Consider the following 1,118,113-nt stretch of genomic DNA (forward strand, 5'->3'; position numbering starts at 1 on the left):
CCTGGCCCAAAAAGGCACCTCTTAAGGTTGCTTTCTCTTGTATAACACGGGAGCAATATTCTCTAGTTGTGGTAAATTGAGTCACTGGGTAAAACAACAATTTCATATTGATTTTTTCCTGTCTCCACATTTTTCTTATTATAATTTTATTATTTAGAATTTTTTTTTTTTGGACCGGGGCTCAAACTTGGGACCTTGCACTTTCCAGGCAGGCGGCAGCACCACTGAGCCAAATCCCCAGCCAATTTTATTATTTATTTGTCTACCATATATTCCATGTAAATCACACCGCTCAATAGATCTTAATATATTCATGAAGTTATGCAATCATCATTACAATTAATTTTACATTTTCATCATTCCCAAAACATTTTCAGCATCTCATAGTTTCAACTGTTACCCACCAATTCCACCAAGCCTAGGCAATGTATCTACCTGCTATCTCTATGGATTTGTTCTATGGTACTATTTTTTAAACCTCAAAAAATATATGCCATTTTTATCATACAGTTGTTTGCACTACTTCAATCTAATAAATAACTAGGCAGGATGCTCTAATAACTTTATTATTTGTTATGTTTTAAGCGCTATGCTAAGTGTTACATGTATTATTTCATGACAACACTACTTTTCATAGTTGTTAAAAAGAGTTTCTTAGCAGTGCATTGTGTATAGTAGCTCTATTATCATATTCTAGGCTGAGTAGTTGTGCTCTGCATTCAGAATATTCTCTTCTCCAGAAATCTAAGAAGAGATTGTTTACCACAATGTTTAGGAACATGGATACTGATGTCAGGCTTCCTAGGTTTGAATCCTTGATTTGCCAGTTGGTAGCTATGTGAGATTTCTGAAGTTATTCACTGTGTTTACAAAGATGAGGAAACCTATCAGATTTTCTCATTGTGCTGATCTTTGAGGATAGGTAGGATTTTTGGGCCACAAAATAAAGACAAAAGGAAAACAAAGAAGAGGAGAGGAGAGCAGGGGAGGGGAGGGGAGGGGAGGGAAGGAAAGGGAAAGAGAAAAGGAAAAGAAGAAAAGAACATTCCAGACATCAGGAAGAGCTGACTGAACAAGATTGTCTAGTATGGCTAGATTCTAGTGTTCTAGGAAGAAAATGATAGAAATATATATTCTGATTCCTGATGCATGATTGGAGCTATAGTTCCTACATTCATATGCAAATTATATTTTCAAACAAAATATCTTGGCTTTTCTCTTAAAACAGTGAATTTTTCATGTTTCAGTTTCCTACCCTTATAATATCTTAAGAACTAAGTTCATGTCTTAGTCATTTGTATCTCCACAAGAGTGCCTAGCAAACTGCCAAGAATATAGTAATTGTTTAATAAATATTTGGGAATTGAGAAGCTCAATGAAATAATGAATATAGATGATAGCTAGATAGATGGCAATTTTCTTTGAGGCAGGAGGGTTAGAAGACCATTGGCATCTTAGTAACACATCCAGACCACATTTCAGAGAACACTTAGAAAGAAAAGAAGCAAGGTTAGATCCAGTCATCCCGTATATTTAGGGGGCTGAGTCAGGAGGATCACAAGTTCAAGACCAGCCTGAGTAGAGACCAAGACCCCCATCTCAAAAAACCGAAACAAAACAAAAAAATAAGGCAGTGTGTTAGAGATTCCTTAGTTACTAGTTGGATGCTTTCATGTTTGAAGAGCCAGTAGCAGTTAAAACTCCACCACAAATGAGAGCCTCTTAACTAAGAGGTGATCGGAGGAAGCATTTGCAGAGGAATAAGGAAGTGAGAAAGGCAAACAAAGGAAAGCAAAAATATTGTAAAAATGAATTTACCACTGTTTAAAGTTTGCTTTAGTCCCACTGGGGACATCTGAGGGAGTGTATGGAAAAACCCTCAGATTGTTCCCACCTCAGGGGGTGAGGAAGCTGGACTATTTGTTTGGTAATTTATGTCAGTCTTTTATGAAGAGGTTGCTCTAGGAAATGTTAACTGTAAGTCTGACCTGTTGAATGTGCAATACAATAATGCTCAGTGACTTCAGAGAAAGTTTTTCAGGAGAGTTGGTGTGTACTATGACAGGGGGCTTCTGCCATAGTCCACACCTTGCATACTAGATTCACTCATGCTGGATCTTAAATCCTCTCTTTCCTTTCACTGATTGTTCAAGAAAGTCACTAGTATTACGCCAAAAAGAGAGAAGAGAGACAGAAAGAGTGAGGGAAAGAAGGAGAATATTTAGAGCAGAAGTTAGTGGGATGAGCTCCATTCTCCCCCATTATGGTTAGTCTTGAAATCATAACTGATATCTTAATTGATATTCATCATTTCCCTCCTTGCTTATAATTTCTATTTCCTTGACCTACTGCATCCAAAGTAGTTTCATTGTGTGATACAGTAACAGACGTTTATCCCTGAGAATATGAATCTCAGGTTACTTACCCTTAAGAAGGTGTTGATACAATTTCCCTGTCAGTTATCACCAGGCATGAGAGCATGGAGAGGCACCCTGGTGAAGGCAAACCTCTAAACATACTCCATTTTCCCCGTCTATTATTTAGCAGCATCCCTATCTCCACCTTCATTATCAGGATAAATGACCCTGCCTGTGAAGTAACTACCTTTTCTAACAGCTGGTCTATGAACATGAGCTGCCGAAAGTAACCAGGCAGCATCAGAAGTGGTATAGTTAATGGAAACCTTACAATGTTCCCTGGCAGATGTAACAGGACCTCTCATTTTGTAGAACCTAAAGTTGTACCAAGAAGCACCTTTTTAGGTGGATTATTAAAGGTTACAGTGAGCGGAGCCAATTCAATTCCACCTTTTGGTTCCATCTATCCAGAATATGGCACTGAATATACTTAGCCTTATCATGTGAAGGTCATTCCCATCAAAAAATAGCAACATCTTAAAAATGTCAAATCTTGTCTACAGAAAACAACTACCACAAATGTCTGCATATCCAGTTCATAAGTGACAACCTTGCTTAGGCATTGGTCATCTTCATGTTCCAATTCATGTTGGCTGTAAATGACTTTCAGAGTGAATAATGCCTCAGTTAAAACTCTCCATAGGTGGAATCATTTTGAAAGAACTATCCTGAGAAGAATAACAGTGTATATATTTTTCTGATCATTTTGTATTCATGGAAAAAAACACTCTAGAAAACAGAAAACAACTGTGGATAGATAGATTAATAGCTCTCCAATTTACACTACTACTTAATTTGACCTAGATTTCATAATTACTCTACTTTTCTAAAGTTAGATGTACTTTGAAATGACCTGAATCTAGTTTAATTAGAACAATGAGGAGCCGTAAGCATTCTCAGTCTTCTTAGAACCCAAGTGTGAAGTATTCTTGCTTCATTCTGAAATACTGTGGTACTCAATCATGAATTGCTTTACACTTATTCATGTTGTTGTTCATATAGAAAATGGTCATTTAAGTACACTATATATATATATATATATATACACACACACACACACACACACACAGAGGATATTTTTATTCATTGTTTATTGGTATATTTTAGGTATACAATATGATGACATTCATCATTGGGAATTTGTACATTTACATGATATATCTTGGTTCTTATTGTTTTCCCCATTCCCTTGCCCTTCCTTCAACCCCTCCACCCCTCCCTATTTACAGAGACTTTGTTTCTATTTTTTTCCTTTTCTCATATTTATTCCTTTCCCTTCTTTCCTTTCCTCTTATCAGTTGTTATGTTTGAAACCTTCAAGCTCATCTCTTCTAGCCCTTCATTAAATATATAATATTTTATTGCAAACTACAATGACCCTACTGTGCTATAGAACACAGAACATATACCTCCTATCTAACTGTAGTTTACTGCCCATTATCCAAATTGCCTGAATTCTTTTTCTCCTTACCCTTCCTAGCACCTAATAATTACTACGCTACTCTTTTCTACTTTAAGATAGTCTTTTCTCTACATTTCAGATACTATGCAGTATTTGTCTGTGTCTAACTTATTTCATTTAACATATTTTCCAGTTCATCTCTTTTGCCACAAATCACAAGATTTCTTTGTATGTGCATGCACATGTGTGTGTGTAGTCTATTGTGTATACGTATATTTTATCAATTCATCCATTGATAGACACCTCAGTTACCTATTGTGAATAGTATTGCAATAAATATGGTGGTATTATCTCTTTTGTATGGTAGTTTCATTTCCTTTGAATACATACCTAGAACTGTGATAGCTACATCTTTTCTTAGAGTTTTGATTGTTAATTTACCTTCCCTCCAACATGACAGAATTCATTTTTCTCTATATCTTGCCCAGCATTTGTTATTGTCTTTATGGCATTCTGACTTGGGTCCAATGGTGTCTCTTGGTGATTTTATTTGCATTTCTCTGTGGTTAAATACGTTGAACATTTTTTCATACTATTGTTGACCATTTGTATTCCTTTCTTTTGCTGTTTTTGAGAAATGCTGATTCATATCATTTGCCCATTTTCATTGTTTTATGTGGCTTGTTGAGGTTTTTTGACTTTATTAATTATTTTGGACTTTAATCTTTTGTCAAATGAATAGTTTACAAATATTTTCTCCCATTCTGTAGTTTTTCTTTTCACTCTCTTGATAATTTTTCTTGCTGTTGTGCAGATATGATCCCATCTGTCTATTTTTGCTTTTTATTCCCTGTGCTTTGGGGTCTTGTCCAAAATACTACCCATACTTATGTATTGAAATGGTCCCCCTATTTTTTTTAGGAACTCTACAGCAGGTAACTAACTCCGCCCTAACATGTCTTTCAAACTCAAGAGTAGTGGCATTTCCTTGTGTCTTTATCTTGCCCACTTGATGAGAGTCTTAGTAATTATGGTGCTATAGCTCTACCACATTATTCATCCGTAAGGAGTCCTTGATATCACAGGGCTGGTGGATGTTTCAATTCAGGAAGCTTATAATGACGATTTCTTTCCTAGGACCAGATTTGTCCTAACTCAGATTAGGTTCTCTCATAACAAGACCGAGTCAGGATTTAAATAAATGCAGCTTATTTGGAAGAGGGACTGAGAAGCAACAGTAAATGAGTAGAGTGTTAAGGGAAGAAAGGAAAGGAAACCAATTTAGATCAATTCAAATAGGATAATAACTTTTGTGAGAACCAAGGACTTATCTCACCAGGACCTCAAAAAGTCCACAGGATGTCTCTCAAATTGTCCTAAGGCAAAAAGAATGCAAGGTGTTCATCCTTCTACCCCTCCTATTAACTCCTGGCAAACCTGACCTCTCTACCTCATGGGCAAACTACTCCAGGGACCAGAGAGTGCTCTCATGGTATTAGAATAGAAAGCTATGTGGTCAGTGCTTACAGAAACAGTGGAGGCCAAGAATATGTCAGTAGAACACTGGGAATATTCTGTAACAGAAGATAAAGCTCCCTTTAGGGTAGGTACTATGAATATCAGTGGAAAACAATGCCATTAAAAATAGTAGCTTTCTGCAGCACATTAGTGTCACAGCCATTTGGTAAAACAAGGCATCACTATTCATGCTTTGGTTGTCTCTTTTAACACTGATTGTTGTGGCACCTTCCTGATTATGAGGACATGTTCCTCTGATTAAGAAAAAAATGTATGGACACTATTTATCTTCTTGGCCTACATACTGATACAAAGAATACATGTAAATGGAATAGATTCATCTCAATTTCTCATGTCCTTTCTGAAATAAAGTTGAGAAATGGGTCTTGAGAAGCACAGTTACACTGTGATAAAAAAAAAAAAAAATCACAGTACTAAGAAACTTAAAGCACTTCCAGAAATAGGGAAACAGCATCTTTTAATGTTTTATTTTTCACTTGTGAAAATATATATAATATATATTGCATGTAGAGAAGAGTCCCACCGCTTGGTTCAGAGAAAGCTAACAAAAAAGGCACATATGGGGGGCAGCTCTTTTCATACTGTGTTCAGTTAAACCAACATTCAGGCCATGGCAAGTGACAATGAAGGCAACAAAGGCACAGGAAGCCTGTGTACACGACTCTAAAGAGTTAATCATAGACAACTCTTAGGTCTTCCAAGAATGGAGGTCATCACTGGAGAAAAAAACATTTCTATTTAATAGGCCTGTCAGATCAGCAGAGAATGTATTGAAATTTGGACAAAGACTCAACAGGACAAGGCAAATACCAGTGCTTAACTTGACAGCTAGTTTACTCTGTCCCCTCTTCTCTTTAAGTCCTAAGGCCTTTGCTGATTTAAAGGAGCAAACATCAGGGCTAACTCTAGCCCTACAAAAATTTGCTCAGCAACTCAACAGAATTTTGTAACAAACTAGATATTTTAGAAGCTTGTAAAAACTGTGCTGATGGTATGGAAAACATAAAAAGAACATTTGCTATTTCTCTCTTACAGGAAAAATTTAGGCAGGGATCTTTGGTTTGCCACGTGCTTCCCTATTTTGACATTTACTCAAAATGGTAAAACATGAGGCACAATTCATGGGGTCATGGGCTTGTTTCTGTCACATGCCAGCACAGGAGCCTACTAGGATTTGGCACAGCTGGAGCAGCTGACAACCTTAGGCGACACGAGATGTGGCTTCACGATATCTGGTTCTATAGACTCCATTAGGTCACATTCGTTTGCAAGTATGTGCTTCACCAGGCATCTGGAGGCTTCATCAATGTTGATATTTTCCTAAGGGGAGAAAACACAGCTTTTCTTATTCAATATTCTAAAACAACTTTCAAGCGGAGTCTCATAAGTGACATAAGTGCACCATTTCTGACAATCCACTTAAATACCATTTTCTATAAACTATCCAGGCATCTCATTTCCCCTCTCTCATTTATTCCTTCAAAGAACTCTAACTCTTAACCCCTTACGAAAGTAAAACCATTTACTGAATTTTGTCAAATAAGAGAAATAGCACTTTGTTGATTCAGTGAGTAAAAATTTTTTGAAGGTAACTTTCTTATTTTCATGTAGTGTTATAACATTATATTGTAGAAGAAATATAAGTTTTCGGTCAATTTTAGATTTATAAATGTCATGTCCTACATACTACTTTTGAGGTCTTGATATGAAATGTAAATAATAGGACACTTTGTGGAGAGATTGTTAGTGGTTTAAAAAGTACTTCTGGCTCTCTGGCTTCCAGCCAAATAGTAGGAGTGCCCTGTATCTGATCACTTTGAAATTAGGCATGGTCATGAGAACCTCCTTGGCCAATGAAATGTGAGAAATGTTGTATCTCATTTTCTTATAGAAGCAATAATAGCTAGTGCTCAATTCCCCATGTGCTTTTTGTCTCTGTTCCTGTGATTACAGAAGCACAGAGATAGGAATTCTCTTGGCCTAGTTTTATGAGAAAGGACCAAGCTGAGGCAAATAACCCCCCAGCGCATGATAGTATGTGTAGCATGAGTGAAAATTACAACCTTGTTTAAGCCATTGGTATTTGAAGTTTTTATTACTGTGGCATTACCTATGCAATATGGATAGATCTAATTCTTTAAAGGAAACGTGAAATAAGAAATCTTGTTTCATGAATGAAATAACCTTAAATTTGAAGAAAATATCAAGCAAGCAATTTTGATCTAAAATATATGTTATTTATTTAACTAGTCTACAGTAAATTTCCCTCTTCTTGCTAGTCAGAAAACAGAAACATGGAATACTGAATACTACTAGTATACTAAAGTAATTGTATAATTATTTTTATCATAATTTGTATAACTTCTTTGATAAGTACTTTCTTCTTATCAAACTGTTTTACTACAATATCTCATGGTCCAAACCGAAATGGAACTAGTTTATTCCTATTTTTGTCTGTATGTCAACATTGTTGATACACGTTAAGATCATTGCATGAGAAACATAGGACAAGGAGATTATTTCCATGACTTCAAATGGTTTCAAATGCCTCATGGCTAATGGCATTTGCACTACTTTGATTCCTGTTTGACTGTTGCTTTTATGTTTGGGAAGGAAGCAATAAAATCCTACTCGGAATACCAACCATAAGATATTATCATATATGTTATATATATATATATGTTTACATATATGTTATCATATCATATATATGTTTACAGGTAAGAAAAGTTTAGAGAGGCTAGAGATTTCCCCATGATCATTCAGCAAGTGGCTGAAAGGTCACTCATACCCAAATTCTGACACTAAAGTCTGTCTCTTTTCACAATTGTTTTTAAGATCATACACAATAACAAATAAAAATTATTTCTCTAGTATTAGACCTAATAGATGTTAAATAAATCTTTCTTCTTCATATAATAAAAACATATTTGTATAACAGAAAAACCAAGTTTTAAACATTAAAAAGGACCCTCCTTCACATACAATGTAAGTTAGACTTGCCAGTAGTTTTTTTGTAAAAAACAGAAAACAAACAACCAAAAACTCTCAATTCATATATTAATGTGCCAGCTAAATAGGGTTTTCTTTTGTTAATGTGAAAATTGGCCAAGTGTACTAATGAGTACTTAAAATGTTAATATGGGAAAATCAATGAAGTTCCATTCTCATTATGAGGAAAACAACTAAAATCTAAGCCTGATTAGTGCCAGCCTAGCAGGATCATTTTTGTAAAAGACTGTTTGTGAAGTTTAACACATCAAATAGAGGCGAGTTGGAATTAGAAATAGGACATGAGGCCCCAGAGGATGCCATGGAGGATGGGGCTGGGACTCCTGACAAAGGAAATAGGCAGAGCCAAACAGTGGGAGAGTCTGCATTGAGACTGCAAGTATGAACAAAGCAGCGCTTTATGATGACTGAACCACTTTCATTCTTTTCATTAATATCATTTAGATTTCTGCTAAGTACCAGCCATTCAGAGATAAAGATGATGAGCAAAGTCCCATTTCTGGCTGAGCTTACACACATGCGAAGTTTGTATAAACAAGAAAGGTTGGAAAGTACACCTGACAGCATTCGCTGTACAGCCTTGAATACTTAAAAAGGGAAAGTGAAGTCACTGAGGCGACTGCAGGTGAAGCATCAGCAAACAGTACTATGCAAATCCAGTACTAGGGTAGTTCTATACAGACACCTACCGCTCTGTTTTAACAATTAGTCTGACATTAAGCATTTAGTGAATATTTATTATATATACCAGGATGCTAGTTGCTACAATATGCTATTTTAGATTTTAAATTTTAAGGGGAAGTCAGGAAGAAGAGCAAATGCTATTATTTACCACTATATTTGCACACTATAAAAACTCAAAGAGCATAGGGTTCCAAGAACAGGCCTAGAGTCAAACCCAAATCTCAGTTTCCTCACTTTTCAAATGTGTGAACTGGGAAAGTTATTTTAACTACTCCATGCCTCAATTTCATCATCCTTTAAGGGAGAAAAAATTTACAGCTAAATGTGATTAGTACATATTAACACTTAGAGCATGTAAAATGTAAAATACTCAGTGAAGGGAACACAGTACTGTATACGTTCAATAAATGTTATCTACATATTCTTCAACACCTCATGTAATCATTACAGTATATATTAATATGTATATTCTATTCTATCATTTTTCAGCTGAGAAAACTGAGCTGAGAAAAAATAAGTGACCAGTCATACACTAATTAGGTGTGAGCTTGGGAAGAAAACTACATACTATATTGACCATACTTACTACCAAAAGGCATGGAAATTGTTGTTTTTAAAGTATAAGCTTGAAGTTGAATGCTCATTTCAGCTCCCCTAAAACAATTCCCAAAATAAATAAAAGAACAGAATGGACAGGGCACTTAATTCCAACATGAAACGGACAGGACCCTGCAATCAAGACCTCAGGAAAGGCTGATCTATATAGCTATATACTTTCAAATACATGTTTTTATGACTTTCTGTACATACACCATTGAAATCATAGCCAATAGGCCTAAACTGGGAGAAGGGAAAACAACATAAAGCAACTTCTCTCTCTCCTTCTGCCCCAAGGCCAGCATGGATAATCAAGCCCTACCTGATTTAGACCTAAATACTGATTTAGACCTTTTGGGCAAATAGATTGCACTGCAATTGATCTAGACACTTGACACTCAGGTGGACACTGCCAGGCTCACATTTTCTGAGTGATGGTGTTGAAACAGAGCTGCTGGCTCAGGTGGAAAATATTACCTGGGAACATTTATTTGCATTTATTATAGAGTATAGTAACAACATACCTAGAAGCATCATATGCTGGAAATGAAATTTACACATTGTAAAACTTCCAAGTCATGTACATTCAGACTGGATCTGACTGTGATTTATTTACATATCTTCAAAATGACAAGATGGTCTATTGTGCTGACTGCTTTATGTTGATGTGTACTCCTATTTGTGCTGTTGCTAAGAATCTTTTCCTTTATATCAATAAGTAAACCTGAGGAACAGACTTAAAATTCCTAACAATGTATTTTGCTAAAACAAATGGTAGTAACTACTAGAGTTAACCAAGTGCTTTATTTATGAAATAATGTTCACATCCAGTTCTCACAAATATCTATTAGGAAGGCAACAACCACATCTTAAAGGTAATGAAGCAACAAAATGTAACTTACCAGAGCAGAGCATGATCTTGGACAATCTTTCATTTCAACCTCTGAACTCAAGCTCTTAACATGCTCCCTGAATATTACATTACAGTGTCTCCCAGGATTGAAACAGATATTAAAATATATTTATCTTAAATTAGAAGTTCTCAATACTGCTGCATATTCATATCATTGAAGAGTTTTTAAAAGTACATTACCAGAAGACCAGGAGACTGAAACGGTGAGGCATGCCCACCAGCCTCCAGCTTAGCCGCACGGTGCCTACAATGAGAGCCACCCCAACCTCGCCCTCCTAGCTGTACAGCAACTTGGATAGACACTACAGAGGCACAGGGGGACATAAAGGCCATTGTCCTGAGCTGCAGAAGTGAACAACAGAGAGAAGGCCTCTCTCAGGCTCGCTGATGAAAACTGAAGTCCACTGGAAAAGTGAAGTCCACTGGAAACGTGAAGAGAATCTCTGCAATAAAGGCACACCAGAACACCGTGCTTGTTAAGTTGAAGGGATCATCACCTCCCATCGGAATCTGGACTATCTTCAGGGGAAAGCTGGAACCTGCAGTAGAACCTGGCAGAGTTCAACCCTGCAGGAGGTCAGGGAGCTCACGTTGGGACTTGCAGCCAGAAATCTGCCTGAATCTCACAAGTCTGTGACTGGCTTACTGAGAATCACTGACTTATAACTGCACACTGCTGCCCACGTTGTCTATTGTTACAGCAGAGACATACCCTGAAGGAGGCCCTTCATTTTTATCTTTTATTAGTTATTTTCAAAATTACTACTATTTTTTTGTTCTTATTTTTAATTTTTTTTCTTATTTTTTCCTCTTTTAAATTTTTTATTTTTCTCTTTTTTCTTTCTTTTCTCTTTTCTTTCTCTCTCTCTCTCTGTCTCACTCCCTTGCTGTCCTACATTGTTCTTCATCTCCCTTTGTGTTCCTGTTCTGCCCCTAATTCATATTTCTTCTTTATCTTTCTTTTCTTCTCTTTCCTTCACTTGCCTGTGCCCACTGGCCTCACTGATAACTTTCTGCTATCCTTCTACTTACTTACCTATTCCTCCCTCCACAATGCCTTCTAACTCCCCATCCCAAAGGGTAAAGTTGCTATATTGAAGAATTTATTCACTATAAACATAGGCTGGGTTGGCCCTGGATTTTGATTTAATTCACACAGTTAAAGATGAAAGATTAATAACTACCACAAATTGTCATTTTCTAAGAGGTACTTGATGCTGTTATGATGCTGATTGTATCACTTGAGCTAAGGTGCTGTGATTGAGCTAATCAGCTGTCCTTCCTGGTATAATGAAAATGAGACAGCCTCAGAGCCATTAGAGACTCAAAGCCTAAAGACCAGCTATACATGGAAGACACCTCTGAGAAGCAACCATTCCATAAGTGTTCTAAATATATCAACAAAGATACTTACAATAAACAACTTCAAAGTATCAACCCAGGAACTAAACCAAGGACAGTACAAAAAACAAAAATGAGAAGACCTTTAAGTAAGGCACAAACTCAGACTTCCACCCCCACAAAATGCAAATTTGGGGGGAAATATGGTGGAAAAGTCTGATAATCAGCCACCTGGACACCCTGAACTGATAGCATAGGAAGTAACAAAACAGATGAATGAGGCTCTAGAAAAATTCAAACAAATAATTTCCAAGATAAACATACAGATGGTGAGCAGAGTGAAAGACATGATTAGAGTTTCTAGAACAGAAACAGATAAAAAACTAGATGAGCTCAGAACCATGCTGGAAGCCATGAATGCCCAGCATAAGAAAGAAATGGAATCCATGAAACAGATTCAGATGTGCAGGAGATTAAAAATTCCATTGAAAGCATGCAGAGTAGATTAAGGGAATCTGAGGATAGAATACCAGATATAGAAGATAGGATTGTGGTTAAGGACCATGAAAACAGAGATCTCTTCAAAATAGTAAGGGACCATGAGAAATCTATCGAGCAGCTGCTAGATGATGCAAAGAAGAATAACATAAGACTGATAGGACTCCATGAAAAAACAGGAGAAAGTACAATTGACATTAAAAATCTGTTCACAGAAGTAATAATAGAAAACTTCCCAGACAGAGGGGGAGAATTGGACATACAGATAAGTGAGGCATATAAAACTCCAATTAGACATGATAAAAAAAAATCTATACCTACACATATAAGAGTCAAGATCCAAGAAACCCAAAGGAAGAACAAAATCCTACAGGCAGTTAGAAAAAAGAAACAAATCACCTACAAAGGAAAGCCGATCAGAATCACAGCAGACTTCTCAATTCAAACCCTCAAATCAAGGAGAGTCTGGAGTGATGTATTTCAAGCCCTAAAAGAAAATAACTTCCCACCTAGACTGTTGCATCCTGAAACATTATCTTTCAAAATCGATGGGGAAATTAGATACTTCCAGGACAAAGAACACCTGAGAAATTTCATGAACACCAAACCAACACTCCAAACAATTCTAAGCAATCCTAGAAAAAGACAACGAAGGCCACAACTCCATGAGGCACAAAAGAGGGAAGCTACTGGGCAAGGTAAGAAAGTAAAAGGGAAGGGGGGAAAAATAAGAAGTAAAAGAGCCAACAACAACAAAGCATCATGACAAGGATGAGTCAATATCTATCAATTATAACTATCAATATTAATGGCCTCAATTCACCAATCAAAAGAAATAGACTGACAGAATGGATTAAGAAGGAAAATCCAGCAATATGCTGTATACAAGAAACACACCTAACTCAAAAAGAAATTCATAGACTGAAAGTAAAAGGATGGAAAACAGTTCTCCACGTGACAAGAATCCAGAAAAAAAGCAGGGGTAACAATCTTATTTGGAGACAAAGTAGATTTCAAACCAAAACTAATTAAGGAGACAAAGATGGTCACTACATCTTTGTGAAGGGAACAATCCAAGAGGAAGAGATGACAATCTTAAATATTTATGCACCAAATACGAATGCCCCCAACTATACAAAACAAATATTAATGGACATGAAAAATCAAATAAGCACTAATACAATTGTAGTGGAAGACCTCAATACCCCACTATCACAAATAGACAGATCATTTGGACAAAAAATTAACAATGAAATTCTAGAACTGAACCAAGCTATTGAACAAATGGACTTAATAGATGTTTATAGAGTGTTCCACCCCACAAAATCAGAATACATATTCTTTTCAGCTGCATACAGGTCATTCTCAAAAATAGACCACATGGTAGCTCATAGGACATGTTTAAGTAAATGTAAAAGATTTGAAGTTACCCCCTGTATATTTTCAGACCATAGTGCAATAAAATTGGAGGTCAATAACATAAGAAACCTCAAAACTCCCACTAAAAAATGGAAATTGAATAACAACCTCCTGAACAACCAATTGATCACAGAAGAAATTAAAGAAGAAATTAGACAGTTTCTACAAGTAAATGACAATGCCACTACAACATGCAGTAATCTATGGGACTCAATGAAAGCAATTCTATGTGGGAAATTCTTAGCATTGAATGGCCATATTACAAAAACTGAGAGAACTCAGATAAATAACCTAATGCAGAACCTCAAGCTCCTAGCAAAAGAAGAGCATAACAAACCTAAAGCTCATACAAGAGAGGAAATTATAAAGATCAGAGCAGAAAACAATGCAATGGAAACTAGGAAAACAATACAAAAAATTAATGAATCAAATAGTTGGTTTTTCAAAAGAATAAATAAAATCAATAAACCTTTAGCCACCCTTATCAAAAAAAGGAAAGAAAAGGTTCAAATCCATGCAATTAAGAACGAAAAAGGTGAAGTCACAAGAGACCCAGCAGAAGTCCATATGATCAACAGTATAGACTTTAAGAACCTGAACTCTAGTAAAATGGAAAACACAGAAGAAATGGACAGATTCCTAGATACATACAAATTGCCAAAATTAAATGAAGCAGATATAGAAATCCTAAACATCCCAATTATAATGAGTGAAATTGAAAATGTAATTAAAAATTTACCAACAAAGAAAACCCCAGGTCCTGAAGGCTCCACTGCTGAATCCTACAAGACATATCAAGAAGTACTGTCACCAATACTCTTTAAACTCATCAAAGAAATTGAAAAGGAAGCAAGGCTTCCAAATTCACTCCTGGAAGCAAGTGTCACTTTGATTCCAAAACCAAGAAAAGACCCAACCCAAAAAGAGAACTACAGGCCAATCTCCGTAATGAACATAGATGCAAAAATCCTCAACAAGATATTGCCAAACAGAATACAGAGTATCATCAAGAAGATCATACACCCTGACCAAGTTGGATTTATCCCAGAGATGCAAGGATGTTTCAACATTAATAAATCAATAAATGTAATTCACTATATTAACAGAGTCAAGGACAAAAACCATATGACCATCTCAATAGATGCAGAAAAGGCATTTGACAAAATCCAACACCCGTTCATGATAAAAAAAAAAAATCCTACAGAAAATTGGAATAGAAGGTCTTTATCTCAACCTGATTAAGGCTATCTATGAAAAAAAACAGCCAACATCATACTAAATGGTCAAAAACTGAAAATTTTCATGCTAAAATCAGGAACAAGACAAAGATGCCCACTATCACCACTCCTGTTCAATATAGTTCTGGAAACATTAGCTGCAGAAATAATAAAAAGAATAAAGATATGAAAGGAAGAAGTTAAACTGTCATTATCTGCTGATGGTATGATACTTTACATAGATGACCCAGAAAACTCAGCCAAAAGACTTCTAGAACTAATTGACAGATTCAGTAGAGCAGCTGCATATAAGGTCAACACTCAAAAAACAATAGCCTTCTTATATACAAATAGCAGACTCACTGAGAGAGAAATTAGAGAAACAATTCCTTTTACAATAGCATCCAAAAAATGACATGTCTAGGAATCAACTTCACAAAGGAAGCAAAAGACTTCTACATTGAAAACTACAGCACTCTAAAAAAGTCGATTGAGAAGGATATAAGAAAATGGAAAGACATCCCTTGTTCTTGGGTAGGAAGAACCAATATAGGGAAAATGGCCATACTTCCAAAACTACTATATAGATTTAATGCAATGATGATTGAAATTCCAACAATATACTTCACAGAACTAGAGAAAACAATCCAAAAATTCATTTCGAACCAGAAGAGACCTAGAATAGCAAAAGAAATTGTAGGGAACAGAGACATGGCTGGGGGTATCACAATCTCCAACTAGAAACTATACTACAAAGCTACTGTGATAAAAACAGCATGGTACTGGCAAAGAAACAGACCCAAGGATCAGTGGACTAGATTACAAGATGCAGAATCAACTCCAGACATACTCAGCTACCTCATTTTGACAAAGGAGCCAACCACCATCATTGGAGGAAAGACAGCCTATTTAATAAATGGTGTTGGAAAAACTGGATTTCAACCTACCAAAGATTAAAACTAGACCCATACCTATCACCATGCACTTAGCTAAGATCAAAGTTGATTAAAGATCTAAATATTAAGACAGAAACACTAAACTTGCTGGAAGATAAGTTAGATAGAACTCTTGAAGACATTGTCATAGGAAAAGACTTTATGAACAAAACCTCAGTAGCACGGGAACTAGCACAAAGAATCAACAACTGGGATCTCATCTTATTAAAAAGCTTCTGCACTGCAAGAGAAACCACAGAGCTAAGAGACAACCTACTAAGTGGGAAAAAATTTTCAGCAACTGTACCTTAGACAAAGGTCTACTATCTAGAATATATAAAGAATTGAAAAAAATCAGAACCCCCCAAATTCAAAGACCCAATTCAAAAATGGGCATCTGAAATGAACAGACATTTCTCAGACTAAGAAGGAAAATGAGCAAATAAACATATGGGAAAATGTTCAACATCACTGGTCATTCTAGAGATGCAGATGAAAACAACATTTAGATTCCACCTCATCCCAGAAAGAACGACTGCTATGAAGAAATCAACCAATAACAAATGCTGGCAGGGTTGTGGGGAGAAAGGAACCCTTCTTCATTGTTGGTGGGAGTGGAGACTGGTGCAACCACTGTGGAAATCAGTATGGAGATACCTCAAAGAACTAGACTGGAAGTTCCATTTGACCCAGCTATTCCCCTGCTGGGTATCTTTCCCAACGAATTAAAAGAATCATACCACAGCAATATATGTGCACCCATGTTTATAGTGGCACAGCTTGTAATAGCTAAAGCTTGGAAACAGCCCAAGTGCCCATCAACTGGAAACTGGATAAAAGAGATGTGTTTTTTTTTTAATGAAATGGAGTACTACTCAGCCATAAAGAACGAGAAACTAGAGACATTTATAGATAAATGGATGCACATTGAGGTCATGCTCTTCAGTGAAATAAATAGGACACACATGTGTAAATACCGAATAGTTTCTCTAGTGTGAGAAACTGAAAGTGTAAATAAGGATGAAAATGATTAAAATGAATAATTGATAATTTCAAATATTAAAAGGTCCAAAGGTATAGGGGTAGTGGGAGGAGAAGGGGAAAGGAAAAAGTATGAGAAAAGAAAAATAATGACAACGAAGTCTATGTAAATAGAGATGGGAGCATAGGTAATGGGGAAAAAATAAGAACCAAGATACATCATGTATACATACAAGTACCCAAAGATAAATGTAAATGTATTGTATATCTAAAATGTACCAATAAAAGAATTTTTTTAAAAAAGTACGTTACCAGGACCCTCCTCCCAGACACTGATCTAATTGGTTTGGCTTGGTGCCTCAGCATAGGCAATTTTTAAAAAATTCTCCATTTATTAGAAATATGTTCTGAGACACATTCACATAATTAAGAATTTCATTAAAGACTATCCCTTTTATTTCTAATGAAGATTTTGTGGAAATACAATTTGATACAGTGATTTTAAGTGATTCTTAACTTTCAGTGGAGAAAGTCATATAAATCTAACCATCTGAGGTCCTGAATACATGTCAGTTTTTTAACTAACAGTTTAGAACATTGATATGGTGGAAAATTATTTAATCTTTGACCATTAGTACCAGAATGAAAAAAAAAATCCTAGTAGAAAACCTTCACATCTGCCTAGTTAGAAGCTGGCAAAGAATTCATTCTCCCATAATCTTTCCAAAAACATCAACGCAAACAAAACACCAAATGTACCAGAAGCTCCAAGATTAGGGCACTAAATTCCTCAGCTCTGTTAAATTTTAATTAAAGCAGATGGCCTGCTGGATAGTAACATCAATATAAGAAGTCTTCCATAGAACACGGGTTTAAACATTCCCTCTCTGAGAAGATTCAGCACTTATTTGTTGAGCACATCCGTGCCAAGCATTTGATAGCTTTCTGATTACTTTAGTTAATATCTGTCAGAGTGCTAGTGTAGTGGACACCCATACCTTTGTCTGCCAAGCCTTCTGTCCTCTCCCTTCCCTAGTACCACCACCTTCTCAATTTCCCTAGGGAAACTTTGGCTGCCCACTGCAATCCTAAGCTTCTACTGCAACTCCTCATAATTGAGCCTGTGTCTCAAACATTGTTCTCAGAATGTGGAATTTCACATAATCTCTACAATAATGCTGAAGTGAGAATTAATGCCCTCTTTTTATAGATGAGAAAATTGAAGTTTGCAGAATCATGCACACAAGGTCTCAGGGATAGTAAGCATCAGAACTTGGTTTCAAATTCTTATCCTCAAAGCTTCTATATTTTCCATTTTTATTCTCCTTACTATCTTCTTACAGTTCATGATCAACATTTTGTATATACCTAAGCCAATGTCATCTGCCATATAAGGCCCAAAGTTTTGCATTCTGCTACGTTTTCTCAGTGAAAGGATGATTTAAGCAGAGTGTGTGAGGCACAGAAACCAGGTCTTAATGATGCCCCATTGTTTGAAAGTCGCTACTTTAATCTAACAAGTACTGGGAAGAACAGATCAAGCTATGTTATTACTGATTTTAACAAGGATAGAGTAACATTGTCAGTGTGAAGAAATGGGTTATGGGGAAGAAAAGTCCACAAAGTCATCTACACCATCCATGGGTCAAGCCTTCCTCAACTCCACTGTATCCTTACCTCAATCCCTATCATTTTAACCTCCTTTTGACCCTTTTGCTTGCAGCTCCTGGGACTCATGACTTCTAGCTTTCTTCCCTAATCTGCCAAGGGATCTTCCTTCCATCCAGGCAGCCTCCAGTTTCCTATTTCAGCCATGAAAAGACCCCACTCAAGCTTACTGAGAATCACCAAATTTTAAGGAGGCAGGAAATTCAACATCACTAGTTCAACCTGCTCTTTTCAACACACCAAGAATTTCAAGCAGATAGGAAAAGTGACTTTCCTGGCATCACAGCAGCTACTGAACCTCACAGGAACATATGCTAGAATGCACCTCCTTTCTTAGCTCTCACTGCCTGCAGCACACATCCTTACTTCTGGGAATATTATCTCTTCTGCATAGCCTCCTCTCAGCACTGTGAAGTGTATTTTCAGTTTTTCCTGGCTCTTTGTACCCACTGCAATTAACACCAACCACTGTAACTATACTGCCTATCATCTGTCTTATTGTAGTACCTAATTATATTTATGTTCCTGGCTTCCAGCATGGTAAGGGATCTCTAAAACATATTAACAAAAACAGGTAGTATCAATGAAGAACTTAGTAGCCTTTAAGAACCAGCTAGCCTTTAAGTACTTTGGCTGTGTTATGTAGATTAATCCTCATGAAAACCTGAGGTGAGGAAAGGGAGGTTAAATAACTTCCCAGGATTACATAGTCAGCCACTATTCCTAGGATGTTGGCAAATTCCTACGCTGCTGGATGGCAGAGTCAGCTTCAAGCCAGGATTCCTTGCTCTTAACCTTCCCACCTCCATAAATGATCATTGATGGCATGAGTAGTCAGGTCTCCTACCCTGTTGCCTATGGCTTTTCTTTCCAAACCTCAACAATTATAAATGAGCAATCTACAAAGTGTTATGTTTGATGTATAGTTATTAATTAATTAATACAGTGGCTTTTAATTTAAATGTCCTTAAATGCCACATGCACATTCTCTAGTTTGCCACTTCAACTTATTCATTTCTGTTAAATGCCTGGCCTTGGGAAAAAAAACTCAATTTCATCATCCCTCCTTCTTCTCTTACACCACCTTACAATGCTCATTCTAGGCAGACAGAGTACCAAGTCTTTTTTAAAGTTTACATTCCTAAGATACATTTGCCAAATCTAGTATGTAATGTTTGACTTACCACGAATGACCATTAGGAATCAGAACATCTGTAGATGTTGCCTCCATTAACACTTTGTATTCAATTCAGTTGTGTTTTAATTACCCTCACTGTGAGCCTTTACTGAAACAGCTCCTAAGCACCCAATAATCAAGTTTGAAAAGAGAAGAATAAACATAAGCTTAAAAACTATCATTTAACCACACTTAATAGACCCCATTGATGAAGCATAGCAGCTTTCAGTTAAAATGCTTTCTCATTTATCAGCTTGAAAAGATAAATGCAAACCAGACACAAATATTAATAGCAATAATTACTAACATTTATTGAATGCTTACTCTGAATTATACAATGCATGTTGGCATACACATAGTCTAATTTAAGATACTCTGAGAGGTGGATACACTATTAAACCTATGTTGCAGAAGAGGGGACCAAGACACATAAAATAAACTATGAAGCCACAGTATTTGGGGGCTAAATTCATTTAAAATAGTTCAAACATGATTAAATGCTTTTATTCTGGCACCTTTCTGTGCCAAGACTGCAAACTGAAACTACATGACCATTGTCCCAGGAAGCAACAGGGTGCAATGGAAAGAAAGAAGAACTTTGGAGTCAATTATTATAACTCAATTTTTCTGTGGGACCAACAGCAAGTTGAATGCCTCTGTCTCTACTCCTTAATCAGTAAAATAAGGTCATCATATCTGTATTTCATAGGGTTCTTGTTTGAATTAAGTGATATCACACGTGAAACACCAAGACTTTAAATAATTGGTCTTCTAACAAATACAAGCTGCTTGTCCTGTCTCTTCCTTGCTATCTTCCTTCAAGTAGTTCTTCAGGATCACTTCCTGTGAGAAGTCATCCTTCTGTTCTATCATCTAGGTCTGGTCAACAGATAATGGCTTATTTCAGTGTATCCTCCATTGGGAACTCTCCAGGGGGCTCCTGGAGGATCCATGGCTGTATCCTGAAGATAGTAAATTGAATGAATGAATGAATGAATGAATGAATGAACAAAATTGTCAGAAGAGTGACAAGTTCAGGTTTCAAGCTGAAGATTATTTTAGATGTGGTGATTTCTGTAGACAGTGAAAAAGAAAACATGTTCTCAATAAAATTTACTATACATGTTAAATTCCCTGGTGTTATCCTGTTTTCCAGTTACTATCTGACATTCCTTTCAGGTGCAATAGAAGGAGGGTGTTCAAGCCAGTTTATAAATACTGAGTTGAACACAACGTGGCAATTAGGCTTTATGCTCAAGCACACCTAAACTGGAATCCTGACTTTTCTTTTGTAAAAATAATTATTTTTATCTTGGTGTTTCAAGGTGTCACCTGTTTCTGGTATCTTCCGTTATTTAATAACTAGATGTACTTAATTATCATTGTTCTTGCCTAAAATAGATAATAATATCCACTTGACAGAATTAGGAGGATTATAAATATTATATTAGGGCAAAAGTAGAAGATGGGAAATATATTTTATGGCCATGTATTAATATAATATATATTACTCTATATATCATTATTTTAATATCTTTTTCCCTTAAGAATCTCTATGAATTTGACTGAATTGCCAATTCATGCTAACCAATTTCCTTTCAGGCCTTTATTTTATTTTATTTTATTTTTCTTTATATACTATTCTTTTGTCCAGTACTTAACTTACTGTTCAATAGAGAGTTGCTTTTCCAGAGAGTGTAAATGAAATTATTTCTGCCACCATACTTAGATAATGTTAGCTTGGATGAATACATACAAGAACAAGAACTTGGATACAAATGGAAGAATAAATCAAGGTAAAGTAATTCATCTTTTAATCTCCTTTCTGTATTTAGAATATGGATGATAGTAGGTAACTACCAGACCTCTGGTCTCAACTCTAGGGCCTAAGACTACCCTACTCTACAAATCCCTGATATCCCTGATGTCTACCTCCTAAATTACATAGTCTATTGACAAGTTGTTCTTAGCCTTGGAAATCTGCTAGGACAGCAATTAGCAAGTGTTATACATTTGTTAAAAATGATTCAAAAATATTTCATAATTACAGGGTCTTAGAATATCACAGAATATGGAATGGGATTAACCTTTTTACATTAAATGGAAGAATGGTTTAGCATCATTGGTGGAGTGATGTGAGAGGAATCAAAGCAACATCACATAACTATAATATGTGATTTAGGAAAAGTCAGATTCAGGTTGGGATGGGATGTGTAGAGGAAAGCAAGCAGCCCACCCTTTCAAAGCAGGGAAAGAGTGCCAAGTAGTCATAAATGTATTTGCTTACAGAACTCTTATCTAATGCTGCACCTCCATGGGACTAGTGTTCATCTTTACACAACTTGGCAACTACTGACCTGTATGTAGTATTGGTGGTATGTGCAGGAGTGGTTATGGATGGAGGAAGGGGCCGAAAGAGACATTTATTAGCTGATTTCATATTACTACTGTGGGTTTTTATTTTTTTACTTTTATTTAACCAATGCTGCCTCATTTTCTGTAACTTTCTCCATTTTTATGAACTTAGTCCAAGATGATTTTTTTAATGACTTTAACACTTTGGAGACACATACGTAAAACTAGAAACAATAGGCCTAATTGGTAATGGTAAGGCATTGTCCACTTTGGTAGACCAGTGCTCCCTACTCCCCATCCAAAGCAAGGTAGGATTGAGTACCTCTCCTAGGTACTTCTTAGTAATTCTCAGTAGTGGTTATTACTACATATATTTGCAATTATTTTTTAGAAATTTATCTTTTCTAAAAGTGGCACTTCTACACAGTGTAGAAGTGGCATTTCTACACATAGAATGCTACCAGAAGCTAACATGGGGTATGTTAACATGTAGGTGCCCAAAATGTAATTTATGGATGAACTGTTCTGTGAGATGGAAAGAAAAATGACCTAATTCCAAATAAAAACTATGAATCAATATATTGTGAGCTACTCTATATTGATATTCATTATACAGAAGTTCTTTTAAACTCAGGACAGCTTAGGGAAGGGAATTAGTAGGCCTTGGTGTTAGTTTTGATGTTGCTGCAAACTATCTTGGTCATTATCAAGTCCTCTCTCTGGACTCAATTTCATCAGCTGTGAAGGGAGAGAATTTATACTCTGTCTTTTTCCAAACAGGATTGAAGATGACACTCAAAACTATCTCCATCTTATGACTAATGTAGTTAAACTTGCTGGAGATCTAAGAATAATGCTCGCTTAATGGGAAAGATTTCTCAAATTGAAAGTTTAAGTATAAGGCATTTGTTCAAAAGATCACTTACTGGAGCAAGTGCACTTTATTAACTTGATTAACCACAAGTTCTTGGTAGTAAAAATCAGAAACTCTGAATTTCCTAGGCCATCTGGAGGTAGCTCCCAGGAGTGACAGAACTGCTAAAAGTCTCAGGTTTCTCCATGAACCTTAGAAACTAAAATTAGATTCTCAAGTACCATCAGATCAGCTTCATTTTCTCCATCTGCTAGAAGCCTCTGAGCTCATGCAATTTTGCCAACACGGAGAAAAGGTTTCCTACCCTCAACCCCAACTGTAAAATCCCCAGGAAAAAATTCTGAGGAACTTAACTTCAGTCACGGGTTTAACTGAAGACTAGAACAACTTCAAGTCTGGAGACAGCTACACCAGTAGTGGCCCCACTTAGGTCATGTGGACACTATGAAGCCATTACAGTGACTGGATAGACACACTATGTAAGAGTGACAACTCTCATTTGGACAACCTGGGTTTGGGTGGAGAAAGAGGGACAGCTGGGAATTATAGTACAAATTCATCATGGCTTAATCATTTGGAATCTGGAAATCATCAGATGTATTTGCTCTATTACTTTACAAACATTGATATTACCCACTCCCATGTAGATATATGTATTTATATTTTAAATAGAAATAGTGTGTAATCTTAAAAAGAGAACTAGAAAAATATCTTCCATAAAGTTACACATTATCAAACAGGTACAAATCAGATAACCCTAATATATTCAAGGTAAGAGGATAACTGGGACTATTGTATCGGACATGTAAAAAACAGACAGTGAAGAAAGTAGAATGGAAACACAAATAACTTGAAAAAAATACCTTGATCAGAAAGGCATAAAGTAGTTCCTCCATACATTTTTGAGGGAAAAAAAAAGGAATAAAAAAATTTCTTGGAACTTAAGAACTAACTTCAGTTCCAACTTTTTGGTTGTTTGACAGAATTCTACTAACTCAAATAGATTTTGAAGAAAAATACCTTTGCCAGATAAAAGATACCTGTGCTTTAAAAGATTCCCCCTCTCTCTGGAAATAATGGCCATCATCAAGAAATTAGCCAATAACAACTGCTTGTGAGGCTATGGGGAAAAAGGAACCCTTCTCCATTGTTGGTGGGAGTTTAAATTGGTACAACCAACATGGAAATCAGTACAGAAATTCCTCAAGAAACTAAAACTAGAGGTTCCATTTGACCAAGCTATTCTCCTTCTGGGTATCTTCCTGAAACAGTTAAAAAGCATCATACCATAGTGACATATGCATACCCTTGTTTATACCAGAACAATTTATAATAGCTAAATCTTGAAAATAGCCCATATGCCCATTAACAAATGAATGGATAAAGAAAATATTGTATTTATATACAATGGAATACTACTCTATCACAAAGAAAGAAAAACTTAAGACATTTTTAGATAAATGAATGCATTTTGAGACAATAATTTTAAGTGAAATAAATTAGACACTCAAGTTTACATATCAAATTGTTTCTCTTGTGTGAGAAACTCAAACAGTACATAAAAAACAAAATGGAGGATAGGTATTGGGAAATAGGAAGAATTTGTTCAAAATAGGAAGGGGAATAAGGAAGGGAGAAGGGGAAGGGAAGGAAGGGAAAGGGATTAAAAAAGAGAATGGAAGGAAAAAATGGAAACAAAGTGTTACGGCTTATGTCTAGATGTCCCCTCAAAGTCTCATATGTTCAAAGTGGGGCTTTTCATAAATGGCTGGATATAGAGTATGCAATGCTGGGATTAAGTGCATGATGTTGGGATCAATGATATATAATTACTAAAATAGACTACTGATTGGTAAAGCATAGTTCTGGGTATGGACAACAGGAAGGCCCACCCTAGGAGTGGGTGGCATTGTCCAAAATGTTTCTACCTCAATTCATGCTGCTGCTTTGCTGCCTTCTGCCTGCCAAGAACTGTTTCTCCTCTGTGATGCCCCTCTGTCATGCCACTTTGCCTTGGAGTCAAACAGCTATGACTGAGACCTTTACAAACTGTGAGCTGAAATAAACCTTTCCTCCTTTAACTTTGGGTGTTGGGTGTTTAGTCTCAGCAGTGAGAAAAGTACACAAAGCTTTTGTAAGTTGGGAGGGAAAAAGGAATTGAAAGGAGGGGAGGGGAATGGGAAAAAAAGAAGAATTAAGACATATGTACAGGTACAAATTCCTCACAATGAATGTGTTAAGTATGGAAAACATGTACTAATAAAAAAGTACATAAAAAGAAGAATATTCAGAGGAGGCAGACCCACACAAAATAACTGCATTTTCTTCCCTGCTAAAGATTTTGGATTGATGAATTAGGAGACTGCTTTTGCATCAGAAAATTGAGTAGATGTGTACGGACTCAAACTGAGGATTAAGTATTTAATTACACTTAAAAGTTCCTGAACTAACTTCATTTTTATCAGAAGACTGGTCAGTCTTGAAATGAATACTTATCAAATTTTTGTTAGCTCTAAAGGTAAGAATCAAAAATGATGAAATTAGAGATTTAGAATATTTTCACAGAGAGAGACAGACTCTTCTGTTCATCATTGGCAAATAGAAATTAGTACCTATTCTCTGCATGTTAAAAAAGGAAGATTATATGCAGTTATTCTATGCCTTTTACCCTAATACTTCCAAAATGCTTGATCTTGTCCATAACTCTGGGGTGCATACCCACTGAGTCCAGTTGGGACCTATGAATATGATGGGACAGTCACCCCCCCTCACATGTGAGTCAACTGCAGCTGACTGAAGAGAATCTCCATCTGACCTTGAAGAGTGAGCTGCCATATGGTGGAAAGTTCAAATGCCCAGGAACTCAGGTCAGCCACTAGAAGCTGAGAACAACACCCAGGAAACAGCCAGCAAGAAAACAGGAACCTCAGTCCTACACCACAGGGATCTGAGTTCTGCCAATAACTGAATGAGCATGGAAGAGGATACCAAGGTTCAGATGAGAACACAGCCATGGCCAGCATCTTGATTTCAGCATGATGAATCCTAGAGTACCAGATTCAGCCATCTATGCTGGGATGTCTAACCCAAGGAGCTGAAATAATAGAGGTTGTTTTAAGTTGCCAAATTTATCGTGATTTATCACACAGCAGTAAAAAACAAATACAAGATGCCATCTTATAATCATGAGGAAGAAAGTCATGTGCTAAGGCTGGTGAGGTAGGAAGAAGAAACCTTTGTAATGTCCTGAAGTTACTGCTCTGCATCTGGAAACAGGCTTCTTGACTTGTTATATATTAAAAATAAACACTTTGGTTAGGGTCTCTTTCAAGTAGAGATGAGTATAACTCTGATTGAAATGGATATTTTATTTTATAAGCAAAAATCACAGATTAAATAATGAAACTAGAAGAGTAGGTTAAAATCATACAATAAAAATGAGTAAATACTAATATAAAAGCCTACACTTGAATTCAAATTATCAGTATCTTCTAGGGATAAAATCACATTTGAAAGCATTTTATTTGCAAAAGAAAGGAGACTTTTAGTTGACCATGAGTGTAGCATTTCAATAGTTTGATAAACTCATTCCAAAGAAATCAATAAAAACAACACTATATAAAATAGAAATATTGTCATTCAGTCAAAGTAGGTTGGAGCCTCATTATGGCATGCTGTGCTAAATCTGTACCCCATCAACATATCTGGTCACTCCACTAAAAAGAGCATATGGACAGATGAAGTTTCCAAGCAAAGCAGAAGAATGGAAAGGGTTCTTAATTCCTTTTCATGTGAAAAACAGCAAGAATTCTCAAGGAAGAGAAGTCTTTTAAAAGAACAAAAATCCAGCACAGAGGAGGTGAGCCACTCCCAGTGCAGAAGAGGAGGATTCTGGGCCACCACACCACCCCAGCCAGCACAGAGGACTTGAGCTGTGTGGGTACCAGCTGCACCCCCCCACACACACACACACTGACATGAGAAGACACACAAACAAGTCTCAAAAGCAGACTTCCAGATAACCTACAGCAACCCCAAAGGGAAAGGAGATAGAACACTGATACTCAACCACCTGGACTCCCTGAACTGGCAAGAAAAGAGGATCTGGAAAGAATGAAATCAGAAATAATTTCTCAGATAACAGCAGAGATTGTGCCTATAGTGCAAGGTATGATTAATAAATCTAGAGAGGAGATGAGGAAAGGATGGAATCCCAACATAGAAAACAAATAGAATCCATAAAACAGATGCAAACAGATTTCCAGGAGATTAAAAACTCCACTGAAAGTCTATGCAGCAGAATGAGCCAATGTGAGGACAGAATTTCAGATATAGAAGATAAGATTGCAATTAGTGACCAGGAAAAGAAAAATTGCTTTAAAATTGTAAGAGACCATGAGAAATCAATCCAGCAGCTGCTAGATGATCCAAAGAAGAATAACATAAGACTGATCAGAGTCAATGCAGAAACAGGAGAGAGTGGAGATGACATAAAAAAAAAAAAAAAAAAAAAAACTGTTCACAAAAGAGACAGCAGAAAAATTCCCAAGCAGGGGAAAAGAACTTGCCATACACATAAATGAGGCATATAGGAGTCCAACTAGCATTGATCAAAAAAATCTACACATAGGCATTTGTTAGGATTCCAGAAACCCAACAGAAGAACAAAGTTCTACAAGCAGTTAGAGAAAAGAAACAAATCACATACAAAGGAAAGCCCATCAGAATCACAGCAGACTTCTCAATGCAAACGCTCAAGGCAAGAAGAGCTAGGAGTGATGTATTCCAAGCCATAAAGGAAAACAGCCTTCAACCCAGATTGATGTACCCTGCAAAACTATCTTTCAAAATTGATGGAGAAATAAGATACTTTCATGACAAAGAGCACCTTAGGAACTTCATGAATACCAAACAAGCACTCCAAAAAATTTTAGAAAATATCCTAGGAAAAGATAATGAGCATCACAACTCCAGGATGCCCAGAAGAATGAATCCATCTGGCACAACAAGAAATTAAACACGAAGGGGGAGAATCCAACAAACAGAAAAAGTCATGACAATAATAAGTCAATATGTATGAGTTATAACCATCAATGTTAATGGTCTCAATTCACCAATCAAAAGAAATAGACTGGCAGAATGGGTCAAGAAGCAAAATCCAACAATATGCTGCATTCAAGAAACACACTTAATTCAAAAAGAAACTCATAGACTGAAAGTTAAAGGGTGGAAAACAATACCCCATGTGACAGGAACCCCCAAAAAAGTGTATTTCAAATGAAAATCTGAAACACTTTGGTCCCAAGAATTTCAGATAAGGGATACTCAACTTGTATGTACAAAACTACTGTGAATATGTGTTTTCATTCTTCTCAAGTAGAAACTTAAGAACAGGACTGTTGGTTCTTAACAGTAATACAAGAAATTTCTATATTGTTTTCCAAAATGGTTTTATCATTTTACATTCACATTAGCAGTATTAGAAAGTTCTATCTGGTTCACACCTAAGCTGACATTTGTTCTTTTAAAACTTTTAACTTCATCTCCCTAATGAGTGTATAATTCAATCTTGTTATTATACTGATTAGTATTCTTCTGATTCTAGTGTTGCACACCTTTCCTTCTGCTATACTGGCTATTTATCATCTTCTTGTGTCTACTTTTTAATTGGGTTGTCTATTAATGAGCTGTAAGATTTATTTATATATTCTGGTCATAGGTTTTATGCATTATAAATATGGTCTGTTTAAGGACTACTTTTCATTTTCTTAATGTTGTCATTTAAAGTTCTAAATATTGATAGAATCTCATTTATCAATTTTTTTCTTTTATACATCATGTTTTTTATATCCTAGGAAATTCTAGGATACCCTAAATTCATAAGCACTTTACCTTATAATTTCTTCTTAAAGTTTTATAGGTTTAGTCTTTCATATTTAGGTTCATAGATCCTTTCAAGTTATTTTTATGTATGGAAATAAAGAGTTGAGGTTAATTTTTTATATACAGATACCAGGCGTTCTAGTGCCATTTGGTGAAAACACTATCTTTTCCTCTGCTCTTGAGTTGAGTTTATGTTCTATAAAATCTTAATGTTAAATAATCTTTCAAAACTCAGTGGACCACATATGTGTGGTTCTATTTCTAGATTCTGTTTTATTCCAATGATCTATATGTCTTTCCTTACACCAAAATGGCCTTCATTACTGTAGCTTTAGAGGAGTTCTTAAAATTAGGTACTAAATGTCTTCCAACACTGTTTTTGTTTTTTTCTTTTTACTTTTCTAGGTCCTTTGTACTTGTACATATCTTTTAAATTTCAATATCCAATTCTTCATTTATAGCAAGTATACATAGACCTGAATTTTTATATATACCTTGTGTTTTCTAATCCTGCTAAATTCAAATACAAGTTCTAGGGGCTCCTAGAGATTTCTTAGTATTTTCTCTGTAGATGATCATTTCATCTACATATAAAGATTTTACTTGCACCTTGCCAATCTTATCCTGATTGTGTCATTTTATTGCCAGACTATTTTGGCTTGGGCCTATGTTTCGAAGTTTAATGGACAGATGAAGAGTAGGCACATCTGCCCTTGTCCCCCATTAGGGAGAAAGTATTGTATCTTCTCCATTCATATAAGACGTTTCTGCTGGAAGTGTGGAGTACATGTCTTTGATCTATTGAGAAGGTTCTAGTCTCCTGATAGCTTTTACCATGAACACTTGTAGAATTTAGTCCAATACTTTTTCTCCAACTGCTGACAGGATCATATGGCTTTTTCCTTTCCTCTGTTAAAATGATGACTTTTGGGGGTGGATCTTCCAATGCTGAACCAACACTGATATCCCTATAATAAAACCGCTTTCTACATCCTGCCAGATCTGACTTCTAATAGTTTGTTTTGTTAAACAAATTTCTCTCTATGTTCATAATTTTTTCTTCTATTATCTTTATCCAGTTTTAGGATTAGCACAATATTGATTTCCTAAAATGAGGGGAGAAGTGTTCCTTTTTTTTCTGCTTTAAATGTTTGATATAATTTATCAGTTAATATGTATACAAGCCTGTTGTTGTCATATAGGTAGGTTTTCAAGCTAGGAATATACTTTCTTTAATAGGTGCTATTCAAATTTTATATTTCCTCTAGAGTTAGTTTCATTAATTTGTCTTCCAAGGTACTTCTTAGAAGTGGTCAAATTTTTTTCAAGAAAGATTTTTGTAATATGCTTTCTATATCCTTTTAAATTCTGTAAAATCTGTGGTAATGTCTTCTAGATCTTGATATTGTAATTTTAAAAATGTATAAATAATATTGTGTAATAGAAATAAAAGGTCTAAAGGAGTAGGGGAAGTGGGAGGGGTAAGGGAAAGGAAGAAGGGATAAGAAAAAATATGAGAAAAGGAAAAAAATGGAAAGAAAGTCTTTGCAAATAGGGAAGGGTGTAGGTAGGTGAAGGAAGGGCAGGGGATGGGGAAAAAAATAAGAACCAAGATACTCATGTAAAGGTACAAGATCCTAATGATGAATGTAATTGTATTTTATACCTAAAGTATACCAAAATAAACTTAATGGGAAAAAAAGAAATTAATGATAAACTTAGAGTACATTAAAAATGAACATCAAAGATGTTAGAAAGGTGATAAGAAGAAACAAACTTCACATATAAACTGTGTACTTGTGAATGTGCTGTGTCTTTGGAAATTGTGCTTATTTTTTGTTGTAGGATACAGAGATATCAATTCAATAAAAATTGTTTATTATTAAAGCCATCAAAAAAAAAGAACAAAAGCTGTTCTCTTCTGGGGATTCATGAAAACTAGATAAAAAACAGATGATGGCAACTTTTAAAATATGAAAGTTCTATGTAAATGTCATACATTATTCTCATTTTGAACAGTGTGTGGCAAGTAGCAAAAGCTGACTTTTCAATCCAGATTAAGAATTTATTTAGAGAACATTTCAATCTTTGTGTAGACCTGAAATTTACATTGCATACTAAGCTTTTTATATTATATTTAAATATCTCTAGTTTACATTCTAGTCAAAACTTTGCTTCAAACATACCTTAGACATCTATGATTTATGTTAGAAATCCCAGTAATTTTTTTTTAAAAAATGCAGTGTTGATAGTATGGAGAAAGACAATCATTTTATCTTCTTAGTTAGGTTTTTAAAACCACTAACTATAGTAAATAAATCTAACTTTTGTTGAGTTAGAGTAAGAATCAGTGTTGTATTTGAATTGAGAAGAGTCCACAGAATTCCAGTCTTGGTTCTTTTGCAAAACTATGCTACCTCTACTATTTCCCTTCTCTGTGACCTCATCTCTCCATCTAAAGATGAGAGTACCAAGAGATTAGTCTTTGGTACTTTTCTGTACTCCCTAGTTAATTACAATGAGAGATCTAACTACCATCTATATGTTCATAACACCCAAAGCTTTACCTACACCCTGAATTTACCATCAATGATGTGGCCTACACTAGAAAATTCAAAATGACAAAGAATTATAAAAGTTTCAATTCAGAACTTCCTTCCTCGGGAGCAATCTTTAACAGGCACAATTATTCTCATAAAATGACTCCATATACTTCAAGGAAATCGATTTACAACCCTTGATTGTTCTGTCATTGTCTCCTCTATATTTCATCTAGGAGAAATAGTCATTTGAGAATATCTCTAGGCTCAGCAAGCTAACCCAATCTTTGAGCACTGTCTCAGCATGTTAGGTCAGTGGACAAGGAGCAGAGAAATGGCTGCTTCTCTTCACTTATGTCTAATGGGGTATTGATTTCCTCCAATCGCAGCAGAGTCTCCCAAGAAATCAATACCTCACTATCAGCAAAGCAGACAGAGATGAAATGGAAGGCCTTGGGAGGGTAGGACTATCACCCACAAATCTAAGAATACTTCCAAGATTGCAAACAAGACACATCAAGAAGCCAAAGCACTACAAAACAAGGACAAACAAAATCAATACAGAAAACAATAAAGTAATAGGAGGGAGAAAACAAATTGTCTTAATAAGGAAATTCCTCCCGAGACTAGGAAACAACCTTTCCCAGGGATGAATGAAAGGTGAGTTGACTGGTTTTGGCAGAGAACATATGCCTTTTTCTTTTCTTTTTTTAAGTAAAAAGTTCGGAAAGACTCAATCAGATGTGATTTCAAATCCTACGTGTGATACACACTGTCTAAGTTACTGTGGGTAAGATACTTAAATCTTGCTATATGTTAGTTCCTACATTATAAATTAAGGGTAAAACAATGCTAATATTAAAATAAAATAAAATAATGATTAACTTACATACTGATTAGAATTGGATCAAAAGTAAGGTAGTCAATTAACAAAGCAGCAGACCATGGCCACCTTCCACTTAGTAATAGCACTACAAAGAAATGTGTTCACTTCCTTTCCCTACAAGAACTCTGCAAACATGATTTTAAAGAAATGAAATATTTCAAATATAATTTCAAGGATTAAAAGAATGAGAAAATGTGTATCAGCAGTCAAGAGATTTTACCACATATTTAGAAATTTGGAAGTAATGGAGAAGTGAAGATTTACTACTCTATAAATAGCAAGGTCTAAAGTTGTCTAAGAGATTGATATACTCAATAAAAAAGTTATTTCATGCCCACCAGACCCAAGAGCCCCAAGAATCACATACAAAAAAATAGCTAAAATCAGAGGGAATGGATGGAATCAATAATAGGGATATCAACTCCATTCTTACTCAATTTTCCACATGTACTACCAGCTAGACATCTATATCCTGAGTCAAATGTTTTTCCTCTGAACAAACTGAAGAAAAGTGACATGAGACTCCAAGAAACACCAAATAATGTACCTATCAAGGTGGTACTTGAAAAAAAGGCACTAAACTCTTCCAATATGGCAGCTGAGCATTCCTCCCTCCCCTAGAACTCTGGCATCTCCAGCCCTAACCAGGAAAGAAGTGTTATTTAGAGAAAGGTTCTTCAACAACTGAAATTCGTAAGTTCCCACTGTCTACCAACCTAATGTAAAACCTATTTATCAACAATCAACATAGCCACTAAACAGCAAACTACCTTATATGTAGATTTTAGTATCTGTTTTTGAAGTTCTTGCTCCTGCGTATGAGTACTCTGCAAAGGATCATCACATGTTTAAAAGGAATTTCAAAATAAAACAAAAATGAACTACAAATAACTCTAATGAAATACATTATTTGAGAAACAAAAAATAAACTACAGAAAAATGAACTAGTATCCCCAGAAAAGCTGTTACATTCTTAACTAAGAATAGGATGCTCTGAAAAAGAACAATTAAATTATACAAAAGAGCTCTTTTAAACTAAAACTATGATTCCCGATTTCCAAAATTATAATAAAAGAATGGTAAATTAAGGCAAGAAAATACACAGAATAAAATAAAAATTACAAAAGTGCAGAGTATATATGAAAAATCAGTTTGCAGACTTAGTTCAGAAGTTTACACTAATCAGGGAATCTTACAGAAATAATACAGAAAATAAAAGGTAGAAAACTACCAAAGAAATAATATTTTTCAGAATGTAAGTTTCTATGTTGAAAGGAATGACATAATTCAGAACAATGAATAAACAATGGTTCATATAGACTATGATGCAGAATTACAGATTACCAGGGGTAAAGAGATGATCCCTATTCCTGACAATGGAAAACATCTTCACACAAAGCTTTATGAATCAAAATGGTATGTGGGCTCTAAATAACAATGCTAAATGTTATGCTGTAATAGATGTATCAGTTACTTTCCCATTGCTGAAACATAATACCCCATGTCTCCAACTTAAAGAAAGGAGAAGTTTATTTTGGCTCACATTTTCCGTGGTTTCAGTGCATGATCAGCAGGCTCCAAGGCAGAAATGGCATAGTGAAAGGGCATGGTGGAAGAAAGCTGCTCACATCATAGTGGCCAGAAAACAACCAGAGAAGGGGGAAGATAGACCCTCTAAAAGCATGCCCCCAGTGACCTGCTTCCCATGACCAGTCCCCCTCTCCCAACAGCATATTCAAGTATGACCTCATCAGTGGATTTAGAAAGTTAAATACTTTCTATAAACAATAACACAGGATAATTTAGATCTAAACCATAATAGCAGAGCAATGCCTTCAAGATACGACACCACTTTAAATCTAGAATTTCTACTCATCAAAAAAACTGAAATTGTGAGAGGCTTAGAAAACACACTTGAAGATATCAAGGACTCTGAAATGTCCATATAGTGAATTATGTCAGCACTGAGCCCAAGTGTATGAGTTGTTTTTCCTAAAACCTCAGTATTTGGGTTTAATTGTAGTGTTGGGACTTTGCGATAAATAAGTGGCTTTTGGGTTGCAATTTATAACTGATCTTAAGCAATTGAAGCTGTGTTTATTCCAGCAAAATTAGAACATAATACTGGAATCCAGGGAGAAGGCAATCTCACACAGCAGAATGGCAAATGAAAGTTCCAAAAAAAAGAAGACAGCTCCAGGATTATACCTGTGTGCTGGGTCTACAGGGCTTTCAAAACAAATTAGATGTGGAAAATAAAAGACACTAAGATGGAGTTCACTGGGTCAAGACTATCCTCAACAGAATGAATACTGTAACAGAGAATTTAGGTGAACATTAAGTTTGGGGAAACAAAGTTTCATTGAAGATAAGCATGAATGACAAATTATGTGAATGAATAACATTTTCATGTCAAATAATATAAATCATAATTTTTATTATGGTTCAAGTAGAAACAGGGATAGACCTCCACTGACAAAATTTGGGTTAAGTGGAGAATAATTACGTAGGAAAGATAAATCTCATCTAGCATAACAGATTTTCTAAATCTAGTAAATCAAGCAAAAGTAATATAAGACTATTATTTAGACACATAGAAATAAGAAAAATAAAAAAGAAAGGATGTTGAGAGAACTAGGTTCTAACTCCATTTCAGCCACTTGCTAATCATAAGACTTTGAGTAAATCATTTAACTTCTCTAAATCTCAGCTTCTTACCATGTAAAATGGGTATGACAACACCATCTATTTTTTACTGTTGGGAGCCACCATGATCAGGAGGCATCTTGTCCACCTCCTGCACTTCGTGACTTCCCTCCCTTTTTGCCCCAATTTACCCTGCCAAAATAGATAGTCCAGAGTGCAAGGAAATGTTCCTTGTACTCTGTTTATTGTACTCCTGTTTGACATGGTCCAAGGAACCGCAAGCTTGCATGTCCCTGTTCCCACCAGCCCTATCAGTCAGCTAGTCTCAGAATGTATTAGAACGACGAATTACCAAGGACACCCTGCCCCATCTCCTTGTGTGTACTTCCCCTCCTCATGCCTTAAATAAAGTGACATGCAGGCTGCAGCAGCCAAGGAGGCCCCACCCATCCCGCTTTAATTCCCTTTTGTTTTCTGCATCTTCTGTCACCCTACTCAGACCTTGGACCCTTGCCACACAGGCCATGGCATCTTAAGGCTTTCTGAGAAATATGTAAAACAAATAGACTAAGCACTTAGAACAAGCCTTTACTAAGAGTAAGCATGTATCTTACAAATATAATTTTTATTATTGTTAAAATGTATACTAGATATTAGATATTAGGAAATGGGATGAAAATGTTCAAATGAGCAGGGGACCCAGGGAGGAGAGAGAGAGAAGGAAAGAAGGGACAAGAAAAAAAGAGAAAAGAAGGAAAAATGGAAAAAAAGCTTTTGTAAATAAGGAGGGGAAGATGGGTCAAGGGGGAGAATGGGAAAAAAAGAGGCAAGATATATCATGTACAGGTACAAATTCCCTACGATGAATGTTATTATTAGGTATATCTAAAATATACCAAGAAATGTTTTGCTTCAGTAAAAAGATTCTTTGTTGCCTTGTAATGACAATTTTCTGATGTTTCATGAAGCCAGATAACTGCAGTAGCAGCATGTTCTTGCTTACACATCTTAGCATGAAAAGCTTGTCTGCTTTTTAAAAGCCCATGGTATCTACTAGTAAATCATAATGCCCAATGTATAGCAGCCATCAAAAAGGAGGTTTTTCTCAGTGGTTCTCTCGAATCTTCCTTTTGGGATTCTCTTGTTCTTAGTGGCCTTAATCAAATAGCAAGGAAACTGCTTCACTCTAAAGTGACAGGGATAGCTTTTCCTGCAAGAAGGCACTGATTTTTATGGAACTTCACATTGCATTGTATTTATTTGTTATATGTGTTTTCTTCCAGGACACTGGGAACTTTTTAATGAAAAGAAATTGTGCCCTTCAAATTGCCCCTATGAATACACATTAGGTATTCAAGGAATATGTCAGGAATGATTTAATGAGTGAATAAATGGAATCTAATACAACGCATCTTAACCAGTGTGGAAATTGAAATCATAGTGTTTTTTCTTTAAAAAAAAAAAAAACAACATATATTCTAATCCCCTTTGGACAGCTCATGGAGTTGAACCAAGCACCTGAAATTTTATCAAGTCCCTCGGGTAATCCTGATGCACAAATCTGTTTAAGAACTACTGTCACTGGAGAGAGCATTTGACTAGATCTGAAGTTTAGGCCTGCTGACTCCAAAATGAATCACCACATGCTTCTTTGGAACACTGCTTATTAGTAAAGAAGAAAAATATGATAGCCATTGTGTGTGGTCTAAGTGAGAGGAGCTGAAACAAATGAAAGATATATGTAAAACAACATTATGAAAATTTCAATAAGAGGAAATCTGCTATATCCTAAGTTGGATAATCAGATCCACAGGCTATGTTAGATTTTTATGGGATGCTGTCTGGTGTTACCAAGCAAAGAATTTGCAGTTCTCAGTCTAGAAATAAAGGCATTAATGGGAAAGCTGCTCCCCTCACCTTCATTTTTCTTCTCTATTTCCCCATCCACACAGCAGGACATTACAATCTCTTTGTTGTGCAAATTGTCTAGAGAGCTTTTTGGATGAAAGGAGTTACATAATGTGTAGTCCTTCTGGGAAACACAGCAGTAATTTAATTTTTCTGCTTCTGCAGGGTTCTCTAAGGAGAGAAGTATCCTACAAAGTGTAGGGGGAAAACAGTACAGTAAAAGAATCTTCTGAAAGAGTCCTAGAAAGGTAGTACAGCAAGAAATTCTGCTCCATCTGATAAATACTGACCAAAGGATTGTTGTGCTGGGTGATGATTGGGAGCACTTGCAGTGCAGGGTAGGGACAGGGCCATAAAGAAGTAATTTTAGCATAAAGTGCTAAGGGAGAGGAGGGATCACATGACCATCGGTGACTGACCATACTAAAGCTAAATTGTGAGACAACAAAGGATGTTATCAAGCTGCAGATGAGAGGCAGATGCATAAAGGTAGGAACCGTGTTCTATTCAGGGTGTATAGCAAGGTGAGCAGAGGACTTCATGGAGTTTAGTATAACCATGAGATGAACACAGAGATGAAGTGGAAATAGGGCTGGAAAGGGAGAGATACGCCTCACTCTGTATTTTCTATGGTTAGAAAATAAGATTTCTGAAGGATGAGTAACCAGCTTATATGGTGTCTATATGTGTAAAGTCTTCAACCAGATGATTAGGCTTGTAGAGTGGCTGTTGAATCAAGTTTCAGACATGTTAGGTTTGAGGAGCTCTCTGGGTGATATTGTTCCAATTTTAGTATATGTGCTGCCAAGTTAGCACTTCTCCAGGTGATATCAAGACAGTGATCCAGAAAATTGCAGAAGTTTGAATTGGGGAAAGAAGTTATGGCTGAAGGGAGTGGTGCAGAGAGAAAACTCAATGCAGAAACAGAATCTGGTTGTATTAAATCATTCCTTGGATCTAGGATGAGAGATGTGGTCTACTAATGAAGCCTAGGGATCACAGTTTCATCCTACTATACACTCCATTGTGCCTAAGCAATATTTTTATTCTCAAAAGCCCCAGAACTCTACCTTCTCTTCTCATCTTTTATCAACTACAACTTTGTGTAGGGCTCTTCTACATTTCAAATGAAGCTTGAGGCAAGGTACAACATCAGGAGAATCTTCCATTCTTCAAATTCCAAAAGGAAGTCCATAGGTCTTTTTTCATTCTTGTTAAAATTTTTTCATGAAAATCATTATTATGGGAAGGAGGGAAATAAATACCAAAAGGGCAAACATAGACTATATATTGACTCTCCCTGACCTGTAATTCCTGTTTCCCTTAGATGTTACTAGGGAGTTGATTACATTCTTCTGACCGATTCATCAATTTTTTTAGGATAGAGCTTATGTTTGGGGTTTCTTTCTTTCTTTCTTTTTTTTTTTTTTTTTTTTTGTACCGCGGATTGAACTCGGGTCCTTGCACTTGCGCAGGATAGAGCTTATGTATTCCTCTCTTCAGTCTCTAATCTTCATTTAAAGGAGCCTGTCATTTTAAGGCTTTTTGTTCTTTTCCCAAACTATGCACAGCTCCACATACACATAAGTACCATCTCTGAACACACAATGATTCTCACAGGGCAAAGGTAGAGAGCAGTGGTACCACCCACCAAGACATTTTGCAAAATGACAGGAGGAGAGAAATTTGTTTGAAGAGGTTTCCCATTTCATTCTCATGGATTCTGATACTTTGCCCCAACAAAATATTCCACACTGGCTAAATAAATTATTTTCTTCACAAATCTTCAGCTCTAACATATTGTTCTAAAAATTCTTTTTTACCTGACTTAAACAATTCAGTGTAACAAAGGCTGGAGAGAGAATAGAGTCCACTCTTCAGTGGATGGGCTTGCCCAGAATTTCTCCAAAATTTGTGTGCAATGTATATTTTTTAAAGAGATCTGTCATTTACTACATACCATCTTCTAGGTTCTCCAAGCTTATTAGTGCTGACTTTTACAACACTGTCCCTATTTTCATGGAGATAAAGAGGTTTACCATGATTAAGGAACAGGCTTAAAGCTAGACAACCTTGTGTAAAGTTCAAACACATATCTGCCTGGGCAAAGCTGACACTTTCTACCATTGTCAAAGCTGCCCCACTCCATTCTTCTCCATGCTCCTTAGCTGGTTCTGGTTTCATCATTATCATAGAACCTGAGTCTAACTGTGGAAAAGCCTCCTTTTTGTCATTCCCATTTTTTCTTTTGTTGCTGTTGTTGTTTTAGATAAGAAAGATGCTGTCACTCAGGTGTATCCACATTCTGGCTTCATCTCTAGGCAATGACTATCCATCAGAAGAGAGTGCTGAGCTGGAACATAGGGGTGTGCCTGATATCTACATCTACTGGTGCCAGGCATGTGGGTGGGAGGATTAATCACCTTAAGGAAATCTATAGAGGCCATATGATGTGGGTAGGAGGGGAACAGAGTCTTGTAAAGTCTGTCGAATTTCCAAAGTCAAGGGTGAAAAGGGAAGAGTACTATGAGCAGAAAGAACAGCATGTGAAAAAGGTATGGAGGTAAGAAATAATAGAGTGCTAAAAATGCTAAAGTTCAATGAGGTTGATGTGGAAGATGGATGGGAAATAGAGAAGGTAAAGTTGTGCTGTGTGTCAATTCGGGCCCCTCAGTAAGAAACTTCAGTCTAAGAAAACAGACTGTAGAAGCCTGAGTCAAACACTCAAAATCATACAAAAAACAAAGGACTATCTTACTCTATTTTTCTTTAAGATGTTAACTAAGTAATAGCAGCTCATACATAACTGTTGCCTTTTCTTTAGAGATCTTAGAAAATTCTAATAAAAAGCATAGTATCTGTAGTTTCTCAGACAATGCACTATTGCATTTTGGGCCAAATAATTCTTTATTGAGAGGGGGCATGGGACTGTGCCATGCAATGCAGGATGTTTAGGAGGATTTAAATGTGTGATCCTTGGCCCCTACCAACTTAATGCTAATAGGATCTCACAGCCCAATCACTTGTGATAACCAATCACGGCTCCAGACAATGCCAAATACTCTTCCTTATTGATACCACAATTAAGTAATACTGAAAATAATCAAAAATTTAAGTGACACTGAAAACAATTTTCAAAAAGTATTCTCATGAATCTCTAGAAGACAAGAGACATCTGGGAAGTTAGGTGGCTTATCTTTCAGTCCACTGACATTTCATTTCTGAGGACTCTTTACTTCTAAACCCACAGGGGTTTCTACCCTTTTCTCACACCCAGAGCTGGACTTCATTGGGCAAAATACAATATAGGCCAGAAAAATTCAACTGCCCTATAGGATTAAACTACAAGGTACCACAGTGTAGTGTTCAAGTGACACATCTGTCTTGAAATTTAAACTAAATTTACAACAATGGTGAGACTTTGAGCTGGCTACTTACATTTTCTTTTCTATTTAAAAAATCCTTTTAAGTGTACAGAGGAAAACTAACAGAACCTATTGTACAAACTTGTTTCAAGAATGAGCTAATAAATTTAAAGCCACTAGCACAATGCCTAACTAACCAGAAGCTGTTTGTATTCCAAGACATCGGTGGCAAACTTTAAGAATAAAAGATCAGGTGGTAAATAGTTCAGCCTTTGCAGGCTGAAAGGCTTCAGTTACAACTAATCAGTTCTGTAGTTTTAGCAGAAAAGCAGCCATGTAAAGTAATTCCTATATTTCGATAACATTTTATTTGTACTATAGGCAGAAGAACATGTTTGTCCTATAGGCCATGGTATGCTGTTACCTGTTCTAAGTTGTTTACATTTTAATTTCTCAGAAGTAAAACCTATAGAAGATTCTAAAAGGAGGCAGTGAAAATATCAAAATTATCCCTTGGCAGGTTGAATTCATAGTAGCATGGACCACAGACTCCTGAGATTCAGATCTGGAAATGGGTTACTCTTATTGTCTAAGCATGAGACAGAAAGGAGATGAGCTCTAAGTCATAAAAATGTGAAACATTTGCCATAGGTAACACATATGACCTAAGTAACACCATATCTTTTATACATCAACCTATGCTTACATCCTAGTTAGATCTCAATTTATCTAGTAAACTACAAGCATAGACCTAAAGAACTGCCAGGAAACTAACTAAAGACAAAAATAAAAATGTTATTCTTAATTTATACTAATTCTTAAGCAGAAGAGTAGCCTGAGTTTGAGATTCTTGTGCTTAAGCTATTCTCAATTTCAGGAAACAATTTCCAATTTTCATGTAGGTCATTAAGAACCTGTTAGAAGCAATGATTCAAATAGTTGTACTACAAACCTGCGGTCATTATGTGAACAGATCATGACTGTTAAACACAGCATAATTTCCTTCAAGCTATGCCTTCTAAGTTTTCTCTGATTTTAGATTTCCAATTGTTTTCTTCTCTTTATGTCCCTAAGTACTACCAGTTCTAACTAGATCAACTAAAAATACAAGATTGAATGTCTCGTGGCCAATTAAATCAGTGAAGCCGCATGAATCAACACCAACTAAAAGCTTTGGAGATGATACCTAAAACCTAGAATGTCTATTTTTCCTAATGACAGGTTTAAAAAAAAAAAAAAAAAAAGTACTTTCTTTGAACATAGTATGGGCTTAATTCACATCATTCATAACACAGAGCCAGAAACATAAGTCACCCAGTGCAAATCATGTTAGTTAATGAATGCACAAGTGACTGTGAGGATTTTTTTCATAAAGAAATGGAAATAATCAGAAATGGCCTAGTACTCAATGTAAATATAAGAAATTTAAAAAGTAAATACTATACTCAATTTAAAGAATTTAAAAAGTAAATGCTATACTCAATCCCTTAAAAAATGAATTAGAATAACTGTCTACCCACAGCACAATTATCTATGCATTTCCAGTTTGCATAAATGCATTACGTTTTATAACTAAGTATATGTCCTAGAAGCCTATAGAATAAGTGATGTGTGATACTAACCTTCATGCAGTTTCTAGAAAACTAGAAAATCTTAACTGCTGCATATTTTAGTATGCAGAGGAATTAAAAAATAAAAGTGCTCAGCAAACATAATGAAACACAGAAAACATTTCCTGTGCAAAAGAATTCTAGGCCAACATTCCCACCATATTGTTAAGTGTTCAACATGGCTAGAAACATTAGGAAATATTGCATGATATAGTAAGTTGCACTTTTGGTTCAAACAGTAAAAAACGAAGCAAAACAAAAAACATTATTGTAAAAAACATTAATGTAAGAAAGAATAAAGAGGCATGTTACAATAAATCAGGTAGTAACCACAGAGAAGTCACCTATTTTTCTTTAAAATAATAATAATACCTAATCTATAATGCTAATGACTGAATGAGTTCATATACATAAAATTTTTGCAAAAAGCTATCATACAACAGCCAAAATAGAGCATATATTAGCCAATAAAGCAATAAAGTCAATATACAAAATCAAAATTATCCCATGCACGTTATCAAATGACAGTGCAGTGAAACTAGGAATCAATGGCAAAAAGCTATAGAAATCATGCAGACTCATGGAAATTAAACAATATACTTTCAAATAACCAATGGGTTACAGAAGAAATCAAAGAAAAAATTAGCAGTTCCTAGATTGAAATGATAATGGCAGGACAACATACCAAAATTTATGGGACACAATGAATGCAGTCCTAAAAGGGAAGTTTAAAGCTGTGAATCCCCAAAGCACAAAAACAGAGAGAATCCATATGATAAACCTAATGATGTGCTTCAAGGTCCTAGAAAAACAAGAACAATATAAATCCAAAGCTAGTACAAAGAAGGAAATTTTAAATACCTTAGAAGAAATTAATGAAATTGAGACTAAAAAAATCAAAGATTCAAAGAGCTGGTTCTTTGAAAGAATAAACAAAATACAGAAACCCTTAGCCAATCTTATTCAAAAACAAAACAAAACAAAAATATCAGGAAAGAAAAGACCCAGATCAATGCAGCTAGAAATGAAAAAGGTGAAAATACAACAAACAGCACTGAAATCTAGAAGAATATTAGTAAATACTTCAAAAACTTGTACTCCAATAAACTGGAGACATTGGAAGAAATAGATAGATTCCTAGATATATATGAATTACTGAAACAGCCAAAATTTTTCAAAGCCTGAATAATCCATTTCCAGGCAAGGAAATTGAAGCAGTAATAATAATAATAATAAACACCCTACCAACTAAGAGAAGCTTAGGTCCTAATGGATTCACTATTGAATTCTACAAACTTGAGGGAAAAATTTAACACTAACATTCCTCAAAAATCTTTAATGAAATTGAAAGGGAAAGATTACTCACAAAGTCATTCCTAGAAGCAACCATTACACTGATTTTAAAACCAGACAAGAATCCAACCACAAAAGAGAACTACAGCCCAATCTCTTTAATGAACATATGTCTTAGTTACTTTCTTGTTGCTGAAACAGATTACCACCACTCACAACTTAAAGAAGGAGAGGTTTATTTTGGCTCAGTTTGTACAACCACTGTGGAAATCAGTATGGAGATTGCTCAAAACACTAAAAATAGAAATTTGATTCCATTCAGCTCTTCCCCTTGTAGGTATCTTCCCAAAAGACTTAAAGACATCATAGTGCAGTGATACATGTATACTCATGCTTATTGCAGCACAATTCATAATAGTTAAATCATGGAAGCAGCCTATATGTCCATCAACAGATGAATGGGTAAAGAAAATGTGATCTTTATACACAGTGGAGTACTACTCTGCCATAAAGTAGGATAAACTTGAGTCATTTGTAGAAAAATGGAAGCACATTGAAACCATAATTTTAAGTGAAATAAATCAGACACACATGCTTAAATATCACATGGTTTCTCTCACATGAGAAATCCAAACATACAAATAAAGAGCAAAATAAAAGACATAGAATAGGAAATAGTGAGGTAGATCTTTTGCAAATGGGAGAGGGACCAAGAGATGAAGGGAGTGAGGAGAGAGTGGGGAAGGGAGTGGGGAGTGGGAAAGGAGATGAATAAAAAATTAACATGTGTTCTCTACATGTAACAGTTCCCCAGGATGAGTGCAATCACGTACTACAAACACATAATAATAAAAATTTTAAAAAGGAAGTTCTGTAGTAAAGAAAATGGTTGTTTAACTTGGTTGCTCAAATTTATTGGACCAGGTACAAGTATAGTAACAGTAATGAACACGTATAGTAATCTAGATTCTACTTTGCAGTATAGAAGCTGATGTTGTCTGCTTAAATATGTAATTCAAAGAAAGCTGAGTAGCTAGAGTAATTATTCCAAAAGTCTACATAACCACCTTTAGCTTAAACTTTCACAAAGATTCTCAGCTCCCAAAGAGGATGGTCCTAAGGAGGAAACTGCTCCCAGTCACTTTCTGAGTACTGGATCGCTTTATTGTTGAAGCTCCAAAGATCTTAATCTGAACTCAACTCTTTCTGGGTCTAGCAGTGATTCTGCTTCTGTGCCAACCACAAGACCCTTTAAATTTTGCTGTCTCACAAAACTGGAGGCCTTTTCTCTTAGCCCTCTCCCCAGAATAATGAATTCTGCATTTTTTCATCTAGTTTCTTACTTCTGAATCCATATAATTGGTGGTATCTAGGTTATATGCCTGTGTCCTAACTGCAAAGGGAAGCAAAAGAGGAAAGTTTTATGGGTTTTTCCTAAGCAGGTGAGCTAGAAATTTTCTAAAGAAAACAAATGTGTTTAACAGTTGCTAGGAAGTCAGAAAAGGCACTGCAGTGTGAAACATTCACCCCAACCACTCATACACACAAAACTAATGCCATCTCAGAGAAAACAATTAGGCATACAGTATTCATTTTCTCAGTAGAAGGACAACATCAACATTTTTCCTTTTAGCTTCAGAGGAAAGACCAAAATTAAGCAGAATTTAATGCAAAAAAGCTTCTTTCTAGGGCACCCAGTGCTCTTAGAATATTTGAGAGAGATGTGAACCTAAAAAATTACTATATTTTAGACAGAAATAGCCAAAGAAATCTATCAGGTGCAGGGCATAAGATAAAGAAAAGAAAGAATAGGCAGCAAAGCAGATTTCTTTTGAAATTTGATTCTTATCCTCACTATTACATAGAAAGAACTTGCTCCATTATTGCCCAGCTACACTGGCATTTCCCTGGTGTCTTATTTCTGAACACAGCCGCACATGAAGCACGGCACTCTCAGAGCACCATGGAGTAGACTGGAAAAGGCTGAGATACAGAAACAGACATTTCCCCTGGCATGCAGCTGCCATATGCATGATAGCCAGGTGCAGACAATGAAACCCAGAGCAGCAGATGGGCTGTGGGTACAGAAAGTAGATAGTGTTTGTGCAGTTGGATCCGACATACTGAATCTGTGGCCTGCGTATTCTCCGAATGATTTACAACTACTCTAAAATATGCATAAATGTGGATGAAGCACAAATTCATAAGATGCACCTGGTGAAGATTCAGTCAATGAGCACCAAGAATGCACCAGCAAATTGGTTAGCAAGTAACAGGCCCCAGTTAGCCACTGTGCTGGGTCTACAGAACAGGCTCCCAAGATGCATTAACAAGAACAGGGCTAGGTTCTAATGAGACAAATTTGTCAAAGTATAATATGAAGACTAGACTTGGGCACAGGAATACATAAAATATCCACTATTAGGATAAAACTATGATAAAGAGAGTAAAAATGATTGAGTTTCTCATCTATAAGGTGCCCATATAAATGTATATTATAAACCAGGAATAAGAGCATTATTAACAACTATCCTAGGACAACAGGCAAAAACCCTGAACATTTGGGGCATACTGGGACAAATGATGACCCTAGTTATACCTAGACAGTCCAAAGGCAGAATGCAAAGAAACACAGTTGAAAAGGAGGAAAACAACTCAACAGTTGATAACCAAAGAAAACTTGATTTAGGAATGACTTTTTTCTTTTCTTTTTTTTCCTTCTTTCCTTTTCTGGTTTTTAGTTTTAATGTTGGATGAGATGAAATTAAAAATCAGCAAACTTTTTAAAAAAATTTTCTCCCCTTAACTCACTAGTCAGCCAGAGGTTATAATGGTTATTCCAGCAATAGCAGTAGGCATGAAAACTCCCAAGAGAACTTACTCCAAAGATGGCAGAAAAAGAGGTGGATTTTGTTTAGCTGTGGGTTCAGTAACAAGTAGGGAGATGGTTTAATGGCGAGCTCCTCTAACACTCTAGCTTCAGTTTCACAGAGGGACAGGTGATGGATGATACCCAGAGGATTTCTACAGTATGTATCCATGCAGACAAAGCCAGAGTTTGTGGCTTTGGCTCATTAGAAATTTTGGAAATGTTGAAAAAAGGAAATCAGATGCTTATTACCCACCTGATTATGATGTCACTCAAGAATTCAACTATTCACAGATTCACTAAGAAAAAGCTCTCTGTGGGAAATGTCCCCTGATCCTAAATGTAATCAAAGAAGGAATCTGGAGCTGTCCCTAAAATCTGGCATTTTAGCTTAAGGCAGATAGCTTGATCCAGGCCTAGGTTTTGTAAATGTTGTAATGCTGTACTAAGAAAGTCAGCAAAACTTTGCCACAGATTCTTAAACATTTACCATTCCATTTTGCCAGTGCTGCAATGTTATTCCCAAGCTTCCAGTGGTTGACTCAATAGTAACCTGGCTGTGGCAAGCAACTTTCATTAAGGCATTCAGAAGGACAACCTCAATTTCCAGCATGTTTTGAGGGGAAAATAGATTCTCAATATGGATTTTACCTTTAACAATGAGGTCATGAACACTCTGGGTCATGTTAGCTTGTTAAATTCCATGCTCCCCTCTCACACTGTACAAAGCTTCTTTTCAAAGATCACACTTGTGAGGATTTGAAGGATTAGAAATCCAGTATTTAAGTTTGAGGGTCAGCCAGGTCTGAAGTTAATGAGCATCATGTCCTTAAACATACAGAATTTGACAATGTAATGACGGAACAAAGAATCTCAATGCAAAGTGGAAAAAAATGTTCAGAAGTTTCCTTGACCCACAAGCCATTTCAACCCCTCCCATAAGTCATAGACCTTTCTTTCTCTTCTTTCTTCTCATCACTTTTAGCATTGAATACACTATACATTTTACTTGTGTTGTCACTCTATGTTACAGCAAGATTCTGTCTGTTTTGTGTCTTTATTCTTAATGCCTAGAATATTTGCCTGGCAAATAACAGATATTCAGTGATATTTATTAAATAAATGAACTATGGAAGACTATCCTCCTCATAAAAATCATTGAGTCTAGTTTACTCTTAAAATATAAAGTAATCAATTGAGAAAAGGAGTTCTCCAAATCTCTTTCTCTTCTATGCTTGGAGGTTCTGAGCTGGACAGTGGCTCTTTTTGAAAGAAAGATATTTAAGGAAAATGCAGAAGCTGTGAAGTTGAGTGTAGGGCTAAGAGAAGGGGAGATATAATAGATGACTTCACCTACCTTTTGGAATTCAAAAGAAAAATCCAGGCTAACACCGAAAAAACAGAATCAGAGTATTATAACGTGTAACATTTGTTAAATTTCTGTAACTTAATCATGTCTTAGTTTTGCTCTACCTGTCTCCCTTGACAGCAATAAATCTTTCAAACTAAATAGGTTCAATGACATCCAAGAAACAGGGGATGATAGAGGAATCCTGAGAAATAGGGCAAGTATAGAACTTTAAAAAGAAAGAAGAGGTTCTTACTATTCCCCCATTCCCCTGTCCTCCCTTCAACTCTCCCTATTTATATATTATATAAAGGTACAAATTTCCAATGATGAATGTCATTGTATTGTATACCTAAAATGTACCAATAAAATTAATAAAAATTTTAAAAAGAGGTCCAAAAACATGCTAGAATACTGGAAAATCAGAAAGAAAACAAGAATATGAGAACCAAGGAACTACTAAGTCCTGCTGTTTTCAAAAGTTAATGATATTCTCAAGTAGTGTTTTTTTGTCCCAACCCTTATAGCTACTACACTAGGACAAATCCTCACCATTTTTTCATAAGAAAACATGTAAAGTTTAAATCTGGGTAAACATATGTATTTCCTCAAACATTTATCATTTAAAATTTTCAAAATGCATTTCTTCTGTTGTTTTTGAAATACAAAGCACATTATTAATACCTATAGTCACACTATCACGCAAATGTAACACCCACAGACTAATTCAAATATTTTCAAACCATTTTCTAATAATGTCCACAAATGATTACAATAAGGCCTAAGTGTGAACTCCATAAATAATGAGATATCTGTCTGAGCATAGTTGAATCTCAAACAAGTAGGAAGAGACTGTGCTCCACAAATATCCAAATAATGGTGCTGCATAAATTAATAAAACAATCATGATATAAAACTATGCAGATGACAATCTTAATAATGTAAAACATTTACTTATATACAGACAAAAAATTCAGAAAAAAACACTATAATAAAGTGGTAGAGATGGTAATTACCTTGAGTCATTATCCAATGTATACAAGAATTAAAGCATCAAAATCAGCTTCATCTATATGGGTATTACATATTAATCAAAAATTAAATTAATTAAAATTTTACCATAAAGATTTTGTCCTCTGATACTGAGATTTCTTTTAAAAATATAAGCAAAGTCAAAAGAGAATAGCACAAAAACTATGCATCTAACAAATAGGACAGCAATGTGAGGCATAATAAGAAGTATATTATACTCATTGGACCAACAGGATCTTGCATCCTCCAGCCCTGCATTTTCCCTACCTCCCACTTCTCTGCCTCCAAGGAGGGGGACCAGTAGCAGCATGAGCTGAATTCCCCACATGTGTACTCTCTGCCATGCCACTATTCCAATTTCCTAATGTCACAACTATTATTCCTCTTTTTTTCACTTTTAGAACAAAGTGCAATTACTGATATACATGTGAACATAGTGATTGTTAATAGTATGTATTTATGAATTAAGGAAATGACAAAATGTATGGCCTATTTCTTTCACTTACTGTAAAATCAAACCTAAAAGGTGTGTGGTGAGGACTAAATGCAAAAATGGAAGTAAAAATATCTGGCACATAGGAAGCACTCAAAAACACTGAACACAGTTATTATCAGTCTAACCATGTACAAGTGGGTTTGCTCCCTTAGACACAACCATCTTAAATTGTGGCTAATATTCCCTGCCCTGCCAATTCATAATCTTGAGATGGAAAAGTGCTTAAACTACTTTGGGAACCATAAATTGATGGATAAACACATATTATTATCATGATAATGATTATATGCCATTGTCTTTGTGAATCTTGCCTATAAGCTTATCCTTTAGAGACACATTACCTTTGCTGATGTTTCAAACCATCCTACGAAACCATGCTCCTTGCAGAACTGGTCCATCTTGAGGCCATTGTTCATGAGCACATCCTTCCCTTGGTCACATTTGTTAGCCAATAAAACCACTGAAACTGGTTTGCCATTTGGGAGAGTTAACTTTGAGTCTAAATCATTTTTCCATTTTGCCACTGCTTCAAATGTGGCTGGCCTGGTGACATCAAAGACAATAAATGCACCCATAGCTTCTCGGTAATACACTCTTGTCATGTTTCCAAATCTTTCTTGACCTGTAATCAAAAAGAAACAGAATTCAGAACTTATTACAATCAGAAACTGAATCATATATTTGAACTTCATGTAGCCTCCAGTATGAGCAGGTCACTCAGTAAAGAATTTTATTGCTAATTTTTAAAGAATGAGTTAAATATACAGTCATACCTCTTTGTTCTTAATCACTGAATCCAAAAGGATTCATTTAACAAATATTTGGTTAGAGAATACTGTGTACCAATATTCTAGAACTGTTAATACAACATTCCACTACCTACTATTTACATTTAATTTTTTTTTTTTTTTTTGGTACTGGGGATTGAACTCTGGACCTTGCCTTTGCATGGCAGGCACCAGAACCACTGAGCTAAATCCCTAATTTTTTTTTTTTTTGGTACTGGGGATTGAACTCTGGACCTTGCCTTTGCATGGCAGGCACCAGAACCACTGAGCTAAATCCCTAAATTTAATTTTAATGTTACTATTTACATTTAAAGAAACAAAAACTAAATAAAATCTAAAGTTTAGTTCCTTAATCACACTAGCTAGTTAGCTACATTTCAAGTATCCTTTAGCTAAATGTGGTTTCTGGATTAAATGATGTCAATACAAACATCTGCACCAATAGAGGACATTATGTAGGGCAACACAGCACTCAACCCTTGGGATACAATGATTAAAACATAAAAGTTCCTGTGATCAAGAAGCTTAAATTTTAGAGGGAAGGTAGATTAATAAGTAACTACACTGTGTATAAGGGGTGATCAAAACTTATGGTGAATGTTTAAATTTTTAAATTTTTATTATAATAAAAGACACATTGTCATCAATTCCCCTCAAAATACTGTCCATCACTTCAAACACAGTTGTCCCATCATTCTTAGCACTTCCTAAGCAGTTCTGGAAGTCCTCTTTCATGAATGTCTTTAGCTGTGCTGTAGTGGCTGCCTCAATGTCCTTAATCGATTGAAAATGTTTACCTTTCATTTTGACTTTGGGGATGAGCTAGAAATCTCAGGATTGGTAGATTCAATGAATAAGTTGGATCAGGATACATCAGGGTTTTATTTGGCAGAAATTTCTGTAAATGTTTTGAGTAAAATGAGGACAGTGAAGCAGATGTGAAAAGACACTCAAGAAAGAGGACTTCCAGAACTGCTTGAGCAAGTGGCAAGAACAATGGGATAAGCAGGTTTGAAGTGGTGGGGAGGGGAGTCTTTCAAAGGAGATTAACAGCGGTGTATGTCTTGTACTGTAAGTTTTAAATTTTTAACTTAAATATTCACTATATTTTTTATCACACCTCATATGTTTAAAAGGCATCTAAAACCTACTTCAATGAAAGGTAATAATATAATTAGCATTCATTATATATTTACTAAGCATCACAAATGAGATTTACATTAACAATCATGAAAGTAGAATTACTATTATTTATATGTTTATTTGTTTATTTATTTATTTGTTGTGGTGCTGTGAATGAACCTATGGCCTTGAGTGTGCTTGACAAGTATTCTACCTCTGAGCTACAACCCCAGCCATTATCTTTATTTAAAAGTGAGAAAATTGAAACTCGGAAAGTCTAAGTAACTTACTCAAATTAAACAGATGGCAAGTTGCTAAATCAGAATTCAAACCTAAGCAATTTGACTACAAAGCCTACCATAATTTACTAACATTGAATATTTCCAACAACTAAACCCTAATCTTGTACTATCTCTCCTCTACATTTATATACCAGGAACATCCACTGAATCCAATTTAACAGATGTTTATTGGAGATCTGCAGTATTGACAGACTCTGAACTACATTCTTACACTGCAACAGTGAACTAGCTATCACTCTACCATCTATCAGACAAGGAAAGTTCTCTGATGCTGCAAAATTTGTATTTAAAAAATAAAGAATGAACAATTATTTTGGAATTAGTTGCAATCAGCTAGAATCAGTTTTGCTGCTCAATTTTCTAAGTAAATATTGGCAAATTCACTATACTTTCCAAACTAAGCCCTTCTTATCTGCAAAGTGGCTATAAGAATATGAACAAAAGCATCATCCTATAGGTGAAATGAATTAACACATATAAAGCATCCAGCACAGTACCTTAGAAATAATAAATATTTGAATTTTTCCTTCTCTTAATTAGGATGTTATAAATATTACAAAAAATATAATGTAGATGCTGAAATCAGATTTTCAGTCCTGAGTTAATGCCAAAAAATATCTTAAGTATTTCAGCTGAGTGTTAAAAAAAAGTCAATGAAATCATATTGTTTCTAACTCTACTAGCAGTTATGAAGACTGGGTTATATTTTTTAACAAAGAAGCCCAGAAATGTGTGACCAGACAAAAGTTTTTAATTGTGATCTGAAAATGTATGTATGTGAAGAGTCTTATGAAATTAAAATAGAGTTTTGTGGGTATTACTTTTCTTAGAAAGAAAAAAATGCTGAAACTAAGTGCCATTTAAGGAAATGTAGGTCAATATACCTCTAAGGATACACAAATTTTGAGCACAATGTTTTGTAACAATGAGTATTAATTTAGATTAATAAACTGTTTTGTAAACTACATTGACAATGGCATTTGCCTTGGAACTGAAGAGGTGAAGAATACCTAAACACTAAGTGGATGAAAGTCAATGGTTCCAGGGTACCACCGCTCCCAGCCCAGAGGAAGGGGCTTCTGGGCCTCCATTCCACTGCTCCCAGCACAGACATAGGGGCTTCAGGGCTGCTGTACCACTGCTCCCAGTGAAGAGGAGGTGAGCCAAGTGGGTACTAACAGCACAGATACACCCTGCCCCCCATCAAAATGAGAAGACACATAAACAAATTGCAAAAACAGACTTCCAGATCACCTACAGCAACCCCAAAGGGAAAGGAGATGGAACACTCTGATACTAAACCACCTGGACTCCCTGAACTGGCCACAAAAGAGGACCTGGAAAAAATGAAATCAGAAATAATGTCTCAGATAACAGCAGAGACTGTGCTCATTGTGCAAGACATAATTAATAAATCTAGAGAGGAGCTCAGGAAAATGACAGAATCCCAACATAGGAAACAAACAGAATCCATAAAACAGATTTCCAGGAGATTAAAAACTGCACTGAAAGTCTACACAGCAGAATGAACCAAAATGAGGACAGAATTTCAGATATAAAAGATAAGGTTGCAATTAGTGAACAGGAAAACAAAAATTGTTTCAAAATTGTAAGGGACCATGAGAAATCAATATAGCTGCTACTAGACGATGCAAAGGAGAATAACATAAGACTGACTGGAGTCAACAAAGAAACAGGAGAGAGTGAAGAAGACATAAAAAAGTATTCACAGAAGTAATGGCAGAAAACATCCCAAGCAGGGGAAAATAACTTGATGTACAGATAAGTGAGGAATATGGAACTCCAACTACCCTTGATGGAAAAAAAATCTACATATAGGCATAAAATTGTTAAGATTTCAGAAACCCACCAGAAGAACAAAGTTCTATAAGCAGTTAGAGCAAAGAAACAAATCACATACAAAGCCCATCAGAATCACAGCAGACTTCTCAATGCAAACGCTCAAGGCAAGAAGAGCTTGGAGTGACATATTCAAAGCCCTAAAGGAAAACAGCCTCCAACCCAGATTGATGTACCCTACAAAACTATCTGTCAAAATTGATGGAGAAATAAGATAACTTCATGACAAAGAGCACCTTAGGAACTTCATGAATACCAAACCAGCACTACCAAACATTTTAGACAATATCCTAGGAAGGATCACAACTGCAGGAAGCACAGCAGAATGAATCCATCAGGCAAAACAAGAAATTAAATGTAAAGGGATAGAATCCAACAAAAAGAAATTGTCATGACAAGGATAAGTCAATATGTATCAGTTATAACCATCAATGTTAATGGTCTCAATTCACCAATCAAAAGAAAGAGAACAGAAGAATGGGTCAAGAAGCAAGATCCAACAATATGTTGCATACAAGAAACACAATTCAAAAAGAAACTCATAGAACGAAAGTTAAAGGGTAGAAAACAATACTCCATGTGAAAAAAGCAGGAGTAGCTATCCTCTTTGCAGATCAAGTAGATTTCAAACCAACACTGATAAAGAGAGTCAAAGAAGGACACTACATCCTTGTAAAGGGAACAATCCAACAGGAAGAGATGACAATCATAAATATCTATGCACCAAATGCTATTGTACCCAACTATATAAAACAAATAATAACGGACATGAAAAGTCATATATGCACTAATACAGTAGTGGTGGGGGACCTCAATAACACATTGTCACAAATAGATATATCAACTAGACAAAAAATAAGTAATGAAATACTAGAACTCAATCGAACTCTTGAACAAATGAACTTAACAGATGTTTACAGAGTGTTCAACACTGCATAATCAGAATACACATTCTTCTCGGCTGCACATGGGTCATTCTCCAAAATAGGCCACATACTCACTCATAGAAAATGTGTAAGTAAGTGCAAAGGAACTGAAGTTATCCCCTGTATATTAGCAGACCACAGTGCAATGAAATTGGAGATCCATAGCAAAAGAAACCACAAAAATTTCATAAACACAGAGAAATTGAACAGCACACTTCTGAATAACCAATAGGTCACAGAGAAAATTAAAGGAGAAATCAGAGATTTCCTTCAATTAAATGACAATGACAGTGCAACATATTGGAATCTATGGGACACAATAAAAGCAGTCTTATGAGGGAAATTCATAGGAGTGAATACTCATATTAGGTAAATAGAGTAAGTACAATTAAAGCACATGATGCCAAACCTCAAGCTTCTAGAAAAAGAAGAGCAGGACAAACACAAAGCTCATTCAAGGAAGGAGATTATAAAGATCAGAACAGAAATCAATTCAATGGAAAAGAGAATGAAACAAAAAAATTAATGAAGCCAAGAGTTGGTTCTTTGCAAGAATAAACAAAATTGATAAGTCCTTAGGAAACCTTATCAGAAAAAGGAAAGAAAAGGCCCAAATCCATGCAATTAGGAATTAAAAGGATGAAATTACAACGGACTCAGCAGAAATCCAGAGAATCATCAACACTTACTTCGAGAACCTATACACCAATAAGATGGAAAACACAGAAGAAATGGACAGATTCCTAGATACATATGAATTACCAAAGTTGAACGAAGAAGACTTAAGAATTCTAAACAACCAAATATCAATTGATGAAATTGAAAATGTAATTAAAAACTTAACAACTAGGAAAAGCCCAGGTCTTGATGGCTTCACTACTGAATTCTACAAGGCATTTAGAGAGGAAGTACTACCACTACTGTTTAAACTCTGCAATGAAATTGAAAGGGAAGCAATACTCCCAAATTCATTCCTTGAAGCAGGCATCACCTTGATCCCCAAAGCAGAGAAAGATCCAACCAAAAAAGAGAACTATAGGCCAATCTCAATAATGAACATGAATGTAAAAAGTCTTAATAAAATACTGGCAAATAGAATGCAGAAGATCATCAAGAAGATCACACACAATGACCAAGTGGGATTCATCCCAAGGATGCATGGATGGTTCAACATATGCAAATCAATCAATGTAATATGCTATATCAGTAGAGCCAAGGAAAAAACCATATGATCATCTCAATAAATGCAGAAAAAGCATTTGACAAAATCCAACACGCATTTATGATAAAAACCCTACAAAAAATTGGAATAGAAGGTCTCTACCTTCATCTAATTAAAGCCATCTATGAAAAACCAACAGCCAATATCATACTAAATCGTCAAACACTGAAATCACTCTCACTAAAATCAGGAACAAGACAAGGATGTCCACTATCACCACTCCTGTTCAATATTGTTTTGGAAACATTAGCCACAGCAATTAGACAAGAGAAAGAAATTAAAGGAATAAAGATAGGAAATGAAAAAATCAAATTGTCATTATTTGCAGATGACATGATACTGTATATAGAAGACCCCAAGAAGTCCACCAAAAGCCTTATAGACTAAATAACCAAACACAGTAAGGTATCTGGATACCAGGTCAACACACAAAAATCAATAGCTTTCCTCTACACGAACAACAGACTGACTGAGACAGAAATAGGGCAAACAATTCCTTTCATGATAGCATCCAAAAAACTGAAATACCTAGGAATCAACCTAACAAATGAAATCAAAGACCTCTTCTCTGAAAACTATAGCACTCTGAAAAGAGATTGAATATGATACCAGAAAATGGAAAGACATCCCCTGCTCCAGGGTAGGAAGGATCAACATGGTGAAAGTGGCCATGCTTCTAAAACTGCTATATATATTCAATGCAATCACAATTGAAATCCCAGCAGCATAGTTCACAAACCTTAAGAAAACAATCCAAAAATTCATTTGGAACAAGAAGAGACCCAGAATAGCAAAAGCAATTCTAGGTAACAGAGACATGGCAGGGGTATCACAACCCCTAAATTGAAACTACACTACAAAGCTACTGTGATAAAAACAGCATGATACTGGCAAAGAATCAGACCTGAGAATCAATGGAACAGATTAGAAGATGCAGAAACAACTCCAGACACACTTAGCCATCTCATGTTTGATAAAGGAGTCAAACACCCTCACTGGAGGAAAGATAGCCTCTTTAATAAATAGTGCTGGACAAATTGGGTTTCAACTTGCCAAAGATTAAAACTAGACCTATATCTCTCACCATGCACTAAACTAAAATCAAAATGGATTAAACATCTAAATATTAAAACAGAAATGCTGAATTGGCTGGAACAGAGGTTAGGTAGAACTCCTGAAGACCTTGGTGTAGGAAAAGATTTTATGAACAAAATCTCAGTTAACCATGAACTAGCACAAACATTCAACAAGTGGGTTCTCTTCTTATTAAAAAGCTTCTGCCCAGCAAGAGAAACCACCAGCAGTGTGAAGAGACAACCCACAATGTGGCAAAAAATCTTCACCTGCTTTTCCTCAGACAAAGGTCTACTATCTCGAACCTATAAAGAACTTTTAAAAAATCAGACCTCTCAAATTTAGACATCAAATCCAAAATTGGGCATCTGAAACGAACAGACATTTCTCAGACAAAGAAGTAGAAATAGCAAATAAACATATGAATAATGTTCAACATCATTCGAGAGATGCAGATGAAAACAACACTGAGATTCCACCTCACTCCAGAAAGAATGGCTGCTATCATAACATCAACCAATAACAAATGCTGGTGGGGCTGTGGGGAAAGAGGAACGCTGCTCCACTGCTGGTGGGACTGTAGACTGGTGCAACCACTGTGGAAATCAGTATGGATATACCTCAAAGTAGGACTGGAAGTCCCATTTGACCCAGCTATTCCCCTGCTGGGTATCTTCCCCAAATAATTAAAAGAATCCTACCACAGTGATATATGTGCACCCATGTTCATAACAGCACAATTTGTAATAGCTAAAACCTGGAAGCAGCCCAATTGCCCATCAACTAGAGACTGGATAAAGAAAATGTGGGGTTTTTTTTTTATAAAATGGAGTACTACTCAGCCATAAAAAATGAGAAATCAGAGACATTTATAGCTAAGTGGATGCACATTGAGGTGATACTCTTAAGTGAAATAAATAGGACACACATATGTAAATACCTAATAGTTTCTCTAGTGTGAGAAACTGAAAGTGTACATAAGGACTAAAAGGTATAATAGATAATGTGAAATAGGAAGAAAAGGGGTAAAGGTAAAGGGGAAGTGGGAGGGGTCGGGAAAGGAAAGAAGGGAATGGAATTAATATGAGAAAATGAAAAAATGGAAACAAAGACTTTGTAAAATAAGGAGGGATGGAGAGGTTGAAGGGAGGGTAGGGGAAGGTGGAAAAATTAGAACCAAGAGAGACTATGTAAAGGTGCAAATTTCCAATGATGAATGTCATTATATTGTATACCTGAAATGTACCAATAAAATAATATTTAAAAAAAAGAAAGTAAGTAGTTCCAGTCTAGTGTATAGAACCTAATGCTCAAGCGGTTGTAACCGGAAGGAAGAAAATTTTTATCCCTACCAGCACATGACAATCCAAAATCATTTCTTACATAGATTGTACATTTTTTAAATTTCCCAGTCATTTAGTCAATGAAAGAAAAGGGTAAAATACTCTTCAGATGATACAACCCAGAGATGAAATTTCACTTTTCCCAAATGAGTTTTAAGGTTTTTCTTTTTTAAAAAATTCCTGATGTAAACAGTGATCTCCTTTGATACCATTCAGTGTGAGCCTTGACATTTCAGAAAGACAGGGTGAGGGAGCCCTCTGTGATCATTCAGAACTCTAAAGCCCTCTAGGCTTTTTGTTAAAAGATGTCCCATGATCTCTTTGAAAGATCTAATCAGATGAAGGACAAAGTCATGAGTTATTCAATAATCTGCTTGTCCAGAGGTTTTCAGAGTAGAATACGCAGCTCTCAAGAATAAACTAAAAGAAACCTATTTTTATTTCTTTTCTTTCCTTACTGCAGAATTTTTTAGGTGCTTTAAATTTGTATTTTGAAGCCAGCATATTGGCATTTCAATATATGGCCATTTTATGAGAATGCTAAAAGCAACATATAGTCTTGTACCTTTATAGAAATTTAAAAAGGAAAATTTGAGTGCGTTTGTGAGCCTATGTATGTCAGATTAGAAACAAGGAGAAAATAGCTTATTTCTAGAAAGAAAAGACCTTTGTATATGGAGGTCACTAGGCCAGCCCACTTGGAAAGTTTATATTTTTGGCATTCCAGCAAGGGGTTACATTCAGATCAGAATGTTTGTAGCACTCACATTTTATCCTTCTGTTGTCAGCTGACAGCCCTCTCTGCTGTTTCTTATTAAAAGAGTGAGAGCCGTGTGACCCTTAGTGACTACCTAACTATTGGCAGAGTAAGAACCTGACAAAATTATCCTGGGTAAATTTACTTTAAAGCAAAATACTATAATTCAAAAACCATGTTTTGCATTAGATGGCTCATTCAATACACATACTGAATAGCTGAGAAAGTCCAGGCTCTATGCTTTGTGCTGATAATTTGTATTTTTTGCCCACAAGGAACTTCTAAACTAAGAAGAGTCATACTGGATGTCTGCACTGAAAATGATCCAATTTACCCCCGAGATCCCTTCTCTTAGCTGTGTAGATGTGATTCATGACTTAGCTTGCAGATCTTTGGGGTGTGACGTGAAAAAGCAATCAACTGAATCACCACAGTTTATACAATGGCTACAGTAGCAATTTTGGTAATTTTGTGGCAAAATTCACTAACTTGAAGGGGCAGAAGTCATGGCTCTTAATTTGAATTATGGACAGCCTTGAACAAATCAGAGCAGCCTTAAACAAGTGTATTTCTCTTGCCAAGTCTCCGTTTTCTCATGGGTTAAGTGAGACTGGTGTGGCTGATCTCTAAAGCCCCTCCCTGCTCTCATTCCTTAGATTAACTCAAGTTGTTGCTCTCCTTCCCAACAGTCTGCAATGGTCCATTTTGTGTAAGATTGAGGAAAAATACATCCAAACATCACAGCTATGTTGTGCATTTAACGATATTTTCAACTCATCATTAGTACTCTCTATATATTCTTAATAAGTACAACCAAGCAGTGAACCTTCCAAATAGGCATAAAACCTGTGGCAGGCAACATACAAGGTTTTCTTACCATTGTGACCCTAACCAACTAGTTAGATTAGTCACTTCACCATTATGAGCCTGTTTCCTTACTGGTAAAATAAGGAAGCTAGATGGGATGTTCCAAAACAAATTCATTGTTGCTCTAGAGAACTCCCTTTAGCATCAAAAGGTACACAGTTCTTCACCTCCTACTGCTGTGTTCCTCAGTCTGATCACAGCATCACCAGCTACAACCTGAATGTTACAATGGTAACACCCAGAATGTTACCTTCAGATCACTATCTTCCAATTCATTCCTCATCCTCTCACCTGAAGGCTCTCCAACATCCTATCAACATTTCCACTTCAGAAGCAGCTTTGAACTCTGCCTTCTCTTCTCTGTCAGCATTGCTACCACTCCAGTTTGCCCTCTCATTGTTCTTCACTTGGACACCTGAAAGCTCCCTAACTCTCCCTCATCACATCACATGCTTTCTTCCCAGAAATGAATATAAATATAGTTCTTTAGACAGTTGCCATCTAATAGTATAAAAAATCATGTGAAGTGTTTATATGATACCCATTCCTGGCCTATACTACCCACAGATTCTTATGATGTTGGTTTTGTGCTGTACCCAAGAATCTGCATTTTAAGAACATTCTATTTCTGTTCTAATTCATTTTCAAAAGATAAGTCTTACAGTTAGACTTATCTGTTTTAGCTATAAAATCTGTATAGCTTCATAAGCTATACAAACTTATGAAGAAGACATTTTCATTAATACTAAACATAAGGTTGTATATCTTTTGGCTCTAACTACTTTTCCAAACTCTTCTCTTGTCACTTCCTTCAAAATGTTCCATGGAAGTCACCCTGGACTACTCTTTCTTTTCCTAAAACACCTCCTACATTATTATCTGGATTTCCTTGCCATTTACATCTCAGTTCTCAAATCCGTAATATCCTCCCATCTCTCCTCCCATTTGGTTCACTGAAATTCTATGTAGCTTTCAATGGTAACCTGAAATCTTACCATATTTGTACAGCCTTCCTTGTACTGACAGTTGGAATCTTTTATTCTCTTCTTCGTGACCCTTTTATTTTCTTTCTCCTACACCATGAGTGTTTATATGGTTTATATTCATATTTCAGTTTCCAGCATCATGAAAATCCTGGAGAGCAGGTTAGTCATGCTTTGATGTTGTAAAACTTAAGAGCCATTTCTTCACCTTTTGTATAGAATAAGACTTTAAGATACTATGATGGAAATAAACTGAAGTTAAGGCTGCTTCTTCTTCTAAAACAGATCATCGTATTTTTTAATTACTATTTTATACTGATGTAGTTACTCTATATTCAACTCTCACTTCTAGTAAATAATCAATAAATCTTCAATGAAGGAGAAAATTGACATTATTCTAATATGGCTATGTGCATACTTGTTCCAACAAGTTTCAGACTACAATGTCATGCTTTTATAACTATGTTCATTACCAAATAATCTCTTGTAATCAATTTACTATACTCCAAATAATACATGTTTTGGGGCTCATGGCACAATCAGAAGACCTGAAGTGTTACAATGATATTCTCTATATTTCTAAGAATGATAGTATGAAAAGCAGAAAGTCAATGGATCTTGTAGTGATCTGGAAGAAAAATCTCAAATAATATAATTTCCGCAATGGTCAAACAGACACTGAACTTTCAATGGTGGCTGGTTTTGAAGGCTCAGGGAAAATCCACATTGCTAGAATTAGTCAGGCTGACATCCTAGTGAATGGGTTTTCTCCAATTTTTAGGAACATATCTGACTCTCTGGTAGTGGTCTGAAGCTCTTTCGTCTTCTGTCTCTACCACTTTGCCCTGACAAACCAGTGACAGAAACGTATCAATCACTATTTTTCCAAGTCATTACACATAGATCCTAGAACTAGCCTTGTATGATCTTCCCCTTCAAAATTACAGTCTGATCCACAATGATAACCTAGTTTCTGTAGCCCCCATGACAGGCACTGGACTCTATACACAGTAAGAATTCAGTAAGGTCCCATTGCTGAGTGAAGGAATAACCCCTAACCCTCATCACCATTTGAGGTGACCCTTGCATACTTACCAAGAACCATCTGTCGAATACATTGCATTCATCACTTTTTTCCATTCACATTGTAATTACTCATCTATTCTCATCTCATTCATGAATAGCTATAATTTTCCAAGAACTATTCTAAGAACTTAATTCTAAGAACTTCATGTTGATTATGCTCTATTGAAGAGATAAATCAAAAACAAAAAGTAAAGAAAATGTAAATAATATTCTGTTAGCTGATGCAAAGTATTACAAAGAAAAACAAAGTTGAAAAGGAGAAAAGGGATGCTGGGGTGGGGGCAGATTTGAGCAGATTGGATAGTGAAGACCCCACTAAGAGGGTATCATCTGAGCAAAGATCAAATCAAGTAAAGTAGTAGGCTCTATTAATATATTGGAAAAGAAGGTTATAAACAGAAAGAATAGCAAGTGAAAAAGATCCCTAGGCACAATGAGTCTGCCAAGGGTTTGGAGAATTGCAAGGAATCTTAGCTGGAAAGGACTACACCGTCAGAAGATAGTGAGAAAAGGCAGTGAGATCAGATGGTCCAGACAGCTTCATGCCTTTAATTCTAGGTGAGAGAGGCAAGTAGTGAAGGATTATGAGCAGATAAGAAACATGACTTGGCAGCAGTGAATGGGTAACTGCTGCTACAATGAGAAATGTCTTGAGGGAGTGAAGGTGGGAAGTGGAGAGAACAGTTAGGAGGTTATTGCAATAATTCAGGCAAGAGATGATAATGATTTGGGCGAACATGGTAGTGATTCAGACTTTAGGAGCCTTAGATTTGGTGTGTGTGTGCAGGAAGGGAAGGCCAGGATTCAGATACACTAAGTTTGAGATGTGTATTAGGATACATGTTAAGTAGTAGTTGTACATAGACTGAAATTTCAGGAGGAAATCAAGGCTGAAAATTCAACTTTTTCCCCCCTTGATTTGTGTACCCTTTTGCCAAATTAACCTTGTTTCACCTCTGATTAATTACTTTGCTAATTAAACATTCTTAGACATCCACCATTTCCCACAGCACATGCCAATAAATGGAGGTTGGGCTGTTAAGTGATCCACATAGGATTCAAAGCAATTTGAACCATTCTCCTACAGTTATAAATTGGAAGATGCATCATAAATACACAGATATTGGAATAGCTTGAGAATTCAGAATATTTTGATGCACATATACATTATACATATTATTTAATAATGTTCAGAATTTAATTTATTTGAACTTAGTGTCAAATCTCTAAGAAAAACAATGTGCTGAGATGCTACTCCTTTCACATTATCATACAGCACAAAAACACTGCTTTAAATTAACTATGCATTTATATCAATTTTATAAAAAATTCTAACAAGATATTTAGAAATCAATAAAATTACATAATTTTATTTTAAAAGAAATCATGTTATCGATCCATCTTTCTTATGGTAAACTCCTATTATGATTACCTAGGTTCCTGTGTTTCTTTGGCTCAGATTAGTACAATCATCTACCCGTAGATGGAGTTGTGTGGAGAAAAATAAGGGAAATCGGAGCTGTGGGGGAAGCTTTGTCTTGATTTCCTAGGGGATTTGGAGCAGTGGCTTAGGTGGTGCAGAATTGGGAACAAGTTTTTCAGAAAGGCTTTGTGTGGTGTGTGTGTGTGTGTGTGTGTGTGTGTGTGTGTGGTGCTGTGGAGATCAAACCCAGGGCCTCAGGCATGCTAGACAAATGCTCCGCCACTGAGCTATATCTCCAGCCCAGAAAGGCTTTAAGAAGATGATCAAGTGTTTATGTTTGCTAGGTCAAACAAAAGAGTTCATTTATCTTATCCTCTGTCCTACTATGGGATTCTTACATTGCACACCTTGACCTACAAGTTAAAGGACAATCAAACTATGCCTTGCTCTGCTAAATTCTGCTTCTTGTTTTGATTCACCTTCACTCCATCATGTCTCTTTCCCTTTTCCTTATCCCCCACCTAACCAACTCTTATTCATCCTTCAATGTTAAACCAAAGCCAACTTTCTTGGGACTTTGTGTGACTACTGTCTCCATGCCCATCTCTTCACTCCTCTGTATTACTGTAGCATTGACTGACTGTATCACACACTTTGCTATTTAATCAAGTCCTGCTGTACACTAATTTTAACTTGCTTCAAATCTATGCAGCCTGTGTCCCCAATTACCCTGTACATTCCTTGACCCTACCATTCAGTTTTTCAACTACTGTGTCCATGTCTGCAGAGTATAGCTCTTAGTTTATATTCACAAGGGACTTACATAGTAGAATGGAACTGGCAATATAAGTACTTTTTACATAATAAAGTAACAATTAATACTGATCTTTATTCTTGCAAGAGAATCCCAGCAGGCATTGGAGTACACTGAATGAAGTGTGATTGCTGATCCAATTCATTTACTTTCTATGCCTACAAACTCTTCCTCATTAAGTTTCACTCTGAATCTGTTCACAGTTCAGAATCTTCCAGGTTATTTCTGTAATTTGTTTAGTTCCTCCATAAGCATTTTATTTTATATGCTTGTTGTCATCTCTTATGGGGAAATTTTGGCTCTATTCAACACAGAAATAAAGCCAGCCATGATGTATTGAAATAAGATTAAGTGTATAAGAGAATAAGATGACAAAAAATGTCAATACTGTTTTTTTTGCGTGTGGATATCGGTAACCAATAGGCTTACAGAAGCTAAGATTAATGGATTATAGTGATTTACTGTTAAATTTTAAAAGTAGTCTCATTAACTCTGAATTTATATTTAAATTTAAGGCCACATATGTATATGTGTATTTGAAAATGAGTCCCAGTAAAATGTCATAGTACATTTTTGTTAGAACTTTTTAGACTGAGATTCAGTGCAAACAGCTTAAGTGAAATAACTCATCTACCCATACAGTAATTAAAGGTCCAACAATGAGCAGAGGCAAGGAATGAAGCCAAGTCACAAATGAGGTATTGACATTAATCAAGATAGGAAGATCAGTATCTCGTAGTTTTAATTAAACCACCTAAAATACTCCCACTAAATTATAAGTTTAAATGTGTTAAATTAAAAGCTATCTTTAAGTTATTCATCATTGGAGACAACACCTGTAAGTAACCTTTAGAGATACTTTCATAAATAAAAGAGACCATGAACTCCAAAGCTTTAGTTCTTAAAGAATTTCCAGGTTCTTCTAGAGCTATAATTCTCAAAACATGCACCAGCATGCTCTAAGATGCCACATAAACTCAGGGGTACAAGAGGATATTTTCTAAATTTCAAAGAAAACACAGTGATACTCAAGAACAATTAGACATCTCAGAAACTTCTAGCTTAAAGTAGTTCACAGCTTTAACAGTGTGTTCCTTTTGATGTCATCATCTTTTCAACATGAGATTCTGGAAGTTACTGTGATTAAAAAAATATCATGTGAAAATCAGTGTGAACAGGAAATGAGCGTGGTGGAATCTATACTGTTTCAGAGGTTTGACATATTGCACCACAGCAAAAGGCACACACAATCTACTAAAAAATGAAATAACAATGTTTCTTTTAGTTTATGTGTTTCATTTATCCACATGGTTAGAAAGTTGCTAGAAAAAATACTTATTGTTTGGTGCTAATGAACAGAATCATTAGGTATTTCTTTTGGCTTAGAAGCACTATGAAAAATTCATTTTGATACTAAATATTTGGTGAATTGAAAGTTTGAGAACTTCTGCTATAGCCTCTAGTGTCTAACCTATTTTTTTCTTTAAATTTAAAACACACACACACACACACACATCACAAAATACACATAGTCCCTTCTACCACCATATAAGATTTAATTTTTATTCTGGTATCATAAAATATCACAGGTGTCCTTAGTTTTATTTTTCTAGTACGAGACTTTTGTCCTTCAAGCACTGTGTTTTCCCTGCCTCAAAGCAGTAGAAGACGATGGTTGTTATTAAACCAAGCCAACCACATGATCTTAGCAATGATGTATATAAGAATTTAGCTCATCTTCTAAATTTCAACAATCTTTTGAGATGTGAAAACTATTGCACTGCATTATTGTACATTAGGAAATAGAATATGCTGGTTACAAAATAGGATTTGTATCTAGACAAATCTCAGTTCACATCACAGCACTACTCCCGGTATGTGTGACTTCTGAAAAGTTTTAGTTTGTTTACTTGTTTATCTATTTTATAGCCTATCTCAGCATAGTTCTCTTAGTTCAACCAGCTAAATTCACTGTAAGCAGTAAATGAAATGAATGCATACAGATATTTAGCCATGCCTAACCCTTAATAAATACTGCTCATTAACAACACATTGTATTGCAGATGAAAATAGTGCTCCCAACAAAATTTAGATCAATTAGACACCTCAGTTGTTTTAAACTTTACCCTATAAATTGGATTAAAATTTGTTTGAATCTCTCACACTGTAAGTATTGTCTTTCCATTACACTGAGGAGACACACAAAAAACTAAATTCTTTATCACTCTTCCAGAGAGAGCAATTTCATACAAGGCTGAAAAACTAATTAAAAGTTAAATCCAAATATAAATGATAAGGAATAAAAGTTAAATAATTCATTGGGATAACACAAACTATAAAAAGTAGAGATTCACAGTGGCACTGCACCTGCCTGGCAAGCACAAGGTCCTGAGGTCAATTCCCAGTACCAAAAAAAAAAAAAAGAAAGAAAGTACAGATTCAAAGGAAAAGGTAATAAGACATTTTAAACCATCAACTCTTCTCAAATTTTTTCCTTGCTTCCAAAAGTATGCCTTTGCTTGGTTCTCCCACTTAGCACTTTCTCCTTCTCCACTTCTTTTATGATTCTACAATAATTTCATTAACTATGCACTAAATAACTTATGGTAGAGCCTGCTAAAAATTGTGAAGGATATCTAGACAGGTACAAAGTAACTCTAACACAAAGCTTAATGGGAGAAGTGCTGCAAGAAAGATAAAGAAAAATTACATAATATTTGAGGAAGGAAGAAGTTACCCCTGATGAAGGAAAATTAGGAAAGCTTTCAAAAGAGCTGCTTTTCAGATGAGTCTGAAACACTGAGTAGGATTTGGACAAGTGGAACTACAGGGAAGGGCATATTAGCCAAAGGGAAAAATAGAGGTAATAAACAGGGCTGAACAAAGAATACCAAGAAGTTTGAATGGCTGAAATGTAAGGGTTATAATGGACAGTAGGCAGAAATGATATGAGAAATGTTATTGGGAGTCAAACGATTGGTAATTTGTCCACAATTGTAAGCTACCATTCCCTCTTCTTCACTGATGAACTCCCACAGACCTGGTTGCTCCTTATTCAATTATCTTTGTACCTTGGTACTTAGGACAACACCACAACACCTATTGTTAAAAATAAATTTTCAATTCTTCAAACCTTATGAGTAATAAGCCAGGGAACCCTGCACCCTAGTTCTGGTTCTACTAGTGACAAGTTCTGTGGGCCTGAGAAATCGGTGTCACCTCCCCTCTGGATGAGTTTCCTTGTCTCTAAATGTGTGTTTTTGATAAGTCCTCAAGGTTTTAACTTCATAAAATTACCCTTAAGAAGTCATTATTTCATGTCATGTACCAAAAATTCCCCACAAGATATAATTTTGCCATTTAATCTCCAAACAAATGAGGCTTCATCCCAAATTATAAAGACTTTTATTAAGAGGTAAAGCTTTTAACAATGGTGTTTATGGGGAAAAAAAATGGAAAGCCTCCCTAAGAAAACTAGTTACCATATTTCTCAATTCTAAAATATATATATAAATGCTTACAAAATTATAAAGCCTTTCAATCATGAACACATTGAAATAAGTTTGTTTTTTAATTTTTAAGAAAATTTGAAAATCAATATGTCTTAAAATTAAGGCATTGATGCAATAGTTGAGTGAAAACCTTTTCACTGAACAAATACCCATGAGCATATATTATGTGCCAAGCACTATGTTAAAACTCACAGATGCAGTTTGAAAGAAAAAGAAATTCCAATGTGCTAATACCATGGGGTAAGCATACAATGTGTTGGAGACAATGAAATAATGTCTCCCTCAGTCAGATGGAGTTGATAGAGCCATTTTAGAGGAAGTGCCATGGGTAGCATGATGATGCATCCATAGCAGTTATCTAAGGGAAAAGAGGAAAATAATTTTGTCCAAGGTAATTGTGTGAGTTATAGCATTAAGGGAAAGGTAGGTAAATAAAGACAATAAGATCAGACATGGCTGATGATCATAGGTGTGAGATGAGACTGGCAGAAAGAACAGAGATTTCATCATAAAAAGTCTTAAATTTCACGTTAAAAAATGTCCATCTCAGAGTCAGAGATTAAAAGAAATAAAAAGGGCTCTATATGGTTGAAGAGCTTTGAAGGATCCCCTAAACTGAATAATCAGAAGAGAGAGGGAAAAGCCTTTAAGCTTATATCAAGACGACTATTCTCAAAAATGTGTCAGAGGCACAATTCTACCAACCCCAGTGACAGCTGAATATCAAATCATTTTTATTGAGCAATCATTATGTAAAGATATTGTAAAGAATTTATCCAGAAAGAAAGGGGATTTGTGAGTCTGAAGTTTATGAGAAGTCAAGTTTATCAGCATAATTTTTTAGTCATCTAAATAGAGTGAGTATAAGTCACTTTCAGGGAATAATTCTGGTAAGACCACAGAGCTAGATACAAGCACAGAAAATATAATACTAGTTAAGAAGTTTTTACCATCTTCCTCAGAGTTGGTCTCAAGCTGATAGTTGAAGGATGCAGCACAGGTGAACCCCCTTTGGACTACTGCAGTATTGTAAACTTATCCAAATCAGTACAACTTACTTGTTTTTATAGGTTATTTGCTTTTATATAATGCCTGCTAAACTGTAAACTTCTTGAGACCAATATTTAAATCATATTCAATTCTTTATCCTTGTTTTCCCCTCATCTAGCAGAGAACCAAACAAATACCAGGTATTTAATATATACCAAATGTGTGTGTTGAAGAAGTCATATAACAAGCACACTTTCATATTCCCTCTTTTTCTCAAATGGCTTAGCATGCTTTGGTGAAACTGCTGCCTATTTTCCTATCAAAACTAGTCCTAAGTGATGGGACATGTCCTAGGTACAAATTCTAACAATTGTCCTGCAAGAAGTGTTGAGGCCTTTCACTATTTCCCTTGTCCAACTTTGAAATTTCATCATTTTTGCTTACTCTGCCTATAAGCACATAACATGCTATTCTACACAGCAATTAGAAAATCTATAATTAGCCAGGCTAGATACAAGGCAATAAACTGTAAAGCAGAGTGCCCCAGACTTGACATGAGTGTCTTTTAAAAAATTCTTTTGTTTGACCAACTAGTTCCCAATTTAGCTTTTCCCACATTTCTAGATGTATTACCTTGATGTTTAAGACCCATTTTATAAAACTCTTTGGAGAATTACTTTTAGAAATAGGTACTAAAGTGATTGTAAAGTCTAAACCTTTCAGTTGTGTTTCACAACTTGAAAGCATTTTGCAAACTGTAAAACAACCTACCACAGTGATCCAAATGAATGTCACAGCCCCAGGTGTGAAGAGTCAGGTAGCTGCCTAAGGACTCCTGACTCTGAGTTTCCACTATCTTCAACCTGTTGCTCTGCCAATGAGATAATGTTCTCCTGTGCTTTCTGGTGACAAAGTTGGTAGAGAAAATTACTATAGATGTACTCTACTGTATATAGAAACAATGTTCTTCTAAATTGGATCTTGTCATTAGAGAAATTTGTTATTTAGTAGAGACCCGCAGTAAAGTTTTTACATAGTGAAGATGTGCCTATCTAAATTATTTGCAACCATAAGTTTATTTGTGCTATATTAAATCTGGTATTGGGCTTTCTGATTTTCTGATGATCAACACACTTGGGTAATCTCTCATATATGTTCCTGTTTTCCAGCATTTGAGACTATTCTTCTATGACAAGCTTGTCCAACCCCTTAACTTGGGCAAATTCCTTACCTTTCTTATTCTTGATCTTCTCTGATATAAAACAGATTTAACTCCATCTTCTCTATCTACACTCTCAGTGACCCTGGTAAGCTCAAGCAGGAAAATGTATGTGACAGCAATTTGTACTTATGACAATTAGAACAAGAGTAATGACTAACATTTGTTCAGCATTTATTATATGTCAGGAACAGCTTTATATGAATTAACTCATTTAATTTTTTAACAAATCTAAAGTACACAGGTTCTGTTATTATACCCATCTTACAAACGGGAAACCAAAGCAAAGAAGATAAGTAACTTGTGCAACTCACAAGATATGCAAGTAAAGAAGTTGGAATAACCTGAACTACTTACACTACAGGCACAGTGAGACTAGGATAATAAAGCTGATGGGGACTGCAAGAGTTAACATCTTATAAATATGTAACATCACAGGAAAATAAAATAATTGCTATTTTGTAGATGAGGCACCTAAGATTCAGCAAGGCTTTAAGGATTGTCTGCTGTCAAGTGCTACACTTTTAAAGTATGTATAATTTCCAGCATATCTAGATTATATCTGAAGTATTCTATTTTAATTTGAGGGAAGTAGAGTAAAGCTATTAGGAACCTGGGGGCTGGATTCAATAGTCATGTTTTAATTTTAGCACTAGCATATAACCATCTATTTCACTGGTTTAGAAATGTGAGGTGCTATCACCAAGTGCCCAAATTCCTGCAGCTGACTCCCAAAGCACATCAAGAGTTCTAAATAAATTTGTATAGCTGTCTATGAATATGATAATGGAGCAATTACTGTATCTAGATTTGGAGACTCACGTATGAACTTTCCACTGTTTTTTTCCTGATGAATCTATATTATAAAAGAAAAAAAAAACCTGATGATTTCACATAAACAAGAATGAACTTTTCATAGATTTTCATTCATTTTTTTTCCATTTTCTACACAGTAGTACTGATATCCAAAAATCAGTTAGAAATAGCAAGGAGAGGGCAAAGATAACCTATCAACTAAAGAAGGGAAAGAGTTCTCTATTCCCATAGGCTGACTGTGTGCCAGCCATTCAGCAGCCTGTGGGCACAAAGACCACAGCTTGACTCCAAGTCACAGAATGGGTCAAATCTGGCCCTTCCACTATGAGCTGGGTGGCCTTAGGCAAAGTTACTTCATTTCTCTGACTCTCTCCAAAGCTTCTGATAACAGAGCTGACCCAGCTGCTCTTCTATTGTAGAGTTCTATGATCTAGGGCAACTGAGAGCCCCTAAGGAGTTTGTGGAATTCATCACCTTGCCTTACAAGCCCCTAAAGATATTTTTGTGGGGGAGACTTTCAGGATTAGGCTGCTCAATCAAAGTGGCTATAAGATATATGTCATGGGAATTTTCTGGACAAATAGGACTTTACTTAGCATTGAGCCAAATGATTATCAAGAATCTACCCAAGCCAAGATTTAGCTAGTATGTCTGGTATTCTATCAGGCCAGAGCAAGTTCTGTCTATGTCACTGACAATGCCAGCCCTCTCAAAACTTGGCCCACCAAACTGCATCATCTACTTTTTCTGAATACGCACCAAAGTTGAGCACAAAGAAAGAAGACAGGCTGTGACTTGAAAATATTAGCAGGTACACTTGGCTAACTAGAGTTTGAGTGGGAAGTTGTGGCTGGATTTCAAATGAACTCATAATCTACCGGGCCCTCATACAGCTGAAGCACATATGCTTCATGATCCTATCCCAACATGCCCTCACTTCCACTCAACAAGCTTTGCTTTCTGTCTACCTCAAACTCAACCCACAAAGTTTTTGAGCTTGAGGCTACCTAAGAAAGATTACCTACACTGAGCTTTAGAATTCTGAGCAAAAAAGACCACTACTAGAACACTGAACACCACTTACCTGTAGAATTGACTTTCCAAGACTCTATAGATACCTTATTTATATATACTTCTAAGCATATGGAATAAAAAAAGATTCAGATGAGGTGCTCAACTCTAGAATTTGGGCTTGTAATCACTATACTCTTTTATCTCCCCCATTTAGGTGAGGGAACTGAGACCAGTGAAAGTATAACATGCCTAAGGTCACAGTATTACTCAAATTTTAAACAGAAGTGCATCCCTTTTGAAAGAGGAAGCTATTTCTAAATGCAATTCCTAGAGACTTATGCATCCAAAAGAGCTCTCAGACACTAAAACTCGTAGCAAAAGAGTATTGTATAGACGTAGAATGAATATTTTAGATCAAAAGCCCAAACAGACACTGGTTGATGACACCTTCTGGTCTCTGATAATCCCTGTGCTATTAGAACTGCTGAAGATTCCAAAAGCATGAATCTGTTCACATTCCAATAGTTTTATCATAAGACTTGGTGGCTCATGATTAGTCTAGGGTCCCCGGACTAGAAACGGCCTTTCAAAAATTTTCCACATTTGTTCTCACTTCAAGCCATGATAAAATGTTTCCAGGCAAATGTATCAGCTGAATTGTACCTGTTTTCTGAAGAAAGAAAGAAAAAAAAGAATTGGCTAGTTTGCATCCAGCTCTGATAAAGAAAGGTTCCTCAAGCCACAGACCATGAGATAGAGATGAAGTGGGACTGTCTGAAGCGCTTCATAGAAAATCTTGGAGGACTTTAAAATATCTAAGCAGGGAGGCTCTGGGCCATCATTGTCTAACCCCTTTCCACTTAACAGGGATTCAGCTTAGCTAAAGGGACTTGTCCAAAGCCACTGAGCAGGTTAGAGTGGCAGAACCAGGATCTGTAATAAGAAGTTGGACATGCCCAGGTTGCAAACAGCCTTAGGCCCAGGACTCTCTCTCGGAGCAGATACTTTGCACTATCACTTTTGACTGTGTCTAACTCCAGGTACAAACTTCAGGGTCAAATTCTGATTTCAAAGGTTGTCAAGGAAAATAAAACAAAACAAAGCAAAACAAAAAAATTATTTTCCAGATCTTTCAAAGACAGCTTCAGAGCTAAATCAAGAAATCTTATGGCTAGTGTCATAGACCCTTACACAGAAGCTGCCTTAAAATATGTACACAACTTCCTTTTGATAGACCACAGCGAGCAAGAGAGATAGAAAGATAGAAAGATACAGAATGAGATACAGATGGGGCGGGGGTATTTTGCCACTGATATATAGAAAGCAAACACTCTCAAACTCTCTTGACTGAAAGACTGAAAAAAAGGGCAGTGAAATTTGGAATAAATTGATAAAATCAGGAATGGGCAAACTTCAACTAGCCTGGAAGTATCCCGGTTTCCCTTGTTAACAAGGCTAGGGGCCTCCCCTCTCTGGGCTCAGGCATGGAGAGCATGTGTGACACTCTAGGCCCTGTCATTAGCACAAAAGCCTAGTCCTGGCCCACAAAATCAAATAGACTGAGAACTGAACGCAATTACAATCTCTCTCTCTGAGTTCCTGAGGAGGCCTGCTGTGGCCAGAAAGATCCCAGAGGAAAGTGACAGAACTAGAACCATAGCCCCAAAGCTCCAGAGAAGGCACTGCAAGTTTCAGTTGGAGTGAAAAACCTCTGCTCCTCTCTGCCCTTCTTCTGAAAAACAAGTTTCCAAAACAGAGAAACGGCTCTTCTGGAGGAATGCCCTGGCGATCATCTAGATCTCACGCAGGGCTGGGGACCAGCTGCGCGCCCCGCCCCGCCCCGCCCCATCCCGTCCCGCCCTCTTCCCGCAGCGCTCACCTGCGATGTCCCAGAGCTGCAGGCGCACCACCGTCTCCGGGTCCCAGTGGAGCACCTTAAGCGCGAAGTCCACGCCGATGGTGGCCCGGTAGTGTGAGGAGAAGTTCTGATGCACGTAGCGCTTAATGATGCTGGTCTTACCCACGCCCAGGTCACCGATCACCAGCAGTTTGTACAGGTGCTCTTTGTGCGGAACCTGCATCCTGGCTGCCTGGCCTGGAAGGACAGCCTGGGTTCGGCGCGGCAAAGATACCAGGAGAAAAAGTGTGGGCGCGAGGGAGAGGCGTTGCAGGCGGGGCGGGGGCTTGGGGCGGAACTCCTCCCCCGGGGTTAATCCTCCTTCCTACTTCGCGGTTTTGGAGGTGGGTGGAGACAGGAGCTACACTCCTGGCTGGAAACTAAGGGGCTCAGGGGTTCGCCTATGTGTACACTACAGTTGCCAGAGATTTTCTCTCCTTTGATCCTGGCCACGAAACTAGCCAGTACTTTGCGGGAGGGGAGTTAGTGAAAGGCCCAGCTGAACTCAGACACCCTGAGACTGCCAGCCACCACCACCACCATCCCCACCCCCCACCCCCGCCCCACGCTACAGCGCAGAAAGCTGAGAAAAGCAGCGGAGAATGCAGTATTAGGAAGCACAACATCAGTGCTTCCATCCTGTCTGCCCCTGTATTTGAGTTGAGTGACTTTGGGCAAGTCATTTGAGTTCCTGGCCTCTGTCACTGAAATGATCCTGCAGACCTCAGTGAGCAGCTTTGAGTTACGAACATTGAGCACTTTCACCCCTATTCAGCTGTTAAGTGCCCTAGAAGAAAGAGAACTGGGCTACAAATGGTAAGAACATCCATAACTTTGAGCTTCCTCTCCTATCCTAAAAGCTCGGAGCAACACCCAGAGACACATCATAAGTAATATTAATAACAAACATTTATGCAGCATTTGTTATATTTTCATGCTTTTATATGTATGTCACTTAATCATTAACAGTCTTAAAAATAAATATTATTGCTCTTCCCATTTTACAACAGAGGAAACCAAAGACTAGATGTGTTATATTGTGTCCCCAGGGTCAAATAACTATTGAAGAAAAGCCACATCAAACCTAGGTCTTTCAGCTGCTAAAGAATTTTTCTAAAATCCATCCATTTAATCAACATTTTGGGTGCCTATTATGCACCATGCACAACTCTGTGTGCTTGGGATAACACGTAATACTAACAGAGACAAAGATTTCTGGCCTAAACACATCTATAGATAAGGCAGGAGAGGAGATATGAGGACTTGGTATGGGGTTGACATTTTAGAAAGAGTAGTCAGGGAAAGTCTCACTGAGAGGGTGACAATTGAGTGACAACCTAAAGGAAGTGAGAAGGTGAACATTCAGGTCCTGAGGATGAGCATTCCAAACCAAAATAAGCTCTTTTGGGTGGTGGGAATGGAACTCTGAATACATGATCTTGTCCATCTTTTCAAATGCCTTATGGAGTGCAGTTTTTTATTCAATTTAGAAATGAGAAAAACAGGTTGAGAGCATCCTTCCCAAAACCACACATAGGCAGGAAGTGCTAGAAGCAAGATTTAAACTCAGACCAGTGTGAAATGGGGAGTGGAAGGCTTGGCATGTCCATGGTTTTCTGCTTTTTTCCTCTGATGTTGCACACTATCACCTTCAGCCTCCATAACCCTCACAAGCACAGGATGTGTGACCTGGACACATTACATAATCACTAAAACCCTTGTTTTCACATCCACAAAATGAGAAGAATAATATCTACATTATACAATCATTTAAAGGACTAGAGATAATATAATACATATGTATAATAAAATGCCAAGCCCATCGTAGGTGCTGGCAGCTCCTAATGTGAAGGGAGGAACATGTTTTAAATCTATGGATGGGTATTGTCTTCTCCAGTTTTATCTCACCTTAGAAGAAACTATGGGAAGGTGTGTACAATTGCATTGATTTGTGTTTTACTAAGGTGCTTGGATAGGTAGCCCTTATTCATTGGTTTCCACCCACACAGGGAGACACCAAGCAGATTACATCTAACAAGTGAGACAGATATTCTACTTGTTTAAAGAATTAGCTAACACTGTATCTTTATAGGGAGGAGTATACAGGAACTAGAGATGCTTAAACCATTTTTAGCCTTTAAAAATTAGGGATTATGACAAAATAATGCCCTTGTCAGATGTAAAGCCTCAGTTCTATAAGGCTGAAAAAGTTTGGTCTAGGCAAGGAGCTGATTGACAGTGGTAGAAACAAGGAGAGAGATAGAAGTTTGAGACAGTGTGGCCTGGCCCTCAATGTTAAACCTGAGCCAGCTTCTTCGCCGGCCTCAGCCTGTTTCCCCAATCCAGATACAGGCTGAGTCATCCTCACCATTATCTGGTTTCCCCTTGTGATCAGGAGCACGTTGGAAAAAATCAGATGTTTAGATTTATGATATAGGACAAATAGCATGATTCAGGTTTTCTGGGACACAAAAATTATTAAATGGATGGCTATTTAAGCAAAAAAAATACAAAATCAAAAATGAAAAATCAGGCCTAAGGCCATGAAAGGAGTCCTGAAGCTTCAGCTTCATTACCTCTCAGAAGGCAGGAGATTATACTTAGGGACAGTGGCCAACCCTGGTGAGCAAGCTCCCTAGCTGGACAGGAAGTATGTGCCATTTCTTTTTTTTTTTTTTTTTTGGTGCCAGAGATCGAACTCGGGTCCTTGTGCTTGCAAGGCAAGCAAAGGAACCACTGAGCTAAATCCCTGCCCTATGTGCCATTTCTTTCCAGAGGAATTCATTTAGGTCTCATGATAGTTGTTCATAGTGGGAAGAAATTACCCTCCATTTATATTTTTAAATCCTGTAGACTAAAGTGACTTGTTGAGTTACCTAGACAAGCAGGTCAGTGAAATCTTTGCAGGTGTTCCAGGTCTCTGATCCCGACAGTGGCTCATCCTCCCAGCAGCCATTCTGTATCCTGGACAGACTCCCAAGAGCTCTGGCAATGTGGCAATCTCAATACCCTCACACTACTAAACCACAGCACACCTTCTCCTGAAATGTAGAAAGGCAGATGACTCAAATTTGTAGGAGGTGTGTGAGATCACAGAGTGCTCAGAATTCAAGCCTGGAGTGACATCTCAGAAAGCATAGCATCAGTTATCTCTAAGTCTCTCATCTCTTGCTGTCCATTATGAGTATGTGTGTTTGCACTTACTAAGTGGAAAAACTAATTAAAGTGATTGGAGATTGCTTTGCAAATATAAACTAGAAAGGACATTCCCTCATGCTTCCTTCCCAAGGCTGCTGAATTAGGTGAGCTCCCTAAAGTTACTTTATTTGCTTTTGCCATTAACAGAGCCACAGGGAGTTATTCATTAGTTTATGTGAGCTCTTAGTTATTGCATCAAAGAAGTACTTAAAGGACTGCAAGAAAGGATCCCGAAGGCTTTATTGTAGGAAAGATAAACTAATGTTTCTTAAATTGATGAGAAGAATACATAAAGAGATGAGCTTTATCCTGCAAAAAGGTTGAGAAAAGATGACCATATAATTTATCATCCACGCTGAGCCTCTTGAGAGTGAAAGTGGGGATTATTAATAATTAACCAAACAACAGGAACAAGTCAGTTCATTTAAGGAACACTCATTCCTGAGGCAGAAAGTTAGAGATCTCAAATGAGATCTACATCTGAAGTGACATTTGAAAAAAAAATCTCCTAAATCAGTATTTTAATAAATATGTCTGCCAAGTTAAGGCTTAGCTCATTTCTCTGTTGTCTTCAAAGAGTTCCCCTTTCATCCACTAGGCTTGTCCAAAACTTGTGCTAACTCGTAATGGGAGTTGCAACCAGTGTCGATGCAGGAATGCAGAAGTTGTCAGGAAGTGAGTGGCAACTTTTAGATTATGCAGAAAGAAGCCAAGAAACCTCAGTATGGGAAGTGCTTGGAATGAATAATTTTAGTCTGTGAGAATTTTGATGTTGTGAGAAAGATTTTACTGATTGCCATCAAAAATTCATTATATCTGAGTATTTTTAATTCTCCATTAGTATAGACCCAGAGAATTAGATTATGCACTACTCCATTTTTATTAATAGATTCATTGCCAGCTAGAGTGATGCACTCATTAGACTTGCATTGGATAGATGTGGCTGAGTTACAGTTCACCTTCCTCCTAACCTACCTAACATGGATGAGAGGAAACAAGCTACAGAATGAATAAAAACGAAGCATCTGAAAAGAACACAAAACAAAAGGACTCTGAATGTACTAGCATTTCAACTTCCTTGTATTGGGTATCCTTTATCTTGATAAATTTATTTAATTTTAAAAGCAACCATGTAGTGAGTGCTCCCTTTTTAAAATGAAGGAAATAGTGTTCAAAGAACTTAAATAATTTCTCCAAAGTTACAGGTATGAAATAGTAAGAATCATAATCTCTGGTTGCTAAATCCATGCTTTTTCTAACACATGACACTTTCAGCATGTGATCAAATTTAGGTCCAGATTTCTACTCCAGACTTGTTTCTGCTGCACTGCTAGATATTCAGGCTGTAAAGAGAAAGTGTTGGTCCTGTTTTACAAAGTGCTATGATTGAATGTTAAAAAGATATTATCCCACATTCACTCTGACAAAAAGCACAAGTCAAAATGGTGTGCTCTTCCTCTGTAGCAGTGATCTGATTTAGCATATGTAGTACACATATACCAAGGAGGTTGTTCCTAGAGAAGGAAATGGGTAAACCACGGATCTTCAGTAAATAAGTCCTTTGGGCATACAGGGGTTAAGACAGGGACTGGTATGGTCTAATGTGTATAAAATATTTATATGTAAAGCACTGTAATGAAGTTTTTGAGGGTCAGGGTCAAAAGAGATGTCACATTTGTCTAAAAGTATATATAAAATATAAGCCTTTACTATTAAAATGCAACCTCTCTGGTTAGCATGTTAACATGTATGCATATAGCTTCTACCCTCTGACCTCCTTCTCAGAAACTTTCACTGGCAACTTTCTTTCTTTTCTTTTCATTCATTATTTCACTATTTTTTCCCTTTGATCTTGACTTTCTCTTCTTGCACTCATTCACTCTCATGGTAGTATAGCAAATTAAGCTAGACATTAAACACTAGAAATTAAGCTATCGGTGAATGTATCTGATTTCACATTCAATTTCCACTGCTTTCCAGTTATAAGATCTTAGTGAAATAATTTAACTTCTGTAAGGTTTTCCTTTCCTGTGCAGAGTATAGTAATAGTCTTTATTCATAAATTTGTTGGGAAGACTAAATGAAATAATCCAATGAAGGGCTTGGCCCATATTTGTACAGAAAAAGTAATACTAACTGCTGATGATTTCTATAGCTATACTTAAAACCTGAACATTATTCCTACATTCCACAAGCTCATTACAAACTGCCTGTTGAGCATTTCTACCAGGTCTTTTGGCACACTTTTCAACATGGGCAAAACCCAACTCATTATCTATCCCAACAGACTTGTTCCTTTTCCTGTATTCCTGGTTTTTGATCAGTGGCTCCACCCTTACCACAGTCTACCCGGCCTGAAGACTCGGTCACACTTGACTCCTCTCTCTCTATTGCCCACACATCCCATCAGTTGAGCTCTCTGAATCTATCTTAAACAAATTCCTTAGTACATTTCCTCCATCCCCAAAAAGTATTATTAGAACAAAAAGGTGAATGTTCACTTGATATGATTATAAGGATTAAATGAAAAGGAAAAATATGTTAATTGTGTGTGTGTGTGTGTGTGTCTGTGTTTGAGAGAGTCCAGAAGCAAGACAAATGGTAACTGCAAAATGGAGAAACTTTTGCAGCAGGCAAAAAGGAAATAGACTTTAGATATAAATTCTTATTAAATTATTGTGAAACACTCACAATGGATACAATCAACATACATTATATGCATGTTTGAAAATTTCATAAACAAACTCATTATTTTGTTCAGTTAGTATGTGTTAATTATAATAAAAATAAAAATAAAAGTAAATAAAATAACCATCACAGATAAAAGAGCAAAGAAATGAATAGTTTACCACTAAACTAAAACAAAAAAGGCAATAATAATGTGAAAAATATTTTACTAGTAATACAAATGTGAAAATTAAATAATAATGAGATATCATTTTCACTTTCATACGGAAAAATACGTTTTAATATTAAAATATCCAAAATTTATTAGGATGCAAAAAATGAATACTATCATGTGATCCTGATGGGACATTAAAAAAAACTGTTGGGGGGAGATTTGGTGATATGAATCAAAAATTTTAAAAATGTATGTACCTTTTGATCTGATAGTTTTATTCATAGAAATTTATGATACAAAAATCATAAGTGATGTGTGTATGTGTTAGTACTTAGCTTCATAAATGCCTGAAACAGTATTGCTTATAACAACAAAAAAACTGAAAATTGCAAAATAAAGTCAAGTTAAATATTATAATGGTATAACTATATGATACCATATTATATAGACCTTAGAAGTAATGTTACAGTAAAAGACTGAATCTGGAAGTATGTTCACAGTATTCTTAACATTTTAAGATTTGGAAAAACAAATCACACAATGTTATTATCCCCAATTAGGCATAAAATATAAACACACTGTTGATAGAAAAACGTATAGAGAATTGTACACCATATTTTACACCATGTTATTAGAGTTTATTACTGGATGGTAATATAACTCCTTTGTCTTATAATTTTTTATTTTCTGTATTTTCTATTTCATTTATAGAACAGTATTAATTTGAAAAAAGAAATTTTTTAAATGCACTGAAAGATCTTTGGACAAGGATTTTCGGCAACTCTAATTCCATCTTCAATATTCAGTGTGTGTTGACAATAATGTCCTAAGTGTCACCACCAGGTGTTTAGGTTCAAAGTTTTAGGTTTCAGTATTTTCTGGCCAACCTTCGTCATCTTGATGGTACTGATCTTACCAGGGCAGAGAAGTCTGCTCTCCCAAGATAGCATAATCAGACACACTCCAGAACCAGTCAGACAGGGTCCCTACATTGTCCTGCAGTGACTATCACAGCAGCCCAGGCCTAGCTCAGGAGGCACTGAGGAAGACATCTCCACAAGCTCTGCTTGGATTTAATTTTCATCAGGGCCACTGGCATTCAAAACTTGATATGATCTTTGCCTCCTTCCTGCTTGTGCCCTACTTTTCCACTTTGATGCCAATTTGCTGATTCTTTTCTCCAACATCTCTCCCATTCATCTTGTCCTTTTCATTTCATTGTCTCTTAATATCTCACAAAGTAGCTGCTTCCTAGGGAAGTCCCCCTTTTCTGAACTATCCATTATCACCCCAGATCAATCTTCTTCAAACATAAATTGCTTAGTAGGGCACTCCTTTACTCACATTCTCAAAATTTATTTCATGTGTGAGATGAATATTTTTCATTGTCTTTAATCCTTGTTGAGTTGGGTTTTCTATTATATATATCCAAATAAAATCCTAAATGATAAACCTCCTAAAGTCTAAAAGGGATGGTTATGGCCCATCTCAGCATGCCTGTATAATAGCAGCTTTTATTTGTATCATTTTTCTGTTGCCCCTGATACCAGCCTTCTTTTTGTAGATTTCTTCTGTCTTCACTGACTCAGTCTATGAGGTCAGAAGTGTATACCCTCCCAACACTCAGGGTAATACCTGCCAACTCATACCAGTGTGCTCAAGATATTTCCCATACTTGTTTAGACAAAGGTCCATTTAATGTCCTGACTTGCACAGACATTCAGTAAATCTTTTAATGATCGTGAAAAATATGAAACATAGAAGACCAGGCCTTCTGTTCCTGTCAACCACTGTGAACCTGGATGTAGTGAACTGTTTTATTTTGTTTTCTTCTACAAAAAGCTTGAACACTGCCACCAGCAACTATAGAAAGCAAGGGGAAGGTGGGAGTCTAGAGATGGCTGTGCTGCCTTCCTGATGGTGTCACCCACTACAGAGACAGTGTTGTTCCCTCACTTTGCACTCTGTCAGTCTCTTTTAAATAGCTTCTCTAAATGGATTTGACCTTCTTCAGGACAATTCGGCAATATGCATTAAGGGTCACAAATATAGACATAATTGCCCAACAATTGGTAATTGCCCTTTAACAATTCCTCCTCTTTTAAGAATCTAAAGAAATATTCAAGAAATCTTCCAGCTGGGGATTTAGCTCAGTGGTGCCACCACCTGCCTCACAAGTGCAAGGTCCTGAGTTCAATCTCTGGTACCAGAAAAAAAAGTCTTCCAAGGATTTGTGTATAAAATATTTAATAAAACATTATTTTATTAGTATTCTGGGTACATATCAATAGGAAATTGGTTAAACATACAATTTTATATTTATGAAAGTTAGTCATTTAACATTTGGTTTATGAAGATTATTCAATGGGAGTGATAGGATATTATATTATTTGATAAAAGAAAAATATAAAAGCTTACGTGTATAATTTGTTATGGTTTCTATCTAGATGTCCTCCCAAAACCTCACAGTCTCGTAGGTGGGACATTTTTAAAGTGATTGAATCATGGGGGAGCTATACCTGAATGTGATATTTAGATGTAAAATCTGGTCAGAAGAGACTAGTCATTAGGGGCATGACCTGAAAGAATATAACTCCATCTCTGGCTCCTCCCTTCTTTGTCTGTTTCTTGGCCACCACAACATGAACAGCTTTTCCTTTGCCATTTTCCTCTTCCATGTTCTTTCTGCTTTGGGAGCTGGCTGACCATAGATTAAAAACATTAGCCAAAATAAATCTGTCCTTCTTTAAATTGTGGGTGTAGTGTATTTTGTCCCAGTGATAAGGAAAGTAACTAAGACAAAATTTGGTACCAGAGAAATGGAGTCATTGCTCTGATAACCTGACCATAAAGTTTAGAGCTTTTGGAACTGGGTCACGGTAAGAGTTTGGGAAAGCTTGAAGGTACTGACAAGAGAAACCCTAGAATGCTGTAGCTTAGCTTGATGGGAGTTGTAATCAGAGTTCAGAAGACCAGAATGCTGATAAAAAAGCAAATCATAAAGACAGGGCTCAGGAAGTTTGAGTTGGGAAGAAGGACTCCATTGAGAGTTGGGCTAGAGACTCTGTGTGCTGTGTGCTGTGTTCTGTGGCAAAAATTTTGTCTATACGTTGCTTATGTCCTGAGACTTTGTGGGAAATTAAGGGTGGCAGACTAATTAATATCACAAAGGAAAGTTGAAGGTGGCCTAATATTAGACTGTGGCAGGGTGTTGTTTGTTGGCTTCAGCCATATCTACTGTGAGCAGCAGGAGCAAAAAGCCAAGTTGAATAATTTGAAACATTTTGCTGTAGCCAGAAAGGAAGCACCTGTAAAAATGGGCCTATTTGAGAATACTACTCATAGATGAAGGAATAGGGCCTAAGAGAGGATAAATAATGGGGTCATGATGACATCAGTGTTGAGGTACCAGTTGGAAGCAGGATTTGAGCCCCAGTCTCCTTGAATCCAAAAGTAAACTCCTAGGCTGGGACAGTAGCTTAGTGGAAGAGCACTTGCTTAGTGTGTTCAAGGCCCTGAGTTCCATCCCCAGCACTGCCAAAAAGGAAAAAACAAAAAGAAAACCTCCCTCTGTTACCCAGGACTCCTGGTGGCAAGAGACAGAAAGCCCAACCTAAACTGACCTAAGAAAATAGGGAATTTAGCAGTTTAGGAAACTAAAAAGGCTTGGTTTTAGCTTGGTCGAGGTAGAGCTTGATTGGAGCACAATACTCTACCCAGACCCAGTTGTGCTCCCCTGTTTTGTTCCCTTCATTGGCTTTATTCTTGGGCTACCTGGTCACCAGATAGCAGTGGCCCAACTGTACTATTTCCAGACCAGCAGGAAAGAAAGCTCGCCTCTTTTTGACATTTCCAGGCAAAGCTTCCTATGTCCCCTGAGCTCTGGGTGGCCACATGCCCACCCCAGAACCAAGGCTGGGTCCCAGCTAGGGGCCGGGTGACTGAGCCTTGGGTCCTGGCTCTATCTCTGAAAACACTGGCTGAGAAGTGGACAGGGGAGAGGAAAGGAGGAGTTTGCATTCCAGGTGTCAATTGGTATCATTTCAAAAGGCATGTGCATTCTGGGGGCCAACTTTTCTTTTTTGATATGGGTCTCATTATATTGCCCAGGGGTTGGCCTCAAACTCCCAGGCTCGAGTGATTCTCTGTCAGCCTCCCTCCCAAGTAGCTGGCACACAAGACACACATCACCATGCCTGGCTCTAGGGACTACATTTTAGATGCTTAATATTAGGCTGGGGATTTAGCTAAGTGGTGCTGCACCTGCCTTGAAGCACAAGGCCCTGAGTTCGATCCCTGGTACCACAAAGAAAAATAAAAAAGCTACCCTTAGATGGCTTAATATTTGTCTTCCTTAATTTCTCTTTTCCTTCACAATCTCCCAGAAAACCCACCAGGTTTCCTTGGCAACATTCTTCACAGGGATGTGTGGCTTTCCGTGTCACACTTTGGGTTCTGTTCATTTTAAAAAAAAAATGGGCCTATTAAATTTTGGCCCAAGACAGCTTGGGCCCACAAAAGTAAAAGACTTCCCTTTGAATAAAAGAGTCCCATGGTGCTCTACTCTTTGTAGGACAAAGAAAGAAATATTTTTCCAGAGTCAGCCATCCAGGCACTCAGAAGCCTCTGCAGTACTGATCGAAGTGGATCTGGCTACTGCCTAAGCTGGCCACGTACTGTACTTTGGCATCGCCCACATGGTCCTGGTTTTACAGGCATGCAAAATACAAGAGTTGTGGGGTCAAGAAGGCTTTCACTCAGATTTCAAAAAAAGCCTTAGGAGCCTACATAGTGTGCCCTTTGAGAGGGCAGAGCATGAAGCTGTTAGAGTGAAGCCAAAAGTGCAGGGACCACAGGAAGTCAAAGAAGTCAGGAATGTGAACATCTGCTGAGAATAGGCAGGGGTAGTGAGTAAAGAGAGAGGCCACATGGTCTGCAACTGGCAAAGCCACAGGCATGGGGCTGCCCAAGACCTTTGGAATTTACAATTGATTGCTGCAACTCTGCCTGGGTCCTGGATACAGAGCTACAAGATATAATGCTTGCCCTGCTGGATTTCAGCCTTGCTTTGGTTCCATTGTTTTCTATCACCCCTCCCTTTTGGACTGGAAATGTTTACCCTGTGCCATTGTATTTCAGTGTTTAACTCTTTAACAGGGAACCACAGCAAAAAGTTTCCCTTGAGTCTTAAGAGCAGATTTTGGACTTGGACTTTTCAGTACTTCTGGAACTGTTAAGACTTCGGTGACTCTAAGAGATGGACTAAATGCAGTTTGCATAAAGAGATGTGCATGACTCTTTTGAGGGCCAAGGGTGAGATGTTATGGTTTAGATCAAGAATATCTCCCCAAAGGCCTTGTGTGTTCATGGCAGGAATTTGGGAACATGACTGGACCATGGGGGCACTGCAAGCTAACCTGCTATCAGAAAGTGGGACCCGGTCAGGAGAGGCAGGTCACTGGGGGCATGACCTGGAAGAGTGTTTTTCCCTCCTAGGCTCCCTTCTACCCTCTCTGTTTCCTGGCCATCATGGTATGAGCAGCTTTCTTCCAGCCACACACTTTCATCATGCTGCTTCTGAGGTACAGCCTGCCTTATATAAACTGAAACTTCCATAAGTATGAGTCAAAATAAATCTCCTCTCCTTTAAGTTTCAGGTATCAGGTATTTTGTTCCACTGACAAGAAAAGTGACTGACATTAAAAAAATATGTGTGTGTGTGTGTGTGTGTGTGTGTGATATATACATATATATGTATATATATGGTATTCTTTGGAAAAGGCAAAATATAAAATTTTATATGTATTTTATATATATATATATCTGTTATAGGTGTGTGTGTGTGTCAGTTAGCCTTTTGATTTTATAAGTGGGTCAAATATGTGGTTCTAGTACTTGCCTTGCAAGCCCAAGGACCCAAGTTCGATCCCTGGTACCAAAAAAAAAAAAAGAAGAAGATATATATATATAGATATAGATATAGATATATATAGATATATATGCATATAAATTTTAAAAATATATAAAACTTTTTACCAAAAGTGGATGATATACTTAATATGTGATTTTTTTCTTCTTTATACTTTATAAAATTCCTATATATATATATATATATATTAGAATACACAAAAATTAATGTGACTATTTTCGAAATATGATGGACTTCATTATTTATTTTTATTTATAACTAGTATTTTTAAATTTTACAGTGATACACCTTGCTTTAAGTTACAAAGTAATTCTCTTTCATCTACATTCTCATACTTTTCATTTTTTAGAAATATTCTTGCGGCGCACCCTACCGAGGTCCAGAGTCACACGGAAGATGCCGAATTAGGCCACTGCAGACAGGCAGGTCTGCGCATGCCCTACCGAGGTCCCGAGTCCTGCAGAACATGCCAAATTACCCCACGCCCAGGCAGCAATCCACTGGACCCCCATCCCCACTCCTCTGTACAGCCACCTGGTTCCACACTACAAAGACACAGAGGATACCGGACCACCAGACCATAGTACTGAGTCTGGCTGCTCCCGGCCTGGAGGAAAGGGCTTTTGGGCCAACTTCTGTTCTGCTGTTCCTGGCCCAGATAAAGGGGCTTCCGGGCCAACATACCTCCCACCACACCTGGCCCAGAGGGAGGGGCTTCTGAGCTGCCAACCCACTGCTCCTGGGCCAGAGGAAGGGGCTTCCCGGCCACCATCCCTCTGGGTGCTCCCAGCCCTCAGGAAAGGGCTTTTGGGCCACCATCCCTACCACTGCTCCTGGCCCCTGTCCCACCTCTACCAGCTCAGAGGAGGTAATCCGTGCAGGTGCTAACAGCACCCCCCCCCAAGGTGAAATGAGAAAACATGTAAATAAGTCTCAAAACCAGACTTCCAGATCACCTACAGCAACCCCAAAGGGAAATGAGATGGAACACTCTGATACTCAACTACCTGGACCCACTGAACTGGCAACAAAAGGGGATCTGGAAAAATGAAATCAGAAATAATTTCCCAGAAAGCAGGAGAAATTGTGCCCCTAATGCAAGACATGATTAATAAATCTAGAGAGGAGCTCAGGAACATGATGGAATCCCAACATAGGAAACAAATAGAATCCATAAAACAGATGCAAATAGATTTCCAGGACATGAAACACTCCATTGAAAGTCTACACAGCAGAATGAGCCAATGTGAGGACAGAATTTCAGATATAGAAGATAAGATTACAATTAGTGACCAGGAAAAGAAAAATTGCTTCAAACTTATAAGGGAACATGAGAAACCAATCCAGCAGCTGCTAGATGATGCAAAGAAGAATAACATAAGACTGATTGGGCTGAATGAAGAAACAGGAGAGAGTGGAGACGACATAAAAAATCTCTTCACAGAAATAAGGGCAGAAAACTTCCCAAGCGGGGGGAAAAGAGCTTGACATACAGATAAGTGAGGCATATAGGACGCCAAAGAGCCTTGATCAAAAAAAAATCTACACATAGGCATATAATTGTTAAGATTCCAGAAACTCAACAGAAGAACAAAGTTCTCCAAGCAGTCAGAGAAAAGAAACAAATCACATACAAAGGAAAGCCCATCAGAATCACAGCAGACTTCTCAACACAAACCATCAAGGCAAGAAGAGCTTGGAGTGACATATTCCAAGCCCTAGAAGAAAACAGCCTCCAACACAGATTGATGTACCCTGCCAAACTATCTTTCAAAATGGATGGAGAAATAAGATACTTCCATGACAAAGAGCACCTTAGGGACTTCGGGAATACTAAACCTGCACTCAAAAGAATTTTAAACAATATCCTAGGAACAGACATTTAGGATCACAACCCCAGGAAGAAAAGTAGAATGAACCCATCTGGCATGACAAGAAATTAAATGTCAAGGAGGAGAACCCAACCAAAAGAAAAAGTCATGGCAATGACAAGTCAATACATTTCAGTTATAACCATCAATGTTAATAGTCTCAATTCACCAGTCAAAAGAAATAGACTGGCAGAATGGGTCTAGAAGCAAGATCCAACAATATGCTGCATACAAGAAGCACACTTAATTCAAAAGGAAGCTCATAGACTGAAAGTGAAAGGGTGGAAAACAATACTCCATGTGACAGGAACCCAAAAAAAAAGCAGGAGTAGCTATCCTCTTGGCAGATCAAGTAGATTTCAAACCAACACTGATTAAGAGAGACGAAGAAGGACACTACATCCTTGTAAAGGGAAGAATCCAAGAGGAAAAGATGACAATCATAAATATCTATGAACCAAACACCAGTGTGCCCAACTATATAAAACAAATACTAGTGGACATGAAAAGTCATATATGCACTAATACAATTGTAGTGGGGAACCTCAACACCCCACTGTCACAAATAGATAGATGAACTAGACTAAAAATAAGTAATGAAATACAAGAACTCAATCGAACTCTTGAACAAATGAACTTAACAGATGTTTACAGAGTCTTCCACCCCACAAAATCAGAATACACACTCTTCTCAGCTGCACGTGGGTCATTCTCAAAAATAGACCACATAATCATACATAGAACATGTTTCAGTAAGTGCAAAGAAATTGAAGTTATCCCCTGTATATTATCAGACCATAGTGCAATGAAATTGGTGATCCACAGCAAAAGAAACTCAAAAATGTCATTAACACATGGAAATTGAACAACATACTTCTGAATAACCAATGGGTCACAGAGGAAATTAAAGAAGAAGTCAGACAGTTCCTTCAATTAAATGACAATGACAACACAACATATCGAAATCTATGGGACACAATGAAAGCAGTCTTACAAAGGAAATTCATAGAAGTGAATACACATATTAGGAAAACAGAACAAGCCCAATTAAACAACCTGATGCTGCACCTCAAGATGCTAGAAAAAGAAGAACAGGACAACCCCAGAGCTCATACAAGGGAGAAAATTATAAAGATCAGAGGAGAAATCAATGCAATGGAGACTAAGAGAACAATACAAAAAAATCAATGAAGCTAAGAGTTGGTTCTTCAAAAGAATCAACAAAATTGATAAACCCTTAACCATCCTTGTCAGAAAAAGGAAAGAAAAGGCCCAAATCCATGCAATTAGAAATGAAAAGGGTGAAATTACAACAGACCCAGCAGAAATCCAGAGGATCATCAATACCTATTTCCAGAACCTATACGCCAATAAGATGGACAACACAGAAGAAATGGACAGATTCCCAGATACATATGAATTACCAAAGTTGAATGAAGAAGACCTAAAAATTCTGAACAACCCAATATCAACCAAGGAAATTGAAAATGTAATTAAACTTATCCACTAAGAAAAGCCTGGGCCCTGATGACTTCACTGCTTAATTCTACAAGACATTTAGAGAGGAACTGCTGCCACTACTCTATAAACTCTTCAATGAAATGGAAAGGGAAGCAATACTCCCAAATTCAATCCTGAACCAAGCATCACCTTGATCCTCAAAGCAGAGAAAGACCCAACCAAAAAGGAGAACTATAGGCCAATCTCACTAATGAACACAGATGCAAAAATCCTTAATAAGATAATGGCAAACAGAATGTGGAAGATCATCAAGAAGATCATACACCTTGATCAGGTGGGATTCATCCCAGGGATGTAAGGATGCTTCAATATACACAAATCAATCAGTGTAGTACACTATATCAATAGAGCCAAGGACAAAAACCATATGATTATCTTCATAGACCCAGAAAAAGCATTTGACAAAATCCAACATGCATTTCTGATAAAAACCCTACAAAGAATTGGAATAGATGGTCTCTACCTCAAACTGGTAAAAGCCATCTATGAAAAACCAACAGCCAATATCATACTAAATGGTCAAAAACTGAAATCTTCACACTAAAATCAGGAACAAGACAAGGATGTCCACTATCACCACTCTTGTTCAATATAGTTTTGGAAACATTAGCCACAGCAATTAGACAAGAGAAAGAAATAAAAGGAATAAAGATAGGTAATGAAGAAGTCAAATTGTCATTATTTGCAGATGACATGATACTCTATATAGAAGACCCCAAGAACTCCACCAAAAGTCTTCTAGACTTAATAACCAAATTCAGTCAAGTAGCTGGTTAGAAGGTCAACACACAAAAATCAATAGCTTTCCTATACACAAATGACAGATTCACTGAGAGAGAAATAGCGCAAATAATTCCTTTCACAATAGCATCCAAAAAACTGAAATACCTAGGAATCGACCTAACAAAAGAAATCAAAGACCTCTTCTCTGAAAACTATGGCACTCTGAAAAGAGAGATTGAAGATAATATCAGAAAATGGGCAGACATCCCCTGCTCCTGGGTAGGAAGGATTAATATAGTAAAAATAGCCATGCTTCCAAACCTGCTATATAGATTTAATGCAATTCCAATTGAGATCCTAGCAGCATACTTCATGGACCTTGAGAAAACAATCCAAAAACTCATTTGGAACAAGAAGAGACCCAGAATAGCAAAAGCACTTCTAGGTAACAGAGACATAGCAGGGAGTATCACATTCCCCAACCTGCAACTCTACTACAAAGCTACTGTGATAAAAACAGCATGGTACTGGCAAAGAAACAGACCTGAGGACCAGTGGAACAGATTAGAAGATGCAGAAACAATGCCAGACACACTCAGCTATCTCATCTTTGATAAAGGAGCCAAGCACCCTCACTGGAGGAAAGATAGCCTCTTTAATAAATGGTGCTGGAAAAATTGGGCTTCAACTTGCCAAAGATTAAAACTAAACCTATATCTCTCACCATGCACTAAACTAAAATCAAAATGAATTAAAGATCTAGATATTAAAATAGAAACTCTGAACCAGTTGGAACAGAGGTTAGGTAGAACCCTTGAAGACATAGGTGTAGGAAAAGATTTTATGAACAAAACCTCAGTTGCCCATGAACTAGCACAAACAATCAACAAGTGGGATCTCTTCTTATTAAAAGGCTTCTGTACAGCAAGAGAAAACACCAGCAGTGTGAAGAGACAACCCACAATGTAGGAAAAAATCTTCACCTGCTCTTCCTCAGACAAATGTCTACTATCTCGAATCTATAAAGAACTTAAAAAGATCAGACCTCCCAAATTTAAAGACCCAATCCAAAAATGGGCATCTGAAATGAACAGACATTTCTCAGATAGAGAAATAGAAATAGCAAATAAATACATGAAAAAATGTTCAACATCACTGGTCATTCGAGAGATGCAAATGAAAACAATGCTGAGATTCTACTTCACTCCAGAAAGAATGGCTGCTATCATGAAATCAACCAATAACAAATGCTAGTGGGGCTGTGGGGAAAGAGGAACCCTGCTCCACTGCTGGTGGGAGTGTAGACTGGTGCAAGCACTGTGAAAATCAATATGGAGATACGCCAAAGAACTAGGCCTGGAAGTCCCATTTGACCCTGCTATTCCACTGCTGGGGATCTTCCCCAAAGAATTAAAAGAATCATACCACAGTGATATATGTGTGCCCATGTTCATAGCAGCACAGTTTGTAATAGCTAAAACTTGGAAACAGCCCAAATGCCCATCAACTGGAGACTGGATAAAGGAAATGTGGGATTTTTTTTATAAAATGGAGTACTACTCAGCCATAAAAAATGAGAAATTGGAGACATTTATAGCTAAGTGGATGCACATTGAGGCGACACTCTTAAATGAAATAAATAGGACACACATGTATAAATACAGAATAGTTTCTCTGGTGTGAGAAACTGAAAGTGTAAATAAGGACTAAATGTATAATAGATAATGTGAAATAGGAAAAAAAGGGGCAAAGAGGAAGGAAGTGGGAGGGCTAGGGGAAAGGATAGAAGGGGATGGGATTAATATGAGAAAATTGAAAAATAGGAACAAAATCTTTGTAAATAGGGAGGAATGGAGATGTTGAAGGGATTGCTGGGCAAGGGTGAAAAATAAGAACCAAGAGAGATTATGTAAAGGTGCAAATTTCCAATGATGAATGTCTATTAGATAGTGTATACCTAATATGTACCAATGATTAGAATGAATAATTAATAATGCAAAATAGGAAGAAAAGGTCCAAAGGGGCAGGGGTAGTGGGAGGGGCAGGGGAAAGGAAAGAAGGGAAAGGAAAAATGATGAGAAATGGAAAAAATGGAAATAAAGTCTTTGTAAATAGGGAAGGGTGGAGGGGGTAAAGGGAGGGCTAGGAATGGGGAAAAAATAAGAACCAAGATGCATTATGTAAAGGTACAATTCCCAATGAGAAATGTAATTGTGTTGTATACCTACAATGTACCAATAAAAGAATTCAATAAAAAAAAGAAATATTCTTGCATTGCCTTTTGATCTGTTCTCAGCATCTTAAGCAGTTTGTTTGTTTGTTTTTGATACCAGGGTTCAAACTTGGGACCTTGCACTTGAGAGGCAGGAGGCAGAACCACTGAGCTAAATCCCCAGCCGATCTTAACCATTTTTAAATTTCTAACTTTAAAGTACTATTAAGACTTCTAAAAATTGTTTCATTCTTTTTGCCTTTTATTTCTACTTTCTGGAAGATTTGCCCAACTTCTTTATCTGAGTTTTTCATAGAAAGCTCTTTACTGGTTTCCAAGAAATGTCTAGATATATTTATCTAAATCTGTTAAATAGTAATAGTTTCTAAAATATGAATATACAGCTTAATCAATTAAGATTTCCTTATCATTGCTTGATAATAATGTTTTAATAGCTTCCTACAAATATTGGGAAATTTAATCCCCAGAACCTGCTACCCATATTCTGACACACTGGTTGTGGTTTAAAAGCATTAAAATTACATATTTTTTTAGATTTGCAAGCCCTAACATATATAGCCTCAACAACAACTTGGGCACTTTTTGAAGGAGGTAACAGATGGACTGAGAAAATCAGGAATTTTTAATTGTGTTGATATTGGAAGATCTTTGTTTCCCAGATGTTTGCTACCAGCTTAGTACATGAATTAGAAACCATAGTGATGATTGTGCCATGACTCTTAGCCAGTTCACCTTCCAGGACAGACACTTATGAGATTGCTGGAATCCTCATTCCCAAGTAAGGCATATTGTCGTACAAGTCCTCCTGTGTGATGGGAGGATCAGAAGTGCCCCACACCACATGTCTATTGGGCTTCTTGAGGCTGATAAATCCTCAAAAGAGGCATCAGTACTTCCAGCTTGCTCCATATCAGAAGACTGAAGAGGATCAGGGCTGTGAGGATCCAAACCTCCAGGAACTGTGGGACAAACTTTGCAGCAGCAGTTGTAGGTAGGAGGCCTCCACTTCCAGTGGCAATCTTGTTTGGTACACTTGGTTACAGCCATTACTAAATACTTTTCCTGATACTCCCTCCTTTTGATGAAATTGTTCACAAAGCCATCTCTAGTACTGATTCACCAAAATCAGTGTTATCCAAGATAATGCCATCTGGGTACATAGTCTTTATTAAAAGTTTTTATTTTTTATTTCTATATGTTTGCACTATGTAATGATTAAATTCATTGTGGGGAGTTGGTATACAAATCCTAATTCTTCTTTCCTTTCCTTCTCCTTCTCTCTCCTTCCTTTCATCCCTTTTCTATATGAGAAAGATCTATCTCCCTAATTCTTATTGTCTATCCTCTATTTTGCCCTTTATTTATATTTTGTGTTTTTTGTATTAGAGAAACCACGTGATATTTAAACTTATGTTTCTGATTTACTTCACTTACTGTTACGGTGCCAATGTGTATCCATTTTCTTACATATGACTCGAGTTTAAGTGTTTGGTCTTGATGAGCACATTTTCTAATACTCTAGATTGTTCCAGAAAAAAAGCTTATGGCTCCCCAGGGAGCACACATTGACTTTGCTGACTTTGGAGCCTTTGGGAGGGCAATCAATTAATTAGCTGGATCACTCTTTAGTTGCTCTATAGTTTTTCAATTTACTCTATCATATGGGGCTTTTTTTTTAAATAAAAGGTTTTACATTCATTCTCCTTCACTTAAGAAAACTTAACAATGCTAGTAACTTTTCTTAAGCCATTGAAAAGCAGCTCTCTTGGCGAATAATCATCAGACAAGCAAGCTCCTGAAGCATCCCCTGTCTCCCACCAGGGTCATGGCCCAGTCTCCCAGCTCCTGATACTTAAGGCTTGCATTCTTTTTTGCTGGGACAGACTCCTGGGGCTCAGCCCAAAGGATTAGCCAGTTCCCTGCCCTCCAGAAAAATGAGCCAAATAAATAATAATTGAAGATGAAAGAGATTTTCACAGTTTTGAGTAAGGCTAAGGAGATTACATCTATTCTAACCCTAATCACAGTGGTAGCTTTATTGCCACTGGGTTTACAGTGAGGTCACAAGTCACTGGTAGTAAGAAGGGGCTTGGAAGAGTACAAATTACATGTCAGCATGCATAGTCTGCTGTTTGTTAATTAGCTAGTGTTACCTGACATTTACTATACAGAGATGCTAGCAAAACTAGAGAAAACAAGATTTGGAACACAGGGCTCGCAAGGTTTCCTGAAGGCTGTAATTATGGGTGTCAGCAAAGGAAATGATAGCCATCTTGCTTAAGAGAAGAAAATACTTATAGCAGATCCCTGAGAAACACTGCTGGCAAGGCCAACTCTTCACTTTGCATTATAGCACTTCAAATTCCACTGAAAAAGACAAGGCATTGGGTTTGGTACAAGCTCCACAATTCAACTGCAGTGTGATCTTGGGCAGTTATTGGACCCCTCCTAGCCTCAGATTCTATGCTAGACCTTAGATAAAAAGATCTAAACACAAAAAGCCTTATCCTTAGGAAGTGAAATATGGTGAATATAGGACATTGTCTTTGTAAAAATCAAGTCAGACAAATGACTGAATAATTGTTTATGAAATTAAAAGGATTTCTATATAGAAGTAGGTTATGCTCTCTATACAAAAGTAAGTTATGATTTCTCACTATTCCTATACACCATGCTTTAAGATTGAAAGAATGCTGCAGTAAGACAGTAATGGCTCTTTTAAATTATAAAACACTAAACACTCTACCATTAGACTAAATACTATGACTTATACTCTAAGACTAAAAGAGCCCTATTGCTCTTACTAAAAACTAAAAGAATTCCATCTGTTTAAAGAACACATCACTGACCATTGTTAACTACAAGGAATCATCTAGACCCTGTGGAAGTTTTGCAACATATGTAATGCATGTTTCTTTGCATCACACAGTCCTCAGTTTGAATTGTGGCTTGAACCACTTCCTGTGTTATCTTGGAGAAATCTCTTACTGTGTCAAGGCACATTTTTTTCATGTTTGTGTCCAATATGTAATTCAATATCACAGTGCAGTACTATTATTGCCATTGATTTATATAGAAATTCAAGCTGAGCTGCTGGGTTTCTTTTCCAAAGATACATCACATCTAAATACTTGAATTGGAATTTATTATTCTAATTGACAAATAAAAATCAAATATATGTACCACATGTTGTTTCAAAATATGTGTACCTTGTAAAATGGCTCAATTGAGTTAATTGACATATGTATCACATCATCTCACATACCCATCATTTTTTGATAATGATTATTTAAAAAGTTTTATAAATTTCTGAGAATAGAGAACATTGTTTTTAACCATATTCACCATGTTTTACAATAGACAGTTGAACTTAGGTCTTAGGTCATCATCCTTTCCATTATGTCACTACACAAATCACTACACAAAACATTATGCACAATCCAAAATCTAAAGCATATAGTAGACATCTAGTAAGTGCAGGAAAATGTTTTACATAAGCGCGCAGGCCCTGAAAATAAAGTTCATGGGGTTATTGTGGTTGTGCCTTCTTTCTTTTTTTTTCTTTCTTTTCTGGTACTGGGGAGAACTCAGGACCTTGCACTTGCCAGGCAGGCACAGCACCACTGAGCTACATCCCCGGCTCAGGTGCTGCCTTCTATTAGGTATGTAACCATGGACAAGATAGTCAGTTTTCTGTGCCTCATTTTCTTTCCTAATAAAATAGCAATATAAGTAGTACTGACTTTTAGGGTTATTCTGAGTACTGAATATATATATATATATATATATATATATATATATTCAATTAAAATGACACAATATTGCTTAATAGCATAGATTTTTTTGACCTCTTTACCAATCTGTAATGCAAATATACTGTGTTACTATCCATTCTAGGAAGAAGTGAAATATAATCACTAAAAAAAATAACTTATTTTGGGAGTTACCTTAAGACATGTGCTTTTGCCAGTACATATATTAAATGCCGGATTTTCACTCATCTCTATTAGATAAATTAGAAGGCTCTGTTAATTTTATGTTTTATTGTAATACAAATGCAGTTTCAAGAAGTTTGACAAACAGAAAAATATATCAGTCAAAATTTTATCATCTAACAAAATCATTGTCAAAGTTTATTGTCTCTTATTTTATTATTTATGTACTTAATTATAATGTGTATGCATATAGGTCGATGTGTAAATAGAGTTAAAACAAGGCTATATATGTCGCTAGATTTTTTTAGTTCCACTTGTTCACACATTAGGGGTTTCCTTGGCTTTGAACATTATGAAATTATCTTTCCATACACTGTCCCTTGTCTGTTAAAAGTGTACTTAATATAAAGCTCAATAAGTTATGATTTTTCAATCTAATAGAGCTTTTCTAAATATAATATAACTAGAGTCTTAATGAGTTCTTTTCTAACACATTATGTGTGAAGTGATATATTCACAGGAAAAAGCATTTTAAGGAAATATCATTTCCTTCCTCAAAAGATAATAAAACATCTGCTTTTTTCAAAATAAAAGTTATGAAAATAAACTTCTTGAGCTATACAAGCTATCTCTCATATATTTTGGGAGTTCCTGCAAAGCATGAATTTCACAAAAATATCAATGTGGTCTTCAAACATAATTTTTGGGGTATGCAAATTGTCTACATCTAATTATACTTACCACTTCTTATCTGAGTGCACCAAAGTATTTCACGCATCTTAATATAAAGAGTCAACTATTGTTTAATTAAAAATTTGATTTGGACCGAGCGTGGTGGTGCACGCCTGTAATCCCAGCCCTTGGGAGGCTGAGACTAGAGGATTGCCATGAGTCTGAGGCTGAATTACAGAGCTGAATTATTGTTTTTGTCTCACAAAACCAATCAATCAATATTTAAAAATTTTTAAATTTTGATTTGGGGTAATATTAGTAAATAAATTCTATCAAGAAGTGCTTTATATAAGATTCAGTATGTACTAATACTGTATTTAATTAAAGACTGTTTCTAAAGTACCAAAATGAATACTGTATTTCAAGTTAAATATGCAGCAAATGCATTAAGCAAACTCAATTTTTGCCTATTAGGTTTACTTATTGAAATGAAATAAATGCAAATAATAACTTTAAAAATCAAGAATGGTCAATTAGATAAACAATTTTAAAAACTTTACCAAATCCCAATGCTCTTCTGCCAACCATTTAAAATATTTCCCTTGCCATTTTGTAGTTTTCAGCCCTTTGTAATTATTATTTTGGATGGATAACTGCTCTTTGTCAATTGTACCTACAAAAGAAGAAGCTATCCATTCAGCAGTCTAGGAAGGGAACAAAGTATGAATCTCATAAAGAATATTTTAACTTATAGACTTGAAAGATTATTCAAAGGACATATAATCTGGAGCATTTCTGCTAAATAATACTGTATTTATTAGGACTTCAGGGTAATCTTGAGGGATAAAAAGACCCATTAACATAATTACCTGGAAAAGGGAGTTAGGAGTTTGGAAAAGAAGGAATAAAATAGAAAAAAAGGAAGGAATGTTAAAGGAGAAGAAAGGGGAGAGAGAGGAGAGACAGATACAGAAAGGAAGGAAGGAAGGAGAAAAAAGGAAGACACATTCATTGTACTCCTATTTTATACTAAGAACTTTTTACCAGCATTCTCTCACTTCACTATTAGCCTAACACTGAAATGTATTATCTCTATTTTGAAGAAGAAATTAAAACTGATAAAAGTACTGTATGGCTTAATTTTTTAATTAATATAATTTGTAAGTAATTGAGTTTGGATTTATATCCCTGTTACTTGATTTCAAAGCCTATATTTTTTCCATATCATAAAACTGATACTAGAATTTGAACTTGCAATGAGCTTTCTACTGCCTGATTTATGGAAGTAGCTCAATCTGGCTTTTTTCCTAGCTCACTGTAGTGTCTGACACACAGTAGACATTCAACATTTGTTATCTGACTGGATGAATGAATGATTCTCAAAAGCAGAAGAAAAATGACCTTTTGTTCTTATAAAGGAAACAAAAGGAAGCAGATATGAAAAGGTGGGAACTAAATTCAGTTCTATTTCGGTCTAGCAGAGTAAGATTGTTTGACTTTAATTGAAGATGTGAATTCAAAGTGAGTATCACCAAGAAATGTCGTTTGGGTTCAGATAACCTTTAAATTGGAAAACAAAGAAGCTAACAAAACACTAGAGTCAACTAATCTGTGGATTTTCTTCTGCTTGAGGAAAGTTCAAAAGTGTGGGCATAGATTCTGAGGCTTTAGAAGATTATCACAGACCACATTCCTGCTACAAGATTTACTCTCAGATAATATGAATACCAAGGGTTCCTTCAGACTTGGAGTTAGCCTGCCTCAAACTCCTATCTCATGTATTTTGAAGCCTCAGCCCATAGATGTAACTGAATTTCCCAGATCTGATATACCACTTTATTGGCAACTCAAGCATGAAACATTCATAGTGCACTTCCTACAACTAGATAACAGGAAGGAAACCAGTTGTGTTTGGTTTGTTAGTTGATGTCAATGGAAAATTAATTGGGCAACTGTATTAATTAATTTCTAATTAATTAATTATTAATTTTAAGTATAGCAAGTAGCAGAAAACCAACTAAAATGACTTTCATCAATAAAAGAAATGTTAAGTGGCATTCAATATAGCAATATGGTAAAACTTGATCAAATAGCTCAAAGAAGTATCACTTTTTCAGTCTACTACTCTACCTTCTACAGTATTGCCTTGTGTGTAGAAACTGATTATTTATCAAAATTTTCAGATTGATAGAACTGGACTATATCTATTTCTTAACTATTTTTATACTTAACTTTGGCCACATGTCTGAGTTCTAGCCAAGAGGCAGTGGGAAAAATTCTGTCCAGGCCCATGTCCATCCAAGTGTGATCCTCCAGGCTTTCTCCTTGCACAAGCTAATAGAGAAAAAAGCATCACAATCTAGAAGTCATATGTAGGAGATACATATGTAGAAGAACCTGCATTTAAGTCAGCTGAAGGTGAGATATCTTCAGATGATGAACATCTATTTTAGACTTTATGTGAGAGTGAAATAAATTGTTATACTGTTTGAGCCATTACATTAAAATGTTGATACCAAAAGTGGAATGATCTCTTAAGAGGATCCTAAGTTTTAAAAGATTTAAAAGGGTTTTTTTGTTGTACTTGCTTTAGTTATAGAGAAAATATACTGAAATGCTAGTGACCCATGTTATGCAGTAGAAAAAGATTGATAAATACTGCATCAATTGGGAAGGTAAACTATGAACCTGTAGCAGCACTAGTGGAAGTGACTGAGAAAATTCAGAATGTAAGTATGTGTTGCTACTATGTGTTGTTTTGTCAACAAGTTATTTTAAGAAAGAGTACAGTTAGTTTCCAATCAGAAATAAAAGATAATAGACTTCAGACTTTGGGGCCTCAAACCATTGGAAAACATGATTAATTGTACAACTCAAATAGGAAAAGGTTTTTAAAGACTTTGGACAACAGTGGTCTAATAGTGTGTACCCTTCCAACACATAGTTTTGAAATGCTTCCATGTAATCATCTTTTGAAGTGAGAATGATAGGGAGATAATAAAGCAAAAATAAATCAGACTTCATATTTATGTCTGAGAAAAATACTTTATCCTGGAGAATATTTTATATGCCTTTGGAAAAAATGCATATTCTGCTGTTCTTGGGTGTAATATTCTGTATATATCTGTCAAATTCGTTTGACATATTATATTGTTCAAGCTTGCTGCTTCCTTAATGGTTTTTTGTCTGGATATTCCACCTATTATTAAAAGTAAGGTATTGAAATCTTTCAATATTATATTGCTATATATTTAACCTTCAAGATATGTTTAAGTTTGCCTTACATATTTAAGTACTCTAATGTTGGATTCATATATATTTATAATTATTATATCTTCCTGTTGAATTGACCCTCTTATTATATAATGCCCTTGTTTGTATTTTATGCTTTTTAATTTTAAGTCTATTTTGGATGATATAAACATAGACACTTCATTCTCTTTTGGTTATTTTTTGCATGAAATATATTTTTCAGTCCTTTCACTCTCGGGCTACAAGTGTTCTTAAGTGAGTCTCTTATACACAGTGTATTGTTAATTTTGCTTTATCCATTCTACCACTCTGTAGTTTTTAATTGGATACTTCAATCCATTTACATTTAAAATAATGAATGATTGATAGGTAAAGATTTACTAGGGCTATTACATTTGTTGTTTTCTGTTTTCTTTGTAGATCTTTTGCTCCTTTCTTCCTCTCTTAGTCTTCTTTTTGTTGATTTTTTTATTGATATGTTTAATTTCTTTCTCTTTTTCTTTTGTATGTCTTCTTTAGGTATTTTTATTACAATGAATCTTCCTTTTTTTTTTTTCCATTACTGGGGATTGAACTCAGGACCTTGTACTTGCCAGGCAGGTGGAGCACCACTGAGCTAAATCCCTGGCCCTACAGTGAATTTTATTTATAACATCCTATACTTCCACAGCCTATTTTAAGCTAACAGCTACTTAATATATTTATGTATTTATAATATACATAGATTTCATGTATCATTTATAACTCAAATTTTTAAAGAATTTAAATGTATTTACAAGCAGATGAGGCTACCTGAAAGGAAATAGAGCTACTGAGTGTTAAAGAAATTGAATTGCTAAAGAAGCCATAAACAAATACCAAAAATCCCTTAACTATTCAGCACTGAAAAATCTACATGTTCCAAAATGCAATGGACAGAAGAAACCTATGAAATTTGTGCAACCCCTGAAAAAGAAACTACTCCCCAAAGCTAATTCTAGCTGTCATCATGAGAGGTAAGGGAGAATAATTGTTAAGAAAATAGCTCCCAGAGAAAGGAGTTAGCCTATAGAAATTAAAAGATGAAAAAGTTCTTATTAGAAAATAAAATAAATTTTAATCATGTAATATTCCTCATTTTCAGACAGAGTGACATCTCACAAATCTTGGCTACCGAGATTTTCATCATTGCTATGGATCACTGACTGAAATAGAATCCTACTCTTTTCTTTATTTGAATAGTACTTTTAATTTATGTCATCCTTGCTCCAATACTACATATTAGGTGGACATGGAGGATGAAATAATTTATTTTTTGCTTCAAATTCTACAAAATTATTGAAAGCGATACTCCAACTTTGTAGAGAGGAAAAAGAAGTTCTTGAAGATCATAAATAATGGAATGGAACTGTAAGTTATCTCCTTTGACATGGAATGTCTGTATTTTATTATGTGGGAGGAAGTGTAAAATAGTTATTTGTTATCCATTAAGGTGCAATGTGGCAGAGACTGGCTATGATTCACCAAAAACTATATATTACTTTTACCTGAGATAGCAAAGTTATTTCCCACTAGCCTTTCAATCAAGTGCAGACATGTGACTAATGCTTGGCTAGAGAAATGTGGCAGAAGCAACCATTTTCAGACTTAACTCATAAAACCACATGTGGCCTTTCATGCTTTTGCTCTTTCCATAGCTTGGTGGGGAACAGAGGACAGAGATTGTGCAAGCTATGTAGTGAGAATGAAGAAGCCACAAGATTTAAGGAGGTTGAGACTTTCTGCTTCTAACTAGGATGTAGTAATGGGCTTAGACTTACTTTCCTTTTCAGAAAAACTAAAATACTTGAACAAACTAAAATATTTGAAACAATAGTTTTCAATGCACTGGGTATGGGCTTCATAAATTGAAAGAGAGTGATCTCTGAGGAACCATGAACAAAGTAACCTCTACCACTGTCCCATCTGACTGCCTTGAGAGAATTTCTAAGATATGACTGAAGGAGAGAGAGCTTAGGCAGATCCCAGCACATTTTCTAAACTAAGTATTCAGAGATGGAGGTGTGGGAGAAACAAACAGCTATAGTTCAAAGGACAGTGTGCGAAAAGAAAGAGCTGCACAGGGAGAGACTTTGGGATATGCAGAGGTTACCCCTTTCAGTGTCCAAAAGTTGAGTATCAACTGAAATCCCAGGGGCCAGGGATTTAGCTCAATGGTTTCGCAGCCTGCTGCTTAAGCACAAGGACCTGAGTTTGATCCTCAGTACCAAAAAAAAAAAAAGTTACTTACGAGTAAATGTGTGTGGAAACTGTCTGGGGCTGGACAAGGAATGATACAAAAGGAAAAATATCTGAACCCCACTCGGGGCTAGAATCAGTGTCTCGTTGCACCACCTAGTCTGGACAATGTCATAATTCATGATGTTTTGGATACATTTTAGAAAGGTCTTTTCTCAGTAGTGGAAGAAAATTTGGCCTAAATTCTTCTCAGTCCCTTAGTAAAAGCAAGTCTTGAAAGGATAAAATTGTTTCCAACTAGCATAACTACATCACAAACAAATCCAAGAATATAGGAATCTAGCACCCCAACAATGTAGAACCTACAATATTTGGTTTCCAATAAAAAATACCCAGGAATACGAATAAGCTGGAAAATACTATCCAAAATAAAGAGGAAAATCAATCAATTGAATACTGATTCAGAACTGACATATATAATAGAATTAACAAAGGTATTAAAGGAGTAATTATATCAACAGTATTCCATATGTTCAGAGAGTTATTAAAATATATAAGAAAGAATAATGCTTGAATATGTGAAATGAAAGAAATACTGGATGGTATTAGCATCCAATTTGGGGAATAAAGATTAATTAATTTGTGATTAAGGTGATAAAAAACTAAAAGAAACACACAGAATAAAAGAATTCTAAAAAAAGTAATAGGAACATTAATTTTTTTTAATTAATAAGAATGTAAGCTAGAGAAACTTGGGAAATGATTTATTTCTAACTCACATAAAAATAGGTATTTTTTGCCTTACTTTCAGGGATTATAGGACCTTTACATTTTTAAATCAGCTTTATGGAGATATAATTGACATGAAATAAACTACATATTTGAACCATGTAATTAGGTAAAATTTGACACATGAATTCTGGAAAAAAGTCCAAAAAACCAAGAATATACTGCATGAATATATACAGTGCATATATACTGCAAACTGAAATATATAGCAACATAAAGCAGAACACTAGTTTCCTGGGAACAGAAAGAGACAATAAGTTTTTAGGGGGAAGATACCCAAGGAACACAAGAAATCTTTTACAGTAGATATATATATTCTTTTCTTTGATTGTGGTGATAGTTTCACAAGTAAATACATATGTCAAATTTTATCTAGTTATATAATTCAAGTTATGTAGTTCATGTCATGTCAATTATACCACCATCAAGCTGATTTTAAAATGTAAAGGTCCTATATTCCTGAAAGTAAGGAAAAAATTACCTGATTTTTATGTGAGTTAGAAATAAATACATGTTGTGTTTGAGTCATGTTTGTTTCTTATATCCTAATGTCTTCCTGCCAGTAGTCACAAAACCTTCTCATTCTATGATATTAACCTGCTGTAACTGAGACTGCTTTCATGCTCAAGTCCAGTAGCATAATGTGGTTTTTAGTAGCTTTTATAGAAAAAAAAACGTATTTTTTTTTATTTGTGAAGCCTTCATAAATGACTCCTTCTATTTTATTACTCTAAATTGGTCCATGTAACAGTGTCTGAATAAATCACAGTCCAGGCCATCATAGACACATCATAGGCACCTAACGATGGGGGAACAAAGTCTAGAACAATCTAGTGTGGGTCTGCATTCACCTGGTGGGAGGGGCAACTTCCTCTAATTTGCCATGAGTTACCACAGGGTCCTAATTAGGCTCTCATCCTGCTGGCCAAGAAGATAGCAGGAAAGGGGAAGGGAACTGAGTGCTAGCTAGGGTTGAAGGGAACTAGAAAATGACCACAATAATAATACTGGTGTCATGATCGTTGGTATGGCTCTCATTAATTCACTATATTTTAATGTCTTTTCAGGTATCTTCGATGAAAAAGAATCAGTTATCTAAAGTCCTACACTATTTTATAAAAAAAAATTATATTGTTTATAAGTAAATAACTAATCAGGAGTACAATATAGAAAGAGACAAAAATTGGAAGACTATATGCATCAAGAATATTTCTTAGGAACAAATGAACACAGGGAATTCTTCTGGCCAACACAGAAAAATCAAGTATAACGAGAAAGTTTCCAAAATTCTCTTTATTGTGAATGGATATACGTTTGTGGCAAATGCAACTACATTATTTTTTTTCTCACAAAAAGTAACAAAGTAACTTCTTCAGCCTACAGTGTGTTTCATAGAACAATGACTAATAATTACAGATGTCTTGATCGAAGTGCTTATCCAAGGAGGTTTCCTAGATACTCCCAATAAGTAGCAGTAAAGCTCTATTACATCCAAACACAGGAATAAACAGGTCATTTGAAGAACCAAATTAAAAATCAATTCTGCCACAGTTTTCCGTGCCCTGGTTTGCTTTTGGGTTATAGTCATTTTACTGCTTCTGTACATCTAAAAGCTATCATAGCACCACATTAGCAGTGAGGTGCTAAACTCAAACTGACTTGGGGCAGAATGGTTAGTTCAATCTGCAAGCAACTATATGGAGCAGGTCATCTGTTTGTACCTACCAACTCACACAAGTTAATGAACTGACATGCAGGGTACTAAATATAAAATGAAGAAAATTTTATGAAATAAACCTTTCAATTTCTCAGTATTGGGTTTTATTATGTACCATTAATTTAATGGGCTCAAATCAGGTTTTGGTAGTTTAAAAATATATCTATAAAATGAAATTTAAATAATAATGATAATGAAAAATAGCCAAGGAATAGTCTGAGCAGTTTGAAAGAACAAAATGCAGTACACAAACATAAACAAAACAATGAAATGCATATTTGGATTTCAGGTGTAATATATGTTATTAGACCTAATATTACCATTTCAATTTCAAATAATAACATCACATTTAATGTTTTAATTAAATCAGTCTTAGATGTATGTATTTTATATGTGTGTGTATAAATTAATAAAAGCCAGACATAGTGGCGAACACCTGTAAACCCAGCACTCAGGAGGTGGAGGAAGGAGGATTGAAAGTTGGAGCCCAGCCTAGAAAACTTAGTAACTCACTGACACCTTATCTCAAAATAACATTTTAAAAAAGAGTTGTGGATGTATCTTAGAGTGAAGGCCCTGGGTTCAATTCCCAGTAGAATCAAACAAACAAAGTTCAAAAAGAAAACAAAACAAAAAAACTAACAAGTTTATGCCTCATCATATACACACTGCAGTAGTATTATGATAAAAATAAGTTATGCCAACAATAACAATCCATGAAAATCTTCATTTTAAGGGAAATCTCTACTTTATTCGATTTTGATTTCTAATAGTCTTACATCAAAATTTTTCTTAATTAAATGTACTGTAGGAGAGCTTGCTCAACATTTTTGGAATTCTCACGCTATGATGAGAAAATTACCTGAATAAACATGATCCAGGAGACAGAAATAGAAGAGAGTTAGGGAGATGGAGATAAATTACCCAAAAAGTCTAAATTAATTTTAAAAATTATGTGAGTGGAGACACTTTAGATGCATGTGGCATATACTTCTTCCCTACACTATAAATTTCTTAAAGAAGTTTTCTTAACTGATTATCACTATCTTGCACTCTACTTTATTTAACAATATGTGTTAATTTATCCAAACACATTTTGAAATTGGTCACAATTAAGGAACTGGCAAATCAGCCCACACATTACAAATTTTTCAATTCAACAAAATTTATTGAGAGTGGCTATCAAGAAATCAACAAACAACAAACAGTGGTGGGACTCTAGGGAAAGAGGAACCTGCTCCACTGCTGGTGGGAGTGCAGGCTGGTGCAAGCACTGTGGAAATCAGTATGGAGATACCTCAAAGAACTAGGACTGGAAGTCCCATTTGACCCTGCTATTCCCCTGCTGGGGATCTTCCCCAAAGAATTAAAAGAATCACACCACAGTGATATATGTGCACCCATGTTCAGAGCAGCACAATTTATAATAGCTAAAACTTGGAAACAGCCCAAATGCCCATCAACTGGAGACTGGATAAAGAAAATGTGTTTCTTTTTATAAAATGGAGTACTACTTAGCCTTAAAAAATGAGAAATTAGAGACATTTACTGCTAAATGGAAGCAAATTGAGGCAATACTCTTAAGTGAAATAAATAGGACACACATGTGTAAATACCAAATAGTTTCTCTAGAGTGAGAAACTGAAAGTATAAATAAGGACTAAAAGGTATAATAGATAATGTGAAATAGGAAGAAAAGGGGCAATGGGGAAGGGGAAGTGGGAGGGGTCGGGGAAAGGAAAGAAGGGAATGGAATTAATATGAGAAAATGTAAAAAAGGAAACAAAGTCTTTGTAAATAGGTAGGGATGGAGGTGTTGAAGGGAGGCCAGGGGAAGGAGAAAAAATAAGAACCAAGAGAGATTATGTAAAGGTGCAAATTTCCAATGATGAATGTCATTATATTGTATACCGAAAATCTACCAATGAAAGGATATACAGTTTAAAAAAAAGGGTATTCATATCACACTAAAATCCTTTCTTTTTTTTTTATAAATTCTTTAATTGGTAAATTTTAGGTATAGAACACATTTACATTTCTCATTGGGAATTGTACCTTTACATAATGCATCTTGGTTCTTATTTTTTCCCCATTCCTAGACGTCCCTTCACGCGCTCCACCCTTCCCTATTTACAAAGACTTTATTTCTGTTTTTTCCATTTCTCATTATTTTTTGTTTCCCTTCTTTACTTTCCCCTGCCATTCCCACTACCCCTATCCCTTTGGACCTTTTCTTCCTATTTTACATAATCGGTTACTCATTTTAATCATTGGTACATTTTAGGTATACAACATAATGACATTCATCATTGGAAATTTGCACCTTTACATAGTCTCTCTTGGTTCTTATTTTTCACTCTTGCCCAGCCCTCCCTGCAGCCCCTCCACCCTTCCCTATTTACAAAGACTTTATTTCCATTTTTTCCATTTCTCATCATTTTTCCTTTCCCTTCTTTACATTCCCCTTCCCCTCCCACTACCCCTACCCCTTTGGAACTTTTCTTCCTATTTTACATTATCCATTATTCATTCTAATCATTGGTACATTTTAGGTATACAAATATAATGACATTCATCATTGGAGATTTGTACCTTTACATAGTCTCTCTTGGTTCTTATTTTTCACCCTTGCCCAGCCCTCCCTTCAACCCCTCCATCCCTCCCTATTTACAGAGATTTTGTTCATATTTTTCTATTTTCGCACATTAATTCCATTATCTTCTTCCCTTTCCCTACCCCTCCCACTTCCTTCCCCTTTGCCCCTTTTCTTCCTATTTCACATAACCTATTATACATTTTAGGCCTCATTTACACTTTCACTTTCTCACACCAGAGAAACTATTGGATATTTACACATGTGTGTCCTACTTATTTCACTTAAGAGTATCGCCTCAATGTGCATCCAATTAGCTATAAATGTCTCTAATTTCTCGTTTTTTATGGCAGAGTAGTAATCCATTTTTTTAAATGAAACACATTTTCTTTATCCAGTCTCCAGTTGATGGGCATTTGGGCTGTTTCCAAGTTTTAGCTATCACAAACTGTGCTGCTATGAACATGGGTGCACATATATCACTTTGGTATGATTCTTTTAATTCTTTGGGGAAGATCCCCAGCAGCGGAATAGCAGGGTCAAATGGGACTTCCAGTCCTAGTTCTTTGAGGTATCTCCATACTGATTTCCACAGTGCTTGCACCAGTCTACATTCCCACTAGCAGTGGAGCAGGGTTCTTCTTTCCCCACAGCCCCACCAGCATTTGTTTTTGGTTGATTTCATGATAGCAGCCATTCTTTCTGGAGTGAGGTGGAATCTCAGTGTTGTTTTCATTTGCATCTCTCGATTAACCAGTGATGTTGAACATTTTTTCATGTATTTATTTGCTATTTCTACTTCTTTGTCTGAGAAATGTCTGTTCATTTCAGATGCCCATTTTCAGATTGGGTCTTTAAATTCGGGAGGTCTGATCTTTTTAAGTTCTTTATAGATTCGAGATAGTAGACCTTTGTCTGAGGAAAAGCAGGTGAAGATTTTTTCCCACATTGTGGGTTGTCTCTTCACACTGCTGGTGAATTCTCTTGCTGTGCAGAAGCTTTTTAATAAGAAGAGATCCCATTTGTTGATTGTTTGTGCTAGCTCACGGGCAACTGAGGTTTTATTCATAAAATTTTTCCTACACTGATGTCTTCAAGAGTTCTACCTAATCTCTGTTCCAACCGGTTCAGAGTTTCTCTTTTAATATTTAGATCTTTAATCCATTTTGATTTTACTTTAGTGCATGGTGAGAGATATAGGTCTAGTTTTAATTTTTACCAAGTTGAAACCCAATTTTTCCAGCAACATTTATTAAAGAGGCTACCTTTCCTCCAGTGAGGGTGTTTGGCTCCTTTATCAAAGATGAGATGGCTGAGTGTGTCTGGTTTTGATTCTGCATGTTCTAATCTGTTCCACTGGTCCTCAAGTCTTTTCTTTGCCAGTACCATGCTGTTTTTATCACAGTAGCTTTGTAGTATAGTTGCAAGTTGGGGATTGTGATACCCCCTGCCATGTCTCTGTTGCCTAGAATTGCCTTTGCAATTCTTTGTCTATTCTTGTTCCAAATGAATTTTTGAATTGTTTTCTCAAGGTCCATGAAGTAGGCTGCTGGATCTCAATTGGAATTGCACTAAATTTATATAGCAGTTTTGAAAGTATGGTCATTTTTCACTATATTAATACTTCCTACCAGGAGCAGAGGATGCCTGTCCATTTTCTGATATCATCTTCAATCTCTCTTTTCAGAGTGCCATAGTTTTCAGAGAAGAGATCTTTGATTTCTTTTGTTAGGTTGATTCCTATGTATTTCAGGATTTTGGATGCTATTGTGAAAGGCATTATTTGTCCTATTTCTCTCTCAGTGAGTCTGTCATTCATGTAGAGGAAAGCTATTGATTTTTGTGTGTTGACCTTGTAAGCACCTACTTGACTGAATTTAGTTGTTAAGTCTAGAAAACTTTTAGTGGAGTTCTTGGGGTCTTCTATATACAGTATCATGTCATCTGCAAATAATGACAATTTGACTTCTTCATTTCCTATCTTTATTCCTTTTATTTCTTTCTCTTGTCTAATTGCTGTGGCTAATGTTTCCAAAACTCTATTGAACAAGAGCGGTGATAGTGGACATCCTTGTCTTGTTCTTGATTTTAGTGTGAAGGATTTCAGTTTTTGACCATTTAGTATGATATTGGCTGTTGGTTTTTCATAGACGGTTTTTATCAGTTTGAGGTAGAGATCATCTATTCCAATTTTTTGTAGGGTTTTTATCATAAATGCATGTTGGATTTTGTCAAATGCTTTTTCTGTGTCTATGGAGATAATGATATGTTTTTGTCCTTGGCTATATTGATATAGTGTATTACATTGATTGATTTGCATATGTTGAACCATCCCTGCATCCCTGGGATGAATCCCACTTGATCAGGGTGTATGATCTTCTTGATGATCTTCTGCATTCTGTTTGCCAGGGACTTATTGAGGATTTTTGCATCTATATTCATTAGTGAGATTGGCCTATGGTTCTCCTTTTTGGTTGGGTCTTTCTCTGCTTTCGGGATCAAGGTGATGCTTGCTTCCAGGAATGAATTTGGGAGTATTGCTTCCCTTTCAATTTCACTGAAGAGTTTAAACAGTAGTGGCAGCAGTTCATCTCTAAATGTCTTGTAGAATTCAGCAGTGAAACCATCAGGGCCCAGGCTGTTCTTAGTTGATAAGTTTTTAATAACGTTTTCAATTTCATTGGTTGACGTTGGGTTGTTTAGAATTTTTAGGTCTTCTTCGTTCAACTTTGGTAATTCGTATGTATCTAGAAATCTGTCCATTTCTTCTGTGTTTTCCCTCTTATTGGTGTATAGGTTCTGGAAGTAGGTATTGATGATCCTCTGGATTTCTGCTGAGTCTGTTGTAATTTTACCCTTTTCATTCCTAATTACATGGATTTGGGCCTTTTCTTTCCTTTTTCTGATAAGGTTGGCTAAAGGTTTGCCAATTTTGTTGATTCTTTTGAAGAACCAACTCTTGGCTTCATTGATTTTTTGTATCATTCTCTTAGTCTCCATTGCATTGATTTCTCCTCTGATCTATATAATTTCCTCCCTTGTATGAGCTCTGGGGTTGTCCTGCTCTTCTTTTTCTAGAAGCTTGAGGTTCAGCATCAGGTTGTTTAATTGGGCTCATTGTGTTTTCCTAATATGCATATTCACTAGGATGAATTTCCCCGTAAGACTGCTTTCATTGCATCCCATAGATTCCAATATGTTGTATTGTCATTGTCATTGAATTGAAGGAACTGTCTGATTTCTTCTTTCATTTCCTCTGTGACCCATTGGTAATTCAGTAGTATGTTGTTCAATTTCCACATGTTTATGAAATTTTTCCAGTGTCTTTTGCTATGGATATCCAATTTCATCGCACTATGGTCTGATAAAATACAGGGGATAACTTCAATTCCTTTGCACTTACTTAAACAAGTTCTATGTGTGAGTATGTGGTCTACTTTGGAGAAGGACCCATGTGCAGCTGACAAGTATGTGTATTCTGATTTTCTGGGTTGGAAGACTCTGTAAACATCTGTTAATTTCCTTTGTTCAAGAGTTCGATTGAGCTCTAGTATTTCATTGCATATTTTTGGTCTAGTTGATCTATCTACTTGTGATAGTGGGTTCCCCCACTACAATTGTATGAGTGCATATATGACTTTTCAGGTCCGTTTGTATTTGTTTCATATAGTTGGGCGCACTAGTGTTTGGTGCATAGATATTTATGATTGTCATCTATTCCTGTTGGATTGTTCCCTTTACAAGGATGTAGTGTCCTTCTTTGTCTTTCTTAATCAGTGTTGGTTTGAAATCTAATTGATCTGTAAAGGAGATAGCTACTCCTGCTTTCTTTCAGGTTCCTGTTGTATGGAGTATTGTTTTCCACCCTTTAACTTTCAGTCTATGAGTTTCCTTTTGAATTGTGTTTCTTATATGCAGCATATTGTTGGATTTTGCTTCTTGACCCATTCTGCCAGTCTGTTTCTTTTGATTGATGAATTGAGACCATTAACATTGATGGTTATAACTGAAATGAATTGACTTGTCATTGCCATGACTTTTTCTTTTAGTTGGGTTCTCCCCCTTTACATTTAATTTCTTGTCATGCCAGATGGGTCCATTCTGCTTTGCTTCCTGGGGTTATGATCCTCAATGTCTGTTCCTAGGATATTGTGTAAAATTCTTTGGAGTGCTGGTTTAGTATTTATGTAGTTCCTAAGGTGCTCTTTGTCATGAAAGTATCTTATTTCTCCATCAGTTTTGAAAGATAGTTTTGCAGGGTACATCAATCTGGGTTGGAGGCTGTTTTCTTTTAGGGCTTGGAATATGTCACTCTAAGCTCTTCTTGCCTTGATGGTTTGTGTTGAGAAGTCTGCTGTGATTCTGATGGGCTTTCCTTTGTATGTGATTTGTTTCTTTTCTCTAACTGCTTGTAGAACTTTGTTCTTCTGTTGAGTTTCTGGAATCTTAACAATTATATGCCTATGTGTAGATTTTTTTTGATCAAGGCTATTTGGAGTCCTATATGCCTCACTTATCTATATGTCACGTTCTTTTCCCCTGCTTGGGAAGTTTTCTGCCATTACTTCTGTGAAGAGTTTTTTTTATGTCATCTGCACTCTCTCCTGTTTCTTCATTAACTCCAATCAGTCTTATGTTATTCTTCTTTGCATCATCTAACAGCTGCTGGATGGATTTCTTATGTTCCCTTACAAGTTTGAAGCAATTTTTCTTTTCCTGGTCATTAATTGCAATCTTATCTTCTATATCTGAAATTCTGTCCTCACATTGGCTCTTTCTACTGTGTAGACTTTCAATGGAGTTTTTCATGTCCTGGAAATCTATTTGCATCTGTTTTATGGATTCCATTTGTTTCCTATGTTGGGATTCCATCATGTTCCTGAGCTCCTCTCTAGATTTATTAATCATGTCTTGCACTAGGGGCACAATTTCTCCTGTTATCTGAGAAATTATTTCTGATTTCACTTTTTCCAGATCCCCTTTTGTTGCCAGTTCAGTGGGTCCAGGTGGTTGAGTATCAGAATGTTCCATCTCATTTCCTTTTGGGGTTGCTGTAGGTGATCTGGAAGTCTGGTTTTGAGACTTATTTATGTGTTTTCTCATTTTACTGGGGGGGGAGGGGCCTCTTGGCACCTGCATGGATTACCTCCTCTGAGCTGGTAGAGGTGGGACAGGGGCCAGGAGCAGTGGTAGGGATGGTGACCCAAAAGTCTTTTCCTGTGTGCTGGGAGCAGGTGGAGGTATGGTGGACGGGAAGCCCCTTCCTCTGGGCTGTGGATGGTGGGAGGGATGGTGGCCAGGAAGCCCCTTCCTCTGGACTAGGAGCAGTAGGACGGCAGCTCAGAAGCCCCTACCTCTGGACCAGGAGCAATAGGAGGGATGGTGGCCTGCAAGCCCCTTCCTCTGAGGTGGGAGCAGCGGGAGGGATGGTGGCCAGGAAGCACCTTCCTCTGGACCAGGAGCAGTGGTACAGTGGCTCAGAAGCCCCTACCTCTGGTCTGGGAGTGGCGGGACCCAGTACCTTTGTCTGGTGTTCTCTGTGTCTTTGTAATGTGGAACCAGGTGGCTGTACAGAGGAGTGGTGGGGTGGGGTTTCCAGTGGATTGCTGCCTGGGCACGGGCTGATTCTCCCTGTTCTGAGCCACTCTCAACCTTGGTAGGGCATCCGTAGACCTGCCTACATTTTCAATTTCATTGGTTGATATTGGGTTGTTTAGAATTTTTAAGTCTTCTTCATTCAACTTTGGTAATTCATATGTATCTAGGAACCTGTCCATTTCTTCTGTGTTTTCCCTCTTATTGGCGTATGGGTTCTGGAAGTAGGTATTGATGATCCTCTGGATTTCTGCTGGGTCTGTTGTAATTTCACCCTTTTCATTCCTAATTGCATCGATTTGGGTCTTTTCTTTCCTTTTTCTGATAAGGTTGGTGAAGGATTTTTCAATTTTGTTGATTCTTTTGAAGAACCAACTCTTGGCTTCATTGATTTTTTTTATTGTTCTCTTAGTCCCATTGCATTGATTTCTCCTCTGCTCTTTATAATTTCCTCCCTTGTATGTCCTGTTCTTTTTCTAGAATCTTGAGGTTCAGCATCAGGTTGTTCAATTGGGCTCGTTCTGTTTTCCTAATATGCATATTCACTAGGATGAATTTCCCTCGTAAGACTGCTTTCATTGCATCCCATAGATTCCGATATGTTGTATTATCATTGTCATTGAATTGAAGGAAATGTCTGATTTCTTCTTTCATTTCCTCTGTGACCCATTGGTTATTCAGAAGTGTGTTGTTCAATTTCCATGTGTTTATGAAATTTTTCCTATTTCTTTTGCTAGGGATCTCCAATTTCATTGCACTATGGTCTGATAATATACATGGGATAACTTCAATTCCTTTGCACTTACTTAAACATGTTCTATGTGTGAGTATGTGGTCTATTTTGGAGAATGACTCACATTCAGCTGAGAAGAATGTGTATTCTGATTTTGTGAGGTGGAACACTCTGTAAACATCTGTCACGTTCATTTGTTCAAGAGTTCGACTGAGTTCTAGTATTTCATTACATATTTTTGGTCTAGTTGATCTATCTATTTGTGATAGTCAGCTATTGAGTTCCCCCACTACAACTGTATGAGTGCATATATGACTTTTCATGTCCGTTAGTATTTGTTTTATATAGTAGGGCACACTAGTGTTTGGTGCATAGATATTTGGGATTGTCATCTATTCCCCTTGGATTATTCCCTTTACCAGGATATAATGTCCTTCTTTGTCTCTCTTAATCAGTGTTGGTTTGAAATCTACTTGATCTGTCAAGTGGATAGCTACTCCTGCTTTTTTTCAGGTTCCTGTCACATGGAGTATTGTTTTCCACCCTTTAAATTTCAGTCTATGAGTTTCATTTTGAATTAAGTGTGTTTCTTGAATGCAGCATATTGTTGGATTTTGCTTCTTGACCCATTCTGCCAGTCTATTTCTTTTGATTGGTAAATTGAGACCATTAACATTGATGGTTATAACTGAAATGAATTGACTTGTCATTGCCATGACTTTTTCTTTTAGTTGGGTTCTCCCCCTTTACATTTAATTTCTTGTCATGCCAGATGGGTCCATTCTGCTTTGCTTCCTGGGGTTATGATCCTCAATGTCTGTTCCTAGGATATTGTGTAAAATTCTTTGGAGTGCTGGTTTAGTATTTATGTAGTTCCTAAGGTGCTCTTTGTCATGAAAGTATCTTATTTCTCCATCAATTTTGAAAGATAGTTTTGCAGGGTACATCAATCTGGGTTGGAGGCTGTTTTCTTTTAGGGCTTGGAATATGGCACTCCAAGCTCTTCTTGCCTTGATGGTTTGTGTTGAGAAGTCTGCTGTGATTCTGATGGGCTTTCCTTTGTATGTGATTTGTTTCTTTTCTCTGACTGCTTGGAGAACTTTGTTCTTCTGTTGAGTTTCTGGAATCTTAACAATTATATGCCTATGTGTAGATTTTTTTTGATCAAGGCTATTTGGAGTCCTATATGCCTCACTTATGTGTATGTCAAGTTCTTTTCCCCTGCTTGGGAAGTTTTCTGCCATTACTTCTGTGAAGAGTTTTTTTATGTCATCTGCACACTGTCCTGTTTCTTCTTTGACTCCAATCAGTCTTATGTTATTCTTCTTTGCATCATCTAACAGCTGCTGGATTGATTTCTCATGTTCCCTTACAAGTTTGAAACAATTTTTCTTTTCCTGGTCAATAATTGCAATCTTATCTTCTATATCTGAAATTCTGTCCTCACATTGGCTCTTTCTGCTGTGTAGACTTTCGATGGAGTTTTTCATGTCCTGGAAATCTATTTGCATCTGTTTTATGGATTCCATTTGTTTCCTATGTTGGGACTCCATCATGTTCCTGAGCTCCTCTCTAGATTTATTAATCATGTCTTGCACTATGGGCACAATCTCTGCTGTTATCTGAGAAAATATTTCTGATTTCATTTTTTCCAGATCCCCTTTTGTTGCCAGTTCAGTGGGTCCAGGTGGTTGAGTATCAGAATGTTCCATCTCATTTCCCTTTGGGGTTGCTGTAGGTGATCTGGAAGTCTGGTTTTGAGACTTATTTACATGTCTTCTCATTTCGACCCCAGTGTGGGGGGGGTGCTGTTGGCACACCCACGGCTCACCTCCTCTGAGATGGTAGAGGTCAGACAGGGGCCGGAAGCAGCAGGCTGGATGGTGGCCCAGAAGCCACTTCCTCTGGGCTGGGAGCAGTGGGATGGTGGTGACCCAGAAGCCCCTTCCTCTGGACTAGGAGCATTGATAAATCCTTTTTAAAAAGATGTTCTGAATGCTTCTACATTCTCAAGGGAATAAAAAAATATTATTGAGCATGTTCTAAGAATAGTTAGAACACAATGGATGAGCAGATAAAAAAATATAATATATTGTTATGAATAATCACTAAGAGAGTCAGATATGTAAATAAATTGTAAAACAATGTAGTAAAATAAAGCACACATATTTATTATATATATGTTTATAGACAACTACAACTACATAGTAATCATATATGTATATAATTTATATTTTATGTATGTATATAGAAATAGTTTAAAGATTGGAATGATAAACTTCAAAGGCATGGTAATAAAGGTAAGAGAGCTAGGGAAACCTTTACAGTGGATATGGTTATATTCAGATGTAAATACTGAAAGAGCTTTCCTAAGTGGATTGGGTGGGGAGGTCTTTCTAGGCAAAAGGGACAAAATATGCTTTAGGAAAACAAGGGCTAGATTATTTAAAATCTAAGTGTATATTCTATATTTTGTGACAGAATAAACTACCTATAAAAGTAATATTATGTTTGACTACAACAAAATATTATATTTGAATTTTCCCATTAAATTATATTTGAATATATTAAGCTTGTTTAATCAGACTGACTTTCTTTCTAAAACCAAAGAAGGGAACTGTAATTATAATATAAAATGTCCTTATATGGAGTATGAGGTTAAAATTAACAATACATTTTTACAATTCATCTGGTTACCTTCCTGATTAGTACTTTGATCATATTTTTTCTCATATCTTGCCATAAAATTGAGGTGATAAAATAAGTTTATTGCAACTAATGCAAAAGTATCGATCATCAAAGACATTATTAGAGAGAATATAGTTAAAATCACTAATAATTGAGTACTTGACCTAGTGTGCTTGAAAATACTCAGCAAAACTTCATATTAGCTGCATTGAAAGTGAGATAAATATATTTTAATAGACATCTATTAAAGGAAAAAGCAGACCTTACTAAACAGTAATAACTAGGAAGTACTACATTAATCATATGGCAGTCAGTGATATTTCTTTAGTGTTAGTAATTGGAACTATGAAGTTGGAAAATTGCAACATTTTTGCTAAATTTAAGGACTTTAAGAGTTTTTGGCTGAAGAATTTGGGCATTGCTCAGGTAGGCTTCGTGGATGAGCCAGCAGGTGTTCCTTACTCTCTGGCTGGGGCCATCTCCCCACTCCTGTGATTATCCTATCACCAAACACTGAATGAGGGCAAACTCTGCTTGTTTTCATTTATTTCCAATTCTCAACTGCTCTTCTCTTCTCCCTCCACCCAACAGTCACAGCCCCATTAGTGCCATCTTCCAGAAAATCTTTGAGAACTAATGCTATCATGCCTTTATTGCAGTTTGTAAGACTCCCCTCCAGAAGCTTGGGCCTCTAAAGTCATTTTGCTGTCTTCTGGACTCTTGGCTGCTTAGAGAGCTCTGTCCCTTAATCTTCTCTCATTTCTCACCATGATCTCCACTTTATTTTTTCTCTGCAGGCCTCAACTTTTGAAACCCTTGCACTAAGTTCTCAAGAACTCATGTATACTCTGTTATCAGCAAAGTCCTCTACCTCTTTAACATTGTCTCTAAACAGTCTCTATATGTCCGGGAAACTAACATAGACATGTCACTCTGCTTCCCTCTTGGCTTCCTAAAATGCCAGTATCATTGTCAATAGCCCCAAGAGAATAATTCTTAAATTCTATACTGGCAGAGAAGCAAGGAGTTATTCTATTAGAGAAAATTTAAATTTCCTTCATCTCAAGTGGTTAGAATATACAGTGGACCCATAAGTTACAACTGGCCTGACATAAGAACAACTTGAGTTAATTAGGTTAATTGAAGATTCATCTGCCTCTTGTTATCTATAGTGTGGTGTGTACCCAGTTAAACATCCAGATCGCAGCTGTATTGACTTACAGCCAACTTAGGTTACAACCGGCCCTCGTGAACTGATCTAGTTTGTAAGTCAAGGGTCCACTGTAAAGTGAGGTCAGGGGTAGGTGATTAGTATCAAGCTCACAATTAACCTCTCCTTAAGACATTCACCAGATTTTGGGGTTGTATGGGGTATGAGGTGGAGGAACTATGTGGGAAGCTCTGAAGGGCACAGTTGAATCTCATAGATTTTTTCATACTCAGAAACAATGACCTACTAATTACTAGATCTAAATGCCAAGATTTAGGGTTTCTATGTGTTTTTTGTGAATTATCCTCTTTATTATTATGTAATGACTCTATCCTTGGTAATATTCCACATTCTAGAGTTTGCTTTGTCTGATGTTACTATGTCATGTAATCTATAGATCTCACCCATCAAAATTTTTCTCATACTGACAGTGTGATAGGATTCTTGCATATTGTTAAATGGCCAAAACATTTTCATATCACATGTAGAATATCCAGCATCTATATGAGTGAAGGCCATGCTGTGAAAGGTGTGAAGTAGGGTGTGACTTTCATGTCCTTCAACATATGCTGTCAATGTTCATATTGCAGAGGTGAATGAGACCAGTAACTTTCCACACTCAAAATCATCTCACAAGCACACTAGAGTGGTGGCCAGGAACTCTCGCTGCACTAAGCTGTAGCTCTCCCTCTTTTGTTTCCAGTCAAAATGCAAATGAATGAGACATGAAAGTGAAGATTTATTCTCATTCTAATTTTTAAAGCATATCATGTCTTGGAAATTTTAACTAAGCTTAGTTAAAAATCTACTAAATTGGCAATATTCTCATTATTGATGAAGGCAGACCCATAGCCGAAACAAAACAATATGTGCTCCTTCAAAATTCCAAATGGTATACTACCTATGCAGATTTTTATAGAAACCTAACTAAAGACCCATCTAGGTGAGACAATTTTTGAAGGGAAGCATTTGCAAATGTTACAGTATTTTGCTCAACCATTTGCTCTCAAACAAAGGAAAAGATGCTTTCCTTGCTTAAGCCTATGGAGAAGGTTTTAAAAGACCACTAAAATGAATTGATATATGTCCTTTGGAGTTTGGAAAATAACACTTCAGAAATCTAAATTTAAAACACTATAACAAAATATCCTAGTGCCAGAGTGAAGAAGGTTGTCTACATTGAGATCTAACTTAGTTTTTACTGATGACAGAGGAAGATGGCATTTGTCAAAGATCCATTATATATCCAAAGCCAGCCTGGAGCTTCTTTTTAAGAGAGTGCCCAAGAGTCACCCTATGAATGGATTTGTTAGATTCACAAAGAAGGTAGAAGAGGCCCAAAGAAAGTCACTGCCAACTTCAAGGGTAAGGATAGCAGATGTTCACAAATGGGAAATATACAAATATGCCTATGGGGGGAATAAAAATCATTGAACTTCTCCCGTCCCCAAAAAGCACTAGTTCCAGATTACAACCATAAAATTCAAGCATGGCATTTACAGAATCCGACCTCACTGTGATCTCCCTGCATGTTTCCTGGGAGCCCAGGAGTAGCAGTCAATGAAAAGAAGCTCGTCATGCTTTCCTACCACATAATTGGCTTTCCAAAATAATGTGGCCACAAATTTAGTTTCAAATTCATTTCATAATTTTATTTTTGAGAATGAATATTTCATGTACTATACTGAGACTTTTTGGAAGTAAAGTGATATTATATTGTCTAGGAGTGATTTGTAGTCCTAGTTGATCTAATTTTCAGGTGGAGCAGAAAAAAGAAACAGCATAATAGTAGTTATTTGAATGAATGCCAATGGAGGCAGAAACAGTTCTCTCTTTTGGTACTCTATAAGAGAAAAGCTAGATGCAATCAATCTCCTTTATTTATCCAGAAAATACAAAAATAGTAATTTCTGAAATCCTTTTCAGTTGAATTAGAGTCATGTGGCTAGGGTCTGACCAAAGAAATGTGGATGGAGATGTACTTAGTAGGCTTAACTATAAACCACCTCAGAGATTCCCTATCTAATTTTCTTTGACCTTATTGCTAGAAGTAAAAGAATGATAAGATTATAGAGCTGTACAATGGGAAATTAATATCCTCAAGTCACTGCTTGAAAGTCAGCACCACCTCAAAACTCCCCGAAAATCATCCAATCCTATGAAGACTGCAATATGAGCAAAAGGTAAACCTTAATTGTTTCAATATAATGTGATTTTGGTTTGCTTTCCACAGGAGCTGGAGTTAATTACCCTGATGAATACAAAACCTAACTCTATTTCCACAAAATTCTGGGATTATTAGCACTTATATGTAGCATAACCACAACTGATTGCTATAAAGCAATGACCAGTAATGCTAAGTAGATAACCATTTCCTTGGAGGACAAAGTATCCAAAGTATCTCTGGATAGACAGAGGAGAATTACAGAAACCTGTTGTTTAGGAGGCAAAGGGAAAGGACTATGTCCTAAAGTTATATTTTAGAGAAAAGACTAGTTTATATCTGAGGTCTAAAGGCATAATTAAGGCTACCCAAAAATTTAAACACTGTCCAAACCTAAAATATGAATCAACTCCTATTTTCAAAGAATGAAGAAGAAATTATGACTTTGGGTTTGACTAATCACAGAAAATTTTGGTTAAGACAAACTTGAACTTGACCTAGAGAGGTGAGCAGGATCAGATTAAGCAGTGAAAAACAAAGAAGATCTTTGTGGAGAAAAGAATAGCACAAAATATGGAGAAAAGAATAGCAGATGTGAGCACATACATAGCTGCTAGGAGAGAAAATTACCCACTCAGTATGATGGATTCCTTTATTATACCATGTGCATTAAGCCTGAAAAGATGGTAAGGGATACAGGAGAATTTTAAATAAATGGTTGATAAGGTATACTATTAGATGATTCCCAAGGATAATAAGTTATATTGAAAATTTACCATGTGTCAGTGTTGGAGACCCGAAAATTGAGGCCTAATTGGCCTCCCCTGTGAGCACAATGGAAAAGAGGGGTGATTGCATATCGCAGGTCCTAGAGAAAAGTTAAGACATCTAAGGTTAAGTTGTTTACCAGAGTATGTACTAATGGACATTGGAAAGCAGATGGATCTTGTGTTATGTTTATTGCTTGCACCTATGTTTGGATGAATAAAAGCAAGATGAGCCAAACACTAGGGGCTTCTCTGCCTACTAAGAGGCAACAGCGCCCTGGCTGCCCACATATTAAACTGACTCCAGGGCCAGGGATTTAGCTCAGTGGTTCCGACGCCTGTCTCACAAGCTCAAGGTCCCAAGTTCAATCCCTGGTACCAACAACAAAACAAAGCAAAAAAACTGACTCCATGTCTCTTTGTCATTCATCCTTGTTCACCCCAGGTTGGGGACAACAAAGTACAGGGCCTAGGTCCTGGAACAAGGCCTGCTACAGGTGGTGCTCCAATGGCGCTCAGGACCCAGGCTCAGCTACATGTCACGTACTATAATGGCTGCTTTTTTATTTCATTTAATTCTTACAATCCAGCGATATATGTATTTTAATTAGTCTCATTTTATAGATAAGAAAGCTGAGGCAGTATAGATAAAGTAAATTGACTTCAGGTTACACACATAGTAAGTATAATAATTAGAATTCAAACTCAATTAGATTGACTCCAATAAAAGCTCTTAACTATATTTAAAAAATATGTGAGTAGAAATTGGAAGCAATGATTACCAGAGGAAAGAATTTGAATCTTGAAATCAAAATGATCTTGATTTGAATTTTTTTCTCATATAAAGTCTTAGGGACATGAAACTTTTTTTCTTTATTAGTACATGTTGCAGCACAGAATGTTTACATTCTTTGTGGGAGTTGGTACATGTGCATAACACATCTTACTTTCTTTTTTATCCCCTTCCTTTCCTTTCTCTCCTCTTTCCTTCTATCTCTTGATTCCATTTCCATTTGAGATTTATTTTTATTACCTATTATGTATCTTTTTATTTTGCTCTTTATTTATATTTTAGGTTTTTCATATGTGGGGAACCACTGCTAATGGACTCAAAAGCCTGAGGCAACGTAAGTATACTTAAGGACATGACCCTGCTGTCAGGGCATGCACATAACAGGATACAGTTATGTAAGAACAACTTAGCATAGACAACTACACATGTGCTGTATGGTCATGCAAGGTCACACAGCTATTGTTACTCAGTATGTCTTATTATGTCTGATAACAACAATAGAAGGGCTGGAGGAATAAAGACAAGCAGCTCTGAGCTCTGGCTCTGGTTCGCTTGCTCTGCTGCTGCTTTTTTGCTGATGATTGGTTACATGTCCTTTCTTTACCCTGCTGGGAAACTCACTAACGACAACTAAACAGATCCCTTCCTAGTCCCCCCACCCCTGGAGACTTGGCCCTGACATCATACAAAATAAACTATTCAATATTTAAACTTGGGTTATGTGTCTGATTTATTTCACTTACTGTTATGGTCTCAAGGTGCATCCCTTTTCCTACATGTGAAACTTTTTTTTATTCATTAAGTTTATTGGTACATTTTAGGTATACAATATGATGACATTCATCATTGGGAATTTGTGCCTTTACATGATATATCTTGGTTCTTTTTTTTCCCCCATTACCCCGCCCTACCTTCAACCCCTTCACCCCCCTCTATTTACAGAAAATGTTTCTGTTTTTTTCCTTTTCTCATATTTTATTCTTTTCTTTCTTTCCTTTCTCCTACCCATCCCACTTCCCCTTCTCCTTCCCCTTTGGACCTTTTCTTCCTATTTCACATTATCTATTATATATTTTGATTCTTATCTGCACTTTCAGTTTCTCATGCCAGAGAAACTATTCGGTATTTACACGTGTGTCCTATATATTTCACTTAAGAGTATGGCCTCAATGTGCATCCATTTAGCTATAAATGTCTGTAGTTTCTCATTCTTTATGGATGGGTAGGGCAACCACTGTGGAAATCAGTATGGAGATACCTCAAAAAGCAAGGATTAGAGGTCCTATTTGACCCAGCTATTCCCCTGCTGGGTATCTTCCCAAAAGAATTAAAAGCATCATACCACAGAAATATATGCACATCCATGTTTATAACGACACAGTTTATAATAGCTAAATCTTGGAAACAACCCAAATGCCCATCAACTGGTGACTGGATAAAGAAGGTGTGGGGTTTTTTTACAACATGTGAAACTTTTTGAGTTGAAAAATCCTTTTTGTTTTTAAATGAATAATTTTTTCCTCTCTCCTTCCCTCCCTCTCTCCCTTCCTCACTCCCTTCCACTCTGTCTTTCTGTTCTCCTTCTTTCAGAACCTAACTGTAAGAAGTAACTTATACAGTACATAAATCACAGTAGATGGTTCAATACATAGTAACTTGTACAGGATGAAACATGGTATGTGGGGTGGAGGGAAGAATATAAAATTAAATTGTAGATTTTTTTTTAAGATCAGATTACAGAGCTGGACATGGATAAAAATGTCTAGCAAAAACTTCCTACTTAAATTTTATTTAAACCAGTTCTGGTTCCAGTGGGTATAAAAGTGGCACTATTGATGAGCCTTTCTAATACAGGACTGCAGCTTAGAATAACAGCAAATGTTAGAACACCAATTGCCTACCTGTGTAATGAATGAATCAAGTTCTTAAACATGGATGAACATTTCCAAAAAATGTTTTAAAGTAGGCTTTGGCCCACATTCATTTTATGCTGTGGGAGATGAAATAGATCAAGAAAAAAATGATTAAAATATAATTATGTTTTCTAAGCTTAAGTTTATAAAGGAGTTTGCATTTCCTAAAAACTAATATATTTATTTTTTATCTAGAATATCTAGTGTCGTGGCACAAAAATTAAATGTAAATTAAAGATTTGTCACAGACAATTCACAATGTACAGTCACAGGTTAATGCTGTTTTAAATTGTATCATTAAATAAAAATTTACCTTCCTTTTTTCCTAAAAAATAATTAGCAAATTAGAAATATCATTTTCCTTTTGCCTCATCCCATTCATGTTATCTTGTATACATTTCAAATGACTTTTCATTTCCAATTGTCTCTCTTTTTCAGAACAGCAAAAAAGAACAATAATGATTTTCCACAAATAATTTATTACTACTTTGTTTCTTAAATTTTTACTTTTTACTCCATTTTGCTGAAAGTAATCTTACTGATATTCTTATTTATCAGTAAACAAACATTTGTTGATACTTGATTGATTAGAAGGTACTGTGTCTCCCTTTGGCATGTAAAACTAAATTTTAAAGAATCACTGTGTTTAATACCTATGTATTTCAGAGATGAAAAAATGTATTACTATAAAAAACATGTACAAATTACCATAATACTCATGTCATATGAAAAATGTCATTAAAGAGGCTGATAATGCTGAACAAAGAAGTAAAGATAAACAAGGAGAAATGAAAAGTGGGAAGAAGAAATGTTTGCCTGAAAAACTGAGTAATTATAAAGAAGTAAATTTCAAAATTTGTTTTTTCTTATTTGCACGATGCTAATGCATAATTTTGATCCATTGCTTTAACAATTATAACAAGACACATCATTCCTCTTCCTTTTGATTTTGAAACACTTTTGCTCAGCCATATTTAGCATGCACTAGCTTATGTGAAAATTTTAAAACCACTAGTTATGATTTTTCATAATTATCCTACTGTTTGAGATATAATTCTAAAGTTCATACAAAAACGAAGGGGAAATCTTGTCTAATTACCCTAATCTGTTACCTACTCAAAGGCAAAAAAGATTCCTTCCTTAAAAGTCCATTGACTGGCCCTGGGATTTAGCTCAGTGGTTTCACTGCCTGCTGTGCAAGTGCAAGGACCCGAGTTCGATCTCCAGTACCAAAAAAAAAAGTCATTGACTACTGAATCCAATCAAGAAGAAAGAATTAAATTACTTACTAGCAGTTTATTTATAGTACTTTTAGGACTTGTAACAAGGATTGCTGTTAAATTAATTAAGGCTTATCAGATGACTAACACATTGCAAGGATAAACCTATCTCAGAATTTTGGAGTAAAATTTCTCAGTCACAGTTTTTCTGTTTTGTTTTGTTTTGCTTTGCTTTGCTTTGTTTTGTTTTTATTATTAAGGGAATAGTAGGTGCTCAATAAATTTGCAAGCCTAGCATTGGGCACAGAAAATTTACCTGTGCTTTTGAATAACACTGTCTTGGTGTTTCTTACCTCATTGCCTTAGTTTCATCTTTTAATTCAGGTAAGCAGAGAACTTATGATAATAACTTCTGATAAACAAAACGGGATATGGAAGTATACATTGGTGTTGAATCCAAAGACAGAAATTAGTATTACTGATGATTACAGATGAAAAATCAATTCAGATGACCTGCTGTCTGTCTTTGAATTCCCATGGTAGTTTTATATAAATGCATGTATTTCACCAACCCTCTCTTTTTCCCGATCTTCCTCATCTACAGTTTGAAAAAGTTCACTACTAATATCATCTTCTTTAGTGCATCTGATGTCCAGACATTCATAAGACATACCACAACCTTTTCTGCCCAACATGATCAAAGCTATGAAGTGAATAAAAGTTTTCTGGCCGCTATCCCATGATATGTAGTTAATAAGTTGTTTCATTCTTATTGGGGTTTGCATGCAATTAGTGTTAACATTTTATGAATATCTTTGAAACTTTTGCTTTTGATATGGGTTCTACCTGAACATTTTCAAATCTCTCAATAATGTTTTATTGTGTTCTGTGTAGGAGGAGACCTTGTATGTCACTCATTAGATGCAGTTTTAATTTTTTATGAATTACTTTTTGCTTGCATGTATAATATTAATTCTTTTCATGCCGAATTTAATAAATTCACTTGATTTTTTCAGCCTATCTGGAGATTGCTTTAGATTTTCCACATGCATAACTATGTTATCCATGACTTATTTCTTCCTTTCTAATGCTTGGTCCATTATTTTCTATCAAGTATCTGCAGTAAAATGTTAACTCAAAGAGGCAATAGTGGGCATCCTCTTTCATCTTTGATCTCGTGGTTTAAATGTCATAGATTTTATCACCAATCATGAATTGTACAATGAAGGTTTTACAGACATTCCTTATCAGATTAAAGAAATTTACTTCTACAGTATATCCAATATGCTAAAGATTTATAATGTGAATGAGTACTGAGTGATGTGAAATATTTTTGTCCTGCATCTTTTTTCTGGTTTTTGTTGTTGTGGTTGTTTTGTAGTACTGGGGATTGAACTGAGGGCCCTACAAATGCTAAGCAAGTGCTGTACCACTTGGTACAATCACACCTTCAATCACACCTGTTCTGCAATTATAAGATAGTCATATGATTTTTTAATATAGTGAATTATATAGATTTCTGAATGATAACATATGGAAATAAGATTATCTCAATCTCACTTGATTCAACAGTCAATCAAATTTAGTATATTTGAATCTACATTTATGATAAATGTTGACCTGTAATATTTCTTTCCTATAATGTGCATATCAAGTTTTATTATCAAAACTATTCTGGCCTAGTAAAATTGGAAGTATACTGTTTACAAAATATTTTTTGAAAGAGTTTAGTTGAGGTTGGTATTATTCTTTTCTTTAATTTTTAGAATAATCACCACCAAAGTTATCTGTGCCTAGAATTTTCTTTGTTGGAAGAATTTTATTTTCAGGCACATTTGTTTACTAGATATAGGACAATATCATTATTTTAATGCTTTTGCACATGTTTTAAGAAAATTGAAATTTAAAGTAATTTGTGCACTTTATCAAAATTTTATTATTTAAGACAACCATTTTTCATTACTTCTAATCATTATTTTAATTTCCTTAGAATCTAATTAGAATGTTCTTGCTTTTATTCCTGATATTACTTGTGGCTAATATTTAATCTTCATAAAATCCTGGTATGGGTATTATTATTATTATTATTATTATCATTATTATTATTATTTTCCTACCTTTACAGAGAAGTAAATGAATTACAAAGAGCTAAGAAGCTGCTGCTCTTTCAGAGACAGGACTATAAGCAGTAAGCAGAGGCAGGACTACAAGCAAAGTGTGCAGCCTAAAATGCCCACATCTTTACAAACATGTCATTCTAACTTCAAACTTCCATTATAGACATGGCTATGTTGATTTTAGTCCTTTCACAAAATAAATGCATATAGTAGCTGAGGCTTTCCCAACAGAATAGAAAAAAAAATCTAAAATACAAAAAAGGTAAATATTCTTTCCTAAGTCTCTGGAAATTTATTCATTGATGTGAGGGACTATTTGAATCACTTTCCACTTGTGCCTTTTATGCTTTTCAATTTCTCATCCCATTAAAACAAAACTAAATTATCCTTTAAATACCTATTCTGTGTAGGATTCCTTCTATTTTATTCTTCTGTGTGTTCTATTAGATAAAAGATTCCTGCCAACAAATATATCTCTATTGTATTATCACTGTGGTTACATAAAAACCTTTCTTATACCTCATATATTTACATATAGCATTGCAAATGTTCATAAACATCTCCTGATCCATTTCTTATGGGTCATAAGAATCATGGCTCAGGAATCCTTTATCCTGAATGCTCAATACAATCTCAAAAAACATACTTATTGGAAACATGATCCCTGTTTCACATAGTTATTTTTTGCATAATTTTCTTATCTTTCCTAAGAATTTTTCTCTTGAGGAATCTATCTCAGCAACCAACACCTTGCTAGACAGACATTAAAGTATTCTCTATGGAATCTCTTAGAAGAAAGAGTGGCCTTAGCTAACACCATAGTTTAAGGCTCAAACTTTGATTATTTTAAATGAAGAAATACTGAAACATGACTGCACAAATTCTAGTATTTTTTAAATGTTTAGATTTAACTAGTTATGGTTAAAACAGTCTCAGACTCAATAGCTGTCTATATCCCCTCAATTCAAAATATCAAAGTCTAACTTTGAGGCTTTTAGTAAATGTCAAACTGAAGCAAATATTTGTCTTGTCCCTTTTTCCTTAATGTTCTCTCTATCCTTCCCTGTTCTATTGATTATAGATGTAGTGTCTGATGGAAAAACCAAAACTATTCAGGGCACCTCACTGAAGGCTTTAGAAAGCCGAATAGAGCTGCAATATGGGATGAAGCCACTAGGTGGAACCGCATAAAATCTATGGTTACCTCAAGTCCAATATTAATCACTTGAGCCATGTAAGAGGCTAATGCTTGAAAGGATGGAAGAAATCTAGTAACATTTTTATTTTCATAAAGGAGAAGCCTGAGGGCCAGCCAAGCCACACATTGGATCTGAAGTACACCATCAGCTGTCAGCACTCTTTACCCTAGGTCTCTCCTTTTGCTACAGTAATTGTTTTGCCCAGTATGAATGGAAATAGTGTACAGTTTAAATAAAAACAGGAGCAATCCCTGACCTATCTTCTTTATGGTAAGACAAAGAGGTGTTGGCAGAACACTGATTAGCTTGCGTCATAGAGTCACACACTCTGAGTCAGATGAATGGGGCCGCAGAGTGCCTATAACAATGCACATTAGAACATAATACCCAGGTTTCCTCTTAGTAGACCATCAAAGGGGCCTTCTGTCACTCCTGTGACCAGAAGTGGCAGGGATTTGAGAAGACAGAGTGGAAAGGTCTGTCTATGACTTTTCTACTAACATTATGTGGTCAGAGGCAAGTTTCCTGACCACTGCTTCCACAGAGTAAAATGGCACTCTCTGCTATACCTGGCTGGCACAATCACAGCAGACTTAAGGGAGTGTGATGTGTAGTGATGGCAGAACAAATGATCATGACAAGTTTCACCATTAGTTTCTCTGCCCCTTTAATTCTGTCAGGCCCCTTTTCCTACAGTGTTTTCATTCTACCATCCCTACCTCTGTCTTAGAAGGGAAAATGGAAAATAAAGCACAATTACAGACAGTGATCAGAAAAATAGAAATAATACAACAGGTGGGGATGAATGTAAGAGCAAAAATAAAATGTAAAATGTCTGGCATAATATCTGGCATCTTACATAGCAATTTTCTTACATAGCAAGGTTCATAAAATTGGCCAGGCATGATGGTGAACACCTGTTATCCCAGCACTCTGAAGGCTAAGGCAGAAGTTCAAGGACACCCTGGGCTCCATAGTGAGTTCAAGGCCAGCCTGAACTACACAGTGAGACCTTGTCTCAAAAATTTAAAAAAAAAGGTTGCCTCAGGAGATTGAAGTAAGAGGATCTCAGTTTCAAAGCCACCTTGGGCAACTTAGTGAAACCCTGTGCCAAAGTAAAGAACAGAAAGATCTGTGGATGTAGTTCTGTGGTAGAGTACTTGCCAGGCACAATCTCCTGGATTCACCTTGGTACTGCAAAAACAAAACGGTTGCTATTATATGCTATCTCACTCCTCCCAATTATATTTACATTATTAAAAATACAAAACCAAAACTATTTTGTTATCCCTACAATTGAAGAGATCTGACTTCTGATAGAAAATATTTGTGTCTGTTAATATATTTATATGTAATTTTAGTACCCACTATGAATAGAGCTGTACCACTAAGAATTAATTTGACTTCTAATATCTTTTTATTAATTTATAAATTAAAAGTAAAATATAAAGAAAACAAATTTCATACTCAATTGATAGGATAACATCCAAAGCAGATCAGTTCTCTCAAACTTTGTTAATATCATTGCATATTATTAAAAGTATTTGAGAAAGCAGTTTCATAATTTAAAAAATAAAATATGGATAATAATAAAGTATTACAGCCATATATATGGTAAAAACATGAAAATGCTTATGATGTAATAAGTTTTTAAAGTATGATATAAATCAATACTGATTCTTTGTAGAAATTTTATCTATTTGTGATTGCCTTCCCTTTGGGAGGTATGGAAAAGAGAACACATATCAAGGTTTTCTTTTTATGCATGGTATAAACTAGAATAAGAAAGCAAACCTAAAAAAAGCTCATTTTGACCAGCAAGCTCTGCATATCAGAATATTTTCAACCTAAATGTTAATAGACTATTTCACCAAGAAAGAGCAAGTTTTGAAGCCAGGCACAGTGGTGCATGCTTATAATTTCAATTCTTCACAAGTTGAGCCAGCTTGGGCAACTTAGCAAATATGTGAGAGGCTGTTGAAAGAAAGGAAGAAAGGAAGGCAAGAAGAAAGGAAGGAAGGAAGGAAGGAAGGAAGGAAGGAAGGAAGAAAGAAAGAAAGAAAGAAAGAAAGAAAGAAAGAAAGAAAGAAAGAAAGAAAGAAAGAAAGAAAGAGGACCAGGGATATAGCTCAGTCCCTGGGTTCAATCCCTGGTACTTCAAAAAAAAAACGTTTTTAAAGCAAGTGAAACAATAATAATGTTGGTTTTTGTTTTGTTTTGTTTGTTTTGGGTGACAGTGTCTCCCTATATAGTCCAGGCTGGGCTCAAAAGAGTCCTTTTGCCTCGGCCTCCAGAGTACTGGGGATTACAGGTGTGTGCCACTGTGCTCAGCTTTATCTTATGGTTGAAATTATAGATGTGGGGCCAATAAGGAAAGGATTTGTCAGAGTTCTGCCATCTAGGCAATGAGAGACTGCTGAAGTCATGATGCATGGGAGCCTGGCTACAGTTTAAACTGGCACCAGATCTGATGTCATCCATATGGTGCTGGTTTTGTGGTTATGCAGATTACAAGAGTTTGGGATCAGAGAAGCTTCCACTCAGATTTCAAAAGAAAGTCTAAGAGGTCAGGCAATGTGCCATTAAGAGGGCAGTATGTGAAGCTGTGAGAGTGAAATCCAAAATATAGTGGAGACTCCAAGAAGTAGATGAAACTAGGAATGTGGAACATCTGAGAAAAGCTACAGGCAGTGGGCAGAGCCAGTACAAGATAGGCCATAAGGGCTGCAACTGACATGCTATAGGGGTGTGGACACTGAAGTTCTTTGGACCTCACATCTCACTAGTATTTTTCCTGGTTGCTGGATGTGGACCTACCAGATTTAAAGATTTCCCTGTTTGGTTTTGGTCTTGGTTTGGTCTCATTTCTTTCTATCTATTTTTCCCTTTTGGAGTGGTAATGTTTACCGTATGTTATTGTATTTTGGCAATGTTTAACTTTCTTCTTGATTTTTACAGTGGCTCACAGTTGAGTTAGCCTTGTGTCTCAGAGCAGACTTTGGACTAGCACTTTTCAACAACGCTGGAACTAGTAAAACTGGCAACTCTCAGAGATGGACTAAATCCTTGATGGACATGAGTCTTTTGGGGGCCAGAGGCAGAATTTTATGTTTTGGATCTGGAATGCCCTCAAATTCTCACATGTATGGAATGTGACTGGATTATGGGGGTGCTATAGCTGGCTTGCTGTTAGGAGATGGGGCCTGCTAGAAAAATGCGGATCACCAGGGAATGTGACTTAGAAAAATATATATCCCACTCCAGCTCATCTCTTGGCTCTCTGCTTCCTAACTGCCACAAGACAAGCAACTGTCCTCTGCTCAGACCTTTTCATCAGGTTGTTTCTGTCTTAGAGCTAGTTAAACATGAACTTACAATGTGAGCCAAAATAAACCTCTCCTCTTTTAAGTTGCATGTGTTAAGAATTGTTTCTCAGTGACAAGAACAGTGACTAAGATAATTGTAGATATATCAAACAGGACACATTAATAACAATGGTCCCTCTGTTCAGAATGGTGCATCTTGTCTACACTCTTTTGCTCTTCACTGGTAAGTACATTCAGGCAATAAAAAGCAAGATGAAGTGCTGCCAGTATCTTACCAATGCTGATTTGTGTTTTGCTAGAGAAATACTCCCATCAAATATTAAGATTCATACTGGCCTTTGGATGATCCTGTTCAAAATCATTGTTATGGATTAAATATGAAGGAAAGGAGACAACTCATTTAGGAAGATTCATAAATAATTTCCATTAATAGCCCACACTTTTTTATGTGGGCAACTCTGTAAAACAAAAAGAAATTATAAATACTCTCTCTGTGTTAATCTGATGACTAATTCTTTTAATAGTCAGTTAAACTAAACATTCCAATTCCATAATACAGGTTATGTAGAGTAGTGTAGGGGAATCAAGTCAAAATATCCTATCCATCTGACAAGGGAAAAATTTGGTGATACAGGAACTTTAATTTTCCTATAATCTATTCTACCATCGTTATCTATGTTTTTAGACAGGTGCTAACAGGAAATCAATTTCCTCACTGGGTTTCTTTGCCTCTGGCTATTTCTATTGCCTTCCATCTTCCACACAGCTGCCATTTATTCTTACTAATTTATTCAATGAATATTTACTGAGCCTCTGCACTGAATCAGGCACTGTGCTAGAGCTCAGATCAAGTCTATCTGATTTAAACTCTATGGCCTCCAGGTTGCAGTCTACATCCATTAGCATGGCATTCAGGGCCCATGTTTATTTGATCTGCTCAGCTCCTGACCATTCCTTTTCCAGCATCACATGCTTCCCTACCATACCACTTACTTTTCCCTGGTTCCTGTGTTCACATCCTCACAGTCTTCCTTCCCCTCATTCTCTTCTCCTGACCTGTTCTAAACACACTTCTTCTAGGAAAAGGAGACAGCAAAATAGATAGTATTCCCAAAGGACATCTGTTTTTTATATTAAAAGATACACAATTAACAATAGCCATTTTTAAATAGTAGAAAATGAATTTTTCTAACCTGTTTCCTTTTTGTTTTCTATTTCTAATATTTTATTATATGGTCATCTATTTAATTCCATTTATTTCACTATCTATTAAATTTTATAATGAGAAAAGTAAACATTTTAACAAGGTATATGGAAGGGAAAAGAGAAAAGGCAAGGAAGGGTGAAGAATGAAAAGAAAGCGATAGAAGCATTTTTCACATTTCACAATGCTAAATAAGTTGCCCATAAGGTTAATGTATTTGCCTTTATGTATTTTGTATAATAAAAATTACCCACATGTTTCCAATTTACATCCAAACTCAGTTAATTACAGTATTGTTTGTGCTTGCTTCTGGACAGGGTCAATACAAGTAATTAGATCTTTTGCAATCTTTTGGAAGGTTATTCTCACTCCTTGTGAAGCATCAATATCAGATGCAATGTGCATTAGTAAAGAGGTGTGGTGAGTTGTAACATGATCCTAAAGTCAGGGAAGTAAAAAACTGAGGCAATTTGGAAGGTAACTCAGACACAGTTTGTTTCTGAATCTCCAAGAATAATATTTTTGTTAGAGTTCTTTATAAAAAGGTCTCAATTCTGAAGTTCAGCAAAACCAAGAGCATTAGAAAATCATACACTAAGAGCTAGGTGAGTCCTTAGAAGTTGTCAAATTTGTTCTAGCAGTAAAAGCCTTTCTTTAAATCAACTCTAAAATAGACATTTGATGCTGTAGCCTTCTGGTAGCATGACAAAATAGAAAGAATGAAACTTATAAACTCACACAACTCAGTTTTAAATTCTGGTTCCATCCTTAGGAAAGTAATTTGACCTATCAGAAGCTCAACTTTCTTAGTAATAGATTAAGGATAACAACATCTAACCAAAAGATTGGTTATGATAACAAATAAAATACAGACTGGGTGGGATTATTCAGTGGGGTTAGCACATGGGGATTGTAGTTTGTTAGCTTTCCCCAAACTAAACACTATGGAAGTGAGTTTGTCCCTTGGAAATTAAAATTAGAGCTGACATATGCAAAGTCATTGAATGTACCTGAATAATTTGCAGACCAGTAGAGCTGGTTGTATCTGATTGAATTTGTTAACATTTAAAGAAAAAAAAAATGTGAGACTCAGATGATTTGAAAAATTCAGAGGCATTTGACATCTAAGAATTTTCCAAACTATACTAACATTTACCCAATAAGCTACAAAGTCCTCTTTGGAGCAAAGGGATTTTCTACCCTTTAGAAAAAGCTCCTCTACCAAGGAGCTTTAGTAGACAAGATCATCTTTACCCACAAATCTGTTGATCAGAGTGTTTATAACTAGTGTCTTTAGACCTTGGATGCCTCCAGCCTCCCTTTCCTGATTCCATAGTATTGACACAAATTCTGATGCTAATTTGGAATTCTGTGTAGGCCAGCCTGTAGCAGTAGTATGTAGATTTCACTCAGAAGTTGTGAGTATTTCGGTGCTTGTAGCTATTATTGTCTATGATAAATTCATAAACTGGTCTTTTAGTTTTATACCTCAGTCTATGAACTTGCTCTGCAAGACTCTGCCCAAGAGGTAGGTCTGTTCTCTTTCTGTTGACAAGATCACCAAGGCTCCTGATTAGGGAAAATTCACCAAGGCAATCAATGTCCCCTAGTGAGGAGGTATTTGGGGAATCGCTGGTAGCTTCCTCTGGTAGAATAACTCAGTATCACCTTAAGGTTACATGAGATCATTTTGAAATTTCCATCCTTAGCCCACTAATTATTCACTACATTTCTTCTCTTCCCTGAGAACATGTGTTTGGTTAGATTCCTCCTGAAGAGTCCCTAAGATAAATATTTGTACGACCATAAGAATTTGGGGAAGCAGTCCCAGGAATCAGCAATAGGAAGGTGGGCACAGAAGAAACAGAAGACAGCACCTTGGTGCATCAGCTCCTGGCACTTCTGGATTTGGAGGTTTAAGGTCCTAGAAAAAGTCCTTAGTGAGAATTGGGTCTTTCTGTAGAACTGTGTAGGTATGCATACAAAAGTGTGCACCAGTGTAGTGAACAGGCATCCACCAAGGTCTGCTACAGGAGGTAGCTCATAAAAAATAAAGCAGTCTATAATTTCAAAAATGCTTATAATAACTGGTCATAATCCAAATTGTTAAACAAGTTCAGTCAGAGTGCTAAACACAATAGAAGACTTTTGTTGTGTTTTCAAATTTGGCTCAAGAAGGAAAATCTAAAACTCATTGCCACTTCTCTGCATTCCTATGTGATTAGAGAAAGAATAACTGAAGCAACTTATTTCCCCCAGGTCAATGATAAGAATACTACCTTCACCTTATGCATGTTTTGTTTAAATATCTGACAGATATTAAACATGGGAGTTGATCCCAGTTTAACTCAGAACAGGGTGTTTGATTAGACTGCAAGTTGAACTTGTAAATACTCAAAGTGCCAGTAATGCCACATTTTTAAAAGTTTTTCAACTTTACTCAAGATTTACTGAAGACTTCTTCATCCACCAAAATTTGTGAGAAATTCAACATCAAGACATTTGAAACACTGCTGGTGTGGGCAAGGCAAGAGAGCAGTGGGTTCTATATAGTCCTAAAATGGTGTTTAACAGGCATCAAAATCTTGAGCAAGGAAAAAGCAAGATCATTGTATGCCTGTCTCTACTGCCTTGCTCTTTGCAGTTGTATGATGCTCTTAAGGAGTAGTGGTCTCTAACTCTGTGACTCCAAGCTGGAGTCACATTTCCCTGAACAGCTCTCAGTCAAAAAAGGGAGAGTCATCAGGGACTCTAGACCTTCAAAGGAAAATTCAGCCCTGTCCTTCACACCATTTTCTTGAGATACAATGGGCAGCCCTGATCTGCATTCCTCCTGCCATTTTCTCCAGAATACCATTGGTATGGCTTCTCCTACCCTTATAAACCAAAAATACTAAAAGCCTAAAGTGTTCTTTACTCTCCTGATCTTGAAGAAGAAAGCTTAATTACTTCATTGGAACTAGAATCAGCATCATCTGCCTTGGCTATTTTCAACTTCCTTTTTCTAGCTTGTAATTCACAATGTACATAAACTTAAACTCAGGAAGAAAGTCGAGGAAAATAACTTGATGTGAAAGGGTTTGGAAGATGACAAACAGCTCCAAAGTTACCACTGGTAAAATCACTAGCAGGAAACTAGGAACAGTGGCACCAACTTGTACCCCAGCTACAGGACCCCGAGATGGGAGGAAGGATTGCTTGAGCCCAGAGTTCAGAACTGGTCTGGGCAACATAGCAAGACCTTACCAAAAAAAAAAAAAAAAGAAAAGAAAAGAGAAAGCATCCACCGACTCAGGCTAGAAGAAACAGCACTCAGGACACTTAAGGACACTCACCAAAGTCAGCCAGCATGTGCTGCAGAGGGTGAAAGGGAGGCTAGCCACTAGAAGGCAACTTGAAGGAGAAGGTAAGCAGAAGATATCCAGAAACAGGGGTGATTAGAATAAACATCAGGGATGCCCCTGGATCCCACTGTTGCTTACAGCCTGGGTCTAGAGAATACACCATTTGGGAAACATAAAAATCACTCTAGGGGAAGAGTGTAGTGGCCAATAGGGGCCCAGCATAGCTGCCACTCCTTTCAGTGCCCAATAAGCCTAGATCTTCTCCTGCCAGGATTCAGAGGTTCAGTAAGTGAGATATTTCCCAAGGAGGGCCTCCCTCAACCAGAGTACCATAGAAAGTGCAAGCTAGAGATGCATTCAGAGGGCAGCATCTTGGAGAAGACCCGTGAGCCCCAGGGGCAGAAAAATATAGAGGCCAAGGTTCTGACATGGGACCTGGCATTAAGGAAAGCAGGATCTGTGAAATAGTGAGAAACATGGGTACTTTCGGTGACTGAGACTTGTAAGAACTGTGAGTGGAGGAAATATTGCTGAATGGTGGTGGGTGCTCTCTTTTGGTGGTCCCCAAACATCACTGAAATTGTGGGTCTGAGAGACACCCAGAGAGAAGCTGAACATTTGGGATACCTGATTCCCAGGAGTGGAGAAAGCACTCTGGATCAGTGCCTGCTGAAGCTTTTTCCTGCTGGTTTACTAGATAACATTCTTCACAGAACTAGAAAAAGCAATCCTACAATTATATGGAACCCTGAAAGACCTGCAATAGCAATTATTAAGCAAAAAGATGCATCACAATACCAAATTTCAAATTATACTACAAAGCTAGAATAAGAAAATCAACACAATACTGGCACAAAGATAGACGTAAAGATCAACAGACTAGAACAGAGAACACAGAAACAATCTCATGCATTTACAGCCACCTGATTTCTGACAAAAAGGACAAAAAATATACGTTGGAGAAAAAAACATCTTCTTTAACAAGTAATTCTGGGTATCTTTATGCCAAAGATTGAAATTAGATCCTTATCTCTCACCCTGTACTGCAATTTTTAAAATGGATCTAAGATCCATATATAAAGACAAAAACTTTGAAACTGCTGGAAGATAACATAGGGGAAATACTTGTGTCAATAGCACAGGTAATAAAATCAAGATTCAACAAATAGGATTCCATAAAATTAAAGTTTATGCACAGCAAAGGAAATAATCAACAGAGTGAAAAAAACAACCTACAGAATGGGCAAAAATTTTGATAACTACTCTTATAGAATATTAATATCTAGAATATTTAGAGAAGTTAAAAATTAATGTCCCCAATCAAATAATCTGATCAAAATAGGCAAATAAAATGAATAGACACTTCTCAAAAGAAATACAAATGGTAAATAAGTATATGAATAAATCTTTAGCATCTTTAGCCATTACAGAAATGCAAATCAAAACATAGCTGAGAGTCTATCATATCTCAGTCAGATTGGCTATTACCAAGACTACAAAAAGCAACAAATACTGGCAAGCATATGGGGGAAAAGACACTTTCCTACATTGTTTGTGGAAATATAAAGTAGAACAAGCACTGTGGAAATTGGTATGGAGATTCTTCAAAAAAGTAAAAATAGAAATTCCATTTAACCCATGTTGTGGCTTGTATATAGATGTCCTCCCAAAACCTCATGTGGTCCCAGGTGAAGAGTTTCAAAGGTGGGTGAATTAGGGTGCATGAGGCTGAGATAAAGAGAATGATGCCGGGATTAAGGACGTTCCACCCTGGGTGTGGGTGACACTACCCAAAGGGTGGGTAACCTGGATGAAGTAAAAAGGCAGTCTGGGGAGCTGCTTCTGCTGCTGCCCTTGCTTGCTGTTTCTTGCCTTCTGCCTGATGTGTCACATCATGAGCTGTTTCTCCCCTAAAATCCCCCTCTGTCATGACATCCTGTAATGGATTCAGCTGACTAGGGACCGAAACCTCTACAAACTGTGAACTAAAATAAATCTTTCTTTCTTTAACTTGTGAGTGTGAGATATTTTGTCTCAGCAATGAGAAAGCAAATGCAGAAAACCCAGCTATACCTCTTCTTGGTATATTCTTGAAAGAATTAAAAACATAATTCTATAGTAATACATGTATATCCATGCTTAGAGGAGCACAATTCACAATATGTCTGCTCTGGAAATAGGCTAAATGCCCATAAACATATGAATGGTTAAAAAAATGTGAGTATATATGTTGAAATATTATTCATCCAAATAGAAGAATTAAATCATGTTATTCACAGAAAAGTAAAACTTGAGACCATCATGCTAAGTGAAACAAGTTAAACACAAAATGTTACGCATCACATTATTTCTTTTACATGATAAGCCTAAAACATAATTAATTAATCAAATAAAGGCGAGGTGATAAGAAAAAAAGATCTGACTCTTGGAGATAGAGAAGTGCATCAGGGGAAAAAGAGGGATAAGGAAGGAGGCAGTGAAGGGATTGAAAATGATTAAGATACGTTATATATGCACGTACCAATTCCCCCAAATGAAGTACAATAATGTTCCATCTCAGTGAAGAATTGCCAGTTGAGTTTCTTTTGTTATATCCTGAGATTCTATTGCAATAAATCTGCTATGGGACTCAGGAATCTCTATTTTCAACAATTATTTTCAAATGCAAGCTTCAGATGATCATATTCTGTAAAATATGTGTTTGCTACTATCTGTGTTAGACAATTTGCTAAAAGCATATAGGTCTTATTTTATAAAAAATTCTGTCCTTTACATAAAATTTATATATCAATCAAGTTAGGTCTATTATACTCTAAGAACAACTTCAAGATAGTAATAATATAAAACAACTAAAATTAGTTTTTTTACTTATTCTGTGGGCCAATATTCATTTATGATGGGACTCTGTTCCATAGCTTCAATCAAGGTCCAACTTGGCCCAAGTGCTACCATTGGGAACATTGCTACTCCCTGCAACAAGGAAGGAAAATAAAACAAAAGGGCACCACTTTTTCTCTCACATATCATTAGCCAAGGCAACTTGATTGGTCATGTTTCATATTAGTAGATAGAAAAGTGCAGTTATGCAATATGCTTAGCTGGCAGAGAGCTGAAAATACTTCTTTTTGTTAAATTCTTTTATTGGTACATTGTAGGTATACAACACAATTACATTTCTCATTGGGAATTGTACCTCTACATAATGCATCTTGGTTCTTATTTTGTCCCCATTCCTAGCCCTCCCTTCACACCCTCCACTCTTCCCTATTTACAAAGAATTTATTTCCATATCTTCCATTTCTCAGCATTTTTCCTTTCCCTTCTATCCTTCCTCCTGCCCCTCCCACTACCCCTACCACTTTGGACCTTTTCTTCCTATTTTGGATTATAGATAATTCATTCTAATCATTGGTACATTTTAGGTATACAATATAATGACATTCATCATTGGAGATTTGCACCTTTACATAATCTCTCTTGGTTCTTATTTTTCACCCTTGCCCAGCCCTCCCTTCAACCCCTCCAGTCCTCCCTATTTACAAAGATTTTGTTCCTAATTTTCCATTTTCTCATATTAATCCCATTCCCTTCTATCCTTTCCCCTAGCCCTCCCACTTCTTTCCCCTTTGCCCCTTTTCTTCCTATTTCACATTATCTATTATACATATTAGTCCTTATTTACACTTTCAGTTTCTCACACCAGAGAAACTATTCAGTATTTATACATGTGTGTCCTATTTATTTCATTTAAGAGTATTGCCTCAATGTGCATCCAATTAGCTATAAATGTCTCTAATGTCTCATTTTTTATGGCTCAGTAGTACTCCATTTTATTAAAAAACCACATTTCCTTTATCCAGTCTCCAGTTGATGGACACTTGGGCTGTTTCCAAGTTTTAGCTATCAAACTGTGCTGCTATGAACATGGGTGCACATATATCACTGTGGTATGATTCTTTTAATTCTTGGGGGAAGATCCCCAGCACTGGAATAGTGGGGTCAAATGGGACTTCCAGTCCTAGTTCTTTGAGGTATCTCCATACTGATTTCCACAATGTTTGCACCAGTCTACACTCCCACCAGCAGTGGAGCAGGGCTCCTCTTTCCCCACAGCCCTGCCAGCATTTGTTTTTGGTTGATTTCATGATAGCAGCCATTCTTTCTGGAGTGAGGTGGAATCTCAGCATTGTTTTCATTTGCATCTCTCGAATGACCAGTGATGTTGAACATTTTTTCATGTATTTATTTGCTATTTCTACTTCCTTGTCTGAGAAATGTCTGTTCATTTAAGATGCCCATTTTTGGATTGGATCTTTAAATTTGGGAGGTCTGATCTTTTTAAGTTCTTTATAGATTCGAGATAGTAGACCTTTGTCTGAGGAAGAGCAGGTGAAGATTTTTGCCACATTGTGGGTTATCTTTTCACACTGCTGGTGGTTTCTCTTGCTGTGCAGAAGCTTTGTAATAAGAAGACATCCCACTTGTTGATTGTTTGTGCTAGTTCTCGGGCAACTGAGGTTTTGTTCATAAAATCTTTTCCTACACTGATGTCTTCAAGAGTTCTACCTAACCTTTGTTCCAAGCGGTTCAGAGTTTCTATTTTAATATTTAGATCTTTAATCCATTTTGATTTTACTTTAGTGCATGGTGAGAGATATAGGTCTAGTTTTAATTTTTGGCAAGTCGAAACCCAATTTTTCCAGCACCATTTATTAAAGAGGCTATCTTTCCTCCTGTGAGGGTGTTTGGCTCCTTTATCGAAGATAAGATGGCTGAGTGTGTCTGGCATTGTTTCTGCATCTTCGAATCTATTCCACTGGTTCTCAGGTTTGTTTCTTTGCCAGTACCATGCTGTTGTTATCACAGTAGCTTTGTAGTAGAGTTGCAGCTTGGGGATTGTGATATCCCCTTCATGTCTCTGATGCCTAGAATTGCTTTTGCTATTCTGGGTCTCTTCTTTTTCCAAATGAATTTTTGGATTGTTTTCTCAAGGTCCATGAAGTATGCTGCTAGGATCTCAATTGGAATTGCATTAAATCTATATAGCAGTTTTGGAAGTATGGTCATTTTCACTATATTAATCCTTCCTACCCAGGAGCAGGGGATGTCTGTTCATTTTCTGATATCACCTTCAATTGATCTTTTCAGAGTGCTATAGTTTTCAGAGAAGAGGTCTTTCATTTCTTTAATTAGGTTGATTCCTAGGTATTTCAGTTTTTTGGATGCTATTGTGAAAGGAATTATTTGCCCTATTTCTCTCTCAGTGAGTCTGCCATTTGTGTACAGGAAAGCTATTGATTTTTGTGTGTTGACCTTGTAAGCACCTACTTGACTGAATTTGGTTATTAAGTCTAGAAGACTTTTGGTGGAGTTCTTGGGGTCTTCTATATAGAGTATCATGTCATCTGCAAATAATGACAATTTGGCTTCTTCATTTCCTATCTTTATTCCTTTTATTTCTTTCTCTTGTCTAATTGCCGTGGCTAATATTTCCAGAACTATATTGAACAAGAGTGGTGATAGTGGACATCCTTGTCTTGTTCCTGATTTTAGTGTGAAGGATTTCAGTTTTTGACCATTTAGTATGATATTGGCTGTTGGTTTTTCATAGATGGCTTCTATCAGTTTGAGGTAGAGACCATCTATTCCAATTTTTTGTAGGGTTTTTATCATAAATGCATGTTGGATTTTGTCAAATGCTTTTTCTGCGTCTATGGAGATAATCATATGGTTTTGTCCTTGGCTCTATTGATATACTGTACTACATTGATTGATTTGCATATATTGAACCATCCCTGCATCCCTGGGATGAATCCCACTTGATCAGGGTATATGATCTTCTTGATGATCTTCTGAATTCTGTTTGCCATTATCTTATTAAGGATTTTTGCACCTATGTTCATTAGTGAGATTGGCCTATAGTTCTCTTTTTCAGTTGGGTCTTTCTCTGCTTTGGGGATCAAGGTGATGCTTGCTTCCAGGAATGAATTTGGGACTATTGCTTCCCTTTCAATTTCATTGAACAGTGTAAACATTAGTGGCAGCAGTTCCTCTCTAAATGTCTTATAGAATTCAGCAGTGAAGACATCAGGGCCCAGGCTTTTCTTAGTTGATAAGTTTTTAATTACATTTTCAATTTCATTGGTTGATATTGGGTTGTTCAGAATTTTTAGGTCTTCTTCATTCAACTTTGATAATTCATATGTATCTAGGAATCTGTCCATTTCTTCTGCGTTGTCCATCTTATTGGCGTATGGGTTCTGGAAGTAGGTATTGATGATCCTCTTCATTTCTGCTATGTCTGTTGTAATTTCACCCTTTTCATTCCTAATTGCATGGATTTGGGCCTTTTCTTTCATTTTTCTGATAAGGTTGGCTAAGAGTTTGTCAATTTTGTTGATTCTTTCGAAGAACCAACTCTTGGCTTCATTGATTTTTTTGTATCGTTCTCTTAGTCTCCATTGCATTGATTTCTCCTCTAATCTTTATAATTTCCTCCCTTGTATGAGCTCTGGGATTGTCCCTCTCTTCTTCTTCTAGAAACTCGAAGTGCAGCATCAGGTTGTTTAATTGGGCTCCTTCTGTTTTCCTAATATGCATATTCATTTCTATGAATTTCCCTTGTAAGACTGCTTTCATTGTGTCCCATAGAGTCCAATATGTTGTATTGTCATTGTCATTCAATTGAAGGAACTGCCTGATTTCTTCTTTAATTTCCTCTGTGACCCATTGGTTATTTAGAAGTGTGTTGTTCAATTTCCACATGTTTATGAAATTTTTTGAGTTTCTTTTGCTATGGATCTCCAATTTCATCACACTATGGTCTGATAATATACAGGGGATAACTTCAATTCCTTTGCACTTACTGAAACATGTTCTATGTGTGAGTATGTGGTCTATTTTGGAGAATGACCCATGTGAAGCTGAGAAGAATGTGTATTCTGATTTTGTGGGGTGGAAGACTCTGTAAACATCTGTTAAGTTCATTTTTTCAAGAGTTCGACTGAGTTCTAGTATTTCATTACTTATTTTTAGTCTAGTTGATCTATCTATTTGTGACAGTGCGGTGTTGAGGTCCCCCACTACAATTGTATTAGTGCATATATGACTTTTCATATCCATTAGTATTTGTTTTATATAGTTGGGTGCACTAATGTTTGGTGCATAGATATTTATGACTGTCATCTCTTCCTGTTGGATTGTTCCCTTTACAAGGATGTAGTGTCCTTCTTCATCTCTCTTAATCAGTGTTGGTTTGAAATCTACTTGACCTGCAAAGAGAATAGCTACTCCTGCTTTTTTGTGTGTTCCCGTCACATGGAGTATTGTTTTCCACCCTTTAACTTTCAGTCTATGAGTTTCATGTTGAATTAAGTGTGCTTCTTGTATGCAGCATATTGTTGGATTTTGCTTCTTGACCCATTCTGCCAGTCTATTTCTTTTGATTGGTGAATTGAGACCATTAACGTTGATGGTTATAACTGAAACGTATTGACTTGTCATTGCCATACTTTTTCTTTTTGTTGGGTTTTCCTCCTGTACATTTAATTTCTTGTCATGCCAGATGGGTTCATTCTGCTTTGCTTCCTGGGGTTGTGATCCTCAATGTCTGTTCTTAGGATATTGTGTACAATTTTTTGGCATGCTGGTTTGGTATTCATGAAGTTCCCAAGGTGCTCTTTGTCATGAAAGTATCTTATTTCTCCATCAATTCTAAAAGATAGTTTTGCAGGGTTGATCAATCTGGGTTGGAGGCTGTTTTCTTTTAGGGCTTGGAATATGTCACTCCAAGCTCTTCTTGCCTTGATGGTTTGTGTTGAGAGGTCTGATGGGCTTTCCTTCGTATGTAATTTGTTTCTTTTCTCTGACTGCTTGTAGAACTTTGTTCTTCTGTTGAGTTTCTGGAATCTTAACAATTATATGCCTATGTGTAGATTTTTTTGATCAAGGCTATTTGGAGTCCTATATGCCTCACTTATCTGTATGTCAAGTTTTTTCCCCTGCTTGGGAAGTTTTCTGCCATTCCTTCTGTGAAGAGGTTTTTTTTTTTTTTTTAACGTGAAGAGTTTTTTATGTCATCTGCACTCTCTTCTGTTTCTTCATTGACTCCAATCAGTCTTATGTTATTCTTCTTTCCATTGTCTAGCAGCTGCTGGATTGATTTCTCATGTTCCCTTATAATTTTGAAGCAATTTTTGTTTTCCTGGTCATTAATTGCAGTCTTTCCTTCTGTATCTTAAATTCTGTCCTCACTTTGGCTCATTCTGCTGTGTAGACTTTCAGTGGAGTGTTTTTTCTCCTGGAAATTTATTTGCATCTGTTTTATGGATCTATTTGTTTCCTATGTTGGGATTCCATCATGTTCCTCAGTTCCTCTCTAGATTTATTAATCATGTCTTGCACTAGGAGCACAGTCTCTCCTGTTATCTGAGAAATTATTTCTGATTTCACTTTTTCCACATCCCCTTTTGTTACCAGTTCAGTGGGTCCAGGTGGTTGAGTATCAGAGTGTTCCATCTCATTTCCCTTTGAGGTTGCTGTAGGTGATCTGGAAGTCTGGTTTTGAGACTTATTTACATGTTTTCTCATTTCAATTGGGGGGGTGGTGGTTGCTGTTGGTGCCTGTGAGGATCACCTTCTCTGTGATGAGAGATGTGGGTCAGGGGCCAGGATTGGTGGTAGGGATGGTGGCCCAGAAGCTCCTTCTTCTAGGCTGGGAGCAGGGGGATGGATGGTGGCCGGGAACCCCCTTCCTCTGGATCAGGAGCAGTAGGGTGGCGGCTCAGAAGCCCCTACCTCTGGGTCGGGAGCAGCAGGAGGGATGGTGGCCAGGAAGCCCCTTCCTCTGGACCAGGAGCAGTAGGAAGGCAGCTTGGATGCCCCTTCCTCTGGACTGAGAGCAGTGGGACAGAAAGTGACCCAAAAGCCCTTTCCTCTGGGCTGGGAGCAGCAGGAGGATGCTGGCCAGGAAGCCCCTTCCTTTGGACCAGGAGCAGTGGGACAGCAGCTCAGAAGCCCCTACCTCTGGGCCGGGAGCAGTAGGACCCAGTACCATGGTCTGCTGGTCTGGTGTCCTCTGCATCTTTGTAGTGTGGAACCACGTGGCTGTACAGAGGAGTGGGTGGGGGGGCCCAGTGGATTGTTGCTGGGGCATGGGCTGATTCGGTGTGTTCTGTGTGACTTGTGACCTCGAGCTGAAAATATTTTGAACAGAAATCTTCTCAGACTAGAAACGACCAGATTTGGTCAAAGAGAACCTGGGCTCAAATTCTGATTTCATAACCAAATACTTTAGTGCCTGAAGCATAATAAATGTTCATACTAAATTAGTTGAATTGAAAATGATCATCTTTCTGATTGGAGTTACCTATCACATACCAATGATATTTTAGTGTCACACATACATTTTATTTTCACATTTTAGTTCACAGATAGTATCTAATGAAAGTACAAAGGAAGAATATGAGACAATTAACTAGCTAATACCAGAAAGTACCATAGGCTGGGTTTCCCATTAAACAAACCTTAGGGTAATATTTTGGAGAAACAGCACTTGCAATAGAGTGAGGGTAGGAGTCCATAAGAAGAAAAGTTGATTTCTGATGCAGTAATGAGACAATCTGCCTGTGAGCTAGAGCTAGGATGGCTTTTCAGGGGTGTGCTGGATTGTGGCGTGGGAGCCAACCCTAAACTTGGGCCATGTGGTGCCCTGGGGGTCAGTTCCTGGAGAGGGACTAGGTTGAGAGCCTCAACCAGTCAATAAGTGCTTGCTTCAGCTGGGGAAACTAGGGGACTGAGAGCCTCAGGCCTCAGTGAGGGATGTGAGCAATGTACCATGGCACACACTTTAAAAGTAGATCCAGAAATGGAATGGACTATAAAACTGGAAGACCCTGGACTATGACTTCTCATTATTTTTCATTAAATCTTGCCTTACTTTGAACAATAAGTTGACTAAGGTATTTAATGTTTAATGCTCTAATATATAAACAGTGACATCAATGTAAAAATGAATAATAGGTAATAGAACCTAAATTATTTTCTCTTGCCTCTCTGTCACCATAATCTAGAAATAATTAGCCTCATAGGAATTACTATCAGAATGTTAGGCCTAGTGCCAAAAGGAAATTATTTTCATGACAGTCAGCTCAGAAATAATTCCTAATAGCAGACTAATTCAGTATTTGACTTACTTCTACCTAAGTTGAAATGCTTTCTAAGCTTGTACATCTTAGGTTAGCACATTACACCTCCTCAGTACTTCTTAGGAACAAGGCACAAGGACCCAAAGGATGAAGCAATGGTCTGGAGCATGGATACGATGGGATGACTTGAATAGCTGTATTAGGAGGAAACAATTTAGAGATCTTAATTTTTGAGAGTATAAATTATGGAGTATAGAACTGCATTATTTCCAAGATAAACTTATATCTTTAAATAAATGCATTTTCAAGGGAATTTCAATAGAAAAATTTGAGATGCCCACTTTAAACTATTACAGAATCCCTTTAGAGAGTATGACTTTTTTCAAATACCAAAGTTTTTATATTGCAGAGACATCACTACCATGTATTTCCTTGAGAAATAAAAAAAAAAATTGAAGGAGGCTTATATTTCTTTAGAGAACAAAGGATTACTTACACTTTCTCTTTCCTTCAACTGGGCTTTATAAAGTTAGTGAGCCCAATGGCAGTCCAAAGATACCAAGAATTCTACATCTACATCATTGTTGGTGAGAATGTAAACTAGTACAACCACTGTGAAAATCACTGTGGAGATTCCTCAAAAACCAAAATTAGAAATTCCATTTGACACCGCTAACTTCCTCCTAGGTATCTTCCCCAAAAGAGTTATAATCATCATATTACAGAGATACAGGCATACCCATGTTTATAGCAGCACAATTTATAATAGCTAAATCTTGGAAAGAGTGTATATGTCCATCAACAGATAAATATGAAAAATGTGGTATTTATACACAATGAAGTAATATACTGCCACAAAGAAAGATAAACTTTAGGCATTCATAGGTAAATGGATGCAACTTGAGAAAATAATGTTGAGTGAAATAAGTCAGACACATAAGCTGAAATATCAGATTGCATAGTTTCTCTTATTCTGCAAAAAAAGTATAAATCAAGAAAAGACAAATGTATAAATATTTAATACCAAATTTATTGAGACATCATAAGTTTAATAGAAATTACCTTTGGCCTCTACAATTATAAAAGGTGCTCAAAGTGGTGGTCATTAGCTCCAGAATATATATATATATTCAGAATATTTATTTATTTGTATGCATAAATTTATTTTTCTTTTCCTGAATGTATATATATATAGAGAGAGAGAGAGAACTAAATACTTCCCAAATTTGCATGTTCTATTTTTTAAAAAATATTTCAAAATATTTGCTAATTTGTTTCATTTATATTAATAGTTTATCTTAGTTCATTGAAAAGAATGTGTTATTTTTGTTTGTTTCTTTTTTGTAAGAAATTTTTTGGTTTATATCTTGTACTGAGTAACTACTTTAAAGATAATGATACACAGTGGGATAACTATTGTTATTCTCTTATTCGGCTGTAAAATTTTGTGGTTTTTTTTCATAAAAAGGGGAAAAAAGAATTCTACATCTCAAAATATCTTCCAGAATAAGTCATGGTAGAATGTGAGAATAGGATTTGAAATAGTATTTATCAGGCATTTTCCACAAGCCAAAATCTTTCACATGGTTTATCTAACATAACCCGATTTTTAAGAAGTATTCATTATGCTGATTTTATAGCTTGGAGAAATGAGGAAAATGGAAAAGGGCATAAACTCAAGTTATTAGTCTTCAGTTTTCTATGTCTGCAAGCTATTGATATATATAATAGAGAATTCCTGTACTATAGAAAGTTATATGGGATTCAGAATCAGACAGAGGTTCAGAACCTGATTCTATTGTATATCCATTCCATGACATTTGAAAAAATTCTACTATATTTGAGCCCCAGATTTTTTTTTTTTTGGTACCGGGAATCGAACTCAGGATCTTGAACTTGGGAGGCAGGCAGCGGAGAGCCCCAGATTTTTTATCTGAGAAATGCAAAATACCAATGCTGAGTTGTGAGAATAAGAAACATATATATTTTTAGATCTAATGTTATGTAATTTTTGAATGATGAATTCAATGAATATGCCTAAATGAATGGGCCGCTTCAAGTCTACTTAATATGAAGCCGAGTGGACCCTTGGCAGTCACTCAAGAACTCCGCCCAGAGGAGCGGAATGTTCCAATTTAGTTGGCTACTTGTCTTTGTGATCCAGCCTGACCTTCAAATGAATGTGCTTCTTTTATAGTCCACTCAGGCAGTTGCTAACAATAAGAACATCAAATATCCTTCTTTAGTTTTCCCAAAGAAGCTTTGGTAATATTCCCAATATGCTATATTCTTAATCTCCTTTTTTACCTGGTTCATTTTGCATAGGATATTTTCTCTACTATTTGATCTAGTTTTAATTAAAGCTGATAATTCTCGGGTGCTTAGCACATGCTTTCTAATGACTGTGATATTAATGGACATAATAAACAGACCATCTAATATTGATAGAGTCTACAGCTGCATCTGCTAATTAAGGACAATAAAGGCTGTAGGGGCAAGAGTTCCCATGCAACATTTGTTTAATTAAAGCCTTTGTCTGCCCTCTCAGAAGGGTGAAAAATATTCCATTTAAAATGTACTGAAAACAAACATACTTTTTAGAATGCAGAACATTCAATGAGAGCCCCTCCTAACCTGCCAGAAGGAAAACTTTAGGCCAAAATAACATCTTTTATTGATAATATATACAATGTTGTTATTCCCATTGTTTTAATTAGACCAAATAATTTATTCTATTTCTAAATCCAATATATAGACAAAAGTCTATATTGTCAATAGGTCTTAAGGGGGGATAGGTTTACAAATAAGCCAGGGCTGATTGGAGCAGGGAATATGGGACAGAATGGCAATAGGAATCAGGAAGGTCAGAGAACAGCAAGGTTACATTATAAATAGTCATAATGGAAGTGAACTTCTGCAGGCAAAGTACGGGTTCACTGTGTGTCGACTACTGATGTGCTGGCTTGATTGGGGTGATAGCTTCAAATTTTAGGATTCATCTATATGCAATTAGCTGAACATCAATTATGCCTTCATTTTTTTAAAGCAAGAAAAATCAAAACATCGCCATGACAATGATCCTAAAACCATAAACATACTAAATTAATTTAATAATACTTTTCAATTTTGAATATGAGAATCTGAGACTTCAACCTTGTGATACTGAAAAAGATGGGGGTATTAATTATAGACGCAATTAGACAAAATGCTGTCAGTTAAGAAAATATTTTGTCTAAGTTTTTTATTTTTCATTGCAATCATATAATACTACACACACATGTAAAGTAGATCAGAATTTTTTAGAGAGGTATAAAATGAAAGAAAAGAGACAGAAAAAGAAAAAGAGAAAAAGGTTGAGTTTTGAGCCATGGACAATTACTTGAGAAACCAGTACCCAGTACAGAATATGGCTTCCACAATGAAGCCTAGCCTTAAGTCTTTTCTGACATAAAATTTGAGAAGACTTACATGAGACCAAGGATAACCGAAAGGTTTGATAGAAATTCATGGGTGAGAAATGTAAATTAGATAACAATAACGAAACTTAAAATTATGATTTTCATTATCACTGCTGCCCTTAAGAGCAGTCCCCTGTTTATCCTCCCCATGTTCTAGCATTATTATGATCCTATCTGAAACTTTATCTGTAACTCTGTGTAGTCATCACAGCCTGCATCTCATCAGCAACATGGTACCCATCTACCATGAATTGGTCATGCAGTAAAATGTTCAGGTAGATAGAAATAAAATTTCATGTTTAGGAGTCAAGGCAACAGGTCTACTTCACATAAATTTTCAATATTATGAGTGATTCCTTTTAGCAGTAATTTCTAGAATGTGAATATAAAGTGACCAGATATCTATGGAATTTCGAGTAGGAAGAACAGGATCTTGCCAAGTTCAGAACTGCTGTCCTTATACTCTAGTATGCAGGGTAGAATATCTATAGCATCTCTGTCTCTTCTTTATGCAATGTACCTAATTGCTTTGCTCAAAGGTCATCCATTCCTAAGACCACCTCTGAAGGACAATCAAATATTTAAATCTTCTGTATTCTCCTGTACAACTACCAGCAGTATGGCAGTACTTAGGACTTTTTAAATTTTATTTTATTTTATTTTATTTTTGGTATCAGGGATCAAACTTTGGTCCCCGAGCTTGCGCAGCAGGCAACAAAACCACTGAGCTAAATCCCCAGCCCTGGACTTTTTAACCCTAATGGTAGAAGTACCTTTAAATAAAAAGAGGGATTTCATCATAGGGATACAGGACAAATTCAGAGAAATTTCAGTGCTACTGCTGTCTTAGGAAAATATAGCCAGGTGCTACAAAACTGAATGGCCTCTCATCTCTGCTTCTGTTAACAAACATTTCCCATTTCCCTCCTCTTTCCTCTCTTCTTTCTCTCTCTGCAAATTGATGTGTTATATTTAAATTACTGTGTCCATATGAAGGAACTACTTTCTCTATAGAATTGGAATGATAATGCATGATAATGAAGAATACCATATGATGATGATGGTGGTGATTAAGATGATCAAGTATCTATTTTCTATGTCTGAGAGTAGGATAATAACACCTATCCAAATAGGATTATTGTATAAATTGGAAAAATCATATTTGGGGAAACCAAGGAGATATAATATATATCAATATAAAAGTCAAGTATAGTTCAACATAAAGGTCCCCATATTCTGCATCAATATTAGTTACCATTCATTAAATATTTATTGTGTGCCAGCCACTTTTTGAATGACTTTGGGTTATCTTCTTTAATACTCTTAACTTTATGAAATAAATAAGTACTATCATGATCTTTATTTTCCAAATGAGGAAACTGAAATGGCTTAGTGTGTAATAGAAGCAGAAACTGAAGTTTTCCAGTCTGATTTGAAGGTTGACTTGTGCCATTACCTTATATCTACATTGGCTTCTTTGATCAAATTTCAACCAAAAACAGTAATAATCTCTTAGAAGTATAAACTAATCCAGCTGTAGAAATAATTTTAGACAGATTAGGTTTTTATAAAGATCTTCCAGGTGATAAAATAGAGAATATATGATACAAATATTCCCAGTGAATTTAAAAACAATCATGTACCAACCAATTGGGAATATATGTGATTCAATGTAACCCAGATAGGCATATAATAGCCCTGAGAGGGTCTGATGACTTAAAGAGTGAGAATTAAATTAATTACATGTTGTATTTTTTTTCTAAAAGTATAGTTCTCTCGCTTTTGAGAGGTACAATCTAGTTTAACGGCAGGACCAAGGACTTTTGAATTACCAACAGCATGCCAAGCCTTGGGATAAAACAGCCTCAGGCTCATGAATCAGTCAGGTATTCAGCATTTCTAGGATCAAACTGTGAGGCATACATGAGGCCTGAGTTTAAATAACTCCAAAGCACAGGTGCTCAAAAGGAATAACCCAGGGGCCCCAAATTCTATACCCTAACAACCAACAGCTGGAAGAAAGCCTAATGAACTCAGCAAGTTTCATCTTTATACCAGACACAATACAATTTCCAATTGTAAATTGGTTACAAAACTTCATATTTTTATAACAGTTGCTTTTCATTTCTCCCCTCCTCCTTCACTAATATCTACACAAGTATACACAGATACCTGCACACAAATACATGCACACAAATATATACATATGTACATACATGTATACCTTAGTGATTAAAAAGTTTACCTTTGATATACTGCACTTAAATTCAGTTCCTGAAAACATATTCTTTTATAACCTTTAATATAACTCAGAGTTCACTTTAGTTCCTTGTAGTTTTGAATAATTTAATTCTATCTTCTAGGTTTCTTTTAGTTATATTTGGGGCTTGCCATTATAAGTAAGAGATGCGGGGGCTTTTTTATTTTTAATAACCCTAGTCTGTTTTATGGTATTCTAATTTGTCTTTGTTTACACAAGGTGTGAAGGGATTGCTATTCTGACCACAAGACAAAGAGTTCATCTTTTCCTCCTTGGCAACCAGCCTATTTTTCAGAGGTGAGGAGACCACTGGCCTAAATAGACTAATGTGGTCTGGTTACTTCCCTGACTTCAGGTGTTATTATATGAAATAGCACTTCATTATATTACCTCTAAGTGACCTTTAAACATATTCTATCTTTAATACTTTAGAATTTCAGAGATCAATATGAGCTTTAAGTAGCAATTATTCTCCATTCACTACCAAGAGCCAGAAACAAATAATGTAGAAGCAAGGCATTTCATGTAGGTGCATAAAGCAAGAATCTGTATGGAAAAGGCAGAGAGGCTCATCACCCATCACAAAGGAACTAGAGATGCTAACATTGTTGTTCTTTATTAGATTTTTGTAGTCCTATTTAGAAAAGGTCATCTCAGAGTATCTGAAATTATCACAAGGCCTGCCTTTTACAAGCCCTACTTCTTTGCCCTTAACAATTATCCAGGACAGTAGGAGAATTCTTTTTCGACTTTATCTGTTTATCCAAGTACATGACATGATGAAGGAACTTTTTTTAAAGAGCATATTTCACTGCTTCTCTCTGAGATAGTATCTGAGTCTAAGCACAGATAAAATAAAACTGTAAAAGTATAAATTAGTAGATTGAACCATTAATAATATTCTAATAGATATTCTGACTGCATTTATTTATTTTTTTATTTATATTTTGTGATGCATAATAACTAATTCATCTTGGAGAACTGCTACACAAGATATTGCATTTTGATCATTTTTGTTTCCCCTCCCTTACTGACCTCTCCTCCTCTTCCCAGATCATCTTTCCATCTCCAGAGTCTACATCCTTGTTTCCTACCATCTCTTTTATTTTGCTCTTTATGTACATTTTGTATCTAATTTTTAAAAGGTGGAGCACAATTATTTCCACATCTACCCACTAACTCTTTTCCCTGGGCTTTCAATGAGAGCTCATCAAAAAGAATGAGGGCCTAGAGAAAACAAATGAGTCTTTGGTGCAAGTGTGCATAGCTACATCTGATGGTGAATAAAAATAATTGAGTAAACCCTCTGCCTCCCAGGTACTGAGTTCTGGGAAAAGGGTCTATCACTGGAGGAAGAGCAGAGATCACTCCTCTGGAGACACAGGTGCCTACCTCCATCTATAGAAGAACTGCAAGGATTCTCATCCCTAGCCCAGGATTCAAGGCCTCAATTCAGAAACTGTCAGGCTAAATTTAAAAGTGACCTGACAAGGACTAGGAATGTCACCTAATAGTAGAGTACTTGCCTAGTGTGCTTGAGGGCCTGGGCTTTATCCTCAAAAAACAACAACAACAACAAAAATATCCCTTCTGGTAAAGCATAAGTGGGTGTGATTTGTGACTCAAAAAGGTGACCCCTTGATGACATCTTGCTATAGGTGTCAGTCAACCCTCCCCTTTTGACACATCTAAATAACTGAATGTGACATTTTGTACCTTCATTTGCACATGCTGTCCTTTACTTGCCACACTCTCCACCGAAAAGTGAAGACTTTTTTACTCTGACTTTATTCTGATTGTTTATTATGAACTAAATGGTATGAAACAAATTTTTTTTTGATTTTTTGAAACAGGGTCTCACTAGGTAGTTCAGGCTGGCCTTGAACTCCAGGTGATCCTCCTCCCTCAGCCTTCCCATTGCTGAGATTACAGGCAAGTGACACCACACCCAGCTCTTGAGACAAATTATTAAATTCACCAAGTTCATTAAAGTTTATCAATAGGAAAGCAAGATACAAAATCAAATAACAAGTGTTAAATGATCAGGACTTTGTAAAAAGAAGTCCGGCAAGAATGCACGTGAGATTCAGTAGTGCTCTGAAGATGCAAAAGCCTCCAAATTGGTCTTATTGTTTCAACTCTTGCTCTACCTTTCAGACTTTCCTTAGTGTTTAAATCTAAAATGTTCCCTAAAATTCTCATGTATTTGGAAGGTGATTAAATCACAAGGGTGCCATAGCTGACTTGCTGTTAGGAGTTAGGGCATGGCTGGGCTGGGGATTTAGCTTAGTGGTGACACTGCCCGCCTGCAAAGTGCAAGGTCTTGAGTTTGATCCCCTGCACCAAAAAAAAAAAAAAAGAGAGAGAGAGAGCAGTTAGGGCATGGCTGAAGGTGGGTCAATGGGAGCATAACCTGGGAAAACATATTCATGTCCCCAACTCTGCCCTTTCTTTTGCTCTGCTTTCTGTCTGTGATGACATAAAAAACTTTCCTCCATGAGGCCTTTGCTCTGTGCCCTTCCTGCCTTGGAGCAAGCTAACTATGGACTGAATTCTTTAAAACCCATGAGGCAAAATAAACCTCTCTTCATTTAAATTGTGGTGTCAGGTATTTTGTTCCAGTAATGAGAAAGTGACTAAGACACTTAGCAACAGTTAATATTTCCAAAGAAGAGATCTGATCATTTCATTTCCCTGAATAAAATCGCCTTCTCTTCTGGCCCTATCCTCACCAGCAGGTAAGTCTATTTATTATTACTAAAATTCAGTACGTGTGGAGTAAAAACAAATCCAAACCCAAAGCTGCAGCCTTCTGTCTTCCCGTGAACATTGAAAATCTTCCTTGTTTGTACTCCAGTTTCCTCACAGAGTGCTGGCTCATTTTCCTGGGTGTAGACACAAAGTTTGCCTTCTATTTTGCTCGGTATTAACTTAATGGCTGCCTACTTCCCTCAAAAAATAATTGAAAATCTTTTGCCAAAATTAAAACCATGTTATGAACCCTATTTGCACCTAGAGACTCCAGCAGTCATGTTCTACACAGTTGAAGATGCTGCCTTTGAAATATTTATGCTTCCTGGATCACCTCACCATGTTTTGCCAGACTCTGTATGTTGCAGAGCTAACATATGATTCCACATCAACTAACATCTGTGGTGCTAGATTGCTTTACATGCTTAGGTTTATAACATTGTGTTCCATTTGATATTTTCCTCACCAAATTGTAATCTCTGCCCCACTCAATAAAAGAATAAAGGATGATAGGTAGTATTATGCACAAGACTGGACTAAGCCAGAATTATTACCAAATATATTAACAGTGAGTTAATACTATTGACTAATAAAGACTCTATTTGGAGGTCCCATGTATGAGATTGTGCGTTAATTTACAGAGGCAGGGCATTCTAGTTATTGTACATTTTCCAGGAAAAAGTAACATAAGTGTGCCATCATGCCTGTAATCCCAGCACTCAGGAGGCTGAGGCCAGAGGATCACTGTGAGTTTGAGGCCAGCCTGGGCTACATAGTGAGCTCAGGGCCAGCCTAAACTACAAAGCAATATCCTGTCTCAAAACAAACAAACAAATAAAAAGTAACATAAGTAATCCTAACTTATGGCATCAAGAAACACTTAATTATGCACATAACTATATCTGTTTTATTATAAGAGATCAGTCATGGGTAAGATAATCAAATTCCAGAAGAGTTTAAAAGTACTGGAGAGGGCTGGGGATTTAGCTCAGTGGTGCCTTGCCTGCTTGGAAAGCACAAAGTCCTGAGTTTGATCCCCAGTACCAAAAAAAAAAAAAAAAAAAAAAAAAAAAGAAAAAGTACTGGAGAGATATACTTTGGGGAGATGAAAAGTGGATTTGGGGATTGGGGGAGATGGTAGGGAGGGAGGGGTGAGGAAGGGGAAGTAAAAAGGATCAAGATGAGATATGTATATAGACCAATTCCCCATCATGAATGTATTTACTAGATATCAAAAATATGTATAGTAATAAAAAATGTAAAAACAAAAATATTAATGCTATAGAGGGCAAAAATAATCCTGTAAGTCATTTACTCTCAAGTACAGTTAAGAAAGAATTACTAACTCAAGGCCTAATATACTGCATTTCAGAAAATATTCACTGAAAATAATATGGTATAATCAAGAGATTTGGCTTAAATCTAGAGTTGAGAGCTCAAGTATTGGCTCTTCCAAATACCTACAGCTAGGCTCTTGTTCTTACCCATCCTTCATTTTTCTATCTGCAAAATGGGTTTTTTAAATGTATATTGTCTCCAAGGTTGTCTTGTTAAACAATACAAATAATACAGTATATTTCAAAGGTATTGTTTTATCTATTATTGTGGCCATTTGGATAAGCATAGTGTTTTGAAATCAAACTAATATAATGTCCTATATTTTTGACATGTAAACGGTCATTAAGTGTTTTAAATCTTTCTTTAACTAACCAGGAGATTTGAAGATCAGCTTTTGAGGGCAGAATTTTGAGCAGAAGCCAAGGTAATTCTACTGCCAACTACAAAGTACTACAGGCATGTGCCAAAAATACTACTCATTTTTGAATGGGAAGTGCCAAATCAATTCTTAAGGGTTTTTATAGTTGTTTCCCATATATCTCTATGAAAAGGGCATTTTTCATATCTCATTTTTAATGGAGCTGTCAGAATAACAAGTATCAATTGTTTTTCAAGTCTGGGAAATTTATCCACTAAAAACCAATCTGACGAAGGGGAGTAGTTTCGGGAAATCCAAAGATTTATGCCTTGAAACCATGGACAGCATACATTGAAATAAGCACAGGTGACTGAGGACCACCCCTCTATAATTAGCCTACTAGGGTCTGTTTATGTATTGATGGCTCCCAGGCAATCGGGAACTGTCAAGGGCACCTTCAGGACAACCATCAGGGCAGTGTTTGAGATATTTGACAACTTGTCCTTGTACAATTGATTGGGAAACGATGTTTTAACTCTTAGTCATCCTTACCCTGTAATCAGATTAGCAGATGGGGTTTATTAAAAGCAGACCATAACATCTCCAAATTCCAAACAGCTAGAATCTCATATGACCTGAGGAGGAATTAGAACTCCAAAACAGAATGTGAAGGCCCCTGCCTCTGCCAGGAGCAAGGAGTATCATTTTTCTTCTCTAGAACTAGCATCCTGGGGGCAAAATTGTAATTGAAATGTTACAGCAAACAGTATGAGTTTCTCAGAAGTGGTAGGAGACTTAATAAATAAAAATGCCTAGAAAGTTATATAATAGGACAGAAATATCTTCAAGGTACTCAGCCTTCCAAGAAGATAATGTTTGAAAAATAACTGATAGCCATTACTGCAAACAAACATAAGTGCTTCAAATTTATATTCTCTGTATTTGAGATTCCACACTAAACTACTTCTTATATCGTAGTAAGGAGTTTGGATATTATTCAAATAGAAAAGTATACCCATCATATTTGTCATTCAACATGCACATATCCCTACCAGCCAAAAAGGTGTTGCTGAGTTTAATTTCTGTGCCTCATATTATGAAAACCACAAGTGTATTGGATTTGTATTTCTGGAATTACTAGCCCTATACAACTTGAAATAGTCCTGAGCCATAGAAAGTCAATTAAAAATTCTAAGCAGGCAGGTGACATTGTTGCTCTGGTGAGAACTGGAAGAAGGCAAGGCTGGGGACAGGAAGCTTTGTTAGAATGCTATAACAGTGACATGGGCTACAGATCATGATGGCTTAAGATCAACATATATGGAGAGACAGATCTAATAGGGACTTAAGATTTGACAGGAGGTCAGAATAATTGAATGTTGAGGAAGAATAAATATATCTAGGTTTCTGATTTTGAAAACTGGGAAGTGGTGGTGCCATTAAAAAGTCAGAAATAAACTTCTTTGAGGATAGGAAAGATGTTCATTCAGATTTGTGCATGTTGCTTTAGATAATGACTTTCATTTCAATGAGCAAGTAGACTGATCTGGTTCATAGTTATGGTTGGGAGCTGTTGTGGGTAGAACTAAAAATTCCCCCAAAAGTCTCATTTATTCAAAGGCGGAAATTTGGGGAGATGATTGAATTATGGGGTCAGGAAATCATTAATGTATAATCCATTGATGAGTTCATAGTTGAATGCACTGTTAGAAGGTGGGGCCATGTTGGAGGATGTTGGTCACTGGGCATGTGACTTGAGAGTATTCTATTTTCTCTGTCTACTTCTTGGCTGCCATAAGCTGAACAATTTTCCTTCACGAGGCCCTTCTGCCATGTCATTTCTGCCTAGGAACCAGTTAATTTTGAATTGAATCCTTTGAAACTGTGAGCCAAAATAAACTTCCCTCTCTTAAATTGTGGGTGTTGGGTATTTTGTCACAGCAACAGGAAAATGTAGAAGCCTTTATGTGACTGATACAGAAGCCCTTATGTGGGCCCTCAATGAGCCTCATTTTCTGATACTTAGAGTTTATGCAATACCTTATTTCTTGAGTAATGTGCTTCTGACTAGTAGAATATGTAAACATTGAGATGTCTCTTCTGTGATTAGGTCACAAAAGGTTGTGAATCTTGTTTTTCCAGTACAGTCTCTCTGCTTTCACAGCTCTTAGCCTTTGATGTAGCAAACTGTCATGTTGGGGATGGCCCACATGTCAAGGCACTGAGGGTGGGCCTTCTGCCAACAACCAGCAAAGAACAGGCTTGATCCAAGTGCCTGCAGGAACTGAATTATTTCTACCATCTCTGAAGGAGATTTTCCTACCAAGCTTTTACATGAGACTATAGACCAGGGATGGCGAACCTTTAAAGCTTTCAATGATAACAAACACTCAGATGCAGTGCTCATGCCATAGCTTTGCCACCACTGCATAGACCATATGCTCACACTTTGATTATAGCCTTGTGAGAGAAGAGAAGCAAAAAATCCATTGAAAACTGTGCCTGACCCAAAGAAATGAAAATATTGATGTGTATTGGTTTAAGCCACTAAATTTTGGAGAAATTTGTTATGCCATGACAGATAATTAATCCAAGAGCTCTGGAGATGGAGGTATTTGTGACTCAACAGCACACAGATAATGTACACCAAGCATAAGTAAGCTCCCTGAGATAATGTGTAGTAACAGGGGAAATAAAACTGGTACAGAAGCTGGAAGAATAACACAATTTAATGAATAGATAAAAGACTGGGAACCTGCAAAAAAAAACCTTCGAAGAAATAATTCAGAGATCAGAAAAGTAAGAATTTCAAGGTTAAGGCATGATGAAATATTAAATGCTGAGATAAAGCTGGGAAATTGTTTTCTGTAAGAAAGTGAATTTCACTCACCTTCATGTAAACAATTTCAAAGATATGACCTGGAAGATTTTAATAGACTGAGGAGAAAACACAAGGTGAGAAGGTGAAATAATCTTCTTTGAAGGGGGTCAGCTGTTGAAAGAAGGAACAAGTGATATTTGCATAGGTGCAAAGTTGGTGGCTTTTATGTGGAAAAAGTGTGAGCTTATTTCTTTGATGAGGTCTTTGGTCATGGAAATTTCCATTACATTTTCTGTTATTCATACTACAGTCATTTTATAACAAAAACAATGGAGACCATAACTTGTTTAGTGATTCATAATCCTCCTGCTGCTTTGAAGGCCCCTACATGTCCATTTGCACTTTACATAACAAAACACAGCATTTTCCCCACATATTATGTCATAAATATTTCCTAATGTTATTGTCAAACTTGTGTACTATAAAATGATCTATTTCCTATTTGTTGGACTTCTAGGTTGTTTCCAGCTTTTTATAACTGTAAATAATCCTGTGATTAATTACACAAACTTGCTCCAAAACAAAAACAGAGAGGCTCCCCATAAAAGATGTTCTCTGGATGCTTTCTAATGCCAGTACTCTTCAGGCTAAAGAATTCTGAAGTTAGTTCAATAAAAATCCATGCAAAACTTGATGGGTCTCCTTCCTCTTTATTCTTATATTATCCCAAATTACAAAAGCCCAATGGGTGGGTAGTTCAAATAAACAGTGAATGATCAAGTGCCTAGACTGAGCTTAAGCTTTCTGTGAACCCATATGTGTTCTATGAACCCATTCTGGGTTGACATCTTTCTACCAAAATCCTGAGGAACATGAAATACGGCAGAGAGGGGTTCAATCATCTTTCTTCTTTTATTTATTTATATTTAATCAGAAGAAGTGCTGTGCTCCTTAATGCCTCCTTTGTTATTGCATCCAAGTAAAATAATCTACTCTCTCTTTGTGGGATGAGTGAACTGGTAAAAGTACCTTCCACTCAAGTTTATAGAAACTGTTACAAATCTGCCTAAACATTATGTTTGCCATATCCTTCCTATGAACTGCTATTACATTATGGTTAGTCTCTTGTTGAAAGGAAAAGTTAGTACTGCTTTTACTGTGGTCAGCTGAAATTCAACATGCTTAAAAGAAAACTTATCATTCCTTTCTCACAGCCTCCTTTCTGACTTAACTTCTACAAAGAGACCACCTGCTATGGTTTGGATATGTTCTGTCCTCACTTAAGGTGTGGTCCTCAGTGCCAGCAGTGTTGGTCAGTATGGAATAGAGAAAGGTGTTTGGGTCCTAGGGGTGGAGTATCATGAACAGATTAATGCCTTCCTCCAAGGACTGAGTTCTTGCTCTCACGTGACTAGACTAGTTAACACAAGAGCAGGTGGTTACAAAATAAGTCCACTCCTCTTTTGTCTCTTCCATATACATCTGCTTCCCTTGTCCTTTCCACCATGAATTAAAGCAGGATAGAGTCCTCAGCAGAAGCTGGAAGAAATCAGTGACATTTTTAGACTCCCCAGACTCCACAACTGTGAGCCAAAATAAACCTCTTTTCTTTATAAGTTACCCAGTTTTGGACACTGTTGGAGCAACAGAAAATTGACCAATCTTTTTCTTTACCATATTTTAAGATGCTAAAGATGTATTCTTATATCTTGGAATTTGGGCAAATATGAGTTTCCTACAAGAAGACAAGGAAGATCAAAAAAGGACTAGGGCCTCAAAAATTAACACACCCTAGGGGAAGTCACAGGAAGGACATTTGGAGGGAAGTATAGATAGTTAAGAGGTATAGTTTTAGAAAAAAGAGGTCTGGGTTCAAATCCCAACTAAATGTGTGAGCTTGATGATTTAAACAGGATCTTTATAAGGATTTAAATGAGATATTATATGTAAAGGGCTTATCACATCTCCTGGCAAAATAAGATCTTAGTAAATGGAAGCTATTACTATCATAACCTATCAAGACAGAGATAGTTGGCTGCAAACATAAAGCATAATCTATCCATTGGAAATGTTCCCGGGTGAAGCTCCTTCTGTGGTAGTCAAGGTAAAGCAGCAGCAGGAATTTCAAGGGAAGAGACTGTAGGGAGTTCACCGTTGGTTCCTGTGTCTGGTAGCAGCAGTGATGGGAATCCAAATCTGTACCAGATGCAGAAGGCTCTCTCCATTCATAGGACTATGGGGTTTTCCTAGTCAGTCTTGTCTCCAGATTCGATGATAGCAAGTCTACATCCCAATTTCAGAGAAACTAAGAAGAAGCAGGAACCAAGGGAACTATGAAGGTTTCAGGAACAAATGGGGAGCTCAATCTCCAAATGGAGTCTGACTTCAAGTGGATTATGACTCAAACCTACTATCTAACCGGTACAGCTCCCTGAATTCCACCTACCAAGCCTTTTTAATGGTTCCTCCCTGCCTGTAAGTGAAAGGAAACAGTAAAACTATCTGCACTTTGGGATCGCTACTGACTGGGAGAAAAATGACCTGTACACACAGTTTACTGCACCAGGGTTTATAAGCTTTGATGATCCTGCTGGAATTTTATACAAAATGTAGGAGGATGGGCATTTTTCTTGGGAAAAGATCTATGGTTTTCATCAGTTTCAAAAGGGCCCATTGACCACCAGGAATATATTTCAAATGAATGTTTTTCTTTAAAAATAAATATATTATAATTTTCCTTATTATCTTGATAAAATGTTTGATAAACCAAATGGTGTGGTCATATTTTATGGCAAGATTTTCTTACATGCATGACCCTCCCAATGATTCCTATACCTGCCCATTTATTGCACTATTTTTTATTGAAGATTTATTGCAATTTCTTGCCCACAAATGAGTCCCTGTGTTACAAATTATAGTTGTGTATTTAATAAATTTCATATCTTTTTAAAATGAGCACATGGGTAGGAGCTACTGCAGAATAGGCTCCGTCCGCCATTTTGAAAATGAATGGATCTCTTCCTCTTGCTTCTACTTTCTCCTATGCTCTTGGCCTCACGTGCATTTTACTATTATTTTTGACTCATCAAAGCACAGCTCAAAGTTTCATGTTCATTTTGGAATTTTCTAGGATAAAGTCAGCCCACAGAATTTTCTCCCTCCTCCATAATCCATAACAATTATTTCGGAGCTGGGAAAGGGTCAAAGGGAGTTAGTATATTGTTAACCTAGCCTTTTCAACTTCAGCACTATTGATATTTTGGCTAAACAATTCTTTGCACGGTGGACTGTCCTGCACTTACACAATGTTTAGCTATACACACCTGGTCTTTACCAATTAGATATAGTATCATCCTCCCCCTACACCCAAGTGTAACAATTTCAAATATCTTCAAATACTACCAAATGGCCTCCCAGGAGCGAAATTGCCTCCAGATGAGAACTACTCATGAAGAGTGATCTCCATGAATCATGTAATGTGTGAAACTGTAAAGACTTTATTTCATAGTTATATCCTACTTTTTTTCCCTTGGCTTCCCTTCAATTTAGTTTACTCATTTATTTTAACTTGTTTTATATTGCATCTTTACATCTTTATAAAACACTTTAAACCTTTTTTAAAAAACAAGATATGTAATATATAAAAAACACTCACTGTTTTTTTAGAACTTGCCAAGACCCTTTAAAAGTAGATACTAACATCACCTATTAATATGCAAAGAGACAGACAATTAGAGATCTTTCTTCAATTATTGAACAAAGCCAAAAATATCAAACATTGGAGGATACAGATTCAAAACCAGGACTGATTCCAAAGTCTGTGATATTTTTGTGGTATAATGCTATATTGTTTACTTTCTTTCCATAGATGCATCATTTTTACTTAACAAAATTTAGCCTGAAAAAGTAGGATCATGCCTATCTTTTGGGAATAGTGTCCATTTCTTACAATGGCATGTGAATAATCTTAAGGAAAAATGGGGCTTTTATTTTAGCTCACCAGAAACTCCGTAAGAATGAATGGGGTGGGTATAAAACTCTGACACTAAATGCATTCATTTTCTGTCACTTATCTTAAACTACACTGAAACTATTCAATACTTTTGAAGGGTGAGAAAATATATTATAGAAAAAAATCACCTGAATGATTACTTTAATGTACAACCTTACCTTCATGGCATTTCCCTCATTTCCTCAGGGGAAGAAGATTATTTCTCCAACTTATTTCTTTTCAATTGATTGCTAGGATTTCAATCTCTTTAGATCTTTTGCATTTGAAGAACAGGTCTGCTATTTTTTCCTCAATGTGAGGAATTTGAATTTATCACAATTCCTCCATTTATCAACCTATAAAACTGAATTTCAAAAAAGCAAATTGTTTTTAGGACAGAAAGTTGAAAATCTAAGTATTGCCATCAGTATCATAGCCTTAAAGTTGGAAAAAGAGAGGTTAAATTTGTTACTTATGTTTACCTTCAAAAGATATTGGTAGAAAATGGATCTTTATAAATAAACTTCTGAATGGAATAATAAAGTACTGACAAAAGCATGGGTTGCATTTTATTTCTAAGAACTACTTTGTCTTCTGTGAATTTTGTTGCCTGTTACCATTAGGGCATCAAATGGCACAACCAGGTTTGCTGAAGTTTCAATTATTTTACAGCCCAAGCAATTTCAGGCAAATATGCATTTCCAATCAGAACTGCAATTCAATAAGGTCAATATATTACAGCTAATATTTCATTAGGCCCTTTGGCTACTTGACCTGTCACCCATACACTCCATCAAGTTGTCACACTTCCTGTCAGAGCAGATTCCGATATATCTGCAGCTCTACAATTTTGGTCAGGAAATTTCTACTTTACAAAAATAAGCATGTACTAGAGTTAAAATATATTAGTGTCATTTTATTTAAAAGAAAACTATTGAAGCTTCTAAGCCACCACACATAGATTGAATGAGCCCAGAGCACTTGCCTACAAAAAGAATACAATTTCTGAGAGCTGAAAAACATTTTAGAAATGATTTTTCAGAATAAAGGGAATATATGTGTCACAACACTTACATTTCTTCCTCCATTTTTTTTCTTAATTGGAAACAGCAAGTACAATAAAAAGTTCTGGGCACATGGAGGTCTAGATTTACCTTTATTAGCTAGAACTCAGGTGTGCCATTTTACCTTTGGTTTTATTCTAAAGGCAGAGGTTGACTATAACACCTTCAGGCCCTAATGTTATGTGATTATTTTATACTTACCTTATTTTAATGCTATTTAGAGTTAGAATAGGAAAGTCAATTGTTATAATCTTATTCCAACCTTAACTTTTTTTACTTCAATGTTGCAGTGTCTTTTCTCTACCAGCGGCTTGTTACTAAAGTTTTTTCAACTCTCAAACTTGATCTTCTCTCCCTAAAATAGATTAGGGTGTGGCAAAACTGGCTGGGAAAGTAGGTGTGACCTGTTAATTACAAGATCCCACAACACATGTGCAGAACAGTTCCCCAAAGCCCTAAACAGGGACTTGTCTTGAGAACTGGAGCAGGTTTTCAGTGGGATGGTCTAGGCCTGATGTCAGTCTGAGGTGTGGGAGCCCAGCACTCTTTCAGGACCTATATGTAGACCTATATGGCAGATTTCTTCAAGATTTGGACAATATAGAAGGACACAGACACCAAGAAGAGCTTGCTATCATGGCTCTCCTCATAACAGAGCACTCTCCATCTTCCAGAGTGTCCTCTTATCTTGCTTTTTCCTCTTTTACTTGGCCCAAGCTGCATAGCCAGTTTCCTTCTCACTCCTTTTTTACTCTGCTTTTATGCAGCCCAAGCTTGCCCTGCAGAGCCAGTTTCTCCCTCGCTCACTTTTATTTTCTCAAATAAACCTTGCCACTCCTTTTTGCTTGTTTTGTTCACTTCTTTATTGGAGACAAGCAGAACCTGGAATCTAACTCCAGAAGGAGAGGTGAGCAACTCAAACCCTGTAAAGCAAGCCACTTTTAGGAGCTACCTGATAACATCATCATAGTTAGCAACAGAATCCACCAAATCAAAATAGTCTAATTTAGAGTATGTAAATGTTTCTTTCTGTGCTTTTTTCTTGTGTTAAGTCTCCTCTGTGGAGTCTTAAAAAAAATCTTGTGAGTCCTCTTGTAGTAGGGTAGAATTAATCTTAAGTGCTCTCCCATAACAAAATATTATCTCACCATTTAAATCCAGGGAAAGTAACTTGAGTAGTAATTAATATTTATATGCTCCCACCCCAAGCCAACCACTGTTGTACATACTCTGTATATGTGAAAGCATTTGATCTTCTGAGAACTCTGTGAAATAGGTATTTATATCCTTTACTAATTCCATTCAGTTCCTAAGATTAGTGGTTGGAAGTCAGATAGAGTTGAACAAGTCTGGATGGCCAGGGAAACTGAAGAACCTAAATCTACTGTAGGTTCCCTACTTTGAATGAGAAAGGCCTGACATTAACTAGCAAGTAATGTCATTTAAAAAATAAAAATTCCTTCCTTGCAACAACAAGAGCATAGAGATAGAGAATTCATAGTAATAGTTATCTATGAGATAATGCCACTATCTAATAAACAGATACCATCATACAGAGGCAGAAACCGAAGCACAGGCAGATTAAGGAAAGTGTCTAGGATTTCAGGGCAAGCTTCAGAGCCAGAAGCTTATCCAGGCACTATGGGTCCAGAGTGAAACTTTACTTTTCTCCTTTGTGCCCTGTCATGCTGTCTATGCATGCTTTCCTGTAGATTTTCTGAGAATGTCTTTAAGGAGATGAGTCACAGGTCTCATCCTATCTTTTCCAGAGCTCAATTTATCAACATTCTGATTATATTTCAATCAGCACCATTTTATACAAATTCTATAAACAAATTTTAGATAATGAAACTTGCTTTTGTATAGATTAACAGTCTAATTATATGATTTATGGAACCATCCACTGAAGAACTCTCTTGAATGCACACTGGAAAGAAATAAGTGATGTGCTTTATAGGAAAAGCTGTCTCCTGCACATTAACCCTGGCCCTGTAACTTGAATTCTTGCTCTGGGCAGTTCCTTTTCATAATTTCTGAAAATTTAGAGCATCTTCCAATCATTGCTTGTTCTCAACTAATCATGCTTGTAAGAACTGGTCCCCATAGCCAGTTAGATTTACACCTATATTTAGCTTTCCAAAATTTTGTAAAGCATTTAATGACTAATGTCAATGATAATTTTCTTTTAGAGCATAGCCAGCACACTCATAAAATCATGCAAAATACAAGTGCTCTGCATTTAAATGAGTTGCTCTGATTGCTGACTGCTGTTCAACTAGTTAACTAGAAGATAACCTCATGCTTACATCTAAATCTTATTTGTGAAGATGATAGGTAGTATTATAAATTTTAATAAAAAATACCATGCTTGATTTCTGAAGTCTATTTACACTTTCATATAGCAACAAGGTTAGACGCCCACCCACCCACACCCTCTACACACACACATGAACTAAAATTACATTCAAACAGCAACAAAGAAAATATACCTTGCTGAAGCACTTTCAAAGAGAGCCATTGCTGCAACTCTCATCGCAGTGTCTGCCCTTTTGTCAGCATGTGGTGAAAGTTCAAAGGCACGTGGTGGATGCCAGGAAGCCCAAGAAGCCATATTTTGAACACAGTGCATAGTCTTGGAGTGTCACTTCAAGGATAGCGAAAGTGTACCACAAAAATATATATGAGGTTTGAGACTGAACGAAGAGCTATAAAATGTCAAGGTGAAATTCCCAAGCATGCAGCCAGTATCCCTTGTGATTACAGATGCTCAGGTGAGAAGTGCTCTAAGGCACCTTAGGACACCTGCATTTGGAAGATTTAGGTTGAATCATGATTCTACCACGTATACCATCACTTACCAGCCACGTGACCTACGACGTGGCACTTGTCCTTTTTCTAAGCTGTAGTTTCTTTATTTGCACAAAGAGGAAGTTAGATTATATGATCCTTTTGGTCCTTTTGAGATCCAATAGACTTCTGCTTACATTTTAGAGCAGTGACTACTTAATTTGTCTGTAACACTATTTCTAACAGATGTTTACTCAGCATAGAGGTTTCATATCATTGTGAAATATCCTTGGAGATCCCAAAGAGCTATCCAAATCTAAGCCATTAATATTCCACTCATTAAGCAATACTGCTCACCAATGAATGCTCATTAACCAATACTTCCATACATAAGACATATACCATAAGAAGCAGTTTAACCAATACACAGTTTTCATCAAAATTCCTTTTTTCCTCCTCTATGGCCTCTGGCCTACAAATATCCAGGGATGATTGTAGAGTTCACTAGGCATTCTCATAAAGATTAATGGCTTTTTTATTCTTAATTCAAATATTTTATTCTTAATTCAAATTTTTTTATTCTTAATTCAAATATTATTTGACACATATTTTCAAATATTTAAGAAATATTTTCTTAGGTGACATAAGTGGATCTGACTGAAAGAGTCAATGTTAAGAAGTCTCTTAAGCATGAACAGAAATGTTGTAATAGATATCACTTGCACACTTATAAAAACTTTAAAAATAAGCTTGTCATATAAATTTTAAAAATATAACATCTGTGTGTATTACAAATGATTAGCAAAATCTATTATCTGACAGTTTAAATATCACTCTCAAAAATCTTATTTCACTGAGCACTTAGAGAAAATCAGGCCAGCGGTGGATAGAAGGTATTTAAAAAGCAAGGGTATTTTTAATTTTAAAGGCAAAAAACTTCATAGAAATCTATTTGTAAGCTTATGAAATTGCTCTTGTAAACATCTGAAGTCTGTGAATCAATCAATCCCTTCCATGACTGATGATGACCCCCATAAATTACTGGGAAGCATATCCTACAATTTAGGAATTGGTGTGGCTGCCATTGCTATGCTTTCGATTGCACACTCATCAGTGCCTCTGAGGATCCGAAAGTATCCTTTCTCACCCCAGCTTGTACCCCAGCTGTTTTTCACAATCCAGTAATCCATCCCATTGGCTGAATCAGTGCCATAGCCCACGAGCAGAACAGCGTGATTTGTCAGCTCAAAGGGGTTGAAAGGGTCTCTCAGCCCAGTGTGATGGTAGATCCCTTTGTGGTAGTGCATAAAATCATCACAGACTTCAAAAGCAACTGCCATAGGTCCATGCTGGACCAGCTCCAGCTTCATCAGGGCTTCATTGCAGCCCCCATAGAAACCTCCCACGTAGTGGTACTCAGAGGTATAGTAACGCATACAGTCCTCTTTCATTTTGCAAGGAGCATCAGTGCCTGTGTAAGGGAAGCAGGATTCTTCCACAAACCCAAAATCTTGGGCATACTTTCCTGCGATGAGGTAGGGGAAACCACCTTCACAACCTGAATATGAATAAACATGCAATGGATTATTAGAAAAGGGCACATCAGAAATTGTACCACTTTCTATTTTTTTCTTCTCTGATCCATTATTTTTTATTTGTTAACTCTGGAAGGTGTTCTTATATTATATGCTGCTTCATGTCCATCTATTTGCCATCCATCTTATCCTCTCACCCTGTCTTTAACAGATATTTATTTAGCACCTTAAGTTGGAAGTTTGCTATGACATAGTGGTTAAATGGAGAGGCTCTGAAGCCTGTGTAGGTTCAAATCCAAAGCTGTGTGAAGAATTTAACTTCTCTATACTTCTGTTTGCTTATCCATAAAATATGAATAGTAATAGTGCCTTCCTCAGGGTATAAACTCATTACTTCATGCAAAAAACAAAAGTTAGTGGTTACTATCACTGCTAAATAGCCATATGCACACCTCAGCTCCTCCTCAAGTAAATCTTCCCTAGAAACGTCCTGCCAAAAGTCACATTTCCTTCTGAGCCTAGGTCTATGATATAATCCATAACCTTGCACTTTTTTTTTAAATCATTTTTCTCAGCATTATAGTTATCTAAGACCTATACCTCTCCCTTCACTGTAAGCTTCATGAGGATAAGAACCAATTTGACATAGTACAATGTGCTTAGCAGGCATACATGGCTGGTCTTTGATACGTATTTCAGAAATAATGAAAAACTCACTGACAAATAATCATTCAACAGTGGTTTCACTGGAGAGCTAGGAAACTTTCTGGTGGCCAAATCTAGGGTTGACAATGGAAAATTTTGAAATAGCAACGTTTCTCTCTGAATTGGCTACATAAATATGGGTAGGTTTCCCACATACATATGGTTGTTCTATAAGCCTAAGTACAGAATTTTAAAAAGAAACCAGTATTAGTATGCTGTTGGGTTTGTTTGTTTTTAGTATGGTTTTAGTAAGAACTAGGTTTTGAAGTGAAGGCATGGTTGAAATAAAAACTCCAATCCTTACAAGCTGAATCACCTTCAAAATATTATAAATCTTCTTGTGCCCATTCTTTGCTTATGGATAGGGACAATATTCTTCTTATGCTTTTGAGCACTGTTAGGTAACATATATAAGAGGCAGTACTCACTTAATGTATAACTATAGACATTTTGCTGGACAACGCAAATGATCCAAGAGAAACAGTCCATCAGCAAGTGAAAAGGCCAGATTTGCAATGCACCCAGGATTTCTACTACAAAAACTGCTCTCTTGGGGCTGGGAATTTGGCTCAGTGGCACCGAGCCTGCCTCGCAAGACCAAGGTCCTGAGTTTGATTCCCAGTACAAAAAAAAAAAAAAAAAAAAACCTGCTCTCTTTACTGCAGTATGCTTTTGCCTTTGCTATTGATGGTCAACTATATACAGGTATATAGTTTATAAAATAATGCCTGAAATAAAATAACACTTACCTTGAGCATACTGGCTACAAGACACAACCTCCTGAGGACTCAAGATTGGAGTCTGAGTGTTGTTAGTTAATATTCGGATTCTTGCTTCTAACATACCCATAGAAGCAAATGAATAGCAGCTTCCACAATATCCTGGAGATGGAATAGAAATATAGATATATTCTAAGAGATATCTGATAAATCATACAAAAATCTGAGTGGATATAATGCCCCACATATTGAATACTGTTGTTCATAAGGTTCATCACCATATACAGTAGCAGATTCAATAACAAATACTATGACTGAGATGCATTAGACAGTTTTCTTGGTGATGATGAAAAGATTTATGTCTATAACATTCTAAGCCATCAGACTGAAAAGAAGCTGAGCATGGATACATGTGAGCTGAGCTTTTAAATATTTCTACTGCAGTAGAATATTTATGTGCCCCAGAACTCATGTTGAAATCCCAACCCCAAGATTATGGTATTAGGGGGTGGATGAATGGAATTAGTGGCCTTAAAAGAACCTGTAGAGCAATATCTCATCTTTTCCACTATGTGAGGTCACAGCAAAAGGCAGTCTATGAGAGCCAGAAGGTAGATCATCACCAGATACTGAGAACTTGCTGGCATCCCGATCTTGAACTTCCTACCTTCTTGAAATATGAGAAATAAATTTCCATTGTTGATAAGCTACTGTTTGATATTTTCCTAAGTGTAGCAATTGAACAGACCAAGTCAAGCAGCATTTTTCAAAGTATGTTGGGTAGAACTAACCCTAAGAATGGTACAGGTGTGGGTATGTTTTGGAATGGTAGATTTAACCTGAGTGGTGGAGACAGGCACAAGACAAGTACCTGAAAAAGGTAAAAGAGAAATCATACAGATGAATATGGCATATAAGGTAGGCAATGATAAGGTAGTGACAGGAAGAACATAAAAAGTGGTTGGAGAGAAAAAAAGACTACCTATATTTAACAGCGGGGTGTTATTTGAAGGACAAAATAAATTTACTTAAGTATCTGCTAGGAATATAGCTGTTATTCAAGAAAAGGGAAAAAATATTGTGTCATGAGATAATTTATAGGAATGTTATTTTACTTTTTTTCAAAATACGTGATTAAAAGAAATAGATATAAGAAAATATAACATGTAGGCAACAACACTGGGACTTCCACTTTTTAGTAGTTTCTGAAAGAAAAGCGCACAGAATTCTAATATTATTTAATATCTATTTATTTCACCTCTTCTCTATTTCACTTCTTTCATTTCTGTAAATGGATACAACATCTACATGGAGAGATGCTTGTACTAAATCCAAGGTAAATCCAGCTCTACACCAATAGTATGCTATTAAATTTATTAATATTAGTTTTGCCAAATTATATGAATGATTTGAATGATGAATATCCCCTTATGAATTCCCTTATGAACAGTCAATTATATAATTCAAATTACTCATTCTACATAAAAGTATCTTTAGTAAATCTCAATTTAGTGATTTGACAACTACTTTCTTCAGAGAGAAAAGTACTCAAAGGTATTATGCATTCAAAATATTACTAGGAATTCTTTTTTTCCCTTCTCCAGATAATGATTTGTGTCCCTCAGAGAAAAAGGAAAGCCAGGACTTTCTACGCTCAGCCACTAACATCCTAAGGTCTATTTGAAGTACTTAAATTGTTTACCTCAAAGTAAACTATGTGTTTTCTTGAGGAAATATATTTTATTTATTTTGGTGCCTGACACAGTGAAGAAATAATACTTGTTTGTGGAAAGGAGTCAAGCGATGAATAAATAGATACATATTTATACCCAGGAAATAAAGTAAACTGAAAAAAAACAGTCAACGTTATTCTCAGAGTCCTATTTTCATATTAAATGCTATTATTCCTGATGTTCTTCAAAATTCTCCCTCTAAAAAAACCTCAAACTTATCCATATCATGTACTCTTTGTTGCTGAGGGATTATCTCAATCATGATGATTAGAAAAGAAACTTTTGTAAGGGGGTCCTGAATTCATTTACTATGCAACCTAATCACTTGATAATGTATAACTGAGGCACAGAAAGAATCAATGACCTATCCAAGGTCACACAGCTAATAACAGATGGCAGATGTTGGGAACCTTATGTCTCCAAATGTAGGATTAGTGTCCTTTTCAGTTTATAAGTCTGTATGGACTTTAAAGCACTTTCAGATTTTCTTTCCTTGTCATGTAGTCAATGAATAGAAAAAACTTAAGACTTCTTTCAAACCATCCAGATAATACTACATTTAGGACCTCTCTTACAAATGAAAGACTGTCAGAGCACTAGATGGGTGAACAAAGCCAAAGCTATTGTTCCTTTCATGAGAAACCAAAGTCTTATACAAACACACAGGCTTACAGTCCAAGGGAATTTGGAAAGGGTTCCCCTTTGGCCATCCTGCTTTCTTACCCCATAGCAGCCATGGAAATAATCTTTCTCAGTGTGAATCATTAAGCCCTCATTATCTGACCATCAAGCACCTGTGGAAGGGATAGGGCATAAGTGTATTCGAGGGTTCAGAGTGTTCTTTGTTAACAGAGAAATCACAGGAGTAGGAAAGAAGATAACCCTCTTCAAGCAGAAGGCCAGCTGTCAAGGTCATTAGTGCCTCATTTTAAAAGGCAATGCCCTTGCTGGAGATTTAGCTCAGTGGTGCCGTATCTGCCTTACAAATACAAGGTCCTGTGTTTGATCCCCGATACCCCCATATGAGGAAAAAAAAGGCAATGCTTGGCTAGATTCCAAAAGGAACATTATCAGCTGGGTGTGGTGGCATAGACACCTATGATCCCAGCACTCCAAGAAGCCAAAGAAAGGGGGATCACCAGTTCAAGGCCACCCTGGAACATAATGAGACCTAGTTTCAAAAATGCATAACAAAAACAAAAACACTTCACCAAAAACAGAAAGGAATATTACCCATTAAGAAGATTACAATGTGATAAAGAATAAATAGATTTATGCTCTCTTTTTCTCCTCTTGTATTTCACTGTGTGACTCAGGACAAGTCACATGACCATGGAAATTTTTTATTTTGTGTTTAAGATGGATCAGGTGGAGCAGATAATTTAAAACCTCTTCCTTTCTACTCAAACCACATTTAACACCAAATTTTAAATGGACTGGATTTTAAACATTAGGAAAACATGTTGCATTTCCTAGTTAATGTGACCCATGAGAGCCACTCCTCTTCTCTTTTACAGACACAACAATCACTAAGGACAAAGAAGCCCATCTCATAAGTTTCCTAGTTGTTATTCCCTCTCACACCTCTAAGTATATCTAACAATAAGGTTTATTTTTAAACCTGTTTTCAGGCATAAAAGTAAAAGCTCATTTGTCCTTCCAATATTGTTTTTTCTTTCATCTTGATTTACTCTTTAGAGAGAAGTTATGCATTCCCACAACTGTGGCTAATTCAGAATTCTGGGTTGTACAGAATGCTGGTATTTTTAAAATTAGTGGAAATTTCCAATAGTGCAATTAGCAGGAAGAGAAAATAAGTATCATTTCCCAGTCTACAGTATAAAAATCTAGAAAGGAAGTCAAAAGAGGAACCTTTTAAATACAGTTTCCTCAAGTACCTGACAAGGCAGTCAGTACAAATGAAGGACTGATTCAAAGCAATTAATCCATCAAAACTTTCGGTTTTAAAATTGCATTTGTTTGTACAAATCATATTTATAACACTCTAAGAATAGGGAGTATTGGAGACAATAATAGCTTTTTTCTTTTTTTTGGTACCAGGGATTGAACTTGGGACCTTTTGCTTGCAAGGCAGGTGATGAAACCACTGAGTTAAATCTCTGGCCCATAATAATAGCTTTTACTAAGGTACAAGAAAACCAAGGTCAAAGAATTCTGCTTTAGAAAATCTAATTCCCTTCGCCTAAATTATTGGTTCATATCATTTATTAAGCATCTCTTTTGAGGAGGGAATGGATTTAAACTTTTCCTTCTAACCTGTCCTATTCTCTCACCAAATTTTAAAAATTCTTCATTAAAAGAGTTGTTACATTATACTTTAATGTTTTATTTGCAAATCTTGCTAAATTATAAATCTCTAGGACAATGATTGCATTATATTAGTCTTTATACTCTCTGCCATTATAAAAAATATCCTAATTTATATTGTATGTTCTAAAAACAACAGAAGCAACAATGTATCACCAATAAGTCACATTATGGAGCACTAACCTGCCAGACCTTTCATAAATAAGTTAAGACATGATATGCGTCATTTACTTACTCTTCCCAAATAAGCACAGAGGATTTGTTCATTGATGGTGTGAAGTTTAGTCTTCTTTTAATATTAACCCTTTATTTTCACTTTCTATTCATTTCTCAATCGCATTCAAATTTTTGTCATTTCTTATCTCAACTGTCCAAAGTTGTCTCCAAGAAATAGAGAAAGAGGGAATGATTTCAGGACCTATACTTTCTCTAGAGCTGATGAGTCCTAAAATAACTGGCAGAAAGGCAAAGTGATGACACAGTTGGTGTGAGAGGAAGGACAAGAACTGGCTGGCTCTGAACTCAGAATCTACAAGAACTGGAACATAAAAGAACAGGCGATGAAAGCTCATTAGTTGGAGAAGTTGATAAAAGCACCTTCTTAGGAAAGAGGAAAAATAATTGATGTTTTGGTATTACAAATTTATAATCCTTCCAAAACACACTAGTTTCCATACAGCAAATGCTATACAACTATATTGTTATAGAAACACATCAGGCATGTGAACTATTCTCTTCAAATTGAATAAAGAAATAAATCTGAGTACAGGTTGAGTATTCCTTACCCCAAATGCTTAGGACCAGGCATTATTCAGATTTTAGAGTTTTCGGGTTTTGAAATATGTGCACAGACTTTTACTAACTGAGTATCACTAATTAAAACGTCAGAAATCCAAAATCTAAAATTTGTTTGAGATGACACTTCAGAATCACACAAATGATTATAATTGTTGACTGAAACTAAGATAATTTTCTAACAAGTGAAAGTAAAGGAAGTTGAAGTCATACTATAACAAATTTCTGAAAATAACTGATAAAATTCAATTATTTGTCAATCCTGAGCTCTGCTTTCAGTCCATGACGCAGGAACTGGGTTAATACCACTAGGTACATAGTCTGATATACAGTGAATTAAAAATGTTTCTATAAAGCTCAAAAAAATCAAGGATAAAAATTTAAACATGTATTTTCTGGGCTCATATAACAAAGACCAAATGATGGGGGGAATGGGAGAATAGATGGCAAAAAGGATTCTAGCAAACTAATTGCAGAAAAAAGGCTACTTTTAATTGTATATAATTCTTTGTTTCCAAAGCAGGCTCTTCTACTAGTAGGGCAAATGAGTATGACTTCCTTATCAGTCTGGTTGCTGCTAGATGCCTGAATCATATATTGAGAAGGATATTGAATAAATGCTGATACTACTCAAGTCTGTCATGGATAGAAGAGGAAGGAATGAAAATTCATAAGGCACATATTTTCCATGTCTTTACTAAAATGGATCATGTCTATTCAATTTCTGTATCCCCAAAAACCAACCTACAGACTGTTACATAACAGATATTGAATAAATTGTTAAGAATAAATTAGTGAAAACTCAGACTTTATATTATTTACCTTGGTTTCGAACAGGGCTAACAAAATTCATACCATGAACATCTCTCCAGTCCCAAGATTTTGGCAACTGTAAAATCTTTTGCTGTATTTCAGCACTCAGGGGTGCAGGTTTGGGCCTAGGATGGAAACATACATTTGACATCAACATGCAGTCTTTCCTCTGAGGATGATTTTCTATCATCTAATTCCATGATTTCAACATCAGTCTACTTAGCATTTATATTCAGGCCTACAAAGCACTAAACACCCTTGTTCCACAAACACTATAATGTGTCTATTACACAATGTATCAATTGCACCACTCGGTGGGGAAGTTTTCATTAACCATTTTTTTCATTATCCTGTCATTTTCCCTTGTAAAGTGACACTGATTTTGTGTATCATTCATGCAATCTTCCATATGCCTGAATAACTGCACTTTCATATTTACTCTTGACAGATTTTGAGCAAGAAAGAAGATATGAAGAGTTGAAAATGGCATTTAAAGGAGTAGAGAGATAACGCAGCACTTAAAGGTTTGACTCAGGAGACAGTGAGTTGGTTACAAAAGTGAAACTGGCAAAGAAAAACAAAGGTCAAAGTATAAGGTAGGCAGGCTAGCTCCACAAACAACAGCTAAAATTGTTCCATCATTATAGAACTGCATATTGTAAGATACAGGTGAAAGCAAGACACACAAAGGAGAGTTCCCTAGGCTAATGAATAAAAAACATTATTTCTGGAAATGCAAAAATTATTCTACAACTATCTCTGTGTTTAGACTTTGTGCACATACTCATAAACATGAACGAACACGAGCAAACATGCAGCAGTCTAGCTCTGGACTTCTTGGGGTTTCCAAGTCAGCCAAATGCCAGCAGCGTTGCATCTCTGTGCTGCTGCTTCTCTGATCTAAAATTCCTGTTGTCCCCACTTTGCACTCTCAAAGAGCTTTTCTGCAACTTCTAATTTTAAAAACTGCTCACAAAGCAGCCTCAATCAACTTGCTCCCGAAGAAAACTCTTTCTCCCTCCCTCCTTCTCTCTTTTTCCTCTTTCAATTCATGTTAGGGTACTATTTTTATACTGTGGTAAAATTTATTCATTTTTGTTACTCTAAACTATTTGAATGTCTTACTTTACTTGGTATTGTCATACTACACAATTTTAACTTTTCAGGAGTTACTCAACTGGTTTTTACTCGGTTCCAGTTTACTCAATGGCAAAGATTTCTTGTGAACTACTTCAGGTCCTCTGCACCTATTCCCCAGTGACACCCTCTCTCTAACAGAGATGACATATGTTGAAACTATGACACAATGTAAGTGAGATGAAACAAAGACAAAAAAATAAACCCGAAATTAACTGAAGAGTAGCATAACCTTTACAATTGTATGGAATAGACTTTATATTATTTTGTAAAGAAATATCAATTATTCACTAAAATATTTCCTAAGCTAAGGACATTTGTTTGAGGACATATGATACAGAGATGAACATGAGGCAGTCTTTGTCCATATGGAAGACAATCTTAGCATACACAAAGCATACTAAAAGTACTGTAACAAATGTTGCTACCAAAAATAAACATATCAAAAAACCCAAACAAAACAAGACAAAATCCTACCATGAGAAGGAAGGCTTATTGGGGTGAAAATAAAGAGAAGAAAGAGGAGTTTGGGGGATCCTGAAGTGAGAATTAAAATATTTTAAGGATACTAGACATTACTGGCTCTTTATAATTTGTTTCTAAATTCTTCAGGAATTTGGTGAAAATTCTGGACTCAGCAAGGTGCTCATAAACAATAAACTTCTTGTTTATAATTTGAGCAGATTCAGAGACCCCCTAAACCTCAGATCAAAAAAGTAAAAATTTAAACAAAAAGAATCTTTGCGAGTTTCCCTTGCACCCCTGGATTTTACAATAGAACTAGTGTATATACACAAATGCTACTGAAAATCTGGCATCCAGACTGAAATATAAATATCTCCATCATCACTTGATTCCATCTTCTTATTTTAAACTTTCTGTGGAACTTTTGTAAAAAAAGCAGCCCTTCACGAAGCTAATCTTTCAACCAAAACAAAGGTGGCTGAGCCTAACTAGGAACAGAATTACTCAGAAACGTGACACATGGCAAAGTTGTTGTGTCTAAGGTTCAACTCTTTCAGGTAGAGGCCAGTCTCCTAGACTCAAATGCTAATAACATACACCATACACCGTACTCACCTTTTTAGAGGCTCCTTTAGATTCTTGTTGTTAAATAGGTCTCAAATGCCTGCTTCAAACAGACACATTAGGACTCCACTCAGTGAATCCAAGAAGGGGCTATGATAATCTCCCTTTCTCAAATTTCAATAACTAGAGAATCTCATGGAGTAGATATTCCTTAGAGTGTGCTTTGAGAAATACCATAGAAGATTCTTTTGTGAAAAGGGAAGAAATTTGTGAAGATGCTCTTAATTGGATAAGATATCATTCCATACAGTTTCTGCAGATGTAAAGGTTACTGATGCATCTTAGTTATGTGAGTAATCAATCAGTAGTCTGTTTCAATAATAACCATTTGAACCATGAACTCTTGCACTTATTAGTGAATTATCTGAGAACTGAAGAATATTTCAATATACAAAGGTAAAATAAACTACTTACATAATTTATTGACTCCTATTTGCTCCCTATGATTCAGTTCCTTTTCCTTTACTCATATTTTCAAATTTCCTGAAACAAGTTATGGTATTACAAGACTATCCTTGGCCACTTAAATGTTAAGGGACTTGCACAAACCCTTTGCTAGACCTAGTCGTTTTGAAAAACAATTTTTAAATTTATAAAAATTTCTGGTTAGACAAATTCAAACTATTATGACATAATTTCCCAAAAGAAGAAAAGAAACACATAACAGGGCATGTGAGCTAAAGATGGGAGATACCACCTATGCCTGAGAGGATTGGAGGTATAATTAGAAACAAGGAGTTTTGCATTTGTTTTGTTTTGTTGCCGGGCCTTACAGCACTCAGATTTTCAGATATCTACAGGTATCAAATTTGACAGTTAATGTGGGCAAGGTGAGGCATATTTAATGGAAAGGGGTAGATGAATGAGGTAAAATGCAAAGGAAGTTTTCATAACTTATGTGTTATTGTTTGAAAGCAGGTCAAGGCAGTGAATATAGTTATAGTCATATTTTGGTGACTTTAAATGCCTAGATAAATTTATTTATCAGTCAATGTGCATTAACAGTCTTACTGTTACAGTAAGACTTAGTAAGACTCAGTCTTACTGAGTACAGTAAGATCAAACTGTCACTATTTTATAGAATGGCTAAAAATGAAGACAGGGAGCAGAAGAGACCAAAGACAGAAACAGAGAAATAGGAGTCAGGATGTCAATCCACAGTAGAGAAGAGCGATGGCAAGGCTTAAGCCAGATTGTAGAAAGTGGAAAGGGAGTAATGAACACAATAGACACTATGAAAAAAAAATATCCAAGAACAGGACTTGGAAATAGGACTAGGAATAGTACGAATGGGAGAGAAGGTCAAAAATATAAAATGTTTATGGTCCAATAAAGTGGTGGGCAATCCAGGTCAGTCGAACTGAGTTTACCTGGGAGGACGGGATTCAACACCAACATTTTTACTAGTGAGAAACAGATGTATTTTCTTACCTTGGGATTATCTGATTGTGTCCACCACGTCTCCTAGCCATTTCTCTCAAGGTAAGAGTCTCATATTCCTTGTATGTAGTTGCAGTCCAAGACTTCTGGACAGCATTGATAGCCTTCACAAATTTGTGATCATATTTGTAGAGCCTATTAGAATATCTGCCAAGACAGTGATACATCTTTAGCTACACTCTTGTGTCTAAGTGAAAATTGGAATAGACTTCCTGGAAGGCAAATTGGCAACATGTATCAATAGCCTAAAATCATGTCTCCTTTGAAAGTTCAAATTAACTAAGATGTATGTATAATGATATTTAATGAAATACTTTTATACTAGTGATAGATTGTAAATAACCTAAACAAATCTTTTAGAATAAGGAACTTATCAAATAAAAAGGGATACTTCTTTTACTGTATAGTTTATTCAATAAAATTATCTACAAAATTATTCAGTGATATGAAGAGTTCATGCAACATTTTTAATAAGTTAACTAATAAAATTTATATAAAATGAATTTTATATACTTTATATATATTTATATCCATATTATAAATACATTCTTAAAATGCCAACCATGGTTCTTTCTGGGTAGTGGCATAAGAACACCCTTTTCCCCCCATTCTCTATAGTTTCTACAATATATCTTCATAATTAACATAATAAGAAAAAAGGGGAAGACAAGAGAAACTGTAAGCAGTTTATACATACAGTTAAGTCCCTGAATTACAAATGAGTTTGTTAAGTCAGATTCATTTGTAATCTGACAAAGTGAGTCTTATACAGTATACTTGTAAGAGTTCACAACTTGAATATTCGTAACCTAGGGACTTAATGTAGCATGCAAGTATTATAATTACATGATTCAAGAAACACTGTATGTGTGTTTTATTTTGTTATTCAAAATGAACTAATATCAGCAGTATCTGGAAGCTCTTAAGAAATGCAGATTCTACCCAACCCAGACTACCTAAATCAGAATCTGTATTTTATTAAGTTCTTAAGGTGATTCACAGTAATATTAAAATTTAAGAAGCATTGTTTTATCTCACACCAAATGCTTAGATACAGGTGTAAAATACAAATCTGATTCAGAAAACATATTTACAAAGGAAAAAAGAACTGACTGTTCACTTACCTCAAACATTTATGAAAACTATGTGTCAGGCACTAGAAATTATAGAATCCACTGTATTATTCCTATTTAAAAACATTCTATGGTTTGAGTGTGACTCACTATCCAAGACTTCCATGAGCATTCAATTCTACAAAGCAAGACATCTCTAAACTGAGTAACATTTTAGGTATACTGTGAACTTCTCTTTAAGTCACATGTTTGTAGAGAAAATATTTTAATATAGTCAAGGAAAAAGAGAGCACTGAAAATAAGAAAAATGTGCAACCACATTGATAATTTTTTAATGTTGTAATCAAAGTTCTTTCCCAATTGTTGCAAATATGAAACCAGAGTGGTACCTTTATTAAACAGATTGTAAGATTGCCTGTGCTGTATTTCTTTTGACAATACTAACACAATAACAAAAACAAGCTACAGTTGTTTCTTTAGGTATAAGAGTAAATTTTAAATTTAAAGTGAAATATTTCTGGAACATTTTCCAGTGCAGAGTCATTTTTTTACTAACTATAAACATTTAAGAAGCACAATTAGCTCCACCTGCATTGCTTAATAACATTTTGTTGAGAGCCATTCTACATAATTTTGGAGGAAAAAATCATTTCATAATTAAAGTATGACTATAGCTGTCTAAGGCCCCATGTCACCTTGCCCGCAAACCGGCTAAGGCATGGGCAAACATAACTCTGTTTTGCCTCGGGTCACAAATTGAGGCCTCAATGGTCCCGTGATACTGTGACACTGAAGGGCAAGAGTAAATCAGCTGAAGACATCCTGCTTCTTGGAGAACTGAGTACTAATAAAAAAGAGAAAGGTTTCATATGGGGAAAGGACAAACTCATTATTAGCCTGCTATCTCTATCCCAGCTTCTATTGTAAGAATGCTCTCCTTACAGCCCTCATCAACTAAGATCCTCATCAACAAAGGACTACTCTCGCCCCCAAGCCACCTGATGCTCCCTCCAATTATTGCTGTACCCAATAAATAATGACTAGCTTGGGAGTGTCTTGGTCTTTGCCCACTCTGAGGCCCTGAACTCCTGGCTGCCCATGTACTATGATATTACCCCAGTCTCTATTGTCTTTCCTTCTTTAGCCCTGCCATCCCTCTTTCTAGGGGGTTGGTGGATACATCACCCTCCAATAACATCTAGTACAGCCTCATATGCTGATGTGTGCATTACAATAGTGATAGGATGCCATCAGAGGTCTTAAACACTATTATTTTTTGTGTTTAATATCCAAGGAGATTTTTTTTTTAAATGTATCCTGCTATAGGGTGATAGATCATTAAGAACTGAAAGAGACCTTAAATTTAACTTTCAGGGCCTCAGCATGTGACTGTGTTTTGAGATAGGGCCTTTAAAGAGGTAATTAAAGTAAAATGGGCTTATTAGGGTAAGGCCTCATTCAGTAGGTATGTTGGTGTCCTTAAATGACCCCAGGGAAAACCAGGGGAGGGCACAGTGAGGGGGAAGCTGCCATCTTGGCCACCTGCCAGCTAAGGAGGGAGGCCTCAGAAGAAGCCAAACCTGGTGACTCCTTAGTCTTGGACTTCTAGTCTTCAAACTGTGAGAAAATAACTTTCTCATGCTTAGACCACCCAGTCTATAGTACTTTAGGGGCATAAATCCAAAAGACTTTGATTTCAGTTACTTATGGGCTTGTTTAAAATGTATTCAGTTTGTATCATTTACATGTATTGCAACATAAGCATATGTATCTACATGTATAATGCAACATATTATTGTATGATAACCAATGAAATGATCTTCTTCACTCCTAATTTACAATCCTGTGGTTCTTTCTATGAACTTTCTTTTAAAGCCATCAATGGTTCATTACTTTTGGATTGTTGTAAAAAAAATTACTTTTTCTGTCGATTAACATCAGTCAACATATTTTTGGAGTAAAGTTTTATATTACATGGTTTATGTTTCTAAGCAAAATGAATTCAATGTAACCAAGATAAAAATTTTATAAAATGAGCATGCACATGTGCTCATACATACTATAAAACAAAATTAAATGTATGTTTTACTTGAGACAACTCACTTTTCCAGGTGACTTTCAAGGTATGCTGTGTTCACATTCACATTTTCAGGACTTTCCACCTTCTTTCCAACGAAACAAGCCCAGTTCCGGCCCAGTACATCATGTACCCACCCAGTCATTGTCTCCTGGCAGTAACTGATTACCTTGCTGCCCTTGGTTTCATACTGTAAAAAGGAGAAAAGGAAAGGTCAAATGAAATCTATGTGTAGCCCTCAGGCCCATTTCTCTGGCTCTTGTGTAAGTGTGGAAGAGCCTTTTTATCACTTGCCACCCAAAGGAGGAATTTCACTCCAGAGGTCACATTCTAAGAATTATTCTAGGAAACAAACAGAAACAAACTTTTCCTTACTTAGCACTGCTGCTTACCAAACAAAAACTAGGCAGCAAAATAATTCCAGGAATGAAAAGAAAGGAAAGGAACTCAGTTTTAGAGCTTTCACTATATGTAAGCCATTTTACAAAAGTTACTTCATTTAATCTTCACAATAAACCTATGAGGGGGAAAAAAAAACAACAAGCTCTTTTTTTTTTTTTTTTGATACGGGGGCTAGAACTCAGGACCTTCTGCTTGAGAGGTAGGAGGCAGAACCACTGAGCTAAATCCGGGCCTCCAACAAGCTCTTTTTACGAAGGAACCAAATGAATGGAGGTTCAGCTCAGACAGAAAGAGTAACTGCTGCCAAAGGCAGGACCTATCCTCAGTCCATTTATCCATGTTTTTCCAGGCAGAAAAGATTCACATCAAGAAACTGCAGAATGAATAGCAATTTTTTTTTCTATAGAAGTAGATAAAATCCTTTATTTTTCTGTCAATGTATTGATTTATTAAGAATGCTGATTATGAGTAGAGGGCTCAGGTAAGTTGATTATTAACTACAGTACTCTCTCTACTAAGATGGTCCTTTGTCATATTCAGTGTTAACATTGAGAAATAACTATAAAATGATAGATCCAGGATTTGAACTCAGATGCTTTATCTCCAGAGCCTAATTAATCTTGTGTAATAACATTGCTTCCTTCCAAATGAGACCATAGAGCAAGGAAGGCAGAAAAAAAAATGTAATGCTACACTTCTTGGAGAGACTTTGACATAGGCAATTTCAGTTTCTGAATTAATTTAATGGAACAAACTATTTGTAGAACTTTGGGCAAGATATTTATTTAGCTTGAGTTCATTCACCTACAAAACAAGCAAACTAGAAAAACTACCCTCAAAGGTATAAACACTGAGATTCCATGGCAAAACGGAGATTCATAAACATTCCCTAAACAGTCAGTCAATAAACACTAGGCTCTGCCAGTCATTAAGGGGTATTACATCTGCTCATCTCTACCACTACAGTACAAGAGTAGTCAAACATAACACATCAACAAATTCACAGAGATCAGTGATGTTTCAAAGAAACTTCTTTTTATAAAAATAAGCAGATTGGTTTTGGCTCCAGGGGCTACAGTTTGCAGCTTCCTAATGTAATCTAATGGATATTGTATTACTTGTTTGCAGAGGTTGGTAAACTTCTTTTTGTAATAGTCAAACATAAACATTTTAGGCTTGTAGAATAGGCTTCTGTCACAGCTATTCAATGCTGATACCACTGTGGTGTAAAAAGTGTGCAGGGAACACATAAATGAATGAGGTGGGCCATGTGCTAATTAACACTTCATACACAAAACCTGGCCCGTAGTTTGCCAACCCCTGGTGTAGAGGAATTAGGGCAGTGAGTGGCAGCTTTCAGTCAGCCATAGATCACTAGATCCAATACTCTGTGCTCCTAAGCTATGATGGTAGATTAGGTGTATTAAATGCATTTTTTTTTTTGGTACCGGAGATCGAACTCGGGTCCTTAGCTTGCGAGGCAGGCGGTGGAACCACTGAGCTAAATTCCCAGCCCTTAAATGCATTTTTGACATGATTAGTTTCAATTTTCAATGAGTTTATCAGGATTTAACCCAAGTTGAAGAACATCCATATTATGCTACATAAAAATTTATTTTTGTAGATCAGAAACAGTCCAATATTGATGATTTCATATGAAGCAAACTAAACCCTTTAAAATTCAATTATGTGCTTCTCTTTGGCATCAATTCTTAATCAAATTCCCTTCTCTGTAGTAGCCAGTACCCCAGGTAGGGGTAGACCAGTGATCCTTGGCACCTCTGTTGTTTTAGAAAGTAGTCTCATAGTGTTTTATGATTTCTTGAGATTTACCTTAGAAATCACCCCCCCACACACACACACAGACACAAACACAATGCTGTGGAAGACACTCATTTCAGTATAACAGAAATGTTAAAAACAAAAAATAAACAAAAGAGTCAAAATATTCAAATATAAGTAAGTTTTACTAACACAAAGGAATATTATGTAGCACTCTGAATGCTTAATGAGTTCTACAGGAAAGGTGTGAGCAAACTGAGGCTAGAGAGAGCTACCTGTTTCTGTAGATACAGGTTTATTGGAAAACAGCATGCCCATTTCTTTGTATAATATATATGGCTGCTTTTGTGTTATGGTAGGAAAAACTTCACACTTTGTAAACATTTTACAGGTTATTAATAAATCTCAGAGGTTCAAGAGAAGATAAAATATCAATGTATTTTCAAGAGACAAAAAAGAGACCTAAGAAAGTGACTAAACTAGATTTATAATCAACCATCATTCCCAATATCATGCACTGCTTCTTCATATAAAGTAGTCTTCTCAAGGGAAAAAAAAAAAAAAAGCTAGAGAGGTAATTATTAAGACATCAGGAGAAACCCAGGAATTATGCAGCAAAGGGTTAAAACCTTAGGAGGTTCTACCTGTATTATTTAAGCTTCACAAAACTATTTTGGGATAACAAGCATTACTTTTCTAATGAAAAAAAGGTGGCTCTGGGAAGTTAGAGAGAAGATTCATATAAGGTTCCCAGATTATGAAGGTCATTGCTTCATCTATGGCATCCTCTAAAAAATGTTCCAGAATATTAACTGACTCATGAGTCACATCCTGTAAGGGCTGCCCATACTTTTCATCTAGGAGCCTTCATGGTCCTTTTCCCATTGTGCAATGTCCATATTGCACTGTCTGGTTTTCAGTCTTCTGATCCTTCTTGCCATGTTTATCAATATAGGAGAGGAGTAAAAGCACACTGTCTCAAGCTTGGACTTCCAAGACAGAATCCAACTCTGCTACTTACTGGCTTCATGATCCTGAGCAAGACACTGTGCCCTCTGTACTTTCAATTTCCTCATGTATTAAATAGAGTTGATAATAATAGTCTCTATCTTACAGTTTATATTTTATGCATTTGAACTCATTTAATTTTCACAACAGCCTACTCTTCTTTCCAAAAAGTCATAAGCATGATGAGAACAGAACTTTTTGTTTATTCTTAGTTAAGAAAAAGTCTAGCATTAGGAAGCAATTGTGCAATTAATTTACTTTTTCTGTACTGGGGATTGAACCCAGGGCATCTGAACACTAAGATGAATCTTCCACCTTTTTTATTTTGAGACAGTATCACACCAATTTGCCCTAATTGGCTTTGAACTGACAATACTCCTGCTTTAAGCTCCTGTATAGCTAAGAACTCAGGCATTTGCCACCACACTGAGCAGAAAAAATTACTGAATAAGTGAATAAGCAAAACTGAATTATAGAAGACAAAGAACAAACACAAATTCCCATTTCAATACTAACACAAGAAACTAAAAAAATAGTAAATTTATAATTAACAAGTGTGATGATATCATGATATCAGAGTTCTAAATTTTAACTCAGAATTAATTCAGAAATGTCAATTTTCCTCCGCACACCTGTTTTTCTAACTGTAAATTTAGTTTGATTTAGAAGTTCCAAAAGTTTCCTAGAGCTTCTCAATTGCACATCCTTATGTATCTGTGGTTCTATGTAAAACCAATAAAGTCAGGTAAATAATTCTCAATAGAGACACATTCCTTCTTTATATACTTAATCTTTTTAAAAATCACTTCTATGATTTTATTGTTATAATTAAAATAGTGTAAATGTGCTTAAATGTTTCACTTCTGAATTTTGATGGCAATTTCTTTTTAAAGTTTTATTTTAAACTGTAGTTTTCACAATCAAAAATAATTTGGTCTTTTTAAGAACCTGAAATTACCTTATAAAAAGCAAAGCAAGGTTACAAAAACAGAACAGGGCTGTGCAGCGCAACAAACTTAGCAGAAAAAAAGGCATTTCCTAGTTCAGAAGCCATGTACCTAATACTGACCCACTGTACCTCTATTATTTTCTTGAATATTCTTGAGATAGCTGTCATTTTCTTACTATTGTAAAATCTTAAGTGATTTTTGACATTAGTATCAATTAAGAAGATGAAGCTTTTGGTTACATTATCCAACTGTAAATGCAGCCATTCTTTTCCCAAAAGAATTTTCATTTATATAAATACTGATTTCTGAAGACTGCTTTGAAAAGATGAGGTGATTTAAGTTTCCATTCATTTATGCCAATTTCTACAGAAAGAAAATTGCCTAAATTTTGAAGAACTTCAAATCCTAGCACTTAAAAGTCAGAAAACTACCATGATTCAGCAACTATTCATGTACTTCTTCAAAATTACCATGAAGTTGCCAAACACTCCCAAAAGCCCCTTTCTTAAATTTCCCACCCACTCTTTCAACAATCCAATTAGAACTACCTAGAAATATTAACCAATTGAAAAACAATATCTTGGGAAACTTTAGAAGTTAAGTTATTCATTCTAGAACTCTTACTTAGCCTATTTTTTTGTTTGTTTTTGTTTTTGGTACCGGGCATCGAACTCTGGACCTTGTGCTTGTGAGGCAGGCACCGGAACCACTGAGCTAAATCCCCGGCCAAGCCTATGGTTTTTTGACACTAAGGAGCCTGATCGAAAAAGAAAAGAAAATCACTTAGGTTTTGTTCTGCTGTTTCTCTGCCTAATAATATAATTAGAAAATATTGAAATGCTTATTTTACATGCACACTGGCTAAGAGACAAGCACAGTTTAGGGAAAAGGATCCAGTTCTGCCACTTATTTCTGTAGTCTGTTGTAAGCCTCAATTTCTACTTCTGATATAAGAATGATGTCCATGTCTGATACTACTGGACTACTATAAACAAGAAAGATGATTTTGAAGTTTGAAAAGTTTGAAATGTTATAAAACACTGAACAAGTAACAATATAAACACTGTTGCCATGGTGAATATAAAGCTAAGACTTTATACATGCCTTCAAATAATGTATATTCTACTCTAAAATAACTCAGCCGCTGACACTGGGTTCTACCTGTCGCACTGTGGTTTCCAAAATGAGATGAAAAGATGACGTTTGAGGGCCAGGGATTTAGCTCAGTGGTTTTGCTGCCTGCTGCGCAAGCACAAGGACCCTAGTTTGATCTCCAGTACCAAAAAAAAAAAAAAAAGATGACGTTTGAATATTGAAAAGTAATATAATTTTTGTTTATGTTTGTAATATACAAATAATGTTGATACCAGTTTCCACTATTATGTAATATTAAAAGCAATGCTGATATCCTCAGCAGTTCCATGGTCAGGTGTTCACTTGAAACGTAGTGTGCTAGGTAAGTACCTGTGAAATGGTTAGGACACAGCACATTCCCTTCTACATGTGCCCACTTTAAAAGACCAAAGCATCTTAGCTGATTTAGTCAATCTACTTCTGATAAAATAAAGATGTAACCTAAGACATAAAGAAAGCAAGATCAGGGCTGGGGATTTAGCTCAGTGGCACCACGCCTGTCTTGCGAGCACAAGGTCCTGAGTCGGGAAAAAGTTTTTTAAAAAGAAAGAAAAGAAGCCAAGATCTATAAATATTGATGCATACATATGAAAATGGAAAAGTGTACAGTTACTGTATTCTGAGTTCTTTAACCATATTAAATGATGAGTCTTTGAAAACAGATGGTTGGTTTTTAAATTTCTTTTCTGAAAGCATATAGTTTGAACAGCTATATCACTGTGCTGGTCACTTTTTAATCATATTCATCCATAAAGCAAATGTTGTAGTTAAAATCTACTAAATTATCATTCCTAGTACCAATCAGTAATTCTTTTAAAGTTTTCTAAAGCTGTGAAACTTCCATACTTTTAACAAAGTTATGTCAAAACCTACTGAAATTCTTTTATTTAGAAGATTTTAAAACACATTAGAAAATACTTCAGTCGTGGAAACTACTGGTAATAGAGATTCCAACATTGCTTTTTTTCCAGTAAAATCATGATATATTTTGCATTACTTTTCAAATGATATCTCTATGAAATGTATAACAATTGTTTGACACTGATATATATTATTTAATCACTTAGTTTTTCATATGTATTATAACCAAAACATTAGTATACTGACATATATTCTACACATACTGTGGAATACATGAAAGTTTTTCATTTAAGTCCAATCATGAAGATGATTTACCACTTCAGAAAACAGTACTTAACATAAAATTAATGATTTAATCATAAAACATGGAGATAGTCAATCTGATTAATACTGAAAATAATCTTTTACTTAATTTTTTGCCCTTTGTTTACTTTAGACATCTACATATCCACTTCTACTTTTTGGCAAGACTACAGTTTGAGTAAAAGCCCTTAGAGGATATAACTAGAGAGAACAAGGCAAATCTTACCAAACTGGTACTTTGCTAAACCCCTCCCAAGAGTACCTTGTCTTTCCTCAGAAAGAAGCCAAATCCCTTAAAACCATTCCAAGAATTAGCTTTAGTTTTCTGCTTACTAAAAAGGCTGAACTGTTTATTTAAAAAGATGAATTTTAATGAGTTGCAAAACTGCCAGGAAATTACTACAGTGGTTACAACCAAAGAATATATAGCATTTTACAGAAAAAGTTGGCAGTTAGATTTACATGTGAGAATGGCAGATCTTGAGTCTGATTATTCCCAGTGCTGGACACTTAATTTTAACCAAAATATACATTCTAGAATTAGCTAAGAAAATAGCTATTTGACACTCAGCAAAATAGTCAAAGTCCTCGGGCTTACTCATTTATTTGCCCTAAACTTGTAACTGCAATGTTGGAAGAAATTTAAGAATTTAATCCATCCATTAGCTCCTGCTCCTCACTACATTTAACAGAGGTGGGATATAATCTGGAGCATTCCAGAACAGATAAAATCAGTTGTTATTCAGGCTTCAGGGAATCAGTACAAAACTATTTGTTTCCCTTGACAGCTACATAAGATTTACTAGTTCTCAAAATTAGAACTTTAGTTTTTTTTAAACTTAGAACCCTATCTTAGCCTCTATAGTAAAAAGAATAAATTTTAAAAGTTTAATCTCTTTTCCACTGAGTCATTCAACAAATACCCCCTGAGGATCCATCATAACCTCTAAGGACACAGAGATAACACTACTGGAAATACATCAATAAAAAACATCACCACAATTATGTACTGTTCAGTTATCTTTTACAAATATTTATTAAAAGGCTATTGTTTTCCAGTTATTTGTCACATATTGCATTACATGTAGGGAATAAAAATGGTTATTGATACAGGGTTAGCTCTTGCCCTAATGGAGTTTAAAGACCAGAGGGGAAGAGAACAAGCCGTTATAACAGAAAATGCAAAGCCCTATCATATTGTGGGGCCTTCTAACATAGATTTGCAATTCCAATGGTTTCCAGAATTGAAATAGATACAACATTACTTGAGAAACAAAAATCTTTGGTAATTTTTTAAAACTCCATATTAGATGCATTCCCATATAAATGAATATAAGTGATATATAATCTATGTAAACATATGTATATCAGTTGCCTTGACAGTATTTACATCTTGAAAATCAGCTTGAAATGTACCAACTCTTTATGATGAATGTAATAATTATGTAATGCAAACATATACTAATAAAAATGTTTAAAAAAGAAAAAAATATACAATACTTTTAGAGCTCTGAAGGCAGGTAACCTGGTAATGTTTTAGAGCAGATAGCTAAAATAAACATAGCACCATTCTGATTTGTGTTTCTAGGACACAGTAAAATTCTTTGTAAATTTTCTGGCATTATTTGTGAAATGTATAAAATGTCATTTTTCTTCCAAGAACCTAGGAAGTTCTGTGTGCATTAAATGCTGAAGACATAGAGGGAGAAATACAAACTTTAAACCTGTAAGAAGATGAAGACATGCTATCAAATCATTCCAGTATAATAAGCATGAAACCAAAGGTACCTGAAAAGTGCTGTGAGAACCAAAGTAATGGAGTTTCCTCCACTAATGGACCTTCATACTCAAGGTCCTGAGTGAAGAATTTATCAAGTCCAGAGGTAAGATGGAAAAAAGTATTTTGTAGGTATTTAGGAGATACCTAAAATAGCAGACCAGGTCCTCCCACATGGTAGACAATTGTCATCCTTGCTGACAAACTACTATCTAGAGAAAAATTTCTCTATTCAAGTGAAGACAGAGGAGAAAAGTCCTCCCAGATATGTGAGGTGTACCCCACATTTTAGGTCTACCAAATAAGCTCTAAATCAAGTTAAGAGGAAATGAGTCTATTGTTGAGGAGGAAAGAGCTAAAAATGATAGCAATCAGTATGAACAATGGTATAATTAAGAGAAGCCTATTTGGCAAGAGATTTAATGTGTATGTAGTTTGATGTTTAAAAGTGTTCTTTCCAATTTTGACTCTATAAAGGCAAAAAGAAAGTAAGTTTTCATCCTGAATGAATTTTAGTCAAGAATCTGAGTAGCCTAATTGGCAAAGAAGTCTAAACTTCGAAAGCAATTCCTCTAACACCTTAATAGGAACCAATGCAGTAACTCCATTAATAAAACATTCATGATGCTTATATATTGGAATTCACCAGAAAATCTACCTAAATATGTCTAAGTATCATTTACATAATTTTTTTCCGGTACAGGGGATCAAACTTAGGACCTTGCGCTTGCGAGGCAGGCAGGGTGCCACTGAGCTAAATCCCCAGCCCCACAATTATATGATTCTTTTGCAAAATGGCTTTTTTTTTTTTTTTTTTTTTTACTTTTTATTCCAGGGAAGTTCTTGTGCTTGAAAGACTAGCTCTAACAAGTTAGAAGTTATATGAGATTAGGCATTGTAAGACTAATTTTCTTTATCTGTACAATGGAATTACTAGTATCCACTTTACAGGCTTTTAAATTATAGTTTTTAAAATTTATAGTTTTTTAAATTTATAGTTATGTTTTTAGCACAAGGTTGCCACCTATTGCAAAAAGCAGGGCCAGAGCAGGGTGGGGACAGGGGTGTAAGGTATTAACCATACCATTTTTCTAGCCAGAGGCTACGGGCTATAGGTGTATAGGTCTGAAGGAAGATCTTTAGATGCCTCCCTTATCTGAGACAGCCTCTGTTTAGTTTCTGTGAACATGTACCACATGATCATCTTCCCTCCAGTAACTTACAGGTGTCCATCTCAAGAAATTCCCAAAACCTTATTTTCTTCTTACATTAGGTTCTTGAATTGGTTCCTCAAAGTAAGTAGAAAAAGCACTCAGAGAGAAGCAACTTAACTATAAAATCTGTACTGTGAATAATCAAAGGGAACACAAATTTCAAATCTTGAGCAGTCTGGAAAAAGTCATTTCAATAGAAGAATATTCAAACAATTCAACAACAAAACAACACTTAACATCTTGTATGTTATTCTTTTTATTAAAAAGCTGAACGGTAAAGCCACCTAAGACTTCATTTCTTCCAGATAGATTTTCTCCTTTTTCCTGTGCAGTTTCTGGTTGTTCACACTCCATAATGGTGGTTAGTGCTTTCCAAGGAAATGTTCAGGAGGCAGCTGCCTTGGAGGTAGGTCACCAGGACTCCTCTGTATTTTAAATAAAGACTCCAAATAAAGGCTCCAAAGTGGGTGCAGCTGCACAGTCCTTGCTAGCTGCTAGAGGTAGGTCCACTGCTGTATGCTGCTCTGCTTTTTAGGCCCAAAGTCTGTTCTTGGCTGTGGTTTTAAAAAAGCCCCTCAACAGATGCTCTACTTAATAACTACAAGACAACAAAAACTAGAATTACAAGCCAACAAGATCACACTCTTTCTTAATAATACTTTATCATGTTAATTTCTGTTAAGTAAAAAAAAAAATACCAGCACTGATATTTGAGACTCTGGTATTTTTTTAATGCTATTTAAGACAGTCACAAAAAGCTGCCATTCTCCAGCTCAATGCCTAAGCAACAGGTATTATCCATGCAGCCAACATGCTTAAGAAGCACATGCATCTAAAAAGAACTGCTACTCTGAAAACCTAATAAGATTTGGAACTGCAGTTAAGAAGCAGTCTAAGTTTGAGCAACTTAAATAGGTACCACCATGTATCACTTAACAAATTCTAAAGGTAGGCTTACTGCTGTTGGTTGGATATAGCCAATTACATGTTAACCATTTACAGAATAATACCAGAGCTTATCTTTTCAGCTGTTGGGGGTAAGTCTCCTTAAGTAAGCAAAAGGGACAGAATTTCATAATTCTGAGGGCAACTTGTATTTTGTAAAAAAAAAAAAAAAAAAAAAAAATCAATCTGTTTTGGCAAAGTTTCCTATTTTATCTTTCTCTTAAATTACCACCATGCAATATATTAAAAATCCTGAAATAAAGAAAATAAACACATTCCAAACTAATAGAATTAAGAAAAAACATCTTGTTAGTTTCAGCCTTGTGCTCACTTTGATCTGTTATTAGTGGCAGCCTGGAATAATCTTTAAAGCTTAACAAGAGAACGTACCACAATTGATGAAAAATTTCTACTTGACAAAAGTGTAGGACATTACTAGTTTCTTATAAAGTTTATAAAATCCTGACGTTAGGTAAGGATATAGTGCTTTCAACACTGGTTCCCAGCTCCCTTTTCATTCTCAGTTTTCGTACTTAGATACAAGAAAAAGAAGAAAGGAAAGGGGGAAAGAAAATGATTTTAACACATGAGGAAGGGTAAATCCCTATCAGCTTTTTCTGTACCATCCATTTTTTTCAATCAAAATCTTAGACATCTATATTTATGTGACCAGCATGAGCTGTGATTTAAATACCTATCTTGAAAATGCGAAGAACATGTAAAGAGTGAAAAAGTTCCAAAAAAAAATTAAAAAAAAAAAAAGATCCTTGTCTTTCCTTTTCAGTGAATATTCTAAGTTCTTAAAAGAAGCCACTTTTAAAAAGATGAGTGATGTTTCTAAGGGGAAGAGTGACTTCTCAGAAACAGCCTCATTTCTACTGAAAGAGACTCCCAAAGCTCCATGGTCTCACATGGTTCTTCCTTTAGTGTTTCTGAAAAGAACAGACAACCTGAGGCAGCCTAGTTACTTGAAGAATGTGTGCTGAACTTGAGCCAGCCTTTTCTTAATAGGGACTTTACCTTTTTGAGTTCATGTCTACTGAGATTACAAGTATTACTCTTTGGACCAGATGTGTGCAAACACAGCACAAAAATGGAAAACACGATAATGCAGGCATATCAGAAATAGCAGAAAAGCAGGCTTAAGCAAGAAGTCTGTAAGAATAACCTCTGTGGTCACCTTTTTTTCAGATGAATAAATAGACATTGATCTGCATAAGCCAAAAGGGAAAGGGAGAAGCTGGCTTTTAATAATAAGTTAAAAATATTTCATTGGAGCTCACCCAGTTTGTTCCTCAGATGTGGTAAATCATACATCCCCACAGATCCCAGCTGCATGAACAACTGACTGACAAAATCAGTGACATCCTATGAAGAATTTATATTGGTAAACTGAGTTATGGTGAAATTATACATTATCAAGAAAACAAAATTGGCATGCATTAAATGGTAATCTTCTGATACTTTCCCTCAACTGAAACACTAATAAAAAGGCTAAAATTCTGAGCTTGATATATTGAATCTTGTATACCTACCTCAAAAATAATTCTGTAGTTGTCATATCTTAAAAGGGATTATAGAAGGCACAGTGAAAAATAGGGGTATGATTGCTAAATCTTTCATTTTGGAAACAGGATTGACATTACTGGTTGTTGTTACAAGCTTAAAATTGACCAACTACTGGCACATAAAATGGGCAATTAAGTACTCTGATAAGTGATTCTCAAAATGTTGATTTTAAGTAGCAACCTGCTTTAGAAACACCCATAACAGTATTGTTCTTTAGTTTATAATTCTATTAATATTGAAGGGCATGAAAGGAGAGCCCAATTAGAAATTGTTTAGATGAATCTCACTATCATCTAATAAATTTTTAGCCATAACAAGTCTCATTTCCTTTCTGTGTATTTTTTCCAGCCTTTCAGTATCTTAATCTTCAAAATAAAAGTCAGTTCCTTCTCTACAGCTTTGTAGTCCACTCAATTTCTTTCACCACCTCAGAAAAAGTGAAATGAGAAAACAGTAAAGGTTAAAAGTCCTATTCAACCAGAGGGCATTCTTTAGAGCTTAGTTTGTGTCACATGACTTCCTGCCTCTGGGCAATTTGGTAGGGAATTTAGGATGCTGTACAGACCAGCTTTACCCACGTTTATCATTAAAAACAATAATGAATCAACTACATAAAACCATAAAAGAAAGGAAAAAGAATCAGCCACTTACCACACAAAGTCAGACATCATTATTTTTAATCTCGGTTTTGTTGCATTGTGCTTTTATATGGGAGACTGGTTGCTTTTAATATGCAAGACACTTTAAAGAGGTGTAGATTTGCCAGGGTGCTAAGTATAACTAAATGGTAAATACTATTAAAATCTGGTTGTCTTAGAAACTGGCCTGCAGATAATATCATCATTTATTTTGGCCACACAATCTTTCAAAAGAAAGCCTCTGAGAACTTTCCATTTGGCCATGGAACTAATTACCCTCTTTGTTTTACATAAAGTTGTTCCAAAGGCTTAGGAGCCTAGATGGGCCCTAACTGCATCTGAGTGTATAATCTCTCTAAAGTGATCAGATAACAAATGCCTGGAAAAGATGAATAAAAAAAGAATCTTTTGCTTCCTGCCCAACTCTATGCAAAAACATTCAATGTCAAGATTTATTTCCTTCTAAGTTTTATCTTGCTTGAAATCACATGTAAAAAATGATAGATTATCTCCATTCCACCCCTTATTTTTCAAGCAGTTAAAAACAAATAGAAAAAGTTTAGGAATCTCAAATCAGGAAAAATGCTCATCTTTTAGCTGAGGCCTAAATAGGGAGAATTGAGTAAATCAAGTCCCTAGGAATTGGAAAGGTATCACAATGGATACAAAGCTGAAGTGAAGAGAATGGTGAAGGAGCAATACTTGCTTGCTGGACTGCAGGATACTTAAGGGGAAGAGAAAGTACAGCAGAAGTTCTAATAGAAGACCCTGCTAAGAAGCACCTATCCCACAGACTCTGGCAGGCACAACAAAAGCAACACATAACTGAAGAAGGCAGAGGGAAGCCAGTGGTATGATCTGGTATGAGTCAGTAGAGAGATCTGGAAACACCATTCATTTGTGGAGTAACAATATACAGAGTAATGATACCAGATATACACCCCAAAGCATTCAGATATTTTTGTAATGGCTTGGGTTGAACAGATCCAGTTTGCATAAGACACTGAAATTGACATAGCAAATATAACTTAACTTTTCATAATTCCTTATTTAAAAAAATAAAGACATTCTCTAAGTCTGGAGGAAAAATTCACCTGTGCTTTACTAACTAAAAAAGACTTAGTTTTTTTGAGGTACACATCCCTCCCACTATGGTTTCCCAGCACACTATAGGAAATACAAGTTTTCTGTTAACAAATGTCACAAAAAATGCTTGACTTTCCTAAGTCAACGTGACCTTATAATTTTCTTAAATTTCTAAATCTTCATTCTCATCATTCTTGCAGTAATTGTATTTGATAAAATCATATATTTATTACTTTGAAAAATGTTTATCTACAATTATGTTGAGATACGTAAAAAAACCCAATTATTTATGTCTATTCTACTCTGATTATCAAAATTATAATTCTTATTACAAGGCCTAACTACTGACCACAATGATTGATTTTTTTTCTACAAGAAAAACAAACAAACAAAAAACAAAAACAAAAACACATGGCCCTGATAATGGTGGTTCTGTCAAATGGTAACTTTGTAAAATACATAACAAATCAGTTGGGGAGGAATGCTCTTCCTATGTTATTCCAGGTGAAGGAAACAGTCCAATGCCATCCAGAAGCACATGTTTAGACAAGGTTCCAATGTACCTGCCAAATTGCTGACTGCATTTGCATACACATTCTCTCCTTCCCCCTTATGGGTGAGGACACTTACCTTCATTTGGCTTTAAAAACTGGCTTCCTTTTGACCTAATGTGACTTCCGTTCCAAGGATATTACAGAATACTGTACCAAATCTTCCTACACTGATCTAAAAAGAAAGGCAAAGACCGAGCTCCAACTCTTCATTCAGCCATCAGATGTTCCTTGTGTACCCGATGAAAAAATATTGAGGGAAACTGCCCTTGTCTACTTCTAATTATTATCTCTGGTAATTAAATGATTTTAGTAGTTTCTGCACCAGTTTCTCCAATTCTCCAGTACTTTAGAATGAGAAGTCTTCTAATGCATGTGGATAAATCACTCATCTATTTACGTGCTACTACCCTCCTCCCACTTCGTAATTTATTCAATTTATTTCTGAATTGCTTTCTACATCACCTATTTTATTTTTAACAAATATTAACCAAATACCTATTGGGTGGCCAAAAGAAGGGACAGAGGAAGACAAAGAGGACACAATGGTGACAAAGACCATAAATTATGCACAGAATCACGGTGCATCACAAAAATCCAATCTTTTTTTTCCATGGTACTAGAGAGTAAACCCAGGGAGCAATACACTTCATGTCCAGCCCTTTTTATCCTGAAACAGGGTCTCACTGCCTCGCCCTGGCTGGTCTTGAACTTGTGATCCTCCTGCCTCAGTGTGCACCACCAGACCAAGACATTAGCTGTCTATTGCTGCTTTGTCTTTTGTCATCCTTAACAGATTCATTCTCCACTTTCCCACAAGTACTTATTATAAATAGCCAACTCTTACCAGATGCTCCAAAGTCTGTAAACTCTGCCCCATAAAAATATGTTTTTATTTATACTCTGTGTATATAATGAGAAACAGCTAGTTTCAGACTTGCAAATTCAATGTACTTGAACCATTTAATACTTAGCTTACAGGAAAAGTTCCAATTCTTTCAGAACATATGGGAAAGACTGCACTCTTGTGCTGAACTCTTTTAGGCCAGAGTGTGTCTGCAACTTGAAGCGGTATGCTTGAATATAAGAATGGACAACAGTCTCTCCTAGTGAAAGAAGACAAAACACAAGCTGGACCACCTGGGCTAGCTTTCACTTCAATCAGCCCAACAAACAGAGTAACTCCTGCTTTGTACTTCTATGCTATTTAGTCCTATAAACTACTCATATTAACCTATCTAGTACTCTGTACTACTTTCAGTGAGTCATTTGGGTCAATTTCTCAGTGCCAACAAGCAATAAGAAAAGTAGCATATAGCCTAAGAATACAAAATTTACAACCTCCTTATGTTTCCTACAGATTCAGTAGAAGGCCAAGTGAGTAAGGTAACATTTAGAAATAAATGTGTAGAAATAAAGTTAAGAATTCTGTCATACTTACAAAATGTAAATGTAAATATAATGGATTGGACATATTCAAACAAAGAACAGGCTTCTTTTTTAAACCTTCTGAGATTGTAATTTTAAATAAAGAGAAAAAATTACACTAACTTTTCTTGGAAAAAGTGGTATCAAGTCTGGTAACATTCTTGATCTAAGATTAAAATTCTAAAGGCTTCTGATCAGAAGAGATTTCAGACATCAGATAAAATCAATAGAAACTTAAACCAACCTTAAAGAAGGCAAACCACTTGTAGTCATTCAGCACAATCTCGAAGCCTTGGTTATAAATAATGGTGAAATATCCAGTATTGCCAAAGTCATCATAGGCTGTATCCATCTTCTTAAGGTGCACCGCTACTTTTTTTTCTGGTGGTTCTAAAGAAGAGAAAATGTATATATAACAAAGGAAAGTTATTTGAACTTCAGTGGTGATAGTGATCTCTTCCATAATTTCTAGCATTTGATTTAGCAGCTTTTCCTTCATGCTAATCCAGTTTGGGCCCTCAGTCTGGCTTATGAAGAAATCAGTCTCCATCTTATTACCTCTGTACAGTCCTGAGAAATGGCAAGCAGTCTGGGGGAAAAAATTCCACTCAAGAAATAAGGAATGTATGATGCTCAAAATTACAGGGAGAAATGGGAGAAAAAAAGTTATGGTCAAAAAGTAAAAAATAAAAGCTATGGAAGTAGGTAAAAAGATCAGCCATCTATGAACTCATGCAGACAAAGTGTGAAGCCCAGAAGACAGGAAATGATCAATTCTGATAAGAAATGAAGTATCCTTTTTTTTTTTTCAACAGCTCTAACATGAGAACCTCAGAATATGAACCTTCACACTCATCAAACTTAGTTTCTATCCCATAAAGCTAATGTGTGCTGACAAGAATTGTATGTCTAACTTTCAGAAGATGAGGGCTCAGATCTGTGGGTGTCTTTGATTACTGTATTAAGGTCAAAAGTGGTTCACAGGCCGAGGCTGCCAGCAAGGGTTTCAGATGTGTCCCTCTAGAGATGTCTGCCCTTTAGATAGTCCTTCCTTGTTTTAGATTAATATTCTGAAAGGAGACTGCATGTGACTGGGCACTGCAAATCCTGATTTCCCTTCCACTCATCTCTGCTCAATTTATAAGCAACAATAAGTATACAATATAAGTATACAAAGTCCAAGAGTAAGAAAAGCCGCAGTTATCTGGAGTTAAAAGTTTTTTGATAAGCCAGATTACTTGACAACTGCCCTGTTGATGAGAACAATTACAGCTCAGAGCTTCATTCACTCTGTGCAGCTTGTAGAGGGCAAGGCTTTGGGCAGACCCAGTCTTCTGACTCCAGCTTTGCTCAACCTCTTCACTGGCCTCGTGGTCCCAGGGTCAGCCAAGCTCCTGAGGGCTGCCTGTGTTTGCTCACTAGATACTTGACAGCCTTCCCAGAGCCAGGCTTGCGCTTGTCTCAGGGCACTTGAAAGTGTAATTACTGGATAAAACTTTAAAAAGAAAAAAAAGTTTGTATACCCCCTACAATACACGAAACGAAGCAGAGGGGTAGCAGAAATTTTGTAGAACTAGTAGCAAACATCATTGCACGTCCAAAGAACTTAGAAAAACCTTCCAGATTGGACCAGGGAATCAAGATTGCAGTTCTCAACTTTCTCCTAAACTAAAGCAACCCAAAAAACGAGGGGGATAAAAAGTTCTTGAGAAAGAGTTGAGGCCCGGAGATACCAAGTTGTGAAGTTCGAAGTTGTCAGCAGAGCAAGTTTACGCTGCCTGGACTGCGGCCAAGCTCTCCCGGCCAACCGCACGTGTCTGCCGGGGAGAGGACTGGGGTCTGGGGCAGGACCGGGGGCAGGGCGGGAGGCTTACCCATGGCCGAGCAGTTGACGTCGCGCCCGGAGCCGCCGGGGCCCACCTGGAAGACCCAGGTGCCCAGCAGGTCCGGGTAGGTGCAGTTGGCCGGCGTATCGCAGCGCACGCCGCGGAGTCCTAGCAGGAGCAGCAGGAGGGCGGCGAGCAGCGAGTGCGGCCGAAGACCCATGTTGCAGGGTCGGGAGAGACGCCGGACGGCGCGCAGGAAGAAGCCCGAACGAGGCGGGCGGGGAGTCAGGAGACCCGGTGGCTGCAGCCCTGAAATAGCCCGAAGCCCGGAAACGGGGCCGGGGGGCGGGGCCGCGGCGGGGGGAGGGGGACTCCGGGCAGTCCCGCCCTCAGGTGTGGTCCGGAGCAGGCGGCTACTTAGCTGCTGCACGGGGACCCCTACCCTGAGAGGTGGGAGGGACTCTGTTGCTAAGGGACTTTCAAATCCTTGCACTGCCAGGTTAACTAAAACAGGATCTGGTCAGGTGGTGGAGACCAAAGGTGAGAAAAGGGCTGAAAAGGGGAGAGCTACGGAGTAGAGTTCTCTTTTACTTGCTTTTCTTTTCCCCTAAATTCCAGTTGCCTCATTAATGTTTTCCTCCCCTGTGAAAACTTTATTTGCTAATCTCAAGCCCTCGCTTCTCTTCCGTTTTTCAACTGTCACTACTTTGTGTGTGTGTGTGTGTGTGTGTGTGTGTGTGTGTGTGTGTGTGTGTGTATCGGTTTGGTTTTGGTTTCCTTTAAGGTTTGCCTTTTTGCCAACAGGAGAACTCAGCTGAAGTGCAAATGTGCGGGTCTTCACCACTCCCCATTAACTTTAAGGGACTTAGTTACGCAAGAAGGGGGAAAAAAGTCTCAGAGATTGTACTGCTCAAACCCTTGTACTTTACAGATTAAGAGCAAGCAGGAGGCCCAGGAAGAGGAAGCAGCTTGCCCAGTATGAGAGAGGTTGCTGAAGAGGAAGGCTGGGCTTGTGAATGGCTCCACCTTGCCTTTCTGAAGGCCAACAATTATTTGGTAGCTTTATTTTCAGGCGCCTTCTTGCTCAATTTAAGTATCACCTTTTGTGTGGGCTTTTCTCTGGCTTTCCTGGCTGTTGCAAGCAATTAGGTTCCAGCCCCCCACTGAGCCAATTAGATGTCAGGCCCTGGGGACAATGGGGAATGGGACCACTTGATGTGAGTCACTTTCATCCTTATCCAATTAGTCACAGATAGATACAAGTCCACCTTTCCTATCACATTATAAGTATTCAAAAGGGGCAAATCCAAACCATTGCCTTTTATCTCCCTAGATTCAGGTTTAAAAGCATTCAGAAAATGTCTTCGAATGTTAAATCTTAAATGTTAAAAGCTGATTTGGAAAAAATGCAAAAGCAGTTGCCTGTGAAAGCTTAAAGGTGAAAATGATGTTTAATGTGGGAGCAAACTACAAAGGTCAGGGTAGGGGCCGCACTTTAGTACTAGGTTTTATAAACCTTTTTAGGTTTACAGATAACTGAAGAGTAACATTGCCTTCCTAGGTCTCCTGTTAAAACATTAAAAATTTTACTGAATCATCAATATTGTAAAACCAGTCAAGGAAATTCTTTCAGTTGTAAGCAAAGTAGCACAAAATTGTGAAGGAAGTTTAAGGCAACCTTTATGCAATAAATAAGTACAAAGGGATCTTGAAAACTTCTTGTGCTAATGAAGAAATTTTAATATTGGAAAGTAAAGATCTAGACAGCTGAATCATCACTTGCTGAATGTCATATTGTCACTTAGTGAAATAAACCTGAGTCTTGTATCTGCCAGTTTAATTCTCAAAAATTCAGAAAATATTAAATGATATGAAATAAAAGTAAATTTATATGCAAAACAGTTTGTCACTAAACTCACATAATTATATGTACATTTACAGGGTCAGCGTTGCTTCACCGAAAATGTCAGCATAGATCCCAGCAATCTGTGTTTTAATAATCTTTCAGAGGATACAAAATAGTTTGATAATCATGGTTTAAGGATTATTAAAACTCAGACTTGGGCCTGGGATTTAGCTCAGTGGTTTTGCCACCTGCTCCCCAAGCGCAAGGACCTGAGTTTGATCCCCAATACCAAAAAAAAAAAGTAATATGACTCTTTTGGGCGGGGGATTTAGCTCAGTGGTTTCTCAGCCTGCTGCGCAAACTCAAGGACCAGAGTTCTATCCCAGGTACCAAAAAAAAAAAAAAACTCAGACTAAAGTTTGAAGTCTGGCTTTGACACTCACCAACTATTTAACCTTGAGGAAGTTACTTTATTTCTTTCAATGCTTTGGTTATGTTTGTTTTGTTTTTGTCTACAAATTCTGCACAATTATATCTTTTGTAACTACCTCATTTGTTTTGTTTTTTTTTTGCTTGAATTTTTTATTGATATATTTTAGGTATACAATATGTTTACATTTATCATTGAGTGCTTGTAGCTGTACATGATGTGTCTTGGTTCTTATTTTTTCTCCATTACCTGTGTGCCCATCACACCCTGCACCCTTCCCTATTTACATAGACTTTGTTTCCGTTTTTTTCTTTTCTCATAATTTTTCCTTTCCCTTCTTTTCTTTCCCCTTCCTTTCCCACTTCTCCTAACCCTTTGGACCTTTTCTTCCTATTTCAAATTATCAATTATTTGTTTTAATCCTTATTTACACTTTCAGTTTCTCACACTAGAGAAACTATTTGGTATTTACACGTGTGTTCTATTTATTTCACTTAAGAGGGTAGCCTCAATATGCATCCATTTAGCTATAAATATCTCTAGTTTCTCATTCTTTATGGCTGAGTAGTACTCCATTTTATAAAAAAAACTCATCTTCTTTATCCAGTTTCCAGTTGATGGGCACTTGGGCTGTTTTCAAGCTTTAGCTATTATGAACTGTGCCGCTATAAACATGGGTGCACATATATGGTATGATTCTTTTAATTCTTTTGGGAAGATACCCAACAGGGGAATAGCTGGGTCAAATGGGACCTCTAGACCTAGTTCTTTGAGGTATCTCCATACTGATTTCCACAGTGGTTGCACCAGTCTGAACTTCTACCAACAATGGAGAAGGGTTCCTTTCTCCCCACACCTTCACCAGCAATTGTTATTGGTTGATTTCTTGATAGCAGCCATTCTTTCTGGGGTGAGGTGGAATCTCAGTGTTGTTTTCATCTGCATCTCTCCAGTGACCAGTGATGTTGAACATTTTTTCATATGTTTATTTGCTGCTTTTACTTCTTTGTCTGAAGAATGTCTCTTCATTTCAGATGCCCATTTTTGAATGGGGTCTTTGAGTTTAGGGGGTCTGATTTTTTTTCAGTTCTTTATTCTAGATAGTAGTCCTTTGTCTGGGGTACAGCTGCTAAAAATTTTTTCCCACATTGTAGGTTGTCTCTTAGCTCTGTTGGTGGTTTCTCTTGCAGTGCAGAAGCTTTTTAATAAGATGAGATCCCAGTTGTTGATTCTTTGCGCTAGTTCCCATGCTACTGAGGTTTTCTTCATAAAGTCTTTTCCTATGCCAGTGTCTTCAGGAGTTCTACCTAACTTATCTCCCAGCAAGTTTAAATGTTTCTGTTTTAATATTTAGATCTTTAATCCTTCGATTAAAGTTTTATTATTATTATATCGAAGTTTAAACTTCGATATTAGTTTAGTGCATGGTGATAGATATGGGTCTAGTTTTAATCTTTGACAGGTTGAAATCCAGTTTTTCCAGCACCATTTATTAAATAGGCTGTCTTTCCTCCAATGAGGGGAGTTGGCTCCTTTGTCAAAGATGAGGTGACTCAGTATGTCTGGAGTTGTTTCTGCATCTTCTAATCTATTCCACTGATCCTCGGGTCTGTTTCTTTGCCAGTACCATGCTGTTTTTATCACAGTAGCTTAGTAGTATAGTTTCAAGTTGGGGATTGTGATACCCATTGCCATGTCTCTGTTGCTTAGAACTGCTTTGGCTATTCTAGGTCACTTCTGGTTCCAAATGAATTTTTAGATTGTTTCTGTAGTTCTGTGAAGTATATTGTTAGGGTTTCAGTCGGCATTGCATTAAATCTATATAGCAGTTTTGGAAGCATGGCCATTTTCGCTATATTGGCTCTTCCTACCCAGGAGCAAGGGATGCCTTTCCATTTTCTTATATCCTCTTAGATCTCTTTTTTCAGAGTGCTGTAGTTTTCAGTATAGAGGTCTTTTGCTTCCTTTGTTAGACCGATTCCTAGATATTTCATTTTTTTGGATGCTGTTGTAAAAGGAATTGTTTCCCTAATTTCTCTCTCAGTGAGTCTTTATTTGTGTAAAGAAGGCTATTGTTTTTTGGGTTTTGACCTTGTATCCAGTTACTCTACTGAATCTGTCAATTAAGTCTAGAAGTCTTTTGGCAGAGTTTTTTGGGTCTTCTATGTAAAGAATCATACCATCAGCAAATAATGATGGTTTAACTCCTTCCTTTCCTATCTTTATTCCTTTTAATTCTTTCTCTTTTCTAATTGCTGTGGCTTATGTTTCCAGAACTGTGTTGAACAGGAGTGGTGATAGTGGGCATCCTTTTCTTGTTCCTGATTTAAGCATGAATGTTCTCAATTTTTAACCATTTAGTATGATGTTAGCTATTGGTTTTTCATAGATAGCCTTAATCAGGTTGAGATAAAACCTTCTATTCCAATTTTCTGTAGGGTTTTTAATGAATGGGTGTTGGGTTTTGTGAAATGCTTTTTCTGCATCTATTGAGATGATCATATGGTTTTTGTCCTTGATTCTGTTAATATAGTGTATTACATTTATTGATTTATGTATGTTGAACCATCCTTGCAACCCTGGGATAAATCCCACTTGGTTCAGGGTGTATGATCTTCTTGATGATCCTCTGTATTCTGTTTGTCAGTATCTTGTGGAGGATTTTTGTGTCTAAGTTCATCAGGGAGATTGGCCTGTAGTTCTCTTTTTAGGTTGGGTCTTTCCCTGGTTTTAGAATCAAAGTAACACTTGCTTCCAGGAATGAATTTGGAAGTATTGGTTCCCTTACGATTTTGTTGATGAATTTTTAAAGAGTAATGGTGACAGCTCTTCTTTAAATGTCATATAGAATTCAGCAGTGAAGCCATCAGGACCTGGGCTTTACTTTCTTGGTAAATTTTTAATTACATTTTCAATTTCACTCATTGTATTTGGGGTGTTTAGAATTTCTATATCTTCTTCATTTAACTTTGGTAATTCGTATGTATCTAGGAATCTGTCTATTTCTTCTGTGTTTTCCATTTTATTAGAGTACAGGTTCTCTAAGTAGGTATTGATGATGCTCTGGATTTCTGCTGTGTCTGTTGTGACTTCACCTTTTTCATTCTTAATTGCATGGATTTGAGCCTTTTCTTTCTTTTTTTTGATAAGGTTGGCTAAAGTTTTATCGATTTTATTTATTCTTTCGAAAAACCAACACTTTGTTTCACTGATTTTTTTTGTATCGTTCTCTTAGTCTCCATTGCATTGATTTCAGCTCTGATCTTTATAATTTCCTCTCTTGTAGGAGCTTTGGGTTTGTCATGCTCTTCTTTTTCTAGGAGCTTGAGGTTCTGCATTAGGTTATTTATTTGAGTTCTCTCTTTTCCTAATGTGGGCATTGACTGCTATGCATTTCCTGCGTAGAACTGCTTTCATTGTGTCCCATAGATTCCTGTATGCTGTACTGGCATTATCATTTACTTGTAGCAACTGTCTAATTTCTTCTTTAATTTCCTCTGTGACCCATTGGTTTTTCAGGAGAGTGTTATTCATTTCCATGTGTTTGTGGGGGTTTTGCGGTTTCTTGTTATTCATCTCCAATTTTATTGCATTATGGTCTGATAATAATATACTTCAATTCTTTTATGTTTACTTAAACATGTCCTATGAGCTAGCATGTGGTCTATTTTGGAGAATGACCTGTGTGAAGCCGAAAAGAATGTGTATTCTGATTTTGTCGGGTGGAACACTCTGTAAACATCTGTTAAGTCCATTTGTTCAATAGCTTGGTTCAGTTCTAGAATTTTGTTGTAGATTTTTTTGTCTAGATGATCTGTCTGTGATCGTGGGGTATTGAGGTCCCCCCACTACAATTGTATTAGTGCTTATTTGGTTTTTCATGTCCATTAATATTTGTTTTGTATAGTTGGGTGCATTCATATTTGGTGGATATATATTTATGATTGTCACCTCTTCCTTGTGGATTGTTCCCTTCACAAGGACGTAGTGACCATCTTTGTCTCTCTTAATTAGTTTTGAACATCTTTGAACATGAATGAGAGTGTATTAAGTTAGCAATTAATCATTGTTCTTTCTCTTTGAATAGCTTGTTGTCTTATCCACAGTGCTTTCATGTTTCATGTCAGTCTGAGAGTAATCTTCCAGGTTTTATAATTTTCTTTTACAGGTAAGGAAACTGGAGCTCAGAGAGGATAAGTAACTTTTCTGTGGGTATACTGCTGGTATTGTAAATCTGAAAACCAACAGAAGACTTTTGTTTTTGAGTTAAATTGTTAGAATGGGATTAAGAAAGTGAGTTAGTGTAATTATTGATATAGTCAGATATAAAATGAAGAAAAATAAAGGTTTTACAAGTAAACTGTTCAGAAAGAATGCATGTTAAAGCAGCTGTGGAACTGTGAATTGCTGAGTTTTCACAGACTCATTCTTACTTCACTTTTTTACTTCTGTTAAATGAACCAAGTTTTTGAAATGAAAATTCAGGGAAGTATTATTTTTTTACTAATAAGGTAAGATTCTCTCATAGACAACAGAGTAAAAGGATCCTACTGAGAAAACTTGACAAATTTAATGTCTATACTTTTTGCTTTGTTTCCAGCATTACCACTCTGACCAATAAACCATCATTTCTTGCAGCAATTACTTATAAAAATTACCTTCTAATTTGCTCTGTATTTTAATTCAATGCAGTCTAGGCACCTAAGTGTCATCCTTTACTCTTCATTCTCCTGTCTGTCTTGTCCATTTGCATTAGCTGGAAGCCTTGGGTCCTACTGAGTCTACCCTGACCACAGTGTTATTTTTACGTAAATGTAAATCCTGCCAAGTTACTCTTTGGGTTAATATGCTTCACTCAGTTATCTTTTTATCATATGTGAATAAAACCCTACAAGGTTCTGCATGATCAGCCCCACTTTTACCTTTATTTCCCCAATTTCTTACTGTCTCCAAGATCTTTCTGTTTAATCCTGAAACCCTCAAAATTACTTTTCTCTTCTTTATCTTTGCATTTTGTCCTCTCTACTTGTAATAATTCACCTAGTTTCCAGTGATTGCTTACTCTCACTCTTTATGAAATTTTCACTGGTATTTTACCTTCTCAAAAAGTCTCATCCTCCTGATATTCAACTTTATTACCCGTGTATTCCCACATCTTTCTTGAAACTGCCTATAATTATTCCATTTTCTTGTGTATTATTTATCTGCCCTGCTGGAATATAAGCTCCACACTGCTTAAGCCTTATCTGTTTTGAACAAGATTGGATCCCTTGTACATATTAGATATTCAATAAATACATATTAAATCTTGATTAAAACTACCTGTACTTACTTTCCAGCTTGAAGAATCAAGTTTATAGAGAGTAAGCTCTCATTGGATAATTTTTTTTTATCAATAGATGACAAAGTTTATATTCATCACTTCATACTGTTCGGTTTCTGATATTCATCTTGTATGAGGAACCAAGTAGTGAGCCCCAGCAATATTGGGGATTTTAAGTTAACACACTAGTATGGATTAGCTTGGAAGTTATGGAAGTGAACTCTGGACTACTTAATAAATATTTGGTCTGTTTAAACATTTTGGTGTGTTTTAACACTGGGCGATATGAAGGCTAGATTATGTGTCTGCATTTTAATTTCAAAGCTTTGTAGTTTGACCTGACTTCCCTTATCCTTGTAAGTTATTGCCAGGAAAAAAATGTGAAATCAAGCAAATTGAATTCTTTTTTTTTTGTATAAAATTCTTTTATTGGTACATTGTAGGTATACAACACAATTACATTTCTCACTGGGAATTGTACCTTTACATAATGCATCTTGGTTCTTATTTTTTCCCCATTCCTAGCCCTCCCTTCACGCCCTCCACCCTTCCCTATTTACAAAGACTTTATTTCCATTTTTTTCATTTCTCATCATTTTTCCTTTCCCTTCTTTCTTTTCCCCTGCCCCTCCCACTACCCCTACCCCTTTCGACCTTTTCTTCCTATTTTGCATTATTGATTATTCATTCTAATCATTGGTACATTTTAGGTATACAATATAATGACATTCATCATTGGAAATTTGCACCTTTACATAGTCTCTCTTGGTTCTTACTTTTCACCCTTGCCCAGCCCTCCCTTCAACACCACCAGTCCTCCCTATTTACAAAGATTTTGTTCCTATTTTTCCATTTTCTCATATCAATCCCATTCCCTTGTATCCTTTCCCCTAGCCCTCCCACTTCCTTCCCCTTTGCCCCTTTTCTTCCTATTTCACATTACCTATTATACACTTAGTCCTTATTTACACTTTCAGTTTCTCACACCAGAGAAACTATTCAGTATTTACACATGTGTGTCTTATTTATTTCACATAAGAGTGCCGCCTCAATGTGCATCCACTTAGCTATAAATGTCTCTAATTTCTCTTTTTTTATGGCTGAGTAGTACTCCGTTTTATTTAAAAAACCACATTTGCTTTATCCAGTCTCCAGTTGATGGGTATTTGGGCTGTTTCCAAGTTTTAGTATTACAAACGGCACTGCTATGAACATGGTTGCACATATATCACTGTGGTATGATTCTTTTAATTCTTTGGGGAAGATCCCCAGCAGTGGAATAGCAGGGTCAAATGGGACTTCCAGGCCTAGTTCTTTGGCGTATCTCCATACTGATTTTCACAGTGCTTGCACCAGTCTACACTCCCACCAGCAGTGGAGCAGGGTTCCTCTTTCCCCACAGCCCCACTAGCATTTGTTATTGGTTGATTTCATGATAGCAGCCATTCTTTCTGGAGTGAAGTAGAATCTCAGCATTGTTTTCATTTGCATCTCTCGAATGACCAGTGATGTTGAACATTTTTTCATGTATTTATTTGCTATTTCTATTTCTCTATCTGAGAAATGTCTGTTCATTTCAGATGCCCATTTTTGGATTGGGTCTTTAAATTTGGGAGGTCTGATCTTTTTAAGTTCTTTATAGATTTGAGATAGTAGACCTTTGTCTGAGGAACAGCGGGTGAAGATTTTTTGCCACATTGTGGGTTGTCTCTTCACACTGCTGGTGGTTTCTCTTGCTGGGCAGAAGCCTTTTAGTAAGAAGAGATCCCATTTGTTGATTGTTTGTGCTAGTTCATGGGCAACCGAGGTTTTGTTCATAAAATCTTTTCCGACACCGAAGTCTTCAAGGGTTCTACCTAACCTCTGTTCCAACTGGTTCAGAGTTTCTATTTTAATATTTAGATCTTTAATCCATTTTGATTTTAGCTTAGTGCATGGTGAGAGATATAGGTCTAGTTTTAATCTTTGGCAAGTTGAAGCCCAATTTTTCCAGCACCATTTATTAAAGACGCAATCTTTCCTTCTGTGAGGGTCTTTGGCTCCTTTATCGAAGATGAGATGGCTGAGTGTGTCTGGCATTGTTTCTGCATCTTCTAATCTGTTCCACTTGTCCTCAGGTGTGTTTCTTTGCCAGTACCATGCTGTTTTATCACAGTAGCTTTGTAGTATAGTTGCAGGTTGGGGAATGTGATACCCCCTTCCATGTCTCTGATGCCTAGAATTGCTTTTGCTATTCTGGGTCTCTTCTTGCTCCAAATGAATTTTTGGATTGTTTTCTCAAGGTTTATGAAGTATGCTGCTGGGATCTCATTTGGAATTGCATTAAATCTATATAGCAGTTTTGGAAGTATGGCCACTTTCACTATATTAATCCTTCCTACCCAAGAGCAGGGGATGTCTGTCCATTTTCTGATATCATCCTCAATCTCTCTTTTCAGAGTGCCATAGTTTTCAGAGAAGAGGTCTTTGATTTCTTTCATTAGGTTGATTCCTAGGTATTTCATGATTTTGGATGCTACTGTGAAAGGAATTATTTGCACTATTTCTCTCTCAGTGAGTCTGTTATTTGTGTAGAGGAAAGCTATTGATTTTTGTGTGTTGACCTTGGAACCAGTTACTTGACTGAATTTGGTTATTAAGCCTAGAAGACTTTTGGTGGAGTTCTTGAGGTCTTCTATATAGAGTATCATGTCATCTGCAAATAATGACAATTTGACTTCTTCATTTCCTATCTTTATTCCTTTTATTTCTTTCTCTTGTCTAATTTCTGTGGCTAATGTTTCCAGAACTATATTGAACAAGAGTGGTGATAGTGGACATCCTTGTCTTGTTCCTGATTTTAATGTGAAGGATTTCAGTTTTTGACCATTTAGTATGATATTGGCTGTTGGTTTTTCATAGATGGCTTCTATCAGTTTGAGGTAGAGACCATCTATTCCAATTTTTTGTAGGATTTTTATCATAAATGCATGTTGGATTTTGTCAAATGCTTTTTCTGCATCTATGGAGATAATCATATGGTTTTTGTCCTTGGCTCTATTGACATAGTGTATTACATTGATTGATTTGCGTATATTGAACCATCCCTGCATCCCTGGGATGAATCCCACTTGATCAGGGTATATGATCTTCTTGATGATCTTCTGCATTCTGTTTGCCATTATCTTATTAAGGATTTTTGCACCTATGTTCATTAGTGAGATTGGCCTATAGTTCTCTTTTTCATTTGGGTCTTTCTCTGCTTTGGGGATCAAGGTGATGCTTGCTTCTAGGAATGAATTTGGGACTGTCGCTTCCCTTTCAATTTCATTGAAGAGTTTAAACATTAGTGGCAGCAGTTCCTCTCTAAATGTCTTGTACAATTCAGCAGTGAAGACATCAGGGCCCAGGCTTTTCTTAGTTGATAAGTTTTTAATTACGTTTTCAGTTTCATTGGTTGATATTGTGTTGTCCAGAATTTTTAGGTCTTCTTCGTTCTACTTTGGTAATTCATATGTATCTAGGAATCTGTCCATTTCTTCTGTGTTGTCCATCTTATTGGCATATAGCTTGTGGAAGTCGGTATTGATGATCCTTTGGATTTCTGCTGGGTCTGTTGTAATTTCACACTTTTCATTCCTAATTGCATGGATTTGGGCCTTTTCTTTCCTTTTTCTGACAAGGTTGGCTAAAGGTTTGTCAATTTTGTTGATTCTTTCGAATAACCAACTCTTGGCCTCATTGATTTTTTGTATCATTCTCTTAGTCTCCATTGCATTAATTTCTCCTCTGATCTTTATAATTTCCTCCCTTGTATGAGCTCTGGGGTTGTCCTTCTCTTCTTCTTCTTCTAGAAGCTTGAGGTTCAGCATCAGGTTGTTTAATTGGGCTCGATCTGTTTTCCTAATATGCATATTCACTGCTATGTATTTCCCTTGTATGACTGCTTTCATTGTGTCCCATAGATTCCGATGTTGTATTGTCATTGTCATTGAATTGAAGGAACTGTCTAATTTCTTCTTTAATTTCCTCTGTGACCCACTGGTTATTCAGAAGTGTGTTGTTCAATTTCCACGTGTTTATGAAATTTTTTGAGTTTCTTTTGCTATGGATCTCCAATTTCATTCTCCATTTCACTATGGTCTGATAATATACAGGGGATAAGTTCAGTTCCTTTGCACTTACTGAAACATGTTCTATGTGTGAGTATGTGGTCTATTTTGGAGAATGACCCATGTGCAGCTGAGAAGATTGTGTATTATGATTTTGTGGGGTGGAACACTCTGTAAACATCTGTTAAGTTCACTTGTTCAAGAGTTCGATTGAGTTCTTGCATTTCGTTACTTATTTTTAGTCTAGTTGATCTATCTATTTGTGACAGTGCGGTGTTGAGGTCCCCCACTACAATTGTATTAGTGCATATATGACTTTTCATATCCATTAGTATTTGTTTTATATAGTTGGGTGCACTAGTGTTTGGTGCATAGATATTTATGATTGTCATCTCTTCCTGTTGGATTGTTCCCTTTACAAGGATGTAGTGTCCTTCTTCATCTCTCTTAATCAGTGTTGATTTGAAATCTACTTGATCTGCAAAGAGGATAGCTACTCCTGCTTTTTTTCAGGTTCCTGTCACATGGAGTATTGTTTTCCACCCTTTAACTTTCACTCTATGAGTTTCCTTTTGAATGAAATGTGTTTCTTGAATGCAGCATATTCTTGGATTTTGCTTCTTGACCCATTCTGCCTGTCTATTTCTTTTCATTGATGAATTGAGACCATTAACATTGATGGTTATAACTGAAACGTATTGACTTGTCATTGCCATGACTTTTTCTTTTTGTTGGGTTCTCCCCCTTTACATTTAATTTCTTGTCATGCCAGATGGGCTCATTCTGCTTTGCTTCCTGGGGTTGTGATCCTCAATATCTGTTCCTAGGATATTGTGTAAAATTCTTTGGAGTGCTGGTTTGGTATTCACGAAATTCCTAAGGTGCTCTTTGTCATGAAAGTATCTTATTTCTCCATCCATTTTGAAAGATAGTTTTGCAGGTAAATCAATCTGGGTTGGAGGCTGTTTCCTTTTAGGGCTTGGAATATGTCACTCCAAGCTCTTCTTGCTTTGATGGTTTGTGTTGAGAAGTCTGCTGTGATTCTGATGGGCTTTCCTTTGTATGTGATTTTTTTCTTTTCTCTAATTGCTTGTAGAACTTTGTTCTTCTGTTGAGTTTCTGGAGTCTTAACAATTGTATGCCTATGTGTAGATATTTTTTGATCAAGGCTATTTGGAGTCCTATATACCTCACTTATGTGTATGTCAAGTTCTTTTCCCCTGCTTGGGAAGTTTTCTGCCATTACTTCTGCGAAGAGTTTTTTTATGTCATCTGCCCTCTCTCTTGTTTCTTCATTGACTCCAATCAGTCTTATGTTATTCTTCTTTGCATCATCTAAAAGCTGCTGGATTGATTTCTCATGTCCCCTTTCAAGTTTGAAGCAACTTTTCTTTTTCTGGTCATTAATTTCAATCTTATCTTCTATTTCTGAAATGCTCTCCTCACATTGGCTCATTCTGCTTTGTAGACTTTCAATGGAGATTTTCTTCTCCTGGAAATCTATTTGCATCTGTTTTACGGATTCCATTTGTTTCCTATGTTGGGATTCCATCATGTTCCTGAACTCCTCTCTAGATTTATTAATCATGTCTTGCATTAGGGGCACAATTTCTCCTGCTTTCTGAGAAATTTTTTCTGATTTCATTTTTTCCAGATCCCCTTTTGTTGCCAGTTCAGTGGGTCCAGGTAGTTGAGTATCAGAGTGTTCCATCTCATTTCCCTTTGGGGTTGCTGTAGGTGATCTGGAAGTCTGGTTTTGAGACTTATTTACATGTTTTCTCATTTCACCTCGGGGGGGGGGGGTGCTGTTAGCGCCTGCATGGATTACCTCCTCTGAGCTGGTAGAGGTGGGACAGGGGCCAGGAGCAGTGGTAGGGATGGTGGCCCAAAAGCCCTTTCCTGAGGGCTGGGAGCAGCCGGAGGGATGGTGGCCAGAAAGCCCCTTCCTCTGGCCCAGGAGCAGTGGGTTGGCAGCTCAGAAACCCCTACCTCTGGGCCCGTTGTGGTGGGAGGTATGTTGGCCCGGAAGCCCCTTTATCTGGGCCAGGAGTGGCGGAACAGAAGTTGGCCCAAAAGCCCTTTCCTCTGGGCCAGGAGCAGTGGGATGGTGGCTCATAAGCCCCTACCTCCAGGCCAGGAGCAGCCAGACTCAGTACCGTGGTCTGGTGGTCCGGTATCCTCTGTGTCTTTGTAGTGTGGAACCAGGTGGCTGTACAGAGGAGTGGGGATGGGGGTCCAGTGGATTGCTGCCCGGGCGTGGGGTAATTTGGCGTGTTCTGCAGGACTCGGGACCTCGGTAGGGCATGTGCAGACCTGCCTGTCTGCAGTGGCCTGATTCGGCATCTTCCGTGTGACTCTGGACCTCGGTAGGGTGCGCCGCAAGAATATTTCTAAAAAATGAAAAGTATGAGAATGTAGATGAAAGAGAATTACTTTGTAACTTAAAGCAAGGTGTATCACTGTAAAATTTAAAAATACTAGTTATAAATAAAAATAAATAATGAAGTCCATGATATTTCCAAAATAGTCACATTAATTTTTGTGTATTCTAATATATATATATATATATATATATATATAGGAATTTTATAAAGTATAAAGAAGAAAAAAATCACATATTAAGTGTATCATCCACTTTTGGTAAAAAGTTTTATATATTTTTAAAATTTATATGCATATATATCTATATATATCTATATCTATATCTATATATATATATCTTCTTCTTTTTTTTTTTTGGTACCAGGGATTGAACTTGGGTCCTTGCGCTTGCAAGACAAGTACTAGAACCATATATTTGACCCACTTATAAAATCAAAAGGCTTACTGACACACACACACACATCTATAACAGATATATATATATAAAATACATATAAAATTTTATATTTTGCCTTTTCCAAAGAATACCATATATATACATATATATGTATATATATCACACACACACACACACACACACATATTTTTTTAATGTCAGTCACTTTTCTTGTCAGTGGAACAAAATACCTGATACCTGAAACTTAAAGGAGAGGAGATTTATTTTGACTCATACTTATGGAAGTTTCAGTTTATATAAGGCAGGCTTTACCTCAGAAGCAGCATGATGAAAGTGTGTGGCTGGAAGAAAGCTGCTCATACCATGATGGCCAGGAAACAGAGAAGGTAGAAGGGAGCCTAGGAGGGAAAAACACTCTTCCAGGTCATGCCCCCAGTGACCTGCCTCTCCTGACCGGTCCCACTTTCTGATAGCAGGTTAGCTTGCAGTGCCCCCATGGTCCAGTCATGTTCCCAAATTCCTGCCATGAACACACAAGGCCTTTGGGGAGATATTCTTGATCTAAACCATAACATCTCACCCTTGGCCCTCAAAAGAGTCATGCACATCTCTTTATGCAAACTGCATTTAGTCCACCTCTTAGAGTCACTGAAGTGTTAACAGTTCCAGAAGTACTGAAAAGTCCAAGTCCAAAATCTGCTCTTAAGACTCAAGGGAAACTTTTTGCTGTGGTTCCCTGTTAAAGAGTTAAACACTGAAATACAATGGCACAGGGTAAACATTTCCAGTCCAAAAGGGAGGGGTGATAGAAAACAATGGAACCAAAGCAAGGCTGAAATCCAGCAGGGCAAGCATTGTATCTTGTAGCTCTGTATCCAGGACCCAGGCAGAGTTGCAGCAATCAATTGTAAATTCCAAAGGTCTTGGGCAGCCCCATGCCTGTGACTTTGCCAGTTGCAGACCACGTGGCCTCTCTCTCTCTTTACTCACTACCCCTGCCTATTCTCAGCAGATGTTCCACATTCCTGACTTCTTTGACTTCCTGTGGTTCCTGCACTTTTGGCTTCTAACAGCTTCATGCTCTGCCCTCTCAAAGGGCACACTATGTAGGCTCCCAAGGCTTTTTTTGAAATCTGAGTGAAAGCCTTCTTGACCCCACAACTCTTGTATTTTGCATGCCTGTAAAACCAGGACCATGTGGGAGATGCCAAAGTACGTGGCCAGCTTAGGCAGTAGCCAGATCCACTTTGATCCGTACTGCAGAGGCTTCTGAGTGCCTGGATGGCTGACTCTGGAAAAATATTTCTTTCTTTGTCCTACAAAGAGTAGAGCACCATGGGACTCTTTTTTTCAAAGGGAAGTCTTTTACTTTTGTGGGCCCAAGCTGTCTTGGGCCAAAATTTAATAGGCCCATTTTTTTTTTTAAATGAACAGAACCCAAAGCGTGACAGGGAAAGCCACACAACCCTGTGAAGAATGTTGCCAAGGAAACCTGGTGGGTTTTCTGGGAGATTGTGAAGGAAAAGAGAAATTAAGGAAGACAAATATTAAGCCATCTAAGGGTAGCTTTTTTATTTTTCTTTGTGGTACCAGGGATTGAACTCAGGGCCTTGTGCTTCAAGGCAGGTGCAGCACCACTTAGCTAAATCCCCAGCCTAATATTAAGCATCTAAAATGTCCCCAGAGCCAGGCATGGTGATGTGTGTCTTGTGTGCCAGCTACTTGGGAGGGAGGCTGACAGAGAATCACTCGAGCCTGGGAGTTTGAGGCCAACCCTCAACATGATTTCTCATGTTCCCTTATAATTTTGAAGCAGTTTTTATTTTCCTGGTCACTAATTGCAATCTTATCTTCTATTTCTGAAATGCTGTCCTCACATTGGCTCATTCTGCTGTGTAGACTTTCAATGGAGTTTTTCATGTCCTGGAAATCTATTTGCATCTGTTTTACGGATTCCATTTGTTTCCTATGTTGGGATTCTATCATGTTCCTGAGCTCCTCTCTCGATTTATTAATCATGTCTTGCACTAGGGGCACAATTTCTCCTGCTTTCTGGGAAATTATTTCTGATTTCATTTTTCCAGATCCCCTTTTGTTGCCAGTTCAGTGGGTCCAGGTGGTTGAGTATCAGAGTGTTCCATCTCATTTCCCTTTGGGGTTGCTGTAGGTGATCTGGAAGTCTGGTTTTGAGACTTATTTACATGTTTTCTCATTTCGACTGGGGCGGGTGGCTGTTAGCACCTGCACGGATTACCTCCTCTGAGCTGGTAGAGGTGGGACAGGGGCCGGGAGCAGCAGTAGGGATGGTGACCCAAAAGCCCTTTCCTGAGGGCTGGGAGCAGCGGGAGGGTTTGTGGCCAAGAAGCCCCTTCCTCTGGACCAGGAGCAGTGGGATGGTGGCTCAGAAGCCCCTCCCTCTGGGCTGGGAGTGGGGGGAGGGATGGTGGCCTGGAAGCCCCTACCTCTGGGCCAGGAGCAGCAGGAATCATTACCTTGGTCTGGTGGTCTGGTGTCCTCTGTGTCTTTGTAGTGTGGAACCAGGTGGCTGCCTGTCTGCAGCGGGGTAATTCGGTATCTTCCGAGTGACTCAGGACCTCTGGTAGGGCGTGCACAGACCTTCCTGTGTGCAGTGGACTGATTCGGCGTATTCCTTGAGACTTAAGCAAATTGAATTCTAAAACAAAACAATATGGTCATGCCATGAAGAGAGCAAAGCCAACCAAACAACTAGCCTAACAGTGCAGGAGTAAAAGTGAAGTCTCTCAATTTCTCCATGTTGGGAAAATCCATTGTTTGTCCAGGGTTAATTAATTTCCCAAAATAATGATAGAAAAACATTTAAAATATTTCATTTGCGTCATTGGTTGAAAAGATTAAGCTGACTTATGTGCTTTTCCTCCACTTTAAACAACACCTAAAAACCTGAATTTGAGTTTCAGCCATTTGAAATTATGTTATTGAATTTTTGAACAGAGGAAAAAATTGCTTTTTATCAAGCATCTACTGTTTCAGATATTTTGTATTACATTAAACAATGAAAGCCTCATAAAAATGAGATAGGGATAATAATCCACAAGTTTCCCATTTTGTAGGCAGTCCACAATTTGTCAGTAGTGGTATCCACATTCAGCATCCAATTCCCAATCCATGCCCTAAAGAGGCCTGCTCTTTAAGTATACTGTATGCCTTATCCACCCAATTTTTAATTGTATAAAAGTGAAAGGATGCCTTTAATCCTAGCATTCTAGGGGACAGAGTTAGGAGAACTGCAAGTTTGAGTCCAGCCTGGAAATTTAGCAACATAGTAAGACCCTGTCTCAAAAAATAAGTAAATAATAAATAAAATAAATAGATATAGTCAGTCAAAAGGCCCTAGGTTCTGGCCCTAGTACAAAACAAAAAAAAAGACCCTATCCTCCAAGAAACCTAACATTATTAGGAGCCCCCCTTTACCCTCATCAGTTATCTCTTATGAAATTTTAACAGTTCAAGAAGCATTTATATTAAATAAGTATCTTTCAGAGAAAATTTCAAAGTGAAGAAGCTAAGCAATGTGAGAGAGCTTACAAAGCCATAAGACAAGATCCCTTGCCTTTTGATTAATACAGTTATTTTCAACTTTCATTTTGAAATAAGAACAACTCCTGCCCAAATGGGGACTATAACTCACAGGGGAGTACTGGAGGAGGTGAGAGGAGCTGAATGTTTCAAAAAGGTAGAAGGTACAGCAAACTGGCACATGGGAGGCCCTTGGAAAAGAGGAACTCATTTCTATACCTGTTAATTCAATACTCCCATTCCCTGTCAGAATACACATGCTACCAAACCCAGTAGTTATTTCCTTTTTACTCCTTCCTTCATCATTTCGTGCCATTAAATGTATGAAAGAAAAGACCACGATGTTCTTCTATGGAAAAGAAGTGATTTAGAACTTTTAAAGTCATACTTTCTTCACTCTAAAGATGGAAAATTGGACTATATTTATTCTTCTAGTTTTTATATCTTGAAATCATTGTTTTAAATTTAGAACTTTATTTTCGATAGGACTCAATTAAATAATTAAAATACTTTGCAGTTTTAGAGATAGAAACAGGTCTATTTCTTCAAATATGCAGTGCAAAACATCTTTCAGTTTTCTAATAAGTTAATGTTGCTATCAGAAGTATCTATTCATTGAAAGAAAAATTTAAAATCTCTCAAATAGGATAAGAAGAGAGTGGTTAAACTAAAAGAAAACTGAAAAAAAAAAAAAAGAAAAATAATATACAACTGTTTTCAGTTAGCTTTGCTAAATAATTTGTTAGAAAAACCAACCAGATGCCAGGTGTGGTGGCACTTGGGAAGCTGAGGCAGGAGGATGGCTGCAAATTCAAGGTCAGCCTGAGCTACATACTGAGTTCAAGGCCAGCCTGAACTACATCATGAAACACTGTCTCAAGAAAAAAGCAAACAAAAAAATACAACAACAACAACAACAACCAGGTAAAGGAATAACTTAGTAACTGTGTACCATTGTTATGTTTGCTTAATAATAACCCAAATGAAAGTTCATTAACCCTTATCTTCCGTCTCCCCTCATTCTGACAAATTTTTCTTCATCAGCCTATATATATATCACCACCCAACTGTGCCCTTTCTTTCATCCACCTGTCCTTATCCTTCAACTTCCACTGAAGAAAGAGAAGGAGAATTGTTTGTGTCACCAGCAATGTGTGGCAGTTACCTGTTAGTTTGTTCCTGCTGTATTTCCATTAATTAACAATTGTTGAAAGGGTGAACTGGTACTTGTTTCTTTAAATGGTCTATCTGACACACCTGCACGAACTTTCTTCCCTAGTGGAAAAATTGAAAACTATGTATGATCTTCAACTCTATTTTGACTAAGATGCCTATTTTTATGAACAGAGGCTTTCTCTGCTTGTAGGAAATGAGTAAGGGCAAAGCCAATTCTAGCTATAATCACCAAATTTGAATTCTCACTTTTTGCTCCCCTCGGGACTTCTCTTCTCTGCCTTGTTGTAAATGATTTATTTCTCCCAGGGAAAAGAATTAAATTTAACTAGTCTCTTTAGTAATTGCATTTACATATTCCTTTTGAACAAATATATATTCTTCACTTATAATGGAAGAAAACGCAATAGAAAAATGAATCGTGTATCTGAATCAGAATTTTAAGTGAATTAAAAGTATTTTAATTCCAGTCAGTAATTAAAAACATATTAATTATATGTTAATTTGTAAGATTAACAGAAATGTAATATATTGATTATATCCAATTTAGTTGACGATATGGGGAATTACACATTTTCTTGACTATTGATGGATGCAACCATGGAAATAACCTGTCTTAAAAAAGAACTTGGCAATATCAATAAAATTTTTAAGTTAATGTAGTCTTTGACTCTGCAATTCCATGAATAAGATATTCATTTTACAGTTGTTCATATTAATAAATGTCAAGTACTATGAATGTGTTTAAGAAAATTAAAGGAAATTCATGCAAAGGAATGTATTTATGGAATTATTCATGTTTTTACATTTTTGTTTATATAACTCTTACCTACTCTTGTTTAACATACTACTTAATTATCTAAATTTAATAATTGAATTGAGTATGCCATCAGAAAGAAGCCCTAAAATATACATAATAATTTTCTTATACTTGGGCATTTGAGCTATATAAATCCTTTCTCAGTTAGTGGATCTACAACCTAATGAGCTATTAGTTGTCTATGTACAAATTATTGAGGATACCAAGAAAACTGGGGAAAGGGTGAAAGAGTTATTTCCCACAAAGCCTCTACATAAGCTGACCTGAGGCAGAAATAGCTACCTTGGTACATTTCACTTCTTGTGTACCTCATTAGTCAAACCCTTGCATATACATCTCCTTTAATTCCTGAGATAACAGTAGAGTGCTAGTGTCCTTATTTCACCAATGAGTAAAAAAGAGTTCAGAAAGATTTTGTACTATGGGTATGATTCATCACCACTTCAAAAAGTTTCCCTTTCTTGTTGCCTCTTTCAGTTCGGGAACTTGATTAAAAATTACATAGCCGTCACATTTAATCAACCAGCCACATGCATGTCCTCATCTTAAATTTACATCTGAGGCAACTCAAAGAAAATACATTATTAGATTCATATCAAAGACTGAATTAACTATACTCTTGGCAAGGATGTCTAGCATTACTAGTTATGATGCCATCTCACTCCAAGAGTAGACTCATCCCAATTACCAAGGGGCCCTCTCTTGGAATTTTTCTAATTGTCTCCAAGGCACTGGATTTCCTCAGTTCTGCTCAGGTAAAATCATGCCATTTTTCCTCCATTGTATGTACTCTTTCCATTCTGGTTGACCCCAAAGGGATAAAAAGAATACACAGAAGGAAAAGCCAAGGTACTTGATGTGAGGAGAGCAAATTTAGAGAGACAGAGAGGTGAATTTAATGATGACTTTGAGAATAAACTTACCCTCGAAACTATGTGGCTCTGAGGCTACCCCTAAATAGAAGGTAGAGGGTTTGTCCTCATACAAACCTAGTCCACCAAAGAGATCAAAATTGCTTCCTCACAATGTCTGGCACCGTGAAGTTCAAACTGCATACATTCATTTCCTGAAGAACAGTTTGTTAACCATTCACTTGTGTCTGAGCATATACAGATCCTCAGAGTATTTTTTCCCAACCTGTAAGAAGACAGTAGTTATGTGCATAGAATTTCAAATAAAAATATTTAGATTAGAATTTGAGGCATGCTAATGACTAGATTTTTGACAAACCCTTCTCTAAGCCAATTTTGTGAAATGACAAAGTGAATACTGTATTTTTCAAAAAATGTTGTCAAGATCAGTGTGGCTGCTTAGCATGTGTAGCCAACAGCAACACCACCACCATCCCATTATTTTAAAGGCCTGTACAACTTCTATTTTGAGTTTCGCTGTCCATTCATTGTGATCCCCAGATCTGGACCTCAGTCTCATACCTTGACTTATTTCTCATGTGCTCTGATTTTCCCCATTCTTTGCCCCCATTCTTTGTGTCTTTTTTCTAGCTAACATGACACATCATTTTTCTAAACTGGGTACCAGTGCCTCTACTGAGCACTTTATCAACTCGCCTGAACAAGCCTCGCTTTCACGGCACATTGCCCAAGCATCTGTTCCAAAAAAAGTTCTCTGCCTCATGTAACCCAAACCTTTAACCTTACAACTCTGCATTATTTTTAGATTTCTCCTGACTTAATCTTTAGCTTATTCTTGCCCTAAGAGTAATATATGTGAAATTCTTTGAAAATTATGACATGCTATATAAATGTTGAAATCACTATTGCTTCTTTTTTTTAGTACATGTTTACAGTACATGATTAATTTTCTTGTGGAGAGCTGGTACATCTTAATTCTTTTTTAAAGTCTCCTTTCTCTTTCTTTCTTCCCATCCATCCTTCCTCCATCTCTTGATCCCTTTGCCAGTTGTAAAAGCTCTGTTTCCTATTATCTAACTTTTATTTTGCTCTTGAATTTATTTATACTTTGGGTTTTTCATATACAAGAAATCATACGATATTTTTACTGTCTGATTTATTTCACTTAACAGTATTATCTCACAGTGCATCCATTTTCCTACAGATGACTCAAATTTATCCTTCTTTATGATAGAGTAGTGCTACTTTGTTTAAAAGAACACATTTTCTTTACTAATTTCTCCGTTGATAGACATACATGCCACTTTCAAAATTTAGTTATGAGTTGTGCTGTTATCAACATAGGTATGCATATATTACTGCAATATATCTTTAAGGATATCTAGAAATGGAACAGCTAGATTGAATGGAACTTCTAGTTTATTTGAGGAATTGCCATACTGATTTCCATAGTGGCTTTTTTTTTTTTTTTGCAGCAAACACACCTTTATAGGAAAACTGATGATAGGTACATAAGTAGACAGATGGCAGATACAAAATTGATTAAAGGTATAAAAGTACATGCAGAGATAGACACACATGTAAATAGGCATACATATGTGCACATATGTATATTCATAGAAAAAGTATTCTCTATATAACACAAATAGAAATTTATAATTGATAATCTGTGGACAAAAATGCAAATAAGATTACCAAACTTTAGAAAAAAATGTATAAAATTTAAAATCAGAAAAGATAAACATTTACCAATTTGAATACAAAAAGAATATGAAAAAACAATAAGTTTAAAAATTTTACTGTAAATGTTTTTCCATAGTGTTTATACTAGTTTACATTCCCACAAACATTATAGAACTGTTCCTTTTCCCCAACAACTTCTCAGAACTTGTTAGTATTTGATTTCTTGATAATAGCCATTCTTTCTGAAGTAAGATGGAATCTTAGTGTTGTTGCAGTTTGCATTTCTGTGACATCCAGATATGGTGAACAGGTTTTCAGGTATTTATTGCCCATTTGTTCTTTTCTCATGAGAAACATCTATTCATTTCAGTGGACCATTTTTTGATTGGGTCTTTTATTTGGGAGAGGTCTAATATTCTTGAGTTCTTTACATATTTTAGATATTGCTTTTCTGTCTGAGCTATAGGTGGCAATTTTTTCTCATTCTGTAGATTTTCTCTTCACTGTGTTGTTTTTTCATTTGTTGATTTTTCATGTTATTTATTAGGCAACTGAAGTTCTGTTTAGAAAGTCCTTGCCTCTGCCTATGTCAAAGAATTTTTCCTATTTTATATTCCAGTAGACTGAGTGTTTCTGTTTTAATTTTAAGTCTTTGATCCATTTTGATTGTAGTTCAGTACACGTGAGAGATATGGGTCTATATTCAGTCTTCTGCATGAGTATATCTAGTTTTCCCAACTCCATTTGTTACAGAGGCTATCTTTCCTCCAGCATGTTTTTGGCCCCATTGATCAGATAGCTGAATGAGCCTGGGGTTGTTTTTGTATACTTTATTTTGTTCCATTGTTGCACATGTCTTTGCTAATACCATGGTAGGTTTCTAGTATAACTTGAAGTCCAGAATTGTGAGGCCCCTTTCTTTGCTCCTGTTGCCCAAGATTGCCCTTATTATTCTGGATCTCTTCTTGTTGCAAATGATTTTTAGGATGGTTTTCTGTAGTTCTATGAAGAATGCAATGGGCATTTTGAGTGGAATTGAATTAAATCAATATATCAGTTTTGGGAGTATGGCTATTTCGACAATTCTGGTTTTACCTATCGAAGAACAAGGGATAACTTTCCATCTTCTGATGTCATCATTTATCACTTTTTTTTCAGAGTACTATAGTTTTCATTATATAGGTCTTTTGCTTCCTTTGTTAGCTTAATACCAAAGTGGTTACATATTTCTTGAAGCTATTATAAATGATATTGTTTTTCTAATTTCTTTCTCAGTTCATTTTTGGTGTACATGAGGGCTATTGATTTTTCTGTATTGATATTGTATCCTGATACATCACTAAATTTATTTTATTAATTCTAAGATTCTTTTGGTGGAATTTTCTGGGTCTTTTTTGTGAAGGATTATGTTGCCTGCAAATAATGACAATTTAACTTCTTCCTTTCCCCTATGTGCCCATTACACTTTTTACTCTTGCCTGGTAACTCTGGCTAATGTTTCTAGCACTATATTGAACAGAAGCGGTGATAGTGAACACTTTGTCTTGTTTCTGATTTTACAAGGAAAGCTTTCAGCTTTTCCCCATTTAATAGGATGTTGACCATAGGTTTGCCTTAAATAGCTTTTATCAGATTGAAATAAGTTCCTTCTATACCTATTTTCTTCACAGTTTTTATGATAAATACATGTTGGGTTTTGTCAAAAGTTTTTTCTGTATCTATTGAGATGATTATGTGTTTTATCCTTGCTTTTGTGTATTACATTTATTGATTTGTGTATGTTGAACCATCCTTGCATCCTGGGATGAAACTTTCTTGTTCATGATGTATGATCATTTTGATGATATTTTGCATTTTGTTTGACAGAATTTTTGCATGTATGTTCAGTAAAGAGACTGGCTTGTATTTCTCTTTTTCAGTGGGATCCTTACCTGGTTTTTTGAGTCAGGATAATGCTTGCTTCTAAGAATAATTTTGGGAATATCCCTTCCCTTACAGTTTCATTAAAGAGTTTGAGGAGTATTGACATTAGATATTCCTTGAAATTTTGTAGACATTGTAGTGAATCCATCAGATCTTGGGATCTTAGATGGTAGGTTTTTTATGTTGTTGCTACTTGTTGTCTGTTACTGGATTACTCAGAGTTTTTATATCTTCTTGGTTCAGTTTTGCTGGTCCACATTTATCTAGGAATCTATTTTTTTATTCTCTAATTGGTTTTGAAGCAGTTACTAATAATCTTCTAGATTTCAGTGGTATTTGTTGTGATTTCATCTTTTTTCTTTATAATTGTATCAATTTGTTTTCTTTCTTTTTGGGTAGGATTTGCTAAGGGTTTCTTTATTTTGTTTATTCTTTTGAAAAGCCAGCTCTTCAATTGATTGATTCTTTGTATGGTTGTTTTTAGTCTCAATTTCATTAGTTTCTGCTGTGCTCCTCACAATTTCCTTCTTTGTACTAGTTTCAGACTTGAATTATTCTTGTTTTTCTAGTATCTTGAGCATAAAAGTTATTTATTTAGGTTCACTCTTTCTCTGATGTGAACATTCACAGCTATAAAGTTCCCTCTTAGGACTGCTTTTACTGTATCTTATAGGTTCTGGTATGTGATACTGGTATTATCATTTGATTCCAGGACCTACTTTCTTCCTAATTTTTTGTCTGTGTCCCATTGATTATTCAAGATTGTATTGTTTGATTTTCATGTGTTTGCATAATTTCTGTGGTTTCTTTTGCTGCTGATTTCTAGTTTCATTGTACTATAATCTGGTAATATATATGGGATAATTTTAATTATTTTGTATTTACTTAAGCCTGCTTTATAGGGTAGTATGTGGCCTATTTTAGAGAAAGTTCTATATGCTTTTATTTCTGTCTTCTGGCCAGCTGTTAATAAATTTTTAGGATTCTTAATTATTAAACTTAAAAGCTTTAAAAATCTCATTCGTATTTTGATTTGACAGTTTTTATACCTATAGGAGAGAAGAATACACATATATTTTTAGTGACAGGGCTTTATAACCTTATTTTTATTATAAATTAATTTTTCTACATTTGAAAGTAGATGTAATCTGTTAATGAAATAAAGCCTCTCATGGGAAAACTGGAAATGAAATTGGGCTTATTGAAGAAGAACCAGTTACATTTAATTATTTATCAAGGAAAGTAGTTTTGTTATTTTCAGTTTATAACCACAAGACTTAACAATCAAGTGTTGACCATCTTGAACTTTGAAAATTATTTTTGATGAATAAAACACAATTTATATCTTATTATGAAGCATTTATTTGCAAAAAAAATGATTATTACCAATAAAACCCTTTTCTAGGTCAAATAATGTCACCATAATATTATTTAAATTATATTTGGCTCGTCTACCATATAGGTAGTTTGAGTCAGTCAATAAATATTTCTTTTGCATTTTAATAATACTCAAACAATCCCATAGAAAAATGCAGAAAGAATATGAACAGCCATTTTGTAAGAAGAAAATAAATGGAAATGGACAATAAACACTTGAAAATGTTTACAGTTTAAATAAAAATGTAAAAAATTAAAACTAGGTCTTACTAAATTTATCATATTGCCAAATATATAAAGGACTCACATTATCCAATTTTTCTGTAATTTGAGCTAGCACTGTGCTACTGAACTTTGTGCGATGATAGAAATGTTCTGTATCTGTGGTGGCCACTCTAGTACCCACTGGCTACATGTAGCTATCACCACATAAATATTGCCAATGTGAATGAAAATGTAATTTTTTAATTCTTTGTAATTTAAATTTAAGTAGCTACATATGGCTAGTGGCTCTTGCATTGAATAGCACAGCTTTGGAAAAACAGGCAGTACATCAACCCTGTCATGGTAGTGAGAATTCATATATTCTACTTAGAAAAACAAAAATTTAAAAGCCACACATTTTTTTTTTTTTTGTACCGGGGATTGAACTCAGGTCCTTGCACTTGCGCAGCAGGCGGCAAAACCCCTGAGCTAAATCCCTGGCCCCCAGCCACACATATTTTGACTTACCACTGTTGATACTGGTAATTTGTAGCACAATAATACTTAAAAATAACATTTATTATAGTATAATTTATACATAATTAGAAACCACTAAAATATCTTAAATATCCATTAATAAAGAGAATTTATTTTGCCACATCTTCTATGTGGCAATTTTATAATTATTTAAGAAGTATATATTAAATCTTCAAATATTAACTTGAAAAGCTATCCAATATCTTCTAAGCAAATACATAGCATGACAGATCTGTTTCCCAAAATAAGGAAGAAAAAGTATGGATAGCCGGGGATTTAGCTCAGTGGTTTCACCGCCTGCTGCGCAAGCGCAAGGACCCTAGTTCGATCCCCAGTACCAAAAACAAAAACAAAATAAAACAAAACAAAAGTATAGATATTTGTCTGTGCATAAAATATATAACATAGAAAACTGTTATTTGTAGGTTGTCACTATAGGATATCATTGCAGGATACTAATGTGCTATGTAAATATGAAATTCAAAACAAATATTTTTGAAATAAAAATTCTATATGACCTGGGTGCAGTGGTACACACCTGTAATCCTAGCTACTGAAGAGGCTGAAGCAGGAGGATTGCAAACTTGAGACCAGTTTGGGTGACTTAGTGTGACCCTGTCACCTAATAAAAAGTAGAAATGACTGAGTATATAGCTTAGTCATAGGGTGCCCCGGGTTCTTTCCCCAGTACTGGGGAGAGGGGGATACTACACAGGAAAAAATTTATACTCAATGGCATTAGGTAGGATCTACAGTAAGCAAAATTTGTTTGTCTTACAAGATTTTAGATTGTAGAGGCGATAATGACAAAAATTCACATTTATAATTAGTTGCAAACATGGAGATGCTGATTACAATAATATAAGGAAGGGAGAGGATACATGACTGTGTATTTACAGATGAATTTTGCATGTAATACTGCCAATATTAATTTCAATATTTGTGCATAAATGTGGTGTAAGGACCAGTGTGGAATCAGCTGTTTTTCAATGCCAAGGTCACATGGAATTCATCCTGCTCATGAGCCCTTGGGAGTTGCTGACCAAGCACAAGGTTTTGCTGATTGGAATCTCATCTTTTAAACTTTTGGTTATCACAAGTTCTTGTATTTCCCTCGGCCTTTCACTGAGGAAAAAACAAAACAAAACAATCCTTTAGACATCTCCATATGACTTATAGAACATTATCATGTGCAAAATCCTCAGCATGGGGTGCCAAGACTGCCTGTACCTGGCCCTAACATACTTTCTTACCTTTATCTTGCACTATTTCCCCATTCTCTTTCCTCTTACAACACAATATTCGCTCTTTCCTGAAATAGGCCAAGTACTCTCAACCTTCATGCCTTTTCACAGTGTTTTCAATATACCTTTAATTATACCCCTCTGACCTTCTTTACTTGCTGAACTCAAGGCCTTGGCTTAACATCACCTCTTTGAATCCCTCCTAGTCCTGCTAATCAGAGTGTATTTCTCCCATGCTCTCTGTTGTCTGAATCTCTCTGTAATTACTTCTATCCTAAATCAGAGATAGTGTTTAAACATTAAATCAGAGTTAATTATTTTCATTACTCATTACCATTTTCCTTTCATGATAAGTTCCTGAGGCTAGTACCATGTCTTACTCATCTCTGCATGAGGTGATGTATGTGTAAACTGCCCTGTACTAAGTCCTCAATGCATGAAGCTCTTATTTTGTTGTGTATATTCTTGGTGTCTTCTCTAATATATATTATAGATTTTGTATTTAATTAATTTTGTGAATTTCTTATACCACATCAACTAAATCTTGGTTGAAAAACAGTATTGGATTATTAATTGTACCTATGGCTTTTTGAATCATGAAAGTTTTTAATCATATCACTAATCATATTGCTATATTTCAATATCTTTCATATATTTTGATCATATTGCTAATTGCCTTTATATCTTCAGTTTTTTTCATTTGTTCCAGAAATACTTACTGAATATGAATTAGAGAGTTTTCTATCTAGTAGGAATATGGAAGTAAATTAGATGAAAAATTATTCCTGCCTTCATAGTATTTAGCATCTGGAAGAGAACATAGCCACTAAACAAAGGATTGCATAATTAGAATTTTATTTTTGTTATACTGGAAAATAGATGGCATTATGAATGATTGTAAAAAAGGGGTTCCAGGTTTATCCAGTGGGTTAAAGAATACCTCCATGAAGAAGTGTGCATGGGTAAGAATCAGGTAGAAAGACATAGGAAGGGATAATGAAGGAGGTAGAGGACAGGAATTTAAAGGAGAATTTTAGACAAAGGGAAATAGATTCAGAAAAGTAAATTCTGGTAGGAATAAGAAATCAGCATGTTTTATCAAGCCAAATTATTCAGTCATGAGCATGACTCCAGTTTTCACGGGTAAATTCCAGGCGTTTTCTCAGTACTCTTGGATCCAATCTTATTTTCTAACCCTGTCTTTTAATATTTGCATGTGAGTACATGCCTTTACACATACCATTCTTTTTTTGGGGGGTACCGGGGATTGAACTCAGGTCCTTGCGCTTGCGTAGCAGGCAACGAAACCACTGAGCTAAATCCCCGGCCCTACACATACTATTCTTATTGGTTGGAATATCCCATTTTTCCACTGCAAATCCCAGTCATCCTTCAGGACCCAGTTCAAATCCTGAGGTTCTCTGTTGTCCTTCCCAATTGACAGCAATGCCTTCTTCCTCCTCATCACTTCTAGGGCATTTATCTATGGATAATGTGTCTTATTGCCTATAAGTGTGGTTTACATTTGGTTTGTCTCTATTTCTCTTTCCTCAAAATATGTTTAGCATAATGTTTTTTATAAAGGTCATATTTCACAATCTTTCTATAAATAAAATGAGTTCTGATGAGTCATGTGTGAAGATGAAACGACCAGGATATGGTATCAAAGGTATGCAGAGTTTAAAACCAGAATTATTTCATCAAATTTGTTTAGCTCAAGGTGAGGTGTGCATTTAAAGTGCACATCATCAGTGTCTGTCTCTAAGGCTGAGCAAGGCATGTATGCCTCTGGGTTAGAGGACCCACATCTTCGGCCTGAGTCTGCTTGAAAAGCAGTGTTGGAACAGCTGGTTTAATTGTTATCTTTGCTTTAAACATCAGTACCTTCTTCTGAAACAAAATGTTCTTTTTCTTAGACAGGGACTCACATCTTTCCTAATTTCACCTGTAAGAATAAGAAAATTATGTCCTGTAGGGCTGAAGACTAGTTAATAATGATCTGACTGGGTGGTCCAGGGCTCAGGGCTGGTTAATAATGATCTTGCTGAGTAAGGACATAGGTGTTTCCCAGGTTTGTTATCTGCAGAGATTCCTTTACTATGCATGGAGAGAAATACAAGTCCGTAGCATGGAGTGACCTGCTAGCCATCTCTGGCCATCTTATAAGTGTGGATCTGTTGTCACAAGAGTGCGAAACAAAAAACCCATTGCTAGTGCATAAGATATCTTATCTTTATGTGAAAAGGATGTAGAATGTTTAAAGTGGGGAAGCGTTATACCCTCCCCTCTCCACAGAAGGAAATTACAACTGTTTCAAAGTATAGTGCAGTCAAAATTTTAGGATGAGAACAGTGTGTGTGCACAAAATGACAAATATTTCCATTGAACTCACTTAAGTTATACTGACAGCCTCTAGTTTAGGAACTCAACTGATTAATGCTGACTTGCTAGGGATTTTGCCAGGAGAATCATAAGAGTACCTAATAAAGAGGACAACTTGCTTGACCATGAGAACAGGAAATGTGTGGACCTTGGTTTCAGACTGCATCAAATGACTTATATTCTCATCTGTACTGAAGCTGAATTAACCAGCTTTGCTTTCTCCTGTCTCTGAGTTCTCTTGCCTTTCTCAGTGGATTAAGTACATTGGCTTTTTTGATTCTGAAGCTTTTTTGTAAAAGAGTATTTAGAGTAACTAGGACTAGGAATAATTTTAGTTCCAGATCAAGAAGATATAATTTTGATGTAATACTGTTCTTTTCTTTTTTATTTTCTAAGAATTCTGTGCACATTATCAAATGTGACTGAAATGTGAGCCTTGAACACATTTTACTGGTGTTCATCTAGAGGTGGAAACTTGGAGGAAGGGTCTGAAATCCATGGCTCCTGAGGGACATGTCCTTTCACTTGTGTCTCTTCTCTCTAGCCTTCACATTCCTCCAAAACAGAGAATTACTAACACTTGCTATTCTATCTCCAATGCTCTTTTGAGAGGCTGCACAACAGTGAATAACTCCACAAGTAATTAACTTCGAAGAATAGGAAAATTAGTCAAAATATCTAAAGATGTTTTATAAGACAAGAAAAAACCCAAAGGGGATGTGAATGTCATCTATTAGTTTCTTAAAAGTAGACAATTAGAGGAGAAATAAGACTCTTCTGTGTTAGTATAAACTGCCGAGAGAAGAGTCCAGAGTGAGAACCAATAAGAATTTGTTCATGGGAAAAAAATTCTGTTTCAAAGGTCTAATGCTTTTTAAAACTGTCATCAAGACTCATTTATCAGCTGCATCTGCTCAGTGAAGTATTTTGAGAAGACTGGAGGAAGTCATCATTAAAATGTGATTACCATCATTCATTTTCAAGTAGACAGAGAGGCCACACATTTTATAGTGCTGCAGGCTTCTTTGCCCTTTGAAACTTTCTGTAACCTCTTCTCCAGTGGGGAAGAACTAATTTCTGTGTATTAGATTAACACTTTGTACATTTCCTGTCACAGTACTGTCAAACTTAGACACATTTTCCTTGTATCAGAATGAGATCCTTGATGAAAGGGGAAAGAGAAGGTAGCTAAAGCTTAATTGAGATACTGTGTCAAGACACGAAACCAGATTTTGTTTTGTTTTTGTTTCTTTCCTTTTTTAATATTCTATACTTTTATTTCATTGGTAGGCCATCTCAATGACTTTGGCAATATTTGACTAGTAGAGGTGGGACAAAGTGTGGAAAGAGAGAGCCCCTTTTGCTAGTAGAAGTATACAGGAATGCCTGAAAGCAGAGGTTATGCTCTAGTTCTGAGAAAAACTCTTGTCGCACAAGGAGCCACTTTAGGCACAACATAAAATATTATGTCACTCAAGGGATTGCAAGTGTGTGGTCCATTTAAGGTCACCCTAGCGATTATAATTACCAAATCCTGCTTACCCACTGAGTAGATGACTCAATTCAGAAAAGGTACATTCATTTCCAGGTGCAGAGATGACTGATAGATAGTTGGAACCATGTGACAGGAACATTACGGTAACTGTTATTACTGTAATAAAAGAACTAATGAAAAAATGAGAACAGCAGACATGAACAGATGAGGGATTTCACCCTGGTGATGGAAACAACAATAACGAAATAGAAACCCTAGAAATAAAAAGGCAAATATAGTATTTCAGGAGAATACTGTTGAAAATTTATAAGCAGACTAAACACAGATGAGGAAAGAAGAATAAAGTAAAAAGGTCAATAGGAATTGTTCAAACTGAAATATAAAAATAAAAGGATTAGTAAAGTCAATATACCAAAACAAATAGTAATTTTCCACACCAACAATGAGAATTTGGAAATACTATTGTCATCATCATTATTATTTTGTTACAGGAAATAAGCTGCTGCCCTATCCCACTGCTCTTCCTGAGCATGTGATCCCATTCTTTCTCTTTACAAGTCCTCTAATCAAGCGACTTATTTCTCTCTTCCTCATTAATTATTTCACCCTTTACTCAATTATTCCCTTGCTATCTAAACACTCTAGTAGTTAACACAACAATCTAAAAAGAAACTCAAAAAAACTTCTTTGGAGTAAGGTAACTTTTGTTACCTCCTCGGTCCCTTCACAACATACCCGTTATTCCTCTACCTCAGCCCTCCCAGCACAGTGCTCCCCTCTCTGCCTCAGACTTAGTGCCTTAGGATCTCCTAAGAGCAAATACTCCTCCTCCCCTGAAACATTTCAGTTGTTTTTCTTTTGATGCCACACATTTCTTTTTCTGCCTCACTACTCCTTTATCAGCCTCCTTTCCTGGCTCCAATTCTCCTACTCCATCTCTAATTGTTGAAAGGCTCCAAGGTAGGGTTCCAGGCTTCCTTCTGTTCTCTTCTACATTTTCTTCATAGAGAATATCAGCCAGCCTATGAGTTTTTAATTAGTACATATGTGCAGTACATAATGTTTACATTCCTAGTGGGAAGTTGGTACATGTACAAAACACCTTAATTCCTTTTTACATCCCCTTTCCCTTCCCACCCTCTGCCTTCCACCCATCTCTTGATACCCTTCCCCTTTTTTTGTACTTGTGTAGTACATAATGTTTACAATCCTTGTAACATGTGTGGAATTGTGGAGTAGTACATGTACATTACACATTTTAACAACTACCTCCACTCTGATATCTCCCAAATTTCTATCTAGGTCATTGATAACTCTTGTGAAATTCAGATGTGCACTACAGCTAAATTTATGGCATTTTCACATTGGTGACCAACAGAAATTTCAAATTTACCATGTTCAAATAGAACTGTTGATGCTCATCTACCATCAAGTCAAATATATAGGGGGTTTGTAAGTGTTCTCTTATGCTTACTTTCAACACAAAAAAAGTAACAAGTGAATTATTCGCATCTCCAAAGTATATCCAAAAATCTATCAGATGCATCCAAGCTATTTCAGTTCTTAAATTAACATCTAACTGGTCTTTATGCTTCAGCTCCTGCTTTCTGGGCTCCATCCTCACAGAATATGCAATGTATACTTTTTAGTTGGTATACAGGGTATACCATCAGGGTATATCATTTCTTTTTTAAAATTTTTACTTTTTACTAATGCATTTTTGTGGTACATAAGGCTTACATTCCTTGTCATTTCTTGTTTAAAATTATCTGATAGTTTCCCATTGTGCCTGGAATAAAATTCATATTTCATACGAGGACCCATAGGACTCTGTGATAATGGCTCATGACCATTTCTCTGATCACTTCTCTCTCTCTGCAATTTGCTCACAATATGATGGTACTACCAGATTTTTTATTTTCCTTGAACACAATACAATTTTCCCCATCCTGTTGCCTTCTTCTTTTACATATTGCTTCCTTTTCTTTCATATCTAGGCCCAAACATTCCCTCCATTCCCAGAAGGTGTTTTCTGATATTCTCAATTAGCATTCCATTGCTCCACTAGTACAGCATTCCTTATTTTCCATATCCTCATGAAGCTTATTCTTGTATAAGTAAGTGAACTCAAGAAGCAAAATAGGCAAGGTGAAAAAGCCAACAAAATATCGTCTGAGCTAGAAACTAGCTTCATTTTGGTCCCAGAAGGTCTCTGGAGAAAAAAGAAAAACATGCTATGATTTGAGTCTTTCCTTGAGGAAGTGAGGCTGGCCTTTGTACTCCTGAATCTGTCATTTACTATCCCTGGTCGAGAGTGGGAAGGGATGGGGGTTTGGCAGGCCTTCACTCAAGGGCCATGCACTAGAGAAGGGACAAAACCAATACCCAGATCAGCTGGAGATGTGACAGCCCTGGGTAGTGAGGAGAGTAGAGACAGGAAATCAATAGCTTTCAGTATACAATGTTCACAAACTGTAGGTGAATACATTGGTATAGGAATTTTAGTGAGATAATTTCTAAAGAACCTTTCATATGAACATTTTATAATTTTGTGATTCTAAACATGTTAAGTTTATTCATGATAATTAATCATTATGAAACACTGATATGATCTCCCTGTTCTAAGTACTTAGTTCACTTAATGAGACATGATATGTAGCCAGGTACATATTTTCAGCATTCATCACAGCTCTAGAAATTATATCCATGTCTATAATCACACTGACCCAGCCTTAATCATTTTACTTAAATTCCACTTTTCCCTAGCCTATGGCAGCTCTAACAGCCTTGTAGATCTTAAATATCACATCTTCTGCAATGCCGTTTCTGTTGACTTTAGGCAGAATTAATTTCTCCATTTATTCTGAAAATTAAAGTGCTTACCACATTGTACTGCAATGTCATTAATTTTGTACAGTTAAGGTTCATTCCACTTCCTAGGATTTTGTAATATTCAGACATTCTCACTTTAAATGCATTCAAAATTCCTTCAGATTCTTATAAAAGTTTTACCCTGATTGAACTCGTATAAATACAGAAAAGGGGAAATAAAGAGATGAATCTTTTTATCTTCTCATTGTTTTCACTATGAATTTTTGGACCCATAAAGTAAACTGGGTTCACTTTAACATCTGATTTTTATTACTTCCCAAACTAAACAGGAATTAGTTTGTCCAAATAAATAGTACATTATCACTTTTAATGTAGGAATGTATACTTTTTCTACTGGTTCAATATTAAAGTTCCTGTTTAAATATCACTCTATAGCATGAGAAGTTATAGGGAAACTAAAGTCTAGGTAGATTTCTTGGGACAAACAGACTTGGAACAAAAACAAAAAACATTGGCTGAAATTGCTAGACATTTTATTTAGGCCAATATTCCACAAACTCAGTCTGTGTTTCTTCAGTGTATAATTGATTTCCCCTGAAACTAATAGTTAATTTTCTAGCCAAATGCATGGAAAAATTTTACATTGCGTGACTTACAACATAAATCAATGACTTAAAATACTTGAAAAGAAACCTATTGTACTTAGATACCAAGGCAAACATCTCTCAGACCACTATTATTTTTCAGGTCAGTCTGGGAAATCTTGTCTAAGAGTATTTTAATCTGTTACAGATATATCTTCTCTTTAGTTATTCAGTTCTGTCAGTGTATGGTTGGAGGATACAGATATACCAAGGCTACTTCCAGCAGAATGCCACCTATAAATGTGTGTTAAGTGGCTAACAGGATTTAGAGAAGAAATTAAACAACAGATTCTTAGGTAGAACTTCCAACAATGACTTCCAAAGCCGCATGACAGAATTGTCCTTGCGGGGGGGATTGGAGGGCTGCTTTCTTCATGAAGCACCCTACTGCAGAGAAGCCACCAATCCAGCTAGTCCATAACCTCTCTGCTCTGCTGTGATCCACACCAGCAAAACTGATCCCTCACACCTGGCCTTTCTCCCAATTTAATCCAATTTAAATTCAGGTTTCATGCCTGTGCATCTGATTGGTGAAACATAAACATGTCCAGAATATTTGCTTCAAGGGGATCTGAAAAATGTGATTTTCAGCTTTCTAGCCTCTGTTCTACAGTACCTTACACCCCACTGCCATTTTCTCCAAACATATACTGCATTTCAAAATAATGAGGTTCCTGATGATGCATGGGATAAAATAGTCTTTAAAAATACTAAGTAGAACTAGTCTTATAGTTTCATGAAGCTGAGATTTATTGTTATTGTTTAGTTCAGTATTGGTAATAGAGTAGATGATCAAAAATGGTGTCTTTTTAATGATTGTATAGATGACAGTACAGGGTCACATGCCAATCTGCCTGTTTTAGTGTGGATGAAACAGAGCAGAAATGTCTTGCTCATAATCCACAAAATGAAATCCAACAGAGGGAGGTCTCCTATTTTAGCTTTGTGTTTAATTGTCCTGTGGTTCTGACATTGTTACTTATCAGGTGAAATATAGCATTCTGCCTTTTTGAAGGGGTTACAAGGAGAAAGCAATGTGTTAATCATGTTTCAATGAGAATTTTCCAACACTGAAAAAATGTTACCCTAACTATATTTCTCTCTTATACTATTCCATTGGTTGAGAAATTATCTGCTCTAAAGAACAAATGGAACTCATCTATGAAGATTTCTCAGATTTTCCATAGATTGAAATAAATCATACTTTTTCAAACTCAGAAGAATGAGTTTTTATCTATATTGTTTTATTTCTCATGCTAATATCAGATTACTAGTAGATTTGTACTACCTTTCTCAATAACATTTGCATCAATTGACCAACTTTCCAGGAAGTATATATTATACTATTACTTAGAACTAGCTTGTCATCTTTGGGGACAAAACTTCATTATTTGAAAACACTGAAAGTATGCATTTTGTCATCAAAAAATTTAAAATTTATGAAACATGTTAAACATATTAAAGACATGATCTTATATTGCTCAATTGCATGGCACATAAGTAACTGAAAAGACATATTTACTTCACTTTTACAAATGAAGTAACTGTAAATACTTAACATAAATTGATCAAGGTCATATGTCTAACAAGTGGTGAATTCAGTTCTAAAATCTAGGCTGTCCACCTTCAAATGTTTTCTATCTTGTCCCATAGCAGGCTACCTCCCAAATATTTAAAATAGGTCAACATTAAAAATAAAGCACAACAAAAAGCAAAGCTATTGATGCTCATTAAATGAGATGTGGAAGAATGAGTAAAAAAAAAGGCAAGCTTTAGAATCTGACAACTCATGCCTATCTAAAGATAATTGATGCAGTGCAACTTGATGCAAATAGGTTTCACATAGGTGTTTGTATTCTACAGTTCATCTGAAACACATCTAAAGGCACGTTGGAAATAATCAGTGGAAATAAGCTTTGCAGTTCAAATCTCACCTCCAGTAGGAAGCCTTTTTCTAACTCCTTATGCCTTCATACTCTCTCCCAGCTTAGTGGAAACCTTCATTTTTATATTTGTGCTGATACTATTGAATGATTTTTCCTTTTCTTTCTTCTTTTGTTCTTCTCTCTCTCTCTCTCTCTCTCTCTTTCTCTCTCTCTGTATTCCAGATAGAATATGAACTTCTTGTGCAGTGGCTAAACAATTTCTTATTTTGCAAGATGCTGAACACAATTGAAGAATTGAAGATGCATTATAAATGTTTAACAAATGATTGTCTTTGTAATGTGCAAAACTTTGAGGGATTGTATAAATAACAATACATATAGATTATGTGTAACATATACAGTAAATCTGCCCAGTAATTAAAAAATAAGTCTAATCACAATGCTTGTCATAATTATCTACAAAATCTTTTTCTGATTATCAGTGTTGAGCCAGGCATGATGGGACATGCCTGTAATCCCAGCACTCAGGAGGCTGAGGCAGGAGAATCACATGAATTTGAGGCCAGCTTGGACTACCTAGTGAGTTGAAGCCCAGCCTGAAAGGGACTCTGTCAAAAAATAAAATAAAATAAAAATAAATATCAGTGTCTCAAAAATATCAAATGTTTGTTTTAGAAATCATGAGTTTTTGAATTTCCTTTATATATGAAAGAATAAAATTTATTTCTACATGTAAAATATTTTATAATAATATACATTATTAGATACAATATTAAATAAAATAGGCAAGTTGGAGTAATTTCTGTTGCACTGAAGAGTGCTTGTATTTCAAAGAGAATCCTTGAGAATTTTCAGAGTTTTCTTTGAGACTCTAGAGTTTCCATTTTATCTTCTATTTGTCAGTAAGGGTACACAATGCTGTAGTGCAATCCTTTCATACAAGATAAAGTAGAAAAGCCTTTTAATGAAATACTGCCTGGAGACCTAATATAGAAAATATATTTACATTTGAATAAGTCCTGGTTGAAGTTATATGCTCTCCAAACATATTCCCACTTACACACTTGTGTACATACCAGCACATACATAATTACACACAGAGTCTCTTGCAATTGCAGGGTCCTGCATAGGATGCGTTGAAAATGCTTACATCAGAACACATCATTAATATGTTATCAGGGGGTAAATACTTTCTCTACCAAGCTATTCATGATTCTTGTTTTCAAAAGTTTTTCAAGTAATTCCAATAGCTAGCCAGATTTAGGGATCACTAGACTGAGTACGAATTCACCAAGGTCTCTTTATGTTTATGACTTCATTTACTTTCCAAATCTAAGTTTTACTCATGCCTTTTGCATTACTTTATTGTCCCCATTTTATATTCTTTCTCTTTTCTTGGTTTACTTTTTTCTTTCATACATTTTTCCCTTTTCCTCCCTGAATAATTCAGACCAAAAACATTAGATGTGTGGGCTGGCAGGCACAGAGTAAGAGGCTGAGTCCAAGAAGAGATAAAAGTATCTTTAAAAATGTTTTTTAATTTTTTATTTTAGTGTAATACAAGTAGATATTAATAAAGAAATATAAAAAACATTCTATGAAAAAATAATTTTTATAACAAAAATTATTAGAGAATAATAATGGTAAATACACTTTATATCATGAGCTTAAAAGAATGTATTTTTAATTGCAAACCTATCTCTCAGTCTATTTCCTAAGAATACTATACCTTTTTCTTTCTTTGCATAAAAGAGGTATAGGTATCTTGATGGGAGTTGTGGCCAAGTTGGTATCAGACCCTGAGATTATGGAAAGAGGTCCAGCATAGAATGCTGGAGGTGGGGTGGATGAAAAGGGCACACACGTGGTAAAGACAGGCAACACAGGACATTGTACCCTGAGTGGTATGAGGAATGTGTTCACACAAGGGGTAGATGGCAGCTCAGTGAGGTGTGTCTAGAACTAGTAAAGGACATTTTGGTTCCACCAAAACATCTAGAGCTACTAAAAGTTACTTTGATTGCTCCATGATCTGCCTCTACTTCCTCTTGCCTTTCCCTCATTAACTGGTCCCTCTGTTCTTCTAATGCTCAGATCCAACTCAAGTGCATTCTTGCTTACTAGCTTAGAGTCTGCCTGAAATTCTTTCTATTTCCCATTTGACTAACTCCTAGTCATTTTATCAATAGAATTAAGTGCTATTTTCTTAGTTTTTTTCTCAAACTTCCAAGCTAAATCAGACCTTATTGGATTACCTCTCATAGCTTATGATTTCGTTTTACGATAGTTCGTGTTTTCATATATAATATTATTATGCAGGCTTTCAGGTTGCCAGTTGATTTGTGTCTGTCTCCTCTGCTAAATTCCAACTTGTCTGGAATTAGGAACCATATTTGTTTTGCATAGCATAGGGAAGTACAATATCTATTTATCATAAATACTCTATGTATACTTTTTTTTTTGGTACCAGGGATCGTACTTGGGCCCTTGCGCTTGCGCAGCAGGTGGTAAAACCAGTGAGCTAAATCCCCGGCCCTCAATGTATACTTTTAAATAGTTTTGTTGATTGATACACAGAGAAGTGAGTGAAAAGGCCATATGAGAAGAAAGCCTTATATCTTAGGATGTTATCAAGGAAAACAGGGTAGTAGATTTAATTGGCCACATCCTTTATAAGAGAATTTGTTCCAGAATTTGTTTTATGGAAAAGTATGTGTATGTCCAGTGAGAAGGGGACAAGGACTACATTCAGAACAAATATTGTACCTGTTGAGGTATAGTCTGCATAGTATTGTGCCTCACATACACTGCGTGTTAATATGTACTTGTTGTGAATGGACACATGATAGTTTAAACATGTAAAGAGTGAAACACTTCTCAGACACATTTTGCCCTAGACGTATATTGCTGATTGTCAGGATATATTTTAATTTAATTAAAGAAATAAATGAGTTTAAATACTGTTATGTTTTATTTTACAGTAGCCCCTAGAGTAGGTAGGAGTGCTCTAAACCTCAAACAGCTCTGTCCCAATCTTTATGAAATTAGAAGTGACCTAGATTCCATATTAGGTTAACACTCTACTACAGAAAATGGCAATGATTGAAGTATTTTCAACTAAGGTTATACAGTGAACTCCTTTTTAAAAAGCTAACCTTTAGCTTCAAGGCTTCAAAAATGAAAATACAGAATACTTTTAGTTGCCTTCATTTTAAATTTTAGCCTCAGTTCTTAATTTTTCTTAGTAACTTCTTTGTAACTTTTAGAGTCTTAGAAACGCAAAAAGGACAGCAAGCTCAAAGCTAGAGGTCAACTTCCTAAGAAGTGGGATTAGAAATAAGATCTAAATGCTAATATAAGATAAAAGATTTGGTGTATTTATTGTGTTAGATTCCTGTGGAATGGGAAAAAAGTCTGTGTATTTGAAAAACACGAAAAGTGTTCAGAGAAGATCACTCTCCCTTGGCTGTGGACCCACATTTTGCGAATCTGGTGAAGACTCTGTTTGCTTGTGCCAGAGATGCGTAAAACTTTCATACAGCACTTATCAAATAGGAATTGTTACAAAATTATATGTATTTCTTTTTGATCAAAAATAAACAATGAGCTTAATTTCCTTCGTCAGGAAGTAATTCTGCTTCACTTCTTCAGGAAGGAAAGTAATGAAAAAGATATCATGGTTCAAATGAACTCAATGGTAACTGTAGAACATGCAAACATTTTCAGCCAATTTTATTTTAATTTTTAAAATTCTTAATATTTGTCGAACATACTGCAGTTTGCATAGGACTTCAATGTTTACTGAGATATATTGTGTGCTTGTCTATATAAAATGCTTTCTTCTTGAAAGTTTATGTACTTGTAGTGCAGTAAGTTTATGCCTTAGCTTCAATATTTCTGCTACCTACTTTCCCAATGAGAATGTCAACACATATCTACTGAATGTATGCCATGAACAAAATAGCAACATATACACACATTTAAGAAAGAAAATCCATTCAATTCAAAAGTCAAGGATAAGGAGCGGACAAATGCGCATATATCAATATCACAAGGCAAAATATGGTAACTTGTGAAAGGATTAATAAAATAAAGACAGTATCAAAAATATTCTGAACAGAAGAGAAATAATTATTAGATTCTTAAGTAACTATGATATACTAGATACTTTGCTTTTTGTATGTTTATTGAACTTACTGTTATTCTTTAAGGCAAATACTATCTCCACTTTATAGAGGAATATTTTTTAAAAGATCCTCAAAGTTTACAAGTGACCAATCTAAAATTAAAATTAATAAATGGAAGATCTGGAATTTAAAAGCAATTCTAAAGCCTAGGGTTATTGTAGAAAAGCTTCATAGATAATGTCAATGGAACTCAACCTTATCTTTTGAGTTGAGCTGCACCTTGAAGAGAGAACAAAAATTAAAATAGGCAAGTAAGCAAAGTGACCACATTCACAGTTTTCATGCATAGAGGAGATGCAGAATAAAATATATTTCCTGGAATGCTTACAGTGAAAGTCAAAGTAGAGTTCAAAGAATCATAGCAGAAAGATATTGATGATGTGAGAGGAGGAAGCCTTTCCAGGGGAAGAGGCACTGGAGTTGAAATGTAAATGATATGTAGGTATAGAAAGAATCCAGGAGAAGGAGCAATAAACACTCTGGTCAAGGGAGCAGATGGTACAAAGGCACTGACATGAGGAATCTCAATATTGTCAAAGTATAACAGGCAGTTCAGACAGATTCAGTCTACAGCAGACACCTCAAGGCACTGGGGATGAGGTTGACTGTGGAGAGTGGTAATGTAATGGTGGATCCAATCTCTGAGAAACAACTCACATGCTTACCAACCAACTGGATCTCAAATTGAACTCCCACTGGACTCCACTCAGAGTTAACTTGCTAACCACTGTTGACTTTCTGCTTTTAGGCATAAAACATGGAACTCGGTTATTGTAGGCAAGTACTCTGATCTCCCTTCCTTTCCTTCCTTTCCTTCCTTCCTTCCTTCCTTCCTTCCTTCCTTCCTTTCTTCCTCCCTTTCTTCCTTCCTTCCTTTCTTCCTTCCTTTCCTTCCTTCCTTCTTTTCTTCCTTTTTTGTCTTTCTTTTATTTGTTTCCTTTTTCAGACTGCATAATCCTCCTGCCTCAGCCCCCCACAGTTGGGATTATACACATGTGCCACAATGCCTGAGCTTTATTTCTTTTTAACATAATTTTACTCAGTTTAAACTAGAAAAGGGGGCTAAGATTCTTAAGTGGAGAAATTTTAAAGAGACAATGACTCCTTTGAAATTTTGCAGGTTCTATAATATGATTTCATCATCATTTCTAAAATAAGCAGGACCTGGGAGACTACTTCACACTAACAAAACTGACAGAATCATAAATTTGATGCCAAATTTTAAAATTCATAATACAGGAATACCCCTTCATTGGCCAGAATACAGATAAGTTACTAAGTAAATGGAGTGTCATGTTGTGAGAATGTGTCCTATGTTGCAATGGGCTCTTTACTCATTTATATTGTCACATTTATATTTATTGATTGTCCCCACACATTGTGATGTAATTCTTATTTCATCAGAATTTTAAAAATGAGAAATTCAAATAAGAAACATCAAATAACATTCCTAGATCTCATAGCTTCAAAGTTTTGAGCTAAACATCAAACCTAAGATGCTTTGATTTCTATTCATGCAATGGGGAGAGCAAACTCACAGTGGCTGGAAGAGATGATGATGATGATGATGATGATGATGATGATGATGATGATGATGATGATGATGATGATATAAAAGCTACTGGAGAGGCAGACAGGTGCTAATCACAAGTTCCAGGCCAACTTAGGGAGAACCAGCCTAAAAACAAAAATGATTGAGGATATCACTCACTGGTGAAGCAGAGCCCTTGCCCAGTATGCGTGAAAGCCTGGGTTTAATTCTCACTATCAAAACAGGGAAAAGTAATTATAATTTATTTGATGTTTACTTTGTACAAATAATACATTACATACATTGTCTCTCATAATTTTCATAACTCCATTAGGTAGAAAATTATTTCCATTATAGAAGTGAAGAAAATGATGTTCAAAAACTTTAAATAACTCTTCCAACATTCAAATGGAGTAAAGTGACGGGGCAGATATGGAAATTGGATCTCTGATCACAAAGTACTTTTCACACCAAGTTGAGCAATAATAATACTTGATAATGAAACTCAGAGCAAAGAGAACTTGTGAAATTAAGAGAATATCCCATCTAGATTATGGTAAAGAACAGAAAACTAGTTTTCCTCATGAGAACACTGATAGAGTTGACAAACATTGAATGTTTCATAGCTATTTTTACTTCTTAATAATTCTTATCAATCACAAAATGCTTCTGCAATTGTTTTTATTCATGACAGATTTTGATTCATTATATTTGCAATGTAGATGTCACATCTTAGTATGAAAATTTTTTAGGTGTTGATACAGGAAAAAAGATCTCAAATATAAGCAAAACATGCATACTTTTTGATACATAAGCAATCTTTTTTAACCAGTTGGTAATAAAATTCATTAAATTCCCAGTCAGTGAAGTTAGTTTAAACTACACTAATACAGACTCAAATTCAATGGTTAGATTCAATGTTGACCTTATAGGAAAATTTGATTCAGTTCTTGCCCAATTCAGTTTGTGGCCAGAATTGTGGAAAGAACTAAGTTCATGAACTGAGGTACCACTGTATATATATGAGTGTATTTATGAGTGTATTATAAATTTAAACCTTTAAATAATTGTTACCCTATTAGTAATCTTATCATACAGTACATTTTTTTCCTTCTATAAAGCCCTTTTTACCAGAAGCAAGGTTTGAACTAGCTTCCTTTGAATCTAGTACCCTTAAGATGTGTTTGAAATAAACCTAGGCTCCTTCCCCTCTCCCTGTGCTATGTTGGAAATCCAAACCAGGGCCCCGGGCACACTAAATAAACATTCTACAATGGAGCTACACCCCAAGCTCTACACATATGCCCTTGATCAATGACAAAACCTCTGAGAGATTTTCTCTAACACTCTTTTGTCCAGGCAACCTGAACTCTTTGTGAAGGCTGTTTCTTTCCTCAGTAGACCAGTTATATGGGATGAAGTTTGGTAAAAATATTCTCAGGAGAATTGGGATTGAAGTCAGTTGCCTTTTTATTTTTATTAGCACATGTTTGCATTACATAATATTTACAACCCTTTTGTGTGGAGTTGGTACATGTACATAACACAAATTAATTTCTTTTTACATCCCCTTCCCCTCTACTTCCATCTTTTGATTCCCTCCCCATTGAGAAAGATCTATCTCCCTACTACCTATCTATCTTTTAATTTGCTCTTTACTACTATTTTAGGTTTGTCATATACAGAAACCATGAGCTATTTAAGCTTCTGTGTCTGATTTATTTCGCTTAATATTATGGTCTCAAAGTGCATCCATTTTCCTACAAATGCTCAGGTTTATCTGTCTTCATGCAGAGTAGTACTCCATTGTGGGTAAATACCACATCTTCTTTATCCATTCATCTGTTGATGGACATACAGGCTGCTTCCAAAATTTATCTATTATGAATTGTGCTGCTATTAATAGTGTATGCATATATCACTATGATATGATGTTTTCACAGTTTGGGAAAAATTCCTAGAAGGGGAAGAACTGGGTCAAATGACATTTCTAGTTTTAGTTTTTAAGAAATCTCCATACTGATTTCCATAGTTGTTTTGCTAGTTTACTTTCCCACCTACAATATAGATGAGTTTCTTTTACTCCCTCAGCCTCCCAGCATTTATTATTTGATTTCTTTAAAAAATTTTTTTCATTGGTGCATGTTTGTCATGCATAATGGTCACATTTAGCATGGACAATTTGTACCTGTACATAATATATCTTAAATCTTCTTTTTTCCCCATTCACTTTCCCTCTTTTCAATCCTTCTCCTCCTCCCCATTTACAAAAGATTCATCTCCACTGTTTTCCATTCTCTTTTTTTCCCCAAATCCTTTTTCCGTTCTTTTCCTTCCCTCTACCCACTCCCTTGTTCCCTTTACCATTTGAACAAGTTCTTCCTGTTTCCCAATATCTATCCTCCTTTTTGCTCCTTATTAACCCTTTGGGTTTCTGACACAATTGAAACAATGCAGTGTTCAAACTTGTGTGTCTGACTTATTTCACTTGTAATTATTGTCTCAAGATGCATCCATTTACCTAAAAATGTTTCAAGTTTATCCTTTTTGTGCCAGAGTAGTGCTCCATTACATAGAAATTGCACATTTTCTTTACTCGTTCATCTTTTGATGAGCATATGAGCTGTTTCAAAGATTTAGCTATTATAAATTTTGCTGCTATATACATGTGTACTGGTCACTCGAAAAATGCAAATTAGAGTAACACTGTGATTCCATCTTACTCCAGAAAGAATGACTATCATCAAGAAATCAACCAGATGGGCCTGGGATTTAGCTCAGTGGTTTCACTGCCTGCTGTGTAAGCACAAGGACTCGAATTCTATCCCCTGTACCAAAAAAAAAAAAAAAAAAAAAAAAAAAAAAGAAACCAGCCAATAACAAATGCTGGTCAGGTTTTAGGGGAAAAGAAACCCTTCTCTGTTTTTGGTGGGAGTGTACATTGGTACAAACACTATGGAAATCTGTATGGAGATTCCTTAAAAAACTAAAACTAGAGGTTCCATTTGACTTAGCTATTCCCCTTCTAGGTATCTTCCCAAAAGATTTAAAATCATCACATCACAGTGATATATGCATACCCATGTTTATTCTTTGATTTCTCAATGATGGCCAGGGTCTCGGTAAGATGCCCTAGCTAGCTTTTAACTCACAATCCTCTTGCCTCAGCCACCTATTTAGCTAGGGTTATAGACATGCTCTACCACATCCAGATACTAAATGTAGGTTCTAAACACAAGAATTAATTTAATCTTAGATTACTAAGTGTTAGTTGAGTAAGTGAATGTTTGAATGAATTTACCAACTGTGGACTTTATTTCATTTTACATTTCTTTTTAAAAAGATAGTACATATGAACCTTCTCATCTATTTACTTTTACTCCTTTGCAAAAAAAAAAAAAAAATGTCTTTTGAGGCCTCCTCTTTAGATTTCTCAGGTGTGTTCTGTCTGTCTTCAAAGTATTTTAGGCTCTAGTGAATTTTCTTGCCAGCCTAGGAAAACTTTCTTTTTCCCCAGTAATTCACATTGCATTTGGAACAGAGTTTTGAACTTTTTTTTTATATGCCCAGTGTATTATTCTTTCTTAAAAATAAAAAGATGAATCTAGGGAACTTAGAAATTTTTGATATAAAGGAGAAATAAAAGGTTAAGAAAAAGCCACTAATGTTAGCCTGACCCATGGAAAAGGAAAAAAAAAAAAGAAAGAAATTGTGAAACTGCCAGAAAGACAGCCCTGGGAACATTTTGGATTGCTGGCTGAAGCAACACCAAAGTTGTAAATGATGAGAGTGGGAAGGAAATCAGAAAAGCCTATTGGGTGAGGGAGTGGTAGAATGTGGGTGACTCCTGAAGGAAAGTCTGGACTTGACTTTCCTTACCCATCCACGGGACTTTCCTGGGTGTCTGAATTTCTGTTAAATGAATGGATGAGACTGAAAGGTATTAAACAAGATCCTTTCCAATTCTAATATTGTTATAAAAGTCTCTGATTTTCTAGCAGATTAAATTAGTTCTTGTGTTTAGAACCTACTTTTAGTCTCATATATTTATTTTATATTTTCCTTATTTTTTAACCACATTTTTTGAGTGGCTGATGTTTAAACAGTATGAGAGACAGTGGGCATACAAGATGAGTAAGATGACATCACTGCCATCTATTGTTTCATAGTCTGGGTACCACAGCTTTATAAACACCAACATAAAAATTAAGAGCAGAAGCGATAGCTTGCCTGGACAGGCATGAATGGAAATTGACTAAATGGGTTAAGAACAAAGAAAAACATTTCATAATCTCCCAAGATACAGGTGAACCCACCACTTTAAAAAATAGGAATAAGTGGACTGGGGGTGTAGCTCAGTAGTAGAGCTCATGCATGCTTAGTTTGTGTGAGGCACACACACACACAAAAGGTAAAAGTGATTGTGACTTTTATATATTTTTTCTCACTTAAAGGTTTATTCATGGGTTTTACATTTTATCTCCTAAATGACTTCTTTGATGTTTAATGAGAGCTCTTTCCCTTGAAGGCCTTGCCACAATCTCTGCATTCACAGGACTTCTCTCCTGCTGGAGTTCTGAGTTGTACAATGAGAGTTGATTTTACACTGAAAGATTTTCCACATTTAATACTTTTAAAGTCTCTCCCCTGTATGAATCTTTTAATGTTTAATGAGTGGTGCCTTCTGGATAAAGATTTTCCCACATTCACTGCATTCATAGGGCTTTTCAATTCTGTGTGTTCAAAGGTTGACTTTTGGCTGAAGGCTTTTGCAAATTCACAGCTTTCATAAGGGTTCTCTCCAATGTGACTTTTTTGATGCACAACAAGGCATGCTTTCTGGATAAATATCTTTCCACATTCATAGAGTTTCTCTCCAGCTTGAATTCTCTACCTTTTATTAAAAGCTTCCTTATGGTGGAGAGTTTTTCCTTGTTGATGGGTTTCAAAGAATTTCTCTGCAGGTTTAGCTTTATCAAGATTAGAGTGGAGGCATAATTTTCAATGACTTGCACCCATTATCTTTCTTACATAGCTTTTGTTTTAACTAAGAAAGTTTAAATTATGTTGAGTACCTTCTCCATGAATGATATTTAGGGAGTCTTTGTCTTATATAGACAAAGTCTGTGCTCAGATACATGATTTTTCTGCATGTTCTGCATTCGTAACCCCTTTCATCCTTCAGTATTTCTTTGTCTCTGAATGCAGCTTGTCACAGGGGGTTGTCTTGGCTTTCCTTGTAGTTATCTATCCACCCATCAACTTGCCAGACTTCTGGTGTGTGCTCACCTGGACAGCTCCTCATCTGGGTTCCTCTGTCTGCCCCCCAGGCCTCTTCTCTTCATCCCAAGCTGATCGCATCTGGTTGGCCAACTAGATACCCCACGGACACCAGGTGGCTGTAGTTCTCAAGCATGACATCCCTGTAGAGGTTCTTCTGAACAGAGTCCAGCTGCTGCCACTCCTCCAGGGTGAAGTCCACAAACACATCCCTGAAGCTCAGTGATTCCTGGGACATGGCCATCCTGCCTTGCTGGATGGAGTTGTAATTTGGGACACCTGTCCACCTCTCTGTTGCTTGTTGAAGGTCTCCAATGAAGGTAATCACAGCACCACTGTACCAGACTACCTTCTGCATCAAGGCTCCAAAGATCAGCTGCAGTGGAAAAATAGCCTGTGTCATGACTTTTATATTTATTCCTTTATTTTATGAGGAATATGTGCTGACTTGGGCTACTTAAAAGGTTGATGAAGGATCACTGTCTTTCCACACCTCCTATAACAGAGAACTGATGCTTAGTTTTAGGGATGTGGTTACCACCTAACCTGGCCTATAGACTCTATTGATCACACAATAACTCCTGGAGATCTGGAGGGTTTACCTGTGATTCCTCAGAGACCTGAAATTTTGTGGTGCAGAGAGAAATGAGAATAGAAGAACCTAAAGCTGGTTGAGAAAATTGCTTGCCCTGTTGGGCTTTTTTCTATAGCATAAATGCATGCAGCAGGTAGGCACAAGACAATAGCGAGTGGTATGGGTTAGTGATTAACCAGAAAGGCTATATTTCTTCTAAATAACTTCAGAGTCTTTCTGTATTCTCCAGGCCCAACTCTCTTGGAATCTTATGTCTCAAAGTGTAATACAGTCAGCTCAGAGTCCCAATTTCAATATAGTTCTTTCCTATATTGAGATTTTTGATTAATACCTGATCCAGTGCCTGGTGCACAATAGCATTTATAAATAAAACTTTTTCATTGTTGTTCACCTGTTCTAATCTCTCCTTAGAACATTTGCCTTCAAGGATTATTTTTAATACTAAATGGCAAAGTGTCTGCCTCCTGGAGTTACCAATACAGATCCAAATTGTTTTGTTTCTCTCTTCCACCAGACTGAAAATGAAAGATTAGTGACAGTGTCTTTTTTCCCTTTAGTACTCATATGTCCACATCACTATTACAATGGCTCCTTGAGCTGTGGAAAATCTTGAAATGCAGAGAGCACAGACATTGACTGAGGTACCATAGAAAAAGTCTCATTTCTTTTTTATTTTTATTAGTATGTGTTTGCAGTACATAATTGTTACCAGTCAGCTGGTGGACTCTTCTCTCAATCCAGAAAGTATTAGAAGGGAGAGAGTCAAAAGATGACTGAGAAAAAGTATTTATTGTAGAACAAAAGCAGAAAACAGCATTTTTGTAAGTTGAAAGCAAACAGCTCCTAGGCAAATGAACCCCAGATAGGGATCAATAGGTTGCCAAAGGGAATCTTTGTCTAGGGACTTTCTAAAAAAAGAATATGTCTCAGCCAAGTTGAGGTCAGCCTATGGCATTACAAACAGGAAAGTTTGCCTTAGAAGTGGGCCTACAGCAGTGGTTACGAACCTATGTTATGCATGTTATTGTGTTTTTCTTTTAAGACAAAAGATGTTAATGTATGAACTGTTTTTTCTAAACTAAAACCTCAGTATTCAGGTTTAATTGTGGTCTTGGCACTTTGTGATAAGTAAGTAGATTTTGAGTTGCAGTTTGGCATTTGTTCTCTAAAAGGTTCACCATCACTAGCCTATAGGAACTCGGGGTATATAGCAGGCATACTTTTGCAAACACCATTAATTATAACTTTAAGCAGAACAAAAGTATTCTTCCCCCCCCGCCCCAGTACCAGGGATTGAACTGAGGAGCTTGCACTTGCCAGGCAGATATGGCACCACTGAGCTAAATCCCCAGCCCAACAAAGATTTTTTTTAGAGAGGTGTGAATATCTTATTTCTGGGCATGAAGATCCTAGCAATCTAATGAGGCCTTTGTTTGTTGAGCCTCCAGTGTCCTGGCCTTGGCCATTATGTCCTTCACCGAATCTGTCTGGCTGTCTGTCCTGTCTGCTTCACTCTTTGTCAGAACATTCTCCGCTGTCCCTTCCTCTTATGGGCCAGTGTCACTCTGAGAAATCCCCTTATCTTCGCACAGGGTCCTGCTCTTCCTCAGCATCATGTTTTACAGAAACCCATTGTTTAGATTACTCTTGGGTGCCTTCTGTTAGGTTAGGGAAATAATACCCAAACCTTAGGAAACAGAAGCTAAGCCCAACTATACCTGCTAGGACTTGTGGTTCATCCTTCTCAAGTGTCTTGTATCTCCCTGCTTCAATACAGTTTACATCCCTTGTGTGGAGTTGGTGCACATACATAACACATCTTCATTCTTTTTTAATCCCCTTTCTCTCTACTTCTTCCCTCCTCCCTCCATCTCATGATCCCCTTTCCACTGAGAAAGATCTATTTCCCTACTTCCTATTATCTATCTTTTATTTTGCTTTTTGTTTCTATGTTGAGTTTGTAATATAAGAGAAACCATGTGATATTTATGCTTGTGTATCTGGTTTATTTCACATAAATTATTGTCCCACGGTATGGAGTTCCTTGCAACACCCAATGGTTTGATGTCTACTTGGGTTAACTCAGAAGGAAGAAAGAAGATTGGTAATTCCAAGGAGCCTGAAGGTCTTGAAGGCAAGATGCTTTGCCACCTTACCCAGAGATTGACTTCACAGAGAAAACAAGGAAGGCCCCCAGAGGACAATTAGATAAAAGTTAATTATTCAGCCAAACTGTCCGCATGCCTTGCCTGCCTGCCTTGGTACCTAAAACAAACATCTGCACTCAGAAAAAAACTCTCTGCTTTTGTTTTTTCTCAATAAATGCAAGGATTTGAGTCAGTTCAGGGTTTCCCTCCATTCCGGTGAAGACCCTTGCCCCCCCACCCCCCCACAAAGATATTCTCTGTCTCTTGCATCTTTATTTGTCTCTCTAACAGGATTTGCTGGCCCAAATCTTGTACCAAGGTACATCTATTTTCCCGCAAATGACTCAAATATTTTTGATGGCAGAGTAGTACTCCATTGTGTGTAAGTACCACATTTTCTTTATCCATTCATCTGTTGATGGACATACAGGCTGCTTCCAAGATTTAGCTATTATCCATTGTGTGGCTATAAATATGAGTATACATGTATCACTGTAATATTATGTTTTTAACTGTTTTGAGAAGATACCTAAAAGGAGAACAGCTGGGTCAAATGGAAGTCACATTTTTATACCATATTCATTTTCTAATCTCATTGATTGGATTTAGCTCTTTAGGCAGATAATCAGCCATTGGTGTCTACTGGGGATACCAAAATCTGTTGATGCTCAGTTGTCTTATATAAAATGGAGTAGTATTGGCACTTTATCTATGCACATCCCCCATATGCTTTAAATTATGTCTAAATTACTTATAATACCTTAAATAATATAAATTGTATGTAAAATAATTGGTATACTATAATCTTTAGGGAAAGATGACAAGAAAATGTCTGTACATGTTCAGTACAATCACAATATGTATTAAAATATTTTTGATCAGTGGTTTGTCGAATCGATGAATAAAAATTCGTGGATGTAGAAACCACACATACAGAAAGCTGATTGTACTTAAAGCTCTCAGAATAAAACAGTGATATTCTAAATATGATCTCTTTGGTTAAACATTAAAACATTGGAGGAGAAAGGTGATGATAGTGAAACAGCTAAAAAAGTGTTTTGTATGCATTCAACAATTCACATATGTTTCTGATTCAGTGACAAACATCAGATATTCTTGAGAAATGTGTTTACTGGAAATTCCCATTTATGCTTGTTTAAGAGGGTAATGAGGCTTTGTAAAGCAAATTGCAACACAGAGAGGATTAAGGAGACAAGACAAGTACCAGCATCGAAACTCTGCTCCAGGGCTTGCTGGGGTGCCAGGCAGCCATAAGGAAATAGGGTCAGGATCAGAACTTGCTCAAAAGTAACTCAGCTGTTTGTTTTCTTGTCTCTTTAATTCGCTCTATATAGAACAAATTCTGAAAGGTATTTGCTTGCTTTATAGGCTATGATTTTAGCTAATATTTACCTATAATCAGTTCTAAGTGTTCAAATGCCACTGAACAGTGACTAAAATATAGGGATCTAACAAGTCACTAGAGAAGAATAAAATAATTTGGAAATACCTGAAAGAGTTTTAATTTATAGGATAACCATAGGCTGGAAGAAAAACAGAAAGAAAAGAAAGTAGCTAGCTCATCATCTCTGAGCTGATGAGAACAGAAATAGTGGATTGTTCCTCTCTTGTTTTAAACACTGTAGTTAGATTAAATGTCAGAAGCCATTTCCCTTATGTCCTATCTATTCTACACCTTTCCTCTTGGTTTAAATTTCCTGATTCATGGCTCTGTCTCAAGGATGACCACCTTTGAGCAGCAGAGTTCTGGTATCTGAGTTAAAAGAATCAGAGCAAGGCTATCCCTCTAGGAAGGCTGATAGTGTGGAGGTTGTTGATTCCAAGGACATTAGGAAAGTCTTCATTCACATTTTTCTCTTGTTGAAATCCCTTACCCCCACCATGAAGGATACTTTGTATCATCAAAATCAAAAATTAGTTCAAATTTTGTTTCAAAATATAATTCCTGATATAAAAAAATCAACAAGCAAAATTCAGCCCGAACCTTAGGAGACAAATGAAGCACCTGAGAGACGCTGGAGTACTGTGTCAGTGCTTTTGAGAACACAAACCTCTGGACACTTCCCTCATCCTGGAATTTGAAATGCTGCCAGCAAGCAGAAAAATGCAGACATCTGAGGTACACAAAAAAGAATAAAAAGAAATATGAGGAGTCAGAAAGTGGCAGTGGGTAGCAAAGATCAATTTTGGATTTTGTACTCATGACTTTTTAAAGCCTCAGTTTCTTCATCTATAAAATGAAATCAGTGACATTTATTTCAGGAATTACTGGCCAATGATAAGAGGAGACCCTCTTCTTTTTGTCAGACTAATTAACCAACAAATTAAGTTGTTCTTTTTTATAAAACAAAGAGTTCAAGTTTGAAATTTTATGATATATTCAATGTATTCAAATGGCCTTTTAAGATATTTGTTTTATATATTTCTAGGCCCTCCTCTGGTTTAGGTTTCCTTTTCTTTGCTTTGTTTTACTCAGAGGCTCATTAAAAGGGTATCTTTCCTCTATAAGGATGGGGACTGGAAAGTAAAAGTATTCTGCCCAAGTTAATAGCTCATGGACATGACTTAATTAATAACCCCAAAGAGCAAGATAACTTCATGCTTTTATAATTTTTATTGTTACTTTTCTTAGCATCTCGCTTTTAAGACAGGATCTCACTGTGTAGTTCCTGGCTGGCCTGGAACTCACTATGTAGTCCAGGCTGGCTTAGAACTGGACATTCCTCTTGTCTCAGCTTCCTGAGTACTGGAATCACAGGATTGTGCCACCACGACCAGCTTTCTGAGAATTTTTTGGAAGGCTGTTTGATATAATATTGTATAAATGACAGGTGATCAAAGCCAATTTTTTCCAGGAGAAGAGAACAGGTTTTTATCAAATGTCTATCAGTTTTGGTCTTGAAAGCCTCTAGAACATTTCAGGATTATTGCCTACTATATCTCTAGGTGGAAGAGACCCACAAACACCATGCAACGTGGATAGGCCCCAGCAGAGGGATGGCACTCAGTAGGCATTCACAGAGATTCGCGTAATACACAATTTTATGTGGCTTGCCTAAAGTTTGTTTGTTGTTGATTTTTCTTGGCACCAATATATTTTATGCTGCAAAATTGAAGATCTTCTTTTACAGATTGAATAGGTAAAGCATAGATTGACAAAAATAAAAATTTCAAGACACTTTTTATTCGTTTCTATGGGTACTCAGTACTGTTGCCACCACTGAATTAGTCCACTGGCCATTAATGTATTAATGCCAAGCTTACCTGACTAAAATAATCTACCAGCCAAACAAAATCAACTAACCAAAATTAGAACAACCAAGTGAATCAATGAGTAGGGATATTGAGGTATCTTAAACTTCTTATTTACAGATGACTTGGTGTTGACTGCATGTACTAATGTAGACCTTTTCTGAAGAAATTTTCAGTGTGTATATCCAGTTGAAGAATGAATTTCAGAAGTTTATTTTCTAATATAAGAAGTAAATTACTCTTAGAATTTCCTCCTCCTTTCTTTTTTCCTCCTCTTCCTTTTTTTTCCTAGTAAAATTACTAAAAAAAATTAACTCGAACTTCAAGCAGAGTTTCTCAGGCCTGATAGACTGTAATTTCTAAATTATATTTACTCATGAACACAGTAAGATGTGAGAATACTTAAACATTTTGACTATGATCACCACCAAGTTACTCACAAGTATTTTATATCAGTTGGTTCTGTCACAAAAACACTGCACTCCCACTCCTTTGGTGTTAGGCACACTCACAGGATTTACTTTCCTCATGAAATGAAAAAAAGTGGCAAACGGCCACTTCTGAGCAGAAATTTTAACAACCACACTTAATTTGCCCCAGTTTTTCACTGTCAAACTAATTTTTGAAGATTAAATCCCTGCCCCTGAATGGTTAGGATAAATTGTGTTGACCTGAAATATAAAATGAGAAAGAAAATGGTTGTGTTTGGATGTTGAGATTTTGGTATTGTTTTTAAATGTAGGATAATGTAGCCCATGGCAATAAAAACAATGGCATTATAGATTCAAAATCTTTATCACCTCAGACTGAAAATGTTGGCTTCTAATCATATCTTGTAGTCAGTGCAAACATATGTCATCTGCTGATTATAAGATCTTATACTTTTTACATACCTGGTAAAATCCTAGCAAGATTTCTTCACCTTTCTAATCTTCCTTCTCTTCTTTTTTCTTCTTCTTCCTCTTCATCATCATAAATAATATCCATGATATATTTTGCAGTAAATTACATGTTCTTAACTTTTAATGGATAAAATAAATTATCTTTCCAACAGCCTTATTTTGGAAATGAGAAAACTTTGATCATTCCAAGATAGATTTATCCATGACTGTGCAAGTAAAATTCTTTTTAATTTTAACTTATAATACATTTTTACATATTTTCACTTTATAACTCATTTCATTCACCTGTCCATTCATTTTTTAAATTAAAGATTTAAAAGTAAATATTTGGTGACTATTGGAAGAGGTAGCATTAGTCTCAATGTATTTTATTTGAAGGACTGTTTTTAAGTGAATTAATTTGTTAGAGCTGCCATAATCAAATACCACAGACTGGTGGCAGAAGGAACAGCAATTTAGTTTCTCATGGTTCTTAAGGATAAAAATCCAAGATCAAGATGTCAGAGGCTTGGCTCCTGAGATCTCTTCCTTTGAAATGCACATTGTTGCCTTCCACTGTGTCCTCACAGGATACATGCCTCTGTGTGTATGTATCCTGCTCTTTCTCTCTCCATTTGAACTTCCTCTTTTTATAAGGACAATAGTTATGGCCCAATAAGACCACTCCAAAAGCCTCATTTTAGAGGCTTGCACTCAATCTATCTTGGTAGAGCTAATGGCTGACATTTTTGTATTGGGCCTTTTACAAACTCTGTAAGGTTGACTACACTTCCAAAATGGGATAGCAAACTGAATGAACTGTGTAAAATGAACTGTGTAAAACTGTGTAAAATGATCTCAGTCACACTAACAATAGTCATAATAATTTCTCTTCTCTCTTACTTTTCTTTCATAATCCCTGTGGCTACATTGGCATTTTCAGACACTATACTAGGAACTGAATTTGGATAAATTATAATCTCACTTTCAGGATTTCACATCTAGGAGAAGAAACAAATAAGTAATTGCACAATTATAACATAATATAACACATGCAATGCTCTAGACTCTATGGAAGCACGGAGAAAAATTTTCTGTCACAATAAAGGAGGGGGATCTTATACCTTACAATTCTACAACTGTTTTATTCTTTTCAAAGAATTTTCCTATATGATTGTCATTATTTCCTAGGAGATGGAGCATGTAGTTTAAGGCACAATTGCAAAGAATGAGACTAATGCTCTAACTAATGAACTGGGAAATAGGATCCAAAAGAAGATTGTCCTATTAAGCCATCCCCTTGAGAAGCTACTCACCAATTCCAAAGATGGTTCCTTTTCTTATAACACTTTGGAATTTATATTTGGTTAGGCTTTGAACTCTTTCAGAACAGAATTCAGGTATGGTATGTGATTAATGTTTATAGAACAGGTAAATTAACCCAGAGATAGTGGCACATTTTTAATTTCATAATTGGTGGATAATACTTCTTCCTGGAGTATTTTGGGTTTCTAGAGAAATAAAGCATACAAATGTAATAAAATTATGATCCAACTAAACAGTGTTTAGAGTTGAAAATGAGGCATTGCTATACAATAATGGAACTGGATTTCTTGCAATTCAGCTCTGAAGAAAATCAAAACAAAAATAGGAAGAAAAAAAAGTGGGGTTTGATGAATAGTAACACCATCCTCAACTGTGAAGGGTGCTGGGTGTAATGTAGGAGGAGATTGCTATATAAAACCACAAGTACTTTCTAAGAAGAGAAGATTGTATTAGAGGCATAATTTCTTCTGAGGACAAAGTACCAACCCAGGGTTACTCAGTTCCTGGAGGGTTTTAAATAAACATAAGTGTCCTAGAGCTGAATTTTAGAATTGGGCCTGGAGAATACTGCATTACTCTGCATGTTGTAAAAAGAATTTGGAGTTCTTAAGAGCAATCCAGGAAGCCCATCAAGGAAAAGGGAGAGGGGAAGGAAACAAAAGAAGACACCAAGATGAAGAAAGAGATAGAGAGAAACCACTGTGTTTGGGTAGTCAAAGGAGAAAAGTGGACTGACAAAAATGGAAGGCTAGTTTATGTGGAGATCTGGTTTTTGCTTTGTCACACTGTTATGAGAACAAGAATCATACCTGCATGAGGTTGCTGTTCATGCTTTCTTAACATCAAGGAAAAAAATCTGAAAGTCCATACCTGAGTCAAAGAGGTATAAATCAAAGGCGTCATTCAAGAAGGATAAAGTAATTCCCCTGTAGAACTGATGATAAGAGCAGGAGTTCAGAACTAGAAGTGAAGTTCTTCAGGGAGTCAGAATTTTTAGAAATGGCTTTGACAAAAGGATAGTGGTTATGAGATGTCTTAACTTAAGTAAAACAAAGAAATTACCCTAATTGACATATAGGTTCCATGTAAAAATGGCATTAGAAATAAAGTATGAACACTCCAGTTTTAAATATTCAAAGGTGTTTTTTTAAAGCTCCCCTGCTCCAAATTTCCCTCTCTACTTTCCTCCTTTTTGCTTAAGGAAAAACTTCCCATTTGTATAGGTCATTGCCCCAGTGGATTGATTATGATGTTTTCTGGGTTCCCATTGTATTCTCCAGAGATTTCCATTTTAGCATCAACAAAAAATTGAGGAAATATTTATGTTTAAATATATACTTTTCTGCTCCTTTACATTCTGAATTACTTGAGATCAGGGAACACATTTGTTTCTGTTGACCTTGAACTTGTTCATAGCAGACATTCAGCAAATGTTTATTTAATACACAAGCAAATTACTGAGTGCCCAAAACAAACTGAAACTTTTCATATGTCAAAAGCCATTTTGCTTGCCTTTCTTCTTAATGATTATTTGGTTTGCTTGTTTTAAACATATTTCATCTCTATCTCCTTTTTTTTAAAATTTCTGTAAGATGCCATCATCATCGCCTCTCTCCATGTAATCCCCCATAAAGATGTTTTCTGAAAAACAAAAGAGAAAATAACTAAAATTGGTTTGCATGCCTTAATGAATCCTTGCAATGAAAGAACAACCTGGAGACATTTGCCATTATACTTAGCAGAACCATTTTGCACTCTACATAGCCCACTACCTAATTACAAGTTTGAATATTGTTAAGAATAGAGCATAATCCAAAGAGCCAATTACATCCCCAATCAGAGTTACCAGCAACATGTGCAGCAGCTGGTGAGCATAAAGAGGAAGTCACTAAACCAGAATATCTCATCAGTCTGTTGATCATGTGAGGGGAAAGACAAACCTTCTTATTGCTGTTCTCATAGAGCTACCATGTCACCCAAATGGATAAAAAGGACCTTTGTAAAGAGACCAAACAAGCTTGGTAACAGAAGCCCACATATGTAAACCGGGATCCTGGGGAGGAATTATTGAGAAAACTTGCAGCGTCAGTTTGCCCTGCTCTCTGTCTCCTTCTGAGACCTGTTTTGAAAGCTGGCCAGCATGAGGTGACTATTGTTGCTCAGCAGTCAAGCAGAATACAATCTATTACTGGAGAAAAACTAGCACATGTGGGAGGGAACTCAGCACTCTTTTGTGGGCCTTGGATTCCAACTGCACAGCAGAGCTTCCAGATAAAGGAAGCTAGTTTCACCGGCTCTTTTTAAAAAGAATACTTGACTTGAACAAGCACAACTATGTACCCTTCTCTGAATCGCTCTGTTTATTTTGTACGATTTGTTTCCAAGGATCTGTGGTATAATTTGATCCTGGTGAGGTATGAAATGTCATGGGAACAGAAAGCAAGACTTACATTAAAAATCATTTGAAAAGCTAGAAATAAATGTGGGCTGGAGGGAGGAAAGGATGTGGCTTGGTGGCAAGGAAAAAAGCGGATGTGTTAAGAGAGAGGCATATGACATGTGGCACCCTGAGATTCTGAGGGTCTGTAATTAGCCATGAGAAGTCAGAGTTTTGTGGGTAAAGATCAAGGCTAGAAAACTACCATGGCAGGGAGGAACCATTATTTCCCTGGTAATAATGGGACTGGAGCCTCTGAAATCCAAGGTGAGACATACAGACATTTGCTTCACGGGTTCCTTTCATAACTGAGGGCTACTGTGCACATCTGAGAAGAAAGACATACTTATATGATACTCCTGATCAGGTCTTGACCTTCGCCATATATTGGAATAATTCTTAAATTGCCAAAGTTCTAATATTTTTAAAAGTTCTCAAGATAATTTCAATATGCCATATCCTAAAGGAAGAGCCCTCATTTTATATTGGGCAACTTCAATCTTAAAGTGCCCTCAACAGTATTTCTTCACTTCTTTAGCTTTAATGACCATCTATAGTACAGTCACTTGCTGGTACATGGGCCCCTGAGCCAGTGGTTTTCAGACTTTAGGGTGCATAGAAATTTGCAGAGTATTTTATAAAAGAAGTAAAAAGGAGGGATTCTGACCAGTAGATCTGTGGTGAAATCTGAGAGTGAATGTTCTAGCACATTCTCAGACACCATGTCTTTTGGTCCTCTGGACTCAAGCTGTAAGTGGCAAATCATTACATGATGACTATGTACAGCCTGTTGTCACTTTGAGTTTGGTGAGGTCTTTAAGAGATCAGGCTTGGGATTCAGAACTGACCTCTACCTTGTAATAGCAAGTTTATTACCTTCACTAACCAAGATTTCTTACCTATAAAATAAGGATAAATCAGGATTGTAAGATAGCAAAACATTAATTTAAAATTAACTAATAGTGCAAGGCCTTGTACCCTGTGCCTAATTATCTTTAACTCCTGGCATAGTTTCTGTTATCAGAGCTCACTCAATCTCCCCCAGTGCATATAACTTTATTTCTGTTAAATCATATAGAAGTTCTCAACTGACATCCAGTCCTTTAAATCTTCAAATTCCTCCAAATCAGTGCTTCTCCTTTAGTGTCTGTTTGCTTTCTACCAAGCCCATATTCTCTGGCCCATCATGTATACCATGGCTTCTATCCATTCATTCAGTATTTACCGAGTATGTGGTGTGTAGTAGATATTGTGGGCTGATAAATACATAATGCCTGGTATCAAAATGTATGTGTACAGATATATACATCTTTTTAATTAAAAAGTACTGATGTAAAGAATGTGTAGTATACATTTTACTCTGTATAGTACGTTCAATATAGCAAATTTTTTCCCACAGAATTTTTTGTCTTGTTAAACTCGTATTTTTAGCCAAGCTATAATTGTAACTGATAAATCAGTGCAATTCACACATGAATGCTGCTCAAAGTATTTTAAAGCAATGAGTAAGATAAAAGAAAAATGGGGCCATAAGTTATAACTTCATTTGTCAATAACATGAGCTGCTTCTTTGCTGAATCATGGGTTTTACATACTGGGAAAATATTTCTACAAGTTTTTGTTCAATAGCCATACACACAGCCCACTTTAAAGTTAATCTGTATTGTTAATGTCTTCGCCATCACTTTTTGAGTCTAGACTACAGGTTAAATAATAAAGTTGACAACTAGTGTTTTCTGACTTCTGTGAGATAAGCATACCTACTGTTACTGATCTGAAGTTAGCAATGTAACACAGCCACCACACATTAGGAGTTGAGAAGACATGTGGTAGCACATCCATAAATAGTAGTTCCACCATACGTAGAAAATAATCAAGAATAACTTCAAGAGGCATGTGTGACTGGGCACGATAGCACATGCCTGTGGTTTAAGCATCTCAGTAGACTGAGATGGAAATATTACTTGAACTCAGGAGTTTAAGACTAGCTTGAGCAACATAGCAAAACTTCCATCCCCAAAGGAAAAAAAAGAACAAAAGAAAGAGAGATGATAGTAAACAGTAGTACCAAAACAAGAAGTGATGAGTTCTATCTACTAACTTTAGAACATATAATTTATTTGAGTATAAGTTTTGAATAGTCATATTTAACAACAGGATTGCAAAATCCTGAAAATTAAATACCACACATTCATTAGCTAGTACAAACTGGCCCCAGCTCATCACTGACTTGTAAAGTAGACACAGGCACTGTCTTCATGAAACTTAGAGTCTAGAAATGGAAGCAGAGAAATAAATAGATCTTATAAGACATCTGAGCTAAAACTCAAACGTTCCCCATGACCATATAGTTTCTCTCATTTGAGTAATCCAAAGTACAATTGAAGAGCAAAGTACAAGTTTGATAAAAGGAAACAGGGAGACAGATCTTCAAATGGGAAGGGGAGCAAGAGACCAAGGGTGGGGAGAGGGAAAGGAGACATTAAAAGAGTTAAGATTTGTTATGTACACAGACAATTACTCAAAATTAACAGTAGTCAATATATGTCACAAACATGAACTAAATAATAAGAATAAGAATGGGGGAAGGAGACCTAGAGACAGAGGAGTAGGGTGAGGAGAAGAAGAGGAATAAAAAGATTCAATATGTAAATAAATAAATACCAGTGCATCAAAAATTACTTAGCACTTATTTTCTGTTCTGCCTATACTACACTGTTTTGCTACATTAATAACACCAAAACTTACATAAGAGTGGACACAAATGTGTCTATGTAATGTGCCTGCATGATTTTTCAACTAGAAGAGAACCTCAAAGGATGGAAAAGTCAATATCCAATGACCTTGAAGATTTTATAACTTGGCTTAGATCTAAGAAATGATATTTTGAGGTCAGAAATCAATGCCCTCTGGCCTGGATCCAGGCTATTCAGAGATGGGACAGTGAAATGAGTCTGGGAAAGATTCCCAAGAAAGACCCTATGGGCACTGATGACAGACAAAAGTAGATGAGCAAATGCGGAGTCATCTGGATGGCCAGAAAACAGGCTGTACAGAGACATGATTTGCGAAGAGAGGGAGGGATTTTTCTTTTGAGTCATTTTTAGTTTTTGTGGCCACAGTGTTGCCAATTGGCATAAAGAGAACCAGGAATTAACAAAGAGAACAAAGAGCCTGAGAGTATCAGGAGAACATGATATCAAGATAAATTTGTTGGCAGTTGAAAATAACTTGCTACTTGGTTATGCACACTAAGGTGGGGCATAAAAGTCATAGAAGGGATAACTTCTAATTCTTTTTGTTTGTTTATTTTGGGGGTTTTTTGGCACCAGGGATCAAACTCGGGTTCTTGCGCTTGCGCAGCAGGCGGCAAAACCACTGAGCTAAATCCCCAGCCCAGACAACTTCTTACTCTTTGTTGTCATGTTTTACTTCGTTCAACATCTGCTTTCATTTGTCCTAATGCCTTTTTTTCATGTCATTTTGTGTTTTCCTCTCCTCCTGTTCATATAAATAGAAATTTCCAAATTCTTCCGATAAAGAAGCAAATCTTTATCTTCCTTACTAGAAAATGAATATAGAGATTTAAATCCAAACCATATTTTCAGTGAGTAATCTAAGACTTCCTGCTCAAAGGCTCTGATGGACATGAAGGAGGAGAAACGTAGGCAGAGACCAGAGAAATTCTGAAGCTAGGAGCGGGGAGGGCAGAGAGGAAGGAGCTATGAGACAGTGAGGCTTTGCAAGACAGTGCAGAGAGCCTGGGTTCAGAAGTCTGAAGCGCCTGTGTCATTTTTTCTAAGGAACTCTCTGAGCTTTGTTGCTTAAGGAGGTCAAGTCTCTCCTCAGATCTGAGGGGTTCAGGCTATCTTGGGTAATCCCTGACACTCTTTTAAGTTTTACATTTAAATTCCACAGAACGAAGGGACCGAGCACAACTATTTGAGGCCTTTGTGGAAAACTAGAAAAATGACAAAAGCAAGCTTTTTATAATGATATAACAGAGGGCTTACATTGAACATAGAAGGTCACAGGGTGAAATCTCAGAAATTCATGGCTCTTTGGGGAGATATCTTCCAAGCTTCAGAGGGATGTTTCTTGCTCTAGTTCCTCTCTAAAATATATTTGACTTTTGGGAGAGCGGTGACTTTGTGTGTTTACTAAAGGGAAAATTCTTTGGCAAAAGCCCCAAGTCTTCATAAATATGGGAAGGCAGTAGTGAAGGAATGAAAGAGAGAAAGGGACAGAAAACTGGTCTTGACTTCAAATCCTTCACAGTGGCCCTTACAAAATAATTTATCACATGACCTAAAGGAATCTGAGGACTTGAGGAACCATTTTTCTCAGAAAAGTTACCGGGCAAACACACCACCCACAGCTTCCTCTTGGCAGCTGATTTGCCTGGAGTTCACTGTTAGCAAGGAAAGAAAGCCATCTTGATTCCTCCACTTCCAGCCATTATTGAGACACAGAAAAACTACCCAGTTCCCTCTGCTCTTCAGAGGGCAGCTGTTTCCACTTAGTAAATACTCTAATAGTCTCCAAGGACATCCTACTCTTTTTTACTTTTTTTTTAATTCTGTTTCTTGTCACTTTTCTATTTTTTTTATCTTCAACAGATTTTCTTTTAAAAATAGAATTGTTGTCAATGAAAGATTTGTTTTATAAATTCAATACTGGTTAGGCCCATTGAGATATATAATAAAATAAACATTTCTCTTGTTTTGTTTTGTTGAGAATTTATTTAGCCTATACTTCTGTCAGCTAGTTCTTTTTACTAGGAGTGACTGAAATTTTTCTGAAAAGAGGATGTGGGGAGTAAAAATGTCAGAGAAAGAAGGTAATATTTCTTCACTGTTCACCAAATAAACGTGTGTGTGTGCACATCTATGTGTGACCTTGACTTGGAAAAAAGTTATTATCATGTTTTCAATTATTAAAGCAGAGCAGATCATTTAATGAACACTTTTTAAGCTGAATTTTGATTCTGCTTTTAAATTTTCTCTTGAACAAAGGATTCTGGTCTATTTCTTACATTGCTCTTGGGTCTCAGTCTGAATTCTAGATGGACTAGAAGTCCTCCCATTACCTCCTATTGCTCCTCTCCCTCCATTACTCCCTCGTGCCTCTTGCCTATCATGTTTGAATGAGCTTAGGGGAAAACTGTACCTCTTTGCAGGGTGAGAAGGGAATTCTTAGATCTTTTTTTCTTTTCTATCCCAAATAATACCTATTGTTGAAAGCACAGATGCCATATCTCTTTCATTGTAAAGCGTCCACTAATTCTTATAAACAGATATCCTTCCCTTAAACTCCAGAGGGAATTTAAGAACACAATTCATTGTTTAATTTCTCTATAGCGAGAATTTAGTGTGTGCTAGGCTCAGAGTAGTATTCTCTATGTATTAATATATGTAGGTAGATACTAACTACATTTATCTCCATTTTCTATCCAAGTAATGACATGCAAAGTTCATAAATTGACTTGCTCAAGCCAGTTGCTAAGTGGTAGAGCCTCTTATTTGCTGTATTGGTGGAGATAATAATGTACTCTTCATCTTTTATTGATGCTTTTACCAAAAATAGTAAACATTCATATGTTTTGCATCCTACTCCATAAGCTCATGAAGATCAAGAACATTCTGTGATGTGGTTATTACTATTTTTGTCATTTCATCAGCGTGTTAACTCATTAGGGATACTACAACAAAATACCACAAATTGAGCATCTTATAAAAAAACCCAAAAATATGCTCTTATAGAGGCTAGGAAGTTCATGATCAAGGTGCCAGCAAATTCATTGTCTGGTGAGGGCTGGTTTTCTGACGCATAGACGGTGCCTTCTAGCTCTGGAAGAGAAGAGGAAAAGAAGTTCACTTGAATCTCTTTATAAAATCACTATACTGTTATTCATGAGGCCTCCACCTTTATGATCTAATCAGTCCCCAAAGGCCCTCATTTCTTAACACTATCACATCAGTGGTTAAGTTTCAACATGTAAACTTTGAGGGTACACAAGGATTTAGATAATTTCTATCAAGACTGTGACCCTCCATACTGCATGGGAAGTATATTGCAGAACAAAAATTGGCCCAGGTGATTTGACTACAGATTTCACTCTTTTCATGATGTTGAGCTGCCTTACCAGGCCTCACTTAGGGTGAACACATGTTTGCAAAGCTTTTATAGGGGCAGAACTTCCCCCTTCACCTTGGCTGCCTGAAAGTCTAACCTGTGGAGTTGGGCTTTACTCTCCTAGGCTTAACCTACAAGCTGCCTTAAGGAGGGTGTGTGTTCAGATCTTTCTAGAGTTTTACGTTCAGCAGCACACTGTCAACTATCACTTCACACTGGTGCATTATAGCAGGTCACAGAATATAAGGAATGAGATTAATAAGGACATTATCTAACAACTTTCACTGGCCCAAGTTTTGATATTGGTTCATAGAAGGGCTTCTCCTGTTCTCTAAGAATAGAATAAAGATCCAGTTTCTCTTGGCCAATACACATCATCTTAGTGAGCTTCAACTGGTATAACAAAATACTATAAATTAAATGACTTAAATGATAGAAATTTATTTTTCACACTTCTGGAAGCTAGAAGTCTAAGATAAGCATTCCAATATGGCCAGATTCTGGGCAGTGCCTTCCTCTTGGTAGCAGAATGCTAAGTTCTCACTGTATCACTGTATCTTTCCATGGGGGGTGGGGCAAGAGTGGGAGAATGTTCTTGGCATCTTTTTTAAGAGTGCTAATTTCATCTAAAAAGACTACTAAGGGGTCATTTAACTGGATCCAAGAAAACATTATAGTTCATTCATCCTTTTTTTTTTTAATTAAATTTTTTTATTGGTACATTGTAGGTATACAACACAATTAAATTTCTCATTGGGAATTGTACCTTTAAATAATGCATCTTGGTTCTTATTTTTTTTCCCCATTCCTAGCCCTCCCTTCACCCCCTCCACCCTTCCCTATTTACAAAGACTTTATTTCCATTTTTTCCATTTCTCGGCATTTTTCCATTCCCTTCTTTCCTTTCCCCTGCCCCATCCACTACCCCTACCCCTTTGGACCTTTTCTTCCTATTTTACATTATCTATTATTCATTCTAATCATTGGTACATTTTAGGTATACAATATAATGACATTCATCATTGGAAATTTGCACCTTTACATAATCTCTCTTGGTTCTTATTTTTCACCCTTGCTCAGCCCTCCCTTCAACCCCTCCATTCCTCCCTATTTACAAAGATTTTGTTCTTATTTTTCCATTTTCTCATATTAATCCCATTCCCTTCTATCCTTTCCCCTAGCCCTCCCACTTCCTTCCCTTTGCCCCTTTTCTTCCTATTTACATTACCTATTATACATTTAGTCCTTATTTACACTTTCTTTTTCTTGTTTTTTTTGGGGGGGGTGGTACCGGGGATTGAACTCGGGTCCTTGCGCTTGCGGGGCAGGTGGCAGAACCACTGAGCTAAATCCCCGGCCTCCTTATTTACATTTTCAGTTTCTCACACCAGAGAAACTATTCGGTATTTACACGTGTGTCCTATTTATTTCACTTGAGAGTATTGCCTCAATGTGCATCCACTTAGTTATAAATGTCTCTAATTTCTCATTTTTTATGCCTCAGTAGTACTTCATTTTATACAAAAACCACATTTTCTTGATCCAGTCTCCAGTTGATGGGCATTTGGGCTGTTTCCAAGTTTTAGCTATTACAAACTGTGCTGCTATGAACATGGGCACACATATATCACTGTGGTATGATTCTTTTAATTCTTTGGGGAAGATCCCCAGCAGTGGAATAGGGGGGTCAAATGGGACTTCCAGTCCTAGTTCTTTGAGGTATCTCCATACTGATTTCCACAGTGGTTGCACCAGTCTACACCCCCACCAGCAGTGGAGCAGGGTTCCTCTTTCCTCACAGCCCCACCAGCATTTGTTATTGGTTGATTTCATGATAGCAGCCATTCTTTCTGGAGTGAGGTGGAATCTCAGCATTGTTTTCATTTGCATCTCTCAAATGACCAGTGATGATGGACATTTTTTCATGTATTTATTTGCTATTTGCACTTCTTTGAAAAATGTCTGTTCATTCCAGATGCCCATTTTCGGATTGGGTCTTTAAATTTGGGATGTCTGATCTTTTTAAGTTCTTTATAGATTCGAGATAGTAGACCTTTGTCTGAGGAAAAGCAGGTGAAGATTTTTTCCCACATTGTGGGTTGTCTCTTCACGCTGTTGGTGGTTTCTCTTGCTGGGCAGAAACCTTTTAATAAGAAGAGATCCCATTTGTTGATTGATTGTGCTAGTTCACGGGCAACTGAGGGTTTGTTCATAAAATCTTTTCCTACACCGATGTCTTCAAGGGTTCTACCTAACCTCTGTTCCAACTGGTTCAGAGTTTCTATTTTAATATTTAGATCTTTAATCCATTTTGATTTGAGTTTAGTGCATAGTAAGAGATGCAGGTCTAGTTTTAATGTTTGGCAAGTAGAAGCCCAATTTTTCCAGCACCATTTATTAAAGAGGCTATCTTTCTCCTCCAGTGAGGGTGTTTGGCTCCTTTATCAAAGATGAGATGGCTGAGTGTGTCTGACATTGTTTCTGCATCTTCTAATCTATTCCACTGGTCCTCAAGTCTGTTTCTTTGCCAGTGCCATGCTGTTGATATCACAGTAGCTTTGTAGTAGAGTTGCAGGTTGGGGATTGTGATACCTCCTGCCATGTCTCTGTTACCTAGAATTGCTTTTGCTATTCTGGGTCTCTTCTTGCTCCAAATGAATTTTTGGATTGTTTTCTCAAGGTCCATGAAGTATGCTGCTGGGATCTCAATTGGAATTGCATTAAATCTATATAGCAGTTTTGGAAGTATGGCCACTTTCACTATATTAATCCTTCCTACCCAGGAGCAGGGGATGCCTGTCCATTTTCTGATATCATCTTCAATCTCTCTTTTCAGAGTGCCATAGTTTTCAGAGAAGAGGTCTTTGATTTCTTTCCTTAGGTTGATTCCTAGGTATTTCATGATTTTGGATGCTATTGTGAAAGGAATTATTTGCCCTATTTCTCTCTCAGTGAGTCTGTCATTGGTGTAGAGGAAAGCTATTGATTTTTGTGTGTTGACCTTGTAACCAGCTACTTGACTGAATTTGGTTATTAAGTCTAGAAGACTTTTGGTGGAGTTCTTGGGGTCTTCTATATACAGTATCATGTGATCTGCAAATAATGACAATTTGCCTTCTTCATTTCCTATCTTTATTCCTTTTATTTCTTTCTCTTGTCTAATTGCCGTGGCTAATGTTTCCAGAACTATATTGAACAAGAGTGGTGATAGTGGACATCCTTGTCTTGTTCCTGATTTTAGTGTGAAGGATTTCAGTTTTTGACCATTTAGTATGATATTGGCTGATGGTTTTCCATAGATGGCTTCTATCAATTTGAGACAGAGACCATCTATTCCAATTTTTTGTAGGGTTTTTATCATAAATGCATGTTGGATTTTGTCAAATGCTTTTTCTGCATCTATGGAGATAATCATATGGTTTTTTTCCTTGGCTCTATTGACATAGTGTATTACATTGATTGATTTTCATATATTGAAGCATCCCTGCATCCCTGGGATGAATCTTACTTCATCAGGTTGTATGATCTTCTTGATTATCTTCTGCATTCTATTTGCCATTATCTTATTAAGGATTTTTGCACCTATGTTCATTAGCAAGATTGGCCTATAGTTCTCTTTTTCAGTTGGGTCTTTTTCTGCTTTGGGGATCAAGGTGATGCTTGCTTCCAGGAATGAATTTGGGAGTATTGCTTCCCTTTCGATTTCATTGAAGAGTTTCAGCAGTAGTGGCAGCAGTTCCTCTCTAAATGTCTTGTAGATTTCAGCAGTGAAGCCAGCAGGTCTCAGGATTTTCTTAGTTGATAAGTTTTTAATTACATTTTCAATTTCATTGGTTGATATTGGGTTGTTCAGAATTTTTAGGTCTTCTTCGTTCAACTTTGGTAATTCATATGTATCTAGGAATCTGTCGAATTCTTTTGTGTTGTCCATCTTATTGGCATATGGGTTGTGGAAGTAGGTATTGACGATCCTCTGGATTTCTGCTGGGTCTGTTGTAATTTCACCCTTTTCATTCTTAATTGCATGGATTTGGGCCTTTTCTTTCCTTTTTCTGACAAGGTTGGCTAAAGGTTTGTCAATTTTATTTATTCTTTCAAAGAACCAACTCTTGGCTTCATTGATTTTTTTGTATCGTTCTCTTAGTCTCCATGCCATTGATTTCTCCTCTGATCTTTATAATTTCCTCCCTTGTATGAGCTCTGGGGTTTTCCTGCTCTTCTTCTTCTAGAAGCTTGAGGTTCAGCATCAGGTTGTTTAATTGGGCTCCTTCTGTTTTCCTAATATGCATATTCACTTCTATGAATTTCCCTTGTAAGACTGCTTTCATTGTGTCCCATAGATTCCAATATGTTGTATTGTCATTGTCATTCAATTGAAGGAACTGTCTGATTTCTTCTTTAATTTCCCCTCTGACCCATTGATTATTCAGATGTGTGTTGTTCAATTTCCAAGTGTTTATGAAATTTTTTGAGTTTCTTTTGCTGTGGATCACCAATTTCATCACACTATGGTCTGAAAATATACAGGGGATAACTTCAATTTCTTTGCACTTACTGAAACATGTTCTATGTATGATTATGTGGTCTATTTTTGAGAATGACCCACGTGCAGCTGAGAAGAGTGTGTATTCTGATTTTGTGGGGTGGAAGACTCTGTAAACATCTGTTAAGTTCATTTGTTCAAGAGTTCGATTGAGTTCTTGTATTTCATTACTTATTTTTAGTCTAGTTCATCTATCTATTTGTGACAGTGGGGTGTTGAGGTTCCCCACTACAATTGTATTAGTGCATATATGACTTTTCATGTCCACTAGTATTTGTTTTATATAGTTGGGTGCACTAGTGTTTGGTGCATAGATATTTATGACTGTCATCTTTTCCTCTTGGATTGTTCCCTTTACAAGGATGTAGTGTCCTTCTTCATCTCTCTTAATCAGTGTTGGTTTGAAATCTATTTGATCTGCCAAGAGGATAGCTACTCCTGCTTTTTTTCAGGTTCCTGTCACATGGAGTATTGTTTTCCACCCTTTCACTTTCAGTCTATGAGCTTCCTTTTGAATTAAATGTGTCTTGTATGCAGCATATTGTTGGATTTTGCTTCTTGACCCATTCTGCCAGTCTATTTCTTTTGATTGGTGAATTGAGACCATTAACAGTGGTGGTTATAACTGAAATGTATTGACTTGTCATTGCCATGACTTTTTCTTTTGGTTGGGTTCTCCTCCTTGACATTTAATTTCTTGTCATGCCAGATGGGTTCATTCTACTTTTCTTCCTGGGGTTGTGATCCTAAATGTCTGTTCCTAGGATATTGTTTAAAATTCTTTTGAGTGCAGGTTTAGTATTCCCGAAGTCCCTAAGGTGCTCTTTGTCATGGAAGTATCTTATTTCTCCATCCATTTTGAAAGATAGTTTGACAGGGTACATCAATCTGTGTTGGAGGCTGTTTTCTTCTAGGGCTTGGAATATGTCACTCCAAGCTCTTCTTGCCTTGATGGTTTGTGTTGAGAAGTCTTCTGTGATTCTGATGGGCTTTCCTTTGTATGTGATTTGTTTCTTTTCTCTGACTGCTTGGAGAACTTTGTTCTTCTGTTGAGTTTCTGGAATCTTAACAATTATATGCCTATGTGTAGATTTTTTTTTGATCAAGGCTATTTGGAGTCCTATATGCCTCACTTATCTGTATGTCAAGCTCTTTTCCCCTGCTTGGGAAGTTTTCTGCCATTATTTCTGTGAAGAGATTTTTTATGTCATCTCCACTCTCTCCTGTTTCTTCATTCAGCCCAATCAGTCTTATATTATTCTTCTTTGCATCATCGATCAGCTGCTGGATTGGTTTCTCATGTTCCCTTATAAGTTTGAAGCAATTTTTCTTTTCCTGGTCAGTAATTGCAATCTTATCTTCTATATCTGAAATTCTGTCCTCACATTGGCTCATTCTGCTGTGTAGACTTTCAATGGAGTTTTTCATGTCCTGGAAATCTATTTGCATCTGTTTTATGGATTCTATTTGTTTCCTATGTTGGGATTCCATCATGTTCCTGAGCTCCTCTCTAGATTTATTAATCATGTCTTGTACTAGGGGCACAATTTCTCCTGTTATCTGAGAAATTATTTCTGATTTCGTTTTTTTCCAGATCCTCTTTTGTTGCCAGTTCAGTGGGTCCAGGTGGTTGAGTATCAGAGTGTTCCATCTCATTTCCCTTTGGGGTTGCTGTAGGTGATCTGGAAGTCTGGTTTTGAGACTTATTTACATGTTTTCTCATTTCAACTGGGGCGGGGGCTGTTAGCACCTGCAGGGATTACCTCCTCTGAGCTGGGAGAGTTGAGACAGGGTCTGGGAGCACCAGTAGGGATGGTGGCCCAAAAACCCTTTCCTGTGGGCCGGGAGCAGTTGGTGGGATGGTGGTCCGGAAGCCCCTTCCTCTGGGCCAGGAGCAGGGGGACAGAAGATGGCCCAAAAGCCCTTTCCTCTGGGCTGGGAGCAGCGAGAGGATTGGTGAGTGGGAAACCCCTTCCTCTGGACCAGGAGCAGTGGGATGGTGACTCAGAAGCCCCTACCTCTGGGCCGGGAGCAGCAGGACTCAGTACCTTGGTCTGGTGGTCTGGTGGGTCCTCTGCGTCTTTGTAGTGTGGAACCAGGTGGCTGCCTGTCTGCAGTGGGGTGATTTGGCATCTTACGCATGACTCGGGACCTCAGTAGGGCATGCACAGACCTGCCTGTCTACAGCGGGCTGATTCGGCATGTTCCATGCAACTCAGGACCTCGGTAGGGTGTGGGCAGACCTGCCTGTCTGCAGCAGAGTGGTCCAGTGTGTTCTGTTGGACTCAGGACCTTGGTAGGGTGTGGGCCATTCATCCTTTTATTCACTGAATATTGAGCCCACATGATAAGTCAAATCCCATGCATATTATTCAATATTGCAGCATATACACTGCATAAGAATTATCCATACCTGGAGGGATTGTATAATCTCCTGAATGTGATATACAAATAGAAAGTAATACTGTGTGATGGTTGCTCACAAAGAGAAAAGGAGGGATTGTGCAGTCAGAGAAGGTATGATGACCCACCCTATATGGAGATTTGGACAAAGAAGGTGGTGACAGAGGGGAGGATGTAATTGAGAATATGAGATGTAGGAGGAAGTATTCCTAGAGAAAGGAATAGAAGACATATAGGCTAGCAATCAAAGAGCTCAGTGAGGCTGGAGAGGGTAAGGACTCAGCATAGATGAATACAGTTTTGTAGGAGACTGTGGTGCAATCTGCCCCTTGGAGGTTGGAGCAACTGCTGATTTCAGAGCATTGATTGCTTCTCAATCCAGTTACCTAACTGTGAGTCATAACACAATAAGAGAATTCCTCTACACTTTTGAATAAAAGAGTTTCAACTTAGTTACAAATAATTTATGCTTAAAGTACTTAGCACCTCAATTAGAAATTAAAATAAATTGATGTAGAATAGTGTTCTTGTTGTGATGTTGTTTTTACTGTGTGTTATGGCTTGTGTTTAGTTTTTCCCCCCAAAGCCTCGTGAAGTCATAGGTGGAGATTTTGCTTTCTCAGGTGGGCGGATCTAGAGTGTGTGATGCTGAGATTCAGGGTGTGATGCTGAGATTCAGGATGTGGTGCTGAGATTGATTCGTGGTGCAATGCTAGGATTAAGGGTGCCCCACCTTGGCTGTGAGTGCTACATGTCCTAATGGCAGGTAGCCTGGATAGAAGAGACAAACAGAGATCTGTTGTTATCTCTGCTTGTCACTTGTCACTTGCTGCTAGTCTCCTGATTCCTCCATACTTCACTGCTTTGCTGCCTTCCTGCCTTCTACCTACCCTGAACTGTTTCTCCTCTGTGATGCCCCTCTGCCATGCCACCCTGCCTTGGAGCCAGTCAACTATGAACTGAAGCCTCTACTAACTGTAAGCTACAATAAACCTTTCTTCTTTTAACTTTGGGTGTTGGGTATTTTGTCTCAGCAATGATAAAAAGTAACTAAAACACTGTGTAACTAGTAACTCACAGTGGCTTAAAATAACAGCCATGTTTTTATAGCCGTAGAGTGAGTAAATCAGAGACTCATTGAGGGTAGAAAGAAGAAGCTTGTTGCACATCTCTGATCTGAGACTCCCTCCTTTAGAATGTAAATCTGTCTTGTGGTATCCCACTTTTACTGTGTAGTGAGCATGAGATAAGCTTAGGGTATGCTAGTGTCAGCTTGGAAGCAGAGTTTCTCCTCTGACCAGTTAGGTTAGGGATTCAGCTGGAATGTGCCTGACTTTTCTATAACTTGATCCTTGCTTAGCACCAGAAATGGTGTGGCTGGAGCCTTTGCCCTCATGCTGCTCAAGAGTTTATAAATGGACTTCTGTGAAGAGATTGACCTTTTGAGGACACTATGGCCTCTCCTGTCTATCCTTCTATCCTGTTTGCCCTCATCCTTCTTCCCTTCAGCTTAGAATTTAGCCTGGAGTGCAATGCTCAGATATTCTGCAAGAGATCTCCTCTCATGAACGTTCTTAAAACTCTTAGTTGTTTTTTCTTCTTCTAACCCAGCTTGATTTGTGGGAGTTTATCAAACCTAAGAGTAGGAACTATGTCTAATAAGTTTCTTTTGAAATCTTTATTTAAAAATAACTTATTTTTAGAATAGGAAATATATTCACACAGATGAACATTCCATTATGAAATTATACAAATATATAGGATCTTGTCTATTCTATAATGTACTTCATAAATCCTCCCAATTTTCCTAGTCCAGGTTCTCAAAAATATTCACTGAATTTTAGCAGTGAAATTCCTAGAGAAGTATACATAGCACAAGGAATGAATTTATAAGGAAGCAAACTAACTTAAGCCTCAGGCATCCTCACTGGCTTGGGCTCCTTCTAGTTCTTCTAAGTTGTTCGTGTGCCTTTGTAAGTTGTATGGTCATTGTACATTTTAACCATATCGATTGAGTCTGTTGACTCTTTTTACTACAACTGTCCTTGCTATGTTTTATCCCTATGGGCAACCTAGTGTACCTTGGGAAATTTTAGGGTAGGACTAAGGAGAAATTAAAATAGGATACATTTGGGGGGTGGCAAGAGAGTTTATAGCTTTGCAGCCTTTTCTGTACATAGCTTAGGTATCATGAAATGCAGCAATGATCTTTAGTTATATACCTCTTTGGTATGACAATTTGTCTAAGTATCATGATGTCAACTGGCAAGGCCCAAATAATTTTCCTATAGAAACATGTCCAGTGATACCTGGAATTGGAAATATGAATGATAAAAAAAATGCTAGAGAGGTGAGAGAGATAGGTTATTATAATGATACTATGTTTCTGGTTTTTGTGATCTGTCAGCACTTTCACATTTGTAAATTGTCTCTATTTTATCATTTTTACACAATTTTTAATTTGTTATGTTATTTTTTCTTAGAGAAGTATAAAAACTTTTGATTCCACAAAATATTAATCCTCTCCTGTATATATAGATCAGCCAAGTGTTTCACTATTATCTTTGTGTGTTTATCCATGTCACCTGGAAGTGACCCTAACAATATAAAAACAGGCTGTGTGTGTATAGCCATGGCCCTTTCTTGGCCTTTGGCAAAATTACTAAATCACAATCACTATCATTATTGTTAATAGCAATAGGTTAACCATAAAAAGTTAATTCAAACATGAAAAGCCTTCTTGGCTATGCTAATGCCTGAGTGAATGAATTGAAAGAAGAAAAGGACAAAAAGGAGAAACCAAAAGATTAGGTGAGATTGGGACAGAAGATACTTGTCCTTTGCTGCCCTTTCTTCAGACTTCTCAGCTGGGGTGCAGCTTCATGTTAGAGTGCTTGCCTAGCATGTGTGAGGCTTTTGGTTTGATTCTCAGCATTATGAAACAAAAATCCAAAGTAAATCAAAGTAAACCAAACCATTCAATGAACCAAACAAAAAACATTTCCTGGTTTATTTCAGATTTTCTCAGCAGTGTGTGTCCTTCTCTAATGATGGGAGGACATTGTTAGATATACACAAGAGAGGAACATGAAGGACTCCAGATAAACCACACACTGATGCAACACACAGAGTCTGAGTCATTTGTTTTCCTTGACAGTACTTACCCATGCTGGATTGAAGAAAAAAAGACCATCAGTAAAGCAAATAGCTCAAATGGAGCCATAAATCAACTCTATACTCATTAGAGGATTTATTCAACTGAAGACATTTTCAATATAGGCCCTCATGGTTTTATTTTTTTGCTCATGTGAAAAAACAACAGTTAATATAGTTAAATATCCCAAGGCAGAAGAATATTATTAAAAAAGTGCTATTGATTTCTCAAGACACCATCAGATGTTTTAAGATTTGAATTCAATAAAATATAATGCAATTCCTTTTATGGGATTTTTATGTTTTCCCAATCTTTATTACCCCATGTGTTTCACATTCAAAATGAGACTATCCTAATAAGATCCCAATCCAAGTTACAAAACCCCTTTGTATCTGCACTGACACATTTTTCCAATCATCTCTTTTGGCTTGATTGAATCTATTTTATGCTTATTTATATTTTTCTATCGATTATATATACACAGTATAATATATGTGTTAGAGGGAGGACAAGAGTAGCAAGATTTTGTAAGTTAGTTTGGGGCGTGGAGTATAAGTAGGTACAAAACCTTCTTAGAAAACCATCTAAGCTGGACTTTATAGCTTTTTAAAGCAGGGGCCATCTCCGTTTTAGTCTCCATTCTTACCCAGCGCTTAGGAGTTCCTGGCATTTGATACTGGGAGGGGATGTGAGAGTAGGAAAAAAAAGCATTTTTTTTTTTTCTGGTAGAGACAGAGATCACCAAAGAAGGAGGAAGGACATAGATTAACATTAATTACTTATTGAGGAACTAAAATGTGCTAGAATGCTCTAAGTATGGTTAAATATAAGTTTGAGGAATGGTGATCAGCTAGTAAACACATCCACACCAGACCTGACAGCTTCATAGTTTTCAGAAATGAAAAGGAGTCATTTAGGGATGAGGCTGTAGCTCAGTGTTCGAGCTACAGCCCAAGTTTTCATGCCTCTAAACTGCAATTTGTATGAAGAAATGAATTCCTTTTGTTATTTCAGCCAGGTTGAGGTAGAGTTTCTTTTAATTGCAACTAAAGCAGCTGAGCTTTATGTCAGATAAGATAAAATTAAAAAAGGGGCACAGGTAATGGGGGAAAAAATAAGAACAAAGATACATCATGTACAGGTACAAACACCCAATGATAAATGTAAATGTATTGTATACCTAAAATATACCAATAAAAGAATTTTTTTAAAAATTGAAAAGGCAGAAAAAATGACATATTCACACCTGTTGCTCTATAAACATGGCCTGAAGAATAGCTGCAATAGTGGCACCACTTTGGAATTTGATGGAAAAGCAAATTTCTGAACATTATTCCACACTGACTGAATCTCAGGGATGCAACACAGGATCTTTTTTTAAACAAAGCGAATTTTAAGAATGTTGAAATTTGCAAATCACTGCTGTCATGTGACTCCCATCATTTGTGTTTCTAATGTGGCCTTTATGCTGCTGGAAGGCAGGGCACCTTTTTAGTAGCACTGCTGAAAAATATTCTGTTTATTGAGTGAATTTTGAAGCAAAAGTTTCTGAGTTTTGAGGGATGCACACTGTATTTTCTTCTCATCAGAGGTAAGCTGTAGTTAATCACAAACTAGGCAAAACTGATTTCTTCCCTAAAGAATAGGTAAAACAGCTGAGAGTATGTCTTCTTTCTGTCAGCAGGTCAAGGAGAAAGTTTATCCGATTGTGTTATTTGGCTGGTAGCAATAATATTTTCATATTTTCATATAAAGAAAAGGAATTTAGTGGAAGGATTCTTAGCAGTTTACAGACAGAAGCATCAGTGTCACTTGCAGCAGACATATGTGGCTTTCCCTTTAAAGTACTAATCCTGAATAAGAAGTTATAACCATCTTCTGCTCTGCCACGTCTTCATTCAATTGAGTCATCCCCAGTAAAAAAGATGGACGGGCTTGGCATGAGACCCTGTGTTCACCCATGTGTTCAGAATTGCAGGAATCTCATGACTAGAATCCTGATAGACTCCATGGAGTAGGAGAGGTAGTATTTTCCCAAAGTCAGGGTTGTTGTACATAAAAAAACATGAACATCCATGATAACACTTCCAATACAGAACAATTTAAAGAAAAAAAGGAATAAGTAGAACAAAAGATTATGTAAGGAAGCCAAAGATGAGTCATAAGAATGAAGTTTGAAAATTTATGACACTAATCTAGAGTGATATTTATGTATGCATATTTAATAAACAAGAAAAACAGTGAACATATAGTAGTTACTGTGTATTAATGGTAGATATAAAACTAGTTTTATATAAAACAGGATTTGTAAATCTTCAAATTTATTTATTTACTCATTTGTTATTTTTGTTAGTTGTCCTATGCACTGTGAGATGCTTAACAACATCCTTGTGTAGTAGAGAATAATAGATAGTTTAGTTAGTTGACCTATAAGTATGGAAAGCTGAAAATAGATTTGGCTGGATAGAAAAAAAATAACGCATACACTGATCTAATTCAAATAATAAAAAGAAGTTAAAATAAGAAGAGTGATTAAAAACCTCTCCTCCTCCAAAAGATTCTTAGGCAGAGTATGTTAGTTTAGTTAACACCTTCTTTCTAACCTCCAAGCCAGAGAATTTCCAGCTAAATAACTCATTAAAAAATAAAAAATAAAAAACTCTACAAACTCTCTTGTGCTTTGCTTATCTATATAAACCCAAAACAAAGAAAATATATTGGTAATTCCACTTCCAGAAGCCCCTTGTGGTGGGCATCTACCAAGAGCTTTTTAAAAATTATTATTTCCATTAAACACCCTCCTAACTTCCTTCTTTTGTACATGATTTTTCATTCTTTGACTTCCTGAGACAAAGAGCTCAAATTTATACAAAATTAACTGCTTCACATTTGGAGGTTCCACAGAGATCACTCTGGACTTTGAATCTAGCAAACTGAGATTGATAGGAAGTGTCTTAGTTGATAAGAAGTGTCTTAGTTACTTTTCTCATTGCTGAGACAAAATACCCAACTCTCAAAGTTAAAGGAGGAAAGGTTTATTTATCTCATAGTTTTTTCAGTCCATAATCAGTTGACTCCATGGTAGGGTGGCACATGGCAGAGGAGCAACAGTTCATGATGGACCAAAGATAGAAAAACAAAAGAGAATTTAACAGTATCTTTCTGCCCTTTTCATCTTTTCCACACTACTTAGAGTAGGTAGCACTCACACTTTTAATCCCAGTACCCTTGAGCCTAACATTGCACCATGAATCAATCCCAGCATCACACATTCTAGATCCAGCCACCTCTGAAAAAACTTCACCTTAATGACCACAAAAGACTTTGGGGAAACATCTAAACACAAGCCACACATTCTGCCCTGGGGTCCCTAAAGATTCATGCAAATCCCTTTACGCAAAAGGCATTTAGTCCATCTCTATGATTTTCTAAAGTCCTAACAGTTTCAGCATTGCTGAAAAGTTCAAGTCCAAAGTCTCCTCTGAGATTTAAGGCAAACTCAGCTGCAAGCCCCTGTACAAATGAAAAGAAAGTTAAACACTTCCAACATTCACTGACACAAGATAGGTATTTCCATTCCAAAAGTTACAAACAGGAGGATACAGAGGAATGGGAAGAAAACATTTATCCAAACTCCAGCAGGGCAAGCATTAAATCCCACAATTCCACTCATCCCAGGAAATCTGTGGCAAGTTGTGAATTCCAAAAGGCTTGGGTGGTTCCACTCCTATGGCACTGAAGGTGGTTGTAGCTCCCATGGCTTCTCACTTGAGCTGGCTCTACTCCTTCCATTCAGTTTTTCTCAGACTATCCATGTTCCTGGATTCTCCAAACTTCCACTCGACTGCACATTCAGCTTCACATTCACACTTCACACATTGCCTTCTCAGGGGCACACTGCCTTGCTCCCCAGGCTTTCTTCTGAAATCTGAGTGGAAGCCTTCTTGACTCTACAACTCTTGTATTCTGTATATACCTAAAACCAGTGCCACATGGATGATGCCAAGGTCTGCCACCACCTGGAGCAGTAGCCAGGCTTCTTTCTCTCTTGGCTGTAGGGGTCAAGTGCCTGGACCACTGAGCATTCTGAACTCAATTCTGAGGGATAAATTCTCTAGGCTACCACCATACTGGAACATTGTGCTCTGGGGCTTTCTTCTCAAAGCAAAGTCTCACTTTTGCAACTTTGAGGCTACAAAGACTGGAGTCCTCCTGCTTCTTGTGATGCTCTCAGGCCATATTTTCTATTCTTCTGTTCCTTCTCAGCAATATAGATCTCTGCTGCTTTATCTTTGCAATTTGCTTCTTTATTGAAGCTTCCTTTCTAGCCAAACTCAAAAAATTTCAAATTATTCTCTCCTAATGACTGTATGGGGCTTTGGGGGGACATCTAAACCCAAGCTCTAATAGGAGGTAAGAAATTGGAGAATGTTTATCCCTTTTTCTCTATTTAAACATAGTTACTTTTAGGAGTTAGACAAGATGTGCACTCTCTGTTTCTTATTTGTTTGTTTGTTGTCATTTATTTATTTATTTATATACTGTATAAAAAATACTGTCTGCTCCTCGTACATAAAGTTCTTATGCCAAACTACTGTTGGATTAGGCTTTCTAGTATTTTTTCTCCCCTGCACTTCCCCACAAAATAATGCAACTGGAAGTGATAGCTCATCCAGGGCATATCTGTCTCCCTCTCCTAATCCCTTCCCTGTGGCTCCTAGTTTCCAGTCTCTCTCTCTCTGTCTCTCTCTCGGCTAAATCTTGTAAGTTGGAAGGCCCTTTAATGAACAGGTTTTCCAGCTCTCTAGGATGGTGGGTTTCCCCCTTCACTCTTTGGCTCATGACTGTATCTTGCTAGTTGTCTTAGCAGCTCATCTGGTCTGACCTGATCAGTTGAACAGTGGCCCCAGTGTGGTGGTGATCCAGAGTGAAGCTGGCCTTCTCCTTCATGGGTTAGAGAAACCCACTGTATGAGGGACACCCTGAGAAAGTCACATCTCTTCTGTGTACCCCTGGTCTGGGAGGTCTGTCAGCCTATGGAACACCTTTGTGCAAATTTAGCACCCCAGTAGGAACCATGATGGGCAATGGGTTTCCTTTTCCCTCTGACTGATCTCTGGGTGAACTGGTCTAGATTTGATTGCCTGGCTTCACTGTAGGCTCTTAGGTCAGAAACTTTGGTCTCTTAACAAAAGGCTGCTACATATGACTTTCTAAGTTCCTTCATCCCAGTCTTCTCAACTCCAAGTTCTGACATTATCCTCTCCTACTGACTCTTATTGGTGTAACTTATTATAAGAGATCACTGTTATGATTCATCTCCAAATGTTATAATACCCTTTAAAAAGTTCTGACTAGTCTATTTATAGTTATAGACCTAAAACTTTATAAAAATTTATTATGGTTTTAAAGTTAGATAAAGGAAATAAAAAATAGGCAGAAAGGAGACAAGGAAAATAATAATTTTAAAATTAAAAATTACAGCTTCAGAACACAAGCCCAGTTTAATGTTGTCTCTTCTCCCAGAGCACAATAAGCCTGATATTTCCCTTTCACCTACAAATGGATTTGGCCATTCCCTTTTTTCTTCTAAATGGTTGTCTCTAACCTGTGAATGAATCACCTTTTCACCTATAAATTAGGCTTTCCCCTGTAAATAGACTATTATCTTACTGTATGGGGATCATCTCCTTCTCCACCCACTAAACCAAAGCTGAGACTTCACATTGTCAAATTTCACAGATTTCCACTACCAAAACTACATTAACATTCCCAGTTCTTAAACTGTAGTGCATCTGAGTACCCATACTCCACTTTGAGTAACAGTAAAATCTAATAAAAACCCTTCCCATGCCTCTTGCTGACACATTCTAAAAATTCTTTTTCCTAAATGGTAGTTAGCAGACCTTCAGATATTCTGTGTTTACAGTAGGCTTAGTTCCTCCTCGCCTCGGCCTTGAGAATCTCCTCAGACCTAATCCAGTGACAATTTAACATGACCAATACATCTAAGAGTGCACTCTGATTAAGAATAACTGTTTTATGTATTCTGTATGTTTCCTTGTTTGTTCAGCTGCTTGTTTAATCTGTTTTAAGCACTAGAGTACCTGTAGCTGTTTCATTATAGATTCTTTGAACTTGTATCAATTTCATTTTTCCCTTTTATTTTTGTCCTTGTAGACTTAGCAATGTTTTTGAGGCTTTCCATAGAAAACTTGTTACACAGGGTTTTGGGGGTAGCCAAACTAAAATGTAGCCAAGCCTAAAATGTTAGAGCATTGAAAAAAGTGTGGTAGGCTCAAGACTTAAAAACCTGCAAATAAAAACCTTAAAGTTTGATAACATGAAATTATATATGACTTAATTAATATGTATGTTCTGTGTGTCAACGTTCAGATATGTATTATCCTCCAAAACTTCGCCTAAAGTTGTCATGTAGATAAATAGACACTCATGTACTTATTGTTCACAGAGCTTAACAGTGAGTTAATTTAATTTTGTTACCGAGAGTAAAGACATCTTTAAAGTGGATGATATGTTTTCATCCAGATTGCTAACCAATCAAGAAAATATGAAAATGTTTTTATTTATAAATGCAATATATATTGTTTTCTGTTTACAATAACTTAAGAGTTTTTCTTTGATTAAAGGATATATAAATATATATAATGAATATATATAGAGAGAGAAAGCTTAGAAGTATTCACTGCTATGCTTTGATTCCCAAGAGTCATCTAAAGAAATTGTTAAGATAAATAAATAAGGAGGAGCCCTTGGGCCTGAGAAGCTACTGGACAAAACTCTCCTCTTTGGCTAAAAAAAAAAAACAAGCTGACTAAGACAATTTGGGTAGCTTTTCCAGTTTTTCCCAACTCTTATTGAACCCAATGCCAACAATTGTTCTTTAAGAAATATCAATGTGTAATTAAGTTGGATATAATTAAAATTTTAAGTTTACTATGTTTTTTCTCTTAAATTCTTTTATGGGTACATTTTAGGTATACAATACATTTAAATTCTCATTGGGAACTTGTAACTTTACATGACATATCTTGGTTCATATTTTTTCCCCATTCCCTGCCCTCCCTTCAAATCCTCCACAATTGCCTATTTACAAAGACTTTGTTTCTATTTTTTCCACTTCTCATAATTTTTTCTTTCCCTTCTTTCCTTTCTCCTACCTCTTCCACTTCCCCTACAGCTTTGGACCTTTTCTTCCTATTTCACATTATCAATTATTCATTTTACTCATTGGAACATTTTAGGTATACAATATCATGACATTCATAGTTGGAAATTTGCACCTTTACATAATCTCTCTTGGTTCTTATTTTTCCCCCTTCCCCTGCCCTCCCTTCAACCCCTCCATCCCTCCCTATTTACAATGACTTCATTTCCATTTTTTCATTTTCTCATATTAATTCCATTCCTCTCTTTCCTTTCCCCTACCCCTCCCACTTCCCCTTCCCTTTTGCCCCTTTTCTTCCTATTACAAATTATCTATTATAGCTTTTAGTCCTTATTTACACTTTCAGTTTCTCACACTACAGAAATTATTTGGTATTTACACATGTGTGTCCTATTTATTTCACTTAAGAGTATTGCCTCAATGTGCATCCATTTAGCTATAAATGTCTCTAACTTCTCATTTTTTATGGCTGAGTAGTACTTTATTTTATAAAAACCCCACATTTTCTTTATCCATTCTCCAGTTGAGGGGCAATTGGGCTGCTTCCAAGTTTTAGCTATTATAAATTGTGCTGCTATGAACATGGGTGCACATATAACACTGTGGTATGCTTCTTTTAATTCTTTGGGGAAGATAATCAGAAGGGGAATAACTGGGTCAAATGGGACTTCCAGTCCTAGAACTTTGAGGTATCTCCATGCTGATTTCCACAGTGATTGCACCACTCTACAATCCCACCAGCAGTGGACAGAGTTCTTCTTGCCCCACATCCCCATCAGCATCTGTTATTAGTTGATTTCTTTTTTGTTTTTAATTCTTTTATTGATATATTTTAGGTATACAACACAATTACATTTCTCATTGGGAATTGTACCTTTACATGATGCATCTTGGTTCTTATTTTTTCCCCATTCCTAGACCTCCCTTCATCCCCTCCACCCTTCCCTATTTACAAAGACTTTATTTCCAATTTTTTCATTTCTCATCATTTTTCCTTTCCCTTCTTTCGTTTCCCCTGCCCCTCCCACTACTCCTACCCCTTTGGATCTTTTCTTCCTGTTTTACATTATCAATTATTCATTCTAATCATTGGTACATTTTAGGTGTACAATATAATGACATTCATAGTTGGAAATTTGCACCTTTACATAATCTCTCTTGGTTCTTATTTTTTACCCTTGCCCAGCCCTCCCTTCAACCCCTCCATTCCTCCCTATTTACAAAGATTTTGTTCCTATTTTTCCATTTTCTCATATTAATTCCATACCCTTCTTTCCTTTCCCCTACCCCTCCCACTTCCTTCCACTTTGCCCTTTTTCTTCCTACTTCACATTGCCTATTATACATTTTAGTCCTTATTTACACTTTCAGTTTCTCACACTAGAGAAACTATTTGGTATTTATACATGTGTGTCCTATTTATTTCACTTAAGAGTATTGCCTCAATGTGCATCCACTTAGCTATAAATGTCTCTAATTTCTCATTTTTTATGGCTGAATAGTAATCCATTCTATAAAAAACCCACATTTTCTTTATCCAGTCTCCAGTTGATGGGCATTTGGAGTGTTTCCAAGTTTTAGCTATCACAAACTGTGCTGCTATGAACATGGGCACACATATATCACTGTGGTATGACTCTTTTAATACTTTGGGGGAAGATCCCCAGCAGTGGAATAGCGGGATCAAATGGGACTTCCAGTCCTAGTTCTTTGAGGTATCTCCATACTGATTTCCACCGAGGATGCACCAGTCTACACTCCCACCACCAGTGGTGCAGGGTTCCTCTTTCCCCACAGCAGTGCCAGCATTTGTTTTTGGTTGATTTCATGATAGCAGCCATTCTTTCTGTAGTGAAGTGGAATCTCAGCATTGTTTTCATTCGCATCTCTTGAATGACCAGTGATGTTGAACATTTTTACATGTATTTATTTGCTATGTCTACTTCCTTGTCTGAGAAATGTCTGTTCATTTCAGATGCCCATTTTCAGATTGGGCATTTAAATTTGGGAGGTCTGATCTTTTTAAGTTCTTTATAGATTCGGGATTGTAGACCTTTTTCTGAGGAAGAGCAGGTGAAGATTTTTTCCCACATTGTGGGTTGTCTCTTCACACTGCTGGTGGTTTCTCTTGCTCTGCAGAAGCTTTTTAATGAGAAGAGATCCCACTTGTTGATTGTTTGTGCTAGTTCACTGGCAACTGAGGTTTTGTTCATAAAATCTTTTCCTACACTGATGTCTTCAAGAGTTCTACCTAACCTCTGTTCCAACTGGTTCAGAGTTTCCGTTTTAATATTTAGATCTTTAATCCATTTTGATTTTAGTTTAGTTCATGGTGAGAGATATAGGGCTAGTTTTAATCTTTGGCAAGTTGAAACCCAGTTTTTCCAGCACCATTTCTTAAAGAGGCTATCTTTTCTCCAGTGAGGGTATTTGGTTCCTTTATCAAAGATAAGATGGCTAAATGTGTCTGGCGTTGTTTCTGCATCTTCTATTCTGTTCCACTGGTCCTCGGGTCTGTTTCTATGCCAGTACCATGCTGTTGTTATCACAGTAGCTTTGTAGTAGAGTTGCAGGTTGGGGATTGTGATACCCCCTGCCATGTCTCTGTTACCTAGAATTGCTTTTGCTATTCTAGGTCTCTTCTTGCTCCAAATGAATTTTTGAATTGTTTTCTCAAGGTCCTTGAAGTATGCTGCTAGGATCTCACTTGGAATTGCATTGAAACTATATAGCAGTTTTGGAAGTATGGATATTTGCACTATATTAATCCTTCCTACCCAGGAGCAGGGGATGTCTGTCCATTTTCTGATATCATCTTCAATCTCTCTTTTCAGAGTGCCATAGTTTTCAGAGAAGAGGTCTTTGATTTCTTTCGTTAGGTTGATTCCTAGGTATTTCAGTTTTTTGGATGCTATTGTGAAAGGAATTATTTGCCCTATTTCTGTCTCAGTGAGTCTGTCGTTCATGTAGAGGAAAGCTATTGATTTTTTTGTGTTTACCTTGTAACCAGCTACATGAATGAATTTGGTTATTAAGTCTAGAAGACTTTTGATGGAGTTCTTGGGGTCTTCTATATACAGTATCATGTCATCTGCAAATAATGACAATTTGACTTCTTCATTTCCTATCTTTATTCCTTTTATTTCTTTCTCTTGTCTACTTGCCATGGCTAATGTTTCCAGAACTATATTGAACAAGAGTGGTGATAGTAGACATCCTTGTCTTGTTCCTGATTTTAGTGTGTAGGATTTCAGTTTTTGACCATTTAGCATGATTCTGGCTGTTGGTTTTTCATAGATGGCTTTTATCAGTTTGAGATAGAGACCATCTATTCCAATTCTTTGTAGGGTTTTTATCAAAAATGCCCTTTGGATTTTGTCAAATGCTTTTTCTGTGTCTATGGAGATAATCATATGATTTTTGTCCTTGCCTCTATTGATAAAGTGTATTACATTGATTGATTTGCATGTGTTGAACCATCCCTGCATGCCTGAAATGAATCCCACTTGATCAGCGTGTATGATCTTCTTGATGATCTTCTGCATTCTATTTGCCAGTATCTTATTAAGGATTTTTACATCTATGTTCATTAGCGAGATTGGCCTATGGTTCTCCTTTTCAGTTGAGTCTTTCTCTGCTTTGGGGATCAAGGTGATGCTTGCTTCCAGGAATGAATTTGGGACTATTGCTTCCCTTTCAATTGCATTGAAGAGTTTAACTAGTAGTGAGAGTAGTTCTGCTCTAAATGTCTTGCAGAATTCAGCAGTGAAGCCATCAGGGCCTGGGCTTTTCTTAGTTGTTAAGTTTTTAATTACATTTTCAATTTCATTGGTTGATGTTGGGTTGTTTAGAATTTTTAGTTCATCTTCATTCAACGTTGGTAATTCATATGTATCTAGGAATCTGTCCATTTCTTCCGTGTTGTCCATCTTAATGGCGTATAGGTTCTCAAAGTAGGTCTTGATGATCTTCTGGATTTCTGCTGGGTCTGCTGTCATTTCACCCTTTTCCTTCCTAGTTGCATGGATTTGGGCCTTTTCTTTCCTTTTTCTGATAAGGTTGGCTAAAGGTTTGTCAATTTTGTTGATTCTTTCGAAGAACCAACTCTTGGCTTCATTGATTTTTTGTATCGTTCTCTTAGTCTCCATGCCATTGATTTCTCCTCTGATCTTTATAATTTCCTCCTTTCTATGAGCTTTGGCTTTGTCCTGCTCTTCTTTTTCTAGTAGCTTGAGGTTCAACATCAGGTTGTTTAATTGGGCTCCTTCTGTTTTCCCAATATTTGTATTCACTGCTATGAATTTCCCTTGTAAGACAGCTTTCATTGTGTCCCATAGATTCCTGTATGTTGTATTATCATTGTCATTTAATTGAAGGAATTGTCTGATTTCTTCTTTAATTTCTTTAACCCACTGGTTATTCAGAAGTGTATTGTTCAATTTCCATGTGTTTATGACATTTTTTGAGTTTCTTTTGCTATGGATCTCCAATTTCATCACACTATGGTCTGATAATATACAGGGGATAACTTGAATTCCTTTGCACTTACTTAAACATGTTCTATGTGTGAGTATGTGGTCTGTTTTGGAGAATGACCCATGTGCAGCTTAGAAGAATGTGTATTCTGATTTTGTGGGGTGGAAGACTCTGTAGACATCTGTTAAGTTCCTTTGTTCAAGAGTTCAATTGAGTTCTAGTATTTCATTACTTATTTTTAGTCTACTTGATCTATCTATTTGTGACAGTGGGGTGTTGAGGTCCCCCACTACAATTGTATTAGTGCATGTCCATTAGTATTTGTTTTATATAGTTGGGTGCACTAGTATTTGGTGGATAGATATCTATGATTGTCATCGCTTCCTCTTGGATTGGTCCCATTAGAAGGATGTAGTGTCCTTCCTCATCTGTCTTAATCAGTGTTGGTTTGAATTCTATTTGATCTGCAAAGAGAATAGCTACTCCTGTTTTTTGGGGGGGGTTCCTGTCACATGGAATATTGTTTTCCACCCTTTCACTTTCAGTCTATGAGTGTCCTTTTGAATTAAGTGTGTTTCTTGTATGCAGCATATTGCTGGATTTTGTTTCTTAACCCATTCTACCAGTCTGTTTCTTTTGATTGGTGAATTAAGACCATTAACGTTAATGGTTATAACTGAAACATATTGACTTGTCATTGCCATGACTTTTTCTTTTTGTTGGGTTCTCCCCCTTGACATTTAATTTCATGTCATGCTGGATGGATTCATTCTGCTTTGCTTCCTGGGGTTGTGATCCTCAGTGTCTTTTCCTAGGATATTGTGTAAAATTCTTTGGAGTGCTGGTTTGGTATTCATGAAGTTCCTAAGGTGCTCTTTGTCATGAAAGTATCTTATTTCTCCATCAGTTTTGAAAGATAGTTTTTCAGGTAAATCAATCTGGGTTGGAGGCTGTTTTCTTTTAGGGCTTGGAATATGTCACTCCAAGCTCTTCTTGCCTTGATGGTTTGTGTTGAGAAGTCTGCTGTGATTCTGATGGGCTTTCCTTTGTATGTGATTTGTTTCCTTTCTCTCACTGCTTGTAGAACTTTGCTCTTCTGTTGAGTTTCTGGAATCTTAACAATTATATGCCTATGTGTAGATTTTTTTGATCTAGGCTATTTGGAGTCCTATATGCCTCACTTATCTGTATGTCAAGTTCTTTTCCCTTGCTTGGGAAGCTTTCTGCCATTACTTCTGGGAAGAGTTTTTATGTCATCTGCACTCTCTTCTGTTTCTTCATTGACTCCAATCAGTCTTATGTTGTTCTTCTTTGCATCGTCTAGTAGCTGCTGGATTGATTTCTCATGTTCCCTTATAATTTTGAAACAACTTTTCTTTTTCGGGTCATTAATTGCAATCTTATCTTCTATATCTGAAATTCCTCACATTGGCTCATTCTGCTTTGTAGACTTTCAATGGAGTTTTTCATGTCCTGGAAATCTATTTGCATCTGTTTTATGGATTCCATTTGTTTCCTATGTTGGGATTCCATCATGTTCCTGAGCTCCTCTCTAGATTTATTAATCATGTCTTGCACTAGGGGCACAATTTCTCCTGTTATCTGAGAAATTATTTCTGATTTCATTTTTTCCAGATCCCCTTTTGTTGACAGTTCAGTGGGTCCAGGTGGTTGAGTATCAGAGTGTTCCATCTCATTTCCCTTTGGGGTTGCTGTAGGTGATCTGCAAGTCTGGTTTTGAGTCTTATTTATGTGTTTTCTCATTTTGACTGGGCGGGCAGGGGGTTTGCTGTTGACATCTGCACTGCTCACCTCCTCTGAGCTGGGAGAGGTGGGCCAAGGGCCAGGAGCGACAGTAGGGATGGTGGCCGGGCAGCCCCTTCCTCTGGACCAGGAGCAGTGGGATGGCGGCTCAGAATCCCCTCCCTCTGGGCCGGGAGTGGCGGGACTGACAGCAGCCCAAAAGCCCTTTCCTCTGGGCTGGGAGTGGTGGGAGGGTTGGTGGCCCAGTAGCCCCTTCCTCTGGACCAGGAACAATGGCCCAGTGGCTCAGAAGCCCCTACCTCTGTGCAGAAATTCTTTAAATGCTGAGAACTTGATTAGCTCCAGTACGGTGGTCTGGTGGTCCAGTTCCCTCTGCGTCTTTGTATTGTGGAACCAGGTGGCTGTCCAGAGAAGAGGCCAAAGGAACGGGGGGTGGGAAGCAGTGGATTGCTGCTGGGGCACTGGCTGATTTGGTGTTTTCTGTGTGACTGGCAACCTTGGGACCCTGCCCACAAATCTGCCTGTCTGCAGTGGCTGATTCGTTGTTCTCTGCATGACTCTGATTGATTTCTTGATAGTAGCCATTCTTTCTGGGGTGAGGTGGAATCTCCGTGTTGTTTTCATTTGCTTGTCTTGAATGACCAGTGATGAACATTTTTTCATATGTTTATTTGCTATTTCTACTTCTTTGTCTGAGAAATGTCTGTTCACTTCAAATGTCCATTTTTGGATTGGGTCTTCAAATTTGGGAGGTCTGAGCTTTTTAAGTTCTTTATAGATTCTAGATAGTAGACCTTTGAACAGCAGGTGAAGATTTTGTCCCACATTGTGGGTTGTTTCTTCACACTGGTGATGGTTTCTCTTGCTTTGCAGAAGCTTTTTAATAAGAAGAGATCCCACTTGTTGATTGTTTGTGCTAGTTCACAGGCAACTGAGGTTTTGTTCATAAAATTGTTGCCTACACCAATGTCTTCAAGAGTTCTACTTAACCTCTGTTCTAGCTGGTTAAGCGTTTCAATTTAATATTTAGATCTTTAATCCATTTCAATTCTAATTTAGGTCATGGTGACAGTTATAGGTCTAGTTTTAATCTTTGACAAGTTGAAACCCAATTTCTCCAACACCATTTATTAAAGAGTTATCTTTCCTCCAGTGAGGGTGTTTGGCACCTTTATCAAAGATGAGATGGCTGAGTGTGGCTGGAGTTGGTTCTGTGTCTTCTAAATTGTTCCACTGGTACTCCAGTCTGTTTTTTTTTTTTTTTTTTTTTTTGCTAGTACCATGTTGTTTTTATCACAGTAGCTTTGTACTACAGTTTCAAGTTGGGGATAGTGATACTCCCTGCCATGTCTCTGTTACCTAGAATTGCTTTTGCTATTCTGGGTCTCTTCTTGATCCAAATGAATTTTTGGATTGTTTTCTCAAGGATGGTGAAGTATGCTGCTGGGATGTCGATTGGAATTGCATTGAATCTATATAGCAGTTGTGGAAGTATGGCCATTTTCACTATGTTGATTTTTCCTACCGAGGAGCAGGCGATGTCTTTCCATTTTCTGATATCATATTCAATCTCTCTTTTCAGAGTGCTATAGTTTTCAGGGAAAAGGTCTTTGATTTCTTTCATTAGGTTGATTCTTAGGTATTTCAGTTTTTTGGATGCTATTGTGAAAGGAATTGTTTGCCCTATTTCTGTCTCAGTCAGTCTGTTGTTCATGTAGAGAAAACCTATTGATTTTTGTGTGTTGCCCTTGTATCCAGCTACTTTATTGAATTTGGTTATTAAGTCTAGAAGACTTTTGGTGCTTTTCTTGGGGTATTCTACATAGAGTATTATGTCATCTGCTAATAATGACAATTTGACTTCTTCATTTCCTACCTTTATTTCTTTTATTTCTTTCTCTTGTTTATTGCTGTGGCTAATGTTTCCAAGACTATATCAAATTAGAGTGGTGATAGTGGACATCCTTGTCTTGTTCCTAATTGTAGTGTAAAGAATTTCAGTGTTTGAGGATTTAGTATGATATTGGCTGTTGGTTTCTCATAGATGACTTTTATCAGATTGAGGTAGAGACCATCTCTTCCAATTTTTTGAAGGGTTTTTATCATAAATGCATGTTGGATTTTGTCAAATGATTTTTTGCACCTATTGAGATTACCATATGGTTTTTGTCCTTGGATCTATTGATATAGTGTATTACATTGATTGATTTGCATATGTTAAATCATCCCTGAATCCCTGAGATGAATCCCACTCGATCAGTGTGTATAATCTTCTTGATGATCTTCTGCATTCTATTTGCCAGTATCTTATTAAGGATTTTTGCATCTATGTTCATTAGTGAGGTTGGCCTATAGTTCTCTTTTTCAGTTGGGTCTTTCTCTGCTTTGGGGATCAAGGTGATGCTTGCTTCCAGGAATGAATTTGGGAGTATTGTTTCCTTTTCAATTGCATTGAAGAGTTTAAACATTAATGGTAGTAGTTCCTCTCTAAATGTCTTGTAGAATTCAGAAGTGAAGCCATCAGGACCTGGTCTTTTCTTAGTTGGTAAGTGTTTAACTAAGTTTTCAATTTCATCATTTGATATTGGGTTGTTTAGAATTTTTAGGTCTTCTTTGTTCAACGTTGGTAATTCATATGTATCTAGGAATCTGTCCATTTCTTCTGTGTTGTCCATCTTATTGGTGTATAGGTTCTTGAAATAGGTATTGATGGTCCTCTGTATTTCTGCTGGGTCCATTGTAATTTCACCATTTTCATTCCTAATTGCATGGATTTGGGACTTTATTTCCTTTTTCTGTTAAGGTTGACTAAGGGTTTGTCAATTTTGTTCATTCTTTCAAAGAACCAACTCTTGGCTTCCTTAATTTTTTTGTATTGTTTTCTTAGTCTCCATTGAATTTATTTCTCCTCTGATCTTTATAATTTCCTCCCTTGTATTAGTTTTGGGTTTGTCCTGCTTTTATTTTTCTAGAAGCTTGAGGTTCAGCATCAGGTTGTTTAATTGGGCTCACTCTGCTTTCCTAATATTTGTATTCACTGCTATGAATTTCCCTCATAAGACTGCTTTCATTGTGTCCCATAGATTCCGATATGTTGTACTGTCATAGTCATTTAATTGAAGGAACTGTCTGATTTCTTCTTTAATTTCTTCTGTGACCCATTGTTTATTCAGAAGTGTGTTGTTCAATTTCCATGTGTTTATGAAATTTTGGGACTTTCTTTTGCTATGGATCTCCAATTTCATCACACTTTGGTCTGATATACAGGGGATAACTTTAATTCCTTTGCACTTATTTAAACATGTTCTATGAGTGAGCATGTGGTCTACTTTTTTGAAGAACAACCCATGAGCTCCTGAAAAGAATGTGTATTATGATTTTGTGGGATGGAACACTCTGTAAACATTTGCTAAGTTCATTTGGTCAGGAGTTCGATTGAGTTCTAGTATTTCATTACTTATTTTTTGTCTTGTTGATCTATTTATTTGTGACAGTAGGGTATTGAGGTCCCCCACTACAATTGTATTAGTGCATATATGACTTTTCATGTCCATTAATATTTGTTTTATATAGTTGTGCACACTAGTGTTTGGTGCATAGATATTTATGATTGTCACCTCTTCCTCTTGGATTGTTCCCTTTACAAGGATGTAGTGTCCTTTGCCTCTCTTAGTCACTGCTTATTTGAAATCTTCTTGATCTACAAAGAGCATTGCTACTCCTGCTTTTTTTTGTGTTCCCGTCACATGGAGTATTGTTTCCCACGCTTTAATTTTCACTCTATGAGTTTCATTTTGAATTAGGTGTGATTCTTGAATGCAGCAGATTGTTGGATCTTGCTTCTTGACCCATTCTGCCATTCTATATTTTTGATTGGTGAATTGAGACCATTAACATTGATGGTTGTAACTGATATGTATTGACTTGTCATTGTCATGACTTTTTCTTTTTGTTGGATTCTCCCCCTTACATTTAATTTCTTGTCACTCCTGATGGGTTCATTCTGCTGTGCTTCTTGGGTTTGTGTTCCTCATTGTCAGTTCCTAGGATATTGTGTAAAATTTTTTGGAGTGCTGCTTTGAAATTCATGAAGTTCCTAAGGTGGTCTTTGTCATGAAAGTATCTTATTTCTCCATCCATTTTGAAGGATAGTTTTGTAGGGTACATCAATCTGGGTTGGAGACTGTTTTTCTTTAGAGCTTGGAATATGCCAGTCCAAGCTCTTCTTGCCTTGATGGTTTGTGTTGAGAAGTCTGCTGTGATTCTGATGGGCTTTCCTTTGTATGTGATTTGTTTCTTTTCTCTGACTGCTTTTAGAACTTTATTCTTCTGTTGAGTTTCTGGAATCTTAACAATTATATGCCTATGTGTAGATTTTTTTTGATCAAGGCTATTTGGAGTCCTATATGCCTCACTTATCTGTATGTCAAGTTCTTTTCCCTTGCTTGCGAAGTTTTCTGCCATTACTTCTGTGAACATTGTTTTTAATGTCATCTCTACTCTCTCCTGTTTATATTCATTGAATCCAATCAGTCTTTTGTTATTCTTCTTTGCATTGTCTAGCAGCTGCTGGATTGATTTCTCATGTTCTCTTTCAATTTTGAAGCAATTTTTCTTGTCCTGGTCACTAATTGCAGTCTTATCTTCTATATCTGAAATTCCATCCTCACACTGGCTCATTCTGCTGTGTAAGCTTTCAATGGAGTTTTTGATCTCTTGGAAATCTGTTTGCATCTGTTTTATGGAGTCCATTTTTTTTCCTATTTTGATATTCCATCATGTTCCTGAGCTCCTCTCTAGATTTATTGATCATGTCCTGTGCTATGAGCACAATCTCTGTTGTTATCTGAGAAATTATTTCTGCTTTCATTTTTTCCACATCATCTTTTGTTGCCAGTTCAGGGAGTTCAGGTAGTCGAGTATCATAGAGTTCCATCTCCTTTCCCTTTGGGGTTGCTGTAGTTTACCTGGAAGTCTGGTTTTGAGACTTGTTTTTGTGTCTTCTCATTTCAGTGTGGGGGAGGGGGTATTGTTGGTGCTGGCTCACCTCCTCTGTGCTGAGAGAAGTGGAAAAGTGGCCCAGAAGGCCCTTCCTCTGGGTTGTGAGTGGTGGAACAGCAGCCTGGAAGTCCCTTCCTCTGGGCAGTTCACTATGTTTAAAACAATAAGGTTTTCTGAAGACATTAAAAGGCTTTTGGTTAAACTTACAGAAGCTGGCTTAATAAAAAACAAAGATTTTATATTTTAGTAAGATAATTTTGTATGTTTTCCATTGTTATGCTTTTGGTAACTGGCTTCTAGCTAAGTATATGCATTTTTAAAAAGTACAAATCTTTTTTCTCTTTGCTTATTGATATTAGGCCAAGACAAAGAAAGCACATTGGCAATTCCCCTTCTGAAAACCCCTCATGGTAGACATCCACCAGGTGGGTTTTTTTTAAAGTTAATTCCAATAAACACTCTCCTGAGTTCCTCCTTTTGTCTACAACTTATCATTCTTTGATTTTATGAAACAAAGAGTTCAGATTTATACAAAATTGACTGCTTCACTTGGTCTCTACTAATTAGATACCAGTAGCTCCCCTACTGTCCACTGATGACACTCATAGTTATCTCCAGCTATTATCAAATGTCCCTTTGGGTCAAAGCTGTACCTGGCTTAGAACCAGTTACTTAGAGAATTCAGACTTTCTAGAAAAAGAAATAATGCCATAAAGATGATTTTAAAGTACTTTTGGAGAAAAGAATTCTTGTTATTCATCCTAGAAGTCAGGATGTTGGTTATTTTCTATTGATTCACTTAGATGCAAATGAATAGAAGTATCTTCATCATTCAGGAGATATCTTATTTTTCCAAAACATGTAGAGTAAGAAGTTTTAGCAGGATGGCTCACTACTTCTCACTCTTGGTGACCTATCTGGACTCATTACATTTGGAAATAGAATTCTTTGTGAAGCTTTCATTAAGAAGTTGAAGGAAATAAATGGACTAAAATGCCCAAGTGGTGTTTTCAGTGTATCATTCTATATATAAGACTTTAGAAAAGAAAAATGATCTCATAGTTGAACATTTGGCTATCCAGATGCACTGGGAATCATTTGGATTTCTAGACAATGGCCTAAGATATTAAAATGATGTATTTGGCATGGTGTAACCTGTCTTACTAAGGACAGTTCATTTGCTTGTCTGGAATAGTACTTCAAAAAGGTGGTCTGAATTAGAATTACTGCCAATAATACCAAGTCCTTGACCTATCATCAACTTACTGACATCAATAGGAGAGAGTATTTGGAAGTCATTGATAGTGCATCTCTAAATTGGTTTTACAGATGCTTTTTATATATTACGAACTTTGAGAATTTACATACTACCAGGTGGTCTATCTTTCATCAAATAACACAGAACTAATGAGGTGAGAGAAAGAACTCATGGATAAAGTAGATAAATACAATATTATGAACTAGTTGGTAATTGTAAAAGAAATAGTTTTAGGAGGAAAGAAAACTATATACCTATACATTAACTTGTGATATTAAAATGATCACATCAAATAATTATACTAAATATACTAATCTTGTAAGGACTGCTGAGACTTCTTGGGTTGAAATGCAAGATTGTAAAATGATGATGTACATGTGATTCTTATGCAAAAATAAATACATCATTTTGGCTGGGAGTCAGAGTTCCACTGCATTTAAAGAGTGTATATATACTGTGGAAAACCCCAAATTATATTTCAGAGTTCATTTTCTTGAAACTAGCATGAGAAAAACAGAAGTGATATCACAGTGGGCACATATTACTAGCAGAAGTGATCAATTACAAAAACAAACATAGGAAAACAATAAAGCAACCCATCATATCTGCAAAAATATGTCTTCTGCCAGAAGCAGAGTATCTGACAAGTTCTTCACTGCTTTTTTGGCTATTTTTTTTTCCTGAGAAGAGAATGTCTAGGGGAACTGATATTTGGGGCTTAAACAAAAAGTGAAGTGAAAAAGACCGGGTTTTGGGTAGAAAGCTTACACATTTGTTAACTTATAATAGCTAAAGAAGGACAGACCAAGCATAGCCTGGAGTTTGGTTTAGGAAGTAGATTTTAAGAAGTTCAGAGAGAAAATAGTCATGACACAGCATCGTGAGACATCTGGAAAGGAAGTCTACTAGAAAGATTGCAATGCTCTCAAGAAAAAAAAAGAGAAATTTCCATTGTATAAACTCCAAGTAAAAAAAAAACACACAATTTTTAAAATATCAGTGGTGTTGCTCTACTTCCTGCCTGCCCTGTCATGAGCTCTTTCTCCTCTGTGATGCCCCTCTGCCATGCCATGCTGCCTTGGAGCCAGCCCACTATAGGCTGAAATCTCTACAAAACAGAATCCCAGGATTTCCTGGAAACCAAGGCTTAGTGGGACAAAAGGGAGAAATTGGTTTCCAGGACCACTAGGAAAAAAAGGAGCTCCAGGAATGCTAGGTTTGTTGGGAAGCCTGACACAGCAGGATCTAAGGGGAGCAAAGGCAACCTGGACTTCAAGGGCTTCTTTGAGCTTCTGGTCTCAAGGGAGAACCAGGATCGAGGGGTCTTCCAGGAGAAAGTGAATACAAGGGCTTACCTGGGATTCAAGGGGAAAAAGCAGACAAAGGAAATCAAGAGGAAAAAGGCATTCAGGTTCAAAAGGGAGAAACCAGAAGACAAGGAATTCCAGGGCAACAGGGAATTCAAGGCCATCAAAGTACAAAAGGAGAGAGAGGTGAAAAAGGAGAGCCTGGTATTAGAGGTGCCACTGGGCCAAAAGGAAAATCTGGGATGGATGGTGTAATGGGGCCTGCTGGTCCCCAGGGACAACCTGGGGAAGGAGGTCCTCAGGGACCTCCAGGATTGAATGGAAAGGCCAGCAGAGAATTTTCAGAACAATTTATTCGGCAAGTTTGTTCTTGTGTACTAAGAACCCAGCTATCAGTCTTCCTTCACAGTGAGAGAATTCAGAATTGTGCTCATTTACAGCTGCAACATGGTCCCCTTGGTATTCTCAGGCCACTTGGCCCCATAGCCCCAGAAGGTCCCCGAGGATTTCTGGGTTTGCCAGGAAGAGACGGTGTTCCTAGGTGAATGAGTCCTCCTTTATGTCCGGGTGTCAGAGATTAAAAGGCCTACAGGAAATAATGGAGCAAAGGGGAACAGTACCGTGCTATCTCCAAACATGGAGGTGAATCTTCCCTTGCCTGTTCCTAGATTCTAATGATTTTTCAGCAATCTTTGTACTACAGGTTCTCTTTCAGCTGGAGTCATCCTAATCAATACATAGTTTAGTAATGATTTTTATTTTTCGTGGTACAGGATATTGTACCCAGGGCCTTCACACTGGGTAGCTCCCAGTCCTAAGTCACTAAGTTGTTCAGGCTGTGCTTGAACTTATGATCTTCCTTCCTGAACCTCCCGAAATGCTGGAATTATAGTCCTGCACCACCATTCCTGTCTTAGTCTTTGAATATTAAAATAATTTACAATGTATATTACATAGACTAATGGGTGATTCAGGCTATGAACCCAGATATATCTGACTCCAAAGCTAAAGTATTTAATCATTCTGTATATTACCTCCCCACTCATTCTGTCCCTCTATAATTTCAACTTAGCAGAGTAACTTTTAACCCTATAGGAATCTAATAAATATTTCTAAATTGAATTTACTTTAATTGAGTTTTTCTTCACAGTAAAATATTCTCCTTATCCCAGAATGATAATGGAACAATTAAAAACCTATCAACTTTAAGATTTTTGATATTTTTCCTCTTGTCTCTTTCCACAAATCTAGCCTTCTAAATATGTAGCCCATTATCCAAAAGAAAATATTGTGATATAGGCAGTGTCAAATCCAATTCTCTCATTATTTTGTATTCATCCCTGTCCCTTGGGACACAAACTAGGCAGATTAAGTCATCTTGCTCCAGGATACAGTCAGAAACCACTTTTCTTAACTTTATTTGATGCCAGAAGCAAATTACTGTCTGCCTCATATCTCTTATTTTGATCTCTGATTCCTTAATTTCCTTATCCTTTCCTTGTGTACAAATACTCTCCTATAGGTAGGTAAAAAGAACATCTTAATATGACTATTTAATCAGAAAAATGTGTTCCCTGAAGTCACCTGAAGTAACAAAAATAATACTACTTAGTGTCATGTTCTGTTAGACCCCTGGGTTCAACTTATGAGACAGAAAACTGTTTACTGAGTTGTGGTCTTTGTCTCAATCTTGCTCCCACATTTGGGAGATTGACTAAATCATATTTCTATCCTCCAGAAACTGACTTTCTGTTATAGAGACACTCATATTAACTAATAATAATGCTATGTAATATGTACTATCCCTCAGGTATGTGTGCAAGGTCCCTCAGGTAGAGAAGTTAAAATTAACTCCTTCAAGGCCTACAGGAGTCTATTCAGTTTTAGAAAAATATATCACATTTGAAACAGTGAGTCAGTGTTTCTCAGGCAAAGAAGGGTGTCCAATTCAGAGTTGGAACAGCCTGAGCAGAGTCAGGTGAATGAGCATGGAGTATTGTTCAGTGACCACAGGGTATGTCAACATGGTGGAGGACAGTGTAGACAAGGGCAGGTATCGAAGGCATGCAGATTCAGATCTTCCTAGCTCCTTTGCATTACCACTCTTATTCCATCACACACACTTGAGGTAACTTGTTTATGAAGAACTCTGCCTGGGCCTTCCTTCTGAAGCTTCTCCACTACCTCTTCCCTGGCTGACTTCTAATGTGGTCTACTTCAATCTTTTACTAATTTTTTCTGGGCCTCACACTTTTGTCCACAAAAGTTCAAATTTCACACTAGCCATTTCTGCTAGCTTTTCCTCACCTCCCTTTTATTATGGCTAGCTGCTATGTCTCAAGGAGTTCCTCAGATATGTATAGCTCCCAGTTCTTGGCTCTTCTTCCACAGACCTGCCACTCTTAGTTGGACTCTTTTGAGGCTGTATAATCAAAAGTAGTCTGCAACATGCTAAGGAGTCTAGATTTTATTTTCAGGCCAACAGTAAACAATTTATGATCTGAAAACAAAGGAGTGATATGAACAGATTTATTTTTTGGAAAATATTTCTCTGCTGTGGTGTGGAAAAAAATAAAAATAAGAATAGAACTGGGAAAGTCCATGAGGAGATTTTGTAATGACTGAGATAATGAATAGTGATAGAACACTGATAGAATAAAAACATAAAAGTGAATTCAAATTGATCAGAGTACCATATTATCAACAGTTACCATAATCAGTTTTTTAAATTATTAAAAGAAATTTCCAGATTCTATGTATTTACTCCTATTCTTCCTAAATTAATCTCTCTGTCTTATGTAAGAAAATATTGTCAAAGAATTAGACTTTAACAGCTAATTTTGACAAAAGCTAACTCAATTCTCTCATTAATGACAAGTTAGAAGGAAGACTGTAAGAGACCACAAATAGGGTTGTTCTGATTTTTAATCCAATTTTCATGCTATTTACACAAACACTTTTATTTCTCTCTCCCTACCTTATTTTTAGTTGAATAAATTCTCAATCAAATGGAGGTGCACAGTGTTTCCACATTCTGCAGTTTTTCTCCAGGGAGCAGGCAGGGCTCAGAGAGCTGTTGGGAAGGGATACAAAATTCATCTGCACGCATCAAGGACACCACTTACCCACACAGGCCCATCCCTGAGTTGCTAGGTTGTAAAATTCTCTCCTGTGTTGTTAGGTTCTGCAGTATAATTTCATCTGCTTCTAGGCTGATGGTTATGCCTCCCCTTGGAAACTTCACAGTGTCTATTCGAGGTGACTTCAAATGGAATGTCACCCCAGTGACACCTTTGTGGCTTTCTATTAGCATCTTCCATTAAGTACAGCCAAGTGACTGTCTGATGGACTGTATGAGAGAGGCAATTTCCCAATTATAGGGAGCTTCAGTAGTTTTAACAGCCCCACATCCTGTCATACACTTCCACTGACAGAAGACACTGCTTTTCAGCTTGTCAGAGTGTGATTCTGTTGTATAATAGTTTTCTGTACTTCAGTGTTTACCTTTAAAAGTCCACCTGTTTCTTCCATGTCTCTAACAGCTGTTGTTAAATTAAATTAAATTTCTAAGTAAAATAAACAATTCATTTTTGGGGAGATTTAGGACAGAAGAGTTCTGTGAATGTCAAATAACACTATCTGGGTTCACTCCAGGAGACTTCCTTTCTATTAATCTGACCTTTATAACTAGTTCCAGAGTGTAAAGCTATCCCAAAGTTTTGGAATGACTCTATATCATCTACATTCTATTGTCCTTAACACACTTTAGTGTTTCTTTACTCTCATCCACAGAGAGAAAATTCTATTTAATTTTTTATTTCTTTTAGTGAAATTTCTCTTTGTACAAATTTAAAAGTACCTTCAAAAGTGTCTCAGTAAGTAGAGTTTCTCTTTCATAGTTGAATACACTTATAGTTTGAAAAAAATTGAACCTTGTCAGTTGTAGCACATTAACTGATTTTATAACCTTGAAGGAATTTCAGAGGTCCTATAGTCTGATATTTTACAAACCCAATCATACTTCGGCCTTGGTGGTCACCATCTACCAGATGAGATATGAAATGTGGGCCAGAAAGAAGGGAAATTTGAGCTCTATATACTTACAGAGGAGAATAGGAAAAACCATAAAAGGGTAAGCAATTTGTCATACTGTCAGTATGATCAGTATGACTGGTCAGTGGATGAGAACATATATCTAATTTATATACTAAGACAATCAGATACACAGAGAATAAAGGGTGGCTTACTATTACATGGTTAATGCAACTCTGAGTCTTTCTGCTGTATGCTTTGTGCACCGTAGCTGCTACATGGCCCATTGCTTACACCTAATATCTTGTAAGTAAGAGAAGGTGGAACTTGCCTTTCTTTCAGTAAAAATACAGTAATTGGAATCTAAAGGTATCATTTTTAATCCTTCATTATCTACTGTACTGTGTGACTTTGCATAAGTCACACTATTCTCCTTTCATGTGGCAATAATACCATGTTGGGTATATATCAAGATTAAATAATAAACACATAAAACTGGACACCACACTAAATAAGTTTAGTAACTATTAAGATTTTGAGGGCTGGGGATTTAGCTCAGTGGTGCCTCGCAAGCGCAAGGTCCTGAGTTTGATTCCCGGTACCAAAAAAAAAAAAAAAAAAGAAAGGTACATTTTTTTGGCCAGAGATTTATCTCAGTGGTTCTGGCTCCTGTCTCGAAAGTGCAAGGTCCAGAGTTCGATCCTCAGTGCAAAAAACAAAAAAAGATTTTGAAAATTATATGTAGTTTTGGCATGAGCCAGTGCAGAGTAAATAGCAGATACTAAATTACTGAGTTTTCCCTCATTTAATCTTTTTTATTACTTCACTTTACTCTTAGGGGCCTGATTAAAACTTTTCTACTCTCATCTTGGGACTACCAAAACAGCAGTCTTAACGACTATTTGAAACTCCCTTGAGATTCTTCTTAATGAAAACCCCTCTAATTTCTTACCAATCAACCATGGCATTTTTCTCCAATAAAATCAGCTATCATCACTCAAACAAAACATTGCCAGATGCAACTGTCTTCTAATCATGTACTTAGTTGTCCTTGTAATCACATTATTTTGTCTTAGACATGTAAATACAGTGGACCTTTGAGTTACAACTGGCCTCACATACGAACAACTTGGGTTATGACTGGAATTTTAGTTTTACCCTATGACCAAAGTATTGAGTTACAATCCAAATGCTGGCCACCTGTGTGGTTGTAAACAGACTCACAGTGTCAGAAAAGCATGTATAACTGTGTGTGTGTGAGTCTGAGCCCAGATGTGTGTGATTGTGGGTGTGATTTTGGTCAGTGCTTTACATAATTGCTATGATTACTCCTATCAAAATGGCCCCAAATGGAAATGAAATCTATGTAAATAGGGAAGGGTGGAGGGGATGAAGTGTGCACAGGTAATGGGGGAAAAATAATAAGAACCAAGATATATCACGTACAGGTACAAACACCGAATGATAAATGTAAATGAATTGTATATCTACAATGTAACAATAAAAGAACTAAAAAAAAAATAATGACCCCCAAAAAAGCTTGAAAAGAAGTTACGGAAGCAAAGGAAGGTAAAGAAAGCAATTACAACTGAAAAGAAGAAAGAAATTGTGGAGAAATATGAGAGTGTTCTTCATGTGACTGATCTTGCTAATATGTACAGGATGTGGAAATCTACCATCTCAACAATCTTACAGAGAAAAGGTTTGTATAAGGAAGCTGGTGTTGCTACAGGTGTTACTAAAATTAGTAAGTCATGATCAATAGTGTTAGATGAGGTAGAAAGGCTATCATTAGTGTGGAAAAGTGAAAGGTAGATGGCAAGTTATGGACTCTCTGAGTATAATTTGTGAGAAAAAGGTAAGACTATAAATGAAGATCTTGTAAAGGACAATCCATCACTGAGTGATACCAGTGAGACATTTCGTGCTGGCAAAGAGCAGTTTCACAATTTTAAAGCAAGACCTGGAGTTCATAGTGTAACTAGGCATGGTGAAGCAGCCAGTGCTGATAAAAGAGCTGCTGAAAATTACATACAGTACTTCAAAATGATAACATGGGAAAATGGAATTTTGTTCTTAAGTTTTCAACTGTGATGAAACTGGCCTTTTCTGGAGAACTGACCCAGAAAGAGAAGAATATGCCAGGCCACAAGCCTATGATGAATAGGCTAACTTTATTGTATGTGCCAATGTAAATGTTGACCTCAAGATAAAGCCTCTCTTGGTTTATCACTCTGAGACCCCTAGAGTGTTCAGAAAATATAAAGTCATGAAGAATAGAGCAGGGGTCATTTGGAGATCTAACACAAAGCCTGGGTAACTAAGGTACATTTTCTTGAGTGGATCAGGGAGGCTTTTTATCCTACTGTTAAGAAATATCTAGAGGATAAGGGTTTACCACTCAAGGCTCTCCTCATCATGGACAATGCTCCTGCTGACCCATGAGATTTGGAAGAAGAACTGGCTGAAGAATTTCCATGGCTCTCAATTGAGTTCCTCCCACCTAATACAACTTTTCTTCTGCAGCCTATGGACCAGCAGGTTATAACTAACTTTAAGAAGCTATACACTGAGGAACTGTCCCTGAAGTGCTTCCAGATGGTCCAGATTTAACCCTTAAAGATTTCTGGAAGGAACATTACAACATCCTTTCTTGTGTGGGGTTAACTGAGAAATCCTAGGTCAGTGTCTCTCTAAGGACATTGAGATCTTGCTGGAAGAAAGTGTGGCCTAAAATAATAGAGGAGAGAGACTTTGAAGGCTGGGTAGAGGAGCTTGAGCCTTCAGTTGATCTTGTGGTTGATGACATTGTTCATATAGCTGAGTCTATAGGCTTACAGGTAGTCAGTGGTGATGGTGAGGAACTGGAGGAATTGTCTAAGAGGAACTTCAACAACTTCTGGCTGAGCAACAGAGATTGGCAGCTGAGGAGCTTTCTGAAGGAGAGAGGAAGTATCAACAATCAGTGCAGCAAAGTTCTGCTGAAATAAAGGAAATCCTGAAAAAATGGACAGAGCTACAAACATTTGTAGAGGAGACTCACCCTGACAGAGAAAAAGTCAATCATTGCATTCACTTGCTTAGTGACAATGTCATGTCATACTACAGAACAGTATTAAAGATAAGACAGAAACAAACAACCTTAGACCAGTATTTAGTTCTGAAAAGGTTGAGACCTAGTGGGCTACAGACTCTGCCAAGGAGAGAAAGGACACCAGAGAGCCAGATTCCTGGATTCTTAGGGAAGGAGACTCTCAAGATGTCAACTTGAATGGTGAATACAGTATGAAATTGTTTCTGGTAAACTAGGCACATTTGATAACGTTTTGGTGAATACACTAGAACAATTATTGGTGTTTCTGGTAAATTATGCACATTATACAAACCTTTTATTATTAAAAGTTTAGTGAAGGGGTGCTTTGGGAATTTTGGAATGCATTATGGGTTTTTCCATCATTTCTTATGGGAAAAATAGTCTTGACTTACAACAAATGAGTTACAACCGATCCTCGTGAACAAATTGCGTTCATAAGTCTAGGGTCCATTGTTGTCATTAAAATGATTAATAGGAATATTTTATCTTATTTACCATTTTAAGTAATTAATCACCAAGTTTTAAGTATGCATTGAACTTCTTCTCTTCAATCCTATTGTTGGTTTAGCCTCTATTCATTTTTCCCTTATCCATAATGGTTTTCTACTGGAGCAAGGCCTAAACACAGGAATGAGAATACTCTTCTCAAGCATGATTATCATCTCATTATTCCCTACTGTCTAGTCCACTTTCTGTTATAACAGAATATACGAGATTGTGGCAGGCCTCATGTAGCCATAAAGGTCCTTAAAAGAGGAAGATAAGATAGGTCAGAGAGAAGTTTGAAGATGTGACCTTCCTGGCTTGGAAGACAGAGGAAGGAGACACAACCCAAAGAATCCAGGTGGTCTCTAGAAGCTATAAATGCAAAACAGATTCTCCCTTAGGGCATCCAAGAGGACTTGCTGACATTATAATTTAAAGAAATGAAAACCTTTTCAGGTATCTTAACTCCAGAATTGTAAGATAGTAAGATATATATTGTTGCTAGGTTTAAAACTTGTTACAGCACTGATTTAAAAATGAATAGATTTTGGAACCTGGAAACAAGGTCATATGCTATATAAATACATCAGATAAGGAAGAGGTTTTGGAATTGGGAAATGAGCAGAAGGTTGAAGAATTTTGAGGGGCACAATAGAAAAAACATAGATGGACTGTTTGTATTAATTTGGACATTCCGTACACCCAGCAATCTATAGACCTGATACTATTATTATCAAAATTCCAATTTTTTATTAGTACATGTTTGCAGTACATTTTGTTTAAATTCCTTGTGTGGAGTTGGTACATGTACATAATACATCTTAATTCTTTCATCCCTTCCCCCTCCTCTCCCTTCTGCCTCCCTCAATATCTTGATCCTCTGCGCATTTGAAAAAGATCTATCCCCCTACTTCCTATTACTATTTTTTTATTTTACTCTTTACTTATAATTTGGGTTTCTCATTATCAAGTTCAAATGGAACCATAAAAGATCAAAAATAGCCAATATAATCATGGGCAAAAAAAAAAAAAAAAGGAAGCTGGAAGCATTACACTATCTGACTTCAAATTACATGTATATGAAAGCAATTTAATAAAAAAACACATAATACTGGTGTGAAAATAAGCATCAACCAAAGGAGTAGGATAGTCTACAAATCTACCTAAACATTTATAGCTTATTTATTTTTGGCACTTTATTAGTGTTAGGAATACACAATTTAAAAAGGAAAGACCATTCAATAAATTGTACTTGGAAAATTGATTGTCCATATGCAAAACAATGAAATCAGACCATTATTTTGCATGATCCACACATCAACTCAAAGTCATTTAAAGATTAAATATAAGATAAGAAACTGTGAAACTATTAAACATATAGAGGAGAAGCTTCTTAATACTTATATGCACTGTGATTTTTTTAATATGATGCCAAAAACTCAGGCAACAAAAACAAAAATAGACAAATGGGGTTATGTCAAATCGAAAATGTTGTCACAAGAAAACAAACAAATATACCAACTGTTACAGCAAATGTGAAGTGGAACCCATTCAAATAGGGAGTGGTGGAGAAAAAAACATATTTTTCAATAAAGACATTTGGACAATCAAATATCCCTAAACAAATACTGTATATAAAAATGAATACTTGGCACCCATAGAACAAACATATTAGTGCCCATTTGTTTGTTTGTAGACATACAGTAAATATAAACTGGAAGAGTATACTACTTTCAGAAGATCACATTGGTAATTTTGATCTCTTATTTTTAAATCGTATTTTTTCTTAAATGAAGAAACAACCACAGCGTAAAAGATTGACATCTTAAGGAAATGAGAAAAGTTATAGGTAACAAAAATAATTGACAAAAGGCTTGTACCTAGTATATATAAGGACATTTGAATTCCTAATCTAGACAATCTGTGAACACAATAAAATGATATTTGTTTTATGTCACTAGGTTTGAGATCACTTGCTATGTAGCAAAATACTAACTGGAAGAGGTTGGGTGTGACATAACAAAACCCTAAAATTTCTGTCATTTTCTTTAGGACTGGGTAGTGAGTAAAATCCCAAAGGTCTTCAAAAAGTGTTAGTGAAGAAAAAACAAGTTTGTTTGTTTTTTTTTTACTTTATATGTGTACCTATTTTATTTCTCCATTTCTGTTTGTCTATTACCCCCAAGAAATCTAAAAACTAAAACTGCCACCTAAATAGAACAGACATTTGACCTCCTACATCCATTAGCAGATATATGTGTTTTCCTGGCAAATTAGATATTTTAAAAAATTTATTAGTATATGTTTGGACATATAATTTTATTATATAATTACATTTATCTTGAAGGATTGATACACATTCATCCTATCTTGATTATTTGTACTTCGTTTTCCTCCCCTTGCTTTCTCTCTCCCTCCTTCACAGTAGAGTTCTGAGGAAGTATTACTATAGGCATGAAGAAAAGCAATACTTTATTAGTAGTTTTCAGATGAGCTCTGACTCTCACGTATTATGAATCAGAATCAAGCTGTCCTTGCTTTGCTCTTTCCTAATTCCTGACCCACAGAATTCATAAGCTTAATAAAGTGACTAATTGATCTATGCAGTAAATCCAGAGCTGTTTGATATGTGAAATAATAACAATACCTGGAGCAAGTGAAAATAGCTGGAATATCTAGAGTTTTCACTAAGAGAAGGATTCGAGAGTTAACAAAATTAATATGATAAGAAAATTAATATGATCACTCTCGAGTTTTCTGATAATTTTATATTGCATGATCTGGATAAAAGTTATCTGATGATTGTTTACCATTATTTATTATACTCAAGATTTATGTTTTATGTACTTTTCTATATGTATTTCTATTTTACCACTTAATAATTAAATGAAAAAAGGCCAATTTAGATTTAGATAAAAATGTAGAATAGCACAAAGAAAACCTTAATTTGGATTGCAATGATAACCTCTTATCCACATTTTTTCTTGAAATTTTAATTATTTTAGGCTGAAAATGTCATATATGTACATATGTATACTTTTTAATAAATACATACATGAATAGATTTTGTTCTTTTTATTGACACTATAATTATTTCTCAAGTTTTGGTTTTTTATTATGTAAAGTCAATTCAAGGTGTTTTGAAAAGATTTGCCTTATTGATAGCCACATGTGTTCTGTACTTGACCCAAGAGCATTAAACAAAATACAGCTGCCATTCTGATGGAAATATGTAAATTCATATCACTTTCAATTATTAATAAAATTTTCAAGTATAATTTGTAGCAAACTTTGTTACCAGAAAGAATAATTTACTTGTATTTTGATTGAAATTATCAAGTATTTTTTCTGAATTTTCCACACAATGGACATACTAGGTTTGGTTTTTTTTCTGAAATATCCCTTTATAAAGCACATACTTTCTAAAATTAGCATATATTTTCAGTACACATTGATTACACTAATCCTGGGGTGTTGATACACAGACATGACATGTTTTTGTTTCTATTTTTATTAGTATTTACAGTCCATAATAATCACGTTCCTTGTGTGGCGTTAGCAAATGTATAAAACACATCTTAACGTTTTATCCCCTCCCCTCTCCTCCCTGCCCCTCTTTCCATCTCCTGATCCCCTTTCCATGTGAGAAAGATCTATCTCCCTTCATCCTACTATCTATTATTTTGCTCTTTACTTCTATTTTTGGTTTCTTAAATTTAAAAAACCATGTGCCATTTAAGATTATGTGTTTGATTTTATTTCGCTTAACATCATGGTCTCAGGTACATCTATTTTCCTACAAATGACCTGTTTATCTCTCTGTATTGCAGAATTGTACTGCATTGTGTGTAAATACCACATTTTCTTTATCCATTTGTAACACATCTTAGTTCTTTTTTTCATCTCCTCCCTTATTCCTTTACTTCCTCCCTCTTTCCATCTCTCAGTCCCCTTTCTTTTGCAAAAGATCTATCTCCCTGTTGCTTTTAATCTTTTATTTCATTCTTTAATATATTTATATTTGGGGTATCTTATACAAGAGAAATCATACATTATTTATGCTTGCCTGTCTAATTTATTTCATAAATGGCCAACAAATACATGAAAAAAATGTTCAACATCTCTGACCATTAGAGAAATGCAATTAAAACAACACTGAGATTCTATCTTACTGCAGAAAGAATGGCTATCATAACAAAATCAAATACAGAAAATGCTGATAAGGCTGAAGGGAAAAAGGAACCCCTCTGCATTGTTGCTGTGAATGAATACTAGTACAACCAGTATGAAAATCAGTATGGAGATACCTCAAATATCTAAAATTAGAAATTCCATTTGACTCAGCTATTCATTCTTCTTCTAGGTAACATCCTGAAAGAGATGAAGACACCATATTACATGTACTACATGCATACCCATGTTTATAGCAGCACAACTCATAATGGCTGGATCATAGAAGTTGCCTATAGGCCCAACAACAGATGAATGGGTAAAGAAAATGTGATATTTATACACATTGGAGTACTACTCTGCCATAAAGCACATTCTGACTATTGTACAGCATTACAAAAATGTCTAGGTTACACTTCATTGTTAATGTCATTTTTTCTCCTATAGATTAAGAAGTTTCATCTAAACTCAGTATTATTCATAACTTAATAAGAGGATAGTGATGAACTGTCTTTCCCTAAATTATAAACTTTCCATAAACAATTTTCAGATTAGTCTTACAACTCTCAATAACTTAGGCCAAGTGTAAGAGAGTGCTCTGTAAGTATTTTGCAGATCTGCCACGAAGAGACTCTAATGCCCCTGTTATCTCTATGCCACTAAATTAATGAACATTTATCAGTATAAACCAAAATGTCATGTACTTTGTTATTAATATTTCTGCTGACTACAGTTACATTAGAGTCCAGATCATATGAAAATCTCTCAGTTTATAAAAACAACACTACCACCAAGAACAAAATCGTATGGCATATCAGTACTTAAATGGAAAAATTAATTTTTGAGAAATTAAGAACCAAAACAGTACCTGAGGGGAGGCATAAAGGCTTAGGTTTCTATTTTAAGCTCCCTGGCCAATAAAAGAGAAAATATATGCTGTGCCAAATAGCAGTAAGTGTTACAAAGAAAAAATGAAGCAGGACTGGTGGGAAAAACTGAGGTAAGAGTTCTGTTTCTCATTGGCTAGGAAGGGAAGGCTTCTCAATAATGTTAACAGTTGTCATTCTATTGTGAAAATTTACAGATTTATGAACTGAGGCTTTGTACACTTTTGCACTTTTTACTTCAAGAGCATTTTTAAAAGTTCAGTCATCACCAACAATGTTTCAACTGTCCAACTATTTCACTCATTTTGGGTATTCACTAAATATGTAAAATTTGTGAATTTGAACTTCTTTATAATTTATGTTGGTCATTTGTACTAATAGGGACATTATACAGTATAACACATCTAGGTTTATTATTTATTACAGAGGAAAGAATTTTAGAGAATTTTAAAAGCTGTATTGTCTTTGTACAGATGGAGCATTATAATACTGAAGAGAGAAATTGAAGTTTCAGCCAAAATTTTGAAAAGTTTCAGATTTTTTTTTTGCATAATCTTCAGATAAAAGTTTTTTTGGATGATCCAATAATTAGGTAAATAATTTCAATTATGTTTTATCATAAACTTCATATCAAGTAGTCAACATACAAATATCAAAAGGAATTAAATAATATTCAGAGCATCTACAAATTGGAAATTAGAAGAATATATATGTAAGCCAAATTGGTAACTCCTCGAGCTTCAGCTGTAGATGTTATTTGGAAATTATATCAGTCCTTGAATATTCACTTAAAGTGAAGTCATACAATAGAAGTCATTAAAAATTTGAAAAACAGGGCTAGGGATTTAGCTCAGGGGTTCCACCACCTGCCTCACAAGCGCAAGCACCCGAGTTCCATCTCCGGTACCAAAAAAAAATTTGAAAAACAAACTTTTAATAAAATGTGTTTTTCCTAAGTGATATTTTGTCAGAGATATCCGAATTTTCATTCACTTCACAAGAAAGAGATATATCAGTAGGAAAGCTGTTAACAATATATTTAAAGCGATTGAATGTATAAAGCAAAACAAAATATTTATGCAATGAGAAACTGTGAATGAAGAAACACAATATACTGTTTAAAACAAAGAGATAATAATTCTAAATTGCTTAAATTGCTTTATATATTATTAAAAATGTGATTATTATAAGTTGACTAACATGAAAGAGCTTTGCATTTCTTTTAATTTATTGAGTCCTGAAAGTTGCTCCCAGTGATATGGGCACTACAAATAAGTGATAAAAAATAATTAAAAAGTTGAAGTAAAAATGTAAATGAGGTCATAATAAATAATTTTCATCATTTAACATTATCAAATGTTAAATGTTCACATTATCATTTAACATTAGTCAAATGTGGAGTGATTATATGAAAATCTCAGGAACTACTAACAGAATAGAAACACATTTTGAATACAGTTGTTCAGAAGAAACTCAGAGAAGATTTGGCACCATCAAAAACACTATCTCTGTTAAGACAGTTTTTTTAACTTCTTGAGGCTACATCTTGAATGAGGGTTCTCATTAAAAATTTTAATGTGGTTTTCTGTTAAAATCTGTCAAAAGGTGGCACAGAAAAAGGCATGTATCTGGGATTTGAATCAATCAAAAGACATCACCAATTTCTAAAATAAACAAATTATTTTGAAATTATAAAAATTATCCAGTGAAAATTAATGTCACAATTTGTATCATCTAATATGTGATTTAGAGAATAAATTTGAACATAGTTAGATTTAGAATTTCTGTATCTGTACTAGTTTTTAAACATTTTAGTATCACCCAGGCTATGACTTTCTAAGATGATGTATGTTGTACTTACTGCAATCATTGCTTTCCTTGAAGGACTTAGTCTTTTTTTCATTGCTTTATACATACTACTTAGAAATAATTGGCACAGACAAATTACTTATTTAACCTTTCCAATAGAGTATATATTTTTACCTTTTAAATAGTCATTTTCTTGGGTACAAAATTCATTCAGTTTTTTTCAAAAGTAGAGATTTTTAAGATATTTTAAAATTTGATAAATACATTATTTTAATATTTTAAATATTCTCTGAAAGAAAGCAAAAATACTGGAAACAAATCATAAATATTTGGAATTAATAAGCACTCACTTAGGTAACATATCACAATAGAAATAAAACCTAGTATTACCTAGTTCCTGTAAAAAGAGAAAAATATAAACATTTTAAACCCAACCCATGGAAAACAGCTAAAGCAATTTGCAGAAAAGAATGCATACTCTTAACATCTTCATTATTACAGAATAAAAAAATTAAAATTAATGAATTTATCATTTATTACACTAATTTGAGGATAAAAAAATCACACTAAGAATAAGTAGCATGAAAAAAATCAACAAATTTTGAGTTAACAAAGTTTAAAATAAACACATTGGGAAAATTAATTCCAAAATTATTATTTGAAAAGGCCCATAAAATATGTAAAGCTTAAGTAAACAGTCAGAGACCAAAAGCATTTGAAATTAGGAAATCAGAAATGCATGTATATCCCAGGGTGTATCACCTCATAAAATTCAATCAAAGATGCATGCAAATATTATGTACAAACTCTTTGACAAAATTTTTTAAAAATCTAGAACAAACAAATAATTTAGCAAAAAATATTGTGATAGTTCATTATGCATGTCAATTTGACCGGCTAAAGGAATGATGGAATATCTGGTAAAACTGTTCCTGGGTGTGTCTGTGAGGGTATTTCTGGAAGAGGTTAGTATTTGAATCTAGTCATACACTGAGTAAAGGTCACTTTCAGTAATACAGCGTGGCCTAAACAGAGCAAAGATGTGGAGGGAAGGTATACTTGCTCCCTACTTCATCTGGAACATCCATCTCCTGCTCTGGGACATTGGCTAGATCTAGGTTCTCTGGCCTCTGGACTTGTTCTGGGACTTGACACCATTGACTTCTGTAGTTCCCAGATCTGCAAGTTAGGGTCAGAACCGCTATGCTTTTCCTTGGCCTCCAGCTTGTAGATAGGAGATTTAGGGGTTTCTCAGCTTCCTCCATAATCACATGAGCCAATTCTTCATAATACTACGTCTTTCCCTCCCTTCCCTACTCTGTCTCATGTCCCTACTTTTCTGATTCTCTCGGGGAACTGTAACTACTATACATATTAAAAATTGGCCTTTTAGGTTCACTGAACACTACAACAGCAGAATCACAGAAGTAAGCTTAGGGCACTGGTCATCTAAACACTATTAGAAGAAGCGAGATAAGACTTGTGTTTCTGTGAGATATTTGTCTCAAGTTAGCATAGTGCATCATGCAGTCACACTTCTGATTCAATGTAACTCCTCATATTTTAAATTCCATATTTTAAAATAACATTATTATTATGTGTCTACCAGGAAAGTTTTCCAGAAGGCAAAGAATATAATGGAATCTCAACTATTAAATTTTTCTCTGATCATTATATCAAGCTATATATGAGAACATTGAACTTTTGTGGGGTTTTATTCCTGTTTTACTTGCTTGCGTGCATGAGTTTGCCACTGGGAAATGGGCCTGTTCTCTCTGCACTGAGCCTACAAAGCTAATGTCTCAATTTTGTCATAAAGATCACCCTCCCCCATGCAGGTGGCCACCGCCCCATCTTCTCAGGGCTTACACAAGACAAAGATGTGGAGGGGATGAATTCGCTCTCTGGATAAACTAGGAAGTCCGTCCTGAAAGCAGCAGAGGTCCCAGCGTGATCACGTGATGTGAGGAGGCTTTCTTGGCACTCAGGCTCACTGGCTTTGCCACAGACACTGATGACCAACCTCGCTCCTCCCTGTATGCGTTAGCAAAGCTAATCAGTAGGTGATGAAATAATTTTTACCTGAACCATCTCACTTGCTTTCATTATGGTATAACAGGTATTTTTAGTGAAATTCACAAATAAAGAAATTGAGGCTTAGGGAAATGTAATGACATGCCTGAAATCCTAAAATTAGTTGGGGAACAAAAACAAAAATCCAAATTTTCTAAATCTTAGCTAAGTATATTTTCCATTATATTCCTCTTAGTCTGTAAGACTTCAAGATCTAAAAAAAAAAAAAGACCTTAACATCTAACCAATAATCATGTCCTTTCAGTTTTGTAGCTTTCAAAATGTGTTCTGGAAATTAAATTATAATTGATTTATCAAATTCATTTAATCATCAGAGTACAATTTTGTTTACAATATCTCTGATGATTAAATGCAGTGGAATTCTTTGATGTGTTTATGTCTTAATTGCTTTGAGGCTCATTAAATGAGCATTTGTCATTGTTTTATGCAGATCTATTGGAAACAATCATCGTTTAGAGATTACACTACAGGCTGCTTGAGTGTCAGAAGCACAGTACATCATTAGTGTTTTCTTGGAGGTAATAAAAGATCATTTTCAACTGTATGTCAATTGTTTAAGTCATTATGTAGAACCAATGTTAAAATTATGTGACTATCACACATATTTTGGATACTTCTAATATATGCTTATTAGATCCATGCACCATATATCTTGTAAGGTTGTAATTTTCACCCTATCGCATCCCAAGTGCCACATCACTCTTAATGATGTATATATCATTACCCCTAAATTTATGCTTCTGCTTGGGTTCCTGGATCCTGTGTTCTGTTTCAAATCTCCAGTTATTTTTCATGGGTTTACTTAGTGTGCCTCACAATCTACCTAGCATGAATCTGAAATAACTCATTTTCTCCCTGTGCAATTCTGTATACCCTTGTTCCCCACCTTTATTTCTGGCATCTACTTAGTAGCCTGAGCTAGAAAAGTTAGAGGCATTGTTTTCTTTATCTCATGATGTTAAATATTTTTTCTCCAAATATCTAAAATGTGAAATGTCTCTTGAGCCCATTACACCTCTATAATACTTGTGTTAAATAATTTATTACTATATATATTTGTATTAAACAATGCTTACTATATGCAATTATTCACAAATTTAATCAAGTAACTTTCTGAGACCATGTGACTACTGAAACCTAGAGAAGGGATTCAAACTAGATAGTGTGGTACTCAAGGGTCTTAATGACTATCCTGTGTGCCTCCCACTGTCTGCCTGTCCCAGTACTGCTAACACCTCTGAGTCCAGTAATTTCCTAAATGGTCTTTGTGCATCTAGTAGTTCTCCTCTGAACCACTCAAAAAGGGAGAAGAAACTGGAAGCAAGAAAAATTGCCTTTATCCTCCTCCCATTTAAAATCTTCAAAATTTCTTATCACCCAACCTTCTCCTTCCCATCATCACAATTCTTCCAGTCTAAGTATTTCCTCTACAAAAGATTCCCAACCTGATATTGTCCTTTTCCTTCAGGCAGCTTTCATATTAGTCTCACCAAATTAAATGCTCTATCCTGCTTCATTCTGTATTTTTGTGCTGTTCCTTCCTTTTGAAATACCATTTTACATGTCACACCAAATGTTAAGTTCTAGTGGTTCTTTAAAGGCAAGTTTGTCCTTAAACTGCCATAAAAAATCTCTCCGTTCCTTTATGCAGTACAGTAATTTCACTCTTCTCTTCTCTTCTCTTCTCTTCTCTTCTCTTCTCTTCTCTTCTCTTCTCTTCTCTTCTCTTCTCTCTCCTCTCCTCTCCTCTTCTTCCCTCCCCTTCCTCCCCTCCTCTCCTCTCCTCTTCTCTCCTCTCTTTTCCCTTTTGTCCTCCCTTTCCCTCCCTCCCTCCTTTTCCCTCTCACTCTCCCTTTCCCTCTCCATCTCTCTTTTCTTCTTTTACAGAACCTATTTTATAGTATCTAATTATTCTAGAATGTGAAGGAAAAATGGGCTCACAAAATGGAAAGGAAAAATTTAAGGTATGATGTGGTGGAAGAAACATGGAATATTAGTGTTAGGAAAATCATTTCTCACCTACTTCAAAAGCTCATTTTACAAATAAGGACCTGAAGGGCCAGGGATTTAGCTCAGTGGTTTCACCACCTGCTGCACAAGCATAAGGACCCAAGTTGGATCCCCGGTACCAAAAAAAAAGGACCTGAAGAACTTAGGAGAAAAATTTCTGTTATACAAACAGAAATTCCTGACACTTATTTCAGGGTATTTAACCAGTAGTATTAATATGCTTTATCTGCCCATATTTCAAAATGCTAAGTAGCTATTAAATATGAAAAAAACTTGGAAAGCTGTCCATAGAAACTTCCAAAGAAGATCAATAAAATGTTACGTGTGTTTCATTCCATTTAAATAAGATTGGGTATGTATATGTGTGTGTGTATATATGTGTTAGGGTGTGCATGAGAGAGAAAAAGAAGTGTGTGTGGAAGAATGTTTACCAAAAATGTAACATGGTTTATATTGAGAATTACTTTTTAAAACATAATTTTTGGTATCATTTATTTATATCAACAATGCATAAATGTTTAAACTAGCAAAACCCCCAAAGGACAGAATTGATACATAGAAAAGGACTTCCTACAAATATTTGCTTGAAAGATACAACACGGGTTTTATTAGAGTATCCTTATCATTTTATATCTTTTAATAAAATCTCCATTTTAAGGGTATTATCAGGAAGAAATTTCTAACTAAGTATTAAGGATATAACAGAATAGTTTTTCTCCTTCTTTCAAATTCAGCCTTAGCTAACTTAGTGAAGTTGCCATGTTCTCCACAGTATTAAATAAGAAGAAATGACATTTCTGAAGAAAATATCTCTTTTCTCCCCTGAGGTATTCTATGCCCACGCTAGTGGTCAGGGTTGAAAACCTCTCTGTCTCTGTTGCCATTTTGAATGAGGTTCTTCAAAGGCTGCACTATACATGAGAGGTCTTCCTGGGACCAGACACACTGCAGCTGTTAGCAGCATCCCAACTGCCTCACTAAGCTTATTTCACTAAGTCTCTGACCGCTCCTCATTAGGGGGGACTGAAGATTCAATTTAATCTGAATGTTTCAACATTCTGAGATTGATAGTTTTTTTTTTTCATAGTCACATTCTTTGATTGTTTGTCCCAGTCCCCTCAGACTGTATGCATACTTCTCTAGTTTCAGCAGCTGCCCCACCCACTTCACAGCCATGCCAATCTGCTCATCACAATTCCACATAATTTAACTCAGGGCTGCATCTGCTATTTCACATTGCTAAGAAAGTGCCAAGAGCATGGGCCTGCTGCTAGACAGACCTGGGCTTGTGCTTTTTCCTACCCATTGCTAAGCAGCCTCAGAGAGTATGCTTCACTCCTTCAACCCTCTATTTCCTCCTGCGACCTTCAATGTCCTCAGTTCTAAATCTTGATCCTTTTGAGAAATTCAGAAGTCAGTGCATGTGTTTGCCAAGTGCTTAGCAGTGACTGGCATACTGTAGGTTCTCAACAATGTGTAGCTACTAAGGATCTAATTAAAACTTCTCCACTTTCTGTCCCAAGTGATGCTGCAGTGCTTTTCCTCTATGAAATTGTGATGTGAAAACTGATAGTTGGCCCATAGTCTTTTGTATGGTATACTTAATCACAGATTTTAAGTGACCTTCATTTAAAGCACTATATTTTAGAAAGTATTCTGTGTATAGAATGTTGCCACAATGATCCCATGAAGTATAGATGCAAAACAAATGAGGATAATGAGGCTCACAATTTTAAACCTCAAAATTCCTTGGGTAGGAAGAGAGGAAGCTAGAAATCAAACCCAGATATTCAGAAATGAAGACACATTCTCTGTATAACACATCCTTGTGGCTCCCAGTTTTTAACTGATAGTTTACACTGATTTTCACCAGTCTTTCTTGAAGTTGGTCATATAAGAACAACTACCTAATCAGAGGTAAAATATAGATAAATTTGAATCCCTACTGTATATCAGGCATGCTGCTAGGGATTTGCCAAAAAGTACATCATGTAATATGGGTTGCATCACTTTTGTGTCTTGTCCATTTTACATATTTTGCCTTGCCTATGATCACATAACCAGATGCAAACATGAAAAATACAGCATCAAGTGCTCCATAAATGCTAAACAGTTTTAATACTTGTGGCTTCTTCCCCCTTAACACACTGTTTATGTAAGGATTCTTATAACTTTTGGAAAGGTTTTCAAAATTTCTGAGAATAGAAATCTAAGTAAATCAAGAGAAGGCAGAACTAAACAACAACAACTTCGTCTACAAGTTATCCAACAATAGGGACAGACTTCCCAAACATAATACTGAGTAGCAGAAAAAGGCACAACCAATGTAGGATTTTGGAAGCAGAGACTAATTAATCTCTGGAAGAGGTTCTGATATCTCCTCTTTTTAAAATTACTTATATTTAATAAAATGTTTCTAGAAACTCATGTGATGATACTTCATAAAACTAGTACTCATTGTCTATTAACTTTTTTAAATATATTTAGATGTGTTCTAGTTTGTTGTATCTCTTGTATTGGACTTTGCAACCACACAAATCCAGGAAGTGTAAGGACTGACTGACTCATTTGGGTGCCAGGGGACACCAGTAAGAAAGACAGGGCTCTGAAATAACTACAGGGACCATAAACTACCAGGATCTTTCTGTAAGCAAAGAGTTGGTGTGAGAGGGAGTAAAGTCAGGTGGAGAAAAATGAAAGTTAAATCAGCAGCTACTATGGAGCCATGTAAAGCAGCTGATTTTGCTGATGCTGGATACAGGCTAAAAAAAATCAAATAAATAGCATTACAAAGAATAAGAATTAAAGCTTTAGATAAACTAGTTTTTAATCATTGCTATGATATCAAGGAAAATTTATTTTAACTCATAGGCCTCATTTACCTCTTTTCTCAAGTGGCTATGGTAATACGGTATAAATACCGTATTGTTGGGGAGATTAAATGAGTATGTATACATATATATAATATATAGTATGTATACATATTACTTCGCAGGTTATAAGTGCTAATTCTATTCATTCCTTCATTCATATGGATTTTAAAATAAGGGTTGAATATAAATATTTGCAATCAAGGAGCAAAGGTCTTCCACGCAGCAAAAAGAACATAGTGAAATGGCAAGAAGTGGAGAGACAGTCTGTATGCAGATGGACAGAGCTAAGACTGAGGTTTGGGACTGGTGCTGGGGCACTTTAACTGGCAAAGTTTGGGTTTCGTGCTCACCAGGTGAGCTGCTAAGCAGAGTAACAATCAATGGAGGCACTAAGGATAGACTATTATTGGTGAGCTCCTGCAGGTGGAAACACTGCTAAGAAGGCTCTTACTTCACTCTAACAGTGAGAATGAATCTGAGTATTTAAGTAAAATGAAAAGTGCAATAATTCATCATTCTACTTTAATGTTGTGCACTCCAAATCCCACCTGAAAGGAATCGGCCAGAAATTTGAAATCAGCATGATTCAATTTTTCACTATTCAACCAGATTAATAAGCACTAGCTTTACCTCAGAGGTCATGGTTTCCCCGTTCTGTTTGAACTAAAATTATTCTCTTCAAAAGATAAAGCACAGGAAGGGGGAGGGAAAGAGGGGAAGGGGATGGAAAAAGAATCAAATACATTATGTATGTGTACCAATTCCCCACAATAAATGAAATCATTAAGTACTGCAAACACACACTATTAAAAATTCAAAAAATCAAAAAAATTCAACAAACAAAAAACCTGACAGTGAGCTACAGGGGGAAATCCAGCATAATCCCTATGTTTACACAGACACTACTTCTCGGGCACTTTTTCTGGTGAAGTTCTCAGTGTAGACTTTCAATCTACCTTCTTCAGGGGGAAACTAGCTTTGAAACAGGGAACAACAGGATATTGCAGTCTTCTACTCTGGACAAAGAAAGAAGTGGAAGAGGCAGAAATGTTAGAAGGGAAGGGTGGTATTTTTGCAATGGGTAATATACTTTTTTTTGGTATTAAATTCTTTTATTGCTACATTGTAGGTATACAACACAATTACATTTCTCATTGGGAATTGTACCTTTACATAATGCATCTTGGTTCTTATTTTGTCCCCATTCCTAGCCCTCCCTTCATGCCCTCCACCATTCCCTATTTACAAACACTTTATTTCCATTTTTTCCATTTCTCATCATTTTTTCCTTTCCCTTCTTTCCTTTCCCCTGCCCCTCCCACTACCCCTACCCCTTTGGACCTTTTTTTCCGATTTTACATTTTCGATTATTCACTCTAATAATTGGTACATTTTAGGTATACAATATAATGACATTCATCATTGGAATTTGCACCTTTACATAGTCTCTCTTGGTTCTTATTTTTCACCCTTGCCCAGCCCTCCCTAGAACCTCTCCAGTCCTCTCTATTTACAAAGATTTTGTTCCTATTTTTCCATTTTCTCATATCAATCCCATTCCCTTCTATCCTTTCCCCTAGCCCTCCCACTTCCTTCCCCTTTGCCCCTTTTCTTCCTATTTCACCTTACCTATTATACATTTAGTCCTTATTTACACTTTCAGTTTCTCACACCAGAGAAACTGTTCAGTATTTACATATGTATATCCTATTTATTTCCCTTAAGAGTATTGCCTCAATGTGCATCCACTTAGCTATAAATGTCTCTAATTTCTCATTTTTTATGGCTGAGTAGTACTCCATTTTATTAAAAAACCACATTTTCTTGATCCAGTCTCCAGTTGATGAGCATTTGGGCTGTTTCCAAGTTTTACCTATTACAAACTGTGCTGCTATGAACATGGGTGTACATATATCACTGTGGTATGATTCTTTTAACTCTTTGGGGAAGATACCCAGCAGGGGAATAGCTGGGTCAAATGGGACTTCCAGTCCTAGTTCTTTGAGGTATCTCCATACTGATTTCCACAGTGCTTGCACCAGTCTACACTCCCACCAGCAGGGGAGCAGCGTTCCTCTTTCCCCACAGCCCCGCCAGCATTTGTTATTGGTTGATTTCATGATAGCAGCCATTCTTTCTGGAGTGAAGTGGAATCTCAGCATTGTTTTCACTTGCATCTCTCGAATGACCAGTGATGTTGAACATTTTTTCATGTGTTTATTTACTATTTCTACTTCTTTGTCTGAAAAATGTCTATTCATTTCAGATGCCCATTTTCGGATTGGGTCTTTAAATTTGGGATGTCTGATCTTTTTAAGTTCTTTATAGATTCAAGATAGGAGACCTTTGTCTGAGGAAAAGCAGGTGAAGATTTTTTCCCACATTGTGGGTTGTCTCTTCACACTGCTGGTGGTTTCTCTTGCTGGGCAGAAGCTTTTTAATAAGAAGAGATCCCACTTGTTGATTCTTTGTGCTAGTTCACGGGCAACTGAGGTTTTGTTCATAAAATCTTTTCCTACACCTATGTCTTCAAGGGTTCTACCTAACCTCTGTTCCAACTGGTTCAGAGTTTCTATTTTAATATTTAGATCTTTAATCCATTTTGATTTTAGTTTAGTGCATGGTGAGAGATATAGGTCTAGTTTTAATCTTTGGCCCAGGCCCTGATGGCTTCACTGCTGAATTCTACAAGACATTTAGAGAGGAACTGCTGCCACTATTGTTGAAACTCTTCAATGAAATTGAAAGAGACGCAATACTCCCAAATTCATTCCTGGAAACAAGCATCACCTTGATCCCCAAAGCAGAGAAAGACCCAAATGAAAAAGAGAACTATAGGCCAATCTCACTAATGAACATAGGTGCATAAATCCTTAATAAGATACTGGCAAACAGAATGCAGAAGATCATCAAGAAGATCACACACCCTGATCAAGTGGGATTCATCCCAGGGATGCAGGGATGGTTCAACATATGCAAATCAATTAAGGTAATACATTATAGCAATAGAGCCAAGGACAAAAACCATATGATTATCTCCATAGATGCAGAAAAAGCATTTGACAAAATCCAACATGCATTTATGATAAAAATCCTACAAAAAATTGGAATAGATGGTCTCTACCTCAAACTGATAGAAGCCATCTATGAAAAACCAACAGCCAATATCATACTAAATGGTCAAAAACTGAAATCCTTCACACTAAAATCAGGAACAAGACAAGGATGTCCACTATCACCACTCTTGTTCAATATAGTTCTGGAAACATTAGCCACAGCAATTAGACAAGAGAAAGAAATAAAAGGAATAAAGATAGGTAATGAAGAAGTCAAATTGTCATTATTTGCAGATGACATGATACTCTGTATAGAAGACCCCAAGAACTCCACCAAAAGTCTTCTAGACTTAATAACCAAATTCAGTCAAGTAGCTGGTTACAAGGTCAACACACAAAAATCAATAGCTTTCCTTTACACGAATGACAGACTCATTGAGAGAGAAATAGGGCAAACAATTCCTTTCACAATAGCATCCAAAAAACTGAAATACCTAGGAATCAACATAACAAAAGAAATCAAAGACCTCTTCTCTGAAAACTATGGCACTCTGAAAACAGAGATTGAAGATGATATCACAAAATGGACAGACATCTCCTGCTCCTGGGTAGGAAGGATTAATATAGTGAAAATGGCCATACTTCCAAAACTGCTATATAGATTTAATGCAATTCCAATTGAGATCACAGCAGCATACTTCATAGACCTCGAGAAAATAATCCAAAAATTCATTTGGAGCAAGAAGAGACCCAGAATAGCAAAAGCAATTCTAGGCATCAGAGACATGGCAGGGGGTATCACAATCCCCAACCTGCAACTCTACTACAAAGCTACTGTGATAACAACAGCATGGTACTGGCAAAGAAACAGACTTGAGGACCAGTGGAACAGATTAGAAGATGCAGAAACAATGCCAGACACACTCAGCCATCTCATCTTCGACAAAGGAGCCAAACACTCTCACTGGAGGAGAAAGATAGCCTCTTTAATAAATGGTGCTGGAAAAATTGGGCTTCAACTTGCCAAAGGTAATATACTTTTTAAAAAATGAAATCTGGCTCAAATGAGCTTTTCGGTTTTATTCTGGATATACATTGGCACTCTAATCTCAAAGTACACCTTACTCTTGGATGAGTAACAGACAGTTGTTTCCCTCAGAGTGGAGGGAAATGAGGTTGGCATTCCTAGGAAGTAGCCAGGTACTGTTCCCTATTTCTCTCACCTGCTCAGCCAAGGCCATTAACTTAGTGAAGCAACCTGTGTTGAAAGAAGCCCATTAGGAAAACATTGTGTCAGTAAAACAATCATGTATTCCAGGGGAAGCAGTAAGCTGTTACGTGCCAGGAAGGAGTGTTTTTCAATTTCCAGATAACCACTTTTTTCTTAACCACAGTGTCCAAGCTCAGACCTGTCATTCACTAAAGATATGTAGTAACATGATAGTATTTCTCTGCATCATCTCAAAATAAGGTGCCGGGAATGTTAGTGAGGGAAAAAATTTTAAAAGATGAGAAAGACATGACTTGAACCTGTCTTTAAAAGAATTATAGTAGGGACTTTATGAGTTTGCTACTTGATTCATTGTCACATCACTTTTAACAAGATGCCCAAGCACACTTTTTCTCCCAATTCTCGTCTCTAGCCTGTACATTACTTGTCACTATGGAATGAAGAGCAGAAGTATCACTGATTTATCCACTTCTCTCTTATACCTTTAGAACATCATTGCTATGTTTTGAATATATCTTTTCTCTTGAAATTCATTTGTTGGAACCTGATTCACAATGCAACTGTTATAAAAAGTGAGGCTTTAAGGAGATAATTAGGTCATGAAGGTGGAGCTCTTGTGCATGATATTAGTTCCATTATTAGGCTTGAGGGAATTTGTTACCTCTTCTACCATGTAAAGGATGCAACAAGAAGACACTATAAGCCAAGCATGGCTGTGCTGCATGTCTAAAATCCTGTCTATTTGGGAGGCTGAAGAAGGAGGATCACTACTTCAAGGACAGCCTGGCAAACTTAGGGAAACACTCTCTCAAAAATAAAAAAAGAGACCCCAGCTTCAATCTCCAGTACTGAAAAATAAATAAGGAAGCAAGTAAGTAAATAAATAAACAAACTCTACCTATGAAACAAATGAGATGTTACCAGAAACTGAATTTTCTGAATCTTATTGCACTTTAATTTGGGACTTCCCAGCCTCTGGCAATATATGAGATAAATCTCTGCTGTTTATGACTCACTGAGAGTGAAATTAGGGAAACAATTCCCTTCACAATAGCATCCAAACCAATGAAATATTTAGGAATCAATCTAATGAAGGAAACAAAAGAGAGATCTAAGAGGATATAAAAAAAATGGAAAGACAACCCTTGTTCCTGGGTAGGAAGAACCAATATAGTGAAAATGGCCATTCTTCCAAAACTGCTATACAGATTCAATGCAGTCCCAATTGAAATCCCAACAGTATATTTCACAGAACTAGAAAAACCAATCCAAAAATTCATTTGGAACCAGAAGAGAGCTAGAATAGCAAAAGCAATTCTAGCCAACAGAGACATGGCAGGGGGTATCACAATCCCCAACTTGAAACTATACTACAAAGCCACTTGATAAAAACAGCATGGTATCAGCAAAGAAACAGACCATAGGATCAGTGGAATAGATTAGAAAATGCAGGAACAACTCCAGACATACTCAGCTATCTCATCTTTGACAAAGGTGCCAACTATCCTCACTGGAGGAAAGATAACCTCTTTAATAAATGGTGCTAGAAAAATTGGGTTTCAACCTGCCAAAGATTAAAACTAGATCCCTATCTTTCACCGTGCACTAAACTAAAATCAAAGTAGATTAAAGACCTAAATATTAAAACAGAAATGCTAAACTTTCTGGAAGATAAGTTAGGTAGAACTCTCAAAGACATTGCCATAGGAAAAGACTTTATGAACAAATTCTCAGTAGCATGGGAACTAGCACAAAGAATCAACAACTGGCATTTCATCTTATTAAAAAGCTTCTGCACTGCAAGAGAAACCACCAAGAGAGGTAAGAGACAACTTACAATGTAGGAAAAAATTTTTACCAGCTGTTCCTCAGACAAAAGTCTACTATCTAGAATATATAAAGAACTCAAAAAAAATCAGGCCCCCCCAATATAAAGACCCAATTAAAAAATGGGCATCTGAAATGAACAGACATTCTTCAGACAAAGAAGTAAAAGCAGCAAATAAAGATACTAAAAAATGTTCAACATCACTGGTCTTTCAAGAGATGCAGATGAAAACAACACTCAGATTCCACCTCACCCCAGAAAGAATGGCTGCTATCAAGAAATCCACCAATAATAAATCCTGGCTGGGTTGTGAGGAGAAAGGACCTCTTCTCTGTTGTTGGTGGGAGTGTAGACTGGTGCAACCACTGTGGAAATCAGTATGGAGATACCTCAAAAAACTAGAATAAGAGTTCCCATTTGACCCAGCTATTCTTCTGCTGGTTGTCTTCCCAAAAGAATTAAAAGAATCACACCGCAGTGATATATGTGCACCTATGTTCATAGTAGCACAGTTTGTAATAGCTAAAACTTGGAAACAGCCCAATTGCCCATCAACTGGAAACTGGATAAAGAAGATGTGGGGTTTTTTTTTTTTATAAAATGGTGTACTACTCAGCCATAAAGAATGAGAAACTATAGACATTTATAACTCAATGGGTGCACATTGAGGTAATACTCTTAAGTGAAATAAATAGGACACACATGTGTAAATACCAAATAGTTTCTCTAGTGTGAAAAACTAAAAGTGTAAATAAGGATCAAAATGTGTAATTGATAATGTGAAATAGGAAGAAAAGGTCTAAAGAATAGGGGAAATGGGAGAGGTAGGGGAAAGGAAAGAAGTGAAAAGAAAAAATATGAGAAAAGGAAAAAATGGAAACAAAGTCTTTTTTTTTTGCTTAAATTCTTTTATTGGTACATTTTAGGTATACAATACGTTCACATTTATCATTGGGTGCTTGTACCTATACATGATGTATCTTGGTTCATATTTTTTCCCCATTACTTGTGCACTCTTCACCCCCTCCACCCTTCCCTATTTACATACTTTGTTTTCATTTTTTTCTTTTCTTATAATTTTTCCTTTCCCTTCTTTCCTTTCCCCTTCCCCTCCCACTTACCCTATCCCTTTGAATCTTTTCTTCCTATTTCAAGTTATCAATTATTCGTTTTAATCATTTTAATCCTTATTTGCACTTTCAGTTTCTCACAGGAGAGAAACTATTTGGTATTTACACAGATGTCCTATTTATTTCACTTAAGACTATGGCCTCAATATGCATCCATTTAGCTATAAATGCCTCAATCACTTCACGGCCTTTTGGCTAAGATCAAGTGTAGCCATAAATGTCTCTAGTTTCTCATTCTTTATGGCTGAGTTTTACTCCATTTTATTAAAAAAACACATCCTCTTTATCCAGTCTCCAGTTGATGGGCACTTGGGCTGTTTCCAAGCTTAGCTATTACGAACTATGCTGCTATGAACATGGGTGCACATATATCACTGTGGTATGATTCTTTTAATTCTTTTGGGAAGATACCCAGCAGGGGAATGGAAACAAAGTCTTTAAAACAGGGAAGGTTGGAGAGGGCAAAGGGAGGGCAGGGGAATGGGAAAAAAATAAGAACCAAGATACATCACGTAAAGGTACAAGATCCCAATGATAAATGTAACTGTGTTGTGTACCTAAAATGTACCAATAAACTAATGAAAAAAATCTCTGCTGTTTATAAACTACATAGTCTAAGTTATTTTGCTGCAGCCACTCAAAGAGACTAGTAATCATTCTTGTCAGTCTATTGCTGTGCCAACGTCTGGAACCAGGTTCTCAATAATTCACCTCTTGTCTGTGACCATATTCTTCTGACTGCCTGCCTCCTGGCTGCACATAGCAGCCCAATTCATCTTTTTTTAATGTCAATTTAATCATAATATTTCTTAGTTTAAAAGTCTGTAATAGTTCTCTCATTACCTGGCTTTCAAGCTCCTTCAAAATATCCTCATTTCAGTTTTCTATTCTTCATTGTTCTCTAGTACATCTCCCCTATTTAAACAGACTCTCCACGCATCCGTTCATCAAGACCTATGGCTCACTCATGCACATCCCACCGCAGGGTCTGCCACATAAGAGAATTTCAGTTACTACTGATTGCATTAATGAATCTAGAGAACCTCCTTTTTTAATGTTTCCTTTATGGAAGTGGTCTTTATCCATCTATCCAGATGCAGCATTTCTTCCAGGCCCAAGTTAGGCCCAAGCTCATTAGGGGGCCCGCTCTTACTACTCTTGCATTTGTTTATCTTTTTTTTTCTGAGTTCTAATAGCACTGCTATGTTTACTACACCACAAAATGTGTAATTAGACCCCAATTCCTTTTTTAGTTTTAATATGCTATGTTTAGATAGTCTTATTTCAAAGTGGTGTTCAAGTCTTTTGAAGAAAAATCACCAGCCTTTTATTATTTTGCATCCCTCCCATAAGCTTGCAATTGGTTAGGGCCAATGGAAGGTACTGTACAGTTTGTTGTGTCTACTTAAATCATTCTCTCTCCTAGAATATAATTTTCTCCACAGTTTTGGCTGAGTAACCACTGTGGCCACCTTGCCTCTCCCTTTGAGGAACAGCTTTTCAGGTCAGCGTGACCCTCTGAATCAAAGTCTGGTCATCCATATTGCTGTTGAAAAGTAACCTGTAATTTCATTTTGGGTCAAACACATAAATAAATAGAATTAGTTGAAAGCAAAAGAGAAGGAGGGGAATTTGTTACATACACCATTATGGTGTTACTTTAATGGTGGGATCTCCTGGAAAAGACTTGTATCATTTTTAAGATTTAGAAATCTAGAGCAGGCTAGAGCCCACACTTCTGGAACACCCAGCTATACCACATGTCCTATACATATATTCTTTGAATCCCAACGTATCCTGACAACATTTCCTTCCATTTTCCTAAGCTAGTTTGGTGCCTCATTTGTAAATAAAAAGCCTTAGTTAACATCTCTTCCTAGAGAACATGTTCCTTTGAGAAGCTACCAAGATTCTCCTCCCTTCCCTGGCTCTCTGACTGAAACTTTTGGCTCTGTGTTTCTTGACTCAGCCACTCTCACCGTTTCCTCACACTTTCTTTTTCCATAGACCTTACTCTGTGGAGTAAGAACTGACTGAAAATGAGGTCCTGAAACAGTAGTAAAGTATACAAATTTCATGAGCTGTGAATGTGAATGAACCCAAACAAAGTATTAATTTCTGATGTAGACTTCAAAATATTTCTGACAAAAGTCAAACCAAATCTTTTCCAGACAACTCTCATGGAAAAAACTTGAACCAAAACTGAACACATATCTTCCCAGCAACTACTGGAACAGAGTAAAACCTGAGAACCAAAATCTTGTATAAACAAATATCCAAGCCTTCAATCATATTTCCTTTGATTTAGTCTTCTGACTGTAACATTTTCTGGTGTTAAATGCAATAGTTGGCAGTAATCACCATGTCTTACGTTTGGATAGTGCCTTGGATAGATTGCTTCGTATTTTCACATCCATGCCAGGAGTGGTTAAGAATATGTACTCAAATCTATGTTTCATGGTCTGTTGCATAGAGCTGCATGAATGTAGGCAAGTTTGCTTAACTTCTCTGTTTCTCATTTGAGGATAAATTAGTATCTAAGTCATAGAATCAATGAGAGAATTAATGTCAATAATCTACAAAACACTTAAAATAGTGCTTATACGTGATAAACACTGCATTAATCTTAGCTGTACTAGTAGTCATAATTCCACTTGGCTCCTGCAATTTCTCTGAGAGTTAAGCTTGGGCAAAGAACAATATTTTATTTTTGAAGAAATCAAGACTCAGGAAGAACAAATAACTTGTTAATTGTAGTTGTGCAACACAAATCTAAACTTGGGCCTTTGAAGGGGCAGTGGCACCATGCCTGCCTGGCAAGCACAAGGTCCTCAGTTCAATTCCCAGGATCAGAAAATAAAATAAATAAAAATAAAAGTAAACAAACCTGGGCCCTTCAAATTTCAAGTTTACAGATGTTTGATGTTAGAAAATTGGTACTATCTATGCAATGTACAGTGATTGCTAAGGAATAACTGCCTGCTATAGCAGAAATGCCTTGTCCTGCAGCTGTGTAGTGGGCACTTCAATCCCAGTGACCGAATGGCATACTATGTCATCATGGCTCAGTCAGAAATCTTTTGCTAGGAATTTGACATTGAATGTAAAATAAGAATAAATGAGAATAAAACTGAAGAGGACAAATGAGAGGTACACTTCGATAGAGCTCAACCATGTAAGCTCAAGAGCTCTAGTTGCCTTGTTCCTCCAGCATCAACGTGTTCCACCAGGCAAAGATGAAAGGTAAAAGCTGAATATTGCTTTATTTCCCAATAGTTTTCCCACTATTTCTACATTTTCCAGAGGACTTACTTTATTCCTCTTGGAAGGCTGATATTTTGTGAAGTAAACCTTAACCTTGGTGAGGCAATATTAACTATTGATTAATCAGTCATGCTCTGGATTGGACTATTTGGATTAAAATTCTACCTCTACCGCTTACTATTTGATGTTTTTTTCAAAACTCTGGTGTCAATTTTATCATCTGAACATAGTGCCTACCTTATCAGTGATGTTATGAGCAGGTAAGGGAAATAATAGCTCTAATACAATTAGAATAGTATCTGGCAATATAAGTGCTCAATAAGCAATGACTGTTTATACTCAATTCTTCTTGGAGGTATACCTCAGATCAAAATGGCCCACAAGTTACATAGTTTCTCATATTATTATTTGCTAACCAGTCTAGTTGGAAAATTATAGTCATTAGACTTCTTTAATTTCCCAAATTAGATCAGTCACTGAGTTATATTAAATTTTGGTATTGTTTGTATTTTTTCATGATATAATTTCTCGCTATGTAGTCCAGGCTGGCCTTGAATTTGTTATGTACACAAGGTTGGTCTCAAAATTGGAATCCTCTGCCTCAGTCTCCCAAGTGCTGGGATTACAGGCTTATACCATTATACCTGGTAAAGTCTATTGACATTTGCACTGTGATCCCCCCTTCCACAACTGCTTTGTTCTTCATATCCTCATTTCATCACAAATGGCCAGCTGGATGGCCAATTTATCTATCTGTCTTGTACACTGCTTCCAGAGTAGGTGACTATAAGCTCAGAATCACATTACAGAATGTGATTGATTAACCCTATCAATAAAAATGGCTTATTTTAGGTAGGAAATATGTTCTCCTCTTTCCTAAAACCCTCATTATTAGAGAATGATGTCCATTTTTATCAATCCAGGTTTCAAAGTCTTGCATTATCTGGCTTCAAAGCAGCATCCAGTCCTTGTTTCCCAATATTTTTTTTTTATCAGTACATTTTGACAGTACATAATAATTGCATTTATCATGGGGAGTTTGTATACTTGAATAACACATTTTAATTCTTTTTTTGTCCCATTCCTTTCCAGTCCACACCCGTTCCTTTCAACTCATAGTCCCTTTCCCATGTACAAAAGCTTTATTTCTATTTTTTTATTCAATTTTCTTTTTTTTATCCTCTTCCTTTCCCTCCCTCTTTCCATGTCTTGATTTCCTTCCCACTTGAAAACCACCTCCCTACTCCTGGTATTTCACTCATTATGTATATTTTGAGTTTCTCATGTAAGAGAAACCATGTGATATTTAAACTTGTGTGTCTGATTTATTTCACTTAATATTATAGTCTCAAGATTTGTGCTTGACATCACTTGTCATCTACCTTCACTGGATTGCTTGTTATATTCCTCACATATACCTATTCCTTCTCTATTTTGAGAACTTTATTCCCCTTGGGGTCTCTCTTACCTGTCACAGTCCTATTCATTCCACAGGTCTGAATCAAGGACTTTGTCTTGCAAAATGCTTTGCAGAATGTCCAGGCAAACAGAAGGATAGGATATAAGAAGAAAGGCTTCTCTGGCACGTACTATTTTTCTGCAGGCTTATGTTTGCTCAATGGTAGACTGAAAAGGTTGCAGACATTGGACAGGAAATAGAATTAATCTATCAGATAATGTAAACTGACTTGTTACTGAAAGATTATTGCTGAAAGATTTATTTTTTAAATCCCCCAAAAATCACAAAAGAAAGTTGAAAAGTGGTAAAAATAGAACATCTTAAAGTATTTTATTTTCTTTCGAATAAAAGGATCTAACTTTGTTCACTTGTCTTCTTCAAGTCAACACTTACTTCTTTGGGAAGAAGCCACAACCCAGACATGTTGAACAAAAATGTTTGAAAATGATGGGACTCAAAGTGGAACTAAATTTCCCATGTGGCATTTAGTCTTTGAACTACTATGTCTGACCTATCCAAGGATATAGTTTTTGTTTTGTTTTGTTTTGGTGGTGGTGCTACTGTGGGTTGAACCCAGGACCTGGCACTCAGTTACATCCCCAGACTTCTTTTTTTTTTTTTTGAGACAAAATCTCATCAAATCGCTGAAGTGCCCAGAATAGGGCTGAATTTGCAATCCTCCTCTCTTGGTCACTCCCTTGGTCGCAGACCAGTGACGTTTTGTTCAGCTTGTGTCTCCATCATTTAAGGGAAGCAGACAGTTGGGAAACTGCCCCTGTTTATTCATTGGTGAGGAATTATTTATTTGTCTAGTCTGATTTTCTCCCAAGCCAGAATTCTTTTTACATTATTAATCATCACCACAGCCATATAAGGAAAAGACCCATAAATTTCCATTTTGGAGCTGATTAAAATGAGTCTTTTGTAGAACGAAAGATGCCAATTAAGTACCTTTTTTCACCTGTGGTTCTAGTGAGCAGGAATTTAAATATGGGTTTGTCCAACTCAGAGGTCTATGCCTGCTAAAGGAACACCAAATCTCACCATTTTAAAACTTTTGTCTTTTTATATTAAATATTTAGGCATGTGTAGAGGCAACACATAATTTTCCAACAAAATTGGGATAGTTTTGAGTACAGGAATGAAAGTGAGTGCTATTAAAAAAGTATGCTTGGTTGTTTATTATTTATAAATGACCTGAGTGCCCTTTGTTGATGAATGGATAAGCAAATTGTCACACATATGCAAATACATACATACATACACACACACACACACACACACACACCCACACACACAGCCAGAGAGAAACAGAGAGACAGAGAGAAATATTATTCAGCCTTTAAAAAGAAGAGCTACTGCTATTGGCAACAATGTGGATGAAACTGAAGGACATGTTGAGTGAAATATGCCAGACACCGAAAGAAATGTAAAGTGGTGTATGATCTCAGTTATATACTAAACCTAAAAACAAAACAATAAAGAAGTCGTACAAATAGAATAAGAATACACTGGTGGTTCTCAAGGGTAAAAAGGAGGAGTATTAGAGATAATTTGGTCAAAGGATACAATTTGCAGTTACATAGGATGAATAAGTCTATAAGTGTAACGTACTTCATGAGGACTATGGTTAATATATTAAATAAAAATTTACTAAGAGAGTAAATTTTAGGAACACTTACCGTACATACAAAAGGTAACTATGAAATGTGATGGCTCTGTTAATTTGGTTGACTATAGTAAATAATTTTACTATGTATTATTATATCAGAACATTATGTTAGACATCTTAAATAAATTCAGTAAAAATACGTTTTGAAATTATGCTATGACAACAAACATGGATTGAAAGTTTTCCAGAAAAATAAGGATGTGCTTCCCATAACTACATGTTTACTTGAGAAAAGAATACAGACTTAGAATAAAACAGTTTTGGCACACAATCCACTTTTAAAAGCTCAGTTTCCTCATCTCTAACCCTAGAATTATAATCAAATGATTAAATGAGATCTTGACCTCATTATAATTGATAATGAAAAAATTTAGATGATTTTTATTTTTCTCTTTCCCCTCATATATTGTTTTCTCAATATGATGTTTGCATAAGTATCTACATCACCATTTAAATACCTCCAGGATAAGGTATATATGTTGAAATATCAGATTTCCAGTTATTATAGGTAGGACCCAACACTGGCACACTCAATGTGTATTTGATGTTATGAATATTGAGGTAATAAATTGCATGCAGTTTTTTTTGTATATCCTTTTATTGGTAAATTTTAGGTGTACAATATAATGACATTCATCATTGGAGATATGCACCTTTACGTACTCTTTTGGTTCCTATTTTTTCCCGCTTCCCCTGTCCTCCCTTCAACACCTCCTTTCCTACCTATTTACAAACACTTTGTTTCCATTTTTCTTTTTCTCATATTAATTCCATTCTCTTCTTTCCTTTTCCCTACCCCTCCCACTTCCCCCTTCCCTTTGCCCATTTTCTTCCTATTTCATATTATCTATTACACCTTTTAGTCCTTTTAGTTTCTCACACTAGAGAAACTTTTTGGTATTTACACATGTGTATCCTGTTTATTTCACTTAAAAATATCGCCTCAATGTGCATCCATTCAGCTACAAATGTCTCTAATTTCTCATTTTTTATGGCTGAATAGTACACCACTTTACAAAAAAAATCACATTTTCTGATCCAATCTCCAGTTGATGGGCATTTGGGCTGTTTCCAAGTTTTAGCTATTACAAACTGTGCTGCTAAGAACATGAGTGCACATATATCACTGTGGTATGATTCTTTTAATTCTTTGGAGAAGATATCCAGCAGGGGAATAGCTGGGTCAAATGGAACTTCCTGTCCTAGTTCTTTGAGGTATCTCCATACTGATTTCCACAGTGCTTGCACCAGTCTACACTCCCACCAGCAGTGGAGCAGGGTTCCTCTTTCCCCACAGCCCTGCCAGCATTTGTTATTGGTTGATTTCATGATAGCAGCCATTCTTTCTGGAGTGAGGTGGAATCTCAGCATTGTTTTCATTTGCATCTCTCAAATGACCAATGATGTTGAACATTTTTTCATGTATTTTTTGGCCATGTCTACTTCTTTGTCTGAGAAATGTCTATTCATTTCAGATACCCATTTTTGGATTGGGTCTTTAAATTTGGGAGGTCTGATTTTTTTTAAGTTCTTTATAGAATCAAGATAGTAGACCTTTGTCTGAGGGACCGCTGGTGAGAATTTTTTTCCACATTGTGGGTTGTCTCTTCACACTACTGGTGGTTTCTCTTGCTGTGCAGAAGCTTTTTAATGAGAAGAGATCCCACTTGTTGATTGATTGTGCTAGTTCACAGGCAACTGAAGTTTTGTTCATAAAGTCTTTTCCTACCCCAATGTCTTCAAAAGTTCTACCCAACCTCTGTTCCAGCCAGTTCAGTATTTCTGTTTTTATATTGAGATCTTTAATCTATTTCGATTTTAGTTTAGTGCATGGTGAGAGATACAGGTCTAGTTTTAGTCTTTGGCAAGTTGAAACCCAATTTCTCCAGCACCATTTATTGAAGAGACTATCTTTCCTCTAGTGAGGGTGTTTGGCTCCTTAGTCAAAGATGAGGTGGCTGAGTGTCTCTGGAGTTCTTTCTCCTTCTTCTAATCTGTTCCACTGGTCTTCAGATCTGTTTCTTTGCCAGTACCATGCTGTTTTATCACAGTATCTTTGTAGTATAGTTTCAACTTGGGGTTGTAATACCCCCTGCCATGTCTCTGTTACCTAGAATTGCTTTTGCTATTCTGGGTCTCTTCTTATTCCAAATAAATTTTTGGATTGTTTTCTCAAGGTCTATGAAGTATGCTGCTGGGATTTCAACTGGGATTGCATTGACTCTATATGGCAATTTTGGAAGTATGGCCATTTCCACTATGTTTGCTTCTTCCTACCCAGGAGCAGGGGATGTCTGTCCATTTTGTGATATCCCCTTCAATAGCTTTTTTCAAAGTGCTATAGTTTTCAGAGAAGAGGTTTTTGATTTCTTTTGTTATGTTGATTCCTAGGTATTTCAGTTTTTTTGGATGCTATTGTGAAAGGAATTGTTTGCCCTATTTCTCTCTCAGTGAGTCTGTTGTTCGTGTAGATGAAAGCTATTGATTTTTGTATGTTGACCTTGTATCCAGCTACTTTACTGAACTGGGTTATTAATTCTAGAAGACGTTTGTTGGAGTTCTTGGGGTCTTCTATGTAGAGTATCATGTCATCTGCAAAAAATGACAATTTGAGTTCTTCATTTCCTATCTTTATTCCTTTTATTTCTTTCTCTTATCTAATTGCCGAGGCTAATGTTTCCAGAACTATATTGAACAAGAGTGGTGATAGTGGACATCCTTGTCTTGTTTCTGATTTTAGTATGAAGGATTTCAGTTTTTGAGCATTTAGTATGATATTGGCTGTTGGTTTTTCATAGATGGCTTTTATCAGTTTGAGGTAGAGACCATCAATTCCAATTTTTTGTAGAGTTTTTATCATAAATGCGTATTGGATTTTGTCAAATGCTTTTTCTGCATCTATTGAGATAATCATATGTTTTTTGTCACTGGCTCTATTGATATAATGTATTACATTGATTTGCATATGCTGAACCATCCCTGTATCCCTGGGATGAATCCCACTTTGTCAGGGTATATGATCTTGATGATCTTCTGCATTCTGTTTGGCAGTATCTTATTAAGGATTTTTGCATCTATGTTTATTAGTGAGATTGGCCTATAGTTCCCTTATTCAGTTTGGTCTTTCTCTGCTTTGGGGATCAAGGTGATGTTTGCTTCCAGGAATGATTTGGGGAGTATTGCTTCTCTTTCAATTTCATTGAAAAGTTTAAACAGTAGTGGCAGTAGTTCCTCTCTAAATGTCTTGTAGAATTCAGTGGTGAAGCCATCAGGACCCGGGCTTTTCTTGGTTGGTAAGTTTTTAATTACATTTTCAATTTCATTGATTGATATTGGGTTGTTTAGAATTTATAGGTCTTCTTTATTCAACTTTGGTAATTCATATGTATCTAGGAATCTGTCCAATTCTTTTGTGTTGTCCATCTTATTGGCATATGGGTTGTGGAAGTAGGTACTGACGATCCTCTGGATTTCTGCTGGGTCTGTTGTAATTTCACCCTTTTCATTTCTAATTGCATGGATTTGGGCCTTTTCTTTCCATTTTCTGATAAGGTTGGCTAAGGGTTTGTCAATTTTGTTGATTGTTTCGAAGAACATCTCTTGACTTCATTGATTTTTTGTCTTGTTTTCTTAGTCTCCATTGCATTGATTTCTGCCCTGATGTTTATAATTCCCTCCTGTGTATGAGCTTTAGGTTTGTCCTGCTCTTCTCATTCTAGAAGGTTGAAGTTCAGCATCAGATTGTTTAATGGGGCTCACTCTGTTTTCCTAATATGATTATTCACTGCTATGAATTCCCCTTGTAAGACTGCTTTCATTGTGTCCCATAGATCCCTATATGTTGTATTGTCATTGTCATTGAATTGAAGGAACTGTCTGATTTCTTCTTTAATTTCCCCTGTGACCCATTGCTTACTCAGAAGTTTGTTGTTCAATTTCTATGTGTTTATGAAGTTTTTCAGTTTCTTTTGCTGTTGATCTCCAGTTTCATCGTACTATGGTCTGATAATATACAGGGGATAGCTTCAATTCCTTTGCACTGACCTAAATATGTTCTACGAGTGAGAAAGTGGTCTATTTTGGAGAATGACCCGTGTGCAGCTGAAAAGAATGTGTATTCTGATTTTGTGGGGTGAAAAACTCTGTAAACATCTGTTAAGTTCATTATGTTCAAGAGTTCGATTGAGTTCTAGTATTTCATTGCTTGTTTTTTGTCTAGTTGATCTCTCTATTTGTGACAATGGGGTATTGAAGTCCCCCACTACTATTGTATTAGTGCTTATATTATTTTTCTTGCCCATTAATATTTGTTTTATATAGTTGGGCGCACTAGTGTTTGGTGCATAGATATTTATGATTGTCATCTCTTCCTGTTGGATTGTTCCCTTTTCAAGGATATAATATCCTTCTTTGTCTCTCTTACTCAGTGTAGCTTTGAAATCCACTTGGTCTGCAAGGAGGATAGCTACTTCTGCTTTTTTGGGGGGTTCCAGTTGCATGGAGTATTGTTTCCCACCCTTTCACTTTCAGTCTCTGAGTTTGTTTTTGAATTAAGTGTGTTTCTTTTATGCAACATATTGTTGGATCTTGCTTCTTGACCCATTATGCCAGTCTATTTCTTTTGATTGGTGGGTTGAGACCATTAACATTGATGGTTATAACTGATACATATTGACTTATCATTGTCATGACTTTTTCTTTTTGTTTGATCCTCCCCCTTTGCTTTTAATTTCTTGTCATGCCTGGTGGATTCATTCTGCTTTGCTTCCTGGAGTTGTGATCCTCATCTTTTCCTACGATTTTGTCTAAAATTTTTTGGAGTGCCAGTTTGGTATTCATGAAGTTCCTAAGGTACTCTTTGTCTTGAAAGAAACTTATTTCTCCATCAACTTTTAAAATTACTTTTGCAGGGTACATCAAACTGAGTTGGAGGTTGTTTTCCTTTAGGGCTTGAAATACATCACTCCAAGTTCTTCTTGCCTTGATGGTTTGTGAAGGAAAGTCTGCTGTGATTCTGATGGAATTTCCTTTGTATGTGATTTGTTTCTTTTCTCTAACTGCTTGCAGAATTTTGTTCTTCTGTTGGGTTTCTGGAATCTTAATTATATGTCTATGTGTAGATTTTTTTTGATCAATGCTAGTTGGAGTCCTATATGCCTCGCTTATCTGTATTTCAAATTCTTTTCACCTGCTTGGGAAGTTTTCTGCCATCACTTTTGTAAACAGTTTTTTATGTCATCTGCACTCTCTCCTGTTTCTTCGTTGACTCCAATCAATCTTACGTTATTCTTCTTTGCATCGTCTAGAAGCTGCTGGATTGATTTCTCATGGTCCCTTAAAATTTTAAAGAATTTTTTCTTTCCCTGGTCACTAATTGCAATCTTATCTTCTATAGCTGAAATTCTGTCTTCACATTGGCTTATTCTGCTGCATAGGCTTTCAATGGAGGTTTTTATCTCATGGAAATCTGTTTGCATCTGTTTTATGGATTCTTTTTGTTTCCTATATTGTCAGTCCATCATGTTCCTTGGCTCCTCTATTTTTTTTATCTGTATCCTCTCTAGATTTATTAATCATGTCTTGGACTATGGGTGCAATCTTTGCTGTTAAGTGAGAAATTATTTCTGATTTCATTTTTTCCAGATCTTCTTTCGTTGCTAGTTCAGGGAGTCCAGATAGTTGAGTATCAGAGTGTTCCATCTCATCTCCCTTTGGTGTTGCTGTAGGTGATCTGGAAGTCTGGTTCTGTGGCTTGTTTACCTGTCTTCTCATTTTTATGCAGGGTGTGTGTGTGTGTGTGTGTGTGTGTGTGTATGTTCCTGGCGCCCGCAGGGCTCACCTCCTCTGTGCTGGGAGCTGTGGCATGCCTACCCAGAAGCCTCCTCCTGCTTGGGAGCCATGGCACGCCAATCTGGTAGTCTCCTCTGGGCTGGGAGCCATGGCATGCTGATCTGAATTGCATGCAGTGTAATGATCTTATTTTTGATAAAGGAACTATAGGTAGTGTTTCTAATAGATTCTGTATGTTATACATTTCTAGGTATTCATACAACTGCTGTTTTCTATTTTGTTATATTATTAGTATCATATGTCATATTGTCTCATTAATTTCCTTATTATGTCAATATCATTTTTTTAATGGAGAGAAATACGTCATAATTTCCACATGTCCTCAGGTGCTATTTTATAGGGATTTCTAATGATATTTGTTCAAATCACTGGGGTCTTTAACACATAGAATTCCTCAGGCTCTATCCATAAAGATTGGTTCAATAGATATAGAAGGTTAGGGAACAATGACTCATTTTTTTAAAAGCCCATGAGGTGATTCTGACAAGTAAACAGGGCTGCATGTCACTTATTAAGAGCCTCATTTTAACTTTTCTTATCTAGTAATCTCAGTTGTTCAATCAATAAAGAAACGAGTATTAGACATCCATTGTATCTAGGTACAGAGAAAAGAGCTATAAATAAGGCAATTCTTGATTTTGTAGTAATTAAAGCAATAGGCTTTTTCATGCCTTAATTTCCAGATAACTCGATCCTGGGAGAAATAACTGACCAGAGGATAAACTCTTGTGATTCATGAGGGTCATTTCAGAAATTTTCACACATTTCCAAAGATTTGAAGGCAGCACAACAGAAACATGATAAGGAGGGTTCATTCATTAGCCTAGTATCAAAGACCTTCACATTTGTGAATATAAGGTTTCTTCTAGGCTCAAAATAAAACAAAAGATTATCATTGCCTTGTTTCCATTTTATGTCCTCAGCCATCTAAACTTATTTAAGACATGCATTTCTCTAGTTGTAGTTTTCTTACTAGTGCAAGTTTGATTTCTTTGCTTACTTTTTTCAAGACTAGGTGGTCTGGATGGGTGATTATTGCATTTGTTGTCTGCTCATTGTGTCTTTAGCACCTAGCACTGTACCTCATATATGGTAGAAAATCAAAAAAGATTTGTTGAATGGATCAGTGAATGGATGAGTGAGATTCTTGTCCTAGTCATCATTTAAGGACATTAACATTCTAAATCATTTTGCAGCTGCAAATGCTCTGAAGCTCTCAGCAAGTGCTACAGCCAAATGAGACCAAGAACAGAGCCACACCCGGGGTTTAGAGGCAAGTGTACAGCCTTATTGATCCCAGAGGTCTTGACTGGGATCATTCCCAAAGAGTTGGGCCCTGAGAGCCCCATGTGCGGGGGGTTTTATGGGGTTAGTAAGCAAGCAGGGAATACAGAAGCAGGAGATTGGTTGCTCAGAAAGTTACCCTAAGGGATATAGTTCAGTGGTGTCCTTGCTCTTAAAAAAAAAAGAAAGAAAGAAAGTTACAGGGAATTTCATCTTCTTTACATAGGGTGGGGGGAGAAAGGAAAGTTATGTCATTCTGGAAAAACAGGTTTATACTGAGGGGTTGGGGGCCAACTGGGAGCAAGGGTTTTTTTTCAGCTTTAATTTTAGAATACTTACAGGTATTTCTCTTGAGAAATTTTACTCTTATTCTGATAAATCTACTTATTGAATTATTTCTTGAATACCTGCTATATATTTTAAACAGATATTCACTGCATATAAGTCTTCCTAATCTGAGTAGATTGTTTTTCAAGAAAATCAAAGGTTATGCTTTATAAATAGTAATATGAAAAATATATATTTTGTTGTGAATTCGTAGATAGTCACTGCCCAAGTTCTTTCCAGAGCAATTATATTTTCTCTAATATTGAATGTTATTATTTAAATATGTTTCAAATTTCTTAGAAATAATTATTTTTTAAAATTTTCATATAGCCAAAACTATTGATTTACTTTCTTTAACTCTTACTTGCTTCCATATTTAGAAAATTGTTACTTATTATGAGATTAAATAATTGTGTTTTTCTTCTTTTTAGGTCATTACATTTTACATTTATATCGAGTGATATATGATGTTTTCAGAACTCTCTTAAGTTTAATTATTATTTGTTCTGTGTGTGTGTATGTGTTTCTCTTTATGTAATGTAACATTGTAGATGAAGTTACTGCTTTGTGAAGGAACCTTTCTTTTCTAATCTCTTTCCTTGTGTGGAAAGCTACTTACTCTTATTTTCTGTCTTCTAGTTTCTAATGAATCTTAAGATGCTAATACTACTGTCATAGGATGTGAGCAACTTTGAAAGGGAAGAAGAAGACAAGCTCTAGTTTGGTGTTCACTTGTCTCAATCTCCTGGGTGAATGTTTTGATAAAGGCTGAAGAGATCATTTTCTTTGGTGGAGCTGTCCTGATTTGAAGAAGAGACCACAATCAATCCTGGATTACAGATTAGCACGAATTTCCTGCTAGATTATAGGGGGGAAATGGTTTAAAGAGATGAAAACAGAAGAAATGATTTATTTAGTTCACTAAATTTTTAGGCACAAGGACAGCTTAGAGAGTTAACATGGTAGTAATGCATGTGATAATACTGAGCTCAGTGCCTTGCGTGTAAATGGTCAGTAGGTATTGGTTTTCCTGTTCTGCACCAAACATAAAGGCAAGAGATCTTTTTGTTTTTTCTTTTCTTTTTTTGTATGTTTTGAGACAGTCTCACTATGTAGTTCAGGCTAACTTTGAACTTTGCTATTCAGCTCAGGCTGGTCTGAAACTCACAGAGATCTTCCTGCCCATCCTCCAGATTTCTGGGATTGCAGGTATTTCCCATTGTGCCCAGCAAGAAAAAATATCTTTTGTGAAGCTCATGACACATGGCAGATAAAAGAAATATTCACCTTGGAGTCATATAGGAGTCCAAAAATTTCAGCTCAGTACTTACTACCTATGTGATCCCAAGTAAGTTACATAATCTTCTTGTATCTTGTTTCCTCAATCCAAAATGAAAATGCAATTCTTTGGCAGTTCAGTTTATGTTTGGTACCATATAAAGACAGCCTCAAATCATGTTGTCATATTTCTTTCTTGAATGAAATAATTATAGAGACAGAAACCAGGAAAGATGTGATTGAATCTGGTATCAACAAGCATCTAGGCTACTTCTATTCTATATTCTTACCAAGCATCTTTCATCCTTAAAAAATCACTCTAGAAACCAGATGTGAGGGTACAAAGCCTGTTATCCCAGCATTCTGGGAAACTGAGGAAGGAGGATGTTATCAATTGATGAGACCCTGTATCAAAATAAAACATAATTTTTAAAAAAGCTGTGCATGTAGCTCAGTGGGAAGATTCTTGATTCACTTCCTGTAATAAAAAGAGAAAAAAATCACCCTGGAGTTCAAAGTGGGCACTAGAGCTGAATTATCTTGTATTCATTCTGTGTATAAAGAACTTTTAATAAAATTGGGGCTATCTTTCTAAGGATGAAGGAAAGCATTGCTCTTGTATAGAGATTTAGGAATATCTGCCACATATTGGATCCCTTTTGCAAGGTTGCTAAGATAATTAAATGGGATGATGTGTGTATGTTGTCAAGTACAGTCCTGTGACATATAATCACAGAAATGCTACCCACTATTAGCCAATAATACAATGCAAGTCAGACTCAAGGCCTATATTAAGGTCTCCAGACCTCCCCTATTTTTCATTTTTCGTGTATTAATGAGTAAAATGTAGTCAGATGTTTACCATCTACTAATATATGAGTCTTTGTGAGGACATTCTCTGCTTGTTGTTCTCAGGGCTTGGAGACTTGCAGGTGCAAAAATCTGATTTTGTTGATATAACGATAATAGATGTGTCTTCTAGAACAAACAGTAAACAAGCACAGAGATTAAGCTGCAGTTACTGTAATGTCAGTTTACAAAGTTATGCTGCGAAATAGGATTTCTAAAGGAAAAAGCACTCTAATGTTTAGCCCACATATTTATTCCTTGGGGGTGACTTAAGCTTAAATGAAATTTTGAAAGTTCTTAGTGAATATAATGGAAAAGCAAAGAAAACAAAATTATGTTATATTGGAAAATTGCGTTCTTTAGCTAGGTCATCTCCTATCATATCCTATGTTAGCTTTAGTGTTGTAGTTTCTACATCTTCCTTTCCTTTTTATTTCTTTCTTTCATTATTTAAGCTCCTGTCTTCTCTTAAAAATCATTAAAATTAACCTATTATAAAATTATAAAATTTGATACTCATTTCATGCTACATCTTATACCTACACACTGGTCCAGATGTACTTAATGTGAATTTCTGGGGACTTCCAGACACAGTGTAACAAACCATATATTTGAAAGTTCTCCCAGATGATTCTGTTCTACTTACTGTCCTTGATCTACTTTTGGAAATCACTGGTTTAGACTATGACTTTCAATATTCTAGCACAGTTCTCCATGAAAGTGAGAAGTAGGGGGAAAGATCTCTTGGAAAGGACATTTTGCCCTGCAGGAAAGTGCAGCTCTCACCCTTCCCACTTCAATCTCTAAAAATCTGAAACACTTACTTCTTCTTGCTAAGAGAATTAATGTTATATTGAGCTACAGTTGCTAATTGTAACTTCAACGAAGTAATAATCTATCAGTACTTAGCAGACACATAGCACAGGTTAAGATGATGAAAAGGAATAATCACTATTGATTGGAGGATCTAGGAAGGCAAATTGTATGTAAATCACCCTTAAATACTGTAAATTTTGACAAATGACAAATAGGAAATAGCAGTCCAGGTGAGAGGACCACTATGTACATAGAAATAGAATTCTAAGATTGTACAATGATCACTTTTGAGCATAGATCAGAAGTCAACTCTCTCCTCTCCCTTGACTTGACTGTGAGGTTATTTCCCCTAGGCATTGGAGGATGCCACTTGGTTGCAAGTACTCCCTATATTGAAAGGTTGCTTTTTTAAAAGTTGGAGAGCCTGGTCCAAAGCCACATCTTGTAAAGAAACAGGAAACAGTAGTAAATGGAAACTGCTTTGGGATTGGTCCAACCTTTGTGAAAGGATGACTATGGAGTTGAATTGGCTCATTATTTTTCAGATAGTCTTAAGTGTGTTTACATTCACATTCTTATTCACCAGCAAGACAGCCTTAAAGAAATTAAAAGGATCTTGAAGGCAATCAGAAAAATTTTGGCTTTACTGTCAGAAAAGGTCCTAGAAAAGTTTTGAGCAAATGTATCACATGATTGGATTTATATTTTGAGAGAATCATTCTGGTGATTGTTTTCAAAATACCCAGTGGTTAAGGGGAGGGGAACCAAAGTGAGAAACAAAAAGTCTCTGAGAAGCTGTGGCTAAAATCCAGACAAGAGTGTTCCATATCTTGAACCGGGCAGTAGTGCAGTTGTATGAAATGTTCTGATTCTGAATACATATGATGTTTATTTCAAACTATATGAAATGAGCATTATAAAGGCATTGAAAAGGAAAGAAGGAAAGAGAGCAGTTAAGTGTTCAGTTTAAATAAGCAACTGAAAGGATGGATCTGGGAGCAGCTTGAGCAGACACATTATTAGTGTTTTAGTGTAACAGTTAATAGCTAAGTTTTAGAGTTCTTTTAATTATGACAGCATTTATACCCATTTTACATTATTTTATCCTTTAAGCAACATTGAGATAGGTCGTATGCAATTATCTTCTCTATTTTTTAACAGAAAATACAACTATGATTAGGGAAAATGAAATTATTTGGCCTAAGATCTCACAGCTGGTTGGCCATAGAATATGAATTTAACTGGATCCTATTGGACTTCAATCTGGGTCACCGTTTATCAGTGTATCTTTTGCTTTTGGTTTTCTGTTGACACAGTATTTACTGAGACTAAATGTACATTTGTTATCACACTATTTTCTCATGTTTCAACCTGTGTAATCAAAGGAACTATCATTTTATACTGTTTTGTGAAAATGCAGAGATGCAAGGAGTAGGCTAAGAGGATTGCTTATCTGCATGACTGTGCTTCTCTAAGAAACTGACACACTTAGGCACACTTTGATCTGAAAGTGGCAAATTCTTTTAGAAATCCATTGTTACAGCAGAACTTAATTGAAAGAAAGAAGAAATTTGATGTCATGGATATAGCCTTTGCATTGAGACAGGAAATTAAGATTTACTTTAATTTTTAACATTCTATCATATGAACTGCTACATGATCACGTTCCTGTTAAAAATCTAATGTAGTGATTATTTAGAATGAGATTTCTTTTTGTTAAGATAATTAATCATTATTAGATTACTCATGGCATTGGTCACAACTGATACTCTGCTTCAGCAACCATTCATCCTGGAGATGAGGACAACTAACTGAAGTAGATTCTGAGACTACTAGTACTGAGGACATGTTAAGTCCATCACTCTTTGCAGGAGCCTTCTTCCAATATTTATGAGGTTTGCCAAAAAGTTGCTGTAAATGTTTAAATGTTTTAAAAAAATTATTACAGTAAAAAACATATTGCCATTAATTGCCCTTAAAATACTTGCCCTCACTTTGAACACATTTTCTGCATTGTGCTGGCCACCTTCTCCCATCCAACTACTAACCAGGCCTGACCCTGCTTAGCTTCTGAGATCAGAAGAGATCAGGTGCATTCAGGGTAGTGTACCCATAGACAATGCTTGCCACTTTCTAAGGCAGCTGTGGAATTCCTCTTTTGTGACTTTTTGTGGCTTCCTGAATGTCTTGAATCAATTCAAACATTGACAATTTTTTGTCAAATAAAAGTATTACAGTGTGTCCTCATCCACCTTATTCTTAGGGTCTGGCACTGTCTGACTTCTAGCTTTTCCCTAAAGTCAAAATGATTGTGAAAGTTAAAAGTTTTGAATCGATTTGAGACATCAAAGCAGCTACAGCAGTGCAACTACAGACAGTCATAAAAAAGACTTTCAGAACTGCTTCAGAAAGTGAAAAGAACAATGGGATATGTTTGTTAAAAGCAAGTGGAAGTATTCTGAAGGGGAATCATGGAAATATGTCTTTGATGGAAATAAACTTAAATTAAATATTCACTGTATGTTTGGATTATCTTTCATAGACCTCTGGAAAACTCAGGTTAACTTTCTACTTTATTTATTTGCCAAATGTTTTGGCAAGCAATCTTGAGCATTTGTAATAATCCTAAAAAAAAAAAAAGTTAGCTAGGGGCTTTCTAAGCCTTCTCTTTTTCTTTTTCTACTCATTGTGCATTCTCTATCCGACTGTCACATCAGTCAAGGCTGGGTGTGAGGCAGGAGAATATATATTGAGTCCTTGGCCTAGTTCTATAGATAGATGTTTATCAGCCCTCTGAATGTCCCTCTGGATGTTTCTACATGTCCTCCATGAGCAGCAGAGGGACAAGATGGGAAGACTGATCTAAAGTGGCCCTTGGTAAGATAAAAAGGATGTAATCTTGAAAACAGACCATTTTACCTTATGTGCTAAAGGCTTGCCCATCTGTTGGTGAAATGGATTTTTAATATATTGTCTACACAGTTGGATGATGTTAGTAGTGGCTACATTCCCTTGGCCAGGGCTCCTGAGCCAGAAATGCGTCAGACTCATCTCTGCAGAATGTTGAGAGAAATGGTGATATATACCATGTCTCATTCCTATACTGAAAGAAAGTTGATAATTTCAAGTTGGCAATTGCATAAGCATATGATAGTTTTTATTTTTAAAAAAGTGAGAAGTTATTTGGGACCATCCTGATTATTCTTTTTGGGAAAAAAGTTGGAAGGGAGAGAGATTTCCAATTCTGATTCCAACCTTTTGGACCTGGATGTCATCCTGACCTTGGCCTGCCATTTGCTCTATTCTGCCTTTCTAGAATTCCATGCATTTATATTTTTTGATTCACCTTTTAGTGTGGTAAGCAGGAGAGATGCTGTAGGAAATGAGTAAATTAGATGTAAATCTCTCTGTGGGTTTCTAGTCCATTGGAAGGTAATGTGATTATCTACTGAGCAAGCAGAAGATCAAAAACAAAGCGAAACAGCATGCTGGAAAGAAAATTCCTGAGCTTTTTCCAGTGTAATTCACATGGACTTCTGTGTGAGATTAATGGCTTTACATGTGTTCTCTGCCCAGTTGCAGGATATATAGCAGATGCGCCATCCTTCCTTTTTCTGGTACTGAATTTCATAAGCTGATTGTAGAATTGAACAAATCAAATACAACTTTCTAAAACTTCAACTTTAATGAAAAAAGAGATAAGAATGAAACTAAAACATATTTAGACACTATATTGCCAAGAACAATACTAGCTGTTTTACATAAATTTAATATATAAGGCATGTCCAAACTTATAATTGTGTTTATTCTCTGGTTTCATGTATTCTCTTCAGTGTTAGTTCCCAGATACATGCATTTCCAGAGATGTGACAATATTAAACTTTGATAAGTGATCTGTATGATCCCTTCTAAATTTATTCATTGACAAATTTAACTGATTGCTCTAGTTTCAGAAAATTAAGATTATATAGCTTAACAGTTAGTGTTACTTAGAAATGTGATGCTAAATTGAACCCAGAAATTTGGTTAAAATATTGTTTAAGGGGCAGTTTTCCTAGGTTGAAGCTACCCTCACCTGATTATCTCATTTACTCAACTGCCATAGTTCTAGAAAGTGGTTTGGGGAAGTTGTGAAGAAAGAGTATGTGACATTTCTCAGGTCTCAAGTCTAGAATGCCTTTCAAATAGTCTCTTTATAGCTGCAGATCTTACTTATTCAAGTGAAGTATTTTTCATTTTGTGCCACCAGGGCTAGAGGCTATGGGTACTTCCTGTAATTTCAAGTCCCTGCTAATCCCTAGTTAGTTCCCTAACATAGCACATAGGTTGGCAAATACTTCCTTCATTAATACCCTTTCAGTGAGCACTTTGGTTGTGGTGTTTCTTGTGAAACTCTTAACATTTTCTCTCTCTTGATCCCCTACACCTATAATCCACTGCTTACTTGATATATTAACTATACAGCATTTTCAATCATCTCAACTTTATATGTCCAAAACAGAGCTCATCACGAGCTTGCCTCTCCAATGCTCTTCCCCAACTCAGGGATGGATGCTTCTCTTTCTTCAGCACCAGACAACTATGTGGCATCTTAGACTTCTCCATCTCACTCACTTCATCCAATCACTTATTTGTATTAATTTTCCCTCAGAACATTCCCTGAAGTCACTTCTTTACCCTCTGTGCAGTTCTTGATCTCATTGTTTCTCAAGCATAAAGTGTGATCAACAAATATAGTGAATGTTGCAATTGACTGCCATTCAAAGAAAGGTAGAGATCTTTAATATGAGAAATGGCCTGTGGAACCTTAGTAACAGTGTGTGACACTTCAAGCATAATTCCACTCAAAGCATTTTAATAAATTTGAACATGAGAAGAATAAGTGTGAAATTTGTTCTCTTTCTCCCCCTCCTTTTCATTCTCCTCCTCTTCATACTGCTCCACTTCCTCTTTTTTCTTCTGTCTTTCTCAAGGAACATCATGCTTCTATATAATTAGCTCCAATGTATATTCTTTCCTCACATATTTTCATGTCTTTATTTTGCACTTCTTTCAACTATTTGTTCAGATATCACCTAGAAATAGTCTTTCATATCCACCTATCTAAAATCATTCTCCTTCTTTGAATTTATGTCTCCTTTACTTGCTTTCCCCCCCCACAGCAGTTATTTTCTAAAATATATGCTAATTTACTTTTTTACTTTCTGTTTCTTGTACCTTCCAGAAACACACACATATTTATGCACAAATAACAGTAAGGTCAAAGAAAATAATTATTTTTATTCCTTTTGTTGGTTGCAGAACCCCTGGAACCTAGAAATGTGCACTGACAAATAACATTCATTAAATATGTGTTGTTTAAATGAATTATATATAATGGAAAATTATAATTCTCTTCTAGTCACCAAAAAGCTTTTTAAAATTTGCTTAAAATTTATTTGAAAGCAAACTGTGTTTGAATGAAAAAATCATGCTTAAACTTATTTCATGTTTAGGCATTGAGTGTAATTTAAAGGTAAGTTGAAGTGACAATATATATTACCGGAAAAAACAACCTGCTTTCATAATATGATGTGAGGAAATATATTTGGAGTTTAAAATCAAATTGTTTATTTTTATAGCCTTTGTTTTTATTTCTAACTTAAAATAAGTATGTTTAAGTTAATAAGCTGAAAACTATTCAAAAATAATTCAATGCCTAATAGTGTTCAGCAGACTGAATAAAGTTTCATGAACATACAAATCTCATTTCTTGAAAAATTCTTGAGCAGCATGGATTTAAATATGTACTTTTTTATTACTTACAATAGTCAAGATGTGGAAGCAATCTAAATGTGCATTGATGAATTATTGAATAAACAATGGGATATACATCAGAATATTGAAATTATTATTACAATGGAGTAATGCTATAAAAGAAAGGAATATTGTCAAATGAATGAACTGAGGCTATTATACTAAATGAAATAAACTAGTCACAGGAGGATAAATACTGCATGAGTCTACTTATATGAAGTATCTAAAACAGTCAAACTCAGAAACATAGAGTAGAATGATAGTTGCTAGGGGGCAAAGGTAAAGGAGAAGTGAGGAGTTGCTATTCAATGGGTATAAAGTTCCAGTCTTCCAGATGAACAAGTTCTTGAGATCTAGTGTACAATATGGTGCTATATTTAGCAACACTGTATTATATATTTATATGTTGAAGTCTCTAATGACATTAGAAAGGAAAAAAATTAAAGTGGATGCTTATACTTTCTTAATGGCATAAAAGACTTAGAATAACTTTGAAGTAATAGGAAACACTGACCTAAGAAAAACAACTTTCAATTTATACAAGAAAAAAGAAGAACTAGAGAAGGACATTTCTCTGACTGAAAGGCTCTAAACATTAAATCTCAACATCTGACACTACTCTATCACTGCTACTAGAAAGTTAGCATTAATGATGAGAAACGGAAATAAAGTCTTTGTAAATAGGAAAAGGTGGAGGGCGTGAAGGGAGGGCTAGGAATGGGGAAAAAATAAGAACCAAGATGTATTATGTAAAGGTACAATTCCCAATGAGAAATGTAATTGTGTTGTATACCTACAATGTACCAGTAAAAGAATTTAATAAAAAAAAGAAGAAAAGAAAGTTAGCATTGAAGGAATTCCCTTATGCGCCAGGTTCTGTGCTGAGCAGTACATGAATCTAATTCCACTAATCTTCCCAAGCAGCTCTAGTCAAATTAAGCTAGTGGTAATTTCTCAACATTTTGTATTTTTTTGTGTCTGTGGATGTGCTGCTTCTTGTCCCTGGATATTTTAATCTTTGTAAATCAGCTTCTAATAACCTATTAATATTTTGCTTTTTGGAAACTCTTTGGGAAGTACTCTAAAATATTGTCTTCACCAACACCTTCTGTCTTTGTATTTCTAAGCAGGGGCATGACTTACTTATGTTTCACAATTTAAATATTATTGGATTTATATTTTTAAACTTTCCTATTAGTTTAGCAGATTTGAAAATGTTACCAGTAACAAGAAATTTCTTGTTACATGGCAAATGGTTAGTTATTGTTTGCTTTTTGTCTTTTCATATTATTAAATTCAACTTTATTTCTAGAGTACTTTAGATTTGATAGGTAGGTGAACCTGCAGGTAGATTTGTTTTTCTGAAGCATTTTATTTACTTTATTGTTCTTGAGTTAAAGTTTTGTCTAGGAAGTCAGTTATCATACTGAATTTCTGTACATTAAAGCCGGCTTGTTATGGTTTGTGTATAGATGTCCCTCCCAAAGCCTCATGCAGTCATAGGCTTTTTCAGAGGTGGGTTAATTTAGAGTTTGTGATGGTGGGATTAAGAGTATATGAGTACTCATCAAGGAAATTGAAAGGGAAGCAAGGCTTCCAAATTCACTCCTGGAAGCAAGTGTTACTTTGATTCCAAAATCAGGGAAAGACCCAACCCAAAAAGAGAACTACAGGCCAATCTCCCTAATAAACATAGATGCAAAAATCCTCAACAAGACACTGACAAACAGAATACAGAGGGTCATCAAGAAGATCATACAACCTGACCAAGTCAAATTTATCCCAGGGATGCAAGGATGATTCAACATCTGTAAATCAATAATTGTAAAACACTTAACAGAGTCAAGGACAAAAACCATATGATCATCTCAATAGATGCAGAAAAGGCATTTGACAAAATCCAACACCCATTCATGATAAGAACCCTATGGAAAATTGGCATGGAAGGTCTTTATCTCAGCTTGATTAATGCTATCTATGAAAAACCAACAGCCAACATCATACTAAATGGTCAAAACCTGAAAACTTTCATGCTAAAATCAGGAACAAGACAAGGATGCCCACTCTCACCACTCCTGTTCAATATAGTTCTGGATATATTAGCCACAGCAATTAGAAAAGAGAAAGACATAAAAGGAATAAAGATAGGAAAGGAAGAAGTTAAACTGTCATTATTTGAGGATGATATGATACTTTACATAGAAGACCCAAAAAACTCAGCCAAAAGACTTCTAGACTCAATTGACAGATTCAGTAGAGTAACTGGATATAAGGTCAATGCTCAAAAAACAATAGCCTTCTTATACACAAATAGCAGACTCACTGAGAGAGAAATTAGGGAAACAATTCCTTCTACAATAGCATCCAAAAAAATGAAATATCTAGGAATCAGTCTAACAAAGGAAGCAAAAGACGTCTACATTGAAAACTACAGCACCCTGAAAAAGGAGATCGAGGAGGATCTAGTTCTTCACAGAACTAGAGAAAACAATCCAAAAATTCATTTGGAACCAGAAGAGACCTAGAATAGCAAAAGTAATTCTAGGCAACTGAGACATGGCTGGGGGTATCACAATACCCAACTTAAAGCTACTGTGATAAAAACAGCATGGTACTGGCAAAGAAACAGACCTGAGGATCAGTGGAATAGATTAGAAGATGCAGAAACAACTCCAGACATACTCAGCTACCTCATATTTGACAAAGGAGCCAACCACCCTCATTGGAGGAAAGATAATCTATTTAATAAATGGGGCCATAAAAACTGGATTTCAACCTGCCAGAGATTAAAACTAGACCCATACCTATTACCATGCACTAAACTAAGATTGAAGTGGATTAAAGATCTAAATATTAAGACAGAAACACTAAACTTGCTGGATGATAAGTTAGGTAGAACTCTTGAAGACATTGGCATAGGAAAAGACTTTATGAACAAAACCTCAGTAGCATGGAAACTAGCAGAAAGAATCAATAACTGGGATTTCATCTTATTAAAAACCTTGTCCACTGCAAGAGAAACCATCAACAGAGCTAACAGGCAACCTACAATGTAGGAAAAAAATTTTAGCAGCTGTACCTCAGACAAAGGACTACTATCTAGAATAAAGAACTGGAAAAAAATCAGACCCCCAAATTCATTGACCCCATTCAAAATGGGCATCTGAAATGAACAAACATTTCTCAGACAGAGAAGTAAAAGCAGCAAATAAACATATGAAAAAATGTTCAACATCACTGATCATTGGAGAGATGCAGATGAAAACAACACTGAGATTCCACCTTACCCCAGAAAGAGTAGCTGCTATGAAGAAATCAACCAATAACAAATGCTGGCGGGGCTGTGAGAGAAAAGAACGCTTCTCCATTGTTGGTGGGAGTGCAGACTGGTGTGACCACTATGGAAATCAGTGTGGAGATACCTCCAAAAACTAAGGCTGGAGGTCCCATTTGACCCAGCTATTCCCCTGCTGGGTATCTTCCTCAAAGAATTACAAGAATCATACCACAGTGATATATGGGCACCCATGTTTATAGCGGCACAGTTTGTAATAGCTAAAGGTTGGAAACAGCCCAAGTGCCCATCAACTGGAAACTAGATAAAGAAGATGTGGGGTTTTTTTATAAAATGGAGTACTACTCAGCCGTAAAGAATGAGAAACTAGAGTCATTTATACCTAAATGTTGCACATTGAGGCCATCCTCTTAAGTGAAATAAATAGGACACACGTGTAAATACTGAATAGTTTCTCTAGTGTGAGAAACTGAAAGTGTAAATGAGGATTAAAAGGATTAATAACAAATAATTGATACTTTGAAATTGGAAAAAGTCCAAAGGTTTAGGAGTGGTGGTAGGAGATGGGGAAAGGAAAGAAGGGAAAGGAAAAATTATGAGAAGAGAAAAGAAAAAAAAATGGAAACAAAGTCTATGTAAATAGGGAAGGGTGGAGGGGGTGAGGGGTGCACAGGTAATGGGGGAAAAAATGAAAATCAAGATACATCATGTACAGATACAAGCACCCAATGACAAATATAAATGTATTGTATACCTAAAATGTACCAGTAAAAGAATTTAAGGAAAAAAAAAAAAAGACTACGTGAGTGCTATATCAGTCCACTGATTGATTTGGCGCCATTTGAATCCTAGTAGTTTGGAAAAAACGGGCAGAAAGATGTTAAGTCCCCATGTTGCTTTTGGTACCATGTATGTGGCTGCCATGAACTTTTCTCTGTGAAGCCCCTATGCCAAGCCAGCCTGCCTTGGAGCCAGCCAATTATGGACGGAAACCTCTACAAACTATTAGCTAAATAAACCTTTTGCTCCTTAACTTTGGGTGTCCACTATTTTTTCTCAGTAAAAATAAAAGTAACTAAGACAGAGTTTAGTGCCAGAGAAGTGGGGTCATTGCTGACTATGACTGACCTTGTGGTTCAGGAGCCTTTGAGACTGGCTTGTGGGAAGAGCTTGGGAAGGTTCAGAGATGCTGGCTGAAAAAGGAGAGCTGGAATTCCTTCAGCTGTATTGTTTGGGAGATGTTGGCCAGAGCTCAGAAGACCAGAAGGCTGATAGAAATCCTGCTGGGAAAGGCCAAGCTTGGGAGGTTTCTGCTGGAAAGAACTGCATTGGCTGTTGGACTCCAGATGACGCATATTAAGCCTTGGCAGAAAGTTTGCCTGCATTTTGCTCATGTCCAGAGACTTTGCCTGAGACTGAGATTAAGGGCAATGGAAAAATTAATTTTGGAAAAAAAATTTCAGGGCAGTCTAATGTTGAGGTGGTGGTATGGCTACTGTTGGGGGCTTTTAGACAGATTTATGTTGAGAATCAAGACCAAAGAGCACAGCAGAATGATTTGAAATGTTTTGAGTTTGGCAGGAAAGAAAACTCTAGTAGATCTGTGGACTGCAAAGACAGAGCAGAGGAAATCTTGACTGTTGAGAAGGAAAAGGAAAATAGAAAATAGAACCTGAGGGCATCACAAGAAGCAACAAGACTCAAGCCCTTGCAAAAGCCTCAAAATTGTGAAAGTGAAAGACTTTGCTTTGAGAAGAGCTCCCCAAAGCACCATGTTCTAGAATGGTGGCAGCCTAGGGAAGTTATTCCTTGGGATTTGGTTCATAGGCATTGGACCCCTACAGCCCAAAGTGAAGGAAGCCTGGCTACTGCTCCAGTTGGCAATAGACCTTGGCATTTTCCATGTGGTGGTGCTGGTTTTAAGTGCATGCAGAATGCAAGAGTTGTGGGGTCAGGAAGGCTTCCATCCAGATTTCAGAAGAAGCCCTGGAAGGCCAGGCCATGTGCCCCTGAGAAGGCAGATGTGAAGCTGTGAGTGTGAAGCTGAGAGTGCAGTGGAGACTTCAGAAGTTTGGAGAAGCCAGGAACATAGATCATCCAAGGGAAACTGCAGGGTTGAGAAAAGCCAACCCAAGAGAGAAGCCAGGGAAGCTACAACCATCACCAGTGCCCTAGGGGAGGGGTAACCCAAGCCCTTTGGAATTCACATCTTGCCGCAGATTGCCAGAAATGCTGGAAGTGGAACTGTGCGCTTTAATGTTTGCCTTGCTGGATTTTGGACTTGCTTTGGTCCCATTCCTTTGTATCCTCTTGTTTGTAACTTTTGGAATGGAAATGAAATGAATATTGGAAGTGTTTAACTTTCTCCTTATTTGTACAGGGGCTTGCAGCTAAGAGTTTGTCTTAAATCTCAGAGGAGATTTTGGACCTGGACTTTTCAGCAATGCTGAAACTGTGAAGACTTTAGGAACTTTTAGAGATGGACTAAATAGCTTTTGCATAAAGAGATGTGCATCAGTCTTTGGAGGGCCAGGGGCAGAATGTTATAATTTGTGTCTGGATGTCTCCCCAAAGCCTCATAGGCTTTTTCAGAAGTGGTTGAATCTAGTGTGTGATGCTGGGATTAAGAGTGTGTGAGTACTAAATCAGTCCACTGATTGATTTGGCACCACCTGAATGGATCCCTGTAGTCTGGATAAGATAAAAGGGACAGAAAGATGCTGTTAAGTCCCCTTGTTGCTTTTACTACCTTGTGGCTGCCATGAACTGTTCTCTGTGAATTACAAACTATGAGCTAAATAAACCTTTCCCTCTTTAACTTTAGGTGTCAGGTATTTTGTCTTAGCAATGAGAAAAGTAACTAAGACAGGGCTTATACTGCAGTTGTCTTAAAAAAAGTCCAAGTATAAGCACTTGTCCCAAGTAAAGACATTGTTGTAACATCACTAATGTAACACTTTATTTAAATTTCAAAATGTTTTGTTCTCTTTAGAAATCATGTATATATGGCATATGTCCTCCATTCCTGATTTAATTGGACTTCTCATGTTTTGTCACTAGTATAATGTTGCCTTAAGTTTTTGATAGCTTTTCTTTTTCCATCTAAAAAATTTTTTCTTCTATTTTTAGTTGCTGATTTAAAAAATTATTAGGAATTGATGTTAATTTTTTTAAGTGTTCTTATGGTGTATTTTACAGAGAACATATTTTTGTCTTTAATATGCTAATAGTATAAACTATTTAGTTTTATTATATTTATTTATAATATTGATAATTAATAATCCTATAGTATACTATACTACTTGTTATATTTTGGATCTAGAATTTCCTCAAAAATCTCATCTGTTCAGAGGTAGGGCTTTTGGAAAGTGAGTAGATCATGGGGGTGCTGTACTCATCAGTAATCTGTCCATGAGTTCATAGCTAACTATGCTATTAGGAGACAGAGCCTGGTGGGAAAAGGTGGGTCAGGGGAGCATGACCTGAAAGAATATATTCCTTTCCCTGGATTTTCTGGTAGTTAATCATGATACGTCAACTTTAATGTCTTAATAAATTCCTAGCAGAGTAGTAGAGCATGGTTTTGAATTTGTCTGTGGATGACTGATGTGTAGGCCACAAACTCGGGAGACAAGACCATCCCAGATGTGGATGGTACTAACCAATAGGCTTGTAGCATTGTTGGAATAGAAGGAAAAGAAGGATTTTTTTGCTTCTTTGGAGGAATTCTAGTCTTGTCATTGCTTTTGGACATTTATGTCCAGTTCCTTCAGGCTTTTAGTACAGACTCTTAGGTCTTTCAACGCAATGTCTTTGGCTTTCTGATCTGTACTTACACCAGACTCTACAGTGAGCTCCAGGACTTTGACCTCACTAGATCTTCTGGGTCTCCAGTACATAGATAATCATTTTGAAGGGTATTCTTCCATCCATGAGTCAATAGGCAGCCTTTGTAGACCTATTTAGTAAATCCGTTATATAATCATATAAATATATATTTTTATATTAAATCTGTTCCTCTCATGAACTGATAAAATTAATCACATATAATCCTATGGTAAATTATAATTCTAACTATGGTTTAGATCTAGGATGTCCCCTGAAAGACTCATGTATCCAGAGCTGAGGCTTTGTAAAGGTGGTTAAATCATGGAGGAGGTATACTAATTAATGAATTAACCTAATCATGAGTTTGGAACTGAATTTGCTGTTAGGAGATGGAGCCAGGTGGGATGTGGTGGATCACTGGGGGTGTGACTTGGAAAGATATATTCTTGTTTCCAGCTTTTCCCTTTTTCTCTCTGTGTCTTAGCCTTGATTAGTTGAGCAGCTTTCCTCTACTATGTCTTTCCACAATGTGGTTTCTGTCTTGGAGCACTAAAACCATGGACTGAACACTCTGGAACTATGAGCCAAAATAAATGTTACTTCCTTTTTTTTTTGGTGGTATTGGGGACTGACCTCAGTGTCTTTGCACTTAGGTATAAATCTTTCCTATAGCAATTTAAAATAATTTTATTTTAATTTTTAAATTTTAAAAATTTTTTCTCAGGACATGTTTGCAGTACATAATGGTTGAATTCTTTGTGTAGAGTAGGTACATGTACATAATTTATTGTGGCTTAAATATCCCCCCAAAGAGTCATATAGTCATTTTCTTTATCCATTCCTCTGTTGGTAGACTTATAGGCTGCTTTCAAGAGTTAGCTATTATGAATTGTGCTACTCTAAATATGGGTATCCATGTTTTTCTGTAACATGATGTCTTTAACTGTTTCAGAATGACACCTAGAAAGGAATTATACTTTTTAAAGTACAATAATGTCAAATTCCCTTCTATCAATATTGGCTATCTGACTTTTCTACTTATTTTTGTTTTATTTTGATAATTTGTGTATTTTTAGAGTAATATTAAATTCACTTGTATTTTTGACATTAGTAGTGTAAGATTTTACCTACTAATTTTTTTCTATCTATCTCTTTTCTCATTACTATTTTTGCCATTTCTCTCCTTTTCTTGGTTAGATATTTATTTATTTTTTATTTTTTGGCAGTACTTAGTACTCAGAAATTGAACCCAGGACCCTCTACTACTAAACTACAACCCCAGTCTTTTAATTTTTTTAAATTTTGAGACATTGTCTCACTAGGTCGTCCAGTCAGGACTGGAACTTGTGATCCTTCTGCCTGAGATTGCTGAGACTACAGGTATTTGTTATTCTGCCTGCCTTAGATTTGATGAATGTTTGTCAATATATTGATCTCTTAAATGAAACTGCTTTGGTTTTATGATTATATAGGTAAATTAGTAAGAATTTAAAAGCAGTTTCTAAAAATAGCTTCTCCCTAAATAGTTAACACTCCCATTGCTTTCTGTCACCCTTGGAATACATTGACCAGTCAACATCTAATGCTATATCTTGCATACTGATTCATCTGAAGCTATTAGTGTTAAGGAACCCTTTCAATAAGGTTAGTTGGTGATAAGGTATAGATACTGGATTTTAGTTCAATGTTATTTTTATAGCATCAGCTAGATATGAATGGTCTTGAAAGATTCTTTGGAGACTGTTATGGCTTGTGTTTAGATGCCCCCTCAAAGTCTCATGCAGTCATAGGTGGGCCTTTTTCAGAGGTGGCTGAATCCAGAATGTGTCATGCTGGAATTGATTCCTGGTGCAATGATAGGATCAAGAGCACTAGGATTATGGATGTGAGTGCTACCTGCCCTAAGTAGCCTGGATAGGACATAAGAGATAGAAAGAACTGTGGTCATTCCTTGCTTGCTTTGCTACCTTCTGCTCACCATGAACTATTTCTCCTCTGTGATACCTGTCTGTCATGCCACTTTGCCTTGGAGCTAGGTGACTATGGACTGAAACCCCTACAAACTGTGAGTTAAATAACCTTTTCTCCTTTAACTTTGAGTGTCAAATATTTTGTCTCAGCAATAAGAAAAGTAACTAAGACAGGGACTTACAAGACTCTTGATTTTGGGGAGATAATTATCTGTGTTCAGATATCTCATTTTAAACACAATTTTACATGAACACATTCTCATTTATACTATTTTAGAAGACACATGAACAAGCAGAAAAACGGTTTGCCTTTTTAAGATAAAATGTAATTTAAATTATATGTATACATATATTATATGTCTATATATGCACTTATGAATTATGTATGCATATAAAATACAATGTCAGTAGGCATAGAGAAGATATATTTTAAAATTTGTATTATTTTTCTTTTCCATGTATAAAACATCCATCCTATATTCTTCTTTTAGGTTATTGCTAATCTGTGTTCAGGGAATGTAAATTTGCTTTAGGATCAAAGTAAAAAGTGATTGGGCAATAATAATTTCTCAGAGAATTATACCGAAATTCTTATACACATACATATAAACAGACATAAACACACAAACACACATGTAGATGACACAAAAGTAAAGTATCTCTATAAATACACATGCATGTCTCTATACACACAGAGACACAGACACACACAGACATAATTTATCTGTATGAAGTTATTTCTATCCACACAGAAAATTATTTCTACAATTTTTTGCCTAGACACAAAAAGTATATTCCCTGCATTCATTTTTTTAAAAAAGTATTTTTTGCATTTTAAAAGTTGTTTATAGATGTCTTTGGGAACAGCATCTTTATTGATTTGAGGTTGATTTATATTTTCATTATAATCTACTATCCATTATCTACTTTGTAACTCTCCTAATTTGATTGTGTATGTCATTCAGAATTTAATTACTTTATTTATTTAAATTAATTTAATTATCATAACTTCATTTTAGAAAACACAATTAGGACAATATTCTAAATATTTAAGGGGAATAATCTTAAGTCATACCATAGTTTTTTTTTAATATTTTTCAAAAAGTAACTGACTTCACAAACACCACCTAAAACATAATTTAGACAACTGAGAAACAGGCAAGTGTATATTAAAATGCTAAAATAAACACATTTATACAAGTACAAAGCAAAACAATGCTGATAAAAATGGTATACTTTATGAAAAATCATTTGCAATTCACATCAAAATAATTTAACATTCTCCATTATTTTAATAGTACAAGCTGTAACAACAGAAAAGGAACAAATACGCGCACACAATTTTAAAACCAAATCAGTTATAAGTGCAGAAAAAAGTAAGTACAAGCACTTGTAGTCCACACAAATGTTTTGGAATTGGCACCATCTTTCTAAAACATCTATATTCTATATAGATTTCTAATTACAACACCACCAGCAGCTGCCATTGAATTCTAGAAATACACACAATATACATAGTATATTTGTTCACATTGGGAAGATCAGTGAAATTTAGCCAACTATTTTACACATGCCTCATTTTTCAATAAACAGTAGAGATTCTCCCAGGCCTCAGACCCTCTTCAAAGGAAATTCTGATTTATCTTTATGCTTTCACTGATCTGTATTTTTTTCACAGTATAAAATTGTAAATGGTAACTATAGAGATTCTGACAGCTTGAGGGTTATTAATAAGCTGTTACTAAATGTGAACTCATATAATAACTTTGAAGTCTCCAAAACATGTACATTTTGCTGAGAGACTAACATAGGAAATGTTTTTTTTTTTCTTAAAAACAATGTTTAATTCCTGGTTTGGAAGTCACACAACTGCAACAGAGCCATTATATGATTCATTTGTAGTCAATAATAGCTCCTAGTCTTCCTGATCACTTCCTGGTAACTTCCATAGTTTGGGAAAGACTATAACTTTCAAAGATTAGCACATTTGGGAATTTGCTTTTTTTCTTTGCTTCAGTCAAATTTCTTATGATTTTCCTCTTCATTTTGCCTTTCTGCTTCCTACCCTTAGCCCAAAAATATGGTTCTCCTAGTCCATCCATGGTCTTCTTCAGATGCCCTCACATCTCTCCCAAAATAGAAAGATGAGTGGACTGCTTAGTCAGTATAACTTAATCAAACCAGGTCTCTTTTTCTTTCCAGGATCAAACTCTCCTTTTGTTCATTTTGCTGATCCTTAGCATTTCACTACACTTTTCTTTCCTTTTACTCATGAAGGTCCCAAATGAATTATCACTGGGCACCAGGGACAAATTATTTTCAAGGAAATTCAATGAGCATAGGTACTCAAATGAGTTGTGAAGTTCACAGCCTAGCCCTAAAATAGATAATCAATTCTCTTTGTATTGTAGAGTTATTACTTGGAACCTGGTATTAGAATTGGCAAGAGACAGAGTTAGCATCATTCCAAAATAAAAGTTCTCAAGAATATGTTACTAATATTATGTCCAATGTACAATGTGTTCAATGAAATGGCAAAGGTTATAGAAATATAGAAAAAATACATCTCATTCCTTTCTAACTGGATAAATTATTTTTATTACATTTGATCACATATCATGTGAAGTTATCAGATGGAAATTTACTTGGATTAAATTTTAATTTCTAATGAAGTTTCTCATACATAAGGTGGTTTTAAAAAAATATGTCACTGAAAAATTAGAAAATAAACTTGATTATGGAGTTTTAAAAATGTTCTATTGGTCAATAGAAGGAAACTTACTATACTTGAGAAAAAAATGGAAACAAAGCTAAGTATTTTATGGAACAAATTTTAAACCATAAGACAGTAGAGCATATTCAGAAAGGTATCAATACCTAAGAAATCAAGATAGAAATCCCTAGGTGAATTCCACCTTTTTTGATGAGGATCCAGCAGTATTACTTCAAAATATTTACATTTGTTTTTCATGTAGAGGCAGACACTTGTTTCAGTGAAGATATGAAAGTTAGCTAGATTTTATTTGTTTCAAGAATCTCATTAATATTTGGGATTAGGGTGCTCTGATGATGTTATTGTCAAATCTGGCATAGGAATTTTGATTACTTTTAAATGAATATTTTAATACATTAAATAAATATTTTAATTAGCTTTTAATACTTCACATTAGGAGAGGTGATTTAAAATTTCAAATGAGAATAGATATGAAACATAAAGTCAGCAAGCAATGTATTTATTATACCTTTTAAAAGTGAAGAATGATACATTGTTTTACCAAATTTCCATTTCTCATTTTTTTTAAAAAAAGATGTGAAATAAAAAGTATTAAAATAAGAATCATGAACTAAAAGAAGCAAGTTCTATTTTATCTCTCTGCCAAAAATATACTTTTGCTTTACAGTAAATCTTTTTCATAAGGCTATCTTTAGTATAAGGCTGGGTCAACTGAATTTTAAGTTTATAGGACACCTCCTTTTATTACTAACTTTTAAAAATCAAATATATTTGGTACCTGAGGATAGCTGCAAGGGGGCGAATAAAGAGATGACAGTGGATTCAGGTCTTGAGTTATGATTTCTACCAGTTGGAATCTATCATAGCACACGTTTTTAAGTTAACTCTAAATCTTTTTTCTGCAGTATCTAAAAAGTGACAGTATGAAGTGCATAAAATAATATTAGTAATTGCTTTAAAAAGTAAAATATTAATAATTGCTTTGCCTTTTTTTGGAATGGCTAAGAAAGACTGTACTTGATATTAAGGTTCCTCTGTTTTAGTATTCTGTATTGCTTTGAAAAATCTACATTTGTCATAGTTCATAGCTGCCCTATTTAAGCAGCCAGGAAAGTTAAAAATCACTGCTCACTGGCACAGCAAGAATCTCTGCTAAGCCAACTTCACAGTTTTAAATTCCAGTGTATGAAGACTGTGTTAATTTTTTCAACAACAGTCTCTCCAATCATGACAATGTCTTCCTTGGGTCTATGAACCACTCTTCCAGTGGTGGGACTCAAAGGAACAGAGGAGCTCTTAGTGCATCAGGTTCTCGAAAGAAAGGAATGAAGAAGACCAAATGCATATTTTAATATTTTATCTGCAATACTAACGGAACAGCATTCATAAGGAGGAGTGCATGTGTATCATGAAAGAGCCAGGCTGGAGCGCAAAAATTATTATTAGAAAGTGAATTTCCAGCTACACAATGCACCCCAGTGAGGGAATTACAAAACAGTATTCCAGAAAATATTTTTTTGCTACTCCAGTATTGATTTGGCAACATGGTGAAATAGTCAAGAAATCTTCCACTGGTTTTCTCGGTTAATGAAGGTGAATCTGAAATAACTTGGTGGAATCCCAGATGCAGGCTTTTGGAAGAGTATTTCACAAACAAATTGGAAGGTCTCTGGTAGAAGCCCTAGGTACATGAGCTCAGCATTCACTGTCAAGTTGTGTGTTAGCATGGGCCACACTCAAGACGACGCCTCAGTCAATACTGGGCCCAAGTTACTGCTTTTAAAGGTCTTTAAAGGCAAAAAAGAAAAAGAAAAGAAAAAGGAGAGAGACGAAGGTTGAGATTTTGGTCCCAGATTGTGAGTTTGTTAGAAAAATGTACATTCATGTTTCGTGAATCAAAGACTCTTCTGGGAAAAGAATGCAAGTAAACAAACAAAACTTTTTACAGTTGCTTATGAACTCTGCTTTTCACCCTCCATTGCTATTTCACACTTGCTGCTTCCCTAGAGCAAAGCACTTGGTATATAACTGTTTGAACAAACTCTGTCAGCTCTCAAAAATACAAGCAGTGTTTCTTAAAAGCCCATGTTTTCTAAGGCCACTAGAAGAAAATCTGCCAAAAAATTTGTAGTTGATGTCTTCGTCGATTGTTGTGAGATAGCACTATTCATCTTTTGTTTCCATGACCGGTGTACTTGGCGTCTTTTACCTCAGGCCCCACCGGCTGGGTGACTGAGTGTTACTGCGTGCGCCTGTGGAAGAGCCGAGGGCTCTGCTCCGCACACGGGCCCCAGCGTGGATCCAGTGACATTCACAACGACGAGGAGCTCTGAGTGTAATCTCGTATGATCAGAGTGTCATATTTGGGAGACGACGGGATACAGAGGGCCGACTCAGACACTGGCGAGGTGGGGGTTGTACTGCCCGAGTCCACCGAGTCTCTGAAGGGGGACGGCGGGGTGAGGGCAACCAACTCCTCCAGGTCCGGCTTCCCGGGTGCAGCCTCAGGGCCGGCCGCGGGGGGCTCTTGGGCAGCAACCCCTGTCGGCGGGGCCCCGGCCGCGGCCTGCGCACCGCCCGTGACCTCGATGGCCGGCAGAGGCTGGATTTCGGCGAACGTCGTCATGGTCGTGGGCAGCTGGATCTCTTTGGGGATCAGGTAGGACGAGCAGAGCGGGGCACCGCCGGGGCCCGGAGCCGCAGTGGACAGCATCATGGAGTTGAGCTCGCTGATGTTGGCCGTGAAGCGAGTCACCACGCTGCTGATCTGCTCCAAGAGCGAGCCCTGCGAGGAGCTGCTGTGCGCCGCGGGCTCCGATTGTAGCGACGGCACGTCGTCGTCCGTGCGGCCGCCAGAGCCCGCGCGGTGGCTCAGCGTGCTGATGGGCGAGGGCGAGCGCGGCCGCCCGGGAGCCGCGAAGGGCTCCTCAGCCTCCGCCACATCGTACAGCCCCTTGGCGCTGGCGTCGGGGGGCTCAGGGCCGCCGGGACCCGCGCCTGCGCAGCTCGCGCTCCCCGCGCCCCCAGCGGCCCCCGCGGCCCCCGGGCCCACGCTGCCCGCGCCGGCGCCCAGCCCGCGGCTCTCCGTGCTCTTGGGGAAGGGCTTGATGACCGCCGTCTGGTTGGGGTTCTCCTTCTTGTTGATGTGGACCGACAGCCGCTGCCACAGGTGCTGTCCCCTGCTGCTCTTCTCGTTTTGAGCCCAGGTAACGGATTTGCCATTAGAGCTGTGGAGACAGAGAGGAGAGGTGACTCAGCGAGGTTGGTGAGTGAGGGGGCCTTCCATGCTGCTTCCCCAGTGGTGGGTGGATACAGGCCCAGAGCTTGAGGAGCTTTATTTGTCCTTTCAGGAAATAAAGGATCAGAAGGGCATCATGGGAAGGGACTTGGGACTTTGGAAGTGGCATCTGCTTGTTTTGAGTTAAAGGCTGCTTCTTTTAATCTGGCCTTGGGGCTAGAATTACTGTGAACCTGTCAGAGGGGTATTAGGACACAAGAGCATTTATCAGGTTTCTTTCCGAGTTCTGATTCCGCCCGTGCAGTCAGGAGCTGTTTATACTGCAGGTGCAGATGCCAGGGTTTGGAGTTTTATGTCCATCTGCAGAAGTTACTGATATCTGGTGCCAGGGATGGGCTTCCATTCGATGGAAACATTACAGCTGGGACCTAAACTCACACATAGCCCTAAGAGAGGAGGGAAGATGTGAAAGAATCTAGGGTTACCAGAAAGTAACAGTGGTTCCAGTTCAGCTTTTATCCTGCAGGCTCGTATAGATCCAGCTCTATATAACTAGGGATTTCTGCGTGAACTTCCAATTTTGAACACAGTTTTATTTAGTCTGGCCAACCTCCTGGAAAGTGCATTTTCAGAGAAGACACATTCAAAATTTTCATTAGTTAGAATTGTTCTGGTTCACAGAAATTCTCCTCACAAAAGTGTTTTTAGCCCTAGAATTTGAGTAATAATTCTTCAAGAGAGAGAGCAATATATTGCCTTTGGCACCAAGCGTAATGACCTCAGATTAGGGATTTCATGCCTTTTTTTTTTTTGAAGGCCTTTCTCTTTCCCAAGAAGTTCTTGTTTGGTCTCTGTTCTGGCTCTGGAAGCTGCTGTAATGAAGATGAATATGGTGGCTCAATCTCAGTGTCTGTACCTTCCTTACCACCAAAACCTGACCTGTCAGCCTCCAAAGTACATTCCCTCTGTCAGAAACCTCATTTAGCCAGAGAATATGACCTGACCTGCAGGGATATTACATAGAGTGAGCCTGGTGTGATTCCGCATCACAAATACATACAAGATCTCTGTAATTCGGGGTCTTTTAATGCAGACAGCTCTCTGTTCTGGGACTGTGACCAAGATCTAGCCTTGGGTAGTCTAAGAACAAGACTTTGAAGAACCCAATTCTATCATGTGAGCCAGGGGTTGTTAAATTTAACTGTTTATAAAATGCACCTAGGGCATTTGTCAAAATCACTAGCTTTGTCCCAGGAGATTGAATGTCTAGAATGGGTTCCATTTATGGATGCTTTTTACAAGAACTCTGTTATGTGACTTGGAAGTGACTTGGAAGCAGACATTTTGCAAACTGAGAAGCAGTGACAGAAAGCTGTCCCCTTTTTTTCTTCCCAGTTCTCATTGTTTCCTTGGCCTTCTTGAAGAAGAGGTTGGTTGCCTTTGCTAGGCAGGGATCTTATCCCTACTTGGAACACAACTGCCTTCAGTTAGCCTGATTGCACCTTCCAGAGCCACTCCGTGTGAGACACTTGCTCCCTTGATTACAGTCTACCGTTTCTACAGCCCGTTTGACAACAGTCTTCTTGCTTTTTTCCAATGCTGCTTACTACTTCATCTGTCCCTTTCCGGTCTTCCTTTCTTTGCTCCTTCCTGTATAATCTACCATACATATGGCAACGCCGTATTCTTCAGAATTCTAGATTGTGAAATGTCCCTTTCCTCCAGCCTTCTTCTCAAAGGATGAGCAAATCATTTCCAGGTATGGAGGTTGCTATGCATTCATAGTAGAAGTGGCTCTGGCAAATGTTTGAGTTTTCTAATACACTATCAAGATTTGTTTTTCCATTTTGCATTAGCCTGCTGTCATAGAAGAAGTGGGCCAGATTATTTAAGGGATTTGATTGAACGGACTGGTTGCCAACTACTCCCTTTCTCCCCTACCAGCAAGATAGGAAGCAAGCATTTTAGGAGGGGCAATTACTTTTTCAGGTCACCAGGCCCCTTTTAATACAAACCATGGGGTAGAAACCAGAAGCATAACGGGATTTATTCTACCATACTTTACCCTAGGGATGCTTTTGCTTCCAGCAGAGAGCTTTGGGGAACACCTGCTTTTAAAAATCTCTCTCCCTCTCTCAAAATGCTTTTAGTGTAAACTAGTGAGCATAACTTTGGATAAGAGCAGTGAAAGTCTTTCCAATCACACATAGTCATGCCCCAAAACATGATAGCATATTGAAAAACTTGTGGGTGAATGTATGAGAAGAAACTCTCCCCTCCCCCCTCTTTTCTTTCCTTTTTTCCTTCCTTTCTCCCTCCCTCCCTTCCTTCTTCTTTCTCTATTTTTGTATTTCTCCTTGCTTGAAGAAAGCTTTCTTAATGTCACCCTCAACTAAACTAGATTCCCACAGCACATGAATTTAGTTGTTTAGTAAGTTTGCATATATTGATTTCATCTGCTGGATGGAAGGTACAGGCAGAGGGTTTATTGTTTCCTGTTATGTTCGTAATGCCCACTACATTGTCTAGAACATTGCAAATGTTCAGTAATATTTTGGAGTCAGTAATTAAGTGGATAAATGCATTCAGTCTTATAATTTATAATTTCTTATGATTAGAATCAGGTTTATGTCATGGATATATCTACATGTTTGGTAGCTTTCATTAATCAGTGGTACTCAGTGTATACAGATAAATAATATTCCATTAACTGTGAAAACCATCTTGATATCTATATTAAAAATCATGAAGGAATATTTTGTCATACATATGTATCTGTTTTATTGAAATTTGTCAGTGATGAAAGCTTATTGAAGCAGTGTGGGTAAATGAGGTAAGATAGGATGGATACACACTGTGAATCTCAGATCTGACCCTGATGTTGGGGATGTCATAACACCTTTGAGCTTATTTCTTTATTGGAAAAAAAATGGAAGAAATAAACATCAGTTCACTTCACATGATTTCTGGATGGAACCAAAAGAATCCTACATATGAAAATAATAAGCATAAACATACAGGGATTTATTCATTATCATCAAACTTCTAGTTGTGATAAGATGTGTTTATTATTTAGGCTGATAATTTCTTTTTCAAAATTGACATTGTTTCTTCAAGTGCCCTGAGGTAACTGGTAAGTAAAAAGAAAGAGAACTTTTACTTTTCCCCACTGCATATATATTGGGTGTTACAAAAGAGGAAGAATTAAGAAGTTTAGAGAAGAGAAGCAGGACATAATGGTTTGCTACCTCTGGGCAGGCATCAAAAAATACTTCTTGCTTTTTTCTAAATACTGATGAACTCTTTTTAAAACTGTACTATATAATCTAATGTCTTCCCTTATTTATTCTTTATTTCTGGAATTAAAAAACCTCAGTGTGATTTAAAGATTAGGTTTTTTTTTTTTTTTGGTTGATTGGGTTTTGTTTATATTTCAGGTCTGCCCAAATTCTCAAAAGTTTATTCTTTCTCTTCTTCCCTTCCATGTAGGACACTTAAATAATTTATTAATTTCAAGCAGGCTCTAAATGTCAGCTCAGTGACCTCTCACAGTTTCTCTAATCATCGGCCCAAACATGAAGAAATTAGAGCATTCTGCCACAGCGTGCCATCTTTAGGGAGCAAACATTAATAGAGAGAAAGAGTTTAACGATCAAGAAGTCTGTGGGATTTATAATTTTCAGGTTCATATTAAGTGAAAGTTGTTTTTCCCAGAATTTTAGTGTTGTATTAACAGCATATAGAGGAATTACATTTTTTAAATTTTGCTGAATTAAAAAACAGTCAAATCTTAAGCTTTTTTTGGTGGCATGGTTTCTTAGTACCATCATAACTTAGGTTTTAGGGCATCAGAGTACTACAATCAAATACACCCTCTAAAACTTAAATTATTTTTATTAAAAATAGTCTTCATTACTGATTCTTGTTTGTGTATTTTGGATTAATGGGTAGCCAGGATGAAGATGTAGTATGATTATGAGCTTTCTAACATAGAAAATGAAAAACATAAGAAAAACTTGAAATGTCATTAGCAAATGACATTAGCAAATTATGCCTGTAGAGGAACATCAGAAAAAATTAGTTCAATGAAAGAACCTCATAAATTAAAAACATTATAGGCAGAGAGTTTGCAGTGGCAGTTCCATTTCTGGTAAATTTTCTTAAGCTTTTTATGAATATATTTTGATTTCCATGATTTGCCTTCAGTGAAAAAGTAAAGTAATAAAGTTTTGAAAAAATGTTGAAGAATTTGATGTTGTTTATAGTAAGACATCCATGATAGGTAAAGGAATTTCTTCCTGAGCTTTGCTGAAAACTTGACATCTTGCTTTTGAAAACTAAACTGAGAAATACACTGTACTATGTAAGAAAATGGTAGAATCATTTATGTAAATTTTCTCAGTTATAGCATAAATATTTGTAAATAGCTATCTTGTTGACAATTTAAATAGCCATGACAATATATGTATTAGAGATATATGCAGAGAGAAAAACACTTGAGTAAAAGTAAAGTCAAGAAATTACACAATACAGACATAATAATCAAAACAATATATTTGCATAGTGGTTTATAAAGTACTTTTAGGAACATTCTAATTGTCAAAAGTAGATAAAACTAGTATCTTTATTCACCTTTTCAAAGATGAGGAAACCGAGGGTTAATACCATCTCCTGATTTTCAATTCCAGTTTTCATGATGTTATATTGTGTACTGTATATTGTTATATTGTATATTGTGCATATTTTCTTTTTGAAGTAATGTCCTTATTCTATAGAAAAGGCTCAGGTACTGTATCTGGAGTATATCTCTGTACTTCTTATTCATACACTAACATAGCCTAATAGCACTGTATGTCTCTTTTTGGTCATTAAATCAAATAGCACAGGTTAACTAGACACCAACACTTGTCAGAGATAATGACTGGATGCCTTGATGATCAAGGCACTAGAAGCCTACATCCATATAGATAATATGTGACAATAGTCAGCTTCATTTTTTTCACGTGTGATGCAATAAAACACTTTTCCTGTGGATAGTTCTAATTCTTTTATTTTCTCTCTGATTTATTTTGGGATTCCATTAAATAAGATTATGTAATTGTGGGGATAACATTAAATCTGGAGTATTTACAAAATTGTGATATTTCTAATGTTGACAACAAATGATATGTGATTGTTTTGGAAATGATTTTTATTTCTCAGTGCTTTTTGTTGCTATGGATGAGAATTGCTAACTGAGACATCTCTCAAAAAGGGTAAAATTGAATTCAAGAGAGAATATAGATATAGAAGATAACTAATACTATGAATTATTAAGTTATATTGATTGATAGAAATATGTTTTTTTCCTTTCCCTCTGACCTTACAATGAGAGAGCAGGTGGGTAAATGGAAAGATGATAGGGGGAAGGAAAGTGAGGGATATCAATGGAGTATTGAAATAAGAAGTCAGTTCATTGGGCTTCAGGAGGACAAATCATAAGAGACTCAAAACTTTACAAAGGGGAAGAGGTATTTCCAGCAAGATTTCTCAGAGAGAGCTGTCTTCCTAAGGAAGATCCATGTATCCTTTTTGAGTAATGGATAGTTTATGATGAAACATGATGAGAGTGATAGTTATTGCCCTCCATGAAGAATATCAGTGACAATTCAGAAATACACAGGGAATATGCAAGCAAGGTAGTCCAGTTTGACCATGTAGGAGTGGAATAGAAGTTAAAGCATCAGAAGCTAAAATATTTGAACTGTTTTGTCTGCTATAAAAATTCTTGCTGGATACCCCCAACTACAAGGATCTACTTTATTAAATTTTTTTTGGTATCTGAATAAGTCTAAAGAAACTGAAAGTGTTAATAAGGATTAAAATGATTAAAATGAATAATTGATAATTTGAAATAGGAAGAAAAGGCCCAAAGGGGTAGGGGAAGTGGGAGGGGAAGGGGGAAGGAAAGAAGGGAGAGGAAAAACTATGAGAAAAAGAAAAAAATGGAAACAAAGTCTTTGTAAATAGGGAAGGGTGGAGGGGGTGAAAGGAGGACAGGGCATGGGGAAAAAATAAGAACCAAGATACATCATGTACAGGTACAAGTACCCAATGATAAATGTAAATGTATTGTATACCTAAAATGTACCAATAAAAGAATTTAAGGGAAAAAAAGTAATTAATGTGGACTTCTTACTAGCATCTGGAACAGATATGTATTCTAACATAATTAGACCAAATAAATGGGCTGATTATTAGATTCAAATGTAATCTACATGCTTGATCAATATTTGAATAAATGGCTTCTTTTGTTATTCTTCATCCATAAAAAATATGTTATTATTTAATGTTTTATTTAATCTTCTTTTCCTAGCTCAGTAAGAATAGTTTGAATGCAGGCCCTGTGTTATTGCATATCTTAAACCTTTACTTCAGCTTTATCAATTTACTTTGATCCTAATTTAGCCCCAGTACTGGTTCTACTTGAGAAAATGTTGAGACTTAACTAATATTTGTTCAATTGATTAGTTTTTCACAGATTAAGGGAAAAAACTAAAAAGAGAAAAACTGACGAGCAAAATACTTGTGTTAGGGTAGATTCAAGATGTTGTTTTAGTAGTACAGGGATACAATATTGAGATAATAATCCGTGTAACAAAGAAGAAAATGGAAAGAAATGTTTTCATAGGAAAACTGTGAAAGAAAAGACATTTGTTTTGCCTATTAGGCTTTTCTTGTTGGTATAAGAGGAATTAAAAACATAATGTTGCTACTGAGGAAAGAAGTTTCAAGGAAAGAGTTGCAAATTAGGTGGGGCTTAATGAAGCCTAAAGATTGAGGATATTAACATAGATAAACAACATGGATAGCCAACTAATAGGTGTATTGTCTACATGGTTTAGAAGCTAATTCTACATGGCTAATCCCAGAAAGCCCTTCCCACAGAGCTGGGAAGTTCTGTGATAATTCACCCAGACAATATTTCTTACAAAGCCTTTAGTACCTAACAAAAAATCCTTGTGGAGGGAGAACCACTCAGTCCTATTTGATCTTATCTTTGCTTTACCAGCAACAGAAGCCTTTTCCGAAAGTTGCATGTCCACCTGGATGGGTTTTTAAATGCCTAATGGTTCAAGCACTGTCGAATCTCCCCCAGGGTCCTCATGAAGAGAAAGAATTTTAACTATGATGTGACACAGGGGCTTGTACATTTTGTTGAGATGTGGCAGTTTTCTTTCCCAAGTTAAGCTTTGTTTGATTCAGAATTCAGTTACCTGAACTCAGACTTTAAATTACTCCTTATCCTGACATTAAACTTACAAGTTTTAGGTAAAATCATTCAACTAAGATTAGAAGTTTTAGTTTTGTGAGTTCTTTTTTCCAAAGCAGGAAATGAATATTTTTTAACAATCACAGTAAAACAAAAATTATAATTTAGGAAAGAGATAATGAAATCAGACACAGCTATTTTGTATTTGTAGGCTGGCGCAGCCAAGAAAACTTTGTGGAAGAATTTAACTTGATTCAAACCCTTCAGAAAAACATGGGCTTAGAGACCTGAGTGTGGTGGAACATGCCTATAATCCCACCACTTAGGAGGCTGAGGTAGAAGAATCACTGAGTTTGAGGCCAGCCTAGGCTACATAATGAGTTCAAGGCCAGCTTGGACCACACAGTGAGATGGTAAGAGACCCTGTCTCAAAAAACCAAAACAAACAAAACCCCCCTAAAACATAGGTTTGGGATTGGTGGCAAACAAGAAACTCCTGGAAGAGTAATTGTTCCTATTTCAATAGAACATTGTTGCTCACAAGGTATTTTCACCTACATTATATTTGACTTTCACAAGAGCTGTCTGACATAGAACTTTTCAAATGTTACCTTTGTGCAAGTTAGCGTTAAATGCATGTCCTGTGCTCATTATGATGCCTGGTACAGAGGAGGTGGGCTGGGAGTCAAATGAAGTGAATTATATAATCTTAAATGCTTGCTATGGACAGGTATTAATAACCTGAGCTACAGATGTGAAAATGGAAGTCTATAGAATTTAGCTAAGTTGCCCAAGTCAAAGTAAATGACAGAACACTACCCCAAGGGATATAAAGTATAATGGTGATAAATCATTAGATGTAGGAAGCCTATTTTGTATATCTTTGAATTTATAGTATGAGACATAATGACTTAGGTATAAATGATGACTAAATATTTCTAAATGTAAATAAATTTGTGTTGAATCATTTCATAATAATTCAGTAAATATGGAATTAGAAGTAATTGATTTAAATTTTCAGAGTACTTAGCTTTGCTGAGTAACTTTTGCCTACGTTTCAGTATTACTTACCTAATAGGGATGCAACAAGAGTAAGTAGACATAATTGCAAGATTTTATCCATATCTGGAGGTGAATCTACCAGTAGGAAGCATTTTCAAAAATTTACTTTCCCCTGTAAAGTATACAAATTTGTATTTGACTATGTACGTGGTAGCCTGCTCCCTTTTTGGCTTGGCATTTGTTATGTCAGAAACCTCTTTGATTTCCTTCTACCTTATTACAGCAAATCATAAGCTATCAAATATATTTTCTCAAGTAAAATACATGCAAATTTATGTATATATTCATATATAACTAATATGTTACAAAATTATGTGTGTATGTATGTGATTTTGTGTGTGTGTGTGTGTGTGTATGTGTGAATTTGTGTGTATGGTATATTCCCAAAATATATATTTCATAGTCAAGGACAGCAGCCTTGCAAACAACTTTGACTAGCTCCTCCCTTTCAAAATTAAACAGGTGTTAGATGAAAAGACAATCGAACAGAAACTGAAACAAGAATGTCATGACCTGTAAGCACTCCTATTACTATTTTCACAGGCTCAAGAGAAGATTGTCCAATAGTAACATAAATATACTCTCAGTAATTAAATTAAAAGTAATTGAATTAAATTAAAGACTAAATAAAAGACCATACAAATAAAGCACTTAAAACTGTGTCCAGTGTATCTAAATATCCAGTAAATGTTGGATGCTTTTATAAGTAACCATGCGAAAGTATGAATTTTAAAAGCGGGAACATATTAACTTTTACTTTTACTTATCTAAATTGATTTTTATAAAAATAACCATGGTGGCCAGATATAACACCAAAACTTCAGTACTAGTAATACTATCTAAAATTAATGAATGTATGCTAAATGTTGTAGTTGCATAGTCTCATTTAGTTTTCACAGCACTATAGTAAGAGAAGTGTTACATTGTCTTCATTTTACAGAAAATGGAGATTAAACTGATCACACCCTGGCTAGTGCCTGAATCAGATTTTAAGATCCCTTTAATTTCAGAATTTTCATGAAACTGCTGTAATACTTAAGTTGTTTGATATTCTTGAACCTCATTTTTCTCACCTATACCATGAAAAGGAATAATAGTTTCCTTATATGTTGTTGGGAGAACTTAATGCATAACATGTATAAAGGAACTTAATATGTATAGTGTCTAATACATAGCAGTTATAGTACTACTGGTAATCATTACTACCATATTAGCCTTATGTTTTTAGATCTCTGAATATAAATTAGAATATTAATTTGAAGTTGACTTTGGAGAGGAGGTAAATGAATACTACTGCAGAATTACTAATCTATTGCTAAGCAACTAGCTGGCCTCTACTGTAATACAAAGGCAGAATCTCTCTCTTTAGACCCTGATGCGCCTATCCTTTCTGAAGACTCAAATTAGATTTGTTGTTATTTGCTTTCAGTTACTCTCTAGTTTATTTTTTTCTCAGTTTTTATTTTTGTAGTAGTACATGTTTATAGTGCATAATTATTACTGGTCTAAAATACAGTTTATGATATGAGATAAAAAGTTAATCTGAGGCATATATTGTCCTGTGGGAGAGGAGTTTCATATTAATTGCAGTTATTAGTTTTTCTGACTTTGTTTCCTAATACGCTACAGATTTTCAAGGGCCTTAATCATATCTTACTCATTTATCTACAGAGTCTTTTTTGGGGGGGCTCATAGTAGGTGCTTAGTGAATAAGCTTTATGTGAAGTAAGAAATAATGCAAGCAAAACAGTTTTAACATACGTTATCTTTTGGGGCTACCTTTCAAGTCTGAGATCCTATTTAATTTAACAATTACTATTATAACATCACTGTCACTAGATTCTCTAAAGTTTCAATAAACATTTTTACCCACTAAAATTAGATATAGCATATAGTTGGAGAAAATCACTTACTCTAATGATTGAAATTAACATGACACATTACTGATACCATAAAATAGTAACGATAAAAATTTTCTTTTTGTTCATCATAAAAATAACTCCTTACCACTCTCCTTTCTTCTAGCACTAGTGGAGGACTACTGATCTGTCAGTTTTTCTTGAATAAAGAAGCCCCTTTTCCAAGAGAGACTAGGAAGTGCAGAATTTGTAAGATTCTTCTTCATGGAGCACAGCATGAGCACATCAGAATGCAGACTCCCCCCTCAGGTAGGCCCATGGCATGTCCCTGCTGAGGCTGGAGGTGGTAATATTCATTATTGAGGTTATCCTCATTCCAGAGGGTGGAACTTCTTGGTATGAATTCACATAATAACAGAGTTTAAGGAATTTCCAGTTCTTTCAGCACTTGCCTGTCTAGGGCTGTCTTTCAGTTTTCCTGCAATCAGTAAGATTCAGCTCTTAAAAAATCCCTTAGATTGTCCACTTTGAACATACAAAAAGGCAACATATTATATTATATTCAGACAGAAGAAAATCTTTTTCCTATAATGGGAAAACTTTAACATACTATTTTACAAAGCTAGAGTGTTGTTAAGTACATACAAAATTCTCATTTCTTTCTCAATGAAGGGGTGGAGTGAGGATGGCAGAAGTGAGGGAGCATCTGTTAAAGCCCTGACAATGTTATAGATGAACTAATAGCCCAGAACTTTTCTTCTCTCCTATGACTCCTGGCTTTAGGAGAATCATCCCATACAATTATGTAGTCCTGTTCATTCTATTGTTTCACCATAGGAAATTTAGGTACATGAGACAGTGAACAATTCTTGGTTTTTTGGGGTTAGTTGAGCATCCCTAGGACTGGATGTTCAGTAAAGGCCACAGAACCAGCCCAGATCTCTGCAGAGTAAATGTGAGGCTTGACTAAGGGAGCAGCTGGGGGAGATGTGAGGGTGTGTTACAAAGAAAGCTTTACTAGTTGATACTAAAAGTACCAGCAGTCACCTCACATACACAGTTATCTTTTCCCCAGCACTTCAATTCTAGAGTAAGAAAATTGTGATTAATTACCATAGTCCTTTACTTAGAAACTATTTTTATGTAAGTTATTTCCTTGATATATTTTCTCTCAATACTCATTTTAACCTTATTACTCCCAGATAAATGTTATTGTGTGTATATTCATGTGATCAAATAAGAAACTGGAGAGCATAACAGACACAAAGGGCTTGTGAATGTTGCTCCCCCCGCTTTGTATGTCTGCAGAACATTTCTGTTACCTGAAGGAAAGCTTTTTTAGAGCACTGAAGGACTCAACCCAACTAACCCCATCAGATTTTTAGTGCTAAAGAAATGAGAAGGAAAATAAACTAGAAAGGATCATTTGTTCCCAATTAACTCTGCCTATCTATGGGTCTGAGATCATTACTTCCACAAAATAATCTTTTCCCCTCTTCCCCAGCAGGACATATCATTGTCATAAGTGTTGGCAACTACCTTTCCTATACCCAAACAAGGAAACAAAAGTTATGTGGAATTTTGCTGCTGTAGAAAAACTTGGACCATTCCTGGAGCAGCTGTATTGAGTTACCTTCCTCTCTAGATCTGGATTTGACCCAAGGAAACATAGTCTGTATGATTTGGTGTCTGTTTACATCCTGTGATCCATCCTGTCTGTACTCCCCACTCCCATTCTCAGTCAAGGCAGCCTTGAGCAAATTTAATGTCTGAACTAATCGGATCTGAGAGTTCTAAGCATTAATTGAACATTCCTGTGAACATTACATGACAGAGTTGAAATGTAATGGTTTTACCACAAACAGATCCATGTCATCTTCTAGATAGGTGGATTATTTCAAAACACCAGTTTGCAGACTCACTAAATTGAAAACTTATTATCGAACAGATTTCTAGGTTCTATCATTCATGATTTTTCCAGTATGTTTAATAGGCAGTCACTTGTTCTGAGCTTTTAGATTTCAAATCAGAAGTTACTTGGGATAGATCCCTTGAGCCCTCATATAGTGCAGTCAATTTTGCTTTATCCACCTTGTTGCAGTGATGTCTGTTCAATTTGCAAGTACAAGAATTAGGTCAGTTTGTAACCTAAGTGAAAGAAACCAGGAGTTCCAATAGCAGTCTGTTGAGTTACTCCAACAGAATAATCCAGTCAGTCCTACCTTCCAGAAACACTGAGATCCAAAGATAGCTGTACAAAGAGATTATGAGCAGAAGGCCAGTAGTACTCCCCATATATGCATATATTGTGATATGTGTGTGTGCCTAAACATGTGTACACACTCTCATTGGCTTGTCTCTGAGAGCCATGGATAGAATTGGCCAACCTTTTGGCCAGAACTACTATTTATCGTTGCTCAGACTGTGCACTGCATAGTTTTGGGAACCATTTCACAGACTACTATGTGAATTGCCTCTAACAGTTGTGCCATGCAGTGGTCTTTGAAAGGAGTGACTCATTATTTTGACAAAAAGAAGGAGCCCACCACTGAGAAAGCAAACACAGTGTTCTGGGATGAAATTTTAACAGAATTCAGTGAGATCGTCTTCATGTTATGCAGCTGGGTCTCAAGCTCTACTCTCAGCAGATGCAAACACATATGGACACACTCTACTTTCTGGTCTTCTCTCTTTCTCTAATCCAGGGTGATGTGCAATAGTTTTCCTCTACACTTCTGTATCACAGATGAATTGGGAAATACCACAAAAAATTAGAAGTGGAGAGGTAGTTTGTGTTAAGTGATTTCTCAACTTAAGGCTTCTCGAGCATTCTGGAACTGCTTAACTGTCTCGATTGCCTTTATCTGCAGAGCCCTTTTGTTGAAACCCAGTCCCATGCAAATAAGCACGTTCATTTCATGCAACACAGCTCAGTTAATGCTTATAGTTCTAAATTCCCCAATTTAGCGAGAACAACTCAGTTGGAAGTGCCTAGTACAAAGGAACATGCATAGCGCAGCAACAGGGAATATTCATCAACAACACAAGAAAGTAAAGGAGCTGCAAAGGTACAGTAGCTAGAGGAGGATGAGCTTTACTGATTTCAGTTCAAGAAAAGTCTGTTGCCTATACAGTCCACTGGTTTGCTCTTGGCTGTGAGATGTCGTTACATTCAAAGTAAATCATATTAATTTCCAAGCTTGTCTGGCATCAGGAGCTGGAGTGTTCCCTCAATTGCGATCTTTCCCTCAAAACCAATCCTAAGCTTTTGGATTTGTTTTATTAAGTGATTGAATAGCCCTGAAATGTGAATTTCCTCTAATCTCTTTCACTTTGCAAACTCCAAAAGCATTAGATCAGTAAGTTAAAACTCAAAGAGGACTGACTTAGCTAAGGCTTCAGACATGCAAAGCGCACAACCCTGAGGGATAGCAGCATCTGGGACAGGAGGCTCCCTTTACTTCACACGAGGATGGCATGAGTTTTACAAATCAAACACACACAAAAAAACAGTTGTGGCCCAGATTGGATACACAGTATGGGACGCATAGTTGAGAGAGGACCCAGACCAGGGAGCCACCTGTTCCTCTAGCTTGCATACATTTATGTCACACCACCTCAAGCCACTCACAGTTTGCTTACCTGCTCATTGTTGCTCTCCCACCATTCCCCATACTCCCTTTGGGGGTGAAACACTCTATTTCCGACTTGTGCTGGGCCAGTCTCCTGTCTTTGTACCTGGTGAGCATGAACAAGGACAGGAGCAAATAGAAAGGCGTGATTGTGTGCTTTAACTGCCAGGCTGAGAAGGAGTCATGACCACAGAGAGGGTCACCTCATGCCAAAATAGGCATTCTTGCTTCTCAGTGCATTGCCTGACCTTTGATACTGATTCCACATTTGTGATGGTGTTTGGAAAAATATTGAGCATGATTTTAATACTTCTGGATGAAACCACATGTAATCCATCCCTTTTTTCATTCCTGATTAATTTGTGAATTCATCATGTCTTAATAGTCAATTGTAAAAGGATGCAAGTTCTACCATGTAAAAAAAGATGCATATTAATCATTAATTACAACCAATTTAGCGCTTACCAGGTATCAGACACTATTCTAGAACATTACTTAAGTTTAATACTGTCAGCAGACCTATATAGTAGAGGCTTTGGTATTATTATTTCCATGTAACTGATGAAGTAAAGGTTAAGTAAATTGATCAAAGGCAAACAAAAGTGGTTGGGCTGGGCTTTGAAAATAAAGTCAAAATTTATAATCCACACTTTAGTCCCTATAATGTGTTGGCTTTCATTATTTCATTATCAATTTTGTTGATTTTTTTATGGTACCAGAAATTGAACTCAGAACCTTGCGCTTGCAAAACAGGTGCAGTGTCACTGAGCTAATTTCCTGACCGTCATTATCTGGGCTTTTAAAAACTAAAACTTATCCTAATCAAACTTCACTTAGTGTTACTATGTCTGAATATTGTGTTAGACATTTGTAATACCAAAAGAGAGAAGATATGTTACTTGAATATGAAAGTTTCTTGTAACTATTAAATTAAAGCCGATAGTCAGTATTGGATTGCTTGCATTTTGGAATGTGATCCACTAGCTTTTGTATTAGAATTAGCAGTTTGGCTCTCCCACAGGGTACTAAGTATTTCATCTAAAATAAATAAGCCAGGCACAGTGGCACATGCCTGTAATCCTGAGAGGTGGAGGGAGAAATATCACAAGTTTGGGCTTAGCCTAGGCAACTTAGTGACACCTGTCTCTAAATAAATAAATAAATAAATAAATAAAAAGGACTCGATATGTAGCTCAATGTGAAGGTACTGGGTTCAAGTCCCAGTACTTCAAAAGAAAGAAAGGGGAAGGAAGGATGGAAGTAAAGAGAAAGAAAAGGAAGAAAGAGGGAGGGAGGAAGGGAGGGAAGGAAAGATAGATTGGGTGATTCCCAATATTATTTTCCTACAAGATACATCAAGATGAGTCCTTATGCATCAATGACAGTTTTTTTTGTTTATATTCTTTTACAGACATAATCTCTTTTACTTGTCAATTTAAATCTGTTGGGTAGATAGAAAACCACCATTCTTCCCATTTGCTAATTTAAGAGACCAAGACTTACTTCATCAAAGTCACAAGCCTATTAGTAGAAAAGAACTTTTCATTGAACTTTCAGGGATCCATGACTGAGGTTTTAGTATCTTTTCACCTATAAAACTGGAGCCTGATATGATTCCAATTCATCTGTGTTTCTGGTATTCAACAGGCAATGAGTAAAATAACCAATTTGGACAGTTCTATGGTCTGGTGTTTTGCAGACCCCCAAAATTCCTAAGTTGAAGTCCTAATCATTAAGGTAATCATATTAGGAGGTGGGACCTTTGAGAGGTGATTAGGCTATGATGGCATTGCCCTCATCAACTGGCTCTATCCCTTTAAAAAAGAAACTTCAGGGAGTTTCCTTGCTCCTTTCACCAGGTAAAGACATAGCAAAAAAACACCATCTATAAACTTTAAGTGGACCTTAACCAGAAACTGAAGTGCCAATTCTTTGATTGTGAATTTCTTATCCCCCAGAACTGTGAAAAATAACTGTTGTTCATAAGTCACACAGTTTTGGGTAGTATTGTAGCAGCCTGCACAAACTAAGACAGGGAAGGAGCTTATGGTCAGCAGGAAATTAGGAAAAATGGTTGGGGAGCAGTGAAATTCTGAAGTCAAGAAGCTCAGACAGAAGAGAGTATTTATTCCTTTAGGGAAATCTTACTTTCTGATCCTGGCAATTATAAAGTGATGAGAGGAGCTGTGGTATCATATATATTTAAATAACATTTACAATATAATGGAAAAACTCTTCCCTTACCATTTAATTCCTTCAAGAAACTCAATAGGGTAATTGATATCCTCACCCTTTAGATAAGGAACTGTGGCTCAAAAGGTTTCATACTCCATCGCAGCCCCTTAGCTAGTAAGTCACATATGTGGGATGATTAGAAACCAAATGTTTTACCTCCAAATCTCATGCTCTTTATTGACACCTTACTTTTTTCTTCATTGTGTGCTAATAAAAAACCCTTATTGAAATAGTTTGTTAACACATTTGAAAGAAAGGTCATAAATAAAGATAATAGTGTGTACTTAGTAGAGGTAGGTTTGGAGCATAAAATAAACTTATTTTTTAAAGGTCAAATTTGACTACATAACAGCTAAGTAGAATAAATCACCCTTCAGGGCCTCTGATAACATGAAAACTGAATGCCCTTCCACTGTCTGCAGTTAACTCAGACAAGAATAGATCAAAAATGTGGAGGCTGTAAGAGGCAAGGCTGAGAAGAACTGACAGCTAGTGTTGTTGTGTGAGATGCTGTGGGATCAGAAGACAGACAAAGATGAGAAGATTTCAACAGCTCCAGAGTGTTGGCAGGAGAACTGATTTCAGCTTTCTAAGTAAAAATGATTAGAGGAAAGTGCTTGATGAGGGCAGAAGGAAAGTCATAATGCACATTTAGTTTGGAGAGAGAGTAATACCAAATTTAAAGTGTTCATTCTTACAGAGTAACATTGCAAAGTAATTTCCTAGATTGATTTCATCCTTCAAACTTGAATGAATGAATAAATAAGTAAATATTATGGGATAGTTTTCTAAATATTCCAGCAAAACTTGTGTTCTCCATTCACTCAAACCCATAAAATATTTTGCCCAGACTTGAAATACCAAGTTGATTCATCCAAAAATTCAGATTAAAAAAATTGAGCATGATTAATAGCCCCATAAGATAATGGCAGAAGTGAACATAAATTTTCAAAGTATTTCCTGCCAAGGAACTTATTACACTATGCTCTGTAAAAATAAAGGTAAAAGTTGACAGGAGGGGAAGCAATGCAAATAAGCAATTAAAATGTAGAGAATCAGCCATAATAACAGAGTAATTCTGTTCATAGGAATTTATTCTAGGGAAATAATTCAACAGATGTTCAAAGGTTTCTGCACAAAGATTTTTCCCTTCCATGTTACAGAAAATGTCAAAAACTAACACAAGAACAAACCACTGGAGAGTACATTAATAAATTATAGCATAGCAATATCATGGAAATGTGTTACGTTTTGTATTGAGTAAAGATTGTCATTTACCTTCCAGAGAGTTCCCAAAGGATGTATTTTAATCGTACTTATGCTAGAACTTGTTTTAATGATACAAATCATTTTGTTATTGTCTCTTCCTTGTGTACTTTCCCTTATTCTTGCTATTTGTTTCATAATCAGTATAATTCCAGGAAGATACAAATTCTGAAACCAATCTTCAGATGCTTTAAAAACTTACACATCATCTTCAATAGGGAAATGGTTCAGGGAGAAATACAAGGTTGACTAAAGGGAGAAACTTCGTAAGAAAACAAGATCAGGCTGGAGAAAATTCAATAAGGTATTAGTTAAAGTTTCTGGCATTTTAGAGTTTATCTTATTCCTAAGACAGATGAATTATTTTCCAGTGGGAACTTCTTCTTTGATTTTTGTACATGAACAACTTCAAAGGCCTTGAAGTCAGATGAAATTGGCTAACAATGACGATAAAAGTCATTATTTTCCAAACACTTGGCATATGCTAGACACTGTTTTGACTACATATCTGAATTTTCTAATTTAACCATTAGGTATTATTACTATCCCTGTTTTATAAAGGAAGATACAGGGAAATTATGTCTTCTTCCCAAGGACATCAGATTTGTTAATAATGATGTGGATTTCTTCTTTCTGGAATGCCATCTACAAACATTAATTGTACCATTTGTTGGGTCTAGTTCTGCCTTTAAGGGACACTGCTCTATTTTTTTGAAGCATTCTTTTTTATAATCTCTTTGGCTTGAGCCACAGGCTTTGCTCTTTCCTGAGTCTTTTTACCCTATTGGACAGTAATAGCACTCCTGTATGGTCACCTTCATTACAATTTGCAATAGCAGCTTGATTTTCTGTCTGGAGACAGATGTAGCTCTAGCTTCACACTTCTTAATGGAAGCAGATTTGCTCTGAAGCTGAGAGAGAATCAGGCCCCTCACCATAGCCTCTTACAGGGTCTCACCCCTATTTTCATATTATTATGCTGCGGCCTTTCTTAAAATGTCCCAAATTGTATGAACTTCAATTTTCATAAAGCCTGGCACACAAGGGAATATTAGTCATATAAAAAACAGAATTTTTCTCATTTTCTGCAAGATAGAAGAGTATAGAGTACATTATGTTAAGTTAGGTATAGAAAGATAATTACTGCCTGTTCTTATGTATATGTAGAAGCTAAAAAGTTTGCCTCATAGAAGTAGAGAGTAACAGTGTAGTAACCAGAGTCTGGGAAAAGTATGGGGGAGAGGGGCATGGAGAGAAAATAGTTAACATGAATAGTGGCACAGTTGTATAGGAGGAATAATTTCAAATGTTTTGTACCCCAGTAGGGTAAGTGTGGTTTACAGCACTTAGCTGTGCATTTCAAATCATGTAGTGGAGAAGATTCTGAATGTTTCCAACACAAAGAAATGACAAATGTGTGAGATAATGGATATGCCAGTTATCCTAATCTCATCATTACATATTATATAAATATATTAAAATACCATAGTATATTCCCTAAATATATACAATTAAAAATTAAATGAAGAAAGAAACAAAAATCCTGGACCTACCTCTGCTTCCCAAAATTTACCTGTGACCCCATTAGAGAATCAGAAGCTAGATGTACAGTATTATGTTCACAGAGTAGCTTATTCAGTCTGAGTTACAACTTCCCAATTTGTAAGTGAAATCTTTTTTTAAAATTAATTTTATTGGTACACTTAAGGTATACAATATAATGACATTCATCATTGGAAATTTTCGCCTTTACATAATCCATCTTGGTTCTTATTTTTTCCCCCTTCCCCTCCCCTTGCTTCAACCCCTCCACACCTCCTCATCCACAAAGACCTTGTTTCCATTTTTTTCTTTTTTCTCATATTAATTCCATTCCCTACTTTCTTTTCCCCTACCCCTCCCACTTTCACTTTACACCTTTTCTTCCTATTTCACATTATCTATTATACCTTTTAATCCTGATTTAAGCTTTCAGTTTCTCACACTAGAGAAACTATTCGGTATTTACACATGTGTGTCCTATTTATTTCACTTGAGTATTGCCTCAATGTGCATCCATTTAGCTATAAATGTTGCTATTTTCTTGTTCTTTATGGCTGAGTAATACTCCATTTTATAAAAAAACCCCCACATTTTCTTTATCCAATCTCCAGTTGATGGGCAGTTGGGTTGCTTCCAAGTGTTAGCTATCAGGAATTGTGCTGCTATGAAGATGTGTGCACATATATCACTGCGGTACGATTCTTTTACTTTTGGGGGGAAGATACCCAGCAGGGGAATAGCTAGCTGGGTTAAATGGGACTTCCAATACTAGTTATTTGAGGTATCTCCATACTGATTTCCACAGTGGTTGCACCAGTCTACACTCCCACCAACAATGGAGTAGGGTTCCTCTTTCCCCACAGCCCCACCAGCATTTGTTACTGTTTAATTTCATGATAGCAGCCATTCATTCTGGGATGAGGTGGAATCTCAGTGTTGCTTTCATTTGCATCTCTTGAATAATGAGTGATGTTGAACATTTTTTCATTTTTATTTGCTATTTCTACTTCTTTGAGAAATATCTGTTCATTTCAGATGCCCATTTTTGGATTGGATCTTTAAATTTGGGAGGTCTGATTTTTTAAAGTTCTTTATAGATTCTAGATAGTAGACCGTTGTCTGAGGGACAGCTGGTGAAAATTTTTTCCCACATTGTGGGTTGTCTGTTCATACTATTGGTGGTTTGTCTTGCTGTGCAGAAGCTTTTTAGTAAGAAGAAATCCCATTTGTTGATTGATTGTGCTGGTTCATGGACAACTGAGGTTTTGTTCATAAAATCTTTCTACACCAATGTTTTCAAGAGTTCTACCTAACCTCTGTTCCAGCCAGGTTAGTGTTTTTATTTTAATATTTAGATCTTCAATCCATTTTGATTTTAGTTTACTGCATGGTGAGAGATATAGGTCTAGTTTTAATCTTTGGCAAGTTGAAACCCAATTTTTCCAGCACCATTTATTAAAGAGGCTACCTTTCCTCCAGTGAGGGTGTTTGGCTCCTTTATTGAAGATGAGGTGGCTGAGTGTGTTTGGAGTTGTTTCCCCATCTTCTAATCAGTTCCATTGGTCCTCAAGTCTGTTTCTTTGACAACACCATGCTGTTTTTATCACAGTAGCTTTGTAGTATAGTTTCAAGTTGGGGATTGTGATACCCCCTACCTTGTTTCATTGCCTAGTATTGCTTTTGCTATTCTGGGTCTCTTCTTGTTCCAAATGAATTTTTGGATTGTTTTCTCAAGGTCCATGAAGTATGCTGCTGGGATTTCAATTGGGATTCCATTGAATCTATATAGCAGTTTTGGAAGTATGGCCATTTTCACTATGTTGATTCTTCCTACCCAGGAGCAAGGGATGTCTTTCCATTTTCTGATATCCTCTTCAATCTCTTTTTTCAGAGTGTTGTAGTTTTCAGAGAAGAGCTCTTTGATTTCTTTCGTTAGGTTGATTCCTAAGTATTTCAGTTTTTTGGATGCTATTGTGAAAGGAATTGATTGCCCCATTTCTCTCTCAGTGAGTCTGTTTTTCGTGTACAGAAAAGCTTTTGATTTTTGTATGTTGACCTTGTATCCAGCTACTTGACTGAATTTGGTTATTAAGTCTAGAAGACTTTTGGTGGAGTTCTTGGGGTCTTCTATATAGAGTATCATGTCATCTTCAAATAATGACAATTTGACTTCTTCATTTCCTATCTTTATTCCTTTTATTTCTTTCTCCTGTCTAATTGCCGTGGTGAATATTTCCAGTATTGGACAGAAATGGTGATAGTGGACATCCTTGTCTTATTGCTCTTTTTAGTGTGAAGGATTTCAGTGTTTGAGCATTTAGTATGATATTGGCTTTTGTTTTTTCATAGATGGCTTTTATCAGATTGAGGTAGAGACCATCTATTCCAATTTTTTGTAGGGTTTTTATCATAAATACATGTTGGATTTTGTCAAATGCTTTTTCTGCGTCTATGGAGATAATCTTATGGCTTTTGTCCTTGGCTCTATTGATATAGTGTATTACATTGATTGATTTGCATATGTTAAACCATCCCTGCATCCCTGTGATGAATCCCACTTGGTCAGGGTGTATGATCTTCTTGATGATTTTCTCCATTTTATCTCCAGTATATCATTAAGGATTTTTGGATCTAGTTCATTAGTGAGATTGGCCTATAGTTCTCTTTTTTGGTTGGGTCTTTCTCTGCTTTGGGGATCAAGGTGAGGCTTGCTTCTAGGAATGAGTTTGGGAGTATTGCTTCCCTTTCAATTTCATTGAAGAATTTAAACAGTAGTAGCAGTAGTTCCTCTCTAAATGTCTTGTAGAATTCAGCAGTGAAGCCATCAGGACCCGGGCTTTTCATAGTTGGTAAGTTTTTAATTATATTTTCAATTTCATTGATTGATATTGGGTTGTTTAGAATTTTTAGGCCTCTTCGTTCAGCTTTGGTAATTCACATGTATGTAGGAATCTGTCCATTTATTCTGTGTTTTCCATCTTATTGGCGTATAGGTTGTGGAAATAGGTATTGATGATCCTCTGGATTTCTGTTGGGTCTGTTATAATTTCACCCTTTTCATTCCTAACTGCATGGATTTGGGCCTTTTCTTTCCTTTTTCTGATAAGGTTGGCTAAGGGTTTGTCAATTTTGTTGATTCTTTTGAAGAACTAACTCTTGGCTTCATTGATTTTTTTGTATTGTTCTCTTAGTCTCCATTGAATTGATTTCTGCCCTGATCTTTATAAATTCCTCCCTTGTATGCGCTTTTGGTTTGTCCTGCTCTTCTTTTTCTAGAAGCTTGGGGTTCAGCATCAGATTGTGTAATTTGGCTCACTCTGTATTCCTAATGTGACAATTCACTGCTATGAATTTCCCTTGTAAGACTGCTTTCATTGTGTCCCATAGATTCTGATATGTTGTATTGTCATTATCATTTAATTATAGGAGCTGTCTGATTTCTTCTTTAATTTCCTCTGTGACCCATTGGATATTCAGAAGTGTGTTTTTTAGTTTCCATGTGTTTTTAAAATTCCTGTGGTTTCTTTTGCTACGGATCTCCAATTTCATCACACTATGGTCTGATAATACACAGGGGATAACTTCAGGTCCTTTGGACTTATTTAAACATGTTCTATGAGTGATTATGTGGTCTATTTTGGAGAATGTCCTATGTGCAGCTGAAAAGAATGTATATTCTCATTTTTGTGGGGTGGAACACTCTGCAAACATCTGTTAAGTTCATTTTATCAAGAGTTTGATTGCGTTCTAGTATTTCAGTATTTGTTTTTTGTCTTGTTGATCTATCTATTTGTGACAGTGGGATATTGAGGTCCCCCTCTACTATTGTATTAGTGGTTATATGATTTTTCATGTCCGTTAGTATTTGTTTTATATAGTTGGGCCTAGTAGTGTTTAGTGCATATATATTAAGGATTGGCATCCTCTTGGATTGTTCCCTTTATAAGGATGTTATGTCCTCCTTTGTCTCTCTTTATCAGTGTTGGTTTGAAATCCACTTGATCTGCGAAGAGGATAGCTACTCCTGCTCTTTTTCTTGTTTCAGTCACGTGGAGTATTGTTTTCCACCCTTTCACTTTCAGTCTATGTGTTTGTTTTTGAATTAAGTGTGTTTCTTGTATGTAGCATATTGTTGGATCTTGCTTCTTGACCCACTCTGCCAGTCTGTTTCTTTTGATTGATTAATTGAGACCATTAACATTGATGGTTATAGCTGATATGTATCGACTTATCTTTGTGAATAACATTTTCTTTTTGTTGGATTCTCCCCCTTTGCCTTTAATTTCTTTTTGTGCCCAATGGATTCATTCTTAAGGGCTACCTGGGGTTGTGATCCTCATTGTCTTTTCCTCGGATATTGTTTAGAATTTTTTGGAGTGCTGGTTTGGTATTTATAAAGTTCCTAAGGTGCTCTTTCTCATGAAAGTATCTTATTTCTCCATCAATTTTGAAAGATAGTTTTGCAGGGTACATAAATCTGGGTTGGAGGTTGTTTTCCTTTAGGGCTTGAAATACATCAATCCATGCTCTTCTTGCTTTGTGGGTTTGTGTTGAGAAGTCTGCTGTGATTCTGATGGGTTTTCCTTTGTATGTGATTTGATTCTTTTCTCTAATTGCTTGTAGAACTTTATTCTTCTGTTGGGTTTCTGGAATCTTAACAATTATATGCCTGTGTGTCAATATTTTTGATCAAGGCTAATTGTAATCCTTTATGCCTCACTTGTCTGTACATCTGGTTCTTTTCCTCTGCTTGCGAAGTTTTCTGCCACTACTCCTGTGAACAGTTTTTTTATGTCATCTGCACTCTTTCCTGTTCATTGACTCCAGTTAGTCTGATGTTATTCTTCTTTGCATCAATTAGCAGCTGTTGGAATGATTTCTCATGGTCCCTTACTATTTTTAAGAAATTTTTCTTGTCCTGGTCACTAGTTGCAATCCTATCTTCTATATCTGAAATTCTATCCTCACATTGGCTCATTCTGCTGCGTAAGCTTTCAGTGGAGTTCTTAATCTCCTGGAAATCTGTTTGCATCTGTTTTATGGATTCCATTTCTTTCCTACATTGGGATTCCATCATGTTCCTTTGCTCTATTTTTTTATCTGTGTCTGCTCTAGATTTATTAATTATGTCTTGTACTATGGGCAAAATCTCTGTTATCTGAGAAATTATTTCTGATTTCATATTTTCCAGGCCCTCTTTCATTGCTAGTTCACGGAGTCTAGGTGTTTGATTATCAGATTGTTCCATCTCGTTGCCATTTGGGATTGCCTGCCTTAGGTGATCTGGAATTCTGCTTTTGAGTCTTATTTACGTGTCTTCTCATTTTAATAGATTCAGCCTCCTGTGCCTTTATTGAGGTGACTTTTTGCTCATCCAGTGGTCTTGAATTCTCAGCAAGCCACCGAGCAGTACTCTGCTGCTCACCCGTACACCAGTTTCTGGGTTCAGTGTGGTGGCCTTCTGGATCCCTGAGCTGACCTGTTGTCTGGGCAGCCTTCTGGCTGGGGCCTGTGCACAGTTGGGATGGCATCTAGGTGTGTCTCTCACTGGGGGCCCTTTGTAGCTCTTGTCTGGGAGGGCCTTTGGCTGGGGCCTGTGCACCCTAGTTCCTATTGTCTGCGGCCTGTGCACCCTAGTTCCTGTTGTCTGCAGAGACTTTGCCTAGGGTCTCACCTGCTTATCAATGGTATCATGGCAGGCCTCTGGGTATTGCTTGTGTGCCTGTGTAGCTGTTTTCCAGGAGGGTCCTTAGCTGTGGGCAATGGAATGGTGAGCCTCTGGCTGAAGCTTGTGTGCCTGTGCAGTTCTTTTGTGGGCAGGGCTTTGGCTTGGGCAGGTATGCCCGAGCTTCTGGGGTTGGGGCAAAGCCCTGGTTGGGATTCATCTGCCACTGTTCTTATCTAGGCCACACAGCTGCTCCCGGGGATTTGCACACACTTGCTGATGGAATGGAATGCTCCCTTCTGTTCCTAAGAGCACTCTGAATTCTTCTTTGAATTATTGGCTACTCAGTGCAGTAATCCTGAGGAGAACTGTCAATTAAAGAATCCTGCCTTCTTCTTGCCAAAGTAGTTGTTGGCTGAAGCTGGCCAATCACATTTTATTCTGGAACAGTGCATTTTGTGCAGTGTAACTTAAGGATTTCTCTTTCAGTATTTTTCTGAAATCTTACACTGATGCAACATTTTTCATTTGCTATGAATTTCTTACAGCTCATAGAGGTTTCAGTCCAAAATTGGCTGGCTCCAAAGCAGGGTGGTTGGCAGACAGGCGTCTCAGAGGAGAAACAACATGGTGTGCACAAGGTAGCAAAAGTAACAAGAGGCTGTAAAGTGAAATCTTAAGAGATCTGGTAGGATCCACATAGAATGCTTGACCTTAATAAGCAGTAATGCTATTTTCATACCTTCTCTAGTAATAACTTTTATAACCAGGAAGGTATTTTCATAGATAGTTCTGAGACAGTATTTTGTCCTGTTTCTCCATGTCTCCTTATAACACCATGAGCCCTCGTGAGGGATGGGGCTGGTATCATGTTTATTAAATCTTGTAAATTAATTAATCTTTGACTTCTGCCTGTTCTAGATCAAGTTCATATGATCTTCTTGGCCCCACACACCTAATTTACACTGCTGTGATTTGAAAATGATACCAAAATCATTTGGATTTTGGATTCTTTTCTCTTTATTTCATCTCAGCCTGTTGTACCTGTCAGTCTCTAGTAGGGTCTCATTCTCTTCTTTCATAACACCTACTACAAATTGGAACTAGACCTATGTTTGATTCTTGGTTCATTATCTGTCTTAGTAGAACAACCTTCACAGGGACAAGGAAATGTCTGTTTTAATAAGCACCTGACATAAGGTCTGGTATACAGCAGGAATTCAACAAACGTTTTTTGCATGAATGTAGCTGTGAACATGGTTAAAACAAGTAATGAGGCAATATTCATCAGAATCTAAGTCTGTCTAATCTGGCCTTTCCTCCTTTAGGTGCACAGGATTCCATTCACAAGTTCTTATCTCACCCCAGTTGCTCTGTTGGCCACCATCCTTCTTCCTGTAGACCTCTTTCTCTGCCTTTGGTGCCCTTTTAATTCCTCTTATCTAAGCTCCAGATAAAACTTGCCCTTCTCTTTTGCATTGCCCTCTTTCTGTACTATTTAGGAAAAATAAAGTGTTTTAGAATTTTGCAAAGAAGGTTATTTCTCTCAGGTTTTAAAATCACATTTGATTTTAACAAAAACAAGGGGAAGTAGCAGTAAGAAAGGGATGTTGGGGTGTTCCTAGACCCTGTATGTTTGTGCGGAAAAAGCAAAGAGAGAAGAAGCGTGCTTCACTGCATTAGTTGTAGAGGAAAGCAGCCTTGGCAAGTTGTGGATCCACTATGTTGTGTTTTTACACAAGTTTCTAAAGAATCTTCTCTACTCCATGGTACTAGGAGAAGGGGATTAAAATCAAGGCTATGATGAGGGACTGACTTTCTACTGCATTCTATTGTTTATAAGGAAATTACACTTTTCCTGGTTTTAGGATAATGTTTTACAGTCTATTATAATCATACACAATTACAATAGATGGATTTCTAATGTTGGTGTTTCTAAGCAAATATCTATCACCGTAAGTGAAGCATTTGTCAAAATAAGAGGAAGTGAACAGTTTCATAATGGGAGACAGCCAAAGAAACATTTACTAGTGTTTCTTAGGTACTTGTTATGTGCCATGTACTGAACTTGGAGTTTAACATAGATGAAAGTGATAAAAAAGAAAGTGATAAGTTAATCTATGAATATATTTCTTCATCTCTCAGTATCTGTAGGAGATTGTTTCTGGGATCCTTTGTAGATAACAAAATCCTGGAATTCTTCAGTCCCTTGTATAAAATGGTGTAATATTTTCAAACAACCTATGCACTTCCTGCCATATTTGTTAAATCATCTTTAGATGACATATAATATTTAATATAACACAAAGATTGTATCAATAGTTTTTATACTGTATCATTTGGGAAATGGTGAGAAAAGAAGTCTATCTCTTTGGTTTGGATGCAAGTTTTTTTTTTCAGAATATTTTCAAACCATGGTTGGTTGATCTGCAAATATAGGACCTGTAGAAAGAGAGCTCTTTCTCTATATGGAAAGGTCATGTGTGTATGTATATATGTATATATATATATATAATGCACATATACATATATAGGTATACACGTGTATACTCTATACACAGAGAATCACACAAATATCTCCATATGATAATACACAAAACACACTCAGATAAATATGTAATAGTTCTTTAAATTTTTCTAAACTGGGTGGGCTTTGTTTGATATAGGCGTTATGTCATCATAACTAAATGTACTGGCTTTGGAGCTAATTTATATGAATGATTCCAAGCACTGCCACTTACCTGATAAATGATTTTGTGCAACTTATAAAGCAGCAGCAAGTTCAGAACACACATTTGGCCTGTTGTACTCTAAAACTTATACTCTAGAACACTAGATTAAAGAAAATAATAAAAATTACCAAAGGGACAACTAATATGAAAACTCAAGCAAGCATACATGACAGGCACTGTGCTAAGAATTTTTCATATATTGTATTAAAGATCCTTAAAACTCTGTGACTATTATGGGTGATCTCACTGACAAGATAACTATACTTTATGTAGTTAAATGTTTCTGACTGTAGTTAATATACCTAGACACATACTGTGTACCTTCTAGATCCCTGGTATGACATCAAGAAAGTATTATTCACAATCTCTTGATTCAAGGAGTTTAGAATCTAATAGAATGACAAATACAGTTACCATAGACAATTAGACAAAACTAAATTCATGGTGAAGATAACAACACCTATGTGTTATTAGGATGAAAAGATCAAACTTGTGGAACTAAAATGGAAAAGGGTATGATGGAACTAAAACTTACCCTCTCTCGAGAGGCATGTTATGTACAACTAGTAAATATATGTGTTATAAAAAGTCAGTGAAGTGAAGTGAAAATAAATGATTTTCCTTTCCTGTTACCTTTTTTTCCTGTCTCAACTACTAGTAGAACTAAAGGTTTTAGCTTTCTCTTTCATTTCTAGAAAGAAGGCAGGGTGTGGAAAGAGATAGTAAAGGAAAACATAGTGGAGTAAGCCCACTGTCTTGCTCATGATGCACAAATAAAGTAGTGGAACCTTCTTGAAGCCAGAGACCTCATATGTACCCTAGTGGCCATAATAATAACTAGATCCTGCTAGGTTTCAATAAAAACATGCTGAGTGAAAGAATAAATGAATGTGAAGGGTAAAGAATTACTTCAGGGAAGAACCAGAGTAGTCAAAGGAGAGAAAAATACCACAATTGAGATTCCTTCCATCTGGTTGTCTTCCTTTGAGGCCTTTCCTGTCTCCTCTCATATTATTGATTATTCTTTTTTTGTGCCACTTCAGTGTCCTCTGTGAAGACTTGAAGAATCTACAATTCTTTACTGACATTTGTGTACATCTCTGTCTCTACTATGAGAAGAGGAATTATCTGGGAAAGAACAGTAACTTATTTTCATATCTCTAGTTCTTAAAATATCATCTAGAAATGGCAGAAAATAAGATGAATTATACAGTTCTTCAGCAAATGGTACCTATTATTATTGCTGGGTAATTACAATCACTGAGCAGAGAACCCTGCTCTCCTTTAACTGACATCTGGGCAACTATTCTCTTTTTTAGCCCATTTGTTCTTGACACCTGGTATACGCCTTAAAGATTTCTTATCGTTTGTATTACTGACCTTCTTTAATCTTTTAAATTTAATTTGTTTCATTCTCCATAAATGTGTGTGTTGCCCCCTCGTGTCTCCTTTTGTGAAACTGCCCACTAACCCTGGCTCTGATGCTTCTGCCCCTGCAGTGAGGCTCTGCTGCCCTCTAGGGGGCCAAGCTTATCAACACTTCTCAGGACCCGGCCCATTTGCACTTGGCAGCTCAATCCTAGTGTAGGTGTGTCATGCTCTTTCTTGGAAGTGCTACCACACCCTGGAGAACCTTTCCCTGTTCCTCCGGTCAGTCTGCAGTTTAGAAACCTGTGGCTATATAGGGTAGTCTGTTCAGAAACTTGAAATGGGCATAAATAAGTAAGGTGCCAAGAAGTGAAACCTGCTACAAATAGAGACTTGAGGAGACTTCCATAGAGTTTCAGTGCTCTTGGTACCAATAGGATTCCTAGCTGAGTGTTCCACCTGCATCTGGATCATTTATACTTTATATAAAAATTTATGATATAGATTATAGCAGTCAACAATGAGAGTATTTTCTCTGAATAATGAGCAGTGATTTCTATCTTTGTCTGATTTGGGAGAGAAAGAACTTCCTCAAAGAGATGAAGCCTGAAATTGATTTTTGCTAAACCTCAACAAACAGCTGGTTGCATATCAAATGATGAGATCTTAACTCTTTAATGTAACTTCTCCTTCACTGGGAACTGTTGACCACTTCTGGAGTTTTGAAACACTCTCTTCTCTTATGTATTATTGATCATCTAGGTGTCAGGCGACTCAGGTGATATTAACATTCAGAAATGCTTTGTTTAGTCCTCAGACTTTTCTTTATTTACTTAGTATCTGGACTCTGTCCTTGGTTCTCCCAAATAGTTCTTCAAAATCCAAATTCTTCTGGTCCTCATACCAGTTTTTCTAGCAGTTTCTTGGACTTGTCCACACAGATGTGCTTAGGAATCTTAAATTTAATATTCCCAAACCAAGCCCATCTTTCTTCAAACTTGTTCTCCTTTACCAAGCCTAAGCTGTAGGTTTTATCCCCTTAACTCCTGTCATCATTAAATGCAAGTGGCTCTCCCTAACTGTACCATTTTATTTTAGTCTCTCTTGTCTTCTCCTCTGAGATCATAGGCTATATTATTAACATGTCCAAACTTAGTTTTTTTATTTTCTCTTTCAAATATCTCCTTCCCAAGGCTGATTTCCATTGCTCCAAATTCTCCCATTAACACTTAACTTTCATGTTTGGGTTTTTTCCTCTCCTTTATACACAATTTCAATCAGTCATTAAGTTCCATCATGGAAATTTCTAGCTGAAACCATCACAATTACTCTGCTTGATGTTTGATTTTCCCCATTTTTGCCACTATACATTCTCTTCTATCTGTAGAAGCCAAAAGATTCTCTTTGACATATTAATTTTATCTTTAAATTCTCTTCTTAAACACTGTCAACTTTCTTGTTCCATTGTACATTTAGAACAAAACACAAAATTTGTACTTTACCTAGTCTGATACTAGTCTATATTTTTCTCTTACCACTATTTACTTTTTTATTGTATTCCAACCATAAGTAATTGTTTATTCATCCTCTAAAATGACACTATTGTTCCAACTTCTTTTCACTTATTGTTCCTTCTACCTAGAGTACTTATCCTTTATCTTCCAGATCTTTGGCATATTTCTCACTTTATTCTCTCTTCTCTTTAGTCAGAGAAGCTGTTCATTATATCATATCCAAAATATCTAAAATCACTCCCGTATATCTTACTTTAGCATCTGATTCTGCTTCATTTTTTATGTATTTATGTTTTTGTTTTATTCACTACATTATCTATAAAACTTGTTTTCTGGTACATGGCACATTCTTAGTGAAAAGTGCCAGATGTACTAGTGGACATAAATATTAAAAGAGTCCAGAATAATTCTATTTTTATTAAAATAATATTTACTTTATAGTAATTGAGAATATACATATATATATAGTATATGAATAGGTGTATGTATACCTATATGTGTTCACACTTCTGCTATATTTTGGTTAGAATTTGGCTAAATGGAACTTCTTTTTAGGAAGATATCCCTATAATGACCTACACTACAGCTGAAAAAGAATTATTTCCCTATGTACCACAGAGAATTTATAAAAATTGGAGGCACGTAAGAAATTTTAAAATAGTACTACAAGGCTAAGACAATATACACATCATAGTAGCTTGAAGGCTCTGTGTGTGTGTGTGTGTGTGTGTGTGTGTGTGTGTGTGTGTGTATGGCCATAGCCATCTAAGTAAATGGTAAGGTCGTGAATATAGAATATGTATGTTTTTAACTATAGACTACATAGTGAAAAAAATGGCACAAGTGAAATGAGTAAGACAAATGGAGATGAGTTTCATATTCAGTAAGTACTTTGTAGAAACAGCAATGTACCAGAACTGTTTAAGGCTCATTGGTATAGCAGTTTGATTTATGAATAAGATTTGTGCTTAAGAGGAGCATGAGATAAAATAAAAAAGGTAAAAAAAGGTGAAGTGAAGATACTATGAGGGGTTTTAAATCCTAAGAACTTTATTTTTCAGCAAAAGTGAGGATGCACTGGATATTTTTGATGTTATTAGATGTATTGATTTTTTTTTTAACTTGTGTAATACAGAGTTCAGAAATACAGAGAGAAGGTATTCAGTTTGTATAGCAGTTGTGGAAAAAAATGCAGATTAAAAAGTCAGAATTTAAAAAGCCTTCAGTAGCATCAACTATTTGATTAAATATTGCTTAAATTGAGGAAAAGGAGTGTTCCGCCACTCCCAGCCCAGAGGTAGGGGCTTTTGGGCTGACAATCCACAACTCCCAGCCCAGAGTAAGGGGATTCTGAGCTACCATTCCACTTCTTCCAGCACAGAGGAAGTAAGCCTGGTGGGCACCAACAGCACACCCCTTCATTGAAATGAGAAGACACTTAAGTCTCAAAACCAGACTTCCAGATCACCTACAGCAACCCCAAAGGGAAAGGAGATGGAACACTGTGATACTCAATTACCTGGACTCCCTGAACTGGCAACAAAAGAAGATCTGGAAAAAATGAAATCGGGAATAATTTCTCAGATAACAGCAGAGATTGTGCTCATAGTGCAAGACTTAATTATTAAATCTAGAGAGGAGCTGAGGAATATGATGGAATCCAGAGATAGGAAACAAATGGAATCCATAAAACAGATGCAAACAGATTTCCAGGAGATTAAAAACTGCACTGAAAGTCTACACAGCAGAATGAGCCAATGTGAGGACCGAATTTCAGATATAGAAGATAACATTGCAGTTAGTGACCAGGACAAGAAAAATTGCTTCGAAATTGTAAGGGAACACGAGAAATCAATCCAGCAGCTGCTAGACGATGCAAAGAAGAATAACATAAGGTTGATTGGAGTCAACGAAGAAACAGGAGAGAGTGCTGATGACAAAAAAAATCCTGTTCATAGAAGTAATGGCAGAAAGCTTCCCAAACAGGGGAGATGAACTTGACATACAGATAAGTGAGGCATAATAGGACTCCAACTAGCCTTGATTAAAAAAATAATCTACACATATTCATATAATTAAGATTCCAGAAACCCAACAGAAGAACAAAGTTCTATAAGCAGTTAGGGGAGAGAAACAAATCACATACAAAGGAAAGCCCATCAGAATCACAGCAGACTTCTCAATGCAAACCCTCAAGGCAAGAAGAGCTTGGAGTGATGTATTCCAAAACCTAAAGGAAAACAGGCTCCAACCCAGATTGATGTACCCTCCAAAACTATCTTTCAAGATTGATGGAGAAATAAGATACTTTCATGACAAAGAGTACCTTAGGAACTTTGTGAATACCAAACCAGCACTCCAAAAAATTTTAGATAGTATCCTGGGAACAGACAATGAGGATCAGAAACCTAAGAAGCAGAGCAGAATGAACCCATCAGCCATGACAAGAAATTAAATGTAAAGGGGGAGAATCCAACAAAAAGAAAAAGTCATGAAAATGATAAGTCAATACACATCAGTTATAACCATCAATGTTAATGGTCTTAATTCACCAATCAAAAGAAAGAGACTGGAAGGATGGGTCAGGAAGCAAAATCCAGCAATATGCTGCCTACAAGAAAGACACTTCATTCAAAAAGAAACTCATAGATTGAAAATTAAAGGGTGAAAAACAATACACCAGGTGACAGGAACCCCAAAAAAAGAAGGAGTAGCTATCCTCTTTGCAGATCAAGTGGATTTCAAGCCAACACTGATGAAGAGAGACAAAGAAGGACACTACATCCTTGTAAAGGGAACAATCCAACAGGAAGAGATGACAATCATAAATATCTATGCACCAAACACTAGTGCACCCAACTATATAAAACAAATACTAACGGACATAAAAAGTCATATATGCACTAATACAATTGTAGTAGGGGAACTCAATACCCCACTGTTACAAGTAGATAGATCAACAAGACAAAAAATAAGTAATGAAATACTAGAACTCAGTCGAACTCTTGACCAAATGAACTTAGCAAATGTTTACAGAGTGTTCCATCCCACAAAATCATAATACACATTCTTTTCAGGTGCACATGGGTCGTTCCCCCAGACAGGCAACATATACACTCATAGAACATGTTTAAGTAAGTGCAAAGGAATTGAAGTTATCCCCTGTATATTATCAGACCATAGTGCAATGAAATTGGAGATCCATAGCAAAAGAGACCTAAAAAATTACATAAACACATGGAAATTGAACAACACAATTTTGAATAACCAATGGGTTACAGAGGAAATTAAAGAAGAAATCAGACAGCTCCTATAATTAAATGATAATGACAATACAACATATCAGAATCTATGGGACACAATGAAAACAGTCTTAGGAGGGAAATTCATAGCAGTGAATACACATATTAGGAAAACAGAGCCCAATTAAACAACCTGATGCTGCACCTCAAGCTTCTAGAAAAAGAAGGGCAGGACAACCCCAAAGCTCATACACGGGAGGAAATTATAAAGATCAGAGCAGAAATCAATGCAATGGAGACTAACAGAACAATGCAAAAAAATCAATGAAGCTAAGAGCTGGTTCTTCAAAAGAATCAACAAAATTGACAAACCCTTAGCCAACTTTATCAGAAAAAGGAAAGAAAAGGCCCAAATCCATGCAATTAGGAATGAAAAGGGTGAAATTGCACCAAACTGAGCAGAGATCCAGGGGATCATCAATACCAACTTCGAGAACCTATATGCCAATAAGATGGAAAACACAGAAGAAGTGGACAGATTCCTAGATATGTGTGAATTACCAAAATTGAACGAAGAAGACCTAAAAATTCTAAACAACCCAATATCAATCAATGAAATTTGTAAAAGTAATTAAAAACTTATCAACTAAGAAAAGCCTGGGTCCTGATGGCTTCACTGCTGAATTCTACAAGACATTTAGAGAGGAACTACTGCCACTACTGGTTAAACTCTTCAATGAAATTTAAAGGGAAGCAGTACTCCCAAATTCATTACTAGAAGCAAGGATCACCTTGATCCCCAAAGCAGAGAAAGACCCAACTGAAAAAGAGAACTATAGGTCAATCTTACTAATGAACTAGATCCAAAAATCCTTAATGACATACTGGAGATAAAATGAAGAACATCATCAAGAAGATCATACACCCTGACCAAGTGGGATTCATCCCAGGGATGCAGGGATGGTTTAACATAAGCAAATCAAACAATGTAATACACTATATCAATAGAGCCAAGGACAAAAACCATATGATTATCTCCATAGATGCAGAAAAAGCATTTGATAAAATCCAACCGCATTTATTATACAAGCCCTAAAAAAAATTGAAATAGAAAGTCTCTACCTCAATCTGATAAAAGCCATCTATGAAAAACCAACAGCCAATATCATACTCAATGGTCAAACCTGAAATCCTTCACACTAAAATCAGGAACAAGGCAAGGATGTCCACTATCACCACTCCTGTTCAATACAGTTTTGGAAACATTAGCCACTGCAATTAGATAAGAGAAAGAAATAAAAGGAATAAAGATAGGAAATGAAGAAGTCAAATTGTCATTATTTGCAGATGACATGGTACTCTGTATAGAAGACCCCAAGAACGTCAGTGAAAGTCTTCTAGACTTAATAACCAAATTCAGTAGAGTAGCTGGATACAAGCTAAATACTCAAAAATCAATAGCTTTCCTCTACATGAACAACAGACTGACTGAGACAGAAATAGGGCAAACAGTTCCTTTCACAATAGCATCCAAAACCTGAAATACCTAGGAATCAACCTAACAGAAAAATCAAGGACCTCTTCTCTGAAAACTATAGCACTCTGAAAAGAGAGATTGCAGCTGTTATCGGAAAATGGAAAGACATCTCGTGCTCTTGGGTCGGAAGGATTAATATAGTGAAAATGGTCATACTTCCAAAATTGCCATATAGATTCAGTGCAATCCCAACTGAAATCCTAGCAGCATACTTCATGAACCTTGAGAAAACAATCCAAAAATTTATTTGGAACAAGAAGAGACCCAGAATAGCAAAAGGAATTCTAGGTAACAGAGACATGGTAGGGGGTATCACAATCCCCAAGTTGAAACTATACTACAAAGCTACTGTGATAAAAATAGCATGGTACTGGCAAAGAAACAGACCTGAGGACCAGTGGAACAGATTAGAAGATGCAGAAACAACTCCAGACGCACTCAGTCATCTCATCTTCAATAAAGGAGCCAAACACCCTCTCTGGAGGAAAGATAGCCTCTTTAATAAATGATGCTGGAAAAATTGGGTTTCAACTTGCCAAAGATTAAAACTAGACCTATATCTCTCACCATTCACTAAACTAAAATCAAGTTGGATTAAGGATCTAAATATTAAAATAGAAATGCTGAATCACCTGGAACAAAGTTAGGTAGAACTCTTTTTTTTTTTTTTATTTTGGTACCAGGAATCGAACTTGGGTCCTTGCACTTGCACAGCAGGCTGCAAAACCATTGAACTAAATCCCCGGCCCTAGGTAGAACTCTTGAAGACAGTGGTGTAGGAAAAGATCTTATGAACAAAACCTTGGTTGCCCGTGAACTAGCACAATCAATCAACAAGTGGGATCTCTTCTTATTAAAAAGCTTCTGCACAGCAAGAGAAACCACCAACAGTGTGAAGAGATAACCCACAATGTGGGAAAAAATCTTCACCTGCTGTTCCTCAGACAAAGGTCTCCTATCTCGAATCTATAAAGAACTTAAAAAGATCAGACCTCCCAAATTTAAATACCCAATCCAAAAATGGGCCTCTGAATTGAACAGATATTTCTCAGACAAAGAAGTAGAAATAACAAATAAACATATGAAAAATTGTTCAACATCACTGGTCATTTGAGAGATGCAAATTAAAACAATGCTAAGATTCTCCCTCACTCCAGAAAGAATGGCTGCTATCATGAAATCAACCAATAACAAATGCTGGCGGGGCTGTGGGGAAAGAGGAACCCTGCTCCACTGCTGGTGGGAGTGTAGACTGGTGCAAGCACTGTGGAAATCAGTATGGAGATACCTCAAAGAACTAGGACTGGAAGTCCCATTTGACCCCACTATTCCCCTGCTGGGTATCTTCCCCAAAGAATTAAAAGTATCATACCACAGTGATATATGTGTACCCATGTTCATAGCAGCACAGTTTGTAATAGCTAAAACTTGGATGCAGTTCAATTGCCCATCAACTGGAGACTGGATAAAGAAAATGTGTTTTTTTTTTGTTTTGTTTTGTTTTTTTTATAAAATGGAATATACCTAGCCATAAAAAATGAGAAATTAGAGACATTTATAGCTAAATGGATGCACATTGAGGAGATAACTCTTAAGTGAAATAAATAGGACACACGTGTAAATACTGAATAGTTTCTCTAGTGTGAGAAACTGAAAGTGTAAATGAGGATTAAAAGGTATAATAGATAATGTGAAATAGGAAGAAAAGGGGCAAAGGGGAAGGGGAAGTGGGAGGGGTAGGGGAAAGAAAAGAAAACAGAATTAATATGAAAAAATGAAAAAATGGAAACAAAGTCTTTGTTAATAGGGATGGAGGGGTTGAAGGAAGGGGAGGGCAAGGGGGAAAAATAAGAACCCAGATAGGTTATGTAAAGGTGCAAATTTCCAATGATGAATGTCATTATATCATATACCTAAATTGTACCAATAAAATAAAATTAAAAAGAATAAATTGAGGATAAAGAGAAATTAAGCATTTCTTGTTTCTGAAAGTGAACTTGGTATATTTAACAGAAACATGAAAAAACAAAAGCATTTCTGAAGTATTTATTTGACATAGTGGAGAACAATTCAGGTATGTTGAAATTGAGGTGATGCCAGGTAAGAAAATAGAACTATCCAGTGTTCATTTGTAGACCTACAAATAGAGATCAAGAAAGTACAAAAGTTGATAACTGAGAGTGTAATGATGATTGAGTTCTCCAGTGGCAATAAGAAGAGTACAAACTCACCAAAGACCATGGATTGATCTTAGGGAGCACCTGCAGTTAGGCAGCCCCAGACTGCTGTTTTGTACCTCTTGCTGAAATGCCTAACTCAGACACTCCTAACTTACCCTTCTTTTCTGTAGTCCTTTGTGAGTTTCTGTATGGATCACTGAGAGTTGGAGTTCTGTTATAAACTCTATGATTTCAACTTGAATTTCTTTTCAGAACAACAACAACACATTTTTTCAGCTAAGGAAGATTAGAAAATATAATGAGGCATAGTGCAAAGACCCCGAGGAACAGGCTGATAAACATGAGTTCAGATCGCCTCAGTTACAATCTAAGTGTACAATCGTGGAGAACTTATTTCATCTCACTGAGCCTGACTTTACACTGCTATAAACATGAGTGTTATGTTGATGTGTGGTGTCATTGCACAAATTAAATAAAACATGTAATAGCACCCAGTACTTTGAAGGAGCTTGATAAATATTTGTTCTCCTGTGTTTTCCAGTTACCAGTTATAGCTCTATGCCTAACGAGCTGATGAATGTACTACAACTGTGAAATGCCTTGTGCATATGTGGAGATGGGTGGGAGGGAGGCCACAGGATGGAAGGAGAAAGAGGGTGGCCAAATGACTGAGGAAAGATTGTTATTATTTTAGCCAAAAAGCTAGAGAAAAAGATAGTCTTATTTTCTCCTTCTTTATTTTTTCCATCTATACCTAAGGAGTAGAGCCTATTGGAAGAAAAAGAGTTGTTAACTCACAGAATTATCCTTAAGACATACTTTTCTCTAATATGAAATCTTACGTTCTAAAAGAGATATATCTTGTATGTGCTAGGTATGTTGCAGCAAGGCCACTTCAAAGCAGGAGTAATTCAGATACGTTTAAAACAGTATTTTGAAAAAACTGCTTAGTTTGCCATACTACCAGACAATTTCATCAATCAAAAATATTGTAATAAAATTCAAATAATAAGTGATATTAATATCACATAGAAATTAAAATTCCCTGTAATCACAGAATTCAAAAATAGCAACTCATTATATAAAGGGATTGTTTTATATCCAATTCATCAAATTCATCCAGACATTGTCCTTTGTAGAGCCACAAACATATTTCAACTATTGCAGAGCAAAACTATTTAATTGATCATTTCCAAGTATTTCTCCTACTAAAGCAAAACATCTTAAATATATCATCCATGACACTATAACCCACCAGATCTAAATCTTGTTTGCATTTACTTTCTGCATGTCCACTGAGAGAAAGAAATATAGTTAAATGATATATTTTCAAGTAGTGGTAAGCAAGACTTGGATTTTGACTTACTCCCTTGGAAAATAAACTACTGTTGAGTGTAGATTCATCATTTGGGAAGGAGCTAAGTAGGGCTGCATGAGAGACACTAAAGTAGGCATTATGTTAGTTGCTGATGAATGAAGGTTAGAAGGCAATGCCTATAAGAAATTTACAATTTAGCATGGAGGAAAAACCCATATAAACCAATGTTAGTAACTCTAATTTTTTCATTACACATCATATACATGTATCAAATTATCCCATTGTATTCAGTGACTATGTTCAGTATTGTGCATCAATTAAAATATATTTGAGACTGGATCTCATTTTATTGCAAAGTGCTTTTTGAACTCCGAGGTTCAAGTGATCATCCTGCCTCACCTTGTGTAGCTGGGGACATGCGGCTTGCATATGGCAATTAAAAAGAAAAAATCTCTGATCAGTTCATATGAGATGGTACAGAAAGTCAATGCAAATACAGTTTATAAAAAATATAATATTTGGGTTAAAAATTGGAGGACAAAAAGAAAGTATTTTCTAGGTAAAAGAGAAATAAGTGCAAATATTAGTAGAGACAGGTAAAGCAGTATGTACATAGGCAGAAACATACCAAATAAAGAAAAGGTCATGGCTTGAAGTGTTTGGAGAACCTTGCAGTTTATCACTGTAGTATAGCATGTGTTTGAGATTAGTTAGAGGAAGACTAGTGGTTGGGACATTAGGGGATTGGTGAGGCAGATTGGTAGCTGGCCTCAAGGCTGAAAAAGTCAAGTCATCAAGGGGCTAGTCATTAAGGCTTTGTGAGTCTGTGGAGAAGTTTTATAATTTTATATTTTAAGACATTTAACATCACTAAAGTTAATTTAAAGGTTGAATAATGTAATCAAATCTGTACTTTAGGAAGATTACTCTGGAGGCTGTTGGGACAGGATAGTACACCAAGAACAGAGATTTAGAATATTATTTCCATAATTCTGATGCTAGGTTATGAGTACTTGATATAGCAATATCAATAACAATGCAAACTATAAGAAAAAAGTTTGGGAAATGGCTGGATGTGAAGGGAAGTAAAATTTCAATGATGACACAGGTTTGGTTAATTAGTTTGAAGTTGCAGCTTTTATTCAGAGAGGAGATAAAAGAATCCTTCAATGCCAAGTTCTAGACGGTGATAATGAAATCATTACTTGATTTCTTGCTCAAAATTATATTTTCCTCTGTTGACCTGTCTTACACACGAACTGACTTAAATACTTACATGACCAGGGTGCTTATGATATAACTATTGAATTACAACTATACTCAGTTGGAAAATATATCTTTCACAGTCTAGCATTTTTTTTTCTTTTTTGTACTGGGGATCGAACTCGGGTCCTTGCGCTTGTGCAGCAGGTGACAAAACCACTGAGCTAAATCCCCGGCCTATCTAGCATATTTTTAAATGAACTGTGTTAGAAATAGTCTTCATTTATAAAAAGAAAATAAATCATAAGTGATAAAAGAAAACCACATTCTCAATATGTGTCTATCCTTAGCAAACATGTTCTACTCTTTTTACCAGTTTTGTTCAAGTCAGTGCTGTCTGCATCTGGCCGCCATTTCAGCAAAGAACCAAATATTTACTCACTGTCACGACTAAACCAGGTCATTTTTGGACTTTAGCTGGATCATAATTAAGATGAGTATTCTAGACAGTGGCTTTAAGTCTTAAAGAAAGAGAAAATAGTAAGGGAATAAACTTGAACAAAAGAAAATTCAATAATAGGTAATCTTTTAATTTGTCAAAGGACTCAACCTTTTCTCCAGTAGATTATATTGTTTAAACTTTTGGCTGGAATGCCCAAGAGGTTGATTTCAAATCTGGTAATAGTTTCAGGGCTATCTGTTCCTGTTGGTGGTCTCCTTTATCATTCATTTAACTCCTACCAATGGATACCAACCTCTTCCTACTTGCACTGAGCAGTTAGGTACAAAATGTTGCATGCTAGCTCATTAATTTTTAGGGGTTTTTCACCTGGCCTTATTTCCCTCTAGAAATGATGTGACTAAGTATGTGACAGAGTAGTCTGGATTCTCAGCCATGAATTTCAGAATTAGGGTTCTTAAATTCACCCACTCAGTTTAAGTTCTACTTGAGTCATTCACTACCTTGAGTAAGTTCCTTTATTTCTCTAAACTTTAGTGTAGTCATCTGTATAAGGACCATATACCCTCCTTTTATGGCTAATGTAAGGAATAAATTGTATTGAACAGATAGTATACATATGTACATGATGCATCACCAGAAAAAGAAGATGTAGGTAGTAGCTGATTTTATTTTGAAAAATAAACTTTAGTAGTATGATCTGTTGGTTTTGAAAATATTTCTGGCATGGAAAGTGAAAGGTAGGAAGCAATGTTGATTTTTTTTTCCAACTGGTACATTCACATCATCTTCACAGATATGGAATTGTGATGTTAGTGATGAAGAGAATATTACCAGATAAAATTTGGAAATTTATATTAGGAACCTTCAGTTTATAATCAGTTCTTCTATTATTTGTGCTGTTCTTGTAATGATATGCCTCTGACTACTTACATAAAGCTCTCTGTTTGCAAAGCCCACAGTGGCAGTCCTCCACCACTTCTACATGGGCTGAGTGTATCTTGAGCAGAGATGCTCTGTCATGCTGGAGCTGCCCAGATAATCCTCTTGTTACCTAGTGTCCAGGAAAGAGACTTCATTTGCTGACTTCTGGAATCTGGGGTGGAGGTTGTGGTGTGGGAAGATGAAAGGAGGATAGAAGGAGAGAGTCTGTAAAGAGTTGACACATAAGGTCTAGTTCTTTATTAACATTACTAAAGATGGTCAGAAATGCCCTGGAGTTTAAAGGCTGTCTTCTCCTTTCAGCCCACAACTTGCTGTCTGTCTGGCATGTTTCTCTCTGGAGATGTAGTCACAAAGCAGTGTCTGCACAGTGAATACAATTAAATGAAAGCCCCTAGAAATGTCCAAGGGAAATTAGATAACATGTTCTTTGATGCAGGGATTTGGAGTTTGAAGGTGAGAAGGACAAGTAAAACATCAGAAGTCTGCATTTGCTTAGCTCCAGTTGAGCACATTAGCATTCTGCTAACGTGTCTTTGTAAGTTCTTCACTGAAGTCTATTTGTTCAGTTTTTCTCAAGTACCATCAGAGATTTAAAAAAACGTTTAGATTAAAACAAGTCCTAAAGTTAGGCTTCTGTTGTGATGGATTGTTGAAGTTAATTTTTTCTTGTATTTTCATTAGTTAATCAATGAAAGTGAAAAGTGCTTACTACTCTACTTGGGCTGGAACATTTAGTTCTCATATTGCTGTCCTTGGCAGGCACTAGCTCTATGCATTGAGGAGTAAAGCCTACTCCTGTCCTGATCCATTTCTAGCAATGGGCTGCACACTCAGTTATACCCACTGGCTGGGAAGTCCTTGGCAGAAGTCCCCACAGTTCACTCTGAACCCTGGTTGCTCTTATTTCTGTGCCTTTTTTTTGTGCAGTCTCATAATGTATGTGCCTGAGTCAGAGCACACTATCTGGTGTACCTGACTCTTATCAGCTGGGAAAGTGTGACCTTACTTTCTTCAGCTTCTGACCAAGACCCTGGTAGGCTCCAGAGTAAAGAGGGCAGGATACAGCATGAGGGGATATTAAGATAGGTAGTATGAATTTGTTTATCCTTTGAGAAGTATGAAGAGAAGTATTAACTGTGACAGCAATTTTCTAAATACCTACTCTGAGCTAACTAAAAGATCAATGAAGAGTACATCTTTGTTTTCAGCAATATCTGGTAGAATATATGTGTTGACACTGAATCATGAACACAATGACTTCCTGTGATACACAAGAGTTTTGGGTGAGGAAAACCTCACCCTTTACTTGACCCAAGATAGAGGGTTGTGTTCAGGATAGGATCATTCATTTGAGCTCCAGATCTTATACAGAGTGTATTAGTTTTGTACTGATGCTGTAACAAATGATCACAAACTTAATGATTTAAAAAGAGACAAAAAATTCATTATTCTACAGTTATGGAGCTGTGAAGCCTGAGATGACTTTCACTGGGCTAAAATCATGGTCTCAGCAGGGCTGCTTTCCTTCTGGAGGCTATACAGGAAAATCCATTCCCTTACTTTTCCAGCTTCTACAGCCTGTTTGCATTTCTTGGTTTCTAGACCCTTCCTCAATTTTTAAAGCCAGCGGAATAGCATTTGCAAATCTCTCTCTGCTCTAACCCTTTTTCTCCCTCCAATAAGGATACTTGTGGTTAAATTGGGCCCACCTAGATAACTTAAGACCATCTTCCTAATTGAATACCCTTAACATATATGCAAAGTCCCTTTTGCCATATTAGATAATATATTCAAAAGTTTAGGGAATAGAGTGGTACCATATTTGGGACCGTTATTCTGGCTCCTATAGAATGTATCCTTATGGATATTAGTCTATTCTATTACCTCTCGTTTTACCTGTACCATCTAAGACCTACCCTATTCATAGGGTTTGTTTGCTTGATTTTGCTTTTGTTTTTACAGTGCTATTATATGAGGTCCACATGCTGAAATTCTAACCAAACTACATCACAAGACCTTTTCATATTCCCTGGTAGCCATGTCCCTCCATTTGGCACTGATGCAGCTGTTTATTTGGATCTACATGTCTAGCGATGATGGCTGATTTCCTGGATTGGACATTGACTCCAACAAGGCAAGAAGGATTCATTTTTAAAACACTTATGAAATTTATGAGATGAGTGGAATGGAAAGAATTTTTAATAATCCAAGCACCAGTAAACCTCTTATAAGAGCAGTGTTATATTCTTAGGTGGGAAGGTGATGCCCTAGAGTCTATGAATCACAAGTCTCAATATGAAACAAGAAGGAGGCAACAACCACTTTTGCTATTTCCTCTTTAAATATTATCAGTCATGCTATTGTGGAAAGAACTTGGTGTTTGGATTCAGATGACCTTGGGTTTAATCTCTTGGCCCTTCCCAGCTGTGTACTCTTTAACAGATCTCTTAACCTTTTCAGCTTTAATTTTCTCACTTTTAACACAGATAATAATAATATCTGATTCACATGGTTGTTGTCAGCTTAGTGTATGAAAGTCTGTGATTCTGAAAAGAAAGCTACGGTGTGATTTTCATACCCACACCATCAGCTTTCCTCAGGAGTTTGTTAGGAATGCACATTTTATAGCCCTATACAGATCCACTGAATGAGAAACCTTAGGCTGAAAAGCTTGATTCCATACAATAACAATATGTAAAACATGTGGAATAGTGTCTCATACTTGGTCTCATACACAGTTACCAAATGCTGGTTGTAATTATTCTTTTTCTGGGAACTTTACTGTACTCACCATGCTTTGCTTTTCAATTATTGTTTATTTTGGATGAGCAAGGTCAGGAACAGATTAGTGTTTGCTCACCAAGTCATAATCTTTCTTCTTTTCTCAAATGAAAAAATTCATTTGAATAAGGAAGAGAAACAGCATTATTAGCTTACACTTTAGGCTGTGCCTCTTTAAATCAGCAGAGAGGGCATCATGCTCATTTCTGCCTTCTGCCATCTGGAGTGTGCTCTGGTGATGGCAGAGAACAAGACCCAGCAGCAGTCCTGTGCACATGAGAGATGCTGTGACTATTCAGTTGCTTTTTTTTTTTTTCCTAAATATAAGTGAACAATGTGAATATATATTTGCCTCAATAGAGAGAATTTCATCTTATATGACATAAAATTCACGACAGTGACTTATTAATTTCTACATAATTAAGTAAAAATGAACTTACATGTTCCAAGCCAACTTAAAAATCATTTTTTTATGAAGACACATAAATACATTGACAAAACCACAATGGGAATGAGAGAAATGACTAAAACCCCAAAAACATCTTTAAATTGAAAAAAGCTTGACTGAAAGAAAAGAACTCAAATAGAATTTTTTAACCTACCACCTAAGAATAAAATGGAAATTTGAAGGACCATGTGCAACCAGGAAATAGCAACAATAGTAACCCTAGTAGGATTTCCAAAGTCAGATATTCTCATTTCATTAATTTTCTTGAGGAAAGAAATCAGGCAAGCTCTTTTTGCATTATGTCACCAGAATTACATAGTGGGTAATTAACCTGAGATAACTCCATAGCTTGGAAAAAGGAAATGACTTCTCATAGTTATGGACTTTGGGATATACTCGGTATCATGCTTACATGGACTCTGTGAGATAGATATTATTGTCCTCATGTTGCAGAGGCTCAGAGAGTTTGAGTGCTTTGTCTAGGGTCCTGGTTTGTCAGCAACAGAGCCAAGATTAGAATGTATGTCTTTGAGGGAGGAAGGACCCAATTCCCTACACCACACTTCTGCCAAGTTTTATTATGAGGGACACTGACAGTACACCTTGTTCTATGATGGTAATTGGACCAGTCTGGCTGTATTCTAAAAACATGTTGCCTTTAGGGTGCTTTCTCTGGGACTAAAAATCAGTATCAAAATATGGCAAAAATACTTTCACCTTGACCTTACTTAACAACAGCAAAATGGGATACATATTTGAGAAAATTAGCTAATTAGAAAGATAGTACTTGAAGACAAGTACCATACCTACGAGCTTTGAAGACATACTGGCATGGTTTGCATTCAAAATTTTTGTTCCACCATTTACTAGTTCACTAACTAGTAGTTGCTTCACCTCTTTGTTCTTGCTCTTAGTTTTTTCTTACTCATGGACAGAGGCCAGTGCTTTCAGTTATGATATAGCATGTGAATTTTACGTGTCAGTTAAGAATAATTTTAAAATATGTGAAAATCTAATGAGATAACATATTAAAGTTCTTATCATAGTTACTAAATGTTTATTGCATAAAAGACAAAGCAAGCCATTAATAATCATTATAGTAATAACATAAACTATTTTTTTTCTTCTTTAGCAGAGAGACTGCATAGAGGACAGATCAGTTGTAGTTGGGGATGGCATTGGGAGGCATCTGTTTGGTGTTGGGGAGGTGGCCATGAGTATGAGGGATTTGGATATCCAAAGTGTGTGAGTGTTAAATGAAAGAGGCTGTGGAAAGTAAATGGGCAAAGCTGAAGGTGGATGGCTGGTGGTTCCCTAAGGCTAAACTTTGATGGATAAAGTCGAGGCTCCTCTTTTGCCTTTTTTAGTCAGCTTCATCTTCTGTATTCTGTGGGCACATACTTAACACAGGTATCATGCCCACACATACCATGTTATTTCACACCTGTGGGATGTTGCTCATGCTGTTCCCTAGCGTGTTTGTAGTGGGACTGTATTGCATTCTATAATTTGTACTGGGGTCACTTAACCATCATTTGAGATTAAATTCAGGTGTCTCCCTTTTATGAACCTCCAAACTGGACTTGGTTACCTTAGCAGTACTTTCAGGTTCTCTGTGTATCTTTCTCAATCAGTCATTACTTCATGCATTACAAAAACAAATGATTTGTGTATGGACTTATTTTGTCCTTTACCCCATGAGGTTCTCGTAAGTGCAAGATTTTCATCTTATATATTTTTACTCTCTTTATAATTCAGCAATATGCCCAGTATATAGTGATTCTTTGCAAAAAATGATGTTTAAATTAAACTGGACTGAACTAATGTGGGAATTATTAGGATTCCTTACCCACTTTTTGAAATTTTATTTGAGATTAAGTATTCTACCCAAAAAGGAATTCGATAAATGTAGCATATAGCTCCATAATTGCTATAAAAAGAGTAGAATGAATCGGATTTTTTTCTTGCAAATAAAATCCATATAGACATTTGAAAAATCACCATTAAATTTCTATATTTCCGGCAGTGCTTAAAGTTCAAATTTTATCTCAGAGACTTCTATGTATTTTATAGACAAAAAAAAAGGCAAATCAAGTGAGCTGGAAGATATGAACAAATCAAGGAATTATAGTGCAATAAACATCCAGGGAGAAAGTTTTAAGTAAGTTCTTAAGGGAGAAAGGTACACTCTTTAATCATTCAGTCCCAGTTTTTTCTGAGTGTTGGTTACCATGTATTAAGGGCTGGAATAGGGAACAGCTTAATGGTTACCTTTATGGGCTTTGAAGCCAACCTGCTCTTATTCTAATACTGCTACATCTATGTACTCTTTGAATGGGCCTGAGCAATAAATTAGTCTCTGTTTGTCTCAGTTTCCTCATATTTAAAATAGATAAAATAGTAACACCTACCGTATATATTGTTTTGAGAATAAAAGTGATTTAATACATTCAGAGCAGTGCCTGCTCCATAGCAAGTGCTCAGTATACAGAATTATTCCCTATATTCGGCCATTTGATCATTGGCAAATGTCAAGTATACATCACTATTCATCTTCCATCTCTTCATTCATTTAACACAAACTTTTGAGTATTGACTATGTGTCTGGTTGTTGTGCTACATGCCAGTAACATAAAAATGAATAAGACATTCACTACATTTCAGTTGTAACCATCAATGTTAATGGTCTCAATCCACCAATCAAAAGAAATAGACTGGCAGAATGGGTCAAGAAGCAAAATCCAACAATATGCTGCATACAAGAAGCACACTTATTCAACATGAAACTCATAGAGTGAAAGTTAAAGGGTGGAAAACAATACTCCATGTGACAGGAACCCGAAAAAAAGCAGGAGTAGCTATCCTCTTGGCAGATCAAGTAGATTTCAAACCAATACTGATTAAGAGAGACAAAGAAGGACACTACATCCTTGTGAAGGGAAGAATCCAAGAGGAAGAGATGGCAATCATAAATACCTATGCACCAAACAGTAGTGTGCCCAACTATATAAAACAAATACTAACAGACATGAAAAGTCATATATGCACTAATACAATTGTAGTGGGGGACCTCAACACCTCACTGTCACAGATAGATGAACTAGACTAAAAATAAGTAATGAAATAATAGAACTCAATCGAACTCTTGAACAAATGAACTTAACAGATGTTTACAGAGTCTTCCACCCCACAAAATCAGAATACACATTCTTCTCAGCTGCACGTGGGTCATTCTCCAAAATAGACCACATACTCACACATAGAACATGTTTTTTTAAGTAAGTGCAAAGGAATTGAAGTTATCCCCTGTATATTATCAGACCATAGTGCGATGAAATTGGAGATCCATAGCAAAAGAAACTCAAAAAATTTCATAAACATGTGGAAATTGAACAACACATTTCTGAATAACCTATGAGTCACAGAGAAAATTAAAGAAATCAGACAGTTCCTTCAATTAAATGACAATGACAGTACAACATATCGGAATCTGTGGGACACAATGAAAGCAGTCTTACAAGGGAAATTCATAGCAGTGAATACACATATTAGGAAAACAGAACAAGCCCAATTAAACAACCTGATGCTGCACCTCAAGCTTCTAGAAAAAGAAGAGCAGGACAACCCCAAAGCTCATACAAGGGAGGAAATTATAAAGATCAGAGGAGAAATCAATGCAATGGAGACTAAGAGAACGATACAAAAAATGAATGAAGCCAAGAGTTGGTTCTTCCAAAGAATCAACAAAATTGCCAAACCCTTAGCCAACCTTGTCAGAAAAAGGAAAGAAAAGGCCCAAATCCATGCAATTAAGAATGAAAAGGGTGAAATTACAACCTACCCAGCAGAAATCCAGAGGATCATCAATAGCTACTTCCAGAATCTATATGCCAATAAGATGGACAAAACAGAAATGGACAGATTCCTAGATACATATTTATTACAAAGTTGAATGAAGAAGACCTAAAAATTCTGAACAATCCAATATCAACCAATGAAATTGAAAATGTAATTAAAAACTTATCAACTAAGAAAAGCCGGAGCCCTGATGGCTTCACTGCTGAATTCTACAAGACATTTAGAGAGGAACTGCTGCCACTACTGTTGAAACTCTTCAATGAAATTGAAAGGGAAGCAGTACTCCCTAATTCATTCCTGGAAGCAAGCATCACCTTGATCCCCAAAGCAGAGAAAGACCCAACTGAAAAAGAGAACTATAGGCCAATCTCACTAAGGTGCATAGATGCAAAAATCCTTAATAAGATACTGGCAAACAATGCAGAAGATCATCAAGAAGATCATACATCCTGATCAAGTGGGATTCATCCCAGGGATGCAGGGATACTTCAATATATGCAAATCAATCAATGCAATACGCTATATCAATAGAGCCAAGGACAAAAACCATATGATTATCTCCATAGACACAGAAAAAGCATTTGACAAAATCCAACATGCATTTATGATAAAAACCCTACAAAAAATTGGAATAGATGGTCTCTACCTCAAACTGATAAAAACCATCTATGAAAAACCAACAGCCAGTATCATACTACATGCTCAAAAACTGAAATCCTTCACATTAAAATCAGGAACAAGACAAGGATGTCCACTATCACCACTCTTGTTCAATATAGTTCTGGAAACATTAGCCACAGCAATTAGACAAGAGAAAGAAATAAAAGGAATAAAGATAGGAAATGAAGAAGTCAAATTGTCATTATTTGCAGATGACATGATACTCTATATAGAAGACCTCAAGAACTCCACCAAAAGTCTTCTAGACTTAATAACCAAATTCAGTCAAGTAACTGGTTCCAAGGTCAACACACAAAAATCAATAGCTTTCCTCTGCACGAATAACAGACTCACTGAGAGAGAAATAGTGCAAATAATTCCTTTCACAGTAGCATCCAAAATCATGAAATACCTAGGAATCAACCTAACGAAAGAAATCAAAGACCTCTTCTCTGAAAACTATGGCACTCTGAAAAGAGAGATTGAAGATGATATCAGAAAATGGACAGGCATCCCCTGCTCCTGGGTAGGAAGGATTAATATAGTGAAAGTGGCCATACTTCCAAAACTGCTATATAGATTTAATGCAATTCCAAATGAGATCCCAGCAGCATACTTCATAAACCTTGAGAAAACAATCCAAAAATTCATTTGGAGCAAGAAGAGACCCAGAATAGCAAAAGAAATTCTAGGTAACAGAGACATGGCAGGGGGTATCACGATCCTCAACCTGCAACTCTACTACAAAGCTACTGTGATAACAACAGCATGGTACTGGCAAAGAAACAGACCTGAGGACCAGTGGAACAGATTAGAAGATGCAGAAACAATGCCAGACACACTCAGCCATCTCTTCTTTGATAAAGGAGCCAAACACTCTCACTGGAGGAAAGATAGCCTCTTTAATAAATGATGCTGGAAAAATTGGGCTTCAACTTGCCAAAGATTAAAACTAGCCCTATATCTTTCACCATACACTAAACTAAAATCAAAATGGATTAAGGATCTAAATAGTAAAATAGAAACTCTGAACCAGTTGGAACAGAGGTTAGGTAGAACCCTTGAAGACATCGGTGTAGGAAAAGATTTTATGAACAAAACCTCAGTTGCCCGTGAACTAGCACAAAGAATCAACAAGTGGGATCTCTTCTTATTAAAAGGCTTCTGCCCAGCAAGAGAAACCACCAGCAGTGTGAAGAGATAACCCACAATGTGGAAAAAAATCTTCACCTGCTCTTCCTCAGACAAAAGTCTACTATCTCGAATCTATAAAGAACTTAAAAAGATCAGACCTCCCAAGTTTAAAGACCCAATCCAAAAATGGGCATTTGAAATGAACAGACATTTCTCAGACAAAGAAGTAGAAATAGCAAATAAATACATGAAAAAATGTTCAACATCACTGGTCATTGGAGAGATGCAAATGAAAACAACGCTGAGATTCCACTTCACTCCAGAGAGAATGGCTACTCTCATGAAATCAACCAATAACAAATGTTGGTGGGGCTATGGGGAAAGAGGAACCCTGCTCCCCTGCTGGTGGGAGTGTAGACTGGTGCAACCACTGTGGAAATCAGTATAGAGATACCTCAAAGAACTAGGACCAGAAGTCCCATTTGACCCAGGTATTCCACTGCTGGGGATCTTCCCCAAAGAATTAAAAGAATCATACCACAGTGATATATGTGAGCCCATGTTCATAGCAGCACAGTTTGTAATAGCTAAAACTTGGAAACAGCCCAAATGCCCATCAACTGGAGACTGGATCAAGAAAATGTGGTTTTTTAATAAAATGGAGTCCTACTCAGCCATAAAAAATGAGAAATTAGAGACATTTATAGCTAAGTGGGTGCACATTGAGGCAGTACTCTTAAGTGAAATAAATAGGACACATATGTATAAGTACCGAATAGTTTCTCTGGTGTGAGAAACTGAAAGTGTAAATAAGGACTAAGTGTATAATAGGTCATGTGTAATAGGAAGAAAAGGGGCAAAGGGGAAGGAAGTGGGAGGACTAGGGGAAAGGATACAAGGGAATGGGATTGATATGAGAAAATGGAAAAATAGGAACAAAATCTTTGTAAATAGGGAGGACTGGTGGTGTTGAAGGGAGGGCTGGGCAAGGGTGAAAAGTAAGAACCAAGAGAGACTATGTAAAGGTGCAAATTTCCAATGATGAATGTCATTATATTGTATACCTAAAATGTACCAATGATTAGAATGAATAATCAATAATGCAAAATAGGAAGAAAAGGTCGAAAGGGGTAGGGGTAGTGGGAGGGGCAGGGGAAAAGAAAGAAGGGAAAGGAAAAATGATGAGAAATGAAAAAAATGGAAATAAAGTCTTTGTAACTAGGGAAGGGTGGAGGGCGTGAAGGGAGGGCTAGGAATGGGGAAAAAATAAGAACCAAGATGCATTATGTAAAGGTACAATTCCCAATCAGAAATACAATTGCGTTGTGTACCTACAATATACCAATAAAAGAATTTAATAAAAAAAAAAAGACAGTATAGAAACAGTATTAAGGTGGGCTGGGAATTTAGCTCAGTTGTTCCAGTGCCTACCTCGCAAGGGTAAGGACCCGAGTTTGATCTCTGGTACCAAAAAAAAAAAAAAAAGAAAGAAACAGTATTAAGTTTAAATATAACTGGAAATCACCGGTTAGGTCAGTCAGTTGGTGAAGCTGCCTGGACTTCCTGGACAGAATTGTGGACTTAAATCAGAATGGGAATTTGAGGCTACATACTCCAATGTGTGTGCCCCTTTATCTGGCATAAGGACGTTAAAAGGGGCTTCTTATACTTTTCCTCCAACTGTGAGAAAGGTTATCCTAGATGTCTACAGTTATAAATATTCTTACCTCAAGCAGAATTTTAAGACCTACATGCAACCATGGCCATCCTAGAGGGCAATGCCAGTTATTTCATATAAAATAATTTTCTCTCTAGTGAATCTGAGGAGAGATTTAGAACACTTCAAAGATGGCAAAGTGTAGAGATGGTCAAGTAAACCAAACCCCAAATCATTATTTTGAATTAAGTTTGGGAATAACCTATGGCTGTGTAGTATGGGGTATATATATTTAAAACACATGAGGGTGGGCCGGGGATTTAGCTCAGTGGTTTTGCCGCCTGCTGTGCAAGCGCAAGGACCTGAGTTCGATCCCCAGTACCAAAAATAAATAAATAAATAAATAAATAATAAAAATAAAACACCTGAGGGAATTTGGCATGTTAACCATTTTGCATCATGGACTAACAGAGACACTAATTCCAATTTGTAAATTATGAATATTTGATTGGATTTGTTATTTTAAGATAAAAGAAAATTATAAAATATAAATGTAAATATAGAATATTTATAAAGTATTACTTATATATAAAATTTATATACATATTAGAAATTTATAAACCATACCAGAAAGTTTAAAAACAAAAAAGAATAAGAAATAATCTTTGTTTTTTGTAAGTTCATGGTATAGTGTGTGGATGTTTGTGTGTGTGTGTGTGTCTGTGTAAATAAATCTTACAAAAAAACCCAGGTAATTCTAACATAGGATGGTAAAAGCTGTAGAGTGCAAAGCACATGCCTCATTTCAACCATAAGGAGAAGACCTTGATGCAGTCTCAGAGGTCAGGACTAGCTTTTGTGAGGTGATATACAAGTGTGAGTTGGCCATTCTGAGAGTTGGGTTTGGCAGGGCTGGCGGTGGGAGTATATTTCATACCAAAGTGGCTTTCTTGCTGGATGTCTGAAGAGACGGAAATAATGAGGAAGTCAGTGTGGAAAGTCAGGCAGGGATTGGCCAGAAACTAAGCTGATGGGTGAAAAGGAATCATACTCTAATGGTGTTTTGCAACAGGTAAAAAATATTAGGCACTGTGTTATTCTACCAAGTGGAGAAGCCCTGAATGATTTTAAATAAGGATTCAAATGTTTAGATAATTTCTCTTTCTCTTGTTTTAACAGTTTCTTCCTCTCTTTCCTTCCTTCCTTCTTTCTCTATCTTCCTTCCTTCCTTCCTTTCTTTCTTTCCTTTTTTTTTTTATTTGTACCAGGCATCGAACTTGGGTCCTTGTGCATTGCAGGGCAGGTGGCGTAACCACTGTAACAGTTTCTTTTTAAAGTTTATTTCTCATTTCTGATGGAATTTAGTACTCCTACCTTTAAGCTCCTCTGTTTTCACATAGACACCTATCATGGCACCATATCACTTTATTGAATTTATTTCTAACTCTGTCTCCTTTGAGAGACCGAGGGCACCTCAAAGATGACTTTTTATTTATTTCTGTATCCCCAGGATGTGAATTAGTGATTGACACAGATCAGGCAGGCATTCAATGGAAACTTCATTGAAAAAGTGTAGATTTAGGAAAAAAACATTTCTTATATTTTTAGGACAAAGTGTCATCAGTTAAAATCTGGGTAATCAAATCCACAAAGTGAATAATTCTTTTTCTCTGTGATGGCAGAGTGAGCCTAGTAAGCTGCTATCCCAAAGATTCATAATGCATCTGTCTCTCTATATGTGCTGTTATTGAGCACTGTTAGGGATCAGACATAGTGCTCAGCACTGAGGGAGATATAAAAGCATTCACGACTGCATTCAGTAATTGTGAAAATACTGCATACATACCCAAAATTCTCTCTAGCCCTAGGGCCTAGGTCAGTGCTTTGCAATCCTCAATCCTCAATAAATGTCTAGGAATAAATAACAAAGAAGGTGTGAGGAATATTTGCTAAATGTATACTATAAATGCACAATAAATTTTCTAGGAGTCCAAATGAAGTAAACTCTGCAAAGTAATTTAATCTGATTGGGTTCATTAAGGAATCTTGGTATTGGAAGTTAAATAGGATCTAGAGTGAGGAAGAATTCTAAAGACAGAAATAGCATGGACATCAATTTACACAGACTAATAAACCTCTCAATGAAATCTAAGCAATAGAAATCATTAAAGCTCTGATAATGGTTGGGGTATATTGGAATTCACACATGAGAACCAATTTTCCAGCCATATTGCAATTTAATCAGTGGATATGGAAGGCTAGCAATTGCTTTAGTAGATAGACTAAGTGAGCCCACATGACAGTGCTAATTGAAGCAAAGTTAATTAGCTAATTAAAATAAAAGCGGCAAATAATAGTTTCTAAAATTTAGTGAAAGTGGAGGCAACAGGCCTAATGATTCTAACAACTGTTGAGAATCCCAAAAGAGGGTTTTACCTTTTAGGGAAATTCATGATTTAGAAAAACGGGTCTCTGTCATTAATTTAGCCAAGAAAGGCTGAGCACATTTAAAAACCTGGCCCCATGTCCTTGGAAATTCTGAATCTTGTAGAATCAGAACTTGGGACTTATCAGATTCACTGTTTTATTTAGGTCAGAATTAGTTTTGTGTTCATTTGTCAATTTGCAGCTGAAGTGAAGGCCTTAAATGGAAGCCTGGCATTATCTGGTTGACAATGATTTGATGCTGCACCATGTCGTGCTGGAAATTAGTGTCTAGAACCAAAATGTTAATCACAGGGACCTCTATACATTGATGGCATAAATAACATGTTTCTATATAAAAAATCTATAGTGACTCACTCCCATTTAAATAAAAATCTCCCGTTGCTATTTCAGTGAATTGAATGACTCTGGGCACTTTTCTTTGTGCTCTAGGGTGAGCCAATTTAACTTCCCAGAAAACTGCTAGATCTATTTGACTTAGCACTCTTCTTCCTTAGGTCCTCAGAGAGCTCAAAGTGATTCTCTTTACATGACCGGAGACAGAAATGGACTTTTTTGGCCCTCCTCTCAGTAAATATGAACTACTGTTCAAACACCATAAACATATCTCTTTGAGCTATAATATTTTCCAGTGTGATCCCCTTTGAGCATCATTCTTCATAATGGTAAGAAGGTTACTTGAGAAACATATGGTCATGTCTACATTGAGAGTAGGAAATGATTGGAAAGATTAATGATTGGTTTCTACACTGCAAGACTTCTCAGTGTTTATTGCCAAAACAATAATAGTTTTTCAAAAACTTTTGCTTGACAAAATAACTTTTTCCCCCATGGAGCAATTCTTGAGACATATTCTGAAGAATACAATACAAGAAATGTTCAACTCTAGTGACTATATGTTAAGACCTAAGTTAAAAATTGCTCCATTACTTACTAGTCATGAGGATTACTTACTAGTCGTGAGATGATGGGCAAGTCTTCTAGCTATTTTGGAGCTCAAATTTCTCACCTGAAAAAATGGGAAGGAAGGTTGCTTCCATTTGCAATATTTTATGTCAATTAGCAATGTTAAATGAATAATATGTATGAAAAGTTCTGAAGATGACAGAACATATAGGTGGTAATAAATGAACCATTTTGGGAGACTTCTGATTTATAATTTTTTAAATCTCTTTCATGTTCTTCTCCTCTTCTTCCTTAACCCCCACATTTATTACTATAATCACTATTACTACTAGGTACTACTTTCTGTGGTAGGTATACTTTCTGTGGCTTATCCAATGAATAGTGTCACCCCCTTTCACATTCAGTTTCTTTTATAGAGGCTGACGAGGTTAAATTCACACTTTCCAGTATTCCTATTGTAGATATTTGAGATAGTTTACATAATGAGACATAAGGCCAATTCTTACAGGACTCTGCAAAGACTTCTATTTTTCCTAATAAAAGGATACAGTACATAGAGTCATGACAGTTTCTTGTGACCATCAAAAACAGGTGCAGAGTGGCAGAGGTGTTGGCACTGGCTTTACTCAGCCCACACTGTGAGCAGCCTTCCTCCATATTTCCTGTGACATGAGGCACATGAAATTAAACAAATGGTAAGGACTCTGAAATAGGCTTTTTGTTACTCATAGCTCAACTCACTTCTGGAAAGTTTTTCTACTATTCATTGAATGTTCCATATGGTGGTACTTAACACATGTTGAAGAAATGACGAAGCAATAATGCACAATAGGACAGGCTCTTGCCTTGCCCCCATGTTGTTTTGTTTTGTTTCTTTTCCCATAAGATGCTCTGTCCTTACGGTGTTCTCACCCAGTGTATCAAAATGTTCTGTGTTCTAGTGCTGCATTATGTACCTGCTCAATGTATCAAACGTGTGTTCTGTTCCAACAAAGTAACTTTTATTACTTGATGTTTCTAGTAAGTTTCTCCTATGTCTCTGCCCTAAGAGATTCCTCTCAACTTCCTTTCCCCAAATATATATAAGGGAAATTACTGAAATAATGCAACTCAGGTCAGAATTCAGAGTGGGCAAATTCCTCTGAGCCAACCAGTTAATAAAAGGTTTTCTTCAAATTGCTGTAACTGTAACACAGAGCTGTAAGACAGAGCTGTAACACTGAGCTGTTCTGCTTTGCCACAGCAATATAACCACATTTATCCCTCTAAACAGGAATTATTATATACTATTTTATACTTGAGGAAACAAACTAAACTACCTTGTTCAAATTCATGGAACTCTGGGTTTAAATCCAGTTGTGGCTCCAAATAGCATGCTGTATTTCCATCTGCTGTCTCTTGGTGTACACTTTTCCAAGAGTATATATTAAGTTTTAGAAACATACTCACTGTAGCCTTAGAGATATTACTGCATTCTTTACTCTGAAATATGCAATCAATGTCTTCTTTAAAATGGGAGGCCCTTGCTGTCTGACATTTGAGGAGGAAGGGACATGTACAGACCTCATGCAGAAACAGAACCTAGGCCCAGTTTGGGTATATAGCAGCATGTTTATTCATTAGACGGAAGGCAGCAGAGGAGAGTCAAACCCAGCATGAGAGCTGCTTCCCCCACAAAGGCCTATATCCAGAGCATTAAACTACCCATTTAACCTCTTTCTAGATCCTACAATATGGACTCACTGGCACAGTACAAAGTTCAAGCCTGAGAAGCACAGTAATGGCAGTAATTTAGAATAAAATGTGAAGATGTTAGGAACACTCCAGTTCATTTGTTCCCCATTACTGGAGCTCCAGTGTGACAGACAATGTGATACTAACCTATATAAAATTACACATTTGTATCAGAGATAAAAGTCTGTGCATAGCTAGTTACATCCCACAATGTAATATATGGTGGATTAATGCTCAGAACATCTTGATTTGGTATCAGAGAGAAAAAATATTTCATTTAAGATCTTTTAAAATCATGAAAAAGGGAATTTTAGTTTTCATCTCTCTCTGAGGATTCTGGCTTAATAAATAAGTAGGCCTTGGGTACAAGTAATGGAAGGGGATAATGGCTTTCTCTGATTTTTTCTTTTCCACGTCAACATCAGTTTCTGGCCTACATACCCATGTTGATGGCAAAAGAATACCCAAAACAATAACAAAACAACACCAACAAGACAACTTTACACAAGGTTACATAAAGAACACTCACCAGTTGCTAAAGGTCCCACCTTCCCTTCTTGGAAATTCTAATACCCAAATATACTCACTGCAAAATCCGAACATAAAAAACTACATATTTTTGAAGGGAAAACAAGTTCAATCATTGCCACAAATTCCTTAGAATTTTTTTTTCTATCAGCATAACCAGTCAAATTTGTTTTGTTTGTTTCTTTGTTTACCAGAGTAGAAATGAAATAGTTGAAAACATTAGTCAAATATTATTAAAAGAACATTATAATTATAACAAAACAGGAGACCAGTGACCAAATACTTGAGCAGGGACTGAAGACCACAGTTGTGTGAGAGACATTTGTAATTAAGAGCATTGTAGACTTAATCTTAGAAAAGTCATTTGGATCATTGGAAAGAAGTATGCATACTTGAAGATAAGCCAAAAAATACCTACCACATTAATTTTTTCCTACACTAAACTGTTCACTCAACACACCCCTCAAATCAATATTGAGAATCTTCTATGTGTGACACACCCTTCTAGGTGTACCTGGCACCAAAGACACAGTGATGAACAAGGGAGACAAGACCCCTACACCCAAGGAGCTTGTTCTGCTTATGCTGTAACACAGGATGTGCTACACATTCTGTCAAGGAGTTGGATAACGTAAAGATAGTGATGCCCTGGAAGACCCAGACTGTATAAGCAATACCTCTGAAGATTTTTACTTCATTTTCTGATGATCTTTTCACTGTTAACCTCATCCTGCCTTCATACCTCACACAATGACTTGCAATTGTGGGAGGAAACTGGCAATTGTTAACTTAATCAAAATAACAAATAAGAATTGGATATTGGGCCTGGGATTTAGCTCAGTGGTTTTCCCACCTGCTGTGCAAGTGCAAGGACCCGAGTTTGATCCCTGGTACCAAAAAAAAAAAAAGAAGAAGTGGTTATTGTGTGAGGGATATTACATGTATTACTTTATTCATTCCTCACAACCACTCTATCAAGTATGTATCTCATGTTCTCTTGGTTAGAAGTGAGAACTGAGCCACAGAAATAATACAAAGGTGCCTGGGGTCACACAGCTAGTAATTGATGCTACCGGTATTCAACCTCAGTGCATTCTAGTACAATATACTGCTACTCTGAGTAAACTATCTTTGATATGTTAAACCTTTCCAGGTAGTATGTCTTCATTCCCCCATAGTCCTATGGAGTAGGTGATATGAACCCAGTTTGTTAGATAAAAAAAATAAGGTGCAGAGACAGGAAATGGCAGTATCAGTGTTCACACAAAGGACAACCTGGTTACACAGTCTCTGTTCCTTGCCCTTACTCCATGTTTCTCTAAGAACCCATCTCAGAAGTTTTTGGGGTACTGAGGTACAGATCTATAATTCCTTCCTTATACCAACTTGTCTATTTTAAATATCAGGCTTTCCTGGAAGATTTTACTTGAAGAAAGGGTTTGGAAAAAGGCTGATAAAAGTTTGCAAAATAAATTTTCTTAGCCAAAACTAAAAGCTGATCTTGCAGAAGTTTTAGAAAAAAGAAAGTTTTGTAGAGGAGTCAGTATAGTAGATGCAAAATATGCCAATGTGTTAGATATATAGAAGGCATTTTGTTTACAACCATGATATTAAAGAAGAGAATTTATTGCAGGAGGGAAAGATTTAGAAATTGTTGACTATGTGCACAGTGTACATGCAAAGAGATGAGAAGTATAAAAGATTTGTCAAGAATTAAATGAGGTAAGCTTACAAGTTAATGCAAATGATTTGAGACTTATGGATAAACTTCTTCAAATATACTGTGAATCTTTTTCAAACCTCAACAGATAGAAAAGTAGGATGCTGATAGAAAAGTGAGATTTTCATGCAGACTAGATGATGATAGAGCTAAATAGTTCAAGCAGTATTATTTAGATATTTATCACCCACCTGAAAGGTATTTATCTTCTATTTATTTTACATTTAGAAATTCTGTCAAATCTTGGTAAATATTACAAGGTGGGTGTCTTGACTAGCTCTTTTGATCTGCACTTCTTAAATTAGAGAAATATTTATTGTCAATCCATTGATGTATGGAATAGGATCTCCTTATTCCCAATAACCAGCCATCTGCATAGCCTTTTTAATACCTCAGAATTGTTGTCATGATTTCAGTGAATTTTAAAATGTTGGGTCAGTTGCAACATAAGAAAGACTTCACATGAGGAAGAAATCATTCCATTCCTGTTGGCTGCAGATTATTTTCAGTTAGAAGTTATGTAATAGATGGCGTTCATGATAGCGAAGTTGAGGTGAGATCACTACAAGTTATTAAAAGTTAGCTACAGGCAACAGGGAATTTGGAAACTGATAAGATGTTTAGGACAATTATACGCAAAGCCACTTCATTATTTTGACCTTTTCAGCCAATCAACATCTCCCTAAAAGTTCTAATTGTCCATTAAGAATGAGAACAATGAGAGGTTCTCTGGGCTTCAACAGGGTTTAGGCATACGCAAGTGTAGTCAGATGCATAAAGGTATTGGCACTTTGCCCTCAGAATAATATTTGTCCATAATAATCTTCTTTACGTTGTTTCTTTACACTGTTCCTGTGAACTAAAATTTAGCCCACCATATATCTCCATCTCCTCAGGTGCTGGAGATCTTTGAAATGGCTCATTGATTTTAATCTGTGTGTTCTGACCTCACTCTCCTTTTGCTATAACTCTTTGCTTTATCAGCAATCTCAACTTCTGTGCTTGTAGTCTTGGCCAGAGTAATTGGATCCACCTCCAATAAACTCCACAAAAACCATTAAAGACAAGGTCCCAAGCACTAAGTTACCCTGCCTCCTATAGGTTCATTCACTGAAATCTCTTCCATCTAAAAGACCTAGGAAGCCATTCCCCATGAAACCCCCACAACTTTTACCTTAGAGTTTCTCCAGAGGAGCCCCTCCTCTTCCACAGGTTGACCAGGCTGCTCGATCTGCTGGCTGCGGAGGAAGACTTGCCATCCCCTACATGCATGCGTACCACAGTAGAAGTGGTGAAGGCGCTGCGCACATTTCTCTCGGGTTTGGCCAGAATGATGTACACCTTTGGCACAAACATACAGCCTAGGGCCACTGTGGCACTGAGACTGACTGAGAAACACATAGTGATGATTTTGTAGTTACTTCCAAAGTAGATTGGCACAAAGGCCAGCCATATAATACAGGTGGTATACATCGTGAAGGCAATATACTTGGCTTCGTTGAAGTTAGCTGGAACATTTCTGGTCTTGAACGCATAGAAGGTACAGCTCAAAATCAACAATCCATTGTATCCCAGAGGAGTGACGACTCCTAGATTGGTGGTGTTACAAATCAGGTAGACTTCTCGAATGCTTGGGTAGTCATGCATTATATCAGGAGGCTCCATTATAAAAAGAGCGACAATAATGCCCAACTGGATACATATGAGAATGAAAGCAATCACTAACTGAGCACAGGCACTCATAAATCTGGGCTTTTTGGTACAGATCTTCTTCTTGCTGCCAGCCAGGATTCTTGCAATGCGGTTAGTCTTGGTTACCAGGGCTGAGTAGCTCATGGCTGGAGAGAGACCAATACCAATTCTCTGAAGATAGCAGTAAATCTGTTTGGGCTTTGCGATGAGGCAGAAGGTGCATAAGTAACCCAGGCAGATGCCAGCAAGGATAATATAGCAGAGTTCCCTGCTGGAGGACTTGACTACTGGAGTGTCACGATAAATGATGAAGATTACAGTGACAAACAGGGTGGCCAACAGGCCAAGGCAGGCAAACACCACAGCTGCAATGGGCTCAGGGTCACCCCAGCGAAGATACTGTACAGGGATCAAATCACAACCTGCAGAGACACAGACACATAATGAAAAAGAAGGAGAGAAGTTTACTTGGTTCAGAAATCCCTAAGAAATAGGCAGGTGTTTGTGCCCATTTCAGCTTGCCATCCATCTATCTTTTTAATTTATATATCTCAAACTACTCATTTCTTTCCATATAGATTCAGAAAATCCATGCAGTATTTACTACATACTCTGTGATAGGATCTGCTCTAAGTTCTGAAATTAGATTCAGAAAATCCATACAGTATTTACTAAATAAATATTCTGTGATAGGATCTGCATTAAGTTCTGAAACAAAATAATAATAGTGTTACCTGCCTTCATAAAATGTGTAGTTTTTTAAACAATTACCTGTAACTGCAGTAAGGGTCAAGAAGACATATAGTATAGGTTCTGGCCCAGGCTATGGAAGCAGGCAAAGCTTCCTATAATACGAGTTAGCAAATATATGTGTTGGTTTGAATGAATATGGGATTCAGGGGAACTGGTCAACACAGGTTCAGGCTAAGAAAAAGGGGAAGGATAGGAGGCTGTTGACCAGTAGTGCATTGAGAGGCCCAGGATGAGGCTGGATAGTAGGCAGGTGGGCAATCTTGCAAGTCACATATTTCTAGACTAACAAGAAGTTCTAGAGGTTGATGTGGAGGAATGACATTTGTGTGGGTGTATTTTAAACATCACTTTGGTTTCTTCTATGTGCATGTTGGATGAGATAAAAATATAGACAGAGTTGAGAGTTAAGAGCCATATAGAATGTTTGAATGGCTGTGGAAGTATGGTAAAAGTAATCAAAAATGACCAACATTAGTAAATAAAAGTTCAGATTTTCAGAGAATTTTATGGCTTAGATTTTATAGAAGGGAAGATGTTATTTTTAAAAAGGATCATTTTTTAAAAAAGAAAACAGACCAAAAAGACAGATAATCCAAAAGCTTGGGAAATGCCTTTGTCATACTAATGTCTTCCTGCTAGCATTTCTGTCTTAATTGCCCTGGGCATTTGTTGGGCATGAGAGATTTTAAAAGACACTGTAAGGGGTTCTGGTGTGGAAAGAAAAGTTGAGAACCATTTCTCTAGGAGTATCATTCCCATCAATTAGAATTTTTAAAAAATTGAATTAAGATTTCTCCATTGAGTGGATAAGAAATGAGGCCAATAATTCACTACATTGAACACTTGAGAAATATGGCAAAGATTGCCAGTGGTCCAAAAGCACTCATTTTCACCTTAATCCTCAGCAACTAATGTTTCATTTAGAAGGATAAAGAATGCAATTTAAATTCTGTATTTTCCAGCAATGATTGCAGTCAAATGTAGCATATGCCTAGGTTTTAGCCAATAATATGTAAACAGGAGATTCCTTAAAGGAAAATGATTCATCTAGGAGAATACCTTTCTCATTTTTCCTTCTTTTCGCTTTCTGCTATCTGGAATATAATTTGATAGCTAGAGCTCCAGCAATTTTATTTGACTTTAACTTGAAAGAGGAAAAAATCTGAGTTTGAAAGAGAAACATAGAGGGATCAAGTCCCTGACAAGCATCAAACCACCATTTGGAAACCAGCTCTGAACAATGTGTGCCCACATGTCCTTGTCTAATCTACTTTATTTTCTTGTATATGATACCAAACAAAATCCTAATTGATATGGAAGTCAGATTTTCCTGTTACTTTGACATGCTCCATGACCGAGGGTGTTATAGTAAATGACTGCATAGCAGTGGTTACTGAGATGTAAGGCAGGCAACAATAAGTAATAATGGAAAGGAAGCATGTGATTCGTCAAAAATATGTGTAAGGAGAACTCTGTTATAAAATTATGAAATTAAATAAATGAAAAGCTTTTTCTTCTTCCTCTTATTTCTGCCTTATTGGTCTCTGGCCACAAGGTCTCAGGTTTCAGATGGTACTATTAGAATTATGGTTAAGTTTATTACATGAGTTAGCCTGAAATCTCAGCAAACTGTGGCTAATTGTTTATATAAAAGCTATATTCTTATTCTAAACCACTGCATTTAATATTGAAACAAAGTTATTTTAACTTAAAAATTGTGTATAGTCCAGGCTAAATATGAAATTTTATGTATAATATCAATAATTACAAATGCAGCTCTCTCTTTAATGAACATACCTGTATCCATATTTTCAGTCATCCTGTTCATTCAATTATGTTGCTTATATTTTAAAATGCAATCTCTGATACTACAGTATAACTTAGAATTTAAATTTGCTCCTTGTACAAAGTATTTTACAAATTGAAAATTTAATCATTCCTATCTTTATTTCTGCATAACAGTTTATTTATAGCACTGATTTGATAATGAAATTTATTATCCATGGTAGATAATTATATACAAGTCTGTTTCCACTGCTACATCATAAGCCATTAACATACATAAGAATCATATTGTGTGGTATATGAGACAGGAATCCTTTTGGTAGCTAAAAGAATCAACTAAAAACTTAAATGTTTTTTAAAAAGCCTTTCATTTGCTCCACTTTCTGCTATTGTTTTAAATCTTAATTGCTTTTTCTTAAATATAATTAGCACCCTAATTTCTAAAAGCTTTGAATCAGATAACGTACACCATTTTTTTAATGTTATATCTATCCTTGAATATTACTATCATATTTCAGTTTAAATAATTTTGTTCATAGTACAGAAATTTCCTCCTAACAAGCTTCTTCTGATTCTGAGAAGATAGAAAACTATAATTTTAATCTCATATTTGTGTTTGTGCATGTGCACATATATGCACGCATGTCTGCATGTAATTTTGGTTGATCATGCCATTGAGGTCTCTGTTTCTTACTAGACTGTAAGCGCTCCAGTGTTACAAGTCTATTGCTTTTGCTTACAACCAGCTCCTCAGTCCTGAGCATCACTCATTTCCTTGGCCTAACAATATACCACTTTACATACTATATAATCAAATAATATAATTCTTATTCTGGTGTCTGGATCAAGTCATGTCATTCTCAACATTCTTTTTTGCTGCCTTTAAGAAGTCTCAAGCTACAAAAATATTATGTATGATTAGAGACAAAAGTTTAAATTCAAGTTAAATTTTAGAGTCAAGAGTCTGGTACTCACAGAAACATTAAAACTAGGTAAGCAGGACCAGGGATTTAGCTCAATGGTTTCCCCACCTGCTGCGCAAGTGGAAAGACCCGAGTTTGATCCCTGGTACCAAAAAAAAAAAAAAAAAAACTAGGTAAGCAGCTCATAGGCTTAATTTTGGGTAGAAGTGTGATGTCTTTCACATTAGTAATATTTTTAGTACTTATTAGTCATTTAATTCATGTTTTATTTAATTATTGATTAATCTCTTTTTGAGTAATTGACTGGATCTGGACAAGTCATTTCTTCTATGAGTAGAAGAAAGAAGGTGGCAGTAAACAAATTATTCCTTTAACAGGTAACATCTGATCAAAGTTCAGATTCATTCTTCCCTAGAAGGTTATTATTGCAACATTTAAAAAAAAAATTTAGGATAGATAAAACCACAACAACAAAAAGTCCCTCTGTTGGAAATGCACATTCTAGAGTTAATTGATTTTTTATTACCTTATAATGAAGCAAAACATTCCAATAATTGCTTCCTCAAGTAAAAATTTAGCCTCTACCCAAATTGTAGGCAGGTTTTATCAGTAACTACTTTAGGCAGAGGCTGTCTTACTACTATCCGTGTCAGTGCCAAAAAAGGAGGAAATGAATATTTATTGAGTGTCTCTGTATGCATTATCCTCAAAATTTTATTTAATAATAAAAAGTGAGGTAAGTATTATTATCTCTAGTTTACAGAGAAGCAATATGATTCTTACTAATACTTGTTAACTTGCTGTTCCTGAGATTAAAACTTTGGGTTTATTTATTTACTTTCTTACTTTCCTTATATATTTTTGCAACACTTGGGCAGACATTTGATCAATTGATCCACGGAAAGAAGTTCTGAGGCTACTTAGTAGGAAAAAGAATCATGATTAAATAACATTGTCTTGCCATGGCCAAGGTAAGACTAGTGGTAGCTTAAGGGTTTAATAGTTGTTGTGCTGACAAAAACCTGTGCTCCTCTTGAGAAATGTCTTTGTTTCAAACACTTTGACAAGATTCTCATCTTAGCCTATGTCTGTTGAAGGTTGTTGGCCAGAGATAGGAGTTGGTTAGATGTTGCTCTTAGGACCCTGAAGCACTGAACATTTTCTGAATTGGCATAGATTATCCACAGCACAAGAGAATAATGATTGACCATAGGGTATTACCTCCTTTTACTACAGAGTAGATGCATACACTTCTATTCATCATTGGACCCAACCGATTTCATACCCTTCATGGTTTATTACACATTTTCATTTTAAATTCCCTTAATATAATTCTCTCAAAGAGCTGAAAGTTGAGCTATATTTTTTATTTAGTTTTTATGTTTATTCTTCTTTATATTTTATAGGAAAATTTAAAACTGTATGCCAAGATTTATTTTGTAATTAAGACATAAAAATGATTTAATAGTACTGCAGAGTGCTAAAGTGAAGGATTATCACAGATGCACATTTGTAGGGAACAGCTTTGAAAAATACAACTTCTGGTCATCCTGCAGATAAATAGGAGTGGAAAAACACAGCATATAGATTTCAATAATACATTGTGCTGGCTGAAATACTTTACTCCCTTTCTACTTTTTCTGTCTCTCTTCATTGGCTAACTCCTCATTATTCTTCCCTTTTCCAGCTCTTTGAGGATGATTTTTCTGATTCCCTGAGCCTCAAAGGCTCCTCTCATGTAGTGAAAGGGCTTTCTGGACTGTGTTTTTGTTTGCTTGTCTGTTTCCTGTAGAAAGACAGAGCAAATTGAGAGCAGGAAACTGTTTCTTTCTATATTGCTGTATTTCTAGACCCAAAGACAGTGCCTGGCACACACTAGACAGTTAGATACACAGAATGATTGAATTGTTACATTAAAAAGGACAAATGAGCAATAAGAAAACATGTATTTCCTTTTTCAGCTTGTATACAGACATTTCCTATGAATATGAATCTTTCAGTCATTTATTTGTGTCTTGATGTTACCATATATAAAATGAAAGTAAAATAGAATTCTCTCTCTAATGAAGGTTTTAATCTGGGGAAGTCTTTATAGAAGAATTCACTGATAAGAAATTAAAGACCAATGGCCTGAAAAATGCTTAAAATTATTTTTGTAATTTACTTAAATCAGACATTAAAGTCATTGCTTTGTAACAAATAGACTATCTTTGCAATTTTACACATATATGCTATCATTAGTGTTTTACTATAAATTTCTATAGTAAATTGCTTTTTCTGCATTTTATTTGCAAATAAGCGTCATACTGAAAAACATTTTTCCTCTGTGGCTGTCATTCCATCCAAATGTTCAAAGGCTATCTGATTTTATGACTCAGAGTTCTTGCAGTAATTTCTAAGTGCTGCTGTATTCCTTCTATATTCCCATATACTGTTGATTTTCTTTTCCTTTGAGACATGTCAGGACTGTTCTGAGGCCTAGGCTTGCATCACTCTTCCTAAGGCTGGTTGCACAATTGTATGCATACTGTGATACAAACTTTGCCTCCTATTTCTTTTCCCAAGCCTCTTAGTTTTTATGTTTTAAGTGGCACGATAGTATAAGTATTACCCAAGTGGGCTACTGTTCGGTATTTAACTGAAATGTTTATTTTTACTATAGAAAGAAAATATGAGAACAAAACCCATACGTATAAGAAAGACATACACGGGGAAAGAGTAATCTTTTCACTTAACCATGAAAGAAATTTAAAATTACTCACATAATACAACTAGAATATTCCACTCACCTTTTAGTTCAAAAGTTATTGAGCATCTTATCTATTTTTGGTTTTGGGTTTGCATCATAGTGATAGAAAGGCAGTAATTTGTTCTTTTAAAATAAAGAATTGGTTACATTCTCAGACTTTGTGACTATACTGTTAGGCCTTGTGGTAAGCAGTTTATTTTAATTAACTTCTTTAATAGCCACTGGATTCTTATGAGGTAGGGACCACAATTTTATCTGTTTTTGGTTAAGGAAACTTAAGATAGAATTGAAACTAAAGAGTATTTAAAGGAACCATAGAAGTAAAAATGCAAGGTGGAAAAATAGAAGAAATATAAAGAAATAGCCAAAATGCAAATCAAATATGCAGAGAGATAACTATACAGCATAGTAAAATACTGTCATAAGAGAATTATAATGCCTCAGGGAATTACTGCTGAGAAGTCAGGTGGAAAATCAGTAAAAGCTTTGGGAAGAAAGATGATAATACCTGCAAGGATTACTGTGAGGACTATATAAATAAGATGTAACCTGAAAAGTGACATAATAGTTATAAAGTGAGAAGAGAGAGGAAAAGAGAAATATACACATAAACCAGAAATGACTCAACATGTACAAAATTGCTTTTGTGTTTTATTAGATTGTTTTATAATCTGTGGGGAAAAGCCAACTGTTTTATTTTTCTTAGTCTCTTTATATATAAACAGCCCCAAGTAAATGATATTATATTGTCTTTAATTCTTTTTAAGTACAACACAGAGTGTAATGCTCTATGAATTTCTCATTTCACTTAATGCAATTTTAAAGTGTCAAGATCAAAGACATTTATCTGTTTCATATTACCCATACAATATACCAATACTTTATGAAGCATTCTCCAAGTAGGTTAGATAACGTAGTGGTGAGCCCTAAATTATAATGTTATATGTTCTCAGGAGGAAATGTGGTAATTTTGGGGGGTAAGCTATATTTATCAAAAACTGAAATCAATGAAACCACATTGTTTTCTGCATTCTGGCCATGTCAGAGTGGTTTTGACCACAGTGACATTGTTTTGGCCAGACCGCAAATTTATCATAATGAAGAAGAACACGGTGTACATTTTTCATGGCATGGCTTTTGACAACAGGAAAACTGGTTTATATTTTCTTTTGGGACCTGGTTTGAGACGATCCATTGAGAGAAGGGCTTTCAGCCCTACCTCCTCCCCAATCCGAGTAGAGAATGTTTACATGCAGGCATAAATACAATGTTTCTTTGATTCATCTGGTGGGAAAAGAAATTTTTAAGTTGATGAAGGTTGAAAAATTGGAAAAGTAAGAAATCATTTCATAATTTAACAATGTATGAGCCTTGGCATCTCATTTAAAAAGTCAGTTAGTGTTTTTCTCAATGTTAAGGGGAACAACTTTATCAAGCATATTGTTTGTAAAGAACCGGTGCATAAAATTCTTCTTTGCAGTTTAGATATCCTTTAAAAAGAATCCAGAGATTCACAGTCCTTCTCTTATTGTGTGCACCATCCTGTCAAGGAAAAAGCATGAGTTTTAAAGAAAGACAGAACAGGGCTTGAACCTTGCTTCACAACTTATTGTGTGATCACAAGCATGGATGTTTCTATTTTTGATTTTTTTTTTTAAATGGAGATTATGATTCTAACCTTTCATGGATATCAGGAGGATTATGTGGCAGAAAAGGAAGTTCTTTTTAAGGTGAGTGACAGGTACTTAATACATTGGGATGTGGTTCCTTTATTCTATTCCATAAATATTTTTTGAGTGTCTTGTAAGTTCTAGGAGCTTGTATTCCCAAATTTACAAAGTACATAAAACTGACTATATTATGAGTGAAAATAAATGATATCAAATATTAAAAGGAGGTATATGAAGTGGAGAAAAAAGATAGACTTAGGTAAGAAGGGGATAGTTTTTAGTATTCAACTAATCGTTTAAGGTGGATTTTTTTTTTTTTTTTTGGTACCAGGGATCGAACTCGGGTCCTTGTGCTTGTGGGGCAGATGGAGGAACCACTGAGCTAAATCCCCAGCCCTAAGGTGGATATTTGAGCAAGGACTTGAAGGATAAAGGGATATTAGCCATGTGGTTATCTGGAGCAGAGCCTTCCAAGCAAAGAGAACAGCAAAGGAAATGACCCTAGGAAAATAAATTTCTGATGTTATAATGGAAGAACAAAAAGAAAAGGTAATGTTTTGGGATGGGGCCCAGATGAAATGAAGGAGAAAGTAGGACAGATACCTAACAAAGGGTCAGAGCATATGGAAGATGAGTTTGTAAGGACTGACTTCCACTTTGAATGAGATGGGAAACCTTTGTAGGTTCTTATACAATGTAGTAACATGACCTGGTTTACTTTTCAAAAAGAGCTCTTTGCTTGGGGCAGTGTAAAGAAGCTATAAAGTTAAGGAATGAATAAGGGATGAATACACTTATGAAGTTATTTCATTATTTCATCAGTAAAAGTGATTAACTATGATTGCTAGTACCAGGGAACTCACAGTGGAGGTGGTGACAAGTGATAGAATTAGGATTAGAAGAATAAGTCAGTGGGATTTCCTGGTTGATTAAGAATATGTGAAAAGTCAAAAAAACAATTCCAAAGTCAATGGCTGAGCAACTGAAAGTATGGATATGACATCAGGTGAAATAAAAGATGGCAAAGACTTGGACTTCAACTTAGAGATGTAGAATTTGAAGTATTTATTAGTTCAGTAAGAGGTCTGAGCTAGAAAATTAAATTTAGAAATATTTAATATGTAGATATTATTTCAGCATAAGAGACTGGTTATGATCACCAATAAAACAAGTGTAGAGTGAAGAGAGGACCAAGACTGAGCCCTGGGACATTTCAAAACTGTATTGTTGGTTTTTATTTCAAACATATTGTTAGATATAGATGTAAAATCAAATTGAAGGGAATAGATGTTAGAGCCTTTTGAGAAGATTAAAAAGTATATTATTTTTCTTGCCAGTGAAGAATATATCAGAATTCTGCGATGAGGTCATCAGTGAAACAAGAAAGTATTCATTTATTTATTTGTTTGTTACTGGTTGTCTTATTTTTTTCCAGTTTTTATTTGTTAGTAAATATTCACATTACATAATCGTTACATTCCTTAAGGAGAGTTGGTACATGTACGTAACACATCCTGAATCTTTATTCATCTCCTTTCTCTCACTTCCCATTCCCCTCTCTCATCTCCTGATCCTCTTCTCATTTGCAAAAGATCTCTCTCCATGGTTTCTATTATGTATCTTTTATTGTGCTCTTTATTTTTATTTTGAATTTCTCATATAAAAGAAACCATGCAGTATTTAGACTTATGTGTCTGATTTATTTCATTTGAACTTCTAGTCAGAAGGTGCATCTATTTTCTAACACATGAATCAAATTTACCTTCTTTATGGCAAATTAGTACTCTGTTGTATATAAATACCATATTTTCTTTGTCCAGTCCTCTGTTGATGGACACATGGCCATTTCCAAGATTTAGCTGTTATGAATTGTGCTGCTATAATCATGACTGTGTATGTATCACTGTAGTAAGATGTCTTTTACAGTGAAAAGATAATAAAAGATGGCAGATGCCTCTTTTACTTAGAACTTTCATGGCTCATGGTTACTTTACTGAGTTTGGGGGTCACTATTGACTTTGTGTAATTCATTTCAAGTCAGATAAGAAAGTAATCTCAAGTTTAAAAAGATGTTTATGAAAGTAAATTTAGTTCTAAATATACAAAATCATTGCCTACTCTGTGCATTGTTTTGGCTAGACAGTCATTTACTTCAAAGATCTTACTTTCAAATATAAAAGATATTCATTAAAAACAGGTTAGATTTTTATTTGCCAATTTCTCATTCATTCATTCATTCCTAAATCAGTCCATCTAGTTTAAAACTTTATTAACAGTAGGGTGGTAATAGTTAATATATTTGAACATTTAATAAGTTTTAAACTATTTGCGTGCTATTTAATAACTCCACTCATCCTGTGAATTAACTAGTTTCATTTTATCTAAGAGGAAGCTGAAGCTCAGTGAAGGAAATGTATTTGCTTAATGTCACACAGGGAGTCATTAGTGGAATATGGGTTTGAAGATGAGACTATGACTGAACTCCAAAGCCTTTTTATTTAAACCTTATGCTATTGGAAGATAATAAAGATGAATTGTTGCAGTCATATCTCACACACAGTCAAAACCCTCAGCTATATTTTTTTACACTGCTTGTCATAAATTCAACTTCCTTAAATTATGTTATAGAGTGTGTATGTAGCAAACTTAAAAGGGGAAATTTAGAAAGTGCTCAGAGACCTGGAAATTGTATTGTTATTATTGTAGCTAGGTAAGTTAATTAGATATCTTGTAGGCAGTTAGACAAGGCCTCCCTTAAGGCACCATCCCTCAAGGCCCCACTCATCAAGCTTCCAGCCCTCCAGGAGCCAATACAGCAAGGAGCCAACATGGAGAACAATTGAGGCACATTCACTGGTTAGCATTATAAAAGAAGAGGCACTACTTCCCCTAGAGATAGAGAGCAGTGATTGTTATTCTAAATGGGAAATTCCCTGTATATATCTTGTTTTTCCCATTTGATCCCCATTTATTCAATACTACCTGGGTAACTGTACCTGTAATCGTATTGGTTGATTATGGTTTTGTCCCACCTCATGCCCACCTTGTAATTTTCCATTAGGTCGTATAGTTTTGTCCCACCTTGTACCCACCTCACCTTGGGGTCTTGCCTTATAAAACACCTTTGAAAAGTGGGATGGGTGGGCAACCCACTTTCTGCTCCCTCTTCAGTCTCTCTTAGACAGAAGCTGTCTTTCTCAATAAATTTTTCCTACTCTCAACCTCTGTTGTTCCTAGAACTCATTCTTCATTTTTAGAGAGGACAAACTTGCATTTCAGATATCTAGCAGATTGGGAGTTATATTTCCTTGTTTGGATTATTTCGCTTATTTAGATACCATTTTTGGATTATTTGGTGCCCTGTATCACAATCACTGTACATAATATATCTACACTCTGAATGCAAACAATTGAATCACCCTTCTACTACAAAAACATGATTCCATTAAGTGGAAAGTCAGGAAACTTCACTTCATATCTTTATTAATAGATCTTAACATGGTATTGAAAACAGAAACTTAATAGAATGATTTTTGCTGAATGAATTAGTGAACAAATAATAGGATAACCAACAGTACAGCATATGTCCCTTTTCAGATTATTAACCTAGAAGCCAAGAAAGTAGATAGCACCACTCTGTAAACCTGCTCCATTTAAAATATGTACAGAGTATTATAACTATAGTAATAAAAATAAGCAAATTTTTCATCTAAACTCATAATAAATCTCTGCAAAAGAATCAGAAACATTTATTTTAAGGATTGGGTCTTCAAATTTGGGGGTGGTATAATTTTTTGAGTGCTTTTTATATTCTAGATATTAGTCCTCTGTTTGAGGAGTAGCTGGTAAAATTTTTTTTCCCATTCTGTGGATTGTGTCTTCACTCTGTTGGTGGTTTCCTTTGCTGTGCAAAATCTTTTTAATTTGAAGTGATTCCATTTGTTGATTCTTTGTAATATTTCCTGTGGGATTGTTTTTTTTTCTCTTAAAGTCTTTGCCCAAACTTCTGTCTTCAAGAGTTTTACATGTTCTATCTTCCCACAGATTAACTTTTTCTGTTTTAATATTTAGATCTTAGATTCATTTAAATTTTAGTTTAGTACATGGAGAGAGATATGAATCTAGATTTAATCTTTGGCATGTGGAAAGGCAGTTTTCCCAGTACCATTTATTAAAGAGGCTATCTTTATTCTATTTCTCTTCTAAGTTTAATTGTAGTAATCAAATAGCCAGAACATTTTAATCACATTTAGTATGAAAAATATGAAAGCATCATGGAGATAATTAATATTGACCAATTTGAAGCTGAATTTTTTTCTTTTTATAATTTCCTGAAAATATGAGACTTTCTATGAGAAAGTCTATGAGTATGAGAAAATGGGATTGTGGATAAGGGAAAGAAATGTAGTAAAAACTCTTGACCCAATTTTCCACTAGTTCTGTGATCTTGAGCAATTTATAGATCTTTCTGGGATTCAAAATCATAAGATTCAAAAAGATAATGCTTAAAATGACTATAATTATGATTATTGGTAATGAAAAGCAATCCCTCATGTTTTCATTTAATGTGTTTTGTATTAGGCAAAAATCTTCCAATAAACTAGGACAAGCTGGCTAATACAAATGAAAGAAACATTTATAAGAAGAGAGTAACTCAAATGCTGGAGTTATAAAACCTGTCAATAGTTACACCCTCTTGGAGCTCATCCTCAGCTCCCTCCCAGATTCCCACCAAGTCTTTTTTGTTTGATTCTGTTCATTTTTCCCCCCTTAAGTGATGACACAAAGGTTCCACCCTCCAAAGCAATTAGGTAACTGAGGGAACCAAAAGAACTTCCTAGAGAATGTTCCTATTGACATTAAAATGTTGATGTGCACTGCCTTCCTTCCATTTTACAGCTTTGCACTTAAATAAGATACATTTATTTATGAATGAAAAGCAGGAAATTATTCTAACTTCCTGTCATAAAGCCTCCAACTGAGTTACTTGTTGAAAGCAACATTGTTGTTTTTTCTTTTTTACTTGGGTTTATTGGTTGGGTGCCAGAGCCTGGCACACCTACCTGGAAGTGTTTCTGTGGCTTTGGACTGGAAAGCTAAAGATCTCAGAGCTGTTTCCACTTACATCCAATCCTAAATTACTTGACAGAATACAAATTAAAGATTTCTTTGTAGTGTACTTTTTGCAAATATGTGGCAGGGAATGGTATGCAATGAAAGAGTTTGGCAGAGGTTTTTAGAGAATTCTCTGATTAGGAATACCACATCCAAATTGTTGCCTTTCACCATATTTTTCTACCAAAGCAAACTATTGCAGTTACCTTCTTACAGAATTCATTGCCTAGTTCTGTCTATTTAAATTTATAATAAAATGTCTTCACTGGCTTTTAATTTCATTATACTACCGTAATCCAAGGCACCAATAGATTAATATTATTTTTGTAAAATTTTTTTACTGTGGGCTTTTTTAATCTTTTATAAGCCCTAATTTAGGCTTTTATTTTTACATCTTGTCTCTCAGTATTACTTAAGTAACTCAAATAGTAGGAATAGTTTAAATTATAAGAATTTTAAATATGCAAAGGAGTATAATATAAAAAATAAAAATGCAAATTTAACCATTGCTAACATTTTTCATATGTTTCAAATAACATATAGTTACACACACATATTCCACATATAAATGAAACCTCTCCTGTAATTCCCATCTGAGTCCCTCTTCTGTTTCTCCAGATGAGATCATCATTGTGAAATCAGTTTCCTTCCTTTACAATAATATTCACTCTCCAAATTGTGACTGTGTAAATTATATTTATAACATTTATAACACCAGGATTGTATTTCCTTAGTCAATTTTTTGGTATTCCTGGAGATAATTTTTGCATTGAAAACTATTCTCTCTGCCAGAATGTAAACATTATAAGCCCAAAGAATTGTATCTGTTTTAGTCATAAAAATGGTGTCAGCACTTAGTGACATGCTATCTCCAAATACACCACTTTGGCATACTAAATAGTTTAATCTGATGGAATTTGAGAAACAACACTTGCAGGGAGAACTCCTGATCTTCCCTCACCCTTCTCCCTGAAGCAGGTTATAAGACTCAATGTGAAACATGCCCTTAGTGTTCTCTGAGGAAAGAACTATCCTTAATAAAATAAAGGAACCCAGGGAAGAAATTGAAAGAACAGAACCTAATAAGTTTATCCAACTTACTCATTTTCCTATCACAGTTCTCTACAACTCTCCATTTTTCCTCAAATCTAATGTAAAAAGTCTCAGATTTAACTACTTCTGGTCCTCATTTCCTTAAGAGGGTTCCCATGTCACATAAATTTATTGTTAGCAGTGCATGGTAGCATACAACTGTAGTTCCAGCTATTTGAGAGACTAAGTCAGAAAATCAGCTCAGGAATTTGAGACTAGCCTGCTCCGCATAGTGAGATCTCCTTTACAAAAAGAAAGGAAAGAAAAACTCATATTCAATAAATGTGTATACTTTTCTGTTGGTAATCTGTCTTTTGCTACAGGAGCCTCAGCAAACAAATATAGGAAAGGTTGAAAGGAAGAGATATTTTTCCTTCACTCGGACAGAAAGCACTAGATATATGTTTATTGAATGAATGCCTAGTTGATCTAATGCAAGAATGAATAAATAAACAGTTTCAAAGTAATAAGTTAACCAGCACCTAGCTTACCTTGTGGTTAAGAACAAAGAACAGGACATACCTTGTCTTGTGGTTAAGAACAAAGGACAGGACATGTTACACTGTGGCCCTAACCATAAAGATAGGAATTTTCTGCCAGATCTGCAGAATTGGATTTTAATCTAACTTGCAATCTGCTTCTGTACCTCTCTGCTTGCTCAAAGATGAAATCATGACATCTATTGTGTGATTTTTCTCTTTAAAAACTAGGCTTCGCTGCTTGATTGGTACCAAGGAAGATGGGAGTGGAAGCTCATCCTTGGTCTCCGGCTACTAAAAAGACTCCTTTAATTTGGACGTTTTCTTGGTGTGATTTTTTTTTTTTTTTGCTGAGACAGCTGTAACAGTCCCACAGTGTTTAGGATAATATCAGTGTCTTTAGTTAAAGACACTCTTCATAGGCAGGCCCATACATACTTTATTCTTCATTTATAACATTCCTTTCATTTGACTGAAAGTTGGCACACATTTAGTGAGAGTGTCTACTTTATGTCAGGCATTGTGTTACATGTTGGATTAAAAAATTGGTAAAAATACAGTTTAGAAAAAAATGATTTAAAGAAAAAGATAGCATTTAGACATATAAAAGAGGGCACTTTGTAGTTTAAGTACATTAAAGAAGGTTTCATGGGACAAGTGAATAGGGAATAGGAAATAGCAGAATGGGGAAGGGTGAGAATTACTCAATGAAGAAACCACAGTAAACACATTCCAGATAGAAAAGACAGCATATGTGCAGACAGGAAAGAATAAAATAATGTTGCACATAGATAAGAATTATAAGGAACAAAATTGATATTGTATAATTGGAAGCAAAGGTCTAAAGGAGTAGGGAAAGTGGGAGGGGAAGGGGAAAGAAAAGAAGGGAAAAGAAAAAATATGAGAAAAGGAAAAAAATGGAAACAAAGTCTTTGTAAATAGGGAAGGGTGGAGTGGGTGAAGGGAGAGCAGGGAAATGGGGAAAAAATAAGAACCAAGTACATCATGTAAAGGTACAAGATCCCGAGATTTCAGCTGTATTGACTTAAAACCAACTTGAGTTACAACCAGCCCTCGGGAACCGATTGACTTTTTTCAAGAAATTCCACATAATCGCTCCCAGTGCAGAGGAAGGGGCTTCCGGGCTGCTGTGCCACCACTCCCAGTGCAGAGGAAGGGGCCTCTGGACCACCATGCCACTGCCCCCAGCACAGAGGAGGTGAGCCATGCAGGCACCAACAGCACACAACCTTCTGCCCCCTCACCCGGTTGAAATGAGAAGACACAAAAACAAGTCTCAAAACCAGACTTCCAGATTACCTACAGCAACCCCAAAGGGAAATGAGATGGGACACTCTGATACTCAATCACCTGGACTCCCTGAACTGGCAACAAAAGAGGATCTGAAAAAAATGAAATCAGAAATAATTTCTCAGATAACAGCAGAGATTGTGCATGTAGTGCAAGACATGATTAATGAATCTAGAGAGGAGCTGAGGAACAGGTTGGAATCCCAACATAGGAAACAAATGGAATCCATAAAACAAATGCAAACAGATTTCCAGGAGATTAAATACTCCATTGAAAGTCTACACAGCAGAATGAGCCAATGTGAGGTCAGAATTTCAGATAGAGAAGCTAAGATTGCAATTAGTGACCAGGAAAAGAAAAATTGCTTCAAAATTGTAAGGGACCATGAGAACTCAATCTAGCAGCTGCTAGACGATGCAAAGAAGAATAACATAAGACTGATTGGAGTCAACAAAGAAACAGGAGAGTGCGGATGACATAAAAAAACTGTTCACAGAAGTGATGGCAGAAAACTTCGCAAGCAGGGGAAAAGTACTCGACATACGGATAAGTGAAGCATATAGGACTCCAACTAGCCATGATCAAAAAAAATCTATACATAGACATATAATTGTTAAGATTCCAGAAACCCACAAGAAGAACAAAGTTTTACAAGCAGTTAGAGAAAAAAATAAATCACATACAAAGGAAAGCCCATCAGAATCACAGTAGATTTCTCAACACAAACCCTCAAGGAAGAAGACCTTGGAGTGATGTAGTCCAAGCCCTAAAGGAAAACAGCCTCCAACCCAGATGGATGTACTCTGCAAAACTATCTTTCAAAATTGATGGAGAAATAAGATACTTTCATGACAAAGAGTACCTTAGGAACTTCATGAATACCAAACCAGCACTCCAAAAAATTTTAGACAATATCCTAGGAAAAGACAATGAGGATCACAACCTAGGAAGCACAGCAGAATGAACCCATTGGCCATGACAAGGAATTAAATGTAAAGGGGGAGAATCCAACAAAAAGAAAATGTCATGACAATGATAAGTCAATATGTATTAGTTATAACCATCAATGTTAATGGTCTCAATTCACCAATCAAAAGAAATAGACTGGCAGAATGGGTCAAGAAGCAATATCCAAAAATATGCTGCATATAAGAAACACACTTAATTCAAAAAGAAACTCATGGATTGAAAGTTAAAGGGTGGAAAACAATACTCCATGTGACAGGAACCCAAAAAAAAGAAGGAGTAGCTATCCTGTTTGCAGATCAAGTGGATTTCAAACTAATACTGATTAAGAAAGACAAAAAAAGGCACTGCATCCTTGTAAAGGGAACAATCCAACAGGAAGAGATGACAATCATAAATATCTATGCACCGAACACTAGTGTGCCCAACTATATAAAACAAATGCTAATGGACATGAAAAGTCATGTATGCACTAATGCAGTAGTAGTGGGGGACCTCAATACCCCACTGTCAAAAATAGATAGATCAACAAGACAAAAAATAAGTAATGAAGTACTAGAACTCAATCAAACTCTTGAACAAATGAACTTAACATGTTTACAGAGTTTTCCACCCTGCAAAATCATAATACACATTCTTTTCAGCTGCACACGGGTCGTTCTCCAAAATAGACCACACACTTGCTCATAGAATATGTTTAAGTAACTGCAAAGGAAATGCCCTGTATATTATCAGACCATAGGGCAATGAAATTGGAGATCAATAGCAAAAGAAACCAGAAGAGTTTCATAATCACATGGAAATTGAACAACACACTTCTGAATAACCAATGGGTCACAGAGGAAATTAAAGAAAAAAATCAGACAGTTCCTTCAATTAAATGACAATGACAATACAACATATCAGAATCTATGGGACACAATGAAAGCAGTTTTATGAAGGAAATTTATAGTCACCAAATTAAAAGATGAAGAAGAAAATGTTAATGATTCAAATACCCACTGGTAATGAATTGTAGAAGAAGAAAATGCTACAGTGATAGGATGAGTGTAGGGACACTCTGAAATATCAATTCAAAGAAATTAGTATGTTTAATTGTATTTTACAAAAAGTATGACTCATAGTTTTTATGGAGGAAATATGCTGTGTAAAGTTAATGTTTTTTTTGTTACCGAGGATCAAACTTGGGACCTTGCACTTGTGAGGCAGGTAGCAGAACCACTGAGCTAAATCCTTGACCCTTTATAAAGTTAATTTGTGGTAAATAGAGCATTATGTATTTATTTTCAAACAATAAATAATAATATTATTGATTAAAATATTAGTGCACATAGAAAGTTTTTAAATTATTTGCAAATGGAAATGGAAGCAAAATTAAGAATTAGTATGGCTCTTTCAAAAATAGGTTTGTTATTAGAGAGCATAAGTTAAAAATATTGCTTTGTCATTTATCAGTTATATGAACTTGGGAAATTCACTTAACATTTGTGTTCATGCATAAGTGGGCATAATTATACCAGTATCCCTGAGAATATAAATGAGAATTAAATGCTTCTTATAGTTTCTGTTATTTATCATACATAATTAACTTCAGAAATAAATTCACAGTTATTAACTTTATGTATTATAATTGTTTCAAAATATTTCTTATATTTTACATATGTCTTATGAATTTGTATGCCAATTATCTAAAATACTTTTCTTTTTTTGTCTTTATTCTGATTATGAATTATCAATTTACTTGTTGGAAATATAATTTAATATATATAATAATATATATAATTTAATAATCTTTTTAAATGTTTAAATTTGTTCTCATATTGTACAATGTAATATTCTCCAGGAATTTTTCAAGCTATTATCTTTGTCTTAATTCTTACATTGTTGATTATTTGAAAATCTTTCCTAAGCACAACATGACACATATATGTGATTAGTCAATGAACACTTCATTGTTGGTTGAGGTTAGAAGTGAAGCAGTATATCATGTAGCAAACAAATAAAAGAGGATTTCTTTCTTTTCTACTAAACAGAAAAAGGTACAAGGTCCCAATGATGAAGGTAACTGTATTGTTACCTAAAATGTACCAATAAACCTAATGGAAAAAGTATTATGAGTAGTTTTTGCTAGTATAATGTAAAATGAGAGGTAGAAAGTGATGTTTACTAAAATTAGAATGATTATAGGAAAGCAAAGGAGAGGGGAAATTTTTTTTGTATTATTTTGAAAACCTTAGAATGTATATTACAGAGATACGAAGCCAAGCATTGAGTTCAGGATACACTACGCCAAAATATGGCACTATAGAATTGCATTTGAGAAATAGCAGAAGCATGATGGTTACAGTTACTCTCATATTCCTCTGGTTTTTCTCCCAGAAGCAGGTCTTTTAACTCTCAATGAACAGAGGAATCTTCACAAACAGGCCTTGCTGATTTACTTCCACATTTTATTATATCATATCTTTTTATCTACTTATTTATTTCTTTAGGTCTATCTACTTCTTCATCAAATCTGGCATAAAAATACATAGACATATCTATCTCTGTGGGGCTTAATTTCCTTATAAAAGTTCCTATGTTATATAAAGCATATCTACTTTAGACTTTTATTAATTTGTCTTTTGTGATAGGGACTTTAGCCATGAACCTTAGGAAGAAATGAAAGATGTATGTCTATTTTAGTTATACTATCCAATAGCAGATAAATAGTAGACTTAGAGCCATGTAGCATACATCTGGGGAAAGAGAAATAATTTATCACAATAGTCAGATATGAAATTGTACAAATGGAAATGAGGGGAGGAAGTTTAGAGTAGTTAGCAACTTAAATAATCAAGCTTATTAAATGACTGGACACAGGTGGCCAAAAATAGAAAAGGGTCTAAGATAACTGATTTCTTTTTGGTTCAGCAATGAGCAAAGTGGTGGTGTCATTAATTGAAAGAGGAAATATAATAGGAAAGGCAAGTACAGTTCACGAACTTAATTTGTTTCACAATTCTGGAAAAGATGGCCATATTTGTATTTGTGTGGGAAATATGGCTGTAGTCTTTTTCATCACCTGATGCAGAGTTTGCAAACAAAAATGAAATTTTGCCAAATGTACTGTTTGTGAACCAGATTATTCAAAACCAAAAGTGTTTGTGAACAATGGTACCACTGTAAATGGTTTTTAAAAAGCCGTGATGGGGAAGTGATAAGGTTTGGACATGCTCTATTGAAATAGCTTTGGATTAAACAAGTAGAGATATTCAGGAAGTCGATAGATTAATGAGTTGGAAATTCAGGAAAAGAGTACAGGTTGAGCTGGACTATTCGGTGTCAATAGCATGTAGCCAAGTGTCAAAATCATTAAAGTAGATGAGATCACTTGAAGAGCTGGCATAAGAGAAAGACAATAAGCTAATGATGGAACCAACCATAAACTTTCAATGATCTGGATGAAATGGAACAGGCAACATCAAAAAACATAAAAAACCCTTGGTGATTAGATAAGTCAGAGAAACATCTGTTGTGACATGCCTGGCAAAGAAGGAAACTTAAAAAAATTGTGTAGCACAAAGGTCCTTAAATTGAGCAGAAATGTTTGTAAAATAAGGATGAGCAACTGATCATTAGGCTTGACAGTAGGGTGGACCTTGTTATCTTATGCCAAATATTTCCAATAGCATGGTAAGGGCAAAAGACAAACTAATTTGATTAATCAGGTGTGAGAAAGTTTAAAAGAGAAAATATTTATTATTTAAGAAAGTTGAGTACAGTTGATTAGGATGAAATGAAATAAAAAATGAGATGATTTATTTTTATAGGAAAGACAACTCAGATAAGACAGTAAATAAAAATGAGCACAACTGCAAAATAAACCACCAACAGAGCTAACAGACAACCTACAATAAGGGTAAAAATTTTTAGCAGCTGTACCTCAGACAATGGACTACTATCTAGAGTGTATAAAGAATTGAAAAAAATCAGACCCCCCCACATTCAAAGACCCAATTCAAATATAGGCATCTGAAATGAACAGACATTTCTCAGACAAAGAAGTAAAAAGCAGCAAACAAATATAAGAAAAAACGTTCAACATCACTCGTCATGCGAGAGATGCAGATGAAAACAGCACTGAGATTCCACCTCACCCCAGAAAGAATGGCTGCTATCAAGAAATCAACCAATAACAAATGCTGGCTGGGCAGTGGGGAGAAAGGAACCCTTCTCCATTGTTGGTGGGAGTGCAGACTGGTGCAACCACTGTGGAAGTCAGTATGGAGATACCTCAAAGAACTAGGACTAGAGGTCCCATTTGACCCAGCTCTTCCCCTGCTGGGTATCTTCCCCAAAGAATTAAAAGAATCATACCACAGTGATATATGTGCACCCATGTTCATAGCACAGTTTGTAATAGTTAAAGCTTGGAAGTAGCCCAAGTGCCCATCAACTGGAAACTAGATAAAGAAAATGGGTTTTTTTAATAAAATGGAGTACTACTCAGCCATAAAGAACAAAAAACTAGAGTCATTTATAGCTAAATGGATGCATATCAAGGCCATACTCTAAGTGAAATAAATAGGACACAGTTGTGTAAATACTGAATAGTTTCTCTAGTGTGAGAAACTGATAGTGTAAACAAGGGTTACAATGATTAAAATGAATAATTGATAATTTGAAATAGGAAAAAAGGTCCAAAGACGAAGGAGTGAAAGGAGGGGAAGGGGAAAGGAAAAGAGGGAAAGGAAAAACTATGAGGAAAGAAAAAAAAATGGAAATGAAATCTATATAAATAGGGAGGGCAGAGGGGGTGAAGGGTGCACAGGTAAAGGGGGAAAAGAATAAGAACCAAGATATATCATGTACAGGTACAAACACCCAATGATAAATGTAAATGAATTGTATACCTAAAATGTAACAATAAAAACTAAAAAAAAAAAAGCACATCTATTATACTTGGCAAAAAATAACCCATTAACCATTTTTCAATCATCTCTGGGTTATGATATTAGTAACTGAAATAATAGTTCTTCCTAATACAATCATCTGCACTTTTTAAAAGTGAGTTTCAACTCATGTTGCACAATTAAAACTTTGCTGAATCTCCAAGGTTAATTATGGTTTTCTCCTTTTTTCTATAGTATTCCGTTTATTTCTCACTTTTAGTACTAACTACAGTGTGTCATCTGTTTTGTTATCTATTTGCTTTTCTCCCACTAGATTATAAGTTTCTTAGAAATTTAGATGAAAGCTTTTTATTCCCAGTACTCAATTCATTTTATGGCACAAATTAAGACTTTAATTGTCAAATTAATTAATTCTCACTTGGTGATCTCAAAGGCATCTCAAACTGATCTAATCTAAGCTAACTCTTGGTATTTATGAAACAGCATATTCATTTCTCTCATATTTAAGAAAGAAAATGGCAGCCTTCCTTAAAAGCTCCTGCATTCAATTTACGTATATGTCTTGTTGATTCTATACCAAAGTATATACCAATAGTATAAACCATTTTTTTGTTCAAGACACCAAGAATCCTTGTCTTCAGTAGTAAGATAACTATCAAATTTGTCTGTTTACTTCCACCTTCTATCTTTCTCCAAATTATTCACCCTCAAAGCGACCAGAATGTTATTTTATAAATATACTTCCACTGAGAGTTTTTTGTATGTATACTGAAATTCCTGTAATGTTTCCACATTGTAATTAACAATTAAACACTCAAATCCTCAATATGTTCTCCTAGGTTATATATGATCTCACCTCTGTTACCTTTCTAATCTCTTCTGAGATCATTTTCTCTACTTTCCCATATACAGTCCTACATGTTTACTGTTTTCTTGGCCAAAAATACCCTCATTGTTATTATTTGCTAAGTATTTCTATTTATCGTGTAGGTCTCAGCTAATTTTCACTTTTCCAGAGAGATCTTTTATGAACAGAATTTGCTAATTTGCTAATATTTTTATTTTTAAACTCCTGTTCTTTTTCTTTATATTTCTTAGCACAACTTGACAGTGTTATGTATTTGTTTATTTGTGTTTAATTCTTCTCTTCCCACAATATTGTAAAATATGTAAGGACTACTACATAGTAACCAAATGATATCAGAATTTATCTGTTTTTAGTTCACAAGTTATTATAATGAAAATAATAATAAACATATTAAAGTAATGAAAGAACACTACATTTATTTTCAGTACAGATTCTTCTTTAGTACAGATGCAATTTTTTTACACGTTACCATTCTGCATACAGTTCGGAAAATTTATGTTCTAAAGTAGAGATTTTTATTTTTGTAATTATTTTGTAAATATTACATATTAACTATTTACACAGCTTTTTTTAACATTATTATCAGATCTTATATATCAGATATACAGTAGGCAGATTATATATTGATACAATATTTGATTCTATATTTTGTAAGAGTATGTTGCTAAAAAGGTACATTGTTCTTTAATTCAATATGTATGTCTTGTTATTCCTATTTATATTATTATAATAATATAATTCATGCATTATAACAACTATTTACCATAGTTTTGTTTTGCATTATATCAGGTTCTGTAAGTTATTTATTGATGATTTAAATCAATTATGCAGGAGAATGTCCATAAATTATATTCAAATATGACATTTTATAAAATGAACTTGAGTATAGGCATATTTTCCTTTTCTATGTAGGATCCTGGAACCAATTCCCCACAGATATTAAGAGATACTGCATTCACTAAGAAGGTGCTTAACCATGTAAGATAGTTAACATGCAAGGTAGTTTTAGAAATTAGCAGTATCCAGGTTAAAATGAGAATAAAAAGAATATAAAGGTGATGTCACTAATACGGTTCCTTACTTCCTCCTCAAGAAAACCAATCAATATATATTTTCTTTCTGGTATTTTAATTTTGTGTTCATTTACACACACATATAAAGTAGTTAATCTGTTCCACAAAATGTATTAAAGGCTTTATGTTCAGCACTGAGTCTGTTCTGGGGAGACCTGGATGAATGAACAAGAGCTTGAGAAATCTTGTTGTTTAATGGCAAAATTAGGACTAAAATGTTATCATAAAGCCCTTAGATATTTTATTAAATCAAGTTTTTTAAGAGAAAATTCTGTATAACTACCAATTATTAAAAAATCTTAGTGTGAACAAGTTTCAGAATGCCCAGGATCACAGGATTTTTATAACCAGGTGATGGAAGTGAGCTAATAGAAGTGTTATGGGTAATCCATTGTCTTGTGAGGGATGGATTCTGACACTGATGACCTTACGATCTTGTATCATCCAGGAACTGTGTGCTAAAATCCATCTTAATTGTGAAACCATTATTTAGCCTGACATCCCACATAGCGAGTCCTCTGCCCAGAGTGTTCTTGTGAGCCTCATGGGACATTCTTCCTCCTTTCTTGCCTATAAGTCTGTATTCTGTTCTTACATTGTATTCGTATTTTTACTTTTGTTCTTTTTCATATGCTGTAGATATCTTTAAGATAAAGGGAGCAGCTTAATTTGTATGTCTTTAATTCATTACTAGGCAAATAGGCACATGAAATGAGAGTATTGAGGAAAAGATGGGGGGAGTCATATTCTGTTTTTTATTGTAAATATTAGAAATAGCTATTAAATATAGAACAGAGAACACAGTGACATGCAGGAACATTCTTTGGAATAAAAAACATAAGGCAAGACAAAAAAGTGAGAAATAATCAAGGTTAGTCCTGTCCAGTGCCAATATTATTACTTAAAAATTCTTATCGTTGGAGGCTCCTGTTTCGATTAAGGAAAATCATTAAGACAAGCAAAGCATCTGTCAAACTTTTACCCACTTCGGTGCTAACGTTTTGCCCTTGTATATGTTGTGACTTCTTATTCTTTTCCTAGCTAATTCTTTCTTCTCAAATGACGTAATAAACTGGGGATCTGGTTAGAAATTCTGGGTATGTCTTAAGAGTGGGCCAAGTGCCTAGTAGACAACCTAGAAATTCTGATCTAATTTGAGAGATGACATGGAGTAAAAGTAGATCTTCACCTAAGATCTAAGGATTTTCATAATTAGGTCAGGCTTTCGGGAGATTTGTGTTCCCACTAGAATTCTCTGTCACATAAATAAGATCATCCAACATGAGAATGCTTGAAGAAGTGATCTTCTTTTTCTATATATTTATCTTTTTAAGTTAATTTTAGAAGAATGTGCTGACATTATGATACATGTACCTGTCAGATCATCTGTCGGCCAGGACCCAAGGTGGCACGCCTTGCAGGTGTACTCATCAAAGACATACTCATTCTCTTTACAAGGTGTGCAAGTCCAACAACAGCTGACTTCTCCCTTCCGGATCACCTAAGGAAAATATTTAAAATACTGATAAATTTTTTAAAATTTACCAATTCTGTATCGAAATATATTGTGCTATTTTACAAGGCAGAAAGAACCTTTACTTAAATTATTTAAAATGATGTTAGATAGGGAGAAAAAAGTATTAATCCTCTGATAAACTAGGATGAGTTTAAATAATGAGTTCAATGTCATGATGCTGGTTGGTGGTAGGGCTCAGAATTAGGATAAGTAGCTTTCGATACTTATAAGTATCTATGTTGGTGCTCATGTGTACATACATATAATTGAACAAAACTGAATTTTCACCAAGATTATATACTTCTCTTTCTGAACCTACCTTGGCTTTCTATCAGTAAAATAATTGAATATATATAAATAATTATATATTCCATCTTTAAAAATTTGTCCAAATTCATGAAAATAATTTAGGGATTTGTTTTGGATAAAAAGAATCAAAATATAAAAGTTTTTTTTGTAGCAGACATCCCTTCCCAGTACTAACGGGGTATGAGTGGCAACTGCTTCTTGCTTTCCGTAATTTGTTGGGGTTTTTTTGGTAGTGGGGATCAAACTCAGGCATTTGCACTTGCAAGGCAGGCGGCAGAATCCTGAGCTAAATCCCTGGCCCTCCATAATTTGACTATTTTGTTTTATATCAGGAATCAGACCAAAGCACTGTGACTCAAATGGGCATGTCAGATGGCAGACTGGGCAAGTATAGCCCCTCCCCCAATGGCTACCATGGAAACCTAGGCCCTAGTCTGTGAAGTGGCAGGGCTCTGCTGAGTTATGTGCAGCTGAGGTCAGCATGACCCCAATTAAAATCCTTTTCCCTGAATTATGGCTTCTCACTAACCCAATTGCTTGCTAATTGCTTCTGATCCCAGTACCTATTTGTTCCATCCAAGCAAGATAAGCAGTGCTTACTTCCTTATTTCCCTGCCTGGTGCCATATGCCAGGTGTTCGACAGTGTTTCACTAGATGTTTTCAAAGCATATACAGCTCTCTGTTCTTTCCATGGTTGTATTCAATAAATACTGGATGCATTTGGGGGCCTTTGTCTTTGTTCCCTAGAGCAGCACTGATCAGTCCCAAGACCCGGCTTCTCTCTGTCTCTTTTCCTGTTTTTATTCTTTAATTAGCCTTGTGCTGTTGTGGCTCACAGAAGACCAGGACCCACTGCAGGGGTTCTGGTAATGTCCCCTTTCCACTTCCCTATATTTTCTAGATAAAATTACTCTATATCCATTCCCCTCCCTCCTGCAGGGCCTTTGCCCTGAGAAGAGATAATTTCTTGGTCTTGTTCAATAATTCAGCCCATTTTTTCATATTTGGTAGCTTTGCTTTGCTTAGGATGAAGGTAAAGTCATTGAAAGTACTATGTACCACTTCATTTATTTGATTTTTTAAGACAACAGAAGATAATTGAAATAATTTAACACATGAAGGAGTCCCAGATGTTTTATTTTAGAAATATATATCCCCCTCCACCACTACCACTGGTGCATGAATAGCCTCTGTAGAATACACACATTCTTATAAATCATTAAAACAGCAATGATTGTACTTTATATTCCTCATTTTAGATGCTGGCTTTATTAATGTTCTGTAATAACAATACTGTCTAAATACACATAAATATAATTTTGAGTGGCTTATCTTTATTACATTTTGTACCACACCTTATGGTGAATCTTAAAACTGCACCACTGTGAGTAGGGAATGGTGACAAAAGAACCTGAAACATCTGTTCCCTAAAATTATGTAATAAGTGAGGTAAAATTGATAATTAGGTCTGCTTAATTTAGCTAAAACATACTTCATTATTACAGTATATTTAGTACATGCCATTTGCTGTGGTGCCATTAAAATATTTTATTTTATTTATTTCATTCATTTTTTAGAACAATTCAGTTATAGCTAGCTCATGTAGTGCTTTGATGTAAATGACATATCAAATAGTATATGCTGAAGTTGAAGATTCATGCTCACAAATATTGAGCCTTATTTGAAGATAGACTTCATATTATTATGAAAGATTTACAGGAAAGAGCACTGGCCAGGGAATCAAGAGGCACCAGGTTCTGGCCTTCCTTACAGTCACTAAATAGTTAATGAAGCTTTGAACAGTCCTCAGTTGATTCCCAGTTTCTTCAAATAGTCTATTGATTGTTATTGTATTATACTTACTTTATAGGATTCTCAGGATTAAATTAAATATCACATTAATTTATAAAGTACAGAAAGAACACCCTAAAATGTTACTTAGTTGTGTTAATAACAAGAATACTAGTACATATACAGAGAATGGAAGAATGTAATTTTCAGTGTAAATTAAAGCAAACTTGGTAAAACTATCAATGACAATAAAATTCTGAAACGCAAGTATATATATTTAGAATATGGAAAGATTTTCTTTTCAGACATTAGCAAGAACTAGTAAATAAAAGCAGCTCTATTTATCTCCTTAGAAATATGCTGACATCTTATTCATTTTTCTTTGTAAATATCAGTATTTTACTAAAATAAATTCATGTGCTTTTCCAAGAATAATTTCAATATTACAATCTCTTTTTGAATCATTTGTGAAAATTTAATGACTTCTTCTGATCATTCAAAACAAATTTGTTTTACTTTTATCATATGTTATGTTCTGTGTCACATTCTTTTTTTATTCATTAAATTTATTGGTCCATTTTAGGTATACATTTTTATCACATTTATCATTGGGAATTTGTACCTGTACATGATATATATTGGTTCTTGCTTTTTTCCCATTCCCCTTCCCTCCTTTCTTAGCCCTCCAACCCTCTCTATTTACAAAAGCTTTGTTTCCATTTTTCCCTTCTTTTCTCATTTTTTCCTTCCCTTCTTCCCTCCTTCCATACATGTTTGCTGTACATAATGTTTGCATTTCTTGTGCTGTGTTGGTACATGTATGTAACACATCTTAACTCCTTTTTTCATCCCCTTTCCTTCCCCTCCCTCCATTTCTTGATCCCTTTCACCTTTGTGAAAGATCTATCTCCCTACTTCCTATTGTCTACATTTTATTTTGCTCTTTATTTATAATTTGGGTTTCTCACATAAGGAAACAATGTGATATTTAAGCTTGTAAATAGGCAAGCAGATTCTTTGATTTTGTAAGTTATTTCTAGCAGAATGAGGTAGAAAAGCATATGTAGAGAAATTCTTTATATCAACCAGTCAGTAATTTGAAGTTACCAGTTTAAAATGAATAGCTGTAAAGAGTCAAAACCAAGGGACATTTATATCAAGATTTACATTACATAATGTTTCTATAGGAAGCACTAGAGATTATGAACAATTGATATTCTTTGTAGGTCTATAGAAGATTTCACAGGAAGAGTTCAGCTGCAAGACTATTAGTTAAGATGCAGAACTCTTTTGTCATTTTATATTAGGAGTTCACAAACTTTTACTTCAGAGGGCCAAATAGTAAATATTTAGGCTTTAGAATATACAATCAGTATTACTACTCATCTTTCTATTGTTGCTACAATATCATCAAATCAACCATATATGATAAGTTTAAAAAATGAGCTTGGCTGTATTTCAATGAAACTTTATTTATAAAAAGAGACAGCTGACCATATTTATCCTTTGGCATAGTTTTCAGCTCTTCTTGTATAAGGTAACAAAACAAATGAATTTTCTGGTATTTAGTAAACTTTTGAGCCATTTAGCATGTAATTAATTTTTTTTTCTTAGGCCTTATCTTTCTTCCTTTTAGTCTTATGTTTTCCAAAACTGCAGAACCACCATTTGGGTACTTTACTACCAATATTAAAATATTTTTGTTTCAATCAAACATCTCAAATATTTTATAAACAAGAGTTAAGGTAAGATTGATTGAAAAAAAAGGCAGATTTTTTTCCTTGCCTGAAATGGTACTATGTAACTATTTAATGAAAAAATAAATTATTTTGATGTGCTATTCTTCCACTAGGACAATAGGGAAGGAATAGTTACACACCAGTAGCTAAATGCCTTGACCCTTTTAACTTCATTTTCATCTTCTTCATTGGCTGTTTATTTTCTGGAACCATAGATAGGTCATACTTTGTCTAAAAATTGTTTTCCTGTGTCCTCAAATTACCAAGCTACTTTTACCTGCTTTTTACCACACACTTCTTGATGTTTAGCTATTATTATATCCTGTTCCACCTGACAAGTTCTTGTCTCCTGAAGACCCAGACAAAGGGATAACTCTCAATCCTTATGTCTTCCTCTCTCCTCTTCACTGGGTTGCCTCTTCCACTGACCAATATCTTGCCTAAGAATATGCTCTGTTTGCCTCTCTCACCCTATTGCTGCTCAGTATCTATCTCTTTTCTTTTATTCTTTAAAAGGAAATATTCTTCAGTCTTCATTCTTGGTCCACATCTTTTATCAAAACTTTAAGGCTGAGCAGTTTTATCTACTCTAACAGATTCAATTTGAGCTGTACCTAGTTTCTAAATGTGGATCTTTCACTTTATTTCTCACTGTTCTAGGCCAATCCTTCCTGTCAAGGTATCTCAAAATCACCATGCTATCAAATAGCCCATTTCTTTTTCTCTAAAACCCTCCTCATATTTTATTCCTGACAGTGGCACCTTGTAGTTACTAGCACTTGGAATTACAATTTATTGTCTTGGACTTGTTTCTCTTCTTCAACCTGATATCGAATCAGAGCTGACTGATTGAGCCTACCTATTTAATGTTTCTCCCAAATGTATTCCCTGATCCCTTTTCCATTCTCATGTTTTTCTTCCTAATTCAGGGCTTTTTTCTCCACCATAACAGTGTCCTTCAACTTTTCTTTTTCTCATTTTCCATTTTTATCATTCTATTCATTAATCTTCATTTGTGTACAAATATTGGTCAAAAAAATCCTTTGATTCCTGTTTAATAAAAATTAAGTTCCATATATGTAATATAACCCTGAAAACTCCCACAAGTCTGTCTTCAATCCATCGTTTTAACTTTTTCTTTTATAATACCCAATTAGAATAACCATTTATGCCCCCTGGATGATTTATTGTTGATATCTAATTGACCACTACTATACCTTTTCTATTACTATTCTTTCTATATAAATGATCTATCTCTGGAATAATTATCATTTCTATGATCCACTGTTTGGCGTTTTATCCAGAATAGATCTTTCTCTTACATGAATTCATATAATCTAATTTATTTCTTTCTTAGTCATCACATTTTCATACTAATTATTTATGCTCATGACATTTTTCCTTATCTAGACAGTAATGTATATTTGTACATTTGATATTAACCATTATGTTAAGGGACATTCAATAGATATTTGTTAAATTAGTTAGAATTAATGTATTTTCCAATTCTAAATTACTCATCCCCCCCAAAAGCACTCTTGTTTTTACTTGTCAATATGAATTTTTATTAACATATGTTTGTCAAAGTCTGTACAAACCAAAACATTCCTGTTTTAAAATCTTTATTATTATGAAGATTCAAAGAGACAAAAGGTATTACCAAAAGTTAGCTATGGTAAAAGTTATGGTAAACAGTGTCATGATTTTTTAAAACCAAATTTTAAGACTGAGTTTTCTTCTTTCCCTTTTAGTAACTTATGGAAAGTTAGAAAATGTGTGGGTTTGCTTTATATTAAATGCCAAGCCATTAAAAAAAGATTTAGTATAAAACTAAATATGCGCTTTTTATATTGTCATACTTCACATAACAGAATTTCTCAGTCTTTAAAATTTAAAACAAATCATGACTGTCATTTTTTCACAATCTTTTCCCAGTGAAAATGCATCTGAAAAATATTATCTGATAGTTTTATCTTTACCTGAAAGTTTCTCATTAAAATAGTTACAGAACTATTTAGCACTGTAGTTTCCCTTGCTTAGAAGGAAAAGAATTACATCCCTTACTAGGTGATATATAAACAACATGGTCCATTGTATCTCTTATCAGAAGGATGCCATCCATTTTGTATCTTTGTCCAATTATGTTTATGGCTCCATTTAATGTGAATGCTATTTTAAGTTATAGAACATTTGCAAAAAGCACTGTCTTTAAAGGCTTACATATGGAGAAAGGATAGGGAAAATCAAATATGTCTCCTTAATTGGTTCAATCTACTCACACCAACTATCAAGACTATTTGCGTTGCATACCAGGCCTTATAAAGAACTAATGAGAATAAAGTAAAAAAAGAATTTCTAACATTAGAAGCTTATAAAAAGTAAAACAAGTGTCAATTTTTATTAATTTTATAGGTATATATTTACAATACATAATAATTGCATGCATTTTGGGGAATTGGTACACACATATGCCCATATCATATCTTGATTATTTATGATCCCTTTTCCCCTGCTTTAATTTAAAAAAATGATAGTTAACACTGTTGAATTTACAACAAAAATTAGAAGCAGACTTCATTTTACCTTTATCTGGCCTTTCTCACATGGTTCACTGCACACGGATCTGATGACATTATTTTTCTTGGACCAAACTTCATCATCGTCCATTTTTAATTCTCCATTGTCCCAACTTCCAACATTGATATAATCAAAATAATCTTTTCCCATTTCCTTGAAATTCATTATTTCATACCTTAGGAACAAGAATATAATAATAATTCAGCTAAGAATATAGTCATCTATGAAAATGCGGTGGATTTTATCCCCCCCCCATATATCTACATTCATATAAGCAATACTGGAATTTTCCATGACAGTGCATTTAGGATAACAAAAAAACCTGTCTGTTTCACTTTCTCTTCAGAGACCTTTTTCTTTTTACATTCAAGCTTACTACTGAAAGAGAAAATAATCCCATGTGAGAATGTGACTTGACCTCAGCAGGATGAAAGACAATTTTGAAATAATTTTAAGAAGTTTAAATAAGAACTTCTGAGAAATGATAGGAAAGGTTTTATCTCCATTTGAGTAACATCATAAAATTTCTTTTTATTAATCAAATGAGAAATTTGGCAAATCTTTGATCTTTTTCTCAGCATTGGGGAATATAGGGGGAATCTGGGTAGGACCAGATTTTATTTTCCTTAAGTTACCCTTTATCAATGGTTAATTTATATTATAAGAGAAATTTCAGGAGTGATGTTTTTAAAAATCTGAAAATAGTTTCTAACCCACCTAGTACAGTATAAAAATAATGGAAGAGAGAAGTATTTTGTGAGTTCTCAGTCTTTTTTACCTATTACTCTTATTTTTGGGAATGTACAGAAAATAACCAATGTGCTTATTTAAAAGCCTTTTCTTAGATGTAAGAACATTTCCAGAGAAGCATTTTTGAAATAACTGAGGACATTGTGTGATCATTACCACCACTTGCAGTCCATACAGGTAGGTCAGAGTTGTACATGTCTTCACATAGAGCTCTATTTTCTTTACACTCCTCCACTCAGTACTTTCACTACTGACATACAGGCTCATAAATATTTCCTTCAACTTTCCATGCCCATCATGTTTAGCTATCTGGAAATGTGTATGGAAGGAAAATTTTCTGGCTTTTGGGTTCCAGTGGTCAGGTTATCATACACAGCACAGTACATACTCTATACAGAAATTGAAAAAAAACAAACCTGGCACCAGTCTATTAAAACTACATTGCAGCATTCTGTTTTTAATCACAAGTACATATTTTTAACTTTTGTGTCTTTGTTCGTAGCAGCACAGTTTGTGATAGCCAAAACTTGGAAACAGCCCAAATACCCATCAACTGGAGACTGGATCAAGAAAATGTGGTTTTTTTAAATAAAATGGAGTACTATTCAGCCATAAAAAAATGAGACATTAGAGACATTTATAGCTAAGTGGATGGACATTGAGGCGATACTCTTAAGGGAAATAAATAGGACACACATGTATAAATACCGAATAGTTTCTCTGGTGTGAGAAACTGAAAGTGTAAATAAGGACTAAATGTATAATAGGTAATGTGAAATAGGAAGAAAAGGGGCAAAGGGGAAGGAAGTGGGAGGGCTGGGGAAAGGATAGAAGGGAATGGGATTAATATGAGAAAATGGAAAAATAGGAACAAAATCTTTGTAAATAGGGAGGAATGAAGGGATTGAAGGGAGGGCTGGGCAAGGGTGAAAAATAAGAACCAAGAGAGACTATGTAAAGGTGCAAATTTCCAATGATGAATGTCATTATATTGTATACCTAAAATGTACCAATGGTTACAATGAATAATTGATAATGTAAAATAGGAAGGAAAGGTCCAAAGGGGTAAGGGTAGTGGGAGGGGCAGGGGAAAGGAAAGAAGGGAAAGGAAAAATGCTGAGAAATGGAAAAATGGAAATAAAGTCTTTGTAAATAGGGAAGGGTGGAGGGCATGAAGGGAGGGCTAAGAATGGGGAAAAAATAAGAACCAAGATGCATTATGTAAAGGTACAATTCCCATTGAGAAATGTAATTGTGTTGTATACCTACAATGTACCAATAAAAGAATTTAATAAAGTGCAAAAAATAAAGTAAAATAAAATAAAAATAAAAATAAGGGCCGGGGATTTAGCTCAATGGTTCTGCCGCCTGCCTCGCAAGCAAAAGGTCCAGAGTTCCGTCCCCGGTACCAAAAAAAAAAAAAAAAGGTGTTAACATGCAGAAACTGAGCACAAAGAAACATTCTAGCTGGAACTAAATTAGAATTATGAGTAAGAATCTGTAATACATAAAATTACTTTTAATATGTTGTTGTTTATGTGAAATCACAAACAAAATTTGGTAATATACCAAGAAAAAAAAAAGAATTGAAATGTCATATTTAACAGGGAAATAATTTCAAGAAAAGTTAAATCTTAGTTTTGGCTTAATTCATCATATTGTTAAACAGAGAAATTGAATTCTCCCTCTGGAATTAGCCCTTTTTTCCCTTTGGTAATTATTTCTTAACTAGAAGGCAAACCCAAAGAAATAGTATCAAAGAGATTTTATCAAAGGTAAGTATTAATAATATCAATAAGAACTCTAGTTATGAAATTATATGATTGCATTTGAGAAACTTCAATAGCAGTGTTTTAAAAAAGGAATGTGTAAGAAAAATTTACTACTGAAAGTTCTCCCATTTTCTTGTGAATTATAATATTTTTAAAAACTTTTAATAGATTCTATATAGATTTTATTCTCTAAGTAAATGAATGTTTCAAAAATATCTTCTTTTAAATTTTAGTTAAGAATTAAAACAGTGGCTTTTTGCAGTATCTACTTATTATTTAATCTAGAAGGTTGTATTTTATTATTGTTCAGTAAAGAGCAGTATGTAATTTGGTGTCTTTTTTTGTTTGTTTTTGGTACCAGGGATCAAACTTGGGACTTTGCGCTTGCAGGGCAGATGGCAGAACCACTGAGCTAAATCCCCATCCCTGATGTCCTCTTTTTTATTGACAGATTTGGTAAAGATCCCAGTCAGACAGAATCAGTATTAGAAGCAAAGATTAGAGTATTTTTTTACTCCAGTCACAGGACATGAGAGTATAAATTCTCTAGCCCAGTTTCTCCTTTTCCCTCTTCTCTAGCCCCTCTCCATTCTCTCACCATTGGTGTCTACATTTCTGTTTCTGCATCTTCCTCCTCATCACAGTGTGTCCTTACATAGGATCTCTCTTTTTAGAATCTTCCTCTTCACTCTCTGTGCCCCCATGTCTATGTCTTCCTTAACTGGTCCACCTTTTAGAGCCAAAATAACCTAAATATTTTAAAATGAATTTTATATATCACTAAAACCCAAAATATATTGCAGCAACAAGTAGTTCTATTAAGGCACTTAATGGAAACTACAAGAAATCAACTTCTGTGAACAGAAATTGTAAATTTCCTAATGGTAAGAATTCTGAAAAATTTAGTGGGTATCCCAAGATAGAGAGGAAGCAGCTCTTTTCTCAGGGGCTGATGATCAGATGTCAGGGGAATTGAATAAAAATTGAATTGTGGGAGAGGACTGTGGAAATGATTTTCTCAGTTTATAATTTTAATCTAAGGTCCTTTTTAAAAATTTTAATGTGTAATTAAATATCTGCTAAATTGGCAGTGGGCTAACCCTTGTTCATGAAACAAATTGTAGTGATCTGTGACTTTGGAATTAGGTAACTATCAATTGAAGAGAGACCACAGAGTTTGACCAAAAACACAAATAATAAGTAACATGAAATATTTTTTATGTACTATTGCATGAACCATTTCAAATGTAATATAAGTAAAATTATTTTATAAAAATCTAAGGTAAATTCTGATTTGATGCTTTTTTAACCTAAGTGTCGCTCTAATTTAATATTTTCTATTTGTGCTGTCTGTTTTTCTGTTTCTCATTTCCTGTCTTCTTTCAAATTAATGTGTTAAAATTCCTTTATTAGCATTTAATGATACCTCCTCGTATTAAAATTTTGGTGGCTGCTTAAGAGATGTGTATTCTTATTCTACTTAGTATTGAATTATGTAATGCAAAATTTGAGAAAATTGCCGCTATATAATTCATGTCACTTTCCTTTATGCTATTATTTTGCTTTAAATACTTGTCATTCAGTTTAACATTTTCCCCTCATGTTTCCTCTCCCCAGTTATGATAGGTCCTAAGGGGTAACCAGGCTTCTTAAACCTTTGTTTGTCATGAAATCACTAAAAAAGGGGTCAGTGACCTTAATTTTATTGTTAGCATTTTATTGTTAAAATTTTAGGATTTTAGATCCTCTGTACCATATAAACTCTGCTACTGTAGTGCAAAAACAGCCATAATACGTGTGTGTGATGGTATTCCAAAAACCTTGCTTATAGCAGACTCAATTTTGCCTGCATATGCTAGTTTAGTGACACATGATCAAGATGATTGGCAGTAAATACTAGAGATCCCCACTTCTTGTCTGTAGTTCCCAAATCCTAGAACTCCGAAAACTTTGAGACTCTTCATAACTTCTTTGGCAGGAAATCATGAATCTATCTGAAATTATCTGGTGAGAAGACATGATTTCAACTATTATAAGGTAACTTACAGTCTATAACACTGTGAATATTCAATATATTTTTTCTGCAGAAATATTAATGTTAAGGAATACTGCTCCAGCATATGTTGAAAACATTATATTACTCTATGAACTAAATCCTACACATTTTTACTTAAAAAAATTGTGAGTTGATAGTACTTTAATCAGAAGTGAGTTTTTAAAAAATGATTAAAATGGGGGCTGGAGATTTAGCTCAGTGGCTCCATGCCTGTCTCACAAGCACAAGGTCCTGACTTCCATCCCTGGTACCAAAAAATAAATAAAATGTATTCTCTAGTGATCTACAGTTATCTGTGTCAGAATGGATTGCCATCTCTGGAAATGTTCGGATCTTGCTGGTATGACTGGCAATTTTGTGGAATTCCTCAATTACCTCAGCCTCCTCTGGTTCTTTGCTCATCTGGGAATCTTTTTGATCCAGCAAAGCAGTAACTTACTCCACAGCAATATTTCTCAGAAAGTTTTTTTTTTTTACTTTTTGATACTGGTTGATTAATTGACAGTCTATTGTATAAAATAAGAAGTTGAAACACAGGAAACTTAGAATCTTAACTATGATTTATTAGACTGTCTCTTTGATTTTACCATTTAATCTTTGTAAATCTTAGTTTCCTCGGATCAAGAAAAGAGTAATAATATTATGAACCTCCTAGGATTAAAAAATATACCATTTAATTTGCTTGACAGAGGATACACAATAAATGTTATATATATACATATACATACATACACATTTATAATATATATTCTAATTATATATATTGTATATAATATATATAATTTATATTTACATTGCCCAGGCTGCTTGTAAACACTTATAACTTTATAAAGAAAGATAACTGGATTAGTGGAAGAAACAAAAAGCTGCAAACTACCCTTTCCTGAGTCTGGTCCATGCCCTTAGAGGTCAACTTTGATAATTTATGATTACATTAATATAATATCTATACTTAGCAGTACATGCATAGACTGAAAAACTATACATTCCCAGAAATTGTATGCAAAATGTTACGTATATTATCCTGAAAGAACATCTAGAATTTTATCAGGGTCTTTAAGAGATTCATGTTCCAAAAAACGTTAAGAACCAGTGGCCTAAATGTATCCCCTCATAGCATATTTGGATTATGTATGAGGTAGGTGCATTCTGCCAAATCCATTAAGGTTCCTACAGGAATAGAGCTGAGCCATCTGAGACATTTCCTCAGTATCTGTTTTGTGGAACTGGCTTGGGCCTTGCAATAAAAACTGAAATTGGTGGAGCTGCAATCACCAGTCTTATTAGCAAGTCCCAGCCTGACATCTCTGCTCCAGAGATATACACAGATATAAAATCTATGTATAGATATCAGAGTTTAGGCCTGAGTTCTGAGCCTGAACACTGAGCTCATGGGTCAGCCATCCCTAAGAAGATTTATAACACATTTGAAGTTTTTTTGATCTTGAGAAAATGCTTGCAGTGGATACACTGAACATCCAAATAGTAGAAGGCAATATGTGAAAAGTCAACTTATCTTGGCACACAACCTGACTGGTGCAATACTCTTCAAGTCTCTAGAACAGAAAAAATATCCAGATTTTAGCTCGGCTGTATTACTGGAACCAGTTGTCACATAGCAGTCTAGCATGTGAGATGGCAACAGCTGCATCCAGGATAGATCCAGCTTACTTCAGAATACAAAAATGTGCTAAACCAAGATTTCTGGCAGAAAGTGTGGGCACATGGGGTTTGAGTGGTGGAAGGACTCATGAGACCTCTTGGCAGAGCCAACCAATACTTCTGCAAGCACAACTGTTAAGCATATGTTGTGCTGAAAGAGCACTTGGAGTTTTGCAGCAGATGACCAAAGGACCCCAGTTATTCAAATGGAAAGCAGAGAATTTCAATGACATTATCCTTAATGGACTGAAAGAATCCTGTGCAGATTAATGCAAGATTTTTAGAGTTTGAGATAGATGTGAATTCTAGTGATTTGGATACCTAGTGATTTCTTTGAAGGCTGACATGTATTTATAAGGAAGTTTCAATTTCTTAGGCACTTCTCTATAAATAATGAAAGGTGAAATTTCAGAGAAAAGGGCAATTTAGTTCCTAATGGACAGATTGCTCCAGCTGGAGCATAATAAAGTAAAATATGACTTAAAACACACTGTAAGTATAGCAAACAATATGAAAGTACCTTGGCCTTTTTAGAGATTACCAGAAATTGAATTGTTTCTGTTTCAGAATAGTTCTTTGATCCAAGAAGAGAACAGAGATTAGGCAGTAATATGAAAAAATTGAGAAGCGACAGAGATGGCTTTTATTTATTTATAATAAAGTGAGTTTTCTGACTCGAAATATAGATTTCTGAAATGTGGTGAAGATTTCAAAAGCACATTTTGGACCTCAGCATCAGTACTTGGTAACAGGGAAAAAGGTAGTAAATCCTTTACTCAACATGAGATATCTGGGCTAAGAAAACGTGGCCAGGAATCCTCAGTAACTACAAAGAATAAAAGCAGGCACCTCAGGATTAAAAGTTGTTTGTTGTTTAAAACCTATTGTCTACAGGAGAACTGTAACAATACCTTCCTGGAGAGTCTCCATTCTCATCAAATAGGATCATATCTCCAGAAACCCCAGTAAAATTGGTTTTCATCAGGGAGTCCAAGAGTTTCCGTCCATCAATTGGCTTCATTGCATCGCAGAGTCCTGCATAGCCTGGGCAGAGGGACATCTGCATGTTGTGGAGCCCATAGGCCATGGAATAGATTGCATTGATCACAAATCCCATTTTGGAATCTTGAACATGATGTGTTCTCAAAGTCAGAGAGCCTGTGAGGAAACAAATTAGGGAACAACTTTGAAACTTAATTTTACAGTAATTACTTTCATGGTTATGAATAATTAGGGAATATACTGGAGCAACTTATATGAATTAGAACCAGAGACAATATTAAGAAACAGCTGCCAAAATATTATATGTAATAATTATTTCCTGTTTTAGACTTTTCTTCCAAAATGTTGGAGAAAGGTTGGAATTTGGTGATTGAATTCTGAGGATAGATTCAGAATGACAGTGAATTTCTGTACTACATATTTTGTGTTAAAGACATTAATTTCCTTAGTGTCATCTGTGATAATATACCTTTGTGGTATAGAAATCCTTAACAAATCTCCAGTTTCCAAACTATTGAGTCCTCTTGGCTGAAAAAACTAGATCTTCTACCATATGGCTTTAGAGTACTTATTTGGTGATTTATTACCCATCACTTCTAGGCTCAAAGCAAATGCTCTCCAGAAATTGGCCTATTTGGAAATTATGAAATTTAACATTCAAACTCCATTAATTCATTAATTAATTCAATAAACATTTATTGAATTCAGAGTATATATAAAGCTATATGGTCATCTAGGTAAAAACAAAAATGAAAGAGAAATGGATTATGAACTAAAATAACTTCTCAAATATCAGTCCTGTTAGTAATGATATGACTTATTTTTTATATTCAAAATATAAAGATATGGGAGAAGCATGCTGTCCAGTGAGGCAATAAGCACTCACAAGCCACTGGAAAATATTCATCCAAATCAACAGATATGGTAGGAAAATAAAGTCTGATGTCTTTTAGATCTTCAAGATGCAACAGCCACTTGTCTCCAGGGAGGCAACAAGCAGGCTCCCTAGAGGTCAACTTGGGCTCAGAAGAATGGTGACTGTGACACAGAAAGTTAAAATCAAGCAGAAATGGGATATACTGCAGCATAGATACAGAAGACTAGACTTTAGACTTGTAAAGTCTCAGCACTGCTGTTGGATAGCATGAATCCCATCTGGTGGGAATCACATTCGACTCAGTGGAGGGAAATGATAAAAACAAAAAACAAAAAAATGGTGGGTTGAACATCGTGACAGGATAAAGAGTTCAGCCTTAGGAAGTTTTATGTGGGAGAGGAAGCCTGAGTAGGGAAGCACCATTTGTGGAACCTACAGAAGGGTGATATTCCTGGCTTCTAATACCAGCACAAGTGCACCCAAATGCCTGTGCTCACTCCGAGGCAGAGTAAACAAGGCAGTGCAGACACTGGCCAGCAGTGCTTCTGAGAGCTTGGTGTACAGCACTTTGGAAATTAAGAACATAATGCTGACCTGTCAACAAACTATGTGAGAGAGATGCTTAACAGTTGACTCAAATTTTTCCTGTACCTTCATTAAAAGGTATTCAAAATATTGAGAGATCAAGTGTAATCCAGTCCTCCCACTGAGAACCTTGCTCTAGCACCCATCTGCAATGATGAATGGGTGAAACTTTGCCTACCACCTGCCCTAAATTGTTTCTCCTACTTGGGCAAAGACTGAGAAGGGAAACTATGGATTAAAAAAGATTTTCACAACCCTCCTTATATGTTGTCTAACAATAGAAATCTAAGGGAAATGATTGTCCTATTATAAGTGTCCCCACAAGGAGGAATATTAGATCTGATTTTTTTGTTTGATTTTGCTTTGTATGTGAGGCAATGAGTGTGTATTTTGCTTCTATAGTGACCAATCTTTTTTTGTTATATTTTCCCTCAAGTGTTATTTCATAGAATTTTCTAACTTTGCTTCTCTGTAAGTTTATTAATTGGACTTAATCTCCCTTTCACTTCTCATTTTTAAGTTTTTTCCATTCTCTTCATGTTTCCTTCTCTATTTCTCCTCTCAACACTATTCTTGTATTATTAATAATAAATATTATTATTAGTACCTGATTTTTTTTCTAACCTATCCTACCTCATTCTCCCCTTCTTTTTCTGGGTTAGTAAAATAGAGACAGTTTTTAAACAAGTTTTCAGTCATATATTGATATATGTTTGCTTTGTTAGATGTTGATATTACTCGTAGTTATTTTTTTCTTATAAAGAGGTGCAAGGGATTTGAATAGGTTGGCTGGTTGCTTTCACACTGATACATACACAGCTTAGGGTACATCACAAAGTGAGAGCCACTTACAAAAATATACCTCCACAAAATACTATTAATGATATCCATCTCAAGTGATTTGAAAAACCTTAACACAAACACCAAGGATCATGAGAAAAAGTGACATCTGTCTAAAGTTAAAAACTCACTAGGAAACAATCTCACAGACACTGAACTGGATTAAATTCTAGACAAGAAAATTTTATTTATTATGTTTAGTATTATGATGATAGTTTTTTTTTTTTGAGACAGCGTTTCGCTATGATGTTGTAGCAATTCTCCTGCCTAAGTACTAGGATTGTAGATGTGTTTTGCCACACCTTGCTCAGACACATAATTTTTAAAAGTTTATAGTTAAAATTATCAATAAATTTAAAGGATATACAAATGAGCACCTGAATGAATCGATTATTAAAATGATCCTTGAACTCAAGATACATATAAGCAACTGAGTGAATTAGGGAAGATAATGCAGAATATGAAATAGCACTTCAATTAATATATACAGGTTATGAAAGATAACCAAACAAAATTCCTAGAAATGAGAATCTCAATTAGTCAAATAAAAAACTTAATTGAAAATCTGAGCAGTCAGCTGGATGAAAACCAATAAAGAATATCAGGGCCTGAAAAGCAAGTGTATGTCCTAGAACATTCAGGTAGTAATAAAGCAAAATCATAAATATCTCAAAATATCCTACTTCTGTGTATCTTTGTGAAAGGGTTAAAGACAACATATTACAGTGGCATATGGATAGCCATATTTATAGCAGCAGAACTCACAATAGGTAAAACTTGGAAGCAGCCTATATGTCCATCAACAGATGAATAGATAAAAAATGTGCTATTTATACATAATAGAGTACTGCTCTGTTGTAAATGAAGATAAACTTGAGTTGTTTGTAAGGAAATAGATGCACTTTGACACCATAATGTTAAGTGAAATAAATCAGACCTACAAGCTGAAATATCACATTGTTTCTCTTATATGAAAAACTCAAAATATAAATAAATTATAGAGCAAAAGAAAGATAGTTTTTGTTTGAAAAAGGGAAAGGAAGTAAGATGGAGAGAGAGTGGATAAAAAAGAATGACAATGTGTCAGGTACATACATCAACTCTCCATGATGAATATTATTATTATGTACTGCAAGTATGTACTAATAGAATAAAAAAGAAAAAAGGAGGAAAACTCAAAAACAACAAACAAAAAGAATCAGCAAATGGAATATTCACAGCTCTTTGACAACACTGAAAGACCAGATTTAAAACTCGTAGGCCTCAAGGAGGTACAAGAAATATAAGATAATGACATAGAAAACTCACAGAACTAAATAGAAATAATAGCAGAAAATTTACCTCAAGTCTGAATAATGAAGTGGATATCTAGGTACTGGAGGCATTTAGAACCCCAAACAGACATGATGAGAAAAGCAGCTTTTTATGACATATCATAGAGAAATTGCCAACAATTTAAAACGAAGTAAGAATACTAACAACTGTTAGAAAGATATATCAAATCAGTTATAATAGTGAGTGAATTGGAATAATAGTAGATTGCTCAATAGAAACTCTTAACAGATAGGAGATCTTGAAATGTTGTATTTAAAGTCCTGAAAATAATTGTCAGTCAATTTTTATATATCCTACAAGGTTATCCTTCAGAGTTGAAGTAGAAAAAGACCTTTCATGGTAAGTATAAATAAAAGAAACTCATAACACTTAAGCCAGCACTGCAGAAAATACTTCATGTCTAAACACAGAGAAAGAAGACAATTACAACCATAAGAACAAGGAGAAATACAAATCTCATTAAAAGAAAGATGAAAACATGAGAATCAGGAATGAATCAAACACTAAAAAAAATCAACAAAATGACAGAACTTAGTGAATATCTTTCAATAATAACACTTAATATAAATGGCTCTAATATGGCAATTAAAAGGAAGAGTGTCAGATTGAATCAGAAAACAAGATCCAACTATATATTGCCTGAAAGAAATGTAGCATATAGCATATCTACAGAGATACATAACCTGAAAGTGAAAGGATGGAAATGGATAATTCATCTATCTGGAAACCAAAAGTAAGCAGGATTAACTATATTTTTATGCAGAAACCAAATGATTAAAATATTTTAAGAGAAAAAAATAGTATGCATATCAGTAAAATGTATAGTGAGCTTAAAGAAGATGAAATAAAGTTAAATAATAAAATTTTTAATGAGCTTAAAGAAGGAATGAACAGTTAATAAAAGAAGTTAATAATTTGACCATATAAAATGCTGATATTTACAGGAAACCTAGCACCCTTCATAATTAGGGTAGAAGTACTAGGTGTAAAGCCAGAAGAGAATATGTAGGCAGTAGCAGATATCTCTGACAAAGTATTTCTCAAAAGTGATAATGTACTTATTTTTAGCTTTGAAGAAATATTACTGTATTGGAGTTTTATGTTTTGGCCAATCAGGATTCTAGGTGATCAATATATATGGACCACTTCTGAATTTAAAAGACAGACCTGTGTCTTATAAATTGACTATCTAACCTTTTTCTGAATTTTAAAATGAAACATGCTGCTTATGACAAAATGAGGTATTTGAGGTACCAATTGAGTGTTAAAATCTTTGCATCATAGAACAGAAATAGGTAAGAATGATAGATGTTGAATGTTACCATATTTTCACAGGTCTGACTTGTTCCTTCACAAAGTTATGACATTAGGGAAAGGTACACAATACAAATGAATGGGATAAGCAACTGAGACCTAAAATTTGGCCTTTGATTTTAAATATTTAATTTGTTCCTATAAACTTTGTCAATAAAAAAATCATTGATGTTTAAAAAGAAAGAAATGAACAAAAATTTATTTGAATTGAAAGAGACAAAAGAGATATGAATAACTTTTGTAAAAATTATGAAAAAGAAGCAGAAAAATCTCAATATGAAAATTGCAATTGAAAATAATCTCAAAAAAGACAGAATTTGAATATAAGGGTAATGTATTCAGTCATGAACTTAGTAATACACTAAAAACAAGACACCATGGCAGCTGGATTCAACAGGTGCTAGATGATTGAGAAAAGCAACCTAAGAATTACAAGTGATAGGGAAAGGTTAGAAGATCACACCAAAGGTATAAAAAAGTTATTCACTAAAACATGTTAGAAACATATTGAAATCCAGGAAAAACAATTCAATGCAAAAGTGAAAGAGACATAGAAAAGCCTGAGTCACCATGACCAGAAGAAATCCTTTACAAGATATATTATACTCAAAATCCCAGAAATTCAGTGCAAAGAGAATAATATAAACTGCTAGGGGAAAACATCAAGTAACCTATAAAATAACTCAAGTAAGAATAACAAATTTTTCAACACAAAACTTAAAGCCCAGTGAGGCTTTAGGGAAATTTCTCTAAACTTAAAGGAAAATGATTGCTAATTCAGATTACTGTATCTTTCAAAAATATCTTTTAAAACTGATGGGCAAATAATGAATTTCCATAACAAAGAGAATTTAAAGGAAGTAATGACCAGCAAATCGCCATTACACACAGTACTTAATGAAATTCTCCAGAGAAACAGTGATGTTAATATCACCCAAGAGCCCAAAGAATAGAATTCATCTAACTGGAAAAGTAGATAAACAAATGAAAACATAGAAGAGAATTACCAGTGGAAAGATAATGCAATGATAGGATTGCATTATTATTTAAAGTTTCTTACTTTATAATTAATGGCCTAAACTCCCCAATCAAAAGTCACAGACTAGAAGATGGGATCAAAAATGCAACCAAATACTGCTTGCAAGACACAAACTTCATCCACAGAGAAACACAGAAGCTAAAAGTAAAAGGATAGAAAATAATAATAATACATCAAACAGATTAATAGCAAATAAAAGTAGCTATCCTATCTTCAGACAAAGTTGACTAATGCCTAAACTGATCAAAAGAGACAAAGAATGTTATTACATACTGGCAAAGGAAACAATTCAATAAAAGAGATAATTTAAAATATAGATGTACCAAATATTTTTGTACCAAATTTCTCAAAAGCCACTGGACAAAAAAGGACAGATAATACACTTATACAATCATAATGGGGGATTTTAGGTCAATCAGAAAAAAAATCAAAAAAGAAATGTCAGAGTCTAACCAAACTATCAAACAAATGGACTGTTTAGATACCTATAGAGTGTTTCATTCAATAACAATAGAATATATCTTTTTCTCAGCAACACAAAGATTCTGAAAAAGAGATTGTATCTTAGATTTTAAAGCATGCTTAAGTAAATACAAAGAAAATGAAACAATTATTTGCATCCTATTGGATCATAGCAGAATGAAACTAGAAATCAATAGAAAAAGAAACCACATAAAATTAAACACATGGAAATTAAATGTCACATCATGCAGTAATCAGTGGTCACAGAAGAAATTAAAGACTACCTAGAAGCAAATAATAATGATAGGACAACATGTCGAAACCTGTCAGGCAGAATGAAAGTTCAGAGAGGGTCATTTTTAGCTATAAATACCCACATTAAAAATTCAGCAATTCCGAATAACCTAATATGCATCTAAAGGTTTTATAAAAACAGTAACAATTAAAATCCAAAACTTTTAGAAGCAAAGAAATTAAAAAGGTCAGAGCAGAATTTAATGAAATTGAGACAAAATACAAAGGAGCAATAAATCAAAGACTTTTGAATTGAATGGTAAGACTTACAAATGTTTAGCCAAACTTACCAAAATAAGGAAAGGAAAGACTCATGTCAGTGCAATTGGAAATGAAAAACCAAAATCAAAGGACCACAGTGGACTTTACTGAAATCCAGAGGATATAGGAAAGTATCTCAAAATTTATTTTCCTGCAAATTGGGGAATCCAGAAAAAAATAAATTCCCCAAATGCATAAGAATTATCGAAACTGAACCAAGAAGGTGTAAAACCTCTGACTATACCAACAAAAGGCAATAAAACAGAGAACTTAATAAAAATCCTGTCAACTAAAAATAAAAATAATATTCCTTAAACTTTTTCATGAAATTAAAAGGGAAAGACTGCAGCCAAAGTAATTCCTGGAAGCCAGCATTAATGTAAGGGAAAGAGGAAGAGGGAGGGAGGGGGGATGGGAAGAGGAGGGGGATGGGGAGGGAGAAAAACAACAAAAAAACTACCGGCCAGTTTCCTTAATGAACATAGACGCAAAAGTGCTCGAAAAGATACTTGCAAACTGAATGTAAGAATCATTAAAAAGACCATACATCATGACTGAGTTGACTACTTCCTAGGGATGCAATGATAGTTCAACATATGTAAACCAATAAATGTAATATACATATAGTTAAAATTAAAAACCACATGATCATCTCAATAGATGTAACAAACTCTTCAACAAAACTAAACATCTCTTCATGGTAATAACCCAGAAATATTGGTGTAGAAGTATCTTTTCTAAATAATAAAAGTCATATGACAAATCCACAGTCAACGTCATACTGGATGGGGAAAACCTGAAAGGATTTCCTCCAAAATCAGGAATGAGACAAGGGTTCTTTCTACTCCTGTTCAATGTAGTTCTTTTAACAAATTTAAATCAATTTGATTTAATTAATTTAATTTTAACAAAATTAAGCAAGAGAAAGAAAAAAAGGGATATGAAGTGCACAAGAATAGGAAATGAGCAAGTAAAATTCTTCATATTTGCAGACTATACCAGTCAGCTTTTGATCACTGGTACAAAATTACCAACATCTGCAATTTAAAGAAGGGCAAAATTATTTTGGTTTATTGTTTCAGAAGTTTCAATCACTGGTTAGTGGGTGCAAGGCAGAAACATCAAGGTGCAAGGTTATTGTAGGCAAAGTTCTTTGGCTTATGGAAGCTGACAAGCAAAATAGAAGAGCTCCAGAAAGATAGGAGCTAGGGACTAAATACAGTGTCTAAGATCAGGCCTCATAGACCCACATGCATACACCCAGAAGTGTGGTTTACTAATAATGCTCTTTGTAGTTCTCAAGCCAATCAAATTGGTTTATGTACTGATAGATGATTATCTAGAGTATTTGAAGAACTCAAAAATAACTCCCCTGAAACCAGTAACCTAGTCAATAAGTGGGGAAATGAATTGAGTAGATACTTTTCAAAGGAAGAAGTAAAATGGCCAATAAATATATGAAAATATGTTCAACATCCTTAGCCATTAGGAAAAATAGCAATTAAAACTACACTGTGATTCCATCTTACTCCAGTCAAAATGATTATCATAAAATAAATATATGCTGGCAAAAATACAAGGGATAAAAGAACTCTTCTACACTATTGATCTTAGTGTAAAGTAGTAAACATTATGGAAATCAGTATGAAAATTACTAAAAATAGGTATACTGTTTGATCCAGCTATTCAACTGGTATTTTCCTGAAAGAATTAAATTCTGCATACTATAGGGATTGATGCATATCCATGTTTACAGCAACACAATTTACAATAGCTGAGCTGTGGAACAACCCAAATGCCTGTCAAAAGATGAATAAAAGATGTGGTCAACATACACAATGGAATATTATTCAGCCATACAAAAGAGTGAAATCTTGTCATATGCAAGAAAATGAATGGAACTGGAGACCATTATGTTTAGTGAAATAAGCCAGTCACAGAAAGTTACATCTCATGTTTCCATTTATATGAACAATCTAAAAAATAAAAAACGGAATGACATTATAAAAGTAGAAGTTTAGAGATTATGAAGGGGAAAGGGGAGTAGGGAAGGCAACAAGAATAATAAGCATGAAAATAATAAAAATGTTACATACACATACCAATATACCAAAATGAATCTCATTATCCTGTAGTATTTCTATACAGCAATACTAAAAATGCAATGGATAAGTGAATTTCATAGTATCTTCCTCTGTGGGCTTCTTCATGGTCTAAAAACAATAGCATTATTCTCATTTTGGAGACCAGAAGTTGAGTTGCAAATACTACATTGTCCTGCAAAGCAATTGCCATGTAAAGGCAGGAAATGATTTGCCCTTGAGTGGAAAGGTTTGTTGTCAGTAATTTTAGCTGTAAGTCCCACAGCAGTAGGACTCATTGGAATATGTAGGATTGTAATACTGTACATAGATAATATCTGACTAATTAATAATTTCTTTTCCTAATAAACCCAGATTTTGTTAGTTATGGCAGTACATAGAACACCACCTTATATTATTATGTACTTAATAATTTTTAAATTAAATTTATTGGTACATTTTAGGTGTACAATATGACAACATTCATCATTGGGAATTTGTACCTTTACATAATATACCTTAGTTCTTATTTATGGATAAGTCAAAACCTGAAGGTGATTTTATTAAACTTAAAATTTTTTTGATGAGTGATTATAAAGCTATGTTTTACACTGTGATTCAGAGAAAAAAATCTAACTGCCTTGAGTTTTAAAAAGCTTTGCATTTTATTTCTTAATTTTTAATCATTGATTTAATGTATAATATTATATTATAAAATTTCCTTGGATTTATGAAATTTGATCAGTAATCTGTATTTAAGAACAAAGTACCAAAAGAGTAAAAATAGGCATATGTGGTATAGAATGAAATATTATTAACATTTAAAAAATCTTTGTCCTCCAAGGTTCTACATTCAGTTATCTTGTAATTCTATATTTTTTCTAATGCTTCAAGTGCCATATAAATGATGACTCTCTAACACTAATAGAGTGCCAGGTATTATTTTCAGTGTTACACATTTATTGACTCATTTGATCCATATAAAAACCAAATGACACATGTACTATTTCTATAAAGGAATCAGGCATAGAATGATGAACTAATTTACCCAGTGTCACACAGGTTCTAAGCAAGAATTAAAATTGGGCAAGTCTAGTTTGAGATTCCATAAATACTGTATAAGCAAAATGTTCTACAATTTCTGAAATCTAAACCAACAAATTCTGGACATTTTTTGAGGCTCAACGACATTAGCATTTGATAAATATTTTCTGTTTCTTGCATTCTATTTCTTTCAGCCCCATTCCTACACCTGACTTGGGTTTTCAGAATTTTTACATTATTTAGTTATTAGCATATTTATATTTCTGGATTCAGCACCAAAGTCAAAAGTTTAAAAAATTATCACATAAGAAATCTCTTTCTCCTGCCCTGAATTTTTTTACTAAGATCAGCCATTCCTAAGAGGAATATTCAATGTCATAACTTTATCATTCCTTTAAGACCTTAGTTTTATTGCTAAACATATATATAAGCATATAGATGTCAGCTCAAAAATGATAGCATTCTGCTTCTGGCTTGCCCTTCCCACTTGCATCCAGGAGACTTTGAGGACCCCCCCGGGCATGCCCACCAGCCTCCAGCTTGGCCTTGCGGTCAGACTAGGGTGGCTGCACCCTGGTCCTTCTGGCTTGCCCCGCCCCTTGCATCCAGGAGACTGTGAGGACCCCCCTGGGCACACCCACCAGCTGCCAGCTTAGTCGTGAGAGCACCTGCAACAACAGCCCCCCCCCCACCCGCCTCTGACTTCTTGGGTGTGTAGCTACCTGGTTCCACACTACAGAGGCACAGGGGGACGTAAAGGCTATTGTCCTTAGTTGCAGGGGTGAACAACAGAGAGAGGACCTCTCTCAGGCTCCCTGATGAAGACTGAAGCCCACTGGAAAGGTGAAGAGAATCTCTGCAATAAAGGCACACCAGACCACCATACTTGGTAAGTTGGAGGGATCATCACCTCCCATCAGAACCTGGACTATCTTCAGGGGAAGGGCAATTGGAACCTGCAATAGAACCTTGCAGAGTTCAACCCTGCAGGAGGACCGTGAGCTCAACTTGGGACTTGCAGCCAGAAATCTACCTGAATCTCATGGGTCTGTGACTGGCTTACTGAGACTCATTGACTAATATCTGCACACTGCTGCCTGCCTTGTTTAGTGTGACAGCAGAGACATACCCTGAAGGAGGCCCTTCATTTTTATTTTTAATTTGTTATTTTCAAAATTACCACTATTTTTTTGTTATTTTTTATTTTTTTCCTTCTTTTTCTACTCGTTTAAAATTTTTATTTTTCTCTTTTCTTTCTCTTGTTCTGTCTCTCTCTCTCCGTTGCTGTCGCACATTGTTCCTCATCTCCCTTTGTGTTCCTGTTCTGGCTCGAATTCATATTTCTTCTTTGTTTTTGTTTTGTTCTCTCTCCTTCTCTCACCTGTGCCCTCTGGCCTCACTGCTAACCTTCACCTATCCCTTTACCTACCTATTCCTTCCTCCCCAACTCCTTTTTAACTCCCCATCCCAAAGGGTAAAGTTGCTACATTGAAGAGTTTATTCACTATAAACATATGTTGGATTGTTCCTTGATTTTGATTTAATTCACACAGTGAAAGGTGGTAGGTTAATAACCACCACAAATTATCATTTTCTAAAAGGTACTTGATGCTGTTGTGTTACTGATTGTATCACTTGGGCTAAGGTGTTGTGATTGATCTAATCAGTTGTCCTTTCTGGTATAATGAAAATGAGATAGCCTCAGAGCCATTAGAGACTCAAAACCTAAAGACCACCTATACCTAGAAGACACCTCTGAGATGAAATCATTCCATAAATGTTCTTAATACATCAACAAAGTTACTTACAATAAGAACTTCAAAGTATCAACCCAGGAACTAAACCAAGGACAGTACCAAAAACAAAAATGAGAAGACATTTAAGCAAGTCTCAGAATCAGACTAACATCCCACAAAAGGCAAATTCTGGGGAAAGGAGGTAAAAAGTCTGATAAACATCCACCTGGACACACTGAACTGATAGCACAGGAAGTAATGAACCAGATGAATGAGGGTCTAGAAAAATTCAAAGCAGAAATAATTCCCCAGGTAATTGTAGAGATAGCAGAGGGAAAACATGATTAGACACTCTAGAAAAGAAACAGATAAAAAAAATAGATGAGCTGAGAAACATGTTGGAAGCCATGAATGCCTAGCATAAGAAAGAAATGGAATCCAGGAAACAGATTCAAACAGATATTCAGGAGATTAAAAACTCCATTGAAAGCATGCATAGCAGATTAAAGAAATCTGAAGATAGAATATCAGATATAGAAGACAGGATTGTGGTTAAGGACCATGAAAACAGAGATCTCTTCAAAGTAGTAAGGGACCATGAGAAATTAATCCAGCAGCTGCTCGATGATGCAAAGAAGAATAACATAAGACTGGTAGGAGTCCATGAAAAAACAGGAGAAAGTACAATTGACATAAAAAAAATTGTTCACAGAAGTAATAGTAGAAAACTTCCCACACAGAGGTGGAGAATTGAACATACAGATAAGTGAGGCATATAGAACTCCAACTAGACATGATAAAAATCTATACCTACACATATAAGAGTCAAGATCCCAGAAACCCAACAGAACAAATCCTACAGGCAGTTAGAGAAAAGGATCAAATCACCTACAAAGGAAAGCCCATCAGAATCATGGCAGACCTTTCAACACAAACCCTCAAATCAGGGGGAGCCTGGAGTGAAGTATTTCAAGCCCTAAAAGAAAATAACTTCCAACCTAGACTGTTGTATCCTGCAAAATTATCTTTCAAAATTGATGGGGAAATTAGATAGTTCCATGACAAAGAACACCTGAGAAATTTCATGAACACCAAACCAGCACTCCAAACAATCCTAAGCAATATCCTACAAAAAGACAATGACAGTCACAACTCCATGAGGCCCAACAGAGGGAAGCTACCAGGCAAGGTAAGAAACTAAAGGGAAAGGGAGGAAAAAAATAAGAAATAAAAGAGCCAACAATAGTAAAACATCATGACAAGGATCTATCTATCAATTATAACCTATCAATTATAATAACCTGTAATATATCAATAATGAACGTCAATGTTAATGGCCTCAATACACCAATCAAAAGAAATAGACTGGCAGATTGGATTAAGAAGCAACATCCAACAATATACTGTATAGAAGAAACACACCTAACTCAAAAAGAAATACATAGACTGAAAGTAAAAGGTTGGAAAACAGTTCACATGACAGTAAAAAGCAGGTGTGGCAATTTTATTTGCAGACAAAGTAGATTTCAAACCAAATCTAAGAGAGATAAAGATGGTCACTACATCCTTCTGAAAAGAACAATCCAAGAGGAAGAGATGACAATCATAAATACAAATGCACCAAATATGAATTCCCCCAATTATACAAAACAAATATTAATGGACATGAAAAACCAACTAAGCACTAATACAGTTGTTGTGAGGGATCTCAATACCCCATTATCACAAATAGGTCATCTAGACAAAAAAACAATGAAATTCTAGAAATGAACCAAGCTATTGAACAAATGGACTTAATAGATGTTTACAGAGTGTTCCACCCCGCAGAATCAGAATACACATTCTTTTTTGGATTCACACAGGTAATTCTAAAAAATAGACCACATGATAGCTCATAGGACATGTCTAAGTAAATGTAAAAAAATTGAAATTACCCCCTGTAAATTATCAGACCATAGTGCAATAAAATTGGAGATCAATGTCATAAGAAACCACAAAACTCCCACAAATACATAGAAATTAAATAACACTCTCCTAAACAACCAATGGGTCACAGAGGAAATTAAAGAAGAAATTAGACAGTTTCTACAAGTAAATGAAAAGCAACATACAGGAATCTGTGGGACAAAATGAAAGCAGTTCTATGAGGGAAATTCATAGCAGTGAATGCCCACATTAGAAAAACAGAGAGAACTCAAATAAATAACCTAATGCAGAACCTCAAGCTCCTAGAAAAAGAAGAGCATAACAAACCCAAAGCTCATACAAGAGAGTAAATTATAAAGATGAGAACTGAAATCAGTGCAATGGAGACTAAGAGAATGATCCACAAAAATCAATGAATCAAAGTGTTGGTTTTTCAAAAGAATAAATAAATTTGATAAACCTTTAGCCAACCTTATCAACAAAAGGAAAGAAAAGGCTCAAATCCATGCAATTAAAAATGAAAAAGATGAAGTCAAAACAGACCCAGCAGAAATCCAGAGCATCATCAATACCTACTTCAAGAACCTGTACTCTAATAAAATAGAAAACAGAAGAAATGGTCAGATTCTTAGATACGTATGAATTGCCAAAGTTAAATGAAGAAGATATAGAAATTCTAAACACCCCAATTACAATGAGTGAAATTGAAAATGTAATAAAAAATTTACCAACAAAGAAAAGCCCAGGTCCTGATGGCTTCACTGCTGAATTCTACAAGACATTTAAAGAGAGCTATCACTATTACTCTTTAAACTCATGAAGGAAATTGAAAAGGAAGCAAGGCTTCTGAATTCGTTCCTGGAAGCAAATATTACTTTGATTCCAAAACCAAGGAAAGACACAACCCAAAAAGAGAACTACAGGCCAATCTCCTTAATATTGATGCAAAAATCCTCAACAAGATACTGGCAAACAGAATACAGAGGATCATCAAAAAGATCATACATCCTGACCAAGTCGGATTTATCCCAGGGATGCAAGGATGGTTCAACATTCGTAAATCAGTAAATGTAATACACTATATTAATAGAGTCAAGGACAAAAACCATATGATCATCTCAATAGACTCAGAAAAGGCATTCGACAGTCACTCATGACAAAAACCTGCAGAAAATTGGAATTGAAGATCTTTATCTCAACTTGATTAAGGCTATCTATGAAAAACCAACAGCCAACATCATACTAAATGGTCAAAAACTGAAAACTTTCATGCAAAAATAAGGAACAAGAGAAGGATGCCTACTCTCACCACTTCTGTTTAATATAGTTCTGGAAACATTAGCCACAGCAATTAGAAAAGAGAAAGAAATAAAAGGAATAAAGATAGGAAAGGAAGAAGTTAAACTGTCATTATTTGCTGATGATGTGATACTTTACGTAGAAGACCCAAAATACTCTGCCAACTGACTTCTAGAATTAATTGACAGATTCAGTAGAGTAGCTGGATATAAGGTCAACACTCAAAAAACAATAGCCTTTTTTATACAAATAATAGACTCACCTAGAGAGAAATTAAGGAAACAATTCCTTTTACAATAGCATCCAAAAAAATGATATATCTAGGAATCAATCTAACATAGGAAGCAAAAGACCTCTACACTGAAAACTATAGCCTTCTGAAAAAGGAGATTGAGGAGGATATAAGAAAATGGAAAGACATCCCTTGTTCCTGGGTGGGAAGAACCAATACAGTGAAAATGGTCATACTTCCAAAACTACCATATAGGTTTAATGCAATGCCGATTGAAAATCCAACAATATATTTCATAGAACTAGAGAAAACAATCCAAAAATTCATTTGGAACCAGAAGAGACCTAGAATAGCAAATGAAATTCTAGGCCAGAGAGATATGGCTGGTGGTATTACAATCCCTAACTTGAAACTATAGTACAAAGCTACTGTGATAAAAACAGCATGGTACTGGCAAAGGAACAGACCTGAGGATCAGTGGAATAGATTAGAATATACAGAAACAACTGCAGACATACTCAGCCACTTCATCTTTGACAAAGGAGCCAACCATCCTCATTTGAGGAAAGATAGCCTATTTAATAAATGGTGTTGGAAAAACTGGATTTTAACCTGCCAGATATTAAAACTAGACCCATACCTATCACCATGCACTAAACTCAGATTGAAGTGGATTAAAGATCTAAATATTAAGATAGAAACATTAAATTTGCTGGAAGATAAGTTCAGTAGAACTCTTGAAGACGTTGGCATAGTAAAAGTTTATGAATAAAACCTCAGTAGCACGGGAACTAGCACTAAGAATCAACTGGAATCTCATCTTATTAAAAAGCTTTTGCACTGCAAGAGAAACTACCAGCAAAGGTACGAGACAACCTACAATGTGGGAAAAAATGTTCAGCAGCTGTACCTTAAAGGACTACTCTCTAGAATATATAAAGAACGGAAAAAAATCAGACCCCCAAAATCAAAGACCCAATTCAAAAGGGGGCATCTGAAATGAACAGACATTTCTCAGACAAAGAAGTAAAAGCAGCAAATAAATACATGAAAAAATGTTCAACATCACTGGTCATTTGAGAGATGCAGATGAAAACAACCCTGCGATTCTACCTCACCCCAGAAAGAATGGTTGCTATGAAGAAATCAACCAGTAACAAATGCTGTCCTGGGTGTGGGGAGAAAGGAACCCTTCTCCATTGTTGGTGGGAGTGCAGACTGGTGCAACCACTGTGGAAATCAGTATGGAGATACCTGAAAGAATTAGGCTTAAAGGTCCCATTCGACCCAGCTATTCCCCTGCTGGATATCTTCTCCAAAGAATTAAAAGAATCATACCACAGCGATATATGTGCACCCATGTTTATGGCGGCACAATTTTTAAGAGCTAAAGCTTAGAAACAGCCCAAGTGCCCATCAATTGGAGACTGGATAAAGAAGATGTGGTTTTTCTTAATAAAATGGAGTACTACTCAGCCATAAAGAATGAGAAACTAGAGACATTTATAACTAAATGGATACACATTGAGGCCATCCTCTTAAATGAAATAAATAGGACACACATGTGTAAATACCGAATAGTTTCTCTATTGTGAGAAACTGAAAGTGTAATTAATTAAAATGATTAAAATGAATAATTGATAGTTTTAAATACAACGAAAAGGCTCAAATGGGTAGGGGAGGCAGGAGGGGAAGGGGAGAGATCAGAGTTACAGGCTGGAATCTGGAAATAATCCATATATAAATTGTGTTTAAAACTATAGGAAGAGATGTAGATAGAGACTAGGCTGGGGTTCATCAGTGGGTTGGGAAGGAAGAGTCACTGAGATCAAAGGAGAGAAGAGTATGTTTCCAGATGAAGCACCTACAATTATGTATAGTACACAGTAGTAGATAGTGTGATAAATGACTTACTGTTTTAGGTACTTATCATAACTTGGTGTGCCTTTCACGCTTTAGAGCATAATCCTACTTATATAAAAGTGTTTATTGTAAAACAGTGTGCTGCTATCCCAGTGGTACCCTCATGTATCTCATGTTTAACTGTGTATTTGGATAATATCAAGAGTCCATCAGAGATGATTGACGTATGCCTTTTCAGTTTGCATTTAGAAGTTGGCACTCTTGTGGTACTTTGCGATACACATGGATGAAATTGCCTAATAACATATTTCTCAGATTATATTCCCATCACGTGTCATATGACTGAATTGAAATTTAAATTTAAAAAAATTTGGCCTATGTGCAGTCTACTAGCTAATTAGCATTTCTTTCCAGACCACTATATGTTCCATATTAGTTTTGAAAATCTTTCTAAAACAAATCACATCCTCTGATGTTTTGTCAATGCTTGAGATGTTTTTTTAATTATATGGAAAAATGTTTAAGTACTTCTTAGTTTTGCTTTGTTTGAGTTCTACTATATTTGAATATTATTATAGTTTTTTTCATGCATTGTTTTTCTTTGAATAATTTTAATTTTTGCATATGTGTGTGTTTGATAATAAAGTTATACATTTAAAATTTTAAAAATGATAGCACTATGTATCTTGCTTGTAACATTATATTTCCAATCTTGATATTGTTTAATATTAACACCTATAAGGATGTTATTTATTTTACTGACTGTATAGTATTCCCTCATTTTAATGTTTCACATATTTTAATTGTTGTATATTAGTAGTACAGTATAATGAGATTAATGATTGCATACTGATATATGTGAATAACATTTTGATTATTTTTATCCCCACTCTCTCTCGCGCGCGCTTCCCCCTCCCCCTAGTCTCTTCCTCTCACTGGAAGAGTGCCTATAGTTTCCTGTCCTCTCCCTATTGCTTGTGTATTTATTTTTATTTATTCATTTTTTAGTTTTATTATAAAAGAAGGAGCATGTTATTTTCTCACTTTCTGAGACTGCCTTATTTTGCTGAAAAATAAGCTACAGTTCCATTTTACTACAAATGATATGATTTTATTCTTTAAAACCGATATATATATACACATATATAATGTATACATAATTTATTATGTATATATAATATATACATAATTTATTACACATATATAATGTGTACATAATTTATGTATATATAATGTTCACATAACTTAGGTATATATAATGTTCGCATGATTTATTATTTATATATAATGTTCACATAATTTATTATGTATATATAATGTACACATAATTTATTATGTATATATAATGTACACATAATTTATTATGTATATATAATGTACACATAATTTATTATGTGTATATAATGTACACATAATTTATTATATGTATATATATACACACACACACATTTTCTTTACTATTCATCTGTTGATTGGCATCAAGGTTGTTACTACAGCATAGTTGTTGTAAATTGTACTGGTATAAACATGATTGCACGTGAATCACCATAGAAAGCCATTTTTAATTCTTTTAGAAATATAGCAGAGTGGCATAGGTGATTCAAATGGTATGTCTATTTTTAATTTTTTAAAGGAATCTCCATATCAATTTCTATAGTGGTTCTATCCATTTATACTATCACCAACACAATAGAATGATTCCTTTTTCCTCCATATTCTCACCAGCATTTGTCGGTTTTTGTACTTTTTATCATAACAATTCTGACTGGAGAAGGAATCTCAATGTAGTTTTGATCTGTATTTTCCTAATGGCAAAATTTTAAAATATGTTTTTCATATGCTATTGTGTTTTTTCTTTTCAAAATTTTCAGTTCTATTCACTTGATAATTTATTGATTTTTTTTTTAGGTGGGTAGTTTTTTGAGCTTTTTATACTTTCTAGAAATTAGTCCTGTATCAGAAGAGTAGATGGAAAAATTTTCTTCCATTCTGTAGGTTGTTTATTCACTCTGTTTACTGTTTTCTTTGCTCCACAGAGCTATTAAATTTCATGTAATCTCACTTGTTGATTCTTGATATTATTTCTTGTGCTATTGAGCTCCGTTTTAGAGTCTTTGCATAGGCCTGTGGCTTCCCCTATTTCCCATATGTTCCACTATTTTTTTTCTAACATTTGCAGTGTTTATGGCTTTACATTGATGTCTGATTCATTTTTATCAGATTTTGGTATAGATGAGGCAAGAATCTAGTTTTGATTTTTTGTATGTGATTATCCTGATTTGCCAGCATACTTTTGAAGAGACTTTTTTTCCAGCATTTTTTTTTTGGCCTTTTGTCACAAATCAGATGGCCTTGATTTGTTTCTGTGTTCTGTTCTGTTCCACTGGTGTCCTTGTCTCTTTTTGTGCCGGTCCCATGCTGTGTTTTCTATTGTGGCTTTGTAGTATAATTCAGAATTGGATAATGTGATGCTTCTAGCATTATCTTTTTTGCTCAGGGTCGCATTGCCTATTTTGTGTCTTTTATGCTTTCCTGTGAAATTTACGAATTTTTCCCTAGTTTGGGGATGAATATTTTGGTGTTTTAGGAGGGATCACACTGAATCCGTAGATCACTTTTGGTAATATGGCCATTTTAACAATATTACTTCTGCTGATTCATGTTCAAAGAATGTTTGTCCATTTTATAAAGTCTTAAAATTCTTTCTCTCATGTTCTTTTATTTTCATGATAGTGTTCTCTCACCTTCTTGGTTGTTAACTCCTAAGGTTGTTTCTGAAGCTATTGTGAATGGAATTGTTTATCTTATTTCCTTCTTGGAGGGTCTATTATTAGTAGACAGGAAAGCTATTGATTTTTGTGTGTAGATTTTGTACTCACCACTTTGGTGATGTTTTAAATAAAATCTGAGATTCTTCCAACAGGGCTTTTAGGGTCATCTATGTAAAGGATTATACCATCTGCAAAGAGTGATAATTTGATGTCTTACTTTCCTATTTATATTGCCTTTAATTTCTTTCTCTGGCATAATTGCTCTGGCGAGCATTACATATCCCAAAATGTCTTATAATGTTTTTTCCTTGAGTTGCTATAGTGGCCATGAACCAAATTTTATCTTGTCTCTTATCTTGGTTTACTTTAATTCTGAGTGTATTTAGAGTGGTCTTTCTAAAGTAAAAGGTGAAATTTTTAATAATTTAAATCCATTCAATTGTTTACATTCATTGGATAACAAATGTATACCTAAATACCTTGTCTGATCATTAGTGCCTTTCTTATTCTACTCTCAAATTATTTCTTCATTATTATTCATTTTATTCGATGCACCAGACCTTCAGAAGTTTTTGCATCTTTATAAAACACTTCTTTTTTCTTCTGCTTTTTAATTTTATGAAATAATAAAATAAAATTTCATAACAACACAATAAGAACAATAGTTAATACACTGTATAGTATAGTGTTATCTTCAAAATAGTTACTCAGAGTACAAGACATTGACAAAATGATTCTCACAAAGAAAAAACAAAAAGATAATAGCACAATACTTTCTTTTCAATGATTTAAGAGAAACTAGTGGTATACATTAAACAAATTAGCATATATGTTTAAAATAGTTTTGAAACAACAGAATCTTTCTTATCTGTGCATTTAATTCTTTCTATCTAGAGAAGAATTTCCCTTGGATGTTCTGTTTATCAATTCATGTGGCTTCCAAGATTCATCTGCACTCAGAGATTGTTCATGACTGTTTTCTACTCCAGAATTCAGTTTCTGGTCTATTTTCCTGTAATACAAGTGTTGAATTTTTGTTATAATCGTAAACACTATATGCAGATCTACCTGTAGCCTGGATTTCACATTCTGCTCCCTTTTCTCATAACACTGATGGTGATCTGCCAGTGGTTTCTAGTACATTGGATCTTCTGAGAAAAACAGTGCAATATTGTTCATAGATGTAGCTCTTGCTCCTAGCATAACACCTGGTGCATAATTGGCACTGCTGATATATCTTAATCACATGAATAAGGGGATATGGATGACAAGACGCCTCCAAGAATGTTACCAAATAGTAGGTTTGGTCCTCAGTTTGTCAAATCACTTTTTATAGAATAGAGAAATCATTCCTGTGCAGAAGAACATTTGTATAAATAAAACTAAATTACAACTCCAATTTAAGTTGTATCTGTAAAATGGAACTGTTGATCCCTTTAGGCAATCTTCTGTGTTTTCACTACCTAATAAAACTACAGGAGAAAATTTCTGGCCTAGTCAAAGTGGCATATGCACCCTCTACTCTGCTTTTTCCACTGAATGCAGCTACAGTTGTGAACAGAATGACTGCACCGACTAGTTGAGGATTCTGAATAGTAATTGGTAACAAGCTGAGTCAGAGAGGCATCTACAACTCAAAACGGCACATGGGTTTCTTAGATCTTCTTCCTCTGGTATCTTCAAAGTTGTATTCAAAAAAAGTTCCAACATGGAGCTATGCAGGAAGTGCAAGCATAAAGAACTCCAAGAGAACCACCTGCCATTTCTAAACTGAAAAGTAGAAAGTTAGGGGTGGGTTTCCTACAAGTCACAGAGAATGGAGGAGACTCTACTTTTGTGTATTTGTTTTCTTTCATTATATCCCCCACCCCAAATCCCTGCCAATGTTACAGTCACAAGTTTTAGTGGCAAGGAATGTACTTAGGAAAACTTGAGGGAATGCTTCCCTGTTATCAAAGAAACTGTTCCTAAGAAGGTGGTTCTCTGTTGCTTTTTACCTTTGTCTAGCCTCTCCCCACTTGACTCCCATGGCAATTTGGTAACAGGAACAGACAGTGGGGCAGAAGAAGGTACTGAAGTCTCTGATTCTTAGCCAGAGACCAGGAAGTATGTGGGTGAAGGTGGAAGCTGGAAAATGTCAGGAAGATAGTTGAGATGGGGGAGCTGAAGAAATTGACTCCCCATTATTGGTTATGAAATTCTGGTGTCCTCCTGAGTTATGAAGTGTGGATTTCACCCTAGAAAACCAAAGTCCTGAGAGCTGACTGTCAGAGCACTGTGTAGGTCCAAGACTAGCCACTTGCTGAGACACATGTAATAATAAGCTCTGATAGCCCTGCAAAGGCAATGAAAACTGGATAGTGGGACCATAGCCCAATAGAAGCAGGTATCAGACTACAGACTGAGACCAGCAAGGTTAGTTGCTGTTTTCTTTTTTAAATCAATGTTCTCTATAAGATCCAAACAACATCAGACATTTACATAATAGTATATTTGAGATTTCTAAAACCATGAGATGATACTGAGAGCAAGAGAACTGTGTATGAACTCTTAGGAGTGACATCAGGGTACCACCAACTTTTACTGGGCTTCTTATATTACCAAACTTCCTGCTCTCTTTTGATTGAAACTCTTTGGGTATCTTAATAGAACTCATAGAGTTATATTCAATTCCTTTGTTCTTGCTTCATTTGCCCTAGAGAGAAATTTTAGCTCATTTGTTAATTTATTCATTGACTCACTCTGAGATTAGTTAAATTATTGATTAAAAAGGCATTTATTGAGTCCCTTTTGTATGTCAGACTCTGCTGGATGCTAGAATCTCTGTCCTCACAAACAAAACCTAACTCAGCATGTAAGGTACAATTTCAGTGTTAGAAGCCTGTGAGGTCCCAAGGAGTTTCATCTTATTAGCAAATTTTAAAGGCCTAACTGCTCATAATAAAATGGTTCATTTTATCCAGACTTCTTTTCTTATCCACTAAGCTGTAGAAAACAGTAAGCATGTTAATTAGTTGGCACGCTAGTGCTCCAAAGAGTTGGACTTCCTTCAGCAATGTTTACTTTGTTCAAGGATTATTTTTTAGGGTCTTCATGGGCCAGTTCTAATGGAAATCCTGTGCCAGCCCAAACTTGCCAGCTGTTCACAGCAGTCGGCCAAGAGGAAATGAAAACAGAAAGTGGGTGCTTTCCTTCTTTCTTCCTTTATTTAAAATGGGATCCTTGATTTACAGCACTTAATATTCAAGCCTAATTTTAATATTATTTAATCAAATCACAGGCCTCCAAAAAGATTAGCCGAGACTGATATGTTCCAATATGTGATTACAATTTAGCTTTATAGCCTACAAAACATGTTCTTTAATTCATCTGGAGAGCATAGCTTTGAAGCTGTGTAGATATTCAACAAAGGGAAATAAGACTGTTCTAATTAGGTAGTCAAAGGATGTCTGAGATATAAGGGACTTTTGAAGGTATCCAGTTTGAAGATTGAAAAAGGAAAGTCCTTGGACTGAATTTGGCCTTTAGGTATGCTTTGTTTGGCCTAAATTTCATATTATGGAAATTTTATATAATAAAATTATATAATTTTTATATAATTATTTGCAGACTGTCTTGAAATATCAGAAGATGTAACAGCACCAACTTCACTCTCTCATGTGGCAAATATAGACCTTTTTATCTTTTACATCTTCTGGCCCCATACTAACCTGAGATTATGATTTCCTAGTTTGTTCCAATAAATTCATTTTACTGATAATGGAAAATAAGGCCAAGTGGGGTGAAAGGACTTCTCTAAATTTATTCTGTTAGCAGCAGCTGCCCTAGACGCCTTGTCTCCTAGTTCCTCAAGTGCTTCTATTTGCAGTAGAAGAAGCAAACTATGCATGATTGAAAAATGTTTTCAGCAAGTTAATTTATGATTGTGAGATAATAAAATAGTCAACAGTTTAAGAAAAAAATATAAAATTGATTGTTTTAATGCCCTTCCAGGCACTGACATATTTTAGGGTCCCCTCATTCCTTCCTGTCTACCACTGGTAAGGGAAGGATAATAAAAGGAAAAAGAATATAAAGGAAAGTAAGGAATTCAAACATTGTCTAAGAAGGAGATTATGACTATGAAAGATGTATTCGATCACATACTTTAACATTGCAATGAAAAAAATTTCAGGATAACAAGTTCTCCCTACTCTCATTTATTTTATGAATGGACTCATGTCTTATACATTGGGCAAATGCTTTCTAGTTATGCATAATAGATGACAAAATGATTTATTTCCTGCCTTGACAGAAGGACAGAGCATCTCCCAAGCCAGTATTAATTTTTTGCCAATATGTGCATCCACAGAAATATGCTTATACCTTTCTTGTAACACATCATATTTTCTGCCATGCATTAAAATTACCTATGTGCTTGTCTGTGTACACCACAGAGTATGAGTTCCCTAAAGGCTAAAGCTATGTTGTCCTTAAATCCTCCACTATAGCTTAAAGTGGGCAATTCATTTCTTCATTTAACATTTATTGAACTCCTGCTTTGTGCAAAAACTTCTAAATATATCATGGGATTCCTAAATATTTCAGAATAGACAACCAGGTCTCTGTGGATAAAGCACATATCGATCTTGCTTATTGCATTTCCAGCACCTAGAAGAGTACTCAGCCTTGTCAGTAATAATTGCTGTAACTTATAAATGATAGGTGAATGTATGAATGTAAAATAAACTTATTGTATAGAAGTCAATGTACAGTGGACTGGAGATAGAAATCAATGGTATAATAAAGATGCAGGTAGCTTCTTGGATAGGGTAAGATTAAGAAAATAAAGGGCAGTTATGTGATCTATGGCTTGGACAGATACAGTGATGTAAAGTAAGAAGGAATTATTTATGGAAAGGTTGGAGTAACTGATGACATCACATAGATCATCTATCCCCTTGTCTAACACTGTATTTAACCACTCTGTTTTAGCCAGTGTGGTGACATTGGGAACCCAGATCTGTTCTCAAATGGCTATGGAGACACCAGTTTCTAATATTTGTGGTGTCTTTAATTTATAATTGTGACTGAAATACAGGCAGTTAACCTCTAAATGTTCATATTGAAATGCAAATGAACATAGCAGCTGCAGAAAAAGAGGCTCCTTCAGGGAGCTTCTGAAATTCAACAGAGATTGTACACATCAACATGTAGAACACCAAATTTTAAATTCAAATGATGAACACTATGAACAGTCAGTTGGCAGCCCTCTGATGGATATGTTTTTTCAGATAACATATCTCTTTCGTTCACATTACAGTATTTTGAGGAACCTCCATATGGTCTGTAAATGATGGCAGAGTTCTGTAGGGATATGAAATCTAGTGGTTAAGATATTATTTAAGGGCTCGGAGATGTAGCTCAGTGGTTTTGCCACCTGCTGCGCAAGAGCAAGGACCTGAGTTAGATCCCTGGTACCAAAAAAAACCCCAAAAGATATTATTTAAACAATATGTGACACAACTATGGCACCCCAGGCATCTTACTATACAGAGAACAAACTCCTGGACCAGACCTTTCTCACATGGACCTCTCTGCCCTTCTTCATTGCTACTGTTCTTTTGAATGAGTTCTATTTTGACTGTGTTTCATAATGTTTTCTGAAGTCATGGCTTTTCTATCCCTAGCTGATCAGACTCCTACAATACTTTAAAACTCAGTCTAATGGACCCCTTTCTCCTATTTCACAAGGGGGAGGGGAAGTGGGAAGGGTAGCAAAAATGAAAGAAGGTTAAGAAATAAATATGAGAAAAGGAAAAAAATGGAAACAAAGTCTTTATAAATAGGGAGGGGTGGAGGGGTTGAAGGGAGGATGGCGGAATGGGGAAAAAAACAAGAACCAAGATATATCATGTAGAGGTGGAAATTCCTAATGGTGAATGTCATCATATTGTATACCTAAAATGTACCAATAAACTTAATGAATAAATAAAAAAACAGTCTAATGGTCACTTTACTGTGAAACCCTGAAAGAGTTTCCCAGATGGAACTGAGTGATTCTTTTTCAGGACTATTGCATTTTGAAAGCAAGGAAAATAGTATTTTAGTGTTGTTATTGGAAGACACCATATATGAAGTCAATCCCTGTTATCTTGTACATATAGCAGAATTTATGTAAAGGAGATCAGTAAATTGATCTTATTTTTTACTAATTTTTTTACTTATTTTTTACTTATTTTTACTCCTCACTTTTGAAAATTTGAGAATTACTATATATTTTTTTCACACAATGTTCTAGACTTTAGTCTTCAGACAAGTGATACAAAAAATGCAGGTTCTATTAAGATTTACTTCTGATTAAAATTAGCAAATATGGTAAATGAGAAATGCCAATTATGAATGCCAAGCCATAAGCACAGTAATTGAAATGAAAGAGAAAATTGCACAAATGAATGACATAACTATTATAAACCTTCTGCAAATAATTCAACTGTAAAATGCAGAATTCACAAACTATACACATAGAAAGTTAGTTTAGTTATCACCACTACTACAAGAAATCTGATTAGATTAGAAAGTAGATTCCCAGACAATGATAGACTTTGGGTCATTTTTATCAAAAATTATGTTTGATTGATTGATTGATTGTTGTTTTTTAAGAAAGGGTCTCCCTATGTAGCTCAGGCTGTCCTCAAACTCATGGGGATCCCCCTGACTCAGCCCCCTGAGTACTGGGATTAAATGCACGTGCTACCATACCTGATTTATCAGAAAGTATTTATGAAGCTCCCTCTACTGATGGTGATAGTTACAGTGCCAACAGCATTAACTTTTTATTATACATATTACTTTAAAATCAGCACAATGTCCTTTCAGCTATGGGAATGGTTATATTTTACAAACCATGTTATCCTGAAATATTTTAAAGGCAGAAGTTAAAGGAGAAGAATTAGTAGAAGAAATTATCCCACCAATGCTACATGCTAGGTGTTTTATATTCATTACCTTATTTAACCTTTGAACATTCATGCTAACAATTATTTTCATGTTTAGCTGAGAAAATTTGGATTCAGGGAGCTGGAATGAAAAGTGGGAAAAATAAAATATAATAAAGTAGAATTTCAGAGCCTTGTTCAATCTGACTGTAAACTGACTTCTGAAATATGCTAGAATATATCTTAACTTCTTGTAAATATAACACAGTTACACTTGTGAATGTCATTCTCCTCTGCATAAATGTAGGAATAATCACTTCTGCTAACTTCTGGGAGCAGCACTTGAAGTATATTTGTAAGATTAAATCTAAGGTATTTTGACAAATAATAGAGGTTAATATTGAGGAGTTACTGTTATACTAACTTAAACATAAAAGAACATGTGAAAAGATCTCACCATTAGCCTAATATTTTATATAAGAAACTGAGGTTTATATATATATTTTGAAAAAAATTTAGGGACACACCTATTATAGATACTCAAATTATAAAGCATTGCAAGCATCCAGAATGAAAACCTTTTCAAGCTCACTAGTACTGTGTCAGAGTGGAGAATCATGGAGGGATGTAATAGAAGAAACATTAACATGAAGTCTTAGGCTTAGTCCTGGCTGACCCCAGCATGCAGGTCATTAGTTCACACTGAATCCTTTCCAGTGGATTCAAATTTTTTGACTGGTTTCAAGACAAGATTCCATAATATGGAAACCACTAAACTAAACCTGCTTCAGACTACTCAGTGAAAGAATGCTTTTTCTTACTTTACATAATTCTGCAAAGCTCCAAACTGAGTTTAGTGACAGGTGTTATGTCAAAGTAGTATCTTTCATTTATAGCAGATAGCACAGCATAATAAAAACATGATTTTAGAGATGGGTTCAAATCACAGCTCTTATTGGGCCTTTATATAGCCTTGCCTGGGCAAACCAATAGAATTGTTTGAGCCTCAGTTTGTTCATCTGCAAGATAAAAGAAAAGTAACATTTTAGGACAAAGAGCAAGTGAATGAAAAAAGAAGAAACCATGAAATATTTTATAACTAATAAATATTAATTACAAATCTATAAGGTTGATTTGAAGCTTGATTATACCAGTTCTCAAAAAAAATCTGAGCTGCTGCTTTTTCTTTTTTTTGGTACCAGGGATTGAACTTGGGTCATTGCACTTGTGGGGCAGGCAGTGGAACCCTGAACTAAATCCCCAGTCCCTAAGCTGCTTCTTTTTGACCCAACTTCTAACTGTGTTGAAGCAATTTAGAATTTATTTGTTACTGGCCTTTGAAAATTTTTCTGTATTTTATACCTAGTTATTATTGAATGTCGGGGTGGGAACCTTCTCTTAGGTATATTAACTCTGGCTAGTCCCTAGATGTTTCTACTCTGTGTCTGAAATATGAGGAGTGATCAGAAAGTAACATGAATTCTTAAATTTATTATAGTAAAAGACACATTGCCATTAATTCCTCTCAGAATACTCCCTTTCACTTTAAACATACTTATCCCATTGTTCTTGCCACTATCTGAAGCAATTTTAGAAATTCTCTTTTGGATCTGTATTAAGTTGTCATGACTGTCTTTATTGATTCAAAATGTTTACCTTCTATGGTCATTTTGACTTTGGGGAAGAGCTAGAAGTCACACAATGCCAGATTCAGTGAACAAAGTAGATAAGGGCACACTGTAATGCTTTTATGAGCCTACATTTCTGGTGGATGAGACTCTGTAGAGGCATTCCCCACAGTTTTGGTCATACTTCATAAAGACACTTAAGCAGAGTATATCCACTGCTTCAGAAAGTGGAAGAATGGAATAAGTGTGTTAAAAGTGCAGGAGAGTATTCTGAGGGGGCATTAATGGAAATGTCTTTTAGTGTAATATTTTTTAAAAATATAAACATTCCCCCTGTATTTCAGTCACTCCTAATCTTCTCTGAGTAGTCTCTAATCAGGGTGGAATGCCATGGAGTTAAAGAAAATAAATGATTCACAGAAATTTAATTGTACATATAATGTCCAAAAGGAACAATTTTCTAAATATTACCATATTTACAAAGAAATAACAAATATAAGTAACCATTTAAAAAAGACTATCCATCTTTCCATTATGAATGTGGATTGATTTCAGTTTAACCAGGACTTCAAGCCCTTTGACTCATGGGATCACCAGCTCAGCATGAGGCTCAGCCAGGGGGAGGATCACTGCCCTTACACCTTGTCTTTTAATCAAAATGTGAGATAAATTCATTTTTGCATGCTGTAGTGACTTATTAAGTGCCAACTCTATGCCAAAGCAGTTTTAGTCAATACATTGTCAGTAAAATATGTGGAGCATTTACTATATTCTAAAATCAATAAAATTGTCTAATAGTGGCAGAAGGATTAATCCCATATGTTTGCACAAGATCTGGTTTGTTTAGAATCATACAACCTCCAAAAATGTGTTACTTATAGTAACAAATAGTAAAAAATTGTTATTAGGGTAAACGAGCAAGTCATTTAAGCCTTCCAAGTTTTACTTTGGCTATTTTTAATAAAAGGACACTAATAGTAACTTCTCTTAAGATTAGTTGGAGCATAAAGAGAAAGTATAAATATAGAGCCTAGTGAATAAGTGACTGCTTATGAAGTGGTAATTATAGTAATGTTGATGGTGATGAGACTACTTATATGGTACCAAATTATTAAATTAAGCTGCAGTGATCTTCAAAATTTGGCTGCATAGAATACAAAGCCGTTCATAATTTTGGTGAACTTTTCGTTTTCCCTAGATTATGGAAAACTGCATAATCTTTTCAAGGCAAGCTAAAGTATTTTTATTCTCCTGTTCTCCATTACCTGATTGCCATGGAATGGAAATATAACCAGGTTCAGGAAATTGGAAGCTCCTTCTCAGGAGTGTTGAGAAAGTGAACTAAAAAAGTAATGGCCAGTTTTTATTTGCAGTGAGGTTTGAGCTAGGGCCCACACGCACTTATATTCTGGCAAAATTGTTAATTAAAAGCTGAGTTTCCTGTTTACTAGAGGCCAAAGGAGCCAAATCATGTTTCTAAACATGGTGTGCTAGTGACCAGTACATCATAGGGGGTCCTGATAGTCTTCCAAACAGTAGTATTTATTTATATTAATTTAGTTTATTTAATGGAGTCAAGCTAAAACTGGTTCCCAGTGATTGCAACCGAAACCCATGACACAAGGGAAATTGTTATTTCAAAAACCAACCTATCATCAGTTGGATATTTACTAATTATTTAGGTTGCAATTTAACTATTAATTCTTATGATTATTAGTGTCACACTTTGTTCATTATCCCATGGGTGTTTATGCATTGTTATATTTCAACAAAATTATTTAATTTTGTATCAAAATTGAACCATAGACCAGAAGATTTCCTGAGGCAAACTATTTGAGAAAGAAAACACAGACATCAAATTTAATTCACAACTCCAGCCTTCCCTCACCTGAGATAGCAGATGCCTTGTACCCTGAAGGCTGATTTCACAGGAGAGAACACCTTCCAATTACTTGTGACCATTTGAATGTGGTAATTCAGTCTAGAGAAGGAATCTCCAGATGAATCTTCTGTTCTCTGTTGGACGGGACTTAATTAAATATTGCCTGAGAGCATAAAAAGAAACCTTGGTCTGTGTCTACTTCCATGCCTCCTCCGAAAAAACAGAAATGAGGGAGGAAGGAAGAATGGCATCAGGGAAAGTGAAATAAGAAACTGAAAACTTCAGGCATTAGAGGAGCTCTTCCTGTGGAAAACTTGTTATATGCTTCTGAGATGATTAATTAGATCCTCAATGTTGCTTTCCAAATATTTCCGTATTATATGCAGTACCACCTAATTTTTCAGGATTTTAAAATATTTCCCCTTTGAAGTGATTTACCATATATCAGACTTTTCCATGTTTCTCTGTACTAAAAAGACAGGTGGGGTTTTGATGGTACTGAGATAGTATTATTGCTAGGGGACCTAGGAATGTAGAATCCTGTAAAACTATACTCAGTCTTCTGCATGGGGTTAGAACCATGATTGTATCTCAAATATGAAATGAAAATAATCTTTTTATTATTCAGAGCATTACAATGATTTTGGAATGATGCAAACTTAAATTCAAGTCAGAGACTTTCGCACATCTCTAGATTTGAGTCCTATGCCATATCAGTAAGATTTGGTAGCTCTACCAAGGACTAATAAAGAGTTCTATTACAAAATATCCAAAAAAGTAGACTTTGTAATATCCAAGTCAATTCATTTATTATTTTGGCCTCACTAATAGAAAAGGGAACACAATGGCTAAATGTGCTCTCAGATGAGAATATGGCCCACTTTAATTTATAGAAGCATGCATGGGGAATAGAAAAAAGACCTTTTCCTTGATATTTGAAACCACTGTAATTCTGTGCTTTATCAAAGGTGGCCTGACCACTGTCTTGGAATCTAGCCAAATTGCTGTTCTTTTTTCCTTAGACAAGGAGTGTTGGGTGAATCACTTTCTCTAGTAGCCACAGTTTGAGATGAATATCAAAATTTTTAAAGTATGAGCATTGTTGGAGAATAAACCAGTAGAACTGTGGGCATGAACTGGCCATGCACTTCACTTCAAAGGTGCCATAATCTAAAGGGAATATTTAATTGGTATTATTAAAAACAAAAATAAAAGATGCCTAGAAAACAAGAAGTAAAATTTCATCTTAGGGCAAAGAAGACTGTAATGGCTATACCAGTGTCACATCCCAGGCAAAACACAGAAAGGCTAAGTAGAATTCAAAGGCAATAGGAAGTGAGTACTAAGAAATATCAAAAAAACAAATTGAATGTTAAGTAGTGGCTCATTTTTAACCAGGTGGCCTCATAATAAACTTCCACCTAAATATTTCTTGTATGTAAAATAATTCCAACAACTCTGGCAGCTGAGAACAGTTTTCACAGGTAACACTATATGTATGTGGACATATTTAATGATTTGCTTGAGATGGCAGAGCCAGAAAATGACAAAGAAGTAAAACTGCTAAGCACATCTTTTAATATGACATGGGTTACCTGGCATAAGATGTTCTAGATCATGTTAAATTCTTGATTAATGTGTATAGATTTTGCTAAAATTTCTCTGATATAAAGCAGGATATGTGAAGCATTCTAAATTGAAGCTTGTGGCAGCAAGAGTTTGTAGATAATCTATAAATGCATAAAATCTATGTTTCTTTCCACTGTGACTAAAAGAGATTTATGACTTCCATTTCTGCAAATTTAATTTTTTCATACAATGTAATTTTTAATTTAATGCTTCTATAGAATTATTTTTTTATTTGTTCTGAAGTTTGAGATTCTTAGCTCTGTGAAATTTCTAGAGAAAGAAAATTCTAAGGAAATATTTCTAACAATGGTTTAATTTATTAAATTGTACTAAGTGCCAAAGATTACATGTCAGTGGACTGAATTGGGATTTGGAAAAGAGGCTTTTGGAAAATAGTTATGTTTGGGTGGAGCACTCAGGATGGAATTAGCACTCTTAAAAGAAGGAACAGAAAACCAGGTGTGGTGGTGGACACCTATGGTTCTATCACTCTGGGAGGCTCAGGCAGCAAGAACTCAGCTGTGAGACCAGGCTGAGCAACTCAGGAACTTAGTGATAACAAAACAACTAACTAAATGACCAACTAGGTACATAATTAAAGGCAGGAGATATAGCTCAGTGAGAATGTCCTGGGTTCAATGCGAAGCACTGAAAGAACGGGGGGGGGGGGCTGGTGACATTGTCTCTTTCTCTCCACCCCTTTCTAACTCTTTCTATTCTCTTTTTCTTTTTGTCTCTGACCAATGAAGATACAGTGAGAAGGAGGCAGCCTGTATGCCAGGATACCAAGATGAGTTCTAACTAGAACACAGCTATGCTGGCATCCTGATCTTGGGCTTCCAGCTTCTAAAACTGTGGGGACATACATTTCTGTTGTTGAAGTCACTCATTCATGTTATTTTGTTATGGAAGTGTTCCACCAGTATTATTTTATGTTCTTATAAGATCACTATCAGGTTTAATATTATGGAAAATAAACAACTGAAGACAGTGGGAAAGAGAATCTATTTGTCTCATGTCACAGAGCAATCAACTGACAGAAAATAAATCGAGTTGTCAGAATCACTTTATTGCCAGCACAGAGACCATTGGTGAGTGTATGCAAACCCCAGCCAGAAGCCTCCCCAGACAACAGCCCTGCAAAGGGATCCAAAAGGCCATCATTCTGAATCCAGGTATTGGTGCAGTGGTGAATAGCAGAGAGAAGCCCTCTCGGAACCTTGTTGAGAATTGAAGCCCACTGGCAGAACAAGGAGTCACCTCAGTAAAGGTGAAACAGACTGCATTGGTTGAAATGAGAAGACATGTAAACAAGTCTTAAAACCAGACTTCCAGATCACCAAAGGCAACTCCAAGGGGCAACAAGATGGAATAATCTGAAACCACCTTGACTCCCTGAACTGGCAATGAGGATCTGGAAAAAATAAAATCAAATAATTTCTCAGATAACACCAGAAATTGTGTCCATAGTGAAAGACATGATTAATAACTCTACAGCAGACACATAAAAATGTAGAGGAGCTGCAGAACATGATGAAATCTCCACATGGGAAACAAATGGAATCCATAAAACAGATGCAAGCCGATATCCAGGAGATCATAAACTCCATTGAAAGTTTATGCAGCAGAAAGACCCAATGTGAGGACAGAATATCAGATACAGAAGCTAGGATTGCAGTTAGTGACCGAGAAAAAAAAGATTTCTTAAAAATAATAAGGGACTATGAGAAATCAATCCAGCAGCTGCTAGACGAAGCAAAGAAGAATAACATAAGACTGACCGGAGTCAATGAAGAAACAGAGAGTACAGATGACATGAAAAAACTGTTCAAAGAAACAATGGCAAAAAACTTCCCAAGTAGGGGAAAACAACTGGACATATTGATAAAGGAGGCATATAGGACTCCAGTTAGCTGTGATAAAAAATATTACATATAGGTATATAATAGTTAAGATTCCAGAAACCCAACAGAAGAACAAAATTCTATGAGCAGTTAGAGAAAAGAAACAAATCACATACAAAGGAAAGCCCATCAAAATCACAGCAGACTTCTCAACGCAAACCCTCAAGGCAAGAAGAGCTTGGAGTGATGTGTTTCAAGCCCTAAAAGAAAACAACCTCCAACCCAGATTGATGTACCCTGCAAAACTATCTTTCAAAAATGATGGAGAAATAAGATACTTTCATCAGAAAGAGCACCTTAGGAACTTCATGAATACCAAACCACCACTCCAAACAATTTTATACAATATCCTAGGAAAAGACAGTGACAACCCACAAATGATAACTCCACAAAGCCCATCAGACATGACAAGAAATTAAATGCAAAGGGGGAGAATCCAACAACATGAAAACGTCATGACAAGGATGCATCAGTACATATCAGTTATAACAAACAATGTTAATGGTCTCAATTCACCAATCAAAAGAAATAGACTGGCAGAATGGGTCAAGAAGCAAGATCCAACAATATGCTACATACAAGAAACCCATTTAATTAAAAAAGAAACTCATAGACTGAAAGTGAAAGGGTGGAAAACAATACTCCATGCAACAGGAAGATATTAGACAGTTTCTTCAATCTAATGAGAATGCCAGTACAACATTTTGAAATTTATGGGACATGATGAAAGGCATCTTACAAGGGAAATTCATAGCAGTGAATGATCATAGTAGGAAAACAGAGCAAGTTCAAATCAACAACCTAATTCAGAACCTCAAGCTTCTAGAAAAAGAAGAGCAAGACAAACCTAAAGCTTGTACAAAGGAGGAAATTATAAAGAGTAGAGCAGAAATCAATGCAACAAAGACTAAGAGAATGATACAAAGAATCAAAGAAGCAAGGAGTTGGTTCTTCAAAAGAACCAACAAAATTGACAAAACCTTAGCCAACCTTATCAAAAAAAAGAAAGAAAAGGCCCAAATCCATTCAATTAGGATTACATTCAATTAGGATTCATTGTAATGAAATTACAATGGACCCAGCAGAAATCCAGAGGATCCATCAGTACCTACTTTGAGAACCTATATGCCAATAAGATGGAAAACACAGAAGAAATGGACAGATTCCGAGATATGTGTTAATTACCAAAGTTGAACGAAGAAGACCTAAAAACTCTAAACAACCCAATATCAACCAATGAAATTTGTAAAAGTAATTAAAAACTTACCAACTAAGAAAAGCACAGGTACTGATGGCTTCACTGCTGAATTCTACAAGACATTTAGAGAAGAACTATTGCCACTACTGTTTAAACTCCTTAATGAAATTGAAAGGGAAACAATACTCCCAAATTCATTCCTGGAAGCAAGCATCACCTTGATGCCAAAAGCAGAAAAAGACCCAACCACAAAAGAGAACTATAGACCAATCTCACTAGTGAACGTAGATGCAAAAATCCTCAATAAGATACTGGCAGATAGAATGCAGAAGATCATCAAGAAGATCATACACTCTGACCAAGTAGGATTCATCTCTGGGAGGCAGCGGATGGTTCAACATGTGCAAATCAATAAATGTAATATACTATATTAATAGAGCCAAGGATAAGAACTATATGATCATCTCAATAGACACAGAAAAATTAATCAATAAAATCCAACACCCATTCATAGTAAGAACCCTACAGAAAATTGAGATAGATGGTCTTTATCTCAAACTGATAAAAGCTGTCAATGAAAAACCAACAGCCATTATCATATTAAGTAGTGAAAAACTGAAATCCTTTACACTAAAATCAGTAACAAGACAAGGATGTCCACTATCACCACTCCTGTTCAGTATAGTTCAGGAAACATTAGCCCCAGCAATTAGACTAGAGAAAGAAATAAAAGGAATAAAGATTAAATTAAGAAGTTAAATTGTCATTATTTGCAGGTGACATGATACTCTATATATAAGACCTCATGAATTCAATCAAAAGTCTTCTAGACTTAATAACCAAATTCAGTAGATTAGCTAGATACAGTGTCAACACACAAAAATCAACAGCCTTCCTTTACACAAACAATAGACTAACTGAGAGAGGAACTGGAAAAACAACTCCTTTCACAATAGCATCCAAAGAAAATGAAATACCTAGGAATCAACCTAAGGAAAGAAATCAAAGAACTGTACTCTGAAAACTATAGTACTCTGAAAAAAGAGATCGAAGAGGACATCAGAAAATGGAAAGACACCCTTTGGTCCTGGGTAGGCAGAACTAATATAGTGAAAATGTCCATACTTCCAAAATTGCTACATAGATTCATTGCTATCTCAGTTGAAATTCTAACAGCATACTTCACAGAACTTGAAAACAATCCAAAAATTCACTGGAAACAAGAAGAGACCTTGTAGAATAGCAAAAGCAATTCTAAGCAACAAAGACAAGTTAGGGGGATCACAACCCCCAATGTAAAACTATACTACAAAGCTACTATGATGAAAACATCATGGTACTGGCAAAGAAACAGACCAAGGATCAGTGGAACAGATTAGAAGATGCAGAAACAAATCCAGACATACTCAGCTACCTCATCTTTGACAAAAAAGCCAAACACCTTCACTGGAAGAAAGATTGCCTCTTTTAATAAATGATGCTGGAAAAATTGGGTTTCAAGTTGCCAGAGATTAAAACTAGACCTGTATTTCTCAATATGCACTAAATTGAAATCAAAATGGATGAAAGATCTAAATATTAAATAGGAACACTAAACCTTCTGGAAGAGAGTTTAGGTAGAACTCTTGAAGATACTGATATAGGAAAAGTTTTCATGAACAAAACCTCAGTCACCTGTGAACTAGCACAAAGAATGAACAACCGGGAAATCATCTTATTAAACAGTTTCTGCACAACAAGAGAAACTAATATCACTGTGAAGCGACAACCCACAATGTGGGAAAAAATTTTTACCAGCTGTTCCTCAGACAAAGGTCTACTATCTATAGTATATAAAGAACTTTAAAAATCAGACCTCCCAAATTTAAAGACCCAATCCAAAAATGGGCACCTTAAATGAACAGACATTTCTCAGACAAAGAAGTAGAAACAGCAAATAAACAGAAGATGTTCAACATCACTGGTCTTTAGAGAGATAGAAATGAAAACAATGCTGAGATTCTACTTCACTCTGGAAAGAAGGGCTGCTATCAAGAAGTTAACCAAAAACAAATGCTGGCAGGTTTGTGGGTAAAAAGGAACCCTTTTCCACCGTTGGTAGGAGTGTAGACTGGTGAAACCACTGTGGAAATCAGTACGGAGATAACTCAAAAAACTAGGATTGGAGGTCCCATTTGAAACCCAGCTATTCCCCTCCTGTCTATCTTTGCAAAAGAATTAAAAGATTCGTACCACAACGATATATCTGCACTCATGTTTATAATGGCAGGTTTTTTTGGTGGTGTTTTTTTGGATACCTGGGATTGAACTCAGGACCTTACACTTGCAAGGCAGGTACAGGAACCACTGAGCTATATCCCCGGCCCCTGGCACTGTTTTTTAATAGCTAAAACTTGGAAACAGCCCAATTGCCCATCAACTGGAGACTTGATAAAGAAGATGTGGTTTTTTAAATAAAATGAAATACTACTGAGCCATAAAGAATGAGAAACAAAAGACATTCATAGCTAAATGGATGCACATTGAGGCAATACTCTTAAGTAAAATAAATAGGACACGTGTAAATACTAAATAGTTTCTCTGGTGTGAGAAAGTGAAAGTGTAAATAAGTATCAAAATGTATACTAGATAATGTGAAATACGAAGAAAAGTTCCAAAGGGAAAGGGGAAGTGAGAGCTGTAGTGGAAAGAAAGAAGGAAAGAAAATAACATGAGAGAAAAAGAAAAAAATGGAAAGAAAGTTTTTGTAAATAGGAAGGGGTGGAGAGGTTGACGGGAGAACAGGGGAATGGAGAAAAAATAAGAACCAAGATATATCATGTAAATGTATAAATTCCCAATGATGAATGTCATCATGTTGCATACCTAAAATGTACCAATAAACTAAATTTTAAAAAGCACTTTACTATGATTTCTTCAATGTATATATCATCATTTCTATAAACTCATCTCACATGAATCCATTTAATCACATTTTCCATATTTATTAATATATGAATGTTATTGTCTAGATTAAGATTGTCCCTCCAAAGCTTCATGAGTTCAAGGATAGGGCTAAGGAAGGTGACTGGATCATAAGCTGTTATACTGAATGATAGATTCGTCCACTGATGTGTGGGATCATGGCTGATGTGCTGTTAGGAGTTGGGGCCTCGTTAAAGGAGTTGGGTTGGGAGGGGAGTAATCTCGAAGGGTGGATTTCCCTCTCTGGCTTCTCCCTTGTCTCTCTGCTACCTGGATGCCTCAATATGTGCAGCTTTCTTCCTTTAAACCATTCCACAGGTCCTTCCTGCCTAGAAACCAGAGTACTACGAACTGAAAGCATAAGCCAAAATAAATCTCTCTTTTAAATTGCAGGTGTCTGGTATTTTGTCTCTGGCGATGAAAAGTGACTAAGACAATCAGCTTAGCTCATGTATCTTTGTGGGAACTTTGAGGTCTAATGAATGCTGCTCTTCCTGCAGTAACTATCTAAAGATTCATAATAGTAACAGTTTCCATTAACCTCTGGCTTTGAGTTCTTTATACCTTCATCCAGGCTTCTGTCAGTAATTTTGCACCAGGGATTTTTAATTAGCACTGCATGTCACTGAAATACCTGTCATACTTCTAATTGTATATACCCATCTGTGTAGCTTTGAACTTGAAATATTAAGCAGAATTTTATCTTTTCTGTGACAAATTACCCCATTTAGCCCATTTCTTCATTTTTCCTCTTTCTCTGTTAATGAAATTTTCTGTCACTTGAAGTTGAAAACTAGAAGTCATCTTTGTCTACTCCCTTTTCTTTAACCCAACAGTCTGAGTTTACTTCATTTTTCAGTCTTATGGCAGGAACTGCTGTAACATCCCCAAACTTCTAGTATTTTAAATACAATAAGTTTATTTCTTTTTCATATCCAATGCTAATCTCTCCCTCATCCAATAAGCTCTGAATACTACTCTCTGACGACTTTTTAAATGTAGCTTTGATTATATAATTTTCTTCCTCAAAAATCATAATAATTACTCTCGGTATAGAAGAAATTCCAGAAATCATTGCTTATCATGTTCAATTCTTTAAAAAATAATTTTTAAAAACCTTTCCTTAGTGTCATTACCAGCCTCTTCTTTTACTACATATAACACTCCCAACTTCCTTGAACCTATTCAGCCTTTATGGCTGGAACAGGTCTTGTGTTTTCCCAACTCTGTTCTTCAGTTTGCATAGTCTTTTAAGTTTTAAATACTCATTTCAATCTTCCCTCTCCAGTCCAACCAAAATCAGCCCTCAAATCAAATGGTAACAATAGCATCAAGCACTGATCTCCCTAGACAACAAAAATTCTCTACCTACTGTAACGCTTGGAGCCTTCTACTTGTGCAAAACCTTACATTAAAAGTATTCCCAAATAAATTATAAAATATTTGAAGAAAGAGATTAACCACTAACTAATCTTTAAATCTTTTATTACAACTTTTAAAACTAGTTCAGAATCTTGCTTGTTGGATGTTTTAAAAAGCAAGTTTGATAAAGAAGATATAGTAGAAATTTGACCAGTGTCTTAAATTTGTACCAATTTTTTAATTCATTGAAAATAAATCATGTGTCATTTAGGTAATATTTATATGCATTGATAATCTTGAAGTCTGGAGCTAATGAATAAACTATTTTGGAAACAATATCTTAAATATCCTGGCTATATTTAAAAACAAACTGAATTAATAGGGTCACTAGGAATCACCATAGCAATAGACGGAGGCTCTAATTTTTATAGTCCTTTGATATAGACTAGCATTTACACATAATGACAAGACTGCTGCCCATTGGGAACAGTAGGAAAGTATGTATAGAAAGTTAGGGTAATTAGCCATAGCTGCTATGACAACTTTCAAATATCCAGTAGCTTAACAAAATAGATTTTTTTCTTGCTCACAAAGGAGTCTGAGGGCGATTATGAGGTACCTTTGGGTCTTACAAATGACTAAGGGAACCAAGCTCTTCCTATCCCATGACTTTACCATTCCTGAATCCTTGTTCGAGTGACAGGGATCTAGGAAGGAGAGCAAGACTAGATCTTGTGTTTTTAAATTTTAAGCAATAATTCTATAATGGCATGCATCACATTATCCTATATTTTGGTGACTGATACTAGCCAGTTACTGCAAGTAAGGTTTGTAAATGATGTATTGATACAAATTTAGGGTACTTATTAAATTCTACTGTATATTCTTTATCAAATTATTACTGTTGTAAACATCTATTAAGCAAGACATTGAGGTAGTTTTTAAAAGTTATACCAACAAGTTCCAGTCCCTGCCCTTCTTTTGCTCGGATTCTATAATGGCTTCTTATTTCACTAGACTCAAAGCCAAACTGAATGCCACAGCCAACAGGACACTACAGGATCTCTCTTCTGTTATCTATCTGCCATCATCTGCTACTAGTTTTCCCCAACTTACTTTGCTCCTCAAACTGACTTCCCAACTCTTGCCTAAAACAGGATGGTTGCACACATTGTTACAGTCTATTCCCATGATTTCTGACTTCTGAAATCCTCTTCCCCATGTCCACCTGCATCCCTTCCTCTTTCTGTTCTGTGTACAAAGCCACATTCTTAGTAAGGCCAGGCCTCCCTACCCTGCTTAAACTATGTCTTTTCAACATTTTAAAGCACATGTTCCTGCTTTAGTTTTCTCTTAGTAATGATTACCATCTAATATGATACATAGTTTATTTATTTTCTTTTCATCTCTCTCCCACTAACAAGAATGAATGTCTATTTTGTCTAATGCGCCAGACTCTAGGAAAAAAAGGTAAATAGTAGGCATTTCAAATATATTTGCTGAAGGGCCTTCTGAAAGTTTCAAAATCATATATTTTGTTCCTGATCAGTCTGAAGGTAATATGAAGTTAAGAACCAGATCATACATTTTCTCTGGATCTTACCTCTGCATTGCCCAATTTTGTAAGAGCTAAATAATGATTTGTTATTGCAAATTATCTTTTAATAATCAAGTTCTTTCACGTCATTGTCTAAGCAACCCTATCTTTGATAGAAGGCTTTCTTGTTATTTATATTCCCCATCACAGCTGTGAGGGACAGCACCTTTTTTATTTAGTAGTCATCTGGCCTGTAGGCTATTTCTCTACAATTTTTAAAGGTCATGACACTAATAATTACCAAAATACCTAAACAGTAGTCCAACCATGAGGACTATGACAACAATCATCCCACATAGCTGCCATGGAAATATGAGTCAGTTAATATATAGAATCTGGCATCAGAAAATTTAAATTAAGAATAGGACTCTATAATTGTTAGGGAAAGCAACTGTTATAAGACAGGTATATGGAACTGAAACACCTATGTTAATATGAAGATTAAAGACAGAGGAAATCTCTGAGGTTTTTAGAGTCATATGATACTCATATGTTATTAATCATCATTTCCATCCTGGAGATTATGAGTATACACATTTATTAATGTTATATGTTGACTTTCTCTTTTACCTTTTATTAACTTCATTTTAATTGACACATAAAATTATCTCTATATAATTTAATCTATCATCTATCTATCTATCTATCTATCTATCTATCTATGAGGTTCCATATGTTGTGGCTGTGCATGTACACACTGTATAGTAAAGTTTAAGTCATGTTAAGCATATCTATCTCTTCAAACACCATTTCTACATTTTGCATTTCTTTTCCACAATAATTTAAATGCAAATAGTTTCTAAAGCACAATCTCTTACAGTAACATTGTAAGTGCCAAATTTTAATGCATTTCTAGAGAAGCTTTGATAGAATTTTTACATCTGTCATGTTATTTTACCTTATTGATGCTAAAATATAAGTATTACCTGAATTGCATAAATGAAGAAGGCAAAGCTAAAGAGCTGACCCAAGGCAGCAGAGGGAGGCAGTGGGAATGTTGAGACTGAATTTAACAGCTCTCACTGCTGTCCATTACACAGAACAACTTTGTTAAGCCATCTGAGCAACTAGGAGAGAATCTTGCTCTGGGCAGTTTAACAGGATGAATGTAGGAATTAAAGCAGGGGGAGAAAATCCTTCTATAAAATAAATTTCTATTTGATTATAAAGTAAGCTATATGTTGGAGCTTAAGAAATGAGCCTCATGCCAACAGAATTATTTTGTATGTTCATAACATATACATGGTGATTATATTTTTTCCATAAACAGTTCTGAACATCATTAACATATAAAAACCACACCTATTGAAAGTGAATAATTCAAGAAGTTTATTATGTGTAGACTTCCATGAAACTACCGTCACCTCCAAATTTCCTTCTGCACCTTGCAATCCTTCACTGCTTCATTCCCATTCATGATCTGACTTCTGTCACTGTAGATTACTTTGTATTTTCTAAAGTTTCAGTGATACTGGATCGTATAGTATGTACTCTTTCTTTTCCTAATTTGAGCTCCATAATTATCTTCTTTATTGCCATATTGTTGGGTTTAGAATATGCATTTCTGCTGATGAGTGTTACCTGAGTTTGTGTATTCTTTCATCTGTTGAAGAACATTTAGGTGTCTTGAATTTTAGGCTACTGCAAATAACAAAGTTATGAAGATCTTTGCCTAAATACCTTGGAGTATAATGGCTACATCATGTCATTGGAGTATGATTAATTTTATTTTTATATATTAAATTCTTTTATTGGTACATTGTAGGTATACAACACAATTACATTTCTCATTGGGAATTGTACCTTTACATAATGCATCTTGGTTCTTATTTTTTCCTCATTCCTAGCCCTCCCTTCATGCCCTCCACCCTTCCCTATTTACAAAGACTTTATTTCCATTTTTTTCCATTTCTCATCATTTTTCCTTTCCCTTCTTTCCTTTCCCCTGCCCCTCTCACTACCTCTACCCATTTGGGCCTTTTCTTCCTATTTCACATTATCGATTATTCATTCTAATCATTGGTACATTTTAGGTATAAAATATAATGACATTCATCATTGGAAATTTGCACCTTTACATAGTCTCTCTTGGTTCTTATTTTTCACCCTTGCCCAGCCCTCCCTTCAACCCCTCCATTCCTCCCTATTTATAAAGATTTTGTTCCTATTTTTCCATTTTCTCATATTAATCCCATCCCTTCTATCCTTTCCCTAGCCCTCCCACTTCCTTCCCCTTTGCCCCTTTTCTTCCTATTTCACGTTACCTATTATATATTTAGTCCTTATTTACACTTTCAATTTCTCACACCAGAGAAACTATTTGGTATAGTTGGACACATGTGTGTCCTATTTATTTCACTAAAGAGTATTGCCTCAATGTGCATCCACTTAGGTATAAATGTCTCTAATTTCTCATTTTTTATAGTTGAGTAGTACTCCATTTTATCAAAAAACCAAATTTTCTTTATCCAGTCTCCAGTTGATGGGCATTTGGGCTGTTTCCAAGTTTTAGCTATTACAAACTGTGCTGCTGTGAACATGGGCACACATATATCACTGTAGTATGATTCTTTTAATTCTTTGGGGAAGATCCCCAGCAGTGGAATAGGGGGGTCAAAGGGGACTTCCAGTCCTAGTTCTTTGAGGTATCTCCATACTGATTTCCACAGTGCTTGCACCAGTCTACACTCCCACCAGCAGCGGAGCAGGGTTCCTCTTTCCTCACAGCCCCACCAGCATTTGTTATTGGTTGATTTCATGATAGCAGCCATTCTTTCTGGAGTGAAGTGGAATCTCAGTGTTGTTTTCATTTGCATCTCTCGAATGACCAGTGATGTTGAACATTTTTTCATGTATTTATTTACTATTTCTACTTTGTCTGAGAAATGTCTGTTCATTTCAGATGCCCATTTTTGGATTGGGTCTTTAAATTTGGGAGGTCTGATCTTTTTAAGTTCTTTATAGATTCAAGATAGTAGACCTTTGTCTGAGGAAGAGCGGGTGAAGATTATTTCCCACATTGTAGGTTGTCTCTTCACACTGCAGGTGGTTTCCCTTGCTGTGCAGAAGCTTTTTAATAAGAAGAGATCCCACTTGTTGATTCTTTGTGCTAGTTCATGGGCAACTGAGGTTTTGTTCATAAAATCTTTTCCTACACCGATGTCTTCAAGGGTTCTACCTAACCTCTGTTCCAACTGGTTCAGAGTTTCTATTTTAATATTTAGATCTTTAATCAATTTTGATTTTAGTATAGTTCATGGCAAGAGCTATAGGTCTAGTTTTAATCTTTGGCAAGCTGAGGCCCAATTTGTCCAGCACATTTTATTAAAGAGGCTATCTTTCCTCCAGTGAGGGTGTTTGGCTCCTTTATTGAAGATGAGATGGCTGAGTGTGTCTGGCGTTGTTTCTGCATCTTCTAATCTGTTTCACTGGTCCTCAGGTCTGTTTCTTTGCCAGTACCATGCTATTTTTATCACAGTAGCTTTGTATTAGAGTTGCAGGTTGGGGATTGTGATACCCCCTGCCATGTCTCTGTTACCTAGAATTGCTTTTGGTATTCTGGGTCTCTCCTTGTTTCAAATGAATTTTTGGATTGTTTTCTCAAGGTCCCTGAAGTATGCTGCTGGGATCTCAATTGGAATTGCATTAAATCTATATAGCAGTTTTGGAAGTATGGCCATTTTCACTATATTAATTCTTCCTACCCAAGAGCAGGGGATGTCTGTCCATTTTCTGATATCATCTTTAATCTCTCTTTTCAGAGTGCCATAGTTTTCAGGGAAGAGGTCTTTGATTTCTTTCCTTAGGTTGATTCCTAGGTATTTCATGATTTTGGATGCTATTGTGAAAGGAATTATTTGCCCTATTTCCCTCTCAGTGAGTCTGTCATTCATGTAGAGGAAAGCTATTGATTTTTGTGTGTTGACCTTATAACCAGCTACTTCACTGAATTTGTTTATTAAGTCTAGAAGACTTGTAGTGGCATTCTTGAGTTCTTCTATATAGAGTATCATGCCATCTGCAAATAATGACAATTTGACTTCTTCATTACCTATCTTTATTCCTTTTATTTCTTTCTCTTGTCTAATTGCCATGGCTAATGTTTCCAGAACGATATTGAACAAGAGTGGTGATAGTGGACATCCTTGTCTTGTTTCTGATTTTAGTGTGAAGGATTTCAGGTTTTGACCATTTAGTATGATATATTCTTTTAAATCTAGAATCTAGAATTCAAGTAATGATAGCCAATTTCTTTGCTCAATCACAGAGAAAAATGATTTTTGATAGTCTGAAAATGTTTCTGCCTATTCCCACTTTGCTATGAATTTTATCATTGAAAATTTTTTGTTATTACAGTAAATTACTTTGATCAATTTTTATATATGAAGCCAACTTTACACTTGGAGATACATTCTATGTAATCATAATTTATCATACTTTTTAATGTATCATTGACAAACTTGATTAAAATATTGCTTAAAATATTTATACCTATTATGTGTAATGTTCTATTTTGTAACTAAATTTATAAAATTGTTCATAATATTCCTTTATTTTTCTTTGCATATCTGTAAAATTTATAGTAATTTTACCTTTTACAGTCCTGATATTAGTAATTTTTATTTTTCTGTTATTTTTATAATCTGTTTTTAAATTTCATTGATTTTTTTTCAAGGGACCATGTTTATTGAGTTTTAAATTATATTTCTGTTTCACTGCTTTTCACTCTGATCTGTAAACTCTTTCTTTCACTTACTTTGTGTTTAATTTGCTTTTGTTTTCCAACTTTCCTAAGGTGAAAGATTTGATCATTGTTTTGAGATATTTTTCTAGTACTGATATTTAGTCTTACAAAATTAACCCAAAGTATTTTTTTAGGTCTCTAAACCTTAGAGTTCATCATTCTGAATGCTTGGGAAAGACACTGTTATGATGTTATGAGTTAGGTATTGTTTGTAATAATCATCCCTTTCAAAAAAAAAAAACCACATGATGAAAGTGAAGCTTAGAAAGACCCAGTAATGATTAATCATATAGGTTTTGTGTGTGTGTGTGTAGATTTTCTGGGTCTAAATCCAGTTCTTTTCATGATGTAGCTGCCTCGCAATGGATTCAAAATGCTTGTCAAGTATTACTTTTTGTTTATTTTAAACATATTTAATATATCTTAGGTTTAAATTCTAGTCTTTAGAAGTTTGGGAAAATGTTATTTTTAAATCGGTGCCTCTCTTGTCAGATTTCTTTGAGTATTTTTGAGATGAATATTCATCATGGAAAGCTGCATGCATCAAAAATTTGTATGCATAATTATTCTTATCTCTTAAACTCTGTTATTCAAATGAGAGATGTACCAGATTATTTTTCTCAGAATTTTCTATCTGGGGTCATGATTGGGCTTTTTTTTCACTTCCTTAAAGCTGAAGAATCATTTGTGTGTATGACTGATATGAAGACTTTAAGTCTTTCAGGAAGATTTCCAGAAGAGTAATAGTTGGATCAAAATGAGATTTCTATTTTTAGTTTTTTGAAGAATGTCCATACTGATTTCCATAGTGGTTTTGCTAGTTTACATCCCCTCAACAATGTAGAACAGTGCCTTTCCCCCACAACCTTGCCAACATTTATTGTTCTTTTGAGTCCTTGATGTTAGCCATTCTTACTGGGGTTATGTTTCCCAAAATCTAAGAAAACCAAGAAATTTGTCCTTCTGAGATTAGGTAAAAATGTGAAAAATATAAAATTAGGTACAAAAATTGAAATTGTGAATCATACATGACAATGGTATTTGTTCTCACATATTTTTCTTGAAAAATAAAAAACCCCAGAAATACTTGAACATTGAAAGATCTTGAGATGAGATATAGCAGGAAATTAAGAGAAAGAAGCAGACATACTGGCACATTATGCTTTTGTGGATTTCACTGACCATTGATTTCTCATTCTTCATCCCTTTCCTCTCCACCTACTCAAATAACTGATATATAGTTGACAACTCTTTAATTTTACCAAGCAATGACATTTAAAAGCAATCATGAGTTGTCATTTATTATCTTCATCATTACATAAAGCAGTGAAAAACATGGGATAGACATGACCTTGAGGAGAATGCTTTATGAACTCACTATTTTCCTCATTTTGATGCTTATATGGCATAACTTGTCTGTAGACTGGAAGTGGTACTTGGACCAGGATTGTAATCGCACTACCCTAGTGCACTCTGGTGTTCAAACACCCTAGATAAAGGCAATTATCCCTTCATATAAAACATTTCACTACTTTGTAAATGTATGTACATTCTTATTACACAGTGTAGTATAAATCAATCTCAAGACTCTTACCAATTTTAACAAACCTTAACCTCCATAGAAATTGACATATACATCAATACTTGCTCTAACTGGTTACTAGTATTAAGACTATTTGGAAGTTTTTCAAACAATAGTAACCAGATCCTTTTTTTAACCCTTATTATATCACTTACTACATTGAATTGCAATTTTTATTGGCATAACTATCACCCTTCCTAAACACTAAGCTTTTGAATGCAGGAACTAGTTTTGCCCTATTTTTTTTTTTAACCTTTACTACTGAAGCAATATTTGGTACATTGTGAACCCTGATAAATAATTGTGGATGGTTGAATGAATAGCTATGCTTTGGTTATGTTTCTTGAACATCCTAATTATCATAAAAAAGTACCTGATACTATTTCATGATTTATTAATGGAAGTAGGAATTGGATTTTCCCTTCATCATTCTTTTATTAATTCTTCAGACATTTCTGAAACCTAAACTATGTACTTCCACTGTGTGAAGTGCTTGAGATAACAGAGATGCATAGAAGGAAGTCTCCCTTCCTTCAAAGATGCCAAGAATTATTGCATTTTGGAGCTCATGTGATCTTTTTAGCAAAGGAGCTTACAGAAATATATCTAAGTTTTTGAATAATAGAAATAATCTAATCATTTTAAATCTTAATAGAGTAGACATTTGCTCAGATATGTTTTTTTTTAGTGAGACTAAAACCTGTTTATCACCATTAAGCATTAAGAGGTAATATTCACTCTAATTATGTAAGAGTCCTCTTACCTAACAAATTACAGCCACTATCCCCCGATACAGTTTTCATAAACTGGAGCCTTAGCCTTATCCACTTTGAATGAAACAATAAATCTTACTATTGCAAGTTTTGTTGTATTTGCTGTTCTCCTGTGCAAACCCTTCCAGCCGACACTGAAAACGATGCTGCCAAAATTCTTGAAACCAAGGGTTCCGGAGATTTGTTTCTGGCCGGAGCTTCAGATAATAATCATCAAACCACTTGACATCAGGAGATTGGAGCTTGATTGTAATTCCACCAACAGCTTCTTGCTGATATCCGTCTGTCACATCATACCTATCAGCCCAGCCATCACTGTGGGAAACAAAGAAGCCTCAACTTAAAACAGAAATCTGAGTGAATGACTTCTTCTATTTCCTAGATTTGGTTTAAAAATATTAATAATGCAATGACTACTTCAGGTCACATGATGGTCCTGCATTATACCTTAATGATTTTAAGATATCAGCCTGCTAAAATAAGAAAGCAGTAACACAATAGAAACTGTGAGTCTTAGACTGCTAAAAGAAATCAACCTCACTTACTTTGAACTGCAGAGCATAACTTGGTGCTTTTGGTAGAATTTTACCAGTTGCAAAATACCATAAATCAGTAATGGTGAACTGAGTCCCCAAACTGCAACCCAAAAGCCACTTATTTATCGCAAAGTGCCAACACTGTAATTAAATCTAAATACTAAAGTTTTAGTCTGGAAAAAAACCCAACTCATACACTCAGCTTGTGTGCTGATAGAGAGCAATGCATACCTGCTGTGCCAAGTGTGCCATAGGTTCACCACCATATATGCATATGAAGTGCATAATATTACCAGTGACACAGTGTACTGAATGCTTCATAGCTAGATTAAACTAAATTTGAATATGTTCTTTTCTTTTACCTTATAATAATAATCACTAAAATAGTCATGTATAAGAATGAAAAGCTACTTCCAAAATATGACTGACATTAATTTAATTATCCTATGGTATGATTTTTGCTCATATTATACAGAATTATACATAAGTTATGAAACCTTGCAGATAATAGTCATTCTATTAAATCTTGATTTTTCAGAGCCTCAAAGTGAAGTCTTTGTAGTCCATGGTCTGTGTTCTTTTATATATCATGGAAGTTCTCAAATACATATTTAAACTGGGTGTGGTGGTGCATACCTGTGATCCAGCACTCAGGAGACTCAACCAGAAGGGTCACAAGTTTGAGGTCTGCCTGGGCAACTTAATGAAACGCTCTTAAAATAAGAAGTACCAGGAATGTAGCTCAATGGAAGAGCACTTGGCTAGCATATAGGAGGCTCTATTTTCAATTCCCAGTATACATATGAGAAAACCAAAGTACAAATAATTTAGGAGCAATATAAAAGACAGATGACAGTAAACAGGAAACTTTGTGATGATGGGAAGGTGAACTGGGGTGAGGGAGACAGATGGGAGAGGAAGGGAAAAGAAAGTAAAAAGGAACAAGATGTGATATGGATGTATATCAATTTCCCACAATGAATGTATTTATTATGTATAGCAAACTTACAGTAATAAAAAGTGAGGAAGAAAAATGAGAGCATTCACATTATAATGATGTAAGAATATAACAGAATAGGGAAAATATTTTAGTGTTCTAAGCTTTTTGGAAAATAACCCAAGACACTACTTTGAAAATAAAACACAAGAAATGCTGTTTAAATCAGGTGTGATGGCACATGCCTGTAATCCTAGTACTCTCCAAGGCTAAGATAGGAGAATTTCAAGTTTGAATACAGCCTAGGCAACTTGGTGATATAGTGAGACCTGTGTCAATATAAAAACTAGGCTATGGATGTAGTTCATTATGAAGGCTTTGGGTTCAACTCACCCGATACTTGAAAAGAAAGAGAGCAAGAGCCAGGGTGAAGGCCAGAGATGGAAGGGAAGGGAAGGGGAGGGGAGGGGAGGGGAGGAAGAAATAAAAGATGTTTAAATCACATTTGAGCAAACCCTAGGGCATCCAGAGGGAAGGAGTTTCCGACTTGTTCCTCTTCTCTTCCACTTGGATGCACAGTTTGTGCTGTGTGTTTGCTGGGACCAAGAGGTACTGTGCTTCTTAAGGAAATAGAGACTTTTGACAATTAAAGAAAATAATATCAAACAAACAAAAGGATATTGAAGGAGCTCAGGGGAACATAGTGTAGGCCCCCAATTCAAACAGGAAGGTGTTTGGATTTAAGCAAGGAATAGAGGGCAGTGAATACTAAGAAAAGGCTGAGGGAAGTGGTTTTACATTATAAAGCACTGTTTACTTCATTAATGTGATCTTTTAATATGTTTTTATGCTTAACTTTCTTTTCTCTGAATGAGGGAGCATGAGTCAGTATTAGTTTTAGGCATATAAAACCAGTATTGGGAAAGTATTATGTAAGTAATTAATGAAAATAATAGGCTTAAATATCACATGGTTTCTTTTATATGAGAACCTCAAAGCATAAATTATAGAGCAAAATAAAGACAGATAATAGGAAATAGGAAGATAGATCTTTTGCAGAGAAGAAGAGGATCAAGAGATGGGGCGGGAGAAATGAAGAGGGGAAGTGGATGTGAAAAGAATTAAAATGTATTTTGTACATGTAATGAATGTACATGTAGTGAATGTAATCATGTAGTAATAAGAATATATAAAAATAACACAAAAATGCCTTTTTAGTAATGCTCTGCTATACCAACTTTGAATAGAAAATTAATAACTAAAAGTTGTTTCAATGGTTATAGATTACTTATTAAGGTACTACAAAAGTTTGTCAAAATGAGATATTTTCTAAGGCATCTGTGGGCTGACAAAGAGAAAAACAGACCAAATGAACCATTTCTTCCCTTAAGTCTCCTTGACAAGATAACTCATTAAAAGTTACCAATGGTGACATCTTGAAAACTCTGTGGCAGACTAAGTCAGAAATAAAAGAAAAAGACAAAGTAATGCAATTTGTTTTGTCCCAGTGTTTTATTTGGTTACTTCACACATCATCTTCCCTCAAGTTTTTCATTTTCAGCTCCAGAAGATTTTATTTAAATCTGACAATCTGAAATGAAGTGGGCTTGTTTGCCTCATTTTCTCCCTCTCTTGTGGAAGGTTTATTATGTCACCAGTTGTGAGGAGAGTGTGGGTCTCACTGGCACTCTGGGAGATGCATGGGCGTGTTGCAAATGGGACAGGAAGCTCTATTTGCCAAACAGAGTACCATACTCCTAGAAAGAGGGAATTTAAATTGTTCCTTTTGTTAACATTAGCTCACTCTTATGTAATACTATGATTATGAATATTACATAAGAAATGTAAGATTATAAAAGTTCATTTCATCCTTCACAGTTCGTTCATTGAATTTCCTGGGGGTTGTAAAAAAGCTTGTCTTCATAAACTTTCTTTCAGGGAGTATATCCATAAAAGAAGATTGTCATGATCAAGATTAATTTGCATATCTATCGACATACTTTTCCTCTAATTGTGCTTTTTTCCAGTTATCAATCTTTTCAATTTAAGAAATTATAAAAGATGATGTTGTATCATTAATATTATAATTTCAGGTTGTGAGTTTAAAAATGACTTGTGTTCCAGATAGTTCCAGTCAAAAGTAAAATAAAAATTATAAAGGAAGTACAGTAAAAATGGAAAATTTCAACCTACATGTGACAAAACAATGTCATTCTATTTAAATGTAATGAGAATATCTTCTAGGTAAGTCCAGAGAAGAGTACTTTGTTGCTGGCTAAGTTAAAGAACGTTGTATTGCATTAGATTATTAGTTATGGATGTTTTTATAAACGTGCTTTTAAAATTTGTTCAAAATAGTCAAGCATCTCTAAATAATGAGTAATAAATCTAAAGGCAAAATGAAATGCCAAGAAAAAACTTGAATTTACCTTTTCCCACCTAGTCCTCTCCATTAGTTTGATAGAGTGGCACTTCAGTATCTTCACATGACTTTAATACTTTGAGTAACATGTATTTTACCAAAGCAATGGAAAGAAGGAAGGTAAGTGAAGAAAATAATATTTACTCAAACATTACTTTAAACATTTGTTCTAGATTCATTATCTGTCTCTCCATCCATCCAATTTGTCTCTCTTCTAACTAGTAAACATTTTATCCATGTTCTTATAGTATACTTTACTGTTTTCTTTCCATTTTTTTTCTGGTACCAGGGATTGAACTCAGGACCTTGCACTTGTGAGCAGGTGCAGTGCCACTGAGCTAAATCCCCGGGCGCCTTTCTAATTTTTTCTTATCTAGTTGATTATATTTATAGATTCTGTGTTTTAAAATTCGAGACTGGGAATATCACAGCAGCAGAGCACTTGTCTAGGAAAAGTGTTCCCAACTTACTTAGTATGTTTTAACTAAGAAAAAAATTTTATACATATGTACCCATTCTCAGAACACCTCTCCAATAGATTCCTTTAAACCTTCTCTGAAGATATCTTGCTCATTTAGCAAGAATCAACTTTTATTTTCATCCCAATATTGTATTACCAAAAATACATATTTCTGCTCTACAGTCTACCTTTCTCCTTTCAATCCTATTTCCCATTATTTTTTCAAAATTATCAACTTGTGAAAATTTTGTTTTGTGTTCAACAGAATTTTTTCATTTAAAACAAAATGTACTCAAATTATCCAGCTAAAATTTGTTTTCTGCATCTCTATAACCTGCTTTCTTTTTTAACCATTATTAAACATTATCCATCTTAGTCTATATCATAACAACAAATTCTTCCAACAGCTCCATGTTGTAAAACAAAGGTTTATTTCTTGCTCAGCCTTTATGTTTACTGCAAGTGGCCTATGAATGTTCCATGCCATGTTCATTTTGAGGTACAGTGTGAAGAAGCAATCTCTCTCTGGGATATGCTGATTTTTTAGTAAAGAAAATTGTGTAGGGAAACCATGTGATGATTCTTAAACATTATGATTAGAAGTAGCACTTGCTACTTCTGGTTTTTTTTTTCCATTAAGTTTATTGGTACATTTTAGGTATAGAATACAGTTACATTCATCATTGGGATATTGTACTTTACATGCTATACCTTGGTTCCTATTTTTTCCCCATTCCCCTGCCCTTCTTTCACCTGCTCCACCCCTCCTTATTTACAAAGAATTTGTTTCCATTTTTTTTCCTTTTCTCATATTTTTTCTTTTCCCTGCTTTCCTTTCCCCTACCTCACCCAGTTCCCCTACTCCTTTAGATCTTTTCTTCCTATTACACAATATCAATTATACATTTTTAAAAATTATGCTGTCAAGATTTAGAGGACATTTTCACAGATTTTACAGAATTTAAAAGGATATAGATAGGTATGCGCCTAGTTTTAACCTTCGGCAGGTTAACAATCCAGTTTTTCCTACACCATTTATTAAATAGGCTATCTTTCCTCCAATGAGGGTGGTTGGCTCCGTTGTCAAAGATGAAGTGGCTGAACATGTCTGGAATTGTTTCTGCATCTTCTAATCTATTCCATTGATCCTCTGGTCTGTTCTTTTGCCAGTACCATGTTGATTTTATCACAGTAGCTTTGTAATATAGTTTCAAGTTGGGGATTGTGATACCCCCAGCTATATCTCTGTTGCTTAGAATTGCTTTACCTATTCTAGGTCTCTTATGGTTCCAAATGAATTTTTGGATTGTTTTCTCTAGTTCTGTGAAGTATATTGTTGGAATTTCAATTGGGATTGCATTGAATCTATATAGTAGTTTTGTAAGTATGGCCATTTTCACTATATTGGTTCTTCCTACCCAGGAGTAAGGGATGTCTTTCCATTTTGTTGTATCCTCTTCTATCTCTTTTTTCAGAGTGCTGTAGTTTTCACTGTAGAGGTCTTTTGCTTCCTTTGTTGGACTGATTCCTAGATATTTCATTTTTTTGGATGTTATTGTAAAAGGAATTGTTTCCCTAATTTCTCTCTCAGTGAGTCTGTTATCTGTGTACAAGAAGGCAATTATTTTTTGAGTGTTGACCTTGTATCCAGCTACTGTACTGAATCTGTCAATTAAGTCTAGAAGTCTTTTGGTGGAGTTTTTTGGGTCTTCTATGTAAAGTATCATATCATCAGCAAATAATGACAGTTTAACTTCTTCTTTTCCTATCTTTATTCCTTTTATTTCTTTCTCTTTTCTAATTGCTGTGGCTAATGTTTCCAGAATTGTATTGAACAGGAGTGGTGATAGTGGGCATCCTTGTCTTGTTCCTGATTTTAGCATGAAAGTTTTCAGTTTTTGACCATTTAGTATGATGTTGGCTGTTGGTTTTTCATAGATAGCCTTAATTAGGTTAAGATAAAGACCTTCTATTCCAATTTTCTGTAGGGTTTTTATCATGAATGGGTGCTGGATTTTGTCGAATGCTTTTTCTGCGTCTATTGAGATGATCATATGGTTTTTGTTCTTGACTCTATTAATATGGTGTATTACATTTATTGATATACGGATGTTGAACCATCCTTGCTTCCCTGGGATAAATCTGATTTGGTCAGGGTGCATGATTTTCTTGATGACCCTCTGTATTCATGTTCATCACCATGCACTAAACTAAGATCAAAGTGGATTAAAGATATAAATATTAAGAGAGAAACACTAAACTTGCGGGAAGATAAGTTAGGTAGAACTCTTGAAGACATTGGCATAGGAAAAGACTTCATGAACAAAACCTCAGCAGCATGGGAACTAGCAGAAAGAATCAACAACTGGGATCTCATCTTACTAAAAAGCTTCTGCACTGCAAAAGAAACCACCAACAGAGCTAACAGACAACCTACAATATGGGAAAAAAATTTTAGCAGCTGTACCTCAAAGGACTACTATCTAGAATATATAAAGAACTGAAAAAAATCAGAACCCCCGAATTCAAAGACCCAATTCACAAATGGGCATCTAAAATGAACAGACATTTCTCAGACAAGGAAGTAAAAGCAGCAAACAAATATATGAAAAAAATGTTCAACATCAGTGGTCATTGGAGAGATGCAGATGAAAACAACACTGAGATTCCACCTCACCCCAGAAAGAATGGCTGCTATCAAGAAATCAACCAATAACAAATGCTGGTGGGGTTGTGGGGAGAAAGGAACCCTTCTCCCTTGCTGGTGGGAGTGTAGACTGGTGCAACCACTGTGGAAGTCAGTATGGAGATACCTCAAAGAACTAGGACTAGAGGTCCTATTTGACCCAGCTCTTCCCCTGCTGGGTATCTTCCCCAAAGAATTAAAAGAATCATAGTACAGTGGTATATGTGCACCCATGTTCATAGCAGCACAATTTGTAATAGCTAAAGCTTGTAAGCAGCCCAAGTGCCCATTAACTGGAAACCGGATAAAGAAAATGTGGTTTTATTAATAAAATGGAGTACTACTCAGCCATAAAGAAGGAAAACCTAGAGTCATTTATAGCTAAACGGATGCATATCGAGGCCATACTCTTAAGTGAAATAAATAGGACACACATGTGTAAATACGGAATAGTTTCTCTATTGTGAGAAACTGATAGTGTAAACAAGGGTTAAAATGATTAAAATGAAGAACTGATAATTTGAAATAGGAAAAAAGGTCCAAAGATGAAGGAATGAAGGGAGGGGAAGGGGAAAGGAAAAGAGGGAAAGGAAAAACTATGAGAAAAGAAAAAAATGGGAATGAAATCTATGTAAATAGGGAAGGGCAGAGGGGGTGAAGGGTGCACAGGTAATGGGGGAAAAATAAGAACCAAGATATATCATGTACAGGTACAAACACCCAATGATAAATGTAAACAAATCGTATACCTAAAATGTACCAATAAAAGAACTTAAAAAAAATAAATAAATAAATGGACATAGAAAGCATATTACAAAAATCTTTTTTTTTCTTTTTTGAAATAAATTTGACAACTTCTGTGAAGTACCTTGGAAGACAAATTAATGAAACTGACTCTGGAAGAAATATAAAATTTGAATAGCACCCATTAAAGAAAGTATATTCAGAGCTTGAAAAACCTACCTATATGACAATAACAGTCTCATATACATTTTAACTGATGAATTATATCAAACATTTAAAGTAGAAAAAAGAAGGAACTTTTCTCACCTCATTTTAGGAAATCAACATTATGCTAATACTAGAACTGGATAAAGATAATAGAAGAAAAAAGTATGAACATAGAAATTTGTTTAACAAAACAATTAGAAGTCAGATGTGGCAGTATGTAGAAAGTGGTTTTATTATAGGGATGGCAGTGTTGGTTCAGGATTGGAAGATCTGCCCCCAATAATCATCATTTTAACAAAGGAAAGGAAAACGTCATATGATCCTATCAGTAGTTGCAGAAAAAGTACTGGACTAAATTCTACAGCTGTTCATGGTAAAGCTATCAGGAGACTAGAAGTAGAACAGAACCTTCTCAACAGATAAAAGACTTGTACTCCACACTTCCAGCAAAAACACCTTCTATGAATGAAAAAGATACAATACTTTCTCCCTAAAGTGGGGAACAGGGGCAGATATGCCTACTCTTCATCTGTCCATTAAACTTTGAAACATAGGCCCAAACCAAAATAGTCTGGCAATAAGAAACAAATGTACTAAAAAAGAAATCAAAATGAATCAAAGAACTAAAAGTTAAAACAGAAACAATGCTTAACCTGCTGGAAGACAAAATAGGTAAAACTCTTGAAATCATAGGCATAGGAAAGGACTTTCTGAACAGAGCCTTGGCCGCCCAGGAAATTGTACAAGAATCAACAAATGGGATCATACCAAATTAAAAACCTTCTGCAATGCAAAAGAAACAGAATGAAAAGACAGTCTATGGAATGGAAAAAATATTTTTGACAGCTATACCTTAGAGGACTAATCTAGAAAACATAAATATTAAAAAATAGACCCCTCCCAAATAAAAGATCCAATCAAAAAATGGGCAAGTAAAATAAGTAGACAGTTCACAGAAGAAGAAATAGAAATGGCCCAAAAATGCATGAAGAAGTGCTCAACATTGCTGGCTATTAGACAAATGCAAATTAGAACAACGCTGAGATTCCCATCTCGCCCCACAAATAATGGCTATCATCAAGATATAAGATAATAAACATAGTGGAGAAGCTGCAGGGGGAAATGAATCCTTCCACAATATTGTTGGGAATGTAAACTAGTACAAGCACTTTGGAAATCAGTATGGATATTCCTCAAAAAAAAAAAAAAACTGCACCTAGAAATTCCATTTGACTCTTTTTCTTTTAAGTATCTTCCCAAAAGAGTTCAAGAAATCATATTACAGTGTTACATGCATATACATATAGCAGCACAAATCATTATAGCTAAATCTTAGAAGCAGCTTATATGTCCATCAGAAGATGAATGGATGAAGAAAATGTGGTATTTACACACAGTCAAGTCCTACTCTGCCATAAAGAAAGATGAACTTGATTCATTTGTAGGGAAATAGATGCACCTTGAGATCATAATGTTAAGTGAGATAAATCAGATGAGCAAGTTTAAATATTGCATAAAATATGCATAAAAGATACCCAAAGTATAAAGAGAAAAAAAGATAGATCATAGGGAGATAGATCTTTCTCAGTGGAGAAGAAGATCAAGAGATCGAGGGAGGAGGAAAGGAGAGGGAAAGGAGATTAAAAAAAGGAGTTAAAATGTATTATGTACAGACACTATCTTCACAGAAGTAATGGAAGTATTGTGTATTGCAAATATCTACAAAAATGAGAAAGGAAGGGTATCAGGAGATGGGTCGGGGGGAGGGAGGGAAGAGAAAGGGAATTACAAAAGAGAATTGAGGGCTGGGCAGTGCCTGCCTGGCAAATGTGAGGCCCTGAGTTTTATTCCCAATACCAAAATAAGTAAATTAATCAATCAATAAATAAAGGGAATTAAGTTGTATTATGTACACACACCACTTCCCCACTAGAAATGTAGACGTTATCTGTTACTGACATGTACTAATAAAATAAATATTTAAAAAGTCAAAGAAACCAATGGAGAATTTAGTTAAAGGAGTAACTGTAAGATTGAAAAGCCATCTGTACAAAAATTGTAAGGTAGGATCCCTGGGACTGAATATTTGGGCAGTAGAGGATAACAGAGAAATTTTATGGTTTGTGGTTAATGAAAATCAATAGATTAGCTCTATGTCCTATATTGGAAAATACAGGAAGAGAACAGATTTGTGAAAAGGAAGAAAATGATTATGATTTGGGGCCTGTGATGGTCAGATTTCTCAATATGTTCTGTAAAATTTTTCCAGATTTCTGGTTGTTTTCTATATACAAATTAATTTTAAGGTTTAAAAGACTACTTCCTAACAATGTTTTTTGGTCTGTGGTACAGTACCATCCTAATACTAATAGAATAGTATCTACACTAATAAAATCTACTCTGTTCTATGATGTGTATGTTTTTATATTTGGAGCATTGGTTGTTGACACTCAAACACATGTGAATAGTAACAACTATAGAACTATAAACATTTGGTACTGATAGTATTATATGCTTATAAATATTTTAACTTTATAATTATTTTTTCCATTCATTGTTTTAAATTAAATATATATATATATATATATATATATATATATATATATATATAACAAGGATTATCAAGTAAGCAGTGTAGGGTTAAAAACCAATAGACCTAATATGAAAAATATTTTTATAGAGTGTAGAGGCATTCCTGAGGATTACATAACAAATGGAATAAGTAAAAGCAAATCTTGAAAATTATGAAGAAAAAAATTTATGAATTATATAAAGTTGAGAATAAATGCTAAATAATTGTAAAAATTGTCTCCCTTATCAAAATCTAACTCTGCAAAATACAGATAATATACTTTATTTCAATTCCTCATTTTCAGAAACAATATATTTATAAGTGATTGATATATAAAATGCAAAAAGTACATGTAGCAATGGAAAATGCATCGAGTCATTCTTTATTGATAGTGTCATTGTTGTAGCCATATTAATTCAATAAGGATTCTGAATGCCTCTTTTGTGTCCAGCATTATGGTAGGTCCCAACTTACGCTCTCCAGGAGCCAATAGTCCTTTAGGGAGGTCCTGCCTGAATGAGCACTGACGACTTCTAGACCATTGGCTTTACCTCATTTATGCTTCAGAATGATTATACTCTTTCCTTTCCACTTAGTCTTTTCGTAAACGGTAAAATTCATTAGGTTTCCAGTCATTGAATTATCACATTCTGAAAATCATCTTCTTGTCTTGCCTTCTGAAGATTATTTCTCAATTACATTAATTAGCATTCTGGGTGTTTCCAAATGCCTAATTCTTATACTTACACTTGCTTAATTTATTTACATGGAAGGCTAATCACATACAATGGGTCAGCATTTGAACTCTCTATTGGAAACATGGTTATTTATTATTGTTACTCAGGAGACCTGCTTTACCTGCCATGGGAAATAAGCTCAAATAAGTCACCTCAAAATCTGTTCCAAAAGACACAATACCAGACTAAATTTTAGACATATACGTGACAATCACTGAAAGTTAACAGTCATTAGATTTTGGTTAGAAGATACGAATTTGGGAAAGGAAAGGGAAGACATGCTATGCATAAATATTGCTCATTGAAATCTTTAGCTCTGCTTATTGTGATGACACTGGTACTGCTGAGTCTAGCCACATACATCTACTGGAGACAGCACATTATTTCTCAAACATGTTACACGTTCACACTTCCAAGCCTCTGAATATCCTATCTCCTCAGTACAAAGTGCCATTTTCTCAACTCCTCACATGTTGCCTAATTTGATAAATCTAATCCATCCATCTAGGAGACAGAATGTAACTTAATAAAATCTTTCTTGAGTGCCCTGTTTTGAACGATCATGTAATTAATATTATTAAATGTGGGGATATGCAGGCATGACAAAATTTCTGCTCTTGTAGAGGCAACATTATGATGCTTTTAGCTTTGAAATTGTCAATGCATTGAAGTTAGCTACAATTATTTGTTTCCTTTAAGTCAGCTATACATTTTGTGTTTTGGTTATCTTAGTACCCTAATGCTTATTATAATGACTTTCACAAGAAAGAAAATGGTACTTTAAGTAGTACAATTTAAAATTACACAGAATTTTTTTTCATGTACTATATCCAGTCATTATCAATTGAGAATATAACACTCTCAAAGGCACCTTATAAAATGACTTAAGCCGAGTGGCTTCCCTCTCCAGCATGGTCTGCTTCATTCTCTACCTGGTGCGATTAAGGTTAATGAGTACATTCATTAGGCCACAACCCAGCATTTTTCCCCCCAAGATCTGTTCACCACCCACATAATTATTATGGAAATTGCTGTTCTACCCACATGTGATCATCATTCTGCCAAATCTCTTAAAAACAACATATTAAAAGATATTTTTGGATTTTTAGAAATTCTAATAGTAGGAGTCTATTGGCTGCCTGGCTATCTTCATATAATATGCTTTTGTGCTCCCTGGGAGGTTAGGAGATTTTAGAATCTCTAAATAATATTGAAAAGCAAGAAGCCTATTGAGATTTTTAATAGAAGTTTTTGTGACTATGCAATAAACACCCATGAATAGTTAAATTACAAAATGAATCAAAATACAGAATTTTTTGAGAATAAGGTGAAGTTTTTGACTGAAAATCAATTTATCACTGGGGTTTATAAATCCTACTTATTATCATTTCCTAGGATTTATAAAAGATAAGTAGGGGTGGATTGGAGGAACTACATAGAGTACCCAAGAGAAAAAGAGAATTTAAGAAACTGAAGTTTGCTGTATGTCTAGCATAAGTTGATTTTTGTTGCATGGCTTTGCCTATTTTCTACCTGACTTTAGAAATATTTCTTATTAAACCTAGTTTTCACAGCTGAAGAAACATTAATCTAGATAAGTGCTGCTCTTAAGGGATTTTCAAGATGTAAATAAGATCATAAAACAGGGAAATTTTTCTAGGTGTGTCTGATCTAATCAGGTGAACCTTGAAAAGAGATTGGCTCTTCCTGCCAAAAGACATTCAGATGGGAGGGGATTTTACATGAGAGATAGAGGACCATCTCTGTTGTCTTGAAGATGGAAGTACCTATGTATGGAAAAGAATGCAGTGGCCTCTATGAGTTGAGAATGATCCCCAGGTATTAACCAGAAAGAAAATGGAGACTCAGTCCTACTTCCAAAAGGATTTGAATTCAGCAAAAACACGACTGTGCCTGGAAGCAGATTCTTCCATAAAACACAAGGAACACAACTTGCCAAATCTCTTGACTTCAGTCCATTTGACCCTGAGTAGAAGAACCCAATTTGCCATATCTGGACTCCTGAACTCTAGATTTTTGGTAATTTGTTATATAGTAGTAGAAAGCTATTATTCACTCCCCACCTCTATTCTACATTTTCGTTTTGAAGTCTGATCTTGTTAATACTGGAAAGAATACAATCTAAAGAGGTCTGACCTCATTCTGGGTTTGGTCAGGGTAGCCTGACTTTCAGTGTCCTAAAAATATTAGTTATTAAAAAATAACTTATTAAAATATAGCATTCATCCTGCCTTTTTTTTTTTTTTTGAGACAGGTTTATATAGCTTTGTAGTTCAGGCTGGCCCTGAACTCACATGTACTCATGATATAGTCCAGGCTGGCCTCGAACTCCTGGCAATCTTCCTGTCTCAGCCTCCCAAGTGCTGGAATTATAAGTGTGCACCACTACACCCAGCTCCTGCCTTTATTTTGGCTCTAGGATGGTAGGCATTCTTTTCTATGATTTGTTGTTTTGTTCCTCAGGGGATATCTTCTCATATACACATTTTACAGAAATATCTTCGTATATAGAGTGATAATTTTGTGTATTATCATTTTCTCTTTTCATATTTTAGCCATTTGGTGCAATGCAAAAATCGGCTGTTGTATGAAATGTGCAAAAGTTTAGTAAGCAGAATGATTCAGTAAAATACAGAAAACACTTTGAGTAAGCTTTTGTATCTGCAGCTTTATATAGCTATTACCATGTCTTTTTTTCAAGAAGTCTCCTTACTTAGGGTAGCCTTTCAGTTTTCAGTCTACAAATCCCTGTTCTACTTAATTGGACTAATTTGTTCTATGAACCTGGTAAATTTTCATGGCTGGAACTAGTGTTTAGTGATCTTTGTTAATATGTCTACATTAGGACAACAATCACTTTCTCACAGATATTTGTTGTCTTCTTTATTTGCTTCATTTATGAAGGCCAAAAAGCCTCTGAGAGAATAATCAGTGTGTTTTTCACAAAGCTAACCACACTGTTCAACCAGTCAACAACTGTTGATTGAACAGGGATGAAATTCAATCAGTAAGGTAGATATCATGATGATATTGATGAACATAGCCCTTACCCTCTAATTTGTTTTCTTCCTTTATCTCTCATTTCATAATTTCATATCTAATATATCATCTTCAAACTTTCCAGCATTATTTAACATTACTCTTGTATGCAGCAAAATCTAATGTGTAACACTGCACAGAGTTCTCTGCAGTGTGCTATATATAAGGCTATATAATGAGAAGAAAACTATCAGCCCCTACCATCAGAGGGAGACAAATGAAAACTTGTTAGAATGATACCATCCATCATATATAAAGGAAGAAAGTGAACCTAGAAAAATGGTGCATTTCACAGAATTATACAAGATTTAAACTCAGCCTATCTAAATCTAAAATTTGAAACTGAACTGGTGCTACTTTATAAATACAATATTTGGTTAAATAGATCTCCAAAGTTATACAAATTAAAATATAGAGAGAAGCAGTAATTCTTGTTACACACATGCACACATACAAACTTTGGAATCATTTCTTTCTTCTCTGAGACAGAGAATTGTATTAAACCATCACATTACCCTCTTAGATAATGCCATTTCTATACTGTTAGAATACTCTGACAAAGTTATTAACAATGAATCTCATCACAAGGAAAACAGCAATTCAAAGATCCTCAAGAGTCTTATGATTTTTTTCTTCATAAACATAGAATGCACTCACTTCAATTTACATTTCACTTTGAGTCAATATATTGTTCTTTGACAAAATATATCCATGACAGCCACTGACACCAAGTCTAATGTTAACATGTCAAATTTATTTGACATAGCTTAGAAATAAATACATCTGTAGACAACTAATAAATAGTAAAAATTTGTACTGGGCTTCAAATTAAGTTTTTTTTTTGTTTGTTTGGGTTTTTTTTGGTACTGGGGATCGAACTTGGGACCTTGTTCTTGTGAGGCAGTGGCACCACTGAGCTAAATCCCTGGCCCTCAAATTAAGTTTTTGAGATAGTCATTACACAATCACAAAGATGAAGACCTAATCGCCTGAAAAATTTAGATGTCATTTGCCCAATAGTTAACCCAAGTAGAGTGAAATCATTGGCACAACTCATTCTACTTTTAACAATGATAAATTAGATAACTCTTCCTCAGAAGACAACAAGAAAGACTGGGTAATTTTTAAAAAATCTAATTAATTTATGAGAAAACCAGGACTATAGGGACCAAAATTTTGCAAAGAAAGAAAATGTGCTGAAGTAAGTCTTTCCCTTTGAGACATATGACAATAAATTGAAGGGAATTCATGAAGAAAGGCTAAGAAGTTGGGGCAAAGCATAAGGTAAGGTTTGAGAGGTTTCTTTTTTTAAAATTCTGGAATAATATTACATCCAAAATAGCAGCAAATATATCCAATGGAAGCGAAGCCCAGAGATTTAAAGCAGACATTTGATAATATTATATTCCTTGAATGGCCTACTACTTCCAGGCAGTTAACAAGTTCAGAAGCTGTCTTCTGAGCATAAAACAGTGGATTCTAAGTGGTGAAAAAAGGATCAGAACTTTAGACAGTCACACTAAAATGAAAGGATTAGAATTGTGGACCCCTAAGAAAGAGCCCCAGTAATACTCTAGGAATTTATTTGGGATGATTAAAAACAACACCCTAGTTGTAACACCAGCCTGAAAGGAAATAAACCCCAACAAAAATTGGTCCCAGCTACAAATCCTCTCACTATCCAAATAGATTAAAATGGTCTCCCCCTGCATTCTAAATTCTGGAAAGAAGAAACACCAAATCTCCTCTGGAGGACCATCCTTTCCAACATAGCTGAGATTACTTCTACAGTGTTTCATACATATTGTCCATCATTCAATAGTAAATGAACAAGCAGAGAAGTAACAGAACTAAATGAATGAAAACTGGGCAGAATGCACAATAAAATCAACCCCATCCCAGGCATTTTGATTATTAAAGAGTGACTTTGAAAATAACTATAATATGTTCAAGATCAGATGATGAGTCAGGAACTTTAGCTGACATAGCAACTTAGGAACGAGGAAAGCAAAATTTAATAAATTAAAAATTCAAGAATTAAAATGAAGAACTTGAGAGATGTGCTATAATCAGCAGAATAAACCCAAACAAGTGTAGTTTGGAAAACTTGAGGATAGAAAAGTGGGAAATAATCACAATGAAACAAGGAAAAACAATTTTAGTGATACAAAAGCATTAAATATATGAAATGTAATGAAAATGTGTAATGTGTATACTTGAATTGCAGGGAAAAAAGAAGAGAATGGTATAAGAAAAATATTTGAGGAGATAATTGAAAATAATTTAAAAAAGTGAATGAAAAAGTAAACTTAATAAATGAGTGTCATAAACTCAAGTAAAATTAGTAACTCACAAGGCATATTATAGTACAGTTGCTAAAAACAAAAGTCAAAGTGAAAAAATTCACAAGCAATTAGAAAAAGGAGCAAATTAAACTCAGAAAAGGTGGAAATGAAAAATGAGAATGTACAAATAATTGCTGAAAAACTTTAGTCAAAACATTTAGTCAAAATTCGTTCTTTGAAAAGACTAAAAAATTTGGCAACAATAATCAAGTGAAAAATGAAAAATATACAACTTACAAATACATATCTAAAATAATTTTAAAAGTATGGCATAAAAAGATATTTGAAATTCTTTATATATTCTAGATAGTAGTCCTTTGTCTGAGGTACAGCTGCTAAAATTTTTTTCCCATATTGTAGGTTATCTCTTAGCTCTGTTAGTGGTTTTTTTTTTGCAGTGCAGAAGCTTTTTAATAAGATAAGATCCCAGTTGTTGATTCTTTCTGCTAGTTCCCATGCTACGGAGGTTTTGTTCATGAAGTCTTCTCCTATGCCAATGTCTTCAAGGGTTCTACCTAACTTACCTTCCAGCAAATTTAGTGTTTCTGCCTTAATAATTATATCTTTAATCCACTTCGATCTTAGTTTAGTGCATGGTGATAGGTATGGGTCTAGTTTTAATCTTTGGCAGGTTGAAATCCAGTTTTACCTACACCTTTTATTAAATAGGCTGTCTTTCCTCCAGTGAGGGTGGTTGGCTCCTTTGTCAAAGATGAGATGGCTGAGTATGTCTGGAGTTGTTTCTGCATCTTCTAATCTATTCCACTGATCCTCTGGTCTGTTCTTTTGCCAGTACCATGCTGATTTTATCACAGTAGGTTTGTTGGGGATTGTGATACCCCCAGCCATGTCTCTGTTTCTTAGAATTGCTTTACCTATTCTAGGTCTCTTATGGTTCCAAATGAGTTTTTGGATTGTTTTCTCTAGTTCTGTGAAGTATATTGTTGGAATTTCAATCAGCATTTCATTGAATCTATATAGTAGTTTTGAAAGTATGGCCATTTTCACTATATTGGTTCTTCCTACCCAAGAGCAAGGGATGTCTTTCCATTTTCTTGTATCCTCTTCTATCTCTTTTTTCAGAGTGCTGTAGTTTTCAGTGTAGAGGTCTTTTGCTTCCTTTGTTAGATTGATTCCTAGATATTTCATTTTTTGGATGCTATTGTAAAAAGAGTTGCTTCCCTAATTTCTCTCTCAGTGAGTCTGCAGATCCCCCAAATTCAAAGACCCAATTCAAAAATGGACATCTGAAGTGAACAGACATTTCTCAGACAAAGAAGTAAAAACAGCAAACAAATATATGAAAAAGTGTTCAACATCACTGGTCATTGGAGAGATGCAGATGAAAACAACACTGAGATTCCACCTGACCCCAGAAAGAATGGTTGCTATCAAGAAATCAACCAATAACAAATGCTGGCTGGGGTGTTGGGAGAAAGGAACCCTTCTCCATTGCTGGTGAGAGTGTAGACTGGGGCAACCACTGTGGAAATCAGTATGGAGACACCTCAAAGAACTATGACTAGAGGTCCCATTTGACCCAGCTATTCCCCTGCTGGGTATCTTCCCAATAGAATTAAAAGAATCATACCACAGCGATATATGTGCAATAATGTTCATAGCAGCACAGTTTGTAATAACTAAAGCTTGTAAGCAGCCCAAGTGCCCATTAACTGGAAACTGGATAAAGAAGATGTGGTTTTTTTAATAAAATGGAGTACTACTCAGCCATAAAGAATGAAATACTAGAGTCATTTATAGCTAAATGGATGCATATCGAGGCCATACTCTTAAGTGAAATAAATAGGACACACGTGTAAATACCGAATAGTTTCTCTAGTGTGAGAAACTGATAGTGTAAACAAGGGTTAAAATGATTAAAATGAATAATTGATAATTTGAAATAGGAAAAAGTTGTAAAGATGAAGGGATGAAAGGAGGGGAAGGGGAAAGGAAAGGAAGGAAAGGAAAAACTATGAGAAAAGAAAAAAAAAGGAAATGAAGTCTATGTAAATAGGGAAGGGTGGAGGGGGTGAAGGGTCCACAGGTAATGGGGAAAAAATAAGAACCAAGATACATCATGTACAGGTACAAACACCCAATGATAAATGTAAATGAATTGCATACCTAAAATGTACCAATAAAAGAACTTAAAAGGATATTTGAAAGATGTGATTGGTAATAAATTTGAAAATTTTGATAAAATCAGCAAGTTCTTAGAGAAATACAATAAAATGAAACTTGAAAGAAATACCAAGCCAGAAAAATAATTTTTATTTATTATTTCATTGGAATTTTATTCAAAATTTTCCCATAAATGCACATACGTGCACACACGACACAGACACACCATTGGTAAACTAAGTTTACTGCGAGAACTTTAGAAAAAACATATACCTGTGTTCCACAAATTTTCTTTATCCAGAAAAAAAATGTAATGCTAACATTTGGGAAGGATTTCATAAAAAAGAAAAACATGTAATTCAATTTATAAATAGCATTGCAAAATTTTAAGTAACTATTGGTATAATTTATACTGAAATATATAAAGTATAATGCATCATGATAAAAATAAATTTAGCAGCAATGCAAAATTAGTTATTACTGTAGTAAGAAGAAAATGTGAAATCTACCTTGAACATAAAATTTAATACTATTAACTATAAATACAACACCCTAGTGGTGATTGCTAGAATTTACTCATCTTGTATTACTAAAAGGTTTTCATCTATTGAACAGTAACTCCCCATTTCCCTTACCACTCTCCTAGCCCTTTCTATTTTCTGCTTATACGAATTTGACAATTTTAGATAGCTCGTCTGAGTGGAACCATCCAGTCTTTTTTCTTACCTTATTTCACTTGGCATAATATTCTCAAGATTCATCCTTTTGGACAGTATGATATAGCCATTAAAGAAACAGTATAGAGTTTTCTCAAAATATTAAAAATATAATTACTATATTGATATGTAATTCACTCAGAATCTTTTATTTAATAAAACCTGTTTTTCCACCTCTTTGTAGTAGTGCCTTTCTCAGAAACCAAGTTTTTATATACATGTAAAATTTAGTTCCATTGCTTCATTTATCTAGCTCTATAAATTACACAAAATTATAACTTTATATTAAGTTTTGCTATCCAATAGTATATTTCTTCAACTTTGTTATTCTTTATCAAAATCATCTTGGCTCTTCTTGTCCTTCCATATCTCCGTGTACATTTTAGAATCCATTTACAAATACCTTCCACTCCTCACTCTGCACAAGAAAAACTCAGCGGAATGAATTCCAGGATGCGACATGGAAAAGTAGATCCATATCATGACGGTAAGTTTTTTTTATTACTGTTTTATAGTTTGACATCTAGTCTTAAATCTAAAGTACAGAGGTGATTATTGGTAGAAAAATGAAGAACTTTGAGAAAACTGATTAATACAGCAGCAAAACTCTTTCCAGGATAAGTAGATTTAAAAAATGTATGCAAATTATAAATTATTTGTATAGCATAATAGTAACGCAGTAGTATTAGAAAACTGAGAGGCACTATAATGTAAAATGGACATAATCTAGAATAAATTGATTAACAAATATGTAATAAGTACCTATTATATATGAAGCACTGAAACAGATACAAAAGATACAGCGGTAAACTAAACAGAGAAGGTACTGTGTTTAGTTTTGAAGTTTTTGCAGTCAGGCAGGTAACAAATCATTACTTGGTAGAACTTTAGAGGTAATATATCATCCAATAAGAGTGTTTTGCATGTTATAAGTAATAGAGGCAGGAAGTCAAGTAATGTAGATATTTAAGGAATGTGTGGAGCACAAAGTATCCTTTTAGGAATTTGATGTAAGGAAGAGGCAAAGAGGGAAGAGAATGATAATGTGGGTGATGATGGAGTGGTAAGGTGGTGACAAAAATCAGAGAAAGGCAAAAGCTTCACGAGGAACATACAGTACAGTATAGGCAAAAGTACCACATCCAACAGAACACAGGCCTGAAAACTGTGGTTAAGATCTGGCAACCTCATTGGAGATTTGATGGAGTGGTGAGGCAGAAATTTAAAAGTTTTTCAAAACAGTTAAGCTTCTTAAGTGGCAAAGAAAATTAGGCTGACTTAGAAGAAGCTGAAATACTGAAAGAGGTGGAGAAATCATAAAATAAGACCATGCAAAGGAGTAAGGGAATAGCATGTGGAGGAACAATGAAAATAAGATGTGTAAAGAGTGCTTATTTAGAGAGAGGAATACTAGATTTAAGATTTCTAGGCAAAGGGGAAGGGGAAGTGGGAGGGTAGGGGAAAGGAAAGAAGGAAAAGGAAAAATTGTGAGAAATGGAAAAAAAGGAAACAAAGTTTTATAAATAGGGAAGGGTGGAGGGGGTGAAGGGAGGGCAGGAAATGGGGAAGAAATAATAACCAAGATACATCATGTAAAGGTACAAATTCCCAATAATAAATGCAAATATATTGTATACCTAAAATGTACCAATAAAAGAATTTAAGGGAAAAAAATGATTTCTGGGGGATAGAAGAACTGAGGATGTGGCATTAGGTATGTGCTAGCATAGATCTTGCATTTATTTTCCTTATCCATCACACAGCATATTCTTTTCAATCAGTTTTCACTTTAGAAAATTGATTTCAAGTACTGATATATTGTCATAGTAAATTACAAGAGAGAAATTTTATTGCTAGAAGTTCTGGAAAGAAAGTAGATAACATTTTAATAATATGTTGTTTGTTATTCTTGTTACTTGTGGTTTATTTCAACCTAATATGATACTCATCTGAAGGACAAAATGTTCTTGCATAACCAAGACCTTAATCCACTTGTCTCTTCTCTTAACTAGAAAAGCACTCATACCATCTATCCTCCAGAGCATGTAGGCTTTACACACAGTCACACTTATACACACATCAATATACATGTTAAGACATGGTACACACATATATCTTCACACTCACATACACAGACACATATACAGTGATCCCTCGGTTCATGGATTTAATTTGTTCTGTGATTTCAGAAAAGATGGCCACGTTTGTGTTTGTGTGGAAAAGATGGCTGTAGTCATGTTTGTCACTCAATGTAGAGTTTATAAACAAAAACAAAGTTTTTCTAAACACTTCTGTTTGTTAATCAAATTGTTTGCAAACAAGCATTCATGAACAAAGGTACACTGTATTTTTAAACATGTAAAACAGAACCTGCTATTTTCAGTGTAAGTTTCAGTTCATGTGAAACATTATTCTTTGGAAAGGAGATTTTGGACTTTCTGTTTTAATCATGGGGAATGCAACACAATTATTTTATTTGTATTATATCACTTCTCTTTCTGAACCTAGTTTCCTTTATATTTTATTTATTTTCAACATTTAATTGATAAAAAATTATTTATGTTTATGGTATACATGATGTTTTGATATAATACATTGTGTAGCAGTTATTACAATCAAATTATTTAACACATGTATTGCCTGCTATACTAGATTTACCAAACTTGTTCATCTTACAGCCTAGAGTTTTGTACCAAAATCTCATTTCCGTAACTCCCAGCCCCTAGTAACCACCATAATACTCTCTGTTTTCATAAATTTGACTTTTAAAAATTCCATCTACCATGTTACATAATGCAGTATTTGCCTTTCTGTGTCTAACTTATTTCACTTAGAATCATGAAAGGAGAGAATAGAATTTCTTTGTTCCAAAGTTTTGGGACAGTATAGAGATCCACAGCTGTAATATTATCGACAATGAGAAGTGCAAGATTTAAGTCACAGTTCAAAGCAGAGAAGTCAACAAATAAAATATTCAACCTTCTGGGCTCGGGATTTAGCTCAGTGGTGCTGCCGCCTGCCTCTTAAACATAAGGTCCTCAGTTTGATCCCCAGTAAAAAAAAAAGAAAAGAAAATTCAACCTTCTGAATGTGAATTGAAGAGTTCACTCATTCTGCTTTGGACCCATATCTAGTTATTAAATTCAGCCCAGGGAAGTCTAGTGAGTTAGGAATAATTTATTTTTAAGGAGTGGACTCATTTTTTTCCTAGTTTTACCAAATTCATTTCATTATGAATATGTTTGATATGAAAAATCACTTTTGCACTTTTTGTTATTACCACTAACTATATGAAAGCACTGGCTGTTCTTGCCCAAATGACCTGTTAGAGCTAAAGTCATGTTTTAGAGGCAAAAAGGCAGAAAAATCTTGTAAGGATAGTGTATTTTATCTTCAATAGAAAACATGAACCCAGATTATAAGAGAAGGAGGGTAGTGCCAAATGGTTCATAATTTAATGTTAATCTTGATTTCTAACCATGGGAGGCCACTCTAGTTTGAAAAAAAATATACAGTATAATTACCAAGTACTTATGTGCTCCAAATTATGGAACTGTGTTTGGAAGAAGCAGATGTGAGAGAAAGAGAAAGCCCTGTAGAGAAGCACTAAGAACAGTTAAAGAAACAAGGGAGGAAGGAACACATTGTTTATAGGCAGGATCAGAAATATGTCACAATACAGTGGGGTGTCAGTCTGTTATATTTGGGTATAGGAGGAGATATGGAGAGTCACTGACTTCTGCTGAATTTAGATAATTGAACATTTTCTCCTTGAAAATCTCTCATCTGATAGCTCTGTGCCATCAGACTTGGCATATCTCTTGAAACCTTCCTTGTTGTTTATTCTTTGGGTGAAACTTCCTCCATTCACACAGACCTTAGATATGAATGTATTCCAGTGTCTTGTCTTTAGAACTTTCCTCTGAACTTTTAAACAATCTCTCATTTGGATCTTATTGTATGACTCTACCATTATTTTTCTAATTGCTCAAATTTAAATTGTGAGGGCAAGTCAGTGCCTTCCTTTCTAGAGATAAACCCAGAGTGATTCCATTGGCTCCCATGACCGTCACAGTGATGGCTTTATTTAGAACTTCTTTATCTCCTACACGGACTAGATATTGATAGTTTCCTTTGCTGTTATCAGTGAAATTTCTAAAACCCAAATCTAATAATATATCTGGCTGAAACAGGCTTTAAAGACAAGAAAAGACTTCAACTGAGTTTTGATGTATCTCTAAGCTTTATTTATCATATCAGTCACATTAAGGAGATTTCATGGCATGTACATGTGATGCCAGCAATTTCATATTACCTATTTCCTCCATAATAATTCACTATCTCTCCAAAGGCTGTCATTCATTTGTTATTATTTTCCAGATGGATCTATCTAAATGACTTAAACTTATCACATAATTCTTTATCCCCTTCTGTCTGAACTTTTTCATCAGACTTATTCTTCTACATCTTTCATATACACAGTAAAATAAAGATCTTGATATATAATAGATATTCTATGAACATTTGTTGAATTAGCAAAAACAAAAAATTCAAAGTCCAATATGACTTCGTAGAAGGTTAAACAAGGGTGGATGGATTGAATATGGAAATGCAGAAAAGAGGCTGAAGATTTAGCCCAGTGGTGCCTCCGCCTGCCTCCCAAGCCCAAGGACCCAAGTTCGATCCCTGGTATTAAAAAAAAAAAGGAGGAAATGCAGAAGAAATGATTGTCTATAATTGAAGATCTGGGCATCTTAACATGTAAGAGAATCACGCACAGTGTTTGGAAAGTTAGATTATTTTGATGCTAGAAATAAAAGGTCTAGTTTCACAAACTCTTGAATAAAGTCTCTCTGGTTAATTATAACTAAGAATTCAGCAACAGAAATCATTAAGAAGTTACCAGCACTGAAATAACACTTAATTTAATGTCTTGGGTTTTATTATAGCACTCGTATAAAATTTCGACTAAGTCAGCATTTTATTTCCCTAATTGATTGATTTTATAACTGTGATCCACAGGAGCCCTACTCCCAGCTCTTCCAGAGGGTTGAATGAACTATAAAATTCTCTAAAGAATCTTATTCATTTACCCTATAATGCATTATTTATACTCTAAATGTTTGTTATATAATTGTTACCTATTATATGCCTATGCCATCATCAAAATCAATGAAAAATAAGATATTCTTTATCTATCCCTGGGTGGATTAACTAATGGTCAACTTGGAACATCCAGCTCCACTAAATCAGCATAGTTTGGACATGGAAGATCCACTTGAGGATCTTTTATGTTGCCAACAGCATAAAAAGAACACTGGAGGGTAAGATCATGGGCTGTTGATTTTTTAGGAGAAGCTTGCTGTGGTTGGTTTTCCTGATGTGAACTTGGCTGTTCTTGTCAGAGGAGGAGCTCAAGTCCTCTTAGTCGCAGAGAATGAATGCTGTCTCTTCAAGGAAGCTCTGATCTTTACCATGAGTATCACTTCCTGGCTCTAGTGTAGATCCCTCAGCCTGGTGGGGCAAATCCTTCACCCCACTGGTGCAGGTGTTCTGGCTTCTACCACTGGTCTTTGGGACTTCCAGGTGCAGATCCTTGATACAGACAAGCATGAGACATTGCCTTGGGCTCTAGGCCTCTAGCTGGACTCATGGAGAAGATTGCCCCAGACTTTAGGCCTTCAACTAGACTTGCATGGAACATTGCTGTAGGATCTAGACCCTTGGCTGGATTATTTGGGTCTTTAGTGTGTGGTTAGATCTCTTACACTCCTCTGTATTTGACTTTTTGGGTGACTATTATAAAATAATCCTGTAAATTATGTGTCCTATATTAAATCTATCTCCCTTGCAAATCCGGACTACAACAATCTCTACCCCCAACTCCCCACTTGAATGTTTTTAGGAGAAAAGGATTGTGTCTCCATTGTGTTTATATCCTAGTTCTTTAAAAACAGTAAACACTGAATAAATATTTGTTAAATTAATGATAACTTCAATAGTTAAATGCTATGATTTATATATGGACAGATTGTTATAGGAAGTATATAAAGAATAACATTTATTGTGTAGCACAGTGTATTTCAGAAAGTGGATATTCAATTTTGTTGGTAAATTTTGAAATGAATAAGTGAATCCCTCATCAAATACTGCATTATTTTCAAGATGCTGAATAATAATTTTCAGATGAAAATTATAGTCTTGATAAGTTAGTGTATCATCAAAACATGAAGTTAATTCATTCATTTAATTCATACCTATTTATTTAGCACATACTGTATGCCAAGCACTGCACTTAATGCTTGTGGTAAAATGATGACCAAGACATGATCATTTTGTTGAAATAACTTAGTAATTACCTATCCAAACATAAAATTTTGTGTTTGAGAAATAAAAATAATCTTTTCTGATTACCTAACTACTTAAAAAATACTTGAAAATTTGAAGTATAGTTAAAGAAAAGGAATGGTAAGTTATTTTATACATTAATTAGTAAGTCTTTTAATTCTTTTTTTGTCATGTAACCCACATTTTAACATTTTTTATTTATTTTAAAGTTGCCTGAAGTTAATTAATTGTGTGCATTTTTGTGACTCTAAGGTATATATACAATGTGTGGTACAATTGTATCTTCGCAGCATTATGTATAAGTCTTGACTTTAAATATAGTGGATAGCATTTTTTACTCACCACTCACTGTTGTCCTCACCTATAGTAAATACATGTTGTACCCCTAGAGAGCCCTGAGAGGTCTTAGCTAATCAGGGTAATTTCTCTCTTGGCCACAATTTTTGGTTTGGCTAGTGAAGTAATATATGTAACACATACAATTTCTCTTAACCTAGTCAGAACCTTTGCTGAGAATTATAGGACACAGATATTCTCTTTGTCTTTCTTGGATAATACTGTGTGAGGATGTAAGACTGGAGATGGAAACAGCAATTCTTCCATAAGGGAGAACTCAGCCTGAAAATAAAGCTGAGATATGGACAGTCACAAAGAAATGAGAGTCTGAATACTGGCCACATCACTCCTAAAACCTGGACACTTCAGTCTTTTTAATATTTAGCCAGTCTACATTGGGTTATCTATTTTTTGTGTCAATGGTAAATATACTAAATGTTACAATAGGTGTTAAGCTTAGATGTAGCCATTAATTAATAAAGCTGTACCTCTGGATTTGGTATATTAACTTTTAATTACACAGAGACTTTTGTTTTATCGAATACTAGAAGTTGGAAAAATTTTAGTTTAATGTTTCATCATCATTATACACAAAATATGTTAACTACTTTCAGATAAATCAGTTATGAACAACTGTCTTATACTAGGCTATTTTAAGAATGTTAGAACTGACAGTATTAATAATGAACTTGTGATCCTTTTTTTTTTTTGCTACGGGGGATTGAACTCAGGACCTTGCGCTTGCAAGGCAGGCACCAGAACCACTGAGCTAAATCCCCAGCCCCTTGTGATCCTTAACAAGTTAAAAATTATAATTCACAAAAGAATGTGAATTTAAAGTTATAAAAATGATGAGTTTTAATTGATTTAGTTCACTCTGAATTTCTTCTGACTTTCGTATTATATGAACCACACAATCCAAATTGTTCCTTCAGTCTGCTATCAGTATAAGTATTCAACCACTTTAACATAGTTTAACTCATTCTTTTGCCTCTATAATTTTTCCATTCATTCATTCATTCATTGATTCACTGAACAGACATTTACTTAACATTTCCTTTATGCCAGGCATTAAACTTAGGTATGAAACACCCAAGAGAACAACAGCAAAAATATATTTGATGCCATATGCATGAAAAAGCAATACTATCAAGATCACATAATAAACTTTAACTACAAGTTAAGTGAAACATGGGGAAACAGTATAATAAAGAAATATCAGAAACTGATTTGATTTAGTCATGGGCCATTAAAAATTCTGTGAAAAAATGAACATTTAATCTGACCCCCAATGATGAACGGCAGCTAATGAGGTAAGGAATTATGCTAATAATATTTAGAAAATAAATCAGTATTCCAAAAAGAAGAAATAGCCTATTCAATTTCTAAAATGGTAAGAATCAGAATTCATTTAAAGAAGAGGAAAAAGGCCAGGATGGAAAATGGATGAGATAGTGGCACAACAAGCCAAAGCCCAGATCATGAAACTCAAATGCCACTTTAGGAATTCTAGTCTTTATGAACAATGAGTCGCTGAAGACTTTGAAGGAGGGAGTGACAGGGTCAGATTTGTAGAATGAAGAAAATTGAGAGATACTAAGGAATGGAACTATGGAATTTTCAAACTTAGTGAGAAGTTCTTCTGTTTTTATTATTTGTAGTGTCCTTTTTTGAAAAATCTACTCTTATGGCAATTGCTAACTACTTCTTAAATGATACAAATTGAAGTCACCAAATCTACTATCACATATTTCTCTGCAAAAAAATATCTAGCATTCACATAGCAAGGCAAAATTACCAGTGTCCGTAGGCTGGTAACAATTAATTTAAAATTTGTGAATACTGTTTCATTTCAATCCATTAATCTAACTTAAGTAAACTGAGAGTCAGAACATGAAATTAATAACTTACTTCCCCATAAATCTAAACTTGTCAATGGAGTTACCCAGAGGTTGGCTGAGTTAAGGAGAATGAGACTACAAGATGCCAAGCAGGATCATGCGATTTTCTTGGGAATATAACACAAAAAGTCAAACAACAGCCTAGTCTTGGAGAAGAATGATTTTAGTAAAAATAACAAACTTACAATTCAAATTTTAAAAAGTAAATATTAACTATAATCACATGTTGCATTGGATATAATCATGCGTATCAGATATATGTGGAAGAGTGAGCTACCTAACTACATGGCTATATGGGAGCCATCGCCAATGTATCAGTCATCCAATAACTGAAACATGTTTGTGGCTCAGTTTTTAAAAATCCCAGGTATCTTTCAAGAATATCTTTTGGTATCAGTTACTGCCTGGCACCCATCTTCCCCTCCCTCTCAATAATAGATTATTTTTTCATAATTCTGCTTGTGATGCTTTTGGTATATGACTGTCAGTGCAGTTCTCTCTGATTACAATTGGACAGGGAATATTCAGGTGTTTATCTGTGTATACTACCACTAGTTTGTGATCTCCATGAATTAAAGAACTGTATTTTTCCTTTTTTCCTCGATTCTTTGGTTTCTTCTTCCTTTCTTTATCTTTTACTTTAGTCAATTTTTATTCTTTGAATTTTCTACAATGTCTGATTAATTATAGCTGCTCAGTAGTTTACTGGTATTTAAATTGAATAGTGTTAAATTTCCTGACACTTCAGGCAATTATTTATTTTGAGTGTTTTCAGTGATGTAAAATTCATCTCTTCCTTACATGGTTAATTTCCTAACTCATAAAGAAAAACAAGATACTTCCTTTCCAACACATATCAGCATTGTTATTAATAAATTCTATCATACTTTCAAGGCACTCTTCTAACAATTACTGACAATGAGTCATAGTTAATAATGCCACAACAGGTAGGTCTCAGGGGATCATTGTCCCCACAAGGCAGTACATTAATTTCACACTGTGGTTCATTAATGGCATTGTCCATGTCCCTAGTGAGCTATAGGTGTTTTTGAATCCCTGTTGTTTCCTGATTACTTTGCTTGTACTCAGTGCCTTCACCAAGAAGTAATTCCCACTATGTTGTCACCAGGGAAAACTGTGCTTAATGGCACATAATGTAAACTATGCACACAGTCACCTTCTATCATATTTACATTTTATTTTGTACTTTAAAAATTTTAATTTAATTTACTTAGTTTCCTCTATGCTAAAGCATACTAATGATTTCCTGGTTATGATCCTAAAAACTATGCATGGAATTATCAAATGAGTCTGCCAGTTGGCACTGTCGTCAAACTCACTAGTATTTAGACTATATTGAAAAGCTTATTTGAAAATCAGCTTACTGTATGAATTAATTTATAGTTAATATATAAAAACAACTTTCTGCTTCTTTGTAAGATTCAGCATTAAGTTTGAATATATGAAAAAAATCATTCAGCAGCTAAAAACTAACAAGGGTTTTTATATGTCAAACACTTGTCTAGGTACTGGGGATAATCCATTTCTTTTATAACAAGCAGCATCATGCAGTTTTCTTGAGAATATAACACATAAAGTCAACAACAATCTAGTCCTATAAAAGAATGATTTTAGTATATTAGATAATAGAAGTAGATAAAAGAAGCATTGGCATGGGACATTATTAAGAGAATGTGGTAGGAAAAAATAGAATAGATTAGATACACCTATATATTAAATTTAGGTAGCAATATAATATGCCGAAATAAAATAAAATGCTCAGGATTAGAGGAAAATGGTGGAGGGGGTTGTGGTACCACAGCTAGAATGGTAAGGAAAGGCATTCTGAGTTGGAAACATTTGAATTGAAACATGAAAAATGAGAAAGAATTGCTCCTATAGCATTCTGGGAAAAAATAATAAAGCTAAACCTTAGGGGGCCGGGGATTTAGCTCAGTGGTTCTGTCGCCTGCCTCACAAGTGCAAGGACCTGAGTTCCATCCCTGGTACCAAAAAAATAAAATAAAATAAAGCTAAACCTTGATAAACAAAAGAGAGAGTGGTAAGCGAAACATAGAACAGGAAGGAAAACCTAGTACAGATGACCAAAAGTGGAATTAGAGAGATTCATTCAAAACCTAATATATCAATACAAGGAAAGAACAATGATAACTTGGTATTAAGTGATAAAAATTTTGATGATACTAGTTAATTGCACTGGATATATATATTTTGAAAGTAAACACAATATAAACTTTTTGAATTGGATGTGAGGAGTTGCAAGTCAAGATGACTAAATGGCAAGCCCAAATATTTTATATGGTAGAAACATAATTGAAATGGTGGTGCCTGCTTTAGAGGTTATCTACAGTAATATGTTAAATTTAAGTTATCTACAGTAATATGTTAAATATAAGATGTTTATTAAACTTCCACTTTGCGATGTTGAAAAGACAGCAGAAGAGATGAGTTTGTATCTCAAGTGGAGAAGTTTGCCCGGGAGAAAAATTTCAGAATAAACATCAATAGGATGATCTTCAAATCCACAGGAAAAATGAGAACATGAAGCAAAGAGCCTAAGAGTACTATGCTTTTCCCAAAACTTGCCTCCTGTTTCAACTCCCCTATCTATCCTATTGCCCACCCTACATATCTCCACAAACCCTTCCTTGTCTGCTCAGCTGGAAGAGATCCTTCTGCAACTCCCTTCAAATCATTCCTTTCATATCTTGTGACATTCTCATGGCACTGACTCGATTTGCCTTTCCCTATATGTATTTTAAAGTTTTATTTTCTGTATAAGACTGCTCAGACAAGTGTCCTACCTTAGTGTTTCTGGAGTTTGTATTTATTTTGACTGAAATGGTGGAGGGGGTTGTGGTACCACAGCAAGAGTGGTATTCTGGAAAGAAATTCTATTTTTTTTCTCAGCCCCGGTACTACCCTCAATACTTCATCTTACCTACATTTATGTGGTGGAGCAACTCCTTCCCAAACCCCTCTTTATTCTCTTCCCAGAGCCCCAGTCTAAATTAGGGTCTGGCACAACTCTAAATTAATGTTCTCCCATGGTGGAAAAACCATTCAGAGAAGACCATTATTTAAAGATATGTGTTGATATTTATCTAGATATGACAGAAGAGAATGAATTATATGTATAGTGCATCTAAATATATCTCTATGCAGTTACCCTAGGAAAAACAGGAATGTTCAATTCAACATATGTGTATACATCTGTATGCTGCTTTATATTTACAAGAGCCCCTTCACCATTATTTTATTAGCCAGTAAGAATTCTGCTAGTTGACTGTTTGTTTGGGGGTTTTTTTGGTACTGGGGATTGAACTTGGGACCTTGCTCTTGCAAGGCAGGCAGTGAAACCACTGAGCTAAATCCTGGGCATGCTAGTTAACTATTAATATTACTATACTTTACATGAGAAAAATAAGAATTGAGATCCTTTAAATTTTTTTACTAAGGTTTTAAGATCAGGATCATAGGGACAGTCAAATCCAGAACTGTGTGTACAATTGCAGTCTTTCATTGTAATGCAGCTTTTTCAAAAGTCCCAGATATTTCATTTTAGTTTTTACTTCATTTTAACCTTTCCTTCTCCTTATTGCACATATTTGCATATACACTTATTTGCATACATACTAATTCACATCAAGGAATCAAATACTGGATGGCTTTGAAAACTCTTGTCTGAAGTGAAAAGGGTGGCATGACAAGTATAATTATAGCCCTATAAAAAGCAACTATAATGATCTCCTTTCAGTATTGGGCTTAAATAGTAAAGACACATTTTAAAAAGTTTTTTATTAGTACATATTGCCTTACATAATGATCATATTCATCATGGAGAATTAGTACCTATACATAATATATCTTAATTCATTTTTCCCTATTTCCCTCCACTCCTTCAACCCTTCATCCTCTCCCCATTTATAAAAGCATTGTTTCCATTTTTTCCTTCCATTCTCATTCTCTTTTAAATCCTTTTTCCTTCCTTTCCCTTTCCCTTTCCCCTTCCTTTGTTCCTCTTCCCATTTATATAAGTTCTACTTCCCAATGTCTATACTCCATTTTGCTCTTAATTTACCCTTAGAATTAGATTCTTGCACTTAGATAAATGTTCTGAGAGATCTAAATGGTGTATAAAGCTTAAATTTTAATTCCCAATGTTAAATGCCCTCATATTGTATACTTAAAATGTACCAATAAACTTAATGAAAAAAAATTTTTAATGTCTAGTTGTTAGATTTTTCGCTCTCAATTTTCTTTAATTTTAAATCATCTTATTTGCAGTACTGGGGTATATGAACACATGAGTGTTTAAAATTATGGTGCCAAATGGACAATGAAATCTTTTCTAATGTTCTAATGCCAGGGGGCCCTGACAAGAGCACAGAAAAATATGCTACTGATATCAGTACAAAAGTCTATAGCATTCATAAAATATTGACCAAAAGCATGACATATTTTATAAGATCTATTTGATTTTATAATTAAATATACCTTAGTGAGATACATAGAGAGATCTAGCTGGAAAGACTTTCATTTATCCTGAGGATATTTTTTCAGTCATGTAGAAAAGTTCCCAGGGAAACAAAATTATCTAAATATTTTATTCACTAATGTCAAAGGCATAAAAGAAGAGCATGATCCTTTGATCCTTATACTTCATTTGTTCACCAAGTGTGAAGATTATACTAATTTTAACTAAATATTTATTGAAGAATACTAAAAAAAAGAATTGTTTTATATTCAGTTAGTTTGGGGTTTGATTCCAGCTCCTTTTCTTATTAGAAGATTATACCTTGAACAATTAACTAAACTCCATGAGACATAGTTCATTATTGGCACAGTGTTTGTCAAAAACACCATCTACAAGCAGTTACTGTTGTAATTAATGTTAAAATACAAAAATTACCCATTCAAAGATACACTGAATGACAGCGTCACTATAAAGAAAAGAACAAAATAACATAGTGCTTCCAACATTTAGTACAGTGCCTGACATGTCATAGGCACTGGATAAACATTTATCGAATGAATTAATAGTAGAAGCTGCTAACTCTGATAATAAAGAGTATAAAATATTTCCCTCATGTGTAAAATCAAACCTCCTTCCTTATTTTATTTAAGATATTTCTATTCTGCACTAAGCATTGTCTTAGACTTTGGACATTGGGAATAAATGTTAAATTTTAATATGGTAAAACAGATCCTTGAATAGGAAATTTCCATATACTGTGATGAACTTGATATAAAAAAGAACAATATGACCAAACAGAAAGAGAACCCAGCCTAGTTTTGAGGAATTTAAGACTAGCAGAGAATTACTGTGGTATATGAGATGTGAAAAAGATCTAAGAACTGAGGTGATACAAGCATGTAAAAGGTGGAAAAGACAGTGTAAATACTAACTACAGCATGGTTAATTATGGGGCTATGTGGCTATAGTGTGAAGAGCTTGAGTACTGTAAATACAACTGATGACTCTTCATTTTGTCATGCACTAACTTCTCCTGCTGATCCTGCAAGTCCCCAGGCACTATTGCTTTTGTGCTCATATGGATTCAGCATTAGCAGATCACTTTCTGATCTTCAGCTCTGTTTTACTTCACCTGCTCAGCATTTAGGTCATGTCTGTGACTGTTGGTATCTGCCTTCAGTTCATACCCTTTTCTGTCTTCCTTCCTGTGTACCGTTCCTGGCATGGAGACAGAGGCTATGGAGCACAGTGATACAAACAACTCACAGACATCACCTAAGACTAAGCTGGGGAAGTATAGATTTCTGATGCCCTTATTCTGGAGAAATATATTTTTGTTTTGTTGTTTACTAAGGGGGCACACTAGAAGTTGCCTCTTTATGCAGACATACTGGGGAATCAAAATAAACTGTCCTTCAGGAGTTTGTTATTCAGCTGGGTAAATACCATGAGAACAAATGCATAACACAGCAAGGCAGGTGCTGATAAGAAATCTGCAAAGGCCCAGTAACAGAGATCGATCTTATCTGGTAGTCAGTTTATTAATGCAGATTCTAAGAATACAATTTACCATGTAGAGCACAAATATATACACACACACACATACACACATCAGGCACTGCAGTGTTATTTTTCTGCTGTATTTATGATCAAGTCAAATATATTATAGAAATGGTTTTGCAATATGAGAAGTTTTCTTGACCATATATTTTAGATCTGTTTCTCAGAATATTTGATTCTAATGTATTTGCTCATCATTATGGGAAATCATTTTATAAACTTTGAACAAAGAAAGACATGATGCAATTAAATAGATTTATTCATTAAATAGAATATCTGAAATTCTTTGATGACACTTTTATTCATGATGCTTTATCTTTTTAAAATTTGAATTCTGGAAGGAACTATCGTGTATTTAAAAACATAGGTTTGAATTTATGAAAATTGGCATTAACAGGAAAATAAATTCAGAAAGAGTTTGATATTGTCTGTTTTAGATTTGATATCATCCTAGATGATGAAGCAACTGAAATGAATGACATAGTTCCTGCCCTCAAGGAACCATCACTGTGTCACAGACAGAATCAAGGGATGCTCTGCTGTGCTATGGTATACCAGGCTGGGGTTGGAAATGAGAAGGACCATAGATGGTTTCTGAGCCAGATGTACAAGCTGAACAGAGCCTTGAAAATGTATTTTGTAATCACTGAATACACATTTAGTTTTCTTTTCTTTCTTTCTTTTTTTTTTTTTTTTTTTGGTACCAGGGATGAAACTTGGGACCAACACATTTAGTTTTGATATTACACCTTTATTTATCTTCTTGTTCAGTGGTTTGGTTTAGCCTTACAGATAGAACCTCCAAATGTGGAGTTGGAAGAGAATCTATTTAAAGCCAGCCTATATACTACCAGATTCCTTAACCAGATATGTGAAGGTCATAGAGGACAGAGGACTCTCACTCACCATTTTAATGTTTCTTTCAATAAATTGTCACTGATGCTTGAAGAGAAGGTAAATGCTACTCTGTAGTGCTTCATCTGCAGGGCGTGGGAGGACAAAGGCAGGATGACAAGAGCAGTGTAAAAGGTGGTGAAGGAGAAGACAGAATTCTCATAAAGTTTAATGAGGGAATGAGTGAAGTAACTCAAGTATTAACTTGATTTAAATTGTTTAATAATGGAGAAAGGATGGCATTTCCTTATGTTTTAATTATTATCCCTGTCCACATATCCTTTTTACATATTCTTTAGAATAATGTGTAGATTGTCCTAATTCCTGTGTTTGGCATTTCAAAAAAAAATAATTACTTTTCTCAGAAGCAAGGCCTGAGAGTGACCTCTTATTATAAGTAAAAACAAACAAACAGCACAGAGGAGCAGAGGAGCCAAGCTGAGTGGGCCACTGGTAATACTACCCTTTGGAAACAGAGGAGCAAGGAGTGGAGCCTCGCAGGTGCCAGTGCCCCCACCCCCCAGCCTCTGGGTGCTGGGCTATGCTGGTACTTGGATCCACATGCAGAGGTGCAGCGGGTCATAAAGGCCATTGTTCTGAGCTCCAGAAGATAGAGCAGAAGTGAACAACAGAAAGAGGGCCTCTCTCAGGCTCCTTGATGAAAATTGAAGCCCACTGGAAAAGTGAAGAAAATCTCTGCAATAAAGGCACACTGGACCACCATAGTTCATAAGTTGGAGGGATCACCACCTCCCATCGAAACCTGGACTATCTTCAAGGGAAGGGCAGCTGCAACCTGCAGTAGAACCTTGCACGGTTCAACCCAGCAGGAGGTCAGGGAGCTCAACTTAGGCTTTGCAGCCAGAAATAAGCCTGAATCTCAGGGGACAGCTTTTGGCTTGCTGAGACTAATTGACTTGGATCTGCACACTGCTGCTCATGCTGTCCATTGTGACAACAGAGACATAACAATGAAGGAAGCTCTTATTTTTATATTTTGTTTTCGAAGTTATTTTTTCTTATTTTTAATAATTTTTTAATTATTTTTTTCTCTTCAAATTTTTTCTTTTTCTTTTTCTTTTTCTTTTCTTTCTGTCATTCTCTTGCTCCCTTGCTCTATCTCTCCCACTTTGTTCTTCATCTCTCTCTCTTTTTGTTCCTGTTCCTGTCCTTATTTGGATTTCTTTTTTCTTTCTTTTCTTTTTCTTCTCTTTTTCCTTCTCTCAATTGTCATTAGTTTTAAAGGAACGTGAATACAGTTTCTAGCCTTCCTACTGCTTTTAGATTGTTTTGTTCTTGTGTTTGTTTTTTCATTCTGACTTCTTTTGTCTTCCACAGCTTGCTAGAATTTGTGTGATCTTCCTGTGTCCTCTGGCTTCCCTTCTAACCTTTCTCTATTCTTCTACCTATCTATCCCTTTCTCCCCAACTCCTAAATCCCCATCCTGAAGGGTAAAGTTGCTATATTGAAGAGTTTATTCACTATAAACATATTTTGGGCTGGTCCTCAATTTTGATTTAATTCACGTGGTTAAAGGTGATAGATTAATATCTACCACAAATTGTCATTTTCTAAACTGTGCTTGATGCTATTGTTGTTGCTGATTGTATCACCTGGGCTAATGTTTTGTGATTGATCTAATCAGTTGTCCTTCCTGGTATACTGAAAATGAGACAGCCTCAGAGCCATTAGAGACTCAAAACCTAAAGACCAGTTATATCTGGAAGACACCTCTGAGAAGCAATCATTCCATAAGGGTTCTAATTACAAGCAGCAAAGATACTTACAATAAGCAATATTGAAGTATCAACCCAGGAATTAAACCAAAAACAGTAAAAACAACAAAAATAGAAATGAGAAGATACCTAAGCAAGGAGCAAACCCAGACTTCCAGCTCACCAAAGGCAAATTCTGGGGGGAAATGAGGTGGAAAAATGTGATAATTAACCACCTGGACACCCTGAGCTGATAGCACAGGAAGTAACAAAACAGATGAATGAGGCTGTAGAAAAATTCAAAACAGAAAAAATTTCCCCGATAATTACAGAGATGGTAAGCAGAATGAAAGACATGATTAGAGACTCTAGAACAGAAACATAAAAAAATAGATGAGCTCAGAACCATGTTGGAAGACTTGAATGCCCAGCATAGAAAGGAAATAGAAACCATAATTTCCCAACATAGGGAAGAAATAGAATCCATGAAACAGATTCAAACAGATATCCAGGAGATTAAAAACTCAACTGAAAGCATTTGCAGCAGAATGAGCCAATGTGAAGACAGAATATCAGATATAGAAGACAGGATGGTGGTCAGTGGTCATGAAAAGAGAGATCTCTGAAAAATATTAAGGAAACATGAGAAATCAATCCAGCATCTCCTAACTGAATGGAAGAATAATATAAGAATAGTATAATAGAAGAATAATATAAGACTGATAGGAGTCCAAAGAAAAGCAGGAAAAAGTACAAATGACATAAAAAAACTGTTCACAGAATTAATGACAGAAAACTTCCCAAATGAAGTGAAAGAATTTGACATATAGATAAGTACGGCATATAAGACTCCAACTAGCCATGATCAAAAAAAAAAAAAGTCTTCATCTAGACATATAATACTCAAGATCCTGGAAACCCAACTGAAGAACAAAACACTACAAGCAGTTAGAGAAAAGAAACAAATCACATACAAAGAAAAGTCCATCAGAATCACATAAAACTTCAACACAAATCCTCAAGTCAAGGAGAGCCTGGAGTGAGGCATTTCAAGCCCTAAAAGCAAACAACCTCCAACCTAGACTGGTGTATCCTGCAAAACTCTCTGAAAATTGATGGGGAAATAAGAAACTTCCATGACAAAAAACACCCGAGAAACTTCATGAATACCAAACCAGCACTCAAACAATTCTAAACAATATCCTAGAAAAGGACAATGAAGGTCACAACTCCATGAGGCCCAACAGAGCAAATCCTCCAGGCAAGGCAAGAAATTAAAGGAAGAGAGGAAAAAATAAAAGAGCCGACAACAGAAAAATAACATGACAAGGATAAGTCAATACATATGAGTTATAACCATCAATATTAATGGCCTCAAATCACCAATCAAAAGAAATACACTGGCAGAATGAGTGAAGAACCAAAATCCAAAAATATGCTGTATACAAGAAACCCACCTAGTCAAAAAAGAAATTCATAGATAGAGGATAAAAGAATGGAAAACAGTCCTTTATGTGACAGGATCCTAGAAAAAAGCAGAGATAGCTATCTTATTTGCAAAAATGGTTGATTTCAAATTAAAACTAATTAAGAGAGACAAAGAAAATCACTACATCCCTGTAAAGTGAAAAAATCTAAGAGAAAGTGATGACAATCATAACTATATATGCCCCAAATGCTAATGACTTCAACTATACAAAACAAATATTAATGGACATGAAAAACCAAAAAAGCACTAATACAATCGTAGTGGGTGACCTCAATACCGCTCTGTCACAAATAGATCATCTAGACAAAAAATCAACAATGAAAAAGTAGAACTGAACCAAGCTTTTGAACAAATGGGCTTAATGGATGTCTGTAGAGTGTTCCATCCCACAAAATCTGAATATATATTCTTTTTGGCTGCACACAGGTCATTCTCCAAAATAGACCACCTGCTAGGTCATAGAACTGTTTAAGTAAATACAAAGGAATTGAAGTTATCCCCTGTATATTATCACACCATACTACAGTTAAACTGGATATCAAGAGCATAAGAAACCACAAGAACTCCACAAACACATGGAAATTGAATAACACTCCCCTTGAACAACCAGTGGGTCACAGAAGAAATCAAAGAAGAAATTAGAAAGTTTGTACAAATAAATGATAATGCCAGTACAATATACAGAAATCTATGAGACATAATGAAAGCAGTTATATGAGGGAAATTCATAGCAGGGAATGCCCATACTAGGAAAACAGAGTGAGCTCAAATAAAGAACCTAATACTGAACCTTAAGCTCCTAGAAAAAGTAGAGCAAGACAAACCCAAAGCTGGTACAAGGAAGGAAATGATAAAGATCAGAGCAGAAATCAATGCAATGGAGACTAAAAAACAATACAAAAAATCAAGGAATTGAAGAGTTGGTTTTTTGAAAGAATAAATAAAATCAACAAATCCTTAGACAACTTTATCAAAAAATGAAAAATGAAAGGCTTAAATTTATGCAATTAGGAACAATAAAGGTTAAGCCACAGCAGATTCAGCAGAAATCCAGAGGATCATCAATGCCTACCTCTAGAACCTGTACTCTAATAAAATAGAAAACACAGAAGATACCTAGATACATATGAATTACCAAAGTTGAACAAAGAAGATATGAAAATTCTTAACACCCCAGATACAATCAGTGAAATTGAAAACAAAATTAAAACTTTACCAACAAAGAAAAGCCCAGGTCCTGATGGCTTCACTGCTGAATTCTACAAGACATTTGGAGAAGAACTGTTGCCACTACTCTTTAAATTCTTCAATGAAATTGAAAGGGAAGCACTACTTCCAAATTCATTCTGGGAAGCAAGTTTTACTTTGATTCCAAAAGCAGAGAAAGACGCAATCAAAAGAGAGAACTACAGACCAATCTCCCTAATGAACATAGGTGCAAAAATCCTCAATAAGATACTGGCAAACAGAATACAGTGGGTCATCAAGAAGATTATACACCCTGACCAAGTTCAATTTATCTCAGGGATGCAAGGTTGGCTCAACATATGTAAATCAATAAATGTAATACACTGTATTAGCAGAGCCAAGGACAAAAACCATATGGTCATCTCAATAGATGAGAAAAAGCATTAGACAAAATACAACACCCATTCATGATAAAAACTCTACAGAAAATTGGAATAGATGGTCTTTATCTCAACTTGATAAAGGCTATCTATGAAAAGCCAACAGCCAACATCATACTAAATGGTGAAAAACTGAAAACCTTCACACTAAAATCAGGAACAAGACAAGGATGTCCACTATCACTACTCCTGTTCAATATAGTTTTGGAAACATTAGCCACAGCAATTAGACAAGAACAAGAAATAAAGGGAATAAAGATAGGAAAAGAGGAAGTTAAACTTTATTATTTGCTGACAATATGATACTCTACATAGAAGACCCCAAAAACTCTGCAAAAAGACTTCTAGACTTAATTGACAGATACAGTAGAGTAGCTGGATACAAGGTCAACACTCAAAAAACAATAGCCTTCTTGTACACAAATAACAGACTCACTGAGAGTGAAATTAGGGAAACAATTCCTTTTACAATAGCATCCAAAAAATGAAACACTGAGGAATCAATGTAATGAAGGAAGCAAAAGACCTCTACAGTGAAAACTACAGTGCACTGAAAAAAGAGATCAAACAGGGTATAAGAAAATGGAAAGACGTCCCTTGATCCCGGGTAGGAAGAAGCAACATAGTGAAAATGGCCATACTTCCAAAACTCCTGTATGGATTTAATGCAATCCCAACTGAAATCCCAACAGTATGTTTCACAGAACTAGAGAAAACAATCCAAAAATTCATTTAGAACCAAAAGAGACCTAGAATAGGAAAAGCTTACAGAGACAAGGTAGGAGTTATCACAATTCCTAACTTGAAACTGTACTACAAAGACACTGTGATAAAAATGGCATGACACCAGAAAAGAAACAGACCCAAGGATCAGTGGAATAGATTAGAAGGTGCAGAAACAACTCCAGACATACTCAGCTACCTCATCTTTGACAAAGGAGCCAACCATCCTCACTGGAGGAAAGATAGCCTATTTAATAAATGATGTTGGAAAAACTGGATTTCAATTTGCCAAAGATTAAAACTAAGACCCCTGTCTTTGACTGTGCACTAAACTGATATCCAAGTAGATTAAAGATCTAAATATTAAAACAAAAACTCTAAACTTGCTGGAAGATAAGTTAGGTAGAACTCTTGAGGACATTGGCATAGGAAAAGACTTTATGAACAAATTCTCAGTACCATGGGAGTAGTACAAAGAATCAAGAGCTGGGATCTCATGTTTTTGAAAAGCTTCTGGACTGCAAGAGAAACCACCAACAGAGCTAAAAGACAACCTACAATGTGGGAAAAAATTTTTACCAGCTGTTCCTCAGACAAAGGTCTACTATCTAGAATATATCAAGAAGTCAAAAAAATCAGACCCCCCAAATTCAAAGACCCAATTCAAAAAAGGGCGTCTGAAATGAACAGACATTTTTCAGACAAGGAAGTAAAAGCAGCAAATAAATATATCAAAAAATGTTCAACATCACTGGTCCTTTGAGAGATGCAGTTGAAAACAACACTGAGATTCCACCTCACCCCAGAAAAAATGGCTGCTATCAAGAAATCAACCAATAACAAATGCTGGCAGTGTTGAGAGTACAGACCGGTACAACCATTGTGTAAATCAATATGGAGATATCTCAGTAAACTAGAATTAGACGTCCCATTTGACCCAGCTATTCTTCTGTTGGGTATCTTCCCAAAAGAATTAAAAGAATCATACCACAGTGATATATGTCCACCCATGTTTATAGTGGCACAGTTTGTAATAGCTAAAACTTGAAAACAGCCCAATTGCCCATCAAGTGAAGACTGGATAAAGAAGATGTGGGTTTTTTTGTTTTGTTTTGTTTTATTTTTTATGACATGGAGTACTACTCAGCCATAAAGAATGAGAAACTAGAGACATTTATACCCAATTGAATGCTCATTGAGACCATACTCTTAAGTGAAATAAATAGGACATACATGTGTAAATACTGAACAGTTTCTCTGGTGTGAAAAATTTAAAGTGTAAATAAGGTTCAAAATATATAATTGATAATGTGTAATAGGAAGAAATGTTCTAAAGGAGAAGGGGAATTGGGAATGGTAGGGGAAAGGAAAGAAGGGAAAAGAAAAAATATGAGAAAAGGAAAAAATTGAAACTAAGTCATTATAGATAGGGATGGGTGGATGGGGTGAAGGGAGGGCAGGAGAATGGGGAAAAAATAAGAACCAAGATGCATCATGTAAAGGTACAAGATCCCAATGATGAATGTAACTGTATTGTATAGCTAAAATGTACCAATAAACTTAATGGAAAACAACAACAAACAAAGAAACAAACAAATGACACACACACTATCTTAATCCAAAACAATTGCAAATATGGTTCCATGGATCAAAGAGTCCATAGTTTCGATCAATATTTCTATATTTGATGGGTATATGTGAACATAGCTACCCACTATGTGCACCAACTGCATGCTGCATACTCTATAATCACTTAAATATCAACCTTCTGACTTTACAATTTATTCCCCCAAACTTAATAGTCATATTGTATATCCTAACACTATTAAGATATACTACCATCCACCATTTAAAGTAGAATTTTAACAAGTATTCCATGACCCCACTTTTTCTTTACTATTCTCTTTCCTATGACCTTGTTATGTACCCACCCCAACACAGACATTTAATCTCGACCATGTCCTGTCATTCTGTCATAAATATCTCCTCACACACACCTCTTCTCCACCATTGACCTTTATTATACTATAAATGCTGCAACATACCATTTATTCCTTAGTTTTTATAGTGAATTTTTTTATTATGAAAATTTTCTGACATCATTATCCTGCGTGAGGCAGCTACCTTTATACAGCAGGAGAACTTCTACAGTATTTAATGGGCTGTGGGGCTCTTCACAATCCCAGAACAGAAAGTACTCAGTTCTTATCTCCTATGGCACTCCCCAAAGAAAAAAGCTGGAGGCTTTACACTGTTTTATTTTGTCTATGAATAACTCCTGCTAAAGTCTCAATGCTTAACTCAGACTTAATCTCATTTAGAAAATTTTCCCAGATGCCAGACTGATTAAAGCCTCTCTTCTATCTTACCTTAGTATCCTGGCCCCATAACCTCTATCATGTGTTACTCCAATAATTTATTTTCTCATCTGTCATTGTGTAAGTACTTCTTAAATGAAGGAGTGATTGTTTGTGTGTGTGTAGTGCCCTCTGTTGGCTTTTGCCTAACAATAGTGCTCAGTATAATCCTTTTGAATGTATTAAGGCAGGGATGCATGAATGGATCAATTAGTACATGAATAAACTGCATTAGTATTAGCTGTAGAACAAGTTTCAAATAAAGGACAATTCTTAATTAACAGAACCCAACCTTCACAAAGGCACTTATGACATCCAAAAACCACGTCACTGATGTTCTCTGTCACCTCTAATGAGTCACTTTGTCATCTGTACGGCTTACTGAGTGCTTTGGCAATAAGTGCAAGTACTTAAAATGCTAGGTGCTATAATCTCAGCTTTAGAAACACTGTCACACTCATATTCATTTGGAATGAAATTATAAGATACAAAACACTACTTCATTTTCAATTAAAAATGCTGGGCTCCCTCTTGGGTAGAATACATTTAAAGATAGCTAAGCACCCAGCTGTTCCGCAGCTTCAAATATAGGAGTTTTTACCACTTTTGAAACGCAAAGTTCTTTCTCTTAATTCCAAGGCAATGCTCCCTAATGCTCTCATCTTGAGAGCCAGCTTGAGGTGAATAATCAGAATTAACGGAAGGAGAATAAATAGACAATTCTTCTGATGGGATCAGCTAACTTTGTCACTGTCAGTCAGAAAGGTGAGCAATTTTATAGCTTCTTCACTGGTCCTTAATAATTGCACCAACTAGTCTACTATAGAGAAGAGAAATTGGAGTTTGTATCTCCTACATCTTTTAACTAACCGCAGAATTAAGAAAAGTGCAAATAGGGAGGAGTAAAGTTACAAACAATTCAATTCAATTTAACAAACATGTTTTTGAAGTCCTGTTGTCTGCAAAGTGGTACACTAGATTTCAGTTGGAAGTACTGATAAATGAATGAAAAACATCTCTGAGCATCTGCAGTTTCACATAGGAAGTAAAATTTGTGGCTAATACAATGAACTTGTTATAAAGACTAGTATGGAAATACAAAGTACTGAAGGAATAGAAAAGGAAAAGGTGATTTGAAACGTGGTGTTTGGAAAAGCTTTCAGAAGACATAGATTTGGGAGTCTGGGAGAGCTTCCAAACTGGATCTTTCTGCTTATTTCTTAAAAAGTTGAGAAAGAAAAAATAAAGGTAGACAGCAATGTAGCACCATAAATACTTAAGGCAGTAGGTTTTCATACAGTCTAATGACAATGATCCCTGGAATCAGACAGCCTTACTTACTGCCTTAGTTCTTTTCCTGTCACTGGGACAAAATACCTAACAACAACCACTTAAAAAAGGATAGCTTATTTTGGCACAGTTTCTAAGTCAGCTAGTTCTAAGTCAGAGAATGGATGGCACACGGGCATGGCAGAGGAAAAGGTGCTCAGTCCATGACACCAAGGAAGCAGACAGAGAGGGAAGGTATTAGTCACAAGAATATACCTTTCCATGTTGCACCCTCAGTGACTTACCTTCAACAAAACCTCACCTCCTAACAGCACATTCAGCCACCAAATTCATCAACAGATGGATTCAATAAAGAGTATAGTACCCACATGGTCCAATCACCTTCCAAACACATGAGGCTTTGGGGGTTCATTTTATATCTAAACCATGACACTGACACAAGTAAACTTAAACTTTCTGGTGGTTTAGAACTTGGCACATCTCTTCATGTGGACAAGCTGCCAAGGTAAAACTTAGGAGGTGAGATTAGGTCTTGCTGAAAAGGAAGGATAATTTCCTAATGAAAAAAAATAAAGATAAGGTGACACTAGTTATTCTTCAAAAGTTTACCAGAGAAGTCACTCCACTTCCTCAAAGAGAAGCCAGTTTTCACATTATTTGGGTTCCCTCTGAGGAAAGAATCACAAATAGTAGGGGGAGAACACTCCTACTATATGAGACCATGTGACTGGTGATAGGAAGGAAAGGACATCCCAGGTATGGGTGCAGCTGAATGTGAACTTCACCGGAAAGCCTCAAGGAGATGGAATACTGTAATAAAATAATCAAGAACACACACACTGTGGAGTAAATTAGACATGAGTTTAGTCTTAACTCTTTCTTGATCATAACAAGTCACTTAAATTCTCTGACCCTTGGTTTCCTCTGCAAGTTGGGGATGATAATATTCATTTCACAGAACTCAAGAAATAGCTATGGCAATGTTTACTGTGAGAGTGATGGGACAAGGGCTTATTTTGTATGATCAGGCTGCTTCCTTTACAAGGTAATTGTGGAATTATGAGTCTTATTAAATTATCTATTTCTTCCTAATTTATCATCTTGATGAGGTTAAATTCCAGTGTACTAGGTTTTCTTAAAGTGAGCTGTGCTTGTCACAGACAGGTTCATTGTCTTCCTGCAGTGTACCAATATAGGAAAAGAGTGGTAAGGATTAGTGAAACAGGAGACAGCAGCAAAAGCAGGTGCAGTGGATAGCACAGAAAGGTGTAAAAGTGGGTGCAATGATGTGGCAAACTATGAGTTAAGTGGTATGAATCTCAATGAATACTGTCCAATAGAATAGGTTGGAAAGCACAATGTGCATGATTTTATTTTCAGTTTTACCCTTTTCGGAGCATCTAAATTTTGTTGATGAAACTAGGATAATGAACCTGAACAATCTGTAAACTGAACCAGCAAAGGGGATCTGCGAGGCTTCTGTCCACAAATGCCTTTAAACGCACAACTGAACGGTCAGAAGACCATTATGACCACATACCTGAAGATTATTCAGGAATATATTTTCGTGATCATCCAAAAAGCAATGACATGGGCATTTTTGTTTTATCATGTAGACATGAATATTTATGGCTGCAGTATAATCTTAGGGTTTTGGTCACATATGACTATAAGATGAACAATTTATTTTACATGTGCTTACACTAGAAAGCTAAAGGGCGTTTACCATACATATTTATTTTAAAGGATATGACTAAATGGCAAACTGGAATTTTCAAATGGAAATGTTTTTAAGCTCTTCCCTGGAAGCACCTACTCTTATATGGGTTCTGAACATGACCATGTAAAACTTGATTTTGTACCAATTTAATGGTTTAGCTGAGAAAGATACATTATGTTTCTGAGTCAGAGGCTACAGGGCTTAATTGGAGCCTTCTAAGTGTGACATCTGATAAGGAGAAAGAAAGAAATGAGATTGCATGCCTCTTCATTTCTATGAAATGAATTTTCAGGAGATCAAAAGGACCTTATCTGATTATAGTTTAACAACTGCTAGAAATGATTATGTAATATGTAGGAATATTTATTATAAATATATATTTAAATATATTATATTTAAAATGTACAGTTTTTAGATATTAATAAAAGATTGCTGCCCATTTCTTAACAGCCATCTCCCAAGTATATACTTTCATTATTTCTTTACTGCAAGGTTCCTACTTCCTGTGTAAGGCAAAATGCTGAGATTCACTAAGAACATGGGGATGTATTTAAAATTTGTGTGACATTACTGTTTTGAAAGGCTTCAGGTCAGTATTTTTAGTAAACAGTTGTACCGTTTTTGGAGAAAAATTTCCATTCCCTATGTAATTTTATTTTCCTCATTACTAAAGAAGTATGCATATGATTCTAGCATGATGACTGACATTAACTTGATTTTGTACTTCCATATTTCCTGCTTTTTTTCTATACTCTCCAAATACAATAGTTCTGACTGGATATTTGCAATTTTCAAGGGATCAATATATATGTTATTTTAATGGTTAGGAGGTACAGATGATTTGAATATTAAGTACATATAGTTATTTTCATTTTCCTCTGTGTAGTTTAAGTCAGAGCGCTTTAGGTTTCACTATGTCATTTGATCTGATAATGGAATCTGCTGGGAAAATTATGTAATATTTCTGTATTTCAGTTTATTTTTTACTAAAATGGGCCTTTTAATGGCAACTGTTTCATGGAATGATTCTGAAAATTAAAAAGGATAATGTATGTCAAGTTCTGGTACTATATTTAACATAAAGTAATTCCTCAGTATACATTTGGTGTAATCATTACCTTTGAGAGAAATGGATGAAATGTTTGGAATGAATCAAATTTATCTCTAAGAACACCTAAAAGATAATTAGAGTTCATATTCGACCATTGTAAAATTTTGTTTTATTTTCTTTTGTTTTTGTTTGTGTCACCTTAAGTGAATTTTTGAAGAAGGTGACATTGTAATCTCTTCTGTAGATTTTCCTTTAAAATACTTTCTTTCTAAGCATGCCAGCTGGGATTTGAGCACATATCCTCTTTTCATTATTTCTAGATTGGCACAGGAGCTGATTTGGCGCATAATTTGTCTCATGTGTATAGAGTATGTAGTATATAATTACTATATATAGTTTTTTTGTAAAATTTTCATCATAGAATCAGATCCTAAGTCAGCAGTTATATTTTGAATGCAGCTGCATCCAAATGACTCTTTCCCTAGGGGATGAAATATTTTATTTTCCCTCAGGATACATGAACTTTCAAGTGTGAAGAGCAGCTGGCAGAAGGCAGTTTTGCTCAGAGGCAGAGCTGCTTTTATCAACAGTAGTACCATAATGACCCTTGTGTTGGGTTCTGTCATTAAGGATTGATGTGCTTGAGTATGGGCTCCCAGAGGACCATTGATGTTTTGTGATTCCCTGTGAGGATTAGGAAAGTTTTACAAGTGTCCACTCAATACTCATTTGTTAACCAAAGTAACATGCAATACTTGGACAGTTGTAGTAACTATACAAAGTCATCTTCCTTGCATTCAGCAGTTTGCAGTGCAGTATGCGAGTGAGATGAGTATACATTATAGAATAAAGATTTGGTAAAGATTCTTAGCCTCAGATTTATAGTCTGCATAAATGCCATGTGATAATAAATTTACTTGCATGAAGCTGACCTATAAAAATACATGCAAAATTTTGAGTGAGAAAGTGCTATAATAAGGACAGAAGTTTTATACATTCCATCAGTTTCTTAAAAAATGCAAAATACAAAAATTAAGGATCATAGTGCTGAACAAAGCTCCAAATTCATAGAATTCAATATTCAATCACATTTTTACCTGGTAATGCTCACATGAATATATCTCATCACTACTTTCATTCAATTGTGTTAACCAAAAACCTAGAAAGTTGTCTTGGATATCTTCTCTCTCATATGTAACCCAGCATCAAGACTTGTCAGTTTCATTGACTAAATACTAATCAAATCCATTTACTTTCCTCCTGCTCCACCAGCTTAGGCTAATTCATGCTATCATCATCTTTCATCGGGACAACTACATTACTTATAACTGTTGTCATTCAGTCTTGTCTTCCAGCAATCCATTCTCCAAAGGGCAGTTAGGGACCTTTTAAAAATGCAAATCTTATTATATCCTTCCCTGAATAAAACAATTCAGCAATTTTCTATCTTGAATATGACCCTGTGTAGTCGGGCCCTTGTATGTCCCTGAAGCTCTGTTGTGCTCTATGGTCTCTCCACCCAGCCAGAATAACATTTCAATCCTTCATATGTGGCATGCTACTTCTGCCAAAGGGTCTCTACATGTATTGCTACCTCTCCCTTGAATATTCTTTTCCATTTATTTACTGAGTATATTAATGCTTCCTATGTCCAGGAGGTGTACATCACATTACCAAGATCTTCCGTGAACTCCATGATTAAATTAATTCCTCCATAATGTACATTCTTGGAACAATATTCTTCTATTTCAGAGCACTTGTTGTTATTCTGTTTTTATTTACTTTGTGATTATTTGATGAATATGGGTCTTTGCATTAGTCTGTAGGTTCTGTGAAAGCTAATATGCTTGCTTGTTTAATGTTTTCAGCCTGGCTGTTATGGCTTGTGTTTGGATGTCCCTCCAAAGTCTCATGGGATCATAGGTGGGACTTTTTCAGTGGTGCCTGCATCTACAGTATGTGACTGTGGAATTGATTCATGGTGCAATGCTAGGCTCAAGGGCACTAGGATTAAAGATATGAGTGCTACCCATCCTAAGTAGTCTGGATAAAATAAAAGGGGCAGAAAGACACTGTTGAGGTCCCTTGTTGCTTTGCTACCTTTCATCTGCCATCACCTGTTTCTCTTCTGCAACCCCTGTGTGCCATGCCACCCTGCCTTGGAACCAGGTGATTATGGACCAAAACTTCTACAAACTGTGAACTAATAAACCTTTTAACTTTGAGTGTCTAATATTTTGTCTCAGCAATAAGAGAAAGTTAACTAAGAAGCTGGCATTGTACCTATTACAGAGAAGGCATCCATCAATATTTACTAAGTTAATGAACAAGTGATCTTTTTTACCAAATTGTAAAGCTTTTAGAAAATTATGGATATATGATAGATTGAACAAAGGTCTCATAGCCTACTTGTATGAGTCCTCAAGTAAAGGACTCATAGCCTTTTGCCCTAGAAACAAATGCCCTTTCTACCTACTTTCTAGTTATATAATCTTAGGTTGTATAAGTGGTTACAATTTATGAGTAGGAATAATTGTTACTCCAAATTTATAGGTAAAGAAAATGGACACATATCAACAGCAAATAAACCATTTCTCCTTTGCATTACTTTCCCATTTTGACAATGGAAGAGTTGAATGTATTTTTCTCTAAGGGTCATTCTTGCTTATGACATCTAAAAGTTTTTGGGATGAGAGTTCATGCAGTTTGAGACTCTCTGTATTTACATCTATTAGGTCAGTTGCAAGACACTTGTAGTTAGAGACAGAGGTTCAGAACCTGCCTTTTAATGGCAATATTTTTCAGTATATTAATGAAAAACTCATCATGAAATCAGACACCTAGTAGGATTTAGAGTTACTAAACTTTTCCCATATTTAAGCCTAATCTTTTCCTGTTATCATTTAATACATATACAGTGGAAGCCATGAAGTACCATAAATATTGCTCTTCATGATTAGGGAACACCCTATTCCAGTTGCCAGGAGTGTTGATTTCTGACAACTCAAAATTGAATCTCTCTCCAGGAATCTATTTCACCCAGAAGTTGGGAATTTGCCTCACCATGGGTACTTCTCTTCCCCAAGGGCAGACTGCTTCCAGTGACTATTAGATGCACCTGCAAAGGTTGACCCTCTTACTTCAGATGGGGACAACTCTGAAAAATGTAATAAAATTCCATTGAAAGATGAAAAATCACAGCATTTTAGATCAGGCATGAGTAAGTCCAGTGAGCACTAGTAGGCTGCATGAGGAGATAGCCAAGATCCAATTTCATCTTTGAACATCTTCATCAATGTTACATCAGTAATCCTCACAGAGGTATCATCTATGGCTGCATGAGCAGCCTCTTATGACCCAACAGCAGAGAAAAAAGTTAAATTTGATTCAAGTATGATCTAGTTCATTGTATGTGTACACACCATAAATGGGAGGTGATTGTGCTGTGGAATTTCAGGGTGGCCCTGAAAGATAGTGGTTAGAGAAAAACCTCCCAATGGGCAGAAATTTGGTGAATATCCACTTTCTGTGAGAAAAGTAGACTAAAGAAGAATATATATGGATTATTGGACAGTGTGGTATAGTTTGACTAGTTGATCAGAAAGGGCCTTGCAAAGCAATAAGGAAAAAGGAAATCAGCAGCAAGATTTAGAACAAAGGTATGCATGTGTCCTTCAGGAGTAGCTAAAGCACAGAGATCTTCAAGATCTTTGGATTGCGTGTCAAAAATTCCTCAGACAAAATCCACCACATAGGAGGCATTCAAACTGATATCGGCCATTCATGGTCATCAGCTACTCCTCTGATAGCATGTTGGGATCAAGCAGAGAGTGGGTATTGGATATGTCTGTATCTAACAGCATGGAATCTTATTCTCCAGGATTCATCTGGCTCCTTCTGCTGTCAAAGGTTCAACCTAGAGTCCATGGCTGAGTAACCAGTAGGGCACTATCAAATAGACTATACATTGATTGGCATGTTGTATGCTTTATATTTCATCCACTTTGAAAGAGCCACAAATTAGTTTGACTGAAGTTGACACATATCTCATCTAAGGATTTACTTTTCCTGTCACATGTTACAGTTGCCAGAAGCTGCCAGATACAGAGCGAGGGAACAGTATTTTGAAAGCACAACTAAAAATATTCCCTTGGGTGCAATGTTCTGCAAGGATGGGTGCCATTCTCTAAGATATGGTAAAAGCTATAGTCAATGAAGTGATGTTGTGTCCCTTGCAGGTAAAAGTTGTCCAGCAACAAAACAATTGCCGTATAAGTGTCCCACATGTGGTATTTATGCTTTCCACTCCCAAGGGATTTTAATGGTAGCCAGGACGGTGGGACACCATACTGGATATTTTCTTTCCTTGTTTCTACTCATCATCTACTACAATAGCTTTACTCTATGCCTTCTGCTAATCTTATCTCCAATTCATCCCCTTTAGTAACTGCTATTCCCTCAGAAACAAAAGCAAACTCATTGGGTACAATCACACAAAAGACTGCTTTCCTCTCTCATCTTACAATATTTAGATGCACACATTCTGAATGTCTTAATCCTACTAGATCAATAATTTTTAGCATTTACTATGCATCATGTACTTTTTAAGGGGATATATATGATGTATTCATGCATATATGTATATATAGGATATATTGATACATATTTGTATATATGTAAATTAACTGAAGTTTACAACCCTGATGAATTAGATATCATTGTACTGAAAATTACTCAAAAAGTAAACAAGATCCTGGGCTTCTTGACCATCAGGCATTATTACATATTCACTTGTCTTCTCATCAGATTTCACTTGTTTTTTCTTGTGTTTTGATTATTGATCTTTTATCACATCTTTAAATGCTGATAAATACCTGTAATCATTTAAAAGTCAGAAGCATTACCTGTCCTGGAATCAGTTCCTAAGCCCTCACTCACCTTCCTCACTCCACATTCTGTTTTCTCTACTATTCATGTGGCATATTTCAACATCTCTGTTTGGCATTTATTGCATAATATTGTCAATTTTAAAAATTTATCTCCCTCAAAATGGAGTGAAATCCAATCTGTGAAATCCTTTGGGGAAGACAGTGTACTCTTTTGCTCCATATTACCATTCCCCATCACAGTGGAGATTGAAGTCTGTGTCATGGGATGCTCTTTTAACAAGATTGCTATATATCACCCATTCCAGGCAAATTTGGGTGAAGGGGCCAATATTAATAGTTATGTTGGAATGATAGGTACAAATCTAGTTGTATGATCACTTTATTTTATAGCTGCTTCATAAGGTGATGTCCCCTATGTCATAAAAACAAATTTTCTCAGAAAGAAAATGGAAATTGTTGGGCCTGTGACTTCTTTTATTTTCCAAGTCAAGTCATACAAATTGTCCAAGAGACAATTATTTATCATACATCTATACTTTTTCTTGTAACTTAGTTTAAGTCAAGAATCAGTACTTGTGTATAGCAATGGGTATCATTAAACAAGATGATATTTAAGTAAATGATGACAAACCATTGATGTTTAGATGGAGCTCATGACATTAGTGACATTATAGTGAGGTTTATTGCTGAATTCCATGGTATACAGAATGTACTCTTGTGGATTAATGAGGTGGAGCCTTCTCCCTCTTCCTCTTATTCCTGCTGTTTGTGGTTGAAGGAACAATTGTGCACCTTTCTGCACACTCTTTGAGGAGGAACAGTGGTGGATAATCAGATGGACCCTGGCTTAGAGATTTAGTGTGGTCTCTGGTGCTTGAGTGCCTGAATTTTACTCCCATTAGCTGTGTGATCATAGGTGAGTTACTTAACTATGCATTAGTTTCCTTATCTGTAAAATATTAATAACACCAACTTTGTGATTTTTATGTTTATTAAGTAAATATCTAAAACTACTTAGGTTCTATATAAATATATGCTACTAAATTAAATTATTCTAGCATAACTTAAATAAATGTCTCTGTGAATAAAATGCCATTCTCCCTTTCTCTGTCACATGCAGAGAGAGACTGTCCTAACCCATGACTATTATACTCTCATGTATGACACATGCCCATATATTTTTCTCGAAAGTTGACTGAGTAAGTTGCTCATGACATTGGATTTCTGTATCATGGGGCCTCTGATGCGGGTTATGATCCTGAAGTTTTAATTAGGGGTGAGGTAGAAGACAGATTTTTAGGTCTTAGGCTTCATCCATGTATCCATGATGTTATTGAAAGCTTACCCGGCTAAAAAAAAAATGTTATTTCCATCTGTATGTAGTTCTTCAGGGTTACTTGGGTAGAAACAATACTTAGCCACATGAGGCTTGAAAATTCTTTGTGCCTTTAAGCAACCTCAGACTACATCATTAAAACAGTACTCTTTTACTGAGCAAGTAAAGGTAAGCTAAAGAGCAGTGATAAATTAAGGCCAGAATAAGTAGTCTACAAAATTAATCACTGGGTTGTGGTAAAGCATTCATAATTTTCACAATTTGAGATTTTCTTTCATGACCTTCAGGGTTTTTCATCTTACTTGAGAAGAGCTTACACTAAGATTTACCTCAGAGTTTTCTTCATATTCATTCTATATTTCAAAAGTCAAATATGTTTATATAGAAAACTGCATGGACTCATTATAATGGTAAGAAAAAATTGTCCTCTAGATACCATATAGTCTAAAAATAAATATGTAACAAGAAGAGTACTCAAGACAAAGTAGATTGTCTTGCCTATCAGCAAGTGGAGCCCCAGGCTTGCTCTCCCTTTGGTGCAAAGGTAACTTAGTCAGTGTAAGGAAAAGACACAATGGCATCAAAAAGTGGAAGGTCTCCTTGATATAATGCAAAGAAACAGAATGAGAAAGAAAATAATTTTTCAGCATGAGACTTTGCAGTATTTAGAGCTTTTTATTTTTGCAAATCTTTTCTAGACATCTCAATTTTGGGGAACACTGGGAGGAGGCAAAAAAACATAAAACTGAAAACTCTGAGATATGAATATTAGATTTGAATCACTCTGCCACTTACCAGGAAGTATGACCTTACAAACCGTTTTCTTTTCTGAGCTGGTAAATATTTAAGACCACCTCCACACTAGCAACTTCATAAGGACACATTAAGCAATGTAACTTTTAAAAGGCCCTATTACACATAGCCTCACACATTGAAGATGTTCAGAGTTTAACAAATAATTTATTTGAAGTTTTAAAAAATGTTAATGAGAAAAGTGGTATTTCCTATGTCCAGCCCTAAAATTTTAGGAGCTATTTACAAAGACTGACTTTCTTAGCTTTATTGTGACTCACAGCTGACACCATAGAGGCATTTCCAAACTCATCACCCATAAAGTCTATTTGTGTTTGTGTGTGTATGTGGGGACAGTACTGGAGATTGAACTCAGAACCTTCGCAACAAGGTACATTTCCAACTTTTTCATTTATTTTAATTTTGATGAAGAGTCTCACTAAATTGCCCAGGTTTGCAAATTTGCTAACTGATTTGCTCACTAATTTGCTCAGACTTGCAATCCTCCTGCCTCAACTTCCTGAGATGCTAGGATTACAGGTATGCATCAAGTCCTGCTTATTTTTCTTAATTTAAAGAAAAGTTTTACTAAGATCTTAATATGAACTAGACACATGACAGGGAGTTGAGTTGTATAAAGAATGATACAACACCTATCCACATGAGGTCTAATAAGAGAGGCACAAAGAGAATACATGATATTGTATTAATCGTTTCAAGTTTGTACATTTTTTCACATTTTTGTAAAATGGGTCTTACATTACATGTCATTTTATATATTATGAAGATCCAAGGTACTGTTTTGGAAAGAAGCCTAAGTGCTGTGAGGTGGGGAAGAGGGAGAGGCCCACAGGGAAATTGTCCAAAGGAGAAGATGTTTAGTGATCTGAAGGACCAGGGAGTGGACCAAGGGGAAAGGAATGCGGGAAAGAATACAGTAGCATGTCCAGAGACATATTCACGTAAGTGATGCATTCAAGGCCCATGAATCATTCTGTGAAGAAGTACTTTGAGGGGAAGATTAGGTGGCGGTAGAGGATGAAGCGAAAAATTAGTCAGAGGTCTGGTCATGGAAAACTACATAAAGGGGTCTGAACTTTATCTGAAGAACAATAAGAAATCTTTTAAGCATGGATCTGACATGACTGGATTTGCAACACTGATAGATTTCACTGCATTTCTGTCATGGAAGACTTTAGATAATGGCAATGAGGAGCAGAATGAGGAACATTCTTGAACATTGAACGGAAAACTACCTGTCTAGACTGACATAACTATGCTCCAGTGAAGAGACTACCTTTATGTCATTCTGAGTGGTCTGAACAGAAGTGCGGAAGCTCTGGGAATGAATCTGTCTTTCTCGGTACCTGCGCTCTTTGCCTGAACTCACCCTGACTCAATAAAATCTGTATTTTCATTACCATTTCTGGCAAGTTCGTGATCCTGGCATCTTCTCCAAGTGCCCTGGGGGCAAATTTAGCTGGGTTTTGAATGTGTGAAAGCACCATTATATATGAGTGTCTGAAAATCTCTTTCTTCACAAACATGCACTGAACAAGCAGAATCTGTTCTCAATAGGAAACAACTGTGCCACTGGAGTTGGCAGACAATGTTGGAAAGAAAGCAAGTGACAGCTCTGCTGCCTACCAAGCTGCCTATTCGAGCTTCCTGTTAAAAGTCCCTTTGGTTCTCTCTCCTTCACAAAACAGCAGAAAATTCTGGGTATTAGCATTCACGATTCCAATTGTTTCAAATTGAACTTCTTCAGAAGTTGAATTACCTTACCAAATGTTTCTTAGTATTGTGCTGCTCTGCAATCTAAGAGGTTTCAAATAAGATTCCCTAAAGATTGGTATTGTTCCTTCATCTGTTAAAAAATAAGGCATTTGCAAAGTTACAACTGTGTTCTCCACAGAAAGTGCTGCTTTGTTGGGTTTCATAAAAGTGGTGGGTGGGAACAACATATTACTAACAAAACAAAAGAAAAAGATATAGAAAAGAATAATTTCTAACATGCCTCTAAAAGTTTCACTGTTGGCCCTTGTATTTTTAGGGCCTGAAAGGAAGCCATTGCTGAACAGCATGTAGAAAAAATGACCATGTTGACCGGGGATGGATTGCTAGGGAAGGTCCAACAGAAGTACTAGTAATAGGACATGAATTCCAATAGACTTGTGGAATTAAAGCATGTTTCTGTCACTTACCACTTGTGGCATTTTAGACAAATCTCTTAAGTTTCTTAAACCTCAGTTTTGCCACCCTCATAGTATAAGCATAGAGGAAAATATAATGTGTTGTTCAAGAGTATTTGAGACAAAAATTGAAAAATTCAGTCTTTCTCTGGCTCTGATTTACATTAAAATTTTTTTTAAAAAATCATTAGATCTCATTATTGTAGCAGGTAGGTCTATTGAGATATAGAGAAAAAGAGGGAGAGGGAGACGGTGGGAGAAGGATAGGGGAGAGGGAGAGAGGAAAGGGAGAGGGAGAGAGGAGAGAAGAGAAAGGAGATAGAAAAGAAGAGAGAATGAGAATATGAGAGGGTATGAGAGGGAGGGGTCATTGTAGCTGGTTAATTCCCAGAAGAAGGAACATGACATGTCAAGTATCTGAAAAAAGAAATCTCATACACATTTGAGGATTTGAAAAATGCTATGTTGTAGGAATATTGAAGAATTAGATTAAAGCTGAGTTCTAACCAGAAACACTTAGCATTTAGTGCCTTATGAAACCAATATATTTGTCCAAGTCTCTGGAGGGAATAGATAGGACTCTTCAATTAGTATAATTAGGGATGTTTAAGGAATACAAATAAAGGAACTATTTATAAAGATATAGGTAGGGTGTATTGAAATTGTGAGGGATATAGTGCAGTACCCATATTCTAGGAAAGTTGGGATCTAGTTACTAACCCTAAGCCAAAGGAGCAAGGGAGGAAGCATGGCCTTTTACATGTCCAGGGGCAGGGAGGGTTGATGAAAATGTTACCCAACAAGAGACCTTAGAAAAGGAAAGAAGGTTCAGAGTAACTCCACAAGAACAGAGCCTATCAAAAAGTCAACAATTCCATCTCATTCTTCTTTCTCCTTTCAAGCTTTTGCTGATTCTTTCCTCTGGCTGAATCCAACTGCAGGCATAAGCAAAAAGGTACTTTTATAGAGTTATCTATGTGTGTCAGCTACCAGGGCACTAAGCAGAACAGAAAAGAGAGGAGAATGGTTCTGATGTGGCAATGAAGGGCATTCTTATGAAGGAATGTGCCTTTATTCTAATGCCGTTGGAGGCTTTCAGTCTTAGAATCCTTCACCTTCCAGTGCCAGTGGTTGTCATGCTGACAGCCACTTCTCCAGTTCAGATTTTGGATTCTGAACTGGAGAACAGTGAACTTTAGGTTCTACTATTTGCTAGTTAAGTGGCCACTGTCAAGTTGTTTTAATCTCTCTGATTGCTTGGGTTTTTCTCCTACAAAATAGGAATAATAATGATAATTTTCTATGGAAGTATTAAAGTCAATAATACACTCAAAATATTTAGAACAATGACTGACAAATAGGAGAAACTAAGAAAATGCTTACTCTCAGTTTCTTATTATTAATATTTTCAAAGAATAAGGAATTGAAGTTTAGAGACTTCTCAGAAATCCTATAGCTAGTCAGTGTTAGAACTGAGAGAGTGAGACATTCCACTAGACTACAGCAATTCTAATAATGGTAATCTTTGCCTCCTCTCACAGCCCTCCAAGGTAAGGGTTATGCCTTATTCATTATGCATCTCAAGAACCCATCATGGTACACAATTTTTGCTCAATAAATTTTGATGAATTAGTGTACAAAACTCAGTGACAGAAAGCACAGATGCAAGTACTGCAGGACAGCCGAGAGATTCCCTTGCAAGCCTGAAATCCTACTCTCTGGTCTTATACAGATAATTCTATAAATAATAAAATGAAACTTCTTCAATAAGGTACTGAGATTCAAAAACGAGCTATAAACAATTGACATATTTTATGACTTCTTTGAGGTCCATTATTTTGGTTTCTATATTTGAATCATTTGTAAAGCTTTCTCCCTCTTAGTCCTTTGTATATATTTGAGGTAGAGATGTTTTCTTGCTTCTAGTAGCTTGTTGCAGCCAACAGTCTCTGAAGTCAAGGGTTTTGTTAATGTTTGTTACTAATGCATTATTCACTGTAACATTCTAATGATCTCATTGAAATTTTGTGTTTTTTATCTAGCAGTCAAAGTATAACAAAAACCTGGGATTTCTTTGGACAAATTGAGTGTGTAAGTTTGTGAAACAGAATCATATTTACAGTTTTACTTGCATGGAAGTAAAGTAGGGTTCTTAAAAGATAACAGAGGTAACTTATGCATCTTAGGACTGTAACAGCCCTAGAATGAATTATGTTTATAGTTTAAAGAAATTAGAACAAGAAACCTGATCAGAAGTTCTTGGACATATCATTGATGTCGCACAAGGCAATTTTGTTACTTTGAAATTAGAATAATAACTTTCCTTGCCACCAGTGCCTTTAGAATTAGATGCATATGTAAACATGCTGTGAATAATACAAAGACTAATGCAAAACCCAAAGTTATTATTTTTCTGTTCATATATATTTCACAATTTTACATTGTTTTCCTGTTTGGTGCCTTTGGTGTGAACCGAGGTTCGTTTCTCCTTTTGGTCAGTTTGAGGTTATGCCAGAGTATAGACACACCATAGTATAAAAAAAAGAAAAAGAATAAATTCCTTCCATTCCTATCTCGATGTTGAGAAGTTTTAGTAGATAATAGCAAATTGGGGAACATTTTTAATAGCTGCATTCCAGAAAGAATAATGCTCTACCGTAACTATTACTCTCTTTGAAAATTCAGTCAAAACAACAAACATTTTCTAAGCATTTATTAAGAGCCAAGTGCTATATTTAAGGGCTCTCTAAATAAATATTAATAAAAATACTCTTTTCTTCAGGAGTTTATGGCTTATTACAGTATAGTGCAGCAAATAAGAGTTTTAGGAAAGTAACTTAATCATCTTCCTTTAATGTTTCATTTGTATCATGTGTAATATAGGGATAGTAATTATCTATGTCATTTATGATTGCTAAACAGACAAAATAGGTTGATAATTACAAAGCTTTTAGCACAATGTAAACCACATAATGAGTGCTAAACTAATGATGGTTATTTTTATTGTTATTATGAAGGACACACACTGAAACATACCTTACTGTGACATACACTGTTTAGTGACAGACTGAGGGTAGTTTTTGGAAAATCTTTACTATCTTCCTTGACCCTCCTAGGCAACAAACACTTTCAGTTACATACCCAAAGAACAGAATGTTAGACATGATATTACAGGCATTTCATGGACATAAGAAAATAAGTCTTTCTCCAGTAGAAAATATGCATATTTCTGTTAGTTCCTGCAGGCATCTGCAACTTGGCTCAGGCACTCTCTAATAGGAGAACATTTTAGGAGCCTTAGATTCACTTTGGGACCTAATTAATTAATATACCATAGGAGAAAAAAATCCCCCAAAATATTGGACAGTTCTCATCGAAACTTAATAGAAGAGTACTTTATTATCCTCACCATTGAATAGAGAATGTTTTTCAAAGATAATGCAGGGATAAGATTGACATTCTGTGAAATTTTAAGATTTATGAATCTTTTGGGCTATAATTAACTTATCAAAATTCTTTTAGATTTCAAATAGGTAGATTCTATTGTGCAAAAAACATGGATTTTAATTTTCATCTCCTTCAATCATGATTTGCAATTTGTTATATATTTAAGTGTTTTGTTTTGGCGTTTCAGTCAACTAGTGACAGAGTGGTATACAGAGTAAGTTTTGAGAAATTTAGAAAGTAGAGAAGGGAAGATAAATCACAGGAAGATGTGAAAGTCCTTCTTAAAGAGTTTGGATGGTAATCTAGATTTTAAAGACACATTAAACCAGTGAAGAATGAGAAGGAAAGAATAGAAAGGTATTTCAGGGTATAGTAAAGACATTCCAAAATTAGAAATACATGAAGGTAGGGATTGGAATCTTTGTGGCAAGCAGACCAGTTGCAAAATACAGCTTCAAAATTCCTGTTTTTGAGAGCTCTGTGCTCATTCTGGGTAAAAATTATTATGATAGCAGCCTTCTGAGAAATATTGGTAAAATTCTAGTACACACAGCAAGTATCATACAGGTATCACCATACAACTTTAAAGATCTGACCAGTTTCATAAATCACTATGCTTCCTTTTTGAAATCCACATTCAGTTTGATTACTATCTAGATGGTAATGAATTTGTCTCTGCTCCTAGCAAGTATATCCACCCAGTCAATTCATAAAATGCTTACATAAGCTTGTGGAATGGAGCTTCATACTCATCAGAAGGAATTTGCACTTCTGTTTCCTATAACACACACTACATTTATCTGTTCTAGATCTGGATCCAGAGCTATGCACATATAGACTGCTTGTTCCTCCCTTGAACCAGTCAAGGTGAAAAATTGTAAACAGAACTTCAAATTCCACTAGTGTCTGTAGAGGGTTAAAAGGGCTTGAATGAAGGCCAAGGATTTATTTTGGATCTCAGTTTGCACTTGCTATTTCTTCAGAATTAGAAATTTCTTTTTTAAAGATGCAGTTAAAAGATTTTTCCAATGGTATATTTAGGTATCACTTGAGAGAATAAAAGGTGGAGAAGGGAACTGATATTTATTGAATGCTTCCAAATACACAAGGCCTTCATGTATATTTCACCTTCACAACAATCCTCTGAAACATGCATAATTATGCCCTACAGAATAAAAGTATCAAGAGGAGTGTTATTATCTGTTTTGTTCCCTAAGTGCTTAAAACAGTGCCTGTCACATACTACATGGTCGATATGTGTTTTTGAAATACAAATTAAGTGAATTGAATCTTTAGTTGACATTAAGAGTAGTAAAGAATATTTTCTGGGGACTGAAGATCTACTATGAAATAGGCATAGTGTATATAAGAAGTGACAGAAGTTGAATTTGAGTGCAGGTTTAGGTTTATCTGCCTGCAAGATATAATTTTTCAAGTACATCATGATACCTGTCCATGTAGTGATTTTCACAAAAGAATAAAAATCGATAAAATTCTCAGTAAGGCAGATGCTACTGATTTAAATTAGAATTTATTCAGGAAGCAGACAGAGCTCTTGATCCCTGTTGGATTATTCTATAATCAAATCCTCTCCTGATCAGTAGAATGAAAAAAGATTTTCATGTATCTTTGTCAGTTGCCTTAAATCCTGTTTTTGGAACTACTGTAAGTAACAAAAACACAATTACGTGATGCTGAGAGTGTACTGTGACTTTATGCTCATTTCAACAGGTATTTACTGAGTGCCAACTCTTTTTCTGCTTTGCGGTTGAAGTATCTAAGTTTGGGTATATAATGGAGAAAATAAATTATTCCTGCCTGAATTAGTTTGCAATTATACTTTTAATTGGAAATAAGAATCAAATCAGTGGTTTCTAAACCTGGGCTTATGTGACAATAACCAATGATGTTTGCTAAAATTACAGAATGAGATTATCTGGGGTTCATTCTGAGAATTTCCATTTTTATCAAGAGCCTGAGGTCACTCTGATGTGTAGCCATATTTAGGAGCACTGACTTAGCTACATTTTAGAATTCTTTCCTGCTTTTGAATTCTATGACTTTGAATCACCCTAAAACTTTCTCACAAATATAAGGAAAAAAAAAAGAAGTATATGTTTCTTCTTTCTTCTAGAACACTACTCTGGAAGAGTACAGTAGGGCAAAAAAAGGTGAGATTGGATAGGGAGGAAAGTTTGGACTGGAAGGTCATGGGCTATCTAGGCTACCACCAGCCTGAATCCGGAATGGCTCAGGCCAGATAATAGATTTAATATGCTGTTTAATAGGAAATAACAAGAATCTTGTTTAAATGCTGGTGAACAACATGAGTGCATGAGGACAGTTTAAACACTGGTATTTAGCAGTGTCCTCCACCTACTGACCTCCACTGAGTGTTTGTTTAAAACATAACTGGCCAGGGATTTAGCTCAGTGGTTCCGCTGCCTGCCTTGCAAGTGCAAGGTCCAGAGTTCAATCCCTGGTACCCTAAATAAATAAATAAATAAATAAATAAATAAAAATAAAACACAATTATTAGGATACTTGGTGGGAGAAGTAGGTGATTAGGCTGAGGGCTAAGAGGAGAGAACTATATTTCACCAGGAGTAAGAAAAGCAATTTGATTTGGCTCTGATAATGCTCCAAAGGTTTCCAATGGAAAAATGAAGCCACAATACCTAGACATTCTATGTAATGGAAAGGTGAATTTTATTGATTGCTTACCACCTTGGGAGTACTATCCAGTTACTTTAAATACAAAAACAATAAAGGAAATCATGATGAAGCTGATACTTCTTTAGCATCCATACTATACCAAGTACTATAAAGTGGTTTGCAAGTTAAACTAATTTTTAGATATTGCCACTGTGATGATTAATTTTGTTTGTCTACTTGTCTGGTTTGAGTGCTGCCTAGTAAATTAATAAAACACACTTCTGGGTGTGCCTGGGTGAGTCATGGGGGCATAAGCTTTGATAGTCTACTGGTCCCTGGCCCCTTCCTCTCAGGTTCTTCCCACATGCTTTTCTTCCTGACCACAAGGAGGTAAGCAGCTTTCGTCTGCTGTGCTCTTCCACCGTGACTCTCTGTCTTTGATCCAGCTGACTGTGGACTAAAACCAAAAGCCAAAATAAAACTCTTCTCTTTCAAGTTTAAATATCAATTATTTTGTACACTGAAATAGGTGCCATTAAGCCCAATTTTACTGCTAGAGGAACTGAGGTTCAGTATAGTTTCATGAGAGTTGTGGCATAATCTTTGGGTTGAGTTAAAAGCACCTTAATGTACTCTTTTAATTCCTACTCTGGGAAAAATCACCATGATGGGTTTTTATTCTGGTTATGCTTCAGTAACCATATATTCATCCTTTTATTAAGATCCAGGAAGGCAAACATTGTGGGGCACACCTGTGATCCAAGCACTTAGAGGCTGAAGCAGGAGGATTCCCATGAGTTTGAGGCCACCCCAGGCCTCAAAATATAAAAAAAATAAAAATAAAAAAGTTTCAGGATAGTACAATTTAAAACTTAACTTCTTTGTATTGTGGTTCCAGTTTAACTACCTTATAGTGATTTAGACAAATCATGAAAAGTAAGGTTGAATTTCCAGTGTCTTCCTTTTCTTTCCAGTGGCCTTCCTTTTCTTTCCGGTGGCCTTCTTATTTAAAAAAATAGTAAACTATCATGTATGTTTGTGCTTTGCTAGTAAAGCTACCGTATAAATGGCCCTTTGTTTACCAAGCTAGTTTAAAAGGAGTTGGTTTTCTTCATTGCACAAAACAAATATAGCAGCTTTTGAGGATTATGTGCAACAAAAACTGTCTCTTGTCTTTGGGTAGTTTACAATTGTTTTATAAAATCCAATATATCAGGAAAACAGTTGTTGATGTTTTGTATAATAATTATATTTGTTCATATTCTTGATACTTATGGTGGGTAGTATCTTCTTACTGCTTGCTCATTTTCCTTAGGTACAATGCTTTGAAATGCCTTTCACACTGTATTCAGTCTTCACAACAGCCCAATAAACTAGATTCCTTTTGGATCTCCAATGAAGAAAAATTTTATGTAGACTGAGTTAAGACATGCAGCTCATGTCTGGTGCAGTGGTGAGCCTAATCTGTCTGACTCTTCTATCTTTTAAACACTACACTAGAGTATCTCTAAGTAAATAAAATAGATCTATCCATGTGATATGATATTGTTATGTTTTTGTAGGATATTTAAGGGTATGGGGAAAATTTCCTTGATATAATAAGTCTATATGATACATACAAAGTAAATGTATATACTTAGGAAAATGCTTGAAGAAATTTTATCAAAATGTTAGCATTTTTCTCTGGGTTGTTGAATTAGATATGCATTCTTGTGTTCTGCTCTAGATTTTTGTTTCCTATAATTCCCATGATAAGGATTTATTGCTAAATGAATAATTATAAGCTCTTAATTACAATAGAATCTTTTAATATATTTGATTATAAGGATATACACCAAAATATTGAGAGAGCTTTTATTTAATTAATGGATCTATGAACATGAAATAATAGTTTTTTACTTAGAATTTTTAAGGGCTCTTCACAGAAAATATAAAAAATTCTAAAGGCTTAGATTAGTATGAAAAATTCTTTAGAATCTAGCTCCTCTGTACTTTTTTAATTCTTATAACTCTTTGTGAGATGTATTCTACTGTGTGATTTTACCAAGCTACCTAAAGGTATTTTATTCATTTAGGAGTCAACATCTGTACATATGGTTCCTGAAATCATTGTTCTTTAAATTTTTGAGGGTAAAGATCATATGCTGGTGGTGCTGCTATTCAGTTTACCTAATATAGTGCTTACAGCACTATAAACTTTTAATACATCTTGCTTGTAGAGCACACGAACAGTCTTCTATCTATCCTTTATATTTTGAGTAGAACACAGTGTTTAGATTCAGGATTTAGAGCCAGTGGAACTCAAGATTGGTGCTAAACTTTCATATTTTCTCTACACTTTCTGTTTGAAAGGTTTAAAGTAGAAATGTATTCATATACTACTTATGTGATTTGAATGGAGAAAGAAGACATGGAGTGTTAAATTTTTCTCTGACAGAAAGGAAAAGCCTAGCTATAATTTTTAGTTACTACTGTTTTTTAATCCTTTGCTCAAATAACACCTCTTTTCCAAAGCTCTCTTGTATTCCTCCTAGACTCAGTTCACTTCTCTATTGAGTTTGTTTCCATTTTGCTTTTTATGACGCTATAGCTACATTCACATGCACAGCAATTATTTTTTTCTGGGTGTTTTCTCTACTATGATGTGAGCAGGGACACAAGGTCTCTTTCCTTTCTACTCTACAGGCACAGCCTATCGTACATACTGAGTAACAAGTGAACATGCTGACTTGTTTCTCAGATAATTCACAGACTGGTGAAAGACCTCCTTGAGAAGATAACATTGATTTAAATGCATCATTGTCCTTCCCTTATTATTCTAATCTTCCCTTCTCAGTAAGGCATAATTGGGCAACCTCTAAAATTGTCTCATTCCCCCCTTGTCCAATAATATTTGTCTTCTTCCTTAGTCTCTGTTTATCATTGAACTTATCATCATTTAACATCGTCCGTATTTTATATATGTATCTCTTTATTACTTATATTTACTCACTACAATATAAGTTCCATGAAGACTGAGATATGTGTCTATTTTACTCACTGTTATCTATCACTTAAAATAGTTAACATTTTTATGGTAACATTTTAAATTTACTGAGTGATTTTGAAATGTACAGTACTCATTTATGAGGTATGTTCACCGTGCTGTGCAGTAGATCTCCCAAAATATTCTTATTCCTTGTATCTATCTGAGGCTTAGTACTCCTTTACTATAATCTCTCTACATTTCCTGCATCCCCAGATTCTGGTAACCACCATTCTACTCACTGTTGCCATTAGTTTAGTTGTTTTAGATTCCATATGTAAAGGAAAATACATAGCATTTTTCTGTTTGTTTTATCTCAGCATACTCTTCTTCAATTCCATCAATGTCATCACAAATGACAGAATTGGTTTTAGAATTATATAATTACATGATATTTTTGTTATTCATACATTTATGGACATTTAGGTTGATCTCATAATTTAGCTATTGTTAATGGTGCTGCAGTGAATACAGGAAGATACCTAGAAGGGGAATAGTTGAGTCACATGGGATTACTAGTTTTAGTTTTTTGAGGAATCTCCATAATGATTTCCATAGTGGTTGTATCAGTTTGTACTCCCACCAACAATGAAGAAGGTTCTTTTTCCTCCACAGCCTCCCAGCATTTATTATTGTTTGATTTCTTGACGATAGCCATTCTTTCTGGAGTGAGATGGAATCTGTGTTGTTTTAATTTGCATTTCTTAAATAGCCAGATACATTGAACATTTTTTTCATGTATTTATTGGTCATTGGTATTTTTTCATTGGAGGAGTGTTTAATCATGTCAGATGCCCATTTTTAATTGGGTATTTAAATTTAGGGGTCTATTTTTATTTCTTTGTATAGTCTAGATACTAGTCCTTTTCCTGAGGAGTAGCTGGCAAAATTGTTTTTCCATTCTGTAGGTTGTCTCTTCACTCTGTTGGTGGTTTTCTTTGCTGTATGGAAGCTTTTTAATTTGATGTGATCCCATTTGTTGATTCTTGGTATTATTTTCTTTTTGCAATTTGAAACTAATGACTTATTGTTTGCTTAAACCTTCTCTGTTTTTATTCAGTTAAACAGGACTGTACTATAAAAGACCATTGGCCCTTTTTATTTATATACAAGACATTCTCAGAGTATTTGAAATAAAATCAACACATTATTGATAAAGCAAAAATAACATTGAAAAAATGCTTTTCTACCTAGTCTCTGTGAAAATTGCTTTGTGCCTCATTGAAAGAACATTTCTATGAATTCAGCCTCACATGAGTTCTGTAGGACAATCATTACCCATTGTGTTATATGTTTAGTGTGGGTCTATGTAAAGTTATGCTTGTCTCAAAAGCAGTCTTCGTGGAAAGGAAAAGTGCCCAACAATATTCACAGAACCTTAGGTACGTTTTGCCATAGGGTAGAAACAAATACACAGTGGCTAATACGGGATTGCTACAGTGAAACAGTTTAACATGTGAGTTCAAATCTTGAATCTGCCACCTTCCTATCAGGTTATTTTAAGCATATTTGCTTTCTAAAATTTATGCTTTTCATGTAGAACTTTAGTAGTGCCTTAGTAAACAGTTGTTGGGGAGATTAAATGAGAGCATAAAAACACATGTAAAACATTTAGCACAATACCTGTGACAAATATTTTTGATAACAGCTGTAACTAAATATTTTCATCATAGAAAGAACAAAATTACCTTTCCTTTCTAGGAACTCAGTTTCTTTTTTGGGGAAAAAACAAGGCTAAGAAAACCACCTCACAGTTCTGGGGGGATCTTAATATAAGAATGCATTGTTTTATGTTGTCTTGATTTTATTAACTGCAGAATGTAGAAATACTACCTGTTCACAAATGTGCATTCTAGTTCTTATCCAGACAAATATGTTTAGTACACATTTAGCATCTATAAAACATAGTCTAAAAGTCATTTGTTTATGATATTTCATCATACACATTCTTTCATCATTTAGTTATGCATACGCATATTGTTAATATAAAATATATGCAATTATTCCTAACAAGAACAAACCTCCGATTCATACTGTTACAAATGCACATCCACAGGTCAATCTTGCAAGTAACTCTCCAATCAGTCACTGACAGTTGATAATGAGCGAAAAGCATCCTATCTATGAACTCTCTTTGCACAATAAAATTCTTTTAAATGAATATAATGAAAATGTCCTATTATATCAGTTTCATAAAACATGTGAAATGAATTTGACAAAGACAGCTTCTGTTCTTCACTATACCAAATGAAAATTTAAAACTGTTTTCACTTTTATGAAGTTATACTTCATTACTTCTTAATTTCTTCCCAGAAGAACAGTCTGGGTATGTAAGGGGTGACTGAATGACTAGTGACATCTAATTATCGCAAACTGAACACATGGCTGTAAGTAGGTAGTTGGTCAATTCTCATTTCTAAATTAATTACCAAAGCAGTGTGAAGGAAGTATCTAATGACTGAATATTCTCTTGCTTCACATTTAGTCAAGAGTACATTGCTTGGCACAGAATCACTAACAATTAATACCTGCACATTTAACTGCAACCATATTTGGCATTATGAATCTACTTTTCTCTGGTTTGGGTCTGTTTTTGAGGGGAGGAGTTATGGAATAGCAGAATAAAACCGATGAACTGTTCCTTTACTATTGTGAGAATATGAGTTGATATCACTGTGGAGGTGCCCTTAAGACTTGAAAGGACATCTGCATGTAAACACTTGTGGCTTCTGAGGGCATCTGCTGAGCTTTTCAGTATTACTGTATTTTGCTCCAGGAGCCTGTCCTTGACCATCTTTTGGACACATCCCTAAGTGTTGAGCAGAGGGAAAACCTAGAATTGAGAGGGATTATTTATGGTCACTTTCATATTTTTCAGAGATTGTGATATGTAGAACTCTGAGTGCTGCTTCTTCCACTTCCTAAATCTCTCAGATTTTTCCCTGAGATTGTAGCATAGTAAATCTCTCAGTACTAAGACAATGAAATATCCTATTGTTTACTTTATTAAAAAAATTCCTGGCTCATTGTCCAAGGACACCATTGCAGTGACATCAACTCATATTTTTATAATAATACAAGAACAAAGGTCAAGCTCAGGAGTTTTCAGTTGAGAACAAATACTCCATTGACAGTTGAGCAAGAGGGCATATGTGTTACACTTTGGCAGAAAAATTTTCTACATTTTGCCCATCTCTTTTTTTTCCCCCTTAAATCCTTTTATTGGTACATTTTAGGTATACAATATGTTTACATTTATCATTGGGTGCTTGTACATGATGTATCTTGGTTATTATTTTTTCCCCATTACTTGTGTGCCCTTCACCCCCTCTACCCTTCCCTGTTTACAAAGACTTCATTTCCATTTTTTTCTTTTCTCATCATTTTTCCTTTCCCTTCTTTCCTTTCCCCTTCCCCCCACCCTCCACCCCTTTAGACCTTTTATTCCTATTTCACATTATCAATTATTCATTTTAATCATTTTGACCCTTATTTACACTTTCAGTTTCTCACACTAGAGAAACTATTTGGTATTTATACATGTGTGTCCTATTTATTTCACTTAAGAGTATGCATCCATTTAGCTATAAATGTCTCTAGTTTCTCATTCTTTATGGCTGAGTAGTGAGATGGTGAACAGAGTGAAAGACATGATTAGAGGCTCTAGAACAGAAACAGATAAAAAAATAGATGAGCTCAGAAACTTGCTGGAAGCCATGAATGCCCAGCATAAGAAAGAAATGGAAACCATCATCACCCAACATAAGAAAGAAATGGAATCCATGAAACAGATTCAAACAGATATTCAGGAGATTAAAAACTCCATTGAAAGCATGCATAGCAGATTAAAGGAATCTGAAAATAGAATATCAGACATAGAAGACAGGATTGTGGTGAAGGACCATGAAAACAAAGATTTTTTAAAAATAGTAAGGGACCACAAGAAATTAATCCAGCAGCTGCTAGATGATGCAAAGAAGAATAACATAAGATTGACAGGAGTCCACGAATAAAACAGGAGAAAGTACAATTGACATAAAAAAAACTATTCACAGAAGTAATAATAGAAAACTTCTCAGACAGAGGTAGAGAATTGGACATACAGATAAGTGAGGCATATAGAACTCCAACTAGCCAACATCAAAAAAAATCTACACCTAGACATATAATAGTCAAGATCCCAGAAACACAACAGAAGAACAAAATCCTACAGGCAGTTAGAGAAAAGAAACAAATCACCTACAAAGGAAAGCCCATCAGAATCATGGCAGACTTTTCAACACAAACCCTCGAATCAAGGAGAGCCTGGAGTGAAGTATTTCAAGCCCTAAAAGAAAATAACTTCCAACCTAGACTGTTGTATCCTGCCCTTCTCTTAAGACTTTGCAGAGACTACTGATGGGCTACTTAATTGACAGGAAATTTCAAGGCACCCTAACATTGACCCTATGGCATGGGTAGTATTGGCTGTTTTCAATTAGATTTATATTGAGAATCTGGAGGAAAAGAGAGTAGAAAATTTTGAAAAACTTAAAATTTTGTTCCAGAAAGAACCACAGTCTGATATAAAGTTGAACCACGTTAAACTAAATTATGTTCAATTAAATTTTGTCCCAGAAAGAACCATGGACTGGTATAATGTATAAAGTTGGGACCAAAGAAGATATGGTTTCTAAAGAGGGACAAGAAGAATGATGCCTTCAGGACATGTCAGGAATCAGCAAAACCCCACCCACTGCAGGCTAAAGAGTGTAAAAGTGTTAACCTTTCATTTAAGAAGTGAACCCCTGAGACTCCTGTTTGAGAGGGGTCTACTATTACTTCTGTGGGAATCATTTCACCATGTTCAGCCACCCAAGTGCTCAGAGTGTGCTACATCCATGGTCCAAGGAGGACTGGCCACTTTTCTGCTAACAGCAAATTTTGGCATTATACATGGGATGACAGTTTTATTGGCATGCAGAATTCAAGAATTATAGGGTCAAGGAGACTTTCACCAAGATTTCGAAGAAAGACCGACAAGACCCGGCAAGGAGCCCTTTAGAGTGCAGTGCTTGAATTGTGATAACAAAGCAAAAGGTACACTGGAGACTCCAAGAAGTCAGAAATGCCAGGAACATGGAATATATGCTGAGAGAAGCTGCAAACTGTGAATGGAGCCAGCCCAGGAGATCAGATATGTGGCAGCACAGGATCAGTTCTGCAACTGGCAACACTATAAGGATGGGGTTTCCCAAACCCTTTGGAACTCATACCTCACTACCTTGTGTCCCAGGGGCCAGATACACAGCTACAGAACTACATGTAAGCCCTGCTGGGTTTTTCTCTTTTCTTCAATTCTTTTCTATACCCCATTTCTCCCTTTTTGAATGGGAATGTTTACCCTATGCCATTGTACCTTGAGATTATGTAATACTTTTTTGATTTTACAGAGGTTTTTTATTTTTACAGAAGCTATGAGTTTGCCTTCAGTTTCAGAAGAGCCTTGGACATACACTATTAAAATATGCTAAAATTGATGAAAGTTTGGAGAAAGGATTATTGTGTTTCTGGTTGTATATGAGATAAATGTATTACATTATGTAGAGTTATAAATTTACTCTTGTCTTTATTTGGAGAGGAAATATGGTTTAAGGAAATGTTTAGAGTTAGCAAGTTGAAAAAGGGTGGGATATAGTGGTTAGGGTAGAGTTCCAATTTGATTGACTTTGGGATGCACTGCAAGGATTTGTGGAACACACTTCTAGGTTTGTCTAGGTAGGTCACAGAGGCATGGTCTTGGGCCCTATTCCTGGTACCTTGCTTCTGCTCTGGCACTCTTCTGCTCTGCCTCCTGGCTGCCGTCAACTTAGCATTTTTTTTCCACCATGCTTTTCCTGCATGACATTTCTGCCTTGGAGACGGCTGATCATGAACTGAAATTAAACCTTGCTTTCTTTAAATTGTGAGTATTGTGTCCCCAACAAGAAATCTAATACAACATCTCTTCCAATGAGAAGGTGTCTTTTCACCTACCCATTTTCACCAACTGAAGTTGTATATATTCTTCAGTCTCTGCTGAATTGCACTTTTCTTGGTAGGCTTTCTCTGTCATTCTCATGTTAGACACACTGCCCCATGTTTACCCTCCACAATATTCTCCACAATTGGAACTGCATGGCAACCTATTTGATAGTTATCTTCTTCTCGAACAATATGTCCTATGAGTATAGGGCTTCATTGATTTTACTCACTACTTTATTCTCAGAACCCATAATACTGTAGTGATTGCAGCACATCAATAATTACTGAGTGGGTGAATAATATCAAACATGTAAATATTAAATTCTAGATAGTAATCGCAATGAATTCTTCATCGATGTATTACTGAAAATAGATACTTCTATTATGCAAAGAAATTGCCATATTTTTAATGACTAATGAAAATTGATAAATTTTTTCATAGTGAACACTTAGCCATATGCAGAAAATTTTTCATGATCTCACTCTTGCCTGTTTCTCTAGACTCACCATATGCTGCTTCTTCCTTATGTGTGACAGTGATATTGGACTGCTTGCTACTCCCAACAAGCATTATTTTCTACCTCTGTGGCTTTGCTCAATCTTTTTCTATTGCATGAAATATCCTCTCTTATTGTCTGGCAAATAAACTCCAAATCTTCTTGTTATAGCTTAGATGTTAACTCTTTCAGAAAGATTGCCTTGAACTCTACCCCACGACAAGTGTACCTCTGTGCTGCCACATCACTCTGTTTCATCTGAAATTATAATGAACATATTTAACAGATACTTGTGAATAAAGTTTAGTATCACTTACCAGATTAGACTATGTTATTGGAATATTTCCATTTGTGGAGTATTTCCATTTATCTTTCTCTTGAGATGAGAAGTGACATCAGTAATGGGACTTTTTGTCTTTTTAACTATGATAATTGGGTGCCTTACAATGTGCCTGATTTGGAGTAGCCACTTAATTGGTGTTTGCTGAAATTAGCTGGATGATCAACACCAAATAGTATTAACCTGGGTCAGATTTGCTCCAGAACAGTTTACTGAAACTATTGAAATATCATTTTGTTGTTAGTCATCCTAGGCAACTTTATAGTTTAAATAAAAATAAATTTGATGGCTGTTTGAATAGCTGTCAGAATATATTCTTCCATACTACAAAAAGAGTAATTGTGTGCCAGCTGCAGTATAAGCTGGTGATGATCACTGAATCAAGGCTGTCATCATTTTACATGCCTTGCACAAATGAATCCAAAAGTAAGATTTGTCTAGGGTCTCTTGGATCACATTCTAGTTTCTCTTTTATTGATTGAGATAATAATTATCTATCCATTTCCTCTTTGAAGTATTCCTATCTACCAAAAAATTTGATTACTTCCTCCTCCAAGATGTAGAACTCACTGTTCATGTCTTTGACATAAATATTACTACTTTGTTTAAGATATTGTTGAAATGTCTCTTCTGTTTGCAGTCTCCCTGAAGGCACAACCCTTCTATTAAGCCCTATATTCCAAGACTCTAATCCAGGGGCTAGTCCATATATCAACTTATATTTTTTGCATGAATTAATCTAGGTACAACGGGGAAAATAGAGTGTAACATTAATATTATACAGAATACACAAAATCTGAAATATTTGAGAAATACATTATATTAACCCAGCACTGACTGAAAAAGAAACTAACACATAGTGAACATACACAATGTGCCAAACATTTTGCCGAGTGATGAGCAGGTTGTTAGTGTTATCTTGCTGCATCTTTACAACAACTTGTCAAAATCAATATAATAGCCTTATTTTTCTGATGAAAAAACTTGAGTTCAGAAAACAGGGTTATAAATTTCAGAAATGCTTGACATCAAAATTTACTTTCCTTTTATTAGGATATTATGATTTAAAGAAGACAATATTCAGAATAGTAGAGAATTTTTAGAGAAAAAGATGAAGGGATCTCTGATTAAGTGCCATTGGAATGAAAAGTAATCTTCGTAACAAAATGTTGTTGGCTCAGAACACTATCTCTTTTCACATCCTTGCTTGTTCTCTGCCTGCCTCTGTGTCTAAGCAGTTCTATTGGGCCTATCATTTTCCAGGCCTGGGTGGTATGAGCAGATGCCTTAACTAACATCCTTGCCAAAGGATCCTTTTAGACAAGGATTTGCTTCAGTACACTTTGATTTTTTTCCTTCAATTTCCTTAGCACTTTTATTAAGTACAGTTTATTGATCCTGTCAAGTGGATTACATAGAGATGGTGCAATAAATCTATCAGTAATAAAATAAAATGCAAGATGAAAAATTTTGACTTTCTGTAGAATTGAGCAATATCTTGATATCTTGCATTATGTATTGTACTTTTTCTAAATGTTTATGTATAGTATTCCTCACTACATTAGGGACTGTTTCAAAGGACGAACCACATTCAGCTTAAATGCATATTCTAAATACCTAGGATAGTATCTTGGATATAATAGTTGTCAATGAAGTAGTCAGTTATTGAATAATATAAAAATATATACCTTTCTCCCTCTCTTTGGAAAAGTCTGGAAAGCTTGACAAAAATATATACTTTGAGAAGATATATATATATATATATATATTTATATATATATATATATAGAGAGAGAGAGAGAGAGAGAGAGAGAGAGAGAGAGAGACAGAGAGAGAGATACAGAGACTTAGTGAAACCAAATACTTTTGGCACACCATGCATTGTGAGGGATTGGACACAGGTTCTCTGATTCTGAATCATTTCATTTTGCAATCTAAGCATCTTAGAGGCTTGGGATCATTTTACTATAGCATACTTTGAGAAACTAGCAAATTTCTGACTATGATTATTTTGTTTTTGGAAACTGTAAGCAACTATTTATACTATGATGGTTTTAGACACATTAACAAGTGAAAATTGAAAAGCTAGAAATAGTAAGTTTCTGTGGTTATATATTAAGTTTTCTGGAAGTTGACCCAGAAGACTACAGATGTTTTGTCATTTGTGTTACATAGTAGCAGAGAAATTTCTCAGGAATTTGAGCATATTTTATTCTTCCAACCATATTTGGTCCTAGGATGTTTCAAAGGAGTTAATAAAATTCAAAGAAGGCAATTGGCTTCTATACAAAATAACATACTAGTGAAAAAAAGTGGAGAAAGAAGTGCCTTTGATCAATCTACTCTCACCTTAGAGGCTTCCTTTTCATCCTAAATCTGTAGTCTTCTGCTTATTCTGAATTTCTAAGACCATAAACTGTATGTATACACCCAAGGATTGTATGAGGACCCTGAACATAAATAAGATTTATTTTAAATACTCACTGGTGAATGTATTTATTTTAATACCCACATATATTTATTGTTAATTTATATTTATTAAGTTACTCTGTTTTTCTACTTAGAGAGAAATCCTACAAACAATAGTTAAAAAGTAAAGTGACCCAAGTAACAAACAGGCAAATAGATTTTTTTTCCTAAGAAGGGAACAAATGTGCAATAGGAAAACGAAAAGGTTTTCAACATCTTATCAGCGAAATGTAAACCAAAACTACAATGGGATTTCTCACACCTATTAAGATGGATGTTATCAAAATAACAAAGGATATATAAGTGCTGGTGAGAAGGTTAACAAAGTAGAAGCTTAAACGTTGTTGTAGGAATGTATAACGATGCATTAACTATATAACACAGTATGGAGTTCCTTAAAAAATGTAACATGAAAGTTCCAAGTGACCCAGCAATAGCACTTCTAGGTATATATTTCAAAGTATTCAAAATTAGAATCTCAATGCTCTTATTTTCATTGTAGCATTTGCCAAAATAGCTAGTATATGGAATCAACTGTTCACCAACAGATGAATGGGTAAAGAAAATGTGATACACAAGCACAATGGAATACTATTCTCTCTTAAGAATGAAGGAAACCCTGTCATTTACAACAGGATGAACCTGAAGGGCCTTATAATAAGTGAAATAAATCAATCACAAGACAAATACTACACAGTTTCACTTACATGAGGTATTTAACATAGGGAAGTTAAAAAAAAATGGAGCCTAAAGTAATGTTTGCCAGACTAAAATAGTTGAACTCAGAAGAGACTATGACAGTGTTTGCTGTGGGTGGGAGAGAGACTGGTTAAATAGGTATAAAGTTTGTATAGAAATAACAAAGAGGGCCGGGGATTTAGCTCAGTGGTTTCTCCGCCTGCTGCACAAGTGCAAAAACCCGAGTTTGATCCCTGGTACCAAAAAAAAGAGAAATAACTTAAAGAGATCTGCTACATGTTATAATAACTATAGCCAACAATAGTAATACTGTATATTTCAAAATTTGTTACAAGGTAATCTCATGTTAAATGTTCTTCCAATAAAGAGGACACAAAGAAAAATTTTTTTTTTTTTTTTTGGTACGAGGGATCAAACTTGGGACCTTGATTTTGAGCTTGCAAGGCAGGCACTGGAACCACTGAGTAAATCTCCGGCCCCGACAAAGAAATTTTGAGAGGCACTGGATATATTTATCTCTTTGGCTGTGGTCCTAGTACCATGGATATTTCCATGTGTTCAAACTCACCACAATGTATATTTGAAATATTATTGTTCTTTGTTATCAGTTATACTTCAATAATGTTATTTTTAAAGTAAAGTAAATTTGCCTTTTAAAATAAACTTTTTTCAGTATAGAAATGACTATTTAGAAATAAAACTAGTAAGTAGGAAATCAAATACACAATTATTTATAATATATAATATATTTTAATATATAATATATAAATGATTGACGTTCAAGAAACACTATGTTACAGCATAAATTGATCCAAATATACCTCCATTTAAAATTTTTCTATGAAAAATAAAAGGCTTACTCAGTTACACTTCCTTAACATGTTTAACCTATGTATAATACAGACTATTTCAATATTGTAACTTTGTCTGATACAGATGCTGCTAATTTTTAAAAAAAATCCTTGTATTATTTTTCTACAAACATAGTACCTATGTGGTAAGTGCCAAGGCAACTAATTAAATACTTACTAAGAATCTGTTACTGACAATGAGTATTGGAAAAGGTTAATGGATTCCAGAGATGGAATCGATAATGTTTGGTAGCCAAATGGCTGGGCTGAGTGGTTATGGAGAAACATCATAGATGGAGTCACAGTTTGCTAAACTAATAATCAAATACATAATAATATATATTAAAATATATGATGGATGGAGAGTGGAGGGAGGAAAGAGAAAAGGTGATTTTTAAAAAAAGGAACTAAGATATATTATGAACATATACCAGTTCCCCACAAGGAATGTAAGCATTATGCACTATAAATGTACTAACAAAAAATGAAAATAAAATAAAGTATTGTTTCTCTAATGTCTTTGTAAACTGTCTTCATCTTGTTAAAACTGCACATTTTATTTGTATATTTAAAATAGTATAAACCTAAAAGCTATCAATACTTTCATAATACTTGAATTATTCATTTTAATGGAATTATCATTATATAACACTAAGAAATGCATTAAATTTAATTTTGTTTTTGAAAATGTTGATATTCACCACATTCTCACTCATGTCTCATGGGATTTTCATTTATTTGTCTGAAGATAGCTGTTACTTTAACAGTGAAACAAAATCTCTCAGCTTCCCTGGCATTTTATGGTCAGGAAACTGTCTAAAAATATAGCTTTGTTAGCATTCATTTTGCTACAAAATGAAATAAAATGAGTTTGCAGGATATGTATTTTCTTTACTCATTACACTGTTGTTTAGTTTTTCACTGGTAAAACTTTTGGTTTGTTTCTGTTGCTATCATCTTTGCCAGTTTTCTATCCACACAGTGGTCTGCAATAACAACCTACTCAGAGGTAAGATTAGTTCCCCAGACCCTGAACCAGAGAGAACCTGGGATTAGGTTAGTTCTGACTGGTAAGTGGGGTTTGAAATTGGTCTGTTGCCTGTGTCCAGATGTCTTGGTCGTTTAGACAGTCCCTAGTGTGCCTGAGGACATTGACTTATCTCTGAAGAAGTGCATGAGCACATGTCTGTGTTCTGTTTCCTACTAGTTTATAATTGCAAAACAATCAACTTTAGATCATATTCTCCAATCTGGAAAGTCATAATGTCAAAATGTCTGACTGTTTAGGAGTTATTCAGTGGAATAATCCCATTCTCCACACTACTGATATACAACATGCACTTCCAGACACAGGCTCTTTTCCAAGGCCAGAGGGGGTGTACTCATGAAATTGTTTGACAACCAAATTCCAAAGGCACAATTATGAATTATTTTTTCTAGTGACCAGATGGGCCAGCTTTCCTGTGTTCTTTCCCTTCATGCTTGTTCTCCCAGATTAATAACACTCCTGAGCACACTCAAAGCTACACTCATTTATTTTGTTGTTTTTTTATTAAATTCTTTTATTGGTACATTGTAGGTATACAACACAATTACATTTCTCAATGGGAATTGTACCTTTATATAATGCATCTTGGTTCTTATTTTTTCCCCATTCCTAGCCCTCCCTTCACCCCCTCCACCCTTCCCTATTTACAAAGACTTTATTTCCATTTTTTCCATTTCTCATCATTTGTCCTTTCCCTTCTTTCCTTTCCCCTGCCCCTCCCACTAACCCTACCCCTTTGGAACTTTTCTTCCTATTTTACATTTTCGATTATTCATTCTAATAATTGGTACATTTTAGGTATACAATATAATGACATTCATCATTGGAAATTTGCACCTTTACATAGTCTCTCTTGGTTCTTATTTTTCACCCTTGCCCAGCCCTCCCTTCAACCCCTCCAGTCCTCCCTATTTACAAAGATTTTGTTCCTATTTTTCCATTTTCTCATATTAATCCCATTCCCTTCTCTCCTTTCCCCACCCCTCCCACCTCCTTGCCCTTTGCCCCTTTTCTTCCTATTTCACATGACCTATTATACATTTAGTCCTTATTTACACTTTCAATTTCTCACACCAGAGAAACTATTCAGCATTTATATGTGTGTCCTATTTATTTCACTTAAGAGTATCGCCTCAATATGTATCCACTTAGCTATAAATGTCTCTAATTTCTCATTTTTTATGGCTGAGTAGTACTCCATTTTATAAAAAAACCCCACATTTTCTCGATCCAGTCTCCAGTTGATGGGCATTTGGGCTATTTCCAAGTTTTAGCTATTACAAACTGTGCTGCTATGAACATGGGCACACATATATCACTGTGGTATGATTCTTTTAATTCTTTGGGGAAGATCCCCAGCAGTGGAATAGCGGGGTCAAATGGGACTTCCAGTCCTAAAGCTACACTCATTTAGACAATTAAATGTTGATCCTACCTAATGTTCTTAGAAAAACCTTCTACATCCTTTGGTTTCAGTTAAGAAGACTGAATACTATAATTTTTAGAGGTCTTTGAGTTCTAACGTTCTAGGAAAAATAAGTCCTAGTACAAGTACACAGAGTACCAGTTAATGAAAAAAACATGTGTCTGAGATAAACTCTCCCGAATGTTAATTTGAAATTTACTTTACTTTTGGATTCATAGGTTGACTTTTGGTTGTTTTTTTAATGTTTGTTTTTAAAGACAATTTTATGTGCATCTAAACTTTTCATAGGTGAAGAAGTACATGTTCTGATAGCCATCAAAGCTTGCTTCCTTTTCCTTTTAATTTCAGTATCTTTGCAGGTAGCTAGATGTGCAAGTTTGAGTCAGCTGAAAACGGAACAGGTTGATATCAGCAGGGGAACTCTGGAGGCTCCCTTTTTAAAAAGACTTTTTGCCCAACCAAGAAATTTCTACTGTTACACAGTGCAGTTGATGTTCCCTGTCTTCCTTTCCAACTTTAGTACAAATATGTGAATGTGGGGAGGCCAGGGTCTTACTCTCTTAGCATTTTCCATGACACATTCTGCCAACCCTCTCAGACACATTTCTTTGCAGGCTGGGGATGATGAGGAGACTGTGCAATTCACTGATTCTCTTCCATTAAATTCTTTTATATGGCAACAGTGTAATACACCATGACAAGAATAAAATGCATCCTTCATTGTATTAATACCCATTTCACCAGAAATGCTAAGTTCTTTAATATCAATAAGTGCAGCTTAGTTTGGCAAGGAGAGTCCTAGAACTTGTCCAGATCCTGTCCTAATGCTCCTGTGGTGTGCCTCTCCCACCTGACCACATAGCCTCCAACACTGTCCCCCCATCTAGGAAATAAATGCATTGGGTAGATCAAGTTAAATTCTGAACTAACATACTATTAGTAAAATAAATTGGTTATGGAATGTAGAGTTAAGAAAAAGGCCACCAGAGAAAAAGAATTTGATTCAGAGATACTTTACCTGTGGGTGAACTTGCAGCTTAAAGTTTGCACTCTGAAATATTTCATAAAGATGACAATCAATTCTTATAAAGTGCTACTTCTTATATCCAGACAAATTTCATTGTGATGACACCTTCAAACAGTGCAATGTCATTAGAGCACATATCTAGATCTCAGGCCTTCCACGGAGAGATTGAAGAGTAGAATAGACCCTGCCTGTCTCACCTCTACAGAAAAACTGAAGGCAGGAATGGTATCTTTCTCTGGCAAGCCCAGTGCCTTTCATCCAGTAGGTATTCAACAAACATTTAAATGTTGATGAAAATTAAAGAAACTTGGTGTTATGTAACACATTTAACATGTTGCATGCTAAATTCTTCCACATTTCTCTGGCTTCACTAATGGGAAAAACTGAACTTCAGATAGTTCATAAGGCCTATAAGTGGTTGAACAGGAATTACTGTTTCTGAACTCAGTATAATACTGTGTTCCAGTTGATATGCTAGGACTGAAGGGGCCAACAATAAGACAGTTACATGAAAGTCTCATCCAGAACATCTTGGAGTATTTCCTTCCCAAGTCTTTGGAAAATAAAGGGTGGGGGGAGTATTATTATATTTTAGTTAGGCTTATCCTGATTAAGATTCATATCTTATCTCTAACCTTTTTTCATATCTAGCTATACTATAAAATGTGTGATATTTTAAAACAGATTGTAAAAGACCAAATGAAACTTAGCTTGAAAATAACTTTTAAATGTCATCCAGTTATATTGGGAACTTTATAAAAGGGAATTGCTGTTATGTAATCCCATAGTTAATTATCATGTTCATGAACCTTTCAAGCAAATATAACTATATTTACCAAAGAACTATTCCCAAGCTATCTGAAGGTTTTGATTCATGGATAATGTCTAGTATTTTCTTCTTATCAAGAAGTATTTTTGTTGGCAACCTTTTGTTTCTCTCATATAGTGGTAATATCAGCCCAAATTTTCAACTAGTGTTACATGATTAGGATGCCTAAAGTCTTTTTTTTTTTGGTACCGGGGATCGAACTCGGGACCTTGGGCTTGCGAGGCAGGTGCTGGAACCACTGAGCTAAATCCCCCGACCCCTAAAGTTTTGATTTTCCTAGAATGAATAATGCTTTCCAAGGTGAAAATGGATACCCTAAGTTATGTCGTTCGTTGCCTTGTCATGAGGTACTGATCCCCTCAGCTTTTGTCAAAGGATAGGCCAGCTAGCTATTTATTTATGTATAAATTCAATGTGTATATGTATGTACCAATTTGCAAAGATGAATACAATTATTATGTGTCAAAATATGTATTAATAATAAAATTTTAAAAGACCTAAATGCAAGGCCTTTTTTATGGTTTGTATTTAGTTGTCCCTCCAAAGCTTCATGTGGGTGAGGTGGGGCTTTCTACTTCAGAGGTAGTTGAATCTGGAATGTGTGATGCTGGGTTCAAGTGCATGTGATTACTAAATCACTACATGTGAGCAATTAGTTTGGCACCACCCTGATCCCGGTAGTCTGAATAAGATACAAGGGGCAGAAAGATGATGTTAAACTCTCCTGTTGCCTTTGCTACCTTGTCTGCACCATGTTGTTTCTCCTTTGGGAAACCTGTTTGTCATCCCTGTCTTGGAGCCAGCCAACTATGGACTGAGTCCTCTATGAACTATAATCCAAATAAGCCCCTTTCCCCTTTAACTTTTGGTGCCAGGTATTTTGCCTCAGCGATGAGAGAAAAATAATTAACACAGCCTTAAATTATGAAACTACAATGAGAAAATATAAGAGAAATGCTTCACAATTGGCAAGAGTGCTTTTAGACAAGACCCTAATAATCCAGAAAACAGAAGCACAAATAAACAACTATGATAGCATTAAAGTAAAAAGATTCTGCACAACAAAAATACAAAAAAGAGAATTCAGAGAAAACCTACAGAATGGGAGAAAAAAATGTAAATTTCACATTGGATAATATTGATATTATTGATATTATAATATTGATATTATTGATATTGAAAATATAAAAGAATTCCAAAACCTTAATACCAAAATGGGCAATATATATATATATACTATATATATATATACTATATATATGTATATTTACATATTTACACATTTAAAAAAATAACACATACAAATGGCCATCATATACATTAAAATGATCAATATTTGTAGTCATATGGGAAATCTAAGTCAAAACTACAAAGATTTATCACCTCAAACCAGTAGAATGGCTACTGTCTCAGAGACTCAATATTATAAGCACTGGTGAGGATGTGGGGAAAAAGGAACATTGTATATTGTTGGTGGAAATGTAAATAAATACAGACATTATGGAAAACAGTAAGCAAGATCCTCAAAAACTTAAAAATCAATCTAACATATGATTCAGCAACCTAAAGAAATGAAATCAGCCTATCAGAGACATTGCACTCCCATGTTCATTTCACCACTATTTATAATAGCCAATAAATAAAAACAAACTAACTGCCCATTACTTCATGAATGGATAAAGAAAAGTTGGTGCATATACACAATGGAATGTTATTTAGCCATAAAACTGTGAAATCCCATTTGTATCAACGTGGATGGAACTGAAGATCATTATGTCAGTGAAATAAACCAGATGCAGAAAGACACATATTGCATTAACTCACTTATATAAGGAATTCAAAAAAATGTTGATCTCACAATAAGTTGACAATAGAATAATGGCTACAAGAGGCTGGAGAGTAAGGGGGGAAGGAGAAAGGTTGTTCAAAGAGTACTAAATTACTGTTAGTTGGGAGGAAGGAAGTTGTGGAGTACTATTGCACAGCAGACTGACTACTCTTAGGAATTATAAATGTCTGAAGAGATAGGTATGTTTAACCTGCCTTAAACTTTACACAGTGTATACATGTATTGAAATATTACACAGTACTCCATTAATATTTACAATTCTTTTCACTTATGAGTTAAAATGAATTTAAAAAATATTAAAAATGGCATCAAATGTTACCTAGGCATATTTTCCTTGTGGAATTTACCACCATAAGCATAAGTATTCCTATCTGTTTTCTCCAGCAGACTGTGAGCATTTCAATGGGAAGGACTAGGACTTACTCATGTTAGTGTTGAACAAACCGCAGGGGTAAGTTTGTTTCATGGTAGCCACTCAATACAAAAGGTTTTTGAAAACAGTAAATATAAAATAATTAGCCCACATAACTGTTAAATTTATAAAAATTAGGAAAAATGTATGATTAAAATATTTTTGTACAATGTATATGGAATGAGTAAATAAGGAGGAAAGTTGAGAAAATTTATGTAATGGAAATAAATTTTAAAAATTCAGTTATTCAGTGAGTATTTTTGAAGCAACATATTCTGAGTCTTGCTTATTTATTTGAAATCACTGAGAGCTTTAAAAATATTTAAATTCATGTTTTTGTATTTTATGCTGTGAACATTTCTTGCTATTTGTACTTTAGCATAATAATAAAATATCTTCTGAATACAAAACATACCAAAAGAGAGTGTAAAGAAGATTTATTATATAATGCCAAGCTGGTAACCTATGAATTATGTTCCAACATCTGTGCAATAAATGAGTATTTAAGAAATGTTATGGAGAAATTAAAGGTCAGAACCTCAGTAAAATGGTATCCTCATGTTTCTGAATTGTACTTGATCTGCAACATTTTAAAAATTTACACTATAAAATATTAATCCATGTTTAAGCCTTCATTTAAAACTGTTTCATCTATTGTTTAAAACATCTGAATAGCAAATGTATTAAAGATTTCTTTTCAATTCCACCATCTGCCTTTGAAAATGTGAGGACGTATGAGTTCACAATTCTTATTTGGTCTACTTACACACAACTATTTTACAGTTAAGAAAGCAAGGTATGTACCTGCAGATGACTTTTCTTCCTCTTAATGTTGAATGTTTAAATAATTAGCAGTTCCTGCCTTGATTCTTAACTCCATATCATTAAACACAGTTTTCCTTATACCTCTCTACTTAATAATCTTAATATTACCTTATCCAAAATCTTTTTATGGCTCCTAATAGACTACTGGATAAAATCGTGACGTTCTGTCTCTGCTTTCAAGACCTTCTTTAATAAAATCTCATACCCATTTGTAACTAGCCCCTACAATTACCTTACTGATTATCTTAATTGAAATTAATTTCTTTTGACTCTTACTTGCTAAACTAAACATCCCTCCCTACCCTCTAGCTTTGCAAGTTCTAATTCCAGATGCTATTCAATGTGCAGCCTTGTTCATAAAATATATTTTATATTTCCTATCAAAAGAGATTTCTCTACTTTCATCATTTCCATGGAGTTAAAGTTAAATATTTCACAACACTTGGACCTTTTTGTTTTGTCACTTTATGTCTTTTACTTGACTACAAGCTCCTGGAATATAAACTGTATGCTTGTTTTCTATAGCATTCATACAACTAGAACTAATCCCTTCTTTGACATATGATAAATAGATTCAGACTCACAAAAATCTAACTAAAATACAAAGAATTCTCATATATAATTTACCCAGATAGCCTAAAAGTTAATATACCATATTAAAAAGTGTAACTTTTAAAATGAGGAAAGAGCTGACAATTTTAAATTATTAACTAATCTTCTGACCTTTTTTAGTTTGTCCACACACCCCCATTACATCCTTACTCTAGATAAGGTTCTAAGCCAGGAAAAAATACTGTATTTAGTTGTCATGTCACCTTAAGTTTCCTTTCATGTAGGATCAATCTTAAGCCTTCCACTGTTATGGATGCATTTGTCATTTTTGCAGAGTCATTTTTAGAATATTGTACAATTGAGTTTGTCCATGGTTACTCCTGATTAGATTTAGATTATCCATTTTTGGTAGAAATAGCACAGAGTTATTTCGAGGCCTCTCAATACATCATGTTAGAAGGCACATTATTTTAATATGCCTCCTTATTAATGATGTCCACTTTGATTACTTGGCTAAGATGAATTTTTGTCAGGCTTCTTCACCTTAATGTAACTATTTTTCCTTTGTAAAAGCTAAGTGCCTTGTATAGAGATACCTTTTGTATATGAAAATATCCTATATCTCACTACTTTCACACACTAATTTTAGCATGTCTTCATGACTTTTGCTGAAAATATTATTGTGGTAGTTATCAAAGAATGATATTTCTCTATTTTCACCATTATCTCTATACTCATTTTAAGTTCTACCATGGTATCGCTCCCTCTCTCTCTCTGTCTCTGCCTCTCTCTCTCTTCCTCCCTCTTATACTTTCATTCTATGACTTTTATCATTATTGATATATGGATATATGTTTGATTTATATTTTATTTTATATTTTTTGGTACCGAGGATCAAACTCTGGACCTTGAATTTGCGAGGCAGGTGGCAGAACCACTGAACTAAATCCTCAGCCCAAATTCATATTTTAAATTACCATTAATTGCATCTTGGAGCAGTACATGTATTTTTAGAGGACATATAGTTAAGATTCATCGGGATATTGTTTTAAATATTCCACATATTTCAATTCACTATTCTTCACAGAGACACTATGAGATCAGTAGAATTACCATACTCATTTTAAAGATGAGGAAATTGAGACAGTGGAATTATATAACCTGCCTACGTCACTCTATAGAAATGGACAGATATGGAATTAGAACCTCAGCAATTTTTCTCCAGTATGCATGATTTTATAAAATTAATATATTTCTTCTAATAAGGTTTTATGTGAATCAGGGGGAGTTATACTCTAATTATTCATGTCTGCAATCAAGATTAGCAAGTGCTCAATGCATGCTCAGATCTCAACATCATAAGACCAGGAGATAATAAAGGAACCTGGAATTAGACAAAATTTGTGCACAGAGATAATTTAACTAGATCATTTTCTACATGAAAACTTCTCTTAACCCTCCAGAAATGGAATTACAGGTAGTGGAACTGTCTGATGATAGAACATGGTTTCATCATAACCTAAATAAAGTGCATTGGTAATATCTTCTACTACAGTACTGTTTTAAGAATGCTGATTAGTGCAACTTACTGGGATTTCATGACATGGGTATAATAAAAGAGAATGGCTATACCTGTGGCAGACAATTAGCCAGATCTAGAGGGCAGTATAGGACTTTTAAGTAGTCAGCAACCACTGCTAAAAAAGAGAAATCAATATCCATATGGACTAGGTCAGGTCCCTGGCCTGGAGTACCTGGCAGATAATCTGACAGACTGCAGAGTAGAGAATCAAAGCAAAAATTCAGATTTTCAAATAGGAATTTTGCAATGTGGAAACCACACAGCGTTCAAGACTCTTGGTTCTGTTAGATGCCTTTGAACAATTACTCCATGCCAAGGTCAGCTCTAGAATGATGAGTCTTGCCACTCAACTTCTTCTAGGGCAGATTACACTGCTGCCAGGAAGTTTTTCAAGAACTCAACTTTCTTTTCAAAAAAATTTTTATTGCAATGTAATACAAGTAGATATCAACAAAGAAAATAGTTTTTAAAAAAGTCTTCTATGAAAAAATAAAGCAAAATTTCAAAACAAATTAATTAAAGAATAACAGTTAATACACTGTGTACTATAAGAATAGCCAAAATGTTATAGTGCAGGTCATAGAAGAAAAAGACTGTTACACAAAAGAAACAGATAATAGCTCAAAACTTTCTTTTCAATGAACTAAGAGGACCTAGCAGTATAAAGGAAACAAATTAGCATAGATATTGAAATATTTTTGAACCCAAGGAATATATAATTTGAGGGATTATTAGAACTTCTTCCTACTTCCTATTTCTCTATCTTCTTTTTTATGTTTCCTTTAATATTTAATAGAAACTATGCACAATATATTTTTATTGTATTTTACATAAGATAGGCACCACAGAAATTTACATAGATTAGAAGGAATATAGGTGGTTAAGGAGGGCCCAGTCAGATGGGATATTTTCTCAGAGCATGAAAATCTGAGTTCAGTTGAGGAGAAGGGTTCAGCCTACCAGATTAAGTGGATGTTTAAAAAAAAAGCCAAAATGCAGGACTTTGAGTAGATAACCAGATGCTGGGCCACAAATATTTCAACGGCACCATTCTTCAACACAGCCCCCATCTTTTCATCTAACTTTCTTGCGCCTATAGATGGTGCTGTTTCATATTCATTTATTTATACCTTTATGCATCAAACTTTACTAAGTACTTGCACTATGTCATGCATATATATACAGTGGGTAGACCATGAATGACTTATCTTCTATAGTTTCAAATCATATGTATTCTAGTGACGTAGTTCTCCAGTAAAGGGGACATGTAGAAAGGAATAGCATATTATATTTGTGATGGCATGTGTGGGTGTGAGAATAAAGGGGAAGGTTTCATGGAGGAAATGGTCCAAATGTGAGGAAAACCAGGCAAAGAAGTTTGAGACAAGGGCCAAAAGGAACACACACCTCTTGTAAATCTAAACACATTTAAACACTATGCACTGGCTTGGCCAGTAAGATAACTACCCTAATAAAAGAGCATTACCAAAACCACACCCACTGCCTTCTCTGATTAGCGTGTTCAGCTATGGTGAAGCAGAGGAAGGTTAAACATAGATATTTATAGATTCTTAAAAACAGCTATAGTGGGCTGGCACTGAATGACATTTGGGTAACCCCTTTCCTAATTATAGGGATGAGAGCTATGGAAGATCCAGGCACTTCTAATTCTAGAAAGGTATAATAATAATTTACTTTTGCATAATATTTAAAAATCACTTTCATAACAATTATTTTGTGTGAGCCTCACAACTATTTTCTCAGACAAAAAAACAATAATATTAATATTTTTTTTCCTTATATTCTAGACAAGGACACAGACAGAGCTAGAGAATTTAAATTTATAATTGGAGAAAACAAAGCTAGGAAACAGGAAAATCTGCACTCCAGATTTCTAACCAGCATGTGCTCACTAACTTCTCCAGTTGCCAGTGGTGGCACATGTCTATAATCTCAGCACTCAGGAGGCTCAGGCAGGAGGATCACCATGAGTTCTAGGCCAGCCTGGACTACATACATAGTAAATTCAGGGCCAGCCTGAACTACAAAGTGAGACTTTGTAGTTGTCTCCGAAAACAAACCCTTCTAATTCTCCAATTGCCAGTTAAGAGGAAGGTCCTACTTTGAAATTGGAGTTTTAATATCCTCTTTGTGATTTCCAGGTGTGGTTTCCCATGTTATTTCTTTATATAAACAGGCCATGCAGAGAAAGACAAACAATATTATGTAGAAAAATTCATTTCAAGTATGAATGCTCCAGAACACCTGTTTTATCTCCTTGGGACCCTGTGTAAAATGTATGTTTGTGTCCTTACCTCAAGCTTTCTAATCAACACTGTAGGTGACAGAAATGCAATGGGGGGGGGGCATTACCAGGGATTGAAGCAGTCTTCACACTGCACAACATCTCCAGTCCTTTTATTATTATTATTATTGTATATCCTTTTATTGGTACATTTTAGATGTACAATATAATGACATTCATCATTGGAGATATGCACCTTTACATAATCTCTCTTGGTTCTTATTTTTTCCCTCTTCCCCTGCCCTCCCTTCAACCCTTCCATCCCTCCCTATTTACAAAGACTTTGTTTCCATTTTTTCATTGTCACATATTAATTCCATTCCCTTCATACCTTTCCCTTACCCCTCTCATTTCCCCCTCCCCTTTGCCCCTTTTCTTCCGATTTCACATTATCCACTATAATTTTAGTCCTTATTTACACTTTCAGTTTCTCACACTAGAGAAACTATTTGGTATTTACACATGTGTGTCCTGTTTATTTCACTTTAGAGTATCATCTCAATGTAGCAATAAATGTCTCTAATTTCTCATTTTTGATGACTGAGTAGTACTCCATTTTATAAAAAAACACATTTTCTTTTTTTTATTAGTTAAATTCTTTTATTGGTACATTTTAGATATATAACACATTTCCATTTCTCATTGGGAACTTGTACCTTTACATGATGCATCTTGTTTCTTATTTTTTCCCCATTCCTAGCCCTCCCTTCACACCCTCCACCCTTCTCTATTTACAAAGACTTTATTTCCATTTTTTCCATTTCTCATCATTTTTCCTTTCCCCTCTTTCCTTTCCCCTGCCCCTTCCACTACCCCTACCACTTTGGACTTTTTCTTCCTATTTTACGTTATCGATTATTCATTCTAATCATTGGTACATTTTAGGTATACAATATAATGACATTCATCATTGGAGATTTGCACCTTTACATAATCTCTCTTGGTTCTTATTTTTCACCATTGCCTAGTCCTCTGTTCAACTCCTCCATCGCTCCCTATTTACAAAGACTTTGTTTGCATTTTTCCATTTTCTAATATTAATTCCATTCCCTTCTTTCCTTTTCACAACCCCTCCCACTTCCCCTTCCCCTTTGCCCTTTTTCTTCCTGTTTCACATTGTCTATTATACATTGTAGTCCTTACACTTTCAGCTTCTCACACCAGAGAGACTATTCAATATTTATACATGTGTGTCCTATTTATTTCACTTAAGAGTATGGCCTCAATGTGCATCCATTTAGCTATAAATGTCTCTAATTTCTCATTTTTTATGGCTAAGTAGTACTCCATTTTATTAAAAAAAAAACATTTTCTTTATCCAGTCTCCAGTTGATGGGCATTTCGGCAGTTTCCAAGTTTTAGCTATCACAAACTGTGCTGCTATGAACCTGGGTGCACATATATCACTGTGGTATGATTCTTTTAATTCTTTGAGGAAGATCCCCAGGAGGGGAATAGGTGGGTCAAATGGGACTTCCAGTCCTAGTTCTTTGAGGTATCTCCATACTGATTTCCACAGTGGTTGCACCAGTCTACACTCCCACCAGCAGTGGAGCAGTGTTCCTCTTTCCCCTCAGTCCCGCCAGCATGTGTTATTGGTTGATTTCATGATAGCAGCCATTCTTTCTGGAGTGAAGTGGAATCTCAGCGTTGTTTTCATTTGGATCTCTCGAATGAGCAGTGATGTTGAACATTCTTTCATGTATTTATTTGCTATTTCTACTTCCTTGTCTGAGAAATGTCTGTTCATTTCAGATGCCTATTTTTGGACTGGATCTTTGAATTTGGGAGGTCTGATCTTTTTAAATTCTTTATAGATTTGAGATAGTAGACCTTTGTCAGAGGAAAAGCAGGTGAAGATTTTTTTTCCCACATTGTGGGTTGTCTCTTCACACTGCTGATCATTTCTCTTGCTGTGCAGAAGCTTTTTAATAAGAAGAGATCCCACTTGTTGCATGTTTGTGCTAGTTCACGGGCAACAGAGGTTTTGTTCATAAAATCTTTTCCTACACCGATGTCTTCAAGGGTTCTACCTAACCTCTGTTCCAACTGGTTCAGCGTTTCTATTTTAATATTTAGATCTTTAAACCATTTTGATTTTAGTTCAGTGCATGGTGAGAGATATAGTTCTAGTTTTAGTCTTTGGCAAGTTGAAGCTCAATTTTTCCAGCACCATTAATTAAAGAGGCTATCTTTCCTCCAGTGAGGGTGTTTGGCTCCTTTATCAAAGATGAGATGGCTGAGTGTGTCTGGAGTTGTTTCTGCATCTTCTAATCAGTTCCACTGGTCCTCAGGTCTGTTTCTTTGCCAGTACCATGCTGTTTTTATCACAGTAGCTTTGTAGTATAGTTGGAGGTCTGGGATTGTGATACCCCCTGCCATGTCTCTGTTACCTAGAATTGCTTTTGCTATTCTGGGTCTCTTCTTGTTCCAAATGAATTTTTGTATTGTTTTCTCAAGGTCCATGAAGTATGTTGCTGGGATCTCAATTGGAATTGCATTAAATCTATAGAGCAGTTTTGGAAGTATGGCCATTTTCACTATATTAATCCTTCCTACCCAGGAGCAGGGGATGTCTGTCCATTTTCTGATATCATCTTCAATCTCTCTTTTCAGAGTGCCATAGTTTTCAGGGAAGAGGTCTTTGATTTCTTTTGTTAGGTTGATTCCTAGGTATTTCAGTTTTTTGGATGCTATTCTGAAAGGAATTATTTGCCCTATTTCTCTCTCAGTCAGTCTGTTATTCATGTAGAGGAAAGCTATTGATTTTTTTGTGTTGACCTTCTAACCAGCTACTTGACTGAATTTGTTTATTAAGTCTAGAAGACTTTTGGTGGAGTTCTTGGGGTCTTCTATATAGAGTATCATGTCATCTGCAAATAATGACAATTTGACTTCTTCCTTTCCTATCTTTATTCCTTTTATTTCTTTCTGCTGTCTAATTGCTGTGGCTAATGTTTCCAAAACTATATTGAACAAGAGTGGTGATAGTGGACATCCTTGTCTTCTTCCTGATTTTAGTGTGAAGGATTTCATGTTTTGACCATTTAGTATGATATTGGCTGTTGGTTTTTCATAGATGGCTTTTATCAGTTTGAGGTAGAGACCATCTATTCCAATTTTTTGTAGGGTTTTTATCATAAATGCATGTTTTATTTCGTCAAATGCTTTTTCTGTGTCTATGGAGATAATCATATGGTTTTGTCCTTGGCTCTATTGATATAGTGTGTTACATTGATTGATTTGCATATGTTGAACCATCCCTGCATCCCTGGGATGAATCCCACTTGACCAGGGTGTGTGATCTTCTTGATGATCTTCTGCATTCTATTTGCCAGTATGTTATTAAGGATATTTGCATTTAGGTTCATTAGTGAGATTGGCCTATAGTTCTCCTTTCAGTTGCGTCTTTCTCTGCTTTGGGGATCAAGATGATGCTTGCTTCCAGGAATGAATTTGGGAGTATTGCTTCTCTTTCAATTTCATTGAAGAGTTTAAACAGTAGTGGCAGTAGTTCCTCTCTATGTGTCTTGTAGAATTCAGCAGTGAAGCCATGAAGGCCTGGGCTTTTCTTAATTGATAAGGTTTTAAATACGTTTTCAATTTCATTGGTTGATATTGGGTTGTTTACAATTTTTAGGTCTTCTTCGTTCAACGTTGGTAATTCATATGTATCTAGGAATCTGTCCATTTCTTCTGTATTTTCCATCTTATTGGCATATAGGTTCTGGAAGTAGGTATTGATGATCCTCTGGATTTCTGCTGGGCCTCTTGTAATTTCACCCTTTTCCTTCCTAATTGCATGGATTTGGGCCTTTTCTTTCCTTTTTCTGATAAGGTTGGCTAAGGGTTTATCAATTTTGTTGATTCTTTCGAAGAACCAGCTCTTGGCTTCATTGATTTTTTGTATCATTCTCTTAGTCTCCATTGCATTGATTTCTCCTCTGATCTTTATAATTTCCTCCCTTGTATGAGCTTTGAGTTTGTCCTGCTCTTCTTTTTCTACAAGTTTAAGGTTCAGCATCAGGTGTTTTAATTGGGCTCATTCTGTTTTCCTAATATGCATATTCACTGCTATGAATTTCCCTCCTAAGACTGCTTTCATTGTGTCCCATAGATTCCGATATGTTGTATTATGATTGTCATTTAATTGAAGGAACTGTCTGATTTCTTCTTTAATTTCCTCTGTGACCCATTGGTTATTTAGGAGTGTGTTGTTCAATTTCCACGTGTTTCTGAAATTTTTCCAGTTTCTTTTGCTATGGATCTCCAATTTCATCGCACTATGGTTTGATAATATACAGGGGATAACTTCAATTCCTTTGCACTTACTTAAACATGTTCTGTGTGTGAGTATGTGGTCTATTTTTGAGAATGACCCATGTGCAGCTGAGAAGAATGTGTATTCTAATTTTGTGGGGTGGAATACTCTGTAAACATCTATTAAGTTCCTTTTTTCAAGAGTTTGATTGAGTTCTAGTATTTCATTACTTATTATTTGTCTACTTGATCTATCTATTTGTGACAGTGGGGTGTTGAGGTCTCCCACTACAATTGTATTAGTCCATGTATGACTTTTCATGTCCGTTAGTATTTGTTTTGCATAGTTGGGTGCACTAGTGTTTGGTGCATAGATATTTATGATTGCCATCTCTTCCCGTTTTACTGTTCCCTTTACGAGGATGTAGTGTCCTCCTTTGTCTCTCTTAATCAGTGTTGGTTTGAAATCTACTTGATCTGCAAAGAGGATAGCTACTCCTGCTTTTTTTCAGGTTCATGTCGCATGGAGTATTGTTTTCCACCCTTTAACTTTCAGTCTATGATTTTCATTTTGAGTTAAATGTGTTTCTTGTATGCAGCACATTGTTGGATTTTGCTTTTTGACCCATTCTGCCTGTCTATTTTGTTTGATTGGTGAATTGAGACCATTAACATTGATGGTTGATGGCCAGGGATTTAGCTCAGTTGTTCTGTTGCCTGCCTCACATGCACAAAATTCCTGAGTTCAATCCCTGGTAACCAAAAAAAAAAAACAAAAAACAAAAACATGGGAACATTGATAGTTATAACTGAAACATATTGATTTATCATTGTCATGACTTTTTCTTTTTGTTGGTTTCTCCCCCTTTACATTTAATTTCTTGTCATGCCAGATGGGTTCATTCTACTTTGTTTCCTGGGTTTGTGATCCTCAATGTCTGTTCCTAGGATATTTTATAAAATTTTTGGGGGTGCTGGTTTGGTATTCATGAAGTTCCTAAGGTGCTCTTTGTCATGAAAGTATCTTATTTCTCCATCAATTTTGAAAGATAATTTTGCAGTGTACATCAATCTGGGTTGGAGGCTGTTTTCTTTTAGGGCTTCATATATGTCACTTGAAGCTCTTCTTGCCTTGATGGTTTGTGTTGAGAAGTCTGCTGTGATTTTGATGGGCTTTCCTTTGTATATGATTTGTTTCTTTTCTCTAACTGCTTGTCGAACTTTGTTCTTCTGTTGAGTTTCTGGAACCTTAACAATTATATGCCTATGGGCAGATTTTTTTTTTTTTTTGATCAAGGCTATTTGGAGTCCTATATGCCTCACTTATCTGTATGACAAGTTCTTTCCCCCTGCTTGGGAAGTTTTATGCCATCACTTCTTTGAACAGTTTTTTTTTATGTCAGCTGCACTCTCTGCTGTTTCTTCTTTGACTCCAGTCAGTCTTATGTTATTCTTCTTTGCATCGTCTAACAGCTGCTGGATTGATTTCTCATGTTCCCTTTCAATTTTGAAGCAATTTTTCTTTTCCTGGTCGCTAATTGCAATCTTATCTTCTATTTCTGAAATTCTGTCCTCACATTGGCTCATTCTGCTGTGTAGACTTTCAATGGAGTTTTTCATCTCCTGGAAATCTATTTGCCTCTCTTTTATGGATTCCATTTGTTTCCTATGTTGGGATTCCATCCTGTTTCTCAACACCTCTCTAGATTTATTAATCATGTCTTGCACTAGGAGCACAATCTCTGCTGTTATGTGAGAAATTATTTCTGATTTCATTTTTTCCAGATCCTCTTTTGTTGCCAGTTCAGTGAGTCCAGGTGATTGAGTATCAGAGTGTTCCATCTCCTTTCCCTTTGGGGTTTCTGTAGGTGATCTGGAAGTCTGGTTTTGATACTTATTTATGTATCTTCTCATTTAGACCTCGGGGGTGGTGGGGTGGTACTGTTGGCGCCTGCGCAGTTCAACTCCTCTGAGCTGGGAGAGGTGGGGCAGCTGCTTAGAAGCCCCTACCTCTGAGCCGGTCATGACAAGATGGATGGTGGCCAAAAGCCCTTTCCTTTGTTCTGAGTGTTGCAGGTTCAATGGTGCCCGGGAATCCCTTTCCTCTGGGCTGGGAGCAGTGGGCTGGATGATGGCCCAGAGCCCCTTTCCCTGGCCGGGTGTGGCAGGATGGCAAAACAAAAAATTTCTGCCTCCTCTCACAATTCCCGACCTGGCTTGCAATGGCCATCTTAATCTGGGCACCAGCCCATTGAAAAAAACACATTTTCTTGATCCAGTCTCCAGTTGATTGGCATTTGGGCTGTTTCCAAGTTTTAGCTATTACAAACTGTCTGCTATGAACATGGGTGCACATATATCACTGTGGTATGATTCTTTTAATTCTTTGGGGAAGATACCCAGCAGGGGGATAGCTGAGTCAAATGGGACTTCCAGTCCTAGTTCTTTGAGGTATCTCCATACTGATTTCCACAGTGGTTCTACCAGTCTACACTCCCACCAACAGTGCAACAGTGTTCCTCTTTCCCCACAGCCCTGCCAGCATTTATTATTGGTTGATTTCATGATAGCAGCCAGTATTATTTATTTTGAAGCAGGTAAACTAAATTACTTACTTGTCCAGTCTGGCCTTGAAAATATGATCCTCTTGCCTCAGTCTCCCAGAGTGCTTGGATTAGAGATGTGCCACCAGGCCCAGGTAGAAATGCATTTTTAATAGCCTAACTTCAAATTTGAACTGCTTCTATGTTTCTACAGCCTCTGCCATCTAAACCTCCTCCCTTCAAATTAGGTAGAGCTGAATAAAAGGTGAAGAGGAAGCTCCAGTCAGCCTTCCTTCCTGAAAGAACAACTTCAATGGCTAGTATTGAAAATACTTTGTCCACCCAAAAGTTCTAGCAACTCTTGAACGAACACATATTAACAAGGAGCTTTTATACAAATACAGCTTCAGGTGGAGTGTCTTAGGCTCTCTTCCCAATGAAATTGTCACTCACTCTCCCTACTTTATCTGAGCTGTGCAGCAAGGACCAAGGATTAGGGGCAGTGTTGAGGTGGCATCCCATCTGGCACATCCACACATCACCCCTGCCAAAGAGTTTGTCTTTCCACTGTTGGATATTTTCAAGAAGATTGAAAATGACAACCTTGGGCCTTTCCGTAAATGACCCTCAGTGATGACCTCCTCTCAGAGGACACCGTCTCTTTGATTTTTTGGAATCCCCAATCCTGAGCAAGCTGAGTGGGCTTGCAGAACTCAGAGCCCTTGAAAAAGATATAATTACAAAGTCTTGGGATAGGCCTTTGGCCGTTTTACTGGGATACAAATTATTAGTGAACTCAGCCTGTCTGGATGACAATTAAGACAAATAAAATCACATTGTATCATATCAGAAGCCTAACAACAATTAATCACTACTCAAAATGGCAAATTGTAGCCACAGAAGCAGCAGATACTTCTTATTAATTCTAGATGATTGACCACACACATACACAGATTTGGCTATACATGTTAGAAAGAATTGCAGTTAATTGCCAATGGTAATGAACCTTATATTGACTATTTAGGCAAACATCAAAAGCAAGGATCAAAGCTGTTTCAAGACAATATTTAAATAATACTGAAGATTAGTGAACAAGATAGGTATTCATGTTTACCAAATGAATATTAAAAGAATAAAAATGCTATTAAAATTATTTTCTATATGATAATTTCAAAAAACAGATTAAGTATGCAATTCCCATACCCTGCAGTCTGTATTTATAAATCTAGGGCCATAACTAGATAAATAAATTCACACCTTATTTCAGTAGGAAGCCAAATGAGAGCATTTTGGTTTACATTAAATATTTTCAAGTGAATAATGTTAATGAAAATCCTGAGGGGAAAAAATCATGATGAGAAAAAATGATACTGAGGCTTAACAGCAATGCATTACAAACAGACAGGGAGACATTAAGAGCCAGACATTCTGTGCTGCACACCATTATTTATGACAAGGTCACCTTTGCTATCAGCAGATATTCAGCAACCATTGAGGTATAGGCGGGTGGAAGTTTAGAACTCACAAAATTCATCTCATTTATTTTAAAGCTTTTACACCGGAAGGCAGGGAATGGAATGGGGAATGGAAGAGAAAGAAAGGGGCTAATTATGATTAAACACCTATGGTGAAAGGGTGATGCATTTCTATGTCTTTCATATACTCCAATAATTCAGTCTTCATAGGAATCATGAAAGGAAGTTGTCCATGTCCCAGGTCATATAGCGATGCTGCCTTTCTGGAAAGGAAACCAGTTAGTGGACTTGGTGAGCCAACCCTGCTCTGGGAATGCACTCTTATCATAGTAGTTTGTCCTTGACCAGGATATAACAACTCTCTTAATGACAATTTCTGGAAACTCAAAAACATTTTGGAAAATATTTTAAAAGTGGAAACATTTGTCAAGCATAGAGTTGAAGGTTAAAGGAAGGCTTTCCTTCTCCAGAATATGCACCTCTATACTTATTTGGGAAAAAAGTCTATGAAAATACCTTGATTAAATAATGACTAACACTGACTGATGATCAGGTGTACACCCAGCACTATGCTAGATCATTTTTTATTAAGACTTATAGTACCATTATTACACCGTGAAAGTAAAAATTAACAAAATACAGATTTTTAAGTGACTTCCACAAGGTTACCTAGGCAAGTCTTTGGCCAAAGCCAAATTTGGAGGGCAGCCTTATGGGTTTCAAAGCCCCTGTTTATGCTTCACCATTCTCAGTCTGAACAGTCTTTTGCAACACTGGCCTCATGGTGAATCTTGTATTTTTAACATCCATGGTTATTTTATGTGCTGGTTCTGTGTCCTCACAAAGAAGAAAAGCTTAAGTACTTCTTTATAACCCCCAATACCTAGTGTGGTACCTAGTGACACATGACATGCCAATAGCAATGTCTGTGCTAAGGAGCTACTATTCTCACGTTCTGAGTAGATGGCCTCAAGCAGCAACTCCCCACGTGAGGTTTTTCATTTAGTCATTTTCATCACTTAGAAAGAAATCCCTTAGGAATCCAAGAGTTAGCCATATCTGAAAGAGTACCTTTTTATCGTCTGAGTGGCCTGAACTATGTATTTGTCTGTTTATTTATTTATTCATTTTTGGTACACTTTTGACATAGATAACAAACACATTCATCATAGGGAATTTGTACCTATGCATGATATATCTTAATTATTTTTCCCCATTCCCCTCCCTTCCCTTCAATCCATTCACTCTCCCTTTACAAAACTGTTTTTATTGTTTTCTTTCCATTCTTTTTAATTTTTAAAAATTCCTATTCCCTTCCTTCCCTTTCTCCCCTCTTTTGTTCCCTTTCCCATTTGAACAATTTCTTTGAACTTCCCAAAATCTGTCATCCATTTTGGAACTTATTTACCCTTTGAGTTTCTCACACAAGAGAAACAATGTGATATTTAAACATTCACATCCAGTTTATTTCACTTAAACTTATGTTCTTCAGGTATAACCATTTACCTAGAAATGTCTCACTTTTATCCTTCTTTGTGGCAGTGCAGCTTTAATCAGTTTGTATCTCAGGTCCTTATGTGTAAAATGAATGTGAGTTGTGTGAAAATTAAAAGAATATAGTTACTTGTTGCTTTCCTGGCATATAGTAATCAGTCATTAGATATTGATGTTTATTATGGCTTGTATCTAGACGTCCCCCCAAAGCTTTGTGTGGTCATAGGTGGGGCTTTTTGGTGGTGGCTAAATCTAGAGTGTGTGATGCTGGAAGGGTGTGGTGCAGGGATTGATTCATGGTGCAATGCTAGGATAAAGGGTGCCCCAACCTGGGTAGTGTTGTTGATATCAAAATTTAAAAATTCTGCAGCCATGTGGTACAGACCTATAATCCTAGCACATTGGGAGGCTGAACAGTAGTATCACACATTGTAGTCCATCTTGAGCTACTAAGCATCTTAGCATGACCCTGGCTCGAACTTTACAAATTAAATAAAATTAGGCAAGGGTGTAGCTCAGGATAAAGGGCCTGGATTTAATCCCCAGGCTGGCACACAATGAATTTAATTTTAGAAGAAGCCTAGACATTCCAAAAATCTGTAAAATCTATGCATCACACAATATAAGTTTTATATTTCTCCTATATTTTTGGAATAGATAATACTCAGTTTGAGCAGAATTTTTAGAAAAATGTAACATTATTTTTACTTTGATATTAGTATGTTTACAAAGTAAATATACTTTGTATATTTGTATACTTTGTATATATAATGCTCATTCCATAAAACTTGTTCTAGCAAGGTAATACAAAGAACTATATGCCAACAAATTAGATAAACTAGACAAATTGGACAAGTTCTTAGAAATATAAAACCTATTAAGACTGAATAATAAAGATCTAGATAGTCCTATAACTAGTAAAAGAATCAATCTGTGACCAAAATTTCCCCAAGAAAAATAAAGCCCTGGATCTGATGGCTTCACAGGTGAATTCTACCATACACAGTAAGGCTAACTACTGACCACCTCCCTCAAACTTATTGGGAAAATAAAATTAAAGAGGAATTAAAGAGGAAGGAGCACTTCCTAACACTTCAGTCTACAAGGGTAGCATCATACTGATACCAAAGTCAGACAAAAACACCACAAGGATATGAAACTACACACCAGTTTCCCTTATGAACAGTGCTACAAAAATCTACAACAAAATACCAGGAAACAAAATTCAGAAAAATACTAAAAGATTTATATGCTATGGTCAGGTGGAATTTATTGCTAGAATACAATGATATTTCAACATATTAAAAATGACTGATGTAGCATATTACATTAACAAAATGAAGTGTAAAATACCCCACATAGTCATCTTATTGAGGCACAGAAAATATTTGATAAGGCTCCTATTGTCTCATGAAAAAAACACTCTGCAAACTAGAAGTAAAATGAAACTACTTTAACATTATAAAAGCCATATATAAGACATCCATAGCAAACATCATATTCAGTGGTAAAAGACTGAAAGCATTTTGGCTAAGCCTAGAAATAACTCAAGGTGCTCATTTTCACCACTTTTATCTAACAGTACTAGAAGTTCTAGATAGAGTAATTAGACAAATACAGGAATAAATAAAAGACATCTAAAGTGGAATGAAATGTGTAAACTTATTTCTATTCACAGAGTTTATGATCTTATATCTACAAAATTCTAAATACTGAAAAACCAGTTAGAGCTATTAAATTAATTCAGAAAAGTAACAGAATAAAGTCAACTGGCCAAAAACTAGCCATTTATATTTTATAACAATGATTACTCTGAAAAGGTAATTAAGACAATTCTATTTAAAATAGCATAAAAAACAACAAAATACTTGCAAATATCTTTGTGAAAAGAAATCACAGACAAAATAAATGAAAACATATCTCATAGTCATGTATTTTAAGATTTAGTTTTATTGAAATGTCAATGCTACCCACATAAGCTATAGATTCAAAGCAATCCCTATCAAAATCCCAATGATTTATTTTGAAGATACAAAATCTAATCCTAAAATTCATATGGAATCTGGAGGGAGCCTGAACAGCCAAAACATCTTAAAACAGAAGAAAAAATTGGCAGGATTCACACATCTTCACATAAAAATTTACTACAAAGCTTTGTAAATCAAAGTTGTGTTATGCCGGCATATAGACAAACACATATGCTAGTGAAATGCAACAAAAATCCCAGAAATAACCCCTTTAATATATACTTAAATGATTTTTGACAAACATATCAAGATCATTCAATGAGGAAATGAATTTTTCTAATAGATTGTGCTGGAAACAGTTTGTTTACATACAAAAGGATGAAACTTAACCCTTACCGAACATTATAGAAAAGTTAACACAACTTGAATTAAGGCCTCAATATCATATTTAAACAAAATTCCTGGGCAAAAGCTTAGGGCAAAGTTTCATGAAATGGCAATGTTTTCTTGAATATGATAGCCAAAGAAAAGGCAATAAAAGAAAAAAAAACACAAACTGAAATTCAGGAAAAATTTTAAATTTATATCCAAAAAAAGTACTATCAACAGAATAGAAAAAGAACACAGAGAATTGGAGAAATATTTTCAAATCATATATCTCTATACATAATATATAGAGAACACTTAAAAAGAACAACACAACACCTTCATATGAAACTGGACTTGAATAGACATTTCTCCAAATATTTATGAGTGGTTAGTAAGGACATTGAAAGACAGTTAGTGTCACTAATAATTGGTGAAATGGAATTACAAGCTACAGAATATTATTAATTCACATCCAAAGGAGGAGGCTTATTATTTAAAAAGCAAAGAAACAAGAAATTTTTTTGGAGTAAAGATTTGGAGAAATTGAAAGTTTTTTCCAATATTGATACCAATGGAACATGTTATGGTCTCTGTGGAAAACATATGAATGTTCCTCAAAAATTTAAAAATAAAATTTTCATGTATTCCAACAATTCCTCTTCTAGATATATACTAATTACATATAAAGCAGGGTTTTCAAAGAGATATTTGTACAAATATCATATATTCATAGGAATATAAGATCCAGAACACAGAATCAATTGAGGTGCTCATTGAAAAGAGACTAGATAGGCAAAATGTGATATACTGTAATGGCTTGTGTTTAGATGTTTCCCCAAAGCCTCATGCAGTCATAGTTGGGGCTTTTTCAGAAATGGCTGGATCTAGAGTGTGTGACACTATAATTGATTCATGGTGCAATGTTGCTGTCAAGGGCACCAGGGTTAAGGGTGTGAGTGCTACCCACCCTAAGGAGCCTGGATAAAGTATAAGGGATAGAAAGAGCTGTGGTCATCTCTTGTTGCTTTGGTACCTTCTGCCAACCATGAACTGTTTCTCCTCTGCAATGCCAACCTGCTTTGGAGCCAGCCAATTGTGGATTGAAACCTCAACAAACTGTAAGCTAAATACACCTTTCCTCCTTTAACTTTGGATGGGGGGTATTTTGTCTCAGCAACAAGAAAAGTAACTAAGATATATACATACAATGAGATATTATTTAACTGTATAAATGAAGAAAATTCTCTCTCATATGCTATGGATTATTTTTAGTATATTTTGCTAAGTGAAGTAAGCCAGTCACAAAAAGACAAAAACTATATGATATTTATATACAATACCTAAAATAGTCAACATTCTACAAGGTAGAGAATGGTAGTTGTCAGTCTCAGAGCAGGGGAAGAGAGAATGGGGAGTTAGTGTTTAATGGATAAAGTGCTTCAATTATATAAGTTGAAAAGAACTGTAGAGATGGTGGTGATGTTTGCACAACACGTGATTTTTAATTCCAGTGAACAACTCATTTAAGAATAGTTAAGATGATAAACATTTTGTTAATTGTGTTTATTGTAGTGAAATAATGAAGGTCATTTAAAATTTTTTAAAAATAATAATACCCTAAATGTGTCACACAGGTTCTTATAAAAGAACAGAAGAAAGCAAAGGAAAAATAGGAGATGTGATAACAGAATAAAAGTTGGAATAATATAAGAAGGAGTTATGGGGTGCAAAATGTAGAAGCTGAACATAACATGAAGACAGCTATATCTCAAAGTCTTCAGAAGGAACAGAGACCAGCTGACACCTTGGTTTTACACTTTGGACCTCCACAAATGTAACGAAATAAATTTGTGTTGTTTTATGCTTTCCTTCCCTCCTAATATATGAAGCAATATTTCTGAAGAAGGTCATGGCCTAAGTAACTATAAATGAATAGAGTCTGTAAGATTAGGGAAAATGAACTGCACATAGTACTCTGCTGTGGTTGATAAAATTATTTTTTTCTTGAGTATATAGCTTAACAGTTCTAAACTGTTATATACGTATTACTTAATCAAAATAGTAATTTAGTAGAAGATGATGTGAGCCAGGTTTCTAATGTTTGCATTTGTAACTTACAGAGCAGAAGGGTGAAGAGGCTAAAATGATGCATATAGTAATTAATTAAAGTTGGAAACATTAGTAAGAACTTGAATTCAATTTAGTTAGATGTAGATGGTTACATATAGAGATATTTGTGGATACATATATATAAATGGGTTAGTGTAGAAACATACAATTCTTTGTTTGTTAGCTAAAGGAGTCTAAAAGAAAGGCACCTAAGTAGTACCAAGCATGTTTGGCAGTCAGAAAAGGTATTGATTTCTATTATGATCATCCAATCAAAGGAACTACTGCTTGGAGATATGGGTGATTCTAGGTGCACAAAATATACAAGATAAGCCTGGATCAATTTATATTGTGATTACATAAGAAATCCCTCAAGAAACACACTGATGGGGATATGTGAAAAGGACCCAAAGCCCTACTGAGAGACTTCCAGAAGACAAAGATAGATAATTGGGCAACAATTTAAAGTATCACTGGACTATAACCCAAAGTATAAAAATAATACCCACAGGTTCAGAGATGTGACAGTTAAAATGGATTTTTACTGATTGGTTTGAGACTACGGGGATTAGTGAAGCACACTTCTAGTCCTGACTGGGTGGGTCATGGAGGCATGAGCCTGAATCATATATATGGTTCGTGCTCCCTTGCTTTCTGTCATTGTTCCCCTGCTCTACTTCCATTTTGCCACGAACTAAACATCTGGACTCTGCCATATTTCTGCCTTGGAGCCACCAGAACTTGGATTGAAAATTCTGAAAACATGAACCAACTAAACGTCTCACTTTAAGTTACAAGTGTCAGATATTTTTTCCAGCAGTGGAAAAGCTGAAAAGTGTAATCAAGATTTGAATAAAAAAATTGAATACATTAATAAATGGGAAAGAATGGGTAATGCATTCCTAATAAAGTATGCATTCTATCCTAAAAGGAGACCAAAATTCTCTCTTCTTAAAGTATGGGTTGTGCAAAGTGAATTTCTTCCAAAGATTAAAGTTTAGAAAAAGGGAGGAGAGGATAATTTTATAGTGGCAAAATCTGACAAACACTATTTTAGCCCAGTGAGTAAGGTCATAAATCATGTTGATAACATACATGCTTGATATGATATCATTAAAATGGCCTTTTACCTGTGTGATCTACCTCTCCAAAACACATAACACTTATTTACCTATGAGAAAAACATCAGGAAAATCTTAATTGGGGAAATTTTACAAAATATATGACTTGTAAACAGGAAAACTCTCAAGGTAATAAAAAATAAATAGAGTACAAGAAATTATCCTTAGCTGATAGGAGTCAAAGGGCACATGAAAACTAAATGTACTGTGATATGTGATATCCTGGATCAGATCCTAAACAGAAAAAAATTAGGCAAAACCCAAGAAAACCTTAATAAACTATGAATTTCTCTTAATGATTATATATCAATATTATTCTATTAATTTTAATAAATATATTAACATAACATTTTAAAATAAACTCTGTGTTGGGGACACAAGTATAATATGAGAATTCTATACTGCATGTTTAAGTTTTCAGTAAATCTCAAACTTCCCTAAAAATAAATTTCTACTCATAAAACATCAGTTGAAAAAATGTTGCTTTTAATGAATTGATATAGCCAAATACTTTCTGTTTTAACCTTATGGGAAGCATGTACTCTGTTGGGTTGGTTATATATTTGTTTTATTATTTTGTGATTGATGGTATGTGTGATGGAAACTAAACAAAATTTTATCATGTGAAAGGGGTAACAAAATATGCTTCCATCAAAAAATGTATTCTTGTCAGAAAATGAAAGAGTTATAATTTGGGGGAATATAATGATTTAAGTTTTTCATGACATATATTAGCAGAACTTTTCAGATTAATTTAAATATAATTATGTATGTACTTCAAACAGGTACTAAGAAAAACAGGAATTAAAAAAATTTAACCAAAAATGTCAATCGAAAATATAACCATGTGCTGATGTATTCAGTTCTGAAAAAGGTAACAGAGAAACATTTGTCACTTAGCCTCAGAATGGATTCCTGGACAGATATGGCCATATTGTCACTCAGCAGTAGCCAAACAATTTAAATCCCCTTTTCTAATTTTTAACTCAGTTAAGTCTGAAATCCATTCCACACAAAATGGTAATGCTTATGAAAAATACCATCCAATAAAACCAGAAAGATAAATGCTTTTTTATTTAATGCCATAGATAAACAGAAACATTTTTGAGACAATATCATCTCAGACTCTCCAATGTGGTAGCCACTCTATAACCATATAAGTAGCATAAACTGATATGTGCTATACGTCTCAAATATACTCATAGTTTTGTAGATGTAATACACAAAAAAGAGAAAGAAAAATAGCTCAATTTTATTGGATTCAAATTGTAATCCTACTATTTTGAATATAATAGATAAAATATTAGAAAATTTGCCTGTTTTTTCCATTTTATAAGTTTTTAGAATACTTAAAACTGTGCATGTGATTCACATCCTACTTCTCTTGCCTTATATTGCTACTGGACAACATTGCTGTAGTCCAAATCACCACATGAAAGAAGAAGGTATGGCCCAGAGTACTTATACAAGCAATGCAAAGTCCTGTTGTTAGTTGATCTGGATATTTTTAAACAGAAATGTTTCTCCATTTAACTAAGAAGAGGCATTGTTTCAAGTTATATACCATTGAAATAATTTTCATTAGGGTTCATGAAGTTCAAATATAGCTCACTAACAGTTTCAGTGCTTTCTACTGAAGTGAAGTCATGGCCTTCTGCTCTTCTGGGTTTAGCACAATGAGCTACCTTTTATTTTTTAATTTAGTTTAATTTTTATTTATTTATTTTTTTGGGTACCTAGGATTGAACTCGGATCCTTGTGCTTGAGGGGCAGGTGGCTGAACCATTGAGCTAAATCCCCGGCCCAAGCTACCTTTTATTGAGGGCTTAGTCTATCTGAACCAAGACTTCACTTTGTATAATAAACAGTTTGTAAAACTTATTGAGTTTAATTCTCACAGAAAACTTTTATAGATGAAGACTCTAACATTCAGAGAGCAATTTGCTTAAAATAACTGTGCTAGTCAGAAAGTGGTAGACACAGGATTTATTAGGGTACCAGATCTAAAGCCGGAGCTCTATCCATTGTTCTCAATTGCTTCATGAATACATGCAGAAGGGTTAATCTAAGATATTAGAGCTATCAATAGGATTCCTGTATAGATTATTTAACCTTTAAAATTTATTGGAGTTAACAGATAGTTAAATCCCTTCAATTCTGCATCCAGTAGAACCTGGCCATGGTAGTATGTTGTAAAGAAAACAAACATCCACCATATTTTGTTTTCTGGTGCCTTGAATTGGACTATGATCTGCTGCATGTAAGAATCATACTGCAAAAGAGGCTAAGAAGTCTGGTTAAGTATTCAGTTTTCCCAGCCAGGGATTTAGCTCAGTGGTTCTGCCGCTTGCCTTGCAAGCTCAAGGACCTGAGTTTGATCCCTGGTACTGCAAAAAAAAAAAAAAGAAAACATTCAGTTTTCCTACTATTTAGCAGATCCCCGATTATCTGAAGGTTTCAATAATAGGATTTTGTTCTGATGTTTCAGGAGGAAAAGGAAATGGTGTCAAAGTTTTCTAATTTCTGAACTAAATGAATTAATAACATCACATACCCATCCTTGTGCCCACCCACTTACAGAGCTCTGGAAGATATTCATCACCCTGGAAACTACTTCTTCTTCTAACTTCTAAACTGCAAGTAAGTTTTTCTTCATTTAGCTTCTTAGTCACCAAAAAGCAGACATCACAAGTCATCTGATTCAAATGAACAATTTTCACCTTGACCATCAACACTATTTGTTTTAAAGGCTCATTTATTTCAACTCCATGATGTCTCTCATCCTTGCTCTGTTTTTCATCATTACAGTTGTCCTAATCTTGGACCTTTTCACTTCTCCCTTCACTAGAGCTACATATCCTTTCTTTACTCCATGTTTCAGCCACTCTGGTTTGCTTTCCTCTCCTTGGAAATAAGATGCTGTGCTTTATCCCTGGAATGTTCTTTCCACATCTCCTTTCCCTAACTAAGCCTAACTCATCCTTCTGATCTCACTCTTGTGCAGAATCTTTTCTTGACCTCCTCAGAGAGGGAGGGGTACTTTAATAGGCTCTCATATAGTTCTGTTTTCCTTGGGACACATCTAATGACAATAATTAGTTGTACAATTATATTCTTAATACCTATTTTCCTTACTGGGATGCCCTTAAGTATTATGCTACAGTGCCTTTCTCTGTAATGAACTGCTTTTTTTCTAATGCAAGATTTTCTCTGTTACTTCCAAAATAGATAATCTTTGAATTTTTTTTTAAAAAAATCTAAAAGCAACATTTTTATTTATTTTTAACTTTTTTCACTGATAGTTGCAAGCATATGTTTTATAGTCATCATTTTAAAATCCTTTTATTTGCCTGTCTATATGAGATTGACCAAGGTGTTTTCCAGTTTTATGGAAAACTTGCCTGAAAAATGAGGATAATAACACCTCTAAACCTCACAGAGTTTTAAGAGATGAGAGTTAATTCATGCAACATATTTTAATTCATAATTTTATTTTAGGATATATAATATGAAATATATAGCTATATCAGGCATGAGAATACATACAATAATATCATAGCAGATGTTGGCAAGTAACAGCTAGGAATATTGTCATATTTTGTAGACAGAGTAAATGGTTACTACAACTTCTCAGAAATAAATTTCCATTACCAAAGGGAACAGCTCTCAAGAGTGAGACAAATTTGCATCCTCCTATGATATGTTCACACACGATCACGTTTTGTTTTTTTTAACTTGGCAATCTTGTAAATTATTGAAAATGACTTCAAGCTAATCCTAGTCTTTCTGAGTAGCTGTGGCTATAACAGTCTGCACTGGGGAAACAACTAAATACATAAGTTGCAGCTATGCATTTTCTCTTGGTGGATCTTTTGTGTAGAGGCTTATTTTAAAGGGCATGTGGTTGTGGAAGTGGTTAGGAATGGAAAGATGAAAGAAAAAATTTCAAAAACTTTCAAATACAAGTTTTTGACTATCAGTACTGAGCATGTCCTGACTCTAAAGAGTACCATAATATGCTTTGAGTATGAACAACAGAGAACTGGAATCTTTTCATTAACAAAGATAGACTTCACAAGATGTATGCAAGGACCCTTATTATATAAGCACAAATTTCTTACTTTTTCACAATATACATTGTATATGCAAAACGTAAACTATTCTTGTCAGACTTCTGTGCACACCTTATGTCTGGAGTCATAGTTAAGCGATGCAAAGGTAGTGTAGCCCTTTGTGGTGAATTTCCAAGCAGGCTGGAACTTCCTGGCTGTGATTCCAGTCATCATAACTACATGTTCTCACAGATGGTTCCCTAGTTGCTTCCAACCAGGTCCATTTGTCACTTAAGTAGTGAAAAAGCCCTGCTGCTCCGTGACTTTCAGAAGGGCTCCTGGGTTTTCTGCTAAGCATTAACACAGAAGATCCATACAGATTCTGACCACACAACTTCTCAAGCTTGTTGTTCTGCCATCACAAGGCAACCAGCATCCTGAATTCAATGGCCTCTTAGCTAAATGACACCTGTTGAAACAGATAAGCCAACAAAACTGAGAACCCATGCTGAGCAGAGGTATTAGGGACACTCCAGGCTGCTGGAAGCATTGCCACATGACAGCAGGAGACTGAGAATCAGAGAACAGCATCAACATTGTATTATATTTAAACACATAATTTCCAAACCTTCCTCATGGACAATTCATCTTAGATAAAATTTTTGAATTGAAAATCATTGTCATTCTCAAAATTACAATTTTGATTGATTCAGGTTTTTTAGTTGCTCTTGCATCAAATGTTACTGTTGAAAAACAATATCACTGGGTTCTATTTAAAAACTATGTAGGAAAGATGCAATGTGTGTATGTATCAATTCCCCACAATTAATGCATTTGTTATGTACAAAAACCTACACTAATAAAAAAGAAAAAAAGAAATTTGTGAAGCTCTATACAAAAGAAATAAATTTTAATAACAAAGTGACAATTCTCCTATCAATAGCAGCAGTAATAATAATAATGATAATAGTATTAGCTAATTGTTACTAATTACATGTTTACGTATAGACACTTCCACATGACTTCACATATATTAGCTCATTTGAGTTGTACATATTATAAGTGATATTGTCCCTCTCTACACTCTGGAAAGCTTTAGCTTTCAGGTTTAGATTATAGAAGGAAAATTACCTTCATTAATATAATGCTCAAATGTCATTTCATGTGATTCAGGAGTGACTAGTCATGGTTCCGGCAGTTTTCGTATGAAACATCAGTAGTGATAATGGATGAATTCATTCTTGAACCATGCATTGTATATCCCAAGCAAAGTGTTAAGCCCTTTATAGACCTTATTGATTTTTATCTTTGCAACAGATTTATTACTAGTTAAGATTATTATTTAATGTTTATCCATCTCTTCTTACACAAATTTAGATATGCTTCCAAATGAAACTGAAATAATGAATTTATATTGAAATGATTTGTTCATTAGCATCAGCCTTGAGCTTCTAGAATCTTGTAAAAAAATAAAAACCCAGCATTAAATTTTTGATGTCTTCCCTTGCTCATTTACATTATGATTGAGTTGCCATAAAATAGTATTTCATCACCCCAGATGCTGTCATATAAAAGTTAATTCTTCAAAATTTTCTAGCCATCAGAATAGTGCTTCAAATGGAAAAAAAATGTGAGTGATTAAGTAGGTATGTCAGAGCAGTAATGAGGATAGATGCAAAGATGGGGAAACATGATGCAGAGATACTAGTTAGAGCAGCATGTGTGTCATTTTTACAATTTCAACATGTTTATGTTTTTGGTACATGTTTTTAGTATGTAATTATTACTTCCTTCTTTGGTAGTTGACACATGTACATAATACATCTTAATTATTTTTTCATTCCCTCCCCCCTCCTCTCTCTCCATTTCTTGGTCCCTTCTTTTTTGCAAAAGACTTCTCTCCCTCTTTCCTTCATCTGTCTTTTATTTTGCTCTTTATTTATATTTTGTGTTTCTCACATAAGGGAAACCATGTTAGGTTCATTAAGCAATAGCCACAAATTTACAGAAATTGTACTACTAATTCTAACTCCTCTGTCTCTGTCTCTGTCTCCGTCTCCCTCTTTGTCTCTCCTTCTCCTTCTTTATCTCTCTTTTTCATTAATGAGGGGAGCTCTATTCATACTCACATTGCATGTGATTCAGTCATCTAATGACATATGACAATTGAAGGAACATTACTATTTCATTTTTTTCACCTAGAAAATTTCTTAGTATTAGTTCATTTTTTTTTTTTTTGGTACCAGGGATCGAACTCGGGTTCTTGTGCTTTCGGGGCAGGCAGTGGAACCACTGAGCGAAATCCCAGGCCTAGTATTAGTTCTTTTATCATTAAAGTGGATAAAAACATCCACCTTTCAGGGTTTTAGGAGGATAATGTAGTTTAGTACTTGGAAAGCAACTTGCTGGCACATAGGAAATACTAATGATTGTTTTTACATTCCATCTTTTAATCCCATAAATCTGCTAGAAATGAGTACTTTTAGGCCACCAAAGAAAAATAATTCCCAATATCAGTATGGTGCTAGTGACAGTCTCATACCAGCTTATAGCAACCAATTATGTGTATTTCTTCCCAACTTCTAAATGCCACAAATCTTCCCTGCCCTAATTTTCTCCTAGAGATCTGATTGTTATAACCTACCAGTACACCACTGTGGCCATAATGTACCTCCCAAATTCATCCTTCTGGGAAATCTTTATAGTAGCAGGCAAGCTAGAAAACAACTACTAAAAAGAAAATTAGCATATTTCTTGTTTGGAAGCAGCAACTTCATGTTCTACTCAGTTGTCAAAGATAATGCAACATCACCTAATTATATCCTGATCCATTAGATGTGATGCATAACTTCTTAATGTGAAATTCTGTTATTTCAGAACTATCAGTAGGAAGTACACTTTTTCTATCTCTACTCTCAAGTTCACTGTAAGACTCACCAATTTATTAATTCACTCAGCCCACTGAGCATACATGTATTTAGGTCCCAGATATTGTATTAAGTCCTTTGAATAAAATCACATTTTAGGATGTAATCTACTGTGTGGTAGATATTATTTTCCAAATAATAGAGGAAAAACAAATAGATTCAGAGAGACTAAGTGAAGAACCCAGTATCACAGAGCTGTAAGCATTGGAGCTTGATTGGCTATAACAGTTAGAATCCCAAGTCTTTGCACTGTTATATCACCTCCCTTTCTGTTGAACAAAAGTTGTTTTGTGATGGGTAGAAGGTATACATTTTATAAGTGAGGATAATCGAGGCATTTGGAAATGAAAGTTTTAAAAGAAAGATTCCATCAATACAGAATTTGATTTCTGTTACAGAATTATTCCAAATACGAGGCAAGTCCATAAACCCAATTAACAGATAAAAGGCTAGCCATCTCTGGGAATATTAATCTCTGCTCAGATGCTGCAAATATTCAACTTTTATCTCTATCACATAATTTCCTCTGGTAAATTCATCTTGAAATCAGTTTTGCAGTTCTTATGATACGTAACTCACAGGGAAGACCTTACCCAAGCCAACACTTTTGAACCATTCTCAAGATCTTAAAATATAAAATTTTATATTCAGCTTAGCACACAGTGGTAGCTAAAACACAAAAAAACAGAATGTTTAGATTATTAGAATTAAACAGAGTTCTTAAAAGATTTCCCAACGTATTCATACTGGAGAGGATTGTCAGTGGAGGTGGAGTGTAAGGGATTATCTTCTATCTCAACTGAAATTATTCCGTGGTAAACATTTGGTTACTTAGTAATATTAAAATTGCAATTACATTCCCTTATAATTAATGACCTTCAAATAAATTACATACTTCACTACAATTTTATTCTTTCTATCTTAGTAGTCATTTCATTTAATTTCTAAATGTAGGGCATGATGTTCCTCTATACTCTTCAGTATTCTAAAGATGAAAATAAGTTTAGACTGAAGCTTGATTCAAAGAACAGAGCAAAAAGAAAAAGGATTGTGGTTTTCAAAAATGAATTGAGAAGGATGAAAGAAAGATGTTTTTGTATTCCTGGTAACCCCAAAACATCTACATGAAAATAAAATAACCAAGCAATTGAACAACCATGTCTAAGATATTTGCATTGTTATATTTTTTAGATATCGTGGTAAATTATATAGTATCATTAACACACAGTGTTATGCAATCAAGGCATTTAGTTGCTTGAATCAATTAATCAGTTTTATTATAGAAATTTGTAAATAATGTTTTTAAGAAAGGCTTACTATGATAAAGTGGAATCTCAAATTTTCTTGGAAATTCTAGAATTAAAGAAATTAACAAGAAAAGAGTCTTCATATTTTGTCATTTTTAGCATGGTTAGCAACAATGATAATGGTTAGGAAACATTTAGCTAATGGCAGAGTGAAAAGTAAGTATGGGAAAAAAAGAAGCTTGTATCTTGCTTGTGTTAGTAGCACTCTCATGTTTTTCTCTAGTGCTAAAGAGTATACAATGTCATTTATCTCACATTAAGACACTCAATGGGATGCTCAAAGACTCAGTATAAGGATCTGCTAGTCAAGGCTACCAATAGTAAGCACACAGATTATATTCTCTGCTTTTAGACCCATTTATCTAAGAAACACCGAACACTTTACACTGTATTATGTATATGAATTTTATACATCGTATACAATTGTATCAGATATACATTTTATCAGGCACATACATATGTTTCCTGGCAACAGAAAGGCTGTAGACTAAGAAACAGGTGGTAAACAAAGTAAAATAGAGGTATGAATAAGCTGCAGTATGATTGGTGTGATACTGAAGATGGGTTCTGAATGATGGAGAGGAGTATGATAGGTAAATAAGAGTCTTCTCATCTCAGCTCTAGGTTCCTCCAAGACATTTTTCTGACATTGCCTTCCTTGCACCACCCAGAATGCCTTTAGGTGGCATCTTTGAGCTTACACAATGCTTCATGCATTGCACTGCCATGATGTGACATAAATAGATAACACCACAAAATCCCCTAATGGCCTCTAATCTTACTTACACTAAAAGCCAAAGTACTCATAGTTCATACATTACTCAGCTCACTCCCTTTGGCTTTTGGGATTCATCTGTTCAGCTCTACTTCTCATTCATGCCATGTCAACCACACTAGACTTTGCTCCTCCTAAAATGCATGCAGAGTCGCAGAGTCTTCTAAACCTTTATTCCTTTTCTTTTTCTTTAAGTTTATTGGTACATTTTGGGTATACAATATGATGACATCCATCATTGGGAATTTGTACCTTTACATGATACATCTTAGTGCTTATTTTCATCCCCATTCCCCTAGCCTCCCTTCAAAGTCTTTGTAAATAGAGAGGGGTGGAGGGGTTGAAGGGAAAGCTTTATTCTTGTTATGCTTTTAGCATACCAAGTTCTTCCCACAAACACTAGTGCAGCTCTTTCCCTCCAATCCTTTAAGTCTTCTCATTTATCACCGTCCCAGTAAGGTCATTCCTAATCACCCTACTTAAAAACACCACTCTTGCATTATTCTAATATTTTTTCCTGCCTTTTTTTATACTACATATCTTCCTTTTCATGTCTATTTTCTGTCTCCTGCCCTCCCCACTCTATGAAGTAAGCTCCACGAAGGCAAGGGCTTTTGTTTGTTTTGCTCAGTGTGGTATCTCTGGCCCAAGAAGAATTTCTGGCACATAGAAGACACTCTACACACATTTGTAGGATTAATTAAAACCAAAATAAAGTAGTTATTGATTCAAAATGTGCTATAGTGCCTCAGATGCTGGTTGGACATGAATTTTAGGTAGAATCCACTGACAGTAGACAAGTAAATAAGTCAAGAACAATACTAAATATAGATGTCTTTTACCTCAAGGCACTCAGGAAAGCCTTCTCTTATGAGATTATACTTTAGTGAAAATCTGATGTGCAGGATGCACAGATTTGTAGGTAGGATCTGGACACGTTTTTGAAAATCAAGGACAACTGACAATGAAGCTTTGAGAATGATAGTAGAAGAAATGGCTGTCTTGGCAGGGGCCGCATCATGCAGGGCTTTAGGCGACAAGGTTCAGCATGTTAGGTTAGAAATATAAGAAATTATGGAAAGAAGATAATATATTTAAGAACTGCTTTAAGTATAGATCAATAGGTTTTGGTAATGGGTTAAATTGAAGGGGATGAAAAATAAGGAGATAGACCTTTTGCAAATGGGAAGGGGACCAAGAGATCGAGGGAGAGAGAAAGAGAGGAAAAGGGGATGAAAAAATAATTAAGAAGTGTTATGTACATATACCAATTCCCCCATGAGGAATGTAAGAATTGTCTACTGCAAAATGTATCAATAAAAATTAAAATTTAACAAAAAATAACTAAAACACTCAGGATTAAATGATATATAATTAATCTGAAAAAGTTTTTAAAAGTCAGTTCCTCTAAAAGAAAAGATGAATCTTCATATGCTAGCTTTGGTTATGAAATAATATTTACTGAGATGAAGAATCTTGAGAATGACCTGATCGGGGGGATGGAATGGAAAACTAGTATTTTGTGGATATTTTACTTTTGAGAGTCCTGTAACATCTAAGACAAGTTATCAAGTTAGTAGGTGGATATGTTGGTTTGATATATACCTGTCTTCAACATTACACGAGGAAGTTTTCAAAGAAAGTTATTTTGCTTTATTTATCTTGATGCCAATACTTGGAAATATTGGTCTTTCATGAATATGTCTCTAAAAGACTACTCTCTTTATATCCTGCTGTTTACTATATATGCCTGATAAACATTATAAGTGTGGAAGAAAAATTTGTTTACTCTACCTTATTTCTTAGATTAAAATAGGACATTACATATAACTGTGTATCATCAAGATAAATTTTTAAAATATTTTTCTTTGTTTTGTAAAATAAACCCCAGGGACCCCGGTGCATATGACATAATACACTTGATGGTATGTTTTGAGAAGAAACAAAGCAAATCACACAAATATAGCATTGTTGGAGTAAGAAAACATGCAGAATTATAGAATGGATGATCTCAGGAAGGACTGTGAGAGAGTAAGAATGGCGGACAGGGGAGTCTGGGGCAATAGTGGGTGATAAAACACATGGAAAACTTTGAGGTGATGTGGAGGGCTTTTATGAACAAGTCATATTTCTACAAAAAAATGTTTAACAACAACATCTGAAATTATGGTTTTATATTATATTCCAAGGCCTCTGTGTCACATTACATTTCTTCTACTTAAGAATTAAGAGAAACAATGGTCAAAGTTGGATTTAAAAATATCATGAGTGACCCTGGAATTTAGCTCAGTGGTTCCACCACCTGCCTCACAAGCAGAAGGTCCCACGTTCAATCCTCGGTACCAAAAAAAAAATCACTAGAGTAAATTACTAAAGGCACGTTAAAATTATTTGTGAGCTCCAGAAATGTGACTGTGTTCCCATGTGTTCTATGGAAACCAATTAAAAATCATACTTTCCAGTTCTTTTTTAAAACAAGTATTGTTTTCAGACTTCTGTCAGTTGCTAAGGTAACTGAAAAACAGGACATGAAATTAGGTAGGGAGCACTATATGGCAAGATGCATCAAGTGGAAGATTAAAGCAGTTAGATGTAACTTTTCCAGGGCAATGACATTTGTGAAAGACTAAGAGAAGGATGACATCCATTACAAGTAGTATTTTGATAGAGATTCTGTGCTGCCCTTCCTATGAATATTTGTTATTTTTGTGGACAGCTATCTTCTTATTGAGTTCTTAAGAAATACACTGCTAAAAAATATAAGAAAACTGAGAAGAAAGATGCACTTGAATCAATAACATAATTAGAGTTAAGAACATTAGGCTAAGAATTAAGGAAACCAGATTCCAAACCAGGTCCATATATTAACTTAAGGAAATTCATCCTCCTCTCTGGTCTTCAGTCCCAATACCTGAATAATAGGATGATAGGACAAGCAAGTGTTAAAGTTCCTTTAGGCTATAAAAATCTAACAGATGAGTGACAGACAATTGGCAATGCTAGAATGGAGAAGGATAATACACTTAAGCAGAAGGAAATTTTAGGTAGGAAGGTAAACTGTCAAGGTTTGAAAGCTGAATTCAATTTAAAAAGCATAGAACATCTTTAAAGAAAATTTAAAAATGAATTGTTTAAGTAAAGCTTTTCTGTCAGCAAAGGTATTTGTCCATATATAATGTTTAATTTTTGTCATAATTTGAAACATTTTTGTTCAATTTCACTGCATTTTATTTATTTTTTAATGTATAAAGAGAATTTGTAAACATTTCTTAAATCTTGTCACAAACCTCATTTTTTGAGATGACAGAAACATCTTCACTTCTTCCTTGCAGTTTCCTATGAAAATGTCAAGGAAACATTCTAATTCTTCAAACCACATACCAGTGACATTCCAAGGTCTATAGTATAGCATCTGAATTATGAAGTTCATCAGTCCCACTGATTCTTCCACTTACTCTTATAGCAAATTCGAAGTTGGAGCAATATAAAATACCTAGTGTTGTTTTGTACTTAACTGTATAGCATCTATTTGATCTATGATGTCCTTCATTTCATTGTATTTCCACTTAAATCTCACATATTCTTCAGTATTAAGCTAGTGCCTTGTACTAAGTGAAGTCTTCTTTGAGTCTTTTAAAAACAGTTACTTACATCTAAAATGAGCTTTTCCACAAATATTTAGTGGCTAGCTACCTTGTGCCACACAACTTTTAAGTGTTTGCCAGATCCTCTGTGCTGCTTTGTACTATTTTAATTACTTATTATTATTTTTATTATTTATTTTATTTTATTATTTATTGTTTTAATTATTTATTTTAATCTATTTTATATTTAATCGATTTATATTTTAATTAATTTATAATATATGATTAATATTAATTACATCTACAAAATGCCACATTGTGCTGTGTTTATCAATCTTGTGACTTTTTCCCATCAAATTCTGAATTCCTAGTGTATATAGATTCAATTCTACTCATCATTCTAAGCAAATAAACAAAAATTTAAAAAATTATTCATGAATTCATTTCATAGTTATTACTCAATAACAGATATGTTGGCTAGAAATATTCATTATGAGAAAATTCTTAGCAAATGGGATTAATAACTAGATGAATCATGAATCTTTCTTAAATATAAAATATCACTAAAAGTTAAGCTATGAATATATATAGCCCCTTAGGGTGGGTAACACTCACACCAAGAGTAGGGCACCCTTAATCCTACCCAGAATTATGCCAAACCAAACAGTGAACTGATTTAGTAATCACACACCCTTGATCCCAACATCACACACTTAATCCCAGAATCACACACTAGATCCAGCCAAATCTGAAAAGCCCCACCTATGATCACATGAGGCTTTGTGGGGACACCAGTCATAACATTCTACCCCTGGCCCCTGAAAGACTCATGTCTGCCCCTTTATGCAAAAGACATTTAGTCTATCTCCAAGAGTTGTCAAAGTCCTACCAGTTTCACCATTGCTGAAAAGTCCAAGTCTAAAGTGTCTCTGAGATTTCAGGAAAACTCTTAGATGCAAGGCTCTTGTACAAATGAAGAGAACATTAAACACTTTCAATATACAATGACACAAGATAAATACTCCCATTCCAAATAAGGGAATAGAAAGGAATGGAACCAAAGCAAATTGAAAATCCAGAAAGGAAAAATTAAGTCCTGGAGTTCCATGTCCAGCATCCAAGGCAATCTGTGGCAAGATGTGAATTCCAAAGAGTGTGGGTGGCTTCATCTCTGTGACACTGCAGATAGTTGTAGCTCCCATGGCTTCTCTCTTGGGCCAGCTTTGCTCTTATCTTGCAGCTTTCCTCAGATGATCCATGTTCCTGGCTTCTTCAACCTTCTGAAGCCTCCACTGCATCTTCAGGTTTACATTCACAGTTCACAACATGCCCTCTCAGGAATACACTGCCTGGCCTCCCAAGACTTCTTTTGAAATCTAGGTGGAAGCCTTCTTGACTCCACAACTCTTGCATTCTACATGCGCCTAAAACCAGCACCACAAGGATGATGCCAAGGTCTGCCACCAGCTGGAGTAGTAGCCAGGCTTTCTTCTCTCTTGGCTGTATGGGTCCAGCACCTGGATTGCTGAGCACTCTAAATCCAGTCCTGGGAAATAAATTCTCTAGAGCATCACTATCTGGAATATGGTACACTGGGGCTCTCTTCTCAAAGCAAATTATTTCACCTTTGGAACCTTAAGGTTTTTGCAAAGGCTGGAGTCCTGCTTTTTCTTGAGATGTCATAGGCTATCCTTTCTATTGTTCTGTTCCTTCTCAGCAATCAAATACTCTTCTGCTCTATCTTTGTAGTCCACAGCTTTATTGGAGCTTCCTTTCTAGACAAACTCACAATGTTTTAAATTATTCTGCTGAGCTCTTTGCTCTTGATTCTCAACATAGATCTAGCTAAAAGCCCCCAATAATAGCCATATTACCGCCTCAACATTAGACTGTCTTAAAATTTCTTCTGAAAGATTAGCCCACAGCCTTTAATCTCATTCTAAGATAAAGTCACTGGATATGAGCAAAATGCAGACAAACTTCCTGCCAAAGCATAACACACATCATCTGGAGTCCAATAACCAATGCAGTACTTCCCAGTAGAAACCTCCTGACCCTGGTCTTTACTGAAAGCATTTCTATAAGCATTCTGGTCTTCTGAGCTCTGACCAGAATCTCCCATAAAGGACAGTTTGAGGCATTCCAGGGCTGCTTCTTCAGCCGGCATCTCCAAACCTTTCCAAACTCTTCCCATAAGCCAGTTCCAAAGGCTCCTGAGCCACATGGTCAGGTACACTCACAGCAATGACCTCATTTCTCTGGTACTAAATTCTGTCTTAGTTACTTTTCTTGTTGCTGAGACAAAATATCTTACCACTCAAGTTTACAGAGGAAAGGTTTATCTTGGCTCACAGTTTTTAGATGTTTCAGTCCTTAGTCAGCTGGTTCCAAGGCAAGGTGGCACAGCAAAGGGGCATTGCAGAACAGGCAGGAGGCACCAGCAGACAAGCACCAAGAGGCAAACAATAAACAGCAGCTCTCCTTCTGTCCCTTATATTCTATGCAGGCTACCTGCCCTTAGAGTGGGTAGCATTTACACCCAGAGTGAGGCACCCTTAATCCTACCCAGAAATATGCCACAGCAGTCAGTGGACTAATTTATTAATCACACACTCTTGATTCCCAAAACCACACACTTAATCTCAGCATCATACCCTCTAGATCCAGCCACCTTTGAAAAGCCCCATCTATGACTGCATGAGGCTTGGGGGTACAACTAGATACAAGCCATATGAGTATGAGAGGTCAGGATACATAGATTTAAAAAGACAAAACAGCATGAAGTAAAATGAATAATAAAGACAAAGATCAGGGAACCTTAGGCAACAGAGGTAATTATTTATAGTTAGAAATAAAATGCTGTACTTTGGAAAAATAAACACATTGTCATTTAAGTAAAAGAATGAACCAAGTGAAAGACAATTTGGAAATAATGTGAAAGACTAGCAGATGAAGAGCTTTAAATGCATCCAATGATAAATAATTTGAACTTTATCTTCCAGGCAATAGAAAGTCTATGGAAATTAGAGCCATAGAATTAAATTCTAGAAAGATCACTAGCAGAAATGTAGATGATGAATTGCAAGTGTGAGCAAGGGAATGGAGGAAGAAATGACAAGCAATTAGAATGGCAGGAGATGGCAAAAGTCAAAAGCAGTAGCTGTGTGAGTGCAGAGGAAAGAGCATATAGGAAAGACGTCAAACCATTCAAATCAACAGGGTTTAATCATCAAGCAGACTTAAAAGTTCAAGTTTGAAGGGACCATTCTATAATGACTCATTTTTCAAGAATAAAACCAAGGAAAGGACAGCAGAAGGTTTTAGATGGTAAGATAATGACTTCACTTCATGTTGGCTGTTGGAGGTACCTATGAAAAATTAATATAATCATCTGAATTTTGAGGTTTAGTCTGTAAGAACTGTAGATTGAAAATATAAATTTGGGACCATATAAAATTTTACTTGAATAGAGCAAATTTGTCTTACTAACTCTATATTCCCAATTCCATACACATATCCTGGAACTTTCAAAAACTACTGAGCCACTGCCATTCATGCTGAGCTAATATCATCACTCTCCAAAATTCCATGATTAGAAAATGAATAGATATAAGTCCCCTGGCACATAGTAAGAGCTCAATAAATGGAAATTATATTTGTATCTTGGTTCAGTACAGTATTTTATTGCTAGTATATGTCTTATAAATATATAATATCAATACATAATAAATGATCAATATTACAGTATATACTAAGGGATACAGACACAAAATGTTAAATAAAGGAGATTTAAATTATTTTTTAAAATTGTTTCAATATTTTAAATGCTTACAATATTATGACACAGAATTGAAACAGAATCTTTGCTAATTCATATTTAATCTCTGCCAGAAGTTTGTATTCTGTTGTTAGTTTTTGAACCACAAATTTATTGATTTTTCTGAGGCTTTCATTTCACTTATTTTCTACTCAACTGTTTAAAAATATGCCATTATAGCTTAGCTGAAAGAAGACTAAAATGGACTTTACAGCATTGGTCAGTGGACAACTTAGCCAGCGTGAAACTAGACAGTAGTACATCTTTGGAAACAAAAGCAAGTTGTGAGTGCATGTTGATCTGAATGCACAATGCCCAGAATAAGACTTTCAGTGTTTAAGTTGCTTCATCTCAGTACTTAATTTTATAACCAATAGCTTGAATATTTTTGAATGTCTGTAGCATCTTTTAAGCATGAAATTGTATACAAAAACTAACAATATTTGTTCAGTGTAGACTGAAAATTTACATAGGTATTTTTGTTCTATAAATACTTCATCCCATTGATAGATGAGGTTACATGAATGAATCTTACTGGGCAGTCATGAGGAACTAGTCATTTGTTCCATTATTTTTATTTAGGACATTTATTGGGAAAAATTTTCACAGTTCATGTCAAATCTTCAAACGAAAAAGAACTACACAAATGTGCTAATGTAGTTACCAAAGAGGGCATTCTTTCTGTGAGTTGTCATTAACATACTATTTCCAAAAAGCAAAACATTTATGAAAAGGACTTCTATGATTCTCAGTACTTAGCACATGATAGCAATGATGCAAAAAGTGTGGGGATTTCTAGAGATTACATTGATAAAGAGCCATTTATTCTCCAATATGAGGAGAATATTTAAAGAAGGAAATTTTTATAAATAATCAATTTTTATTTAGCATACCATATATATCAAAGCCAATAACTGGTGCTTCTCAAAAAGAAGAAATTATAGAAACATAGCTTTGATCGTAAAATACTGACATCTAAATGATATTTCCTAAAAGAAAATAATGGAATTACTTGGAATCATATAGCAAACATTTGTATTCCCACAGACTTAAGAATGTGTGTATATATTTAAACTTTTTTTACAAATTAAAAATTGTCAATAATGGAAGACAGGCTATGTTATTTGTATCACATTGTCCTATTTTCTTTACTGTACGACATTAGGATTAAATTTTTCCCAATCAACTATTTTCATAGTCACATATCTTTTTGTTAAATCTCTTATATACAAAGTAGGTCATATAGTCAATCATAGAAATCTTAACTGGAAACACAAAACAACACTTGAAAGTTAATATCACTCAGGTATACAATCTAGCCCAAAGTAAATGTAAGTTAAAATTTCCAGAGACACAATGGTTTTTTTTGTTTTATTTAGAAACACATTCTAATCTTCATTTCCATATATAAACATATTTACATCAAATTTAAAGATATATCTCCTTTCTTTACTGTTTTTTATTTTCTCAGTTTTATTTTTGATGAAATAAATTTGAGAATAATTTAAGTTGGATGTAAGAACAGTGTTTATAATATGAATATCAAAATTACATAGTCATTGCCTAATTTTTCAGAATTATGATGAAGGCAAATCTTCTAAGAAGGTGAACAATTTTTTTTTGGTACCGGGGATCAAACTCAGGACCTTATACTTGAGAGGCAGGTGGCAGCACCACTCGGCTAAATTCCCGGCCCATGAACAATTTTGCTTACACTAGAATAAGGATACTCAGGAAGTAGGGTAAAAAGGAAGGACATAAAGGTCACAGGAACAGGTTGGGAAAGGACATGACCAGGAAATGTATGTTTTTACCTATTTCTGTCTCTCCAGCGTTCTTTTAGGGCAACAACAGCTATGATTTGAACTAATGCAATAACTTACCAAATGTCTACCTGCTTCAGGCTTATCTCGTATTTAAGTTACTTTGTGCACTGAAATTAAAACATTTATAATTACAAGAATTATTTTATTCTCTATATAAAAACCTTGTGTGGATACTTTCCCCTCTTATAAATGTTAAATTATTTACCACAGTTTAGAATTCGCTGGCACACCTGGAAAGATGTAGTCTGAATTGGGTTGGGATCAGATGAAACAGATCAGAGTGAATATTTTAAGAGGAAATAGTCTGTTAAATCTTTAGAGGATGAGCCAATATAGAGCTATTAGAAGCAAAGTGATTCATGAAGAATCTACTGCAATTGAGATGTTAGGAACATGTTATTAGATGAATCAATGACAATGGATGTAAGAAGTATCATAGAGATTAAAGAGAACCTGAAAATAAAACATATGTGTTAGATATTCACTACACTCAAGTCCTAGGAATGAAAAGGATTTAAAAGAACATTAAGGCTATCCTGTCACTGTGGAGTTATTGTACCAATCTTGTCATTTTAGATGACGAATTAGGCCAAATATAATATTTACTTCCTAATAGATCTGTCTGTTTGCATGGGCTACAAGTAAGATCTACATTCTCTATGAGACTAGAGCCCAGGTAGTGTGAGAAGTAGCTAACATAGTTTTGAATGAAAATCACAGAGTAATTGGACAGAGCATTATTATCATCCTTCAAGACATAATACATGAGAAACATTACAGGTATGTGGCTTTAATGAAAGTTCAAACTGAAATAAGTGCAATTAACAAAAAATTAGTATTAGACTGGGTAAGGATTTCAACAATCAAAACTAAGACTTGTGGAAAGATGGCAGAGTCTCTAGCAGAGAAACATGTTTATATGTTGAGAGGGATTAGGATTGCCTCAAGGAAGAGCTGCACAACTGGATATAGATTCTGATCCAATTCCAGATTCAAAGCCCATGTCCTCCATATTATATAACAGTGACTACCTATGTCCAAGCAGTGGTGTTGTGGCTACCTCAGGAACGTCACAGAGAAAAGGCCTGAATTTGGCTATAAGGTGGAAGTGAAAGAAACGTAAATTGACTGTTCTCTTAGTTTCTGTTGGGAATCATTCTACATATATTTTTTGGAAAATAAATAAATAAATTATGATTAGGCCTAGTCTTCTTGCCTACAGGCCGGCTATGGCATGCCAAAATAGAACTCCATTTTTGCCACCAGTCACACCTGAAGCCTCAATGGTCCCATGATGCTGTGACTGAAGACATCCTGGTTCCTTGAGAAACAAGTAATAGGAGAAAGGTTTCATCTAGGGAGGGACAAATTCTTTATCAGCTTAACTCATCCTACCTACTGTTGCAAGAACATCTTTGCTCATTTTATAATCCTAATCAGCATAAGCTTCTCCTCAACCAAAGATCCTCATCAGCATAAGATCCTCATGATCATAGAATTACAGCCAGCCACCCTCTGAGACATCAGATACTTTCTCTGATTATAAGATCCTTGTCAATTTAGGATATTGCCACTCTCTGCATTATTTGTTACTCCCTTTGAACCCAATAAATAGTGGCAAGCTTGGGGTGCCTTTATCTTTGCTGCCCAGAGCAGCATTGATCAGGCCCAGAACCCAGCCTCTTCTCTAACTCTTGCTTCCTGTTTTTATTCTTTAATTTGTCTTGTGCTGTGATGGCTCACAGGAGACCAGGACTCACTGGAGGGGTTCTGGTAATGTCCCTTTTCCCTGTTCCTTACAAGTTCCTGTTCATTGGGATATTCAACACCCACAATTTAAAGAGGTATATTTTGAATCATAGTGTCAGTCCATGGTCAGCTGCCTCTGGGGCAGAAACAAAATGGCAGAAGAAAGGTGCTCAATCATGCAAGAGAAAAAGCACACAGAGAGAAGGGAGGTACTCAGGGCAAGAATATAGCCTGCCAGGTTCTACTGTACCTCCAAATAGGCCCCAACTCCTAGCAGCAAATTTAGATGTTGAACACATCAGTGGATAAATCTAGTGATAAGTATAATGTCCTTATGATCCAAGCACCTTCCACATACATGAGAATTTTCGAGGGATTTTAGATCTAAACTGTAACACCCATGAGATAGTCTAATAGTATAGCTTATATAATAGGAAAAAAATAAGAGAGTTTTTTACTTGAAGAAACAGTGAAGCCATTATGAATAGTCAAATAATGTTAATAATAGCAATAATAATAACTACAATGTTGAATAGCTACTTTGTGAAAGTTTCCATGGTAGATGCTCAACATAAGACATATTTTTACAGAAACACTATTACTTAGACATTCTCATTGTCCCCCATTTTGCAAATGAGAAAATGAAGACTGAGAGAGATTACCTAACTTGCCTAGAGTTATTTCTCTAATAAATGGGATGACTAGGTCCTAGAATTCATCCATGTTCTTTTCTATGGTGCTGTATTACAAATGTGGTTAGTATATTAGTTCCCTTTGCCTAAGCAAACAAAGAGTCTGTGGCCCTATGGTATAGAATGGCCCTAGAGAAAGATTTTAGAAGTTTTCTTCAAAAAATAAAATCTAATGTTGTGGATTGTTATTTATTTAATGAAATGTATTAGTAATTTGAAATAAGCTACAGTGAATTACTCAGAGAAAATGGGTTCAACTAATTAGTCCAAAAAATTATCTAAAGGATATAATTAAGTTGCCTAGCGTACTACTACTGCAACCATAAGCACTATCACTGATCTTTGCAACTGCTTTCTTTTGCAGCATAATTAAAATTAAGTGGTAGGAAAGACAAGATCCATGAACACAGTGTGGCTCAATGAGTCAGTCATGTGGTTAGCTAATGAAAGCAAAACAAGGTCAGTATTTGAATTATTCCAAGTTTTGGGTTTTCTGTTCTACATTTATTTTTAGGAATCATCCATTTAAAATAATCCTTAAATAGTATGTTATGAAAGTCACTATCTTACTTATATAGTTCTGAATAATATTATGTTGTTTGAAACAAAAATGGTTATACATATATATTGTATAAATGAATTCAAGTGTTGTAAAAAGTAGCATTTACCTTCAGATTTTATGAAAGAAGCAATTTAAAACAAATACATGAAAGTCACCTTCTTCATGAATTTAAACTGTTTTATGTAACGACAGAATACTGGATCAGAAAATCACATATAGCTTCAAATCAGTATTGTTATTTTAGTAGAAATTTTTGATGACTTTAAAAAATAGGAACAAATTACAATGAATCTAATTAATTTTAGGCGCCAGTATATTTCCATGGTTAATTTCTGTTATGCATGAGAAATTACAAAAGAGGATACCATCATATCTGTCATGGGGTCCTACATTATTTATAGCTTATGTGTAGCTTAAGCAAAGAACTTTGAACTTGATAAATAGATAATACTATTACTGAGATGGTAGTTAGGATTTGTCTTTATGTTTTTCTCCTTCACCACAAGTCACCTGCTTTCTTGTCCTGTTTGTCTCTTACTAATTGGAGTCTCATGTTCCCATATTCTGTGCATTCTCCTTTTCATCTAGCAAATAGGAAACTCTTATTTGTCCTTTAAGTCCCAGGTCAAATATCAATTTCTGATAGAAATTATTTTTCTGAGACTAAATTCTTGTCCGCTACCTAAATGATTGTTGAACAGTATTAGCTTTGATCACAGTTTTATTAATGAATATGACAGTCATTTAATCAGCTTTTTCACTTTTTTCTCCATTTTTATGAAACAATTCATTGATGAGTTTTATTCATTAACCTTTTATCCATTTAGTTAAAAATAGTTTACTGAGTATTTATTATGTATGAGGCAATGTATTTGATGCTAGGAATGTTTAACCCTAAGTTCAGTATTTCACACAGAAAATAGCTTTGCAGAATGAATGAACAGGAACTTAGCATAAATTAAGGAAAATTTATAAAGCAACTAATTTTAAAGAAAGATCTTAAATGGAAAGTTGGTTATTGTAGAGTAGTGATTCAGCCAGGGCACAGAAGAGTCTTCATCTCACATCATTAAATCCCTAATTCACTGTTGAATGAAAGTGATTTTTACATCTTTACGTGTTATTTCTTTTCTACATTTAAAAATATTGGCATGAAAAATAAAGAGAAAACAAATAGAAGGTTTTTTTAAAATACATGACATTATAAAACACAGTCATTTGTTTTACAGACAAATGTTTTAGAGAAAGTTAGGTAGGCCTGAAAATCTTGACTTTGAGACAAAGTCATGAATGTTTCTGGGTCTTTATTATCTTATGAAAGTAAAAGAAGAAAAAATAAAACCGTGGAATCTGCTTTACATAACAGACCAAAAAAATTCAGAGAAGGGTTAAGTGCACAAACTTGGAACCTGCTCTGAGAGTTTTACAGGGACATTAAACGTGAAAATATCAAGTCAAAAAGGTGCTGTATTCCTAAAATTAATCTCTTGTTTACTTGGCAAGGATGTGTAAAACAAGAGCTCTTATGACCTTTTTTGGGAAAAATTGATAAAATATATCAAGAGTTCTGAAAAGATCATGGCCTTTAACTTAGGAAGTTCACTGTTATAAATGGTTTTTTGAAGATAATTAGAAAAGTATCCATATCTTTTCATATGAGAATTTTGATTGTATTGCTGCTTATCACAATACAAATTAGATTCAAACTAAATTTTTATTATTGATTTTCTAAATAACTTATGGAACATCCATGAAATGAAAATTAAACATATTACAACTGAAGATTTAAAACTATTTGAAATTTATCAATGAAAATTAAGTCAGGGACTATAAAATTGTATATGAAGTATCATTTTATTCTTCTTTTTGTATTAAATTCTTTTATTGGTACATTGTAGGTATACAACACAATTACATTTCTCATTGGGAATTGTACCTTTACATAATGCATTTTGGTTCTTATTTTTCCCCATTCCTAGCCCTCCCTTCACGCCCTCCACCACTCCCTATTTACAAAGAATTTATTTCCATTTTTTCCATTTCTCATCATTTTTCCTTTCCCTTCTTTCCTTTCCCCTGCCCCTCCCACTACCCCTACCCCTTTGGACCGTTTCTTCTGATTTTATATTATCGATTATTCATTCTAATCATTGGTACATTTTAGGTATACAATATAATGACATTCATCATTGGAAATTTGCACCTTTACATAGTCTCTCTTGGTTCTTATTTTTCACCCTTGCCCATCCCTCCCTTCAACCCCTCCATTCCTCCCTATTTACAAAGATTTTGTTCCTATTTTTCCATTTTCTCATATTAATCCCATTCCCTTCTCTCCTTTCCCGTAGCCCTCCCACTTCTTTCCCCTTTGCCCCTTTTCTTCCTATTTCACATTACCTATTATACATTTAGTCCTTATTTACACTTTCAGTTTCTCACACCAGAGAAACTATTTGGTATTTACACATGTGTGTCCTATTTATTTCACTTAAGAGTATTGCCTCAATGTGCATCCACTTAGCTATAAATGTCTCTAATTTCTCTTTTTTTATGGCTGAGTAGTACTCCATTTTATAAAAAAAACACATTTTCTTCATCCAGTCTCCAGTTGATGGGCATTTGGGCTGTTTCCAAATTTTAGCTATTACAAACTGTGCTGCTATGAACATGGGCTCACATATATCACTGTGGTATGATTCTTTTAATTGTTTGGGGAAGATCCCCAGCAGTGGAATAGCTGAGTCAAATGGGACTTCCAGTCCCAGTTCTTTGAGGTATCTCCATACTGATTTCCACAGTGGTCGCACCAGTCTACACTCCCACCAGCAGTGGAGCAGGGTTCCTCTTTGCCCACAGCCCTGCCAGCATTTGTTATTGGTTGATTTCATGATAGCAGCCATTGTTTCTGGAGTGAAGTGGAATCTCAGCGTTGTTTTCATTTGCATCTCTCAGATGACCAGTGATGTTGAACATTTTTTCATGTATTTATTTGCTATTTCTACTTCTTTGTCTGAGAAATGTCTGTTCATTTCAGATGCCCATTTTTGGATTGGGTCTTTAAATTTCGGAGGTCTGATCTTTTTAAATTCTTCATAGATTCAAGATAGTAGACCTTTGTCTGAGGAACAGCATGTGAAGATTTTTTCCCACATTGTGGGTTGTCTCTTCACACTGCTGGTGGTTTCTCTTGCTATGCAGAAGCCTTTTAATAAGAAGAGATCCCATTTGTTGATTGTGCTAGTTCACGGACAACTGAGGTTTTGTTCATAAAATCTTTTCCTACACCGATGTCTTCAAGGGTTCTACCTAACCTCTATTCCAACTGGGTCAGAGTTTCTATTTTAATGTTTAGATCTTTAATCCATTTTGATTTTAGTTTAGTGCATGATGAGAGATACAGGTCTAGTTTTAATCTTTGGCAAGTTGAAGCCCAATTTTTCCAGCACCATTTATTAAAGAGGCTATCTTTCCTCCAGTGAGGGTGTTTGGCTCCTTTGTTGAAGATGAGATGGCTGAGTGTGTCTGGCGTTGTCTCTGCATCTTCTAATCCACTGGTCCTCAAGTCTGTTTCTTTGCCAGTACCATGCTGTTGTTATCACAGTAGCTTTGTAGTAGAGTTTCAGTTGGGGATTGTGATACCCCCTGCCATGTCTCTGTTACCTAGAATTACTTTTGGTATTCTGTGTCTCTTCTTGTTCCAAATGAATTTTTGGATTGTTTTCTCGAGGTCTGTGAAGTATGCTGCTGGGATCTCATTTGGAATTGCATTAAATCTATATAGCAGTTTTGGAAGTATGGCCATTTTCACTATATTAATCCTTTCTACCCAGGAGCAGGGGATGTCTGTCCATTTTCTGATATCATCTTCAATCTCTCTTTTCAGAGTGCCATAGTTTTCAGAGAAGAGATCTTTGATTTCTTTCATTAGGTTGATTCCTAGGTATTTCAGTTTTTTGGATGCTATTCTGAAAGGAATTATTTGCGCTATTTCTCTCTCAATGAGTCTGTCATTTATGTAGAAGAAAGCCATTGATTTTTTTGTGTTGACCTTGTAACCAGCTACTTGACTGAATTTGTTTAATAAGTCTAGAAGACTTTTGGTGGAGTTCTTGGGGTCTTCTATATAGAGTTTCATGTCATCTGCAAATAATGACAATTTGACTTCTTCATTACCTGTCTTTATTCCTTTTATTTCTTTCTCTTGTCTAATTGCTGTGGCTAATGTTTCCAGAACTATATTGAACAAGAGTGGTGATAGTGGACATCCTTGTCTTGTTCCTGATTTTAATGTGAAGGATTTCAGTTTTTGACCATTTAGTATTATATTGGCTGTTGGTTTTTCATAGATGGCTTCTATCAGTTTGAGGTAGAGACCATCTATTCCAATTTTTTGTAGGGTTTTTATCAGAAATGCATGTTGGATTTTGTCAAATGCTTTTTCTGCATCTATGGAGATAATCATATGGTTTTTGTCCTTGGCTCTATTGATATAGTGTATTACATTGATTGATTTTGGTATATTGAACCATCCCTGCATCCCTGGGATGAATCCCACTTGGTCAGGGTGTGTGATCTTCTTGATGATCTTCTACATTCTGTTTGCCATTATTTTATTAAGGATTTTTGCATCTATGTGCCTTAGTGAGATTGGCCTATAGTTCTCTTTTTCATTTGGGTCTTTCTCTGCTTTGGGGATCAAGGTGATGCTTGCTTCCAGGAATGAATTTGGGAGTATTGCTTCCCTTTCAATTTCATTGAAGAGTTTAAACAGCAGTGGCAGCAGTTCCTCTCTGAATGTCTTGTGGAATTCAGCAGTGAAGCCATCAGGGCCTGGGCTTTTCTTAGTTGATAAGTTTTGAATTACATTTTCAATTTCATTGGTTGATACTGGGTTGTTCAGAATTTTTAGGTCTTCTTCGTTCAACTTTGGTAATTCATGTGTATCTAGGAATCTGTCCATTTCTTCTGTGTTGTCCATCTTATTGGCATATAGGTTCTGGAAATAGGTATTGATGATCCTCTGGATTTCTGCTGGGTCTGTTGTAATTTCAACCTTTTCATTCCTAGTTGCATGGATTTGGGCCTCTTCTTTCCTTTTTCTGACAAGGTTGGCTAAAGGTTTGTCAATTTTGTTGATTCTTTCTTTGAACCAACTCTTGGCTTCATTGATTTTTTTGTATCATTCTTTTAGTCTCCATTGCATTGATTTCTCCTCTGATCTTTATAATTTCCTCCCTTGTATGAGCTTTGGGGTTGTCTCGTTCTTCTTTTTCTAGAAGCTTGAGGTTCAGCACCAGGTTGTTTAATTTAGTTTGTTCTGTTTTCGTAATATGCATATTCACTGCTATGAGTTTCCCTTGTAAGACTGCTTTCATTGTGTCCCATAGATTCCAATATGTTGTATTGTCATTGTCATTTAATTGAAGGAACTGTCTGATTTCTTCTTTAATTTCCTCTGTGACCCATTGGTTATTCAGAAATGTGTTGTTCAATTTCCACATGTTTATGAAATTTTTTGAGTTTCTTTTGCTATGGATCTCCAATTTCATCACACTATGGTCTGATAATATACAGGGGATAACTTCAATTCCTTTGCACATCCTTAAACATGTTCTATGTGTGAGTATGTGGTCTCTTTTGGAGAATGACCCATGTGCAGCTGAGAAGAATGTGTATTCTGATTTTGTGGGGTGGAAGACTCTGTAAACATCTGTTAAGTTCATTTGTTCAAGAGTTCGATTGAGTTCTAGTATTTCATTACTTATTTTTAATCTAGTTGATCTATCTATTTGTGACAGTGGGGTGTTGAGGTCCCCCACTACAATTGTATTAGTGCATATATGACTTTTCATGTCCGTTAGTATTTGTTTTGCATAGTTGGGCGCACTAGTGTTTGGTGCATAGATATTTATGATTGTCATCTCTTCCTCTTGGATTCTTCCCTTTACAAGGATGTAGTGTCCTTCTTCATCTCTCTTAAACAGTGTTGGTTTGAAATCTACTTGATCTGCCAAGAGGATAGCTACTCCTGCTTTTTGGGGGGTTTCTGTCGCATGCAGTATTGTTTTCCACCCTTTCACTTTCAGTCTATGAGTTTCCTTTTGAATTAAGTGTGTTTCTTGTATGCAGCATATTGTTGGATTTTGCTTCTTGATCCATTCTGCCAGTCTATTTCTTTTGATTGGTGAATGGAGACCATTAATGTTGATGGTTATAACTTAAATGTATTGACTTGTCATTGCCATGCCTTTTTCTTTTTGTTGGGTTCTCCCCCTTTACATTTAATTTCTTGTCATGCCAGATGGGTTCATTCTGCTTTGCTTCCTGGGGTTATGATCCTCAATATCAGTTCCTAGGATATTGTATAAAATTCTTTGGAGTGCTGCTTTGGTATTCACAAAGTTCCTAAGGTGCTCTTTGTCATGAAAGTATCTTATTTCTCCATCCATTTTGAGAGATAGTTTTGCAGGGTACATCAATTTGGGTTGGAGGCTGTTTTCTTTTAGGGCTTGGAATATGTCACTCCAAGCTCTTCTTGCCTTGATGGTTTGTGTTGAGAAGTCTGCTGTGATTCTGATGGGCTTTCCTTTGTATGTGATTTGTTTCTTTTCTCTGACTGCTTGGAGAACTTTGTTCTTCTGTTGTGTTTCTGGAATCTTAACAATTATATGCCTATGTGTAGATTTTTTTTTGATCAAGGCTCTTTGGAGTCCTATATGCCTCACTTATGTGTATGTCAAGTTCTTTTCCCCTGCTTGGGAAGTTTTCTGCCATTATTTCTGTGAAGAGATTTTTTTTATGTCATGTCCACTCTCTCCTGTTTCTTCATTGAGCCCAGTCAGTGTTATGTTATTCTTCTTTGCATCATCTAGCAGCTGCTGGATTGATTTCTCATGTTCCCTTATAATTTTGAAGCAAATTTTCTTTTCCTGGTCACCAGTTGCAATCTTATCTTCTATATCTGAAATTCTGTCCTCACATTGGCTCATTCTGCTGTGTAGACTTTCAGTTGAGTTTTTTATCTCCTGGAAATCTATTTGCATCTGTTTTATGGATTCCATTTGTTTCTTATGTTGGGATTCCATCATGTTCCTGAGCTCCTCTCTAGATTTATTAATCATGTCTTCCACTAAGGGCACAATTTCTCCTGTTATCTGAGAAATTATTTCTGATTTCATTTTTTCCAGGTCCCCTTTTGTTGCCAGTTCAGTGGGTCCAGGTCGTTGAGTGTCAGAATGGTCCATCTCATTTCCCTTTGTGGTTGCTGTAGGTGATCTGGAAGTCTGGTTTTGAGACTTATTTATGTGTTTTCTCATTTCAACTGGGGCGGGGGGCTGTTAGCACCTGCACAGATTACCTCCTCTGAGCTGGGTGAGGTGGGCCAGGGGCCAGGAGCAGCAGTAGGGATGGTGACCCAAAAGCCCTTTCCTCCTGGCTGTGAGCAGTGGGATGGATGGTGACCGGGAAGTCCCTTCCTCTGGACCAGGAGCAGTGGGACGACGGCTCAGAAGCCCCTACCTCTGGGCCGGAAACTGTGGAACTCAGTACCTTGGTCTGGTGGTCTGGTGTCCTCTGCATCTTTGTAGTGTGGAAACAGGTGGCTGCCTGTCTGCAGCGGGGTGATTCGGCATCCTCCACGTGACTCAGGACCTCGGTAGGGGGGCGTGCTCAGACCTGCCTGTCTGTAGCGGGCTGACTCAGCATTTTCTGTGTGACTCAGGACCTCGGTAGGGCATGGGAAGACCTGCCAGTCTGCAGCGGGGTGACTCGGCATCTTCCGCACGACTCAGGACTTTGGCAGGGCGTGCACAGACCCGCCTCTATTTTATTCGTATAAATTTCTATGTGATGTATATTTCAAAAACAAGTATATTGCTACATATATGAAATATTATGAGGTACACATGTATGGACATGGGAAAATTTGAAGGATGTGCCCCAAATTATTAATCATATTTATTTTGAGTGAAGTTAGGTTATGGTAAAGAGATAAATGAAAAACAAAATCATTTAAAGAAGTGGGATTTCAGACAGTAAAGCCATTCCAGACTTAAAATGTCCACTTAGCATCTGTAATGGAAGAGATCTGTTTTTCAGACTACATTTAGTTTACATAGTTTTCTCTCTTGAGGTTTTTTTTTTTTTTTTTTTTTTTGTCGCGATGTTGGCTTTTTTAATGTGTGTTTGGTGACAGCAGTTCTTGTAAAATGAAAGTCAAAACGTATCCATTTTCTTTTTTATTAGCTTCTCTTTTCATTTTTCATTATTTAATTTATTAGTACACTTGTGTAGTACACATTGTTTACATTCCTTGTTGGAATGTTGGAAGTTGGTACATGAACACAACATATCTTAATTCCCTTTTTTGTCCCTTTTCCCTTCCCTCCATCCTTTCTCCACCTATCATTTGATCCTTTTCATTTTTTTGGTACATGTTTGAAGTACAAAATATTTACATTCCTTGTGTGGATTGATGTTTTTGTTTTTAATCTATAACTTAGAGAAATAATAATAATAGGGATAGTTTAGGAAATGCTCAGCTCAACCTAAATACTGGATAAGAGAGTGAAGCATATATCAGTAATCCCAATTGAAATAGTCTGGCTTTTGATTCCAGACTTCATGGCAAATAATAGAATCTGTGGGCTAATTGGCAATGGTGATTAGAACCAACATCTAAATGAAAAGAGAAATTGACATTATGAATGAATGTCTAACTTGAAAGGAAACCTAAGAAACTACTTATAAAATAGCACTACAGGGATTTTATATACAACTGTGACTAAAATAAAAATAAATAAATAAATTTAAGGGCTGGGAGGAAATCTACTTATCATTTAATTTAATTCTTTTATTTCAGAGATAAAAAAATTGAGGTCCTAAAGAAAAGTATATTTCCAAAGTCACTCTGAAAATTAGTGAGTTAAAAGCAAGTGTCATGATTCCCATCCTAGCATAGTTCTGATCTAGGATTTTTAAGCCAAAATGCTACTGATATTCTGGGCTGCGTAATTTTCTGGACAAAAGAAACTTGTGTCATATCAAACACTTTAGGATCATCACGGGCAGTGTTATGCAATATTTTATTGTTCCATAGCACTCACATTTTAAAACTACTATTAGATAACTTATAAAGTAATATCAAAATTTTTGTGGGCCAGGGATTTAGCTCAGTGGTGCTGTGCCTGCCTTGCAAGCGCAAGGTCCTGAGTTCTTTCCTGGGTACAACTTTTGCTTATTCATCTCTTCTAGAAAGTAATGTAGTCCTGAAGGACAAGAATCATATTTTGGTCACCTCACATTCTCTGTACCAATTACATTGCCCAGAATATAGCAGGCACTCAGAAAATATTTTATAAATGAATGAATGTCTTTTTCCTATTATAACTAGTAATGAGAAGCACCCTTGGTGGGGTATATATATACGGGACACAATAACATTGTGGAAAGAGCCACATCTTGCAGGTAGTAAAATTGAATTTTAGTTCCACTTCTAGCAGTTTCTAACTTCAAGGATAGGATCCTTAAGTGCCTTGAGCAATATGTTCCTTGTCCATAAAACAGAAGAATACCTGATAGTCTACCTACTAGTGTGACCATGAGGATCAATTATAATATATGTGAAAGTAAAAGCAATTTTCTTAGCTGCTAAATTTTTATTTGAATGTGTGTACAGTACTTGCAATCACGATGTTACTCAAATAGAATCCCAGTAAAATAAGTAGAGCTATTTCTAATGCTTACACAAAATATGCTACAAGAATGTTTTGCTGAGAAATACAACATCAATAGTTACAGAGACAGAATGAAATTTCAGAGGGTTTTTAGTATATCTTCAACATTTGAGAGTAATACATCTACATATTTGAGGACTCCATAGTCTTCTGAAGACTTTAAATTGTAAAATTTTCTCCTGCACTGAATAAATAGTTAGAGGCAGATGATTAAAAATTTATGTTGCCATGAAGTTAGTGGGACATTAACCAGAGATGTGAAGCTCCTGTGAATGTTTCAATAAAATAACAACTTACTACAAAGTACTGGCTGCTGAGTTTCCTTCTCCATAAGAGGCAATGTGACTGTTAAATAAAGAATGCTAACAATCGCTGTAACTGCAGTGATCAATGTAATACTTTGAGATTCATAAATTTGTTTGTGTACATGTATACAAGTTTTATTGGAAATAAATTTAGAACAACTAATTTTTTAAAATATACCAAGAAACCTAAATTCGGTGAGTTGATCTCTAAAGATCATTGATTCTTTTGTACAAAAGAAGTGTCACAGAGGACAATGGAGTAAAGTGAAGCACATGCAAGAAAGCTACATTCTAGAAGGGATAGATTTTTCTTACACAGATATTATTATGTGATGGAAGGCACGTTTGCTTTGGAGGCAGATATTTCTCCCCTTAGTTTGAATTTAAATTCCATTCACTTATTAGATACATGTTATAAAATTTTATGACATAAAAAGCTTACATAGGCCAGATATAAGCTATTACAGGGGCCAGAGAATTGAATATATTGTGTAGAGGTTACACCTTTCCTGCTTATACCAAAATGTGCTGTTTTAGTCACCTTTCTCATTACTAGGACTAAATATCTCACATCTGCAACTTAAAGGAGGAGAGGTTTACTTGACTCACTGTTCTCAGAGGATTTAGCCCATGGTTAGTTGCTTCCAAGGCAGAAACAGCATAGTAGAAAGGCATGGTGGAAGAATTTTGCTCAACCCATGACAATTAACCATGAGAGAGGAAAGGTGGAGCTGGGGACAAGAACACACCCTTCCAGTTTATGCCTCCAGTGACTCACCTCCAACCAGGACCCACCTCCTAACAGCACATTCAGCTACTGAATTCATCCATGAATGAATTCACTAATGAGTACAGTGCCCATGATCCAAACACTTTGCAAACATGTGAGACGTTCTGGGGACATTTTATATGTAAACAATAATATTCTGTCCCTGGATCTCAATGGAGTGATGTCAGTATTATTATGTATAATATAATTAGTCCAACTCTAAGGGTGGCCAACATTTTAACAATTCTAGCATTGCTGATAAGTCTAAGGCAAAAATCTCCTCTGAGATTCAAGGAAAACTTAATTCCAAACCTCTGTAAAAATCAAAAAAGAAAGTTAAATTCTTTCTACATAAAATGACACAAAATTAACATTACCATTTCAAAAAAAAGAAATAAAAGGATAGAAAAATTGGCAGCAAAGCAAGACCAAAACTCCACAGGTCAAACATTAAATCCTGTAGCTCCATATCCTTCACTAGAGGCAGTTTGTGGTAAGATGTGAGGTTCCAAAGACTTGGGTGTCCCCACCCCCATGGTATTGTTAACTGTAGCCCACATAGCCTCTCTCTTAGGCTGGATGCATTCATTGCTTTTCTCAGCTGATGTTACACATTGCTAGCACCTCCAACTTCCTGAGTTCTCCACTGTACCTTTGGCTTCACTCTCAGAGCTTCACACATTGCCTTCTCAGGGGCACACTGCCTGACCTCCCTGACCTTCCTCTGTAATCTGGGATGAAATGTCCATAGCTTCAGTTCTTGCATTTGGCATTGTGGGAGACCAAAGGAGAACTGAGGCCTAATTGGCCTCCTCTGTAAGCACAATTGAGAAAGGCTGCACTCAGAGGTAATGGCATATTTCAAGTTCTAGGGAACAGTTAAGACAGCTTAGATTAAATTTTTTACCTGAGCAGGTACTAATGGATATTGGAAAGCAGATGAATCTTGTGTTACTTTGACTACTTATACCCATCTTTGAGTGAATAAAGGTAAGATGTGCCAGATGCTGGGGGCTCCTCTACCTACTAGAGGCAAGAGCCCCCTGGCTACCCACATGTTAAACTGACTCCATGTCTCTTGTCATTCACCCTCATTTGCCCCCAGGTCAGGGAGAACAAAGTACTGGGTCTAAGTCCCACACAAGTGCCAAGTAGGCAGGGAAAGCTCAGAGGAGTGGGCTGGCTCCCTATGGGAGTCACCTGGGCCAGGAGGACCTGAGACTGGCAGCAAAGGCAGGCCAGGTGGGTCAGTTAGGTCCCAAACAGGGACTCAGGACTTGGATTGGCCACAGTTGGCACCTGAACAGAGACTTAGATGGCTTGGCTACACTCCATGCCTGAAAAACTTGCAAATGAGTGACATAAAATTTTGCCACCAGTTCAAGCAGTAGCCATCCCTTTTGGACCATGGTTGCATGGCTTCTGAGTGTTGTGTGCTGAATTCTGGGAAACACTTTCCTTGCAGCCCTGAATAAACAGGGCTTCTTGGGAATGTCCTCTCAATTAAAGTCTTTCAAAGTTTTTTATCCTTTTATACACTTGAGTATGGGAGGGTTGGACTCTGGGCAATTATTAAGAGGTCTTCAAGCCATCTTTTGAACTATAAAGTACTTGACTTTCTTTTACTGCTAATGTTTTCAGCATCTGCATTGTCTTTTGCTTCAGTTTTACAGATATTTACTTCTCTTTACATAATTTGGCTCTGCTTTTTACTCTTGATTCTTACTTTAGATCTGGGAAAAAAAGTGGCCAGTCAGCAGTACATATACCACAGCCTGAACTTTGGGCTGCTTTGTAATTTCCTCTGCCAGATCAATTTGTCTCCACTTTTAAATTCAACCACACACAAACTCTTAGGATGTAGACAAAATACAGACAAATTATTTGTCAGGATGAAGCGTACATGGTTTCTAGTGAAGTTTTCAATAGAGTCCTCATTCCCAACTGAAGCCTCATGAGTCTGATCTTTATGATTATCATTCTTCTGAGCATTCTGGTCTTCTGAGCTTTGAGCATAATCACCCATCAAAGCAAAGTAAGGTTTCTCTAGTCTACTTTTCCAAACTCCTTCCACAAACAAGTTCCAAAGGATTCTGAACCACATGGTCAGATACAGAATCCCATTACTGATACCAATTTTATATTTAAGTCAGCTTTCCCATGCTGAGAAAAAAATATTCACACCTGCAATTTAAAGGAGAGGTTTATATTGGCTCATGGTTTCTGGGTTCAGTACATTTTTGATTGACTTCAAGGCAGAATCAGATGGCAGACAAGGATGAGGAGGAATGCTGCTCAACCTATGGCAGTCAGGAAGCAGAGAACAAAGTGGAGGGCTGAGAACAACAATACATCATTTGATGAGCATTGAGGGAAGAGCTGGAAAGGGAGACCCTTCTAGGCCATGCCCACAGTAATCTGCCTCTTCTGACCAGACTCCATCTGCTAACAACAAGTTACCTGTAAACCCCCATAATTCAATTACCACCCCAAATCCCCAACTCTGAGGGCAGGAGGCTCTTGGAAGACTTCTAGATATAAACCATTATAGCTACACTCGTGACTTTACTAATGCAAGAATGAAAATTTTAAGGCAAATTAAGCATTAGTAATCTGATTATGAATCTTACTCTTCTAGCCAGATATTCTTTTTAAAACTTCTGAAACACCACAGAAGAAAACTTACCAACAAAGAAAAGCCCGGGTCCTGATGGATTCACTGCGGCATTCTACAAGAAAGTTTCAAGAAAATCTAATGCCATTACTCCTCAAACTCTTTAATGAAATTGAAAGGGAAGCAATACTCCTAAAGTCATTCCTGGGAGCAAGTATTACCCTCCTACTAAAACCAGAGAAGGATCCAAAAAAAAAAAAGAACTATAGGCCAATCTTACTAAAATCCTTAATAAGATACTGACAAACAGAATGCAGCAAATCATCAAGAAGATTATACACCATGAGAAAATAGGGTTAGTCCCAGGGATGCAGGGATGGTTCAACATACACAAATCAATAAGTGTAATATACCATATCAACATAACCAAAGACAAAAATCATACGATCATCTCAATTGATACAGAAAAAGCATTTAACAAACTCCAACACCCATTCATGCTAAAACCCTATAGAAAATTTGAATAGATGGTATTTATCTCAATTGGATAAAAAGCCATCTATGACAAACCAATAGCCAACATCATACTAAATGGTCCAAAACTGAAAGCTTTTACTCTAAAATCAGAAAAAAAGACAAGGATATTCACTATCACCACTCCTATTCAATATAGTTCTGGTAACATTAGCCAGAGAAATTAGACAAGAGAAAGAAATAAAAGGAATAAAGGTTAGAAAGGAAGAAATTAAATTATCATTTGCAGATGACATTCTACACAGAAGACTCCAAAAACTTCACCCAAAGATTTCTAGATTTAATAACCAAATTCAGTTGCATAGTTGGATACAAAGTCAATAATCAAATTTTAATAGCATCATGTACACAAACCACAAACTCACTGAGAGAGAAATTAGGGAAACAACACCTTTAATGATAGCACCGAAAACAATGAAACACTTATGGTACATCAATTATCTTCTCTTTTTTCCTGTTCTCAATCATTAACAGAAAATGTGTTCAATGTTTCTTCAATAGGAGAGTCTAATCCATCAGTATCATTGAAAATATTATCTCCAAAATTTTTCTCTTTTCTAGTTGAAAGTTTTTTTGATTTTATGGAAATAATCCCTTCTCTTTGTTTTCCTCCTTCATTGACACTGTCATTTATTATTTCTGATTAGAGCTTTTATTTCTGCAACTGGCCTTTCATTTGCTACTCTGCCTCAGGTCTCCAGTGATCAAGCCCTTCAGAGGCAGCTGTCAAATATTGGCAGGAGCACTGGAAAGGAAGATCATTCAAATCCCAGCTTACTCATTTAATATCTGTGGACTGGAAAAGTGTACTTAATTGCTTGGACCTCAATTTCTACATCTGTACAATGTACTAAAAGACCTTTATGGTTCTTAACCAGGAATGTACTTAAAATCACCTATAGAATAATATTAAACATACACAAGGCAAGATTTATTGATAGAGATTATTATTTAGTAGGTCATAGAAGAGAAGGATAGCATGTAAATTTCTGTATTTCTAAGATAATCTATATGTTTCTTTTACAATTTGAAGTGCTAGAATTCTAGAGTTTTAATTTATTTAAACAAGAAAGTATTAAACTATACTATGTCCTTTAGTATCTTAAATCTTCTGGAAGAAATACATTGGCTATTTCAACACTAGCCTAACTATTAATTTCAATTATTTTACTAATCATCAATTTAGAGGTCAATTTAATTATTAATAGATAATTCCTTTGGTTTGTGCCTGTGGCTAATCAAGTTTAAGAGGCAAGGAAATAATATGTAAAATGTTCTCTCCATCTCAGATAGTTGACCTTTTCTGTGGAGACTTTTGGCTCCCAGCAATTGGTTGTTCCTGGAGAGGACATAGCTCTGTAGTTGACACTACAGAGAGTACTTTAGATGGGGTTCAAATTACAACTAATTATGGAATATGACAAGCTAAGCAATATTGGTGCCCTTCAACACCTTCATCCCAGAAATCCACATAGAAATATACAATGTCCTAGGATAACTTTTTGGTATCCTATTAAGCTTTCCTCCTCTCCTTATGCCTGTAGTGATTTAAGTCTATGGTCCTAATATATTAATGTGTCCCCAACTAGTATTTTTATCTCTTCACATCTTCATTTACTCTCCAAAAACTACCAGATATTTTAATTTATGTTTTTGGTGGGGTTTTATTGGTACCAGGGATTGAACTCGGGTCCTTGCATCTGCACGGCAGGCAGCAAAACCACTGAGCTAAATCTACCTTGGCAGATATTTTAAAATCATTTTTTTAAATAATTAATTTTCTTTCTTTTGTACTTAATTAAAATATTACTTCTTTGTGAAGTTTTCTTGACTTGCCCACACAAACAGGAATCTTCTTCTCCTGGGTTGCCTTTGTAATTTATAGGTTGCACAAATGATCTATTTATAAAGATTTCTGATTAGACCATTGCCTCTTTATGGTAAAATAATTGCCTTTTTATGTCTGTATCTGTAATACCACCATCATACCAGATATAGACAGCATTCAAAATAAATTCATTAGACCAGAATTTATCTTAAAAATTCAGGCATCTTTGTCTTTTTAATTTTTAATATAATAATTGACACAGTAATTGTACAAACTTATGAAGTACTGTGTAATACTTTAATACAAGTAAATAATGCTTAATTCAGAGCAAGGTAATTGGTCTCCCACTTCAAATATTGATCATGTTTTTGAACTGGGAAGATCTAAATTCTCTCTAATAGCTCTTTTCAAATATACAACTAATTGTTATCAAAAAGTTATTTATCAGACTGTGTCAGAGAGCATTAGATGTTGTTATCCCTATCCAACTGCACTCCTGTGTCTATTAACCATTCATCTAAGCTCCCTCTCCATCCTTCCCAGACTCTTGTTATCATTCTACTCTCTTCTATTAGACCAATGTTTTTCACTTCCACATATAACTATAAACATGTGGTATTTCTATTTTTGTGTCTGACTTATGTCACTTAAAACAGTATCCTTGCTCATCTATATTGCCAAAATGATGAGATTTAAATATTTCTAATGGTTGAATAATTTTTCTATTCTGTGTATATACTATATTTTCTTTGTTTATTTGTCTATCTTCAATGGACACCTTGATTTAGTCCATGTATAATTATGGAATTATGGAATGAGATGTAATAAATACAAAAGTACAGACAACTCTGATATACTAATTTCTTTCTAAGGCATATTTTCAAAAGATATAATTTTAAATCCTTTCAAAACTAACCATATTGGTAAATTTGTATTCTACCTTTTATGAAAAACAATTGTGTCATCAAATGATTATACTGCTTAACAAAAGATGTAGAATTCATTCATTCATGTATTTGTTTATTCAGGCAAGATATGTCTGCAGTCCTATTCATAATAGGTACTGTCACAGTAAAAGATGAATTTAAAACAGACCTGCCTTCAAGAAATTTTTAGTCTGAGTTATAAAATACATAAATGAATAATAGTAATGCAGTTTTATAAATCAATTAAAAAGAAAGTTCTACACAAATTTGGAGAAAGTATCAAAAATAGTTATAGGAAGAATGGATTTTAACTTGAATTCTGAAAAATAATTATTTAAATATGTAGAGAACTAGCAAAGGTATTTCAAGAACAGAGAATATATATACAAAGGCAAGACATTGAATAAAACATGTTTGGAGGAATAAATATTTTCCTTGTTTGAGAGAAAAGGTGGAAAATGTATGAAGACTGTAGGTGGATGATAGAAAGTTTTGAGTATGTGAAACTGAGTTGAAACTCTGTCTCTTGCATCAGTGGAATTTCCCATCAAAGGAAATACACATTAACAAGGAAAAAAGTCTTCTTACATAAATCAATTCTAAATTTAAATATATCCTGTGTCACCTCAAACGTATTATTTAAATTCTTTGAAACCTAGTTCATATTCTACTTTTTACATTACTGTAATGATTAACAGAAGCAATCCCTTTGAAGCACTGACACGTTCCACCCATAATATTAACTCAATAAAATCTTGTCATTTAGTTTATTGTAGAAAGCTTATCTTGTCTTCAGTGAGATGCTGTTTCAAAATCTGAAGACACAAGAAAAGAAATTGACAGGGAAGTTTTGTTTAAATGAGACATTTGAATGTAGGTTACTGCAATATGAGGACAAGAGGATCTGTATTTCACAGACAGTTGATGGGAAGGTGACTATGATACCGTGGTTTACTATATTTATGTGAAGAATCTCCATGCCCATCTAACGGCCAATGTAGCATTTATATTGATTACACCTACAACCAGGCACACCATCACTCCTAACCTCTCACTACTGGGCCTGAGGGTCAGGAATAATTGATGGTCTGTGATCATTTTTAGAAACTTACAAAGTATTAGTCTTCATTAGCCATCAGCAAGTCTGTCACCAAGAGATCTGGTACACAAATGGCATATTTCACAAAATAAAAAAGAAAATAAGCAGTAATATTCTTTTCACACAGACTTATTTTTTAAGCATTTGAATGAAATTCAAGCAATGTAAATTTCAAGTAAGATCTTTTACACTATTTTAATATATTGTGCTAAGAAAAAATTGAGTTGAAGCCACTATCCAATTAACAAGCCATTTCTCACTTGGCATGCAGTTTTCATAACACTTTAGAGCATTTGCTTCTCAGTGTTTGTTATCATTTATAGAATGCAAATTTTATCCCAAAATAAGCACACTGGATATTTTACAACATATATTTTGGTGGAATACCCAATTACAAATTTCTAGATTTTGGTTAATCCATAATGTGATGTGTACAAATAACATTGCATGATATCTATTATTTAATCATAGTTTAAGTGATGGTATATATATACTACATACTGGCAATTTATAACATAGACATATACATAGTGTATACATGGAATTCATGGATATGTGTATTAAAGTCTAGTTACTTAATATATGTCAATATTCTAGTAGACTGTAAATGTTAAAATGGTATCATTTCCCAATTTCTAACTAGTTACGGCAATCTAAAACTTTACCAACATGTAAGAAAATCTGGCTGTCTTTAGATACTATAAATTTGTACTTTACAGAAATAGAATTATAGATTCAATATGTAGGGTGTATTCATCATGCAAATTGCATATCTGAAAACATTTGTAGGCAAACAGAAATATTACTAAAATTGTGTGTTGCATATAGATTATTATTTTTAAAATTTTTCACTAAAAAGAGGAAAAAGAATGGGTGAGTATTCATAGTTAAGTGGCATGTATTTGGGAAAATCAGATTTAATAAAGTAAAATAATAAGTTCATATAGATTTTATTAAGAAATAGTCATTCGGGCCGGGGATTTAGCTCAGTGGTTCCGCAGGCTGCCTCCCAAGCGCAAGGACCCGAGTTCAATCCCCGGTACCAAAAAAAAAAAAAGAAATAGTCATTCTCTCAAAAATATATTTTAACATAGTGACCATGGCATATGCACTCCAGATATTAGCATGATGTACTTAAATATAAGACATCACTGCCAGAAAGGTAATAGTAATAAAATTACCAACTTTAAGAGTGACTCTTTGTCATCTCTGTCTTCTCAGATGGATTTCTGGCTTTACCGGAACACTTTCAGGAATACTGCTAATCATGTACTTTGAAATATAATCCCTGAGCATAAATTAATTCTGCTCCCTAAGGCATATTTTTATTTTTCACATTTCACAAGGATTTATGAAATAGTTCTCTGGCACTTATTGGCATCCTTGTTTTACTAATTAACATTCTTGTAAAAAAAACCCAAAACATTCTTGTATATCCATGGAAGAGAAAAGATATAGTTTTACAATCCATTTCCTTTATCTTTGAATAGTGTGTTTGTTCCTGTGTGGAGACTGTTAATTAGTTTAACTAAAGAATATTTTAAAATATTTTATTTTCTTTTTAAAATCACAAATCAGTGAAAAATAAAACAGAGAACAACTCAATCATATCAAGAATATAGCATTATAGGGCCAGAGATTTAGCTCACTGGTGCCGCACTTGGCTGGCAAACATAAGGTCCTGAGTTCGATTCCGGATAAGAAAAAGAAGAAGAAGCAGGAGGAGGAGGAGGAGGAGGAGAGGGAGGAAGAAGAATATGGCATTATTTGATACATTTCTTATAATCCATAAGTTGGATAGTAATCAAATCATGTCTTCACAAATGGGCAGCTAAAGGAAAGGAGATGATAAGCGTTATTTTCTTAAGTTTCATGTCAGACTTTTCTTCTTCTCTTCTTCTATAGAGGACATATTAGAAGCAGTTGATTCAAGGTTAAGTCCCCAGGTTCATTATGTTTGGCTCTGGGATCTTAAGCATGTCAATTAACATAATGGGAGAGAAAGAGACGTGTAAAGATTACATGGGTTCATTTTATTATTTGTTTCTATTCTTATCAGTTTTTTCATATACAGTTCATCTCTTTTAACCGTCACAAAGATTACTGTTTTTACACTTTATCAAAGTACTTTGTAAAGAATATACATTTTACTCATGTAAGCTATACAAACACACAGGGACACTAAATCAAGATTGATTGAGACCAGGTATCATGCAATTAATATGTCAATAAAATTGAGATGATTCTCTAGGAACAGTGTTGCAGGATTCACTAAGCAATAATTATAGAATACCTTTTAAATGGAAGTCTTATAAAAGCAGTATTTTTAGCACAAATATTACCCCATTCAATAACTGAGATAACTTATAGTAAATAAATCTATTTTTTAACCTGATAATGAAATTTAGCTGGGTGCCTTGCATCTTACCTAATTACCCTACCCTGGGACTTTGACATACTAGAAAAAAAGGCAAAAGAGGCTTTTGTTAGTCATTTTATATGATGAACTCATTCTTGAGAATGATCCCTAAGCATCAGGAAGATTGCAGAGAAAAATAGCTGGAAAAAAGTGAAATCAAGATCAACAAGTTTGAGTTAACAGTTTATGTGCGGTAGTTGCATTTAGATCCAAGAAAGCCAAAAATTATTAGGTTAGGATAGTTTCTGAGGAAAACTTGGGAGAGCTCTTGCAAGATAAGTAGGACTTAGTAATATCAAGGGAACAAAAAGAAAGGTAGTCTCTTTCTCATGGTATTAGCAAAATTAGACACAAGAAAGAGTCTTTATCAAACATCAAATCTGTACAAATAACTCTAGCTACATAAATATTATACATATGAAGAAACACATAAGACAAAAATAAGTGCCCTTAAATAAGATGAACAAGGTGCAGTGGGACTCTTGAAGCCAGGGATTAAATTAGGAAAAGAAGAGATGATGAAGATCAGTTAGGGAGCTGATAGATTAAGCATATTTCAGAAGGTACCAACTGTCAGAATGAATGCTTCCCAGTGCTCCAACAAGGTGACAAAATAGGAATAAGAGCAGTAACTTTTACAAGAACTTATATTCATGTCAGTCATTGATATTTTATCATATTATTAAATACAATTAAATATATTGTGAGATATAAATATCATAGAAATGATCAAAGTCAATCATGGACACTGTGCATGGGAAATTGTGATGATTAAGTTAGGTAAGTTTGGGGCAAAAATTAATTCATATTCTACATTTCCTGCTTTAGAAAAGCCATTGGTCCTGAAAGACCTGCTTTGTCATTCCCATTCTCAAAATGTTGTTATCCTATCATATCCTGGAAGTGGATCTCTTAAAAATAAAATAATTAAATTATGCTAGTTTATGTATACAAGATGACCTAAACTAAGCTGGTGTCATTGAGGACAAATAATAGAAGAGATTTTCTGGAAAACATACTTTTTTGTTTTTTTTTTTTTTTTTTGGTACCAGTGATCAAACTTGGGAACTTGCGCTCATGAGGCAAGCAGCAGCACCACTGAACTAAATCCCTGGCTTCTGGAAAACATTCTTAATACATTTCAATAGAGTTTGTGACATACTACAGAAAGGGGTTAGTTAATATAAAAGTCTTATATGAAATCCAAATATAATGATTCAAGAACTTTGAAAAAGTAAATATGTAAGAATAAATTTAGCTTGAATACTTTATGACAAAAACTTTTTGTAGAATCCACAGGCTTCTGTAATATTACGTACATGCAGAAAAATTCTAACCCTCAGTCCTTCCAGACACAGAAGGGATAAAAGATTTCAAGAGTCCTCTCTTAGAAGTAGATAAGAACAGGATTTTATTTTATACTACTCCTAGTGCTTTTTTTCTTCCCAGATAGAACAGGCCTACTCTGTGGTGACTAATGAAAGTAAAATGAATTTGCAGAATTAGAGATACCTTACCATCTAATTTAGTTCCTATAGGATAAACTACATGTTCAACAAGATGATAATAAATAACACAAAATGTGTGTTGTGTGTATTAAATGAGGAGTTGTGGATAAAGCACATTACAGGTACACAATAAATGGTCATTTCCTTCCTTCTTCTGTTGTGCTCTCCCCTACCAGACCCAACCCCTATAATCTTTTAGAATACAATATATCAAAACACCCAGAACCCTGCAGCATGAACCTACATCACATAGCAAAGAGAATGGCTGAGAATGAAAATACTTTCCCACTAAGAAAGTCTCTTTTTAGAGTGTAGAGAAAAGAATTAGGCCAGTTATATAAGACTCACATTGCATGAGTACATTCTGGGCCAGTTTGGTGATACAGTTAACATTACTGCCTTGAAGTGTTAGGATAAGGGGAAGTTAATTTCCCTTGGTTTAAAAGTTATATGTTTTATAATTCTGAAGGGTGCAATATTATAATGATAATTAACATACAATATTAACCATTTCTGCAAAAAGAAACATTGTACTTCATTGCTATTCCATAAATATAAAAAATTGTTCCAATATTCATATATATTGCAGTTAACTCAGCAGGAAAAGCCATTTTAGTGATGAGGCTCTGAAGCGTCCCCACAAGCTTGAGATAATTACATGGGATACATCAACACCAAAACCATATTCACGAGAGCTGCTCAATTATGTATGAAAAAGAGTCTTATAATTTTAGAATATTCCAGCTGGAGAATATAACTTTTTATGAATTCATTATAGAGCTAAGGCAACTGAGACCTGGAGATGTTAATTGTTTTCTTAGAGTTGCCCTGTTAATAGAAGACATATTTCTGAAATAGGTATCTTGACTTGAACTTTTTTCAATGAAAAACTCTTATTGTTGGTACAAATATGGCTGACACTGTGTCTCTGCTTTGAAGATCTTTATAAGGAAATCCAAAGAACCTGTGAAAAATTTTGAATAATGAAATGAAACTCATGATATTATTTCTAAATTTCAGGTTTTAACACAGAAAAGTTTGAGTACCAGGAATAAGAATATTCCCTTTGAAACTAGAACAGAATAATTAACACACAGTTTTATATGTGAGGAAATTGAAACACTGATATTTTAAATGTTTTGTACATGTTTTTCATGACTACCTACACTTGAGTGAAAGTCTCTGAATCTCTGTGCTTTTTCTACTCATCCTTTATATCATTTCTACCCCAAAAGCTGGTAAAGCCTGACCTACCTGTTTTAACTACCTAACTTCATTCCTAATTCCATGCACTTACATTTTACACTTTGTTTTAACTCAAGAATTTGTATTTATCTCATGGTTTTTTGTTTCGTTTTTTTGGTACCGGGGATTGAACTCTGGACCTTGTGCTTGTGAGGCAGGCAGTAGAACCACTGAGCTAAATCTCAGGCCCTTTAACTCATGTTAATATTACCTTTTTTGTTATCAGTACATTGCTTTAGCATCCCAGTGTCTTACAAAACTGTGAAATTTCTGCCTAAGAATGGAGTGATTTTCACCAGGTTTTCATCACACATAAACCTGTTATACCCTGTCTTTTGGTCTTCCAACAGGTTGCTGACATTTATTCATTCCTGTATCCCTGTGACATGCAGGTAGGGGGTACTAAGCACTGACTGCTAAATGCATGAATTGTTAATGTGACAGCACCAAGGACAGCACCCCAAGCTGGGCCTTTTTTAGCTCTCTCACTAGGTTTGCCACGATACTTCATCAGATTTTTTGATGATGGCCATTTTTTTCTCAGCCAAGATGATATCTTGGTGGAGTTTTAATTTGCATTTCTCTAATGGCCAGCAATGTTGAATATTTTTTCATGTGTTTATTGGCATGTTTATGATTTGTACTCTGAATAACATTTTGGCCATCCTTTTAAGATCATGACACACACCATATTAGCTATTTATTCTCTCATTGTTTGGTATAAAATTTTTTTTTACAGAATAAGAGTGTTTTACACAGTATTTTATTTATTAATATCTACTTGTATTTCAAATTTTTGAAAAGATGCTTTATCAGAATATTTCAAGTATCACTTTCCAACTTGCTTTAGTCTAACTTACTGAACCACTATCTACTTCACTTCAGTTTTCTGCAACTTATTAAAAAGAATGCCAGTGAAAAATCTCTCATATGCTTGCAGTATTTTGAGGTTCATATCTGTAGAATATCTTTGTAGATTCTTTACCTCCTTCCAATATATGTTTCACAAATACAGTATTTCTTTTTAAATGATGGTTTTATGTCACAACTACTTCATGATAAAGTGAAACAGACTATGAACCTTTTGATTTAATTCATAATATTCTTAGAAATTTAGCCAACTGGATATACAAATGTTTGTATAAACACTTGCATATATAATACATGAGGATTCATGAAAAATGCTGGATCATATAGATAAGTCCACATATTGGTGAGACTGCCCAATGATGAATAAAAGAGTTGACAAATATTTAGCAAAATATATGCTCTCTGTATTTCCTTTCCACTGATTTCATTGTATATCCTAACACAATCTTTACAATAATATTTGCTTCATTAGTAGTCTATTTATCCAAAAGATAAAGAAATAAATAAGATGGTTTTCTAATTTCCAGTGGCTTCTAGCATGAGCACTTTTAACTAGTGGGTGCTTCAGAAAGTAGTGTCGTGGGACTCTTGCTTCTGACCAAGATGCTGTAACACAGTAAGGTATATAATCTCATTAGAAAAAATTGAAAATGCACAAAATACGTGAGACAAGTTTTCAAGATTTAAGTATTGAATAATGAATGACAGTAGTTTATAAGAAATAGCAAACAAGCAAGATGAACTTTATAATAGCCCAGGAATTATAAATTCAGAGAATTTCCATAACATTGCATATGGAGCCTGAAGATACAAGGCTGATAAAAATCTTAACACAGAAAAATGGAGAAGAGAACTAGAGAACCATAGAGGGCCTTCACCTGCTCTTCCTCAGACAAAGGTCTACTATCTCGAATCTATAAAGAACTTAAAAAGATCAGACCTCCCAAATTCAAAGACCCAATCCAAAAATGGGCATCTCAAATGAACAGACATTTCTCAGACAAGGAAGTAGAAATAGCAAATAAATACAAGAAAAAATGTTCAACATCATTGGTCATTCGAGAGATCCAAATGAAAACAACACTGAGATTCCACCTCACTCCAGAAAGAATGGCTGCTATCATGAAATCAACCAATAACAAATGCTCGCAGGGCTGTGGGGAAAGAGGAACCCTGCTCCACTGCTGGTGGGAGTGTAGACTGGTGCAAGCACTGTGGAAATCAGTATGGAGATACCTCAAAGAACTAGAATTGGAAGTCCCATTTGACCCTGCTATTCCACTGCTGGGGATCTTCCCCAAAGAATTAAAAGAATCATACCACAGTGATATATGTGCACCCATGTTCATAGCAGCATAGTTTGTAATAGCTAAAACTTGGAAACAGCCCAAATGCCCATCAACTGGAGACTGGATAAAGAAAATGTGGCTTTTTTATGAAATGGACTACTACTCAGCCATAAAAAATGAAAAATTAGAGACATTTATAGCTAAGTGGATGCACATTGAGTCAATACTCTTAAGTGAAATAAATAGGACACACATGTGTAAATACTGAGTAGTTTCTTTGGTGTGAGAAATTGAAAGTGTAAATAAGGACTAAATGTATAATAGGTCATGTGAAATAGGAGGAAAAGGGGCAAAAGGGAAGCAAGTGGGAGGGCTAGGGGAAAGGATAGAAGGGAATGGGATTAATATGAGAAAATGGAAAAATAGGAACAAAATCTTTGTAAATAGGGAGGACTGGAGGGGTTGAAGGGAGGGCTGGGCAAGGGTGAAAAATAAGAACCAAGAGAGACTATGTAAAGGTGTAAATTTCCAATGATGAATGTCATTATATTGTACACCTAAAATGTACCAATGATTAGAATGAATAGTTGATAATGTAAAATAGGAAGAAAAGGTCCAAAGGGGTAGGGGTAGTGGGAGAGGCAGGGGAAAGGAAAGAAGGGAAAGGAAAAAATGATGAGAAATGGAAAAAAATGGAAATAAAGTCTTTGTAAATAGGGAGTGGTGGAGGGCGTGAAGGGAGGGCTAGGAATGGGGAAAAAATAAGAACCAAGATGCATTATATAAAGGTACAATTCCCAATGAGAAATGTAATTATATTGTATACCTACAATGTACCAATAAAAGAATTTAATACAAAAAAATAAAATAAAGGTAAATAAATAAAGGTTAAAAAAAACTAGGTGTTCTTGTAATCACAAGCAAAATTTCAGTATCTCTCCCAATAACTGACAGAAAAAGTCTTATGAAAATTAAAAAGGATATACAAGATATAAGTTGCCAAGTAAACCAACATGAGCTTGTTACAATTTGTAGAGTAAGCCAGCTGTGATGGTGCATGCCTGTGCTCTCAGCACTCAGGGACGCTGAGGCAGAAGGATTTCAAATTTGAGCTCAATCTTGGCATTATAGCAACTTTGAAAGACTTTGTCTTCAAATAAAAAAGAAAGGATTGGGAATGCAGCTCAGTGCAAAGACCCTGGGTACAATCCCAAGAACCACAAAAAAGAAAAAAAAACCTAGACTATTCCAGCAAACCACAGCAGTATATACATTATTTATAAATAGACATGCAGCATTACCAACATGGACCATATTCTGGAATACAAAACAAATCTCAATACATTTAAAACAATTTAAGTCATACAAAGTACATATTTGATAATAGAATTGAATTATAAATTATAAATGAGTACCAGAAAGATATGTAGGAAATCAATCAGTGTTATAAACTAAATAAAATATTTATAATAATTCATATGTCAAAGAAGAAGTGGGAATGGAGGTTAAATAGCATTTTGAAATAAGTAACAAGAAAAACACATCATATATAAATCTGGAAACTATCAAGAGTACTGACTAGGGAGAAATTTAGGGCACTATATGTCTGTATTGGAAAATAAGAAACATCACAAATCAAATGCCCTAGTTTCTACCTTAAAAAATTAGAAATAATACAACAAATAAAAGTGAAAATAAGTAGGAAACAGAAAATGAATATCAAAGCAAAAAATGTGAAAAAATAACAGAAAACAACTAAGAGAAATAAATTAAACAAAAGCTGGTTATTTGAAAAGATCAATAAGCCTTATAAATATCTATCCAGACTAACGAAGAAGGGAGAAAAGACAAAAATTACCAAGATGAGTTATTAGGGACAGTTACATCACTATGAACTATAAAGATAGTTTTAAAAGATTATAAAGAAGGACTGTAAACAATTTTGTGCCCATAATTTTGACAACTTAAATAAAATGAAAAAAATCCCTCACAGTTCATTCAAGAGAAACAGATAACTGCAATAAACTTATATGGATTTTGAAAAGTGAATTTCTAATCAAATGCCTTCCTAACAAACAAAAAAATGAACAAAATAATGTCAAAGGTTTGTTGTTTATTTCAGTAATTTTGTTTGAGGATAACATAGAAAGACCAATTGACACTATATTAACACAGTGATATTAACACAGTGTCTTAAATAGACACAATAAAACATTAGGGAAAGTCTAGGATCCATTCCTTATTAAAACTCTCACGAAATTAGGAATTAAAGAAATCAACTTAGAAAAAAGAACACCTACAGAAAGATAGAGCTAATATCATACTTGGCACAAAAATAATGCCTTTCCTCTAAGATCAGGAAGAAGAAAAGACGTTCTGTTCCCAACTCATGGATTTATTATTGTAGCAGAGTTTCTATGCAAAAAAGATAAGATAAAGAAATAAAAGACATGTGGATTCAAAAGGTTTTGAGTTGAAGGATATGCCTACTAATACATTTTAACGTTGTGTAGTTGGTTGTATGCTAACTTAATTGAAACGAAGCTATTTTGAACAGCAAATATTACCAAGAAATATACACACATATATACCAAAAAGAAACCAATGTTTTTAAACAACTGAGCTTCCATTGTATTAATAGGACAGTATCTGACCCTGTAAACTTCTGTGATCTTGCCTCATTTAATTTATTGGTCCTAAAATATTTTAAAATTGTGTTGGAAGTTTGAAATAGGAACACCTATCAGAATTTAATGTAAGTAATTTTTTTTGGTACCAGGAATCGAACTTAGGACGTTGTGCTTGCGAGGCAGGCAGTGGAACCACTGAGCTAAATCCCCTGCCCTCTATACATAATTTCAGATGTTTGATTATTTCCATCACTAACATGTGAACAATGTATACAATACTCTTTTATTTAAGAACATTCAGAGTTACATGTCACTTAAATTTTTTTCTTGCTTTTCTATCCATGCTTTTTTGTTAGGCCTCTTTGATGACCTTAAACTTGTGACATGCCTAATTTCACCTGTCTTTGAAACAATTTCCAAATTCTGAACAATTTATTCAGAACAATTTAATTCTGAACAATTAATTTCTACTTTGGTGCCATTATGTGATATCAACTCAAAAAGCACTAATTTTTTGCCTAACATAAATTTTATACTGATTTTTCACTTTTTAAATTAATGTTTTAAAAAATAGTATCAATTTAGGGCATTTTTATCATCCACCAACTGACAATTACAAAAAGTCACTGTGATTAAAATATATTAAAAACAAATTATAAATCCCTTGAAAAACAGATAATAACAATGAATTATTTATCAAGTTTTTGAGTACTGACTTAGGAATAGGCCTGTATCCTTATATGTTAAGGCGTTAAGAGCTTACATGTTTTGTCTCTGTTTCTAAAAACATGTGACATTAATGATAATCATCATTATATATATGAGTAAAATGAGGTTCAAATATGTGAAATAACTTGCCTAAGATCCCACACTGGTTATCCAAGTTCCAGGAAGTGAACTCAGCTTTGTTAAGCATTGAAGTCCTTTGTTTTACCTAACATAATACACTGCTTTACCAAGCCTATTTCTTTCATATACACAATTCTAATCCTTACAAGTTAGTACGCAATCCAAGAATGTGTATTAAACACTGAATAAGGTGCTCATCAATACTATCATTACCTAAAATTATCACAACTTCACTTATTTCTTGGTTTGAAAAATAAGACAGTTTATGAAGCACAAAACATAACAAATAATAAAAGAATCTACTTTGATTATAAAAAAATTAAAAATGAACTAATAAACTAAAGGATATATAACAGTCCCATTTTGACAAGGTCTTAGAGGACAGATGAAATTCTACATGCTTTGTTGAAAAAGCACATGTGCTTTACCTGCCACTATTATCAACTGGATTTGTGTAGTAATAAACTGTATTATGCTTAGGACAGAAAAATAATCAGCTTTTGATATTCTACAAATGCCTCTAGTCTTATGTATGACCAACATATATTTTCAAAGCATATGCTATTAATAAAAGTAAAATATTGTTTATTTGCCTTATGAAATAGATATTTTACTCTTCAGACATGAAGCAGTAGAATGATGAATACATCTTACAAATTTAGTCAGTTCTACCCTTTCTGATAGTACAACTAGAATAATAAATGTAGTGATTCTTTGATATTTATGTAATTTTCTCATTTTTAAAAATGTTCATTACATAGGAATTACTGTTCTACAAGGTGTAGAACAACATTTCCATTAGTATGTGTACAGTAAGTATTATTCCACCTTGTATTAATCTACTTTTGGTTACTATAATGAAATACTTGAGGGTCAGTATCAGAAAGAAAAGAGGATTATTTAGCACATAGTTCTAGAGGTTCAAGGGCATGCTGTTGACCTCATTTCAGCTCCAGTGAAGCCCTTAGGGTGAAAGGAACCACAGCAGAAGGGTGTAAATGAAAGAAAATAATCACATGGAGAAACTGGACAGCAGAGAAAGGGAACTGAAACTTTAATAAAAATTACCTCTCTGGAGAATGACTCTTGGCATTTTTTTCATATTTTTATTAATTGATTTTATTGGTACATTTTAGGTATACAATATGATGACATTCATCATTGGGTATTTGTACCTTTACATGATATATCTTGGTTCTTATTTTTTTCCCATTCCCCTGCCCTCCCTTCTGCCCCTCCATCCCACCCTATTTACAAAGACTTTGTTTCCATATTTTTCTTTTCTCCTATTTATTTCTTTCCCTTCTTTCCTTTCCCCTAACTTTCCTACTTCCCCTTCCCCTTTGGACCCTATCTTCATCCTTATCTTCTGCTAAGTCCACTTCTTAAAGGTTAAACTATCTACCAAGTGTGCCTCATGAGGGACTACCCTTGCAGTTCCTGAATCCTTTGGGAACATACTCAAACCACAGCCAGTTCTCATTCTCCTCAAAGTAGTTCTGACATATCACTTCATTTGAAGAACAAAATCGATGAATAATTATATAATACCTCCAATAAAGGCTTCTTGTATAAATATTTAATACAATTGAAACATGCTATCAAAGGTAAATATATATTTCAATTTTGTACAAATTAAAAGGATATAAAAAGATGCCACTAATTATTCTGTAGGCCACAGAAACCCTTATTAGTGTAACAGGAACTCCAAAGTCACTGAGTCTATTAAATGAATTTGTTTCTGGTATTTATATTTATCTCTACTGAATTTCAGTTTTCTACTTTATGATCAACTTTGTGTAAGATGTAATATTTTAAATTTTGATTTTGTTTTTAGTCACATTAATTGAAACTTCCAGGTCTGTGTGAAGGACAATTCTTCTAAGGAACACTTTCATGACTACTTACAAAGCACTGATATAAATTTGTCCAAGGACAAATAAACAATTTTTGTAGAGTGGAAAGAGAATAGATCTTGGAAACAAAATAACTAGTTTTTGAGTCTTCATGTCATCATTTCTGAGTTTGTGACCTTGGAAAAATTTCCTAACACTATGAATTCTACCTTTCTTCCCTGGAGCAGAAATAATATGCCAAAATATGAAAATATTTTGTTAACCAGAATGACTCTGTATACCCAGATTGTACAGTAGATATGCTACTGAAGACATCCTTTAAAATAGGTGTTAGTGTATAAACAATATTTAAATAGTAAATTTATCCAAATTCATTTTTAGCTACCAATTTATCTAAACTCATATTTTATATCACCTAAATGAAAATTACCAGGTTTTTGCCATATTCTTTGCTTAATTTGGTATCTATAGTAATCTTCTGAAAGAAAAAATGAATTAATTTTGTTAATCTCAATCTCATTAATCTGGCTTCTCTGAGAATTGACTTACTCCCTTATAAAATAATTTTAACTTCTCAATTAGTTATAAAATTTAAAGAAATAACATGTATACAATATTTTCTTTTTCTTTCTTTCTTTCTTTCTTTCTTTCTTTCTTTCTTTCTTTCTTTCTTCTTCCTTTCTTTCTTTCTTTCTTTCTTTCTTTACTTCTTTTGTACTGAGAATAAAACTCAGGACCTTGTGCTTGCAAGGCAGGAGCAGTGCCAATGAGCTAAATCCCTGGCATGTATACAATATTTACTTGATCTCTGACCCACAGTAAACATTATCCATACTACACCCTGTCTTTTCACCATCTCATTTTCCTCCCTGAAACAGAATGAAGTATTTCCAAGCATATTTTAAGGAGGCATAGATTCTTCAACAAGCATTGTAACTAGGAAATATAATTAACATTAAAGAAATGTTTTTCTACAATTTACCTAAACCCCAAAATACCAAAATTATTCCTGTCAACAGTCCTTTCCTTTGCACTAGACAATTTAGCCTCATACAGGGAAGGCACAATTCTCTATCATTACTCAGATATGTAAGATCTTATTTTAGAAGAAAATATACAAGTGGAGGGTATTGCCTGCAGATACACATCACTGAAGTCAAGAAGTTTGTCAGCAGAGATAATGATCCGATAGCCTCAGCTGAGTTCCCAAAAGGTCTCTGCATCAGTGTTAAAATGGCCATAAATAACAAGATAATTAAGCATTTGTCCTGAGACTCCATTTGAGAAGAGATGTTCTGAATTTCTGAAAGCTAGTCATCAATAAGAGAGAAGAGAAAGTATAGGATTTGGGCTTCTTTGATCCACTGTCTTCATGTTTCCCATTAAAAAAGGATTCATATAAGCCTCCTTTGGAGGTTTTTGTATTTTTGGAAATTCTCCTGAGAAGGAACCAAAAAGAAAGAGAAGAATATGGCAGGGGGAGAAAAGGTCATAGAACTAAAATGGCTCCTGCCTGAGCTAGTGGCCCTTTAGGGAAACAGAAAAGAAGCTGAGCTATCAGTATCATTGTGCCCTTCCCCCACAATATGTAAACCATACCTTTAGTTTCAGTGCTCCTTCTCTAATTACATCAGATCCTGAGCAGGTTCTCCCTGAATTATTGCAGTAATACTCCAGGCGATCTTGCCAAGACCTACTCTATCTAGTTCTGATTTGGATCCACATCCATGGAATAAACCTTCCGATTCAAAACTTGCTCGTACATTTCCCTGGCTTCAAATCTTCCAGAACTTTATTGCCTCTGGATACATGTTAGGCTGGAAAATAAATGATTTCAAATTCTGAACCTACATTTCCAGGCTCTTATCAGGTTGTAGAGAAACAGAACATGGAAAGGTTCTTAAGAATGCTGTAGGTTGTAGACAGGAATAAAAACAGTTACGGGAGCACAAATGTCTTTAAACATAGAAGGAGCCTGCCACAAGTCTTTGACCTTAGGGAACTTTAGAGGATAGAAGGAACTAGATTAATCAAGATGACTGATAAGAAAATTCCAGGGCAGAAGGAAACTTCAGATCTACCCACATGGGCAGCAGTCAATACAGAGATCTGCATGAGATTACCATAATGTTTGCCCACATCCCTTGCTTCTTCTTCATGATGAACTAATCTGTTCCACCTTGTCTAGACATAAAGACAGATCTAAAATAAATATCTGTTGAATAATGAATTAGTGAATAGTAGATTCCTCCACAAATTTTATTATGAAACAATTTGTGCCCAATGCTTTATAGAGAATCGTTTTTTCATTGTTGGTTATTTCACGAAAAATCATTTCAGAGGAAGTTCTTTTTTTTTCTTTTTTTTGAAGTTGGAAAAGGTGCTCCTGCTATAAGATTGCTGTTTGGATTAAATCATTGTAGTGACTTCATATAACATATTTTGTGAGCAACTACTAAATGACAGGCACTGAGAATACAATGGGAAATAAAATTGACACAATCAATGTTCCCAGGGAATTTCTATCTTAGTTGGAAATAGAATTAGATAAATAGATTACTTTGGAAAAGGGTGACTCATATTTTGATAGGTGACTTACTGTTTCTTCACCCCTATGCAGAGTTGAGCTTGTTATCTCATGAAATGAAATGGATGTTATACAAATAAGAGTGCCAATTAATGTTTAACAACAAATCATACAAATGCAATGATGAAGGATTTGTATAAATTACATCTACACTGCAACTGGGGTCTCTGAGTGCCCAGATGGCTGAGCATAGTGAGATGAACCCTGGGGAAACATCCTCCTCTCTCTTCACTAAGAAAAGTTTTTGGATGTCTTGACACTTGTCTGCCCTTGATCACTAATCTCTTCAGCAACCACAGCTTCTTTGACCCCAAATTTATATGCGTTTCTTTTCAAGCCAAAGTAAATTCTTCAAATCCTCCTGCTCTGATTTTTACTCCTAATTCTCAATGTAAATATTCCTAAAGGCATACTGCAATATGGATACCACAGCCTGCGTGATGCGTGGCCTTGAAATTTCCTCTCCAGATTTATTACTTTACCATTTAGAAAAAACCGTGTGTGTGTATATATATATGAAACTAAAGATTTTTATAAGTATTATATTTGCATTGCATGTTCATTTCAGAGTAACATATATTTCATGCATACCCTTATGTAGTGTAACCTGAAGCACGTGTTTTAATCTTAGATATACAACACAGATAAGTTATTAGTTCCGAGTTAATGAAAAAGCTACAACTTCTGACCAAGAAACTGATGTGAAACTAAGTACCCTACACAAGTTTCAATGGCTCAATCTAATGTGTTTTCTTTTTTTATGATCTCTTGTGCAATTTTTTACTTATATTACCTCTCTGTTGGTAATTCAATTTTCCTTTAAGACAATCAGTTATTTCTGTAACATGATAAAGATCTACTAAGATGGATCTTGCATCTCTTATTGAAAGTTTGTTTTTAATTATTGTTGAATTTCTTTTTCCTTGATGTACATCATTTTACTTTCATTGGATACATGAAATAAGCACCACCCAAATAGGTTGAAAACATTTTATTTCATCCATATTATCTTTACCTTCATTTTTTCCCTCCAGAGGTGCTACATTTGACTACCACAGTCCATTCAAGAAAACCAAAAGCTTATTACCTATTTATCATTCTATCACCTTAATTATATTAATTTAAAAATGAGTTACATCTAAAAGTAGAAAATCAATGTTTCTATGACTAATCAAGATGAGAAAGTAGATACCACTCAACATAAAGCTCTCGGCCTAATATAACATAATAACATAAGTATAACATAATACTTTAATGGTGTTTGTAAATAAAACTGACAAGCCACAGGTAGTATTCAATGAATACTAGACTTTTGAAAAAGCTGCTTTGTATTTCAAATATGAATAATTTGTTCAAAATGTGAAAGGAGTAAGAAAAGCTGCACTCAAATGATTATAGCTTTTGGAATTAAAATAAATCAGGACAAACACTGGCTCAGTTTTTAAGGGGGATCATCACTGTATATTTCTAATGGAGCCTTGAAAGAATTTAAGGAAGCTTTGGTTTTAATGCAGATGACATTGCATGTTTTAAAAGATATTGTCAGTCATCCTTATTTTATTTTACTTTTTAACAAAGTGTAGGTCCCAGGCTGGATTTCATACTCATCACCTCTCCTGAGCTAACATGTTGAAAGGTTTATAAATGGCTAGAGTAAGCGTTATTGGTTCCCAAAGACTGTTACATTCACAACATAATTTAGGGTCAATACAACAGTAGAAAATCAGTTTTCTATTGTGTCAATTTTTTATCAAAAGAAATCACTATAAAGTAATATCAGAAATAATAGAGAGAGCATTTTATTTAGAAAATATGATTTCTTCACTGTTCTTAATCAAAATTTAGAATTAAATATCTGGTACTTAGCTGTTATTTTATTTCAGCTTTGATACATTGATCATTTTTGCTATATTGTATTCACTATATAGGGCTTGTAAAGTAGCAACCAAATTGACATTTGTTGAAAGAAAAAATGAACAAAAGAATCCTTTTTTACAATAAGTCCAATCAGTAACTAAATCTCACAGACACACAGAAATATATGAATAAGTATATGTTTCTGTAATTGTATTTATTTTTTGAAAGTTTCATTAAAGCCTTTCAACAGCCCAGGGTCCTGCATTTGGCAACCATTCATCAAATGTGTATTTAGATAGGTGATGTCCATTTTCAGCCATCTGGACATATTGTCAGAGGTAACCATCATGCATTTACTGACAAGGAGGATTAAATGGCATAATGACCATAAAAGCATTTTGTAATCTTTAAAGCCCTAAATATAAGGCTATGGTACTGGCATGGCCATGATATTGCCTCAGAATTCATATAAACAAGTTCTAAACTAAACCAAGCCTAAAAGGAAAAAGAAAACAAAAAACCTCAAAACAAGGAAACATTGCCTACTTAGAAGTCATAAATTTATGTCAATTTTTATAAATAAAATTTTCTCACAGGAGTGTTTACAGTGGACATTTGCAGTTGTCTTGCTGCATCATTCAGCCTCATACAGAAACTGCAAAAATGTAAAAATGGAAGTGTCAGGCTATAATAATCTCTTGAGACTACTGCATTAAATATAGATATATCTTAACAGTTTTGACATAACATTAGAGCTATTATTCTATTGTAGGAGATAAAAGCTTTCTTTGTAATGGATTTTTAAAAATAACATTCTCTTCACAGGCTTAGTAGGTGATGTGTAGGAACAACACGTGTCTTCTATTTTGTGTGTTTCAGAAAGGAGGACAGTTGACCACTGAAAACACATAAAACCCCTATGTAAGTTCAAATCCAACATCTGTGTAAAAGACTTAAGCAGCTAAGAAATGACAAATTGTTCACCTCTCCTGGAGTTCTTGTGACTCCACCCACACCAGCAGTGTTGTATTTGTGTACCCTCGACTTTCAGCACATTTATCTCATCATTTAAGTCTCACAGGATTCATCCTCACATGTGGGCTCATATTTCATGGAAAATTTCAGCAATTTTATCTCTTAATTTTATCCAAATATATTATGTCCTTTATCCTCTGTAAATCTTTGCTTTGGAGCAAGTGAAATGTCAGCTGTTCAAATAGCTTGGATGAGATGAGGATGGCTCCCAATGGCAGGGGAATCAGCTCTGGATTCTAAACAGGCAACTAAAAAATCCTCTGTCAAAATACAGAGAAAGAGTTCTTGATGTATCATTAGAGCCAAGATTCTATCATAAGGGGTCAAAAGTTTGTCAGGTTGAATAAATCCTTTGTAAAAATGATAAATGTGCTTTTTATTTGATAAATTAGGATTGGGCAATTATTTTGTACCAATAATTTTTCCAGAGACTCAGGATAGAGAAATACAAACTTTAAAAAAAAATTCCCTCATTGAGAATATCTTCTAGCACATACTAGAGAGATAATAAACAAAATTAATAAGAAATTATGTAGTATATTAAAAAAATAATAAGTGATGTTGACAAAAATAAAATGTGGATGGGGGATATATGTTTACATAAGGAAGTCCAGAAAGTTTACTGAGAAACTGATATTGAGTGAAGATTTAATATGAGGAGACTAATGGTTAGAATATCTGAGGGAAGATTGTTTCAGCAAAGAAAATAATAAATTCAAAGGACAAGAGATGGACATGAGATTAGACCTTTGTGGCTGGACTGGAGTGGAAGAAAAAGGAAGAAGAGGGCATGGATAAGGACTTAGAAGGAGTGTATATATAAGTCCAGAAAATTATTCTCAAGACTGTAGTTTTTACTGTAGTGAAATGGCAAGTCAGTTCAATGGATTTTTAGACAAGAAAAAATACAAACATGTATGTTTCAGTTGCCATAGTGAACTGTAACCAATTATTTTAAGTGTCACTTGAAATAGAACAAATTGCATATTTATCACTAAGACTCCTAATTTTACATCCAATCTTATTTGTCCTAAATTGAGTATATGTGCTTTTCTTTAATATTCATATATGAAAATATAAAGACCCAGGATTGAGACAATGGACAATGGAAGAAGAAAACAAGTAAATTTGAAAAACACAAGCACAAAAAGTTTCTCTCTATTAAAATAACAAACTATCCTATCAAATTCAAGTACAGAAAAGGATATCTGCTGTCACTATTAATTTATAAGTTTATTTAGAGATTTTAATAAATACAGTAAGTCTAGAAAATGATGTGATTTTATAAATAATAGAAATTTAATGTAAATTCTGCATTGATACAGTTGTTGTATATCTGGAATTTTAATACTTCTGGCAAAAGGTATAAATATTATAAAAGGAATTTGAATTATATAAATACCAAGTAGGTTTTTTCTATACTAGCAATAATTATTGTTCTTAAAAAAATGAGAACAATACAGAACACTGTATTAATTAAATGAAAATACAGAATTTTCATAAAGCAAACTGTCTTTATGAAAATATATAAAATAATGAATATTTTATTAAAAATAACAAAATTAATTTATTTTTTACTAGGACACTTAATATTAAAAGTTAAGCTTTCTAAACTTTGAAATTTTAAAAACTATTTGTAGAAATAAAAGAAACCACACTGACCATCAGTATTTTTTAGAAATATAACAAAATTATGAAAAATAAGGATGATTAGGGTGGCATCCCTTATATATCAAATATAATAAGCAGTGTTATAAAAACATTACCACCAAGAAGACAATAAAACAATGTTATTAAAGACAGACTATAAATGTAAATTTTAATTTCAGTGAGAAATTTTTGTACGGGCACTTCTGCATATCGACCTCAAGGAAAATAATCCTGAGCTGCTTAGTGTAGTTTTTAATAAAAATCTAGTTGGCTTAAATAAGTAAAGGTAAAATAATACACAAATAAAACTATCTTGGTTTTCAGAGAAACCTTGTTGATTAAGGAAGGAAATAGAAAAGCTATAAAATAAAGAAACCATATTGATTAAGTATATGAAGAAAAGGCAAAGTTTCACATAGATTTAAAAAGTCAAGTGAGTATTAGGGGAAAATGTGTTCACCAATAATTATAAAACCAAGAAGAAATATAATGATAAGAAAACCCATATTCCTATTGGTAAGGGAAGAAGAGTGAATAAGAGGAGAGGAAAAAAGAGTAATAGAAAAATTGGAAAATACTCATTATTATGACATCAACATATATAAACATTACATGTTAAAAAAAATGGATGGGTACACTGCAAAGTCTCAAGGAGGAAAAGACAAATGAAAATAAAGATTTAAAATTGGAAAATATTTTTTTGGTTTTCTGTTACATTGATAGAGTATCTGTAAAAACATATTAAAATAATAAGAAACCAGATTTGAGGGTTAAGGTAAGTAGAAACATCTGTGTGAATCATCCTGAAAAGTAAAGATTTACAGTTATATATTGAGATATTGGAAGAAAATAAATATTTTTTAAGTGTTCTGAACTACTGATTGAAGCATTTCTAATCAACATTCACCTTCTTGGTCAACAAGTGTAATGCATGGTCGGCCATTCTCAAAAATGTGTATCTGTAATGCAGTAGGGGTGAAAGATTAAGATCAATAAACTGTCGCTCACATTTTTTAAGGAACTCATAATGAGGAAAACAAAGAAAACAGGAAAAAAAAGAGAAAAATTACAGACACCTTAAAATGTCTGTGGGAATTCTGCTGGAGTTGAGGAGATGCTAAAAAGCGGAAGGGAAATATCTTACATAATAAACTTGAGTTTATAGATAAAAGACATATAGTCATTCCAGGGAGAAAACCATTTGTGTATTATCATAAACCTAGTATGTGTGGGAACTATAAAAATTTTGATAGAAAAGTTGAAGACATACTAGCATTTTGAAGGTATAGAAGTCATCAATTTTAATACGCAGCTGGTATGCAACAACACAGATTTACTAATTGGTTATGATTTACATCTGTTTTGATTGGATCCTGGTCTTAGTGTTGTTAAATATTTTAAATCTCAATTCTGAGTATAATGGGAAATAATTGATAGATTTCAGGCCATATGTTAAAGGGCAGCATCTGCCAAATTATGGAACTGAATATGACAGAAAGAGAGTTGACTAAAATTATTTTTCAGATTGATGAAACAATTTTTAAATAACTCTTAGAAAAAGAGGCAAGATTGGATAATGGGGAAAAAACCATTTTAATCCATCTCATCAATTCAATTTAGCAAAGGAGAGGAATGAAAATGACTTTATTAGAAATACTATATAGAATATATTCTTTACTAAGCACATTCTTTTAGTTTAGATTAAATTAAATCACTCAGGGATAAAGATGGAAGTATTTCACCTGTATATCTGTTCTGATTGCTTTGAACATTATGTTCCAGGATAATGAAATTAAAAAATGGTTGTCCTTAGTCTGCTCACTACTGACAAACAGCACTCAAACCTGTATTTACTAACTAAGCAATACTCTTAGAAATGACCTCATGACCCATCAAGAGCCCTTAAACATCAAGGAAACTTCTTTAAATTATGGAGTTTATGTTTAAACCATTACTACTTCTAAATAAATATTGAAATCATAAGTCTTAATATTGTTGCATAAGTAAGCAGAACCATCTTCACGAATAAAAATCTCTGGATCAAGAGCCAGTACACTTTTTCTGTAAAAGGTCAGTTAGTAAATATTTTAAGCTGTTTGGATATTTGTTCTCTGTTACAACCATTCAGCACTACCAATGTAGCCCACAGCAGCCAAAGACAATATGTAAATGACTATGACTGTGTGCCAATAAATCTTGATCACATCTTCTGTGAATTCCAGATCATATTAGTCTTCCAGAGAAAAATGGAAAGAAAAAGACTTTCACTTGACCTTACCAAAGGATATGTCGTATTTGCCTTCATTAGCCTTCAATGTTTGACCACACTTACAAAATAACTTCAAACTGTTTGTTTACTTAAACTTAAAATTTTATCACAGCAGGGATTTCCTGAACAGAAATTAGTACTATGGTTTCAATACTTCTTCTGAGCATTGAATTGATGTTTAGTTAGACTGTCCCAGGTTTTTTTAATTTTTAAATTTTTAAATTTTTTTTTGTTAAATTCTTTTATTGGTACATTTTAGGTATACAACACAATTACATTTCTCAATGGGAATTGTACCTTTACATAATGCATTTTGGTTCTTATTTTTTCCCCATTCCTAGCCCTCCCTTCACACCCTCCACCCTTCCCTATTTACAGACTTTATTTCCATTCCTCATCATTTTTCCTTTTCCTTCTTTCCTTTCCCCTGCCCCTCCCACTACACCTACCCCTTTGGAACATTTCTTCCTATTTTGCATTATCGATTATTCATTCTAATCATTGGTACATTTTAGGTATACAATATAATGTCATTCATCATTGGAAATTTGCACCTTTACATAGTCTCTCTTGGTTCTTATTTTTCACCCTTGCCCAGCCCTCCCTTCAACCCCTCCAGTCCTCCCTATTTACAAAGATTTTGTTCCTATTTTTCCATTTTCTCATATTAATCCCATTCCCTTCTCTCCTTTGCCCACCCCTCCCACCTCCTTGCCCTTTGCCCCTTTTCTTCCTATTTCACATAACCTATCATATATTTTAGTCCCCATTTACACTTTCAGTTTCTCACACCAGAGAAACTATTCGGTATTTATACATGTGTGTCCTATTTATTTCACTTAAGAGTATTGCCTCAATGTGCATCCATTTAGCTATAAATGTCTCTAATTTCTCAATTTTTAGGGCTGAGTAGTACTCCGTATTACAAAAAGAAACACATTTTCTTTATCCAATCTCCACTTGATGGGCATTTGGGCTGTTTCCAAGTTTTAGCTATTACAAACTGTGCTGGTATGAACATGGGTGCACATATATCACTGTGGTATGATACTTTTAATTCTTTGGGGAAGATTCCCAGCAGGGGAATAGCAGGATCAAATGGGACTTCCAGTCCTAGTTCTTTCAGGTACCTCCATACTAATTTCCACAGTGGTTGCACCAGTCTACACTCCCACAAGCAGTGGAGCAGGGTTCCTCTTTCCCCACAGCCCTGCCAGCATTTGTTATTGGTTGATTTCATGATAGCAGCCATTCTTTCTGGAGTGAGGTGGAATCTCAGCGTTGTTTTCATTTGGATCTCTCGAATGAGCAGTGATGTTGAACATTTTTTCATGTATTTATTTGCTATTTCTACTTCCTTGTCTGAGAAATGTCTGTTCATTTCAGATGCCCATTTTTGGACTGGATCTTTGAATTTGGGAGGTCTGATCTTTTTAAATTCTTTATAGATTTGAGATAGTAGACCTTTGTCAGAGGAAAAGCAGGTGAAGATTTTTTTTCCCACATTGTGGGTTGTCTTTTCACACTGCTGATCATTTCTCTTGCTGTGCAGAAGCTTTTTAATAAGAAGAGATCCCACTTGTTGCATGTTTGTGCTAGTTCACGGGCAACAGAGGTTTTGTTCATAAAATCTTTTCCTACACCGATGTCTTCCAGGGTTCTACCTAACCTCTGTTCCAACTGGTTCAGCGTTTCTATTTTAATATTTAGATCTTTAAACCATTTTGATTTTATTTCAGTGCATGGCGAGAGATATAGTTCTAGTTTTAGTCTTTGGCAAGTTGAAGCTCAATTTTTCCAGCACCATTAATTAAAGAGGCTATCTTTCCTCCAGTGAGGGTGTTTGGCTCCTTTATTGAAGATGAGATGGCTGAGTGTGTCTGGAGTTGTTTTTGCATCTTCTAATCAGTTCCACTGGTCCTCAGGTCTGTTTCTTTGCCAGTACCATGCTGTTTTTATCACAGTAGCTTTGTAGTATAGTTGCAGGTCTGGGATTGTGTTACCCCCTGCCATGTCTCTGTTACCTAGAATTGCTTTTGCTATTCTGGGTCTCTTCTTGTTCCAAATGAATTTTTGGATTGTTTTCTCGAGGTCTATGAAGTATGCTGCTGGGATCTCAATTGGAATTGCATTAAATATATATAGCATTTTTGAAGTATGGCCATTTTCACTATATTAATCCTTCCTACCCAGGAGCAGGGGATGTCTGTCCATTTTCTGATATCATCTTCAATCTCTCTTTTCAGAGTGCCATAGTTTTCAGAGAAGAGGTCTTTGATTCCTTTGTTAGATTGATTCCTAGGTATTTCAGTTTTTTGGATGCTATTGTGAAAGGAATTATTTGCCCTATTTCTCTCTCAATGAGTCTGTCATTTATGTAGAGGAAAGCCATTGATTTTTTTGTGTTGACCTTGTAACCAGCTACTTGACTGAATTTGGTTATTAAGTCTAAAAGACTTTTGGTGGAGTTCTTGGGGTCTTCTATATAGAGTTTCATGTCATCTGCAAATAATGACAATTTGACTTCTTCATTACCTGTCTTTATTCCTTTTATTTCTTTCTCTTGTCTAATTGTCGTGGCTAATGTTTCCAGAACTATATTGAACAAGAGTGGTGATAGTGGACATCCTTGTCTTGTTCCTGATTTTAATGTGAAGGATTTCAGTTTTTGACCATTTAGTATTATATTGGCTGTTGGTTTTTCATAGATGGCTTCTATCAGTTTGAGGTAGAGACCATCTATTCCAATTTTTTGTAGGGTTTTTATCAGAAATGCATTTTGGATTTTGTCAAATGCTTTTTCTGCATCTATGGAGATAATCATATGGTTTTTGTCCTTGGCTCTATTGATATAGTGTATTACATTGATTGATTTGTGCATGTTGAACCCTCTCTGCATCCCTGGGATGAATCCCACTTGATCAGGGTGTATGATCTTCTTGATGATCTTCTGCATTCTATTTGCCAGTATGTTATTAAGGATATTTGCATTTAGGTTCATTAGTGAGATTGGCCTATAGTTCTCTTTTTCATTTGGGTCTTTCTCTGCTTTGGGGATCAAGGTGATGCTTGCTTCCAGGAATGAATTTTGGAGTATTGCTTCCCTTTCAATTTCATTGAAGAGTTTCAACAGTAGTGGTAGCAGTTCCTCTCTAAATGTCTTGTAGAATTCAGCAGTGAAGCCAACAGGGCAAGGCTTTTCTTAGTTGATAAGTTTTGAATTATGTTTTCAATTTGATTGGTTGATATTGGATTGTTTAGAAATTTTAGGTCTTCCTCATTCAACTTTGGTAATTCATGTGTATCTAGGAATCTGTCCATTTCTTCTGTGTTTTCCATCTTATTTGCACATAGGTTCTGGAAGTAGGTATTGATAATCCTCTGGATTTCTGCTGGATAGGTTGTAATTTCACCCTTTTCATTCCTAATTGCATGGATCTGGGCCTTTTCTTTCCTTTTTCTGACAAGGTTGACTAAAAGTTTGTCAATTTTGTTGATTCTTTTGAAGAACCAACTCATGGCTTCATTGATTTTTTGTATCGTTCTCTTAGTCTCCATTGCATTGATTTCTCCTCTGATCTTTATAATTTCCTCCCTTGTATGGTTCTGGGGTTGTCCTGCTCTTCTTTTTCTACAAGCTTGAGGTGCAGCATCAGGTTGTTTAATTGGGCTCCTTTTGTTTTCCTAATATGCGTATTCACTGCTATTAATTTCCCTGGTAAGACTGCTTTCATTGTGTCCCACAGATTCCGATATGTTGTATTGTCATTGTCATTTAATTGAAGGAACTGTCTGATTTCTTCTTTAATTTCCTCTGTGACCCATTGGTTATTCAGAAATGTGTTGTTCAATTTCCACATGTTTATGAAATTTTTTGAGTTTCTTTTGCTATGGATCTCCAATTTCATCGCACTATGGTCTGATAATATACAGGGGATAACTTCAATTCCTTTGCACTTACTTAAAAAAACATGTTCTATGTGTTAGTATGCGGTCTATTTTTGAGAATGACCTATGTGTAGCTGAGAAGAATGTGTATTCTGATTTTGTGGGGTGGAAGACTCTGTAACCATCTGTTAAGTTCATTTGTTCAAGAGTTCGATTCAATTCTAGTATTTCATTACTTATTTTTTGTCTAGTTGATCCATCTATTTGTGACAGTGGGGTGTTGAGGTCCCCCACTACAATTATATTGGTGCATATATGACTTTTCATGTCCATTAGTACTTGTTTTATATAGTTGGGTTCACTAGTGTTTGTTGCATAGATATTTATGATTGTCATCTCTCCTTCTTGGATTCTTCCCTTTATAAGGATGTAGTGTTCTTCTTCATCTCTCTTAATTAGTGTTGGTTTGAAATCTACTTGATCTGCCAAGAGGATAGCTACTCCTGCTTTTTTTGGGGTTCCCTCACATGGGGTATTGTTTTCCACCCTTTAACTTTCAGTCTATGAGTTTCCTTTTGAATTAAGTGTGTTTCTTGTATGCAGCATATTGTTGGATTTTGCTTCTTGACCCATTCTTCCAGTCTATTTCTTTTGATTGGTGAATTGAGACCATTAACGTTGATGGTTATAACTGAAACGCATTAACTTATCATTGCCATGACTTTTTCTTTTTGTTGGGTTCTCCCCCTTTACATTTAATTTCTTGTCATGCCAGATGGGTTCATTCGACTTTGCTTCCTGAGGTTGTGATCCTCAATGTCTGTTCCTAGGATATTGTGTAAAAATTTTTTGAGTGCTGGTTTGGTATTCATGAAGTTCCTAAGGTGCTCTTTGTCATGAAAGTATCTTATTTCTCCATCCATTTTGAAAGATAGTTTTTCAGGGTACATCAATCTGGGTTGGAGGCTGTTTTCTTTTAGGGCTTGGAATATGTCACTCCAAGCTCTTCTTGCCTTGATGGTTTGTGTTGAGAAGTCTTCTGTGATTCTGATGGGCTTTCCTTTGTATGTGATTTGTTTCTTTTCTCTGACTGCTTGGAGAACTTTGTTCTTCTGTTGTGTTTCTGGAATCTTAACAATTATATGCCTATGTGTAGATTTTATTTTATTAAGGCTATTTGGTGTCCTATATGCCTCACTTATCTGTAAGTCAAGTTCTTTTCCCCTGCTTGGGAAGTTTTCTGCCATTACTTCTGTGAAGAGTTTTCTTATGTCATCTCCACTCTCTCCTGTTTCTTCATTGACTTCAATCATTCTTATGTTATTCTTCTTTGCATCATCTAGCAGCTGCTAGATTGATTTCTCATGTTCCTTTATAACTTTGAAGCAATTTTTCTTTTCATGGTCATTAATTGCAATCTTATTTTCTATATCTGAATTTCTGTCCTCACATTGGCTCATTCTGCTGTGTAGACTTTCAGTTGAGTTTTTCATCTCCTGGAAATCTATTTGCATCTGTTTATGGATTCCATTTGTTTCCTATGTTGGGATTCCATCATGTTCCTCAGCTCCTCTCTAGATTTATTAATCATGTCTTGAACTAGGAGCACAGTCTCTCCTGTTATCTGAGAAATTATTTCTGATTTCATTTTTTCCAGATCCCCATTTGTTGCCAGTTCAGTGGGTCCAGGTGGTTGAGTATCAAGTGTTCCATCTCCTTTCCCTTTGGGGTTTCTGTAGGTGATCTGGAAGTCTGGTTTTGAGACTTATTTATGTGTTTTCTCATTTCGACTGGGGGGGCCGGGGGGGTGCTCTTGGCACCCTTGAGGATCACCTCCTCTGAGCTGGGAGAGGTGGGACAGGCCCCGGGAGTGCTGGTAGGGATGGTGGCCCAAAAGCCCTTTCCTCTTGGCTGGGGGCAGTGGGAGGGATGGTGGTTGGGAAGCCCCTTTTTCTGGACCAGAAGCAGTAGGATGGCGGCTCAGAAGCCCCTACCTCTGGGCCAGGAGTGGCAGGACTCAGTACCATGGTCTGGTGGTCTGGTGTCCTCTGTGTCTTTATAGTGTGGAACCAGGTGGCTGTACAGAGGAGCAGAGGGGGGGTGTCTAATGGATTGCTGCTGGGGTGCGGTGTTTTTTTTATTTTTTTAAAACTGATAAAACTTTCTACAAATCACCTCTAATTTTTGTTTTTCTTTGTTAAAGATTGACTACTTTGTCAGTGATGAACATACATGAATACTTTATACTATAAAGATCATCAAAGATCCAAAGATAGCTTATCACACTGGTGAAGGGCCCAGGCTAACTTTCATTGTCCTCTCTGACACTTGTCACATGTGTAATCTTTTCTTTTTGTTATCAGAAATGTCTTTTATTTTTTAATTTATTAGTACATGTTTATAGTACATATTGATTAAATTTATTGTGGGGAGCTGGTGCATGTATACAATACATCTTACTTTTTTCTATTTCCTATGCCTTCCCTCCCTCACTTCTGCCTCTAATACTTGGTCCCCTTTCCCTTTCCAATGGCTCTATTTAAGCTTCAGAAAATTAGGTTTCTGTTTGTGTTTCAGTTTCCTGAGTCATACAATGAGATTCATAATAATAACCTCTGAATAGGATTTTTATCAAAAATCAATAAATTAATATACAAAAAAACCACTGAGAAGTGTTTGATAGACAAACAAAATTTTATAGTTAACAATTATTATCAGTAAAACAATTTTATTTACACAGATTTTGGAAGTACAGTCAGTCCTAAATATATGAAATACTCTGAGATTCACATGCCTTTAAAGCACAGGGCCTATTACAGGAAGAGGCTTCAGAGGATAGTTTGGTTTCATTCTACAAACAGAAATACTTCTCTTTGCGTTAACATTGTGGCCATCTATTCTACTTTTGGACATTTCAGCACATAAAACCTTACAGGGTGACTAGCATCACTTTAGTGTTAGCTTTACATCTGGTATGCTTGGTCATCATTGGTGAGGTAAGTAATGTCTCTGAGCTTCAGATTCTACATCAGTAAAGTCAACTTCACAAGGGACTTTTTTTTCTCCTTAAATTCTTTTACTGGTACAGCTTAGATATACAATACATTTACATTTATCATTGGGTACTTGTACCTGTACATGATGTATCTTGGTTCTTATTTTTTCCCCATTCCCTATCCTCCTATCACCCCATCCACCCTTCCCTATTTACAAAGACTTTGTTTCCATTTTTTTCCTTTTCTCACAATTTTTCCTTTCCCTTCTTTCCTTTCCCCATGAGTGATAAAAGAACTATCTTAACCTGGATGTTGGGGGGGGGGTCCACTGTACAGAAGGAAAAAAATCGGGGAGGAAAACATGGATTCTCTCCAACACCTTCCATCTTTCTCACATGGAGATAGTTTTTTTTTCTGGTAAGACTGGAGAAGAAGTTTAGCATTTATGACCTGCCTTCTCCTTTTTATGGACCAATCTGTTCCCTGAACTTTTAAGATTTTTTCTGTTGGTTGTTTTCAAAGCTAACTAATATGAGGAAGTCCAAGTTTGTTGAGTCCTCCCTGTGACCGTTTCAGGAGCAGGGTTGGAATGTCCATTTAGTCATCAAACTCTTGGTCTCTAATTACTTAATATACATTAATTTCCATGACTCATTTTTGTTGGTTTTTAATTTGAGAAGTAGGCTGTTGATTAATCAACTTTTAAAACCCCAACAATAAGAATTCATTATAATATTTTATGTGACAGTACATGTGCTAATGTTAAATCTGCTGTTATTTTAAGAACATTTTAATTACAGTGTAGTCAAATCTTCCTTTCCACATTGTTTATAACAGATGGAGTAATATTTTTAAAAGGTACTATAGGAAACTAGTTATTAGGAGTGTAATTCTGGTTTTTCAATCTCCCCTGACAACTTCTCAATGCCACCCACTACACACACACACACACACACACACACACACACACACTTCTTCTTCACTTGTTCCTAATTAATTTACCAAGAAAAGAGAGGCTATCAAGTGATTTTTTCTATTTTCAAATACTTAAGTATATTAGTTCCTAACATTTTTATTTCTGTTCTAGTTCTGGAGTTGACTTTCTCAATTAGCTTGTCTCCTGTCCTTGTGCTTCAAATTCCACCTATTCTCCCATTTTTCAGGCATTTTTGACTATTCACTACTCCTTTTCATTAATTTCATCCCATGTTTTATCTGTGATCCAAAATTATATAACCAATTAAATTTAAAAAATACTCCATTACTGGCCTTTAAATGAGATGTACATATCCTGAGAGTCATTAAAAAAAGAAAATAACTAAATACAGAAAATTTGACATTGTTCAAATTGTATAAAAAGCAAATAAAGATGCAGTATATGTATATGTGCCAATTCTCCATGATTAATGCATTTCTTATGTAATATAAACATGTACTGGTAAAAAAAATTCAACAAAACAAAATTAAATAATGAAAGCAAAGCATTTTCATCATATTTTAATGTACTACTTTCCCTAATTATAAGTTAATTGGGAAAAATAATCAGAAAAAATGGAGTGAGTACATAAATAGAGAATAGTTACATGGCAAAAATAGAGGTATACTCACATATCACCTATTATAATAAGGAAAATGTACAATTTAACTTATGCTCACATAAAATGATCATATTTTCACTTAGAAGGTTATAATAGAAAATAATTTAATAACACTTTCTGGATGAAGCTTTGTTCACCACTTAAATTCTATTTCATGTTTGTAACTTATGGATTTGGAAAGAAATAAAAATGCTGTGTTAAAATGTCTTTGTTTTAATATCTTTTTCCCTCAAGATAGAATTCATCCTTATCTACTTCTTATTAAATTTCCCCATGGGCCGGGGATTTAACTCAGTGGTTCCACCGCCTTCCTAGCAAGTGCAAGGTCCCGAGTTCGATCCCTGGTACCAAAAAAAAAGAAACATAAAAAACCCATAAATTTCCCCAAACACTGGCCTGTAGTCCATGGGTCATTTTCTCACCTCCTGCTAGCTTCTTATCTATGTCATTCTTATTCTATTGTGACTCTTCCATTCAGTCATATTTTGCTAAATCATCAATTATCTCCACCTCAATAAATAAAAATCCCTTTCAGTATCACTTTTATTTGACACAAAATGATCACTCACCTCTACTTTGGTCTCTACTTTGAACACTTTCTTCCCATGACTTGGTTGGTGTGGCGGTCTTGGTCTTCTTTCTTTATCTCTGAATTTGCCCTTTCCCTATCTCCTTTTCACAGTTCACCATTTTTTCTCAACCATTAAAAATACTCAGGTCCCTCAAAGGTGAATCACTAAGTTTTCTCTCTTTTGATTCTACACAATTGTGTGTGCAATTACTGAACAGATTGCTGTGATGATTTATTCAGTTCTATTTACCACTTATTTATCTTTTCAGAGCTCTAGATTCCCATATTCTCCTTCTTACCTGTTTTTATGTTTGAAATACACATCAAGTCAAGCTATCTAAAACCAACTTCATCATCTTCTCATCTGGTCCTTGATTCTTTTTCCATGATCATTGTCTCAGCAAAGATACTGTCATTCACATTGTTTTATAAGTGTAGGAGTCATTTTTGGCATCCTCCCCACATTCTTGTACACAGTAACAAATGTATCATCCATCAGCTCCTATAAATTTGTAATTAGTAAATAAGTCTGCTACCTTTTCACTATTTACATACCCTAGTCTACAACAGTATCATGTATGGTATGTGCAGAGTACTGGTTCCTTGCATCTACATGATCTCTTCTAATCCATATTCTATATTCTATGATTAGGTTTTAGAAAATAATATCTCATTTTATTTTCTCACTTCCATAAAAACTCTTTCATAATATATATTATGTTATATATTAATATATATTGTAATTTATATTTTATATTACATATACATACTCACAAAGACAGATACAGACACACACACACTCACACACACACGCACACGCACACCACAATACAAGGCACAAAATGGTATCTTACAGACTTCTTTACAAACTTCTTTCACACATGCTCCCCTTACTCTCTGGGCTTAATCAACAAGGTTCAGAGAATTTTGCATATGATCTAAGGCAGATGCATCTGAACAATGGCTAGTTGTATACTGAACAGGACATGATGATATGATTAGTCTGGTCTTCTCAGTTCAAATGTAGATGAGCAGAAAAACAAAATCAAGTCAAAGTCAGGCATACCTTGACTTTATTTGCATTAAAGATATGTTAAAAACTTTCTATAATTTTCAAGGGTTTTTTCCTAGGTTTCTTTAATTTTCAAAGTATAGTCCGAAACAATAAAACACAAATAATGCAATATAAACTGTGCTTATCCAAGTGTTGAAAGATTAATTTAATTAAAATTCTTTTCTCTTTCTGATACTTAGAATGGATGAGTTTATAATCTTGTCTATTTGCTTAACCTAGTCTCAACTTTCCTATAAAGTAGGGCTATTATTACGAGACTTGACATACTCAATATTGTTTAGAGTATTAAATGAGACCCTCTGTCTTTCTTTCCTTTTCTCCTCTCTCTCACCTCTCCACCACCCCTCCTGAACTCAATGAAAGTAATTTTCCATCCCTTCAATTTAATGACATTGAGCAGTACAGTAGAAGACAATTATATTTGTCTGCAGATGGCTTGAAGATGGAATAGATACTTTAGTGATGTGTAAGGATAAAGAATAACTACATCTAGGTAATAACTATTGTCATCTTTTACTAGAACAATTGTTTATAATTCCATTAGTCAGATAGTTATTAAATTCTCATTCTTTCCATTTTGAACAATGTTAATGGCTAAGCCCTTACTAAGAAATACTACTTATAATCCTCCAAAGCATTTATAATTTAAGTCAATTTCCTTTTGTGGCATGATAATAATCATCAAATTGAAGAACCAAGATTCTCAGTTCAAATAAAGCTATGATTGTTCTTATAGACAAATGAAACTATCTTTAAACAGTGATAGAATTGCTTTCTTTCTAACTTCATATTCAGGTTTATTTTTGTAAATAATATATGACCAATAACACTTTCCTAGGTATAGAACTATAACAGTTATTCATTCAAAAATCTATATAAGCCCCTTTAGAAATGCTATTTCTGTGCAGATTATTGATCTCAGTCAGCTGTAAGGGGTAAAGTGTTTAGTGAGACTATTTCAGGGACCTAACAGGACATTTTTATTGTACTGAGACAACAGCTTATCCAGAGCTCAATGGAAAGACCCAGTGGCCAGGTCTGTATCACTTGAATACTTCATTGATGTGTAGCACAGATTGTGGGGTATGTTGAGAGATGAGGCCGTCTCAGCAGGAGAGTTGTCTTCCTCCTGCCAAACACTATTAAATGATCTATTAAACATGGGTGACCTCAGGCAACTGAAGAGATTTATAAGTTACTAGAGTTGTTAAATATGGAAACTTCTGGAAAATTGTAAAGATAGTCAATATTCTTACAGCTTTGACTTTTAGATCCTAAAACCATTCATGAGTTGGAGGAAGTGAAGATATAAACAGAGTTTTAAAAAGATATATACAAACAAAATAATCTTAAAATACTAAGACAAGTTACAGGGTGAACTTACAGGAATTTTATGAGATAACATTACTATAAAATATTAATTGAAATTAAAATTATTTTTTGTTGACCCATGGACTATGTAGAACCAGTGGATTGCTATTAGATTATCAATTTTGCCCTGTTTGTAGTCCACAGGAGACACATTAGTAAAGAATAACACTGGATTATAAGTCATTGTAATGGTGTTCTTCTGTGGCTTTAGACATGCCATCCAATCTTTGGGAGTATCAGTTTCCTCATTTGTACAATGAAAGAGGGTATCTATTACTTTTTTCATACAAATATTAAAATTTTCCTTTCTGATCCACAGTGCTATTCTCCAGTATTTGCTTATTCTTAATTGTTTTTGTATAAAATAGAAATTATAACAGTACCCAAAGTGCAAATTGTTCTTAGAGGTACATTTTAATTGCTCTTACCATCTATCTGTAAGCTCAATTAAGGTAATAATTATTGTCTGTTTCATTCATTGATATATTCCAAGCACTTTAACATGATATTCTTCAAATAAATGCTTGGGACAAATCATTACAATAGTAATTATCACAAAACATTTGTTAAACTGTCCTACTTGACAAAGGGTTCTGATAAAATGGTTTCAGTAACATTTGGAGTACCATATCACTATGACAGTAGGAAAATGTAGCAATAATTCAAAGAGAAATTGAAGGAGAGTGAGGACCATACTCTCATTTTCAAATATTTGAAAGAGTATCACGTGTTAGTTTCAAAAAAATATTATGAGCCAAGAGATGTACATATGTACATATGTACATGGAACTATTTTTAAATTTGGAGTAGGAAGGCATTTCTAACAAATATTGTTAACAATGAAATGAACTAATGCTCATTAAGTGTGAATTACCATATATCCAGTCAATGAAAGAATTAAGAAAATCTAACTATAGGTTATAAGTGTATTATTGCACGAATTAAATGACTTGAAAATAACTTTACATATTTAGTTTATTCAAAATAAATTTTAAAATGTTGAATTTTGATTTTGTAATATGAGAGCAATAAAAATCATAGATGGAAATGTCAATCATGATGAATTCCTTTTATTGAGGTTAATAATGCTAGTCTAATTTCTTCTGATTTCATCTAATGCTAGCAACAGAAAAATATAGGAGCTGCCCAATTATTTATTTCCTATCAGAAAAAAAAACAGGACTGTTTAATTCCAGCTTCTTTCCTGTTATTTTTATCCCAATGATAACACTTCTCTGTGGAATATAAGAATATTGTAAGTAGGCGTGTTCATGGGTTGTATTAAACTAACCACTACATTACTCCTGCCAAGTAGAGATGAATTTAGACAAAATATATAACATCAATGAAAAAGAAATCTCACCCAATATCATTTTTTGAAAGATGTGTGCCCTCATTCCAAAATAGCCCCAACAACCTACTGCCATTTGATTAAGCAGAAAAAATTAGGTACATAAAGTTACTGTCAGAAAATGTATCTAGGCATGAACTATATCTATCCACAGAAGGTCAGTTAAGCATTTTGAAAGTAAAGGAAGCATAATTTATTTAACCATCATCAAAAGTTAATGGCAAGTGACATGGCTTTTTATAGTGGACATAAATATTGAGAAAGGTGGTGCTTCTTGAGATTATGTAATACATGATAACTTCGTAAAGACATGGAACGAAAGTTTAGATGCCATTGTTAAAACTCTAATGTTACCATCTCAGGTGTAAATTTCATTCACACATTCAAAACCATGGTAGCCTCTTATTGACTGTGATGGTTACTTTTATGCATCTATTTGACTGGGCCATGGGTTCTCAGATATTTGGTCAAATATTATGCTCGTGTGTGTGAGAGTGTTTTTGAATGACAACGCTTGAATCATAGACTGAGTAAAGCAGAATGGCCTTCCCAAAGTGGATAGGCCTCACCCAGGCCTGAAGACCTGAATAAAATAAAAAGGCTGAGTGAGAGGAAAAGCTTTTAACTGACTGAATAAGAGGAAGCTTGGTCTTTTCCAGCTTTCAGGCTTGGACTGAAACACTGGCTCTTCCTGGGCTTCAAACTTGAGACTGAACCTTAACAAGTTCAGTTCTCATGGTTCTGTGGTCTATACTCAGTTTGGAGTTAAACATCAATGTTCTTAGTTTTCTAACTTTCCAAATGCAGGTCCTGTGACTTCACAGTCTCCTTACTTACATGAATTCCTTCTTTAAAATAAAAGCAGTACACACATACATATGTACACAATTACTTCACATTATGTATATGTATGCATTAACTTTCTAAAAATTCATTAAGTTTATGGGTACATTTTAGGTACACCATGTGATGACATTTATCATTGGGAATTTGTACTTTTACATGATACATCTTGGTTCTTATTTTTTCCCCATTCCCCTGCCCGCCCTTCAACCCCTCCACTCCTCCCTAATTACATTCCTTTCCTATATTTTTTCCTTTCCCTTCTTTCCTTTCCCCCACCCCTCTCACTTTCCCTTCCCCTTCCCTTTCCCTTTGAACCTTTTCTTCCTATTTCACATTATCTATTATACATACATTGAGGCCATACTTTTAAGTAAGTAGGACACATGTATGCATTAACTTTTGATTGCTTTTTGAGAGAACTTGTAGAATATACTGATTCAGCAACGTCAGGATGAGTGTTTTGAGTTGTGCCAATCAGGTGACTTTCTGGATAACTAAATCCAATCCCTTTAGAAGCTAAATGGTTAGAATTTTGTCTGAAAACAATCTTGGTGATCAGATAAGTTAATGACAGTTTTGAAATATAAAATATTAAGTTAATTTCAAATGTTTTAAACATTAGTTCTGAATCAATTTTTCACCTCCAATTGTAAATAATATGATTATATATTATAAACCGAGCATACAGAGCTATTCTCAAAATCAATTTTAAAAACAAAAGCAGCAAGGTTGATATGTATAGATTTCCCAAAATAATCACCCAAGCATGTTAGAATTCATCGCATTTCCTTACAGTGATTTTTTTGAGAATTTAAGGACTCATAATCTTCACATGTTAATTTCTGTTACCATTAATCAGGATACAGCATATCTACTGATTTTCTAGAACTTTTTCCAAGCATTGGCATTTTATGATATTTAAGCCTTCTTCTGGAACACACATTAAAATTCTAAAACATCTGTCCTTGTGCACCATAAGATATACTAGAATACTGTGAAATTTTTGGCATTAATTATGTGTAAATTTTCTCACCACTCACCTGCCCAGAAGCAGAAATTCTCCCACGAGACCCAGGCGTCTCATAGCCATCAGCAGACCTCTCACTGTCATGCCCTCACAGAAGCAGGCCACCACCCGGGCCTTGGGCAGGTGACTTCTGAGCTTTTTCAGGAGCTTGTCGAAGCTCTGCTCCCCTGCATTGCTGTAGATTTTGTAAGAGTGGGCGATGCAAATTCCTTCCTTGGCTGACATATCTTTGAAAGCTTCCATCCCACTTTCTCCATAGTTGCCTGTGTGAAAACACAGATAAGCAAAGGCGTAGTTAAGTGAGAGAGTTGCATTATTTGGATATGATCAGAATCCAAAAGCATTAGAACCATGAAGATCATTTCATGATGTTAGACTTGGACCTCAAAAAGTTGAATTTGAATTTTTGCTCTTGTTATGGTTTATATCTAAATGTCCTCCCTTAAAGCCTAATGTGCTCATAGGTGGAGCCTTTGGGAGGTAACTCTATCATGTGGGGGTTTGTTGCTTATCAGTGGGTTAGTCTTGTGATGAGTTTTTAGCTAAATGTAAATGTCTACATACTGTGAGCTAAAATAACCTTTTTCTCTTTTAAGTTGTGGGTGTTGGGTATTTTGTCTCAGCAGTGACATAAATAATTTAAACAGCTCTTTCACTGACTTGTTCATTTGGGGCAAATTACAGTTGCACTACATTCTACATATATGTATAGATATCTTATATTTTTATAAAAATATATATGCTCAGTTTTTTTCATACAGTATTTGTCTTTCTGTGTCTGGCTTGTTTCACTTAATATGATGATTTCCAATTCCATCCATGTTATCACAAGGGACAGTATTCCATTACATTTTATGGCTGAATGGTATTACACTGTGCATATATATATATATATATCTCACATTATCACATGTCCTTTATCCACTTATCAGAGGACAGGCACTTAGGCTATCCCCATTTCTTAGTTATTTTACATAGTACTACAATGAACATAGGTGAACAGACTTGATTTCCTTTAGATATGAACTCGCGTTCTAAGAATGAGACAATAAAACACATTTATCTACAGAAGTTTTTCTCCTTTCTATCTCATTTCCTTTTGCTTCTCCTTATATGATAAATTCATCTCACTGCCTTGGTTCAGATATACTTTATCTCTCAATGATTCAGGTGCTGAGTGCTTGGTACCAAATATGAAAATGCTAAGGTGGTGAAAACTTTAAGAAGTGGAGTCCAGAGGAAGGTGAGGAGATCATGGGATCTGCACTCTCAGAAGTTGATTAATGTCATCTCCTGGGAATGGGTAAGGTCTGCTGGGATGGATTCGTTCCACTTGGTTCTTACAGAAAGAAAATGCAGGCTCCTGCTCAATCTCTTGCTTCTTTGCTCATATATGTGCTCTCTCTAAGGCTGGTTCCCATTCAATTTTCCACCATGTTACAAAACATTCAGACACCGGTACCATGTTATTTGGATTTTCAAGCCACCAGAATCATAAACCAAATGCAACAGTTTTCTTTATACATTATCCAGATCTTGTGTTTTGTTATAGCAAATGAATAAGAAATGGAAATAAATATTGGCAATCAGCTGTATGCAGGAAGTATATCAGCATCTTTAATATGTACTCTCTTTTAATTCTAACAATAATATTTTTTGGTAGATGTTATATTCTCCATTCCAGAGATAGAACAAATAAGGCAGTTAGATCTACATTTCCCAGAGTGTGTGTATATATATATATATATAGGCTGAACTCTGGTCACAGATCTGATACTGCAAGTTCTGTTCCCTCCACTTTGCCATGACTGATTTTCAAGTGTCTCAGAAGTCCAATTATATCTGCATTTCTTTTCCCATTTAAAGGTCATGAGGTTTCAATTTCAGATATTTTTAAGCAATTTAAGGCTCTATAAATAAAACTAGCTAATTTTCTGAGTTTTCAAAAGCTTGGCTGTGCAAAGAACATTATTTTGAAGAATTCAGGAGTCATTACAAAAGGATAGATGATAGCTAGATGGATAGATAGATAGATATAGATGTAGATATAGATGATATAGATATAAATATAATATAAAAGGATACTACTAGCCTAAAAATCAAGTAGACATAGAAACTGGAATTTCAAATAGGAAGAGTATTATACATTTGATTCGTATTTACACTTTCAGTTTCTCACACCAGAGAAACTATCTGGTATTTACATATGTGTGTCCTATTTATTTCACTGAGTATGTCCTCAGTGTAAATAAGGATCAAAATGTATAATAGATAATGTAAAATAGGAAGAAAAGGTCCAAAGGGGAAGGGGGAGTAGGAGGGGTAAGGGAAAGGAAAGAACAGAAAGGAATAAATATGAGAAAAGGAAGAAATGCAAATAAAGTCTTTGTAAATAGCAAGGGGTGGAGGGGTTGAAGAGAGGGAAGGGGAATGGGGAAAAATAAGAACCAAGATATATTATGTAAAGGTACAAACTCCCAATAATGAATGTCAGCATGTACCAATAAATGTACCAATAAAATTAATGGGGGGGGGAGAAGAGGAGAGGCATGTAGACACAGAGAGACAGGAGAAATTCATGTGAACATGGAGGCAGAGATTGGCATGACACTTCCATAACCCAAAGATTGCCAAGGATTGCTAGCATCCACCAAAAGGTAAGACAGATATATGGGATGGTTTCCCAGGGCCTTTGGAGGTTTGTGACCCTACTGACATCTTGATTTAGAGCTTAGGGTCTCCAGAAATGTGGGAGAATAAAATTCTGTTGGTTTAAAAAAATAAATAGGAAGAGTAAATTTCAAATGAATAAGGAGTACAAGGCAAATGATTGCAGAGTTTTCAAATGGCTATATTAGAAATAACTGAGAAAACAAATTTTCAAAATAGAACTCAATAATCCTGTGGATTTCAGTGGTGTCTATTCTAACATCACCCTTTTTATCTCTAATTCTAGTAATTCGGAATTTTTCTCTTTTGCTTAGTTTAGCTAAGGGTTTATCAATTTTGTTTTATCTTTTCAAAAAATAAACTCTTGTGTACTGCTCTTGCCATCTCTATATCATTAATTTCAGCTCTGACCTTCATTATTTCTTTCTTTCTGTTGGGTTTGGACTCAGTTTGCTATTGCTCAGTTTTTCTAGAACCTTGAGATGGATCATTATTTATTTGAGATCTGTCTGATTTTTTTTATTTAGGCACTCACAGCTATAAATTCTTAGAATTGCCTTTGTTGTAGCACAGGAATTCTGTTACTTTGTATTTCCATTTTCATTTGATTCTAGAAATTTTTTAAACTTCTCCTTGGTCTCTTCAGTGAGCTACTGATTGTTTCAAAGTGAGTTGTTTGGTGCAGCCTGAGCCCCTCCCTGAGGAGCCCACCATTGCCAGCCAGGAGACCAGTGCGAAGTGACCTGACCTCCACCCCAGGGCCAGCCCACTTTGGGGTCCAGACTTAGCATGAAGGAGAGCAGAAAGGCCATCATACTGAGCCCAGGAATATTGTTCAGTGGTGAGCAGCAGAGAAAGAGCCTTTCTTAGGCTTGTTGAAAATTGAAGCCCACTGAGACAGCAAAGAGAATCACTCCAACACAGTCAGTGGACTGCAGTGGCAAGTGAGTTGTTGGGGTCAGTACCTCTTGATGCAACTTGGACTCCCTCACAATACAACAGTGCAGAGTTCAAACCTGAAGGTCAGGGAGCTCAGTTCCAGCCACTCATCCAGAAATTGCCTGAATTTCAGTAGACTATGGCCAGCTCACTGAGTTCAGTTGACACAAATCTATATGCTCCCTACATTGTCCACAGGTGACAGCAGACATGCCTTGAAGGGAACACTTTTTGTTCTTTTCTCTTTTTTTGTCTTCTCCTTCTCCTTCTTCTTATTCTTCTCTTGCCTTCTTCCTGCTTTTGCCCTGTTTTGTGTTTTCTCAATTCCATATTTATGGGTGTGAACACAGTTTCTAGTGTCACAGTTACTGTTAGTTTTATTATTGTTTTTGTTCCTTCCTTCTCTCTTTTCCTTCTGCCCTCACCAGTTTCCCAAACTTTGTATGATTTACCTACATCCTTTAACTTTAGCACTAACCGTTCCCTCTCCTTCTATTTCTCTATCTACCCCTTAACTGTTTCTAAGTCTTCTCCCCAGAGGGCTAATTTGCTATTTTGAAAAGCTTATTTACTGCAAACATATTTCTGGTTGGTTCTAGATTTTGATATATAGCCCCAAGTCTAGCTCATGGGGCTAAAGGTGACAGATTAATAATTATCACAATTTGCCATTTTCTAATCTGTGTTTGATGCTATTGTTGATGCTGATTGTACTATTCTGACTAAGATGATATGATTGTTCTAGTTAGTGATTCTTCTGGGTATACCAAACTTGAGATTACCTAAGGATCACAACAGACTCAAAACCCAAGATCAACCCAGGAATTAAACCAAAAATGTCAACAACAAAAAAATAAAAACGAGAAGATACCTAAACAAGATCCAAACCCAGACCTCCAGCTCACTGAAAGAGAATCTAGGGGGCAATGAAGTAGAACAACCCAAAAGCCAAAGACCTAGTCTCAATGAACTGATGACAAAGGAAGTAAAACAAATGAACAAGGCTATAGAAAAATTCAAAGGAGAAATAATTTCCCAGATAACTATTGCGATGGGGAACAAATTGCAAGACATAATTAGAAACTCTAGAACAGAAACAGACAAAAAATGGAGGAGCTCAGGAACATGATGGAAAACATAAATGTCCAGCATAGGAAAGAAATGAAATCCATGAAGCTAATTCAAACACATATCCAGGAATTTAAAAACTCAATTGAAATTACATATAGTAGAATAAGCCAATGTGAAGACAGAATATCAGATATAGAAGACAGAATTGCAGTTAGTGACCAGGAAAAGGGAGATTTCTTAAAAATAGCAAGGGACCAGGAGAAATCAATCCAGCAGTGGCTAGATGATGCAAAGAAGAATAACATAAAATTAATCAGAGTCAATGAAAACACAAGAGATAGTTCAAATCACATTAAAAGATTGTTCACAGAGGTAATGGCAGAAAACTTCCCAAGCAAGGGAAAAGAATTCGTCATACAGATAAGTGAGGCATATAGGACTCCAACTAGCCATGATGAAAAAAACCTGTATCTATGCATATAATAGTCAAGATTTCAGAAATACAACAGAAAAACAAAATATTAAAAGCAATTAGAGAAAAGAAACAAATTACATATAAAGGAAAGCCCATTAGAATCACAGTAGATTTCTCAACATAAACCCTAGTCGAGAAGAACCTGGAGTGAAGTATTTCAAGCCTTAAAAGAAACAACCTCCAGTGCAGATTACTGTATCCTGCAAAGCTATCTTTTAAAATCAATAGAAAAATAAGATACTTTCAGGACACAAAGACCACCCAAGGAACTACATGAATACCAAACCAGAACTCCAAAAACTTAAGAACAATATCCTAGAAGAAGACAAGGAGGATTACAACTCCATGAACCTCAATAGAATGAATCCATCAGGCAAGGCAAGAAATTATATGGAAAAGAGGGTGCAAAAAAAAAAAGAGCCAACAACAGGAAAATACCATGAGAATAATAAATCAACACATATCAGTTATATCATCAATGTAATTGGCCTCAGTCACCAATCAAAAGAAATAGACTGGCAGAATGGATCAAGAAGCAAGAGCCAACAATATGCTGTATACAAGAAATGCATTTATTTCAAAAAGAAATGTATAGACTGAAAGTTAAAGGATGGAAAATAATATTCCATGTGACAGGAACCTGGAAGAAAGCAGGGGTAGCTATACTATTTGCAGACAAAGTGGATTCCAAACCAAAAGTAATCAAGAGACAAAGAAGGTCACTACATCCTTATAAAGTGAATAATCGAAAAGGAAAAGATGGCAATCATAAAAATACATGCACCAAATACTTGTGCACCCAATTGTATAAAACAAATATTAGGCTTCACTGCTGAATTCTACAAGACATTTAGAGAGGATCTACTCCCACTTACTGTTTAAACTCTTCAATGAAATTGAAAGGAAAGCAATACTCCCAATCTGGAAGCAAGCATCACCTTGATCCCAAAGCAGAGAAAGACCCAATCGAAAAAGAGAACTATAGGCCAATCTCACTAATGAACACAGATGCAAAATCCTTAATATGATACTGGCAAATGGAATGCAGAAGATCATGAAGAAGAGCATACACCCTGACCAAGTGGGATTCATCCCAGGGTTTCAGGGATGGTTCAACATTTGTCAAATCAATAAATATAATACAGCTCTTGCCACCTTTGCTGCCTTGTGCGTGCCATGTTGTTTCTCCTCTGTGAGGCCTGTCGTTGCTGCCTTGGAGTAGGCCGATTATGGACTGAAACCTCTATGAACTATATAGAAGAGAGCATGCAGGCCATGCTCCAGATTCTGCATCCAAATGAATTAGCCCAACTCAGTACAATGTTGCATGAAAATCTGCTTTTACAACTTTGGGAGGAGGTTGAACGTGAGTCATCAGGTTATTCAGCTACCAGTGATAATTTGGATAATGTAAGCCAAAGAAGTTAGCAATATATGACAGATATGACAGAAAAAGTACAGAATGAAGACCTTGATCCAGATGAGGAAGAAAATAGTAATGTAAATAAATATTTGAATGGTCATGTATACCTGAATGATCCAATGTTAAATCTAGGTCAGAAAATGTTATTAAATTCTTGCCAAAAGTGAAACTTATTGGACAGAATGGCAATACTGTGATTCAGTGTTGGAAATTGTTTGCAATGGACAATATGCTACAAGATGCTTTGAAATACACTAATAAGGAAATACAAGAAAACACTCTAAATGCATCAATAGTAATGCTCAAAAATATATTCATCATGACATCTCACTATCTGAACTACAAGTCTTCACAGCAAGACTTTTCATTCTAATCATCAGTATCTAACGGATTTATGGAGAAGTGACAGATGTGGCATTGATATTTTTAGAACAATAATGACACTCAAGAGATTTGGTTTCCTTCAAAATTGCCTATGTTTTGATGACAAAAAACCTGCCAAGAAAGAAAAAAATCCAACAATTTGGCTATTTGCTCATTCATTAAAAGCTTTGTTTCAAACTGTCAAGCAATTTATACACCATCCAAATACATGACAGTTGATGAACAACTTGCATCATTTCATGGTTGTTGAAACGTCTAGCAATATACAAGTAAATCTTCTAAATATGCTATAAAAATATATGCCTTGGTAGATGCAAAGTCATTGTACACCTTGATTTTGGAAATTTATCCTCAACTCAACCACCAGGTCATTCTTCATACAGTAATAAACTATCACTTTGTGAACAGGCTTGTTGCACCTACTTCAAAAAGTAACCCAAATGTCACATTTGACAATTGGTTCACTAGTTTCCCAATGATGTTACATTTGCTAAATAAATACCAGTTGAACTATTCACAAGAACTATTCCCACAGGAACTACTCGAAAGAACAAAGTGGGGATTCCTGAAGAAATATTGCAAGTTCACAATAGAGATAGTATAGTATAATCTTTGAGTTTCAGAAAGACATAACATTGGCATCCTATATGGCAAAAAACCCCACAAAATAGTATTGATACCATCAATATTACACCATGATGATAAGATTGTTAGTGGTGTGTGGTGGTGCACACTTGTAATCCCAGTACTTGGGAGGCTGAGGCAGGAGGATCCTATGAGTTCAAGGTCAGCCTATGCTACATAGTGAGTTCAAGGCTAGCCTGGACTGCATAGCAAGACCTTGTCTCAAAACAAACAAAAAAAGACTGATAGTGAATCCTCAATACAGAGAAAGCCAGAAATGGTCACATTTTACAACAAAAGGAAAGACGGAGTACGTATTGTTGACAAGTTATGTAGCAACTATGATGTCACTCAAAACACAAAGTGTTGGCCAAAGGTTATGCTTTACTCAATCCTAACCATGTGAGGCATAAATAGTTTCATAATTTACAAAGACACTAACAAGCATAAAATATCACAGAGAAATTTTCTTAGAGATTTGGGACAGGAATTGATAAATGATAAATTACAACAGAGGAAAAAAAATTACAACAGAGGAAAAAAAATTACAACAGAGGAAGAACAATACGTATTTGCCCAAAGAACCCCTCAAAAGAATTCTGGAGCAGACCCATGAACAGACAGGAGAATCATAAGAACCTCCTAAGAAAACAGGAAGGCAAGATGTCAAGTATGTCCTACCAAAGAAGACAGGAAAACACATGTGCTATCAGTGTAAGCCAGACTTGTGTATGGAACATGCTGTTCTCATATATGACAGTTGTCTGAGGTGTGATAATTGAAAAAGATTATTTTTGTGGTAGAGTTTTATTTGTATTTTCATTGTATTTCACATTAGAATTTATTTCTATTTTTTAGATTTAGTAACCAAACAAGCAGTTGATATAAAAAATGTTGTTTATTCTAAACAGTCATTACATATTTGATAATTTATCGATATTTAATTTTCTTGCTAAGTGGACATGGTATAATATAATAAGGAGCTCCTGACAAAAAAGGAAGACAAGAGAGATGACAAGTATGGCCTGCCACACAGGAAAGGAAAGCTAAGCACATGTGCTGTCACTATGAGAGAGATTTGTGTATGGAACATGTTGCTATCGTGTGTGAAAGCTGCCTTAGGTATGATAATTGAAGCAAAAATTATTTCTGTGGTAGTTTTATTTGTATTTTCCTTATAGTTCACATAGGAATTTATTTCTACTGTTATTTCTTTAGATCTTGTAAGCAGGTAAACAGTTGATGTTGACAATGTTGATGTTTATTCTATACATTCATATATTAAAAATTTAATGTTTTATTGATATTTTATTTTCCTGATATGTACAAATTAATATAATAAAATTCAGTAATTAAAAAAATAAATGTAATACACTATATCAATAGAGCCAAAGACAATAACCATATGATCATCTCAATAAATGCAGAAAAAGCATTAGACAAAATCTAACATGCATTTATGATAAAAAAAAACCCTACAAAAAATTGGAATAGACAGTCTCTACCTCAAACTGATAAAAGCCATCTATGAAAAACCAATAGCCAATATCATACTACATGGTAAAAGCCTGAAATCCTTCACACCAAAATCAGGAACAAGACAAGGATGTCCACTATCACCTCTCCTGTTCAATATAGTTGTGGAAACATTAGCCACAGCAATTAGACAAGAGAAAGAAATAAAAGGAATAAAGATAGGAAATTAAGAAGTCAAAATGTCATTATTTGAAGATGACATGATATTCTATATAGAAGTCCCCAAGAACGCCAGCAAAAGTTTTCTAGACTTAATGACCAAATTCAGTAGAATAGCTAGACATAAAGTCAACACAAGGGCCAGGGATTTAGCTCAGTGGTTTTGCCGCCTGCTACGCATGCACAAGGACCAGAGTTCGATCCTTAGTACAAAAAACAAACAAACAAAGTCAACACAAAAATCAATAGCTTTCCTCTACACCAATGACAGACTCACTGAGAGAGAAATAGGGCAAATAATTCCTTTCACAATAGCATCCAAAAAACTGAAATACCTAGGAATCAACCTAATGAAAGAAATCAAAGACCTCTTCTCTGAAAACTATAGCACTCTGATAAGAGAGACTGAAGATGATATTAGAAAATGGAAAGACATCCCTTATTCCTGGGTAGGAAGAAACAACATAGTGAAAATGGCCATACTTACAAAATTGCTATATAGATTCAATGCAATCCCAATTGAAATCCTAGCAGCATACCTGGAATTTGAGAAAACAATCCAAAAGTTCATTTGGAATAAGAAGAGACCTAGAATAGCAAAAGCAATTCTAGGCAACAGAGACATGCCAGGGGATATCACAATCCCCAACTTGAAGCTATACTACAAAGCTACTGTGATAAAAACAGCATGGTACTGGCAAAGAAATAGACTTGAAGACCAGTGAAATAGATTGGAAGATGCAGAAACAACTCCAAACACACTCAGCCACCTCATCTCTGACAAAGGAGCCAAACACCCTCACGGGAGGAAAGATAGCCTCTTTAATAAATGGTGCTGGAAAAATTGGGCTTCAACTTGCCAAAGATTAAAACTAGACCTATATCTCTCACCATGCACTAAACTAAAATCAAAATGGATTAAAGATCTAAATATTAAAACAGAAATGCTGAACCAGCTGGAACAGAGGTTAGGTAGGACTCTTGAAGACATTGGTGTAGGAAAAGATTTTATGAACAAAACCTCAGTTGACCATGAACTAGCACAAACTATCAACAAGTGGGATCTCTTCTTATTAAAAAGCTTCTGCACGGCAAGAGAAACCACCAACAGTGTGAAGAGACAATCCACAATGTGGGAAAAAATCTTCCCCTGCTCTTCCTCAGACAAAAGTCTACTATCTAGAATCTATAAAGAACTTAAATCATACTTCCCAAATTTAAAGACCCAATCCAAAAATGTGCATCTGAAATGAATAGACATTTCTCAGACAAAGAAATAGAAATAGCAAACAAACATATGAAAAAATGTTCAACATCACTGGTCATTCGAGAGATCCAAATGAAAACATCACTGAGATTTCACCTCACCCCAGAAAGAATGGCTGCTATCATGAAATCAACCAATAACAAATGCTGGCAGGGCTGTGGGGAAAGAGGAACCCTGCTCCACTGCTGGTGGGAGTGTAGACTGGTGCAACCACTGTGGAAATCAGTATGGAGCTACCTCAAAGAACTAGGACTGGAAGTCCCAGTTGACCCAGCTATTTCCCTCGTGGGTATCTTCACCAAAGAATTAAAAGAATCATACCACAATGATGTATATGCACCCATGTTCATACCAGCACAATTTGTAATAGCTAAAACTTGGAAGCAGCCCAATTGCCCATCAACTGGAGACTGGATAAAGAAAATTTTGGGGGTTTTTTAAATGGAGTACTACTCAGCCATACAAAATGAGAAATTAGAGACATTTATAGCTAAATGGATGCACATTGAGCCCATACTCTTAAGTGAAATAAATAGGACACACATGTAAATACTGCATAGTTTCTCTAGTGTGAGAAACTGAAAGTGTAAATAAGGACTAAAAGGTATAATAGATAATGTGAAACAGGAAGAACCGGGGCAAAGGGGGAGGGAAAGTGGGATTGGTAGGGGAAAGGAATGAAGGGAATGGAATTATTATGAGAAAATGAAAAAATGGAAAGAAAGTCTTTGTAAATAGGGAGGAATGGAGGGGTTGAAGGGAGGGCAGGGGAATGGGGCTAAAAAAAGAACCAAGAGAGATTATGTAAAGGTGCAAATTTCCGATGATGAATGTTGTTATATTGTATACCAAAAATGTACCAATAAAATAAATTTAAAAATACAAATATTAACACACATGAAAAATCAGATAAGCACTAATGCAATAATAGTGGGGGACCTTAATACCCCACTATCACAAATAGACAGATCAACTAGACAAAAAATCAATAATGAAATACTAAAACTGAACCACACTTTTGAATGAATGGAGTTGATAGATGTCTACAGAGTATTCCACCCACAAAATCAGAATACACATTCTTCTCAGCTGTACATGGGTTATTGTCCAAATTAGACCACAAGCTAACTCATACAACATGCTTAACTAAATGTAAAAGAACTGAAGCAATACCCTGCATTTTGTCAGACCATAGTGCAATGAAATTGGAGATCAATAGCAAAAAAAATCACAAGAACTCCATAAACACATGTAAATTGAATAACACCCTTCTGAACAACCAATGGGTAACAAAGGTAATTAAAGAGAAATTAGACAGTTTCTACAATCTAATGATAATGAGAGTCAACATATCAAAATTTATGGGACACAATGAAAGCAATCCTATGAGGGAAATTCATAGCAATGAATCCTAGTATTAGGAAAACAGAGCAAGCTCAAATAAACAACCTAATGCTGAACCTAAAGCTTCTAGCAAAAGATGAGCAAGCAAACTTAATGCTCATACAAGGGAAGAAATTATAAAGATTGGAGCAGAAATCAAAGCAATGGAGACTGACAATGATACCAAAAAATCAATGAAGTAAAGAGTTGGTTCTTCAAAAGAATAAACAAAATTGAAAAACCCTTAGCCAACCTTTATCAAAAAAAAAAAAAAAGAAGAAAGAAAAGGCCCAAATCCATCCAATTAGAAATGAAAATGGTGAAATTACAACAGACCCAGCAGAAATCCAGAGGATTGTCAATACCTACTTTGAGAACCTCTAGTCCAATAACATGGAAAACAAAAGAAATAGACAGATTTCTAGGTACATATGAATTACCAAAGTTGAACTAGGAAGATATAAAAATTCTAAACAAGCCAATATCAATCAATGAAATTGAAAATGTAATTAAAAACTTACCAACAAAGAACAGCCCAGGTCCTGATGGTTTTACTGCTGAATTCTACAAGACATTTAGCAAAGAGTTTTTGCCAGTACTGTTTAAACTCTTCAGTGAAATTGAAAGGGAAGCAATACTACCAAATTCATTCCTAGAAGCAAGTATCAGCTTGATCCCAAAAGCAGAGAAAGAACCAACCAAAACAAAAGAGAATTATAAGTCAATCTGCCTAATGAACATTGATGCAAAAATCCTCAATAAGATACTGGAAAACAAAATGCAGAAGATAAACAAGAAAATCATACCCTCTGACCAAGGAGGATTCATTGCTGGGAGGCAAGCATGGTTCAACATATGCAAATCAATAAATATAATATACTATATTAATAGAACCAAGGACAAAAACCATACAACCATCTCAATAGATGCAGAAAAAGCATTGTTTGACAAAACACAACACTCATTCATTTAAAAAACCCTACAGAAAGTTGGAATAGTCTTTAGCTCAACCTGATAAGAGGCATCTATGAAAAACCAACAGCCAACATCATACTAAATGGTCAAAAACTGAAATCTTTCATGCTAAAATCAGGAACAAGACAAGGATGTCCACTATCACTACTCCTCTTCGATATAGCTCTGGAAATATTAGCCACAGAAATTATACAAGAAAGAAATAAAAGTTATAAAGATAGGCAATGAAGAAGTTATGATACTCTATATAGAAGACCCCAAGAACTCTACAAAAAGTCTTCTAGGCTTAATAGCCAAATTCAGTAGAGTACCTGGATACCAGGTCAACACTCAAAAATCTAGCCTTCCTATACAGGAACAACAGAATCACTGAAAGAGGAACTGAAGAAATAACTCCTTTCACAATAGCACCCCCCAAAAATGAAATACCTAGGAATCAATCTAACAAAGGAAGTAAAAGACCTCTACTCTGAAAACTACAGCACTCTGAAAAAAGAGATTGAAGGGGATATCACAAAATTGAAAGACTTGCCTTGCTCCTAGGTAGGAAGAACCAATATATTGAAAATGGCCATACTTCCAAAACTGCTATATAGATTCAATATAATCCCAATTGATATTCCAACAACATACTTCACAGAACTAGAGAAAACAATCCAAAAATTTACTGTAACAAGAAGAGACCTAGAATAGCAAAAGCAATTCTAAGCAACAAAAATAAGATAGGGGGTATCACAATCCCCAACTTGAAACATTACTACAAAGCTACTGCAATAAAAACAGCATGGTACTGGCAAAGAAACAGACTGGTGAATCAATGGAACAGATTGGAAGATGCAGAAACAAGTCCAGACAAACTCAGCCACCTCATCTTTGACAAAGGAGCCAAACACCCTCTCTGGAGGAAAGACCTCCTCTTTATTAGCTGGAACAACCAGGAACTTGCCAAAGGTCTGGTGCTCAAACTTGCCAAAGATTAAAATTAAACCTATATCTCTCACCATGCACTGAACTAAAATAGAAATGGATCAAAGATCTAAATACTAAAACAGAAACACTAAACCTGCTAGAAGATAGGTAGAACTTTTGAAGACACTGGCAGAGGAAAAGACTATGAACAAAACTTCAGCTAACACAAAGAATCAACAACTCGGAACTCATCTTGTAAAAAGCTTCTGCACAGCAAGAGAAACCACCAACAGAGACAACCCACAATGTGGGGAAAAAAAATTAGCACCTGTTTCTCGGACAAAGGTCTACTATCTGGAAGATGTAAGGAACTTAATTTTTAAAAAGTGAATTGTTCAATTATCATCTGTTTGTGAAGTTTCTGTAGTTTCTCTTGATGCTGATTTATATTTGTGTAATAACAGTTTGATTTGGGGAAAGTCAGCTCATATATATAAGCAGATTGCTCCTTAGAACAATTCTATGATAAAAGCTAATGTTATCTTCCCTTGATAACTGATGAAGCTGAAGCTCAAATACAGGAAGAAGTGAGCGGGGTGTTGGTTTGAACATACATCATCTGATTTCCAGCCTCTGTGTGCTCCACTGTAACACACATGCTTTGTAGCAAAGGAAGTCATTAGACTTTTAAGGTGGAGGATTTCTGCAGTGTCTTCATGGAAACAGTACAATGAGCAAAGCAAAGTAGGGCAGCTTGAGTTCAAGCCAAAAACACCTGTGGTCAAGCTGCAAAATTTTTCTTCTCTAAATTTAAAAGCAATAAGAAGTTTCTATGATGTTGGCAGGTGAGCAATCCAGTTAGTTTGCAATTAAAAAAGTTTAAAGGTGCTTTCTGAAAAATATACCAAGGGACCTAAGTTACTAATTTTATACTAACTTGAGTTATATTTTTTTCTTTTTATCATTTTTTGTTTCACATCTTTGGTTATACAGATTAATGGGTTTTACTATGGGTCATATGTGCACATAAGTTACTTGATAATGGTCACGTCCTATAACCTCTTTCCCAGACCCCTTCTGTCTAATACTTCACAAGATTTCAATGTGTATATTTTGAACATATCTATTCCACTATTATTGTTTGATTCATTATCATCTTTGTTTTTCAACTATCATGCACTATGAACATGGTACATTTTTCTAACAACTACTAGTGAAGGAAAGCACTGTCATTTCTCATGGGAGTTTCTGATATTAGTCTGGTAAAATATCCTCCCCTAAATATATGCGTGGGCAGGATCAATCAATCAATTTGCACTCAATTATTTCCTCTTGCACCTTTAGAGGGGCTGGTACTGTTCAACAAGTAATATGAAAAAACTATCCTCAATGAGTGATCTGTGTCGTGAACTAGTTAGTTCACTGAAACATCCAGGAGAGACAGAAGATGACAGTAATGTCTGTTCTCATTTGATTTAGTATCTTTTATAAAGAAGATGTGCTTTTCATTTTAAAATAGATATCTTTTCACCTATTGCAGGTATACATGCGGCAAGTATAGCATCTCAAACTTATACTGCACTCATTTGCTTATGTTTTTCTTCTGTGACTAAATATGCAGATTTGTCTCTTTTCACACACACAAAATGATGATGATGATGATGATGATGATGATGATGATGATAGACAGACAGATTAGAGTTAAATGGTGCAAGAAATATTCTTCAATGAGTGTCAACTAGCTGAGACAGGTGTTTTTAGTGTTGGAGATGTAATTAAAGGAAATTTTTTAAAGTGAAAGGACTAGAGTGAAAAGTGATCAGCAGCTAGTATGTATTTTCAGCAGGTTCCATGAATTATTTTAAACATCATGGCTATGCAAATCTTTGCTAACAGATTTCCAAGTTTTGGCCAATGCCCCAATAATTTTGATCTTCCCCTGGAGTTTTTCCATACCATGATCTGTATAGTACAGCATTAAGCATGAGGCAGAGTATTTTTGCATCTCATCCAGGATATTTTATTTGGGGAAGTACTAGAAGAACCTTTAACAAATTCTCTTTAGGTATTACTCTAGAAATGTATTATGTTGGCAAAATTTCAGGAATGCTCCCATAGTAAATTCAACAAAAAATCCTAGTATAACATTGTTATTTGTGCAACATTATTCCGTAACAATTCAAAAACTATTCTTAGAGATTTTGAACTACATGCATAAAATATTGTTTATGATAGTGCAAATAAAGGCTATTGAATGCTGTTATAAAAGTATATCCCAAGTGGTTAGCTGAATTATAGGGATGTGAGGCATGGGGCTAGAAAAAGAAGTTTGATTATAAGAACAAAGGTACAAGTTGGCCATAGAATCTCATATACAGGAAATGACAGGAAATCAAATCACTGAAAAAACTGGGACTGTAATAACTAATATATATTAAGGAAAATAAGCTTTTTGTCATTTTTCGATCTTGGCTCTATGTTCCTGGGCCCTAGAATCAAAAGTTGTGATATCTACTACCCCAATAATTCTAGATCATATAATTGAGTGCATCAAGTGATACACACAAAACTGAATAGAACCACATTTAGAAAAAAGTCAAGTTTTAGAAATTTATTTCTAAAGTCTGTGAAATACAGAAATGCCAGGTAGGTGATTAAGGCCATTCTGGCTCAGAGAACAGAAATCTAAATTTGACTATTTGGAAGTTCTCCAAATATGGAGAGCAACCATAATAGATGAACACACAGGAAGTGAGGAAAATTCTTGCTCTGGGTCTTACCCTAAAGAATTAAATATTTATATATGTATTAATTGAGAGGAAAAGGCTGACAAGGACAATGGAGAAGAAAAGAAATAAGGAGAATCTATTTTTATGGAACCCAAGAGAATAAATGGCTTTTACTTTCTATGTCACGTGAACTCTGCTGACTACTAAATGTCCAGTGAAAATATCTACTGATTTTGGAAACAATGAAAGTCCTATAGGCGTAGACTTGTGGATGGGAGTAAAAATGTGAAGAAGGCATATTATACAGCTTTTTGGAGATACTTGGGGTTAAAGAGGAGCAAAGAAATATAACAGTAATTGGAATAGAATGTTGAGTCTAAAAGAGATTTGTTCATTTTTAGGTGGGGAAGCTAAGGTAAAGAGTGTAGCTCAGGGTATGGCCCAGAATAAGAACAATACTTCAGTTGTCACCATCATCAGGAGCAGCAGCAGCAGCACCATCATCATCATATCCAATATCTTTACCAGCACTAACAATGATTTTTACCTAGATCCTGTGGAACAATTTGGTAAAAAGTTAGTAATATATACCAAGTACTACACTAGTCACCTCAAATATATTATCAAAACCAACTAATTTCATGGAATAGCTGTTATTCTCCACACTTACAAATAAGCTGTTGATGCTGAGAGAATTTGCCAAATAATTTATAGGTAGTAAAAAAAGAAGCTGGAATTTCAACCATTATCTGTCAATTTTAAAATCCACATTCTTTTCCTACAGTGAATTGCTAGTCTTCAGCTACTGGGGGAAGAATTGCTCAGTTTAGTTCCATGGTTCTTTCAAAGACTATTCTTCCACCAAAGTACATGTTTTTTTGAACCTAATTACAGATGTTTTTGAATCAAATTTTCTCCATAAACATATATTATTTAACAAATAAGCATTTTGCCTATTTTCATACTTTTATAAATGATTTAACAATAAATGATCCAATTCACATCATTGCTGAGAATTGGTGCTTAAGGCTCAAATCTTCCTCCAAAATATGAAGTGCTTAATTCAATTTTGCTCTGTAGATAAAGACCTGTAAAATCAGAGGAGGCTCTTGAAAATAGACTTGCCACATTGTCTAGTATTATATACTGTGGATGGTAGGATTTCAGAAAGATAGAGCAAAAAGATGAATTGATTTTGATACGAAGAATTCTAAGCCAGGCATGGTGGTGCACACCTGTAATCCCAGCACTTGGGAGGCTGAGGCAGGAGGATCACTGTGAGACCAGCCTGGGGTACCTAGTGAGCTCAAGGCCAGCCTGAACTGCATAGTGACACTCTGTCTCAAAAAAAAACCAAAAACAAAAAACCTCTAGTATTTTATATTTTGTTTTTATGATTTTGTTAATATAGCTTTATATGATACTTGAAAAATGAATAAAAATAAACTCTATTCATCCTCTTTAAAAGATTGGAGTCTTTGGCTCATTTATTCCTCTGGTTATTCTTCTCAAAGGAAAATAAAATGTTGAGAAGGAAGCTGTGACCCAGATTCCTGCGCTTACCCTCCAGAATTCAACTTCTCTCTGTTTTCCTTGTAAACTGTCAGCTTTACAGCTGAAGCCTGTAGTGCCTGTCTCATTAAGAGCATTCCATTTGCACAGAAAGGACAAACCTCTATATGGAACTGTGTGTCAATGGGTCTAGTAGGCTATGAGTTATTCATTTTGCCTCTGTATTAGCTCACCAGTCACTTTTGATCCTTGATTCTAACTGGATGGAATGACAATGCAGAAATTCTCCCATACAGGCTGAAGGCAGAAAACCCTCTGCAACACATTTAAACCTGTTCAAACTTGACAGCTTTTGCTGAAAAGAAGTAGCTTCTTTGACAGCAGCTCCCTGGCCTGCCACCACCTTCTCCAGTGTAGGTTTGAACTCTCTGGGTTCTGTTGTTGCCAGTTTCCCTCTGGAAGGACTCAAGTTTCTCCTCACAGCACTGAGAGGAGAGAATCAGTTTGGAGTCAGAAATGAGTAAAAGTAATTTAATTGTAGTGCAATGCCTGTACTCCTGTTGTTGCCAAATCCTGAACTTTGTTTTAGCAATGATTATCCATGCTGTATTCTGGCACTATAACTTTGAGATATTTATCATCTATAGGACACCTATAGATAGTAGCTACTGGTCTCACGTGGCTATGAAGCATTTGACATGTAACTAGTTTACATTGAATTATTTTGTCAGTGTAAATACAAAATAGATTTCAAGGACTTAATCTAAAAGAAAATATATAAAACATTCCATTAGTATTTTATAACAAGTACATATTGAAATGATAAAATTTTAGACACATGGAGTTAACATACATTCATAAAATTAATTCCAATAGTTTATTTTTATGTTTCTTAAATTGTACATATGGCTAGCAATATATTTCTATTAGTAATTCTTTATGCATACAAAGAAGGTTTACATCTTGTTCTTTCATAATGGAATCCAAACTTCTTTGGACAGATTGTGATACTCTAGACTCTTCAGGATCTGGTGCCTAATGTTTTTCCCAGTCTCAAGCATGCCTTTCTTTCCCTTATATTTAGCTATATTTCAGCCAGACTAAATTGTACAAAAATAAACAAATGCACCATGATCTTTCACATCTCTAATTTTTATACAATTTCCTTTTTCCCGAGAAACTCTTTCATGTGAATTTTTAGTGAATTCTTGTACATTCTGCAAGACTGAGCTGAAAGGGATAAAATTCTCCAGTTCTAAATAGATATCTATATGCAGCCTATGCATTTGTTGAGTAAATACATTCTAGAAAATGAACATCAACTTTTTTAGTAAATTACTGTTGGTTATCTGCTATAGATGGTTGTGTATAGAAGTTATTCTGCATTCATTGTGATGGGAAAGTGCTGATCTGGTCTAAGATCAGACATACTCTAATAGACAGGACAGCTCAGCCACAAGTACTTTGGACACAGTGAGGAGAAAGCGAGCAGATCTAGTCCTTTCATCTTTGCCTTTTGCCTGTGTACTCTTTGGGAAACCAATTAGCTTTCTATGGGTTTATGCCATCAATTATAAAATGATATGTGCTCTAAAATCCTTAAAGATTGGGATTTTAGGTTTGCATGCTCTTACATATATTTGTAACATTAGAATAATTATAAAAGACACTTTAGTCAGCTTTTAAAAAATTCTCTTGTATGTTCTTGATCCAAATTCTAGTTTGCATTTCTCAGTACATATTCTGAGCTTTATGAATAATTTCTAAGGTAAGTGTGCATAGTAAATTTAAGTTTATTCCAAGAATCAGAAATTATACTATACAGACTTTATTGGAAAAATATTGTTAAAAAGTATGAAAAATAGTTTTCACTGAAGTAGCAGAACTCTGCAATGTATTTAAGTACTGTTTATTCATTCATATGTCCCAGAAATATTTCTTAGACCTTATATCAAGTATTAATTGTTCTTTTGGGTATATCATTCTTTTATAAGAACTGTTTAATGGGATTTTTAAATGGACACATGTCAATTTATGCAAAAATCTTAACATCTTCAGGAACTTTCCACAAGACACAAGATATGCATTTTTTCCAAGAGAAAATAAAACTCACTGAATACATTTCTAAAATAATCAAAGTCTTTTGCAGATAATCAATAGAAATTGTGGGTGTAGAGAAATATCCATTTCATTGTAAATCAGATTTACCAGTGTTTATATTTTTATATAAAAAAATTCAGGAACAACTGTTGTAAGATGATTGTAATTGCTCCTGTCTTGGGTCAGAAATCTGTGATTTCTAACTCACCTTTGGATGGAGGTCCAAATTCAGACATCAGAATTTTGAAGCTAGGTTTCATATACTTTTAAATATCATTGAAATTCTCATTTGGTGTGAGAAAAGGGAGTGGATGGAGAAAGGCAGATACAGATGGCTCGTTCCTTAATCATGGTAGATTTTATAGTCCCCAGATTCTGTACCTTTTAGAGGAATAAGTTCAATCCCAGACAATATCCACACATTACATTTAATGTTAAAAAAATCAAAAAATGTGACAACACAGGAATAAATGGTCATCTAGAATGCAAGGATAGAAGCTCTTGGAAGGAAAAAACAGTACTGGCTCCCTGACCTTGAATTTCTAGCAATTAGAACAGTGAAATACATTTTTACTATTAAAGCATACAGACGGTGGTTTTAAAAATCATTATTTAAGTTTATTGGTACAATTTAGATATACATAATGATCACATTCAGCATATGAAATTTGTGCCTGTCCATAATACACCTTGATTTATATTTTCCCCCACTCCCTTTCTCTCCCTTCTTCCCCTGTTCCTCTTCTTATTTACAAGAGCTTAGTTTCCATTTTATCTTTTTTTTTTGGTTCTGGGGATCAAACTCAGGACCATCTGCTTGCAAGGCAAGCATGGTGCCACTGAGCTAAATACTCAGCCCTCATTGTATCTGTTTTTGGTCATTTTTTTCTTTTCCTTTCCTTTCTTTCCACTCTCTCCCCTCCTTTGTGCCCCTTCCCATTTGAACATTTTCTTCCTGCTTCACAATATCTATTATATATTTTGGTCCTTATTTATACTTTCAGTTTCTCACACCAGAAAAACAATATGATATTTACACGTGTATGTCCAATTTATTTCACTTAAGAGTATGGTATCTAAGTGCATCTATTTAGCTATAAATGTCTCAAGTTTATCCTTCTTTATGGCTGAGCAGTACTCCATTATATAAAAAAAGAACCACATCTTCTTTATCCATTCATCAATTGATGGGCATTTGGGCTGTTTCCAAGATTTAATTATACAAACCATGAGGCTATGAACATGAGTATGTATATGTCACTGTGGTATGATGCTTTTATTTCTTTCAGGAAGACACCAAGAAAAGTGATAGCTGTGTCAAATGGAATTTCTAGTCCTAGGTTTTGAAGAATCTCTATACTGATTTCCACAGTGGTTGCACCAGTCTACACTCCATCAGTGGAAAAGGGTTCCTTTTTTCCCCACAGGCCTGCCAGCATTTGTTATTGGTTGAAACCCTGATCACATAAGAAATACTACAAAGAATTGACAACTGGGATCTCATCTTATTATAAAGCTTTTGCACAGGAAAAGAAATCACCAACAGAGTAAAGATACAACCAACAGACTGTAGTTTTTGTTATGGCAGGTGAAGCCAAGCAGTGTAACCCTCTGTGGCTGAACAACATGTCCAGGCATAAAAGATATTGCAATTTTTTGACAAGATTAAATTAATATAATATTGTCACAAGAAGGATTGTGGTGTTTGTAAAAGACATTTGCCTTTGTGACATATAAACATAATTTCATTCTTATGCCTGAAGTTTCCTAAATACATGACTGCAGACAAATGATTTAAATGTCTTTGAGCTTCAGTTTCTTTTCTTAAGTTTAGTTATTTTTTGCTTTTATTTTTTATAAGTATATCTTTGAAGTACCTAATTATTACATTCTTCAAGGGGAATTGGTACATGTACATGCCACATCTTTATTCTTTTTATATCCCCTTCCCTTTCATTGCTCCTCCCTTAAAAAGCAAAATACAAGACAGATACTAGGAAGTAGGGAGATAGATGTTTCTCAAATGGAACGGAGATCAAGAGAGGGAGCTCCAGTTTCTTACAAGTCAGATACAGAAGGGCGATTCCCAGCTTAACGCCTAGTACAGAATAGACACTCAAAAAAAGCTAGTTTTTATTTTAGCTCTCTTATCATTTCTTCTGTCTAATACAATCATAAAATGGATATTAAGAGAATGGATGTGAATTAACATTCAGTTTGAAATGCATTTGAATTCATCAGACCTAGATTGAAATCTTAGTTGTGCCACCTACTAATTCAGGATTTGGGGCAAGTTATCTAATCTCTCTAAGCCTGTGCTTTCTCATCTATAAAATGTTCATAATGCAGCTAAGAGGATTAAGTGTGACTTTTTCATGGAAAAGTTTGCTCTTTTAATAAACATGTAGATTTATTTTAAATCAATTTGGCACAAGATGCAGATTACTTTGGGAGTTTTTAAATGAACTGAAATAAGCGGTATCTGCCTGTGCAATAAGTATCTTTAAGATAAAATAAGGTATTTGATAGAATTACATCAGCATGAACAGATCAGATGGAAAATCTGAGATTTTTTTTATATATAAATGGAATACTACTCTGCCATAAAGAAGGATAAACTTAAGACATTTCTAGGTAAATGGATGCACCTTGAGATCATACTCTTAAGTGAAATAACTTATACATACATGTTTAAATATTGTATTGTTTCAATGATGTGGGAAACTGAAAGGGTAAATAAAAACTAAAATGTAGAATAGATATTGGGAAATGGGAAGAAAATGTTCAAATGGGAAGGGGAACAATGAAAGAAAGGAGGAAAGGAAGGCAGGGAAAAGAAAAAAATAGAATAAAAGGGAAATAATGGAAACAAAGCTTCTAAGAATAAGGAGAGGAACAGATGTCAAAAGGAGGGGAGGGAATTGGGAAAAATAAAAATCAAGATATGACATATACAGGTACAGATCACCTATGATGAATGTGTTCATTATGTATATCTAAAATGTAGAAATAAAATTAATTTTAAAAAGAAAAAAATATCTGAGAATGTTTCTACATACTATCTGGATTAAGAAAACCCCCAAATTAATAATGTCTGAAAATACTATACTCCTAAGAGGAAGGGAGAAAAATAGACAAGGTTGTGAAATGTTTTGTTGTTAAATTCTTTTGTTGGTACATTTTAGGTATACAAAACGTTTACATTTATCACTGGGGGCTTGTACCTGTTCTTGATGTATCTTGGTTCTTATTTTTTCCCCATTCCCTGTTCTCCCTTCACCCCCTTCCCTGTTCCCTATTTACATAGACTTCATTTCCATATTTTTTCTTTTCTCATAATTTTTCCCTTCCATTCTTTCCTTTCCCCTTCCCCACATATCACCACTACCCCTTTGGACCTTTTCTTCCTATTTCAAATGATCAGTTATTCATTTTAATCATTTTAACCCTTATTTACACTTTCAGTTTCTCACATTAGAGAAACTATTCCATATTTACACGTGTGTCCTATTTATTTCACTTAAGAGTATGGCCTCAATATGCATCCATTTAGCTATAAATATCTCTAGTTTCTTGTTCTTTATGGCTGAGTAGTACTCCATTTTATAAAAAACCCACATCTTCTTTATCCAGTTTCCAGTTGATGGGCACTTGGGCTGTTTCCAACCTTTAGCTATTACAAACTGTGCTGCAATAAACATGGGTGCACATATATCGCTGTGGTATGATTCTCTTAATTCTTTTGGGAAGATCCCCAGCAGGGAAATAGCTGAGTCAAATGGGACCTCTAGTCTTAGTTCTTTGAGGTATCTCCATACTGATTTCCACAGTGGTTGCACCAGCCTGCACTCCCACCAACAATGGAGAAGGGTTCCTTTCTCCCCACACCCCTGCCAGCATTTGTTTTTGGTTGATTTCTTGATAGCAGCCATTCTTTCTGGGGTGAGGTGGGATCTCAGGGTTGTTTTCATCTGCATCTCTCAAATGAACAGTGATGTTGAACACGTTTTGATACATTTATTTATTGCTTTTACTTCTTTGAGAAATGTCTGTTCATTTCAGATGTCCATTTTTGAATTGGGTCTTTGAATTTGAGGGGTCTTATTTTTTTCAATTCTTTATATATTCTAGATAGTAGTCCTTTGTCTGAGGTACAGCTGCTAAAAAATTTTCCCACACTGTAGGTAGTCTCTTAGCTCTGTTAGTGCTTTCTCTTGCAGTGCAGAAGCATTTTAATATGATGAGATCCCAGTTCTTGATTCTTTCTGTTAGTTCCCTTGCTACTGAGGTTTTGTTCATAAAGTCTTTTCCTATGCCAGTATCTTCAAGATTTCTACCTAACTTATCTTCCAGCAAGTTTAGGGTTTCTGTTTTAATATTTAGATCTTTAATCCACTTCGATCTTAGTTTAGTGCATGGTGATAGGCATGGGTCTAATTATAATCTTTGGCAGGTTGAAATCCAGTTTTTCCTATGCCATTTATTAAATAGGCTGTCTTTCTTCCAATGATGGTGGTTGGCTCCTTTGTCAAAGATAAGGTGGCTGAGTATGTCTGTAGTTGCTTCTGCATCTTCTAATCTATTCCACTGATCCTCAGCTCTGTTTCTTTGCCAGTATCATGCTGTTTTTATCACAGTAGCTTTATAGTAGAGTTTCAGGTTGGGGATTGTGATACCCCCTGGCATGTCTCTGTTGCCTAGAATTGCTTTTACTATTCTAGGTTTCTTCTGCTTCCAAATGAATTTCTGGATTGTTTTCTCTAGTTCTGTAAAGTATATTGTTGGAATTTCAATCAGCATTGCATTAAATCTATATAGTAGTTGTGGAAGTATGTCCATTTTCACTATATTGGTTCTCCTTATCCAGGAGCAAAGGATGTCTTTCCATTTTCTTATATCCTCTTTGATCTCTTTTTTCAGAGTGCTGTAGTTTTCAGTGTAGAGATCTTTTGCTTCCTTTGTTAGATTGATTCCTAGATATTTCATTTTTTTGGATGCTATTATAAAAGGAATTGTTTCCCTAATTTCTCTCTCAGTGAGTCTGTAATTTGTGTATAAGAAGGCTATTGCTTTTTGAGTGTTGATCTTGTGTCCAGCTACTCTACTGAATCTGTCAATTGAGTCTAGAAGTCTTTTGGTGTAGTTTTTTGGTTCTTCTATGTAAAATAACATATCATCATCAAATAATAACAGTTTAGATTTTTCCTTTCCTATCTCTATTCCTTTTATTTCTTTCTCTTGTCTAATTGTTGTGGCTAATGTTTCCAGAACTATATTGAACAGGAGTGGTGACAGTGGGCATCCTTGCCTTCTTCCTGATTTTAGAATGAAAGTTTTAGGTTTTTGACCATTTAGTATGATGTTGGCTGTTGGTTTTTCATACATAGCCTTAATCAGGTTGAGATAAAGACCTCCTATTCCAATTTTCTGTAGGGTTTTTATCATGAATAGGTGTTGGATTTTGTCTGATGCTTTTTCTGCATCTATTGAGATGATCATATGGATTTTGTCCTTGGTTCTGTTAATATACTGTATTACATTTATTGATTTACAAATGTTGAACCATCCTTGCATCCCTGGGTTAAATCCTCCTTGTCAGGGTGTATGATCTTCTTGATGACTCTCTGTATTCTGTTTCCTAGTATCTTGTTGAGGATTTTTGCATCTATGTTCATTAGTGAGATTGGCCTATAGTTCTCTTTTTTGGGGGTGGGTCTTTCCCTGATTTTGGAATCAAAGTAACACTTGCTTCCTAGAATGAATTTGGAAGCCTTGCTTCCCTTTCAATTTCCTTGATTAGTTTAAAGAGTAATGGTGATAGTTCTTCTTTAAATGTCTTGTAGAATTCAGCAGTGAAGCTATCAGGGCCTGGACTTTTCCTTGTTGGTAAATTTTTTATTACATTTTCAATTTCACTCATTGTATTTGGGGTGTTTATAATTTCTATATCTTCTTCATTTAACTTTGGCAATTCATACGTATCTAGGAATCTGTCCATTTCTTCTGTGTTTTCCGTTTTATTAGAGTACAGTTTCTTGAAGTAGGTATTGATGATCCTCTGGATTTGTGTAGGCTCTGTTGTGACCTCACCTTTTTCATTCTTAATTGCATGGATTTGAGCCTTTTCTTTCCTTTTGTTGATAAGGTTGGCTAAAGATTTATCAATTTTATTCTTTCAAGAAACCAACTTTTTGATTCATGGATTTTTGTATCTTTCTCTTAGTCTCCACTGCATTGATTTCTGCTCTGATCTTTATAATTTCCTCTCTTGTACGAGGTTTGGGTTTGTTATGCTCTTCTTTTTCTAGGAGCTTGAGGTTCTGCATTAGGTTATTTATTTGAATTATCTCTGTTTTCCTAATATGGGCATTCAGTGCTATGAATTTTCCACTGCTTTCATTGTGTCCCATAGATTCCTGTATGTTGTACTGGCATTATCATTTACTTGTAGAAACTGTTTAATTTCTTCTTTAATTTCATCTGTGACCCTTGGTTGTTCAGGAGGGTGTTATTCAGTTTCCATGTGTTTGTGGGGGTTTTGTGGTTTCTTATGTTATTGATCTCCAATTTTATTGCACTATGGTCTGATAATATATAGGGGTAACTTCAATTCTTTTACATTTATTTAGACATGACCTATGAGCTAGCATGTGGTCTATTTTAGAGACTGACCCATGTGCAGGCTAAAAGAATGTGTATTCTGATTTTGTGGGGTGGAACACTCTGTAAACATCTATTAAGTCCATTTGTTCAATAGCTTGGTTTAGTTCTAGAATTTTGGTGTTAATTTTTTGTCTAGATGATCTGTCTATTTGTGATAGTTGGGTATTGAGGTCCCCCACTACAATTGTATTAGTGCTTATTTGGTTTTTCATGTTCATTAATATTTGTTTTGCTTATTTGGGGGCATTCATATTTGGTGCATATATATTTATGATTGTCATCTCTTCCAATTGGATTGTTCCCTTCACAAGGATGTAGTGACCATCTTTGTCTCTCTTAATTAGTCTTGGTTGGAAATCTACTTTGTCTGGAAATAAGTTTGCTAACCCTGCTTTTTTCTGGGTTCCTGTGGTGTGGAGAACTGTTTTCCATCTTTTTACTTTCAGCCTATGAATTTCTTTTTGAATTCGGTGTGTTTCTTGTATATAGCATATTGTTCGATTTTGCTTCTTAATCCATTCTGCCAGTATATTTCTTTTGATTGGTGAATTGAGGCCATTAACATTGATGGCTATAATTGATAGATATTGACTCATCCTTGTCATGATGTTTTACCTTTGTTGGCTCTTTTATTTTTTATTTTTTCCCCTTTCGCTTTAGTTTCTTACCTTGCTTAGTGGGCTGTTGGGCCTCATGGAATTATGATCTTCATTGGTTTTTTTTTAGGATATTGTTTAGAATTGCTTGGAGTGCTGGTTTGGTGTTCATGATATTTCTCAGGTGTTCTTTGTCGTGGAAGTATCTAATTTTCCCATCGATTTTGAAAGATAATTATGTGGAATACAACATTCTAAGTTGGAAATTATTTTCTTTAAGGGCTTGAAATACTTCACTCCAGGCTCTCCTTGATTTGAGGGTTTGTATTGGAAAGTCTGCCATGATTCTGATGGGCTTTCTTTATAGGTGATTTTTTTCTTTTCTCTAACTGCTTGTAGGATTTTGTTCTGTTGGGTTTCTGGGATCTTGACTATTATATGCCTATGTGTAGATTTTTTTTTTGGTTATGGCTAGTTGGAGTTCTATATGCCTCACTTATCTGTATGTCCAATTCTCTACCTCTGTCTGGGAAGTTTCCAACTATTACTTCTGTGAAGAGGTTTTTTTTTTAAGTCAATTGTACTTTCTCCTGTTTTTTTCGTACACTCCTATCAGTCTTATATTATTCTTCTTTGCATTATCTAGCAGCTCTGGATTGATTTCTCATGGTCCCTTACTATTTTTAAGAAATCTCTGTTTACATGGTCCTTAGCACCAATGCTGTCTTCTATACCTGATATCCTATCTTCAGATTCCCTTAATCTGCTGTGCATACTTTCAATGGAGTTTTTAATCTCCTGAATATCTGTTTGAATCTGTTTCATGGATTCCATTTCTTTCTTATGTTGTGTGATCATGGTTTCCATTTCTTATGCTGGGCATTCATGCCTTCTAACATGTTTCTGAGTTCATCTATTTTTTTTTAATCTGTTTCTGTTCTAGAGCCTCTAATCATGTCTTTCACTCTGCTCACCATCTCTGTAGTTATCTGGGAGATTATTTCTGCTTTGAATTTTTCTAGAGCCTCATTCATCTGTTTTGTTACTTCCTGTGCTATCAGTTCAGTGTGTCCAGGTGGTTGATTATCAGGCTTTTCCAACTTGTTTCCTCCAGAATTTACCTTTGGTGGGGTGGAAGTCTGAATTCGTGCCTTACTTAAATGTCTTCTCATTTTTGTTTTTGTATTGTCCTTGGTTTAATTCCTGGGTTGATAGTTCGAGGTTGCTTATTCTAAGTATCTTCGTTACTTGTATTTAGAACCCTTATGGAATGATTGCTTCTCAGAGGTATCTCCCAGATATAGCTGGTCTTTAGGTTTTGAGTCTCTAGTGACTCTGAGGCTATCTCATTTTCATTATACTAGGAAGGACAACTGATTAGATCAATCACAACACCTTACCCCAAGTGATATAATCAGCAACACCATAGCATCAAGCACAGCTTAGAAAATGACACTTTGTGGTAGTTATTAATCTATCACCTTTAACTGTGTGAATTAAATCAAAATTGAAGACCTACCCAACCTATGTTTATAGTGAATAAACTCTTCAATATAGCAACTTTTCCCTTTGGAACAGGGAGTTAGAAGGAGTTCGGGAGGGAGGGATAGATAGAAGGATAGGGGAAGGTTAGCCATGAGGCCAGAGGACACAGGTGAGAGAAGGAAAAAGAGAATAAAAGAAAAAGAACAAATCTGAATTAGGGCCAGAACAGGAACAAAAAGGGAGATGAAGAACAATGTTGGACAGCAAGAGAGTGATTGTGAGAGAGAGAGAAAGGAAAAAGAAAAGAAAGAAAAAAGAGAGAAAAATAAAAACTTGAAAAGAGTAGAAAAAAATTAAAAATAAGAGCAAAAAACCCCCGATAATAATAATTTTGGAAATAAAAAATAAAAGTGAAAATGAAGGGCCTCCTTCAGGGTATGTCTCTGCTGTCACAATAGACAACGTGGGCAGCAGTGTGCAGATATAATTCAGTGAGTCTCAGCAAGCCAGTCGCAGACCCGTAAGATTCAGGCAGATTTCTGGCTGCAAGTCCCAAGTTGAGCTCCCAGTCCTCCTGTAGAGTTGAACTCTGCAAGATTGTACTGCAGGTTCCAGCTGCCCTTCCCCTGAAGGTAGTCCAGGTTCCGATGGGAGGTGATGATCCCTCCAACTTACCCAGTATGGTGGTCTGGTGTCCCCTGTGCCTTTGTATTGTGGAACCAGGTAACAGTACAGCCAAGAGGGCAGAGGAGCCGTGGGGGGGGGGGGCTGAGTAGATCGCCACCATGGGCGTGGCCAGTGTTGAGGGGTCCTCACCTTCTGGCTGGTCCCCGCCAGTGTGCTTGGTGCAGAGTGGATGGGGCAGGACTCCCTGTGACCCGGGATCTCTCTCTCTGGAGCCCAGCTGCTGTGTTTGGCGCAGACTAAAGGTTGTGAATTCTATTACAAGAGCTCATCTATAGACTTGCAAATTCTAAATTCACATAGTTTTGTTGTTAGAGAAGTGCTGAGAATTACAGAATCTTCAAATCATTTCCACAAAATTTGTCACATGTGTTGACATTAGTGTTTGGCAAGGGATTCATATCCAGGTAAATGATACTACACCACTGCCACTACTAATTTTTGCCACCTTGTGAGGTATAGAAATTCTGTGTATTTTCAAATGGAAAATGTTTAGAAAAGAACTTTACACATAAGAAACTCAGGAAAGGTTTCCATTATTAGTCGCATATATTTGTACATATTTACATATTTATTAATTGTACATATGTAATTGTACATATTCTATTAGCTCTATGTACATATTCTATTAGCTCTATGTTCATTGTACATATTCTATCAGCTTCATGGATGATAGTGTTTACAACTGTCCATAGGTTTTTGATTTATAGAAACCCCCCCCCCCCAATTTGTTGCCTATATTTTCAAGGCTTTAGCCAAAACTCCTGGCTCCCAATTAAGTAACATACTTGGTAAACGTTAACTCCACTATTGCCAAGCATTCTTCCTAGAATTTTCTTTATTAATACACATTTGCAGTACATAACAGTTATATCCCTTATGTGGCATTGGTACAGGTACATAAACACATCTTAACTCCTTTTTTAATCCCCTTCCCCTCCCTTCCATCTCCCTCCCTTCATCTCTTGATCCTCTTCCCATTTCAGAAAAATCTATCTCCCTACTTTCTATTATCTTTTATTTTGCTGATTATTTGTGATTTGGGTTTCTCATACAAGAGAAACTATGGGATATTTAAACTTTTACATGTTAATAGCTACACAATTCATAATAGCTAAATCTCAGAATTTTACAGCTACAAATTCTCATTAGACATGGTGGTAGACTGAGTATTCAGATGTGTTGCTACAAAGTAACAACGTTTTAGTATTTCTTAAAAACATTATCCCTATCCCTGCTACCTATGTAAGCATTTCACAAAACAAATTAGAACAGACATAACCTCTGTCGTCAGGGAACTTAATAGCTAAAGCTTCTTGATTGGATTCACCCAGTGTTTTAATAAAATCACTCATGGTCCAATACTTTTGTCCTCATTTTGCTGCTGATGAACTCCCAGGATAGAACCCGTGTTGGCTTTTCTCACTCTTGCTGCACTAATGCCTGCTGTTTCCTCACTCTCTAATCCTTTAATCATACCTTTGGGATACTAGGATGTAGTAGACCATTTGGGATTACCTAACACACAGGAATAGCAAGTTATTCTCTGAAGCATATGGAGGCTGCCAACATGCCTTATTTACTCTTTTTCACTAAATAAATCTTTGCTTCTGCCCAATGCTCTAAGGGGCACTTCTGGCTGAGAGTAATCCCTGAAATCAAAGTCCTGATCTGTTCCTATCTCTGCACTGAGAAAAGTGAGGTAGTTTTGGGAATACTCCAAGGATTTTAGACTATGTTGGCTCATAACCTCAGAATCTTAGGTCAGATATTAGAAACAAGAAGTGACCACAGTTATGCTTTAAGTTTGGTAAAAATATTCATTCCTCCCAACAAACAGAGACCTGTCTTATTTCTAGGAATTCTGACAGCCTCAGTTGTTGACCTAACAGGGTAAGATGTTACTTAAACTGCCTTGTGATGAAAAGAAATGATGTCTCTATGAAAGATTGAGGAATGAATTTGCCATTATTGGGCCCCTGATTGTATTTTTAGCTGCCTCAACTACACATACACATGGTACATAACACATAGTATATGTACATGATGCATTATAATTATTTTTCATCCACGATTTTCATGATTGTTTACATAATTTCTGTTTTACCACTTATAATGATAGTGTACTGTCACTATGTGGAAGAAACAAGACAGAAAAAGAAACAATTACATAGAAATATTACAGCTTAGTTAAATCACCAAAGGGAGAAAAGCAGAAATACTTTGGTAGATGAGAGGGAATTACAGACATAGGATAAAACCTTACAAGGGTTGGAAGAAAGGGACAATGGACAGGAACTATTTTGGTTGTTATCATCAGGTATTTTTTTTTAAAATATGGCCCTTTACGTAAGAATAGGAGAAAGCATTAAAATACAGAGAGGTTTCAAAGACAGACAGCAAGTGGTAAACTAATAATGCAAGAAGTGATAATGCCATTATATTTCTTAATCAGGAAAGTTACAGAATGAAAGAATACAGTATTTAAAAATATTTCTCTAGGTAGCTCAGCAGCAGAGCTTACATACTTCCACACTGTTAAAAATAAGTAAATAGAAAGTAAAACAAAACCGAAATGAAAAACTTTTTTCTGACAGTGACTTATAGCCTAGAGGCAAGGATGGAGTGAGAGATATCCTATGAAAAGCTACTGAAGAAATTTAATTGTGAGATGACAAGATATTTTTCCTCTCTTGGTTTTTATTTGTGAGGAGGGGCCTGGAATTGTTAGACATGCTACAAACTCAATAAACAAGATATTTCAACAGGACACAGACAGCAGAAACACAAAAGAAAGAGTTACTGACAAATGCATTTCTAAGAAGGAACCATGGTATTTAGCATTATATTTTATATAGGGATAGGCAATACTTAAAAAGAAGGAGATAAAGGTGATTCTACAGATTCTAGTTTCACAGACCAACTAACAGGTGGTGTGGCTGGGTGGTGGAGCTGGTGTATGGCAGAGAAAATGATGTGTTTCTCCGTGGACACATGGTTTAGCACAAAAAATTCAGAGATTTTTTTTTCGGACTCTATTGTTAATCTAATATGGAGATTTCATGAAAAGTCTAGACAGAAGAATGATAGCATTGTCAAACAGAGATGAGAGATAAATTCAAGAAACTGAGTGGATATAAAAAGTAGAGAGCTAACATCACAGCTTTATGCAGAGAGAAACATGATTAAAGAGAAATTGCAAATAAAAATAAATTAAAACAATAATAAAATAGATATATTATTAATATCTGACATTACTTAAAGTCACATAATCTTTTCCAAATATAAAACTGAAGCAGAAAGATTAAACAACTTATCTATTTCTTATGTCAAAGGTTTGGCATCTATATACAAACCTGTGCTGCCCAATGAATAAGAGAAAATGGTTGCTAGAATGAGGAGATCCAGAATTGGTCTGTGACATGAATCCATGAAGGGAAAAAACTTTCCAGACTGGAAATGTGACCTTCATTATTAAATGTCTCAATCAAAAAAAATATGACCAGGACTGGAAGAAGGTCACCAGATACGGTAGTTGGTGACCTGTAGCAGAGTTGTCTCAATGGAGTAAGGGAGCTAGATAAGACTTTAGAGTGTAAAATAAGGATGAACGGTAAGTGGTCAAAAGAACACTGAAAATTCTAGTATATGGAAGAGGAATGAAAGAGAAAACCAAGCTAATTCAGGTAAAACTACATTGGAAAGGAAACTACCAGCATATTAGGACAGCTTTCATCCATGTGATATACTGTTCAGAGCGATACAAAATGCTTTTTACTTAGAACAATTCATAGATGTTAAAATAGTGAATATAATTTTAAAATAATGGCTTCAACTGCATTTACATGACTGTTAAATACATTATATTTATCATAGTAATTGTACAATAACCATTAGCGGATATTGTTCAAGATGAAGCTCCAAAGAGTTCAATAACTTTCTGAGGGTCACAAAACCCAATAAATATTAGGAATATAAACTAGGCTACTTAAATTAATCAACCATTCTTTCCATTATATCATACAGAAATTTATGCATAAATCCAATTATCATTTTTCTATTAAGAAAATATACATTTTATTTAGAATAAAATGAGAAAGAAAAGAAGAAACATTTAAATGAATCTTCTAAAAGGTAACTTCACATTAATATAAGGTGAAGCTGCAATATTTTATCTTATAGGACTTCTGTACTTTAAATAGATCTTTTAGAAGTGATCAAAATAACTTCATTGCTTAAGTATATTATTAATATTAATAAAAGTAAAATAGATAATATAAAATATTTTAAACAAAACATGCCTACCTTTATAAGAAAAGCATACTATTAACAGTGCTTTATCCTAAATACTTCCATTAAAAATAATCTTCTGCTTTACTATATAAAGGCTAATGTCATGCAGAGACATTCTTTGGAATGTTAAAATAGGAAAGGAGAATAGAAAAATTCATTCTAGATTATACAAGAATACATACTTTTGATAGTTTGATGAGATCTGTGAACCTTTTATGAAATAACTTATTTTAATGGCATACATTCGAATACACAGGATTATAAATATAATTAAATAAAATCATTAAAATTTTTAAAAATCTGAAATATATTGATGTATCAATTTTTATTAAGCCTTTATCATGAAAAATTAGTGATTGATCTAATGTTTACTAAAGGTTTAAGAAATAATATACATTATTTCAAGGTATCTGTACAATCATAATATGATACAAACCCATCTATGATTTGTATTAGTGACAAGTAATGGAAATATTAATAGGACTATAATATATACTATTAATATTAATGTATATTTCAACTATAGTCATCATTGAAAGAAGTGTTACATTTCCCTTTGAGTTTAATGCAAATGAAAATGTGTGTTTTATCTAAACAAAGTCATGAATGTCATGAATTCTATCCATAGGAGATTTAAGGGTAAAGAACCCAAATAAATTCTATAAATGTGGGATAGACTAAGAAATGGAAATAAACTTCTCTTTTCCAGTTGATTCCTGTAAACATAAATGGCAGGTGGCTAGCATGGCAAAGGATTTTGAGATCAATTTATTTCAGGCCAATTACTAAACAGATATTCAATATCATTTACAAAGCCCCTTTAAGTAGTTTTTTAGTTTAGGGACTTATAATATGGGATTATTCCATTGTAAACCATGCTAAATTATACATCATTAATCAAAATAACCTTATTCTCTCTCATTTCTGTGCCTTACTCCTTTCTCTGGAAATGTATTTCTTTGTGAACTTCAAGTCTTATCAAATCACATGCAAATTCCAGTCTGTTTTCTTTCATTTTACTATATATTCTATTGAGGTGTTATTTCTGATTGCAGTGTAGAGACTTCAAAATCACAAGTTGTTTCAAATTTCTGTATATGTTGCTCAATGTTCAGGGCCTTGCAATGCAAATGCCCAGTAAATATTTGTGGTTTGATTTGCTGATATGTTCATCCTTACTTCATTATGAGTATTCAGGAATAGATGCTGGGCTAGTTAAATCTTAAAATAATGTGGTCTTTATTTCTGAATCCTTTTGTAGGTGTAGTCATCATGTTTACAGGAAAATCTGAAGTTTGTCTATAAAATGGCCACAGGAAAGTATGTCCAAGTGGGTAGAATAATAAGTGAAGAATGTTGGGAAGAGTCAAAATTTCTAAATATAATTTCATAATCTTTTAGCTGTATTAATTACATTGTAAATTCTCTCCATTATGAATACTATGAAATCTTCAGAGAAGTGCATGTTTCTCATTAATTCTTTAGTATTGTACACTCATGACTATGAGGAATTTTAAAGGGAAGTACTTTAAATCACACAAAGTAAGCAATAACACATGTGTGTCAAATAATCTTTTGGAATAATAGCCAATGATCACAATAGGGTGTTCCTTTCTAAGGGAATCATGAGAGAAATATTCTCTATTCCATGAACTTAACCTAACCCATATGTTAAAGCAATATTTTAATGGAGCAAAAATTTATATTCATATCATGGAATAAAGAGGAAAAAGTAGATTAAAAAACAACAGAATACTAGAGATATGTGGAACAGTCTAAAAAGTTATGAGTTATGTCATTGAAGTTCCTGAGAAATAATATAGTAAATGATGAAGAAAAAATATCTGAATAAAAAAATATGGTCAAAAACGTCTTAATTTGGCAAATGACATAAAAAGACTCAAGAAAGTCAGCAAATCATGAACAAGATAAACCACATCAAACAATTTCCAGAGCTAAACTGCTGGATACCAAAGATAAAGAAGAGAAATTGAAAGTAGTCAGAAAACAGTGACACAATGTATATAAAGGAACAAGAGTTTGGATCATGAACACTGGAAACTAAGGAATCTAGAATATAGGGGAACAACATCTTTAAAACTCTTTAAAAATGTATCTGGAATTCTTTAATCATAAATAGTATCCTTTAGACTAAAAAAGAAATAAAGGTATCCTCATATATTTTCTCTTTTTTCATTCTACTGATATATTATGTAGTTAGGTAGTTAGGTAGAGGGAAGGGTAGGTAGATGGATTAGATAGATAGATAGATAGATAGATAGATAGATAGATAGATAATATATAGGATTGTCTGGTGGAGTGTTGAATGTAAGCATAGTGTACATGGCAACTAAACCATAGAGGAGAAAGTAAAACAAAATCTATATGATTATAAAGGTCTACCTTTCAATTAATAGCAAAATATTATTCTGAATAAGCAATTAAAGACAGAGATGTGTATATTATCATACAAAATACAACCTCTAAAATAATATAATCAAAGTAATATAATCAAAATATCAATACATAGATTAAAATTAAATACTAAAAATATAATAATCCAGAATAATGTCCAAAAAGGGAAGCATAGGAACAATGATAATGATGACAACAAAAAAATCTGAAGGATAATGAAAAAGAAAATAATAAAATGTTATGTGTGAATTGATCATTTCATTAATTGTATTAAATGTAAATGGCCAAACACACTACTCAAAAGATAAGGCATTGCCAGATTGGATTTAAAAAAAAATAAAAGGACTCAACTCTATGCTCCTTATAAGAAATCCACTTGTGAAATAACACAAATGGGATAAAGTTTAAAAAGGGGAGGATTAATGGAAAAAAAGTAAATAAAATAAAGATATGGAGTTTCCACTGATAACAAAATAGGCATATACAGAATAAAGAAAATTATCAGGACAAAAAGCAAGCAATATTTCATCATAAAAGGGTCAATAAAATTATCAATACTATCTCTGTTTTTACCTAAATACAGAGAGAGATTCAACATGAATGAAGAAAAAGCAAGGAAGAAAACAAAAATTCATAAATATAAGTAGTGATTCCCGTATTTCTCTCCTAGTCATAGATAGAACAGATATACAGGAAATCAGCAAGGGTGTGGAAATTTTAAGGGAATTTTTCAACTAATTGGGCCTAATGGACATTTTAAAACACTCCACTCATCCAAAGAAGAATACATATGCTTTTCATGTTCACTTAAAACATTTACAAGGTAGATGATATTTTGCAACATAAATAGAACTTTAGCATATTTAAACCAATATAAATCATGTAGAATATGCTCTTTGAAATAACTGAACTTAACTGGAAATCAACAAGAAATACTGACAAAAAACTCCAAATATGTCAATGTTATACAACACTTTTCTGAGTAAACCATAAGTCAAAGACAGATTCTTAGGAGAAATTAGAAAATATGATGCATAGGGCAAATATGAAAAGAGACATAAGGAAATTGTGGAATGCTATATGCCAGTGATTAATAAACCGATAAATTTATTAAGTGTTTAGTAAATTCACTGCACTGACAGCTTAAATTTGAAAAGAAATGAGGACTTAAATTATCTGGGGTAGAAGTTTTTTATAGGATTCTTCTGGATAAAAATGAGCATTATGGTTTTATGAAAATTTCATCATAATATTTTAAAATTTTAAACACAAATTGGATGCTATTGATGAAAGAACCAAATGACATAAAGAGTTATTAATGTAAAACACTATTTAAAGATATTTGGAGTTCTTGAAAATTGGTCATAATTCATAGAAAAAGTCAGAATTTATGGAATTAAGTCTCCGCATTCACCTTATGTCCTTGTAAAATTGTGTAAAAACTATTATTTATTACTCTTATAAATATGAGGACTTGTGGATTTTAAATATGCTGTTGTCATTGAATTCATGATCACACAGCTGTTGTCATGGTATTAAAACCATACTTCATTTTATTGTGCTTAATTTTATCTCACTTTGGAAGCAGACACTGTGTTTTTCACAAACTGAGGTTTAGTAGCAACCCCGTACTGAGAAGATCTATCCACACTAATTTTCCAACAGTGTGTGCTCACTTCATGTATGCTGCATTTTGGTAATTCTCACAATATTTCAAGCTTTTTATTATTATGTTTTATGGGGATCTATGTTCAGTGATCTGTATTGTTACTATTGTAATCATTCTGTGGTGCCATGAACCATGCTATATAAGAGAGCACACTTAATTGTTACATTTTATATGTGTTCTAATGGCTCCATAAACCTGTTCTACCCCATCTGCTCCCATTCTTTGAACTTCCCTCATCCATCAGACACAGCAATATTGAAATGAGGCCAACTAATAACCCATCAATTGGCATGTAAGTGTTCAAGTGAAAGGAAGAGTAATGCATCTTTCACTTTGAATCAAAAGCTAGAAATGATTAGCATAGTGAGGAAAGCACGTTGAAAACAGCAATAAGCTAAAATTAGACCTTTGCACCAGTTAACCATTTTGAGAATTAAAACTTGAAGGAATCAAAATTGCCACTATATTAAAAATTAATAACAAGAAAACCAAATAGCCTTACATAAAGTTTTGGTGGTCCAGACCACTAAAAGATCATACTAGTCAAATATATAAACATAGAAGATGAAACTAATTAGAACATATCCTTCAGTAAAGTACCTAATTCAGAGAAAAGCCCTTACTCACTTCAATTTTGTGAAGGCTGAGAAAGGTAAAGAAGCTACAGAAAACAAAACAAACAAACAAACAAAACAAGATTGAACTTAGCACATGTTGGCTAATGAGTTTTAAAGAAAGAACACAGCATCCATCCTGTAGCCCAAGGAATGCAAGACTTCAGCAGAAGGAACTTCAGATGCAGAGGAAATAGTAAGAGACCTAGATTTAGAAGAACTAGAAGGCAGGGATGAATTTCTGCCATTTCATAATAAAACTTTAATAGGTGAGGAGTTTCTACTTTTAGATGGACAAAGAAAATTATTCTTGAAATAGAATCCACTCCAAATGAACACTGTTATGGCTTGTGTCTAGATGTGCCCCCAAAGCCTTATGCATTCATAGGTGAGGCTTTTCAGTGGAGGCAGGATTTAGAGTTTGTAATGCTGGGATTAGTTGTGTGATGGTAATATCAAGGGTGTGTGATTTCTAAATTATGCCACTGACTGCTTTGGCATCATTCTGGGTAGGATATAGAGGGTGCCATCCTGGATGTGAGTGCTAACTGCCTTAAGGATAGGTAGCCTGGATAAAATACAAGGGACAGAAAGAGGGTTAGTATGGTTGCTTGTTGCTTACTCCTTGTTGCTTTCGCTGCCTTTTGCCTGCCATGAACCATTTCTCCTCTGCCGTCCCATCATGCCTCGAAGCCAGCTGATTATGACTGAAATCTCTACAAACTGAGAGCCAAATAAACCTTTACTCCTTTAACTTTTGGTGTTGGCTATTTTGTCTCATCAATGAGAAAAGTAACTAGAACAAAGATGTTATAAACTTTGTTGAAATAAAAACAAATAATTTCCAACATTAGTTGATAAAGCAGCAGCAGTTTCAGGAGACTGACTAAATTTGAAGGATATTATATTATGAAAAAATTGCTGCCAGACAGTGTTACATGCTACCGCCAGTCTTTTGAGAAGAGTTAACTGGTGTGAGAAAATATTTTCTATTTTAAAACATTTCCATAGCTACCTAAACCTTCAGCAACCACTTCCCTGATGAGTCAGCTGCCATTGACATGAAGGCAACACCTTCCACCAGGAAAAAAGATTATGACTAAAATGATTATTAGCAATTTTTAGCAGTATAGTATTTTCTAGTTAAGGTATTAATTTTTAGACATAATACTATCATACACTTAGTAGACTAAAGTAGAAGAAAAGTATCAGTTTTATATGCCTTGGGAAATCAAAGTAATTGTGGGATTTGCTTTATTGTGATATTTACTCTATTGAATGGTCTAGAACTGAGTACTCAGTATCACCAACATATCCCTGTTACTATTGTTTGCTAGTTTCATATTGATACATAAGCCACTATATTTCTACTTTAAACATTTCCACAGCACATCACTAACTGACATAAATAAATTATTCCTGTCATTTGCAAAGAAATTAACTTTAAAATATTATTTTATCTTTATATCTTCATAAAAGTTTTTGCAATTCATTCTGGCCTCTGTGCTTGTCTTTCTGTGTATCCAAATTTTACAAGGACACCAGTCATATAGAGTAAGAGCGCACATTAATAATCTACTTTTAACTTTATCACCCTGTAAAGATCATATTCCAAATGAGGCTACTCTCTGAAGAACTAGAGTGTAAAGTTCTCAACATATCATTTGGGGGTGGGGCACAATTCAGTCAAATACTGACTGGATTAATTTTCCTAAATTTTTTTCTTTCATCTGTAAGAAACATATAATACTGTCTGTAGTGTTACTAAGAAGAAAGGAAATAACTATAGAGAACCAATTAGCATAGCTGCTGCTGTACCATGGGTGTTCAAATTACATATATATATATATATATATATATATATTTTTTCTTTTAGATTTATATTTGTCGAGGTATTTTTACTTCACTGCTGTTCACATAAAACATTATGTATTTTTTATTTCAGTTACTATGTTGTATTTGAATTGTGCATCCATTTGTCTTCCTGGCTTGCAACTATTTTTGAGATTAGGAACTGCTGCAATAAAATTTAGATGCCCAATGCATAACTTAGTTTTCAAATGATGGATTTATTGATTAAATGAGGGGCAAATTGACAGATAAATGGATGGATGAAAAATGCCTACACTTTACCAAAAAAAATGCCTAGAATTTACTTCAGCTAGGTAGTTTGTAAAATATTCTACGATATATATGTTTTATTTTTTCTTACTTATTTGTATATATTCTTGTTACTTAACAGTTTCCTACTTAACCTGTTTGTGATCTTTAGATATTTTTTCCACTAATCAACAAACTTGGATATTTAAATGGTATCTGCTGCAGTTGTTGAGGCATTTCCTTTCAGAATATTCAACAAAAGAATTCATGGCTCTGTCAAATTATTTCTTCTTCACAGACATTAACTTTCTGCAAGAGAGGAGGTGTGAGGAGAAACCTCATCAGTAAAGATGCCGATTATAATCCAGACACACATCAATCAAAGTTAAATTTTATATCACTCTCCCTAAGATGGCAGAAATACAGAACACATTTACATTTTTGTAATAAAATTATTTCTTACCAATTTGCTATCTTTGGGGGAAAAATCTAGTGCATTCACTATTCATGAGAAAAAAACTGAGAACAGTATTCTAATAGAATTTTAAAATGCATCCCATATTTTTAAATACTTCCACTCTCTATTAGTGATTACAGAGGAAATGGACTGATTTATAACTGAGGATTGCTTTTTAATAATGACCTGCAGCTTGAAATCTATACTCTATTTAGGGACCTAAACTAATTATTCATTATAATAGAATGGTATGAAATAATTATTATAACCCTGAATATAAATCTAAAATTATGGGGAAATAAGCCCATTCCTTCTTTATGTATAAAACCATCTCAGCCTTATGTTTCCAGAAAAATATGAGTAACTTTTAAATTTTACACTTTTGTGTGTGCATAATAGAACAAAGCAAAAGTTCAACTGGCAGGTTAAATTTATATGCATTTCTAGCAATATTATTTTTTCAAATTCTACAAAGATTTTTTGTCCTATTCACTGAACTTTGAGTCAGATGCACCCATGAAGCTAATCTTTCCAACTGCTATCTACTAAAGTAGATCAAGGTTATATTAGGAAAAAAAACAGGTTAGATATGAGGACTGTTTCCTAGTATTAATTAATCACTTATTGTATGTGTCTGCTACATATGGAAATAATTCTGCTAGTACTGTTTATGGGGACCTAAGTGGTCTAAATAATGAAGTTAAGTAAGAATATTAAATGTAGCCTCTACCTTAGATTTGTATTCATGAACACAGAAATGCACAGATTAGAGCACTCTGTATTAAGAACCATAAACAGAGTTATGTGCTGGTAGTGAAACAACTTGCTTTCTGAAAAAAACTGCTGGTTTTCATCAGTTCTTGATTTCCATGGTATAAGGACTCCCAGTGTGGACAATTTCAAACTATTAATATAAAGTCACTGAACATGAAGTTGAAGCGAGATGGACACTTGTGGCTTTTGCAAGGCAATGTGACAAACAGTGAACTAGTACTGCTTAGATGTAAATGTGCAGAGTGGATGACTATTCTATACATACCATATTAAAGAATCTAGTTGAGTGTTTATATAACATAGAAAATCTTATATACCTAAAAGAATGTTGGTCAAAATTAAAAGTTTCAATAGCCATATCTGCACAATCATTGTAGCAATACTGATATTCTTGAAAAATACCAGTATAGAGCATTGTGGAGCTCATAATAATAAGTACAATAAAATACATAACATTATATAAACTTTTCTAGATCACTTTCTGAATACGCATATTAGATACTGTGCTATGAACAAGTGAAACAGAGTTGATTAGAGCATGAAGAATATGAAGCATGTTTATGACTTTGTAGGGATGGTGAACAGAGGCTCAAAATTAATGGACTTTGAGCCAAGGATAGGGTCTTAAATGGGGTTTACAGGCATTTGATATATATAGTGATAAGTAGGGAGTGTTCTGGTGGTAGTTTGGTGGGCCAGGTAATTTATAAACTTCTTTGTGAGACCTTAGTGCAGGTCATTTTCCTAAAAGTTCTCTTTCCTTATCAGTGAAATCAATGGTTTAGGCTGGATAATAATAACAAAAATATATCTACTGTTTATTTTGTGACTTCAATGTTGCTATGTCCTTTACATAAATAATTCACTTAATTATCACAAACAAATCTGTAAGTAGATACCATTCTTTGTTTACATTTCAGAAACCTGAGATGATTGTGACCTACATAAAGCAACAAAGTAAGAATTTCACCCTTCTTTTTCCTGACTCTAATCTCAGACATCTCAAGACAATATTCAGGGTTAATGTTCTTTGATCTCAGAAACATCTTGACATGTTCCCCTAATCGCCATTATGGCAATGCAACAGAGCTGAAGAAAATTGAGGATCTAGGCTATGTCTTTTCATGGATATGTATCCTTGTAAACGAGCTCTGAAAATGCCAGGGAAATTTGCCACCAAGCCTTCACATTAACTTTTTAGCAGTATTCCCTAGTTTACTAATTAGGAAGGAAGCCCATATTCTCCTTGGCTTTTGAAAAGTGATCATTTGCTTGATTGAGCTCAACAGAAAATTTCCCATAGCCTTGATATTTTCTTTTCATCTCTTTTGGGTTGTTTATTTTTAATTACTTAACATTTTTGAAGCTGCCTCTTCTGAATACATCTCAAACTTAGAGCCAAAGAGCCAAATGCTTCAGTTTTGTTCTTCCACCTTCTACACAAACAATCAAAAGGCATTCCATAATTGAACCATGTTTTCTCACAACTAGGTAGTTATATAAGCAATCCCAACTCCTGGGAGTGGTTCCCACCCTGTTTCACATTTCTTTACCTAGCTAAATTCTCCTTACTCTTAATGACTGTGGTAAACCTCTGAAAAAGTACTAAAGCATTCCTTATCTCAACTTTTCCTATTCTATTTTCTTTCTCTTATGTAGCTATAGACTGCCTTAGGGCAGGAAGAGTTTTAATCAGACAATTTATCTCCTATACCTGGTGCAATGATGGTATAAATTAGTGTGGAAGAGTGTGATGTCTGTAGTCAGAAAGTTTAAAGTTTTAGATATATTTGTGCAAATTAGATAATACAACTCACTACCAATGATTTTTGTGAGGATTAAATGGGAATCTTCTGTATAGAGTACTTAGTACAGTGTCTGGTGCTATATACGCAATGTTATTATAATTAGGTGTTCAAATACTGAATGCAGAAAAAATAAATGCTTGTGTTTATTTAGAAAATATTTTATGTTACCCCTATGCTCAACACTTGTGTAACATCTTGCAGAGCTGAACTGAATTTATCAAGGTTGCTTCCTGATTTCTCTATAGCTTATATTCTCTTGAAGGGAGAGAGGCAATCACATAGGTAGTGGTAAGGAATGAGAAATTTTATATAAGATAGTCAGAGATAGACTCCTAATTCAATCAGATTTACTTGATTGAAAGGAATACATCCATTTCTCAATCTGAGGAGAGGAAATGTAGGCTGGAGTGACCCTAGCTTCAAAGAACAGCATGTCATATGGCTGGTTTGGTAGAGGGAGAGAGGTGAGAGGGGAATGTTAGGGTTAGAAGTTGAGTGTGAAACTTACAGTGTTTTAGGGCTTATGGATTTAATACTGAATGAAATAAAAAGTCATTTCAAGTTTTGGAATAACATTATGGTATAAACTGAAAAATGCTTCTATTAGAAATAAGTCATATAACAATAGAGGAAGCTTTGTCTAGTTTATCAAGGGATCTAGCAAAGAACTGATGGGAAAGATACATTGAAAAAAGATAAAATTCAGCATGCACAGAGAATTGACAAATGAAGTATTAACAAATAATGACCTTGTTAAAGGGAAATTAAGACAAAGGCTTTGTGATTAATGGAAAACTGAGAGTGTGTGCATGCATACATAGGTCTAGTTGCCTAGAGATCCTCTAACTATTGCATTTCCTTCTTGAGGAACATATTTTGGAAGTTTATAAACCAAAGAGAAGTTATTTCTAATAATTTATGATGCCAGCTTTTATTCACCAAAGCCATAACTAATCATCAATCTTAATCGGTAACTGTTAAAAGCAAAAAAATGCCATTCTTTTCCAAAGTCAGCATTCTTGGCAAGAGCAAACAAATCTATGATCTTCATCAAACTGTACTTCCTCATTGCAAATAATAAAAGGGTGTGTGAACTATAGGTTTGGGATTTTCCTCATTCATGTAAATGTACAAGTATACTGTGTATCTTACATAATGAATTACATATATATTAACATCAGAAATATATGTAAATCTATACAGGTGCACAATGCATTATATCCCTACTATATATTTATATAGATAGATAGATAGATACACACACACATATATTTATATAAAATGTTTTATTCATGTTCACAGGTTTCAGGGTTTAAGACTTGAATTTTTCATTTTGGAGGCTGCCATTCAAGTCACTAGAAAGATAAATTATGGGAAAATTTGGGTGGAAAGGGAGAACTATCAGGCTACATTCCCAATTAATCATCTCGAATTATTATGTTAATATAAGAGACCCCATGAGTGGAAGCCTTTGTCCAGTCAAAGAGTGATTAAAAGAAGATTGTATATGATAATGTTGCTGAATCATAGGTTTAATTTGGGGCATGAATATGTCATATTGCTTATAACATCAGAAAATACAATCTAGTTGTGTTATATGTATCTATTGATCTTTCTGAAACTGTGGGAGAAAGAAAACACTATCCTTTCAGCTAACTTAGACTTACTAAAGGGAAAATTTGGAGGTGGGAAAGAACAGGGCAATATTGATGAGAGGTCTGAAAGGACAATCCTGCCAAAGTGTAGAAAGTGTCTCCACATGAACCAAGAGGCTATTTTACTCAACAGGGTGGTTCTCTTGTTAAACTGGTTCTCTTGGAAGCCTTAGTGGTAGCTGATTTTGAATGCTTTTCAATATCTCTCCAAAGTTTATTCCTAAAGGTATTTATCAATCACTTACTAAATTCAGGACACTAAGATGAGTAAAGAAAAAAAACAGATTCCCAGGCTCAGAGTATCAACCCTGGAGTGGAGCAAGGCTGGAAGAGGTGCTGCTGTATTGGGAGAGAAACAGATATGTCATCTACAATCAAATCTAGTAATTTTTTAATGTTTCAGAGAATAAAAAGCAGAAAGACACAGAGACAAAAGACCAAACCTAAATTTGTTTAAAGATATTAAAATAAATTCAAAAGTACCCTTAAATCTAATATAGATTTAAGGGTACTTCAAGGATATATATATACACACACACACACATATATATATTCTAGAAAGTTCAATTATATTCTTCCTCCACTTTTTTGAACACTAATTTTGTAGCATCGCTTGAAAGCAGATAAACCTATTGGTATTTATTGAGAAGTACATCAAAGGTATTTATAGTTTCTGGCTTATTACTTTTAACTACTCTTGCCTCTGCCATTGGAGAATTTCTAGCACTCCTATTGGTGCATTTTGATGAAAGACTCACAACACAGGGCAACTAAAATTAAAGTAATTCTCTAAAGGGTCAGACATATATTACTTTATCAACTCTCTAAATGTTGAGGATATTTATACACAAATTCAAGAGTTATTTTCAAGACATCTCACTAGATAGTTTCGTTGGGTGTAAGTAGCATTATAGAAGTATTTTTTCCAATTGAGAAAATATTTTAAAAGCTCTAAACTATTTTGGTTTGTTTTCATTTGTTTCTTTTCTATTTTAGTTTCTATGCAGGATCATATCAACATTTCTATGAGAAATAAATGTTGATAGTTTTTGAAAGATAAATACATGGTAAAAATATTGTCAGTTATTTGTGTGAAATAAGTACAATCATAGTATACAATTAATTTAGAATAGGAAGATGTAAAAGAAAATGGTGTGTTGTCACATTATTAACTATATGACTGTATCAGTCAGCTTTTCCCTGTGCTGCACAAAATACCTGACACAACTTAAAGAAGGAGAAGTTAATTTGGTTCATGGTTTCAGGGGATTCAGTTCATGGTTGGCTGGCTCCAAGGCAGGAGCACCATGGTGTAAGGGTGTGGTGGAGCAAAGATGCTTAGTTCATGGTTGCCAGGAAGTAGAGCAAGGGAATAGTACCAGGGAAGAAGGCCCAGAACCATATCTAGTACTCAAAGTCATGTCTCTATAATTCATCCAGGAACAGCTAGAAATGTGTTCCACCAATCCTCTGGGTGGCTTACAATCAAGTTTAACCATCACATCCACCTCACGTCAGAATGATATACAAATATATTCCTTAATCATACTTAATCTACAAGAATGAATAGGGTCATAATTCTGCCTAACATGATACAACTATCTTGCATAGAACCAAAAACTTAATAATGCCTTCCCCAAGGTCTTGGGATATAAACAAAATGTAGAAAATTTTCTCCCTGAGCAGAAAACTCACACATACAGTCTCTAGTGCAACTGTTAATGAAGTGCTTATTCCCAACAGACACCTCCTGAGCTTAGCCTTTAGCTATTAGTATTCTAACTACTGATCTCAGACCAGGATCACTCATCAGGCTCGCTTACAGCAGTCTAAGGCTTCTCTAGCCCACATCTCCAAAATTTTCCAAACCCCTTCTACAAACCAGTTCCAAAGGCTTCTAAATCACATGGCCAAGTACAGTCACAACAACAACTAGTACCAATTTTCTATAGGGTTTATTTTGCCTAGAGATGCAAGAACTAGGTGCTTAGTGGATACCCAGCCTTCCCCTTAACTTAATGCCAATTCCCCCTTGAGAAAGGAATGCCTTAGTGTCAGCACCAGGAGCAGAGGGACAGCAAATACTACACCAGCAGTTTGCAGAGAAACAATCCCAGGTCCACCTCTGCTAGCTCTGCTGCTTTTTCTGTCACTAGCCTGTTACATGCAATAAAGAAAGTCACTTAACCTCTCTATGTCTCCATATTTGACTAAATACTAGCTAAGAGCTAATATTGCTTTTAAGTATGCCACAATGGTGTCAGGAGATTCAAAATAAATAATTAAAATATTTTGGAAAGTTTAATGCACAATACATGTATGATCTATTGTGAAAATGATGGCAGTGAAGCTGACAAATAGATAGCTACATTTTCATTGCTGATATTGATGATCACCTGAAACTGGGCAAGAAGGGAGTGAAATACTTTTAAAGGGCAAGAAAGAAAATATTGACAAAGAAAAGCAAAGGACACAAAAGACTCGTGGAAGGATGGTCAGAAACATCAGAACTGTTTGACCCAGTGATTTGAAATCAAGTAAAAAATAATGGTAAATAATGTAGAATATATCTTAAAAGTTAGATGACATGAATCCTCAAACAGAAATTATACTTTTAAGGGGAAGATCACAGAGACATTTGAAGCAGTATTTCCATAGACTTTTGGGGAAAGAAGGGGGATTTCAGAGACAAACAGAGTAAGAGACAACAAAATAGTATGTTCCATATGTTTTCTCATGAAAAGTATAAAATCACAAGCTATGGGAAAGCAATGTCAAGTCAAGGACTTAAGAAGACAAGAGTTTCACCTGGGTTTGCTGACAGCAGAAGTACTGCTCTCTGCTTTGCTTCCTGGTCGCCACGAACTAAGCCATTTTGTTCTACCACATTTTTCACCAAGACATTCCTGATTTGGATCCAGCTAACCATGGACTGAACCCCTGTGTATTAGTCACTTTCCTATTTCTGATACACAGTAATGGACACTCCCAATGTAAAGGAAGAGTTTATTTTGGCTTACAGTTTCAGAAATTTCAGTCTATGGTTGGCAGGCTCAAATACAGTAACAGCATGGTGAGGAACCTGATGTGGAGGAAAGTTGTTCATGTTCTGGCAGACAGGAAACAGAAAGTTAAGGGAGGAGCCAGGAAGGGAGATACACTCTTCCAGGTCACCCCTCCCTCCATGTAAGTATAGAGTCCCCATGATCCAATCACCCCACTTTTCTACACATGAGACTTTGAGAGGCATCCTAGATCTAAACTGTAACACCCTAAATGTGAGCTAAATTAAACTTCTTCTTCTTCAGTTGTGTCAGGTATTGTGTCCCAGTGACAGGAAAACTGACTAATACATTGACCTTGTGCAAGTCATTTAATTCTAATTAATAAAAATTTTCTCTGACAAAAATTAGGTGAATCAAGGACATTCCATGAAGTACTAATATAACACCATTAAAACATAACACCAGCTTTGAAATTGGTAATGAGTCTGCACTGGATAAATAGGAGATTGTCAGTTATAGTTATTAATAAAATGTGGTAAGAAATGGACATCTATAACTACTCACAGCAACCTGTATCTTGTCTAGCTAATTTTTGCAAATTAAAAGGATTATTTTGAGAACTTTAAGCAGTTTGACTAATAAGGAAAGAATTTTATCTATGTACCAGATCCCAGAGCTCAATTTCTAGCTGTTTTTTTTCCTAGCTCAAAAACTTTAAATAGATAATTTGGTTTTTCCATGACATATGACATCATTTGTAAATGAAGATGGTTATGAAAATTAAGTTCCTACATTGAAGTGCCTAGAGGCTTGCTTGGCATATAGCATTAGTCTCAGCAACCTTAGCTACTAGTGGTCACTATTGAGTTAGACTAAAGCCTGATAACAGCCACTTCTGGTCATGCTCACTCCAGCACCCTGCAAAGGTACCATAGTGGTCTCCTCCCCTAGCCTTCCATATCTTTACTCTATCCAGACATGCTGCTTGTGCCATGAATGAGTGAGAATGAGAAGACTAAGAAAAAGAGAATGGTGAGAGCAGAATAAAATGTTATTTCATCTCAGCAGAGTAGATTTTAAAAGGGTTCCAGTGCTGTATCATACATACACAGGTGCATAGACAGAAGATAGATAGATAGATAGATAGATAGATAGATAGAGAGATAGATAAAAACAGGTAGGTAGGTTAGTTAGTAGGTTGATACTAAATTTTGGTGTAACTTTAAAAATTCAGAGCTTTGTAGCTATATTTATTCACCTATACACTTTTAAGTTATAATTACATTGAAAATTTGAATAGAGTTTTACTATTTACAAGGTAGAATAGAACAACTTCATTACAAAGAACAAGAGCTTTGGAATTAGGCAGATATAGTCTAAATATTAGCTCTGCTGCTACCAGCTGTACAGTTTTGAGAAGATTACCTAACTTTTCTGTGCCTCAGTGTTTTAATTTGAAGAATAGTAACTGAGAAATGTTACTCAGAATTGCTAATATAAATAAAATTATATATGGAGATATATATATATATACACACACACACACACACACACAGTTATAGAATTAGATTGCAGAAAAATTGCCAACAATGGTGCTCGTAAACGGTACCTTGGGAAACACATTCTCACTCTTTTATATTTAATTCATACACCATTTATCAATGTTTGCACCACAATTAGAAACACTACTATTTAAGGAGATCAAAAGCAAAATAAAACAAAATTGGTGAAAGTGATCATAAAACAATACAATGAAAAATAAAATACGTACTAAACTATGGGGTTATATTTCTTATTTATACATTCCATATTTGTTTATTTTCATAAAAATATTGTATTTTTCACCTTTTAGCAGATTATTTGTGCAAGAAAAATAATTGTGAATATTGTCTGTCCTGCAGTGCTATTCAGAGTGAATCTGCTGCTCTCCATATTCTATTTGGTAGCTGCAGTAGGAGGTACTGCTCTCAAAAAGCCAATGATTGTATAACAGGTTTTTGAAAATAATAGTCATGATTTGTCATCTTTCCTTAAGTGATAAAAGAGAAAACAAATTATTAGGTTCTTTTCTAGCAATAAGAATAAAACTTATCATCTTGGATCTGGTCAGTTACATTGAATCCTTATTACCATCCTCCTCATAATCTGTTTCCTCCACAACATATTTTTCACTTCCAGATCCTAGAATTACTTTATGAGCTTAGAGCAGGTAACTCTCTTCCTGAGGACTCAAAAATTACTCCCCAGAGGTAAAGACAAGATGCTAAATTTTTCCCTATTTAAAGTGATACGTCTTTGAATTCTACTTTCATCTTCTAATCCTATTATAGGTTATGTTACTATACTACTTCATTTTTCTGGGTGTATTATAATATGGTCCCTAAAGCTTTGATAACTTTCCTTCTGATGGGTGTGTATTATTATTCTCCCATTATTTGCCTGTGAAAATTAGTTTAACCTAAAGGTCCACTTTAGGTTAAATCTAAACTATTTGGTCAGATTCCAGGATGCCTACTAAATGAGTCACTTATACCAGGATGAGGTCACTTATATGCATGTGGCTTTCTCTTCCCTCTACTCCACAAGGAAAACCATTGCCTCATTATTTTAGTTACCCTATATCTGCACTTTGTTTCTCAGGAACTCTAATTACTTTCAGTCTAATGCATGTACACCAATTCAGCAATTGTCTTGGAAGGCTCCTAGAAAATAGATGATTTATAAGGCATGGTTCTATTAATCCTGTGTTCCTCTGGCCAAACAATATGCAATAGCAATCTAAAATCCATCTCACACTCAACATATTGGCAAAATGAGCACCCTGCTACGGTGGAAAGTGAAATGGATCCCTAGGCCGTTCATATTATTTTTTCCTTTCACTACCATGTGGTTGATTTCCTGGACTAACCTTCCATCTCTAGTTCTTCTTATCTTGTATGTAATTTTTTTTCTTTACTTTGAGTCACATGCTTCTTTTCCAATAAAAAAGGAACTATTTTTATCCACACCACACACATACATACACACACACACACACACACACACAAACACATGCTTCTATTTCCATCTCCTTTTTTATTTTTGGCACTTGCTACAACTTATATTTTTCCCATTTTGTCCATTGGCTTTTATTTCTTGGACTTATTTCCTGACGTATAGGCTACAAAATGGCATTGGTGTGATGATGTTATGCCAATCTTCACACTAGGGCTTAGTACAGATGAGGAGCACAGTAGTTGAAAATGCATCCTCACCTAAAATTAAGTGAGCAGCTTGGCCATTTCAATAACAGTCATTTTGAAGTCAACATTTTTCCTATTGTCTTCACTTTTCCTCTGAAGATGGTGGTTATGCATATTACAAAATTTGCCATTTGTCATTTCAGCGATTTGGGGGTAAAATTCAGTTGTGCTGATTAAATTTAAAATGTGCATAACCACCACTATTTTCAAAATCTGCTTTTATTTTCTTTTTTACTGCAAACAGAAACTATATCTATTAACCAACAGTTCCTCATTTTCCTGTCCTTCTCCAGTCCATGGTACTCTAACCTAGTTTTTCTCTCTATTGATATGCCTATTCTAGATATTTACACAGTTAGAATTTTATTATATCTTTTTGTGTCCCATTTTTCTTTAGCATAATGTTTTCATAGTTCATTCATAGTACAGTGTACATCCGACTTCACTTTGCTTATGAATGAATTGTATAGCATTGTATGAATATTCTATTTTTGTGTACCCATCCATTGATCTGTGGATAATTAGATTATTCCCACCATTTAGTTGTGGTAAATAGTATTGTTATAAGCATTGATGTACCCGTGGCTATTTAAGTCCTTATTTTCAATACTTTTGAGTACATACATAGGAATAGTATTTTGTGTCATATAGTAATTCTGTTTTTATGGAACCACTAAACTATTTTCCATAAGAGCTGCATCAGTTTTCATTGTGGTGAGTGTAGATTCTCTTCACTTCTCTTAAGACATAGATTGTGAATGATTTAGAGAGAAGCTTGCTACTATTCTTCGTATATTTGTCTAAAATCAAGAAAAATTATTTCTTTAAGATATAAAGAAATATCCCCACCTTTAACATTTGAGTCCATAGCTGTTATAAGCAAAAACATGGGAAATCATCAGAGACAGCAATGACCTATTTCAAGCAAGAACCAGTAGTTAAAATATTTTGCCACTTTAATAGAAGGACATACAAATGGCTTCAATATTTAAAAACAATACAGTGCAGAGCATAATTTATTTTGTTTCAAGTAAGTTCTAAATTCACATGCAACCTGAAATCTAAGAAATACTGTAGAATTGCAGCTCTCTATTCTTGTGGAAGCTAAGGAATAGAAAGGAAACAAAATTGACTCTTCTTGACACTTAAAGATTTTATCTTCTATTCAAGTATGTATATATCCTTAGCTAACACAATAACACATCTTATCATCTTTGGGAAAACAATGTTATTATTTAATAAATAATAATATTTTTCCCAATCACTTCTTGGTTTTTCCAGGTTACTCACCTGTTCCCACACATATTAAAAAGATTTAAAAAGATAAAGATTTTGTCTGATAGCAATAAAAGTGGTATGGGTTCCACTTGTGTGCAAAGCTCCATTCCAAGCACAGGAATAACTGGATGGATGCACTGGAGGGTCAAAGAGAAAAGGTCCTTCACTTTCCCAGAATTTAGAATAGCTTGTGGTGTCTATAATTTTATCTTTTCCTATTTATTCATCTTGTGAACAAGCATGTAGATGCTTTGCTATTTAAAGGGGAGATTTCCTTCATCATTAGAACACTAAGTGGTTCTACTCATATGATGGGTAATGTGAACAGCTCATTCTTGTACCACCACAACTTTGGTCATGCTAATAGTATTGAGGTTTGCACAGACATTGTTTTTATACCAGCACTACTTAAAATAGGCTTTTTTAGTTTGAATAAATCACTAAACTACTCCAGGCTGTTTCTTTATTTGTAAATTGGGGGTTTGATCTTGATTGATATTTTACACATTGTGTTAACTCAGCAGCTAGAAGTAAAGGTGAGAGTAAATAAATTGGTAGGGCTTGAGATTTTCTAGCTTTATTTAAAAAACAGAGGTTTTACTTTTATTTGCCTCATGCTTTTGAAATCTGTGAATTATTCTATTTGAGGAGAAGAAAAATTTCACACATTAGAGGTCATAGTAGGGAACCTACAAATATGAACTAGTTGATTATTAGAAATTCTTTGTTATCCTTGTTTGAATTTAAGTGCCTTGATACAGAGCCATAAAATGATGCCATCTAAGGAGTTGGGTTGCTGACAAACAGCTATATGTATTGTACAGCACTATAAGTACTGGTGACACAAGAGAAACTTGTATCTACATAACTTCACCTAAGGACTGAAACAAAGAGTAGTTGAATATTCGAAAGTAAAGACTATGAGCACAAGTCAGAGTTCTATTTTTCAATATTTTTATTTTCTTTTTTCATTTATTGTATTGCATCATGATATATGTCTGCCAATCTATCTATCTATCTATCTATCTATCTATCTATCTATCTATCTATCTATTCTTTAGCATAGAATTCCTACTGTTTGGCCCCTGTTCCCCCGTTCCATAACTCATGGGGTTTATAATATCCATTTCTCTTACTGTTTTCAGTGTTAGAATGTGATCATGATTTCCTGTTGTATCTGAACCCTTAACCCTAATCACACATCTTTATGTTTCCCTTTCATTAAAATATCTTATTTTGAGTCACAAGAGATAATTACTGTATTCATCTTGGCTCTAAATAAAACACCATTCAGCATGGAGGCATAATATCTTTAAAAGCAAATAGTTCATAGATGGTTTTGGAAATTTCTCTATAAGGTTGAAGATGACTTTGTTTGCTTCATTCAGTGGCTTATCTGTTTTTCCCTATGTCTATAAACACCATCTATAGGCTGGTTGCTAATACTCAAATCTCTGTCTTTGGGACAACTTGTTTCTAGAGTCTGACTCAATCAAATGAATATAAATAAATATTGACTCTACGTTGAACATTCTTCAAAGTAGTGGGGATATAATACTGACCAATCACATAAAATCACCTATTCTAGAGGAGCTTACATTCTTGTGAAGAGCCAAAGATAATAAAATAGATGACATGAGTGACTCAACTTAGAAAGATCACTCTGGCTGCTATATTTAGACTAGACTGAACGAAGTCAGAGATATAAGCAAGGAGAACAGTCAGAATAGCACAGGGGAGGAGTTTTGGCTATATGGACCAACATACTGTCATGGAGGAGGCAGAGCTGGTTCTAAACATCAGTGTACATCTTATTGCTCCATTTTTCTGCCTCACTAAATTCCAATAAAGGGTCTATATGTCATCTTGATTTTACCAGTGCACTACAAGCAAGAAGTGAATAACTCCACAGTGAATTAAAGATCAGTGATATCAACCTAAGACCCCCCAAAGTTTCCTTTTTCTTAGTAATATTTATTAGTGTTTCTATCTTTTCTCAAACATTAAGCAAAAGTAAGTTATAACAAGCTTCCTAGAGATCTGAACATTAAAAATAAAAAGAAAGAAAGATAAAAATATATTGCAATCCAGTGTGGACAATGTATCTAAAAGTGTACCTTGGCTTAGTACAATTGTTGTCTTAAATATTTTATGTTTTATGTGTTTTTGGCCTATTAGTCTGGTCTTCAATCTGTGTATATAATAATTTACTTTATAAGGTCTTACAAGATAAATAAATGAATCTGATGCTGGGGAAAATAAAAGGAGGAAAAAAGGGAATTGAAATGTGTTACATACATGTACCGATCCCCTACAGTGAGTGTAATCGTTATGTACTGCAAACGTGTACTAATAAAAGTAAAAAAAAATAGTATTCAAGAAAAAAAGCCAAATGAAAAAGGTTTTATTGAATTTTCAAAAACTAAACTCTTCATAATGAAATAATACAGTTATTACCATATTTAATTGGTCTCAATGTTCAGGTATATGACAATTAAGGCTTCCTCATTAAGACATATTAGGGTGTTGTTGTCAAGTTTTAAAAATAAGAGGATTTTCATATTTCCTTGAAAATAAAATGATAATTTTAATATTTAGAGGACTAGGTACTACTATCCAATCTTTATAAAATAAAAATTCATAATCTCTAATTATGTTAAGAGCAAAATAAGTCTAATGAAAGAGGAGAGGGAAGAAAGGGGAGAAAAGTAAACAATAACAGCTATATGCAGAAAACTTTCTAAAATAACAAGGTTTGAGTTTAAAAACAAAATGCAAATTTTGAATTTTAAGATATAATTTTTTAGGGTTATAATATGAATTAAATTCACAAACCAGTGATTTTGGAGGGGAAAATTTTCTAGGTCATACTAAAATGAGAACTAAAGTATAATTAATTGAAAGATGAGGTAGAGAGGAGTGATTTTTATTTACTTTATGATTCTTCATTTTACTTATGGGGAATAGTTTCTACCATAGCTAGATTCTCGTTATTATCTAATCAATGATACATTGCTAATGTATAATGCATTAATTAATTGAAAATTTCATTCCTTTAACACTTATGCACCAGTGCTTTGGACTCTTAGTCCTAGATCTTAAACTAGTATTTGATGACCCAACCCTTAGTTCTTAGGGAATAATTTGACAGTACACCTAAGTTGAAAGTAGAATTCTTCAGAGGATCCTCCATGAACCACTATTAAAATTATCTAATTTGAAATTTGACAGGCAGGAAGAGGTGATGGGTTTGAACACCAGGTTTTGTTCTACAGACTTCATACCCCTAAACATACAATGATCTTATGGTCTTGTAATTGTCTAAGAGATTAAAGGCCAAATAGTGTTTTATGTTCTCAAGAATATGAAGTATTTACTTAAGTAAACAAGACAGAAACTGCAGGAGATTAGTCAAACAATTCTGAAATGTCATGGTTATAATAAATTTCTGGTTGATGAGACGAATTTGGAATGTTACCTAGATAATGCTTGTGCCATTTATTCTTATTAAAAATTCATTTATGGAAACTGGTGAAATTCTCACAGATATTGTTACTTCAGCTAGTTAAAAAAACTGAAGGGTTATGAGGATCAGATGGTTAAAGTTATTAAGTTGCATATAACTAGGTATATCATTAAAAAGACAGAAAAGCAAAGTGTCAATCAGTCTGATGCTATTTAGGGAGGATTTAACTAAATCAATAATATCATGTTTAAAGTGAAAATATTAATAATAAAAATAACTGCTACCTACTGGATTATCACTGTGTTCCAAAGTGGTTTTAGTACCTCCAACCTCCAACCAACTGTGGTTATTACTGCTTTGGAATTGAGGAAGTGAGACCAGAGACACTAAGCACTTTACTGTTTTAATTTTCTTTCTTGTATCTTAGAAAATATTTTTTCCATCTCAGCAAAATCCCACCATGTCACCCACTTTCACCTTGTACTATGCGTGGCCACACTAGCAATATAATTTATGAGTTCTCTCTCTCAGAAAGTTGACCTATCGTACCCTCACAACATTACCCTATGCGCCCAATCCAAATTTCACATGCAAATAGTAGCTGAAAAACTCAACTGTAATGTATTCCTGGTCTTAAACACTTATCAGAAAATCATAAAACACCTGAAGAGTGCTCCAAGATATGGTACATTCCCCTTTTTTGCTATGCTCTAAAATTTTCCTCTTTAGTAGAAATAGAACTACATCATGAGAAACCTTCACACTCTCCAGGAGGCACATAATACTGTAACCAAAATATGAAATTTGAACCCAGGATTTGTGAGCAGAAATAAACAGGCACTCATTTTTTTTTTCCTTTGGTACTGGGGATCAAACTCGGGTCCTTGCACTTGCGAGGCACGTGATGGAACCACTAAGCTAAATCCCCAGCCCAAACAGGCACTCATTGAGGAACTATTATCTGCATATCATTGTGTTTAGGCATTTTCTGCGCCTTTTCTCATTTCGTTTTCCTAAATCCTCAACATGTGAACTGTTACGCATTTGCCTCTTACAGAAAAGATCACATGGAGCTTAATCAGCAGAGCAAGTATTCAAAATGAAATCCATATAATGTCAAATTCCAAGCTAGTTTCCCTGGATGCTATTTTAATGTCAAATTTGAATCCAATTACATCCACAGTGTGAGATTTGGAAAAGTAGTACAGTCCGGCCTATGTTAACACATACAAGTCAAAAGATGACTTTTTACGGAAAAAAAGTGATTATTTTTGCTTTAATATGATTTAGTCTTTATCCCTTGGCATATACATTTGTATTTATTTAAAGATTATTGCCTGCTCAGCAACTTAATTTTATGTTTAGAGGGAAGGGAGTAAAAGGTTTTCACTTAAATTCTCACAAATTTCATTTTTTATTTTATTTCAAAAAACATTTATTTCATATTGTCTAATCAACCTTATAATTTATTTCTTATTATCATTTTCCAGATTCCACAGTACAGTCCATTTGCACATAGCTTCCTATTTCACAGATAAATCATTCCCAAAAGAACCTTATTATAACAGGCTTCAAAGCCCACTAGGGTACTTCCATGCTCTGTTCATATTGATCCAATAGTTGGAATGACTCTTTACATATAGTGGCTGCTCAGAAAAAAATACATTTGGTGAAAGAAGAATCTAGCCTCACTCTTGACTTTTAGAAAATTGTTAAAATCTAACAATTTTAGCTATTTAATATTTAACAGTTAAATATTCACATCTGATATATTTAAATAGTTCACACAAAAATGCTGTTACTAATTGCTTTTCCATGACATGTAGACTTTCTTTTCAGAAGACTAAAACTAATGCATACAACCCAATTTGTTGCTTCCCTCCTGATATCTTGAATACAGAAAGTCCTCATGACCCTATAGTGGCTGGGTGAACTCAGGTGACTACTTCAGGACTCAGGGGACACCAGCAGGAAGGCAGGCAGTGTAATTGTCTAGGAGCTCCTCCCTCCTCTCGGCTCTCTCCCAATTCTTCCTGTGCTATTTGTACAAGGCCAAATACCCCAGAATGAAAATAAAGTCTTTGGAATGTTGGCAGAAAGAATGTATTCTAGAAGTAAATCCTCAGTTTTAGATCATTCTGACTGTAGGAGAGAAGGCATCATTATTTAAAATTTACAATGTGAATGAGAACCCCCTCTCCCAGAAAAAGAAAAAGTACAATTTCAAAGCTTTATGTATTTGTCATTAGAAGAGTACATTTTAAAAGACCTAAATATTTCAAATAAACCTTTTTCTACCACAGAAGATACAGCTGTTTTATCATAACTTTTGCACTTGTAAGGTCACTGAACTTAATTTAAATGGGCTAAACTTTGTCTTTTGGCAACAAGAATCCACAGGAATTGGTAGTACTTTCTTTGGAGGAAGAACACCCTTTTCAATATTTATAAACTACATTGCTAACTCCTCTCTTCTCTCTAGCTAAAGGCTTGCCTTTTCATTGAAAACACAAAATTAAATTACCAGTACAGGCAGGAATAATTTCCCTCCGTGTCTTCATGTGTGTGTGCATGTGTGTGTGTGTGTGCGCGCGTATTGTGTGTATATGTATCCAATTAATTTTGAGATAAGAGAAAATTAAGGTTTTAAAAAATTCTCCAGAGGCATTATTTTTATTGTTTAATGAACCCTTTAGTAAATGCACATTACCCCACTCAAATGCTCCCTGTTAAAATGAAGAGGGAAGTGCTTTTAAAAATATGGTCTGAAAAGTTCATCAGCAACATGGTTTTAAAATGTAGACCATTTACTAGAATGTACCTCTGTTGATACATAGACTACAGTAATAGAGTATTAAGAGATGTGGATTGAAAATTGTTTCTCTGGATGTTTTCTACAGGTGAGTATCTATCAGATATACACTCATACGTTTATTTTGTAGGGACTTTAGTTGTTGAAATAAGACTAAATGTTAGAAAAATTTAGGTAGTTGTTTCCTTATCCAAAGAGGCGTTTAGCAAAACAGTATTTCCAACTTTAGTTTTATCACATGAAATTAGGATAATAATAATATACTCACAACCCAGTAGTTGTCATAAATTATACTGAATCTTTAGCAGATTCATGGCTCTGCTTTATTGGTCAGTCTCTATTTCCATAGTGGTGTGTACCCAAATAATGGAAAGAAAGCTCTTGTACACATTTTTAAAAAGTGAAAATATTTAGTAAACTAGTTATTCATATTAATAAACTCAATAAGGAAAAACTGTCTTATAAAGCAATATTTAAAGACAAATAACCATGTGCAATTTTTCTTTAACTATCTTTCACTATTTCATTTTTTCTTTAAATATCATTAAACATGAATTAAAATAAAGTTCATTTAATTTCTAGACTAAAATTGTCCTGTATATGTAAAAGCAAGAAAACAAGTTAAAGTTATTCTAGTTTATTATAATGTTTTCTTTAAACTATACTTAAAACTAATAGAGTCTGTCAAAAATTGAGGTTCATTAATATTTCTTTTCCTGACATTAACATATCAAATCATTATCCAGAGGGGTTTGGTTTTGATCTGGTAGTTCATATTTTCAATAAGACCCCATAGACTCTTCATTTTTTAAAATAGGTAACAGTAGATGATGACGAATCAAATACATGTCTTATTTGTTAAGTGAGATGTGTTCTAATTAGAGACAAATAATACCCCAAAGCTTAGTCAATAAAGTCCTGAAAAAGAGTAAAAATTGAGAACAAATTTCATCTGCACTTAATAACTATATATATGTATATACATATGATACATACTTTATTCTTACACGTTGTGCTATCTTTAGCTACACCAAGGCCTCTAGTAAGTTTTATAGTATTTCTCATTTTCCTTAAAGTAAAGGTATTGGGTCAAATGGTATTTCAAAGAAACAAACAAAAATACACACAGCTGATCCAAAATGTTATACACAGAGAAGAAACTGTCATCCCTTCAAACTTTTTCTAGTTTATATTTTCAAACACAGTGAAAATAATGAATTCCAAAGACACAGAAAATATGTCTGTGTTTATTCAGGCAAAGAAAAATGATTGATTATATAATAATATAGTACATTATTCAAAAAAAGTAAAAGCAATTTTCATCATATGGCCCTCAAATACTATTTCACCTCACATTTCTAACTCATTGAAAACAGAGAAAAAAATTAAGTAGATAAAAGAACCATTTCCATTACAGATGAAGGACAATGATAGTAATATTTTAATTTTAAGAAGTAGAGATTATGATTTATGACTTCATAATTTCTAGGTATATAAATTTGGCTTATATGAATCAAAATGAAGAACAGTATTCTAACAAGATGAGAAGAATGATGTTATGCATTTTACAAATACATGACTATTTTCAGGGAAAAAATTAAAGTCAAATTAAAAATTAAAAGTTCTTCTAAAAATAATTCCATGTTAAGACTTCATAATACTTAAGGCTATGAAAATAAGCATTACAAATGAAAAAAATATTTATTTTATTTATTTATATTTATTATTATTTAATATTTATATTTATTATTATTTATTATTTATAAATTTCAAAATATAAAATTTAAAATTCAAAAGATAGTCTCAAGGAAGTTTTTTACTGGGCACTATAATATTGAATTCTTGTTCTACCACAGCTGTGAATAAGATATATAGTAGCTTAAGAAATATATAATCAAAATTGGAGAGATCACCTTATTAAAAATTAACAGTGCAAAAATAAAACCAAAACAAAAATAGAGAAAATATAGAGAGAAAGATCTAAAGGGGAAAAAGTTAATCCCAACTAGGGAGATCAAGGAAGTTCCATGACAGACACTAGCATTTGATCTGAATCCCACTGATAGAAAAGCAGAATTTAAATAGGCAAGAAAGGGACATAAAGCAGGGCTTGAAAACCAAGTTGAAAAAATAGCATGAAAAAGTCCTGTGAATTTTTAGCCCCAGACTGGGATCCACAAGAGATAAAATACAGTTGTAATTGTTACTCTCTTCTCTTGCATTGGATCTATTAGCCTGATCATTTTATTGTTGATGATCTCATATTCCATTACAGGAATAAATTCCCTTATACCTTATTTAAGTTTTCATTTATTATTTGTATTTATGTGGAAAGTGAGCTAAAATATTTTGGAAGGATTTTTATGGTTCCAATTTGAACTAAAATGATAATACTGTTTAAATTTTTTTTCTCTGTCTGCAGGCATTTGGAATTTTTTATGATATGAGAGCATACTACTACATGGTCCATCTATTAAGATATTCCAATATCTGAGTCATCTCTTAGGAGAAAGAGTAATTCAGTGGCTGCACAAATAAATCTACCTTTATTGCTTTCAAGGCTGGTCAACCTCATCAAAGTTTGAAACAGGGTCAGCAAAGATGTATGGAAAGAAATATCACCAAGTATTAATAGGTGCATTAATTGGTGTGAGATTACTGAATGACAATTCATCAAATCATTTCAAAAATTTTCCATGCTTTTTCTACATTTTTGATACAAGAACAAAATTCTGGTGTCTCAAAAGAATATGTAAATGTTTGGGTTTGGTAATTGTGTTTCTAATAATGTATTCCAAGGTAATGATTTAGGATGCATGAAGGATTCTACTATTTTTTTTTAAATCTTATGTTTGTATATAATGTAGCAAATATTTAGCATTAACATTTATCACTAACAATAAAACACAGAATAAACAAATTACAGATAATCACAATAACATTTGATGCAGCTATTAAAATTACAAAGTATCTACATATATTTATTTTGTAACATGGAAATTTTCACAATATATGTAAATAATGTGTAGCATAAATTTGCGTATGTTGAACATAAAATTCAGCTTAGATATTATTTTTGTTTCAGTAATAAAATGTATGTTAATATAAAGTAATAACAGGTTTTGTATATATACTAAATTATAATAGGTAGACAAATATATATACTATATATATATAGTATAGCTATATACCAAGATATTAAAAACTGTCATATTTAGGACATGATATACTAATTTAAAAATTATTTTTTGTTTTATAAACTTTCTACATATTTTCTAAGGCTGTTAATAATTTTTATATCACATTGGCTCACTTCATGTTGAAATCTATCTAGACAAAAAGCAATGTTGTGTTGACGTTTCCATGGCATATTGATTTACTAGATAAAAAATCTAAAGATTTGACATAGCCAAAATGCCAGGCAAGTTTTCATTAAAAACTACCTAAACTGTAACCATTTACTTTGCAATTATGTACTTATCCACTTGCCCCGACCCACATGTCTGTTAATCATGTATGTGACCTTTATACAAATCAATTTTATTTGAAAAAACCATATTCCCTGATATTCTTTTAAATCATCTCAGAGACAAGCCTTTCAAATGAACAATTCAGAAAGGTCATTCATAAGTAATTAACATTTAAACTCCACATTACCCTTCTAGCTTTTAATAAACTCAAAAAACTAGAAAATTTTAAGAAAATACATCAGCTCTATAGTTGAGATGTTTTAGGCAGTTATTTTCACTAAGTACATGTCTTATGTGCCAATGGCACTTATAAAAGTGTCATCCTTATCCTTAGTTAATATCTAAGTACACAGTTCATGATAAAATAAAAGTAATAACTGTCTAAATGAAAATATATAACATGTAGGTTCTCTAGTTGTGAAATTTCTGCTGTCAGCTCTCACTGTCCCATCTTAATGTTCATTACTAAATTTCTGATCAATATATTAAACAAACTTCAAATTAATAGCCTGTAGAATAGCTTGTTCTTCCTCATCTCTCAAAATCCATGAAAATTATACATTTTGGACAGTTTCCCTCACATAAAATTTTAACACTTTCAATAATGATCTCATTTATCATTTCATGTCATACATTCCATTCAATCTTACCGGTAAGATCTATTTAGTTGAGTGTTTCATCAATCTAAAACTACACAATCTTGTAAGTCAACTTTTACTTTTTCCTTTAATTCTATCCACTATTTATCATTTAGGTATGAATCATTACAACCTGGAAGTCACAGATATTTGAAAATAATTTTTAATTCATTCATTTGCTTACCTATAATTTGCCTAAACTGCTTGTGAGAGATAAGAATAATGTCTCTGTCAAAATACTCTTCAGAAATGAAAATCACTCCTTTCTTTAGTAAATAGCTTAGAATATCTATTACATATGCTAGGCATTAAGGGGAATATGAAAATCATCAGAGCTGTACCCATTAAAATAAAAATGTTCCCTGAAAAACTAGCAAAAACTAAAAGGCTTATTGAGCCAGGATAATAAGCTGTCTTCAAATTAGTTATGATATATATTTAAAGTAAAAAGGAATTTAATATATAAATCATTCATGACTAAGAAACTAAATCAAAACAAAACATAAACCTTCATTTCACACTGCCTTGTAATTTGCTTCTTTAATTAAATTTATATAATGTCACACTCATCCACATAATTACCAGAGGATTTCTTTTTATTCTTGTATTTGTGTTTGAATAAGGAGGAACTTTTAAATTGTCATCCCTACTCTTCAATAATAGAGTTCACAATGAATTTTGTACTATAGGAATTTGCCAAATTAATTTCAAATACAATTCAATAAATTCAATAGTTCTTATCTTTTTATGGTAATCTAATAACTACAGTAGAATGCATAAAGCCATATCTATTGTATTTGTCATGCATTTTCAGGGAAAATATAGCACAATTAATATATAGATGATGCACTACACCAAGTGAAGGGTAAATCATACTAGTGTCCAATGTAGAAATAAGGAATTTGAATAATTAAAGTAATTATGAATAAAAGGAGACCCAAGTTATTACACAGCACACTGAGGTAGAGGCACACTGAGTTCAAAGCAGGTGCAGCACAAGACTCATGAGGCGCTTCATGATTTAATTTTTAAAAAATGATTGTTAATAAATTCATTTGAATTTTACAGATTTTAATTTACTTTAAACTTCATTTGAAATTTATCTCTGTGATGGAAAAATCATTATAAAGTGTCTAATTCAAAAGCTAATCTTCTTATATTTTAATATTATTATAACAGAAATATGTCAGTGGTAGGAATCCAGGTAAATCATTTTCCATTAAAAGGAGCTGAATGTAAAGATTGAAGAACATTAGAATACAATATCCCATGTTCATGGATTAGAAGAATTAACATTATTTAAATATTCATGCTACTTGAATTAATCTATATATTGAATGGAATTCCTATCAAAATAACAATAACATTTTTCACATTATTAGAAAAAATTCCCAAATTTTTATGAAACCACAAGAGCCCATGAATAGCCAAGCTATCTTGAAAAAAAGTGCAAAGTGGGATGCATCATACTGCTTGTTTACTAATATACTATAATTAGTAACCAAGCCAGCATAGTATCTCATAAAAGATGACACATAGACCAGTGAAATAAAATATAGACCCCAGAAAGAAATCTACACATTTACAGCCAGGTTTGTCTTTGACAAACATGCCAGGAACACACAAACTAGGGAAAGGACAGCCTCATCAATATATAGTAATAAAAAATGGACAGGCACATGCAGAAGAATAAAACTAGATATACTTATCACCAGTTACAAAAATCAACTTAAAATGAGTGAAAGACTTAAAGTTAAAAATCCTAAAATTATGAAACTACTAGAAGAAATTGTAAGGGAAATATTTTAAGACATTGGAACCAGCAAAGATATTTTAGAATATGAACCCCAAAGTATAGGCAACAAAAGAAAAAACAGACAAATGGAATTATATCAAACTAAAAAGTTTTTGACTAGCAAAAGTAATAACAGAGGAAAAAGACAACCTACAGAATAGGAGGAAATGTTTTTCAAACTGTACATCTAGCAAAAAGTTAATATCCAGAATATATAAGGAAATTGAGCATCTTAATAGTAACAAAATAAATAATCTAATTAAAAATAGATCAAACATTTTAATAGGTTTTCCTCAAAAGAACATATAAAATTTAAATATATGAAAAATGCCCAGCATCATTAATCATTAAGGAAATGCATATCAAAACTACAATGAGATACTACCACATTCCATAAAAGTGGTCACTATTAAAAAGACAAAAAAATAACTGCTGGTGAGAATGTGGAAAAAAGGTAAGTCTTACATATTCTTGGTGTGAAATTAAATGAGTACAGCCATTATAGAAAACAATATGATTTTCCTCAATAAATCAAATGTAGAACAACCATTAATTTGGAAATCCCATTCCTGAATAGATAGCCAAAGGAAATGAAATTAAAATGTTAAAAGAGGTAATGGATGGTAAGAAGGATAGGGAGAGGCTGAATAAGGGGAACAGTGCTACAATTAGATAGAAATAATAAGTTATAATATTCTATTACACAGTAGATTATAATAAACAATAAATTATCAACTATTTCAAAACAGTTAAAAGAGAGAATATTGAATGTTCTTACCACAACAAAATGAGAAATGTTTGAGATGATGGATGTTCTCATTACTCTAATGTGATCATTATACAATGTATATATGTATCAAAACAATACATTATAATTTGCAAATGTGCACAACCATTATGAGACAATTAAAAAAAAGGAAAGTAAAAAGAAATACACTATGAATAGGCAAGACAGTCTGACAAATTCTATGATTCAAAGTCATGATAAAGGAAATGGAAGGGGAAAATTAACATCTGTCAGTTTCCTACTGAGCTTATTATTTGATAAGCATTATGGTAAGTTGGATATGATTAGCAATCTCACTTAGTTTTAAATCAATACTATACATCTGCAAGTAATCATAATACCTTACATGATATACAGAAATTGAAGCACTTACAGGTTACATAATTCCACCAAAGTCTCAAATTCATAAAAGACAGAGCTGGGATTTTCAGACCCAGATTTTATTTAGTGTTATAAAACTGTTTCATGTTCTCTTTCAAAGGAATTATGTTGGCAGTTAATTAAATTTTAGGGATAGAGGATGACCAGGGTGTGCGGGGAGACAGAGAGAGGGGTGGGGGGACAAATAAATGGATAAGATGACAAGTGAAGAGATAAGATGCTACTTATGACAAAGTACTATATATATGTTATTTATTTATATATTTCAACATCATCACTGAATCTTTTTAATGTCTTCTCATCTTGCAAATATAAAATGAGACTGAGCAACTTCCACTGTTCAAAAGTAGAGCAGGAATTATCAATGATGCTTACCTACCTCCAAAGTTAGCACTCTAGTTCACATGAGTAAGTAAATAAAAAGGAATGCTTTCTCTAAAACAACATGATTTGGGTGTTAAGCTTTCCCATTATTCAGACAACAAAAGGGCAAGTGTCTCTTACCAAGAGTAAAGGGCACCCTGAGACAGGGTAAATTTCTCTTTCTAGCCTCACTCCTTCACTAGAGAAATGGAAAGGAAAATATTTATCAAAGACACCTAAGAAATACAGCTTTTACAGGATAGATAACCTTTATATTTGAACTATTCATTTGACATTTTTCTATATTTTCTACTAATTACATTTTTATTAAAAATTTTTAATGTACATTATAAGTTTTCTGAAAAGAGAGGGTAGGCTGATTAATACAGTATGCATTTATGGTAGAGATAATTATAAATAAAATTAAACACAAACCCAACTAATCTTAGTCTTTTAAAACACATTTAGATGTCAGAAGGACTATAGTTATTTTATTAGTTCATTTTATTATTTTCCAACAAAGTAAACACTGTATCATTTTTCCAATTATTAATAGATAGTAAAGAGGAAGTGCTGATCATGAATAGAGACAAGCCTACAAGCAGTCGTGAAGAGTGCTAAAATTCCCATGTTCAAACCCTTTTTCAGCCACTACTAGCCATGTGTGTTGATCAAATTACTTCTGTGTACTATCATGTCAAAGAAAGAAACAAGTTGTGAAAACACGGAAAAAATTGGCATTTAATCTCCAACTAAAGAAAGCTGATATAACTAGGCATGGCAAGAATAAAGTTTTTATACCCACAATATAAATATTTATTTTCAGCTTCTTTGGATATAAATGCTATAGTTGAAAATTCCCGTCTATAATGTTTTAACTTGATAACTTTAAACCATCATTATGACTTTTAATAGAAGCATCATTAATCCATTTGTTCATAGTAAATTACCAAATTATAAGGACACCTGAAGAACACAAACCACTTTATTCAGTCAATTAATTTGATTTGAATCAATTGGACTATTAAAATTTAATTCTACATATGAAAGAGGGGCATAGACTGAATACAACATGTTAATTATTAATCCTTCTGAGTACAAATGGTGTGCTTCATTGTTCATGGTTTTGAGATATAGAAAGGGAAGAACAAAGACTAGATATTAGACAATTACTATAGAAAGTTCCAATATTGACCATGCTGTAACTAATAATTTATTGGAGAAGAAAATAAATAAATTACTTTTGTGAGAATGTTGAACAAACAAACAATTCTCAAATTTGTCTCAAACAAAGAAGTTGCCTGTGGGTTTGGAATACTTAAGAAAGCGAGTCTTGAGCTTTATTGAGCACAGAGGGACCAAATGACCCTGACTTTCATGTGTGAGGACATACTTACCATCCTCATGTACTAAGGAGTGAGCCCAGAGCTTTATGCATGTTAGGCAACTACAGGATTATGGTGGCACTGAGCTACCACCTCAGCTCTTTTTAAATTTTTAAATTTTAAGATCGGTTTTCACTAAGTTACTCAAGCTCTCCTCAAACTTGAGATCTTCCACTTCAGCCACCCAAGTATTTGGGATTACATACGTGGATCACCAGGCCCAGATTCTCATGATTTCTTCTACCAAAAATATTATCATTTGTTCTTGCTTTCATGGTGCTTAAAATAAAACAGTAACTGACAACATTAGCAGTATCTTCTGAGTAGAACAAAGAAAACATGAAAGCTATCTGGGAAGTTGGTAAAGGGGTACTTACTTTTTCATTTCTTAATAATTTTCTTCTTTCATCTTTTACAATGACTCTAAAATGTAAGACATTTCTCATTTTATAGACAATGACAACATAGTCTTTTAGAATTTGTATATATCCATTCATTAGTTGCTCAACAAATTAATCCAATGAAAAATGAAAACAATTACAGTATGCCTCTCTTGTCCAGCATACATATGTCTGAGTATTTATACAAAATAGCTTCAGTGAAAGAGGTGATTCCAAATGAATCCTGTGCCACAATATCTTTGGACTCTGCCTCTTTCAAGTCATTCACAAGCAGGTATACGATCTTTTGTTTCACAGACAGAGTTTAAAGCAAATCCAGTTATCTGGTTTCCAAGCTTACTGCAGAATAGAAGCAGAAAACTAGAAAAGATGGATGTTAGAACCACTGACACCTGTTAGCAAAACAGAGAATATGTGGGCAAAAAAGGAAGTAATGAATAAAACTATGTATCACACAATCAGTGTGATTTACTAAAGGGGCAAACAGTCATAATGATATAATAATTTAAATGCATGATTGAATTAAGAAAAAATGGCTGGAAATATTCTAAGTGAGCATGGTGTCTATAGTTAGAAAAAAAGTATTATTTATTTTAAAGTTGCTAAAGAGTAGATCTTAAATATTCTCATCACAAAAAGTAAATATGTGAAGTGATGGATACATTAATTACCTTAATATAATTTAACAATTTACACATATATCAAAATATTACATTGTACACTGTAAACATATACAATTTTTCTTTCTCAATTATACTTCATCAAAGCTGTATGTATGTGTGTGTGTGTCTGTGTGTGTGGGGGACAATTCATAGTGAGAAGCTGGTTGGATAAGATGTTAGCCTTTGTACATTTTACCTATTATAGGAGGGCAAGAGAGTATGCAGTATGTTTTGAGGTTCTGTGGGGCTTTGTAAAAATTGATCATTATTTTAGAAGAATAAATATTCTTACATTGTTTGATGTTTTAAGGGCTGAACATTGATTATTTAGAAAACTTACTTAGGAGATTAAGACAGGTCTTCAAAAACAACCACAAAAAAATAAAGAAAAGAAAAGGATAGCTATTGGGCATGTATTATGCTAAGCATTGTACCAATACTTTTCACATATTTTAAATTTAATACATACATACTTCTTTTTGTTTTAAAGAAGCTGTGCCTCAGAAAAATCAAGAAACTTGTCTGAAGTCACACATATGTGGTAGAACCATATTTAGCCCTCTTACTCCCCAATTTCCCTGTACAAAACATTCAGTTTTTATTTCTTCTTTTCTTATTATGCCTGCACCATAAGAGGTTCAGCGGAGGCAGATCAACCATTTGAGTCTCTTATTAACCAACATTAAAATTTAGTTATGCTTGTATTTGTGTGTTAGCATCATATACATAAATTTATTTTAGATTTCTTAAGTTATATTTCTTTTGCTTTTTGAGCACAAACCATTTCCTAATGGAAATTTGTTCAAGATGTCCATATTCATTTCTCTTTCTATACCTCTGAATTTGTCATGTACTTGCTGCCCTACTGATATTTGCCTAAAAAGGTCCTGATTGCAGTATATTTTGAATTTGCAATTGCTCTATTTTTCATATTCTGCAATAATTTTCTTTTTTCCTTGCATATTCTGTATTTTTAGTTTATGACTAATTCATTTGTGCATGACTCAAGAATTCCTTTTTATTCTGGCACATCTGAAATAATTCCTCTTTTGTTGAGATCACCACAGTATATATTCAAATTTCATTCCCCAAATGTCACTACTGAAGGTTTGAAGTATTTACTCATTTTTGTTTTATTTTTTATCCATCAGAACTTTGGTGCCAGGTATACTTACTTAAAATGATATTTATAATGTAAAAGAATTTTTAAATAAAATAGCTACAGTTGCTTACATTAATTGTATTTTCATGAAGCCCAAACAAACAAAATGTACCAATTTTATCCCATCATCACTCAAGGGGATAGCACTACAGAAAAAAATAGAGCAATGATGAAATATAGAAAAGTGATGAAAGGACATTTGAAGCTAAGAATTTTTGAAAGTTGAAAACCGTGAGTGTATTTTATCTCCACATGCAAGCTTCAAAAAAAAAAAGTCATGATAATTCTCCTTTAGTAATCCTGAAATAAATTTTAGTAATAATTTACTGTACAGACTCATGTGTTAGATATTATGACAATCCCTTCAGTCCTGCCTTCAAGTTTTTCACAATTTAAAAAAAAAAAACATAAGCAACCACAAAAGAAAATTAGAATAATTGCATGTATTTAGATAATACCAGCACACCTGACATTTAGTAAACAATGATTAAATAAATAGTAAAAAACATGAAATGAAGTGTTTCATATTTAAATAGTGCTTGTATTAAGAATAGTACAGAACTGGGCTGGAGATTTAGCTCAGTGGTTCCAACACCTGCCTCACAAGCGCAAGGACCCGAGTTCGATTCCCAGTACCAAAAAAAAAAAAAAAAAAGAATAGCACAGAACTAGTGAAAAATAAGAAGGAGGCACGCCCAACCAAGGTCCCGAGTCATGCAGAAGATGCCGAATCACCCCGCTGCAGACAGGGAGGTCTGCCCATGCCCTACCGAGGTCCCGAGTGGCATCAAACATGCCAAATCAACCCGCTGCAGAAAGGCAGGTCTGTGCACGCCCTACTGAGGTCCCGAGTCATGCAGAAGATGCCGAATCACCCCGCTGCAGACAGGGAGGTCTGCCCATGCCCTACCGAGGTCCCGAGTGGCATCAAACATGCCAAATCAACCCGCTGCAGAAAGGCAGATCTGCCCATGCCCTACTGAGGTCCGGAGTGGCATGGAACACGCCGAATCAGCCTGCTGCAGACAGGCAGGTCTGTGCAGGCCCTACTGAGGTTCTGAGTCATGCGGAGGATGCGGAATCACCCCGCTGCAGACAGGCAGCCACCTGGTTCCACACTACAAAGATGCAGAGAACACCAGACCACCAGACCAAGGTACTGAGTCCCGCTGCTCCTGGCCCAGATGTAGGGGCTTCTCAGCTGCCATCCCACTGCTCCTGGTCCAGAGGAAGGGCTTCTGGGCCACCATTCCTCCCCCTGATCCCAGCCCAGAGGAAAGGGCTTTTGGGCCATCTTCTGCCCCACTGCTCCTGGCTCAGAGGAAGGGGCTTCCAGGCCACCATCCCTCCCACCGCTCCCGGCTCAGAGGTAGGGGCTTCTGAGCTGCCATCCCACTGCTCCTGGACCAGAGGAAGGGGCTTCCCAGCCACCATCCATCCTGCTGCTCCCAGCCCACAGGAAAGGGCTTTTGGACCACCATCCCTACCGCTGCCCCTGGCCCCTGTCCCACCTCTCTCAGCTCAGAGGAGGTAATCTGTGCAGGTGCCAACAGCCCCCCCACCAGTCAAAATGAGAAAACACATCAATAAGACTCAAAACCAGACTCCCAGATCACCTACAGCAACCCCAAAGGGAAATGAGATGGAACACTCTGATATTCAACCAACTGGACCTACTGAACTTGCAACAAAAGGGGATCTGGAAAAAATGAAATCAGAAATAATTTCTCAAATAACAGGAGAAATTGTGCCCCTAGTGCAAGACATGATTAATAAATCTAGAGAGGAGCTGAGGAATATGATGGAATCCCAACATAAGAAACAAATGGAATCCATAAAACACATGCAAATAGATTTCCAGGACATGAAAAACTCCACTGAAAGTCTTCACAGCAGAATGAGCCAATGTGAGGACAGAATTTCAAATACAGACAATAAGATTGCAATTAGTGACCAGGAAAAGAAAAACTGCTTCAAAATTATAAAGGAACATGAGAAATCAATCCAGCAGCTGCTAGATGATGCAAAGAAGAATAACATAAGACTGATTGGGCTCAATGAAGAAACAGGAGAGAGTGGAAATGACATAAAAGATCTCTTCACAGAAATAATGGCAGAAAACTTCCCAAGGAGGGGAAAAGAGCTTGACATACAGACAGGTGAGGCATATAGGACTCCAAATAGCCTTGATCAAAAAAAATCTACACATAGGCATATAACTGATAAGATTCCAGAAACTCAATAGAAGAACAAAGTTCTCCAAGCAGTCAGAGAAAAGAAACAAATCACATACAAAGGAAAGCCCATCAGAATCACAGCAGACTTCTCAATACAAACCATCAAGGCAAGAAGAGCTTGGAGTGACATATTCCAAGCCCTAAAAGAAAACAGCCTCCAACCCAGATTGATGTACCCTGCAAAACTATCTTTCAAAATGGATGGAGAAATAAGATACTTTCATGACAAAGAGCACCTTAGGAACTTCGTGAATACCAAACCAGCACTCCAAAGAATTTTATACAATATCCTAGGAACAGACATTAAGGATCACAACCCCAGGAAGCAAAGCAGAATGAACCCATCTGGCATGACAAGAAATTAAATGTAAAGGGGGAGAACCCAACAAAAAGAAAAAGGCATGGCAATGAGAAGTCAATACATTTAAGTTATAACCATCAACATTAATTGTCTCAATTCACCAATCAAAAGAAATAGACTGGCAGAATGGATCAAGAAGCAAAATCCAACAATATGCTGCATACAAGAAACACACTTCATTCAAAAGGAAACTCATAGACTGAAAGTTAAAGGGTGGAAAACAATACTGCATGTGACAGAAACCCCCCAAAAAGCAGGAGTAGCTATCCTCTTGGCAGATCAAGTAGATTTCAAACCAACACTGTTTAAGAGAGATGAAGAAGGACACTACATCCTTGTAAAGTGAACAATCCAAGAGGAAGAGATGACAATCATAAATATCTATGCACCAAACACTAGTGCACCCAACTATATAAAACAAATACTAACAGACATGAAAAGTCATATGTGCACTAATACAATTGTAGTGGGGGACCTCAACACCCCACTGTCACAAATAGATAGATCAACTAGATTAAAAATAAGTAATGAAATACTAGAACTCAATCAAACTCTTGAACCAATGAACTTAACAGATGTTTACAGAGTCTTCCACCCTACAAAATCAGAATACACATTCTTCTCAGCTGCACATGGGTCATTCTCCAAAATAGACCACATACTCACACATAGAACATGTTTAAGTAAGTGCAAAGGAATTGAAGTTATCCCGTGTATATTATCAGACGACAGTGCGATGAAATTGGAGATCCATAGCAAAAGAAACTCGAAAAATTTTATATACATGTGGAAATTGAACAACACACTTCTGAATAAGCAATGGATCACAGAGGAAATTAAAAAAGAAATCAGACAGTTCCTTCAATTAAATGACAATGACAATACAACATATTGGGATCTATGGGACACAATGAAAGCAGTCTTACAAGGGAAATTCATAGCAGTGAATACACATATTAGGAAAACAGAACGAGCTCAATTAAACAACCTGATGCTACACCTTAAGCTTCTAGAAAAAGAAGAACAGGACAACCCTAGAGCTCATACAAGGGAGGACATTATAAAGATCAGAGGAGAAATCAATGGAATGGAGACTCAGAGAACAATACAAAAAAATCAATGAAGCCAAGAGTTGGTTCTTCGAAAGAATCAACAAAATTGATAAACCTTTAGCCAACCTTGTCAGAAAAAGTAAAGAAAAGGCCCAAATCCATGCAATCAGGAATAAAAAGGGTGAAATTACAACAGACCCAGCAGAAATCCAGAGGATTATCAATACCTACTTCCAGAACCTATACGCCAATAAGATGGACAACACAGAAGAAATGGACAGATTCCTAGATACATATGAATTACCAAAATTGAGTGAAGAAGACCTAAAAATTCTGAACAATCCAATATCAACCAATGAAATTGAAAATGTAATTAAAAACTTATCAACTAAGGAAAGCCCAGGCCCTGATGACTTCACTGCTGAATTCTACAAGACATTTAGAGAGGAACTGTTGCCACTACTGTTGAAACTCTTCAATGAAATTGGAAGGGAAGCAATACTCCCAAATTCATTGCTGGAAGCAAGCATCACCTTGATCCCCAAAGCAGAGAAAGACCCAACTGAAAAAGAGAAATATAGGAAATTCTCACTAATGAACATAGATGCAAAAATCCTTAATAAGATAATGGCAAACAGAATGCAGAAGATCATCAAGAAGATCATACACCCTGATCAAGTGGGATTCATCAAAGGGATGCAGAGATGGTTCAATATATGCAAATCAGTCAATGTAATACATTATATCAATAGAGCCAAGGACAAAAATCATATGATTATCTCCATAGAAGCAGAAAAAAAATTTGAGAAAATCCAACATGCATTTATGATAAAAACTCTACAAAGAAATGGAATAGATAGCCTCTACCTCAAACTGATAAAAGCCATCTATGAAAAACCAACAGCCAATATCATACTGCATGGTCAAAAACTGAAATCCTTCACATTAAAATCAGGAACAAGACAAGGATGTCCACTATCACCACTCTTGTTCAATATAGTTCTGGAAGCATTAGCCATGGCAATTAGACAAGAGAAAGACATAAAAGGAATAAAGATAGGTAAGGAAGAAGTCAAATTGTCATTATTTGCAGATGACATGATACTCTATATAGAAGACTCCATGAACTCCACCAAAAGTCTTCTAGACTTAATAACCAAATTCAGTCAAGCAGCTGGTTACAAGGTCAACACAGAAAAATCAATAGCTTTCCTCTACACAAATGACAGACTCACTGAGAGAGAAATAGCTCAAATAATTCCTTTCACAATAGCATCCAAAAAATTGAAATACCTCGGAATCATCCTAACAAAAGAAATCAAAGACCTCTTCTCTGAAAACTATGGCACTCTGAAAAGAGAGATTGAAGAGGATATCAGAAAATGGACAGACATCCCCTGCTCCTGGGTAGGAAGGATTAATATAAGTGAAAATGGCCATACTTCCAAAACTGCTATATAGATTTAATGCAATTCCAATTGAGATCCCAGCAGCATACTTCATAGACCTCGAGAAAACAATCCAAAAATTCATTTGGAACAAGAAGAGACCCAGAATACCAAAAGCAATTCTAGGTAACAGAGACATGGCAGGGAGTATCACAATCCCCAACCTGCAACTATACTACAAAGCTACTGTGATAACAACACCATGGTACTGGCAAAGAAACAGACTTGAGGACCAGTAGAACAGATTAGAAGATGCAGAAACAACGCCAGACACACTCAGCCATCTCATCTTCAACAAAGGATCCAAACACTCTCACTGGAGGAAAGATAGCCTCTTTAATAAATGGTGCTGGAAAAATTGGGCTTCAACTTGCCAAAGATTAAAACTAGACCTGTATCTCTCACCATGCACTAAACTAAAATCAAAATGGATTAAAGATCTAAATATTAAAATAGAAACTCTGAACCAGTTGGAACAGAGGTTAGGTACAACCTTTGAAGACATCGGTGTAGGAAAAGATTTTATGAACAAAACCTCAGTTGCCCGTGAACTAGCACAAACAATCAACAAGTGGGATCTCTTCTTATTAAAAGGCTTCTGAACAGCAAGAGAAACCACCAGCAGTGTGAAGAGACAACCCACAATGTGGGAAAAAATCTTCACCTGCTCTTCCTCAGACAAAGGTCTACTATCTCGAATCTATAAAGAACTTAAAAAGATCAGACCTCCCAAATTTAAAGACCCAATCCGAAAATGGGCATCTGAAATGAACAGACATTTCTCAGACAAAGAAGTAGAAATAGCAAATAAATACATGAAAAAATGTTCAACATCACTGGTCATTCGAGAGGTCCAAATGAAAACAACGCTGAGATTCCACTTTACTCCAGAAAGAATGGCTGCTATCATGAAATCAACCAATAACAAATGCTGGTGGGGCTGTGGGGAGACAGGAACTCTGCTCCATTGCTGGTGGGAGTGTAGACTTGTGCAACCATTGTGGAAATCAGTATGGAGATACCTCAAAGAACTAGGACTGGAAGTCCCATTTGACCCTGCTATTCCCCTGCTGGGGATCTTCCCCAAAGAATTAAAAGAATCATACCACAGTGATATATGTATGCCCATGTTCATAGCAGCACAGTTTACAATAGCTAAAACTTGGAAACAGCCCAAATGCCCGTCAACTGGAGCCTGGATTAAGAAAATGTGGTTTTTTTTTTATAAAATACTACTCACATTAAGAAAATGTGGTTTTTTTTTTTATAAAATACTACTCACCCACAAAAAATGAGAAATTAGAAACATTTATAGCTAAGTGGATGTACATTGAGGAGATACTCTTAAGTGAAATAAATAGGACACACATGTATAAATACCAAATTGTTTCTCTGGTGTGAGAAACTGAAAGTGTAAATATGGACTAAATGTATAATAGGTAATGTGAAATAGGAAGAAAAGGGCAAAGGGGAAGGAAGTGGGAGGGCTAGGGGAAAGGATAGAAGGGAATGGGATTAATATGAGAAAATGGAATAATAGGAACAAAATATTTGTAATTAGGAATGGAGGAGTTGAAGGGAGGGCTGGGCAAGGATGAAAAATAAGAACCAAGAGAGACTATGTAATGGTGCAAATTTCCAATGATCAGTGTCTGTATATTGTATACCTAAAATGTACCAATGATTAAAATGAATAATTGATGACACAAAATATGAAGAAAAGGTCCAAAGAGGTAGGGGTAGTGGGAGTGGCAGGGGAAAGGAAAGAAGGGAAAGCAAAAATGATGAGAAATGGAAAAAATGGAAATAAAGTCTTTGTAAAATGGGAAAGGTGGATGGGGTGAAAGGAGTGCTAGGAATGGGAAAAAAGTAAGAACCAAGATGCATTATGTAAAGGTACAATTCCCAATGAGAAATGTAATTGTGTTGTATACCTACAATGTACCAAGAAAAGAATTTAGTTAAAAAAAAAAGTGGGATTTTAAAATACACTGTATAATTCCTTTCACTATAGAATTTTAATGTCTAATTTTAATATAGAATGTTTCTATGTATTGTCTTGGTCAAATATGATTTGACGAGGCTTAATCATTTCCTTCAGACCTCAGTGGTCTAATTTTTAACTTGGGACTTAATACAAAATTCAATAAGCTTATCTGGATACAGTAGGTTAGGTCCAAGTACTCGCCAAGGCATTTGCTGACATATTTCTCTACTCTCCAGAATAAACGAATTGTAATTGCCTTTCTTTGTCTAGTTTCAATTTCCAACATTATTTAAGTAGCCTAATTTTTTCTCTGTATGAAATCATCCCACATACTGTGATCTCATCCCATATTGGTGGCTATTTTTTTGAAGAACTTTTAAAAGCTTTTCATCTTCCAGGACAATCAAGATTTTTTTACTTATTATTTTTGGAGAAAAGGAGAGTTTTTAAAATAAGAATTGGGATATAAGAAAATGTTCTCTGGTGTTATTTTTATATAATTTCAGTTTTGAATATTGGAAATGGCTAAATTATTCAAAATATAATAGATAAAAAAGAAAAATCATACTTCTAAAGCTAATAGAAATAGATAATCCTAATTCCATGCAGTACTGACAAAATATTAACACAGGGAAAATAAGTGATGCAAGGAACTTCTGCATGTAGCATTTTGGCTTTAAAGCCAACAGGAAATAGAGCATAAAAATAAAAAACTCAAAAAATTTTTAGTTTGTTGCTTTTATTAATAGTCTAGGTGCAATTATGGAGCTTTTGGGGTGATATGGTGAGATTGAAAAATGAGTAAACATGGATACATTGGGGAATAAAAATACATATTCCCTATAGAAGAGAAATATAAATACCTAGTAGAGGAAGAAGAAAAGTGTGTGGAGTTGGATTTCAGTTTGAGGTCATCAGTATGAACATACTCACCTGTGTACTCTCATGCTGCCATGTATATGAATGCACAAAAACACACTATTTCTTCTTCTCTATCTCTTTTGAAAGGGCCAAGAAGCAACAAACATGTAGCTTTAAATCCCCAGAACTTAGATCTTTGTTTCCAAACAATATTTTCTAGTAACAAAAACCAAATCTTCCTGGGGGATGTATGATTTTAGTCTGCAGAATAAAAGTACATGATGAGCCTAGAACACCCTGTTGTGCCAGAAAATGAGATAATGCTGAGATTCCAATGAGAACATGAGAAGAGGACAGCAGAGGCAGTTTAAAGGAGCGCCTGCTAGTAAAGTTGAAACACTCTGAACACTGAAAAGAATAATGACGATAATGAATATAATATTTTGAGATTAAAACAGAGAAACTGTACATAACAATGAGAAGCTGGAAGAGAAGTAGATACAGAGCGGGAGAGAGAGGAGAGAAGAAATAGGAATAGGTGCTCCTTTTTAGAAAAACATCAGCAATAAATATAGAACCACTGTAGCAGCAGTTGATTTAGACAAGATCATTTAACTACTGGTTGACATATTGCTTGGAAAATAATATCAATTTCAACTTCACAAAGTGTAAAAGTGCCTTTACAATGGAGATAATATGATGATTCTAACCAAATAATAGTACATCACGTGCCTGCTGATATGATGCTATGGGAGATATACAGCCTCACTTACAGAATATTTTTGTTTGAAATGTTTGACATGAATTTACTCATGAGGAGGTAGTCATCTCCAGGCTATGAGATATTTGGCAGAACAAGTGATTTACATTTTCTAAATAATTCCATGTGAAGAAAAATTGTTCAAATGATGGAGACTTCATCAACAGAGATTAAGGAGAAACAACATCAATATATGAATTTTGATTGAATCTAACCATAAAAACATATACAAAACACACAAAAAACACCCACAAACAATAAAACACTGCCTTGATGTACCTTAAAAAGGTAACTGGAATATTGTCGAAATAGCTTAAGTTGTGAATTATTGACACCAACGAATTAATCTCTGCTTTCTTAGGTATTGCAAAGGGAATGCAGCTATGACAGAGGTGGTGTTGATTCTCAAAGTAAGCAAATTGAAGTATTTATAAGTAAAATATCATGAATCTGCACACTACTTTCAAGTCCTTTGGCAAAAGGAAGTGTGTGGTAAGATGTTAGTATATGATGAACTTGAAGAAGGATTTATAAATATATATTGTGTAACATACTTTAACTCTTTTTTAGTGTAATATTTTTCAAAATAAACTGAACAGTCAGTCCTTCCTAAAACCCAGATAAACACATCAGCATTTTATTTCCTCTTTCTGGGAATGAGAATTACCATATTGGCTTTCTCCTCTCTCCTCCACCAGCTCCTAGTCTTACGGTCCTTAAGGTCCTCCCAGAAATATATTTTCATAAATTAAACCTGAGCCTCTTGCTAAAGAACATTTTCAGGGGCCTGTTGCCCTTTTAAGCTTAGTACACCATATAACATCTTTTATTTGATAATTTGATGACCTAGAATTCTCATTTCCTCTTTGAAATGACAGCATTGAAATTCAATAACATAATGTGACACTGCAGATCTTTGAAATTACTTTAATGTTTTGAGTTTAATTGATTCTAATATTTCATTTGAAATGATAACACCTAAACAAATAGGTTTCAACATCATTGTTCGTATAGATCTTCCAGTTTTTTTGTTCTAATTTTTAGAAAAAGGATGCAGAGAAGAGGCCCAAGTTAAAATTTTTAGGGCAGTGCAGCTATCAAGGAAGCACCTCCAATTGCTCTATTAGCACAGCACTATTCTTTGAATCCTTACAACTCCCTAGGAAATCAAGGGCAAATGGCCCCATATAAGCATGTTATTGCTATTGTTAATAATTACTGTTATTACATTGAAGTTTAGATAGATTAACTCATGTGTTGTATCTAACAGGGCTTCTCAGGGGTGTCCTTAGCAAAGAACTCTAAGTCCAATATTATCTCTTCCTTTATGTATTAGGCAATATCCTGGGATGCCAATGCAGTTTTTCAATCTATAGCACTCATTTAATGAAACCAAACTTTAATATGTGAAAATTTTATGCTCTGTGTATATTTAGGACAAATAAAAATCATCATAAATGAATCTGATTTTCTCTTCTGCACATAAGCTTCTTACTTAGCAGTAATCAGATAATCTCATGTCTCCACCATTTTTTCTATCATATAAATACTACCAACTCTGAAATTTGCAATGGTAGGTCTGTGTGTCCAAAGCTAATTTTATACTGCACATTTCTATCTCAGTATTCTGTAAATATTCACTGACAACATTCCAAAAATCCTTTATTTTCCTCCCTTCCGTGAAAATGTGCTTTCTCCTGTGCTTTCCTTATGAGTTACTGATGTACCATCAGGCTTCCAAGTGAAAACTCTTGGTGCTGGACAGCATTTTTCTTTCCTACTCTCCTATCCACTACAAAAAGTAGTTTTGTGTAGTGGAAACGATAATACCTGTTGATTTCAGTAATACTGCGTTTGCTTTTACAGTTTCTCAATAAACTGCTTTCAACACCACTCTTATCTCAGATCTTTCATTTTTTGTTTTGTTTTGTTTTAATAAACTACAAGATGCAAAGTAGAAGCCCACTAGATAAGGCCTCCTTGTGCAGAGATGGAGTCATATTTTGACTGAACTTTAAACTACCTGAGCACAGACCATCCCTTTTTTGGTACCTCAGATTTTTTCTGTTCTGAAAGGAGATGGCAAAGCTTATTTCAAGAAGGTGTGAATGATAATATGAATAGTAGATATTTGCTTTGCACTTTACTTGCGTCTGGCAAAGAATAGATAATTTTAATATTGTGTGGTCTAGAGTCAGATATATTTGAACTCTGTCTTGAAGAATAAATTGGTTACTACTATACACTCATGGAAGGTTTGTGTCAGAAGGATGTTCCCTCCATGCTTGTCTTATAAAATAAATGACTAATAAGATTGATTTAATAGGAGCAAAGGATGCAGGAACCAAGAATCTGAACTTGAAGCTGAAGAGATAGAAAGAGGTTTTTTATAAAAGCTCCTATGTGACAAACTAAGGATTTGGGGTGTTGATGACTCCATGAAGATTTTTCAGCAATAGACTAACATGATTGAATTATGTATGTATGTATTTATGTGTGCATGAGTTTGGATCAAAGTGAAAAAAGAAAATATTTATTTTTATCTATTCACTTTTACATACTAAATGTACATAAGACCACATTTTGATATGATCATGTATCTATGTAAATACCATATATACAATGTACAGACATTGGATAAGGAAAATATAGTATATATACCCAATGAATTACTACTCAGCTATAAAGGATAAATTTGAATAATTTGTAGGAAAATTGAAGCAACTTGAGACTATGATGCTAAGCAAAATAAATCAGACACAGAAGGTTAAATATCACATGGTTTTTCTCACATGAGAAAAACAAAGTACTGTAAATATTGTAAAGAGCAAAATAAAAGATAGATGGTAGGAAAGGGGGAGGAAGATTCTTTAGGGATTGGAAGGGAGTTGAGAGATGGAAGGAGAGGAAAGGAAAAAGAAAAAGGAAAGTAAAAAGAACTAAAAGATTTTATGCATATGTATCAATTCCCCAAAATGAATGTATTTATTATATATTGAAACATGTAGTAATAAAATTTTTAAATAAAAAATTAAAATAATATTAAAATATTTTCCAAAAAATAAAATCCACAAATTAACATATCATCATGTCATATAGTTACATTCATGTGGGGGGGGTGTACAAGTACTTAAAATCTATTCTCTTAGCAAATTTTGAATGTACAATACAACATCATAAACTAGTCCTCAGAATGCATATTAAATCTCTGTATCTTTTTCACAGAAGATATTTGTTTGTTGTTTAATTAAATTTTGACTCTGATAATTCTTTTTAGCTATTGTAATAAAAATCCCAGATCAAAAACAAATTATATAACAAAGGGATTAAAAACAGACACTTTAACTCACTAGAATGTCTATAATTTGCAGATTACCAGCTACCTAAATAAAAAGATCGAATTTATGTACAATTACCTCAATTTTCTATTCATTCATTCTGGGTTTATTCATGAACACAAAGTTTTCAATTATTTTTGGGGACCAAATTATGTTATATGCTTTGGACCTTTTCAAAGATTACTTTTTTCCTTTGGTATGGTATTTAATCTGGCTGCCTACAGGGTTCTGGGAAAGTGAGACCTGGACAGAATGCCAGTCAATGAAACATTATCACCTGGAGCATTCATAATCTAACTGCTTTATTATGTGTTGTAGTTTAATCAGAGTGAGAATGTTTACCTCCGGGGAAAGGCTTTGCACAGGGAGACTTACTGAGGAATCTAACAACTCTATCAGGGAAGAGCTTTAAGGGAAATTTTAAAAACAGATCAATCATATTGAATTATTTAAATAAAGAAATACAAACATGACAGAGCAAAATTTAACAAGATGACTGAATGAGAGACTATCACTAGAATTAAGAAAAAAAGGTTACTTTTTACTGCATCACTTGTGAAACATTACATATGACATATAATTTTCCCATTTTATCCTGATTCCTGCATTAATATTTCATTGTCCTTGTGTGTTCATATTTAGAGACATCCCTATTCTGAGTGTTTATCCTTTCTTTTGAAATACTTGCTGAGTCACCTCTGTTGATTTTTAATAACTTTTTCAAAAAGCTTATTTACCCCCATTTCTGGGCCTCCTACATAGCAACAAATGCAAATTCTTGGTTAGGACAATAAATTCACTCACACACTTAACTTCCTGATTCAGATGCAGTACTTCCTAATAGACACCATGAGGATTGAGAATTTCACTCTCTTTACCTGCATAACCTTACAATTACTGATATTAGTCCTTTTCCCTTTATCCCTTCCCCATTCTGTCTCATGAACTCATCAAATGCTATCTCTGCTTTTAAGTATTTGCTGACTACCACTCAGTTATTGGTGTAGTCTTAGTTGATTCATAAATTAATATCACCCATTAGAAAGCCAGGTAAACCTGCTTTTACTAGAATGGGTGGAGGTGACCAGGGCTTTTCTTCACTCACCAAACAACTTTGTTGAGAAATAAGGGGAAATCAGTCAATAAATATTCTACTATACATAAACGCTACATTCCTATCTTCTCTCCCTAACTACCAGTATTAATATCAATAATTTGTAAAAGTGTGAAAATGTCCCTTGGAAACAGCTGTAATGTTTAGGGCTAAACTCTGGAGTCAGAAATGTCAAACTGGATACTACAGGCCTTGGCTTTCAGATGTGGTCACAAACCTGGATGCCATGGAAATGCCTCAGGGGTAATAAGGAAGGTGAAGGATGGAGGCCAAAGGACAAGTAGAGGAGAGGGGATGGCCCTTGGACACTGCATGTTCATCTCAGTCAGAGCAATGCCATTTTACCTGCTTTATATATTGACCTTCTGATAGGAGTCCTTTTCTGAAGAAAAAGGAAATTTAAAAACTGCCTTTTCTAAATTTGAAAACTAGTGTTATCAACTGATTGCCCATATTAGTGATTAAAGCATTAAAATTTTATTTCCCAATTAATGAATCAGGAATTGGTATTCAAAGCAATTTGAGTCAGGTGCAGGTTTCTTTAATTAAGCTCCCAGTGTGGTTCACAAAAGACAGATGGCTATATTTTCAGTAGTTTGGGTTAAGGATAGCATGCTGCTTGCAGTTTACATAATTTTCCAGTGAATGGAACTGAATTTATAGCAATAACACTGAAAAATGAAACTTGTGTGATTTTTGCCATTTTACACATTCATGAAATCACCTGCCACAAATGAAAACACTGTGTTTCTTGATGAAGTTCAATACAACCTAACTGCACACAGATGTCCTCATCTAAAAGATCTCATAGAGTACACAGAAATCTCTAATAAAAAAAATTTTCAGGACCATTCCTGGTTCCTTATGCTCTGTCCAACTAACATGAATACACTTTTAAAAAAAAATACTGTTGTTAGAAATAGGTGTATTTTCAAAAGAAAACACGAAATCAAAAATATCCTCCAATTATGTACAAGTACCAAGAACAATGGAATAAGTGTATGATAAAAAATAACTGAATCCTGCTGCTGCATGCCATGCTACAGAAAGACAAGTTCTTAAAAACATTCTGATGTGTCCTCATCTATGTTATTCACTGGATCTGCTTCAATGTGACTTCTAGATCTTCCCCAAAGTTAAAATGACTATAAAGAACCAAAAAAAAAATGACTATAAAGATAAATGTTTTGAATCAAATCAGGACATTAAGGCAACCATAACTGCGCAACTAAAGACACTCAGAAAAGAGGGCTTCTGGTACTGCAGAAAGTGGGAAAAAGGAAGAGACAAATGTGTTTGAAGTGAAGTGGAGTATTTTGAAGAAAATTAATGGCAATATGTCATTTATTATAATAATTTTTTAAAATTTAAACATTTCCAGTATTTTTTATCATACCATGTAAATTAGAATGACTTATCTTCAACTTTGGGCAACCATTTCCATTTCTTATATGCAAAAACAGAAGAAATAGACACCTATTTCCACCTGTACCTCATAATTGTTTTTATCTGCACAGTTTCTTCTAACATTAATACAGAGAAAATAAAAATGTATTAATCACTGTTTTTGAGTGTGGGGACTACAGATGTCTTTTCCTGTTATTTCCCAAACTTTCTGTAATGGTAAAATGTCTGTCGAGTAACAGACTAAATAGAGAGTAAGGAAAGCAATCGGGTTTTGGAATCATCTTTTTTTGTACTGCTTCAAAGGTCAGAAAATAAAATCCCTGATAAAATTCATTGTAGACCATTACAGTACTTTGCAGTTTGTGAGAATCCTGAGTTTACTGTATATCATTGAGAATTATGGGAAAAGAGAAGGAAATCAAGACACAAACATCAATATTCCAGTTTTTCATACATTCACTGTGGTGGACACACACACACACACACACACACACCTATTTGTACATGAGCCTACCACTAGAAAAAAGTTGTAGTATAGAATTTGGAAGAAAATAGTTTATAGAATGAGACCTTGAGAATGACTAACTTGCTGCTTTAAATTGCAAAAGCTTACTTTATCATATTTTTCTCAAAAGAACTACAAGAAGACATATTGAGAAGAAATACAAGGTGAGTACATACATTCTGATGGTTCCTTAAAGTCACACATCTTAATCTCCTATAAGCCATAAAACCACATGAGCCTGTGCCCTCATCTGTTTTTCATGCCCTTGCCTGAGCATTACTAGTGTGCTGTGGGGGTATTGTAGAGCCTGAATAAATACCCCTCAGCCAGCTCTGATCAAATAATATATATATCCCCTCTGCATCCACACTAATAGCACTGCCCAATTTAGAAAGTTGATCTCAATATCTATGCTGCTGAATCACACAACTTATGAAAAACAGCCTGAAGTGCCATTATATAGAAAAAGAAAACAGTAAGAATTCATAGGTAGGAATAAAAACATAAAATTGAATATTTTATGCTGCTAAAGACATTTCAGCAAATATTTGCATATGACCTTTGTATTGTGGCACTCTACCTTACAAGATTTGAAGAGAAGTATTTCACTTAAACCTGTATGTCCTCTGACCATATTATGAACTAAGGGCTTCTGTAAATACCTCTGAATGAACATATTATATTTTATGTTTAATTTAGTCTTTCAGATCATAAATGGTGTAGACAAAGTTACTATTCAAAATGGTTATCAGCATGCTTTCATCTTTCATTATAGTTATTCACATTCTGGGCACTTCTTTGTGGTTTTATTCAGTGTTAAGTTTAAATCTATAGTTCAGCTAAAATGTTTTCTATTCCCAACTGAAGAGTAAAGAAAAGTGAAATAAATAGGACACACATGTGTAAATACCAAATAGTTTCTCTAGTGTGAGAAACGGAAAGTGTAAATAAGGATTAAAATGAATAATTGATAATTTGAAATAGGAAGAAAGGGTACAGAGGGGTAGAGGAAGTGGGAGGGGAAGGGGAAAGGAAAGAAGGGAAAGGAAAAATTATGAGAAAAGAAAAAAATGGAAACAAAGTCTATGTAAATAGGGAAGGATGGAGGGGGTGAAGGGAGGACAGGGAATGGGGAAAAAAATAAGAACCAAGATGCATCATGTACAGGTACAAGCACCCAATGATAAATGTAAATGTATTGTATACCTAAAATGTACTAATAAAAGAATTTAAGTAAAAAAAAAGAAAGCACAATAACAATATGGATACCCTTCATATTTACAGTATAAAAATATTCCATGTAACTTGTAATGCTGCAGACCTACAAAAACAGGATATCAGTACAGATTCAAAAACAGGCCATCAATCTGCTAATATTCTCCAAAGTGATACAGTGACATCTGGCACTTCATAGTGTTCTTTAACACAATATTTAAAATGTTTTTATATAAACTGGAATAGTGGCACACACTTATAATCCCAGATATCCAGTAGGTGAGGCAGGAAGAATACAAGTTTGAGCTCACCCTGGGCCCCTTAGAGACTTAACAAGACCCTCACTGGTGACACTATGCTTCCTGCCTGCCATGCCATTAACCATTTTTCTTCTGCCATGCCGCCCTGTCTTGGATCCAGCTGACTACGGGCTGAAATCCCTACAAACTGTAAGCCAAATCATACCTTTCCTCCTTTAACTTTTGGGTGGCAGATATTTTTTCCCAACAAGAAAGTAATTAATACAAATTTGTTACTAGAAGTGAGGCTACCTGATCATGTGGCTCAGAAGCCATTGTAACTGGCTTGCAGGAGAAGTTTCAAAAAGTTTGAAGATTTGGGATGGAGAAGAAGCCTTAAAATGCTGTGAGCTGAGCTTGGTGGGAGATTCTGGTCAGAGCTCAGAAAACAGAATGCTTACAGAAATGCAGGCAGTAAAGTCCTGGCTCAGAAGGTTCTGGTTTGGAGCAAGGACTACATAGGCAATTGGACTTAAGGCTATGTAGGTTTTATTTTAGCAGAAAATTTTTCTAAATTTTGCTTCTGTCCTGAGACACAATGAGAGACAGATTACGGCCAGTGGGCTAATTAATCTGGTGAAAGAAATTTCATGCCAGTATAATGATAAGGTGATAGCATAGCCACTACTGGGGGATTTTTAGCTAGCCCTACTTAGAGAGAATCTAGAACAAATGGCCCAGATAATGATGTTAAAATTTTGAGTTTGGCCAGAAATGAAGCTCCAGTAAGCTTTGTGGCACACAAAATTTGAGAAGAGATTTTGGTTGCTGAAAAGATTAGCATTAAAAAGCCAAGTACTTTGGAATAGGACAATAGAAAAGAAGGCCTGATGGTATCACAGGAACCAGTAGTACCCTACTCTTCAAAGGCTCAAAATTGTGGGTGTGAAAGACTTTGCTTTAAGAAGAGAGACCCAAAGCACCAAATTTTAGAATGTAGGCAGCCTAGGGAATGGGAATTTGTTGCTCAGGATTCAGTTCACCAGGCTCAGCCATCCAGGCACTCAGAGGCTTCTGAAACCACTGATAAGACACAAAAGGGCTCAGCTATTGCTCTAGCTGGTGGCAGACCTTGGCATCATCTATGTGGTGCTGGTTTTACACACATAGAGAATGCCAGAGTTGTGGGCTCAGGAAGGCTTCCACCCAGATTTCAGAAGGGCTGGGAGGCCAGTCAGGTGTGTCCTTGAGAGGGCAGTGTGTGAAGCTATGACTGCGAAGCTGAAAGTGCAGTGGAGACCCCAGAAAGTTGGAAAAACCAGAAGCATGTGTCATCTAAGAAAAACCACAAGAAGTAAGCAAAGTTATCCCAAGAGAGAGACAATGAAGGCTGCCAGTGATGTAAGGGCAGGGCCACCCAAGCCCTTTGGAGTTCACATCTTGTCACAGATTGCCCTGAGTGCTGGACATGGAACTATGGGATATAGTGTTTGCCTTGCTGGATTTTGGTCTTGTTTTGGTTCCATTCCATTCTCTCCCGATTTTTCACTTTTGAAGTGGGAATGTTCATCCTGTGCCATTGTATGTTGGAAGTGTTTAAATTTCTTTTCTTTACAGGGGCTTGCAACTCAGAGTAGACTTTGGGCTTGGATTTTTCTGCTGTGCTAAAACTGTTAGGACTTTGGAAACTCTTAGAGAGGAACTAAATTCATTCTGAACAAAAGGATGTGCATGAGTTTTTTAAGAGTGAGGGCCAGAATGCTATGATTTATAACTAGATGTCCCACAAAGCCTCATGCACTCATATGTGGGGCTTTGGGAAGCGAATCAATCATGGGGGTGTGATACTTATCAATGGATTCATTCACTGTTAAGTTTATAACCGGATATCATGTTGGGAGGAAAAGCCTGGTGGAAAGAGGTGGGTTGCTATGGGTATGCCCTGGTAGAGTATATCGTCCTCCTCCTTCCTTGATCCTTTTCTGCTTCCTGACTGCCATGTCATGAGCTCTTTTCTCCTGTGCCATGCTGCCCTACCTTGGAGCTAGCTGACTATGGAGTGTAACCTCTACAGACTGTGAACCCTAATAAACCTTTCCTCCTTGAATTTGTACATGTTAGGTATTGTGTCCCAGTGACAAGAAAGCAACTAAGTTTCTCATGTTTATAATAAAATAAATGTAATTATAAAATTAACAAAAATATCCATTTCTCCAGAATGTGAAAGTTAATTTGCCACACCTCTTCTCTGCCTTCAAGTATTTCTAAGCTTAAATATCTATTTTTTACAAATTTCTTCTCATGTAAACTACACTTTAATAATACTATTTTCCTCTACATGGACCAAATTTACCCTGAGAGTTTTTGCTTCTCTGTAATTGTGTGTAGAGTTAGCGTAGAGTGTTCTTCCCAACTGTCCACTGACTAAAAATTAAGTTTTTAGTACTTAGATCACATACTTCTCACTAAAGAAAGGCTTTTTTATCTTCAGAATTCATCACTCTCTTTTCAACATGTTCTTAACAATTCTGATCTCGATATCATGTTTTGTGCAATAGATATCTGTATGAAAGCACTTGTTACATGTTAGTGGTCTGAAAGAAATAGGAGGTGAGAACCACTTGAATCTTTCCCAAATGCCTGCTTATAAACTAGATTCTTAAATGCTTGTTGAAAAGGTATTTTTAAAAATCCAAATATGAAATAGCACTTGTGCTTCAATTGATTTTATATTACTGACTCTAGATCATCAGTTTTACAAAATAACACCAGAAACTCAAAACTTTACACAAACATTTCTGGTACTTCCCCCAAGAATACAAAAGTGAAAACTTAAGAGGAGCAGGTTGGTAGTAGATCTTCTCGGCTTGTTAATTTTGTCAGAATAATCACCTAAAATTTTTGCCTTCACAATCTTAGCACATAAAAACTAGTGTTCAGAACACAATTCCCTTAACAAAATTCCCAAGTAAAGCTGACGGAATAAAATTAAGATTTAGAGATATGTAACATTTACCATACTGCTCTTAGTGTAATTTGTAAATTATTTGTAGCCAAAAATATTCCAAAACATATATTTTAACATAATATAATAACTAACCTATACATTTACTCAAAATTTTTACTAAGTACACATTATATGCCAGGTATTGTGTTAGTCTAAAGTTTGAAATAAATACATTATCCCTATTTTCAAGAACTCATATTTTGGTAGAAGAGGTAGAATTACATGACAGTTAAAAATACAGCCTTTCAAATCTGATATCAGTATACTATAGGGATATGAATATCCATGCTTATTGTGTCACGATTCATAATAGACAAGATATAGAATCACTTAGATGTCCATCAGTAGATGAATGGATAAAGGAAATGAGGTATATATACACAATGTATATAATTTGGGCAAAAATAAGTGAAATTGTGTAATTTGCCGGGAAATAGATAAAACTGGAGATCATCATGTTAAGTGGAATAAATAAGACTTAGAAAAACAAGATTCACTCATTTTCCCTACTATGTAAATTTTTTAAATAACACGAAAGTAGACTATTATGGACTATATATAAGGAATATTATAGACTATTAAGGAGACTATTATGTCCTCTTTGATCCCCTTTTACAGAGTACTCTACTTCTCATGGTAGAGATCTTTCACTTCATTGGTTAGGTTAATTCCTAAGCATTTCCTTTTTCTTGATATTATTGTGAAAGGTATTTTCCCCTAATTTCTTTCTCGGCAAGTTTATTATTGGTGTACTTGTGTGTTGACCTTGTAACTTGCTATTGTACCAATTTTGGTAAGTAATTATAGGAGTCTTTTGAGAATTATTTTTGGTCTTTTATAGAGAGAATCACATCTGCAAATAATAATTTAAATTCTTCTTCTATACATACCCCTTTTTATTTCCTTCTCTTACTGATTTCTCTCACTGTTTCAAGAACTATATTCAACAACAGTGGTGACAGTGGATATTTTAATCTGGTTTCTGATTTTAGAGGGAAAGCTTTCAACTTTTCCTCTTGATAGGCATTAGTTCATCATAAATGGTTTTCATCAGATCGAAACAAAGTCCTACAAAAACTATTTTCCTCAGTTTTTACCATGAATGGATTTTGGATTTTGTCAAAGGATTTTTCTGTGTCTATTGACATGATCATGTGATTTTTGACCTTGCTTTTATTCATGTGATGCATTACATCTATTAATTTGCATATGTTTAACCATCCCTGGAATGACTTCTACTTGATCATGATGTATGATCTTTTTGATGAATTGTTTTATTCTGCTTGCCAGTATCTTGTTGAGGATTTTTGTGTCTATGTTCATTAAAGAGACTGGCCCTCAGTTCTCTTTTGGGGTTGAGTTTTTTTTCTGGTTTGAGAATCTGGGAAATTCTAGCTTCCAGGAATGACTTCAGGAGTATTTGTTCCCTTTTGATTTCATGAAAGAGTGTGAGGAGTGTTAGTATTAGATATTCTCTAAAGTTCTTGTAGAATTTGGCAGTGAATCTGTTGGAACCTGAGCTTTTCTTAGTTGGTAGCTTTTATTTTATTATTTCTTCAATTTCACTGCCAGATATTGGATTACTAAAGAATTTTATACCTTCTTAATTTGGTATTGGCAGTTCGTATTTATCTAGGAATCTATCCATTTCTTTTGAGTTCCCCATTTTATTGGAATACAGGATCTCAAAGTAGTTATGAATGATTTCTGGATTTCAGCAGACTCTGTAGTGATTTTGCTTTGTTCATTTCTAATTGCATGTTTCTGGGCCTTTCTTTTTTGTAAGATTGGCTAGGGCTTTTTCAGTTCTGTTCATTCTTTCAAAGAACCAACTATACATTTATTGATCAATTTATAGTCTTCATTTAATTAATTTCTGCTCTGATCTTTGTAAGTTCCTTCTTTGTACTAGTTTTGGATTTGGATTATGACTGTTTTTCTAGGACCTTGATGTACATCATTGGGTTATTTATTTGAACTTGCTCTGTTTTTCAGATGTGGGCATTCACCATAGTAAACATCGCCCCTGGTAGTGAGACATACAAATTATGGCTCTATCATGAATGTGTTCTGGAATTTTTGAGTAGTTGGTGTTTCAAAAATCACTACCATCTAATTCTGAAATTCTGTTCTCATGCTGATGAATTCTGTTGCCCAAAATTTCAATATAATTTTTAATCTCCTGGTTTTGATTGAAAACTTTTTATGGACTCTAATTCTTTACTAAATTGGTCATTCATGTTTTATATCATTTTGTTTAGATCAAGTAGTTTTTTATTAATGTTCTATAAAGGCTCCCTGTTCATTTGTTTGTTACTTCCACTATCTTTAGTTATATATTTGTGAGCCCCTTGAGCACCTCTTTGATCAGTTTTTAATCTCTTCTGTTATCCTTCTTAACAACTTAGGTGTGTGGCTTTTACTATACTCGATGCTTCCTGGATTGGATTTGGTGGAGCTGGGGGTTTGGGGAGACATTTTGTTGACTTTTTATGTTTCCATTGGTTTTCTGTTTGTTTATTTTGTTTTATGCTGAGGTATGTGGGCACATATCATGGTAAGAATTTATTGCCACTACAGAAATCTCTTTAGTTAGTCTGCTTTAGTTAGTGATGGACTTTGGTTGTGGCTAACTGTAGTCAACCACCTCTGTTAATTTGGGAGTAGAGGGTGTAGTGTAATTGTCCCAACACCCAGTTTTCTGAGAGTAGACCACAGCATTCTTAATGTCACAGAGGTAATCTGGTTGTCAGCACACAAAGAAAACCAATTAACAGCAACAATTATGCAACTCCAGCAATATCAAGCAAACGAAAAATAGTAGTTTCACCAAGACAAATTGGATATTGACATACCATAAGATACAATAATGTACCACCCTTGACCATTGAAAAGAAATCCACAATTAGGGTATAAACACTAAGACAACCCAGGTATTAACATACAGCTAATATATACTAAATGAGAAAACTATACCTCCACTAATGGTAGAAAAGAATTAAAAAATAATTATGTAGTTAACTAATACTCTAAATATTAATAAAGCTTAATGGTTATACTATTAAAGATATAAGGGTTTGGGAACAGAAGAATAAAAGAAGAAAAATTTGAAAATTTAAACTATAAGAGATAAGAAAGAGGAGTGGGAAGTGAGACAAAGATCCTATTAAAGTAAAGCAGCATATTTACAGAATTAGATAAAGGTAACCAAAAAATGAGAAGTAGAAGATAAAAGAAAGAAGAGAGAGAAAAAAAGTATTATACAGAATAAAATAAGAATAAAAGAAAGGAAGAGGAAAAAGAAGTAAGAAAAAGATAAACTGTATTTAAAAAAAAAAACATGGAAAAATGACAGGAAAATTCACCAAACCTCAACAAACCAGTGGAGAAAAAAAGAACAGAAAAAAAAAAAAGAAGAATCCAAAACAAATTTCTTGGTGTTTTTGAGTGATTGGTTTCCTTCCAAGATTCTCAATTTTGGAGTTTAGTAATTTAAAGTTTTCTTCATCTAGCCTTTAAGGTCTGTGCTTTTTTGAGGTACCCCACCACAACTGCAGAGGCTCCTCTGTCTACCTAGGCTGTAGTATTGTCCAAGATGACATGGGTCCCTGCTCCTGCTGCAGATAAGGAAGGGATTCAGACCCCACATCTATGCTAGATGTAGGCAGTAGGGTGAGGGCTGGAGTACTCAATGCTGAAACTTTCAAACCCAAAACAACTCAGGCTGAGTTCAGCTACTGGCTATGGTGGGTAGGGTACTTCCTGTCCTAGGTTTAAACCATTCAGGGGGTCTCTTTCCAGACAATCCTAGTTCAAGGGTGTCTCCCGTGGCTATTTCTCACCCAGTGACTGTGGGACGGTAACACTAGGAGCCCTAAAGTGAAGCCATCCTGCAGTTGTTCTGAGCCCCAGGTTCAAACACTCAACTGGAATGGCACCCAACCCCACAAACTGGTGAGCTGGCAGGAGCCTGTGCTAGGATCCCTCTTTAGCTGTTGTCTGCCCTGTGCAAGGACTCCCCTCATCGGAGCAAAACCATCACAACAACTGCCAGCCCAGTCCACTGCTGCAGTTTCTCATTGGAGTCCTCTGGAGCCAGCAGCAGTTACCTTGCTTTGGCAGTCAGGCTCTCTTCCCTACAAGCCACCAGCAGAGAGCTGGGGAAAAATATTTAGACTGTCTTCTTCCCTTCTCTGGGTTGTAGTTCATTTCTTTCTTTTTTTTTTTTTAACTTTGAAATAGTTTTATTGGCTCATAAGACCTTTGCATATAAAAAAAAATCCCCAAACACTATGCAGTATTAAATCACAATTACATTTTTTTACCAATTGAAACTACCCAGAATATACATTTTTTAAAGAAAGAAAATCCTACTTAACTGAATTCTGAAATGACATTGTGACTTAAATACTATGACAAAATAGATAATTCCTTATAACATTAGTCATTGCACAAAGCTGCTAGATATTTCGTAAGCATAACCATTGCACGAGGTGCAAATGAACACAATTTCAATGTGACACGTTTAGCTGAAGGAACCGCCTCCACCCCCGGGGCACGTGGACTTCTGGCACAGAGCGCTGGTCTGTCTCGGCCTGCAGCAGGCAGCCGCTGCACCCACTGCTCTCCCCTCTGGCCCCCCTGGGAAGCAGCACCCTTCTGTGGGCATCGCCGAGTCAGCACCGCCTTTGCTTGAAGAAGTCGACGCCTCTCAGCTCCTCGGGCAGGTACTCCTGCTCCACGGGCTCGCTGTACATGGGGTTGTGTTGTAGTTCATTTCTTCAACTTCCCTGTAGCTTTTAATTTTCCTGTGAGTTCCTTCCTGATTCCGAGGCATCTAATTCTCTCTCTTTTTTTTTATTCTTCAAGTTGTTATTTTCCAGTATCTGGATTCCAAATCTCATAGTGTCTGAACTGCTGCCACTTACAATTCTGCCATTTTCCCTACTGAGCCTATTTCTTCATCTGTAGAATGGGGCCCCTAAAAGCACTTACCTGATTTGGTTACTGTGAAAATTGAATAAGCTAATGAAAGAAAATACATTACATATGCAACTAATATTTGGAGTTTAGTAAGTGCTCTGTAATAATTTCAATGTGAAGTGATAAGTGCTCTGAACAAGGAATACAGAATGTACTATGCAAATGTGAAAGGGCAAGGATCCCATTCTGTCAAAGTGAATTGGAGAAGGACTTGAGAGTAAGACTTGAAAGATGAGTAGGAATTTTCCAGATGACATTACTGAGAAAGAGACAGTTATTCCAGATGAAGGCAAAATTCTTAGAAAAGTATTATCAAGAGATCTGTAATCAGCACATTAGGGCTAGAACTTAAAGTGTATGGAGAAGAGATCATAACATTGCAAAGGGATCCACCAAGCATTCAGAAAGGAGAGCTGTGTACAAATTTCCATTTTACAAAGATCATAATGCTTATAGTTTATAAAATGAAACTTATACAGCTAAAATAATAAATGAGAAAGAAACTTGGGAAGTTACTCCAACTTCCCCAGGTCATAGACGACAAGACCTTGAACTTAGTTATAGATGACAGGGGTTTAGAAGAGAGATGAGGAAGAATCAAAATGATGTAATGATTGATCTTGGGGACTGAGATATCACCATAGTATCATAGCAGAAGAAAGTATGCTTCTCAAATAAGCTGTTTATCTGCAGGTTATGATAAAAATCTACATACACAATTGTATTGCCATCAACTGGATCACATCAGAAATAGTGGAGAGAATTTAGATTATTAATATCAGTGCTATCCTGACTGTTTTTCTATATGTATTGGAAAATGAGTTCAATGCTCAAATAATATGCTACATAAAAAACCTGAGATCTATTCTTGCACAGGGATTTTATTATTAAGAGGACTAAAATATTAACTAAAATTGTTCCAGGTAAAAAAGAAAAAAGTGATAAAATCTTCATGGGAAAAGATTCTTTTAAATCATGAACAAATCCTATAATTCTATTGAATTTTCTTATGAACATTCATTTATGGCCTGTTTATTAATTGAGAGTTTGGTCTACAAGAAAGAGCCTGATTTAGAGACTTGTCACTAATGACCTACAAGAAAACAGAGGTGCATACCTAAAGAAAAGTTAAGTAGACTTTCCATTTATATGTAAAACATAGATGAATAATAAAAATCTATTCAAATGTTCTTTTTATGTGTTCCATCGAACATGGAAAGCACAATGATATCACTGACCTTGTGCAAACATGACAACAAAAATCTTCAAAAGAATCTAGCATTTATTCTAACAGCAATTAGCTTATCATTGTACATTTAGAGGCAGAAAGTACATGACTTTTATTTGAGATCAAGTAATTACATTCTATGTTAACTTCAGTCATTTTCATTTTACCTTTTTTGGGTAAGAAAAATAAAATGATAATGTCGAAAACGTTAACTGCACTAGGTCACTAATGCAGTTTATAGCAGAATATTTAGTGGAGCTTTTATCTACATTTACTAAAACTTCTACTGGAAGCTTTTCTACTGGAAGTTTTTCTTTCCACTGAAGATGAAATATGACAGTATTGTGGATATGATTATAAATTAAATTGAACAGATAAAATTTGAAGATAAAATTGTTTTTGTAATGCTAATAAGGTACAGATTTCCGTGGAGTAGGGCATTATAGGAAAACAATGATTTACTATGTCAAGAAGTGTATGGTGCAGATTACACACGTAATTGTTGGTGTATACATCAAAGTCATTAGTACACTTAAATGCTGTCATATTCCACCAAGATGAAACTATGGATGTCCAAGTTGTTCAAAGAATAACTGAACTTAACTTCCAAATATTTAAGATGTAGGTAATGTTTAAAAAAGATAAGAAAACTTCTTTGTGTGAGATTATGTCATTTGTCTCTTGGCTATCCAAAAATCAGAAATATTTTAGCTTTTAAAGAGTTGTTTTTATATAAATTTATTTCCTTCCTTCATTTTGAATTAATTTTGCAAATGAGTCCTACACTTTTGGCTTACATTTTTTCTAAAATCAACCTAGAATTTGTGATGAAACTATTCAATTATTAAAGTAAAAGACGTCATTTAAAATTAATAGGATTGCAAATAATGATAAAAAACTTCCAAAAATAGTATTGAAATTTGTTCTACAAATATAAAAAGACAGAAATTCAAGCTCTACATAGTGTTTTAATTTTTAAATTCTAAAATTGTGTCTTGTTCTTTCTCAAATCATGTCATCTTTTTATGGACTGCTACATTTATATTCAAACCAAAAAGTTTTGAAATTGAGAACACATTAGTTTTTTATTTTATAAAATTATTAAAAGAATCATAAAAAATTGGATGAGTTTTGTTTTGTAAAATTATTTGCCAAAGAGTGTATTCTGAAGAAAAAGAAGACTGTTCCTTTAAGACCATTTGAGTTTACATAATTAAACATGTCTTTCATTAACCAGAATATGTTCTAATGCTTATTAGATATATCAACATTTGCAGTGAAAGTATTTTCAGAGAAGGCTTAGAGTCTACAATGATTCTTAAACTTTCTAGCCTCAGAGAACTTTGTACCCCAAAAACCTACCTAATACCCCAAAATATTTTTATTTAAGTAAGTAGTACAGTTGACATTTATTATTTTAAAAAGTAAAATTTAGACAAACTCAAATATTTACTTATTTTAAATAATAACCCATTTCCTGTTAATATTAATATTTCAATCTAAAAATTGTATTTTCATAAGAACAATTCTCAGTGAGAAGGGTGGCTTTTTTGTTTACACTTCAAAAAATTGTGTAATGTATTTTACTTCATAGAGGTTATTTGGATTCTCATTTCTGCAACTATGTTAAGATTTTGTGGAACTAAGACACCAGGAAGGCTGAGGAAAACTCTCCTTTATCTCATGAAAGAAAGTGAGGAAAAAGCAATTCTAGTTATACATTTTTTATGTTTTAAATAAATATATGTAATTATATTTGTAATAAATATATAAAAAATATATAGAAACAAATTTAAATAAATCTGTAGAATATAAACTTATTTTTAACTCCATTTAAAATACCATGCTCAGTTATATAGATACAGATATAGATTATATAGATATAGATATAGATCTGAAGTAGTGAATGAATGAAACTTTTAAGTCCCCCAAAGGTCTTTGAACCACATTATGATTGCTATTTTCTTCAGAGAGAGTCAATTAAAATTATATAGAATTATAGTAACAAAAATGAAAAGGGTCAGGGATTTAGCTCAGTGGTTCTGCTGTCTGCCTCTCAAGCACAAGGACCCAAGTTCGATTCCCGGTATCAAAAAGAAAAGAAATGAAAATTTTAAAATGACTGCAGAAATTTTAAAATAGTAATATCATATTGAAATTACATGATAACAATGACTCTCTTAGAGAAATATATACCTAAGAAATTGATGGAAGTATGAAGCTATACCAATTATAATTATTCAGCTTATATAATTTTACTGCTCAGATATTTTATATAAAATATCAATACATAATAGTTATGACCAACATAAGCATGTCATTTTTATAAATTTTATTTTGATGTTCATTTTAAAATTTAATATGTATCCTCACAAAATAAGCACAATTCTAGAGGTATAAATTGACAAACATACCTCTTATCTGATAACCATAGATCTTTTAAAGCAATTTGAAGATCTTTATTTTGAAAATACATTAAAAGATAATAAGCGTCATGCACATCACACACACACACACACATACACACACACACAGAGTTTCACCTCTTATGTGTAAGAATGTTGAGAGATTACCCTTAACTGAGTCAGGTAGAGACATAAGGTTCTGTCCTCTTCCCAGCCAAGAAAACAGAAATGTGATAAGAGGCCAGTTTTCTTATTTATCACATTGCTGTCTACTATGTTTCAATGAGATAGAATGGAATAAATCATAAACCAAAGTCTTTATGATGGGAAAAAATTATAGTTAGAATTTGGAAGTAATTTTTCTTATTTTCTATAAAATTTTCAACCTTTTAAAAAATAGCATGTTCGGAAAACCTTCATTTATAAGATGACATTTAAATAGACATTTGGATGATAGAAGTCAGCAAGCCATGCAGACTCTTGGACTAGAACATATTCTAGGAAGAGAAAATTGCACTTGTAAAAGACCTAAGGAAGACATGAACTTGCAGGAAGAGCATGAGGACCATTTTTCCTGAGTGAAATTGGGTAAGGGGGGTGAAAAAAAGTGAGCTGAACACATGCAATCAGAGAGATGAAGAGAGACCAGCTTATGTAGGTCAGTGTATATTGGGAATGACTGCAAGGTTATAAACAGAGCAGACATTTTATTCAATAATAACACATATTACAATTAGTATGTGCCAGGCACTATTTTAAGGACTTTATTATATGCTGTTCAATTACCATAAAGACAGAAAACCCTATGAAGTAGGCACATTAAGAGTATCACTGAATATTAGAACATTTTACGTAGAAATTAAGATTGCCTCTTAAAACCACCTTTAGTCAAAGACAAACATTTTCTAGGAAGGAACATCCTTTCCTAACTAATTTTTTGCTAATACTTCATCCAACAAATATAATTTGTAATCTAAAAGGATCACCCTGATTCTAACTTTGAGAATAGGTAGTAAAAGGGCAAGAATGGAAGCATGAAGATGGTTTGGGAAATTTAGAATATCCAAACATTTGGGGAAACTTGGAAAAATATGAGAGAAAAATATGTTTGTCTTTATTTATCCTGAATTCCTGTCACAGTTTGTGACCTGGTGGTGATAAGTACTTTTGATAGCATTTGGCAGAGCTAGGAAGAAAGATTCCAGTGAAGAGCAGCTCAGATCTAATAACAAATGACATTATGGGGTTGTAGTGAGTCTAAACAATTAGCCAAAGTGGATTCATATAAACTCATCCACTGTCTGATTCCATCACTGTAGGAAAAAGGATCCCAGAAGAAGCAGGATAAGTTAGTCAATAGATAATAGCATTTCCATGAAAATGATTAGGAAACAGCTCAGATAAGACACATACACTTAAGAACACATCACTAATGCTGGTAGTTCACATTTGAACCTAATTGTCTCATACTTTGAGGCCTCAGTTGCCTGCTGAATTCCACCACTGATTTATACTTCCTGGGGGTGGTGGAGGGATCTCTGGATCTATGGTTGAGAAATCCTTCAAGAATAACCCAAATGAGTTAATCAAGCCAAGTCAAGTTGATATAATAGTCTTGACTGGAGACAGGTGGGGTAAAAGGAGAACACAGAATAGGGAACATATATGAACTCAGTTTTAGAATATTATTCTCAGCATCTAGACAGGTGAGTAAACTATGAGGGCAAATTCTGAGCAACTCAGCTGTTTCAGTGATTTATTTTTTATCAAATTAACTCACTCAAGCTGTCCTCAGAAAAAAATGCAAGAGCATTTTTTTGTTTGATTTAAGAATACTGGCAAGTCCAAAGGGACACAGCAGCCAAGAACTGAGGCCGCCATTTGCAACTGTGCCAGGGTTAAAGTCACTGTCTGTCCTTGGGCCATTCATTCAACTATTTGAGATCTCATTTCTCACAGATAAATAGAACTCTCACTACTTATTCATTTTTTCATTTGAGATTCTTCAGATAATTTGCAAGTTAATGAGAATATGGGCAAAATGTTATCACCTCCTCTCTGCTAATTTAATCCTCTTCTTTACTTCCCAAACTCAAACATAACATTCTAAGACTTACTTGATGATTCATGATCTTTCCCTTTTTCAGTTCCTCATATATTTGTCATCTGGCACTGAGGATTCTCTTCATTTTAAAGATGATAATCCCTTTATGCATATGTCCTGTCTACCCAGACTAACTAGTTTATTCTAGAAGACCCAGCCAAGGCCTACATACATATATTTCCTTGTACATCCAGAGATCAGTAAAATGGTGAGTAGGAAGAAAAGGTTGGCAGATCATTTGATGGTGATAATGATGATTGCAATAGTAAGTACTGTTTATGGAGCATATGCTTTGTGCCAGTCACATTATATAAGGCCTCGTTCTTTCCCCCGGAAAAATTGCAAGGCATTTCTTATCATATGACTATAAAAACCAGGTACCTGAGGTGTATACAGCTTAAATAATTCATTAAAATCGGAGAGTTTTTGGCTGAGATTTCATAAAAATCCAGCTTTTAAATCTCCTAATCAATGCAATATGGCTGAAGAAGTAGCAATTTAGCTACATATCAATGTAGGATCCACTTAATATGAACTCACCAATATATTTTTGCATCCAATTGTCCAGGAATTAGTGATTTATCCATCAATCTGCATTCCCTACAACTATTCACTCTATTCAAACAGCCAACTATTCAGGTATCTTGTATACATTTTTTACTCTTCCATTGACTCATGTGGTCATCTGTTCCTTCACTCACTCAATTATTCAGCTAACCAATCATGTACATACCAAACAACCCAATTATTCAACAATCTACTTACTCATCCAATTATTGCTTAATTTATCCATTCATTCTCTCATTTAACTGTATATTAAAACAATTTTGAACAAGCCATTCATTCAACAATCTATTCACCCATCCAATTATTGCTCAATTTACCCATTTATTTTCTCATTTAAGTGTATATTAAAACAATAATAAATCAAGTAAATATTAAAACAAGTACAAATCTGTTCATTTATTACTTACTCACTCATTTATTCATTATTAATTCATTATTTATCCACTCATTCTTTCACTAATTTATCTGTTAATTAACAATACATTAATTTTTCACCACTATTAGATTTCTCCATGCCTACCAGATCCTTACTAGGCACATGGAATACCAAAACAAGTGGGGCATACTAAGCCCTACAATATTTCTCAGTCTGATTTGAAATGATCTAGACTAATAGATGGCAAAGGATAAAACTAACTTTGTTGTGTGGAATGGTTCAATAAAAACTTCTCAAAGGGGCTAATATACAAATGAAGTTCAAAAGAAATACATGAGTTGATAAATCAGAAAACAAAGAAAGTTTTTTCAGACAAAGGGTAGCAGCAAAGCAGATTTACATGAAATGATAGGATATATATGGCAGCTTTTGCCATTCCCCAATATCCATGACATTATTCTCTCTAATAGGATAAAACAACTAATAGGTAAATAGTTTCTGGAAATCAAATATATATTTTCCGTAATCTTTCACCAACTATATAGTTAGGTATTTCCATTTATACAAGTTTTGATAATTGAACATGAGCAGAAGTGATGCATGCAGCATTCATATTAATATTTAAAAGGAAAAGTCATAACTTTCCCTTTCCTTTTATCTCTTTCTAGCTAGAATACAGTTATGTGACTAAAACATTTGGAATATGTAGATAAAACCCACCTGCTAGGGATAATAGAATACACATATAGAAATTCCTGGATGCCTAAAGACTCTGTGTTGGTTAATCTCTTTTGTCTTGCTTTTATCTTGGACTCTGACTTTATATCTTGTTTAAGCTATATTTAATTATTACTATGGTTTTTGTGACATGTAAATCTATATTCTAAACTACTTATACTTCAGTTCCTTAAAATGGAATTTTTTTACTAAAAGTATATGAAATATGCAGCATTGTCTTTGAGAGAGTGAGGGAGGCTGTATAGACACAGCTATCACATTGTGGAAAGCCAATGACTGTTGGTACGTAGTAGTAAATATTTGGTAAAACTTGTCCCAATGCTTGCAAAGGCAACACATTTCTGAGTCCACTGACTCAGGAAATTATTGTACATATTCAGACTTGGTGTGTATTGGGTTTTTCTTCCATCTTATAGTAATGGCCCAGGAAAGATGAATGATTTGAGGCTTCAGTTAAACAGCTTTCACATACTGAACACTATACAGTTCTGAAAAAGGATCCACTCTATATATGTAGTTTGTAATCTAAGTTGACTGACAAACTAGTAATTTGGGGCCTAATTTATTGGACAGTTGAATTCATTTTGTTTCTTAAATTGAAGAATTAATATTAGAAAGTTCAGAAAAATCACTGTAAATAGAATGAGGAATATGACACCAAACTTTTTTTTCAGTAAAAATTGTTACTCAGATATTAGAGACACTATAGTAGCAAACATTAAATCAAATGTCTTGCCTCCTGCCTCAACCTGCTAATACAGATTACATAAGATAGCTGCCTTTTGTTATTCTCTTTTTTCTTTTTCAAGAGGACAACAGTAGGATGTACAGGATTTACAGATCACTTTAAGACTGTTATTTTAAAGCTTACTACCATTTTTAATTACATTTTTTCAGGATTTTATGTTTGTCTACCAAAAAGAAGCCAGGCAAAGAGAAAGTTTGAAAATTTCATTTAGCCCTACATGTAAATGTTATAGTCATAGGGCAATCCTCTGGATGAAATTTTACAGATCAGCAGACCCCTGCAGGGAGAAATGAAATACAGTAATTTTACAAAAAAATTGATAGACAATAATAAGAGATCCAAGAAGCTAAGAACAAGGAAGATAAATATAAAATTACCCTTTGTAGGCACATTTGTCTCAAACTACTGAAAATAAAAGGCATAAAAGGAAAATCCACTGGACAGATAGTATGTGAATTTGTAGGGGATTTTCAGGGTGTGTGACAAGTAGTTCAGTAGTTTTGATTTTGTGCCACACATAAAACCCTGGGAAAGAAAAAGACAAAAAGAGAAGTTATTGAAAATAGTCAAAATTAAATATAGTAGAAAAAGAATTGGAATTATGAAAGACTTCTCTACAGGAACCACGGAAACTGGAAGACAATAGAGTGATATCTTTAAAATGTTGAAAGAAAACAAAATTAATGAGATGTAATCATCATCAACCAAAGGAAAGCTCAAGCAGCTGTATTATTTTCATTCAAAGTATAATTCAGAACAAGAAATAATATCAGAATAAAATGTAATATTATACAGCCATTTCTCCCAGAGAAAATTTTTAATCTTAATTTATATGCATAGAAAGTATCATGGTATGAAAATACATAAATCAAAATCTAGTAGTACTGAAAGGAGAACCATATTAACTCATAATTATAGTAGTTTTGGAGACATCAGTACTTCTAGGTAACTGGAGACATCAGTACTTCTAGTTAACTAATAATACAAGGCAAAAAAATCACAACGCTTATAGATCTCAAAAGCAATAGCCATCAGTTTGACTTAATTGGCATTTTAATAAATGACTAAATAAATAAATGCAGAATATGCATTTTTCTCCAGCATGCATAGAACTTTCACCAAGATAGACTATACACTGAGCAATACAACAAACCTTAAATTCAAAAAAATTTAAAATCATACAAAAGACTATGTAACTAGCCCATCACAAAATTAAACTAGAAATAAATAGCAAATATATAACTGAGAAATCCCAAAATATTTGAATATTAAACAACACATTTATAAGGAATGCTAATATAATATAGGAAATCTCAAGGAAAAAATAAACTGAAAGAAAATAAGACATTAAAATTTGCAAGATGTAGCTAAGTAAGTGCAAGTTGCAGCTAAGTAAGTGGTGCTAATGGTCTTAGATCATGTCTCAGAATTGATTAGGGCTATAGCCATGAAAGTAGAATGAAATTAATGGAGAATGGGTGAAAAGGAAATTGAGTAAGACAAGAAAGCAGTTCAGCCATTTAACTTTCACGTTCGTCTATGGATTCTGGGACATGATCTAAAACCATTATGCTTCAAAAACCATTTTAGTATTTTTCTGCCATGTATTATGATTTGTATTTATTAGGAAAATAACAAATTGTGGTCACCAAGCTTGTGAAATAATATCAAATTCTTGGAGATGCCTGTATTCATGGCCCAAACTGAACCTTCTGCTGGTACTTTAAGGTACCAGACTGCTTTTGTTATACATAGTTCACAAGGCCTGGAAAAATTTTGCAATTACCCTGCAAATTAAAATCCAAGCGCTCCTTGTGGAATATAACCAATATTAATTTCCCTATCAAATGAATATCCTCATGTCAGTAATTTTCATTACTGAAACAAATCAACAGTCTCCTAGAACTCCCATTAAGAAAAGGCTCCTGAATACTAATCAAATAGATTAAAGCCAGTGGGGTAAAATTACTTTTATCTCTTTTTTTAATCAAAAATATGACATATAGAACTGGTAGTAATGGCTTCACCTAAGTGTAGCTATTTATAGTAGTACTAATTCTGTATGATAATTTATTTTACATCTCTTTCTTTATGCAGGAGACCACAGTGAACATAGGAGAAATAAACTGATGTCAAGAAGGAAGTATATGAGTATGGTTTGCAAAGTTCCATCTGAATAATTCCATTTATAGAAGAAAATTTAGCATGATATGTATAGTTGCGTCTATCTTTTCACTAATGGTCTAGCAAAGGCCTGAGTTTCTATCTACAACTTGCACCATATCTTAACAAATGATGTATAGTACAAATGCACATAATCTAATGATCTTGAGACTGGAAAATGATTGTGTATTATCCAAGTGGATCCCGAAATACCATTAAAGATTATTATCAGAGAGAAGTAAAGATTTGAAAGCCATAGAAGAAAATAAAATGTGATCACTGTGGCAGAGATTGAGGTAATATGGCAACAAGCCAAGGAATGTCAGCAGCTACCAAAAGCTGAGTTAAGGCAGGAATAGATTTTCCCTGGAGCCTCTGATGGGAATGGCACTCTGCTAACACTTTATTTCAGCCCAGTGATGCTGAACTCTGACCAATTTTCTTTGTCTACAGTTACCAAGTATGTGATAATTTGCTATAGCAACCACAGGAGACTTACACAAAGGGTAATGGAGAATTGTATCTAAAATTCATTCTCATGTTTCCAGAAAAAAATGCTTATTAATCCTATTAATCCTTATTAATAAGGATATTTTTATGAAAGGCAAATAGGAACTGTATTTTTTCTATTTTTGTGTATTTTAGATTACTTAAAAATGAAAATATAAGAAGATTAAATTAGTAGAAAAGCTATTGCTCAAGTAACAAGAAAAGGGAGGAAGGGCAAACCACTTCTATAGATCCTTCACTTTGGACTATTCATCATTAGAACATCAGCGTTTATTCTGATGCTCTTTGTTTCCTACTCACAAGACAGCCATAATATTTTCAAGTGCCATACTTGTTGCCACAATCTGAAAGGCTTTGAAAAGAGGTCATGACAGTTGAGTCTATATTTTTTTAAAAACATGAGAGCAGACATTTTCTAGCTAGTCTTGAAAAATGTCTATTTATATCTCAGGAACTGGAATTATGCCAAGTTTCAAGGGAATCTGTGAAGGTAAGCATTCATTTCCGAGATGCTTCAGTGGAAATGGCAATGAAGGAAAAGATTGAAAACCAAAAACAAATGAACAAACAATTATAGAAACATGAGTTGGTTAATACATGATGTATCCTACAGGTAGTTGCCCATATACCTTTCTAATGTGTCAGCTTCTTGATACGCAAGGAGTTCATCACAATGCCTTAAATATATGGTCCATATGTGTTTTCAAAATTAGTGTATATACAAATGAATACATAATGAATCTAGTATTCCAAGTTCATAGTCCCCATGTGAATAAATATTAGTTTTATTAGAACGTAGTATCAATGTACAATAATTTAAAGAACATTGGTATTTTAGAATACTATGTCCCTTAATGTTAATTGATAACTTGACTAAGAGACTCGTAGAGCAATGACTGGATGATCAAGGGGCACTTGCAGCTGGCTCTGCTGTTAGGAGCTGGTGCTCCATTGGAGGAGGTGAGTCACTGGTGATGTGACCGGGAAGGGTCTACCTCTCACTGGACCTATTCCCCTGCTTTGTTTCGCAGAAACCATGAATGAGTGGCTTTGTTCCATCTTGCCTTTCTATCCTGGTGTTATCTGGTTTGCAGCTGGCCAAATTTGAACTATAACCTGTGACTCTATGATTCCAAACTAAACCTGTCTTCCTTTGTTAAGTTTTAATGGTCAGATATTTTGTTGCAGCAATGGAAAACCTGCCCAAAAATACTTTAACTTACAGGGCAGCATTTGTCTTTTGGTTTGCATATTTTGTATTGTAATAGATGCCCACATTTCTGGGCTCCTCTCTGTGCTCAGTGTTATGATATCAGGTTAAAACCATGTCATCCTTCTACTTGAATTGTAGTAATAATCTTAACTCTCATCTATTTACTGTTTGCCCTCTCACCTCATTAAATGAGGCACATGAGAAGGAATATGCTGGAAAGCAAAAATGGGAAAGGCAAAACTTGGTAAATAAATTGTTATCAGGATTGATTGATAAGGAGTACTCAATAAATATTCAGAAGACACTCTCTTTTGATAACTGAGGGTATGGGGAAACCAAACACAGCAATAGACACTGATAATAGTGATTGAGTTAAATTAATGAATTATTTTCTAGGTATAAGTTTGTCATGCCTGAGAATTAATCCTATGCTTATGAATAGTTGAAAAGTAGACATTTCAGTCTTAATCTAAGAGAAGTTAGCACAGAGATATAAAATTGATATTCTTTAATATCCCAGTCAAGACTAACAATGATAAGAATTCTTAAGGCCACTGTATAAAACAAAAATAAAAAAGACAACAAAGGAAGCTTGCGAGTAACATACCCTGATAGTATCCCATTCCCACATGGGGAGAAACAATCTGGTATAGAGGAAGGAGACAGTTCAGAGGAGTGAGAAGACATCATTACTTCTTCCAATATTAATTCTTTTTTTAAAAGGACTTTAATGACTTAAGCTCACAAAGACTGAAGAGTTCAAGTACATAATGCAAGTTAATATTTCTCACACAGGAATGTGAACAAAAATTACTTTGGAGGTTTATAAAAACACAGACCTCCTGGTCCCGTGACCAGATGTTTTAATTCAATGTACTTCAAGTGAAGCTGAAGAATCTCAGTTTCTAAAAAGGTTTCATACCATGGTAATGCTGCCAGTCTTTTCTTATTTCTCAAGGCTCTAGATTGAACCACAGTGTGGGGTCATGGGGCAGAAGCATTATCATCACCTGAGAACTTGATGGATAAATAAAATCTTAAGGCTAACATAGATCTACTGAATGAGAAAATAACCTTTTATCATTATCCCCAAGTGACTCATAATATTAGTATTTGCAAAGTGCTTCAGTTAGAAGGTAGTGTTTAACATACCATTTAGTTTTCAGATCTGATAAAATGACAGTGTTGCTTTTCTTTTATTCCCACATACTGTGGGGTAAAATCTTAGGATTTGAAGGCAGGTCTCAAGGAGTGAATTGCCCCTCTGCTACTCTTCGTTTCCCAATGTGGAATATAGAGATCACTATACCATCCTCCCTTGGTTGTTGTAAGAGTGAGATGCTAAAGATAATGTGGTTAGCTTTCATTTGAAAAGAGCTGAAGTCTGACATCAGACTTTTACATGAATATTCAGGTTGCAGTGCTGTTTGTGAATCTGCTTATTTGTTATGTTGGTTCCACCTATTTGATTAGTTAATTTGGTAATTTTAATGAAGCTTTAAGTGAAATGATTCCAGTTAATGATTATTGATTTGAACCTCAAGAAGAGGGAAATAAAATTGATTCTCAGGTAATTACAACTTAAAATACATATATTGAGTAGGTACATATGCTAACTGATTAAAGATAATGACTACTTAAGAACTAATATAAAATTGCGACCAAGTCAGAGGCAGGCAGATCATGCCTATTTCCATAATTAGAACTAAAATGAGAAATGACTGACTGAAAACAAGTGGTTTGTCACATAGTATGTTTTCACTACCAGACATATTCAAGCTAAAGTAAGATGCCCATGACAATATATACTGCAGAGATTTATGCTTTGGCAGGATATTTAAAATATATTTTCAATGTCTGTAAAAGTCTACATTTCTATTTCATGACATCTGCACTTCTTTTTTCATGCTTTTTCCTCTTAACCAAGGAAATCCATATATTCCATATAAAATTACTTTTGTAACAAAGTAAGAGTTATTGATGAATTTCCATCTATCTTGCAAGTTGTACTGTTAAGTGGTTGTAAGCACCTTATTAAGAATCAGTCAGACTAGATTTAGCATCATAATTCTGCCATTTACAAATGAGGTACTATGGCCAGATATTATACATAATAAACATATGTACCTAATATAGAACTTTATATGGAGATAGACATATATAATTCAGCATCAATTTCCCATCCCTAAATGGGTTTAACAATAATACCTGAGTTGAACAAGGCTGTAAAGATTATATACAGAATAAATAATATTAGAAATTTAATATAAATTATTTCTCCTAAAGATTTCCATGTGATGTTTTTAAAAAATATATGTCCACAAATCCTTGACATGCTCTCATCAATAAATGAAATTTAAATCTCTCTGATTAAATTTTGGCCAAACTTAATTACTCATTTCTAATTAATAGAATACAACAAAAAAGGTATGTCACTTCCAAGATTAATATATGGAAAAGTTATACCTTCCATCTTGAATATATTATTGTTCTTAGAAGCCACCTCATATACTTGATATATGAGTATACTTGAAGCCACTCACATAAGCTATAAAGATGCTCATATATAGGGAACTGAAATCCCCAGCCAATATGCATGGCAGAACTGAATCTTGCCAACCTACATACCAGTAAGCTTGGGAAAGAATGCTCTTCCATTCAAGCTTTCCTTGGAGACAGCATTGGAAGCTGGTAGCTTGGACCTAATCTCATGAGAGAACCTTGGACCCAGATCATTTGGCTAAGTTGTTCCTTGATTATACAAATGTGGGACAATAAATGCTTACTGTTTTAAGTTGCTGAAAATTTGGATTCTTTGTCATGTAGCATTAAACATCCCTTAGCAATGGGTTTTCCCATGGAGTGATCCGGTAATATGATAACTCTTAAAGCTTTCTATTGTTTAACTGTTTCTTAAAGATACATTATATAGAAACTTTCCTTCTCTTGGTTTTGCTCTTCACACTTCACGTCAATTGTCTAAAAAAAAAATAAACAAGTACATTTGGGGTGATTTAATATCTGGGAAAACTACTATTAAAATTAATGTATAACAAAGATTTAACTTATTAAATCAAAGAACAAGTGAACAAATTACCATTTAGAAAAATATGTAGGTCACCCAAGCCTCAAATAGCATAGTCATTCTTCAATTGATGTGCAAGGCTTTCTAAGACTCAATAGATGGGATTTCATCACTCCTAATAGATCTCTTGAAATAGATTATCCAAGCATTCAGTTAATTCTATAATAGTAGACACTTAAATTTGGTACCTAACTGTGAAATTTACATTCCAATTCTACTTCTGAAATGCAACTGAGCCTTACTGGGGTTCAGTTTCATGAACCAAAATAAAAACACTGGGCTATAATAAACTGCATAGTCCTCCAAAGTTCTACCATGCTGCAAGTTTCTAGTCAAGTGGACCTTACACTTTCATACACAGAAAACATAAAATTATTGGAATCATATCTCAATCTTAGCCCTAGTTAAATACATCTAAAGATGTATTTTAACATTTTACCCTTGAGGAATTAGCCAAATAAGGTTACAAAACTTTTCCTCATACTATTATCAAAGCAGAACCACACATATGCAAAACACAAATGTTAACTCTGTGATGCATTCATTAACACATTTATGCTGCTGCACACATCACTAGGATAAATCACATTACTAGAATATCAATATAAGAACTGGGCCATCCACTGACTTCCTGGTCTCTCACAAGAAATACACATCGAGGAGCACAGCTGAACTGGGTTAAGGAGGTTCAGGAATCCTGGAGACAACATGCTAGTTTGTTCTTTTAAAGTTGAAAGGCAATTTTGAGGTTGTCTCATTCTCTACTTTATTCTTGTCAGAGGGTTCTTTAGGTTCTATATGAATATGGTAATTGTTAATTACCTAAAATCATTCCATTCCATGTTTCATCATTCTCAGCTCTTCAAATCTCCTAATAATACATATCGAAACACAGTTTCTCTGAAGGTTCCCAAATTTTGGAATAAACCAAAAAAAAAAGAGGATGTGAGTTTGGGGGATAAAATGAGTTTTGCTGATGTAGACTAGGGGAAAGTTCAGGTAGAGCCAAAGTGACAAGAGAGCAAAATAATGATGGGACTGGCCTACAGGGAGTCACAAAGACAGGACAACAAAGTCCAAGAGCCTTTAGAATAAAGGCTTATTCTAAATCTAATGGGCTGGCAAAATTCAAAGTCCCATGAGGTATGCAAGTTAGAAACAGTGATAAAGGGAAAGGTAAGACTCAATTGTTGTTTGTCTTTACTTGGCACTTCCCTCAAGACTTTCACGATATTTGAAGGAACTGAGAATATAGACAACATTAAGACAGTACTCAAAGGCCTGTTGGGGGAAGTCTGTTATTCCTTAAAGCAAAGAAGATTACAGGATTCCTTTAATGATTTGTAGCTCCTTAAAGAACCAAATATAACATAGAGCCAATGGTGTTGGACTGTAGGATATTAAACTCATCAAATTAAGTCAGGACTTTTCCTAAATTTATTTCTGTCTTAGAAGTGTCAGAGTCATAGTCACTGTTTATAGTATGCATTGGCTCTTCTGTTAAAAATTATAAATGTATCCATATCAAACAACTCTCATGTTAACTTTATGATAATAGGTTATTGATGTACCAGTTGAGATTTTAAAATGAGTTTTATCAATAATTCAAAGAGTATATATTTTACTTTTAAACATATGTAGAAGATATTTCTGTACAAAATGTACATTTTGATAACTACTTTTATAATTTTAATCTGGTCAATGATGAAATAATTTAAATAATTTTATGTATTTCTGATATATGCATGTTCAAAAATGATATACACACAAAAATATGTTTATATGTGCATAAATAATGTAAATATTGTATATATAATTCAAATACTGTATATAAACATATACAATTCCAAACAGAAAAGTAACAGAATGAGGAATCATCTTTCCAGTGCTTATTTATTCTCAGCCTTCTCCTTTATTTTTGACAAATAGTCAGATAATATGTGCTTGAAGGTTCCCAATAATGAAAAACTCCTATTTTATGCTAGTTATAGCTTATATCTAGATCCCCCCCAAAGCATCATGCAGTCATAGGTGGGGTTTTTTGAAGGTGGCTCGATCTAGGGTGTGTGATGCTGGGATTAAGTGTGTGATGCTAGGAGTAAGGATGTTATGCTGAGATTAAGGATCCCCTACTCTTGGTGTAAGTGCTACTTTCCCTGTGGGAAGTAGTCTGGATAGAATATAAGGGACAGAAAGAAGGCTGCTGGTGTTGCTCCTGCTGCTCCCATTGCTTGCTACCTTCTTCCTTCCCTGCCCTGCCATGAACTGCTTTTCCTCTGATGCCCCTCTGCCATGCCACCCTGCCTTGCAGCCAGCTAACTATGGACTGAAACTTCTACAAACTGTGAGCTGAAATAAACCTTCCCTTCCTTAACTTCAGGTGTTGTATAACTAAAACAAGTAACAAAGACAAACCATTTTCCCAAATACTAATATTAAACTGAAGTCACCCTAATGATGTTTGGGGTCAGTCCTTCTGGAAGTTCCACAGACACTATCATAACACTCAATGATCAACTCTTTGAACCAACAGCTCCAGTTCCTTCCAATTTGCCTCAACTGACCTAGTTGTAAAACTATCTAGTCACTTTCCTCTGACACATTTACCAGCTTGTTTAAATCTTTACTAAATGAGAGCCCAGGAACAGATGATAACATACACTACAGGGATGAGCTGCTCCGTGTGAAGAATAAGTACTACCATTTATCAATTTCTTCCCATGTGCCTAAACATAAGAAAACATCTATTAAATTTCCCAAAACTCATGGGGCTTATTTTGGAAATACCACAACCTTATTGATTCAGTTTAATACATTCTTTTTTAATGAGAGCATTAGATAGCCATACTTACTTTATTCCATTCATATAAAATCTAATGTAGAATTTATTATTAGTCTTTAAAATTTCATCTTATCAAAGGACCAAAATTTAGGTTTCACTGCTCCCAGCCCAGAAGAAGGGGTTTCCAGGCCACCATTCCACTGCTTACAGCCCAGAGGAAGGAGCTTCTGGGCAGCCATTCCACTGCTCCCACTGCAGAGGAAGGGGCTTCCTGAATACTGTTCCACCAATCCCAGTGCAGAGGAGGTGAGTCACACAGGCGCCAACAGCACGCCCATCCAGTCGAAATGAGAAGACACATAAATAAGACTCAAAACCAGACTTCCAGATCACCTACAGCAACCCAAAAGGGAAATGAGATGGAACAATCTGATACTCAACCACTTGAACTCTGTGAACTGACAACAAAAGAGGATCTGGGAAAAATGAAATCAGAAATAATTTCTTACATAACAGCAGATATTGTGCCCACAGTGCAAGACATGATTAATAAATCTAGAAAGGACACAGATAAAAAAAATAGAGGAGCTGAGGAACACAATGGATTCCCAACATAGGAAACAAATGAAATCCATAAACAGATACAAACAGAATTCCAGGAGATTAAAAACTCCATTGAAAGTCTACACAGCAGAATGAGCCAATGTGAGGACAGAATTTGAGATATAGAAGATAAGATTGCAATTAGTGACCAGGAGAAGAAAAATTGCTTCAAAATTATAAGGGACCATGTGAAAGCAATCCAGCAGCTGCTAGATGATGCAAAGAAGAATAACATAAGACTGATCAGAGTCAATGAAGAAACAGGAGAGAGTACAGATGACATAAAAAAACTGTTCACAGAAGTGATGGCAGAAAACTTCCCAAGAATGGGAAAAGAACTTGACATACAGATAAGTGAGGCATATAGGACTCCAAATAGCCTTGATTAAAAAAAAATCTACACATAGGCATATAATTGTTAAGATTCCAGAAACTCAACAAAAGAATAAAGTTCTACAAGCAGTTAGAGAAAAGAAACAAATCACATATGAAGGAAAGCCCAGCAGAAACACAGCAGACTTCTCAATGCAAACCTTCAAGGCAAGAAGAGCTTGGAGTGACATATTCCAAGCCCTAAAGAAAACAGCCTCCAACCCAGATTGATGTACTCTGAAAAACTATCTTTCAAAACTGATGGAGAAATAAGATACTTTCATGACAAAGAACACCTTAGAAACTTCATGAATACCAAACCAGAACTCCAAAAATTTTAGATAATATCCTAGGAACAGATAATGAGAACCACAACCCCAGGAAGCACAGCAGAATGGATCCATTGGGCATGACAAGAAATTAAATGTAAAGGGGGAGAATCCAACAAAAAGAAATTGTCATGACAATGATAAGTCAATGCATATCACTTATAACCATCAATGTAATGGTCTCAATTCACCAATCAAAAGAAATAGACTGGAAGAATGGGTCAAGAAGCAAAATCCAACAATATGATGCATACAAGAAACACACTTAGTTCAGAAAGAAACTCATAGATTGAAAGTTAAAGGGTGGAAAACAATACTCCATGTGACGGGAACCTGAAAAAAAACAAGAGTAGCTATCCTCTTTGCAGATCAAGTGGATTTCAAACCAACACTGATTAAGAGAGGCAAAGAAGGACACTACATCCTTGTAAAAGGAACAATCCAACAGGAAGAGACGATAATCATAAATTTCTATGCACCAAACACTGCTGCACCCAACTATACAAAACAAATACTAATGGACATGAAAAGTCATATATGCACTAATACAGTAGTAGTGGGGGACCTCAATACCCCACTGTCACAAATACAGAGATCAACTAGACCAAAAATAAGTACTGAAATACTAGAACTCAATCAAACTCTTGAACAAATGAACTTAACAGATGATTACAGAGTGTTCCACCCAGAAAATCAGAATACACATTCTTTTCAGCTGCACATGGGTCATTCTACAAAATAGACCACATACTCACTCATAAGACATGTTTAAGTAAGTGCAAAGGAATTGAAGTTATCCCCTGTATATTATCAGACCATAGTGCAATGAAATTGGAGATACATAGCAAAAGAAACCACAAGAATTTCATAAAAACATGGAAATTGAATGATACACTTCTGAATAACCAATGGGTCACAGAGGAAATTAAAGAAGAAACCAGACAATTCCTTCAACTAAATGAAAATGACAATAAAACATATCAGAATCTATTGGACACAGTGAAAGCAGTCTCAGAAGGGAAATTCATAGCAGTGAATACAAATATTAGGAAAATAGAATGAGCCCAAATAAACAACCTGATGCTGAACCTCAAGCTTCTAGAAAAAGAAGAGCAAGACAAACCCAAATCTCATACAAGGGAGAAAATTATAAAGGTCAGGGCAGAAATCAATGCAATGGAGACTAAGAGAATGATACAAAAAATCAATGAAGCCAAGAGTTGGTTCTTCGAAAGAATGAACAAAATTGACAAACCCTGAGCCAATCTTATCAGAAAAAGGAAAGAAAAGGCCCAAATCCACGCAATTAGGAATGAAAAGGGTGAAATTATAACAGACCCAGCAGAAATCCAGAGGATCATCAATACCTACTTCAAGAACCTATACGCCAATAAGATGGAAAACACAGAGTATTGGACAGATTCCTAGATACATATGAATTACCAAAGTGGAATGAAGAAGACCTAAAAAATTTAAACGATGCAATAACAATCAATGAAATTGAAACTGTAATTAAAAACTTACCAACTAAGAAAAGCCCAGGCCCTGATGTCTTCACTGCTGAATTCTACAAGACATTTAGAGAGGAACTACTGCCATTACTGTTTAAACTCTTCAATGAAATTAAATTCATTCCTGGAAGCAAGCATCACCTTGATCCCCAAAGCAGAGAAAGACCCAACTGAAAAAGAGAAATATAGGCCAATCTCACTAATGAACATAAATGCAAAAATCTTTACTAAGATACTGTCAAATAGAATGCAGAGGATCATCAAGAAGATCATATGCCCTGACCAAGTGAGATTCATCCCAGGGATGCAGGGATGGTTTGACATATGCAAATCAATCAATGTAATACACTATATCAATAGAGCCAAGGACAAAAACCATATGATTACCTCCATAGATGCAGAGAAAGCATTTGACAAAATCCAACATTCATTCATGATAAAAACCCTACAAAATATTGGAATAGATGATCTCTACCTCAATCTGATAAAAGCCATATATGAAAAACCAACAGCCAATATCATACTAAATGGTCAAAAACTGAAATCCTTCACACTAAAATCAGGAAGAAGACAAGGATATCCACTCTCACCACTCTTGTTCAATATAGTTTTGGAAGCATTAGCCACAACAATTAGACAAGAGAAAGAAATAAAAGGAATAAAGATAGGTAATGAAGAAGTCAAATTGTCATTATTTGCAGATGACATGATACTCTATAAAGAAGACCCCAAGAATGCCGCCTAAAGTCTTCTGGACTTAATAACCAAATTCAGTCAAGTAGCTGGATACAAGGTCTACACACAAAAGTCAATAGCTTTCCTCTACATGAACAACAGACTCACTGAGAGGGAAATAGGGCAAACAATTCCTTTCACAATAGCATCCAAAAAACTGAAATACCTAGGAATCAACCTAACAAAAGAAATCAAAGACCTCTTCTCTGAAAACTACAGCATTCTGAAAAGAGAGATTGAAGATGACATCAGAAAATGGAAAGACATCCCCTGCTCCTGGGTAGGAAGGATCAATATAGTGAAAATAGCCATATTTCCAAACTGCTATATAGATTCAATGCAATCCCAATTGAAATCCCAGCAGCATACTTCATGGACCTTGAGAAAACAATCCAAAAATTCATTTGGAACAAGAAGAGACCCAGAATAGCAAAAGCAATTCTAGGCAATAGAGACATGCAGGGGGAATCACAATCCCCAACTTGAAGTTATACTACAAAGCTACTGTGGTAAAACCAGCATGGTACTGGCAAAGAAACAGACCTGAGGACCAGTGGAACAGATTAGAAGATGCAGAAACAATGCCAGATACACTCAACCATCTCATCTTCAATAAAGGAGCCAAACACTCTCACTGGAGGAAGGATAGCCTCTTTAATAAATGGTGCTGGGAAAATTGAGTTTTAACTTGCCAAAAATTAAAACTAGACCTATATCTCTCACCATGCACTAAACTAAGATCGAAGTGAATTAAAGATCTAAATATTAAAATAGAAACACTGAACCGAATGGAACAGAGGCTATGTAGAACTCTTGAAGACACTGGTGTAGGAAAAGATTTTAAGAACAAAACCTCAGTTGCCCATGAACTAGCACAAATAATCAACAAGTGGAATCTCTTCCTATTAAAAAACTTTTGCACAGCAAGAGAAAACACCAACAGTGTGAAGAGAAAACCCACAATGTGGGAAAAAATCTTCACCTGCTCTTCCTCAGACAAAGGTCTACTATCTAGAATCTACAAAGAACTTAAAAAAATCAAACTTCCTAAATTTAAAGATCCAACCCAAAAATGGGCATCTGAAATGAACAGACATTTCTCAGACAAAGAAGTAGAAATAGCAAAGAAACATATGAAAAAATGTTTAACATCACTGGTCATTTAGGAGATGCAAATGAAAACAATGCTGAGATTCCACTTCACTCCAGAAAGCATGGGTGCTATCATGAAATCAACCAATAACAAATGCCTGCTCCACTGCTGGTGGGAGTGTAGACTGGTGCAACCACTGTGGAAATCAGTATGGAGATACCTCAAAGATCTAGGACTGGAAGTCCTATTTGACCCAGCTAGCTCCCTGCTGGGTATCTTCCCAAAAGATTTAAAAGAATCATAGTACAGCACAATATGTAATAGCTAAAACTTGAAAGCAGCCCAAATGCCCATCAATTAGAGAGTGGAAATAGAATTTTTTTAATAAAATGGAGTACTACTCAGCCATAAAAAATGAGAAATTAGAGACATTTATAGCTAAATGTATGCACATTGAGGTGATACTCTTAAGTGAAATAAATAGGACACATGTGTAAATACTGAATAGTTTTTCTAGTGTGAGAAATTGAAAGTGCAATAAAGACTAAAAGGTATAGTATATGATGTGAAATAGGAAGAAAAAGGGCAAAGGGGAAGGGGAAGTGGGAGGGGTAGGGGAAAGGAAAGAAGGGAATGGAATTAATATGAGAAAATGAAAAAATGGAAACAAAGTCTTTGTAAATATGGAGCGATGGAGGTGTTCAAGGGAGGGGAGGGGAAGGGGGAAAAATAAGAACCAAGAGAGATTATGTAAAGGTGCAAATTTCCAATGATGTATTTCATTATACTGTATACCTAAAATATGCCAATAAAATAATATTTTTAAAAAAACAAAATTCAATAGAACAATTTTAACCTTTGTTGGGAGCTAGACCTGACTTTAATCACCAGGACTACTTATAAACTGGCACAGGATGTGAGGTCAATTCCTCAAGCTCTGTGCACCTCAGAGTTTTCATATGTAAAGGGAGACATTGATGCTTACATTCTAGGTTATTGTGATAATATATAATAGATAATATGTGGATCGATAATATATAGAAGTAATATATGAGAAATAATATATAAATTGGCTTAACAAGTGAACAATAATTTATTATTGTTATTATTTCTAATATTTCCAACTAATAGAATCTCAAAATATGTACCTTTTTAATTTTTATTTTTATTGAGACATGTTAGTACAAGATAATTACACTCACCATGGAGAGTTGATACATATACCTCACAACTTAATTCTCTGATGTGCTTTTTCCCTTCCTTCTCTCTTTGCTCTCTCCATCTCTAGGCTCCCTTCCCATTTGCAAAAGATACAGCTTCCTCTTTCCTATTATCTATCTTTTATTTTGCCCTTTTACTCATTTACACTTTGGGTTTCTAGAGAATATTTATGTTTCTGTGTTATTTATTTCACTTAACATTAACAATAGGCAAAGACTTGCAAGTTGTTCTAGATTATTTAATCTAAAATAATATCTCACATGTACTAATCATAAAAATTAGGACAGTAAAATTTAGGACAGACGCTTTACAACTACACAATAAGTGAGATGCTAAATAGTATTTGTGAAGGAATTACAGCTTAGGGAATATTATTTTGAATATAGAACCCAAACTTCTAAGTACTATACTATCTATATATTGGTTTATAAAGTATAACATATTTTTTATCATCTAAATATTTTGTACCATCAGCGAATGAGTTTTGAGTCTGGATTTCCCATCTCATATTTTGGGATCCTAAATAAAAAAGTACTGTGAGAACTTGTTGAAACACTTTGCAATATCTAGAAAATTTATGACTACAGATTTTGAGATCTGTGCATTTCTAAACTTTCTATTTAGAAAAGGATATGAGCTTGATTTAATCTTTATTCTTGTTTTTTTTCAGAGTTGTCCAATGCTTTAGAACAGTGAGCTCTAAACTCTTGTTGAAATGTGTTTCATTCTTGTAAATCTTATGAAACCATTGTTTCTCCAGTTTTCATCAATTTTAATTTTTCATTCTTCTCAAATAGAATAATGGTAGTCTGAATCTTATTGTATAAAAATTTTGTTTCCTTATCTAATAACTATAAATAATAACATCTAATAAACATGGTTGTAGTAACAAATGGATTTTAAAACTCAAATGCTGAACACAGGGCTCAGAACAATACAAATCAGTATCAGCTGTTATTATGTAAACTTTACTCCCAGTAAGTTTGTGAGGAAATTGATGATGCTGAATTTTTTAATACTGCATTTTTCATGATTAGGAGCACATTTATTATATACAGAAGCAATATTCAATAATTGCTAAATTGAACATCCAAAGAAAGTTTTTATATTGCATTAGCTGCAAATGTACAGCAGATCTGAAACATAAAAGATTTTTTCCAGGGTAATAATTTAAGTTCTTATCCTACTACTGAAGACTTACTTCCTCCACAGTTGTGTATAAAAACAATAAAAAGACTTAAGTATGCTAATTTTTCCTGTAGACTTAGCATATTTTCCCTAAATAATCCAATTTGGAAAGAGAGGATATGAGTGATTTTCTCTAATCAATATGGAAATAATCAAGCCTTCTAATTTTCTAATAATTGAATAAAATAATATTTCTAGCATGCAAGGAATCAGGCTTCAGGAGAATTTTTCAAATAATAGATTCATTTAAAACAATAAAACCTGTCTAAATAGAGTTTTCTTTCAATTTATTTATTTTTATAAACTTTATAGATACACTTTAGATAGACATAGTGATCACATTCATCATAGGGAATTTGTACCTGTGAATAGTATATCTTGCTTCTTCATTATTTCCCCAGTTACCCTCCCCTTGCTTCTACCCTTCCTCCTCCCTTATTTACAAAAGCTTTGTTTCCATTTTTTCCTTCAATTCCATTTTTTTTCTTTTCCCTTATTTTCCTTCCCTCTCCCTCCTCCCTTGCTCCCCTTCTCATTCGAACATTTTCTTCCCATTTCTCAATATCTATTATACATTTTGGTCCTTATTTACCCTTTCAGTTTCTTACACAAGAGAAACAATGCATATTGAAACATGTATGTTCAATGTATTTCACTTAAGAGTATGGTCTCAGGATGCAGCCATTTACCTAGAAATGTCTCAAGTTTATCCTTCTTTATGGCAAAGTAGTACTCCATTGTATATTTTTAAAAAACCATATCTTCTTTGTCCATTCATCTGTTGATGGGCATTTGGGATGTTTCCAAGATTTAGCTATTACAAGTTGTGCTACATGAATGTGCATATATGTTGATGTTGTATGGTGCTTTTAATTCTTTCAGGAAGATACAAGAAGGAGAACAGGTGGGTCAAATGGAACCTCTAGTTTTAGTTTTTTGAGGAATCTCCACACTGATTTCCACACCAGTTGCACCAATCTACACCCCCACCAACAGCCCCACAGCCCCACCAGTATTTATTATTTGTTGATTTCTTGATAATAGAAATTCTTTCTGGAGTGAGATGGAAAATAAAGAGATATTTTTAAGTGAATTTGAGAAATTCATTCCATGTAGTTTCAGTATAAGACACTTTAAAATATCAGATTTCTCAAGAGTGAATGTATTTTAAAATGGGGTTCAATTTTATAAAGTAAAATCCTATTTAGAATTCATAAATTTAAGTTTTAGGGTGCCAGGTTCTTGCTATCAGATATGAAGGTATAGAAAGTATGATGTGCTTCATGTACTAAAGGTGGAGACTTGCTCCTAATAAATAACTATAGCAAGTAAACTTTTTCTGTACTTGAAAGGTTAGGATTTTAATTCAAGATATCACACTTTATTGCCTTCAGTATTCAAGAAGAGGTCACTTGCTATGGAGGAAAATCTTGTATAGAGGAAGACAGATTTAGCATGCATAGAATTCCCTCAATTCTCCAAGGCACTATGTAGCAATTGAAGAAATATTTGGCTTCAAAACGCCTTGGTAAGGATATGTAGAGAGAGAGAATTACTTTTTCTTGTGCATCAAATACCTCCACTGACAAGGTATCTAAACTTGTGAAAATCTTATACAGAATTTTTGTTCCCCCTGACATTCAGCATTTCTGTTTATTATCATCTGTTCATTTAAGACTATTTAGAAAGTTCTCCAAATTTTAATTTGTAGATCTATTTCTCTTTCATTAATCATGATTTAATCTTCCTCAAAATTTCTTTTCTCAAAATCCAAGATAAAAACATCCTACTATACAACCTTGTCCTTATAGCTAAAAATATTTCATTACATACTTAACAATTTGCTAAAAGGATAGATTTTATGTCTAGTAGTCTTATAAAAATAATAAGTAAAGAAAGATGCAACAGTTTGAGGTGGTAAATATGTTTATGGGATAGACTGCAGTGGTAATTTCACAGATGTACACTTATCCCCAAGCTTATCAAGTTATATACATTAATTATAAACAAAAAAGAAAAACATTTTTCTAAAAAAGAATGTTGATAAATAAAATAAAATGTTGGCTTTAGAAAGAAGGAAGAGAGCAACCAATGGTTTGAGTGTCTCATCTGCACAAGTTTTCATGTAAGGACTGTTAATTATGGTATGTCATGCACTCCTTTGTTTATCAATTGTGTATTGTCTCCATTTTACTGGTGAGAGAACTGAGGGTCAGAGAGGCTAAGTTGCCAGTGAATGAAAAATCTTAGATTGAATTCAAGATTCCTAACTTTAATTTATGTTCCTTTAGATTACAAACTGTAGGCCTGGGGATTTAGCTCAGTGGTTCCAGTGCCTTCCTCACAAGCACAAGGTCCCAAGTTTGATCCCCAGTACCAAAAAAAAAAAAAAAAAAAAATTACAGAAGACATAAATACTGAATTACAAGGTATCTGAAGGTCCTTTATTTACCTTCTCTAAAACACTCCAAGTTTCAATAAAATTGCATTTCATGAAGTTCTATAATTTTTCACCATCTTGTTTAACAATGTGGTTTCATAATAAAACTTAAAAAATGATTTTCAACAATGAAAAAAGTCACAGACAGATCAAAGGAGAATAAGGGCCATGGACTTCTGTGATAAATGGTCAGCTTGCTGTGAAAGAAGCAGGTGTTAGATATTCATAGGACTGCCGAGGCATGGGGCATGGAACAGTCTCACCATCATGATTTCATAGCACTTCTGAAATGTATTTAACATTTGATTCCAGAAAGAATACAAAATGATTTGAGACACGGTACCCAACCATTTACTGGAATAAGAAGGTACATGTGCATTCTATAACTGAAACATAAATATGTATATCAAAATTTGTTTTCTCAAAAAGTGATAATTATTCTGTTAGTCTAACAATAATTTCCAAGGCATTCTCTTTCAGATACTAGAAAATATCCTAGTACTAGGTAGGGTTTTGACTCCTACTTAGAGATACTATATTTGATTATTGCTGTTCATCGTTTTTAATGATCCATGCAATTTATTTTGACTCCTAGCCCTTCCTACTATTTACAGAAAGGTATTCATCTGTGATTGAAATTGTCTTTTGGCCTATGTGTTTAGTATTTTGGTTCTGCCTTTTTCTGTGGTCAGATCTGATGCTTCTGCATATTCATGTCTGTTGGTCTACACTGCAGTACACAGGACCATTTTAAACTCTTTTGTGTGTGTGTTGGGGGAGGAGTCATTTCCTAATAGAGATTTAGACTGAAATCATTGAATAACTGAGCAAAAACATAAAGGTTCAAAACAGACATGAACTTGTTTCTTTATGCTGCTACTGTTGAGTCATGGGATTTTCTCATTCTCAAGCTGTTCTTGTGGAGTCCACATTGACCTACCCATGGCAAAAAAATGTGTGAATGAAAGGCATGATATCCCATAAGTCACTTAGTTCATGAAGGACTGTGAAATTTTAAATGGTAGACATGAAGAAATTTGGGGACTCTGGAGATGTGATTGCTGGGAAAGGAATATAGAAAGTGTCTTGTTGTGTACAGTGGACCCTTGACTTGCAAACACAATTTGTTCAGATAGCTGGTTGTAACTCCAGCTGGTTGTAAGTCAAGAATATTTGCCACACAAGAAATAATGGAAATACCCACAATGCATTTTGAATCTTCCAAAGCATGCTTTTAATTAACCTTTTCATAATAAAAAAGTTGTATAATGTGCATAATTTACCAGAAACACAAATAATTTTCTTAGTGTATTCACCAAAATAAATATAAAATGTGCCTAGTTTACCAGAAAAATCAGTTTCATACTGTATTTACCATTGAAGTTGACATCTTTGGGTTACAGGAAGGGAGGATAAAATGGAGGGTGGTTATTGTTTGGAAGGAGAGTCCCCCTGCATAAGAACAGGAGGAATCTGGCTCTCTGGTGTCCTTTCTCTCCTTGGGAGAGTATGTAGCCCACTAGGACCTGGGTCTCACTTTTTCAGAACCTAAAACTCATCTAAGGTTGTCTGTTTCTGTCTTTTGTTTAACACTGTTCTGTAGTATGACATGACATTGTTATCAAGCAAGTGAATGCAACAATTGGCTTTTTCTGTGGCTGGGTGGGTCTTTTCTACAAATGTTTCTAGCTGTGAACATTTTTTCAGAACTGTGCCACACTGATTGTTGACACTCCCCCTCCTTTTCAGAAAGCTCCTCAGAGCTCAGCCAGAAGTTGATGAAGTTCCTTTGCAGACAATTCCTCTGAGGGTTCCTCCATCCGTTCCTCAATATCATATAAAAATCATAGAGGACACAGGAACAAAGTTAATTTTCTAATCTTTAAAATGAGTTCTTTAATTTTACCTGAATACTAAATATCAAAGTTCTATACAATTCCAATTTCACTGGTTACATTTCATTGCATGGGATTATGGCTTTTATTTAAATATGTATGCAATGTAACAGAAATCATATTCTTTGTATTTATTCAAACACAATGAAATATTTTAAGAAATGTGGTCTTAGGCACTGTATATGCCTCTGTAGTCCGAAATACCCTGGAGGCTGAGCAAGTGGGATCATTTGAGACCAGGAGTCCAGTGACAAATTAGACAACATAGAGAATTCCTACGTTAAAAATAAATAACTAAATGAATAAATAAATGTATAAATACTAACAATAAGTAGATAACATGGTGTATGTGTGTGTCCTCTGTGTGTGTATAATTTAATTCTTTCAGTATGTGAGCAAAAGTCTTTGAAAATAAATAAAGCAAGCCTAGATTCATGTAGTACATTAGGTTTAAGTAGTTAAATTCCAGGACAATCTGGAAGCGCCAGGATTTATGACCTATGCAAAGAAGAATCCTGAAACTAGAGTCTGAATCCATCATATATGTCATCTTTTACCTTGAAAAACACCTAGGGCATAGTAGTTCTCAATAAATATTAGTGTAATGAACAAATAATTTATAGTAGAGTCTGTCAATCCAGATTATTTTAGCTTGAGCGAAAGGACAAAATTCTGTTTTCCTCTGCTTATTTCCTTCTTGCAAATAAATTAAAATTTTAGTAAACCTCCATAGTCATGATGTAATCTCTTTTTTCAAATTTTCTTTTGTGTGACATTCAAATTTAAATTTTAGGTGAATGCTATTATATTAACATATAAGTCTTCGCAATATAGGCATGCTAACTGTTGCATTTATTGTTCATAAACTTTTCTTTGTCACCACAAGTCTCTTGCTAATTTATATTCAGGCACAAGGAAAATTTTACTAGCCCCTTGGTTGTTTTCTCAATTTATTTTAGCACCTAAACCTTCCACGTGCATAGCAACTATACGTACAAAGCAACTAGGTGACTAATTAGCAATATCATTATTCTCTTAACTATAAAGGTTGACTCCCTAAATTTAGATAAACAAAGAATTTCAAACTTGATTAAATGAAGCACATTTTATATTTGTTAGGACATTTGGTTTTAATCCAAAGGGTTTTAAATTTATGTAACACTTAGTCTAACTAAAGAAGAGAAAAGATACTTATTAGAATTATAGTAGTTGTAGGGAAACCTAAAGAGATCTCCTAGACACTTTTATTTACTAAGATATAGCACCCCAAACAAATATTGTACTTCATTTATTCAATCTTAAGAATACGTGTCTGGCATTATCATAAAAAGAATGTGTTATGTTTCTATGTAAATTTTCTGTTAGAGTACCATTTTAACAATTTAGGTCATTTTCTTTTAAATGTAATTTTTTTTCCTTTTCTTTTCTTTTTTATTAGTATGTGTTTGCACCACATGCAGTTTACAATCATCTTAGGGAGTGTGTACATGTACACAATACAGCTTGTTTCTTTTTTAATCTTCTTACCTTTCCCTCCTCTTTCCCTAACTCCTCTAATTCCCTTTTTACCCCTTTTCATTTTGTTGCAATTATTACTCTTAGTGAGTGTTTATGGTAAATAATTTTTAAATTAATTGAGGTTATTAGGTTCTTGTTCATGGCATATTTTAATTCTATTTCCCCTTCCTCCCCAACCCCTCACTTCTTGGACCCCTTCCAATTTGCAGGAGATCCATCCCTTTGTCTCATATCTATCCTATATTAATCTCTGTTTGTACTTTGCCTTACTCAAATGAGAGATACCATACCATATTTAAGATTGTTCGTTTTATTTCATTCAACGTTACATTTCTCAGGTACATCTATTTTCTTGCAAAAGTCTCAAATTTATTCTTTATTGCTGAGTAGCATTCCATTATGGTTGTTATAGCTACTGTTTAGATGTTCCCCCAAAGTGTCTTGCTTTTTCAGAGGTGGCTGAATTTAGAGTATGCTATTGATTCATACTGGGGCTCAGCCTGAGGGCACTAGGATTAAGAGCATGAGTGCTACCTGTCCTAAGTAGTCTTAATAAGATAGAAGGGGAAGAAACACACTGTGAAGGGCTCTTGCTGCCTTTACTACCATCTGGGCACCATGAACTGTTTCTTCTCTGTCATGTGCCACTCTGCCTTGGAGACAGCTGATTATGGACTGAAACCTCTACAAACTGTAAGCTAAATAAACCCTTTCCCCTTTAACTTTGTGTGTTGGGTATTTTGTCTCAGCAATGAGAGAAAAGTAACTAAGACAATGGTATATAAATACATTATCTGTTGGCGGGCATACAGGCTGCTTCCAGGATTTAGCTCTTATGAATTGTGCACCTATAAACATTAGTATGCATGTATTGCTATAGTATGATGCCTTAAGCTTTTGGGGAAGATACCTAGAAGGAGTGAGCTGGGTTGTATGGAATTTCTAATTTTAATTCTTTTTTTTTGCACTTTATTAAATTCTTTTATTGGTACATTGTAGGTATACTCTAATTTTAATTCTTTGAGAAATCTCCATACTGATTTCCATAATGGTTGTACTAATTTATATTCCTGCCTACAATGTAGGAAGGACAGCAAACAAATGTAGCTATTGGTCTTTGACAAAAGGGACCAAAATCATATGTTGGAGGAAAAGCAGCCTATTCAACAAATGGTGTGAGGAAAGCTGGATAACTGTTTGCAGAAGACTGAGACTGGCCCCATGACTCTCACCATGTACTACACTAAAAATCAAAATGGATCAAAGATCTAAACATTAAAAGGAAACATTGAATTTACTGGAAGAAAAAAATAGCTAAAATACTTGAAGCCATAGGTGTAGGACAGGATTTTCTAAACAACTGCAATTGCACAAGAATAAACAGTAAGAATCAATAAGTGGAATTATATCTAATTAAAAAGCTCTGTACAGCAAAATACTCAGTTAGTAGAACGAGAACATAACCTACCAAATAAGAAAAAATTTTCACCAGCTATTTCTCAGAGGACTAAAATCTAGTATATATAAAGAACTCAAAAAAGTTAGACCACCTAAAATAAAAGAGGCAGTCAAGAAATGGGCAAGTGAAATGAATAGACATTTAACAGAAAAAGAAGGAAAAATGGCCATAAATACATAAAAAGTGTTCAACAACTCTGGCCATTAGAGTAATGGAAACCAAAACAATGCTAAGATTCCATCTTACTCTAGAAGGAATGGCAATCATAAGAAATCTAATGTATTACTATTTGTCATATCTATGTGATATTCAATTAGACTCAATGTACTCATTTATGGAGTCCTTTCCATCAGAACTAGTGTATGTATTAAATACAACAGGCCAAGAAAATTGTCTTCAAAGAAGGAGAACTACTCTCTGCTCTCAACCTCAATTACCTCTATTTCACCATGCTTTTATTGCTTGGTTACAGTATTTTTCTGGGAACTTTTTGCTGATTTTCCACATACCTACAACCCCCAAATTTAGATGCCCCAGTTCATGGAACCATAAGGAGACAGAAATCATTTTGTTCATTTCTGTATCTCCAGAGTGTGGAAAATTGGGACATAACAGAACATCCATAGAATGATTTCATTTTGGTCATAATTATAGGAATAGATGAAAGGATAGGTAAATTTCAAGTTCAAACTAAGAGACAAGCAATTGGTGAAAATTTTCCTAGGGAAATATGACTACTAAGGCCATAACTATTATAAAAAGGAGACTTCATGAATCTAAATGGAACTCTACTTTACCAATCCTTGGATCTTGATCACATGGAATTTCATGCATGCTTTGGACAGTGGTAGAATAGACAGGTTTTTTGACATAAAGTAAATTAAAGAATTCATCCAAAGTAAATCCTAATCATAATAAGAATGTCAATAAAATATTTATATAATACTTTAAATTAGTGGCTTAAACATTTGCAACATTTTTCTATTCCCAAGTCCTTTTCAAAGACTCGGACTATTCCAATTATTTTCATAGTAATACTAAAGTGTTATTTGTCTTTTCTACACTATGAACACATGCATGGAGGTTGCAAAGGCAATGGTTGATGATATTGCTGGTGCCATGATATGAATCAGGACTCTATTACCAAAATGTAATTGTCTGCTTTCTTTACCACTATAGACTTACAGTAAAGGTTACAAAGACAATGCCAGTTTCACTTATATAAAATTTTGTTTTCTATATATATCTATGAATTATTGTATAAGATGAAATAAGAAGTACTTCTATAGTGCTTTTACTGCAGATGAAAGTACGATGGTTCTTTGGAAAAAACAGTTTTGAAATTGAATTATGAGGTGAACTAGCTACTTTTTCACAAAATGCAATTTTATTTCAAAGAATCATGAACATACAAACAATGGTTCTTTATAATTGGTTATTTAGCTAATATAATCTTCAAAGTAATGAACTGAGCCTATCATGTTGCTACAGTTTGGATCTGGAATGTGCCCCAGAGGCCCATATGTTAAAGGTTTGTTCCCAGTTGATATGACTGGAAGATGGCAGAACCATTAAAAGGTGGGGTTTGGTGTAGGGTCTTCCAGGGTTTAAGTGTGCATCCTTGAAGGGGACTGTGGATCTCCAACCCCTTCTTCATCCTTTCTTTCACATCCCATCCATGGAGTCAGTAGTTCTGCTATGGGACACACATTTGGTCATAATATGATCCTACAAGTGCAAAATGCTAGGGTCTACTGTTCATGACTGAAACCTCCAAATTTGTGAACCAAAATAAACATTTATTTTCATAAGCTGATCATCTTAGGTATTTGTCATACTGAGGGAAAACATTTTGAGAAAAATAACTGATAATATTTTCTGCCTATGATAAAACTTAAGACTTCAAGAAATAAAATAATTTTTAAAAATTTACATACTGCTATGAATTAACAGCTTGTAAGTCATAAAGTCTATTCTGATGAGAGTGATGGTAAAATTTACAAATGAGCTTTTCTGAAAGCATATAATTAAACCTGTCATCATTTCGAAGACCTCCTTCATGATTCGGTAAACAAATATTTTCCAAGTGACCAATTTTATGGATGAGAAAGTTTCATAAAAAATACAAAATTGATCAGTGGATTTTAATGTGAAATACAGTGCTGAAGTGCATGTAAATAGTATATCCACTATGGAGAACACTTAAGTAATTTTCGAGAGGAAATTTTATATATTATCATAATATATCAGATAGATATTTCAAAAATATATAGTATATACAAACATGTGTAGTATATAAATATATATTATACATATAAAATATAGTTTATAATATGTATATGAATATATAATAAATAAAACATGTTTTAAAGTATATTAAAATAATATAATATATAATATTAAATGACTCATAAATATATGTGTATTATATATGTACAGTATATATTTTGTTATTTTATATTTTATGTTATTTAAAACATATATATGCATATATAGTAGTATTCTTTCAATGCTATACAACAAAGAAATTTCAGTCATGTGTATTTATCTTAGAAAATAAAAACATATTTACATAAAAATGTTTATCTAAATGTGTATGGAAGGTTTAGTCATCATAACCAAAAGACAGTGTCCTGCAACTGGTGAACATTGAAACAAAATTGTGCAACACCCACCTCCTACAGTACCACTAGGCAACAAAAATGGCAACTTACTAATAGATACAAGTTACATAAATTTCCAGAGAATTATGCTGAGTGAAGAAGTTAGTCTCCAAAGGAAATATTTAATATCCTTCTATTTATATAATATTCTGGGTTTGACAAAACTTGAAATGGGGAACAGATTGGTAGTTGGTAGGTCAGCAAAGCAGCAATGAGTGTAGCTATGAAGAGGCAACATGGGAATTTCTAGAGGTGATGGAACTCTCCTTTTTCTCAGCCATACAAATACCAGTGTCCTGGATATGGTATTGTACTACAGTTTTGAAAGATATTACCACTGACAGAACTTTTACACTTCTTAGAACTACATGCAAATCTACATTTATTGCAAAATAAATAGGGAAATTTTGAAAATCAGTGGGTAAGTATTAATAAAGTATGGCAAAGTATTTCTTAAAGAATTTCTCTCCAGAAATGATGATAATGTGAAAGAATACATAAGTTAATAAGATAGATTTATTCTTCTACAATGTACATGCACTTCAAAACATCATGTGGTGCATGATAAATACATATAATTTTATCTGATGATTCAAAAATAAAACAAAATAAATATAAATAAATAAATAAATGGCTGGAAGACCAGATTTGAGATGAGAGATTAAACAAATTCATCTTGGAGAAGGGAAAGATGGAGATGCATATTAACTGCTTGTTAGGTATATGGTATATTTTATCTTTAACTATTGATTATCCTTTCATTTTGTCAAATGTTTCTTTTACTTTTCAGATGCTTTTTTAGCTCACTATAATCCCACTTGTTTATTTTTGCTGGTGGTGCAAAACCTCATTACCACTACCAATGCTGAACAACTTTTCTCCAAAATTTTTCACTAGAAGTTTTATGGTATCAGAATCCACACTGAAGTCTTGAATCCATTTCTAGTTTATTCTTGTATTTGCCAGACTCTTGAGATACAGTAATGAATAAAATGTTTGCTGTTTGGCTCTAAGACTTCTAACTTTTGGTGTTTGTGGGCATGAGGATAGTTGGAGTAGTTCCAAGAAAAAATGACACTGAAACCAAGTTTTACAAAGAGAAAACTTGGTGGTGTTACAAGGAGAAAAACTGGAGACAATTACCACTCACTGGTGAAAGGATACGAAATAGACCTATCATGGAACAAAAGCTATGTGTGAATGTATTACTTAAGTAAAGTCAGGAAGGTAAACAACACAAAATACTGATGGTATATTTAGGCTAAATTTAATAAAAAGTTTTCTTCAATTCATCAATGATATAGAATATAGCTGGGGACAAGAATAATTAGAGATCCTTAGGACTAGCTTGATGACCACTGTGATGGCTACTGTGATTCATTGGAGGCACATAATTCTGCATTTTTAAACACCAATTCTCATTTCTGGTAATATGATTGAAAACACATGTATTAAACATGTGAAAAGCACTAGGATAATCTCAAATCTTGAAGTTCCAAACGAATGATAAAATATCTGCAAAGGCATAATGAGAATGATGACAACTAATGAGAATGATGGAACTCTAGGAATTGAATGAGGAAGAAACACACAATTTCTTTCCTCACCCAAATCCTCACATAGAGACTTTCCAGGGATTGAAATCTACCTTAAATTGTTCTTCCAACAAAAACAAAAGAAAGAGAATAGGGCCCAAAAAGTAATAGAACAGAAGAATAGTGATATGCAAATATTAGTCAAAGTAAATAAATAATTGTGTGAGAGCTTATAGGCTCACATTTTCAAGGAAAGTTTCAATTATCACTCAATTTATTAGCTTGACAGTTCAACTTGTCACATAAAACCCTGTGGGAGAACTGTATTACGAAATGACCTATTTTCTATTCACAAAATTTGATTACAGATATGTCTTCATCTTTGAAATCCACAAGAGACATAATCTTGCTTCAGAGAAAGACAATGCTGATAAACTTCCAAAGGACATATCTGAGTGCCTGTGAAGAGAAGAAATGCTGGTACTCGATATTCTTGGGCTTCATAAGCCATGGAACTTGAATCAACTTGAAATAACATTAACACTGTGTACTGTCAGAATTACTAAACTACCAATTTGAAAGGTAATGGATTACAAATGTCATAAATAGGTGCAAGTTTTCTATTTCCTTTTGTGCTTATAAACAAAAACAATAAAAGGATACTTCTGCCCTTTGTTTTTAACCTGAACTCTCCTTTTTGTCTCTCTTCACATGCTGTACCCTGTCTAGTTAAGCTATGTGAAGAATTTCTGAGATATAATAGTAGTGTACCATGACAATGAATTATGTATATCTATAATCCAAGTGAATTAATTGACTATCCACTAGCTAAAAGAAAATAAATGTTCAAACATAGCAATGAAATTTGGCTTTCTAGAAGCAAGGAGTAAATGCAGTAGGTGAAGGATTTATTTATTGTTCTAATATTTTTATAGAATATTAGATTTAAACAAGCCTTAGACCTATCATTGATTTTCTTTTGATTTTATAGATAAAAAGAGTCATCAAATGAAATAACTTGTCCAAATTTCACAGTACTTGCTTGTAGTTAAGAATTCAAATTGACTGTGTCTTGGTATCTTTTATAGGAATTTATGAGCATTTATCTAAGAGGTTTCATAAAGAAACAAGAAAGCATGTGTTAATATTAGAGGACTCAGAGTTCTAAGTTAAAGGATTTTGGAATTAATCTTGAGGTAATGGAAAGCCACTAAAATATTCTTGTCAGGGAGGAAGGAGGAGGAGGAGAGAGGGGGAAGAAGAAGAGCAAGAAGTTCCTATAAGATACTTGAAGTAAGTTTATAAGTTTATATGAATGGATCAGGAGGGGGGGAGGGAGAGAGAGAAAGAGAAAGAGAGAGAGAGAGAGACAGAGAGAGAGAGAGAGAGAGAGAGAGAGATTAGACCATTAAAATATTCCAGGAATAGGAATAAAAAAGTGGTGCCCAGGCTACACTGGTGAAATGAAGTAGGACAGTAGTACAACAGGGAAAACAAAGATGGGAGCAGCACCATGAAGACTACAGTGGAAAAAAGGTGTTTGATAAGGAGGTATTAAAGATGAAGGAAACAAATAAATGATTAATGTCACAGTCTTGGTTGCAGGGATAAGAGTGGTGTCCTTAAACATTAAAATTGGCATTAGGAAAAGAAAAATATTGGGATCATTAAAGAGATGATTGATATATTTTATATGTGCAGATTTTTGTGTAATCATAGAAATCTAGTATAAATGTTTTACAGGTGAACATCTAGAAATAAGAGAGAAGCTAGTGTGAGTGATGAATAGGTAGGAGGCATCAAATTGGTCTCACATCACATCTCTTTGAGAATAAATGCTGCCAAACCCCCAGACAAATGCTGGACCAAGCAAAATACCTTAAATTAGGGGTCAGAGATTGAGATCTGCTACCTCAGAGAAATAGAAATTCAGGATATACAATGATCATATTTAAGTAAGCATTACAGCTGCACTAGATATTAGAATAAAAAATAATGAAAGATGAGAGAAATATCCAAAATACTAAACTAATGTATGTCATGTCATATAAAAGAAGAGTTTCAGGAAGATAAGAATTATTACATGACTTTTAAGGTTTCTAAATGGAGACTTCACATAGATCATAAAATGTGTTGCATCACCAGTTACAGAAACACTACTGTCAATTTTTTTTTCAGTCGTGGGATTTGATTCTAGAGCCTTTGCCCTGAGCTGCATCTCCATACATTCTTTTCTTTTCCTTTCTTTTTTCATCATTTCTGAAACAGGGTGTCTTTAAATTACTAAGCTTCCCAGGAAAGTTTTGAACTTCCAATCTTCTGCCTCAGAGTGCTAGGACTACACATGTGCACCACTATACCCACCTTGTCAGTTATTTTACTCTTTAAATTTTTTCTCTATACACAAATCTGTACCCCATTATGTATACTAAAATTAACCATGCAAAAAGGCTAGACTTCCACCCTTACCAGGCTGTAATTAGATATACAATCCCCTGCTAAGGTTGTATTAGAGAAGGTTGAATATGGTATAAGAAGCAGGACACTCATCACTGTTGTGCAGAATTTAGAAGGCTGAAAAATTTAGAACAGCTGTCATTAGGGAAGATTACTTGGAAGGCCTGAACTTCCAACCTGATTTGTCAATGTTGTATTTGTCCTACCCTCCCTGGGTTGGTGCCAGAGGAGGTCTAATGGATAATCAGAATGTCCACCATCAACCTGGGGATTTGAGGACGGCATTTCCTCCCCATCCTCAGCGGTGTCAGTGGAGACCCTGTAGGAAGTTTGAACACCTACTCCTATTCCACCAGAAATGAAAAGTGTGCTGCTCATCTTGGTTTTCAAGGGAGCCCATCAGTGAAGCTGGACTTTCACTCCATCTGACACCAACACAATGACACCCACTCTTCTCAGGCCAGAGCAGTATCAAAGTAAGCCAGATAAAATGGAATGCTTAATGATGAGCCAAAGTCCTCATTACATAACACCATTATGTTGGAGCTTTAACAATGAATCACTCAATCACTCACTGTACCAAAAACCAGACTTAAAAGGAAAATTAATAGATGGAAAAAACCATATGATTTGGATATAAAACTGTTGGACACATGTTTTAATATAGTTAGCTTAAAAGAGCTAAAAATAACAAAAACTTACAAAATTTCTCATAAAAATTTAAAAATTCTCAGAAAAACAAAATTAGAAAATCTCAGCAAAGAAGCAAAATATAAGAATTAAGTGTAAAATTTAGAAATAAAAATACAGCAATCAAAAAAAAAAGAAAACAAAAAATCGAAGAAGGAAAGAAAATCTTCATTAAAGAATTGGTAACCAGAAAAGAGAACTATGTAGATCACTCAATCTAAACAGCAAAAGAAAATTAATTTTTAAAAAAGCTGAGCTTCAAGAATCGGTGAGACTATCAGAAAATTTATACTATTAATGGCATTTGGTTCTTGAAGTCCTGGAAGGAGAAGAGAAAGATAGTGAGGCAGAAGAAGTATCCAAGGAAATAATAGTTGAAAATTATAAATTTGGCAAGAGTCAAAGACATACACTTATAGATTCAAGAAGCTGAGCAATCCACAAACACTATGAACATAATAAAATCCAGCAAAACATCACAGAATCAAAATTGTGAAACATAAAGTTAAAAACTCTAAAAAGCACCTAGATTGAAAAGGCGCTTTATTTATGGAAGAAAAAATTTCAAATGATGGCAGATTTCTCATCAAAAACTAAGGAGTCCTGAAGGAAGTAGCAAAATATTTTTCAAGGACTGTAAACATTAAAAAAGAAATGTGGACTCAAAATCAGAAAATAAAGTGTCCTTCAGGAATAAAGGAGTAATCATAACACTTTTAGGTGAAATAAAACTAAAAAAGACAAAAACAAAACACTAAAAATTGAAGAAATCTCAAAACATTAAGAATGAAAGAAAATAGAAAAAGTAAAATGTAGCTAAATGAAATAATGCTTTTTCTTCTCTCTGGTTTCTTAAGTTCTGTATGATAGTTAAAGCTAAAAGTGTAACACGGTTATCTCAGTTACTTTTTTCTTTGCTAGGATAAAATACCTGATGTTTACAAGTTAAAGGAGGAAAGACTTATTTCAGTTCATATTTTGTAGAGGTTTCAATCCATTTTCAGCTGGCTCCAGGGAAGAGTGGCATGGCAGAGGGGCATCACAGAAGAGAAACCCTCCATGGCAGAGCATGCAGGAAGCAGCAAACAGTCTTCTTTCTTTCTGTCCCGTTTTGTTCCATCCAGGCTGCAAGCCTATTGATTGGTGCCACCCACATCCATGGTGGAGTATCCACTATCTACACCCAAAAATATGCTAAGACAATTAGTGAACTAATCACATATCACACACTCTAATCCCAATATCAGACACCATAGATCCAGCCACCTCCAAAAAGCCCCACCTATGAGCACATGAGGCTTTGAGGGGACTTCTAGATACAAGCCAACAATGGTGGTGTTTACTTATAGATGAATATCAGAAAAATATTTAAGAAATTATAAACAAGAGGCAAGAATTAAATGTTGATGGGGCAATATTTATCCATTTTACTTGAACTTGGAAAATGATAACACTATAAAATGTGGTAAATTATGTATATATATATATATATATATATAGTACTCAGAACAACAACTAAAAACTGTACAAATAGATACACTGGACACTGTAGATAAAAACCTATACAAATAGATACACTCAGCAATGCTATAGATGAATCAAAAAGGAATTTGTAAAAGTGTTTAACTGACAGAAAGGGAGAAACAGAAAGCAGAAAAATAAAAGCTACAGTATTAGAAAGTTAACAGAAAAGTAGAAACTTCAACCACAATGTATCAATATATATCAATAAGCTTTGAATGTGAGTGGTGTAAATATACCAATTAAAAGATTGAGGTTATCAGAGTGAATTAATAAAATGATCCAACAAAATGCTCTTTACAAGAAACTCATTTCAAAAATAATATATGGGCATATTAAAAGTGAAAATATGGAAAATATATTATGCAAACCATAGTAAAAATAAGATTTTTAAGATATTAAATTCTTTAATATATTATCAGGTTAACTTCAAAACAAAAAGACATACAGAGATAGGCCAGTGAATTATACGAAAATAAAAAGGACAATCCATTCTTAAATGTTTATGCAATAGATGATATATCTTCTTACAACATGAATAAAAAACTGGAAGAACTGAAAAGAGAAATTGACAAAGGTATAATTGTAGGTAAGACTTTAACATCCCTTTCTCAACAATTGACAGAACAACTAGGAAGAAAATCAGCAAGATTATTGTAGAACTGAACAAAAATGTCAAATAACAAGACCTATTTGATAAAGCTATCTACCAAGAGAAGAATATTTTTTTCTTTTATAAATGCCCTTGGTAAAAATATCAGAATAGAAAACAAACCACAACCAACTAAAAGGACCTGGAATCATGCAGTGTTCTGTTTGACCACAGTAGAGTCAAATTAGAATCAATAACAGAAATATAAGAGGAAATTTTTCAAACAGATACTAAGAAACACACTGCTAAATAATCTAGGGGTTAAACAGGAAGTACCAAGATTTAAAAAAAAGGTCATTGAACTAAGTTAAGTTGAAAATACAGCATAATGAAACATATGGGACACAGCTAATAATACTTAAAATGTATAAGACTAAATGATTAAAATAGAAATGCAGAAAAATCTCAAATCAGTAACAAGCTGTGTCATGAAGAAAAAGAGCAAAATAACAAATCAATAAAATATATAATATAAAGGAAACAAACTCAACAAATATATAGTTTTTCTTTCAAAAAATCAATAAATTTGGCAAATCTCTAAAAAAGACAGAAAAAAGCAAAAGTAGATAACACAAATTACCGATATCATGAATGGAATGTGAATATCAATACAGACCTTTTAAACATCAAAAAATAAGGAATATATGAATAGCTTTATAACTTGGAAGCAAAGAATCAGTTCCTCATAAAGCACAGTAACAATGGAGATAGATGATTTCAACATCCTACATATATTATCATAGTTTAAAATTCATAATGATAGAGAAATAAATCTCAGACCAATATTTTTTCCAAAATAAAAGCAACAACAAAAAAGAAACTTCATGTTAATGTCTTTATGAGTATAGCCAGAAAAATTTAACAAATTAATACCATATAGAATTTAGCAATATATGAAAATTATACTCCATGACAAAGCATTGTTTATTCTAGAGATGTAAATCAATCAATGAAGAAATATTATTTAACTGAAATGTAAATGCAATACTTTAAAACAACAGTGCTTGGCAATATAGGAATGGGGGGGTTGATAAAGAATTATCTACAAAAGCGAACACCTAATGTTATAATCTTGGTGGAAAACTGGATACTTTCCTCTAAGACTGTGAACAAGGCAAGGATGTTGAATCTTCCCATTATTATTCACCAAGCCATTAGAAATAAATGGTGTAAGTATTGGAAGCAAAGAAATAAACCTGTTCCTTTTGGAAGTGGCATGATTGTCTTAAAATTAAATCCCAAGGAATCTACATAAATATTACTGAAACTAAGAGAGTTCAGCAAAGGTGCAAATTACATGATAAACATAAAAATCAATTACATTTCTATATATTAGCAATGTGCATGTAAATGCCAAAAATAAGTCTATATACTACTTACAAGTCTCTCAAAAATAATTGAAATATTTAAGTTCAAATCTAACAACATGTATAGATTTTTGTAGACATAGACAGGATAATTCTAAAATTTGTAAGAAAGCCTAAGAAACTAGAATTGCTAAAATGATTTTGGAAAATAAGAATAAAATAAGTCTACCTGGTTTCAAGCTTAATCTATTGTTACAGCCATCAACAATGCTTGATCTGGGCAGAGATATATCAACAGAATAGCACAGAGAACTCAGAAACATACACAAGTACATTCACCTGGTTTTGGACAAACTGTCAAAGCAGCTCAAGGGAAGAAACAAATTCTTCAACAAATGATGTAATAAATCATCATTCCATAGGCAAAGGGGTAAAAACAGAACCGTATGCTTTATATATAATTTCATGAATGATTTCATTGAAAACCTGAAATAATATAAAATTAATAACATTTTAGAGAAAAAAAAAAAGGAAAGTGTTTATGCCCTGGAATGAGGCAAAGAGTTCTTTAATTTGACACCCAAAGCAAGACTCATAAAAAGAAAATATGGTAAGTGGAGCACCATCAAAATTAAAATCTGAGGGCCAGGGATTTAGCTCAGTGGTTCTAGTGCCTGCATTGCAAGAGCAAGGTCCTGAGTTTGATCCCAACAACAACAACAACAAAAAAATTAAAATCTGAGCTGTACAAGACTCTGTTAAGAGGATTATAAAAAATAAACAAATAAAAAGCAAGCTACAACATAGAAGAAACCATTTACAAACCATATAGTGAATGACAGAGTACAATCTAGAGTACATAAAGGTGCTCCAGACTCAACAGTTATGAAAATTCTTGTTATAAGATAGGTAAAACTCTGTCAGGCATTTCATGGAAGAGAATATACTAATGACAAACTCATAATTACTTGGAATATTATTACCCACAAAGAAAATACAAATTAAAACCACAAAGAGGTTTCACTATACGTTTAATAGGAGGGTAAAAAGAAAAAAAAAAAAAACACCACCAGACTTTCGTGTAACCATATATTACTGATAAGAGTATAAGATAGTACAGCCTCTCTAGAAAAGTTTGGAAGTTTCCTAAAAAAACAATCATCAGACTAAATTCTACTACTATACAGACCAACAATTTCACTACTCTGTGTTTTTCCCAGGAAAATCAAAACATAAGTTCACAGAAAAATCTGTACTGGAATCTTTATAGCAGCTTTTATTTTTCATAATCAGACACTGGAATCAGATGAGATGTCCTTCCATAGGTGAACGGTTAAACTTTATATAAATCTCCAGAGAACTGTGCTGTGAAAAAGCCAATCCCATTTGGAGCACGTTTTATATGGTTCCATTTATAATATACTTGAAGTGACAAAATGATGGGAATGAAAAACAGACCAGGGATGTGAAAGTGAGGAACGAAAACATTGTTATGAACCTGTGTAGTGGAGGGAGGTCAAGCTGTATTGCATGGGAACTGTGCTAATGTTACAGTTAACAGTACAGTTTTGCCAAAGGTCACTGTTGGAGGAAGCTGGCAACCAGGCAAAGAGCATGAGGCCTCTCCATACATTTCTCCCAACTGCATGTGATTCTCCAGTGATCTCAAAATAAAAAATTTTCCTAGGAAAAAAATCTTCTAACATCAGTATATTACTTTTTTAAAAGTAAATCACTCAAAGACCTTAACACCACTTTAATCATAATAAGCTAAACAAAAACAAAGCACACATGTTTCTGGCAGACTGCCATTATTAGAGCAAAAGTTCTAAACTCCATTTGTTCTTGATACTCTCACTTCAGGGTAAATTTTTTGTTTTACTTTTTCATAAAGCATCTGTGAGCTATTTTGTCCCTCTAAAGAGTTCTGGAAATGTGGTAATAATGATATTCTAAAAGACATGTGGGTATAAAATGAATGCTAAGAGCTCATGTAGGCTCCTAAACCTCTTGGCTTGAAAGCACTTCTATTTCAAATTTAACTATTTTTGGCTTGTTTTCCTAACTGTATCTAGGTTAAGAAAAATGCATGGTGCCAAAGCTGGGGAACAATTAAGAATTCCAAAAGAGTACATTTTAAATATAGTCATAAGAAGGAAATGAAAGATTTTATTAAAATGTGTAAGTTATTTGCATCAGTGAGAGAGCTTGTAGATATATTTAGCAAACCGGATGTGCATTGATCTTCTTATTCAAGAACATTAGGTAAAGTACACAGACAAATCCTGTTTTGGAGTTCTTGCTTACTAAAAAATATTGAGAAATGAGAGGCTGCTAATGTTAATAACTGGCTTTGTTGCCCCTGATTCCCACATAAAGACAGGCCTCTTATGTAACAAGCCCCTTTTGGCAATATGTCATTCAAGTTCATTAGCTCTTTAATTCATCTAGAAAAGTATTATCTGTAACAAGGGAAATTTTTGCTTTTCATGCATCTTACATAACTAAAATGCACAAAATCAAAAAAGGTAACTAATTAATGGAATAATCCATTGCACATTTTATAATTAATATAATCTATATTTTAGTTATGTGTATGTTTGAAGATAAACCAGATAATCTCACTCTTCTACTCAAAACCCTCAAAGGCTTATCTCTATCAAAGACTGCATTATTCCCACCAACATCAGTCTTCTCTGCATATGTTCACTTCTCCCTCCTCACCTCTTGCATGTCATTACCTGAGAGTCCCCTTCCCAGTGACACCTGCCCCAACAGCCTTATTTAACACTCAGTCTAATCTAGCCCTCATTGGAGTACTGCATTAGGGTTTACTGATTTTTACTGTCACTTCACCATCAGAACATAAACTCTAAAAGTCAGGATTTTGTATCTATTTTTATTCATTGCTTTATGCTCAGCACTTTTCTCATGGCTAGACACAGAGTGTTAAATAGAATTGTGTTAAATAAATGGGAGATATCTCCATACTAGGGTATCTTTCTAAAAGAATTAAAAGAATCATACCACAGCGATATATGTGCACCCATGTTTATAGTGGCACAGTTTGTAATAGCTAAAGCTTGGAAACAACCCAAGTGCCCATCAATTGGAAACTGGATAAAGAAGATGTGGGGACTTTTTATAAAATAGAGTACTACTCAGACAAAAAGAATGAGAAACTAGAGACATTTTTAGCTAAATGGATGCATATTGAGGCCATACTCTTAAGTGAGATAAATAGGACACAACACATGTGTAAATATCGAATAGTTTCTCTAGTGTGAGAAACTGAAAGTGTAAATAAGGATTAAAATGATTAAAATGAATAATTGATAATGTGAAATAGGAAGAAGAGGTCCAAAGGGGTAGGGGAAGTGGGAGAGGAAGGGGAAAGGAAAGAAGGGAAAGTAAATATGAGAAAAGAAAATATTGGAAACAAAGTCTATGTAAATAGGGAAGGGTAGAGGGGGTGAAGGGTGCACAGGTAATGGGGAAAAAATAAGAACCAAGATACATCATGTACAGGTACAAGCACCCAAAGATAAATGTAAACATATTGTATACCTAAAATGTACCAATAAAAGAATTTAAGCAAAAAAAAATGTTTGTCTTGTCTTATCATATGTATGTTTTAGTCCAATTCATGTTGCTATAGTAAAATACCCAAAACTAGGTGCTTTGTCAGGAAAAGAGGTTTACTTTTGTTTGTGATTTTGTAGGCTGAAAGTCCAAGCTTGGATGGCCATATCTGGCAAGAACATCTTTCAATATAATGTGCCAGATAGCATCACATGGCAAGAGCACACATGAGAGTGAACAGTAGCTCATGAGGAAGAAACCAAATACATGGGGTGACTCATGGTATAACTAATACAGTCACAGAAGATAGACACTAACCTCTTCTGAAGGTAGAACAACACTAATTTAATCATTGCTTGGCTCCACCTTGGAAGACTTCCAATGTTTCTCAGTACCATTTCTTTAAGGTCCAGTTCATGACTGCTTGGGTAACAAACCACAGCAGCACAGTTTTTACAAATACTTTCTTGTTATTTATAATGTCCTAGCATTGTTCTACCATAGAAAGTAACTACATGCTATGTACAACCCTTGTTCTCAAGGATCTCATTATAACAAAAAAGGTTGGCATTGGAATGAATGGAAGGCACTGAAAATAGACACATAATCATAGTGGTGTAATTCAATATAGACTATACTGTATTAAGCTTCCTGCAAAATTCTTGGATATAAGAAAACGTTCGCCTTTGGGATCTGTCTAATGAGGGAATTACATTTAAAAGTGGCAGGGGAGGGATAAAAAATATAAAAGCAATACAATATAGTATGAATTTAGCTGAAGGCAAAATATAGGGATTCTTGGAACCTGGAGGGTCTGTTTAGATGACATAGGGGGTGTGAGAATAACATTTGAACAAGTTATTGCAGGATTAATGAAAAGTTTTAATAGTGCTTTTCAAGTTATAAAGCTAAAATAACCCTCAAAGACAAGATGCTGAAACATTGCCTTTGAATATTTAAACAACTTACATTTGGAATGTATCAGTCAGGGCTGCCATATAGCACAAGCTGAAGAGATACATCAGTGTAAGACTTTATATGAAAGCCTCCATCTTCACCTTCCACCAGATCAGACTGTGCAGCTGATCTTATAGTCCCAATTCTGCCAAAGTAACACTACTCTTCATGTTAAAATATTTTATAGTTTACAAAGCACATTCATACTGTTATCTCCTTAAAAACTTGCAGACATTGCTGCTTCTATAGCCTTAGTTCTGTTTGTATTGCTATTATTTCTTAAAACTTTAGCATTTAAGGCCCGAGAGATTTAGTTTAACCTTAACTTATGTAGCTAGTGAATGAGGATAAAGGACATCTACCTAACTTTCCTGATATCCAGCCATACAGTCATCAGTTTAATACCTACAACCCCTGTAACTAGCACATTGCATGAAGACAGGAAGCATATCACTCAGACCATAATCTCTAGGACTTTGCACCCTATTAAAAAATGAAGGAAAGCAAAATAGGAGTAGAATTTCAGGGAACTTAGTGGATCTGCTGATGAAAGAATTAAGAAAATGAAGATTAATTTCATTTTCTCAATGAAGAATCAAGACCTTGATTCAATGCAGTCAGAGAAATATTTCAGATTTATAAAAAAAGGAGCAGGGGGAAAATTGTGATCTAGGTTAGTGAGAAAATAAGTTGATTAAAAAACTATAGTTGTAAGAATGGCAGGCAATGAATTATAGCCACATAAAGTTTACTGTAACATTGGGGTAAAACCAGTCAGTAATGTCTATTTTTTCTAGTGTTGTTCAGTGGTTCAGATTTTAAGTGGGGAAAGAGTGTGATCAGAAAAAGCCAGAAATTGTTGAGCCAAGTATGGTGGCAGGAACAATATACAAGGGAGAATGAAGATATGCCACTGGGTAATTATAAAGTTGAATTTGAACAGCAAGATGAATAAGGTGGTAACGAATGTTTGAGATGTTGGACATAGAGAGTAGGTAAGGTCAATGAGTTGAAGGTCCTCATGAGAGCAAAGAATAACAGAAGTTGAGGGAACTGGAAGATGATAATTAGAAATATAGAAGATAGAATAGGTCCTGGTAAATTAATCATTACTAAATTATAGTTTATGAATGAGTGTACCATAAATAACTTTTTCCTAAGTGCAGAAAACTGAACCAAATGATCTCTTACTCCCTCCATGATAAACTGCAAGAGAGATTTATAAAAGCATGTTTCCTATGTCACTTAAGAAAATATGACTCATAATTTCTTCTATCATGATTTTACCCAGAGATAAACTATCAAATACTAAGGAGTCTTGATTCTTTCTAATATTAGCATTTATATTTTATAATTTACACATTATTACACACACTTTAGGTTATCTCTTAGAAATTTATTGTACTTGAATTGGAGGATTTTCCATTTAAATTTTTTTTCTTAGTAATCAAGATGGGTGACCATGGGTAAGAGTAAGACAAAGACACATGATAGTTTTTAAAAAGCTTATAGTGTTTAGATATATTTAACCTTACATGAAAGGAAAAATACAGCAGTCCTAAGATGTTGAAGGACCTGTGTAAAAAAGGTCTTAATATGTAAAGAGCTTAAATTCCAGACACATTTACATTTAGACTTATGTTTGAAATGTAGCTTTATGATTTGAGCAAATCATTTATCCTTTTAAGAATCATTTTTCTCTTCTTTAAAGCATACCTCAGGCTGCCATTTAAAATGTCAGTAAGAAAGGTAATTTGATTATATAAACTTTAAAGGTCCACTCCAAATCTACAATCTTCGATTCCATCTACAATTGGGTAAAATTTTCATGTTTTTTAGAAGAGAAGACCCCTTTCTACAGAAAAATAATGTCATTCACACAAAATTCTGCTTGGTTTCTCCATCCAATCAAGAGCTAAGAAGCCAAGAGAGACCACACATAGGCTAAGCTCTCTTGAGTACTCAATGATTACAGGTCCCAAACTGCAACACATCATGGCAAACCAGACGGCCTCTGGGCCACACACACCACTGATTTCCAAGACTCCAGGATTTTTCAGCTGGGAGCAGGGCCAACTCTCAGCAAAACTCTTATATAGGTAAAATCTATTTTTGGATTTATGCTAATTAGAAAGATTCTACAAGTGCTTTTAAAATATTTTAGTGCAAGTTATATGCTTAAATGTAGATATAAAAGGAACTTGTTATTGAAAGACTCTTCATTTTAACAAAAGTTGAATTCATTATATTGTGTACTAAAATCTCTACACTTTCATATGTGGAAGGGTTTAGAAAGAGCAGAAATAACAGGGATCTTGAAGAACTACCTTTTTCTATCAGTAAATGTGAAATTTGTGAGGTTAGAGTGTTCTTTCCCAATCTAGTACTCGGCAGCTAAAAAGGACCAAACCAAACAAAATTGGCAATGATGGATATGGATGCAATATGATCTAGATCAAAGATTTGTGGATCTAAAGTGTTTTAAGCTTGAATTCTGGAGTTAGAGGCCTTACATAAGTCACTATATTCTTACCTGTATACTGACATAATGTATCTGTGCCTTTAGAAACACTGTCAACGTCAAATATAAAATAGTAAGTATCTAATTTGTGGCTAACAGAAGGTGATCAATATATTATATATAATATCAAGGATAATGACAATGGCCATCTTCAGTGATCATCTGCCAGAAATATTATACACAAGATCCAAAGGATAAATGCAAGCATGATTTAGATAATTATCACAAGCATTCCTTTAATTTAAATCTTGTTGCTCACTTACTATATGCTTGCATTTTGCTAGGTACTGGGGCTGTAAAAATCTTTATATTCTTTCTGTAGAAGTTTATAATCTATTATGAGTTGAGCTGCTATAAACATGGGTATGTGTGTACAATTCATAATAGCTAAACATTGAAAAGAACCCATATGCCCATCAACAGATGAAAGGATAAAGAGAATGTTCTCTTTATACACAATATAGTTCTACTCTATTATAAAGAAGGATTAACCTGGCTCATTATTAGGTAAATGCCTCTAGACCATAATATTAAGTGAAATAGTAAGTTAAGACACATAAATTCAAATATCATATGATTTTTGTTACATGAGAAACTCAATATAAGAGTCAAATAAAAGATAAAAAGTAGGGAGAATGATTTCAAATGGGAAGAAGATCAAGAGAAGGAGGGAGGGGAAAGGAGGGATGGGAAAGAGAATGAAAAAGAATTGAAAATGGTTTTATACATGTACCACCTCCTATGATGAATGAAATCATTATGTAGTGAAACAAGTGCTAATAAAAAGAAGGACTGAAAAAAAAAGAGGGCTGGGGATTAGCTCAGTGGTTCTGCCACCTGCCCTGCAAGCGCAAGGACCTGAGTTCGATCCCTGGTACCAAAACAAAACAAAAAAAAATGGAGACATTTATAATCTAGTAGATAAATTAGTGAATAGTAGGAACACATAATGTGCTATAAAAGCATGAAGGACAGATTCACAGAGACTGGAAGCAAAACACGGTAGTGGTTGCAGTCTTTCAATACATTGCAAGTCAAGAAACAACAAATGCAAAGCTAGGAGAATGTGAGAAGCACAGCAAGGCAAAACAAAAGCAGCATACAAAGAGAAACAGATTTAGAGTTTCAAGATCTGGTTTTTGTTGTTTAAATATGCTACAGATTGCCATGGGGCTAAGTAAATTCATATTACTCTTCTAAGTGTCAATTTATAATCCCTAAAGTGGCATTCAGAAAAACATTCTCAATATTGTTATGAAGCCTAAATATGACAATATATGTGCATTAACTTATAAGATGTATTCCTTTTTATACCCATCTTCATTTTTCTTGGATTCTACACATAAACTCTGCCTCTAACCTGTTCTCTACCATGCAGGCTGCAGGACCTGAGCAAAGTGCACACCAGATTAAGTCAAACCTTGACTTAAAAATCTTCAGAGCCTCCTCTCTGTTTCCAAACCCAAATTATTAATTATGCACTAAAAGGTCTTCCATGATTTGTCCTCCAACTGTCTCAGTAAAGTTGTTATCATGCCGTACTTTTTCCAATCTCCCTGTTTCAGCTACTTTTGTGGCAATGTATCTTAGTGACTTTCTCTTCACTGAGGTAGAATACCCAACAGACACAAATTAAAGGAGGAAATGTTTACTTTAGTTCAAAGTTTGTAAAAGTTTTAGTCCTTAGTCTGCTGGTTCCAAGGCAGGGCTACCTGGCAGAAGAGCATCTCAGAGGAGAAACAGTTCATAACATAGCAGCAAGAAGCAGAGAGCGATCAAGGGAGGAGAGAAAGAGATACTCTCCCAGGCCATGCGCCCTGTGACCCACCTCTTCCAACCAGGCTTCACCTCCCAACATCACATTTAGCTGTGAACTCATTGGAGGACTGATCTACTGCTGATTATCACACCCCCTTGATCCTATCACCTCCCTAAAGGCCCCACCTATGAGCACATGAGGCTTTGGTGGGACATCGAGACATAAACCATAATACATATCCATGACCACTCTTACTTTGTACTTTAAACATTATCTCTGCCCAGTTACCTTTCCTGTCCCACTTTGTGTACATAATTTCTAGTCATTTTTCACATTTTGAATCAACTGTATTTTCCTCATCCTTCCCAATCAGGTCACATGTCCCCTGTCACAGGATCTCCCAGACTGGCTCCAAATACATTTTATCACCTAAAGAAATAAAATTTTGCATTTAGTTGAGTGATGATCTGTATCTTCAAGTAAATAGGAGGAGGAAATGAACAAGTTTAAGGAGAATAGTGTGGTAGCAGATCAGTACTTAAGAATCTTCTGCTTGCAAAATGCAAAATTGTGCACAAAATGCACAAAGTTAAGTCAAGGAGAAGAGTTAAGACAGCTTTAATGTAGCAAGGTGAGAAGTAAAAGAAGGTACTGGAGGGCTGGGGAATTCAGTTCAGTGGCACCACACCTGCCTTGCAAGTGTAAGGTCCTGAGTTCGATCCCAATACAAAAAAAAAAAGAGAGAGAGAGAGAAGAAGGTACTGGAGTAGGGCTGAGAATCCTGAGTTCACAGCTTTGTCATTTATAACTATAATTATGTGGTGAAAGTGGTAACTTTTTCCTCCTTATTTGTTTCATCACTCACAATATTAAGGCATTTACTACTTCAAATAAAAAGAAGCAGCCTTGAAGAATACTTAGAAAACAAAATCCCAAACTTCAATATGATTACAATGTACACCGAAAGTAATGATCATTGTTTTAAAAGGAGAAATATGGAATACAACCATATTGTTTTAGTATTAAGTCTCGATTAAAAGGAAATTGTGGCAAATGTATTACATAGAGAAGAAATTTCTTTGCATGAAAATTTCTTCATTGAGAACTTATGTTGCAAGAATTAAGGTGTGTTATGTACATGTGCCAACTCCACATGATGAATATAATCATTATGTAGTGCAAACATGTACTAAGAAAAATAAAAATTTTAAAAACTTACCTAAGGTTTATAAGCAAACTCAAAAATACAGAATATTTGCCATTTAAACTATTTACTTTACCAACCAAACCAGATAAATAATCTAATATTGCACTGAAAATTATATTTGACTCAGATCCCTATCATAAGTAACACATTTCATTTGTATTTCTTCCCATGTGTAAATAGACAAGGGCTATTTTCCTGTAAAATTGTTTTACTATATTGTTTTATTTACTATTTAAAATGATGCTCTTCATGGGTATGATTATGTAGATATCAAACTTACAGTAATTTGTTTTTAATAATAACATATACTCAACACTATGTCTAGGATAGATTATAGGTGATAACTCAGTAATCTGTAGTTTTTCTAGTTATAATTTAGCTCAAAGAACATAACATTTTGTTATTGTTTTCATCCTAACGTTAAATTCTCCAGTTTCACACACTGTAAAATTTCTGCACAATTTCTGATGTTGGAAAAAATAATTTAGTCTACTTTATTCTCATGCATTTCTTTGTTTAAATTTAAAAATATTGAGTCGCGTGGAATACGCAGAATCAGCCCGCTGCACACAGGAAGGTCTGTGCACGCCCTACCGAGGTCCTGAGTCACATGCAAGACATGGAATCTCCCCGCTGCAGACAAGCAGCCACCTGGTTCCACACTACAAAGACGCAGAGGACACCAGACCACCAGACCAAGGTACTGAGTCCCGCTGTTCCCAGCCCAGAGGTAGGGGCCTCTGAGCCATCTTCCCACTGCTCCTGGCACAGAGGAAGGGGCTTCCAGGCCACCATCCCTCCCGCTGTTCCCAGCCCACAGGAAAGGCCTTTTGGGTCACCATCCCTACCGCTGCTCCCGGTCCCTGTCCCACCTAACCCAGCTCAGAGGAGGTAATCTGTGCAGGTGCTAACAGCCCACCACCCCAGTTGAAATGAGAAAATATGTAAATAAGTCTCAAAACCAGACTTCCAGATCACCTACAGCAACCCCAAAGGGAAATGAGATGGACCATTCTGATACTCAACCACCTGGACCCACTGAACTGGCAACAAAAGGGGATCTGGAAAAAATGAAATCAGAAATAATTTCTCACATAACAGGAGAATTTGTGCCTCTAGTGCAAGACATGATTAATAAATCTAGAGAGGAGCTCAGGAACATGATGGAATCCCAACATAAGAAACAAATGGAATCCATAAAACAGATGCAAATAGATTTCCAGGACATGAAAATCTCCACTGAAAGTCTACACAGCAGAATGAGCCAATGTGAGGACAGAATTTCAGATATAGAAGACAAGATTGCAATTACTGACCAGGAAAAGAAAAATTGCTTCAAAATTATAAGGGAACATGAGAAATCAATCCAGCAGCTGCTACATGATGCAAAGAAGAATAACATAAGACTGATTGGGCTCAATGAAGAAACAGGAGAGAGTGTAGATGACATAAAAAATCTCTTCACAGAAATAATGGCAGAAAGCTTCCCAAGCAGGGAAAAGAGCTTGACATACAGATAAGTGAGGTACATAGGACTCCAAATAGCCTTGATCAAAAAAAATCTACACATAGGCATATAATTGTTAAGATTCCAGAAACACAACAGAAGAACAAAGTTCCCCAAGCAGTTAGAGAAAAGAAACAAATCACATACAAAGGAAAGCCCATCAGAATCACAGCAGACTTCTTAACACAAACCATCAAGGCAAGAAGAGCTTGGAGTGACATATTCCAAGCCCTCAAAGAAAACAGCCTCCAACCCAGATTGATGTACCCTGCAAAACTATCTTTCAAAATGGATGGAGAAATAAGATACTTTCATGACAAAGAGCACCTTAGGAACTTCGTGAATACCAAAGCAACACTCCAAAGAATTTTACACAATATCCTAGGAACAGACGTTGAGGATCACAACCCCAGGAAGCAAAGCAGAATGAACCCATCTGGCGTGACAAGAAATTAAATGTAAAGGGGAGAACAAAACAAAAAGAAAAAGTCATGGCAATGACAAGTCAATACGCTTCACTTATAACCATCAATGTTAATGGTCTCAATTCACCAATCAAAAGAAATAGACTGTTTTAATCTTTGGCAAGTTGAAGCCCAATTTTTCCAGCACCATTTATTAAAGAGGCTATCTTTCCTCCAGTGAGGGTGTTTGGCTCCTTTGTCGAAGATGAGATGGCTGAGTGTGTCTGGCATTGTTTCTGCATCTTCTAATCTGTTCCACTGGTCCTCAAGTCTGTTTCTTTGCCAGTACCATGCTGTTTTTATCACAGTAGCTTTGTAGTAGAGTTGCAGGTTGGGGATTGTGATAACCCCTGCCATGTCTCTGTTACCTAGAATTTCTTTTGCTATTCTGGGTCTCTTCTTGTTCCAAATGAATTTTTGGATTGTTTTCTCGAGGTCTATGAAGTATGCTGCTGGGATCTCAATTGGAATTGCATTAAATGTATATAACAGTTTTGGAAGTATGGCCATTTTCACTTATATTAATCCTTCCTACCCAGGAGCAGGGGATGTCTGTCCATTTTCTGATATCATCTTCAATCTCTCTTTTCAGAGTGCCATAGTTTTCAGAGAAGAGATCTTTGATTTCTTTCGTTAGGATGATTCCTAGGTATTTCAGTTTTTTGGATGCTATTGTGAAAGGAATTATTTGCCCTTTTTCTTTCTCAGTGAGTCTGTCATTTGTGTAGAGGAAAGCTGTTGATTTTTGTGTGTTGACCTTGTAACCAGCTGCTTGACTGAATTTGGTTATTAAGTCTAGAAGACATTTGGTGGAGTTCTTGGGGTCTTCTATATAGAGTATCATGTCATCTGCAAATAATGACAATTTGACTTCTTCATTACCTATCTTTTTTCCTTTTATTTCTTTCTCTTGTCTAATTGCCATGGCTAATGTTTCCAGAACTGTATTGAACAAGAGTGGTGATACTGGACATCCTTGTCTTGTTCCTGATTTTAGTGTGAAGGATTTCAGTTTTTGACCATGTAGTATGATACTGGCTGTTGGTTTTTCATTTCCAGTGATGAATGTCACTATATTGTATACCTAAAATGTACCAATGATTAGAATGAATAATCGACAATGTAAAATTGGAAGAAAAGGTCCAAAGAGGTAGGGGTCGTGGGAGGGGCAGGGGAAAGGAAAGAAGGGAAAGGAAGAAATGATGAGAAATGGAAGTAATGGAAATAAAGTCTTTGTAAATAGGGAAGGGTGGAGGACATGAAGGGAGTGCTAAGAATGGGGAAAAAATGAGAACCAAGATGCTTTATGTAAAGGTACAATTCCCAGTGAGAAATGTAATTGTACTGTATACCTACAATGTACCAATAAAAGAATTTAATACAAAAAAAAAAAGAAATAGACTGGCAGAATGGGTCAAGAAGCAAAATCCAACAATATGCTGCATTCAAGAAACACACTTAATTCAAAAGGAAACTCATAGACTGAAAGTTAAAGGGGGGAAAACAATACTCCATGTGACAGGAACCAGAAAAAAAGCAGAAGTAGCTATCCTCTTTGCAGATCAAGTAGATTTCAAACCAACACTGATTAAGAGAGACGAAGAAGGACACTACATCCTTGTAAAGCGAAGAATCCATCAAGAAGAGATGACAATCATAAATATCTACGCACCAAACACTAGTGCGCCCAACTATGCAAAACAAATACTAACGGACATGAAAAGTCATATATGCACTAATACAATTGTAGTGGGGGACCTCAACACCCCACTGTCACAAATAGATAGATCAACTAGACTAAAAATAAGTAATGAAATACAAGAACTCAATCGAATTATTGAACAAATGAACTTAACAGATGTTTACAGAGTCTTCCACCCCACAAAATCAGAAAACACATTCTTCTCAGCTGCACATGGGTCATTCTCCAAAATAGACCACATAATCACACATAGAACATGTTTAAGTAAGTGCAAAGGAATTGAAGTTATCCCTTGTATATTATCAGACCACAGTGCAATGAAATTGGAGATCCATAGCAAAAGAAACTCGAAAAATTTTATATACATGTGGAAATTGAACAACACACTTCTGAATAACCAATGGAGCACAGAGGAAATTAAAAAAGAAATCAGACAGTTCCTTCAATTAAATGACAATGACAATACAACATATTGGAATCTATGGGACACAATGAAAGCAGTCTTACAAGGGAAATTCATAGCAGTGAATACGCATGTTAGGAAAACAAAACGAGCCCAATTAAACAACCTCAAGCTGAACCTCAAACTTCTAAAAAAAGAAGAGCAGGACAACCCCAAATCTCATACAAGGAGGGAAGTATAAAGATCAGAGGAGAAATCAATGCAATGGAGACTAAGAGAACGATACAAAAAATCAATGAAGCCAAGAGTTGGTTCTTCAAAAGAATCAACAAAATTGACAAACCTTTAGTCAACCTTGTCAGAAAAAGGAAAGAAAAGGGCTAAATCCATGCAATTAGGAATGAAAAGGGTGAAATTACAACAGACCCAGCAGAAATCCAGAGGATCATCAATACCTACTTTCAGAACCTATAGGCCAATAAGATGGACAACACAGAAGAAATGGACAGATTCCTAGATACATATGAATTACCAAAGTTGAACGAAGAAGACCTAAAAATTCTGAACAACCCAATATCAACCAAGGAAATTGAAAATGTAATTAAAAACTTATCAACTAAGAAAAGCCCGGGCCATGATGGCTTCACTGCTGAATTCTACAAGACATTTAGAGAGGAACTGCTGCCACTACTGTTAGAACTCTTCAATGAAATTGGAAGGGAAGCAATACTCCCAAATTCATTCCTGGAAGCAAGCATCACCTTGATCCCCAAAGCAGAGAAAGACCCAACTGAAAAAGAGAACTATAGGCCAATCTCACTAATGAAAATAGATGCAAAAATCCTTAATACGATAATGGCAAACAGAATGCAGAAGATCATCAAGAAGACCATACACCCTGATCAAGTGGGATTCAACCCAGGGATACAGGGATGGTTCAATATACACAAATCAATCAACGTAATACACTATATCAATAGAGTCAAGGTCAAAACCATATGATTATCTCCATATCCACAGAAAAAGCATTTGACAAAATCCAACATGCATTTATGATAAAAACCCTACAAAATATTGGAATAGTTGGTCTCTACCTCAAACTGATAGAAACTATCTATGAAAAACCAACAGCCAATATCATACTAAATGGTCAAAAACTGAAATCCTTCACACTAAAATCAGGAACAAGACAAGGATGTCCACTATCACAACTCTTGTTCAGTATAGTTCTAGAAACATTAGCCACGGCAATTAAAAAAGAGAAAGAAATAATAGGAATAAAGATAGGAAATAAAGAATTCAGATTGTTTGTCATTATTTGCAGATGACATGATACTCTATATAGAAGACCTCAAGAACACCACCAAAAGTCTTCTAGACTTAACAACCAAATTCAGTCAAGTAGCTGGTTACAAGGTCAACACACAAAAATCAATAGCTTTCCTCTACACCAATGACAGATTCACTGAGAGAGAAATAGGGCAAATAATTCCTTTCACAATAGCATCCAAAAAACTGAAATACCTAGGAATCATCCTAACGAAAGAAATCAAAGATCTCTTCTCTGAAAACTATGGCACTCTGAAAAGAGAGATTGAAGATGATATCAGAAAATGGACAGACATCCCCTGCTCCTGGGTAGGAAGGATTAATATAAGTGAAAATGGCCATATTTCCAAAACTGCTATATAGATTTAATGCAATTCCAATTGAGATCCCAGCAGCATACTTCATAGACCTCGAGAAAACAATCCAAAAATTCATTTGGAACAAGAAGAGACCCAGAATAGCAAAAGAAATTCTAGGTAACAGAGACATGGCAGGGGTTATCACAATCCCCAACCTGCAACTCTACTACAAAGCTACTGTGATAACAACAGCATGGTACTGGCAAAGAAACAGACTTGAGGACCAGTGGAACAGATTAGAAGATGCAGAAACAACGCCAGACACACTCAGCCATCTCATCTTCGACAAAGGAGCCAAACACTCTCACTGGAGGAAAGATAGCCTCTTTAATAAATGGTGCTGGAAAAATTGGGCTTCAACTTGCCAAAGATTAAAACTAGATCTGTATCTCTCACCATGCACTAAACTAAAATCAAAATGGATTAAAGATCTAAATATTAAAATAGAAACTCTGAACCAGTTGGAACAGAGGTTAAGTAGAACCCTTGAAGACATCCGTGTAGGAAAAGATTTTATGAACAAAACCTCAGTTGCCCGTGAACTAGCACAAACAATCAACAAGTGGGATCTCTTCTTATTAAAAGGCTTCTGCACAGCAAGAGAAACCACCAGCAGTGTGAAGAGATAGCTCACAATGTGGGAAAAAATCTTCACCTGCTCTCCCTCAGACAAAGGTCTACTATCTCGAATCTATGAAGAACTTAAAAAGGTCAGACCTCCCAAATTTAAAGACCCAATCTGAAAATGGGCATCTGAAATGAACAGACATTTCTCAGACAAAGAAGTAGAAATAGCAAATAAATACATGAAAAAATGTTCAACATCACTGGTCATTCGAGAGATGCAAATGAAAACAACGCTGAGATTCCGAATGGCTGCTATCATGAAATCAACCAATAACAAATGCTGGCAGGGCTGTGGGGAAAGAGGAACCCTGCTCCACTGCTGGTGGGAGTGTAGACTGGTGCAAGCACTGTGGAAATCAGTATGGAGATACTTCAAAGAACTAGCACTGGAAGTCCCATTTGACCGCGCTTCCACTGCTGAGGATCTTCCCCAAAGAATTAAAAGAATCATACCACAGTGACATATGTGTACCCTTGTTCATAGCAGCACAGTTTGTAATAGGTAAAACTTGGAAACAGCCCAAATGCCCATCAACTGATGGCTGGATAAAGAAAATGTGGTTTTTTAATAAAATGGAGTACTACTCAGCCATAAAAAATGAGAAATTAGAGACATTTATAGCTAAGTGGATGCACATTGAGGCAATACTCTTAAGTGAAATAAATAGAATACACATGTGTAAATACCGAATAGTTTCTCTGGTGTGAGAAACTGAAAGTGTAAATAAAGACTAAATGTATAATAGGTCATGTGAAATAGGAAGAAAAGGGGCAAAGTGGAAGGAAGTGGGAGGGCTAGGGGGAAGGACAGAAGGGAATGGGATTAATATGAGAAAATGGAAAAATAGGAACAAAATCTTTGTAAATAGGGAGGACTGGAGGGGTTGAAGGGAGGGCTGGGCAAGGGTGAAAAATAACAATCAAGAGAGACTATGTAAAGGTGCAAATTTCCAGTGATGAATGTCATTATATTGTATACCTAAAATGTACCAATGATTAGAATGAATAATTGATAATGTAAAATAGGAAGAAAAGGTCCAAAGGGGTAGTGGTAGTGGAAGGGGCAGGGGAAAGGAAAGAAGGGAAAGGAAAAATGCTGAGAAATGGAAAAAATGGAAATAAAGTCTTTGTAAATAGGGAAGGGTGGAGGGCATGAAGGGAGGGCTAGGAATGGGAAAAAAATAAGAACCAAGATGCATTATGTAAAGGTACAATTCCCAATGAGAAATGTAATTGTGTTGTATACCTACAATGTACCAATAAAAGAATTTAATACATTTAAAATAAAAATTAAATAAAATAAATAAATAAATAAATAAATTTAAAAATATTGTTTTGCTATTTCAGACCCAAATTCAGGACAAAACTTTGTTTCTTCCCATTATACAAGTTATGCTTTCTAGCTGTTCATATGTAAGTTACAGTTTACAGTGATGGCAATCAAGGACAATCATTACTAGAGGATATAAGGGACAAGAAATGTGCATAGGCATTTGAAAACTTGTTCTCTCATTTCCTTCTGCTATTGTTTTAAAGTTTTGTTTCTTAATTAAGGGTATTATGTCATGATTTTTAAAAAGTAACTGATAAAGGATGGCTTTGGAATTACCATCAGTTAGGAGCCTGCTTTGCATTTAATCTTTTTAAGTCACTTAAAAGACATCATCAATGTCTAATCCCCTTTTGTATTTCTTCCTTCTTTGTCTCTCACCCCCACCAAAAAGTAAATAAATAAAACAAAATGAAAAATAAAGTAGTATATTTATATACACACACACACATGAACTCAGATATTAAGGAAAACATAAATTGAATTTTTAAAACTCAACCCTCAAATTTACAGAAATATTTTCACATTTTTACCATCAAAACAAATTTCAATATGGAATGTGAATATATTTTTTACCTGAATGTCATTTTTAGGAACAACAACTGTAAATGTAAAGCCACCTAGGCCCTGCAAATATCTTCAGATGGTTCTGACCAGTATTACAACTCCTATATAACTCAGCTGCTGCCAGCACAACACATCATAGTCTACAACTTAGTTTACAACACAATGCAATGACTTGAGCTGACAGCTCTCCATGGAATGAGTTGAGAGAGCACCAGTGTTAGGGTTGATAAGGGAGGAAAGGAAAACTTAAGCACCATAAATATCCTCCTTGAACTGAAGGAGTCCATATATTGCAAATGATTGAGGTAAACACTGAGGAAATGGTAGATAAACACGTATTTTTTAAATTTCAAGATCATAAACAGTTATACAATGAAACATGCCACAGAATATTCTCTTCTAAGGTCACAGAATTAATATAAGTAACCAGGATTAGAAAACGTTCTGATTCCAAAGTCCAAGTTTTTCCCACTCACTATCTTATAAACATAAAATTATTTCAATTGGCCAGATCTCACTGTAAATCTGGAGCTACAAAATGTTAGAAAAGTAAAACATGGATATAGTCCCTGATTCAGAATTCTGTCCTAAAGACATTTCATGTATTTTCCTATGATACCCTATAAAATTGTAATCTATTTGAGAAAAAGTTTTAAATGCCCTAAAGGATCACAGAATTATGCAGGTAAGTTGAACAGAAGAAATTACTAGAGTAAAAGTTTTCAGCCTAAGATAGATTTGTTGGGGCTTTAGGATGGCAGAGAATTATTGAAATTCTTTGTATATGGATTTTTAAAAAAAAAATCCATAATTTTCATGATTAAATTCATAAAATCAGAATATTCCTTAAGCACTTATAGTTTTAAAATTTTTATTAACAAGTAATAAAAAACAACTTTTCTATGTTTGATAAAATAGAAGCACAGAGCTCAAGTGACTATGGGTAACACACAACTGCATAGTGAAAAACAGCTACCAGAACGTAGGTCTGTTCTGGCCTATACCCAGGCCCTTTCCCTTCTCTGCTGACCATATTGTGGTGTCACAAGTATTATCACATGCCATGAACTTGGAGAAGAAAGACAGTATCTACAAAATGTGGCATACATTTATAAAAACATGAAAATCCTCAGTGCTCTTAGGCATCCTGGTAGATACATCTCCCTTTGTTTTTCAAGAGACTAATAAGAAAAGCTATGTTTAATTTTATATGGTTCAATTTGTAGAGAGAAACAATATCTGCTGCTTTATAATTTATGGTGCAAAGCTAACTGAGGCCATTTGCTCAGAAAAATCAGTGATTTGGAACTGCTAACACTGGTAAACTCAACCTCAGTGAGCTGTAATTAAGGTTCACAGTGCATCTGCTTAATTTTCCTAATGTATTAGGCTCTTTTTCCACCTTTTATAATTCTTGTAACTCTTTATTAACTTTACTTTCAGAAATTTATATTCAGATTTCTTATCTTATTTTAAAGTTTAGTGCTATTTTAATTTGAATATTGGATTTTTGAGGGTTCGTAAGTTAGAAAAATTTAAAACAAAAAGATCTACTCATGAAGATTTCTAGGCCAACAGTTATGTGGAAGTTGCTGGAATAATTTATAGGAAAGATGATATTTTCATTGTTAGTTTCACTGTCTAGTTGAAAATATCTGTCTTGCAGAGAAATTGACAAGAGCTGCTAAATAATACTTAGCATGTTCACATGTAAGAATTAATTCTAACTTATTACTGAAAATTAGAGTTTTATGCAAAATCAACCTTTTAGTTACTGAAATTCCAATACTGATGACTTGAACTTGGCAAAATACTTTAAAAGGGAACTGAGCATTAATGCCTTGATGAAACACAATGCCCTAACCCTGAAACCACTGCCATTATCACCAACCATGGAGTACCTCTGAATATTCTTACTTTTATTAAACTTACCATGGCCAGGCAGTACTTCATATATTAATTTATGTACTGTTTCTAACATTGCTATTATATAGATGCTTTCATTCTTATTATATCTATAACAATATTACTGCATGGATGTTTTCCCAGGTGAGGAAATTTGCATTTAAAAAGGGTAAATACACAACACTTATCACATTACTACTAAAAGAAGAGGTACAAATTTGATTTCAAACTACTTGATTCCAAGGCTACTTCTATTACTCACCCGGTTATACTGTCTTTCATTTTGATAGCAATAATGCTTAGGTTAATGTATATATTTTCCACATTAATTCAAAAATTAGGAAGAAAGAACAATATATAGGAGAGAAAAAGAAAAGAATATGGAAAGAAGAAAAAGGAAAGGAGAGATGAAAGGAGGGAGGGAAGAAAGAAAAGAAAGAAAGAAAGAAAGAAAGAAAGAAAGAAAGAAAGAAAGAAAGAAAGAAAGAAAGAAAGAAAGAAAAAGAAAGAAAGAGAAGGAAAAAATAAATTATCAGTATCTTAGTCACTTTCTCACTGCTGGAACAAAATATCCACTGCCAACAATTTAAAGGAAGAGAGGTTTATTTTGGCTCATGATTTCAGAGGTTTCTAACCATGCGTGGCAGGTTCAAATGTTCAAATGGCATGATGGGAGGGCTTGCCACAACAAAAGCTATTTATATCACGGCAGCCAAAAGCAGAATGTGCAGAGAAGAGCTGGGGACAGGGCAAACAGACCCTTCCAGGTCATGCCCAAGTGAACCACCTCTTCTGAGCATGCTCCACCTACTAACACCTCATTCACCTATGAATTCATCAGTGTATGAATCCACTACATTGATGAGTATAGTGCTCATTGTATCAGGCACCTTCAAAAGTTCCACTTCTAAACACATGAGGGTTTGGGAGCACATTCTAAACCTAAGCCAAAACATTTCACCTTTCATCCCCCAAAGACTCATGTCCATATCTTTATAAAAAATGCATTTAGTTTAACTTTAAAAGTTGTCAAGTTTTTAACTGTTCCAGCATTGTGAAAAGTCCAACTCCAAACTCATCTGAGACTCGTGGCAAACTCACAGCTGTGAGTCCTTGTAAAAGTAAAAAAGAAGGTTAAATACTTACAACTTAACAATGGCACAAAGGAGGAACAGAAAGATAGAAATTGGATGAAAGAAAGACTTAAACCCAGCAAGACAAACATTAAATCCAGAAACCCAAGGCAAGTTGGGGTAAGATGTGAGCACCAAAGAGCATGGTGAGTCTGTTGCTATAGCATTGCTGGCTGCAGCCCACAATAGCCTCTCTCTTGGGGTGGTGCTGATCATCACCTGTGGCTTTCCTCAGCAATCATGCTCCTGGCTCCTCCAACTTCCTGGCATCTCTGCTGCACTTTTAGCTTCATTCTCACATCTTCATGTACTGTTGTTTCAGGAACATACAACTTCTGGTAAAATCTGGGTGGAAGCCTCTAGGACCCTGGAACTCTTGAATTCTTCATTCTCATAAAATTAGTACCTCAGGGATGATGCCAAAGTCTGCCACCAGCTCAAATAATAGCTGTCCCCACTTGAGTCATTGCTGTAGAAGCCTCTTAGTGTCTTGAGTGAGAACTATGAACCCAATGCCAGGTGAACCTTCTTGCACAGGGAGTCCTGGTGATCTCTTCTCAATAAAAGCTTTATAGTTTTGCACATCTGAGTCCGCAAAGGGTAGGGTTTTTCTGATTCCTGAGATTCCCTCAAGGCATCTTTCATACTGTCCTGATGCAAAGTAGCTTCTTTCTCTTTAACACTTATCTTTTCAACAATCATGTTCTCATTTGCTTCAACATTGAAGGCATCTCCTTTCTGTCAAAACTCCAAACTTTTCAAATGGTTTTTTTTTCCCCTCATGATTCTCACTATAAACCAGGCTGATAGCAGCCAGAAATACCCATACCACAATCTGAATATTAGGTTGCTTCAAAATTTCTTCTGCCAGATAAATTAGTCTGCTGCTCTTAACTTCAGTTTCCTCCAAAGTTTCAGAACATGCACAAAATGTAGGCAAATTTTTTTCCAGACCATAACATTTGGCCTCAAGTCCAACTGCCATGGAGTCTTTGCTCCTAAATGAAATCTTCTGAACATGGCTTTGCTGTCTGCATTTCCATGAGTATTCTGTTCTGTTGAGCTCTGAATCTTCCATTAAGCTTGTTTTAAAGTATGTTAGGGCTTCTCTACCTGGCATTTCCAAACCTTTCAAAACTCCTTCCACAAACCAGTTCCAAAGCTTCTGAACCACATGGTCAGGTAAAGTCACATCAATGACCCCATTTCTGATATCAAAATCTTTCTAGTCACTCTCTTGTCACTGAGACAAAATACCCTATGCCCACAACTTAAAAGAGGAGAGGTTTATTTTAACACATAGTTTCACAAGATTCAATACATGGTTGGCAGTTCAAATGCAGAAATGGCATGATGGAAGGGCCTGCAACCAAGAAAATTGCTTACATTATGCCATCCAGGAAGCAAAGAGTGAAGGGAGGATGTGAGAAGAAAGATAAACTCCTCTAGCTTATGCTTCCAATGAACTGTCTCTTCTGAGCAGTCCTCGTGGCTTAGCTATGGATTCATCAGTGGCTAATGAAAGTATTTCCCCTGTGATCCAAACACCTTCCATGAGTCCAGCCTCTAAACATATGAGGTTTGGGGGAAGATTCTACACCTAAACCATAACAATCACTAGTAATAAAAATGTAAAATGGCATATCTATGTTCAAAGAAGAATAAGTTGAAGTTAAAATGAACAGTAAATTAGGAACAGACTGCTGTTGAAATGGATCTCTGGACCAAATATACTTTCAAGTAATATTTGCAAATGAGTATCTGCAAAGATATCAAGGAACTTTTATATGCCAATGAAGTATGTGTCCAGCATGAGGAGGTTGGATCACATTCATTAGTTGAGAACATTCTGAGTCAATTCCATGAGCTCTAACATCAACTTAATCATAAGCAGAGTTTGGACCATTTAACTTAAGGTGTTGACAGTTTATATGGTTATCTTCTGGGTTAAAACTTTGACTTTTTGGTACTATTCATAGTAAATAGAAAAATATATTCACATTATTATTCTACTTTAAATATAAACATTAATCTCTCTATATAGTCCCATTTACTCACAGAAGCAAAAACTGCTACCCAGAAAGTTTTGACAGCCCACCTTCTAATATGAAAATAGGAAACACACAGTACTCAAAGCTCATCCAAAACTGAATAAAATTTGAAGGCTCTATTCCAAATAATCATAGAGAATAGAGGAATGCTCAAGAATAACATTAAGAAATTATTAGCTACTGTGTGAATAATTTCATTAATTCACTCAATGCTTTATCTATTATTAACTATGGCATAGAGTACTTACTTCCCTTTACAGATGGTGGAAATTTCTAGTGTGCACAAAATTAACATCCTATGAAGTCGTGAAAAAATCATACATTTGTAGACAATTATGCAAAAGTAGCAACAGAATGTTCATTATTCATGGTCATTTTCATTCCATATTTAATACAACCCATTCTTTTTATTTCACTAGATCAAATCCCTGTGGTTAAAGTCAATATACAGCTTTATTTTTCCTTTATTTTCTTATTTTTACATAAAATAGTACATAGTTTTTTTACACAGTTTTATGTAAAATTTTTATAAATGTGTTAAAGTGACAAATATTGGAAATATAGCAAAAAATTTTTTTCTATACTTGTCAGTAGCTGTTGAGGAAGAAATATTTAATTTTTCTTAACACACATACTTCCATTGGTCCACAGAGAACATCTGCCCGTAAATACTCTTGTCTTCTGGGGGACATTAGAAAAAATAATAGTTCCTTTTAATTTTATTTTATCATATTTATTTAGCACCAACGGAGGAAGAATGCCACTACAGTCTTTATATGATGCTTGAATAGTTCAAGCTGAATTATGGGTCTCTGCATTGGACTTTATGAGCATCCTGTTTTTGTTAGAATCTTGTTGAAGGAAAGAGTGAATGATACAAAATCAGACACCAAACTCCAAAGTAACCCTTAAAATTTAATATTTTCTGAAGTGCTCTCAATCTTTATATTATGATGTCTGACTCCCACCAAACCACTTTCAGATAAGAATCTTTTCTAGCCTAACTGTAATAATAGCTGTTAACTGTGAAAATTGCTTCTCATTCTATGTCAACATCCTTCTCATTAGGGTTTCAAAGAAATATCGTTTCTACTGAAAAAAATGGTTTTTAAACCCCATCTCCTTTTGTGACCCCTTAACAATTTTAACCCTGTAATAGCACTTGTCACAACTTTCCAAGTGATTATTAAAATTATTTACATGTGTGCTAAATGATTCGGATGTGAATCCTTAGTGATTGGAGAGTATGTAATATTTATTTGTATGATGTTCTTATAAAGTAAACTATATATGAAAAGTATGGACAAAATTAATTCTGTAATGCTGTGTATTTTTTATTCTAGTTTAGGAAAGATACTATGGCTAATGTTAGTAAATCAGGTCTTCTAAAGGTAGTCACTAGCATAGTCACATAGTCACTGGTGTCATAGCTGTATGTGGACATATATGTGCCTTCATCACACAATAAGCTCACATACATACTAGACAGTTTCCATTTTCAAAATTGTTTGTCCTTACTCAATTTGTATTTCTTAATAAAAATCTTAGCCGGCTTAACTTGTTACTCGATGATCAATGACATAAAGCAGTGACAATCAATCACATGAAACACAATATAATACAGTTTAATTAAGAGAACAGTTTCCAAAGATCTAGGTCTAAGTAGCAAGGGTGACTTAATATTATTTAAACATGGACTTAGCCAGAATAAATCTCACGTCCTTTATTCTTATCCTTCTTTTCTTTTTTCTCTTTTTTATTGGTATATTTTTGTGAAACATAAATGTGTGTATATATATTTATATATCACATTTTGATCCTTTTTATTTCCCTTCTCCTCCCTTGCATCCCCCTCATTTCCACAATTTTATCTCTCTGTTTCCTGACTTCTATCTTTTAATTTGCTCCTAAATTATTTAGACTCCAAATAATACTGATTGACATTTTCTAGGAAATGCTTCAAGTATTTTGGGCCGTGTATATTGAACTCTTCATTAGAAAAGCTTCTCAAATAGATAAAAGTTTTTTGATTGTAAACAGTTTTGTGATCTTTCATTAAATCTTTCAGCGTGACTCCAAAAACCAGTTTGGAAGAACATTAGTCAGTACCTGGCTATTCTTATCTTGAGCTAACTGTTCAGCAGTGTGATGTAAAGGGGCATACCATTTAACCTCACTGCATTTGTTTTCTTCTCTGAAATGAAACACATGATATATTGGCAATCAAGGTCTTTTCTATTTCTATAAGCAGCATAGTATTATTTATAGTAGAAGAGAAAATTACTGAAACTGAAACAATAAATATACAGTTGGAGGCTTAGAAGTACATCTCAGTGGAAAATAACTTGTCTAATAGGTATGAGGCCTTGGGTTTCATCCCTAGTACCATCCCCCCAAAATAAATCCAGCTGGAAGAAAAAATAAATTAAATATAACACTTATGGGGGGATGAAATGTACTGTTTAGAAATTTATTTTAGCACTGAGTTCCTTGGTAGTCAAAGAGAAATACACATCTGTATATCATTGTATCTATATAGATAAATATATGTATATACAAAATATGTTATCTCTGTATTTATATGCACGTGTATTTATTTACAATATGTGTATATTATATATTTTACATTGTGTACTTATTATATATTTATTTTATAGATATATATTATGTGCATGGAAAAACTAAATTTTCTAGGTATTTTCATAAAATATATATATATTTCAAATACAATTTTCATGTTGCTGTTACTTGATATAAGATCTCTGATGAACAATGCTCATAGTCATTAATAATAGCTTTATAAGTCAAAGTTAATAAATTTTCCATATTTTGAAAATGTAGTATTTTCTGGCCGACATATAATCCTTTATATACCCTACATACAGGCACTGAAATACCCTGACAAGAAAATACTTGAATTATCGTCTTCATTTCTAGAGAAGTGAGACCAGCTTTTGGAGAAGTTAACCTATTTCCTTACGATGAAATAAATATAAGTAACACAAAGCTGTACTCCTGGACTGCTTCTATACATCTAGGTGTAAGTAGCAATGCTTTTTTGGAGGCTGAGCCAATGAAGGCCATCTCGATCCCTGAGATTTGGTACATAGATATAAACTTCTTTCAGTGAAGGGATAGAAGGATAGAACTGTCTTGAACATATTTTCCCAAAGTAAATACTGCTTCTGTCCTGTATGCTATCCTTATGTAGATAAACTTCCTGATAGAAGTAAATAATGAGAATATTTACTACAAATATAAATAGCCAGGTTGTCACTATCAATAACACCAAAAAAATGTTTATATTCTCTCACTGATAGGTAATTACAGGTGGATATAAGAATGAACTCAATGAGCGCTCAAGTCCCTTCCACTAACATTTGACTCTATTAGATATATATATATTTGACTCTGTTGTAAGGAATTCATAGTGCCTCCTTGTGCGTGTCTGACTCACAGACTATCCAAGTTGGACGACTGGACCCCTGGGTATAACCATTACTCTAGGTTATAAAAAATGCTCAGTTCATAGGAGATAAGGAGAAACTTGTGTTAGTTTTACTTTCTCCCTTACAAAATGAACAGTGTTGAGAATGTCATCATAAGATAAGCTCGTTCAATAAAATTAAAATTCAAACAAGTCCAGGAAAACATGAATATTGAACAATGGACTTCAACATACCTTCTCCTACCATCAGCTACTATAATTTTCTTTATCTTCACATGTGTAAAAAAAATGCTTCTTACCATTTATCATATACCTGCTTTGCACTCAGTGTTTGATACATATTACTAATCCTCTCTGTAACCTTGCAAGAGAAGAATGATAATTTCCACTTACAAAATAAGAAGCAGAAGCTGATTGACTAAGGTAAAGCTACCTACTGTAGATCTATTTTAATCCAGGTCTATATGACTCAAAGTTTACAGTCTTTATCACAACAATATGCTTTCTCTCACAAGCACTGTGTCAAACACACAATTCTTAATTGGTATATGTTGATTCTCACCATAAAATTCTATTATACAAGAAAAATAAAAGATTGAGAAGAAAATTTATGGAGGATTTGGTTTGTCACCTCCTACAAAGGAAAGGGCACAAATGACCCAATTTTCAGGTGAAATCCAGGTCAATATCTCCATCAGTAACATTGTCTACTTTTTACTCTCTCCATCTCCTGAAGATATATATCCAGTGGTTTGTACATGGCAGGCTTTTTATATGTAAGCTTAGAAAAAGTTACTTAACCTCTGTCCTTCAATTTCTTAATTTGTAAAGTAGGGCTAATAACAATATAGCGTTGTTATGTGGATGAAGTTGCTTAGTTCAATATAGTAATTAACAATCAGTGCAATATTTGGCATGTGTAAGTATTTAATAAATGCCAGAAATTATTGTTTCCATTGCCATTGCATATTTGTTGGATGAATTAACAGATGAAGTTCACAAGCAGAGCACATGCAGGGTCTACAGATGAATAGTTCTACTTAATATCTAGTGGTATCTGTGTACCAATTCCAGTCCCCAGAGTGGAGCCGGGCCACCCAGAAGCAAACCTCTTAGAACTGATTTTGTGACCAATGATAATAGGTGAATGTGCTGTGGCCAGTTTTGGCTGTTATTTACATTTTCTTTAGTTCATTATTTGAGAATAATGAACTAATATTGACACATTATTATTAACTAAAGCCCATATTTATTCAGTTTGTTATTTTTTACCTAATTTCCCTTTTCTTTCTAAAACTACATTTAAGATGTCATAATATATTCAGTTGTCATATATCCTTAGCCTCCTCAAGACTGTGAGTGACTCTCAGATTTCTCTTTTTTTTGATTACCTTGAGTTTTAAGGAGTATTACTATTTTGTAGACTTCCTTCCATTGTGATTGATGCTTTTCTCATGATTGAACTAAGGTTATATATTGTGAGGAGGAAGACTATAGAAGAAAGTGGAATTTTAATCATACAGTATCAAAAGAACATGATATCAGGATGGCATCACTTTTCATGGTAGACTTGACAATCTACATAGTAGTAGTATTTGTTAGGTTTATCCACTATAACGTTGCTCTCTTCCACCATTCCATACTATTTAGTGCATAGGAAAATGTCAATTTAAAAACAGTCCTTTTCTCCTCAAATTCTTCCTAAATTTCAAAGAGAGAGGATCATTTCCAGTCTGGAACTTGTGGAAATTTTTTTGCTATAAAACAAAGAAATGAATCAGAGAAATTGGGTTTAATCATTCATATGATTTAATGAGAGAGGATGCCCTGCCTGAAAGAAGTGTCATGGCTCTGGAAGCTCCTCTTATAACAGTTTTCTTCACACACAAAGCTTATTTTTATAGTCTGCAGCTGCAGTAAAATTAGGATGTGTCTCAAAATCTCATGTAAAATCTGGGCAGGGAGAAGGGTGAGTGCAGCCATATGTAGTTTATAGAAGATAAGGGAAGGTAAACAAAGACATTAGCAATTGTTAGTATCCTGCTTTACAAAGTACGGGATATACATTATTTTACTTAAATTAACTCATATAGTTACCATGTGGGGTAAGCATTTCTGGCTGTACTTTATAGCCAAGTGGTGAAAAGTCTCTGATAATACCATGTGGTAAGTTGAAGAAATGGAATTTATGCCCAGATACTTGCAATCACATATTTACAGCCCTAAATGACATTCTAAGCAAGGCCAACATTAATAATGCATTTCATCCCTTTACCACTACAAATATTGTATAACATGATCACTTGTAGAAAACATTCTTAAGCTAAGTCATCTTTCCTGTTAATTGAAAAATAATAGAGGTTCATGCCAACAGTGTAGACCAGAGTGGAATTTTGTGATACTGAAATTATGAAAGATTGGTGGAGATTGATAGAAAATTCTAACTATAACACTATTGGCTGGAGGAATAAAATCAAGATATAGTATGACCACAACAAACCTCATTCAATTTGACTATTAGGAGGCTTCCTGAAATACGTGAATATAATATGACTTAATAACTTAAACACAGAACTATAACCTGCTTCAGTGCCAGCTCCAACACTACATTACCCAAACTGTGATGAATTTCTGATCCATTCCCCTGTGATTTCATTTATTACATATTATCCTGTCTTAAAATAGAATATCCAGTGTTTATTTATGCTATACTAACTATGTGTCAAGCACAATCCTAAGGACTATAGCAATCACTATTTCACTCGATTCTCTAATATCCTTGCTATGTAATCACAATAAATCTCATTTGGGAGAAAAGAAAACAAGACAGTGAAGAGAAGTGCTTTTGGAAAGCAGTGGAACTGAGCCTGAATTCAGGATATTCTGCCTCCCAATTTTGCTACTTTTTCAGTGTCCTGTGATTGTCTCCAGCAAGAGGGATGAATGATATGCTTAGGGAGAATCACCTCATTTCATCATCTAAGTTCCATGTCATAGTTATCACAATGCAACCTCAGTAAACTATATATAAAATTTTACTGGAAAATCAGATAATATTTTGAAGTGAATGAGGAAAAGTCAAATTTAAATGTCTATGCTTTAGAGGAATTAAAATAAAATTCATTGCATATTTGGAAACCTAGTAAAAAGGGAAACAAAAGCTTCCAAAAGTTTTTCATAAATCTTCTGCTTCCCTCAGCATCATAAACAGAAACAAATTGTAGAGAAGAGGGGTATATGTTACCAACAGTGGGATCATTCCATCACCTGACAGTCCTTTTCAAAAGCAGCCCAAGGCCAGGCTTCTTGCTGTCCACTCACTGGTCTGACAATGCATTGACAAACTGCTGCCTTATTCTTATCCTTCTGCTTCCTTGATTCTCAAGGAAGCTTCCACAAGCTTGGGCTCCAGATTCCAAAACTATGGGGAGAGCTGATGTTATAGTAAGGTTGTGGCATTCTAGATATTTTAACTCAAAGAAATGATTGGCTTCAAATCTCCCTACCATGTGGAATTGTTTTCAAGTGCAGGCAATCTGTAGTAGGAGATTGTAGTTCAAACTCCTGTACAATCTTGTAAAAATGGAGACAGAGATGCTAAAAGGGGGTGGAGATCACATGAATATGACCAGTAAAGGTAAGAAAGACAAGCTTTAGAACTGGAAATGACAGCACTTGAATTCTAGGTTCTGCATCATTTGGACATGTCACTTAACTCCTGGATTTATCTGTGATGAAGGTTATAATGTTTTATCAAAATGTTGCTCACACTTTATGTCAATTACCTTTTCAAAAATATTTGTTGAGTGACTATAATGTAACACGTTGTCTGGTGCCATTTGAGATACAGTTGTGAATATATAGAACAAAGTTCCCACTCACGGATTTGGGGGAGTTGCAGACAATAACCAAGAGAACAAACAAAAAACATGTGAGAATTCGAGATAATGACAAGTGTTCTTAATAAAATTAAACAGAGTTCTGTGGTATATTAATATCTTAGAGGTTGGAGTAGTGTATACTGGTTGTGGCCTGCATAGATGAGAGTTATGGAGAAGACTACATGGGAAATGGAAGTGAAGACAGGATGTATGTTTATTAAAGGTAGATGTCACATCCTATATCTTCCTCAGCACATCATAGGGGACCTGTTTACAGCAGGTGCTCAATATATATTTTAAATGAATGCATCTTATCTCTAGTAGGTGTTTGTTTCATGATTCTCTTTTCTCTGAGAAAGCTAGCTTTTATGGTCTAAAGCAATGGTGGCAAACCTATGGCGCAATGCTGCAGCAGGCTGTATTTTTATCAATGAAATGTCAGAAAGGTTTTCATCACTGATCTAAAGGATTCAGTGTGTGTGTGCGCTGTACAAGCTAACCATAATTTTGAACATTTTGAAATTACAGAAACTTTACTCCACATTCATTGTTTGCCAACTATCTAAATATGAATGTAACCTATCACAAGGTAAGAGCTATTCATGATTTAAAACAAAAGAGTGAAATGTAGTTGATTTCCTTGTTAGTCTATTCAGGGAAGTAAAATATGTTTTAAAATAATTGTAGTATAAGACAGTGCTCATATGTCCTCAAGTTAATATGAAGTGCTTTCATCATGTCAAGAAGATTAGCAATTATAAGAGGACTACTGAGGACTGAAAAAGGAGGTAGATTTTGAAAGACTTAAAAATAAAAATGTAGGAACAATATCTTGCAAGAATTATGTTTGAAATAAAATCTTATAAACTCAATTGAGTACTTCTCATATATTAAGGCTGCACTGGAATACTTGCTGAACAGATTGCTAAGCCTGAGTCACAGATTTTCTGATTCTCTCTCTCTAGTGGAATCTCAGAATATGTGTTTCTCACAAGATCCTAGGTGATTCTTGCACAAGTTTCTAAGTACTTCTCTTAAACACTGCTTATGATATTCCAGTGGGAAAATTACAGTGTCACCACACCTTTCTACTCTACTGTGATGCATGAATGAAGGATACATAGGAGGTATATGTGTTCATTGTACGGGTAAATGAAGTACATTTGAATACAGAAGGAGAAAGGTGCATGCTCCACTGAAACAGTTCTCTCTGCTTTCCATCTTAAACAACATTTCATCATATGTTCTTCTACTCTCTTTATCCTACTTCATTTATTTATCATTACTTATCATATCGTTAAAGCAATAAAGCATTGCTGATAAATTGGAATCAAGAGCCGTTAGGGTCATTGCAAACACCCTAGTCTCAACAGTAGGGATCAGTTCATAACTCTAGCCCCAGACATACTAAGGTTTTTACATTTTCAGTCATATGTCTTCATTTCCCTGGTGCTATTTTACATCAAGGTGGGTTCCTTAATACATTTTTTTTTAGAAACAACAGATGTTTTTATTCTTTAACTCAAACAATGAGCTTATATATTTTGGATACTTTTTCCAAAAAACAAAGACATATAATTATTTTAACAGAGCCTTTATATGTGCTCTGAAGTTCTTGGGCAATCTCAGCATAAATATGCTTTTTTTTTAGTTCTTTTATTGGTACATTTTAGGTATACAATTTGTTTACATTTATCATTGGGTGTTTGTACCTGTACATGATATATCTTGGTTCTTATTTTCTTTTTCCCCATTACCTGTGCACCCTTCACCCCCTCTGCTCTTCCCTATTTACATAGATTTCATTTCCATTTTTTTTCTTTTCCTTAGTTTTTCCTTTCCCTCTTTTCCTTTCCTCTTCCCCTCCTTTCACTCCTTCGTCTTTGGACCTTTTATCCTATTTCAAATTATCAATTATTCATTTTAATCATTTTAACCCTTGTTGTTTACACTATCAGTTTCTCATACTAGTGAAACTATTCATTATTTACAAATGTGTGTCCTATTTATTTCAGTTAAGAGTATGGCCTCGATATGCATCCATTTAGCTATAAATGACTCTAGTTTTTCATTCTTTATGGCTGAGTAGTACTCCATTTTATTTTTTAAAAAACCCACATTTCCTTTATCCAGTTTCCAGTTGATGGGCACTTGGGCTGCTTCCAAGCTTTAGCTATTACAAACTGTGCTGCTATGAACATGGGTGGACATATATCACTGTGGTATGATTCTTTTAATTCTTTTGGGAAGATACCCAGCAGGGGAGTAGCTGGGTCAAATGGGACCTCTAGTCCTAGTTCTTTGAGGTATATCCATACTGACTTCCAGAGTGGTTGCACCAGTCTGCACTCCCACCAGCAATGGAGAAGGGTTCCTTTCTCCCCACATCTCCGCCAGCGTTTGTTATTTGTTGACTCCCCCCAGTTCAAAAATGGGCATCTGAAATGAACAGACATTTCTCAGACAAGGAAATAAAAGCAGCAAACAAATATATGAAAAATTGTTCAGCATCACTCGTCATTTGAGAGATGCAGATGAAAACAACACTAAGATTCCACCTCACCCCAGAAAGAATGCCTGCTATCCTTAATACATTTTTAAAACTCTTAAAGTGAAAGTTGTCTTTGACATACACTGAATTTTTTTTTTACCCTCGATACTCACTGAAATGTAATAAAGACTAAGACAGAGCTCCTTTGAATACCAGAGATATACAAGAGGGTTACAGAGTAGCCTTCCACTGTCCTCTCCCTACTTCAGATATCTGTCTTTGATTTCAGATTCTTATGTCAGGATCTCTATCACAAATAATTATGATAATATATCAATCAAAAAGTAGCCTCTTTCTGCATTTAATTAAATTTTAATTTAATTGATCCAAATGATAGAATTCCATTTTTTTCAACTGAAGCAAATCTTATTGGCACAAAATATTGAGTACATTTACTCATATCACTTTTTAGCACAAAGATCTCAAGATAAAAATAACAAAGCATTTGCATTCTACTCCACTATTTATTGCCAACAGTATTGGAAGAACAGTATTTTCTATTTTGCTTAACATATTAATGATGTATTTTCAATTTCTGTTTGTGTAATTGGAACTAACAAATCTAATAACCTGACAAATAAGCTTGAAATTTATGGATCGAGTGTTGTAGTCTAATATCGAGCCCCAACAATCTGCCTGTAAATTATGTTCTATACCTTGGCCAAGTTTTTCATCACAGAAGAGTCACTAAATTATAAAAACTGGCTGTTCTATCAATGAATATCTCAAATGACAAGTAATCAAATGAGTTCTACATCACTAATAGGGAAGATTTCCACGAGAAATGATTAATTTCTTTCTCCATGATGGCTTTCAGGAGCCAGAAATCTGTAGGATACTGGCAGGAGAAAGTGAAAATTAAGCACAGAGGAAATAAAATCTAGAAAATCTTGATTAAGTTGCATTTGGCTTATTTTCCTCCATATGTATAGTGATTTAAGGATATGTATACTAGTGGGATGTGAGAGAGGTTATGAGTAATATTTTGCTACACAGAAGAAAAATTCTCCATTTGTGTCCCTAACTGCCAGGGAGAAATTTTAGTTTTGTTCAAGTGACAATGCTACATGTATTTGCTCTGTTAGCTAAAAATAAAGTGTGAGCTCAGTTGTTGAGATAGACATCAACTTATGTGCAGAAGTTGCTGAGGAGAAAAGGAAAATAAAGGTTAAATTTTTAAAATTTTTAACAAGAGTTAAAATATGAGACAGGTTAATTGAGGCATAAAAAGTGTAAAGTCAGTAGTTATGAAGGAGATATGCAATAATAGGCCTAGAAAATGACCTGGAAGTGATTTATACTTAAAACATGCTTCACACTGACTTGCAAAGATGTCCTCAATATATTCTTTTTGTTGCTTTTTTAAAAATTTACTTTTTTAAAATTTATATATTAATTGGTACATTTTAGGTATACAATACATTTACATTTATCATTGGGTGCTTGTACCTGTACATGATGTATCTTAGTTCTTATTTTTTTCCCCATTACCCGTGCACCCTTCACCCCCACTGCCCTTCCCTATTTACATAGACTTTGTTTCCATTTTTTTTCTTTCACATAATTTTTCCTTTCCTTTCTTCCCTTTCCCCTTCCCCTCCCACCACCCCTCCACCTTTGGACCTTTTCCTATTTCAAATTATCATTTAAAATTCAGCTGCAAAAGAAGGTAAATAGGGCTGAATTTGTGTTGAAAATCTTTTCATGAAAAATATTCCTTAACAAAATTTTGTGAGAGTAGTCTGAGAGGCTGAGGCAGAAGGACTTCAGGATTGCTGGATAATTATTGATATAGCAAGACACCATTTCAATAGATGATAGATAGATAGATAGATGATAAGGATAGAGACAAAGAGTCAGAGAGAGAGGTGGTAACAGAGACACAGAGAGAGAGAGAAGAAAATACATTGATTTTGATGAATTCTAGAGGAAATGTAAAAAATTACACATGAAGCTACCAACAGCAGTTACCTCCATACGTGAGATTGGAAGGTCAGGATCCCCTGCAGGCACTTTATACCTTGTTAGGATCAGTTTGGGGAACTCTAAATATAGCATGAAGAAATAGAGTTTTTGGAATCAGAAACACATAAAATGAAATTGTGTCTCAGTTGTACCATGACCTTATACAATAATTTATTTCCTTTGTACTTTAGATTCATTAAATCTAATAAAATGATGATAACTATATCCATATTAAAAGTCATTGTGAAGATAAAATGAAGTCATATATATGAAAATACTAATTCATCACCGTCATTCAAGGAGTGTAATCTGTGATTATTATCAAGGCCCTGTTTGAAGGTAGGAAGTGAAATATAATAAACAAATCATTCTTTCCCTGTAAACTGAGTAAAATTTAAGAAAAAGAGAAATTCATAGGGCAAATGTAAGGTCATTAGAACTAATTTCATGACTGTTTAATTTTTTCTCAAGTGTATTATACATCATTGAAGCCACACGTTGCAAGTGACACGTATGACAAAATGAAAATGTCAAAGTAAAAAATGTTCAAGTGATAGCACGAGACAGAAAGAAAATCAGATGTGTTAACCCAATTACACTTAGTTCAAAGGTTAACAGAAAACTGAAATTTCCTTAGTAGTCTTTGTACTTGAGATTCTAATGCAATTTGACATCAGGTCACATAATGTATACTGGATAAAACAAATACTTTGAAAACTCTATAGAATAGTTTCTGTCTATATCACAGACACTCTAACATTAAAATTACATGTTAAACTTAGTTAATTGAATGCTTTTAGGTAATCAAGAGGCTTTTATTAATTATATTTATCCTTTGAAATAGATATTTTGAACTTTACAGACATAAATTAGTACACATTTTGTAGCTGTCTCACACTGATTCTGTGGATATCTTGTTCATAATCTCCATGTTGGAAAATGTCTGTAAAAAATGACAGTTTGGGGGCCGGGGATTTAGCTCAGTAGTGCCACTGCCTGCCTCAGAAGTGCAAGGTCCCAAGTTTGATCCCCGGTACCAAAAATAAAGTCAGTTTTATTTTAACACAGACTTTTCTGTTCTAGGAATGACAGCCTACTCTTGTTTTTTTCCCTAGATTTCTATATTTACTATAAAATGTTTAATATTATAAGAACAGCCTGAATTTTAAAACATACTTAGATGGTTTACTTTTCTAACAGCAATATACCTCTGTAGGTTATTGAATAAACAAAATAGTGAATAAATAAATCATCCTTCCCAATTCCAAAAGTTGCACTGCAAATAATGGGCTACAAAACTTTTGACAGATACTCTCTGTTAATGAATTAATAAAAGTAAATCAAAATAATTCACCATTGATTAAACTATACAACCGTAATGTTTTCCTTGTCTTGTTATTAAGTACATAAAAAAGAAGAAGCAGAGCAATAGAGAGAAAAACAGACAAAGTAGGGGAAAGGAGAGGTTTAAACAGTCATATTAAAAGACTAGCTTGAAAATTCTCATTTAATTAAGAAAAGAAAAAACCTTGATAAGATGCCTCAAATAAATAGGAAAGTCACCTCTATATTGTAGTACAGAAATAAAACCTGTATATCTGAAAATTTTCTCATGTTAAAGCATTTGTTTTTCATTTTTATCATTCATTTTTTAAATATCCCCCAAAAATGGCTTTTAGCTTCACAGCTTTGAAAATATACACCAAACAAAATATTCACACACTTCTGTTCATAACTCAGAAGTTAGAAACTAGTTTCATAGAGCTTTAACAGTAACTGTGAAGTAGTTGTCTATTAATAATTTTAAGAGTACTGTTGAGATACTTACAACTGTTTAATCTCCCTGCATTATAAGCCTGAGAGTATTAAATCAGAATCTACTCAAACTCAGAAAAAAAAGCCCGAAGGAGACATATAGTTCCAGTGCCTCACCTAGGTCCAATGTTTCCGTGTTCTTTTCACTACACTACAGGTGGAACTTAGAAATCAGCCAAACAAATTAATACATTTAATCATTTTATCACCAAAACTAATAGAAAATCATTCATTTTACTGCTAAAATTTTAGTTGGGGGATTTACTTAGCATGTATAAAGACAAGTTGCCTACTTCATAGGCCTTCTAGTATAAGGCATTAAAAAACTGAACTAAAATTTAACTTGAAAGAATATGAACTATTACTCTCCATGAAGTCGTTCTCCAATATAACAGGACTTAACAACCTCTTTCTCTTTTTCTCAAGATAAAGAAGCATCAATAATTCTTTTCTAAGTGGAATGATGGGATACTCTTGGAAAAAGTGGAAACTTGGTTTATCCAAAAAGTACCCATGAGCAGTATCTCAGCCCACATAGATGCAGCTATTTTCTTGACTTCTTATATGAACAGAACAAAATAAATATAATAAATAAATAGCTGAAACTTAAATCCAATACTCTCTACAGATGACCTTTTTGTGAGACAGGGTCTTGCTATGTAGCCCAGCTAGCCTCACACTTAATATCTTTCTGCCTCACTCTCCTGAGTGCTGATATTACAGAAGTACACCGCTCTACCTGCCTATAGGTCACTGTGCACAATGGGGCTATGGGCACCAACACTGTGCAGGTAAAAAAATCTATGTAACATTCAACTTCACACAGTGCAATAGAGGCTGGCTATGAAATTTACAGTAGCAAAGTTTGTAACCAGCATTCATATTATGTAGTTGTAATACTACATCTTTATATTTCTCTAGACTGCAAATAGTGCTCTGTACAGTCTGTAAGTTCTGCTAAATTTTAACTAATGTTCAAGTATGACAGTAAATGATAAAATAGACCATTATCAATATATGTTTTATGTATTCATGACATACATTTCCTTAATTTTTTGAGACGGCAAGTTTTTTAAAAGTGTTTCAAATCACCAACAAATAAAAGAAAATAAAGCTCCACATATCAATGGACACAGTACAAACCCATGCAGTTGAAGGGTGAACTGTGCACTGATATATATTTTACAAACCACACAGTTTAACAAAGAATATGTGATTTACAGAATGCTAAATAAATAACTTGTATCATTCAGATATAATAAGCTCTCTAAACTAAGACTCTCCGAAAATGTTTATACTTATTTTAAAAGGAGAAATTTCCCATTCTTCACAGTATCTTATAGTAAAATACTGATACAATTTTTTTCAGGTTTCAAAGGAATTTTCAGCAGTAGCATCCCTGCCTAGATGCTGTGGTGCTGGTCGTGATGTAGCTGTACCATGTGGTCGGCCTACTGGGAGTCTGTAAGGTGCTGCTCAGAAGTTGCAGGAGAGAGCACCTGGCTTGGCCTTGGATGTGAGTGTGTCTACCAGCTCTGAAGACCCCTAAAAGCAATGAAGAAAGGGTGTCACACATAGGCAACCACCTGCTGGGGGAAACAAACCTTACAGCAGAAGGAACTTGAATATAGAAACTGGTGTTTCTTCATCTTGCTTTGGTTCAAGATGTTTCTCTTCAGTACTTCACTCCTATTTCATAAAAATTCATCCAGCCTGGATTATTTTTAAAAGATTCTGGGATCTTTTCAGAATGGAAACAGAACCTGTGTTAATTACTTTGAGTCTACATCTTCAATCCATTATATAGGTTGTATATTATGTTGAGACATTCCTTTGCAAAATTTATATTATAAACAACATCGATGAGTTACTTGGGTAGTTCATCTTTTGTTCATTGGTTTTCATAGTTATGCTTTGAAGAGGCAAGAGAATATTACTTTTGTTTTAAATTATTCTGAATGCATAAGTTTTAGTTATTGTGGCTGAGTGAAATAATTCCAGTTCTCAAAAACATGACTCAATCTTCAGTCTCTGCAGTCTATTAACTGCGAATAATTATTCAAATTTCACTGTGAGCTCCTCAGTATACACATCACTAAGCAAGTGATAGATCTGTATAATAATCTATGACCAAATGTCACCATTTTCAAAGCTGTACAGGGATTTGCCTCAGTACCTCTGACATTCAGAGCACACACAGACAGTAAAGTATGGTGTTGTGTTGCCTTCCATTCACCCAGTGATAAACTAAAACTGATGTCTGTGTACAAAGGAAAGGTACTAGGAGATGGAGAGAGGGAAGAAGGAGTGGAGGAGGGGGTGAAGAAAGAATTAAGGTGTGTTATGTACATGTACCAACTCCCCACAAGTAATGTGATCATTATGTATGCAAACATGTACTAATAAAAGAGACAGCTCAAGTGATTTTTGTTTTACATTTATTGTGTCTTTTTGGCAAAATCCATGACTACAGTGCATTGTGGCAATGCAAAGTGTTCAATATGTATCCATTCTAGGAAAGTATTTTCTTAAGCAAATGAAGAAAAAACAAGATAGGAAGAATCATAAATCGCTGTCATTGACTTTCAGTGAGCAATACGACAAATTTGTCCTTTCACTTAATATCTTTGTGAATTCATTTCCTAATCTCTTAAATGATTAATTATAAATGTATTATAAATAAATAAATAAATAGATTAATTATAAATGTAACTTGTAGCAGTATAGTAAGAACTAAATAAAATAAGACTGAAATGTCTGGCACATAGTAAGTACTTAGTAACCAGTAACAACAACAACAATAATAATAACAACAACAGTACACTTATATTTTAAGAATAATTCTTTAAAAATACAAAGGCCTTTCTGCTGCCTGGCTCGCAAGTGCAAGATCTAGAGTTTGATCCCTGGTACCAAAAAATAAATAAATAAATAAACAAACAAACAAAGGCCTTAAAATGGGTTATTTGATGTTTCCAAGCTGTATACATTTGACAGTTTTAAACTGAGATCATATGTCTCCAAATCCTATGCTTGTATGCACTGCTATATTTTATTGAGACCATAGGACACAGACACAGAATTGGAAGTAAAATATTCTAATAATATGGAAAAACACTGAAAAGTTTGGCAAAAATATAGTGAAGAATGATGCATGCATATTGACTAAGTCATCCATCATAGAAGTAAGACTAAAATGCTTTTAAAGATGAATATAGTATAGCTAGGAAGGGCAAAGTTATTCAGTGGAAATGATTTCAAGAATACCAAAAGTTGCAATATATGTTATGTGTATGGCAAATAACAGAACTAATGAAGGTAGATTAAAGATGATTTATCCTAGAGATGAGGTCTAACACAGTTTAACAACAACCTCATTCAGATGTATGGACACTTTATATAATATAGGCATCAAAATTCTATTTTATGGAGCCATAAATTTATTTTGGAAACACCATGGATGGAGTTATTCTTTGGGAAGGAAAAATGCAATGTTTTACCTCTTAAGCAAGTTGGGATTAAGTTTTCATATTATCTATACTTTTTATTATAGCATATGCTTATTTAAAATATTTTAACTGTGCTGTTTTAAATAATAAAAATCTTAAATTATTCATATACTCCAAAGTTCCATATAATTCTAATCTTTCTCCCTACTTCTATTTTTGCTGTTATTTTAAATGAGAAAATGGTTGTAAAATTATAGGCAAAACTCTGATAAAATGTGTTCATTTTTGTGCTCCATAGAACTGTAAAACATAAAAAAGATTTTAAGGGACCCAAATTAGTAATGTGGAAAAATGTGAGATATTACAAGGTATGGGTAATAATGTTTATAAAGAGTATTAGTAACAGTAGAAATTCTTTACAAAAATGCATAGTAGAACTGCAAAACAAACAGAAATCTAAAAATATGTGTATAGCTACTCTTGAAAATTGTGCATAAGAAATAAAATATTGAAAAGTTAGGTTTTATTTCTGCTGAAATATTAATAATTTTAAAAATATTCTTGCTTTTTCTCTTTCTAAATGTTAAATAATATGTATACTTACTGTTATGATTAGATATTATATATGTGTGTATATACATAAATATTTTTAAATATATTATTTTTGAGTTTCTTATTTTTTTTGCTTAAATTCTTTTATTGGTGCATTTTAGGTATACAATACATTTACATTTATCACTGGGTGCTTGTACCTGTACATGATGTATCTTAGTTCTTATTTTTTCCCCATTCCCTGTGCTCCCTTCCCCCCCTCCACCCTTCCCTATTTACAAAGACTTTATTTCCATTTTTTCCTTTTCTCATAATTTTTCCTTTCCCTTCTTTCCTTTCCCCTTCCCCTCCCACTTCCTCTACCCCTCTGTACCCTTTCTTCCTATTTCAAATTATCAATTATTCATTTTAATCATTTTAATCCTTATTTACACTTTCAGTTTCTCACTGCCTTTCTTATTTTCACTCAACACATACAGGTTTTTTTCAGATACTCAAATATTATTCAAATGATTCAAAAATCAAATGGAGGGTGCAAAAGTTACACTTGAAATAATGACTAGGTAAGAAAAAAGAACAAGTGAATTAGCATGAAGAGATTACACTCATTGATTGTGTACTATATACTGTACATCATAAATATTGTATATATTTTAAATGTTAATTTAGTTTGCACAACAGATATTTGATTTAATTCTATTATTATTCTCATGCTCTGTGACTCAATTTCTTCATCCATGTAACTGAGGTAATATTGCAATATTGATATGGAAATTAATTGAATTTGTATACATTAAGTTCTCAGAAAAGTGCCTGGTAAATACCATGTAATTATTTTCTATCATCACCATTAACATAATAAACGTTTGCATCATTAATCATTTTATAATTAATGAAGTTGAGTTTTACAGTAATTAGTTACTTGTCCAAATTCTGACCTATTGAAGCAGAGTCCATTCTCTAAAACCTAATCAATATTTATTTATTGAAAAGAATAAAAAGGGAAATAAATACTTAAATTATAATAAATGATTGTTATGCGAATTAGTATCTTCGAAAATCATCCAAATATTAAGTGTATGTCCCATCAAGTGTCTTGGCACTAGGATCTCTGTTCTGTGGAAGAACTCATACCTGGCAGCTCTCTGGCTTCACATGTCTCCAAAATTTCCTGCACATGAGATTTTCCTTTCTAAAAATGGGGAAGTTAAAAAGAAAAGAATATGGAGGGTAAAATAATAGCAGCTAACAATTCTGAGCTTTTATCATGTATTGTGTGTACTAAATTAATGCAGAAAATTGCCCTATGTGCTAAAAATATTGATAATCATCCCGTTTCTGAATGAGACTTAGGGCATTCATTTCATGTCTACAACAAATAGTGATATAACTGGGTTTTTTTTTTTGTCTTTACATGCATTGTTTTATTTTTTAATAAATTTTATTTTGTCCCATTCCCACCCCTCCAGTTACACCTCCTACCCTCCCTATGTACAAAAGCTTTATTTCCATTTTTTCCTTCTATTTTCACTTTTTTCTTGTCCCTTCCTTTCCGCGTCCCTTCTCCCTTGTTCCCCTTGCCATTTGAACATTTCCTTCCCATTTCCCATTTCCCAATATCTATTATACATTTTAGTCCTTATTTACACTTTAGGTTTCTCACAACAGAGAAACACTGCAGTATTTAAACATCTGCGTCTGACTTACTTTCACTTAAGAGTATGGTCTCAAGGTCCAATGTCTGAAACTCACCATTCTTTATGGCAGAGTAGTACTCCATTGTGTGTGTGTGTGTGTATATGTGTGTGTGTGTGTGTGTGTGTGTGTGTGTGTATAAATCTTCTTTACCTACTCATTGATTGACAGGCATTTTGGCTATGTCCTAGATTTAGCTATTATAAACTGTGCCACTATAAACATGAGTGTGCATATATTGCTGTGGTATGATGCTTTCAGTTCTTTCGGGAAGATACCAAGAAGGGGAATAGGTGGGTCAAATGAAACCTCTAGTTTTAGATTCTTGAGAAATCTCCCCTCTGATTTCCACAGTGGCTGTCCCAGTCTACACTCCCACTAACAGTGGAGAAGGGTTCTTTCTTCATCACAGGCCCTCCAGTATTTGTTATTGGTTGATTTCTTGCTAACAGCTATTCTTTCTGGTGTGTGATGGAATCTCAGCATTGCTTTAATTTTCATTTCATGAATGACTTGTGATTTTGAACATTTTTTTCATATATTTCTTCCATTTCTTTCTTTTTTTCTTTTTATTTTTCCAGTACTAGGGATCGAACTCAGGACCTTGCCCTTGCGAGGCAGGCGGCGGAACCACTGAGCTAAATCCCTGGCCCTGAATATTTCCCGAGGCCATGATTTATTAGGTTGGTTTTTTTTTGAGACAGAGTCTCGCTCTGTAGTTCAGGCTGGCTATGAATTGTGCAGCCCAGGCTGGCCTCGAACTCACATCAATCCTCCTGCCTCTGCCTCCCTAGTACAGGGATTACAGGTGTGTGCTACCACATCCGGCTCCATTTCTAATTCTTCATCTGAGAAGTGTCTTTTCATTTCAGATGCTCACTTTTGGACTTGTGTCTTTATTCTAGAAAATAGACCTTGTCTGATGAATAGCTGGTAAAAAAAAAATGTTCCCACATTGTGGGATGTCTCTTCGCTCCACTGGTGGTTTCTCTTGCTGTGCAAAAGTTTTTTAACTGGTTGTTGATTCTTTGTAATATTTCTCATGAGGTTTTGTTCATGAAGTCTTTGCCTAATCCTATATCCTGAAGTGTTCTACCTATTCTCTCTTCCAGCAGAATTAATGTTTCTGTTTTAATATTTAGATCTTTTATCGATTTAGATTTTAGATGTTTGGCTCATTGTCAAATATTAGGTGGCTGAGTATGTCTGAGGTTGTTTCTGCATCTTATATGTTGTTCCATTGATCTTTAGGTCTGTTCTTTTGCCAATACCATGGTGTTTTTGTCACAGTAGCTTTGTAGTATAATTTCAGGTCAGGGATTGCTATGCTCCATGCCTTTCCTTTGTTGCACAGAATTGCCTTTGCTATTCTAGGTCTTTTCTGGTTTCAGATATATTTTAGAATTGTTTTTTCTAATTCTGTGAGATATGCTGTTGGAATTTTGATTGGGATTGCATTAAATCTGTAAAACAGTTTTGGAAGTATGGCCATTTTCACTGTATTGGTTATTCCTATTCAAAAGCATGGTATATCTTTCTATTTTCTGATATCCTCTTTCAATCTCCTTCTTCAGAGTACCATAATTTTCAATGTAGAGATCTTTTACTTTCTTCATTAGATTGATTCCTAGGTATTTCATTTGCTGGGGGGAAATGTGGGATTGTTTCTGTAATTGTTCTCTCAGTGAGTTTGTTATTTGTGTACAAGAAGGCTATTGATTTTTGAGTGTTTATTTTGTATCCAGCTATACCACTGAATTTGGTTATCAAATATAGAAGTCTTTTGGTGGAGTTTTTGGGGTCTTCTATGTAGAGCATTATATCATCCGTACATAATGATAATTTAACTTCTTCCTTTGCTATCCTTATTCCTTTTATTTCTTTCTCTTGTCTAATTGCTCTGGCTAGTGTTTCCAGAACTACATTGAACAAGAGTGGTGACAATGGATATCCTTGTCTTGTTACTGATTTTAAAGTGAAAGTTTTCAGTTTTTGTCCATTTAGGATGATATTGGCTGTTTTTTTGTCATAGATGGTTTTTTATCAGATTGATATAAAGGCCATCTATACTGATTTTCTGTAGGGTTTTTATCATGAATGGGTGTTGGATCTTGCTTGTCAAATGCTTTCTCTGAATCTATTGAGAGGATCATACAGTTTTTGTTCTTATCTCTATTAATAAAGTGTATTACATTTATTGCTTTGTGTGTGTTGAACCATCCCTGAATCCCTGGGACAAATCCAACTGAGTCATGGTATATAACCTTCTTAATGATTTGCTGCATTCTATTTGCTAGTACCATAATGAGGATTCTCGCATCTGTGCTTATTAGGGAGATTGATCTGTAATTCTGCTTTTTGGTTGGTTCCTTTTCTGCTTTTGGAATCAGGTTGATGCTTGCTTCCAGGATGAATTTGAGAGTATTGCTTCCCTTTCACTTTCATTAAAGAGTTTGAGAAAAAGCAGCATTAGGTGTTCTCTAAATTTCTTGTACAATTCAACAGTGAATCCATCAGGGCCAGGGCTTTTCTTTGTTGGTAGGTTTTTAATTACATATTCAATTTAATTGGCTGATATTTGTTTATTTAGGATTTCTATATCTTCTTGATTTAGTTTTGGTAATTCATATGTATCTAGGAATCTGTCCATTTCTTCTGGATTTTCCATCTTACTAGAATACAAGTTATCAAAGTAGGTATTGATGACCTTCTGGATTTCTTGAGGGTCTGCTGTGGTTTCACCCTTTTCATTCCTAATTGCATGGATTTGAGTCTTTTCTTTCCTTTCTCGACAAGGTTGGCTAGGGTTTGTCAGTCTTATTTAATCTCTCAAATAACCAATTCTTCGATTCACTGATTCTTTCTATTGTTTTTTTAGTCTCCATTGCATTAATTTCTGCTCTGATTTTTATACTTTTCTTCCTCATATGAGCTTTGGGCTTGACTTGTTCTTCTTTTTCTAGAAGCTTGAGGTTCAACATTAGGTTGTTTATTGGAGCCCACTCTGTTTTCCTGATATGGGTGTTCATTTCTCTTGTAGGACTGCTTTCATTGTGCCCCACAAGTTCCAGTATGTTGTATTGTCATTATTGTTTAACTGTAGACATTGTCTGATTTCTTTTTTAATTTAATCTGTGACCCATTGGTTGTTCAGGAAGGTGTTAATTTCTATATGTTTATGGTGTGATTTCTTTTGTCATTGATTTCCAATTTCATTGCCCTGTGGTCTGATAATATTCACAGAATAATTTCAATTTCTTTGCATGTACTTGCATTTACTGGTCTATTTTGGAGAACGTCCAATGGACAACTGAAAAGAATGTGTATTCTGATGTTTTGGGGTGGGACACTCTGTAGATATCTACTAGGTCCATTTGTTCAAAAATTTGGTTCGATTCTAATATTTCATTGTTGATTTTTTTTGTCTAGTTGATCTATTTGTGACAGAGGGGTAATGAGGTCTCCCATTCCAACTGTATTAGTGCTTATATGATTCTTCATGTTCATTAATATTTGTTTTATATAATTGGGTGCACTGCTATTTGGTGCATATATATTTATGATTGTCATTTCTGCCTCTTAGACTGTTCCATTTACAAGGATATAGTGACCTTCTTTATCTCTCTTAATTAATTTTGGTTTGAAATCCACTTTGTCTGCAAATATGATAGCTACCCCTGCTTTATTCTGGGTTCCTGTTGCATGGAATATTGTTTTCCATTCTTTGACTTTCAGACTATAAATTTGTTTTTAAATTAAATGTGTTTCTTGTATGCAACATACTGTTGGATCTTACTTCTTGAGCCATTCTGCCAGTCTGTTTCTTTTGATAGGTGAATTGAGACCATTAACATTGATGGTTATAAATGATATGTATTGTCTTATCTCGGTCATGTTGTTTTCCTATTGCTGGCTTCCTTCTTTTCTGTTTAATTTATTGCCTTGTCTGGTGGATTCATTCTGTTGCAATTCATGCAGCTATAATCCTTGTCTCTTTTTAGAATATCCTTCAGAACACTCTCCAGCTTAGATTCATGTACCCTGCAAAACTATCTTTCAAAATTGATGGAAAAATAAGATATTCCATTACAAAGAACACCTGAAGAAATTCATGACCACCAAACTAGAACTGGGTTTTCAGCCCAGACCTATCAGAATTCAAAACCAGCTCTTTCCTAATGATTATTCAGTTCTTCTATTATTAGAACTCAAACATCACTTCCAAATCTGATACTATATCAATATTTGCTAATTATTGATAGATCAAGGACATAATGTGGAAAAATAGTTCAACCTCTTCACCTAACACATCTGCCAATCAAAATCTCACTGCTTTTAATGTGGTGGAGACATTATTAATGGAGTCTTTGGTTAGTACTTAATTATCACAATTATTTTGTAAGGAAAGTTTAAACCTAGATTATATGTATAGATCTTGGCACATAAGAAGTATTAATTTAATATTTAATTAATTAGCATGTCAAGCAACTTTAGATTTACAGAAGGCATTAATTATTCAGTTGAGTATCATAACAAAACATTAGGACATAGAATGCAAGTATAGTCACCTGTCATCATGTAAATGAGCATATTCACAAAGGTCATTCCAAAGTGGAAAGTAAAATAGGGTCCAAGAGTAATTCAAAGAGTAATACTCAGTCAGGCGTGGTGGCACATGCCTGTAATCCCAGCACTTGGGAGGCTAAGGCAGGAGGATTGCCATGAATTCCAGGGCAGCCTGGGCTATATAGTGAGTTCAAGGCCAGCCTGAGCTGTCTCAAAAAAAAACCCCAAAACAAAGAGTAATACTCTGTTCACGGACCTCAAAACCAAATTCTAATTTTTTTTTCTGAAAGAAGTTTGTCATACATAAGTTAAATTATCCCAGGATGAGTTTTCTGCTCTTTTTCAGAAATGGTTAAAATTTATTCCAGTTGCCTAGGAATAGAAATTGTTTACAATTTTCAAAATCCCACTTATGGCCACTTCAATATTTCATATATAAAAACCTTGAGAACCTATTTTCCCCTTCATGTTTCCAAATGCTATTCTTTCTTCCTATTAATGTGACAAGTGTTATACTCTCTTCAGCCTCTTCAGAATTTCTAATTGTATAGAGTAATTTACCACCTACTGACAGTAAAAGTAAAAGCAAAGACATGTAGCAGGTTAAGAGATAAATTTCCTGCCAATCAAATTCAAATTATCTCTAAAGTCACAAAATAGGGCAGCCTTCTCTAAGCAAGGTCCATTCCAAATGAGTGAAACCAATTCAGTACAACTGTCATTTTACTGATTATTCAAAAGAACCAAAAAGTGATTTTTTTAAAAATTTTAAGACTTAGTAAAACTAAAAATGTTGAAAATTCCAAAAAGACGCAGAACCAAGCAAAGTTTGAGATTATGAATAATTTCATTCAAAGAATGTTACATTTGTCCCAGGAAAAATGCAGTGTGGTTAAGAGGGGATAAAAGTGCTTACATTTTCATAGTTTCATATAGATAATCAAAAGTCTAAAAATCCATAAAATATTAATTATTTCAGTATTTAAATAATCCATAGTGTCTCAATTGTTTGTTACAATGTTTTCTATAGTTTATTGTTTAAAACTGTCTTACCAAATCTATTGCTTAGGGTAAGTGAAATCTTACTTTTCCACTTAAAATACTATTTGAGGCATCTAACTCAGATTTCTTATCCCAAATAGACCACTTGTCACCATCTTCATGTAATATCAGGGACATTCAATAGTATAAACAAAAGAGAATCCCTAAAATGTCTAGGATCCTTTTAATTTCATGATATACAACACTGGTTGTGTGCAATAACATTGTACTAACCAATGTAATACATTGACTTTTTAAAATTTTTAACCAAAGATATCCATATTTATTCTATTCCCCTTGCTTATGTAATATCTTACTTCCAGGGTCACATATCTCACTTGCATTATTCAATAAAGACAAGTAAGTGAAGGTTCTATTATACATTTAAAAAAATTTAAGTCTCTACAATTTTCCAAATTATACCTAACAAAGACTGCTTTCCATCTATCTGATTGCTTAATACACATATCCTTTGCCACATGGATGTCTCTTTGTGAGTTTCTGCTTACTTGTTACCATATTCTTCCTAAAAAAATAAATTTGATACTACTATAAAATGGTGGCGTGGTGCATCTGTGGGAAAAGTCAATGATGAAAATAGAGTTTTTGCAAATGGAAGTCGGAGGGAGGGAAAGTGTAAGAGGTGAAGAGAAAGGAAGAATGAAGATGTATTATGTGCATGTACCAACTCTGCTCAATAAATGTAATCATTATGTTCTGAAAACGTGTACTAATGTAAAACTTTTTTTTTAAGTCAAGTTCTGATATGTGCTTCCATCTCACTTTTTTTCATAGTACTTATCATAGAGTCAAGCACATAGCAGAGTAATATGTTTGTAAATTAGCAAGTTTATATATTTGTTGTAACATCACATGGATCCTGAGCTCAATTTGGTGTACTTTCATATACTATATAAATGCAATGAAATTTATTACATTACATCAAAATATTATAATATATTTTGTGCAAAAGTTTATTTCAAATCATCAAAAGCTTTGGTATGATTTTTCAATTATTTTTATAATTTCAAAAACTTGGTAAACATAAGTACCATCAAATTTCCATTTTTTTTCTTTTAAATTAAATTGAGTTTGATAAGTTTTATTATATCATTTACTCATAAATACAAGGTCATATAATTAATGTTGTCAGCTTCATTTTTCAGTATATATTTTTAGATAAAATGTAGTTTTAAAGTGAAATGTAATAGCAATTAATGGCTCTGCAATTTTTGTTTTCCTCTTAACAAAAATTCAGATCACTTATGAACATTTGGTAGGGTAAGAATAATAATTTGCGAATGGGAAACAATCAAATTATGTTTGATTACAAATGATATAGCCAGACTACTTGTTTATTTTTCCAGTGTTTTGATATATTCTGTCTTTTCTCAAATTACTTCAATACAAACACACTAGCTTACCAGATTAATATGTAGTTTAATTCCATAAAATGAAAATTAAACTAACTAGACACATTAGCATATCTCACTTAACCTTTATATTATTCCAGCTTTTCTAAATAATAAAAAAGCCTTAATATTGTCATGTAATAATAAATTTTTTTCAAAAAAATATAAATCAGTGTTTTATAGTGCCATTAGGGACAGAAAAAATTAAAACTCTAACCCAAATCTAGTAAAAGTCAGGTATCTGACATTTGATAAGAAGTTATAAAGTCAAATAAGAAGGTAAAAGTTATGAAGAAATTGTCAAAGTTACAAATAAACTGTTTTTAGTATCATTGAGCAGAAATAGGTATATACTTAAAGCTGTCAGTGGAACTCTAAGATGATATTTGCAATATACTAATGATAGCACCAAAATCTACATTTTGATGTCATTTCATTGATAACAAACAATCTCTTTAACTTCTGAGAACACAATACTTTTCTTTATTGTTGTCACTGTGATAATGATGATAATGATTTGAAGAGAGGACTAATTTAGTTTTTACATTAATATAGTTTTTAATCTAATGTATTTAATATAGTTCATCGGTTTTATTTTTTTTGCTACTGGGGATCGAACTTGGGTCCTTGTGCTTGCACAACAGGTGACGAAACCACTGAGCTAAATCCCCGGCCCATGGGTTTTATTTTTTAAGATTCATATTATTCTCCTTCTGGTTTTATACTTATATCTATAGTATGCTTCAAAGTGTTTCAACTTAGCTTCTATTATCAGCTTCCTGCTATAAACTAGTAAAGAAAGCTCCATAAGGCTAATTTAAAATTTACAAAGAAGTTATATATCTATTGCTTGAGCTTATTTTTTTACTACAAATTTCCTCATGCTTGTTTAAAAGTAAAAATAATTCAGAAGTTCTTAAAATATATCATGAACTCTCTATCTTGAATCCACTCCAGTTCCATGCCCACCTCCTCCACAAACACACACAGCAAAGATAACCATGCGAACAGCCTGGCTCTGGGACTTTCCAGGCTTGGCTCATTTTACTGCACCATCCATCATTTCTCTACACATACATCAGCAATTGGAGGAGCAAGTGTGGTGTGTATTCAAAACTATGCCAGAGGACTAGGTACCGTATGTTTTATCTTATGATTGCAAACCTGGCTTCCAAAAGGCAAATTGGTAAGACTATAAAACTCACTACATATATGGGTCACCTTCTTAATTCTCTATCCCATGTCATAGTCAACTTTATTTAAACAAAGCCAAATTGAAAAATCATTTATGCATTTTTATCTGCAGGTTTGCAATAAGGGAAGGAAAGTTCTTGGCAGATAAATTTGTGAGGTCTTTTGTTTAATACTGGCTGTGCTCCAAGCTTGATGCTAAGTGTTTTCTATTTAGTTTTCACAACAATTGTGTGGGGCAAATAGCAATTTATACACTGTACTTTATACAATTCATGGAGCTACTTTTACTTGTAAAAGTGTTCTTACATTTTTCCTCACTTTATTTTACCAATGAGTTAAATCATTTGGCCTGAGCTTCACACATTCAAAAGACACTGAGGGGGGAAAAATCTCCTTAATTCAACAATTTTAGTTAAACTTAAAGTGCCAAACTGAGATTCATAGCTTCTACCACTCACTGATGAATTCCAAATAATTGACTTTCATACATAAGTGTACCTCATTTAATAATATGTCCTCCTGCTTTTAAAAAATGTGAGCCATATTTCTTTCACCTATAATAGGCATCTAAAAGATTGTGTGGAGTCTGCTGTGAAGACACGAATAGAAACAACCAGGCACAGTTTGTTCTTGAAAACAGACTTAGAAAGGTCTTCTGTGAGGTCAATCTGTTGCCGTAAGCCTCCTCTTTCATTTGTTTTCTCTTTACTGTAATTAATTCATTTTATGGGAACAGACAAAGGTGATGATTTCAAAGCTGGATAAAGAGTCACATAAAACATGCTCGGAAGATTTTCTCAGTGGGGAAACAAATAGTGTCTATATTCCCTAGGAAAGATAAAAGAATCAGATGAGCATTCTACTTTTCTTGAACAAATACTCCAATATATAGGGAAGGGATTTAGATTTGTTTCAAAAGATTTTCCCTTGGGTCTGAATCCTTCCTCTGCCACTAACTAGTTTCAGTGTTGTGGATAAATAACTTTCTCTTTCTAGATATATTATCTAAGCTATAAAATGCTTAGTTTTTCAGACTGCTATGGAATAAATGGATGGAATAACACTTTTGAGAAGTATCTGAATATATATTAGTATTTTAATTCACAGAGCAATAGCATCTCAAACAAGTGACATGTGATGGACAATATTAAGATCTATCAAAACTAAATAGTAGTCCAACTCTCTTCTTCTTCTTCCAATAGCTGAAATTTAAGTTCATTTTTCTACAGTTCCTCAGTGGTTGTCCATTCTAGACTAGTAGGGCTCTGCACATGGTGCTACAGAGAACGTACAGACTAAATACTAAATACTAAAACAAACAATCTCTTCATTTAATGGTTCTCTTCTATTACATAGTTAATGTATAGGTACAAGTTGGTACTCTGATGTTTCAGTAAATTTTCTCTTTGTAATGCTCCTGGCCATATAGAGTGAATTTAGATAATTTCTACCTAAACTTTACAAATACCTAAGGTAAAAAATACCGAAATGTACCAAACACTTAGCAGGCTGCAGTGAAGAATCTTGTCTCTTATCTTCTCTCTGCTAAACTTATCCTCTGAAGAAATGGTTTCAGGTCTCAATTTTGACCCATTCTCCTTTGAAAAGGTGCTACTTGACTGCATTTAAGTGTGATATCCAATGTTTAATCCCTCCCACGTTGTTTCCTGCAGATGCTTGAGCAGAGTTAGTTACACAATAATTTGGACTATGAGAGCAGCCTTTCCAACTCCCTTTCCATATGACAAGCGAACATAGGACTTATGACTTTCTCAGAGTCTCAGAGGAAGAGCCTCAAGTTTCAATGTTAGTTGTCTTTCTTTTACCACAATTAGTCCTTTTAATTTGATTGTTCTAATTTATAATAATATATTCTTCATTTTTATATAAATGCACCCTAATTAATGGGATACTTAAAAAGTTACTATTTATGACTGGATGTACCAAGAAGCCTAAAATTAAAAAATTAAAATTTAGTTACTAAACATAAATGAGGAAAAATGAAAAAAGAGACAGGAGGAGAAAGAAGGCGAGGAGGAGGAAGAATGAGTAAGAAGGAGGAAGAAAGAGAAAGAGAACAGAAGGAGGGAGGGAGAGTGAAAGGGAGGATAGGAAGAAAAAAATAAAGAAAAGAAGGAAGGAAGGAAAGCGTTTCACAATATATACCCTGTAGAATTGTGGGGATGTCTATATATAATTTTTCCTACGTGCTTTCCTACTGCATGCTGTAAGTGTGTACTGTGCAGAAATGACTTTCTTCTATGTGTTGTGGGTTTCAAGTAGCACATTAAAGCACCAACATTTTACATCATGCTCTCTCATTCCTCAACTTACCTTACTCACAAGCAACCTCTGTTACTCATGACTAAACCTCCTAGACTCAGGAGTTAATACATTATTATGACTAAGGAACTGAATCACAAGGTTGATCTTTAGTTAACAGAATGAATGGACTTTCTAAATATTCAAACTCTAAAGCTCAGACAATAATGTTACTGCTTTGAAATTTGGAATAAGGACACCAAAGAAAAACATACATGTGTGCGGCTGTCATCCATTAAATGAGTAATACTGAACACTTGACAGACATTCACATTTGGAAATGACCTTCCTGTACAAAAAGTGTCCACATTTGCACATGACATGAGGAACTTATTGTGTGTTCTGGGGAAGAATGTAGTGACATCTTCTGAAAATAAATTCATCTTGGGCATGGTGTATTTAGGGAAAAGGGAGTTCTGGTATTTTCAGCAATGGATAGACAGCAATGGTTCCTGAGGAAAAGGAGGCAAGGATATTATCTCAGGCATAAATACCTCAAAGGTGAGTCAGAATCCAAGCCAGAAATTATATAATCTACAAGAAATACAAAAATAGGGAGATACTGACTAGGACACAGCAAGGTATGTCACTGGATTCCATTTATTCTCCTGAGAGAAACAGTAATGCTTTTAGAGCTTACTGGCAAAAAGTCCATGGGCTGTTCTGTTGAGAACAAAAGTTAGGAGAGAGTCCCTATCTCACACTCTTCTGGGGATGCTTGTATTTTTTTTCATCATTAACAATAAAATTTCTGGAGGTCCCAAGTCACGTGGAACATGCCGAATCAGCCTGTGCCCTGGCAACAATCCACTGGACCCCAACCCCCACTCCTCTGTACAGCCACCTGGTTCCACACTACAAAGACGCAGAGGACACCAGGCCACCAGACCATGGTAATGAGTCCTGCTGCTCCTGGTCCACAGGAAGGGGCTTCCCGGCCACCATCCCTCCTGCTGCACCCAGCCCAGAGGATAGGGCTTTTGGGCCACCTTCTGACGCACTGCTCCTGGCCCAGAGGAAGGGGTTTCTGAGCCGCCAGCCCACTGCTCCTGGACCAGAGAAAGGGGCTTCCTGGCCACCAACCCTCCCCCTGCTACCAGCCCACAGGAAAGGGCTTTTGGGCCACCATCCCTACCGTTGCTCCCGGCCCCTGTCCCACCTCTCCCAGCTCAGAGGAGGTAATCCGTACAGGTACCAACAACACCCCACCCCCCAGTTGAAATGAGAAAACATGTAAATAAGTCTCAAAACCAGACTTCCGGATAATCTACAGCAACCCCAAAGGGAAATGAGATGGAACACTCTGATACTCAACCACCTGGACCCACTGAACTGGCAACAAAAGGGGATCTGGAAAAAATGAAATCAGAAATAATTTCTCACATAACAGGAGAAATTGTGTCCCTAGTGCAAGACATGATTAATAAATCTAGAGAGGAGCTCAGGAACATAATGGAATCCCAACATAGGAAACAAATGGAATCCATAAAACAGATGCAAATAGATTTCCAAGAAATGAAAAATTCCACTGAAAGTCTACACAGCAGAATGAGCCAATATGAGGACAGAATTTCAGATATAGAAGACAAGATTGCAATTAATGACCAGGAAAAGAAAAATTGCTTCAAAAATATAAGGGAACATGAGAAATCAATCCAGCAGCTGCTAGATGATGCAAAGAAAAATAACATAAGACTGATTGGAGTCAATGAAGAAACAGGAGAGAGTGGAGATGACATAAAAAATCTCTTCACAGAAATAATGGCAGAAAACTTCCCAGGCAGGGGAAAAGAACTTGACATACAGATAAGTGCGGCATATAGAACTCCAAATAGCCTTGATCAAAAAAAATCTACACATAGGCATATAATTGTTAAGATTCCAGAAACTCAACAGAAGAACAAAATTCTACAAGCAGTTAGAGAAAAGAAACAAATCACATACAAAGGAAAGCCCATCAGAATCACAGCAGACTTCTCAACACAAACCATCAAGGCAAGAAGAGCTTGGAGTGACATATTCCAAGCCCTAAAAAAAAACAGCTCCAACCCAGATTGATGTACCCTGCAAAACTATCTTTCAAAATGGATGGAGAAATAAGATACTTTCATGACAAAGAGCACCTTAGGAACTTCGTGAATACCAAATCAGCACTCCAAAAAATTTTACACAATATCCTAGGAACAGACATTAAGGATCACAACCCCAGGAAGCAAAGCAGAATGAACCCATCTGGCAAGACAAGAAATTAAATGTAAAGGGGGAGAACCCAACAAAAAGAAAAAGTCATGACAATGACAAGTCAATACATTTCAGTTATAACCATCAATGTTAATGGTCTCAATTCACCAATCAAAAGAAATAGACTGGCAGAATGGGTCAAGAAGCAAAATCCAACAATATGCTGCATACAAGAAACACACTTAATTCAAAAGGAAACTCATACACTGAAAGTTAAAGGGGGGAAAACAATATTCCATGTGACAGGAACCTGAAAAAAAGCAGGAGTAGCTATCCTCTTGGCAGATCAAGTAGAATTCAAACCAACACTGATTAAGAGAGATGAAGAAGAACACTACATCCTTGTAAAGGGAATAATCCAAGAGGAAGAGATGACAATCATAAATATCTATGCACCAAACACTAGTGCGCCCAACTATATAAAACAAATACTAATGGACATGAAAAGTCATATATGAACTAATGCAATTGTAGTGGGGGACCTCAACACTGCACTGTCACAAATAGATAGATCAAGTAGACAGAAAATAAGTAATGAAATACCAGAACTCTATCGAACTCTTGAACCAATGAACTTAACAGATGTTTACAGAGTCTTCCACCCCACAAAATCAGAATACACATTCTTCTCAGCTGCACATGGGTCATTCTCAAAACTAGACCACATACTCACACATAGAACATGTTTAAGTAAGTGCAAAGGAATTGAAGTTATCCCTTGTATATTATCAGACCACAGTGCAATGAAATTGGAGATCCATAGAAAAAGAAACTCGAAAAATTTTATATACATGTGGAAATTGAACAACACACTTCTGAATAACCAATGGAGCACAGAGGAAATTAAAAAAGAAATCAGACAGTTCCTTCAATTAAATGACAATGACAATACAACATATTGGAATCTATGGGACACAATGAAAGCAGTCTTACAAGGGAAATTCATAGCAGTGAATACGCATATTAGGAAAACACAATGAGCCCAATTAAACAACCTGATGTTGCACCTCAAGCTTCTAGAAAAAGAAGAGCAGGACAACCCCAGAGCTCATACAAGGGAGGAAATTATAAAGATCAGAGGAGAAATCAATGCAATGGAAACTAAGAGAATGATACAAAAAATCAATGAAGCCAAGACTTGGTTCTTCAAAAGAATCCACAAAATTGATAAACCCTTAGCCAACCTTATCAGAAAAATGAAAGAAAAGGCCCAAATCCTTGCAATGAGGAATGAAAAGGGTGAAATTACAACAGACCCAGCAGAAATCCAGAGGATCATCAATACCTACTTCCAGAACCTATACACCAATAAGATGGACAACACAGAAGAAATGGACAGCTTCCTAGATACATATGAATTACCAAAGTTGAACGAAGAAGACCTAAAAATTCTGAACAACCCAATATCAACCAAGGAAATTGAAAATGTAATTAAAAACTTATCAACTAAGAAAAGCCCGGGCCCTGATGGCTTCACTGCTGAATTCTACAAGACATTTAGAGAAGAAATGCAGCCACTACTGTTGAAGCTCTTCAATGAAATTGAAAGGGAAGCAATACTCCCCAAATCATTCCTGGAAGCAAGCATCACCTTGATCCCCAAAGTAGAGTAAGACCCAACTAAAAAGGAGAATTATAGTCCAATCTCACTAATGAACATAGATGCAAAAATCCTTAATAAGATAATGGCAAACAGAATGCATAAGATCATCAAGAATATCATACACCCTGATCAAGTGGGATTCATCCCAGGGATGCACGGATGGTTCAATATGCGAAAATCAATCAACGTAATACACTATATCAATAGAGCCAAGGACAAAAACCATATGATTATCTCCATAGATGCAGAAAAAGCATTTGACAAAATCCAACATGCATTTATGATAAAAACCCTACAAAATATTGGAATAGTTGGTCTCTACCTCAAACTCATAGAAGTCATCTATGAAAAATCAACAGCCAATATCATACTAAATGGTCAAAAACTGAAATCCTTCACACTAAAATCAGGAACAAGACAAGGATGTCCACTATCACCACTCTTGTTCAATATGGTTCTGGAAACATTAGCCACAGCAATTAGACAAGAGAAAGAAATAAAAGGAATAAAGATAGGAAATGAAGCAGTCAAATTGTCATTATTTGCAGATGACATGATACTCTATGTAGAAGACCCCAAGAACTCCACCAAAAGTCTTCTAGACTTAATAACCAAATTCAGTCAAGTAGCTGGTTACAAGGTCAACACAGAAAAATCAACAGCTTTCCTCTACACAAATGACAGACTCACTGAGAAAGAAAAAGGGCAAATAATTCCTTTCACAATAGCATCCAAAAAACTGAAATACCTAGGAATCATCCTAACGAAAGAAATCAAAGATCTCTTCCCTGAAAACTATGGCACTCTGAAAAGAGAGATTGAAGATGATATCAGAAAATGGACAGACATCCCCTGCTCCTGGGTAGGAAGGATTAATATAAGTGAAAATGGCCATACTTCCAAAACTGTTATATACATTTAATGCAATTCCAATTGAGATCCCAGCAGCGTACTTCATAGACCTCAAGAAAACAATCCAAAAATTCATTTGGAACAAGAAGAGACCCAGAATAGCAAAAGAAATTCTAGGTAACAGAGACATGGCAGGGGTTATCACAATCCCCAACCTGCAACTCTACTACAAAGCTACTGTGATAAAAACAGCATGGTACTGGCAAAGAAACAGACTTGAGGACCAGTGGAACAGATTAGAAGATGCAGAAACAACGCCAGACACACTCAGCCATCTCATCTTCGATAAAGGAGCCAAACACCCTCACTGGAGGAAAGATAGCCTCTTTAATAAATGGTGCTGGAAAAATTGGGCTTCAACTTGCCAAAGATTAAAACTAGATCTGTATCTCTCACCATGCACTAAACTAAAATCAAAATGGATTAAAGGTCTAAATATTAAAATAGAAACTCTGAACCAGTTGGAACAGAGGTTAAGTAGAACCCTTGAAGACATTGGTGTAGGAAAAGATTTTATGAACAAAACCTCAGTTGCCTGTGAACTAGCATAAACAATCAACAAGTGGGATCTCTTCTTATTAAAAGGCTTCTGCACAGCAAGTGAAGCCACCAGCAGTGTGAAGAGACAACCCACAATGTCTGAAAAAGTCTTCACCTACTCTCCTCAGACAACGGTCTACTACCTCGAATCTATAAAGAACTTAAAAAGATCAGACCTCCCAAATTTAAAGACCCAATCCGAAAATGGGCATCTGAAATGAACAGACATTTCTCAGACAAAGAAGTAGAAATAGCAAAGAAATACATGAAAAAATGTTCAACATCACTGGTCATTTGAGAGATGCAAATGAAAACAACACTGAGATTCCACTTCACTCCAGAAAGAATGGCTGCTATCATGAAATCAACCAATAACAAATGCTGGCAGGGCTGTGGGGAAAGAGGAACCCTGCTCCACTGCTGGTGGGAGTGTAGAGTGGTGCAAGCACTGTGGAAATCAGTATGGAGATACCTCAAAGAACTAGGACTGGAAGTCCCATTTGACCCTGCTATTCCACTGCTGGGGATCTTCCCCAAAGAATTAAAAGAATCATACCACAGTGATATATGTGTACCCCTGCTCATAGCAGCACAATTTGTAATAGCTAAAACTTGGAAACAGCCCAAATGCCCATCAACTGGAGACTGGATCAAGAAAATGTGTTTTTTTATAAAATAGAGTACTACTCAGCCATAAAAAATGAGAAATTAGAGACATTTATAGCTAAGTGGATGCACATTGAGTCAATACTCTTAAGTGAAATAAGTAGGACACACATGTATAAATAGTTTATCTGGTGTGAGAAACTGAAAGTGTAAATAAGGACTAAAATGTATAATAGGTAATATGAAATAGGAAGAAAAGGGGCAAAGGGGAAGGAAGTGGGAGGGCTAGGGGAAAGGATAGAAGGGAATGGGATTAATATGAGAAAATGGAAAAATAGGAACAAAATCTTTGTAAATAGGGAGGACTGGAAGGGTTGAAGGGAGGGCTAGGCGAGGGTGAAAAATAAGAACCAAGAGAGACTATGTAAAGGTGCAAATTTCCAATGATGAATGTCATTATATTGTATACCTTAAATGTACCAATGATTAGAATGAATAATTGATAATGCAAAATAGGAAGAAAAGGTCCAAAGAGGTAGGGGTAGTGGGAGGGGCAGGGGAAAGGAAAGAAGGGAAAGGAAAAATGATGAGAAATGGAAAAAATGGAAATAAAGTCTTTGTAAATAGGGAAGGGTGGAGGGGGTGAAGGGAGCGCTAGCAATGGGGAAAAGATAAGAACCAAGATGCATTATGTAAAGGTACAATTCCCAATGAAAAATGTAATTGTGTTGTATACCTACAATGTACCAATAAAAGAATTTAGTAAAAAACAGAAAAACAAAAAAATGAAATTTTTGAGTGATATGTAAATATAAATGCTTTCTCTCTTACTATCAGTTTCTATTGCATTTCCCAGAGTATAGATCCAGAATGTAATATAGTGAAGAATCCTGATAAGAGTTTGTACAACTTCTGATTTTTTTGTATATTGTAATGTTGGTGGTAACTAATATAATTTTATAATCAGTCTATAATTTCTAAAATATCTGGAAATCTAATGTGTTCAGAATTTTCTACAATCCATAAAAATCTTTTAAAATTTCTGAAATCCTTCAACATGTAGTGCTTTAACCAGTGTATGGCTCAAGAGCAAAGCAGTCGTACTGTTTTTGGAGGCTCATATTTAGATGAGCTACTTCATTTGTGGTCCCTGCTATCCCTGCTATGAGTTCAGGTAGTCACTAAAACTTATACCATAATCTGCAAGATAAAGATCGGTGTCATTGAGATAAGGGGAAAAGAAAGAAAGTGATGTGGCACAGAGCTGATACAATGGCAAAAAACCAATTTGATTAATAATTCTTAATAGTGACAAAGTTCTGGACAGGAATCTTGAGTTCCAAGACTCAACTCTATAACGAATTAAGAGACAATAAGGCCAAATTATTTAAGCTTTCTTTCTCTGTTTCCTCAACTGAAAAATAAAGAAGTTAGATTAAGTGATAACATCTTCCCCTCTTAGTATTCTACAAAACTAAGAGTATTTGTGTTAGTGTCATTGAAATCATCATCCTAAAATTTGTCTCAATACTGTTCAACTCTCAGAGAAGCAAAATGAAATATTTTTAAAAAGTACTCGGTAGAGGCTGGGTATTTAGCTCAGTGGTTCTGCTGCCTGCCTCGCAGGTGGCAAGGACCCAAATTCGATCCCTGGTACCAAAAAAAAAAAAAAAAGTACTCGGTAGATTTTACTTTGACATTTCTTATCTTTCTAAGGTAAATTGCGATATGGTCATAGTAGAAAAGATGAATTGGGAAAAGTACGTTCCCACTTATGTCTACATGTCTATGTTTATTGTGACTCTATTCACATGGCTTAGATAAGGAATCTATCTAGGTGGCCATCAAAGATCAATGGATAAAGAAAATATGATGTGATATATATATATATTTATATATCTATATATATGTAGTTGAGTATTACTCAACTCTAAAGAAGAATTAAATCTTATCATTTGCAACTAAATGAATAGAACAGCAAAGATGTACTAATAATAAGTCTTGAAAAGTTAATGGAACTAGAGGTCAGTGTACTAAATGAAACAAGACAGGCACATAGAGACAAGTAATGTGTGTTCTCTTCCATACGTAGAAGTTTAATAAATCAGATACATGAACTTAAAATACCACATGGCTTCTCTAATGTGAGAAACCCAATATGCAAATAAAGCACAAAAGAAAAGATAGATGGTAGTAAATAGGGAGGTAGAGCTTTTGAAAAAGGAAAGGGGATCAAGAGATAGAGTGAATGGGGATGAGGGGGGAAGGAGATGAACAAAAGAACTAAGATGGGTTATGTATATGTACCAATTCCCCATAAGGAACATAATCATTACATACTGCAAACATGTACTACAAAAAAGTGTGCTGAAAGTAGAATAGCAATTACTAAAGGTTGGGAAGGGTTGGGTTGTAGTGAAAAGGGTGATTGGATTTGATCAGTGCACTCTGTATGAATATATAAAAATTTTACATAGAACCCTATTAATATATATAGTACATGTTAATAACATATTTTAAAAGATCATGAAATAAGTATATAGAGTACAAATAGCATATAAGCATATAAATTTCTAGCATGCAGTATCAAAGTGAAAGTCTTTCAACAAAATCTTGTTATCACATATTTAAGTAAATAATTGATGGAAAACCATATAATAATCTGAAATAGGTATAGCACTGCAATCTGTAGGCTGACCTGAAAACATTGTTTAAATGATCTTATGCTGCCAGTATAAATTATTGGCACATTTTCCCCCCACAGCATCACTGATTTTTTTCTAGAACAAATTAGCATTCTTGTATCATTAGACAGAAATAAGAAATTCAAGAGCCAGTGCAAACGAAAAAGGGAATGAGGTGTGAACATTTTACAATTAATCAAAGGAGGCATTTTGGCACCTCATTTAAAAAATAAAAGCAAAACTGTGAAAAAATACAAGTGCCTACTATTTATCCACATGCCATATATTCATAAATAATGACTTGGGTACTCTTTGAAGAGAAATTCATCTACTTAGCAAATCATCCTTGAGCATCTATTGTACAGTAGGCATTCCACTAGGACCTGGGGATATACATTAGAGTTTCACCTAAAGTCAGAAAAAATTATGAAGTGTGAAAATCCTGTCAATCACATATACAGTAAAAATAAGTATTTTGTACAGGAAAACTGGCCTGGTAATTGCTTTTTTTAATGAAATTAAGCTAGATCATCAAAAAGAGTGTAATAATGGAATATACACAAGTGTCTGGTTATTTAAATCATTCAGACATCAAGGCAGCTATCAAACATCCATTCACAGAAGTATAAACAAAGCACTTCTTACCTGCAATATTATTCTGTTTTTTAATCTCAGTAAATAATGCATGTTGATAAATCTACTTTGTTTTGATTTTGAACTTTACCAATATAATCTGGTTTGTGTGGAGAGGAGTTAAAATGTAAAGTCAGTAGGATGAGTATGCTTACTTTGAATTCCATCCTGGAAACATTTATTATTGCTCACAACTGAGCTTGCGGTCAACTGTGTAATGTTGATAGTTTCAGCTGGGCTCATTTATGTGCTTGCAATTAGCTGTGGGTCAGGAAGGCAATTGTGTTGATCTTCATTGAGTGCTGTCACATGGTTGATGTCAACAAGCTAGATGACTTCATCTGAAAAACCTGGTGTTTTCCTGCTTCACATGGTGATGATAGGGAGATGATAATCTGTCCAAGACAGACTTGGAAGAATGTCCCCACCTCAGCAGAGCTGTACTGAGCAAAGCATTCACAAAGCAAGTGCTGCGTGGGAGTGAAAAAGGAGCTGTCTAGTTACAAAGAAAATGATGTGGATTTAAGGGATCCATTAATGGAAGTCACCAATGCAATCAATCTGCCACACCCTTAAACAGCCAACCTCCTCAATCCTGTGCTGTATGCCAAGGTTTGGAAAAATACTAAGGCAAAGGACCCCTTAAATTTTCTTACAGCAGAGAGGTTGCTGAGTAGATTGACTTCTATAAAGTGTGGATTTTTTTTTCTGAGTCATTCTATCTTCAGTTTTTTACACAGAGGGCCAGTTTAATTGTCCCTTTAAAATGTTTCTTTTTTGTTCTCTTTTGTTTTATACTATAAATCTCTTTGCCTAGAAGTTCTAGGTATAATTTCTGTTTAAGGCAAAAAGTCACAGTGAATAGTCACTCTTGCAATGTACTAAAAGCATGAACCACAGGAAATGTCAGTATAAGAGATTTTCGACATAGCTGAAAGCCAAGTCTTGGTGCTCTCCTCTGAATTCTGTGATGGCACACACTTTCTCGCAGGAACATCTATTGCCAAGAGGATTGAGTGACACAGTACTGTCATGATTAAACATAAAATAAATGGGCAACTGAGGGATAAAATATTTTTGAAAATAGGAGCACATCTTGTCTTGAGTTATGTACTCAATGGCTCATGTGAGAGCACCTGGACATATCCATACTTTTCAAGAAAGAGGACTAGCAACTGGGCAAATGAGGATGGTTACAAGAATATCAGAATAAATTTATAAGGCATGGGGACTGATTGATCTAACACTAAAGAGGATTACCCCCAACCTGACCATAGAGAGAGGCTGAAGTAACAATTGACATTTTCATTCTATGTAAGAACCCAGAGTCTTCCAAAGATCCCTGCAACAGAAAACCCTGCATCATCTCTGAGAACTTCCACAGGACACAACAAAGCTGCACCTTGTTTAATTCAAGCACATTTCTAACGGTGATCCTAACGGTGAGTTTTACCTTGTGAGAAAATTCCTGCTGTGCCACCCTCAAGCTGATAAAATGTAATATCACATAATCTCAGTATCCACCTTTTTGCTTGGCATCAAAGAAAGATAAATGTTACCTGGCCTAATCACATAAAACAACAATCCAAAGTGTATTACGATAAATCTTTGAGTGTTCAATCTAAAATTTGTTCTCTCCTGATTCCTGGTTGTATCACCCAGATATTTTGCCAGAATTTGGCAATTCAGTTTCTGTTTTATTATTTTTTTGCCCTCAAACAAAATATTTTTGTAATTTATAGATCACACTAATTTATTCATGTAACACAAAATTTCCATTATATGTATGTAAAAGTTACAAGAAAAAAGTAAAGTAAATCTCTCCAATTCTATGCTATTCCTGAACTACTTAAATTTCTCTCCAGAAGGAGAAATTAGTACTTCTCTGTTCTGTAATTATAAGAGTACTCAATAAAATAGTCTTTATTTAAACTTTTGAAAAACAAATTGAATACCACATATACAAAACTACATCTTGGTTTTTTTCCACTTAAAAGGATCTTGGATGTCAATATTATTACCTCTTTACCTATAGAGTTCTCTATTCATTGTAATAGCTATATAATACTGTTTCATCAAATCAAATAATGATTTATTATTTTACAGGGTTATATAGCTTGGACTGTATTGATATGTTATTACAGAATCTTTTAAACCTTAACTAATCTTCCTAATAATTCAGTGATTGATGAAAAGTGATTTGTATCTTACTCTGTATTCTTAATATATGCATTTTGTTGTCTTAGAAAAAGTGTTATGTAACACATGATCCTTACCATTTGAGTTACTTTACCTCTATAAGTCAAATTAAACCCATTGCAAACAACCTTAGTCAAGAACTAACAAATAATATATATATATAATCACTTTGAAAATACCATATGCAACAAAGAGAAAATTAGCATTCACATAAAATATCAGTCATTTTTTTTCCTTCTTCACTAGAGTTTCAGTATAAAGAAGCAATATACTTCAAAGCAAACTTATTTTGAATTACTAAAAATTATACTTCCAAAAGTGTCCTATACAAGGATAAAATAAATTCACTCCCCTCCATTTCAGAATTTGACTATGCATTCTATTGAAAAATAGTTGTGAGTCTAAACTGGCAATTCTCTATAACAACATACTGAGCTAGAACTGGCTACCTTCAGTCTTTTGTGTATTTTTGTGTATCTTTCTTTAATAACCAGAAAAAAATGGCATTTTGAGCAATCTTAAAATCTTAAATAAACAAGATATTCAACAAAGATCTGGAAAACTTAGAAATCTGTAGAAACAAATATCAAAAACCATCGTTATGGGGCCGGGGCTTTAGCTCAGTGGTTCTGCAGCCTGCTTCGCAAGCCAAGGACCCGAGTTCGATCCCCAGTACCAAAAAAAAAAAAAAAACCATCGTTATGGCAGAAATAAAAACAATCTAATGCAAGACTCAAACTTTTCATTTAGCCACATTATGGACACACAAACCATAATAGTAGCCTAAATATATGTTTTCCTAGATATCTTTAATCCACTCCCTTTTCATGATGCTTCTATAAATGAGGCAACTCAAAATGCTCAAAATGATTAAGCATAGGTTAATCTACCAAATCTGAAATTTTAGCTTGGAAGATGCTGAATGCATCACAAACCATACTCGATATAAAGGAAACTTACCTTCTGTGTGCACAGCTGACACATAGGTCCAGTTGTATCTCTTCACGATGTCCACCATAGCCCGTGCCTGCTGGGCATCTGAAGGCACAACCCTCATGAAGTACTTGAACAGAGTCTTGTCACTCAGATCCATGCTGGTTGCCGAGTAAGCAATCTGAGGTATGTTGAAAAGCTGGAGCAAGTTCTGGACTTGAATGGCCACAGAACTGGAGCCAGGCCCAATGACCCCTACTATGGGCTTCTTGGAACGGAAAGAAGAAGAGCCATCTACACAGCGTACCAATCCCTCTTCCTCTTCTGAAGAAATGAGGGAATCCCTTATGAACTCAATGCTCTGCTCCAGGGCCACAGCTGAATGCCAGCATGAATCTCTTATCTCACAGCCGAGGGTGATGTTGGGCAAGAGTGTGGGGTCGGAATTGATCCTTTCCAGGGTGTGCAGCATGGCCTCAACTCGCTGAATGCCATACTGTTCCCGGACTGCCCCACACTTCCTCTCATGAACTTTGTCCACAGTGGGCTGGTGATGAACAGAAAAGAGAGCTCCAATAATGATGTCACCTGGCATGTGAGCCACCACCCTCCTTTCACTGGACTGTGCACTCCCACGGACATCTTCTTTCAAAAGCAGGACAGACAGGATCAACAGAAGGACCATTTTAAGAAAGGAGTTCAAGCTAATAAAGACAGCATGATGAGGAAAGTTTAGGAGAGTGCAGATAGTGACCATCAAGCAAAATCCTATGTTGAGTGGCACACAAAGGAGTTAGCCAGCAATTTAGATATGTTCTCTAAAGAACCACCATCTGATCAGGTAGGATTTGGTTGGATGCATCCATGTGATCATGATCTTCAAAACCTGGGGAGAAAAAGCATGAGTTTTTAACAACATAAGTACACTTAGTGTAGATAAGCTCAAATGGTCCAAGCTAGTGCTGAAAAAGAGGGCTTTGATTATATAGAATAAATAAATGCTTCTGATTTCTTTTGTCTCTCTTGTGATTTTATGAAACAGGTGATATAGTTTCTTGCCTCTGTCTTGCCTATAATAACTATTTTTCTTTGGTTCATCTGGAGTACAAAAAATCAAACTGGCAGAACTGTTCTGTTAGGCAGAAGTTAGTGAGCTTAACCTAGTATGGAGAGAAAACTGAATGATGTGTACTGCAAAATATAAACATTGGTGATTTTTTATGTGATACGATTTGTTTTAATTTAATTCATTAGGCCTTTTATTTCTTTCCAAAGCTTCAGCACTGAGAATGTTATTTATTATACAATTGTATTTTTTTTTTTGGTACCGGGGATCAAACTCAGGTCCTTACTCTTGCGAGGCAGGCAGCAGAACCACTGAGCTAAATCCCTGGCCCTACCATTGTAAAAATAAAATTATCTTTAAAAGGCTAGAGATGTCTCAGTGAGACAGCACTTGCCTAGCATGACTAAGGACCTGGGTTCCATTATTCGTACTGCCAAAGAAACAAAAGAAACAAAATCCATGTATTTCCCCAAATGCACAGTAAAGCAAATTGAATACTCTTCCTGAGAATAAATAAGCATTTGTTTAATAAACATGAAGATATAACAAAGATGAATGAGAAGGGGTGGATATTTCAAGTTTGATGGATTGTAGCAGTTCAATGAGTTGACATATTACAAAATAAAATGCCCTCCAATAGGCAGCAAGTAATACTGACATGAGCACCAATTTTTGAAGACAATAATACACAGATTCAAGCCTCAGTTCTACTTTTAGAAATATTAGTAAATTATTTAACCTCTCAGTACTGAGAGTACTGAGTATCTGATAAAATGAGAATAATCTGTACTAGGCTGTCCTTACAGGAATTGACATAAAATATCCACTATGTAAATGTTTTGTATGTTGAATAGGGATATAGGGCATTCTGTGGCTAGGTGGTGAGGACAGAAAATTCTCATGCAATCCTCTTGGTCTTCCAGAAAGCCTTCAAAGAAATTACAAAGTCTTGTAATAAAATTCACAATAATCAGTTCTCTTGCCCTGATGAACGACAACAACAACAAAATTCCACATCATTAAGACTTAAAGGACTTGAAATATGCATATTTGGAACTATCCTTCTAAAAGGAAACTTAGTATAGCTATGAATATAGTGATATATTTCAGTTTAAATTCCTGGGAGGAATGAAATTTTGCTTCAACTTTCCTACATGAAAATCTAGCATAATTTATTTTAAAAAATGACAGATTAATGATTTCAATTATTTAAAGGGGTTGTGTAAGAGACTTATTTTGTATGTTATCATCTATGCCACCAAGGATCTTAAATTACTTTAAAATGACTAATTTAATAAGCACCACGTTTTAAAATTAGGTGATGTTTCTTCAGGAATTTATCAAATCATCATGCCTCTACAAGAATACTAATGATTTCACAAATCATCAGGTCTTCAAAAATTCCAGGCCAGACACACAATAAATAGAACTTGAATCACATTTCTAATCACTCCACCCTCATTTTTGGTTTCCTCCTACTGTTTCCTATGGCAACAGAGAAAGATTCCCTCTGTATAGTGCCAAATACTAAAATTTTTTAAAAAACGTCATCAATGACTTGATGTTCCAGAATAATGAGGTGTTTGGGAATATATGAGAAAAAATTCATTTTGGTTATAAAAGTTAGCATTTTGGACCAGGAAAAGAAGAAAAAAGAAGGCTGTGAATTTTCTCATGGAGAAGTTAACTGAATATTCTCAAATGCTTCTTAACTTTCCTTGTACTAAGGGCCTGGGGAAAATGCTTATTCTCATGGTCATGTGAACTGCAGACAAAAAATATGAATTAAAAGAAAACACAATTCCTCATTAAACCCAGAGTTAGTAGGCAGGACCAACAACAAAACATTTTTATGCAAGAGCATCAAATTAATAAAAGAAAGTAGAAGTGACCTATCAAATTTATGAAGAGGAAATATTAATCCAATGTATTTTATTAAAGTTATTTTAGTAAAACCCTAAATATTGATACACACATATATACATACATACTGAAAGATTGCTTTCCTTGTATATATAAATTAATTAACTCATTCAAGAAAGATATATTAATTATTATGGGAGAGAAAATTATGTAATAAAGAAGTATAATGATTGTATTGAAAGTTATGATCAATATCTTTCCTTGAACACCTATCATGCTTATTCATTCACTCTTTTAACAAACATTTAAGACACGTTTATGCTGTAACTTTCTCCATGGAGCTCAGTGGTAAGCCACACTCAGAGGCCAGGTTTTGGGAAATCCAGCCAAGGAAAAGCCGCACACAAGAGAATGAGAAGGGAAAGTAAGAGCGCATAATGTTAGAGAAACCAAGAGAAAATGTTGTAGGCGCTTTAGTGTTCACAGGCATACATGAGACTTCTATGTTGCACAGAAAAATGTGCAGAAATAAACCAGACACATAAGCTTAAATACCATATGGTAGCTCTCATTTGAGTAAGGCAAAGGACAAAGAAAATCATAAAGGATAGATAGAAGGACAAGGGGACAGATCTCTTGCAATAGAGAAGTGGTCCAAGGGAACAAGGACAAGGGGTGAGAAGGACAGGAAAAGGAAATAAGAATAAAAATGTGCCATGTATGGGAACCTCATAGCCCCAATTAATGTAAGCACTATATGCCATAGCATGAGCTAAAACAGATAATATCAACAAGTATGAAAAAGGATAGAGGACCTGCAAGAAGAGTAGGAAGGGGAAGGGAAGGGGAAGGGTATTTTTTTAAAAAGCTGTAATATGTACATGTAACTACACCCCAACATGATTGTAAACTGTATAAATTGTAAATGAGTACTAATGAGAAAAAATTTTAAATACAATGCATTTATGAAAACTCACAAAAAACGCACCTGATTCTCCTGGAAGAATATTTATATTCTGTTTATTTATATTTATATATTTATATTCTCTATTTATTGTGTATCCTGTTGACATGTGACCCAATCAATAGCTCCAGTGTCTGTTGAACATGTGGTATATATATATCAATAATCCTCATAAAAACCTTGAGATGTAGCTATCATTTATCATCTGTTTTACAAATATCATAAAGGTTTTGAAAACTTAAAATTTAGCCAATCACTTAAAAAGTGATAAACCAGAATTATAATGCCTGATGACTGCAAAACACACTCTTCTCACCATCTCTTATTGCTTCACCACCCTTCTGATAAGAGAGGTATTAACAAAATCCATGAAAATGGGAAGGACCAACCAAACCCAGTGTGGATTCCTTAGCGATATAGAAGCTCCAAGGAATTGCATTGCAATCTTTAGAAGCAGACTCCACCCTCTTTACCACCAAGCACCAGGATAGGTTTTATGGAAGACAATGTGGGCTGGGGAGGGTGATGTGAGGAATGGTTTGGGGATGATTAAAAGGCATGTACGTGAGTAATTCCCTGCCTGAGCAATTCAGAGTAGGGGTCCTGGAAGGTGGGTGAAGAAAGAATAAAGACATATTATGTGTGTCTTCCAATTCCCCACAAGGAATGTAATTATTATGTCCTGCAAATGTATACTAATAAAAAATAAAAATCAGTAAAAAAGGAATCTAATGCTGCCTCTGCTCTGACGGGAGGGAGAATTTAGGTAATAACATGAGAGATGAGGAGCAGCTGTAAACAAGGATGGAGCTTTGTTGGCTCACAGGCTGCTCAACTCCTGCTTTGTGGTCCAGTTCATAGCAGGCACAGACTGTTACAGTTCCTTGCCCCGGGTGTTGGAGACCCTGATCTAAAGGATGAAGAACATTTCTAGAAAAAGGTGACTCAGTGTGTAGAAGGCACTCTTGCGTATGGGTTTCTAATGTAAGTGTATTTATATTGCCTTGCTATCTCCCACCAGATAATGAAATTTAGATACCTAGAAACATACATTTTGAAATACATAATCATATACAAATGTGGTAGAAATGTGCTGCAACTCAATTTATTATTTTGCTACACAGCAAGATATCCCAGGTGCTACTGATATACTAGAAATTAATAAAGGATAAACTCCAAACAGTTCAGTAAAGGATATACCAAATCTATTAGCCTCTCTCATTCATCCCATAAATGTTTATTAAGTAACCATTCTAAACCAAGCACTGTTGTGGACCCTAAGAATTCAATTATAGACAAAAGAGACATAAGTTCACACCTTCAGAGAGCCTACAGAAAAATGAGGATCTTGTCAGAAAAACAAAAAGAAAAGGAAGTAAAATGTTCTATGCTTCAAAATACTGAATATTAAAAAGGAAAAAAACAAAACAAGGAAGCAAGATAGATGTTGGAGATGTGGGGAATTTTAGGTAGTATGGCCAAAGAAATGTAAACTGAAAGAGTAACACTTGAGTATATACCTATGGAAATAAAAAGTCATAGAAATATCTAGGAAAAGAACATGATAGGATAGCTAAAGATAGAAGCAAGCTCAAAGTCCCTTAGACAGGTTCTGTGTTTAATGTACTGAAGAATAACAGAGGCTAGTATGCCTTTAATGCATAGAATGAGGGAGGGAGGCAGACATGCAGTTTATGAGCTAGTCTGATAATATTGAGCCTGTTTGGACTTTTGAACACTGACTTTCACATTTCAGGAGAAGGTATTTCTGCAAAGTTTTCAGCAGAAGGTTACAATCTGCCTAGCATCTTAACAAGAATAAGGGCACAAAAGCAGCAGCTGAGTGAGCAATTAGGAATCTTTTGGACTAATTCATTTGACAGAAATGGCAGTATAAGTGGTAGAAGCTGACAGGATTCTGTATATATGTTAAAGCAGAAGGTTTTGCTATCAGATCTGACTTGGGATGTACAAAAAAGAGAAGCTCCAATAAAAATGCTTAAGTTTCCAGCCTGAGCCAAGAATGATGGTGTCACACTGAGGTAGAGGGCAGTGTGCAGAGAAAGGCTGAGATGGCAACAATAAAAGTTTAGTTTTGATGGGTCAAGTCTTAGATACTTACTAGAAATTCAAGAAGAGATATGGAATAAGCCATTGGATATAAAAGGCTGAATTTCTGGTGAAAACTCTGAATTAGAGATAAAAGTGTGGGATGTATCAGTATACAGATGATCTTTTTTTAAACCATGAAATTGGATGAAATCTCTTAGGAAGTGGAAAGAGAAAAGAAGCTAGTCTCAGAGAGCTTGCATTCAAGGCAAATCTAACATCTAAATTGGCAGAGATAAGGATAAATTAGCAAAGGAGACTGAATAATTTTTAGAAATAAAAATTTTCTCCAATAAAGAGTGTGTAAGTGGGGTAGACAATGAAAAATTAAGTATTCATATTATATTAAGGAGAAATAAAAGACAGATATGGATTGATTTTCACAAGAAATAGTGCCTAGGTATATTTACATGCACAGAGACTAGAAATATTCACACTGACATTTTAATTTTCTTCTTTGTCTTAATCAGCGTTTTAAAAATTTACCAATATTTGTTTGTTTGTTTTTAAAGATTAGGACCTAGGGATCTACCTTCTAAATTTCTGCCCTGTCTCCCTTGTCCCCTTATAGCCCATTTACCTTCTCTTCTTTGGGATTATGCTAGTCAAGTCCAAGTACATACTGCTTTGTTCCAATGGTTTGTTCATGCTGATTGTGATCCTCAATATGTCCTTGTTTAGTGGTTTTCATGGGGGATCTGCCAAGAATATAGGCTTGAAGTCACATCTCACTGAGTTTGAATACTGACAGTGCCACTTGGCTATGTGTCCCTGGTCACTTATGCTCTCTGACCCCCATGTCTTTATTGGCAATCAGAATAAGAATGATACCTACCTCAATGAGTTTTAACGAGGATTGCATTAGATATCTTCAAATGGCATAAATCTAAAATTTAGTAATATGGAGACTTTCAACTTACTTGAAATGGATAAATATGTGGACAGTTCTACTTATGTGGTATAACAATTCAAGGTGTTATTTTCAGAAGCATTAGAGTGCTTTATTCAATGTTACATTTCCGGGTTCCTAGCATAGTATCATTAGTTATGACCCCATTGTACAAAACAATTGATATGTAATTAATATGCAAAAAGTATTAACAACAAGTAACCATGTAGTCTCAAACTATATCCTCTATGAATGTATAAAAGAAATATGAGGGTGGCATTTGCTATTAAACTGCGACTACATCATAATCAGATTCACAGCTCACATTGTCTTTTGCTTCCAACAATCTTCTCATACACTGACTATCTTTCTGGCACAGATGTTTCTTATATAACTTATTCTTCACCAAGCAAATCACACAGCTCAAGAAGTCAACAATAACATGATTCCTTCGAACTGTCCAATAGCCTCACCACAGTTAGGGATATCAATATTGCAAATGGCATAGATACCTATGATGTATTTTTCAGACAAGTGCACAACATAGATAAGAGGCAATCTGAGGTATAATGAGACTGAGATTCTTATAGTGTGAGGAAAGCCCCTCTCCATTTTCATCACTATTTCAAGTACATATATGTGATTTTGTAAGGAAGAAAGATTAACAGTCCCTCAGTTCAACCCAGGAAAAATAATAGGCAATTCTGTAACTGAAATCATCTCTTTCTTTTCATTAAGTTTATTGGTACATTTTAGGTATAAAATATAGGAAAGAAGGGAAAAGAAAAAATACAAGAAAAGGAAAAAATGGAAACAAGTCTCTGAAATCATCTCTTTTAAAACACAAATACACAATTTAATATTGTACAAAGATGTTATATATAATTTTAAACACAAGTTAAAACATGCTGGCCATAGAATAAATCTTACTAAATCATTGTAAATCATTTAAATAAGTAGTTTAGTAGTCCATAAAGACCCAAAACAGTCTTCTGCAGCAAAGCAATAAAAATTGTTCAATGCACCATTTTAACTCGTTTCAACTAAATTATCAAGAAGGGATTTTTGAGTTCTACCCATTTTGTACCCTGCAGCCTCTTTTTTACTTTTTATGACATACTTCTAAAGACTGTAAAACATTATTGCTGCTATTAAATTACCTATTATCAGGTGCTTGAAATGTGGTTTTACATTTCTATAACTTGATCATGACTTACTTATTAGTAGCTAATATTTATTGAGTACCTACTTTTTGCTAAATAGTGTGTAAGCATTATGTAATGTAAACCTCACAACCACATCTAAGGTAGGTATAATTATTATGATATATTAAAACCTCTGGACATTGAGGTTTAGAGATAAATTATTTTACTAAAATCTCACACCTATACAAAATAGCAGAGGTGGTACATTAACCCAGCTATCTCTCGCTCCAAATTCCACACTCAACATAGTCAGATAATAATGCCTTCCAAAGGACCAGAAGAGTGGGTAATTTAAACCTTATGTGCTGATTGTGTAACATTTTGTAGATTCTACTTTCCATTGAATTTTTATGTAATGATCATTGATTATAGTCAGAGACTATGCAAATAAGTCAAGTAAATAAAAGTAACTGTTTTCTATCATTATTAGGTCGGAATTTCTCAACCATAGCACTACTGAAAGTTTAGACTAGACAGTTCTTTATTGTTGAGAATTGTTGCCCTGTTCATTGTAAGACTTTTAGCAGTATCTCTCATCTTTGTCTAGAGGACCAAAAGACCAACAGGACCACATTCTACTTGTGATAACCAAATATGTCTCCAAATATCCTCTTCAGGTCAAAATCAATCCCAGTTGAAATCCACTGATTCACATGAAAAGTCATAAAAATGTCAACATAATCATCCAAACAGAAAAAGAGTACAACTGAAAGCAAATCATCAGGATGCATTAGTCCCATATAGGTTTTTGACTGAAAGGCTACAAATAACACTAAGAAATGTAGGTTGGAATAGTCTTGTCTTCTTTATTTTATTACTTGTTTCTTTATTTCCAACATCGTAATCAATTTGAAAAACACAAATTAAACTGTGAGAGTGAAGGATGATATTTCTTTATATTAATTAAGCATAGTTCTGTATATCTGCAAATTACAATAAATGAATGTGAAGACAGTATCCTATGATGTATTTTCCAATTTCAAAGGCTGCTCTTAAGATGAAATACAGAATTCATTATAATTTTAGTAAGAATAACAAAACCAATTTATATAGTAGTGTATACATCTATCTCAATTTGTCATTTTATTGGTTCATTTTTTAAAAAATAAAACTATTATCTACTTGTCTCCTTAAAGAACTCTATTATCATTTGATATGTTAGGGCAAATTGATTTCTAGAAAAATATTTTACTATATCTTTACAAAATACAATGAATGTAAGAAGACAGTATTATTACACTGCCCATGAGTGTCACTATGATTATGATCTTTTCATTTCCTTCAAATATTTATGCTCAAAAGTTGAAAATCAATGGTTTATAGTCAGAATTATGGTGAAAATTAACCATTAGAGAATTTTTCATATATCTGATATCCTTGTTTGAACACTCACTTGTGCAAGAGGAAAGTTCTGGTGACTCAAATTAGTAGAATTTTAAAAATTAAGATATATGTCCAAGTGTCCAGTTAATATCATAGTTAAGAGTAAGAGTTTTGGAATCAGATGATCCTTGAAATAAAATATCCTTTTGTTATTTTATAAGCTGTGGGATATTGGTCAAATCATTTAATCTCACTTAGTCTTGCTTTTTGTTGTTAAATTTACACAATAAAAATAAAATTCAATCTACAGTTTTGTTGAGAAACTTAAATTTATATAAAAACCCAGGAAACTTTTGATATCCAAAGGCCTGTACATCTTTAATTGTCATATATAACACTGATAAACTCTTCACTGCCGTCAATCACTTTATTTAGATTTGTGCATTATATCATCATAAAAAGGCTCAGTATTATAGAAATAGGGTACACTCAAGTTAGCTTAGTATGATAGAAACAGGGTAAGGACAAGTTATTTTTCCTTGACAATGAAAGAAAAATTCAGTTTTCAAAACAGAAAAGTAAAAACAAATAATTCCCTATGTTATATCTAGTGATTAGCATGGTACCTACTGTGCTCAGTAAATACCTCTAGCAGGGATGAATCTACACAAAGACCAGTTTGGTGCCCTTTTTGATCAAAGGTGCATAGAATTCAAACAATGTTTGAATTAGGAATGGTAGAATAGGAATGGTAAAATATAATTTTTTCTCCTCTTAATGAATACAAAGGAAAAGAAAACAAACCTATGACATAACACTTTATTGAAATGCCTTTAACCAACTGGGATAAAGGAATATAAAAAAGATAACATTTGATTTCTAAATAAACATTCAAAATCAACATTAAAATTTTATTTTCTTGAGCTATACAAATATGAACTAAAAATATTTTTGAATGTACTGTCTTATGTCTTCTAAGTTCCATGACTAAAATGATAACTGATGTCTTGTGACTAGGATTAATAGTTCTCTGAATATGAAAAATAACACATATTGTCAAATTGTAGAATATATTTCCTTTATACTAATAAATCTTCAAGATATCCAAACAAAGAAATCAAATTAGCTGAAGCATATGTGACATACATTAGCACTTATCAAAACATAGTCTTCACTATTTTATAAAGTTTGCTTATTCTTGATTCATCTATATAAATTTAAACAATATAAGCAGGGATTGGTATAAAATATGTCTGTTTCTTCATCCCATGAAGACAAATACAGTATTTCTAATGATTAATTTTATGCCATATTTTCAACTTACAGCGTCACTTTCTGTTTACTGCCATTTAATTTACTTTTACTACCTAAAATATGCTGAATATTCTTTTAAAGACAAGAGTAATGCTCCTGTAAAATATTCAATGTGTTTTGAAAAAAAGAGAATTACTGAAACACTTTAGTTATCAAAGTAAACATGTTTAGAGATAATGATTGTATTAGGAAACATAACTATGTCGATCAGAGAAAAACTTAAAATGGTATGCAGTTCCTCAAGAATTCCCAAAGTCAGGATACTCTGTGCTGGGTGCACATGATATCTATGAGTGAAATTTTCATTTTTACCCTGGATGTTTGACTTCAGGTCCATAATGTGCACAATTCACTAATGGTAGAGGCTTGTATCTGTCTATGCCAGTAAAAGGAAGATCTGATCAAGTATTCAGATTTTTCAAATACCAATCCCACCTTGACAAATAATCTCAATATTTCCTTTCATAAATTTTTATGAGCATATAACCCACAGCCAAAACATTGGTGTATGATAGCAAAAACATCTAGTGGGTTCAATTAAGATATTTAGACTGTAATATTTTCCATGCAGAGTGTAAATGACTGTAGGCAGTTATTTAGAAAGCACTCACCACTTCCTTTGCCTAAGAAATTTTGAGGGATCTGTCCAGTGTGCTGAAAAGCTTTCACCACAGAGGGCTGCAGATTTAGTGGGACGCATGTTACTAAACTGGTGAGTACAGGAAGCTGTATTTTCAATTCCTACACCAATCATTCCTTAGAGTGGTAACAAATCCATAACAGACATAAATAGCCCCAACTTATTATTATATGTGCAATTATGTGGAAGTAGCAGAGAAATTAAATGACAAAATTTCCTGTGCTCTACGAAAGGAATAGCACAGAACACAACTAATAAAAGGTAATATACCTAAACACTCCAAAGTCTCTCTCTCTCTCTCTCTCTCTCTCTCTCTCTCTCTCTCTCTCTCTCTCTCTCTCTCATCAGATAATGTAGAAGCTTCCACTGAAAAATCTTTAATTATGCCCCACTGGAGGAACGGGATACAGAGCCCAGGGTGATATGCCCTAGCATTGACCCTTGGCCAGCAGGCAGTGTTAGGAATACAGATTTTCTCTAGCTCAATCTTGAGGGATTTCATACAATAAAATACCATGTAAGGAATAGAGAAGAGAGAAGCCGTCTTCTCACTGATTTGCATCAATTTTCTTTCAAGAAGTAAAGTGATGGAGAATCTATCTGGCTACTCATGTTCTGCTGCAGCACGATCTAGATTGTTCCTAAATAAGCACAAGCACTTGTTATCCTGTCTTTAAATTCCCTTCCTCGTGACACCTGTTCCATAGGGAAATGTGGGCAGATGGAAACCACGGCGCCAGGTGGAAGATCCCGGCAGGTGCACCTATCATTTCCCTCTCAGAGGTCTCAAGTATAGACCGGCTCACCTTCGCACTAAGGGCCCTGCCCTGGGTTCTCATCACCGAGTCGCTGTACCGCGAGCTCCATCCTCTGCATGTAGCTAGTAGGCTTTGTGTCCGAAGATAAAGTAAAGATGCATCCATGAGAGAAGAAAGAGTAGGAGGGCTCAGACTGGTGCTTAGAAAGAGACACCCTGGCCTCAGTAAAAGCTGTGCTTTCAGCACCACCCACTGCCCCCCTCATCCTGCAGCAAGCAGCGGCATTAGGAAGAAATCTTCCTTCCTTTCCAGCCCTCGGATGGTGTGGGGGAGTAGAGTTTGCGTTTGAAACCAGGCGCCCCTTGCCTTGGAAAGCAGGAACTCGGATCTCGGATCGGAAGGCATGCAGAATCCCTGCCTCAATCCTTGCAGCTTTTCCCTCCTTTACCCCCTTGCTCGCGCCTTTTCTACCAACAGGTTTAATCAAGGCCATCCGCAAACGGAGCAGATATGAACCTCATGGGTTCTGGCAGCCCTGGCTCCATGCTCTCCTCCTCCCCCCAAACCAAACTGTAAGCTATTCGGCAAGCTAATAGCTGCTTATCCTTTTGAGCCAGGGGACACTTGGGCACACAGACACTCAGCAAGCTTACCCCCCTGTCGGCCGCGCGGCGGGCAGTGAGACGCGGTCTAGCTAGCCCCCCATAAAGTTGGGCCGCGGGATCAATGGGGCTGAGCCGGCCTTTCCAATCCGGGGCTCCCCCCACCCCGAGATGATCTCAAGCTCATCCCCTGCACTCAGTGCTCAAAGAACAGCCGAGCTGAGGGCGGTGTGTGCAGTAATCTTCCCGCTCCTGGAAAAGGGGGGAAGGGGAGAAGGGAAAAGAACGGAGGAGGGAGGGGTGGTAGTTTGTATTTATAGAGAACGGAGTTCTTTGTGCAACTTTTTGGTGCCACCAAGTGGCACAGTGAGTTCCTTTAGGAACACAGACTCCTGGGAGAACTGGATGGGTGGACTAGCTTCTCAGCCAGATGCTTGCATGGTGGGGCTTACGGGTGAGTTTTCACATGTTCACCACCTCAGCTTTCGGGAGTGATGAAAATCCCTAGTCTAAGAGCACAAACCTGTACTGAGAGGGAAAGGTACCTGTGGCTACTTCAGACAAGTGGAAGAGGTGTCAAGGACATGGCAGGTACTAGTATTGTCTCTGAAGCATTCAAACCCTTGTCCTGAGAGGAGTTTCCACTCCCTTCTCTCCCTAACCCTTTTATCCAGAACACCTTATACTCCTATCCTACTTCAAGGCATTCGTGCCATCCTGAGTGCCCAACCTATAAACTGAGATGGCATTTTTCTTCTATCAGAATCAAATCTAAATTATTTCCCAAATTCCTACATTCAAAGTACCTTATAGCTTGTCACTTAACTGCCTTTTTAATTGCTACTTTAATAAAAAAGAACATATGACTTTAGCCTTTGTGCATCCGAACCTCTCCCAATAGCTCTCAAAACTCCAGATTCCTTTGACTGCAATCAGATTGACTATTCTCACTCATTTCCACAGGCCTCTCAGGATGTGTTACCCTAAAAGCACAGCCAGGATCTCATAGCTGCCTTTAACACTTCGAAGGAGAACACCTTGAAGCTGCCTTTATCTAGATGGTTTGGGTATTCTTCCTTTTGTTGTATATCGATCTTCAAACCCGGTCGATACAATTTTCAAGTGCAATCATAGACACTATTGCATGAGACCTTAGTGGCTCAAAAACGCAGAACAACCTCTACATTTTGCAGATGGAAAAACTGAGTAAACGAAGATTAAGGGACTTGTTCAAGGTCACACATTTCCCTACAGAAACAGCCCAAGAGCTGCCCAGGGCAGGACTGAGGAGGAACACAGTGATGCCAAACCTGACTGCCAGGCTCTTTTTCCCTCTACCACAACAGACAGATCATTCACTGATTTTTCAGCTCCCTTTCTTTCCCTCTTTCTCTCTATGTCTCTGTCACCGACTGTCAAAGTTTGATAAAGGAACCATGAATAAATATATCGTCCTAGCTCCACTGGCAGTACCTGAACCTGAGTTTAGAGGTCCAGAGTTTCAGGTGTACCCCCTTAAAATGGCCCACAGCTCTTGAAAACCTTTTCTTCCTGGTACTATGTCATGGCATTGTCATTTTAGAAATGTAACCGTGGTATTCACACCCAGCCTTGTGCCTCTTTTGCTCTCTCTTTGAATTAAACACCAGCAAGTGGTCTTATTAGCCCCCTAATACCTAATGACCTCAAAGATAAAGAAGCCCTTTCCCTTGCTAAAAGCACGCTTTCTGTGCACATGTATTGGCATGAGAGAGAAAGAGGGGGAGAGAGGGAGAGAGGGATTGCAAATGCCTCTTTTGGTCTCTCTCTCCCTCCTTCTCTCTCTCTCTCTCTCTCTCTCTCTCTCTCTCTCTCTCTCTCTCTCTCTCTCTCTCTCTCTCTCTCTCCCTCCAATTTTTTAGTTCGTTCTATGGAAACCAGCCCACTTAAATCCCTCTCTTATGCAAATAAAAACAAAATGATCTTCATGAACCTCCTACTGGAGCATTACCGCGGTAGACCAGGCTCCTGAGTCAAAATTCATGTCCGATTCACACCGTACACGTCCTTGGAGGGTGACTTTTCTGAACTTACAGGACCTCGCAGCTTCCCTGGCTCCACCAGCCCTCCACCTGCCCGCCACCTGCCCTTCTGGGTCCCTCCAGCCCAAGCTCCCGCCCCTTGCCAGATCGTTCTCCATCCCTGCGCTGGGGGAGGGGCTCCGGCGGCATCCTACATTCGTGGTAACTCCGTAGCTGAGAGAAAGAAAAACCGCGCTTGCTTACCAGGTGCGCGCCCAGAGCCTTGCGCCCCTAGTCAGCCGCTGCCTGCGAGCTTCCTGCGCTTCTGAGCGGCCTTGGGAGCCGCTGGAGCGCTAGTGTCAGCGATGGAGGCAGTGGTGACAATCGGCAGAAGGGCTGCGGGGCCCGCGGTGGTGGCGCTCGCTCTCTCGCGCCAGCGCCGGGAGCACGTGCCGCGCTCGGGCAGACGCAGCTGGAAGCGCAGCGCAGGGCTGGCTCCTACTCCGCAGCGAGCAGCGGGGGGCGGCAGATCGCCCCGGCTCCGACGTGGTGGGTGAACAAGGGTCCTAAAGCCTCCTGCACTCGGGGTTCAGGAGAGGGTACCCTTGGGCTTCCTCTCTAGCTCCTCAGAATCCCCCCGGGAGCTAGGCAAGGAGGAGAGCAGTGCAGGGAGGCGTGGGTGGTGTGTCACTCACAGAGAAGCTGGGGGGCAGGTAGATAATAAGCTTCTCTCTAACGATGGTACTTAAACTCCTGTCAATGATTGGGGGAAGGGGCGTCATTGCGGGAGGACAGAGAAAGATCGGAAATCAGGGAACCCCAAAATGATTCGGAGGTGTGAGTGGTTAACAAGGAGTGTCTAGTAATATTACTTATTAATAATGTAATTTTGCATTTATCTCCACTTCTTACAAATGACTCTTCCTACATCCATTAAAATTTCTTCCCCTAGCAGTTAAAGATCTTTTGCTTCCTTAAATTTCCTTCCCTGCCACCCCCATAACTGCCCAGAATTGTCAAAAAACCACTGAAGTTATCTTTAAATTACAAAACCAGACATTTTAGCTTCTGAAAAAGAGATTGGTAGAAATTACTTGGACTGCTTAATTTAAAGAAAGGAAAGATTTTGCAATAATATCATTATTATTGTCATTACTGTATTTCCCCAGGTGAGTTTTGAAAGCCAAATGCTAGCAGCAGTCAGACAAAAGAGTAAAAGATGGACAGCAAAGTACTCGTCCTGAAGCACGCACTGCTAAAGCCTGATATTCGATTTCCCACCAGCCTCCAGACAATAAGGCATGTGATTATTTCCATAGCTTCAGTTAGTGAACAAAGAAAAAATAAAAATAGGTATCCACCTCACCTGTTGAGCTTCACAATGATAATGATGTATTTCTTTTTGCATTTGTGTACTGATGGTGGCATTGATAAATGTAAAGGTTCTTTGATTATAATCCACAAAACAAGCTTCACTATTTTCTAGTCAAACAACGCTGTGGTCCATCTTCCTAAATAACAAAAATGAGGAAAATGGCACAGAAGAGAAAACACATAGTGAGAGTTCTGTGGAAAATAAAAAGTAATTTATTATTAGATCATTCTGGTGATGTGATTAAGTCTCATGAATAAAGTGAATTTTTAGCACCACTTGCTGAGACATGGACACTGAGGACAAGGTCATGCATGGGATGTGTGGGACACGAGCTTTGGGTGAGCACAAGACTCTCCAAGCTGCAGTTCTATTGGCCACACAATCACTTAAACTCTTCAAATCCCTACACATATTTCCTCCCTTGCTGTCTCCTTTGTTTATGGAGAGAATGGCATGAGATAAGACATTCTAAATCATATTAGAAATCATAAAACACTCCATAAATGTAATAGATGATTTACCGTGATATATCCACTTCCTATGCTCTAAAAGCTAACAAGAACAATAATGATTTCAGATAAGAAAGAAAGTATAATTCTATAATCTTAAATTGCCCAGTGCTATTTTTAAATATAGCTTTATTTTATAATTTGTAAGTGCTGAATTAGACAAAATTAAAATTAAAAGAAGTATTGGGAAAATATAAAAGGAGTATTGGAATAACATTTTAAGTCCCCAAAATAAGTTTTGATTATAAATTACTCAAGGGTAAGACTTTTGCCTTAGCATGAGCTATTAATGAACAAGATATACAATTCTTGAGTAGGATAGTATTTTAATGAAAAACTCATTTGAGATTATAATTGATCAGATTTAACACTTGGGATATTCATTTCTTCTCTCTCATATATGACAATTGTTCATGAATTTTTATTAGCTCTAGCTTCAATGTATCTTCTATGGTACTACCACTTCTAGCCAGCTTTGCATCCTTACCGGCCTACACTGTTTAATCTTGTATTCTCCCTCATAATCTAAATGCTCCTTGTTCTCTTTCCCCAATTCTCTTCCCCCTGAGAGCCCTTAATAAAATCCAAAATATTGCATAATTTACTCATTTGTCATGTTTATTGTCTGTCCTACCCTCCAGTTGTTAGTATGTAATCTCAAAAAAAAAAATCTTTCCTTGTTTCATTGATATATTCCAAACAATCAGAGAAAAATTCTGGCACTTAAAAGCAACTCAATAAATATTTTGAATATATATGTGAATATTTGTGACAGTAGGAGTATACCTGCTACGTGCTCCTTTGCATTGTCCAACTTCGCAACATTGATGATAAATTATATAAATGTGTCCAGGAAGGCAGCACTTTTTCCCAGCTTGGACATATTTACCTACATCTTGTATTGTGTTTCTTAGACTTACCTAGTTCATCATCTAAACTTCAAAAGAGTTACTGCAAATGTAAATACTTGTGATGCTTATCTGAACCCATTAAATAACAGGTAAATGTCTTTAAAAAGTAATTTCTGAGAGGTTTTTTTCATTAATTTAAAAAGCCAACATCTACAACAAGGATTTTACAGCAAAATTAGGAATCTTTTTGTATTATGTGGTTTTATATAAAACTTCAATATAAAATCTGGAGATGATGGAAATTTAACTCAAAGAAATTGTCACTTGTGAGTCTATATTCACTTATCTCTCTATTCTCTAGCTGAACAAATCTAGAATATGTGGATTTTAAATTTTGTCATGGTAAGGAATACAAATATAATAAGAAAAGTGTACTGTTCTCTTAGTTCCCATGGACTGTAACTAATTGGGTCAGTGTCTTCCAGGATGGAATCATTTTTAAGCAATCTTTCTGGTACACATATACCATAGTGATGATACTCATCTTCAGTCTGTGATCGACTATGCCTAACTCTTTCCCCACAAAGATGAAGTACATTCATGACAACTGGGAAAATACCTAGATGCAGTTATTCTTGAGATCTCCTAGGACGAAGGAACAGAGTGTCTACTGGATATGAGGTTCACCCGCTGGACATTTGAGAACTGAATCTGGCTCTTGACTAGGGGACTAGGACAAGCTCCAAACCACAAAACTTCATTTCTTTATCTGGAAATAGTTAAATGAGAAAGATTTTTTAAAGCATTGAATTCTCCTAGGTATATATAAAGTCATTTTTGCAAGCTATACATATAGAGGTCTCAGCAAACGATAGTTCATTTTTCTCTCATTTCTCACATGTGGCTCTTTTACCGAGTACAATAATATGTGTACACAAAAAGTTAAATAATGGTGTTGAGTTATTAGGGTCATAAATAGCAAACAAATTACTATCTGAATTGTTCTTTTAATTTTTGCAGTTATATTTATTAGTATATATTTGTGATAATAGTGACTCCATCCAGCTTTGGAGAATTGATTCATAGACTGAGTGGTAATGAGGACCTCAATCAGAATAATGAATTGTGTTTTTTTATTGACTAGAAACTTGTTTTGCATCTCTAAAAAGTGGATAACACCTGTCTAGTGAGGCCATCACTAAGACAAGCAGAGGTACCTGGGAAGAAATTGTGCATTCCCTGAAATGTAGCAGGTACATGGTAAGTGGTGGGTGATGATGATAGGAATAAGGATTAGTTTACTTTAATTTCAAGTTATTTATACCCTCTACCTTAGAATGGCCAAGGCACTGGATATAAGGACCCTTTTTATCTATACTTAGAAATTTAGAAAACACTTTCTAGTCTAGTACAGTTCATATCGTTGTAAAAAAATTTTAGTTCCTTTTATATTTTATTTTATTAGTACATATTTACAATACATAATTTTTACATCCCTTGTGTGGAGTCCATACACACACATAGCACATTTTAATTCCTTTTTAAATCTCCTTTCCCTCTCCTGTCTCCATTTCTTGATCCCCTTCTCATTTGAGAAAGATTTCCTTACCTCCTATTATCTATCTTTTATTTTGCTCTTTAGTTATATTTTGGCATATAAAATGAACCATGCAATATTTAAGTTTGTGTCTAATTTATTTCACTTAAAATTGTGTCCATTTTGCTACAAATGACTCAAATTTACCCTCTTTATAGCACAGTTATATTCCATTGTGTAAATATCACATTTTCTTTATCCATTCATTGGTTAATAGATAGGCTGCTTCCAAGATTTTGCTGTTACGAATTATGCTGCTCTGAACATGGATATGCATGCATCACTCTTTATGATGTCTGTAATTCTTTTGGGAAGATACTTAGAAGAGGAATAGCTGGATCAAATGAAATTTAGTTTTAATATTTTGAAGAATCTCCATACTGTTTTCCACAGTAGTTGTATTTGTGTACATTCTCACCAACAATGTACAAGTCCCTGCCCCCATGGACATCACTTGCCATTAGAGAAATGCAAATTAAAACAACTCTGAGATTTCATTTTTCCCCAGAAGAAATGGCCATCATCAAAAAAATCAAATAATACCAAATGTAAATGTATGTAAATTATAGGGCCATGTATATGGTAATTCTTTGTTAATACATTTGGCAAATGTAGGAGTTTTTTCATCTAGAATACAGTATAGATTAAATATAATACCATCAACATTCTATTTTGCATTTAAATGGCCATGTAAGGTTATATAAATTTTATACTTCCAAACAGAACCTCAGAACCATTACTTAATAGAATCTCCGAAAATTTTGTTCTAATAAGAGACAATTATGCTCTCAACAGTATAGAGGTAGCTATGGCAACTGTCTATAATATACTAACCACCTGAAATCTAACATTATGTCCAGCATTCTATAACTATAGTTATCTAGGATAATTCTGCTGTTTTTCAATCTTAAATTTTCTTAGAAACAATTTGTTAAGCTAAAGCCAACAATTATATAAATTATGTAGTAAACAGGGAAAGAATTTTGAAAATTGATAAACTGATACCTTCTTTTATGTTACTGAATATTTTTTGTCATATCTTTTCAAGATTTAGTAGGGATTTCAAACTGGGTCAGTCACATGATCTATCAGAAACCCTGACTGATAGAGCAAGAGCCACATACCATAAATTGAAGTGGTAAGAAGTTCACCCCTGTTATTCGGCTTCCTTAGCTACAGAAAGAGGGAATTACCCATTCTATCATTGACTATAAAGACTAAAGGAGGAACATTTGCAAAGCACAGAGCATTGTATTTGGTAAGCACTGAAGTTGTTATTAATTATAGCTATTGTAGATGAGAAACTCTGTAACAAGAGACAGAGCAAAGTCTGTGGGGCCAGTCTACATGGATTCGACAATTGCCTATTTTGCTTACTAATTATATGGGCTAATTAGTTAATGTTTTTGTACCTTAGTTTCCTTATTCATCAAAGACAGAGAGAGAGAGAGAGAGAGAGAGAGAGAGAGAGAGAGATGACAATGACTTTGTTAAGTATTGAAGAAGCTAACTCAGCAAGGCCTTGCCCATAGTAATCATACAATGTTAGATATTGTTAGCATATAATGATTTACAGAGCATTTTAAAGCCAGCTATTATTGAACTTAATTGATTACTATAATCAAACTAAACCTAATAATCTCAGGAACCATGAAACATTTGGCTTTCTAAACATTATATTGGAGTGTATATCTTCTGGATACTCAGACAAAGTAGAAAGGCTCAGTAATCTCCTATTTTCTTTTGTTCCTGCTGTGCCATTGGACAGAGTTCAAACTCTGAAGCATGAAATCTGGGCTCCCTGATGATTTGGTCTCGACTTTCACTTCTGATCTCTTCATAACTGTCTTGCTTTTTCCTAACACTGTGTATTTTAATCATGACTGTTTTACCTTTCTTAAAGGCAATTAATATTGTCCCCCTTTCCTGATGAAGATATATTCATCCTTCAAGAACAAATCCAAAGAAATACTGTCCAAACCCTTTGAGGGACTGCCATTCCTTTGTGCTTTCATAGAATTTGCCTAAAAACCCCTAATATATGTTATGTCATAGTAAATCATAGTTACTTAAATTATACCATCCCCCATAGAATGTTTATATAGATAATATAGCATAATATGTATGCATTCATCATACTAAATAGTGTACCTAGTGTGCAGTGATTACCAAACACATTATTAAAGAAAAAATAATGAATACATTCAAAAATAAATAAAAATTCTCATAAGCTGGACTTTAAAGTAGCCTAAAATAGTTTATACACATAAACTTACTAGGTTAGGAGCTCTGAATTCTGGCTACAATTTGAGGCATTTGGACAGCTTTGAAAACACTTGATTTAAATATCAGATGGAGCTCCAAAAAACTTATTTATTTTTCTTAAGCATTTCACAGGTCATTCTAATGTGCTGTGTAATTTTTTTAAATGCCATTTGTTTATTTTAAATCAATTTTTATAAATGGTATAAATATTAATAAAAATGCTGTTTTATTCAGCAAAGCACCATTTGACAACAGAGAACAAAGGAACTTTGCGTGATTATATCCTACTAGCCCTATTTGAGTGTGCCACTCTTAAAACTGGCACCCATAATTTACATTTGTAAACATGTTAAAGACATACTTTCGTTCAGAAATACATGAATTTTCTCAAATATTCTTCATATCATCCATATGAAGTAAATGATAGAGAGGTAAAACCACTTGTGCTTTTTATTTTTTCCCTTTTTGAAACATGTTATTAGTATATGTTTGCAGTTAATGCAGTTTACAATCATCTTGGGGAGTGGTTACATGTACAAACAACAGCTTGTTTGTTTTTTTTAACTTCCTTTTCCTTTCCCTGCCCCTCCTTCCCTCCTCCTCCAAGTCCCCTATTACATTTTCCATTCTCACTGATATTATTAATCACATCTCATGTTATGGCATATAATGTTTACATTAATTGAAGTTACTAGGCTCTTATACATAGCATATTTTTATTCTACTTATTTGTCCTTCCCCTAGTTCTCAACCCTCATACTTTTTCCCTTGGGCTACATCACTATTGCAACCAAACCATCTCCTAGTCCCTTTCTATCCATCCTTTATTTTTTCTCTTTGTACTTTCCCTCACTCAAATGAGAGACACCATACTGCATTTAAGACTGTGGGTTTGGTTTATTTCACTCAACATTATATTTGCCAGGTGCATTCATTTTTCTACAAATATTTCAAATCTGTCATGCTTTATAGCAAAATAGTGTTCCTTTATATATAGATACCATATTTTCTTTATCCAATCATCTGGCGATGGTTTTACAGGCTGTTTCCAATATTTAATTATCATGAATTGTGTTGCTATAAACATTGGTATGCATGAATCGCTATAGTATGATGCCTTAAGATTTTGGAGGGAAGTTATCTACCAGGGGGATCACTGGGTCATATGGAATTTCTAATTTCAGTTATTTGAGAAATCTCCATACTGATTTCCATAATGGTTGCACTAGTTTACATTCCCACCAAATGAAGAAGGGTGCCTTTTTCACCACAGCTTCACCAGCATTTGTTATTGATTGATTTCTTTATGATTGACATTCTTTCTGGAGTAAGATGGAATCTTAGCATTGGTTTAATTTCCATTTCTCTAATGGCCAGAAATGTTGAGCATTTTTTCATATATTTGTTGACCATTTGTATTTCTTCTTCTGTGAAGTGTCTGTTCATTTGTCTTGCCCATTTCTTGACTGGATCTTTAATTTGAGGTGGATTAATTTTTTTGAGTTGTTTGTATATTCTAGATGTTAGGTCCTCTGTCTGAGGAGTAGCTGAAAAAAATTGTTTCCATTCTGTAGGTTGTTTCTTCACTCTACTGATTGATTCTTTTGTTATCCAGAAGCTTATTAGCCTGATATAATTCCATTTATTAAATCTTGCTGTTATTTCTTGTGCAATTCAGGTTCTGTTTAGAAAAGCCTTTCCTGCACCTATATCTTCAAGTGTTTTATGTATTTTATCTTCCAGTAGGTTTAATGTTTCTGTTTTAATGTTTAGATCCTTGATCCATTTTTATCCTGTCTTTATTATACAGTTTTAAACAGCAGCATTCTAAACCCCCAAACTATGCTGTATCCAGTTATCATATGCTGCATCTTAAACATGTAATGCCAGGAAAATATTTTGACTGATAAACTATGAAAATATTGAATACTGACATACTTGGTTTTTATATATTCTACTATAAAATAATTGTGAAATTACAAGCATGTATTACTGTAGTCCTAGGAAAATAAAAGAAAACAAAATAGTCATATTTGGCATTCATTGCATACAAATAAGGTAGGAATTATAGTATTCATAACACTACAAGTAAATTGATTCAGTAGTCTATGAAAAAACCCAAAGAAATATGACAGATATTTATTTTTATTTTCTGATAACTTCAAGAGTAAATGGCTTTTCTTTTTGCATTTTAAAAAATTCCTTAAAATATCTGTATTTCTAGGTATCTATATAATTCTTACATAAATATTAATTGAGCAACTATTACATTGCAGATTCTGTCCCAAGTAAGGAGACTCCATAGTGCAATAAACTTAAGCTTCTGAAATTGTAGTTGTATTTGTATTATATATAAAATCTTGTATTTTGGCTGTATTTCTTAAAATTACTTTACAAATATTTTTTTTTTTCATATTTGTGGATATACTGGCTAGTTATTCTTTTTAACTATATGTCTGTGACCTTCAATCATGACCTTTGACATTGACTAAATTAAGAAATGTCTACCAGATTAGTAAAGATTAGTATTTCTGGGTGTATCTGTGGTGTGTTTCTAGAGATGATTGGCCTGTAGGCCGGCAAAATGAGGGAAAGGACCCAACTCAGTTGTAGGTGGCACCATTCAATAGACTGTAGCACAAATGAAAAGAAGGAGGAAGTTGGCACAGGGTTTAAAGAGTTCTATTCTGCCTGAGCAGATGTGGCTTTTACTGTCCTCACTGTGGTCAGTGGACTTCAGTTTCTTCAGCCTTCCAACGTAAACAATACTAGTGACTCTCCATAAAGCATAAATAAATAAAACATATACATAGGTAAACCAGCTAAAATATTCACTCACAATATTTAAATGATCTATTTTCCCTTAGTTTTCTCACCTTGCATCTTAATATATTATAACACATTTCTTCATAATGCTTTACAGGTAAAAAAGTCAAAGGAGGTTTTTCTCCACGTTGTTGTTGTTGTTGTTGTTGTTGTTGTTGTTGTTGTTCCAAGACTCATCATTAACCTTCCTCACCACAAAATGAAGAAGGTAAAGATGATCAGCAAAACAAAGGAGAAGGGTGGAACTAGTAAGAAGGGAGTGAGAGAGGGAAAGAGGGAGGGAAGAAGGGGTATGGAAGGAACAAGATGAGGAAAAGAAATAAACGAAGAAAGAAAAAAAATTACAGAGTAGAATTGCTTCAAAATCCTCAAATCCCAGAATTGTGTAACCTGAAATGAACCTTATAATTTATGAAGTTATCCTCAAGTGAGAGTTAAAATTTATGTCAACCTTTCAAATTTAAGACAGAGATGCTCAGCTTAAGACCTTTGTTCTGATCTCTTGATGTTCTATGGACTCATGTCTGGTTTCCATAGTGACTCTTTATGGGTCTTTTAAATAATAAGAAAAATTGATTCTTCTCTCATCACACATTTTCAGAATCTTGGAATTAGAAACTTTCTTGCAGCATCTCAAGGGAGATTGTCTTTAATTTAAATGCCTTTAATTAGATAATAAATTATTACTCAATGGAAGAATGGGAGAAAGAGAAGAAATCAAATTATTGAGCACCATAAATTAAATATTTACTTAAAGATACACATGGACATAGATTATTAGATAGCCCTTAGATGGTTCTGTTTTTTATTCAATGTTTTTTATTCAAAACATTCTAAAATGGCTCTCCTGCATCAAATAATATGAAAAATACAATTTTAAAAGTTCTCTACAAAACTTGCCATCTTGATTAGAAATGTATTCCATATAAATTCAAACTCTCAGTTTTCTCAGAGCCATAAATATCCATTCAAAGCTTCCATCCAGTACTTTTTATTTCATCATTCTGTATCTTGTCTTATAAATAATTATTTTCATTTAAAAACAGGTAAATAATACATTACCATATCCATAACAGGATAAAATAGTGGCTTCCTTTGTAACCTTAATATCACTAACTTAGATGACTTGACCACCCCTGTCCCTAAGTATCTACCAACTGTGTGTTTTAAAGTTCCACAAATTCCTAAGATCACAGAATTTAACGTGGTTATTTTTATTGTTTTAATGATTTAGTGCTACTTATATGAACATATGGCAAATTTTTCTCATGGTTATATCACCATCACTGCTTAGGACACATCTGTCACACAAAAAGTCTTTACCAAATGAATTAATTAATTGGTATCCCCAAAGTTTCTTTTCATTTACTTTGTTAACCCATGAATTTATGAGAAACAGAAACTATTGAAATTAATACATATTAAGACATATTATTAAAAACAAAAACATATGATCAAGTATACATTTATATACATACACAGAGTATATATATTTAGTTTATATAATGCAAAATTCATTCCATGATTCTATTATGTGACCAGAATCATTCAAATAATTAAATTCATGAACTGAGGTACTACTCATAGATATTAGGATTTAAAATCTAATCCAGACTACAGGACATTATAAATGATTAATGAATTTAATTTTTAGAATTTACATTGCTAGAGATTAAATTGTGTCTTTTATTTTTAAATGCTATTAAGATAGAATTATGAAATTTTCAGGCTGTGAGTCATGTTAAAGATGAGTTTTCAGATAAAATATAAGAAGACCAGTTAACTTTGAATTTCATATTAATTAATATTTTTCTTTGTATAAGTGTGATCCAAAGATTTCATGAGGTATACTACATAAAATATTACATTTCTCAAATCCAAACTTAACTGGCTGTGTTATATTTTTATTTGTTAAACCTGCCAATCTTAAATTTAAGTGATCTACTCAAACTGCCCTATAATCTAGGAAGCTCACAATCTATTTGGGGACATGAGAAGAAAACAGTAGCAATAAGATCTGATCAATGTCAGGACAGAACATAACATAGGTTGCTATATGAGGGCATATTAGAAATACTTTGGAAGTATATTAGTCAGCTTTTCTATTTTTTTCTATTTTCTATTGCTTGGACAAATTACTTGGCACCCACAACATAAGTGTAAACATTTATATGTTCCATGGTTTTAGGTGATTCAGTCTGTGGTGGGGTAGCTCTAGGCAGAAACATCACAGCAAAAAGCAAAGATGCTTAGTTCATGGCAGTCGAGAAGCAAAGCAAGGAAACAGTGCCAGAGAGCTGGGAGCCAGGAACTGAATATAACACCCAAACTCATGACCCCATAACCCATCCAGACATACATACGTGTGTGTGTGTGTGTGTGTGTGTGTGTGTGTGTGTGTGTGTGTAACTGGCAAGAAAGAGCAGGACCACAGTGGAAGGCTAGGATAAAAATCTCTTTAAGTATTTTGAAAAAAAATTTTGTCCTCTTTAAGCTTCCTCATGAATTTATAGTTCATGATATTAAACACCCTCCAATCTACATTACTTATAGTAGATATCAGAGTGACCATTAAAAAGTGGCACCCTGACTAATACAGCATAGCCATTGATGATTTTTTTTAAATGAACAAAGCATCAATAGATGAAGTTTCTGGCAGTTTCACTGATAATATTGGAGTATCTGAGAACAACAACTCAGCCTACTCATCTTAGTATTTTACCCCAGTGCCTGGCACTGAGTTAGCATGAAAAAACTATTTTTAGAACAAATGAATACCTCCTTACTACCCTAGTTATTCTGCTTGTCTTCTTCACTTTAATCTTTCTTTATCTATTTATTGGCCTACTTTCTTCCTCATGATAACTGGGAGTCTCGCAGCCAAGAGACAAACGTAAATAGTCTATGGAAAATGATCAAGTTGTACTTTGCTTCAAGAGGAAGATACAACTAGACTCACTACCTACAAGAAAAATAAAAGAGGTAAACAAAGTTATATTGGGCTTGAGAGGGCATCTTGGGGAAGCAGTATGATATATATGTAAGAATGACTTTGAAGTGGCTGGAGAATTTGAAGTCAGGTAGATAGAGACATTCTAGATCCATGTGATTACTAGAACTCTGCAGAATAGCCAAACTCCTTTTTGCTCCCAGTATAAATCATCATGTCAATGTTAAGCAGTTTTCATTTTGAGTTTTGGGTTTCAAAGATTCGACCTTAGTAGGAAATTGCATTGTACATATTAAATGACTAGTGTGACATAAAACTGTAGGGAAAAAATATCATACAATGAAAGAGACTCACTGAACTCCAAACATTTGAGAATGAATTAAGATCCTAAAGCATCCCCTCAAAAACAAACAAAAAATAATTATTACAGTGCACCATGATAAGAATTAAAAAGGAAAGTCATTACTGTCTGTTTTAAAAAATACCAAATGTCCTACAGGATTCTTTTTTCCCCCTTAAATTCTTTTATTGGTACATTTTAGGTATACAGTATGTTTACATATATCATTGGGTACTCATACTTGTACATGATATATCTTGGTTCTTATTTTTTCCCCATTTCTGTCCTCCCTTCACCCCTCCACCCTTTCCTATTTACAAAGACTTTGTTTCCATTTTTTCCTCTTCTCATAATTTTTCCTTTCCCTTCTTTCCTTTTCCTTTCCCCTCCCATTTCCCCTACACCTTTGCACCTTTTCTTCCTATTTCAAATTACCAATTATTCATTTTAATCATTATAATCCTTATTTACACTTTCAGTTTCTCACACCAGAGAAACTATTTGGTATTTACACATGTGTGTCCTATTTATTTCACTTAAGAGAGGGATTATTTATTCCCTATAATGGCTTCCTTAGTATTCATTTTCAAGTAGCAAATATAAAATATAGAATTATCTTTTAAATGTGCATATTTAAATGTGGGTGTTTACTCCTGATGTACTTGTAAATAGGTGGTCAGGAGAGCAGCCCCAGTGGATCTAAGATGCCAAATTTACATAGTCAATTCCTTCCTACTGACAAACCCAGGCTAAAAGTATAATATACTTGTAAGATTCAACTTACAAGTGTAACTAACTCTATTTAAGGGATCAACAGAAGCAGCTTAATAGTATATATACTCCTTAGGCTGACATTAGACAATGTTTTCAGTCACTGTGCCTTTATTGCGTTATAAATTGTACTTTCTCCTTTTGAATACCATATAAATGTACACTATATAGTATTTAAAGAGTATGATAGGTTAATGTGCAAATGTAAGTATGTCTCCTACTTATATTCTTTCAAACTGAAATATATATGTATACTTTTGTACAAATAGAGAATAGTACTTTAACCATAGATTTCTTCACTTTACATTTTTCATTAGTACAAATAGAGGACTTTCATTTTATTTCATTATTGAACATTATTTCTTTGTATATATGTACTGTAATTTTTCACCAGTGCTTATAAATAAACTATTGATTCCAGAGTTTGGTATTATCAATAATATCATAACAAATATTCTTATTGAACACATCACTCCACACAACTGTGAATGTATATCTAGAATACACGCACAGCATTTTCAATTGTTATTTGGAAATATATATCAAAAAATCTTTCCACAGTGGATGTTGTAGCTCATACTCCAGCATGAATACATATCTTTTTGAAACGTTCATAATTTAATCTCCTTCTTTTCCTAATGAATACATGCTTTTTCAAGATAAGCTTGCTTCCCCCACATTCACTTACATAGGATGTCATCACACATGTGATCTCTCCAAATAGGATAGGAGAAAAATGTTATATCAATATGATTTTACCTTGCTTTTATTTAAACTTCTTTTTTGGGGGGGAACCGGGGATCAAACTCGGGTCCTTGCACTTGTGCGGCAGGCACCAGAACCACTGAGCTAAATCCCCGGCCCAACCTTGCGTTTATTTTATGAATAAGTCAAAATATTATTTAATATGCTTAAAAATGGAACTGTATATTTTTCTGTCAACTATCCTTTCTCTTTGCTACTTTTGAGTTTATTCTATTTTCCTGATTGGTAAGAATTCTGTTCAAAATTGGGGAAGTAGCTTGATTGTGATGTGAATTGAAATTATTTTTCTAGTTTTCAATTAACTTCTTGACTTTTCTTATAAAATTTATTAAATATTTTTTAAAAGTAAGAAAATTTATCATCCCTTTCTTATGTGACCTCTGAGTGTTCATCTTATTTATTAAGACTGTTTTAAAATATTAAACAAAATACTGTGGATAACTGAGAATGCTAAATAATTCTTGTCTTTAGACTTGTGATGACTTGTGCCCAGTGGAGAAAAAAACAAACAAAAACCCCATAGTGTTGGCACTATTTGTGCATTCATTTCAATATTTCTGATCTCATATTGAGATTCTCCTTTCACCCGGTTGTAATATTTCATTAATTTCCTCATTCATTAGCTAAGTAAAATCATTAATGTGTTTGTTTCTTTAAAAAGATTAAATCACGTTTTCTTCTAGTGCTTTGATGGTTTTCATTTCAATTTTAGTTTTTAAGTCATCACCATTTATTTTGTTCTAATTTATGAAGCAGAGATCCATTTATTACTTATTCCAGAAGACTAGTACCAACCATAAAATTAAATATGTCTTTTCTTCACTGATTTGAAGGCTACCTTTACTTGTAAACTAAGTAGTCAATTATATTTGAATCAATTTTTATATCAATAGTTCTCAACTAAGGACAACTTTGCCCCTGAGAAGCATTTGAAAATGTTTGGAGGGATTTTTGATTGTCACAACTTGGGAGTGGTACAGGCACTTTTGGGAAAAGGCCATGGTTGCACCTAAACATTGTATGTTATGCTAAAAATATACAATACTTTATATTGTATATTGTACAAAGAATTATCTGTCCCAAACCATCATTGGTACTGAGACTTACTAATGTTCTAGTTACTCATTAGCATTCTAGAATTTATATTCTAAATTATTCTATTTGTTTATACCATGTAGTTAGCTATTTGTATTAGTTATTATAGAAATGTGATATATTTTAATAATGTAATCTTTCTTCAGTGTATATGTATTTTTGAGAATTTAAACACTTAAAACTATTATAATAGCAACTATACAATTATTTTTATATTGTGGTAAAATATACATGATTTATCATTCTAACCATTTTAATTTATCTTTTTAACCATTTTAAGTGTTCATTCAGTGACATATGTACATTCAAATTTTATACTCTACAATCACTCTGTTATGCATATCTTTTATGAAATTCTTAAAGTTTTCTACTATTGATTGTTTTATTACATTATTTAACTTATTTGGTAATTTTTTTTCTTTTTCTAATTTTCTTCATGTTAATGTTGGTATTTTATTAAAATATGTTTTGGAAACATTTCTGAATTTTGTTTTTACATTTAAATAACTAGAATTGGAATAGAATGTCATAAATACAACATGATTATTTACCTACTACTTTATTCTTTTCATGGCTCTTTACATTTATTTTCTTATGTGAATCTCAGTACAATCTCTATAGGACTTGTAGGATGCCTCTTAATCCAGCTATCCATATTAATGCATGTGATACAACCACAATATTTGGTGAAAACTACTGAATGCAGGTGAACGTACTTACTGACTCATTCATACTTCTTCAGATCTCAGTATAAACTATCACTTTATGAGGCAAATCATAACTCTTCAGGCCAGGTGAAATTTCCCTGTTAACATACAATAATTACACTGTATTTATTATTTTTATAACTCTTCTGTCAATGCAAATACAATTAGCATTTGTACTGTTATTTATTTATGTTTATATATGTTTTTCCTGCTAGGCTAAACTCCATAGAAACAAATAACATGACTCTGGCTAACATATTTTATGCATGTTATATATTATATTATTAATTATATACTTTGTTAATATATTCTTATTATAGCTCCTAGAACCCATTGCTATTAAATAAATTAAATATTCTTAACCCATAAAGTCCTCTATTGAGGCATGTGATAAGCTAAACTAGACTAATAAGGTTTCTACTCTTAAAGTAATGTGATCAAGATGCATAAGGCACTTTAGGAAGTAGATATGAAATTATTAAACAGACATTCATTACACATGTACTTTGTCTTACATGTGTTCTCTGAGCAAGACTGTATTCTAAGAATGGTGAAACATACAGAGACATCCAAATGGTATAGCGCAGTCGTCACAAACCTACGGCATGCATACTGCAGCAGGCTGTTTGTATCGTTGAAAGCTCCAAAAAGTTTGCCATCATGGGTATGGGGTAATAAATTATAGATCTAATTAATAGATCAGTGTAACATGAAAATTTTTAGGAACATCTCCCCTATCTTCTAAAAAAGTCAAAGTATGACTGGGAATGGCCAGAGAGAGGTACATACACCAAGGAGGAAATGACAAACATTTTTTTAAACAAATTTTATTCATTTCCTTTTTTTTTTTTTTTTTGGTACCGGGGATTGAACTCAGGTCCTTACACTTGCACAGCAGGCAGCTAAACCACTGAGCTAAATCCCCGGCCCTAATAACAAACTGTTTGTGGGAGACGATCAGAATACTGCCTTCGCTGTACCAGTCTATGTAGTCACTTTTTAACAATGTGGGTTATTTCTTATAAAAATAGAGAAGGAGCTCTAGATTTAAATGAAAGCATATATATATATTTATGGTGCATATGTATGTGTATGTACCTTACACTTACTGTGGTATTTCAATTTGTGGCCCACTATGACATGGTGTATTCTCCCGGAGAACTGTGATTAACAAATTGTAACTGTTTCCTGTTTCTCTCTCTTGATCTGTGTCTGGATCACCATACCTTCTTTAAGAAAATATGGATAGATTTTCTTAAAATGGCATATAAATGTTCGATCTATATGCAGCAAAATCATTTTCAATTTTGGAATGGAATGCAATCAACCAAAACCTCAAAGAACATTTTATTTATCTACGTGGTCTAATAACCTGCATCCAAATTGATGATGGAAAAAAATTGTGTGTTTGTTTGGTACCGGGGATTGAACTCTGGTCCTTGCGCTTGCAAGCCAGGCGACAGAACCACTGAGCTAAATCCCTGGCCAAAAAAATTGCTTTTTGATATCTACTAAAGGAAGCTGAAAAGTTGAACCAGTTGAATATCTGTGGCTAAGTCTTTAAATGAAAAACACACACAATATTATTAGTCTACATAAGGATTTCACTTAACTCTAGAAAAGATAAAGGAAAATATACTTCTAACTGACACAAACAATTGAAAATAAAACATGATTAAGATATGCATTAAGCTATTTTCTCTAAAATATTAATGTACTAAAGTAAGAAAAGCTATTGCAATCTCGTGAAATAGTAATTTTACAATAATGCTGAATGTTGAATGCTAGCTCATTCAAGGGATATTTTTTCATGTCCTGTATCAGAGTATTCTTTTCTGAGACTTACTTTTAAAGAGACATAAGATAGAGAAATAAAATGAAACAGGATACAGTTCTGTCCTGGAATTCTCAGTGATCTTACTCTGTAGCAGTTGGTTCTGAGGCATCTGTATCAAATACAAAAAGTTTTCAGTTTTGAAATCATAGCACTAACTCACTATTAAATTTACTTACCAAATTGTGTTATCAACCTAACTCTAAAGTCCTCTAGTGGAAAAGCAATGTCAAAATAAAGTATGATTCATGCCTTGTGGTATTGGCTTTTATTGATACCCGTACCATAAGCCATAGACTAATATAGCTAATGCTTTATTGTAAATTCTACTTTGTTTTGTATTTGTGGAAGTGATAAATCAAGTTCCTGAGGGAAAGGGACAAAGCGGAGATGCTAAGTTTTACTTTGAAAATATCTCCCAAAGTCTCATGCACTCATGGACAGGGATTTTGGAAGGTGATTGAATCATGGCAGCAATAGACTGTAGCTGGCTTGCTGTTAGAAGGTGGATCTTGGTCAGAAGTGGGTCACTGGGGAATGACCTGGAAGGGTATATCTCCTTTCCCAGCTCCTCCCTTCTCTCTCTGCTTCCTGTCTACCATAACATGAACAGCTTTGCTCTACTATGCCCTCTGCAATGCCATTCTGTCTTGGAGCTGCCTGACTATGGGCTGAAATCTCTAAAATTGTGAGTCCAAATAAACTTCTCCTTCCTTAAATTCTGGGTGTCAGGTTCATCTTATAATAGGAAAGTGATTAAAAGGACTTCTGGATTAGTGTATGGCTGAATGTCAAGGGTCTTACCAGAATTTGAATTTTAGATCCCAGACTTACTAGCTATGCAGACTTGAGCTGAATGCTTAATATCTTTGAAGCATCTGTTTCATGTCTTTACAATGTCAACAATGAAATCTTTTTTCTATGATTGTCAGAACTCTAAGAGATAATGCATATAAAATACTTTGTATAAAATTTTCTATACAGGAGGTGCTAAGTGGGTTAAATTCACCATAGAGTATTTCGGTAAGTATTAATGTCAGTGTAAGCTAACAAAGGAAATATTTGTTTTCTATCAATGTCCTACTTTCATTGATTCCTTAAGTATAATTATAACATAACACCATAGCCTATATTTCATGACATATTTAACATATTGGTGGTTTCCTACGAATTTTAGATAAACAACTGATTTTAGTTTAACAAAATAATATTTTTAGCACTTATTGAATTTCAAAGTGAGAAGGATCACACTAAGCATTTTTATTTAATCTGCATAATGATTCCATGGATTAGGTATTCATTCCTAATCTCCCTCCTTTTCTCTTTCCTTCTTTCCTTCCTTCCTTCCTTCCCTCCTTCTTTCCTTCCTTCCTGGCTGCCTGCCTGTTGGCCTTTGTTCCTTCCTTTCCTCCCTCCTTTCTTCCATTCTTATGCCCTATTCCATTCGTATCTTCCATGTAAAGTTCACAAGGAAAAGAGCACTTAACCCTCCTTGCTACAAGTTAGAATTTTGTCAAACTTTAGTCACCAAATGTAGTAACTCAATAATCTATTCATGGTAATGTACCTTTTAGATTTCTGTTTCTAAAAAGTGAATGCATTAATGTAAGAAACAAATTTTACCATTTAGGAAGCTTTTGAAGAAGAACTGTACATGCTTATGAAATTGTTGCACAAAAAATTATTTTGTCTTACGCTGTCATAGAGCTTGAGTTATATGAAAATGAATTATCCCAACTCAAAATGAATGCTGATTTTTACGAAGCTAACAAGGCAGTAATGAGGCTTCTTCTTTGTGGTCTCCAGAAACAATATGTGGTCTAACTTTTGTCTAAAACATATTTGGTACATCATAAGGACATGTACATTTTTCCAAATTACCAGGGTATGAAGATGGGTCATAAGACCAAATGATTAGAATAACGTGGCCAATTAGAAGAATATCAACACGTTTTTTTCTTCTCTCAGATAGCAAGTACTAGAAATACAGGCTCAAATAAGCTGTCAAATATTTCTAAATAAGAAGGACATTAACATCTTGGAGATACATATCTGGACTCTTACTGTGAGAAAAGGTGAAACTGGGCTCATCAATCGAGGTGGATGACAATTTGTGCACTTGCAAAATAAATAAGATCTAGATAAAATTCTCTGAAACAAGCCCAATGTCTTCAAAGTATAATCAGGTGTCCTATGTCCCTCTTTAAGGGTTAAATATTTAAATGAACTATAATTAATAGTTTTATATGTTTAAATTACCCAGTCAAGTTTCATATAAATTGATTATTTTCTAAGATCTCAGTGTACATTGTCCAGAAGGTTAGTTTCAAGCCTATACTTTTCTCAGAGAGCAATACCTTAATCAAAATAATGCAACAGATTTTCTATTTGAAACAAACATAATTTTAAAAACATATTACGTCACAGTGTGTCATGATGAATCTTTCTTCCCAATAAGGGAAAAAATCTCATGTTAAAAAAATAACTGTCACTTTTTAAAAGGTTTTTTTAAGGTAATATAGTTCTATTTAAAACATAGTTACCACATTTGAATCCACAGTCTCTCCATGAGTTTAGGAAAGACATGGAATATGAGGGATAGTGGGAATTTATTCACACTGAACATTTTTTTCTACCCTCAAACAGCTTGGATACAGATACTTTCCCTTTAAATGTCATTCATGCTCTTTGCCTGTCCTAGCTTTTAGGTCCTTCCCCATTGATTTATGGAAGAGCCATTTAAGAAGCTATATTCTTCTTTTGAGACTGTTATAGTAATATCAGAGAGGTACATCTGACCTCATTAAATTTGATGTTCAGCTCCTTTAGAGATACGTTCTTTTCTGCATCTGTTTTTCATGATGGAATTCAGTCAGCCTTATTCACTTCTCTTTGTCTTTACTGGTCTATTCACTGAATGAAAATGGATGTGGATTCCTCCAGTAGTATATGCTGTCAATTAGTTCTTTAGGTTTGGCATTCCATTGCCCAGCTAGTTGGCTGAAAGTTACTTACTAAATAATGCATGTCTGCTAACCTTTACTGTGTTTTATGTGGAGTTTTGGAACACTGTAATCTGCTCTCGCATGTTTAAGATAATTGAAGAACAAAATATGTTCACCATGTTTTAGAAGATACCACCTCCTCTTCAAGTCATACTAGCCTACACTGCTCCACATATCTTTCAGAAATTTCTACACCTAAAAGAAGTTCCATATACAAGTTCCATATATATACATATGCATATATATACATATATATGTGTATATATATATATATGATCTGTGTTCATATGTAAACCTTAACTTTAGGTTTCCCAAGAACAGTCTTCCATATGCCAGTCTGAGAAGAAGGAATGATGGTTGGTTCCCAACTGTCCAGGCAGATAATAAGATACAATTATTCCCTCCTCAATGGCAAATCCATTCTTAATTACAGATTTTCCTTGGATATTCTTTACTAGAATTGAAGAAGGGTAACACAACCTATTTCTCCTTATGACAAAGAAAAATCTTACCAGCAGAAACAAAAATTCTAGGTCTTAAAGCTATGTCATTTATTCTCTTAGTTATCTTTTTAAATAATATGTTGATGGAAATGGTCGTTAGAGATGGAAAAAAATGGTGCTGTTATATGAGAGTCTATTTCTGGGCTTTTTATTCAATTAAGTTGATCTACAGATCTATGATTTTACCAATGACACCTTATCTACATTATTATATTTCATAATAATTTCTGAACTTTATTAATATTAACCCTCCAAATTTGTTGATATTTTTTAAAAGTTTAGAGAGATTGATATCTGTAAGATGTAAAAACAAGACACAGCCCTTGTTTCCCCTAAAGACACTTACTTACAAACAATATATGATCTAAAAACCATTAGGACAACTTCAGATCTGATTATGAAGCCATAGCAACTTAAGCAAGTGCAAAGTCAAGAACAGCCACATTAAAATATGTAAGAAAGGCTGTTGTGTTTTACCCAAGACTGCCCCTTCCCAAACCCAGCACAGTTCAGGAAAATTGAAAGAAAATACTCAATTAGTGGCTTTTCTCTTCAAAAGGGAAAATCAAACATATATCCAATATTTCACTTTTCAAAGGCCTATCTGTGAGATTGTTCTTTTGTTTCAACTAATTCAATGTACTGATAGAGAACTAGCATATTTTGGATGACTGGAAATCACCCACAGCTCAGCATTTTGTTGTAGCATCAGAGAACTTGCAGTACCACAGAAAAACATCAGAGATAGAGATCATGGATTCCTGAAAAAGAAACCAGAAAGCTCTTCTGAGTAGGAAATTGTATGTACAAGCCTACAGAAAGTTCATTTGCAAAGAGGACTTGAGAGGCTCCCAAAATCACTAGCCAGCCTGCTCATAAAAGTCCTTCCAATTATGAAGCAAATTTTTTAAAATGTGAGAGAGGAGGATGCTTTTCTCCCAATGCCTAAATCCCAGCAAAAAGAAATGTTTAAGAAGAGGCAGGAAAACATAACTCAAACAAAGAAACAAAAAGCATCTCCAAAAACTAATTCTAAATTTTAAAAATTATTAATTACTTGACAAAGAATTTGGAATAATTTCATTAAAGAAGTTCACTGAGCTACAAGAGAACATTAGGTACAAAACAAAACCAGGACATGGATTCATGAACAACATGAAAATATTAACAAAGAGAAACTATTTTTTTAAAAAAGAACTAGGGGCCAGGGATTTAGCTCAGTGGTTCTGCCACCTGCCTCACAAGAGTAAGGTCCTGAGTTCAATCCCTGGTACAAAAAAAGAAAAAAAAAAAAAAACTAAACAGAAATTCTAGAGCTGAAAAGACAAAGTGTTACTGAAAAATTCTATGAAGTTATTCACAGCAGACTTCATCTAGCAGAAGAAAAAAATCTGTGGACTCAAAGATAAGATAATTTGCAATTATCATGTCTTTCATTCTGCTTACCATCCCTGTAGATATCTGGGAAATTATTTCTGTTTTAAATTTTTTTTCTAGAGCCTCATTCATCTGTTTTGTTATTTCCTGTGCTATCAGTTCAGGGTGTCCAGGTGGTTGATTATCAGACTTTTCCACCTCATTTCCCCCAAAATTTGCCTTTGGGGAGCTGGATTTCTGGGTTTGTACCTTGCTTAAATGTTTTCTCATTTCTATTTTTGTGTTGGTACTGTCCTTGGTTTAATTCCTAGGTGGATACTTTGATATTGCTTATTGTAAGCATCTTTGTTGCTTGTATTTTAGAACCCTTTTGGAATGATTGCTTCTCAGAGGTGTCTTCCAGATATAGCTAGTCCTTAGGTTTTGAGTCTCTAATGACTTTGGGGAAATCTCATTTTCATTATACCAGGAAGGATAACTGATTAGATCAATCACAACACCTAAGCCCAAGTGATACAATCAGCAACAACAGTAGTATCAAGCACAGCTTACAAAATGACAATTTGTGGTAGTTATTAATCTGTCACCTTTAACCATATGAATTAAATCAAAATTGAGGAACAGCCAAAAATGTGTTTATAGTGAACCATTATAGTGAAAATGCCCATACTTACAAAACTGCTATACAGATTCAGTGCAATCCCATTTGAAATTCCAACAGTATATTTCAAAGAACTGGAGAAAAAATCCAAAAATTCATTTGGAACCAGAAGAGACCTAGAATAGCAAAAGGAATTCTAGCCAACAGAAACATGGAAGCGGGTATCACAATCCCCAACTTGAAACTATACTACAAAGTCACTGTGATTAAAAACACTGGCATGGTACTGGTAAAAGAACAGACCCAAGGATCAGTGGAATAGATTAGAAGATGCAGGAACAACTCCAGACATACTCAGCTACCTCATCTTTGACAAAGGAGCCAACCATCTTCACTGGAGGAAAGATAGCCTCTTTAATAAATGGTGCTGGAAAAACTGGATTTCAACTTGCCAAAGATTAAAAAATAGACCCCTATCTTTCACCATGCACTAAACTAAAATTGAAGTGGATTAAAGATCTAAATATTAAAACAGAAACACTAAACTTGCTGGAAGATAAGTTAGGTAGAACTCTTGAAGACACTGGCATAGGAAAAGACTTTATGAACAAAACCTCAGTAGCATGGGAACTAGCACAAAGGATCAACAACTGGGTTCTCATCTTATTAAAAAGCTTCTGCACTGCAAGAGAAATCACCAAAAGAGCTAAGAGACAGCCTACAACATGGGAAAAAATTACCAGCTGTTCCTCAGACAAAGGTCTACTATCTAGAATATATAAAGAACTGAAAAAAATCAGACCTCCCCAAATTTAAAGACCCAATTCAAAATTGAACAATGAACAGACATTTCTCTAAGAAGTAAAAGCAGAAAAAAAACCATATGAAAACAGTTTCAACATCACTGGTCATTCGAGAGATGCAGATGAAAACAACACTGAGATTCCACCTCACTACAGAAAGAATGGCTGCTATCAAGAAATCAATCAATAACAAATGCTAGTGGGTTTGTGGGGAAAGAAGAACACTACTCCACTGCTGGTGGGAGTGCAGACTGGTGCAACCACTGTGGAAATCAATATGGAGATACCTCAAAAAACTAGGATTAGAAGTCCTATTTGACCCAGCTATTTCTCTGCTGGGTATCTTCCCCAAAGAATTAAAAGAATCATACCACAATGATATATGTCCACCCATGTTTATAGCAGCACAATTTGTATAGCTAAAACTTGGAAACAGCCCAATTGCCCATCAATTGGAAACTGGATAAAGACGATGTGGTTTTTTAAAAATAAAATGGAGTACTACTCAGCCATAAAGAATGAGAAACTAGAGACATTTATAACTAAGTGGATGCACATTGAGGCCATACTCTTAGGTGAAATAAATAGGGCACACATGTGTAAATACCAAATAGTTTCTCTGGTGTGAAAAACTAAAAGTGTAAATAGGATCAAAATGTATAATTGCTATTGTGAAATAGGAAGAAAAGTTCTGAAGGAGTAGGGGTAGTGGGAAGTGTAGGGGAAAGGAAAGAAGGGAAAAGAAAACTTATGAGAAAAGGAAGAAAATGGAAACAACGTCTTTGTAAATAGGGAAGGGTGGAGGGGGTGAAGGGAGGGCAGGAGAATGGGGAAAAAATAAGAACCAAGATACATCATGTAAAGGTACAAAATCCCAATGATGAATGTAACTGTGTTGTGTACTTAAAATATACCAAGGAACAAAAGAACAAAGAAACAGTGGAGGGCTGGGGATTTAGATCAGTGGTGCCGCTGCCTGCTTTCCAAGTGCAAGGTCCTGAGCTCGATCCTCGGTGCCAAAAAAAAAAAAAAAAAAGAATGAAAGAAAAGACACAGCGGAGAGTGAAGAAAGCCTAAGTGAATTATTGGACACTATCAAGTGAACTAATACATATAAATAAATATATATATACATACATGTATGTGTGTATATATACATACATGTATGTATATATATATATACATATATATATGGAGACAGAATGGGATAGAGAGCTTATTTGAATAAATAATGCCTGACAGCTTCCCAAATCTGTGAAAGTAAATGCAAATTCACATTTTGGAATTTCAAAGGATTCAGCCAGGGTTTTTGAAAAGGGCTTACAATGAAGCACATGATCAAAGTGATTTAAAAAAATAGAAAGTTAGAATATTGAATGCAGAAAGATAAAAGTTTCTCATCACATACCAAGGAGTTTCCATAAGATTATCAGTGGATTTATGAGCAGAAACTTAAAGTCTATAAAGGAAGAGAGTGGAAAGATACATTGAAAATCTGGCAAACTATTATCTGCTGAAAGTGTCTTTCAAATATGGATGCAAAAACCCAGTCCTCTATAATTATATAACATCCATTTTTGTCCTAAGTTCTGAAGTCTATTCTACTGTAATGCTATAGTGATTAAGAAACAAAAGACTATATAATGTATGATTTCATTACAAAAACTTTATAAAAGGCAAAACTAACATGCCAAAATGAGATTTAACTTAGACAAGAGATATTTGTGAGCTGAAATTTGAACCTGAACCAGTAAAGATTTTGGAATATTGGTGAGATTCAGTATCTTGATTGTGGTAGAGGTTACACAATTATATTTATTTGGCCAAATTCATCTAAATCTATTCTTTAAAAGAGTGTATATTCTGCATACATTGAACAACAATAAACCTGACCTCCAAAAATATTTAAGGAGAATATTGACTACATAAAACCTAGTTTGATTGATTTTATTGGATTACCATATTCATAACTGTGATTAACTTTATGGTCCAGGATGATACTACACAGTCACTAGCATCTTTCTCACATTCACCTATTTTAACATTCATAATACTATCATATATTTGTTTATTATTGTGTCCAATAATCATTCACTTGTTTATCTATCCAACAGATCCCCTTTATGTATGCACTACAAGTCAATCAAAGAAGACGGAAAGACCATGGACAGTAGATGTGGAACTCCTTTCATCTGAGTCACAGCTTGCCTCTGTCCTGTCACTGTGACATTAAAGAGTTAGACCACATGTAATTCTAATTTTTCTCATTTGTAAAATAATGGTAATAACACTTACCATCTACTGTGATGGGGTCTTATATATGGACATAATAAGCATTTTTAAAATTTCTCTTTCCTTCTTCTTATGCCAGGATGACTTTTGGGGTTCTGGCAACAGAATTGCCTGCTATATATTAAAATTTAATCTTAGAGAATGAGATTTGCAGAAAGTACATCCTAACAAGCATTAAAATTGGGCATGTGATGATGATGCTAACTTCAGCAGGTTCTTCTTGTTTCCACACTCTGCCATCCTTCCTTCTTTTTCACATGCAAAATCCTCTGCAAGATTTCCCTCAATCTCAAAGAAAAATTTTAATCTTCAACTATGAAGGATCCATTTTTGTGAAAAAGTGTCATCATAGAACTGTTGTATCAGAAGATCGAGACTTGCTTGTTAAAAATTCAGAGTTTTAAACCTAAACTCATTTGGGGGGCTATAGGTTTAGAAATCTTCAATATAGCTTTTTAGAAATATTTATTTAGATAAATTTCCTGGGTGACTGCTATAAACTGTAACATTTGAGAATTCTAACCTAACACACAAATCACATTTTGTCAAAGTCTAGCAAAATCTGTGTCCAGTTCTGGTAACTCAGTTTATATTTACTGTCCTTTTCACGGTCCTCACTTGCTAAGGAGCAGTAATGCTAGACTTCATTATATTTTTAATGGGCTAATTTCAGATTCAACCTGCAGCCTAGTGGATTAAGACTGATTCTTACTGATATTTCTTTATTCTAAAAGTGTTTATTTAAACAACTAATACAGAAAAAACAACAGGAAAAACAAAATGTGTTTCCTGGTAGCATATTTTCTTATAGCTTATGCATATAATTAACAAAATTGATCAAATATAGCATGGTAGATGATAAAGCACATTATAGACAAAAATGAAACAAAGATTAACATAGAAGTATAAAGATTATTATTTTAAATAGGATAACTGGTAAAATCTTCACAAAAAGATGCTTATCTATCTGCTACTGGCTGTGATTTCTAATATAGCCTAGAAAAAGCAATTACCGCAAGCCCTATCTTTAGGGAGGATGGCAATAATTCACCACCAGTCTCATAAGGACTGATTTCTAGGCTACCATATGAATCATCTTGCCATAACTTTCACATGTCAAATTCTGTGGCAGGACTTAGTTTCCTCAATCAGATATGTTCCCAATGTCATTTCCCTAATTTAACTTTTACCAACTAAACCTAGAGAGGACAGATCACTTGGATTTTAAGGGTTAATTGCAGTGATAGACTACAACCAGAAGAGGGTAGCAGAGGGTTGCAGAGTAAGAGCTGATGCCCTGATAGGTCTTCTCCTGTGGAGCTATGCTCAAAGCATTAATGTAAAGCCAAGAGGCAAGTTCACAGGTAAAGCACTGACTTGAGAAGAGAATAGTTCATAAGAGCTGAGACTAGTCTGGAATTTCATATAGCCTGGAAAAAATGAGGAACGGTATGCATCAGAACCAATTGTAGGGCCCTTTTCTAAGCTCATTTAGTTGCTAACAGAATTTGATTTCTTGCAAAATAAAAGATTCCTGGATATATCCCATGACATGAAAGTTGACTGCCTCTCTGACTCATGTCTCTGTCTTTGGCTTCTGCTGCCACTCCAACTCACCACACACACATTAAGTTCTACCTTGTTAAGAGTATAATGACCCCTAAGCATGCCATGAGATCTCAAAATTCAAATCTTTTTCTTTTCACTCTGGTAAACATTTTTTCATCAGGAGTCACTTACATCAGTTTGAGCATATGAGACATTAAAATTTAAGCTTCCCATCTCTTCTTATTAAAAAGCTGCTGCACAGCAAGAGAAACCACCAGCAGTGTGAAGAGACAATCCACAATATGGGAAAAAATCTTCACCTGCTCTTCCTCAGACAAAGGTCTACTATCTCAAATCTATAAAGAACTTAAAAAGATCAGACCTCCCAAATTTAAAGACCCAATCCAAAAATGAGCATCTGAAATGAACAGACATTTCTGAGACAAAGAAGTAGAAATAGCAAATAAATACATGAAAAAATGTTCAACTTCACTGGTCATTGGAGAGATGCAAATGAAAACAACGCTGAGATTCCACTTCAGTCCAGAAAGAATGGCTGCTATCATGAAATCAACCAATAACAAATGCTGGCAGGGCTGTTGGGAAAGAGGAACCCTGCTCCACTGCTGGTGGGAGTGTAGACTGGTGCAAGCACTGTGGAAATCAGTATGGAGATACCTCAAAGAACTAGGACTGGAAGTTCCATTTGACCCCGCTATTCCCCTGCTGGGGATCTTCCCCAAAGAATTAAAAGAATCATACCACAGTGATATATGTGCACCCATGTTCATAGCAGTGCAGTTTGTAATAGCTAAAACTTGGAAACAGCCTAAATGCCCATCAACTGGAGACTGGATCAAGAAAATGTGTTTTTTTATAAAATGGAGTACTACTCAGCCAGAAAAAAAGAGAAATTAGAGACATTTATAGCTAAATGGATGCACATTGAGGCAATACTCTTAAGTGAAATAAATAGGACACACAGGTGTAAATACCAAATAGTTTCTCTGGTGTGAGAAACTGAAAGTGTAAATAAGGACTAAATGTACAATAGGTAATGTGAAATAGGAAGAAAAGGGGCAAAGGGGAAGGAAGTGGGAGGGCTAAGGGAAAGGATAGAAGGGAATGGGATTAATATGAGAAAATGGAAAAATAGGAACAAAATCTTTGTAAATAGGGAAGAATGGAGGGGTTGAAGGGAGGGCTGGGCAAGGGTGAAAAATAAGAACCAAGAGAGACTATGTAAAGGTGCAAATTTCCAATGATGAATGTCATTATATTGTATACCTAAAATGTACCAATGATTAGAATGAATAATCAATAATGTAAACTAGGAATAAAAGGTCCAAAGGGGTAGGGGTAGTGGGAGGCACAGGGGAACGGAAAGAAGGGAAAGGAAAAATGCTGAGAAATGGAAAGAATGGAAATAAAGTCTTTGTAAATAGAGAAGGGTGGAGGGCATGAAGGGAGGGCTAGGAATGGGGAAAAAATAAGAACCAAGATGCATTATATAAAGGTACAATTCCCAATGAGAAATGTAAAAAAAACCCCAAAAAACAAAAAAACAAAAAAAGCTTAAGCTTCCCAGCATTCCCTTATTTGAGAATAATATGGAGGAGAGAACAAAAAGCACCTGCAGGGTTCATCTCTACAATTCCAGCAACTAGCAGAGTGCTGGACACCTTAAAAACACTCAAAATTTATTGCAAGAATTCATCATATTATTATAGAAGGCAATTCATCCCAATGATTTTTTTTATAGTCTGTGTTCCTTAAAAGGACCAACCATATGACAAATTTCATTTATACTTTATGCCAAGCGGAAAACAGACATACTGCTTCTTTTGTCAGGAGGACCTAGCAAGGACCCTTCTACCTATTGAATTTCTTGGACAGTCCCCCGACAGTGATATCAAACAGATGAAGTTGAAAATGCAATAGAAGAAAACAATATGTTATTAAAATCATCACCACCCATGACCCTTGAACAAAACCAAACCAAAGGTCAGTAACATCCCTACACTCCTCATGGCCAGGACACTGCCAACTGTCAACTATAGCAGATTTGCCAACAACTGTCTCTAGAAAAAACCTAACAAATGTTCTAGGGAAGAAGCCAGACAATATTCTTGATTCTTAATCCAAATACATGACAAGAGAAATGAAAAGAGAAAAGAGGGTTGACTTTTTTCTCTAACAATGCTGTAAAAATAAAAAACAAAACAAATTCAAAAGCATTTATAGTTCTTAACCTCTATAATAAACTCATAAGAAGATATCATCATCATCATCATCATCATCATCATCATCATTATTTCCACTTTTTGGAATACAATGTCATAAAGGGAAGTAAAAAACCTTATTCAGGTCACCCATTGAGCTATTTTGACTTCAGAGCTCTTACTTTTTTCACATTCTTCTATGCTGCCTCAATCCAACTCAAGGTAACACTTATGCCATATTCTATACTTTATAACGTTATTATTGATTTTCTAGTTTATATACCACCAGCACCCTATTTTAAAAGTAAAATTTTAATTCTCTCTTTGGAAAAATATGGATATCAATCAGAATGGAAACACTTGAATTTTTACTCTGAATTTAGTTTTTGAACAAATGACCTGCCCTTGGAACTTGGTTAAGCTTGGTTATATTGCCACCTAAGAATAAAACAAAGACAGGTTTTACAAGGTAATATTTGTCCTTTAACTTAAGTGCTTGACAACACAATATTGTGTATACATACAGTGATAAACACTTAGAGTTGCATTTCTTTTATTAAAAATGCTGAAAACACAATGGAAACTTGCATTGGAAAGCAAAATAAACACAGTACCTGCTGCTTTCTAATATCCATATGTTGAAGAATGTGGATAATACTGGCATAATGATCATCAGATAAAGACAGGAGGAACAGAGATGAGATAAAATTATCCCAGATTTTTGGCAGAATGAATTACTGAAGTTTTGGTTGTTTAGTTACTAAAAAAGTGAAACTTAGGACGGGGTTTGGAAGTAGAGTCTAATAAGAAATAAATATGTTATATAAGAACTGCTTGAATCAGTACTTGGCAACAATTGAAGAAAAATCCTGAAGTTATAGCAAAGAACAATAATTCAGTAGATCTGAAATTCAAATGAAAACATAAATATGAGAAAACGAACCTTCCTCTGAATTTCAGCAATATTAGAAAAAAAATCAAAATGGAGTACAAAGGCTCAACAAATGTAGTGTGGAAATTAAGAAGTAAGAAGATACTACCTTGTATCTAGACTTGCAAATGAAGGTACTAGACAATATTTATTGAGAAATTAGTATAGGCCATCTTATTTAATGAATTTTCCATATAAGATTTTATTTAATTCTCAAAACTTAAGTAAATTTAACTCGTCAACATTTTACAAATGAACAATGATGCCTAGAGATATTAGATAATTTTTTTCTCAAAATCCCATGGCAAATAGAATTGGGTTAGCAAGTGGCAGTGACCTTAAAATTTTTCTTCCTCATAATTCCAAAATCATAGTTTATAGCAGAAAATTCTTATCTATGTTATTCACTAATTTAGGTTCAATTGTCACAAAATTAATATGATTTCCAAGGAATATGCTAATACAGTTAGGATACTTTCTTATTATTACCACTTAAAACATAATTGAAATTAGCTGCTGTGAGAAATCCTCTCACAATTTGCAGGTTTCTCTTCATTATACCCTGAAAATAAATGTATACATCAAAGAAACACTTAAGTAAGGCTTCATACTTAACTTTTAGAAATTAGAATTTCCAAGGATAAATTGGTGAAATACCCTTGTTTGACAAAATTCTCCAGTTATCTTTCTATATATCTTGGAAGTATGAAGCAGCCTCAATATATGAAATGATAGTGAAATATTATGCCTAATGGTAGTTTTGAAATTTTCATTTCTGTAAGCATGTAGTATTGAGGGTGAGGAAGAGGGGTCAAAATTAGAAGAGGTGGGCCCTGCCTAGAAAGAATTTATGCTTTGAAAGAAAAGACTACTTCATTATATATTAAATAACAGAGAAATTTGATGAAAATCCATGAGTAATTGATAATATGTGGCTATAATAACAAAGCTATCAATGGAAGAGTAATTTTAATACTATGGAAGAAAATTTCAATGCACAATTGTACTTAATCCTCACAATTTCTCTAAAAAATTAAGCAGTACAGTTTCAATTTCATTGCCTGTTATTGAATTATTCAAGAGTTTTAAATCTTTTTGGTTCCGTTTTGGAAATTCACATGTATTCAGAAATCTATCCATTTCTTCTACATTATCCAATTTATTGGCAAACAGGTTTGCAAAGTAGTTATTTATAGCTTTTTGTATTTTGACAGTGTTCATTATTGTGATTTCAACATTTTCAATTCTAATTGCATGCATTTAGGTCTTTTACTCTCCTCCTTTTGGTTAGATTGGCTAAAGTTTGTCTATTTTGCTTATTCTTTCAAAGAACCAACTCTTCAATTCATTGACTCTTTGTATTGATTTTTTTGTTCTGAATTTCATTGATTTCTGCTCTGATCATAATAATTCCCTTGCTTGTACTAGCTTTGGGTTGAGATTGTTCTTATTTTTCTTTGACCCTGAGATGCATCTTTAGGTAATTAATTAAGCTTACTCTGTTTTAGAGATGTGGACATTCACAGCTATGCAGTGCCCTATTAAGATGACTTTAGTTGTGTCCCATAATTTCTGATATATTGTACTTTCATTATTATTTAGTTCTAGAAATTGTGAAAGACATCTACAATGAAGATACAGTACACTGGAAAAGGAAATTGAAGAAGGCATCAGTAAATTGAAAGATATCCCCTGTTCCTAGATAGGCAGAACCAATATTGTCAAAATGGTCATACTTCCAAAACTGATATACAGATTTAACACAATCCAAATCAAAATATCAACAGAATTCTCCACAAAATTGGAGAAAACAATTCTAAGCTTCATATGGATCCAGAAGAGAGCAAAAATAGCGAAAGCAAGCCTGTGCAACAAAAGCAAAGTGAGATTCATCACAATCCCAGACTTGAAGTTATATTAAAAAGCTACAGTGATAAAAACAGCATGGCATTGGCACAAAAACAGACATAAGTATCAATGGAACAAAGTAAATGATGAAGAAATAATTCCAAGGGCATGCAACTATTTGATCTTTGGTAAAGGGACCAAAAACATAAATTGGAGGAAATTAATAAATTATGTTGGGAAAACTGGCTATCCACATGGAGATTATGTCTAGACCTATAGCTCTCATAATTACTAAAAAAAAATTCATGAAGCTTTTTAAATATTTTCAAAATATATATTTTATTCCTCTCTCACATGTATTTGGCAAAGTTTCCAAGGTCAGCAGTTTCACAATGAGAAATACAGGAGAGGCCTTTAGAGACTGGCATTGAATTAATCTCAAGATTCATCAACTTTTTTTTTGGGTACCAGGAATGAACTCGGTTCTGTGCACCCACTGGGCATCCGGCAGAACCACTGAGCTAAATCCCCAGCCCAGTCCCATCACTTTTTTTGATAATGGTCTTTGTACCATTATCTTTTAGAGCAAACACAGAATTACTTCCCTCTGTTCAAAATCATCATGAGCTGAAGTGTCTACTATCTTGTAGTCACTCTAAAACTACTTCATTGTAGTATTAAAATATCAATGGTTCTGGAGACAAGGAAAGAAAAACCTATGAAGTAGTGACTTTAAATACATGGACTACAACTATCCCATAACAAACAGGCTGGTAATAAGATACTACTGGTATCCTTCAAAGATTCAATACAAGGAACATCAGCATTTCTCTTTCACCTACTATTTTTCCAAAGATCACAGGGAGACATATCCAATTTTAAGAATCATATTTGTATGCATAACAGTAAGAAATAGTAAAGGTATAAGTTTATTTATGTTGTCTCCAGATATCTACAGTTTTAATAATAATTAATAATGATAATAACAATTGTGAATATTTCAGGATCAAAAATAATAGTTTGAATGAATTTGTTGCTGGCCACCAGAATATTTTTCCATAGTGTCTCTCATAATTTTTTCCAATTCTATGACTTAGGTATGATTATTATTATCTTCCTTTTGCATATGATAAAATTGAGAAAAAGAGAGACAGCAATATATATGAGGTCCTGCACTTAGTTAAAAAGAAAGCAAAACTGAAAATGTAAATAAGGATGAAAATGATTAAAATGAATAATTGATAATTTGAAATAGGAAAAGGTCCAAAGGTGTAGGGGTGGTGGGAAGGGAAGGGGAAAGGGAAGAAGGGAAAGGAAAAATTATGAGAAAGAAAAAAATGGAAACAGTCTATGTAAATAGGGAAGGGTGGAGGGCGTGAAAGGCGCATATGTAATGCGTGAAAAATAAGAACTAAGATACATCATGTTTAGGTATAAGCACCCAATGATAAATGTAAATGTATTATATACCTAAAATATACTAATAAATATATAAATTTTTAAAAAAAGAAAGCAAGATGCTACCTCTTTTCTTTCTGATCTAAACATGATACCGATAGTTCAGGTTATGCTGATTCTTATAATAAATCCATGAGGAAGTGAATATATAGATGTGTAACCATTCTTTAAAATCTATTTGAGGCCACCTTCCTTATCAAGACCTGCATGATCCATCATTCTTACAAATTTTTCCTCTTGTTAGATTTCTTAAGAAATCTTTATCAATCTTTTACCAAATTTCATCTTTTCCTAGATTTAGTTGTAATAATGTACTAGACTCATTACATTTTTCTTATTTTTTTGCACTTTATTAAATTCTTTTATTGGTACATTGTAGGTATACAACACAATTACATTTCTCATTGGGAATTATACCTTTACATAATGCATCTTGGTTCTTATTTTTTCCCCATTCCTATCCCTCCCTTCACACCCTCCACCCTTCCCTATTTACAAAGACTTTATTTCCATATTTTCCATTTCTCAGCATTTTTCCTTTCCCTTCTTTCCTTTCCCCTGCCCCTCCCACTACCCCTACCCCTTTGGACCTTTTCTTCCTATTTTGCATTATCGATTATTCATTCTAATCATTGGTACATTTTAGGTATACAATATAATGACATTCATTATTGGAAATTTGCACCTTTACATAATCTCCCTTGGTTCTTATTTTTCACCCTTGCCCAGCCCTCCCTTCAACACCACCAGTCCTCCCTATTTACAAAGATTTTGTTCCTATTTTTCCATTTTCTCATATTAATCCCATTCCCTTCTCTCCTTTCCCTTAGCCCTCCCACTTCCTTCCCCTTTGCCCCTTTTCTTCCTATTTCACATTACCTATTATACATTTAGTCCTTATTTACACTTTCAGTTTCTCACACCAGAGAAACTATTCAGTATTTACACATGTGTGTCCTATTTATTTCACTTAAGAGTATTGCCTCAATGTGCATCCACTTAGCTATGTCTCTAATTTCTCATTTTTTATGGCTGAGTAGTACTCCATTTTATAAAAAACCCACATTTTCTTTATCCAGTCTCCAGTTGATGGGCATTTAGGCTGTTTCCAAGTTTTAGCTATTACAAACTGTGCTGCTATGAACATGGGTGCACACATATCACTGTGGTATGATTCTTTTAATTCTTTGGGGAAGATCCCCAGTAGTGGAATAGCGGGGTCAAATGGGACTTCCAGTCCTAGTTCTTTGAGGTATCTCCATACTGATTTCCACAGTGCTTGCACCAGTCTACACTCCCACCAGCAGTGGAGCAGGGTTCCTCTTTCCCAACAGCCCTGCCAGCATTTGTTATTGGTTGATTTCATGATAGCAGCCATTCTTTCTGGAGTGAAGCGGAATCTCAGCATTGTTTTCATTTGCATCTCTCGAATGACCAGTGATGTTGAACATTTTTTCATGTATTTATTTGCTATTTCTACTTCTTTGTCTCAGAAATGTCTGTTCATTTCAGATGCCCATTTTTGGATTGGGTCTTTAAATTTGGGAGGTCTGATCTTTTTAAGTTCTTTATAGATTTGAGATAGTAGACCTTTGTCTGAGGAAGAGCAGGTGAAGATTTTTTCCCACATTGTGGGTTATCTCTTCACACTGCTGGTGGTTTCTCTTGCTGTGCAGAAGCCTTTTAATAAGAAGAGATCCCACTTGTTGGTTGTTTGTGCTAGTTCACAGGCAACTGAGGTTTTGTTCATAAAATCTTTTCCTACACCAATGTCTTTAAGGGTTCTACCTAACCTCTGTTCCAACTGGTTCAGAGTTTCTATTTTAGTATTTAGATTTTTAATCCATTTTGATTTTAGTTTAGTGCATGGTGAAAGATATAGGTCTATGTATTAGACTCATTATAAGGCTCAAAAATAATATAGCTAATTAGTAAATATGGGTTGAGAAGTCAGATGAAGTCCTTTTCCCTGAACCATCTCCCTGCAATATAAATTATTTCAGTGCTGTTGTATAAAGTCCATTGGAAGCCAGGATTCAACTTGGCTAAGTCCAATTGCTTTGTTTCTCTGTTGCCTCTTTTTGCCTATGTATGTTAACCAAGAAACATAATTTATAATTTCTGAAAGTACAAATAGGGACACAGCAGTTTAATGACTATCAGACTCCACTAGTTCCACTAATCACCAGAGTAGAAAACAGTATTTTCCCCTAATAGAATGATAACCAATTTCTGTAAAACATCAGATGACCTGTCTTTATTAAATATAAAATATTTATAAATTTTAAATAGTAAAGTAAAATTGTCACTATCTATTTGCATAATATACTCCAGATAGGCAGATTAAATTTTTACTGTATTTTCATATTAAGCAGATATTTTTTGAGTGCTTTCTGCTCACTTCATTACTTTCTTAACCTAGAAAATACTAATATCTAGTCTGTCATGACATTATATAAAACACTGGAAATAGGGACTTATAGTATAGTTATTAAGACTTTTATTCAAGACATAGTAAGAGGAAAAGGAAGGAGATATTTTATGAGCAATATAGAAGATATTGGAGAAGAGGAAATATTTGAATAATGTTTTGAAAGATGAAAGCATCTTATCTACACATAAAGATAATAGAATAAAAAATGAAATGTAAAGATGTCAAAAAACAACACTGTGGTGCAATATATGTAGCTGCATATGGGTAAAGCATGAGTTACAACATAAAAATGAGGAAAATAAAGTTGGAATATTAATGGACAATAGGTCACAGTACATGTTTTCAACAAGTTAAGGTGCCTTCATTTTGGAGACAACAGCTACGTTTGGAACATGACAGAAATCATGTTTAGGTGCCATTATTTTTCAGTTATCAAAATAAACTACCATCTGTCTCTTGATCTTTTATCATGTGAGACAAACAGGATTATGCTGAGACCAGCCATAGCACATGCCATTATTTTGATGTGGTGTATTAAAGTCTTACACTTTGAGCTGCAAATCCTGACATCCATAACTTAAAGAAGGAAAGGTTTATTTGGAACTGGTTTGTGGGAGGAATTTGGAAAGTTGACATGTGCCAGCTAGTGAAGCCCTAGAATGCTATATGCTGGACTTAATAGGAAATTCTATTCTGACCTCAGAAGACCAAAATACTGATAAAAAGGCAGAGGTAAAGACCATGGTCAGGAGGAGTCAGTTGAGAACAAGGGCTCCATTGGCAGTTGGACTGCAGGTCATGTGTTAGGCTCTGGCAGAAAATTTCTCTATGTAGATTTTATTCATACCTCGAGACTTTGTAGAGGATTAAGATCACTGTTGGTGAACTAATTAATTTAGAGGAAAATATGTCTACATTTTGCTCATGTTCTGAGACTTGCAGAAGACTGAATTTAAGAGCTCTAGACTTACTGATCTGGAAGAAGAAATTTCAGGATAGCCCAAAGTTTAGGCTGTGGCATGGGTACTATTGGCTACTTTAGTCAAATAAATATATTGAGAATCAGGAGCAAATAGTAGAGCAGAAATATTTCCAAACCTTAAATTTTGGCCAGAAAGAAATGTGTAAAGCTGGGGCTAAAGATGATGTGTAGTTGGTGTAGAGATTATCACCATTAAAAAGAAACCAAATACTTTGAATCAGAACAAAAAGAAACATACTATGAGACCATTTTGTGAACCAGTGAGACTCCACCCACCACAGGCCCAAGGATGCAAAACAGTAAACCTTTCATTTGAGAAGAGAGATGCTAGGCCCTCTGCTCAAGATGAGTCACCTAGGAATTGGTTCACTGGTATTTATTTTACTGTGCTCAGGCATCCAGGGAGGCTACTCTAGCCATGGCCCAAGTGGGTCAGGTTACTCCTCAAGCTGTCAATAGACTTTGGCATTGAAGATCTGATTATGGTTATTCGGGCATGAAAAATGCTAAGAGTCACGGAGTTATAAAGGTTTCAAACAGATGCCAAAGGAAGACTGGGAGCAAAGAGCTCCTTTGTGGGCATTTATGAAGCTGTCAGAATGATCCCAGGTACAATGGAGACTCCAGGAACTGGAGATACTATGAACATGGAACATCTGCTGTGGAAAGATGCAGACTGCAAGTGAAGCCTGCCCAAAAGAGAGATTACATAGACCGCAACTGGAATGACACTGGGACTGTCCAAATCCTCTATAACTCACATTTATTATGTGCCCTGAATGCCAGACATAGTACTATAGGACTCTATTATTTGCCCTGTTAGGTTTTCATCTTGCTTTGGTCCTATCCTTTTCCATTTTCCTTTTTCTCCCTTTTGGAATAAGAATGTTATTGTAACTTGGGATTATGTAACTTGTCTTTCATTTTTGCAGATGAACACAGCTAAGAATTTGCCTTGAATCTCAGAATAGATTTTTACTTGTACTTTAGAGAAATGCTGGAACTGGGGAAATTTTGAGAAAGTGATCATTGCATTTTTCAGGTGTATAAAACAAAATGTTGGGGGAATGTTTAAATTATTATATTTGGAGATTAAGTATAGTTTAAGGAAATCTGTAAGGGTGTCAAGTTGACAAGGCATGGGATGTGATTGTTAAGTGTCAACTTGATTAGCTTGAGAAGCCCCTAGGGAATTAAAAAAAAGCACATTTCTAAGTGTGTTTGGATGGGTCATGAAAGCATGACTTTGGGGCCCATATCTGGCCCCTCCTCTCTAGTACTGTACCTGTGCTCCACTTTCTAGCCCCTGTGACATGAGAAACTTTGCTTTGCCATGCCCTTCCCTCATAATGTTCTTGCCTGGGATTCTGTGGATCGTGGACTAAAACTTCTGAGACAGAGAGCTGAAATCATTTATTTTCCTTTAAATTGTGGGTTTGGGGTGTTCTGAGCAATGGGAAATTTGATGAATACACAAGCCATGAACTGGAAGAAAACATTGGCAAAACATGCATTTACCAAAGTACTTATATTTGTAATATAAAAAAACACATCAACTCAATAATGCATAAGGAAGCAAGAAAATTTATAAAATAGCCAAATGGTTTGAACCAAAACTTCATTTAAAAAGATGTACAGAAGGCACATAATTATGTGCAAAGATGCTCAATACAGCATTAGAAAATGCAAATTAAAACCACATGGTGTTACTGTTACATAGCTGCTAGGGTGTCTACAGTTGATGGTGTAGAATGTTGGTGAGAAATGAATACACTCCCTATGCGAATGTAAACTGGTATAACCAATTAGAAAAATAGTTCACCAGATTCTCTCAAGTTAAACACATACATACACATATCCCAGCTATTGTAATCCTAGGACTCACCAAAGAAAAATAAATAATGTGCCCAAAGATTTGTACATTAATGTTCACAGCAGGTTTATTCATAGTAGTCCAAACTTGGAAGCAATTTGCATCAGCCTCTCTGTTCACATTCTTTGCGCTTTCTTTTTATGCAAATGAACAGGAACTTGTTGATGTTCTAATGTCTTCTTATTTAAGTATCATGGGAGAAATATAGGTTTAGATTAAATTTTAGCAATTTTGTATTTTGATATTCAGTGCTAAGAAATCATGCATTGAATTTCTTTTAAGATTTAGTATCAGGAAAATAATATTTTCTGATCCCAAGACCAGATGCACAGCATTACATAAGCAACATCAAATATTTTGGTGGGAAATTTTAGAAAACAACCAATCAAATAAATAAAACTTGCATTCTTAGTGTGTCCAGAAATAGGCACATATTTGCTCATTCAAGAAGTAGTGTGGTAGCATGACAAGTAAAAAACTCTTCCAAAAGAAAATTAATGAACAATGAAAGATAAAATCAAGCAACTTTATTATTCTGACTCAAAAAGTCAGAAATCACTAAAGGCTAATATCTCTGGTTAAAAAAAAATGTTTTTTCTAAACAATCTAGCTCTCAGTGTTGAATTTACTAAAAAAGAATTAGTCAAAACATTGAGTAATAAGTATATAAACCTTTCATCTTGATCTCTACAATGAGGACAGTTATTTAGTACATTATCTAGATTAGTGGCAAAAATAAAGTGAAATAACTGATTATGCATATTTGCTACTTTAGAACTAGACATGTCACTTGATATATAAACTATCAATGAAGACAGTAAGATTTATAAGCCTTGTATAATGAAATTATTTTTCTGAGAATTGTTGATTTTCTATGTAATAGTGTCTAAAAATTGCATATGTGTTTGCCACAGAGATTTTATTTAATACCATGCAGATATTTATGCTACCAGTTTTTTAACATGACTTCATAGATCAAAGGCTTAGAACAAAAAGCAAAAACATTTTAAGAAAATTTATATTAACTTGCAGGAAGGGGAAACAAGACCCCATGATTCTGGCATTATTTTCATATCATTTTTTGCCCTTTTGGGACATACTAATATTTTTCTCTATTTTGACTTCTAAATTGGTATCTTTAGCCTTCAACTTCTTCCTGAACATCCTGAACACTAATGTTTTTAGGTCTGATACATTCACTGTATATCCAGAAACCTCTCAAAATTCAGTAGACCAAAAGGGAACCCATCATTTCCTCATAATGAACTTACTCTCTTATCCTCTTCACTTAGTTAATGGCAATTTTATCCATTATGTCTTGAGGCCTCTAAAGCTTTAAATTATCTATATTTTCTTTTACCATTTAAACATTGCTTTTCTAAATACTTCCTATAAAATAATTTCAAACTTTCTTTCCTATTTCAGCCTGTTTCCAGTATTTTGTCCCATTCTGCTAAGTCCTTTTCCCAGAGTCCAACTTTTGTTCTCAGGTAATATCATTAATAATTCATACCATTTATAACTTATCATGAATTGGTGCTAATCCATTTTTTTAAGTTTTATGTCACTGTTCTTCATTGTATATCTACTTTTACTGTGAAACCAATAAATATTGGGTCTCTATAATCAATCTTGAAATTTTTGCTAAATAAAACTCTGTGTGCAATATTTCCACTTCCTTTCAAAATCCTCCCAACACACACACCCCAAAATAGGCATGGGTTGTTGGTATATTATTTGACTTTCAAAAATTCTTCCATAATTCCATCTCCTCTATAACATTTCCTTTGATGGTATCAACTGGAATTCACTTCTCTATTCTGGGAGATTTTCCAAGATACTTTTGTCACTATTTTTATATGTTTGTTTTATTCTGGCTCATAATAAAATTATGTTTTAAAGATTTCAATTTGTATCCTTGTCCAAACCAAATGTTTACTCATGTTTAATTTTCTATCATGATTCTATCACTTCATTTGGTTATTCGGTATTTGATTATCAAATAATTTCTTAGGCAGATGCATACACAAATATCTAAAGTTTCACCATGCTCAAGAATAAAATCATGTTCAGAGTGGCAACAGTTGAATCGCCAATGGCTCCAGTTACAAAATAAAATGGTAATTTTGGTGACCATTGCATTGTCAATGGCTTTATCAAATAAAATTGCAGTTTTAATCACAGAAGGCTACCTTTTGCTGTAGGTTTAAAAACAACAGAAACCTTAGAATTTGGAGTCAAGAGACTTGTGCACATATTCAGCTCTAGAACTTAAATTTCTACATACTAAGATTTATTTCACATCCCTTAATTTGTTGAAAGCAGTACTGTTTCTCTATTGTTTTACTTTACATACAAGCCTTTTTCACAAACTGGCCAAATTCAGCAATTGTGTGGATGACCTCTGATCACATGGCCTGTCAGCTTCATTACCTCCAAAAGTCTTTTGTGTTCTGTTTGACTACCACTTTCATAATCACCTCCTGAAACTTACAATTATATAAATACTTCATCCCCATGTTCTTGAACACAAGCTATCCATTTTCAGTGTGCTCAATTTTATTCCCTTTATGCATCACTCAGAATACAAATTCTCTAACAAAGTTTCTTTTTTACTCAAGTTCTGATCAATTTTAAATTAAAAGGCACATCATTTTAATGATGCTCATGCCAATACACTAAGCCTCCTTGCCCCATTTTTTTTTACAGCATATGTATCTGAAAAACTCCAGCCTGAGATGAACTCAAATATCATTTTTAAGTACCTGAACTAGAAAATCATGCCAAGTGGAACATATATTCTTTTATTATAATAGTCTCACTACTGCCTGCCAATTTGCAGCATTATCTCTGGTTAAATCACTCTCCTCTACTTCATATCAAAGTGTTCCCGAAGAGTCTGCACTCACAGGTATGGCTTTAAGACGGTGATTGATTTATGCAGCAGTACAGCTCACTTGATATTAGAGACAGGATCTGATCAGAAGAGACAGATCGCTGGGGGTGTGATATGAAATGGTTTATCTCCCTACCCAGCTACTCCTTTCTCTCTCTTTTCTAGCCACCATGATGTGAGAAGCTTTCCTTTGCCTAGGGCCTTCCACCTTGCTGCTAATGACTCAAGGACTGAAATTTCTGAAACATGAACTAAAATAAATATCTCTTCCATTAAGTTGATACCAGAGAAGTGGGGTCATTACTATGCACTACTTCACTGTGTGGTTTAAAAGCCTTTGGAACTGTTTTGTAGGGGAATTTGGAAAGGTTTCCAAATGCCAGCTAGTGAAGCCCTAGAATGCTAAATACTGCACTTAATAGGAGATTCTGGTCTAAACTCAGAAGACAAGAATATTGATAAAAAGGCAGATGGCAAAGACTAAACTCAGGAGGTTTCAATTAAGACCAAGGACTCTACTGGCAGTTGGACTCCAGGCCATGTGTGTTATGCTTTGGCAGAAATTTTCTGTAGAAGATTGAGACTTTGCAGAAGATTGAGATGACAGGTCATGGCTTAATTAATCCAGAGGAGGAAATTTCAAAGTGCCCAATATTCAGGCTGTAGCACTGATACTACTTGTTGCTTTTAGCCAGGTTTATCTGAAAAGCAGGAGCAAAAAAACTCATTGAAAACATTTTCAGTTTCTTCAGATCAGAAGGGCCTACAAAGTTTTGGCCAAGAAGACCTTTGTTGCTGAAAATATTAGAATTAAAAATAAGTCAAGTACTTTACATCCTGACAATAAGAAGGCCCTCCACACACTTCACACCCAAAAGTGAGACTTTTCTTTGAGAAGACAGCACTGGGAAATCTGCTGCAAAAGGCACAGGTAAGAATTGGTTTGCCAGGATTTATTTCACAGTGCTCGGTCATGCATGCACCTAGACACCGCCATAACAGTGTTTCAAAGGGGCAGCTATTGCTCAAGCTGGTGATAGACCTGATGTCATCCATGTAGTGCTGATTTTACTGGCATCTAGAATGCAAGTTTTTTGAGAAATCTCCATATTGATTTCAATAATTGTCGTACTACTTAACATTCCCACCCACAATGTAGAAAGGTTCCTTTTTCCTCCACAGCCTTGCAGCACTTGTTATTATTTGATTTCTTGATGATAGTTATTCTTTCTGGAATAGGATGGAATTTCAGTGTTGTTTTAACTTACACTTCTCTAATGGCCAGAAATGTTGAACATTTTTTTTCGTGTATTTATTGGTCATTTGTATTTCTACTTCTGAGAAATGTCTTTACCTTCTCTCACTCACCTAGATCTATTAGTTTTACATGTATATTACTTTTAAAAATAAAAGAGAAGAAAATAAAACTCTACTTGTTATTCTTCTTTAGCTCTTGTTCTACTTCTCTCCCGGTTTTCATGAAAAAAAAATAGTACTCCTGAGAGACTGCATATTATAAGCAAGAATCAAAGGGAACTACAGCAATTTCTATTTGTTTTCCAGCACGATATATAAGGCAGAGAATAGTGAGAGACAATGCCAGTGAAGGGGCTGAAATCTTAATCAAAAGGGATTAGGCAAGTTGTGTAAAAAATTAACAATCCAATAGTCTATGCTTATAGCAAATGTTTATGGAATATTTATAATATCCTGAACATTGTGAATTTTTTACATGCAAAATCTAACTTAAATTTTCACAATAATCCAAGTAAGAACATTTAATCTCAGAGAAATTAATTCATTTCTTATCTATAAGTCTATAATGCAATTGGAAATAATTGTAAGTTTTTAAACCAGAAAATGATGTTGCTTTGTATGTAGTATTTGTTCTTTATTATAGTCTCCTTAATGGACTCAAAAATACTAAAGCTAAAAAGATCCTAGAGATCATGTATTCCAACCAGCTTAACTCACACAATAAACAACTGGAGTGCAGAGTCCCACTGATTTTCTCAGGCCATACAACTGTAGCAGTAGAGTGTGAGGAGAATCTAGGGCTCATTTTGCATGTTTATGTTGTACATCCTTTATTATAAATATATTTATATTGTATTTCTTTCATTATCAGTATCTTCCTGGCTTTTTAAAAGATACTATCAATTCAAAACTTTTGCAATGACTCTAACCCTGACATAGTGACATCTCTTTCTTATCCATTTTTTATTATAAGTGATATGTAATTTAGGTTGAAAGTAAATTGACATTGCTTTTCTGCTACATGAGAAACTAGAAATTGACTTTTTCATGGTTATTTAGTTATTTCAGGAAATTATTTCCATTCTGTTAGAGATTTTAGACTAAATTGTTGGTAATTACCTCATTAAAGTTCACTCTTCCGACAAGCTACTCCATGAATTGTTGAGAAGACATTTCTAAGATGATACAGAGAAGTTGTAGATGTAGGAGCCCACATAGCAGGGTTTTTTATCTAGTTCCACCACTCATAGGTCAAATCATTTGGGACCAATTACTTAAATACATTAATGAATTGGTGGCATTAATATTAACCTTGCCAAATCATTATATTAAATGCGTCGTATGATAAATTCATATATTTTTCATGTTCAGCAAATTTTCTAGAGAAAACTAATAAATTTTTGTACTTCACTAAGCTGGCTAAAATGGAGGTGGTTATATAAGTAGATAGTAATATTTAATAACATCATTCTTTATAATAATTACCATACAGTAACTTTATATATGGTGATGGAAAAATTTAAAAATTGTTTTTATATCAGAAAACTTGCCATTTTAAATATTGGTTTTTGTCCTAAAGGTATGATTATGGATTACATATCTTTAGAATGAGGAAAACCTAGGACTCCAGACTTATTCTGTATGTTTACTTTGTACTTCTTTTATTATCAACATGTTTATGTTGTACTTTTCCATTATCAGTCTCTTCTTGGCTTTTTAAAAGATACCATCATTTCAAAACTTTTGTAATGACTCTAACCCTGGCATAGTGAAATTGCTTTCTTAACCACTTTTTTACTATATGTCATATAATAATTAAGAAAAAATTATCCAAAGTATCCAAGTAACACAAAGATATTATGCCATGTTTTTTATAAATAGGCACTAAAAGATTTATACAAGATTTCAAAGAATTTTTTGAAAAAAATTTAATATATATATATAGTCAGAAGAAAAACAAATATACACATATATATATTTAGTAAGAAAAAGAATACAGAAGTAAGTTTGCTAAGTTAGATTAAAAAGACATTGTCTTATTTCCTGGATGAATGTACCTATGTTTGAATCTCCATTTATTGATTAGTGCTCCATTTGTAGATTCCATAAAGCAAGATTATAAACTTATTATCTTCTTGGGAGACTTTTAAACTATAAGTATTTGAGTGTTTAGAAAATAAAAATACTTGATAATTGTTCTGGAGAAAAGATAACTCCAAACTTTATAGTATAACTGGAATGTAGGACATTAGTCAGTTGTGTATTTAACTTAGCAAATTTGTTTATATATTTTCCTTCGTCCAAATACATAAATTTGTATGAATATTGTTTGAATGAACTTACCATCTGTATTAGTCACTTTTCTGTCTTTGGGCCAAAATATCCAAGACAAACAATTCAAAAAAGGAGAGGTTTATTTGAGCTCAGTTTCAGGCATTTAGTCTATGGTTGGTTGCCTCCAAGGAAAAAAGAGCATGGCAGAATTGCATGGCGGAGAAAAGATATACAGTGCATGACGTTCAAGAATGAAAGAGAAAATGGAGGCATTCTGGCCAGAAATACAATGCCTTCCAAGTCTAGTCCTCACTGTCTCACTCCTTCCAATTGTGCCCCTCCTTTAAATATGAGACTTTAGGAGGATACTTAAGGTCTAAACAATAACATTTCATTCCTGGTCCCCAAAAGGCTCATGTTCACCTCATTAAGTAAAATGCATTTAGTCAAACTCTAAGAGTTGTCTAGGTCTTAACAGTTCCAGCACTGCTGAAAAGTCCAAATCCAATGTCTCCTCTGAGAATCAAATCAAGCTTTGAGACATTGTAAAAATCAAAAAGAAAGCTAAACACTTCAAATATACAGTCTCATAAAGTAAACATTCCAATCCCAAGAAGAAGAAATAGTGGGATAGACAGAAATTGGACTAAAGCAAAACTAAATATCAGCAGAGCAAAATTTAAATCTTGTAGCTGCAGGTCTAGTAGTTAGGACAGGTTGTGGGGAGATGTGCAAAGGCCTTGAGAAGCAACATCCTTATAACCTCATTGATTGAAGCCCACATGACATCTCTCTTGGACTGGCTCCGCTAATTTCTTGCAGTTTCTCTCAGCAGATGTTCCATGTCACTGGTAACTCCAACTTCCTTGTGTGTCCACTATACATTCATCTTTGCTCTGATTCCTTTATGCATGCCCTCTTATGAGTTTCTAGCAGCACTCTATCTGTGTCACACATTTTTCCTTGCCACCAGACCTTCTTCTGCAATCTGGCTGGAAACTTTTGTGACCCCATACCTCTTATATTCTGTGTGACTGAAAACACCTGTACAGTATGAATAATGTCAATGTTGGCCACAATCTTGAGCAGTAGTCTCCTTGGGCCATGGCTGCAGTGCCCTCTGAGAGATTGGATGGCTGAACTCAGAGTTTCTTTTCCCTAGGCAGGTATTTGCCAGAATGTAAGGCATATGTCCTTTAGACTAACTGCCAATTAATTTCTTATTCCCAACTGGAAATATCTGAGCCTGGCTTTAGCCATCTACATTCCTCTTAGCATTCTGCTCTTTTAAATTCTGACAGTGTCACATATCAAGCAGTGCTTATATTTGGAGCTAACATCTCCAAATCTTTCCAAACTCTTCCTGTAAATCAGTTCTAAAGCCTTCTAAACCAGATGGTGAAGTACAGTGAGAGCAATGACCCACTCTCAATACCAATATTCTCTATTAGCCACTTTCCCATCATTGAGACAAAATACCTGACACCTCCAAATTAAAGAATGGATGGTTTGTTTTGTTCACAGTTTCAAAGGATTATATTTATGGTTGGCTTGTTCCAACAAAGAAAAGGCATTGAAGAATGGTGTGGCAGAGAAAAGCTGTTCTCCACATAGCATCCAGGAAGCAGAGAGAGAAGAGAAGAGCTGGTGATGAGCATCCACACTGCCAAGTCATTCCCCAAGTTGCCCCTTCTGACCAGGCCCCATCACTGAAAGTTTCACTTTTGGAGAACATTTTAGATATAAATCAAGGGCCATTCTGCTGGCTCCATCAAAAATTAAATTTTTGAAAAGTGTTCAATAAATATTTATATGAAATCCATCTGTTTTAATATTTTAAAAATTATATTTTGACAGTGCAACTTTGTGATGCTATTTTCTCTCTAGGCAGAATTCCTCAAATGCTCCCCTCCACATAAGGTCACATATGGAAAAAAGACTGACATTCTGGCAAAAAAGTGGAATACATCATTTTTTTTATTTGAGATAGTTAATTGATAATATCTGTCTACTTTATGTCACTGGCAATGAAAATACTCACAGAAACTGAAGCATATCAGGGAGAAAAAAACAGGTTCTACATATCAATTTTTCTCTGTTTGAGAAATAATGTTTGATTTTAATAAATCTCTTGGATCGCATAGCTTAAAGTCAACCTGCATTAGGTTGTTGGCATAAAGTATATCAAGCTTAACTACTCATTTGGAATTTTCAGCTCAGGTAAATCAGACTCACTTTCAGGGATGAATAATTATGAAGAAAAGGAGTGCTTACAAATATGTGTGAATACGCTAAAATCAGGAACAAGACAAGATGCCCACTATCACCACTCCTGTTCAATATAGTTCTGGAAACATTAGCCACAGCAATTAGAAAAGAGAAAGAAATAAGAGAAATAAAGATAGGAAAGAAAGAAGTTAAAGTGTCATTATTTGCTGACGATATGATACTCTACTAAGAAGGCCCAAAAAACTCTGCCAAAAGACTTTTAGACTTAATCAACAGATTCAGTAGAGTAGCTGGATACAAGGTCAAGACTCAAAAATCAATTGCCTTCTTGTACACAAATAACAAACTCACTGAGAGAGAAATTAGGGAAACAATTCCTTTCACAATAGCATCCAAACAATAAATATCTAGGAATCAATCTAACAAAGGAAGCAAAAGACCTCTACAGTGAAAACGACAGTACTCTGAAAAAAGAGATGGAAGAGGATATTAAAAAAATGGAAAGACATCCCTTGCTCCTGGGTAGAAAGAACCAACATAGGGAAAATGGCCATACTCCCAAAACTTCTATACAGATTCAATGCAATCCCGATTGAAATCCCAACGGTATACTTCACAGAACTAGAGAAAACAATCCAAAAATCCATTTGGAACCAGAAGAGACCTAGAATAGCAAAAGCAATTCTAAGCAACAGAGACATGGCAGCGGGTATCACAGTCCCCAACTTGAAATTATACTACAAAGCCACTGTGATAAAAACAGTGGCATGGTACTGGCAAAGAAACAGACTCAAGGATCAGTAGAATAGATTAGAAGATGCAGAAACAACTCCATATATACTCAGCTACCTCATCTTTGACAAAGAAGTCAATCATCCTCACTAGAGGAAAGATAGCCTCTTTAATAAATGGTGATGGAAAAACTGGATTTCAACCTGCCAAAAATTAAAACTAGACCCATATCTATCACCATGCACTAAACTAAAATCGAAGTGGATTAAAGCTCTAAATATTAAAACAGAAACACTAAACTTGCTGGAAGATAAGTTAGGTAGAACTCTTGAAGACGTTGGCACCGGAAGAAACTTTATGAACAAAACCTCAGTAGCACGGGAATTAGCAAAAAGAATCAACAACTGGGATCTTATCTTATTAAAAGGCTTCTGTACTGCAAGAGAAACCACCAACAGAGCTAAGAGATAGCCTACAATGTGGGAAAAAGTTTTTACCAGTTGTTCCACCGACAAAGGTCTATTATCTAGAATATATAAAGAACTCAAAAAAATCAGATGTCCCAAGTATAAAGACTCCATTAAAAAATGAGCCTCTGAAATGAACAGACAATTTTCAGACAGAGAACTAAAAGCAACAAATAAATATATGAAAAATTGTTCAGCATCACTGGTCCTTCAAGAGATGCAGATGAAAACAACACTGAGATTCCACCTCACCCCAGAAAGAATGGCTGCTATCAAGAAATCGACCAATAACAAATGCTGTCGTGAGTGTGGAAGTGCAGACTGGTGCAACCACTGTGGAATCAATATGAAGATATCTCAAAAAACTAGGATTAGAAGTCCCATTTGACCCAGCCATTCCTATGCTGGATATCTTACCAAAAGAATTAAAAGAATCAGACCACAGTGATATATATGCACCCATGTTTATGACGGCACAGTTTGTAATAGCTAAAACTTGGAAACAGTCCAATTACCCATCGATTGGAAATTCGATAAAGATGTGTTTTTTTTAAATAAAATGGAGTACTACTCAGTCATAAAGAATGAGAAACTAGAGACATTTATAGCTAAGTGGATGCACATTAAGGCCATACTCTTAAGTGAAATGAATAGGACACACGTGTAAATGCTGAATAGTTTCTCTGATGTGAAAACCTAAAAGTGTAAATAAGGATCAAAATGTATAATTGATGCTGTGAAATAGGAAGAAAAGGTCTAAAGGAGTAGGGGAAGTTGGAGGGGTAGGGGAAGAAAGAGGGAAAGTAGGGAAAATAAAAAAAATATGAGAAAAGGAAAAAAGTGGAAACAGTCTTTGAAAATAGGGAAAGGTGGAGGGAGTGAAGGGAGGGCAGGGGAATAGGAAAAAAATAAGAACTACAATACATCATGTAAAGGTACAAGATCCCAATGATGTATATAACTGTATTGTATATCTAAAATGTACCAATAAACTTAATGAAAAAAACACAAATGTGTGTGAATAAAATAGAGAGCTTTCTGTCTGCCCAAGAAGTCTCATCTGCTGAGAGTACTCTGGTAGAAGACACTCACCATATAGGTCAAATAAAAGCAATGATACTGAAAACCAAAGGGAGAAAACTTCTGATTATTTTCCAACTAAGCATTGCTTCAAACTTAGAGAAGACAATACAACTTGATAATCCAAACTTTCCATGTGGCTGCCAGGTGTAACACTTTGGGGAAGACATTTGCTTTCTTCCACCTCCCATAACCTGACAAACTTCAAGGAACTATTGGAGCAATAGATGACAAGGACCTCCTAACTATATGGGATCACCTTACAAAAGTGACATTTTACACCAGTTACAGAAAAAAACATCAATAGGAAAGAAATTCTATGAGTAGATATATGAAATTCTCTTACATCTTTTTCTCTGAGCTATTCTCAGGCAAATTGATCCCTATGAACTTAATAAAATATGAGACCCAAACTATACACTTAGAGAAAGAAAGCCATGGACAAAGAGAGTATATTTTCTACTAGCCTTGGAAACATGAAGGGAAGAGGAAAAAAAAAGATGTAAATTTTGCCTATTTATGACTAAAATTTCAATATGGATTAGTTGTTGTAGGTAGAATTGGGAGTCCTACAATAAGTAGTATCTCGAAGTCCTAACTCCCAGTGCCTCAAATATTGAAATCCTACTTCTGTTACCTCAGAATGTGACCTTATTTGGAGGTAGGGTACTCACAGAAATAGTCAAATTATTATGTAATAATTTGGGTCAACTTTGATTCAAAATAATTGATGTCCTTACGAAAAGAGGAAAATTGTTTACTGACCCATATACAAAAAGAATGCCATGTGACTATGAAAACAGCCATCACGAATTCTTCCTTCATGATCTTCAGGAGGAATCAACCCTTCCAACATTTACATTTCAGTCTTCTTGCATCCAAAATCACAAAAGAAATTCCTGTTGTTTAGGCAACCAGTTTGGGTTCTAACAAATTTTGTTTGAGGAAATTATATAGCCTCATAAGAAGATATAAATGCGTAAATATTTATACAATATTAAGTTATTGTATTATATAGTAAATAAATTGTATTATGTGCAAATGTTCACTTAAATTTCCCTTCTAAGAAAAGGTAACTTAAACTAATTATGTAGCTGTCTTAGTTACTTTTCTCATTGCTGAGAGAAAGTACCCAACACTCAAAGTTAAAGGAAGAAAGGTTTGTTTTGGCTTACAGTTTTTAGAGGTTTCAATTCATAGTTGGCTGGCTCCAAACCAGGGTGTCATAGCAGAGGGGTATCACAGAGGAGAAAAAATTCACAGTCAGCAGAAGCAGCAAAGCAGTGAAGTAGTGAAGAAGTGGCAGGCAGTCCTCTTCCTGTCCCCTATATTTTATCCAGGCTACACACCCTTAAGGAAGGTAGCACTCACCCCCAGGGTAGGCCTTCCCATTATCCGCTCCCAGAACTATGCCAAACCAATCAGTGAACTAATTTAGTGATCACACACCCTTGATCCCAGCATCACATGCTTAAATCCCAGCATCACACACTCTAGATTCAACTGCCTCTGAAAACCCCCACCTATGACCACATGAAGATTTGGGGGGACATCTAGATACAAACCATAACAGCCGTCAATAGTCAAAACTATTTTAGAACTGGGTTTAACATTATTTTTGGCACCATTTCAATAATTTTCCTTTCTAGTTATTTGATTATAGACCCATTCTTGGACTGAAAGCAGCAGGGTGGTTCATATTATTTTCTGTTCTTAACATCATAATTCATCTGATCATGGAATATCTTCAAAGAAATTTCCTCCATTACCTTATAAGAAATTCCTCCTCCACCTATTTTATTAATTTTATTCATTCATTCATTCATTCATTCATCTGAGATGGCATCTCTCTGTTCCCCTTGTTGGTTTTAATTTGAGGGTTCAAATGACCCTTGCCTCCCAAGTAGGTTGTAGAACAGGTACATGCTACTGTACTCAGCTTTATTTATTTTAAATCATGTTTCTGCAACTTATAACTGAAAAATTTTAATGAAGGTACTCTTTCAAAAAAACTTTTCTTCAGATTAGTACTCTAATGAGTAAGTATGAAAAAAAAATCTTAGATTATTAAAGCTGGAATATCTAGTTTTATCAAATTAGAAATCTAGATGACTCATTCATTATCATACAGTTTTAAAGGAAAATAGAATTAGAACCCAAAGTCTTATAACTGACAAAATAACATGTTAATGAGCCTTTGAAGCTACAAAGAGCAAAAAAGTCACCTATTTAATTCCTAATCCAGCACTTGGATTTTTTGATAATATCTATAAGAAATAGCAAATAAATGTGTCACATTTACTAGAACATATTGCTTCTTATTATGATAGGTATGATAAATAATTCCTAATTCTAAGAATAACAAATAGTAATGTTATTTGATACCAGGCATATGATGTGTCTATAAGTAATAGATTTGGCTTCTTATGTGATTTATGAAAAGGTCTTATGAAGTAAAATATCTTAACTGGATTGCTTGCTACCAAATTTTTCATGTAAATAATATCAATAATAATAACATTAATGCTTATGTAATAATTTCATATGACTGCTTTTACAATATTGACATAAAACTATCTCAGATCTATGCCTTCAATATACAAAATATAATTTCTTGGGCTGAGAAATTTATAAAAAGTATTCAGACCTTTGCCTCTTTTAAATTAAATAGAACATTGTGGGTGGCACAAGCTAATCATGATAGAACAATTGTTCTTTTAGTCTAAATCTAGAATATCTATTTCTATGTAGGAGAAATGATATCTAAGGGTGATGTCTCATACCAGACAGGTTGCTGTTTTAATGATCATAACCAAAGTTAGCTCCTAAGAAATATGTAAACACTTTCAGTTTCTCACACCAGAGAAACTATTTGGTATTTACACATGTGTGTCCTATTTGTAAATAAGAACTAAATGTATAATAGGTAATGTAAAATAGGAAGAAAAGGGGCAAAGGGGAAGGAAGTGGGAGGGCTAGGGGAAAGGATAGAAGGGAATGGGATTAATATGAGAAAATGGAAAACTAGGAACAAAATCTTTGTAAATAGAGAGGACTGGAGGGGTTGAAGGGAGGGCTAGGCAAGGGTGAAAAATAAGAAACAAGAGAGACTATGTAAAGGTGCAAATTTCCAATGATGAATGTCATTATATTATATACCTAAAATGTACCAGTTATTAGAATGAATAATTGACAATGTAAAATAGGAACAAAATGTCCAAAGGGGTAGGGGTAGTGGGAGGGGCAGGGGAAAGGAAAGAAGGGAAAGGAAAAATGCTGAGAAATGGAAACAATGGAAATAAAGTCTTTGTAAATAGGGAAGGGTGGAGGGCGTGAAGGGAGGGCTAGGAATGGGGAAAAAATAAGAACCAAGATGCATTATGTAAAGGTACAATTCCCAATGAGAAATGTAATTGTGTTGTATGCCTACAATGTACCAATAAAAGAATTTAATACAAAAAAAAAGAAATATGCAAACAAATGAGTCCTTTATAGTATACCCAACATGGTGATAAAAGAGTTACAGATATCAGTCTATTAGATTAGATCATTTTCATTAAATCAGAATCAAATAAGAAATATAATATGACATGGAGTAAACAAATATAAAATATTTTACCTTGCCTTTAACTTCTTGGCTACCTGCACCTTTTAAAATGACCAATGGTTAAAGTAGCTAACTTTTACTATGTTCTTATTATAAACCAGGTACAGGACTAAGTACTTCACACTGTATGTTTCTGCCAGAGTCTTCTGATTGCCACTAAAATCTAGGAAAGAGAGTACCTTTTTCTCTTAACGCACACCTGGCCATGCAGGATGAATGAAAATTTGCTCCTAAGTCTTTTTTTTTTTTTTTTTTTCTTTTTTATTAGTACATGTTTGGAGTACATAATGATTACATTTATTTTGGGGAATTGGTACATGTACATAGCACATCTTCTTTTGCCCCTCTACCTCTCCCATCACACCTTGCTCCTTCTAACTTTAGATTTCCTTCACATTTGTAAAAATTATGTTTTCATTTTTTCTTTTAATTCTTTTTTCCCATATCTCTTCCCTCCCCTTCCTCTCACTTCCTCCATTTCTTGTTCCACTTCCCATTTGAAAAGGATCTCTCTACTTCCTATTATTTAATTTTTATTTCACTCTTTATTTATACTGTATTTTTGTTTTCTCATGTAAGAGAAACCCCATGATATTTAAGTTTGTTCACTTCATATTATGGTCTCAAGGTACATCCATTTATCTATGAATGCCTCAAATTTTTCCATGTTCATAGAAGCTCAATTTATAACACCTAAATCTTGAAAGTGGCCTATATGCTCATCAACAGATGAATGAATAAATAAAATGTGGTATTTATACATAATAGAGCACTACTTCTAAGTTTTAATTAGTTAGATGTTCATTAAAAGTATATCCAGATTTGCATTAAAAGGCAAAACATCTCTATGTTGCCTGAAATGCTGTTCTATTTTTATGCTATCTGGCAATAAATATCATAAAATGGTTAAAATAAAAGATGTAAAAAACCTGGACTTGTGACAATTGCAAAAAGTAAGGTTAGTACATTAGCTTCAAATTTTATGTAAGAAAAAAATAAGTCAGTATCATATTAAAGGGTCAGAATTTTGAGTTTCTTTTATATATAGCTATACCTGTCTACTAAATAGCAGTATAATCAGTATATTCTAGGGATTTATAAGCTGACTCTACTGAAAAGTGTATATTCATGCAAATTTCTCTTAAAGCTTAAGGCATTCCTGTAGATGTTAAATTTTATCCATGTACACATGGATCTGAGGTGAATAATCATTGAAATAATGAATGTCTTGATTACTTTATATAGTATGAATATTTAAGAAACATTTGTTCTTCCAATATCTATACATGGGATATATTGCTATTTATCAGTGTCTTCTTCATCAAAGCTTTATATTTCAGTGCACAGACAACCTTGTCAGTTAAATTTACTCCTAAGTATTTTATTATTTTATGGTATTGTGATTGTGTCTGTTTTTCTGGTTTTGTTTGCAATGTTTGAGATTAAGCTCAGGGCCTTCCTAGGCAAATGTTCTATAAGTGAACTATACCCCTATCCTCTTATTTATTATAACTTATTTATCAGATAGTTTTTGTGTTACTCAAATGATTACGTAACCTGAAACTTTACTGTATTTGTTTACCAGTTTCAGAAGTGAAGTTTTGTGAAGTCTTTATAGTTTCTAAGCATAAGATCATGTCATCAGCAAACAGAGATAAATTCATTTCTTTCTTATTTTTTTATTGATTCCCCTTTGTTTCTTTTTCTTCTGTAATTGCTCAGGCTAGGATTCTAGTGCTATTCTTGGCTGGAAGTGGTGAGGTGTTTTAATGTCGATATTATCACAACAACCTACTGAGAGATTGAAATTCTTATCAAAATGCCAACATATTCTTGAGAGAACAAGACAAAAATCCTAAAATTAGTGAGGAGCCACAAAACTAAAAAAAAATCTAAGTAGCCAATGCATTCATGAGCAAAAGAAGAAGAAAGCAGGACTACTTAACTTCAGAATATATTATTAGGCTATAGTAATTAAAAACAGAATTATATCAGCATAAAAATAAACAGGTGGACCAGGGATTTAGCTCAGTGGTGCCACTGCCTGCTTCACAAGTGCACGGTCCCGAGTTTGATCTGCAGTGCCAAAAAATAAATAAATAAGTAAATACATAAATAAACAGGCAAGTGGAACAGAATAGACAGCCTAGAAATAAATGCAGACATCTCTAGCCACCTGATATTTGACAAAAGTACTAAGAACATTCATTGGAGAAATGAGAGTTTTTTAAATAATTTGATCTAGGAAAATGAATCTCCACATCCAGAAGAATAGAATAAGACCCCCTACCTCACACCAGTTGCAAAACTCAAGTCAAAATGGATAAAAGTCTTAAATTTAAAATATTGAACTACTAAGAAAAAATTAAATAAAAGCAAAAATGAACAAATGGGATTACACCAAACTAAAGAGCTTCTGAATAGCAAAAGAAATAATTGATAGAATGAAGATATAACTTACATAATGGAAGAAAGTATTTGCAAAAATATAATCTGACAAATGGTTAATAACCAGAATATATAAGAAATTCATGTAGCTTATTAGTAAAATGAATAAATAAACACAACTTTTAAATAAGCAATATAGCAAAATAGACATTTCTCAAAAGAAAACATACAAGTTTCTAATACATATATAAAGAACATCACTCCTTATCAGGTATTGCAAATCAAAACTACATGAGCTTTCACCTTACTCTGATTAGAATGGCTGTTATTAAAAAAGACAATTGATAACAACTTTTGGTGGGGATGGACAGAAAAGAAAAGCCTTGCATTGTATTGATGAAAATGTAAATTAGTATACCATTATGGAAAATAGTATTGAGGTTCCTCAAACAAATAAAGATAAACTTTTAGGGCATGCAAGCCCCAGCCGGATCCCTGCCCAGACAAAAGCAGCTTGAGTTCATAGGCCCCAGCTAGAGGCCAATTGGCACAGCAGTACAGTCTGGGGATCCAGAAGGCCATCATTCTGAGACTAGGAGTTGGCTCAGTGGTCAGCAGTAGAGAGGATGCCTCTCTGATGCATGTTGAGAAGTGAAGACCACTGGGAGATCAAAGAGTCACCTCAATAAGAGTGCAGCAGACTATAGCAGGTGGTGAATTATTGGAGTCAACATCTCCTACTGGAACCAGACTTGTTGCCCGGGAAGGGTGGCTCAAATTTGCAGTAGAAATGTGCAGAGTTCAAACCCAAAAGAGGTCAGGGAGCTCAATTCCAGCCTCACAGCCAGAAACCAGCCTGAACTTCAGTGGACTACGCTGGCTCTTTGAGATCAGTCAGCACACATCTGCATGCTATCAACATTGTACACCGGTGACAACAAGACACACCTTGAAGGGGACATTTTTCTTTTCTTTTATTTTCTCCTTCATTTCTCACTTTTATTGTTCCTGTTTTTGTCCTGTTTTTTTCTTGATTGTTCTTATTTTTATAGGAGTGAGAATACACTTTCTGATTTTTCTGTTGCTGTCAGTTTTCTCTGTTCTTGTTTTTGTTCCTTCCTTCTCTCTTTTCCTTCTGTCTTCACCAGTTTCCCAAAGTTCACATGATCTTCCTGTGTTTCTCTAACGTTCCTTCAAATCTTTCTCTCTCCTTTTATTTTTCTACCCCCCTCAACTCCTTCTAACTTTCCCCAGAGGGAAAATTTGCTATATTGAAGGGCTTATTTACTGCAAATATATTTTTGATTTTTACTTAATATATAACCACAAGTCTGGTTCATGTGGTCAAAGGTGGTAGATTAATAGTTACCACAGACTGTCATTTTCTAGGGTGTGTTTGATGCTATTATTGATGCTGACTGTATTACTTTGGTCATGGTGATATGATTGTTCTAGTCAGTTGCCCTTCCTGGTATACCAAGACTGAGATTACCTAAGCGCCATTACAGACTCAAAACCCAGAGGCCAACTAAATCCAGAAGACAATCCAAGAAGTAGCCATTCTCTAAGGGTTCAAAATACTAGCAATAAAGATACTTGCAATAAGCATTTTAAAAGCACCAAACCAGGAATTAAACAAAAAGCATCAACAACAAAAATAGAAATGAGAAGGCACCTAAACAAGACTCAAAATCAGATGTCCAGATCATCAATGGCAACTCCAAAGGGCAATGAGATTAAACAATCTGAAATTCAACCACCTGGATTCACTGAACTGGCAACAAAAGAGGGTCTGGAAAAATAAAATCGGAAATAATCTCTCAGAGAACAAGAGAGATGGTGTTCATAGTAAAAGACATAATCAATAACTTAGAGCAGACACAGGTTAAAAAAAAAATAGAGGAGCTCAGGAACATGATGGAATCCCAACATAGGAAACAAATGGAATTCATAAACTAGATTAAAAAAGATAATCCATGAGATTAAAAATGCCACTGAAAGTTTACACAGCAGAATGAGCCAATTTGAGGACATAATATCAGATATAGAAAACAGGAGTGTGATTAGCGATGAGGAAAAGAAATATTTCTTAAAAATAGCAAGGAACCATGAGAAATCAATGCAGCAGCTGCTAGAGGAAGAATAACATAAGATTGATCAGTGCCAAGGAAGAAACAGGAGATGATACAAATGACATAAAAAACTGTTCACAGAAGTAAAGTCAGAAAATTTCCCAAGAAGGGGAAAAGAATTTAGCATACAGGTAAGTGAGGCACATAGGACTCCAACTAGCCAGGATAAAAAAAAAACAAAAAAACCCCTACACATAAGCATATAATAGTTAAGATTCCAGAAACCCAACAGAACAACAAAATTCTACAAGCAATTAGAAAAAAGAAATAAATCACATACAAAGGAAATCTCACATAAGAATCACAGCAGACCTCTCAACACAAACCCTCAAGTCAAGAAGGGTCTGGAGTGAAGTATTTCAAACCCTAAAAGAAAACAACCTCTAACCCAGACTGATGTAACCTGCAAAACTATCTTTCAAAATAGATGGAGAAATAAGATACTTGCATGATGAAGAACATCTGAGGAACTTCATGAATACTAAACCAGCACTCCAAAAATTTTTAAACAATATCCTATGAAAAGACAAGGAGGGTCATAACCCCATGAAGCACAGCAGAAGGAATCCATCAGGCAAGACAAGAAATTAAGTACAAAGTGGGGGGGGGGCAAGAACAAGAGAAGATCATGACAAGGATAAGTAAATACATATCAGTTATAACCATCAATGTTAATGGTCTCAATTTACCAATCAAAAGAAATAGACTGGCAGAATGGGTCAAGAATCAAGATACAACAATATGCTGTATACAAGAAACACACTTAATTCAAAAAGAAACTCATAGACCAAAAGTTAAAGGGTGGGAAAACAAGACTCAATGCAACAGGAACCCCCCAAAAAGCAGGAATAGCTACCCTATTTGCAGATAAAATGGATTTCAAGCCAAGACTAATTAAGATGAACAAAGAAAGTCACTATAGCCTTGTAAAAGGAACAATCCAAGAGGAAGAGATGAGAATCATAAATATATATGCACTGAATACTAGTAAACTCAACTATATAAAACAAATACTAAAAGATAAGCAAAATCAAATACAGTAACAGTGGACAACCTCAATACCACTCTGTCACAAATAGATAGATCAACTAGACAAAAAATAAAGAATGAAATACTAGATCTCAACCAGACTCTTGAACAAATAGACTTAACAGATGTTTACAGAGTGTTCTACCCCACAAAATCAAAATACACATTCTTTTCAGTTGCACAGAGGTCCTTCTCCAAAATAGACTACATACTTCGTGACAGAATATGTTTAAGTAAGTATAAAGGAATTGAAGATATCCCTTGTATATTATCAGATCATAATGCAATGAAATTAGAGATCAAGAGCAAAAGAAACCAAATAAATTCATAAACATATAAAAATTGAAAAACACACTACTGAACAAGTAAGGGGTCACAGAGAAAAATAAAGAAGAAATTAGACAGTTTCCATAATAACTGACAATGTCAGTACAACATATCAGAATTTATGGGACACAATAAAAGCAGTCTTATGAAGGAAATTCATAGCAGTGAATACCCATATTAGGAAAACAGTTTCTAATGCTGAAACTCAAGATTCTAGAAAAGGAAGAGCAACACAAACCCAAAGCTCATACAAGGAAGGAAATTATAAAGATCAGAGCAGAAATCAATGCAATGGAGACTAACAGAGTGATACAAACAAATCAATGAAGCAAAGAGTTGGTTCTTTAAAAGAATAAACAAAATGGACAGACCCTTAGCCAATTTTATCCAAGAAAGGAAAGAGAATGCCCAAATCCATACAATTAGAAATGAAAAGGGTGAAATCAGAACAGATCCAGCAGAAATCCAGAGGACATCAATACTTACTTTAAGAACCTTTACACCAATAAGATGGAAAACACAGAAGAAATAGACAGATTTCTAAATACATATGAATTACCAAAGATGAACAAATAAGACCTAAAAAATTCTAAACAACCCAATGTCAATTAACAACATTGAAAATGTAATTAAAAACTTACCAACAATGAAGAGCCTGGGTCCAGATGGCGTCATTGCTGAATTCTACAAGATATTTAGAGAAGAACTATTGCCACTACTATTTAAACTCTGCAATGAAATTGAAAGGGAAGCAAGACTCCCAAATTCATTCCTGAAAGCAAGCATCACCTTGATCCCCAAAGCAGAGAAAGACCCAACTGAAAAGGAGAACTATAAGCCAATCTCACTAATGAACATAGGTGTAAAAATCCTTAATAAGATACTGGCAAACAGAATGCAGAAGATCATCAAGAAGATCATACAACCTGACCAAGTGGGATTCTTCCCAGGGATGCAGAGATGGTTCAACACACAGAAATCAATAAATGTAATACACTATATTAACAAAGCCAAGGTCAGAATCCATGTGATCATGTCAATTGATGCAGAAAAAGTGTTTGACAAAATCCAACAACCTTTCATGATAAAAATAATACAGTAAATTGGAATAGATGGTCTTTATCCCAACCTGATAAAAGCCTTCTATGAAAAACCAACAGCCAACATAATACTACATAGTCAAAAACTGAAATCCTTCATGCTAAAATCAGGAACAAGACAAGGATGTCCATTATTCCACTCCTCTTCAATATACTACTGGAAACATTAGCCATAGAAATTAGACAAGAGAAAGAAATAAAAGGAATAAAGATAGGAAATGAAGAAGTTAAAATGTCATTATTTGCAGATAATATGATACTTTATATAGAAGACCCCAAGAACTCCACCAAACATCTTCCAGACTTAATAACCAAATTCAGTAGTCAGATACAAGGTCAATACACAAAAATAAATAGCCTTCCTGTACACAGACAACAGACTCAGCATCCAAAAAGATAATATACCTAGGAATCAACCTAATGAAATAAATCAAAGACTTCTACTCTGAAAAATACAGCACCCTGAAAACAGCGATCAAAGAGGATGTCAGAAAATGAAAAGACATCCCTTGCTCCTGGGTAGGAAGAACAAATATAGTGAAAATGGCCATATTTCCAAAACTGCTATATAGACTAAATCCAACCCCAATTAAAATTCAACAGTTTATTTCACAGAACTTGAGAAAGTAATTCAAAAATTAATTTGGAACAAGAAGAGACCTAGAAGAGCTAAAACAATTCTAGCAACAAAGACAAGATAGGGGGTATCACAATCCCCAACTTGAAACTACAGTAGAAAGCTACTATGATAAAAACATCATGGCATTGGCAAAGAAACAGACCTGAGGAACAGTGGAACAGATTAGAAGATGCAAAAACAACTCCAGACATACTCAGCCACCTAATCTTTGACAAAGGAGCCAAATACCCTCACTGGAGGAAAGATAGCCTCTTTAATAAATGGTGATGGAAAAAATTGGGTTTCAACTTGCCAAAGATTAAAACTATGCCCATATTTCTCACCATGCACTAAACTAAAATAGAAATAGATTAAAGATCTAAACATTAAAACAGAAACACTAAACCAGATGGAAGAGAGGTTAGGTAGAACTCTTGAAGATATTGGCTTAGTAAAATACTTTATGAACAAAACCTCAGTTACATGTGAACTAGCACAAAAAATCAACAACTTGGATCTCATCTTATTAAAAATCTTCTACACAGCAAGAGAAACCACCAACAGCATGAAGAGACAACCCATAATGTGGGAAAAAACTTTATCAGCTGTTCCTCAGACAAAGGTATACTATCTAGAATATATGAAGAACTTTAAAAAGTCAGACCTCCTAAATTTAAAGACTCAATCCAAAAAATGTGCTTCTGTACTGAACAGACATTTCTCAGACAAAGAAGTAGAAACAGTAAATAAACATATGAAAAAATATTCAACATCACTGGTCATTCAAGAGATGCAAGTGCAAACAATGCTGAGATTCCACCTCACTGCAGAAAGAATGGCTACTATCAAGAAATCAATTAATAGCAAATGCTGGTGGGGTTGTGGGGAAAAAGGAACACTTTTCCAATGGGGGGGGAGTGTAGAGTGTGCAACTACTGTGGAAATCAGTATGGAGATACCTCAAAATCTAGTATTAGAGGTCCCATTTGACACAGTTATTCCCCTGCTGGGTATCTTCCCAAAAGAATTTTTAAAAAGTCATACCAGAGCAATATATGTGCACCAATGTTTATAGTGGCACAATTTGTAATAGCTAAAGCTTGGAAACAGCCCTATTGCCTATCAACTGGTGACTAGTTAAAGAAGATATGATTGCTTCATAAAATGGAGTACTACTCAGCCATAAAGAATGAGAAACTAGAGTCATTTATGCCTAAAAGGATGCACCTTGAGGCCATACTCTTAAGTGGAATAAATACGACACACGTGTAAATACTGAATAGTTTCTCTGGTGTGAAAGTGTAAATAAGGATCAAAATATAATAGATAATGTGAAATAGGAAGAAAAGCTCCAAAGGGGAAGGGGAAGTAGAAGGGGTATGGAAAAGGAAAGAAGGGAAAGAAAAATATGAGAAAAGTTAAAGTCTTTGTAAATAGGGAGGGGTGAAGGGGTTGAAGGGAGGGCAAGGCAATGGGGAAAAAATATGAACCAAGATATGTCATGTAAAGGTACAAATTCCCAATGATGAATATGATCATATTACATACCTAAAATGTACCAATAAACTTAATGAATAAAAAAATACGCTTCTATATGATTCTCAATCAGGGTACATATACTAAGAAAATGAAATCAGTATTTAGAAAAGACATCTGAACTTTTATGTTTCAGCACTATTCACAATATTCAAGAAATTGAAACAACCTCCATAAATGAATGGATTAAAATATTGTTCATATTTACAATGGACTACTATTCAGCCATGAAAATAATGAAACATTTCTACAGCATTGATGGAGTTAGAAATCATTATGTTAAGTGAAATAGCCAGGCACAGAAAAATAGTACCACATGATCTTCATGTACCAAATTTTAAAAAGTTAATTTCATTGGAGTTAAGCATAGAATAATGACTACCAGAGGCTGAGCAAATTAAGGGCGAGGAATAGATGGAAGATAGATAGAAGAAAGAATTCTGGCATCCTATTGCACCATATATAACTACAGATAACAATAATTTTCTGCATATATATTAAAAGCTATTTAAAGGATTTGGAACATATTTAACATAAAATTTACCATAATGTTTGAAATGAGACATATGTGTACCCTGATTTAAATATTAGGCATGTGTACTTGTGTTAAAATATCACATAGTACTCCATAATTCTGTGTATTAGCTAAAAAGAAAAAAGAAGACTGTCAAATAGAAAAATTCCAATGTCTTTTCTTTTAAAAAACATAAAAAATCTAAAATTATATGAAATTTTAAGAAGCAGGCTTAAGTGAAAAGAGCAGAGCATTATATTGAGTAATTAACCCTCTCAGGATTTAAAGTCTGCTATAAAGCCATGGTAATCAAGGAATCGCTATAGTTACATAAAATCAGGCATCAACCAGTAGAACAAAGAATAAAGCTTACAAATACAATACAGTACTTATGGTCAGTTAGCTTTTAACAAAGGTACCAACAACCCATAACTAGAAAAGGACAGTGTCTTTAAAAAATGGTACATGGAAACCTGTGTATTCACATGCAAAAGAAAGAAATTGAATTCTTATCTCATGTGACATACAAAAATTTAACTGAATATGACAAAAGGCTTAGACATGAATTAAAATTGTAAGCTACAAGAAGAAAACATGAGGGAAAATCTCCATGATCTTGATCTGGGCAAAGTTTTTCTTTCTTTCTTTCTCTCTCTCTCTTTCTTTCTTTCTTTCTTCCTTCCTTCCTTTCTTTCTTTCTTTCTTTCTTTCTTTCTTTCTTTCTTTCTTTCTTTCTTTCTTTTTTAATTTGACCACAAAGGGATGGAAAGTGTTATTTTTTCACTTAAGAATCTCTTTTTCTTTTCAAAAAGTCCACATCTACTTAAAAGAGAGGGGTATTAGAACAGAAACACAACTGATTCCTAGTCAGTGGAAAACAATGATTGTTTCTGTTTGAAGTAAGATTCAGATAGAGAGAAGTAAAAAGTTCTGGTGTGAATTCCACAGTAGGATAACTACTCTAAGTAGTTATAGATTGTATATATCAAAAAGCTAAAAGAAAGGATTTTGAATGTTTTCACCCTAAATTTGAGGTGATAGATATGCTTAATTTGATTTAAACATTACATCATGCATACATATATTGAAACATCACATGGTCCTCCATTAACATGTGCAATTTAAATTTTTGATGTATTTGTTAGAGTTTAAAAAATTAAAATCAATATTAATTCTTTATCATATTTTAGCTAAACTAAATTGGAAGAACTATAAATTGAAATAGAGACTTTTTCCAGACTTCAAAATTAACTCTGAGAGTTAAAGATTGACATACCCCAAATCTGTCATTGAGGTCTTTTTAATTACCATTTTCAATTATCCATTCATGCATATTGGTGATTTTGTCTACCAAATCCTCCCTTTGAGCCACACACACTTCTTTTTGAACTGCTATTCAAACATGCTATATAACTTTATACATTGAAACAATATGAAATAGATTTTGCGATATTTACTGTTTAACTTTTCCTAACTTTTTCCCTTCACTGTCCATGAAACTTCAGGAATGTCACTTGTCTTTCTAAAGATCAGATTGACACTGAATAGGGTGAACCTAGAGTTTGAGCCTGAATGTGTTATGACAAGTAATAAATCACCCTGAAATTTCTTTTTGTGTTTAAGGAAGTGTCAGAATCACTCTTACAGTAAGTTGATGACAAGGATTCTTTTTTCCCTTTAGTTGACAATAGTTTCACATTCACATCAATTTTTGACTGGTTACTGAACTAATGATCCATTTCCAATTAAATGAATATTTCTTGTGTTTTTTTTTACCATGAAGAGGATTAAATATTAAAGGTACTGAAATGAGTTTTTAATGTTATTTGATACATAGCCAAATAAAAATTACTTTATTAATATTATTGGTACTTCATCTATATAGTTTTTTCCAAAATAAGCAATAAATCCAGTGATGAAAGAAATTATGGCATCAATATTATTTCTTTTCTAGATTCTCCAAATGACACCACTGGGAAAAAATATCACTGGCAAAAACAAGACAAATTTACTGAACTTCAGCCAGACCATCAGGGTTTCTATTAACCTTTGACAACAACAAATACTCTATACCTATGTTTTACAATTGTCAGATGACTTCCTGTATTGGTGAAATTTCTTCAATGAAACATAAACTGATCTCAAAAGAATATGAAAGAGGGAGAGGGAGAGAGACATGGAGGGAAGGAGAGAGAGAGAGAGAGAGATCTCTTATTTTTATTGTAAGGCTCACAAACTCACATGATTGGGGAAGTTTGACAAGTCAAAAATTTGATTCAGTACTACAGACTTAGGAAGGAGCTACAGTCCAAGTCCAAAAGTAGTCTGCTGGTACAATTCCTTCTTTCTCTGAGAAGTTTAGTTTTTGTTTAAATGAAGATTTTGGCATGCCCTACCAAGGCCAAGAGTTGCACAGAACATGGCGAATCAGCCCACTGCAGACAGGCAGGTCTGCACATGCCCTACAGAGGCCGCGAGTCATGCAGAACATGCTGAATCAGCCCACACACCAGCAACAGTCCACTGGACAACCCCCCCCCAACCACTCTTCTGTACAACCACCTGCTTCCACACTACAAAGACGCAGAGGACATCGGACCACCAGACCATGGTACTGAATCCTGCTGCTCCCGGCCCACAGGTAGGGGCTTCTGAGCCACCCTCCCACTGCTCCTGGTTCAGAGGAAGGGGCTTCCCAGCCACCATTCTTCCTGCTGCTCCCAGCACAGAGGAAAGGGCTTTGGGGCCACCATCCTCACCGCTGGTCCTGGCCCCTGTCCCACCTCTCCCAGCTCAGAGGAGGTAATCTGTGCAGGAGCCAACAGAAACCGCCCCAGTCAAAATGAGAAAACATGTAAATAAGTCTCAAAACCAGACTTCCAAATTACCGACAGCAACTCAAAGGGAAATGAGATGGAACACTCTAATACTCAACCACCTGGACCCACTGAACTGGCAACAAAAGAGGATCTGGAAAAAATGAAATCAGAAATAATTTCTCAGGCAGTAGGAGAAATTGTGCTCCTAGTACAAGACATGATTAATAAATCTAGAGAGGAGTTGAGGAACATGATGGAATCCCAACATAGGAAACAAATGGAATCCATAAAACAGATGCAAATAGATTTCCAGGACATAAAAAACTACATTGAAAGTCTACACAGCAGAATGAGCCCATGTGAGGACAGAATTTTAGATATAGAAGATAAGATTGCAATTAATGCCAGGAAAAGAAGAATTGCTTCAAAATTGTAAGAGAACACAAGAAATCAATCCAGTAGTTTCTAGATGATCCAAAGAAGAATAACATAACACTGATTGGAGTCAATGAAGAAACAGGAGAGAGTGCAGATGACATAAAAAATCTCTTCACAGAAGTAATAGCAGAAAACTTCCCAAGCAGGGGAAAAGAGCTTGACATACAGATACGTGAGGCACATAGGACTCCAAATAGCCTTGATCAAAAAAAAATCTACACATAGGCATATAATTGTTAAGATTCCAGAAACACAACAGAAGAACAAAGTTCTACAAGCAGTTAGAGAAAAGAAACAAATCACATACAAAGGAAGGCAAGTCAGAATCATAGCAGACTTCTCTACACAAACCATCAAGGCAAGAAGAGCTTGGAGTGACATATTCCAAGTCCTAAAAGAAAACAGCCTCCAACCCAGATTGATGTACCCTGCAAAACAATCTTTCAAAATTGATGGAGAAATAAGATACTTTCATGACAAAGAGCATCTTAGGAACTTCGTTAATACCAAACCAGCACTCCAAAAAATTTTACACAATATCCTAGGAACAGACATTAAGGATCACAACCCAAGGAAGCAAAGCAGAATGACCCCATCTGGCAAGACAAGAAATTAAATGTAAAGGGGGAGAACCCAACAAAAAGAAAAAGTCATGGCAATGACAAGTCAATACGTTTCAGGTATAACCATCAATGTTAATGGTCTCAATTCACCAATCAAAAGAAATAGACTGGCAGAATGGGTCAAGAAGCAAAATCCAACAATATGCTGCATACAAGAAACACACTTCATTCAAAAGGAAACTCATACACTGAAAGTTAAAGGGTGGAAAACAATACTGCATGAGACAGGTACCCGAAAAAAAGCAGGAGTAGCTATCCTCTTTGCAGATCAAGTAGATTTCAAACCAACACTGATTAAGAGAGACAAAGAAGGACACTACATTCTTGTAAAGGGAAGAATCCAAGAGGAAGAGATGACAATCATAAATATCTATGCACCAAACACTAGTGTACCCAACTACATAAAAGAAATATTAATGGACATGGAAAGTCAAATATGCACTAATACAATTGTAGTGGGGGACCTCAACACCCCACTATCACAAATAGATAGATCAAGTAGACAAAAAATAAGTAAGGAAATACTAGAACTCAATCGAACTCTTGAACAAATGAACTTAACAGATGTTTACAGAGTCTTCCACCCCACAAAATCAGAATACACATTCTTCTCAGCTGCACATGGGTCATTCTCCAAAATAGACCACATACTCACACATAGAACATGTTTAAGTAAGTGCAAAGGAATTGAAGTTATCCCGTGTATATTATCAGACCACAGTGCGATGACATTGGAGATCCATAGCAAAAGAAACTCGAAAAATTTTATAAACAAGTGGAAATTGAACAACACACTTCTGAATAACCAATGGGTCACAGAGGAAATTAAAGAAGAAATCAGACAGTTCCTTCAATTAAATGACAATGACAATACAACATATTGGAATCTGTGAGACACAATGAAAGCAGTCTTACTAGGGAAATTCATAGCAGTGAATACACATATTAGGAAAACAGAATGAGCTCAATTAAACAACCTGATGCTACACCTTAAGCTTCTAGAAAAAGAAGAACAGGACAACCCTAGAGCTCATACAAGGGAGGAAATTATAAAGATCAGAGGAGAAATCAATGGAATGGAGACAAAGAGAACAATACAAAAAAATGAATGAAGCCAAGAGTTGGTTCTTCAAAAGAATCAACAAAATTGATAAACCTTTAGCCAACCTTGTCAGAAAAAGGAAAGAAAAGGCCCAAATCCATGCAATCAGGAATAAAAAGGGTGAAATTACAACAGACCCAGCAGAAATCCAGAGGATTATCAATACCTACTTCCAGAACCTATACGCCAAAAAGATGGACAACACAGAAGAAATGGACAGATTCCTAGATACATATGAATTACCAAAGTTGAACGAAGAAGACCTAAAAATTCTGAACAATCCAATATCAACCAATGAAATTGAAAATGTAATTAAAAACTTATCAACTAAGAAAAGCCCAGGCCCTGATGGCTTCACTGCTGAATTCTACAAGACATTTAGAGAAGAACTGCTGCCACTACTGTTGAAACTCTTCAATGAAATTGGAAGGGAAGCAATACTCCCAAATTCATTCCTGGAAGCAAGCATCACCTTGATCCCCAAAGCCGAGAAAGACCCAACCAAAAAAGTGAACTATAGGCCAATCTCACTAATGAACATAGATGCAAATATCCTTAATAAGATAATGGCAAACAGAATGCAGAAGGTCATCAAGAAGATCATACACCCTGATCAAGTGGGATTCATCCCAGGGATGCAGGGATGGTTCAATATACACAAATCAGTCAACGTAATACACTATATCAATAGAGCCAAGGACAAAAATCATATGATTATCTCCATAGATACAGAAAAAATTTGAGAAAATCCAACATGCATTTATGATAAAAACTCTACAAAAAATTGGAATAGATGGTCTCTACCTCAAACTGATAAAAGCCATCTATGGAAAACCAACAGCCAATATCATACTGCATGGTCAAAAACTGAAATCCTTCACATTAAAATCAGGAACAAGACAAGGATGTCCACTATCACCACTCTTGTTCAATATAGTTCTAGAAGCATTAGGCATGGCAATTAGACAAGAGAAAGAAATAAAAGGAATAAAGATAGGTAAGGAAGAAGTCAAATTGTCATTATTTGCAGATGACATGATACTCTATATAGAAGACCTCAAGAACTCCACCAAAAGTCTTCTAGACTTAATAACCAAATTCAGTCAAGCAGCTGGTTACAAGGTCAACACACAAAAATCAATAGCTTTCCTCTACACAAATGATAGACTCACTGAGAGAGAAATAGGGCAAATAATTCCTTTCACAATAGCATCCAAAACATTGAAATACCTCAGAATTATCCTAACAAAAGAAATCTAAAAACTCTTCTCTGAAAACTATGGCACTCTGAAAAGAGAGATTGAAGATGATATCAGAAAATGGACAGACATCCCCTGCTCCTGGGTAGGAAGGATTAATATAGTGAAAATAGCCATACTTCCAAAACTGCTCTATAGATTTAATGCAATTCCAATTGAGATCCCAGCAGCATACTTCATAGACCTCAAGAAAACAATCCAAAAATTCATTTAGAGCAAGAAGAGACCCAGAATAGCAAAAGCAATTCTAGGTAACAGAGACAATTCCAGGGGGTATCACAATCCCCCACCTGCAACTATACTACAAAGCTACTGTGATAAAACCGGCATGGTACTGGCAAAGAAACAGACCTGAGGACCAGTGGAACAGATTAGAAGATGCAGAAACAACACCAGACACACTCAGCCACCTCATCTTTGATAAAGGAGCGAAACACTCTCACTGGAGGAAAGATAGCCTCTTTAATAAATGGTGATGGCAAAAATGGGCTTCAACTTGCCAAAGATTAAAACTAGACCTATATCTCTCACCATGCACTAAACTAAAATCAAAATGGATTAAAGATCTAAATATTAAAATAGAAACTCTGAAGCAGTTGGAACAGAGGTTAGGTAGAACCCTTGAAGACATCAGTGTAGGATAAGATTTTATGAACAAAACCTCAGTTGCCCGTGAACTAGCACAAACAATCAATCAACAAGTGGGATCTCTTCTTATTAAAAGGCTACTGCACAGCAAGAGAAACCACCAGCAGTGTGAAGAGACAATCCACAATGTGGGAAAAAAATCTTCACCTGCTCTTCCTCAGACAAAGGTCTACTATCTCCAACCTATAAAGAACTTAAAAAGATCAGACCTCCCAAATTCAAAGACCCAATCCAAAAATGGGCATCTGAAATGAACAGACATTTCTCAGACAAAGAAATAGAAATAGCAAATAAATACATGAAAAAATGTTCAACATCACTGGTCATTCGAGAGATGCAAATGAAAACAACGCTGAGATTCCACTTCACTCCAGAAAGAATGGCTGCTATCATGAAATCAACCAATAACAAATGCTGGCAGGGCTGTGGGGAAAGAGGAACCCTGCTCCACTGCTGGTGGGAGTGTAGACTGGTGTAAGCACTGTGGAAATCAGTATGGAGATACCTCAAAGAACTAGGACTGGGAACTGGGGATTTAGCTCAGTGGTTCCGGTGCCTGCCTCACAAGCGCAATGTCCCAATTTCACTCCCGGTACCAAAAAAAAAAAAAAAAAAGATAGGAGTTCTTTCCTAGGGCCAGGGATTTAGCTCAGTGGTTCCACCGCCTGCCTTGTAAGCTCAAGGACCCAAGTTTGATCCCCGGTACCCCCCAAAAATAAAATAAAATAAAAAGAACTAGGACTGGAAGTCCCATTTGACCCCACTATTCCACTGCTGGGAATCTTCTCCAAAGAATTTAAAGAATTATACCACAGTGATATATGTGTGCCCATGTTCATAGCAACACAGTTTGTGATAGCTAAAACTTGAAAATAGTCCAAATGCCCATTAATTGGAGACGGAATAAAGAAAATGTGGTTTTTCTATAAAATGTAGTACTACTCAGACAGAAAAAAATGAGAAATTAGAGACATTTATAGCTAAGTGGATGCACATTGAGGCGATACTCTTAAGTGAAATGAATAGGACACACATGTATAAATACCAAATAGTTTCTCTGGTGTGAGAAACTGAAAGTGTAAATAAGGACTAAAATGTATAATAGGTAATGTGAAATAGGAAGAAAAGGGGCAAAGGGGAAGGAAGTGGGAGGGCTAGGGGAAAGGATAGAAGGGAATGGTATTAATATGAGAAGATGGAAAATTAGGAACAAAATCTTTGTAAATAGGGAGGGCTGGAGGGGTTGAAGGAAGGGCTGGGCAAGGGTGAAAAATAAGAACCAAGAGAGACTATGTAAAGGTACAAATTTCCAATGATGAATGTCATTATATTGTATACCTAAAATGTACCAATCATTAGAATGAATAATCGATAATGCAAAATAGGAAGAAAAGGTCCAAAGGGGTAGAGGTATTGGGAGGGGCAGGGGAAAGGAAAGAAGGGAAAGGAAAAATGATGAGAAATGGAAAAAATGTAAATAAAGTCTTTGTAAATAGGGGAGGGTGGAGGGCGTGAAGGGAGGGCTAGGAATGGGGAAAAAATAAGAACCAAAATGCATTACGTAAAGGTATAATTCCCAATGAGAAATGTAATTGGGTTGTATACCTAAAATGTACCAATAAAAGAATTTAACAAAAAAAAAATGAAGACTTCGAGTGATTAGCTTGAAAAGAAAACTATTTTTTAAAAGTTTAACAGTTTAAATGTTAATCTCTTCCTCAAATCACCTCCTCAGAAACCTACAGAATAATGTTTGACCAAATAGGTGGACACTATGGCCAAGCCAAGTTGACACACACAAAAAATTAGCCATCATACTTCTTCTCTTACTTTAGCTATAAAGTTCTTATTTTTGAAAAGAAAAAAAATGGAGAGGTCCTTTCTATTCTTTCAAAGCTAATGATTGCTCTCTTTACTCTTACTCTTGGATTTCTCTTGCAACTTGTTTTCTTGTCTTCTTCTTCCAAAACCTGCTTCCATCCCTAAATCCCATCCAACAACAATCCTTGCAGTCTTCTCTAGAACATACCCACAGAGAGGCAAGGATAAACTTTCTCTCTTGACATTTCAGATTGCTATTCTTGGTTTTCATTTCACAGTCCATCTCTGCATTTTTGTGTTCTCCAATATGACCACAGTTTCCTTCAACATAGGCAGCACGTCTCTCTCAGGTTAGCCATGGCTTTCTAGGTCCTCAACCCTAGAAAAGGAAACCAATGAGGTTTCCTTAGTGCTCATTCCTTGACCTCTCCCCTTACAAGGATTCTGTTATTTTCTTCCTGCATATTTAAAACTACTCATTTTGATTTTCTATGCATTCCTTATCCAATGCATCTACCACCTATTTCCCCTTCACTAGCTTTTCTTCTTTCTGTCATCACTTATATAGAAATGTTCAATCCTCAGTCCTTTCTTTTATGTACTTATTTTCTCTAACCACAAGGACATCTAAACTTTTCTAGTTTTAACCATCTAATCTTTTAAAAATGTATTTATAAATCTTTCCCTCTAAATTGTTTTGCCTTTTTTATTCCGGCTTCCAAGCTGAAAGTTTGGAAGCGACTAATACAGTATGACACTGCCTTTTTCCCCCTCACTTAGTCCATTGAACATCCCAATAAGATTCTCATTCAGATATACCCCTACTTTATTCATTTTCTTTATCCTTAGTGCTCTGTGTAATCTGAAACTTCATCATAATCTCTTTTCTGTACATTTGGAAGTAGGAGTAAAAATGTACATTTCTGTACATTTACACTCCTACTCATTCTCCCTATCTCCAGCTTCTCTACCCTGCATCAATTCTCCAATTTTATGGAGTATTCTGTCAACACAGCCTAAACACCGTTTTTTTTTTGGCCTGTAGTTATTTGGCAATACCTCTTCAAAATGTGCTCCATGCAATGTAATATCTATTTCATTTTAAAATTCTTATTATCATGTGATAAACCAATGCCTGGCTACTTTGTCATTTCTCAAATGAGAAAAATTTAACTGAAGAGACATAAGCTGTGGTTGCTCAGAGATCTGAAAATATGATTATAGTCTAGATTTGTTTGTTTGCTTATCATGCTGGTCAGGTATACTCATTCAAACTAAGACAACTTCTAAATAAATAATTAAACAGGCAAACAAATAAACATCATTAGTATCTATCAAGATAAATAAATATCCAACAAGTTAAAGGCAATAATAGTTCAAAGAAATGGTTGCTAGCTGGGTGTCAAAATCACCTAGCAAGGTAAAATCAATGTTGACTCATAGGCTGCACCAGAACCTCTGGAGATGGAAATCTGACAGTAGATTTTGTTTCTTTGTTTGTTTATCTGCTCCTTTAACAATTACAGGTTGGTTCTAACCTCAGGTAATGTTAACAACCAACAGTCTCCCTTGCTAGTCAAAGAGCACACATTAGAAAATGGCCCATGGAATGTTGTAGATGAGTACATTTTAAAGATATTGGTACATACAAGGTTAAGCAGAATAGTTTAGTATTTTAATATGAAAATATATGAACTACATCTTTAGGGAGAGCTGTGGCATTCAGAATTGGCAAAGTTACTCATCATAGGACAGTTTCTTTTTCTTCTGGTTGCTGGTTCTTTTATCCCCCAACTCTTGAAGTCATATAGACAGATTATAATTGTATATATATTTAAGATGTACAATCTAATGCCTTGATTTGCACATACATTCTGAAATAGTTACCATATCAACCTAAGTAAAAGATCCATCACTTCACATATTTACCACTGTGTGTTTGGTGAGAACACATAATATCTACCCTTTTAGCAACTTTCGAATACACAATACAGGAATCTCTTAATCCAGTCAAATTGACAACCAAAATCATCCTAACCATCAGTCATCACACTGTCCTTTAGTTATCCAAAATCTGTTCACTTCATAAATAAAACTTTGTACCTTTGAGTTATATCTCTCCTTTCCCCTCGGGTCCATCTGTTTAGTCCTGGTAAACACCATTATATTCTGTGTCAACTATGAGTTTAACTTTCAATTTTGCATGTAAATTGAGATTGTGCAGTATTTGTCTTCATGCATCTAGGTTATTTTACTTAGCACAGTATTTTACTTAGTACAGTATATTACTTAGTACAGTATTCTTCATTTTCATCCATGCTGTCATAGATCGTAGGATTTCCTTTCTTTTTAAGGCTATAATATTTCATTGTATACTATATATTGTATTGCCTTTATTTATTGACCTATCAATGGATACTTAGGTTCTTTCTATATCTTGTCTATTATGAAGAATGTTGCAATGAGCATGGATGTGCTAATATCTCTTTGAGATTGTGATTTTATTTGCATTGGTTATATGTGGATGTGGGATTGCTGGGTGATATGAGTACTATTTTTAATTTTTTTGAAAAACTACATACTGTTTTTCTTAATGACTCTTATTTACTATCCCACCAACAGTGTCCAAGAGTTCCTTTTTTCCATATACTTGCTAATACTTATTTTGAATCGTTTGGTAGTATTTATCCTAGCAGATTTGAGATAATAAATTATCATGGTTTGGGTTTTCATTTCCTTGATAAATAATGATTTTGAAAATTTTTCATATACTTTTTTGTCATTTATTTGTCTTCTTTAGAAAAATATCTATTTGTTTTCTTTGCATGTATTTTAATCAGATTATTTGTTTTATTACTGTTGAGTTTATACATTCTTTATATATTCTGTGAATTTATTCCTTATCAGGTAGATGCTTCGCAAATATTTTATTTCATTTTACAGGTTGCTTTTCAATTTTGATTATTGGTTTTGCTGTGCAGAAACTTTTGAGTTTTTCTGATCCACTTTTTTCTTTTAGTATTTAGGATTGAACCTAGGGCCTTTTCACTGAGCTACATCCTCAGCTCTTTTTATTTTGAGACAAGATCTCAGTAAGTGGCTAAATTGTTCAAACTAGGCTTGAACTGATAGTCATCCTCCATCAGGCTTGCAGAGTGTTGGGATTATAGGTATGTGTCACTGTACCTGGATTGCTTTTTTAAAATTTTTGCTTTTATTGACTGTGCCTTTACTCAGAACTCCAAAATATTATTACCAAAACCAATGTCAAGAAGCTTTTCATCTATTTTTTACTTCTAAGAGATTTATGTTTCCAGGTCTTCATTAAATATTAATCTACTAATTGATTTTCATATATGAAAAAGTTCAATTTCATTCTTTTTCATGTGATTATCAAGTTTTCCCAAAATCATTTATTGAAAAGACTATCCATTCTATCTTGTGTATTCTTGACTCTTTTGTCAAAAATTAGTTGGCCATATAAATGTAGGTTTATTTCTGAGTGCTGATTTGTTTTGCATAAATTTCCTGGCACTAAAATTTTCCACATAAAACATTATAGCAAATATTGGTGTAACAATTTTTACACAGGAGTACTACTGACATTTGGAGTTAAAAACCAGTAGTTACAGTGATAGTTATTATTAATGTCTTGATATACACATTTTGAGAAATTTAGTGTTCCTGAGCCTGGTTCACTAAAATTCTACTATTTTTTTATTAAACATTAGTCCCATTAACATCTAACCACTCTCAGGGAGCGGTTGCTACCTGTAGTTGAGAACTATTTTGTAGCTAATTATTAGGCAAAAACTATAGGATTAAGTTTAGCCATTGATAATGGTAGTCACAGCAAATCATTGAGCCTGAATCTTTCCCATCTTTGTTTGACCTTTTACACAAAACATTGAACTTTGATATGGTCATATTTATTTCCCAAGCCCTGATTCAGAACATTGCAAAAAGCGATAGAGGTTTACAATTGTCACACAGATTCTGTCTTATGCAAACATTACAAAACCAGACACTTAATGGGGTTGATTACACCAATTACATGGACAAAATTGCTAGGCCCATAAGACCATGATATCACATCAATTTATCCCTAATTCCTCACCTTTCGCAAGAGATATTTTTCCCTAAATCACTTGCCAAATTATTTCATTCCTGTATTAAAAATTCCCATATTAATTTTCAACTACTAAAATTTGAAATATAGATTTGCAGTTTCATTTAAAAAAAACTCATAAGATGCCAACTAATAGGGTTTTTTTTTCACTCACCACGGCTCACTATCTCTTTGTTTCTCTGTTTCTGTCAATTGTGGTTTTCCATTACTTTCTCTAGAACTTTTGTGCTTATGACCTAAGATGGTCTTTAAGATTTAACTTCTTGACCAAAAACCTACTTAATTTTCAAGACTTCTTATAACTGTCACTTTTTCTGTCAAAAAAAAAATGTCTGACATTCCTTTCAACTAGTCACTTTCCTGTGTTCATGGATTCAGACTCTCTGATACCTGTGGTAGTAACCAACATTACCTCTTCTGCCACCTGTGATAGCAACAAATATTAAATTAGAATGAATGCTATGTTTGGTGGGAAACATCTTTTTTCCTTTCCCCATATTCCTTTATGGGATCCTGGAGGAAAGGAATTCTGCAGACCTTGTGTCTTCTGGCATCTTGGGAAGGAAATTTCCATCTTCTATGAACCTTCTACTTGCCCTTGCTCTTAAGAGAGTCGTTATGTATCTAAGCACACATGTCATGAGCAATATTTTTCCACTAGTTATTGGAGTTGCTTTGCCTTAATATATAGAAATTCACTCTGTCCTTTTCTTTGCACTGTCTGTTTCACAGTTACGTAAAAAAGATCAATGAAAAAACTATCTTCTGTATCTTATCTCTATGTGGTTAGAACACTTGGGTCAAGATTTTTTTAATTGCTTTTTAAAGATCATGAGGCATATATGTATCCTCAATCTCTCTCTCTCTCTCTTTCTCTCTTTCCTCTCTCTCTCTCTTTGCCTCCATTTACCAGTCCTATTGTTCAGTCCTTGAGTGCAGACATTGCCATGAATCTTATTCTTTACTACACAGTATGCATCCTTCTGAATCCTGCTATTTTATTCCACAGTGCAGTTTCAAAATCCCTTTTAATGATACATAGATTTCATACAGTCTTTTTTAACAATTGAATAATATTTTATGATTATATCTCAGTCTATTTATCTACGTCCTTATTGTAAGTTTTTTAAATTTCGAATTTTGCTTTGGCACTGAACAATGTTGTAATGAAACAATTTGTATGTGGCTCTGGGTACAGATTCCAAGAGCTCTGTCAAAGCTTAAACTTTGAATCATAAAGTGTGGCAGGGCCCAGAATTTGTAACAAGTCTTCCCTGATGCTTGCATTATGTTCAGGTGAGAGGCCTGAGTACGAGCTCATATATGTCACTTTGATTTTTCCAATTGTGTCTGTTTTTCTTTCTGTTGTTTTTCATTTAAACTTCACTGTTCATATTACCCTGCATCATTAAATATTCTGATGAATCTATTATTAATTTCAGTATAGTGTGCCATTACATGAATACTTTACTTAAATAATTCCTTCATTATTATTTACTTATTATTCCTTAATTATTATTTACTTAAATAATTCCTTAATTATTAATTACTTAAATAATTCCTTAATTATTAATGTTCAGGTAATTTCTATTCTTTCATGCAAATTTGTCATGTAAATTTAGTTTCGTCTCTTATTTCCCTGGAATAGATTTCTAAAAATGCCTGATACTTTTAAAGATTCTTGTGATACATTGAAAAATTGTTCTCTAAAAATGTTCACACTATTATGTATTTTCCTAGGCAGAATGTAAGATTGCTTGTTATGCAACATTCTCATATGTATTATCATCTTTTAGAAATCATTTGTATTGATAGAGGGAAAAATTGTAGGCAAAGATATATTAATTTGCATCACTTAGTTACTAATGAAGTTGAAATGTGATTTTTTTTCAGTGCATCAACTATTTATAATTCACTCATTTTTTTTCTTCAGAGAATTATTTAGTCATTCATTTATCATATTGCTTTTGAGAATTGATGTTTTCAAAGTAATTAAAATCAATTTATTCAATTCTTTCTCTAAATATTTCTTGCAGATATTTTATTCATTTTTAAAATTTTTCAGTTATAATGCTATTTTGTGCTGTATTTTAAATTCATGCATAGTCATGTCTATTAATTTATATGTATATTGTTTTATGAATTACTTTTAAATACACAGTTATCACTTCAGCTGGGGCCAAAGCAATCATCCATGCTTACTGTTAGGTCTTTAATGCTTGTTAACTCACTTTTTATGTCAAACTCTTCATCTAAAATTTATTTTGTTACATGACATATCTTCCCCATTTTAATGGTGTTTGATTTGCTTTCAGTTTCAGTTTAGTGAGCTTTTAGTCAAATCATAACTGATTTCACCACAGAACTTACCACTTAGACCATCCTCCGAAAGTATTTAACATGTTGGAATTAAGGTATGCATCATATGAGGGCCTTGATTTTTTGCAGGGAAGAAGTGCTTACTTTCAGAAATTTAAAATGATGTATTTAATAATCATTTCTGAAAAAGCAATTTTTAAGTTGACTGTCAATTTTACCTTAAAGTAGAGGCATAGCAGTGAATGACAGTAAATGGTAGCTTGTTCTCTTTTAATGCTTGAAGAAGTCAGCCTGTTCTCAATGGTAGAGTCCTTACTGTAATTACTGCCACTTTTTCTGCACTTAATGGATACAATTTTAGAAGTATTATACAACTTCACTTTTTCATCCAAAGCATCACTTTTCTACATTTTAACAGGTTTACCATCAGAACTATAATTTCCTACCTCTCAGGCTTGAAACCTTGATATTTATTGAATGTTATTAAATGTTCTTTAAAAATGATAACATCCAACATTGGAAAAGGTATAGTGTGGCAGGACAATCATGGGAATTTCTAGTGAGTGATTTAATAACTTATATCCAGAAAATAAATTCTGGTCCTTACATATTGTAACATTGTTCTGTAAAAAAACATCATACACATGAATGAAGAGTTATGCACAGACATGTTTTTTGTCACATTGTTTGTAATAACCTTACTATGGAAAAACTCCTGTAATATCCAACACTGTGATAGAACTTTGCACACGTTGAGCGTTTCAATAGAGATGGACAAAATTTTACCATGGAATCATGTATAGCTGCTAATATATTTCTAAAAAGGTTTTGACATAAAAAAGTCATGTGATACAATTAATGTGAAATAGAAGGTAGGAAAATTATATATTCAATATGATCACAAGTGAAAAGTACTAAATAAAAATAGCCAAAAAACTATACAAGAAGGTATAGCTGTACAAGAAGGTATTTGGTGACACATACCTATAATCCCAGTCCTCAGGAGGCTAAGGCAATAGGATAATCAAGAGTTTGAGGCCAGTCTGCACTACAAAACAAGACTCTGTCTCAAAAAGTTAAAACAAAACAACAGCAACAATAATAACAAAATGTAATACAAGAGAAAATGAGTGATATACCTAAAATGAATTTCTTCTGTTTTTTTTTCAGGTTGTATACTTTATGATAGTCTATAGTAAACTTGCATTATTTTATAATAAATTAGCAAAAGTATTTATTACAATCTGAATTTTCTTTTCCAAAACTGAATCAAATAAATGTGCTTTTAAATTTGTCTTTTACAACTACTTCAACAGTTTTCTCTGAATTTCCACTTCCCTTCTCCTATTTGCTCAGATATTCACACCAGGCGTGGAGTCTTCTCCCTGCTTATCCCCTTCCTTTAAATCCTCATTCACTTTATACAAGCGAACCTGGCTACCTTTTCTAAAGAAACATCAAACAAATGAAATTCATACATAGGTGACACTTTTTTATTTGAATACAAACTATTTTAGCATGGTAATTGTCACCTAAGTCATATTTCATGTCAGCTTAACATAAATTTATACTCTGTAAATAAATTGGAGAAAGCTGGGCTTTTTTGTGCTATGCAGAGTAGTGTGTGTGTGTGTGTGTGTGTGTGTGTGTGTGTATTTGGTACTTGAATTGAACTGAAGGCCTTTGCACTGAGCTACATCCACAGTCCCATATTGTTAAGTTTTTTTCCGAGACAGGATTTCACTAAGTCACTAAGTTTCAAAGATTTATGATGCTCCTGCCTCATCCTCCCAGAATACTGGGATTAGAAACATGTCCCAGCACATCCAGCTTAGTATTTCCTTTCTATCACCTATTAGCTGAAGTTTCACAACTCTCCAAAGTGACATTATTTTTCTTGATGTTTAGATAAGGAGCCTGAAGCTTACAAAGCATGAGGAAGAGGTAGATAAAGGACGTGAAACCAGTTGACTAACTGGTCCTGTTAAGGCTGCTTCTAACCATATCTAATCTGTTATCAATTCTACCAATGAAATAAGTCTATATAATTTATGTAAGCAGAAAAAATGCATGGAATTTATGTAGGTAGTAAATTTAATCCAGACATCATTACCTTTTCTCAGATGAACACAATATGTTATTAATTCATTTATTTCCAGTTCACAAATGGAAAATTTTAGCCCATCCTTTTAGGCAGAATACTCTTTCTAGTCATTATTCTGTGAATTATATAAATTTCCTTCTGGCTCAAATGAATGGCAATGAATTGAACTGAACAGTTATGGAGATGTCTGCAAATAATCTTGAGTATTCTTAGCATGGCATGACCCCTCCCACAGAAGTTTCCAATCCTCCAGCCCCATCTTAAACTACAGCTTTCGTGTCTTTATATGCACACTAGGCACACAACATATATGAACTATGTACTATGTTTTAGTTGTGTCTCAATATTCTTGTGAATGTTCCTAACTTCCTGAAATATATTTCAGAATAATCATAGGGCTTATAACATGAAAGTTGCTTTAAGGGATCATGTTTGATTTAAATTCAATGTTTGATAAGTCTTTGATTTTATACCATCCTGCTCATCATCATTCTCTTTTCTTTATACTTTGCCGATGCTTGCCCCTTAACCAATATATCTCCTTATCCTATGTTAATATACATAATATCTCTCCTTCTTGACTCAATCAACTTTCATCTATATCAAGCCACTTTTACTGTCTCAGTTGAAATTCTAAATATAACTTTCTATGCACCCATCCAATTTGTCTACACATCCAGAATAATGATATAAACATTAATCATCACTATTACAAATGTGAATACAAATGGTCATTTGGTTATATGTCTTTCCACATTTGCTGTTAAGACCTTTTGGGATATAGTTCATTTACTTAATTCAGAAAACCGCCAGCATAACTATAAAGTAACATACGTACTCATGCAAGTGTTCACCTATTTTGGAAGTGCTATTTGCAATCTTTTGTTGCTCCCCATATTCTTGAGCCCTAAAGTTGTACTATAGGTACTGATTTGTAATCTGGTTTCATATCACCACTACCTGTGAGAATTTCACAAATGAAGTCCCCTGATTCAACTGGAATCTTCTAAATGGGAGATTAATAAAACCTGAGAAGCTGAATTTTTACTATGGTTTGTTGATGAGTCTTCTGCTGTTCTCTCTGCACTCAGATATAAGTGTTATACATCGCTGAACCTTTTAAAGTAGGGTATTTTTCCTATTAGTTTGGAGGCTTTTACTCTCTCTCTCTCTCTCTCTCTCTCTCTCTCTCTCTCTCTTCCTATCAAGTGCCTCTTGAACATGTTTTTTTATCTCTCCAAGATTTTACCAAATGCTTTTATCCAACAAATAAATGTTGACTTGAATAGAGTGTTTTAGCAAGCACCAGTGAAGGGGGAAGCAAGTAAGAAGGAAGAGGTTATTTAGAGAACCCTGGTACTCAGTGATGTTCTATGTTCCATCAGTTTAAGGCTATATTCTGAATTGAAATCTATAGTCAAGATCTTGTTGAGTGATAATAAAATAGCCACTGAACATAGAATCAAAATATAGCGAGGCCAACATCTGATGCTAAACAGGGGAATCCCAGGAACAGATTAAAAAGAATGAGGGATATCAATCATACAAAGTTAATCACCAATAATCATTTAGAAGCAAGAGTAAAGGGGGCAGGAGAAAAATCTCACAGCAGAATGACCTTGCAATTCTTATCCATGCACAAGAAAACATATATATAGCAAGTGTTCTCAGTTTATGGGTCAGACCCCCTGATAATTTTTGAAATTTTTGTATCTTGATGTCTTAAATTTCTCACAATACAGAGTGATGAAAAGTTGAAAGTGCATTAAATAAGAATCAAGAAAACTTTTTATTGTTATTCTGCTCCTATCTGAGTGTAAATTTAGTTATTTGATTGCACAACTTTTGACCATATTTCCTTGATTTGTAAAATGAATGAAGGAAATAAATTACATTTAAATCTCATTACTGTTGAAAATTATCTCTGCTTCTAAAATTTTGGTGCTACACTAAATGAGAAGGACATGAAACTGGAACTTGGACAAAAAAGAAAGATTACAATAAGCTCTTAAAAGTGAACATAAAACTCTTAATGAATAATTTTGAATTCAGTAGGCATAAACAGTTTTCCATAAAATAAAGCAAAATGAAATGTAGTTACAGAGGCTTGGATGGGTGGGTAGACAGACAGACAGATACATAGATATCAAACTCAACTCTATATTTTGTGACGAAAAGCATAAAGTTAAATTTGACTGTGTGTTGATGATAATAATCTGGATTGTGGCGCTGATAAAGACATAATTAACTCGAAATCTTGAAAAGTTGAAAACACTGACAGCAGACAAGTGAATGAAGAGAAGGAATGTGTTGCTGTCCACCCTGCACTATTTCTATTCTGTGTCCACTGAACCTTTCGGAGTGGGGGAATGGGAAGGATAGTTGCTCAGCAAGCTTAAAAGAAGAGCTGTCATTTCCTCCATTCAATAAGAGGATGTCCTGTGGGGATAATTTTTTTCCATTACTTTTTTCTTGTAACTCTCTTCAACCTAGTATGTTCTGTATAACAAACAGGTAATCTGAGGTACTCAGAGAAAAGTTTTGAAAAAAGAATGATGGAAATTATATTGTCAAAACTGCAACTTCAGGTGGGCAGGAGTCAATGCCAATTGTAACCCTAACCTGTTTCAGCTCCTTTATCTGCACTGCCTCAGAGTAAAGATAAAAAGCATGTGGCCTATACCAGTGTGTCATTTATTTTCATGGCTGAATAATATTCCACTATATTAGTATACCACATTTTGTTTATTAATTGGCCTCATGATGGACATTTTGGTCATTTCTATGTTTTAGTAATAATTAATGCTATGAAAATTCACTTAGAAATTTCCATGAACATGTTTGCCTTCCTAGTTAATATATACCTCAGAATAGAATTGCTGGAATGGCAACTCTACATTTTGAAAATATCTTACTAGGGGAAAGAAGCTGCTTGTAGAACACCACATACTATACGATACCACTTATATGAAAGTAAATACTAGGGAAATCTGAGGTGATAGTATGTTGGCAGAGTAGAGGGTAACTAGGGAGCAATAGCAAAAAGCTAAGGATTTCTTTTTGAGATGAAAATGTTCAAAAGTTGACTGTGATGATAGTGGTGTATATTTATAAATATACTAAAAAACATTGTGTGATATACTTTAAAGGAGAAAATTTTTGACATGTTCATTAGATCTCAAATAATGTTAAAATTTAGGGAAAAGACAGTTTTCATCAAATTAAGAAAAAAAGGGCCAGGGATTTAGCTCAGTGGTTCTGGTGCCTGCCTCGCAAGCACAAGGTCCTGAGTTCAATCTCCGGTACCAAAAAAAAAACAAAACCAAACAATAGCAAGGTTTAAAAAAAAAAAAATTAAGAAAAAAACCAAATGAACCATTTTTCTGTCCTTCGTCCTCACTATTCCCTCAAATTATTTCTCTGATTCTCTAGGTTGGTATAAATGAGACTCTTTTGTGCTTGGGGCTATTATAGCTCCTTTCACATGAACTAAATTCATCTGTTACATGGCTGTCTTCACATCAGATTGCTAGCCCTTTGGGAGGTGAAATAACATTATATCAATAATTATTTCCCTAAGGCCAAACACAGAGTCTGGAACATGGTAGATAAAAAGTAAGTTACATAGGCTAATACTCTAATTATATTTCCCTTGGAGAGTTGTGAAGTTTTAGTAATGAAGCATGCAAGAATCTCTAATTTAGAACTGCCAATTCTATTAAATGATGTCTTCGACTTCTTGTTTAGTGTATCACTAAACTATCACTTCCAGATGCCAGATGTAGACTTTAAATCTTGCTATCACGACATTTAAAAAATCTTGAATAATGACAAAAATGCATACAATTTTCTGCAGTGAATATTGAAATCTAAAAGCTAAGAACTTTCACTTACTGAAAAATTGATAGAGCTAGTTAAAATAAGCAATGATACAAAAGAATATTAGTGAATGTTCTGGTCATGAATTACCTTTTGAAGAAGATGAATTCTATACATATGAAAGAACTTAGAGTGTGACATATCTCTTTGTTGACTTAGAGTTTTTCCTTTTAGAGATACTGGGTTTGTGTCAGGAAACTTGACAGGCATCTCTCCATGAACAGCTATATGTGCTTGGCAGTTATGCTTGATATATAACATCACCATTCTGTGCCCTACTTTCCAGAGATGAAAACATCCATAAAGATATGGCAATCCAAAGGAAATTTTATGAGAATTGTTAGCACTGTTCCATAATTAGGTCAGTTTTCCAGATATAGCTGGGTAGTCTTAGAGACATGATATTATACCCAAAGGACTAAAGATTGATATCAAATATATTTGCAAAATAGTCTCTACTGAAGTATGTCAAAGAGGCAGCCAGTGGAAAATTATGTCACACAATTTCATAATAATCTTTATGAAAACTTTCTTAAAAGGCCATCTATAAATTATAAATAAATATTTTTTCTTTTCTTTTTCCTACATCCTTAATAAATTAATAAATATTTTATATTTATTAATATAAATATAAAATATATTATATTTATTAATATAACTATATTTTTAAGAATATTAATTTGTCTTCCTGTGAAGATGAAAATAATCTTGTAAGAATCTAAATACACAAAATGAGTTGATGGTAAAACAACAACAACAACAAAAACCAACAGTATGAGGCTTGCCTCACACTACTCTGGAAACCCAAATATCTGTCATCAATGGATATTTTTCTCTAGATATTGATGGAGAAATCTCTTACCTAAGTGTTATTAGTTAGACAAACTATTGTTTGTGTCAACTATGGTTTACAGTTTCTGTTACCTCTTTGCTTTTTTTCCTATTAGAGATTTCTTCAGGTACTGTCTGATCTTTGCTCACACTTCAACTTGTATCATTAAAAAGCTTGTGGAAAAAGATGAACACATGGAAGGTTCTGGTGGTCTCAATCATGGGGAGGTCTAGAAGAGTTGTTATTAAGAAACCTCACCTGTCATTAGTATATTTAGTTGTTTTCTATGGTTCTTCAAACTTCTTGCAGAAAATTCTCAGTGTCCTCTCTAAAGTAAAAATGAATGAATTAAAATTTAATTTAAATGTACTTTAATGAAAATATGTTACTAGATTTTTTAATTTTAAATTTTTTTCTAACCACTGAATGATGAGTCTTAGTTTGTCATAATCTATTATTTTTTAATTGCTTTCCTAATTGATTTCTAAAATGTTGAGATTTTTGCCTTGTACCTATAAGTGATAATCGACAAAGTTTTTCAGTTCTCATATTACCTAGTTTCATTTTGCAGTAATGTAACTAGGACTCATAAAATTATTTACAGAGATAATTTCAATTTTTGTCTGTGATATATTAATATAGAGGACACATGTTCCTGGATGTTTTGATATAAATACAACTGTGAAACCATCTGAAAATTTTGCTCTTTCAAATAGTCATTTCACAACTGATTAAAGTTTTTCAGTAGTTTTAGGTTTATTCAGATATTCTCTTTCTTATAAGTCAATTTTGTGAATTATATTTTACCTTACATATGTCTAAGATTTTCAAAATTTAATCATAAAAATTTTATGGAATTTTCTAATTTTTCAAAATGCCCACTACATTTGTAGTTATGTTCTCTTTATTTTTACCCTTTTGGTATCTCTATATTTGAAGTCTACTTTAAGGCAATAAATAGGTACACACAGATTCAGAAAATGTTTTTCTTGTAAATCAATTTGTTCTTCTATGTCTAAGTAATGGCCCTTAAGAAAACCTTGATAAACTTTTAACTTAAAATAAATATTTGTGTTACAAATTAGTGTAGTGTCACCTTATTTTAAAGCCAAACTATTCAATATTAATCCCTATTGCCTTTAGGGGTGATGTAGTTATAATTTCCTTTGTTAGAGCCATTTTAGCGAAAAAAATCACTCCATGAAAATGTCCAGATTAAGTCTTTTATAGCCAGCGACCAAGGACAAGCTTGTGCTCCCATCTTCCTTGATACCAGTCAAGCGGTGAAGCCCAGTTTTTAAAGGGAAAAACTACACAATAGAATGTCATGCTCTCATCTTTGAGCAAGCGCAAGGGTACAGAAGCAGATTGCAAGTTAGATTAAAGCCCAATATTTGGGATCTAGCAGGAAATTCCTATCTTTATGGTTAGGGCCACAGTATAACATGTCCTGTCCCTTGTTCTTAACCACAAGGTAAGCTAGGTGCTGGTTAACATCACTTTGAACAAGCAGTCTGGGGAGGAAAAGGGGTAAAGTTCAGGGACAGGCTATTGAGGTTTCTTGTTAACTCACTTACTTCACCTACATTTCTTACTTGATCAACATTTTAAATTTATACAATAAATTCAATCATAAATGTATAGATTTCTGTAGGCTTTCCAAGGATATGTCAACATAAAAATAGAGGAAGAATATAGGTAAGTACTGGGAAGTAGAAGGTGAACCACATCATTTTAGCTCCTTCAAGGAATTCTTAACATGTTAGTCTCAAATTTGAAGAAAGGTTATTGTGCACACTAACATTCTCCTGCCAGTGAAACTACAATTTAGTCTTTTTGGACAGTTTTATTGAGACACCATTTTATACAGAAAGAACAGCATATTTTCCAGGTGCAGTGGTGCAAGCCTGTAATCTCAGCTACTTGAGAGGCTGAGGTGGAAAGTTTGCAAGTTCCAGTCCAGCCGGGGCAATTTAGCCAGACCCTGTCTCAAAGGAAAAAATAAAATAGTTTGGGATACAGCTACATATTATAGTGCTTGCTCATCACCAGTACATCAAAAAATGTTTAATATATGAAATTTGATGGGGGTAACATATGCATATAGCCATTATAAGATCAACAAAATAAAGGTAAAAATATATTCATCACTTCCAGCGCTTTCCTTTTGTCTCATCACATATGCTTTTTGTTTTTGTTTTTTCTCTTACTTTCTGTTTTGTAGGAGCAATTCTTCACATGAGATATAATGTCTTAAATTTTTAGGTGCACAATGCTATTTTGTTAACTATAGGTTCTATATTGTGAATTAGATCTCTAAAACTTTCTCATATTGCATAATTGAAACTTTGGAAATGTAAAATAATGGAGTCATTATAAAAAACAATATTGAGTTTCTTAAAATATTAAAATCAGAACTGTCATATGATCCAGCAATCCTATTACTGGGCATATATCCAATGGAAATAAAATCAGTATTTTGGAGAGATACAGCACTTTCATGTTAATTGTAGCATTATTTGTAATAGTCAAGAAATGAAGACAATCTAAGTTTCCATCAACTAATGAATGGATAAAGAAAATCATATATATAATTATATATAAAGAAAATCTTTATACATATATATGGTAAAATATTATCAATTTTTTAAAAAAGAAAGAAATCCTACCATTTGGGACACCAGGAATGAACTTGGAGAACATTATCCTAAATGAAATAAGGCAGTCACAAGTAACAGTGCTGTATGATTCCACTTACATGAAGTATCTAAAACAAACTCATAGAAGTGGAGAATAGAATTTTGAGCTCCAAGATCTGGCAGGAGGGAACATGAAGTAATTTAAATCAATTAGTTTCACTCATCACTTTATCTTTCTGAATTTTTTCATCCACAATGACATGCATGGCTCAATCAATCTTTTATTAAAAACCGGTGAATGGTAAATACTCTGAAACATTGTCATTAATCTCATTCTTAAATTGTGCCTTGAGAGGATGATATTAAGTGAAATTAATCAGATACACAAGCTTAAATGTTGCATGGTTTCTTTTATATGACAACTCTAAAATATAAAGAAAAAGAAAAGATGGATAATAGAAAATGGGCAGATGGATCTTTTGCAAAAGGGAAGGAACCTAAGAGATGGAGGGGGACAGGGAAAAGAGGTGAAAAGAGAATTAAGATGTGTTATGTACACATACCAACTCCACATGGGAAATGTAATTACTAGGTACTGCAAACACATACTCAAAAAATAAAAACTGAAAGGCAAAACAAAAATCACAGTTCATTAAACCACAAAACTCTATTTTTGACACTATTTTGTGATAGCATTTTAGATATATCCTTTTATTGTCTTTACAATTATCTAATTTTTTCTCAATTAATCCTCAAAACCAAGTGACCAAATCAAAAACATGGGCAAATGAACTGAATAGACACATCTTCAAAGAAGTACAAATAACCAATAAATACATGGGGAAAAAAGTGCAGCATTTTAGCTATAAAGGAAATGCAAATCAAAACAACTCTAAATTTCCATCTTATCACAGGTCCGAATGGGAAAACAGAAAAAACAGCAAATGCTGCTGAGGATTGAGGGAAAAAAGAACTCTTCCACATTGTTAGTGGAAATATAAACTAGTACAAACACTTGGGATTTGGACTTTCCTCAAAATCCTAAAAATAGAACTTCCATTTGACCCAGCAATACTATTCCTGGGTATCTTCCCAAAACGGTTAAAGTCATCATACTTTAGTGATACATTCATGCACATATTTATAGCAGCACAATTCACAATAGCTAACCTGCAGAAACAGCCTACATGCCCATCAATGGATGGATAGCAAGAAATGTAATGGATATACAGAAAGAAATTTTATTAAGTTTTATAGAAGAATGAAGTCATGTCATTTGCAGACAAACAGATTCATCTGGAGCCCATAGTTTTAAGTGGAATAGTAAGACACAGAAAGTTAAATATGGCATGGTTTCTCTTATATGAGAAACCCAAAATATAAATAAAGAGTAACATGAGAATTGGTAGGGAATAAGGAGGCAGTCTTTTTGCAGATATGGATATATAGAAATTCCCCAAACAAATGTAAATAATATGTATCACAAATATAAACTTATGAAAAAACAAAAGGGCTGGAAATGTAGCTCTACATTAGAGTGCCCCTGGATTCTATCCTCAGTACTGAAAGAATAAAAAAAAATTAAATTATTTATAGCCATAGCTAACTCCTGAACTCTCTTAGGCTTGTGCTTACACTTGTCCCATCCAAACATTCCCCAATGGGTAGTCTTTTCATCTGTACAATTTGGTATATGTTTTTACCTCAACATTTCTTCTTATACAGGCTAAGGCCAAATGTCCTGTCCTAAACCTCAAATCCTAGAATTAAACCTTTATATCTAGACTATTGTCCTTGTGGTCACTAAATCAAACTGGAATAAAAGATTATTGCACTGGCTTTTAATTCTCCACTCATTTTGGAATCAAGGACAGACATATTTCACTTTTCTTTCTTTCTCTTTTGACTTTGATCAATTTATGTATTTTAAAATTTTTTTGGAATCTAAATTTCTATTAAAGCAAAGTGAAAGTCTTGAATAGTTACGTACTTCATGTTTCTATATGTACTGCACCAGGTAGGTGTAGTTTTAATTTAGGGGAAATACATGTATAATTTTACAGAGTGCAAGAGTTTCCTTTATTCCACATCTACACAAATTCTTATTATATTTTGTCTTTTTGATGATAGCTTTTCTAACAGAATTTAAGCGTTATCTCATTGTGGCTTTGATTTGTATTTCTTGCATGATTAGTGCTGCTGAAATTTTCATTTACCTATATATATCTTCTTTTGAGAAATATGTATTCAGATCCTTTGTTAATTTTTTGAATTATTTGTTTACTTGCTATTGATTGCTTGAGTTTCTTATATATTTTGGATGCTAACTTCTTATCATATGTATAGTTTGAAAATACTTTTTTCCTTTCTGTAGGTTGTCTCTTTACTCTGATAATTATTTCTTTTGCTGTGCAGAAGACATTCAGTTGGATAAAATGCCATTCCGCTACTGGTACATAGCCAAAGAAAATTAAATCAGTATATTGAAGAGATATCTGTACTCTCATATTTTTGAAGCATTAGTCACAGTTCCCAAGATATGGAGTCAATCCAAAAATTCATGGAGAGATGAATTGAAATACAAATAGATAAAGAAAATTTTGGCAATCCTATTCTACTACCAAAAGAAAGGAAGGAAATTATTTCATTTATAACAACACGAATAAACCATGTGGCATTATGTTAAGTGAAAACAGGCACATAAAGAGAAACACCACATGATCTTGTTCACACATGGAATATAAAAATGTCGATGCCATGGGTGTTGAGAGTAGAATGGTGGTTAACAGGTCTTGAAAGTATGTGTTAGTTACTTTTCTCTCATTGCTGAGACAAAATACCTGACACCAAAGTTAGAGGGGAAGGTGTTTATTTGGCTTACAGTTCATAGAGGTTTCAGTCCATAACTGGAGGCCCCAAGGCAGGAAAGGGAAACAGACATCGCAGAGGAGAAAGAACATAATGCGCACAAAGTAGCAAAGGCAACAACAGAGAGTTTAACACCATCTTTCTGCCCCTTTTATATTATTTAGGCTACCAGAATAAGGGCAGTGCCAAACCAATCACTGACATGTAGTGGTTTAGTAATCACACGCCCTTAACCCCCGGCATCACACATTCCAGATTCAACTACCTCTGAAAAAGAAAGTCTCACCTCATCCACATGAGGCTTTGTGGGGGACATCTAAACACAAACCATAACAGAGGGGGACTGGAGAAATGTTAATCACAGGATACAAAATTTCAATTAGACAGGAGGAATAAATTTTGGATCTATTGTTTAGTATGGTAACTGTACTTAATAATATATTGTATTCTTTTTTATTACTTAAATTCTTTTATTGGTACATTTTAGGTATACAACACAATTACATTTCTCATTGGGAACTTGTACCTTTACATGATGCAACTTGGTTCTTCTTTTTTCCCCATTCCTAGCCCTCCCTTCACCCCCTCCACCCTTCCCTATTTACAAAGACTTTGTTTCCATTTTTTCCATTTCTCATCATTTTTCCTTTCCCTTCTTTCTTTTCCCCTGCCCCTCCCAGTACCCCTACCCCTTTGGACCTTTTCTTCCTATTTTGAATTATCAATTATTCATTCTAATCATTGGTATATTTTAGGTATATAATATAATGACATTCATCATTGGAAATTTGCACCTTTACATAATCTCTCTTGGGTCTTATTTTTCACCCTTGCCCAGCCCTCCTTCAACCCCTCCATCCCTCCCTATTTACAAAGATTTTGTTTCCATTTTTTCATTTTCTCATATTAATTCCATTCCCTTCTTTCCTTTCCCCTACCCCTCCCACTTCCCCTTCCCCTAATATATTGTATTCTTGAAAAAATGCAAAAAGCATGGGTGTAAACTTTGCTTATCATAAAAATGCTAACTATCCCAGGTAATGCCTGTTTTAATTAGCTAAATTTAGTCAACTCACAGCATACGTAAAACTTTCATTTTGAGCACAGACACTTCATTTGTAAATAAAAAACAGCCAGGCATAAGGACATATGCCTGTTCCTATCCTTAGGGAGATTGAGTTAGGAGGATCACTTGAGTAGAAGAGATAGAGGCCAGCCTGGGTAGCACAGTGAGACCCCCACCTCTAAATAAAAACAATTATAAATAAATAAATAATCATCAATCTAGGGAGAAAGGAAAATAATCATATGAATTACCAGAAGCCTATTAAAAATAAACCTATATTTGACACATTTTCTTATTTTATCAACTAAAGTAAGATAGTGTAACTTTTACTAAGTGTTATGGCTTGCATGTAGATGTCCACTCAAAGCCTCATTCAATCAGAGGTGGGGAGTTTGGAAGGTGGCTGGATTAGGGTGTGTGAATGTGGATTAAGGGTGTGATCCTGGAATTAAGGGAGTGGATAATGGAATGTGGGTGGCATCAATCAATAGGTTTACAGCCTGGATGGAATATAAAAGGAAAGAGGGAAAGCAGGCTTGCTGCTATTGCTGCTGCTGCTGTCTGCTGCTGTCTGCTGCTTGGTGCTTCCTGCCTACCCTGCCATGGATTCCTCTGCCATGCCACATGCCTTGGAGCCAGCTGACTATGGACTGAAACCTCTACACACTGAGCTGAACTAAATCTTTCCTCCTTTAACCTTTGGTGTTGGGTATTTTGTCTCAGCAAAAAAAAAAAAGTAAGCAAGACATTAAGTAAATAATTCTGCCAGACTATCTCTTAGCTAAAATAAATCCTAAACCATTAAATAGTATCATATATAAGGTAACCCAACTCTGAGACAGAGCCTAGGTTGTCAAATCAAGAAAAAGCTTCTCATTCTTGTACCAGTCTGACAGAGGCCTGACATCCTTAGCACATCCTATGCAGATTATGGCCTTCTTTTAGCTTTGCATTTTCTCATTATATAAAAGTAAAGTAAAACTGAGTCATATAATTAGCATAAAAGTATATCTCAAAATTGTCAGTGCTCTGTATGTTTCCTATACTATAATAAAATATCTCTTGACAAGGTGAAAAAGGAGAAGCAAGTGTTTTCATAAGTCAGTTTATAAGAAAAAATTGAAGCTATGTGTAAGGTAGTGTAGGTGGAGTTCCTGCTTCTATGGAGAAGTAGACAGTGAATGTGGAAACTAGATTTTTTTCAGTCTCTTTTCTCCAAAAACTATGCCACACAATAAATTGGGTGTGGTGCATTTGCTTCTTTCTAAGCTGCTTCCAGTCTGGCACAAGGCCAAAAGTTAGCTATAGCTGGATCAGGATTGTATTCTTATGGTATCAAAGACAAGTTTTTTCCATGACTCAGTATCTTTGATTATATGATATAAATACACATTTCTGTACAGTAGCAATTACAATGAAAGTCTTTAAAAATATCAAATCCTGGAGAGGAAAAATGGTCAAAAGGTAAAGAGAATTCTAAGCCTTGGAATTTAGTTACAGCTATGAAACACTCATTAAAGAAAAAAAATTCTCAGCCCCTTAATTTATCCAGTTTTATAGTACATAAAATAGAAATAATAAGTAGACCCTTAGTAGTAAAAATTTCCTAATCTTAATTATTCATAATTTAATACAATAGTAGATGGAAAAAAAGTTTATACAATTATTTTGTGCATATTACATAATCTATTTTTAGAATTACAATTATAAATATAAAACTGGATATAAATGAATTCCATATCTTTTTATTCTATCTATGCTTCCTAGGCCAAATAAAGGCATGTTCTCCAGAAAACAGATGTATGAAGCACAAAAGAAAGAGTATGGAATATTTGGGGGTTGGGGGAAAAAAAGCTCTGTTTTAAGGACAATCTCTAATTTAATTTTTATAGTAATCTTATGAGCTGATTTTACTATACCTATTCTTCCAAAAAGGAAACTGAAGTATCAATGAAATTGATAGTTTTTATGAGAGATAATTTTGGCTTTGTATGATGGACTACTTTGTTTTAATATTCGTGTGTGTGTGTGTGTGTGTGTGTGTGTTTGTTTGTTTGTGTATTTTCTATGTATCAAGATTGCCTTTGCATAAACTACTATCTTCTTGGCCACTGCATAAAAAGGAAGATATGTGACAAAACAGAGTTTATATATATGTAAGTGATGAGGCAACAATCTATAACAAATGTACTATTATAGAATTTCTAGGCCAGAAATCTTACTGGTCTTCTTATAGCCTTAATATTTGTCTTAGTTGCTTTTCTCCTTGCTGAGATGAAATATCAGACATCCACAAGTTTATTTTGGGAAAAAGAAATTATTTTGGCTCACAGTTGGTAGAGTTTTCAGACCACAGTCAACAGTCTTCAAGACAGAGTGGCATGGCACAGGGACATCACAGAGGAGAAACAGTCCATGGCATGATGGGCAGGAAACAGAAAGCAGCTAGCTTACCTTTTTTTTTATCCCATCCATGCAGCCACACCCAGAACTATGCTAATTTCAATGAGTGGATTAAGTTAGTACTACACATCCTTAATTTCCAGTATCACACACACTAGATAAAGCCAACTCCAAAAACCTCATCTATATGGGGATGAGGCTTTGGGGGAACATCTAGATACAAGCTATAACATTCTGCCCCTGGATCCCAAAAGACTCATGTGCATCCCTCCATGCAAAAGACATTTAGTCCATCTCTAAGAGTTGTCAAATTTCTAACAGTTTCAGCATTGCTGAAAAGTCCAAGTCCAAAGTCCTCTCTGAGTTTTAAGGCAAATTCTTAGTTGTGAGTCCCTGTACAAATGAAAAGGAAGTTAAACACTTCTAACACATTGGCACAAGATTTACATTTCCATTCCAAAAGATACAAAATAAGGAATAGAAAGGAATGGAACCAAAGTAAATCCAAAATCCAAAGGGTAAAATTTAAATCTTATAGTTCCAGCATTTGGTTTATTCTTCTCCTACAGCATTGTTGCTGGTTGCAGCTCTCGTGGCTTCTTTGTTGGGTCATCTTTGCTCACTCCTTGAAGCTTTCCTCAGATGATCCAAGTTCCTGGCTTCTCCAAATTTCTGGGGTCTCTGCTGCCCATTTGGCTTCACATTCACAGCTTCATTCACTGCCCTCTCAGGGGCACATTGCTTAACTTTCCAGGCCTTCTTCTGAAATCTGGGTGGAAGCATTCCTCACCCTACAATGCTTGCATTCTACATGTGCCTAAAATCAGAATCACATGAATGACGCCAAGATCTGCAGTTAGCTGAAGCACTAGTGAGGCTGCCTTCTCTCTTGGCTGTAGGAGTCAAATGCCTGGATTGCTGAGTTATGTGAACCAAATTCAAGGAAACAAATTCTCCAGGCTGCCACCATTCTGGAACATGGTGCTGTGGAGCTCTCTTTGCAAAGCAAAGTCTTTCACCTTTGCAATTTTGAGGCTCCAAAGGGTGGAGTCCTGCTGGTTCTTGCGATATCCTGATGCAGTTTTTTCTACTGTCTTCTTCCAAAATACTTGGCTTTTCATTGCTAATATTTTCAGAAATCAAGTTTTCCTTTGTCCCATCTTTGCAGGCTGCAACTTTACTGCAGCTTTCTTTCTGGCTAAACTAAAAAAATTTAAAATCATTCTGCTGGGCCCTTTGCTCTTGATTCTCAAAATAAATCTGACTAAAAGCTGCCAACAGTAGCGATGCCACTGCCTGAACTGCCTTGAGATTTCTTCTGCAAGATTCATTAGTCTACCATACTTAATCTTAGTCTTAGGTTAAGTCTCTGGATAAGAGGAAAACGCAGACAAATTTTCTGCCGAAATATAACACATATGATATCTGAAGTCCAATTGCAAATGGAGTCTTTCTTCTCAATTGAAACCTCTTGAGCTTGATCTTTTCCAGCTGTATTGTAGTCAACATTCTGGTCTTCTGAGCTCTGACCATAACCTCTATTCAGGCTCAGCTTATAGCATTCTGGAGCTCCTTCTTTGGCCTGCATCTCCAAATTTTTCCAAACTCTTCCCACAAACCAGTTCCAAAGGCTCCTGAGCCACACATTCAAGCGCAGTCACAGTAACAGCCCCATTTCTCTGTACCAAAATCAGTTCTTACTTACTTTTCTTGTTGCTGAGACAGAATACCCTTCACCCATAATTTAAAGGAGAAGTTTATTTCAGCTCAAAGTTTGCAGAGGTTTCAGTCTATAGGCAGTTGATACTAAGGCAGAATGGCATGGCAGAGGGGCATTGCAGAGGAGAAACTGACCATGGCATGGCAGACAGGAAGCCTCAAGCAACCAGTCTGCTTTTTTCTTTTATTCCATCCCTTTTATTCCAAGGCTTTGGGTGGTGCCACCCACACCCAAGGTGAGGCCTTTATCTTCAGTAAATCCATTCAACCACACCTAGAATTATGCTAATTTCAATCAGTGGACTAGTTTAGTACCGCACACCCTTCACCCAAGCATTACACACTAGATTGAGCCAGCTCTGAAAAGCATAGTCTATGAGCTCATAAGGCTTTGGGGGGACATCTAGATACAAGAAATAACAATATTCTTGTTTGACTTCTTTTATATATGCAGGATTTATAATAGGTGTAGGGTCATAAGCTACATCAGCTGCACAAAATTATTATATGATATAAATTATTATATACTCTTTTCATGCAGTAATAAGACTTACAAGATTTGTGATGAAACTGGAAATTTTTTACCTTGATCTCTGAAATAATAAATGGCATCCCAATATTGAGAATTAGGTTTTAATAATAAGCAAACACATTGTGTGTTTGTAGCAATCTTTTTATGTATATTTCTTCCTCTTTTTGTCACCTAAACTATCACATTCACTTCTTTATATGAACTACTGCAATACCTATATACCATGAGATATACCATGCAACCATTAACTCAATTAAATGTCTTTAAATCATGTTAACTTTTCACACTGTTGATGTAAAGTCATATTTTATTTTTGTCCTCTCTGTTTCAAATATAATATAATAAATTATTTGAAGTTCTACAATTATCTGTTGTCTCTGTACATATTTTGGTGCATCATCTACATGGACAATACTTTTGTTACCTTCTTTTCCTCTTATTTACTTACTGACCATTTTTCTTTCAAGGCTCAATTTTGTGCTTCTTTTTTTTTCCACACTTGCCAGACAAGCACAGTGCCACTGAGCTAAATCCCTAGCTCAAGGCTCAAATTTGGCATCACTTTTCCCCAGAAGGTTTTTCCTAACAATCCTGTCTTCCCAGGCCTGATCACAGATAGTATGAGTTATGTCTGCACTATGGTCTCATATTTCCTTCCACATAGTATAACATATAGACCCGATAAGAAGAACAGATGTGTCTTTCCACACTGATGAGTTCAAACCTTGAATTCATGAGTTACTTGTTTCATATCCGTGGTTAAGTCATTTAAACTTTCTAAACCTCATTTTTTTTCAGAATTGTCATAACCATTTAATGTAAGTTAGTTGCAGAGGACAGAGAAGACATGTGTGTTAAATATCATATATTGGGCCCTCTGATACATCTCCGTCCTTGTTCTACCCACCACGAGGCTGATTTGTAAGAATTACATGAATAGGCTCCTTGATCTTCTGCTTGAAATTGACTTCATCCAAAGGTACAGTGCTGGATTAGAGGGCAGAGGGAAAGTGAAATGGAAGGTCAGGATAGTTAGTCCTCAATGTTTCTGCTGCGTAGCCAAGGTTGCTTATATCTTTCTCAGTGACTCCAGTTCCAAACAGCTGGCTCAGTCAACACAGTAATCTTTCTATGTTCCAGTCATTGTTAACTGGCCTTTCCTTTCACACCCAGGGCACTGCATTATTCCTTGTTCATTCTCTCAAACTCTACTCACAAAATCATAAATAGTTTCTTTGTTAAACCTTCCTCAAAGAAACCAGCTTGAGTATGTCTGCTGTTTCCTGCTATGGCCCTGACAGACACCTCATTCAGTGGTATAAATATGCACTTAATAAACTGTCCTGAAATTGTCTCTTACATTCTCTGACTCCCTTGACAGACTGTGAATTACTGCAGAGCAAAGATGTAGCTCATTTGTAACCATTATCCTCCACCACTGCACACCCTGCTTGGCAAAAATATAATTACTAAATAATTTTTTATTTGATTTAATGAAGGAAAGAAGAAATACATGTATTTAGACTATATACAAATAGACATTCCTCATTCTTCCTGAATCCTGAGTACAATATTTCATAGTTGACAATCTAAATAAATGTCTTCTGTAGTGAATGTGAATTTCTCCAGATTCACTAAATTTGATTCAAATGAGTATTTCAGGGAGAATTAAGCTGGGGAAAAAGCCACCAGATTAAAGGTCGTATAAAACCATCTTAGGATAGGTATGGCAGGCTAAACTCTAAGGAAGGTACACAAGTTCTTATTTTGTGAACATGTTTATTAACTCATATGTAGTTTGGTAATCTGTATACAGTAAGCATTTACAGAAAGGTGAAGTAAGATGAAAGCATTTTTTACATTATTAAGCAAACATTTGGTCCTACCACTGTTTTGCATAGAGCCTTTTGGTGCATTCTGTTGGAAAGATATTACTTAAAGCATGGTCACTGAGGTTAATGTTTTTTCTTCTCTCAGAGGTATGTTTCTTATTTTAAGCTCATGAGGTAGGTCTAAATTTGGACATTGCAACATCTATCACGATGATCACTGGGGACTCTCAAGCACCAGGTGTCCAGGGAAAGACTGTTGGTTTCAAGTGGTCAGTTGGAAATATTTTAAATTTTCAAAGACAAGAAGAATGAAATTTTTGAACATACTTTTTTTTCTTAGAAGTATTTTTTAACATGCTTCATTTTTTTAAGCTATGAAAAAGCAACATCATTTTAAAACAACCTATGGATGTAAACCAGATAGGCATTATTATTTCCATTATTGAGACATGGAAAGTTAAAATTCAAGAAGTTAGTTTCTTTGCCTAAGGTCATACAGAATATGTCAGCAACAAAATTATTTTGAATTGGTTTGTGACCTAGTAATTCCACTTAACTGGGATAACTATTCTAGAGTGGCTGTTTTTACTTGACTTTTTTGTAGGCCCATTTTCCAAAGCCTTTCTTCCTTCTGAGAGTTATATGTGTGTTTTTTCCAATATAATGAATTCATTTATGTTCTTTAACACTTTTTTTTGGAGTACTAAGAATTAAATTTGGGGCCTTGTACATACTAGATAAATACTCTACCACTGAGCTACATCCCAGCTCTGTTTTTGACACTTTTATAAGACATTTTCTGATAGAGAGCATTCTTAATGATGGAACACTTAGGAATTGTACATGTGAACCTTCATTTTGACATGAATCTCAATGTCATCTTAGAACAAGCTTTGGTCTTAAAAATCACACTTAAACCACAGGATGGAATTGCCTGTAACAGAGATTCTGAATCTACTGCAGATTCTGCAGTCTTAAGAGAAAATAGAATTATTATCTGAGATCTGAAATAATCACAAACAGGCAGTGTTATGTGTGGACAGAGTAATTTCTGTAACTTGAACATATCTACTTAATATTTTACAAAGGCATGTATACTCTGTTCTGAAAAATATATGTATATATGTAAGTGTAGGAAAAAGTATTATTTCTTCACCCACCACAACTTTATGGCTGGCACTCAATAACAAAGCAAGTTAATTTAATGTAAATTTTACACTGCACAGGAGCCTTCCAAAATGAGGAGCCGACGACCTTGACCAATGTGTGTATTTTAATGGCTAAGTTTGATTAACAAACTGAGGGCAGTCATATAAAGTACCCTTAGATTAAAAAAAAAGGATTGTGACCTAATTTTAATAAGCTGGAGGGGGAGAAATATTTAGCAAAGTCTGTTTATTCAGAATCTCCTTGGCCTCTGGGTATGGGGCATGATGCTTTCCACATGAGGGTCTTCAAAGGAGAAAAGAAGAGGTCAGAGAGTGACCTTCTTTAGAGCTTACCATTCAAAAGAGAAATTCTAGTTTCCATGATCATGTTGTGTAGAGAAAAAGGGATGGGGGAAGATCAAACATACTTTTCTGCTTCTGTGACCCTTCAATCTCCTTTAGCTCAAAACACACTTCATGTCAAGACACCCTACTTCTGCATAATATACTCTGAGCCCTGAGATAGGTGAATTGTTAAACACTTTGTCTCATTACTTATGTTCAATAATTGCTGAAAGTTGTGTATTTTTTTCCAACAGGGTCTGCACAATTTACTGACATTAAAATAAACAGTAATAGTAAAGAAATAAATTAAATAAGTCCCTTCTTGCTCACAAATACCACACACGTTAGTTCCACACTTTTAATTCAGTATCTGGGTTTGTTATAACATCCTCGGAAGTTGTGCTGTCTCTCAGCAGCTATGCTACAATTCCACAGTTACTTTTTTTTCCTGTTAGCCTTATTTTTTCTGTAATATGACATAGATTACACTCTCTGTCCTTATAATGTAGATTTACCTCTTCTGCACTGGTAAATAGTTTTTAATAAAAATTTAATTGCAAGGAATGTTTGCAATATGTTATAACAGAACTAGTTCTGCGTGTGGTACAATTATACTTAAGTAGAAAAATAACTCCTATAAAATTAATTTTCTCTGCCTTCAAGATAGGTTATAAACAGTTCAAGTGACGCATTCAGAGTAGTAGTAGTTAAAATATTCCTAATACTGCAATGCCTGTGAAGACCAGTTTTGAGAGGAGCTGAGGCATATAACTGAGATAATATACTACCGAGGGCCCCTTTAAGACTGAAGCAAGGAGTGGCTAATACTGATCTAGCAACTGATCTAATACAGAACCAGGTACCCAAAGGTGACCTTCAGGACAGTTTTGAAAATACTTTATACTTAGTATGAAGTCAAGAAATAGAAGCATTAGTAAAATAAAATTTTATTAGCAAGTGAAATTAGCATTAGGGTGAAATATAACATGATAAAATTGAAGTATCTATGAGATTTGGCATTATGCAGAAAGATATGTTCCTCAAAATATACTTGCAGTTTGATTTTAAGCAAAAAATCACCTTTTAAACTATAGTGAGGTATAATATATATCTTATTTGTAATATATATCTTATTTGTATAAGAAATTGTGCAAAATACCAAGCCCAAAGTAAACATTCATCTAATAGGTTATGGTGCATGGAAATGATGTATTAGTAAATTTTAGGTAAACATTAGCCCATTTCCTTTCCTACCTAGATTTCTCTGGGATACTGGTAAAATGTGTCCCTACTTCTCTTTTGTCAGTCTCCTCTCAGTTTGACTCTCACCTTATCCATTCTATGCTGAATTTATTGCTGAGTTCTATCCTCCCTACTTAAGGCCTGACATTATATTCAAACTAAGGCCTAATCTCATTCATATTTCTTCCCTTACTTGTCCTCCTCTGTCTTTCTTGCATCAAAAATGATACTTGTGATCTTAAAAAGTTATCTGTTAGTCTAAAATGTTAAGATTTGTTAAATAAGTGTAGTGGAAATACAGATGCTATATTTATTGTTTATATTTTGTATATTTGAAATATCTTAGAACTTTAAAATCTATTCCACAAAATATGGAAAACAAGAGAGTAAATTGGTCTCTCTGTTCTATTCTTCATCTAATAAAGGTACACTTAAAGTGCAAAATGTTATACCAGGAAGTTGGTGTGAAAAAAAAATATATATATATATATTCTAAAAGCGTAAGACACGTCATGATCAAGAAGCATAAGACAAGTCAATAAAGTATTACAAAACATTGCTGTGAGCATAATGACAAGTGTGAACTAAGGACACACTGAAAGAATATAAGAAAGTTCTGCAGAGGAGACCTGTGGATCAGTAAACAAATTCCTGTAGCTTTGGAACTGAACTGAATATCACAGTGTGAAGGGAAATTATGCCAGCGAATAAAGAAGGAAACAGAGAATGTTTTGCTAATCTCTGAATCCTAAGGAAGCATGACATCACCATGTAATTGCAGAAATTCCGTATCTTAGGGAAGAAGAATTTTACTGGAGGAAAATAGCAAGTGAGGATATTGAGTAGAGAAGGGAATAATTTCTAATTATGTCTAATACAATTATTTTCTAGCTCTTTACCCTAAAAAGTTCCTAAAAGTAAAAAGATCTTTATACTGATCAGTACCACTAGCACCCAATTTGAGGTGTTTAATAAAGACAGTAATGTACATAGAAAGTACTTTAACATGGGCCAAAGCATTTATTGTATGTTTAACATGTATCATATCATTTAAAATCCAAAATATCCTTATATAGTAGGGCTGAATACACTGAAGTTTTGATAAAAAAAATTATTGAAAGTATTCTAAGTATATACTGTTTCTGTTCCACATTTTCTCTTCCCATGAAATATAGAAACTAATAATTGTCAAACCTTATATATAAATTCAGAAATTCTGACTTCAGTACATCAAAATCAGAGTCAACAGTTTGTACTTCTCAGATATTTTTTTTGCATCATTTAACTTGTTTTAATGTTTCTTCACAAATGGTGAAAAATACCAAAGTACAGATGAAGAATAATCACAACGTTGCAGTCAACATTGTAAATATGTTGGACATATTGGAATATGGAATATGGAATGACAAATTTAAAAGAGTTTCTGGTTTAAAAAATAAATCTGGTAGTCAGTGCAGCTCTGCGGGTCTCTGAGTCTAGTAAGGGTGGTCTCTGCTTTCCTGACAGTGCTTACCTTTACCCATTTTTCCAGGTCCTCCACCTCGGCTTTTTGTTCCCCACATTTGTTCCACCAACAGTCTAGAGCCCTCTTCTCACCACCACCCTCACCCCCACCCCATCCCCACTTCATTTTCCTCTGCCAAAGCCACCTTGGTCCATTCCACGGCCACCACATAAGCCACCTCTGTCTCTACCATGACCACCTCTGAACATTCCACCAGTTCCACTCTGGTCCATGAGGTCGCCTCTTCCTCCCCTCATCCCATCAGGGCCGCCTCTGCCACGATCACCACCTAGGGGTGGGAGGGTGTTGGGAGGAAGCCTTCAGGTTTGGGGACCTTAAACTGGTTTCATTCTGTTCTTCAGCAAAGTTCTGGTTTTAACAACCTGGATTGGGACATGGCCAATCTCCAGTTCAATGCTGGACATTTTCTCCTCCAGAGGGGTTTCCTCAGGAACCCCAGGGCCCTCTTGGAGGGAAGCCTCCTCTGTCTCCTCCAAGGACTCTCCTGTGACCCATGGATTCTCCAGGACCTCCTGGGCCACCTGGACCTCCAGGGACCAGTGGTGGCATCCCTCTGCCCTCACAGGCCGGCATGCCAACTCGCATGCTGTTTATTGGGGGCTTCTTCTGAGCAAGGGAGACTTTAAGCTTGCTTGAAAATCTTTCCCATCAAACCACTCCACAGGAGCCTTGGCAGATGGTCAGTCCTCATAGGAAGATCACATTGTCATTTAATCCTTTTTATCCTTGTTGTACTATTGTCAAAGAATCATTAAAGATAATTAAAGTAAATTGAACATAGACTTGAATCAGGTGATATTAAGATATTAATTTTCTTTCTTTTTGTTTGACATAGTCTACCTAAATGTTGTTATATTTTTATTTTCATAATTGTAAGCTATATCCACCTAAATATTATAGGTGCTCTGTTTTAAAATATGTCAAAAATTTTAAGTTGTTGAGACCAGAAGAAATAAGGCCCACTAACAAAAAAAATTTTTTTTAAAAAGGTAGTTACTGAGGATTGGTGATGGGTACAGGCTGGTTCATTATATTTTTTTTGTCTTATTTGGGAATATTTACCTGTTCCTTTAGTAAAATTTATTTATAAATGGTAGCTATTGATACTGAGTTAATTACATTATTTGTACTCAACAAATGGCAGCTACTGTTACAATTGAAAGAAAAATGTCTGAAAAGCAAAGCTAAAGAAATGTGTCCAAAATGCCATAAATAAAGGAACAAATATAAGTGATCAGAATGAGGAAAAGGGAATATTGACCAGGTCACTACCAGGAAATGAGCAAATTATTAATGTAAATATTAGAAATAGAGGGCCAATCATACTCTGAATCTCAAAAAATCTATAACTGAACCCATATGCAACTTGTACAATCATTTTATCCTCTACCCTTCCTTATCTTGGTTAATGTCATAAGCCAGAAACCTAAGAGTTGATCCTGCCTGAATCTCTTTCCTCTTCAAGTCTTACTCCTCTTGAAATGGTCATCTACATTATCTCTTAGATACACTCACTTATATGCATTTCAAGGTTCATCGCTTTGGGCAAGCGGCATCATTTCTTGCCTGGTCTACTTTGGCAATTTCCCTGCAGTTATTTCTACATTTACTCTAGTTCCTACTTTTACATCTATCCTTATCTCAGTAGCTTGAGTAAAATGTCTTTGCATCAGAGCTCTGTGTTAAACTGTTTGAATGACTATGATTTGCTTCATATATATGCTTCCATACTTATACCACCATACCCACCTGAATTGTCCTCAGGATCCTTGAGTCCACCGTGCTGTTTCAACTTGGAGCCCTTGTACAGCATTTGCCAGGGATGCCTGGAAAGTTCCCATTCCCACTCTTCTCTTCACCAGACACACTTCTACCAATCCTAGAACATCCCTTGAAATGTCCTCTCTCCCAGAAAACCATCTTGGACTATCCTTCATGAGACTAAATAAGCCCCCTATCATACTTCTTAATAGTTCTCTGTTATTTTATTTTACAGATACTTTAAAGTCATTTGATCTAGAAAAAAATGTTATTTAAAATATGCAAAGCTATAATTATTACAAATTACTAAAATTGAAATATTAATTCAGAAGACTACATCCTATATTTACATGGCACATATCTCTCAGCATATGCTTGATAGTTGATGCTCTGTAAATATCTGCAGAGTATATTCTGAATTTCTAGTTCTAATTAATAGAGTATGGCATTAACTCCATGCTAAATTATACAAAGATGGCCTAGGGTAAGATAAGATACTTTCAAGTCCTCTAACCTGGAGATACCTAAAGAATATATATCTAGAGTCCAGGAGAAACCAGTCTAAGTGTATCTCAGGACCCAGTACTGAGAATAAGACTTTATATACATAGTCAGCACAGATAGTGACCTACCGATATTGAGGAGGAATAAAGAGAACTGTCAATTAAGGAAATCAAATGCTGTGAAGAAAATTAAGAGGGTAAAGTATATTTTAGTCATTCTTCTAACTAGGCCCTGAAGCTTATGGAAATAGGCTTAGGAGAAAAGACACAAAATTCCTGAGAATACATGATGGAGACTTTCTAAGTTGTTTCACTGGGAGATCTTATGGGGGCAAGTAAAAGGCAAAATTCTTAATTAAATTTAACTCGAGAAGATGAATTCTCAATGCAACTAGATGGAAAAGAATGACAAAAACCCACATGTGGTTACAAGTAACACAGGACTAAGACTCCCCAGGGACAAGAAGCCCTCTCCTTTTTTTTTTTTCTTTGCACTTTATTAAATTCTTTTATTGGTACATTGTAGGTATACAACACAATTACATTTCTCTCAATTACATTGAGAACTGTACCTTTACATAATGCATCTTGGTTCTTATTTTTTCCCCATTCCTAGCCCTCCCTTCACCCCCTCCACTCCTCCCTATTTACAAAGACTTTATTTCCATTTTTTCCATTTCTCATCATTTTTCCTTTCCCTTCTTTCCTTTGCCCTGCCCCTCCCACTACCCCTACCCCTTTGGACCTTTTATTCCTATTTTACATTATCAATTATACATTCTAATCATTGGTACATTTTAGGTATACAATATAATGACATTCATCATTGGAAATTTGCACCTTTACATAGTCTCTCTTGGTTCTTGTTTTTCAACTTTACCCAGCCCTACCTTCAACCCCTCCAGTCCTCCCTATTTACAAAGATTTTGCTCCTATGTTTCCATTTTCTCATATTAATCCCATTCCTTCTATCCTTTCCCCTAGCCCTCCCACTTCCTTCCCCTTTGCCCCTTTTCTTCCTGTTTCACCTTATCTGTTATACATTTAGTCCTTATTTACACTTTCAGTTTTTCACACCAGAGAAACTATTCACTATTTACACATGTGTGTCCTATTGATTTCACTTAAGAGTATGGCCTCAATGTGCATCCATTTAACTATAAATGTCTCTAATTTCTCATTTTTTATGGCTGAGTAGTACTCCATTTTATGAGAAAAAACCACATTTTCTTTATCCAGTCTCCAGTTGATGGGCATTTGGACTTTTTCCAAGTTTTAGCTATCACAAACTGTGCTGCTATGAACATGGGTACACATATATCACTGTGGTATGATTCTTCTAATTCTTTGGGGAAGATTCCCAGAAGTGGAATAGTGGGGTCAAATGGGACTTCTAGTCCTAGATCTTTGAGGTATCTCCATACTGATTTCACAGTGGGTGCACCAGTCTACACTCCCATAAGCAGTGGAACAGGGTTCCTCTTTCCCCACAGCCCCGCCAGCATTTGTTATTGGTTGATTTCATGACAGTGTAAGACCGGGGGCCTTACCAAACGCTCCAAGGAGCTGACTGCAGCGACGATCACCCGGGAAGGAACACACCGGACAAGTTGGAAAGTAAAACAGACCTTTATTAGTCTGGCCAGACGGCACTCCCAAAGCAAAGTAGCTGAGAGAGGCAACTGGCTCAGAGTCCGAGGCTGTTTTATAGGGGGTTGAAGGGGGAGGTTACATGTAGATTTACGGGAAAAAAGGTTAGTGACTCATTATTACATGCTGATGGTCAGCAGGCACACAGTAAGACCTTGTGACCATATGGTCACGACCGTCACGTACTGATAGTCAGCACATCTGGTGATGGGTTGTTTTACTGATAGTGAGTCCGGGAATTTTCCAAGTTCCGGGCAAACAAGAGGGTGGATGATTTCACTAAGAACTCTTAGTTATAGATTTTATCTGCTTAGCAAGACTAGCAAACACATTTTAGCCATTAGACATAACACAGTCTAAGGGAATACATAAATTTTGAATCACACAGTCCCACAACAGCAGCCATTGTTTCTGGAGTGAGGTAGAATCTCAGCATTGAATCTCATAGAATCTCAGTTTTCATTTGCATCTCTCGAATGACCAGTGATGTTGAACATTTTTTCATGTATTTATTTGCTATTTCTACTTCTTTATCTAAGAAATGTCTGTTCATTTTAGATGCCCATTTTTGGATTGGGTCTTTAAATTTGGGAGGTCTGATCTTTTTAAGTTCTTTATACTTTCAAGATAGTAGACCTTTGTCTGAGGAAGAGCAGGTGAAGATTTTTTCCCACATTGTGGGTTATCTCTTCACACTGCTGGTGGTTTCTCTTGCTGTCCAGAAGCCTTTTAATAAGAAGAGATCCCACTTGTTGATTGTTTGTGCTAGTTCATGGGCAACTGAGGTTTTGTTCATAAAATCTTTTCCTATACTGATGTCTTCAAGGGTTCTACCTAACCTCTGTTCCAACTGGTTCAGAGTTTCTATTTTAATATTTAGATCTTTAATCCATTTTAATTTTAGTTTAGTGCATGGTGGGAGATACAGGTCTAGTTTTAATCTTCGGCAAGTTGAAGCCCAATTTTTCCAGCACCATTTATTAAAGAGGCTATCTTTCCTCCAGTGAGGGTGTTTGGCTCCTTTGTCGAAGATGAGATGGCTGAGTGTGTCTAGCATTGTTTCTGCATGTTCTAATTTGTTTCACTGGTCCTCAGGCCTGTTTTTTTGCCAGTACCATGCCGGTTTTATCACAGTAGCTTTTTAGTAGAGTTGCAGGTTGGGGATTGTGATACCCCCTGCCATGTCTCTATTACCTAGAATTGCTTTTGCTATTCTGGGTCACTTCTTGCTCCAAATGAATTTTTGGATTGTTTTCTCAAGGTCCATGAAATATGCTGCTGGGATCTCAATTGGAATTGCATTAAATCTATATAGCAGTTTGGAAGTATGACCATTTTCACTATATTAATCCTTCCTAACCAGGAGCAGGGGATGTCTGTCCATTTTCTGATATCCTCTTCAATCTCTCTTTTCAGAGTGCCATAGTTTTCAGAGAAGAGGTCTTTGATTTCTTTCATTAGGTTGATTCCTAGGTATTTCAGTTTTTTGGATGCTATTGTGAAAGGAATTATTTGCCCTATTTCTCTCTCAGTGAGTCTGTCATTGGTGTAGAGGAAAGCTATTGATTTTTGTGTTGACCTTGTAACCAGCTACTTGACTGAATTTGGTTATTAAGTCTAGAAGACTTTTGGTAGAGTTCTTGAGGTCTTCTATATAGAGTATCATGTCATCTGCAAATAATGACAATTTGACTTCTTCATTTCCCATCTTTATTCCTTTTATTTATTTCTCTTGTTTAATTGTCGTGGCTAATATTTCCAGAACTATATTGAACAAGAGTGGTGATAGTGGACATCCTTGTCTTGTTCCTGATTTTAGTGTGAAGGACTTCAGTTTTCGACCATCTAGAATGATATTTGCTGTTGATTTTTCATAGATGGCTTCTATCAGTTTGAGGTAGACCATCTATTCCAATTTTTTATAGGGTTTTTATCATAAATGCATTTTGGATTTTGTCAAATGCTTTTTCTGCATCTATGGAGATAATCATATGATTTTTGTCCTTGGCTCTATTGATATAGTGTATTACGTTGACTGATTTGTGTATATTGAACCATCCCTGCATCCCTTTGTTGAATCCCACTTGATCAGGGTGTATGATCTTCTTGATGACCTTCTGCATTCTGTTTGCCATTATCTTATTAAGGATTTTTGCATCTATGTTCATTAATTAGTGAGATTGGCCTATAGTTCTCCTTTTCAGTTGGGTCTTTCTCTGCTTTGGGGATCAAGGTGATGCTTGCTTCCAGGAATGAGTTTGGGAATATTGCTTCCTTTTCAATTTCATTGAAAAGTTTCAACAGTACTGGCAGCAGTTCTTCTCTAAATGTCTTGTAGAATTCAACAGTGAAGCCATCAGGGCCCGGGCTTTTCTTAGTTGATAAGTTTTTAATTACATTTTCACTTTCATTGGTTGATATTGGGTTGTTCAGAATTTTTAGGTCTTCTTCGTTCAACTTTGGTAATTCATATGTATCTAGGAATCTGTCCATTTCTTCTGTGTTGTCCATCTTATTGGCGTATAGGTTCTGGAAGTAGGTATTGATGATCCTCTGGATTTCTGCTGGGTCTGTTGTAATTTCACCCTTTTCATTCCTAATTGCATGGACTTGAGCCTTTTCTTTCCTTTTTCTGACAAGTTTGTCTAAATGTCAGTTTTGTTGATTCTTTTGAAGAACCAACTCTTGGCTTCATTGATTTTTTATACTGTTCTCTTAGTCTCCATTGCTTTGATTTCTCCTCTGATCTTTGTAATTTCCTCCCTTGTATGAGCTCTGGGGTTGTCCTCTTCTTCTTTTTCTAGAAGCTTGAGGTGCAGCATCATGTTGTTTAATTGGGCTTGCTCTGTTTTCCTAATATGTGTATTTACTGCTATGAATTTCCCTCAAAGACTGCTTTCATTGTGTCACATAGATTCCGATATGCTGTCATTGTCATTTGATTGAAGAAACTGTCTGATTTCTTCTTTAATTTCCTCTGTGACCCATTGGTTATTCAGAAGTGTGCTGTTTAATTTCCACATGTTTATGAAATTCTTTGAGTTTCTTTTGCTATGCATCTCCAATTTCATCACACTATGGTCTGATAATATACAGGGGATAACTTCAATTCCTTTGCACTTGCTTAAACATGTTCTGTGTGTGATTATGTGGTCTATTTTGGAGAATGACCCATGTGCAGCTGAGAAGAATGTGTATACTGATTTTGTGGGGTGGAAGACTCTGTAAACATCTGTTAAGTTCATTGGTTCAAGAGTTTGATTGAGTTCTAGTATTTCATTACTTATTTTTAATCTAGTTGATCTATCTATGTGTGACAGTGGGGTGTTGAGGTCCCCCACTACAATTGTATTAGTGCCTATATGACTTTTCATGTCTGTTAGTATTTGTTTTATATAGTTGGGTGCACTAGTGTTTGGTGCATTGATGTTTATGATTGTCATCTCTTCCTCTTGGATTCTTCCCTTTACAAGGATGTAGTGTCCTTCTTTGTGTCTCTTAATCAGTGTTGGTTTGAAATCTACTTGATCTGCAAAGAGGATAGCTACTTCTGCTTATTTTCAGGTTCCTGTCACATGGAGTATTGTTTTCCACCCTTTAACTTTCAGTCTATGAGTTACCTTTTGAATTAAGTGTGTTTCTTGTATGCAGCATATTGTTGGATTTTGCTTCTTGACCCATTCTGCCAGTCTATTTCTTTTGATTGGTGAATTGAGACCATTAACATCAATGGTTATAACTGAAACATATTGACTTGTCATTGCCATGACTTTTTCTTTTTGTTGGGTTCTCCCCCCTTTACATTTAATGTCTTGTCATGCCAGATGGGGTCATTCTGCTTTGCTTCCTGAGGTTGTGATCCTTAATGTCTGTTCCTAGGATATTGTGTAAAATTTTTTGGAGTGCTGATTTGGTATTCATGAAGTTCCTAAGATGCTCTTTGTCATGAAAATGTCTTATTTCTCCATCAATTTTGAAAGATTGTTTTGCAGGGTACATCAATCTGGGTTGGAGGCTGTTTTCTTCTAGGGCTTGGAATATGTCACTCCAAGCTCTTCTTGCCTTGATGGTTTGTGTTGAGAAGTCTGCTGTGATTCTGATGGGCTTTCCTTTGTATGTGATTTGTTTCTTTTCTCTAACTGCTTGTAGAACTTTGTTTTTCTGTTGAGTTTCTGGAATCTTAACAATTATATGCCTATGTGTAGATTTTTTTTTGATCAAGGCTATTTGGAGTCCTATGTGCCTCACTTATCTGTATGTCAAGCTCTTTTCCCCTGCTTGGGAAGTTTTCTGCTATTATTTCTGTGAAGAGATTTTTTTATGTCATCTTCACTCTCTCCTGTTTCTTCATTGACTCCAATCAGTCTTATGTTATTCTTCCTTGCATCATCTAGCAGCTGCTGGATTGTTTTCTCATGTTCCCTTATAATTTTGAAATAATTTTTCTTTTCTTGGTCACTAATTGCAATCTTATCTTCTATATCTGAAATTCTGTCCTCACATTGGCTCATTCTGCTGTGTAGACTTTCAGTGGAGATTTTCATGTCCTGGAAATCTATTTGCATGTGTTTTATGGATTCCATTTGTTTCTTATGTTGGGATTCCATCATGTTCCTGTGCTTCTCTCTAGATTTATTAATCACGTCTTGCACTAGGGGCACAATTTTTCCTGTTATCTGAGAAATTATTTCTGATTTCATTTTTTCCAGATCCCCTTTTGTTGCCAGTTCAGTGGGTCCAGGTGGTTGAGTATCAAGTGTTCCATCTCATTTCCCTTTGGGGTTGCTGTAGGTGATCTGGAAGTCTGGTTTTGAGACTTATTTATGTGTTTTCTCATTTTGCCTGTGGTGGGGGGCTGTTAGAGCCTGCACGGATTACCTCCTCTGAGCTGGGTTAGGTGGGACAGGGGCCGGGATCAGTGGTAGGGATGGTGGCCCAAAAGCCCTTTCCTGTGGGCTGGGAGCAGCAGGAGGGATGGTGGCCAGGAAGCCCCTTCCTCTGGTCCAGGAGCATTGGGATGGTGGCTCAGAAGCCCCTACCTCTGTGCCAGGAATGGTGGGAGGGATGGTGGCCTGGAAGCCCCTTCCTCTGAGCCAGGAGCAGTGGGACAGAAGGTGGCCCAAAAGCCCTTTCCTCTGGGCTGAGATCAGTGGGAGGGATGGTGGCCGGGAAGCCACTTCCTCTGGACCAGGAACAGTGGGACAGTGGCTCAAAAGCCCCTACCTCTGGGCCAGGAGCAGCGTGACTCAGTAGCATGGTCTGGTGTTCTCTGCGTCTTTGTAGTGTGGAAGCAGGTGGCTGTACAGAGGAGCCGGGTTGGGGGGTTCCAGTGGATTGTTGCCGGGGTGTGGGCTAATTTGGCATGTTCTGCATGACTTGTGACCGCGGTAGGATGTCTGAAGACCTGCCTGCCTGCAGCGGTCTGATTCGGTGTGTTCCGCAAGACTTGGGACCTCGGTAGTGGGTGCGCAGACCTGCCTGTCTACAGCAGGCTGATTCGGGATTTCAAGAAGCCCTCTCTTAATCTCTTTTTTGGCTCTGAAAGAAGCAGAGAAATAAGAGTAAGCCTCCTGGAGGAGATCATATGATGACTTCCTGATCCCTGCCAGAACCAACATTTCCATGGAAACTCCTCTTCTCTTTCTCTGCACCCACACATACACTGCTGTATCCACCAGCAAAGGCTGCCTTGAGCCTCAAGAGAGTCCTATGGAGAAGCCTCAACATTTTTCTATAATGAAAAGAATTCTAGCAAGAAGAGAAGAAAACAAGCAGGCTGACATTCCAGCATCACGAAGAAAGTAGTGCCTTTCCTTAGAAACCCTCTGCTCAGGATCAGAAAATTTATGTTTTCCTCAAACTTTTACTTTCTTTCATTTCTTCTTTAAATTGGGAGGGCCACCTAGTTTTAACTGTGGAGCAAAATAAGGAAGAAAGCCTCAGAGGGGCCACTGTGCTTGACTTCTCTCATTTTATCACTACAGGTCACAAAAGGACTCACCTGAATTCAAGTCATTTAGTAAGTCTTTGAATTTCTCTCAGATTTAGTTACCTATAATATTGGGGAACCATCTGAATATAATTATCCAACACAGCAGATGAATGAAGTTCCCATCTGTACAGTTTCCCCACCTCAAGGATTCTCTCCATTCTTCTTTGTCTATCCAACTTAAACCCATTCTTTGAGGTTGTTCTGAAGGAATGCTCCTTTAATAACACCTACATGCTATTGGCTAAAACTATGCAATCCATTCCAGTAGCCTCAGTTCACAAAAACAATCTTTCTATTAAACGTTTGATGTTTATTTAAACTATTCAATTTAAAAGAAACATGAATAGCATATTTTTGCCATGTATTTCAATTTTTAGCTTGCTATATACAGAAAAATAACTCCTAGAAAAATTGAGATAATCAAAAAAATGTTTACTCTTTATTTGTTCACTCACTAAATTGAGAATTCTTTTGCAAGAATAATATTGTAAAATATCAAATAATTTCATGATTCTAATATTTCTGGGTGAAACAATGTAACTACATCTTGGGAGAGGGAGAGAGAGAGAGAGATAGAGATAGAGAGAGAGAGAGAGAGAGAGAGAGAGAGAGAGAGAGAGAGCTCTTTTTTAAAGTTTAGTGGACAAGTTCCCAAAATGAAGCAGATCACCAAGCTATCAAAATGACCTATATTAATTTCCAAATTTAAATTATCATTAATTTCCTATTTAATGAACTGAGTTGCTTAGATCAAGCATTATTACTATTAAACATTAGTATTATAGTAACTGTGAGAATTAAACTGTTAATGGTTCAGTGTTTCTCACTTTAGCACAAGCCAATCCCACTTTGGGATGCATGCCAATGCCAAAGAAGTTAGTCATGTGCTTTCCACAAGATGAAAGCTTAAGATAGACAGGATATCTGATGTTAGGGGAGAGAATGGTATTATATAGGTCTTATCCAAGACATGTGATAGTCACTACAGGGGTTGCTGAAAAAAGAAGCCAGTGGCTCCAATTAAGCAGGTTAAGTAGATCTTGTAAGCACTGGAGGAAAAATGCTCCTGTTTGTTTTGTTCTGCCTGCTGTGGAATTTCCAGACCTCCACCAGCCATTTCCCTCGAGCCTGTACCTCATTTCAGAACCTGATAGAGAAGGAATGCTGTCCACCATGGAGTGGGGACAGGAGTCCCTGTGGCCAGCTTTCAGGCAGAGGTTCTTGTCAGGACATCCTTCTGTCCAATGCACCATTTGGGCCTCAATTCCCCTTCACAGGGGTGGATGACAGGGAGTCTTGGCCTTCTGTCTTTTATAATAGAACCTGCCAATGCTCTGGCAACTTCATGGGATTCAGCTGTGGAAATTGCAAGTTTGGATATTGGGGACCAAATTGCACAGAGAAACGAATCTTGGTGAGAAGAAACATCTTCGATTTGAGTGTCCCAGAGAAGGATAAATTCCTTGCCTACCTCACTTTAGCGAAGCATACCATCAGTGCAGACTATGTCATTCCCACAGGCACATATGGCCAAATGGAGAATGGATCAACCCCCATGTTTAATGATGTCAATATTTATGACCTCTTTGTCTGGATGCATTACTATGTGTCAAGGGATACTCTGCTCGGAGGATCTGAAATCTGGAGAGATATTGATTTTGCCCATGAAGCACCAGGTTTCCTGCCTTGGCATAGACTCTTCTTGCTACTGTGGGAAGAAGAAATCCGGAAGCTTACGGGTGATGAGAACTTCACTATTCCATACTGGGACTGGCGGGATGCAGAAAACTGTGACATTTGCACAGACGAGTACATGGGAGGTCGCCACTCTACAAACCCTAACCTTCTCAGCCCAGCATCATTCTTCTCCTCTTGGCAGGTAAGATGTGCCGGATGTACAGTGTAAGAAAAGACAGGAACTTTAGCAATCACTTCTTCAGGCAGATTTTCATAAAATTCCTCTGGCATTCCTCTACCCTGTGTAGAAAAGGTTTCCCGTTGAGATCCTCTAATGTGCCTTGTATTTATCTTTTACAGAACACTTCATAATTGTAATTAAATAGATAACTGTGGGATTATTTGCCCAATATCCACCTCCTTTGGAAGGAGCTTGGAAGTGGAATTTTCAGTCAGTTACAATGCTTTTTTTTTAACTAATAGCTTCACTTGACCCAAAAAGCTGAAGGATTATCTAAATTATAAAAAACAAATAAACAAATAAAGTACCACATACACACTGAAGCTTAGTAGAGAGATAATGAATTGATATTTTATTACATAAGGTGCATATTACCAGAAGATATTGTATTTGGGTTTTTCCTAATCATCTATTTATTACTGAGCTATTTTTTTCCATTTTTTCCTCTTTGTGAACATGGTCAATTTTATTATTTTCTAAAGAAAACTTATTGGGACTAATAGGTAAGCACTAAACTGAAATTGTTACAATATTAACTTCAAATTTGTTGTGTGATTAAAGTGCTGTATGAGAATAGGTTTTATAGGTAAAATAAGGAAACAAGGTGGAGAAAGTCCTTTGAAGAAAAAGAAACAAATAATAGTTTAAATAAAAAAGACTACATCAAGGAACATTTGCTATCTACCTACTATGTGTGGTATCAAGGAATAATCAATAGCAGATATAGCAGTGAAATCCAACTCATGTTAGCTATTTCCATTTATTCACCTCTCTGGTTAGAGTCCTTCCGAAATTAAAATTGGTTGTTCATATTGCTTTTACTCAGTAGTTCTCAGCATCAAAATCAGGAAGCTTATAAAATATATTCAAAAATAATTTCATGGAATTCACAAATGTAACTTCTGGTAGTCTGCTATGAAGTGTGCTTGTCTGTATCCTTAAAACCTCCTCATGTGATTCTAATGTGCATCTAGCACTGAGTATCCCTGATGTAATTAATATGGAAATTGTTTAGGTCTCTCTTTACTTGCACTTAATAAAAACACAGTTTCTGTAGTAAACACACCATTAATTTGAAAGCCTTTACCTAAATTGAATGCTCAAATTAAGAACTAAACCATTTTGTGTGAGATGAGATCAAACTGCTTCTTGGATAAATTAGTTCATTAATACCTTCCCAATTAGCTAGACTGAGGACTGCTTTGATACAAAGCCTCCATTTTTGGTTGCCTTTCAGTATCTACTCATGTGACTCATAAATGGAGCTTTCAGAGTTTTTATGTCATTAATTAACTATGAGCCAAGAACCTTCAGTGATACCCAGTGTAGGGCCTACATTTTACAAAAAAGACAGAAAGGCCTAAAATGATAAGATGATTTTTTCCAAGGTCACATATCTGAGGATGAAAACCAGGTGGCAGTGACTCTTGCTATTTACATCAATCAAATTATGCTGTTTAGGGTCAGAATGAGTTAATAAATTACTAATTCATGGATATATAATTTGACAGGTTTAACTCCCTTAAAATTCATGTGATTCATATAACATGAGGACAAACAGTGATGTATTCTGTACTTATGTTATAATGAAAATATTCTATTAGGCTTTTAATGACCTACCTCCATTACACAGGTAGAATTCTCCCTTTCCCCTTGTGCCATTATTAGGCTTTGTAAAGATTTACATTGAATCACCTATAACTCTTTAGTACATGTAATGATTTTCAAATTTGTGCCTCCACCAGACTGTCAGAAGCTCCAAGATAGAGACCATTTGTAAATATTTTGTAAACTCAGAATTCAGGACAATGATATATACATGTACTAGTCTTTATTAATGCATTTGAAGTGGACAAAATTGAGAAATGTTCACTCCAATGCTAATATAGATTAAAAAATTAAAATCTGCATGGATGGCTTCTAGGATCTTAGATCACATTTTGTAGCACTGGAACTTTAATGCCAAAAACACAGCAATGTCAATAATCAACCACTACTCAAAGTCTGGGTTAAGAAATTTTATCTAGTTCTTTCTGGTCACCTATATGAATGTGCTCTCTTGAAAGAGATCACAGTACAGATCACAACACATTTGAGTGTTATGAAAATTAGATTGATAACATTTACCTAGCAGGATTTTTACAAAACAAAGTAGTACATTTTAAAATTGAACATTAATGTTAATTTTCTTAGAAAGCTTATATTTATGATTCATGTCTTTTTGGTCCAATTGTTTAATCATTTGTATAACGTCAGAAGCTTTTAAAGTAGAAGCATGCTTGACATTAATTAGAAAACTCCATTATTTTTGGAGAAAGGGGCTTGCTTAATAACATGTAATTAAAACCTGCCTATGATGCTTAATATAATGTTATGCAACCAGTAGATAAGCTAGCTAAAAAAAGAAAAAGAAAAGATGTATCAGGGAAACTTGTCATGGTAAATCAAAATAAAGAGAAAAAAACATTTCCTGCATGACAGACATGAGTGACTATGGCTAAGGAATTTGCTCCTCAGGTGGAAGGCACATCACATGGAAGTGAACAGTGGGAAGGAAAAACGGCACATTTCAGCAGAGAGTCATGGGTTTTGGGTAACCATGGCAACAGCTTAGTGAAATAACAGCTCTTCTTTTTTCTTTATGAAAAAGACTTTGTGGAATGTCATACGGTTTACATTTTTTTCAGATAAATCTCTAATTCCATAATATAATCCTTCTCCTGAAAGCTGCTAATAACTGATAGTTTATTGCTATTTCTTAAAATTTAAAGAAACACTATCTAACTAGTATTCCTGATTAATAACATCTGTCTCTTTTATTCTTTTGACTTAGGACATTAGATTCTCCATCCAAGCATGTGTCATAAATCACTTGTGTTAAAATAGTGAAAGAGCAAAATTGTCATCAGTAGACCTGCACTCAGATTCTACTTCTGCCGTTTACCCAAGAATATGAGACATGTAATTTAAAATTTTTGAATTTTGGATTTTTGCAACAGAATAAAATAGTGTGTGATGATCACTTACACTTGTTTTCTGTGTTAATAAGAAGACTAAATGGAATGAAAAATAATATAACATTGTAGAAGAGGTATATTATTTTGGGTCTATACAAACACATGAATATGAGTAGACTTTTATAATTTACCAAGTTACAAGGCCCTAATTATTCTGAGGTTTTATTAACTTTATTTTTTATTAGCTTATGTTTGTCATATATATTGATCACATTCATGAAAGGAAATTTGTATCTGTACGTGACATATCCTAATTTTTTCCCCATTGTCCTCCCTACCCTTCAATCTCTCCTCCCCTCCCCATTTACAAAAGCTTTGTTTTGATTTTTTTCTTCTGAGGTATTCTTGTCTCTAAAAACAGAATAATGTAGTTTAATATATATACTATAAGGTGTTTTAATGAAATCTATTGGTGTAAAATGACTTGTTTAGTATCTGACACATTGAGTTCCACATATGGAAGGTAATATGATAATATACTATAAAATAATATACCAAAGTTAGTAATTACAATGATGAATATTCAAACTGTGTTATAGATGTATAATTAAAAATAATTTGATGCCTAATCAATGGTCTTATATTCAAAATAATCATACCAATTTTCTTTTTTTTTTCTTTTTTGGTACCAGGGATTGAATCCAGGACCTTGTTTTGGGGAGGCAGGTGCAGCACCACTGAGCTAAATCCCCAGCCCAACAATTCTCATTATTAAATATTCTAGAACAGGCACTCTGCCATGTGTTTTATAGGTTACATTATTTTATCCTTGATAAAAGTTTGCTATGATCCCCACTAATAGATGAAAAACTTAACAGAGAGTTTAAGTAAATTGCTTGAGGTCATGTAGCTAATAGAATCAGAATTAGAAACCATAACTTTCTAAATGCAATTTCTATGGTGATAGTCACTATGCTAATGATTTCTCCTATCCTGCCTACCGTTCTGTAGAACAGACAATAATTTAGTGTTAAGTTTTCCAAATTATTTCTGGAACCAAGGCAGATTTCTTCCTTGTTACTAATGTCTCCACCCATTTCAGCAAAAAATAATTCCATTCAGTCTCTCTAATTGAACCAAGTCTACTACAGTTGTCATCTAGGCAGAAGAATCTTTCGAAAATATGCTGGGCTTTATTATTCAAAGATGAATGAAAATGATTTGTATATGTACCTGCTGTGGTGTCTATTTAATGAAAATTATAAAGGTATCCAACATATCAGATTCAGTGAGAAGTCAAGTTAGCTTTATTCAATCATTCCTAAGCCATTAACAGGCAGAAACAAATGTAGTGCCTTTACCTTTGGAATCTGGAAGACTATGTTTTAGTGCTCTGGGGTTCTGACTCTAAATATCACATATTATTAATACTGTAGACAGCTATACTGGTTAAAAAATATTGTAAGGCAGTTAGACAAAACCGGGTCCTCAGCAGAGAAAACAATTGTGATACAGTTACTGAAAAGTCAGTATTCAAAAAGAAAGAACTACACCCCTATACTTCCTCTAGGGGTGAGTAGCAATGACTGGTATTCTAAATAGACATCAATCACCTTAATTGGGGACCAAAACCTCTCTAGCTATTCCTTCTGAGGAAATCTATGTTCTTCTTGCTATGTGACTAGCTTCCCCATTTGATCCCCATTTAATTAATATTACCTAAATGACTAGACTTGTTGTAATCTTATTGGTTGATCATAGTTTTGTTCTACCTCGTGATTTCCTGTTGGATCAATATTACCTAAGCAACAATACTTGGAATCTTATTAGTTGAATGTAGTTTTATCCCACTTTTTACCTGCCTCACCTTTGGCTCAATAAAACATTTTTGAGAAACGTGGTGGGCTGGCAACTCACTTTCTGGTCCTCCTTGTGTCTCTCTTAGCCAGAAGCTATCTTTCTCTCAATAAATTCTTCCTATTCTTAACCTCCGTTGTTCCTAGAAGTCATTCTTTGATTTTAGAGAACAGGAACTTGTGTTTTAGATATCTACCAGGTTGGGGAGTTATAATATTTCACTTAAATTATTTGGATTATTTCCCTTAGTTGGATTACTTGGTGCCCTATATCATTAAGATGAGCTACTCAATTATATATGGATAATAAGATTAAGGAATTTCACAATGTATGAGAAAATCCAGACACTGATATTCACTAAGCCAAGAACTATTTTTTGAAAAGTTTTTTTTCATGTAATATATATCACTGTACAATTGAGAAGATTGAGACTTGGCACACCTAAAAAACATGTTCATTGCCACATTGATAGCAGATGAGCCAGAACTGAAGTTGGCCTCTAACTGAATCTGGAGCCTTATTCTTTTCTACTATACAGTGCTTCAATTCATAAATTGTTCCTCAGTGACCAAGTTAAAAGCAACATCTCTGCCAGTCTCTAACATGGTATAAGACATCCCTTGTTTAATTCTTTTTGCTGATAATTTAATTTTCTTTTGCATGCATATGAGTTACAAACTCACTGGGGTGGGATACCAGTAGGATTGTCACAATTATTTTCAAATATTATTCACACAGTTCATCAGGAAGGCTTTTCATTTTTAAAATATTATTGTTTGTTGTCCATAAATTAATTATTAACCACACAGAACTACACATACTACTTGCCTAATGTACCCTTCCATATTCAGGTTGTCTCTTCATCAATTAAAATAGGGATAATACAATAGAAATCCACAATGTTGTGAATTTCAGTTTTTATAAATGTATATAGGGATGTATTTTATGGCCTGGGCAGAGAAAGAATTTAATATATTTTTAAGAAAATGGGTATTTAAGGCAAGATTGGTACCAAAAATGGAAGTAGGAACATTGATGCTCAATACATGCTTGTTGTTGAGTAGTTATTTGTTCATTTACTGATTTTATTGATTCAGGCAATAAATACTTATTGAGCCTATATACAGTGCTGGGCAGTATTCTAGAGTCTACCTACATATAAATGAAACTACAGATTGAATATCCCTTACCTGAAATGCTTCACACAAGAAATGTTTCAGACTTTGGATTTTTTGAATTTTGAAATATTTGCATATATGTAAAGAAATAGTTTGAAAGTGAGATCCAAGTCTAAATAAAAAATTCATTTATGTTTCATATATATCTTATACATATAGCTTGAAGGTAAATAAAATTACCTTCACAATATTGCAACATAACTACACACTTTGAGTGCACTTATGTTTTGATGGCACATGAGTCTGTCACATGACTGTCACATGAGGTCAGGTACGGAATTTTCTATTTGCAGGGTCATGCTAGCACTGAAAAAATTTTGGATTTTGGAGCATTTTATATTTTGTATTTTCAAATTACAAATGATCAACCTGTATAAGAAAAATAATTTTATGTATTCCTAATGCTCTTTTACATTCAGAGACAACAATGTCTGTTTTCACAAATTATTTATCTTGGCCTTAAAGAATAAATAGCATATTGACACACGCTAAGGAGTGAGCAGGCTTAGTGACAAGCAGAGTCATGGAATGGAGAAACACAAGCAGTGCCCAAGGAACAGCAGGCAGTCTGACTTCAGCAGTAGAACCACACAGGATGTAAGTAAGTGGAGAATGGTGGCCAGATTCATGATGTTTTGGAGGAAGAATGGATAACATTGGCTGATGAGTCCAAGGTTAAAGACAAAGCAGAATAGAACATAAAATAAAATTCACTGATTTCTAGCTTGCACATGGTGATTCATAAATTTCTGACTAAACTGCAGAATGGTTGGTATGGAAGGAAATAGAGCGAGTTTTTCATTTTAAATGTTATATTTGAGATACATATAAGACAATGTTGAAATATTAAGTCACATATTGATATATATATATTTTATGATATATGTAAATATCTACTCTGAATATGTATTGAGTACAAAGGAGTAGTTTTGCACTGGAGGCACGAATTTGAGCATTCTTATCAATGTACGTGGCCTATCAGCCATGCAATTGCTTAATGTAGCTGAAACATAGAAAATAAAGACAAAGAAAGGTCCACAGTCCATGTTCAGGACCAGGGCCAGCTTCTTGGACAACTACAGCACATGCACAGCACTCTATGCTTAGAAGTGGACTCCATATTAGAAAGTAAATAAACTGTGATTTGGGACTTGATAGTTTGATAATTTTATTTGTGGATTTATATTTTAAAATGACAGCACTCTGAGAGGCTGAGGGAAGAGTTTCACAAGTTGGAGCCCAGCCTGGGCAACTCAGCAAGATCACATGTTGAAATAAAAAATATAAAATGACTGAGCTTGCAACTTAGTGCTAAGGCTCTTTGTTCAATACTCAGAATTGGAAAAAAGAAGACATAGTATACTAAGGACTTAGAGCCTTAGCTTTTGTGTGACTATTCCTGCAACCTCTGTGACAGCTTCTTTGCTTTCCTGCAATGAGTTCTGGTTACCATTCTCTATCCTCTGGTACAAACCCCACGATAATCTGCCCTCACCACCTTCTGCTTAGAGCAACTGGAAGGAAGTCCATTTTCATTCTCCATTCCTGATAAGGGATTTGCTTCAAGCAGAAGGAGGGTTAGGACTGGCTGCCCCACCACCACCCAAATGTTGGTACCGGGTGAAGTAGTGGACTTTCTCCCAGGGCTGACAGTCCCATAGAGTGATGGACAAGTGGTTAATTAACATAGGGGCCTCTATCCCAGTGCTACCCATCAAGTTGCACAACTTCAAGTTCATGTAATGAAGCCCTAACTTCCAATGTGCCTCTATTTTGAGATACAGTCTGCAGGGAGGTAAACATGGCTAAATGAGGGAAGAACTTGGGGTACCACATTAGGATTTTGACTTTTATTCTGGTTGGAGTTTGCTGCCTTATTTTGTGCCCAAAACATACCTGATTTTATTTTTAGCTGTCACAGTTGAAATTCATAGAATTGACCACATTTTCTTTCCCATGACTTCAGATACGTATTCTCAGTACTGACTCTGCCACCCATGAGTATGACAAAGTCATCCTTTAGTTTTCCTCTTTTTCTTCCTTTCTCCTCAAGAAGGACCAATCTTAATCTTGTAAATGTTTCTTATATTTAAATTACCAAGTTTCATTCCATACTGTTGCGCCTTGACTATCAAGTTCATATGCAGGTTGCTAGGGCTCTGTGTGTCCCAAATTTGGCACTCTTCAGCAAGGACAAACAACATCCTAACTGATTAATATCACTTGCTTCTCATGGAGTTACACTGATGATGATTAGGTTAGAAAACCCATTCATACTAACTAGAGAAGTTCTGGTATATGTAGAAAGAAGACAGTCCTATTCTGACACGCAATTAAAACACTGATTCCAGTATTTGTGATTTAGTGTTGCTAAATAACAGTTAATATAATTTTTAAACAAAATTTTCCCCTTACAAAAGCATTCTCTACCTGAAGAGAATAGTTTATTTTTAAAAGGGCAGTATGTAAAGTTACTTTTCTCTTCCCTTGATGGTTTGACCAGACTCTAACCATATTTTATGTAAATTGAAGACATGTCAGATCTGTAGCCAGTTTCCTTGTTTGGTAAGGTGGAAAGAATGGCTTTGTGATTTAAATGAAGTGATGCATATATCATAGTGTAAAATTTTTTTCATATGCAAATTTGAGGAGTTATCATTTTTAAATTGATGATTTTCCAAAAGTCACATTAGTACTAGGTAAATTAAGGAATCAGGGAAATTGCTATGCTTTAAAAAGTAATCTATGAGGAATATTTTTTGAATATATAAAGAATTAGCATCAACAATAGGACATTTTATGACAGAAAATCACAAAGTGGAACTATTCTAAATCCTTGACATTCTGAATGCAATATGAATTAATATCAATGTCTATTTACTGAGTGTTTACTATAGACCATGCCATGTGTTATGGACTTTATCTAAAGAGAAGTTGCTGCCTTTATTATTTATCAACCCCAGCCTTGGAACCAGACACAGTGCTTAACATAGAACAGATGATTAACAAATACTTGAATTAATTTTCTCATCAAATATTTATATGAAGGAGTTATTTTTATCACTGTTTGATACATGGGTCCAAGAAAATTTAATTCAATTTCTTAAGTGTTGGATGAAAACCTGGAACCCCATTCTAGGTATTAAATTCCATAACTTATTTGGCAAGTTTCAGTTGATTTGCTTCTTTAACAGTTTCTTTTAAAATATTAACCTCCTGATATTAAGAAATCTGAAGATGGTAATGATGACTACCAACCTTACTGCCTTTTCCCATTGTCTCACAGGTAGTGATCATTTTTCGTTTAACATAAAATATTTTGTACAGATTATCTGTAGCCGACTGGAGGAATACAACAGCCGTCAGGCTTTATGTGATGGAACACCTGAGGGACCTTTACTGCGAAACCCTGGAAGCCATGACAAAGCTAGGACTCCAAGGCTCCCCTCCTCAGCAGATGTGGAATTTTGCTTGAGTTTGACGCAATATGAATCTGGCTCCATGGACAAAGCTGCCAATTTCAGCTTCAGAAATACACTGGAAGGTAATGTCTTTATTTTTCACTCACTTTTATTTTTCCCCCTGAATTTGTGTTGAAAATCTCTGATTTTCAAATCCCTAGACCAACAGTTGTTTGAAAATTCAGAATTTTGGGGGTTGACTCAGAATATGTTGTGACTATACCTGTGTTGACCCAACAAACACTGGTAGCACACTGAATCCAACACATTAATACTGCTTCAGTGAAGTTATGAATGAATGTACTCACCATGGGAATGAATAGAGACAATAGGCATTCTTTTTTTTCTCCTTAAATTCTTTTATTGGTACATTTTAGGTATACAATATGTTTACATTTATCATTGGGTGCTTGTACCTGTACATGATGTATCTTGGTTCTTATTTTTTCCCCATTACCTGTGCGTCCTTCACCTGCTCCACCCTTCCCTATTTACATAGACTTCATTTTCATTTTTTTCTTTTCTCATAATTTTTCCTTTCTCTTTTTTCCTTTCCCATTCCCCTACCGCAACCCCTACACCTTTAGACCTTTTCTTCCTGTTTCAAATTATCAATTATGCATTTTCATCCTTATTTACACTTTCATTTTCTCACACTAGAGAAACTATTTGGTATTTACACCTGTGTCCTATTTATTTCACTTAAGAGTATCGCCTCAATATGCATCCATTTAGCTATAAATGTCTCTAGTTTCTCATTTTTTATGGCTGAGTAGTACTCTATTTTATAAAGAACCCACATCTTCTTTACCCAGTTTCCAGTTGATGGACACTGTTTCCAAGCTTTAGCTATTACAAACTGTGCCGCTATAGACCTGGGTGCACATATATTGCTGTGGAATGATTTTTTTTTTGAGTCCCATATGTTAATTAGGAACAGATTTATTTAATTTCAGTAAATACATCAACCTTAGTTGAATATTAGAATATAAATAGTCTCAGTTTAGTCAGTTGTGATAGTGTCTAATCAATTGATAGTATTTTTGTTATTGTTAATCACCTGCCATTAGTTAAATAGCCCAGTGTGGTGCTTATGGACAAGATCTAGAACCACATTGGCTTAGAAAACTGCCCCATCCAGCTACCTAAAAAAAAATCCTCCTTGTACTTCGGTTTCCTTGTCTGTAAAACAAGTAACTAGCTCACAAGATTGTTGTGAGGCTCATATGAGTTAACCTATGTAATCTGTACCTGGTAAACAGAATATTTTCAAAATACATTAATCATATTTTGGTAGAATATGTGACACAATTTATAGCACCTCTCACCTTTGTATGTAAAATTTTTGAGTTACATTAAATTAAATATAACCAGAATGAATACTGTAAAATCATGAATTACATTTCAACTTAGTCTCTTTTATTTAGTTCTTAATGTAGCATTTCTGTTTTCTTTACTTTTCTTTACTGATTCTTTTAACTCTTTTGGGAAGATACCCAGCAGGGAAATAGTTGGGTCAAGTGGGACCTCTAGCCCTAGTTCTTTGAGGTATCTCCATACTGATTTCCACAGTGGTTGCAACAGTCTGCACTCCCACCAACAATGGAGAAGGGTTCCTTTCTCCCCACACCCTCACCAGCAATTGTTATTGGTTGATTTCTTGATAGCAGCCATTCTTTCTGGGTTGAGGTGGAATCTCAGTGTTGTTTTCATCTGCATCTCTCCAATGACCAGTGATGTTGAACATTTCTTCATATATTTATTTGCTGCTTTTACTTCTTTGTCTGAGAAATGTCTGTTCATTTCAGATGCCCATTTTCGAATTGGGTCTTTGAATTTGGGGGGTCTGATTTTTTTCAGTTCTCTATATATTCTAGATAGTAGTCCTTTGTCAAAGGTACAGTTGCTGAAAAATTTTTCCCACATTGTAGGTTGTCTCTTAGCTCTGTTGGTGGTTTCTCTTGCAGTGCAGAAGTATTTTAATAAGATGAGATCCCAGTTGTTGATCCTTTGTGCTAGTTCCCATGCTACTGAGGTTTTGCTCATGAAGTCTTTTCCTATGCCAATATGTTCAAGAGTTCTACCTAACTTATCTTCCAGCAAGTTTAGTGTTTCTGTTTTAATATTTAGAACTTTAATCCACTTCAATCTTAGTTTAGTGCATGGTGATAGGTATGGGTCTAGGTTTCATCTTTGGCAGGTTGAAATCCAATTTTTCCAACACCATTTATTAAATAGGCTATCTTTCCTCCAATGAAGGTGGTTGGCTCTTTTGTCAAAGACGAGATGGCTGATTATGTCTGGATTTGTTTCTGCATCTTCTAATATATTCCACTGATACTTGGGTCTGTTTTTTTGCCAGTACCATGCTATTTTTATCACAGTAGCTTTGTCGTATAATTTCAAGTTGGGAATTGTGATACCCCCAGCCAAGTCTCTGTTGCCTAGAATTGCTTTGGCTATTCTAGGTCTCTTCTAGTTCCAAATGAATTTTTGGATTGTTTTCAGTAGTTCTGTGAAGTATATTGTTGGAATTTCAATTGGCATTGCATTAAATCTATATAGTAGTTTTGGAAGTATGGCCATTTTCACTATATTGGTTCTTCCTATCCAGGAAAAAGGAATGTCTTTCCATTTTCTTATATCCTCCTCGATCTCCTTTTTCAGAGTGCTATAGTTTTCAGTGTAGAGGTCTTTTGCTTCATTTGTTAGACTGATTCCTGGATATTTCATTTTTTTGGATGCTATTGTAAAAGGAGTTGTCTCCCTAATTTCTCTCTCAGTGAGTCTGCTATTTGTGTATAAGAAGGCTGTTGTTTTTTGAGTGTTGACCTTGTATCCAGCTACTCTACTGAATCTGCCAATTAAGTCTAGAAGTCTTTTGGTCGAGTTTTTTAGGTCTTCTCTGTAAAGTATCATATTATAAGCAAATAATGATGGTTTAACTTCTTCCTTTCCTATCTTTATTCCTTTTATTTCTTTCTCTTTTCTAATTGTTGTAGCTAATGTTTTCAGAACTATATTGAACAGGAGTGGTGATAGTGGGCATCCTTATCTTGTTCCTGATTTTAGCATGAAAGTTTTCAGTTTTTGACCATTTAGTATGATGTTGGCTGTTGGTTTTTCATAGATAGCCTTAATTAGGTTGAGATAAAGACCTTCTATTCCAATTTTCTGTAGGGTTTTTATCATGAATGGTGTTGGATTTTGTCAAGTGCCTTTTCTGCATCTATTGAGATAATCATATGGTTTTTTTCCTTGGCTCTGTTAATATACTGTATTACATTTATTGATTTGTGTATGTTGAACCATCCTTGCATCCCTGGGACAAATCCGACTTGGTCAAGGTGTATGATCTTCTTGATGAGCCTCTGTATTCTGTTTGCCAGTATTTGTTGAAGATTTTTGCATCTATGCTTATTAGGGAGATTGGCCTGTAGTTCTCTTTTTGAATTGGGTCTTTCTCTGGTTTTGGAATCAAAGTAACACTTGCTTCCAGGAATGAATTTGGAAACCTTGCTTCCCTTTCAATTTCCTTGATGAGTTTAAAGAGTAATGGTGATAGTTCTAGTTTAAATGTCTTGTAGAATTCAGCAGTGAAGCCATCAGGACCTGGGCTTTTTTTTTGGTAAATTTTTTATTACATTTTCAATTTCACTCATTGTAACTGGGGTGTTTAGAATTTCTATATCTTCTTCATTTAACTTTGAGAATTCATATGTATCTAGGAGTCTGTCCATTTCTTCTGTGTTTTCCAATTTATTAGAGTACAGTTTCTTGAAGTAGGTATTGATGATCCTCTGGATTTCTGCTGGATCTGTTGTGACTTCACTTTTTTCATTCTTAATTGCATGGATTTGAGCCTTTTCTTTCCTTTTGTTGATAAGGTTGGCTAAAGGTTTATCAATTTTATTCTTTCAAAAACCAACTTTTTGATTCATGGATTTTTGTATCTTTCTCTTAGTCTCCACTGCATTGATTTCTGCTCTGATCTTTATAATTTCCTCTCTTGTATGAGGTTTGGGTTTGTTATGCTCTTCTTTTTCTAGGAGCTTGAGGTTCTGCATTAGGTTATTTATTTGAATTCTCTCTGTTTTCCTAATATGGGCATTCAGTGCTATGAATTTCCCACTGCTTTCATTGTGTCCCATAGATTCCTGTATGTTGTACTGGCATTATCATTTACTTGTAGAAACTGTTTAATTTCCTCTGTGGCCCTCTGGTTATTCAGGAGGGTGTTATTCAGTTTCCATGTGTTTGTGGGAGTTTTGCGTTTTCTTATGTTATGGATCTCCAATTTTATTGCACTATGGTCTGATAATATACAGGGGGTAACTTCAATTCTTTTACATTTACTTAGACATGTCCTATGAGCTAGCATGTGGTCTATTTTGGAGAATAAGCCATGTTTAGCCAAAAACAATGTGCATCCTTATTTTGTGGGTTGGAACACTCTGTATACATCTATTAAGTCCATTTGTTCAATAGCTTGGTTCAGTTGTACAATTTCATTGTTAATTTTTTCTAGATGATCTGTCTATTTGTGATAGTGGGGTATTGAGGTCCCCCACTACAACTGTATTAGTGCTTTTTTGGTTTTTCGTGTCCATTAATATTTGTTTTATATAGTTGAGGACATTCATATTTGGTGCATATATATTTAGGATTGCCATCCCCTCCTCTTGGACTGTTCCCTCCACCAGGATGTAGTGACCATCTTTGTCTCTCTTAATTAGCTTTAGTTTGAAATCTACTTTGTCTGCAAATAAGATTGCTACCCCTGCTTTTTTCTGGGTTCCTGTCATGTGTAGAACTGTTTTCCATCCTTTTACTTTCAGTCTATGAATTTCTTTTTGAGTTAGGTGTCTTTCTTGTATACTGCATATTGCTGGATTTTGCTTCTTAATCCATTCTGTCAGTTTATTTCTTTTCATTGGTAAATTGAGGCCATTAACATTGAGAGTTATAATTGATAGATATTGACTCATCCTTGTCATGATATTTTACTGTTGTTGGCTCTTTTATTTTTTATTTCTTTTTCCCCCTTTCCCTTTAGTTTCTTCCCTTGCCTGGTGGCTTCCCTCTGTTGGGCCTCATGGAGTTGTGACATGCCTTGTCTTCTTCTAGGATATTGCTTAGAATTGTTTGGAGTGCTGGTTTGGTGTTCATGAAATTTCTCAGGTGTTTTTGTCATGGAAGTATCTAATTTCCCCATCAATTTTGAAAGATAATTTTTCAGGATGCAACAGTCTAGGTTGCAAGTTATTTTCTTTTAGGGCTTGAAATACTTCACTCTAGGCTCTCCTCGATTGAAGGGTTTGTGTTGAGAAGTCTGCTGTGATTCTGATGGGCTTTCCTTTGTAGGTGATTTGTTTCTTTTCTCTAACTGCCTATAGAATTTTGTTCTGTTGGGTTTCTGGGATCTCGACTATTATATGTCTAGGTGTAGATATTTTTTATCATGGCTAGTTGGAGTTCTATATGCCTCATTTATCTGTATGTCCAATTCTCTACCTCTGTCTGAGAAGTTTTCTACTATTACTTCTGTGAAAAGTTTATTATGTCAATTGTACTTTCTCCTGTTTTTTCGTGGGCTCCCATCAGTCTTCTGTTATTCTTTGCATCATCTAGCAGGTGCTGGATTGATTTCTCATGGTTCCTTACTGTTTTTAAGAAATCTCTGTTTTCATGGTCCTTCACCACAATCCTGTCTTCTATATCTGATATTCTATCTTCGGATTCCCTTTATCTGCTGTGCATGCTTTCACTGGAGTTTTTAATCTCCTGAATATCTGTTTGAATCTGTTTCATGGTTTCCATTTCTTTCTTCTGCTGGGCATTCATGGCTTCCAGCATGTTTCTGAGCTCATTTAATTTTTTATCTGTTTCTGTTCTAGAGCCTCTAATCATTTCTTTCACTCTGCTCACCATCTCTATAGTTATCTGGGAGATTATTTCTCCTTTGAATTTTTCTAGAGCTTCATTCATCTGTTTTGTTACTTCCTGTGTTATCAGTTCAGGGTGTCCAGGTGGTTGATTATCATACTTTTCCACCTTGTTTCCCCCAGAATTTGCTTTTTGTGGGGTGGAAGTCTGAGATTGTGCCTTACTTAAATGTCTTCTCATTCTTGTTTTTGGTACTGTCCCTGGTTTAGTTCCTGGGTTGATACTTTGAAGTTCCTTACTGTAAGTATCTTTGTTGCTTGTATTTAAAACCCTTTTGGAATGATTGCTTCTCAGAGGTCCCTTCCAGATATAGCTGGTCTTTAGGTTTTGAGTCTCTAATGGCTCTGAGGCTATCTCATTTTCATTATTCCAGGAAGGACAACTGAGTAGATCAATCACAACACCTTAGCCCAAGTGATACAATCAGCAACACAATAGCATCAGTTACCTCTTAGAAAATGATAATTTGTGGTAGTTATTAATCTATCACCTTTAACTGTGTGAATTAAATCAAAATCAAGGACCAACCCAACATATGTTTGTAGAGAATAAACTCTTCAATATAGCAATTTCATCCTTTGGGATGGAGGGTTAGAAGGAGCTGGGGAGGGAGGGATAGGTAGGTAGAAGGATAGGGGACGGTTAGCAGTGAGGCCCAAGGACACAGGGGAGAGAAGGAAAAAGAGAAGAAAAGAAAAATAAAGAAAAAATATGAATTAGGACCAGAACAGGAACACAAAGGAAGATAAAAAAACAATGTAGGACAGCAAAGGAGCATGGGAGAGAGAGCAAGAGAGAGAGAGAAAGAAAATAGAAAAGAAAGAAAAAAAGAGAAAAATAAAAATTTCAAAAGAGTAGAAAAAGAAGAAAAAAATTAAAAATAAGAGCAAAAAAATAGTGGTAATTTTAAAAGTAACAAATAAAAGATAAAAATGAAAGGCCTCCTTCAAGGTATGTCTCTGCTGTCACAATATACAAGCTGGGAAGCAGTATGCAGTTATAAATCAGAGTCTCAGTAAGCCAGTCACAGATGGATGAGAATCAGGCAGATTTCTGGCTGCAAGTCCCAAGTTGAGCTCCCTGTCCTCCTGCAGGGTTGAATTCTGCAAGGTTCTTTGCAGGTTCCAGTTGCCTTTCCCCTGAAGATAGTCCAGGTTCCGATGGGAGGTGATGATCCCTCCAACTTACCAAGTATGGTGGTCTGGTGTGTCTTTATTGCAGAGATTCTCTTCACTTTTCCAGTGGGCTTCAGCTTTCATCAGGGAGCCTGAGGTCCACTCTCTGTTGTTCACTTCTGCAGTTCAAGACAATGGCCTTTATGTCCCTCTGTGCCTCTGTAATGTGGGGCAGCCAAGAGGTTGGGGGTAGGGGCAGGGCCTGTTGTTGCAGGCACCCACCCGGTTACACTGGTGGCTGGTGGGCATGCCTGGGGGGGTCCTCACCTTCTCCTGGTCTCATGTGGTGTGGCGAGCCAGACCGAGAGGAGCTCCAGTCAGCCCAGGACCGCTCTGCCCGCACTGGTATGCTGGCCACAATAGGCATTCTGAAGGTAACTAGAGTATCAGTACAAGTCTCATTTCAAAGCGTTTTATATTGTGGAATTATAGATATAGGACTATGGATGTATAGTGTTTTCTCAAGTTTTAGTGGCTTTTTTCTATATGGTTTAAAACATTTTAGAAGCAGGTCTACTCTCTTAACTATACCATATATAAGGACAGAATTCTGTGTCAGACTAATCCTTGGCCCCCATTATCATTCAAGATTTCTGTGTGTCACAAAAGCTTCTGTGCATTTTCTAACTCCTTTGTAATTTTCATACATAGTTCTCAGCCTTGATTGAATCTTCCCTTCAATATCTGTTTATCCTTCTCTGCTTAGCACTAATCTAGCCATAAATTCATCCTATTCACCTTGATTTGCATTAGGAAAAAAATCCACCTGCAAAAAAACAAATACATTCTTCCAAGTTGCAGACTTAAGAGGAAGAAAAATGTAGAGAGCTAATTTGTGGCAAGGTATCTAAATCTAACACTAGATACTATCTCCACATAGACCTTTGGTCCCTCTACTGTGTAGACAAATCTTCCTCTCTTCCTTACTCTTTCTCTTTAATTTTTTTCTTTTGTTGTTGCTTTGTACCCTAACTTCTGCTGATTTACTGTCTTATTCCCTTTTTTGTTCATTCCAAACCATAGGGCCTAATACCCAAAAGTAATTTAGATAAGGAGAGTTTCATCCTAAAGAGAAATTCAGGTGTCAACTGTTAAAATAGAAATTATGCTGAGTACAGTGGTGCATGCCCATAATCCCAGCACTGGGGAGGCTGGGGCAGGAACATTGCCATGAGTTTGAGGCCAGCCTGGGCTATGTAGTAAGTTCAAGACCAGCCTGAACTACATCATGAGACTCTGTCTCAAAAAAAAAAAGAAATTATGCTTATCATCCTATTATTGATTTGTGATCATGATATACAAAGCACTAACCCAAATACTTATCCCAGCATTATCTTACTTTGTTCTTACAACCATCCTCTGGGGAAGATTGCATTATTCTCTGCTGATAGAAGGAAAACAGCATCAGAGATATTAATTAATTTGGCTATCATTGATCATTGTGTGGGCTGTAGAGCTAAATCTGTACATACATAAAATACATTGGATGGTAATATCTTTATGTTCACAAGTGTCAAAAGTCCAAGTTCTTCTCATTGTATTCTAAAGACACAAAGTAGGTTTAGAATTTCTTGGAAGTGACAATATCAATTTGGTTTTTCAATATAATATAAGATGACAACTCATATTGTGAGGAAGTCTGAAAGCCTTTGTGCTAAAATGAAGTTACACCATCAGCAGTCACTCTCTGAGAGGATTAAGTGTGTCCAATTGGATTTTGTAGGGATTGACAATAATATCTAAAATTCTGGCATGAGTACCCTTGCAAAGTAGACTTTTAAACCTTCATTAATCTGAAATATTCCCATGGTGGTTTTTGGCATAAAATCCAGCCTCCACAATCCATGTTAAAATAAAATTGTTCTTCAATTTGAGTTTGCCTGATAGTTTCTGATGACTGAATCCAAGGATTGAATTATTAGCCAGAAGTCTACATAAGTGACTTTATGTCTTTCTCAGAGGGCATCACATCTGGAAGAAAAAATAACCATCTGCCTCACATTGTAATGTTAAATTTGATCACTTGCTCCAGGTCCAGATATGGTTTGATTTTCCCACTAATTACATTTTCCTTTTTCCAATTGATGACTATCTACATTGGAGAGATTTCCTTAAGACTGCAAATGTACTATCTTTTATTACAACTTTTTCCTACAGTTAGCATCCATTGATGTTACAAATGTATGATTTCCCAACTTCAGTCCTTGTTTTACATTTACTATTTAGCATTCAAAATTCAAGCATTCTAGCATTCTGCTAGGATCTCTCAAAAGACAATCTGAAAAATGGGAAATGAGCCTGGGCTTTACTGAGAGACCTTGAAAATTTGGAATTCTGAATAAAGTTTTGAGATGAACAGAGTTTTCAAAGAAAGACCAAGCTGGAGAGTCAAAAAGAAGTCTCAAAGAATGACCAAGTTTTTCAGTCTCTCTGTCCAAGATACAGGATTTTAATTAATACAAAAATAATAATAAATTCAATTGAGGGTATGTAGGCCAGATTACCAAGAGCTTGTTTATGCAAGTTTATTTTAGTAAGAGGAAACTCAATTCTTTTACACTAATCCTGAGAAATCAGAAAGCTGTGTAGTTTGGGGTATGTTGACTCAGAAGAGAGGGAGTAGGTTTTGAGACATTGTTCATCCACACCATAAACATCACTGTGAGTCTGGATTACTTAGTTTCTCAGTACCTTGACAATCATATAGGTATTCTCATTAGGAAATGATCTTGTTTATGCAATAACAATAAAAAACTCTACCCATCAAATATTTTCACTTCTTATGTGCTATCATATTTCATCCTCAAAACAGTTCAATGATATTTAATGTTTACTGATTAAGCTAAATCACCATTCCCAGAAAAGTTATTATTATTTGAGTTTAAGAGACAGTCTGTGTCATTCAATTATGAACCACCTCTATTCATTTTACCTAAGCTGCTACCTTTTTCTCTTTTTTTCGAGTTCTCAGAGTGAATAGGACCCTTCCTGTAACATGTAATGAATTCAAACAAGCATACAAAGTGTATCACTTTCCAAATAGATTTGTATTAAAGTAGTTCTTACATCAAAAGGGAATATTGGGCTGGGGATTTAGCTCAGTGGTTTCGGTGCCTGCTGCACAAGTGCAAGGACCCGAGTTTGATCCCCTGGTACCAAAAAAAAGGGGGGAATATTACCTTTTTCACCGATAAAGAAAAGCCCAGGTCCTGATGGTCTCTCTCTAAATTCTACATGAAATATAGAGAAGATCTAATGCCATTACTTTCCAAACTCTTTAACAAAGTAGAAAGGGAAGCAACAATCCCAAAATAATTAATGCAAGCAAGTATTACCCTGATACCAAAACCAGAGAAGAACCCAACCGAAAAAGAGAACTACAAACCAATTTCCTTAATGAACGTAGATGCAAAAAATCCTCAATAAGATACTGGCAGATAGGGGGCTGGGGATTTAGCTCAATGGTGCCACTACCTGCCTCGTAAGCTGAAAGTCCCAAGTTCGATCCCCGGTACAAAAAAAAAAAAAAAGATACCGACAGAATGCAGCAAATCATCAAGAAGATTGTACATCATGACCAATTAAGATTCTTCTCAGGGATGCAGGGATGGTTTAAGATATGCAAATCAGTAAATGTAATACAACTTATCAACAGAGCCAAAGACAAAAATCACATAATCATCTCAATAGACACAGAGAAAGCATTTGACAAAATCCAACGCTCATTTATGATAAAAACTCTACAGAAAATTGGAATAGATGGTCCTTATCTCAATTTGATAAATGGCATTTTTGACACACCAACAGCCAACATAAAACTAAATGTTCAAAAAACTGAAAGCTTTCACTCTAAAACTGTGAACAAGACAAGCATGTCCACTATCACCACTGCCATTCAATATGGTTATGAAAACATTAGCCACAGCAGTGAGACAAGACAAAGAAATAAAGGCAACAAGGATAGCAAAAGAAGAAGTTAAATTATTTGAGGATGACATGATACTCTACATAGAAGACCCCAAAAACTCCAATAAAAGACTTCAGATTTAGTAACCCAGTTCAGTACCATAGCTGCATACAAAGTCAACACTCAAAATCCCAAAAATATGAGAAAAGGAAAAAATGGAAACAAAGTCATTGTAAATAGGGAAGAGTGAAGGGGGTGAAGGGAGGGCAAGGGAATGGGGAAAAAATAAGAATCAAGATACATCATGTAAAGGTACAAGATCCCAATGATGAATGTAACTGTATTGTATACCTAAAATGTACCAATAAATTTAATTTTTTTAAAAAAGCACAGGATAACAAACTATGGCCTGTGGGTCACAGGTGTCCTACAACCTGTTTTGTAAATAAAATTATTGAAAATATTAAAAAAAAAAATCCCAAACACACTCAGCCACTGTATCTTTGACAAAGGGGCCAAACACATTCACTAGAGAAAGACAACCTCTTTAATAAATGGTACTGGAAAAACTGACTTTCCACATACCAAAGACTAAAACTAAAAATTTTTTATTGGTACATTTTAGGTGTACAATATCCTAATATTCATTATTGGGAATTTGTAGCTTAATGCAATATATCTTGGTTCTTATTTTTTTTCCCCATTCCCCTGACCTCCTTTCAACCCTTCCACACCTCCCTGTTTACAAAGACTTTGTTTCCATTTTTTCCTTATCTCATATATATTCCTTTCCCTTCTTTCCTTTCCTCTACTCCTCCTACTTCCCCTTCCCCTTTGGACCTTTTCTTCCTATTTCACATTTTCTGTTATACATTTTGATCCTTATTCACGCTTTTAGCTTCTCACACCAGAGAAACTATTCAGTATTTACACATGTGTGTCCTATTGATTTCACTTAAGAGTATGCCCTTAATGTGCATCCATTTAACTATAAATGTCACTAATTTCTCATTCTTTATGGCTGAGTAATCCTCTACTTTATTAAAAGAAACACATTTTTTTCAGGAATCATGTAGGAAGGCCAAGTTTTAGAGGTAACAGAGAATAGTACCTGAAAGTCAGATTATAATAACTACTTTTAAATATTGATGCTATTACTCACTAGCCAGATGACTTCTGGTGAATTTAACCTTTCTCTATCTGAAGTACTTCATGTAAAAAACAAGGGTAATCTCAATACCTACCTTGTGTATTACAGATTACATAGGCTAGTATTTGTAAATTACTTACGACGATTCTCATTTTATAATGGTAAATGTTCATTAAATAAGCTTATTCTACATGTTGATGCACACAATATACATTTCTGGGGTTTTTTTGTTTGCTTGCTTGTTTTTTTTTGAAACAATGTCTCACTATGTAGCCCAGACTGGACTCGAACTCACAGCTATCCTCCTGCCTCAGCCTCCCTAGTGCTGGGATTACAGGCATGTGCCACCACACCTGGCATATTTCTAGATTTGTGTGGAAAGGAAATCCTCAACATAGGAGTTGACTAGTATTAGAGACCCCTTGTGGACATGAATCATTTCATCAAAGCATTAATCCTAGCTCAACTTTATATCCATGAAGTAAAGTATAACATGACAGTACTTTCTACTTAGAATGACTTTTAAAAGCAACCTTTGAAGCTCTCCCTACCAAGGTCCTGAGTCGTGCAGAAGACACCGAATCACCCCGCTGCAGACAGGCAGCCACCTGGTTCTACACTGCAAAGACACAGAGGACACCAGACCACCAGACAAAGGTACCGAGTCCCACTGTTCTCGGCCCAGAGGTAGGGGCTTCTGAGCCATCATCCCACTGCTCCTGGTCCAGAGGAAGGGGCTTCCCAGTCACCATGCCTCCTGCTGCTCCCAGCCCAGAGGAAAGGGCTTTTGGGCCACCTTGTGTCCTGCTGCTCCTGGCCCAGAGGAAGGGGCTTCCAGGCCATGATCCTTCCCACTGCTCCCAGCCCAGAAGGAGGGGCTTCTGAGCCACCATCCCACTGCTCCTGGTCCAGAGGAAGGGGCTTCCCAGCCATCATCCCTCCCACTGCTCCCAGCCAAGAGGAAAGGGCTTTTGGGTCACCATCTCTACTGCTTGTCCCACCTCACCCAGCTCAGAGGAGGTAATCTATGCAAGTTCTAACAGCCCCCCACCTCAGTCAAAATGAGAAAACATGTAAATAAGTCTCAAAACCAGACTTCTAGATTACCTACAGCAACCCCAAAGGGAAATGAGATGAACCATTCTGATACTCAACAACCTGGACCCACTGAACTGGCAACAAAAGGAGATCTGGAAAAAATGAAATCAGAAATAATTTCTCAGATAACAGGAGAAATTGTGCCCCTAGTGCAAGAAATGATTAATAAATCTAGAGAGAAGCACAGGAACATGATGGAATAACAACATAAGAAACAAATGGAATGCATAAAACACATGCAAATAGATTTCCAGGACATGAAAAACTCCATTGAAAGTCTACAAAGCAGAATGAGCCAATATGAGGACAGAATTTCAGATATAGAAGATAAGATTACAATTAGTGACCAGGAAAAGAAAAATTGCTTCAAAATTATAAGGGAACATGAGAAATCAATCCAGCAGCTTCTAGATGATGCAAAGAAGAATAACATAAGACTGATTGGGCTCAATGAAGAAACAGGAGAGAGTGGAGATGACATAAAAAATCTCTTCACAGAAATAATGGCAGAAAACTTCCCAAGCAGGGGAAAAGAACTTGACATACACATAAGTGAGGCATATAGGATTCCAAATAGCCTTGATCAAAAAAAAAATCTACAATTAGGCATATAATTGTTAAGATTCCAGAAACACAACAGAAGAACAAAGTTCTCCAAGCAGTCAGAGAAAAGAAACAAATCACATACAAAGGAAAGCCCATCAGAATCACAGCAGACTTCTCAACACAAACTATCAAGGCAAGAAGAGCTTGGAGGGACATATTCCAAGCCCTAAAAGAAAACAGCCTCCAACCCAGATTGATGTACCCTGCAAAACTATCTTTCAAAATGAATGGAGAAATAAGATACTTTCATGACAAAGAGCACCTTAGGAACTCCATGAATACCAAACCAGCAATCCAAAGAATTTTACACAATATCCTAGGAACAGACATTGAGGATCACAACCCCAGGAAGCAAAGCAGAATGAACCCATCTGACATGACAAGAAATTAAATGTAAAAGGGGAGAACCCAACAAAAAGAAAAAGGCATGGCAATGACAAGTCAATGTGTGTCAGTTATAACAATCAATGTTAATGGTCTCAATTCACCAATCAAAAGAAATAGACTGACAGAATGGGTCAAGAAGCAAAATCCAACAATATGCTGCATACAAGAAACACACTTAATTCAAGAGGAAACTCATAGACTGAAAGTTAAAGGGTGGAAAACAATACTGCATGTGACAGAAACCTGAAAAAAAGCAGGAGTAGCTATCCTCTTGGCAAATCAAGTAGACTTCAAACCAACACTGATTAAGAGAGACGAAGAAGGACACTACATCCTTGTAAAGGGAAGAATCCAAGAGGAAGAGATGACAATCCTAAATATCTATGCACCAAACACTAGTGCACCCAACTATATAAAACAAATACTAACAGCCATGAAAAGTCATATAGGCACTAATACAATTGTAGTGGGGGACCTCAACACCCCACTGTCACAAATAGATAGATCAACTAGATTAAAAATAAGTAATGAAATACTAGAACTCAATCGAACTCTTGAACCAATGAACTTAACAGATGTTTACAGAGTCTTCCACCCCACAAAATCAGAATACACATTCTTCTCAGCTGCACATGGGTCATTCTCCAAAATAGACCACATACTCACACATAGAACATGTTTAAGTAAGTGCAAAGGAATTGAAGTTATCCCCTGTATATTATCAGACCATAGTGTGATGAAATTGGAGATCCATAGCAAAAGAAACTCGAAAAATTTCATAAACAAGTGGAAATTGAACAACACACTTCTGAATAACCAATGGGTCACAGAGGAAATTAAAGAAGAAATCAGACAGTTCCTTCAATTAAATGACAACGACAATACAACATATTGGAATCTATGGGACACAATGAAAGCAGTCTTATGAGGGAAATTCATAGCAGTGAATACACATATTAGGAAAACAGAATGAGCTGAATTAAACAACCTGATGCTGAAACTCAAGCTTCTAGAAAAAGAAGAGCAGGACAACCCCAAAGCTCATACAAGGGAAGAAATTATAAAGATCAGAGGAGAAATCAATGCAATGGAAACTAAGAAAATGATACAAAAAAGTCAATGAAGCCAAGAGTTGGTTCTTCAAAAGAATCAACAAAACTGACATTTAGGCAACATTGTCAGAAAAAGGAAAGAAAAGGCCCAAATCCATGCAATTAGGACTGAAAAAGGTGATATTACAACAGACCCAGCAGAAATGAAGAGGATCATCAATACCTACTTCCAGAACCTATATGCCAATAAGATGGACAACACAGAAGAAATGGACAGATTCCTAGATACATATGAATTACCAAAGTTGAACGAAGAAGACCTAAAAATTCTGAACAACCCAATATCAACCAATGAAATTGAAAATGTAATTAAAAACTTATCAACTAGAAAAGCCCAGGCCCTGATGGCTTCACTGCTGAATTCTACAAGACATTTAGAGAGGAACTGCTGCCACTACTGTTGAAACTCTTCAATGAAATTGAAAGAGAAGCAATACTCCCTAATTCATTCCTGGAAGCAAGCATCACCTTGGTCCCCAAAGCAGAGAAAGACCAACCAAAAAAGAGAACTATAGGCCAATCTCACTAATAAACATAGATGCAAAAATCCTTAATAAGATACTGGCAAACAGAATGCAGAAGATCATCAAGAAGATCATACACCCTGATCAAGTGGGATTCATCCCAGGGATGCAGGGATGGTTCAATATACCAAAATCAATTAATGTAATACACTATATCAATAGAGCCAAGGACAAAAACCATATGATTATCTCCATAGACACAGAAAAAACATTTGACAAAATCCAACATGCATTTATGATAAAAACCATCCAAAAAATTGGAATAGATGGTCTCTACCTCAAACTGATAGAAGCCATCTATGGAAAACCAACAGTCAATATCATACTAAATGGTCAAAAACTGAAATCCTTCACACTAAATTCAGGAACAAGACAAGGATGTCCACTATCACCACTCTTGTTCAATATAGTTCTGGAAACATTAGCCATGGCAATTAGACAAGAGAAAGAAATAAAAGGAATAAAGGTAGGTAATGAAGAAGTCAAATGGTCGTTATTTGCAGATGACTTGATACTCTATATAGAAGACCCCAAGAACTCCACCAAAAGTCTTAATAACCAAACTCAGTCAAGTAGCTGGTTACAAGGTCAACACACAAAAATCAATAGCTTTCCTCTACATAAATGTCAGACTCACTGAGAGAGAAATAGGGCAAATAATTCCTTTCACAATAGCATCCAAAAAACTGAAATACCTTGGAATCATCCTAACAAAAGAAATCGAAGTCCTCTTCTCTGAAAACTATGGCACCCTAAAAAGAGAGATTGAAGATGATATCATAAAATGGACAGACATCCCCTGCTCCTGGGTAGGAAGGATTAATATAGTGAAAATGGCCATACTTCCAAACCTACTATATAGATTTAATGCAATTCCAATTGAGATCCCAGCAGCATACTTCATAGACCTCAAGAAAATAATCCAAAAATTCATTTGGAACAAGAAGAGACCCAGAATAGCAAAAGCAATTCTAGGTAACAGAGACATGGCAGGGGGTATCACAATCCCCAACCTACAACTATACTACAAAGCTACTGTGATAAAAACAGCATGGTACTGGCAAAGAAACAGACTTGAGGACCAGTGGAACAGATTAGAAGATGCAGAAACAATGCCAGACACACTCAGCCATCTCATCTTCAACAAAGGAGCCAAACACCCTCACTGGAGGAAAGATAGCCTCTTTAATAAATGGTGCTGGAAAAATTGGGCTTCAACTTGCCAAAGATTAAAACTAGACCTGTATCTCTCACCATGCACTAAACTAAAATCAAAATGGATTAAAGATCTAAATATTAAAATAGAAACTCTGAGGCAGTTGGAACAGAGGTTAGGTAGAACCCTTGAAGACATCAGTGTAGGAAAAGATTTTATGAACAAAAACTCAGTTGCCCGTGAACTAGCACAAACAATCAACAAATAGGATCTCTTCTTATTAAAAGGCTTCTGCACAGCCAGAGAAACCACTAGCAGTGTGAAGAGACAAGCCACAATGTGGGAAAAAATCTTCACCTGCTCTTCCTCAGACAAAGGTCTACTATTTCGAATCTATAAAGAACTTAAAAAACCAGACCTCCCAAATTTAAAGACCCAATCCAAAAGTGGACATCTGAAATGAACAGACATTTCTCAGACAAAGAAATAGAAATAGTAAATAAATACATGAAAAAATGTTCAACATCACTGGTCATTGGAGAGATGCAAATGAAAACAACGCTGAGATTCCACTTCACTCCAGAAAGAATGGCTGCTATCATGAAATCAACCAATAACAAATGCTGGTGGGGCTGTGGGGAAAGAAGAGCCCTGCTCCACTGCTGTTGGTAGTGTAGACTGGTGCAACCACTGTGGAAATCAGTATGGAGATACCTCAAAGAACTAGGACTGGAAGTCCCATTTGACCCCGCTATTCCCCTGCTGGGGATCTTCCCCAAAGAATTAAAAGAATCATACCACAGTGATATATGTGCACCCATGTTCATAGCAGAGCAGTTTGTAATAGCTAAAACTTGGAAACAGCCCAAATGCCCATCACCTGATGGCTGGATAAAGAAAATGTGGTTTTTTTATAAAATGGAGTACTACTCAGCCATAAAAAATGAGAAATTAGAGACATTTATAGCTAAATGGATACACATTGAGGCAATACTCTTAAGTGAAATAAATAGGACACAGATGTGTAAATACCAAATAGTTTCTCTGGTGTGAGAAACTGAAAGTGTAAATAAGGACTAAATGTATAATAGGTAAGGTGAAATAGGAAGAAAAGGGGCAAAGGGGAAGGATGTGGGAGGGCTAGGGGAAAGGATAGAAGGGAATGGGATTAATATGAGAAAATGGAAAAATAGGAACAAAATCTTTGTAAATAGGGAGGACTGGAGGGGTTGAAGGGAGGGCTGGGCAAGGGTGAAAAATAAGAACCAAGAGAGACTATGTAAAGGTACAAATTTCCAATGATGAATGTCATTATATTGTATATCTAAAATGTACCAATGATTAGAATGAATAATTGATAATGTAAAATAGGAAGAAAAGGTGCAAAGGAGTAGAGGTAGTGGGAGGGGCAGGGGAAAGGAAAGAAGGGAAAGGAAAAATGATGAGAAATGGAAAAAATGGAAATAAAGTCTTTGTAAATAGGGAAGGGTGGAGGGGGTGACGGGAGGGCTAGGAATGGGGAAAAAATAAGAACCAAGATGCATTATGTAAAGGTACAATTCCCAATGAGAAATGTAATTGTGTTGTATACCTACAATGTACCAATAAAAGAATTTAATACAAAAAACTAAAATAAAATAAAAGCAACCTTTGAAATCCAGAGAAAAAATTAAATTTGAAAGAAGCAAAAGTTGGCCACAAGGAAGTAAGCATCTGTGTCTTCTATCTTGGTCACACTACCAACAACTCCAGCTTTCTCTGTGTTTTATGACATGAATCTCATTGGTCCTGCTCACCACATGCTACCTGAAGTCTTGGGATAGGAAGCTTGAGAAATCCTCGTCCACAGTGAGACCCACAGGCCTCTTCCACCTCAAGAGAGCACATTTTGGATATGACAAGAATGAAGAGAAATTTAACGGGAACAGAAAATTTATTGTTTTAATTTTATGTACAACAAATAGCTTTGCACCATCTGAGAAAATAGAATAGTTAAGACTGGAGCTTTGAACACTGGTGGGTAATTGGCCCAAATCCTGACTCTACTACTTATCAGCTGAATGATCTTGTATAAGCCACCTAGCCTCTTTGCATATAAGTTTCAGCACCCGAAAACTTATCAAATGATAACTTATTTAAGTATTTGTATGAGGGTTAAATTCCATAAGAACATAAGGAAACATATCCTAATATCTAAAAAATAGTAAGGTATATTAATAGTTAATATTACATATTTTCATTTGTAATTAACTTGTGAAAACAAGTCTGTGGAATATGTAAGCACAAAGAATACACTTTGAAATTGAAAGCCAATAACTGAAAAATGCCTGTGGAAAATTGAAAAGTCCTTTAGAGTTTTGTTTTGTTTTGTTTTGTTTTTGTTTTGGTATTTGAGATTGACCCTTGGGCACTTTACCACTGAGCTACATCCCCAAGCCTTCCTTTTTCTCTTGTAGTACTGGGGATTGAATTCAGGGTCTTCACATTGAGCTACATCTCTTTTTTTATTTTTACTGTGAGATAAGGTCTCAATAAGTTGCTAAATTGCCCAGGCTGGGCTCAAACTTGTGATACTCAAACATCTTAAGAGATTTTTATCAAAATCTTAAGAATAATTATGCCTAATTTAACATAAGTACAATCTCTGTCAATTAGACTTCCCTGAAACTAATTTTATTTGATGATGATTTTTTTTATCCATGATATGTACATGCTCTCATTATAAAGCTACAACAATATTCATTTATACAAATGTATAAATATGAAAGGTAAAGAAAATCTGATTGGTATAAGGAAAAGATTCTTGGATTTAGAGTAAGAACATTGATGTTAGAATTTTGACATTGCCACTTAAAAGACATATAATCTTTAATATGGCAGCTAGATTCCTTAATCTCTGTGTCTTCATTTGCAGGATGAGTACATGGAAACTTAATTTACTTGGGTGACCATGGAAAAAACCTAGTAGTGTGCCAGAAGCTGAATTGTACTTGTGATAGCTCTTTGCTTTAGAGAACTTTTGCAGGATCACTAAACATGCCTCTTTGTCTGAGACTGGAATTTCCAAGGCCAGTTCCAGAACTAGCTGCATAGTCTGCAGGGGCCAGTCTAAGATGAAAATGTAGAACACCTTGTTCCAAAATTATTAAGACTTTTAAGTCTGCAACAGCAGAGTACTAAGTCAGGTATTAACAGTTCTGGTTGAGGAACACTCGTTTGCATCCTGATGAAGCCAGGCTTATCTAGGGGACAGGAAATTAGTGCTGAATCCTGATCAACCTTGAGCAAACTGGCTCTGGGATGTTTGATCATCTTTACTTCAAAAATAGCTAGCATTAATATATTATCAGAGTGTCAGCGTAGTATATGAAATATGGCCCATGTAGTATCTGCTATCACTTCAATTATAATTGAAGAACGTGGAACAGAATGGAGCATGAATAGTACCTTGTTTACAAAGATCTTTGCTTATTTTAGGAAATGATTTTGCTGTATGTTCCAATGTTGTGAGTCTTCTCGATCACATAAGAATAATCTTAATATCAGAAAGCAATTATAAAACTGTCCTTTAAAATAAGTTTCAAGAAAAAATTTTAAAGGAATAAGTGGATCATTGCTTATGTTGTGTAAGATCACTTTATGGATTTGTTCATAGACTGGTGATAAGATCTAAGAAATGTGGAAAATACAAAATTTTGTATAGACTGTGTGTTCATAACATTCATGTAAAGAAAATGATTACACACATGCAAAAAGGGAAGTTACTAAATAGAAAAATTAGTATGATGCTTACAATAATAAGCAATTATAAATAATTTAGGAAAAATTGTGTTTAATTCCTTTGTTGAGTTTATAGACTTATAGCTATGACTAATGATGATCTAGTCACCATTGTCTTTGTGCAAACAATGAAAATAATTATAGCAGTGGTTCTCAAACCCAATTGTCTGCATTACAATTATCTGAAAGATTTGTTAACATCCATGATGAGTTCCATCCTACTTTTTGATTCAGTAGCTTTCTGTGAGGGCTATAGCATTTGAATTTCTAACAAGTTTACAGGTGATGCTGTTGGTTCTGAGATCACACACTTGAAAATCACAAAATTTATAGACCATCTAGGACCTCAGCCATTGAATAAAAATAGTATGGTACGAAACACTCACACACCATAATGTTTGCTTCACTGCCTTTTCTTCACAATTGAAGGACTCTCCTGAGTTAAAACTAAAAGCATTTTCTAATAAACAAAAATACTAATTAATTACATCTATGGGTACCTTACTTGAGAGAAGTGGAAAGTGACAGGAAGTTAATTCTTCCAGTATAACTAAGAACTTGCTTAGGACCAAGATATTTTTAAATTCATTAATTTTATTGGTACATTTTAGGTATACAATATGATGACATTCATCACTGGGAATTTGTACTTCATTCTTTATGGCTGTGTAATACTCCATTTTATAAAAAACCCACATCTTCTTTATCCGGTTTCCGGTTGATGGGCAACTGGGCTGTTTCCAAGTTTTGGCTATTACAAACTGTGCCACTATGAACATGGATGCACACATATCACTGTGTTATGATTTTAAAAATTCTTTTAGGGAGATACCAGGCAGGAGAATAGCTGGGTCAAATGGGATCTCTAATACTAGTTTTTTGAGGTATCTCCATACTGATTTCCACAGTGGTTGCACCAGTCTACAGCCCCACCAACAGTGGAAAAGGGTTCCTTTTTCCCCACAACCCCACTGTGGTATGATTCTTTTAATTTCCAAGATATTTTTGATATCCAATTTTATATTCTGATGTAAGTAGTATATGTGCTGCTGAAGCAAGCACTCTGATGTAAGTAGTTTAAATCATGAGTCTTTTAAAATTTTTCAGTCATTAAATAAAACCTCCTAAATTCATTCTGTGGTTCCGAAACTGTACATTTTATATTTCCTCAATTAAGTTGCACACTAGGGAAGTAAATTAGTGCAAATATAAGTAAAAGTGTCTAAGATTCCTTTGAATCTTTAGATGCACTAATATGCATTTTTCTGTGTTTTTTAAATTTTTCTCCAGTTCTATCTCCGAATTACATGAAATATTGTAAAGAGATTAAAATAGGGTCCAAATCAAATTATATCAAATAAATTAAATGTGTTCTGTTCTCCTGAAGATTTAACTTTCCACACCCCAAATCTAGCAGACATAATTAAAGTACAACATCTATAATACATCCTTCTAGAAAGGATACCTTGTTAGATAATTTTCAACATTTTTAAATTGCCTAGTTAGTGTCTGTCATATGAGAGTTGTTTAATTTTTAATATTATTTTCAAGGAAATGGGTTGTAGCAGCTAATCATAAGAAAATATTTTATAGCATAAGTTTGTGGTGCGAGATTTTAAAGGTAGAAACATGTTTTTCAGACTGTCAAAACATAGGAGAGGAAAATTTTGCAAGTAGGAAATAATATATTCAGAGGTAAAGTTTTTGAAACATGAGTTCAGATTGAGAGGATGTAGAGCAATTTAGCGAAACACAATGAATTTCAACCCTGGTTGCACATAAGAATCACTTAGGGTGTTTGAAAACTTTATGTGCCCAAGTTCCATTTTATACCAATTAAATCTGAGTCTCCAGGTATCAGAGATGAGCATCAGTATTAAAAAAAAAAACACACAAATAAGAATTCTCCAGGGCAGTATTGGGGAAGAAATGAAAGAGAAAAAACAAAATGGATCAGCAAATTGAAATTTCGCATTGTCGTTCATCTGAAGCCATGTTTATAAATTTCCCAGAGGAATGTAGCACACAAGCAGAGGCATGACACTAGAGGACGCAGATGCTATCACTGCCCTTCACAAAGAACTTTGAGCCATTTTTGGCATTTGTAACTGCTAACAAGATCCCTCCTGGCTTATTAGACTTTCTATCCATGGGAAATCTCTGAACAAGGGTGAGTCAATAACATATTGTGCACCTTTCTATAACTCAATGGATTTTGAAAATGGCAAGTTCACAGGTTTATTTCAGGAACATAGAATAAGGATTTTTCCCAGTGTGTCTGCAAGTTACTGCAGAAATTATTCAACTTTGCTATATAGAAATGAGCACAAGCACAGGTTTTGGAACCAGTCAGAATTGTGTTCAACTCATTGATTCTCCAATTACTAATGTGAATTTGGACATTTTATTTACATGCTAGAAATTTCAGTTTTCTCATCTCTAAACTTGGAAGAATTATGATATTTTTATTACGAGTATCCCTGAGATTCAGATGAGATTAAGTACATGAAAGATGTTTGAAAAGCTGGTTGTATGTTATTATTATTATTATATATTTTTTTTTATTCAGTACCTAGAACTTCCTATTGGACTTCTTCCAGGAGAGAATAAAATCTGAACAACTGATGTTGGTGTAATCATTTGTCTTTTTTTTCTTAGAGGTAGTTTTACCAACCAAAAATATGAATTGTATAAAGAAGTAAAATAGAAAATAATTTCTTTACATTTTTGTATTGCTTGAATCTACAGCATTTTCTCTATTTTGTTACTTGAGAGGAACAAGTGTGGAACTCTCAGATGGTGTCTTATATAGGTTTTACAAAGGGGAAAAAATGTATCTTTCTTATTTCTGACCTCCTTTGGCTATACAAAGAAAAAAATTTGAGTTATCTTACATTTGTTTCCCTTTAAAATATAGAGACATGAATGACTTTAATGACTTCTCACCCAGTTGGATAGTTTACAAATAAATTTATAATATATAATACTGCTTTCATCAGAGAATTCTGGGTTGAGTTGTTAATGGATTAGGTTTTGAAAGCTAATTTTTATCCTGAATTATATCATTTTTGAAATATTTTACTCAAGAGGATTTGAAATAATCAAGTAATATTATAAAAATCACCTTATTCTCATTTGTATTCAGGAAATCACTTTCTCAGTAGTTTTTTTAAATTTTAAATAGAATTTTTATTGATAACTATCCTTCTAATGCAAATTGTTCATCCCTGCATATAAGAATTAATTTTAGCCATTTTAAGTAATCTCATTAAGAAATACATGTTCAATAAAATTTCACTTACATTTTAAAATTATTTTATAAATATTTACATAGTTTTAATCAGTTGTTATATTGACATTTTTAATGCTAACTCTATATTAAACTAGCCCTTACATAAAATTAATTTAAAATGATTTAGTTTATCTACTTATCTTTGTTACAGAGGTACAATAAACTAATTTTTTATTTTTTAGTTGACAAATATTAATTATACTTATGGCATGTAATAACTAAAGAGCTAACTAACATATCTATTGTCTTATAAAAGTCATACCTTGGGGGTGAGAACATTTAAGATGTACCGTTTTACCAATTTTCAAGTATTTCATACATTACTATCAACTATTACCACTGTGTTACATGAGAGGTATCCTGGGCTTATTCTTCTTGCCTAACTGAAAGTTTTTATATTTAGATCATTATCTCCTCAATTATTTTTTAAATCCATCCTACAATATATAGCAGGTATAATTCTTTGGAAAATAGAACACAAACACTAAGTCAAGTGTAAAAAGAAAACTGCACAATTTTCCAACTTATAAAAATTTGTTTAAGTATTTTTCATATCTGTGATAATAAGCATCAAAGCATTGAGGTGCCTACATTTTTTAAAGTTACATTAGCATTTTTCAAATCTTGTACTACTTGCAATATCCCTGAATTATGTCCTATGAAATTATTATTTTTAAAAATTCTTTTATTGGTAAATTTTAGGTATACAATACATTTACATTTATCATTGGGTGCTTGTACCTGTACATGATGTATCTTAGTTCTTATTTTTCCCCCATTAACTGTGCGCCCTTCACCCCCTCCACCTTTCCCTATTTACATAGATTACATAGATTTCATTTCCATTTTTTTCCTATGAAATTATTTATAATTATGGTTAAAACAATTTGGAATCTACTTGAAAGCATGTGAGAGCACACATAAAATGTTGTTATAAAACTTTTATTTAGTGCTACTCAAAGATAAAAACTTGAAGACCATTAATTACTATAAGAACTTTGCCCTCAATGACATATGATTTATTATTACATAGGAAAGGCAGCAAATAATTGTATTTAAAAGATTAAGCTGAATAATAAAACAGGGTTTGTTCAACAGTTGGCTTCTACTCATTGTTTGAACTTACACATGCTCCTTGCCCTAAGTCTTTATTTTTCAAGTCTGTGATAATGTACATATCTAATTGATATGATCACTCTGAATATTATATGAAATTAGTTGCGTCAAACTCTTAGAAAATGCCTGCACAGTAAATGCCACGTATATTCATTTGCAAAAGTTATTATATACAAGAAACTCCAGTGAGGAGAGAAATATATTTTCTTAGGGTAACTTACAGAGAAATCAGGCCTTGGTATGATCTTTGAGAATAAATTTAATAAACTATAAAATGAATATTTTGCAGAGTTAAAAACATATGACCTGCTGGCCCTAGGATTGTCAAAGATAAATTATAACATAGAAGGTCACAAATTTTGTTCTTTCTCTTGAGCAAGGTATCAAAATGAGGAATAATGCATAGAAGCAAGAAGGGAGAGCACAAGTTGGTTCAGCCTCTTCCATTCAATTAATCCTTTAGTTGTATCCAAATTAACAACACTCATTTCCACAAAGATTTATTGAATACTCAGTGAGTATGAAAAATGTAAAGAATTCCAAAGCACAATGCATTTTTGTATTGATTTTATTTTGAATCAGGCTTTCCTTTGTAGCTGTAAGCCAAATAAGATAGTCACTTAGACTTTATTAGGTAAGCTAAATGATTTTTGATTTACTTTTTCTCAATAGGATTTGCTAGCCCAGTTACCGGCATAGCAGATGCCTCACAAAGCAGCATGCACAATGCATTGCACATCTATATGAATGGAACCATGTCCCAAGTACAAGGATCAGCCAACGATCCCATTTTTCTTCTTCATCATGCATTTGTTGACAGGTTTGTGATACCTCTTCATAAATTATGTCTATTGAATGAAAACGTGGATGTCTGTCAAATGTGACATTAGTTATCACATAAAAGCTAGTGAATTATGGTTGGTTTTTTTTTTTCAGAAAAGACATTAAGCTAAGGATTTTAATGGAAATGTGTTATCAAAGAAATGCTTTAGTAATGAGAAAACACTATGAGGGATTTGGTGAGGTAGCGTAAGAAAAAAGAGAAGCCAATTAAGTTTTAATTTGCTGAAGTCCCAGACTCAACCAGATCTTGTCAGAATGTAGAGTACACCTCCTCATCCTACCTTCGGGCAAAGATGAGTTTTTATAATCCCATACTAAGTAGCCTGTAGGTACAGATGGTCCTGAGGCCGGGAATATAGAATTCTCAGGAATTCATTTAACTCCTAATAGATCATGATGTGACTCCAGAGCCCAAGCCTTCTAAAGGCTGCAGAAATATGTGATTAAGAGTAAATCCAGGGACACAGAAAGTTGACTATATACACATCTAAGCATAATCAAAATATAGAAAGACCTCATTTTTTAAACCAATAAAGAGCTGTTATTATTTCATAAGAATTTCATTGTGGAGGCTATGGTTTCTAAAAGGACTCTTTGGGTCCTTACTGTTTTTGAAGCAAACAGATCTACCAGTGTAAGAGGCCTTGGGTGAAGGTGGTCATGTGGCCTGGTCCCTAGATGGCAAACTAAATTCTCTGCTCTGATTTCTAGCACATCAGTAATTTTTCCAGACATAACAATATGCTGAGAGTGGCTAGTGATAATGTGGACCAGTGGAAGAAAAACTTTTTTAATATTTGGAATCTGTTAGTGAATGTTGCTGCGAGTTTAGACAAATTGTGCAAGTTTTTCTGAAGATCCCTTTCCTTGTCTAAAATGGGAGCCTTTAAGCCTGTCTTGGCCAACATAAAATTTATGGAAATCAATTAAGATGTCAAACTGAATGCAGTCTGTGAATCATAGGCAGCACAGTATGGTAAAGGGTTACATTTTCAGAAAGAGCTAGATTCACATATTGATCAGTTGGTCACTCAGCCATGGAGCCTCTGGTCAATATAATGGAGATCTTGTGACAAGGTGAGGATGTGAGGAGTGTTAGAAATAATACTTAGTTGATACTCTATAAGAGGAAGCTATAATATTACTATTTACCAACAATTTAAGTAACTGTTCATCAACAAGTAAGTTATTCCCAAAAGCTTGGAGGTTTTAGATAATATTTGGAGTGGGCACTGAAGAGGAACACAGTATGTTATTTGGGCTGAGGCTCTGCAAAAGTTATGTCACTGGATGACATTGTTATTATGGAAGATTTCTTTTCCATTATCTTATCAATTTATTCAACAATGATGTGCTTGATATGTGTTGAGCACTCACTAGACACTAGCTTCTGTCTTTCCTGAAAGAGCTACTTAGTGTGCCTACGTCTAGGGGTTCCACCAATATAGAGAAGTCAAGAGATAGTTCAAGCATCATCTTCTCTTACAGATATCTCCTCTTATTCCATTTTTTGGGAGGTCTTCAAGAGATTTTGTACTGCCCTTTTCTATAGGGCTTAAGATGTTGCATTATAATTGTCCAATTTCTAGTTTATCTAACAAGATTCTGAATTATTAACATCTCTCTCTTATCTTTTTATTTGTTTTCTCTGTATTCAGCATAATGCCAAGTACATGATGTTCAGCTGAATGAGTAAATGAAGGATTAAAGTGTCCAACTGCATTGTGCTTAGCAAACTACCTAGGAAAATTAGTTTAAATATGTTCTCCACTGTCCTTTTACGAAGTGAACTCCAAATACATTTAGTGAACTCTTTCACAGAATAAAAATTTAGTACAGTAACCATTAGAATGATGATGTATATTTATAATTGTTGAGTTTTAAATATGTATTATATATCATTTAAAAAGGACGTTCATAAGGGCCGGGAATTTAGCTCAGTGGTTCCACTACCTGCCCTGCAAGCACAAGGACCCGAGTTCAATCCCCGGTACCAAAAAGAAAAAGGAAATTTATAGAATAGAATGTTCAATATTAACATATTCAAATGCATATACATGATGTATAGTCATATATGTGTCTATTAATAGAGGTGAGGAGGAATGAAATTAATTAATATGTTAATTTATCTTTTTGGTGGGAATTAGCATGAACTTTATTTTTTGTGATTTTTCTATTTTCTTATCTTTTATTTTTTGCAGTTGGTAATAACACCAGCAATATTGTTAATTCCCAAAGCTAGACAAACAAGCAAACAAAAGAGTGAGGGAAATATGAAATCATTTGGCTATAGAAGTTATACTACTTAGGATTATGTTTATTTTCTATTTTTCTAAAGTAACTGCTGGTGATTCATATCTATTTCAGAGTCTTACTACTTTCAGATTGGCTGAATGAAGAATTCTTCTAGGCAGTTGAGTTCAAAGGGCTGCATTTTTTTTTCTGGGCTTTTGCTGCATTATTGTCTGTCCAGCAACAACTTGTGCTTTGTACAGCCCACTGATGGTGAGGATAGTACATTAAGTATCTTCAATCACCTCCTTATTTCTGCAGGTCTTCAAATTTCCCTTATGGAAATTCTCTGTATGGAATTAGCCCTTGTAAATCTAGGTCTCACTTGCATATGATTTAATTTGTGTTGTGCTACATGGTGGCCAGCAATGTTTCCATTTTAAAGTTTTAGAAGTGGAACCAGGAGTTTGTATACTGATATCTTTCTTAGGAAGAAAGTAAATGATTGATGCTAGATGGTGTGCTAAGGATAAATGTCAGAACAGTAGAAAGGGGTTTCATAAACCTTTACCTTTGCACTTAACCATTTGAGGTTAAAGAAAGCACAAAACATTCATTTATTCATCTGTTAACTGAACAAACATTAAATATTTTATGTATCATACACTATATTAACTGTGAGGATGCAGCCAACACTACATACTATTTTTCTCAGCCAAGTATATCCAAGTCTAGATATGCTATATCTAAGTAACCTGAGGGACCAAATGAGATGACACAGAAAGTGGAGGACATGACAGCCACCCCTTGTAGCTCACTGTCGTGACCCCAGACTCTAAGTGAGAAGAGAAATCCTGAAAGAGAAGAGCCATGAGCATCAGTGAGAATGCCGTGGGCATGGGCTGCTGTTGTTTCATCTTTCTTGTGTCATCTTAGGAAAGTTGCTGAATCTTTCAGCCTAAGTTTCCTCACTTGTAAGATGATTGTTGTCATCGTACCTTCCTCAAAGGAATGCGAGTTTACACTTTATAATCTCAAGATATTGTACAAAGAATGACCCTCATAGACAGGGAAGAGTATAAGGGGATTTTTTAAAACATACCCAGTGCTTTTACTCTATAATCTCTAAGTGCTCTCTGGTGTTGATAACTCCTTAGCAATTCTCTGTTGTCTGACTTTTGAGTGCATGGGAATCCCAGCTAGGTGTAAATCTGAAGTAATACATTCCAGGAATGGCTAGCTTGCCTCATTCCTAAACTATGGATTAATTGTATCTCCTGAAATGACTTCTTGTCTGAATTGCCAATGAGGCTTCACTTCCTCTTCTTCTCTCCAAACCTCCCTCGGGCTCCTCCTAAGAAGGGTATCTCCACCCACATGCCTTCAAACCAGATGCCTTGCCAACTTGGCAGCACAGAAATTGTCCAAGCAGAAGCGTGGCAGCAAGGCAGTTCCCTGAGGTTTCAGGAATGAACAGCAGATTGCTTCCTTGCTGGTGACTGTAAGGCTGACGCTGGCTCAGAACAGCAGAAATCTCAGGGTTATTTAGGAGCTGAGCTCAGGTAACAGAGAAAAGTCTGCTCTTCTGATCAGATGGGATGGCAGAGGGGGACCTGACTGTCTGTGGATTTCTTTTCACACTGTTGGACTGTGACCAGATTCCCTAATATTTTTATCTGAAATAAAATGAATATCGTAGAACAAGTAGCAGTATACCATTAAAATCATATTTGCCCATATCCCCACAGCTATTTTTCTTATTGTTATATTTAGCTCTTAGACTAACCTGCATTTTTTAGGTTGATTCATGGGTTTACACATCTCTTCCAGAAAATCTAGAGCTTCTTGCAGGCTGGGTCCACGTGTTGATTGTCTCTGACAATCTAGTCTGTGTTTCTAACACAGACTATGGCATATAGGAGTTATTCATTAAATACTTGTACATGCTTATTTGACTAAAGTGTCATGTAACTGATAATTCTGAAATAAGCAGCTACCTGATAAGTTATCGGTAACATTTTGTTGTGTAGTAAAATGTTAATCTAAAGATATTCTATCAAGTAATAAAAAGTCATGTACTATAATTAATAACCTAAAGAATGTTCAACAATATGGAAAACCTCCCAACTCTTGGAGGATTAATGGGTTTTAGTACCAGGGAAATTAAATTGCTTAAATTAAATATTGGTAACCTAAAAGTGTCATAGGCTGAAGGGGAAAGAAATGTGAATTTTCATCAATTTTGCTGAATTTTTAAATCTAAAAGGCAATTGTAAGACCATGATCAAAATTCCTTAATTTACAAAATAAGGAAATTGGGGCACAGAGTGGGTGACCAGCCCAAAGGTACAGTTTGTTCGAAAGTGGAAGAGTGCAGAATATGAGGCTCCGAGAGGTAGTACAAAATATTTAGCAAGACAGTGGGATATTTAACCAAGGCAGGCAAAAGCAGTATAACAATAGGAAAGGTACTCATCATAATTATTTAGAGAACCAAAGGTCAGAACTGCTGAAATAGCAGTAAATATCAGATCTAAGAGGGATAGAGAATAAATCAAAAGGCCAGAAATCAAGAGACTAGCAGGAAATAAATCATATGATTAAGATCACAGATTTAAAAATCAGACATGCCTCATTTTGAATTCCAAAGCTGCTATGTCTATCCATATGATCTCTAGCATGCTCTTTATTCTCTCCTAAGCCTCCCTTTTGTCAGCCATAAAGTGGTGCTAATCGTAGAAGCTTTCTGAAGTTGTAGCTTTGATTTTTAATATGATATTTTTATAAATTCATTCCACTTTTTTATGCACAATTATAAGACAAAGTCTTTGCCAGTAAGATTACAGTAGTGATAGGGGAAATTATATTATATTACATTACAATAGTGATGGGGGAAATTAAAGCAAACAAGGAAAGAAAAATAAATAAACACACAATTCAACTAAGCATATGATTTAAAATGTATGCTTATAAAGAATTACTTGGGAAAAGGTTTTAGTTGAGAAAGGCTTATTGTAGTTGTCTTCTCTTAGAAAGTGAGCTGGAGCTTGACACTAGCATTACTAAAAGCAGTCAACTGTAGGATAGCCTTTGGGGTATGGGTTTCAGGAAATAGCAAGAAGAAATGAAAGATTTCACTGGAGGAAAGTACTTGTCTTAGCTCAAGATTGGAAAAATTAAAGTTGGTAACAAAGGGAACCTGGTGCAAGATGATGTTGAAGAGACAAGCAGAGCTCTAAGTGCAATGGAAAGATTTTAAATGATTTTAGTCCAGTGTGTTAATCAGTTTTCCATTTCCAAGAAAGACTTATTTTGATTTACAGTTTGGGGAATTTCAATTCACAATCAGTTGGCCTTGTTACTTTGAGGTGGTGGTAAGGCAGCACATCATAGTGGGAATGCACGATGGAGCAAAACTACTTCCTTGGCTATGAAGCAAAAAGAGAAGAGAAAGGGAGCTGGGAAATAATTTGTTTCATGGGCCAGTCTTCAGTGATCTAAAGACTTCACTCTAGGCTCACTTCTTAAAAGCTCCACCCACCTACACACACACACACACACACACACACACATGCACACACTCACACACACAAAGTGCTTTGGGCTGAAGACCAAGCCTTTAACAGATGGACCTTTTGGGAGACTTATCCCAGCCATAGTATCTAGGTATTGAAATAATTTTAAGAAAATTGATATATTTTAAAATTACCCCAGTTGCTGTGACAAATGGATTGGTGGAGCAAGAACTTTAACATGGATGTAGATTACCCTACTGCGTTAATTCAAATGAGAGATGATAATAGTATAAACAACTGACCAGGTAAACAAATATATCAAGTACTCTTAAGAGATCAACAAAATGGACAGAGAAAAGTACCTATTCAATCTGAAAACCTGAGGTTGTTGTACACTGGACAACAGCAGATTCAATAAAATGAAAGAGTCAGGAGCCAGACTGGAATGGGTTCTGAGGAACACTTTTTTTTTTGCTTAAATTCTTTTATTGGTAAATTTTAGGTATACAATATGTTTACATTTATCATTGGGTGCTTGTACCTGTATATGATGTATCTTGGTTCTTATTTTTTCCCCATTACCTGTGCTCCCTTCATCCCCTCTACTCTTCCCTATTTACATAGACTGTTTCCATTTTTTTATTTTCTCATAATTTTTCCTTTCCCTTCTTTCCTTTCCCCTTCCCCTCCCACTTTCCCTACCCCTTTGGACCTTTTATTCCTATTTCAAATTGGTAATCTGAGGAACACTTTTTTAAAAGTTTTAACAAGATAGGGAGCAACGAATGGGAAACTTGAAAAGGATGCGGGATCAAAGGATTTGAGATTGTTAGTATTTTTAAAGACAGAATATATTTGAAAATATGTTATTGGAAACTAAAACACACAGAGAAAGAAACAAGATCAAAAAACGGAAAAACTGCCAAAAGAGGGTTTTTGAGATTTGAAGTCTCTTGATTTCAAGAGATGTAGAGGTCGAACTTTGCAGTAAGTAACTTTCTTATTCCTTTTATTCCTCTTATCTTGAAGATGCTATTTTCATTCTTAGTATGTTTTAATTTGAAATTTTTACTTTTATTGGTACATTTACCATACAAAAATGATTACATGATTATTATAATCATGATTAAATGATTATTATATCCTTTTTAAAGGTCTAAAGACCAAGGCTTAAAAAGATTTCAAAGATGGCCCAAAGGTGCAGGACTCTTAATTGAATGACAGTAAACTCACTTCCATCTTACTTGAAAGTCCCTGACTTAGTTCTGTCACTGCACCAATTCAGGAGGTCACAGATAAGACACATTATCTGTTCTACATATTTACATTATCTTTAGGTAGTATATGGGCTTCCTAAGGTTGGTATCACATAGTGCCACAGACTGGCTTAAACTGTAGGCAGAGCTGAATCCTCCCTAGGCCTCTCTTCTTGGCTTGCAGATGGCCACCATGCTCTGTGTCCTCCCAGCCTTCCATGTCCTATATCTCCCTCTTCCAACAATATCAGTCATACTTAAACAGAGTTCACACTAATGACATTATATTAACTTCCTTGCCTCTTTAAAGAACCTGTTTGTACATTCTGAGATACTGAGGATTAGGATTTCAATATATGAATTTGGGGGAGACATATTTCAACCAATTAACAGGTGGCTAGGCTATAACTCAAGCTGTAGTAGAATAATGACAAAATAGGTATTAGAAATGTTAAATTAGACACAAGATTTTACAACTGAGATGATAAAGTAAAATAGAAATACAACAAGAGGTCATTTGAGAGGAATAAGGAACAAGGAAAGAAGGTTTCTAGAAATTTTTCTTCAATAAAAAGTGATGAGTGGGATTATAATTCAAGAGATTTGCTAAAGAAATGAGAGGAAAATATTAAAGGAAAGCACATCAAAATGATTTAAAAAGTAAACTATGAAAAATATTTGGCTTCAATTCTAAAAGACACCATTTTGGGGGAGGAAATAATTCCATATATTACTTAAAGGAAAAGTTAATCACAGAATGCAAACTAATATATAAAATCCATACGAAATGCTATATTGTGAATTTCATTTCTTGAATTATCAATAATTTTTTATTTTACAACTTCATTTATTAATAGAACTTAGATGACCTGAGGGTTTCTGGAAGTGTCAAAACAAAAATTTTACAGGTATTAGTGACAAAACTGGGAACAGAGAAAATCATGGGTGCATAATACAAACATTATTTCCATTGTAGAAGAAAGCAGGACCAAGATGCATCTTGTCTAGTATAAACTGTCACAATAATCTAGAATAATAACAAGGATACAAACCTGTTGAATACTTGGAAAAGAGATTACTAAATTCAAGAAGTCAGGTGAGAAATGGTAGTAAGAAAGGAGTTTTTTATAGTTGTGTCCTTATATAAAATAATCTGTCAGGAGAAAGATTCATAAATTTGTCTAAAGAAAGGAATACTATTTTTTAAAAAATTGTTTTCCTGAAAGAAAAAGATGCAGCAAAGCTCCTTTAATCTCAAAGAATATAGACAAGCAAGAGAACAAACTGCAAGATTTGTAGAATTTCCTTTTACCGGAAGTCAAATGTTTGGGAAAATGGAAATAACTCTGACGACAATTCTTACCCACATTGACCCCTGTTCTGTGAGCTCTCTTGACACAGGGAATCAGACCTTTTCTTTCTATACAGGTTGGGTTATTGAACGGACACAAGCTGTGCCCTCAGTGTCGGCACACTGGCCAAGGGAAGCAGGTATTGCTCTCACTGCAGTGCCCTCACTCTCTCAGTTGCGTGACTCTCGGTTATGTCACCACCACTTCTGGCCCCCACTTTCTCCACTGTAAAATGAAGAAGTTTTCTGTTGTAGAAAGATATTAGAATAAAAGAATCTGAAAAATCCCTTGAAATGAACATATAAAAATGCTGTTGATTATAATAGTAAAATTTATTGTAAAAGCATAGCTACCTGTCACAATAGTAAAGTGTAAAAAAATAATAATGAAAAAGTTACTTGGATTCCCAAAAGAAAAAGAAATTGAAAACAGAAACATTAAACTCAGAAGCTGACTTATATCTAACTTTGGGTATTGAGATTTTGGTCTCAGTAACCTAACAGATAAGGCAGAAATGAAGGACTTAGGCCCGTTGAAGTATGAGACTAAAATGGTTGCATAATTTAGATCCTGTAAGTCTGCAACATTAATGAATGAATGCACTAGAAAAACAAAATCCAGTATAAGTCAATTATAAATCTTTCAGTCTATTACACCTGGATAAAAAATAATTCCCTGCAGACTTTGAAATTTGGGATTTTCACTTCTCATAATTTTATGGTTTATAATTAAAACAGGTACTGATTCAGAAAAAAGCAAGTGAAAAACCTGAAATTAAAACAAATTAAAAAGTTCAGGGGACAGAAAGATTTTCGTAACTGACCATAGTGAACTAGGGGTATTCTGCAGGAAGTTTGAAGAGGTAACCAAGCTCAAGGATCTTTGTGAACTCAGAAGGAAAGAAATTTAGGATATAATCCTTTGGTTTCTTATTTAATATTAGGAACAATCCTGTACAATAATTTGTTTTTATAATGAAAAAAATTGAGGAAATGGGTGGGGTGTTTTGAATTTCAAAGCCAACAGGGAATTTAACTGGGATTGCCTGACTCCCAAATCCAGAAGTACTTTTCTTTTTAATGTTATATGGCTTTATTTTTCCTCATATGACAGGATAAATTGGTCCCACTTCCAAATACAAATTTAGGAATTATAGTTCAAGGCAGCTCAATTTGAGTTTCCATGGATTCTCATATTTTACTGCTTTAATTATAATGAAAAATCATTCTTTTACATTTTCTTTTCTTTCCTTGGAGCAACATCAGGAGCTGGTGTGGGAAACTGAAAGTGTAAATAAGGATTAAAATTATTAAAATGAATAATTGATAATGTGAAATAGGAAGAAAAGGTTCAAAGGGGTAGGAGAAAGGGAAGGGGAAGGAGAAAGGAAAGAAGGGAAAGGAAAAATTATGAGAAAAGGAAAAAATGGAAACAAAGTCTGTATAAATAGGGAAGGGTGGAGGGGACAAAGGGAAGACAGGGAATGGGGAAAAAATAAGAATCAAGATGCATCATGTAAAGGTTCATGTACCCAATGATAAGTAGAAATGTATTGTATACCTAAAATGTACCAATAAAAGAATTTAAGGGAAAAAAAAGTATATCTCTTATCCTGTAAACATCATAAGCATCATAAACTTCAAATGTAATTTCTTTAAAAATTTTTATTAGTAAAAATTTTATTAGTGCCACAAATTAATAAAGTTCATTCAAGAAGAAATAGATTAGTTAAATTTATCAAAACAATTCAATTTAATTTTTAAAGCTTCCCACAAGAAAAACTCTTTCTGTTTTACTTTACTAGTGAATTCTATAAAATACATTTAAAAGTGAAATGCTGCCAATTCAAAATAAACACTTCCTGAAAATAGAAGAGGAAGAATGAAGAATAAAGCTCTTGTTTTTGTTATTTATTTGGTTTGGGTTAGCTCTGCTCTTGCACAGTGCTTCATTTCTTGTTCATACACAACCTGGGGATTGGTATGAAGAAATTTTTATCATGTAAAATGAGTGTTCCTTCCTCTTCTATTGTCAGGAAGAGTTTGTGGGGAATTGTCAATATTTGTCTCTTGAATATATTTTATGAATTCACCAGTAAAGTAAAATAGCAAGAGTTTTCCTTGTGGACATCTTTTAAAATTAAATTTCATTGCTTTAGTAAATTTAAGTTTAAGTAAGTAATCTGTTTCTCCTTGAATGAACTTTATTAATTTGTGTTTTCACAGATATGTCCATTTTGGTGTAAAATTTTGTTATTAGCATAAAATAGTCTATAATATTGATACTTATCCTTTAATGTCTGCAGTGATGTCTCACTTTCATTCTTGATATTGGTAACTTCTCTTTTTATTTTTTTAACCAGCCTAATTAAAACTTTGTCAATATTGTTGATCTTTTCTCTGGGACAGCTTTTGGTTTAATTTCCTCCATTGTTTTTCTGCCCTCTACTTCAGTGACTTTTTTTCCCCACATACTTTTATCAGTGCATATTGGTATACAGATCATTGGGTTTTATTTTTGCAGAATCACATGTGTGCATAAAATATTTATTCATTCTCCCCATCATCTTCCTTGCCTACCTCCTCCAAGTTTCACACACACTCATTTCTCCTGTTACCTCCTTACATTCCCTCCTCCTCCCCCTTATTCCTTTCCTCTTGCCTAATAGTAGTCTGCTTATACATTTCATCATCTTTTTCAGATTCCACATATTAGGAAGAAAATGTGACATTTGTCTTTCTGAGTCTGGCTTATTTTGCTCAACATGAAGATCTCCTGACCTATTCTTTTTTTTCTGCAAATGACAAAAATTTCATTCTTTTCTATGGTTAATACTCTATTGTATATACATACCACATTTTCATGATTTATCTGTTTTTGATATTTATTATTTTATCTTTTCTACTTACATTGGAATTTTGTTTTCATTACTTTCTTAAGGTGGAAAACTAGATCATTGACTTTAGAACTTTTTTTTTCTATAAAATGGTTTAGTTTTTTTTTTTTTTTTTTGGTTTTTTTTTTGGTTTTTTTGGTACCGGGGATTGAACTTGGGTCCTTGCGCTTGTGCAGCAGGCAGCGAAACCACTGAGCTAAATCTCTGGCCCTAAAATGGTTTAGTATTATAAATTTATTTCTAAACACTGCTCTAGATACATACCACAAAGTTTACCTTTTCAAAAAATTCAGTTCAAAATATCTGTGAATATTTGTGGTTCTCACTTGTTATTTCTTCTCTATCTATGGTTTATTTAGAAGAGTTTTGTTTAATCTATAACTATTTGGGGATTTTCCAGAGATATTTTTGCTATTTGTTTCCAATTTAATTCTGTTGCAGACAAATAACACCATTTGTTTGCATTAAATTCCTTTATAAATAAGGAAATAATAAGAGATATTAGTTCTGAATAGCTTTGGAAAAGGCCTTAAACATTAGAATCATATTTCTGAGGAAAGAACATTACATAGTTACATTAGTAGTTACACTTCCGTCAGACTTGGAAGAGGAGACTCACAGAGCAGGAACTCAGATCTCCGAATAGAAGCCTGTTGATAACTGGTACTGATACATTCAGGAGTTTACCTGTAATCTGAAGAACCTGATCTCAGGCTCTGAAGTGGAAGGTAGAGCCTCATTTATGTTGAAACTTAGAAGGAATGATAATGCTGGTTCTGGAAAGGCTGATAGAATGGTAATTTTGTGTAAATAACTAATTTTTTCTCTGGTGTGAGAAACTAAAAACGTGTAAATGAGGACCAAAATGTATAATAGATATTGTGGAATAGGAAGAAAAGGTTCATTAAGTAAAAGATAATGACTATCACCACTGTAGGATTAAATGTTCAAAGGGAAAGAGGAACTGGCCAGGGTAGGGGTGGGGGGTAAGAAGGGAAAGGAAAAAGAAGGAAAAAACACAAACAGTTTTTGTAAATAAGGAGGGGTGGAGCAGTTGAAGAGAGGGAAGGAGAATGGGAAAAAATAACAACCAAGATATATCATGTACAGGTACAAATTCCCAATGATTAATGTGATCACAATGTATATCTAAAATGTACCAATAAACTTAATGAATAAAAAACTTAGAAAATTATATAAACATACTTGTAAGTTGGATGGAAAAAGTAATTTGTTAATAAATGCTGCGTAATGTTTTAGTAATTAAATAAATAAAATTACTTTTCCAGTGGTATTGCCAGCTTCATTCAGTTTGAGATACGTAATATACTCCGCTCAATGTTTGTGCCACTTATTTTATTTAATTAGATCAAACACAGGGTCATCTATTGGAAAAGCATTTCTCAATCCTTGCTGAATAAATAAATAAATCAGTGGTTTAAACAAAATCCCTATGTGCAAGCTCCAGACATAACAAAGATGCTGATGTAACATCCCTGAAAGCACAGGCATAAGTATTTCAGTGAGTCTGAGAACCTCTGCTGTATTCAAACCCACAATGAGTACGAACATTTATATTACAACAGATGTGACAAAAGTGAATTGTAAGAACAGAAATACTGAATGATAGCATTCTTTTATTCACTAGACAGCTACATTTCCTTCTTGTAAGCTTAGCACCCTTCCTCTCATCTTAAGGATCCAATTATGCCCTGGTTTTTTTTGTTTGTGTTTCATTTTGGTTTTTTTACTCAACTGGGATTGAATTTAGGACCTTAAGCTTGCTAGGCAGGCTCGGTGCCACTGAGCTACATTCCCGGCCCAGCCCTGTTGTGTAGAATATTTTACTAGGAGCACTAGTACTGTGCCTATCTGTTCTCAACCTTTTCCCCCAGGAAAATTGGCACTAAAATTCTACCAATGAGAAAAGAATGCCAAGAAGGCAGAATACCTAAGGCTATAATATCAGCCATCTCTCCTTCCAAAAATGATTCAGAAATGATATCAAATATGACTACACTGAGGTATCTAATGTAGTTAGATATAGAATAATTCAAATAAGGAGTTGGAATAAATAGTACCAACAATGAGTAGTCATAGCTTGGGAGTTCAGTAAGCCAAAGTTAAACCAGATTCTATCATATTCCTTGAATGATGTTCATGTTTAGATCCCTGGGTTCCCTACTGAAACTAGGATCAGGTTTACTTTACTTGTGACCCCCCAATTTTTTCTTCCAAACTGGCCTTCTACCAATTTCTTAGCATATCTGCTAGATAAAATCCAATGAATAATCACAGAAACATTTGGAACTTTGTAACAATATAGTGCCTTCCTGTTAAACTGAACCTCACCTACTAGTAAGTAAAATAATTCTCTATTTTTTAATTCCATTGTTTTTTGTGTTAGTAGACTCATAGACTTGGGAATTAGATGGACTTTTGTCTAATTCCTGGCCTTGCCTTTTCTCATTAATGTAATTTTGGACACATTACTTTCCAGATACTCTGATTATTCTTATTTCAAAAAGAACTAGAAACATTTACTTGTAAAGGTTCATTGAGAGTTAAAAAGAAAAAATTCTTGCCCAATGTATAGGACTTTAAAATGCATCAGTTATCTTCTATTCTAGGGAAAGAAAACAAAACAAAACAGTGAAACCAAGGACATGTGCTATAGTTTCTACTCTACTATCAGTTAGCTCTGTCTCTTTAGATAAATCCCTGGGTTTTGTTTTCTTCTATGGTTAAATATGGGGATTAGATTCATTTATCTTCTTTCAGTAATAGGTTTAGTGAGATATAATTCATATGAAATCACCCATTTGAAATGTATAAATTAGTTTTTTAGGATAGTCAGAGAATTCTATAATCATAAGCACAATAAATTTGATAAATTTTCACCACTGCAAAAGAAACCACATTTTTAAAAGAATCATTCACTGCCTCCACTAATCCTCCCACTCATAGCAGCACTAATATTTTTGTCTGTATCCACTTACCTTTTGTTCTTTTGTTTTGTTTTTGCCCAATTGTCCTCTCTAGAACCTCACTCAAAATACTGGATAAAAGTAGAAAGGGTGGGTATCTATTTTTAATATTAGGTAGCAAGCATCAATATGTCTCTGTTATAAATTACATTAGTGGTGGATTCTTCATGAATGGTGTTTATGAGGTTGAGAACTTCCATTCTATTTCTAATTTTTAGGTATTTTCATCATAAAGGAATTTAGATTTTTGTCAAATGATATGTCCACATTTATTGAAATGTTCCTATAATTTTTAGTCTTTATTTAGATAGTTGTCCCATGGCTTCATTAATTATTTTATTTGAGATAATGGTGACTGAAGCCATGGGGCAATTATCTATATTTCCAGCTCTTTATTTATGTATGTATTTTATTTTGAGATTGTTTATGTTTCCCAGACCTGCGTCAAACTTGCAATCCCCTGCCTCAGCCTCACAAGTAACTGGAATTACAAGCACGTGACATACTCAGCTACATTAATAAGTTATTGATGTTGAGCTAACCTTGATTTCTTGGAATAAACTCTATTTAATCATAGGGCATACTTTTTCATATGTTGATATATTTGATCCAGTAGTAGTCTGTTGATTAATTTCACATGTATATTGATAATACATGAAAGAAAAAAGAAGTACAAGGTGTGATCAAAATATACAGTGACTTTAAATTTTTAAAATATAAAGTAAAAGCTACAGTGTCATTAATCTCCCTTGAAATACTGCATTTTAAATACATTTATCCCATTGTTCTTGCTACTTTCTGAAGCAGTTCTGGAAATCCACTTTGATGTCTTTACAAGGTGTCATCAAAAATACTGCTGTGTGTTATTCAATTTAAAATTCCTAATATAATATAAATAGTTGTTATACTAACAATGGTAAGAATTAAGTATGTATGTGTTCAATACAGACAATTTACTTTTAATGTTTTTGATCCATAGTTGGTTGAATTTCTGAAATCAAAGCCCATGGGTTAGATGGTTGTGAAGGGGGGAAACTGTGCCAGATTACAGAATCTAGAAGAATATAGAAATGTTTATAATGAGGCCAAGTGAGATTTATCTAAAAGATACAATATTGGTTCAATATATTAAAATCAGTGTAGTACACCATATTAATGCAATGAAGGGGAAAACCCATATGGTCATCTCAGTAACTGCAGTAAAAGACTCATTCTTTCATAATTTATAAAACAAACACTCTTCAAGCTAGGAATGAAGTTCTATCTCAATTTCATAAAGAACATCTATGAAAAAGCCATAACTATCATCATAGTTAATGATCAAAAACTCAAATCCTTTCCTTTATCAACATGAATAAGGCAAAAATGTTTGCTCCTGCCACTCTCTTTAACAAAGTATTAGAGGCTCTAGCCAGGGTTATTCTCAATAGAATTAAAAAGTAAAGTAAAATAATAAAATTGCCCACACTGGAATAAAAGAAATAAAACTATGTCTGTGTGGAAACATGACATGAACTTTTAATTAAAAATTCCCACCAAAGAATCTACCAAAAAAGTAGAACTAATGAATGAATTCAGCAAATTTTCAAAATTAAAAAATCAGTATATAAAGATCATCTGCATTTCAATACATTCCAGTAATATGCTGAAAACAATTTGTAGTAGCATCAGAAAAATAGTAGAATACTTAGAAATAATTTTAACCAAAGTAGTACAAGTTTTATGTAATGAAAAGTACAAAACATTGTTGAAAGAAATTTAATGAAATCTAAATAAATGGAAAGATAGCTCTTCTTTATGGGTTAGAAGGTTTTGTTATTGTAAAGATGACATTTTTCTCCAAATTAATCTACAGATTCAACATAATCAAATGAGAAAAATGAGGGGTTCATTATTCAAGTACCACAGACTGACACTGTTCTTAATGTGTATCAGATTTTCTTAAATAATTTTTGTTAATTTGTTCTGTGCCCTAGGACAATTTCAGAGACTTCTGGGGTTTTCCATAATTTTTACCAGTAATTCTTGTTTTACAGAGAAGCAGTTCCATGATATTCCTCTTACTGTCCTTCCGGTAGTGGAAATACAGAACTTTTTCTCATTAAATATTTAATGGCATTTCAATGTATAAAGCAGATATAAGTAGAATCATTCTCAATGTAATTGAGATAAAGGGCCCCAGTCCATTTAGATGACAAACCTAATGCTGAAATAAAACTAAAACACACATTTATCAACTCCTGTGTTAGATGAGAGTATTTTTTCAAGCCTTCATATTTAATGATGTATATTATATGGGATTATACATGTAATAACTCTCTTCTCTCCTTTCTAAGGAAAATTATTTTTACCAAAAGCCATTTTCCTTTCATTCCTTCAGGGAAAATTACTTTTCCCTTTATCCCTATTAAATGATATCCTAGTACATGTTTAATTTTTTTCAAACTTCATTGATCTTTATATCAGTTTTGAGTACAGATCCATTGTATAATCAAGCCCCTCAGAAAGAAATTCTTATAAATGTATAGTTAGTTTGTTTGTTTGTTTGTTTGGAGGTCTCGCTATGCAGTTCAGACTTGGCTAGAACTCACTATGTAGCCCAGGCTGGCCTCGAAATCACAGTGATCTTTCAGCTTCAGCCTTTCAAGTGCTGAGGTTACAGGCATGGGCCACCATACCTGGCAGAAATTCTTGTATTTTTGAATGACTACATCTAGTAATATTTTCTAACAACTAGAAATGCCCAGATGTTTTGACTACAAATAGAATATGACAAATTAAACCCTCACTGATGCAGGCCACCCACTTTTAAAAGGAAACTAGGAAGTTTTAATAACCCAGAGACATGGGAGAAAATTATTAATTCTCACTGTTCGGGAGGCTACATGTAGTTGAAGGAAAGGTTTTAAATGGGGAACTATTCTCTGACCTTTGAAAAGAGGTAAGGAATTTTCAGCTGGGCCCAATGAGTTTGCAAATATGGTTTTCATGTTCATTTCATCCCTCAGAATTCCTCTCCCTGAACCTCTTGGTTCAGGGAAAATATATCTTCATAGCTCCTGTTTTTCTTGCTTTCCTTAATTGAACTCTTCTTACATTGTGAATCTTACCACTAATCACTTGGAGACAACAGATAAAAATTGATAAGAACTTGGGACATTTATACAGACTTTAAAAGTCCCACTATCATCTGTAACTTTGTTTTATATTTCCCATCTTCCTGAGAAGATCTATGTTTATTTCCTTGACATTTTACTCTCTTCTATTCTTTATTTCTGAAGGGATTTCACTTATCTCTCACAATCTTAAAGATCATTTCTTAGCAAAGCAAACAGGAACTCTTTCCTGCATGTTATCTCCTTGTACATAGTTAAAATTTAATACAAACAAAATAATAGGTTTTTCCTTCAACCCAAACTGACAGTGGAGGAGTAGAAAAAGGAAAGGGATATAGGTCAAGATTTTTGGATACAGTGGAAATGAAAACAGGCTGAGTATGTGGGTGGGTCTCTAACTGCTATTTTAGGGCAAAATAGACAGAAAATAATCTTTTTTCAATCACTTAATCTATCTTTATCTTCTTTCCAATAGTGAGGATCATTTATGCTGATTAAAATGTCAAATTGTCAGCTCCAGTTGCATTTGTTTTGGGAAGGATGTTTTACTTTTTCTTCTTTGTTCATTAGGCTAGACTTGAATACATCATATTTTTCTCATCTAAATTTCCAATGATATTATTATTATTACTGCATAAATTATTTGTGTATTTTTTCTCTGTATGCTTCTATAATTGTACATTATAAATATTCATAGGCATGCATAGAATATTGCTGTTCATTGGAAAAAATAAACATTTTAGCTCAGAGTGAATTTTCTTTCTGTCTGATGTCATTCCTGCTGTTGAAATATTTATGGTGTTCTTTGATTTCTTTGTCATTGCTACAGGAAATACCTCTAACTTGTTCTATATTTAGTGTATGCTCTAGGTAGCTAACCACACCATATGTATTGGTTCCCTACATCTACTCTCTCAAAAAAATATCTACCCTACACAGCAATTCCATATGATTCTTTCTATGCACTTATTTTTTCACATTATTTGCCTTATCATAGTATAATACTGTCTCCCATTGCATATAGAATAAATTCAAACTTTAGTGGCTGAAATCCATGATTGTTGCTGTTTTGTCGTCTTCCCATTTTTCTTTCCACCTCCTTTTAATCTGTTTCCCCAAACTAACCTATTTATTTTTCTCATTATTTATTCTCGAGAAGAAGTGGAAATGGGGTGTGCTGGCCAGATAAGTGTGTGGAGGAGTAGAAAAATGTTCTACTAGTGATCCAGATGATGAATGAATCTCTTGGTGATTTTTATCAACAAGCACATTAGAGCTTCAAGGGAAGTTAAGGATATGCTAACTCTGGATGCAGTATGGGGAACATACACTAGTGGAATTAGAGTTTTGGGGAAACTATTAGTGCGGGGAACTTTAGGTTCTCAAGTAGGTTATTGGATGAAGAAATAATAATTCCTTATTTTTCTGAATTTCTGTCAAACTATGCCAATTCTTTATGAAGCTAAGAGTTCTAGAGCTCATATCTGAAAAGCTATATGAACTAAGGGAAGTAATAATCCTTTTATGTGGAATAAAGAGTTTGTTCTAAATAAAAGAGTTCATTGTCTGTACATTAGGTGAATGAAGTAGGAAAAGAAGGAAGGCTGTTAATGTCACATTGAACTTTGATGCTTAAGGTACTAGGGATATTTCAATGAGGATGCTGGAAATGATTGAATATTGTCTGGTATTCTTGACAGAAATGTGAGTATGTGAAAAGGTATGCATATTGTGTCCACCTTGAATTCATTCAATAGTTATTAACATAAAGGCTGACTTTTACTCTGTAGCACTTAGATACCTTTCCACATCAGATTCTGGTCATCAGGCTTTGGCAAAAGATATAAAATATAAATGACACGAGATAAGAACTGCAAAAATTGTATAATTGACTTTCCTCTTAGCAAGTTCATTGAAGAAAGGACTTGGCCTTTTGAAGCTATATGTCCCCTGCTTTCAATATATGTGGCCTATATTTACCTGTGTCTATATATTTCAAATATACAGAATGTGATATAGTCTCATTTCTAACAGACAGGTCCTGGAATTTCTCTAAGATATTTTTCAAATATTTATTAAGCATCGACTAAAGCCTGGCTCCATGTTAGATTAGTTAGTAAAGAGTAAAAGTTATAATTTCTAATTTAAAATGTCATAGTTTTTAAATTTGGAATCACTTTCCCAATATTCTTTTTCTTTTCTTGATTAAATTAGAAATGTCCAAGTTACACAGCTTCACTCTGTATGTGTATGTGTGTGTTTGCAAAATACACAATTGGAAGCACTTTGTGTCATGAAAAGAGCCAGTACAACAGACTCCACTTAGTAGGTAAATAAAGTGATAGATGTTATCTAAAGTGTCACTTTTTGGTTGCTTGTTTAATTTTCCATGAATATTTTAATGGGAATACTTTTGTGACACAGTACCACCTCGTTATGACCAAAGACACCTACCACATTTAGACTGCCTAGTTTTGAATTCTTGTTCTGCTCTTAGAACTTACAAGCTGTTTTTAAACTTGGGTAAGCTCCCCATTAGTTTTCTTATTTGTAAAATATGAATATTAATAAAACAGACCTTATAAAGTTATTTTGAGGATTTAATGAATTCCCATATGAGAAGTATTTAGAATAGCACCAATATGTATGTGTTACATGACCATGACCTGCCCTACTGCTACTATTATTGATACCTTTCTTGCAATGTTGGAGGAATACAGACAATGATGATATATGTCAAAATCCTCAGGCCATCATTGGATGTGAAACAAATGTTCGATAAAATGGAAATTATTATTGAAATGACTAGCCATTTTTATTTTTCTAAGACCTTCAAAGTCATTACTTTAATAAAAAATACTGTAAACAATATGTTTTGAAAAAAATAAATAGTACAGAGAAAATAGGATATCCATATACAGAAGAATAAAACTAGACCCCTGTTTCTCACCCACTCCAAAAATCAACTCAAAGTAGATTAAAGAACTAGCTTAAAACCTTGCAACTATGGAAATACTAGAGAAAACATGAGAAAACATTTCAAGACATTACAATGGGCAAGGATTTTTTGGATAAGACCACAAAAGCACAGGAAACAGAAGCAAAAATAGACATACAAGGTTAGACCAAGTTCGATCCCTGGTACCAAAACAAAAAAAAGAAAAAGAAATAACATATAGAATGGGAAAATGCAATCTATGTATTGACAGAGTAGTATCCTAAATAGAAATCTAAAGTAACTCTGTAGCAAAAACCAAATTGATCCGATTATAAAATGAGCTAAATATCAGAATAGGCATTTCTGAAAAGAAAATATACATACAAATGGCCATAAATATATGAAAAGATATTCAAAATTACTAAATATCAGAGAAATACAAATCAAAACATCATTGATATACCATCTTGCCAGCCACTATGGATTTCTATAATAAAAAGATAGAAGAGCTTAACTGCTTATAAACTCTTGGTTGGAATGTAAATCAGTACAAACATTAAAAAAAAATCACAAACAAACAAAAAATAGAGAGATGAATAAATCTAGCAAGATGACAACTGGGTGTATTCAAAGGAAATGTAATAAGTATATCAAATACATTTGCACTTCCATATTCATTGCAGCACTATTCACAATAGCCAGAAAATGGAAACAACCAAAGTGTTTATCAGTGGATGAATGGATAGAAGAAATTTCATACATTTACACAATGTAATACTATTCAGCCATTAAGAAGAATGAAATATTATCATTGGCGACAATATGAATGAAACTGGAGATCTTATGTTTGAGGTAATAAATCAGACATAGAAAGTGAAGAACCATATATCTCAAGGTCTCACACATGTGTAGAATATAAAAAAGTTAATCTCATAGATGTTGACAGTATAAGATGGCTACCAGAGCCTGGTAATAATAGGAGAGAAGAGAGGGATGGGGAATATTGATGAATGGATATCAAATTACAGTTAGAAATAAGAAGTTTGGGTTTACTGTTGTATAGCATAGTGGCTGTAGATGATAGTAATGTACTTCATATTTCCAAAACTTGGAGAAAAAATTTTGAAGATTTTTAACACAAGTGACAAATGTTTGAGAAAATAGAAATTTTTAACCTAATTTAAACATTGCACAATTATTTACATGCATTAAAGCATCACATGGTAGGTATCCCATAAATATATACTATTTTATGTTTTTATATATGTTTGAAAAACAAATTTAAGTAAAATATTTTTTAAAAAAATTTAAGAAAAAATAGAAAATTTTATGCTAAGTGAAGTTAAATTTTAAAAGGAAGAGGAAAAGTATACCTGTCCTTTGATATCCCTAGATGATTGATTTAGGACAGAATCCCTGAGGATTCCAAAATCCATAGATATTCAAACCCTCTTTTAAAATGACATCGTATTTCCATATAAACTACACACATCCTCGCACATACTTTAAGTAATTTTTACATTATTTATAATACCTAATGCAATGTAAACACACTATTAGGCTGTATTGTTTAGGGGATAATGAGAAGAAAAAGTCTGTACATGTTAAATACAAATATGATTTATTACAGTAAAACCATGGTTTACTAGCTCTTCTGCAAGCAAACAGTTTGGTTCACAAAAAGAATTTTGCTTTCATTCACATACTCCATATTGCATGACTAACATGACAGTGCTGCCATCTTCCCCTGCACAAACACAAATGGGCCATCTTCCCCAGAAGGGTGGAATGCATTGAGTTCATGAACAGAGGTACCACTGTATTATTATTATTATTTTTTCAATCTTTAGATATTTGAATCCATAGATGCAGAGCCCACAGATAGGAAGAATTCATTTATTATATGTAGAAGTTGCCTTATTCAATATTGGTTCTATAACACTCTATGATCTCCAAAAACTAGAAACAACATATTTATATTTATTTTAATGTAATCCATAATACAAGCATCTACCATAATCGTGGTTCTAAAATTTAAATTCAATTATGCTGTCTCCTTATCTAAAGTACCTAAGTAGCAAGTGGACTCTCAGGATTAAGCCCAAACTCTCCTCCAGATACATATAAGGTTTATCATGCTATGACCCATCCTCACCTTTCTGGTGTCACTTCCCATTGATCCTGCACTACTCTACATTCTCTTCCACACCAAACCACTTTTATTTTCCAATTTTATCAGTGTCCAGACTCCCTGTGGGTCTCTATTTTGAACACAATGCCTTCTCCCTAATTTACTCATCTGATTTAAATATCATCCTTGCAATGAAGCCATCCTTGTATTCCTCCACTTAGTTAATCCAGCTGTAATCCCTATATATACATGTCTCCAACATTTATGTTGCCTTGAAATTTTATGTACAGTAAAATTTTATGTATATCTTATAACACCTTGGAATGAGATCCATGAGATTTGGAACTATTCTTATCCATCCTTGAAGTTTGACATACAGTGGTTACAAGACAATATTTATTGAATAAATAAGCAGCACCTTAGTAAGGCAGCAAAGTAATCTGTGTTATGTTGGCTTCACAAGTAAGAGCACTGAGGTTTTGAAAGCCAGTTAGTTGTATCCATTGAGAGACAAACGAAGAGCCAGCCTTCCACTTACTCCCAACATTGCCTGGAGAGGCTGGCCCTTTAACACACCTTTTCATAGAGTCATCCTGACTAGTTATGGCTTGTGAATGCAGTCAGGTTTGTTTTATTTGAGTACAATTTCTGCCTAATGTAGTATGTCTCTATCCTGGGTACACATTATAATCACCTCTCCTTCAAAATAGTTCATAGCAGGGTGCCTGCCACTTAATGATATGCTTAAATGTTTACGGGAAAGAGAAAATAGACTTCCTACTGTCATTCTTTCTTGAACTTTTACTACTTTAGTTCTTTTTAATTTTTGTGCAAAGTTCCTACAAGTTTAATCATTAGTTTAAGTGATTTTAATCTGACTTTAACTCCCACTCATTCTCCAAGTATTCTTCTCTTTCCTCAAATAAATTAAGAAGTTGTAGACCATATACTTGAAATTATAGTCAATTGAGGTTGGCTGCAGTTGAATTTCTTAGTTGTATAACTGCCTTGTATTTGAATCTACTCATCCTTGAAAATCTATTCTCCCAAAGTGTGAATTTTTTAAAAAAGAGTTGTTATGCAGTGAAAATTTCCAGATACCCCCCAAATGTGTTGCACATTAGGCAGAACTATGAGGAAATAAAGCTAGTAGGATGCTATTATTTCAAACTGAGATAAAGGCTCCAGTTTTCCCCAGTGATCTTAGTAGACCATCCATTTATTATGTGGTAGCTCCCTTTGAGCTCCCAAACCCAATCACTCGTTCATCCATTTATGTGTTAATTAGGCACCATTCTGTCACTCTATTGCTTAAAATCTTCCAATGGCTCCTCATTTTTTAGAGTAATATTTGCACTCATTTCTTCTATATGAAGCTCTATATATCTGAGCTAAAACATATTTACCCACAGACACTCACATACGCACTTACTTTTGGTTCTTCTGAACCATTTGAAAGGCCCCACACCTACCTATTTTTCTTTATTCTTGTTTTTTGCTCTTCATTGATGGTTTGCTTTCATTTCTAAAACTTTTCCAAGCCTTCTGATATTTAATTTTAAGGTTGCTTAAGAGGCACCCTATCTAACACTCATCATCCAAATGGACACAATTTCCCCTTTCTCTGTTCTCCAAAATATGAAAGGTCCTGATCTCTCATGGTATTCATACTATTCTATTCTGATGTATTAACCAGACTGCAAGTTCTTAGAACGCCAGGCAGTCTTTCATTTGGCCTTGTATTTCTAATATCTGGCATAATGGTTTTATGTGCCCAGCCCCTGAGTTAACTGGTGTGGAGTAGTGAATGGCAAAATTCACAAAGATCCATGTCAAAATCACTAGCATGTAGTAGATTCTTCCTTCTCCATTACCGATATATAATCAGTAAATAAGTGATTCTTAAAATGCTTAATTCACGTTCTCTTTCAGAATTTGATAAAAATTTGCACTTTCCTAAGAAAAATATACAATGCCCATAAATTTTATGTAAAGATTTGCAAATGATTTAAATCAGTCCCTCAGCTTTGGAGTTAAGAGATATGATGGAGATCAAGTGTTTAATGATCAGTAAGGGAATATCATTCTTCCTAGTGAATTTTCTATGTGTTTGGAGTGAGACATAGTTAAATAATTACAATACAATATGACGAACACAATAATCAAAGAGACACACCAACTCTTATGAAGATTTCATAAAGTTAGCACTTAGCCTAAGACTTGAAGGAGCAAAAGATATAACAGAAAATAAAATTTCTAAAAAGTCCTGAGGAAGAAAAACTCAAAAGAAAATTATAAGTTTAAGATCAATATTAATAACAGCAATATTTACTCTATGCTACACATTATTCTATGTGATTTTACCTATCTTATTCCATTCTACTTATAATAATCCCTTGAAATAAGTGTTACTACCTATTAGTGTGTTAGGGCTGTCATAACATAGTAGCATGGATTGTGTGGCTTTAAACAGCAGAAATTTATTTTCTTATAATATTGGAGGCTATAAGTTCATACCAAGGTGTTAGGAGGCTTTTGCTAAGGCCTTTCTCCTTGACTTAAAGATGGTTACCTTCTCTCTGTGTCTTCACGTGATCTTTCCTTTTCCCTGTCTTTGTTCCAATTTTCTCTTTAAACACACCACGCAGATTGGGTTCAAGTACATTCTAATGATCTCATTTTAATTAGATTTCTTCCTTAGAAGTCTCATCCCCAAATGTAGTCACGTTCTGAAGTACTACAAATTAGGAATTTCCACATGTACTTGGTAGTAGGCACAATTCATCTCATTGTATTATAATTTCTATTTTACTGCAAATAAAATTGAGGCACAGAGAAGTTAAGTAGCTTGCCTAAGTTTTTAGACCTATTACTTATCAAACAGAATTAGTACCCAAGCTGGGGATTTAGCTCAGTGGTTCTGGTGCCTGCCTTGCAAGTGCAAAGTCCTGAATTCGATCCCCAGTACCAAAAAAAAAAAAAAGAATTAGTACCCAAGCCTATATCTTCAGAATCTCTGAGTCTAAACTCTCACTCTCTGTTTATTAATAGACTGAGAAATAAAATTCACTAACGTACTTAATTATGAAGATATTCTTCATCCTGGCTTGTGGTACACCAAATTTCCAAAAGAATAGAAATATAAAACCTCTTGTCTACAGGAATTAATTACTGGCTCTTGTATTGAGTTAGAGATCTGGTGGTTTCTTCTGTGTGAAAAAAATGAAGACAGCCATGACTCACCATTGTTGGGTGCTTGCTGCTTGTTAGAGACTGTCCTAAGTGTATGGCACACCTGGTCTCATTTAGATCTCGTAACTCTCTGAAGTTTGTTCTTATTCTCCACATCTTGCAGCTAATGAAGTGAGACTTATGCAGAGATTATTCCCATAACCTTCACAATCTCAATAAATAAGTTGTATGTGTCTGGATTCTTTACTCACTTCCAGATCCCAGACTCAAAGCCAGGACTCTCTGTGCTAATTTTGCTTGTGTTGAAGTTGTATTTTGAATTATTTTGTCCTTCATTTTGCACATCCTGCAGAGGCTTTCTGTGTTCACAAAAGAACATATCACACTCTTCCCTCAGCTCCCTTTATGCTCAACTGACTTCTGTAGATGTGTGCTGTCAACACAACACTCCTTACAAGGTCCTGCCACAGCACTCATGGCCTCCCCTCAAGAGAGTAAGCTGAGCCAGTCGCAGATAGCTCAGGCCTAGATCCACAGTCCCATATCAATGTCCTCTTTGACCCACTTCTATGTTGTTACCTCGTAAACTGCTAAGCCAGTGCTGGTCAATGTTTCCTCATAGCCTATGCAGAAAAATAGAAAAGAGTACCAATTTCACCAAGAAAAATCATACAACTTTAGCATAGTTACCTCAGTATTTTGCACCTATGTATTCACGTCTTCACTGCACTCAGAGATTTTGTAACCAAATTTGAAATTCTCAGCTAGTAAAAAACAATAGAAGTTGCTTAGTCACCACTAGTGTGTATAGCTCTGAAAGGCTTACTACCCCACTGGGAACAGTATTAAAGTCGGAATAGAACACTGGAGCTCTAGCTCTGCATGCTGGGTATAGTTACAAAAGTCACAGAAATCTAAAATGGAGCCCCAGACCTACTACTGCTTTATTGTTGTAGAATTATTGGCAAAATAAACACTTTGACTCAGTTTTCTCTCTCTAAAGTGAGGTCAATAAAATATTTACCACTTTGATTTACTGAGGTTTAAATTAGCAAGATGTATTAATTTTTATTACAGCAATGGGTTTACTGTTAATTTAGTGCTCTAGGTTAGCTTATAAACTAAAGAGAGGGAGCAGTGGTTAGCTACAAATATTGAGCACCTAGTATATCTTGGGCACTGAAGAAACAAGGAGAAATGAAAACCTGAGGTTCCTTGGCTAATTGGTAGTATTGATGTTCTCGAATGTCTTTGTCCCTGCTCTGAAAGCAGTGTTTCTGCCTCAGCTTAAATCTGTGAAAAACTAAGGATGATTGTAAGCCCAAATTTCTGAAACAAGCAGAATGTTTACTAGATGTTCTGGCATCTGTTTTCAGCATCTTTCTAGTGCTAAAGAAAATCTTGCCTCTAGCTGCAACCTTACCTAGACAGTAACTGAGAGAAGCATTCAGGTCCAGCTCAGGGAATGCAAGGAAGGAGAAAATAGAGGCCCAGGCAGGGAAGACTAATGTTGGAGAAAGAAGTCCAAACATCAGCCAGAAGTGGGCTCTCACCTAATTCAGCTCCTTAGTAAATTGTTTACTTATTTCCTCTTTGTCTTTTTCTTCTACTTTTGATCCAGTACAATGCCATGTTATATCTTTTTACTGTCATTTGTTATGCTGATAAATACCATTTCTAAGTCTTACTATACCATGTGGCTTCTTTTCTTTAGTATAAATTATGAGTCATTTTCTCAAAGGAATACTTGGATATTTAATGTTAATTAATGCAGGTGTTTGTTGAGTAAACAGTTTACATGGGAGGTAAAAGTCAATCAGAGCCTCTTCTAAGTGGCCTGAGCTACACCCTCCAACTCAAATGGCCTGAGACAGAATGTACACACTGGGTACACTGCACCTGCAGAAACTCTCTCATCATCCTATGCGAACACATAGAGAACAGGCTATTTACTGATATTAGCAACAGAATGATAGTCAAACCAGTCAGTTCCAATTCTGGATATGATATTAACTAGCTGTAACCTTTGGATTAGAATTCTTTTGTTCCTCAACAACATGAGGAGTTTGGATGAGAAGAAAGTAAAAACTATTACTTTAAAAAAAAAATTACTTTTCCCATAATTGGGCCCATCGCTTTATAACTATTGCCTCATTTTATCCTTGAATGTTATTGTTCAGCTTTTTACTTCCTTACTGAATTTTTGTTCTCATAATCACATTAAAGTAGATAATTCCATCCCCATTCTATTACAAGTATACTAAGGCCTAGAGGGATTTCTCTGATTAAGTTTAAAATGAGAAATTTATTATCATTTAAAAATTAAAATTTCCTTCAATAGGCAACCATTTCAAAGCCAGGCCGACATGAAGAAACAAATAATCCAAAAGAATAGGAAAGGTAAGGAAACAGAGGGCTCACTATTATACAACTGCAATTCAATAAATTGGAGTGACTAAAATTTGACTGGCCAGAGGCATTTCAGGCTGTGGTTCTCAAAGATAGTATGATTATTCCTTCATCTGTCCTTCTGACCTTTCAAAAAAATGATATCTGTGAAAAGTAACCCCAGATTCTCTTACTGTTTCATTGTCCTACAATTCCCATAGCTTAAATTATTATACAGAGGTTAGTGGCTCTCAACTTATATTTCCAGCATAAATTTTGTTCTAAAATCTACATTCAAGTGTCCACCTGTCTATCTGACCTCCTCACAGAAATGTCTCAAAAGCATCTCAAAGTACAGCACATCTGGAATCATGATACAAGCATCACCACCACAGCCACCACTTCTCCAGTGATCTGCATCTCTGGGAGTAAAATGATCTGGTCTAGCAGCATAAGCCAGGAAACAGAATCTTCTGTCTCCCCTCATGCTTTAGTTGTTGCATTCCTTGTATCGATGCATCATCTTTTTGCCTGGACATAGTTTCTCGCTGATTTCCTTAATCCTTGCCTTCTGCACATCCATCAGCTTTGTTTTCTGTCTCAGTCCATTGTTAGTACTGTACTAAAAGAACTGAGACTGAAAAATTAATGAACAACAGAGATTTACTTCTTACAGTTCTGAAGTCTGGGAAGTCGAAGTGTGAGGGGCTTGCATTTGGCAAGGGCCTTCCTGCTGTGGCACTCTGTATTAGGGTTCTCCAGGGTAAGAGAGGCAATATAAAATATATGTATAAATATGTGAGGGGATTCATGAGATAGGCGTACAGGATCAGAGATAGAAGAATACACAGTGGCCACCTTTGGAATCGGGGTGGGAGAATCCACAAGTTATCTACATGCAGAAGATCCAGAGGATCCAATAGCTTCAGCCAAGAAGATGGAAACCACAGAACAATAATGATCAAAGATGCAGTGTCAACTGAAGGATGAAGGCTTGGATGTTCACTGTAGGGTTGCTGGAATGAATCTGCATTAGAAGGCTGAAGAAACTTGAGAACAATGTCCAAAGGTAATGGCAAAGACAAGAGCACTTCTAAAGCAGGCATCTTTCTTCTTCTTTCCCTTTTATTCCAGCAAGGCTATAAGCCTACTGGTTGGTGCCACTCACACCTCAGGTGCATCTTCCCCTCTCAGTTTTCTGCCCTACAAAACAATCATATACTGACACACTCAGAACTTCACCAATCTGCTAGCTGGTTCTTCCTCAAGTAAAGTTGACATGTTGCAATTAGCTGTCGAACATCCTATGGTGGAAAACAGAGAGTAAGAGATCAAGAAAACAAGAAGGGACTAGATTTGCTATTATAATAAGCTCATTCTTTCAATAACTAACACATTCCTGTAATAACAACACCAATCTATCCTTGAGGTCAGATCCCTCGTGACTTAATCACCTCTTAATAGGCCCCAGCTCCCAACAAAATTGCATTGAGGAGTAAGTTTCAACACATGAACTTTGGGAGACACATTCACAATGTAGCATTGCAACCTGTGCAGCCTTTCCAAATGGTAATTTGTTCATGTTATCACCCATCACTCCAGATACAAAAAGGAATTTTATACTGCTTTTCAGAAAAAAAAAAAAACCTCACATGACCTCCACTGCCCTTCGTGATTGGCCCTAACTGACCTCTGTAGTCTCATTTTGAACTGCTCTTTCCTTACTCCTCATACCCATATAGGTCATATTTTTGATGCCTTGAATCAACTCTGCAAATTCTATTTTATCTTTCACAAACACTCTTCTGCTATTTCTCCAAATGTTCATACTTCAATTCTTCTTCTACATGTACCATCAAAGATTTTCTCTGAGACTATAGACTAGATTATCCCACCCCAACAAATCCTTTTACCATGGAACAGGATTTCTTTCCTTAGAATTCTTTCATAGAATTTGCCAGTTAATAATTATATATTTATTTCTAAAATTACTAGTTAGTATTTATTTCTACCACTAGTCTAAGATTCACAGTATCACAGAAAAGGGAATTTCACCAGTGCCTGGCATATGGCAATTTTATTATAGATGATCAAAATATAGGTATTCATCTATTGTTTCATGGATGAGTAAATAAATTAAAAAGTATTTGATTTTATATATTTATGTAACATTTGGGTTGAGTTGATGATGTTGGATATTCCAAAGCAAATTGGTTCCTAAATATCCAACCATTTTAACACTTCCTGATTCGTTTTTCTTTTAATAAAAGTTTATTTTAGAATAGTTTTTATTTACAAAAGTCTTACAAAGATACAGAGTTCTCACTTATGCCATGCCTTATTTCCTCTATTTTTAACATCTTAATGCCTGTATGAAACATTTGTCACAATTAATAAATTTGTGTGTGTGTGTATCTGTGTCTGTGTGTGTGATGCTGGGCATCAAACCCAGGATCTCAGCCATGTTAGGCAAGCCTTCTATCACTCAGCTATTCCCTTAACACTATTTAAGCCAATATTGACACATTATTATTAATCAAAGGCCAGTTTGTTAAGGTTCTTTAGTAGGTACCTAGTATCTTTTTCTGTTAGAGGATCTCAGCCAAGTTAACACATTACTTTCAACCATCATATCTTCTTAGACCCCAGTGATGAGTTTTTCTCACTTCTTTTGTTGTTTTTGATGTGACAGTTGAGTACTACTCTAATGCTTTTGTAAAATTTCTCTCAACTGATGGGGCCAAGGATTTAGCTCAGTGGTTCGGGTGGCTGCCTTTACCGAGTTTGATCCCTGGTACCAAAAAAAAATTTCTCTCAACTGAGATCTATCTGTTTTTCCATTGGATTGTGGTAATATGTTGTGGTAAAGAAAACAACAGAAGCAAAACCACCATTCTCTTCTTATAGTATAAAGGATTCATACACTAAATTTATCATTACTACTCTAGCCTGATCACCTGACAGAGATGGGTTTTGACAGGTTTCTCAAACTCTTAAATGATTCCACCACCCTTCTGTACTCTATTCTTAAATAAAAGTCATTAGGCACAGCCCACATTCAAGGAGTGGAATGTTATGTTCCACCTGCTAGATGGCAGAGCATCTGCATAATTATTCAGAGTCCTTCTGCATGGTAGATTTTTTAATTTCCCATATTTATTTATTCACTATTTTATATCAGACAGCCCTATTTATTTTATAACTGAAGTTATAGGCGAAACTCCTTTATTTACTTTTTTAGATCAAATTGTTCCAGCTTTGAGAGCTTTGTCAGTTGTCTCTTCTGTCCCTTTCAGATAACTCTAACATGGTGGGGTATTGTTTTTTTCTTTAATTCTTTTATTGGTACATTTCAGGTATACAAAACAATTACATTTCTCATTGGGAATTGTACCTTTATGTAATGCATCTTGGTTCTTATCTTTTCCCCATTCTTAGCCATCCCTTCCCTATTTACAATGACTTTATTTCCATTCTTTCCATTTCTCATCATTTTTCCTTTCCCTTCTTTCCTTTCCCCTGCCCCTCCCACTATCCCTACCCCTTTGGACCTTTTCTTCCTATTTTGCATTGTCGATTATTCATTCTAATAATTGGTACATTTTAGCTATACCATATAATGACATTCATCGTTGGAAATTTGCACCTTTACATAATCTCTCTTGGTTCATAATTTTCACCCTTGCCCAGCCCTCCCTCCAACACCTCCATTCCTATTTACAAAGATTTTGTTCCTATTTTTCCATTTTCTCATATTAATCCCATTCCCTTCTATCCTTTCCTCTAGCCCTCCCACTTCCTTCCCCTTTGCCCCTTTTCTTCCTATTTCACATTACCTATTATAAATTTTAGTCCTTATTTACACTTTCAGTTTCTCACACCAGAGAAACTATTTGGTATTTATACATGTGTGTCCTATTTATTTCACTTAAGAGCATCACCTCAATGTGCATCCACTTAGCTATAAATGTCTCTAATTTCTCATTTTTTATAGGTGAGTAGTACTCCATTTTATAAAAAAACCACATTTTCTTTATCCAGGCTCCAGTTGTTAGGCATTTGGGCTGTTTCCAAGTTTTAGCTATCACAAACTGCGCTGCTATGAACATGGGTGCACATATATCACTGTGGTATGATTCTTTTAATTCTTTGGGGAAGATCCCCAGCAGTGGAATAGCGGGGTCAAATGGGACTTCCAGTTTTAGCTCTTTGAGGTATCTCCATACTGATTTCCACAGTGGTTGCATCAGTCTACACTTCCACCAGCAGTGGAGCAGGGTTCCTCTTTCCCCACAGCCCTGCCAGCATTTGTTATTGGTTGATTTCATGATAGCAGCCATTCTTTCTGGAGTGAGGTGGAATCTCAGTGTTGTTTTCATTTGGATCTCTCGAATGACCAGTGATGTTGAACATTTTTTCATGTATTTATTTGCTATTTCTACTTCTTTGTCTGAGAAATGTCTGTTCATTTCAGATGCCCATTTTCAGATTGGGTCTTTAAATTTGGGAGGTCTGATCTTTTTAAGTTCTTTATAGATTCAAGATGGTAGACCTTTGTCTGAGGAAAAGCAGGTGCAGCTTTTTTTCCCACATTGTGGGTTATATCTTCACACTGCTGGTGGCTTCTCTTGCTGTTCAGAAGCTTTTTAATAAGAAGAGATCCCATTTGTTGATTGTTTGTGCTAGTTCACGGGCAACTGAGGTTTTGTTCAAAAAACCTTTTCCTACACAGATGTCTTCAAGAGTTCTACCTAACTTCTGTTCCAACTGTTTCAGAGTTTCTATTTTAATATTTAGATCTTTAATCCATTTTGATTTTAGTTTAGTGCATGGTGAGAGATACAGGTCTAGTTTTAATCTTTGGCAAGTTGAAGCCCAATTTTTCCAGCACCATTTATTATTTTTCATTTTTTATTTATTTTTTTTAATTTTTATTTTTCCAGCAACATTATCTTTCCTCCAGTGAAGGTGTTTGGCTCCTTTATCAAAGATGAGATGGCTGAGTGTGTCTGGCATTGTTTCTGGATCTTCTAATCTGTTCCACTGGTCCTCAGGTCTGTTTCTTTGCCAGTACTATGCTGTTTTTATCACAGTAGCTTTGTAGTAGAGTTGCAGGTTGGGGATTGTGATACCTCCTGCCATGTCTCTGTTACCTAGAATTACTTTTGCTATTCTGGGTCTCTTCTTGTTCCAAATGAATTTTTGGATTGTTTTCTCAAGGTCCATGAAGTATGCTGCTGAGATCTCAATTGGAATTGCATTAAATCTATATAGCAGTTTTGGAAGTATGGCCATTTTCACTATATTAATCCTTCCTACCCAGGAGCAGGGGATGTCTGTCCATTTTCTGATGTCATCTTCAATCTCTCTTTTCAGGGTGCCATAGTTTTCAGAGAAGAGGTCTTTGATTTCTTTCGTTAGGTTGATTCCTAGGTATTTCAGTTTTTCAGATGCTATTGTGAAAGGAATTATTTTCCCTATTTCTCTCTCAGTGAGTCTATCATTGGTGTAGAGGAAAGCTATTGATTTTTGTGTTGACCTTGTAACCAGCTACTTGACTGAATTTGGTTATTAAGTCTAGAAGACTTTTGGTGGAGTTCTTGGGGTCTTCTATATAGAGTATCAAGTCATCTGCAAATAACGACAAACAATTTGACTTTTTCATTTCCTATCTTTATTCCTTTTATTTATTTCTCTTGGCTAATTGTCGTGGCTAATGTTTCCAGAACTATATTGAACAAGAGTGGTGACAGTGGACATCCTTGTCTTGTTCCTGATTTTAGTGTGAAGGATTTTAGTTTTTGACCATTTAGTATGATATTGGCTGTTGGTTTTTCATAGATGGCTTCTATCAGTTTGAGGTAGAGACCATCGATTCCAATTTTTTGTTGGGTTTTTATCATAAATGCATGTGGATTTTGTCAAATGCTTTTTCTCCATCTATGGAGATAATCATATGGTTTTGGTCCTTGGCTCTATTGATATAGTGTATTACATTGATTGATTTGCATATATTGAACCATCCCTGCATCCCTGGGATGAATCCCACTTGATCAGGGTGTACGATATTCTTGATGATCTTCTGCATTCTGTTTGCCATTATCTTATTAAGGATTTTTGCATCTATGTTCATTAGTGAGATTGGCCTATAGTTCTCTTTTTCAGTTGGGTCTTTCTCTGCTTTGGGGATCAGGGTGATGCTTGCCTCCAGGAATGAATTTGGGAGTATTGCTTCCCTTTCAATTTCATTGAATAGTTTCAACAGTAGTGGCAGCAGTTCCTCTCTAAATGTCTTGTAGAATTCAGCAGTGAAGCCATCAGGGCCTGGGCTTTTCTTAGTTGATAAGTTTTTAATTACATTTTCAATTTCATTGGTTGATATTGGGTTGTTCAGAATTTTTAGGTCTTCTTCGTTCAACTTTGGTAATTCATATGTATCTAAGAATCTGTCCATTTCTTCTTTGTTGTCCATCTTATTGGCATATAGGTTCTGGAAGTAGGTATTGATGATCCTCTGGATTTCTGCTGGGTCTGTTGTAATTTCACCCTTTTCATTCTTATTTGCATGGATTTGGGCTTTTTCTTTCCTTTTTCTGATAAGGTTGGCTAAGGGTTTGTCAATTTTGTTAATTCTTTCAAGGAACCAAATCTTAGCTTCATTGATTTTTTTTGTATCATTCTCTCAGTCTCCACTGCATTGATTTCTCCTCTGATCTTTATAATTTCCTCCCTTGTATGAGCTCTGGGGTTGTCCTGCTCTTCTTTTTCTAGAAGCTTGAGGTGCAGCATCAGGTTGTTTAATTGGGCTTGTTCTGTTTTCCTAATATGTGTATTCACTGCTATGAATTTCCCTTGTAAGACTGCTTTCATTGTGTCCCATAGATTCCGATATGTTGTATTGTCATTGTCATTTAATTGAAGGAACTGTCTGATTTCTTCTTTAATTTCCTCTGTGACCCATTGGTTATTTAGAAGTGTGTTGTTCCATTTCCACTTGTTTATGAAATTTTTCGAGTTTCTTTTGCTATGGATCTCCAATTTCATCGCACTATGGTCTGATAATATACAGAGGATAACTTCAATACCTTTCCACTTGCTTAAACATGTTCTATGTGTGAGTATGTGGTCTATTTTTGAGAATGACCCATGTGCAGCTGAGAAGAATGTGTATTCTGATTTTGTGGGGTGGAAGACTCTGTAAACATCTGTTAAGTTCATTTGTTCAAGAGTTTGATTGAGTTCTAGTATTTCATTACTTATTTTTTGTCTAGTTGATCTATCTATTTGTGACAGTGGGTTGTTGAGGTCGAGTGGGGTATTGTTTCCGTGAACATTTCCTTAGTTTCTGGCATGACAAGATGTTCCACACTTTTATATTTCCTGCCCCTATTTTAGAATCTATCATTTCTCCCTGGAATCTTGGTTCTTTTTATTGAACAGTAATTGCTCTGTCCATTCTTCCTCCTGAGATTCCAACTATGCACATTCTACATTTTTGAAATTGTCCCACAACACTTAATTTCTTTTTCCCTTTACATTTCAGTTTGGAAAGCTTTTACTGAACTATCTTCAATATTATTAATTCTTTCCTCAGTTACATCAGGTCTACTGATAAACTCATTAAATTCATTCATTTCTTTTTAGTGCTTTTAGCTCTAGCATTCCCTTTGATTCTTTCTTAGAGTTTCCATCTTTCAGCTTACAACACCATTTCTTCTTGCAGGTAATTTACTTTCTCTACAAGAGTCCTTAACATATTATCCATGTGGTTTTTATGTCCATGTTTGACAATTCCAAAATCTACATAATATTTGATTTAGGTTCTGAGATTGTCTAACCAGTCCAGACTGTTTTTCCCCTTACCTTTTGACTAGCGTTACAATTTTTTATTATTGCAAGTGAGATGTTTTTATGATACAAACTGAGGTAAATAGGCCACCAGTGTGAGGATTGATTATAATTTTTATTTTAATTTTTGCTGTAGGGAGTCTCAAATCTCCCTAATGTTTTTGTTTGTCTCCACTCTTGATTTTGTGCTTCCCTCTATACTCTTATTCCTTAGACACAATATATATTTTGCAATTCTTTTAGCTATAATCCAGGGATGCTTTACTGGAACTCTGTTGGTATGGCAGTGCAATATCAGAGAGAGGAAGTCTTGTAAACAGCCTGATTAAATTACAGTCATTGAATCAAATAGTGTCTTGGTGCTGTGACCTTCATAATTGTATCTCTAATTGCAGCCTTTTTTCCCTTACCCCTCCTTCCTTCCCTTCCTACAGCATTTCTAGCCCATTTCCTCAAATTGTCACTTCACTTCTTGCCCTGGCTAAGCCAGCCAAGAATCTTTCTTGGATTTTTATCATGAACTTTCCAAAATTGTAGAACCCCAAAATAGTGTGTGGGAATCCCCCAAAGACTACAGTTCCAGGAATTACTCACTATTTCCTCTAGCCTAGACTCTGTCCATAGCTCTTCTTCAAAGTGTTTAAGGACCCAGTTGCTTCTGCTCCTGGTGAGCAGGTCTCAGCCATGTTCCTCTGGATGCACTTATACATATAGTTATAGGGTTGGTTCTTTGCCCTGCAAACTCAATTTTTCATGAGTCCAGGAGAAGTTGTGGATTTTCAAGTTGTCTAACTTTTTCTTACTGTAAGGATGGGCATGACAAGGGTCTTTACATGTCAGGCTAAAGCCAGAAACCACATGTCGGATTATAAATAAAATACTTCCCTTCATGTTTCCCTCTTTGATCACCTTTACTCTTTTCTAATTCTTCTGTTGTGAATTTCACTGTTGCTCGTTTACAGACAAGTGTTCAGATACATTTTAAATGAATCTCTGATAAGAAGATATATTTCTCTCAAAGTGTGAATGTGATTATGTAACTTATATCCTGGTATTTCAATGTGAGCCACCTTAGACACAGTTTAATGAAACTAACTGAAGAAGAGAGCCACCTATGAAGAATTTAATGAGGATTAATTCCTTCATTTTGAAAGGTTGAAAAGGTGGGTAAGCATTTTAATGGTTTCATCCATTAGGTCATTTGGTGCTAAGAATTGATGTCTTTGTCCTACTTAGGTAAAGAATTTTTATTGCTTGGCAGAAACAAGATTATCTATAAATTAAATTATAGTAGTAATTTTTCTCAGTTGACTAAAGGCACAATTTTTGCCTCAAACTCTTATCTACTGATTCACTGTATATTGGATGGTCGCTAAATCAGTAAACTCGAGGTTTTTGAATCTTCTTTCCATTTCTGCCTATCACAATAATAACTTTTATTAAAAAACCTTGCTCAAATACACATGCCTTTAGCACTTTATTAGAGCAAATCTCATGTCTCTCACCAACTGTAGATTTCTTCTGGTAGAATGAAAATAGTGAGGAGGAAGACAAAAAGGAAGAAGTGCTATGGGATGATAGCTTCTACTAACCATTTATCACTTAGCTATGTGTCTTCTGTTATTTAATTAATCCTCATACCAGCCTCATTTTTAGTATCATTTCATTTTGCAGATGAAGAAAGGGGGAATCTAATAGTAAGAATTTTTACTATTTTCTCTTTTCACTACCTGTAGATTTTTATCTAAGTGTAACTTGGCCGGCAGTAGGTACTCTATAAATACATAGTTAATAGAGTTAATTTAGGGAGAATTTGACATTCTTGGGCCAGGTTTTCAGTATTTATCAATGACCTGCTGATCCCTCAATTAATTCACAATTGAAAACCAGCTTTGACCAGAGTAGTGTTGGAAGTCCAGATTCTCTAAGTAAACAGAATTGCCGTCTGTTTTACTGTGGAAAGAAATGATCACCACTGAGTCATTTGGCTTCCTTATTCTTTATTGTACTTCAAAATGTTGAAAATTTCATTTTCTGTTTGAAGCCTAAAAAAGAGATAGTCCTTTTTAGGTATGATCTCCTTTTTCTGTATGATCTACTAACCTACTTTCTAGCTTAAAGCAATAGCTTACTTATTTAGCACCTTCATAAAAAAGCATATGACAAAGGATATTGCCTTTGAACACAGGTAAGACAAATAATGTTCTCATTTTCAAGATGCATAAGTAAGTCTCCAGGAAGTTTACTGTTTTCTGAGTCATATAGCTATTAAAAACAGAGCTAGACTTCAAGGGAAATTCTCTAACCCCAGATCTGGACATTCTTTTGGTCATGTTTTTAATGGCCCACTATATATTCTTCTACAGCTTGAGTTTCTACTCCATTCTAACTGCATATTTTTATCATTAAGTTTTTACATTTCTTTCCAGAAAGAAATGCATACAGCAGAAACAAACTCTGGCTTATTAAAACAGGAAAAAATGCTGAAAAGATATTAGATAGCTCACAAAATAGCCGAGAAGTTCAGACATGGAAACAAGGGAAACTGCTAGCAGTCAAAACATCTGCCAAAACCATGCAATAGAATACAGTATACACCTACATAATGGCTTCCTTTGCTTGTACATCTAGTCTTGCTGCCCTTAAAAACTAGACAATGTTATAGCAATTGCTACTGCCCACTACTAAAATGGTTTTCCACTATCCTTGTATCATATCTATCTCCTCTAAAATCATGAATACATATGTTTGGCTGAATATTGATCAAACTCTAGCTTTGGGGGAGGCTGGGAAAACAAGCACAGTTGTTTTAACCTATATCACTGGAAGTAAACTCTGTCTCCCACCCAAATTCATTAAACATGTACTCCCCTAAATATCAGGTGGAAGGTGAAATAATTGAAAGCCCCTACCCTGAACAAAAATGGTCAAATTCCATTCCTATTTCAATTTAATATTATATGTTCTTTCTTTGGACTAACTTTCTTTGGGCCAAGAAATATATTTAATTTATAATTGTGGTCGAATTTTCACTCAACTAGTAGTTAATTACCTTTTTTCTGTGACATTCTTAAGGTTCTAAACTGGTTATGTAAATTTCATCCTTCTCCTAAGTTTTAAAAAAAATTATCTTCATGCATCTTTCAAATGAGTGTAGTTATGCAGGGCCTGATAGCATGACAGCATAAACTGATATCTTATAAAACATTTTGAAAATATGAAGATATTAAACAAATTTCCATGTCCTAAGATTTTAGTATGAGTTTTGTTACTTTATTTTAGGAATTTAAAATATTTATTTTATTTATGATGTATTTCTGAGTCTGATATTCCTTTCTTCTTCAGTATTTTTGAACAGTGGCTCCGAAGACACCGCCCTCTTCAAGATGTTTATCCAGAAGCCAATGCACCTCTGGGGCATAATCGGGAATCCTACATGGTTCCTTTTATACCTCTCTACAAAAATGGAGATTTCTTTATTTCATCTAGAGATCTGGGCTACGAATACAGCTACCTACAAGATTCAGGTAAAGTTCAATTTCTTTCAGGTGAATTACTAAATCTAGTTTGAACAATGTCTTTTGAAATAGTACAAAAACTTATGTTTTTAGAGTGCTATCTCTATAACCCCTTTAAATTGGGAATGCGTAGTATAATCAATCCTTCACTGATCACCAATATTATCACATAAATCAATATCTAAAGATCTTTGAATTCATTTTCATTCTGCTTAATAGAGGGCATTTTGTGCATGGAAGCCATGGAAAAGCACTAGAATTCAGGCAGAAAGAAAGTTTTGGGATATGACACATGACTCTATTCACTATTTTATGGCTTTGGGAAAGTTACTTCAGTTACTTAACTCTCAGATCATTCATCTGTGATTGGAACCAGAGTACCTCAAAAAATTGCAAGAATCATTAACACACCTAGTGTATTGTAGTACAGGTAAATATCTAGCAGTTTTAGAATTATCTTAGAAAATTTCTTTCTAGGGTTACCAAAAGAATTTGTGAAAACCTTGATTTTAAATCTATTTAATAATAATGATATGCCAAATATGGTGGCACACAGCTGTAATCCAGGCACCCAGGGAGGCCGAGGCAAAAATATCACAAGTTCTAGGCTAGCCTAGGCAGAATAGTAGGACCATATCTAAAATGAAAGTAAAATAAAAAAAGGGGCTGGAGATATTGTTCAATGGGAAAGTACTTTCCTGGCATGTGTGAGACCCGGGGTTCAATCTCTACTACAAAAATAAAGGGGGTAATAGCTATTATAGTGTGATGTGCAATGCCTATGATTAAGAAGATAATATAAAATTCTGCAATTGGAATTTGTCTGGGTTTGAAATAATCTTTCTAACTAAAACTATGTCGGTAGGGGCCGGAGATTTAGCTCAGTGGTTCCGCTGCCTGCCTCGCAAGCACAAGATCCCGAGTTCAATCCCCGGTACCAAAAAAAAAAAAATCAAAAACTATGTTGGTATCTTTTTGACAAATTAGGGACACATAGAAAGGCCTCTCCATTCCTGAATCTACTGCATGCAGATTCTTCATATGCATTATTAATCAACAATTTATTATGTCTTATTTTCCTAGAAATAGATGAGGATACTGGCCCTAAGAGAGTTTAAGTGGCTTTTCCAATACCATATACTAATATATGAAGGAACCAGATGTCAATATTAGGCAGTCTCCCTTCACTACCTTGTACTTATGTCTAATATTTGAGGACTAAGAACACAAAATAGTAAAGCAAGAAATGGCATGTGGGTAAGAGACATTCAACAAGCAGTGATGTTCTATTATGTTCACGGGTAATTCATGAAAAATAAAAGATAACAAAAATAAAATTTAAAAAATGAGTGAAATTTACCAACTTCTTAGCTCTTGTTTTCAACTCTACTGACACATAAATTAGTGGCATAGTTTCAGATCTCAAGAAGCTACAAATCCAATGTGGAAGCCAGATGACTGCAAAGGAAGTCCAAAAAATTGGGTGGTGAATGACTCATAAGCACAATCTTATAGGATCACAGAATAGAAAATCAATAATAAGTTGCAATAGTCAAACCTAAGAAGACAAAACAAGGCTTGAAAGTATCATTAGGCAAGTAGGAAACAGAAAATGACAGAGGATATTCTAAGCTAAGAGAATAGCAATAAAAATAGAAGTGGAACATGTACAGTATATATATGGAATATTGAGTTGTTTCTTGAATGGTATGAACAGTGAAAAATAATATTAGGAAGATAAATTATGTTGCTCCATAGTAATTTACACATATTCTTTTTGTATATGAGGAACTCTTCCAGGTGTGCTGTGTTATTTCCTTTAATCTTCTTTACTTCACAGGTAGATACAATTATTTATTTATTTCATAAATGAAAAACAGTAGCATAGAATATAAATTTTCCCAGGCTGTTTACCTACAATGTGTTATAACAATCCCTGTTAACAAAATTAACATGAGGGCTTATACTTTATCAATCTTGTCCACCCTTTGAGGGACCATTAGTTGAACAGATTGGGTTTGATTAAACTTCTTTTAATTTATCTAAAGATAATAGTCAATACCATAATGGACGCCTGAGGAAATTAGATATTTGAAAACATTGAGATAACTGAGAACAGAGAATTTTGCAAAGGGTGGAAGTGATGTGAGAGGAGATTCCTGTGGATCAAAAAGAGGGACAATCTCACATGGCTGGGGGTATCACAATCCCCAACTTGAAACTATACTACAAAGCTACTGTGATAAAATCAGCATGGTACTGGCAAAGGAACAGACCTGAAGATCAGTGGAACAGATTAGAAGATGCAGAAACAACTCCAGACATGCTCAGCCAACTCATCTTTGACATAGGAGCCAAACACCCTCATTGGAGGAAAGATAGCCTATTTAATAAATGGTGTTGGAAAAATTGGATTTCAACCTGCCAAAGATTAAAACTAGACCCATACCTATCACCATGGACTAAACTAAGATCGAAGTGGATTAAAGATATAAATATTAAGACAGAAACACTAAACTTGCTGGAAGATAAGTTAGGTAGAACTCTTGGAGACATTGGCATAGGAAAAGACTTCATGAACAAAACCTCAGCAGCATGGGAACTAGCAGAAAGAATCAACAACTGGGATCTCCTTATTAAAAAGCTTCTGCACTGCAAAAGAAACCACCAACAGAGCTAACAGACAACCTACAATATGGGGAAAAAATTTTAGCAGCTGTACCTCAGACAAAGGACTACTATCTAGAATATATAAAGCATTGAAAAACATAAGACCCCCCAAATTCAAAGACCCAATTCAAAAATGGGCATCTAAAATGAACAGACATTTCTCAGACAAAGAAGTAAAAGCAGCAAACAAATATATGAAAAAATGTTCGACATCACTCGTCATTGGAGAGATGCAGATGAAAACAATACTGAGATTCCACCTCACCCCAGAAAGAATGGTTGCTATCAAGAAATCAACAAATAACAAATGCTGGCGGGGTTGTGGGGAGAAAGGAACCCTTCTCCATTGTTGGTGGGAGTGCACACTGGTGCAACCACTGTGGAAATCAGTATGGAGATACCTCAAAGAACTAGGACTAGAGGTCCCATTTGACCCAGCTATTCCCCTGCTGGGTATCTTCCCCAAAGAATTAAAAGAATCATACCACAGTGATATATGTGCACCCATGTTCATAGCAGCACAGTTTGTAATAGCTAAAGCTTGGAAGCAGCCCAAGTGCCCGTCAACTGGAAACTGGATAAAGAAAATGTGGGTTTTTTTCTAAAATGGAGTACTACTCAGCCATAAAGAATGAAAAACTAGAGTCATTTATAGCTAAATTGATACTTATTGAGGCCATACTCTTAAGCAAAATAAATAGGACACACGTGTAAAAACCGAACAGTTTCTTTAGTGTGAGAAACTGATAGTATAAACAAGGGTTAAAATGATTAAAATGAATAATTGATAATTTGAAATAGGAAAAAAGGTCCAAAGATGAAGGAGTGAAGGGAGAGGAAGGGGAAAGGAAAAGAGGGCAAGGAAAAACTATGAGATAAGAAAAAAAATGGAAATGAAATCTATGTAACTAGGGAAGGGTGGAGAGGGTGAAAGGCACACAGGTAATGGGGAAAAAAATAAGAACCAAGATATATCATGTATAGGTACAAACACCCAATGATAAATGTAAATGAATTGTACACCTAAAATGTACCAATAAAAGAACTAAAAAAAAAAATAGGGACAATCTCAAACAACGTGTTTCTCTATTTTAAAACAACAAAAACCATAGTACATAAAGAAAAGATCATATTGGTAACTATTTTGTAAAATTTCACCTTTAGAATTTTACCCCTATTTCCATTTCCAGAACATGGTACACTTTTGCATGGTCTCATAGTTCTGAACATGATGTTCTCTCTGTCTAAATTTTTACTATATTTCTCTACTGTCAAACTGTCAGATAAGAAATCATTTCTGCACAGTCAGGTCTAATTACTCCTTTCCTAGAGTTGTGTGGTAATTTTCCTGTGTATGAATCTGTCCCCTTTCCATCTGGATTGCAAGGCTCACAAGGTCAGAATTTATCTTGTAAGTCTCTCTAAGCATCGAATCTGATACAGACTGAGATCAATGAATCAGTTTGAGTGCAGGTGATGTTTATCATGAGGGTTTTATCACTAACTAATGTAAATGAAACTTGCTATAAAAATATCAACCCTTTTAGTACCCAGGCTACGTTTAGATATGTATTTTAAAGATAAAGTGTCTTATCTTGTCAGACATTTTTAGGTCACCTTGATTCATTTACACTTTCTACATATATTTCTTGACTAATTGATTCAAACAGATATTGTCTTAAATATTGTGAATAGAAAAGTAAGCAACATGTTATCTATTTTCACACAGCTTATAATGGAAGAGAAACATCTTATTTGCCTACTGACACACTTGTTTAGGGATATGCCTATCTCTAGAGGTCAATGATGTGATGTTTGAGACAATATCAATATGACAGGTAGAATTAACTAGTTGAAAAGGGAGTCTTTTGCCCATTTTGATAGAATGATGGAAGTCATTAGTGAATTTTAAGTAAATAGTAGTCAAATTGGAGTTTTCAAAAGATTATTATTGCTTTTAAGTTTCGTTGACATTGGAAAGTACGTACATAACATCCAAAGAAAACACTATTGGAAGAGACCAGAGGAAGGTGATGGTAGTTTGGATTCAGATGGGGATAGAAAAGAAGGGAGAAAGTATAGAAGAATTTGATGTTTCTTTGGGAAAAAAATTTACAGAAATTGGTAAATGACATATATTCAGGGAGATAGAAGATGGAGGGGTTAGAAATATCTTTAAGCTTTCTGGCTTTTACAGCTTATGGTTGATAATACAATTTACTGAGGTAGTAAAAATAGGTAGAGGATCAGACATGAAAGGAAGCTCACATGTTTGTTAAACAGTGAAATGGAATGATATGACTTGTCAGGGTAAATATGTCTTAGGGCAATATGTCAAAGGAAATGTTAAAACCCTTGAATCCTAATGTCCTGGACCCTCAGATCTTAATGTGAGAGATATCAACATATAAATTATTATCTCAGCCAATTTTAAAATTGTACATAGTACTAATTTTTTATTTTTTATCTCCTTATGTTTTATTAGTACATGTATATAGTACATAATGTTGACATTCCTTATGTAAAACTGGTACATGTCCATAACACAATTTAAGTCCTTTTTTCATCCCCTTTCACTATTCTCCCAATTTTTATTGATTTATAGGAAAACAAATTGAGAATCAGAAAGATAAAATGACTTTTTAAATTACAAAGATATTATGTGGCAAAGATTAAATCCAAAACTTCTGATCTCTCTCTTTACATAGAAGAAAAGGTGCCGTTTCGCTCTTACATTGTCTTTTACACATATACTCTACCTCATTATTCCTTACCTGGTGTCCAAATAGTTATTTTTTTAACTTCAAAGGCAATAAACATCACTGAATGAACAAAGGCAGAGGATGCTCAAAAGCTCGACTGTATTAGAGGCTGAAAGGTATTTATGCTAGTAAAATTATAAGAAAATTAATTTGGAATGCTTTATGTGTCTATGTAGACTGTGTTTCATACTACTGTGAACTTAGTTAATTTCAAAGAAGTTTGACTATAAAATAAACAACAATTGCCTTTTTTATTTTATGAATCGTATATTGATGGTTCTGTTGTACTTCCAAGGAGCTTAAAATTTACCTCTATTCATTACTAAACTTCAAGTTTATTTAAATCCCTTTAAAAAAGCCTTGATACAATTTATACCAAGGGGGTCATTATTCATTATTCACATATTCTTGTTTATAATTTAAGTGTTTTTTGTAAAAAGGCAGCAAATGCTTGTTATTTGTCAAACAGGTTGCATTATAATCAAATATAGTGAATGCTCTAAAAAATTGTTATCTGAGGGAGGGGAGTCTTTCAGGCCACCATAAAACTGTCCCCAGCAACAAAGAGCAGAGCACCCCCCCCAGCACCAAGAAGGTGAGCCTTTTGGGCCACTGTACCAGCACCCACAGCGCCGAGGGTTAGAGCCGCCCCCCCAGTGCCAAGGAGGTGAGTCCCATGGGTGCCAGCAGCACACAACCCCCCAACCCCTTTTGAAATGAGAAGACACATAAACAAGTCTCAAAAATAGACTTCCAGATCACATAAAGCAAGCCCAAAGGGAAACAAGATGGAACAAACTGATGATACCAACCAACTGCACTCCCTGAACTGGCAACAAAAGAGGATCTGAAAAAAAATGAAATCAGAAATAATTTCTCAGATAACAGCAGAGATTGTGCCCATTGTGCAAGACATGATTAATAAATCTAGAGAGGACACAGATGAAAAAATAGAGGAGCTGAGGAACATGGTGGAATCCCAACATAGGAAACAAATGAAATCCATACAACAGATGCAGATTTCCAGGACATTAAAAACTCCATTGAAAGTTTACACAGCAGAATGAGCCACTTTGAGGACAGAATTTCAGATATATAGGATAAGATTGTAAAGTGACCAGGAAAAGAAAAATTGCTTTAAAACTGTAAGGGACCATGAGAAATCAATCCAGCAGCAGCTAGAAAATGCAAAGAAGAATAACATAAGACTGATCAGAGTCAATGAAGAAACAGGAGAGAGTGCAGATGACATTAAAAAACTGTTCAGATGTGATGGCAGAAAACTTCCCAAGAAGGGGAAAAGAACTTGACATACAGATAAGTGAGGCATATAGGAGTCCAAATAGCCTTGATCAAAAAAAATCTACACATAGGCATATAATAGTTAAGATTCCAGAAACCTAACAGAACAAAATTCTACAAGCAGTAAGAGAAAAGAAACAAACCATATACAAAGGAAAGCCCATCAGAATCACAGCAGACTTCTCAATGCAAACTCTCAAGGCAGGAAGAGCTTGGAGTGATGTATTTCAAGACCTAAAGGAAAACAAACTCCAACCCAGATTGATGTACCCTCCAAAACTATCTTTCAAAATTGATGGAGAAATAAGATACTTTCATGACAAAGAGCACCTTAGGAACTTCATGAATACCAAAGAGCACTCCAAAAAATTTTACACAATATCCTAGGAAAAGACAATGAGGATCACAAACCCCAGGAAGCCCAGCAGAATGAATCTATCAGGCACAACACGAAACTAAATGCAAAGGGGGAGAATCCAGCAAAAAGAAACACTCATGACAATGAAAACTCAATATGTATCAGTCATAACAATCAATGTTAATGGTCTCAATTCACCAATCAATAGAAATAGACTGGCAGAATGAGGCAAGAAGCAAGATCCAACAATATGCTGCATACAAGTAACACACTTAATTCAAAAAGAAACTCATAGACTGAAAGTTAAAGGGTGGAAAACAAAATTCCATGTGACAGTAACCACCCCCTGCCCCCCAAAAAGCAGGAGTAGCTATCCTCTTTGCAGATCAAGTGGATTTCAAACCAACACTGATTAAGAGAGACAAAGAAGGACACTACAACATACTTGTAAAGGGGAAAATCCAAGAGGAAGAGATGGCAATCATTAATAAATATGCACCAAAAGCTAGTGCACCCAACTATATAAAACAAATACTAATGGACATGAAAAATCAAATGAGTGCTAATACAATAGTATTGGGGCACCTCAGTACCCCACTGTCACAAATAGATAGATCAACTAGACAAAAAATAAGTAATGAAATACTAGAACTCAATCGAACTCTTGAACAAATGAACTTAACAGATGTTTACAGAGTCTTCCACCCCACAAAATCAGAATACACATTCTTCTCAGCTGCACATGGGTCATTCTCAAAAATAGACCACATATTCACCAATCGAACATGTTTAAGTAAGTACAAAGGAACTGAAGTTATCCCCTGTATATTATCAGACCATAGTGCAATGAAATTGGAGATCAAGAGCAAAAGAAACTGCAAAATTTCATAAATACATGGGAACTGCATAACACACTTCTGAATAACCAATGGGCCACAGAGGAAATTAAAGAAGAAATCAGACAGTTCCTACAATTAAGTGACAATGACAGTACAACATATTGGTATCTATGGGACAAAATGAAAGCAGTCTTACTAGGGAAATTCATAGCAGTGAGTACTCACATGAGGAAAACAGAGTGAGCTCAATTACACAACCTGACGCTGAACCTCAAGCTTCTAGAAAAAGAAGAGCAAGACAACCCCAGAGCTCATACAAGGGAGGAAATTATAAAGATCAGAGGAGAAATCAATGCAATGGAGACTAAGAGAATGATACAAAAAAATCAATGAAGCAAAGAGTTGGTTCTTCAAAAGAATAAACAAAATTGATAAACCCTTAGCCAACCTTATCAGAAAAAGGAAAGAAAAGGCCCAAATCCATGCAATTAGGAATGAAAAGGATGAAATTACAACAGACCCAGCAGAAATCCAGAGGATCATCAATACCTACTTCCAGAACCTATACGCCAATAAGATGGACAACACAGAAGAAACGGACAGATTCCTAGATATGTATGAATTACCAAAGTTGAATGAAGAAGATCTAAAAATTCTAAACAACCCAATGTCAATCAATGAAATTGAAAACATAATTAAAAACTTACCAACCAAGAAAACCCCAGGTCCTGATGGATTCACTGCTGAATTCTACAAGACATTTAGAGAGGAACTACTGCCACTACAGTTTAAACTCTTCAGTGAATTTGAAAGGGAAGCAATACTCCCAAATTCACTCCTGGAAGCAAGCACCACCTTGATGTCCAAAGCAGAGAAATGCCGAACTGGAAAAGAGAACTATAGGCTAACCTCACTAATGAACATAGATGCAAAAATCTTTAATAAGATACTGGCAAATAAAACACAGAAGATCATCAAGAAGATCATACACCCTGACCAAGTGGGATTCATCCCAGGGATGCAGGGATGGTTCAACATACACAGATCAATAAATGTAATACTCTACACAATAGAGCCAAGGACAAAAGCCACGTGATCATCTCAATAGAAGCAGAAAAAGCATTCGACAAAATCCAACACACGTTTATGATAAAAACCCAACAAAAAAATGGCACAGATGGTCTCTATGTCAGATAAAAGCCATCTAACAAAAGAAATCAAAGACCTCTTCTCTGAAAACTATAGCACTCTGAAGAGAGATTGAAGATGATATCAGAAAATGGAAAGACATTCCTTGCTCCTGGGTAGGAAGAATCAACATAATGAAAATGGCTATACTTCCAAAACTGCTATATAGATTCAATGCAATCCCAATTGAAATTCCAACAGCATACTTCATGGACCTTGAGAAAATAATCCAAAAATGCTTTTGGAACAAGAAGAGACCTAGAATAGCAAAAGCAATTCTAGCTAACAGAGACATGGCAGAGGGAATCACAGGACCCAACTTGAAACTATATTACAAAGCTACTGTAATATAAACAGCATTGTACTGGCAAAGAAACAGACCTGAGGACCAGTGGAACAGATTAGAAGATGTAGAAACAACTCCTAACACTCAGCCATCTTATCTTTGACAAAGGAGCCAAACACCCTCACTGGAGGAAAGATAGCCTCTTTAAAATGGTGCTGGAAAAATTGGGTTTCAACTTGTCAGGGATTAAAACTAGACCTATATCTCTCACTATGCATTCAACTAAAATCAAAATGGATTAAAAATCTAAATATTACAACAGAAATGCTGAACTGGCTGGAAAGACGTTAGGTAGAATTCTTGAAGATATTGGTGCAGGAAAAGATTTTATGAACAAAACCTCAGTTGCCCATGAACTACCACAAGCAATCAACAAGTGCTATCTCTTCTTACTAAAAAGCTTCTGCACAGCAAGAGAAACCACCAACAGTGTGAAGAGACAACCCACAATGTGGGAAAAAATTTTCACCTGCTGTTCCTCAGACATTATACATTCCTCTAGAATGTATAAATCATATACTAATAAAAGTAAAAAAAGGGGGGTGCAGTAGAAGTCAGAGGCAGAGGAACAACCCCACAGGCTTTGTGTTTTCACAGCATTCCTCTGGCTGCCAAGTTAGCAGACAGGAGGGGTCCAATACTAACGTCCAAGCCTTGTTTTTGGCAGGATATTCAGAGACGGTGACCTTGTTGAAGTCCTGACAAATACCATGGATACTGTTGAGTTTTGGCAAAATGTAGCTCTCAGATTTGCACTTTTTAAATTATTTCCCCTTTAATAAACATTAACTTCTACAAATAAAATAAAATGCAGAATACCAAAACTTCCATGGAAATTAGAATAGATAAAAAGAGAACTTACTGGTTTATAAAATCCAAGGATGGGAGGTGCATTCAAGTTATGGAAAAGACAGAAGTGCACCTGAGCCTGAGAAGCATCAGGGGCCAAGGAACTGAGTACCCTAATGGCTGGGACTCTTCTTCCAATCCCTAGCACTCACTGTGTGTTGGCATTATCCTGTCTTCCACGTTTTGGGAAGTATGTCTGTCATCAGTAACCGAGCCACCTGACTCTCAATTCCAACCTAGCGAACTCTGGGTAATGACTCTGAGTGGGTACCATGAGTCAGGGCTCCATCATTTACTAAGCAACTACAGCCAAGGAGAGGGGTCACAAAGAAATGCATCAGCAGACAAGGGGGGTGAGAATTGGCAGTAGATATGCTAAGGTTGAAGCTCAAATCCCACACTTAAATAAATTACTTTGTTGATTACTCCAACAGCATTCCCAGTGGGTCACTGAATATCATTTGTATGATTTTTAAGAGACCAGAACTGCTCCTTTCTTATAGCTACATAAGACCAAAGTTTTCTTGGACCACAAGGTCTGTGATGGCTCACCAATATTATCTGCATTCCAGCTAAGCAAAAAAGAAATGAACAAAGGGTAAAGACTTTTCTTTTTAATGGAACTCCCTAAAAGTCACATATATTATTTTTGCTTGAAAATTGAGTCATACAAGCATAACTTACTGCAACATAAGTCCAGGATACAATATCTTCTTCCCTTTGTTTCAAAAATGAACATTGAATAACTTTTATATACATTATAGAGTGTCTTCTATAAAGAAATTACTCTTTCATCGATAATCTATCAACTTTTATTGAGCAGGTAAAAGTAAATATTTCTTTTTTCTTAAAATCTTAGTTTCTTAGATTCTATTTTTATATTTATCTCTTCAAACTACTTATAGCTTAGGATATAACTGATAGTGGAACTAAGATTTATTTGTCATATATTTACTTTTGTATTTACTTTAGGCTAATTTATATTGAGGGACACTAATTTATATAATTGGACAATATGGTTTTATCAAACAATATTGTGTTCCTTTTAATACATACTATCTAATCCTGAAATTTTTACATTCACAATCATACCATCTATTAGTTACTTTAGGTATTCTTTTTTTTTTAACTTGAAGTACTTTTTAGTAACTCAATTCCAAACTGTATGAGTAAAATGTAATCATTTCAGTTTTAGAAAATTTGAAAAGAAAATAAAAACAAAAATAATAAAAGTTATCCTACTGGTCAGATTAATAAACTGTTGCAGTTATTTTGATCTTAGATGGGATTTCTGTTGTATTTTTCTCACATAGAGTTAAACATACCATTAAGCATGTTTTAATTAATTTCATTTTATTAAATAACATATGCAAGGAATCACTTTAATACAGAAAATAGACATGTAAATAATAACTGGAATAGAATTTAACCAGTGCAATAATAGAAGAAATGCTAACCCTTTAACATTTTAGATATTTAAGTCTTGTTGAATTAAATATAAAAATGCTTTTAAGAAACCAAAGGTCCTTGAGGAGATCAAACTTAACCTCATGATACAATCCATGAACACACTAAGTACATAGGTAAGGTATAAGCTTCAGATTATCAAAACTAAGAAATTTTAGAGGTAGAAAGTTATTTATTGGTGTTGTCCCTCACCAGTGGCATTTGCTTATGTGGTTTGAAGCAATGTAACTAATCAGAATACTGGAAATTTTTCCTTACTCATAATTTTTAAAAACACACTTTGTAAAAAATCTGTTAAGATTTAAATCTGTGATCTCAAAACATATGGAAATTTTACAAATGTCCTGAAGCTCTTGGAGTATTCCGAGATTACTGAACATTTAGCAACATTCTTGTCAGCTAATGTTTGTCAAATAATTTAAAATTATTGGATGATTAATAGTACAGCAGTGTTGCATAGATAATCGGAATTATTATAAGATCAGCAGAAAACATTACCTACCAATTGAGTGCACACTGTATAACAGACACTGAATAATTTACTATAGACTATCTACAAATTTTAACATCCCAACAAGGGAGTATCATTTTCCTTTTTTCCTGGGGAAGAAACTGAGGAGTAAAAAGTGCTACTTCCTCAAGCTCTTATACCTAATAAGTAGTAGAGCTGGTGTTCAAACCCAAACGTCTGACTCTAAAGTATTAGGCAAAGATGATGATGATGATTGATGATGATGATGATATCAACAACAGTAAAAACACTGAGATTTCTTTCTGTTTCAGATCCAGGCTTCTTTCAAAACTACATTGCACCCTACTTAGAACAAGCTCATCAGATCTGGCCATGGCTGGTTGGGGCAGCCTTGGTAGGGGCTGCCTTAGCTGTTGCAGTGGTGGCCCTTACTAACCTACTGTGCCATCACAAGAGAAAGCAGCTCCCCGAGGAAAAACAGCCACTCCTCATGGAAAAGGAGGACTACCACAGCTTATTGTATCAAAGCCATTTGTAAAAGCCACAAGCAATGGAGTGGGACCAGAACATATGTCCTCACTCTAACTCAGAGTGCTGTGCAGGTTCCCGGGAGACACTTTCAACAGAAGCCCCTGTTTGTCAGTGAAGATCCTTCTTAGAATTGTAATCTAATGCAAAATGTGCCCCCCACACACATACACCCAGTCAGAACACAGCTGTTCATCTTGCTGCTTATAGTTCTCCCCCAGTCCCTAGTTTCAAGGAAAGGATAACATTTGGTACAAAGTAAATACTACTTGTATCTGAATAAAAGTGCTCTTATATGAACATGGAATACTGGTGATTTTTTTTCTACCTGATTACTTAAAGATGTTTCTTTTTACATGTCACTTATGAAAGTTTGACTTATGAAAATAATAACAAATCTACACTGGTCCATTTGTGCTTGAGAAATACATTTTATTTTTCTCAGGAAGAATGATATTTTTCTATATTTTACATTCCCCCTCCACAATTTGTGTGGACTTCAAATAGAAAGCATTACTTTTCTGTCATTGGCCTGACTATAATTTTAAGGTCACTGAGAACAAGGGCTCAGGCACTAGGACAAATCTGGCTAAGTGCCTATCTCTATGTGTGTTCATTTAATATCTTGACATTGATAAAAATAAACATAATTGATGGCTACTTGACCTTCTAAGAAGAATTTTATTGGAGAAAGTTTAAAATGCCACAGAACATTTGAAGATTGAGAACTATTATCTGAATATCAGCCTGTGTGAAATTCTTGCAAGGAACTCATTACCATTTTCATTGGCAGTTAAAAATCTCAAATGAAGAAATCCGGAAAATCTCACTACTTGAAATTTTGGGCTCTGTTGAATTTCTGAAAAGCTGAATGAATATTATAGTTGTGTGTCCCATGAAAGACCAGGACCGCTGGGTGAAAGTTATAGGTTCTGAAGCAATAAAAAGAAAAACTGTTCAATATTCAGTTTTTCAAAACCAAAGTGGATGTTCTTGGAAAATAAGTAGTTGCCACTGAAATTCTTCATATGTCATGTTGGGTGACTAATTTGACTTGTATTCTATAGAGAAAAATTAAAAATTGAGTCTAGAGTAATACTTATTTAAATTGGCTCGGGGCTTTTAACAGTTCTCTTTCTACTCAAAAGGTGAAGCTTTTCCATCAAAAGTCCCTATCACTCTACCACAGTATTTGAGGGAATATCACCAGAGTTTTTCTTCCACTCTCCCAAATAAATTCATTTTTACTTGTCCTGCCTTTGTGTTCTCATTCTCTTCAGAGCCCTTAGGACTCCTTTGTGCTTGTGTGCTCAGCATCTTCAAAAACATACTTCAGTCTGACTACTTACCTTATGTTTCTAGCCTCAACTCTGGACACCACCTTTCGTCTATCTCTTGAGGCTATGCTTTAAAGATAGATCTAAATAATTCAGGCTTCTAGAAACCTTCCTGGGTCTGGCACCTGAACCTCTACATCTCCAGAAGACACTGTGTGGTACATTTCCACCACAGTAGTATATAATCCTCATCAGTTCTGAAGTATAACCTTCCAACAGTTTATAAATATATTTAAAAATGAATTGCCTAAAGCAGCTGAGTTCTTGGAAGTATCTTTATCTAGAGAAGTTTGGCCTAAGGTTAAGACCATATACTTCTTAAATTATTACACTTCAATCACTCCCATTTTAAATTTTGAAGAGTAAAAATCTCTCTGGTATATATATTGGTCAAGTGATTTTGGTTGTTTTTAAAACTTTGAATAAACAGAAATTTCCCATTATTTCTGAAATTATCTTAGAAATTTCCAATTATTTCTGAAAGTATCTCACTCATGATCAGAAATTATTAAACTCAGTAACAGAACAATAGTCATCCTCTAACTCTTGTTAGTTATCACATTTCTGCTGATTTGTCTAGTTTCTGATATCTAATAGGAAAAGAAACAGATACAGGATGGGGAGTTGCTCCTTCATCCATGTAGTGGGGGTCCGTGAGAGGAGTGGATGAGTATATGGACCATAGCCTCAGTTTCAGAAGGGTTAAACAGATTATTAGCAGTGCAATTTAAGACTGAAATAATTTGGTTGGGTTTACAATTATTAATACCAAGAGCAAATAGAAATGAGAAAATATATCTGGACAATGACCTGCAGAAGACTCTGAAGGAGGATTAGCAGTGATTGGGTACCTTTTGGACTCAGTACACTTTGTGTGTGTCTGTCCAGTGGAGGCCATGGTGAGGTGGATACTCCAGAACAGTTGCTGTGTGGGGCATTCATCTAGGTTTAATTTTAAAGCAAGATTTTCATCAAGGAAGATACTTTAAAAATCATTTTTGCAAGGCATTTTAAGTTAAAAACGTACCCAAGAAATTTTCCTTGCTGTTAATAAAGATTTGCATAAACTCATTCTTTTTTATCACAAGACAATTTCTTTCTCGCTTTACACCTCATCATAAAACATTGTTTCAAAATACCTATTTGTATAGCAGAAATATCTATGATAAAACCACCATCACTTTGACTCTTAAGGTACCAAATGAGGTACCAAAACTCCATGTCTGATATTTCAAAAATTCCAGTTTTAATAAATTCTAATTAATATTATATTCTGTGGTTTTTTAAGTGTGGCTTTTATAAATTGCTTTATTCTCTGCACTGATATTTTTCTATTATTGCATTATAAGTCACATTTTGTTACAGAGAAGGAAATAAGCAGCTCCCACTCCTTTTTCTTTTTTCTGTGCTTTTGTAAAAGAGAGTATTTTAAGTAGCCAACCTTTCCAGCAAGTCAAATATATAATTCTCCATCTGTACAAGTAAAAAACTGATGGGTACAAGTCATTTCAACCAGTGTCTCCAGCAGGCTTACAACTGGCAATATGGGGGGTATTCTTAAATAGCCTTTCTGTTGTTTATGTGAGCTTTCTTTTATGGGAACAGTTTTCTTTATCACTGTAAAAAGGGCCTCACTGGAGCCACCTACTGTGGCCTGTGCTATTTTGAGGGTATGTCAGTAGAACAAAGTTCCATTCCCCATCAGATTAGACTACATCTGAACACTGCTGAAATGCAAATATAAAAAGAGGTATTTTTATAAGCATTGTATTGCTTATTTTCAAAATAATTTGCCAGTTTTTAGAGTATAGAGAAAATTAAAATTGGCTATGGAAATCACTGAGACCTTGAAGGTTTTCAAATTATTCAGCTATTTAAAACTATGTAGGAACAATTTAAGTATTAAGCCTTAATAAAATTCTATATAATTCATATATATCTTAGTATTATTAAGTTCACTTCTTAATAATAATGTAAGAAGTTATTCTTGTGACCTCATATTTACTTACCAGTACTTATATATTTCATCAGTATTACCATAAGGCACACTGTCATGATTTCTCATTTCTTAATTAAAAATAATTAAAGGACAAAGTGAGTAGTGATGATATTTTAAGAAATGTGTTAAGGACTTACATAGAGTATATCTTGCTGGAGTTACATAAACATTTTCTGAACAAATGTGCAGTAGTTTAGGTTCTTTATCTGGAATTTGAATTCAGTTTTTGGGAAATGATTCTTAATTATAAATTTAATTGTTACATATTATTCAATTATGTAGAAATATCATAACTTACAAATTTCTTGCTATTGAATATTGAGTCTTATCTAGTTTTTGTTGTTGTTGCTATGTTTAGTGCTGCAATTAATATCTTAGTGCATATAGCATCTCATTTTTCTTTTTCTAGAAGTAGACTTTCAAGGTCAAAGAGACCAAGATATAATGGACTTCCATAGTGCTTTAGAAATCATTGCATATGGGCCGGGGATTTAGCTCAGTGGTTCCGCCACCTGCTTTGCAAGCGCAAGGACCTGAGTTCGATCCCCAGTACCAAAAAAAAAAAAAGAAAGAAAAAAAGAAAATCATTGCATAGATTTAAAAATACAGAAAGAGAGGGAGTCAAAAAATAAGAGCTCAAAAAGAATGAAAGAGAAAATAAAAAAGGCATGAACCTATGAGAAGGAAAAAGAATTGCAATTCTCCTTGAGAATTGAAAACCCTAAGTGCTATCTGAATTACTGTTTCCTCTAATAAATCTAATAAATATCGCTTCCTTTAATAAATCATTTAAAATTTACAATGACTATTTGATGGCCATTTTATATCACTAAAAGTAGAAGAAAATTCAGACTAAAACCATATTAGAGAGATAAGAAGCAACATGCAAGTTAACACCCAAACAAGGTATTTCCCTATCTTGGCTTATAAGGTTATGTGTACCTCAAGCCATAAGAATCATACAGGAATAAAAACAACAAAACCAGAAGCCCTCAATGGAAAATATAAGGAAAAAGAATCAAAATGATCTATGAATCAAAGCAGAGTCAGGGTCAGCAGCTGGGATAGTCCAGAGACCAAGTAATAGAGGTGAAAAAAGGATATACAAAAAAAAAAAAAAGAAGAGAGTTTTTCTAGAAAAGCACAGGAGGCTCTGCTTTCCTGCTCCTCAAATCGCTGCAGGTCACTGGGCTAATTGGGCTATGAAACTTCATTAAAGTACATTCTCAGGTAACAGCTGAAAGAATTTTGAATGTAGACATAGGAATTAAGTAAAAAGAAGGCTATGAGATGTAGATATTGGATTTATAATGTTAGATGATTTTAAATATGTGTGAAAGTCATTTCTGTTATGTAAGCCTATACTGTGTTGGCCAATGAATTAGCTAACCGGTGCTGAAGTGATATCTAAAACTAAGATGGTGGTTATCAGAGGAAAAACAAGACAGCTATGAGAAACCTCAAAAGAGAAAAATTAAGAAGACTTAGTGGCATAAGCATCTTCTTCTTGAGAAGAATCAAAATTTATACTAAGCTTTCGTGACTGATACTATGTCTTCTCTAAATTAGCCAAATAACTAATGTTTAAGTGCTTAAAAGGCATTGATCACATACATAATTAATCGATCACTTCTCATTTAACTTTCTTTTTAACATTTCTTTTCTTTCTCAAGAACAACTGTTTTAAGATTCTTTCTGGATTTGTAAGTACTCCTAACAGTACTCAATATTTTCTATTAGCTGTCTTATTTATAAAAAACACAATGAGAATTTGACTTAATTTAGCAGGCAGTTATTGAGAACCTACTGAAATCAAATATTTTGCTGGGAGCCAAGGCTTTAAAGATGATTAAAACCCTAAGATCATGTAGTACAATGAAGAAATACACAATTAGCAGAAATGACAGGTAAGCAGATAACTACCTATGAAATTATAATAACCGGAGCAACATTTTAAAATACATTTTCATAAAAAAGGTCACAAAACAAAAAAATAAATGAATTATCCATAATCTACTATCTGATTTTATGAAGTTGGCCTAATTTCTTCCATAGTAGTTATAATAGATGCCTCTTAATCTTTCATTTATGAGACACAATTCTCAGTAGAGGTGTACTCACAGATCAGGTGTACTATACTGAAAGGATACAAACCAAAATCTGTAAAGGAAAAAATATTTAGGATGAAATCCAATGGAAATCAGGCACAAACGTTCAAAGATCCACTTCAGTGGAACCACACAGGGTATACTTAATTTTTCCAGCAATAATCTGTGACATGTGTGAAATGTCTACTGAGGAAGATCATTAGAGATTCAGTGTGCACAGTTCCCACTGTGACTACTTAGCATTTACAGAAATTTCAGATTTGCAGAAGGAAAGTAGATGTCCAATATAAATCTTGCTGTTTGTATACAAGTATGGTTACATTCAGCCACTCCAGGAGTGTGGTAAGAACCTCTTTAATATCAAAGCTCCCAAATGGCAGCCTATGGCCAGTCTTCCAGGCAGGCCTGTCTAAGTATGACACAGTAAATATTTTTTTCTGCACACAGTATATGCACAATGTTTTACATGCAATAACCATAACTATTAATAAGCCTGGTCCAATAAAAATTTCTATATTTTTCAATAATATTCTTTATTTTTGAGAAAGAAGCAGGAAATGGATAAGAGAAACAGATCAATTAAGATGGAAAAGCAACTCTTTCACAGAAAAGACTGTCCAAGTTAGTTAAAAACTGATTGAGAAATAAAGCTATGAAAAGACACAATTTCTCTTCCACATCAGCACACCCAAGAAAAATAGATAATATCAAACCCTATTCCTGGCAGGAAGGAGCCAGGGACATGGCATTTGAAAATTATTTATTCACTAAGATATTTTGTCACCCCCAAATCAATTCTCATGGCATTTTCATGGTGATTTGCAGACATGCACAGAACAGTCAAATTCCTCAAGACCCACAATCACAGCTGAGGCCAAACAAGGCCATGTTCTGCTTTCTTGTTGCAGCATATGATAAAGTAGTTTCCTTCTGTTGTCCATTTAATGTCAAGTTTTTAACATTTTTGTGCTTTTGATGGTGACTTCATTATATCCCCCAAGAATAGTGAAGTGTTACTCATTGTTCCTAAGGATAAGATGTCTATCCTCTCACCTTAGAGAAAAAAAAAAAAATATATATATATATATAAGTAGCTAAGCTTTGTTCAGGAATGAGTTACAGTGTTGTTGGCCATGAGTTCAATGTTAATGAATCAACTCTATCTATCACCTATGTATCATCACTTTCCCATGACTGAGACAAAACACCTGACATCCATCTGACAGCCACAATGTAATGGAGGTGAGATTTATTTTGGCTCCCAGTTTCAAAGAGGCTCAGTCAGTGACTGGCTGGCTCCAAGGCAGATGGCAGGCAGAAAGGGCATGGCAGATGAAAGCTGCTCACACCATGGCAGACAGGAAGGATAGAGAGCAAGGAGGAGTCAGGGACAAGAATACACCCTTCCATGTCCTGGCTTAGTGACCCACTCTCTTTAGTCAGGCTCCACCTATGAACAGCACATTCAGCTATGAGCTGATTAGTGGATTAATCCATTGATGAAAATAGTGCCTCCATGACCCAATCACCTTCCAAAAGCCCCATCTTTGAACATGTGAAATTTGGGGGAGACACTTTAGATCTAAATCACAATTATAAAATAAGGTATCTTTAAACAGAAATGCATGTATGTAAGTTTATGTATTCACTGGCAGATGAAAATGTGACCAAAGGGAGAATGGTTTGATTTTCAATAATTCAATATGCATTGTAAGGTGACAGAACAAAACTACCATAAGTAGTAAGAGATGATTGTCCTAGAGTATCTTTTTCTTCCCTTTCCCCTCCTCTCCTCTCCCCTCCCCTCTCCTTTCCTTTCTTTTCCTTCCCTTTCTTTCCAGTTTAGAACCTCATTTCTTCTGTAAACAAACTCTACCTACTGTGCTACTATAAAGACTCTAGCTTCTGTAGCAGGAGTTGTGGTCCTTGGGCACAGTGAAGCTATGACTGGGCAGAAATAGTAGATGGATGACTATCCTCAGCCCTGAGACACAGGGAAAGTCAAAACCCAGGATAACAGGTTAATTTCTGTACCTAATAGGGAACAGATCAAAGCTGAGGTGTATCCAAGAACCAAACAGGCTTATGCCAAGTAAGGCATAAAAGGTAGGTTCTAAAGAACTATTATTAGGAAACAACAGGAGAAAAATATCTGAGAGTCCTGATAAAGATTCAAGATAAAAGTTGGGTTCAGAAAAATAGGTGGTGAAAAAGTTTGAATTAAACAACTGTAAAAAGAAGATGTAGTCATAGCACAACTTCAGAGTGTGGCGGTGGCTCCCAGGGATCTATTTACCCAGTTATAATTTATGTAGCCTTTCTTGTTACTAACAGGCAACCCCCAGTGCTGCAACAAATAACACAAAATGGAAATATATAGGAACAATTGTCTTCAAAAAGTAAGGCTTAAAAAGCCCACACACTTGTAACACATTACTAGATTTTTTTTTCCAATCTCTTTTGGAAGACTAGTACAAGGCAATTATCTCACCTCCCTGCCATGCCAAGTATCCCATGAGAGATCACAAATAAATGGCTAAATAAACCAGTTTTTAATAATATCATAAATAAACTTGAGGCACATAAATAGTTATTTAAATGTCTTAAGGTATGAACTTGTTTATTAATCAAAATTTCCCAAGTTTTTGTCAGAAAAGACTAGTGATTTAATTTCAGAAAATGCCTTGTCAAAATGCATGTAAAATAGCTCTGAAACCCATCATAATTAAGTTTCTGTAAGCCAAAAAACATTTTTCACACATTTCTTTGGGTCTATGTCCCAATCCTGGAATGTGTTGGTCATACATTTGCCAGAAAGCTACAAATATTACCTCTACAACACAAAGTACTTAAAATATTTTATTATAGGTTTCATTTTCTAGTATATGTGCTGCTGAAGAGAGCACATAGGTTTCATTTTCTAATAAAAAGTCTGATGAGAAATTTTTATTGTCACATATTTTCATATTTTTGAGCTTTGGCAAACACATTTCTAACAATAAGATGATCAATATAGATAAGAAAAGTCATTGTAGAGAAAATTTTAATCTTCAGAACTGAAGTACGCACACATCTTGATTTGCCCATGCCCCACCTCAACCATTTGTTTCCCAATTATCTTTTGTGTTCTTTCCTCACTGGCTGCTGGTGATGAGCAATTTTACAACACTAATGCTACTAAAGCATGCACTAATGACCCCATTATAGCACAAAGCAAACAATGAACATATGGAATGCAAGCACATAACTGATAATCTTGCCTTCTAAATGCATTTGAACTTGACCTATTGAAATGTCCATTACAGAATGTATGACAGCCTTGTGAAAATCACAGGTCAAAACATCATTACAGGAAAGCAAATTCTTTGGAAATAAATCACTTGAAAGATTTCAGAATGGTAGAAATTGATTGAGAAAAATTCAGTACCACATAATGAAGTAACCTGCTTAAACTCTATGAACAACTTACCACTACTAAAAGCTCTTAGTTGGAGCACTGCAGCTTCTGATTTGACTTATAAATGACATTTAGACTAAAGAAAATAATGAATAATTTAATGTGAAGAGCATACATTTAGAAAATTGGAGCACAGTGCCTTTTGCTCTGAAAATACTTTTCACCCTGCTAATGCAGGAGTCTTTTCAATTCTGTATACTCTTCTAGGCGTATCACAGGACATAATGGTGACCACAGCATTTTTACTCAACCAGTCCACTATAAAACTGTAACTCTCCTGAAATTCACAGTCAACACCAAAATATAAAATAGAGCAATTCTTATAGAAAATTCTGGTCTGTGCTTTACTAATGAGGAAATCAATTTTCAGATGGCATTGGAAAACTGGTTTCTAGGACAGAGCTTGCAACAGATG

General features: G+C 35.2%; 4 protein-coding genes, 1 long non-coding RNA gene and 3 pseudogenes across 9 annotated transcripts; 3 read left to right on the plus strand and 5 right to left on the minus strand.

Annotated features, from left to right (window-relative positions):
• Window positions 1-3,491: 3,491 nt before the first annotated feature.
• Rab38 (RAB38, member RAS oncogene family) lies at window positions 3,492-73,186 on the minus strand. Its single transcript, XM_004868214.3, has 3 exons — window positions 72,903-73,186; window positions 49,247-49,527; window positions 3,492-6,678 (listed from the first exon to the last, which is right to left on the minus strand). Exons 1-3 carry the CDS (start codon window positions 73,102-73,104, stop codon window positions 6,526-6,528), a joined length of 636 nt encoding a protein of 211 aa, XP_004868271.1. The 5' UTR covers window positions 73,105-73,186; the 3' UTR covers window positions 3,492-6,525.
• A 92,989-nt stretch (window positions 73,187-166,175) lies between these two features.
• On the minus strand, window positions 166,176-198,893 carry Ctsc (cathepsin C). Its single transcript, XM_004868209.4, has 7 exons — window positions 198,625-198,893; window positions 196,995-197,140; window positions 181,129-181,292; window positions 177,944-178,099; window positions 174,296-174,411; window positions 168,648-168,779; window positions 166,176-167,216 (listed from the first exon to the last, which is right to left on the minus strand). The coding sequence occupies exons 1-7, from the start codon at window positions 198,794-198,796 to the stop codon at window positions 166,714-166,716; spliced, it is 1,389 nt and encodes a 462-aa protein (XP_004868266.1). The 5' UTR covers window positions 198,797-198,893; the 3' UTR covers window positions 166,176-166,713.
• Window positions 198,894-244,313: 45,420 nt separating this feature from the next.
• Window positions 244,314-247,330, minus strand: LOC147827854 (KRAB domain-containing protein 4 pseudogene; annotated as a pseudogene).
• A 45,074-nt stretch (window positions 247,331-292,404) lies between these two features.
• LOC147827855 (uncharacterized) lies at window positions 292,405-304,438 on the plus strand (annotated as a pseudogene).
• A 54,588-nt stretch (window positions 304,439-359,026) lies between these two features.
• On the minus strand, window positions 359,027-906,690 carry Grm5 (glutamate metabotropic receptor 5). 5 transcript variants are annotated; one of them, XM_087212259.1, is made up of 11 exons: window positions 906,302-906,690; window positions 897,887-898,004; window positions 891,332-892,190; window positions 687,835-688,084; window positions 508,570-508,805; window positions 460,261-460,507; window positions 453,116-453,284; window positions 446,551-446,677; window positions 420,980-421,919; window positions 374,738-374,833; window positions 359,027-360,911 (listed from the first exon to the last, which is right to left on the minus strand). In XM_087212259.1, exons 3-11 carry the CDS (start codon window positions 892,059-892,061, stop codon window positions 359,996-359,998), a joined length of 3,711 nt encoding a protein of 1,236 aa, XP_087068385.1. In that variant the 5' UTR covers window positions 892,062-892,190; window positions 897,887-898,004; window positions 906,302-906,690; the 3' UTR covers window positions 359,027-359,995. The 5 variants fall into 5 exon arrangements, with proteins under 5 accessions (XP_087068385.1, XP_004868264.1, XP_021102833.1 ...); XM_004868207.3 differs by lacking the exon at window positions 897,887-898,004; XM_021247174.2 differs by lacking the exons at window positions 897,887-898,004; window positions 906,302-906,690 and adding an exon at window positions 904,089-904,313.
• LOC147827856 (uncharacterized) lies at window positions 421,916-458,412 on the plus strand. The gene is made up of 3 exons (XR_015451600.1): window positions 421,916-429,926; window positions 453,944-454,036; window positions 454,362-458,412. It is a non-coding gene; the product is annotated as an uncharacterized LOC147827856 (long non-coding RNA).
• A 102,538-nt stretch (window positions 906,691-1,009,228) lies between the features above and the next one.
• LOC147827857 (RNA-binding protein EWS pseudogene) lies at window positions 1,009,229-1,009,973 on the minus strand (annotated as a pseudogene).
• A 10,237-nt stretch (window positions 1,009,974-1,020,210) lies between these two features.
• Tyr (tyrosinase) lies at window positions 1,020,211-1,109,268 on the plus strand. Its single transcript, XM_004868206.3, has 5 exons — window positions 1,020,211-1,021,063; window positions 1,030,422-1,030,638; window positions 1,056,477-1,056,624; window positions 1,095,844-1,096,025; window positions 1,108,581-1,109,268. Exons 1-5 carry the CDS (start codon window positions 1,020,245-1,020,247, stop codon window positions 1,108,805-1,108,807), a joined length of 1,593 nt encoding a protein of 530 aa, XP_004868263.2. The 5' UTR covers window positions 1,020,211-1,020,244; the 3' UTR covers window positions 1,108,808-1,109,268.
• Window positions 1,109,269-1,118,113: the final 8,845 nt, after the last annotated feature.

The sequence above is a fragment of the Heterocephalus glaber genome, unplaced genomic scaffold (genome assembly GCF_053883595.1).
Source record: "Heterocephalus glaber isolate CG9 unplaced genomic scaffold, H.glaber_assembly_v1.0 deba00001429, whole genome shotgun sequence".
Lineage (NCBI taxonomy): Eukaryota > Metazoa > Chordata > Mammalia > Rodentia > Bathyergidae > Heterocephalus > Heterocephalus glaber.

Coding starts and splice junctions, on each gene's coding strand:
- Rab38 (XM_004868214.3), bottom strand. CDS start 73,104: ATGCAGGTTCCGCACAAAGAGCACCTGTACAAACTGCTGGTGATCGGT. Junction 49,528..72,902: donor GCAGCTCTGGGACATCGCAG/GTGAGCGCTGCG, acceptor TTTTGATTACAG/GTCAAGAAAGATTTGGAAAC. Junction 6,679..49,246: donor GGTTTGAAACATCAGCAAAG/GTAATGTGTCTC, acceptor TTCTCCCCTTAG/GAAAATATCAACATTGATGA.
- Ctsc (XM_004868209.4), bottom strand. CDS start 198,796: ATGGGTCTTCGGCCGCACTCGCTGCTCGCCGCCCTCCTGCTGCTCCTG. Junction 197,141..198,624: donor CGTCAACTGCTCGGCCATGG/GTAAGCCTCCCG, acceptor TCTCTTCTTTAG/AACCACCAGAAAAAAAAGTA. Junction 178,100..181,128: donor CTTGAAAGTCACCTGGAAAA/GTGAGTTGTCTC, acceptor CTGTCTTGGCAG/ATATTCTAATAGGCTCTACA.
- Grm5 (XM_004868207.3), bottom strand. CDS start 892,061: ATGGTCACTATCTGCACTCTCCTAAACTTTCCTCATCATGCTGTCTTT. Junction 460,508..508,569: donor ATACAACAAAACTTGCAATA/GTAAGATTTATT, acceptor GTTTCCTCACAG/GCTCTCTGACTTTGAGAACA. Junction 360,912..374,737: donor GGGAGAGCAACAATGAGCAG/GTAAGCAAACTG, acceptor CTGTCTCCACAG/CTCTAATGGCAAATCCGTTA.
- Tyr (XM_004868206.3), top strand. CDS start 1,020,245: ATGCTCCTGTTTGTTTTGTTCTGCCTGCTGTGGAATTTCCAGACCTCC. Junction 1,021,064..1,030,421: donor CATTCTTCTCCTCTTGGCAG/GTAAGATGTGCC, acceptor TATTTTGTACAG/ATTATCTGTAGCCGACTGGA. Junction 1,096,026..1,108,580: donor CAGCTACCTACAAGATTCAG/GTAAAGTTCAAT, acceptor TTTCTGTTTCAG/ATCCAGGCTTCTTTCAAAAC.